Here is a 975,175-nt window from a genome sequence, read left to right on the forward strand (position 1 = left end):
AGCATGGGGAGAAGGCCAGTAGGATGCTTGCACAGCAGCTCAGAAAGAAGGAGGCAGCTCGGGAAATAGGGAAAGTTGTTGACAGGGATGGGAACTTAGTTGGGGACTCGGCGGGGGTGAGCAAGTACTTTCAGGACTTTTATAGTCGAGTTCTATAAAAAGTTCTCCGGAATATTGGGGCCGGTACTGTTGAAGGTCTTTAACGAGGCCAAGGAAAGCGGGGTTTTACCCCAGACGATGTCAGAGGCCATGATCTCACTCATTTTGAAAAGGGACAAGAAGCCAGAGCTGTGCGGTTCCTGTAGGCCGATATCCTTGTTGAACGTGGATGCGAAACATCTGGCCTCTAGGATTGAGGACTGTGTACTGGACTTTATAGGGGAGGACCAGACAGGGTTTGTTAAGGGCAGACAGCTAGGGGCCAATGTTAGAAGGCTGCTCAATGTGATCATGATGCCCCCGGAAGGTAGGGAAGTTGAAGTGGTGGTTGCGATGGACACGGAAAAAGCCTTCGACCAGGTCTAGTGGGATTACGTATGGGAGATGTTGGAGCGGTTTGGGTTTGGGAGGGGCTTTGTTGACTGGGTTAGGTTACTGTACCGGGCTCCGGTAGCTAGTGTACGGACAAATAGGACGACTTCGGAGTACTTCAGACGACACCGGGGGACGAGACAGGGATGTCCCCTCTCCTCACTGCTGTTTGCGCTGGAGATAGAACCGCTGACAATTGCTCTGAGGGCCTCAAGGGGCTGGAAGGGGTTGGTCGGCGGGGGGGGGACTGGAGCACAGAGTCTCGTTGTATGTGGATGACTTGCTGCTGTATGTCTCTGACCCAATGGAGGGGATGGGGGAAATTATGGGAATCTTAGGGGAATTCGGCCGGTTTTCGGGTTACAAGTTTAATATGGGAAAGAGCGAGTTGTTTGTGGTTCAGGCAAGAGGTCAGGAGAGGCGACAAGGGGAACTGCCGTTCAGAGTGGTAAGGGACAGTTTTAGGTACTTGGGTATTCAGGTGGCGAGGGATTGGGACAGGCTACATAAATTGAACTTGGCCCGTCTGGTGGACCAGATGAAGGAGGATTTACAGAGATGGGATGCGCTCCCGTTGGCTCTGGCAGGTAGGGTGCAGTCGGTAAAAATGACAGTCCTCCAGAGATTCCTTTTCGTTTTCCAGTGCCTCCCCATCTTCATCCCACGGTCCTTTTTAAGCGGATTAATAAAATTATTGTGGGCTTTGTGTGTGTGGGGGGGGGGGTAAGCCCCCGCGGGTGAAGAGGGCAATGCTCGAGCGGAGTCGGGGGGATGGAGGGCTGGCGCTGCCGAATTTCAGTAATTACTACTGGGCGGCTAACATAGCCATGGTGAGGAGGTGGCTGGTGGGGGGGGAGGGGGGGGAGTCGGCATGGGTACGTATGGAGGTGGCTTCGTGTAAGGGCACAAGTTTAGGGGCACTGGTGATGGCGCCCCTGCTGTTCCCGCCGGCGCGGTACTCCACCAGTCCAGTGGTGATGGCGGCCCTCAGAGTCTGGGGGCAGTGGAGGAGGCACGTGGGAGCAGAGGGGGCATCGGTGTGGTCCCCAATCTGCGACAATCATAGGTTTGCCCCGGGGAGGATGGGCGGGGGGTTCCGAATTTAGCGGAGAGCGGGGGTTGAGAGGATGGGGGACTTGTTCTTGGAAGGTAGCTTCCCGAGTATGAGGGCGCTGGGGGAGAAGTTTGCATTGGCTGGAGGAAATGAACTCCGATATTTACAGATACGGGACCTTTTTCAGAAGCAGGTACCAACCTTCCCACTCCTGCCGCTAAGGGGGATTCAGGACAGGGTGGGAAGGGTCAATGTTACCGCAACATGTGCCAGGCTCAGCCTGATCCAATTTAAGGTCGTTCACCAGGCTCACATGACAGTGGTCTGGATGAGCAGATTCTTTGGGGTGGAGGACAGGTGTGCGAAGTGCACGGGGGGGTCAGCGAATCATGTCCATATGTTCGGGAAAAAACACGTTTTATCGAGGTATTTCTTTGGCATTTTAACAGCAACAAAATCAACAATATAAATAACAAGAAAAATATAAATATAGTGCAAATTTCACCACCCTCTCCCGCAGGTCTTGCCAAAAATGAGGGGATTTTGGCAGGGGCTTGCCGACACCATGTCCACAGTATTAAATATGAGGGTGGCAATGAGTCCGGAGGTGGCGATTTTTGGGGTATCGCAGGACCCGGGAATCCAGGAGGAGAGAGAGGCGGATGTTCTGGCCTTTGCTTCCCTGGTAGACCGGAGGCGTATATTGCTGACATGGAGGGACTCAAAGCCCCCGAAATCGGAGACCTGGCTTTCAGACATGGCAGGCTTCCTCTGCCTGGAGAAAATTAAGTTCGCCATGAGCGGGTCTCTGCTGGGGTTCGCCTGGAGGTGACAACCATTCGTCGACTTCCTCGCAGAGAACTAATCGTTAGCAGAAAGGGGGGGGGTTAGGTTAGCGTAGGTTAGGGGGGTAAGTAATGGCAAGACCTGCGGGAGAGGGTGGTGGAATTTGCACTATATTTATATTTTTCTTGTTATTTATATTGTTGATTTTGTTGCTGTTAAAATGCCAAAGAAATACCTCGATAAAACGTGTTTTTTTTTAAATTAAAGGGGAGCAAATAAATGGTATGTCTTGTTAAGGACTGTGAAATTAAATTCACATCTTGAAATTGCAGGCATGTACAATGAGTTATAATCTAACTTTGGTGTTTTGATTTGAAATTTAACTTGGTAAAAGTAAATTGTGGGCACCAGGTATATTACAGTGCAATTTTTGTTTTGTTTTCTGGTTGGCATTGATTGACATGCATTCATGTCTAATTCCTGTTAACATTTTAACTGTAATTATCGTTGCACTGAATATAACGGCTTTGAATTAAACTGAAGTTCAGTCTGAATACTGATTTAAATGGAGTACACAGGGTGAATGGCTGCGCAATGGGGAAAACACTTTGTTTGTTGTGGTTTGCTGAAGTGTGGTGCACCCTATGCTTTGCCCCTTGTATTTGATTGATGACTGTTGGTTCACGACTATATTGTGGGGAGTGAATGAGCAATCGATTCAGCTGAAAAGAATTGGATGGGGCATGGAATTGTTTGTCTCATTAAAGTGTATCCTATTACTGAAATGTTTGGGACCCACTGTTCTAAACTGCAGAAAAGTTTCTGCTATTTAACGTTCAAAACAACCAAAAATTCCACGCCAAATTTATACTTTACCCTGTCCCTTAAGTGGACACAAAACTATTCTCTGCTTCCCCTTTTTCTTACCTGCTAATTTCTAATTCCTGAACTGGCTTTCATAGTGAGGGTTACCATGGAGATTCCTCCATCTAGCCAAAGCTAGATGAATCTTCCAGCCTTATGTAAATCTTCACAATCTTGGTCTCTTCAATCTGAGAGGGAGCACCCACCCTCTGTGTGGTGTACAGTAGAGACTGGCTGGCTCAATTTCCTTCTCTCTCACACATTCTTGCAGACTGATCTATTTGTCAGGTTCAGTGATATCTTAATAAACCTTGCAAGTTGATACATGGCTAGCTATGATGTTTTCTCACCCCAGAGCCCCTCGCCATGCAATGTGAATCACAAAGTCCTTGTATCCAGGTAGAAAAGCTAATTAGCTCTCTTTCTACACCCCCAAATCCAATTTAAACTGTCTATTTCATTACACAATAACTGATTAGAAATCCTGACATTCCTAACACCTCCTTGTGAGAATTGGAGACTGTCCACAGTCATCATAGCTGCTCTGGTTATTTTTTACAGGTGTGAACATCTTGCACCTTCTTCCCAGTAAACTAATCTGGGTCTCAATATCCCATAGGAACGAAGTCATCCAGGCTTATTGTCAAGTCAAGCAGGTCACATGACCCCTTCACAATGCCAATTTACTGGCGATTATAAATAGTGCCAAAACGATAAACAAAGCAACCAATTGTCCTCTTGTTGAATTGTACATGATGAAAAATCATGCAAGTCCTGGATCATCTGTAGATTTAAATGAGTAGTCCAAGATGCCAGAGCACCAGCTATTTTGTCCCTGAAAGCCAGAATAGCCATTCACAGACCTATTGAAATGTCTGTGGCATAGTGTGCAAAGCAGATTGTGGAATCTAATCACAGCAGCAAAGGTAGTTAAGTGAATAAAGTTCAGAAAAATACACATCAGCTTTGATGCACAAACATCAATTTGTCAAATAAAAAACAAATGATTACAACTCTCATATTTGGCAGTGGAGTTTCTAAATGCAACAGGGCAGAGTCCTCACAGTGGTTGAGGAGCTGCACTGTTGAACAGAGTAGGGAATTTGCTGCAAGACCAATTTGCACTTGTTTAAATAATCGGGCAGTGTGTCAAGTGACAACCGCTGGGCCTCATTAAAAAAGCATCAAAACTGAAATTCTTATGCTCCTACAGAGTCAGAGTCTAGTGCTGAATCTGATGAGGTTATCATTGTTTACACTGGGTCAAGTATCTGGGGATCCCTATAATCAAGCCAGGTTAGACCAGTCAGCCGTGAGGGAAAGTTTCTGTCTTCATACAACTATTTGTCCTTCAGCAGATCACCAGTTGCTAAGGGCAGCAGGGACTTCAGAGGTGGATTATTTAAACCATAATGCCACATCATCTGAATTCACTGATAAATCAAAATTTCCTTTGGCTCATCAATGAATTGCAATGAAATGTAAAGCCATCTCCTAAATTCCCATACCAATCTAATCTATGGCTTTGTAAACTTTGAGAATTAACTTAGACAGTGCCCCTACTCTTAGGCTTTCCCATTTCCAACCTTCAGAAACTGCACATAATACAGTCTCTGTGCCCTCCCACATAACCCCACACACTATCCTCACAAAGCTCTCCTGGTTTCTTATGTCCCAGAAGATTGACTTCAAAGGCCACATTGTCAAATCCCTCCGTCTTGTTCCATGTCTTTTCAGAGTGTCACATGTTCTTTTACCCTCCATACCTCTGACTCCAGGTGACTGTTCTTTGCCTAATTTATTCCATTATTACTATCCCAGTGTATCATCACCTTGAGCTTACATTGAGCTTCATTGAAACAATTGCTCGTAACTTCCACTGAATCTTCTGGCTTACGGAGATTGTCCTCCCAGCTGATGTCGTTGGGACTGTGCAGGGGTCCTGACGCACGAACATGTGCTCTCAAAGCACGGCAATTACAAACTTCCATTCCTGTGTTTTTGAAGTCCTTTTCTGCAAGCGCTACACTGAAGCAGCTTAATGTGAGAGAGCTTGCCCCAATGTTAGTAAGTTTTTATGCTTGTTTACTTGTATTTTTTACCCCCCCCCACACCGCCCTCCAGAATCAGTTATCAAAGCAGGAGACATCGGAGAAGTTTTTTCCAGTGGATTCATCTTTTATAATAGTGTTTATAAATATGTTTAAAATGTACATGAAGTAAAAGAAAGACACATATTTTTTAAACTTTGGTTTGTCATGAGGCTGTTAAATCCATTAAAAAGTACTTTAATGTATCAAGTGAGTTTGGAGTCAAATAAAGTGAATGAAAGACATTTTTAAACTTTGCTTTGTCATGAGGATGTTAATTCCATTAAAGAAACTTTCATGGATAGAGTGGGTTTGGAGTGTAAGTAATCTTCGGCGATCGCTCGCCAATATGTATTATTGTCCATCTCGGAAACTGGTCATGGGTGCTGTGGGTCATTGGCTGATGAGCCCAAACCTAGAGCTGCATCTTCAATCAGACACTTAACAGGTATTTCCGCAAGGTGGGATTGGTCCTGGACTCTAAATCGCAGGTATTCCTTTCTCAGGCTCCTTTTCTGGGCCTCCTCTTACCGTTGGGTGTCCTTGAAGAATTGTGCCTCTTCAATTGGCGGTCCTTCAAGTAGGTTCCTCCAAGTAGGTTTCTTGCCCAGACATTGACGTCTAGGTTGCATTTCTTGAGGTAAGTCTTCAGGGTGTTTTTGAAGTGCTTCCTTTGTCCTGCTCTTTTTTTGGGAGCCTTCCTTGAGCTGGGCAAAGAAGATTTGCTTTGGCAGTCGGGACTCTGACATCCTAAGCATATGACTAGCCCAGCAGAGTTGGTTTTGGATGATCATGGCTCCTCCAGGTTTGCTGATGTTAGTACACCTGTCCTCCCAGCTGATGCGGAGCTAAAGTACATTTGTATTTTGTAATATATTTAAGTCTTTGCAGTTTCAGAGTATCCCTGATGTAATGTTGTTCCTTACAAGCCTCTATGATTTCTTCAAATGCTTCAGCAAAGTTTAGTGCCTCAGTTGATGCATGCAAGTTGCATGTAAGCTAATGTGAACTATCTCTCTGACAGGTATTGCAGAATTAAGTTCAGATTCAAAATCTGGAGTCAGGCTACATGTCCGCCTGGTGAGGAAGCAAATCAAGCACTTGCCCCCGAGAGTGTACAGGCAAAGGACATCTGATATTAGAGGAGATGTGTGCCAGGAAACTGTATTTCAGCAAGGAAGCAATGGGTTGTCTTTGTGAAATGTTGCAAGGAGACCTGAAGCTGAACTCTAACTGCCCACACTGCCTTAACAGTGAAGGTGAAACTCACGATAATGATTGTAATATGTTGTGCATTGCACAATTTTGCCCTTCAGCATGAACTGAGCATTCACCCGGAACATGACTTGCCATCAAGTGGAGGAGCTGGAGGAGGGCAGTATGGAGCCTGAAGCAGACATACCTCCTGCTGCAGGTATGCAAGCCCATGCTCCAGGTGATGCAAGGGCAGTTTGAGTTCACCTGCAGCTGCTGCTTTTGGACATTGACCCTTCCCTCTTTCCCTTCTCCCCTCCCCACCCTCTCCAACTTCGCCTTGACTCCCTCCCCCCAGCTCTTCCTCCTTGCCTCCCCGACTTACAGAAAGACAACAGAACCATAGTGTTGAAGTAAAGAAATATATTTTATTGATCGTTGTGTTCAATTGAAAAAATATATTTTATTGCGAGAAATTTGGGAAGGTTGAGGTAGTTATTAAACTAAATATTATACAGCAGCTAATGATAAACATGAAGTTAAATGTTAACATGGTATCAAAATTATGTATTTACAACATTTTTGTTAATGAATGTTTTACATTTTTACAAATGTCTTATTGAAACATCAAAACACAACATTTAATTATGAGATAATTATAAATGAATAAAATAAGTAAACAATGCAGAAATAAAATAATGATAAACACACAAAAAACAAAATCAGGGGCGGAATTCTCCGCAATCGGCGCGATGTCCGCCGACCGGCGCCAAAAACGGCGCGAATCAGTCCGGCATCGCGCCGCCCCAAAGGTGCGGAATCCTCCGCATCTTGTGCGGCCGAGCCCTAACCTTGAGGGGGCTAGGCCCGCGCCGGACTGATGCCTTTGGTGCCCCGCCAGCTGGCGCGGAAATGACTTTGCCGGGCGGTGCATGCGCGGGAGCGTCAGCGGCCGCTCACGGCATCCCCGCGCATGCGCAGTGGAGGGGGTCTCTTCCGCCTCCGCCATGGTGGAGACCGTGGCGAAGGCAGAAGGAAAAGAGTGCCCCCACGGCACAGGCCCGCCCGTGGATCGGTGGGCCCCTATCGCGGGCCAGACCACTGTGGGGGGTCGGAGGATCCCGCCCCAGATGTTAGAAGGACAGTGACAGCTAAAACAAAATGCACTGGGGGGGGGGGGGGGTGCACGTTTTCTTTTCAAAAAAATACATTTAGAGTATCCAATTTTTCCCAATTAACGGGCAATTTAGCATGGTCAGCAATCCACCTACCCTGCACATCTTTTGGATTGTGGGGGTGAGACCCATGCAGACACGGGGAGAATGTGCAAACTCCACATGGACAGTGACCCAGGGCCGGGATCGAACCTGGGACCTCGGCGCCGTGAGGCAGCAGTGTTACACACTGCGCCATCGTGGGGAGGGTGGGGGGGGCTCTTTTTCAATCTTATGACTAGGTCAGGGCCATCTTGTAACATTATTTTATGACCCTTTCCTCAGGTCTGTAAGGTGACGGTGTTATTTACATTTTGTCCTGCTTCAAGAATTTCCATTGTTAGTGGTCCAAGAAGTATTGACTTCTCTTCTTCCCAACTAAATTTTCAGTTGTCATATTCTAAATTAAAACATATAAACACTTAAGTTATATAATAATATAGTGCAGATTTAAATAGTAGTTTCACAGATTTAAAACACATAAAGAACCTATGTTCCATTATAAATATTAAATCATTTCAATCATAAAAAATAAAATTAAAAATTACTTTAAAAGAACCAATAATAGCATTGCCTATTTAAAAGAACACAAAAAACTGTTAAAAAGAACTTCAACATACCTTTAATACTGTGACACCTGTTGCTTGTTGTCTTCAATACAAACCCGCAGTTTAAATCCTTGACCTCAATGGGCATTCCCTTAGTTTCTTTGTCATAAGGGGGCATGGCTGCATTCAAACTGCGCCTCGCTGGGGCCTGTGCAGACTGTCCCGCCAGAGGCCCGAAGCTGCTGCTGGAGTTGGAAAGTCCATCACGATTTTTGAGCGCTGGTAACTGGGCACTTTCCTACCTCTGTATTGGCAGGCCATGGCTTCCCGCTGATACACGGAGGTTATGGTCCATTGTAGGAGGCAAAGGACAGAGCAGCCAGAATGGGAGTGCATGGAGAATTAAAATGCCAAGCAACTGGAAGTCCAACAAATTTGGAATTTGTTCACAAAACCTTATCCTGGAATCCCCCTTTACTTCTTTCACGGACTTCTGAAAATTCGTCTTCATCACCCTGACATTAGTGTCCCATCCAAATATCCCCCTCTTTTCCTGCTCAGAATCCTCCCATCCCTTTGTGATGTTCTTTCATGTGAGAGGTATTATATAAATGCCAGTTTTTGTTTGATCAGCAGCCTTTGTCACCTACCTTTAGGTGCCTTTCTCCACCTACAGGCACTCTCTGAACTGGCACGACACTCTTACAAAATGAAAAACGGCAACTGGATGAACTTCCTGTTAGCAGGAGAGTACTAAGAACACTTCTATAGGTACTTCTATAGGTGAAAAGTAGACCATAACCCTAAAAAGCTGCATGATCAGCAATTGAAATACAGGGCAATATCAAGCTAAAATAAATGTCTTACACAAATACATGAAAAATCCATCAGCAGGGGAGAAGTGGAAGCGACAAAGAGAACAATGGTGGGTGTTATGTACTGTGTTATGGCCTTGGTGAAGATCAACACAGAGCATCTAGTTCTTTGATTAGTAAGATAATTTATTAACAAGTTGAACACATGGAAAGTTAACGAATGAACTATAATACAAACGGTAACTAATAAATGAATTCAGTGAATTCTCTTGGAGCTACTTCTAGTACAACTGTCTTCTAGTAGGACTTACTACCAACTGCCGGATATCTTGAGTCACATGGTAGATCTCTATTGCCACCTGCTGGTTGGAGGTTGTATCGATAACTATATACATTGATAGTTAACTATATGCATTGATGTGCATATTCATATCACCACATCCCCCTTCCTTTGGAAATGTTAACATTATCATATGTAACTGTATTTTACAAAACAGAATATGCATTATGACTTTAAACATGTACTGTACACAGTTCACAACAAGTTCAGTCTCTCAGGTTTACAACATAATCTGGTTGATCTGTTGAGCAATGACTGACTAGGCGAACGTGTCCCACCTTCATTTGTCGTTGGTGTTCCTGCTTGTTCTGTATTTATTGCGACGGATGTTTCTCTGATCGCTGGCTCTGGTGGGTGGTCTGTATCCTCTTCAAGTCTTTTGGGTTACATACCAACTCTTCTGTTGGACTCAAATCAAAGGCACGTTGGACTTTCAACACTGCTCTTTGGTTTCTTCGCAAGACTGAGCCATCCTCAGGGACGACAAGAAACAAATGTGGACCTGCCTGTTGCAGTACTTTTGCAAGCCTTGACTATCCGTTTCCATTGGCATCCTGCAGTCTAACCATGTCACCTGGATGCAGCGGCTGGAGCTTCCTTGTGGAGCTATCGTAGAACCCTTCCTGCCTCCTTTTCTGAAGAAGCAGTTTCTGCTCCAGTCCTCGATGACAGGGTGAGTTACAATGGAAGGCAGGTTAGTTCGTAGCTGTCTATTCATTAGCAGCTGTGCTGGTGACAGTCCATTGATAAGTGATAGTTCAAAAGTGCCAGATAGATGTCTTCCTGGCTGGCAATGGCTTTTTCTAGCAGGTGTTTAACAATGTGCCCGCCCTTTTCTGCTTTTCGTTTGACTGAGCAGATAAAAGATTTGAAGTAATGTGCTTAAAGTCATAATGACCGGCGAACTCAGTCCACTCAGTTTTTGAAACAAGGACCATTGTCAGTCATAAGTGTTTGGTCTGCTATGCCGGGCAAAAATCATTTTAGCATGTTGGATAACACACCGAGCAGTCGAATTTGTGTGAGAAGTAGTCAATGATCAAAAGGTAGTCTTTTCCATTGAAGTGAAAAAAATCAGTGGCCACCTTCTGCCAGGGAGTTGTGATGATTTCACCCATGTGCATCAGCTCTTTGCTTTGCTTGCACTGGAACCTCTGACACATGTCACAGTTGTCAACCATGGCTGCAGTGTCTTGGCTGGTGCCTGGCCAATAAATTGTATCGCCCGGCCCTGCGCTTGCACTTCTCAATGCCCAGGTGCCCTTCATGGAGCTTCTTGAGCATGAGCGGCCTCAAGGAATGCGGAATCACAATCCTGCGCTGTCGCAGTAGAAATCCATTCGCCTCACTCCTCTGCCCTCACATTGTAGTAACCCGAGCAGGAACCCTTAGGCCATCCTATGTCCTTGGCTGTTTCTTCCTTTATTAGGCACGACTTCTCATCAGAGACAGAATGAGACACAGTGATTAACATGGACTTGCACATCCTCTTCAACCAGGTGTATCTCTTTAATGACCTTGGCTTGAGACAGCATGTCAGTGACAATGAGGTGCTTGCCTGGTGTGTAGATTAAGTCAAAATCGTAGCGTTGAAGCTTCATCATCATGTGCTGGATCCTCGGGGACATTTCGCACAAATTCTTCTGTCCAATTGAGACGAGTGGCCTATGGTCAGTCTCCACAAGAAACATCGGAAGACAAAACACATAATCATGGAACTTGTCCAAACCATTGACTAACCCAAAGCATTCTTTTTCAATTTGCGCATACCTGCACTCTGTCTCTGACATTGCTATGGATGCGTAGGCCACCCGACTGCAGTAACACCGCTCCCAGCCCATCCTTAGATGCATCGGTTGAAATTTTGGTCTTTTTCGCTGGGTCAAAAAATGCTCGAACTGGCGCAGGTGTCAACGAGATATGCAATGCTTGTCATTCCTTTTTTATCGTATCTTGGAATCAGGTTAGGAATAAATTTGCCAACAATGTTAGTCATCCCTAGTTTCCATAAGAAACCTCATTTATCAATAGGACATGGCATTGTCAAACTGGTCTTTATCTTCTCATTATCCGGCTGCACACCTTGTGCAGAGAGCCTGTTCCCCAAGAAGGTGATGCAGTTGACTCCAATTTGACATTTTGCTTTATTAAACTTCAGGCCATTTTTCTTTCTCCTTTGTAAGACCCTGGGAAGCCTTCTGTCATGCTCGTCGCATGTGGACCCCCAGATTATTATGTCATCCACGTAGACTCGGACGCCTGGTAACCCTTCAACAATGTGCTCCATGACACAATGAAAATTTCTGACACAGAAATTATGCCAAATGGCATCCTCAGGAAGCAATAGCGCCCAAAGGTTGTGTTAATTGTGTACAGCTTTGTGCCCGCTTAGTCCAGCTTGATCTGCTATTAGCTTTGTGACCCGTCCAACTTGTTGAAACATGTCGCTCCAGCCATCACGCATGTTATTTCCTCCCGCTTCGGAATAGGGTAGTCCCCTCTCTTGATGTTAAGGTTCGGGTCTTTGGGGTCCATGCATAGCCGTAGGTCATTATTCTGCTTTTTGAAGCACACAATAGAGTTAACCCAGTCTGTAGGTTCCTCTATGCATCTGACGACACCTAGAGCCGTCATTCTGTCTAACCCGGCCTTCAATTTGTCCTTCAGTGGAGCAGGTACATCTCTCGGAACGTGTACGACTGGCTTCGTATTCTCCTTCAGTTGGATGGGGTACGTGAAGGACAGAATGTTGAAGACTTGAAATATCTCCGGAAAATGCTTCATGATGGATTCTACAGATGCATGTTGGGGGTGCCATGGTTTCTGCACTGTAAACCCGCTTAACGAGCCAAAACGCTTCACACGCTTCCACTCCTATGATCGATTCACACTCTGTCTCCACCACGGAAAATGTAATCACACAAGTTCTGTCTTTGACAGTTACCACAAGCTCACATGCTCCTAACGTTGTGATCTGACGACCATTATAATCTTTCAGTAGAACCATTTTCGGTTTGATTTTCAGTCCTTTTAACACTGACAAAGTGATAAGGTTGGTCTTTGCTCCCATGTCAAGCTAACATTTGATTAGTGTGCCATTACACTAGGGGCTGGTTTAACACAGTGGGCTAAACAGCTGGCTTGTAATGCAGAACAATGCCAGCATCTTGTGTTCAATTCCCGCACTGGCCTCCCCGAATAGGCGCCAGAATGTGGCAACTAGGGGCTTTTCACAGTAACTTCATTGAAGCCTACTTGTGACAATAAGCTATTATTATTATCATTAACCATCAATGGAATCGTCCATCTATCTTCTATAGTATTCGCATCCGCATCACTATGGCTGCAAATGGAGAGGACAAATTTGCTGTTTTGGCTGTTTGGACTACTCGTGTCCTCAGTTGAAATCATGTCCTTAGCAGCCAGGTCATCGACGCATATCTCCTTAACTAAGTTAACTGGTCCCGTTTGCTTAACTGTTGGACGTGAGACACATCGCCGAGCAAAGTGATTTATTCTCCCACACTTGGAACACACCTTTCCAAGTGCGGGACATCGCCATGGCAAATGTTGATTGCCGCACTGCTGGCACAAAATTGCGGATTTGGTCGGCCACTCAAGGTGGCGGCCTGCACTGACACCACGTTTCCTTTTTGACTGCGTCACAGTGCTTATGGCGTGATGTCTTCTGCCACATTGGCACCAAAATGTTTCAGATTGAGCGCGCTAATCTGCTGTGCAGCTAGCTCGCAGTTATGACAAATATTGGCAACGTTTTACAGTTGAAGCTTATCTGCTCTTAATTGCCTCTTGCGTACCTGGTCATTTGATATTCCAAACACTATCTGGTCGTGGATCATCGATGACTTTAAATTACTAAAATTGCACGACTGTGTCCTCAACCAAAAGTCGGTTAGAAAACTATCGAACGATTTGCCCGCCGTTGGAGTGCGTGTGTGAAAGATATAACGCTTGAATGTTTAATTTTTCTGAGGGGAGCAATAGTGATCAAAGTACGTTATTACTTCATCAAAGCTCTTGCTTTCCACTTCCCTGTCGAACGTGAAGGCATCATAAATGTCTATTGCATGAGGACCTGCTACCTTGAATAACACAATAAGCCTCTCGTCAGGCTGTGCCTGCAGACCAAGGGCTGTAACATAGAGCCTGAATTGCTGCTTAAAAACACGCCAATTCTCAGGGCTGCAGGGTAGCGTAGTGGTTAGCACTGCTGCCTCACGGCGCTGAGGTCCCAGGTTCGATCCCGGCTCTGGGTGACTGTCCGTGTGGAGTTTGCCCATTCTCCCCGTGTTTGCGTGGGTTTCGCCTCCACAGTCCAAGAAATGTGCAGGGTAGGTGGACTGGCCACTCTAAATTGCCCCATAATTGGAAAAAATGAATTGGGTACTCTAAATTTAAAAACAAAATGCTAATTCTCATCTACATTACCGGTGACTTGAAACTGGTGAGGTGCCTTCAAACCTTCTATCTCTAACTTCAGTCTTTCCGTGCTTTGAGTTCCAGTTGCCCGTAGTTTATCAGGTAGGTGGAAGAATTTTCCTTTTTTCTTTCTTCAACCTGTTTCATCTTCTCAGTTGTCATCTTCAATTGTTCTACACTCTAGGAACCCTGTTATGTTATGTGTTATGGCCGTGGTGAAGATCAACATAGAACATCCAGTTCTTTGACCAGTAAGATAATTTATTAACAAGATGAACACATGAAAAGTTAACTAATGAACTATAATACAAGTTCATTATATTCAACTTGTATTGTACATAATAAATGAATTACATTAGATTGTAACTAATAAATGAATTCAGTGAATTCTCCTGGATCTACTTATAGTGCGACTGTCCTCTAGTATGACTTCCGACTAACTGCCAGATAGCTTGAGTCACATGGTAGATCGATATCGCCATCTGCTGGTTGGAGGTCATATTGCTAACTATGTACATTTTTTTTTAATAAACATTTTATTGAGGTATTTTTTGGTATTATAACAACAACACAATAAACAATGTACATGAAACTATAAACATTGTGCAAAAGCCGTCTCCCTCCCTCACAGGTCCCACCTTTACTCACTCCCTACTCTAAGCTAAACTAACCCCCCCCCCCAGCCCCTTCTGCTGATGATTAATTTTCCGCGAAGAAGTCGACTAACGGTTGCCACCTCCGGGAGAACGCGAACAGTGACCCTCTCAAGGCGAACTTGACTTTCTCCAAACAGAGAAAGCTAGCCATGTCCAATCGCCAGGTCTCTGACTTCGGGAGCTTTGAGTCCCTCCAAGCTAATAGTATCCGTCTCCGGGCTACCAGGGAAGCAAAGGCCAGAACATCTGCCTCTTTCTCCTCCTGGATTCTCGGGTCTTCCGACACCCTGGAAATCGCCACCTCTGGACTCAGCGCCGCCCTTGTTTTTAACACCATACACATGACATCTGCAAACCCCTGCCAAAATCCCCTAAGCTTCGGACATGCCCAGAACATGTGGACATGGTTCGCTGGTCCTTCCGCATATTTTGCACACCTGTCTTCCACCCCAAAGAATCTGCTCATCTGGGCCACTGTCATGTGAGCCAGTTGAATAACCTTAAATTGTATCAGGCTGAACCTGACACATGTTGCAGACGCATTGACTCTACTCAACGCGTCCGCCCAAAGACCATCCTCTATCTCTCCTCCCAGCTCCTCCTCCCACTCGCGCTTCAGCTCCTCAGTCTGCGTCTCCTCTGACCCCATAAGTTCCTAGTAAATGTCCGAGACGCACCCTTCTCCTACCCACCCTCTGGAAACTACCCTGTCCTGAATCCCCCTTGGCGCTAGGAGCGGGAAGGTTGACACCTGTTTACGTAGGAAGTCCAGCACCTGCAGTTACTTGAATTTGTTTCCCTTCGCCAACCCAAACTTCTCCTCCAGCACCCTCATACTCGGAAAGCTCCCCTCTATAAACATATCCCCCATCCTCTCAATCCCTGCTCTCCGCCATATCCGGAACCCCCATCCATACTTCCCGGGGCAAACCGGTGATTATTACAGATTGGGGACGAGACCGATGCTCCCTCTGCTCCCACATGTCTCCTCCATTGCCCCCACACTCTCAGGGCTGCCATCACCACGGGACTGGTAGAGTGTCATGCCGGCGGGAACGACAGAGGCACAGTTACCAATGCCCCCAAACTGGTGCCCTTGCATGAAGCCGCCTCCATACGCTCCCATGCCGACCCCTTCCCCACCACCCACTTCCTGATCATGGCTATATTTGCCGCCCAGTAACAGTTACTAAACTTTGGCAGCACCAGCCTGCCCTCTCCCCGACTCCGCTCAAGCATACCTTCCTTACCCGCTGGGTCTTGCCTGCCCAAACAAAGCCAGAGATCACTTTGTTGACCCGTTTAAAAAAAGGACCGCGGAATAAAGATGGGGAGACATTGAAAACACGAACAGGAATCTCGGAAGGACCGTCATCTTCACCGTCTGCACCCTACAACTAATGACAACGGGAGCGCTCCCCATCTCCGAAAAGCACTTCTTGGGGGAGCCCTCCACTATCTCTTCCAACCCGATCGGGGCCCCCATTTGGTCCTTCATTTGGTCTACCAGCCGGGCCAGATTTAATTGATGCAGCCGGTCCCATTCCCGCGCCACTTGAATGCCTACGTACCTAAAGCTTTCCCCTACTAATCTAAATGGCAGCTCCCCCAATCGCCTCTCACATCCCCTCGCCTGGACCGCAAACATCTCACTTTTCCCCATATTTAGCATATACCCCAAAACCCGGCCAAATTCCCCGAGAATCCTCACGATTTCTCCCATCCCCTCGAATGGGTCCGATACATACAGAAGCAGGTTGTCTGCATAGAGCGAGACGCTTTGCTCCACCCCCCTCCCCCCCCCCCCTTCCCCAGACCAGCCCCTTCCGGCCCCTTGAGGCTCTCAGAGCAATTGCCAAGGGCTCTATAGCTAGCGCGAACAACGGTGGGGAGAGGGGGCATCCCTGTCTCGTCCCCCGGTGCAGTCTAAAATAGTCTAATGTTGGCTTATTCGTCCGTACACTTGCCACAGGAGCTTGATACAGCAACCTGACCCAGTCAATAAAGCCCCGCCCAAATCCGAATCGTCCCAGTACCTCCCACAGATAATCCCATTCTATCCGATCAAAAGCCTTTTCTGCATCCATTACGATCACTACCTCCACCTCCCTACCTTCCGGGGGCATCATGATCACATTTAACAACCTTCTTACATTGGCCACCAACTGCCTACCCTTAACAAATCCCGTCTGGTCCTCCCCGATAAAGTCCGGAACACAATCCTCAATCCTCAATCCTGGAGGACAAAATTGTGGCCAGCAGTTTGGCGTCCACATTCAACAGGGATATCGGCCTGTAGGACCCACACAGCTCCGGGTTCTTGTCCCGCTTCAGAATCAGCGAAATCGTGGCCTGTGGCATCTTCAGGGGCAGCACCCCTCTTTCCCTTGCTTCATTGAACATCCTCATCAACACCGGCCCCAATATCCCAGAGAACTTTTTATAAAACTCCACTGGGTATGCGTCCGGCCCCGGGGCTTTACCCGCCTGCATGACCTTCAGACCTTCCACTATCTCTTCCAACCCGATCGGGGCCCCCAGCCCTTCTACCAGTTCCCCGTCGGGAAATTCAGCTCCCCCAAGAAGTGCCTCATCCCCTCCGGCCCCGTAGGGGGTTCCGACCTGTACAGTCTGCTGTAGAAATCCCTAAACGCCTTATTCACCCCTGCTGAATCTCCAATCAGGTTCCCATCTCCGTCATTTACTTTCCCTATCTCCCTGGCTGCCTCCCACTTTCTAAGCTGCTGTGCAAGCATTCTGCTGGCCTTCTCTCCATACTCATAGATCGCCCCCCTCGCCTTTCTCAGCTGCTCCACCGCCCTTCCTGTGGTTAACAATCCAAACTCCGCCTGTAGCCTCCGCCGTTCCCTTAAAAGCCCTGCCTCTGGGGTCTCCGCATACCTCCAATCGATCTGTAGTATCTCCTTTACCAGTTGGTCCGTCTCTGCCCTGTCCACCTTCTCCCTATGGGCCTGTATCGAGATCTGCTCCCCTCTGACCACCGCCTTCAGTGCTTCCCAGATCATCGTTGCTGAAATTTCCCCCGTGTCATTGACCTGCAGGTAGTTCTGAATATATTTCCTCAGCTGCTCGCACACCCCTTCGTCAGCCAAAATCCCACATCTAACCTCCAGGGCGCTGGTTACTGTCTTTACTAACCTGCTGGTCAACCCAGTGCGGAGCATGGTCTGAGATTGTGATCGCCGAGTACCCAGTGTCCACCACCCCAGCCAGTAAGGACCTGCTCAAAATGAAAAAATCAATCCGGGAGTACACTTTATGCATGTGCGAGTCGAAGGAGAACTCCTTCACCCTCGGCTGCCCAAATCTCCATGGATCCACCCCCCCCATCTGCTCCATGAAACCTTATAGTTCCTTTGCCATTGCTGGCACCCTGCCTGTTTTCGAGCTTGACCGGTCCAAGCCAGAGTCAATAATTGTGTTGATGTCCCCTCCCATGACCAACCTGTGTGAGTCCAGGTCCGGTATCTTCCCCAGCATCCTCTTTATAAACTCCACATCATCCCAATTTGCCGCATACACATTTACTAATACCACCTGCACCCCCTCCAGTTTCCCACTGATCATAATGTACCGACTTCCCACATCCGAAACTATTCTACCCTCCTCAAACACCACCCACTTATTGATCAGGGTCACGACCTCTCTCGTCTTTGAATCTAGTCCTGAGTGAAAGACCTGGCTGGCCCAGCCTTTCTGCAATATAATCTGGTCAGTTACTCTAAGGTGCGTCTCCAGCAACGTTACCACGTCCGCCTTCAGCCCCCTAAGATGCGCGAACACACGCGCCGTCTTGACCGGCCCATTTAACCCTTGAACATTCCAGGTGATCAGCCTAGTTGGGGGGCTCATTGCCCCCTCCCCCCCCCCTTCGCCGATCAGCCATCCCCTTTTTGGGCCCGCCACCAGCCGATGCTCTGCGCCTCCACCGGCCCGCCCCCAGGCAGCCTCCGCCCCAAACTCCTCTCTGTCCCTTGTCCCAAGTCCCTAACTCGTCAGTAGAACATTTTCCCCCCACCACCCCCCCCATCCCCCGTAGTAACAACACTCTGTCACCCAACCCCTTTGATAAACCGAACATATGCACCCCCACCCCCCCACCCCACTTCCCTGAGCTGGCCCACCCAACTAGCTTGGTGGCCCCCCATCCCTGGCGCCGGATAATTTCCCACCTATTGTTCCCTCCCCACTCATACAAACATACTCCAACATCAAACAATCCCCACACAATTGCCCGACAGAAAAACACCAAAATCTAAACAAGCACACCTCCATTCCCCAACAGTGCAAATGAAAACCTTAACTCACTCAGCTCTGCCACTGGTCCCAAATCAATACACAAGGCATTACAAACAGCTTCCACAAAATGAAAAACAAGAAACTTTTTTTTTTAAAGAACAGAGAATCAAAAAGAAAAAAAAAACATGAACGTTGCCGCAAAGTTCAAAAGTTGTCAGTCCACCACCAGTCCTTTCCTTTTCACGGAGCCCAGCGCGTCCCCAGGTGACTCGAAATAAAAGTGCTGTTCCTCGTATGTGACGCAGAGACGGGCCGGATACAACAGTCCGAACTTCACCTTTTTCTCAAAAAGGATCAACCTAATCTGGTTGAAGCCTGCTCTTCTCCTGGCCACCTCCACACTCTTGGTAGACCCGCAGGATATTATTGTCCCACTTACAGCTCCGTGTCTGCTTGGCCCACTGTAGAATGCACCTCTTATCCAACTACCTGTGGAATCTCACCACCATTGCCCTCGGGGGGGGGAGTCTCCCGCTCGCGGCTTCCCCGCGAGTGCTCTATGAGCCCTGTCCACCTCCGAGGGTCGGGAGAATGCCCCATCCCCCAGCAGCTTCTCAAACATATCTGCAATGTATGCCCCAGCATCCGCTCCTTCGGACCTCTCCGGGAGCCCAACGATTCTCACGTTCTGCCAGCGGGACCTATTCTCTCGGTCCTCCACCTTCTCCAGGAGCTTGTTCTGCTGGTCTCTCAGCAGCCCCACCTCCAGCTCCACCGCAGTCTGATGTTCCTCCTGCTCAGCCAGTGCCTTCTCTACCTTCTGGATTGCCCGATCTTGGGCGTCCAATCTAAGCTCCAGCTGCTCAATCGACTCTTTTTTTTTTTTTAAAACATTTTTTTATTCTCCTTTTTCACATTTTCTCCCACATTTACATCCATCAACAATAAACAATAATCAGCAAGATATGTCAGTCCCCATAATAACAACGATCCCATCTACCCACCAACCCCCGAACCTCAACCCGCATGTTTACATAAACAAATGACAAAAAGGAATCAGGGACTACCCGTAGTCACCCTTAATCTTACACAGCTCCCCCCCCCACCCCCGGTCTCCAGCTCCTCACGTCCACTGCCTCTTGTAAAACTCCTCCTCCCAACCTCGGTTCCTTCCCCCCAACTTTCCACCCCGGCTAGACCACTCGGACCCTGTTCTGCCAGGTTCCGATGGCCGCAGCCCCTCCCCCCACCTCACTCCCGTTCACTGGCCGGCTTAAACCGGCCAGCGTGGAGGCCCCCGCCCGGGTTCCTTTCCCTCTTGCCCGGCCCTAGGAAAGCCCAGAAATCCCCTTTTAGCACACAAGCCCCGCATATCCACCTACACCCCAAAGAACCCTCATTTCGAGTGAAAGTCCCGTCCCTCCCCTTGTCCAAATATATACCACATTGGCTCCTTTAGTCTCTGCACCCGCGCGCAGTGGAAGAAAATACAGTCATGAGGTTACATCGGCACATGGCCATTCCTCAATTTGTCAGTTCTGCCACAGTCCTTCTGCTTTCGCAAACTCCTCCACTGCTTCCGCCGTTCCAAAATAAAAGTCCTTGAGCTTGTAAGTCACCCTCCGCTTCGCTGGATATACAATGCCGCACTGCACCTTGCCAATGTACAGTGCCCTCTTCACCCGGTTGAAGGCAGCCCGCCTCCTCACCAGCTCCACCGTAAAGTCCTGGTATACACGTATACCAGCTCCAGCCCACTGCACCACCCGCTTCTGCTTGGCCCAGCTCAGGACCTTCTCCTTCACACTGTACCTACGGAAGCACAGAGTCACTGCCCTTGGCTGCTCACTCGCCTTTGGTACAGGCCTCCACGACCGATGAGCCCGATCCAGTTCATATCGGGAGGGATCCTCCCCCTCCCCCAATAGTTTTGCCAACATCGCGGCAAAATACTCAGTCGGCTTCGGTCCTTCAACTCCTTCGGGCAGCCCCACAATCCTCAAAATCTGTTGCCTGGATCCGTTTTCCAGGTCTTCCATTTTTCCTCGCAGATCCTTGTTAGTATCCAGCACCTTCCGCATCTCTTTCCCCATTGAGGCAAGTTGATCACCGTGCTGCAATAACGTCTCCTCCACTTCTTTCAGCGCCTCCCCTTGCTCTCGCACCTCCGCCACTGCGCTCGCAACCTCCGTCCTCACCGGGGAAACCGCCTCCTCCACCAGCACACTCAAAACCTCCCTCATCTCCTTCCTCACCGTCTCCATGCATTTCGCAATCTGCGCCAACTGCTTTTCAAATTCCGCAGCCATCACCTTAGTTATTTCTTCAGCCGTAAGCAGTGCAGCCTTCCCTGGTGCTCCAGCCTCCATTTTCCTTGGTGACCCCGCGGTGACCTTTCCACTCCCCGACGGACCTTCAGCTGGTTTTTTTTCCGGCCGTTTTCTTGCTCACCCTCGACATTTTTCTTTGTTCTTTTTATCCTCCTGTGTCTTCACTGTGCCTCCTCCGTGCCTTCTCCCTGCTTCTGCCGCCTCCGTGGACCCTGGGACCGGGCTTAAAGCCCCGAAAATGCCGTTGCTGAACTGGAGCCCTCTATTGTGCGGCCGCCTCCCGCCCGCCGTCACCGGAAGTCCTCAATCGACTCTTTTATCGGGTCCAAGCAGTTCTGTTTCTGCTTAGCAAAGCCTTCCTGAATAACTTGCATCAGCTGCTCCGTTGACCGCTAGATCGACAAACCAGAGGTCCGGTCCTCCGCCATGCTGTCTCCTGCTGCAGCTTCAGCCCAAGCCTTCTCTGTCTCTGTTCCTGCCTTTACGAGCACTTCTAGTCCTTCCCTCCATGCACCGATGTGGGAATTCAGTACACAATTGCCTCTGTCTTCAGTTTTACAGTTCAAGTCCGGTAGAAAATCAGGGGAAAAGGTCCAAAAGTCCGACCTGAATGGGAGCCACCAAATGTGCGACTTACTCCTTCATAGCCGCCACCGGAAGTCCGATAATATGTACATTGATAGATAATGTTCTTTAAAACATAAATTTAGAGTACCCAATTAGTTATTTCCAATTAAGCGGCACTTTAGCATGGCCAATCCACCTAGCCTGCATATCTTTGGGTTGTGGGGGCGAAAGGCAGACACGGGGAGAATGTGTAAACTCCATACGGACAGTGACCCGGGTCCACAGCAGTGCTAACCACTGTGCCGCCCATGCATTGAGAGATAACTATATACATTGATGTGCACATTCATATCACCGCAATAGGAAAAAATGGAATATTAATAAACTAGCAAGTAATACCAATGTTAATAGAAAATGGAAAGATGCATAATAAGAAAGAGGAATAATCGGCCATTAAAGGCAGTTGTAATTGAGATTACAATGGTGAGGAAGTGGCAGATGTGTTAAATGAGTAATAAAAGCAGAAAATGCTGCAGTTAATCAGGTCAGATAGCATCTGTGGAGAGAGAAACAGAGTTAATACTTCAGGAAATGAACTTTCATCAGAACTGGAAAAAGTTGGAGATGCAACAGGTTCTAAGCAAGTACGAGGCAGGGAGAGTGGAGATTAGAGGAATGAACAAATGATAGGCCCATGATTGGGTGGCAGACAGGAGTGATGAAATGACAAAAGGGATGATGGTGCAAGGCAAAAAGAAGATGGTGTTAGGGCAAATAAAAAAACAAAGATGTGTCGAAAGAAGGTGTAACAGCAACAACAGAATCATTATCAATAGTGGTTGTCTGAAATAATGGGTGCAGTTATAATCTGAAAGTCTTGAACTCTGGTTTGAATCTGGAAGGCTGCAAAACAACCTCACCTTGACCTTACATTGAGCTTCATTGGGATAATGTAGGAGGCCAAGGACAGAGGACAAGAATGGGAGTAGGTGAAGAATTAAAATGCCAGGCAACTGGAAGTTCTGGGTTGTGCTGGTGTGTTCTGCAAAGCGGTCACCAATCTGCTTTTGAACCTCTCAATAAGAGGAGACCATGGGTGCAATTTTGCCACTGTGTTGTGTCTGGCGCTGATCTTGCAAGCCACCCATGCGAGAAGGGAGATGAATCAAACAATCCAGACAGCTGGGTGTGTGTGGAAGCTGTCAATCAGAGCCGAGTTAAAGCAACTTCACAGGGATATGAATGAAAGTAATGTTGGCCAACCGCTTGATAGATTTGTTTGGCAGTGAGTCGAATCATGCATTGGAAAAGAAAATGCATGAATTGTGCCACCACACAATCAATCCCTAATATCTTCTTTTGGAATTGAAGAATCATTATGAGAGCCAGCCATGGCCCCTTTGCTTGCAGTATTTAAGCACTACTCATCGAGGCCTAGGTATGGGAAAAATATCAAGGGGCCTTTCTTAAAAAAAGCTGTTCCACAGCCATGCTGTGCTTTCTTCTATTGCCTCCGCATGAATGAGCAGGTTTCAACACAAGAGTGACATAATTGGGTGAAATGTTTGCACAGTCTTTTATGGCTCACCTTTTCGGCATCGTATAAAATTACAAATAAGAGGCACCTGGCAGTGTCAATATTTAGAACATGTAGAAGATTGCTGCAGCCAATTATTGGCGTCAATTTTGGATTCACGCTACAATTGCTCATCAATACGGAATACAGCAAGGCTGACTTGAGTTACAGTTCAATAAAATGGCAATCATTTGGTTTGTAATACATACAAGAAACAAGCAAAAGGAGCAAAGGACTCCACCAGCTAACACAATGTGTAGTTAGACCTGGAAACAATTCTAATTTTGTCTAATATACACACAAGCCATTTTTATTATCTACTATTGCTCATAACCTACACAAACAATAAATCATTAGCAACAAATTATGGATATGTAACATCTGCAGTACATCAAAACAGATAGGTAACAGAACTGCAAAAGTCAAGGTGAGATCTTGAGGGCTTGGGTGTCAGAATGGGCATATCATTATCATTTTTGCAAAATACAGTCACTTTGCCGATATATGCAGCATAAACAGATAGTAAGCAAGATTTGTACACCACAATCACTATGGCAGGATTTGTTGCACAGATATATTGTGAAAATAGAGACAGGCTTGCATTTAGATAGCAATTTTTATACCATCCGGCAGCCAAATAAGTATTTTTTGCGATTTAGTCGCTATTGTCATCTATGTTTAATTGCAACCAACTTATGCACAGCAAACTCCCACAAATGGCAATTATCAAATAATCTATTGTGTTGTTGATTGAGAGGCCAGTATTGACCAGGACACCAGGGGTCACACGTGTTCTTCTTTAAAATAGTGCCTTGGGATATTTTCCATCTTTTACACCAGACGGAGTAGGCAGGTGGGGCTTGTTTTAACCTTTCATTCGAAAGCCAGCACCTCCAACAATGTAATTTCCTTCAGTGGGATTTTAACCCAGAACCTGGTGTTTCAAGGGGCGAGAGTACTATCAAATGAGCCACAGCCGATATGTCTGGATTTTAGAATTGTTGAAAAACTTTACTTCACAGTCAAGTACAGTGAGGTGAGTTACCAACTGTTTCAATGGTATTGCTCGAGAATTATTCTGGATATTTGTATATGCTTCAGTTGCCATGTTAAATATTTGCCCACTTTAGAAAGAAAACAAGTATTTCCTGATTTGGACAGCTAGTATTTCCAGCTAATGGAAATAGGAAAAACCTAAATGAGACTTTGCTGAAAAATATCGCAGAAAAGCAAAACCCAGAAATTTACTTTTAAGAGCAAAATGAGATTTAATGCCATTCAGAGCTTCAATTACATACTGAAAAATAAAACATACAAATAAGTTTACCAAGTTCATTGTGGATAGGTATGTTAGCTCTTTATATGGTTAAACAGTAGAACAGAATAAGGAGACTGATCCTTCCAAAAAATGCAATACATTATCATATAATGCCATTAAAACCAGAACATTTACACTTGGACTTGAGGCTTGAAGTAAAAACCTCACCACTATTCTTAGAATTCCCCCTATACCAAAAAGGGTCATTAAGACATTCTAAATGACGAACAGGGATTCTCACTCCCTGACTCCTATGCAGACTTAGGTGGGTGCCATTCGGGTCAATCTACATTTTCAAGTTATCCCCTGGTATAACCCATATCTTCATAGAAGATTTCATCTACTTACCACTTGGTAGCCTGGGTCCTGCGTTACTAAGTAAGTAAAGTAGACTTTGTAATAACCGCTGTTTCAGGTTAAAACTTTGTTATTTTATTATTTTTTCATTTAAAAGATAAAATCACTGTCTTTACAAAAAGGTAAAAAGATCTTGCTTCTGGATTCTCCTGGTTGGTTGAAAAGACCTTCAGGTCTACCTTGACAATCTCTCTTCTTTATCTTTTGGTTTTCTCCTGATGAATTCGCTGTTCTGCTCGGTTTCTATGTTCTATCCTTCCCATGACCAAGGGCAGCTATGAGAGCTGACTCTGCTGGCTGTTACCGATTTAGGGTTTATATTTCCCTTACCTCAGTTATTAAGTTTATATGACAATCATAAAGTAACCTTGTTTTGCTCTTGATTGTTCAAGGTACCTTTAATCTTAATTACTTCTAACACGACTATGTATTCATGTTGAGCATGACTTTAGCTCATCGAACTCTGATTACATTTTTTTCCTTTGTAATGTTCAAAAGTGCTTTGATCCTAGAGGGGTTCCGGTTCCCGTCACTTCTAAAGTTGCTTTATTACCAAATAGTCCCCTTAGCTTGTCAGAACTCTGGCCCTGATTTGGGGTTAACCTGTGCTCTCGTGGACACGTCGTCTCTGGCTTCCCATATTCAACTGGTGTCAGCAGGATTTCACATCAAAACATTTGTCACCCAATTCAACTGACGATCCTGGCAATTCTTTTTTAGCTGCTTACTAAAATAATTAACTTCAAAGAAGAAACAATATTGCTTGAGCAGTCACAAGCTGCTTTCTTAACACCTGTTTGATAAAGGCTATCTGCATTTCAAAACCTTCTTTTGCAGCTGCTGTTAACCCTTCGTGGGATTTTTCCCTACATTTACCATGTACCCTAATGTCAGGTTTTGCCAGACTTCCATGTTTCAAATGACATATTATCCCATTTTTACTTAACACCCCCTCATGGCTTTTGAAAGATAACTATATCTTTTGGTCAATTATCCCCCCATCCAATTGTACTGACTAACATATATCCCCGATCTTTGTCATTTGTATGTACATGTCGTGATTTTAAATTGTGCACCGAAATCAATCGTAAATTTATCCATATCTCAGACCAGTGTCGACAGACTCTTTTTTCGTTCTTTCCTCAAGTCCAATCACCGTGAACCATAGCTGGGGTTGCTCAGGAAGGTAACCCAATAGCTATATCCGTGTGTTCCACTGCCCCCAAAGCACTTTACTTCCTTGGGGTAGCAGCACCGTAGAAGCTTCCTCGTGTCCCTTAGAAACAGCACACAACTCAGTCCATCAGTAACCAAAAAGGTCTTTTGTCCATCACTGACTGTCTAGTGTCCCATTTTTCCGTCATTCAAATTGCTTTCCGTTTCTCATTGGAATCGTAAATAATGATATCATGTACTATCCACTGATTCCCTTGCTTCATCAATTTAAAAGGTTCAATCGATCCCGCTTCTATTCCTGACTTCCTCTCATTGATGTCTAACATTTTCTGAACCATGTACGTCTGCCAGCCCATGGTTTACATGAGATAATAACTTTCTGCCAAGTTTCCTTCAAATCCCTTTCTTCCATTATCATTTCCCTTACACATGAAGTGTATATTTGCCATTCGAACATTTGCAACATAATAAGCCAACAGTAGTCACAAAACCACCCCTGGGACATCAGTAGGCACATTTAATACCTTCAACTTTTGGGGGTACAACCCAATTGAATCCTCTTTTGCCACATCGAACCATCACTTTTTCTTCTTCCAAATAAATTCTCCCTATTGTTAAATACACAGTCAAAAAAAAAAAGTCTTATCTTAACACATTGCTCATTACCTAACCACACAAATAGTTTGTGTGTTACAACTTTATATATTTTCAGCAGTTATCACAATTTCAACACTAAAGGATAAAGTACAATATCGACACATCCCTTCATGGCTCTATCCGAGTGCTTTATGAGCCAGCACTTGGGACCAATAGTTATTACATACAAAATATGGTGTGTTAACAACATCAATAGTATTTGTGATGTTGCGTGCAGTTAAATCAAGAAAACACACTAAACTACCACTATTATACTTTGTTTATTTATCCCATGTTTAGCCCCCCCCCTCTATTAAAACATTCACAGTTTAGAAAATTCCTCACCCTTGGTGATTGATGATCAAGTTCTTGAACGGCACACATACCCCCATTATCATACATACATTAATAACTCCACCACATAGTACGTGCCCCGTGGAGACCGCAGATCATCCATCAGCTGATGTCCAGGACACATGTCCAGTTAGAAATGTGTGACTGAAGGTTTCACTGCTCAGTAATAATTTGATATTTAGATTTGATTCTAACCCGTAAAGTTTTCCTCTGGGCTCTGTCATTTAATTCTCTGAAATACGTAGCCAATTGTATCATTTTTCGTTCTTTCCGTTGAGTTATTTTATTGCAACATTTGCAACATACGTTTTGACATAATTTTAAAATTCCCAATTTCCAGAGCAATGCGGCGACTATTACTCCTACTTGTGGTTTTGTTTTGTAATGCATTTCCTATCTTAACTTGCCCTTTCTCGGGGTCCCATTGAGTATCATTAGTTTTCCCCGAATACGGTCTAAAAATCTTTAATTTATCTGATAAGTTTAGTACGTATCCCAGGCTGCTTGTAAGTGCTCCCCACATTTTAACCCATCTAGCCTAATCCTAGTCCTAGCTTTTTCCCTTCCTTCTTCAAACTTGATCCTTATTTTTCTCTGGGGTGTAGTCCTCTTTCTTCGTCCAAACAACTAGGTCTATTATTTTCCCATCTGAAAAATCAAACGAACAGGTCAAGGTTGGAGAGGGCCCTATTCTTTCATCTGTATTTTCTATTTTTGTTTGGATACTCCAGAGGGAAGCCCTCTCCACGTCTTCCGGATTTCCTTTGCCACCATTTCTTTCTTTTTTCTTTTTTAACTGGTTTGTTTTCCTGATCATTTATGTACATCATACAATTAAGGCGTGTTAAGCCTCCTCCTTCTATCATTGCACCTGAGTGAGATTCGAAGAATCTCAAACTCCTCCTCTTTTGCCCACTCAGTGATCCAATCTGGTCGGAAATTTACCCCGATACATTTCAGGTATTGCAACTGCTTTTACTACAATTTCTTTATTTCTATTATGACCAGGTTTTATGAAAGGTAAGTTCCGAACATGACATTTTAACTTTATCATCTGTCCTATCAATGCTGCTAACGGGTTTTAATTCACTGTTTTACCACTCTGCTTCATTACATAATACGAGTAAGTGCAGTAATCCCGACACTCATAACCAAACATTCCTTTCCCTCTAAAGCCTCTCCATCATGCAGGGTTTTCAATCTGTCCACTGAACCCTTGTCTCGGGGTTTATTTTGGTTCATATTTTTTCCAAATCCATATCCCGGGTCAATCATTAATCTCGTATTACCACATTCCTTTTTCCCTTGTCCAATTGGTTTGGGGATATGATCTATCCTGTGGCACGGTATCATTGCGGTGATACAGTCTCGAAACACGGTTAAGCTAATTTTATGTCCCCGGGTTATCCCAATATCTTCTAAACTATATACTTCCTCACTAATTGGGACTATACGTTTGTCACTTCTCCACAATCCTGCACATCCTTTCAGAATTAAATCTTTGTTGGCTAGGTTCTTTCTGCAGTAATTACAATTTGTCATTATCACACCATCCCATATACAATTACACCTCCCTGGGTCAAAATAATCTTGTGGTCACAAACTTTAATCATTAGTGTTGCCTGATATTTTACAAAACAATCGTGGCAAAACTGAATTCCCCAAATTACCCTGGGAGCCGCAGCATTTCCCCATGGTTGACATTTTAAATGCAGTATCAAATTGCCTGAATACTCTGTATCTGCCATTCTCCAGGCTTTAATATGACTACTCCCTCTCCAACCAATTGGGCTACAAAATGCACCACATCCTTGACACAATGTTTCTTGATGTTCACAATGAATTGTTTTAAACTGAGGTCCATTAATAACAGCCCTTGATCTATCATCCCATATGCTTAATTCCTTACTGATTACGTTTCTTCGTTTGCTGCCGATAGGTTGCCTATGGAATATCATAATCCCTGTTATTATTTAATTGGGTCAGATGTTTTAGTTCTGTGCCAGAAGCAAATTGCAGAATTGCAATCTCTGCTGTCCGTGCAAAATGGCTTTCAGAGTACATTCGGATCCCAATTAGATCAAGAAAACGGCCCCGATTGGCAGGAATTGAACGAGACTGCCCATAGATACGTACATGGGACATGTACACAGGAAAAACCCCAGAAAAGGAAAGTGCTCCAATCGAACAGGCAGAACACCATGAATCCTGTGACCATACACCGCAGGGCCGCAGGAGAAGGAGAAGCAGACTTCCTTTACACAACCCCGTTAACCGTGACCCAATTACGGGACGCGTGTGGAAAAATTACACCGTTCCTTCCCACATCCGACCCCCACCAATTTTCACGAAGTCGGACAACAGGCAACCATGTATGGCCTGGACGAAAAGGAGCAAGTGAAGCTCACAGTTTTAAGCCTCGACCCTTCAGTTGTGGCAGCCCTACCCGACCCACAGAATGTAGGAGGAGGCACACTCCAAGAGATGCACACAGCGATCCTTGATGCGATCGGCTTTAACAGAGGAGACCCCATAGAAGGCCTAAGTAAGTGTAGGCAAAAAGGATAGGAGGGGTTATTGGGTTACGGGGATAGGGTGGAAGTGAGGGCTTAATTGGGTTGGTGCAGACACGATGGGCCAAATGTCCTCCTTCTGCACTGTATGTTCTATGTAAGACAGAGCTTGCTGGACGTTTGTGGAGTCACTTTACCGCAGTTTTTGGATAGTTCGCCCGCGCCCATTTGTCCCCAGGTAATATGGCCAAATGGACCCGAATTCTAGTCTCCCACACCGCAGAAGCAGGACGAAAAGCTTGTGCAAATTCTGACCACTCATATGAGGCCCACAATGAAAAATGGGTTTTGAAGAGATTGTCCCGCGCTTGGGAGCAATCAATTGCAGGCAAAACCGCATTTATAACCCTCGATGAAGAGCAGGTAGAAATGAACCCAGTTAAAGCACACCAGAACCCCGCCAGGGTCAGCAGGGTGTGACTGCAAGTCAGGCAGGTAAAGGGAACCAGCAGTCAGGAACTCAGGAGCCTCAGCCCTTGACCCTGTCCAACAGGTATGAGGCACTTGCTCCCCGTGTGGATGGCGAACAGGGCTGCAGGAAGGATGAGTCAGCTGACCAAGGCACCATTGTTAAGCAGGCCATTCAAGGGGAGGGAGTAAATAGGCAAGTTGTAGTTGTAGGGGATTGTATTATCAGGGGGATAGATAGTATCCTTTGTGAGCAGGATAAAGAGTCCCACATGGTATGTTGCCTGCCCAGTGCTAGGGTGCGGGACATCTCTGACCAGCTTGAAAGGATACTGGAGAGGGAGGGGGAGGATCCAGTTGTTGTGGTCCATGTCGGTACCAACAACATAGGCAAGTCTAGGAAAGAGGACCTGTTTAGAGATTATAAAGAGCTAGGATTCAAATTAAAAATCAGGTCCTCAAGGGTCATAATCTCCGGATTACTGCCCGAGCCACGTGCAAATTGGCATAGGGAGGCAAGAATAAGGGAAGTTGACACGTGGCTGAAAGAGTGGTGTGGGAAAGAGGGGTTCCTTTTCATGGGACACTGGCATCAGTTTTGGGACAGGGGAGACATGTACCGTTGGGATGGTCTCCACATGAACCGAGCTGGGACCAGTGTTCTGGCGAAAAGAGTAAATAGGGTGGTCAATAGGACTTTAAACTAGAGATTGGGGGGGAAGGGAAAGTCAGGGAACCAAGAGGTGAAGTAATCAGTGGGAAGCGTAGCTGCTTAGGAATACAAAAAAGCACGAAAAGACAAAACTCAGGAGAGGTTACTATAGTCCCCATCCCACAAAATATAACACAGTGTATGGAAAGGCTCAGTAAACCAAGGTCCGCCACACTAAGAAAACAAAAAGGGACGGTCAATAGAGAATTAAAGGTGCTATATTTAAACGCGCGCAGTGTACGGAACAAGGTAGATGAGCTTGTGGCCCAGATTGTGACTGGCAGGTATGATGTGGTAGGCATCACAGAGACGTGGTTGCAGGGGGTTCAGGACTGGCATTTAAACATCCAGGGATTCACAACCTATCGAAAAGACAGAGAGGTGGGCAGAGGGGGCGTGGTTGCCTTGTTAATTAGGAATGAAATTAAATTAATAGCACTAAGCGACATAGGGTCAGATGATGTGAAGTCTGTGTGGGTAGAGTTGAGGCACCACAAAGGCAAAAAAACCATAATGGGAGTTATGTACAGGCCTCCTAACAGTGGTCAGGACCGGGGGCACAAAATGCACCACGAAATAGAAAGTGCATGTCAGAAAGGCAAGGTCACAGTGATCATGGGGGACTTCAATATGCAGGTGGACTGGGTAAATAATGCTGCCAGTGGACCCAAGGAAAGGGAATTCATTGAATGTTTACAGGAGGGCTTTTTGGAACAGCTTGTGATAGAGCCCACGAGGGAACAGGCCATTCTGGACTTAGTGTTATGTAATGAGCCAGACTTGATTAAAGATCTTAAAGTAAGGGAACACTTAGGAGGCAGTGATCATAATATGGTAGAATTCAATCTCCAATTTGAAAGAAAGAAGGTAGAATCAGATGTAAAGGTGTTACAGTTAAATAAAGGTAACTACAGGGGCATGAGGGAGGAACTGACGAAAATCGACTGGGAGCAGAGCCTAGTGGGAAAAACAGTAGAACAGCAATGGCAGGAGTTTCTGGGAGTAATTGAGGACACAGTACAGAGGTTCATCCCAAAGAAAAGAAAGGTTATCAGAGGGGGGATTAGGCAGCCATGGCTGACAAAGGAAGTTAGGGAATGCATCAAAGCAAAAGAGACAGCCTATAATGTGGCAAAGAGTAGTGGGAAGTCAGAAGATTGGGAAGGCTACAAAAACAAACAGAGGATAACAAAGAGAGAAATAAAGAAAGAGAGGATCAGTTATGAAGGTAGGCTAGCCAGTAACATTAGGAATGATAGTAAAAGTTTCTTTAAATACATTAAAAACAAACGGGAGGCAAATGTTGACATTGGGCCGCTCCAAAATGACGCTGGTAATCTAGTGATGGGAGACAAGGAAATGGCTGAGAAACGAAATAAGTACTTTGCGTCAGTCTTCACAGTAGAAGACATGAGTAATATCCCAACAATTCAGGAGAGTCAGGGGGCAGAGTTGAATATGGTAGCCATCACAAAGGAGAAAGTGCTAGAGAAACTAAGAGGTCTAAAAATTGATAAATCTCCAGGCCCAGATGGGCTACATCCTAGAGTTCTAAAGGAGATAGCTGAAGAAATAGTGGAGGCGTTAGTTATGATCTTTCAAAAGTCACTGGAGTCAGGGAAAGTCCCAGAGGATTGGAAAATCGTTGTTGTAACACCCCTGTTCAAGAAGGGAACAAGGAAAAAGATGGAAAATTATAGGCCAATTAGCCTCACCTCGGTTGTTGGCAAGATTCTAGAATCCATTGTTAAGGATGAGATTTCTAAATTCTTGGAAGTGCAGGGTCGGATTAGGACAAGTCAGCATGGATTTAGTAAGGGGAGGTCGTGCCTGACAAACCTGTTAGAGTTCTTTGAAGAGATAACAAATAGGTTAGACCAAGGAGAGCCAATGGATGTTATCTATCTTGACTTCCAAAAGGCCTTTGATAAGGTGCCTCACGGGAGACTGCTGAGTAAAATAAGGGCCCATGGTATTCGAGGCAAGGTACTAACATGGATTGACGATTGGCTGTCAGGCAGAAGGCAGAGAGTTGGGATAAAAGGTTCTTTTTTCGGAATGGCAACCGGTGACAAGTGGTGTCCCGCAGGGTTCAGTGTTGGGGCCACAGCTGTTCTCTTTATATATTCACGATCTAGATGACGGGACTGGGGGCATTCTGGCTAAATTTGCCGATGATACAAAGATAGGTGGAGGGGCAGGTAGTAAGGAGGAGGTGGGGAGGCTGCAGAAAGATTTAGACAGTTTAGGAGAGTGGTCCAAGAAATGGCTGATGAAATTCAACGTGGGCAAGTGCAAGGTCTTGCACTTTGGAAAAAAGAATAGAGGCATGGACTATTTTCTAAACGGTGACAAAATTCATAATGCTGAAGTGCAAAGGGACTTGGGAGTCCTAGTCCAGGATTCTCTAAAGGTAAACTTGCAGGTTGAGTCCGTAATTAAGAAAGCAAATGCAATGTTGTCATTTATCTCAAGAGGCTTGGAATATAAAAACAGGGATGTACTTCTGAAGCTTTATAAAGCATTAGTTAGGCCCCATTTAGAATACTGTGAGCAATTTTGGGCCCCACACCTCAGGAAGGACATACTGGCACTGGAGTGGGTCCAGTGGAGATTCACACGGATGATCCCAGGAATGGTAGGCCTAACATACGATGTACGTCTGAGGATCCTGGCATTATATTCATTGGAGTTTAGGAGGTTGAGGGGAGATCTAATAGAAACTTACAAGATAATGAATGGCTTAGATAGGGTGGACGTAGGGAAGTTGTTTCCATTAGCAGGGGAGACTAGGACCCGAGGGCACAGCCTTAGAATAAAAGGGAGTCACTTTAGAACAGAGATGAGGAGAAATTTCTTCAGCCAGAGAGTGGTGGGTCTGTGGAATTCATTGCCACAGAGGGTGGTGGAGGACGGGACGTTGAGTGTCTTTAAGACAGAAGTTGATAAATTCTTGATTTCTCGAGGAATTAAGGGCTATGGAGAGAGAGCGGGTAAATGGAGTTGAAATCAGCCATGATTGAATGGTGGAGTGGACTCGATGGGCCAAATGGCCTTACTTCCGCTCCTATGTCTTATGGTCTTATGGGTAAATGAGGGCAGGAACAGCCAACCCCAGCCAAAACCTCAAGAATGTAATAATTGTGGACAGCTGGGACACTTTGCACGAGAGTGCAAAGCGCCCCAGAAGCAGCAGAGAAACCAACAGACAGGCACCCTAAAAAAGAATAGGGCAAAGCCGATCCATAGCGTTAGCACCCGTTCAGAGAGTACAGACATGAACGGCACCGACTGACAGTGTTCGGGCTCCCCAACTTGTGTTTGGGACAAGTCCCGTAAACCGGTAGTAGCAGGCAAAGTTCGGAGACAACCCGTGGAATTTCTTTGGGACACAGGAGGGTCCCGCACCACACTCAATTCCTCCATGATGTTCCAGCGAGACACGTGGCCCACAACCATGAGCCCCCGCCACGCTCACAGTAGGAGAATACGTAAATAGGATTAGCTCAGTAGGAGACTTCTGGTTCGACCCTCGAGCCATTAGTGCAGACAAACAAGTTAGGGCAGTCCTGCAGGAACATAAAGCAGCATTTGCACAGCACAAGCATGACAGTGGCAGTTTGACTGGCTTTGTGAAGTCCCGACCCTAAACCCCAGAAGCAGTACGGATTTCCCCAGGAAGCAGAGAGAGAAATCTCCAAAGTAATAGAGAGTTTGTTGAATCAAGGCGTACTCCGATCAGTAGCCTCCACAAACAACACACCGATTTGGCCCGTCAGGAAACCGGATGGATCATGGTGACTGACCATTGATTACCGGGAACTGAACAAAATAACCCCAGCAGCAGCCCCCACTGTAGCCATGAGTCCCGAGACCATGCTCAAACAGGGACTCCAGTCAAACTTTTTTCCGGTTTTGGACATTAATAATGGCTTCTGGTTCATTCCATTGGCTAAAGTACAAAGTGCCAGTACAAATTCGCCTTTACATTCCAAGGGCAACAATACACGTGGATGTGCCTTCCAGAAGGCTTCCACAACTCCCCCTCCATTTTCCACCGACACCTGGCAAATGGATTAGCAAACTTTTCCCGCCCCGATTGTCTGGTCCAGTATGTAGACGACTTGTTACTACAGACAGACACAAAGGGAGAGCACATTTTGCTTCTCGCCGAACTCCTAGCACTCCTAAAAGAAATTGGTTGTAAAGTCAACCCCAAGAAGGCCCAGATTCGAAAAGAAAAAGTGGATTTATTTGGGAACAGTGATCACTCATGGTAAACGCGAGATCGAGCACAAGAGAATTGACTCGATCGTCAAATTGCCCCTTCCCCACAATGTCTCAGCCCTCCGGTCATTTTTAGGACTAGTTGTTTACTGCCGAAACCATATTGACGGTTTCGCCACTAAAGCAGCGCCTCTTTCTGAACTTCTCAAGAAGCAGGCACCTTGGGAATGGCTTCCACAGCATACAGATGCCGTGGACGCTTTAAAAAGAGCGCTCAGCACAGCCCCCGCACTACAGGTCCCAAATCCACATTCCCCGTACGCTATAGAGGTAGCAAGCACCGACTGCACCCTTTCGGCCGTGCTCCTCCAGGAACGCCACGACCAGTAGCATATGCCTCACGCATGTTAGACCCCGTAGAGCAAGGATTTTCTGCCTGTGAAAGGCACCTGCTCACAGTTTTTTGGGCAGTGCAATCCCTGCATTACAGGACTCAACCCCATCACCATCCTCACAGAACACACACCGACACAGCTATTGTTAGACGGCCGACTTAAAGATGGCACAGTCAGCTAAATCCGTGCAGCCCGTTGGACCCTTCTTTTGCAGGGACGGGACATCACGGTAAAGAGAACCAAAACCCACACATTCCTTGCCGATAATCTGCAGTATGCAGGCACCCCTCACGAATGTGAGATCATCACCACTAAATACAACACAGGCCCATTTATTCCCAAAACACCCCCAGGCAAACAGGTAGTATACCCCAGAGATCCCAGCCCACAGACACGTGCGCACCCCTGAAGATATATGTGGATGGCTCATCCACAGTGTTAAATGGAAAGAGAATTACCGGTTGCGGTATATATGTAGAGGACGCACAGGGACGCGCCCTAGATGAAATTTCCTTGAAGTTGCCAGGACACACTTAGGCTTGCAGGCAGCAGAGCTGGCAGCGATTGCATATATTGTAGACCACCCAGACTTGTTCCCGACCCCAGCAGGCATCTATTCAGACAGCTTATATGTCTGCAATAGTTTGACAGAGTTCCTACCACTCTGGGAAAGAAGAGGATTTGTTTCTGCGGTTGGTAAACCCCTACCCTCAGCCCCATTACTCCGCCATATCTTAGAGACAGCGAAGGTTGGAAATACGGCATAATTAAGGCTCGCAGTCACCACCGTTCTTTCCCCCCTGGTAATGTTAAAGCAGACGCCCTAGCCAAGGCAGGCTCCAGGCATGGTTATTTTTGGAACTCCCCCGAAAGCACCCCTGTACACGCAGTTCAGGTCTCACAGACCAACATTCAGGATTTAGCGAAGGCCCAGAAAGAGGACGCAAAACTAAGGGAAGTTTTAAAGGGAACCTTCCCAGCCACGTATGATAAGTTTAAAAACGCAATAACCACACACGACGGTGTGATTTTAAAGGATGGCATTTATATAGTCCCCAGCCAGGACAGGAACCAGATCATTGGTCAGTTCCATGACAATCATGGACACCAAGGAATTGAACCCACCCTAGCCCACCTCAGACCGCTTTGCTGGTGGCCTGATTTAAAAACCGATGGCACACACTACGTAGAGAATTGTTTAATCTGTGCCCAGAACAATCCGGACAGATGTGCTAAAAAGGCTTAACTTAGCCATACCCGCCCCGTTAATGGACCCTGGACAAATCTCCAGATAGATTATATAGGACCCCTACCCCCGTGCAGGAATGGTTACAAGTATGTGTTGGTGGTCATAGACACCGTCACAAAATGGGTGGAAGCATTTCCATCAAGAACTAATATGGCCAAGACAACGGCTAAAATATTAACACACCACATCTTTACAAGATGGGGCCTCCCACGCAGTATAGAGTCCGACCAAGGCTCCCATTTCACCGGACGTGAAATGAAAAACGTCCTCACGATTTTCGGAATTACACAAAAGTTCCATATCGCAAACCACCCCCAGTCAAGTGGTATTGTAGAACGAATGAATAGGACATTGAAAGCCACCCTCAGGAAAATGATTCAGCAAAATAATAGTACCTGGGATTCAGTACTCCCATTTGCTTTGATGTTTTTAAGAGACACTGTATCTAGGTCAACAGGTTTCACCCCCCACACCCTCATGACCGGACGCCCCATGAAAGGCACTGAGTATTTACGAGGACTGGATTTGGCCAGCCCCGCAGTTACAGCCCTCACACATGAAAACGCGGTCACACAACTAGTACAGAACATAAAGGCAGCCCAACTCACCGCAGCAGTGAGACTTGGAACCAGGAGGAAACAGAGCAAGGCCTGTTTCGCCAAAACAGTACATGTCACTGAGTTTACAGTAGGGCAACAAGTTATGCTTTCCCTTTACATCCCCAGTTCATTCCTCACCCCAAAATTTTCCGGTCCATACTCCATTTCGGACAAAGTCAGCCCCTCAGTATACAAAATAACCTATCCCAAAGGTAAGTCTGCGTGGTTTCATATAAACCAGCTCAAGGCTTACGGCTCACAGAATAACCACACATACCACATCCTGCTCGCAACAGCAGACGATCACGCCCCACCAATAGATGACGTATTCCTACCATCCCCCAACCACTCCAGCCCGTCCTCAGACAAGACTTCAACTCTGCCCCCAGAGGCATGACTCCGCCTCTCCCTTCCATCAACCAGCAGCGACAGCGACTGTGATAGCGATCAAGATGACGACAGCCACAGCACACCACGTTACGCCTACACCCCTGCACCAGGCCCCACTCCCAGCGAATCTGAGCATGATTCTACCGACCCATTATATCAAAGCCCCTGACCCAGACCCACCGCCCAACGATTACAGATTGAAACCTAGTTGCTCCAACCTCGACACACGATTCTGGCACCGAGACAATTCGTTCAGGCTCATCCGGAATGATGAGATGGACCCCAATTCACCCCAAGCAGCTTTAGCACGGTTACTACAGACAAGAGTTTGGCAGCCGGGAGAAGACGATGACTTAGAGTCTGACTCCCACCAAACCAATCCCTTTGCGACCCTGTTCGCTATTGAGCAGTGAGGTGTCCAGATGATGGAGAAAAAAGGAATCAAAGGAGAGATACGGTGTCCTTTCTGATGGAACCTGCACCATGTTTGTTGAATGTTTGTTCGTTAGTGTTATCGTTAAGTATCACGGCCCCACGTCACCACTCCTTTAACGCCTCCCGGCTGTTAATGGAACAAGTTTGTCCCAGACAATAGTTCGGAGGAACTAGTCTGTCGACAGAACCCGACTCATAGTTCCTCTCCTAATTCGGGAGGCAGCCCCCCACGATGAGCACATTCTTACCCGTTCTTGCCGGTTGCTCAGGCAGTGGAGAAACAGCATTGGTCCCCGCCCTGCCAGAGGACACACCTTTGGTCAGCTACGCTCGGGTAGAGCACATACGGCATTGATCACCGTCCTACCCGGGGATTCCACCCATTTCTTACCCGCCGTGGCCCATACGCACCCTTCCATTCAAAATTCTTTTGTTTGGTTTTGGCAACCCTTAGGTTGCTTCCCTATGCTATTTACATCCTCAAACACTGGGATGGTAAATCACACAGGCTGCGAGACGGCTCGCAGTACAGCAGTAATTTCTTAGATGTCTTGTCCAAATATTCGGTTTAAAAAAAAAAATGAGGGAGTCACAGATGGTGACCAATTATAAAGGGAAATTGGCAGTAAAGGACAGACAGACAGACATACGAGATCTTAAGCAAGATAATAACAGAAATTATGCTTGTGTTCACAGAAACCCAGGAACCACAGAGGAAGACAAAGAAGTCCGACAAAGATGAAGACAACCTTCGTGTTCACATGGATCTTAGCGGGATCCTTTCAGTTGCGCGCGGACGCTACCCCCCTGACCCCTACCACACAAACCGTAAATGACTCTCACCCCTGTAATACACAGAACCCCGAGATAACTAGCCCAGCGACAGCTAGCAATACCCCGACCTGCTGTGATAAGTTTATCACCTGGTACTCACTCTCATATGTAGTCAAAGCACTCTTAGTGCTGGCGATACTTTGCAGTGTCGTGCAAACGTTTAGAGTCAGGAAACGGCGAAACAGAGCATATCGCTCTCGCACCCCGGTATACAGATTTAGGTCCCCCATTTTCGGATTTCACCAGACCCCCGAACCCATTGGGACGGATTAAAGAGCATCCATTTTGTTTAATGTATTCTATGGAATAAAGAGATGTAAACCTCTGTGTCTGACTACCAGGCCAGAGAAATTTGTGTGCTGCTATTTTGTACAGTTTTAAGATGTATAGATTATTTTTGGATTGTTTGTATTTTTGGATTGTTTAAATGAGGATAGTTTATTGAGAATAGTTAGAGGTCCCAGTTTTTTTTATTTTTCTGAAATGCATGTATTAATGTCATAGCGCCCCATAGAATTTTTGATAATGAATGTATTTAAAATGGTTTAGGTAAAATTGTGTTGCATAGGATAGGACAGCGTAGAGCCTAAGCATGGGTGCCCCGTGGATCAGAGGATGAAGATGCCATGGTAATGTGATCCTTCACGCTTCGCATTGAGGATCACAAGGAGGGTGTGTAGCCATCTGTGATGGCCACGTCCCGATTACAAAATGGACACTTGCAAAGGCTGCAGGGAAAATTGGACAATGCTAAGAAACAAGCAGGTTCAAGCTCTGTCTGTTGGTTAGAACCTTAAATGCTCAGACAGGACAGAAACTACCAAACGATTTACATACTAATGAGCCATCTCCGGGGACAAAAGGGAAACATTTAGATACACAATGTTAGGACAGACTCCCCGGTGCCAGAAGAAGCTAAGACAAAGCTGACTGACAGTCACCAGGACACGCCCAGCGATCAGGGAACCACCTCTCTATTGGAGGAAAAATCGATACTGATGATTGGGAAAGACCCAATTAGTTGAGGCCAAGTTCAAGGCCCGCCCAAAAGAGCGCAAAGCCCTTTTGAGTATAAAAGGTATCCCCCAAGGGAGAACGCCCTCCTTTGGCTCTCAGCGAAGACTGAGACCAGCCTAGCAGCTACAGCAGACCAAGTAAGTTCCAAGTCAACGCATGCTACGAGATAGACACTCCTCGTTGCTACCCTGTAAACAGCTCAACCCAGCAGCCTCAGAACCGAGCAACGGCCATTGTTCCTCTGACTGAGTGGGCCCCCGAAGCTAAGTATAGGCCTTAGTAATAGTGGTAGATTAGTTTTGTAGAGTTTATGCATGAGTAGATTTGACTGTGTGTAAAAAAATGAGCATTGCTTTTGAACTTACTAACTGGTGTATCGAGTCATTGATCAGTATTCGGTTCGGAACCTTGTGGCGAAAGATACCTGGCGACTCTTGAGCAAACGTGATTAAATAGAGCCAAATTAAGAACCAACCAAACGTTAGCAACACAGTAATGCTTGCAAGATTTTTAGTGCTGTCACCAAGATGTCTTGCAGACTTTTTCTCAGGGTCAGCATCTTCTATACTGATTTTCGCACTCAACCTTTGGTTTTATGTCCCCTTGATCCACAGAATATCCTTACAAAAGTCAATCACACGTTACTTTCCAAACTAAACTCGGCAGGTAAAGTTTGACTCACACATAGACTAGAAACTTCTAATATTGTAGCCTTTGTGCCGGTTAGAAACTTCTAATAATCTAACCGTTGTTAGGGAACCAGAAACTTCTAATATTCTAGCCCCCATTTCAATTAACTAGAAACTTCTAATATTCTAGCCCCACGTTGGGCGCCATGAAATAAAAAAACTCACCACTATTTTTAGAATTCGCCCTATGCCTAAAAGGGTCAATAAGACATTCTAAATGGTGAACAAGGATTCTCACTCCCTGACTCCTATGCAGACTTAGGTGGTGCTATTCGGATCAATCTATATTTTCAAGTTATCCCCCGGTACAACTCATATCTTCGTAGAAGATTTCATCTACTTACCACCTAGTAGCCTGGGTCCCACGTTGCTAAGTAAAGTAGACATAGGAATAACCACTGTTTCAGGTTAAAACTTTTAAGTTATTTTATTATTATTTTTTCTTTTAAAAGATAAAATCACTGTCTTTATTAAGTGTATGTGACATTATCGTAAAGTAACTTTGTTTTGCTCTTGATTGTTCAAGGTACCTTTCATCTTAATTACTTCTAACACGACTTATGTATTCATGGTGAGCATGACTTTAGCTCATCGAACTCTGATTACGTTTTCCCTTTGTAATGGTCAAAAGTGCTTTGATCCTAGAGGGGTTCTGGTTCCTGTCTCTTCTAAAGTTGCTTTATTACCAAATAGTGCCCTTAGCTTGTCCGAACTCTGGCCCCGATTTGGGGTTAACCTGTGCTCTCGTGGACACGTCGTCCCCGGCTTCCCATATTCAACTGGTGTCAGCAGGATTTCACACCAAACATTTGTCACCCAATTCAACTGAAGATCCTGGCAATTCTTTTTTAGCTGCTTACTAAAATAATTAACTTCATGTAACTAAAAGTTCAATCTGCTTTGATTTGAAAGACAGGCATCAGTTTTACAGCTCAAAACCTGTTTGATAAAGGTTATCTGCATTTCAAAACAATCTTTTACAGCTGCTGTTAACCCTTCGTAGGATTTTTCCCCACATTTTCTCATGTACCCTCAGGTCAGGTTTTGCCAGACTTCCATGTTTCAAATGACATATTTTCCCATTGTTACTTTACAGGTTTCACACACTTTTCACTTATTTGAACAAAGAACAAAGAAAAGTACAGCAGAGGAACAGGCCCTTCGGCCCTCCAAGTCCGTGCCGACCATGCTGCCCGACTAAACTACAATCTTCTACACTTCCTGGGTCTGTATTCCTTTATTTCCCATCCTATTCATGTATTTGTCAAGATGCCCCTTAAATGGCACTATCGTCCCTGTTTCCACCACCTCCTTCTGCAGCGAGTTCCAGGCACCCACTATCCTCTGTATGAAGAAACTTGCCTCGTACATCTACTCTAAACCTTGCGTGTCGCACCTTAAACCTATGCCCCCTAGTAACCCTGGGGAAAAGCCTCTGACTATCCACTCTGTCTATGCCCCTCATAATTTTGTAGGCCTCTATCAGGTCGCCCCTCAAACTCCGTCGGTCCAGTGAGAACAAACCGAGTTTATTCAACCGCTCCTCATAGCTAATGCCCTCCATACCAGACAACATCCTGGTAAATCTCTTCTGCACCCTCTCTAAAGCCTCCACATCCTTCTGGTAGTGTGGCGACAAGAATTAAACACTATACTCCAAATGTGGCCTAACTAAGGTTCTATACATGACTTGCCAATTCTAATACTCAATGCCCCGGCCAATGAAGGCAAGCATGCCGTATGCCTTCTTGACTACCTTCTCCACCTGTGTTGCCCCTTTCAGTGACCTGTGGACCTGTACACCTAGATCTCTCTGATTTTCAATACTCTTGAGTGTTCTACCATTCATTGTATATTCCCTACCTGCAGTAGACCTTCCAAAATGCATTACCTCACATTTGTCCGGAAGACAAGAGTGAGCATTGTTTCACAGGGGTGAAGGTTTCAATTCACAATTGGTAACATGTAACCTTTTAGTTTACAATATTTTATTCTTCAGCTACAGAAACCAGGAGACATGCCTATATGTATGTCTATTTTAAAGGAATACATAAACGACCAATCTATATTATGTAGTGGTAGCATTTTCAATAGCTCTCTCCCATACCCCAGGTGAATAAGAAATTTACTTCCATGTGACATTGTGTGTTAATGTATTTCACCAGGCATATTTCACTCACACGACTTGGAAACATGCTATCCACCACTTAAAATGGATAAACTAAAGTTTGATGGGTAAATGTCCCCACACACTTACTTGGGTTGGTGTGTCCAGCCTTGCTTGCAATGGAAACTCAAGTCAAATAAGATCTGAATAAGTGACATGATATGATGAAATGACATCTGAAACATGATCAGAACTGGAGCTCGATAGAGGGCAGCGACGCAGGGAACACGAACATTAAGCATTTGCACAGAATATTGGTTACGAGAAAACAATTCAATTCTATACTTAACATTTTATGGCCCATCTGAGCTTCTGAAACCTCAATACAGGGATGTGTCAAAATTTTAGTCCATGTGGCAATATTGTGCTGGGGACACACTTGGTTGTATATAATTTATAACTAGGATGATAACTTTGAACAATGTGAAGAAATGTTTCTAAAAAGGAATACTTTTGAAAGAAATGATTAAATGTCAAAGAAGCTCATACAAAATGACTGGAATCAGATTAAAGATGAAAATAATCACATCCCTGCAAGTTTTCATTCAAAGGTGGTAATATTTATTTTCCAATTCAAAAGAAAATATCTGCTTTTAAAAGTCCTGTATGTGCTATAGAAAACTTTATTCAAGGACAGGTACTATTATCCTTCTACAGTTATCTAGATGGACATGCATAAGCTAACACATCCCAGGTGTCTTGGTGCATAATGCCATGCTACAGTACATCTTAGGCCAACTCAATATATTTAAACAGAATGGAATATGTATCATGCACAGCTTAGGTACAACACATACAAACTCAAAGTTAGCCATGTAAGGTACATTTTTACAGTAATACTTCTTGTGTAAGTAAGTGGTTGTTTTTATCTAACATATAACATATTTTACATTTTTTTATCTTCCCTTTGCAGAACTCAGTATAAAATTGTTCAATCTGCATCTCTTGACAATAACACTGCAATCACTCAGTTTGCATATTAACAGTGACAATGTTTACAGTGGCTCTGTGGGCTACTAAATAACAATTAGAACAGACAAAGTTCTTCATGCCTAGTCAACTAATTGTACAAAAAAGTATGTTCTAATTCTCATCGCAGACTATTCATTGATTGTTTTTTTTAAGGGTTTCTGCAGCCTCCAAGTAGCAACTATATAAATAAGCAATGACAGTAAATCTAATGTGCAAATGCAACAAATTCCTACACAACAAAGACAGACATCTTAAATAAGCTACTTCTGATTTCCAACAGTACTGGTATCTCTAAGCAAGATAAATTAGGAGTCTTCCATCTACAATATATTAATAAATACTAAAGAAAGCTAATCAGTGAAGTTTCCTTGTTCCATACTTCTCTCTTGGAATATGTAGAATACCAAGTGAAATATAGAAGTCAAAGTAAAAAATAACCTTTATGTATTCATTGTGGTCAGCAGCAAAGCGTGGAAAGCCAAAGTCATCTTGCAACATTGCAATCCATAGTTCCTTTTTGAAGTATTTGCATTTGGCATCATTTTGAAGTTTAGTGGTGTCGAGGTTAGAAATCTGTATCCTATGTGCTCTTTTTGGTTTTAGGAGTAGACTTATTTGTGTATTTACATCCAGAACCATCACCGGTTGGGGTTATGGATCTACGTACCCCTGGCTTACCAGAGATAGCGCCTGATCTGACTGGCGGGATCAGGTGTGTGGGTGACCATGTTCGTTTATCTTGTAATGGTGTTCGTTTCATGCTTAGTTTTGGAGAAGCCTTGCTGCTCCCATGAGGCTGAAAATAACCAAAATACGAGTGAAAATTGACAATAAAATTATTTCAAATGTAAGCAAATTTCAATTTATCAGGCTTACAGAATGGTAGAAAAAAAAACAGGTAGTGCACTTTGTAAATCAGGTTTGATATCACACTACATTTATCAGGCTTGGCAAGCGAGAAAATAAGTAAAAACTCTGCCCAACAGCTTTAAGAACAAACCTGGCACCAGTCCCCAACATTGCACAAAAGTCTGTGGTGCATGAACAAAGGAGCTAGATTACGAATGGAGCACAGGCTTACCCTAACTTAATTTGCAGGTTTACCCAATATTGCATCACTCTTATTGCAGTATACAGAAGCATATTTAGCAGTAATAATTTAGAAAATGGTTGAAGGGATAAGATTAATTTTCTATGGAAGTATGCACCCCCTTCCCCCCCATGACACTTACCTTAAACCCTGTAGCGCACAAAGACTCCATGAGACGAATAGAGTGAAGTCGATGAGGCTTTATTAAGCGTGTCTGTTCCCCCACAGCTCGATAGTAAACTGGCCTGCGGGGGAAGACTCCGGCTTCTTATACTCCGCCTTCAGGGCGGAGCTTGAGGTCAATGGCCAACCAGGACCCGGATCTGTCAGCCAATGACATTAGGGCTTCCAGTCCCACATGACCCCCAATACATACTACCACATTCACCCCTTGTCAAAAATGAACCCGGCGGGGTGATGCTTCGTATGGTGGTAAGGGTTTACAGGGCTGGTCCTGGGAGGATAAAACATTCACATGGCAATACAGTATTGGACAATTTCGTCCTGTTGCAACTATTTACAGAGGGTATAGGAAGAAAAGCAAAATGTTCTTGTGAACAGTCCATATTTGTTTTACATCGACGCCACGAGTCGGTTGGGCGGTCTGGTCGTCCGTGTCGATCGCCTCGGCCCCGGCGGTGGTGGTGGTGCTTGTACCAGTGTTGTCGCCTCCAGGAGCCGTACGGTTTCAGCTGTCGGTGCAAAGGGGAGGGGGACCGATCCACCTGGGAAGGGGGCGGTCGCGGGGTGCGGCGGTGGCAGGAAGGGGGGGGGGGTTGGGTTGATGGTGTCGGGGGGGTGTGCGTGTTGCCGGCGGGCGCCAGATCCCGCAGGGAGACCGTGTCCTGTCGGCCGTCGGGGTGCTCCACGTAGGCGTACTGGGGGTTCGCGTGGGGGAGGTGAACCCTTTCGACCAACGGGTCCGCCTTATGTGCCCGCACATGCTTTCGGAGCAGGGTGGGTCCTGGGGCCGCCAGCCAGGTCGGCAGCGACGTTCCAGAGGAGGACCTCCTAGGGAAGACAAGGAGACGCTCATGCGGCGTTTGATTAGTGCTCGTACATAATAACGACCGGATGGAATGGAGAGCGTCCGGGAGGACCTCCTGCCACCTTGAAACTGGGAGGTCCCTGGACCGTAGGGCCAGTAGGACGGCCTTCCAGACCGTGCCGTTCTCCCTTTCTACTTGCCCGTTCCCCCGGGGGTTGTAGCTGGTCGTCCTGCTTGAGGCTATGCCCTTGCTGAGCAGGAACTGGCGCAGCTCGTCACTCATGAAAGAGGACCCCCTGTCGCTGTGGACGTATGCGGGGTAACCGAACAGTGTGAAGATGCTGTTCAGGGCTTTAATGACTGTGGCCGCGGTCATGTCAGAGCAGGGAATGGCAAAAGGGAAGCGGGAGTATTCGTCCACTACGTTAAGAAAATATGCGTTGCGGTCGGTGGAGGGGAGGGGCCCTTTGAAATCGAGACTGAGGCGCTCGAAGGGGCGGGAAGCCTTAATCAGGTGCGCTCCATCTGGCCTGAAAAAATGCGGCTTGCATTCCGCGCAGATGTGGCAGTCCCTCGTGACTGTACGGACCTCCTCTAAGGAGTATGGGAGATTGCGGGACTTGATGAAGTGGTAAAACCGAGTGACCCCCGGGTGGCAGAGGTCCTCGTGGAGGGTTTGGAGGCGGTTAATTTGTGCGTTGGCACATGTGCCGCAGGATAGGGCATCGGACGGCTCGTTCAGCTTTCCGGGACGATACAAGATCTCGTAGTTGAAGGTGAAGAGCTCGATCCTCCACCTTAAGATCTTGTCGTTTTTGATTTTGCCCCGCAGCACATTATCGAACATGAAGGCTACCGACCGTTGGTCGGTGAGGAGAGTGAATCTCCTGCCGGCCAGTTAATGCCTCCAATGTCGCACAGCTTCCACTATGGCTTGGGCTTCCTTTTCTACTGAAGAGTGGCGGATTTCTGAGGCGTGGAGGGTCCGGGAGAAAAAGGCCACGGGTCTGCCCGCTTGGTTAAGGGTGGCCGCTAGAGCTACGTCGGAGGCGTCGCTCTCGACCTAGAAGGGGAGGGACTCGTCGATGGCGCGCATCGTGGCCTTTGCGATATCCGCTTTGATGCGGCTGAAGGCCTGGCAAGCCTCTGTCGACAGAGGGAAGGTCGTGGTCTGTATTAGGGGGCGGGCCTTGTCTGCGTACTGGGGGACCCACTGGGCGTAGTACGAAAAGAACCCCAAGCAGCGTTTCAGGGCTTTTGGGCAGTGCGGGAGGGGAAATTCCATGAGTACGCGCATACGTTCGGGGTCGGGGCCTATTATCCCATTGCGTACTATGTAGCCCAGAATGGCTAGCCGGTCGGTGCTAAAAACGCACTTGTCCTCATTGTACGTGAGGTTCAAGGCTTTGGCGGTCTGGAGGAATTTCTGGAGGGTGGCGTCGTGGTCCTGCTGATCGTGGCCGCAGATGGTTACATTGTCGAGATACGGGAACGTGGCCCGCAACCCATGTTGATCAACCATTCGGTCCATCTCCCGTTGGAAGACCGAGACCCCGTTTGTGACGCCAAAAGGGACCCGTAGGAAATGGTATAATCGCCCGTCTGCCTCGAAGGCTGTGTACTTGCGGTCACTTGGGCGGATAGGGAGCTGATGGTAGGCGGACTTGAGGTCCACGGTGGAGAAGACTTTATATTGGGCAATCCGATTGACCATGTCGGATATGCGGGGGAGAGGGTACGCGTCTAGTTGTGTGTACCTGTTGATGGTCTGGCTATAGTCAATGACCATCCTTTGTTTCTCCCCTGTCTTCACTACTACCACCTGCGCTCTCCAGGGACTATTGCTGGCCTGGATTATGCCCTCCTTTAGTAGCCGCTGGACTTCGGACCGAATGAAGGTCCGGTCCTGGGCGCTGTACCGTCTGCTCCTAGTGGCGACGGGTTTGCAATCCGGGGTGAGGTTCGCAAACAAGGACGGGGGTTGCACTTTGAGGGTTGCGAGGCCGCAGATAGTGAGTGGGGGTATGGGGCTGCCGAATTCGAACGTAAGGCTCTGTAGATTACATTGGAAACCTAATCCCAGTAAGGTGGGGGCACAGAGTTGGGGAAGGACGTTAAGTTTGTAGTTTTTGAACTCCCTCCCCTGCACCGTAAGGGTAACTATGCAGGATCCCTGGATCTGTACGGAGTGGGATCCTGCAGCTAGGCAAATCTTTTGTGCGCTGGGATAGGGCATCGGACGGCTCGTTCAGCTTTCCGGGACGATACAAGATCTCTTAGTTGAAGGTGGAGAGCTCGATCCTCCACCTTAAGATCTTGTCGTTTTTGATTTTGCCCCGCAGTGCATTATCGACGCGAAAAACTCCCTCCTCTCCGTGGAGTGTGTTGGCCGGGACCCAAAGCGGTAGCGGCGGCGGCGGGTCATACATGGGCTGCGGGGAGGGGGGTTGGGGAGCGTAGGCGGTGTGCAGGGCTCCCAGTTCTCCCGGGACCGCGGTGGTCGGGACCCAGAGCGGCTGCGCCTGCGGGTCGTACATGGCGTGCTGGGGGGGTTGGGGCGCATAGACTGCTTGCAGGGCTCCCTGTGCTCCCGGGACGGCGGCGACCTCGCGGGACCGGCACACAACCGCATAATGGCCCTTTTTCCCGCAGCTTTTGCAGATAGCTGCGCGGGCCGGGCAGCGCTGTCGGGGGTGTTTTGCCTGGCCGCAGAAATAACAGCGGGCGCCCTCGGCGTTTGGACCGCGCAAGCCTGTGGGGTGTCCGGGGGGGGGGGGGTAGGGGGTTTGCCGCGACGGGTACGTACGGGGCCCAATGGGCTGCCGCGCGGTCGGGGCCGTAGGCGCGGGTATTACGCGCGGCCACGTCTAGGGTGGCTGCTAGGGCCCGTGCCTCTGAGAGTCCTAGCGACTCTTTTTCTAGAAGTCTTTGGCGGATTTGGGAGGATTGCATACCTGCCACAAAAGCATCGCGCATTAACATGTCCGTGTGTTCGTTTGCGTTCACCGACGGGCAGCTGCAGGCTCGTCCCAAAATCAGCAGCGCGGCGTAGAACTCGTCCATCGATTCTCCAGGAGCTTGCCGTCTCGTCGCGAGCTGGTAGCGAGCGTAGATTTGGTTAACTGGGCGAACGTAGAGACTTCTGAGTGCTGCGAACGCCGTCTGGAAATCGTCGGTGTCTTCAATGAGGGTGAAAATCTCCGTGCTCACCCTCGAGTGCAGGACCTGCAGTTTTTGTTCGTCTGAGACTCGGCCGGTGGTCGTTCTGAGGTAGGCCTCGAAGCAAGTCTGCCAGTGTTTGAAGGCTGCTGCCGCGTTCACTGCGTGGGGGCTGATCCTCAGGCATTCTGGAATGATCCTGAGCTCCATAGTCCTTTTTAGGCACGCTTAATAAATTGTAGCGCACAAAGACTCCATGAGACGAATAGAGTGAAGTCGATGAGGCTTTATTAAGCGTGTCTGTTCCCCCGCAGCTCGATAGTAAACTGGCCTGCGGGGGAAGACTCCGGCTTCTTATACTCCGCCTTCAGGGCGGAGCTTGAGGTCAACGGCCAACCAGGACCCGGGATCTGTCAGCCAATGACATTAGGGCTTCCAGTCCCACATGACGCCCAATACATACTACCACAAACCCATAATTTGTTACAATTATTTTGACACATTTTAATTAAATGCCTATTTTAAAGGACTAAAATATATCATCACTCCAACCACGTTACCTATTTTACTTACAAGCTCTGGCCAGTGTATGTGACAAGACTCACCAAATGGAGCCAATTAATGTTTTCAAACCAAGGAACATTAACTATCTCAAAAAAGCAGTCACACCACTCTTTAAGGAAATAATGTCACCCACAAGCCAACAGCCAGGCAAGCCTTAAGATCCAACAAACAATTACCTGGATTTCAAATCTCAGTTTTAGCACCTGCTTTGTTATATATAAACTTATTTGGGGAAAACATTAATTAAATACATCTGACGGAGGGCAGCACAGTGGCGCAGTGGTTAGCACTTCTGCCTCACGACACTGAGGTCCCAGGTTCGATCCCGGCTCTGGGTGACCGTCCGTTTGGAATTTGCACATTCTCCCCGTGTTTGTGTGGTTTTCGCCCCCACAACCCAAAGATGTGCAGGGTAGGTTGATTGGCCACGCTAAATTGCCCCTTAATTGGAAAAAAATGAATTGGGTACTCTAAATTAAACAAACATCTCGAGGTAGCACAGTGGCTAGCACTGTTGCTTCACAGCGCCAGGGTCCTGGGTTCGATTCCCGGCTTGGGTCACTGTTTGTGCAGAGTCTGCATGTTCTCCCCGTGTCTGCGTGTGTTTCCTCCGGGTGCTCCGGTTTCCTCCCACAAGTCCCAAAAGACATTCTTGTTGAGTGAATTGGACATTCTGAATTCTCCCTGTGCACCCAAACAGGTGCCGGAATCTGGAGACTAGAGGATTTTCACAGTAACATCATTGCAGTGTTAATGTAAGCCTGTTAATTGTGACTCTCAGAAAACAAAGGACTGAATTATCCGCCACCAGTAGCGGAGTTACTGATGAGGCGGAGAATCCAGCATCGTGAAGAAAACTGGATCGGTGCCAGGCAACAATCCATTTCCGATGCTCTGGTCTCCCAGCTGGCATCAGGTTCGAGGTTCATGCCACACAACAGCGGGAGGATGCAAAGGGGTTAATAAAATCCATTTGCATCCACTTAGCGGGCCAGGCATCAAATTCTCCTGACTGACGTAATTCTCCGATGCTCTGGGCCGGGAATCACGTGGGTGAGAATAACTACTGATCCCAACAAACGTGACCCTGACGTGGTGGACCTCGCGGTAGGTCAAGGGGGGTAACCCTTTAAGGGACCTGCCCCCAAAGTCCATCTGAAGGTCACCCCCCTCCCCCAAATGCAAGGCTTGCCCATCCCATCAGACCCACACACCAGAGACCCCCTAAATAAAGAGACCCCCCCCACAGAGATCCCCTGCATGGTGGTTAGCACTGCTGCCTCACAGCACCAGGGACCCAGGTTCAATTCCGACCTTGGATGACTCTGGAGTTTGCACTTTCTCCCCGTGTCTGCATGGGTTCCCTCCGGGTGCTCCGATTTCCTCCCACAGTAGAAAGATGTGCGGGTTAGATGGATTGGCCATGCTAAATTGCACTTAGAGTCCAAAGGTTGGGTGGGGATACGGGGCTAGAGTGGCGGATTGGGCCTTGGTAGGATTCTCTTTCGAATGATCAGCGCAGACTCGATGGGCCAAATGGCCTTCTACACTGTAGGGATTGTATGAAATAGACACCCTCTCCCACAGAGACCCTGTAAGTAAATGTAAATGTAAATGTAAATCGCTTATTGTCACAAGCAGGCTTCAAATGAAGTTACTGTGAAAAGCCCCTAGTCGCCACATTCTGGCGCCTGTTCGGGGAGGCCGGTACGGGAAGAGGAGACCCCTCCTCATAGACCTCCCAGAAAAGAGACGCCTGCAGGAAACTCCCCAGAAAAGAGACCCCTGTCGGAAAGCCCCCCGAGAAAAGAGCCCCCGCCAGAAAAGAGACCCCTGTGGGGAAGCCCCCAGAAGAGAAACCCCTGTCTGGAAGCCCCCCAGAAGAGAGACTTTTGTTTGGAAGCCCCACAGAAAAGAGATCCCTGTTGGAAAGCCCCCAGAAAAGAGCTCCCCAGAAAAGAGGCCCCTGTGGGGAAGCCCCCCAGAAAACAGACCCCTGTGGGGTAGCCCCCGAGAAGAGAAACCCCTGTCTGGAAGCCCCCCAGAAGAGAGACCTCTATCTGGCAGCTAGTGAGTAGTCTAGAGGCCATGAAAAAAAAATCACTACTTTAGCACACATCTGGGCAATACACCAGCTGGCTCAGTGGTCTAACTGCAATGTTTATAAACATCCAGCTTTGATTGACAGCTCCTTACCACTTCAAACAGAGTTAAGTGCTGTCAGTTTCTTGCTGACCATTTCAAAATCACTCAACCGTGAAGGGAGGTGATTGGAAAGCACTTAATGCTATTTGGAGTGTCTCAGGAGCTGTCAATCAAAGCTTGATGTTTGTAAACATTGGTTCTTCTCACAGCAGACTACTTCAGAGAATCTGGACTGTGAAGGAAGATGAATGGAACAATGCTGACAGCTGGAGTGTGTGGAAGCTGTCAATCACAGTCTGGTGAAATCAATATCAAAGAGAAATGAATGAATGGCTTGCAGATCAAACGTTTGAGGAGTTTAAACACAGTGACTGGTGTTCTCTTTCCAGAAATTGGTAGGTACTGCTTCTTGTGTCTGAGCCAGCAGGTAGTATTGCCCAGGTGAGTTTTAAAGCAGTGATTTCTTTCAGACCTCTGTTGGGACTGCTCTCTAACTTCCAGACAGGAGTCTCTTTTCTGGAAAGTCTGGGCGGGGGGGGGGTCTCCTTATTTCTGGAGTTTCTTTGATGGGCCTCTTTATTTAAGGGATTTCTTTGGGGGGCCTCTTTATTTAGGGGTTCTCCATGGTGGGGGGAGGAGGGGGCTCAGATAAACTAGGGGTGGGGATTGAATTGCAATGCGGAGGATGGGGGGCCTCCTGCTCAAAAAGGCGGCCCAAAGGCAGGATTCCCTCGGGAATCACTCACCATGCATAAATTTGCATGGCTGAGGATTGGGAATCGCTCACTACCAGATTTATGAAATTCAGATCTGGTAGGAGATCCTAGTCTCCCAAACGGAGAATTTAGCTCCAAGTCTCACTTAAACATTTTCCGTCTCCATTTTTGTGCCCCAATCAATGGGAGCAATTAGCATTCTCATTTCCAGTTCTACCCTCCAATCGATCTGCTTCCACAGTCTCCCACCCCATCTTCTCAATTATCTGATTTGAAATTGCCAATATTAACCAATCCCAGCAAACAGCTGATTATTTTCTTGCAAACTGCTGACAAACCAACATGCAGATGGAAGTATCGTTGGCTTCAAAAAAGTGCTTTGGCATATGAGGTATACATTCTGCACAGTGTCAAGCCAAAGTCATACGAGAGAGCATCCTCCAGGTGATCTCACTCCACAAAATCAGGTTGGACTCTGCGTCCATACTGTGAGGTTAGCACTGATGTAAAGCTGAAATTGCATTCCTATCACACTAAACTTGTAGTGTAGCTAGATCTAAAGGGAATGTATGAAATATATTGTCTTCATTCATAATCATTTCTTCTGAGGCTCTGCATAGTAAACTTCATGTATGAAAAAGCGATGACAGTTCAATAAGAAGAAGAATGGTTGTGGGTTCACTCGGTAAGGCAGGCCCCAACGAGGTGTGGGGGAAGAGAGATTAGTCGTTGTGATAGGTAGCTGGGATGGCCCTGATGAGGGCTCTCCATGGGGTGTTTGATTAGAAGGCCCCACCCACACTGTGTCGAGCCCACAGGAAGCACACAGCATATACCTGGCAGCTTGTCCATATGGAGTGCCTAACCCACTTCCCACGATAGTAGGAGGCCCTCAACTGGAACTTCAATGGCTGTTTAAGGGCCTCAACTGGCCTTGGGGTGGGAAGGTCAACCTTGAAGGCAGCATCCCCAGGGATGGTGATGGAGGAGCCCGGGACATTAATTGTAACGTACAATTCAGTGAGTACAGAAAAGACTGCTTCTTCTCTGTAGAACAGCTCTCCCAATTTTGACACAAACCTCCAGATCTTAGTAAGGTAGGCTTTGCAGGATTGGATAGTTGTTTTTGTCCTTTCCGGCAGCTAGGTTGATGTTGGGCAGTCTATCTGCTTTTATTCTCTTGAATTTTTTAAAAGAGTTTGATAAAATGAGTGACTTGTTGGGCCATTTCACAGGGCAATTAAGGGACAACTACATTACTGTGGGTCTGTAGTCACATGTAAGCCAGACTGGATAAAGACAGCAGATTTCCTTTCATCAAGGACATTAATGAACCAGATGGGTTATTACAAAAATTCAAGTTTCATGGTCACCATGAGTGAGACTAGGGTTTTGGTTTGATTCAGCCACTGCATTGTGCCCAGCTTATTAATAATAATAATAATAATAATGACAGAAGCTGGGCGTTCCTTGTACGATGGATTTCGAGGGCATCTTGAAACCCATCGGACCAAGGAACGGCCAGCTTCTGTCGCGATACAACGGACTTCTTACAGAAACTCAGCACCCATGGACCAGTTGAACCAGGAACATGCCTTGTCACAATGGACGTCTCGGCACTCTACACCAGCATCCCCCATGATGACGGCATTGCTGCAACAGCCTCAGTACTCAACACCGACAACTGCCAATCTACAGACGCAATTCTGCAATTCATCCACTTCATTCTGGATCACAACGTCTTCACCTTCGGCAACAGGTTCTTCATCCAGACACACGGAACAAACATGGGGACCAAATTTGCACCTCAATATGCCAACATCTTCATGCACAAGTTTGAACAAGACCCACTCACCGCACAGGACCTTCAACCGACATTATATACCAGATACATCAATTACATTTTTTTCCTTTGGACCCACGGCGAAGAAACACTGAAACAACTACATGATGATATCAATACGTTCCATCCCACCATCAGACTCACCATGGACTACTCTCCAAAATCGGTTGCATTCTTGGACACACTCATCTCCATCAAGGATGGTCATCTCAGCACTTTGCTTAAGCCCACAGATAACCTCACGATGCTCCACTTCTCCAGCTTCCAGCCTAAACACATTAAAGAAGCCATCCCCTATGGACAAACCCTCCGTATACACAGGACCTGCTCAGACGAGGAGGAGCGTAACAGAAATCTACAGACGCTGAAAGATGCCCTCATACGAATGGGATATGGCACTCGATTCATCGATCGACAGTTTCAACGCACCACAGCAAAAAACCGCACCGACCTCCTCACAAGACAAACACAGGACACAACCGACAGAGTACCCTTCATCGTCCAGTGCTTCCCCGGAGCGGAAAATCTATGACATCTTCTTCGCAGCCTTCAACACGTCATCAATGAAGACGAACATCTTGCCAACACACATCCCCACACCCCCACTACTTGCCTTCAAACAACCGTGCAACCTCAAACAAACCATTGTTTGCAGCAAACTACCCTGTCTTCAGAACAGCGACCACGACACCACACAACCCTGCCATGGCAATCTCTGCAAGACGTGCCAGATCATCGACATGGGTACCACCATTACACGTGAGAACACCACTCACCAGGCACGCGGTACATACTCGTGCGACTCGGTCAACGTTGTCTAGCTCATACTGTTGCTAACTTTAGTTGGCTCTTAATTTGTTGCCCGTTGTGTCTTTACTGAATTTGCTCTGTTTCTATAACCTTTGCTCTAGAGTCACCAGGTATCTTTATGATACCGCCACGAGGTTCAAGTTCAAGTACTGATCAATAACTCGACACAGTTATTCAAATCAAAACACATTTATTATACACAGTCAATCACTACTCATGCATAAAACTCTACTTTCTAGACTATTCTCTAACACTAAAAGGCCTATACTTAGCTTCGGAACTGGCCCACCAGGTATGGGGAACAAATGGCCTTTCGTTCGATTCTGAGTCTGCAGGATTCAAAAGCAGGTATGGACTGGTAGCTAGGAGCGCCTATCTCGTAGCGTGCGTTGACTGGAGACTTACTTGGTTGATGCGGCAGCTTAGGCAGTTCACTGTCAAGGGTTGGTTCGCTGCTGAGTGACCCTGCCAAGAAGGACGAATTGAACTTGGGGACTCGATTTTATAGTCCCCAGGGGCTTCACGCCCCTTTGGGGCGGACCCCGTATCTGGTTCCAAGTGATTGGACTACGTTCCGATCACTTGGATCGATTTCTCCAATACTGGAGCCGTTCCCTGATCGCTGGGCGGTCCCTAGGTGACCGTTGGCCTTCCTTTGTCTTGGCTCCTGCTAGCGCCGAGGAGTCTGGCTTGACCTTGTTTTACTAAATGTTTCAATTGTTCTCGGGGATCGCTCATTAATATGCAGATGGCTGTGAGTTTCAGTGCTGTCTGGGTTTCTGCAAGTTTTAATACACAGGAAACTTTGAACCTGCTAGTTTTTGCCTGTGTTGGCTGAATTTCCCTGTAGTCTTTGCGGATCTCCATTTTAAGTCGGGAAGTGGCCAACCCAGGTGGCTACAATGCGCTGCAGGAAAGAATGTCCCGAAGCGTGATACATTGGCGAGACCATGCAGACGCTGCGACAACGGATGAACAGACATCGCATCACAATTGCCAGTCAGGAATGTTCCCTTCCAGTCGGAGAACACTTCAGCAGTCAAGGGCATTCAGCCTCTGATCTACGGGTAAGTGTTCTCCAAGGCGGCCTTCAGGACATGTGACAACGCTGAATCGCCAAGCAGAAACTTATAGCCAAGTTCCGCACACGAGTGTGGCCTCGACCAGGACCTTGGATTCATGTTGCATTACATTCACCCCCCCACCATCTGGCCTGAGCTTGCAAAATCCTACCAACTGTCCTGGCTTGAGACAATTCACACCTCTTTAACCTGGGGTTACCCCGCTCACTGGATCTGTAAAGACTTAATTACCTTCAAATGCTCGCATTCAAAATATCGTCTTGCATCTTTGACTTTGTCTATATAAATGTTTCTGGAACCTACCTCTTCATTCACCTGAGTAAGGAGCAGTGCTCCGAAAGCTAGTGATTTGAAACAAACCTGTTGGACTTTAGTCTGGTGTACGACTTCTTACTGTACATATTAGGAGCAGGGGTAGGCCAGTCAGGTGCAGTATTTCCTCTGGTTCCCCATAATTCACAGCACATGTAACTCCTTGAAAGAGTTTCAATAGGTTCATTAAACATGGAGCGCGATTCAGAGATTGCGTTGGACCCCACGCAGATCGGAACGTGCCGGGTGAATAGCGAGAAAGGCCAAAATCAAGATTTGCGCTGGGTGCAAACCATTTTGCGATTCACCCAGCCTGTTCCTGATGGCAAGTTCCAGATTCAGAAATGGTGAGTGCAACATTATCCCACATTTGCATCCACTTCAATCTCATTGACGAGATTGAAGTCAATTACAGCGGCCTCTCTGGAATTAACCGACTCGCCAGCGGCAAGTCACGTGGGCATCGTTTTGTACACTTTTTCAAAAACGTGAAGCTGGTGCAATGGCTACTGAGGGGGAGTGAGGAGGCGAGGAGCCATCTCCATTTTCCAGCATGCAGCTCAAGGGCATCAGAGTTGCTCGCCTAGTGCTCGAGGGGGGGTGGGAACCACTCCTCAGGGGGGTTGGGCTTGGACGGGGGCTGAAGCATTCTATGTCAGGGGTCACCCCTAGGCTGGGAGGGGATGGTGAGGGGCTGTGTGTCTGTGAGGCCTTCAAGCCATCTTTAAATATTGTGGAGACCCGTAACAGGGGCAACCACAGCTGAAGCCTGTCTATCCTGCCAGGCACTTGCTGCACCATTGGCAGTGTATTGCTCTTTTTCCTGGCGGCTATGTGCTTGTCTGCTGCGACCCCGGCAATTTACCAGTGCTGGAGAAGGTGTATGGCTGGTGTCCTCGTTATATTCCTGCCTGTTTCATGTTTTCTTTCAGAGCACACTGCCAGTGCTGGTGAGGGGTGGGGTGTTCTCTCTCCTTCTTGCCCTGGACCTGTGTCAGTGTCCTTATCAGGTGGTTTGAGTTGCTTCTTAGCACCCTCACACCAATGTAGGTCTGATGCTGGGGCCGGGGGAGGTGGGGGGGGGGGGTGCGAGGGGGAGGGTGCACTGTATCGGCAGCTGGTGGCGTTGTTCATTTGTTCTTTGTTTTAGGCTTTGTGCTTGGTGTATGGCTGGTGACTTTGTTGTCTTCCTGCCTGTTTTGTGTTCTCCATCGGTGGTTGCTTTCTATTTGGTTTGGTTTATAATGTGCCGGACCTGTTCTGGGCTGAACTGTGCCCCTGTAGGGTGAGGTGGAATGTTTTTCTTCCTATCCTCCGCCGTGTTCCATGTTGGGAGTGGCCTTTTCCAGTGGGCTGGGCTGGTGGGCCTTTCTGCTGATGTGGGTCGGGGTGCGGAGGGGGTTGAGTGTGTTCTGGGTGCCAAGTGATTGGTGCCCTCATTGCATTGTCTTTTGTATTTTGATACTGTCATAAACTATAACATTTGCAGGTTGTCTTTGCTGCTTGCTCTTGCTGGTGGCTGCAGATGCCTGGAGGCGGCTGTTGCTGTTTCCGTCCTTTTCTGCAGCTGGAAGGAAGGACAATTTTTTCTAAGATACCTGGATCCTGGAACACTGGGCTCAGGGGACGTATAGGTCCAGGAGGCAATCTGTTTTTAGGGAAGGAGATGCTGTGGGACCTGGTGCGTGACATTGTTCCAAATAGGCCACCCGATGATGCCATTGGAGAAATACTTTTGCAGATTGCAGATGCTTTCGTTGTTGGTGTGGTGAGTGCTGCATGTAATTGGCACGTCACTGCGGGTTAAACACACTGGAAGTCAAGGATGTTCAGCTGCAGCTTGAACACCTGTGGAATATATGGATGCCAGGATTTGGTTCCGGTGAGATTGGGCCGTGTGGGCGGGCCTGCTGTGGCTTCAGGATGGAGACTGGCGCTAATGGAAGAAGTCACACATTGATGGACAGATCAGAGGGGGTCAGAGGGGGGGCATGTCTGGGCACTGCACCTGGACATGAAAGGGTGTGCTGGTAGGTGCCAGGGGATTCTGAGGAACAAGCACGAAGATCGGATGTGGGGAGGGTGCGAGGTGTCAGCCAGTGATTTGAGGGGGGGGAGTTTGAGAGTTGGCAGGTGGAACTGATGCCAGGAGAGATGCGGTAACCTACCCTTGTAGCTCGTTGGTCTTCTTCTGACATTAGACGTCGGTCCTCCTCGTCATACTGCCCGCACTGACAGCCTCTGCTACTGCCTGTCAGGCGGCATTGCTGACCCTGCTGCTGGTCCTCCGACTCCCACCAGGGACCAGGGTGACCTGGCTCTCGTCCAGTGTTGAGAAGCCTGGCCAGGTTGGTATCCCCAAAACGGGGAGCAGATCTGCATGCTGTCATGCTTGGGTGTTGACTGGGAGTGAATGGTGAGGGAGTGTTTAAAAGCAGCTCCCCCTTGTTAGCGGCGAGCTGCTGAGGTGCAGGTCAGGCGAATCAGACAGCGAGACAGCCAGTAATGTTGAGAATCTCGTGGGGGTTCATTTTTGGCACTAAGTGCCATTGAAGGCGGATCGTGAAACACCCCACCAAAAGCGCCCAAAACCGGACTTTGAATTTGTTCCACTGAATCACACCCATGATTTCCCTTTCACAAAACCATGTTGACTTTACCTGATCGCCTTGAATTTTTCTCAGTGTCCTGCCATAACAACTTTATTAACTGCTTCCAACATTTTCCTTATAACAGATGTTAAGCTAACTCACCTGTCGTTTCCTTATGTCTGTCCCCCACCCTTTTTGAATAAAGGAGTTACATTTGCTATTTACCAATATAATAATAATAATAATACTAATCGCTAATTGTCACATGTAGGCTTCAATGAAGTTACTGTGAAAAGACTCTAGTCGCCACATTCCAGCGCCTGTTCAGGGAGGCCGGTACGGGAATTGAACCCGCGCTGCTGGCATTGTTCTGCTTTGCAAGCCAGCTATTTAGCCCACTGTGCTAAACCAGCCCCCTGTAATGGAACCTCCTTAAATCCAGGGAATTTTGGAAAATTAAAACCAACTTATCAACTGTCACAATAGCCACTTCTTTCAACACCCTAAGATAAAGTTTATCAGGACCCGGGGATTTGTCAGCATGCAGACCGAACAAATTGCTCAGTACCACTTCCCTGGTGATTGTAATGTTCTTGAGTTCCTTCCACTCTTTCAATTCCTGATTTACTACTGTTTCTGGGAAGTTACTTGTATCCTCTTTACTGAAGATCAATGTAAATTACATGTTCAGTTCATCTGCCATCTCCCTATTTTCCATTATTAATTCTGCAGACTCACCTTTGATGGGACCAACGCTCACTTTGTTCACTTTTCAAATATCTACATAAACTCTTTCTGTCTTTATATTTATCACTAGCTCCTCTCTCATACCCTAATTTTTCTTTAAGTTTGATCTTCAACCCTTTAACCACGAATGGTGGGTCCTTCCTTTAGAATGTTTCTTTCTCATTGGAATGTACCTATTCTGTGTATTCTGAAGTGTCCCTTAAAAGTCTGCCACTGAGTCTCTTTTGACCTATCCCTTAACCGCATTTTCCAGTTTAATTAGCTAACACGGCTTTCATGCGCTCATAACTGCCCTTATTTAAGTTTAAAATACTAGTCTTGGATCCACTCTTCTCTCCCTCAAACTGAGTTTAAACTTCAATCCTATTATGATCGTTTCTATCTAGGGGTGCCTTCACAATGAGATTATCAATTAATCGTACCTCGTTGCACAATACCAGGTGTAGTATGGCCTGCTCTCTGTTTGGCTCCAGGACAAGCTGTTCTGGGAAACTATCCCAAAAACATTCTATGAACTCCTCATCTACGCTCTCTTTGCCCATCTGAATTTTCCAGGCTTCATGCAGATTAAAATCCCCATGACTATCACTATACTTTTCTGACAAGCTCCCATTGGATGCTTGTGAGAATATATTGCATCAACAGACTGTCTTCTGTCAACAAGGTCCATCACTTTCTCCACAAACTTCAGTGAATAGTAAATCAAACTCCACACAAACGTCCTCTTACAGTACAATATTCATCTCAGTATTTCATTATCCAACTTTCATAAATACTTTCTAATACTTTGCTATAACAGAGAGCACTAGTCTGTAATCACCTGGGTAGCCTTATTAAAAACATGTGTCATATTAGATATGATTCTCTAAAGGTAAAGGCAAGGATGTGACTAATTTTGTTCGGAATTTTAAATACCCTTGGATAGAATCCATCTGGACCAGATTCCTTGTCTTCCTTAGCCTATCAGCAATAACCTGAGCTGAAATTTCTAGATCCTTTGTCCCGTGAAAATTCAATTGTCTTCGGGTGCATACTTTTGGTCTCTTCCATAAGCAGAGAAAATAATTAATTTAGTTGCTTGCTATGCATTAGTCACTTGATATTGTGTGCGACAATACATTTTGGGTAGAAAAATAAGGCATAGGAGTTTGCATTCAATGTAAAAATGCAGTGGATTAGCAGAGATCCCTAGGGCTTCAAATAGAAATTCCTTAAAAAGGTTTGAGTGCAGGTGGATAAAAGGATTTTTGTTTCAAGTCCAATCGTATTTAAACTTTTAGAAATAAGGACATGGAGTAAAACAGCAAAGAGCTAATGATAAATTCATTTTTGGATTGGTGTAGCAAAGATTCCGCAGAAACACAACACAAATAGTCCCTAAAATAAGCAAAATACTGTGAATGCTAGAATCTGAAACAGCACTGGAAAAACTCATCAGGTCTGGCAGCAACTTAAGGGAAAGAGAACAAGGTACAAAAAGCCCCTCTCTGTGAGGCAAACATTTAAGGATCTCTCAGAGCATTAAAAACCTCCAGATTCTATGACAGATCAGGACTCTCTCTAGTTTCAGGCCACAAAAATCTACACGTACGTTTTTATTCGAACAATTGCTGTTTTGGATCCTAAAATGAAGAGGAGTTCTGAAGAAATCATATTCAACTTGAAACATGTTTCTCTCCACACAGATGCTGCCAGACCTGTTGAGTATTTCCAGCGTTTCCTGGTTTCATTCCCAAATCCTTGAATAGATTCCTTGTTATTCCTACTGGAAAGCTATACTCTCTACAGCTTGGTATGCAAAGTTAGTCTTGAGCAAATCCACAACATGTAGGTGTCAATATAAAGAGTCATCTAACTCCTGTTTAAGTAGAGTAACAAATGGGAGTTTATATGACTTTTGTTTAAATGAATTGCTTCACAAGTGTTGGGGGATGGAGTCCATACAAGTGTTGGATGTCACAATACTATAATTTCTTATAGTTCCATTTCTTGTCTTCACAATGATCTAATCAGGATGTCTTGCAAGCAAGGTTTGCAGTTTGGCTCCATCTTCAAGGTGTATGAATTTCTTCCCTGGTGTTTGGGGGGGATCATCCTGATACCTGTGAAATCTAATTTGATTGGCAGATCCATCACTGCAAGACATAGTTTTCAATGTAAATGGTATTTATTAATCTGAATCAGCCTCATCAAAATAAAGAAAACTATACAATTGTGACTGGTATCTTGTATCCCTCAGTTTCATTTTTGCTATTGTACTAAACATGCAAAACCTAACAAAGAATTGTTCCTTTAATTTCTCACATTACAGCTTTTCATAAAGTTGTGTGGTTCAAATTGCTGAAAATATAGTAGGCAGCAGTGAAAGGAGAATTGCCATTTATTGATTGGAAATATATTCTGATCTACAGTAATTATGTACCAGCTAAAATCTGATAGTTTATTGGTGTTACTATTAATCTTATTTCTGAATAAACATGGCTTTCATCCCAAAGGTTATTAGCGTTGCACTGCCTCTATTTCCAGTTATTGCAGAAATAGTTTTTAGTTTACCAAATCATCTTGCATTTCTGGTTGTAGAAGAATCTACGTTCCTGGTAAGTAACAGTTCCTTGTTGTTGTCATAAAATTGTCCATAATTTGATACTAATTAGCAGCACCGCTCAGCCACCTTAAGGATAGTTGGTTTGATAAATGGAAATATTACCCTGGCACATTTGGAGGATTGCCTTCTGTTGTTGGGAGTCAAGTCATATTGTTGGGAGGTGTGAGGGGAAATCTCTCCATGTCTATTTAATTAAAATGGACTTGGAGCAGCATGATGGTAAAAATGTGTTTCCAAAAATGAAAAATTCTTCCTTCCTTTCATAAAAATGATACAAGATTTAAAAAAAAGATAAGGAACACATTGGGTGTGATTCAGTGACCGCACTGCACCCAGCGCAGAACTGCGTGCGATGGGTGGATCCTGAGAGAGCCCCAAGTCGGGGTTCGTGCCAGGCGCCGGTCCAATTGCAAGTCACCCAACTCACTATGCCTGGTGCGTTCTAGATAACACCCTCGCTGGCCGTGATCCAGATAAAGATATTTAAATGAGCAATTAGGCTAATTTAAATATCCAACACTGCATTCACCCGCCGTCTGGGAGTCAATGGTCACGCCGGTGAGACCTCAGCCGTGTATAGATTAGTACAGGTTTCCACAAGCGTGATGGCAACTCAAGGAGTCTCTAAGGCCATTAGAGCCCACCTAATGGTCAAGGACAGGGCAGGGTAGTACTCTAGCACTCCTGGCAGTGCCACGTTCACACGAAGGGCACTGCCAGTGTGCAAGGCTGGCAGTGCCAAGTGGCACTGACAAGGATTGAGGCCTGAGGGGGACCATGTCCATGAAAGGGCGTGTGAGGGGGGTATGAAGGGGCCACAGAAAATTTGGAGGGTGAAGGGGGTCCTGAAAGAGGGGGACCTGAAAGGGCAGGGCGATCACTGCAGCCTTTCATAATGGGGCCCCGATCTCGCAGGAGACTGTCTCGCCGGCGGTTTCAGCTCCTCAGTGCCAGAAAAATATCAAAGTGCCATTGAATAACGGTCTCCATCTCGACATTGCAGTTGTCGCGAAGCATCCCGCCAAACGTGCCCGCAATCACACTTTGAAATGTTACCATTGAATCGTGCCCATTATCTCGCTAACAGGATATTCATTCTTTAAATCATTTGTATTTATGATACACGTTAAAAGTATGCCTTTGAATGGGAAAACATTACGCTAACAGGCAGGTAATGCATTCATTACACTTCAAATGAGCAATCCCACATGATTGTATATGTTGTTTGTATAAAACCCCAAGCAGGCCATTGGATCACTTTACTTTGGTCTTAAATTAAATATAAATAATATTTTCGTACAAACTCCCTTTGCTTCAGAACATTAGGTTGTTTTCAGTGACCCCCATGTGCTGGGGGAGCAGCTGTGAAACCAGTGCACAGGGAGTGCTGAATTGGAAGAGCAGGCACTATGTCAATTTTATTTTGGGCTGCAATTCAGTGCTCTACTGAATTTCATTTGTGCTCTAGCCTCAGTAGGTCCTTAGATAAAATGCAAAAATATTTCAACTAAGACCTATTAGAATTTGTCAGGATTCATGCCGGGTTACTTTTTTTTTCATGTGCCTTTCCATTTTGGAATGAAAGGAAGGAAGGAAAGCCCATGGGGAAGCTGCTCTCAAAATTGGCACTTTTATTGCCAAAATGTTTTCAGTGCCTCTTTAAGCCAGTTTAGTTTTTGTTTGACACTTTTTCGTATTTATGAATCTTACCAAAAACAATTTTTTTTGCAGAACTTATGGGTAACTTTCAAAAAGAACTTCTTAAAATAGGATTGCTGATAAACTCCTTCAAATGTGTTTTCCAATGGTGTTAGTGATAAAAGATAGACCAGGAAGGTCATCAGAATCCAGGCCATCTGCACACTTTGGGCAGAAATAAAGTCAAGAGTACAACTGCTTTAGCTTGCTCCAAGTCAAAGCTTTGCCATCTATAGCGGTGTTGTCCAATATGTTAATCACTAGCCAGACGTGGCTAATAGGGGATCATAGAATCACTATAGTGCAGAAGAGATCCAAACTTAGTTCAATGCATTTTTGATCAGTAAATAAAGAATAACGGATATGATTGTTGGGCATCAGATCTCAAAATTCATATCTGAATAGTTATGTGGCATGGTGGCACAATGGTTAGCACTGCTGCCTCACAGCACCAGGGTCCCGGGTTCAATTCCGGCCTCGGATGATTTCTGTGTGGAGATTTCACTTTCTCCCCGTGTCTGCGTGGGTTTCCTCCAGGTGCTCCAGTTTCCTCCCACAGTCACAAAGATGTGCAGATTAGGAGGATTAGCCATGCTAAATTGTCCCTTAGTGTCCAAAAAGTTAGGTGGGGTTACTGGGTTACAGAGATAGGGTGGAAGCGTGGGCTTAAGTAGGGTGCTCTTTCCAAGGGCCGGTGCAGACTCGATGGGCCAAATGGTTTTCTTCTGCACTGTAAATTCTATGATTCTATGCATGTGTATTTTGTCTTGATTGTTAAGTAAATACACACAAAGTACATTTGCCTGTATTGTAAATATGGTGTTTTCGATTAACATTTATGCATGTGACTATATTGGTGCCACCATTGCCATCCCTGTGACTAGTTAGGAACTTATATTGGAAAACAGCGATATACAGCAAAGGCACCACCAGCAAACATATCCTGTAGGAATAGCACCACTAGTTGGCTACCATCATCTTCAATTGTTACATCTACAGTTTTTGCTGGTTAGCACGGCAATATTAGGTGATGTACTTGCCACAAATGGATAAATATATAACTGAGCCACTGTTCAGCATGGCCAATATTTTTGTCTATTCAGCGTAACATAACTGCTGAGTATCACAGCACTGCGGTATTTCTCAACGTACAACTCACACTAATAATGATCGATACACTGCCTGAAACCCATCCTATTCGCAAACAAGTAACCAAATTCATGCTCAGTGTTGTGATGATACATTTTTGATGTTACATGAAGTACGGAGTCCATTAAAGTTAATGAAAGAGAAAGACGAATCCTCAATATTGGATTATGTGCTTGCATTACTGCAAAGACGCACAGAAGCTTGTCAGGCAGCACAAGAGCACTTAAATGTTTCGGCAGCAAGAATAAATATGTGGGCAAGCATTCCAGGTCCAGAACATTCCAAACTGGAGATGAGATACTGGTATTGTTGCCTTTTCAGGGCAATCCTCAAAGTGAAATTCAGCAGCCCCTATAAGGTAGTTAGGAGGTAAGGTGACTTACCTGATAGATACCCCATTCCATCGGAAGGGGGACCTATTATGCCACGTAAATATGTTGAAAAATTATCATCGTAGGGAAGACGATAGGAAGGAATCAGTGTATCAGGTAGTAGTGGAATGGAAGAGGACATAGATAGTAAGAGTGAGGTAGGGGAAGAGGTCCAGAGTTCACAGAGCAACCCTGCTGCTGTATGACTAGCAAATATTGTAACACTACAATCGTTAGATACTGAGTTTGAATACTTAGAAGAGCAACAAAAATATCTCATTAGGCTACTGCAAAAGCACAAGAAGATTTGTAGGCACACACCGAGGTGCATAAGATTAACTGAACCTAATGTAGATGTAGATGACTCCCAACTCCAATAAAACAGCATCCATATCAACTGAACCCTCAGAAACTAGCTCAGATAGAAGCGGAAAACCAATACATGTTGCAGAATCATTTAATTGAGCCGAGAAAGAGTAGCTGGAGTTCGTCGGTCGTGTTTGTACCGAGGGCAAGAAGGGACAACATGGTTCCGTATAGGTGACTGGAAGGTCAATGCCATCACCAAAATGGATTTATATCCGATTCGCAGGTAGGAGGACTGTATCGATGCCTTTCAAAAATCGATTTGTTAAAAGGGTATCGGCAGGTTCCTTTAACGCCCAGGGCTAAAGAGATAGTGACTCCAAGGGGATTGTATCATTGTAAAGTGATGCTGTTCAGATATAAAAATGCACCAGTTACATTTTAACAACTCATACATCAACCAGTGGCCATGGTTCCCAAGTGCGTGGTCTATTTGGACTGCATGGTAATTTACAGTGACACACGGAAGGAGCATGTAGGACAATTGGAGGAGTTATTTAAACAATTGCAGTTGGCTGATTTAGTCATCAATTTGGCCAAAAGCAAGTTTGCCAAAGCAAATGTGACCTACCTTGGGCACGTTGTGCAACAGGGACGAGTGGTACCCAGATCAGCCATGGTAAGAGCGTCACTAGATTTCCCCATTCTCAAAACAAAACAGGAGATTATGAGGTTCCTAGGCACGTGTGGGTTCGATAGAAAATATGTGCCTAACTTTAGTGCCATACTGGTACCTTTGATTAATGTATTGCAGAAACAAGCAAAAATGGTATGGTCAGCAGAATGCTCAACAGCTTTTGAGAAATTGAGGACTGTATTGGTAAACAAACCAATGTTGACCGCCCCAGATTGTTTAAAACCTTTTAAAATGGCGACCTGGGGTGGGAGCAGTGTTATTACAGTGTGTCGAGTCAAGAATAGAGAGGCAGGTGGGATAGTTTTCAAACAAATTAAATCTGTGCCAAAGAAAGTACTCCACCATTGAGAAGGAAGCCTTAGCATTGCTACTGTCCCTTCAGCATTTTGAAGTTTATGTCTGGCATGACATAAGCAAAGCCTAATCTATACTGACTGTAGTCCTCTTCCGTTTGTGATAAAATTTAAAACTGGGTACGCAAGATTGTTCGTTGGAGTTTGTTATTGCAAACTTTCAACATAAAAATTGTGCAAATTCCCGGAAAGAACAATATTATTGCAGATGCATTGTCACAAGTTTAAGCGATGGTAAGTGGCAGATGCAAGATTGGGGAAACTTTTGTAGTGAGAAAGGAAGGATGAATGGATGTGTATTTTGTGTTGCATACCTCGAGATGAAACAACCTCGTAATGACGTTTCTTCCCTCTAAGGGGATGCCTGTGTAGAGAGTGGGGTGAGTTATTGGGGGTTGGGAAAAGGGTAATAAATGGACAGTTATATTTTCTGTCCGTTTAATCATTATACTGCACATAATAAAGCGTTACTTGTTTTTTAAAGTTACAAACCCGGTGGCTATGGGCTCAACCAAGGAACTCGAGTATTTTAAATAAAAATTAATTTCACCTGTGTTGCGACTCCAGAGGCTTGAATTGACCACGCCCTAGCCCAGGGTGTTGTGACAATATTCACTTAGCTTTTTTTGTTAATGATCATTTTATTGGTTCACTAATGTTCTTTCGGGAATGTCTGGCAGGTAGTTCTAATTAACCATAGGAGCGAGTAAAGCAAACCTAGTTAAGGTAATAGTGCAGCATTTGAAATTGCAAGGGATACACAAAAGACCATATTCTCCAGGGCGTGGATCGTAGAGTCATAGAATTTTACAGCACCGAAAGAGGCATTTCGGCCCATTGATTAATTGAGTTAGCTAGGATTCATTTCAAATTAAGCAACAGGAACATGAAAAAGAAACGGAGAAACTTAAACTTGAAAAAGAAAAGGAACTGAAAAAACTTGGAATTAGAAAGAAAAGCAAAAGAGCGAAAGATATGGAAATGAAAAGGCTTGACCATAAACTCCAGAGAGGGAAAGTGGCAAGGGAGGAAAGGAAGAAGGCTAGAGAAAGAGAGGCAAAGGAGACAGAGGGAGATAGAAGGAATGAGAAAGGGAATACCAGCTTAACAGGCTGGAATTTAAAAAACAGGTCTCAAAAGCAGAGGCAGGGTCTGATGTAGAGGCCAAAAGAAAACCGGTCTTTATTCCTATAGAGTAGGTTGGTGGGTGGAACTGATGATGGTTAGGCATCCCTTTCAGAAGAGGCTTCTGTGGAGTATGATGCAGCAGAAAAGGCTATTCTTAGAGCGCATGAGCTGGTTCCTGATGCATACAGGTAGAAATTTCAAAATGTAAGGAAATAGCCTGGCCAGACCTTTATTGAATTTGATAAGGTAAAGCAAAATAATTTTGACCATTAGATACAGGCATTAAAGGTACAATACATGAAGCGTTTGGGAGATAATTCTCCTGGAAGAATTAAAAAATGTACTTCCTCCAATAATTAGAACCCATGTTAAAGACCAGATGGCTGCAACAGCTAGGCAGAGAGCAGAGATGGCTGATGCTTACTTTTCACAGTAACTTCATGCCAGTGTTAATGTAAGCCTACTTGTGACAATAAAGATTATTATTATAAGCTGGTCCATAAATCTAAACCCTTTTTCCCGTCACCCCCACAAACCCGAGAAACATAGGTGGGAGTGTGAAAGGAAGGCAAGTAGCCAGGGAAGAGATGGGACAGATGGGAATGTCCTGGGGATTGCCCTTCAGACCATAAGGAAAGCACTGAGGGAGGAAGTGATAATCGAAGGCTGGAGAGTTTTCATTGTAGCAAAGTGGACGCTTTCGTGCAGACTGCTGGAAGTTGTTCGGGTAACCCATGGGACTTATTGGGATACATAAGGGTGAATCAGGAAAAGGAGCCCTGTCTGAAAATATAACAGAACAAGTTGTAGCATTAAATACAGCTTGAAACAGATTGTGAACACTGCTGTGAATTCAAGGGAGACGAAAAAGATACATGAGAGTTTTCAGGAATTCTTATCAAGAGGAAAGGTAACCCCTTATCCCTTAAATGAGACAGCTATGAAGAGATAGGCGATCCACTCAAACACTTTTTTCTGGGGAAAGGAATAACTTTTCTGCCAGAGTACATCAAAAGCCAAGTTTGAATAAATGGTATTAATGTGGAGTAAATAGCGATACCTTTGTACCGCGCGCACTTGGGAGGATGACCTAATGTTTGGAACAGTGATGGGAGGAGTTGCTCAGAGGTTATCAGTAGAGAAAGTTGGCTTATTCCTGGGAAATTATTTAGCCGGAGTGAAAGTAGTAGCTTTCCCCATAATTATAGAAAGCCCAAGTGAGGTTAAAGAGACGGAGCATGTAGAGGAAAAAGTTCCAGGAATTTTTCCCTTGTGTGCGATGACCTGAAGATAGTTAAGCAAAGTTCATAATTGGACGTCAAAGTGACACCACATTCAGCCAGTTGAAACTTTCTTTAGATAATCCAAAAGAGATGTTCAGTAAATCTTCTCTAGCTGAGGCTCAACAAGCTGATTCAGAGTTAAGTAAGATAGCACAATCAGCCCAAACTGAAAGCTGAAGCGGAGGACGTTCCAAAATGTTATTTATATTAAAAATGAGAAAATGGAGACCTCCTCACAGACCTGCAGATCAGGAGTGGACGGTTGTTGATCTGGTGGTGTACCAACCAAATATCATAGAGATATAATGGCTGACCCACGATAACCCACAATATTCCTGTGGCAGGACATGTAGGGATACGGAAAACACAAGAGTGGATAAGCCAATGTTTTTACTGGTCAGGTCTTCACAAGGAGGTGGTGCTGTTTGGTAAAATGTGCCATATGTACCAGATGGTGGGAAAACCACAACCTAGCATCAAATCGGCACCCTTAATTCCCATTCCAGTTTTTGAGAACCCATTTAGTTGGGTGTTAGAAGGCTGTCTGGGACCACTACCAAAAACAAAAGTAGAACATCAGTATATCCTTACTATTAATAACTCAATTTCCAGAGGCCACCCCTTTAAGAACAATTACTAAGGTAGTGGTAGATAAGTTTACTTTATCTGGATTACCGATAGAGATCAGTCGGATCAAGGTTCCAGTTTTTATGTCCAAAACTTTTCAAAACACAATGAGTAGTTTGAGTATAAAACAAATTCCATAGCATATCATCCATAGACGTAGGGGGAATTTAGAGAAATACCAGCAAACTCTCAAAATAATGATTAAAGCATTTTCTCATGAACACCCCCATGGTTGAGACAAAGAACTGGGACGAGATTCTCCGACCCCCCGCCGGGTCGGAGAATCGCCGGGGGATGGCGTGAATCCCGCCCCCGCCGGTTGCCGAATTCTCCGGCACCGGAGATTCGGCGGGGGCGGGAATCGCGCCGCGCCGGTTGGCGGGCCCACCCCCCCCCCCCCCCCATCAGTCCAGCGCGGGCCTGGCCCCTCAAGGTTGGGGCTCAGCCCCCCAAGATGCGGAGGATTCCGCACCTTTGGGGCGGCACGATGCCCAACTGATTTGCGCCGTTTTTGGCGCCGGTCGGCGGACATCGCGCCGATACCGGAGAACTTCGCCCCTGGACTTTCTTTTGTTTGCTACTGGCGATTAACCAAATTAATTTACAGGTTTTAGTCCTTTTGTATTAAAATATGGACATGAGTTAGGTTCTCTGAAATTAATCAAAGACAAGTTTTAGGACAGAGGGATAAATCCTCTATGTTAGATTATGTTGCCATGTTCCAGGAACGGCTGAGGGGAGACCGCAAAGTAGCTCAAGAACATCTTGAAGTTTCTCAAACAAAGATGAAGGACAGATAGGCAAGCTATGAAGCTGACATTACAACCAGGGGTTGAAGTGCTATTGTCTTTACAGGGTGAGTCTCTGAAAGCACAGCTCAATGGTCCATACAATTAAGAGGGTTGGGTAAAGTAAATTGTCTGATAAGACACCCTAGATTGCAGGAAAAAGAATCAGCTCTGTCATATCAATATGTTAAAACCATACTATCAAAGGGAAAAAGATAAGAAGCAGATATGTCAGGTGGTAAGCACAGTGGAGAATGCAAGAGGCAGCGAGAGTGAGGCAGAAGGTTCCCAAATTGAACCTCCTACTATCCAGTTAGCTAACACTGAAATAATTGGGACAGCTAGATGCCATATTTTCATAATTAGAGACAGAACAAGGAGAAGATCTAGTGAGGTTAATTACAGAATTTAAAGGGATCTGTAAGGATAAGCCAGAATGTAGAACTTAGCCATGCATGATTGGATGTAATGAACTCTGCCTATAATGCAACATCCTTATTGTTTAAGTCCAGAGAAACAATCTAAGTTGAAGGCAGAAATTCAATAAATGTTAGGAAATCACCTAATTGAACCTGTCAAAGCAGTTGGAGTTCTTCAGTAGGGTTAGTGCCTTAACCTGATGGGTCAACCAGTTTCCGCATAGATTACAGAAAGGTTAATGCAGTAACAAAAATGGATTCCTACCCAATCCCTCGTTTAGAAGATAAAATCAACATGATTGGCAGTGTCACATTCCTCACTAAGATAGAATTATTGAAAGGATACTGCTAAGTACCTTTAACGTTGCGAGCTAAGGAGATATCGGCTTTTGTCACACTGACTGGGCTATACCAATGCCAAGCGATGCCATTTGGGCTAAAAATTGCTCCAGCCTCTTTCCAAGGTTCAATGAATCAAGTTGTAACTGCACTTCTGATTGTGTAGTTTACTTCGATGATGTATTGATTTACAGCGAAATGTGGAAAGATCATGTAAAACAATTGGTAGCCTTATTTCAACAATTATAGTTGGCAGATCTAGTAATAAACCTTGCCAAGAGTGAGTTTGCAAAAGAGTGAGTAACTTATTTAGGGCATATAGTTGGGCAGGTGCAAGTGTTGCCAAGAACAGTGGAAGTACGTGCGTTGATGGAATTTCTGTCCCTAAAACTAAACAGGAAACCTTGCCATTTTTAGGGATGTGCAGCTTCTATCTTTGTGCCTAGCTTCAGCTGCTCCACGAACGGCTTTAAAAAGAAAGCAACGGTGATGTGGTCAAGAGAGTGCCAGGCAGCTTTTGAGAAGCTGACGACCATCCTAACCCGTGACCAGGTGTTAGCTGCCCCTAATTTCAATAAATCTATCAATGGGGCAACTAATGCGAGTGACTTTGGGGTAGCTGCGGTGTTTATCGCAAGACGAAGAATCGGGCATCGAGATGCCAGTGGGGTACTTTTCTAAATAATTAAATAGCCATCAAAAGAGATACTCTTTATGATAGAAAAGGAAACCCTGGGATTATTACTGGCTACATTTTGAGGAATATATCCATCATGGCTGTAAAACAAATACTAGTAAATGTTGTGGAAAGATTTAAGACACCGAAAGACAGACTGTTCTGATGGAGCTTGCTCATACAGCCCTATAACTTATTGTTCATTTTGCTGGAAAGGATAATTTAATTGCTGATGCATTATCAAGAATGAAATTTTATAGAATTATCTGGAAATCAGAGAGTCAGAAAAAGCTGACCAGATTCCATGTAAGGGAGTGGAAGACGGAGTGATTGCATCTTTGAATTTTGCTTTGCATATGGTGTATACTTTCCTGTGCCCTTTCTTCACTTCTTAAGGGCGGAGGCATTTTAGAATATCTTTCAAAACTATTCTTTTCTTTTAAAATATGGAAAACTTGTGAGTGATGAGACGAGTGACTTACCCTGGTAGAATGAAGGAGATCATTTAATAATAATCTTTATTGTCACAAGTAGGCTGACATTATTAACACTGCAATGAAGTTACTGTGAAAGCCCCTAGTCACCGCACTCCGGCGCCTGTTCAGATACACAGAGGGATAATTCAGGATGTCCAAATTACCTAACAGCACGTCTTTCGGGGCTTGTGGGAGGAAACCGGAGCATCCGGAGGAAACCCACGCAGACACAGGGAGAACATGCTGACTCCGCACAGAGTGACCCAAGCTGGGAATCGAACCTGGGACCCTGCCGCTGTGAAACAGTGCTATTGTGCCACCCGATTTATCGTCTTGCGGCACTGAGTTACTGTCCCCTTTTGAAGGGTGCTGACACTGACCGCTGCCACCGCCTTCCATGCAGGATTATACACGAAAGATGAACAGTGCCTTCACACAAGGGAGCTCCAGATCAAAAGCATCAAAATCCTATGAGCTTTATCCTTTATTTTTATTAAACCTACCCTCCAAAGTCCATTGCAGTAGAAATGCCACCTGTTTGTTCTTTGTGTGCATGCTGGAGTATTTTTTAAAAAGGATAGATAGTTATACTTCTAGAGTACAATTGTGTGTGTACCAGTTCTTGCAACCGGTTTAAAAAAATCAGTTTTGTTTTATAATAAACCAGTCACTGAGTTTATTGAAAAAAAACCTGGTTAAAGTCTCTTTTAATTTGGTCTAACAGCAATGAAGGTAAATAATTGGTCATTTTGATGAGTGAATTAAACTTTTAAACTAATAGTGTTACCTGCGGAATAATGGGACTAGATAAACTGGGCACTCCTCCCATCCCTGTTGTAAACATGATTCTGGTGAATTCACATAACCAAGACTGATGGGAGAAGGTTCTGGAGAAGTGTACAACTTTGTTGAAGATTGTTCCATCGAACTCATTTGACTAGGAACTGCTGTCAGATGAACTGGTGGCTGAATTCTTGAAGAAAAGGAGCTGGAGTTCTATCTGAGGAAGATCAGAGTTTTGAAAGATCTTGTGGCTGAAATTAGTGCTATATATATTGAACAGACTGCCTGATAAATCTGGGAGATGAATCTTTGTTATCGCTGCTATCTAATGTGTAATTTATATTGGCTGTGATTTGCCTGGTAATTCGTTTAATTTCCATTGATTCTGGTTTGATTGTTAAAGTAAAAGTTACAAAAAAGTGAAATCTTGTCCATTGGTTTTCATTGGGATCGTACGGTAAGTTCAATTATTTGGTTTGGTAAACAGCGCGTGGATCATAACCATCAATGACCATTTCCAACAAGAGCTAAGTAGCCTCCTGCCCTTGAAATTCAATGGCATTACCATCACTGAATCCCGACTAACAACATCCTGGGAAATTTAACTGGAGCAGCCACATAAATCTGTGGCTACAAGAGCAGGTCAGAGGCTGGGAATTCTGCTGCAAGTAACTCATCTTCTGAATCCTCAAAGCTGGTCCATTTTATTTATTTAGCGAATGCAAAGTCCCTAAGCCATGCAGATTCTTCTGGCCCTGCTGTGTTGAGTGCGGATAGCCCTCCACTGAGTCTAGGAATTGGTGCATAGTTTGCTCTCTCCCACAGGCACATAGGCGGCTGACACTAATGCCCCATTTGTGGAGTTAAGCCAAGCAGGGGCTGTGGTGTGTGTGATGATCTTCACCAAACAGGGGTGCAGAGATCCACCATCAAAAGGCACAAGTCAGGATTGTGGTGGGATATCCCAAGCAACTCTCAAAAAACTTTACACCATCCAAAACAAAGCAGCTCATTCAACACCATCCATCACCTTAAATTTGTTTTTTATTCGTTCATGGGGAGTGGGCATCACTGGCTGGGCCAGCATCTATTGCCCATCCCGGAGGGCATTTAAGAGTCGACCACATTGCTGTGGATCTAGAATTACATGTAGGCGAGACCGGGTAAGGATGACAGCTTTCTTTCCCTATAGGGCATTAGTGAATCAGATGGGTTTTTATGACAATCGTCAATGGTTTCATGGTCATCATTAGACTTTTAATTTCAGATTTTGGTTGAATGCAAATTTCACCATTTATCATGGTGAGATTTGACCCAGGTCCCAGAGTATTTCTCTGGAACTCTGAATTACTGCCTCCATTATTACAGCAGCAGCATTGTGTACCATCTACAAGGTGCATTGCAGCAGGTTGCTAAGGCTCCTTCAGCAGCATTTTCCAAATACCCATTCTCTATCATCTAGAAGAACAAGCGCAGTCTGTGCATGAGAACACCATCTTGACTGTCAATGGGCCAAAATTCTGGAGCTCCCCTCTGTACAACACAGTGGGTGTACCTACAGAACATGGACTGCTGCGGTTTCAGAAGATAAGTTTCTTGAGGGCACTCAGGGGTGGGTAACAAATGTTGACCTAGCCAGTAACACCCACATCTAGCTCAAGAATAAAAATAACCAGAAGCCTTGACCTCTTGCTTCATAGCTTCCACAAGGTGAAAGATGAAGTAATTTGTTTTGGTGAAGATTTAATTCATCACCTACTTGAGGCAGGCATACACAGCAACTTGACTAATGCTGCAAAACTCATCAGTTGCAGTTTCTAATGACCCCATGACATTAAAATGCAAGACCTGTCGCTTTCCGGGCAACAAGCAAGGAGAAACATGGGCTGATGTTGGATGGCAGCCACAGCTCCAGCAGGTGACAGTTCAGCAATGACTTTACTGTTAAAGTACACACATAGTGCAACTTAGGTTCTTGGCTTACACACTCCAGAGGCAAGGGGTGGGATTCTTCGGTCGCCGACGCCGTAATTGCATTCGGCGATTGGCCGAAGAATCACCGTTCGCGTTGAAATCGGGGGCGGCGCCGCTTTTGCGATGCTCCGCCCCTTCCAAAGCAGTGTACTCTAGGATCACACCCGATACTCTGCCCCCGACCGGCCGAGTTCCGCCGGTGTTAGTCTCTCATGGTATTACTTGTCGGGAACTCAGCGTGGCGGCTGCAGACTTGGTCTAGCGCCGCCACAACCGGGGGGGGGGGGAGGACACACCTATCTGCGGGCAGAGGGGGCTTTGGCAGGGGCTGGGGCACTGGTGGGGGGTGGTCTGGCTGTCGTGAGCCTGGCAAAAGGGGGGCCGGGTCCGCGCACTGCCGCGCCATGTTGCACAGCACGGCGGCTGCATGCTGCCACCGTGTGCATGCGCAGCCACGGACCCAGCAATTGTCCGGCCATATCGGCAGCCAGAGCAGGTGCTCTACGCTGCCTGCATGATAGCCCCCAGCCAAACGGAGGATTGGTGGCCGTTTTGTGCCAAAACTTCAGTTGTAAAAGGCCACCGTTCACATGCCGGAGTCAGGACATAGCCTGAAAATTGGAGAATCCAGCCCAAGATCTTTTGCAAGTTCTTCCTTCTATCCCACCTGCTGCTTTGTTCTCTGCAGTTGCAGGCCTGTGCATTCTTGTCTGCTGCTCCTCCTCTGCCAGACATAGTGTCATCCTAATCACCATACTGATAACGTCAACAGGTGACTCCTGTCAAAATTCCACTGCAGGCTGTAAGAGTCATTACTGTTATTCTCTTTGTTCCCATTTCTTTTATTTTATTATTTTTGGTTTGTGGACCCATAATCGGGGTGCGCCGTTAAGCAGAAGACTAAGTTAAAACAGCCTGCTTGCCGGTACACTGTGTTCCCAGGTTTTGTATTTTGGAAAGAAGAAGCCAGACTCCTCGGCAGAGTGATTATTAGGAACCAGCTTTGGAGGAACTCGGTTCGATTGGTTAACTGGCAATCAGTGGGTTGGCCAAGGACAGTATTCTGCCTGAAAACAGTCAGTGATTTGTTCCTCCACGATGCGATGCTTTCTGAGAGAACTTAGCAGAAGTGTTTAGACCTTGAAAGTGAAAATAACTCTCTCTCCTGCTTACTGAAGTGAAAGAACTGCTCTATTCCTGGCACACCCTTTCCTGTGAACCTGAAATGTTGCTGAGCCTGCAGAGAAAGTAGACAACCTTGCCAGTTAAAACTATCTCAAGTCTATAAAGGAAGTAGTACCAAAATAAAAGCCTGAACTTCAGAAAGACATTGACTGGAAATCATCCCAGTGCATCAAGGATCCTTATCTTATTTTTATTTTCTTTCCCATTCCACCACCCTTTCCCCTGTGTTGTTTGTCTCTGTGTGTGTCTCGATAGTGGGACTAGTTATGAACGACATGGGGTGGGGGAGAGGTAGTTGGGAAAGGGGTAGTAGATAATCAGTTACATTTTCTGTCTTGATAATTATAATACTGTACATAATAAAAGGTTACTTGTGTTTTCAACCTACAAACCTGGTGACTGCAGTTTATTGGGCTCAACCAAGGACCTCGAATATTTTAAATAAAATCTAATTTCACCTGTGTTGTGACTCCAGGTCAAATGGGGCTAGAAGTGATTGCGCAGTAGGCCAGGATGTCGTGATAAGACTCAGCAAATAACTTTTGCATAGTTTAATTTAAGCTACAAAAGTCAAAACAGCAAACGTATTATGCACAATGACTCTACGAGGCAGTGAAAAACCGGAGTTTGAACCTGGCTTTGCAGCTGCCATTTGGTTGATGATAATGGTTCTTAAAAATAAAGCTTATTTTTCATAGGTTTTTTTGTTACAGCATCCTGACAGTTCAAGCAGATTCCACCAGCTCTTTTACCTATTCCCAAAATATATTTCCCAAGTGACAATGACTGCTTGGATTTAGAGTGATATTCACAGACAGATTCAGCATAGTTCTTATCAATCTAACCAACTCACTGATGGTCTTGTTCAGGGAACATCTTACACTGTCTGGAAAAGCTGTCAGGTTTGCTGTTGCTCTTGCGCAACACCTCCACAGAGAAAATGTTTGAGAGAGTGAAACATTCACAAAAATAGCATGGATTAGAGTTACATCAAAGCACAGATGGGTTAACTGTGCACCAATATAGGGTGGGAGCTTAACCACGGCAAATCCATGGGAATTAAATGGAAAGTGGCAGCATGGATACAGGACTGGCTAAACGATACAAAGCAGAGTTAGTATTGAACAATTGTTTTTTAAACAGGTACGAGTTCACAATGATATGCATCAGCACGATGGCATAGTGGTTAGTACTGCTACCTCACAACGCAGGGACCCGGGCTCAATCCCGGCCTCTGAATGTGTGGAGTTTGTACGTTCTCCCCGTGTCTGCATGGGTTCCACTAGGTGTTCCGGTTTCCTCCCACAGTCCAAAGATGTGCAGGTTAGGTGGATTTAGCCATGCGAAGTTGCCCCTTAGTATCCAGGTTCTGGGTTACAGGGATATGGCGGTGTGGACGAGGGAGTGCAAATGGGTAGAGTGCTCATTTGAAGGGTAGGTACAGACTCGATGGGCTTAATGGCCACCTTCTGCACTGTCGGGATTCTATAGTCCCGAGGTCAGTATTAGAACCGTTGCTCTTTTTAGTATCTATTAATGACTTGGACAGATATAATCGACAAAATTTCAAAGCTGCGGATGGCTTAAAACTTAGAAATTTAGTTAACATTGAGGAAGATAATAGCAGACTTCAGGAAGTCTTAAGAATACGTTTTTAAAAAAGAGCAATGGAAGGAGACTGGCTGCATAAGCTGCACTACTAATGCATAACATTAGAAACCAGCATCTCCAGAGGTCCTCTTACCTGAACTTAACCAAGAATGGCCACATGCATAAGATTCGCTGCTGAAAGACACTGCCACAAAGTTATGCCAAATGCTGCAGGTAGAACTGCAGCCGAATTTCACTAAAGACCACTATTCGTGACTGCTAAGGTCACAACCTAGGGGCCAGTTAGCTCAGTTGGCTGAATGGCTGGTTTGGCATGCGGAGCGACACCAATAGCATCGGTTCAATTCCCAGCTGAGGTTGTTCATGTAGGCCCCAACTTCTCAACCTTGCCCCTCACCTGAGGCGTGGTGATCCGCATCTTAAATCACCAGCAGGCAGCTCTCAAAGGGGAGAGCAGCGTATGGTCCTCTGGAACTGTGACAACATTTACATTTTGCACAACCAGCTGTAACGTCCATGAAATGGGGGTCTTTGGCAAAATTTATATAACGCACTTTCTACCAGTAGCAGGCCATCACACAAGTGAGTGTTTTTTCCCTGTGAGCTATCATATGCTTTTATTTTCAGGCAGTCCATTCCACCTACATTCTATAAATCAATCCCCAGCTGACTCAGAAATCAAGGCATTCCTTAACAGCAATGGTTGATCACATTTGTTCTTTCCCATAGCTGCAATTTTTCTTTCTTTAACCTTTAAAATCAGGAAGTCTTTTCTTCATCTTGAAAAGCTTTTCGTCATTTCTTATCATTTTCTTAATTGCTGTCTACTCTCGCAATCCCAATTATATATTTTGTCACTACCTCTCAATTAGTTTTAAGTCTATTCCAATTAGTCACTCATTATTAGGCCTGTTTTATTCGTTTTTACGTGTGTATGTTCATTATTAGGTTACTTTCCATTTATGTGGCAGAAGCAGATGCAGCATTAAGTATTTTCCATTGAAGCAAAATGTATTTTTTTTTCCTAGCATTTCTAAATAAGAATTGTAGAAAAGGTGATGCACCAATAATTGTACCAGATTGGTAAGGTTTAGCATCTTCAACATTTGCATTCCTAATCATAGTCTAGATGCCATGGGGACACACTGAACAGAGACTATGAAGTTTCAGGAGAGTTATTCCCCGTTCATTTTACTCCCCTGTTTAAAAGTAGCATTGGAAGAAACATAGAATCAGGTCACTATTCAAAAGCATGCCACAGCTTTTACCTATGTATGGGCTTTATCCATAACATAAATAAGAACTTACACTTACAGAGCACATTTTGCAACCCAAGGATGTTCCAGAGAACGTTGAAGCCAATTGAGTGATTCTGAAACGATTGTAAATTTTAGAAACACAGTAGCAAGATCCCACAAATGGGAATCAGGTAATAAGCAGATAATCTGTTTTCGATGGTGTTAATTGAGGAATATACATTGTTTAAGACTCTGGGAGAATTGTGCTGCTCTTTGTCCAATAATACCATGAGATATTTTACTGTCATGAAGGGGAAAGCAAGTTCTCAGTTTAATCCTTTATCCAAAGTACACTTCTGCTGGTGCTGCACTCTCTCAGTGCTGCATTGAAGTGTTATCTATGACTATATTATGTTCAAGGAATGATACCCGCAACCTTCTGATTCAGAAAGTAAAATTGTAACCTCTGAGCCAAGGCTGGCAGTTTTAAACCCTCTCAGATCATATCCCACTTATTAGCATTGCTGATAGTTAATTTACCTACCTGGTATAAACCTGGTTTATTGTGTCAGCAGAGGTGTTCCAGTAATTAAGTGTAACATGTGTAACCCAGATTATACCGGCTGCTATACCTTCCTCTGAAAATGATAGCAACGCTGATTTATTTGCGATCAACCCTTTCATTTCAAATCTGATTGTACTTTTAAAAATTATTTGTTGGCACTCACATTGCTGCTGAACTTGTTGGTTTTCTTTGTAAGAACTGACCCATCGACAGAAAAGCTTGCAAGTGTATTCTTCTTCAAGCTCTGAAAAATTAATTTTTTTACAATAGACTAATTAGCCATTATTCATATACAGTGTGTTCTGATTCAGAATGAGGGGCGAGATTCTCCGACCCCCCGCCGGGTCGGAGAATCGCCGGGGGCTGGCGTGAATCCCGCCCCCGCCGGTTGCCGAAGTCTCCGGCACCTGAGATTCGGCAGGGGCGGGAATCGCGCCGCGCTGGTTGGCGGGCCCCCCCGCTCGATTCTCCGGCCCGGATGGGCCGAAGTCCCGCCGCTAAAATGCCTGTCCCGCCGGCGTAAATTAAACCACCTACCTTACCGGTGGGACAAGGCGGCGCAGGCGGGCTCCGGGGTCCTGGGGGGGGACGCGGGGCGATCTGGCCCCGGGTGGTGCCCCCACGGTGGCCTGGCCCGCAATCGGGGCCCACCGATCCACGGGCGGGCCTGTGCCGTGGGGGCACTCTTTCCCTTCCGCCTCCGCCACGGTCTCCACCATGGCGGAGGCAGAAGAGACTCCCTCCACTGCGCATGCATGGGAAGCTGTCAGCGGCCGCTAACGCTCCCGCGCATGCGCCGCCCGGAGATGTCATTTCCGCGCCAGCTGGCGGGGCACCAAAGGCCTTTTCCGCCAGCTGGCGGGGCGGAAATTCATCCGGCGCCGACCTAGCCCCTCAAGGTTGGGGCTCGGCCCCCAAAGATGCGGAGCATTCCGCACCTTTGGGGCAGCGCGATGCCCGTCTGATTTGCGCCGTTTTGGGCGCCAGTCGGCGGACATCGCTCCGTTTCCGGAGAATTTCGCCCCATGTTTAGATTGGTCACTGAAACAAGGTTTGCATCAAACGGAGTGCCAGAATAAGGTCAAAGTGAATTATAAAGCATGAAGGAAGGTTCAATGGTTAAAACAAATAGAATGGGTTAATCTTCTTCTATAAACACAAAACTGCACACATCTCTTTGCAAAACGTTTTTCACTTAAACAAAAAGCAATTTGATACACACTGCATGCAACTTTCAACTGCAACGTTATACACCCACTTCAGTATCGTGAAACCAATCCTAAACAAATACACACAAGACTGAAAAATAGATCTGTCGCAAGGCTAGGCCACTACCTATCCGTCTACTCCCAAGCTGACCTCTGTAATACCCTAGGTAGGTGGGTGCTGAAATTAGCAGCCTGCCTGCGATATTTAAATGAATAATCAAAGGTCCATTAACAAATCCATTCACAAGGATAAAATATTGCCCACACCATAATGCGGTTGGAGTGGGCTGGCGAGCAGGATTCAGCAGTATTCTTTTGTGACAGAAAAATGGCAGGAAAGAAGGGGGCAATTTGGGGGCTCATCACCCCCCCCTCCCCCTCAAGGTGTCACTCCCCCCTTCCTTGAAGTCTAACCTCCAAAATCGGCCCCCTCTAATCCCGTCTCCTGCCTCATGGTTACTCTGATCCCTCGCCGCACCCAAAAGCGCGGGTCTCATCCTTCTGCAACAACCACCACTCTCCTTTGTGCTCCTTCCTGCAATCCCAGCAGCGCCCATTACTGAACTCTTATGCCGCAGGGACTGCTGAGTTGTCCCGAGTAGCTCCCGAGGGCAGAACTGCAGCGGAGGTGATGGGAGATGGTGAACAGCTGTCAAACGTACCCATTCTTAAAAAGCAGCCCATGTGATATAGCTCACACCTATCAGTCCCATCTGGCTAATTTCACGGCATGAGTAATAATTACTATGTTGCTTTTCACTCACAATCTCAGCCACATATTCTATGAAAGATAAACTATTTAGATCACATATCTGATCAAACAGACCTGATATGAAATTGCTCACATAAAGACTGTTGTACTTAAAATTCTTGCGCACAGATTCTCGAGCAGTATCGCCTGGGCAAAATTCATCGCTTGAACACACCACAGGGAAGGAAAATAGCCTCTTACAGAATACACCATGTTTCAACTAGAGGAGAATCAAGTGGGTTCTGCTATTGACAGATTATCCTCCATCCCAGAATGTCTTCTCTACCCTCCTCCTAGCTGATGTTGAACAGCCAAAGGCAATGATAAAAATCGACTCCATTGCTCTTTCCATCTACAAAGAAGCTTGTAATTAAATTGTGCCTCATCATGTTCTCAGGAACAAGGTACAGTACAGTTGCAATGTACAGTACATGTAAGTAATTACTTTGAAACATAGAGGCTGTAATGGAGGCAAGCCTTTTTGCCAAAATCCACACTGCTTTTTGATTATAATCATTTATGCATGGAGCCAGTACTATATGTGTTATTCATTGGTTGCAAACCTCTCAGGGAGGGGCTTGATATCAGGGGACCAGGTGGCAATACTCTTAAACAGGAAGTTTGTTTTTGCAGCAAAACCTGTACTGCAATTTCTGAAGCAAGTAGCTGAAGGAGGGAATGATCAAGCGTAAACGTTCTGATATTGCACTTGAGACCTTGGTGTAAGCAGTGGATAGGGGGAGAACACCCTGTTTTTCCCCAGGTCAAACATCTGAAGAGGAGGCAGCAAGAAAACAACATTATGGATGTCAATGCCATGTGCATTGCCACAAGAACATGGCTACAGTTTCAAAAGTAAAAAGATCTGACTAGAGTAGTCACAGTAAGAACACTAAAATACTTCCTCATTACAGCAGCACCGATCATAACATTTTTTTCCTTATCCTCAAATTCAGCACCCTAACCGTTTACTCACAAATGTCAGCTATTCCTTCACAACAACCACGGGCGCGATTCTCCGACCCCCCACCGTGTCGGAGAATCGCCGGGGGCTGACGTGAATCCCACCCCCGCCGTGTCCCGAATTCTCCGCCACTAGAGATTTGGCGGGGGCGGGAATCGCGCCGCGCCGGTCGGCGGGCCCACCCCCAGCGATTCTCCGGCCCGCGATGGGCCGAAGTCCCGCCGTTGTCAACCCTCGCCTGTCGGCGTGGATTAAACCTTTTGAACAGCGGGACAAGGCGGTGCGGGCAGACCCCAGGGTCTGGGGGGGGGGGGGGTGGGGGCGATCTGGCCCCGGGGGATGCCCCCACGGTGGCCTGGTCCGCAATCGGGGCCCACCGATCCGCGGGCGGTCCTGTGCCGTGGGGGCACTCTTTTTCTTCCGCCTTCGCCATGGTCTTCACTATGGCGGAGGCGGAAGAGACCCCCTCCCCTGCGCATGCGCGGGGATGCCGTGAGCGGCCGCTGACGCTCCCGCACATGCGCCGCCCAACGAAGACCTTTCGGCGCCGGCTGGTGTGGCGCCAAAGGCCTTTCCCCCCAGCTGGCGGAGCGGAAACCGCTCCAGCGCGGGCCTAGCCCTTCAAGGGGAGGGCTTGGCCCCTAAAGGTGCGGCACCTTTGGGGCGGCCCGACGCCGGAGTGGTTCCCGCCACTCCATTACGCCGGAACCCCCCACCCGGCCGGGTAGCGGAGAATCCCGCCCCATATGTTTAAAACACCTCACAAATCTCACCAACAGGCCACTCTTTCTTGCAAAAGAAGGTAGGCAATAAGTAGAGAAGAGTGAGACTCCCACACAATCTTTCAACAGCGTGTTCTAGATAGCGTGGGAAGGAGCATAGTGAAGACTGTGGCCAGTGGCAATAGTGGAGGAGATGCCAGATGGAAGGGCCAACAGTTGAAGCGATTTTCAATGAAGCACTTTAAGAGCTCGGGTATTATCTTCCATGCTCCTTCTCCTGTCTTCGTTGCTTTCCAGGTGGTGTTAAGGGCATGTCCACATAATGAAGAAGTTTGGAGCATGCTGCATATAACCATGAGTCTGAAAATCCACAGAAGAGTGTACTGCAAAGGTCCTCCAGATCGATTCAAGCAGAGGCATTGCTTAAGCATAGTGATTTCCTCCTCGGTGATGGTTCTTGTGGCAGCATGTTTTTTGTTGTCATCATGCTTTGTAGCAGTGCATGGTTAATGACCGGAGTCATAAGTTACATCCACAGAGAATAACCTTTGTCATCCAATTGTCAGCCTGCAACCTGGTAGGCTGGTTGGAATAAGAGTGGCATAAAGAATTAGAGTGAGATAGAGGTCATGTCTGTTACTGGAATAAAGGGTATAGACATGCATGGCCCATTTCCTTTTGCTCAAGAAGAGACAGAGTATCCTTTTTGATTGATAAAGGTGCCACAATGACTGTAGGGAGCACTCATGGAAGCCTACCATGCATGTAAACATAGGGCTCCCGAATCCTGCTTTGCTCCATCAATAGAAATGCAAGTGGTTCTTCCAGTGTAGAGAGTGTCAGAAAGTACCAAGATAAATCTGTGAACTGTGCAATGTGAGATGTTGCTAATATTACCTGTTGCTGTCTAGAAGGAGCACTGATTTGTGGCTGCAGCTATTGTTGCAGCAGATAACATAACTCAACAGACCTACTTAACTACCTATGAGAGAATCCAGTGTTTGTGAGCAAAGAGCAATAACCCAGACCAGCAAACCTCTCTCTGTGCAGACAAGTCAAATTTCAAAAGTGGTAGAACAGCTAACATTGTCTCAGAAGTCAAGCAGGAGCCAGAAATACTTGACCAGGTGTTGCATGATCCCTTTAAATAACACTGGCAAGAAGGCTTTCATGCCAGTAATTGTGAGATTGAGTTGTGAAGTCATTGCTTGTTAAGTGAGGTATTGGGATGGTTCAAAATGGATGAGGTGTTACGACGGGCTGTGGGTAGTCCCATTCTGAGGATGGAGGACAGACTCAGCCATGTTCAGCTGGGTATAGATTCAGGGCCTCAGGGGTCATTAGAAGCTTAATTCTAACTAGCAGCTCAAATGTGTACCTACGTGACAGAGTTCCCTGAGGCTGAGATGGAGCAGTCCAGTCAGTTCATGTGCATCTCAATGACTCAGGAATGTGAGCATTATCCATTGAGAGAGTGGACAACACTTGAAGTGGATGCAGGAGCAATGCATTAGCATGTAGCAAGTGTTTGCAAAGCTCTGTAACTTTTGGAAGACTGTAAGTATTCACACATGGGACCAGACTTTTGTGAAGGAACCAGAAGCATGAGTTGGGAAAGTCTTGAATTTGCAGAATGTTTCTATTAAGGAAGTCCTTGCCCACCATATTTTCTTTCCAGGGACAGAGGTCGGGACAGAGTCGGGCCCACCTCCAGAGGCAAGCTCGAGGCACCAATGAGGGCAGGCGGATGACAAGGCCAGCAGGCTAGAAGGCCCAACTCCAATGGAATATTGGCTCAGTTTTAATAATGAGGGACATCGACCTAATTATGAATGCTAGCCTGAGTTCAAAGAATGACTAATTCGCATAGATCTCAGCAAGCAATGTTTATATAACTGTGGGGGTTTGTGGGGGGGCTTTGTTTCATTGATATTTCCATTGCAGAACACAAGAATAGGAATAAGAGTAGACCAAATGGCCTGTCGAACATGCTACATCATTCAATACAGTTTTGGGCTTCAACTCTATTTTGTGGCCTGCTCTCCACAATTCCCTGCATTACATTGAAGTTTTTTCACTACCTATGCATTTATTTACACAAGATCAAGAGGTCTGAAGTGGATAAATGCTTCTACCATTGATTGTATGAATGGCTGTGATTAATTTCCCCTCTTAACTTCTCATAAAGTCGTCAATGTATTTCAGTAGGAATGCTGAAGCACCTCTACTGACAGAACAGGTCTGGCTTCATCAAAATTGCTGCCGTGGGGGATTTGCTGGTCACGAGAGTTCGAGTGGGGGTGGATGCTTTGAACTGCTCAAACCTCCCCTCTTCCCCCACAAAGGAGCCAGCAAGGAGTGCTAAGTGCAGGCTTACTGCTCGCACCCTTTTCATATGCTGTAAACAGGATTGGGAATAGCAATCCCAGAATCGTGTCCCACCACCACTTTGGTCCAACCCTTCCAGAAATTCAGGCCTTTTGTTTTTCTTTGTTCATGGGACGTGGGCATCACAGGCTGTGCCAGCATTTATTGCCCATCCCTATTTGCCCTTGACGGGGCAGTTAAGGGTCAACTACATTGCTGTGGATCTGGAGTCACATGTAGTCCAGACAGATGGCAGGTTTCCTTCCCTTCAGGGCATTAGTGAACCAGATGGGTTTTTACGACAATCGACAATGGTTTCATGGTCATCATTAGACTTGTAATTCCAGATTTTTTAAAAAAATGTAATTCAAATTTCACCATCTGCCATGGCAGGATTCGAACCTGGATACCCAGAACATTACGCTGGTCTCTCATTTGCTGTGAGTATAGCCTCCATTATTTTCTTGCCTCTCATCCTTCTCCTTCACCCAGTCCATACTCAGGGCTTGGCCTCCGCTGCTGAGGATGGCGATCCTCATTGCCACTAGGTCGATTATCTGAGACTCGCGCTCCCAATACCAGCTGCTGCCTTATTTGTGCTCAGCTGCATGCGCAATGATCTCTGGAATCCTAATTTTGCATCTCTACAAAGCAAAATAGGCCATGAATCCCTACCCTGCCCAAACACACACAGACCACTCAACACACCTGATGGCATGTGTTTGTCAGTGGCTGTGTGGCCCTCTCTGCCATGCTCTCTTTTATGCATCAAACTTGCATACTGTAAGGCCTACCAAAATTCCAAACTGACCCTCAACAAACCGATAATGAGATCATTAACATTGATTGGCCACTTCCAAATCGGGCAGGTTTCTCAGGCCCATCTTTCCCTGTCCTGAGAAAAATTGTCACTGACAAAAAGAGCAAGGCACAATTTACAGCTGACCAGCTGCCAGTGTTACTTTTAGCACCTATTGCCTTTTGCTCCAGCCCCTATCCAGACCTATAAATCCTGCCTCAAACATCGACAGCTCAATTTCACTAGCTATTCAGTTATTCGGAGTAATGTAGGAATGTGGAAGGGTAATGTGAGCTCTTTCCTCAATGAATTTCATTTTTTATTTAATTTGTAATGACATTGTACCTGTTTAGCTGGAATGCAGGACTGTGTTTCTCCAGTGTCAATTGCTCTGGAACTACTTGAGGTACCATTACTGCTGGTAGAACTCCCTCCAGCTTCCTGGCTAGTTTGCATATTTTGAAAAATGCTGCTCGGTAGAGAACTATTTGTACTTGATCCTTCTTCATCTCCGTCCAGGTCATCCCTCCACTGTTTCATCATTTCAAGCACATTTGATGGCCTTTGTGTGGCTGTAGTGTCTCCCTGAAATTCAAGTACGACATTCAAAGATTTGAACAACATAGCAAGCTAAAATATTAAGTGTCAGTATCTTTTGTAGCTGAAGATCTATGTATAAATACACTTTGCAAGTTTGAAAATTCAGCATTCTTTGCTGAACTTCCGAGTTCACAAGGTAAAATTGCATCTCACTGTTTGCAAACTTGAGGGCTAGTTGCAATTTTTTTCTGCATGAGATCAAATTTTCAAAGTATTTTGAAAGCGTTCAGTAACTCTCTCATTGATGAATAAGCCAAATCCTCATTACATAAAAACCTTAGGGTCGAATGTAAATATTTTTAAATTTAAAGTACCCAATTTTTTTTCCCCCCAATTAAGGAGCAATTAAGTGGCCAATCTACCCATCCTGCACAACTTTGGGTTATGGGGGTGAGACCCACGCAGACACGGGTAGAATGTGCAAACTCCACACGGATAGTGACCCGGGGCCAGGATCGAACCCGGGTCCTCAGCGCCATGAGGCAGCAGTGCTAACCACTGTGCCATCGTGCCGCCACAACAATGGAATATAAGTACCAGTTTTATTGGAGGTACACATTTGTGCTCTGAATATTTTGCAATATTTTTTGTGACATTTTGAAGAAATTAGCTGGATTAGTATACCAAACAAAAGGCCCATTACAGAGATAGAACGTAATAATCTTTGATTGGGAAAGGCGCTACTAACATTTGTAAAACTGAGTTGTAATAATTTGAAAAGAAAAACTGAGTTGTAATAATTTGAAAAGAAATACATGGCATGACAGGGAAAAACATTCACTTTTTGTCCAAAAAAACCCCCTAAAGTTGGGGCATCAATTCCGGATGTGATCTCATGCAGCCAAACTGTCCCAGAAGTGCACTGGCTGTGAAATTGGCTTCCAAGTATGTGGAGTGATTATTTAAAATAGGTTTTTGGCAACATGAATATGCCATTAGCTTTTTTTTTCTGGTGAGGTCAACCTTCAAAAAATATACAATCCTGCCCAACACTGGGACTGGATTTTATTGAAAATAAGATTTGTTTTTGGGTTCACAGTAACACCGACAAGACAGGAATTACTGTCCATTACCAATTGTCTTCAGGCTGTTCAGTGAGAACACATATTGGTTGACTCATAAATTATCAGATTCACTTAGAAACGTATGGACCAGTCAGGGATAGTCTGCATGGCTTTGTAAGGAAAGGTCATGCTATACAAATTTGATTGAATTCTTTGAGGGAGGAAGTGACAAGGAGAATCGATGAGGGTAGTGCAGTGAATGTTGTATACATGTACTTTAGTAAGGTTTTTGACAAGGCCCACATGGCAGACCGGTCAAAAAAGTAAAAAGCTCATAGGATACAGAGTAATGTGGCAAATTGCATCCAAAGTTGACTTAGTAACAGGAAACAAAGGTCAATGGTTGCACTTGCGAATGGAAAGCAGTTTCAAATGATGTTCCGCAGGGCTCGGTGTTGGAAACTCTGCTGTTCGTTTTATATATTAATGATTTGGACTTGAACTTGGAGGACAGTTGGCAAATTTTGAACTATATAGGAGGTACAGTAAATAGCACAGAAATTAGAAGAATGCAAAGGAATATAAACTAAATATAGGGGCAGAAGTATAGCAGATGCAGTTTCATGCAAGGAAGCATGTAATATTAAATTTTGGATATTAAAAATTGGTAATTTGGTCCAAATGAAGAGATAACGACAAAATGCAGCATTCAGGTACGCCAGTCATTAAAAATAGCTTTCAGGTACAAAAAAATAGTAATTAGGTGAAATACCTTGCCTTAGAAGCTCTTCGGCACAGAATGAACAAAGATGTTTAAACAGAAGGTAGGCATTTATTTAGGAAGTAAGGATTTTCAGAAAGGTCAAGAAACTGAGGTTGAGGGAATCTGTCACTGCAGGAAAGTAGAGTGCAGCAGTTATTCCTGGCCAATTGACTCATTCATATTCTTATGTTCCAAGGAGAAAAACAAATTCGGTGGAATTTCTATTTGAGCTTAGACTTAAAAGAAAAAAAATCCAAGCATACCATGCAAACCCATCAAATATATGAGAATGCTCAGCATTTTAAATAGCTATACATCAAACAACAGGTGTGTAAACTTCAATTTGCTTGTAATCAGATGTATTCTTACACACACCACCTCTAAACATTCTCCAACCCACTGAAGCAAAGTTTAAAAAACATTCCAGCATTACAACTTATTCCACACAATGGTATATGTTCGCAGCTACAATGTGAGAAATTAAATGAATTTCCACAGGCATGCTGCTTCATCAGCTAACTTCATGTGATACAAACAGTTTTTTGAAATATTATTATAGGTCAGGCACTGGTAACCATTATATAGGATGCATGGGCAACTTGCAGCCTGCCTGCTTCGAAACCATCATTTGCCCGATGTGTCTGTTACCCTTAAGACCAAAAGAGATAGGAGCAGAATTAGGCCACTTGGCCCATCAAGTCCGCTCTGCCATTCAATGATGGATGATATTTTTCTCATCCCCATTCTCCTGCCTTCTCCCCATAACCTCTGATCCCCATATTAATCAAAAACCTATCTATCTACCCAGTCGCACCAATATATTTCTGGGTCCTTCTGGCTACTTAATATGTACCTAAACCCCTCTCTCTCCTAGCTAGCCATGCTGTTCCGTGTTAAATACGGAAGTGTGTCTGCTCTTGCAGCAGAATTCTCAGGCACACAATTGGGGAGCAGAATGATCCCAAATTTCATTGCATTCTGAAGCTGGTCTCCTCACATTTTGGGAGTACACAGTGCAGCAGAGAATGGGATAACTCTGCCACAGAATAAGTAGTGGTTTAGTGCTATAAAACTGAACATTTTGAACATGAATGCGATGAGAAGGAAAAAACAGATTGGGTGTTGCGTGGATTAGCCCCATTGTATATACTCCATATGTGATTATTTATTTATTTATTTTTAAAATTTAGAGTACCCAATTTATTTTTTTCCAATTAAGGGGCAATTTAGCGTGGCCAATCCACCTACCCTGCACATCTTTGGGTTGTAGGGGTGAGAACCACGCAGACACGAGGAGAATGTGCAAACTCCACACGGACAGTGACCCGGGGCCGGGATTTGAATCGGGTCCTCAGCGCCGTAGGCAGCAGTGCTAACCACTGCGCCACATGCCGCCCCTCCATATGTAATTATGTAGTTTCTGAAATTAAATTAGCTACAGCTTTACCGTGACCCATGGGTTGTCAAGAAGCTCATTGGCTGTTATTCGATGGGCAGGATCCACTTTTAAAAGACGTGACAGCACATCCTTGGCTGCAAAGGGAACAGAGAAGAAAAGCTCAGTAAATCACACTTTTATTCGCTTTATAACATTGTGCCATGGGTCAGACATCGATACAACAGCCTCTACCTTTGAGCGAGTCTGGCAGTTATGAATTTCTAACAAGATTTTGCAACTGATCATGAATTATAAAATATTGGTGAGATCAGAACAATTGGGTTGTTCTTAAAACCCAAGATAAACCTTCGTAAGAACTATGATACAAATTACATTATAAGTTTTAAAATATACAGCGCCAGCCCCAACTTTGGGCAAAATAATGATAAACTGAACATTTTAACCCTATAGTTTTTCTTGCCAATAATAGTGTCCAATATCCACATGAGCACAGTAAGAAGACTCACAACACCAGGTTAAAGTCCAACAGGTTTTATTTGAAATCATAAGCTTTCGGAACGCTGCTGCAGTGAGACTTCTTACTGTGCCCACCCCAGTCCAGTGCTGGCAACTCCACAACATGAGCATATTTATACCTAACAGCTAATTTTGAGCCAAATGCAAATTCGGATATTTAAAAACTGATTGACTTTTACTTACCACCATCGCTAATTTCCTGCAAAACTGAATCATCAAAGTGCAGTTCCCCTTTGTTTACCAACTCAGCAAGTTTTTCTTCTGAGTTGGCCACAAATGGTGGATCTCCAGAAAGCCTGCATAGAAAGAATAAGATGATATTTTTGACTTTATTTGCAATTAATACTATTTCTAAACTTCTCTTTGGATGGCTTTGCAGCTTGAGAAACTTAGCTCCTTTAGTTACATTTAACCATGGGCAGCAACAGCTGCTGATTTCAACAAAATATTGGTGAACAAAGTGTTACTTTGTCTGCGAGTTGCACAACCTTTTCAATTCTTCTGTTCTCACATTCCGCTTACAATTAATTTTAGTGAAATGAAGTATTGTGATATGACTGATTCACCTCTCTCTCTCTCAACTGAAATGACTAACATATGGAATTACATGGGAATACAGCATCAGCTTTAGGTTTTAGCATTTGTTAATTTATGCTACTTGCCAATTGTCATAATATACACCAGTATATCATGGTGCAGACACACACTGATCGACACACGGTGGGACCAATCAACATACACAACACCGCAGCCAATCACCAGTGAGAGCACACGCACTATAAAGACAGGGGGCATTAGAGTTCCAGCTCATTCGAGTAGCAGCTAGCTAGGAGCACGGAGCTCACAGCCTGCAACACAGACATTCACCATGTGCTGAGTGCATCAACTGGTTAGGACACGGCAAAGGTCTTCAGTTAAAGCTTGTATCGTTTTTACCCACAGTTCAAGTATGTTTAAATAGTTAACCTTTTAATAAAATAATGCTGCACTACTTCAAGTGTTGGTGACCTGTATGTGATCCAGAACATCCAACACATCACCAATAATAAAACCAGTAAACAAAATGCAACAGCACTGTCTGGTGTAACAGTAAGTTATACCGAGCAAAATATTGCAGTGTCTATTCTCAGTCTTTGAGATTATTTGACTATATCCAACTGCAGTAACAGGGTTTAAATACCAGGGTTATGGAGAAAATAAGAGAGCCAAGGTTCTTGCTCCATAGTAATCCCTATTAGATGTATGACAGCGATCATCCAATTTCAATATGAACTGGATTTGATGCAACTTTACAGTTGCCGAAGCTGTATTTATGCTCACACATGAATAATGCAAGTGGGCCAAAAAACAGAAGGCCACCATCACTTCTACAGCCACACACTGGAGGAAAAAAAGCAGCACATTAAGATGAGGTGAGAAAACTGGGGAAAAGAAGTTGCAAATCTCAGTTAACAAATAAAATTATCAAGTGGAAACGGAATCATCCGAAAAGACAAAAGTAGATGGTAGATTGATAAGTCTTCTATTTTCATGCACTTCCTATTGTCATTGAGCTGATAGGAGGCCATTTGATGTATCAAGTCCATGCTAGAGGTCTGTACAGCAATTTAGTCAGTCCCATTCCCATGGGCTATCCTCACTGCCCTAAAAGTTTATTTCCCCTCAAACACCTATCCAACTTTGTTTTCAAATCACTGATCATCTCAGCTTCACCACGTTTATAGGAGACAATTCCAGGTCATTACCATTCACTTCATGAAGAACACTTTTCCTCACATCGCCTGGATCTCTTCACAAAAACTTTAACCTGCATCCCTAATCCTGTCCCGTCAGGTAATGGGAATGAATATCCTTGTGTTTTCAGTAGGGGAGCATTTCGGGAACAGTGACCACAATTCAGTCAGTTTTAAAGTGCTGATGGACAAGGATAAGAGTGGTCCTAGGGTAAATGTGCTAAATTGGGGGGAAGGCTAATTATAACAATATTAGTCGGGAACTGAAGAACCTAGATTGGAGACGGGTGTTTGAGGGTAAATCAACATCTGACATGTGGGAGGCATTCAAATGTCCGTTGAAAGGAATTCAGGACCGGCATGTTCCTGTGCGGAAGGATAAATACAGCAAATTTCGGGAACCTTGGCTAACGAGAGATATTGTAGGCCTCATCAAAAAGAAATAGGAGGCATTTGTCAGGGCTAAAAGGCTGGGAACAGACGAGGCCTGTGTGGAATATAAGGAAAGTAGGAAGGAACTTAAGCAAGGAGTCAGGAGGGCTAGAAGGGGTCATGAAAAGGCATTGGCAAATAGGGTTAAGGAAAATCCCAAGGCTTTTTACACTTACATAAAAAGTAAGAGGGTAGCCAGGGAAAGGGTTGGCCCACTGAAGGATAGGCAAGGGAATCTATGTGTGGAGCCAGAGGAAATGGGCGAGGTACTAAATGAATACTTTGCATCAGTATTCACCAAAGAGAAGGAATTGGTAGATGTTGAGTCTGGAGAAGGGGGTGTAGATAGCCTGGGTCACATTGTGATCCAAAAAGACGAGGTGTTGGGTGTCTTAAAAAATATTAAGGTAGATAAGTCCCCAGGGCCGGATGGGATCTACCCCAGAATACTGAAGGAGGCTGGAGAGGAAATTGCTGAGGCCTTGACAGAAATCTTTGGATCCTCGCTGTCTTCAGGGGATGTCCCGGAGGACTGGAGAATAGCCAATGTTGTTCCTCTGTTTAAGAAGGGTGGCAGGGATAATCCCGGGAACTACAGGCCGGTGAGCCTTACTTCAGTGGTAGGGAAATTACTGGAGAGAATTCTTCGAGACAGGATCTACTCCCATTTGGAAGCAAATGGACGTATTAGTGAGAGGCAGCACGGTTTTGTGAAGGGGAGGTCGTGTCTCACTAACTTGATAGAGTTTTTCGAGGAGGTCACTAAGATGATTGATGCAGGTAGGGCAGTAGATGTTGTCTATATGGACTTCAGTAAGGCCTTTGACAAGGTCCCTCATGGTAGACTAGTACAAAAGGTGAAGTCACACGGGATCAGGGGTGAACTGGCAAGGTGGATACAGAACTGGCTAGGCCATAGAAGGCAGAGGGTAGCAATGGAGGGATGCTTTTCTAATTGGAGGGCTGTGACCAGTGGTGTTCCACAGGGATCAGTGCTGGGACCTTTGCTCTTTGTAGTATATATAAATGATTTGGAGGAAAATGTAACTGGTCTGATTAGTAAGTTTGCAGACGACACAAAGGTTGGTGGAATTGCGGATAGCGATGAGGACTGTCTGAGGATACAGCAGGATTTAGATTGTCTGGAGACTTGGGCGGAGAGATGGCAGATGGAGTTTAACCTGGACAAATGTGAGGTAATGCATTTTGGAAGGGCTAATGCAGGTAGGGAATATACAGTGAATGGTAGAACCCTCAAGAGTATTGAAAGTCAAAGAGATCTAGGAGTACAGGTCCACAGATCACTGAAAGGGGCTACACAGGTGGAGAAGGTAGTCAAGAAGGCATACGGCATGCTTGCCTTCATTGGCCGGGGCATTGAGTATAAGAATTGGCAAGTCATGTTGCAGCTGTATAGAACCTTAGTTAGGCCACACTTGGAGTATAGTGTTCAATTCTGGTCGCCACACTACCAGAAGGATGTGGAGGCTTTAGAGAGGGTGCAGAAGAGATTTACCAGAATGTTGCCTGGTATGGAGGGCATAAGCTATGAGGAGCGATTGAATAAACTCGGTTTGTTCTCACTGGAACGAAGGAGGTTGAGGGGCGACCTGATAGAGGTATACAAAATTATGAGGGGCATAGACAGAGTGGATAGTCAGAGGCTTTTCCCCAGGGTAGAGGGGTCAATTACTAGGGGGCATAGGTTTAAGGTGAGAGGGGCAAAGTTTAGAGTAGATGTACGAGGCAAGTTTTTTACACAGAGGGTAGTGGGTGCCTGGAACTCACTACCGGAGGTGGTAGTGGAGGCAGGGACGATAGGGACATTTAAGGGGCATCTTGACAAATATATGAATAGGATGGGAATAGAAGGATACGGACCCAGGAAGTGTAGAAGATTGTAGTTTAGTCGGGCAGTATGGTCGGCACGGGCTTGGAGGGCCGAAGGGCCTGTTCCTGTGCTGTACATTTCTTTGTTCTTTGTTCTTTGTTCTTTGTTAATCCAGGGAACTACAGGCCGGTGAGCCTTACGTCAGTGGTAGGGAAATTACTGGAGAGAATTCTTCGAGACAGGATCTACTCCCATTTGGAAGCAAATGGACGTATTAGCGAGAGGCAGCACGGTTTTGTGAAGGGGAGGTCCTGTCTCACAAACTTGATAGAGTTTGTCGAACAGGTCACAAAGATGATTGATGCAGGTAGGGCAATGGATGTTGTCTATATGGACTTCAGTAAGGCCTTTGACAAGGTCCCTCATGGCAAACTGGTACAAAAGGTGAAGTCACACGGGATCAGGGGTGAGCTGGCAAGATGGATACAGAACTGGCTAGGTCATAGAAGGCAGAGAGTAGCAATGGAAGGGTGCTTTTCTGATTGGAGGGCTGTGACTAGTGGTGTTCCGCAGGGATCAGTGTTGGGACCTTTGCTGTTCGTAGTATATATAAATGATTTGGAGGAAAATGTAACTGGGCTGATTAGTAAGTTTGCAGACGACACAAAGGTTGGTGGAATTGCGGATAGCGATGAGGACTGTCAGAGGATACAGTAGGATTTAGATCATTTGGAGACTTGGGCAGAGAGATGGCAGATGGAGTTTAATCCGGACAAATGTGAGGTGATGCATTTTGGAAGGTCTAATGCAGGTAGGGAATATACAGTGAATGGTAGAATCCTCAAGAGTATTGACAGTCAGAGAGATCTAGGTGTACAGGTCCACAGGCCACTGAAAGGGGCAACACAGGTGGAGTAGGTAGTCAAGAAGGCATAAGGCATGCTTGCCTCCATTGGCCAGAGCATTGAGTATAAGAATTGGCAAGTCATGTTGCAGCTGTACAGAACCTTAGTTAGGCCACACTTGGAGTATAGTGTTCAATTCTGGTCGCCACACTATCAGAAGGATGTGGAGGCTTTAGAGAGGGTGCAGAAGAGATTTACCAGGATGTTGCCTGGTATGGAGGGCATTAGCTCTGAGGAGCGGTTGAATAAATTCGGTTTGTTCTCACTGGAACGATGGAGGTTGAGGGGCGACCTGATAGAGGTCTACAAAATTATGAGGGGCATATACAGCGTGGATAGTCAGAGGCTTTTCCCCAGGGTAGAGGGGTCAATTACTAGGGTGCATAGGTTTAAGGTGCGAGGGGCAAGGCTTAGAGATGTACGAGGCAAGTTTTTTTTACACAGAGGGTAGTGGGTGCCTGGAACTCGCTGCCAGAGGTGGTGGTGGAAGCAGGGACGAATACATGAATAGGATGGGAATAGAGGGATACGGACCCAGGAAGTGTAGAAGATTTTAGTTTAGACAGGCAGCATGGTCGGCACAGGCTTGGAGGGGCAAAGGGCCTGTTCCTGTGCTGTACTTTTCTTTGTTCTTATTTAAACCTGTCAGAATCTGGCACTGTCTCTCTCTCTCTTCAGGTACCATATCCTAAGAGGACATTAGCGACCAAGAACCTCCATGTTAATCTTGCTCTGAAGGTGTGGATCGTCTCCATTGGTGATACATTCATCCAGTTTGTGAGGCTCTTCAAAAAGATTATTCTGTGTATACCTCAATCTCTTTTGCCATTCATCTTTCCCATCAGCATCGGACTTTCTAAATTAGGATTTCTTGTTATGTACCCAAGAAATTCTAACTGTCCTGTCCCTTCTTGATCTTGGTTAGCAGAGTTCTTTTGGTCTCAGGTTTTACTTGTCCAAAATATCTTTGTTATTCGCCTCTAAACTACAAATTCCACAGCCATGGCACACCTGGCACCACAGGGGCATGGGGGATGGTGCATGCTCCCAGTGGCCATCAAGGTGACAGTCATCCTCAACATTTATGCCATAGGCTCCTTCCAGGCTCCGAATGGGATTCTCATAGACATCGGTGTGCAGGTGTATCTGCACCATCACAAAGGCCCTATATGACCAGGCAGCTCAATACATCCATTTCAATGTGGACCGAGCCCACCAGGATATCTGGGCAGTGTGGCAATCGATGGGATGCATGTCCTACAAGCACCTGCAGATGACAGGCCGCTACACAGCAACTGAAAGGGGTTCCACTCGATAAACGTGCAGCTCTTATGTGGCCATCAGCTGCGCATCATTCGCATCTCCGCTGATACCCAGGCAGTGTGCATGACACCTTCATCCTGGCACACCCAACGATTCCTGGCATGTTCAAGATGCCTCCCCAAGCTGGGGGGTTGGCTCCTGGGAGACGGGGTTACCCACAACGTCCGATTTACCCCCCCCCCCCCCCCCGTCTTTGGCTAACCCAGACCAGCCCACCCCTCACGCCCATCTGACGGAGCACCCCGGCAGGTTGTAGCAGTGGTAACAGGTGTTTAATGTCTGGGTCTGTGTCACATCAGCCAGTGACTGCGCCATCTCCCTCTGGGACTGGGCCACCTCCCTCTGTGTCTGCACCACGTCGGCCAGTGCCTGGGCAATGCTGCCGACATTCCCAGCCACACTCAGAAGCGCCGCTGCAACGTCCAGGTGGCTCTGGTACATGATTGCCTGTGAGACAGCAACCCTGCCCTGGGCCTCGGCCAGCACCTGCACAGAATGCCCCAGGCCTTGGACATGTTGATCCATAGCCAAAAACATCTCGCCCAATGCTTCCACTGTGGACGCCACCCATGCAGTGTTGGTCTGGGTGGCCCTCATTGTCGGCAGCACCCCCTGCTGCTGCACGCAGTTGGCCTCCTCCAACAACCTACAACCCCTCATGTAGTCCCTGGCTCTGCGACTGCATCGCCACGATTGATGGGACCGTCTGTTCCAGAAGCCCGAAATCCGTCTGCACAGTAGCTAGTTCCTAGTTCGGCCTGCGTTCGACCGTCCGCCCCCTTGGGTCTTCCTACCTCCACCTGCTGTACCGGATCAGCTGTGTGGTGCGCAGAAGATAGTGACCCAGGAGCCTTTTCACCAAGGCTGGGATGGTGGACGGTACCGGAGAAGCTGTGACTCGAGCTCCGGGGTCTCTTGAGTCTCGGGCGGAGGGCTGCCATCCGAGCTGCTCTTGTCGCTGCTCAGCTCAGGGCGGTGGATCCGGATCAGGGCTGTGGCACTGGCTAAGGGCAAGGGTCGCCAAATGGACCTGTCCCATCTCCAGCAGCTCCTGTAAGACATAAGACAAGACGCATGATTAGATCGTGGATACTGCTGGGGGTGAACAGGTGGGTGAGGGGTCGTGAGGATGGGGGTGGTGTAGGGTGAGGCTGAGGAGGGGGTGAGGGTGGTGTGGGTGAGGGTTGACACACGTCATGGGGAACTGCAAATCAGCAGGGTCTTACTTCCTCGCTCCTGGCCGAACGCGACCTCGGCGGCCTCCCTTTCCTCCGAGCCATCGACCAAGTCCTGCGCCCTCTGCTCTGCGACAGTGAGGGGCCGCAGGTACGGCGGTCCCCCTCCTGTCTTCTCCCACTCCCAGCGGTTGTGCATGGCCTTCTCCTGGTGGGGCGGGAGGGGGGCAAGCAGAAACTGGCAGCGTTAGACAGTCCAATGCATGCAGCCCAGGGGGTGGGTAGTTGGTGGCCAGTACACCCAGCCATGGTGGCCGGTATGGGGGCTGGCATGTTGTGGAGAGTGGGTCATCACCCGCCCTCTGGTTTGGGGTGGGGGGGGTGGGGGGTTATGGGTGTATAGGATGCGGATTGGTGCCAGAAGCACAGTGTTGCCTACTCATCCTGGCCGCCCTGAGGCTGTGCGGTTTTTGGCAGCTCTACTGGTCGATCCAGATGGTGTTGTCCACCGCGCTTACCGCCTCTGCCACCAAGGCGCGGTGAACGGCAACAGCTGGCAGCCTCCTTCACGGGCCTGGGTACAGGGCCAGCCTCCTCTCCTCCACGGCGTCCGGGAGGTCTCCAGCTCAGCGTGTAGTTGCTCTCCTCGTTGCCATTTTGTTCGCTAGGGTGGTGTGTACGGGGAGTGAAGTCTGTATATGCGGCTGCAGCTTGTCAGCCTCCCGAGTGTCAATTGCAAAACCGGCTAATCCAGCACCGTTTCTCATTGCAAACGATTGTCTTCCATGTGGCACCGGTGCTTTTTAAAATTCATTTACGGGATGTGGGTGTCGCTGGTTAGGCCAGCATTTAGTCCCATCCCTCAATGCCCTTCAGAAGATGGTGGTGAGTTGCCTTCTTGAACCGCTCTAGTCCTTGAGGTGTAGGTACACCCACTATGCTGTTAGGGAGGGAGTGCCAGAATTTTGCCCCAGCAACAGTGAACAATGGCGATATATTTCCAAGTCAGGGTGGTGAGTGATTTGGAGGGAAACTTCCAGATAGTGGGCTTCCCAGGTATCTGCTGCTCTTGCCCTTCTAGTTGGTAGTGGTTGTGGGTTTGGAAGGTGCTGTCGAAGGAACCTTGGCATCTTGTAGATGGTACACATGGCTGCCATTGTTCGTCGATGGTGGAGGGTTTGAATGTTTGTGGAAGGAGGAGCAATCAAGCGGGCCGCTTTGTCATGGATGGTGTCGAGCTTCTTAAGTACTTTTGGAGCTGCGCTCATCCAGGCAAGTGAAGAGTATGCCATTACACTCCTGACTTGTGCCTTGTAGATGGTGGACAGGCTTTGGGGGGTCAGGAGGTGAGTTACTCGCTGTAGGATTCCTAATCTTTGACCTGCCTTGGTAGCCACAGTATTAATGTGGCTAGTCCAGTTGTTTCTGATCAATGGTAACACCCTCAGGATGTCAATTGTGGGGGATTCAGCTATGGTAATGCCATTGAATGTCAGTGTTTAGATCCTCTCTTGTAGGAGATGGTCATTGCCAGGCACTAATGTGGCGCAAATGTAATTTGCTACTTGTCAGCCCAAGCCTGGATATTGTCCAAGTCTTGCTGCATTTAGACATGGACAGCTTCATTATCTGAGGAGTCACGAATGGTACTGAACATTATGCAATCATCCGCAAACATCCCCACTTCTGCCCAAGCCTGGATATTGTCCAGGTCTTGCTGCATTTGGACATGGACTGCTTCATTATCTAAGGAGTTGCGAATGGTGCTGAACATTATGCAGTCACTGCAAACATCCCCACTTCTGACCTTATGATGGAAGGGAGTTCATTGATAAAGCAGCTGAAGATGATTGGGCCTGGGACACTACCCTGAGAAACTCTTGTAGTGATGTCCTGGAGTTGAGATGATTGACCTCCAACCATCACAACCATCTTCCTTTGTGCCAGGTATGACTCCAACCAGTGGAGGAGAGGTTTCCCCGATGCCCTCTGACTCCAGTTTAGCTAGGGATCCTTGATGCCATGCTCTGTCAAATGCTGCTTTGATGTCACCTCACGTGTGTAATTAGTACAAACTATCATTTCAAGTAGATTTCTTTTTCTTATTGAATACCTTTGAAACACAATAAAGCTTTTGGGATCACTCAATGCTACTTATGCATATGCTCAGTCCACAGGATCTACAAAAGCATTCAGTTTTTTTGTCCATGTTTGAACCAAGGCTGTAATGAGGTCAGAAGCTAAGTGGCCCTGGCGGAACCCAAACTGAGCTTCCGTGGGCAGGTTATTGCTAAGTGCTGCTTAAAAGCACTGTTGATGACTCCTTCCATTAGTTTGCTGATGATAGAGAGTAGGCTGATATGGGCTGTAATTGGCTGGGTTGGATTTGTCCTGTTCTTGTGTACAGGACACACCTGGGCAACTTTCCACATTGCCGGGTAGATGCCGGTGTTGTAGCTGTACTGGAATAGCCTGGCTAGGGGTGCGGCAAGTTCTGGAGCACAAGTCTCCAGTACTATTGCTGAGATATTGTCAGGGCCCATAGCTTTTTCAGTATCCAGTGCCTTCAGTAGTTTCTTGATTTCACGTGGAGTGAATTGTATTGGCTGAAGAATGGCATCTGTGATGCTGGGGACCTCCGGAGGAGACCGAGATGGATCTTCCACTCGGCACTTCTGACCGAAGATTGTTGCGAATGCCTCCGCCTTGTCTTTTGCACATATGTACTAGCCCTTTAACAGTTTTGCTATTGTGAAAGTCCACAAATTCTGCATTGGTGTCAACACTTAGTCTCAGAAACGCAGAACCCCGCACAACATGTTTAATTAAAAAAGCAATGTATCAACTGCCCAAAACATTGACGGTTTTTTAATTGAAGTCCTCAACCTTTGCCAAAAGCATGGACTTGGACGTAATATTGTCTGCCCAGAGCTAAAGGCAGATCTTGTAGACTGAGCATATGCATAAGTAGCATTGAGTGATCCCAAAAGCTTTATTGTGTTTCAAAGGTATTCAATAAGAAAAATAAATCTACTTGAAATGACAGATTGTATTAATTAGACACGCTCATTGCAGTTTTTAATGTTTGAACTATAAACAAATTATTTTTCTCAATTGAAATCAACCCATTACAATTTTAGCCGTGTGGTTTTGAAAAATGTTGACTACTGCTATGATTCCAGTAGTTTCAATTAAACAGACAAATAAAAGCTATTCTTTTTTTTTTTAAACACCAAAATATGTCAAGCTGAAGGAGACAAAAAAGACCACACACACATTCAGGAACTAATCCAAAGAAAATTCGGTCAGCAATTATAATCCAATGCTTCCAGATGTTGGGACCACGCCACAGACATAGTGCTCTCGGGACGATATTGCCCCTACCCCCGCCACTGCTGCACGATCCCAGTGAACGACAGACAAAATAATGAAGGGAGGAAGGAAGAGTGCTGAGTATTGGGGAGGATGGAATGATGAAAGAAATTGGAATGTTTTGTGTATGAGTTAAAAAGGGGCAAAACTGGAAAACTGAAAATCACAGCAGAAAATAAGAGTTCTGAAAAAGGGAGGGAAAATGCACTAAAGACAAATTCTGTAAATATGGGGTGGGGGGGGGGGGAAATGACAAAACACGAGGTTGCCTGTATCAGCAATCTTTCTTCCCAAGCATAATCCCACAATGAAAAAAGCAGCCCAAGGAAACAGTCACAGCCTCATCACTTGGAATTAAGCAGAAATCAGATTGGACAACGGGAGCTTAAAAAAAATCATAAAGGATCATTTAAAGCAACATACAATATAGATGGTCAAGTTGTTCCAAGGGAAGAAGGAAAATCAGGTTGTAAGAAAATAAGGCAACAGAACTGGGTCATTAAAACAATAATAGACAGCATTGCCATGCCCATTATGAAAATGTTGCAGATATGGGCCTAAGCAAAAAAGACAGAACACTAAAAGAAAACAAAACTGGGGAAATAGCAATCAAAACAAAAGAGGCAGTAGAATAGGGTAATTACAAAGGGAAGAAGAGAATTATAATAAATATTAAGCATTTGTGTCCTGACAGCTGTCTCTTTAGATCATGTGTTTTTAAAAAAAACTCAATATCTTCAAACTACATAGTTAACAATTGTGTAAATTTGTTATGTCATGTCAGTAACCTGCTCTCGAGGGAATCAAAAACACGATTATACGGATTTTGAGATTGTTCCTCAACACCACTGGCAATAATGAATTATTGATGAGCCTTTGCAGCTCAAGAAGTGCAAAAATGTACATCTTAACGTGCAAGGGTTCTTCCTGATGATTCTTTTATTTCCCATTTCTTCTTGCCATTATCATTTTGATCCATGGGCATGTATCTTTAAGTCAAGCAGCAGAAAGAATGAGGACTTCAAAAAGTTTCACATATATTGCAACTATATGGTGCTCGCTTTTGAGCAGCGAAACTCAGACTTTGTGGCACCCGAGAGATGGGGTGGCACTCAGTTCGACTAGTTGGCTGGTGGCCAATGAACTGGACAAAAGGCAGTATTCTGCCCGGTAATAGGTGGTGATTGGATCCGGCCTGAGTGGGATGATTTCCAGAGACCTAAGTAAAGCAGGGTTGGTCCTGGATGCTCAAGGAAGAAGGAGCTGTGAGTGCCTGCTCGCCCCATCTTCTCTCTCTCGCTCCAGAAATGCTGTGAGCTGCTTTAATTTTGAACCTACAGAGAAGCTCAGTGAATGAATCTACATTGAACACTTTGTAGTGAAATACCAAAATTTAAGGAAGGTGTGCCATAAAACAGTCAGCTGAAACAAAGAATTTTACACCTTTCATTATTATTTTTATACCCCTCTTCTCCCCTCTGTGTTTGTCTGTCTTGTGTGTGTATGTATATATAGAGGGAGGGGGCAAGTTAAAAAGGTGGATTCAGAACTAGATAATAGATAACCAGTTATATTTACTGCATTTTTCATTGTAGTTCTTGTTATAAATAAAAAGTAATTGTATTTAAATAACAAACCAGATCACTGAAATTATATCAGCGACCACATCTGCAGTAAGTGTTGGCTGCTCGAAGAGCTCCGGCTCAGAGTTGATGAGCTGGAGTCTGAGCTTCAAACACTGAGGCACATCCGGGAGGGGGAGACTTACCTGGACACTGTGTTTCAGGAGGCGGTCACACCTGTCAGAGTAAGAGGTTTAAATCCTGCCAGTGGCCAGGGACAGCAGGGTGTGACTGCAAGTCAGGCAGGTAAAAGGAACCAGCAGTCAGGAACTCAGGAGCCTCAGCCCTTGACCCTGTCCAACAGGTATGAGGCACTTGCTCCCTGTGTGGATGGCGAACAGGGCTGCAGGAAGGATAAGTCAACTGACCAAGGCACCATGGTTCAGCAGGCCATTCAAGGGGAGGGAGTAAATAGGCAAGTTGTAGTTGTAGGGGATTCTATTATCAGGGGGATAGGTAGTATTCTTTGTGAGCAGGATAAAGAGTCCCACATGGTATGTTGCCTGCCCAGTGCTAGGGTGCGGGACATCTCTGACCGGCTTGAAAGGATACTGGAGAGGGAGGGGAGGATCCAGTTGTTGTGGTCCATGTCGGTACCAACAACATAGGCAAGTCTAGGAAAGAGGACCTATTTAGAGATTATAAAGAATTAGGATTCAAATTAAAAATCAGGTCCTCAAGGGTCATAATCTCCGGATTACTGCCTGAGCCACGTGCAAATTGGCACAGGGAGGCAAGAATAAGGGAAGTTAAAACGTGGCTGAAAGAGTGGTGTGGGAAAGAGGGGTTCCTTTTCATGGGACACTGGCATCAGTTTTGGGGCAGCGGGGACCTATACCGTTGGGATGGTCTCCACCTGAACCGAGCTGGGACCAGTGTTCTGGCGAAAAGAGTAAATAGGGTGGTCAATAGGACTTTAAACTAGAGATTGGGGGGGGGAAGGGAAAGTCAGGGAACCAAGAGGTGAAGTAATCAGTGGGAAGCGTAGCTGCTTAGGAATACAAAAAAGCAAGCAAAGACAGAACTCAGGAGAGGTTACGATAGTCCCCATCCCACAAAATATGACAGTGTATGGAAAGGCTCAGTAAACCAAGGTCCACCACACTAAGAAAACAAAAAGGGACGGTCAAGAGAGAATTAAAGGTGCTATATTTAAATGCACGCAGTGTACGGAACAAGGTAGATGAGCTTGTGGCCCAGATTGTAACTGGCAGGTATGATGTGGTAGGCATCACAGAGACGTGGTTGCAGGGGGTTCAGGACTGGCATTTAAACATCCAGGGATTCACAACCTATCGAAAAGACAGAGAGGTGGGCAGAGGGGGCGGGGTTGCCTTGTTAATTAGGAATGAAATTAAATCAATAGCACTAAACGACATAGGGTCAGATGATGTGGAGTCTGTGTGGGTAGAGTTGAGGAACCACAAAGGCAAAAAAACCATAATGGGAGTTATGTACAGGCCTCCTAACAGTGGTCAGGACCGGGGGCACAAAATGCACCACAAAATAGAAAGTGCATGTCAGAAAGGCAAGGTCACAGTGATCATGGGGGACTTCAATATGCAGGTGGACTGGGTAAATAATGCTGCCAGTGGACCCAAGGAAAGGGAATTCATTGAATGTTTACAGGAGAGCTTTTTGGAACAGCTTGTGATGGAGCCCACGAGGGAACAGGCCATTCTGGACTTAGTGTAATGTAATGAGCCAGACTTGATTAAAGATCTTAAAGTAAGGGAGCACTTAGGAGGCAGTGATCATAATATGGTAGAATTCAATCTCCAATTTGAAAGAAAGAAGGTAGAATCAGATGTAAAGGTGTTACAGTTAAATAAAGGTAACTACAGGGGCATGAGGGAGGAACTGACGAAAATCGACTGGGAGCAGAGTCTAGTGGGAAAGACAGTAGAACAGCAATGGCGGGAGTTTCTGGGAGTAATTGAGGACACAGTACAGAGGTTCATTCCAAAGAAAAGAAAGGTTATCAGAGGGGGGATTAGGCAGCCATGGCTGACAAAGGAAGTTAGGGAATGCATCAAAGCAAAAGAGAAAGCCTATAATGTGGCAAAGAGTAGTGGGAAGTCAGAAGATTGGGAAGGCTACAAAAACAGAGGATAACAAAGAGAGAAATAAGGAAAGAGAGGATCAAATATGAAGGTAGGCTAGCCAGTAACATTAGGAATGATAGTAAAAGTTTCTTTAAATACATTAAAAACAAACGGGAGGCAAAAGTTGACATTGGGCCGCTCCAAAATGACGCTGGTAATCGAGTGATGGGAGACAAGGAAATAGCTGAGGAACTAAATAAGTACTTTGCGTCAGTCTTCACAGTAGAAGACATGAGTAATATCCCAACAATTCCGGAGAGTCAGGGGGCAGAGTTGAATATGGTAGCCATCACAAAGGAGAAAGTGCTAGAGAAACTAAGAGGTCTAAAAATTCATAAATCTCCGGGCCCAGATGGGCTACATCCTAGAATTCTAAAGGAGAAAGCTGAAGAAATAGTGGAGGCGTTAGTTATGATCTTTCAAAAGTCACTGGAGTCAGGGTAAGTCCCAGAGGATTGGAAAATCGTTGTTGTAACACCCCTGTTCAAGAAGGGAACAAGGAAAAAGATGGAAAATTATAGGCCAATTAGCCTAACCTCGGTTGTTGGCAAGATTCTAGAATCCATTGTTAAGGATGAGATTTCTAAATTCTTGGAAGTGCAGGGTCGGATTAGGACAAGTCAGCATGGATTTAGTAAGGGGAGGTCGTGCCTGACAAACCTGTTAGAGTTCTTTGAAGGGATAACAAATAGGTTAGACCAAGGAGAGCCAATGGATGTTATCTATCTTGACTTCCAAAAGGCCTTTGATAAGGTGCCTCACGGGAGACTGCTGAGTAAAATAAGGGCCCATGGTATTCGAGGTAAGGTACTAACATGGATTGACGATTGGCTGTCAGGCAGAGAGTTGGGATAAAAGGTTCTTTTTCGGAATGGCAACCGGTGACGAGTGGTGTCCCGCAGGGTTCAGTGTTGGGGCCACAGCTGTTCTCTTTATATATTCACAATCTAGATGACGGGACTGGGGGCATTCTGGCTAAGTTTGCCGATGATACAAAGATAGGTGGGGGGCAGGTAGTATGGAGGAGGTGGGGAGGCTGCAGAAAGATTGAGAAAGTTTAGGAGAGTGGTCCAAGAAATGGCTGATGAAATTCAACGTGGGCAAGTGCAAGGTCTTGCACTTTGGAAAAAAGAATAGAGGCATGGACTATTTTCTAAACGGTGACAAAATTCATAATGCTGAAGTGCAAAGGGACTTGGGAGTCCTAGTCCAGGATTCTCTAAAGGTAAACTTGCAGGTTGAGTCCGTAATTAAGAAAGCAAATGCAATGTGGTCATTTATCTCAAGAGGCTTGGAATATAAAAGCAGGGATGTACTTCTGAAGCTTTATAAAGCATTAGTTAGGCCCCATTTAGAATACTGTGAGCAATTTTGGGCCCCACACCTCAGGAAGGACATACTGGCACTGGAGCGGGTCCAGCGGAGATTCACACGGATGATCCCAGGAATGGTAGGCCTAACGTACGATGAACGTCTGAGGATCCTGGGATTATATTCATTGGAGTTTAGGAGGTTGAGGGGAGGTTTAATAGAAACTTACAAGATAATGAATGGCTTAGATAGGGTGGACGTAGGGAAGTTGTTTCCATCAGCAGGGGAGACTAGGACCTGGGGGCACAGCCTTAGAATAAAAGGGAGTCACTTTAGAACAGAGATGAGGAGAAATTTCTTCAGCCAGAGAGTGGTGGATCTGTGGAATTCATTGCCACAGAGGGCGGTGGAGGCCGGGACGTTGAGTGTCTTTAAGACAGAAGTTGATAAATTCTTGATTTCGCGAGGAATTAAGGGCTATGGAGCGAGAGAGCGGGTAAATGGAGTTGAAATCAGCCATGATTGAATGGTGGAGTGGACTCGATGGGCCGAATGGCCTTACTTCCGCTCCTATGTCTTATATCGCAGGCAAGGGGCAATGGTTTCAGGTATTTTTCTAAGAATTATTGGTTAATTCAATTGTTCTGCGACTCTGGGTCAAGGGGAGCTGGAATTGACCATGCTCTAGCCCAGGGTGTTGTAACATATGTACCATGGATGCATTTAAATGCATTTTCCTTCAAAGATTGCTTACAATGTATACATAATGACTCCTATGCTCCATGTGTCACACTGCTGAGTGTACTGATGGGCACTGAGAACTTCTGGAGCTGAAAAAAAAGACAAAGTAATATGATTAGTTATATGAATAATCCAGCATTTAGGTTTGAAAATAGTAAATGGGGAGTATGTATCGTAATCTGATGGGGAATTTAACACAGGAACTGTAGTGTTAAGTGAAAATAATCCAAATTAGATTAAGAACAGAATAATAGCAACATCTTGGTGTTTTTTGGTAACTGGGATCATCAAGACCAGCAGTGGAGTGGTGGAGGCTGTTTAACCTACTACTATTCCCGGTCACGATGCACCAATTCCATTTAAGTTTTTGCCAAAGCTTTTGATCTTGCATTCAATAGGATATTTGCAAGAATACAATACAAGATAAATCAAATTTACACCATGAGAACATGAGTGCCGATTGGTTGGCAAGTGGACTCAAGATTGGTAGAGGTGTTGCCATGGAGAATGCACCAGTTGGTGGAGACTGGCAGTGAACCTCCAAGCATTGCTTGAAATTTAAACCAGACAGCTTGATTCTGATTGGTCCACCAGTGAATGTGTGTCATTTTTTTATATTTAGTTTAGTTCGGACAGGTGTGGTGTGTGTACATTTTCTTTATGTCTGCAAATTTCTTTCATTTTCGATTAAATCCATCTATGCCGCCGCTATATTGCTTCAATAAATAACTGCACCATCAGCAGTTGAGTTCGAACTCCCCGACTCCCACCCACCCTGCCACAAACCAGCATCCACTATTCCTGAATCATTGAATCAGCGAGGTGCTAAATTATTGAGAGCATGCCTTTCAATGATTCAGCATGGGTATAGTTATCCTTAAGAAGTTTCACTAAATTAACAAAATGCAAGCCATTTTTAATGACGGGTCTAAATTCATACTCATTGGACCTGCCACTCAACCTGACCAGACTACCTTGCTTGAAATTAAGCTAAAAGAAACACTGTGCAAGAGCGATGAACTGCTCCACAATATATATGACGGGGTTCTTCCTCACATCTCACTGTGTCCACATATGAATGGTCTGCCCAAGACACATCAATATGATGTCCCTTTACACCCTAGCTTCGCTATGACGAGTTCTGTACAACATGAATTGTGCCAAATGGTTGGGCGAATTTTCACAACCGATCTTGAGTACGTTTTCCACATACACAGTGAAGGATTCCTACACATTTTCGGACACCATAGAAGACTTGACAATCGATAGTAATGCCGTGTCTATGTGCTCATTCAACTTTGCTAGCCTATTCTCCAATGTTCCACTTAAGGAAACCATCGATATTTGCATTACAGCACTATATCATGGTGATCTAGACCTGCCACAGTTGTGTGAATTCAAATTTATTAACTCAGCAGCTCACGCAATTGAGTTCAGTTTTAATGGCACTATATTTTCCCAAGTAGGTGACATTGTCATGGGATCTCCTCCAGACTGAGTTCTCGCACACATCTTTGTTGGGCTCCATGGTATACATGTCTTTGATGGACTGACAACTAACCTCTTACCCTTTGCATATTTCCGAAATTTGGATGATACGTCTGGTATATTTAAATCTGCAGCTGCATGTCATAATTTCCTTACATATATTAATGAACTCCATTCTGTGCTCAAATTCACCTTTGAAATGGAGCAGTCAAATGAACTCCCTTTCCTTGACACACGTGGTGATTCGCTACTAAAAGGATGCTGATGTCAAGTCAAAAGGAAGCTCTACCCATCACACAAATAGGTAATGTAGTGTATGAATTTCTGTGCCAGTGTGATTCCAGGTACATAGGGTGCAAGTCCCAGAGACTGGCAGATCGCATCAAACAACGTCATAGAATCACAGTACAGAAAGGGCCCTTTGGCCCATCAATTCTGCACCAACAGAAAAAATAGCTCTAAACTACACTAATTCCACTTCCCAGCACTTTGCCCAAAACCTGAATGTTATGACATTTTAAGTGCTCATCCAAGTAATTTTTAAAGACTGTGGGGTTTCTTGCCTCAGCTACCCTCAAAGGCATTCCGGATTCTCACCACCTCCCAGGTGGAAAATGTTTTCCTCAAATCCCCTCTAAGCCTCCTGCCCTTCAATTTAAAAGTATGCTCCCTTGTTCCTGACCCTTCAACTAAGGGGAACAGCTGCCTTCTCCCTATCCTATCCATGCTCCTCATAATCTTATACATCTCAATCAGGTCCCCTTCTCAGCCTCCTCTACTCGAAAGAAAACAACCCGAGCTTATCCAGCCTCTCTTCATGGCTGTTTGCAACAAGCAAGGTACAGATCGCACCCAATCATACCGTGCTTATAGAACCTAAAACACAGTGTCTAACATTAGATGTGATTCCTAGATTGGACAACATTTGCTAAATAATCCTCACTGTGCTAAGAATTATGCTGACAACCAATTTAAGATGGTCAGTAAGGCTTGCAATGAGTGTACTGGAAGCTACACATATTAACACACAGGGCCCAGTTCTTTGCAGCCAGAAAAAACATGTACACACGCATTGCGCCTGTTTCAGCTGAACAAAATAAGTGACAACCACTCACTGGTTCATTCCTTGACCAATCAGAGTCAAGCTGCCAGGTTTGAATTTCAATTAATGCTTGGCAATTAACTGTCAGTCACCACCAACTGGTGCTTTCTTCATGGCAACACCTCTACAAGAGTCCATTTGCCAACCAATCAGCACTATCTTCTCACACAGTATAAGTTTGGCGATTTCTCTGACTGCATTCTTGCAAATTTTCTGAGCGCAAGATGAAAAGCTTCGCCAAAAAAAATCTATTTTTTTCAGCAATACTCAGTTCTGTTCTACCAAACAACAATTCCATTTAAATCATTGCAAATTTATGTCACACATTTTGCTGCATCAATTTGTAATGATTTACGCTTGCCAGTCTTTAGTAATTTGAGGAAGCCAGCGGTAGTGGAACAAGGCTTTATTGAACTACGTACAATACTCTGCCCACCGCAGTAACTCTCTCCTAATCCAGTCCCTGTTGGGATAACCAACAGCACTGGGTCCTGTTTGGGCCGGCTTTAGATGCAAGTCTAACAAACTCCAGGTGGGTGGCCTCTGCCCCCTACCTGGGAAGCTCATAATCCATGGGTCCCACATGGAAATCGACAATGGTTTCCCCGTGGTCCTCCTGAGGGTTATGACACATTTCAGTTTGTCATTTGTCTCACCAACTACATAACTGATGTTTTCCGCAACCTCTTTCTACTACTCTACCATTTAATGTCACATGCAAATTCTACATGTCTGCAATTTGTTTTGATATCCATGCTAAACAAATTAAAAGCTGAAAGTAAAAGCTAGCATTAGTAGTGTGACTATGTATCCATCAGACTGTCACAAAAACTGACTAATATCCTTTTGGAAAAAGAGTGGGTCACATGCAACTAATTACTTGGAAGTGCAATGACTGTTGTTATGCATGTAAACAGAGCAGCTATTTTGCAGATAGCAATATCCTCCAAACAGCAATGAAATGAATGATGAGGTGACCTGTTTTTACTTTTACAAGTTGAGAGAAATGACTGCAAATCAAAATACCTGAAGAACTCACTTCTCATTTGGATTGTGCCGTGGGATCTTTAAATTCCAAAGGAACCAGAGATGACAGACAGCACCTCAGTTTAGCATCTCATCTAAGGGATAGATAAAATCCTGCTACAAATATTGTAAAACTTTTCACTTCCTTTTAAGCCATTGTTATTATCCCTGTAGAGACTAATAACTTTAAAAAAATAAATTCAAATGTCCAGTTGATAGATGAAAGGAAAGCATAAGATCTCACTTTTTAAGACTTAGAATAATAATCAAACTAAAAGCACTATGAGTATATGCTATTTTTATAGCAACTTATAATTATAACAGAACTTTTACTTTTAACACAACTGAACAACCCAATTCACACTTTCCTCTAAACTTCCTCTTAAGTAATCATTTAATTTTCCTAGAACCAGTCCCTAAGTGATGCTTAGCTGCTGAGGGTTTACTTCCAATCCTTTCTTTTCCAAGCCGGGTAACTTTTCACCCAAGGACCATCTTCCATGGGTGGTATTTTTCCTGGAGATTCTTCCTTCAGTATAGGCTGCGTGAATCTTCCAGTCTCATTTCAAATCTTTATTAATTTGGTCTTCCAGTCAAAGCGTCAGTTCATACCTGTATTCTTACATGGTGACCCAAAGCAACTTTTGGCATCTCGTTGTTCTTTTTGTCTCTCTCTCCCGGGGTCCTGGCAGACTACCCAATCTGTCTTTGATATTCAGTTGTATTTTAGGAAATCCTATAACCCGATAGATGTCACAATGGCTTGCTCTGCACCATTCCTCTCTCAAAGTCCATCACTATGGCAAAGTGAATCACATGAGCCTTGCAGCCAGGTAGTATTGTCGATTAGCTATTCACTAGACCCGCAACACGATTCTGTATTGGAATCAAATGGACTGTTTATATTCTGATATTTTCAACAACTTCCGAGGACTTTGGAGACGAGCAGTTTGACCACTGTAAAAAACAGATGCTGCTGTCATTGTCTCCCATTGTGAACATCCAAATAAAACAATCTGGGCCTTCCTTTAATCTTTTCACAGCCCCATCACCCAGGCTTGTTGTCAGACATACTTTTGGAAAAGTTGCTGGCCCCCTTCATTTTATCTCAAATGAAAGGTACAGTGCCAAAAGATAATTCGAACACTGTCCAACAATCTCTCAATCCATGCGGTTACATTTCCCTTAATTAACCAATTCTTCTACAAGGCTGCAGAGGAACTTGCAGTGGGAGAAGTGGCAGTGACCACAATATAACTGAATTTTACAACCAGCTTGAAAGGGAGAAGAGTGGATCTTTTAAATTTAAATGAGGGCAACTATGTGGACATGAAAGTTGAGCTAGCACAAGTGAACTGTGTTACTTGACCAGGAGAAAGATCACTGGAGAAGCAGTGCCAGACATTTAAGAGGATATTTCAAAATGCTCAGAATAATTATATTCCTTCTATAAAGAAAAATTCTAAGGGAGCACCCACCATTGGTGGTTAACTGAAGAAATTAGTGATATCATCAAATGTAAGGAAAAAGCACATAACTGCGCAAAGGTGAGTGGCAGATCAGATGATTGGTCAGAATATAAAGAACAGAAGAGAACGACTAAAAGGTTAATCAGGAAAAATAAATTAGAGTATGAGAGCAAGTTAGCTAGCAATGTACAGATGGATAGCAAGAGTTTCTCCAGCTATTAGGGAAAATAATAAGTAAAGTGAGTGTTGGTCTCTAAAGACTGCGAATGGGGAGTTAATAGAAAATAAGGAGATGGCAGAAGAAATGACCAAATATGTTGCTTCGGTCTTCACTAGGGAAGTTGTACTGAGCAAACTGATGGAGTTGTGGGCTGACCAGTCTCCAAATCCTGATGGACTTCAACCTAGGGTCTTAAAAGACTAATGAAGTGGCATCGATCATAGAATTTACAGTGCAGAAAGAGGCCATTTGGCCCATTAAGTATGCACCAGCCCTTGGAAAGAGCACCCTACTTAAACCCACATCTCCACCCTATGTCCAAAACCCAGTAAACCCAGCTAACATTTTTTGGACACTAAGGGCAATTTAGCATGGCCAATTCACCTAATCTGCACAGCTTTGGGCTGTGGGAGGAAACCGGAGCACCCGGAGGAAACCCACGCAGACAAAAGGAGAACATGCAGACTCCGCACAGAGAGTGACCCAAGCCGGGAATCGAACCTAGGACCCTGGACCTGTGAAGCAACAGTGCTAACCACTGTGCTACCATACGGCCCTATAGTAGATGCATTGGTGTTAATAAGGTCATGATTGACCTCAAATCTGTATCCTGTTAACCTACAGCCCTTGCTTACCAAGTACCTATCCACCTTCAGAGCAGGTTTACTGATACCCAGATTGAGCGGGTTGTCTTATTCAGATAGGTTGGACAGGCTGGCCATATTGCCATTGGAGTTTAGAAGAGTGAGGGGTGACTTGATTCAAGTATGTAAGTTCCTGAGTGGTCTTGACAAGTCGGATGTGGAATGCATGTTCCCTCGTGGATGATTCCAGAACTATGAGGCATTGTTCTAAAATTAGGGGTCACTCTTACAGGACAGAGATGAAGAGAATTTTGTTCTCTCAGAGAGGTGTATGAGTTTGAAACTCTGCCTCAGAAGGCAGTGGAAGGGGTCATTAAAGAGTTTTAAGGCAGTGAGAGATAGATTCTTGTGAGGCAAGTGAATCAAATGCGATCAGGGATAGATGGGAATGTGGAACTCAAAACATAAACAGATTAGCCGATCTTATTGAATAATGGACCAGGAAGGAGGCCATATGGTCTTATTTTGTATGTTCTTTAAATGGTTAATGCCTCCAGAAAAGCAGATAAAAGAAATGTGATGTTCCTGCCAGATGATTCCAGGATAAGCATAGACCGAATAGAGGATTTCCTCTTTGATCTTAATAAATGCAACTCACCCATGGTGGACCGAAGGAAATCCTCTGCAGTTGGTTTAGGGGATTGAGTTAAGACAGCTACAATGAGCGGCACAGGCTTGGAGTGCAAAAGGGCCTATATGTGTGCTGTACTGTTCTTGTTATTTGGATATGACTTGCTGAGTTACGAACAATAACTTTTCGATTTATATAGCATTTTTTACAAAGTGAAACAGCCCAAGGCACATTAATCTGACACTCATTGACTCCAAGTCAAAGAAGAAAAAATTAGGATGGGTATTTAAAAGCTTGTTCAAAAGAGTAGGCTTTAAAGAGGATCTTGAACAAGAGGAGAAAGGTGGGAGCAGAGAGATTAATTAAGGGAATTCCCAAGCTTGCGCACTGATGGTTAACAGCACAGCAACCATCAGCAGGGGAATAGGTAATGAGGGATTCACAAGAGGTCAGAATCGGAGGAACACAGCATAGGAAGGATGAAGAAGCTTACAGCAATAGGGAGAAGGGCAAAGCAGAGATCTGAAAAATTGAGACATGGGGGAACTACAAGCCAATGTAGATCAACAGGTATGAGGATGATGTGTAAATGGACCTTGGTGCAGACTAGGATACAGGCAGCAGTGTTTTGGATACGCACAAGTTTATAGAGAGTGGAAGATGGGCAACTGGCTAGGAATGCATTGGAATAATTGACTCTGGAAAAAGCCTGGCGGCGGATTTCAGCAGCAAACAAGCTACAGCAAGGATGTCGACAGGCAAAGATATGGAGTTGGAAGTATGTGGACTTTGTGCTGGAGAGAATTAGGTGTCGGAATCCCAGCTCTGTGCCAAACAAAATGTCAAGTTTGCCAATAGTTAAGCAGTACTTGGTAGAAAATTAAAATAAATCAGTCCTGAGAAGAGCAAGTAAATTAACAATATCGTGGAATCACGTCTGGCCCTCCTCCAGTCCACAAGAGTTGAGGCATTATTTCTCCTACACCTGTTTTCTAAATCATGAAGGTATTCCAAAATATATTTTTCCACACTGCAGAGTTCAGTGATTTTTCTCCTTACTGTCCACATTATAGCAACTTTCCAACCTTCATAATTATTTAACAAGTTCCAAATTGGGGCACATTGACGTTTGAGAAATTGCCTGTCAACAGCAATATTTTAAAGGTCTGTATTCAATTCAGAGACCATTCCCTCAATAGCTCACAGAGAGGAACCTGTGCATTCTTGTGTCAGAGCTTGCAGGCATGAGGTGAATGTGAATCACAGCAAACTCTAATTAAGGTTGCTTTGAGCTATATTATAAAACCAAAAACCTAATAAAAATTGTGCAAAATTAAGAATAACCAGTAACAACTAGAGTGAAAGAAGTCACAACTAGCCCACAACTATGCTACCAATAACCCTTACCCAAAAGTTCCTTGTGCTTTCATTTATTTAGATCTGATCTTCAAACTTTCAGGTGACTATTTTTCTCCCAGTTTTGTCTTCTGACCATCACTCTTCTCTCTCTCTCTCTCTTCTCTCTCTCTCTCTCTTCTCGCATTTCTCTCACTCTCTTACCAATGTGATGCACAGTGAAATTGAACAATGTCTCGTAGCATCATCTGCTGGTTTCTTGTGTTTTTTCCTTATTTATTCATGGGATGTGGGCTTAGCTGGTTGGGTCAGCATTTATTGCCCAACCTTGAGGGCATTTCAGAGTCAACCACATTGCTGTGGATCTGGAGTCACATGTAGGCCAGACCAGGCAAGGATGACAGATATCGTTCCCTGAAGTACATTAGTGAACCAGATTGTTTTTTTTACAACAATGAACAATGATTTCCTGATCATTAGACTTCTAATTCCAGATTTTTATTGAACTCAAGTTTCATCACCTGCCCTGATGGGATTTCAACCCAGGTGCCCAGAGCATTTCCCTGGGTCTCTGGATTATTAGTCCAGTGACAATACCACTACGCCACTGCCTCCCCTATGTTTGACATAGGGAAGGACTATCATCTCTTGTGAGTTTTGGAATCATCTTATCAAATGTACAGCAGTGATTAGATCTGCCAACCAGACTAATCCCTTTGGCCCCAAATTCTTAAGATAAATGCAATCTCTGCTAGCAGCTTTTACATTTTGAGATTATGAGAGCCTTGTTATTACTTCTGTGCAATATGCAGTTATAGTGGTGAAGCTTTGTTAGATATTTAGAAAGATCTCTTTCTGAATGTCTGTCCAGTTATTTTGTCAGTTTTGGGTTACGGAGAAGGGGTAATGCTGTAAATTTGCATTAGTGATGTTTTATCAAGTCAGCAGCTCCACGTTTGTAGAGGTGAGTCCAGGCTTTATTGTGAGGAATGTGCTTCAAACAGCTACAGGAAGACATCAAAAGCAATCCCACAGTTGGTGTGGTGCACTATCATCACCATTTGAGGTTGTGCAACGCAATTCATTTAGCAGAAATCACAGCAGACCTTTGGTGTTCATTCATTCAGACCTCCAAAGTCAGTGTGCAGAATAGTGGATGCAAGTAGTTTCTAAGCACTGTTTGTGAAGTCTGCAGAGAACCTTGCAAGGGCTGCATACAATCTTTCATCAGAAAATACAGGTCTTGGTTGTGTCTATAGTCGTCCATCTGACTGAGCAAAAAGTGGCTAGTTGGGGTTACATAGCAGATAGACAACAATGAAAAAGACTCAGAGTTCGTCACCAGCTATATTATTTTCATCTCACTGAAACAATCACATTTCAGCCTGAATTGGTTGCTATGACCAGGTTCTTGCCATTTTGTAGTAGCATTAAGGCAGCCTTCCTGCAGAATCTAAAACCAGATCCGCACTTGTATTACTCTAATCGGATACCTCTAAAGCCTGCAATATATTCCCTGCAGCGACAGCAAGATTTACACCTTGCTGGCAGCTGTAATCATAAGCAATCTTTAATGTGTATGAGAAGAACAGTGATCTGAAAACAACAAAACCTTTAGAAGATTCATTGAACTCTGTCCACCTGAAGAAATAGGATGAGACAATGGAGGCAACCAATCATCCAATTTCGCAGATCCTGGGCACCCCCCCCCCCCCCCCCCCCCCCAAAACCTGAAGCCACTAACACAGTAAAACACCATGATTTCAAAGCAGCCTTTTGTTGAAACAAACTGACAAGAAACCACTTCCCTTTGCTGCCCTAAACATTAAGTCATATATTCTCCCTTCTCTTGTACTGGCGAGTTAGCAACAGTTATTGTGTTTAGTTCTAAAAAAATGTTTAAAATTAGTTTGGATAGGAAATTAAACTTCATGCAATGTGAAACTCTGATTTTTTTTAAAATTCAAACCGCTAGGATCCAAGAGAGAGGTTTGAAAGTAAGCAACATATGTTTAGGTCAGTCTGTTCCAAAACAAAGATAAGACTAGTTTGGCAGCAATCCAATTTTAACTCCCCAGTCCATTTGGGTGATAAAAAATGTTGAGTCAGTTACCAACTCATTTCACAAAGTATTTCTTTCAAACACTGGTTAAGTAGTGTGGTAGTCTATGTAGAGGTATTACGGTACCTGGTAATGCTTGAACACCATTGGTAGATATTGTATGTTTCCTATTGGTCAAGCTGTTAGGTAGCTCCGCCCTGCAAGGCGGGGTATAAAAGCCCGTGCCGCCCCACCAGCTTTCTTTCTGTACCTGAGCTGCTGGGGGAAACATCTAGCTTATTAAAGCCTTCAGTTGGACTACAACCTCGCTTTAGTGGCCATTGATCAAGTTCTCCGCCCACTCTCCGCCCCTTTTGTTTCTGTAGGGAAATTAACCATTTCTGCAGGCATATTGATCTGTTCTAAAAAATATACGTCTCTAAGTACAGAGATCCATCAATTGAGTGTTATTGACTCCTCATTATTAACAGGCCGACAGAATCTCACTGGTAATAATACATTTTCAGATTGATGGTTCTTCGAGGAAATTGTCCATTTCACTTCTTATAACGGAACTTATTTTATCTGTGACAACAAAGCATATGCCTGGCTTCCAAAACTTTGGTCAGGGTCTTGTCATTTAGGATATGTAATGCCTGCTATCCGTCATCTTCCTTCTCTATCAAGACTACCAGTTCAAAGAAATAAGCGTGCCCTCACTGCACGAGATAGATTCCTTGCCAAACTTATTCCTTTTTATTGGGATGCAAAAGTAGCCAACGAATTGGATAAAATAACAACCATCATAGGAAAGGGAGCTAATTATACCGCTACTGCCCTAGATAAAGTTTCTGTCGAAATGTTATCTACTCGAACTGTGGCTTTGCAGAATCGGATGGCACTTGACTATTTGCTAGCCGAAAAAGGTGGCACCTCTGCCCTGATTGGTGCAGAGTGTTGCACGTACATCTGATCAAATGCGCTGACCAATGCATGGCTACCCATAATGCCCCACCAATCCAAGTGGTTCATAGTAATCCAACTGCACCATCAGCCTATGACATTGAACTAGGCTGTTACTATGGAACTGTTATTTACTGCATTATTATTTCATTGTTAACCAATTATTACTGAATCATATAATCACCTTCAATTATTAATGAATTGTTATTGTACTATATAATCATTCTTTATTGAATAAGAATACTTGTAACGCAAAGCTTTGCCCGCTCCATTGTTGAAGGCTGTTCTCAAACAAGTGAACCATTAAAGACAATGTGAATGAGTTCCTCTCTGCGCTTATTTCTATCCTATCGCATTCCTTAATTTCTATGTGTTATTTGATCCAGCTTACCAACCTTTTGAAGAATCAAAAGGGGGACTGATAGAAACCAACCTTTTATTATAGGGTAAAAAGGGTTAAAGGAAGAAATGATTTAAAGAAATCATATTAACTAAAATTTAAAGTCATATATTAACCATGACAGTAAGGAAAACTGACTGCTTGGGAATAGATCAGATAAGCACATTTGTAAGTTGTTTTTGCAGACTGCTAGAGTCTGCGCAAGGTCATGCTGCGAAAAGATCCTTTATCTCACAAAGAACTTGGATGGCATCCCAGTTCCGTTTCGATGGTAACGGCTGGTCAGCTCACAGTGATAATTTCTTGTGGGAAATGTGTTTCGCTATGGAAAAATACAGAAATCATTTATCTCTTAATTTGACAGACAGACATTTGCTCGAATTGAATGAATTACAAATTATTTAAACCCAATCACAGCCAAAAAGGGGAGAGAACTTTAAAGCTTTAAAGAGTTCAGTTGTCGGGATGAGTCTTCACTTCTTTTTCTATTCTTACCCAATTTCTGAATCCCATTGCTAGCTTTGCAAACTGCCATTTTCTTTTGTTTCGTTTCTGTATTGTACATTTTGATTCAGAGCTGAATTACCATGAAGAATAATTGTATTTTGAATTCAATTCAACTTATCTGTATTTGCCAAGGACAAAAAAATCGATACATCTGACTAGCTTACTGCAGGGCTAGTCGGACCTTCCTAAATTTTGTACTTGAAAACTGAAGCTTACCAATAGACTCTAGAAGCTGACAAAATAAAGGTTGCAAATTGCTTTGAACCCAAGAAGCCAGTCTTGAATCTCTGTTATTTGGTATATGGTATAGTGCTACAGGTATACAAATAGACACAGAGATCCACACTGACTTACTGTTATTTTTTGGGGTGAACCAATCTGAGATGAGTTCTATTCCAATTTACTTAGGACTGGAGAATTGCAAGTATTATACCCTTTTTCAAAAAAAGGTGATAGCAAAGTAAATGCTAAAATTAGAATAAAAGGATCAGTGGCAGCATGGATACAGAGTTGGCTAAGTGACAAAAATGAAATGAAATGAAAATTGCTTATTGTCACGAGTAGGCTTCAATGAAGTTACTGTGAAAAACCCCTGGTCGTCACATTCCGGCGTCTGTTCGGGGAGGCTGGTACGGGAATTGAACCGTGCTGCTGGCCTGCCTTGGTCTGCTTTAAAAGTCAGCGGTGTATTGATAAACGGTTAGGACTGGAGGAAGATATATAGTGGGGTTCCACAGGAGTCAGGTGTTAGGATCACTGCTTTTTTCTTAATAACTTTGACTTGGGTGTGCAGGACACAATTTCAAACTTTGCAGATGAAGCAAAACTTGGAAGCATTGTGAACTGTGGAGAGATGTGAAGGGCATTATAGTGGGTACAAAAAAGATTTACAAGAATGGTTTTAGGTTGAGGGACTTTAATTACATGGATAGAATGGAGAAACTAAGGCTATTCATCTGCTTGCAATTAGATTTGATAAAGGTGTCAAAATCATGAGGGGTCGAAACAGAATGGATAGGGAGAAAATTCCCATTGGCGGAACATCAAGAACCAGAGGAAACTGATTTAAGATGAATGGCAAAAGTACCAAAGATGACATAAGGAAAAACATTTTTATGCAGCGAGTAGTTAGGATCTGGAATGCACTTGCTGAGAGTGTGGTGGAGACGGATTCAATTGTGGTTTTTCAAAGGGTATTGAAGTCCCGAAAAACGTGCTGTTAGGTGAATTGAATATTCTGAATTCTCCCTTTGTGTACCCGAGCAGGCGCCTGAATGTAGCAACTAGGGTCTTTTCACAGTAACTTCATTGCAGTGTAAATGTAAGCCTACTTGTGACAATTAAGATTATTATAATTATCTGAAGACAACAAATTTGCAGGGCTATGGGGTAAAGGCAAGGGAATGGAACCAGATGCATTGCTCTTGCAGAGACGTAGCGTAGACACAATTGGCCGAATGATCTCTTTCTGTGCTGGTGCCATTCTATCATTCTTTGATACTACATCAGTGCCCACTTTGAGTAACACCAAGTCAGTTCCAAAGCTACTCACTGGCGCACCAACTTGGATTTGCTAATCGTCTTTTTTAGCATACAATAATAGTCGTCACACTTCCTCTCATTCCATCATCTCCTACTTTTTACTAGTTTGGTTTCATCTTGTTTACCACCATCTTATTTCCTGTTTCTCTTTACTTTTTCATCTTCATTTGATGCCCATTTCCTTTTTGCAACTAAGATGGCTGGAAAGCAAGGGGTAATGAAGAGGGCAGTCCTGACTGCTGAGCTGGATGCTTTTATGTAATTCCGATCCCCACAAGGAAGAAGATGCTGTTAATGTCAGTGAAAAAAGGAGGTGGTTGAAACACTGGATGGGCTAAAAATTGGCACAGACGGGATATTAGAAAGGCTGGCTGCGTTTAAACTTAATAAGTCACTAAACAGAATCCAATTTTTGTTATATAATTGGCTGCAATTACTTAGATCCACATGGAGAAGACATTGGAGGGAGATTGGCAGAAATAATTTAAAAAGTGATTCTTGCTGAAGTATTAGTCCAACTACAATAAAACCTATGTTTGAAAGCAAAGGGAGTTGTAAAATGTTCAAACAAACAAAAAAAAGGCTCTAGATTTTGAAGACATCAATGAAAAGATCCCGTAAATTATTTTTAGCAAACCTACTAATATTTGGACATTAAATTCCCAGGTGGTCCAGCATGATCATAGCAGATATCGGAATAAATTATCTTTTTTGAAATCAAGTAACTACGTTCATTACTCAATCTTAAAAAATTTTAAACCAGCTAAGCACTGAGACGTGTTGTGACATAAAAGGTACACAAATCCATGTTCAAATGAGTAAGGCCTACAGTTTGACTTTCTGATCCAATAGATGCACCACAAAGAAATGAGAATGAGATTCCAAGACAAATTTAGTAGCTTTTCTTTTTAAATCACTGGAACTTTAGTTACAATTAAAACATTTGAAGTGAAGTTTAATTATCAGCAGTTGATTCAATACTTACACTATACAATTACTTAAACTTTTAACCTCCCATATCTCATTCCTGCTTCAGTTCTAACTATGAGCTAAAAGATAACAAAAACCATAGTCACAAGCAGCTATTAGCTCCCTGTGAAAAGTATTGATTCTTATTGCTTCAGCTGTGATAGAGCCATAGAAAAGTTACAGCACAGCAGGAGATCATTCAGCCCATCTTCTCCATGTCAGCCCAAGGGTACCCAGGTGCCATTTCTAATCCCACTTTCCTGCACCTGGCCCACAGCCCTGTAGCTAACAGCACTTAAGATGCAGATACAGGTACGCTTTAAAAGAGTTTAGGGTCTCTGCCTCCACCACCAACGTAGCCAGCGAATTCCAAACACCCACTACCCCCTATGTCAGTGATCTTCAAAGTCGGGGGCATGACCCGCGGGTGGGTCGTGGGCGTGTGTCGGGAGGGTCGCGGAGCCGTCCGTCGCGGCTCTCCCGATTCCGCAAATTCGTGCGCATCAGCCGGCTTTTAACTATGCCGGATGCGAGCGGCCTTTTCACCATATAAAAAAAATACGGCCGCACTGCGCGTGCGTGCCCGCTCATCAGAGTTCTGCGCATGTGCACAGATGAGTGGGCACGCATGCACAGTGCAACCGCATTTTATTTATATGGTCAAAAGGCCGCTCGCAGCCGGCATAGTTAAAGGCCAGCTGCTGCTCGCTCCGCCCGGTTCGGAAGTGCTCGGTTCTTCTAAATGAAGCTAAGGCCGTGTTTCCCCCCGGCAACTAACATCATCGGACCCACCCGCAGAGATCCAGCACAATGGCCTCCACCTCGGAACTCGCCTATATCTACAGCGCGATCAACCTGCACGACGATGAGGTCACCGTGTCATAGTCAATATTTTCGCTTCTGTGGTAGAAAAATTCAACACACTCGTTAAGACAGAATAACAAGCTTTATTGTCAAAAATAACTGCATGCAGGAATGGTTGAAACTTGAAGTAAGAGGGCAGTCAACAAAACTGCTAAGTCTTTCACAAGTTCCGTGCTTTTCACGGAGAATTAGATCAATATTTATACATTATCTTTATCAAGATTATGTGACAACAGTATGGTCAGGAGTTTGATCGGAAATACAAACGGAAGCAAAGACCAGACCATGTTTGGTCATATCACTCATACCATTATTTAGTCCTCGGAATGAACATTGAAAGGTCAGAATAGACTTGTTTCTTCCTGAACTTATCTTTGTTTTAAATTCCTACGGCCCTGGGTTATGACGAGTTAGTTTTATCAGGAGTTGCCGAGGTCCGGTGTTTTGGAATGGCTCGACCTTCGCTGATCTTTTCAGACTTCAAGTTATGCAGAATTGGCCTACAGTCATACTAGTCTGAAAATGGTTAGGGCAGCATTCTTTACCTGGGCCTGGGGAGCTGGAATGAGTAGTTTCAGTCTTTCTGGTATTGTATCAAACCTTTTGATCAGTCTTCCCATTGACCAGTTTTCCCATCATGCCATTACTTAATTCGTACCACATCACAACCGTCACCGAAGACAAGCTCAATGCCCTGATTAAAACAGCTGGTGTGAACATTAAGCCTTTCTGGCCTAGTCTGTTTGCCAAGGCATTGGCTAATATTGACGTCAATAGTCTGATCTGCAACTTTGGTGCTGGTAGCAGTGCCCCAACTGCTGCAGCAGTTGGTTCCACCGCTGCCCCTGTTGCTGCTGAAGAGAAAAAAGGAAGAGAAGAAACAGGAAGAATGTGAAGAGTCTGACAATGACATGGGCTTTGGTCTCTTTGATTAAACGTGCCGTGCAACAACATTGTAACAATTTACAAAAAATAAATAAAAATTGAATATAAAAGCCGGCTGAAGTCCGTGAATTTGCACAATCAGAGACGAGAAGATTTTATTAAAAATCCTATGTAATCTTCCTGCCTGAGGGAGGCAGAGAGCAGGCCACAACCCCCGAGTGTCGACATCACATGCTTTGGGCGCGATTGTGATTCCTCCATTTTGTCAGCAACAAACAAGGTGAGAGAAATGAATGAAATGAAAATCGCTTGTCACAAGTAGGCTTCAAATGAAGTTACTGTGAAAAGCCCCTAGTCGCCACATTCCGGCGCCTGTTCGGGGAGGCTAATACGGGAATTGAACCCGTGCTGCTGGCCTTGGTCTGCTTTACAAGCTAGCTATTTAACCCACTGTGCTAAACAAGGTGGGTCGCGAAGGTCGGCCGGCGTGGGTCACGAAGGTCGGCCAGCGTGAGTCCCGTAGGTTGGCCAGTTGGTAAAAATGGGTCCCAGGAAAAAAAGTTTGCAAAACACTGCTCTACGTAAAGAAATTCTTCCTCATGTCCCCTCTCCTATGTCTTCTGGTTCTAGAATTCTCAGCCAAGGAAAATAATTTTACCTTGTCCACTCTATCACTTCCCCTCATAATTTTGTACACCCCAATCAATTCACTCCTCAAGCCTTCATTGTTCTGAGGAAAATAATCCCAACCTATCCAATCTCTCCTCTTGGCTCCGCTTTTCTCGCCCTGGCAACATCCTTGAAACCTCCTCTGCACTCTCTCCAGAGCAATTACATCCTTCCTGTAATGTGGGATGGTTATGCATTTATACTCAATCATACTATGAAATAGGGATAATGTAGTGATCCAAAAAGACGAGGTGTTGGGTGTCTTAAAAAATATTAAGGTAGATAAGTCCCCAGCACCTGATGGGATCTACCCCAGAATACTGAAGGAGGCTGGAGAGGAAATTGCTGAGGCCTTGACAGAAATCTTTGGATCCTCGCTGTCTTCAGGGGATGTCCCGGAGGACTGGAGAATAGCCAATGTTGTTCCTCAGTTTAAGAAGGGTAGCAAGGATAATCCCGGGAACTACAGGCCGGTTAGCCTTACTTCAGTGGTAGGGAAATTACTGGAGAGAATTCTTCGAGACAGGATCTACTCCCATTTGGAAGCAAATGGACGTATTAGTGAGAGGCAGCACGGTTTTGTGAAGGGGAGGTCGTGTCTCGCTAACTTGATAGAGTTTTTCGAGGAGGTCACTAAGATGATTGATGCAGGTAGGGGAGTAGATGTTGTCTATATGGACTTCAGTAAGGCCTTTGACAAGGTCCCTCATGGTAGACTAGTACAAAAGGTGAAGTCACACGGGATCAGGGGTGAGCTGGCAAGGTGGATACAGAACTGGCTAGGCCATAGAAGGCAGAGAGTAGCAATGGAGGGATGCTTTTCTAATTGGAGGGCTGTGACCAGTGGTGTTCCACAGGGATCAGTGCTGGGACCTTTGCTCTTTGTAGTATATATAAATGATTTGGAGGAAAATGTAACTGGTCTGATTAGTAAGTTTGCAGACGACACAAAGGTTGGTGGAATTGCGGATAGCGATGAGGACTGTCGGAGGATACAGCAGGATTTAGATTGTCTGGAGACTTGGGCGGAGAGATGGCAGATGGAGTTTAATCCGGACAAATGTGAGGTAATGCATTTTGGAAGGTCTAATGCAGGTAGGGAATATACAGTGAATGGTAGAACCCTCAAGAGTATTGAAAGTCAAAGAGATCTAGGAGTACAGGTCCACAGGTCATTGAAAGGGGCAACACAGGTGGAGAAGGTAGTCAAGAAGGCATACGGCATGCTTGCCTTCATTGGCCGGGGCATTGAGTATAAGAATTGGCAAGTCATGTTGCAGCTGTATAGAACCTTAGTTAGGCCACACTTGGTGTATAGTGTTCAATTCTGGTCGCCACACTACCAGAAGGATGTGGAGGCTTTAGAGAGGGTGCAGAAGAGACTTACCAGAATGTTGCCTGGTATGGAGGGCATTAGCTATGAGGAGCGATTGAATAAACTCGGTTTGTTCTCACTGGAACGAAGGAGGTTGAGGGGAGACCTGATAGAGGTATATAAAATTATGAGGGGCATAGACAGAGTGGATAGTCAGAGGCTTTTCCCCAGGGTAGAGGGGTCAATTACTAGGGGGCATAGGTTTAAGGTGAGAGGGGCAAGGTTTAGAGTAGATGTACGAGGCAAGTTTTTTACGCAGAGGGTAGTGGGTGCCTGGAACTCGCTACCGGAGGAGGTAGTGGAAGCAGGGACGATAGGGACATTTAAGGGGCATCTTGACAAATATATGAATAGGATGGGAATAGAAGGATACGGACCCAGGAAGTGTAGAAGATTGTAGTTTAGTGGGGCAGCATGGTCGGCACGGGCTTGGAGGGCCGAAGGGCCTGTTCCTGTGCTGTACATTTCTTTGTTCTTTGTTGTTCTTTGTTACTGCTAAGTCAACCAAATACGTCGCATTTGGGTTGAAGTCCTGCCATACATTAGTGTTTGAGTGTCCCAGTAAATCACACGGCTCAGCAGATTGCGCTCCCAAAATGTTAATGTCAGAGAAACTTCATCACAATCCTGCAATTACTTTGTGATTTTATGACTGCAACTGTCTTGAATAGGAGATCTGAAACAGTCCCCTTCAAAATCCAGACAAAAGCAAGGTTGTGTTATTGTCCCCCTATTTACAATCTACCCAAAGGTGACTATTCACCTGATCAAAGGTCAACTGCCCTTTGGTGTGAGCACTAAATACAGCCGAGGTGGAAAACTCTTTAATCTCAGTTGCCTTCATGCCAAAACTAAACTGACCACAATAGACATACATGATCTACAGTTTGAAGATGACTGCAGTGTCACTGCCCACTCTGCAGCAAATGTGTTTAAGCCACTTTCGATCTCTCCAATTCTGTACACAAGAGTCTCTACAAGTCTTTGAATGTTGCCAAAACAAAATTCATATCAACAGAGGCCTAGTCAGTCAAATATTCCTTGTCCCATATGTGTTGAAAGGAGACACTCTGGAATATTTTGAGCTCTTACTACTCCTTGGTAGCCACCTCTCACGGCCTTTCATAAAACGCCACCATTCATTACGGGATCCAACAATGGACAGCTGTGCAGTTGAACATTCTACAAACTATGACGGCAAGCGTTTGACAACAAAGACCTCTTCAACTCAACAAAAGACCTAAGGCGTGATTTAACAAAAAAAAAACTGAGTCCGTCCTGGGCGGGAATCGAGGGATCATCCCCGGCGCTTGCAGCCTCTCATGGCACCATTTATTCAGTCCACGCCGGGAACGCTCCAAGGCCGCAACAATCTCTAGACCTCCCGACCAATGTCCCAAACCACATGTTGGGGGGTCCTCGAGCCCCTCCGCTGCCCCTGCCTCCCACCACATAGCAGCAGGACACCCCCGGGCCTGATCCCCGGCACAGCCAGAATGCCAGTCGCATCTTCGAGATTCAATGGAGGAACAAATGCTAGTGTCGTCCTTGAAGCCACCTTCATAAGTTTTGAGACAAAACTCTTGAAAAATTCAACTACAATGGACTGTGTCTCAATTGACATAAAGCATCTCCTCCTCCATGTCTTATTGTTTCAAATGTCAAATAGTTCCAAGGGAGGACAAAGAAATGCTCTCCTTTAAGCGCAGCAACATTGACATTGAAGACTGGGAGGATCTTGTTGACAATAATTCAAAACGGTGACAGCTTGCCCATCTTGATGTTGCTGCTTTTGAGTCCAAACCATAAGACTATAACACATAGGAGCAGAATTCGGCCACTCGGCCCATCGAGTCGTTCCGCCATTCAATCATGGCTGGTATTTATCTCACCCCCATTCTCCCCATAATCCCTGATCCCCTTATTAATCAAGAACCTATTTATCTCTGTCTTCAAGACACTCAAGTGATTTGGCCTCGACAGCCTTCTGTGGCAATGAGTTCCACAGCTTGACCACCCTCTGGCTGAATAAATTCCTCCTCATCTCTGTTCCATAGGATCGTCCCTTTAGTCTGAGATTGTGTCCTTTGGTTCAAGTTTTTCCTACACGTGGAAACATCCTCTCCACATCCACTCTATCAAGGCCTCACAGTATCCTGCAAGTTTCAATAAGATCCCCCCTCATCCTTCTAAACTCCAACGAGTACAGACCCAGAGTACTCAACCGTTCTTCATATGACAAGCATTTCATTGCAGGGATCATTCTTGTGAATCTCCTCTGGACCCTTTCCAAGGACAGCACATCCTTCCTTAGATACGGGGAACCATTTAATCATGAAGCACAGAAGAAGAGAAGAAGAAAAACAAAAAAACCCTGCACTCTGGATTCCACTACCTGGTGGGACATGCTGTCCAAGATCTGCCGGACAAGAATCGGCCTGTTCAGTCACAGGAAGACCAACAGCAGAATGACCCTGATTAGACATCATTCTCAAATCCAAAAACAGCTGACAATGACATATAAGTGCTCAACGTATTTCAATAAAGCTCCTGAGAGCTTTGTGGCTAGCACATTCAGAGGGGTGGTCACGTCTTTAAAGGCCTAGAGGCAGAGAAGTAATGGGTGACTATCAACCAGTGCAAGAGAATTAGGCCAGGTAACGCAGGAGTCCCCTGGGATCCCGCTCACAAATCAGTTTTCCACTTGGAAGCTAGTTTCTCAGAGGAGTGCACTCAGAGCCAGGTTGATGGCACCATGAGTGGCTTGGTTATACAGGAGGTCAGGGAGAAGAAGGGAAGATAAATAGTGATAGGAATTCATTAGTTGGGGGAATAGACAGGCTGTAGACGTGACTCCAGGATGGTATGGTGGTATTGTCAGGTGCTCAGGTTGGCACTTCCAGGTGGCATGGGCATTGTCAGGGTGCCAGGTTGGCACTGCCAAGGTGTCAAGCTGACATTTTCTGTGCATGTGCGGTCGGGCCGGGGTTGCCTGGTGTGGGTATGGAGGGGGTAGGGTGCAGTGGTGGCCGGGGACTCTCTCTTATTGCGTTTAGGAGGGGGGGGTAGGGGCTAGGGAATGTTTTGGGGGTCTCAGAGATCGAGATTCCATTTCTCTAGCTAGGATGTGGAGTTCCGGCGAGTGGAGCTCCCTATTTAAAAATCAGGGCTATGTGTGGCCTCAGACGCGCGTTCCCCATTCAGGCCCTTTATTCAAAGCATGTCACGTTGAATAGTCATGTGTTTCTCGGCACTGTGAGTGCCAGGAAACACGCGGCTAAACGGACTCGCTAGGAGACTCTGTTCCCTTCTGAGAAGATCGCGCCTTCCATTTACGAGGATAGATTGGTGAGGTTGCTTTAGCCTACTTTGAGAAAAGGCGGCTTAGAGGAGATTTGATAGAAAGGTTCAAAACCATGAGGACGCTGGCCAGAGTCAATAGGGAGAAACTGTTCACACTCATAAAAGGACCAAGAACGAAAAAGCACAGATTTAAAGTGGTGTGCAAAAGAAATAAACTTAATGTGAGAAAAAAACTTTCACAGAGCAAGTGGTTCGGGTGTGGAATGCGCTGCCTGGAAATGTGGTTGAGGCAGGTTCAATTGAGGCATTCAAGAGGGCATTAGATGAGTACTTGTATAGAAACAATATACAGGGTATGGGGAAAAGACAGGGGAATGGCACTAAGACATAATACTTGTTTGGAGAGCTGGTGCAGACACAATGCTCGAAATGGTCTCCTTCTGTGCTGTAACATTTCTATGATTCCGTGATTTAGAAACACAGAAATTAGGAGGAGCAGGTCCTTCAAGCCTGTTCCGCCATTCATGGCTGATCATCCAACTCAATAGCCTCAACCCTCTTTCCCCCTATATCCTTGACACTCTTCAAGTGTTATATCTAACTGCTTCTTGAAAACATTTAACGTTTTCGCCTCAACTACTTTGAGTGGCAGCAAATTCCTCAGGGTGACTGCTCTCTAGGTGCAGAAATTTCTCCTGATCTCGGTCCTAAACGGTCTACCCTGTATCCTTAAACTGTGACCCCTGGTTCTGGACACCCCCGCCATCGGGAACATCCTTATTGCATCTATCCTGTCTAGTGCTGTTAGGATTTTATAGGTTTCTATGAGGTTTCCCCCTTTCTTGTATGTTCTTCCAAAGGGCATGTTAAACTGTTTAAAATGTGTGCCAACATCACAGGGCAGTTTTATCCACATCATTGACCCTGCATGAAGTAAAAGTTATTTCAGTTTCTTATTAGCAACACAGAAACTTAATACATCTCTAACAATCTAATCACTTTGACTTGCTTTAACCACCAGTTTTTTATATCGTTTGTGCAGCTACAATTTGACATATAACAAAATTGTAAACAAATCACAAAAGCATTCTTTGTTTAAAAAAACTCTCTTTTCATGCACGCTGTCATTGTCAAGTCAGTTGCCTATGCCTTCATCCATGCTGAATAGCAGTAATAATAGCACCATCTGGTGTCCTCCTAGAGCCAGCTAGGGACTGCAATGAGAACGATAGCAAAAATGCTGTCTTTAAAAGAGAATAAACAACTTAAACTGCTCCACACAGCCTGCCATCCTAACACAATGGCTTTAATGTCTGCTAGATTTGGATGTGTTTCAGCATGTACCATGGGAATAATTCACGCTTCTTTGTTGACCACTGACTGATCATCATAAAGCCAAATAATTACTTTGTTGTTCACCGAGCTTTTCTCTGCCAATATCAGACACATTGCTTTCTGTAAAAAAAGGATCCTTATTTTATTAATGACTTAATGCTGGCAAATAATAGTTTGAAGTTGGGAAACTTCTCAAAGGCGAGTTAAAAAAGTCTTACCCATGCCCCTCCATACCAATTCATGCCCCCCACTCTCCCCAGGGCCAGGAGGCCTAAAATATAACTAAACAACTAAAGGGAGGTGGGCCTTTTAACCAGCCCTGCTAGGCGCTTGGTCGCACCTCATTCGCTTCCAGGGGTGACAGCACAGACCTGTCTTTATCCCACACCCGCACATCCTCCGACAAATCCCCAGATAAAAATTACACATTTTGGGGACCTTTCTACCAAGGCCGGTGTGGTGAGCTGGGAAATTTCCCGACTCGAGCCTACCCATCTTGGTAGTGAAAATCCGTGTGTGTTATGAGAATGTGTTGGGCGCCATTTAGCGGCCGCGTTGCTCCCTAACAGGAGCAGGACATGGCCGATAGATGCCAGGAGAGAGCTCCCGCAGGCTTCCCGACTGCCAGCACACCTCACGAGATCTACGCAGGTCTCGCGAGGCGTGGCGATCAGGATACCAGCCACAATGGGTGGGATCAAGCCGAGCACACCTAAGTACGTTTAAAACCTGCTTAGTCCTGCTAACCCGGGATCTATCGGACTCCCAGGACCTACCAGCCTCCCCTTCGGAGTGCCCAACTGGGCGCCGTTCAGTACTAGTCCACACAAACATGGTCCAGGTGAAATGGCACCTGGAGGGGGGAGGGGTATCCCGCCTCTGCGTGATCAGGAACAGTACATGGTGGCTCCATGGCCATCCCCCTTGAATATGGGCACCTTCGCACTGCGACCCCATAACAGGGTGTCATCACTTGGGTGGGGGTGGGGGGGGGGGGTAGTGGCCACATGTTGGGGGTGACGTTGCCCGTGGTGGGGTGTGTGGGGGACCCTCAAGCCCACTTACAGTTCAGGGCACCCTTTCAAAATGGCGGCCCGATTTCCTGCACTGAGGAGCCCCGCTCACCCAAACCCCTCAGTGGACGGAGCGATCGGGATGCCATTTTTAAATGGCGTCCTCACCTCTCTAGTTGCCGACCCAACTCCTGAACCTTCCCAGCCCCAACTCACTATAAGGTGGTCCCCGGTCCCCCTCACCCGTGCAGGACAGCTCTGCCCGATCACCGCCGTGAAAGAAAATGCCACCTTGACACCTTAGTACCCTGGCACTGCTGCTGCGACCTGGACACCTTGGCAGTGCCAACCTGGCACCCTGGCAGTGCCTCTGCCAGCTGGCTGTGCCACCTGAGCACCACCACCCTGCCCAGAAATCTTGTACCTGGGGGCCTCCAATCCCCTGGGAGACCTCTGATGTGTTGGGTACTCTGCTACACAGACGAACCAACACGGTTGCGAATGGTACAATTCAGTTTTATTACTAACATTTATTTACAGTGGTAAACTGGTTACTGAGGTTCGATCATAACCCTAGAATCTGTGGACTTATTCCTAATACTATCTTGTAGTGGCACTCAACACATGGTGGATGTCTGAGTGGCTTGCTATGAGCTCTGTGCCCTGAGCTGTCTCCTGCTGGAATGCCCAGGAAGTGTTGTGTTCCCTGTTTTGTACTGTGTATGCTCTTGCCTGTGATTGGCTGTGGTGTTGTGTGTGTGTTGATTGGTCCGTTGATCCGTCCATCAATATGTATGTATGTTTGTGCTATGATGTTTACCTGAATATCATGACAACCCCCACAAGTGCCGTTCCATCTGGTCCCCGTTTGTGGAGCCCAGTACTGAACAGCATTCGTCCAAGGTCTCCAAGGCAAAAGGGAAAGATCCCAACGCCTTGGTTACCTCAGGGAACTGCATATTAAAGTGAGACTAGCTGTCTCGCTCTAATATGCAGATCTGGCTAAAAGTGATCCCGCCCACAATGGGCACTCTTCATAGTGCAACGTTTTGCTAGATCGTGTTCGATCTCGCAAGGCATGGCGAGCCAGATAGATCCCGGGAGCGGGGTCTCCCATCATTTATTGGCCACGTTGAGCTGCGGCGCACTGCTTTTTGGATGCTGCATGGTCAGTAGATCGCGCCCTAAGTGGGGCTAGCCTGGTGCAAAAGTCCCCAAGGGCCCACAAAGTAACTATGTTTGGTTAAGATAGTGGTGGGGAACTCGCTGACAGCCAGGGAGAAACTCCCAGCAAAAGCTGCCACAAATGATACTTAGAAACGTTTCCGTTGGATTGTGCCTGCTATCTGCTGCTCACAAAGAGTCTGTCGGTTATATCGTTACATAACATTTAGAAGTTGGCCAGTGGTCCAGGATATTGGGCATGGTCAAACGGCCTTGTCCCGCCTGACCCAGTGACGTGATGAGGCCGTTAAACCTCGCAAGAGGCCGCTCGTGAGATCTATGACGCTCAGGGTGCCACATGAGATCTAATGAGATCTTGCAAGACATCACGATCTGGAAGGCGACGTTTAGTACTGGACCCACAAACGTGGATCAGGCGTAATGGGACCTTGGGGGTCTGAAGGCCATCGGAGACCCCCGGGTGGTCGGGCTCTGGGCAGGATAGCACCTTTGTACTCCCTCTGCCACCCAGGCACCTTGGCACTGGAGGTCTGGCACCATGGCACTACTGCATGGACACCCTGGCAGTGCCAAGGTGCTTGGATGCCAGGTTGTCCATGCCAGGGATTGTGCCCAGGGGTGTCTTGCCCTTATGGGGTGAGGGGGTTTGGAGGACTCCCTAATGGGTAGGTGGGTGCATTGGGGGGAGGGGGTGCAGAGGTCACGATGGAGATGCCAAGGGGGGGGTCGAGAGATCAGGGCAGCATTTAAAAATGGAGCCCCGATCTTTTCCTGCACTAACGAGCTGAACTCATAAGTACAGGAAATGAAGGTAAGTGCCATCTCAGTGGCCGTTCCTCGCCGAGGTAAAAAAAAAGTCCCATTTGATAGCAAGGTCATTCTCGGTGCTGCAGGCGCCTAGAAACACCTCGCTGTGCCCAAAACGGGACTCTCTTTTCCCCGTTAAATCGCGCCCATTCTGTTAATGAATACATTTAAACCTCGGTGTGTATGTGCCATTTGTTACATAAAAGAAATTATTTAAAAATTTGATTTAGTGTGCAGTTTCTCAGTAATGCACTGAACAGGTAAACTCTCAATCTTCCAGTAAGAACATCACAATCAATTTCAGTGATATCAAAAAGATTTTGTAACAGTGTTAGATATAAAATTATTGCACATATGGCAGCGATTATGCAATAAAATCATTTCAGGTTCAGAAGCCACTAAAATAACAATTTTTGATTGTGCTTTCACATCTACATCTCAATGAAATTTACAAACCATTGGATCAAACAGGCTGACAGTACAGGAGGTCGTCATTTTGTTCTTCATCTCTGTGCCAACTCTTTGCTAGAGCAATTCAGACCTAATTCCACTGCCCGGGATGTCTCCCCATTTTCCTCCTATTCAAACATTCACCCAATTTCCTCCAACTCTATGGTAAAGCTCCAACATACTTCTTTGCAATGCCTATGACCTCTATCCAGCTTTGTATGGAAAATAAATGACTGGGGCATGTAACTTTATTCTTCATTTGCTTAAAAAGCAAGTCATTAAAAGCACGCCTGCTGGTAGAAAAGAAGCATGATGGCCTGCAGAATTGGTATTGAATACGTGAATTATTGCTAATTTCTACTCCAATTTTTATCTTATATCAATTACCTAGATCAGGGAAATAATTGAGATAAATGTAATGTGTTGTGGAACATCTTAGCCAAAGGTTACACTTTACAACATCTATAATTACTTTTTGTTTTTTAACTCTTTTGTACAATTCTGCACACATGAAACCAGAAATAAACATTGGTGAAATATGCAAGTTTAAGTGCAAATCTCTGGGGAGAAAATACATGTAAATGTCAACAGATTTCTTACCCATGTACAAAGGTGTTCCACAGGTTGCCTGCAACATTTTGTCACTGCCAACACCCCCTTTCTGCACAGAAAGTCCAAAATCAGTCACCTGGGTAATGAAAACATTTCAGAATGGGTTGGACAATGTAGCACAGGATATTTGCAATGCATTTTCCTGAGCATCAATTTTCTACACTTCTCCTATTGAGTCAACTCTTCAGCTTTGTGTTTCAGTAAAAAATGGATAGTTTCCACTGTGGATGTTCACAACCATCTTTACCTGTCTGAGAATGTTTCCGTGACGAATACATTTTCAATGAAGCAGAATTCATTTGATCAGTGTTATGATCCCAGTTGATGTTACAACTGGACGGATCCCAGAATGGAACCCTGGCTCAAAAGACCGTGGGCTGGATTCTCCGGTCCCCCAGCCATGTGTTTCTCAACAGCACGCCGTTAGCTGGCGGCGAGATTCTCTCTTCCCGCCGCTTGTCAATGGGGTTGCCCATTGAAGCCACCCCATGTCGCTAGGAAACCCGTAACTTTTATTTTTTGAAATAAAAGGTAGAGGAACAGAGTCACAGGATCACCAATTAGTTTTAACAAGGAAAAAACATTTATTAAACATGAAAAGTTGGATTATTTCACAATGTTCCTTTACTCCACCCCCCTTATCTTAATAATTACACACAGATTTTAAGATTAACACTGATTACAAGGTACATTAAGCTACAATGGTCTCATTAATACACAAGTCCCTTTAAGCATACAAGATGACCATGGTAAGACACACTTCTCTCAGAACCGAAGTGAATGTTTGTGGAGTTCTCCTCAAAATCCCCCCAGACGATTCTTATACCACGAGCCGCCTCGTCTCACTAAACTCCGGCTTCCACACGAGTGATTTCAAATTCTGCTTTCAAAAGTCACACTTTCAAATCTTATTTTAAATGATGCGTTCCCTTCGCTGCTTCCATCAAAGTTTCACTTTCAGGTTTTAAGGCCATAAGATATAGGAGCAGAATTAGGCCACTCGGCCCATCGAGTCTGCTCCGCATTCAATCATGGCTGATATTTTTCTCATGCCTTCTCCCCAAACCCCTGATCCCCTTATTGATCAAGAACCTATCTATCTCTGTCTTAAAGACGCTCAGTGATTTGGCCTCCACAGCCTTCTGCAGCAAAGGGTTCCACAGATTCACCACCCTCTGGCCGAAGAAATTCCTCCTCCTCTCTGTTCCAAAGTATCGTCCTTTTAGTCTGAGATTGCAGTTTTTCCTACAAGTGGAAACAGCCTCTCCACATCCACTCTTCCAGGCCAAGAAGTATCCTAAGTTTCAATAAGATCCCCCCTCATCCTTCAAAACTCCAATGAGTAAAGACCTCGAGTCCCAACCGTTCCTCATATGACAAGCTCTTCATTTCAGGGGTCATTCTTGTGAACCTCCTCTAGACTCTTTCCAAGGCCAGCACATCCTTCCTTTGATACGGGGGCCCAAAACTGCTCACAATACTCCTCTCCTTCAGGTTTCGATTGTCCTAAAGGCTTTTGCAACAACTCCGGGATTCAGCCACTGATTTCCACAATTATTTCAAATAATGTCTCCCAAACTACTGTAATGTCTCATAAACCTTAGGACTATTGCAGATATCTTTCTGGCCTCTCATGATCCAATGCCTTTTCAACTCTGTGACTGTACTGAACAGTGATCTGTTCTGGTTCCCAGTTTCCTCTGTTCCGTTAACTCCAGCCTTCTTAGAAACGTCTCTTAATTTCTCCAGTTTCTTTAACTGGCTGGACTTCAGATTTCCGGCATCTGTTTTCTTAACCATTATTCCAAAGTATGGATTTTCTTCTAGCAAGGCTGAAAGAGGTGTTTCCTCTTTAACCTTCTAAAATTAACTGCTTCTAGCAGAGCTGTGCTAGCTGCCTTCTCTCTTACTACGTATCTCCTGCTGCAATCAAATTAGCTAAACTAAAACTTAAAAGCTTCTTTACCTTACAAAGTCCCAGCTACGAAACAATCAGATGCTGGCTTATTTGCTCTTCATACCACAGCCTTTTCTAAACAAGAAAGAATCTCTCCGAAAATAATTACTCAATTAGAACCATCAGTATAAGGAATTGATGGGAATAATAAAACAATTGGAGACACCATAGTTAGGTATGTTCTTCAAGATATGACATTAATAATATACTTGTAAATCATTTTTGATGTAGAAAAACATTTCTTAAGGCCTTTTTGTCTTAGCCAAAGACAATGGGCTGGATTCTCCGCAGCCCCACGCCAAAATCGCGTTTGCCGCGGGGGGGGGGGGGGCGGAGAATCAACTTTTGTGCCGGAATCAGGCCCGCCGCCGCTCCGGCGATTCTTCTGGCCTGAGAATCGCTGATTCCACGAGTTACTCCGCGCGGCTGGGGAGCCATTGCCAATGGCCCGCCCAGCAATACTCCGCTCCCAGCCAGCTGAGTTCCCGGCGGCGTGGTTCTGACCACCTATTGACGTTTGGGAACCGTGCGTGGCGGCTGTAGACTCAGTCCGTGGAAGCCCTGGTTGGGGGGGGGGCGGGGGGATCGGGGCTCTATGGGTGGCCGGGGGACATATCGGACTGGTCCAGTGCAAGGGTGTCTGGCCAATCGGGGGGGGGGGGGTCTACATTTCGGAGCTGCCTCGCAGTCTGTATCCGCCATGGCGCTCGGCGCGGCCGCTGGGAGCCGCCATAGGCCGTCGCCGTGCGCATGCGCGGACTCAAAACCGGATGTGCGGGGGCCCGTATCCGCAGCGAAAGCTGCGAGAATCACTCCGGGTCCCTGCTAGCTCCTGAATCGACTGATGTTTTTTGAAGAAACTCCAGAGTGCAACGCCAGCGTTTTTACGCCGGTGTCGGAACATAAATCCCTTTTTGGGAGAATCCAGCCCAATGACTTCAGTCTTCCCAATGCTTAACTGCAGAAAATTGTGGACAAGCTGCCTGGCAGCACAGAAACAATGACGGAGTTCAGGGAGGTGGCAGGGGTGGTATTATTGTATAGATTTGGAAGCTGCCCATGTTTTTAAGTAATATTGGAAAATTGTTTACTTGATCCATGCTCCAAATGGTTTCACAAATCAAACTGGCCACTACTGTTTTTTGAACAGTAAAGGAATAAAAGATTATGTTGAGCAGGCGGGGTAAGTGGAACTGAGTCCACAAAAAGATCAGCCATGATCTTATTGAATGGCGGAGCAGGCTCAATGGGCCAGATGGCCTACTCCTAGTTCTTATGTTCTTATTAATTTTTAATAGTTTTACAAGCTATTGCTAACATTATAATTAGACAGGTAGCATTTGGAGATCTACAGTTTAAATGGACCTTGAGATTAGAACCTGCTCAGAAAGGGACTCTTCATATGCTAGAGGAAGGGAGTCAATGATTTAGGAACACATGAAACTTTTCACAACAATTTCACTGCACAATTTATTTAATTTACCTTGATGTTCAGTTTCATGTCAATTTCACTGTTGCTTTCATTACTTTTAACCAAGATGTTTTCCAGTTTTAAATCTCGATGGACAATATCTATAGAAAGATCACACAAGTTTTAATATATACATGTGCAATATAAATAAACTGATGAGATTTAACAATTTCAGGAACCACACACAAAATCTCCCACACATATTGGACGCGATCTACTAGCCACGCCTCGCCGAAATCGGGCACGACGCAGCCAGTAGATCCCGGGAGAGGCCTCCGCTGAGATTCCCATTGGCTCTAACGCCTCACGGGAATCAATCAGATCTTGCAAGATGTCTCGCACTAAGTGAGTTCAGGGGATCGAGAAATGGCATCCCAATCACTTCCTACACGGAGAAGCGCAGGAAATGACAACTGGGTGGTGTGGTGGGCGGGGGGGGGGGGGGGTGAGGAGGGGTGGTGTGGTGGGGGGAAGAGAGGGGGGTGGTGAGAGGGGGGAACAGGGGTGGTGTGGTGGGGGGGAGAGGGGTGGTGTGGTGGGGGGGAGAGGGGTGGTGTGGTGGGGGGGGAGAGGGGTGGTGTGGTGGGGGGGGGAGAGGGGTGGTGTGGTGGGGGGGGAGAGGGGTGGGGTGGGGGGGAGAGGGGTGGGGTGGGGGGGGAGAGGGGTGGGGTGGGGGGGAGAGGGGTGGGGTGGGGGTGGGGTGGGGGGGGAGAGGGGTGGGGTGGGGTGGGGGGGGGAGAGGGGTGGGGTGGGGGGGGAGAGGGGTGGGGTGGGGTGGGGGGGGAGAGGGGGGGGGGGGAGAGGGGGGGGGGGGAGAGGGGTGGGGGGGGGAGAGGGGTGGGGGGGGGAGAGGGGTGGGGGGGGGAGAGGGGTGGGGGGGGGAGAGGGGTGGGGGGGGGAGAGGGGTGGGGGGGGGAGAGGGGTGGGGTGGGGGGGGAGAGGGGTGGGGGGGGAGAGGGGTGGGGGGGGAGAGGGGTGGGGGGGGAGAGGGGTGGGGTGGGGGGGGGAGAGGGGTGGGGGGGGAGAGGGGTGGGGGGGGAGAGGGGTGGGGGGGAGAGGGGTGGGGTGGGGGGGGGAGAGGGGTGGGGTGGGGGGGGGAGAGGGGTGGGGTGGGGGGGGGGAGAGGGGTGGGGTGGGGGGGGGGAGAGGGGTGGGGTGGGGGGGGGAGAGGGGTGGGGTGGGGGGGGAGAGGGGTGGGGTGGGGGGGGAGAGGGGTGGGGGGGGGAGAGGGGTGGGGGGGGGGAGAGGGTGGGGGGGGAGAGGGGTGGGGGGGGAGAGGGGTGGGGGGGGAGAGGGGTGGGGTGGGGGGGGAGAGGGGTGGGGTGGGGGGGGAGAGGGGTGGGGGGGGAGAGGGGTGGGGTGGGGGGGGAGAGGGGTGGGGTTGGGGGGGGAGAGGGGTGGGGTTGGGGGGGGAGAGGGGTGGGGTGGGGGGGGAGAGGGGTGGGGTGGGGGGGAGAGGGGGTGGGGTGGGGGGGGAGAGGGGTGGGGTGGGGGGGGGAGAGGGGTGGGGTGGGGGGGGAGAGGGGGGGGAGAGGGGTGGGGTGGGGGGGGGAGTGGGGTGGGGGGGGAGTGGGGTGGGGGGGGAGAGGGGTGGGGGTGGGGGGGGAGAGGGGGTGGGGGTGGGGGGGGAGAGGGGTGGGGTGGGGGGGAGAGGGGTGGGGTGGGGGGGGAGAGGGGTGGGGTGGGGGGGGAGAGGGGTGGGGGGGGAGAGGGGTGGGGTGGGGGGGGAGAGGGGTGGGGTGGGGGGGGAGAGGGGTGGGGTGGGGGGGAGAGGGGTGGGGGGGGAGAGGGGTGGGGTGGGGGGGGAGAGGGGTGGGGTGGGGGGGGAGAGGGGTGGGGTGGGGGGGAGAGGGGTGGGGTGGGGGGGGAGAGGGGTGGGGTGGGGTGGTGGGGGGGTGGGGTGGGGGGGGGGGGTGAGGGGTGGGGTGGGGGGGGAGAGGGGTGGGGTGGGGGGGGGGAGAGGGGTGGGGTGGGGGGGGAGAGGGGTGGGGTGGGGGGGGAGAGGGGTGGGGTGGGGGGGGGTGGGGTGGGGTGGGGGGGAGAGGGGTGGGGTGGGGGGGGAGAGGGGTGGGGTGGGGGGGGAGAGGGGTGGGGTGGGGGGGGTGGGGTGGGGTGGGGGGGGAGAGGGGTGGGGGGGGGGAGGGGGTGGGGTGGGGGGGGGGGAGAGGGGTGGGGTGGGGGGGGGAAGAGGGGTGGGGGTGGGGGGGGGAGAGGGGTGGGGTGGGGGGAGGGGTGGGGTGGGGGGGGGGAGGGGTGGGGTGGGGGGGGGAGAGGGGAGGGGTGGTGTGGTGGGGAGGGGTGGTGTGGTGGGGGAGGAGTGGTGTGGTATGGTTGGGGGGGGGAGGGGTGGTATGGTTGGGGGGGGGAGGGGTGGTATGGTGGGGGGAGGGGTGGTATGGTGGGGGGAGGGGTGGTATGGTGGGGGGGGGCATCGTAGGAGTCCTGCTGGGAGGTAGTTTGGGGTAAGGGGAGTCCTATGGGGGTGTAACCAGGGGAATCCCATACGAATGTGTGGGGGAATCCCAATTACTGGAGACAATGTTTTTACAAAAGTAATCCATCCTCTTTTACAAAAGTTGCTGATAGTGCATCTGATCTTCGTCGTGCATCTGATCTTCCTCGTGATGGAAATTCTCTGAGCTTGATTCTCTGATCGCCAATGGCGAAATAGAGTTCAGCGATCGGCTGGAGAATCCACTTTTACGCTGGAATCGGGGGCGGCCATGTTTTTACGATGCTCCGCCCCTCAAAAATGCCGTAAGCCGTCGGGACAGCCTCAAGACAACACCTGAGGCCCTCCTCCGATGCTCTGCCCCCCCCGATGGGCCGAGTCCCCAACGGCGTGTGAAACGTATCCTCACAACTTTCAAAAACCTCACATGTCAGGATGGAGCCATTCCGCTGGTTTGGGGGTTTCAGCGGGCTGGGTGGAGTGGTGGGGGGGGGGGTGGGCGAGCGGGGTTGCAGGAGGGGCAGTTTTTGGCAGGCCGGGTCTGGCCGCTGCCATGTGCATGCGCGATCACGGCCCTGGCCATTCTACGTCCGTATCGGCTGCTAGCCCCCCATCAGGTGGAGGATCCGTGCGGGGGCGTCGCTGACTTTCTGGTCGTAAGACCAGACAGATCCTGTGGACATAGCTGCAGAATTGGAGAATCCAGCCCTCTATCACTGTGCTGGATTTCAAACTGTAATAGAAATAGTATCCTGAACTTAGAAAAAAGGAGAGAGATTGTTGCTGCTCATTGGCAGCCTTTTTCTAGACTTCTGCTTAGCTGTATGGGGTGTTGTAATAAAAAGCATTAAGAAATGGTAATTTTAGTCACACGACCACTCGCTCCCTAATTAGTTCAGAAGGCAATTAAATAGCTCATGTCTGGACAAACTATGGCTACTGTTTTATGGCCTAGGTGATTAAACTCTATAATTTCCCAACTATTAACTTCTGAATAATCCATCATCCATCTCGATGAGATCTTCCACATAGCTGTTGTCACGGTAAACATGCTGTGTTTGCTTGAGAGGTAGCTTTATAGAAATGCAAATGGTAAGAGCCCTACAGTTTCAGATAATCTTTTGAAGTAGTTCCTGATTTCAGCAAATATGAAATTTCATAGCAGGATGCCTGTGCATGTTTTTATTGTATTGCACATTGGAACCTTCCAGGAACCTGGTCAACTTGTAATGCCAGATATCAGGTTACTTGTGGCCGCCTTCTTAAGTCAGCGTCCTTGCTGGCTTTTAGAATTCCTTTTTAAAGCAGTTCATTTTGTCACCAAATGAAATTAAAGAATAAAATCACACATGCACATGCCATTTCATCATGACAACACTCAATACAAAACATTTCTAACCGGGCTCTACTGCAAAGATTTAAAGATGAACAAGTTACTCCAACCTTGATAAATTTCTAAATTCGTTGCCAGTTAGTTACAATTTTCCATCGTACTCTAGTATTCTTACTGTTGATTACTACTTGTTGGAAAGGGGAAAATAAATGAAAAAAGACTTTGAATCTCCGTTCCTTCACTCTAGCGGGATCCTCCGTTCCTGCTGCAGTGAATGAAAATTTGGCTGAGTGCCAAATTCGCCGTCCTCACTGGTAGTGGTAGTGAGGCGCACTCACAATGGAGAATCTCGCACATAGGTTGAGGATAGATTATACTCCACTCCAATGGGCTCTTCCAACAAGGAGCATTCCGATACCCACTGTCAAATCTCCCATATAAATACCAAATACTTGGTAAGATAGGGCAGCATGGTGGTTAGCACAATTGCTTCACAGCTCCAGGGTCCCAGGTTCGATTCCCGGCTTGGTTCACTGTCTGTGCGGAGTCTGCATGTTTTCCCCGTGTGTGTGTGGGTTTCCTCCGGGTGCTCCGGTTTCCTCCCACAGTCCAAAGATGTGCAGGTTAGGTGGATTGGCCATGCTAAATTGCCCTTAGTGTTGGGTGGGGTTACTGGGTTATGGGGATAGGGTGGAGATGTGGGCTTGGGCCGGGTGCTCTTTCAAAGAGCTGATGCAGACTCGATGGGCCGAATGGCCTTCTGCACTGTAAATTCTAAGATATATTAAGGACGACTATCGCCTGAAAGCACCCCAAGTAAGAAATCACAACTGTTTGGAGAAAAGATGCAGTTTTGTCACCTTCCCTTTGTAATGTGGGGGTGAGTTCTAATGTGGCATGCTGTTGGCAATTCGGATGCAATTCTCATTTGTAAAAATGGCAATATCTGGCCCATATAGTTACTGAGGAATCACATTACGATTCATTTATAAAATACACAAACTACTAATTCCTCATACAATGCTTCATGTGCTTCATTGTCAACAAATTACATCTTCATACAATGCCAATCTTGTTCACTGAGCTAGGGAAGACCAAAGGATGGGATTCAGTACAATCAGACGCTTTATTCATAAATTTAACAAAGGAAAATTACAGCACTGTTGATGGAACCTCCACTCAAGCCAGTGCCCCTCGCAGAGGTGGTGGCTGATGAAAAGGAGGCAGGCGACACAAAGTTTCCCACGAGTACCTGGCATCCATTTTGGAAGCATGCCTCCTGCCTCCAGACCAGTTTAGAGCATGCTGGTTTGGGCAGAAAGAATAGCTATCCACCCAAAAGCAGCTTGGGCGCCCAATCTCTCTCTCGCCAATCTCTTTCTCCCCAATATGCATCGGCAGCCCCCACCTCTGCGAGGGCACTTTGACTGGCCCACCAGCTTCAGAGGCCCACCTACCATCCTGAAGTGGCAAACGAGTGCGCTCCCACTAATTGGTCAGCTCGTCAAAAACAAATCGCTTCAGGGATAAGGGAAATTTACCTGACATCAGGGTTCTAATCCCAGAAATAGAATTCAGTCCCTAGTACTCAGGAAAGTTTATTTTCCTAGCATTCTATTGAGCACAGTAGAACTGTAATTAGAAGCTGACAAAATAGCATCACAAGTTTCCATTTAGGAATGGGAATAACTTTTATTCATGCTGCACTCCCATATCACATATTAGTTGGTGGATCTACAAAACTATGTGAAAGGGCAGATCAATGACAGCTTTGCCACAGCCAAAATAAGAAAACCTGCCAATAATTCATATTATGAATGCAACAAAGCTGAGACAACAAACCTGAGACAATGAGATAAATTGCCAATAAATGTACCCGAGTGCTATTTATTTATCAGATTAGAAATAATATGATTGTTTTGGCAGAGTATTTACCATTTATATTAATATCCATGAAATTGCTATTAGCTTAAGGGACTGGTTTGGGCATCTAACAGGCACTTTCTTTACACTTAACATTGATTTTAAATTTGACAAAGAAATCACAGCACAAATATTTGCCACACAGAAAAAATTCAGAATTGGAATAAAACAGATCATTCTGACACAGTAAGAGAAAAGCTGCTATCACCATACGTTCAACAAAATGCAAAACGCAAAAATGGAAAAGCAGCTGAGACTAAGTGGGCCAGATTACTATGTTTCGATGTATCACATAACTGCCAATGCAATTGTCCTTGTCACGATTATCTTAAAAAAGATTTCCATTTCTATGGTGCCTTCCACCATCTCAGGACCTCTCAAACAATTTTCAGCCAGTGAAATATTTTGAAAGTGTAGTTACTGTTATTGTAGGGAATGCAGCAGTCACACATGCATAAGGCAAGATCCTACAAACAGTACTGTGATAATGACTGGATAATCTATTTTTAGTCATATTGGTGGAATCATAAGTATGGGACAGGGTGGGATTGATGAACCAAATGGAAAAATTATTGTTAATTAATCTTACATTTCTGATACATTATAATTATTATTAGGTGAATAAAATTTTCAAATTCCTTTGAAAAGGTGTGAAGTTTAAAAAAGTTGATGTTAAGAGAGATTTGGGTGTACACATACAAGGAATACAAAGTTACCATGCAGGTAGAAAGCACTTGGGAAGGCAAATGGCATAATGGCCTTTATGGCAAGGAGACTGGAGTACAAGAACAAGGGAGACTTTCTACAATTATATAGGGCTCTGGTGATTATTTGGCCTGTACTCTCCGCAGCTTAGAATAATGAAAGCCAATCTCATTGAAGCATACAAGATTCTAAAGGAAATTAAAGCAAAATATTGATGCTGGAAATTTGAAATAAAAGCAGAAAACGCTGGATAAACTCAGCCGGACTGACAGCATTTGTGGAGAAAAACAGAGTTAACATCTCAAGTCCAAAAGGGGCTTTGGCAGGATAGACAAGTTGTTTTCTCCATCAGGAGAATCGAGAAGATAGGGGCATAGTCTCAGGATCATGTAGAGTTGAGTAGAGGTCTCTTCAGTCAGAGGACTGTGAATCTTTCAGAGGGTTGCGGAAAGGTGTTTGATCTCCGAGGGAATCAATGGATACAGAAAGAAGGTTGGAAAGTGGAGTTGAGGAAAATCAGCCATGATCTTATTGAATAGCGGAGTGGGCTGGAGAGGCATATGGTCTACTCCTGCTCCTATTTTTTACGTTATGTTCTATCATTTTCTTATTGAAAATTATTCCTTTTAAATTAGTACTTGAACTGAAAGTTTTCATTAAATGAGCACTTTACCTCTTACAGATTTTATTGCTTTAGAATGTTTTAATTACTATTATATCTTGCATAAGTACATGGTAATTACCTTATTCCTGCAATGAAATCTTACCATTTTTATGTAGGTAAGCAATTGCACTTGCCAGGCTTCGAATCACATGCCTCGTCTCTTTCTCACTTAAGCGTTTTTTTCTATGAAGGATTGCGCTTAGTTCTCCACCCTCACAGACTTCTGTCACCAGGTATACTCGCTGAAAGAGACCAATAATTATTAAGTTATCTAGTAAGGATTCTCACACCCTTGTTATTTTGACATTTGGTTCTTCAATTTTAAAAGGGTGATATATTTTATTTAAGGTGACGTAATATTGAACCTCCCAGCCATCTAGGGAATATAGAATGCATCTAGCCTATATTAGTTGGAGTGAGAAATTTGCTGTTCAGTCTCCCTGCGTCATTGATAAACTATAAGTGAAAACTTATCTGCAGATACAGTGGTTTAATTTTCATTAAAACAAGTAGGCAATCACCAATCAATTCCATCACCTCCAGCATTGTTTTTTTAAAAAAGCTATTTTGTGAGAAATCAGGAAATGTGACTTGTATGGATAGAAGTGGCTTTTTTCCCTCCTGAATCTATCACTGAAGTACGATGATATTGTTCACTCATTTATTATTGATTTTCAGCAGGATGGGAACAGCTTCTAAAGCCCTGTGTAGGTTGCTTGAACATGATTGATAACAAACTAAATATTGCTGTAACTTCTCAAAGTGGACAGATACCAGTTTTATATTCAAAAGTAGGCCAGAATCACAACTGTGTCCAATATATGAGTCTTTCCAAAACAAACTTCAAGGCAGCAGGATTATTCATAAGTTAGAAATGTTTCCTCATTTACCTAATTCAGCTTCAATGTTGTTATGGAGGCTATGTTAACTGATGACTTGTTTCAGAAGATAATCTACCATTTTAGAAACTATAGGGGATAGTGTGGCCTATAAACTGGAAGAGTGGATCTACCGTTTGTAATAAAAATCATGGAAATCAACAAAGGTGGAAACCAGGTGACGTTTGCAATGTATATCAACCAGGTTACCGTTCAACCAGTGAAGGTGAAAATTAACCTGAGCATATGATGGTGCCGCGATATTATTTTAATCAGCAATCATGTGCTTTTAAAAATATATATATTTAAAAAGCCACTGAAAATAAAGTGAAACACTAGATTGGTGATCTATAAATGCCTTTCTTATTTCAATGCAAAATAGTCAGGGTGATTTAGAACCATAGAATCCCTTACAGTGCAGAAGGAGGCCATTCGCCCCAACGAGTCTGCACCAATCCTCTGAAAAAGAATCCTACTTAGGGTCAGTGCCCCACCCTATTCCTGTACCCCCACCTAACCTGCACATCTTTGGATACTAAAGGGCAATTTAACATGATCAATCCACCTAACCTGCACATCTTTGGACTGTGGCAGGGAACCGGAGCATCCGGAGAAACCCAATGCAGACACGGGGAGGAAGTGCAAACTCCACACAGTCACCCAAGGCAGGAATTGAACACGGGTCCTGGCGCTGTGAGGCAGCAGTGCTAATCACTGTGCCACCATTAAAAAAATAACACTGAAGGCAGCACGGTGGCACAGTGGTTAGCATTGTTGCCTCACGGCGCCGAGGTCCCAGGTTCGATCCCGGCTCTGGGTCACTGTCCATGTGGAGTTTGCACATTCTCTCCCTGTTTGTGTGGGTTCGCCTCCACAACCCAAAGGTGTGCAGTGTAGGTCGATTGGACACGCTAAATTGCCCCTTAATTGGAAAAAATGAATTGGGTACTCTAAATTTATTTATTTTTTAAATAACACTTTTATGCATACTATTTCAAAAAATAATTGAATAAAGGAGAGTTACATGAGACAGAAAGGAAAGAAACATGAAGTAGCAAGAAAGAAGGGAAAAGGGGAAAAAATGAAGCAGTTGCAGAAAAAAATTATTGGAAAATGTGTTGGGGAGAGGAAGAAGTGAACAACGATAAAGAAAGATAAGAAGCCTGAGAAGGGAAAGCAGCAGGCCAGAACATGTAAGAGAAAAAACCAGCAGAGTGCCCAAGAAGGTAGGCACTGCAAACCACAAGCCTGAGAAAGAGCAAGACGTACCTGATGGGAAACCTTGGGGGAAGGATCACTGCAGCCGACGTGGGAATGGTAAGGCAGACTGGAAACTTGAAAGAGGGCCATAGCTGAGTGATAGCTTGCAAAGTAGACCTCAAAATGACTATTGACTCTCATTTTATATCCAGGTTATAGTTATTTTTAATTATTTTGAGCTGTAAATCTACATGAGCATAAAAAATGCAAGGCTGCAATTTTTATTTTTTAAATTACAGAAAAACAATTAAAATGTTGACATTTAATCCATGCTTATTGATAACTGCTGCATGGCGATGGTTTTGTTTATACAATCGATTACTTGGATTAGAGAGAAGAAAAGAAGCCAAACCACACCCAAGTGCCTATTAATTTTTTGATTAAAGATGTTAGGTATTTGAAACATGTTAAGATTATAAGCATTAACATAATGAAATATCTTGAGTTCCCAGAACGCTGGGCAAATCTAGTTGTATCTTACTTTGGGTGTTTCAAACACCTCTTCCAGATGAATGATATGTTCATGGTCCACTAGCTTTAAGATACTGACTTCCCGTTCGAGCAGCTTCACTCCTGAACTCCCAGCCTGCATTGAAAATAAAAACAGCTCAGTCTAAGTAAGTAAATCTATAAAAATCCTTCTATATCAACAATTCAAACTCGTATATTTCAACACTTTAATTTGGTTTAGCGAATCCCACATACTCAAGTTCCATGTCAATATTTATTTGCTCGAATTTATAGTATGGCCTAAAAGTGTTTTCCTCTCAGAAGATGCTTTCAAAATAAATTCTATTTATTTTCTTAAATTACAGAACGTGCTCTCTATTACCCATTGCCTGAAGGTTATTAATTCATCTTAATATTAAAACTGAGCATACCTTATTTTAGAAGAACACAACGGTCAAAAATTATTTACCTTTTCCCGGTTGACCTTCTTGATTGCCCACTTCTTGCCAGTCCCATTATGTGTAGCCTCAATCACTACTCCATAGCTGCCTTGTCCTAACCTTTGGCCAAAACTATAGATTTGCTGAAAAAAAAGTTTCGAAAGGTAAAAATACGCAGACATCATAATACAGCTTGTTGACAGACTTAATTCAAAAGTAAAAATACATACTCCATTGAAAAACAGTTTCTTACAATTACCGTACTAATTGAAAAAGGGAAATCTGTGTACTTCATGATACCTGGATTTTAAGGCTTTATATTCTTCGTGATACCTTTAATGAAGAGTAATTTGTTGGAGTGATTTTATTCAATGTTCACTTACTTTTTATGTTCAGATGTTAGCTCTGCATATCCAGCCATTGTATATTATGTGAAGTTATCCAAAAGCATGCTTTCCTGGGACTAGTCAAATGGGGTGAGTGTTAGAAGGAAATCTGGATGGACTGCTGATATACAGCATTGAATTAGTGGAGCATACTGGACGCCTCTGTATTGGTGAACTGATGAAGCTGCCTGGCATAAAGGTGAAAATCTGGACGGAAAAAGTACTGGCACTTCTGAAAATATCACTGTTAATCTTTTATGCAGATATATTTCCTCAGTACACAGTGGAAGAGTCATTTTTGTAGTTCGACAATATTGGAGTTCCTGAAACTGTTCACCACACCAGAACATCCCATCCTTCATACCGCCCTCATTTCCCCTTTCATGGGCATAGCCTCCCTCAGGCCCTGACCCTTGGCGGTGCCACCTCTGCACCCTGGCAGTGCCATTGTGACAATACCCAGCAGACAGAGGGAATGCCAATGTGCCACCCTGCCCTATCCCCGACCACCCAGAGTCTCCAATAGCCTGGGAGACCCCCCTCCCAGGTGCCGTTATGCCTGGTCCATGTTTGTGTGGACCAGTACTAAACAGCGCCCTATCGAGGTCTCCCACGTGAGGCAGTTAGATCTCAGGTGCTGGGAGAATCCGACGAATGCCTATTTAAATGAGCATGCTGATCTCACCCAGCGAGGACAAAATCCAGATCGCCATATCTCACAAGGTTTGGTTGAATCTTGAGAGATGTTTCGATCATCACTAATCTCGCAAGAGGCCTCTTGCAAGATTTAACTGCCTCGTCCTGACACCAAGTCAGGCGCAACGAGGCCGTTAATCATGCCCAGATATACTAAATACTGGAAGACCGGGATAGATTTTGTTTGCTTGACCCTTTGGCATGGTTTGAACAGAGCACAGGAAAACAAATTTGGAAAGAAGGACCACACGGCATTAAGAGAATCTATCTGATTTCCTTCCTATTGAAAACAAATAAAAGAAAAATCTGGAAGGTTCTATAAAGAACATGTGAATACTGCTGCCAAATTTGCCTCTACTTTGCTCAGACATTGCTTAATGTCCAGGGAGTAAAGATGCAAATCCACATAATTACGTTTACCATTTTAGTTCCAATTAATAAGTTGTGTCTTGGGAATGAAAGTTGATGCTTTCTGTAAAAATTCTATACTATTGTCACTATTTTTTGGAAGTTTATTTTAAAACATTTATGTTCAAGGAGACACCATCAAAAACAAAAACCAATTGGGCATCTATCCAGGATTGAACAGTGACAAAATAGATCAAAATTCAAGGAAATAAATTTCACTTGGAAACTTGGAAATTATTGCAGCTCTTGAAAGCGTCCAGCTCAACTAACAGATTTTAAAAATTACTATATGCCAATAAACTTGAAGGGACACGATTTGAAAGAAAAGTGTTTGAAAAATGTATTTTTAAAATATACACCATGACTTCAATCAAACTAGCACCATAACATAACATGCTAAATGCTCAATTTTTCATCCTTCCTTCAGAAAAACAAATGTTCAATACTCCCTCAAGAAAACTATTATTTTAATAAAATCAAAACTAATGGGCGGGATCCACTGTCCAGCGATGCCAGAATCGTGAAGCGATTGGGCGGAGAATCGCGCGTCAGCCGAAAATTGAGGCCGGCCCGGGCACCCAACGGAATGCCATGCTCTGGGGCCTTGACAGCGGCAGGAATGCATTCCGTGCTGCACGCGGTCGTGGAATGCAAATTATACAGTAAATGCTGTTGGCATATCATTAATGTGGGCCTAACCCAGCATTTTCCGTGTCCACCACGATGCTCCGCCTCTGCCAGGAGGAATTACTGATGGCGAGGTTCACTTGTGATATTTAAAATCGTAAAACAGGTGGCGTGGCTGCTGGGGTAGAGAGAGGGGGTATGAAAGGTGCCCAACATTGTTTTAGTGTGCTGACAATTGTACCGCTGGCCAGGGAGCTTCTGCCAGAGCTGGGGGAGAGAGGAGTAGCGTGGGGTGGCCAGGTGGTGGGACGTGGGGTCAGGGTGGACAGGCACGGACCACCATTGTCACAGCCTGCAAGGCAGCCATGCAGCTGCGCACGCCGTTGACGGCCCACTGTGGACTTATCACCACTGGTTGTATGGGTGCATCCCCACGCACTCTGGCCCCAGCTGACCCATCAATGGGATGGGGGTGCTCCAGCACAACCAGTGCCATCTTCTTGGCTGGGATGAGGGTGTGTGGGGAGTGGAGTGCTGATATGCAGCTCCTGCTTTTCAGGCTCTCGAATGCCAATCCTGGCCCTGGCGAATCACACACCAGCATTCATCGGAATTGCACTAGTTCCACGTGGCACCAGTGCTAGCCCATTAAGACATCCTGAATTATTCCGGGGCCGGCGCCGCTTTCAGGGCCGTAGAACCCATGTGATTAAGTCCTGGCATCAGCATTTAGTCTCTGAAATGGAGAATTCTGGCCAATCTGTTTGAAGAGGATTAGTTAAAATTGTTGCTTCTGATCAAGTTATACAGTTTTATAAATGTACCATATTACAATTATGAATTGCAATTTCTACTCCAGTGGTACAATACTGTTATCATGTTGAGAATAAATTCAAATATTTTCTGAACTACGATAACAGAAATTCATCCATGTAGCTAAGAATATGGGGCCAGAACTTCTGTGGATTGGCAATCACAGTTGAATTGCCACTTCGCCCCTTTTCAATTACTTCACCTGGGAACTGCACATTTCTTGTCTGACTCTGGCCTGCTAAGAAATGTGCTGCATACTGGCATCTGGGACTCTTGTCCAGGGCAGCAGCGTCGGGGGATGTGAAGCCATGCCCCCTTTTTACAAAACTAGCTGCTGTAAAGCAGGAAGACTTACAGGTCCCATTACTTTTAGAAGCCAGGGAAAGGTAAGTAGGAAGATTGGGGGGGGGGGGGGGGGAGGAGAGGTAAGGTGTGGGACAAAGATTGGGGGCACATTGGATAGGTTGGGAGGGCAGAGATGTAGTTGGGGGGTTGAGAAGGTCGTTAGAGGGCAGGGGTGGTTGTGCGGTATTCAGGAGTGTGGGCTGTAATCAGGGACTTTAGGGAGTGTTCGGAGATCAGGGGTGGAATTAGTGTCATTTTGGGTGAGTTTGGCAGGGTGTTTCCCGCCGGCTTTTTGGGCGAGATCCAAACCGGTGTTCACCCACCTTAAGAGTCATTTTTTGGGACCTTGGGAAGTTTCTACCTTAGAAATTTTTCAGCAATGGGGAGCTGAACTCGCTGGTGAGAACGGCTCCTCAGAAATAGTCACGATGATAGACGATGGGTTAATCGGAAGGGCTGGAAAGATAGTCAGGGGGTCGGGAGGGTAGTCGGTGGGTTGGGAGACCCAGTTGGGGGTTGTGCCGTGAGTGGGATTTGCTAGTATAGTTGTCCAGGAGTTAGAAGTGGTTTCAATCTTTCCAACTTTTCTTAGGTAACTATTCCATCGAGAGAGTTGGAGCCATCTGAAGTCTCTGACTTAAATCAGAGTATTGGAGGATTCCAAGTTCAGGGTAATAGCCCATCAGAAGTTTGAACTTCCCAGACAATTCCAGTATAGTTCTTGTGAGACCTCATGGGAGACCCCAGCATATCTTCTGGGGTACCTCCCCTATGCAAACCCCCCTCCCTGAAGATCAAAAGTTCTGGGCCATGATCTTGTTTTTATGAAGGAAACAGAAATTTACATTAAAACGAAAATATAACCAGTATTGATATAAAAATATAAAATACAAAATTTAACCAACACTGGAAAAATAATCAAACGGTCACTAAAACCTTTTGCTGATTTTGTTTCAAGATTAATTCTCGCCATATCCTATTAAAAGTTCCATGTATATTAGAAGTTAGATAAACTAAATATTTTAAATGCATCACCCTTGATGTTTACTCATCTTATTTTCAGGTAAATACCATACTGCTAATAAGCAGTTTTTTTTAAATGAAGGGGGAGGAGGGGGTTTAGCCCATTTTGTAATTAATGTCAGGCAATGTGTTTCTCTCTGCTGTCTGATCCTATCCACTGGTAGAGATCACTTCTGCATAACAACTGAATACTAGACACACTAAAGTTTTATTCAGTTCAAAATATCATCCAGTTCATCCACAACAATCCCTATATATTATAATCATGTACATTTCATGCATTTTAAGTGTTATTTCCCCAGAAAAGATGTGAAAAAGTGCAACATAAGCTTCTCACATTAAAGCAAAGGTCTAAGATTTTTAAATTGTCTACATACCCGAATAGCAAATTCATCATCAACCCTGGTGTGAGGCACCACCTTGTATTCAGCATTGCCGACAGCGGCACGCTGTGAAGGCATCTTTTGAAAATCTCGAGCAACCTCAATTTTCCTGCAAATGCAAATAATGCATTGAAGAATATTTTAGCTTTAGAATAATGTAACCATTTGGAACAACTAATAGAAAAGCAAAATGCTGTTATGCTGGAAATCTGAAATAAAAACAGAGAACACTGGGAATACACTTGGTCAGTATCGTGGAGAGTGTTAACGTTCCAGGTCAATTACCTTTCACTAAATCAAGCAAAAATTAGCGATGCAACATTTTATAAAATTAAGCACAGAGGCAGGGAAGGCAAAAGGAAAGTTTTGCATTAGGGTGGAAGGCAGGAGTAATTAGATGATTGAAAGAATAACGGCGCAAGGGCTATGATAGGACAATTAAAGAAATTAATGAAGGGTCTAACCAGGAGACGAAAATGATAGAAACAGAATCTTTACCAGTCTAACTTTCAGCTTGCACATTGTGACAGTGTAACAAACACTAATGTAATAATTCAAAGTCTATCCCAAAGATTAAGTTCATATTTGAACCACATGTCACTGGAATAATTTCCTGCAACCAGGTTCCCTTCAGCTGGGCACCCATGCTCCATGAAGCAGAAGTCATCCATGCTATCAAAGAGAGGCTTTAAACAAACTGTATTTTAATCATAATCTAATCGCAAAATACTGTGGAAGATAGAAATCTGAAATAAAAACAGAAGATGCAGGAAATACTCAGGTCTGGCAGGATCTCTGAAGACAGACCAGAGTTAATGCTTCAGGCCAAAGTCGTTTTGTAATATATATGATGTATGATAAGATTATATTAATAGCTTATAACTAATACTCAGGAGTGGAGAACAGATGGGATACCACTGTCAAAGAGGTTTACTAGCAGGAGATGCATGAGGAAACAAACACTACAAATCCTCACAAAGTTGACGATATCACGGGTGGGACAATCAATGATTGTAAATATTGCACTGAACGAATTTATACAAAATGTTTTAGATGGGAATTCCTGAACAAACATCTTGCTTTTCCATTGACGGAAAAATTATTGGCATTGGAATGTTTGCTCACACACAATCCTCACAATTGTTAGGAGAGAACCTATACCAATTTCAGAACCAACATTTTGCCAAGTACTGTAACCAAAGAGAAGCAATCATTCAGAAATTAGGATGATCTGGTCATTTCATTTGTACAAATTTTTACTATCATGTCAGGGATTCTTTAATTAAAATCAACGGTAGAGATGGTGATATGGATCCAAGAAACCCTAACACCTTTCCTTGGTTGCACAAGCTAGTGTGAATGGTGGATTGATTAGAGAGCAGTCTTACAAGTCTTGGAAAACCTTTGTCTTATCACTCAAGAGTCTTCAATGATTGTATCAGTTCTGCTTTTTCTGCTCTTCATGGCCAGATTGGATTTGTCCTGCTTTTTATGGACAGGACATACCTGGGGCAATTTTCTACATTGTCAAGTAGGTGCCTGTGCTGTAGCTGTAATGGAGTAACTTGACACGGATTGAGGCTAGTTTTGGAGTACACGTCATCAGTACTACTCACATGTTGTTCCCAGGGCCCATAGTTTTTAATATAGCCAATGCCCTCAGCTGTTTCTTGATATCACATCAATTGAATCAAATTGGCTGAAGACAGACTGTGACTTTCGGAACTTCCTTGGGGCCTTCAGGATGAGGCCAAGCTGGATCATCCAATTGGCAGGTCTGTCAGAAGATGGTTTAAAAGCTCCAGCCTTGACTTGTGCACTGATACGCTGTGCTCCCCAATCATTGGTGATGGGGGTATCTATGGGGATATCTATGGAGCCTCATCCTCCTGTTAGTTGTTTGAATGTCCACCGCCATTCACAACTGGATGTGGCAGGACTGCAGAGCTTTGACTGGATCAATTGGTTTGCTTGGTCTGTAGGTTGATTACATCAAACAATCTTCACATTCTGGGAAGTCACACAAAGCTAGAAAATAGTAAAAACAGGCTTATGGGAAGCCAGGTAAAATCCATTCCACTGTGCCAGAATTATGAAACCTGAATCTAAAGCAAAAGTGCAGCGGCAATAAGAACTATTACAACTGGTTCAATCAAGGAAAGCCTTTAACGGTTACATGACAAAATTGTGTTACTATAAAAATGATCCAATACTTCTGCAGACAATAATTCTAACAAACTTTGAGTCTCCAAGCAGATAATAAAATCTAAGAGTATTTGTTTGGTTTCATGGCACACGGAATATCAATGTAAACTGCAATCAGACCAAACCATGTGACCAATGATTGACCATATCATTCTGATGAATGGAGAGAGACTGGGAAATGTTTTCAGAGTGACATGGATGGTCCCTGTATATGCATCACAGAAAGTTGACTTGCAAGTACATCAAGCAATTAAGGTGGTAAATGGTACTCTGACTTTTGTGACAAAGGGACTGGAATATAAGAGTAAAGGAGTCTTATTACGATTATACAGGATGTTGATAATGCCACACCTGGAGTACTGTGTGCAGCTTTAGACTCCTTTCCCAAGAAAGGACATTGCTACGATCCAAACTGTTACTACTGGACAAGTCAGATCCTAGGGTGGAACTGGATCTAATAGATCCCAACTTATATTTTTTTGTTTTTTAGAAATGTAGAGAGTCATAGATTAACAACCGAATAAAACATTTACGAAGCAAGTAAAGATACACAATCACACTGTTCTTTCACCCACAACGATGCTTTTGCAGACGTATACAGATTTGTAAGGATAACACAAGTTACAAAATCTAATTTATACTCCAATGTTTACCGTAAGCACTCAGACCAGTAAACCAATGTGCAATTTGTGATCAGACACACCACACGCTAAAATGCAAGTGACAAATGCTACCCCAACAGATGCTACGGATCTCTCATCAACTCCGTCCAGACACTTGCCACACAGTGAACCAACTGATCCCACAGAAGCTCAGTCTTTTAACATGGGTTTCTAATCTCCACTCTCGAAGAACTCACCTTGGAATGTCCTCCCAAACTATGCTTTCAGTTAGACATCTTCAATGAGGATCCACGTCCAGGGATTCAGCCTTTCCCTCTGATTTTCCTCTCCCCTGGATCACCACATGCATTCCAGCTTCGCCTTGCACACACACTCTCTCAGATATTCAGCTGTACCAGCAGAACACCATTGCTTCACAGGCCCACAGAAAGGAGTCACCAACATTTGAGTGTCTGCACTGATCTTCTGGTTTCTCAGAAACCCACTTTGTTCCAAGTCTGCTTCCAGAAGCTTCCTCTGTTTAAACTTGGAGACTTCCTCTGCTCCTCACTCTTGATTTAATTGACATTTTACAGATTTATGTTCTTTTCTTTTGACTAAGGTCTTCTTGGGACCTTTATCCTTTTCCATTAAGGCCTGCTCCCTGCAGTTCTCTCTGCCAGCAGACTGCTGACAACTTGGTATCTCCCTTGAGATCCAGAACTCTCTCTACATTCACTGTTACTTAAAAACTGGAGCAAGTCACCTAAGATTCTTAGACTTCTTATCCTCAACAACTCAGTGTGGTGAATGTATTCACCCAAGTATGAACTGTCTGTATAGTGCTGTGACCTATGACCTGGGAAATGATAATACTGTCTACTTCCAGGTACTGTACTGGAACCCAGGTGGGCTCCGCCTCTGGCTCCGCCCTCACCGGGGGATATATAGACCGGCCACCTGTGGGTGGCACTCATTTGTACAACAGATACTGGCAGGCGAGTTCATGGATAATAAAGCCTAGTATTCACTTGTTCTCACGGTCTCACAGTGAATTGACGGTATAACACTCAGCTAGTGAGGGAGATTTAAACTGCTCACTTTATCTGAGAACATAATCACCAATGAACTAAAAACTACTGTTTTGTCTCTGTGGGTTCCCCACTCTGGACCCCTGCTGCTACAGAGACAGACTTTTTTCTCTACTTTTTTTTTAAACCTTCCCTAAACTACTGTACAACCTCATTACAAATGTAGTTATACAAACAGCTCCAAACTTGCTATCTCAACTCTAGAATGAAACCAGACCCAAGTTTCACCTTTTTTTACCCACAAATAAAGAATATAAATTCAACTGAAAGTGAGACCGGGGGCGCGATTCTCCGACCCCCCACCGGGTCGGAGAATTGCCGGGGGCTGGCGTGAATCCCGGCCCCGCCGTGTCCCGAATTCTCCACCACCGGAGATTCGGCGGGGGCGGGAATCGCGCCGGTTGGCGGGCCCACCCCCGGCGATTCTCCGGTCCGCGATGACTGAAGTCCCGCCGCTGTCAACACACGCCAGCCGGCGTGGATTGAACCACCTTTCGAACGGCGGGACAAGGCGGCACGGGCGGGCTCCAGGGTCCTGGGGGGGGGGGGGGGGGGTGCGGGGCAATCTGGCCCCGGGGGGTGCCCCCACGGTGGCCTGGCCCGCGATCGGAGCCCACCGATCCGCGGGCGGGCCTGTGCCGTGGGGGCACTCTTTTCCTTCCGCCTTCGCCATGGTCTTCACTATGGCGGAGGCGGAAGAGACCCCCTCCACTGCGCATGTGTGGGGATGCCGTGAGCGGCCCCTGACGCTCCCACGCATGCGTCGCACAGCAAAGACATTTCCGCGCCAGCGGGCCAAGCCCCTCAAGGTAAGGGCTCGGCCCCTCAAGATGCGGAGAATTCCGCACCTTTGGGGCGGCGCGATGCCGGACTGATTCGCGCCATTTTTGGCACCGGAATTCTCTATACAGGGAGCTGTGAGTGCTCAGTTGTTGAGTCTAAGATAGCAGTCAATAGATCTTTTAGAAGGAATTAAGGGATTCTGGGGATATTGCAAGAAGATGGAGTTGAAGTAGAAGGCCTCTTTGATAGCCAAGCTCCAATTTTACATTTTCTGACCTCTTCCAGATCTTCCAAGCAGCAGCAAGAATCATCGGATTACTGCTGCACCCGTAGATCTCCCAACTTCATGCTGCTGCACATTTCTACTGGCGTCTTCAAAGCCAAATTTTGACAGAAATGCACAGCGTAGCATTCATCAAGGAATGGCACAAGGGCAGCATTGAGTTCAAAGAAGACTCTCCCTTATTATGGCACAAGTTTGCTGCATGATAAATTTATAGGTCCAGTTTGAATGTGGGTGAATGAATGAATGAATGGGTGAGTGGATTAATGAGTGAATGTTTGAGTAAGTGAGTGGGTGAAATGGTGAGCAGGTAGGGTGGGTAACTAGGTAAGTGAGCAGATGAGTGGGAAGTCGGGTTGGGGTGTTAGTCAGGTGGTTGAGAGGTGGTCAGGGATTGTCAGGTCAGATGGAAGTAGTGGATCGGGTTGAAATGGTAGTCAGTGGTCTGGAGGGAGGGGAGACTGGTCAGGAAGGGTGATTAGGTTGGGAGGCTAGTCGGATGGTCGGTTTGGAAGGCGGCTAGTCACATCGGATCAGGATGGTAGTTGGATGGGAAGGGGTAGTCTGATGATCACAGGGGTTAGTCAGGTCAGGCCAGAGGGGTGAGTTGGCCTGTTTGGGGGATATTCGGATCAGATGTTAGACGAGGTTTTAAACTGGTTAACATTTTCTGGATAACTATTCAGGTAAGAACTGCAACATCTGTGACTAACTCAGAGCCGGGGATATTCATGGAGGGTCCTAGGCAGCAGGAGAATTGCCCATCAGAAGTTGAAATTTCCCAGGCACTTCCCCATGTCGACCTGCACGTCGAAACCTCCACAGGATCCCAGCATGCATCTTTGGTTGTATATCTGGTCTCCAACAATCTGGAGACTGGACGATTTGGCCTCTTGATTCCTCCATGAAAGAACGCAGTCTGAGTATTGGTCAAGATGACACTTTGTTGAAGCTTTTCATGTTGCACTCATCAGGACAATCAGTATAATCTCATACAGTATGAAGTTGCTGGGCGGGATGCTCCGCCCCGCCTCATTTCTGCCTCACCACGCCGGCGGGATACTCCGTTACACCGGCCGGTCAATGGGGTTTCCCATTGTGGGGCAGCCTCACGCTGTTGGGAAACACCCGGGCGCCGGCAAAACGGAGCATCCTGCCGGCGGGGAATCCAGCCCATTGTTTCTTCTGACATTTGTATTTTTGCAATTGTCCTGATGAGTGGAAGATGAAAAGTTTCAACAAAATGGCTTTTTTCAACAATACTCAAGTTCTGTACTACCAAACAACTCGAAGTAGTCCCTTTGAATTCACCTGATAAAATCCCTTTACCATTTTCAATACCTAGATTAGATCATCTGAACACAATGGAATGCAAGCCAATTTAATTTAATCTTTTAAATCCCAGTCATTCTGCTTAACCGGCACTGTACAGTTAGTCTATAATGGATCGGTCCACCTGTGAATGGTCTTTTTATTTAATCATTTACTAACTGTCATGTTCTGGAAAACTCTATTATTAATCTTAAAATGCAAGTCTCTGTTCAAACAGGCCCATGCTTGTTAGCCTCAATGATGTTGACAATTGCCACTAAAGGAGTGATAAGATAAGCTCAGAAACTAAGAGTAAGCAAATACTGCATCAGACTGAAGGGGGTAGAGAAAGGAGGCTCTCTACTCGGACAGAAGACTGGACGTATGAAACAGATAAGCTTAAACTAGCATGGACAGAGCTGACTGGTGGATGACTGAAGTCAGATCACTAACACTGTGTGGGCTTTAAAAGGAGGAGTATTGTGAACAGGTGCAGAAAAACAGAAGACAAAATAATCTGATTTGGGTGGGTAATTATTATCCCTGTGGAGACCAATAATGTGAAATAACCAAACTTCCCAAATGGCTCCCATGGAAAATCCAATGGATCACGTTTCACTTTGTAAAACTTTTACTTTAACAATCAAACCCAAAATCGACATAAACATTTAACACAATTTAACAGGCAAATTGTGATTGATTATAAACTATAAATGACACATTAAATAGCAGACTTGCAAGTCAACTTACTGAGCATTTACATTCTCTACCTCAGTCCCAAAGATCTTCAAAACTCTTGTCTTTTTCACTAGGAATTCCAGCACCTCTTCTTCCAGGATTTAGCCCGATTCCCAGCCATCAGCAGCACACAAACCCGAACTCCAGGGGTATTATCTTCACTAAAATGGCAGACATCTGCAGAACCTCCTCAACTCTGGTTATGATGGTCTTGATGGCATAGATCCACTAATGCTATCGTCAAGTAGCAGAGACAGCTGCAGCAACTGCCTTTTCCAATCTCCTGGCCTCAGCCTCCATCTCAGTAAGAAGGGAGGCAATACTGAGGGTGGAATGTAATGGACCCATTGAAAAGCAAGGAAGACCCGGTACAAATGTGCCCAGATGTCTTGGAGAGACAGTGGATGCTTTGATGATTTTGAGTATCACACCACTATTGATCCAGCAATTAAACCAATGATTTATCCCCCCACATAATATACCATTAAAATGATAAGCTTCAAAGAGAACTCCAAGAGATAAAAAGGTGACTGGCAGAATTACAGAGCCTACAGATCGGGGGCAGGTTTAGCTCAGTTGGCTGGACAGCTGGTTCATGATGCACAACATGGCCTACAGCGCGGGTTCAATTCCCGTACCGGCTGAGGTTATTAATGAGGCCCTGCCTTCTCAACCTTTCCCCTCGCCTGACGTGTGGTGATCCTCAGGTTAAATCATCACCAGTCAGCTCTCCCCCTCAAAGGGGAAAGAACCCTATGGTCATCTCGGACTATGGCAACTTTACTTACTTTACAGATTGGGTAACTCTCATCGTAGTGAGAAGCCAAATACATAGCTAAGAATTTGCCTGGATCCCAATGATAGAACAAACAGGAATCATTAGCCTATTCCAACATTAGAAGAGATCACACCCCAGCCCTGGTGGTGCCAGAATTATGGACCAAGTGCAGGAAAATTAGAATAGATAGGTGCTTGATGGGCAGCACAGACACGGTGGACCAAAGGCCTCTTTCTGTGCTGTAAAACTCTGTGACTCTTAAGGTTTTCAGCAAGCTTGATACCAAAAATAGCTTCTGAAGCATGAAACTTGTTAAGGAATATTCGATGTTGACAAAATTTAGTTGGTACAAATTGCTATAAGGCCTTTTGGCCTTAGTGAGCCAGGGCAGCATGGTGGCACAAGTATGGTGGCACTGCTGCCTCACGGTGCCAGAGACCTGGTTTCAATTCCGGCCTTGGGTGACTGTGTGGAGGTTTCACATTCTCCCTGTGTCTGTGGGGGTTTCCTCCAGGTGTTCCAGTTTCCTCCCACAATCCAAAGATGTGCATGTTAGGTGGGGTACGGGGGTGGGGCCTAGGTAGAGTGCTCTTTCAGACAGTCGGTACAGACACGGTGGGCCAAATCGCCTCCACCTGCTCTGTCGGGACTCTATATGCAAGACATGTCTATTTCTATTGTGTTGTCTACCACTAATTGTAGACGACAACACATTTATTACTGGAAATCATTATTAATTTTATTTCATTTAAAATATTTATATAAATATAGACAATAATGAATTTTGGATTGCTCCTTATCAAACAAATTCAAAGCCATGATATCTATATTAATCTGACTGCAAAACTTGTAATACTGTAATACTTACATTGTGCAGAAATGCTTTAGTAATCTCATTCAATATGGATCGCAAATTCAAGTACAAAGTAAATGACAAAGTAGTAACACGGTCCTTGACGTTAATAACAAGTGATTCTTGTTCATTTGGCAGCATTGTTCCATTTATCTTCTCTGCACAGTTTGAATATGAGATTTAGAATGAGTCTATTAACCCGGCAAAACCCAACCTTGAACAAATAATTCGAGTTAATTTTAAAAGGTTTATTTATAAGCTTTCTATCTGCTTGCTTTTTAATCTGAACATTTTCCACCAGAGACTTCCTGCACACCCTGATAGTGTAGTACAAATGCCACCACCTTCTCAACTTTTGGCAGCATTGCTACACTTGGCGCTTATGTTCCCTGAAGGAATTAAACATAAAATTGTGTGACTTACAGAAAATTGGTTTAAAAGTTTCGCAATGGTAAACTATCTTAGAATATTGATAATTTGAATAAAGCACAGTTATACACCCACAAATATGACCCTGTGGTCCAACCTGCTATTTTAACTGCAGGCATGAATGGAGTGGATGCAATGACTACTTCATTGCCAGGCCAAACCTGTTGGGAGCTCGTTCAAGGGCCAAAAAGAGGCAAGCTTTTTGTAAGGTTTCTTTGTGTGTCATAAGTGCTCATCTGGCCTTCACTAGGAGAAAGCTTCGGCCCTCCATTAGCCAAGGCTTCTTCTCTTCCCTCAACTGCACCATATTACCCCTTCACCACTTACCTGATTGCAAGAGACCATTCCCACAGGTGTGCAAGCTGCTCTTCTCTGCCAGCTTGGCAGTAAATTCCAGGTGGAGGTTAGGGGCCTGGATATGAAAATAAGGCTCAGCAGCTAAAATTTTCCAGGTCACAACTTGCAAGTTTCTTACTCGTTTAGATTCCTCCCAAGAACTTATAATGGCCCTCGATAAAAAACTGTGAAATAAAAACATGTTTCGTCTCAGTGGAAGGAAGCAAGTATAACTTGTCAGCTTAAAGAATGTGCCTCCTAGCCTCCGCCATAGGACCCATTGAGGCACTTATCATTACCTCCTCATGACCAGGAACGGCAGCTGCCTCATCTTATCCCCCCCCACTGACCTTCCTGCACAGTGCAACCGCTAGGTGGTAATCTTGCCAATCTCCTCCCAATCCGACTCTTCGCACCCCCGCCAGCACAGACCCTGAGGAATTTTCCAACAGATCAGCTATCACTGCTGCCCCTTTCCACTTCGTCCTCTAGTCTAGAGTACCCATTCAATTGTCAACAAGGTTCTTACCATCCATGAGCTCATTGTGGGTGACTACACCATCATGGACTTGACAAAAAACTAGCTGATGGGTACACCTCTCTTCTAAATAAGCCTCCCTGCCTAGCTATTCTTCCTCCACCTCTCCCATACTGGCCTGCATGGCGGGGTATGGCTCTTATCACAAAATCAGACCATGGTCTAAATTTCTCCTGTTTTGAGCATCGCTCGTCTCTCAATTAAATTTGCTCTCTACAGCCCACCCAGATAACAATCATCATGCTTTCTTTCCTCAGCCTCTCGCACCTCACTACTTTTCATTCAGTGGTTTCAATTGCCATCTTAAATTATCAGTCTCTCTCCTCCTGACTTTATTGCTATCCTCCCTTAATCTCTCTTTTCATAAAAATTCTCCAACTTACAGACAAGGCCTTGCTTGCCATCGCATATGAACTCACTATTCACTTGTTTATAGGGGAAACATCGCGGGGCTGGAGGAGTCAGGAAGCAGATCTGCTGAAGGCAGGGGTGTGGGTGAGCGACCTGGCTGAATTCCTGAGGCTGGAGAAGGTCAAGTTCGCTCTGCGGAGGTCGGTAGAGTGTTTCGCCTGGAGGTGGAAACCGTTCATTGATTTCTTCAAGGAGAATTGAGGACTCAGCAAAGGGGAAGAGGGGGTTTTGGTGGGGGAGTAAGGGGGTTAAAATGGGGAAGGCGGGACATGGTGGGGGCTGGTGTCAGAGGGGTTGGAGGTCAGTGGTTGTTGGTTGGGTTGATGTGTTTTCTTCTGATATTCTGTATTCTGTGTATGTATGTTAAATGCCTTGAATAAAAATATATTTTTTAAATTAAAAAGATTCCTACATGGCCTTGAACATCCCTATTTTGTAATATTTTATCTGCAGTCCAATTCTGGTCTTGAACATCTTGATTTATTTGCCCTATCTCTGCTGGCGGCTGTGTTTCAGCTGCCATAAACATCTCTTTATTTTCTTTCTTTAAAGTGTTCCTTAAAGCTTTCTTCTTTGACCTTCCTTTTGGTTATCAGTCCTAATATCGTGGGGTTTTTTGGGGGGATTTCCTTGAATTATTTTTTTTCCAATTAAGGGGCAATTTAGCGTGGCCAATCCACCTAACATGCACATCTTTGGGGGTTGTGGGGGTGAAACCCACGCAGACACGGGAGAATGTGCAAACTCCCCACGGACAGTGACCCAGAGCCAGGATTCGAACCCGGGTCCTCAGCGCCGTAGTCCCAGTGCTATCCACTGCACCACATGCTGCCCCCCTAATATTGTGTTTGATAAGACTCCTTTGAAACATCTTGGGTCATTTTGCTACAAACTACAAGATGGCGCCAGAGCATGGCTCTCCCCCACAGATCCTCTTTCTACATCTCTTATAACCGTACTAATCTTTTAAAACTTCATTTTAAACTAATACAATCTCTAACCATGCTATAATGTGTATTTATCGTATGACCTGTGTTTTTTTTCATGCATGGAACAAAATGCCTGGACTGTACACAGAACAATACTTTTCACTGTGCCTCAGTACGTGAGATAATAAATCTAAACCTAAATTAACAAAGAGATAAAAATACAACTTTTTATTGTTATTACGATCCACCTCATTCTTCAGCATCTATTTCATTTCAGAGCTTCCTATCACCAACAAACTTTTAAACGATGTTCTGTATAGCCAAGTTCCAATAGGGTAACCACTGTACATTTCCTTCTTGCCTGAAAACAACCATTTAACAATAGACTCCGCTTTCTGTTCCATAGCCAGTTTAATATCAACACTTCTCCTTTCCCTTTAATCCCATGGGCTTCATTTTTTTGCTAATAAGCCTATTAAATTAAACTGTTGTCAAATGCAGTTTGAAAATCCATGTACACATCAACCACACCAGTCTGAGCAACTCTTTCCTCTACTTCAAAGAACTATGGAATTCTTTGAAACTTCATTCCCCATTAACAATAAACGTCACTTTGAACAAGCCTAGAGTTTGCTTTCTTCCCAACACGAGTCACACTACTAAATTCCATAAGAAGTACATTAACTAGATAGGTTAATGAAGTTTAAAGCCAGAGTAAAAAGTAAATGTTATGTTATGCAGTTAAAAGCTATTAGTCAAACTCAACAGAGCGAATTAAGCACAAGGATGGTGTTAATGATTAAATATGAACTGCTTAATAACTTTTGGATTATAGAACTTCATTTGTAAAATACAGCTGAGCACACATTAAAATGCAAATAGAAAATGACCAAACTATTACAAGGCATGCAAAAAAGAATCCTGTGGTCACACAGATGTAAAACGCAGTACGGTACAAAGCAACATTTACTGCAACTGCGAAAATACATTCATTGCAATAAATATATTTTCTTTTAGGTTCCAACGTCACTGACATCTATGCCAGAGCAGCAAATGTAACAGGAAAACCTGCCTTATCAGGAATGCCAGTAACCTTTTCTCTGCATTTTCCTAGTCTGTACCAAGTGCAAAAATGTAATGGGAGAAGAAAACATATCGCTATTTTTACAGTACATCCCTGACAGTAATTAAAACAAGCTTGAAATAAGCTTGAAAGCAGTCGGCTTGGTAATTGTATTGAAACTTCCGACAGCAGATACTGAAAATGACAGTAAATAATCAAGGCAAATTGATAAAAAGAGATATATAAGACTGCTGGAGTTGCAGAACTACTTAAAAAAGGTTGTTATAAGTAATTGTGAAGTAGAAGTTGGATAAAGAAAAAGACAGGTATGAAGTGATTCTCACTGCAATACAACCTTTCCCGTATTGCCTTCCTTAGATGAATGTAATACACTAAAATTGCTTCTTCATATTTATCTGCTCTCAAACATGATTCTGTCAAAGAAAAGCTATAATGCTTCGTGCATTACTTACTCTGACGTACCTTCTCTTAAGGATCCTTTGCTTTTTGCTGCTGCACTGCAAACATTTATACTGGCCCTTTGCCATTCTTACTTCATTTTATTTCCTGCTGATTCTATTTCCCTACTATTCTACTCATGGCTTTCACTACCTGCTCTCAACTTTCAGTACCTTTTGCTTACTGGTTATGTCCAAGGTTTCTTGCATTCCTCCTGCATACATAGCTCTCGGCCCCAATCATTTCTCACTCCAGCTTTCAGAGAAAGAACCAGAAAACTGCCCTGAGATGGGGAAAATGCCAATCTCCCTTACAACGTACAAGCAGTCCACGACAAGAAAGAGCTGCTTCTACACCACAACAGCCTGGAATGCGCACCTAACAGCAGTATTTCTCCGTGTTGCTTTAAAAGTAAAAGCCAGCAAAATTCAAAGAAATCAAAGTATTATCTTTTAAAAGCATGAACACACAAAATAATATGGGACAGGCTAATGACAGATTTAGCAGCCAGAAATGGGCATCAATCAGGTCGTAAAAAATGTTTAAGACCACAACCCGTAAACCTGTCCAGCACTTCGCTCACTCCTCATTTGTCATGAAACAAGAAGGCAACACTATTTCAAGGAAAAGTCTAGAAAGGCCAAGAGAAGCACTAGGTGTTCTTACTGTTCCAATGACATTTAACGAACAGTAAGTTGCATGTATACAATGTCTTTAAGGTGAAAAATCACATAACCGCTTCATTACAGCAGGAAATAAAATGAAGTAAGAATGGCAAAGGGCCAGTATAAATGTCTGCAGTGCAGCAGCAAGAAGCAAAGGATCCTTAAGAGAAGGTACGCCAGAGTAAGTAATACACAAAGCATTATAGCTTTTCTTTGACAGAATCATGTTTGAAAGCAGATAAATATGTAGAAGTAATTTTAGTGTATAACATTCATACATCCAAGGAAGGCAATACGGGAAAGGTTGCATTGCAGTGAGAATCACTTCACACCTGTCTTTTTCATTATCAACTTAAGATGCATATCTTAATGCTGAGAATGAGGAGATATTAGGGGGAGGTGAACAAAACTTAGTCAAAGAAATGGATATTAACGGGATGGCGAGGTGGCAACGCAAAGGGGTTTGGGGAAGGAATTGCAGATTGAGAGTTCCAGGCAGCTGAAGAACAACAGGCCAGTGTCAGTGAACTGTTCTTTTTTTAAATCATCTTTATTGTCACAAGTAGGCTTACATTAACACTGCAATGAAGTTACTAGAAAAGACACTAGTTGCCACATTCCAGCACCTGTTCGGGTACAGAGAGGGAGAATTCAGAATGCCCAAATTAACTAACAACACATCTTTCGGGACTTGTGGGAGGAATACGGACTACCCGGAGGAAACCCACGCAGACACAGGGAGAATGTGCAGACTCCACACAGACAGTGATCCACGCCGGGAATCGAACGTGGGACCCTGGCGCTGTGAAGCAACAGTGCTAACCACTGTGCTACTGTGCCGCCCGCCCGTTCTATGGTTTGGGGAGGGGATTGCAAGACTGGAAAACGTTACATTGATAGGAAAAGGCAAGGCAATGAAAAGATTTAGACACAAGAATCAGAAGATAACAACTTTGACCATCCTATTGCAACTCACTAAAGCAGATATCAGACAAACAACCTGTCAAAAAATTATGAGTATTTCATTGCATGAGTTTGTAGAGGGAGACGTTATCAGGGGTCAGATGGTGAACTGCTCATCTCAAAGTGGCAAGTCCTGCCATGCTGACCACCACCGGGACAAATGAGCATTGTAATGTTGTGAGAACACTATTCAGTCCAAGATCCCCTTTAGGCCAAATTGACGTTGGGTAAATATCCTTGAATTCCACCCGTAACACTATTGAGTGAGCACAATTCCAAGAACTGCAGCAGTTCAAGGAGACGATCTACCCACCTTCTCAGGCCAAGCAAAGATGGTTATTCCATGTGCCCTTGCCAGCATCACATCCAAAGACCAAATAAAATAACACAGAACAGCACAGATTTATGTATCACTGCAGTAAATAGTCTGGAAGCTGGTCAACTATCCATTCCTCACTTTTCCACCAACCCTGGGCCTCTCCTACAAGTCAGGCAGAGTGCAATCAAGGAGGTCGGCACTGGATTGACACTCCCACAGTGAAGGAACAAGCTTTGCATTCAAAATTAGAGATCATGTAAAACTACATACAGCCATGACTGGAGTCTTATAGTCTGCAACATTTATCTGTGCTTATTTACAGTTATGTTTCACCAGGATCACCCACATTACCACAATTTTTATGGTTCAGTCTTTCAAGCCAGAAGCTTAAATATCTCATTAACCTTTAAAATGCATCGACTCCACAGCAAATTGTAATCATACATAAAATAATCCATAAACACGTCACGGCCATTTCCAAACTGAATGATCCATGAGAGGTAGTTGTTTGAAACTCCCAAACAAAAGTTTTTCTGGTTTAAGTGATTCGCTAAAGTTATTTGAGAGCCAAAAATAAAAGCCTATCTTCTGGAAAGCTAGACACACTGGAGCCGGATGACCATTTTAGATCTGCTGCAATCTTAACTTTATATTTAGATTAAACATGACATATTAACATACTTGTGCTCAAAGATCGGAATTTTCCAGCCCCCTGCGGTGATCTTCCTGCAGCAGAAGCGGCTCACCATTGGCTGCCGGCTGGATCTTCCATTTCCACCCAAGTCAATAGCGTTTAATCCCATCCCACCACCAGGGACCCCACACGGTGGTCAACTTCAGCGGGATAAGATCTCACTGGCAGGAACGCCCAGAAAATCTCGCCCAAGCTAATTCTGCTACTTTTGACTAATGACAGTACCACGGAATCTGTCGCAGTTAAGTTTGAGTATATTCTGCACTCCTTAAATAGAAATAAACAAATCCAATTAATGACGTCAACATAAATGAAATGGAAGTGCCAAAAAAACCATTCCAGGATGATATCAATTGCTGAGAATTTCATCAGATCTTCTCCCCCTTTGCTGCCATACCTTTTGCGCAAGTCCAGCGCAAATCTTATCCATCTGTATATACAGGATTCTGCCAAATTGATGTTAAAGTTAATGGCGCAGAGCCAGTGGTTCACAATAAAATTGCCGTTCAATAAATCCCAGTAAATTGAAAATGGACTACTGGCATAATTGTCAAAAAGAGTAACAGAATAGACCTAAGTGATTTGTGCATCTTGCCTTTACCTCAGAGCTGTGTAACATTATGCAAAGTACCAGAAGTAAGCTTAAAGCTTATCTATGTGATAATAACTGAGCAAGAAGCAAACAAGGATTCAGAAAGGCAAGATCTTTTTGGCCACCTTTCTTGACTTTTTAAAGAAAGTGACATCCCATGTAGACCGTGGAAACATGATGCTGTATACCATGACCTGCAAAAGGTATTTGACCAAATTCTGCACAAAAGGCTAATATGAAATGAAATGAAATGAAAATCGCTTATTGTCACAAGTAGGCTTCAAATGAAGTTACTGTGAAAAGCCCCTAGTTGCCACATCCCGGCGCCTGTTCGGGGAGGCTGGTACGGGAATCGATCCGTGCTGCTGGCCTGCCTTGGTCTGCTTTAAAAGCCAGCGATTTAGCCCAGTGTGCTAAACCAGCCCCTAAATATTTAGAACAATGGCTGGTCGAAGATAAAACTATAGAAAAACAAAAACAAAGCAATGGGTTTCTCGAGGGCTAGAATTGAAAAGCAGTAAAGTCATGTTAAACAAAGCCTTGGTTAGACTACACTTGGTGCACTGTGAATAGTTCTGCTCCCTGTTCAATTAAAATCATGTAGAGGGGCAGAAGATGGCTCAAATAAGATTTACAAATAGCAGAACAGATTGTTGGGAAGGATTGAACAAATTGGGGCTCGTTTCTTCAAAGCTTGTGAAGTGACCTGATAGAAGGCAAGATTTCAAAAATGACAAGCCATATGTCTGAATCCAAGGTGGTAAACAGAGCAAAATAAAGATTTCAACATGGTCTTATTGTTTCTAGTTTATTCTCAAATTGTTTCAATGTTTATGAGAAAAAGTATTATTCTGAGATCCTGCTCAGATTATAAAACTCTTATGGATTAAAAAAGTGATTTTGAAAACTGAAATTTCCAGAAGAATGTCATAATCTTGTAACTATAGTTATGTAGCCCCTCGTTACAAGGTGAAGAAATCATGTTCGTAACAAAAGTTTTTTCCATCAATTTCTTAATAAGTTATGTTGCTCTATTTATTTATCTCGGTGAACCGCAAGCCTTTCCCTTATATCGATCAAATGACCACACAACCAGTTAGTTAGGTCAAAAGATGGTTTATTTACATACACAAGAGTTATCTCAACATGCAAAAGAGCTACAGTTTTGAGTCCAGATGACCCTTTGTCAAATCCATCTTTATCCTAGGTTCAGTCATATTGTCTTTTTTTTCCTTCTCGCTTACTCCTTGGTTGATGAAAAGTTTTATTTATTTTTTCTTGGAAAAGTTGTATCTTTCCACTCTTTACATTTATACAGCAACCATCCTCTGCTACCACTGTTAGCCTGTTGAGTAGAGTCAAGAGATCTGCTCCTTTTCCTAAACACTTATTTTTCTTTGAACAAGCTCAGCACCAAACTCTATCATCGCATCACATGCTCCAAAGGCCACCTGTAGCCTCTTTACATATCAGTGCCAATTATTGGATCAATGAGATATCTAATTGGAATGTTTCTTCACCCATTCCTTAACATCCGTGCAACTGTCTATGCTGGCCATCAACGAAGACGAAATGCTGCACCTTGGCAAGGATTGGGTCCATTCGCAGTTGTGTGATGTGGTGAACAGCAGGGAGTCCATGAAGTCCATGACCTTGTCCGTTTGAGTGGGAGGCAAGGCCTCAGTTGGGAGGGGCAAGCGGCTCAGCGCACCTGCTATGTGGGTCCCCGGCCGATGCTCAAAAAGAGTACTCATATGCAGCAAGTAGTAGTGCCCAGTGCTGGATGCGTGTTGACACATTGGGCGGAATGGCTCTCTCCTCAGGAAAGAGGCCCAGTAGAGGCTTATAACCCGTACGATGTTAAAGTGGTGACTGCATACATACTGGTGGAATTTGTTTTACACCAAACACCACCGCCAGACCCTCTTTCTCAATCTGAGCGTACTTGCATTCGGCCGCAGTCAGTTTCCGGATGCAAAAGAGATCGGTCGTGCTCTACCATCCAACATCCGATGGGCCAAAAGGGCCACAATTTCGTAAAGTGACACATTTCAGATGACGACAAAATGCTTGCCTGAATCGTAGTACAGCAGCACGGCAGAGGATGACAGCCATCGCTTGATAAGTCGGAAAGCCAACTCATGGGCGGCACGGTAGTACAGTGGTTAGCACTGTTGCTGCACAGCTCCAGGGTCCAAGATTCGATTCCGGCTTGGCTCACTGTCTGTGCGGAGTCTGCACCTTCTCCCCGTGTCTGCGTGGCTTTCCTCTGGGTGCTCCGGTTTCCTCCCACAGTCCAAAGAAGTGCAGGTTAGGTGGATGGGCCGTGCTAAATTGCCCTTAGTGTCCAAAAAAAGGTTAGGTGGGATTACTGGGTTATGGGGATAGGATGGAGGAGTGGGTTTGGGTGGGGTGCTCCTTCAAAAGACTGGTGCAGACTCGATGGGCCGAATGGCCTCCTTCTGCACTGTAAATTCTATGATTCTATGAAAGCCGCCACCTGGGTCGTACCAGCCCCAGCCCTAGTGCTTCTTTAAGAGCAGATGTAGAGGAGCCAGTACAGCTGCAAGGTTTGGGACAAATTTCCCGAAATAGTTCACCAAGCCAAGAAATGAGCTGAATTCCATTGTATCCATTGGAGAGGGGGATAACTGAATGGCACCTACCTTTTCTGCCACTGGATCCAACCCATCGCTGTACACACAATAACCTAAATAGACCACCTCTTGGGCATAGAACACGCACTTTGCCCGATGCAGGCAGATGCCAAATTCCGAAAACCATGCACACAACAGGGGCCAACACTGTCCCCACGATTTGTAGTGGTTCTCCCGTGTATTTAGCCAAACGAGCCGCCGTGTCCGTCAAAGCCAAAGTCAGGACTTCCCATCGAAAGCGGTCAAAAGTGCACTGGGCCACCACAGACAAAGCCGCTCCAGTGTCCAACTCCATTTTCAGCATGTGGTCATTCACCTGAATGGGGTCACGAACAAGGGCCACGCGGGCACCGCCAGGCAATGCAATTGCATGGCATACTCTTTGCATCTTCCAAGTGAAAGTTCGTGTCTGGATCGTCCAAATAAAGCTCTTATCTCTGGACAGACGTTTACCCCAGCCGGGGCGCCTAGACCGCTGGACCCTCATTGCCCATGGTCGTGCTGGCGCCAGGGGCCGCACATCTCACATGGAGATTAATCACCCTCGCGGACTTCGGGGAGTGGTCCCATCACAGTGGATGGGCCTGTGCCCATGGGCTTGGTCCCCACCGTCTGTCAGGCGGGGTAGGGGTGCACCACGGGGGTGACCTCATCTCAGGGCGTTTACCTCCATGCCCTGTATTTCCTGGATCCCACGCTCTCTCAAGACAAGGAGATCTGTAGCACCTTTTGAAGATTCAGAGAAGGCTCGGCTAAGAGCCTCCATTGCGTCTCTGCATCTCCGATGCCGCAGATGTGGCGATCAAGCAACATCACGGATAATTAAGTCCTGTATTCACAAAATTCAGCGAATTTCTGAAATCAGGTCATGAACTCTGTGACCGACTCACCCGAGGCTTGCTCTGCCGTGTTAAATCGATACCGCTGGATGATTATGGGCTAAAATGCTGACCGACGAGCTCCACGAGCTGGTCGAAGGTACAGGTGTCTGGTACCGGCCAGTACATAAGCCTCCAGATAATCCCATAAGTATGGGCCCCACAAATGGTTAGCAAGATCACCATTTGGCACTCATCCTTCGCGCTAGTGTTGCCACAAAAATAATAGCTCATGCGCTTTGTATACCAGGCCCAAAATACGACATCGCCATCAAACGCATCCAGCCGTCCGACAATGGCATGGCAAAGAAACGCGGGCTCCGACTTACAGCATGAGCGTCAAGGAGTGGCTGAGCTGCAAGGCCTCAGTATCGACAGTTGACCAAGTTACTCCTCATCACCAGTTTTGTGTCTGCAAGAAGGAGGAGTTGACACTGAGTTGAGCGAAATAACAATAATTTATTTCAAGAGCCCTGGATACAGGGCACTTGGCGCTACGCAGCCAAGTGAGTGCCTGCCGATCCCTGACCGGTCAGCTTTATACCGGAAGTACTTTAAGTTGCTCCATCCCCTTAGCCAGGAAGCACATATTCTCCCAAGGATTCTGGGAATATGAGATCCCCAATGGCGTAATTATCATATAGGTACAGATTATGCCAAAGCCTTTAATCTCTGACATCATCATAGACAACCCAAAAGATTAACAAAGATGAGAACTCATGCAACCGGATGCATCATTTATGAGATCAGTCCTTTAGATTCCATGAAAATCCCAAAATACATCAAAACATTTAAGTTGACTAACACAGTCATTGCAATTCAACTATGTTTTTGAGCATTTGTAATGTTTTTTTAAAAAACACATTTGGCACATCAGACTTTTCCAATGAAAGGAAACTCCATCTTTTTAAATTGGAATGACTTTTGTTATCTAGGCATCCATGAGTCCTGCAGAAACCATGGTCTTTTTATTTAGTTGGTTGGTTACAGCATGAGAATGAAGTTATTCATCAGCCTTCTCAGCCTTGCCCCTCACCTGAGGTGTGGTGAACCTCAGGTTAAATCACCATCAGTCAGCTCTCCCCCTCAAAGGGGACTATAGCAATTTTACTTTACTCATCATGTGATATCCTCTATGATTTTGGACGTTTGAAGAATAAACATTCAACTAGATCATGGTTTGGGATATAGACTATCAAAAATAAGCAAACAGTAGTAATAATGTATGATTAATTACAGAGGTTTAGCAATCTCTCTACAGGGGGGAGAAAATAAACAGTTGCATTTGCTCTTTAAAATATCAATATGAAATGGACCTGGTTCAAGCTCCCTTGCATTCCACATGGTTCATGGTTTCTGAAGAAATCCTTTGTTTCAACAAAGATGACCTCATGGCTATGGCACAGCACAGTACTCAAAAACAATGCACAAAGGCATTTCTCCAAACATCAACCCCTTTTCATAAAATAAAAAAAAAATTGTATCCATTATCATTTGCAGGTACAGGTATTCCACATCCATGGCATGCAGATAAAGTCATCATGCATGAACAAAGGAACTGTATTTTCTATTATTTTCTGGGATGTAATGACTTATGAGCGGCTCTTTAGCTTGCTTAGCTTGATGTTCCTTTCAAGTACTGCACTGGTTAATCTCACTGCTCATGTGTGGCTAATAAAACTACTTCTCTTACCTTCCCCACAGTACACTAAAATTCCTTGATGGCTTGCTGGCTGTACTTCAGCATCTCTCCTCTCATCTCTTTCCTTCAAAGGGAGTGCAGATCTCAACAGTGTGTCAGCGATGTACACCCACTTCCCCTGCTTGTGCTTCACTTCCAAATGATATGTCTGCAAACAGACACTTCAGAACAGATAGAAGCGGTTTGCGAAAGGTGCTTTGAAGTGGCTTGTAGTCAAACTTACCATTACTTATTTTCTTTCTCCCAAACAGGTACTGATTAAAATGCTCACAAACAAGACCAATGACCAGGCACACTTTGTCAATCTTTGCATAGTGTACAATTTGCATTAACGCTCCATTGAAAACACAACTGGTCGGCCTTGCTGCATGATAGTTGCTCCAAGTCCTGTTTCGCTGGCATCACACTGCAGGGTGGCTTCACCATTGAGATAATAGTACCTCAGCACAGGTGTTATATCATCACTAATTGTTTGATTGAAGTGAAATCAGCTGCTTGCTCTGTGTCCCAATATAACTGAAGTTCTTTTGCAGTCAGTTTGCTTAAAAGTTTGCATTCTGATGACAAATTGTGCAAGAATTTTGTTAGGTAGTTCACAAATCCAACAAATCATTTTACTGCCTTTACATCTACTGATTGTTGTATAACTCAAATCTTATCAGGATCAAGGAAAAGGTCTTTTGCTTAGGTATATGATCTGTGTACTTGACTTCAGTCATTTTCAGTTGCAGTTTTTTCTTGTTCAGCGTCAGGTTCATCTTTTGATCCCCGATTAACAGTCTTACTAGATACTGATCAGCGACTGCAATGGCTTCTTCCATCATATCTCCATGTCCATAGTCCAGCAGATCATCCATGATCACTTCCACTCCTGGAAGATCATTGATTATCTCATGGTGTCCGTGTTGACACTGTTCCAGAGCAGTAGAAATGCCAAACAGCATGTGCAACCATTTGCACCTCCCAAATGGCATCCAGAACATAGTCAAAAAACTACTTCTTTCATCCAGTTTCACATGCCAGTTTCCATGCTTCGTATCTAAGGTGGTAAAGTCTTTTGCCTTGGTAAGTTGCGGCAAAATTTCTTCATTGGTTGGCATGGGGTAGTGAGGTCCCTTGAAACTATTACTGAAGTCCTTTCAACCTGTGGACACTCTCTATCTTCCAGATTTTTCCACTGTTGTCTTGTTGCTAATCCAGTCCACAGGCATTGTCAATTTCTTGATTACTCCCATCTTTTCATGCTCCTCTAACTTGTCTTTCAGGCTGGGCTGGAACTCTCCGCAGAAAAGGCTAAGTTGGTTTCACACTGTCATCTACTTGATTCACCAGGAAGACATTCAAAACCCATGGAAACACCATTTGTAATTTGTAAGGACACCATTTGGAGGAAGCACTGAGGGTGGGCCCAGAATGTACACTGGGTAGTGGACTTCAATGTCCAGTGGCTCGGTAGGACCACTACCTGCACTTATCTGAGAAACACCCAGGGCGCAATTCTCCCATCGGGAGACTAAGTCCCGACGCTGGAGTGAAAACCGGAGTGTTTCACTCCGGCGTCAGAGGCCGCTCCCAGCCTCCTATTCTCCCGCCCCCGGGGGGGGGCTAGTAGCATCGTCGCGTCATTTATGTGCGCCGGGCCTTGGCGCCGCGTAAAAGCGGCACCGCGTAAATGACGCGGCCAGCGCCACGTAAATGACATCAACCGCACATCCCGAGGCCGCCCCGCAAGAAGATGTCGGATGGATCTTGCGGGGCGGTGGAGGAAAGGAGATCCTCCTTCAGGGAGGCCGGCCCTTGTGCAGGAATCCCCCCACCCCCCCCACCGTTCCCGCGCTGTTCCCGCCGGCCGCAACCAGGTGTGGACGGCGCCGGCGGGAAGCCGTCGTGTTGGGCAGGCCGTTCGGCCCATTCGGGCCGGAGAATCGCCGCTCGCCCGTTACAAACAGCAAGCGCCGATTTTCCCAGCGGCCAGCCGTGATTCCCGCCGCGTGGTTTTGGGGGTGGGGGTGGGAGAATCGTGTGCGGGTGCTGGGGCTGCGTGGCGGGACTCGCGCGGCACCCCAGCGATTCATCCACCCGGCGTGGGGGGGGGGGGGGAGAATTTATCTGTGACTTAAATTACTGTCATGAGATTACTGTCAACATTTGAAAAAGAGCACAAGAATTTTCAAGCTTCAACCTGACACTGAAAGCTTCAACTATACTTAAAACCATGTTTACTCTGTCTTCTCATCATAGTTACCGAGTATGATTACAATCAGTCCATGAGTTTAATGCAGATCTATTGTGAAGAGGTATTGTTCTACCAATGGTCCTTTTATTTATTCATTCACGGGATGTGGATGTAGCTACCTAGGCCAGTATTTATTGCCCGTTCCTAATTGCCCTCAAGACGACAGTGGTGGGCCAACTTCTTATATGACTGTAATCCATGTGGTGTAGGTGCACCCTATGATTGGATTGAATTTGTTTATTGTCACGTGTACCGAGGTACAGTGAAAAGTATTTTTCTGCAAGCAGCTCAGATCATTTAGTACATGAAAATAAAATAAAAGAAAAAGAAAATACATAATCGGGCAACACAAGGTACACAATGTAAATACATAAACACCGACATCGGGTGAAGCATACAGGAGTGTAGCATTAATCAGGTTAGTCCATAAGAGGGTCATTTAGGAGTCTGGAAACTTTTTGAATCTGTTCGTGCATGTTCTCAGACTTTCGTATCTCCTGCCCGATGGAAGAAGTTCGAAGAGTGAGTCAGCTGGGTGGGAGGGATCTTTGATTATGCTGCCTGCTTTCCCCAAGCAGCAGCAGGTGTAGATAGAGTCAATGGATGGGAAGCAGGTTCATTTGATGGACTGGGCTGTGTTCACAACTCTCTGAAGTTTCATCCGGTCTTGGGCCGAGCAGTTTCCATGCCAAGCTGTGATACAGCCAGATAGGATGCTTTTGATGGTGCATCTGTAAAAGCTGGGAAGAGTCAGTGTGGACATGCTGAATTTCCTTAGTATCCTGAGGAAATTTAGGCGCTGTTGTGCTTTCTTGGTGGTAGCTCGACGTGGGTGGATCAGGACAGATTTCTGGTGATGTGCACCCCTAGGAATTAAGCTGCTAACCATCTCCACCTCGGCCCTGTTGATGCAGACAGGGATGTGTACAGTAGTTTGCTTCCTAAAATCAATGACCAGCTCTTTAGTTTTGCTGACATTGAGGGAAAGATTGTTGTTGTTACACCACTCCACTAGGTTCTCTATCTCCCTCCTGTGTTCTGACTCATCGTTATTCGAGATCCGTCCCACTATGATCGTGTCGTCCGCAAAATTGTAGATGGAGTTGGAACAAAATTTTGCCTCACAGGCTGTCTGGTTCTCCTTTGGCACCGTGTATGATGGTTGTCTTCTTAAAGCATGTGGGGACCTCGGAGCAGAGTAGGGACAGTTTAAAGATGTCCGCGAACACATCTGCCAGCTGGTCCGCACAGGCTCTGAGTGCACGACCAGGGATCCCATCCGGACCCAGAGATCAGTAGCAGTCTGGAGTAGCTCAGACATGGTTTGCGTAACGTACATCTTTTGGGATTTGGAAAAGCATGTTCTGCATCAGTGGTCCAGATCATTTGGTTGGATTTCACCTTCCATGATACAAATCCAGGATTTTGACCCAGCGACAATGAAAGAATGGCGATATATTGCCAAGTCAGGATGGTCAGCGACTTGGAGGGGAACTTTCCAGCGGTGGTGTTCCCATGCATCTGTCGCCTTGGTCCTTCTAGATGGTAGTGGTCGTGGATTTGGAAGGTGCTGCCTAAGGAGCCTTGGGGTTCTAGCCGAATCTTGTAGATGGTACACACTGCTATTATGTATTGGTGGTGGAGAGAATGCATGTTTGTGGGCTGGGTGCCAATCAAGTAAGTTGCTTTGTCCTGGATGGTGTCAAGCTTCTTGAGTGTTGTTGGGAGTTGCACTCATGCAGGCAAGTGGGGAGCATTCCATCGCACTCCTGACTTGTGCCTTGTAGGTGGCGAATAGACTTTGGGGAGTCGGAGCCTCTAACCTGCACTTGTAACCACAATATTTCTATGCTAGCCCAGTTCAGTTTCTGGTTAATGGTGACCCCCAGGAGGATGATAGTGGGGGATTCAGTGATGGTAATGCCACGGGGGGACGAGGCAGGGATGCCCCCTCTCTCCGCTGCTGTTCGCGCTGGCCATAGAGCCGCTGGCAATTGCGTTGAGAGCCTCAAGGGGCTGGAAGGGGCTAGTCTGGGGGGGGGGGGGGGGGGGGGGGGGGAACATAGAGTCTCGCTATACGCAGACGACCAGCTCTTATATGTTTCGGACCCACTAGAAGGGATGGAAGAAATTATGAGGATTCTGGGGGATTTGGGCCGTTTTTTGGGTTGTTAATTCAACATGGGGAAAAGTGAGATGTTCGTGATCCAGGCAAGGGGGCAGGTGAGGCGATTGGGGAAGCTGCCGTTTAGAGTGGTAGGGGGAAGCTTTCGGTACCTCAGCATCCAGGTGGCGCGGGAATGGGAACGGCTGCATAAGCTAAATCTAGCCCAACTAGTAGACCAAATGAAGGAAGATTTCCGACGGTGGGATGTGCTCCCGCTATCACTGGCTGGGAGGGTACAGACAGTGAAAATGACGGTCCTCCTGAGATTCCTGTTTGTGTTTCAGCCCATCTTTATTCCACGGTCCTTCTTTAAGGTAATCTCTGGCTTTGTATGTGCGGAGCATGTAGAGGCGGCATCATGCAAGGGCACTAGTTTGGGGGCATTGGTAATGGCACCTCTGCCATTCCCGCCGGCACGGTACTCCACCAGCCCCTTGGTTGTAGCGGCCCTGAGAGTCGGGGGGCAATGGAGGAGACATGTGGGAGCAGAGGGAGCATTGGTCCGGTCTCCTATCTGCAATAATCACCGGTTTGCCCCGGGGAGGCTAGATGGAGGGTTTCGGAGATGGCAGAGAGCGGGGATCGAGAGGATGGGAGATAGGTTTATAGAGGGGAGCTTTCCCAGCCTGAGGGAGTTGGAGGAGAAATTTGAATTGACGGGAGGGAACGAGTTTAGGTACCTGCAGGTGCGGGATTTCCTACGCAGGCAGGTCTCAACCTTCCCGCTCCTACCACCAATGGGATACAGGACAGGGTAGTTTCCAGAATGTGGGTGGGAGAAGGGAGGGATTCAGACATCTATAAGGAACTCATGGGGTCAGAGGAAACGCTGACCGAGGAGCTGAAACACAAATAGGAAGAGGAGTTAGGAGGAGTGACAGAGGACGGTCTCTGGGCGGACGCGTTGAGCAGAGTCAACGTGTCCACATCATGTGCCCGGCTCAGTCTAATACAGTTTAAGGTCGTTCACCTGACAGTGGCCCGGATGAGCAGGTTCTTTGGGGTAGAAGATAGGTGCGCAAGGTGTGCGGGAGGACCAGCGAACCATGTCCGTATGATCTGGGCATGCCCGAAGCTTAGGGGATTCTGGCAGGGGTTTGCGGATGTCATGTCCAAGGTGTTGAAAACGAGGGTGGCACCGAATCCAGAGGTGGCAATTTTCGGAGTGTTGGAAGACCCAGGAATCCAGGAGGAGAAAGAGGCAGCCGTTCTGGCCTTTGCCTCTCTGGTAGCCCGGAGACGGATACTATTAGCTTGGAGGGACTCAAAGCCCCTGAAGTCGGAGACCTGGCTAACTCACGTGGTTAGCTTTCTCTGTCTGGAGAAAATCAAGTTCGCCCTGAGAGGGTCAATGGTAGGGTTCGTCCGGATGTGGCAGCCGTTCGTCGACTTCTTTGGGGAAAATTAACTGTCAGCAGAAAAAGGGGGTGGGGGGTTGGGGTTTAGTTTAGTTTAGAGTAGGGTGTTAGTAAAGGTGGGCCCTGTGAAGGAGGAAGACGGCTTTTGCACTATGTTTATATTTGTATGTACATTGTTTCTTCTGTTATTGTTATAAAACCATAAATACCTCAATAAAATGTTTATTAAAAAAAAGAATTGCAAATGAGAAGGACAAACGAGAAGAGCTTGGAGAGGGCGCAGATAACACAGCAAATAAGTCATTCAGTACTTTAACAGCAAGAGGATTGAACCCGAAAAGGTGCCAATGTCAATGGGGATATATCGGAGGATGAGCAGAAACCAAATAAAAAACTTATTTCGCAAAATATTAAATAGAGACGATTACACTAATATGCCTTGTATTAATGGAGCAACACGAATGAGATGGAGGTTCAAAAAAGTGCTCACAACAAGGTACCAATAAAGACCAGGGATTCAATATATGAAGTGCCAGCAACTATCACACAAATAATAGCTGAGTGCTGGCATGGTACCAGATGGCAAATAAGCCAACATAATATAGATTTTCTTTTTTTTTTTTTTTTAAATAATTTTTATTCCAATTTTCACAAAATATCAACAACAAAATACAGAAAGAAAAGAAGAACCCCCCCCCCCCATAATACATAAATAATAAATTAACAGCCTTCATCAACACAAAGGCCAAAATACACGCCCACTCAAGAAAAACGAACCAGCCCCCCCCCCCCCCCCCACGGGGTTGACCATCTTCTAACGTTCTGCCAGGAAGTCTAGGAACGGTTGCCACTGCCTGAAGAACCCTTGTACCGATCCCCTTAAGGCGAATTTCACCCTCCCCAATTTAATAAGCCCCGCCGTGTCGCTGATCCAGGTTTCCACGCTTGGGGCCCTCGCATCCTTCCACTGAAGGAGAATCCTTCGCCAGGCTACCAGGGACGTAAAGGCCAGAATACCGCCCTCTTTCGCCTCCTGCACTCCCGGCTCCTCTGCCACCCCAAATATTGCGAGCCCCCAGCCCGGCTTGACCTTGGAACCTACCACCCTCGACACCGTCCTCGCTACACCCTTCCAAAAGTCCTCCAGCGTGGGCAGGCCCAGAACGTGGGTGTGATTTGCTGGGCTCCCTGAGCACCTAACACACCTGTCCTCGCACCCAAAGAACCGACTTATCCGTGCCCCGGTCATGTGAGCCCTATGCAGCACCTTAAATTGTATGAGGCTGAGCCTCGCGCAAGAGGAGGAAGAGTTCACCATCCCCAGGGCATCCGCCCACATCCCCTCGCCAATCTCCTCACCCAACTCCTCCTCCCATTTACCCTTTAGCTCCTCCACCGAGGCCTCCTCCTCCTCCTCCTGCATCACCTGATACGTTGCTGAGATCCTTCCCTCTCCAACCCACACCCCCGACAGCAGCCTGTCCTGGACCCTGCGTGGCGGCAGCAGTGGGAACTCCACCACCTGCCGCCGAACAAACGCCCTTTCCTGCATATATCTGAAGGTGTTCCCCGGGGGGAGCCCAAACTTCGCCTCCAGCTCACCCAGGCTCGCGAACTTCCCGTCCACAAACAGGTCCCCCATCCTTCTAATACCTACCCGGTTCCAGCTCAGAAACCCTCCATCCATCCTCGCCGGGACAAACCGGTGGTTCCCCCGAATCAGGGACCACACCGAGGCCCCCACCTCCCACCTGTGACGTCTCCATTGTCCCCAAATTGTGAGGGTAGCCGCCACCATCGGGCTCGTGGTATACCTCGTTGGAGGAAGCGGCAGCGGCGCCGTCACCAGCGCCTCCAGGCTCGTGCCCACACAGGATGCCATCTCCAGCCTCTTCCATGCCGCCTCATCCCCCTCCATCACCCACTTACGCACCATCGCCACGTTGGCGGCCCAATAATACCCACAGAGGTTAGGCAGCGCCAACCCCCCCCCCCATCCCTGCACCGCTCCAGAAACACCCCTCTCACCCTCGGGGTGTTCTGCACCCACACAAACCCCATAACGCTCCTGTTAACCCGCCTGAAGAAAGCCCTAGGGATCAGGATGGGGAGGCATTGGAACAGGAACAAAACCTTGGGAGCACCCTCATTTTAACTGACTACACTCTACACGCCAGGGGGAGTGGCAGCACGTCCCACCTCTTAAACACCTCCTCCATCTGCTCCACCAGCCTCGAGAAGTTAAGCTTATGTAGGGCCCCCCAGCTCCTAGCCACCTGCACCCCCAGGTACCTGAAACTCCTCTCCGTTCTTTTTAGCGGGAGCTCACCAATCCCCCTCTCCTGGTCCCCCGGGTGCACTATGAACAACTCGCTCTTCCCCATATTAAGCTTGTACCCGGAGAAATCTCCAAACTCCCTAAGGATCCTCATCACCTCCGGCATTCCCCCCACCGGGTCCGCCACATATAGCAGCAAATCATCCGCATAGAGCGACATCCGATATACCTCCACACCCCGCACCAGCCCCGCCCAGTTCCTCGACTCCCTCAACGCCATAGCCAGGTGTTCAATTGCCAGTGCAAAGAGCAGGGGGGACCCCTGTCTCATCCCCCGGTATAGCCGGAAATACTCTGACCTCCTTCTGTTCGTGGTCACACTCGCCACCGGGGCCTCATACAGCAGCCTCACCCACCTGACGAAGCCCCCCCCGAACCCGAACCTTTTCAACAACTCCCTCCCACAGGTACCCCCACTCCACCCTATCAAAGGCCTTCTCCGCATCCATCGCCGCCACTATCTCCGCCTCCCCTTCCATCGCCGGCATCATTATAACATTCAAGAGCCTCCGTACATTCGTATTCAACTGTCTCCCTTTCATGAACCCCGTCTGATCCTCGTGAATGACCTGCGGCACACAGTCCTCATGGCCAAAATCTTTGCCAGCAACTTTGCATCTACATTTAGGAGTGAGATCAGCCTATATGACCCACACTGTAGGGGATCCTTGTCCCGCTTCAGGATCATTTTCAACAACGGGTTAAATTTAACTCAGATAATTTCAAGCCCATAAGTGTTCAAGCCAATTTCTGTTAAAATGGCAATTATTAGGAGAAAACCACCTACATGAGAACAATTGAATAAGCATCTACTTCACTTGCAAAGATAGTGTATCCTGCCTGAATATACCTTCTCTGACTTTACTGGCTGAAGAAATCACATTCCAAGCAGGCAGTGAAAACCCATATGTTATAGTGTATTGGATTTCAAAAATAACATGCAATAACTGCAAACAGTGGAAATTTAAAGTAAAATATGTGCAGACAAGGTATTGGCTGAAAGAAATAAAACAATGAGCACCTGTTAGGACACTGCCGTCTCAAGTGTGGATGATGGAATTCACACTTCGCGGCCCCAGAGCAACAGCAGTTATTTTGCACAGCCTTCCATTCTTAAAAATGTTAACACAGTAAAATTATCTCCTTTAACCAGTACTGCAGAATTAATTTTAAGATGTAATGTAATGTAAATACAAACACAGTTTATCTGTCAAATAATGTGGGCCAAAAGCTCCTTGGAGCTGCCTCCGCTTCATTGCTGTTGCTTTGTCAAAAGTGCGGCAGCAGGGCATCAAACAACAGCAGATAGTTTGTAGGATTATAAATGGAGACTTGTTTCAAGATGTGTAACTTCAGTTGTACAATAATGAATGAAGTGCCATTAATTTACTGTGTTCCCTCAGCTTTAAAGCTGTAGAATAGGAAATGCTGCTTGTAACCCCACCAATTCATCCTGATGACTAGGAAACCAGGGTAGTAGAATGAATGTCAGGCATGAGAGATGCTGAAAATATTTAGCACTGTGCTTCTGACAAGGGTAAATTCTAATACAAGCAGTATGATCGGTTTACCAAATGGGGTATGGTTACCATAAAAGTGTTAATTGAAACATGTAGCCCATGTATTGAATTTAATATACATATACACGGTGAAGACTTTAAACAAATACTAATGTGTGGAATTAGTCTGAGTTGTTGATTTCAAAAGCTTTCAATATTTAATTTGTTTCTCCATCAAAAAAAAGACCTTAGGAATAATCTTTCTCACGTAAAAACAGAAAAGAAACATGTGCATTTCAGAATAATAGATAAATCTCTCTTGCAGTAAAGAAAAACATGCTGCAATAGTTCAAACATGAAATATTAACTGAATTTAGAGCCGAAACATCAAATGATTCTCAAGATACTATGAATCACACACAAAAATGTTATCACAGAACAAAAAGATATCAGTTAATTTTGTGAGATACCAGTGGCGATGTGAAGTTTTGTTCGAGGTAGGCATGAATTTAGGAGAAACTGTCCTTTCAGATCAAAGATCCTATGACATTATCCAAAGAAAAACAAGAGAATTCTCCAGAGTCCTGGCCAATGTCTATCCCTCAATCAACACCACTAAAACTAGCCTGAACTTTCAAATATAGCACTGTTATGGATGAAGAGAGATGATGGGATAGCTTTTCCCTCCGCTCTCAGTTGTCCGCAACATGATGTATATTTTAGACGGAGTGTTGTAAACCTTTGCGTGTTGTAGCTTTAAAGAATAGACAGATAACAGGCGTTCTTGTAAGTTTAAATTAGAGAAAAGTGAAATGTTTTTTTACACAACACCCCGAAATGGAAATGCAATGAAAACACTCACTCCCTCAAGCATACAAGCATATACACACACACCGACCGCGCGCGCACGCATGCACACAAGAATTCTAGAGATGAAGTGTGCACTTAGGTTAGTAACCAAATAACAAGAAACAAATCATGTCATTAAATTAGCCCTTTACGGTCCAAGCATTACAATCCTGATGGGTTTTCCTCGTGGTTCTCTGTTAAAAGTTAAAGGTTAAAAGTTTCTGCATTTTTTTCTATGACACTGTGGCTGAGCATCTGTAGAAAATGAATCGTGTAGGTGAAGACAAATTAGCCCCTCTCTCACTGCCTGGGAAGACTGTTTGTTTAGACAGGGTTCCTTTCTTCTTATTGGAGGATGGTCCCTCTTGTTGATCTGCAGATTGACTTGCACCTGGCTGATCGTTGAAATAATGTGTGTTATCTCTGGTCAGGTGCCATCATGTGATCACATGGTCAATACTTCCCATTATTCGCACAGATGATTTGTTGTTAGAAGTGATTGCCACGCAATGCAGAATGAATGGTGACTGTTCACACATGCTTGTGATAAAGTGGTTTCTCCCTACATCTGTTCGATATGTTTTGAGCTAACGCTGCTGAGTCTGAGGGGGGCTATTAAAGTTGAGTTTCTGTAAATATCTAGACAAGAGGAGCTATAAATTCACAAGTGGTTTTGCATCCTGAATGCTTTCTCAAGTGGAGGGCACTCCACCCATGGACATTTACTTTTTAATGACTGACATGAGGTAGTTCTTTGTCTATGAAGGAATGACAAAATTCACCTGACCCTCCTGGACTCCATTTTGGGTCAAGCTAAGGTGTCCATATGACATGTTGTACTTTTTCATAAAGTAAAATTGTCTCATCATCTCCATCCACTTACGGGCATATATGAGCATGTAGTAGACAACGTGGGCTTCCACAAAATGAAGTTATCACAGAAATAATGTGAATATTTGTGTGCCCTGCGACTTTGTCACACAATGTCTTGCAGTCTAAAAAGTTACAGGGGTGCCAAGTGCTACATCTGGGAGACTTGACAGCCCTGTTGAAAATGTTAATACAAAAGAAATGCATATCTCACCGGGTTTACTGTAGAACACACCATTGGGATGCTGAAACAAAAATCCACTGTTTGCATTGCTCAGGCTATGCAGTGGAGTAGAAATCGCTGTAGCACAGCTAAAATGTTGAAGATAATAATGGCTCTGCATAACATTACAATTCAAAGAAATGTAAGCATGAAGCAAAATGAAGAAAAGAGCTGCAGTGCAGAAGAGGAAGTAGTATTGGGACAACAAAAAGGAAAAGTAAGAGGTAAATTCAGTATGTGCAATCAGGAAAAGTGGTACAGCAGACATGTTTTTTAACTGCCTTCTTGCACTAATCTACTCAGCATGGTTCTTCTTAACAAAAGCGGTGTGCACTACAGATAAATAAACTTCTCAAAATTAATGCAATGATATTTACATAAAGATGTTCACCTAACTCACCACAAATTTTCTTTGGTGAATATAAAAACCTAACTAGCCACGTATTTAAGTGCTCGCTGAGTGAGAGGAGGCTGTATGGCAGCAGACTGCCATTGTACATTATGGAGCTTCAAAAGATGTGGGGGGTGATTCTCCAATATGGAGCCCAAGTGTTCGCGCCGCCGTGAATGCCGGCGCAAACCGGGCCCGGGTACGACTGATTCTGGCCCCCACACAGCTGGAGCGGTTCACGCCACTCCAGCCTCCCTCCCCGGTGCCAAATGGATGCCGCGCCAACCCGCGCATACGCAGTTGGGCCGCGCCAACCTGCGCATGTGCGGGGGACTTCTTTAGCGGGCCGGCCCGGACTAAACACGGCATCAGTGTTCAGGGGCCGGCCGCGCCAGAAGGTAGGCCGGGGGGGGAGGCCAGCCCGCCGATCGGTGGGCCCCGATCGCAGGCCAGACCCCATCGGAGCCCCCCTCCCCCCCACACAGGCCGCCTCCCGACCGTTCCCGCAGAGTTCCCGCCGGCAGCAACCAGGGGTGAACGGCGCTGGCAGGACTCTGTCGGATCTGCGCGGCCGCTCGGCCCATCCGGGCCAGAGAATCGCCGGAATCGGCCCGCGGCCGGCGCCGTGCCAAATGCGCCGGCGCAAATGCCACCGATTCTCCGCACCTTGGAGAATCGCGCGCCGGCATCGGGGCGTCGTGGCGCAGTTGCGGCGATGGCTCGGAGAATCGCCCCCCAGATATAATTCTTTAGGGTGCAGGCTTCCAATGCCTGCATTGATAACTCTTCAGGTCTCTGTTCAAAGAACATGCAGTCACTGTACCAGAGGAAGCTGCCAGATTTGCCACTTTGATTAGTATCCCAATGTTCAGGGCATCCCAAAGGGATGGCCAATGATCTTTACAAAACCAGGTTGCAGTATGCTACAGCAAAAGCCTCTTGTAAGCTGGAACCTAAGTTTCAAAATGTCCAGAGACATGGTTTAAAAAGGAGAAAATATTTTGGACCTTGGTCCTTCTGGCCTCAAATAGGCATCCTTGGAAATAATAATGGGTTCCTCTGTAATCTCTTGCACTGAGTTGTGTAAGTCCCTTACCAAAAACATGCATGGCTACACAGACATGCAAGTTGCTTGGATGAAGATGGTAAAGTGAGTGAATAAAACCTCAGCTGCTCACAGCTCCTGCAAACACCTGGAATATATAAATGACATCCAGATGATAGACATTGGTGGGGAATCTAGACTTTAAAGGTCATTCATTGATGGTCTAAGCAAATATTGGAAGAGTCCTTTCAAAAGGGCAGTTGACCCTTCATCCCTCCATTGTATTGCCCAAAGTCAGCCAAGCATTCCCCTTCCAGTTGAAAACTAAGCTTTTACGATGCATAGAAGCCCTCAAGAAAGAAATAATTTAAATTAATAGATTTTTATAGGCGAAAATAGAATTTAAACAAAATTGTATTAATTGAACAGTCAATTCTTAATAGGACGCTTCCAGTACTTCTACTTATACTTTTATATATATATATGTTGACAAATAGCTTACTTTAAAAATATTTTTCTGTTTACTCACTGACTACCTTTCTTCCCTCAATTCCAGTTTTTTTCTCTGATATTGGTGTTTCCACCTCTTTATTTAAGTCTTTTATTATTTCCCTGCTATTTCTGCTCAGGTCTCTTTTGGGCTTCCTTGGCTAGGAATCCAGGTTAAACAATACAAAATGGCTACAGTGAATCTCTGGAGAAAACTGAGATTGTATATTTTCTCAAAGAATCTCAGTGCATTGAATTATTGTGAACACAGTAAATCATGAAAACAGAATCTAAATAAAGAGACCAGCATAAAGTGTCTGTACTGGCCTAGTAGCAACACTCTCACCTTGAAGTCAGAACGTGATTGAAGCCACACTCCAGAATTTAGGCTGGCACTTCAACGGAACTGGTGTGACAGAAAATTGAGGTCCATTCACCAAAAGATCCCATGTTACTGTTCCTAGAAGAATTTTCTCTGTGTCCGATGCCAATACTTATTCTACCAACAACATTACGACGACTAGCACAACACTGTCAAACTACTGCTGTAGGACCTTACTGTGCATAAATTGATTGCCACAATTGCTGCCCAATCTGTAACACTTTATAAGTAATTTGAGATTGATATATTTTTGGTTAATCAGTGAATCTAGAGATATGGGGATATAGTGGGAAAGTGGAATGATTGAAAGAATTGGATGACAGAGCAGGCTTGAGCAGTCAGTGGACTTGGAGACTTGAAAGAGAGCGAGGGGACTAAATAGGGAGCGCACTCAGAGACTTCAGTGGCAATCATAGAATCAGAGAATCATAGAATTTACAGTGCAGAAAGAGGTCATTCAGCCCATCGAGTCTGCACCGGCTCTTACAAAGGTGGCACAATGGGGTCTCACAGCGCTAGGGACCCAGGTTCGATTCCGACCTTGGGTGAAAGTTTGCACATTCTCCCAATGTCTCCGTGGGTTTCCTCCAGTTTCCTCCCACAGTCCAAAGATGCGCAGGTTAGGTGGATTGGCCATGCTAAACTGATCGTTAGTGTCCAAAGGTTCGGTGTGGTTACGGGCTTCCGGGGAAGTGGGTATACGTAGTGTGCTCTTTCAGAGGGTCAGTGAAGACCTGATGGACCGAATGGCCTTCTTCTGCACCGTAGGAATTTGTGTTTGCATGGCAAGGGACGAGACTGAGGGCAGATGCAGAAGTTTCAAAGAGCTAGCTGGGGATGGGGCTCAGCCCGTGAACCACCTACATTTGGGAAAAGTCAAACTGTGACGTTATAAGGAACCAGTTGGAGTATCTTGCTCATTTTCCCTTTATGAATGGGTACAACTCATTGATAACTCAGGTTTAATCGATGGTACGGTTTTGTAGTAGCAGTAGTAAAGCTTACTGGGCATTGTAGAGTTTACTTATTAAAATTATTTAATTAAAAACTAATAAATTAACAAACACAAACACATAATAAAGATGGTAGGGGAGGTGGTGTCTTACATCTGCAGAATGTGGGGATTCCAGGATACCAGTGTGATCCAGGGAAAAGACGTCTTCAGTAACTGTCAGCGGCTTGAGGAGCTTCAGCTCAGTCATTCTTCACCATGGGGAGGGGAGAACTGGCTGAGGTAAATTTGGTAAATATAGAAGATATGGAGGTAAATGAACAATGGGAAACATTTTAAGGTGAAAGGTGGAAGATATAGGAGGGATATCAGAGGTAGGTTCTTTACCCAGAGAGTAGTGGGGGCATGGAATGCACTGCCTGTGGAAGTAGTTGAGTCGGAAACATTAGGGACCTTCAAGCAGCTGTTGGATAGGTACATGGATTACGGGAAAATGATATAGTGTAGATTTATTTGTTCTTAAGGGCAGCACGGTAGCATTGTGGATAGCACAATTGCTTCACAGATCCATGGTCCCAGGTTCGATTCCGGCTTGGGTCATTGTCTGTGCGGAGTCTGCACGTCCTCCCCGTGTCTGCGTGGGTTTCCTCCGGGTGCTCCGGTTTCCTCCCACAGTCCAAGGATGTGCGGGTTAGGTGAATTGGCCAATGATAAATTGCCCTTAATGTCCAAATTGCCCTTGGTGTTGGGTGGAGGTGTTGAGTTTGGGTAGGGTGCTCTTTCCAAGAGCTGGTGCAGACTCAAAGGGCCGAATGGCCTCCTTCTGCACTGTAAATTCAATGATAATCTATGATTAATCTAGGACAAAGGTTCGGCACAACATCGTGGGCCGAAGGGCCTGTTCTGTGCTGTATTTTCTATGTTCTATGTTCTATGTTCATTCAGCTGAATGCTAAGCTGCAAAGCCTGAGATGCCACAAGTAAGGGAAAGTTACCTGGACACTTTCCAACAGGTCATCACACCCCTTAGGATAAGGTCATCTGATTTGGTCGGTGGTCAGAGGCATGAGGATGTCACAACGAGTCAGGCAAGCAGGGGATCCAGCAGGTAGCGATGGAAAAGCCTCAGCCATGACTGTCCAATCGGTGCGAGGTGCTTGCTAACTGTGTGGTTGAGGGGAAGAAATGCAGAGTGGGTGAAAAGACTGGGCATGGCATCATGGTGAAGGATGCCATTCAAGTGAGGGGAGCAGAGGACTGTGGTATTGATAGGAGGCAGTGTAGTCAGGAAATAGATACTGTTCTCTGCAGCCTGAACCAGGATTTCCAAAGGTTCTGTTGCCTGCCCGGGGCTAGGATTAAGGACATCTCCATGTGGCTGGAAAGGAACTTGGAGCAAGAAGAGGAGGATCCATTTATCATCCGCTGGGAACAAATGACATAGGTTGAACCAGAAATGATGCTCCGCTAAGAGACTTTGAGGAGTTAAGATCCAAATGAAAATGCAGAACATCAAAGATAATAATCTTTGAATTGTTACCCGAGTCACATAGAACATACAGTGCAGAAGGAGGCCATTCAGCCCATCGAGTCTGAACCGACCCACTTTAAGCACTCACTTCCACCCTATCCCCGTAACCCAATAACCCCTCCTAACCTTTTAGGGCAATTTAACATGTCCAATCCACCTAACCTGCACATCTTTGGACTGTGGGAAGAAACCGGAGCACCCGGAGAAAACCCACACAGACACGGGGAGAACGTGCAGACTCCGCACAGACGGTGACCCAGCGAGGAATCGAACCTGGAACCCTGGCGCTGTGAAGCCACAGTGCTAACCACTGTGCTACCGTGCTGTCCATTGAACTCTAGGTTAAATATGAAAGTGACATGCTCCAATCACAAACAAAAACTTGAACTTAAACTTAAACAAAGCCAATTACACAGGTATGGAGGGGAGAACTGGCTGAGGTAAATTTGGTAAATATAGAAGATATGGAGGTAAATGAACAATGGGAAACATTTAAAGAAACAAGTTAAAATATCCAACTAAAATACATTCCATTGAGAAACAAAAGCTCGGCAAGAGAGATCCATCTGTGACTCACTCAGGAAATTAGGGATAATATTAGATTAAGAGTAAGGGTTTACAATATTGCAAAATAAAAGTAACAATTCTGAGGGCTGGGAGTGTTTTAGAAACCAGCAAAGGGCCTTCAAAAGGGAAAAAAATTAAAACGAGAGTAAACTAGCCAGAAATACAAAACCCTGTTAAGTATATTAAAATATAGTAGCTCAAGTAGACATTAGTCCATTAGAATCAGAGAGAGGATAAATTATCATATGAAATGAGGAAATGGCAAAGGCACTGAACAAATATTTTATGTCTGCCTTCACAGTAGGAGAACACGTTGCATTCCAGAAATGGAAGGCATACTAGGGGCTAAAATAGTCAGGAAATTAGGCAAATTAACATCAACCTAGTATTTCCAGCAATGGAGAAATTTAAGGGACTAAAATGTGACAAATCCCAGGATCTGATGGAATACACTTAGGGTTCGAAAGGAGATATCTGCAGGAATAGTGGATGTGCTGGCCTGTGATTTTCCAGAATTTGTCGGAATCGAGAAAGCTCCCATCAGATTGGAAGTTGGCAAATGTTACTCCACTTTTCAAGAAAAGAGTGCGAAAGAAAATAAGGAACAACAGGCCAGTTAGCCTAACACTTAGAAAATGCTGGAATTTATTATTAAGGAAGCAGTAATACTTATAAAACCTAGTATGATTAGAATAAGTCAACATGGTTTTACTGAAGGGGAATCTAATTGAATAAATGTATTGGAGTTTTTTTGAGGAGAGAACTAGTAAGATAAATAAAATGGAACGGGTAAATGTAGTATACCTGGATTTCCAAACGGCATTTGATAAGGTGCCACGCTAAAGGTTAATAGACAAGATAAGTGCGTATTGAGTTACACATTATATATTAGTATGGTGATATATTTGCATGCATGGAGGATTGGTTAACAGATAGGATGCAGCGAGTGGGCATAAATGAGATTTTTTAAATTGGCAGGTAATGAATACTGGAGTACCCAAAAACTGGGTCCTACTGTCCCACTCAGTCATTGCTCTCTGTAATATCTAGGGAGGGGCACACGGAGCCCCAGCTCTTTGGGTCTGGGATTAACAGAGAAGCCAGCCTGGTCTGCCGTTTATCCCCTAATTTCCCTCTCCCAGCTGGGGCCAACATGGCGGTGAAATCAGTCTAGCTTTAAGTTATCCTACTCTCCACACCAACAGTCAAGGATCCAAAAATTCAGAAAATTCCTATCTGTGGTACACGTCTGGTCTCGAACTTCCCGGATATGGGTTCCTGCACATGCATTGAAGATGCTACTGTGAAGATTCATTAAATAGGTCCTATGATAAGGGACTGGGAAAATCGAGACTATTTTCTCTTGTATTTAGAAGAGTGAGAGACAATCTTGTTGAAATGCACAAAATTGTGAAGGGGCTTGATAGAGTAGATGCCAAGAGATTGTTTCTGCTGGTCAGGGAATCTAAAATGCGGGGCACAATGTTAAGGATAAGGGGGTGATCATTCAGGACTGACATTAAGAGAAATTACTTCACTCAAGGGTTATGAGTCTTTGGAATTTTCTAACTCAAGAGGGTTGTGGATATTCCATCATTGAATACATTTAAGGCTGGGATAGATAGATTTTTGGTCTGTCAGAGAATCAAAGGCTATGGGTAGGAAAGTGGAATTGAAGCCCAAGTAAAGCAATGATTGTACTAAATGGCGGAGCAGGCTCGATGGGTCTTATGACCTGCCCCTGCTCCTATCTCTTATGTTCTTGAGTCACAGAATCTACTACTGTCCCTATTTTGCATGTTCATTAGCGATGGAGCACTTACAGCGTTCATCAGAACAGGAAAAGTACTATATAAATGTAAGCTAATTCTTTCTGTCATGGCATTGGAGGCACTGGCATGGTGGTGTGGTGGCATTGGAGGCAGTTCAAAAGATGATTCGCCAGACTGATTCCGGGGATGAAAGGGTTGACGTTTGAGGAGAGTTTAAACAGTTTGGGCTTATACTGGTTTAGAAGGATGAGAGGGGATCTGATCAAGGTATATAAAATACTAAAAGGCATTGATGGGGAACGGATTCCGGTACCTGCAGGTACGGGATTTTGTCCGGAGGCAAGTTCCAAGCTTCCCTCACCTCTCTCTAAGCGGACTACAGGATAAGGGGATGTCTAGAACAGGGGTTGGGGAGGGGAGGGTCTCGGAAAAATATAAGGAACTGATGGAGTGGGAAGGGGTCCCAATCGGGGAGGTGAAGAGGAAGTGGGAGGAAGAGTTGGGAGGGGAGTTGGAAGTCGGGCTATGGGAGAAGGCCCTGAGGAGAGTCAATGCATCCTCGTCATGTGCCAGGCTCAGCCTGATCCAGTTCAAGGTGGTCCACAGGGCTCATGCGACTGTGGCCCGGATAAATAGTTTTTTGAGGAGATGGAGGAGAAATGTGGGTGGTGCGAGGGAAGTCCGGCGAATCATGTACATATATTTTGGGCTTGTCTGAAGCTGAGGGGACTTTGGCAGGGACTCTCAGATGTCATGTCAGAGGTCCTGGAAGGAAGGGTGACTACGAATCCAGAGGTGGCAATATTTGGAGTGTCGGAAGATCCGGGAGCCCGGGGGGGACTGAGTCCGACGTTTTGGCCTTTGCCTCCCTGGTGGCCCGGAGACGGATTTTAATGGGATGGAGGGACTCGGAGCCTCCTAAGTCAGTGTGGGTCAGTGACATGGCAGGGTTTCTTAGGCTAGAGAAGATTAAGTTTGCCTCCAGGAGTTCATTACAGGGGTTCACTCGGAGGTGGCAGCCATTCATCGACTTCTTTAAGGAAAACTGACCGTCAGCTATTTTCTAAAACAAAGGCATTGATAAAGTAAACATAGGCCAAATGTTTACTGAGGCTGGTTTAGCACAGGGCTAAATAGCTGGCTTTTAAAGCAGACAAACACAGGCCAGCAGCGTGGGTTCAATTCCCATACCAGCCTCCCCGAACAGGCGCCGGAATGTGGCGACTAGGGGCTTTTCACAATAACTTTGTTTGAAGCCTACTTGTGACGATAAGCGATTTTCATTTCATTTCATTCATGTTCCCCCTTGTGAGGCAATCTAGAATGAGAGGTCACTATTATAGTTGAGAGGAGATAGATTTAGAACTGAGATGAGGAGGAACTACTTCTCACAGAAGGTGGTGAATTTGTGGAACTTGCTGCCCCATAGTGCGATAGAATCTGATTCATTAAATGGTTTCAAGGAGATAGATATATTCCTGATTTTAAAAAATGAGTTAAAGGGATATGGGGAACAGGTAGGAAGGTGGATTTGAGACCAGAAAGAGATCAGCCATGATCTGATTGAATAGAAGAGCAGGCTCAAAGGGCTGAATTGCCTACTTTTGCTCCTAATTCCTATGTTTCTCCGTTATGTCTAATTAGAACGAGCAACAGAAGTGGAGATGGGGACATGACATAAATGTTAACTGGGGAAAGTAGGCTACACGGTCAAATAATATATTTACTTACTCATGGGTTGGCATAACCACTCCATAATACAACAGTGTAAACTATATTTTACTCTTCCTTTGGAGACCCTTTAAATCTTGCACCATCTCACACCAATTAAATAAATTGTCAAGATCCACCTAAATACCAAATTAAATGCAGTCTTTAAAATGCAAAATGTTACTCATTGCTTTTTTGTATCAAATTATTTACAGCACTTAAGGATAAATTAAAGAATTGAGAAAATGCTGAATCTTACCAAACTTAAGTCTGTTGAAGCCTAGTTTAATTTGTACATATGTCTAACAATTAAAATTCCATCCATATTATTGCAATTCCCATATCACCATGTCACACCTAAAAAGAAACAAAAATGGCCACCAATGAATATTAGGCAAGCACAATAATGGCCAATGACTAAATAAAGGCACAATACAGATTTAGTCCAAACAGAATTCCATGTATTAAACTTTTTCATTTCTTCCAGATCCAAATATAAGCACAAAATATTCTGATTAGAATGCCATTGCTCAACACAAGGTAGGTCAGCTCAGTCATTGGTTATCATTTGTATCTATTGCACTACAGTCTCACTAATGAGCAATTTAGGATTCAGTACGTACAAGCAATATTAAAACTTGCTTTATTTTAATATAGACATATGGGCTGGAATTCTCCGGCCGTTCACTGGTGGCGGAATTCTCTGATCCCGCCGGTAATGCACTCCCGGCTACAGGTTTTCCAGTGGCGTGGGGTGGCTTCAATGGGAATTCTCATTGATAGCAGCAGGAGCAGAGAATCTCGCTGGCAGCAAACGGCGTGCCGCTGAGAAACACATGGCCAAGAGGTCAGAGAATCCTGCCCTTAATAACCATAACCATGCTTCGAAAGTATATGCTGAAATGACAACAAAACTTGCAATGCAGACGCACCATATCACATTTTAGCAACGGCAGCAATTTTTCTTCCATGAAATATCCTTTTTTTTCTAATGTAATACTAAGGTTAAACTACTTCCTCTGCTTTGTTCAGCTAGGTCAAATATAGTTCAAGAATTCAAATGGTCTCCACAACAAACTGTTAAATTATGTGATGTTTTTAACTATGAGCAGAACATGACTGCACAAATATGCCTTCAGCTTCCAGCGAATAAGGAGATGAATATGTTGCAATAGGAGTACCTTTATTAAGGAGCAGCAGAAGTTTCGAAAGAAAATACAAATGACATGCCCTACTAATCAGTTAGTTACTTCAACAACAGCAATGTCTCATTGATAACGAATCACACAATTCTATAGCCACGTTTTCTTGAATACACAACCGATAAACTGAAGAAGCCTCTTTTTCCAATTTATTAAGTAAACAATCTCAATGCCAACAAGAGAAAGAAATGTTTTCAGTATTCTCTGCTGGCTGTCTTAGGTAACATTATTACAGAACGATTAACGGCTAATAACAGGTACAGAGAATGGGAACAGATTAAATAAGACTATTTGGAGTGTATTGCTGCAGGAGTTGCAGTAAAAAAGAATTATCATCATCATAAATGAGAGTCACGGTCCTATAAGAAGTAGCATTTAAGTTCAACTTTATACATACTCTTAAGATCCATAGGTTGTGTGAAAAAATGCACAAAGGTTTTCAGGACTCAGGAAAATTGTCACAGTAATATCCAGAATAGGGTAACAGGATGCATGGCATAAGAAGTGTTTTCTCTCAGCTGGTACACCTTCTCTGAGGCAGCATGTAAGGCAATCAATGCTGTTCAACTTCTTCTCCATATGCATGTCCATTTTGCTGCACAGCAGATTTTAGCATTACTGAGATATACTTCCAAAATAATATAGGTTGACTTCATTTCAACTGCATCCTGCGAGTTCACTTCCTCATACCAATGGGGAGGTGCATTGGAGAAAGTTAAGTGATAAAAGATAAACATCATACTCTATCACAAGGGAAAGCACAAAGCAAAGAACAAGACTTACTTGACTGAAGCAAGATAGTTTCTAACGATCCTCCAGTATTTCTAAAAGTCGAATACTATGGATGCTGGAAATCTGAAATAAAACAGAAAATGCTGGAAATACTCAGGACCCTGCAAGGTGGCGAACCTGAAACGTTCCCTTTGTACTCTTTCCACAGGTAGTCTTGGCCTGTTGAATATTTCCAGTGTTTTCTGTTATTACTCCAGTACTTTTAACTTGTTTTCTTCTGCAAAAGCATTTATAATTTTCCTTTTTATTAACTTGACTGCCCTCACAGAATTACTCTTTCCAAAAAAACCTTCTCTGACAACCTGTATATACCATCTTGTCTCTACTAATCTCTCTCTGTTCAATAACAAAAATCAAAACATTCCAAAATAAGGGATGTCAAAGTGTTTTGTCCGATTTCCTAGAAATTCTAAAAATGTCTTAACACTTGACCTCGGCAGAAAATAATATCCATATTAGCATATTAACTACAATTAGACTAGGTACCTTTTTGTCAAAATATATTTCTATTAAAAACATGTCAACATTAAATGTAGCTCTTACTTTCAAATATTTTCTTTGGAAAAATCGTCCAAACAAATCCTGGAATGATACAAGAAGGTATGCTCACTCCCAGCAAACACTCCATTTAGTTTATTTCCCCTGCATGGTGATGTGTAGACTGTTATGGTTTTAGAGATAGTGGACAACTTAGCCACTTGTTTACCATTTAGAATACTGAGCACTTTAGGAAACATGCCACCAGGAAAAAGATTGTAATGCTTTCTCATGCTGCTGGCTATATTCCATGGGGAAAGTGATGAAAGAGCTGGCCCTGGCAAACAAAGCATCTATCACCTGCTTCATGGCCCAGTGAATTGTGGATTGAGTAATTCCACATATATCTTCTGAGGTGGCTTGATATGATGCAGTTCAAGGCTGAGGTCATTATAACAGCCACTAACATAATTGCCCTTATTGTTGATCTTGCCTAAAGATCTGGTTCCTAGGTAAACTGTGGGTGACACAAAAAATTATAATTTTCATTTATGTAGCTCCTCGAATGAAGAAAAACGTTGCATAACTGTGCAGGAGTGAAAGCATAAAATGGACACCAAGTCACCAAAGAAGATATTGAAGGGTAAAAATCAGCTTTGGCCTGGTTTTGGGGCAGACAGTCTGTGCCTAATCACATGGGCCAAATAAAAGTATAATTGGTCACGGGCCGTTGGTATCACAACACAGATGAGCAGCCAGCTTGAGTCACTAGTGCTTTCTGACTAGCAGCTTAACTCATCACAGGTGTAAAGATCACATGACCCTTAAGACTCTTATTTGAATTTAGAGTACCCAATTATTTTTTTTTCCAATTAAGGAGCAATTTAGCGCGTTCAATCCACCTAACCAGCACATCTTTGGGTTGTGGGGGTGAAACCCACGCAGACACAGGGGGCGAGATTCTCCACTCCCTCGCCCGTTGGGAGAATCGCCTGTGCCGCCAAAATTTCCCGCGACGCCGGTCCGACGCCCTCCCACGATTCTCCCAAGTGGTGGGAACGGCCCCGTCGAGTTCCGCGGGCCGCAGACTGGAGAATCGCCCGAGACCCCCAAAATGGCGATTCTCCGGCACCCCTGCTATTCTCAGGCCGGGATGGGCTGAGCGGCCAGCCCAAAACGGCGGGTTCCCCCCGGCGCCGTCCACACCTGGTCGCTGCCGGCGGGAACAGCGCGGGAATGCTGGGGGGGGCAGCCTGCGGGGGTGGGAGGGGGGATCCTGCACCGGGGGTACCTCAAATGTGGGATGGCCCGCGATCGGTGCCCACCGATCGTCGGGCCGTCCTCTCTGAAGGAGGACCTCCTTCCTTCTGCGGCCCAGCAAGATCCGTCTGCCATCTTGTTGCGGGGTGGACTCGGAGAGGACGGCAACCACGCATGCACGGGTGACGCCAGTTATGCGGCGCCGGCCGCGTCATGTATGCGGCGCCAAGGCCTGGCGCGTGTAGATGACGCGGCCCCGCTCCTCGCCCATTATCGGGCCCTGAATCGGTCGGGATAGGGGCTGTTTCGCTCCGTCGTGAACCTCGACGGCGTTCACGATGGCGTGGGCACTTCGGCGCGGGAGTGGAGAATCCCACCTGGGGAGTGTGCAAACTCCACACAGATAGTGACCCAGGGCTGGGATTCGAACCCGGGTCCTCAGCGCCGTAGTCCAAGTGCTAACCACTGCGCCACATGCCGCCCTACCCTGAAGATATTTAAAAGATGTTTAAAAGATATTTAAACGATTTAAAAACAGGGGCCCGATTTAGTTCAGTTGGCTGGACAGCTGGTTTGTGATGCAGAGCGAGGCAAACAACGCGGGTTCAATCCTCGAAGCAGCTGAGGTTATCCACGCCTTCTAAACCTTGCCCCTCACCTGAGGTGTGGTGATCCCCAGGTTAAATCACCACTAGTCAGCTCTCCCCTTCAAAAGCAAAAGCAGCATATAGTCATCTGGGACTATGGCGACTTCACTTACTTGCTAAAAGATTTCTGCTCCTTTTACTGGAGGGAGTACACCATGACTGAAGGCAAATGGAAGGAAACTTGTGAACATGGCAAGGAGAAGTTACAAGAGCAGTCCATTTTTTTAGTTTCAGATTTGGGTCAGCAAAAGAACATAACAGGAACATAATAGCAAAGGAGCATATATCTGCCAAGCTAACTGGCAGCAGTAGGTACAGCTGGGTTGGTATAGCACCCGCAGATCATCACAAGTACATGTACGCAATGCAGGTAAAAGATCTCAATGGCACAGCCCACACAAGAAAACTTTATTCTAAAACAGCAGGACTTTTTATGTGAACTTGACAACCTGGCAGCAAGCTTAGAAACTTAGTTCTAACTTTTCTCAGGTTCTCTAGCATGTCACTGAAACTCAAGCTACTTTGGAACCAGTGATCAGCTTCATAAAGAATGCAGGGTTCTCACAGCAATGTAGTCTCTCGTAACAGCTTCAAATGGAGCTTCGAATGGCATCTTAGCTCTGGGATCCAGCATATCCTCAGCCTTTTTATCCAGAAAGGATAACATTGATATGAGCTTCTGGAGCATTAGTACACTCTTTCACCTTGTTCTTGTGTAGAGCTATGTGTGTAGGCAGAACCCCATGACAGTAGTTGTGTGTATGCGCTATCCTTTCTCAGGAGGACAACATGCTATGGCAGAGAGATGGACTAGCCCAACTCAAGATTATTTGGTATTATCCAGCACAGCCTCGAGACCATTGAGTCAGTGACAGTTTTAAGAAAACTGTAGCGAGGCCCAAAATGAAGGCAGTCTCTGGTGACAGCTTCATTGTGGTTTCAGGCCATTACCATAATTACTCTGACTAAACAACCTTTCAGTCCATAAAGATAAAGCATAGACACGAGTGTGGGCAGATTGGATTGAAGATTAGTACACACACTTGTTCCTATGAAGAATGTCTTCAACAGCGGCATTGGTTAAAATAGAGGGACATATGCTGTCCTCGCACATTACTGCTCTACCACCCTCTGACCTTGTGTATTTGTTGGTTCTACACGGCCAGTTGGCCCAGTCTGCCCTGGGTGACATAGAGAAACAGCAACCTGCAGACAAATCCTTCATGGGGCAGAGCTGCTCATGGTCATCCACGACAGACATCTCAATTTCCTCAGTGGATGTTAAGCAGCATCCCATCTCTCAGCTCTCTGTGACAGCGGATTACGATTAGGGTTGATTAAGCACAATGTTTAGAAACAGCAAGTTTCAGTGGTCGTAATAAAAATGTGTCCTTATTAGCCATTTTCTATTAGAACCATAGAACCATAGAAAAGTTACAGCACAGAAGGAGGCCATTCGGCCCATCTTGTGCATGCCAGCCCAAGTGCACCCAAATACCCTTTCTAATACCACCTTCCTTCCACCGTCCTGTAACTTAGAGCACATAGTGCAGATCCAGGTACCTTTTAAAAGAGTTTAGGGTTTCTGCCTCCACCACCAACCCGGGCAGCGAAATCCAGACACCCACTACCCTCTGCATAAAAATGTTCTTCCTCATGTCCCCTCTACACCTTCTGCCAATTACCTTGAATCTATGTCCCCTGATTCTAGAATTCTCCATCAAGGGGAACAATTTTATCCTGACATATGTAGGGGGAAAAGGTTTCCCCTGGATGGGCATATCTGCGGGTTACCAAACTAAACAGAAGACAGTGAGAGCCCTGGCTAAAGAGTTGGCGGAGACTTGTGGCGCAGGAGCAATTATACAAATGGCGGAGGGGAAAGGGTTGTTGTCGACTGGAAACCTGCCAATGGAGCAGTTGATGAGCTTCTGGTTTGGATTAGGTACTTGCTGTGCTGGGGCCTGCACTAGGGCCTGTTTTAACTCTGACACAGCCTATATGTCGTTGAATAGATTCGGACCAAGGTACTCATTTCACTACCCAGGTGGCGCAATGGGTAATGAGCCTATTTGGAATCAACCAATTGCGTTTCATCCTCAGTCCAGTGGGATCGTGGAAAGGATGAACCACACCTTCAAAGAAATGATCCTGAAGACTGTCCAAGAACATAACCACACTTGGGACAAAGTCCTGCCATTTGATCGAGCACGGAACGCGGTTTCCAGTTCTACCGGGTTCACCCCCCATGTACTCATGACAGGACGACCTATGAGAGGATTGAGCCCCTGCTAGGGCTGGATTTATTAGAACCCGAGCTCGCAGCCCTTAGCCATGAGACCACAGTCAAAATAATGCTGGAGAACGTTCAACTTCACAACTGGCAGCAGCTGTTAAAATGGGGAAAAGGAAAAAGCAGAGTAAAGCATACTTCGATGGCAAGGTGAACCCCATTGATATGAGGTCAGGCAGCAGGTAATGCTTCAAGTTTGTCAGCCAGAGACATTTCGATTCTCTCCCCCCCCTCTCCCACCGCCCCCAATATGCGGGACAATATTTGGTGGTAGATTGGCGTGCCCAACCATTTACTGGGTACTGATGGATTCCGGGAAAGTCGGATGCTACCATGTGAACCAAATTAAGGCATTTGGCTCGCTAAACAACTACCACCAGCACCATGTATAGCTAGAGAGAATTGAGGTAGCTGCCCCTGGGGTCCAGACCCTGACCACTTGCTGTAAGTTCCACCCCTACAGACCCGAGACGCAAAGCTCCATCTCATGTCCCCGAGGAGAGAGAAACAAGTCGGGATCAAGCTACGGACACTTGAGGGCACCTAGCGCAGGAATCCACGGAAGCACCTAGTATGGCGCTCAAATAGGGAGGCGGTGAAAGAGCAGGTCCCAGGTAGCCAGAGCTCGCCCATTTAAAAATCACCACCTCAGGAAGAATACTGGAACTCTACTATCTCTAATTGTAAATACGAAAATATACAGTGTTCGTTTTCCCTTGATCCACATTTTCTTCTTCCCTTGATTTCATGGAAGGTCTCCACAAAACTGCCTGTTCAGCCCAGAATTCACACAGGAAAAGTGCATCATCTTCTCGCAGTAGCAGACACTGGTTCTGTTCGATGAATAAACCGTACTTGAAAAATCCAAGGTCCAATTCCTGTAGTATCAGATGGGCCATCATCCCAATTTTACTTAAGCTTGTTTTCTGCTGGCGGGAACGGCAATATGAATCTCCACGAGCTTCTTCTTATTTCATTTTGCGTTTTCTCTCTCGCGCATGCAGCTTCCACTTGTATAACTCTGCCTTCTGGTATTAGCCACAAAACTCATTGTCCACAGGAGGCACAAATTTAACACAGATGCCTGGCCACCTCAGATTCTGGAACAAAGATATTATAAAAGGGGGTCAAGTAAAGAGCGTGAGCCAGCATCTGGTGGGAGGGAAAAGGGGAAGAAGGAATCAAATATTGGGAAATAATAACAGATGCTACCCTGATCTCTTTACAGAATGCATTACACACACACGGTTTGCAACTTGGGATTCTTCACCCTGGAATGGACACAAAGATACAGACCCATGGAAGGAACAAAAAGAACAAAGAACAATACAGCACAGGAACAGGCGCTTCAACCGGAAGTTTGAATTAACATACCCTGGATAAGGAACTAATACGCCGCCTGGATGTGGAAACGGTGATCTGGCGTCGCGACCAAGGGGTATATTAAGGACGCTCGCCTCCAAATGTTTTTCTTTTTCTTTGTATCTGCAATGGGATGTATACAAGTTGGGTTAGGGATTAGGACTGTTTGTCTGAGATTCTGATGCTTGGCCATCCAGGAACGTGGTTAGAGTTGTTTGATCTGGTTCGCTGATCAAGGGAGGGACTGTGGTAAAATGGCCAAAGGCCAGATATACAATTGGACACTTTAAATTAAAACCACAGTGAGACAGGCCTGATGGGAATTCAAACAGCCAAGTTCAAATATACTGGACAGAGACAAACAACCAGGGCAAGTCTGAGCCTGTCCTGTAAACAGGAGATAACCAGCCCCATTCAAATGGATCGATTATTGTGGATTGCACAGATGAATCCAGACATTCTGGTACCAAGATTTCCCGCCATTACCTTATATGAGATAAGGTTACATGCAGACAATGCACGTGAGGAAGGACCCTGGGGGGAGTTTCTGGTGTCCTGTAGAGTTGCAATTGGCAACTCCATTGGCTGTTGCAACCCTCACCCAGTTACTTCATTGGCTGAGGACCAGAGAAACTTCTATAAGGACGCAAAGAGGGGGATAAGAATAGACATCCAGGGACCCTCCCCAGCAAAGACTCGACGCAGAGGCAGCGGAGAAGAATCCACGGCGGACCAGAGAATAGATGAAAGAGGTGTGCGAGACACACCTTAGCAAACAATGGCTCTGAGTCAACTGAGGTTCAGTGGTTTGGACCTGCAGCTTGATGAAGGTCATCAGCATGGGTAGTATTAGAATCTTTGGCATATTATGTTTGGGATAATTTGACGGGAATAACTGTTTTATTGTGTATGTGAATAAATTTGGGTTGAATTGTGAACATATATTTGTCCTTTGTTCATCTCGCAAATAAGGGCACCTGGGTAAAACGGTTTATTAATAAACTGGTCGAAGTGGTTGATAATTTACAGACAACAGCAACTTTCAGCCTGAGGAGGTGGTGGTGTAGTGTATTAGAACATAGAACATACAGTGCAGAAGGAGGCCAATTGGCCCATCGAGTCTGCACCAACCCACTTAAGCCCTCACTTCCACCCTATCCCCGTAACCCAATATAACCCAATCCCGCCTAACCTTTTTTTTTTGGTCACAAAGGGGCAATTTATCATGGCCAATCCACCTAACCTGCACGTCTTTAGACTGTGGGAGGAAACCGGAGCACCCGGAGGAAACCCACACAGACACGAAGAGATCGTGCTGACTCCGCACACAGAGACCCAGCAGGGAATCGAACCTGGGACCCTGGTGCTGTGAAGCCGCAGTGCTAATCATTTGTGCTACCGTGCTGCCCTTCTTGTCACTGGACTAGAAACCAGAAACCCAGGGTAATGTTCTGAGGACCCGGGTTCGAAACCCGCCACTACAGATGGTGAAACTTGAATTCAATAAAAAAATCTGGAATTAAAAGTCTAGTGATCACCATGAAACCATTGCCGATTGTCATAAAAACCCATCTGGTTCAACACCGGTGCAAATTTCTCCTCTTATGCTGTTAGTCTTGCTGTAAGAACCTTTCAAAAGTATTGCACTTTGTGAATTGAGATGGAACTGTATTTTCTGAACAGTGTACCAAGTTCACAATTGCTGTTCATCAACTTCACTACCTCGGAGAAGCTAATTTTATATTTTGCAGAATGTCACATTTCTCCACAATAAAAATTCATATATTTTAAAACATAATTTGAATTTATTATACCTTCTATCTTAATCCATTTATTTTGTAATTTAAACATTTTAAATTAAAAGTAAAGCGATTCAGTGCTTTTTGCTTCTTGGTTTGCTATCGGTGAGAATACCTCAATGAGACTGACTACTGTTGACATCATTGCTGCTGCATGCTGCGAGATTCCCTTGATTTGATATTAATTGGCATCAGAAAAAGGGAAATCCATGGTGTAGAGATCACAAGATCTTTGTGGGTAGCTTTCTTGAGATTAGCATTGAAGCTCCATCGCTGACCACTAGATTTGGGCCAATCATTTTAAAAAGCTTGCTGTCAATTTATGACAGTCTACAAAACAAGTGCAAAGCTACAAAAGATATTTGCCTACATTCCAAAAATGAAATGTTTTCATTACTTTTCCAAAGTCACAGCCATTCATGGAAACATTGCCACAGTTCCCAAGAGGATTAGTATGATTATTATTATCGGATAAAGTTTAATATCGTAGCACCTATAAATTACTAAGGGATGGAAGAAATATTAATCTGTATTATGTTACTAAACAGATGGAAATACATTTTCTAATATTGGGTTTAAGCTATGGAACTATCTCTTGGTGCATTTTTATCAAACCAGTTGTTATCTTGTTGCAGTAAGAGAAAAACGCCTCACACTATATCTGTTCAGTTGTGATAACCAGTTTGTATTGTTGCAGCCCACTTTCCGTTATAAAAGCATGCAAAAGTTCACTGGTAGTAAATCCCTCTTCCTTTGAAATATGCAACGTTTGAAAGCTTTCAGAGATTCTAAATTGTTGAGAACGACAGATGAAATTACCCAATGAAATATATTGCAATCTACTGAAGCCTGTTATTTGACTGGCAATAATGCAAAATCCTAATGATGGAAAGGTTTTTTCCTCCAGCTAGCACAATATGTACAACTAAATATTTATGGTGGACAACAGCCATGCTACATTCACACATTTTCCTTAGTTACGACCCCTCAGGGGCCAAGCCCTATAGTGTACCCGGTTGCCCCCCTACACCTTGGAGTATGAACTCCCCAGGTGATTGGGGTGCAGAGCCTTCCCCCCCAATTGGGAGGAACCTCACAAGGAGATAAACCCCAAACTGAGAGCAGGTCGGAGTGGGTGACCCTGCGGAGTGAGGAGTAGTATAATTGTAGTATTGTGAGTAGAGTAAATAAACCTAGTTGTTATTCTGCCTACCTGGAGTAGCATGAAGTCCTTACCTTCGATTATCACACTGCCGAGGAGGATTAAGTGGAACTGCCCCAGCCACTGGACTTTTCCCCACTGACCAGCTTCATCTAGACTTGGAGAGGCCTCCGGCCCGAGCAGAGCGATGGGGCTGATTGGTAAGCTGTCACCATTTGACGCTGACAATTGGGCCCAATACGTCGAGCGGGTACAACTGTTTTTTCAGACAAACACCATCGCGGGTGATGAAAGGCAGCTAACCGCCATCAGCGGTCCAACCTATGCTTCATTTAAAAGCCTTGCCTACCTGGACAAGCTGGACACACTGCCGTTCGCAACACTGGTTGACTTGATCAAAAGGTCAATCATGGTCTGGAAATACCATTTCTACACGGCCTCGCATTATATTGTATACGGTTTCCCTCCTACATCTTGGAGTACGAATTGGGATGAACTTCACAGGATATAAAGCCTAACCGAGGGTGACCCTGCGGGGGGAGGAGTAGTATAATTGTCATAGTGTGAGTAGAGTAAATAAACCTAATTGTTACCCTGCCTACCTGGTGTCGTATAAAGTCTTACCTTCGGTATCACATTGCAGAAAAGGTAGAAATCAAATTTCTCCCTGGTTTGTTGGCATTCAAAGCTGAACACAGTACTTTGGCAACCAATCCCAGTCTCAACAATGACAGCTGACTTTGAGAAATGTCCACATGCTTTCACTTCACTGTGTGCCTCCTGTTGTTCAGGTTAGCAGTGATGAAAATCAAACCAGAATTGGAATGCAGTTTTGACAAGGGACACATAAAGGTTTAGTGGTATACCTGGATTTCCAAAAAGCATTCGATAAGATGTCACACATAAGGTTGAGAGGCAAGACAAGGTCGCATGGACATAATATATTAGCCTGGGTAGTGGATTGGTTAACTGCAACATGAAGCAAAAATGAGGCATAAACAGGGCACTTTCAAGTTAGTCGGCTGTGACTAGTGGAGTGCCACAAGGATCATTGCTGGGGCCTCAGCTATTTTCAATCTCTATTGAGGACTCAGATGAAGAGACAGAAAGTAATGTATCTAAGTTTTCTGACAATACACAGCTGGATGAAAATGTAAGCAGTTGCTAAACAATCCTGATTGTGCTAAGAATTACACTGACAACCAATTTAGGCTTATCAGACTTGTATGAAATTTAGCTTAATTACACACGCTTGAAGCTACATCTATTCACACACAGGGCCCTGTCCTTTGCAGACTGAAGTTCACCCATTGCACCTTTTTCAACTAAACAGAAGCTTCAGGGACAGTCATTTCCTGGTTGATTCCCCATGGCAATGCCTTGACCAATCGGAGTCAACCTGCCTTGATTAAATTTAAAGAAAAGCTCGACAATTAGCTGTTCTCAGGTGCATCCTGCATGGCAACTCCTCTACCAATCAACACTCTCTTCTCTTGCAGCACAAATTGTTGTTCGGGAGTGAGGGGGGATGCCTGGGCAGGGACTCTCTGGTGAGTGGAGGTGGGAAGGTATTGTGGGAGGGTGGGCAGTTTGGGCCATGAATGGGGGTCTTTGTGTTGATCTACAGGGGGGGAGTTGCCACGCTAGCAGGGATGCTGGTGAACAGAAGCGGGGGGGGGCAGGTAACTTGGGGTGGTAGGGGCTGGGGGGTGGTGGGGCAAGAGAGTGGAGAGTGGGGGCATGGGGAAAGAAGTGCGTTGGTGACGCAGCTGACTGTCGGTGGAGATAGGGGAGAGGGGGGATGGCCATTTTGAGTGGGCTTGGACAAGGGGTTGGGGCAGGGATAGTTTAGTTTTGGGTGGGTTAGCAGACTCAAGTGGGTAGGGGGGCCAGAAACTCCTGGTGAGGATAATGACTTGGAATGTACAGGGGTTGAATGGTCCAGTGAAGCGATTGGGGATGTTTGCGCACCTGAAATGTTTAAAGGCGAAGGTAGTTTTTCTGCAGGAGATGCACCTGTGGGTGAAGGATCAGGTGAGGTTGAGGAAGGGGTGAGTGGGACAGACTTTTCATTTGTGGTTTGATTCCAAGCCGAGAGGGGTTACGATTCTATTCTGCAAAAGGGTGGCATTTGTGGTGGCCACTGACAGGGGCGCAGGGGGTCAGTACGTGATGGTGAGAAGGGCTTTGGAGGGAGCGCCGTTTGTGTTTGTGAACGTCCATGCACCCAGTTGGCACAATGCAGAGTTTATCAATCCGGATGGATTCGGATTCACCTCAATTAATAAAAGGGGTGATTTCAACTGTGTGTTAGACCCTCGGATGGATCGGTCGAGCCCAAAGTCGCTGGCCAGATTGGGAATGGCAAAGGAGTTGGGAGGGTTCATTGACCAGATCGGGTATGTGGACCCATGGAGGTTTAGACATCCAGGTGAGGAGTTTTCCTCCTTCCCCCATGTGCACCAGGTATACACGTATAGATTTTTTTGCGGTGGGGAAATCGGTGCTCCCAGGGATAGTGGGGGCGGAATATGCAGCAATTGTGGTCTCGGGCCATATGCTGCACCACATGGAAGTCCGGCTGGGTACAGACCGGGCACGCCCTTGTGGAGGATGGACTTGGCGCTGCTGTTAGATAAAACGTTTTGTGAAGAGGTGGCTTTGGTGATAAAGGATGATGTAGAGTTCAACCAAAACGGGAGGTCTCACTCTCCACATTTTGGGAGATGTTGAAGGCAGGGGTGCGGGGGGAGGTGATATCGTACAAGGTCCATAGATATAAGGTGGAGAGGGCAGATAAACAGAGGTTGGTGGGGGCAATTTTGGATGTGAACCAGTGGTACCAGCAGTGCGGGTTCAATTCCTGTACCAGCTTACAGGCGCCGGAATGTGGCGACTCGAAATTTTTCACAGTAACTTCATAATTGTGACAATAAACGGTTATTATTATTATTCAAACGGCCCGACTAGGGAGCTTTTGGCAGAACATAAGAGGCTTCAGGGGGAATTTGATTTGCTGACAACAGGGAAGGCGGTGGGCCAACTTTGGCGATCGAGGGGGGTATGGAGGGAAGGGTGCTTGTTGGCACATCAGTTAAGATGATAAGTGGCCACGCGGGAGATAATGCAGGTGAGGGATGTAGGGGAGAGTTGGTAACGATGCCGGAGAAAATTAATGAGGCTTTGAGGCCTTTTATAGGCTGTCCCGGTCGGAGCCCCGAGGGGAGGAGGCAGAGATGAGTGCTTTTTAGATGGCTGGTGTTCCTGGAGGTAGAGAGAAGGAAAGGACAGGGGCTGGAGGCACCACTGGCATTACAGGAGGTAATGGAGTGCATTGGAGAAGGCGCCAGGGCTGGATGGCTTCCCAGTTGATCTTTACAAACAGTTTACAGCGGAGTTGCCCCACATCTTTTGCCGATGTTTAATGATTCGTTGGCATTGGAAGTGCTGCCGGCCACATTGGCTCAGGCATACATAGAACATACAGTGCAGAAGGAGGCCAATCGGCCCATCGAGTCTGCACCGACCCACTTGAGCCCTCACTTCCACCCTATCCCCGTAACGCAATAACCCCTCCTAACCTTTTTGGTCACTAAGGGGCAATTTATCATGGCCAATCCACCTAGCTTGCACACCTTTGGACTGTGGGAGGAAACCGGAGCACCCTTAGGAAACCCACACAGACACGGGGAGAACGTGCAGACTCCGCACAGACAGTGTCCCAGCGGGGAATCGAACCTGGAACCCTGGTGCTGTGAAGCCACAGTGTTATCCACTTGTGCTACCGTGCTGCCCACATTGATTTCTTTAATCCCCAAGAAGGATAAGGACCTGCTGGGGCATGGGTCATACATGCCTATCTCCTTTTTATACATAGATGTGAAGGTGTTGGCTAAGTTGCTGGCTAGGTGACTGGAGGGGTGTGTGCCAGAGTGGGCTCATAGGATCAGATGGGCTTTGTGAAAGGACGACGGCTGTACAGCAATATTAGGCACTTGTTGAATTTGGTTATGACTCCATCGAAGGGCAAGTTGCCGGAGGTTATTGTGTCTATGGATGCGGAGAAGACGTTGGATAGGGTAGAGAGGAGTATTTCTTTGGGCTCGGGCCTATGTTTATCTCCTGGATATGGTTAGTGCAAGTTCAAACTCAATAAGTTCTGATGATTTTCGGTGGTATAGGGACACAAGGCAGGGGCACCCGCTGCTGTTTGCGCTGACTAAATCATAGAATTTACAGTGCAGAAGGAGGCCATTCGGCCCATCGAGTCTGCACTGGCCCTTCCAAAGAGGACCCTACTGAAGCCCACGTATCTACTCTACCCCCGTAACCCCCACTTAACATTTTTTGGGACACTAAGGGCAATTTAGCATGGGCAATTTATCATGGCCAATCTACCTAATCCGCACATCTTTGGACTGTGGGAGGAAACCGGAGCACCTGGAGGAAACCCATGCAGACACAGGGAGAACGTGCAGACTCCGCACAGACAGTGACCCAGCCGGGAATTGAACCTTGGACCCTGGAGTTGTGAAGCAACTGTGCTAACCACTATGCTACCGTGCTTGGCCATTGCGCTCAAGGCATTGAGAGTGTTCGGGTATTGTTAGGGGAGATAGAGAGCATAAGGTTTCGCTGTATGCGGATGACTTGCTTCTGTACATTACAAATTCTTTGGAGTGTATGGATAGGATAATAAGCATATTGAGGAAATTGTATGCGTTTTCGGGATGCAAATTGAATGTGGCAAAAAGCTAAGTATTTCCATTGAATGCCCATGGGAGGAGTGCAAATTTGAGTGCCCTACAATTCAATCTGGTCAGCAGTAAGTTTAGATGTTTAGGTATTCAGGTGGCCCATGACTAGACCACAATGTATAAGTGGAACCTGGCTGGCTTGGTGGAGGGACTGAAGAGGTGGGACACCCTCCCGTTACCATTTCCAGTCCTTCCCGATATTCCTGCCAAAGGCGTTCTTCCAAAAAATGGACAGGTTAATTTTAACATTTGTATGGGCTTGCAAGATGCTGCAGATTTGGAGGGTTTCTTTTACAAAGGAGATGACGGGTGGGAGCGGGGGGGGGGGGGGGGAGATATTTAGGGCACGTCATAGGCAGTAAGGGGCTTCACAAGGCAACAAAGAAAAATGGAGGCAATATGTAGGCTTCTCGATCTACTAACGTGTCCCATTGAAGGTCTTTCCTGGGTCTCGTGAATTATAATGGCAAAGTTATTCCAAATTTGGTGACCCTTTCAAGTCCATTACACAATCTTATATGTGCGCCCCGGTGGCACATTGGTTCACACTATTGCCTCACAGCGCCAGACTCTGGCCTCGGGGACTGTCTATGTGGAGTTTGCACATTCTTCCCATGTCTGCCTGGGTTTGCTCAGGGTGCTCCAGTTTCCTCCCATAGTCCAAAGGTGTGCAAGCTAGGTGGATTGGCCATGATAAATTGCCCCTAGGTGGGATTATGGAAATAGGGCAGAGGATTGGGCCTAGGTAGCGTGCTCTTTCAGAAGGTCGGTGCAAACTCGATGGTCCCAATGGCCTCCTTCTGCACTGTAGGGATTCTATGTAACAGTTAATCTTGGAAATGGGACCAGAACTGAGAGCGAACATATCTCGCTGTCAAGCACTTCAGAGGTCAGATGCTTTGGTTCACTTTGACCCTAAGTTGCCCTTGCAATTGGCCCTAAACAATGGAGAGGAGACATTGATTGTCTTCGTTTCACACTCCCTAATCAATGCAGAGGCAAGGTACGCACAACTAGAGGAGACCCTCAGCATAATATTCGGTGTGAGGAAGTTTTACCACCACTTATAATGGCGCTCTTTGGGCTGCTGAAATCATCGACCACTCACATCCATCATCGGACACTACTCCCGGATTCCCTTAATGCCAGCCAGTAGACTTCAGAGGTGGGCCCTACTCCTCTCTGCACATACGCATGATATCAAATACAGGCAGTCAGAGCGGCATGCAAACGCAGATGCATTGTCCAGGCTGCCCCTGCCCTCAAGTGGGGGAAATCCGGTTGTGAGTTGAAGATTCTCTACTTCTCCCAATCTGAAAATGCACCGGTAACAGCAGCACAAGTGAAGAATGATACCAGAAATTACCTTGTTCTGAGCCAGGTGATGGACCTGGTCCTGAAAGGGAGGGGCAGTAGGAACCATCCAGAATTGAAGCCATATGTGTCCTGGCAGTGGGAGCAGTCAGGAATGGCTGTGTACTATGGGGAATGCAGGTGATCATTCCTCCAAATTTAAGAGACAAGGTGCTGGAGCAATTGCACCAGAGCCATCCAGGGGTGGTGAGGATGAAGGAGCTCGCCAGGAGCTATTTTTGGTTTGGATGATCAGATTGAGGAAAAAGCCAGTTTGTGCCAAGCTTGCACCAAAATCAGGAACGCACTACCATTGTCACCATTATACCCTTGGCCCAAGATGCCATGGCAACGTATCCACACTGATTTTGCCAGCCCCTTGTGGGTCACATTTTTTTAATGCTGCTGGTGGGTTGATGCCCATTTCAAGTAACCAGAGGTGACGATAATGAAGTCCTCTTCAGCTGACCGGACCATTGAGAAATTAAGTGAAATGTTCAAGAGGTTCAGAAACCATATAGATTGTGAGTGACAGTGGTCCTCAGCTCCTCGCACAGGAATTCATGGACATATGGAATGGCATTCAACAAATTAAGTAGGTGTCTTATCATCTCTCGACCAAAATCTTGCAGAAAGATTTGTGCAATCATTGAAGCACTCATTGAAAGTTTCACAGGGGGAAGGGGCGTGTCAATAGCTTCCTGGCTATGTACCAAACACCCCTCATGCCACTACCCAGAACTCACCGGCATATATACTGTTAAAAGGAAGCTACAACCCACGTTTGACCTTTGCTATCTGAAGAAACTCGCAAGCTTGTCGAGAAGAACCAATTAGCCCAAATATCCAGAAGGGAAAATAACTCCAAGAGGCACTCTTCTCTGCCTTAGTGAGCAAGTACAGGCCCGGAGCTACAACACAACTAACAAGTAGATACCTGCCACTGTACTGGCCCAGACAAGTCCCATATCCTACAAGGTCCAGACTAGGGACAAGATCCTGTGGTAATGGCATGCTGACCAGTTGTTAGCGGCACACCCCCCAAGTGTTGGAACAACCCATCACCACAGAGCCTCAAGAAGGGGCCTCGGTCTTGCTACCTTAAGTCAGCACACTGTCCCTGGGGCAAACCATCATAATCACTGAAGATACTGCTCGTGGACGAGACTATCTGTACACCTGCTAGGGATGAATCCTCTTCACCCGAGGTCCCCAGTATCCCTAAGGTGGGGAACAATCCTACATCCGATGTAAGGAGACAGACGACGCGAAACAGACCTTAGTAAATGTGACTCACATTTGTAACTAATGGAAACTGGTTTTCTTGTCTGAATAAATACTTCAACTGCTTGTGCATACGTGTTGCATTTGGGACTATGTAAATACTGGGGGCACTATGTAAATACTGGGGGCACTATGTAAATACTGGAGGTGTTTGCTTAAGGGGAAGTTTCAAAGTAAAGGGGGAGGGGATGTTCTATATTATGTGGGGGGCAGTGTCCCTTAAGAGGTGAGTCATGTGAGCACTGGTGACATTATCAGTCAGGTGCACAGGCTTTAGGCCCAGTCTTTGTATTTAAGCCGGTGAGAGTGCACAGCATAATATAAATTAAAAGCCTACCTGTTCAATTACAGCAATCCACAAGCTATATATTCTTTGGTTCTGACTGTGACCAGTAAATGGCCCAGTAGAGAATAAAAATAACCCAAAGCCTCATTCATTGTCATTAATCAATATCCCACCCCGTCAAGAGCAAATCATTGATGGCGCTGCAGAGGAGCGAACCCTTTAGCTCATAAAAGTATGGCAAGTCAGAAAGATGACCGTGAAGAGAAGGGTGCTGGCTGCCAACGGCCACAGTGTGAAAATGCTCATTAAAAAAAGACAAAGGAAAACGCAAGAAGAGACTCACTGGCCCAGTCTCCCTTTTGGACTGCCCTAGAAATGAGACACAAAAGGCGTTCCTTAAGGAATGCAGACAGGGCAGTCAAAATAAGGGACAATCCTTAAAATATAGGACGGTTGGTCACCAACTGGGGTTTAACAGTATTGGATTCACATGCTTGGCAGATGGCTTTCTAAATCCAATACTATTAAACCAAGAGAATGACCACTTAAAACGGACGGCAGGATCGCAACACTGGGCGAACTGACAGAGAAATTCCAGCTAGCCAGGGGGAATGAGCTAAGGTACCTGCAACTAAAAAACTTCCTACGAAAAGAGACAGGGACATACCCACAACCACCACGACAGACACTACTGGAAGAGTTACTGGACGCAAGCATACTAGATAAAGGAAACTGTAGTGACATGTATGACCGACTGGTAGAAGGGGCCGACACCGTATTGGACGCAACAAGAATGAAGTGGGAGGAGGACCTGGGGATCGAAATAGGGTGGGGACTCTGGAGCGAAGCACTGCATAGGGTCAACTCCACCTCCACATGCGCAAGGCTCAGCCTGACGCAACTAAAAGTGGTACATAGAGCCCACTTAACAAGAACCCGCATGAGTAGGTTCTTCCCGGAGGTGGAGGACAGATGTGAGCGGTGCCAAGGAGGCCCAGCCAACCACGCCCACATGTTCTGGTCCTGCCCCAACTTGTGGAGTACTGGACAGCCTTCTTCGAGGCAATGTCCAAGGTGGTGGGGGTGAGGGGGGAGCCATGCCCGAAGGTGGCGGTCTTCGGGGTTTCAGACCAGCCAGATCTCTTCCTGAGGAGGAGGGTGGACGCCCTTGCCTTTACCTCCCTGATCGCCCGCCGTAGAATCTTGTTCGGCTGGCGGTCAGCAGCACCACCCAAAGCTGCAGACTGGCTGTCTGACCTCTCGGAATCTCTCCAAATGGAGAAAATCAAATTCGCCATCCGAGGGTCAGACAACGGCTTCCACAGAACGTGGGAGCCATTCACCCAATTGTTCCGAGACCTGTTTGTGGCCAACAAACAAGCAGAAGAATAGCCAGGTAGCCAAGAAACAGGGGAGAGTAGCCAAAGCATGAGAGGGGAGATAGACCGGGAGAGGGGGGGGGGGGGGGGGACACAGCTAAATCTAAAAGGAAGGAAAGGCAAGCCCGGGGGGGGGGGGGGCAGGAGCGGGGAGAGGGGGGGTAGAGGGAAGAGACGGAACATTAGAGGAGAGCCAGGGAGGGGGAGGGCGGAGGCAGGGAAACGTTAACAAACTTAACGTCCACAGGAACAGAGAAAACGGGGAAGACGTGAGGGCCGCAGAAGCAGAAGTGCGCAGAAGCGAAACGAGACGACAACGGCAGCGAACTCTGTCTGGAGAAGCAAGGGATGACAACACCATGAACAGATGCCTACTTATGTGTGTAAATCATTTTGCCAAGTGTACAGAGCTGCTGCTGTTGACCGGGGGCATAATACCGTCCGATGGCTTCTCAGGAAAAATTAAAACGTCAGCAGCAGCAGCGACCCGTAGGGGAGTGGGGGTGAGTACTCCTTTGGGAGGGTGTGGGAAGACTGAGGCGCGTGGGGTCACATCTAGTCAATTGCTATTGTATATTCTCTTTTTGCACTATGTTAATGTTCACTCTAGTTTGCTGTTTTAGGATTACTATTTATTATGAAAAACTTTGCAAAGCTTTAATTTAAAAAAAAAAATTTTTTTTTTTTTTTTTAAAAAGGTGAATGAAAAGACTTAATGGCAACATTTGTCAAATGACCTGGCCTCGATTCAGACATACCTGGGTAAACTATCAGTCATTTTTGCTCTGTGTAAAAACTTTGCTAATCAAAGACAATGGATAAATGTGTCCATAGGTGGGTTCCCATTAATTATCATTTGTGCTCAATAATACAGCAGACCAGTGGGCTCAAAATGTAGAAATCTGATTCCCAAGCACATAGTCAATTCTGGGATTCAAGTTCATTACTAACAAAGTAAACTGCCCTGATTTACCCAGATTGTGTATATTAGAAGTTTTAAATGAGACGGCACTCAGTCCTGAAAACAAAACCACATCAAATTACAAAGCTTCACTAACAGTCACCATGAAATAGATATTACTTAAATAATTATTATTCTTTAACATAAAAGTACATATTCGTGTCAAAATGTGAAATCAGCCATAAATATTATCATTCTAAATATTCTGTTTAGAATGCACAAAAATCACCATCATAATTAACATTTATTTCAATGCATTAGGGTAACAAGCTAATTGCACTTAGGCTAGAGTGAAAGTAATCACTATTACATCAAGCTGTGAAAGACCACAATACTGATAATTGTCGCAATGATGTTAGTTTTAGCACTGTATCATACATGCTGGGAGCCCTAAAGCTTGCTGATAATTGCTTTAATTTATTTATTTGGTGCAAATCTTTTTCATCCATAGAACTAACTTGCATCATTCACCTCAGCTGAAATAATCTGAAATTCTCAAAATACAGCTTGTTTCCTTTATGAACAATCGTATTTACTACTGAAAATTAAAAGTCAAAAGCATTTTGCATACCAAATATGTTCAACTCTTCCTTTTCATGTATCTTCTAAAAATGCAGTGTTTATATTCCCCCAATTTAAAGAAACATTTATAGCTAATGTGGTTACTTACTTGAGCTCTATTAACTATAACAGTTAACTGAATGTTGGCATGCTTTTGTTTCAGATTTTGGTATGCATATCCTCCTGTAATTTGCTTAGCAACAAGAATTTGGATTATCTGATTTTTAGCCAAATATACATATTTACGTAGAATATCTTATTTTACTTAGGTTCACATCCTTATCTCATACAAGGGGAACAAGTGCAAGTAGAATGTTAAAATGTATCAGCTTGCTCATTGGTAACATTCTCAAATTTGATTGAAAAGGCCAAAGCCCAATGCAGAGACTTGAGCACAACTTCAGGCTGACAGTTTGGCAGTGCAGGAGTGTTATAATGTCAATCGTGTCAGATGAGTCATTAAACCAAGTTCCTCTGCTTGTTCAATTCAACATAAAAGATCCCATGGAACTATTCATTGAGCTGGGGAATTCTCTCAGTAGCCAATATTCATTATGTCATCTGAGCACATACCCCTGAATCGATATGGTGAAAAACATTACGGGCAGGATTCTCCAGTCTTATCCAAGGTGGGACCCGTTGAGAGCGAGAACGGAAAATTTAGCATTCAGGCCAAAACTGCATTAACTCTCAGAGGCACCAGAAAATCCCAGCCGCGCCCAAGAACGGAAGATGTCAGCCATTAAGTGTTCGTTCATCACATTGCTGTTTGTGGCATCTTTCTGTGCACAAATTTGTTGGCATAATTACAAGCCCAAGTATGGCTGGGTTCCTTAAACCCAGTACAGAATAAGATTGGCATCTCCAACGAGGGAATCAGCTAATAATTTAAACAATTCGTTATTTCAAACGTAGAAATTATGGAGAACAAGAAAGTATGGGCAGCCTGGCACTGCCATGTGGATGCCAGCCTGACACTGCCAAGGTGCCTAGGTGCACTGGCAGGGGCATTGCCAGGTTGGTACTGCCAAGGTGCCACTCTGGCATTTTTTGTACAGGTGTGATCGGGTTGGGGGTGCCCTGTGGGGGTTGGGGATCCTCCCATTATGCATTGGGGCTTGGGAGGGGTTTCGGGGGTCTCGGAGATCAGGATGCCATTTTAATTGCCGTCCCAATCTCTTGCTACACTGACAAGTTCTGGCGAGCGGAACTCCTCATGCACAAAATGGGGTTATGAGCGGCCTCGGCCACGCGCTCCCCGTTGAGGCCACTTATCAAACTCGAGTCACATTTTAAAGCCTTGTGTTTCTCACGTCCTGTATGATTTGTTAAAAGAATAAACTTCAAAATGTAACCTTTCTTGGTGAATATTCTTTCGAAGAAGTAGAACATAAAAATGTTTGCCGAATTAGTACCATATGCCAAAAATGTGCTTAATGAGATAATGGAATGATTTATCTACAATCCATAAGGCAACATTAAGCGACATTTCAATTGTTGTAACTTTATGGCATTGAGCAAGATGTTCAGGATAAAGCAGTGTTTTTCAAACTTATTTTCCGGGGACCCATTTTTACCAACCAGCCAACCTTCGGGACCCAACCCAGCCGACCTTCGTGACCCACGCCGGCCGACATTCGCGACCCACGCCGGTCGACCTTCGCGACCTACGCCGGCCGACCGGCGCAACCCACCATTTTCTCTTACCTGGTTTGTTGCTGACAAAAATGGAGGAAATTGTTTTGGGTCCCTTTGTCCCCAATGGTCCCTTTGACCCCCCCCCCGAACTTGAAAAAAAAAAGTCTGCGACCATATAAAAACAAATGCGGCCGTACTGCACATGCGCAGCTGATCATCGGGCGCATGCGTATAATTGTGCGCATGCGCACCGATGATCGGGCACGCATGCACAGTGCGGCCGAATTGATTTATCTGTTCCTGGTCATTTTGAAAGCCTCTCGAAGCCAGCATTATTAAAAGCCAGCTGCTGCGGCTGTTGCGTGCGGATTTGCGCGATCGGGAGCGCCGCGACGGATGGCTCCACGACCCTCCCGACACCCGCCCGCGACCCACCCGCGGGTGGCGCCCCCGAATTTGACAATGCCTGGGTTAAAGAACACTCCCATCTCGTAAAATAAATTACTCTATCTCCTACCTTATGTCCTCTTGATGTAGGTTGGGAGGACAAGCATGCTTGTGCGCCTCTAGAGATTTTACCACAGAATGTCACTTTGGACAGGCATAATAACTAAACTAGAGATGGAAAGTCAAAACAAAAACACTGCTGGCTAAGTATGTAACAGTACCTACCAGGAATCGGAAAATCAGTTCAGAAGAAAAATGGAGACCTACAGTGACAACCTTCCCTCCATATAAAATATACAGGAATCGATGAAGATATTGTAACTGAAAGAGAAATGGATGGGAACATTTTTTGTACAGAAAGTAATGCTAGCTTTTTTTTCTTTAATTTGGTGTTACTTTTAAATAGAAAGATTGAAGAATTCATAATTAATTGTTGACTTACAGAAAAATTAATTGTACCTAGCTGCCTATACTTTCCCAGATTAAATGTTTACTTATTTCTGATTTTTTTTTTAAACATACAACTTAGCACAAATTACAACAAAGTGGAAGGTTAACATTGCGCTTCAGTACTGAACTCGCTTTGAAACTTCAAATTCATGTTTGTACTTTGTTTTCTGGTAGTAGCATAACCTTGACCAAGAAATAATGAATTAGAAGTAAATCATTACTCCCTACAAACAGTCTGTATCCTGCAAATGCTACCTCTATCTCAACAAATGTTTTGGCAATGTAAATTACACGGAAAGGTCACAGTGATTAATTAAATTAAATAACTGCTCCTAAGATATACTGAGGACTTAGAAACCTTGCTTGGAAGTCAGACATAATCTGTCTGAAGAATGCCTTAAATCAAGCATATTTTGGCAAAGATGCAAAGGATAGTTATTAACTGCCATAAATAACAAAAGGATTCTGAAATAGACCCACAAAGTCAACAACTCTTTTCAGACACTGATATGATTTAAACCTAAATTGTGCAAATTGTAGAACAGCCAATTAAATAATCAAGTATAAACCAATCATTTCGAGCTCCCATTATCTACCCATATCATTGATTTGTTGAACTACACTGATAGTTAAATAGTTCTTTTACTTTTTTGGACAAACTTTGTAATTATCATGGCAAAGGAAAAGAGGATTTGTTTCTTCAACTTCACCAGGATTCACAAAGAACACCAAGATGAGGTTTAACACTGGGTAGCTAGGTGCAGCTCGGTTTCCTCCCAGCTGTATTGACTCCTGTATTTAAGTAAAGACTTAAGCAAAATCACATTGTGGATAGATTCCTTCTCCACCTCTCTTCACAACAGTTACAAGAAAATTCTTGTTATATTATTACAAAAGAAAAGTACTGCAGATGTTGGAAATCTGATATAACAAAAGAGAAAATGCTGGAAATACACATGAGACGGGCAGCATCTGTGGAGAGAAAAACAATTAACATTTCCTCAGTTCCAATGAAATGTCACCGACCTGAAACCTGATCCTCATTCATTCTGGTATTTTTCAGCAAAAATGTTCCGATTTCCCTGAAAATCTTGGATTCAGTTATGTTTACCAAGGAGTGGGGGAATCAAGCCAGGCCTGGGGGCGGGGGGTTGGATATCGGGAGTGGAGTCTAAGGAAGCCATGTCGGTATGAAGAAGTAAGGTCTGGTCAGGGAGATGTGGGAGTTGGGTTGGGTGGGTGGTTGGGGCTTGCGAGTCACGTCGGGGGGGCATGGGGGTGTTGGGTCGGGGAGTCCTGGGGGGGGGGGGGGGGGGGCGGTGGGGAATAGTCGGGTCAGACATTGGGTGGGGTAGGAGGGGGATCCAAATCAGGAGACCTGAAAAGGCCTGAAAGGAGAGAGGGTTTTGGGCTTGGAGTGCGTTAGAGTCAGGTTGGACCAAGAGAGAGGGGAGTGGATTGGGCTTGTTTTGGGAAAGGAGGAGGTATTCAGGAGTCGGGTCATGCCACAAGGGCAGGGGGAGGCTAATAAGGGTTGGGAAATATTGGGGATGTTGGGGGTGAGGGTTGGGAGAATAGTGGATAAATGGGGTAGGGAGTGGTGGAGTCGAGAGGGCTGGTTGAAGTCAAAGGTATAATGGGAGTGGGTCCGTTGGGATTTGGGAGGAGTTCCATAGGGGGTCAGGATGTGTCAGTCCATTATTTACCCAGAAGCTAGAAGTAATTCTAATTCTTCAAACTGTTACTGAGTAACTAATGCTGTAATACAGTCAGTACCATTGGAGGTTTCCAATCTAAATAGCATTTTCAAATGATTTGAACTTCCTGGGCAATTGCCGTGCAATCCTTAACTGGGTGGGGGGTTGCTCCTCAGCACATCTTTGGGGTCCCCCCCAGATACACTGCCCTGGAGCCGAGAAAATACAGCCCACAATGTTTGTACCACTCTTTTTTCCCATTCCCTGATTGGTAATGGAACATTGTAGAAAATATAAATTGTCTTATTTATGCGGCCAGAAGTAAAGATTTTTTGAAAAGAGAAGCGTTATGTAGTTTCATTCATTAAGAAAAGAAAATAAAAGACACACAATGACAAAAGCTACACAGTGAATGGCATCTTACACTGGGTCTTTGTCTTGTGAATGTTCCGGAGGATGATGGAACAAAGCATGTGGGTAAAGTTACATTTGTTAGCTTCAAATGATAGCAGCCTTCACATTTTGCAAGAATGCCAAGTGTTGATTGGGAAATTTTATTTTACTTCCCATATGACCAACTGTTCCTCCCCTCTTACAAAGTAAGTAATTTCTTTTTAAGCTAAAATATTCAACAAATGAATTGGCTCAAACCTCCAAATGACAAAATAAAATTCAAGATTCTGTGTTTCGGGCCAAAAGAACTGCAGGAAAGAATCAGGGATGTTCTCAAATGAAGAACGATTAAAATCTTACTTTCATCATACAGACACCCCTCATACATTGTGGGGGCCATAATTTAGTTAAAAGACGAGCACTAACTTTTGGTATCAAATAGATTTGCTGAAAACGTTGTTTTTAGCATCGTTCAATGTAAATGGTAATGTCTTGCACACGCAGCCAGGTTTACTGGCAAAACTACACAATGGAGCTTACAATCATTTAGTCATTTCAATATGTCCCGTTTTATCAGCTAAGTTACCCAAGATAGTCTTCTTCCCATGTAAAACCCTGGAACTCCTGAAGTAAGAAAACATTCTGTGCATACCAACACAATTAAACATAGAATTAGATTTCTTTTTAAACATGGAAACAGTACATTCAGCTCTCAGTGTAAGTGAAATACACAGCCTCACAACTTTGTAGCGATTTCTTGTGCCTATTCTAAATCTCTTCAAATCACCTCACCAAAATAAAGAAAGATGGATAAAGAGGAAGTACAAGAACATCCTAAATCAAATTGAATTTTGTAGCTCTGGCTCCTCAAGCATTGGAAACAGTCCGTTTCTACCTACCTCATCAATGTTTTCATAATTTAAAAAAAAATTCTATTGTATTGCCTCATAATCCACATTGTTGCACCAAATAAAGACCCAATTTTTCAAAATCTTTCTTTGTATTTGTACTTCCTCAAATCAGATAGCATCCCAGTGAATGAGTTGTATTCAATCTAAATCTTCAAAATCCTTCCTAAAGTGTGTATTCCAATAATCTCTCCAGATAAATGGAAGGCAGGATTAAAAAAAAAACAAGAACCTCTTAAACCAAATGAAATTGAGAGACGACTTAGAGAAATCTTGAACAAGTCCAAGAACGCCTCTGTCCACATGTTATTATTTAAAAGCTACTCTAACTCAAGGATAAAACTCAAATATCCTACATAGGTCACATAGCTGTAGGGCACGATTCACTCACAACATTTCTATTGGTTTCAGGCGCGTTTAGCAAGGTGATTCTCGGCGGCTGCAAGAAAAGTTTCCTCGCAGATCGGGCGCCATTTTATCGTTGCCCTGGTCTCTATCCTCCCCCAACCTTAGGGGCCCCGGGAACACCCCCTCAACCAGGTAAGGCATCCCGTGCCCAATCTCTGGCATTGCAAACCAGGCATCATTTCAGTGCCCCTGCCAGCCTGTGGGCACTGCCAGAGTGCAAGGCTGGCAGTTCCAAGATGCCTGGTTTCCAGGGGTGTGCCAGGGTGCCACCCTACCCTGTCCCCAACCACTCAGGGGTCTCCCATGGCCTGAGAGACCTTCTCCCCCATGTGCTGCTACGCCACGTCCACATTTGTGTAGACCAGTACTGATCGGTGCCCTGGCGAGGCCTCGCAGGTGCGGCTGTTGAGTCCCAGGCACTGGGAGAATCAGGCAAACATATATTTAAATGAGATGTATGACTCATTTAAATATGCTGATCGGGGTCAAGCCCAGTGAGGGCAAGATCCAGATCGCGACTTCTTGTGAGATTCCATTGGATCACCCAAGACATTTCAAGCATCGCAATTCTCGCAAGAGGCCTCTCGTGAGATTCAACAGCCTTGTCCCGACACCAAGATGGGAGCGAAGAAGCTGCTGAATCATGCCGGTAATATTTGTCTAAAAGAGCGATGAGGTCATGAGAAATTAAACATGACAGACTGTGCCAAGATTGATACATAAATCTGTAATCAGAATCCTCGATCCTCGGTATAATAGAGATGTTTACCTACTTGGCTGGTAAGAGATTTTAATTTGTGTTACATTGCTGCTATGAAGTTAGATTTAGCTCATAAAGCGTCAACTCCTAGAGAAAGGTACTTTCTGGAATGTTTAGAACAAATTAGTTTAAATACCAGACTAATGGGCCATCTCAGATGTGTGTCATTTCATTAATTTTGAGATAATGCTCATTGAGCACATTCCCACCTTCATTGTTAGCAACACATTCATTTAATAAACTCGGTGTGGGAGGTGTGGAATGGTTGCATAGCTAAACAGAAAATACAGTTGCCATAGCTTCCACGCCAAAAGGGAATGTTTCTCATTCAGAATGGTAACTTTGATTGGCAGCTCAATGAGGTAATCGCCAACACAAGGAGCGAAGGGAGAGGTTGCCTTCATGTATCAATTTCTCTCTGGACAAGTTGAAACTGCAACTGCATGAGACATAGCAAGATCTCACTTTCAAAGGTTATTACCAGTCAGTTCAAGGATTATAAAATGATTTTAGCTCATAAAATCGGGCAAAACTGCATATTTCTATGAAAGAAGGGTAATTTGGAATTAGGCAAATTGTGCTACAAAAAGCAATACTTTTTTTCCATTTGTGTTTTTCAGGTAAAATGAACCAGTTTACTGGTTTACACTCGGGTTTTCAGCTCACTTTACAAAAAGGAAGGTGACAACATATAGAACGGGCTGCAGGCACATGTATTGTCCTGCAACTCTGGTTTGATGTATTCCTGGAGAGTTGATCACAAATATGAACATATAACATTTTACCACATGGGAGCACTACCCAGTTGAAAGTAAGGGTTTCTGGTGAAATCAAACCTGAGGTGATTTGATTTATTGGCACGTCTAATGAGGTACAGTGAAAAGTATTGTTCTGCGTACAGTCCTGGCCGATCGCTCCATAGATAAATACAGAAAACATGCAATAATAATTGCTAATTATAGAACATACTATAATAATGGTTGTAAAAGATATAGGGGGGATTCTCCAATATGGAGCCCAAGTGTTCGCGTCGTCGTGAACGCCGTCGCGTTTCACGACGGCGCGAACCGGGCCCGGGTACAACCTATTCTGTCCCCCACAGGGGGCAAGCACGGCATTGGAGCGGTTCATGCCGCTCCAACCTCCTTTCCCGGCGCCAAATGGCCGCCGCGCCAACCCGCGCATGCGCAGTTGGACCACGCCAACCTGCGCATGCGCGGGGGACTTCTTTAGCGCGCCAGCCCCGACTCAACATGACATCGGTGTTCAGGGGCCGGCCATGCCAGAAAGTAGGCCCAAGGTGGGAAGAGGCCAGCCCGCCGATTGGTGGGCCCCGATCACGGGCCAGACCCCATCGGAGGTCCCCCCCTCCGGTGAAGGAGCCCCCCTCCCCCACAGGCCGACCCCCGGCCGTTTGCGCAGCGTTCCCGCCGGCAGCGACCAGGGGTAAACGGCACCGGCGGGACTCTGTCGTATCAGCACGGCTGCTCGGCCCATCCGGGGGCGATTCTCCGGCCCAGCGCGGGGCTCGGAGAATCGCCCCCATAGTAAGAGGATCTGCAGGGAAGAGTGGAGAGTCGCCATGCTCTGGCGCCAATTTGGAGAAAAACATTTTTAAATCCAGCTGCAGCCTTTTGGTTTTTTTTCCCCTTTTTTGATCTTAGTCCTGCATCACTGCCGTTGGCTTCTCCTTTCTCTTGTTTATCCTCCTCCTCTCCTCCAGCTGCTGCTTTGGACATCTCCAGGTGTTTTCTCCCTGTTCCTGGCTCCTCCGCTGCCGCTTCTCCGGCCCCGGGGCCTGGCCTGCTGCTGCGGGAAGCTGGGCCGCTTCCATGGCGAGTGAAGATGTTACAAGTGGCCTCACTCTTTTGGCCGCTGCGTCTCGCCTCCTTCCATCGTATCCGGGTCTCGTTGTGCCAAACCTACCTCTGTCCTACTGGACTGTCTCCCCGCTGGCACCAACACCAGCAACCACGCGGGCCTGCTATTGCCCCATCCCCAGCCTTTCCAAAACCATCCGCCATGAATCCCGCTCTATATAAATCTGAAAACAAACTGAGCCAGATACACCAGGAAGATCAAAAGTGTCAGCTAACCCCAGCCCCACTTTGGACTGACCTAGTTCTCCCAGCCTCACTGGTGGTAGGGGTGCTGCAATTAACTTCAGCCCGCTTGGGATAGGAAAAGAAACTATCAGCTCAAGATCCATTCCCAATCTCTAGCCATGTCTTTAAAAACAAAAGCTACTATGCTCATCATAAGTTTGAGACACAGTTTGATTAAATTTTCCTGTGGCAACATTTCTTCAGGCGAATGCCATTATAGGAGATGACCATAAAAAGGTGATACTCCTGACCGGTTGTGGGGCCTATCATGATATGCAGACACACACATAATGATATACAGACAAACAGCTAATGGACATAGAGAACAGGACATGACCAATAAGCAGGCAGGACACTCAGGGGTGGGATCTGACTATAAAAGACACGAGGCACTCACACTCCGCCTCTTTCCACTGATGAACATCTAGAGAGTCAGTCAAGGGTGTTGTTACAATCTCACACCTCCACCACGTGGCTAAGAGCTAGTCTGATTCAGTCAGGCAGAGTAACCACACTTAAGTTAGCAGAGAGTCGAACTCACAGAGAACTGTGCTAACTGTGCCATTAGTTCAATAAACCTGATTGAACTAACTTCAAGGTCTGGAGTATCTTTCTGATCTAAGATGCATCCAGTTGCAGCCAGTGTTAGACCAGTGTACCTAACACGACAGGGCCCCCATCTTTAGCGTCATCAAAGGTCTGACCTAATCTGTGGCCCCAGTCCAAAGATGTGCAGGTGTATTGGCCATTTTAAATTGTCCTTTAGTGTCCAGGGATGTGCAGGTTAAATGGGGTTATGGGGTTGCAGGGATAAGCCAGGAAAGTTGGCCTAGGTAGAGTACACTTTCAGAGGGTCAGTGCAGACTCAATGGGCTGAATGGACGGTAGCAATTCTATGGCTCTATTCTATCTCTCAGTTTCATCTTCTATTTCTCTACTGCACCCCCCAATCAATCATCTAGTAACCTACACCTATGGGTAGAGGTTAATGATTGAATATTTACTTTTTATTAGAAGTTTTCAAGATTTTATTTTATTTTTCTCTGCTACTGTCAGGCCAGCAACATCCAGCATTTCGAGTTAAATGTTTAAATTTAAATGATTCAAGAACATTCATTGCTTTTATGAATTATTTTGACAATTTGTAAGCCAAGCATGCATCAGATCAGACTCTAATGTATATGAAATTTTTGTATTTATTTAGTGCAATGCAGACTTGTTCTGCTGAGCACCTTTATTAAGTCATGGGCAGACAACGGGGCAGCACGGTAGCCTTGTGGATAGCACAATTGCTTCACAGCTCCAGGGTCCCAGGTTCGATTCCAGCTTGGGTCACTGTCTGTGCGGAGTCTGCACATGCTCCCCGTGTGTGCGTGGGTTTCCTCCGGGTGCTCCGGTTTCCTCCCACAGTCCAAAGTTGTGCAGGTTAGGTGGATTGGCCATGATAAATTGCCCTTAGTGTCCAAAATTGCCCTTAGTGTTGGGTGGGGTTACTGGGTTATGGGGATAGGGTGTTGACCTTGGGTAGGGTGCTCGTTCCAAGAGCCGGTGCAGACTCGATGGGCCGAATGGCCTCCTTCTGCACTGTAAATTCTATGAAATTCTATGAAACAGAGGTTGACAATTTGATCAGTAATTCATACTGAGCTCTGGTCTAAAGTTAAATATTATCCTTTGCTCAAGGATATTTTCTTTCTTTATTTTTCTTTGAATATCCTGGCCATTTACAAATATTTCTAAATAGGTTTTCTAACCATGAAGGATGCTTTATTTTAACTGATAGTATTGTATTCCGAGATAAATCACAGTCATCAAGCTTTTTATAGTTCATTGCTTTCTGTGTAACTTTATAAATCTGTGTGCTACATAAAATATGGTATTATTAATGCGCTAAATTGGAGACATAAGCATTAACAAAGTTAAGTTATTGTAATACAGTACAACTCACTTTTTTAAAAGCTCTCAGGCAAACCCAGCATTTAACTCCCTAATTCTATTCATCATCATGGGGAACAAAGTAACATGAAAGATCAACCACTTTTTCGTTTTTTGATCTCCTAAAAAAAATGAGTATTTAGAAAGAATATAGATGGGTCGAAGTGGATGCTGTGTTCTGTATGTTCAATGGTCATCGTTTGTGTCACTCACTGTCTGTCTGTGCACCTTCATATACTTGTGTGTATATTATGACACTCCGGTCCTGTTTTACCTTCCTTTTGCTAGCCCTTGTCTCGCCCTCCTGTCCGCCTTTCTCACCCTCATTTACCTTGCTTCGCTCCCCCCCATTGCATTGAGAGATGGAACGAGCCCGGGAATGAGTCAGCACATTCCCGCGCAGTGCACCAAACACGTGTGTACAGTTTGTGATCTTTTTGTCTCTGTTTGCGGTCTGCCCGCTGCTCTTTGTTCCTATTCTTCCTTTCTTTTCCATCCCCGTCGCTTTCATGATGGCCGTTGTGGCTGTCCCTCCCCCAGTTTGTTCGCTCTAACGAACTCCTCAGTTGCTGCTGGGGTGTTAAAAAACAGCTCACTCTCCTCAAATGTTACCCAGAGTTTGGCCAGGAAGAACATCCCAAATTTCACATTACTTTTGTAGAGTTCTGATTTGGCTCTGTTGAATTCAGCCCTTCTTTTGGCCAGGTCCGCCCCAATGTCCTGGCATACCCTTATGATCTTCCCTTCCCACGTGCTCGATTTCGTCTGCTGGGCTCACTTTAGGATTTTTTCCCGGTCTTGGAACCGTGCAGCTTCACGATAATCGCTCTGGGCTGCTCCCCGGCTTCGGGCCTGGGTCGGAGCGACCTGTGTGCCCTGTCAATTTCTGGGGGGTTTGGAAATTTCTCCCTTCCCACTAGCTTGCCCAGCATTTGGGTGACATAGCTTGCTGGGTGTCTCTGCCCTCCATCCCCTCTGGCAGACCCACTATTTTAACATTCTGCCATCTGGACACATTTTCCTGGTCCTCCACTTTCCCTCTTAGGCTCCCCTGGGTCGTTACCAGCCTTTTCACCTCGGTTTCCTGAGTTACCATCCTGTCGCTCTGGTCCGAGGCGGCCCTCTCCAACTCCTGAATCGTTTTCTCCTGCGCCTCCATCTTCCTTTTCAGGCCAGCGATGGTTCGCTGCATTTTGTTTGTTTTCTCCGCCAGCATCTCCTTCATCATTGCGTGGAGCTCCGTCCTGAGTGCCTCCTTCATGGCGTTTATCTCCGTTTTTATCTCCTCCTTTGTGGCATTTATTTCCGTGTTCGGCACGCTTCTCCATTTCTCCCCCTCTGCGCGCGGGGGGGGGGGCGGGGTGTGTCCTGTTCCTGCTCTGCTACTCGGCTCGCCAGCGTTTCCGCTTCCTGGTTCACCTGAACCTCAGTCTCGCCTCGTGGGGTCGTCAGCCTGCGAGGCCTCAGCTCCTGCCTTTTTCCTTCGCCTTCGCTGCTGCTTCACATCTGCAAATCTCGCCGTCCCCCCGATTTATTATTATTTGCAGGCCTATTTCTGTTATGTGCCTTTCTCTTTTTACTGGGTTTTGGTGCGAAAAATAAATTCTTTTTTTTTCCTCCAAAGAAAAAACCCCCAAGGATTTTTTTCCTTTTAAAAACGATTTTTTTTAATGAAAAGGAATTTTTTTTCTTTTAAAAAGTTTTTTCTTAAACAAGTTTTTTAATATTTCAAGAGAGAGAAAAAAAAATGTTGAATAAAAAAATGTTGAATAAAAAAATGTTTTTTTTTGTCTTATCCTCTCCGTGCTCCGGCTTTTATGGGCCTGCGGGAGCCTCTTTGTTGCGGCCACTCCCGTGGGTAAAATTTCTTAAAACGCTGATTGATAATAAGAAATTCAGAAATACGTGGCAATTTTTTTCATCCAGGTTCAAGTCATTGGCTTAGATGTGCTGGAGACATAATTCCAAAAATACATACACTGCCTTGTTGAAGCAGCGATTCAATTGGAGAACTTTATAAATCCACTCCAAAATCCTTGGCCTCATTTCAGTTTCACTTCATCCTTTCTGAATGATCCCTTGCCAGTGCCTTGCCTTCTTCCCCTGTTCACTAACCACTGTTTCCTCAGGAGGAAATCTATTCAATCTAAATTCTTTCCTCTTGTAGCCATCTGGGATGGCCACTTCCCGATTACAAAATGGACACTTTGCAAAGATTGCAGGGAAAATGGACAATACTGAGAAAACAAGCAGGTTCAGAGTTTGTCTGCATATTGGAGCCGCAGCTCCCAGACAAGACCAAAACTGCAAACCCATTAGCATAATAATGGCCCATCTCCGGGAACAAAAGAGATGGGTAACCGATACGAAGGCGGACACCCCGGCGCCAGAGGAGACCAGATCAAAGCAGGCCAACAGCCACCTAGGACATGCCCAGCCATCAGGGCACCCACCCCTTTATTGGAGGAAATCGATAGGAACGATCGAGAAACGGCCCAATTACTTGGGACCAAGTTCAAGGCCTGCCCAAAAGCGCGGGAAGCCCTTTTGGGTGTAAGAAGGATCTCCCAAGAGAGAATTGTTCTCTTGGCACCGGCTCTCAACAAGGAGAGACCTGCCCAACAGCTGCACCAGAACAAGTAAGTCCAAGGTCAACGCACGCTACCAGACAGACGACCTTAAGTGTTCCCCTTCACCACTTCAACCCCAGAAGCCTCAGAACCGAACAACGGCCATTGTTCCTCTGACTGAGTGGGCGCCCGAAGCTAAGTATAGGCTTTAGCAGTAGTGATAGTTTAGTCTGTAGTATTTGTGCATGAGTATATTTAACTGTGTGTGTAAATAAATAAGCATTTGACTTTGAACTAACTAACTGGTGTATCGAGTCTTTGATCAGTATTCGGTTTGAACCTTGTGGCGGTATCGAAAGATACCTGGTGACTCTAGAGCAAAATGTAATTAGGATTAAGGAAGGCGATCATATTGACCGCCATATTCAGAGCCAAATAAAGAGAACACAATAAGCAACACTCTGAAAATCAATCCATTAACTGCTTTCCTATCTTCAAAATGCTTCGAGTCGAATATGCCTCTTCTTCAGAATGAGTATTGCCAGCATTCACGGTATGTTGCTTTTACATTCATATTGTGGGTATGAGACCCCAAAGAAATACTGGACAGCATTGAGAATACATTCAGTGCGCAACTTCCTTACTTACCCTGGCTAAAATCATGCTGCACGCAATGACGTACGTACCTCACTGTAAGAGAGAATAAAAGTGACCAGCAATGCCAAGGAAACTGTTGACCACAATCCCTAACTAACACATATCGTGGCATTGTTCAATTTATCAAGGGTTTTCTATTAATAATTAAATGTTCTTTAACCGAGGTGGCACGGTAGCACAGTGGTTAGCCTAACAGCACCAGGGACCCAGGTTCAATTCCGGCCGGTGACTGCCAGTGTGAAGTTTGCACATTCTCCCAGTGTCTGCAGGGGTTTCCTTTGGGTGCTCCGGTTTCCTCCCACAGTCCAAAAATGTGCAGGTTAGGTGGATTGGCCGTGCTAAAACTGCCCTTTCGCATTCAATTGGTTGGGTGGGAATAGGGTGGGGGACGTAGGGTGGGCCTAGGTAGGGTGCTCTTTCAGAGGGTCGATGGGCCAAATGGCCTCCTTCTGCACTGTTGTGATTCTATTCTATGATTCTTTACGGTTTTATTACGTATTTATGTTGCACACATATTCCTGTCAAACGTAAGACAAAAACAGCTAAATTATCAGCTCAACCATAGCAAAATAATGAAATTGTAATTATGATAATTTAATCTTATCATACCCAACCACATTTAGGAAATCTGACGACAGAACCTCTTATGCTTTTGTTACTTCAAAGCTAAACTTTATTTAAGTTTAAACATTTGTAACATTCCTTTGCAGTTAGGAATATTTTGCCTGAAGCCACATCATAAAACTACTGGGCATAAGAAAACGGTTCTCAATATATTATGCTGAGCATTATAAACTAGTTGATGCATTTATTCCACACTTCTAATAACCTTTTCGAAAAATTTTGTCTTTGGAGCAAAGGAGTTTGAGAGGTGATTTGCTTGAGGTGTACAAAATTATAACAGGTTTAGATAAAGTTAAAACACAGCGAGTGGTAATGACCTGGAACACGCTGCCTGCGAGGGTGGTGGAAGCTAAGACAACCAATAATTTCAAAAAGAAATAAGATGGTTTTGCGGCAAACATCGGGGGTCACGTGACCTCCTCGACCGAGGCCTCAGCAAACCTTGGAGGCCACGTGACGCCCAGCCTATCAGGGCAATGTGTGCCTGATTCCAGGAGGCTAGGAGCTTTTAAAACCTGCAGAACAGATCCAGTCTAGGAGAAGGGTTGGAGTCGCTGGCTGGTATTGTAATGTTCCTTTATATTTTCTGTGAATAGTTTTTGCCTCTAAATAAACTGTTGCTGTTATCTGCCGATGATCGCCTAGAGTTCCTGTTTCTACAGATGGGCACTTGAGAGAAAAAAACTAGCAGGGCGACAGGGATAGAGTGGGGAATGGTACTGTCTCGATTGCTATACGGAGAGCGGCATGAATTTGATGAAGTGAATGTTCGTCTTTTTGTGGCGTAATGGCTCTATAACTCTAAGACAACTGTGTTGGACAGCTGGGAGCTTGACCTGTGTATGGTAACATACTGGTCATGTGACAGGATTAAGTGATCTACAGACCTGGATTAATGAACAACAGTACAAATTTCACCACGGTTAGCAGGGAATTTAAATTTAGTTAAATCAATAAAATATGGATAAAAAGGTAATATCATTAATGGCGACCATGAAACTACTGTATTGTCACAAAAAAAATCTGCTTCTTTTTTGAGAAGGAAATTGTGCATCCTCACCTGATCTGGCTTTTATTTGACTCCTTAAAACCATACAGATCACTATGTTTCGACCTAGGCATTGGATTTAGAGGCAACAATGACACACCAAATCCAGTTGGCCTTTCTCCTCATTGACATCTGGGAACTTGTGCCAAAATTGGGAGAGCTGTTCCACAGACTAATCAACCAGCTGCCTGATATAGTCACACTCTATTCACAGAATCATATCTTTCAACCAGAGTCCCAGATTTCTCCATTACTATCCCTGGGATAGTAATGTCACATCAGAAGAACAGACCTTGGCAGCACGAGGTATCCCCCACACCAAACACTTGGAGGAAGCACCGTGGGTAACAGGGAAACAAAAATGTCCACTGACTGGGAAACCTCAGTAGCAGTGGTCAGTTCCTGAAGGACATGGTAGTCAGGCTCCAGGTACAGTGAGCCATTATGAAGGAAAAACCTGGTTGACCACATCCTCACCAGTCCATCTTTTGCAAGTGCATCTGGCCTTGACATTTTTGATAGATGTGACCACTACATAGATCTTGTGAGATGATGTTTACTCTTCACACTGAGGATACTTTCCATGTTGTGAGACACTACCACAATGCTAAATGGGATGAATTCAGAATAGATCTAGCACTAAGAATAAATCTTAGTGAAGCAACTCTAAACTGGGAAACTATGAAAGCATTGTGGGCCATGGAGCCCAACACCACAATCTGGAACCTCATGGCCCAGCATAATCCTCAATTTACCATTACCAAAATCTAGTAATGGAAAATACAAGAATTAAAACAAATCTTGATTCATTAAGGTAGAAAGGCATGGGGCAGCACCAGAAAGACTTAGAAACATAAAGTGGCAACTTTTGTGAAGCTATAGTTCTGTGCGCCTCACTTTAGGAAAGATGGGAAGGTGCTACAGAGAGGGCAGGAAAGATTCATGAGAATGATCCCAGGGCTAAGGAAATTCAGTTGCGTAGATAGATTGGAGAAATTGGGACAGCTTTCCTAGATGAGAGGGTTCAGAGGAGATTTGATAGATGTATTCAGAACACACCTGACTAGATAGGGAAAAACTGTTCCAACTGATAGAATGATTGAGAACAAGAGGAAATAGATTTAAGTTAATTGGAAAAGAAGCAATGGCGACATGAGGAAAATCTTTTTTACGTAGCAAGTGGTTAGGATCTGGGACACTGCCTGAGAGTGTGGTAGAGGCAAGGTTGATTGAAGCTTTCAAAAGGAAATTGGATCATTACCTAGAAAGGAAGAATGTGCAGGTTTATGTGGAGAAGGCGGGGGAGTGGCACTCGGTGAACTCCTTCGGTGAGCCAGCACAGACACAACAGGCTAAATGACCTTCCCTTCTGTGCTGTAAACATTCCATGATACAGCACAGGAATACATGCATGCTGAGGTATGGAAGTGACGAATAAGGGCAGGGAATCATGTATGGGTAGTTAGGGTTTGGGGCTGGGGGGAGTTTGGTGAGTTATTATTATAGTTTTTTGCGTGTGTTGGATCTCTGTTGTTTGAAATGTTAAAATTATAAAAGCCTCAATAAAATATTTTCTAAAAAAAAAGGAATACATGCATGCTAAACAGAATTAATAACTCTGGATACAGATAAGCGGTCCCATATCCAGTGGATCAGATCAAAGGCTGTCATACTGCTACATCCAATACTGGAGGACAAAAAACAACTGATGTGAGGAAGAGGTGGTTTCAGGGTCACTCCCAACCTCAGTGAAGGCAAAGCCCAACACATCACTGCAAGACAAGGCTGGCGGCTTCACGTCTCGATCGAGAAGTGCCAATTGGATGGTGCAGATCAGCCTTCTCCTGAAATCCCATGAAGTCCGATGCCAGTCGTCAGCCGATTTGATTTACTCCACTTGATATTAAGAAACAGCTAAATACACTGGATATAGAAAATGCTTTGGTCCCATCAACATCCCAGTTGTAATGTTGAACACTTGCTCTAGAACTAGCTGTGACTAGTCACAGCCAAAGCATTTCAGTACGGCAACAAAATTGGCATCAAGGTGAACAGCTGCACATATATACCGGTCCACAAACATCAGGACAAATCCAATCCTATCAGTAGGCGTTCGATCAGCAGCAGCAGTGAGGACGTTTGTTTTCAGCAGTGCTATAAAGCAACATTTACTCACCAATTGCTTGCTCACCGCTGTCAGGTTCTGCCAGGACCACTTGGCTACATAGCTCATTACAACGTTGATTTAAACATGGGCAGAAGAGCTTAATTCCAGAGGTGAGAGGAGTGAAAGTGATTGCCCTTGACACCAAGACCGAGTGTGACATCAAGGTGTCCTTGTAAAATTGAATCAACGAAAAACATTGAAAAACTCTCCACTGGCCGGAGAAAAACCTAATAAGAAGGGCGATGGCTGTGACTTTGGAGGTTAATCACCTCATCCCCAGGACATCGCTGCAAAGGTTTCCCAAGGTGTTGTCCAAGGCCCAGCTACTTTTAGTTGCTTTATCAATGACCTTCCTGAGCAATGAGCAAATTGATACAGGATAAACAAGATCAGAGAGTTGAATGTGTGGGAGAAATGGGTTTCAATTCATGTGGTACTGGCATCAGTACTGGGGAAAAAGGGAGCTTTTCTCTTGGGATGTGTTTCACTTGAACTGCACTGGAACCAGTGTCCTAGCAAATTAAATAACTAGGGATGGAGCTTTAAACCAAATAGTGGGCTATCAAAGATTCAAGTGAGGGAAAATTCCAAAAGTTGAAGAGCAAGGATAATAGTGCAGAATATAGGTAGTGATATAGGTAGTGATAACCAGAGTGTACAGGAAGGGAAAGAGCATGCACATGAATGCACCAGCAAATGGGCTAAGAGTAGGGAAAATGATATAAAGGCAGAATTAAAAGCTATTTATTGGAATGTACGCAGTATTTGTGAATACCTATACGCAAGGTGAATTGATGACACAAATACAAATGAATGAATATGATGGCCCAACAACATGGTTGCAAGGTGACCAAAGCTGGTAACTGAATATTCAATGAAGTTTAACATTAAAAAAGGATAGGAAGAAAAGAAAATTGATGAGGTAGCTCCGTAAATAAAGGATGAGATCAGTATAGCAGTGAAAAAGGGCGGCACACTGGCATTGGGATTAGCACAGTTGCTTCACAGCTCCAGAGTCCCAGGTTCGATTCCAGGCTTGGGTCAACGACTGTGCGGAGTCTGCACATTCTCTCCGTGTCTGTGTGGGTTTCCTCCGGGTGCTCCGGTTTCCTCCCACAGTCTAAAGGTGTGCAGGTTAAGTGGATTGGCCGTGCTAAATTGTCCCTTAGTATAAAAGGTTAGGTGGGGTTACTGGGATATTGTGGCGGCATGGGCTTAAGTAGGGTGCTCTTTCCAAGGGCCGGTTCACTCAAAGGGTCGAATGGCCTCCTTCTGCACTGTAAATTCTATGATTCTAAATGATCTTGGTTCGGAAGGTCAAGATGTACAAGCAGTTTGGGTGGGGTAAGGTATCGCAAGGGAACTAAATAATTGATGAGAGTAGTTTATAGGCGCCTGCCCCAATAGTAACTCTGATAGACAGAATATAATTCAAGAAATAACGAGGGCTTAAAAGGAACTGCAAGAATCATGGGTGATTTTAAACTTCAAATAGACTGGACAAATCAAATTGGCAAAGATGGCCTGAAGGACATATTCCGAGAATATATTCAGGATAATTTCTGAGAACAATAAGTTGTGTAACCAATATATGAAGAAGCTATTTTCAGAACTCTGTTTCTTTCTCTGCATAAGCCGCCAGGCTTGCTGTGTATTTACACCAATTTCTGTGTTTCTTCCAAGATTAATAAATGATTTAATACAAAGAATCTTCTCGGGAAGAATGATCATAATATGATAGAATTTCACATTCAGTGTTAGGGTGAGAAACTTGGGTCTGAAACTAGTGTCTTAAACTTAAGTACAAACAATTACAAAAGCATGAAGAAAGAGTTCAGTAAAGGAGACTGGGAAAATAAACTAAACGGTAAGATGATAAGATAAGCAAGGCAGACATTTAAGGAGATATTTGATAACTCTCAAAGATATATTCCATTGAGAAAGAAAGCCCATTTGAGAAGATTAGCCATCTGTAGATAACTAAGGAAGTTAAGTACAATGCTGTGAAAATTAACGGTAGGTCGTAAAATTGAGAAAACTTCAAAAACCAGCAAAAGGATCATTAAAAATAATAATAGAGGGAGGAATTAGAAATAATAGAGGGAGAAATTTATATCTGTCTTCATGGCAGAAGACACTAAAAGACTCCCAATAATAACAGAAAATCAAGGGTGGAACTTGAAACAATTGCTATCACTAGAGCAAAAGTATTAAGAAAAATAATGGCCTATAGGTTGACAAGTCTCCTGGTCTTGATGGCCTGTCCCCTTGGGTATTAAAAGGTGTGGCTGCAGAAATAGTTAGTCGAAAGCCTCCAAATTTCCTGAGCTTCAGGAATGGTCCCAACCGATTGCAAAATTGCAAATGTAATCATAAATCTTGGGCGGGATTCTCTGATCCGGAGGCTAAGTGTTGATGCCGCCGGAAACGCGACGGCGTCAACACGGCCCCAGGATCAGCAATTCTGGCCCCTACAGGGGGCCAGCAGGGTGCTGGAGCGGTTCACGCTGCTCCAGCTGCTGATCCGACCGTGGAATGGGCACCGGTGGATAGGCGCATGCGCAGTGGGTCCGGTGCGTGTCACCGGTGCGATTTCCGCACATGCGCGGTGTCTCCCTTGTCCGTACCGGCCCCGACCCAACATGGCGAAGGAGTACAAGCGCCGGCGTGGAAGAAAGGAGGCTGGGAGACAGAGAGGCCGGCCCACCGATTGGTGGGTCCCGATCGCGGGCTAGGCCACATCGGAGGCCCCTCCCCCCCCGGGATCGGACCCCCTCTCCTCCCCCACAGGCCGTCACCCGACCCTTCAACGCCGAGTTCCCGCCGGCTGAGAGCAGGTTAGAATGGCGCCGGCGGGACTCAGTTTTAAAAATCCGGGCTGGAGAATCACGGGGGGGGGGGGGGTAGCGTAGCGTAGAGCGGCCCCGATCGGCGTCGTGCCGACCACGCCGGCCACAATGGCGCCGATTCTCCGCTCTTCAGAGAATTGCGTCCCGGCGTCGGGGCGGCGCGGTGCGATTCCCGCGGCCCTCCGGTGACTCTCCGACCTGGCGCGGGGCCGGAGAATCCTGCCCCTTATTCAAGAAAGGAGCAAGATTGGGATCAGCAAACTGCCAGCCAGTCTGTCTAACATTAGTCACTGTAAAAATGTACAATGGGACATTTATAAACGCAGAGTCAATATAGTTTTATGAAGGGGAAATACTGTTTGACAATTTATTAGAATTCTTTGCGGATGTAACTGTTAGGAAAACAAAGATAGTTTTAAGGGATCTATATTTATATTGGAAAACATTAGAAATAAGTATAGTTTTAAGTGTGCTTAATTTAATGTTCTATGCCTGTAGGTAAGATTTATGGTGGACAAAGGTATGTGTGAGGGTTGGTTAAGTTCCAACTGTGTTTCTATTGGATTTGGACATGGCTATGGCGTGAAGAGTACATAGCCAAGCAGAGGTATATGGATGTTGCTTAGCAACTGGGGCCTGTATGGTAGAGAAGCTGTTAGATTTTAGTTTTGACTGAATTTATGAGCAGTTGAAGGTAGGTATTGAGCAAGAAGGCAATTCTCACAGTTAGTTTAGAAAGCTAGAGAGAACATCTCTCTCGGCTTTGCTGAAAGAAAAGCCATACCATGGTAATGGTTAAGAAAACAAGTTGCAGAGATGTGAAGAGCAGTTAGTTAAGGAAACTAGAGAAATTAAGAAAAGTTTCCAAGATGTCTAAGATTAAAGGGACTAGAACAGTTCAGTAACAACTTGCAGAGCTGATAAGAAAGCTGAGATATCAGAAAGATATCTGAAGCGATTTTCAGGTTTGTGAGATTTTACTGCAGCCTGTGGAATGGGAGTTGAAATAACTAAGGAAATCGGTGGCCGATGACAGAAATTGTGTAAAAGCAGTTAAGACAAAGGAAGCCTAAAACAGGGTGGTGTAAAATCCTGGACTGAACTCACTGTTAAAAGTGGAGCAGAAGCTTGGGTTAGAAGAGTTATTAGTAAACCTAGACTGGATTTTGGAATGCAAACCGCTAAGGGAAAGCATAATTATGAGAGAAGATTTTAAAGCGTGTTTTTGGGAGTAGATTTTGGAAACTCTCACGTGACAATCATCTGGGGAGGTTCTGAGGAGACATCCACATTCACTTGGGTTTCAGGGTGGAGAGTGTATTTGCTCACAGTCACCATTGTAGATTAAGATATACTTTGTAATCCATGTTAATCCGAAAGCCTTTGTGCAATTGTTAAGATAAGGGGTGAGGAATAGCATATTATATCATCCAATTTTTTCATGTTTAATAAATGTTTTTTTCTTGGTGTTAAAACTAATTAGTGGTTCTGTGACTCTGTTTCCCCACATTTTATGAAGGAAAAAAATGTTACGGTCTTTTTGAGCCAGAGTTCCATTCTGGGATCTTCCCATCTGGTTATAACATTAACTGGGATCGTAGCAGTAACAAGCAGCAGAAATAAAGAGGAACAAGTAGATGCAGTGTATTTAGATTTTCAAAAGGTGCCACATAAAAGGTTACTATACAAGAGCTTGTGTTGTTGGAGGCAATTCATTAGCATGGATAGAGGATCAGCCAACCAAAAGGAAATTAATAGCCAGGATAAATTGATAATTTTCAGGTTGGCAAAATATAACTAGTGGGTGTCACAGAGATCAATGCGAGGGTATAAACCATTAACAATCTATTTTAATAACTTGGGTGAAGGGACAGGGTTTATTGTAGCCAAATTGGTTGATGATAAAAGATAGTTTGGGAAGCAAGTTGTGCGAACACAAGTCTGCAAAGGGGTACAGCTAGGTTACGTCAGTGGGCCAAAATATGGCAGATATTTTACAATGTGGGCAAATGTGAGCTTATCTGTGCCCACAAGCAGCAACACCAGGACAACATTCAGGTTTGGCCTGATAAGTTGTAAGTGCCACAAAAGTATCAGGTAATGATCATCTCCAGAAAGGGAGAATCTAACCATCTCCCCTTAACACAATGGCATGACCATCACTGAGTCCTCCATCAGCAACACCCTGGTAGCGACCATTAACCAGAAAATTAACAGACCAGCCAGATAATGTGGCTACAAAAGCAGGTCACAAAGTTGGAAATCACCACTTGATTCACAAAGCACGTCCACCATCCACAAAGCACAAGTTAGGAGCCTGAATCAGTTTAGTTCCAATGACACTTGAGGGTCACAAGTCCAAGAAAAACCAGTCCACTTGATAGGCATGCCATCCACCACATTTAACATTTACCTTCTTCACCACCAAGGCACCATGGCTGCAGTGTGCACTGTTCAGAAATCCAGATTTACCTTGTCGAGAGCAGAGGCAGGGAACTCCAAGTTGCAGCAACCCTCGAGTTTGGTGCATGCGTACGCTGGGAGTAGGCAGGCGATGCATGCGCAATCCGGCAGTTAAAGAGCTTGGTTATCCTGGAAGCAGTGCATCTGCAGAAAAAGAGAAAAAAAAGAAACTGCACTAAAACGTGGGTCACAGGACCAGCAGCAGAGCACCTTAGCTGAGAGGAGTCCCAGACAGGGGATAAGGACGAGGTGACAGGGAGATGTCCCAAAGGGAGAGGAGGCAGAGGAAGTTCCATTGGGAGAGAGGTCAAAATGTTAAGAAAGAGGGCCAAAGAAAGAGATTCCATGCTGAAAGAGAACTGCAATTGGCAGACTCAAAGAGGGTTCAGAAGGAGACCTGGTAATCGACGAGAGCTCAGGAGAAGCCTTGGCAAACAAGGAAGGCAGCAGAAGGTTGTGGCCGATTGAGTCAAAGAGCTGAAGTTGTGCGAGTGAGTCGGTGTTCGATGGCAGACACGAGAATCCAGAAGAGAGTCTTGGAAGATGAGATTGAAATCCTGGAAGTTGTGCCATAGCTGAGGCCAACCAAGTTGGAGCAACATTTGGAGAGAATTTCAATGCGAAACCTTTGATGGTAATTCCTCATGACAGAGACAGAGTTTCATTGAGATTGGTTGACTCACTATTCACTGGCATCTTGGTAGGTTTTTGAGAAATTTGTCATATCTGTCTTGGTCGCATCTATGTATGGTTCAGTATGGTTTGTTCAACCATAGTTTGCAAGTTAACTCACATGTACCTCATATTAACTCTAGATGTTATACAATACAAGACAAATATTAAAAATTGTTTTATTGTTTCGACCTTGCATTTTGTAAGTTTGTTCAAATCTCTCAGAATCTTGTGGCTTTATTCTTTTAGCAAGTGTCTTGAAAATCAAACTTTGTCTACTTTAAGCAAAGCGTTAATGGTCCTTAACCAGATCATACCAAACATTTAGGGCTCTGGCCCAGGATCATAAGTCCAAAGATGTGCAGGTTAGGTGGATTGGCCATGATAAATTGCCCTTAGTGTCCAAAAAGGTTAGTGGGGTTACTGGGTTACGGGGATAGTGTGGAGACATGGGCTTAAGTGGGGTGCTCTTTCCGAGGGCCAGTGCAGACTCAATGGGCCGAATGGCCTCCTTCTGCATTGTAAATTCTACGATTCTATGATGTGCACAGTGAAGTTTACTATATGGACTGAAAAACAGAATTGCTTTACCAATCACCATGACTTTTCTGAAAAGGGAATTTTATCCCTTAGTAATTGCAACTATTAACAAGGTTAGGTTAATTACACAAGCAGAAGAGTTCGAATTAGAATGAAAAGCAAGGGCTAAGAAAGCAGCAATAATTGTGGTAATAAGACAGCTTTTAAGAAGGCAGATTTGGAATTAGAAGAAGAAAGGCCTGGCACGGGTACAACACAGCTTGAGTTAGCTAAAATTCAGTTGCAAATGAAGTTGCTTGAGAGAGAAAGAGAAAGAGAAATGAAAAAGTTTGAACAGGAAAAATAAATAAATAATAAAGCTTGAACTGCAAAAAGACAGAAAAATGTGAAAGTTTGAACTTGAACTAGAGAGCGAGGAGTTAGCTAGACAGTAAAGAGATAGAGGCCTTCAGAGAGAGAAATAGCATGACCTGGTGAGGGAAAAGTTAGGTCACACAGTGAAAGAATCTAGTCGTTCAGATGAGGAATCGAGTCCCACTACGATCTTTGATATAAAAAAAAGACTTCACATAGTCCCCAAATTCACTGAAGGCTGAGTTGAGATATTTTATATGGTTTGAAAAGGTGGCTACCAACTAAAGTGGCAAAGGGCACAGGATCTCTTATTTTTGAAAAGTGTTTTGGTTGAGGTTATAGATGTGTAACTCGGCCTTTTGGCAGGACAATTCTCAGATTATGAGGTTATTAAAACTGCTGTACTTAATGCTTATGTGTTTGTGCCTGCAGCAGATAAGTTAAAATTTCAGACTTTAAAGAAAAGACCAAGGCACGATCTAACGGAAAAGTTTCTAAGTGTAATTTCAGGCAGTTTGGCTGGGGTTTCTCCCCGACTCTGTCAGTGAGTTCCCCACCGCTATCTAACCACACTTTTTCGGGCCCTGGGGGGGTTTTCTCCGGGCTAGTCGATACTTCGAAAAAATTCTCATCACTGGGCTCACTGGCCAGACCGGCTCCTCAGAGATCGGGTCACCATTTTGAAAGCGTGGCCCGATCTCTAAGTGAGCTTGAGGGTCCCCCACACACCCAACCCGTGGGCAATGTCGCTCCCACACACATAGGCACCACCCCAGACCCCCCAAAATGAGGACACCCTGCTATGGGGTCCTTTCCATGCCTCCTTTTGGGTCTCCCCCTGCCAGAGCCCCCACCCTTCACACCCCCAACCTTCCAGAGGCCCTTTCATACCAGACCTTCTCCAACCCCCCATCCTTCACACCACCCTCATCCCTTCTTTCATGGGCATGGCCCGCCTCAGGCCCTTACCCTTGGCAGTGCCACCCTGGCACCTGGGCACCTTGTCACTGGCACACTGGCAATGCTTTTGCCAGCCTGGTAGTTCCCCTGCCAGCCTGGCAGTGCTAAGGTGCCCGATTGCCAGGAGAACCAGGGTTCCACCCTGCCCTGTCCCTTACTACCCAGGGACTCCCAATGGCCTGGGAGACCCCCTAGGTGCCATGTCGCCTGATCCACGTTTGTATAGGTTCGCGAGAGGCCTTCCATCTCGAGAATGAGATGGAGATAGCTCTTAATTGACCTCAATTAGCTTCACGCCTCATCTAGGCAGGTTAGATTGCAAACCGCACCGCACCCGCGCAGTTCCCAATTTGGGCCTCTCCGTGATGTAACTGCCACATGGATCCTTACCAGGTACATTGCGGCTGCTAAATCATGCCCCAAATGAAACATTTGTAGAATATTCTAAGGAGAAAGAAATGTTGCGGGGCTGGTGGTTTTGATTAATGGAATTAGAACAAACTGCTGAAAATATGAGAGAGCTAATAATACTGGAAGAATTTTCAAACAGCATCCCAATAATTATTAGGTCACGCCTGGATGAATGTAAGATATGGAAGGTGCGAGGTTCTGGTAGATCAGTATGATACATCACCTAGGCAGCTAGATGGTAGTGGAGCCATTTTTAAATTCACAGGGAATCTGTAGCAAGAGTCTAGCTTTAGGGAGAAGGCAAAAGCTGGTCCAATCAATAAAAATGATAATGTAGAGATAAAAATTATGTAACGAAACCCAGGATGCTTTTCTTGCCATAAGGTAGGACATCTTAAAGCCAATTTTTGGAAGCTGAACGATAAACCAGTGGCAGTAGCAGGAACGCTTAAGGCGTCTTCAGAAAATGTCTTGAGGAAAAGAAATGGGTGTTAAATCAGTGGCATTGGTTCAAGTGTCAGGAATTTCCACAGGGAAAGCTGCACCAGAAATTGAAGATTGTAAGAAACCAATTGCATCTAATGTTTTTATCTTGGGAATATATATACAGACGCAAAGGATTATAAGGGGTTGATACTTGAATGGAAAGTCATTCCATTTTTATTCAAGAAAGAGCGCAGAAAAATTGTTATCCTGAGAGATACTGGCTCAGCTAAGAACTTGTTAGCGAAGGATTTGGACCTTCCTTCAGACAGAATGTACTAATAAAGGATATTGATAAAGTCTGTGTCTTTCCTGTTGTATAAAGTAAATTTAAACTGCATTCTTATGGAGGAGCTTTGTGTGGTTGAAATTGTTCTGAAATTACCAGTTAAAAATGTAGACTTTATGTTCAACAATGATAAAGCGGGTAGTCTCGTTATTCCACTCTCTGGGATGGGGTATCGCAGTTCCAAAGTTGTTCCTGTGAATAAAACTTCCTTGCCTATCTGTGATCCAGATGAACAAAGAAATGATTCAAGTAAATCCGCCTCAGTAATGGACAATACAGTGGCAACAAAATGCCTGCAGAATTGCCAATCAAAGATTTTCAGCAGAAAATACAGACCACAAGGTGATCTGGAAGGGTCAATGACCCTGACACTGAATCACAAGTACTTGCCAGTGCTGAGACAGAGGAGACAGCAGCAGAAGTCCTGGCAGTTCAGTTCAGTTATACAACAAAAATCCAGACAAGTGGACAGTTCATAAAAGACCATTTAAAATCCCAAGAGGATTGGAATGATGTGAATTCATGGAAGTCTTAAAGATTCAAATCTCGGTCCTGGGTCACTGTCCGTGTGGAGATTGCACATTCTCCCCGTGTCAATGTGGGTTTCACCCCCACAACCCAAAAGATGTGCAGGTTAAGTGGATTGGCTATGCTAAATTGCCCCTTAATTGGAAAAAAAACAATTGGGTACTCTAAATGTAAAAAAAAAAAAAATGTTTTTGTCTTATCACATGGCTTCAGTGATGTCATTGTGTGGGTGGAGCTGGGTTGTGGTTCTGAGAGTTGGTTTTACTTTCGCTTTTGTTTGGGGCTTGTTTGTGGCTCTGAGTTTTTTTGTTTTTGTTTTCACATTTGGCTACTGTACTCAGAAAGAGAAGTATCTTGGCCTGTCTCTCTATCTTAATTTGAAAAGCTGTTTCCAGACTGCTTGATAACTTGAAAATAAATAATTGCTTTCTGAAAGGAATTCAACCTGCTGTTTTGGAAAGGAAACCAGAGTATCTATACCAGGTCTTGAGTGCTGTGTGCTGGGCCACACCTTTGAAAAGGGGGTACTGATTTATGGGATCTTGTTATTAAATTGGAACAGTTAAAGGGGGGAATTTATTCAGTGTTATACATAGATTACTGTAGCTGTGTGGGGTATTTATGGTTGTAGTTGATAAAAATGCTTACTGTGTGTGTTTATAAAATTGTTAACTAAATTCATAGAATAAAGCTTGTTTTTGATTAAAAGTGCTTAAGACCTCTGTTGAATAACACTTGAAAGGCAGGTCCTTGTGCTCATCGTAACCAAAATCGATAAACAGTTGTAGGTCAGGTGAACTCCATGATATATCTCTGAGTTTTCGAAACCCTGGCCCATATCACTTGGAAATATATTCCTTCACTGTTGCGGCGTCAAAATCCTGGAACTCCCTCCCTAACAGCATTTGGGGTATAACTACACCACATTGACTACAGCGGTTCAAGGCAGCGGCTCACCACACCTTCTCAAGGAAAATTAGGGATTGGCAATAAAAGATGCCAGCCCAGACAAAAAATGCCAAGGCCCTTTGAAAGAATAATTGAAAAAAAGACAGTATCTTGTAAACCCACAACTTCTACCACACAAAAAGGATATGGAAACACCAGTACTTGAAATGTTCTCTCATTTGAAACTATTCTTTCAGCATCACTCAATCAAAATACTGTAATTCCCTATCTAACAAATTACAGCAGTTCAAGACTGTGCCTCACTACCACCTTCTAAAGACCAATAAATGCTGCCCTGACCAGCGATGCCCACATTCCAAGAACAAAAAGGAGAAGAAATTACAAGTTATTTCTACAACTGTACTCACATTGATCCCGGGTAACTCCAGAACTCATATCCCAGATACAAGACCAAGACCTACCCCATTTACAAAGTTGAGTGCCCTTATGCTTTTGGAAGTTTATGAGATTTGAGGAAAATCTGATTAAACATGGTTAAGATGCAGAATAATTCTTAAAATATACATACATATAATAGGTGGAAAGCAGCAAGTATATGCAAGATGGTTTAAATGTTGTTGAGAACTTAAAACATTAAACTGGTACAATATGCAGTGGTAGGAGAGCTTGATTTTAAAGAAATAACTCACATTTAGGTAGTGCTTTTCATACCTCCAGGTCAAACTGCCAATTAATTAATTTTTAAGTCTTGTCATTATTGTTATGTAGGCCAACTGTGTATAGTAAGGTTCCACACACAATGAGATAACCTCTTTTTTGGGGAAGAATAAATGTTGCCGAACTTCTTCAAATAGTGCTCGGGGATCTTTTATATTCAATTGAACAAGCAGAAGGGACACCAGTGTAACATCTCACCTTTAATACTGTACCTTTGACAATGAAGCACTCCATTAGCAGTAAACAGAAGTTGCAGTCTAGACTAAACCGACAGGGGAATTGAATCCACTGACTTAAGACTATTGCCATTGTGCTAAGTGTACATATAGAAAGTTCACAGCTTGGTATGGTACTATTTAGAAGGTGTTGACTGACAATGAGATACTTGGCAGGACTTCCCATGATTTGGAAGGAGAAAAAGGAGTTTTAGTCACTTTGCATTGACATTTTCATCACCAAACAAACAATCACACAGTAGAATCATACATTATCATAGAATTTACAGTGCAGAAGGAGGCCATTCGGCCATCAAGTCTGCACCGGCTCTTGGAAAGAGCACCCCACCAAAGGTCAACACCTCCACCCTATCCCCATAACCCAGTAACCCCATCCAACACTAAGGGCAATTTTGGACACTAAGGGCAATTTATCATGGCCAATCCACCTAACCTGCACATCTTTGGACTGTGGGAGGAAACCGGAGCACCCGAAGGAAACCCGCGCACACACGGGGAGGATGTGCAGACTCCGCACAGACAATGACCCAAGCCGGAATCGAACCTGGGACCCTGGAACTGTGAAGCAATTGTGCTACCACAATGCTACCGCGCTGCCCAATGATAGCCCCTGGAAATAGATTATGATTATATTCTTCACTGAGAGTAAATTACTGGACTAAGAAGTGACGCAGTGATGGAAGAGGGGTCAAATCTCCTTTTAGCCTTTTCTCCACAATCCCAACATCTCCAATCTATGCTTTATCAGATGTTCCTCTACCCAGGAACCGTTCTTGTAAACCTCTTCTGCGTTCTCTCCAATGTGTTCATCTCCTTCCTGGGGTGTGGTGCCCAGAATTGCATACAGTATTCCAGCTGTGGTTTAACTAGTGTCTTGTTTAGGTTCAGCATAACCCCCTTTCTCTTGTACTCTATACCCCTATTAATGAAGTCCAAAATACTATATGCTTTATTAGCTGCCCTCCCCACCTGTCCTGCCACCTTCATTGATCTGCACATATACACCCAGGTCCCTCTGCTCCTGCACCCCCTTAAGATTTGTACCCCTTATTTTCCATTAACTCTATATGTTGTTCCTACCAAAATGCATCACATCACACGTCTCCTGCCACCTATCTGCCAACTCCACCAATTTGTCCATGTCTTTTTGAAGTTCAACACCATTCGCCTCAGTATACAATGCTTCCACATTTCATATCAGCTGAAAACTTTTAAATTATCCCCTGCACACAAAGATCTAGATCATTAATATTATCAGGAAAAGCAAGGTTCCCAATAACGACTCCTGGGAACGCCCTTACAAACCTCCCTCCAGCTTGAAAAACATCCATTGATCATTACTCACTGCTTCCTATAATTCAGCCAATTCTGTATCCATGTTGTGATTATACCTTTCATTCCATGAGCTATAACTTTCCTCAAGAGTCTGTTGTGCATCACTGTATCGAATGCCTTTTCAACGTCCATGTGCACCACATCAACAGCATCACCCTCACCAACCCTCTCTGCTACCTCTTCAAAAATCTCCAGCAAGTTAGTTAAACACAATTTCCCCTTTACAAAAAATCTGGCTCTTCCGAATCCATTAACATTGTTCCATGTGACTACTAATTCCATCCTGAATAATTGTTTCTAGAAGCTACCCCACTGAAGTTAAACTGACTAGTTTGTAAGGCTTATTTTACCACCTTTTTTGAACAAGGGCATAATTTTTACAATTCTCCAGTCCTCTGGCACCTCTTCTGACTCGAGAGAAAAGTGAGATTATAGCCAGTACTCCTGCAATTTCCACTCTCACTTCCTTCAATATCCTTGGATACATTTCATCCGGTCCTGAACCATTGTCAACTTTAAGTACCAGCAGGTAATCCAACAATTCCTCCTTAATAATTTTGAAACCTTCTAGTGACAATAATCTGCTAGTTACAGAGTTTCCTCCTCTGTCAACATGGCCTGGGTAGCATCTACCTCCTTGGTAGAAACAGATGCAAATTATTCATTTAATACCTCAGCCATGCTCCCTCTCTCCATGTTTAAATTCCCTTTTAGGTCCCTAATTGCCCCAACTCCTCCTTTACCACCCTTTTTGTACTCATATGTCGATAGAAGACTTGGGAATTCCCCTTTATATTGCCTGCCAGATTTTTCTCATAATCTGTCTTCATTCTCCAATATGCTTTTCCACCATCCCGCTGAACTTTCTGTATTCCTCATGGTTCTCAGTTGTATTTTCTAATTGACAGCTGGCATAAGCAAACTTTTACTTCTTTGTCCTAATTTCTAACTCCTTTTTCATCCAGAGATCTCTAGATTTGTTTACCCTACCTTGCCCTTTTGGAAGAATATACCTTGCCTGTGCCCGAACCATTTCTTTTGTGAAGGTAGACCATTGTTCAGCCACAATCCTTCCCGCCAACCTTTCATTTCAGTCTATCCAGCTCAGCTCTATTCTTGTCCCATTGAAGCTGGCTCTTCCCCAGTTAATTATTCTTACTCAGGATTGCCTATTTTAGTTTTCCACCATCTTAAATCTTACAATATAATGATCACTTTCTCCTAAATGTTCCCTTACTGACACTTTACCGACTTGTCCCACCTCATTTCCACGAACCAAGTCCAACATTTCTTGTTGGGCTGGACACAAACTGCTGTCGAAAATTTTCCTGAATACAATATAGGAATGTTTGTCCGTCTCCATCCTTTACGCTACCATTAATAAAAACTAATGTAGGCCTCTTACTGTCAGAAACGGAGGAATTCATAATAGGGAACAAAGAAATGGCTGAGGAACTAAATTTGTACTTTGCTTCTGTCTTCACAAAGGAAGACATGAATAATGTATCAGAAGTTCTGAGAAGCACAAATTTTACTGAGCAGCTGAAGGAAATTATTACTAAAAAAATAGTTTTGGGGAAATTAATGGGATTGAAGGTGGACAAATCGCCAGGGCCTGATAATCTTCATCCCAGAAGATTTAAGGAAGTGGCCCGAGAAAGAGTAGATCCAGTGGTAGTCATTTTCCGAAATTCTTTGAACTCTGGAATGGTTCCTACAGATTGGAGGGTAGCGAATGTAACCCTGCTATTCAAAAAGAGAGAAAATAGGAAACTATAGACCAGTGAATCTAACATTGGTAGCAAACGAAGTTGCTGGAATCCATTATCAAGGATTTCATGACACAGCATTTGTAAAGTAGTGTGCAATCAGACAAAGTCAGCATGGATTTACAAAAGGAAAATCATACTCGACAAATCTACTAGAATTCTTTGAAGATGTAACTAGTAGGGTTGACCAGGGAGAACCGGTGGATGTGGTTTATTTAGACTTTCAGAAGGCCTTTGACAAGGTCTCACAGAGCAGATTAATAGGCAAAGTTAAAGCACATGAGATTACAAGTAGTGTCTTAAGGTGGATAGCACTGTGGCCCCACAGCTTCAGGGTCCCAGGTTCGATTTCCAGCTTCTGTCACTGTCCGTGCGGAGTCTGCACGTTCTCCCCATGTCTGCGAGGTTTCCTCCAGGTGCTTTGGTTACCTCCCATAGTTCAAAGATGGGCAGGTTAGGTTGAATGTGCAAAGATGTGTAGGTTAGGGCATGATAAATTGCCCTTAGTGTCCAAAAAGATTAGGAGGGGTTACGGGAATAGGGTGGAAGTGTGGGCTTAAGTGGGGTGGTTTTTCCAATGGATAGTACGGACTCGATGGGCCAAATATCCTCCTTCTGTATTGTAAATTCTATGATAGAAAGCTGGTTAGCAGACAGGAAGCAAAAAGTTGGAATAAACGGGTCTTTTTCTGATTGGCAGGCAGTGACTAGTCTGTGCGAGGACCCCAGCTGTTATTATATATTAATGATTTGGATGCGGGAACTAAATCTATTATCTCTAAATTTGCGGATGATATGAAATTGGGTGGGAGGGTGAGCTGTAAGGCGATGTAAAAATGTTTCAGCGGGATTTGGACAGGCTGAGTGAGTGGGCACATGCATGGCAGATGCAATATAATGAGAATAAATGTGAGGTTATCCACTTCAGTAGCAAAAATAGGAAGGCAGGTTATTATTTGAATGGATTTAAACTGAGAGAGGTGGATACTCAGCGAGACCTTGGTGTCCACATGCATCAGTCGCTGAAAGCAATCTTGCAGGTGCAGCAGGCAGTAAAGAAGGCACATGGTAAGTTGGAGTACAGGAATAGAGATGATTTACTCAATTATATCGGGCACTGGTGAGACCCTCTCAAAAGCATTGGCAAAACACCCAGGAATTACAACTCTCTCTCCTTCACCACTTTTCCAGCCATGCATTCACCTGCCTTATTCTCCTATTTCTGTACTCACTTGCACGTAGCATTGGGAGTAATCCAGAGATTTCTACCTTGCTAATTTTTTACCTAACTCCCTAAATCCAGCCACATCCCCCTTCCTACCTGGGTCTTTTGGTGCCAATGTCAACCACAACCTCTGGCTGTTCACCCTCCCCCGGAAGAATGTCCTACAGCTTCTCTGTGACATCCTTGACCATGGCACCAGGGAGACAACATACCATCTTGGAGCCACATCTACGGCCACAAAAACACCCATCTCTTCCCCTAACTGATGAAACCTCCAACACTATTGCTCTTCCTTTCTACTTCCTCCCCTCCTGTACAGCCAAGCTGTTCATTGTGCCACAAACCTGGCTCTGACGGCACTCCTCTGAGGGACCAGTGCCCTCACCAGCTTCCAAAATAGAAAAAAACAATTTGTAAGCAGGATCCCTGGGTCGTCCTGCACTAGCTGCCTGGTTCTCTTGGACTGCCTGGTGGTCACCCATTCCTTTTTTGCCTCCAGGCCCTGAAGCTGCCATGTGGCCATCTCTTTTCACATGCTATCCACATAGCTTTCAGCCTCGCGGATGGCCCAGTGACTTCAGTCACTGCTCATACTTTTCAAGAGACAAGAGAAGATGAGACTGATCTCCTTCCAAGGCAGGTAAGGAGTATTTTTAAAGCATTTAAAATTTTGAGGGGGATTGATAAAGTCAATTAGGAAAAAATATCTCCACTGCGAGGAGAGCTGGCAACACAGACAGAGGATAATTTGAAAAATAATTGGGGGAAAGAAGATGAGGAGACATTTTTGTTCTCACATAGTGAATTATTATGATTTGGAATTTGCTGTCTTCAAGAGTGTTAGAAACAGATTCAACAGGAATTTTTTAAAAGAAACTGGATATTGAGGAGAAATTCAACTCCATGTGGAAAGGGCAGTGGAATGAGACTAATTGGGTAAGTCTTTCAAAGAGCCAACACCAGCACAGGCTTGATGGACCAAATAGCCTTATTCTGTACTGCATGATTCTTCGATGTATAATAAATAAGAGAGGAAGATAGAAATAAAAACAAGAAATATTGTGAGCTTAATGCTGCACTTCAAATAAAATACATGCAGTGGTAAAGTTTCATTCTCACAATTCAGAATCTGAATCCCCAGACTGATTTACATCTTAGTAACTCCTTCTTTATTCTGTAAACAGAAACAATATCTGCCTCACCTTTCCTCCTGTCAAATGATGCAGTCTCACTCTGAGTGCCTGCATCATAAAGACGGCCTTCAGTGTCATTCTAGTCATGCGAGGTCATTGTCACCAGCACAAGACTTACAATAAATGGTTTAAGTTTTCACTTGCAGAGTTAAGTGCATGGCCTGAATTTTCAGGGTGACAAACACTGAGCATGCGCCATCCTGAAAGACGGCAAGAAACGCATCCCTGCCAACTCTGACAGGACCATTGCCATTTCATGCTCAATTTAGCATTGATTGGCAGCAAGCGGGACTTCCGGCGGCCAAGCTCTCCAGCCCCTCCAAGCACCGAGCTGCACTGGCCAGAAGAGGTATTGCAGTGCTGTGCCTGAGCCTAAGTCCCAAGATTTCACTTTAGCTAAGTACCAGGGGCTCTGGGGATGGGAGAGCAGGCGATCTCAGTGTCAGGGGTAGTTTGGGAGGGGTGGGGGCTGAGCTCCCAGATCCCTGGGAAGGAGGGCCCCCAATTTGAAGGGATTTTCAGATTGCAGCACTCCCAAGATTGAGGGTGAAGATTTTTTCTGTTTGGCACCCCGAACCAACCCGTGCCCGCCGGTCTAAAATTTGAGACCAGGTGCAGAAAGACCATTAAGTGGCCCCGGGGGGGGGGGGGGGGGGGGAGCGTAAATTGGCCATGTCGTCCTTCTAGCAGACTCATTCCACACCCCCAAAGGCATCATTAAGCTAACCTCTGAAATAATAGATTCTCTCCCCCACGATGTCCCTCTTCTACAGATACTGAGCACCATCTCAACACAGTTTCCAATTCACGCCTCCCATGTTATCTCAAAGAAAACAAAAACCATATGTGAATTCTATAACTGCATAGAATTCTCAAGCAGAATGTACTGTTCCTCTATTCTTTACCATTTAAAAATATAAATTGCTACAACTCAATGACAAAATGAAATTAACAGAAAAGCAAAACAGAAAAGAAACAGCTGATTTGTATTAAGTTGTACACTGCTTGAACACTCTGAAATATTTTAAAGATGTTATTGTGACTTAGTCACTATTCTCTTGCTAGAATTATTGTAAATTCAAATCAAAACAGGCACAAAAAAGTATCTCATAATAATATGTTTTCCAGTGTAATTTTCATTCCTGTAGTGGTTAAGAGAACGATGTGGTACTCTAAACATACTGACCAACTCACAAAAGCACTTTCACATCAAACTTTCTTGTTAAATCATAACTCTTCTTTCACGCCCACCTCATTTACTAATCAACTATTTAAAGAGCTTGATGTCCTGACTCTACAGTTTTTAAAATAAAAATGGACACGTGGGATGAAAGGGTCTGGAAAGAAATGAAGATTGCAAATTCTAAATTGCTTTAAATCATCTCATTTGGTGAAATTCACTAGGATCATTACTTAATTCGTATAGTAATACATTTTACACAACCTTTAACCTACTGTTTCTACAGTAATTTAGGATGGTAATTCAGATATAATATTGCAATATAAAAAAGCTTGTATAACAAAATAAATCTACATTGAATCACTTGTAGGCATGTTGACTAGATTCATCAATTTAGTTTGAGTAGGCAAGATTTCCATTGGAAATAAATTAAACAGTAGATAAGCAACACAAAAATGTTACTAATAGAAAAGCAAAATACTGCAGTTGCTGAAAATCTGAAATAAAGAAGCTGGAAACATTCGGCAGCTCAGGCAGTATCTGTGGAGAGGGAAATCAAGTTTCATATCAATGACCTTTTCTCGGAAAATTAAAAACAAAACTGCTATGAACTGGAAAGGTTACTCAGGAAGGTCACAAGGATTCCTGATATTGCAAATGGAAATGTTGCACTGGTTACAGTGAGTTAGGAGCTTTTCAGAAATAAAAACAGAAACTGTTGAAAACCATTCTCTGGCAGCATCTGCTGAGCGAAAACAAGAGTTAATGTTTCCTAAAAGATACTGTCAAAGGCAAATTTCTGCAATGCATTCTGTAGATGGTACACACTGCAGCGGTGGATGGGGTGCTTTGACCTGGTTGCTGCTGAGCTTTTTTGAGTGTTGCTGGAGCTACACACTCATCCAGGCAAGTGGAGAGTATTCCACCACACACCTGACTGCTTTGTACATGGTGGACAGGCTTTTGGGAGTTAGGAGATGAGCTACCTTGCCACAGAATTCCCAGCCCCTGACCTGCTCTTGTAACCACAGTATTTATATGGATGGCTGGTCAGTTTTTGGTCAATGATATCCTCCAGGATGTTGATATTGGAGATTGGGCAACTGTAATGCCAAGGGGAGATGGTTAGATTCTCTCTTGATGGAGTTGCTCATTACCTGGCACCCATGTGGCATTTGCCAAATATCAGCCTAAGCCGGAGTTTTGTTCAGCTGCACCTTGACACAACTGCTATAGTTTCTGAAGAATGAGGAAACATGAATGGTGATGAACGTTGTGCAATCATCAGCAAACACCCCCACTTCTAACCTCATGATGGAGGAAAAGTTGAACTGAATTTGATTTTATTTATTGTCATGAGTACCGAGGTACAGTGAAAAGTATTGTTCTGCATACAGTCCAGACAGATTGTTCTATAGATGAAAAAACATAGAATGTGCATAAATACACAATGTAAATACATAGACACAGGCATCGGGTGAAGCATCCAGGAGTGTAGTACAACTCAGTAGAGAATATGAGTGAAGAGATCAGTTCAGTCCATAAAAGGGTCATTCAGGAGTCTGGTAACAGCGGAGCAAAAGCTGTTTTTGGACCTGTTAGTGCGTGTTCTCAGACTTATTCGGTTCCAACGTTGGTAGTCTAGTCGGGCGCTCCTGGAATCGGGCATTGGAGTAGGGCTGGTCGAGTCTCCATGTGGATTCTCCTCTTTTCCTCCATCTACCGGAAAGTCGGGGTGCTGGGCAGGTCTCTATCGGTCTGGTCAGGCAGGGTTGCGTGGTCGGGCGTTCCGGCAGCTGGATCAGGTGGTCCGGGGGCTGGCATTGCTTCCGAAGCCGGGTCAGGCGCGCCGAGGGCTGGGTCGGGTCTGATGCAAGAACAAAGAAAAGTACAGCACAGGAACAGGCCCTTCGACCATCCAAGCCTATGCCAACCATGCTGCCCATCTAAACTAAAATCTTCTATACTTCCGGGGTCCGTAGCCCTCTATTCCCATCCTATTCATGTATTTGTCAAGATGCCCCATCAAACGTCACTATCGTCCTTGCTTCCACCACCTCCTCCGGCAGCGAGTTCCAGGCACCCACTAAAAAACCAGCCTCGTACATCTCCTCTAAACTTTGCCGCTCGCACCATAAACCTATGCCCCCTAATAATTCACCCCTCGAACCTGGGAAAAAGTCGCTGACTATCCACCCTGTCTATGCCCCTCATAATTTTGTAGACCTCTATCAGGTCGCCTCTCAACCTCCGTCATTCCAGTGAGAACAAACCGAGTTTATTCAACCTCTCCTCATAGCTAATGTCCTCCATACCAGGCAACATCCTGGTAAATCTCTTCTGCACCCTCTCTAAAGCCTCCACATCCTTCTGGTAGTGCGCCAACCAGAATTGAACACTATACTCCTAGTGTGGCCTAACTAAGTTCCAAATAGCTGCACCATGACTTGCCAATTTTTATACTCAATGCCCCAGCCAATGAAGGCAAGCATGCCTTATTGACTACCTTCTCCACCGGTGTTGCCCCTTTCAGTGACCTGTGGACTTGTATACCTAGATCTCTCTGACTCTCAATACTCTTGAGGGTTCTACCATTCACTGTATATTCCCTACCTGCATTAGACCTTCCAAAATGCATCACCTCACATTTGTCTGGATTAAATCCATCTGCCATCGTTCCGCCCAAATCTCCAAACGATCTAAGTCCTGCTGTATCCTCTTGACAGTCCTCATCGCTATCCGCAATTCCACCAACCTTCATGTCGTCCGCAAACTTACGAATCAGACCAGTTACATTTTCCTCCAAATCATTTATACATCCATTTTCCTCCAAATCATTTATATATACTATGAACAGCAAAGGTCCCAGCACTGATCCCTGCGGAACACCACTAGTCACAGCCCTCCACTCAGAAAAGCACCCTTCCATTGCTACTCTCTGCCTTCTATGACCTAGCCAGTTCTGTATCCATCTTGCCAGCTCACCTCTGATCCCATGTGACTTCACCTTTTGTACCAGTCTGCCGAGGGAACTTGTCAAAGGTCTCACTGAAGTCCATATAGACAACATCCACTGCCCTACCTGCATCAATCATCTTAGTGACCTCCTCGAAAAACTCTATCAAGTTAGTGAGACACGATCGCCCCTTCACAGAACCTTGCTGCCTCTCGCTAATATGTCCATTTGCTTCCAAATGGGAGCATATCCTGTTTCGAAGAATTCTCTCCAGTAATTTCTCTACCACTGACGTAAGGCTCACCGGCCTGTAGTTCCCTGGATTATCCTTGCTACCCTTCTTAAACAAAGGAACAACATTGGCTATTCTCCAGTCCTCCGGGATATCACCTGAAGACAGTGAGGATCCAAAGATTTCTGTCACGACCTGAGCAATTTCCTCTCTTGCCTCCTTCAGTATTCTGGGATAGATCCCATCAGGCCCTGGGGACTTATCTACCTTAATATTTTTCAAGATGCCCAACACGTCGTCTTTTTGGATCTCAATGTGACCCAGACAATCTACACACACTATCTACACACTATCTACGCAAGGTCGGGGTCAGACGTCTGGGTCGGGCCTCATCTGCTTCCAGTGAAATAATGTTTGCTGTTTTTTCCCTGGAAGACCTTTGGATTAATATTGGTAAGAATATGCTGAAAAGCATCAAGCCGTCCATCGATAAAGGAATGCGGCTGGATTCAGCGGGGGTGGCAATATGGCGGCCTGATCCTCAAGGAGGTCTCCCGACCCCATGCTCTCCTAGGTTCTCTTGGAAGTGATGAAAATGATGACTACCAACATTATCCGAGTGATTGACCAAAGGCTTGGTGGTTGACCCAAAGTCGATGTGCTTATGAAGATATTAAGAGGCTGATGATACGGAGGAGAGAATCCTGCACATGGAACATGATGCTTCCTCTGCAGAAGCAAGAATTCAATCCTTGGAAAACTGGCTGAGTGGCATGGCAGTGGTCCTGGAGGATTGGAGAATCGAGACCAGAGAAAGAATATCAGAATTGTCAGTCTGCCGGAAGGTGTGGTGGGTAAGACCCCATATAGGTTCTTCGATGACTGGCTGCCACTTTTTCTCAAGCTATGTGAAGGCTAGGCCAAGGAATAGTTTTCGGCCTGAGCCTTTAATCATTCGTTTCTGCAGCCTTAAATATTGCAGGTCTTGGAGACAGGCATGGTGAGATCTGGCTCCATGAGGGAGGATTTACTTCTTACAGAATGTTTCAGCGACGATGCAGGCCAAGCTGAAGTTCAAAGGTAACTTGGGGCTGTTGCAGTGAATTACGCTATGTTTTATCCTGCGACCCTGAAAATTATATCGGACAATTGCATCAAGTTGTTCGACAATCCGACTATTGCCTTGGCCTTCATTCAATCCATGAGGGGAAGGAAATGGTTTCTTGGTTTGCAGCTCAGACTAACTCGAGCTTTAATGTGGACTCTTTACCTAACATGGTGTTGTTGTCGGGTTCTATTGTCTTTTATCCTGTTAAAGCGAATTGCTATATATATATATATATATATAAGCGAATTGCTATTATACGTGCACTGATTGAATGTTTTCTGCTTCCCCGGAGTGTTTCAGGGACTCTCTTATCTAATTTTAGTCGCGGTAGATATGACATATGCTCAATTCCATCGTCTTTCTTCTGTTAATCATGGCCGGACGGAGTGGCGTCATTGCCGAAGGGTGGTTGCAGGTCGGTACAGGTCTTCACTGGAGAGTCTAAAATGCAGGAAGGGCATTCGATTCCCATTCCCTTGTTAGCCTTCCTTTTCTTCTCCTTGTTCTGGAGAAGGTATCCAGATGGTAATGGCAATATGGCCGTGGGATTAATCCTACAGGTCTTCAATTTTAATGAGGAATGTCCCCTTAGATCTATTATGGCCATGATTCTTTTGTTTCTTTTTTTTGGTTATTAAGGGAGGGTTCTATGTTGTTTCACTCTATCCTACTTTGGTACAGACAGGTCTTCTATCCCTGGAAAGAATCTGGCCTTATTCTTCTCTGTGGCCTAATTAATGGCGGCAGTTAATCTTAAAATTTTCTCAATGGAGTGTACGGGGCATCCATCACTCTATCGAAAGGAACAAGATTCTCTCCTTTCATAAAAAGGAAAGGGTCAACACAGCCTTACACAAGAAACTCATCTGTACAATAAGGAACATTTAAAATTGAAGAGAGAGTGGCAAGGGGAGGTTTCCTTTGCATCCAATTGAAGCAGCAGGCCAAGAAAAGCTTAAAGTTTGTGAGGCAGAAATTGTATCGTTTTGGGAATAAACCGAGCAAATACTTCGCCTTCTTGACAAAAGAAAAAGGCCGAATTTACAGCGATCCACTCGTCACGGCTTGCGGAATGTCCTCTTAGATCTATTATGGTCGTGATTCTTTTGTTTCTATTTTTGGTTATTAAGGGAGGGTTCTGTGTTGTTCACTCCATCCTACTTTGATACAGACAGGTCATTATGAAGACAGAGGAGATAAATGGGACTTTTAGAGAATTCTGTGTAGGATTATACAAGTCTGGGCAATCTGGTTACAGGTTGGTGGGTATGAAGCATTTATTTTCTTCCTTGAAGTTCCCAGAGGCCTCGGAAAGCCAACGTGGGGATCTTAATGCTCCTCTTTCTAATGGGGAGATATCGAAGGCCATTAAGGAGCTTCAACAGGGTAAAAGCAGCAGGACCGGATGGCTTTGGGTGTGAGTTTTATATGGAATTTAAGGATTTGCTGTTAGACCCGTTGGTGGGTATGTATCATCACTCTTTTGTATCAGGGCTGTTGCTGCCGACTCTACATGTGGCTACTATCTCTTTGATAGGACAAGGGCCCAGAGAAGTGTGCTTCCTTTAGGCCCAATAGCTCTTCAGAATGTCGACTTGAAATTGTTATCCAAGGACCTGGCCAAAATGTTAGAGGACATCCTTCCGATAATTGTGTGGGAGGATTGAGACTGGTTTTATTAGGGGAGATTTTCAAGTAATAGCATTAGAAGGCTGCTGAATGTGATACAGGCTTTCCAGTAGCGTGAACTGGAGATGGGCTGGTTGTTTCCTTAGATGCAGAGAAGGCTTTTGACCAAGTTGAGTGGAATTATCTGGTTTATACATTGTGAGGCTTTGGGTTGGGAGGGAATTATATCAATTGGATTAAATTATTGTATCATAGACCCGTAGTAGCAGTGCTCACGAATTAATTATGGTCGTCAACCTTTGAGCTTCAGAGAGAGACTAGGCAGGGCTGCCTCTGTCCTCCCTGTTGTGTGCGTTGGCCATTGAGCCACTGGAGGAGACCATGAGGTCGAACCCCTTGATATCGGGGTTGGAATATAGGATGAAGCAACATAAGATCACACTTCATGCAAATGACGTGCTGCTGTTTGGTGTCGAATTCTGGTGTTTCAGTGCCTGCCGTTATTGAGTGGTGGATCGTGTTACTGCCTCTTCTGATTACAAGATTAACTTTGCTAAATCTGAGGCACTGCCGGTGGGGAGGGGGCGCTGAAGAGTAAACCAGCTCCCCTTGTATCTTCCCCTTTTGTTGGTACCCTATGGGATTTAAATATTCTGCGGTTTCAATTACACCTTTTTTTGTTTTTAAAATATTTTTATTCAGCTTTTTCAATTTTATACATAACAATAAAACGATAACAAACCCCCAAACCAAAAAGACCCCCCAACAGAAAGCTTCCCTCCTCTCCTCCCCGCCCCCCCCCCCCCCCCCCCCCCCCCCCCCCCCCCCCCCCCCCCCACTCCCGCCACTTCCTAATGGCCAACGGTGACTAGCTCTTTAAAGTACAAAGTAAACGGATGACCAGGTCCGGTAGGAACCCTCAATTGCCCCCGTCACGGTTGTACTTAACTTTCTCGAGATATAAAAACTCCATGAGATACCCAGCCATACTAAGGCACTGGGTGGAGAAGCTTACCTCCACCCCAATAGCACCCGCCTTCGAATAATCAGCGAGGGGGAAGGCCAGAGAACATCCCCACCCCCGCCCGTCTGCAGCTCTGGCAGGTCTGACACCCCAAATATGGCCCCTAAAGGACAGAGCTTCACTTCATATGTACAATCGACAACATGGTGCGAGAAGTAGGAGACCCAGAACCCCATGAGCTGGACCCCTCCCACAATGCTCACACTCAGCCTCTACTCCTGCAAACAACAAGATTTGGTCAAATGGGCCCTATGCACCAACCCTAAACACGTACATGAAGTTGCTGCATTACTTCAATTACCCCTCTCTTTGAACAGTTATATGGGGTCAGGTTCCTCCAATTGATTGCAGCTATTAGATGGGATCTTGCTTGGGGGTCGGCACTCCCGTTTTCATGGCTTGGCCCTATTGTTTGTCGGCTAGAGTCATTGAAGAAATTAATGGAATGATTAGCACATTGATTTGGAACAAAAAGAGACCTCGCCTTAAGTTGGCTAAGCTCCAATTACCAGGTGCTGAGGGTGGGGTGGCGGTGGGAGTGGGGTCTTGGGAATATTAGGTATTAGGCTATTACACCTGGCCTCTCATCTAAGATTCGGCAAAGACTGCGTTAGGATGGATCCAGTATCCATATGGCTTGATATTGAGGACGAGCAGTCAGATTTCCCTCTACAGGACTTGTTGCTTTATGTTGACATTAAGGCGGGCTCTAAGTGTGATTATGATTATCCTATTATTAATAATCTTTGAAAGCGTACAGGTTGGTCCGCCAACTAGAAGCAAGATCTAAATTGATTTCCACTCTCTCCCCTATCCAGTGCAGTCCAGACTTTCCACCCTGTCGAATCAGCAATGGATTTGATACCTGAAGAGAAAGAGGCATTTGTAGGATGGAAGACATGTTAGCTTCCGCATCATAATTTAAGCAGCTTTGTCAGCAATTTGGCATCCTAAGAAAATCCTTTTTTAACTATTTGCAGCTTGGAGACTTTATCCTTAACAAGGCTTCCTTGTGTCTTCACTCCTCAATTTCCCCAGTGGAAAGAATCCAGAATTCTGTGAAGCCTAAACAATTCATTAGCAAGTTCTAAGTTTTGAACTCCAGAGCGTGCATCACCATGGTGAGTGCCTTGAGGGCATGGAAAAAGACTTTGCTCTCAAGACTGATGAAGAAACATGGATGACTTATGGGACTATGCCTTTAAAGTTTTGGTTCGCAATAAAATGAAGGAGACCCAGTTCAAGATACACCGCATTCATATTATGCCTAGACTTCGACACAGGTTTGATCCTGCCTTATCCCCAATGTGCCTCGTGTCAGGTAGTCAAGGACAGTTATATACATTGTTTATGGACCTGTGTTAAACCTAATCCTATTGATCAGGTGTGGTCAGAGAACTGGAGAGGATTTTTGACAGAGCCAGAGTCTAATTCTATATTTCTGATTCTGGGTCTCCCAGATGGGAGAATCACGGATTGAAATTAAATAAAGGCTATATTAACATTTTGACCTTTGCTGCTCGTAAGAAGATCCTATGCTCCTGGATTAGTGACAAAACTGGCATTGGCTAATTATGGAATGCATCCCCATGGAATTTTTGACATCTGTTCTTCACTCTAAATCTGATGTGTTCTGTAAATTATGGGCTCCACTTGGTTGACTTGTTTCCATGAGCTAATTTGTCTTATTTCAATTCAATTTAACTCATCACAAGTTGTTAGTCTGAATCGGGATATTTTGGGGTCTGCGACTCGTATTGTTAACTTTGTGTATTAATATGTTCTTGCCTTATTTCTCCCACTCACTGTGGTATCTTGATGTTGGATTGATCCAGTATTTAAAGGTAGAGGTCTGGTTCCTCAATTAACCTGCTGTGAATCTATTCTGTACTGTTTTGCTTGTATTTGTCCTGGCAATAACTCTTGTTCTGTCTGTCTCCGTTTTGCACTGATTTGGGAGATGTTTTGGCATTGTTAAAAAAATGGGGGAAAACATAATAAAAATATTATATATTTTTTAAAACACCTTCATGGACAGATGCATTGGCGACATCAGTGAGAAGACAGTCAAATAGTGTTTTTCCTGTTGTTGGTGCCCTCACCACCTGCACCAGACCCTCAGCCAGCAGTGGTGCTACCAAGCCACTCTTGGTGATGGACATTGAAGTTGCTTGATTAGTCTGTGGCAGAAACCTCCAGATGTTAGTCAGGAAGGCTTTGCATGGTTGACAGGGCTGGGTGTGTCATTGTGTTTCCACTGTCTTGGTCGATGCCTGTTCCATTCCTCATTTCTTTTCTGTAGAGATTTGATAAAACAGAGTGCATTTCAGATGGCATTTAAGAGTCAACCACAATTCAGAGACTTGGGGCAACCTACAGTGGATTTCCTTCTCCACAGGACATTAACGAACTGGATCGTTTTTTATGACAATCAACAATTGTTTCATAGTCATCATTATTGAAACTAGCTTTTAATTCCAGGTTTATTAATTTAATTTAAATACCACAATCTACAGTGGTGGGATTTGATCAAGTTTTCTTTTTAATTTGTTCATGGGATGTGGGCATCGCTGGTTGGGCCCATTCCTGAGGATATTTAAGAGTCAAGCACATTGCTGTGGATCTAGAGTCACATGTAGGCTAGACCATGTAAGGGCAACAGACTTCCTTCCATGAAGGATATTAGCAAGCAGGTGGGGTTTCGCGACAATCGACAATGATTCCATAGATTAATTCCAGATTTCTATTGAATTCAAATTTCACCATCTGCCATGATGGGATTCAAACCTGGGTCACAGAATAAAGATGATTTCTTGAGGTACGGTTTAGACAATTGTGCCGATGCAAATAAGGATGCAAAGTCCATGTGTGCTATATGCAGGGAAGTAGTGGCAAACAAGAGAAGTTTCAGATTTTTAAAGAGAAATGGTCGGTGAAAAATTCTTTTTGAGGTTGAGACTTCAGAGTGTTATTAACTTACAGCTGACTCCAAATGAAAAGACTACGTTGCTGTGCCTGACCTGTGACAGCACATGAAAAACATGCCAGAGTAGCATCTCCCATGAGCATCCAGTGCAGAGTAAAACAACCATTTTGTTGCTATTGTCCTTCACAAAGACCTACTTGTGTGAGGTTGGATTTTCTGTTCTCACAAAGATGAAAAAGGCACAAATGAACTGGCTGAAGTCTGCACCTGATATGCGCATTGCCCTCTCCTTCAGTGAACTGGATTGGAGTGAGATCGTGAGGACCAAGCAGGCTCCCCTTTCACATTGAAGGTAAGCGAACTTGGCGTATCCCAAAGGCTGGCCGGCATTGGTCCCAAAGATCGGCCGATTGGCCAAAGTAGATCCTGGGGAAAAAAAGTTTGCAAAACATTGCTTTAGATCATTTCCATTCCAATGGGTAGTTTGCAGTATTGCAGCAAGGAAACTGGAGGGGAAGGGAATTGGCACAATGGCACATTGAAAGGGCTTATGGTAGTGCAGTTGTTGAGGATCACGGCTTGCAAGGCAGTGTTGTATTCGAAGGCAGGTGACAAATTTCTGAGTGCAACCAAATTTGAGGAGGATAAGCCTTCATGGATGACAGAGTCAACGGTTTTCATCAAGGTCTGTGCCACATTCAATCCAAAACCAAAACCACTCCAACCTCAGTCGTAGAACTTCAGTATGTAGATGATCTTTGTCTGCACTCATTCAGAAACTGAGCTCCAGGTTATTATCGACTCTTTCTCAGAAGCAAATGAGACAATGAGCCTTTCACTAAACACCTCAAAAATTAAGATTTGTTTGCAAATAGCTCCCACGGCAGAACACCATCCCCCTCCAATAAAGATCCAACTGCAGGATCCTGGAAATTGTGGTCCATTTACCGTATTTAGATTTAGATTTATTGTCACTTGTACCGAGGTGCAATGAAAAGTATTGTTCTGCGTACAATCCACGAAGACCGTTCCATGCATGAAAAAAAACATAGGACTTATGATAATACACAATGTAAATATGTAGACATCGGGTGAAGAGTATAGTGCTACAACAGTAGAGAAAATGCATGGAGAGATCAGTTCAGTCCATAAGAGAGTCATTCAGGAGTCTGGTAGCAATGGAGGTGAAGCTGTTTTGAATCTGTTAGTGTGTATTAAGACCATAAGACCATAAGACATAGGAGCGGAAGTAAGGCCATTCGGCCCATCGAGTCCACTCCACCATTCAATCATGGCTGATTTCTCAGACTTTTATATCTCCTGCCCAATGGAATAGTTTGGAAGAGAAAATAACCCGGTTGGGAGGGGTCTTTGATCATGCTGCCTGCTTTCCCAAGGCAGTGGGAGGTGTAGATAGTGTTATGAGTCCGGGTTTACAGAACCCCAAAGTATTTCATGGAGTTCAACCGACCAACAACTTTTAATAGATTGTGGTGTGGGAAGCACACGGTGTACTCTCCAGGTGTGATACAGCAGAGATGGACAAATGGTTTTTAAAACAAAACAATGTTTATTCTATAATCTCAAGTTAACCTTTAAAAAAAAAACATTGAATATCTTAACACCAATTTCTTCAAAGATAACCCCAAAAGATGACAACACTAAATAATCCTTCAAACTGTTCCTTTAAACATCCAAAAGACTTAAACCTTCAAAAACAAGAACACACCAGGTTACATTCAATATATTTATAGACCTTGGATTGCAGACATCAACAGACCAACTCTGTGTTTCTTCCTGCAGTTCTCAGCAAAACACACAGACACTCCCAGCTGCGTTCTCAAACTGAAACTCAAAAATGCAGAAGTGAGCTCAGCTCCCCCCACCCTCTGACATCACTTCAGTAATATGATCAGCTCCATTTCTTAAAGTTACATTGCTTAAACACATGACACCTCTCCCCAAGAAAAGAAACCCCATCAACTTCAAGATGGTTTCATGGTTCACCTTTGCACCATCAATTAAGAAATGCACACAGTAAAAACACTTTACTGATTCAAAAAAAACAACAGATGCAAACAGGTATAATAGTTTTTTTTTTCGTTCTTCTTCCTTCAACCGAAAACCTTCTCGATTTACAGTCTCTTTGAACAAGAAAGTCTCTGCACGATCCATCCATTCCTCTACGCCTCAGCATTTCTCTTTAAAGTTAGATACTTCAGTACAATCTGATCACAGAGTCCCTTGCAATTCTCCATTACAGGAGCATTGGTTACCACAGCTTTCAGGCAGTCAAATGCCTGTTGAAAGTCCGCTGTCCATTGAAATTTTTGATGTTTCATCAGCAGGTCTATAAGTGGAGCAACCACGCTACAAATCATTTGCACAAAGATTCGATCAAATTCACTCATGCCAAGAAATCGCATTATTTCCTTTCGTCTTGAGAGTATCGGAAACTCCTCAAGGAAAGTGATTCGGGCTTCTCCAAATTCACTTCTGGCTCGGTTTATCACCAAACCCGCCACCTGAAGTCGATCGAATAACTCCATCGTATTATGTAAATGTTCTTTCCATGTCTGGCTGAAAACTACCAGATCGTCGATATATACCACACAATTGGGTAATTCTGAAACAACTGCATTAGTTAACCGTTGAAATGTGGCTGGGGCGTTTTTCATGCCACATGGCATAACTTTGAATTGGTATATACCATCTGGAGTCACAAAAGCTGAAATCTCTTTCACCCTTTCGGATAAAGGTACCTGCCAGTAACCTTTAAGTAAATCCAATTTGGAAATGAAAGCGGATTGTCCCACTTTCTCAATGCAATCCTCCAAACGTGGGATAGGATAAGAGTCCATTCTTGTAACTGCATTCACCTTTCTATAGTCCACACACAACCGTTGGGTACCGTCTGGTTTAGGTACCATCACTATGGGTGAGCTCCATTGGCTGCAACCCACTTCAATTATGCCATTTTTAAGCATACTCTCAATCTCTTTGTTAACCTGTGCCAATTTTAAAGGATTAAGTCTGTATGGATGTTGTTTGATTGGAACAGCATTTCCCACATCTACACCATGTATAGGCATTTTAGTACTTCCCAATTTATCTCTGCAAACTTCCCCATGTGATATCAATAACTCTTTCAGGTCAGTTTGTTTTTCCTCTGGAAGATAACAACAATTTATCCCAATTTTTAAGAACATCCTCATATTCCAATTTAATTTGAGGTATGTCAAATTCACAGTCATCTGGATTTGGTTTGTCACTTTGAGTTAGAATCATTAAAACCTCCTTTTTCTCTCCTTCCCTTTCAAAGTACCTTTTAAGCATATTAACATGACACACTCGGTGAGTCTTCCTTCTATCTGGTGTTTTTACCACATAATTCACCTCATTTACTTTCCTTTCAATCTGATACGGTCCACAAAACCGAGCTTTTAAAGGCTCACCTACCACTGGTAACAACACTAAAACTTTAGGGGCAGCACGGTAGCCTTGTGGATAGCACAATTGCTTCACAGCTCCAGGGTCCCAGGTTCGATTCCGGCTTGGGTCACTGTCTGTACGGAGTCTGCACATCCTCCCCGTGTGTGCGTGGGTTTCCTCCGGGTGCTCCGGTTTCCTCCCACAGTCCAAAGATGTGCAGGTTAGGTTGATTGGCCGTGATAAATTGCCCTTAGTGTCCAAAATTGCCCTTAGTGTTGGGTGGGGTTACTGGGTTATGGGGATGGGGTGGAGGTGTTGACCTTGGATAGGGTGCTCTTTCCAAGAGCCGGTGCAGACTCGATGGGCCAAATGGCCTCCTTCTGCACTGTAAATTCTATGATCTATGATCTCCACTGGCAAAACTACGAACTTTGGATTTCTTGTCCGCAACCCGTTTCATCACATTTTGTGCAACTTTCAAATGCTGTCGAGCCAATTCACCTGCTCTATTTAATCATTCCCTAAAATTTGACACATAATCCAATAGTGTAACTTCCGATTTCTCACCCACCAGTTTTTCTTTAATCAATTTAAGTGGTCCTCTTACCTCATGACCAAAAATTAGTTCAAAAGGACTAAATTTGGTAGACTCATTAGGTGCATCCCTAATTGCAAACAATACGAATGGAATTCCTTTATCCCAATCCTCTGGATAATCTTGACAATAAGCCCCCAACATTGTCTTTAATGTCTGATGCCACCTGTCTAATGCTCCCTGCAATTCTGGATGGTACGTAGTTGATTTAAATTGTTTTATTCCAAAACTATCCATAACGTCTTTGAATAACTTTGAGGTAAAATTTGATCCTTGATCCGATTGAATTTCTGTGGGTAGTCCATATGTAGTAAGGAATTTAAGTAACTTCTCCACAATCTTTTTAGCTGCAATATTACGTACTGGAATGGCGTCTGGAAACCTAGTCGACACATCCATTATAGTCAAAAGTTATTGATTTCCACTTTTTGTTTTAGGAAGCGGTCCTTACAATTAGGACCCTTGTAAAAGGTTCCCCAAATGCTGGAATGGGTATTAAGGGTGCTGGTTTTATCACGGCTTGAGGTTTCCCTATCACTTGACATGTGTGACATGACTGACAAAATGTAACTACATCTTTATGTAGTCCAGGCCAATAAAAATGTTTCTGGATTTTAGCTTGAGTTTTCCTTATCCCCAAATGACCTCCCACTGGTACCTCATGTGCCACTCGTAACAGCTCCTTTCGATACCCTACCGGCAAGACTACTTGATGAACTTCTGCCCACTTTTCATCCGGCTGCATATGTACAGGTTTCCATTTTCTCATCAAGACATCACTTTTACGGTAATAACACTCTGGTATACTCTCAGATTCCTCTTCCGTATATGCTTTCTGATATATCCATTTTATTTCTGCATCTTTCTGTTGTAACTCCGCCAATTTTCCTGAACTAAAAATATCCGCCTCATCCTCCACCTGTTCTTGTTCTTTTTCAACCATCTGATCAAAAATCGTTTCTGATAATTGCACTTCAACTTCATTTCATGTTCATTCGTTGATTTCTCCTCGTGTCTTAACCTGTGACTTTGCAACCTTGTTACTGCACAATTCAGAAATATCCCAGGATATTCGTCCTTCAACACTTCAGTTGTCCGATTTTCCACTGGCTTATCAACCACATTAGGCATCACTCCCACTTGCAATCCAGCTATATCATTACCCAAGATAAACTGTATTCCTGGACAAGATAGTTTCTCTATTACTCCTATTACCACTTCACCACTCTTCACTGGACTTTCCAGCCTTACCTTATATAATGGAACACTACTCTTCTCACCCTGAATTCCACATATTACCACCTTTTCTGGCAACATTCTTCCCAAACTACTTAATTCCTCATCTCTTACCATTAAAGATTGACTAGCTCCTGTATCTCTTAAAATTGTGACTTCTTTACCTGCTCCTCCTGATACACATGAGTAAACTTTACCCACACAAGTAAATTCTTTAAAGTCATCTGGCACCTTCTTATCAATTACTTCTTGAACAGACTGTACAATCGTTTGCACCTCCTTCGCTTCCCTTGGGCTTTCCTTTCCCACTCTAAGAAACCCCACTGTCTTATCCTGTTTTACCACAAGCCTTCCCAGTGCTTTTCTTCAACCACCAACACTGTGACTTTACATGGCCTAGTTTATTACAGTGAAAACATATGAAACTTTTAATTTCTCTTCCACCCTCCTGGATTTCTTTTTTAATCTGAGGTACACTCTCTTTATTATCTCCCTCAGATCACCTTTACCTTTACCACTTGAATATTTCTGAAACTGATGTTGGAAACCAAGCCTTGATTTATGAACTAATTCATAATCATCTGTCATTTCTGCTGCTAATCTCGCAGTTTTAACCCTCTGCTCTTCCACATGAGTTCTCATTACATCAGGAATTGAATTTTTAAACTCCTCCAAAAGTATAATTTCTCTGAGAGCTTCATACGTTTGGTCTATTTTCAAAGCCCTTATCCACCTATCAAAATTACTCTGTTTGAGCCTTTCAAACTCCATGTATGTTTGACCAAATTCTTTCCTTAAATTTCTAAACTTTTATCTGTAAGCTTCAGGCACTAGCTCATATGCACCTAAGATGGATTTTTTCACCACCTCATACGTTATCCAGATACCTCCTCCAGTAGTGATGCAAACACTTCACTAGCTCTACCTACCAGCTTTGTTTGAATCAGTGGTACCCACATGTCCTGTGGCCATTTCATTTGTTTAGCTACCTTCTCAAATGAAATGAAAAAGGCTTCTACCTCCTTCTCGTCAAACCTTGGCAATGCTTGGACATATTTAAATAGATCCCCACCATGTCTTCGACTATGACGCTCTGTCTCACTATCCTCACCAATCTCATCCAACTGTATGTTTCCCTTTGCGTCTGCCAATTTTAACTGATTTTCATAGCCATTTTATGAAGTTCAAACTCTCTCTTTTTCCCTTTCCTCTCTATCTCTTTCCTTTTTTTGTTTCTTTCTTCTCTCTCCTTTTCCTTTTTCTTTTTCCTCTCTATCTCTATCTCTTTCTTTGTTTCTTTCTTCTCTCTCCTTTTCGTTTTCTCTCATTGCATATTCAAGCTGCTTTAATACTTTTTCATGTTCAAATTGCTTAATCTGTAACTGGAGCTTTGCCATTTCTAATGAGTCAGAATGTATCTCAGGCAAATGTAAATGCTCAGCTAATGCTGTAAGTACCTCATCTTTTCGCATTTTGCCAGGCAATGTTAACTACAATGCTTTTGCCAAATCTAACAGTCTGCTTTTAGTCTCTGTCCGTAAGGTATTGCATGTTACCGTGTCCACCCCCAAAAACTCCTGAGCCTCTGAAAGAGCCATTGTCCACAACACACTCCCCACTTAAACTAAAATACCACACCTGAAAAGCAACCACAATATGCTCACCCCTCACTGTCTTTAAGTTTGTTAAGCCAGTCCAATCGACTTTTATCCCCTCGAGTTCCCAATTGTTATGGGTCCGGGTTTACAGAACCCCAAAGTATTTCATGGAGTTCAACCAACCCACAACGTTTAATAGATTGTGGTGTGCGAAGCACATGGCGTACTCTCCAGGTGTGATACAGGAGAGATGGACAAATGGTTTTTAAAACAAAACAATGTTTATTCTATGAACTCAAGTTAACCTTTTAAAAACAAACATTGAATATCTTAACACCCATTACTTCAAAGACAACACTAAAGTATCCTTCAAACTGTTCCTTTAAACATCCAAAAGACTTCAAACCTTCAAAAATAAGAACACATTAGGTTACATTCAATATATTTATAGTCCTTGGATTGCAGACATCAATCTTCCTGCAGCTCTCAGCAAAACACACAGACACTCCCAGCTGCCTTCTCAAACTGAAACTCAAAAAGCAGAAGTGAGCTCAGCTCCCCCCACCCTCTGACATCACTTCAGTAATATGATCAGCTCCATTTCTTAAAGGTACATTGCTTAAACATCCATTTCTTAAAGGTACTCTCACATGACAATAGTCAATGGATGGGAGGCGGGTTTGCATGATAGGCTGGGCTGTGTTCACGCTCTCTGTAATTTCTTACGGTCTTGGGCCGAGCATTAACATACCAAGCTGCGATGCAGCCTGTAAGGATGCTTTCAATGGTGCATCTGTAAAAATTGGTAAGAGCCAATGTGGACATGCCGAATTTCCTTAGTATAGGTATCTTGGGAGCCTCCTCTCTACTAAGGCAGACAAACGTGCTCACCATCTCGAACGCGCCAACTGAGCCTTCAGCCAATTGAGGAAAAGAATATTTGAGGAGCAGGATTTCCAACCCATGACCAAGGTCATGCTTTACTGGGAAGTAGTGATCCTTGCACTCTTATATGTGTCAGAGATTTAGAAAACCTACAGCAGGCATCTCCGAGCCCCAGAGAAGTACTACTAGTAATGCGTTTACAAGATTCTTCAAACTTCTCCCAAGTGAATGTGCCCAGCATCAACGCACTAATCACTCAAAACCAACTCCACAGAGTGTGACATGTCACTTGTTTCCCTGACACCAGACTCCCAAAGCCACTGCTCTAGTCAGAACTTGGTTATGTGGCAGGAGGCTCCCAGGAAAACAGGTGAAGGCTTTAGGGATGTCCTTGAAGCATCCCTCAAGAGGTCAAGCATATCAACAAACTCAAGCGACACCCTGGTTTGTGATTGATCAAAATGGAGAAGGCACATTCACGAAAGCACTAAAGAGACTTTGTTGGGAATGTGCAGAGCTGAAGTTGAGTCAGAGGGAGTGCACAAACCTCCGAACAGTCCATCTTCCCTACTCATCAAGCACCACCTGCTCTTCATGTGGAAGAGTCAATAGTCCACGCACTGGACTTTTCAGGCATCTCAGAACCCATCAAACTGGAGTGGAAGCAAGTAATCCTTACTTCCTTTCCCAAGAAGTAAGAATTAGCTTTTGTACTTGCCAATAGCTTTTAGTAATTTCTGTTCTTGGACCTCTAAATCTCTGCTCCTCCACAGTTTCTAGCTTTTCATTTAGAAGATATACTGATCTATCTTTCTTGGGTCCAAAATTGGGCGGCACGGTACCACAGTGGTTAGCACTATTGCTTCACAGCGCCAGGGACCCAGTTTTGATTCCCAACTTGGGTCCCTGTCTGTGCAGAGTCTGCACGTTCTCCCTGTGACTGTGTGGGTTTCCTCCAGGTGTCCCAAAAGACTTGCTTGTTAGGTGAATTGAACAGTCTGAATTCTCCGTCCGTGTACCCGAACAGGCGCAGTAGTGTTGCGACTAGGGGATTTTTACAGTAAGTTCATTGCAAGGTTAATGTAAGCCACTTGTGGCACTGATAAAGATTATTATTAATTGGGTGATCTCATACTTCCATGCATTGAACTTCATTTGCCACACTTTTGTCATCTTAAGCTAAGGCCCCAGTACAGATATCTGGGGGAATCTCCAAGTCAAATTCTGCAAATTTGAATAAAAGTCAAATACTCCTACTTCCTAACCAACTCCATAAAGCATGTGGATCGCAGTTGAATAAAATGCATAATCCATCTGTTTGTTCAAGGCAGTAATTTTATTGTGGGGGTGGGGAGGCAGCAAATTGTTGACATTTCAAAGACGTCACTGAACTGCTCGATTGAGTTACAGTTTAGTAACTCACTACGAGTCACCTATTCACGGGTAGTATTACCTTCCTACAGCTTCCACTGTAATGTATCATTAACTGCAATCAAATCCTGACAAGCCTTCAAATGTCTGTAGCACAAACTATTATCTCTACTAATAAAAACTTAAACAGATTAGCCATAAATCATATTCAAATATTGTAACATTATAAATGGTATCGTAAACCAGCTTTGTCCTTCAGTTAAGTATTTAATTTGTTCACAGATTACTTGGTTTTTGGAGAGATGATTGATAGTTTATAACTTAGCATAACTTTAAAGTCATGTAATCACAATGGTGAAGATTAACAAAAAAGGGGTAACTAAGATACCTTCACACACAAAGAACAGCTTGTTATCATAACAAGGAACGACAAAAGCTGAACGTTTTCCAGCTTGCTTCTGCTAATACGATGGGAGCAAACCTGATTAAGAATTAAAGTGTTATAAAAATCCAAATACTGAGAGATGTGAAGCAAAAACATAGCTGAAAAAGTCATTGCAAATTTCTTAAAAGTACTATAGTTAAAGCTCATGTAGTCGGGTTGATATTTCTCTGGATCTTTGAAATTAATTATTTAGATGTGTCAACTTTAATTATTGCGTGAGTTATGAGCACTAATAAGCAAACCCAGTAAAGACACCTTATAGAACATTTATATAACAGACTCCAGAGGACAACATCTGGGAAATCAATGGTAAACAATCATTTTCAATAGGATCAATTTTCATTTTACCTTTGTCTAGAAGTTCAAAGACTAAAATGGCATTATTTCCAACATCGCCTATAATTTGAACGGTCCTCTTAAAATTTAAAATAATTCCTATCACTGAAACTATAGACTTGATCAGAACCATTCCCTTTCCAACCTCTATTGCAACAGTGAAGAAAGAATTAGGCAAAGGGTTAAAATGGTGAAAATGGAGATCCTATCCACAACTCAGTGTGTTCCTGGCCGCCACTATATTAGAGGGGCAAGCATTGAGTATCCAACTATGAAGGCGTGGAAGAATTAGGCAAAGGGTTAAATACATGTAAATCAGGTTTCAACTGATGCGGAACAGGAAACATGGAGATTGGGAACATTGCTATGGAGATCCTGGTGGGATTGTGTCGGAACCGTTTATTGTATAACAGGGGCGCAATGAGAATACAGCTGCCGCAATTATCTTTCACTGCAGTGCAGTTTGTGACTATGCCACTATTGTTTGTTTGGAAATTCAATGACTTCCTCCTAAATGGTTTGAAGAGGTCAGTGGCCCCAGATACCACATGAGGAAATTGAACACCAGGGGACAATGTGTACACTGTCTTGGTGACCACACTGCAAGATAATTTCTTGCATGAATACTTCTAATTCCGATGAGTAGCTCCAACACTGTCATGGTTGATGTGCTAAACCTACTATGTTGACCAGCGAGGCAAAGATAGCAACATGCTGACGACAATGGATTCTGTTATGATCTCCATTGAGACCAATAACATTTTAAAACTTCTAGTTATTAGCTGAAAGACTGGACAAAATTTCACATTTTTAAACTTTTACTGTAACAAATGACTTAAAAGGCCATTGAGTAAACATTTTCATTTGTAGGCAATTTATACTTCAACTGTAGAAAGTTACATTTCCCTTGTATACGTATTAACCATCGCAATCTCCACCAACTTGCATTCCTCAACTTGCTCCCAGCTTCCAATAATTTTCAAAATCTCCATTCTGGCAAGTAATAAATTTGAGTGACTGTCTCCAGGCACATTCCTTAGCTTTCGGAGTTTCTTAAAACTCACCACAGCAGTAAAGCCTCTTCCAATGATTTGATTTCCCCCAGGGATACCAGGATGAATCTCCTGGAATTCTTACATGGCTACATAAGAACATAAGAACTAGGAACAGGAGTAGGCCATCTGGCCCCTCGAGCCTGCTCCGCCATTTAATGAGATCATGGCTGATCTTTGTGGACTCAGCTCCACTCTCTGGCCCGTACACCATATCCCCAAATCCCTTTATTCTTTAGAAAGGCATCTATCTTTTTCTTAAAAATGTTTAAAGAAGGAGCCTCAACTGCTTCACTGGGCAAGGAATTCCAGAGATTCACAACCCTTTGGGTGAAGAAGTTCCTCCTACACTCCGTCCTAAATCTACCTCCCCTTATTTTGAGGCTATGCCCCCTAGTTCTGCTTTCCCCGACCAGTGGAAACAACCTGCCCGCATCTATCCTATCTATTCCCTTCATAATTTTATATGTCTTAATAAGATCCCCCCGCATCCTTCTAAACTCCAATGAGTACAGTCCCAGTCTACTCAACCTCTCGTCATAATCTAATCCCCTCAACTCTGGGATCAACCTAGTGAATCTCCTCTGCACTCCCTCCAGTGCCAATATGTCCTTTCTCAGGTAAGGAGACCAAAACTGAACACAATACTCCAGATGCGGCCTCACCAACACCCTATACAATTGCAGCATGACCTCACTAGTCTTGAACTCCATCCCTCTAGCAATGAAGGACAAAACTCGATTAGCCTTCTTAATCACCTGTTGCACCTGCACACCAACTTTTTGCGACTCGTGCACCAGCACACCCAGGTCCCTCTGCACAGCAGCATGTTTTAACACCTTACCGTTTAAATAATAATCTATTCTGCTGTTATTCCTCCCAAAATGGATAGCCTCACACTTGGCAACATTGAATTCCATCTGCCAGACCCTAGCCCATTCACCTAACCTATCCAAATCCTTCTGATTGTCTATCTTCAGCCGAGCCCATTTCCTTCCCACATCTGGCTGTGGGAGTTCGTAAAGTAAAGTTGCCTTTTCTCTGTTGACCACTAGAGCGTCTATTTTCTGTCCGTTATATCAAGTGATTTACAGGTAAGCCTATAACCTGACCACAGAAAGGCTTCTTCTGCCCTCCTCCTCGTGGCAACATGAAACACAGTAACCTTACATCCAGGTAAAAATGCTCATTGGTTATCTTTAATCCTAACTTGCTTTCATCTTACAAGTAAATGGTCCATTTACAGCACAACTGTTTACAGCACCTTTCTGGGGTTTGGGGAGATCCAGAAGCTACCCAGAATAAATTCAGAAACTATTTCCAGTGTCAATACCTTGCACCTTCTTCTCAGTAAAACAATCTAAGCCTTTCTTTGATCTCTAACAAATCAAACCACCCAGGCTTACTGTCAGTCTGTAGAGCAGTTCATATAACCCTCTTCATTTACCCTAAATTTAAAGCTACAGTCTGAAAAATAAAAAATCTTATAAACCTTATCATTGTAACAAAATCATGTGACACAAGGGCCAAGCAACATGGGGGAATAGCCCAGCTAGTGTTATGTCTACGTAATACGGTCCATCATCCCCAAGTAACTAATTGCTCAGGACAGGATAACCTTGAGAACAGTTGAGGCGATATCTGATTTTATATATCAAGATTAATCACTGACATCAATGAGCAAATGCTCACCTGCCGGGCCTACACAGGGAATGTCAGTTACTGGGTATTGGAATACCAGTCAAAAAAAACATCTTTCATATCAGAACAATGCATGACAACATTCTCACTTCAAAGGCATCGAGTCCTATACAATCACTGCCTGAAGCTCTTTTTTCCTTCCTGCTACACTGTCAAGGAACACAACTGAACCATCACATTGCTCTGTGAGCTAACTGAAAATACAAAGTTGGTCTAGCTAACGTTGACCAGTATGGCAGCAGAAAAGACATAACCCCAGGCACATTGAGATTTTGAATCAGCCATTACTCAGAACTGAACCCTGACTGAATGGAGCTTCAGGCAGATGGCTAAATGCTTGGACAAAGAGGTAGGTTTTAAAGAGTGTCTTAAAGGAGGAAAAAGAGGTAGCGAGATGGAGAGGTTTAGGGAAGAATTTCTAGAGCTTAGGGGCTATGAAGCTAAAAGCAAGGTCACCATTGGGAGAAGCAAGTAAAATCAGAGATGCGCAAGAGATCAGAATTAGATGAGTGCAGATATCTTGGGAGGGTTGGACGCGATTACAGAGATAGTGAGGGATGAGGCCATGGAGGGACTTAAAAACTAGGATGAGAATTTTGAAATTGAGGTGCTGCTTAATCAGGAGCCAATTTGGTCAGCTGATAGGTGAATGGGACTTGGCTTGGAGTAAGGACATGGGCAGTCGAGTTTACAATAAGTAAAACATGGGAGACCAATCTGGAGTGCACTGGTATAGTCGTTTAGTGATAACATGGATGAGGGTTTCAGCAGCAGATGAATTAATGCAGGGGCAGTGTGTGATGGAATCGCTGGTTTCAAAGTTTGTATTTTTGAGACAGTGCAAAATTGAGAGCGGAAACTGAAAAGGACTATGATCAGCTTGGGGGATCCGTAAACCAAAAAAAAATCAAATTTACCAAGTGACCCCAAAATGAAGAAATTACCAACAAGATTTTCACTTTTTGTAACTTTAACAACACACAGGGCCAACGCAAATTAAACATGAATTAACAGGCCGATGATACTTCAAATAAAAATGTAAATTTCACTTTAAATAGTTGGCATAACAAAGATACGTCCTGCACAACCTCAAGCATTCCCCTTCAGCATGAACGTTATCATGTAGCTACACTGATCAACAATATGTTCTTCCTTATTTATACAGGGTAGGTGAGGAGTCCTATCTGACAGCAGCTTTCATCCCGGAGTTTCACAAGTAAATTATCATCAAGGTACATTTCTATGAACACCTCTCTCCCTTGGGTCATGACAGTCCTGATGGTGTAGCTATCCAAAGTTCCTCTTCAAACGACCAACCAATAACACACTGGTTCAGTTTGGCCACTGCTGGTGAAACATCTAGTTCTTTAGCATCTCTGTGCAATTCACGCAGCCTTCCAGGTTTTAGACATGTTTAGCCTATTCAGACAATGCCTCCAAGAGGTCCTGCATGTTTGCTGATCACCTTCTGCCTCTAGCTCTCCTTTGTGTCTCCGTGTATTTCGTATGTTAACTTCCTTCCTGTTCATACTACATCTGGGCCTAGAGTCTCGTGGACCAGTATTTCTTATTATCCAAGAAAATTGGAAATTATTCCTTGTCAAACAGACATCCATAAAGCAATTTTAACGACATCTTAAAGAAATTATCAAATTGTCCTTACTATGCTCCTTGCAGGTCAAAGATAGTCACAAAACCTTTGGTTTCGAAGGAAACTAAGGCTGAAACTGAGATTGGAAACCTAAACTTCTGGAGAAACTGAAACTGGTTGAAACAAGATAAAAGGTCACAGGTACGGTACGGCACATTAGCACAGTGGTTAGCACTGTTGCCTCACAGCACCAAGGTCATGGGTTCGATTCCCAGCTTGGGTCACTGTCTGTGCGGAGTCTGCATGTTCTCCCCTGCATGTGTTTCTTCCGAGTGCTCCAGTTTCCTCCCACAAATCCTGAAAGACATGCTGTTCGGTAAATTGGAGATTCTGAATTCTCCCTCTGTGTACCCGAACAGGCACCAGAGTGTGACGGCTAGGGGATTTTCACAGTAACTTCAATGCAGTATTAATGTAAGCCTACTTGTGACAATAATAAGATTAGTATTAGGTCATTCAAGTTAAAGACAATGATCCCAGTGCTGAAGGCCCAGCAGGCTGAAAAAGATGGAGGCTGGGAATATGCAAATAGACAGTTGCTGCAGCTGTTTCTGTTGCTTGAAGACAGATTACATTACTGGATCTACGGAGGTTTTGCCAACATGGGCCATTTTGTTAAAGACCATGCCCGCTGAATTTGAGTTTGTTTTGTGCTGCTGGGGAGCACGTTGAATCCTGGAAGAGGAGCTGGAATTCTTTGGGTAAGAGTTTTGAAGTCTTTGGGGCTGCATTTGATGACAGATATGTTGAGTGGACTGCCGAGTAATTTGGTGAGATCTGCCATTTAATGTATGGAGTTTATAATAAACCACGATCTGCCTGTTAATAATTCATGTTTAATTTATGTTGAGCTTGGGTTTGATTGATAAGGTAAAACATTTTTTAAATGAAATCTTGCCTATTGGTTTTCTCATTGTGGTCATTCAGTATACTTGGTTTATTGGTCTCCATGAGTCAGTAGCTAGGTAATGGACATTATAGTGGAGAATAAACACAATGGTTTCAGTCTGCCCAACGTTTAGACATGCTAGTTGAAACTCAGAAACCTTATATAAATGAAACATGGCCATTAGAATCAGCCAATTATTTACATTCGATAAAGTTGTGGATTCATTGGCCATTTCTGTCATCACTGTTCCCATACCCCACTTGCAACAGAGGTCCTAAGCAATATGCTGTTTGTGACTTTGCAAACACAGAACTTTACACAAACACATTAATAGCAACAACTGTTTCAACTCCCATGGTCAGCAAACTATTTGTGTGGATTTATTTTATGAATTCTCTTTATAATCAAGAAAATTTCAAAAAGGTCGCCAAAAGATCAAAAGAGGAAATTGCCTCTCCAGTGCCTCTCTGCACCTTTCCCTTCTTGCCCCTCCCTCACCTCTCCTCCTCATACCCACTATCCGTCCTGCCTATTTCCCCTGCCTCACCATCCCGCAAACCCTGGCTCTCCTTGCCCCCGTTCCAAGCTCCTTCGGTTCCCCTACCTCCCCTTCAACACTCTTGCCATCACCACCTCCTCTCCCTCCCTTCATTTTGCACCCCGTCCTCCCATTTGCCTACACCCTCCACTTCCTATTGATTCCCTACCATTCCACTCGTCCTCTCCTTCTCCATTCCATCTTCTTGACCCAGACCCATTCCTAGCCTCCTCTTACCCAATACTCATCCCTGCACTCCACATTACCGCCTCCTCCATCTTGCCCATCCTCATCCATCATTTTTGCCAACCCCATTCCCTCCCCCTTTGCCAACTCCCTTCTCCTCCCCCTCTGTCCCACCCCCAGCATTTCCCCACACCTAACCCACTCCTTCCCCTCTGTATTTCTACCCCACCGCTCCCCCACCCCTACCACCCAGTCCTTCTGCTCCCCTCCTTCCCCCATCCCTTACCCTCACCCCACCCCATACCCTCCGCCTCCTCTCCCTCACCACTCGCCCTCCTCTTCCCACTCCTTGCCCTCCTCTCCCTCCACCCCTCTCCGTACCCTCCCCCTCCTCTCCTCCACCCCTTGCCCTCCTCTCCCCACCCCACTCCGTACCCTCCCCCTCCTCTCCTCCACCCCTTGCCCTCCTCTCCCCCACCCTTCGCCCTCTTCTACCCCACCCTTCGCCCTCCTCTCCCCCACCACTCGCCCTCCTCGCCCCCACCCCTTGCCCTCCTCTCCCCCACCACTCGCCCTCCTCGCCCCCACCCCTTGCCCTCCTCTCCCCCACCCTTCGCCCTCCTCTCCCCACCCCTCGCCCTCCTCTCCCCCACCACTCGCCCTCCTCTCCCGCACCCCACTCCGTACACTCCCCCTTCTCTCCCCCACCACTACCACCCAGTACTTCTCCTCCCCTCCTTCCCCCATCCATCCCCCCACCCCTTACCCTCCCCCACCCCATACACTCCCACTCCTCTCCCCCACCCCTTGCCCTCCTCTCCCCACTCCTTGCCCTCCTCTCCCCCCCTCCCCCTCTTCTACCCCACCCTTCGCCCTCCTCTCCCCCACCCTTCGTCCTCCTCTCCCCCACCACTCGCCCTCCTCTCCCCCACCCCTTGCCCTCCTCTCCCCCACCCTTCGCCCTCCTCACCCCACCCCTCGCGCTCCTCTCCCCCACCCCTCGCGCTCCTCTCCCCCACCCCTCGCCGTCCTCTCCAGCACCCCACCCCATACACTCCCACTCCTCTCCCCCACCCCTTGCCCTCCTCTCCCCCACCCCTTGCCCTCCTCTCCCCCACCCCACTCCGTACCCTCCTCCACCCCTCGCCCTCCTCTCCCCCACCCCACTCCGTACACTCCCCCTTCTCTCCCCCACCCCTACCACCCAGTCCTTCTCCTCCCCTCCTTCCCCATCCCTCCCCCCACCCCTTACCGTCCCCCACCCCATACCCTCCCCCTCCTCACCTCTCGCCCTCCTCTCCCCACCCCTCCTCTCCCCCCACCCCACTCCGTACCCTCCCCTTCCTCTCCTCCACCACTTGCCATCCTCTCCCCCACACTTCGCCCTCTTCTACCCAACCCCTCGCCCTCTTCTACCCAACCCCTCGCCCTCCTCTCCCCCATCCTTCGCCCTCCTCTCCCCCACCCTTCGCCCTCCTCTCCCCCACCCCTCACCCTCCTCGCCCCACCCCTTGCCATCCTCTCCCGCACCCCTCGCCCTCCTCACCCAACCCCTCGCCCTCCTCACCCAACCCCTCGCCCTCCTCACCCAACCCCTCGCCCTCCTCACCCAACCCCTCGCCCTCCTCTCCCCCACCCTTCGCCCTCCTCTCACCCACCCCTCGCCCTCCTTGCCCCCACCCCTTGCCCTCCTCTCCCCCACCCCTCGCCCTCCTCTCCCGCACCCCACTCCGTACACTCCCCCACCCTTCGCCCTCCTCTCCCCACCCCTCGCCCTCCTCTCCCCCACCCCTCGCCCTCCTCTCCCGCACCCCACTCCGTACACTCCCCCTCCTCTCCCCACCCCTTGCCCTCCTCTCCCCCACCCCACTCCGTACCCTCCCCCTCCTCTCCCCCACCCTTCGCCCTCCTCTCACCCACCCCTCGCCCTCCTTGCCCCCACCCCTTGCCCTCCTCTCCACCACCCCTCGCCCTCCTCTCCCGCACCCCACTCCGTACACTCCCCCACCCTTCGCCCTCCTCTCCCCACCCCTCGCCCTCCTCTCCCCCACTCCTTGCCCTCCTTTCCCCATCACTCTCCCCTACCCCCACCACTTTCCCCCTTCCACTCTCCCCTCCCCTACCCCTCTCCCCTACACCTCCCCCTTACCTCTCCACCTCCACTCTCCCCTACCCCTCTCTTCCTACTCCTCCCACCACTCCTCCCCTGCCCCTCTCCCACTCCCTCCCAATACCCCATTTTCCCCACCGCCCCTCTTCCCCACCCAGCCTCCACCCCTCCCCAAACCCGATGCCCACCCCCTCCCCAACCACTATGCCCACCCCCTCCCCAACCTCTATGCCCACCCCCTCCCCAACCACCATGCCCACCTCATCACTCCCCACCCCATATGCCCAGCTTCACCCTTCCCCACCCCTTCCCACACCCCTTCCCCCTCCATCCCCCCTCATCCCTCACTCTCCCCCCTCCCTCTCCCCCCCTCATCCCTTCCTCCTCCCCCTCCCCTCCCTCCATCCCTTCCCCCTCCTCCCTCCCTCTCCCCCCTCCATCCATCCCTCCCTCTACCCCCTCCATCCCTCCCTTTCCCGCCCCTCCATCCCTCCCTCCCTCTCCCCCCCCTCCATCCCTCCCTCTCTCCCTCCCGCTCACCCCCTCCATCCCTCCCTCTCCCCCCTCCATCCCTCCCTCTCCCCCCCTCCAATTTCCTCCCTCCATCCCTCCCTCTCCCCCCTCCATCCCTCCCTCTCCCCCTCTCCATCCCTTCCCCTCCCCCCTCCCTCTCCCCCCCTCCTTCCCTCCCCTCCCCCCCTCCTTCCCTCCCCCCTCCCTCCCTCCTTCCCTCCCCCCCTCCCTCCCTCCCCCTCCCCCCCCTCTCCCCCCCCCTCCCTCTCCACACCCTCTCCCCCCCTCCATCCCTCCCTCCCCCCCTCCATCCCTCCCTCCCCCCCTCCATCCCTCCCTCTCCCCCCTTCCATCCCTCCCTCTCCCCCCCTCCATCCCTCCCTCACCCCCCTCCATCCCTCCCTCTCCCCCCCTCCATCCCTCCCTCTCTCCCCCCCTCCATCCCTCCCTCTCCCCCTCCATCCATCCCTCCCTCTACCCCCTCCATCCCTCCCTCCCCCTCCCCCCTCCCTCCATCCCTCCCTCTACCCCCCTCCATCCCTCCCTCCCTCTCCCCCCTCCCTCCATCCCTCCCTCTCACCCCCCTCCATCCCTCCCTCCCCCCTCCATCCATCCCTCCCTCTCCCCCTCCATCCCTCCCTCCCCCCTCCATCCCTCCCTCCCCCCTCCTTCCCTCCTTCTCCCCCCCCTCCATCCCTCCCTCTCCCCCCTCCATCCCTCCCTCTCCCCCCCTCCATCCCTCCCTCTCCACCCCCCTCCGTCCCTCCATCCCTCCCACCCTCCCTCTCCCCCCCTCCATCCCTCCCTCTCCCCCCCTCCATCCCTCCCTCTCCCCCCTCCATCACTCCCTCCCCCCTCCATCCCTCCCTCTTCCGCCCCCCTCCATCCCTCCCTCTTCCCCCCCCATCCCTCCCTCTCCCCCCCTCCATCCCTCCCTCCCACCCTCCATCCCTCCCACTCCCCCCCTCCATCCCTCCCTCTCCCCCCCTACATCCCTCCCTCTCCCCCCCTCCATCCCTCCCTCTACCCCCCTCCTTCACTCCCTCTCCCCCCTCCGTCCCTCCCTCTCCCCCCTCCGTCCCTCCCTCTCCCCCCTCCGTCCCTCCCTCCCCCCCATCCGTCCCTCCCTCTCCCCCCTCCATCCCTCCCTCCCCCCCTCCATCCCTCCCTCTCCCCCCCCTCCATCCCTCCCTCTCCCCCCTCCATCCCTCCTTCTCCCCCCTCCATCCCTCCCTCTCCCCCCCTCCATCCCTCCCTCTCCCCCCCTCCATCCCTCCCTCTCCCCCCCTCCATCCCTCCCTCTCCCCCCTCCATCCCTCCCTCTCCCCCCCTCCATCCCTCCCTCTCCCCCCCTCCATCCCTCCCTCTCCACCCCCCTCCGTCCCTCCATCCCTCCCTCCCACCCTCCATCCCTCGCACTCCCCCCCTCCATCCCTCCCTCTCCCCCCCCTCCATCCCTCCCTCTCCCCCCCTCCGTCCCTCCCTCTCCCCCCCTCCGTCCCTCCCTCTCCCCCCTCCGTCCCTCCCTCCCCCATCCATCCCTCCCTCTCTCCCTCCATCCCTCCCTCCCCCCTCCATCCATCCCTCCCTCCCCCCTCCATCCCTCCCTCTCCCCCCCCTCCATCCCTCCCTCCCCCCCCTCCATCCCTCCCTCTCCCCCCTCCATCCCTCCCTCCCCCCCCTCCATCCCTCCCTCTCCCCCCTCCATCCCTCCTTCTCCCCCCTCCATCCCTCCTTCTCCCGCCCTCCATCCCTCCCTCTCCCCCCCTCCATCCCTCCCTCTCCCCCCCTCCATCCCCCCCTCTCCCCCCCTCCATCCCTCCCTCTCCACCACCCTCCGTCCCTCCATCCCTCCCACCCTCCCTCTCCCCCCCTCCATCCCTCCCTCTCCCCCCCTCCATCCCTCCCTCTCCCCCTCTCCCCCCCTCCATCCCTCCCTCTCCCCCCCTCCATCCCTCCCTCTCCCCCCCTCCATCCCTCCCTCCCTCTCCCCCCCTCCCTCTCCCCCCCTCTCCCCCTCCATCCCTCCCCTCCCTCCCTCTCCCCCCCTCCATCCCTCTCTCCCTCTCCCCCCTCCATCCCTCTCCCCCCCTCTCCTCCCTCCTCTCCTCACCCCCCCACCTCTTCCCCCCTCCCCTCCCCCCCTCTTCCCCTCTCCCCCCTCCCCCCCTCTTCCCCCCTCCCCTCCCCCCCTCCCCCTCCCCTCTCCCCCTCCCCCCTCTCCCTCCCCCCTCCTCCCCTCCCTCTCCTCCCCCTCCCTCCTCTCCTCCCCCCCTCCTCCCCCCTCCTCCCCTCCCTCTCCTCCCCCCTCCCCTCCCCCCCTCCCCCCTCCCCTCTCCCCCTCCCCCCTCCCTCTCCTCCCCCTCCCTCCTCCTCCCTCCTCCTCTCCTCCCCCCCTCCTCCCCTCCCTCTCCTCCCCCCTCCCCCCTCTCCCCCCCTCCTCCCCTCCCTCTCCTCCCCCCCCATCCTCTCCTCCCCCCCCTCCTCTCCTCCCCCCCTCCTCTCCTCCCCCCCCTCCTCTCCTCCCCCCCCTCCTCTCCTCCCCCCCCTCCTCTCCTCCCCCCCCTCCTCTCCTCCCCCCCCCCTCTCCTCCCCCCCCCTCTCCTCTCCCCCCCCGCCCCTCCCCTCCTCTCCTCCCCCCCCTCCTCTCCCCCCCTCCTCTCCTCTCCCCCCCCCGGCCCATCCCCCCTCCTCCTCCCCCCCTCCTCCTCCTCCTCCCCACTGCCTCCCCCTCCCTCTCCCCCCCCTCCCCCCTCCCCCCCCGCCTCCATCCCTCCCCCCCTTCATCATCCCTCCCCCCCTTCATCATCCCTCCCTCCCCCCTCCATCATCCCTCCCTCCCCCCCTCCATCATCCCTCCCTCCCTCCATCATCCCTCCCTCCCCCTCCATCATCCCTCCCTCCCCCCCTCCATCATCCCTCCCCCTCCATCATCCCTCCCTCCCCTCCCCCTCCATCATCCCTCCCTCCCCTCCCCCCATCATCCCTCCCTCCCCTCCCCCCATCATCCCTCCCTCCCTCCCCCCAATCATCCCTCCCTTCCCCCTCCATCCCCTCCCCCCACATCCCTCCCTCCCCCCCCATCATCCCTCCCTCCATCCCCTCCCCCCATCATCCCTCCCTCCCCTCCCCCCCCGCCCCTCCTCCTCCTCCTCCTCCCCTCTCCCCCCCCCGCCCCTCCTCCTCCCCCCCCCCCCCGGCCTCCATCCCTCCCCGCCCCTCCCCCCCGCCCCTCCTCCTCCCCCCCCCCGGCCTCCATCCCTCCCCCCCTCCATCATCCCTCCCTCCATCCCCTCCCCCCATCATCCCTCCCTCCCCCCCCCATCATCCCTCCCTCCCCCCCCCCATCATCCCTCCCTCCCCCCCCCATCATCCCTCCCTCCCCCCCCCCATCATCCCTCCCTCCCCCCCCCCCCATCATCCCTCCCTCCCCCCCCCCATCATCCCTCCCTCCCCCCCCCCATCATCCCTCCCTCCCCCCCCCATCATCCCTCCCTCCCCCCCCCCATCATCCCTCCCTCCCCCCCCCATCATCCCTCCCTCCCCCCCCCCATCATCCCTCCCTCCCCCCCCCCATCATCCCTCCCTCCCCCCCCCATCATCCCTCCCTCCCCCCTGCTCCATCATCCCTCCCTCCCCCCCTCCATCATCCCTCCCTCCCCCCCTCCATCATTCCTCCCTCCCCCCTCCATTATCCCCCCTCCCCCCATCATCCCCCCTCCCCCATCATCCCTCCCTCCCTCCCCCCCAATCATCCCTCCCTTCCCCCCCTCCATCCCCTACCCCACATCCCTCCCTTCCCCCCCCCATCATCCCTCCCTCCATCCCCTCCCCCCATCATCCCTCCCTCCCCTCCCCCCTCATCCCTCCCTCCCCTCCCCCCCTCCCCTCATCCCTCCCTCTCCCCCCCACCTCTCCCCCCCTCCCCCCCCCCCTCTCCATCCCCCCTCCCCTCTCCCTCCTCCATCCCCCCCTCCCCTCTCCCCCCTCCCCCCTCCATCCCCCCCTCCCCTCTCCCCCTCTCCATCCCCCCCCTCCATCCCCCCCTCCCCCCTCTCCATCCCCCCCTCCCCTCTCCATCCCCCCTCCCCCCTCTCCATCCCCCCCTCCCCTCTCCCCCCTCCCCTCCCCCTCTCCATCCCCCCCTCCCCTCTCCTCTCCCCCCTCTCCATCCCCCCCTCCCCTCTCCCCCTCCCCTCCCCTCTCCCCCCTCTCCATCCCCCCTCCCCTCTCCCCCTCCCCTCCCCTCTCCCCCCTCCCCATCCCCCCCCCCTCTCCACCGCTCCATCTCCCCCCTCCCCCGCTCCATCTCCCCCCTCCCCCCCTCCATCTCCCCCCCTCCCCCCCTCTCCATCTCCCCCTCTCCATCCCCCCCTCCCCTCCCCCCCTCCCTCTCCATCCCCCCCTCCCCCCCTCTCCATCCCCCCTCCCCCCTCTTCATCCCCCCCCTCTCCCCCCCCCTCCTCCATCCCCTCCTCCATCCCCCCCCTCCCCCTCCCCCCCTCTCCATCCCCCCCTCTCCATCCCCCCCTACCCCCCTCTCCATCCCCCCTCCCCCCTCTTCATCCCCCCTCCCCCCTCTTCATCCCCCCCCTCTCCCCCCCTCCTCCATCCCCCCCTCCTCCATCCCCCCCTCCCCCTCCCCCCCTCTCCATCCCCCCCTCTCCATCCCCCCCTCCCCCTCTCCATCCCCCCTCCCCCCTCTTCATCCCCTCTCCCCCCCCTCCTCCATCCCCTCCTCCATCCCCCCCCCTCCCCCTCCCCCTCCATCCCCCCCCTCCCCCTCCCCCTCCCCCTCCCCCTCCCCCTCCATCCCCCCCCTCCCCCTCCCCCCTCCATCCCCCCCTCCCTCCATCCCCCCCCCACCCCCCCCCTCCCCCCCACCCCCCCTCCCCTCCACCCCCCCTCCCCCTCCATCCCCCCCCTCCCTCCATCCCCCCCCACCCTCCATCCCCCCCTCCATCCCCCCCCTCCACCCTCCATCCCCCCCTCCACCCCCCCTCCCCCCACCCCCCCTCCCCCCCTCCATCCCCCCCCTCCCCCGCTCCATCTCCCCCCTCCCCCCCTCTCCATCTCCCCCCCTCTCCATCCCCCCTCCACCCCCCCTCCCCCCACCCCCGCTCCATCTCCCCCCCTCCCCATCTCCCCCCCCTCTCCATCTCCCCCCCTCTCCATCCCCCCCTCCCCATCCCCCCCTCCCCCCTCTCCATCCCCCCCCCTCTCCCCCCCTCCTCCATCCCCTCCTCCATCCCCCCCTCCCCATCCCCCCCTCCCCCCTCTCCATCCCCCCCCCTCTCCCCCCCTCCTCCATCCCCTCCTCCATCCCCCCCCCTCCCCCCCTCTCCCCCCCTCCTCCATCCCCTCCTCCATCCCCCCCTCACCCCCCTCTCCCTCCCCCCCCTCCCTCCATCCCCCCCCACCCTCCATCCCCCCCACCCCCCCCTCCCCTCCATCCCCCCCCTCCACCCCCCCCTCCCCCTCCATCCCCCTCCCCCTCCACCCCCCCTCCACCCCCCTCCCCCCCTCCATCCCCCCCCCTCCCCCCCTCCATCCCCCCTCCCCCCCTCCATCGCCCCCCCCTCCCCCCCTCCATCCCTCCATCCCCCCCCTCCCCCCCTCTCCACCCCCCCCTCCCCCCTCCTCCCCCCCCTCTCCACCCCCCCTCCTCTCCCCCCCTCCTCTCCATCCCCCCCCATCCCCCCTCCTCTCCATCCCCCCCATCCCCCCCTCCTCTCCATCCCCCCCCATCCCCCCCCTCCTCTCCATCCCCCCCCATCCTCTCCATCCCCCCCTCCTCTCCATCCCCCCCCCTCCTCTCCATCCCCCCCCTCCTCTCCATCCCCCCCCTCCTCTCCATCCCCCACCCCCCCCTCTCCATCCCCCACCCCCCCTCCTCTCCATCCCACCCCCCCTCCTCTCCATCCCACCCCCCCCTCCTCTCCATCCCCACCCCCCCTCCTCTCCATCCCCCACCCCCCCTCCTCTCCATCCCCCACCCCCCCTCCTCTCCATCCCCCACCCCCCCTCCTCTCCATCCCCCACCCCCCCTCCTCTCCATCCCCCACCCCCCCCCTCCTCTCCATCCCCCACCCCCCCCCCCTCCTCTCCATCCCCCACCCCCCCCCCTCCTCTCCATCCCCCACCCCCCCCCTCCTCTCCATCCCCCACCCCCCCCCTCCTCTCCATCCCCCACCCCCCCCCTCCTCTCCATCCCCCACCCCCCCCCTCCTCTCCATCCCCCACCCCCCCCCTCCTCTCCATCCCCCACCCCCCCCCTCCTCTCCATCCCCCACCCCCCCCTCCTCTCCATCCCCCACCCCCCCCCTCCTCTCCATCCCCCACCCCCCCCTCCTCTCCATCCCCCCCCCCCCTCCTCTCCATCCCCCACCCCCCCCCTCCTCTCCATCCCCCACCCCCCCCCTCCTCTCCATCCCCCACCCCCCCCCTCCTCTCCATCCCCCACCCCCCCTCCTCTCCATCCCCCACCCCCCCTCCTCTCCATCCCCCACCCCCCCCTCCTCTCCATCCCCCACCCCCCCCCCTCCTCTCCATCCCCCACGCCCCCCCCTCCTCTCCATCCCCCACCCCCCCCCCTCTCCATCCCCCACCCCCCCCCCTCCTCTCCATCCCCCACCCCCCCCCCTCCTCTCCATCCCCCCCCCCTCCTCTCCATCCCCCACCCCCCCCCCTCCTCTCCATCCCCCACCCCCCCCCCTCCTCTCCATCCCCCACCCCCCCCCCTCCTCTCCATCCCCCACACCCCCCCCTCCTCTCCATCCCCCACACCCCCCCCTCCTCTCCATCCCCCACCCCCCCCCTCCTCTCCATCCCCCACCCCCCCCCCCTCCTCTCCATCCCCCACCCCCCCCTCCTCTCCATCCCCCACCCCCCCCCTCCTCTCCATCCCCCACTCCCCCCCCCCTCCTCTCCATCCCCCACCCCCCCCCTCCTCTCCATCCCCCCCCCTCCTCTCCATCCCCCACCCCCCCTCCATCCCCCACCCCCCCCCCTCCATCCCCCACCCCCCCCCTCCATCCCCCACCCCCCCCCCTCCATCCCCCACCCCCCCCCCCTCCTCTCCATCCCCCACCCCCCCCCTCCTCTCCATCCTCCATCCCCCACCCCCTCCTCTCCATCCCCCACCCCCCCCTCCTCTCCATCCCCCCCACCCCCCCCTCCTCTCCATCCCCCCCACCCCCCCCCCTCCTCTCCATCCCCCCCACCCCCCCCCCTCCTCTCCATCCCCCCCACCCCCCCCCCTCCTCTCCATCCCCCCCCCTCTCTCTCCATCCCCCACCCCCCCCCTCTCTCTCTCCATCCCCCACCCCCCCCCTCTCTCTCTCCATCCCCCACCCCCTCCTCTCCATCCCCCACCCCCTCCTCTCCATCCCCCACCCCCTCCTCTCCGCTGCCATGGTAACCGAGCTCGCCCTGTAACGGCTCTGCGGGTGGCCCGGGGGAGGGGGGCACAGCGGCTCGGGGAGGCTGCCGCGGTCTGGGCGGGAGCGGAGGGAGGGAGATGCCGGGCGGCGGCCGCTTACCGGGTGCTGGCGGTGCGCCCGAGCCGATGGTGGGACCGCTTCCCGTCAGTCGCTGCCTCCGGGACACTTCAGCAAAACTTTCACCATGGAGCCGCCGACGCTACGGCGCGTCCCGAGGCTCAGGGAGCTCCTCTGGCCGGGACCACAGCCAGCTCGCAACTCGAAACCTCTGCAGGCTGCGTGTCGGCGGCGCTGCCAAGCCCACTGCGCCTGCCCAGACTGACCACTGCCCAGACTGACCACTGCCCTGACTGACCACTGCCCTGACTGACCACTGCCCGACCACTGCCCTGACTGACCACTGACTGACCACTGCCCAGACTGACCACTGCCCTGACTGACCACTGCCCGACCACTGCCCTGACTGACCACTGCCCAGACTGACCACTGCCCGACCACTGCCCTGACTGACCACTGACTGACCACTGCCCTGACTGACCACTTCTCTGACCACTGCCCTGACTGACCACTGCCCTGACTCGCCACTGACTGACCACTGCCCAGACTGACCACTGCCCTGACTGACCACTGCCCAGACTGACCACTGCCCTGACTGACCACTGCCCTGACTCGCCACTGACTGACCACTGCCCAGACTCACCACTGACTGACCACTGCCCAGACTGACCGCTGCCCTGACTCGCCACTGACTGACCACTGCTCTGACTCGCCACTGACTGACCACTGCCCTGACTGACCACTGACTGACCACTGCCCTGACTGACCACTGCCCAGACTGATCGCTGCCCTGACTCGCCACTGACTGACCACTGCCCTGACTGACCACTGACTGACCACTGCCCTGACTGACCACTGCCCTGACTGACCACTGCCCAGACTGATCGCTGCCCTGACTCGCCACTGACTGACCACTGCCCTGACTCGCCACTGACTGACTACTGCTCTGACTGACCACTGCCCTGACTCACCACTGACTGACCACTGCCCTGACTCACCACTGACTGACCACTGTGCCAGCACTGCTGCTGCTCCTGCCCAGCGCCCTGACTCACCACTGCCCTGACTCACCACTGCCCTGACTCACCACTGCCCTGACTGACCACTGCCCTGACTCACCACTGCCCTGACTCACCACTGCCCTGACACACCACTGACTGACCACTGCCCTGACTCACCACTGACTGACCACTGCCCTGACTGACCACTGCCCTGACTCACCACTGACTGACCACTGCCCTGACTCACCACTGCCCTGACTCACCACTGCCCTGACTCGCCATTGCCCTGACTCGCCACTGCCCTGACTTGCCACTGACTGACCACTGCCCTGACTCACCACTGACTGACCACTGCCCTGACTCACCACTGCCCTGACTCACCACTGCCCTGACTCACCACTGACTGACCACTGCCCTGACTCACCACTGCCCTGACTCACCACTGCCCTGACTCACCACTGCCCTGACTCACCACTGACTGACCACTGCCCTGACTCACAACTGCCCTGACTCACCACTGACTGACCACTGCCCTGACTCACCACTGCCCTGACTCACCACTGCCCTGACTCACCACTGACTGACCACTGCCCTGACTGACCACTGCCCTGACTGACCACTGCCCTGACTCACCACTGCCCTGACTGACCACTGCCCTGACTGACCACTGCCCTGACTGACCACTGCCCTGACTGACTCACCACTGCCGTGACTCACCACTGCCCTGACTGACCACTGCCCTGACTCACCACTGCCCTGACTGACCACTGCCCTGACTCACCCCTACCCTGACTCACCACTACCCTGACTGACCACTGCCCTGACTCACCACTGCCCAGACTGACCACTGCCCTGACTCACCACTGCCCAGACTCACCACTGCCCAGACTCACCACTGCCCAGAATCACCACTGCCCAGACTGACCACTGCCCAGACTGACCACTGTCCAAACTGATCACTGCCCTGACTCACCACTACCCTCCACCCACACGGTCATCTTCCTCTCCACCCACACTGTCACCCTCACCCTCCACCCACACTGTCACCCTCACCCTCCACCCACACTGTCACCCTCACCCTCCACCCACACTGGCACCCTCACCCTCCACCCACACTGTCACCCTCACCCTCCATCCACACTGGCACCCTCACCCTCCACCCACACTGCCACCCTCACCCTCCACCCACACTCTCACCGTCACCCTCCACCCACACTGTCACCCTCACCCTCCATCCACACTGTCACCCTCACCCTCCACCCACACTGTCACCCTCCACCCACACTGTCCCTCTTATCCTCCACCCACAGTGTCACCTTACCCTACACCCACAGTGTCACCCTCACCCTCCACCCACACTGTCACCCTCACCCTCCACGCACACTGTCACCCTCACCCTCCACCCACACTGTTACCCTCACCATCCACCCACACTGTCACCCTTACCCTCCACCCACACTGTCACCCTTACCCTCCGCCCACACTGTCACTCTTACCCTCCACGCGCACTGTCACTCTTACCCTCCACCCACACTGTCACTCTTAACCTCCACCCACACGGTCACCTTACCCTCCGCCCACACTGTCACTCTTACCCTCCACCCACACTGTCACTCTTAACCTTCACCCACACGGTCACCTTACCCTCCGCCCACACTGTCACTCTTACCCTCCACCCACACTGTCACTCTTAACCTCCACCCACACGGTCACCTTACCCTCCGCCCACACTGTCACTCTTAACCTCCACCCACACTGTCAGCCTTACCCTCCGCCCACACTGTCACTCTTACCCTCCGCCCACACTGTCACTCTTACCCTCCACCCACACTGTCACTCTTAACCTTCACCCACACGGTCACCTTACCCTCCGCCCACACTGTCACTCTTACCCTCCACCCACACTGTCACTCTTAACCTCCACCCACACGGTCACCTTACCCTCCGCCCACACTGTCACTCTTAACCTCCACCCACACTGTCAGCCTTACCCTCCGCCCACACTGTCACTCTTACCCTCCACCCACACTGTCACTCTTAACCTCCACCCACACTCTCAGCCTTACCCTCCGCCCACACTGTCACTCTTACCCTCCACCCACACTGTCACTCTTAACCTCCACCCACACGGTCACCTTACCCTCCGCCCACACTGTCACTCTTACCCTCTACCCACACTGTCACTCTTAACCTCCACCCACACGGTCACCTTACCCTCCACCCATACTGTCACTCTTACCCTCCGCCCACACTGTCAGCCTTACCCTCCGCCCACACTGTCACCCTTACCCTCCACCCACACTGCACTCTTACCCTCCGCCCACACTCTCAGCCTTACCCTCCACCCACACTGTCACTCTTACCCTCCACCCACACTGTCACTCTTAACCTCCACCCACACGGTCACCTTACCCTCCGCCCACACTGTCACTCTTACCCTCCACCCACACTGTCACTCTTAACCTCCACCCACACGGTCACCTTACCCTCCGCCCACACTGTCACTCTTACCCTCCACCCACACTGTCACTCTTAGCCTCCGCCCACACTGTCAGCCTTACCCTCCACCCACACTGTCACCCTTACCATCCACCCACACTGTCACCTGACCTTCCACTCACACTGTCACCCTTACCCTCCACCCACACTGTCACCCTTACCCTCTGCCCACACTGTCACTCTTACCCTCCACGCGCACTGTCACTCTTACCCTCCACCCACACTGTCACTCTTAACCTCCACCCACACGGTCACCTTACCCTCCGCCCACACTGTCACTCTTACCCTCCACCCACACTGTCACTCTTAACCTTCACCCACACGGTCACCTTACCCTCCGCCCACACTGTCACTCTTACCCTCCACCCACACTGTCACTCTTAACCTCCACCCACACGGTCACCTTACCCTCCACCCACACTGTCACTCTTACCCTCCGCCCACACTGTCAGCCTTACCCTCCGCCCACACTGTCACTCTTACCCTCCACCCACACTGTCACTCTTAACCTCCACCCACACGGTCACCTTACCCTCCGCCCACACTGTCACTCTTACCCTCCACCCACACTGTCACTCTTAACCTCCACCCACACGGTCACCTTACCCTCCGCCCACACTGTCACTCTTACCCTCCACCCACACTGTCACTCTTAACCTCCACCCACACGGTCACCTTACCCTCCGCCCACACTGTCACTCTTACCCTCCACCCACACTGTCACTCTTAACCTCCACCCACACGGTCACCTTACACTCCACCCACACTGTCACTCTTACCCTCCGCCCACACTGTCAGCCTTACCCTCCGCCCACACTGTCACCCTTACCCTCCACCCACACGGTCACCTTACCCTCCGCCCACACTGTCACTCTTACCCTCCACCCACACTGTCACTCTTAGCCTCCGCCCACACTGTCAGCCTTACCCTCCGCCCACACTGCCACCCTTACCATCCACCCACACTGTCACCTGACCTTCCACTCACACTGTCACCCTTACCCTCCACCCACACTGTCACTCTTAGCCTCCGCCCACACTGTCACCCTCACCCTCCACCCCCAGTCACCATTATTCTCCACCCACACTGTCACCCTTACCCTCCACCCCCACTGTCACCATTACTCTCCACCCACACTGTCACCCTTACCCTCCACCTACACTGTCACCCTCACCCTCTACTCACATTGTCACTCTTACCTCCACCCACACTGTCACCCTTACCCTCCACCCACACTGTCACCCTTACCCTCCACCCACACTGTCACCCGTACCCTCCGCCCACACGGTCACTCTTAGCCTCCACCCCTTTTGGAAGACACAAGACTGAGGGTCTCAAAGGGATGAGGCACGTTTGCTAAACTTTTGAAACAAAGTTTATTTGTTTCCTCTTTTTACAAGGAGAATGAATCAGCCCGTGGGTGAGATTTCACAGGTGTCCTATAATTACCCTTTTTGGAACAAAATTGAATGGGGGGGTGGGGGACAATGTCCTCCTTTTATCTTGCTGCGTAATTCCTTCTTGTTTTGTGTTTTGCATTTGGGTTTCTGCGCATTCATTTGAGGCGTTGAAATATGTTTATTGTTGCTAGGGTATTAATCACTGTATTGTGCCATTTCACCCTTTTGGTACCCCCACAAGGGGGTCACGCTTGAAGGGTATGTCTAAGAAAGGACTGTGGCGTCAATTCACCAACTCTGCAATTTACAGTCCTCTTCTGTTAGGGTGGAGGTAGATTTATCTGTGGGTGGCACATTTATTTTCAAAATAAGTGTTTTAATGTTTACTTTTTGTGTCTTTTACTGGTTTGTCGTCATCTATTTAAAACAATCATGAAACATGAACTCAGTAAGTTTGAGCAGCACGCATCGAACCAAACTGGTCAGAAGACCCAAAAGCTTTCCTTGCTTTGATCCAGGTGGGGGACTGGATTGGTCACTGGCGCTGAGGGTTAAAGATGGGAAAATTAGCCCAAATTCATCGCTGTGTTGCTATGCCGATGGAGCTAAGCTGTTCCAGTACAGTGCTAAATTGCCCCTTGTGGGTTGGGTGGGGTGACTGGGTTACGGGGATAGGGTGGCGGAGTGGGCCTAGCTAGGGTGATCTTCCAGAGGGTCCGTGCAGTCTCGGTGGGCCAAATGGCCTCCTTCTGCACTGGAGACATTCTATGATACAGCTTCAACGCAGGAGTGTCCTGTCCACAAAAGCAGAACAGATCCAATCCAGCTAATTACCATACCATCGATTAAATTTAGTTAAACCGTTGAAACAAATTGAGTGATGTTTATTTTTGGTTACCTTTTTAAAACAAAAATGAGTCAGCTCAGGAGAGATGTCACAGAGTCTCCGAGGGCTGGCCTTTACACCACCACCCCCCGCCCCCCCCCCTCCCCCAACCAAGGAGGTTTTATCCCTTCTGAAACATAAGCCACATCAATCTTCAGCAATGATGGAAAATATCATCAACAAATCTAAGGGGCACTTACTCCACATGCTCTATTACACTCAGTTTGGGGTTTGGATTCCATTAGAGCCATTAGAAGACTAAGTTTAGGAAACTCATTTGTTTGCTCTTGCAATTGAAGAAACAATGGGGCGGGATTCTCCAAACCCCCCGCCGGGTCGAAGAATCCCCGGAGGGCAGCGCGAAACCCGCCCCGCCACTCCGACGCCGTCTGCCGTATTCTCCGGTGCCGGGCGGGGGCGGGGTTTACGCCGCGCCGGTCGGGGGCCGTTGGCAGCGGCGCCCCCGGAAATTATCCGGACCCCGATGGCCGTTGTTTCCTGGCCAGTCCCGCCGGCGTAAAATGGACATGGTCCCACACGGCGGGACCTGGCTTGTAGGACAGCAAGGTGAGTCCTCAGGGGGCGCAGGGGAATCCGGCCCCCGGGGGGGGACCCCCACGGTGGCCTTGCCCGCGATCAGGGCCCACCGATCTGTGGGTGGGCCTGTGCCGTGGGGCACTTGTTCCTTCCGCGCTGGCCTCTGTAGGGCTCCGCCTTGGCCGATGCGCAAAAGAACCCCCTGCGCATGCGCAGGAACACGCCGGCCAGTCTGCGCGTGCGCGGAACCGCGCCGGCGGTTCTGCACTTGCGGCAACTTGTGCCAGCCTTTCGGCACCGGTTGGCCCACCGCCAAACCCTCCGGCGCCGACCTAGGAAGTGCGGTGGATTCTGCACCTTCTGGCCGGCCCAACGCCGGAGTGGTTCTCACCGCTCTTGGCACCGGCCAGTTGCAGGAGAACCCCAGTGAGTTTAGAGTGCAGTTTATGTGTATCTCAGAGAGAGATATGAATTGGGTGAGAAGCATTAAATAATTGGTCAGGAATTGACTGGAAGAAAACCATTTTCAACTGTGGAGTCCCTAGCGAAAAGCCTTTGGGTCAAGCGAGTGGTAATTGTGGCTGTTTTATATGTATGTAAAGATATTGCTGGGGTAAAAGGAAGAATGGGAATTTGGATCATCTTCTTGAAATATTTCCAACTATTTTGGTGTAATATAGTTCACTTTCATTGTTTTAATAATTTTTTTATTCAATGCCGTAAAGGTTCATCAGCAGACTCCTGGGAATTTGTTCAGTAATCTTCCTCCACGGTTTCTAAAAAAAAAAAAGTTTTGGGGCGGGATTCTCTACTCCCGCGCCGAAATGCCCACGCCGTCGCCGACGGCGCGAAACGGCCCCGATCCCGAACGATTCAGGCCCGGACAATAGGCTAGGATTGGGCCGCATCATCTACACGCGCCAGGCCTTGGCGCAGCGTAAAGGCGGCACCGCATAGATGACTCGGCCGGCGCCGCATAACTGGCGTCACCCGTGCATGCGTGGTTGCCGTCCTCTCCAAGTCCGCCCCGCAAGAAGATGGTGGACGGATCTTGCGGGGCCGCGGAAGGAAGGAGGTCCTCCTTCAGAGAGGACGGCCAGACGATCGGTGGGCACCGATCGCGGGCCACCCCACATTTGAGGTACCCCCCGGTGCAGGATCCCCCCTCGCCCCCCCCCGCAGGCCGCCCCCCCCCCCAGCGTTCGCGCCCTGTTCCCGACGGCAGCGACCAGGTGTGGACGGCGCCGGGAGGGGAACCCGCCGTTTTGGCCTTGCCGCTCGGCCCATCTGGGCCTCAGAATAGCGGGGGTGCCGGAGAATCGCCATTTTGGGTGTCTCCGGCGATTCTCCGGCCTGCGGCCCGCGGAACTCGACCGGGCCGTTCCCGCCGCGGGAGGGCGTCGGAACGGCGTCCCGGGAAATTTTGGCGGCCCAGGCGATTCTCCCAACCCGCGCGGGAGTGGAGAATCTCGCCCAGGATCTCTCAAGCCAGATTTTACTATGGAATCTGACTTGTCCAGTATTAACAGCAGCATTGGCTTCTGAAGAGTTCCCGAGGTTTCTGTTTCAAAAAACCTGAAAGGACGAAAATAAAGTTTTTGTGAAATCATCAGACAAATCAAATGATAAAATGGAACTGTGGACGAGCATAGCTCTGAGAGTGAGACAATGCTGCAAATGGGATATTGAGTTCTCTAAACAGAGAGCAATATTGAAAAATATAAATAGAAACTAGTGGAGACACTCAGCAGGTCTGGCAATTTCTGTGGAGAGAGAAACAGAGTTAACACTTCAGAACCTTTCATCTGAAATGGAAAAAGGCAAAGATTTAATAGGTTTTAAGCAAGTACAGAAGCAAGGTCACAGGGACGAGGTGGGGTGGGGGGGGGGGGGGGGGGGAGTACATTTTAATGCTGGCAGCAATTAGAAAAACACTATTAGCATTTCCAAAAATCCAAGCTTCAATAATCATAAACTAGTATTAGGAATAGGATTTCAATGTACTATATTCAATATATATATGAGAGCTATCGTCAGTGTTCAGAAAACAGAAACTGGAAAATGCTTGTCACCAACACCACTCATTTGTCATCAGATATTTTTCTCCATGTTGTATTGTGACAATAATAGAGACATAACAATGCAGAGTCACACAAGGAGCTGTTTATCACTGCTCACGTTCTCACTGCTCTTGTTGAGAATAATACTTTTAATTAAAAAAGACTATAATAGTAGATATCCTGAGCTGGATTTGCAGTTACCTGTGGCCGTGAGTACTGGTGTGCATTGAAAACAGTGTCACTGGATCCTGATACCCCGGAACACAATGCGATTTTCAAAGGGACAGTGGGAGGGGGAGAGCCAATGATCCGCATGCTTCTAATTAACTGGTTACTGAGCTTTGTTGGTAATCTCATTAACAAGCTTTTGAGCAGCAGTTTCTGATGAACAATCAAGAGGCACTAGGAAAAAGGAGAGACGGAGACGCACCACGGTGCCGCTGGGAAGACCACAGGGAGCCATGAAGGCTTACAGTTACACTGGTCACCATATTCAAGAAATGGAGAATAAAGCTCAGTGGCATAGCATTGCCATCACTGGTGCTGAGAGGTTTGTGTTTGGGAGCAGCGAACGGTTGGACTCATTAGAGCAGGGTTTTTCAAAGTGCGGGCTGTGGATCCATGGGTGGGACTCAGGTGAGTGTCGGCGCGGAATGATCGATCAGGCAGTAGTCGCGATCGTGGGAGAAGCGCCCAACAGCCGCTACTGGCATTTAAATTGAGAACGGCGCCGCTATCATTTTTTTTTTGTGAGAATGAAATGAGGCTGTGTGCAGTCTTCGGACAATAAACGGCAGCAGTGAGCAGGTCACGGGTCCTGCACGTACACAATCGCTTTTGGTGCCAAATCATGGTGGACAGATTCTTCAATTTTCTGGCTGCTGGCAAGCAAGGCAAGAGCACAGTGGAAAAATGATTGTTTTGTTACAAGGAAGAGATGGCCAGAGACACAAATAGGCAGTGTACCTACTGGCCGAGATTTCAGAATCTGCTGGAGAGAGCTGCTGAGGAGAATGCACGGCAGAACAGAGCAGTGCTAGTGTTTTTTTTTTTATTAAATATTTTATTGAAAATTTTTGGTCAACCAACACAGTACATTGTGCATCCTTTACACAATATTATAACAACACAAATAACAATGACCTATTTTATAAACAAAAAATGAATAAATAATAAATAACAAAAATGAAAACTAGCCCTAATTGGCAACTGCCTTGTCACAAGTAACACTCTCCAAAAATATAATTTAACAGTCCAATATATAATTATCTGCAGCAACGACCTATACATACTATACAGTATATATTAACAACCCTGAGAGTCCTTCTGGTTCCTCCTCCTCCCCCCCCCCCCCCCCCCCCCGATCCTGGGCTGCTGCTGCTGCCTTCTTTTTCCCATTCCGTCTATCTTTTGCGAGGTATTCGACGAGTGGTTGCCACCGCCTGGTGAACCCTTGAGCCGACCCCCTTAGGACGAACTTAATCCGCTCTAGCTTTATAAACCCCGCCATGTCATTTATCCAGGTCTCCACCCCCGGGGGCTTGGCTTCTTTCCACATTAGCAATATCCTGCGCCGGGCTACTAGGGACGCAAAGGCCAAAACATCGGCCTCTCTCGCCTCCTGCACTCCCGGCTCTTGTGCAACCCCAAATATAGCCAACCCCCAGCTTGGTTCGACCCGGACTCCTACTACTTTTGAAAGCACCTTTGTCACCCCCATCCAAAACCCCTGTAGTGCCGGGCATGACCAAAACATATGGGTATGATTCGCTGGGCTTCTCGAGCACCTCGCACACCTATCCTCCACCCCAAAAAATTTACTGAGCCGTGCTCCAGTCATATGTGCCCTGTGTAATACCTTAAACTGAATCAGGCTTAGCCTGGCACACGAGGACGATGAGTTTACCCTGCTTAGGGCATCTGCCCACAGCCCCTCCTCGATCTCCTCCCCCAGCTCTTCTTCCCATTTCCCTTTTAGTTCATCTACCATAGTCTCCCCTTCGTCCCTCATTTCCCTATATATATCTGACACCTTACCATCCCCCACCCATGTCTTTGAGATCACTCTGTCCTGCACCTCTTGTGTCGGTAGCTGCGGGAATTCCCTCACCTGTTGCCTCGCAAAAGCCCTCAGTTGCATATACCTGAATGCATTCCCTTGGGGCAACCCATATTTCTCGGTCAGCGCTCCCAGACTCGCGAACTTCCCATCCACAAACAGATCTTTCAGTTGCGTTATTCCTGCTCTTTGCCACATTCCATATCCCCCATCCATTCCCCCCGGGGCAAACCTATGGTTCTTTCTTATCGGGGACCCCCCCAAGGCTCCAGTCTTTCCCCTATGCCGTCTCCACTGTCCCCAAATCTTCAGTGTAGCCACCACCACCGGGCTTGTGGTGTAGTTCCTCGGTGAGAACGGCAATGGGGCTGTCACCATAGTCTGTAGGCTAGTCCCCCTACAGGACGCCCTCTCTAATCTCTTCCACGCCGCTCCCTCCTCCTCTCCCATCCACTTACTCACCATTGAAATATTAGCGGCCCAATAATACTCACTTAGGCTCGGTAATGCCAGCCCCCCCCTATCCCTGCTACGCTGTAAGAATCCCTTCCTCACTCTCGGGGTCTTCCCGGCCCACACAAAACCCATGATGCTCTTTTCAATCCTTTTAAAAAAAGCCTTCGTGATCACCACCGGGAGGCACTGAAACACAAAGAGGAATCTCGGGAGGACCACCATCTTAACCGCCTGCACCCTCCCTGCCATTGACAGGGATACCATATCCCATCTCTTGAAATCCTCCTCCATCTGTTCCACCAACCGCGTTAAATTTAACCTATGCAATGTGCCCCAATTCTTAGCTATCTGGATCCCCAGGTAACGAAAGTCCCTTGTTACCTTCCTCAACGGTAGGTCCTCTATTTCTCTACTCTGCTCCCCTGGATGCACCACAAACAACTCACTTTTCCCCATGTTCAATTTATACCCTGAAAAATCCCCAAACTCCCCAAGTATCCGCATTATTTCTGGCATCCCCTCCGCCGGGTCCGCCACGTATAGTAGCAAATCGTCTGCATACAAAGATACCCGGTGCTCTTCTCCTCCCCTAAGTACTCCCCTCCACTTCTTGGAGCCCCTCAACGCTATCGCCAGGGGCTCAATCGCCAGTGCAAACAATAATGGGGACAGAGGGCATCCCTGCCTTGTCCCTCTATGGAGCCGAAAATATGCAGATCCCCGTCCATTCGTGACCACGCTCGCCACTGGGGCCCTATACAACAGCTGCACCCATCTAACATACCCCTCTCCAAAACCAAATCTCCTCAACACCTCCCACAAATAATCCCACTCCACTCTATCAAATGCTTTCTCGGCATCCATCGCCACTACTATCTCCGTTTCTCCCTCTGGTGGGGCCATCATCATTACCCCTAACAACCTCCGTATATTCGTGTTCAGCTGTCTCCCCTTCACAAACCCAGTTTGGTCCTCGTGGACCACCCCCGGGACACATTCCTCTATTCTCATTGCCATTACCTTGGCCAGGACCTTGGCATCTACATTTAGGAGGGAAATAGGTCGATAGGACCCGCATTGTAGCGGGTCCTTTTCCTTCTTTAAGAGAAGCGATATCGTTGCTTCAGACATAGTCGGGGGCAGTTGTCCCCTTTCCTTTGCCTCATTAAAAGTCCTCGTCAGTACCGGGGCGAGCAAGTCCACATATTTTCTATAGAATTCGACTGGGAATCCATCCGGTCCCGGGGCCTTTCCCGCCTGCATGCTCCTAATTCCTTTCACCACTTCTTCTACCTCGATCTGTGCTCCCAGTCCCACCCTTTCCTGCTCTTCCACCTTGGGAAATTCCAGCCGATCCAAGAAGCCCATCATTCTCTCCCTCCCATCCGGGGGTTGAGCTTCATATAATTTTTTATAAAATGTCTTGAACACTCCATTCACTCTCTCCGCTCCCCGCTCCATCTCTCCTTCCTCATCCCTCACTCCCCCTATTTCCCTCGCTGCTCCCCTTTTCCTCAATTGGTGTGCCAGCAACCTGCTCGCCTTCTCCCCATATTCGTACTGTACACCCTGTGCCTTCCTCCATTGTGCCTCTGCAGTGCCTGTAGTCAGCAAGTCAAATTCTACATGTAGCCTTTGCCTTTCCCTGTACAGTCCCTCCTCCGGTGCTTCCGCATATTGTCTGTCCACCCTCAAAAGTTCTTGCAGCAACCGCTCCCGTTCCTTACTCTCCTGCTTCCCTTTATGTGCCCTTATTGATATCAGCTCCCCTCTAACCACCGCCTTCAACGCCTCCCAGACCACTCCCACCTGGACCTCCCCATTATCATTGAGTTCCAAGTACTTTTCAATGCACCCCCTCACCCTTAGACACACCCCCTCATCTGCCATTAGTCCCATGTCCATTCTCCAGGGTGGGCGCCCTCCTGTTTCCTCCCCTATCTCCAAGTCCACCCAGTGTGGAGCGTGATCCGAAATGGCTATAGCCGTATACTCCGTTCCCCTCACCTTCGGGATCAATGCCCTACCCAGCACAAAAAAGTCTAGTCGCGAGTAGACTTTATGGACATAGGAGAAAAACGAGAACTCCTTACTCCTAGGTCTGCTAAATCTCCACGGGTCTACACCTCCCATCTGCTCCATAAAATCTTTAAGTACCTTGGCTGCTGCCGGCCCCCTTCCAGTCCTGGACTTCGACCTATCCATCCCTGGTTCCAACACCGTATTAAAATCTCCCCCCATTATCAGCTTTCCCATCTCTAGGTCCGGAATGCGTCCTAGCATCCGCCTCATAAAATTGGCATCATCCCAGATCGGGGCATATACGTTTACCAAAACCACCGTCTCCCCCTGTAGTTTGCCACTCACCATCACGTATCTGCCCCCGTTATCCGCCACTATAGTCTTTGCCTCGAACATTACCCGCTTCCCCACTAATATAGCCACCCCCCTGTTTTTCGCATCTAGCCCCGAATGGAACACCTGCCCCACCCATCCTTTGCGTAGCCTAACCTGGTCTATCAGTTTCAGGTGCGTTTCCTGTAACATAACCACATCTGCCTTAAGTTTCTTAAGGTGTGCGAGTACCCGTGCCCTCTTTATCGGCCCGTTCAGCCCTCTCACGTTCCACGTGATCAGCCGAGTTGGGGGGCTTCCTACCCCCCCCCCCCCCCCCCCCCTTGTCGATTAGCCATCACCTTTTTCCAGCTCCTCACCCGGTTCCCACGCAGCTGTATCTCCCCCAGGCGGTGCCCCCCCGCCCATCCTCTCCCATACCAGCTCCCCCCTCTCCCCAGCAGCAGCAACCCAGTAATTCCCCCCTCCCACCCCCCCCGCTAGATCCCCCGCTAGCGTAATTACTCCCCCCATGTTGCTCCCAGAAGTCAGCAAACTCTGGCTGACCTCGGCTTCCCCCCGTGACCTCAGCTCGCACCGTGCGACGCCCCCTCCTTCCTGCTTCTCTATTCCCGCCATGATTATCATAGCGCGGGAACCAAGCCCGCGCTTCTCCCTTGGCCCCGCCCCCAATGGCCAACGCCCCATCTCCTCCACCTCCCCTCCTCCCCCATCACCACCTGTGGGAGAGAGAAAAGTTACCACATCGCAGGATTAGTACATAAAACCCCTCTTTGCCCCCCACATTCGCCCCACCACTTTGTTCGAACGTTCTTTTTATAACCCGCTCATTCCAGTTTTTCTTCCACAATAAAAGTCCACGCTTCATCCGCCGTCTCAAAGTAGTGGTGCTTCCCTCGATATGTGACCCACAGTCTTGCCGGTTGCAGCATTCCAAATTTTATCTTCTTTTTATGAAGCTCCGCCTTGGCCCGATTAAAGCTCGCCCTCCTTCTCGCCACCTCCGCACTCCAGTCTTGATAAACGCGGATCACCGCGTTCTCCCATTTACTGCTCCGAGTTTTCTTCGCCCATCTAAGGACCATTTCTCTATCCTTAAAACGGAGGAATCTCACCACTATGGCTCTGGGAATTTCTCCTGCTCTCGGTCCTCGCGCCATCACTCGGTATGCTCCCTCCACCTCCAACGGACCCGCCGGGGCCTCCGCTCCCATTAACGAGTGCAGCATCGTGCTCACATATGCCCCGACGTCCGCTCCCTCCACACCTTCAGGAAGACCAAGAATCCTCAGGTTGTTCCTCCTTGCATTGTTTTCCAGTGCCTCCAACCTTTCCACACATCGTTTCTGATGTGCCTCCTGCGTCTCCGTCTTCACCACCAGGCCCTGTATATCGTCCTCATTCTCGGCTGCCTTTGCCTTCACGACCCGAAGCTCCCGCTCCTGGGTCTTTTGTTCCTCCTTTAGCCCTTCGATCGCCTGTAGTATCGGGGCCAACAGCTCTTTCTTCATTTCCTTTTTGATCTCTTCCACACAGCATTTCAAGAACTCTTGTTGTTCAGGGCCCCATGTTAAACTGCCACCTTCCGACGCCATCTTGGTTTTTGCTTGCCTTCCTTGCCGCTGTTCTGAAGGATCCACTGCAATCTGGCCACTCTCTCCTCCTTTTTCCATCCGTATCCAGGGGGGATTCCCTTCTGGTTCACCGCACAGTGTTTTTAGCCGTCAAAATTGCCGTTGGGGCTCCTATCAAGAGCCCAAAAGTCCGTTTCACAGGGAGCTGCCGAAACGTGCGACTCAGCTGGTCATCGCCGCACCCGGAAGTCCCAGTGCTAGTGTTAGCTCTGTGTAGAGCTCCAGCGTCTCTGGTGAACAGCCTACAAAGAAGAAACTTAACTCTGGTGCAAAGCAATATAAAGATGATTTCCTGAGGTATGGCTTTGTCAATTGTGCCAATGCAAATCAGAATGCAAAGCCCATGTGTGTTACATGAAGTACTGGCAAGTAAGAGGAAAGGTTTTAGATTTTGAAAAAGAAGTGGCGAGTGAAAAATTCCTTTTGAAGTTGAGACTCCAGAGCCAATTATTAACTTCCAGCTGACTCCAAATGAAAAGATGAAGCTGCTGTACCGAGCCTGTGACGGCACATTGAAAATGCACCAAAAATCCATGAGACTGTTAGCATTCTGGAATAGCATCTCCCAGGAGTATCCAGTGATAAGTAAAACAAGCATTTTGTCACCATTGCCCTTCACAATGACCTACACGTGCGCGGTTGGATTTTCTGTTCTCACAAAGATGAAGAGGGCACAAAGGAATTAGCTGAACTCTGCACCTGATATGTGCATTGTCCTCTTCACCTGTGAATATGATTGGGTGAGATTGTGAGGACCAAGCATGCTCCGCTTTCGCATTAATGATAAGCTAACATGACTGTGCCACGAAGGTTAGCCGACGTGTGTCGCGAAAGTCAGCCGGCATGGGTTGCGAAGGTCGGCCTCTGTGGGCCGCGAAGGTTGGCCAGCGTGGGTCTCGAAGGTTGGTCAGTTGGCAAAAGTGGGTCCCAGGAAAAAAAAGTTTGAAAAACACTGCATTGGAGGGATGTGAGGCATCAGAGGCGGGTAGAGGAAGCCCTGGTGAACAAATGAGCGGCAGCTGAGAGAGTTGAGATGGGAGCAAGCTTCTCGGACGTTGGGTAGAATAGTGAGGAGGAACTTCAGCAGATTCATTCTTCTAGTCAGAATGCCAAAGGAGGGTTACTCCAGACATTGGCCGTATTACAGAATCAGAGTTGCTAGCTCCAAATGACCGAGCATCAGTGCTGTAGGAGACTGCACGTATCCCATTTGGCCTCATACATTTGAACCTTGTACTACAATGATCTGAGGCCTCGCAGTCCCAATGGCAGTCCCCTACCTGCAGCTATCAAGGTCACCTTCACCCTGAATGCTAATGCATCTAAATCATTCCAGGGATCAGCTGCAGACCTGTGTTGCATCTCATCACATCAGACAGGTCACGGCTGCCTCTTCCAGGGGTCACGGGAGTACATCCGTTTTGAGACAGATGAGTCTTCACATAAGGCATTGGGGTTTGCCACCATTGATGGATTTCTTCAGATCCAGAGGGTAGATCAATTGCACCCATCGAGATATTGAGGCACCAACAGACCAGCCAGCCAGATTCCTGAATGGAAAAGGTTTCCACTCAGTTAATGCCCAGCTGGTCTGTGACCACTGAAAACACATCTTGCAGATCTGTGCTCGGTTCCCAAACAGCTGTCAAGATTCTTTCGCCCTCCACAAGTCTCAAGTTCGGCACCTCTTCAGGCCACATCCATACTCTGGGAGTGGTTGCTGGTGGAATAGACTTATTCCTTGAAGAGGGGGCTCCTGCCACCTGTGTGGCATCAGGACACATGTGGAGGGAGAGATGCTACAGCCAAATCCATCAACAAAAGCAAACCTGCATTGAGCAGACCACTGCCATCTTGAAGATGCACTTCCATTGTATTGGCTAATCAGGTGGTACCCTCTGTTATGAGGAGGTCACAGCATCTCGTATTGTGGTCATCTGCTGTGCACTGCACAACATTACAATAAAAAGAGATATGGAGATGAATGAAGAGGAGAACCTAGAATACCACCCAAGGGCTGGACACTCCGCTGGCGTGAAGCCGGTGGTATTTTACGCAAGGTAAACTGGTGCAAAATGGCCATCGATTCCCTGCTCTGGGGGGGGGGGCAAGCAGCCAGGCAGCATAGAGCTTCCAGCTCTAGCTGCCAATACGGCCTGGAAAGTTGCCGGGCCGGTGGCGGTGCAGGCACATGGTGGTAGCCTGCAGCGGCCGCTCCGTGCTTCATGGCGGATGCAGACCGCGGACCGCAAAAATAGTCCCTCCCTTCGGCCGGCTCGCATGCCCCGGACCCCCCCCCCCCCCCCACCACAGTGCCCCCAGCCCCGAATAAAGCCCCTTGCCCGTGGATCGGCCCTCCCCCGACTGTGGCAGCACAGGACTGAGTCCGCAACCGCCACGCTGAGTTCCCGACGGGTGAGACCATGAGAGTCCCACGCCTTCGGGAACTTGGCCAGTCGGGGATGGAGCATCACGGGGCGGGCCGCAGGCAATGCCCTGAGGCCGTGGATACGTCGTGCGTAGAGTACGCCGCTTTTCAGGGGGCGGAGCATCGCGAAGGAAGCGCCGCCCCGGATTCTATCGTCATCAGGGATTCTCCGCCCTGTCACCAAACAGAATTTTGCAGTCGCGGATCAGAGAATCCAGCCCCATGTCTTTGGAGGAGGACAGGAAGGAGGAAAAAGAGAACGACAATGTGGGTGCTGCAGAGGAGTCCGGTGCCCAGACATTTGAGGAAAACCAGCAAGACGAACGGGATTGGCAGACCGGCATGGCTGCAAGGCCAACTAATTGACAAACATTTCACTTGAATGGCTCTCATTCCTTGCAAAATCGATAGCTATCCCAATTAGTTACTTTGCAATACAAAACATTCCCCCAAATATTACTAAATTGCTATGAATGGGATGGTTCCAAAAGTGTGTTTTCTAAATACTGCAATAGCCAGTAATATAAACCCTAAAATTCTAATCACTGACTGACTGAATCTATAGCTGCACCGTTATAACGGGCTACAAAGCAGAGTAGAATCTCCGGCATTCCTCCCCGATGAACTCAATGCATTCTATACTTGTTTCAAACAGGAAACCAACAAACCATTGTCAACTGACCCAGCAGCCTTGGACCTACCATCACAGCTTCTGAAGTCAGATCGCCCTTCATGAAAGTGAACCCTCGGAAAGCGACGGTCCTGATGGGGTTCCTGGTCATGCACTCAGATCCTGCATGGACCAACTGGCGGATGTGTTCACAGACATCTTCAACCTCTCCATACTCTGTTCCGAGGTTCCCACCTGCTTCAAGAAGACCATTATAAATGCCAAAGAAGAACCAGGCAGTGTGCCTCAAGGACTATCAACTGGTGGCCTTGACATCAATCATTACGAAGTGCTTCGAGAGGTTGGTCATGAGACACATCAACTCCATATTCCCAGAATACCTTGATCCACTGCAATTCGCATACCACCACAAGCGGTCCACAGAAGACACCATCTCCCTGGCCCTACACTCATCCCTGGGGCATGTTGACAACAAGCACTCTTACATCAGACACCTATTCATTGAATTCAGCTCCTCCTTCAACACCATAATCCCAGCCAAGCTCATATCAAAGCTGCAAAACTTAGGACTTGGCTCCTCCCTCTATAACTGGATCGTTGAATTCCTGACCTGTAGACCACAATCAGTAAGTAAAAACAACAACACCTCCTCCACGAAAGTCCTCAATACAGGGCTGTGTACTGAACCCCCTACTATATTCCCTATACACACAAGACTGTGTGGCAAAATTTGGCTCCAACTCCATCTACAAGTTTACTGATGACACAACCGTAGTGGGCCGGATCAAAAACAACGATGATTCAGAGTACAGGAGGGAGACAGAGAACCTAGTGGAGTGGTGTAACGACAACAATCTCTCCCTCAATGTCAGCAAAACTAAAGACCTGGTCAATTACTTTAGGAAGCAAAGTATCGTACACACCCCTGTCTACATCAATGGTGCCGAGGTGGAGATGGTTGACAGCTTCAAATTCCTAGGTGTACACATCACCAGAAATCTGTCCTGGTCCACCCACATCGATGCTACAACCAAGAAGGCACAACAGCATCTAAACTTCCTCATGAAACTAAGGGAATTTGGCATGTCCCCATTGACTCTTATCAATTTTTACAGATGCACCATAGAAAGCATCCTATTTGGCTGCATCACAGCCTGGTATGGCAACTGCTCGGCCCAAGGCCATAAGAAACTACAGAGAGTCATAAACATAGCTCAGTCCATCACACAAACCCACCTCCCATCCATTGACTCCGTCTACACCACCCGCTGCCTTGGGAAAGCGGGCAGCATAATCAAAGACCCCTCCCACCTGGGCTAGTCACTCTTCCAACTCCTTCCATCAGGGAGGAGACACAAAAATCTGAGAACACATACTAACAGGTTCAGAAATAGCTTCTTGCCCGCTGTCTCTAGACTTCTGAATGACTCTCTTATGGACCGATCTCGTCACACATCTTTTCTACTGAGTAGTACTACACTCCATATGCTCACCCATTGCATGTGCTTATTTATTTACATTGTGTATTTATATATGTCCTGTGGGTTTTTTTCACGCATGGAATGGGGGGTCTGGATGTACGCAGAAAAATACTTTTCAATGTACCTCGGTACACAATACAATAAAACAAATTCAATCCAAATCCTTAACAATTCTAGCAATCATTTTTACATAGTAGGAAAAGTATGAATAGGATTACATGTTCGAGAGGGTTTGTAATTTGTGTATTTCATAGTTTGATATTTTAACATGCCCATCTTTTCTAACCTTTACATGTGTTGGTCATTTTAATCAAACAAGATAGAGTGACCTTTTAGGATCCTCTGAAATTTCAATGTGAAATCTTCGCTGCAATGCTGACGATATCTGCTGGAAATGGTGGAGGATCTCACTGCTCGCTCTAATTAACCGAAAATGTCACCACTTCAACATACTTTTACAAGCACCAGCAGCATACAAGCCCAATAGAAATGTATTCCCTGTTAAATGAGAATTTGTACCATTATGTAATTATCTATCCTGCTGACCGATTATTATAGGAGCTAGCATAGTATGATAATATTGTGGAGCTAGACTTCCGGTGTCGGCGGGCGGGAGGCGGCTGCACAATGGAGGGCTCCCGTTCGGGAACGGCATTTTCGGGGCTTTAAGCCCGATCCCAGGGTCCACAGAGGCGGCAAAAGCAGGGAGAAGGCACAGAGGATGCACAGTAAGAAAAGAAAAATGTCGAGGGTGAGCAAAAAAACGGCTGTAAAAAAAACAGCTGAAGGTCCGTCGGGGAGTGGAAAGGTCACCGCGGGGTCACCAAGGAAAATGGAGGCTGGAGCACCGGGGAGGCCGCAGTGCTTACTGCTCAAGAAATAACTAAGGTGATAGCTGCGGAATTCGAAAAGCAGTTGGCGCAGATTGCGAAATGCATGGAGACGGTGAGGAAGGAGATGAGGGAGGTTTTGAGTGCGCTGGTGGAGGAGGCGGTTTCCCCGGTGAGGACGGCGGTGGCAAGCGCAGTGGCGGAGGTGCGAGAGCAAGGGGAGGCCCTGAAGGAAGTGGAGGAGACATAATGTCCGACATCAACATATGACAGCACGGTAGCACAGTGGTTAGCACTGTTGCTTCACAGCACCAGAGTCCCAGGTTTGATTCCCATTTGGGTCACTGTCTGTATGGAGTTTGCACGTTCTCCCTGTGTTTGTGTGGATTTCCTCCAGGTACTCCAGTTTCCTCCCACAAGTCCCGAAAGACGTGCTGTTCGGTGAATTGGGCATTCTGAATCCTCCCTGTGTACCCAAACAGGTGCCGGAAATGTGGCGACTAGGGGATTTTCACAGTAACTTCATTGCAGTGTTAATGTAAGCCTACTTGTGACAATAATAAAGATTATTATTAGTATCCTTACATCAACATAGTGTCCCTACAGGGCAGCACGGGGGCGCAGTAATTAGCACTGCTGTCTCACGGCGCCGAGGTCCCAGGTTCCATTCCGGCTCTGAGTCACTGTTCGTGTGGAGTTTGCACATTCTCCCCATGTTTGTGAGGGTTTCACCCCACAACCTAAAGATGTGCAGGGTAGGTGGATTGGCCATGCTAAAATTGCCCCTTAATTGGAAAAAATTAATTGGGTACTCTAAATTTTTTTTAAACCACATAGTGTCCCTCCATCAACATAATGTCCCTACATCCATCTCTCAACTTAAGCAGGGTCGCTTAACATCATAACTACCAATGCTCTAACGCTTTACTCCATTGCAGAGGTGAAAGACCAGTTCTACAAGGATCTTGACACTTTTATTTGCACAACCCCTAAGACAGAATATCTTTACCTACTGGGGGATTTCAACATAACAGTGGATGTGGATAATGAGCCATGGCCATCTTCTTCTTGAGCTTTGTAAAACTAACACCTTCTTTCAGAACAAGCTATGCCACAAGATGCCATGGAGACAACCAAAATCAGCACTGTTATATTACTCTTTGGTAATATATTGTTACTCTTTGCTTCATAATCCAGAATGGTCTGATAGTGTGATTATAAAGAAACCAACAATTTTCAACTTAAAGCAAAACTGATTTATTGAATAACGATTAAATTATATTGACTCCGCACACTTCACAGAACTATAACTATTAATAAAGTAATCTATGTTTAAGTAATAACTAATGAACTACACGTGCTACTTCTGTCTAGTTTTAACTATGCTGTGATCTATCGCTCTCTGCTGCTAACACTTAACTGACTACCCAAGATTCCCTGAGTTCTTATATTTATACTGGGAACTGGTGGTGCCCTCTAGTGTTTGTATTACACTGAGATGTAATAATTAACCCATTACTTGTATGCCTATATACATATCATTACAAGCACCAGCTGTGACTCTCTAAACAGCATTCTCAACGTATACAGATGCACTGACAGTGATATAGATCACCTGAGATCCAAGTCAAAGGTGCAGAATGTCCTTAGCAGAGAGTTATGCTACACTGATGCCGCACTAACATATCATACTGGGGAATAGCTAAAGCTACAAATGTACAGGCTCTCTGTTGCCAGTAAAGAGTTTGCTCCATTTCTCAAAATCCTACCATTTACTGTGTATTCCTTTGCATTGTTTGCCACCCAGAAATGTGTTACTCAACACTTCTCTGGGTTGAACTGCATTTGCCATTTCCTGCCCACCTGTTCAATCTATTGATACCTTCCTGCTGTCTAAAGACTTCTTCCTCACAATAAACTACAAGACCAATCTTTATATTTTGTTAGGGATGAATTACAATGGGTTGGAAGTTTTATTTATGTTTCTAAACCTGAACTATCAAAGTTGGTAGTCATAACAAAAGAAGCAACGTTGCATGGTAAGATGAAAAATTACAAAAATCAATGGTAACACGGCTTTAAAAGTAATGTATTATAAGACTGAGTTCAGGTTACATTGCTCAAGCATGTACGCATATGAATGCCTCAGATGTGTTACAGCCTTGCAACATATTCGAAGCTTAGACAATACTCTACACTTGAACTATTGTTGTGTTCCGATAAATTGCTTTTGAGTGCAGCAATCTGTAACCAAATTCCTGTGCGGTCAACAGTAAACAAATTGCCGTGCTTGCTGAATAGTTTCAGGCTGTTGAGTTTAACAGCTTCATTTTAATCATACTAATTCACGTCCTATTCCCCTCACTCCCCCCCCCCCCCCCCCCACCATCACCTATTCCCCTCACTCCCCCCCCCACCATCACCATACAAATAGCAAACTTCTTTGTCTTCAATTCTAATACCAGATTATAAAGTTCTGGTGGACAGTCTAACTGCTAATTGATATAATTTCTGACTTGGAATGTTTCTGTGGTTAGCAACTGAGAACGTTTTGATGAAAGTAAGTTGCTTTTCTCCGCAAATGATACTTGTTGTTAACATCAGTGGACTATGCAGTTTCTTCTTTGCTTGATCCTAGAGCAAATCAAGAGCTCCACCAAATGGATGAGAAAAATATTGTTAAAACAGGCACCAAAACAACAACAGAAAATGCTGGAAACACTCAGTAGATCAGTCGGTATCTGTGGGGAGAACAGCTGAGTTAACATTTCAGGTGCAGATCCTTTATAAGAATAATTAACATATATATATAATAATCTTTATTGTCACAAGTAGGCTTACACTGCAATGAAGGTACTGTGAAAATCCCCCAGTCACCATGTTCCACGGCTGTTCGGGTAGACAGAGGAAGAATTCAGGATGTCCAATGAGGAAACCCATGCAGACACAGGGAGAACATGCAGACTGCACAGACAGTGACCCAAGCCAGGAATCGAACCTGAGATCCTGGCACTATGAAGTAACAGTGCTTACCACTGTGCTACCGTGCCACCCATTATTGATCATTCAGATGCTTCCAGCATTTTTTGTTTACGATTAGCAGCACCTGTAGCCTCTTATTCCGCACTTAAATAGTGTCATGATGAAAAATTTGGTGCTTTTGTGGACAACAGGACTATTAATTAATTTGTTGTAACTTAAAGTGTGAATTTCATCTAAATGATTTATTTATAATCATTTCTAATAATTGATTCTTTAATAAAAAGTATTGGTTGTAACTTCAGTGGAGTGGCAATCTGTGTTGGAATGCCACTCTGTACCCACTGAACTGTGTGAAATTCCTTCCGTGCCTGTCTTGCCCCATCTCCCAGCTCAGGTTTCGCGATACAGCACATTCCTGAGACTCAACATCAAAGCTGAAGTGAGTCAGAGTGAGGGAGGCCATGCCCCATTTCTATTACAGTAGCTGCCATAAAGCAGGCGAGTTTAAAGGTCCCAATGAAAATGATAGGCCAGGGAGAAGGTAGGTGTCTAAGGTAAGCGGATGTGATTTGAGGGGGATCGGAGGTTGGTGGGGGGGATGAGAGTTGGGCTCACAGGTTGGGACACGAGGTACCTTCGTGCAGGGGAGGGGGGATGTGGGGAGCCTCCTGTGCGGGATCTGTCAGAGTGTTTAAAATGGTTAACCTGAAGCCAGAAGAGTTTTAATTCTCTCCAGAGTAACTAACAGCGTAACCCCATTGAAACCATCCAAAGTTAGTGATTTAAATCACATTTCCAATGGTTCCCATTACAGTGTGATTGCCCAGAGGAAAGTAGGACAATTGCCATGCATGTGCTCACCTGGGAAGTTCTGAGTTGGATCCCCTTTGGGGCACCTTTGGGGTACCCCCCAAATCCGATGTTATGGAGCCAGGAGGTTATGGCATTGTTCCAGACAGAGTTAAAATATTAACAATAAAACAGCAGCAATTTCTAATGTTTATATATTCACCATTTTTTGGCATTGAAAATTTATTCAGTGGTATGTGATAAAATACCTATGTTATAATGAAGTCTGTCTTGTGAGGTCTTTTGTTATGGCGAAATGTGGCCAAATTTCCACTTTAATTGCACAAGTGCTTTTACGTACACAATGTAACACAAACAAGAACATGATGCAGATTTCCAAGACTTTTATTGTCATAACCTTTGCTTTGAATCACTTTATTGTTCTCACAACTTTTCATTCCCTTTGTTTCTTTGTCTTTCTGCATGCGATTTGACATTGAGTCCACCCACTCAAATTTTCAGCTCCTTTAAGTCCTTCAGACTGTCCATTTTCCTCACTCCAATTTGTGTTTTCAGCAAATTGCCATGCCCAAATTTTAAAATCTAAAATGTGCAAGGACATACAACTCGCACAAACACTGTCAGATCCCTTTCACAGCAAAATGTGACCTGGTAGATGTTTGGTTCCTTCTCTTATGGCTGAATACATTCTCCTAGAGCAAAATCAAACAGGGCAGAATGAGCCAATCAAATGAGAAATAAATGCACCTTGTCTAGATGACTGTCTCAGATTGTTAGTACGCATAATTTGAGACATTAGAATGTGGACTTGTTATAACCTGTCCAGATCCTATTGGCTGGGGACAATTGGTTACCCCATGTTGTATTTTAGGACCCAGTAAACTAAATAGAAGAACAGGAATTAACTGAGGGATAAATTTAAAGGGCCATTCCTAAAAGACAAATGGAGCACAGCCCAAAAAGAACAAAGAGGAACGGAAACTTAAAACCATTAAATCAAAATGTGAAAATGGGGTCGATGAAACAGTCCAACCCCTGCGGTGCCCACCGAGCACGGAAGGCGGTTATCCCATGTTCCTTGGGGAATATGAGCTCCACCAATGGGGGTTGGGGGGCAATCATTAGCAGTGCATCTATATAACTAGAGCTGGCCAGTGTGGTACCGGGTAGAGAGGGAACTAGTAGTGAACTATTGGTACTGTGTACATATTGTTGCAAATAATGTTACTTTCTGTATGACTCTACAAACTTGTGCTGGATTCTTCATGGCCCTCACAGTCCTTTAAATGGCACAACAGATCTTAATACTTGATGATGTTTTCTTTCATTAGCTGAAAAAAAGATTTGCATTTATAGACTGACTTCCACGACTACCAGACATCTCAAAGTGCTTTACAACCAATGAAGTGCTTTTTCCAAGTGTCGTCACTGTTGGAATCTGGGAAACATGGTAGTAAATTTGATCTCAGCAAACTCCCACAAAGAGACAATGACCAGATAATTTTTGTGATGATGTTTGAGGCCAAATATTGACTAAAGGGCCAGGAGCAGCAACCTTCTTGCTGTTCTCTGAAATAATGTCATGGGATCGTCTATATCCATCCAAGCAGGCAGATGGGAGCTCTCTTTAATGTCACTGCCATAATAGACACCAGTATATCATGGTGCAGACACACACAACACCGCAGCCAATCACCAGTGAGAGCACACGCACTATAAAGACAGGGGCCATCAGAGTTCCCGTTCATTCGAGTTGCAGCTAGCTAGGAGGACAGAGCACACAGCCTGCAACACAAACATTCACCATGTGCTGAGTGCATCGACTAATTAGGACAAGGCAAAGGTCTTTAGTTAAAGCTAGTATCGTATTAACCCACAGTCTAAGTATGTTTAAACAGTTAATGATTCAATAAAATAGTGTTGCACTATTTCAAGTGTTGGTGACCTGTATGTGATCCAGAACACCCAACATATCAGTCACATCTGAAAGATGGTACCTCCGACAGTTCAGTGCTCCCTCGGTTCTTGATGTCTGTGCTCAAGCCTGGGAGTGAGACTTGAACTTGGAACCTTTTAACTCAAAAGTAAGTGTGCTACCAACAGAGCGGTAGCTGACACACACTTCTAATATGTTCTGAAATTGTTTCGTGTTTTCAAAGTCCTCTACAATAAATTGAAATTATTTACTCAATTTTAAAGGTAAAATGTATATTTAATAAATAAAATAAATCATAAGTCAGGTTGGTGCCAATATACAACTCTGACTTTCCAGAATCTATGGTTTGAAGTCATCTTCCCTAACTACACCTTGAGCCAGATTTTTGTTCCCAATGGAGGTGCGAATCGGGTCGCAAAAGACTGAACTAATTTTTTTGGAAAAACGATTTTCATCTGCCTCCCCAAACCCACACCTTTCTCATGGGTGAGGAAGGCCTTGTTGCCAAATTGGGTGCACTTTTTCAAAGGTCAGGATCTTCATCGTGAGGGCCAGAGGAACATAGCATTCCCCCCACACCGCCCCGCACACTACTTTTATGGACGCCCTAAAAAAAACCACATGGGCCGGGATTTTGGCAGGACCAGAAATTCCCACCTTAAGTCAACGGACCTTTGGCTGCTACTCCAGATTTTCCGAGCCACCTACAGCAGAACAACAGGTGGGACTGTAAAATCCTGTTCACCTTCCGGGAAGCCTACCAAGGAATCAGGAATCGGAAAGACCAGTGTAAAATGTTCTGACACCTTAAAATGTCACTGTTAAATGCTGCATTGTAATGTAGGCGTGTTTTTACTACATTGATTCATCATAAGGATCTGTTCAGCAAAAATAAATTGACTCTTCCATTTACCATTATTGCATAAGTGTTGTCATACATTACAGCGCTATTTCAATTGAAGAACCATTTATTGTCCATCCCTGAACACAGAAATAGTTTAACTTTATTTAAAGGTGGACAAGTACTCAACATAATCCTTACACAAAATTGGTGCCATCACTTTGTTAATCTTTGTACAGGAAATAGCTCTGAAAAGATTTTAAGTCGGGTTTATATTTATCTTTTAAGCAAGGTACAAGAAATTGGTTACACCAAGATGTTTAAAAAACACAGGAGCCTTAATTAGGAAATCACGGCTTACTGGAAAAGCCTGATGGAATTTCTAAAAGTGTGGATGTGAATTCTGAAACAATGGTAAGTGATATTCAAAATGATCCTGTTTCTGAACATGGAAAATCATTCTAAAGAAGCCAAAGCATATCTTTCAAAATGAAGGATCCCTGTCGAACATTAACATAAAGATGTTCTCAGACTTTTCCTACCTACTTGACTATCCTTACTTTGACCTTCAAATATATTTCAATTGCATTCAAAATGAATCTCCTATTTGATTAATTTTCGGTTATTAAAGTGGTGCTCGGCTGTTGAAAAGCAATTGGCCATTTATATTGGATCTGGGTGAGCAACACATGCATCTAAAGTAGAATTCTAAATTATTTCTGTAATGTTTCACCTCCCACATCAGACATCTATTATGACATAATCCCTTTTGACATCTCATGGTCACTGTTCATCACCGGCAACAGGTTCCTCACTAATGTACTTCAAGCTATTCTAGCTACAACCTTGATACTTTTTACAGAGTAAAGCAAGGAGAATAAAGGAGTTTATGACAGAAAACAATGAATGGTCAGAAATAAATTAATGGCATGCTGGCTTTTATTGCTGAAGGCTTCTTAAGTTATTCACATGATGCGTGTGTATTTGCTGGGACCAAACCAATGGCAGATATATGTTTTGCTGTGTGGAGAATCCATAATTCTTCAATATACAAAGGTGCATACCGGCCTACAAATTTCTTTTTCCCTCACATTCCCTTTCTACACTCTGGAAGTCCAAACTCATGCTGGACCAAGTAATCATTTTTGATCTCTCAACCTGTAAGGTGAGCATTTGCAATGTTTTGACTGAGGTCCGACTGTGTCCTCATCCAATGGTCACACGTTAAGTATCATCCAAGAGATTTTTAAACACTCATTTCAGCTTATTTTTCCCTTTTCCTGGTCCAAACATACTAATTGTAATTATGAATGGCTACCTTGTCTGAAGTCAGTTAGCTCATCATAGGCTGAACATTGAACTTTCAGTATCCTTGAAATGCATGGCTCAATAACACGCTGAGCCTACATTTACCCATTAAATGATTGAGAGAAGCACTGGCTGTCAATATACCATTCAGAACAAAATCACTGGTATCATAATAACACCATCTACGAGATTAATTTGCTCCTACAATCAAAATGTCACTTCCAATATGGAGTACAAACATTTTCAGTCCAGAAAAGCCAAATGGATAATCCATTTTGGCTTCCCAGCCATCATTCGATTTCTACGAATTATACTCAGTCTACAAACGGGCACGATTTAACACCCAAAAAACAGAGTTCCATTTTGGGTGTGTATGGAGGGGCGTTTCTCAGCACCTGCAGCGACAAGAACGTCCCCGCCATCAAACAGGATTTTGGTTTTCTTTGGCCCCACCAAGGCATGCCCCACGGAGGCCGCATTACCTCACATCCACAGGAAGAGAGTTGCCCCGATCTTGTGACCCCCCCCCCCCCCACCTCAGTCTCACCACGGCAGCCTCCAAAGCCCCCATGCCCCAACTTACCACTTAGGGATGCTCGTGCCCCCTCCCCTCTTAAGAGCAAGCAGGGCACCCCCGGGCCCGATCACTGGCCTGGGCAACCTGGCAGCTGGATACCTTGGCACTGTCATCCTGGCATGCCAGGTGGCACTGCCAGGGGGCATTGCCAGGGTGCCCATGTGGCACTGCCAGGTGCCCAGGTGGCAGTGCTAAGGTGGCAGCCTGGCAGCGCAAGGTGCCTGGGTGGCAGTGAGAGTGCCTGGGTAAACACCATGGCCACCGATGGCCTGGGAGGCCCCCTCCCAGTGCTGTTCCGCCTGGTCCATGTGCTAAACGGCACCAAAGTGAAGTCTCCCAGGCGGGGGCATTCGTTGCCGGGCCTCAGGAGAATCGGGTGTTGACATATTTAAATTTGTAAATCTGGATCACGACACCTTGTGAGATCTCATTAGAGGCCTCTTGCGTGTTTTAATGGTTGTGTTGCATCACTGAGTCGGGCACCACAAGGCTGTTGAATCACGTCCAAGATCAAAAAGTGGCTGAAGGCACTGAATACACCAAAGTTTATGGGCCCTGGCATCATCTTGGCTGTGGTGCTGAAGACTTGTGCTCGAAAGCTATCTGCACCTCTAGCCAAAAGCTGTTCTCGTACAGCTATAATGGTGGCATGTACCTGGCAAAACGGCAGAGTGCACAGAGCTTCCTTGTCCACAAACCCAATTTGGCCAATTACTGCAACTCATCAAGCTATGTTCAATCATAAACAAAGTGATAAAAGGTTTTGTTAACAGTGCTATCATGTGACACTTACTTACCAGTAACCTGCTGCCAATGCTCAGTTTGGGTTCCAACAGGACCATTCAGCTCCTGACCTCATAACATGAACAAAAGAGCTGAATTCCAGAGGTGAAATGAAAATGCCTGCCTTTGAAATCAAAGCAGCATTTGTCTGGCACCACAAAGCCATCGATCTGAGGAGCGTGGTGGGAAAGTGGAGTTAAGGCCGATGATCAGCCATGGTCATGTTGAATGGTGAAGCAGGCTCAAGGGGTTGAAGCTTGGGCAACTCCTCTTCCTTGAGTTCTTAAGTTAAAATTGAAGTCAGTGGGAATCAGGGGAAAACTCTCCCCTCGCTGAAATCATACGTTGCACATAGGAAGACGGTTATGATTCCTGGAGACCAATCATCTCAGCTCCAGGACAATTGCTGCAGATGTTCCTCAGGGTAGTGTCCTTGTGGAAATTAATGAGTAGTCAACTTAGAAGCATGCTGGGAAATGCTTGACACTTTTTGAACGAAAATAAGTAGGTCAGGTAACAAACAAAATACTGCTTAATATTTTGGTCTCCGCCTTATTATGAAAACACATTGTCCTCCGAAAGATGACAAAATGTGTCCTGGAGTTGTTTTTAGCCAAGGGCAAGAACATACGTACTACGTATTTCATCTTACGTACTTTACAAGTTCTACTTAATATAAACATGGCTGTTTACTTCAAGCTGTTATTTCAGACTATAAAAATATGCTTTGTTCAATCGAATCTCAGAGTGTAGTGCACTGGCTATGCAGCCGGAACACTCTAATTTCCACGACAAATTGGCGTAGTTGGCAGGAATCCCACACTATCGGAAAAAAAAATGTAAACTGCAGAAAGTCTTACAAAAGGTTAATGACCCTTGGGCACAGCTATTAAAACACCTGATAGAGTCCAGGCGAGAGAAAATCGTGACCCATTGCACGGCTTGGAATGCTCGTGAGGATGAGCATGCATACAATTTACAAGCGCAATGTCACTTAGGAAAGCAGCCATCATTGCATGTCACTCCTTTTTCTTTTTCGGTATTGTGGGATTAGGAATGTTAGTACAGTTCACCCATAGTCAAAGGGACGTTTTTAGGATGGGTTTAACTTCAGAACCCCATTTAACATTGGCCATAAGATATCCCGCTAAGGCAAAGCAAATAGGAGAAGTGATCAAAGAGGCCAAAGGAAAAAAGTAATACATGGGATTTATATTGAAATAGACGGACAAAATTGCCTGATAGAATTTTATGGCAAACAGGAGGACAAAGTGACCTGGGAAGAGGAGCAATGGCCCGCTACATTCGAAAGACATCAACCTCCCCGAGAGAGCCACCATTTACTCCCTTCAATCCTGGCCCAGGTACTGGCATATCTATGGGCCCAACATAAAAATCATGTTGGAAAAGTACATTCTGCCCAGCGCTTAGGGTGCAGTGACAGAACATTGCCCTGCCCTGCTTAAAACTATACTGGTTGTCACCGGAAGCAGAAAAAGAAATAGAGGGAGTGATCAATACACTATTACAACAAGGGGTGCTGAAGAGAACACAAAGCCCCTGTAACACACCTACACTCCCCATTCCAAAGGTAGGAAGACCCAACGAGTGGTGGTTTGGACAAGATCTCAGAGCCATCAATAAAATTGTTATCATTATTGCTCCATTGGGGCCGGACACAAATGTTATTTTGTCTTCTATATCACCAACAGCAGATACCTTCTCCATCATAGATTTATGCTCAGCCTCTTTCTCTATACCATTGCACCCAGAAAGTCAATAACTATTTGCTTTACATATCGGAATTAACAGTATTAAAAGAGACTTGGACGAGTGCCAGTTGTCTGCAGGCTCACCTTTCCCTCAATATGATGACGATTTATTGATAGCCTCAGAGGGAGGGCTGGTTTAGCACACTGGGCTAAATCACTGGCTTTTAAAGCAGACCAAGGCAGGCCAGCAGCACGGTTCAATTCCCGTACCAGCCTCCCCGAACAGGTGCCGGAATGTGGCGACTAGGGGCTTTTCTCAGTAACTTCATTGAAGCCTACTTGTGACAATAAGCGATTTTCATTTTCAGTTCGTCAACAGGTAAAGTTGGTTTTAACCCTTTTTTATTATCACATCTGGAGAAAGAGGGCATAGGGTCTCAATTGACAAACTGTAATTCTGTCAGGAGACAGTTCAGTATTTGGAACTTTAGCTGCAACAAAGACAGTGGAGGCTTGGGTCTGAAAGAGAACAGGGTGTAGCAAGTGTTCCAACTCCACGCACGGAAAAGGAAACCTTTACCTTCCTCGGCATGGTGGGCTATTGCAGGCATTGGATACCGGGCTATAGAGAGATGGACGCAGTACTACGCAAGGCTACTCTACATGACGCCCCTTCGGTTGTTACCTGGATCCCAGAGAGGGAGCAAGTATTTTGTAACTTGATTAGCATAATTTCGTAGTCATGATTAGCGCCCCTGCCTTTTTGTGAATGAAGCAGGGGGATTTGCAACAGGGGTCCTGGTGCAAGAGCATGGAGGATGGAAAAGACCGCTTGCCTATTACTCGGTGGCCCTATGTGCTGTGGTAAAGGGTATGCCAAGTTGCTTAAGAGCAGTAGCAGCCACGGCAGTCACAGTAGGAAAAAAAATCAATTTTGCTGCTGCTTAATTCATCCGCAACGTAGCATTTTACTGCGGCTCGATGCACTGGGTCCTCTCTAAAACCAACTTTACCTACAAGTGAGCGCCAGCTGTCAACCCTGCTACACTCTTGCACGCGCGCTCCGAAGCAGAACATCTGTATGATCATGACTGTTTACAATTGGTTGAAGCCACCACAAACCCTCGACCTGATTTATTGAGTCACCCACTCGAAAATCCAGATATTATCTTTTTCACCGATGCGTCAGTAAACTGACCAAATGATATGACCCTCTTGGCCGGCTATGCAATAGTAACTCCATTCGAGATAGTGGAAACTTTTGCTCTGCCTTCGGGAACGTCTGCTCAAGGGGCTGAATAGTTTGCCCTGACTAAAGCATGTATTCTAGCTAAAAATAAAACAGTCAATATTCCTATGATTCCCGATCCGCTTTTGGGGTAGTAGATGATTTTGGCCAATTATGGAAAAACAGGGGATTCATAACTTCCTCCGGCCAACCTATTAAACATGCTAAATTGGTTTTAAATTTACTAGATGCTGTTCAGCTGCCCAGCAAGATAGCCGTTTTAAAGTGTGAAGCGCATACTACCGCAGACGATGAAGTCTCATGCGGCAATAGATTTGCTGCTAAAATAGCAATGGAATTGGCTCTCAAACAGCAGCCACAACTGCAAGCGGCTGCAGTTGAGGGGTGAGCATATTGTGATTGCTTTTCAGGTGTGGTATTCTAGTTTAAGTAGGGAGTGTATTGTGGACAATGGCTCTTTCAGAGGCTCAGAAGCTTTTGGGGGTACACGCAGTATCTTACGGACAGAGACTAAAAGCAGACTGTTAGATTTGGCAAAAACATTGCAGTTAACATTATCTGACAAAATGCAAAAAGGTGAGGTAATTATGGCGGTGGCTAAGCATTTAAAGTTGCCTGAGATACAGTTTGACTCATTGGAAATGGCAAAAATTCAGTTACAACTTAAACAAATGGAACATGAGAAAGAATTAAAGCATCTTGAATACGAATGAGATAGAGAAGAATAAGAAAGAGAAAGGGAGATACAAATCAGGGAAAAAGATAAAGAGAGAGAGTTTGAACTTCAGAAAATGGCCATGAAACATGACAGTCAGGTAAAATTGGCAGGCGTAAAGAGAAACGTACAATTGGATGATAGTGATGAGTATAGTGAGAAAGAGCATCATAGTTGATGGCTTGGTGGGGATCTATTTAAATATGTCCAAGCATTGCCAAGGTTTGATGAGAAGGAGGTAGAAGCCTTTTTCATTTCATTTGAGAAAGTAGCTAAACAAATGAAATGGCCACAGGACATGTGGGTATTACTGATTCAAACAAAGCTCGTAGGTAGGGCTAGTGAAGTGTTTGCATCACTATCAGAGGAGGTATCTGAGTCGTATTAGGACGTGAAAAAATCCATCTTAGGTGCTTATGAACTAGTGCCTGAAGCCTACAGACAAACGTTTAGAAATTTAAGGAAATAATTTGGTCAAACATACATAGCGTTTGAAAGGATTAAACAGAGTAATTTTGATAGATGGATAAGGACTTTGAAAATAGACCAGAGAAATTATACTTTTGGAGGATCTCATAGGAACCTATAAAACTCTAACAGGACTGGACAGGGGCTGCAGGACAAGGTGGTGTCCAGAACAGGGGTAAGGGAGGGTAAAGAGTCAGAAATTCACAAAGAGTTGATGGATTGGGAGGAAGCCCCGATAGGGTTGTGAAGTGTAAATGAGAGGAAGAATTGGGAGCGAGGTGGAAGCTGGGGTGTGAGAGGAGGCTTTGAGGAGGGTGAATGCATCCTCGTTGTGCCTTAGGTTTAGCCTTATTCAGTTTAAGGTGGGCCACAGGACACACATGACGGTGGCCAGGATGAGCAGGTTTTTTGAAGGGGTGGAGGATATGCATGGATGGTGTGCGGGAGGGCCCGCGAATCATGTCCATATATTTTGGGCATGTCCGAAGCTTGGGGGATTCTGACAGGGGTTTGCCGACATTATGTTGGAGGTATTGAAGGTGAAGGTGGTCCCGGGTCCAGAGGTGGCGATCTTTGGGGTGCCATAAGACCCGGGAGTCCAGGGGACAAGAGAAGCCAATGTTTTGGCCTTTGCCTCCCTGGTAGCGTGGAGACGGATCTTATTAGGATGGAGGGACTCAGGCCCCCGAAACCAGAGTGTGAGTGAGTGACCTGGCAGAGTTTCTTAGGTTGGAAAAGATAAAGTTTGCCTTGAGAGGGTCTGTGGAAGGGTTTGCCCGGAGATGGCAGCCGTTCATCGACTTCTTTGAGCACAGTTAAGATGTCAGCAGTGGGGGTGGGGCGGATAAAATGGGGAGGTTGGGGAGCTGGGGAGTGGGGGGGGGGGGGGAGCGGGATGGTGGGGTGTTAGGTATGTAGTTGATGAAATGAAATGAAAATCACTTATTGTCACAAGTAGGCTTCAAATGAAGTTACTGTGAAAACCCCTAGTCGCCACATTCCAGCGCCTGTTCGGGAAGGCTGGTACGGGAATTTTACGGCTGATTTGGTTACTTGTAGCCGTGTTGGCTTGTTTTGTTTTGTGGTTGTGTTTGATGTGTAAATATATAAAAGCCTTAATAAAATATTTTTTTAAAAAGACTCAATATCATACATTTAAATATAGTGGGGGAGAATTTCAAAGAGCACAATGTTGGGTGAGGCAGGCACATTGCTTACCTGGTGATATCATCACAAGGTACGGATCCCTTTCAGGTTCATAGAAAATAGAAGCAAGAGGAGGCCATTCGGCCCTTCGAGCCCACGCCACCATTCATTATGATCATGGCTGACCATCCAACTCAATAGTCAGATCCCACCTTGCCCCATATACTTTGAGCCCTTTCAACCCAAGTGCTATATCGAACTGCTTCTTGAAAACATACAAGGTTTCGACCTCAACTACTTCCCTGTGGAAATGAATTCCACAGGCCAACCACTCTCTGGGTGAATAGATTTTTCTCCATCTCTGTCCGAAACGGTCTATCCACAAACTGTGACCCCTGTCTCTGGATCACCGCCATCGGGAACATACTTCCTGCATCAACCCTGTCCAGTCCTGTCAGAGTTTTATAGGTTCCTATGAGATCCTCCCTCACTCTTCTGAACTCCAGTGAATACAATCCTAACCGACTCAATCTTCCCTCATACGTCAGTACTGCCATCCCAGGAATCAGTCAAGTTAACCTTCGCTGTACTCCCTCTAAAGCATCCTTGCACAGAGAAGCAGGCCAAAATAGCACACAATATTCCAGGTGTGGCCTCACTGACCAACTCAGCGACCAACTTAAATGAGTATGCCACCACCGTCACAGACTTCATCAGCAAATGTGTGGACGACTGCGTGCCAAAGAAAGCAGTACGTACGTTCCCCAACCAGATACCATGGCTAAATCACGAGATTGACTCCCTACTGAAGGACAGATCTGAGACGTTCAAGTCAGACGACCCTGACCTGTACAAGAAATCCAGATACGACCTCCGCAAAGCCATCCGAGATGCCAAGAGAGAATATCAAACCAAGCTAGAGTCACAGACAGACTCTCGGCTATTGTGGCAAGGGCTAAACAACATAAAGGGTACAAAGCGAAGCCGAGCAGTATCTCCGGCAGCAGCGCACCCCTCCCAATGAATTCAATGCATTCTATGCTCGGTTCGAGCAAGTAGCCAACAATCCGCTGTCGAGTGCCCCGGCAGTCCATTACTCACCCATACCCACCATCACAGCTTCCGAAGTCAGATCGGCCTTCCTGAAAGTGAACGCTCGGAAGGCGACGGGATCCCTGGTCATGCACTCAGAGCCTGCGCGGACCAGCTGGCAGAGGTATTTGCGGACATCTTTAACCTGCCAGTACTCCACTCCGAGGTCCCCATCTTCTTCAAGAAGACCACCATCACATGTACCTTTTTAAAGGGAGTTGGGTACTCATTGAGCTTGTGTATCGGATGACAAAAATATATCCACTGGAAGAGCAATAAGATTCTCCTGTCAATATCAGGGAGGCACATTGGACAGCTAAAATTCCCGATTCTAAGTATTATGTTTCGGAAGCGAGTAAGCAGAGAGTACCTTTTAGTTTGTGAAGATGACAGTTATGGGATGTCCGCTTAATTTTGACATATTCCAAGCTTTCGCAGCTATTATGAGCTGCTTCATGATTTGTGAACAATCCTTGTTGATGTGAATAATGTTGTGTGAAATTCCATGTGAGATTTAAAGTGGTTGCTGCTGGTTCATACATTTTTATTGCAACTGTAAGGTACGACCAATTTCCAACCTTTATCCAGCCACGTTTCTGGAACTTTCTAGCAAGAAAGGCTCTCAGAAATTATTGTTAAGATGTTTAGCAGTTATGCTGGATTGATTTCCATTATGTTGCAACCATCTGAATCCAAAATCATTTTACTCTAAACATTAAGAACATCTTGAGAGCCTCATTGTTATTCATTATCGCTGATAAAGCCATTGAACGTCAAGAGGATAAGTCAGTTTTCAGGTTGCAGACATAATTATAGCGGGAAGAAAATGTCACCTCCCAATTTAAATAAAAAGTGTCACTTCCCACCTGAGATGGCAACGAGAAAACTTGCTCACAGAGCACTGGCATTGCTGCTTTGTAACCAATAACAATAAATATGCCACAAAACAATATGAATTACTCACAGATTAACAACCTCACCGCTCCCCTTCCCCCACACAATTTACAAAAACTGAACGGAGATCACTGCTCCTATTGAGCGTAAATCTCAGCTCCTTCACTGAACAGAAATGTTGCCTCCCTCACTGAACACACTTCACCTAGTAAGGAAATATTTCAGCTGTAATAACCTGCACGGGGCACATCCAGCTGGGGGTGATTGTTTCCCCGTGCTCATTGGGACTCCGAGCTCCCCACTATGTGCGGGATATCTTACCAGTACTGGTACAAAAGGTCGACCAGAGCGAAGTTGGCCTGAAAGGAGAGAGGACCCTGTGAGGTGTAACCAGGCCTCGTGTAGATAAAATGATTGTTAAATAAATGTCTTTACTGCAACTTGCTGTGGACTCCCCATTCCTTTTTCAATCAGCATCTCACCCTGCCCAGCAACCAAGACACCCTCTCTCCCCTTTGATGTTAAATAAAGACTTCCCAAGTGCACTCTGTACTAAAGTGCTGAATCCTTGAAAGCAAAGGGTTGAGCACAATTCTCCTCAACCTTCCACTGACCAGTAATCAGTGCACATCTCCATCCCATACCCCACACATAGGCAGAAATCACCCACCCTTCCCATTTCCCACCATGCAAAAAGTCAGCCAGCTATCCCCACAACCTGTGCAAAACCACAGGGATTAATCTCCACCCACTGAGCAGAAACAATCATCACAACCCCTCGCCCAACGCAGGAACAATTAGACCACCGCCAGTAATAACTCCACCCTGCACCCAATAAATGGCATATTTCCCATCCACTTGCTGAGAAACAATTTGCACCTCTTTTAACTTCTCACCGAGGAGCAACTCAGTACATTCCCCAAAATGGGCTACAACTCCACACTCTGCAAAGTAAACTCTCACATCCACTCAACAGGAAAATCTGCCCACTCAGGAATTGTTTCAGTGCCCCTTGATACCGTTTCTCCTTCCACTGTTGCTCCATCCCCTCCAACCCCAGTTCATCTTTCTCTGCCAATTCCTTTCCCATTCATCTCCACATCCTCCACCCCTGCACACACTATTAAAAAATGGCATTGAGTAAGTGGCACTCACTCTTCTGTTGTTCCCTATTCTCCACCAGCCGCCAGTTGTCACCTTATCCACCCTCCACCTATCACCCTCCTACCTCCTTTCGCCGCCAATTCCTCTCATATTTCCCTTAACACTCCCACTTTGCATCCGGTTGTACCCATTGGCCGTGATTTAACCACCATGTTAAACCCTGCGTGGATTGAGGCATGCTGGATAAATAGCGGGAAAGGCTAAAATCGAGAGTCGAGCCGGGCGCGAACCAGTTTGCAAATCACCCGGCCAGCTCCCAATGGTGAGTTCCAGATCTCGCCCAAAAATGGCCAGAATATCATTAACCCTCATTTCCATTCATTTCCCAATCTCATTGGCGAGATTGAGGTTGAACACAGTGGCTTCAGAGGAATTACCCGACTCCCCAGTGAGAAATCACATCGGCATCATTTAGTATTCCTTTTCAAAAACGGGAAGCTGGAGCAATGCCTGCTGAGGGGAAGTGCTCTTCTTGATCTTTCATGGTCCAGTGCTATCTCTTGGTGTCAGGATACACATCAGAGAGGAGGCAGCCTGCTGCTTTCCATGCTCTGTGACCTTTGATGCACTTGGTAGACGTCCTCTGGACGATCTGAAGCCGGAAGGTCCCTGTTCTGCCCACTGCCCTTGTGATGGGCCAGTTCAGGAGGGGGAGATTCGGAAGAATTGGAGACCGCTGTCGTTTCCTTGGTGGCAGGCCAGGGGTTGGCCTCCAGCACTTCCTCTTCCCTGATGGTGCCCATAGGATCCTGTGGGGACTCCATGAGATGGAGGGCCTGCTGGAGTGAGGTCCAAAGGCCTCTGAGCCATCTTGCTCTGCCAGTCTTGCCAGCTCCCTATTGTCTGCACCATGGTGTCTTTGACGCCCTCAGTGATGTTCCTCAGTGACTGGGCCATGCTCTGGAGTACTTTGGCAAAGTCCACTGGAGTCTGGGACATGTCCCTCAGTGGGCAGCATTGTAGCACAGTGGTTAGCACAGTTGCTACACAGCTCCAGGGTACCAGGTTCGATTCCCGGCTTGGGTCACTGACTGTGCCAAGTCTGCACGTTTTCCCCCGTGTGTGCGTGGGTTTCCTCCGGGTGCTCCGGTTTCCTCCCACAGTCCAAAGATGTGCAGGTTAGGTGGATTGGCCATGATAAATTGCCCTTAGTGACGAGGATAGGGTACAAGTGTGGGCTTAAATCAGGTGCTCTTTCCAAGGGCCGGTGCAGACTCAATGGGCCAAATGGCCTCCTTCTGCACTGTAAATTCTATGATTCTATGACTGGGACATGACATTGAGGCCCTCAGCCATGGTCGTCACGGACTGAGCCATGCGTTGCCACCAACATTCAAGATGCGACCGTCGTGCTACAGGCATTCCACTGTGGTTGCCACTCTAGCAGTGTATGCCTCAGTGCCACGCATTGTCGGCGCCATCTCCTGCGCCCAAAGCCCTTGGGACTCCTTCAATCGGCTGTGCAGTCGCTGGAATGTCGCTGACACCTCCTTCTGAATCTTACAGCTGTGTCCTATCATCTGCATCAGTTCTGGGAGAACCTTGTCCAGAAGCTCGGCATCTGGCTGGGACCCAGCTGCGTCCTGGGATCCAGCAGACCTCTGACTGCTGACTCCCCTGGGCGTTCCTGCCTCCACCTGATGTGCATCAGCAACTGTGTGATTCTCACCAGATTGTGCCCCAGAAGCTTGTCCACTAATGCTGCCCACTGAGCTGTGTGCCTCTGCGCTGGTGCGATGTGGGGGGTGATAACTTTGACCCCTGGCCGGTGGTCTCCTCGAAGCTCTCCTCCGAGGTGATCTCTTTGGGGGGGGGGGGGGGGGGGGGGGGGGGGGGGGCACTTCCGGTTGGCCCAACCTAATCAGATGGAGGTCCTGCGAGGCAACTGTCATGTGGTCAATGGGAGGGAAGGATCGTTTTGCCTGACATGAACAACTCACTTGACTCAGGTTATCTGAGTGAAGGGGCAGTGGATCCTCACCTCTGTGTGCAGGTCAACCTCTCTGTCAGTGACTGCTCTCTCCTCAGTCAACCCCGCGATCTCCAGGGCCTGTTCCTCATAGGGGGTGAGGACTCGGATCTTTGGCCTCCCCCCCTCCCCAGTCTTGGTCCTTTTCCGCTTATTATGGGCTATCTTCTCCTACGGGGAAAAGAGAGGGCATTGTGAGCTGCGCGCTTTATGAGTCGGGGGATCTGTGGGGGGCGGATTCGGGAATTTGAGGAGTGGCAGGCACAACGGATGCCAGGAGAGAGGTGATAACCTACCCTTGCAGCTCAGTGGAGCTCGTTGGTCTTCTGACATTGGATGGCAGTCCTGGTCATGCTGCCCGCACTAACAGCCGTTGCCACTGCCTTCCAGGCGGCCTTGCCGTGCCTGATGCTGGTCCTCCGGCCCCTTTGGGGGAACAGGGTGCCCTGCCTCTAATTCACAGGGTCAAAAAGCCTTGTGAGGCCGGCAAAGCGAGGAGCAGGTCTGCGTGCTGCTATGCTTGTGCGTTAGCTGGAGTGAGTGGTGAGGGAGCATTTAAAAGCAGCTCCCGCTCATTCGCAGCGAGACGCTGAGTCCCAAGTCCGGCAAATCAGATGGCGAGAGTGTTGGTGAGAAACTTGCGGGGGCCCATTTTCTGGCACTAAGCGCCGTTGAATATGGGCCGCGATCTCGCCAACGCGGCTGCCGAGACACCCCGCCAGAATGACACGGATGCTAGGAGAGAGGTAGTAACTCAGTGGCGGATTCTTCCGTTGAATCGCATACATTGGGCGGGATTCTGCGGCCGCCTTCGCCCGGTGACTGGAGAATGCCGCCCGAGATCGATGCACTTCTCCATTGTCGGTGTCTCGCCCGTGGCGTTCTTGCGGTGGGCGGGGCGGGGGAATCCGGCCCATTATTTTCTAACCTGAATCTTGGATTTATTTTTAACTTCACTCATGTGTTCCCAACTTCCTTGTACGACATTACCCACCAAGCTTTGCACCTGCTCACTGAACAGTCACACCATTCCTTTGCCACTCACACCCTAAGCCCCAATCCTTTTCCCAATAAAATTATTTTACCAAATTCTTGACCATGATCTAGGAACTGCCAGTCTGCTTTTGTGCCGCCCAATATACTCCCATGATAGAGAATCCTGGCTGTCCAACGAAGCTGACTACAATCAATAATTCTGCACTCTTCTCAAAGGCTTCAGGCTCAGCTATCAATCAAACAGGAGTGAGTTCGATTCTCCGACATGGGCCAGATTGGGTTTTGGAGCATCATTACAATCAAGTTTAACCACGAGAAATATGATCCAATGCCTTTTTAAGTTATAAAGAAACAAAAGGAGGTAGGCAAATGCTTCCATTATGTCAACAACCATTCATCAATGCTAAATGGATTCCATTCTATGACAATGATCATGATATTTGTGATTGAATATCGTGGCTTTAATGATTTACAATCCATACAATTTACTGCTCTTGCCATAAAAACTTGCACTTTTTGATCCCCATGCAGCCAGTATGTCTCATACTGGCATTTTTGTTGATTAGTACTTTGTGCTACTTTAGATATTAACCTCTGACATGCTGTTTCCAACACTGCAAAATGCAAGTCAAAAATCCAACACAAGCAAAAGTAACATTTTGTCGGAATGTATCTATAATCAGGATTTATTTTTCCGTGATGTCAGTTCAAAGGTAAAAAAGGATGTCGCGTTATGGTAATATAGAAAAAGTGCTGCATCTAGTGTTTGGTTACCACACAAGTGAGTGTCACATAAGCATCCGAATTGGATCCTGCAACATTAGTATAATGCAATGCAAATCTTTCTCTCAGCTCACCCTTTTAAATATATTTCCAGTTCCTTTGAAGTGACCAGACATACAATAATGTTTTTAATGCTAACATTTGTTTCAGAGAAAATTGTCACCGTTTTTTAAATAACTTTTTTCTCCCACCATCCTTAGGGACCCAGGTGTGATGATAGGTAGACGATCATCTGTATATAATATGAGTAAATCATCATCATCTGCATGTCTATTATAAGTTATATGTTTTACTGGTGTAGTTCAAGCAGCCAACCAGCAGTTCGGGTGAATATGCAGGCACAGAACCTGGATGCACATTGTGTTCCATCAGAAGGTGTTTATAAGGAGTTGATAGCAGTCGCAAATGAGAGTAGCTCTGTTGTATCTTAGTGTAAGTTAGTGTTAGACATATATTTCTTTTTTTATTAAAATATTTTTATTCTCCTCCTTTTTCACATTTTCTCCCAAATTTACACCCAACAATAAACAATAATCAGTAACGAATGCAATGTCAATCCCCATATCAATAACAACAATCCCATCCTCCCACCAAACCCCAGGCATTAGCCCGCATGTTAACATAAACAAATGACAAAAAGGAATCGGGAATCACCCATAGTCACCATTAACACATCCCCCCAACCCTCCCAGCCCCCCCACAATGTTCGATTTAATCCAATTCTCAAAAGTGCATAATGAATAACGCCCATGAGTTGTAGAACCCATCCATCCTTCCCCTCAGTTCAAATTTGACCTTCTCAAGAGTCAATAATTCCAGCAGGTCCCCCCGCCACGACAGGGCACAGGGTGGAGAGGTTGATCTCCACCCTAACAGGAGCCACCTTCGGGCGATCAACGAGGTGAAGGCTACAGCATCTGCCTCCGCACCCGTTTCCAACCCTGGCTGGTCCGACACTCCGAATATGGCCACCCGGGGGACCGGGTCCAGTTTCACATGCACCATTTTAGAGATTACCCTAAAAACCTCCTTCCACTAATCCTCCAGCATTGGACAGGACCAAAACATATGAACGTGGTTTACGGGGCACCCCCCGCAACCTTCACATACATTTTCTACCCCCTCAAAGAGCCGGCTCATCCTCGCCCTTGTGAGATGTGCTTTATATACCACGTTCAGCTGCATCAGCCCCAACCTTGTACACGAGGTGGAGACGTTCACCCTCCGGAGCACCTCACATCAGAAGCCTTCCCCCATACCCTGGGAGCAAAGACTTTATGGTGAAACAGTTGAGGACCAGTGGAGAACCTTCCAACTGATTTTTCACAGTGCTCAGCAAAGGTTTATACCAACAAAAAGGAAGAACGGTAAAACGAGGGAAAATCGACCGTGGATATCTAAGGAAATTAGAGAGAGTATCAAATTGAAGGAAAAAACATACAAAGTAGCAAAGATCAGTGGGAGACTAGAGGACTGGAAAATCTTTAGGGGGCAACAGAAAGCTACTAAAAAAACTATAAAGAAGAGTAAAATAGATTATGAGAGTAAACTTGCTCAGAATATAAAAACAGATAGTAAAAGTTTCTACAAATATATAAAACAAAAAAGAGTGGCTAAGGTAAATATTAGTCCTTTAGAGGATGAGAAGGGAGATTTAATAATGGGAGATGAGGAAATGGCTGAGGAACTGAACAGGTTTTTTGGGTCGGTCTTCACAGTGGAAGACACAAATAACATGCCAGTGACTGATGGAAATGAGGCTATGACAGGTGAGGACCTTGAGAGGATTGTTATCACCAAGGAGGTAGTGATGGGCAAGCTAATGGGGCTAAAGGTAGACAAGTCTCCTGGACCTGATGGAATGCATCCCAGAGTGCTAAAAGAGATGGCTAGGGAAATTGCAAATGCACTAGTGATAATTTACCAAAATTCACTAGACTCTGGGGTGGTCCCGGCGGATTGGAAATTAGCAAACGTGACACCACTGTTTAAAAAAGGAGGTAGGCAGAAAGCGGGTAATTATAGGCCAGTGAGCTTAACCTCAGTAGTAGGGAAGATGCTGGAATCTATCATCAAGGAAGAAATAGCGAGGCATCTGGATGGAAATTGTCCCATTGGGCAGACGCAGCATGGGTTCATAAAGGGCAGGTCGTTCCTAACTAATTTAGTGGAATTTTTTGAGGACATTAACAGTGCGGTAGATAACGGGGAGCCAATGGATGTGGTATATCTGGATTTCCAGAAAGCCTTTGACAAGGTGCCACACAAAAGGTTACTGCATAAGATAAAGATGCATGGCATTAAGGGGAAAGTAGTAGCATGGATAGAGGATTGGTTAATTAATAGAAAGCAAAGAGTGGGGATTAATGGGTGTTTCTCTGGTTGGAAATCAGTAGCTAGTGGTGTCCCTCAGGGATCAGTGTTGGGCCCACAACTGTTCACAATTTACATAGATGATTTGGAGTTGGGGACCAAGGGCAATGTGTCCAAGTTTGCAGACGACACTAAGATGAGTGGTAAAGCAAAAAGTGCAGAGGATACTGGAAGTCTGCAGAGGGATTTGGATAGGCTAAGTGAATGGGCTAGGGTCTGGCAGATGGAATACAATGTTGACAAATATGAGATTATCCATTTTGGTAGGAATAACAGAAAAAGGGATTATTATTTAAATGATAAAATATTAAAACATGCTGCTGTGCAGAGAGACCTGGGTGTGCTAGTGCATGAGTCGCAAAAAGTTGGTTTATAGGTGCAACAGGTGATTAAGAAGGCAAATGGAATTTGTCCTTCATTGCTAGAGGGATGGAGTTTAAGACTAGGGAGGTTATGCTGCAATTGTATAAGGTGTTAGTGAGGCCACACCTGGAGTATTGTGTTCAGTTTTGGTCTCCTTACTTGAGAAAGGACGTACTGGCACTGGAGGGTGTGCAGAGGAGATTCACTAGGTTAATCCCAGAGCTGAAGGGGTTGGATTACGTGGAGAGGTTGAGTAGATTGGGACTGTACTCGTTGGAATTTAGAAGGATGAGGGGGGGGATCTTATAGAAACATATAAGATTATAAAGGGAATAGATAGGATAGATGCGGGCAGGTTGTTTCCACTGGCGGGTGAAAGCAGAATTAGGGGGCATAGCCTCAAAATAAGGGGAAGTAGATTTAGGACTGAGTTTAGGAGGAACTTCTTCACCCAAAGGGCTGTGAACCTATGGAATTCCTTGCCCAGTGAAGCAGTAGAGGCTCCTTCGTTAAATGTTTTTAAGATAAAGATAGATAGTTTTTTGAAGAATAAAGGGATTAAGGGTTATGGTGTTCGGGCCGGAAAGTGGAGCTGAGTCCACAAAGGATCAGCCATGATCTCACTGAATGGTGGAGCAGGCTCGAGGGGCCAGATGGCCTACTCCTGCTCCTAGTTCTTATGTTCTTATGTACCCTCTCCCAACTCTTCCTCCCACTTTGCCTTGATCCCTTCCAGCGGTGCCTTCTCCTCTTCCAAAATAGCCCCGTAAACCGCCGATATTACCACCTTCTCCAGTCCCCCTGTCGTCAGCACCTCCTCCAGCAATGTGGAAGCCGGCTTGGGAGGCTCTGTATCTCCTTTCTGACAAAGTCTCGAACCTGCATGTATCTAAATATTTCCCCCTGCTCCAGCCCATACTTCGCTCCCAGCTCCTTCAATCCTGAAAACCGACCCCCAAGAAACAAATCTTTTAGTGTCCTAATTCCTTTCTTCTCCCATCTCTGAAAATTTCTATCCCACTTCCCTGGCTCAAATCCTTGGTTCCCCCGAATCGACATTTCCCTTGACCCTGCCCCCAACCCGAAGTGCTGTCGAAACTGCCTCCAAATTCTCAACGAAGCTGTTACTAGCGGACTCCCTAAGTATCTCCCCGGGGCCGTCGGGAGCTGTGCTGTCGCTCGCGCCTTCAATCCCGACCCCCTACACAAACTCTCCTCCATTCTGACCCATTGGGAGTCGATCCCTCTGACCCAGCTCCGTACCTTCTCCACATTCGCCGCCCAGTAATAATACAACAGGTTCGGAAGACCCAAATCCCCTGCCTGCCTTCCTCTCTGTAGTAGCACCTTTCTAATTCTGGCCACCTTCCCTATCCATATGAACGAGGTAATCATCCCTTCAATCTCTCGGAAAAATGCGTTTGGCAGGAAAATCGGCAGGTGTTGAAAAATAAACAGGAATCGCGGCAGCACATTCATTTTAACCGCCTGTACCCGACCCGCCAGTGACAGAGGGAGACCATCCCACCTTGCCAGATCAGCTTTCACCCTCCCCACCAAACTAGAAATGTTGTACCTACGGTCCCCCCCCCAATCCCGAGCAACCTGCACCCCCAGGTATCTAAAGTGAGTCCCTGCCCTACGGAATGGTAGCCTCCCCACCCCTGCCCCCACCCCTGGCTGAGACACCACAAAATATTCACTCTTGTCTAGATTTAGTTTGTACCCCGAGAAAGACCCAAACACCCAAAGCAGCTCCAGTATTCCCCCTATCGACACACTGGGTTCCAACAAGTCTAATAACAAGTCATCGGCATATAAGGCCACCCTATGCTCTATCACCCGCACTATCCCTATCCATACCCCTGAACCTCTTAATGCGATGGCCAACGGCTCAATCGCGAGTGCAAACAGCGGGAGGGACATAGGATGTCCCTGCCTAGTCCCACGGTGGAGAGGAAAGTATTCCGAGCTGATGTTGTTTGTGCGGACACTCGCCCTCGGCTCCTTATATAGTAGCTTTACCCAGTCCATAAATCTTGGTCCAATCCCAAGCCGCTCCAAAACTTCCATCAAGTACCCCCATTCTACCCGGTCAAACGCTTTCTCGGCGCCCAATGCCACAACCACCTGTTTCCTTCCCCTCCGCTGGGTGTTATAACCACGTTCAATACCCTCTTAATGTTCAAAAAGAGCTGCCCCCCTCTCACAACCTCCATCTGATCTTCACCTATCACCTTCGGTAGGCACTCCTCCAGCCTACCTGCCAGTACCTTTGCCAATATCTTTGCGTCCACGTGATATGGGTCTATACGACCCACACTCCATTGGATCCTTATCTTTCTTAAGTAATAGGGAAATCGCTGCCTGCCCCAAAGTTTGTGGCAACATCCCCTTCCCCATCACCTCCTCAAATATCCCCACCATCAGCGGTACCAGCTTATCTTTGAATTTTTTATAATATTCCACTGGAAACCCATTCGGCCGTGCCACCATCCCCGACTGCATCCTCCCTATTGCATCTTTTATCTCCTGCTCCACTATCGCCCCTTCTAATGTAGCCCTGTCCCCCTTCCCTAACCTCGGGTACTCCAACCCATCTAGAAATTCCTGCATCTCCCAGCCTCCCCCAGGTGGTTCTGACCTGTACAACCTCTCATAGAATTTCTTCAAGGACTTGTTAATCTGATCTGGAGCTACCACCAACTTCCCTGCCCTGTCCCACGACTGGAAAATTTCCCTTGCCGCAGCCTCCCTCCAGAGCTGACCCGCCAACATACCTTCTCTCCATGCCCGTAAACTGCACCCCTTGCTCGCCTCAATTGGCGCACCGCCTTCCTGGTAGATAGTCGGTCAAAGCTCGCCTGGAGTTCCTTGCTCTTTTCCAACTTCACTGGGTTCCCATCTTCTGCATACCTCCTATCGACCTCCAGCATCTCATCTATTACCCTCTGATGTTCCAACCTCCCCTCTTTGTCTAGCCTAGCTAGAACAAGATCACCTTGAACGAGATCACCTCACCCCTCACCACCGCCTTTAAAGCCTCCCAGACAACCGCCTTCGACACCTCACCCGTGCACTTAAAACCTACATATTCTTCGATTACTTTTTCAATTTTGTCACAGAACCCTCGGTCCGCCAACAGTCCCACATCCAACTTTCACCCTGGTCTCTGTACCACCCTTCTCCAGCACCATATCCACCACCTGCAGAGCTGGTATTGCAATTGCCAAGTACTCCGACTCTTTGACCCCAGCCAGCAGCGCCTTCCCCACCATGAAATAGTCGATCTGCGAGTATACCTTATGGACCGCTGAGAAAAACAAGTACTCCCCTTCCCTTGTGTGCAGAAACCTCCAAGGGTCCACCCCTCCCATTTCCACCATTAGCCCAGCGAGCACTTTCGCACCCCCCCCCCCCCCCCCCCCCCCCCTGACGGAACCAGCGAGCGCTGCCGTGACCTGTCCAATCTTGGTTTCTGCACCAAGTTCCAGTCCCTGCCCACTATCAGTTTGTGTGTGTCCAAGTCGGGGATGGCCCCAAACACCTTCTTTGCAAATCCCACATCATCCAAATTGGGACCATACACACTTACCAGCGTCACTAGCCTCCCCTCCAGCGCCCCTGTCACAATCATATGCCTACCCCCCTGATCTGCAACCACCTTCTCCATCTGGAACCGTATCTTTTTGCTGACCATTACCACTACCCCTCGTGGACATTTATTTTGAACTGTATTCATCTTAGACATTTTATTATTCGTTAGTGTAGTGTTAGTAATAAATAACTTTGTTGATTAAACAAAGTCGAATGTTCTTTGTTCACATGGCAATATCGAGATTCCACGTCAGCCCAATCAAAGAACATTACACCAGGTATCACACAAAAATCCCAATCCAAGTTATTCAAGCCCTCCTTGTAAATCAGATAGTTTAAACGTTGTACCAATGGCACCCAGACAATTCATCTTGGTTGGCACAGCTGGAGATTGACTGGTGAATATCTGTTTGCCTGTTTCTGCTGCCTACTATCTCTTATTGCAAATTAATAATGCATTGTGACGCCCACTGTGAATTGCATCTGAATTTTGTGCACGCCGGACGCACGCACACGGTGGATCCAGGAGTCCACCTCCGCCCCAGAGCGCAATTTCACACTGGCTGGCTAATTAACAGTCAGCCATCATGAAATAAAGAACCGGGAAAGGCTCAAGAGAGTGGGAGAGGGCGAGTACCTAGAAAAGGGAGCGTGTGGGCTAGCGTTTCGAATATGCTCCCTCAGGAGGACAGCGGACACGGAGCTGTCTCAGGGAGCTGCTGACCCGTGAAACATAAATTGCAATGAGGAAACACTGCAAGGTGTGTCCAGGCAGCATATCCAAACCCAAACCTCCATTCCTCGACACCTTCATTCATTTTTTTGCGGCCCGGACAGTTCATCCCACCCTGGATCGAGGTTGAAGCTAAAATGTAAAGGCCACCTGACCATTCGGTCGGCACCGCCAACCTTAAAAGCAGACATGCCATGTAAAATTGCATTCAATTGGCCCCTTATTGAGCTAAATTGGCTTCTTTATCGCAGGCATGTACATCTCCCACTCTCTCCCACATCTGGCCACTGACATATTGCCTGAGTGCACAATGACGTTGGGATGGGCAGCCAACATCTTCTTGCACAATTTCACACGGCCCCAGGTCGACAACGTGCCCCTCAAGCAACAAAGAATTCTGGCCTTGGAGTTAAAGTCTGCTTTTATATTTTCTAATAGGTAACACTGTAACATCTGTTATTTTAGCACCTCCATCGCTGGTCGCCATGGTGAGCAGCTCATGCCTGTCCAGCATTTTGTTTTCGCTAACGGGTGAATTTTACACATTGCATCTGCAATGTTTCATTTTGAATTGCAACACAACCATGCAGTTTCCCAGGCTGAACTTAATGCCCCCACACCCAGCGGAGGATTCAGAGGTGGGCGAGGCTGTATGATTGGAAAGGAGGCTGCAGGGTGCAGGTCTCACTGCCTTCCCATCTCCCGCAGATTATGTCCGGGGCATGAATGTGCCTGGCGGGCCTCCTGTTCGAGGGATGGTGGAGCTATCTAATGGTCACTTAAGGGCCTCCTCCACTGCTGGTATTCAACGAGCGGTGGGCGGGATACTCACCATCTGAGGACACCAACCGACAAACACTGTCAGATTTGCCTGTAGCCTTATAGGGAAGGGTGTCTCGTTCAAAGACTCTCTGTGCCTAATCGAGGAACCCAGCAATGGGGAGAGGGGCCTGCAAAAGCGATCCCTTGTCCTTGCTGTTGACCTCACCTTCCCCCCAGTGGGTATCCCACCCCCCGCCATCCAGGAATCACAATTGTCTTATTTACCTGTCTCTGGGAGGTTAATTGCCGATCCTTTGGGTATCACAGTGCAATGCCAGCAGTGGCCATCCCTCCCGGTGGCACTGCCAGTACTGCAAAGCTGCTGGCCTCTGATTGGCTGGCAGTATGTGTCGGTTTAGCTCAGTGGGCTGAACAGCTGGTTTGTAATGCAGAACAAGGCCAGCAGCGCGGGTTCAATTCCCGTACCGGCCTCCCCGAACAGGCGCCAGAATGTGGCGACTAGGGGCTTTTGACAGTAACTTCATACTTGGGACAATAAAATATTATTATTATTATTAGTTCTGAGGGGCAGGGTAACTGCCCTGCATTGGAGGGCTCTGTGATTTAATGACCCTGGGGGAGTTGGGAGCCCAGGTGACAAGGATCCTGCTGTCAATTAGGAACCTTATTCCATCAGGGCCCCTGGAGGTCGGCGGGGGAGCAACAAGATTTCACTGCAGATGACGGGCCCCTGCCACTCACATTAAATCATCCTCTCAGAATCTAACTGCCTGTTATATAGATCCTAGGAATGCTTTAAACCCCGCTTTTCTAACTGATAAACAAATTGGACACCTTTCTTCAAATTTGCAGCAAGCTTTGCATTCAAACCATTTTTAAAATTCTTTATCTTTGGTACCTCACGTATGCTGCATTGTGCTTTCCTCACACATTTATATGGCTCGCATTACACCAAACGGCAGACTTAAACCAGCGAGGGGCCACACAGCTGACCATGGCTGGATTTTCACACATTCATGCAAGTGCTTTAAAAGCTGTGCATACATCAGTACATATGGACAAACAACCATTCAGGGTCCGAAAGCTTTTAGTCAGGGCTTCAGCCCAAACTTGAATAATAGTACAGTCCTTTCACAATGTTCTGCTTTTAGATTAATCCTTTTTCTACTGAGTATTTTTGAGATTTAAAAGAAATGCAGCAGCTTTGATCATTTGCAATATATTACAAAACATACACCATCTGTATGGATATCGTTATGGCCACTATTCCTGTGAGCAGTATTTCTTTGAAACTGTGGAATTTAAATAACCATAATAATGGGAACAATAGCTGAGTATTATAATGCCAGCAACTTAAACTGTTGTTCACAATCCATATTAATTCTTGGACTCAGAGAATCGGAAGCACAAGTTTAGTATTTGCAGCCAACGCAAAAATGAGAGTGGAGTGTGGGATGTAGTGAGTACAAAGAAAGAATGCAACAAAATACGAGAGGATACCAGTAAACGTGCAGAAAGAATGGGTAATTGATAAATTGTTTTGAATATAAACAAGTGAGAAATGGTACATTTTGGTAGGAGGAATCCAGATACTTCCTTGATAATATATATTGGCCGGGATTCTCCAATCGCGTTCCCCTCATCACTGCTGCCAGTGAGAACGGAAAATCTGGCGCTCAGCGAAAATTCCATCACTTCTGCGGGGCCGGAGAATCCCAGATGCGAGCGAGGTCGGAGAATTCCGGCCTTTGTCTAAATGGGGTAAAGGAGCAGAGTGACCTGGTTATACAAGTCACTAAAAATAGCAACAGAGGTTAATAAAGCCATAAATAAACAAGCACTGCGGTTAATTTATATAGGGACAGAGTTCAAAGGCAGAGAGGTAATGTTAAATTTGTACAGAACTATGGTTAGTCTACACTTTGATTACAGTTCACAGTTGTCGGGCTGGATTCTCTGATTTGAAGACTAGGTGCTGATGCCAGCATGGGAATAGTGCCGTTTGACGCCAGAAAAAACGGCGCAAAAGCTGCACTGATCCTCCGTCTGGTGGGGGACTAGCAGGTATGCAGCGTAAAGCCCCTGTTGGGAACTCGGCCCATCGGGGACGGTGCATCGGGGGAGGGCCTCAGGTGACATCCTGAGGCCGTCCGTACAGCGTGCGGCATACTCTCTGAGTACGTTGTTTTCGAGGGGGCGGAGCATCGCAAAAGCGGGGATTCTCCGGCCGATCATCAAACCCGATTTCGACATCGGAGACCGGAGAATCCCGTCCCTGGTCTCCACACGATAAAAAGAATCAAGAAGCACTAGAATAGGTGCAAAAAAGATTAACAGGGATGATACCAGAACTGAGGGGATATACTTCCCAGGAAAAGCTAAGCGAGCTGGGGCTCTTTTCTCTAGACAGGAACAGGTTGATGGGTGACCTTATTATCTGATCCTTAAGATAATGAAAGTGTTTGACAACTGGGTGGACATAGAAAAGATGTTTCCACTTGTGGTGAGTCCAAAACTGGAGGTTGTAAGTAGAAAATAATTACTGATAAATCCAAAAGAGAATTCAGGGCAATCCTCTTGACCTAAAGAGTGGTTGGAATGGGGAACTGCCTGGCACCAGGAGTGGTGGGCGTTTGTAAGGAGAACTACGAGGGAGAAAAGAATTGAAGAATAAGCTAAAAGGGTTACATGTAATTAAAGAGAGGAGGTTCGTGTAGAACACAAATGCTGATGTGGACCAGTTGGCCCTGGTCCTGAGCTACAGATCCAATGTAGCTTGATGTAACCTCCCTATCCTTCGTGTCCCTCTGCTCCTGCAACCACTTTAGAATTTATACCCTATATTAACTCTCCACGTTCTTCCGACCAAAATGGATCATTTCATACTTCTCTGCATTAAATATCACCTGCTACTTGTGCAGCCATTCCATCAACTTGTCTATATCCTGTTGAAGTTCGACGCTATCCTCCTCACAGTTCACAATGCTTCCAACTTTTGAAACACTCGCAAATTTTGAAATTTTGTCCTGTGCACCAATGTGTTTAGGTCATTAATATATATCAGGGAGAGCAAGAGCACTAACATCGAACACTGGGGAACTTCACTATAAACCTTTCTCCAACCTGAAAAACATCCATTAACCATTACTGTTTCCTGTCACTCAGCCAATTCCATATCCAAGTTGCTACTGCCCTTTTATTCCATGAGCTATAACTTTGCCCACAACACTGTTGTGCGGCACTTTCTCAAATGCCTTCTGGAAGTCCATGTACACTAAATCAACAACGTTACACTCATCAACCTTTTCTATTACCTCATCAAAAAGCTCTAGCAAGTTCATTGAACACAATTTGCTTTTAACTATTCCGTGCTGACTTTCCCTCATTATCCCATGTTTGCCCAAGTGGCTTTTATTTTGTCCCGAATTATCGTTTCTAGGAGCTTCCCCAACATAGAGGTTAAACTGATTGGCCTATAGTTTCTGGGCTTAATGGGCACATCATAATACTTCGCGATGTGGCATCTTTGTCCTCCTGACAACAGTGCTTTCATTGTAGGTGAAAGTATGTGCATTTTCCAGTTAATTATAAGACTACAGACTCAGCCTGGACATCTTCAATAGCTCTGCAGTTTTTCCATTTGACATCCATGATTACCTGAATACAGAGAGCCTAATTGATTTGTTCTTCAAATCTGCTAGGAAAATGGAAACTCCTAAAATACTTAGACGAGGCCAACATAATGAGCTTGGTTCCTTTGGGAATCTTATATACCCTGAGGTTCAAGCAGAGCAGATTGATAAAATATAAGCTTTGCTATAGAGTTATTAAAATGTTATTTAGGTTGCAATTATTCTAATCCAGTAGGATGGAACTCAGTACGATAATTGATTTTTTTTTAAAAACAATTATGGGTGAGGAATATTCCTTGACAGCTCAATATTGGATTTGCAATTCATCAAATGATGACAATAATTTTGGGGAAATGCTTAAAGGTGAAGTGTACTTGAGCTACCGTCCATTACAACACAAAATTATATTTCCATACAAGGACAGGGTTGATTGCTTCCTGATTGTTTTGGCTTTATTTGCTGGCAGTATGACAAGATACCTCCTCCGTGTCTTGCTATTTTACTGCGCTTTCTCCTCATTTTAGGAGCATGTGCAAAATGTCTTTGTTGGCAAAATGGAGACCAACCACCGAAGTTATTGTCAGCTCCTTCAAAACCCTCGCTCAATGTCTCTGAATGTCACCTCAAGCTGAGTCAGGAAGTTTGAAACCTGAAATATTGTCAAACCTGTGCTCGGGTTCCTCCCTGAACTGCTTTGGCCGTCATCACTTCACACTTGAATTCTCCAATCCCCTGCATGAGAACATTAGAAGAAGGAGCTGGAGTAGGTATTTTTCACTGTAAGCCTCCTCCACCATTCAATAAGATTGTGGCTCATCTTCTGCATCAGCTCCACCTTCCCGCATCAAAGCATCCAGAGAAGCTTCAGTTCATCCAAATGTTTCAACCCAACATCTTCACGTAATGCTCATATCCCCCAAAAGCTCCACGAAGTCCCAGAATGCTGATTTCAAAATTCTTCTCTTTACTTTCCAATCTCTGTATGGTCTAGCCACTCACTGCCTTCGTGATCTCCTCCTTGTACATGCCATGCTTTCATAACCAATGAATGGTCACCTCCCATTGTATTTTCAACAATCTCCTCAAAACTCTCTTCAGCTCAGTTCCACATCCTGGATTCTCTTCCACCTCCCATTCTTGCTACTTCCCTCTTTTTATCACAAAGTGCTTTGAAACAACTACCTCCTTGTGAAGAATGGTATATAACTTATAAGTTTTTTTTCTGGAGACAACCAAATCAAGGAAAGGAGGAAGGAGGAAACAACCATTTTGATTCCTGGAGCCTAACCACTAATCAGCATTAAAAGGTGGCTTTCTTGTTTAAACTTGGTCATTCATAAACGTTCTTCAGGAATGGATCAATAACTTCCATAAAGACTAACAGCACATCAAATAATCTCAAAGTCTTTCATGTGATTAATCACCTTTCAAATCCAACCACTACTGCTATCTTGGCAAATGTGTAGCCATAATGTTCCAGCAAAACCTTGCCAACAGAAATGAAATGGATCGTTTGAGGGAGGAATGTTAGTCGGGGCAGTAAGAGAACACTTTCGTGTGGCCAAATCTTTTACATCTACCTAATCTAGTTTAATACCTCACCCAAAGGATGTCATTCTTAACAATGCAGCAAACTGATGCAGAGTTTCTATCCACAACCTGCTGACCCCGAGATGGGAGTATTATCTGAGCCGAGTTATAAAATCATTACATATAAAGAAGAGTACGGTAACCAAATTGGAACAGTCAGCGATTACGGTAACAAAATTGGAACAATCAGCGATAAACACCCAAGGTATAAAGACTTTGGCCGGGATTTTTCGTGCCCAATCAGGGTGGGCATGTTCGATGGTGCCAGTGGAAAATATCGTCAGAATGCGCTAAACCTGTTTCCTAGTGGCATAAATGCAGGAAGTGATCATCTCCTCCCCACGTCAATACTGGACCGTGTTTCCCTCTGCTGAATGCCAGGAATGTAATTATGATAAATGCATTTCATTGTAATGGCCACATGCCGGAATCATTCTGCACACATCAAATTTCAACACCACATCATTGTGGTTTCAGAACAGTGCTATTTACTTCTGGTTTTAAAAGTTGTGAAACTGGCAACCTGCACTTTGAGAGGAACTCGGAGATGACAGCCCACAACCCAACGCAGCACTCATGAAGATCCCAATTCAAGGAACCGGATCCCCGGATTAAGGGGGTTCACACGCAAGTCTCCGCAGCAGCTTCCTCGCGTCATGGGGATCAATGCAGGGGAGAAGGGAGTGAAGGGAACCCCGGGGCTTGGCGACAACGAGGCTGGTGGGGTGTTGGATTGGGGGGATGGCCAGGCAAACGGCAAAACATGTCGAAGGTGGGCACTCTTTCGCAATTTTGTTTGGCCTGAAATGCTTGGAATTGAGTTAGTCCAGGAATTGTGCTGACTCAAGCAATACTAGTTTCTGAGCGTTTCGATGATTACTGGTCTATATTAAACCCTTTGCTTGCAGATTTCCAAATCCAATAAGTGCTATGGTTTGGAAAAACTATTGGGAAACTGGACAAGCTTGAGGATCCCCTTAGAAAGGTGAACATGGAACACTGACTGAGCGAGGTTCTCCTCATCCCTTCTTTTATGTCGAAGTTCACAAGTACTCCTCATGGTCCAAGCTGGCTCCACAAGTGGCCTCTATTGGGATATTACAAGCCTCTACAAACAAGTACATCCAGGAGATCACAGAAGCCATCTTCGCGAGCGCACACACATTTGTGTATTTCAACCAGGATCAGGCAAGCCAAGAAGCAAGAACGCTGGGACTTGTGGAAATCGCTGGGTTCAGGGTGCGATTAACTACACTCACGTGGGACTCGGATCTGTGGGGTATCAAGCAGTGAACTATGTAAACTGCAAAGGCTTCCACTCGCTGAATCTTCAGCTGGTCTGCAACCATAGCACACCAAATGTATCCTCCAGGTGTGTGCTCGATTCCCAGGGAGTGTGCACGACTCCTACATTCTGAGCCACTCTCAGATCCCTGACGCCTTCCATGACCTATAGGCCGGGATTCTCCGAGCCCGCGGCGGGTTGGAGAATTGCCGTTGATGCTGAAAATTCCCGCCACGCCGCTCCGACGCCGGGACACAGTTCTCCGGCGACCGGAGAATCGGTGGCAGTCGGCACGCAGTCGACGGGGCGCCGGTCGGGTGCCGTTGAAAACGCCCCTGCGCCGATTCTCCGCAGTCGACCGGCGAGTTCCCGCCGAGTTCCGCCGCCGTGGTTCACATATGGTATCACCCGGCGGGAGCTCGGACCCGTGGCCGCGGTGGCCATCCTGGTGGAGGGATCAGACTCTGGGGGGGGGGACCTCCATGACGACCAGGCCTGCGATCGGGGGCTACCGATCGGCAGGCGAGCGCTATCTGAACAAAGAACAAAGAATGTACAGCACAGGAACAGGCCCTTCAGCCTCCAAGCCCGTGCCGAACATGCTGCCCGACTAAACTACAATCTTCTACACTTCCTGGGTCCGTATCCCTCTATTCCCATCCTATTCATGTATTTGTCAAGATGCTCCTTAAATGCCACTCTCGTCCCTGCTTCCACCACCTCCTCCGGCAGCGAGTTCCAGGCACCCACTATCCTCTGTGTAAAAAAAATCTGGGGGGGCCTACCTTTTCCACGTGGGCCCGCTGTGTCGTTACGCCATGTTGCCCGGCGCCGGCACGGAAATGACCACCACGTGCATGCACGGACCCGCGCCGGCAGTGCAGGGCCGCGTATCAGCGCCGGAGCTGCGTGCAGCACTCCTGCACCGTGCTGGTCCCCTGCGGGCCACTGAATCGCTGGACCAAGAGGCCCGTTGACGCCGGTGTGAAACACTCCGGTGTTTATGCCGGCGGCAACACTTAGCCGGGATTTTGGAGAACCCTGGCCATAGAGTCTGCAAGGTAGGCTCCTCGTGGACAAGGGCTACCCACTGAGGGCATGATTGATGGCGCCTGTGCAGAGGCCTCCGGGTGCAGCAGAGAGAGAAGGTACAATGAGGCTCGTGCTACAACTTAAATTTGGGTGGAGTAAACCACTAGGATGGTGAAAATGAGGTTTTGGTGCCTGCACCGGTCTGGTCCTGAGGATGATGTTGACCTGCCCTGGGGACACTCCATAGAGGCTATGTGAATGTCTGACTCCTTTCCGGCTGATGGCAGTCTGCTTGCGCTCGATGAACAGGGTCACATCATGGCGACATAGTGAGGAAACTGATACATCCCCTGATCCTGTGGCATCCCTCATCAGCTGACCCCTTGAGGATCACAGTCTCACCAGACAGAGATGTTGATGAGGTAGGGGGGGTGGGGGTGCAGCCGCACCACCAAAGGTGCTGAGAGCCCACAGGGAGAATGACAAAACACTGAAGCCAGCCCAGGACATTCTGGCAGCAATGATAAGTCCCACTGAGATACAGGCATGACTGAGGTACTTAGTGACCGTGAAGGCACACATCAATATTCGGGGAAGGTTGCACACAGGACAGGGAGGAGGCACTGGACTGAGACTCATGCCTTTATCTTGTGCAGGACCCAAACTTTCACTTCAGGCTGAGAGGAACTAGTGATGAACACCTGTGCCCAAACTGTGCATCTGTCACTTCCCCTGTCGCTTCATCTTGGTGTAACCCCAACATCCACAGCCGAGGGGGAGGCAGCCTAATGTCTGCCATATCTGTTGTCTGTGATGAGTCTGGTGGCATCCTCTGGAGGGACAAAACCTGGGGACCTCTGGCCTGTTTCCAGGGTACTGTTGAGTGGCAGTGCCACCCTCTTTGGCCTGTGGAATTGGACTTGAATGGGGTCACAGAAAGAGGGGATTCCGATGGACCGGACACTCTTGGAGTCAACTGGTTAATGGCCCCGGGTCGTGCACGTACTGATCCTTCATCTATTGATGGTGTGCCTTCACACCCACTGGGTACATCAGTCATGCCCAAGGGCTCCTGACTGCTTCCTTGAGAGGGAGAAGCAGCTGCAACTTTCCCAGTGAGTTTGAGGTTCCCTGCTCTACTCTGTCATTGACACTGGTGAATGCCAGAAAGTGCCTCAGCCCTGGGTGCAGCTCCTGCACCAATGCAGGACAGGTGTCCTGTTCCAAGGTCTCCATGGTGGCTGCCACCCAGTGTTGACCTCGGTGCATTAGCAGATCGGTGCTACCACCTCAGTCTGAAGACAGATGAACTTCTCCATCGTGCCTTTCAATCAGAGGTGTGCAGCAGACATTCTTTGCCAATGTTCCCGAGGTTGACTTTGCAACTCCAGCAAGTGAGGCATAACCGAGTCCAGAGGCTCATCATCTGACTTAGACTCAACAGACTCCTGGTCCCACAATCCTCTGAGTGCCAGCACACTGAGATGTCCCTGCCTCCGCCTGCTGTGAATCAAACAGTGCAAAGTGCTCATCAGATTGTGACCTCGCGGTTGCTCTAGGCCTAGGTCCCAGCGAGGTGTGTGTCTCTGAGCTGGTGGCGTGTGTGGGTGAGTGCTTTGATGGGTCTTCAATGTCCGTGTCTGTGGATTCCTTGTCTGTGCTGTTCCCAGGGTTAGAGTCCAGTTAGAGACAAAATAATCCTTCCCACTCGCTGACCACATGTCCATCATTTTGCAGGATCTCTGGTGGGGCTGGGCCATCCGGAGTCATCCCCCCCATGGCCACCCAAGAGACCACCCTCGGACGAGAGCGCCGAGGAGACCACCATCGACGCGTCACAGCTATCATCCTCATCATCCACCAGTGTAGAGACAAACACCTTGGGGTGCAACATTAGTGGGCAGGCTTTTGGGGCACAATCTGTTGAGCATCACACAGTTGCTAGTGCACATCAAGTGGAGGCAGGAACATCCAAGGGATTTCAGAAGTTGGAGGTCTCCTAGCTTCCAGGACTCAGGTGGGTCCCAGTCGGAGGCCGAGCCTCTGGAGAAGGTTCTCTCAGAGCTGATGCGGATGATAGGACACAGCCGAGAGATACATGAGGGGGTGTAAGCGACATTCTAGCCAGTGCATGGTCGACAGAAGGAGTCTCAAAGGTTACAGGTGCAGGAGCTGATGTCAACAATGCGTGGCACCGAGGCCAACGCTGCTGGGGTGGTAACTGCAATGGAAAGTGGCATCAGCGTCTTGAGTTTTGGTGCCCAAGGCATGGCTCAGTCTGTGACGACCATGGCTGAGGGCCTCGACATCATGTTCCTGTCAATGAAGGACATGTCCCAGACACAGCTGGACATTGCTGAGGCACTGCAGAGCATGGACCAGTCACCCATTGTTGTGGGTGTGACACCATGGTGCAGACCATGGGAAGACGCCAGATGACGCAGAGACTTCTGGAGCTCACTCCAGCTGCCCCTCCATCCAATGGAGATGCCCAGTGCCCTACGGGCACCGTCAGGAGGAGGAGGCGCTGGGGGCCAACCGTGGGCCTGCCACCAAGGAGATGACAATGGTCTACAGTTCTTCCGATTTCCCCTCCACTTGACACCATCGCATCTCCAGGGCAGTGGGCAGAACAGGGTGGCACAGCGATGCTAGTGGCACAGGTAAGTCGGCCAAGGCCCTCTGACTCCCGGTCCTCCAGAGGATGTCTGCCATATGCATCAAAGGCCACAGGGCAAGGAAAGCAGCAGGCTGCCTCCACCTCTGATGTGCATCCTGGAGACACACCTAGACGTAGCGGTAGACCACGAAAGGTCAGAGAGAGGATCACTGAGTGCGCACTCTGGGAGGGGGAATACTATCTGTCACTGGGAGAATGGAAATGTCAAATGTTCACAATTAAAACATGTCACCTTAATCTTCACAGCAGGCCTGCCTGCACCACCACCCCCTGTTGCCCTCTGCTCCCCCCACCCCTCGGGCACAATGATCCAAATCCAATGTCCTCGAAGCAGATCTAATTCAGAAGAAACCTCTGAACACGCTGTCAGCAGAAGGCAGGAGCATAAACTGAGGAGCACGAAAGCTAACCTCACAGTTTTCATTACTCTCCTGTTTTGTACATTGATCCGCTGACAATGCCAAGACAGGTCCATCACCCAGGAGTGATGTTACACAGACGCTTGGAGGGCGGGAAGGAGAGGAACGGGTGGGATGGGGGAAATGGGGGGAAAGAAGGGTTTGGGTCAGAAGGAGAGATTGTGGTAGAAAGAAGAGCTAATCGACAAAGCCTCGTCCTTTGGGAATCGGGCGAGGATGAGGGCCTCCCTGGTCCTCCGGGCATGCCAAACCCCTTGCTGTCCACCACCTGTCCTCCATCCAACGGCTCTTCCCGTGGGTCCTCGCCGAGTGCATCCTCCATCCCCGCCTCCTCCTCCTCAGACAAGGCCACATGTCCCTCCCCCTCTAGCATGTTGTCCAGCTGCTGTGCCAGGTTGTGGAGGGCACAGCAGACCACCACAAAGCGGGAGAACCTCGGGGTGGTGTGGGGGAGGTGGGCGGCGGAGGGTGTACTGCAGTGCAGGCTTTGGAACCGCATTTTGAGCAGTTCAATGCACCACTCAATGACTGCATGAATGGCAACATGGACCTTATTATATTGAGTCTTTGCCTCGGTCTCCAGCCTCCGCACTGATGTCTCAGCCAGGACCTCAGCGGGTACCCCCCATTCCCAATAGTCAACCTATTATCCTGGGTGGTCCTCGCAGACGTCGGGGATCTTTGAATGTCCAAAGATGTAGCTGTCATGCACACTCCCTGGGAAGGGTGCACACACATGCATGACCTAGAGGCATTGGTCACAGTCAAGTTGGACATTCGGGGAGTGGAACACTGGTGCACACAAGCTGATATGCATGCCATCTATTGCCCCCTGGACCTGGGGTATTCCGGTGATGGCAGAGAATCCTGCAGCCCAGGAAAATTGGTGGGCCTGGTGCAGCTCAAAGTTGATATAGTCTGATGCCCGGATGCACTTGTGGGTTATTGCCTGGGAAATGCCGCACAAGGGCCCGTTCAAGCCTTGGAATGAACTGTTTGCATAGAGGTTTATTAGAGGCGATGATCTTCATTGCCACCGGGAACGGGTGTCCTCCTTATCCACGGTGCCAAATCCACGAAGACAAGGCACAGGTGCCACACTGTCTCTTTGTTGAGATGGAGTCTACTGCGGCACATGCTGCCTGTCATCTCCTCGAAGGACTAAAGACGCCTGTACACCTTGGGCCATCACTGGCCTCCCTCTCTGGCTTCCTCCTCAGCCTGATGGGCAGCAGGATCTTCAGGGTTTGCAGCGGCCCCCTGAACATCGGGCACTGCCACCAGCCTCTGTTGGCGCTGCTGCCTTCACTGGCATCTGGCCACCTGGGCTACGACTAGCACCATGAGGGCAGCCTCTGCGGGACCGACAAAACCAGCCATGTTTTGTACATCTGTATGGGATTGGAGAAGGAGAGAGGGTTTCCCCCTCCACAGCCTCAAATCCCCCAAGCCCCTCCCACCCTACGTGTCCCACCTTCTCTCACAGTGCCATCCACCAAGCCTGTCGTCCTGGGAAACCCTGCCGGAAACATTAGTGAGACCGTCCGTGCTCAGGCGCCCTTTCCTGATCCACACACTTACCCTTTGGTCACGAGGAGATCCCCAGTGCTGAAGCCCAGCTCTTGCGTATTTGATTGTTGGCTGCTGCCTCTATGGTGCTGATGCTTCTAGAGACCAGACAAACTGTTCAGGCTTCAAAGTGTGATTGAAATCCAGTGCAATAATCATCGTATGAGATATCCATTCAAGAATATTTTGTTTATTAAACGGTCAACAGTAACAAAGATTTGAAAATCAACTATGTAACATTCCACATATCACACTAGCCATTAAACAACAAGGTATCTTTGAAACAATTGTCCTTCTTTCCGGCTACAGAAAAGGAAGGAAGCAGCAACAGTAGCCTCCAGGCATTTATAGCCAGCAGCAGCAGCAAACACAACCTGCAGCTGCAAAGTGCTCTCACAACTAACAAGGCCAATTCCTCATTAGCAATAGCCTACAGCTGTGAAGCTAGAGGCTGCTCACAGCCAAAGGGAGTTAAAGTGACCTTGAGCACAGAACCAAGAGCAGAGCTCTGACCTGGAAGTGTTTGGTAGGGCAGACAGGCTGCAGCTGAAGTTGCCCCTGTTAAGAGTCCCCACAATATTTAAAGATGGCTTGAAGGCCTCACATACGGAAAGCCCCTCACCATACCCTCGGCCCCGGGGCAACCTCTGACCTGGAACTCTCCAACCCCCGACCAAGCCCAAACCCCGCTGAAGGGTCCCCGCCCCCGAGCACTGGGGCAGCAGCTCCGGTGCCCTTGAACTGCATGACGGAAAATTAAAATGGCTACTCACCTCCTCGGACCCCCCTCGGCAGCCATTGCGCCAGCTTCATGTTTTTAAAAAGGAGTTCTGAACAGCACCCGCATGATTTCTCGCTGGGGAGCCGGTTAATTCCCGGGAGGCTGTTGCATTCGACTTCAATCTGGCTAATGAGATGGAAAATAATGCAAATGAGGGTTAATTAAATGCTCACCATTTTTGGGCGAGATACTGAACTCGCCATCGGGAGCGGGCCGGTTAGATAGCAAACTGATTGAATCTCGATTTTAGCCTTTCCCGCTTTTTAGCCGATGCACCGGATCCACACCAGGCGCAGCGCGGTGGTTAAATCGTGCCCAGATTCCTTTTCATCGTGTGACAAGGAGAGATCCTCTAAAGGGTTGAATATCCCCAGTCAGGAGAAATTCCTGGCCTGCATCTTTTTTATATTTTAAGTGTTCCACATTTTCTTTGAGACCGAGGCTCCAATTTTGATCTTGCAGAATGAGATCCTTTCTCGTTTATTGACCAAAGTGCTAAAAAAAAAATCGACAATTAAAAAGTACGAAAAAAAAAGAAAAGAAATCAGCAGAACTTTGGGGAAGCCGGGATCGGCAGTACATCAATGCAAAGTGGTCACACTGACTTCAACATCTTCATGTCGGCAGGGCTATGAGAAATAAATTAACAGAATTAAAAAAACAATGGGAACCAAATAAATGTCGACAGTCCAAAATAGCTTTTTGTTGTCCAGGTGAAAAGAAACAGGCTATTGCAAATCACACAAAGAAAGTAATTTCCCATTAAGACTGAGTTTATTGGGGAAAGATGCAGCTGGGTTCCTTAATAAAATAGTGAGTTCTTTCTCGCAGCGCCAGTCTAACTGAAGCCCAACACTGTAGCTTGGCAGAATGTTTATAAATGTCTTTAACTTAGTATTTTTCAACAGTTCCTCTGTTTTAACACCATGGATACAGAATTGTATGCAGAGGTCAGTGATTCAGAATGCTTTCCATTCAAAGCAAGAAAGAAACAATAGGCATGCTTCTTGCTAAAATTTCCTTAAATTGGAATATATTTTCCCATGAAAAGAATGGCAGGAGTCATTGTGAAAACAGTATAACTGGAAGTTTCAAAAAGGACAATTCACCACATCGTAAAGATTACAGTGATTCAGCACCATTATGGAAACTTGAATGAAAGCGTTTGTCTGTTCCATGTTATTCCAAGTCCCTGACAGAGATGCCCACATTTTATGGTGTGATTTAAATGCCAGACATTGTAGGGAGCTGGGCTGAACAACAGGCAGTATCGTTCCACGCAGCCTGGGGATGAAGCAAAAAAAAACATGTTCTGTCCTGTACTTTTCACATCTTCTCAATCATGGTGTTGTATAACATTCTGTGAGTTGTGTGGTCTTAGAAAGATTATTTCACGGGATACTTCACACCATTTCTTGAATCATTTCAATCAATGGAAGCAAATCAGAAATCACTGAACATAAACATAGGGGGCGGGATTCTCCGCCCCGCCACATTTCTGCCCCGACCGGCCGGCGGGAGTCTCCGTTACGCCGGCCGGTCAATGGGGTTTCCCATTGTGGGGCAGCCCCATGCCGTCGGGAAACCCCCGGGCGCCGGCATAACGGAGAAACACATCGGCGGAGAATCCCGACCAGGGTGCGATTCAGTGACCTCATTGCGCTCGAGCGAGAGCCCAATGAGGCCGGTGAATAGAGGGAGAGGCCAAAAACGAGAACTGTTCCGGGCACCGTAGGCAAAATCGGGATCTCGCCATGGCGTGGCGAGAAACCAATTATCGCCGCATAAGCCCGATTTCCATACAATTAGTGGGAGCCACCCCATATCCAACACCCTCCCGAGATCCAGCCACCTCCCAGCAAGTGTTCACGCTGGCGCCGATTAGAACTCCTTTTGAAAAATCCTGGCAGAAGGGCTTCTGTAGGGTTCCGAGGAGGTGAGTAGCCATCTTGACTCACAAAGAGCCCGGGGGCACTGGGCTTGCTGCCCCTGTGCTTGGAGAGGGGCAACCGGGTGGGGCGAGTGCAGCCTCGGTTGGGGTGGTCCGCCATGGGGGATGGGGGCATCAGAACTTGGGGTGGGTAGTCTCTGCTGGGCGGTGCAACCACACGTGGGTCTGCCATGCCAACCCCTGGATTATGTGTACCCGTTCTGGGGGAAACCCTAGTCCCCGCCTGTCTGCCTCACCGACAACCCATATCTTCCAATGGCTGTTGCAATGGGGAGGGGACCAGCATCCGTTCCAGGTAACGTTATGTGTGGGTGTCAGAGGTACATGGTCTGGGGTCTGGTGAGTGGGAGCTTCGGCTGTGGCCAGGTGTGCATGGGCAGGGCATGCCAGATGTGGAGGGGGGTGTCAATGCGGGAATGGAGGGTTGCGGCGTGGAAGACATAGCTGTTTGTCAGTCTAGCATTCTCTCCCAATTCCTTACAGACATTGAATGTATGGACGATATTGTGGACCCCGCGGAACTTGCCCTAGTGGTGCTGTTGGCATGCCGGGCTGCCAGGCGCCAGAGACTGCGGCGGTAGCAGCATCGACAGAGACTCAAGGCGGTGGCCCATGTGCAGGGCCCACCCCACACCCTGAGGACCCAGCCACCCATCAGGCCAGAGTGAGACCCAGAGGGGGAGACCCGCGATGGCCCAAGGTGTACAAGAGTCGCTGGTCTTTCGTTCAAATGACAGACAATGGGTGCTGCAGGAGGCTCCGCCTCAACAAGTAGACGGTATAGCACCTGTGCCATGCCCTCATGGACTTGGCACCACGTGGAGGAGGAGGACATCCGCCCTCGATGGCCGTCAAGGTCACCGCAGCCCTGAACCTTTATGCCTCAGGATCATTCCAGGGCTCGAGCGGGGACTTGAGTGAGATCTCACAGGTGCATCCGACAGGTTACTGATGCCCTGTTTGCCCAAGCAGAAAATGATATAAACTTTGACACAGACCAAGCCCAATAAGACCAAGACCAAGCCCGGGCAGCAGGATTCTCCGCCATCACTGGGATGCCCCAGGTCCAGGGGCTGATAGACTGCACGCATGTCGCCTCCGGGAGTGCCGTACGTCAACAGGAAGGGGTTCCACTCCCTGAATATCCAGCTCATGTGCGACCACCACCTTAAGATCATGCACGTGTGTGCACGCTTCCCAGGGTGTGTGCATAACAGCTACACCCTGTGGCTTACCTTCAGGGGAACAGAACATCCCTCCTGGCCTTAACCACCTCTGGGAGCCTCCCCAGGTCTACATCCCCAAATCGTGGGGCCAGTTGTCTTGGCGCCATGGCTGCGAGCTGAGTGGAGTTGGCTGTGCAGGAGCAGTTTCTGCGCTGTTCTATCTTGTTGGAGGGGGCTGGCGAGTGCGGTTCCCGGTGAATCGGCTGGCGAGGAAACGTTTTGGTTGAATTGCGCCCATAGCATTTCTGGTAATAGTTTTAAGACTCGACATAAGAGTAGCTATATTTATTGTAGCATATTTGAGTGTTAACATTTGGATAGCTAGCCCCCTTGCTGACACATTTGGGAAAGCCAGTGCCCCTGGACTACGCTGACCAGCCCATCCATGTTGGGAAATCTCTCAAGAAGGAAGGAGGAAAAAGACAGATGTTCCAGAAATACAAGTTGTTTTGAATATTTTTTGCTTAATCTCAGCAACTGAAAATGATTATGATACACGTTTTTATAATTCAGTTCACTCTCCCTCCTCTTCCTACTCCTGCTTCGGCACAATCCACACAATCCAGCTCTTGTGCAGCAATTACTGCAGCATTGGAGCTTTCTGAGAAGAGCTACTGATTCTGACCATGAGGGGGAGTTAGTCAAAAAGAAAAGGCACAGACCTACTTAAAATTATGGATTACATTTTGCAATACCTGTCTACTTATTACAATATTAAATACTGGACTCCTTTTAAAAACAATTTTTTTAAAATTACTTCAGCCTTGTCTAACAGTAGAAAATTAAACTCTTAATTCATGTTTTATATGTTTGTATATTGATGACCAAGCATAATCAATCTGTTGGCAGATAGCCAATGTTTGCAAGTGAATCAGCCAATCGGCTCTCTACAACTCATCAAAACATTCCCCTTTGTGTTCAGTAGCTCTACTGAAAAAAGGAGAGCAACATAATTCCTCTGTTTATTTTAAAACAGCAAGTACAAATTACATCGCCAAGACAAAGTTGTTTGGAGGAGTTATTGAACCCAACAATGTGAGAGGTTTGAGCCAATGTCATCTCGTCATAATTCAGGATGCTTCAGCTCAACTGTGCAAGTTAACTCCCCTGCAAAGTTAGCATCAGTAGCCCATCCCAGACAACTCGCTGTTACCAACAGTTACCATTTAAAACATATTAAAAACAAAACAGCAATTTTAACTTGCATTGTGCCATTAATGTAACTAAGAGCTGCAGTGTGCTATAATACCTAAGCAGGAGTAGGAAGAGGAGAGACAGCGAACTAAATTATACAAACATTAATCATAATCTTTTTCAGTTGCTGAGATTAAGAAAGAAGTCCTGAGAAGGTCCTTCACTTCATTCTGAAGTTTAGAATTGATGCTAGCAATTGTGCACGCTATCTACAATTCGATACGAATATTACTTTAGATCTAATTTTGAACCAATATCCATTATGTATGTTTTAATTTGCACACCTGCATCATATGGACTAAAGCGTTTCAGGAAGGCAGCTCACTACCACCTTCTTCAGGATAATTAGGGATGGGCAATAAATGCTGGCCCGGCCAGCGTGCCGCTACATCCCATGAATGAATAAAAAATAAATTAGTTTTGTTTTATTGTTTTTAATTTGTTAACCCTCAGATAATTTTTAATTGGAGCCCGCATGATGTTCAACTTCATACTTTTGAATTGAATTCTTGCTAACATTTATTTTGTTACCCCACGATGATCGCATGATTCAACCACCAATCCATCGATACAAACATGAGCCTTTCCAAAATTAGCACTGTGTTTGTGACCAACAATTACAGCTCGAAACATCTAGCTTCAAAAAGATAAATTTTATAAATATATTTTTATATCAAATATGATCTTTTGGATTAAATTTTACTTAATTATGGATTTAATCAAAGTACTTGAACAAGTCAACATTTCCACAGGATATGATCTACTATAATCATTGTCATAGCTTCAGATATTATGTTAGTTTCTAGCACCTGAAGATAAATCCTATATGGAATTTAATGAGTCTTGCTAACTACTGTAAGGACCTTAATTAGCTGTGAATGAAGCAATGATAATTTATTTTCCAATTAGTCAAATATAAGTATTCTAAATATAGAAGACCTTTTTATCTCCTTTCGCACAAATCTTATTTCTTCACCTTCTATTCATGGGTTGGGAACCAATTATAGTTAAAGTAGAGTCCATGAGGACTGTGAGAGTAATAATTTTTTTTTTAAATTAAGGAGAAATTTAGCATGGCCAATCCACCTAACCTGTACATCTTTGGGTTGTAGGGGTGAGACCCACGCAGACACTGGGAGAATGAGCAAACTTCACAAGGACAGTGACCCGGTGCTGGAATTGAACCTGGGACCACTGTACCATGAGGCAGCAGTGCTAAACACTCGCCAGATTTAACGGAGTCTCCTGAGACATCACAATCTGGATCTCACCCTCACTCGGCACAATCCAGATCTGCATATTTAAATGAGCCATTAGGTTCATGGCCCCCTCCACATGCCTAAGATGAGGCTCCCAGAAACATTGTTTGTAGGTGCTTTGCAAGACACAGGGGGCTGTTCTGATTCTCCGTTTCACCAGCTGGTCAATGGAATTTCCCATTGTGGGGCAGCCCCACGCCGTCAGGAAACCCCCGGGCTGATGGCAAAATGGAACATCCCGATGGCTGAGAATTCAGGCCAGGGTGTACAGGACACAGGTCTTTCCTGCAGGTGAGGGAGAGTGGCGCCAACGCCTCAGTATGTCCCGGGATCTAGTGGTTCACCATGGCACATTCTCCAGGACTTGGCACCACAAGGGCTGGGAGGATATTCAGTGCCAGTGACTCTGAAAGTAACTGCTGTCCTGAACGTCTATACCAGTGCCTCTTTCCAAGGATCAACTGAGCACCTCTGTGGGATCTCGCAAATGTTGATGGGTAAGTCCAGCCAGGAGATTACAGACACCCTTTTCGTGTAGGCCCATAATGGCATGCATTTCGTGAGACATCAAGCAAGCCAGAGCACTGGGCATCACGGTAATTTACGTGTTCCACAGGTGCCAGGTGCCATTGACTCCTTGCATGTGGCTATAAGATCTCCCTGGCAGTAGGCAGGGCGGAGAGATGGCAGATGGAGTTTAATCTGGACAAATGTGAGGTAATGCATTTTGGAAGGTCTAATGCAGGTAGGGAATATACAGTGAATGGTAGAACCCGCAACAGTATTGGAAGTCAAAGAGATCTAGGAGTACAGGTCCACAGGTCATTGAAAGGGGCAACACAGGTGGAGAAGGTAGTCAAGAAGGCATACGGCATGCTTGCCTTCATTGGCCGGGGCATTGAGTATAAGAATTGGCAAGTCATGTTGCAGCTGTATAGAACCTTAGTTAGGCCACACTTGGGAGTATAGTGTTCAATTCTGGTCGCCACACTACCAAAAGGATGTGGAGGCTTTAGAGAGGGTGCAGAAGAGATTTACCAGAATGTTGCCTGGTATGGAGGGCATTAGCTATGAGGAGCGGTTGAATAAACTTGGTTTGTTCTCACTGGAACGAAGGAGGTTGAGGGGAGGCCTGATAGAGGTATACAAAATTATGAGGGGCATAGACAGAGTGGATAGTCAGAGGCTTTTCCCCAGGGTAGAGGGGTCAATTACTAGGGGGCATAGGTTTAAGGTGAGAGGGGCAAGGTTTAGAGTAGATGTACGAGGCAAGTTTTTTACGCAGAGGGTAGTGGATGCCTGGAACTCGCTACCGGAGGAGGTGGTGGAAGCAGGGACGATAGTGACATTTAAGGGGCATCTTGACAAATACATGAATAGGATGGGAATAGAGGGATACGGACCCAGGAAGTGTAGAAGATTGTAGTTTAGTCGGGCAGCATGGTCGGCACGGGCTTGGAGGGCCGAAGGGCCTGTTCCTGTGCTGTACATTTCTTTGTTCTTTGTTGGTAATACATCAACAGGAAAGGCTTCCATCACTGAAAGTGCAGCGGGTGTGTGACCACAACAAACAAACCCTGCAGATTTCTACAAGGTATCTGGAAGCGGCCATGATTCCTACACGTTAGGTAGATTGCAGATCCCGGGCATCTTTGAGGGACAACACAGTATCCAGGGTTGGCTCCTCAGGGAGCAAGGGTACCTGCAAAGGACATGACTGGTGACGCTTGTCCAGAAGTCACAAACCACATCTGAGAGAAGGTACATCGCTGTTCATGCTGCTACCCAAATGTTGGCGGTGCACACCACAGGCATGTTAAAAATTAGATTCCTTTGCCACAACAAATCTGGAGGATCACTGCTGTACAGTCCCTAGAGGGTCTCGTGGATCATTGCAGCCTTCTGCGAGCTTCACCACCTGCCGATGCAAGGAAGGGGGCGGGAATGGACTGCCAGATGCTGAGATAGAAGAGCTGCAGACCTCCTCCGATGAGTAGGACATTGAAGGGGATGGGGGTGGTCAGGCCGAGGAAGCCGAGGCTGCAGGGGAAGAGGCCATAGAACGGAGCAGACAAGGCAGACTAGCACGTGCGGCCCTTGTTGATCCCAGATTCCAAGAGGTTAAGCAGTGCTGAGTCTCCTCCTGGACTAGTGCCGTGCATTACAGACCCATATCAACACTAGAGTGGCAATCCTCTCATTTCAATCATCGAGTGTAAATACTTACACAAGAGGCTCAACTTGTCCTGATCCTTTGAGGAATGCCCTCACTGAAATGGGATGCTAACTGGAGAATGTTTCCCCGGAATTCCACGGCTGAAGGTGCTGCCTTTTCCAGCGTCTCTCACGCAGCCCAGTTGCTACGGCAACCTACAAACGGCAGCAGCTGGTCTACTATCCTCGCTGGACTCATCATTTCATGCCTTTAATATCACCAAGCTCCTCCAGGAGATCCAACAGCAGCAACTGTACAACATTTTTCGTGACACATTGAGGATCCTACTCAGCACTCAGGCAGCACTCAGGCCAAAGCTGCCCAGGACGGAATGCAGGTTTGCAGAGATGCATTTACACATGACTCAGTTCTCAGTGTCTCCTGCTCCTCAATCAGATTGACATCCAGCACTTTCCGTTAGGGATGCCGGCCTGACTTCACCCTCACCTTTCAATCAATGTGAACCACCTGAGGATGGCGAGGTTGTAAAGATGCCTGTCACACATTACAATACCTCCTCTTCAGCCAAGACAGTGCTCCATCATGGCTGTCCCTGGGGGATCTGCAGAAAGCCCAGACATCGGCACGGTGGCACAGTGGTTAGCACTGCAGCCTCACGTTGTTAAGAGACCAGAGTTCCATTCTGACCTCAGCTGGAGTTTGCACATTCCCCCTGTATCTGCATGGGTTTCCTCCGGGTGCTCCGGTTTCCTCCCACTGTCCAAAGATGGTTAGGTTATAGGGTAGCGGGGAAGTGAACCTGGGTGGGGTGCACTTTTGGAGGGTCGATGCAGACTTGATAGGCCGAATAGCCTCCTTCTGCATTGTAGGGATTCTATAGATCATGATGCCCTCAAGGTTATGCAAACTTGGTAATAAAAGCAGACGCCAACATTACTACATCCTTGCTCCTCTTCAATAGCTACCCTCATCATGCTTTCAAGCTGCCATATGCACTCCCAGGGCATACACAGGCTGAGCCTTCGCTTTATGGGTGCCCACCGTGAACCCCCAGCCGACTCCTTGAGGAGAAGGGGCAGCTGTCCCAACTCCCGTGGGTAGAGGACATTACGATGGGCCTCATCTGCGTCCAGCAGCTGTTCCAGGGGAGGTGCTGCTGAGCCTGGGGCAGCAGTTTTCTTGGCTTTTGAGGCCATCTCATTGTTGTGCAGCAGTCCTGGGCTGTATGGAGTGAAATAGATGCACCCTTTAAAAATGGTACCCAGGGCGAGGCTGCGGTGAGGTCAGGGCATGGCGAGCGAATCCAAGGCCACCCACCAGCAATTTAGCATGTTTCCCCTGTGTAAACATTTAATTAGCTCAGAAGTGCAAGACACGGCGTGAAAACCCACCATTGCGGCTGGTGCGAAAACACGCTGTTTTTCATGCTCGGCAGAGCACAGTGCACAGAATGGAAAATTCCACCTAGAGAGTTGACGGGGGTGGAGAAGTTGGAGTAGAAATAATGTAATTAGATTGGGTAAACAGGAAGGCATTGTAAAAATGTTGAATAAAAGCTTGGGGGGAGGTGCACTGTAAGGGTCTGGCATCGAAAGGGTTAATGCGGGATGGATACAGTACCGCCCACACTGTGATGTAAAGGGACATATGGTGTGACTCTAGAGGGCAGTGTGTAGAAGCAGCATGGAGACAGCTCCTAGCTTAAACCTTTACTGCGCGTATGTATATCATTACTAGCAGTTAATAAATACTTAATGTTAAACTACACCATCTTCAGGAGACCTACCAAACCATACACAATATCTTACAACACAGACTCGTCAAAAAACAGCCCAACATTGTCATCATCACTGGATTTAATTTCGAGCAAATATGCAAGATTCTTCCTTTAACATCTCTGCGTATGTCCTGTCCCAACAACAGAACAAACCCATCAAACATGGAGGCACAGTGATGTACGGTTGGGAGAGAGGGGCCCCAGGAGTCCTCAACATCGAATTGGGATTCCAGGAAATCTCATAACCGTCGGCCAAACAGGGGTATCACTGGCGCACATGGCAGCAGTATGCAGCAGCTCCCTAGGGCTTCTTTTACAGCACCTTCCAAATCAGTGACCTCTACTGTTATATATGTGGCTTATTGTAGTTGTGTGCAATGTCTCTTTAACAACCAAGTCACATGACATGTGGACATCATTGGCTACTTGCCGGGCTTTTGCCCTAGTCTCGTACCAACCCAGTGAGGGCATGATCCAGATCGTGCAGGGCATAGCGAGCTAGGCGACTCGTGATTGGTTTGGCGCAAAGCCTGATTTGAGGAGTTCCCTGGATTCACCCATCGCTTCTGGCTCTGTGTCGGGTACCACACGATGGCTTAATCACACCCACGATCTACCATCTTGAAGAACACGGGCAGCAAGCGTGTGAGAACATCACTAAGTTCCCCTCTCAGTTTCACATCGTTCTGACTTGTAAATATATCTCTGTCATTTCTTCATGGTCATTGGGTCAAAATCTCTTCCTAAAGCATTTTGCCTTACTTAGACTAGATGGAAAGCAGCTGTCACAGAGGGTGGTTAACTACCCCCTTCTCAAAAGCAATTAACGATAGGCAATAAATGCTGGGGAGGGTGTATTGCGGTGCAGTGCAGTGCGTCCCTGCATTTGAGCCAGAAACTCCGGGTTTGTGTCCCATCCCAGGACTTGATGACCAAGAAAGGCGCGTTCATAATGCGGCCAAACAAGTTGAATGTTTGCTATAGCCGCTTGAAAAGTGCTATAAGATTAGGACTTATTTGTTTCCAAGTTGCAAATCCTTCAAACACGTCAATGGCTGGTGGTGAGAGCGAGAGAGACTCCTGATCAGCCACGCTCGATGTGGAATAGTGCTCCTCCAGCTATAAGTCCCTGGTGACAGACTAAAAACCAGTCTGCCTTAGTGCACCACAAAGTGCGGAAAGAGAATTGGAATCGGAATAAATGCTGGCTTTGCAACCAACCTCTGAACAAATAAAACTACTGGAACGCTTGCCATTCCTAACTACTCCAAGAGATGGTGCTGTTACTTCTAAAAACAGCAGCCTTGCTATTCAATCAAGAAGGCAGTCATGCTCACGAGAGCTAGCAAAGGTTGAAGTGCAGGATATTTTAGCGCCCAGGCTTCACCTTGGCACAGTCTCCTGCCTGAAACAGATAAGACCTTCTAGCCTTTGAAGGAAAGTCATAAAAATAAAAACGCTTTTTGGTCTCCACAATATGGGCCTGGCAGGACAGCCACAGCAGGCAGAATAATAGTCAGGGCCCGATTATGTCATCAGAGCTGAATCTGCATATTTAAGGAGAGATTTTGCTGGTTTCTGTCAAAGGGCGGTTTGAAATTGGAAGCGGGATCCAGCTGGGTATGTGCCACGAGCAATTCACGCTTCTAAAAATCACCCCTAATATTTCAGGAACTCCTTTTATTCCGAATTTCTCTAGTGGTAATGCTGCAATTAACCTCTTAATCCGTTATAATACACAGCGTTAAGAGACAAAGGCCTGAAAATTCTCCTTGGTGAGTCCACAGCATTGGTTCCAGGGCCAGGATTTTGCGGAATTTCATGGGTCAAATCCTGTACTTGTGCACAGGAGGACAATGAGTGCAAAACACCATGTTAAATAGGGATGGTGAGATGAGGGTGCTTGGGAATTAGAAGGCAGCATTTTTTAAATCCCTGTGTTAATGTGGGAAACCACAACAGCACATTTGCAACCAGCAAGATCTTAAAAACAGCAGTTAAATAAATGGCCAGGTGAGCTATTCTACCTCCCCAGGTGAGCTACTCTACCTGTGTTAGTTGAGGGATAAATGCCAACCAGAATACTGGAAGAACTATCTTGTTCTTCCTCAGATAGTGTCACAGGATGGCAAATACTGATATTTGAATATCCAAATTGTCTACAAGAGCTGTCTGACTTACATATTGAAACATGAAAGGAGATTCTGTACAGCGGCCCATGCTACATCACTACTTCCATATATTCAAAATAAAGCTGCTAGTCTAATTGGAATTCCCATCACAGAGGGTAATACAAGTTAGTTCAGTTCAATGATTGCTGATTCGTGTTTTGTTCACACTGTTGAAACTATTTGGAGACAGTGATAATTATTGCACCGTTACTTAAGCCCATCATTAGACTCCAGAGTGGAGAATATCAGAGAGCGCCTCATTTCTAACAGTAAGGGCTAAACTGTTGCACCGTCCTGTTACACTGCAACCTACAGCTGAAATTCGCATGGGCAGAGGTCTGGTTAAGGTTTACGCTGGGCAGATAGCCACAACAAACAAAACCTGATTTGAAAACGCTTGACTACAAAACCCAAAAATGTTCATCGATTAAGAGGGCAATAAATGTAATTTTTTGGGGGGCCTGGAAACAAATAAATCCTAATCTTATAGCACTTTTCAAGCGGCTATAGCAAGCATTCATTGGTACAAGCATCGAAAAGTTAATTAGCTTCAGCTGTGGGGTGTGCAAAATAAATCAATGAGGAATGGGGAAACCACAATTTAACTCGGGAAATTTGAAGGTACATATCCACGGCCTTTTGAAAAGTCAGGTGCAAGATAGACAGCTTGTGATAAACAGCGTGCACATCTGCACATCTCCCGAAACCCACACTGCACATTTTTCTCTCAAACTCTAAACTATGATTTTAGCTAAAAGTGTAGAACCAAAAGACTAATTTTTATCGGAAAATCATAGAACCGCTCGATGCATGGAGAAAAAAAGTTTCACAGGCACGGTTTGAAATAATTTGGCGCAAAGCGTACAGTCAGAGGGAGTGGGGTAGATTTCCTGCACTCGCCGCTCAGGCGGAAGATGTTGTGGCCTTTGCAGCCATCTGTTCTCAGACAGTTGACCACAATGTGAGCTCCCTGCATCGAATCTGCAGCAATATGCCTGCTCAGTAAGGAAGGACCATGCGGTTTCTTGTGCTGCAAATACATAATAGGAAAACAGCAGCTGTTTCAAGAGAATCTCACCGTCTAATTGGCAGCGGTTAATGCGAGAAGCATAAAACTAATGCCTGCTGTTTTAACCCGCAAGTACCTTACGGGGTGAAAACAATTCACTTCCCGTGAACCTTGCAGAATGCGAGCTCCCCCATTAAGGGGGCGGGGGGGGGAGACCTCTAAATAATGTATAGTTGTAGGTATATAAAGCCGGCTAGTTAGGCACCAGCAAGGCAGACCCAGTTAGGATTTATCGTGTGTTGTGTATATTAGTTATTGTAAATAAACTAAGTTTCTTTGAAATACTCGGTGTGGACTCCTTCATGGCCTTATAAAACTGGCGACGAGGGTCAAACTGGATAGCTATCAACGCAGCTGCATCTTCGCATAAGCCACCTCCCGGTCCTGTTGGATAAAGGTTAGAATACTTTATTCATTATGCCTCTGTTGGGACAGTTAGATGACTTTGACGCCGGCTTGGAAGACTGGAATCAGTATGCGGAGCGAATATACTACTTTTTCAGGGCCAAGGATCTCACAGAGAGTGACCGTCAGAGAGCCATCTTGCTGACTGCCTGTGGCGCGCCTGGTCTGCACAGAGAGATAATTTCACCAGTACGCTTACGCCCACTATTCTACTATTATTACAGACCATAAACCTTTACTCGGTCTTTTTAAGGAGGACAAGGCCATCCTGCCCATTGCCTCCACGAGGATCCAGCGAATATTCTTTCAAGTGTCGGTGGGGACCCAGATAGCGAACGTCGACGCACTGAGCGGTTTGCCTTTGCCAACGAGCCCCCATTGCCCCCCAGCACAGACAAAGTGATCGCCACTCTAAACGTCATGGATTCTTTGCCTGTCACGGTGTCTCGGATTCATGAATGGACCCGGTTCTTGCCGAAGTTCGGCACATTTATAGAAAGGTCAACATTGACAGCTACCAGGCGAGTTATGAGTGTTTACATTCAAACTGTCCGAATGTAGTGAGGAGGTCGATATATTGCTATGGGGTATGAATGTCATTATTCCTGACAAAGTCCAGTTGATATTAAAGGAGCTCCACAATGGACACCAGGGGTGTCGAAAATGAAGATGTTGAAGCGCAATTACATCTGATGGCCAGGCTTGGATGTGGACATTGAGCATATGGCCCAGCAATGCTCTGTCTTTCAGGAGCACCAGAGGTTCCCACCGGCTGCACTCCTTCACACTTGAGAATGGTCAGGATAGCCGTGGGCACGATTACATGCTGACTTTGCCAGCCCATTTCATGGTTCAATGTTCCTCCTCTTGATTGATGCTCATTCAAAGTAGCTGAAGATGGCCACAAGATGGCGGCAACCAACCCCCGGGCGACCATCAAGAAAATGTGTTCATCGCTTGGGGGCACGCACAACATCCCCGAGTTGCTCGTTTCAGACAATGGGACCGGTTTCACGAGCGAGGAGTTCCCAGAGATTTTGAAGGTGAATGGGGTATGGCACATTCGTACCACCCGGCTTCTATGGTTTAACGGAAATTCAAAAGAGGCCTCAAGAAGAATTCTTCTGGTTCAATGGACACTAGATGGTTTGTTTCTTATTTTGCACTCTGCATGGCGTGTCCAGGGTGGTCCTCGCTGAAATGCTGATGGGGCGTAGGCTTTTAACCCGCCTTAGAATGATTTGCGCCACAATCATGAGTTGCAAAGGCGTTGCCCCGTCCGACCTGACCATCTCGATGCTTTGTACCAGGTGATTCGATGTATATTCAAAGGTTTGCAGACGGCGCCCATTGGTCTCTGGGACTATCTTCCACCAGACGGTGCTGATTTTCTATGAAGTACAAGTCTAAGGATGGATCGTGCAAAAGCACCTTGATCATATTCAGTCCAAGAGACCGCTTCTTCGAAAGCTTCCTTGTGAACGCAACGTCCTCATCCAGCCACCTATAATGCCAAAGCAGCCCATGACGGGATCCCAAAGGGTCAAATGCCGAGATGACTGAGGTCGTGGACACCGATTCAGAGATGAAAACTCAAACGTGGGAAATCTCCGATGGGGTGTTGATAGTTCGGCAGTCACCGGCGGAGCAAACACCGCGACATTCAAAGTGGAAGCAGAGTTCACCTTCCAGCTTCACGCCGCTCGATCTGACACCTCAGGTGTGTGACGTTCAGCCAGGCACAAGGAACATCGGGCGCCCTCCTTCCCTACAGACATCAGAGGATTCTTCAGATTTTGGGGAATCATAACCCACTTAAGAACCTTACGGAGTGAGAACAATTAACTTCCCCGTGAACATTGCAGAATACGAGCTCCCCCCATTTAGAGGGCGGGGGGTGGGGGAGAGACCTCTAAACAATGTATAATTCCCGTACCAGTCTCCCCGAACAGGTGCCGGAATGTGGCGACTAGGGGCTTTTCACAGTAACTTCATTTGAAGCCTACTTGTGACAATAAGCGATTTTCATTTCATTTTCATTTCAATTGTAGGGTGTATAAAGCCTGCCAGTTAGACACCGGCAAGGCAGACCCAGTTGGGATTTACCGTGTGATGTGTATAATAGTTATTGTAAATAAATTACGTTTCTTTGAACTACTTGGTGTGCAAACTTAATGAAGGTGGAGAGAAGTTAAAGGTCGACATAAGCCTCTATGCTGTGAGAAGATTATGTAGGCAGGAAAGGAAGAGGCTTTATTGTTGAGCTGGGCAGGATCTGAAACCCCTTTATTCCCTGTTCAATGGATGAAGTGGAGGCAGTGCTGCTTCTGATGCATGTGAGAAAGATTCACCTTCCAGGTCACCTACCCAGAAGGCAACAGTACAGGATACCTGACAATAGGCTGTAGTCAGGGTAAATTACACAAAGGTCACACACAAAACCTAGAAATAGATGCAAAGGAAGATGGCAATAGTGAATTATACGCACTATAAAATGTCATTGCCATCCTGCTGTGCACTTACTGTAGACCCATGCCATGCTCTGAAGATAACTTTATCATTCTTTGGTTGGGAATTTTCTGCAATTTGTAGACTCCGGGGCAATTCCCCCCCTCACTGAATATTCAGCCGGTGCCAGTGTGACGTCATGCTGGCACCATTCACAACAGGTTTACATAAACGTGAGCCTGGCGGCCTCCCCTCCAAGGGGATATCAGAGGGGAACTCTCAGGCAGCCATGAATCTCCAGGGTCTTCAATGCTCAGGGTGCACCGGAGAGGATTTCGGGGTCACAGGTAAATTCAACTCGGGGCCAGGGCTGGGGGTCAGTCTCCCAATCTCGGGAGGAGGGTTCATTAGCAGGCGCTGCCTTCCATTCACTTTGGGACACCCCTTACCTTCAGGGTGTCTTAAGGCTGGCATGCAGGCATCACTTCCTGTATCCTCCTTGCTGGCCTTGTGCTTAAATCACAGCTGAGGGAGTGCCTGTGGGAGCTGGAAAGTGGGTGGGAGGAGTTGAATAAAGAGGTTCAGCCCTGGGGATGACTGTGGCGTATTTGGGTGAGGTTCCATGAGAGGCCAGGCTGCAAGGGCAGAGTGGGAACTCAGGAATGGGTTCATTACCGCCTCATGAGGAATGAAGACCCTTTCACCTGAGGAAACATGACTGCAGTGTGAATAGAGCCCCACACTCAGGCAGCACTTTGAAGACAAAGGGGTTAAGCTGTATGGAGTATCAATTCCACTTGTCTGGGAAGTTTGACAGTCAGGAATTAGTGTGTTCGCCTGTGAACTGGGAGAATGAGAGTGCTTGTCATGCTAATTGCAGTCTTCACTCCAATTAGCTATGCCTTATCACAAGAGGTAGTCATTTTCCTGATATGCTACCTCACCGTTCATTAACTAGTCAATTTGTGGAGCTATGCATCAGTGCCACTGACTGGAGTCTCAACCATGGCCAAACTTGCCAGAAACAGGTCCAGGCAGCAGGTGACTAAGGGGGTCGCCCAACGCAACTGTCTGCCCCTCTACTGCAGCTACATTCTCAGCCGGGTGTCCCTGGAAAGGGAGCATGTGGGGGGCGATTCTCTGAGCCCCGCGACGGGCCGGAGAATCGCCACAACAGCGCCATGACGCCCCGACGCCGGCGCGCGATTCTCCGAGGTGTGGAGAATCGGCGGCATTTGCGCCGCCGCGTTTGGCGCGGCGCCGGCCGTGGGCCGCTGGGATCGGCGGGGCTGACGATTCCCCGGGCCGGATGGGCCGAGCGGCCGCGCCGATACGACAGTGTCCCGCCGGCGCCGTTCACTCCTAGTCGCTGCCGGCGGGAACTCTGCGGGAGCGGTCAGGGGGGCGGCCTGTGGGAGGTGGAGGGGGACTCCTTCACCGGGGGTGGGTCTCCGATGGGGTCTGGCCCGCGATCGGCGCACACCGATCGGCGGGCCGGCCTCTCCCCGCCCCCCCCAATGTGAGAGGAGAGGCTGTGAGGCCTAGTGGAGTGGCACTCACTAAGGAGGAAGCGCATGGGTGGAGGTCCCAGAGGAGTGAAGGACTGAGGAACAGTGTTCTGTCAGGAATTCTCACTTGTTAATTTGGTGTTCTCTTCTTCTGCAGCCTGCTGTGTTGGCTTTTCTACTCATAGCGATTGAGCTGCGGCAGAGACAGCGACGTGCCGCAACACGTGGCCAGGACCAGCTGTTCCAGGAATTGCACCACAGATGGTGGAGCCCCTTAGGGGACACTTCCACAAAGTGTCTTCCAACATTGGACATCCTACATACAGAGGTCGGAGCTACAGTGCTGGATAAGTCGTTGTCTGTCCCAGGAGGTGTTGGATCACCTTTGCCACATCCTGCAAGAGAAGGCGTCACACGGAATGGGAGGACACCCACTGCCTATGGCCCTTAGAATTACCGTCGCTCTGAACTTCTATGCGAGCAGCTCATTTCAGGGCAGCACCAGCAATCTGTTTGACATCTGTTAAGTAATGGGTTAAGAGACATTCCAATTAGTTGTCTCATTTATGTTAAGTATCCAATAATTGACACTGATGTGTAAAGGGCTTCAGGTGGCCTTTGTGTCAGGTGATGTGATGTTTTGTGCAGAGTCTGTTGAAGTAAATTAATGGTGTTTGTGGAAAAGGAGCAGAACCTTTGAATCTTTATACAACAACATCTCCCAGTCAGCTGCACACAAATGCATTAGGGGAGTTACAGATACCCTTTATGCGAGCTCCCGCATATATATAAACTTGGACTGGGACCAGGAGAGCCATAATGCCAGGGCCATGGGCTTCGTTCCCCAGGTTCAGGGTGTGATAGACTACACACCCTGACTACACCCATGTGGCCCTGCAGTCTCCATGGCATCATTATAAACAGCAAAGTGTTCCACTCTCTCAATGTCCAACTCATTTGTGACCACATAATGATAGTGTGTGCCAGTTTCCTGGGAAGCATCCATAACAGTTACATTTTGGGACGCTCATAGATCCCTGTCGTTTTTGAGGAACAGTAGTGGATGGAGGGATGGCTCCTCGGGGATAAGGGGCACCCACTCAGGAGGTGGCTGATGACGCCACTGCGGTGGCCACAAACACCTGCAGATACTCACTACAAGTCCCACGCATCGAAGCTTGTGCTGGTCGAGCAGGCGATTGGAATGTTCAAGATGAGGTTCCAGTGCCTGGAACGGTTGGGGTGTGTCCCAGGTACAGCCCCCAGAGGGCGTCCAACATTACTGTGGCCTGCTATGCTTTCCACAACTTGGCCCTGCAGAGGGGAGACCAACTGGACCAGTAGGGGATGGAGGAATATCTCATCTCTTCGGATGAGGAGGACATTGAGGCAGTGCCAGAAGAGGAGGGAGGGCTTCTGACAATGGCCAGGGTCTGCATAGGCCAATGAGCTAGGGACACCCTCATAGCCTCTCAGTTTGGGGACAAGCAGAACGAGGGAGTGAGGAGCTCTCCCACCATGGGACGTGATATCACATCATCACGGTGATGGTGCCCAAATCATGGGCAGGGTGCTAAAACCATTAGACGGATTCTGCAGTGAGGATTGAGCGATGCTCCTCTCATCCTCAGAGATATGTCTGACTCCTGCCAATGAACGGCTTTAGCTGGCTGGACTTCGGACTGTTTCTCTATGAACAAATTCTTCAACCCTCTCCACAAGTACTGAATCAGAGGCTAGAGTAGAAGTACGTGCTCCTTATTAAGTAGGTCACGATCTTGACAACTTAAGTGCTGAAAAGAAAATCAGTCAAACCAATTAAATCTTATTAGATTGAGTCTACTGCCTTCCTTTACTGAGAGTCATGATTGCATTAAGTATTAAGATTGCATGTAAGTATTCAGGTTACTTTTGTGAGGTCAAGTGGAGGAGCAGTGCTTCATCAAAGCGTGATCTCCGCCATGCCAGGCTCTGCCAGAGCTGACAACTCGGATTGTCCCAGGACAGAACTTTCCAGTTCCAATCTCACCCCCCACCATGGCGGGTTTGATGGTGGATCCAGGGAGGGGCAGGGGCGGCGGCATTGCTGCAGGAAAATAAATGTTGATTTCTGGGTAAAATGGAGCTGTAGGTTGCGGAGGGCCAGGCTGGAGCCTGGCTGGGAGGAGGTGTGGGGGTGTGAATGGGCATGGGGGGTGTGAAGGGGTGAATGGGCACGGGGGGTGTGAGGGAGGGAATGGGCAGGGGTGTGAGAGTGGATATGGGCAGGGGGAGTGAGGGTGGGAATGGGGAGGGGTGTGAGGGTGGGAATGGAGAGAGGTGTGAGGGTGGGAATGGGGAGGGGTGTAGGGGGTGTGAGGGTGGGAATGGAGAGGGGTGTGAGGGTGGGAATGGGGAGGACAGTGAGGATGGGAATGGGGAGGGTGTGCGTATGTGTAGGGGGTATGAGGGTGGGAATGGGCAGGGGGAGCGAGGGTGGGAATGGGGAGGGGTGTGAGGGTGGGACTGGAGAGAGGTGTGAGGGTGGGAATGGGGAGGGGTGTAGGGGGTGTGAGGGTGTGAATGGAGAGGGGTGTGAGGGTGTGAATGGGGAGGGGTGTGAGGGTGGGAATGGGGAGGACTGTGAGGATGGGAATGGGGAGGGTGTGCGTATGTGTAGGGGGTGTGAGGGTGGGAATGGGCAGGGGGTGTGAGGGTGGGAATGGGGAGGGGTGTGAGGATGGGAATGGGGAGGGTGTGCGTATGTGTAGGGGGTGTGAGGGTGGGAATGGGCAGGGGGTGTGAGGGTGGGAATGGGGAGGACTGTGAGGATGGGAATGGGGAGGGTGTGCGTATGTGTAGGGGGTGTGAGGGTGGGAATGGGCAGGGGGTGTGAGGGTGGGAATGTTTGTTTGTACCTTTGTGGTTGTGCAGGCGTGAATGCGTATGGGGTGTGAATTGACATGGAATGTGTGCAGAGATATGTAGGGTCAATGCAGGAGTCCTGGGGGCATACTCAGAAAAGTGGGAGCTGGTAGAATGGGGAGGTGAGGATCCAGCAATGGCAGGGTAAAGGACACTGAGGGTTGTTAGAGGGGATTTGAAAAGTGATGTGGATTCTGGGGGTTGACAGGATGAGGGGGTATCTTGTCTATATCACAAGGATGGCTCTTCGGGACAGTGGGGAATTCTGTCATTTAACTTCATGGAATGGAGGGTGATGAGGGAGGGTAGAAGGGTCATGGTGGGGAGGTTAATTGTCATACTTGAATCACTGGCTGTTTTGAGAGAGGGTGTGGTTGACGGGCAGAACGGAAAAGGATTGGACACAACATTAAATGTACTTGTACCGTGGCTGCTCGCAATTACTTAGAGCCTCGTGGTTGAGGTCTTGAGTTGCTGCATGGGAGTTGGATCATTGTTGGGGGTGGACGCAGATGGAGGTCATCTCAGCTGGCAACTGAAGGGGAACCCCAGCATGTAGTAACTATAATGCTAGGGCCTTGAGTTAGATGAGCGTGTGAAGGACAAATGCTCAGTGTGCACGCGGGGATTGTTGCACATGGCTCCCAATGTTGTGTATCAATGTTTGTTCCTAGTTGTAAAAGTCCAATTATACGATGTATTGATGAAATTATTGGCCATTTATGTAGGAAAAAGGGCAGTCTATCCCAACAACCTGTACAGTAAAAACCTTTCCAACAAAGCTCTTGTTTATTTGTACCTTTGTGGTTGGAAAGTCTATCCTTTAAAAATACCACAAAGAAAACTGTCGACAAGGAGGTCGGAAGCACGCTGGCAGATATCCGGGGAAGAAAAAAAAATCTGGGAAAATCGGCGATTCATGCGCAGACATCCGAAAAGGAGTAAGAAGCTAAAAACTTTGTTTCACCAACTCGGGTGATGGAGTAGTGCCAAATATCAGCAGCAGCCATCGAAGGAACTGAAATTTCAACATAGATTTCAGAGGAAACAACATCAAAAAGAAGCTCGCCACGTGCTCTGCCCGGGAAGATCTGGAACAGTACACAGAACACTGTGAGTAACAAGTACCTTGCAACAATAGATTAGAACTGCGGTTGTTCTAAACCTCGGAAGGAAACAGTCTGACCTCAGGGGTACCTTGTTTGAAAAAAGAAGCAAGGTCGTGCTGAAAGCTTTTTACTCATGCCCTTCCCATAGTAAAAATATTAGGAATATTTAGCGCCTTGGGACTGTATAATGAGAACACCGTCTAGGAGTTCCTAGACTGAAAGATTTGATTAATTTGTCCAAGCGACTAAAATTGCGGCAGATATTGTAGTCCCAGCTTTCCTGAGAAAGGGAGGGAAAACATTCAACCTCCTGTAAAGTTTGGTGTAGCCAGAAAAACCCGGCTCGCAAACCTATGACAAAGTTGTGGAGATATTGCAGGGCCACTTCTCACCTAAATCGATGGTCATCACCGAGAGGCTCAGATTCCATAAAAGTAACCAACAAGAAGGTGAATCAATCCCACTGCTTGTGGCTACTTTGAAGAAATTAGCTGAATACTCTAAATTTGGAGATGTCTTGAATGGCACCATTAGAGACAGACAAATGAATTAAAAAGCAAAGCTATCCAAAAAAAGGTTGTTGACAGAAAGCGATCTAAGCCTAAAGAAGACTTTAGAAGTTGTGAGCTCAATGGAGTTAACAAGTAAGGAAGCAGCAATTAATTCGGAGCACTAGAATCCATAAATTGTCAGCTGAGACCCGAACATAGACATCGGTTTGAATTGCGACGGATGTGCAGAAACTGGGTACATAGCAGCAGACTGCTGGTTCAAAGATGCAAAATGCAGGAATTGTGGTAAAATGGGGCCATTCAAATGTACGTGTTGGGGGAAAAAAACAAGTTGCAAACAAGAACTATAAAAAGCAATAACCAAGTGTATCAAGTGGAAAACCGAATAGAGGGAAAATAGTCCATATGCTACAAATGAGCTTGAAAAGGGACCAGAGTCATGGTCAGATGACTGTCGTTGAACCTACTGGCCACTGGGTGACTCCTTTACTTGGTGGATAACCAAGGAAAATGGAGGTGGACACTGGAGCATCGGTTTCGTTGGTACCTGAAACTGTTTAACTAAACAAAACTATGACACGTCACCTTAAAACCCTCAAAGTTAATATTAAAAACCTATGCAGGGGAAGTGGTTTCATTGAGGAGCTATATTGATGTTCAGTTAAATGGACAGACCGCAGACTTAGAAACACAGAAAATAGGACCAGGAGGAGGCCATTTGGTCCTTCAAGCCTTCTCCACCATTCATTACGATCATGGATGATCATCCAGCTCAATAGCCTGCTCCCACCTTCCCCCCATATCCTTTGATCCCCTTCGTCCTAAGAGCTATATCTAGCTGCTTCTTGAAAACATTCAATGTTTTGGCATTAATTACTTCCTGTGGTAGTGAATTCCTCAGGCTCAGCACTCTCTGTATGAAGACATTTCTCCTCATCTCATTCCTAAATGGTCTACCATGTATCCTTAGCCCTTCACATCATTGATAATAATCTTTATTGTCACAAGTATGCTTACATTGCAATAAAGTTACTGTAAAAATCCCCTAGTCGTCAATTCCGACGCCTGTTTGGGTGCACAGAGGGAGAATTCAGAATGCCCAAATTACCTAACAGCACGTCTTTCGGGACTAGTGAGAGGAATCCAGCCGGGACCCTGGCGTTGTGAAGCCACAGTGCCAACCACTGTACTACCGTGCTGCCCATGGATGATTGGAAGAACCTGGCTGGAGAGAATCAAGCTAAACTGGGCTGAGATGAATTTCATGTCAGAGTCCGAAACAGGTCTACCAAAGATATTTTTAAAATGCTGTTGTCTTTAATGGAGAGCTGGGAAGCGTGAAAGAGATCTGTCAAGCTGAAGACTAAGGACAAAAGCCAAGGAAGGTGCTTAAAGGCTAGGTCAGTGCCGTACGCCATCAGGCCGAAGATTGACCCAGAATTAGAGAGGCTGGTCAAGGCAGGGGTCCTCAAAACCGTTAATGTAAGTGATTGAGCCGGGCCTATAGTAGCTTTAATGAAGAAAGATGGTTTGGCACACATATTTGGCGATTTTAAAGTCACTATCAATGTGGTACTGTGTGCAGAGCAGTACCCTCTGCCTTTAATTATTAATTTGCTGGGTTGACTGGAGGCTGGCATTTCAGTAAAGCTGGCCTTAGTCAAGCTTATCTGCAGGTAAATGTATATCCGGATTCACAACAATATTTGATAATCGTGATACACAAAGGGCTATTCAGATATAAAAGACTGCCATTTGGCATCACTTCTGCATTTGCATTGTTCCAACATGTCATGCGTTACGGAAGGATAATTGTGAATTATTCAAATCTTCTATTGAATACAATTAAAGAGAAGGTATTTAAATAATTGGCTGCACTCAAGAGAAGTCACTTGATCTGAATGGTATTTGCTAAGGCTGCTGAGGGAAGTATAGATGGGAATTGTGCAATTGTCTGACCACAATCTTCCAGTCACCCTTAGATACGGGAAAGGTGCCAGGGGAGTGGAGGGTTGCAAATGTTACACCCCTGTTTAAAATGTGAAGAGGAATCAAAGTCACAATTACAGGCCAATTAACCAGTCAGCGACGAGGAAACTTTTCAATCCAGTAATCAAGAACAAAATTAATTGGCACCTAGAAAATTCTGTTTAAAAAATGAAAGCCTACACAGATTTGGTAAAAGAAAATCATATTTAAATAACTTGATTGAGTTTTCAATGAAGTAACAGAAAGTGTGGATGAGGGTAGTGCAGTTGATGTGGTGTACATGGACCTTCAAAAAGTGTTTGATAAAAAATGATATGATAGATCTGTTAGTAAAATTGAAGGCCATTGGATTAGTGGAGCATTGATTGCATGGATACAAAATTGGCTAAGGGACAGGAAAGGTGTTCACCTGTATTTCAGACCAAAGAGAAATGTGCAGTGATGGCTCCAGTGGTCGATGTTGAGGCCACTGCTCCATCTGATAGATATTAATGACATAGGCTAGAGTATAAGGATGATGACTTCAAAGTTTACAAGTGGCATAAGTCTGAAATGTAGTAAACAGTGAGATGGATAGAGGCAGAATACAGGAGGACATAAACTGGTAAAATGGACATGGCAGTTGAAATTTAACCCAGCTAAGTGTAAAGTGATACATTTTGGGAGGCAGACTTAGGAGAGGGATTATAAACTAAACATTACCATCTTAAACGAGGTGGAGGAACAGAAAGTCCCAGACGAGATTGTATACAAGTCTTTTAAATGCAGGGGATAGAACAGTGATTCCGAAACTGTGGGCCGTGACCCCAGTTAGGGTCACAGAAACAGCGAATGAGTTCATGACCAGCAGGCGGAAGGGAAACACAGCAGTAGAAGTTTCAGCCAGGGAACTGTCCCCAACATCAGTTCCAGGCCACAATTGGGAGGCTAGCCGGAGGCTGGAAACCGGGGTGGGCCAGGATGAAGATTTTCTTGAGGGACAGAGGAGAGCCCACACGGAGTGCTGCAAGTTAGCACTGCTGTGCGGAGTCTGCACGTTCTCCCCGTGTCTGCGTGGGTGTCCTCCGGCTGCTCCAGTTTCCTCCCACAGTCCAAAGATGTGCAGGTTAGGTGTATGGGCCTTGCTAAATTGCCCTTAATGTCCAAAAAAGTTAGGAGGAGTTATTGGGTTACAGGGATAGGGTGGAAGTGAGAGCTTAAAGTGGGTTGGTGCAGACTCGATGGGCCGAATGGCCTCCTTCTGCACTGTATGTTCTATGAAACTGTTCTTTAAGAGCCACTTCCCTTGGAGAGGCAGCATTCCTTCCGTTTGGTCCTTCTCCTCACTTACGTTTAAATTGACTACACCAATTATGTCATCCGGCTACGACTTTGTTAAACTAAGTAGGCCTGTGCCAGCGTTTTGGGTGCACTGATCTCTGCATTTTAAAATTTACAAGGGGGTAGCAATGGGGTTAGTTTGCCAAATCCTCATCTTTTATCCCCACTCCATCTTAACATTATCCAGGCTGTCAATTGTGTTTTGAAACTTAGTTCCCAATGTTCATTGCTTTCATGAACTACCAGAGTGATGGCCACATCTGTGGAAGTATGTGTCAGCAAGAATCAATACTTCAGATGGGTAAGAATGGGGAGAAACACAACCAAGATCTCCTATTGAATTTAAGGTTAGAGTTCAATTGTTTTTGTTGGCATCAGGGGATCATATTAATTTGCCAGTGTTAAAACTGGATCATGTTTTAGCCCTCACAAGACCTGCGGGGAGGTATCAATTAGCCTCCCCCTAATTCTCGTGGAGCACAAGCTCCCAGGCTGAGGGGCGGGGGCCCATCAGCGAGGCAATCAAACATGGACATGAAGGCCAGCCCAGAAAGGAGCCTGGGCAGAGAAGTCCCGGATTGTGACCTGGATTGTGGCTGTAAATAGTTTGCTTTAACAACAAATCGTTTTGTTATACTCTCGTGCCTGACTCCTCTGTGACCATAAAACTGGCGACGAGGGTAAAGTGGAGCTACAGTCGGTGCTGTTAGCCATTTGGAGAATGGCACAGTGGCTCATGGCGCTGAGGGCCCGGGTTAGATCCCAGCCCCGGTTCACTGCCCGTGTGGAGTTTGAGCATTCCCCCCGTGTCTGCATGGGTCTCACCCCCAGAACCCAACGATGTGCAGGTAGGAGGATTGGCCACGCTATATTGCCCCTCAATTGGACAAAAAAAAAAATTAGGCACTCTAAATTAAATTAAAATCTCCAGCTGGAGTTGCACCCAGAGTTCAGATGTTAAGTGACCATTAATATACATAGGCGCCTTTACAAGGCTGCCATTTGGAGTATCGTCGGTTCGTGCTACCTTTCAATGCGTCATGGAAAACATCTTGCGAAGGCTGCCGCGCGTGATGGTTTATTTGTCTTGGTCACCCGAGCCACGGAAGGAGAGCATCAGAGCAACGTAGACAAGGCCCTTCACCAATTTTCTGAAACGAGCTTCCACCTCAAAAGGGAGAAGTGTGTTTTCCACTCCAAGAAGGATATCTATTTAGGATACCTCGTGGACCAGGATGGCCTGCACCCGGTAGAGCAGCAATTCGTTGAGCTCCCACTCCGAATAATGAAACTGAACTTCGCTCCTTTTGAGGACTCGTAAATTATTCTGGGAAGTTTATTCCCGACCATATTCACCCTCCCACATGCTTTACTGAAAAAGCACCAAGGATGGGCGTGGAGAGCACCCCAGGAGGAAGATTTCACTTGAGTAAAAAGGCAGTTGACCACGTCCGGCCTGTTGATGCATTACGACCCGCCGAACTGTTGTTCATCACGTGCAATGCCTCACCATGCTGCATTGGTACCGTGTTGTCACATTGCATGAGCGATCGCATTTGTGTCCAGGACATTGACCATGGCAGAGTATAACTCAGACTGAAAAGGAGGATATGGAGGTAGTGTTCGCGGTGAAAAGGTTTCACCAGTATGTACACGAACACCATTTCATGATTGTAAAAGACCACAAGCTGTTACTGGGACTCTTTAAAGAAAACAAGGCAATTCCACCGATAGCATCCACCAGAATACAAAGGTGGGCACTGCTATTAGCGGAGTATGAATATACGTTCGAGCATCGCCAAGGGATGCACATTGTGAATGCGCTTGCATTGAGCAGGCTCCCGCTGCCGATGCGGCCTCCGTCTCCTCCCAGAACAGACGCAGTTGTCACCATGCTGAGTTTTATGGATACATTGCCAGTTACCACTGCCCAGATTGGACGCAAAAAGATCCCATATTAGCGAAGGTCCGCCACATGGTATTGTACTGAGATCAGCACCGGAAGCTGCCCGACGATGTACGGCCCTTTGCAACCAAAATTGGAACTCAGTGTTGAGGGCGGCATTCTCCTGCGGGGGGCCCATGTTGTGGGATCACACCAAGACCGACACCCCATGTTGCAGCATCTACACAACGGAGATCTGAATGTCTCAAAAATGAAAATGCTGGCCCGGAGTTATGTGTCGTGGCCTGGCCTGGATGGAGAAATAGAACGGTTGGCTCAGCAGTGCGAAATCTGTCACAAGCAGCAGAAACGTCCACCCACTGCGCCGCTTCACTCTTGGGAATGACCAGTCCAGCCTTAGACATGTCTTCATGCCGATTTCACTGGGTCTTTCCAGGAATCCATATTCCTGCTTGTATTAGGTGCACATCCTAAGTGGCTGTAGGTCCACAAAATGTCCTTCACCTCATCGAGAGCAATGGTCAAGAAGCTCTGGCTCTCTTTTAGCATACACGGGGCTGGATTCTCCGCCGGCAGGATTCTCCGTTCTGCCAGCGCCCGGGGGTTTCCCGATGACACGGGCTGCCCCACAATGGGAAACCCCATTGACCGGCCGGTGTAACAGAGAATCCTGCCGGCAGGTTGAGGCAGAAATGTGGTGCGGCGGGGCGGAGAATCCAGCCCATGGCCTTCCAGAGGTGCTGGTTACAAATAACTTCCATCCCCCTTTCAACTGCGGTATTCCCGATTGTAACAATTTGCTGCATCGTTTTATTTCATAGAACATAGAACATTGAACATTACAGCGCAGTACAGGCCCTTCGGCCCTCGATGTTGCGCCAACCTGTGAAAATGCCGTCACCCCCTCCTGTCACCTCTGGTTCGTTTGGCAATTACCTTAAATTTGTGTTTCTGGGTTACCCTCTTTCCTGCCACTGGAACCATATCTCAGCCAGACCCTGCAGGATTTTGAATACCTCAATCAGATCACCCCTTTACCTTCTCTGTTTTTAGGAGAACCTAGTCTCCGTAGTTTCGCCAACTAACTGGATCTTTCTTCCCCTGGATCATCCTAATAAATCACCTCTGCACTGTCTCTAAGGCCTGGACATCCTGCCTAAACAGTGGTACCCTGAATTAAACATGATACTGCTCGAAACATAGAAACAAAGAAAATAGATTCAGGAGGAGGCCATTTGGCCCTTCTAACCTGCTCCGCCATTCATTATGATCATGGCTGATCAACGAGTTCAATACCCTGATCCCACCTCCCTCCCATATCCCTTGAACCCTTTCACCCTAAGATCTTTCTTGAAATTACATAACATTTTGGCCTCAACTACTTTCTGTGGCAGTGAATTCCACAGATTCACAACTCTCTGGGTGAAGAAATTTCTCCTCACCTTAGGCCTAAAAGGTTTACCCCTTATCCTCAAACTATGACCCCAAGTTCTGGACTCCCCCACCATTGGGAACATTCTTTCTGAATCCACCATGTTTAATCCTGTTAGAATTTTGTAACTTTCTATGAGACCCCCCTCACTCTTCTAAACTCCAATGAATAAAATTCTAACCGATTTAGTCGCTCCTCATATGACAGTCCTGCCATTCTAGGAATCATCCTGGTAAACAGTCACTGCACTTCCTCCACAGCAAGAACATCCTTCCCCATATAAGGACACCAAAGCTGCACACAATACTCCAGGTGTGGCCTCACCAATCCCCTAAACAACTGCAGTAAAACATCTCTATTCCTGTTCTCAAATACTCTCACTATAAAGGCCAACATACCTTTTGCCTTCTTTACTGTCTGCTGTACGTGCACGTTTACTTTCCCTGTTGGGACCTACTGGGACCCAACCAGTATTTTATAAAGCTTTAGCATAACTTGGTGGTAATTTTAACACATACATGGGTATTCAGAAAAAGACAACAGCAAAGTGAAGACATCAACAAAACCCGATGGTTAAAAGTGCTAGTTCGGTATCAGACTATAGATTGTGGGAGCAGCAAGGCTGTAGGGGTCAAGACCAGGATGTGCAGCCATTGAACAGTGGCTGTTGCTATGCCTTGAACAAACAAATGATTAAACACAGACCCCTGTGTGCCGTGCTCCTAAGAGAATTATGACCCCTGGATGAGCCACGACTCTTGAACATTCGTGAGCACAAGGACATTGATTGATTAGTGATGCCCTGTGAATATGTGGCTGGAAGCATGAGCAAGATCTGTACAATGAGGAGGAACAAAGGAACTTCTGAAGTGATAACCTGCAGGAATAACTATCATAAGAAGTCACGCCCTGGGTCCAGGACCCAGAGAGGATGTTAAGATCCACAAAGAGGTCACCTCACGCCTGTTAACGGGTAGTATTTAGGTACAGGCCGTGAGTTCTGACACCATTTATAGAACAGAGTTTTGATACTGCGTGTAACATAGCTTCTGACACAATTTATAGTGGTGTTTGATACTTCTGGGGTAACTTGGTAAGGTGCAGTAAAGGAATTTTGTCTGCGATAATTTGAGAGTTTGAGTGTTTTGTCAGTAACGCTGGTTGACCACCCCCCCCCCCCCCCCCCACATCCCCCACCCAAAACAGGCGGGTTGGTGGTGAGGTGAGAAATAAGAATTTCTAAAATATCAAACATAACCGCAATCGGCCTTGGATTTAACCACTTCTGGTTTCAACAAAGATGAGGCAGGGGTGGGGTGAACAACCTAATCTGAGGAGGTGGGTCACAGATTGTGAGCTCTTCAAAAAACATATTTTTACTGAAATGTTCAAGTTCCTACAAGTATCGCAGCAAAACCAAAGAAAAAGATAGAAAAAAAGGCATAGATATCAATGTAAAGCAGGTACAGCACATAATGAATTTCATTGCAACCAGAGAGCAAATGAAAGAGGATAACATCCCCAAAGTGTTACTTTCACGGATATAAGACCCATCTGCACCAAAACAGGATACTGTCAACAATAGAGACACACCATACCCATCACTTCAAAGAATAACAACAGAGGGAAAAAAAACCCTGTCAACCCCAGAGCTAAGGGGGCATTACCTCACATTGATAAAAGCACCGATGCTCTGAATCAGAATTAAAAACAAAAGCAAAATCAAAAAACAAAAAACAAAACTTTAACTCTAACTGGGAGGCTTCCTTGATCATAGCGAGGACAAAGTGTACCTTCCAACCACAGCCTTCCACCCCTCGCCCCACTCCGGCTCTGCTCACCCTCCTTTTAAACAGGGAGGGGGGGGGCAACGTAAAGCAACTCCCCCCTCCCTCCACCACACGGATTATTAAACAGTATAAGGCCCAAATATGTTTGGCATAAAGACTGTGCACAAATTCCGAATTCAGTATTCGGCCTAACATGATATGAACTTGTTAAATCAGGATAACCAACGGTACAGCCATCTCACTCACATTATACACTTCCCTGTAAAAAGAAAAGGATTGACAACATCAAGCAGACAACGATATGATGAACAGGGAGCAAAGTCCACGATAACAATTGAGATGCAGCAATCTTCAACCTGCCAAGAGTGTCAAGACAGAGTGTCAAGAATGGAAGTTGGCCAAGATACCGCAGAGCAACTATTGGAGTCTTGCCCAGTATAGAAAGGAAAGCCAATATTGATCGTGAGGAGATAAAATATTTCAACCCATTTTGGTGATGGGGGTGCATCTAATCAGGCGGGAATGTAGCAGATGGAGACCTGAGACCTTCCCACCTCCGATTAAATCCATGGCGAAAAGGCTTCTCATCCCACCACCAATTGAGGCCCGTAAGTAGGCACTTAATACCCATTTGAGGGCCTTGTTCTGTTGCTGCTGGTATTAACCCAGTGGCAGGCAGGCAGTGGGTTCAGCATGCAGGGAGAACAGCGAGCCATGCAGAATGCAAACCCATGCAAATGTACATAATCATAAGCACAAGAACAGAAAATGCGAAAAATGTTTAAATAAATAAAATATCCATGGTGAATTAATGTAATTTTTTATTTACTCACGCACCTGGGAGCAAGATTCAATATCTCTAAGTTCAACTATCTACCGCCTATTAAAAATCTTTTCTTATACAGGAGAGCTGCAACATTTAAAAGGAAAATATTACAGAAATGAGTTTTTTGGGGTATGTTTACATTGTTACGGAGGCTGTTTATTAATCATTGCCTTCCTACAATAATGTTCTTAGCTATTAGTGATAGAGTGTGAGCATCTCCCATTTAACCGAACCTTAGCCCAATCAGAAATTCTCTGAATCGTCCACTAGTGTCAGCACTCCTTGCATTGCAAGCATGGCACAATCATGTAAATTGCAATATGCAGTGTATTAGATTAGCTGACGATTTCCTTTCAACTTGTCATATGTGGCTAGGCTAAGGGTGTTATTTATGAAGGAAACCTGCACGAAATGCTTCGCCATGAAAGGTTAAATGTATGGTTTGCACGAGTTTCAACCGATGGGCTCCAGCTAAATCCTATAGGATCAGCCTCTGTGGGAAGTGCCAAGAGGCTTATGTATTCCCATCTCCCATCCGAGCAGCACTCAAAATATTAAAGGTTTCAGAAGAATCATTGAAAATACCTTGCTAAAGGTCCCCTAGTCGCTCAGTGAGAAATAAACTAGGTGCTGGATGACAGCATCCAGAAACTACATGGAATGTACAGCAATGAAAGAAGCCATGTTGATCATCATGCTCCATGTGAACCTCCTCACCTCTCCTGATCTAGCCCCCATCAACATAACTTTCTATTCCTTTCTTCCCCTGTATGTTTAGCTAGCTCTGCCAAAACACATCTATGCCATTAACTATTCCTTGTCGCAGCTAGCTCCCCAATCTAGCCACACTCTGAGTAAAGAAAGCAAAGAGAAAATGCTGGAAAATCTCAGCAGGTCTGGCAGCATCTGTAGTGTTATGGGCCAAGGTTTAGAGAACCCCAAAGTGTATCATGGAGTTCACCTGACCCACAACTTTTACTAGATTGTGGTATGGGGAGCACACGGCCCACTCTACAGGTGTGATACAGCAGAAATGGACAAGTATTTTTGAAAGCAAAACAATGTTTATTCTATGAACTCAAGTTAACCTTTTTAAAACATACGGTGAACATCTTAGCAACCATTAATTCAAATACAACCCCCAAAGAATACAACACTAAGTAATCCTTTAAGCTTTCCTTTTAACATCCATAAGACTTAAAACACCTTTTACCAGAAGCACATCAGGTTAAAGTCACTACTGTTATTAGTTTCAAATCACCAGGATCGATTTACAGTCTTTAGATTACAGAGAGAGATTCATGCACCTTCTGGCTGTGACTGCAGCTATCCAGCTCTGAAAACAAAACTAAAACACACCCTGCAGCAAACAGCCTAAAATGAAAGTAAAAAGCTGATGGACAGCCCAGTTCCACTCACTCTCTGACATCACTGCAGTAATAAACACCCATTTCTTAAAGGTACTCTCACTACAGATATTTATATACATACCCATTTATAAACACCCATTTCTTAAAGGTACTCTCACATGACAGTAGGGAGAGAAAAGAGCTAACATTTCGAGTCCAGATGACACTTTGTCAAAGCCCGGGTATATATAAGTTTAACTTCATATAGAATCATAGTATTTACTGTGCGGAAGGAGGCCATTCGGCCCATCGAGTCTGCACTGGCCTTTGGAAAGAGCACCCTACTTAAGCGCCACGCCTCCACTCTATCCCCTTTATCCCTGTAACCCAGTAACCCCACCTAACCTTTTGGACACTCAGGGCAATTTAGAATGACCAATCCACCTAACCTGCACATCTTTGGACTGTGGGACGAAACCGGAGCACCCGGAGGAAACCCACGCAGACACGGGGAGAACGTCCAGACTCTGCACAGACAGTGACCCAAGCTGGGAATCGAACCTGGGACCTTGGAGCTGTCAAGCAACTGTGCTAACCACTGTGCTGCCCACTTAACTGCTTTCCAATTCCAGCCCTTGAGAAATGAACCCCAGTATGTTGTTGCTTTTTGTGGACTTATTAACCAGTGTCACTACTTTTATTGACTTGTGTCTCTGTAGTTCCTCTATTGGATTTGGCTTCTTATTTTCCAAGGGGTATGTGACCTCCTTGTTCTTCATAACTAAAATGCATTGAAAAGTATATATACAGTTTACAGTGTCTGTGCCAAGTATTCTGAAATAAACATTGGATTCCATTGAGATTTATTGTACTCTTCAATTTGCACTACATTACACAGTCCCATAAATACAAAAGCTAAATATAGTAACATACTTAATCAGTCAAATAGAAGTCCAAGCGATGAAAGTGGAAGGTCAAATCCTGAGTCAAAGAACATGCCATATGGTAAGTCATTGTTTCATTTTGCTTCATTTTAGTGTTTAAATGAATGTATTGTTTTGTGGCATTAGCCTCTTGGCTAGGTCATTATTATAAATGAGAATTAGTTTCCAATTGACACACCTGGCTAAACAAAGATAAAATAAAATAAATACATTTTACAGTCATCATGCATAATTCCTTACTTCTAACTAACCATAGAAGAGTTACATGACAGATGGAGACCATTCTGTCTGTTGGGTCCGTATTGGCTCTCTGATGGAGCAATTTAACAGTCAGACTCGCTGAGATTTTGCAGCATTTTCTGTTTTTGTTTCAGATTCCAGCTTCCGCAGTAATTTACTTTCATCTGCAAAAAATCTAACCTGTCATTGTTGCACTCAGGTGGGACATTCCGCAGGAAAATGTTGGAGTAAGGAGAATAAATGCAAAAATTGTGGCAAAGTAGGCCACATCGCAAAGGCACGTTGGCTAGGCCAAACTTCATCAGCACAAAAGAAGTGTCCCAAGAAAAACACAGCTAATCTGCTGGTTGAGTTTACCAGTTGAGTGACAGAACTAAAGACTCACTGGGGGACAAGGTGTCAAGTCAGCTTAAAGATTCTGTCAGTGCAAAGATGTGCAGGTTAGGTGGATTGGCCATGCTAAATTGCCCTTAGTGTCCAAAAGGTTAGGTGGGGTTACTGGATTCCGGGGATAGGGTGGAGGCGTGGGCTTAAGTAGGGTGCTCTTTCCGAGAGCCGGTGCAGACTCGATGGGCTGAATAGCCTCCTTCTGCACTGTAAATTCTATGACTCTATGAAGTCAAGTTTGGTGTCTTATCTGTAAAAGGAGATCATCAATGCTTTTGGGTTTATCCAAAACTAAATGGAAATACAACAAGATGGAAGTGGATACGGGCCATGCAGCAACAGTCATACCCAAGATAATATACAGTCAAAAGCTAAAACATCCACCTTTACAACTGCAGAAATGACTGAATTGTCACCACGGAATCGTCAGTACCAACAGAGACAGATCCTGAGTTAGTTTCTCAAGATGCACCACCAACAAGTGAATAGGAAGACACTTCTGTGATCTCAAAGAGCCAAATTCCTGAACGTTGGCTATTATCTAAAGAAGAATGACACCCTTTTTCTGATATATATATATGTATAAAAACCTGATGATGTTGTGTAATGAATATTGTGTTGGATCTGTTGTTTAAGTGTTTAAAAGGACAGTCTTTGGTGCTACAGGAGTAAAGGGGGAAGTGTGCTATGTATTCAAGTAACACCATTGGCTGGTGAAATGTCACGTGATAAGCAGTGACATCATGAAATCAGCCGAGCGTTTCGCAGGCTATTGGGGAGTTTACCATCTAACCCTGTATCAGAAACATCTCTTAATAAACCCGGCACTATGTTTTTATGAACTTAAGGCTTGCCATCTCTACTCCTTTTTCTCTTTGCGGCAAGAACAAATATATCACAAAACTGATAATCTTCAGAATGCACTTGGGGAAAGATCCCTTCCAGACTCAGAGATAATTGAATTCCAACACAATCTCTGACAGGCAAACATTTTTGTTTCAATGTCAGAGTGGGTCCAAATATTTCTTATGTGATTGGTTTTAGGGCGGCACGGTAGCACAGTGGTTAGCACTGTTGCTTCAAAGCGCCAGGGACCCAGGATCGATTCCGGCTTGGGTCACTGTCTGTGCGGAGTCTGCACGTTCTCCTTGTGTCTGCGTGGGTTTCCTCCGGGTGCTCCGGTTTCCTCCTATAAGCCCCGAAAGACGTGCTGTTAGGTGAATTGGACATTCTGAATTCTCCCTCTGTGCACCCGAACAGGAGCCGGAATGTGGCGACTAGGGGATTTTCACAGTAACTTCATTGCAGTGTTAATGTCAGCCTACTTGTGACACTAGTAAAGATTATTATTTAACTCATCTTCCACACAACGACAGAATAGACTGGCCTGTTTTTAAAAAATCTACTGAATTTGTCTCTGATTTAATCACGGGACTGACAAGAAGTTTGCAAACTCATCATTTCTAAATCATTAAGAAAAAACACAGAAACACCGCTGTGTTTCCCCTCTCTTATCCAGGATAGGCAATTCCTGGGGAAATAACGAATGTATCTCCAGCCTCGAAATGCTAACCTGACTTGCCAGCTCCCTCGCTTCTTGAAAGTGCGATTTTAATTTCCTTCACCATCCCCATGCTGCTGGCTCACCCTCCCACCACAGACCCCCCTCCCCCCGAGCACCCAAACTGTACTGACAAGACTTAGAGAATTCTGGGATGAGTGGGGCTCACCGACTGCAGCATCCAAAATAGGGGTGGTGGTGGGGGGGCGGGGGGGGGGGGGGGGGTTGCTGCCATGGTGGTGCCCTCAGTTTCACCTCTTTCCAATTAATACAAAAACATTAGGGATGAAATCTGCAGAATCTGGGCTAACTTAGGGTCCCCTGTTATATAACACACACCAAAACAAAAATACTCGCGGACATATGTCAGTGGGCTATACTGCTGGCTTGTAATGCAGAACAAGGCCAGCAGCATGGGTTCAATTCCCGTACCAGCCTCCCTGAACAGGCGCCGGAATGTGGCGACTAGGGGCTTTTCACAGTGACTTCATTGAAGCCTACTTGTGACAATAAGCGATTATTATTATTGTATATGCACTGACATCCAAACAGATCCTTCTACAGGTGTCCAGCGGTGGGTGCAAAGATAGACTAAAAAAAAAGACATTCAAATACAAATGTGCAAAGATGTGAAAAAGCATTTGGAGACACAACCTAACATGCACACATGGACATCTATATGCTGTATACACACCAGTATATGATGGTGCAAACGGATGGTATACTGTGTTAACGAGTCGAATGCATAACTTTGGATTTTGCATTAATTGATAATAAAAGTGAGGTTAAGAATGCTCACGATGTTATTATGGACTCAATCAGACACCAACTTCCAGAGTACTTACATGCTCAGTTAAAGAGGGAAATCTGGAAATTGTGTTCTGCTGCACTGCGTCTCGACAGAATGTTCTAAAGTGTTACCTTTCCGAAAGACGCAGACTTGGAACACATGCAACAGTGTGAAGTTGCAGTATTTACCCAGTGCCCTGTGATGACTCAGACTCCTCCTGAGGTCCCCAGCATCACAGCGCCAATCGGCAGCACGGTAGCATGGTGGTTAGCACAATTGCTTCACAGCTGCAGGGTCCCAGGTTCGATTCCTGGCTTGGGTCACTGTCTGTGCGGAGTCTGCACGTTCTCCCCGTGTGTGCGTGGGTTTCCTCCGGGTGCTCCGGTTCCCTCCCACAGTCCAAAGATGCTTGTTAGGTGGATTGGCCATGCTAAATTGCCCTTAGTGTTGGATGGGCAGAATGGCCTCCTCTGCACTGTAAATTCTATGATTCTAATCCTCCCTCAACTTCAATTACCCCATTCGCTATCAAGAAGCAGGTGAGCATGCAGGACTCAGCTGTGACAACCTCTGAGCTGCAGTGTGGTACTCTGAAGACTTGCCCTCTAGACCTAGTGGTGCCTCTCACCAACTTGTTCCAGTACAGTTACAATACTGGGATCTACCTGACAATTTGCCCAGGTATGTCCTGCCTACAAAAAGCAGGACAAATCCAGTCCAGTCCATCAGTCTACCCTTAATCATCAGCAAAGTGTTGGAAAGTGTCATTGACAGTGCTATCCAGAGGCACTTACTCACCCGCAACAACAATCTTAACAGATCCGTTGAAACAAGGGGTTTAAGGGCAGAGGGTGCTATTAGTATAAAAGGAGAGATAACAGGAGTTTGGCCATGAACCAGAAATCTATTAAATGTGCATATATTGTGTTGGGAAATGGCAGGCGACAGAGCACAACTAGGCAAGAGTCAGCGCACAGAAGTCAATTTTTAGAGATTTGTCTATGTTTTTCCTGAGTCTCCGAATATATCAATTCTAATAAAATCAAATCAGTTTACTCATGAAAAAATGTGTTTCTTAAACATAAACTGGAGCATAATGTCACAGCACTTGCCACTGCCCTTTGAGAACCTATACATCAGGCTTGCTTTGCAGAACAGCTGAATTACAAAACCCTTTTGAAGCTGTACTCCTGACTGCAGTGAGAAGTCTTACAACACCAGGTTAAAGTCCAACAGGTTTCTTTCAAACACTAGCTTTCGGAGAACTGCTCCTTCCTCGGGTGAATGTGGACCTGAGGAAGGAGCAGTGCTCCGAAAGCTAGTGTTTGAAAGAAACCTGTTGGACATTAACCTGGTGTTGTAAGACTTCTCACTGTGCTCACCCCAGTCCAACACCGGCATCTCCACATCATGTACTCCTGACTGGCAGTGAGAGTTTCATTCTGGATTACTGATGGTTTGAAACTTCAAGTATATTTTCCACATTTTGTTTTATTAATATGGCCCAACATCACAGTGGGCCCTACATCAGATCGGCCACAGTCTTTCAAGAAGGCGGTTCATTACAACCTTCCCACGGGCAATTAGGGATATACAACACATCGAGATCCCATGAAAGAATAAGGAATATATATTTTATATCATGTGGCGACTTGATCACCGGAGGTTTCGTGAATACCAAAATCCTATTGGACAACATTGCTTTAAGACTACCAAAACCACTTTATATTAAACACTGAGTGAGTTCATATGCATGTCAAATAAGAGCCTAGTGACAACCTTGCTCTGGCATTTTGTATTCTGCAGTATAAATTGTTGCTCCTTTTGAAATTTGCCACTCCGGCATCTGTTCTGAAGAGTGGGAGATAAAAAGCTTTGACGGCAATCCTTTCTTCAACAATATTCAAATTTGCAAGTGTGGAGTCTCATGAACTTACAAGAAAATTAACATTGAAATTTTTGAAACAAAAAAATAAAATAGCTTATTTTTTCATTTTTTTGTCTTTTCTCTTATATCTCTCTTAGCTTAAGAAACAAGACCAGAGCGCCCCTACAGCTGCTCTGCCCTTCAATATGGTCATAGTTGGTGATCAATCTTGACTCCACTTTCTGGCCTGCTCTCTATATCCCTCGATTCCCTGAGAAGCCAAAGATATATTTGTTGCAGCCTTAAAACTATTCAACCTATCCAGCAAGAGTAGAGAACACCAAAGATTCATAACCAGTTGAGTGAAGAAATTTCTCCTCATTTCTGCCCTGCTCAGCCCCTAATCCTTAGACTGTACCCCAGAGTTCTAGATTCCTCAGCCTGGGGAAACAACTTTTCACTGTCTAACAATCCCTTCAGAATCTTAAGTATTCCAATTAGATCATCTCTCATTCTTCTAAACTCCAGAGAGTATAAACCCAATTTACTCAACAAGGAACCAATCTAGTGAACTTTCACTGCACTGCCTCCAATGCAAATGGAGACCAAATCTGCATACCCTAATCCAGTATAGGCTCACCAAAGCCCTGTACAACTGTAATCATTCTCTTGTACACTGACCACCTTGCAATAAAGACCAACATGCGATTAGCCTTCCTAATTGCTTGCTGTGCCCACATATCAACTTCATGTTCCTTGTATGAGTACCTCGGAACATAAACATTTGCAGGTTTTGTGCCTTTAAAAAATATTCTGGTTTTCTATTCTTATGACTAAAATTAATAACCTCACATTTCCCCCACATAAGACTCAATTAACCTGTCTGTATCTCTTTGGTGCCTCTTTATATCCTCCTCACACCTTACATTCCCACCTAGCTTCGTATTGTCAGCAAACATGGAAACATTTTTCTTATTCTTTTCATCTAAGTCATTAATGTGGTTTATATATCATTGTGGCCCTTGCGGAACTCCACAATTACAAATTCAGGTCATATGTTTAACTAATTTGCTGGAGATTTTTGCTGAGGTAATAGAAAGGGTCGGTGAGACTAATGCTGTAGATGTGATGTACATGGATGTTCAAAGCACATTTGATTCAGTGCCACACAACAGACTTGTAAGAAATGTACCTCATGGAATAATAGGGACAGTAGCAAGGTGGATACACAATTGGCTGAATAATAGGAAGCAGAGATTAATGGATATTTTTCAGGCTGGAGGAATGTTTGAAGTGGTGTTCCCCAGGGATCAGTATTGGAACGTTTACAGTATTAATGATTTAGATCTTGGTGTGCAGGGGACAATTTCAAAGTTTGCGGATTATACAAAAGTATTGCAAACTGTGAAGAGGACACTGTAGACCTTTAAAAGGACATAGACAGGTTGGTGGAGTGGGCAGATAAGTGGCAGATGATGATCAATGCACAGAAGTGTGAGGTGCTGCACTTTGGTCGGAAGAACAATATAAAATAAGGGTTAAAATTCTAATAGGGGTGTAGGTGCAATGGGACCTGGGTGTATATGTGCATAGATCATCAAAGGTGGCAGGATGGGTGAAGAGAAAAAAATATTAAAGCATATAACATTCTGGGCTTCATTAATAGGGCATAGAGTGCACGAGGTTATGCTGACCTTATACAAGACACTAGTTAGACCTCAGCTGGAGTATTGTGTACAGCTCTGGGCGCCGCACTACAGGAAGAATGTGAACACATTGGAGAGAGTGCAGAAGAGCTTTACAAGAATGATTCCAGGGATGAGAAACTTCAGTTATGAGGATAGCTTGGAGAGGTTAGGACTGTTCTCCTTGGAGAGAACAAGGCTGAGTGGGTATTTGATAGGGATGTTCCAAATTATGAGGGGGCTGGCCCGAGCAGTTAAGGAGAAACTGTTCCCGCTCGTAAATGAATCAAGAATAAGAGGACACTTATTGAAGGTGATTTGCAAAAGGAGCAAATGTGATGTGAGAAAAATCTTTTTCGCACGAGTGGTTCAGGTCTGGAATGCACTTCCTCGAAGTATAATGGAAACATTCCAGGGGGCATTAGATGATTACTTGAAAAGAAACAATGTACAGGGGTACAGGGAAAAGGCAGGAGGATGGCACTAAATCTGATTGGTTGAATAACCTCGCTGCTGCTTTATCTGCTCACAGGCACCACAGATGGTGGGGGTCACACTGAATCAAAATGCAGCATTAGTGGTCAGTTAGCTCCCATTAGAGTTTGGGAAACTGTATGCGAGGGGTACGAAAAAACAGACCAAAGTCCAGTTCCTTATTTCTGTGAGATAGACTAATGAAGAATTTTTCTTTAAATTTTTGGAATAGTTCCCATCATCTTTTCTATTCTGTGGATTGTGTTGTACACTCCCATGACAGTGGGTCCATTTGAATTTGGGTTCTGACCCAACACTTGGTTTAGAATCATAGAATCATAGAAGTTTACAGCATGGAAACAGGCCCTTCGGCCCAACCAGTCCATGCCGCCCAGTTTTTACCATTAAGCTAGTCCCAGTTGCCCGCACTTGGCCTATAACCCTCTATACCCATCTTACCCATGTAACTATCTAAATGCTTTTTAAAAGACACAATTGTACCCGCCTCTACTACTACCTCTGGCAGCACATTCCAGACACTCACGACCCTCTGAGTGAAGAAATTGCCCCTCTGGGCCCTTCTGAATCTCTCCCCTCTCACCTTAAACCTATGCCCTCTAGTTTTAGACTCCCCTACCTTTGGGAAAAGATGTTAACTATCTACCTTTTCTATGCCCCCTCATTATTTTATAGACCTCTATAAGATCACCCCTAAGCCTCCTACGCTCCAGGGAAAAAAGTCCGAGTCTATCCAGCCTCTCCTTATAACTCAAACCATCAAGTCCCGGTAACATCCTAGTCAATCTTTTCTGCACTCTTTCTAGTTTAATAATATCCTTTCTATATTAGGGTGACCAGAACTGCACACAGTATTCCAAGTGTGGCTCTATCAGTCAACGTGCATTTCTACTAATTGAAACTTTGGGTGGAATTTACCGGGGTGGCAGGAGATCTGCAGTCCGCCACTAAAACTGGTGGCACCAAATCTTTAGGAATACCAAGGGTGTTAACTCTCTTTTAGGTTTCCTTTGCCTTTACTGCTTTTTGCACAAATTCTGTGATCCAGCCACCGATTTCTATAGTTATTTCAACTCACGCTCCACATGCTGTAGCAAATCTCACAAACCTGAAAATCATTTCAGATATCTCTCTGGCATCTCACCCTTCTTCTCAGCTCAGTCCATCTTTATTGAACAGTTAAACCTGTTCTTGTTCCTTTAACCTCAGGCTTGTTGGGAACTTCTCTTTCTTTCTCTAGTTTCCTTAACCCGCTGCTCTTCAGATCTCTGCACTTGTTTTCTTAACCATTACTCCATGGTATGAAGAGATGAATCTATGGGCTGTGAAGCTACTCAGATATCAAACAAAGATTTAATCTGTTTAACCTTTCCAAGCTAACGACTCAGATAAGTGCCATGGAACTGTCCAAAGTCTCAGACTCTAACTCAGAGTTGGAGACATTCACTGAGAGTTCCGGGGAGAAGGGGAATTCCTGACGATCCCGAGACCGGATGGTTTGGCCCATAATTTATAGTAAGTATGGCAAGCAAAAGCATTTGGTCATCTTGTGGGTTTGGACCACTGCAGCAGATCCTGAAACTGTACATATTGTAATTTTCTGAGGGAAAAGATGGTTTGGGTTCATTTTGTAAGGGGAAACATGTGACTAAACTATAGAGTTTAGTTAAGTTAAACTTTGCCATGATCTGTTTTGCCCTTTGTTGGTAGCTGATTTCAGTCCGGTTGGCAATAGAACTACAAATAATGTTGGTGCCCTTGAGCTAGGGCAGGACAAAACGAAGCAGGTTTCATAATTCTGATTGATGGAATGCTGACAAACAAGAACTTTGTTGGAAGATTAAGATGTTTGTTGCGGAGGAGAGACTCAGACTTTATTGCAAAATGTCTCCCCATAGAATTGCACGCCAATACTCACTCTAAGGTCACGTGTGAAGAGAGCTATTTTGGTAAAGCATAAGAGGGTGATTGATTCCCATGGAAACATTGGCCAACAGGAGTCAACAGCTTCTGGCAAGGGTGAAGCGAGCAAGTTGGCACATGGATAAATCAGTGGTGCTTTGTTCAGAGGAATGGTCATGCCCCAGAATATATAAACACCGATAAATGTAATGTGCTTGTACATCTGTGATTTCCAAACCTAAATTATTTGGACCACATCAGTGAATAAAATGATAACGCTGATCAGAACTTCAACTGGACATGCCAGCTGCCTGCCTGACAAGGCCACGCTCCAGTTCCACTCTTTTTGAGTTCAGTACTTTGCTTGCTGTTGTTTTCTCTATCTTTTGCTCTTTGACACTTTTGCATTTTAATCAAAGCATGTTGACCTCACACTTGATCCTTTCGAAGTGTCACTTTAGCTTATAAATCTCTTTCATTGCTAAGAAATTCTTTCAGGACAATGAGAGGCTTTGTATTTTCCTGAGGCGAAGCTCACACTGGCATTTGGAAAGGGATGAGCAACAAATGCTTGCCTTGCCAAAGGTGCTCACATCCCATAAGAAGAATAAAAAATAAATTTCAGATATCAACAGTGGAAAATAGCTGACACTCGTTAACAAACTTCGCATTCTCGAACGGTTCAGTTTACGTTTTGTAACTTTTTGTTCCTTGGGTGAATTATCCTGTCATTGGTCGCAAATGTGCCAACAGGGCGTTGGAAAGTAGTTGGATAGCAACAGACGGGTTGCCGTGCAGTATGGCCCTAAATGGGCGGAGACTGCAAAATCCGGATGGCTGTACTACAAAAACAATCTATAAGTCAAGTTGGAGTTAACTACGAGTGTAAACAATTAACCCTGAGAAAGTGGAGGATAAACTGGAATAAAGCTACAAGGAATATTATTGCTGGATGAAGAGTAAAGCTCTGATTTAAGTAAGTTAAAATATGAAGTCGATAAATGCAGGGGAGGTACCATAATAATTAAAACCAAGACAATGTGGCACCTACCTTTTCAGGAGGATGATTAAACTGAATCATGTCATTATAATCCCACTGTCAGCAAACATTTCGAGACAGGTTTCGGCTGCATTCTTTGAAGTTTAGAGTTGGCATGAGGTGCTGTAAATAACCTTGTAACTGGCAGCCAACATGGTTTGACAAGGACAAAAGATTACCTGACTGAACGTCATGACTTTTTTGAAGGATTGACACCCTAAGCCAATATGGGAAAGTCAGGATAGTACGGCAAGTCTTGCAGAAAGTTCTGCATTGAACGCAATGAAAAATATCTAAGCCTGCGTATCCTAAATAAAACTTGGAGCTGGATAAGATGTGGCTGAAGTGGAGAAAACAACAGGTGTCAGTTAGGGGACTGATATCATTCTGAAGAGATGGATTGATTGAACTACCCAAAGCATCAATGCAGAGAAACATACAGCTTCTCTTTTATATCAATGGCCTGAGTTAGGAATAAATTCGCAGGTGAAAACGGGCACAATTATAAATTTTGGCTGGAAGTGCAAACTAAACTGAATGGGATTAATTCAACCAAAGCTTTCTTTTGTTCAGATCTATACAAAAGGGAAACTTAAGGAATATGTGTGTGGAGCTTCCCTCAGTGGCTGAGTGAGTTTGTCTATTGTAAAGTAACTGAGCCTTATATTGTAACAATATGTATATTGTAAAGAAGACTATAGTGATAGTTTGGTGACTGAGGGAGTTAGGTGAGGAGGGTGTAAGGTGCTCCTTTCATTTTGTTTCCTACATTTCCGCAAAGAGTGAGAAGAGAGCCAGGAGTTTACAGAGAGTGCAGCTGACTGGGAGCAGAGTTGGAGGGCGGAGATCCAGTTGGTCCACAAGGCAGCTATATTCTGTAAGGTAAGAGGGGATGGAGGCTAGGCCAGTTGCATGCTCCTCCTGTAGGACGTGGGTGGTGAGGGATACCACCGGTGTCCCCGCTGACTATACCTGCGGGAAGTGCACCCAACTCCAGCTCCTCAAAGACCGTGTTAGGGAACTGGAGCTGAAGCTGGATGAACTTCGGATCATCCGGGAGGCAGAGGGGGTGATTGAGAAGAGTTACAGGGAGGTAACCACACCCAAGGTACAGGACAAGAATAGCTGGGTTACAGTCAGGGGGAAAAAAAAAACAGGCAGACAGTGCAGGGATCCCTCGTGGCCGTTCCCCTTCAAAACAAGTATACCGTTTTGGATGCTGTTGGGGGGGGATGATCTACAGGGGGAAGGCCCTAGCGGCCAGGTCTCTGGCACTGAGTCTGGCTCTGGGGCTCAGAAGGGAAGGGGGGAGAATAGAAAAGCAATAGTTGTAGGAGATTCAATGGTTAGGGGAATAGATAAGAGATTCTGTGGTCGCGAGCGAGACTCCCGGAAGGTCTGTCGCCTCCCGGGTGCCAGGGCCAGGGATGTCTCGGATCGTGTCTTCAGGATCCTTAAGGGGGAGGAGGAGCAGCCAGAAGTCGTGGTGCACATTGGTACCAACGACGTAGGTAGGAAAAGAGGTGTGGAGGTAATAAATGAGTTTAGGGAGTTCGGCTGGAAGTTAAAAGCCAGGACAGACAGAGTTGCCATCTCTGGTTTGTTGCCGGTGCCACGTGATAGCGAGGTTAGGAATAGGGAGAGAGTGCAGCTGAACACGTGGCGGCATGAATGGTGTAGAAGGGAGGGCTTCAGGTATTTGGATAATTGGAGCGCATTCTGGGGAAGGTGGGACCTCTACACGCAGGACGGGTTGCATCTGATCCAGAGAGGCACCAATATCCTGGGAGGGAGGTTTTCCAGTACTCTTCGGGAGGGTTTAAACTAATTTGGCTGGGGAATGGGAACCGGATTTGTAGTCCAGCAACTAAGGTAGACGATATTCAGGATGCAAAGCGTGTAATGAGGCAGTGGGGAAGGGAACACTGACAAAGGAGAGTACTTGCAGGCACGGAGATGGGTTGAAGTGTGTATACTTCAACGCAAGAAGCATCAGGAATAAGGTGGGTGAACTTAAGGCATGGATCGGTACTTGGGACTACGATGTGGTGGCCATCACGGAAACTTGGATAGAAGAGGGGCAGAAATGGTTGTTGGAGGTCCCTGGTTATAGATGTTTCAATAAAATTAGGGAGGGTGGTAAAAGAGGTGGGGGGTGGCACTGTTAATTACAGATAGTATAACAGCTGCAGAAAGGCAGTTCGAGGAGTATCAGCCTACTGAGGTAGTATGGCTTGAAGTCAGAAATAGGAAAGGAGCAGTCACCTTGTTCGGAGTTTTCTATAGGCCCCCCAATAGTAGCAGAGATGTGGAGGAACAGATTGAGAAACAGATTTTGGAAAGGTGCAGAAGTCACAGGGTAGTAGTCATGGGTGACTTTAACTTCCCAAACATTGAGTGGAAACTCTTTAGATCAAATAGTTTGGATGGGGTGGTGTTTGTGCAGTGTGTCCAGGAAGCTTTTCTAACACAGTATGTAGATTGTCCGACCAGAGGAGGGGCAATATTGGATTTAGTACTTGGTAATGAACCAGGGCAAGTGATAGATTTGTTAGTGGGGGAGCATTTTGGAGATAGTGACCACAATTCTGTGATTTTCACTTTAGTAATGGAGAGGGATAGGTGTGTGCAACAGGGCAAGGTTTACAATTGGGGGAAGGGTAAATACAATGTTATCAGACAAGAATTGAAGTGCATAAGTTGGGAACATAGGCTGTCAGGGTAGGACACAAGTGAAATGTGGAACTTGTTCAAGGAACAGGTACTACGTGTCCTTGATAGGTATGTCCCTGTCAGGCAGGGAAGAGATGGTCGAGTGAGGGAACCATGGTTGACAAGAGAGGTTGAATGTCTTGTTAAGAGGAAAAAGGAGACTTATGTAAGGCTGAGGAAACAAGGTTCAGACAGGGTGTTGGAGGGATACAAGATAGCCAGGAGGGAACTGAAGAAAGGGATTAGGAGAGCTAAGAGAGGGCATGAACAAACTTTGGCGGGTAGGGTCAAGGAAAACCCCAAGGCCTTTTACACATATGTGAGAAATATGAGAATGACTAGAGCGAGGGTAGGTCCGATCAAGGACAGTAGCGGGAGATTGGGTATTGAGTCTGAAGAGATAGGAGAGGTCTTGAATGAGTACTTTTCTTCTGTATTTACAAATGAGAGGGGCCATATTGTTGGAGAGGACAGTGTGAAACAGACTGGTAAGCTCGAGGAAATACTTGTTAGGAAGGAAGATGTGTTGGGCATTTTGAAAAACTTGAGGATAGACAAGTCCCCCGGGCTGACGGGATATATCCAAGGATTCTATGGGAAGCAAGAGATGAAATTGCAGAGCCGTTGGCAATGATCTTTTCGTCCTCACTGTCAACAGGGGTGGTACCAGGGGATTGGAGAGTGGCGAATGTCGTGCCCCTGTTCAAAAAAGGGAATAGGGATAACCCTGGGAATTACAGGCCAGTTAGTCTTACTTCGGTGGTAGGCAAAGTAATGGAAAGGGTACTGAAGGATAGGATTTCTGAGGATCTGGAAAGACACTGCTTGATTAGGGATAGTCAGCACAGATTTGTGAGGGGTAGGTCTTGCCTTACAAGTCTTATTGAATTCTTTGAGGAGGTGACCAAGCATGTGGATGAAGGTAAAGCAAATGCCCCTGGTCCCGATTATATTGAGAACCCTCGACTGGAAGTGAACAGACATGGTTGGCAAGTATTGAGAGAGTGTTTGCTTTCTTGAGCTGGAATCCACGATGAAGAAACAGACTTGAATGATGGGTTAGGTAATGTACTGGAAGGAACGATACCCAACCAGGAGCTATCATTGCCAGGTGAGCGAGCAGGCAGGGTGGGGGACAACAGCTGAAAAATAAAACAAAATGTTGAAGAGAGAGCGAGATAAAGGTGGTCAGTTTTATTGATAGGAAACTTATCACCTTTCCAATTGACTCTAACCAAGTGGCTTTCGTGACATGGAAAACCGCTCGATTCAACTCCTTGAAACCTGGAACACTTATTTGGTCATGGTCTTTCACAAACCAAGGTCAGTTGTAGCAAACCGTAGGTTTTTACCTGGGCCATTAGATCTCAGCGCTATGCCGAATTTGAAATTTTATATATATGGAGCTAATAATATTGTAACCAACTTCTACCACAAGTGCAGGAAACAGCTTACCACAGAACACAGCCTGTTGCAGTATTTAACCTATTTAGATATCCTGTTGAATACGACATGTACTGGAAGCCACGTTTGTGATATCTTGTTTGTTTTAATCTTTTATACCCTTCTTATTTTAGTTCCACACTTCTGAAACAACATGAATCTATGAGTAATGAGAGCTACTCTTATCACCGCCAACATGATCAAGAGAGATTTTCTTCTAAAGGCAGCGCAAGATTATCTAATTTCATGCTTTTAAAAATAACTTTATTTAACTGCCATCTCTATCACAGAGCAGTCAGGTCCACAAAGAAGCAAACCTTTTCTGAGCTTGCTCCAGGCAAAGCAAGTTCTAACTGGGTTAAACCTTGCATATTCAGCATCACCAACTGGTCTTCGCATTTTCTTTCAAGTAATTTTGTGTCCCACATAATTTCACTTGTTGGAAATTTTCACAGCATTTTGCCATTTCTTTTGCGGCCTTGTGTCTATATCCATTGATCTAATTGAAGAAACAAGTTTGGAGCCACAAAATTCTATTAAAAAAAAGAGAAATTACCACTTTTTAATTGTTCTTAGCAACTTCCTTTTTCTCACCTGAAGCTGAAAACCTACAAGCACAATCTTCACGGTTCACAATTTCCCTCACTCCCATCAAGTAGCTCTTAATTCAGCTTGCATTGTCCAGTGCAGATCATAGTTATAGTAAAAGGATAGGCCAAGTTAAGTATATCAGCAACAGAACAATGCATTGTGCCAGAAAAGAATATCGCCCCATTTATTAAGACCAATGAAAGGTGCAGGAGGACATGCCAGGAGCGACACCAAGTATATCTGTAAATGAGTTGTCAACTTGTTGGAGCTACAACACAGAACTACTTGCATGGCTAACAGTGGAAGAAGCAATTAATAGACAGAGTTAAGCGATCCCACAACCAACCGAGTAGATCTAAGCTCTGCAGTCCTACCACATCCAGTTGTGAAAAGTGGTGGGCCATTAGACAATTCACTCGAGGGATGAGGCTCTACAAATATCCTCATTTCAATGATGGAGGAGCCCAGCAGATCACTGCTGTCGTGTTGGGTGTTCCGATGCACAAATGATCCAACACGGCTGTAGATGGTACAACTCTGTTTTATTGTCTTAACAACGACAGCTACTAACTGCTGGCTTGGGTACGTGCTTCACCCGCTAACCTGTGGACCCAGCCCTATCACTATCTTAGTGAGGCACTCAGCACATGGTCTAAGTCTGAGTGGCACGCTGTGAGCTCTGTGCTCTGAGCTATCTCCTGGTAGAATCAGCGGGAACTGTGGTGTTCCCTGTTTTATAGTGCGCGTGCTCTCACTGGTGATTGGCTGCAATGTTATGTGTGTGCTGGTTGGTCCAACTACGGTTCCATCAGTGTGTGTGTGATTGCACCGTGATATGCTGATGTGGATATCATGACATCCCCCCTTTTCACAAGGATATGTGCATACATGCTAATAAATAGAAATGTGTACTGAGTGCATCTGAGTATGTATGTGCAATATTTACAACATGTACATGAGGCTAAACTATATACAGAGGAAGGTGTCAGGTGCAACAGAGCAACGAGGTTGTACCAATAACAGAACAAATGCAATCAGCAAACGATGAGAGAAGATTTCTGGAACAAGGAACGACAAGAAAGAAACCCGTTAACAGTACTGTCAAACAATTCAGTGAGTCCAATGTGCTAACAGGCTCATAAGTCAAGTCTCTCAGATGGGCGACGAATTCGGGTTGACTGCCTCAAGGGTGGGTCAGGATCCACCGGTTGAGGAATGGGCCTGGCCACAGGCGATAGAGGAATAGGCAGAGTGGCAGGAAGCTCAACAAAGTCAACATCAGGGACAACAGGAGGGTGTGGCACCGGTGCATGATCTCATAGCGAGCGCGGAACCAGACGAAGGGCCCGCCGATTAAGGCGACGAATGGAGCCATCAGACATGCGAACAGGAATGAGCGGGGAGTCACGTGGCGGAGAACTTCGGTGGTTGCCGACCAGCCACCCTCCGGTAGGTGTATGCGGACGTTGTCTCCAGGCGCCAGGGCAGGAAGATCAGTCGCCCGAGCGTCATGTGCCACCTTCTGCTGAGCACGCTGTTGTTGCATCCTCCGCGGTACTGGAGCATGGTCGGGGTCAGGAACATGAATGGACGGCACAGTGGTCCTGAGGGTGCGACCCATCAACTGCTGGGCTGGCGAGAGGCTCGTGGACAGTGGGGCCGAGCGATATGCCAGCAGGGCTAAACAGAAGTCAGATCCGGCATCAGCAGCCTTGCAGAGGAGCCGCTTCACAATGTGGATGCCCTTTTCCGCCTTGCCATTCCACTGAGGATGCAAGGGACTGGACATCACGTGTGTGAAGTTGTATGAAGTGGCAAAGGAAGACCATTCTTGGCTCACAAAGCAAGGTCCGTTGTCAGACATGACGGTGAGGGCAATTCCATGGCGAGCGAAGGTTTCCTTGCATGCCCGGATGACGTCATGTCGTGCAGGCGTATGACCTCCGGATAACTTGAGAAGTAGTCAATCAGAATAATGTAGTCCCTGCCGAGCACATGAAAGAGGTCCACGCCCACCTTCGCCCAGGGGGACGTGATCAACTCATGGGGTTGAAGCGTCTCAGGGGGTTGCGCCGGCTGAAACCTTTGGCAGGTGGGGCAGTTGAGCACCATGTTGGCGATGTCGTCGCTGATGCCCGGCCAGTACACAGCTTCTCGGGCCCTCCGCCTGCACTTTTCAACTCCGAGATGGCCTTCGTGCAGTTGTCGGTGCATGCTGTGTGGGATCACGATCCGGTCCAACTTCAAGAGGACACCATCAATGACGGCCAAGTTGTCCCGGACATTGTAAAATTGTGGGCGCTGCCCCTTGAACCACCCTTCCGTCATGTGGCGCATTACACACTGTAGAAGGGGCTCAGCCGCAGTCTCACGGCGAATGTGGGCCAGACGTGCATCAGTGGCCGGCAGATTGGCCGATGTGAAGGCTACTTGTGCGTCGACCTGACAAACGAACTCCTCCGAATTGGGCGGTGTGCTCACTGCTCTGGACAGAGCATCTGCGATGATGAGATCCTTGATGCGCGATCAATTACACTCAAGAAGAAGTGATTTCATAACTGAAGGCTTTAATCTGCCAGGTAATGCCTCCAATGTCTCACAGCTTCTACTATGGCTTGTGCCTCTTTTTCGACCGAGGAATGGCGAATTTCGGAAGCATGGAGGGTACGGGAGAAGAAAGCCACGGGCCTGCCCGCTTGGTTGAGGGTGGCGGCCAGAGCTACGTTGGACGCATCGCTCTTGACCTGGAAGGGGAGGGACTCGTCGATGGCGCGCATCGTGGCCTTTGCAATGTCTGCTTTGATGCGGCTGAAGGCCTGGCGGGCCTCCGTTGACAGGGGGAAGGTTGTGGACTGGATTAGGGGTCGGGCTTTGTCTGCGTAGTTGGGGACCCACTGTGCGTAACAGCTGAAAAACCCGAGGCAGCGCTTCAGGGCCTTGGGGCAGTGTTGGAGGGGGAACTCCATAAGGGAGCGCATGTGCTCAGGGTCGGGGCCTATAACTCCATTTCGCACAACGTCGCCTAGAATGGCTAGACGGTCGGTGCTAAACACGCATTTATCCTTATTGTATGTCAGGTTAAGGATTTTCGCGGTCTGGAGAAATTTGTGGAGGTTGGTGTCGTGGTCCTGCTGGTCATGGCCGCAGATGGTGACGTTATCCAGATACGGGAACGTTGTGCATTAGCCGTACCGGTCAACCATTCGGTCCATCTCTCGCTGGAAGACCGAGACCCCATTAGTGACACCAAAGGGAACTCTTAAAAATTGATAGAGCCGCCCATCTGCTTCGAAGGCAGTGTACTTGCGGTCACTATTACGGAGGGGTAGCTGGTGGTAGGCGGACTTGAGATCCACCGTGGAGGAAACCTTGTATTGTGCGATCCTGTGTACCAGGTCAGCTATACGGGGGAGAGGGTACGCGTCCAGCTGCGTAAACCTGTTGATGGTCTGGCTGTAGTCAATGACCATCCTATGCTTCTCCCAGGTCTTTACCACCACTACTTGAGCTTTCCAGGGACTGTTGCTCGCTTCGATGACCCCCTTCCCCCAGCAGCCTTTGGACCTCTGACCTGGTGAAGGTCCGGTCCTGGGCACTGTACCGTCTGCTCCTGGTGGCGACGGGTTTGCAATCCGGGGTGAGGTTCGCAAACAGGGAAGGCGGGTCGACCTTAAGGGTCGCGAGGCCACAGACAGTAAGTGGAGGTATAGGGCCGCCGAATTTAAAGGTCAGGCTTTGCAAATGGCTTTGGAAGTCCAGTCCCAGGAGGGTAGCCGCGCAGAGGTGCGGCAGGACGTACAGACGGAAATTGTCGAATTTCCTGCCTTGGACAGTGAGGTTCGCTAGGCAGAACCCCTTTATCTCCACCGAGTGTGACCCGGAGGCCAGGGAGATCCTTTGGTTTACAGGGTGGATTACAAGTGAACAGCGCCTTACCGTGTCGGGGTGAAGAAAGCTTTCCGTGCTCCCAGAGTCAATCAGGCAAGAAGTCTCGTTGGCCATTGATGAAGACCGTCGTTGTAGCAGTTGCGAGTGTCCAGGGTCGACTTTGGTCCAGTGTCACCGAGGCCAGATGAAGCAGTTGCGAGTTCTGATCGGGCAGCGTGTAGTCGGCCGTGATGGGGGCCTGGGGCCCCATCCAAGATGGTGTCACCCATGGGTCACACAAGGTGTCCGGGGATGAACAAGATGGTGGCGGCGATGGACAAAATGGCGGCAATCACCCGTCCAGCGTGGTGTCCGGGGGGGCAAGATGGCCGCGCCCGTGGGTCGCACGTGGCCCTAGGATAGAGGGGTGGCGGTGAGCGCTGGCCATTTGGGGCCTGAAGGGGGGGTTGCCGCGGCGGTCCGGAGTCGCTGGAAACCGCGGCCACGGCGCGGGCCTGGCAGACCCCCACAAAGTGGCCCTTCTTGCCGCATCCTTTGGAGGCGGCGGTGCGGGCCGGACAGCGCGCGCGGGGATGATTCGCCTGCCCGCAGAAGAAACAGCGGGGCTCGGCGGCGTTAGCGGGCCATCTCATTGCGCAGGCCTGCGGGGTCGGAGGAAGGTCTGTGGGGCTGCCGTTGCAGGGTGCCTCGCAGCCCAGTGGGCCGCCGCACGGTCGGGCGCATAGGACTGCACGTTTTTGTAGGCAACGTCCATGGACCCTGCCAGGGCCCGTGCCTCTCTAAGTCCCAGGGTGTCCTTTTCTAGGGGTCCTCGGCGGATATCTGAGGAGCTCATACCTGCTACGAAAGCATCCCTGATTAAAAGTGCCGTGTGCTCGTTCCCTGAAACTTGCGAGCAGCCACAGTTTCGGCCCAGCACCAGTAGCGCCCGGTAGAAATCTTCCAACGATTCCCCGGGGCTTTGCCGTCTAGTTGCAAGTAGGTGACGTGCGTAGACCTGATTTACAGGGCGGATATAATGTCCTTTTAACAGTTCGATCGTGGCATCATAGTTCTCCGCCTCCTCGATGAGGGTGTAGATCCCAGGGCTGACCCTTGAGCGCAGGAGATGCATTTTCTGTCCTTCTGAGGGGGTGCCTCCGGCCGTCTCCAGGTAGCCTTTAAAGCACGCCAGCCAGTGTTTAAATATTGCAGCCGAGTTCTCCGCGTGGGGGCTGAGTTGAAGGCACTCCGGTTTGAATCGGAGATCCATCCTTCCAGCTTAAGTCTAGTCTATTAAATTGATGCGCGATCAATTACACTCAAGACGAAGTGATTTCATAACTAATAGGCTTTAATCTGCTAGAACTTGTTCCCCAGCAGCTTCGGTACAGAAAGTGAAGGCTGCTGGGACGGTACCGTTTCTTATACTCCGCCTGTCAGGGCAGAGCCATGTAACAACAGCCAATGGTAAACTCCTGGGTCTAACCAATGGTCATCAGCCTCTTAGGTACCGCAATACCTGGTACTACCACAATCCTTCCCCGGGGTGTAGACAAGTTGGAAGTCGTACCTCCGGAGCTTGAGCAGAATGCGCTGGAGGCGAGGGGTCATATCGTTGAGGTCCTTCTGAATGATGCCGACCAGGGGGCGATGGTCGGTCTCCACAGTGAACTGCAGAAGACCATATACATAATCGTGAAACACGTCGATGCCAGTCAACAGGCCGAGGCACTCCTTTTCAATCTGCGCATAGCGCTGTTCTGTGGGGGTCATGGCCCGCGACGCATAGGCGACCGGGGTCCATGATGCAGTGTCGTCCCGTTGCAGGAGTACCGCCCCAATGCCGGACTGGCTGGCGTCAGTTGAGATCTTTGTTTCCCGTGTGGTATCGAAAAACGCCAGTACCGGGGCAGTGGTGAGCTTGACCTTGAGCTCCTCCCATTCACTCTGGTGTGCGGGCAGCCACTGGAATTCCGTTGTCTTTTTGACCAGGTGGCGAAGAGCAGTCGTGTGCGAAGCAAGGTTAGGAATGAACTTCCCCAGGAAGTTGACCATCCCGAGAAAGTGCAGCACTGCCTTCTTGTCTGACGGCTGCTGCATGGCTGTGATGGCTGCCACTTTGTCGGCATCTGGCCGCACACTTGACCGGGAGATGTGCTCCCCCCAAAACTTTAGCTCAGTCTGGCCAAAAGAGCACTTGGCTCGGTTGAGGCGCAGGCCCTGATCTCATATCCTTGCACAGACACGCTGGAGATGACTGATGTGCTCCTGTGGTGTGGTGGACCAGATGATAACGTCGTCTAAGTAGACGCGTACCCCTTCGATGCCCTCCATCATCTGTTCCATGATGCGATGGAACACCTCGGAGGCCGAGATGATGCCGAATGGCATCCTATTGTAGCAGTATCTGCCAAAGGGAGTGTTGAAAGTGCACAGCTTCCTGCTGGACTGATCCAATTGAATCTGCCAAAAGCCCTTTGAGGCATCAAGCTTGGTGAATATTTTTGCCCGAGCCATTTCGCTCGTGATTTCTTCTCGTTTGGGTATGGGGTAGTGTTCCCTCATAATGTTCTGATTCAAATCTTTTGGGTCGATACAGATCCGGAGCTCGCCGGAGGGCTTCTTGACGCACACCATGGAGCTGACCCATGGCGTTGGCTCCGTGACCCGGGAAAGCACTCCTTGGTCCTGCAGGTCCTGCAGCTGCTGCTTGAGGCGGTCCTTGAGTGGTGCTGGGACTCTACGAGTTGCGTGAATGACTGGGGTGGCGTCCGGTTTGAGCCGTATTTTGTATGTGTAGGGCAATGTGCCCATGCCCTCGAAAACCTCCTGGTTGTGCGCGAGGACTGAGTGGAGCTGCGCCCTAAAGTCTGCATCCGGGAAATCGGACGTGCCTTCTGGAGACAGAGTGTGTACCCGCTGAACGAGGTGGAGGATCTTGCACACCTGTGCGCCTAACAGAGAGTCCTTCGAGGATCCAACTATTTCAAACGATAATGTGGCTTTGTGTGAGTTGTGTGTCACCTCGAGCTGGCAATACCCCGTGGCCGGGATGACGTTTCCATTGTAGTCAACCAGCTGACAGTGGGATGGCAGAATCGGTGGTTTAACCTTCAAGGTCTGGAAGGCTGACCATGCGAGGAGATTGGCGGAGGCACCAGTGTCCAGGCGAAATGTGACCTGTGATCGGTTGACCATTAGGGTGGCACACCACTCATCGCCCGGATCAATGCTGTGCACTGGCAGCGGCTGGTGGTTCCGACTTGGGGACATACGGTTCTTGTGGATTACCGCAACGCGGAAGGGCTCCCTGTCTTCGGTATCGCTGGTCTGCATACTACCAGGATATGACTCAGTGTAGGGGGGCTGAATCGCCCGCATGTCCCTGCAAGGCTGGCGGAATTGTTGGGAGTTGGCAGGTTGAGCTGCTCGACAGCAGGCAGTGTAGTGGCCCATCCTGCCACAGCGGAGGCATTGTCGTGCTTTGGCTGGACATTGCCGCTTTAAGTGGGCGGAGCCACAGTTGCCACACGTCATGACGTCATGCCGTTCATTGCGTTCGTTGCACCACCGCGCATGCGCGGTGCGGTCCTGCGTAGAGCGCGCCTGCGCATCACGTCCCTCTGCGTCAACGTTCCCTCTTTTGGCACGTACAAGCGCGGGAGGCCTCGGAAAGCGCGCAAAATGGTCGCCCCCGTCCGGGCCGCGGGCCAGGATGAACTCGATCGACTGGACCCGCTCCGCCTCGTAAGACCCGTGCAGGGATTGAGAAGATAGGGGATATGTTTATCGAGGGGAGCTTTCCGAGTATGAGGGTGCTGGAGGAGAAGTTTGGGTTGGTGAGGGGAAACAAATTCAGGTATCTGCAGGTGCGGGACTTCCTACGTAAACAGGTGTCAACCTTCCCGCTCCTACCACTCAGGGGGATTCAGGACAGGGTAATTTCCAGAGGGTGGGTAGGAGAAGGGAACGTCTCGGACATTTACAAGGAACATATGGGGTCGGAGGAGATGCAGACCGAGGAGCTGAAGCGCAAGTGGGAGGAGGAGCTGGGAGGAGAGATAGAGGATGGTCTATGGGCGGACGCGTTGAGTAGAGTCAACGCGTCCGCCACATGTGCCAGGCTCAGCCTGATACAATTTAAGGTCATTCACCGGGCTCACATGGCAGTGGCCCGGATGAGCAGATTCTTTGGGCTGGATGACAGGTGTGCAAAATGTGTGGGAGGACCAGCGAACCATGTCCACATGTTCTGGGCATGTCCGAAGCTTAGGTGATTTTGCCAGGGGTTTGCAGATGTCATGTCCACGGTGCTAAAAACAAGGGTGGCGCTGAGTCCAGAGGTGGTGATTTTCGGGGTGTCGGAAGACCCGGGAATCCAGGAGGAGAAAGAGGCAGACGTTCTGGCCTTTGCTTTCCTGGTAGCCTGGAGACGGATACTATTAGCATGGAGGGACTCAAAGCTCCCGAAGTCGGAGACCTGGCGATTGGACATGGCGAGCTTTCTCTGTTTGGAGAAAATCAAGTTCGCCTTGAGAGGGTCACTGTTCGCGTTCTCCCGGAGATGGCAACCGTTCGTTGACTTCTTTGTGGAAAATTAATCGTCAGCAGAAGGGGAGGGGGGTTAGTTTAGCTTAGAGTAGGGGGTTAATAAAGGTGGTACCTGAAAGGGAGGGAGTGGCTTTTGCACTATGTTTATAGTATCATGAGAATGTCGCTTTAAGAAATGTTTGGCTGCTCATGTTACTGCAGTGATGTCAGAGTGTGGGTGGAGCTGAGCTCTGGCTCTGCTTTTTAGTTTCACTTTGAGAAAAGCTTGGGTGTGTCTGTGTCTTTTTGCTTTCGTTTTCAGTGTTGGAGCTGAAGCCAGACAGAGCAGGGGTACTGCTGTTCTCTCTGCCATGAAAAGACTATCTCTTGATCATTTGGTGAATTCAGAATTATAAATGTTTTCAGTAGTGAATGTAAACCTGATGTGCTTCAGTTAAAAGGTGTTTCTTTTGTCTTCTGGATGTTATGGGAAGTTATTAAGGATTACTTAGTGTTGTATTCTTTGGGGGTTGTATTTGAATTAATGGTTGATAAGATGTTTACTGTACGTTTTAAAAAGGTTAACTTGAGTTCATAGAATAAACATTGTTCTGCTTTCAAAAATACTTTTCCATTTCTGTTGTACCACCCCTGTAGAGTGGGCCGTGCGCTTCCCATACCACAATCTATTAAAAGTTGTGGGCCAGGTGAACTCCATGATACACTTTGGGGTTCTCTAAACCCTGGCCCAGAACAATAGTTTCATGGTCCCAGTTTCGATTCCCCGCTAGGTCACTGGCTGTGTGGAGTCTGCACGCTCTCCCGTGGCTGCGTGGGTTTCCTCCGGGTGCTCCGGTTTCCTCCCACAGTCCAAAGACGTGCAGGTTAGGTGGATTGGCCATGATAAATTGCCCTTAGTGACCAAAAAGGTTAGGAGGGGTTATTGGGTTAAGGGGATAGGGTGGAAGTGAGGGTTTAAGTCGGTCGGTGCAGACTCGATGGGCCGAATGGCCTCCTTCTGCACTGTATGTTCTATGTACATTGTTTATTGTGTTGTTGTTTTAATACCAAAAAATACCTCAAAAATATATATATTTTTTTTAAATGTTTTTTCTTGTTAAAATGAACCTGTGATCCTGTGACTCTGTTCCTACACTTTTTTATAAAAGAAGTAAAACTTACAGCGTCTGGAGCCAGGTTTGCATTTTGGAAGCTCCCCCTCCAATTACAACATCAACTGGGATTGTAACAATTACCATCGCTGAATCCCCCACTATCAATATTCCGGGGATTACTTTAATTTTAAATGTCTATTTATTGGAATTTTCCATTTTTTACAACAATTCACATGAGACAAACAAAAGCAAAAAGACAGCTACAGGCATCAATGTGCAACAGACACTGTACAAAATAACAGTAAGAATGGATAACTCAGGGACAAAATCCCCAACAGGTTCCCTCCATGGATAAATAGCCTGACTGCACCCAAACAGGATACAGACAACACATCACACCCAAAACAGAATGACAGAAGAAGAAAGCAATAAGCTGTGATGCATGTAAGAAATTGTCATTTTGTACAATTTTTGCAATTGTGTTATCTAAAACCTGGGATAAGATGCATACAGACAGTATGGCTGCTAGAGCCAAGGTGTTGTAAAAGTGAGATAATCATTTATTTGCAGGGGAAGTGTTCTGCTAATTGTTCTTAAGAATCATTAATTGTTTACAGATAGATAACCCATGGAGTATTGTTTATGTTGAAGGACCCATGGGGTGTTAATACTTTTCTTGAGGTATTATGCTTGGGCTTGGCTGAACAAGTAAAGGGACATCTTGTAAGAAGCGACAAAAGAGTGACTTATGCTTTGTGTACAGGTTATGTAGTTACTGGGAGGAGCCAGGGCTGTTTGAAAAGTCAGTTGGTCCAAGAATCTCATCTGAACAGAGGTGTAGTTTGGTCCTGAAATCTGTTTTCAATCATTCTGCACAGAGAAAAGCTTGTAGAATCCTGGCTATTAACTTTATTTATGAGTAGTACATGAAATATATACGTTTGCTTAATTGGAATATAGTGTCAGGTTTAAAAAGTAATTAAAGTTTTCTCTTTTATTTAAGAACCGTTGCAACTCTTAACTGTAAAGCTATTTCTTTGTCGCCAATGTGGTTAATTTTGTGTTTAAATTAAAGTTTGTTTTAAAATAAAATATACCTATGGGTCAGTGTTATCACTCCTGTGGTGCAGTAACACTTACTCAGTTTTACAAATTGAAAAAATTTGAGAGGCTGGTTTTGTGAGGGGCTGGTTTAGCACAGTGGGCTATACTGCTGGCTTGTAATGCAGAACAAGGCCAGCAGGGCGGGTTCAATTCCCATACGGGCCTCCCTGAACAGGCGCCGGAATGTAGCGACTAGGGACTTTTCACAGTAACTTCATTGAAGCCTACTTGTGACAATAAGCGATTATTATTATTATAAAATAGTTTGGTTCTTGTCTGGCATCCTAACAACCCTGAGAACCCCGGGGCTAAGAAGAAATCAACTAACACTTAGGACTCAATTTGACGTCTTCTCCAGATCCGAACAGAAACAGGCGGCCATCCTAAACCTTTGAGATGGCAAAAGATTAGAACAAAGTCAAGGGAGAGTCGGGCACAACCAAACCTATATTATCAGCCCAGAGTCTCCCATAGAGGAAGTAAAAAGAGATCAAGAGCAATAGCCAAAAACAAGAAACTGAGCTTCCATAACCCATCTCCCAGCCCCAAATCTAAGGATAAATCAGATCACCGAACTACCAGCACCACCATCTCCCTCAAAAAGGTACCAGGATATTGTGGATCCAAGAATCAAAAGGACTGTAGTCAAAAGAACAGGGGGGGATCCCTCTCCAGGATGGGAGGGCCATCAGAGCGGCCCCCAAACTCTGGGAGGGTGGGCTGAACTGTCAGAACTAACCCCTCGGATCCACAATATTGCGGCTAGAGGAGAATTGGCCAACCAACTGCCACATAGGCCCCACCCTACTCCCAAGAGGAATTGGCCAAGGATGAATACTGCACACTACCTTCAGACCTACCCCAATTCCTCACCTCTCCAGTTGTCGGCCACCCACATCGGATTCCCCCAAGGCACCCTCAAGGGAAGAACCTCCGACGGAGGAGCAACAGGATACTGACCGTGACCCTGGACCTGGCCTAGCCCAGCACCACCACAAGAATGAAAGATCAGAGAACTGGCCCCACGGATTACCATGACACCCTCCTGAAGCTAAGCCAGTCGGTCCCATACAAAACACGGCACCTAAGGTACCCCTCTTGAGCGGGACCATCGCAGTAAACATCCTACGTGCCACCAAGAATAAAGGATATATAGACTGGCCTCATTCACAAAAGCTCTGACAGCAGAGGAACAGTCAAAGAGGGAGACCCAAATCAGGAGAAATGATCAACTCCCCCTTAAAGAGGAGTCCAACAGGATAATGCACAATCCCCCCGGCCTGAGGAAGAAAAGGCGTGGCCGAAAAAGGATTAGGTCTGACTAAGAGGTCCCCTCCTTGAATATGGGGAGGACAGAACTGACCTTATCACCCACACCCTCCACCCTTCATCCCTCACCTGCTCTGCCCATACTCCCCAAGGATATATTAGGATAAAGAAACTGTGCACAAATTCCATAACCAATATTCAGCTTAACAGGATAAAACATTACTAAATCAGGACCACTAATGCTGCAAAAGATCACCTCCGAAAGTATTTACTTCCCTGGAAGCAGATAAAATGACAAAATTAGCAGTCAGCAACATGAGTATCAGGGAGTAAAGTCCAGGAAGACAACTGAGGAGCAAGATAGTTATCAGGATAAAGAAGAAAATAGATATCCAGGAAGCAGCAGGATCAGAAACGGAGAGAACTCTTCAGGATCTTCCAAGGATTCCAACAAGCAGAACACGAGTCTCATTACTTCCGACATGTCGACTCGACCAAGCCCAGTTCAAGCTCTATATGGGGGACGGCCCGGCCAGCTAAGACAACCCCAACCCCTCTCGACTGAGATCAGGACAGGACCACACAGAACCACAGATTGGATGGTCAATCCAACCCCAGGCCTCGGAGACAGGGTTAAATGTGTTCCACCGGAGCTAAGCTGCCTGCCCTCCAGATCGAGATTCCAGAAACATGGCAGCCAGTTCTCAAACTGGTCTGGGAACGTTTCTCTCCCATCCCACCAGAGACATCAGGCTCAGCAGGGCTCCTCACTGGTTCCCCCTCACCCTCAACCAAATACCTCAGGACAGACAATAGGCCACAAAACCGTGCAGAGGGGAGCTTCCACCAGAGACAGTGCTCTCTCTGTCACAAGAACTTCCTCATGCATCGCCATTGCCTCCATATAGTCAGCTCGGGACTCCTGAAACTGGGTTTTGTTGTCCGCACTGCGGAGCCAAGCCATTCAGACGGATTAACTTCAATGTTGGCCATCATCATCCACCGTGACCACCGTACCGCCAGGGCAGGAATCCTCCCAAAAGCCGCTGCGCCACCAAAGACAGGCCCCATTGTGGTAAACACCACTGGTCATACACTACGTGTATTACGGTACTGCCACTGTACTACCGTTAACACAGTACATCCCAGCCTGCTGGCTCCTCCCAGCAGACGGTGTATAAAAGTGTACGCTCTCCCGCGCGGCTTCCATTCTGGTTCCAGCTGCAGGAGGCTCAACATCTCGCGCAATAAAGCCTCGATAGTTTCACCATTTCGTCTCGTGGTCATTGATGGTACATCACCCATCCCAACTCCTTCCAGCTGCCATGAATAAACAAGGATTAAAACCTTTCAACATGACTCAATAAAGCTGAAACACTGACTAACAACTCTTGGGACATTGCACTGACCAGGCAGGCCAAGGAAAGGTAAAAAATGATGCGCACACCATCCTGGACAAAGCAGTCAGTTTGATTGGCACCACAGTAAATTTTCATTCCCACCACCGATGCACATTGGCAACTGTGTGTACCACCTACAAGATGCACTGCAGGAACTCGGCAGAGCTCCTTGGACAGAATCCTCCAAACCCACGACCTTTACCATCGAGGTGGACAACAGATACATGAGAACACCACCACCTGGAATTTTCCCTCCAAGCCACTCACCACCCTGCCTTGGAAAAACATCTAAATTCCTTCACTGTCACCATGACAAAACCTGGGACTCCACCCTGACAGCACAGTGGGTGTACCTACACCACATGGATTGCAACGGTTCAAAAAGATAGCTCACTGCCACCTTCTCAAAGGCAGTTAGGGCTGCAGAAAATGCAGACGTAGCCAGCAACACCGGTCATGATATGCAGACATGCAGATAATGATATACAGACAGGCAGCTAATGAACACAGAGAACAGGACATGACCAATGAGCAGGCAGGACACTCAGGGGTGGTGTCTCACTATAAAAGGCACGAGGCACTCACACTCCGTCTCTTTCCACTGATGAATATCTACGAGTGAGTCAGGGTGTATTTACAGTGTCACACCTCCAGCACGTGGCTAAGAGCTAGTCTGGTTCAGTCAGACAGAGTAACCACACTTAGTTTAGCAGAGAGTCGAATTCATAGCGAACTGTGCTAACTGTGCTACTGGTTCAATAAATCAGATTGAACTAACTTCAAGGTCTGGAGTATCTTTTGGTTAAAGCTGCATCCTGTTGCAGCCAGTGTTATCCCAGAGTACATAACGCATCAACACCCACGCCCCATGAAGAAATAAAACAAATGCTGTGGGAGAGCTGATTGTGAAGTATCAACACACCTCACTGTAGCAGGAAATATATTCCTGATAAACAAGATATAATTAGCAGCCTTTTGGAGTTTTATACACACCCTATGGTCTGACATTTTTTATGTCCAATCATGATTTCAGTTTTAACAGCAGCTTTTTCTTAGAAGAGATGGTTTGTGTGTTTAAATTACCAGTGTTGACAGACAGGAGTATCTACTTTTTATGGACAAATGTCTATCTATTCTTTACACATAGATGATTAGGTTTCTGTGCAATCGAATGACTAAGTTATTACAAGGAGCTGCTTGCTCATGGTTTTTGGAATCAACATCAAAATCAGAAAGGCAAAATGATAATAGCGCAGAGGTGAAGGATAATAGGGATTGCAGCATTATGCTGTAGTGAGATAAATCAGCCACCAGAGGGAGATATTCAGCTGAATCCTGTGTGTGTAAATGATATTGATTGTTCCACGTGTATTAAACCCATTGGATGTTAGTTAACATGACTAATACTTCAATAAGAGAAAAACACAACTATTTTTAACCCTGAAAAAAAAAATACAGATGTCCAAGGCCTGGGGCACCAGAAAAATAAAGATGCCTCTTTCTGTCTATTTGATTGAAATCCCAAATATTGGATTGGATTGGCATTGTTTATTGTCACGTGCACCGAGGTACAGTGAAAAGTATTTTTCTGCGAACAGTTCAAATAGATAATTTAGTACAGGAAAAGAAAAGAAAAGAAAAAGAAAATACATAATAGGGAACACAAAGTCCACAATGTAAATACATAGACACCGGCATCGTGTAAAGCATACAGGAGTGCAGTATTAATCAGGTCAGTCCATAAGAGGGTCGTTTAGGAGTCCGGTAACATGCATGATTGACATTAACAGTGGTAAAACTGAATGTATCAGCCAATAGAGGCCCCTCTGGGTCAGAAACAATTCATTTCCAAACTGAAGCTAAAGGTTGAATTTTCTCAACTTAATCCCTGCTGTAATTACAGGACCATTAGCGGGTGAAGAAACCGCTGAAATCTCGCGTAGGCCTTGCCAAGGCTCCCTTCATAGCAGGTCACAGACCTGAAATGCTAACCCCGTTTCTCTCTCCTCAGATGCTGCCAGACCTGCTGGGTTTATGCAGAATTTTCTGTTTTATTTCAGATTTCCAGCTTCTGCAGTATTTTGCTGCTGTCTGCTCCTTATCTGAGTCACAGAAACCCGTCTCCAGGTTGCCTGACTGACCAGGGAGAGGCGGGCGGACTGCACGTCAGGGGCACCGGAAAGAAGGAAACTCTCTCAGGCTGGAAGCAAGACATGGTCTAGTTCCTGGGGGTAATGGCAGATGCAGCCAGGGCCAGCAGAGTGGTCCTCTTCCTTGACAGTGGGAGAAGGACGAGGCCAGATACATTGATCAAGAAGGCCCCGCTGGAAGTAGCAGAAGCAGTATTCTGATGCCTAAGGCCTGGATTCAGAACTGCAAAAGGTTTAATGATCTCATCAAGTCTGGAAGTGTGAATGTCATGATATTTTCAGGTGGTCACAATCACTTTCTCATCTGAGGGCGTCACGGTGGCACAGTGGTTAGCATTGCTGCCTCACAGCAGCCAGGGACCCGGGTTCAATTCTGGCCGGGGGTGACTGTCCGTGTGGAGTTTGCACATTCAAGCCCTGTCTGCGTGGGTTTCCTCCGGATGCTCTGGTTTCCTCCCACAGTCCAAAGATGTGCGGGTTAGGTGGATTTGTCATGCTAAATTGCCCCTTAGTGTCCAGGGATGTGCAATATAGATGGCATTACAGGGATAAGGCAGGGGAGTGGTCCTAGGTAGGGTGCTCTTTCAGAAGATCAGTGCAGACTCGATGGGCCGAATGGCCACCTTCTGCGCTGTAGGGATTCTATCTCCCTCGCAATGTCCTGTCCAGAACTCCTCTGACTGACACACATTGCTATTCCACACATCATCCTTTCTCACCAGCCTTCTCCTCACATTTCTACCTTAACAGACAGCACTCAGGCGCACCTCCATCCTCAGGTGCAGAGGTACAAAAAATAACCTAATGGAATGGTTATCTCAAGGGAATTGGAATCTAAAAGTGAGGAAATGATGCTTCTGTTGTGTCTACCATTGTTTGGGGTCGATCTGGAGTATTGCGTTCAGAACTGGCTGGAGCTACAACACAGCATCACGAGAATGAAGCCAGGACTCGCAGACACAGGTTCCATATACACCTAGCTTGTATCTCCTAGAGTTCAGCCGGTTGTGGGTGGGTCTAATTAAGCTGTTTAAACGATAAAGGGTTTTGATTGTGTAAATACAGAGGAAGTGCTTCTTCTGGTAGGGGAATCCAGTGCATAGCCTGAAAATTAGGAGTGAAATCAGGAAGCATTTTTCACAGCAGGGGTATTGTAAAACTGTAAATCTGGAACTCGTACCCAAAATAGTGGAGATGCAGGGTCACCTGAAGCCTTCAAGGCTACCATTGTCAGATTGCTGTTGGGTAACCTTATCAAAAGATGTAATGGGTAAATATGATTAAGATATAGGTCAGCCTTGATAGAACAAGCACAAACAGCAGAATGGCAAACTCTTGTTCCTGGGTTCTAATAAATTACTATTTTGGCCTCAAAAAAAAGGAATTTGGTCAGTGGATGTAACTTTATAGAGGAGAACGAAAGATGCAATACTCTGAAATGTGTTTGAATTATTTATGGGGTTTAACTTGGTGTTGAAAGGGCAAAGTCAAGCAGGCAGCTGTGAAAAATCACTGAATTAGAGCAAATCTATCAACCGCTATTACATGAAAGATGAAGAATTTTATAGGCTCAGAGCAGCATTGTATTCACATTCCCGTAATAATGTCTAACACCGGGATAGGAGCTCATGGATGATTAAAAATATGAGGGAACAGTACTGGGTAAGTGAAAGAGATACGTAGAGAATATGGAAGTCTCATAAAGACAGTCTTCATCCAATGCATTTTCACTTTTTCATCTGGGCAGGAGATATACCCACTGCCAAACACAGGAGCTATACTTTTTAAAAATAAATTTAGAGTACCCCAATTCTTTTCTTTTTCTAATTAAGGGGCAATTTAGCATGGCCAATCCACCTAGCCTGCACACCTTTGGGTTGTGGGGGTGAAACCCATGCAGACACGGGGAGAATGTGCAAACTCCACACTTGCCGGGTCCTCAGCGGCAAGAGGCAGCAGTGCTAACCACTGCGCCACCGTGCTGCCCACAGGAGGTGTACTAATCAATCAGCCTCATTCACTGGGCGACACTCTCATCTCTGAGACAGCAGATTGCAACTGCAGAGCTCTTAGCAGATAGAAGCTTAGACATAGAAGGAAGAGGAGGCCATTCGGCCCTTCGAGCCTGCTCCGTCATTCATTATGATCATGGCTGATCATTAAGTTCAATATCCTGATCCCACCTTCCCCCCCATATCCCTTGATCCCTTTATCCCCAAGAGCTACTTCTAATTCCTTCTTGAAGTTACGCAACATTTTCCCCTCAGTCGTACCCGAACAGGCACCGGAATGTGGTGAAGGGGCTTTTCACAGTAACTTCATTGCAGTGTTAATGTGAGCCTACTCGTGATTCTAATAAAGATTATTATTATTTATTTTGGCCTCAATTACTTTCTGTGGTCGCGAATTCCACCGATTCACCACTCTCCGGGTGAAGAAATTTCTCCTCACCACATTCCTAACAGGTTTACCACTTATCCTCAAACTATGACCCCTTGTTCTGGACTCCCCCAGCATCTGGAACATTCTCTCTGAATCCACCATGTTTAATCCTGTTAGAATTATGTAAGTTTCTATGAGATCCCCCCTCACTCCTCTAAACACCAATGACTATAATCCTAACCGATTAGCCTCTCCTCATATGACACTCCCGACATCCCAGGAATCAGCCTGGTAAACCTTCGCTGCTCTCCCTCTAGAGCAAGAACATCTTTCCTCAGATAAGGACACCAAAACTGCTCACAATACTCCAGGGGTGGCCTCACCAATGCCCTGTATAATTGCAGTAAGACATCTCTATTCCTATACTCAAATCTTCTCGCTATGAAGGCCAACATACCATTTACCTTACTGTCTGCTGTACCTGTGAACTGACTTACTTGTGCAACTGATGCACAAGGACTCCAAGATCTCGAGAGTATCCACCTCCCTCAATTTACACCCATTCAAATATCTTTTGGATTTGGATTTGTTTTATTGTCACGTGTACCGAGGTACAGTGAAAAGTATTGTTTGTTGTACAGTCCAGACAGATCATTCCATACATGAAAAAAAACATAGGGCATACATAAATACACACCGTAAATACGTAGACACATGCATCGGGGGAAGCATACAGGAGTGCAGCACTACTCAGTAGAGGAGATGTTTGAAGAGATCAGATCAGTCCATAAGAAGGTCAGTCAGGAGTCTGGTAACAGCGGGGAAGAAGCTGTTTTTGAACCTGTTAGTACGAGTTCTTAGACTTTTGTATCTCCAGCTCGATGGAAGAAGTTGGAAGAGTGAGTAAGCCGGGTGGGAGGGGTCTTTGATTATGCTGCCCGATTTCCCAAGGCAGCGGGAGGTGTAGACAGTCAATGGATGGGAGGCAGGTTTGTGTGATGGACTGGGCGGTGTTCACGACTCTGTAGTTTTTATGGTCTTGGTTGTTGCCATACCAGGCTGTGATGCAGCCAGAAAGGATGCTTTCTATGGTGCATCTGTAAAAGTTGGTGAGAGTCAATGTGGACAGGCTGAATTTCATTAGTTTCCTGAGAAAGTATAGGCGCTGTTGTGCTTTCTTGGTCGTAGCGTCGACGTGGGTGGACCAGGACAAACAAATAATAATCTGGCTTCCTATTTTTGCTACCGAAGTGGATAACCTGACATTTATCCACATTATACTGCATCTGCCATGCATTTGCCCACTCACTCAGCCTGTCCAAATCCTGCTGAAGTATCTCTGCATCCTCCTCACAGCTCACCCTCCCACCCAACTTTGTATTATCTGCAAATTTGGATATAATACATTTAGTTCCCTCGTCCAAATCATTAACTTATAATGTGAACAGTTGGAGTCCAAGCATAAATCCCTGTGGTACTGTACTAGTCACTGCCTGCCAATCAGAAAAAGACCCATTTATTCCACCTTTTTGCTTCCTGTCTACTAACCAGCTTTCTATCCATCTCAAGACACTACTCATAATCCAATGCGCTTTAATTCTACATATTAATCTGCTATATGACACCTTGTTGAAATCCTTCTGAAAGTCTAAATAAACCACATCCACTGGTTCTCCCTGGTCAATTCTACTAGTTACATCTTCAAAGAGTTCTAGAAGATGGTCAAGAATGATTTCCCATTCAGAAATCCATGCTGACTTTGTCTGAGTACACCACTGCTTTCCAGATGCTGTGCTATGAGATCCTTGATAATGGATTCCAGCAACTTCCCTACTCTGAGGGAGTGTTTTGCTGTCTTCCAGAAGAGATGTTCAAATCGAGGCCATTTCAGGTGGAAGCAAAAGGACAGCAAAAAGCAGGGGAGTTCTCCCCCTTCCAGTGTCTAACCAATATTCATCCCTCAATAACCATCGGAAAAAGAGACTATCTGGTCATTATCACATTGCTGTTTGTGAGTGTTTGTTGTGTTTGTACTGGCCGCCACATTTCCTATACTACAGCAGGGAATATGCTTCAAAATAACTCCTGCAAGCGGTGGTGAGATGTTTAATGATTGTGAAAGGCATTGCATTAAATGCAAGTCTTTCTTGTCATCGTGAGAGTGTTTCATTGTTTAGATGATGCCCTTCAGGTGTCAAACCAAAGACCGGTCTATCGGTTCAGGTGGACTTCTAGGACCCCATGGCATGATGCAAAAGATCAGAAACTCTCCCAGTGTCCTGTTAACCATCAGCCAATGCTACCAAAGTAGGTTAACACAATAGCTGTCATTTGCCATTGCTATTAATAAAGTGAATAAATTCCATCAATATTCTGCCAAACATAGTGAAAACTTGTGCTCCAGAACTTGCTGCAATGCTAGCCAACTGTCCCAGTACAGCTACAACACTGGCATCTACCCGGTAATGTGGAAAATCACCCAGTTATGTCCTGTACGCAAGAAACAGGACAAATCGAACCCCGCCAACTCTGCTCCATCAGTTTACTCTTGGTTATCAATAAAGCAACGGAAGGGTTCATCAACAGTTCTATCAAGTGGCACTGATGTTTAGCAATAACTTTGGTCACCGATGCTTAATTCACTCCCTCCACCACCGGCGTACAGTGATCCTACAAACATATCTGTCCTCAAAGGGCAGCATGTGGTGCAGTGGTTAGCACTGGGACTAAGGCGCTGAGGACCCGGGTTCGAATCCCGGCCCTGGGTCACTGTCCATGTGGAGTTTGCACATTCTCTCCCCGTGTCTGCGTGGATTTCACCCCCACAACCCAAAGATGTGCAGGTTAGGTGGATTGAACACGCTAAATTGCCCCTTAATTGGAAAAAAATAATTGGGTACTCTAAATTTATAAAAAAGAAATATCTGCCCTCGCTGATGAGGGAGCCCAGCACAAAAACCCACCCAAAAGACAAGGCTGAAGTATTTGCAATCAACTCCAGCCAGAAGTGCTCCACTTTGTCCTGAGGTTCCCAGCATCACAAATGACATTCAGCCGTTTCAATTGACTCCATGTGATATAAAGAAATGATACTGGATGAAGTAAATGCTATGGGCCCTGACAACATCCCGACTGTAATACAGAAGACTTATACTTCAGAGTGAGTCATGCCCCTATCCAACTGCTGCAGTACAGCAGCAGCATAGGCATATACCCAATGATCCGGAAAATTGTCTCAGTGCGTTATGTCCACAAAAAGTAGGATAAATCCAATCCAGTCAGTTACTGCCCATCAATTGACTCTCAACATCCATAAAGTGATAGAAATTGTGGTCAGTGGTACTATCAAAAGACACTTACTACTAACTTACCTACTGGTGTTCAGTTTGGGTTCCACCAGAGCCACTTAGCTCAAGACCACATTATATCCTCCCTTCAAACATGGACAAAAGAGCTGCATTCAAGAGATGATGTGAGAGTGTCTGCCCTTGACATCAAGGTAAATCTGGCCAAGAGGGGCATTAAAGAGCCCTAGAAAAACTGGAGTCAATTGGAATCAAGAAAAAATGTCCATAAACTGGAGTTATACCAAGCACAAAGGAAGATGGTTGGTTGCTGTTGGAGGAAAATCATCTTTGGACAGAACTTTGAGGCAGGAGTTCCTCCGGGTAGTGTCCTGGGCCCCACCATCTTCAGCTGCTTCATCAGTGACCTGCCTTCCACCTTAAGGTCAGAAGTGGGGATGCTTCAGATGAACTGCGCAATGTTCAGCACCATCCATGACTCCTTAGATACTGAAGCAGTTCATGTCCAATCGCAGCAAGACCTGGACAATACCCAGGCCTGGGTTGATAAGTGACAAGTACTATTCAGATCTGACAAGTGCCAGGCAAGCCATCTCCAACAAAAGAGAATCTAACCATCTCCCATTAACATTCAAAGGCATTGCCAACACTGAATCCCCCAACATCAACATTCTGGCGTTACTACTTATCATAAACTTAACGGAACAAGCCATATTGTGTAGATTGTGCCATAAAAGTTGACCTGATGCATAAAACGCCCAATCTTTTCAGCCTCCATTTTCAGCCATGACATGCTGGACTCACATTAGTAATCAAGCTCAATTTTTCACCGACAAATGCATGTTTTATTTATCTTGTACTGTGAGTCGGTACATGGAATCAAGCAGGCGATACGGAACATGCTGCAAAGAAGATGTATGTAAGTTTAAGACACACCACACAAAGTAGACCGTGCAAAGTGAACAATGAAGAAATGGGTCCTCCATCAAAATGAATGAGGTATGAGCTAAAAGTCTAGCATTTGCTAACTCTTCATATAGGCGTGCTGCAGTGAGGAAATTGAGTGATGTGAAAAACCGGTGTGAGGATAGAAGGAGGAATTGGCTCTGAAGGTGTTCAAGACCAAATGTGCCATCAGAATAGAAACCAGATCTTGAGAAGAATCTAGAAGGATGGGTTTTTGAAAATCATGGTAATTGTTATATGGTCAACAGAGATGCAGTGCATATATACATGATTCAGTGAATCAAATCAAACACTGAGTCCAGCAAAGATTTCAGATCAACAATTAGTTGGTTAGCCACTTTTTTGGACTGAAGCAATCTAGTGTTGTGACAGAAGAGCAAGATCACTCAGAGACTACCAAACGGCCCCAACGCTAAAATGACCAGTTCCCAGTGATTCACCGTCTGACAGCAGCAATGACAATACACATTAAGGCGCATCGGCAACATGATGAAGCACCCATCAATTTCAATGTGCCCAGAAATCAAAATGTACAGCAAAAAGGTTTGAAAACGGTTCTAATGAAAGCAACAGGACACGAGAAGACAAGGTTCATGGTGATACTAGTCTGCATGGCTGACGGAAGATAATTTTCAAACGCAAAACCATGCTGAACCTCAAGTCCCCAACAGGTCTTTGTGTGCTTCTCCATGATTACAGCTGGATGGTTGAGGATGGGGTGAACTTAAGCTTTGGAAATGTGTGCAATCTACATAAAGAATACAGCTTATTAGTGTGTGTTAGGAATCAAAAACTAATATGAATTTATTAAATGCATTTACAAATATGAATTTATTAAAAGGGATTATAACCAATGTTCACACACTTGGAGTAAAAGACATCGCTAGTTGCATGTTTACGCAGGCAGTCAACCTTACACCATTGAACCTTCACAACACAACAAGCTCATATCAGTAGCATGAGTTTCCCAGACGAACCTTGTACTCTTTACTAACTCCTGAGTTAGTAAAACAATCCAATGAAAGACCGTGGCTGTTTATTGTAGAAAGAACAGGTGCTGCTTATTGCAAAAGGAAAAGACATCGAGACAGAAATTAGGTGCACCCTCGAAAAGAATTGGGGAGGGCAAATATTGCCAAAGCTAGGTGACAGCTTACCTGTGAACCACGTAATTCATACAATGTTCTGTATACGTGACTGTCAGTGTATAAAGGTGCTTGCAATTTTGTAGACTGGCAGAACGCTGCTTCGGAGGTCCCTCTGATGTAACTCTCTCCCAACATACAATGGAAGAATAACCAATTGTGCTGTCCCTAAGGCTCCTGAGATCATTTTGTGCAAAATGTATGGGACATGTTAGAGAGCAAGAGGTTCCTGTTGAAAAGTAACACCGCATTGCAGTTACATCTGAGGCTCCAATGTCGATAGTTCAACCTTTGGATGTGCACTTTAACAATGGTCATGTTCCTGCCAAATAAAACAAGTGGATGGATGAGGGCGAATAAATCTTCACAAAGGGTGGAAAAAATCTGCTGCTCCGCTTGAGTTTTTATGTGTTCAATTGAGAGGATTTTAAAAGTGCAGAAAGAATGTGGAGTATCCTATCCAATGGATGGAGAGGGAGATGTGTTGTGGAGGGATTCGAAAAGCGCCAAAACTGATCCAGAGTGCGATCCTTACAATGATGCCATAGCCAAAGTGACTGAGAGGGAATTTGATAAACTCTTTGAGTCGGGATTCAAAGGCAATGCTTTGATTGTGGTTAAAGGAATCTTTGCGCAATTAATTTATTAAATGAAACACTTTAATTTCATATCATAGAATCATAGAATGTACAGTGCAGAAGGAAGCCATTTGGCCCATCGAGTCTCCACCGGCCCTTGGAAAGAGCACCTTACCTAAGCCCACACCTCCACCCCATCCCTGTAACCCAGTAACCCCACCCAAACACTTTGGACACTATGGGCAATTTAGCATGGCCAATCCACCTAACCGGCACATCTTTGGACCATGGGAGGAAACTCAAGCTTGGAAAAAACCCATGCAGACACGGGGAGAATGTGCAGACTCCGCACAGACAGTGACCCAAGCCGGGAATCGAACCTGGGACCCTGGAGCTCTGAAGCAACTGTGTTAACCACTGTGCCGCACCTGAATATGAATTACCAAAACTTTTTTACATTTAAAAATGGCCACCACTCACATCCACACCAGCTGTTCACCTTTTACACTCAGCGTACAAATCAATTCTCGTTTTTGAAAGGATTTTTGGAGGCTTCAGTGGTGACCCATGAGCCACAATCTATGGTAAACATTGTTACTACAAGAGCAAATTGAGAGCTGGTGTTGTGTGGCAACTAATACAACTGCTGACTTCCCAAAGCTTGCCCATCAAGTCAAGCGTGTAATGGAGTAATCTCCACTTGCCTGGATGAATGTAGCTCCAACAAAGATGGAAAGTCCGAGGAGTTTAGGAGGAAGTTTCAGAGTGTTAATTCTTGGTGGCTGATGGCTGAACTACCATGAATGTTGTTAACAGAGTAGGAAATACATAAGAGCATGCAATCAGAGGAACAAAGAGGTTTTTTGGGGGGGGAGGTTTGCTGGTGGGAGAGAGACAGTCCACATTGGAGAAGGCTACAGAGTTAGGGAGCGGAAAGTCCATTTGAAGGAATACAACACCAAGATGAACATTAGATACTTGAGGTGTTTGTGGACCAAGAACCTACAAAAGTCAATGAGGACATTGATGATGAGGAAGTAGAACTTGGATTGGGTTAGTAAATGGGCAGCAGAACTTTGGATAACTAACTTGTTTCCTCTAACTCAGAAAACCTTTATGAAGCAACAAAAGCAACACTTAACAAGCTAGGCAAGAGGTCTTACAACACCAGGTTAAAGTCCAACAGGTTTGTTGCAAATCACTAGCTTTTGGAGCGCTGAGGAACCTGAGGAAGGAGCAGTGCTCCAAAAGCTAGTGATTTGAAACAAACCTGTTGGACTTTAACTTGGTGTTGTAAGACTTCTTACTGTGCTCACCCCAGTCCAATGCCGGCATCCCCACATCATGGCTTAACAAGCTAGACAGCAATTTTACTGGCTCAATGTAGTTCTTGCTTCTCGGTTCAGCCTAGAGCACAGAGCAACACATGGTCTTCCCCCCTCTCGGGCAGTTCTGTGGCTTTTGCTTCCAGCTGGAAATTTCAAATTCAGCATGCACCAGTAAGCTCAAAGCTGCTGCTTTTTAACTTATTCCAAAGTGCAACTGACTCACAGAATAGCAGAATAACAGAGGCAGAATAGCCTCTTCCACCTTTTATTTAAAGGAATCACATTGAAGAGCTGATCAGTTCTGAGATTTTGCCCAGGAAAGGGATTTTATTTCTTTGTCATTGCAATATTGTGGCAACAAGGACTAGAACTTTAATACTTTGCTATCAAGATCTTCAGCAGCCGTTACATACTGTGCCTGTAGCCACACTGGTGAGAACTCCGTACAACCACTGCATCACTGCAGGTGCGCAGGTCTTGGCAATGTAGTCATGAATACACGTTTGACATTGTCCCCATTTTGGTGGGACAACCCACACTCACAGGCAAGGAGCAATACTGAAATGGCAGTAACAAAGCTTTGGATAACTTGATTACACAGAGTATGGTTTTGAGCCAGAAGATCTGGATCAAAGCCCAAACATGTCCCTTCCCCCCTCTTTTCAAAATCAGTACATCTATAAAGCTAGGTTAGTACAGCATACAGGGGAGGTGGTGGCATAGTGGAATTGTCACTGGACTAGTAACCCAGAGACCCAGGGTAATGCTCTGGGGACCCAGGTTCAAATCCCACCTCTGCAGATGATGAAATTTGAATTTAATAAAAATCTGGATTTAAAAGTCTAATGATAATCATGAAACCATTGTCGATTGTTGTAAAAACCAATCTAGTTCACTGATGCACTTTAGGGGAGGAAATCCGCCATCCTTACCTGGCCTGGTCTACATGTGACTCCAGACGCACAGCAATGTAGTTGACTCTTAACTGCCCCCTCGGGCAATTAGGGACGGGCAAGAAATGTGCCCAAGTCCCATGAACTAATAATTTTTTTAAAATCTTGAAGTTTGGGGTTTGGTCTGCTCAGAGGTCTATGTTGATACGGAGGCATTTTCCCAGGAGCTGCTTTGCAGAACGTACTGCTCGCTCTGCCATGCCATTCAATTGTGGATAGAAGTGGCTGCTTGTAATGTGTGCACAAACTTCTTGAACTCCCTGGAGACAGACTGTCAAAATTGACCAGCCATTGTGGAATGCCGTTTGCGGTGTCTCTTCAGCTTTCCAATTACTGTGGTACTCTTCATATCGGGCAAGTAAACAACTTCATACCACCCTGAGAATGAATCGAGAAAGATCGAATGTTGTCTCCCATTCCACTCAAATACAGCTGCTGCAGTGAGTGACCATGGAGGGACGAGGACCTTCTGGAGGTGCAGTGGTGTTTCGGTTTGATGAGGCTTGAGTGCATTGCCTGGTGCACATCTGGACACTTCCTTCTCTCTGTCACCGTGCGTTGAGGGCCAGTACATGGTGTCCTTTGCCCTAGACTTTGTTGCTTCCACCCTCGGGTGTCCTTGGTGGAATTGCTGGATGTAATACCTCTGCAGAGGTCTGGGAATGATGATCTTCCATTCTGGATACAGACTGTGCCGAGTCCATGCTGAGAGATATCTGCTGATAAGAGAGCAGATGGTCCGACGTCAAAGCATTGCAGCACTGGAGGGACTGACAGCAGATGTTGGAGTTTGTTGAATGTGGCAGAATGCTGCTCCTGCCAATATTATTCCACATCCTGGTGCAGAAGTTGACAGAGATGTCCAGTTACCTCACTGTAACAGTGAATGAACTTTGATAGATAATTCTTCATGTCAAGAACACTGCAGGACATTCTTGTCCTCAGGAGTGGACATTTGCCATATAGTCTTTCTCTTGTCTAGGTCTGGCTTCACATCATTGGCGATAAGTAGGGAACCTCACTAACTCTGAATCTACATTTGGTGGGGTTGAACTTCAACTGTTTGGTCCTGGTTCTGTTGTTGACTAAGCTCAGACCTGCATCATGTTCTTGCATTGTTCAAACCGAGATATCATCAACAATGATTTCACAAGGTTGCCCTGTGAAGGGTTGTTCCATAGACCATCGGAAGACCTCATTACCCGTGGAGATACCATAGGGCTTGAGGAAAAACTTGTATCCTCGCATCGGAGACATGGACATAGTGAGCTTCGAAGGGTCTCCGTCCAGCGGGACTTGCCAAAATCCACATTGTGCATCCAAATTGCGAAAAACTTTGGCACTGGGCATGGCAGGGATGACCTGTTCAACTGCATTCATAGCATGTTGAGGTCCCAGAAGTGCTTTGTTAAGGGGAACTGGATCAATGCAGATTCTGACTGTGCTGTCTTTCTTTATAACAGCTACCACCACAGAACCCCACTCTGTGGCCTGTTCTATGAGGCTAGGACAAGCAGTAATGTTGTTCTGCTGAGTTTGTCCAATACCTTCTGGTTCATGACAAGGGGTGCTCTTCTTGGAGCACAGGCAGCGAGCGGGTGGCACTGAGTCATGCAGCCTCATGTGATATACGAGGTGCAGCTTCCCAATAATATCACAAACAGATCTTTGTATGCTAGCATCTCTGGAGCTTGGTGCTGTGAGGTGTGTACATCAGGCACAAAGTGGATTAGCCCCGTGCAATGTTGCCCTGGAGGCCCTGCGGCGGTTTGACATCCTGGCCAACTACTTGGAACTAGAACTTGCCCTGCGTGCAGTGTAGCATCTCCTGAGATACAGTGTCAGGAGCACTAGAGCTCTTCAATGCCTCGCCAAGTTTGTTCATGCAGAAATCTCAACAAGCCACCAATAGGGTTTGCTATGCATTTGTCACACATGGCGAGTCGTCCCCTAACCGCAGCTAGTATTCCAGACCCGGAATATTAAGGTCCTCAAGTAGTCCTTCAGTGACTAGTCAAGCGCTCAAATTGAAGAGAGGTTGGATAGACTTGGGTTGTTTTCGTTGGAGCAGAAAAGGCTGAGGGGTGACCAGATCGAGGTGTACAAGATCATGAGAGGCATGGACATGGTGGATAGGGAGCAGCTATTCCTTAGTTGAAGCATCAGTCATGAGGGGGGATAGGTTCAAGGTGAGGGGCAGGAGGTTTAGGGGGGATTTGAGGAAAAGCCTTTTTTACCCAGAGGATGGTGACAGCCTGGAATGCACAGCCTGGGAGGATGGTAGAGGCAGGTTGCTTGACATCCTTTAAAAAGTACCTGGATGAGCACTTGGCACTTCATAACATTCAAGGCTATGGGCCAAATACTGGCAAATGGGTAGGTCATGTGTTGGTGCTGACTCGGTGGGCCAAAGGAACTCTTCTGCACTCGATTATTCTGTGATTCTGTGATTTTGTGAGACTGCACTCATTCAATATGAATTTGTTATTTTGGGACTAACCATTCATGCAATAGGGGCTAATCTAGTTATTTAACTTTGGAAACATTTATTAAACAACAAAACAATGTTTAACAAGCTTGGCAGTGACTTTACTGGCTCAACATGGTTCTTGCTTCCCGATTCAGCCTGGGGCTGGGCGACATGCGACCTTCTCTCTGTCAGTTCTGAAACCCTCTGCTCCCAGTTGGAAAGCAATCTTCAGTTTCAAATTTAGCAAGTGCCTGGCAGCTCCAAGCTGCTCTTTTGTTCTTTCCAAACCGCAGCCTATGTGCCTTATCCGTCATGTTTTTGAATTCTGATTGGCTTGAGCAACGCATGATCAGTAATTAGCACAGTTGCTTCACAGCCCCAGGGTCGATTCGATTCTCGGCTTGGGTCACAGTCTGTGCAGAGTCTGCATGTTCTCCCCGTGTCTGCGTGGGTTTCCTCCGGGTGCTCCGGTTTCCTCCCGCAGTCCAAAGATGTGCTGGTAAAGTGGATTGGCCATGATAAATTGCCCTTAGTGACCAAAAAGGTTGGGTTGGGTGGGCTTACGGGGATAGGGTGGAGGTGTGGGCTTAGGTAGGGTGCTCTTTCCGAGGGCCAGTACAGACTCGATGGACCAAATGGACACTTCTGCACTGTAAATTCTATGCTATCTATGCTATCAGTCTCTGATTGGTTTAGGTGGTGATTGATCAGTCTCTGATTGGTTTAGGTGGTGTTTGAGCAGTCTCTGATTCGATTCTTGAAGGTGATGGTCATCTTTTGATGATGTTTCTTGTTGACCGCCATTGGCCTTGTGCATCAATTACCCATGGCACCGTCCCTCTCATTATACCTTTCCCTGTTATTTCATTAAATTTGATGACCTTCTACTGAGATAACCGGGATCTTAAGTTAATTTTGCTGTCTGCTTATTTGGTATAAGAGGGTGTGTGATGTCTAGCTCTAAAGATTAACATTTGGGCTCATTGTACCAAATGTTTAATTGATGTATTCTCTAGAATTCTCAGTAAGACAAGCACCTATCACTACGTTTGGGTTACGCGAACAGCTTTGCTATTATTGTGGAGTATCTGCCTGTACTTGGTACAAATTAATTAAACAAATAAAACAGCAGAGTGATGTATAGCCTTACAAAAATTACAAATTTACAGAAATTACAAATTTACAGAAATTACATCCAACCTATAGAAAATACACATGAAGTCAGTGAATGGCGGCAAATGGTCTGATAAAATTAAAATACAGCATCATTCATTACATGTTCATAAGAAATAAAAGTCAAGAGCATCACATTGTTGCAAAAGGTGATTACAGAACTTAATTCTCAGCCTAGAGAACCAAAGGCGGTAACAGGTTGTGAAGGAAAGTGACTGCCCCTCTCTTTTTCAAACACAAGTTAACAGAGCAAAACTAATTCTCAGAAAATTGGACAGCTGTTTAGAACCTTGCAGATGTTTTACTTCACACGACAGGCCCTTGAATCTTAGGAAATACAACCTGATAAGTGTTAATTGCTCGGGAGTATAGCGGCCCTATCCCTGGATCCGATCAACCTTGAATGACTCCACAGAGCTGGCTCGGTAATTAGTCCATTAAAAGTATGATTGTATGTGGTTTGGGGTCATGTGGTGTTTCTCACTTGCCAAGTGTGGATGGCACTTCGAACAAGAGCTAGTCTTGTGATGTACTAGTTAATGTGTTGGGTGTTCGCGATCACATACAGATCACCAACACTTGAAGTAGTGCAACACTATTTTATTAAAAGGTTAACTATTTAAACATACTTGAACTGTGGGTAAATACGATACCAGCTTTAACTAAAGACCTTTGCCGTGTCCTAACCAGTTGATGCACTCAGCACATGGTGAATGTCTGTGTTGCAGACTGGGAGCTCTGTGCTTCTAGCTAGCTGCTACTCGAATGAGCGGGAACTCTGATGCCCCCTGTCTTTATAGTGCGTGTGCTCTCACTGGTGATTGGTTGCGGTGTTGTGTATGTTGATTGGTCCCACTGTGTGTCCATCAGTGTGTGTCTGCACCATGATATACTGGTGGATATTATGACATCCCCCCTTTTATATAAAAAAATGTGCCTGCATGACAATAAATAGTGTGTGGTGAATGTTCCTGACTACATGTGTGCGAAATATTTACAGGACTATGTACATAAAACTAAGCTATTTACATGGGAAGGTGCCTGGTGCAGAAAAAAACAGTGTGCCACACAAATAACGAGATGAACACTATATACAAACCACTTGAACGATTAAACAGAAGAACAGAACAGACCAGAGAGTCCATTAGTGCAAAGTTCACAAATTAAGTCTCTGAGGTGGGCGACGAATTCTGGTTGACCGTCAGGGTGGCACACCACTCATTATCTGGATCGATGCTGTATACCGACAGCGGCTGGTGTCTTTGCTTCGGGGACAACCTGTTTTTCGTTACGACACCGACTCGAAAAAGTGCCTTCGGGTCCTCTGTGTCACTGCTGTGTGGGAGGTCCGAATCGGACTCGGTGACCATGGGTTGAATTGCCCGAACATTCCTGCGAGGCTGGCTGAAGCGATATGATTTGGAAGGCTGAGCTGCTCGGCAGAAGGCAACATAGTGGCCAGGTCTTCCACTTCGTAGGCATTGTCGAGATTTTGCGGGGCATTGACGCTTTAAATGGGCGGAGCCACAGTAGCCACACGTCGTGACGTCAGCACGTTCGCTGCGCCACCACACATGCGCAGTGCGGTCCTGCGTGGTGCGCGCCTGTGCATTACGTTCCTCCACGTCGCCGTCCCCTCGTTTGGTGCGTACAAGCGCGGGAGTCCGCGAAAAGCGGGCGAAATGGCTGCCCTCATCCAGGCTGAGACCCTGGAGGCGTTCAATCACTTGGACCCGTTCCGCCTCGTGGGGACCTTGCCGCGCCGTTTCAGCCGCTTGTATATGGGAATACCGACTGGTGGCATTTTCATGTAGGACACAGGTCTCGATGGCGGTCGCTAGGGTGAGTTGCTTTACTTTGAGGAGCTGCTGATGTAGGGGGTCCGACTGAACACCGAAAACAATCTGGTCGCGTATCATGGAGTCGGAGGTGGGCCCGTAGCTGCAAGATTGCGCAAGGGTGCGGAGGTGCGTTAAAAAGAATTGGAAAGGTTCATCCTTACCCTGCAAACGCTGCGGGAACACATAGCGTTCGAAACTTTCATTCACCTCTACGCTGCAGTGAGTGTCAAATCTGAGGAGAACCGTCTTGAACTTTGTCTTGTCTTCGTCATCTGCAAAGGTGAGAGAGTTGAAAATATGGATGGCATGGTCCCCGGCCTTGGAGAGATGAAAAGCAATCTTTCTGGTGTCCGAGGCGCCCTCCCTGTCCGTGGCTTCGAGGTAAGGCTGGAAGCACTGTTTGAAAATCTTCCAGTTGGCCCCGAGGTTGCCGGCGATGCGGAGCGGCGGCGGGCTGATGTTGTCCATGTTGCAGAATGACGGAATGCTGGCGGAAGGCAGATCACTTGCAGGTAGGTCTAAGAAGTGCTAGTATGCGACCACTCCTGGTATCATGATGTGTTGGGTGTTCAAGATCACATACAGGTCACCAACACTTGAAGTAGTGCAACACTATTTTATTAAAAGGTTAACTATTTAAACATACTTGAACTGTGAGTAAATACGATACCAGCTTTAACTAAAGACCTTTGCCTTGTCCTAAACAGTTGATGCACTCAGCACATGGTGAATGTCTGTGTTGCAGGCTGTGAGCTCTGTGCTTCTAGCTAGCTGCTACTCGAATGAGCGGGAACTCTGATGTCCCCTGTCTTTATAGTGCGTGTGCTCTCACTGGTGATTGGCTGCGGTGTTGTGTGTGTTGATTGGTCCCACTGTGTGTCCATCAGTGTGTGTCTGCACCATGATATACTGGTGTACATTATGACACTAGTGACAGCAATTAAGCAGAATAACATATTGGGTTAATTAGTTCACGTAATATACTGATCAGTACACATAACCATACTACAAACTAATTGTAATTAATTGTTAAGCCTAATCGTTATATGTTAAACATAAATATTTATACAAAATACCATAAGGGCAATTTCAAATGTTGTAGTAGAAACAGGATCCATTTTTTGGTGCATCATTCATAATCATAGAAAATATTTTTCTATCTGAGCATTAGTCACCGAGAGAGAAGTTTCAATAATATTAATAATAACCTTCTATTGTCACAAGTATGAAGTTACTGTGACAAGCCCCCACCAGTCTTCACATTCCAGCGCCTGTTCGGGTAAGCTGGTACGGGAATTGAACCCGCGCTGCTGGCCTTGTTCTGCATCATAAACCAGACATTTCAGGAACATGTCCAGGCAGGCTAGGTTTAACAAACCTGTTACTGTTTTGATATATCTCAACATCACCTTCTCACCACATCCTCCAGTACAATCACCTTCAGAAACACATCTACTTGTGTCCACAGCCAATCTGATCATTTGCGGAAGGGTAAATTTGGCTTACTGTTTATTCATATATTTCTTTCAGTGGTAAGATCGAACCTGCTGCAATTTATTTTTTTGAAAACACTGCTCCCTGCATTGGAACAAAATTAACAAGGCGCATTTATCCACTCTGTCCCTCCTTCTGTGAACACAATGAGTGACTTTAGGACACGATGTATGACTTCTGCTGGAGTTCCTCACCTAAAAGATAGTCAGGATTCCTCTTCCTGGAGGAGCGTACAATATGTCCCTCCCCAAATTCACACCCAAAAAGAACAGTTTACAATTAATCCATAACACTACTTTACAATTTCCCATTAAATAACAAGAAAATAAACACACAGCTCTTAACCCAGCTTAAACTTATTAGGGCATAGAGCAATACTTGGTGTATGGAACAGATTCTGGCTCTGGTTAACCCCTTCGGATTCTGGCTGATGATCTTCAAATAGCTGCTTCGACTGGGTTGTTTTAGTCTCACACAGGACTGTTCTGTTTTAAAAATATTATTAGTCTTTGCTTTTAAACTCTCCGACTGAGAAAGAAAACTGCCTTTAATTGTGGTCTCAAAAAAAACAAGGGTTGCAAGTTCAGAGATCAGACCACTTCCAAAAGCATGTTCCCAAAACCCTCTCTGCCTTTCTGGACTCCATGCAGCAATGACAGCTCTGCAGACTGCAAAAGCAGATTACCTCCCCAGGTACCTCCCCAGGTACCTCCCCATTCAATCCACAGTCCATTAACCTAGACTGAAAAACACATTCCTTCATCAATTTCACCTTCTGTATTCCTAGAAGCAAAACAAAATCCTTTTTTAAACACATTATAACCGCTCAGGCTTTCAACCCTTAAATTGATACTTAGAGTCCAATATTCTTAAGTCTTCCAATCGCCATACTTAGTGCCATCCTCTTGCCTTTCCCCTGTACCCTGCACATTATTTCCAATTCAGATAACTATCTAACACCCTCTCGAATGTCCCAATTCAACCGGTCTTCGCCACACGTCCAGGCAAGTGCATTCCGGACCCAAACCACATACTGTACGAAAAAATAATTTCCCACTTCAGATTTGCTTCTTTTGCAAATCAGATACTAGGACAGGTAGCAAAAAGCTGGCTCAAGGAGGTACATGTGAATGAACAACTTAAAGGAGGAGGCAGACATTGAGTGGCAGAGAGGTTTGGAAAGGGAAATTCAGAAATTGAAGGCGTGACTGCCAATTGTCTAGTTCATGGGCGGGACTCTCCCGGCTGCCTGTTTCCCGGTGGCGTGAGGCCCAGCGTGTCGTTCGCTGGTAGCGGGATCCTCTGGTCCCGTTGGTGTCAATGGGAATTCCCATTAAAGCCACCCCAGGCCACCAGGAAACCGCGGGAGGTGGTGCGCTGCTGGCAGGACTGGATAATCCCGCTGGCAGCGAACGGCCGGAGAATTCCAGGAAATGTATTTTAAAGCTTTAACTTTTAGTTCGGGAATAGTATTTTTTGGTTGCAAATTAAAGTGCTAAGTGTGAGGTAAATGGAAAAGCTTGGTTGATGAGCTGGCAAATCGAGCTGGGGTAATTACAGTTCAGAGGGTTTATTCAATGGTTCAGGGTGCTTGTTCAATGGGTTCGGTGTTGGGAAGGTGAAAACATTCAAGACAGTAGCTAACCTCGCCTGTCACAAGGCTTGACTAATCCAAGGTGCAGCTGGTTGGAATTCTGGGAAGCTGTGGTATTTTGCCAGAAGATATTTAAGGTTGAGATAAAAGCGCCCAATATGGTCGGTGTGAGCCCTGTGTTTAGCAGGCAGAAAAGGAAAGAGATTTCAGAGAGCTGGAAAACAGCTGGAGTTCAGAAGCATATGGGTTTTCAGAAATCTGGGCTATTTCTGAGGTGGAGGCACTAAGTAAGAGTGCAGTCAAGCCTACACTTGAACTAAGAAACCCACAGATGTGAAGTGCTTCAGAAATGTTGAAGGATTGCCCAGCCAAAATCGAATGAATCTCATGAAATTTCATATCTCGGAGAACGGTTGGAACATTTGAAGTCATTTTTTGCACGCTGCGGCATTTTATTTGGTCCCAGGAAGTGAACAAACCTTTGTGAGTCTGTGAAGTAGCCATAATATTGCAGGGAGAAGGAAAAAGGGGAGGTTCAGTTGAGAATTGTAGGCGCTAAATCACAGAGGACAGATTTTTCCACTTTCCAGCTGCGAGCAAGCATGGCAACAGGACTGTGAAGAACTGAACATGGATCGTTTTGTTCTACAGAAGAAAGGGCCAGAGAGACAAACAGTCCAGGGCCGGGATTCTCCCCTACCCGGCGGGGCGGGGGGTCCCGGCGGGATGGAGTGGCGGGAACCACTCCGGCGTCGGGCAGCCCCAAAGGTGCGGATTTTTCCGCACCTTTAGGGGCCAAGCCCTCACCTTGAGGGGCTAGGCCGACCCTGGAGTGGTTGGCGCGCCGCCGGCCGGTGGGAAAGGCCTTTGGTGCCACGCTAGCCGGGGCCGAAAGGACTTTGCCAGCCGGCGGAGGTCCGCGCATGCGCGGGAGCGTCAGCGGCTGCTGACGTCATTCCCGTGCATGCGCAGGGGGGGTGTCTCTTACGATTCGGCCATGGTGAAGGCTGGGGCCGAGGCGGAGGAAAAAGAATGGCCCCACGGCACAGGCCTGCCCGCGGATCGCTGGGCCCCGATCACGGGCCAGGCCACCGTGAGGGCACCCCCCAGGGCCTGATCGCCCCGCACCCCCTCCCCCCCAGGACCCCGGAGCCCACCCGCACCGCCGGTAAGAGAGGTGGTTTGATTCTTGACGGTGGGACAGGTATTCCAGCAGCGTGACTTCGGCCCATCGCGGGCCGGAGTATCGCCGTGGGGGGCCCGCCGACCGGCGCGGTGCGATTCCCGCCCCCGCCAAAAATCTGGTGCCGGTGGTTTCGGCAACCGGCGGGGGCGGAATTCATGCCAGCCCCGGCAATTCTCCGACCCGGCGGGGGGTTAGCGAATCCTGCCCCAGGATCTCACAATTTAATCTACCAGAGAGAGCTGCACAGGAGAGTCCCTGGCAGGACAAAGTGGTGCTCGGGTGAGCTGTATACTGAGCACCAGGGCTTCTGGTGAATAGCTGACTAAGAAAAAACTAAAATAAGGAACAAAGGAGTATAATTTCTTGAGGTATGGCTTTGTTAATTGTGCCAAAGCAAATCAGCATGCGAAGCCCATGTGTGTTATATGCAGGGCAGTACTGGCAAATGAGAGTTAGATGCTAACTATTTCTTACTTTGCAGACATCTTCTCGATTCTAAATGAACTGAACCTCGAATTGCAAGGGAAGAATGATGATTGCTTTTGGCGATAAGAATAGATGCTTACCAAAAGTCGTTGGAAGTTTTGCAAATGAAATGAAAAAAAGAAGTGCGAGTACAAAGCCAAAACTACTACATGTTCCCCACACTGCTATGACACATTGATGAAAATAGTATTAGTAAGGGAACTGTCAGTAGACTGGCAAGCCTTACTCAGTCGCATCTGGCTGCGCTGATCAACAGTTTTTGTTGCTACTTTCCAGAGGAGAAGCTTCAGAGTTTGAAAGAGAAGTGGGTAAAAATTCCTTTTGAGTTTGAGACCTCAGAGTCAATTGTTAACTTACAGCTGACTCCAAATGAAGAGACTGAACTTCTACACCTCACCTGTGACACCACATTAAAAACCACGCCACAAGTCAATTCGGCTGTCAGCATTCTGACGTAGCATCTCCGAAGAGTATCCAGTGCTGAGTAAAACAAGCATTTTGTTGCTACTGCCCTTCACAATGACCTACGTGTGCGAGGTTGGATTTTCCGTTCTCACAAAGGTGAAGAAGACAGCACAAAGGAATCGACTGAACTCTGCACCTGATATGTGGATTGCCCTCTCCTTCTGTGAACCTGATTGGAGTGAGATTGTGAGGACCAAGCAGGCTCACCTGTTGCATTAAATGTAATTTTGATGTAAAGTATAAGTACTCACCTAAATTAATGTTTACTTAGTAATGTTTGTTTTGTTTCTTGTATAGTAAAATAGTTTAAACCGTGGAATTTTGTGGCGCAATTTCTTTCTGTTGAAAATGGTACTCAAATTTCTCTTTCAATGTTAGTTGTCTCAACAGTTTTTGACTACCTGTCCGAACACCTGATTTGCAAAAGAAGCAAATGTGAAGTGAGAAAAAAACAATTTCGTACAGCATGGGGTTTGGGTCTGGAATGCACTTGCCTGGACTTGTGGTGAAGGCGGGTTCAATCGAGGCATTCAAGAGGGTATTAGATAGTTATTTGAATTGGAAATAATGTGCAAGGTTACAGGGATGAACATCAGGGCCAGGATGAAAGGAACACATTGACCTTGGAGGCTGGTGAACCTGGAGAGAGTTTCAGAGATAGGGGAGGGTGTGGCCATGGGAGGAGTTTGAAGCAAGGGTGATAATGTTAAAATTGAGGCATTGGCAGGCCAGATGCCCATACAGGTCAGTAAGCACAGGGATGATGGATAAACAGGACTTGAATACCAAAAGCAGAATTTTGGATGATCCCAAGCTTATGGAGAGTGCATTGTGGGAGGCTGCCAGGAGAGCATTGAAGGTTTTTCTTTCAGTCTTTCATGGCTGTGGGTGTCGCTGCCTCAGTCAGTATTTGTTGCCCATCCCTAATTGCTCTTCAGAATGTGGTGTTGAGCCATCTTCTTGAACCGCTGCAGTCCACGTGTACGTACAGCCACAGTACTGTGAGGAAATTTTAGGCCTTTGGTCCAGTGACTATGAAGGAACAGTAATATGATGGTGTGTGGCTTGGAGGGGAACATACATGCGGTGGTGTTCCTATAATTCTTCTACCGTTGTCCTTTTTGGTGGTAGAGGTCATGGCCGGGATTCTCCGGGATAGAGAATTCCCGGGGGGACGCGAGAATCGCTTCCCCATTCTCCGGCGCCGATTCTCGGGCCCCCGCGTGATTCCCGCCACGCCGTTGGTGGCCGTTGACAGCCCCCCCCCCGACGTTTCTCCGGGCCCCAATGGGCTGAGTGGCCGACGGGTTTGGCCAAGTCCCGCCGGCGTGGGTTACTCAGGTCCCACACGGCGGGACCTGGTAGGTGAGTCTGTGGGGGTCGTCCTGGAGGGGAGGGCGAGGGGGATCTGACCGGTGGCCTGGCTGTGATCGGGGCCTATTGCCGGGCGGGCTGGTTCTGTGGGGGCCTATTTTACTCCGTGCCGGGCCCCTGTAGGGCTCCGCTATATTGCCCGGGGGCCGGCGCGGGGATGTGAACCCCTGCGCATGCGTGGAAATACGCCGGCCGTAGCACGCATGAATGGAAATACGCCGGCCATTCCACGCATGCATGAACTCGCGTGGGCTGTTCCACGCCTGCTGGAGCTGCGGGGACCACTCCGGCAGCATCCTAGCCCCCTAGTAAGGGGATCATTCCCCATTATCAGGGACCGTTGACGCCGGAGTGGTTGGCGCCACTTTTCAAGCCGGCGTGGGGACATAGCTCCATTATTAGAGAATCCCGCCCCATGGGCTTGGAAGGTGCTGTCAAAAGAGTTTTGGTAAGTTACAGTCGTGTATCCCATATGTAGTGCACATACGTTTCTTGAGTGTTGTGGGAACCAAGTGGAGAATATTCCACAACACTCTGGTTTGTTCCTTGTAGATGGTCAACAGTCATTGAGGGAAATCGGGAGGCGAGTTACTTGCTGCGGAACTACTTTCTGGCCTGCTCTTGTAGCCGTAGTAATTATATGGCTGAGCCAGGTCTCTTTCTGGTCAATGGTAACTTCTAATATGTTGGTAGTGGGGAATTCAGCGATGGTAATGCCTTTGAATGTCACTGGTTAGATTCTCTATTGTTGGCGATGCCTGGCACTTGAGTGACGCAAATGTTACTTGCCACTCATCAGTCCAAGCGTGAATGTTGTCCCGGTGGTTCTGCAATTGGACATGGACTGCTTCGGTATCTGAGGAGTCACAAATGGTGCTGAACATTATGAAATCATTAAGTAAACATCCCCACTTCTGATCTTATGTATGTATAAGGTCCTACAAGAGGGGTGGGGGTGCGGGCCTGACTTAATTTTCGGTAACAAAACCGGGCAAGTGGCTTAAACAACATAACGGGCTACAAAGCGAAGCTGAGCAGAATCTCCGGGAGCAGCAGCGCACCCCTACCCGATGAACTCAATGCATTCTATACTTGGTTCATGAGGCACACTGACAGCTGTTCAAATATGGCAGCTGCTTCACTCAAACACACTACTATGCTGGCAATGATTGGTGCAACCACAACTAATGCCATGGTCAACAATGGCGTTGACACCACGAATGATGGCAGTATTCTTACCTCATTCACCGTTGCAGATTCCACTTGCCCCGCATTCCAAAATCTCTTCTGATTTACAATCTGCAAATAGCACAAGCATGTAGCTTTTGATTCCATCCTCTACCCGTGTACATTTATGCTTTGATTTTTTAAAATCTATTAATTTATATTTGAGTGTTGTTGGCAAGGCCAACATTTATTACCCATTCTTAATTGCCCTTGAAAGGGTAGATGGTGTTGTGCTGTCATCTTGAACCACTGTAATCGTTTGAGCTTCTTGAGTTTAGTTGGAGTTTAATAATCTTTATTGTCACAAGTAGGCTTACATTAACACTGCAATGGAGTTACTGTGAAAGTTGCACTCATCTCAGCAAGTGAACAGTATTCCATCAAACCTTCATATGCTTGGACAGGCAGTGGCATGTGAGTGTGAAGTCCAAGAGGAAAAAGAATCTCAATGGTGAAAGTCTCACTTGGTCATGCAATGGCAGCCAGCAACTCCGATACTGGGGATTGTACGTTCTTTAGAGGGCACCCGAGATGGGATCTGCATTTGCTTCTTTAGGGTAGGAGAAAAAGGGTCACACAGATACCAGCACCCCACAAATCACACATGAATTCTGCTGTAGAGGATTCTGTTGGGGCAGTTGAAAAGGCTGAGGAGTTTGGACACAGAAATGATTGGTACACAGCCAGAGAGTCTGTCATAAAGCATGGAGGAGTCTGGCTTCAATTTGGACTGGATTGGATTTTATTTATTGTCACGTGTACCGAGGTACAGTGAAATGTATTGTTCTGCGTGCAGCTCAGAAAGATCATTCCGTACATGAAAAGAAAATACATAATAGGGCAAACATAAAATACACATATACACAATGTAAATACATAATCACTGGCATTGGGTGAAGCTTACAGGGGTGTAGTACTACTCGGTAGAGAAGATGTGAGAAGAGATCAGGTCAGCCCATAAGAGGGTCGTTTAGGAGTCTGGTAACAGCAGGGAAGAAGCTGTTTTTGAATCTGTTCATGCGTGTTTCTCCGACTTTTGTATCTCCAGCCCGATAGGAGAAATTGGAAAAGAGTGTAAGGCAGGTGGGAGCAGTCTTTGATGATGCTGTTCACTTTCTCAAGGCAGCGGGCGGCTTTGTGATGGACTGGGCGGTGTTCACGACTTTCTGTAGTTTTTTACGGTCTTGGGCCGAGCAGTTGCCATACCAGGCCGTGATGCAACCAGATAGGATGCTTTCGGTGGTGCACCTGTAAACGGTGGTAAGAGTCAGTGTGGAAATGCTGAATTTCCTTAGTTTCCTGAGGAAGTATAGGCACTGTTGTGCTTTCTTGGTCGTAGCGTTGGAAGAGTGAGTAAGCCGGGCGGGAGGGGTCTTTGATTATGATGTGGCTTGGTGTAATGTGATGTGGATCATGATGTGGTCAAGGTTTGAGAGGAAATAATAGGAAGATCGACTTGTGAGAACTGTTGCATGAGGTGGGTTTGGGAATTCTGTTGGTGATTAGATAGGAAGATCATTGGCCTTAAGAGCACTTCTAGGAAGTGTTTGGGTGTGATGTTAGATTTGGTTGGAAGGGAAGTTGCCAATCACATGACTGGGAGGTGTGGTGATTATGACAAATGCTTTTTCAACTTTTACTTAAGCACCATTGTTTTTTCCAGCGACAATCCATATTGATGCGGACAATCTTAGAACAACTAAAGTTGCAGCAAGGTCACTTATGTGCAAAAAGATTAAAGCCTACTTTTGATGTGGGCAAAGTGTATTTTGTTTGTCCTTTACCAAGATGGTGTCCAATGCCCACTTCTCCTTGGAAGTGTGCACAAGTATGTCCAACTCCACTTTCAATCCTTTTGTGATTGCGTAGCACCTAAGCAATCAGGGCTACATGGCTCAATTTAGCTGTTAGGTGTCAAATAATCCATTCAACTATGATATATCCCAGCTGAGCCAATCCAGTTTTCAACTCAAATTCACATACATACACCTCCACCTCCATCACTGGATAAATGGTGAGGCTCAGGAACCCTGATTGGGATGACCTTCTCTCAAGGCAGGTAAGAGCATTGCTCTCATTTTAACTGCGCTTGTCTAACAAGAGATCAGGGTGAAATTTCTGCACCACGACTACCCTTTGGCTATACTAGCTGAGCCAATAGGTATAATGAGTGAAGTTTACATTGAAAGAAACTGAATGCTACTCCCAACCTTCCCCATCCAGCCTCCCATCACCATTACATCCCATCTCCAATCCTCACCCATCAGTTCCAATCTCTGATCTCCCTACTGTAGCCACCTAAATTGGCCAACTCCCGATTTAAAATGGCGAATAGCAAAGGCTGATGGGAAAGTCAGCCAACAAGACAGAAACCAGCAGCTGCAGGGGTTTGCTGTGTATTTAAACTCTGCAAAAGGCCAGACAACATCGATACCAGCGACCATCAGCATAACAAAGTAGCAGCCATCTGCATACTGATGAGCAATCCCCGGGAACAATAAGTAACATTTTGGACACACAAAGCAAAGCCAGACTCCTCGGCGCCAGCAGGAGCCAACACAAAGGAGGTGAATGAGCACCTCAAGACCGCCCATCGATCAGGGAATCGCTCCAGTATTGGAGAAATCGAACCAAGCGATTGGGACAAAGTCCAATCACTTGGGACCAGGTACAGGGTCCTCCCCGAAAAGCGGGAAGCCCCTGGGGACTTTAAGAGTTAAGCCCCAAGTTCAAATCACTCTCTTCACCTCTGCCTCCTGCCCGGGCCACCCAGCAACACGAACCAACATTGACCGTGACCGATGCAGTGACCCCCGAACAAAGTAAGTCTTAATTCTTTTTAAAAAATATATATTTTATTCAAGATTTTTTGGCCAAACATAACAATACGTAGTGTTTCTTTTACACAACAATAAAGCAATATAAATAACAGTGGCCAGTTTTAAACAAATAAATAAATAATATATAAACAAAAACAAAAACAAAACTAAATGGCAACTGCCTTGTCCAAAATAAATACTCTCCAAAAATACAATCCAATATACAATTACCTATAACAAATACCTATACATATACAATAACATCCCGGAGAGTCCGTCCGATTCCTCCCCCCCCCCTCCCCCCTGGGTTGCTGCTGCTGTCTACTTCTTTTCCATTCCCTCTATCTTTGTGAGGTAATCGACGAACGGTTGCCACCGCCTGGTGAACCCCTGAGCCAAACCCCTTAACAAGAACTTAATCCGTTCTAACTTTATAAACCCTGCCATGTCGTTTATCCAGGTCTCCACACCCGGGGGTTTGGCTTCCTTCCACATTAACAATATCCTGCGCCAGGCTACTAGGGACGCAAAGGCCAACACGTCAGTGTCTCTCGCCTCCTGCACTCCCGGCTCTTCTGCAACCCCAAATATAGCCAACCCCCAGCTTGGTTCGACCCGGACCCCCACCACCTTCGAAAGCACCTTTGCCACCCCCACCCAGAACCCCTGTAGTGCCGGGCATGACCAGAACATGTGGGTGTGATTCGATGGGCCTCTCGAGCATCTCGCACACCTATCCTCTACCCCTAAAAATTTACTAAGCCGTGCTCCAGTCATATGCGCCCTGTGTAACACCTTAAATTGTATCAGGCTTAGCCTGGCACACGAGGACAATGAGTTTACCCTACGTAGGGCATCAGCCCACAGCCCCTCCTCAATCTCCTCTACCAGCTCTTCTTCCCATTTCCCTTTCAGCTCATCTACCATGATCTTCCCTCGTCCCTCATTTCCCTGTATATGTCCGACACCTTACCATCCCTCACCCATGTCTCTGAGATCACTCTATCCTGCACCTCCTGCGTCGGGAGCTGCGGGAATTCCCTCACCTGTTGCCTCGCAAAAGCCCTCAATTGCATGTACCGAAATGCATTCCCTTGGGGCAACCCATATTTTTCCGTCAGCGCTCCCAGACTCGCAAACGTCCCATCTACAAACAGATCTCTCAGTTGTACTACCCCAGCTCTTTGCCATGCTCCAAATCCCCCATCCATTCTCCCCGGAACGAACCTATGATTATTTCTTATCGGGGACCGCACCGAAGCTCCCGTCCTTCCCCTATGTCGTCTCCACTGCCCCCAAATTTTCAATGTAGCCACCACCACCGGGCTTGTGGTGTATATCTTTGGTGAGAACGGCAACGGTGCCGTCACCATTGCTTGTAGGGTAATCCCCCTGCAGGACGCCCTCTCCAATCTCTTCCACGCCGCTCCCTCCCCTTCTCCCATCCACTTACACACCATTGAAACATTGGCGGCCCAGTAGTACTCACTTAGGCTCGGTAGTGCCAGCCCCTACTACGCTGCAAGAATCCCCTCCTCACTCTCGGGGTCTTCCCAGCCCACACAAAACTCATAATACTCTTCTCGATTCTTTTGAAAAAAGCCTTCGTGATCACCACCGGGAGGCACTGAAACACAAAAAGGAATCTTGGGAGGACCACCATTTTAACCGCCTGCACCCTACCTGCCATTGACAGGGACACCATGTCCCATCTCTTAAAGTCCTCCTCCATCTGTTCCACCAACTTAAGCCTGTGTAATGTACCCCAATTCTTGGCTATCTGGATCCCCAAGTACTGGATCCCCAAGTAACAAGCCCCTTGTTACCTTCCTCAACGGTAAATCCTCTATCTCTCTGCTCTGCTTCCCTGGATGCACCACAAACAACTCACTTTTCCCCATGTTCAGTTTATACCCTGAAAAATCCCCAAACTCCCCAAGTATCCGCATTATCTCTGGCATCCCCTCCGCCGGGTCCGCCACATATAGCAACAAATCATCCGCATACAGAGATACCCGGTGTTCTTCTCCCCCCCTGAGTACTCCCCTCCACTTCCTGGAACCCCTCAATGCTATGGCCAGGGGTTCAATCGCCAGTGCAAACAATAACGGGGACAGAGGACATCCCTGCCTCGTCCCTCTATGGAGCCGAAAATAGTCAGACCCCCGTCCATTCGTGACCACGCTCGCCATCGGGGCCCTATACAGCAACTGTACCCACCTGATATACCCATCCCCAAAGCCAAATCTCCTCAGCACCTCCCACAAATAATCCCACTCCACTCTATCAAATGCTTTCTCGGCATCCATCGCCACCACTATCTCCGCTTCCCCCTCTGGTGGGGGCATCATCATTACCCCTAGCAGCCTCCGTATATTTGTATTCAGCTGTCTCCCCTTCACAAACCCAGTTTGGTCCTCATAAACCACCCCCGGGACACAATCCTCTATCCTCATTGCCATTACCTTTGCCAGAATCTTAGCGTCCACATTCAGGAGGGAAATGGGCCTGTAGGACCTGCATTGCAGCGGGTCTTTTTCCTTCTTTAGGAGGAGCGATATCGTTGCCTCTGACATAGTCGGGGGCAGCTGCCCCCTTTCCCTCGCCTCATTAAAGGTTCTCATCAGTAGCGGGGCCAGCAAGTCCATATATTTCCTATAGAATTCAACTGGGAATCAGTCTGGTCCCGGGGCCTTCCCCGCCTGCATGCTCCCAATCCCTTTCACTACTTCCTCCGTCTCAATCTGTGCTCCCAGTCCCACCCCCTCCTGCTCCTCCACCTTAGGAAATTCCAGCTGATCCAGAAAGCACATCATTCTCTCCTTCCCATCCGGGGGCTGAGCTTCATATAATATTTTGTAAAATGCCTTGAACACTCCATTCACTCTCTCTGCTCCCCGCTCCATCTCTCCCTCCTCATCTCTCACCCCCCCGATCTCCCTCGCTGCTCCCCTTTTCCTCAGTTGGTGGGCCAGCAACCTGCTCGCCTTCTCCCCGTATTCGTACTGTACACCCTGTGCCTTCCTCCATTGTGCCTCTGCATTACCCGTAGTCAACAAGTCAAATTCTACATGTAGCCTTTGCCTGTACAGTCCCTCCTCCGGTGCCTCCGCATATTGTCTGTCCACCCTCAGAAGTTCTTTCAACAACCGCTCCCTTTCCCTACCCTCCTGCTTTCCTTTATGTGCCCTAATAGATATCAGCTCCCCTCTAACCACTGCCTTCAGCGCCTCCCAGACCACTCCTACCTGTACCTCCCCATTATCATTGAGTTCCAAGTACCTTTCAATACACCCCCTCACCCGCCAATAATCCCATGTCCATTCTCCAGGGTGGACGCTGTTGTTTTTCTTCCCCTATCTCCAAGTCTACCCAGTGTGGAGCATGATCCGAAATGGCTATAGCCATGTACTCCGTCCCCGTCACCTTTGGGATCAGTGCCCTTCCCAAAACAAAAAAATCTATTCGTGAATAAACTTTGTGGACATAGGAGAAAAACGAAAATTCCTTACTCCTAGGTCTACTAAATCTCCAGGGGTCTACTCCTCCCATCTGCTCCATAAAGTCCTTAAGCACCCTAGCTGCAGCCGGCCTCCTTCCGGTCCTGGACCTCGATCTGTCCAGCCCTGGGTCCAGCACCGTATTAAAATCTCCACCCATTACCAATTTCCCCACTTCTAGGTCCGGGATTCGTCCTAACATACGCCTCAAAGTTGGCATCATCCCAGTTCGGGGCATACACGTTCACTAATACCACCGCCTCCCCTTGCAATTTGCCACTCACCATCACGTATCTGCCCCCACTATCCGCCACTATAGTCTTTGCCTCAAACATTACCCGCTTCCCCACTGATATGGCCACCCCCGTTTTTTGCGTCTAGCCCCAAATGAAACACCTGCCCCACCCATCCTTTGCGTAGTCTGACCTGGTCTATCAGCTTCAGATGAGTCTCCTGAAGCATAACCACATCTGCCTTAAGTTTCTTTAGGTGTGCGAGTACCCGTGCCCTCTTAATCGGCCCGTTCAGCCCTCTCACATTCCACGTGATCAACCGGGCTGGGGGGGCTCTTTACCCTCCCCCCCCCTTGACGACTAGCAATCTCCTTTTTCAATCCAGCTCCTCACCCGGTTCCCACATAGCCGTATCTCCCCCAAGCGGCCCCCCCCGCCCCGACATCACCCCCCCCCATACCAGCTCCCCCTTCTCCCCAGCAGCAGCAACCCAGTTAACCCCCCCCCCTCTAGATCCCAAACTAGCGTAATTGCACCCCCCATGTTGCTCCCAGAAGTCAGCAAACTCTGGCCGAACTCGGCTTCCCCCCGTGACCTCGGCTCACACTGTGCGAGGCCCCCTCCTTCCTGCTTCCCTGTTCCCGCCGTGATTACCATAGCGCAGGAACAAAGCCCGCGCTTCCCTTTTGGCCCCGTCCCCAATGGCCGGCGCCCCCTGAGCTCCTCATCCTCCCTCCCCCACGACATGGGGAAGAGAGAAAAGTTACAGGGTCGCAGGATTAACAACTTGGGAAGTCATCTCTTCCCTCTTTTCCCCCCCTTCATCCCACATATTCACCCCCCCACTTTGTCCCAAACGTTCTTTTTCTGGCCCGCTCACTCCAGTTTCTCCTCGACAATAAATGTCCACGCCTCATCTGCCGTTTCGAAGTAGTGGTGTTTCCCTTGATGTGAGACCCACAGTCTTGCCGGTTGCAGCATTCCAAATTTAATCTTCCTTTTGTGCAGCACTGCCTTGGCCCGATTAAAGCTTGCCCTCCTTCTCGCACTTCCGCACTCCAGTCTTGATATACGCGGATCACCGCGTTCTCCCACCTACTGCTCCGAGTTTTCTTTGCCCATCTGAGGACCATCTCTCTGTCCTTATATCGGAGAAATCTCACCACTATGGCTCGAGGAATTTCTCCAGCCCTCGGTCTTCGCGCCATAACTCGATAGGCTCCTTCCACCTCAAGCGGACCCGTCGGGGCAGGCTCCCTCCACCTCCAGCGGACCCGTCGGGGCCTCCGATCCCATTAACAAGTGCAGCATCGTGCTGACATATGCCCCGACGTCCACCCCTTCTACACCTTCGGGAAGACCAAGAATCCTTAAATTCTTCCTCCTCGCATTATTCTCCAGCACCTCCAGCCTTTCCACACACCTTTTGTGTTGTGCCTCGTGCATCTCCGTTTTCACCACCAGGCCCTGTATGTCGTCCTCATTCTCAGCAGCCTTTGCCTTCACGACCCGAAGCTTCTGTTCCTGGGTCTTTTGCTCCTCCTTTAGCCCCTCAATCGCTTGTAATATCGGGGCCAACAGCTCCTTCTTCATCTCCTTTTTGAGTTCTTCCACACAACGCCGCAGGAACTCTTGTTGGTCAGGGCCCCATATTAAACTGCCTCCTTCCGACGCCATCTTGCTTTGTGCCTGCCTTCCTGGCCGCTGCTCTAGAGGATCCACCGCAATCCGGCCACTTTCCTCTCTTTTTTTCATCCGTGTCCAGGGGGGATTCCCTTCTGGATTACCGCACAGTGTTTTTTGCCGTTGGGGCTCCTATTAAGAGCCCAAAAGTCCGTTCCACCGGGAGCTGCCGAAACGTGCGACTTAGCTGGTCATCGCCACACCCGGAAGTGAGTAAGTCTTAATTCAACACTCGCTACGAGATAGGCGCTCCTAGCTACCAATCCGTACCAACTTCGAATCCCGCAGACTCAGAACCCGAACAAAAGGCCATTTGTTCCCCTGACCTGGTGGGCCAGTCCAAAGTTAAGTATTGGCCTGTTAGTTGTAGAAGTAGCTTAGACGTAGAATTTGTGCATGAGTAGTGATTACTGTGTATAATAAATGTGCTTTGATTTAAATCTTACTAATCGGTTAGTGGGTTATTGATCATTATTCGGACTTGAACCTCGTGGCGGTATCATAAAGATACCTGGTGACTCGCGAGCAAAGGTAATAAAACAGAGAAATTGAACCAAGGAGAAAGTTAGCAACACTACCCCAGCCCATGACCTAAGCTGCCTGACATCTTTCCTTCAGTTATCACTGGCAGACTATTGCCCTGTGTCATCTGCGCAACAACGGAGGTTAGAGGAGCCTTGAATCTCACTACGCCACCACATGGCCCCATACTGCCCGAATGTTTGAAATAAGATATTGCTGAATTTCTCAGCCGTTGTATTTTCTAATAAATTTCAAAATGGACACTTTGAAAATAATGGTGATTTTTAAAACTTTATTCAGCTATGTTAACAGGTTTTATTACAGTAGTAATAAGAATGGATTGAGAACAGTACTTTTACAATTTCACTACAACTTGCTGACAATTTATGCATTTGTCATGTACAATGGTTAAATGTTTGATTTCCAGTGAAAGACGGGCACTCAACATTAATAGTAATGCCAATGAAGACATTTCTATTCAATATTTGTAGAATAAGTACTGCTCCGGTATTTATTTTACAACAATTGTTCTTCCATTACTTTAACAGCAACCTAAATGAAAGTCTCACATTCAAATAATGGCACTATGTTGGACATGTTACTTCTTCTCCACAACAATTAACCCAAGACTATTGCAGCCTTTATTTTAAAGGACTGGCCTTAGGCCATCATGCTGGTACCCTTCATCTCACTCTGCAGGTTACTTGTGGTAAACTGCCAGCTTAGCCGCTCAGCTAAAAAGTTAATGTAACAAGTCAAAACGCTCGCTTAGACCAGAGATCAACAATCATGACGATACCCTCATCATGTTGTTACCTGCACAAAGAGGTTCTCCTCTTTCTCACCCCCTCACCAGCCCTTTCCTTTTCAAATAAATACATAAAAATTCAAAAAGAAGGTTGTATAACAGACTATGGGCAGTACTCTGCTGATAGCAATTCTGTGGTTGACAGTTTGAGCATTTGTGAACTAATAAGATTCCTAAAAGCTTTACAATCAAAATCTCTGCAGATTTACAACAAATTGAATAAACAGTTGACAAGCTTCTCTTCAACAGTTAATAGAAAAATAAAATCCATCCCAAAATATACCAATAGAGATTCAATCACCACTGCATTTAGGGAGGCAACAGGTCTTGTTCTAATTTGCAACAATTAATACTGAAAAATAAGACAAATTGATATTCCTCAAAGAACTTACTACAGGACAACATACAATCCAAAAAATATCCTGATAGGAATATTGTAAGTTAAATATTTATTTAAAAAGTTCACATTCTACTGACTGAGGGTGAAATTCTGCAGGGGTTCACCATTTACGATATTTATTTTTAAAATGAGGGTCTCTTCAAATCTTCTGCCATGTACAAGTGGCGAATTGGAAAACGCTAATGGAAATTCAATCCTGAATGTAATTCTCATTGCAAAGGCTTTCAATTACGCCAGAACAAGAAACTTGAGCAGATCATTTCACGGTCTTCATTCCACAAATATATCTGAAGCTAACCAGCTAAGCTAACTGAAGTAATGCCCCATATCTTGCAGAGAATATCACCAATAATGCTGTTCCATAACTCTTCTCTTGCCCAGTGGTGATACAAACTTAGGCAAGATGTACAAATCTTTCACACAAAAGGTGGGTCTATAATTCACCACATTCAATTTCATCCAGTGTAATCACTTTATAACAAACTATGAAAAGAACTGGCAATTGTCTGTCATTTAATGTTTTACTTCAGGGAAGCTGATATCTACATTCCTGAGAGGTCTAAAATTATAATAGAAAGCTTAAATTTAAAAAAAAAAAAAGAGCAATTTTACTTACTGAAATAGAAAAAAAAACCAAGAATCATTCAACATTTCATAATATTTATACATTCGGCCAGGAACATCTTTTACGGTCTATTGTCCTTCTGGTTATGGCTTCCACCATTCCTGCGTCTTCTCTTTGGCTTTACATGCTCCTTTTCTTTTGTTGGCCAAGTAAATCCATTGATAGTAACCGTGCCACTTTCATTATCAATCTCTTCATAGTCAGAATCTTCTTGGGCTGTTCCTGCCAAGCTCTTGTCAGGATAAATTTCTTTTAGATTTTCATCAAAGCATGCTTCCAAGCTTCTCCCAGCTTGGGCTACCTCTGAATCTGGCTATAAAAAACATTGCACATTAAATGGATAAATTCCAGACTTAACTGTTTTATATACACACAGAAATGCAACATAACCTTCCATCTGTTAATATTCAAAATCTCGTTTATTAGACCTGGAATTGCATAATGTAGTATCAGCAATAAACATGAATGGACTAATTTCAAATTCTGCTATTTAAATTTTATTTTATCCATTAAGTAGGTTATAAGAGGTAGACAAAATGTCATCAATGCTGCGAAATTCTATCCAGGTTGATGGTGTAGGGGAAGTCATGCCTAAATCTTGCTCCTCCGTGCTGAGGGGACTTAGCTAACTGCGGATTGAATTTTGGGCTTTAAGGCTCTTCAGACCTTTTCTCCCGACTTTTCTCGGACTTTAGGGGATAGATCGGTGTAGTGGACGATATTAAGAAGGATTCTCCCTCAGAGTATGGCGAATTGGACTAGAAGTGGCCGTGTGAAAAGACTGAGCCCGGATAGAGTGAAGCAGTTGGAGCTGGGACCACGGCGCAGCATGGCGGAGGGTCAGGACCAGGGAGCGATGGCTCAGCTGTCTAAGGAGCAGCAGATGAAGTTCTTTAAGGACTATTTCACTGAGCTGAAAAAGGAAATGTTGGACCCGATCAAGGCTGCGATCGATCAAGAAGTATTGAATCAGAAAGCCCAAGGGAAAGCGATACAAGAAAGGGAGCTGAAGTTGTCTAGCCAAGAGGACTACCTAACCGTGCTGGAGCATAAGGTGGAGGTGTTGGATGAGCGCCACAAGAAAATGCAGGAGAAGTTGGAGGACCTGGAGAACAGGTCCAGGAGGCAGAACATAAGGATCGTTGGCCGCCCCAAAGGAATTGAGGGGTCGAATGCAGGAGCATATGTGGCGAGAATGCTGGAGACTCTGATGGGGCACGGGGCGTTTTCTTGGCCCCTGGAAGTGGACAAAGCGCATCGAGCCCTCGCAAGGAAGCCTAAGGTGAATGACCCGCCGAGGGCCATGGTGGTACGTTTCCACCGTTTTTCAGACAAAGAACTCATCTTGCGGTGGCCAAGAAGGAGCGGAGCAGCAGATGGGAGAACAGCGAGGTGCGCATCTACCAGGACCTGGGAGTGGAGCTGGCCAAGAGACGTGCTGAGTTTAACCGGGTGTGTTCTTTGAGAAGGTGACCAAACAGGTGGACGAGGGTAAAGCAGTTGATGTGGTGTATATGGATTTCAGTAAAGCGTTTGATAAGGTTCCCCTCAGTAGGCTATTGCACAAAATAGAGGCATGGGATTCAGGGAGATTTAGCAGTTTGGATCAGAAATTGGCTAGCTGGAAGAAGGCAAAGGGTGGTGGTTGATGGGAAATGTTCAGCCTGGAGTCCAGTTACTAGTGGTGTACCACAAGGATCTGTTTTGGGGCCACTGCTGTTTGTCATTTTTATAAATGACCTGGAGGATGGCGTAGAAGGATGGGTGAGTAAATTTGCCGATGACACTAAAGTCGGTGGAGTTGGGGACAGTGCGAAAGGATGTAACACGTTTGAGAGGGACATAGATAAGCTGCAGAGCTGGGCTGAGAGGTTGCAAATGGAGTTTAATGCAGAAAAATGTGAGGTGATTCATTTTGGAAGGAATAACAGGAAGACAGAGTGCTGGGCAAATGGTAAGATTCTTGGTAGTGTGGATGAGCAGAGAGATCTCGGAGTCCATGTACATAGATCCCTGAAAGTTGCCACCCAGGTTGAGAGGGTTGTTAAGAAGGCATACGGTGTGTTAGCTTTTATTGGTAGAGGGATTGAGTTTCGGAGCCATGAGGTCATGTTGCAGCTGTACAAAACTCTGGTGCGGCCGCATTTGGAGTATTGCGTGCAGTCCTGGTCGCAGCATTATAGGAAGGACGTGGAAGCATTGTAAAGGGTGCAGAGGGGATTTACCAGGATGTTGCCTGGTCTGGAGGGAAGATCTTATGAGGGAAGGCTGAGGGACTTGAGGTTATTTTCTTTAATAAGAAGGTTAAGAGGTGACTTAATTGAGGCATACAAGATGATCGGAGGATTAGATAGGGTGGACAGTGAGAGCCTTTTTCCTCGGATGGTGATGTCGAGCACGAGGTGACATAGCTTTAAATTGAGGGGTGATAGATATAGGACAGATGTCAGAGGTAGGTTCTTTACTCAGAGAGTAGCAAGGGCATGGAATGCCCTGCCTGCAACAGTAGTGGACTCGCCAACATTAAGGGCATTTAAATGGTCATTGGATAAAGATACTGATGATAAGGGAATAGTGTAGCTGGGCTTTAGAGTGGTTTCAAAGGTCGGCGCAACATCGAGGGCCGATGGGCCTGTACTGCGCTGTAATGTTCTATGTTCTATGTTCTAAGGCGATTCTCTTCAAGAAGGGGGCAAAATTCGGGATGCTGTATCCAGCACGGGTGTGGGTTACGCATGAAGACCGGCACTTTTACTTTGAGGCACCGGACGATGTATGGTCTTTTATCAAAGAAAAGAAGTTGGAAGCGTCTTAAAGGACACTTAAGTCTTGAAGGAGTTATGTGGCGGCAGTTAGTTATTTTTGTAATTCTTGTATGTGGTTCTGGGTTAAGTATGGGGCTGGGGTGGTGGTTTGAGGGTGCTTTGTTTTTGCAGAGATTTGATGCGGAGGGGGAGGGGAGCCCCAAAGTTGGTACTATTCTGTGAGAGGGTGGGTTTGGTTCCAAGCGATTGTTTTCTGCATTGGTTTATGTTAATTTCTTTTACTTGAGGTTGTTTACTTACTGGGGACTACGATGTTGTTAAATGGTTTTTGCATGCTGGGAGAGGGGTTCGAACAATAGGGAGCCAGACTGTATGACACCAGTGGTGGGGGCTGTCGGGGTCAGCTGACTCTCGGAAGCGAGGTGGGGGGGAGGGGGAGAACATGTGCTAAAATGGTACTTGACCTGGGGGAATAGGTTTCGGGTGCTGCTTCGCTGACAGGGGAGGAACTATTATCGGGGAACAAAAGGGAGGTCGGGGCGGTTGCTGCTGTGCGGGCTCTGGACTGGCAAAAAAAATGTTATGGCTAGTCGGCAGGGGGAGTTGGCAGACCCTGTCCAGGCTGATTACGTGGAATGTGAGGGGTTTGAATGGGTCGGTCAAAAGGGCTCGCATTTTCGCGCATTTAAAGGGGCTGAAGGCAGACATAGCAATGCTTCAGGAGACACATTTAAAGATTATTGATCAGACGAGATTGAGAAAGGGGTGGGTTGGTCAGGTGTTCCACTCTGGGCTGGACCCAAAGACCAGGGGGGTAGCGATATTCATCAGCAAGCGGGTGGCGTTTGAGGCTGGAAGAATTGTGGCAGATAAGGGGGGTAGCCATTATGGTGAGTGGGAAGCTGGAGGGTGTATGGGTGGTGCTTGCGAAGGTATACGCTCCGAACTGTGATGATGTGGAATTTATGAGATGGTTGTAGGCAAGATCCCAGACCTAGAGTCTCATGGCTTGATCATGGGAGACTTTAACACGGTCATTGATCCTGATCTGGACTGGTCGGAATCCAGGACTGGAAGGAGGGGCGAAGGAGTTGAGGGGTTTTATGGAGCAGATGGGGGGGGGGGGTTAGACCGGTGGAGATTCGAACGGCCGAGGGTGAAGGAGTTTTCGGGTTTTTTCTCATGTCCATAAATTTTACTCCCGCATTGATTTTTTTGTTCCAAGCAGGGCGCTAATTCCAAACGTGGCGGGGACTGAATATTCAGTGATTGCAGTCTCTGATCATATCCTGCATTGGGTGGATTTGCGGTTGAGTGAGGAGAGAGGGCAGCGCCTGCTGTGGAGGCTGGATGTGGGGTTGTTAGCGGACAAAGCAGTCTGCGGGCTGGTGAATAAGTCCATTCAGAATTACCTGGATACAAACGATACGGGTGAGGTATCAGCAGCGGTGGTTTGGGAGGCTCTGAAAGCAGTTGTAAGAGGGGAACTAATTTCGATTCGGTCCCATAGAGAAAAGGTGGAACGAGCAGAGAGAGAGAGATTAGTGAAGGAGATACTTCGAGTGGATAGGAGATATGCGGAGGCCCCAGACGCGGGGCTCCTGAGGGAGCGTTGGAAATTACACGCAGAGTTTGAGTTGTCGACCACGGGGAGGGTCAGTGGAGCAGTTGAAGAGGGCAAGGAGGGCAGTCTACGAATATGGGGAAAAGGCGGGGAGGATGTAGGCGCACCAGCTCAGGAAGAGAGAAACGGCCAGGGAGATTGGGGGAGTAAGGAATAGGGAGGGCAACATGGTCTTGGACCCAGGGAGTGTGAACGACGTTTTTAAAGAATCTTATAGCAAATTATATAAGTCGGAACCCCCACCTGATGGAAAAGGGATGAGGCAGTTCCTTGATCAGTTGAGGTTTCCGAGGGTGGAGGAGGACCTGGTCGAGTGGCTGGGGGCCCCGACTGAAGCAGAGGAAATTGTTAAAGGACTGGAGGGCATGCAGACGGGCAAGGTTCCGGGGCCGGACGGTTACCCGGTAGAATTCTATAAGAAGTTCTCAGAGGCGTTGTGCCCACTGCTGATGAGGACCTTTAATGAGGCTAAAGAGAGGGGAATCCTCCCCCCCCAACGATGTTGCATGCCTCAATCTCGCTCATCCTTAAACGAGAAAAGGACCCGGAGCAACGTGGGTCATATAGGTCGATCTCGCTTTTGAACGTAGATGCCAAGGTGCTGACTAAGATTTTGGCCACTAGGATAGAAGACTGTGTCCCGGGGGTGATAAGGGAGGACCAAACAGGATTTGTTAAGTGTATACAGCTCAATGCTAATGTTCGGAGGCTTTTGAATGTAATTATGATGCCCTCAGAAGGAGGAGGCGGGGGTGGTGGTTACGATGGACGTGGAGAAGGCTTTTGATCGGGTGGAGTGGGAGTATCTTTGGGAGATGCTGGGAAGGTTTGGGTTTGGTGAGGGCTTCATGGACTGGGTGCGATTGCTCTACCAGGCAGCGGTAGCGAGTGTGTGCACGAACTGGCTGAGGTCAGGGTACTTTAAGCTACACGTGATAGCGAGGCTAGGAATAGGGAGAGAGTGCAGTTGAACACGTGGCTGCAGGAATGGTGTAGGAGGGAGGGCTTCAGGTATTTGGATAATTGGAGCGCATTCTGGGGAAGGTGGGACCTGTACAAGCAGGACGGGTTGCATCTGAACCAGAGGGGCACCAATATCCTGGGAGGGAGGTTTGCTAGTACTCTTCGGGAGGGTTTAAACTAATTTGGCAGGGGAATGGGAACCGGATTTGTAGTCCAGCAACTAAGGTAGCCGATATTCAGGACGCCAAAGCATGTAATGAGGCAGTGGGGAAGGGAACACTGACAAAGGAGAGTATTTGCAGGCACGGAGATGGGTTGAAGTGTGTATACTTCAACGCAAGAAGCATCAGGAATAAGGTGGGTGAACTTAAGGCATGGATCGGTACTTGGGACTACGATGTGGTGGCCATCACGGAAACTTGGATAGAAGAGGGGCAGAAATGGTTGTTGGAGGTCCCTGGGTATAGATGTTTCAATAAGATTAGGGAGGGTGGTAAAAGAGGTGGGGGGGTAGCATTATTAATTAGAGATAGTATAACAGCTGCAGAAAGGCAGTTCGAGGAGTATCACCCTATTGAGGTAGTATGGGTTGAAGTCAGAAATAGGAAAGGAGCAGTCACCTTGTTAGGAGTTTTCTATAGGCCCCCCAATAGTAGCAGAGATGTGGAGGAACAGATTGGGAAACAGATTTTGGAAAGGTGCAGAAGTCATAGGGTAGTAGTCATGGGCGACTTTAACTTCCCAAATATTGAGTGGAAACTCTTTAGATCAAATAGTTTGGATGGGGTGGTGTTTGTGCAGTGTGTCCAGGAAGCTTTTCTAACACAGTATGTAGATTGTCCAACCAGAGGAGGGGCAATATTAGATTTAGTACTGGGTAATGAACCAGGGCAAGTGATAGATTTGTTAGTGGGGGAGCATTTTGGAGATAGTGACCACAATTCTGTGACTTTCACTTTAGTAATGGAGAGGGATAGGTACGTGCAACAGGGCAAGGTTTACAATTGGGGGAAGGGTAAATACGATGTTGTCAGACAAGAATTGAAGTGCATAAGTTGGGAACATAGGCTGGCAGGGAAGGACACAAGTGAAATGTGGAACTTGTTCAAGGAACAGGTGCTACGTGTCCTTGATATGTATGTCCCTGTCAGGCAGGGAAGAGATGGTCGAGTGAGGGAACCATGGTTGACAAGAGAGGTTGAATGTCTTGTTAAGAGGAAAAAGGAGACATATGTAAGGCTGAGGAAACAAGGTTCAGACAGGGCATTGGAGGGATACAAGATAGCCAGGAGGGAACTGAAGAAAGGGATTAGGAGAGCTAAGAGAGGGCATGAACAATCTTTGGCGGGTAGGATCAAGGAAAACCCCAAGGCCTTTTACACATATGTGAGAAATATGAGAATGACTAGAGCGAGGGTAGGTCCGATCAAGGACAGTAGCGGGAGATTGTGTATTGAGTCTGAAGAGATAGGAGAGGTCTTGAATGAGTACTTTTCTTCTGTATTTACAAATGAGAGGGGCGATATTGTTGGAGAGGACAGTGTGAAACAGATTGGTAAGCTCGAGGAAATACTTGTTAGGAAGGAAGATGTGTTGGGCATTTTGAAAAACTTGAGGATAGACAAGAGCCCCGGGCCTGACGGGATATATCCAAGGATTCTATGGGAAGCAAGAGATGAAATTGCAGAGCCGTTGGCAATTATCTTTTCGTCCTCACTGTCAACAGGGGTGGTACCAGGGGATTGGAGAGTGGCGAATGTCGTGCCCCTGTTCAAAAAAGGAACTAGGGATAACCCTGGGAATTACAGGCCAGTTAGTCTTACTTCGGTGGTAGGCAAAGTAATGGAAAGGGTACTGAAGGATAGGATTTCTGAGCATCTGGAAAGACACTGCTTGATTAGGGATAGTCAGCACGGATTTGTGAGGGGTAGGTCTTGCCTTACAAATCTTATTGAATTCTTTGAGGAGGTGACCAAGCATGTGGATGAAGGTAAAGCAGTGGATGTAGTGTACATGGATTTTAGTAAGGCATTTGATAAAGTTCCCCATGGTAGGCTTCTGCACAAAGTAAGGAGGCATGGGATAGTGGGAAATTTGGCCAGTTGGATAACGAACTGGCTAACCGATAGAAGTCAGAGAGTGGTGGTGGATGGCAAATATTCAGCCTGGATCCCAGTTACCAGTGGTGTACCGCAGGGATCAGTTCTGGGTCCTTTGCTGTTTGTGATTTTCATTAATGACTTGGATGAGGGAGTTGAAGGGTGGGTCAGTAAATTTGCAGACGATACGAAGATTGGTGGAGTTGTGGATAGTAAGGAGGGCTGTTGTCGGCTGCAAAGAGACATAGATAGGATGCAGAGCTGGGCTGAGAAGTGGCAGATGGAGTTTAACCCTGAAAAGTGTGAGGTTGTCCATTTTGGAAGGACAAATATGAATGCGGATTACAGGGTTAACGGTAGAGTTCTTGGCATTGTGGAGGAGCAGAGAGACCTTGGGGTCTATGTTCATACATCTTTGAAAGTTGCCACTCAAGTGGATAGAGCTGTGAAGAAGGCCTATGGTGTGCTCGCGTTCATTAACAGAGGGATTGAATTTAAGAGCCGTGAGGTGATGATGCAGCTGTACAAAACTTTGGTAAGGCCACATTTGGAGTACTGTGTACAGTTCTGGTCGCCTCATTTTAGGAAGGATGTGGAAGCTCTGGAAAAGGTGCAAAGAAGATTTACCAGGATGTTGCCTGGAATGGAGAGTAGGTCTTACGAGGAAAGGTTGAGGGTGCTAGGCCTTTTCTCATTAGAGCGGAGAAGGATGAGGGGCGACTTGATAGAGGTTTATAAGATGATCAGGGGAATAGATAGAATAGACAGTCAGAGACTTTTTCCCCAGGTGGAACACACCATTACAAGGGGACATAAATTTAAGGTGAAAGGTGGAAGATATAGGAGGGATATCAGAGGTAGGTTCTTTACCCAGAGAGTAGTGGGGGCATGGAATGCACTGCCTGTGGAAGTAGTTGAGTCGGAAACATTAGGGACCTTCAAGCAGCTGTTGGATAGGTACATGGATTACGGGAAAATGATATAGTGTAGATTTATTTGTTCTTAAGGGCAGCACGGTAGCATTGTGGATAGCACAATTGCTTCACAGATCCATGGTCCCAGGTTCGATTCCGGCTTGGGTCATTGTCTGTGCGGAGTCTGCACGTCCTCCCCGTGTCTGCGTGGGTTTCCTCCGGGTGCTCCGGTTTCCTCCCACAGTCCAAAGATGTGCGGGTTAGGTGAATTGGCCAATGATAAATTGCCCTTAATGTCCAAATTGCCCTTGGTGTTGGGTGGAGGTGTTGAGTTTGGGTAGGGTGCTCTTTCCAAGAGCTGGTGCAGACTCGGGGGGCCGAATGGCCTCCTTCTGCACTGTAAATTCAATGATAATCTATGATTAATCTAGGACAAAGGTTCGGCACAACATCGTGGGCCGAAGGGCCTGTTCTGTGCTGTATTTTCTATGTTCTATGTTCTATGTACACTGAGGGACGAGGCAGGGGTGGCCCCCTCTCCCCGTTGCTGTTCACTCTGGCTATAGAGTCATTGGCCATGGCGCCGAGAGCATCAAGGAAGTGGCAGGGGCTGGTTCGGTGTGGGGGGTGGAGCACTGGGTTTCGCTGTATGCGAACAATCTGCTCTTGTACATCTCGGACCCGGTGGAGGGGACGGGGGAGGTTATGCAGACTTTGGGGGAATTTAGCAGGTTCTCGGGGTACAAATTGAACATGGGAAAAAGTGACTTGTTCGTGATCCAGGCAAAGGGGCAGGAGAGGCGACTGAAGGAGCTGCTGCTCAGGGTGGTAGAGAGGAGCTTTCGCTACCAGGGAATACAGGTGGTTCGGAAATGGGAGGCATTACACAGGCTGAACCTAACCCGGCTGGTGGAGCAAATGGAGGGGGACTTTAAAAGATGGGATATACTCCCGTCATCGTGGTGGGGAGGGTACAGACCGTGAAAATGACGGTCCTCCCCAGACTTCTGTTTGTCTTCCAGTGCCTCCCCATCTTCATCCCCAAGGACTTTTCCAAGCGGGTAAACAAGATTATTTTGGGCTTTGTATGGGTGAATAAAACCCCGCGGGTGAAGAAAATGTTGTTGGAGCGCAGTCAAGGGGAGGGTGGGTTGGCGCTGCCGAACCTTTGCAACTACTACTGGGCGGCAAATATATCGGTGATTAGGAAGTGGGTAATGGGGGAGGGGTCGGCATGGGAGCGGATGGAGGCGGCGTCATGCAAAGGCACCAGTTTGGGAGCTCTGGTAACGGCACCTCAGCCGTTCTCGCCAGCCCGGTACTCCACTAGCTCGGTGGTGGTGGCGGCATTGAGGATCTGAGGACAATGGAGGAGGTATAAGAAGGTGGAGGGTGCGTCAGTCTGGACCCCGATTCACGCCGGGCAGGATAGATGGCGGGTTCCGAAGTTGGCAGAGAGCAGGAATTGGACGGATGGGAGATCTATTCATAGACGGGAGTTTTCCCAGTCTGAAGGCGCTGGAGGACAAGTTCAAGCTGCTGCCGGGGAATGAATCATAGAATTTACAGTGCAGGAGGCCATTCGGCCCAACGAGTCCGCACCTGCCCTTACAAAGAGCATCCTACCGAAGCCCATGTATTTACCCTATCCCCGTAACCCATCTGAATGGTTTCAGATATTTACAAGTCCTGGACTTTGAGGAAACAGGTGTTGGCTTTCCCGCTGATGCCACCACGGGGGATACAGGACAGAGTAGTCTCTGGTATCTGGGTGGGGCAGGAGAAGGTGTTGGATATCTATCAGGAGTTGTTGGAGGTGGAGGAGACCCCGGTGGAGGAACTGAAGGGCAAGTGGGAGGAGGAGCTAGGTGGAGAGTTAGAGGCGGGTCTGTGGGTGGATGCCCTAAGCAGGGTTAATTCCTCATGTGCCAGGCTCAGTCTAATACAGTTTAAGGTGGTACACCGGGGCACACATGACAGCAATGCGGATGAGCAAGTTTTTTGGGGTAGAAGATAAGATGTGCGAGGTATGCGCGAAGCCCAGCAAACCATGTCCACATGTTTTGGGATTGCCCGAAGCTTGGAGGATTCTGGCAGGGGTTTGCCAAGGCAAAGTCCAAGGTGCTAGGTACGCGGGTGGTGCCGAGTCCAGAGTTAGCGACCTTTGGAGTGTCAGAAGACCCGGGAGTTCAGGGAATGAAAGAGGCCAACATTTTGGCTTTTGCCTCCCTGGTAGCCCGGAGACGGATCCTTTAAATGTGGAGGGACTCGAAGACCCCGAGCGTGGAGACTTGGGTCAGTGACATAGCTGGGTTTCTCAAGCTGGAGAAAATACAGTTTGCTTTGAGAGGGTCAATGCCGGGGTTCTCCCGGAGGTGGCAGCCATTCGTCGACTTTCTCGGGGAAAATTAAAATGTCAACAGAAGCATCATTCTGAAGGGGGGGGGGGCGGGTAGATGCAATATGGTTAAGGGATGTACAGAAGGGGTTGGGTGGGAAATGTCTAGTTTACCATGTTGATGTTATTAGTGTTTTGTTTGTTATTGTTATAAAAATTTTGCAAATGCTTCAATAAAAATATTTTTAAAACAAATAAATAACTGAGAAAGAGAGCTTTAAGAATCATACTCTATGAAAAAAGTTACTGTATAAAATGAGGTAAAATAGACTGCCTGTCTGGAGTAAGATTGCATGACTTTGTGAATATGATGGCCTCATGCTATCAATTATTCATTACTCAGTACTTCCAGGAAACAAACCAATGACTTTCTTTTGACAAGAAATGTTAAAATTGGCAGATGACCAAAGTCATTTTACAATGTTTCATACACAGAACAAAACAGAACAGGTTGCTGTGAACACAGCATCTAAATTGAGAGACCCAGGGTCTACTGCAGTTTTTCACAAAGAGCAGGAAAAACAATCTAAGTCAAGCCATACAGGTGAAGTGACGTCAAGACACAGCTTTAAAATACTACAGATTGTAGAAGGAAGCAAATATTGAGTGTAGGGAATTCCGGGATAGGGCCACAAAAGGTCAGACAACAATAGTATCAGAGAGATGATACGTGAATCTTACTCACATAATTAAATTTTGCACAATTCATAAGCATAAGGTGAATGTCAGAAATAAATTCTTCTGGTGTGTAGTAATGGAGGGGGCTCTTTTTTTGTAGTTTTGCCCTGACTGTAGAAAGATCCATTGGCCTTTTGATAATCTGGTAGTAGTGACGTGCCTAAATAAAAGGAAATGCTCATTAATAAAAGTAGCAAAAATGAGAAATGCAAGAAAATATATTACCAAAAAATATTTAAACATTTAAAATGTGCATAATTTGTTCTCACTTTGTCATTTAACAATTCTAACTTGTCAGAATCAGGATTCATTTTCCGCATCCAGCATCTGTAATATTTTATTTTTATATACATCCAAGCTGTTTATATTCATTTTCTTTAAATCTCAAATGAATACAGTATTGTATCCATGCCGCCTTAAGCAGTCACACTACCAGAAAGTTTACTCAAAACCTCTAATCTTCCAGGAATCACTGTCCTTTCCCATGCTGCTACTTAAAAGCCATGATGTGGAGATGCCGGCGTTGGACTGGGGTGAGCACAGTACGAAGTCTTACAACACCAGGTTAAAGTCCAACAGGTTTGTTTCAATGTCACTAGCTTTCGGAGCGCTGCTCCTTCCTCAGGTGAATGAAGAGGTCTGTTTCTGGAACAGACCTCTTCATTCACCTGAGGAAGGAGCAGCGCTCCGAAAGCTAGTGACATTAAAACAAACCTGTTGGACTTTAACCTGGTGTTGTAAGACTTCGTACTGTGCTACTTAAAAGGTTTAATTGCCTTGTTCTACTTTAACTTGAATAGGTTTGCCTCAGCCTTGGCTCAATGACGGCACTCTTACCTCTGAGTCAGAGGTTGAGAGTTCAAGCCCCACTTAAGATTTAAGACCTGAGCACAATCTAGTTTGACATTTCAGACCAACAGTGAAGGAGTGTCATCTTCTGGATAAGAAGTTAAACTGCAGCTGCCATTTGCTCTTTCAATTGGATGTAAAATATCTCATGACAATATTTTAAGTAGAAGATTGTGTGTACCGGCTAACATTTGATGCTCAACAAACATTAAAATGGATTATCTGATCACCTATTTCATTATATGTTGCCAAGCAAAAATTGCCACTGAAGTTCCTTATGTTACAACCTCATCATTCAGCTTGAAGTTCCAACAACTTAGTATACTAATTAGTAACAAAGCAGTTTGAACTGGTCATTTAACCCACAACTGCAAAATTCCAATTGATTCCGGGTCAGTGCCGTATGTACAGTTGACTTGTTACACACATAAACGCAAGTACAATGAAACACACAAATCCTCTGCTATATTTTCAACTGCGAAACTGGCCTAATATTTAGGCCACTGGAAGCAATAGGTGGCAAGCTAATGACAGGGACTGCATTGGGTCAAGACCACCAACTTCTCAAGGGCAACTAGAGATGGGCAATGAATGGTGGCTTAGCTAATGAAGCCCACATCCTGTGAATGAATAAAAAAAAGGTTTAATTAGTTGTGCACGAGCTTAATCCAGGCAGTTATCTGCAGCCATATTGGTGATCGCCCTCAATGCAGGAAGTCAGTTGATTATATTTTGTAGAATTATAGAACCAGTCAATACATCATGCAAATTATTAACAATATCATGAAACCCACAACAAACACTGCACACACTCTTCTACATGAAATGTAACAGCAACTGACAACAAGCTATGCTTACCAGTGGACTGACGGGCTCGTGGAATGGCAGGCTTAGCGGATGGCAGTGAAGGTGCAAAGCCAGCTTCTCACATTTCTGCAGGCAACACAGTTTGCCATTAATAAAGCTTTTTGATTTAACATGTACATATATTTATACATTACTAGTCTCCATTTTATTTGGAAAATTCAGGCAAGATATTAAATATACTATGTATTAAAGAGCAAGGTAGTTGAAGGGTTAGTATGCTTCAGATTAAGAGTACTGCCCCTACTTTTACATTCTGTTTAAGAACATATCAGTTAACATATTTATCCATAATATTTCACCCTAAACAGGAATATTGAAAGCACATCTCATTCACTTTAGAGCAAGTTATTAGAAATGCACTAAATTGGAGAACATTATAAATAACTAACAAAAATTACATTTCCAAGTGTATCCGATCATTTTAAGGATCTTCGCATCAAATTAGTTACATTGACAGGCAAATGAAAATACACCTCAAAATGCATCATTTTCAAATACTGCTTCATTATGTACTGAATTGAAGTGCTGTTACTCACCCTTTGATCACTAATGGAGAGACCTTGTAATGTTCGTATGCCCCGGTTTTCATTGATATGCCGTGTATTTTCACAATCATATTCCACTTCTGGCATCACTACATCCCGACACAATGTACACAACCACTCACCCCTGCAAATCGACATTTTGAATACACACGTGAATAATTGGATTGAAATTTTTAAAGAGAAGTCTCATCATTAGTGAACTTTTAAAGATCAGTTATAATGGATTTCTACAATGGCCCAGCATAAGATAGAATTGGTTAGACGATCCTGTATGGTCTGAGGTTCAATTTGTCACCTTATGTAAAGCAGCAACAGTGGTGCTTCTGGGCTAGAGAGGTTAGGTATCAAGTTTGTTAGGTATTCAACAGTGTGTGCGTGAAAGTGTGGTGGTGGGGTGATGATAGGTGCATAGACTGGGTTCGACTCGAATGCCTTAATGGATGAATAACATGCCAACATTCACTGTCTAGCCTCACATAGAAGTAAACCATTTGAATGAGATGCTGAAGGAAGCTGGTATCCACTGCAATTCTATACCAACACAAATTCAATTCAAGAGAGAAAACTAGAAAGGAAAAACGATCAATTGTAATCCATTATAATTAACATTAACAAGTAGGTCCTGGTGTTACTTCTTAAACTCTTTGCAAAAACGTATTTATAAATTAATATACCTGTGAACATTTTTTTAAATTAAGCTAAGCAGCGTCTTAAAATCCTCTTCAATAAAATAAGATGCTCTCAGGTGTATTGGCGGGGGAACTTGTTTCTCTGGTTTCTATGTATTTGCAGCTTTTGTCAGTGGGCCAATTTTCTGATCTGTAATTCTAGCAGAATCACTAATGCATTCTTTTAAAATGTTTTCACAACTTTTACGGAAGAGTAAAGATAGGGGAAAGTTCCTCTATTTTTATGATGACACTATTAACCACCAGGAGAAATCTTCTCATCTAAAAGTCCTCTGATTACATTTGCGTTATAGCCTCAGGGGAAAGAAAACCTGTCTATACACCCCACAGTACTGAGTAAAACCTATATGTTCTCTTTGTGCCATCGACTTCTGCATATTATCATTTTTTATTACGTCGAGAGTTGGGAAGACCCGTTAGATTGTGAAATTTCAGCAGAAGCTTCCAACACAAGGGAACTTATTGACCTCATTTAAAACTTTCAATAACAGAATGAAGTTTTTCCATGTGTTTTCTGGCGCTGAGGCACTACAGCTGCTCTACAGAAGAAATGTTCCCCCACTTAAAAAATAAAGCTCGAATGTAAACTGAAAAGATACAAAACATCTGCAAGAACAGATCTAACTGCACTGATCTGAAGATATGAATTAAGGTACACAACACTGCAATGTCATCTTGGTTACACTGATCATTTAACGTTTGAAAAGAATCTAATCTTTAAATTAATCACAGTACTTTGTTCTTGTTGTACACTGTTTTGTACTGGTAAACTACAGCATGACATTATGAAAAAGATAGGCACCATTCAAAAAATAATTGTAATAAATTGTATCACGTATATCATTTTATCTCTTTTGTCTCCCAGCATAGACACCATTGAATTAAACAATTTTACAGCATAAAGGGAAGGCGGTGGAGTAGTGGTATTGCTATTGGATCAGGAAAGCAAGAATGATATTTCATTCAATACTTGCTGTCAAGAATAGCAATTTCAACATTGACTCCAGGATGCCACGTTGCCAGGGTTAAGGATATCAAGGTGCAGCTCTAAAACATTGACAGGAAGGATGAATAGCAAGAGGTCACAGTGGACATTGGTACCAATGACACAGATAGGAAGAGGAGAAGGTCCTGCAGGCAGAATTTCAGAAGCTAGGTAAGAGATTAAATAGATGGATTTCAAAAGGTAGTAATTTCTGGATTACTTCCACAGCTTCAAGATAGTGAGTACAGAAATAGGAAGACGGAGCAGATGAATGGGTGGCTGGAGAGAAAGTGCAGGAGAGAAGACATAGATTCCTTTGGCATTGGGATTGATTTTAGGAGAGACACATTGGATAGGCTATATCTCAAACGCATCAGGGGCCAATCTGAGGGCCAAGTTATGAGGGGACAGAAGTTCAACTTGTGGGTCAGGAGGTTTACTATGGGATTTGAGGAAAATTCCCAGAGGGTGGTGATGGTCTGGAATGCACTGCCTAGGAGGGCACATCATAACATTTAAGACGGAGTACTTGGAAGTGGATGGTAAAATAGGACTGAGTCAGCACGGCTTTGTCAAAGGGAGGTCATGTCTGACAAATCTGTTAAGAGTTCTTTGAGGCGGTAACAATAACGTTAGACAAAGGAGAACAAGTGGATGTGATGTATTTAGATTTCCAGAAGGCCTTTGACAAGGTGCAGCATAGGAGATTGTTAAATACGTTAAAAGCGCATGGTGTTAAGGGTAAGATCCTGGTATGGATAGAGGATTGGCTGACTGGCAGAAGGCAGAGTGTGGGGATAAAGGAGTCTTTTTCAGAGTGGCAGCTGGGGACTAGTGGTGTGCCTCAGGGGTCTGTGCTGGGACCACAACTTTTCACAATATACATTAATGATCTGGAAGATGGAACTGAAGGTACTGTTGCTAAGTTTGCAGATGATACAAAGATCTGTAGAGGGACAGGTAAGTATTGAGGAAGCTAGGAGGCTGCAGAAGGATTTGGACAAGCTAGGAGAGTGGGCAATGAAGTGGCAAATGAAATACAATGTGGAAAAGTGTGAGGTTATGCACTTTGGAAGGAGGAATTTAGGCATAGACTATTTTCTAAATGAGGAAATGCTAAGGAGATCAGAAGCACAAAGGGACTTGGGAGTCCTTGTTCACAATTCTCTTACGTTAACGTGAAGGTTGAGTCGGCAGTTATGGGATGGGAAACACTAACCCTGGAAGACATATTCGAATGTGTATATTCCAAGTCTAAACACAAAATTAACTACAGCCCTTTCCGTCCAACACTGACACTCCTGAGCACTCTAGAATGCATGTTATCATAGTACCAAGCAGTTTTATCAAATGGTTAGGTATATGTCCTCCTGTGCATTTTGATCGTTGCCCAAAATAATTGTAAAATCTTCATCTCAACCCCACAATAAAATGTGTGTCAGAAAATAACAGATTAAAACGATGGCAGTAACTAAAATCTAGATTTACATTGGGAAGCTGAGCAGAGATGGTACATGGCAGCCAAGATGGAAAACCTTTGGACATCGATCACAACACAAGAGCTCGCCGCCATTCAAACAGACTGCACAGTAATCCTCGTTGTCATCAGTAGCAACCGCTGCAATTGGGCTTGTCTGAGCAGAAGTTCCTCCAACAGATTTTTCAGAGGGTTTATTATCCGAAGGAGATGGGGATGCTGCAACATCGGAATGAAGGTCAGAAGTAACTGTTGTGTCATCCAGCTCTTGGGGGGGAGGAGGGTTCGAGTTTGGTGGTGTGAGTGTGCTGTCCAGTGTTATGTTCTTTAAAAGGAAAAGTAATAAAATTAATATTAATCATGAATTAAGGAAAGGGAGTTACAATAACATTCCATAATTTCTATTGTGATGTAAAATAAAACACACAATGTAGACAATGGTCATTATGTTTCTTATTAAACAGTTTCATGAGTTAAATCAAGTTGTCACATTAAATATTAACTTAGTTTGCCTTCCACGAGATTGAAGAAATGCAACAAATGATGAAATGCAAGAGGTCACAAATGCCAGGCTCAGATCACAATGGGTTACAATTGTCACACCCGATTTATGCTACTGTTCAAGTGGATCTGGTGAGGCACAAGTCCCCAAGAAGTGGTCTGATCATCTTACCATTATGAGAGCAACCCGAACCATCTATAGCATGCCCAAACTTAAAAGTGACTTTTCCCTCCCTTGTGCAATAACTGTAGCATCCCCCAAAGCAAGCGCTCCATTCATTAATCATTAGATTCATAGGGCGCTTTTGTCCCAAAACAGTTAATTTGTGGCGGATTTTTCAGAGAGTTTCCCCCCCCGGCTGTGCCGGTGAGTTCCCCATCGCTATTCAATGACACTTAAGTAACTTTTTTGGACTCTTGAGGAGTTTCTCGTCGGTTTAGCCCACACTTAGCACTGGGGAGCTGAACTCAGAGACTGAGCCACCATTTTGAAAGGATGCCCGACCTCTAAGTGAACTTGTGGGTCCTCCACATCTCCGCCCATGGGCAATGTCACCCCCAACACACATGGGCACTACTCCACCACCCCCAAGTGAGGTTACCCCGCTATGGAGTCCCTGGGGCCTCCCCTCTTCAGGCCCCTCAATCCCCCTTACAGCAACCCCTCACTTATGGACACCCACCTGTTGTTAGACGTATTAGATGCTGAGGTATGAAGAATCAAAATTCTGTTCCTTTTTCACCAACACACTTTTATTTCTTCCAACAGACTCGGCACAAAACTCTAATTACACATCACCAGCCACAAAGGCCACCTGAAGCCCCTTTACATATCAGTGTCAATCATTGGATACTTAACATAAATGAGACAACTAATTGCAATGTCTCTTAATGCATTACTTAACTCTTAACCCATTACTTAACAACTATCAACCCCCCCCCAACCTCCCAGAGGCCCCTACTTACCTGCACTGTGCAGCACTCATCCCATCCTTCAACCACTCCCCCCACCCTCCTTTCATTAGCATGGCCCCCTTTGGCCCTGACCCTTGGCAGTGCCACCTTGGCACCCAGGCACTCTTGCACTGGCACCCTAGGCAATGCTCCAGCCAGCTTGGCAGTGCCAAATGCCAGCTGGGCATTGCCAAGCTGCCCACCTTCCAGGGGGACGGCCAGGAGGCCTCCCTGCAATGACCCTGATCATCCAGAGGTCTCCAATGGCCCAGGAGACCCCCCCTCAGGTGCCGTTCGGCCTGGTCCACGTTTGTGTGGACCAGCTTCAGCCTCCCTGGGGAGGCCGGTATATCCCGGGTGGGAAGGTCTTAAGTAGGTTTAAGACCGACATCCGGGAGCACCATTTGGTCCTGCCCCTTTTGGGTAGAGTTCTGACTACGGGATTCACTTGGGTGAATCCTCGAGGCGCGGAGGCTGCCGGGATGCCAGCGAGAGGGCTCTCCCGTGATTCTCCGGCCGTGTTGTGCTCTCGCTCGAGCGCAAAGTGGCCAAAGAATCACACCCACAGTGACAACTGGCAAGACCCAAGTGCATTCATCTGCCAAAGTAGGAAATAATAAAACTGAAATAGAACATAGATCATAGAAAATACAGCACAGAACAGGCCCTTCGGCCCACGATGTTGTGCCGAACCTTTGTCCTAGATTAATCATAGATTATCACTGAATTTACAGTGCAGAAGGAGGCCATTCGTGAAATGATATGGTAAATGGAGTAGTTGATACAAGTTCAATTTTCTCACCACAGAAGTGAAACTCATGTGTTTTTTAATTGGAGGGGGTGGAGGGTGTATCTGTAGAGACGTAATTAATGCCTGACAAACTTATTGAAACTGAAGAGTTTATTTTTTGCAAGGCGGTGTCAATTGATTTTTATTTTCCTCCTCAGCTTTGGTTCAGTTGGTTGCCCTCTGGCCTCAGAGTGAGAAGTTTGTGGGTTCAATCCCAGTCCAGGACTTGAGCCCAACAATTTAGGCTAATACCCCAGTGCAATACTAAGGAGCACTGCCATAGGCGCCATCTTTCAGATGAGATGAGGCCCTGTCTGCTCCTTTGAGGTGGACAAAGGGCGCAATCTTCCGGCCATGCTGCGCCGGAAAAGCATCTCGTTGCGGTGCAGCATGGCCAGTGAAAGCTGGGAGACCTTGCTCCTGGGATCCACCCGGTTCGCTACGTCTTGCGAGATTCAAATCTGCATACTAGAGCGAGGCAATAAGTCTTACTCTAATGTGCAGATTTCCAAGGTACCTGAGGCTTTGGGATTCAATCCCTCCGCCTCGGAGACCTCTGGCGAGCGCCGTTCAGCACTGGTCCACACAATCCAAGAGGATTGGAGGCTCCCAGACGCATGCCTTTTGAGCAGAGTGGTGCCCTGGCACTGGTGGTGCCAGCTGGGTACCCTGGCTGTGCCAGCCTGGCACCCTGGTAGTGCAACCTGGTTGTCATCTTGGCATGACCAAGGAGCCCAGTTGGCACTGCCAAGTTGGCATTTTTTTTGCACGTGCGCGTGATTGGGCCGGGGTTGCTCACCGTGGGCGTTAGAGGGTGCGGGGGGGGGCCGGGGGACCATCCCATGGTGCGCTCGAGCTGGGGGGGGTGAGGGTGATTTTATTTGTGAGCCTCGTTACAACAGGCAGTTCCGGCGAGCAGAGCTCCCCGTTGTAAAGAATGGGGCTATGTGTGGCCTCGGCCGCGCGTTCCCCGATTAGGCCCCTTAGTCAACACGAGTAGAGTTTAACAGCCACATGTTTCTCAGCACTCGAGTGCTGGGGAAAACACGGTTAAACACGCACGCTAGGGGACTTTGTTTCCTTTTGGGAAGATTGCGTCCTGTTTTGAAGAAGAGCAGAGAAGCTTTCCCTGGTTTGCTAACCAATATTTATTTCTCAATCGACATCACAAGAACAGATTCTCTGGTCATTCTCACACTATTGCATATGAGAGCTTGTTGTGTGCAAATTGGTGGCACATAACCTACATTACAACAGTGATCACACTTCAAAAAGTACTTCCTTGGCTAAAGTGCTTTGGAGCACCCAGGGATCATGAAGGACATGATCTAAATACAATTCTATTTATTTAAATCAAAATATTTTTCTGCTCACCCTCGTTGCAGTATGTTTGGTCTCACTGTTGTTGCAAAGGAGCTTGCTTTCATTTTCATCAACATCTGTCTGCAGTTTGAAGACAGGGAGCTGGCCGGTTGACGGTGCACAGATCGGCAATCGCTCTAACCGCACATAAGGAACTTTCACCCCATCTATCGGAGTCCTGTAATCATCAGTTTGAATCAGACAAATAATAACCACAACACACAACCACCTGTTTATACCATATACGAGGCTCCAGCTATTTTGTGCCCTGGCCTCTGTTGCATGCAGCCAGTGAGCTCTAAGGCAGTTCATCATTTGGGAAAGAGAGGGTGGATAAGTAAATTGTAGGAGCGGTGGCGGTCAATGGGCTCTCGGCCCACAAAAATATAATGTTCAAAATGTATTTGAAAGATGATCGGTTAGACCATTCAATCACAAATGGCAATCCTTTGCCAATTTCTACCTGAGAATTGCTAGTGGAATCCTACGTATGTAACAGAACATGAATAGCAACCCACCTGGAACAGGTAGGTACCACAGGTAACATAGAACATAGAACAGTACAGCACAGAACAGGCCCTTTGGCCCTCGATGTCGTACCGAGCATTGTCCGAAACCAAGATCAAGCTATCCCACTCCCCGTCATTCTGGTGTGCTCCATGTGCCTATCCAATAACCGCTTGAAAGTTCCTAAAGTGTCCAGCTCCACTATCACAGCAGGCAGTCCATTCCACACCCTAACCACTCTCTGAGTAAAGAACCTACCTCGGATATCCCTCTTATATCTCCCACCCTGAATCTTCTAGTTATGCCCCTTGTTAACAGCTACATCCACCCGAGGAAATAGTCTCTAAACGTCCACTCTATCTATCCCCCTCATCATCTTATAAACCTCTATTAAGTCGCCTCTCATCCTCCTCCGCTCCAAAGAGAAAAGCCCTAGCTCCCTCAACCTTTCCTCATAAGACCTATCCTGCAAACCAGGCAGCATCCTGGTAAATCTCTTTTGCACCCTTTCCAATGCTTCCACATCCTTCTTATAATGAGGTGACCAGAACTGCACACAATACTCCAAATGTGGTCTCACCAGGGTCATGTGTAGTTGCAGCATAACCCCGCGGCTCTTAAACTCAAGCCCCCTGTCAATAAACGCTAACACACTACAAGCCTTCTTCACGGCTCTATCCACTTGAGTGCCAACCTTCAGAGATATGTGTACATGAACCCCAAGATCTCGCTGTTCCTCCACATTCCTCAGAACCCTGCCGTTGACCCTGTAATCCACATTCAAATTTTTTCTACCAAAATGCATCACCTCGCACTTATCAGGGTTAAACTCCATCTGCCATTTTTCGGCCCAGCTCTGCATCCAATCAATGTCCCTTTGCAGTCTACAACAGCCCTCCACCTCATCCACTACTCCACCAATCTTGGTGTCATCAGCAAATTTACTGACCCACTCTTCAGCCCCCCCTCCAAGTCATTGATAAAAATCACAAACAGCAGAGGACCCAGCACTGATACCTGTGGTACACCGCTGGTAACTGGTCTCCAGTCTGAAAATTTTCCATCCACCACCACCCTCTGTCTTCTACGTGATCGCCAGTTATCCAATTGGCCAAATTTCCCTCTATCCCACACCTCCTTACTTTCTTCATGAGCTGACCATGGGGAACCTTATCAAATGCCTTACTAAAATCCATGTATACAACATCAACTGCTCTACCTTCATCTACACTTAGTTACCTCCTCAAAGAATTCAATCAAATTTGTGAGGCAAGACTTACCCTTCACGAATCAGTGTTGACTATCCCGGATTAAGCTGTATCTTTCCAAATGGTCATAAATCCTATCCTTCAGGACCTTTTCTATTAACTTACCGACCACCGAAGTAAGACTAACTGGCCTATAATTACCAGGGTCATTCCTATTCCCTTTCTTGAACAGAGGAACAACATTCGCCACTCTCCAGTCCTCTGGCACTATCCCCGTGGACAGTGAGGACCCGAAGATCAAAGCCAAAGGCTCTGCAATCTCATCCCTTGCCTCCCAAAGAATCCTTGGATATATCCCATCTGGCCCAGGGGACTTGTCGACCCTCAGGTTTTTCAAAATTGCTAATACATCCTTCCTCAGAACATCTACCTCCTCCAGCCTACCCGCCTGTATCACACTCTCATCCTCAAAAACATGGCCCCTCTCCTTGGTGAACACTGAAGAAAAGTATTCATTCAACGCCTCTCCTATTTCTTCTGACTCCATGCACAAGTTCTCACTACTGTCCTTGACCCTCACCCTGGTCATTCTTTTATTTCTCACATAAGAGTAAAAAGCCTTGGGGTTTTCCTTGATCCGACCCGCCAAGGACTTCTCATGCCCCCTCCTAGCTCTCCTAAGCCCTTTTTTTTTAGCTCATTCCTTGCTACCTTGTAACCCTCAAGAACCTTGTTTTCTCATCCTTACATACTCTTCCTTTTTCCTCTTTGACAAGACATTCAACCTTTTTTGTGAACCATGGTTCCCTCACATGGCCATTACCTTCCTGCCTGACAGGGACATACTTATCAAGGACACGCAGTATTTGTTCCTTGAACAAGCTCCACTTTTCATTTGTGTCTTTCCCTGACAGTTTCTGTTCCCATCTTATGCTCCCTAATTCTTGCCTAATCGCATCATAATTACCCCTCCCCCAATTATAAATCCTGCCTTGCCATATGGCTTTATCCCTCTCCATTGCAATAGTGAAAGACACCGAATTGTGGTCACTATCTCCAAAGTGCTCTCCCATAAACAAATCAAACACTTGGCCCGGTTCATTACCCGGTACCAAATCCAATGTGGCCCCCCCTCTTGTCGGCCTATCCACATAAACCCTCCTGCACACACTGTACAAAAACTGCCCCATCCGAACTGTTCGACCTATAGAGGTTCCAATCAATATTTGGAAAGTTAAAGTCACCCATGACAACTACCCTGAGACCTCCACACCTATCCATAATCTGTTTTGCAATTTCTTGCTCCAAATCTCTATTACTATTTGGGGGCCTATAGAAAACTCCTAACACTGTGACCGCTCCTTTCCTATTTCTAACTTCGGCCCATGTTACCTCAGTAGGCAGATCCCCTTCGAACTGCCTTTCTGCAGCCGTTAAACTATCCTTGATTAACAATTTTACTCCTCCACCTCTTTTACCACCTTCCCTACTCTTACTGAAACATCTACACCCTGGAACTTCCAACAACCATTCTTGTCCCTGTTCTAACCATGTCTCCGTAATGGCCACAACATCGTAGTCCCAAGTACTAATCCACGCTCCAAGTTCACCTACCTTATTCCAGATGCTCCTTGCATTGAAGTAGACACACTTCAACCCACCTTTCTGTCTGCCAGTACACTCCTGCGATCTTGATACCCTCCTCAGTACCTCACTACTCTCAACACTGGCTTATGGACTACAGCTCGTTTTCCCAGCCCTCTGAAAAATTAGTTTAAACCCTCCCGAAGAGCCGTAGCAAATTTCCCTCCCAGGATATTGGTGCCCCTCTGGTTCAGGTGCAAAGTGTCCTGTCTGTACAGGTCCAATCTTCACCAGAATGTGCTCCAATTATCCACGTACCTGAAACCCTCCCTCCTACCCTGCAGCCATGTGTTTATCTGCACTCTCTCCCTGTTCCTCACCTCACTAGCACATGGCACCGGCAACAAACCAGAGATGACAACATGGTTTGTCCTGGCTCTCAGCTTCCACCCTAGCTCCCTAAATTCCTCATTTAAATCCCCATCCCTTCTCTTACCTATGTCGCTGGTACCGACGTGTACCACGACTTGTGACTGTTCCCCCTCCCCTTTAAGGATTCTGAAAACACGGTCCGAGACGTCACGGACCCTGGCACCCGGGAGGCAACATACCATACGTGAGTCTCTTTCGCTGCCACAGAACCGTCTATCTGTCCCTCTAACTATCGAGTCCCCAATAACTATTGCTCTCCTGCTCTCCCTCCTTCCCTTCTGAGCCACAGGGATGGACTCAGTGCTGGAGATCCGTTCACCGTGGCTTACCCCTGGTAGGTCGTCACCCTCAACAGTATCCAAAACGGTATACTTGTTACTGAGGGGAACGACCACAGCAGATCCCTACACTGACTGCTTCCTCCCAGCCCCTCTCACCGTCACCTATCTATCTTGATTCTTTGGAGTAACTACATCCCTGAAGCTACTATCTATGACCTCCTCTGCCTCCCGAATGATCCGAAGTTCATCCAGCTCCAGTTCCCTAACGCGGTTTCTGAGGAGCTGGAGATGGGTGCACTTCCCACAGGTGAAATCAGCAGGGACACTGACGGCATCCCTCACCTCAAACATTCTGCAGGAGGAACATTGCACTGCCTTCCCTGCCAACATAGGTATGTATCTGGTGGTAGCAGCAAAAATGTCAACGTAAAAAGGGGACTCCGAGTACCATCTCCTGCTTTTTTTTTTAAATTCATTTAGAAAATGTGGGCTTCACTGACAAATGCTTTACTGCTCATCCCTAATTGAGAGGGTGCTGGTGAACTGTCTTCTTGAACTGCTGCAGTCCATGTGGTGTAGGTACACTCAGTGCTGTTAGATAGGGAACTTTCATTTTAACTCAGGGTCTTATATGGAGGTTTATCAAATGCCTTCTTGAAGTAATGTCAGGCAATGGCTGAGTGCAAAGGCACTGGGCCCGAATAGCATTATAGCTAGAATGCTAACAGCTATGCCCCAAATTTGCCACCTCCCCAGCCAAGCTGTTCTAGGACATCACTGGCATCTACCAGATAAAGCCCACAAAAAGAACCAATCTAATTACCGCCACATCAGCCTCCACTTGATCGCCAGTAAAGTAATGGAAGGTGTAGCTGACAGTACTATCAAGCGAAAATTACTCAACAATAACCTAAACTGATGCCCAGTTTGTGCTCCACCTAAACCTCATGACTCCAGGCCTCAATACAGACTTTGCATAAAACAAAAGAGCTGAATTCAAGAAGTGAAGTGCCTGCTCAGACTGATTGAAAATGACACATCTCTCTTACTGCTCATCAACTTCATATTTATAATCATTTCTGTCCGTCTCTCTCTCTTTCTCTTCCCCGATTTGATTGCATCCATCTGTCCCTGTAATTCTATGCCATTGGACTCTTGTACGATTGTTTTCATCTCTCTCTCATCTTGTGGTGCTTGTATCCAACTCACTTGTCCCTGTGTAACCGTGCTGTATATGAAAAACACCTTACTTACATTTTTGTCATCTATTAGTTTTTACCTGGTGTTCGCCTTGCCAGGTGGCACTCCATTCGATGAATCCATTGTCAAATCATGAGATCCATTAACTGCAGGATCTAGTTAACAGTAACAGCATTATTCCCAATGCACCAAACAGAGTAAAGTACTATCATAATACTATTTACAAAAATATCAATTCATTTTAGTGTTTATATCAAAGCACTGTGTAAGGGCCCTTCCTGTTGATTCCCTTATTTCCTGCTTCTTTTACTTTGTGGCTATCATTTTTTCATCCATGACTATTTAATGGACATACACCTTTAAGTTGAGCAGAGGAAGTGAGGAACTCAAAAGTTGCAATATATACGCTGTGCTAGCTTTTGAACAGCAGTAGAGACTTTTTGTTACACGAGAGATCGGAGGGGTATGGTTCCATTGATTGGCTGGTGGCCAATGAATTGGCCAAAGGCCGTATTCTGACTGGCCACAGGCGGTGATTGAGTCCTACCCGAGGGGGATGGTTGTCAGAGGACACAGGAAGTGACAGTTAATCCTGGAGGCTTACAGAAGAAGCTGTGAGTGTCTATCTCTCTCTCTCTCTCTCCAGAAATACTGCCTATCTGCTGGTTTCTGAACCTGCAGAGAACTGGATGAATCTACAGTGAAAACCATTACAGACTGAAAGCAAAAACTGAAGGCCTAGACTGAAGAAAAGTGTACTGGAAGACAACCATCTGAAACAAAGACACTTATCCTTTTACTTTCATCATTATTTTACACCCCTCTGATTTTGTCAGTCGTGTGTGTGTGTATACATATATAATATATATACACACACAATAGGATGGGGCAAATTAGGGGGGGGGGGGGAGCATTAAGAATTAGATAATCGTTAACCAGTTGTATTTGCTTCATATTTAATTATAGTTATTGTTATTAATAAATATTAGTTGTGTTTACATTTACAAACCTGGTGAATGTATTTCTTGACAGCTAAAGACCAGAGACAACGGATATTTTCTGAGAATTATTTGTTAATTTTAATTGTGTTGCAACTCTGGGTCAAGTTGAGCTGGAATTGACCACACACTAGCCCAGGGGGTTGCAACAACTGTGTCTTGTTAAATAACTGCAAACACAATTTAAACTGTAATATCATGTCAGCGCAGGTTTTATAAATTGTTCTCCCTCCTCTTGATGATGGTGGTGTCTCTTTCATAATACTGTACTGTACAAGTGGGTGTTTCTTCAAATGTCCTTGGCTATGGTTATTCCATCTAGTGTGGCAGAGAGCCCTCCAGACCAGGAGATGCTCAAAGTTGATCTGTACCAGGACCTAGCTAGGTCACTAACTTTGGTCCCAGCTGGAGATGAGTGGAGGAGAGTAAAGAATAATGTAACCTAAAAGTCCTGCTTCTGATCACTGTTGAGTGATTTGTTTTCTGGAGGGTACATGTACGTGACCATCAAATAATATCAGATTCCCATATTGTCCCAGCAAATTTATAGCTTGCCAGCACTCACTGTCCATGTTCAAAAATAAAGCAGCAATGTCATTAAAGCCATTCATTGAACTGTACTCTAACATGAATCACTATCTTCAGAAAGGGAGAAGAAACTTCATGCTGGATTGTCTATTTTAGAAAGTATGGCAATTCCAGTATCTATTTGTTCCTTTACCCAAGGAAATTGAGTACAATCTATTTGCAATGTACATCGCATTCTGTTGTGTCGCATGATGGTTTGTGATTCTATTGCCACTGTGCATTACATAAGTCTTATTTCTCTAGAGTGGAGCGGTAATGCTAACTGCTGTTTGAGATAGGGAAGAAAACTTACCTCCAACGTTGACAGAAAGGTTCATAGGTTCTTTGAAACCATTGTCTTCAATAGGGACTGGTTTAATTTGCATTGATTCATTTGGTAATGTGTTATTGTCTTCAGGCTAAAAGAGATATTAAAAGTGCGAAAAGATTAGTTCTTCAGCTATTGATTACGATATGCTGTTAAGGATATCACCAGGATTCCACTCTTTGGAATTCTCACTCACTGAAATACCTCTCTAAACAGGCAGAAATGTCCGAATGACAAAACTGAAACAAAAGCAAAGAGATTGCTGTTAACTCATCTATGGATGCAATACAGCATTTCAGACTACGAGTTATCTTCTTAATTCTGTTTGCTACATAAGGAGCTTAAAAAGTTCCATTCACAGAACAGGCTAAATTTACCAGCAAGTGTGGGGATCATGCAGATCCCAACCATGATGGTGTCCAAGTTCTGTCAGTCTGGGTAATTTTTCTTGAGGCAGTCAATTAACAGGCTACCTCTGGGAGCTTTCCTAATTACGGACAGGTAGGAGGGCCATTCCGAACGCCAAGGCTGTGTGGACTGTCAGCTTAATTGGGAAAAATGGGCAGTGTTAAACACTTAAAACTATACCTAATTTCTAATGTTTATGAATACAAATCTAATTCCCTTAAAACTACCTTTTTTCTATCAAGGAGACAGCGTGAAAATGGAGCTACCTTCTGAAGGCTTCTAAAATTTAAGATAAGTGTGGTCACAACATGCCCAAATACCTATTAAGCCTTGGACCTCAATCTTCAGACATAAGGACATCATGGGCGGGATTCTCCGCAATCGGCGCGATGCCCGCCGTCCAGCGCCAAAATCGGCGCGAATCAGTCCGGCATCGCGTCACCCCAAAGGTGCAGAATTCTCCGCATCTTGGGGGGCCGAGCCCTCACCTTGAGGGGCTAGGCCCACGCCGGAGTGATTTCCGCCGCGCCGGCTGGCGTCAGAGGGTGCTCACGGCATCCCCGTGCATGCGCAGTGGAGGGGGTCTCTTCCGCCTCCGCCATAGTGGAGACCGTGGTGAAGGCGGAAGGAAAAGAGTGCCTCCACGGCACAGGCCCGCCCGCGGATCGGTGGGCCCCGATCGCGGGCTAGGCCACCATGGGGGCACCCCCCAGGCCCAGATCGCCCCGCGCCCCCCCCCCCCCCCCCCAGGACCCCGGAGCCCGCCCGCGCCGCCTTGTCCTGCCGTTCGAAAGGTGGTTCAATCCACGCCGGCTGGCGTGGGTTGACAGCGGCGGGACTTCGGCCCATCGTGGACCGGAGAATCGCCGGGGGGTCGGCGATTTCCGCCGACCGGCGCGGTGCGATTCCCACCCCCGCCGAATCTCTGGTGGCGGAGAATTTGGGACACGGCGGGGGCAGGATTCACGCCAGACCCCGGCGATTCTCCGACCCGGTGGGGGGGGGGGGGGTCGGAAGGATCGCGCCCCATGTTCCATGCTACCAAAGAATGGTGTGCCTGAAATTGCTCCATGTTTCCCAAATCTCTCCGACACTGGATTTTCCTTGTGTCGGCTCCGAGACTACTGTAGACTAATTCATTGCTCTGATTAGCCAATAACTCCTTGATTATTGTGTCATATGATGACCAGGATAATAGAAAGACTGCCCTTGGTCTTATTATTTAGCAATTCTTATATTCCAGTAAACTCACAGACTTTCACAATATAAAAATATAGCTAATTGCCATACTTCAGTGAATAAAATTAATCTAACCTCTGTGCTCTTTTGTTCCCCGTTTACCATTATGTTTTCTGTCGGAAGATCCTGATTGCTACCATTGGATCTGCGCATGGTTGATGGGGATTGTAATTCAATGAGGCAAGGTGCAAGTTGGGAAGAACCTTCATCTACTGGCAGTATGGATTTTATGTGGCCCGAAGCAGAACGCTGCAACAGGTAGAGCATAACAAATGTATTTTAGTTCCACAACAACAACCACTTGCAATTATAGTGCACCTTTAACATAAAACATCTCAAGGCACTTTACAGGGGCTTTATTCAACAACATAACACACAAAATATTAGGGCAGTTGAGCAAAATCTTAGCCAGTCAATGAGGTGGGATAGGCAAGTATAAGGAATATCTTAAGGGAGGAAAAAGAGACTTGTGGAGAGGTTTCGGGATTAAGCTCTAGGTAGTTGAAGGCATGGCCACTAAATTCAGGGATGTCCATTAGGCCGGAATTAGAGGAAAGCAGATTGGAGCTGTAAGATTACAGAAATAGAGGTCTAGATCATGGAGGAATTCGAAAACTAGGATGAGAAATTGTGTTTTTTAAACTAGGAGCCAGTATAGGTCAGTGAGCATAGGGATGATGGATGAATAGAATTTGGTACAAGTTAGGGCATGGATAGCTTTACAAAGGGTAGCATGTGGGAGGTCCATTGGGGTGCATAAGAATAGTTACGTCTGGAGGTTACAAAGGCATGAATGAGGGTTCAGCAGAACAGATTAAATGAAGCAAGGTGGAATTAAGAGGTGCTTGAAGGTGTTCTTAGTTATGGTGCAGATATGTGTTTGAAAGCTCAACTTGAGGTCAAATGTGACCAACTAAGGTTACAAACAGTCCAGATCAGGCTCAGGCAGGTACAAGCGAGATGGAATTGGTGCTGAGAGAGCAGGGTTTGTGCCAGGGGATGCAAACAATGGCCAGAGGTCCAATACTCCATCAAAGCGATGGAAATCACTAATATTCAAAAAGGTCACCAAGAAGTTCCAAAAGGTTATTTGCAAATAAAAAAATATACAATAGAACAGTCAGTCTCTGGTTTCTTGAGAGCTGTTGCACTTAAACATGAAAAACACATGGAAATGCACAATATAGTCATACATAATCTCACCTCCCATTATAACATTTCAAAAATATTTTCTGATTAGGCAGAATACACTTCCTCTCCTTCTAAAAATGCAGAAAGAATCTTCCCAACTCCCACCTTCTAATTAGCAGTGACTCCGAGAGTTAGGCATTCAAGCAGTAAACTGGGTAAAGCATCTTCATTTAATTAAACTAAAACATAAAGGCAAAGATTAACACCAAAGGTACGAGATCATTACATAATATAAATAGATTATACGTTAACCCCTGCCTGTGATATAACAACATTTTGCATGAGAGAAGGTTTAAAAAAAAAGAAAGCCAATATGAGAAAGTTTAAATATCAACAGAGGATAACAGACAAGCACAGATTAGTCAGTCTCCAAAACCGAAAAAGATAACTTTTGACCATTCTCATAAAGAATTGCACTCCCTAGATGCTGACCTATTGTGCATTTCACAATTGCAACTGCAACATCTGTCTCCGAGCAGTGTTGGTCAAGTAAAATGTTTTTAACAGAAGCCGGCCATTTCCCAACCAACAGAAAACAATCATGAGCAGGTCCATTTGAGGCTTCTCCACACCATAATAAACAATTAGTTATCACTTTTAGGAGATTTTCGGTAGTACAAAACAATAGAATTGCAGAAAAACTAGACATGCTATCGAAGTTTGTTTTGCACTCAAAACAGTTTGCAAGAAAATCAATAGTAACAGGAACAATAATTTATACTTCTTGCAAAGAGAACTGGTTGGTTGGCAAATGGACTCTGATTGGTAGAGGTGTTTGCAACAGAGACTATACCAAGGAACAAGTAATTGCCAAGTTTTTGTCAAATTCAAGGCACTGCCACAGGGAATGAACCAGCGAATGGCTGTCCCCAAGCTTTTGTTTAGCTTCAAAAGGTGCTATGTGTGGACATGTTCCTTCTGTCTGTAAATGGCAGGGCTGTGTGTGTGAATATATGTAGCTTCTAGCATGCATTGAGCCTGACTGAAAGTTTTAAATTAGCTTTCAGGTAATTCTTAGCACAATCAGGATTGTTTAACAAGTGTTGTCCAATCACATCTCATCTTGGACATTATGGGCCCGATTCTAACCCCCCCTCCTCACCCGACAAAATAAGATGCTCCCAGTCCACAGCACCCGACACAATCTGGTTCACACCCTCGCTGGGCATGAATCAGGCTCATTATAAGCTCATTTAAATATGTTGGCATATCATTACCAGGCCTGACCTGGTATCCTCCAGAGTCTCCGCGATTCTCTACCTCCACCTGGGGGGTGGGGGTGGTGGAGGGGTCCCGACAGCAAGGTTCGCTTATGCTTTTCAAAATCGAGAAACAGGTGCCATGGCTGATGAGGAAGAGAAGGTAGGACACGGAGAGGCACAACTGTGGGCTGCCGGGCTGGACACAAGCCAGGCTGGCTAAGGGGGGTGACCAGAGGACAGGCCGTGGGACCGGGGTGACCCCCACGGGACTGGGGTGGTGTCCAGGCATGGAGCGCCATTGCTGCAGCCTGCAAGGCAGCCATCTTGCTGCGCACACGACTGACCAACCACCTTGGCCCCTGGTTCTGCAGAGTGACAATGGCCATATGGGTGCTCCTACCCCAGCCCCCACTCTCCCAGCCCACCATCCCCGCATGGTCACCATGAACTTTTACACCACAGAGCCCTTCCAGGCACCGTGAGGACCCGTCCGGATCCTCAAGAGCTTGGTATACAGATGCATTCACGCTATCACAGAGGCCCTGTATGCCCCGTCGGCTCAATACATTCATTTCAATGTGGACCGAGCCCACCAGGATTCCAGGGCAGCGGGGTTCGCAGCCATCGCCTAGATGCCCCGGGTCCAGGTGGTGATCAATGGGATGCATGTCGCCCTATGAGCACCTGAAGATGACAAGCCGATCTTCACAAACTGAAAGGGGTTCCACTCGATGAACGTGCAACTGGTGTGTGACCATCAGATGCGCCATTGCTGCAGCCTGCAAGGCAGCCATCTTGCTGCGCACACGACTGACCAACCACCTTGGCCCCTGGTTCTGCAGAGTGACAATGGCCATATGGGTGCTCCTACCCCAGCCCCCACTCTCCCAGCCCACCATCCCAGCCCCCACCCCACCATCCCCGCACCCCATCCTCCGCAATACCCCTCCCCCCTCCTCCTCTGGGTAGAACGCTTTCATCCTGGCGCACTCGACGATTCCTGGCCTCTTTGAGGTGCATCCCTGGCTGAGGGGTTGGCTCCTCTATGACCAGGATTATCCGCTGCGGTCGTGGCTGATGTCGACTATCCGGAGGCCACGGAACGTCCATGCCGCAACTAGAGGCGTGATGGAGCAGTGCTTCGCCATGCTGAAGATGTGATTCAGGCGCTGGGAGGGTTGCCTGCATCGTGGTCGCCTGCCCCATCCTCCACAACAACACGCAGCAGAGGGGCAACGTGCTGGGGGAGGATGAGCGACTGGCCTCGTGCAACGAAGAGGATGCGCATTACACCACCACACCACTACATCCCGAGGCCACCCCCCGCCTGCAACCCCCTCCGTGATACATACCTGCCACACTATATGGTGTGGCCCTGAATTGGCATTAACAGCAACAGCGGGTCTGGTCCATGGGATGGAGGATGAGGACAACCCGGTCTGCGATGAGCTCTGGAAGGAAACAGCAACAGCAGTCTCCAGGCATCTTCAGCCACCAGCAGGAGCAGCAACAAATTAATTTCTCAATTCTCTCCACAGTTGTTAACTGGCATGCTAAATGTCTCCTGTTCAGATTTCCAAATCTGTAGTTGTTTGCTTTTTGTTCAAAGAAGTGATTAAAATGAGACTTATTCTGCCATTGTTGTTTAGCCATTCAAAATTGGCGCAACACTCGTTGATTTGCTACCATCTTTAAAAATGCATCTGCTGCAATGGAAAATTGTGCTATGAAGTTTGTGTCATCAAGCAATTTGGTTGTTATTTTGAGCCATCAGTTTGATGAAGAATTTATCCAATGGTCTCTTGATAAAAAAATAACTTTTCCACAAAGGAAATACAAATGTACTTAATTTATCCAATTCCTCTTTTAGGTTTATGGTTTAAATAAAGTATGTTGAGGAGTTCAGCATTAAGTACTGCTGCTAAACAGACATAAACAGATTATTCTCTGTAGACATTTACAGTGCATGCAGAGGAAACACAAATGCTGTTGAAAGTAAGAGACTGGATTTGACACTGAAAATGCAGCCACAATACCCAAATCAATCTTAATCCTTCTTGATAAATATATATTTTGTGTGTTGCATGGAGATATCTCTGCAATTAATGTCATAGCTCTCCAGCTCTCTTTTTTCATGCAAAAGGTATTTTTTCTGCTATAGTCTTGTGGCTCATTAAATTTGCTGTTAAAGATGTCTATTCCCAGGGGCAATGCAGCAAAACAGCAGGTGCACTTGCCTCTCAAGCAGGTCTTATATGAATAAAGCTTATCATAAACATGTAAATGTCCTTACTCAACAAAAACAGCCATGACAATATAGACCACAAACAAAAAGCTTTCCCTCCCACTGGTAAAATCTCTAGCCAAAGATTATCACTGGGGCGGGGAGGGGGAGATTGGAGAGGCGGGTGATGGTGAAGTAGATTAGAATGATGGTTAGACATTTCCTGCTGCCTTCTGATGCATTTGCAGCCACTTCAATCTTAAGTGTCAGGTATTTGGAGGCCAACACGATTTTTTTCTGATTATGAGTCTTTCAACGTTTGGCCAGACAGGAAAATCTGTTGGAGGCAGTAAAGTGGTTTAGAACATAGAACATACAGTGCAGAAGGAGGCCATTCGGCCCATCAAGTATGCACTGACCCACTTAAGCCCTCACTTCCACCCTATCCCTGTAATCCAATAACCCCTCCTATCCATTTTGGAGACTAAGGGCAATTTATCATGGCCAATCCACCTAACCTGCACGTCTTTGGACTGTGGGAGGAAACCGAAGCACCCGGAGGAAACCCACGCAGACACGGGGAGAATGTGCAGACTCCGCATAGACAGTGACCCAGCAGGGAATCGACCTTGGGACCCTGGTGCTGTGAAGCCACAGTGCTATCCACTTGTGCTACTGTGCTGCCCTGTTTGAAGAGAGACAAGTTAGTTAAATATTTTAAAATATTTTGGGAGGTTTCCGTGTTGATCAGGTGATGTGCTCCTTTGGAGTCTGCATGGAATCATTCAGCCTATCATAATCAGGGACTCCCTTCCCCTCCCGTGCTCCTAAATGTTTGTTGCAGGGAGCCATTCCTTCGGGTTCCCATGGGACCTTGTCACCCATGCACTTACTTACTGCACCTTTGAGATTCCTAGTAGACTTAGATGAAAATCAATCCTGGAATGTGGTAAGTAGGTCTCGGTCTTAAAGCTCCTGAGGTACCAAGCTGATGTCATTATGGGCACTACCCACCCAGCTTGGCTTCTGCAAGCCACATTCACAATCAGAGTTAAGATCAGGGCTATAGTTTTGACAACACGTGAATAGAAGTATCAACAATTTGGCAATTGTCTCCTCCAAATACTACCTTGTTCCTTTTTTTCAAAGCAGTTGAAGACTTCTTTTTTGTGGCAGTTGATGGCTTCCCAATTGTGTTACGTATTCCCAATAAATCCAGCGGTTGGAGTGGGATGGTGCTTTTTCTGTGACAATTTATAAACTGCTGTTCTGTAGCATCAAGATGGTTGTGCAACTGAGGAAAAAGAAAATGGGTGCAAATTTTTAAAAATGTATTGCTGAAACTCTGATGGGCATAAATCAGAGAATCCTTATATGTCATGATTAGATAGAGATATTTACAATTTCACTACACAAATAATAATGGAGGTCACCTTAAACAATGTATTTATAACACCATCCATCAAAGAACATAAATGTTTAAAAAGCTAATTATTCCAACTGTTCAATTCCACAAATCTGCCTTCTCACTGTTTCTCTTAACCCTTTCTTTCTTCACAAAATGCCTTATTAATAATAGTGCTACTGGCCACCAACAGTGATCTATTCTGGGAACTTTCTTGAAAAAACAATTATCTATAAAGCAAGATGCTTCCGAGCCAAACATTTACCATCTTTGTTCTTTGCTGGCAGGTGTACTGTAGTGAAAGTCAGTGGAGGGTAAACTTGCATTCACGTAGTGAGCCAGAAGCGTGACTGCACTCTCTGCTAACGATTGAGATATCAGCAATTGTGTTCAAATGCCGAAACAGGAGAATTCTGTGCACAATGTCTCCGCCAATCAATCTATTTCATCCCCCAAAAATATGGTGATGCATATCAAGAAAGATTTTAGTCTACCTTCAGTTTTATGGGTGTTTTACATTGTGTTCTAGGATCAATGGCCATACTTGTCAGTTTTTTTTAATAAGTATATGCAAGTGGTGGAGAGGGAGAGAAGGGAGAAGGGAGGAGTTGGAATTCCCATTGGGCCCCGAGGAGGTTATGAAATGTATTGGTTTAATGCAGTCAGGTAAAGCTCTGGGCCCAGATGGATTTCCCATAGAGTTCTAGAAGAAATTTGCAGGCAGTTGAACTCAACTGCTATTGGACATGTTAAATGATTCCTTGTACCAGGAGGGGAGAGGGTATTGCCATTTACATTGGGGCAGGCCTCTATTTCCCTGATTTTGAAAGATAAGAACCCTACAGAATGTGTGTCATATTGCCTATCTCGTTGTTGAATGCTGATTCTAAATTGTTGGAAAAGCGCTGGCAAAGCGGTTGGAGCCCTGCCTCCCAGGGGTGATTTCCGAAGAACAGACAGGTTTTGTCAAGGGTTGGCAGCTGTCAGCCAATACAGATCAATTATTAAACATCATCTTTTCCTCCTCTCCAACTCCCGAACCAGAGGCGATCGTCTCAATGGACGCTAAAAAAGCATTCAATAGGGTCGAGTAGGGGAGCTAGTTGAGATTCTTGGGAGGTTGGGTTTGGGCCAAAGTTTATGGGCGTGATCTAAAGGAAAGGTTTCTAAGTGTCATATGTGCTAAGTTTTGCTGGGATTTGCTGGCAATTTCCCGTTGGCTCTGCCGGTGACTTCCCCACAGCTATCTAACCACACGTAGTCACTTTTTTCCAAACTTAGAATTATTTTCATCATTGGGGAGTTAAACTTGCTCGACAGACTGGCTCCTTAGAGATCGGGTTGCCATTTTGAAAGGGTGCCCCGATCTCTCAGTGAGTGTATGGGTCATACCCCCCACCCACAGGCAATGTCATCCCTACACATATGGGCATTACCCCACATACCTATCCCAATTGAGGACAACCCGCTACATGATCCCGAGGGGCCCCCTCCTCAGGCCCCCCCCATGCTATCCAACAGGTCCCCTCCTTCCAGGACTCCCACCCATCATCCCCTAACCTCCCAGAGGCCCCTTCTTAACTACCCAGCAGCCGCCCCATCTTTCAAACCCCCCTCCACCTTGCTTACATGGGCATGGACCCCCTCAGGCCCTGACCCTTGGCAGTGCCACACTGGCACCCAGGTACCCTTACACTGCCATCCTGGCAGTGCTCCTGCCAGCTTGGCAGTGCATCCCATTTGTGTGGAGCAGTACTGAAAGGCGCCAGCTAAGGATTCCCTAGGGAGGCTGCTGGATGTTGGGAGGCTGGTAGATCCCGGGTGAGTACGCCGTAGTAGGTTTAAGACCTACTTAAGCGAGCGCAACTTGATCACGCCCATTTTGAGCGGGATCCTGATCTCGAAACGTCACGAGATCTGGATAGATCTCATAAAGCGTATTGGCTGCCGGGAAGCCTGTGGAAGGCATCTACCTGGCATCTATCGGCCACGCCGCGCTCCCAGTCAAGCCAGGCCCCATAACTTGGATTTTGTATAGGGCTCCCACGGCAAGTGTTCACACAAATGCCTTGAGCTTGGATTGCTTTCAATTGAATAGGGGTACGAGACAGGGTTGTCCATTGTCTCGGTTTGCTTTGGCAAACAAACCTCTGCCCATAGCCTTAAGACCTTCCACTGAGTGGAGGGAATAAAGCGGGGAGGGAGGGAGCATAGGGTGTCCTTGTGTGCAGATGATCTGCTTCTGTATATCATGGACCCAGTCTCCACTATGGATGAGATAAAGGAGTTTTAGCTCCTTCTTGGGATATAGTTGAATTTGGATAAGAATGAATAGTTTCCGATGTATCCCCCCTGGAGTGAGCCGATCTGGCTCACCGATGCCTTTTCTCCTTACCAGATTTAGCTTTCATTATCTGGGAATCTGAGTGGGCCTCGCTTCATAAATTAAATCATGTTAGTCTGCTGAATGGGGTTAAATCGGACTTGCAGAAGTGGGATAACCCACTTCTGCAAGGAGGTGTAGGAATCATCTCTTTACGCCAGTGAGTTTAGACTCGAAGTTCAGGTCATGGGGGAAAAGGAGAGGCTGGAGAGATTTGAGGAGGTGTTTGTGGAGGATAGGTTTATCAGTTTTGAGGAGCTGTTGGATAAAATCAAACTCCTGAGGTCAACTTTATTCAGGTATTTCCAGCTTTGCGATTTCTTGCGTAAGGAGATGTCTTGATTTCCCTTGGCACTTTCACCCTCCCTCTTGAATAGGATCTTGTCTCTGGCCGAGGGGAGGGAAAGACTTGACATTTAAGGTCAGAACCTGTCGGCAAAGCAGGCTCCTTCGGATGAGGGGAGGAGGAGGTCGGAGGGTGAGCTGGGTCTGGTTTTTGATGGGGGGGGTATGTAGAGTGAGACTCTTCACAGGATCAACGCTACCTCCTTCCGTGCTGGGCTCAGCTGGAGAGCAACTACAGCAGCAAAGGAAAATAACTGAGCAGGCTGGAGGCTGAATTGGCAACTCCTGCTCTTCGTTCGTATGCTTGTATATAACAAGTACAGGAAATTTGAGAGTGAGTAGAGGGCGAGTGTGTGAGGAGAGAGAGGGTTGAGGAGAGAGGAGAGGGTGGGTGAGGGAGTGAGGGGTGGGTGAATGAGGGGAGAGGGTGAGTGAGTGAGGGTGTGTGAGTGGAGGGGAGAGGGTGAGAGTGAGTGGGAGAGGGAGTGTGAGTGAGTGAGGGGAGAGGGTGAGTGTGAGGGGAGAGGGTGAGTGTGTGAAGGGAAAGGGTGAGTGAGGGGAGAGAGGGTTAGTGAGTGAGGGGAGAGGGTGTGAGTGAATGGAGAGCGTGAAAGAGGGTGAATGAGTCACAGTGAATGAGTGAGGGGCAAGGGCGAGTGAGGGAGGGGAGAGGGTGAGTGAGGGTGGGGAGAGGGTGAGTGAGTGGGGGAGAGGGTGAGTGAGTGACGGGAGAGGGTGTGTGTGTCTGGGGAGAGGGTAAGTGAGTCTGGGGAGAGGGTGGTGAGTGAGTGTGTGAGGAGAGTGAGGGGAGAGAGTGAGGAGAGAGGAGAGAGTGAGGGAGGAGACGGTGGATGAGTGAGGGTGAGTGAGTGAGTAGTGGGTGAGTGAATGATGAGTGAGTGAGGGAGAAGAAGAGGGTGAGTGAGGCGAGTTGGCAAGAGAGGGTGGGGACATGGGATGGTTAGCACTGCTGCCTCACATTGCTGGGGCCAGGGTTCAATTCCGGCCTCGGTCTCTGTGGAGTTTGTACGTTCTCCCAGTGTCTGTGTGGGTTTCCTCCGGGTGTTCCGGCTTCCTCCCACAGTCTAAAGATGTGCAGGTTAGTTGGATTGGTCATGCTAAATTACCCCTTAATATCAAGGGATATGCAGGTTAGGGTCTGGGTTACGGGGGTAGACTGGGGTGGATGGGGGAGTGTAAATGGATCGTGTTCATTCAAAGGTTTGGTGCAAACATGATGGGCAGAATGGCCTACTTCTGCACTGTATGGATTCTATGAGAGTGGATAGAGGGCAAGGAGAGAGGAGGAAGGAGGAGAGAGGGGTGTTAAGGGAGACCGTGGGGAAGAGTGAGCACACAGAAATACACAAAACAGAAAAACAGTAAACCAAACCTCTATTTGTTTGCCTTTTTCACTTGTTTACTCTCTGCCAGTTAGGTTGATCATGTATTCTTCTCCCTATTATTTGTAACATATCTTTTCACAATGACACATTTTGATTTCTTGTTCATTTTGTTCCTCGTTTACACCCATTCAAACTTCATAATTTCTTCATTTGCTAACTATCTAAAGAGCACTGGCCTCAACCATCATCTCTTCCTTCCCTATTCGAAACAATATGACACCAAAACATTCAAAGACGTGAGATGAAAGCAAACATTATGCAGCAGTAAATGATGTTTCACAATCAAAGCTCCCCAACTCCAATGAAGCAGAATATGTTGCCCCTATTCAAATGAAATGATTTGTTGCTTATACTTAGCATAAAAATAAAAGTGGTTAACAATAGGGATGGGATTCCCCAACCCTCCAGACCCGTTTTCTGGCAACGGGATCTCTGTCTCGGCAGCTGGCCAATGGGTTTTGCCATTGTGGCCACCCCCATGCCATTGGGAAATCCGCGGGCGAGTGCACTGCCGGTGAAGTGGATGATCCCGCCGACGGAGAATCCTGCCTCAGATCTTTTATACAATACTGTGAAGACTCCAAACCAAGTCATTTTCTTTCTTATAATGCTGATTTTAGCCAACCTTTAAATAAAATATATGAAGCTGAATTCAACATTCCACCCTTTTTAAGTCTTCCTGAAAGTGTCTCAAGTAGGTGAGATTAAACCTCATTTTCATTCAGCTCAATACACATCAGCCCACCCAATTTCTTCTGCATATTACAATAGCCAAGAACAAGGCTCCATTATGGATTAGGCATATGCTACTGTGGTGATGTGCATCAATGTAAATGCATGTAGGCTAGCTAGACACTAGAGGGAGCACCAGAAACATCACACACACACAACCAATAGATCAGTTAGATAGGACACGACCAATGGACATTCACAATACACACAGAGGTGATACCACCACAGGAGGGCATTACACCAACCCATATATAAAGGACACCACACACATGATCTGCCTCTTTCCAGTGGAGACAGTCAGTGAGTAGAGACACAGGGTTGATTCAATATCACTCCCACCACATGGATTGCAGCAACTGGTTAGTCAGTCTGGGTAGCTATAGTAGGATTAGCAGTAGTGTTGAACCCGAGTAATAGAAGTGTAAATAGTTTAATAAACGTGTTGAAGTTATCTCCATGTCTGAACCTTCCTTTGTCAAGTGCACCACAAGGAAGCCGCTTATATTACACCTAGAACATAACAAATCATGGTACCAGGACTGAACTGTTTCAATCCATATAGCCATACCTCAGTGTACAGTGACAACCAGCAACGATACCCAGGCAAGATGTTCGAGATCCGGGTTCCGCAGCAGCTCCAGTGCCACGGCGATCTCTGCGAAAACTGGTGGGTATTCCGGCAAATGTTTGAAATCTTCCTGGTAGCAGCCGACCTGGAAGACGTGGCCGATGCTGAAAAGACAGAGCTTCTGCTCACCATTGCCGGTGCCAGAGCAGAAGAAATCTTTAAAAAATTCAAGTTCTTAAGGGGCAAAACAGGAGCGACTTCCAGGCAGTCCTGGACAAATTAGGCAAATACTGTGAGGAAAACACACTCCAACCAGCAAGAAAAGGTAAGAGAAACGCCAGTACTCACCACGAGGCCGAGATCCCGGAGCAGAGAACAATTTTGATCAGCGGCCATCTTTCTAAAGGGACTGCACTTGCGCAGTTGCGCGAGAAGCGCACAGAACGGGAAGGTCCGGTTGCACATGTGCGAGACGCCACGCATGCGCAATCACGAAAACGGCCATCGGTACAGGAACAGCGCATAATGCTTCCTACGTATGATGTCACATGCGTCAGAGGCCCCGGACCACACCCATTTAAAGACAAACGTCCCAAATCATGAACAAGAAGTGACTCCAGTGTCACAAGCCTCCACAGCGAGCTCGTGGACAGACTCCACAATTGCAAAAACGCAAGACCCCAGAGCGCAGTCCTTGCACGAACAAGATGTGACTCCAGTGTCACAAGCCTCCACAGCGAGCTCGTGGATAGACTCCACGATAGAAGAACCGCAAGACTCTGACGCGCAGTCCTTGCAGGAACAAGACCATGAGGGTCTAGCAACCTCCTCTGACCAACTAGTGGCAGACGATGCAAGTCTACCATGCTCAAGTAAACAGCAAGAAGACTATGATAGTCTACCACGCTCTAGTGCACAGCAGGCTGACCATGACAGTCTATCATGCTACAGTGAAGAACAAAGCGACAACGACAGTCCAAGCCCAAATGAAGAACAGCAAGACAATGACAGTCCACCCACATTGTTTGCGACACCAGATAAAGACTCTGACAATTTACCCAACCCAAGTGAACAACAAGCAGCTACTGAGGCTCTACCCACAGTATGTGAGACGAGTGAAGACAGCATCCCACTTCCCATGCAAGATGTGCAAAGTGACAGACCTCAGCTAGTGTGTACAGAGGCACTCGACGATCACTGTGAGACCACTGGTGACACCACGGTACTTCCACCCTCATTCGCTCAAACCTCTCAAGTCAATGCATTCCTGCATGTTCCGACTCCAGATATGCAGCTTCAAGAAATCTTAGCTGACTCCAGTGAACCTGCTAAGACTTTGGATGGGGAGCATCAACAAACCAATATAGACTCAGTTAAAACAGACCAGACTCCAGATGGGGAGCAACCAAACGCCGACTCTGATTCACATAAGCCGGACTTTTCCAAACAGGGAGTGCCGCAACCTCAGTGATGGCATGCTCAGGGTGACAGCAGATGCCACAATGACAGGAGATGTATCACTTAACAATCACACTGGGTCAGTAATAACAAGCAGCGGCTACAGTCCAAGAGGAATACACCAATATTCACCACAGCTATATGCACACATTTTTTCCACACCAACAGTGCAGCCAATGACAGCTCATGCTGGACAAACCCAGTATTCAGGCATGCAGCAGCCAGCAGTCTATGCAGCATATTCTCAAACAGGCCAGCACTACGGATTGCCCACTAATGGAATCAAGACCGAAGGAGGACTACTGCAAGCGCAATCTGCACTACAGACTGGATGCCTTAGTTTCAGCCCAGGATTTGCTGCACCCCAGCCTGGCCAGACGGCATATTCCTATCAGATACAATCACCAGGTATTTATGCGAGCAGAAAATCTGTTTCCAATTCGACAAGCTTCAACGGTTCTCAGCAGGATCACCCTTCCTGCACAGCACATGACCAGAACCAGTATGTACAGTCTTATCCAACTTCAACATATGGCACATCCATGACCACGAATGATACTGTTGATGGTACCTCTTCAACGTCAACACCTTATCAGCTACAAAATGCCATTCGACAGCACCATCACAAACATCGGAAAAAGAAAGGGACTCTAAATCAGACAGCGAAGTGATTTTGACCACTTCTTGGTTCCTGTGGCACAGGGACGTTGATGGCTTTCATAACCAAGAGAGACATTTGGCCATGATGATTGATGGTTTTTGGACTCACATGAATGATTTGGACTTATTGTTTAATCACTGTTCCCATGACTTGTATATACCTTACCTTATCTACCTCTTTATCTACCTGTTCTTTGTTCAATTTTCTCAAAGTGTACAGAAAATATGTAACATATAAAAAAGGGGGGATGTGGTGATGTGCATCAAAGTAAATGCATGTAGGCTAGCTAGACACTAGAGGGAGCACCAGAAATATCACACACACAACCAATAGATCAGTTAGATAGGACACGACCAATGGACATTCACGATACACAGAGGTGACACCACCACAGGAGGGCATTACACCAACCCAAACAAAGGACACCACACACATGATCTGCCTCTTTCCAGTGAAGACAGTCAGTGAGTAGAGACACAGGGTAGATTCAATATCACTCCCACCACGTGGATTGCAGCAACTGATTAGTCAGTCTGGGTAGCTATAGTAGGATTAGCAGTAGTGTCGAACCCGAGTAATAGAAGTGTAAATAGTTTAATAAACGTGTTGAAGTTATCTCCATGTCTGAACCTTCCTTTGTCAAGTGCACCACAAGGAAGCCGCTTATGTTACACCTAGAACATAACAAACCAGCTACAACATTTATAGAAACACTTTGCATTGGAACTATTCCCTTCACTGGACCATATTATATCATGATAGTTGTCATAAGCCTTGTGATAAGTTATCAAATACATCGCACTTGTAATAACTTGATTGATCGCAGTTTTACCTGGCTATCGTCATTGTGCTGGCCCAGTCCAGTCTGCTGGTCCTGATCATTTATCGCCACTCTTTGAAGACCAAGCTGCTGTAGTTCCACTGGCAGTTCCTGTTTCTTTGGGTCAGGTTGTCTCATAATGGAATTCTGTTTCAAATTAGTATCCTGCACATGCTGTGTGTTCCGGGTAAATTGGTGTGGTTTCTCCACGAGATCCTTAAAACCTGTTGGCATTTGATCTGATTGACATGTTTGTTTTCTGACTGTACTCTGTTGGCCTGTTTTCTGTGGATGGGATTTTCCCTGTGCTTCTTCCAGAGATGGTTGCTGTTGAATTTGTTGTAGCTGTAGTTGCTGCTTTATCGGATAGGGTTGCGACGTTGATTGCTTCAAATGCTGTATTTGGCAGCGCTGTCTCTGTGGTTGTGGTTGGTGCACAAGTTGTTTTGATTGCTGCAAGGCTACCATGTGCATTGGCTTTATGCTTCGCTGTTGCTGCATGGTATATGTTGGGTGCAAGCTTTGCTGCAGGTGTTGTGCTTGTAAATGTCCCATCAAAACTGGACTCTGCTCAAGTCCAGTCTGAGCTACATGCCACTGCTGCAAAGTTGGTATTGGCTGTACTGGCAATGGATGTGGAAAATATTTCTGTTGAGATTGGCTCTGGTGCATGCTACTGTACTGCATCTGGAGCTGATGCTGTAAATGTCCTGGAATTTGGCCTAAACTTTGATGATGCTGCAAACAGTTTAAGGCCTTTTGCTCTTTGTGAAGTGGATGTAGATCTGGACAATGGCTATTACAGACTGAATATTGCTGGCCAGGGTTCTGGCACAGAAGGGATGGCTGTAAACTTGGTCCATGAGTTGCAATGTCACAAGGCACTGGTGATGCCTGCTGATGGAAGGAGGGTTGGCATTCTTGGCGAGTTGCATTTTCACAATCAAATGACAAATAACCTGAGGGGGAAAAAACTAAATATTACAATATGCTCCTTTTAAAGACAAAAAGAAAAAAATAGGACCAAGTCTTAGAATTTTAAAAATTTTCTCTTCTCTACTCAGGCATGTGAATTCTTGCTGGAGTACACAATCATGGGCACCAACAGTCTATCAATACCTGAGCCAAAAGATCAGCCCTCATGTGCAAGTCAGGGCAGTGAATACTAACAAGTTATTTTCCAAATTGCGCATACAGATGCCCACGAGGGATTACAATCAGAACAGAGAACAGTGCCAGATTTCATTTCCAAAGACCTGATGCACTGAGGTTATTTGCAGCATCTCTCCCGCCACTCTGAATGAAAGTAGTTCACTTCAGCACAGACGACAATTTAGAACTGGGATAAACCCAACACAATAATACATTAGGTGGTACCTTGCTCATGTAGGCTTCATATTCAAAGATGTCCACAATATATAACTCAATATAATAACGTGAAAGGGATATGGCCACTTTCATTATTGGGGGAATTCAAAGTCTCAATTTTTAAAAAAAAGTATATTTATTAAAGGTTTTACATTTTAAAGAATAAAGAAACAAAATAATACATCGCCATAACCAAGGATCAAGAAAACCCCCCAGCTCAGCATACATTAGTACAGAGGGGGACAGGAGAACATCACCACAACAGGCTCAATATAATCATTGGACGTAACTCAGTACCTATACAGCCACACCAGCGACCAAGGGATAAACAATTTTTTTTTCTTTTATACATTTTGAGTACCCAATTCGTTTTTTCCAATTAAAGGGCAATTTGGTGTGGCCAATCCACCTATCCTGCATATCTTTGGGTAGCCTAAAACATACATCTTAAAAAAACCTGACATGGATTAGCTCGAACTGAAGGGCTATCCTCAATTTCTGAGGTCTGAACAAACCCTAGCAACCCCAACCATCCATCCTTCACCCCACTCCGGCTCAACTCATCTTCCTTTTAAATAAGATAAGTGGTGATAAAAACAAAACGCTCCCATACCACAACCACAAGGAGTATAAGACATAATAACAAAAAAGGAATAAAGCTGTGCACAGATCACACTTTACAGGATCAACTCAACATAATTTTGCGAGAACAGGATAATCGACAACACCCACCCTCACATCTTGCACTCCTTTGCAGGAGAGAAAGAACAACATTGAATAATCAACAACATAACCACAAGGGAGTAACATCCAGGATTATAGAAGAATTGCAGTATAAAGACACCATCCATATTGCACGAGAAGACAAAGGATGAGCCAGGATCTGCGAGCACTCTTCAGGATCGCCCAAGGATTCTAACAATCGAAGCACGAGGCACCATCACTTCCACCACGCCCTCTTCCCGACTGCCAGGGGGGGTGGGGAGAGAGAAATCGCAACTCGGCCTGCTTGGCCACCTCCAACCCCTCCCAACTAGCATCGAGAATAGAACGATATAGAACCAGCGATCGGTGGGAGCCCAACTGAGTCCTGGCCTCAAAGATCGGATATGTCGTGCTCCATCAAATCTGCACCCAGTCTCCAAATCAAGATCACCAAAACATGACAGCCAATTTTCAAACTCAATCTGGAACTTGCCTCCCACCTCTTGCCCAGCCCCTACCAGTCAGGATGAACGACACACCATGCAGTAGGATCTTGACGACACGAAGGTGGGCCCTCGCCAGGGAATGTGGTCTTTTGAGTGCAAGAACTCTCTCATGCACCTCCACTGCTCTCCCAAAGATACCCTGCAATTCACCTAGGTGAGCTTGGATGACCTGCACCGAGAGCTGAGATCTTCAGTCAAGACAATATTTTCAATATCAGGCAGTTTTCAATATCCAGGTGCACGCAACATCACCGAAGCAAGAGCCTGCTCAGCAGCAACTACGCCGCTGCAGGCTGGGCCCCAACCCAGCCCACTTCGACCGCCACAAACTAATGCCGATTTTTAACATTTACCTCAGTTCTTCTTTGCAAAACACCAATCAGGAACCTCCAGGGACATAGTGCAACCCACGTAATCCAAGAGAAAGCAAATATAAAATATGCACCAGGATAGAATAAAGGATTAAAAGATGAGCAAAGCTGGAGTTCTCAAAAAAAAACCTCAATTTTAAACAAGCACACAAATCATGGAGTTTTTGACTCCAGATAACAAATTCAGATGACCAAAGTTTAAAACAAATCCCTTGCAACCGTACAGCATTCTACTTAAAAACTACCTTCTGTCGCCTCATATTGCTTAATATCTTTGGTTAACAAAAGTCTATTAATCTCAGTTCTTAAACTGGCAATTAATCGAGCATCTATTGTCATTTGCAGAAATCTAACAATTAAGAATCAATAACAGTTGAGTGATTTTGAAGTGGTCAGCCAGAAACTGACAGAAGTGGTACAGGAGCTGTCAATAAAGCTGCATGTTTATAAGCATTGCGGTTAGACCCCTTCAGAGTTCCTCAACACAAAAGGAAGATGAATGGAATGATGCGGAGAGCTGGGGTGTGTGGAAACTGTTAATCACAGCCTAGCAAAATCAAGGTCAAAGAAAAATGAATGAATGGCTTGCAGATCAAAGATATGAGGGAGTTTAAACCCAGTTGACTGTTTTTCTCTTTCCAGGAATTGACAGGTGCTGCTACCTCTGCCTGAGCCAGCAGGTGTATTGCCCAGGTGAGTGTTAAAGCAGTGATTTTTTTTTCCACAGCCTGTGTCTGGACTGCTCCCTGGCTCCAGACAGGGGTCTCGCTTCGGGGGGGGGGGGGGGGTGCTTTCTGACAGGGTGGCAGCTGTGAGATCTTGCTATTGCTACTGGGCTGCCCGTTCAAAATTGCAGCCCATAGTGGGATTCCCTCACAATCCTCGCCTTGCATTAATTTCCATGGCTAAGGATTGGGAATCACTTCCTGATTTGCCCTCCCAGCGTGATCGCAAATCAGGTGCAATTCAGCTCCAGCGGGAGAACATAGCCTCAAAATCCCCTATGTCCTGAGGACCCGTGGGGTTTTACATGGGAAAAATCAGTGCCGCCCCAGCACCGGTCCTCCGACCTTGAGGGGCGAGCAGCCGCGCCAATTAAAGCGCCCGACCTCCAAAAAATAAATGGCTGGAGAATATCCGGGTCTGTGCCGCGCATGCGCACGGCAACGACCTGCAGTGGTCGCGCAGAACAACATGGCGTCGGCCATGCGCAGACCCGACCTGCCAGACAGTGCCCCTTTGGGTACCCCCTGGCCACCCCCCACCAGACCCCCAGCTCTCACCGAAGCGCCCCCAGCCAGCAGCATGGCTTCTGCCTGACTAGCGGCGCTGGACACAGTCCATGCTAAGCACACTGTCAGTATCTGGGCTGATGGCTGCAAGTGTGAAATTGAGTGTCAGTCTTCATCCTCACACGCTTCTTGGCTTTCTTCCCTTGCCACCTGGCCTCCTGGCTATCTGAAAAGTAAAAGGTACAAGGGTAAATTGTGGTGCAAGTGGGGGGGGGGGGGGGGGGGGGAATAAGTTGTTCATTCTTACACTATTTGTTAATCTTGAAGATATACTTTGAGGGGCCGAGTGGCCTACTCCTCCTAATTTGTACGATCATATGAGCAAAGGGGTAAAAGGTTATTGGGGTAGGTAGGAATGTGGAGTTGTGGTTACAATCTGATCACACATGATCTTACTGAATGTTGAAGGTAACTTGAGGTGCCGCGTAATCTACTCATATTCCTAATTCGTATGTTTGCACAATCAAGGGAGTGAGATGAGAAGGAAGTTAGATGCCCCATCCCTGAACAGAGCCTAAGTAATGAAACTTCCATGGGGTTTAGAACATGCGGGTGTGCCTGTCCCCCCACCCCAGTCCTCCCTCCGGTTAGCTCCCAAGAGTGCACAACAGGGAGGCAAATGTGTCAGTGAGTATTGTGCAATTTGTTTGACTGATGTGCATGTCATGGTTGACAGCTGGCAATATGTGTAATCTGAGATGTGTGTGCAAGGCTTGCAGTAATGTTAAATGTGTGCGAGGATGATTTGACGTATATAAACACAAGAAAGGAGGTCTAATTGATAGAAATTGTTAGTAGGTATAAGATTGGAGTGTGGTGATTTGGGTAATTGTTGGAGGCTACAGATGCAATTCACAGGCTACGGCATTGGAAGATGCATTCACTCACCTTGTCCACACACGACATTGTTGAACCTCTTGCAGCACTGTACCAGGGCCTCTGGCTTGATTCCTGGCATTGAGCTCCAAGGCTATCTGCTCCCATTGCTTTTTGACCATGTGTCTGGAAGGCATCTTTCCCCACTGTAGATCTCTTCCTATTTTCACCACCTCCACCAAGACGTCTAGTGTAGCATCCAAAAACCTCGTTATCAGCTCTTTATTATTACTGGTCCCCATATCAGCCCAAGCAACTTACCAATTTAAAGCCAAACAGTTAATATGGAATGAAGAGCCTGTAAAATCTGGCAATGAGATGAATAAGAACAGGTACAGATTCCTAAGCTATTTGAGCCTTATTAAAGTAATCATGAATTGCATGAATGCAAAAAAACATCTGGAATCAATCATTCTGACATTAATTTAAATCTATAACAGTATTTTTAAAGGAATGCTCTCTTGGTATAAAAGAAAGTTCACTTAAATGGTCTCTTCCCACATTCATTCCCTGCATTATAATGTGAAATGTACATTATATACACAATATTTTTCTGAAGCTAGATCACCTAAAATCGTATATGGAGTTCATTGATGCATTACGATTTGTTTTTTTAAAATAAAAAGTACCCAATTCATTTTTTCCAAATAAGGGGCAATTTAGCGTGGCCAATCCACCGAGTCTGCACATCTTTGGGTTGTGGGGGCGAAACCCACGTAAACACGGGGAGAATGTGCAAACTCTACACAGACAGTGACCCAGAGCCAGGATCGAACCTGGGACCTCGGCGCCGTGAGGCTGCAGGGCTAACCCACTGCGCCACCGTGCTGCCCCGCATTACGATTTGTTACAAGAACACAAGAAATAGAAGGGGTTGACCATATAGCTTGTTCCACCATACAATAAATATATATATATTTTAATTTGTTTTTATTCAAAATTTTACAAACCACTACAGAAAGAAAGCAACAAAAACATAATAATAATTTTAAAAAGCAAAAAGCGAATTAACAACTTAACAAAACAAGGTGGGGTATCTGCCCATTACCAGTGAAATCTATCCACCACCCAAACCGCCCCACACCCTGGTTTGCTGCTGCTGCTGACCTCCACTTAATGTTCCGCGAGGAAGTCAAGGAACGGTTGCCACCGCCTGGAGAACCCAAGGACCCTCTTTAAGGCAAACTTTATCCTTTCCAAACTTAGAAACACAGCCATGTCACTGACCCACGTCTCCACACTTGGGGGTTTTGCGTCCCTCCACGTTAACAAGAGCCATCTCCGGGCTATCAAGAAGGCAAAGGCCAAGACTCCGGTCTCTTTCGACTCCTGAACTCCCGGATCTTCTGACACTCCAAATATCGCTACCCCCAGCTCGGCTTTACCCGAGTGTCCAAGACCTTGGACATAGCCTTTGCAAAGCCTCTCCAAAATTCTGTAAGTGCCGGGCATGCCCAAAATATATGGGCATGGTTTGCTGGGCTCCCTGAACACCTCACACACCTGTCCTCCATCCCAAAGAACTTGCTCATTCTCGACACTGTCATCTGCGCCCGATGCACCACCTTAAACTGAATCAGGCTAAGCCTGGCATAAGATGAGGAGGAATTGACCCTGCCCAGGGCGTCTGCCCACAGGCCCTCATCCAGCTCCTCCTCCCACTTGCCCTTCAGCTCTTCCACCGAGGCCTCCTCCACCTCCTGGTATATGTCCGATACCTTTCCGTCCCCTACCCACACACCAGAGACCACCCTGTCCTGTATCCTCCGGGCCGGTGGCAATGGAAATTCCCCCAACTGCTTCCTCATGAAAGCCCGGACCTGCAGGTACCGAAAGGTATTCCCTGGGGGCAACCCAAATTTCTCTTCCAGCGTCCTCAGGCCAGCAAAGGTCCCGTCAATAAACAAGTCCCCCATCCATTTAATACCCGCTCTGTTCCAGTTTAGGAACCCACCATCTATTCTACCTGGAACAAACCTGTGATTGTTTTGTATCAGGGTCCAGACTGAGACCCCTACCTCCCCTCTGTGCCATCTCCACTGACCCCAGATCCTCAATGCCGCCATCACCACCGGGCTCGTGGTATACCGTGTCGGCGGGAGCAGCAGCGGTGCCATTTTCAATGCCCCCAGGTTAGTATCCCTGCAAGACGCCGCTTCCATCCGTTTCCACGCCGCACCCCCCTCCCTCCCTCTACTACCCATTTCCGAATCATGGATATATTCGCTGCCCAATAATAGCTGCAGAAGTTCGGCAGCACCAGCCCACCCCCACCGCGTTCTAAGAACAGTCTCTTTTTTTTTTAATAAATAATTTTTATTCAAAATTTTTCACAGATTATCACAACAGAAAAAGAGAACCCCCCCTTACACAAATAATGAAACAATAAGAACAAAAGTGCATAAATAAACAAATGTTAAACAGTAAACAATAGTGCATCCCCTACCAGACACGAACTTACCCCCTCCCCCCCCCAATTTCTCTCTTCCCCCCCCCCCGGTTGCTGCTGCTGACCATCTCCTAACGCTCCACCAGGAGTCTAGGAACGGCTGCCACCGCCTGAAAAACCCTTGCACAGATCCCCTTAAGGCAAATTTCACCTTCTCCAATTTAATAAACCCTGCCATGTCGTTAATCCAGGATTCCACGCTTGGGGGCCTCGCATCCTTCCACTGAAGCAGAATCCTTCACCCGGCTACCAGGGACGCAAAGGCCAGAATACCGGCCTCTTTCGCCTCCTGCACTCCCGGCTCATCCGACACCCCAAATATTGCGAGCCCCCAGCTAGGCCTAACCCTGGAATTCACTACCCTTGACACCGTCCTCGCTACACCCCTCCCGAACTCCTTCAACGCTGGACATGCCCAGAACATGTGGGTGTGGTTTGCTGGGCTCCCCGAACACCTCGCACATAGAACATAGAAAAATACAGCACAGAACAGGCCCTTCGGCCCACGATGTTGTGCCGAACCTTTGTCCTAGATTAATCATAGATTATCATTGCATTTACAGTGCAGGAGGCCATTCGGCCCATTGAGTCTGCACCGGCTCTTGGAAAGAGCACCCTACCCAAAGTCAACACCTCCACCCAACACCAAGGGCAATTTTGGACACTAAGGGCAATTTATCATGGCCAATCCACCTAACCTGCACATCTTTGGACTGTGGGAGGAAACCCACGCACACACGGGGAGGATGTGCAGACTCTGCACAGACAGTGACCCAAGCCGGAATTGAACCTGGGACCCTGGAGCTTTGAAGCAATTGTGCTATCCACAATGCTACCGTGCTGCCCTTAAGAACAAATAAATCTACACTATATCATTTTACCGTAATCCATGTACCTATCCAATAGCTGCTTGAAGGTCCCTAATGTTTCCGACTCAACTACTTCCACAGGCAGTGCATTCCATGTCCCCACTACTCTCTGGGTAAAGAACCTACCTCTGATATGCCTCCTATATCTTCCACCATTCTCCTTAAATTTATGTCCCCTTGTAATGGTTTGTTTCACCCAGGGAAAATGTCTCTGACTGTCTACTCTATCTATTCCCCTGATCATCTTATAAACCTCTATCAAGTCGCCCCTCATCCTTCTCCGTTCTAATGAGAAAAGGCCTAGCCCCCTCAACCTTTCCTCATAAGACCTCCTCTCCATTCCAGGCAACATCCTGGTAAATCTCCTTTGCACCTTTTCCAAAGCTTCCACATCCTTCCTAAAATGAGGCGACCAGAACTGTACACAGTACTCCAAATGTGGCCTTACCAAAGTTTTGTACAGCTGCATCATCACCTTACGGCTCTTAAATTCAATCCCTCTGTTTTTTTTTTAATAAATATTTTATTGAAACTTTTTGGTCAACCGACACAGTACATTGTGCATCCTTTACACAATATTATAACAACACAAATAACAATGACCTATTTTATAAACAAAAAATGAATAAATAATAAATAACAAAAATGAAAACTAACCCTAATTGGCAACTGCCTTATCACAAGTAACACTCTCCAAAAATATAATTTAACAGTCCAATATATAATTATCTGTAGCAACGACCTATACATATTATACAGTAGTATATATTAACAACCCTGAGAGTCCTTCTGGTTCCTCCTCCCCCCCCCCTCCCACCCGATCCTGGGCTGCTGCTGCTGCCTTCTTTTTTCCATTCCATCTATCTTTCTGCGAGGTATTCGACGAACGGTTGCCACCGCCTGGTGAACCCTTGAGCCGACCCCCTTAGAACGAACTTAATCCGCTCTAGCTTTATAAACCCTGCCATGTCATTTATCCAGGTCTCCACCCCCGGGGGCTTGGCTTCTTTCCACATTAACAATATCCTGCGCCGGGCTACTAGGGACGCAAAGGCCAAAATATCGGCCTCTCTCGCCTCCTGCACTCCCGGCTCTTGTGCAACCCCAAATATAGCCAACCCCCAGCTTGGTTCGACCCGGACCCCCACTACTTTTGAAAGCACCTTTGTCACCCCCATCCAAAACCCCTGTAGTGCCGGGCATGACCAAAACATATGGGTATGATTCGCTGGGCTTCTCGAGCACCTCGCACACCTATCCTCCACCCCAAAAAATTTACTGAGCCGTGCTCCAGTCATATGCGCCCTGTGTAATACCTTAAACTGAATCAGGCTTAGCCTGGCACACGAGGATGACGAGTTTACCCTGCTTAGGGCATCTGCCCACAGCCCCTCCTCGATCTCCTCCCCCAGCTCTTCTTCCCATTTCCTTTTTAGTTCATCTACCATAGTCTCCCCTTCGTCCCTCATTTTCCTATATATATCTGACACCTTACCATCCCCCACCCATGTCTTTGAGATCACTCTGTCCTGCACCTCTTGTGTCGGGAGCTGCGGGAATTCCCTCACCTGTTGCCTCGCAAAAGCCCTCAGTTGCACATACCGGAATGCATTCCCTTGGGGCAACCCGTATTTCTCGGTCAGCGCTCCCAGACTCACGAACTTCCCATCCACAAACAGATCTTTCAGTTGCATTATTCCTGCTCTTTGCCACATTCCATATCCCCCATCCATTCCCCCCGGGGCAAACCTATGGTTCTTTCTTATCGGGGACCCCCCCAAGGCTCCAGTCTTTCCCCTATGCAGTCTCCACTGTCCCCAAATCTTCAGTGCAGCCACCACCACCGGGCTTGTGGTGTAGTTCCTTGGTGAGAACGGCAACGGGGCTGTCACCATAGCCTGTAGGCTAGTCCCCCTACAGGACGCCCTCTCTAATCTCTTCCACGCCGCTCCCTCCTCCTCTCCCATCCACTTACTCACCATTGAAATATTAGCGGCCCAATAATACTCACTTAGGCTCGGTAGTGCCAGCCCCCCCCTATCCCTGCTACGCTGTAAGAATCCCTTCCTCACTCTCGGGATCTTCCCGGCCCACACAAAACCCATGATGCTCTTTTCAATCCTTTTAAAAAAAGCCTTCGTGATCACCACCGGGAGGCACTGAAACACAAAGAGGAATCTCGGGAGGACCACCATCTTAACCGCCTGCACCCTCCCTGCCATTGACAGGGATACCATATCCCATCTCTTGAAATCCTCCTCCATTTGTTCCACCAACCGCGTTAAATTTAACCTATGCAATGTGCCCCAATTCTTGGCTATCTGGATCCCCAGGTAACGAAAGTCCCTTGTTACCTTCCTCAACGGTAGGTCCTCTATTTCTCTACTCTGCTCCCCTGGATGCACCACAAACAACTCACTTTTCCCCATGTTCAATTTATACCCTGAAAAATCCCCAAACTCCCCAAGTATCCACATTATTTCTGGCATCCCCTCCGCCGGGTCTGCCACGTATAGTAGCAAATCGTCCGCATACAAAGATACCCGGTGCTCTTCTCCTCCTCTAAGTACTCCCCTCCACTTCTTGGAACTCCTCAACGCTATCGCCAGGGGCTCAATCGCCAGTGCAAACAATAATGGGGACAGAGGGCATCCCTGCCTTGTCCCTCTATGGAGCCGAAAATATGCAGATCCCCGTCCATTCGTGACCACGCCCGCCATCGGGGCCCTATACAACAGCTGCACCCATCTAACATACCCCTCTCCAAAACCAAATCTCCTCAACACCTCCCACAAATAATCCCACTCCACTCTATCAAATGCTTTCTCGGCATCCATCGCCACTACTATCTCCGTTTCCCCCTCTGGTGGGGCCATCATCATTACCCCTAACAGCCTCCGTATATTCGTGTTCAGCTGTCTCCCCTTCACAAACCCAGTTTGGTCCTCGTGGACCACCCCCGGGACACATTCCTCTATTCTCATTGCCATTACCTTGGCCAGGATCTTGGCATCTACATTTAGGAGGGAAATAGTTCTATAGGACCCGCATTGTAGCGGGTCCTTTTCCTTCTTTAAGAGAAGCGATATCGTTGCTTCAGACATAGTCGGGGGCAGTTGTCCCCTTTCCTTTGCCTCATTAAAGGTCCTCGTCAATACCGGGACGAGCAAGTCCACATATTTTCTATAGAATTCGACTGGGAATCCATCCGGTCCCGGAGCCTTTCCCGCCTGCATGCTCCTAATTCCTTTCACCACTTCTTCTACCTCGATCTGTGCTCCCAGTCCCACCCTTTCCTGCTCTTCCACCTTGGGAAATTCCAGCCGATCCAAGAAGCCCATCATTCTCTCCCTCCCATCCGGGGGTTGAGCTTCATATAATTTTTTATAAAATGTCTTGAACACTCCATTCACTCTCTCCGCTCCCCGCTCCACCTCTCCTTCCTCATCCCTCACTCCCCCCATTTCCCTCGCTGCTCCCCTTTTCCTCAATTGGTGTGCCAGCAACCTGCTCGCCTTCTCCCCATATTCGTACTGTACACCCTGTGCCTTCCTCCATTGTGCCTCTGCAGTGCCCGTCGTCAGCAAGTCAAATTCTACATGTAGCCTTTGCCTTTCCCTGTACAGTCCCTCCTCCGGTGCTTCCGCATATTGTCTGTCCACCCTCAAAAGTTCTTGCAGCATCCGCTCCCGTTCCTTACTCTCCTGCTTCCCTTTATGTGCCCTTATTGATATCAGCTCCCCTCTAACCACCGCCTTCAACGCCTCCCAGACCACTCCCACCTGGACCTCCCCATTATCATTGAGTTCCAAGTACTTTTCAATGCACCCCCTCACCCTTAGACACACCCCCTCATCTGCCATTAGTCCCATGTCCATTCTCCAGGGTGGGCGCCCTCCTGTTTCCTCCCCTATCTCCAAGTCTACCCAGTGTGGAGCGTGATCCGAAATGGCTATAGCCGTATACTCCGTTCCCCTCACCTTCGGGATCAACGCCCTTCCCAGCACAAAAAAGTCTATTCGCGAGTAGACTTTGTGGACATAGGAGAAATACGAGAACTCCTTACTCCTAGGTCTGCTAAATCTCCACGGGTCTACACCTCCCATCTGCTCCATAAAATCTTTAAGTACCTTGGCTGCTGCCGGCCTCCTTCCAGTCCTGGACTTCGACCTATCCAGCCCTGGTTCCAACACCGTATTAAAATCTCCCCCCATTATCAGCTTTCCCATCTCTAGGTCCGGAATGCGTCCTAGCATCCGCCTCATAAAATTGGCATCATCCCAGTTCGGGGCATATACGTTTACCAAAACCACCGTCTCCCCCTGTAGTTTGCCACTCACCATCACGTATCTGCTCCCGTTATCTGCCACTATAGTCTTTGCCTCGAACATTACCCGCTTCCCCACTAATATAGCCACCCCCCTGTTTTTCGCATCTAACCCCGAATGGAACACCTGCCCCACCCATCCTTTGCGTAGCCTAACCTGGTCTATCAGTTTCAGGTGCGTTTCCTGTAACATAACCACATCTGCCTTAAGTTTCTTAAGGTGTGCGAGTACCCGTGCCCTCTTTATCGGCCCGTTCAGCCCTCTCACGTTCCACGTGATCAGCCGGGTTGGGGGGCTTCCTACTCCCCCTTGTCGATTAGCCATCCCCTTTTTCCAGCTCCTCACCCGGTTCCCACGCAGCTGTATCTCCCCCAGGCGGTGCCCCCCCGCCCATCCCCTCCCATACCAGCTCCCCCCTCTCCCCAGCAGCAGCAACCCAGTAATTCCCCCCCCCCGCTAGCGTAATTACTCCCCCCATGTTGCTCCCAGAAGTCAGCAAACTCTGGCTGACCTCGGCTTCCCCCGTGACCTCGGCTCGCACCGTGCGACGCCCCCTCCTTCCTGCTTCTCTATTCCCGCCATGATTATCATAGCGCGGGAACCAAGCCCGCGCTTCTCCCTTGGCCCCGCCCCCAATGGCCAACGCCCCATCTCCTCCACCTCCCCTCCTCCCCCCATCACCACCTGTGGAAGAGAGAAAAGTTACCACATCGCAGGATTAGTACATAAAACTCCTCTTTCCCCACTTTTTAACCCCCCTCTTCGCCCCCCACATTCGCCCCACCACTTTGTTCAAACGTTCTTTTTAATAACCCGCTCATTCCAGTTTTTCTTCCACAATAAAAGTCCACGCTTCATCCGCCGTCTCAAAGTAGTGGTGCCTCCCTCGATATGTGACCCACAGTCTTGCCGGTTGCAGCATTCCAAATTTTATCTTCTTTTTATGAAGCACCGCCTTGGCCCGATTAAAGCTCGCCCTCCTTCTCGCCACCTCCGCACTCCAGTCTTGATAAACGCGAAGAAGTTTTCTTTGCCCATCTAAGGACCATTTCTCTATCCTTAAAACGGAGGAATCTCACCACTATGGCTCTGGGAATTTCTCCTGCTCTCGGTCCTCGCGCCATCACTCGGTATGCTCCCTCCACCTCCAACGGACCCGCCGGGGCCTCCGCTCCCATTAACGAGTGCAGCATCGTGCTCACATATGCCCCGACGTCCGCTCCCTCCGCACCTTCAGGAAGACCAAGAATCCTCAGGTTGTTCCTCCTTGCGTTGTTCTCCAGTGCCTCCAACCTTTCCACACATCGTTTCTGATGTGCCTCATGCGTCTCCGTCTTCACCACCAGGCCCTGTATGTCGTCCTCATTCTCGGCCTTCACGACCTTCACGACCCGAAGCTCCCGCTCCTGGGTCTTTTGTTCCTCCTTTAGCCCTTCGATCGCCTGTAGAATCGGGGCCAACAGCTCTTTCTTCATTTCCTTTTTGAGCTCGTCCACACAGCATTTCAAGAACTCTTGTTGTTCAGGGCCCCATGTTAAACTGCCACCTTCCGACGCCATCTTGGTTTTTGCTTGCCTTCCTTGCCGCTGTTCTAAAGGATCCACTGCAATCCGGCCACTTTCTCCTCCTTTTTTCATCCGTATCCAGGGGGGATTCCCTTCTGGTTTACCGCACAGTGTTTTTAGCCGTCAAAATTGCCGTTGGGGCTCCTATCAAGAGCCCAAAAGTCCGTTTCACCGGGAGCTGCCGAAACGTGCGACTCAGCTGGTCATCGCCGCACCCGGAAGTCCAATTCAATCCCTCTGTTAATGAACGCGAGCACACCATAGGCCTTCTTCACAGCTCTATCCACTTGAGTGGCAACTTTCAAAGATGTATGAACATAGACCCCAAGATCTCTCTGCTCCTCCACATTGCCAAGAACTCTACCGTTAACCCTGTATTCCGCATTCATATTTGTCCTTCCAAAATGGACAACCTCACACTTTTCAGGGTTAAACTCCATCTGCCACTTCTCAGCCCAACTCTGCATCCTATCTATGTCTCTTTGCAGCCGACAACAGCCCTCCTCACTATCCACAACTCCATTAATCTTCGTATCGTCTGCAAATTTACTGACCCACCCTTCAACTCCCTCATCCAAGTCATTAATGAAAATCACAAACAGCAGAGGACCCAGAACTGATCCCTGCGGTACGCCGCTGGTAACTGGGATCCAGGCTGAATATTTGCCATCCACCACCACTCTCTGACTTCTATCGGTTAGCCAGTTCGTTATCCAACTGGCCAAATTTCCCACTATCCAATGCCTCCTTACTTTCTACAGAAGCCTACCATGGGGAACCTTATCAAATGCCTTACTAAAATCCATGTACACTACATCCACTGCTTTACCTTCATCCACATGCTTGGTCACCTCCTCAAAGAATTCAATAGGACTTGTAAGGCAAGACCTACCCCTCACAAATCCGTGCTGACTATCCCTAATCAAGCAGTGTCTTTCCAGATGCTCAGAAATCATATCCCTCAGTACCCTTTCCATGACTTTGCCTACCACCGAAGTAAGACTAACTGGCCTGTAATTCCCAGGGTTATCCCTATTCCCTTTTTTGAACAGGAGCATGACATTCGCCACGCTCCAATCCCCTGGTACCACCCCTGTTGACAGTGAGGACGAAAAGATCATTGCCAACGGCTCTGCAATTTCATCTCTTGCTTCTCATAGAATCCTTGGATATATCCAGTCAGGCCCGGGGGACTTGTCTATCCTCAAGTTTTTCAAAATGCCCAACACATCTTCCTTCCTAACAAGTATTTCCTCGAGCTTACCAGTCTGTTTCACACTGTCCTCTCCAACAATATGGCCCCTCTCATTTGTAAATACTGAAGAAAAGTACTCGTTCAAGACCTCTCCTATCTCTTCAGACTCAATACACAATCTCCCGCTACTGTCCTTGATCGGACCTACCCTCGCTCTCGTCATTCTCATATTTCTCACATATGTGTAAAAGGCCTTGGGGTTTTCCTTGATCCTACCCGCCAAAGATTGTTCATGCCCTCTCTTAGCTCTCCTAATCCCTTTCTTCAGTTCCCTCCTGGCTATCTTGTATCCCTCCAACGCCCTGTCTGAACCTTGTTTCCTCAGCCTTACATAAGTCTCCTTTTTCCTCTTAACAAGACATTCAACCTCTCTTGTCAACCATGTCTATCCTCACTCCCAAAAAACCGGCTTAGCCTTGCCCAGGTCATGTGCGCCCTGTGCAGCACCTTAAATTGTATCAGGCTGAGCCTCGGGTACGAGGAGGAAGAGTTTACCCTTCCCCGGGCATCCACCCACATACCCTCGTCGATCTCCCCCCCAGCTCCTCCTCCCACTTGCCTTTTAACTCCTCCGCTGAGGCCTCCTCCTCCTCCTGCATCACCTGATAAGTTGCCGAGATCCTACCCTCTCCAACCCACATCCCCGAAAGCACCCTGTCCTGGACCCTGCGCGCCGGCAGCAGCGGAAACTCCACCACCTGTCGCCTAACGAACGCCCTTACCTGCATATATCTGAAAGCATTTCCAGGGGGGAGCCCGCATTTCTCCTCCAGCACCCCAAGGCTCGCAAACTTCCCGTCTATGAACAGGTCCCCTATCCTCCTAATGCCTGCCCTGTGCCAACTCAGGAACCCTCCATCCATTCTTCCCGGGACAAACTGATGGTTCTCCCGTATCGGGGAACACAGCGAAGCCCCCACCTCCTCCCTGTGGCGTCTCCATTGCCCCCAGATTTTGAGGGTCGCCGCTACCACCGGGCTCGTGGTGTACCTCGTCGGAGGAAGCGGCAGTGGTGCTGTCACCAGTGCCCCCAGGCGCGTGCCCACACAGGACACCATCTCCAGCCTCTTCCACGCCACGCCCTCCTCCTCCATTACCCACTTACGCATCATCGCCACGTTGGCAGCCCAATAGCACCCACATACGTTTGGCAACGCTAACCCCCCCCTGTCCCTGCTCCGCTCCAAGAACACCCTTCTCACCCTCGGGGTCTTCTTCGCCCATACGAAACCCATAATACTCCTGTTGACCCGCTTAAAGAAGGCCTTAGGGATCAGGATGGGGAGGCACTGAAACAAAAACTTCGGGAGCACCGTCATTTTAACTAACTGCATCCTACCAGCCAAGGAGCGGCAGCATATCCCACCTTTTGAACTCCTCCTCCATTTGCTCCACCAGCCTCGTTAAGTTGAGCTTTTGCAGGGCCCCCTAGCTCCTAGCCACCTGAACCCTCAGGTATCTAAAACTTCTTTCTGCCCTTTTTAGCGGAAGCTCACCAATCCCCCTTTCCTGGGTGCACAACGAACAGCTCGCTCTTCCCCATGTTGAGCTTGTACCCGGAGAAATCCCCAAACTCCCTGATGATCCGCATCACCTCTGGCATTCCCCCCACCGGGTCCGCCACATACAATAGCCGATCGTCCGCATAAAATGAAACCCGGTGTTCCCCACCCTCCCCCCCCCCCCCCCCCCCCCACCCCGCACCAACCCCCTCTAGTTCCTAGACTCCCTCAACTCCATGGCCAGGGGCTCAATCGCCAGCGCAAAGAGCAAGGGGGGGGGATAGAGGACGCCCCTGCCTTGTCCTCCGGCAGAGCCGGAAATATTCCGACCTCCTCCTGTTCGTTGCCACACTCGCCAGCAGGGCCTTGTACAGCAACCTCACCCAGCTGACGAACCCCTCCCCGAGCCCAAACCTCCTCAACACCTCCCACAGGTACCACCACTCCATCCTTTCAAAGGCCTTCTCCGCGTCCATAGCCGCCACTATCTCCGCCTCCCCCTCCACCGCCGGCATCATAATTACATTCAGGAGCCTACGTACGTTGGTATTCAACTGCCTCCCTTTCACAAAACCCGTCTGATCCTCGTGTATGACCCCCGGAACACAGTCCTCAAGGCCAATACCTTTGCTAGCAGTTTCGCATCCACGTTAGTGAAATCGGTCTATATGATCAGCACTGTACAGGGTCCTTGTCCCGCTTCAGAACTAGAGAAATCAGCGCCCTAGACATTGTCGGGGGCCTAGACATTGTCGGGGGCAGGACCCCCCCCCCCCCTTTTGCCTTGTTGAAAGTCCTTACCAGCAGTGGGCCCAACAGGTCCACGTACTTCCTATAGAATTCCACCGGGAACCCATCTGGCCCTGGTGCCTTCCCCATCTGCATACTCCCCAGTCCCTTGACCAGTTCCTCCAACCCAACCTGCGCCCCCAGCCCCGCCACCTGCCCCTCCTCTACCCTCGGGAACCTCAGCCGGTCCAGAAAGCGACCCATCCCCCCCCCTCCTCCGATGGGGGCTCAGACCGATACTGCCCCTCGTAAAAGTCCCTGAAGACCCCATCAATATCCACCGCACTTCGCACCGTGCTCCCCACTCCATCCCTGACACCCCCGATCTCCCTCGCTGCCTCCCGCTTCCGAAGCTAGTGTGCCAGCATCCGGCTAGCCTTCTCTCCGTACTCGTACACCGCTCCTTGCGCCTTCCTCCACTGCACCTCCGCCTTCCTGGTGGTCAACAGGTCAAACACGGCCTGGAGGCTTCGTCGCTCCTTGAGTAATCCCTCCTCGGGGGCCTCTGAATACCTCCTATCCACCCTTACCATCTCCCCCACTAGCCTCTCCCTCTCTCTCCTCTCCTTCCCCTCTCTGACGGCCCTAATGGAGATCAACTCACCCCTGATCACCGCCTTCAGCGCCTCCCAGACGACCCCTACCTGCACCTCCCCGTTATCATTGGCCTCCAGGTACCTTTCTGTACACCCCCGGACCCGCCCACTCACCTCCTCGTCCGCCAACAACCCCACCTCCAAGCGCCACAGCGGGCGCTGGTCCCTCTCCTCCCCCAGCTCGAGGTCCACCCATGCGGGGCATGGTCAGAGATGGCTATCTCCGAATACTCTGTGTCCTCCACCCTCGGAATCAGCGCTCTGCTCATTACTAAAAAGTCAATCCGAGAGTAGGCCTTATGAACATGGGAGAAGAATGAGAATTCCCAGGCCCACAGCCTCGCAAACCTCCACGGATCCACTTCTCCCATCTGGTCCATAAACCCCCTCAACACCTTGGCCGCCGCCGGCCTCCTGACCGTCCTAGACCTAGAGCGATCCAATGCCGGATCCAGCACTGTGTTGAGGTCCCCCCCATTATCAAGCCCCCCGTCTCCAAGTCCGGAATCCGGCCCAACATGCGCCGCATGAACCCCGCATCGTTCCAATTCGGGGCATACACATTCACCAAGACCACCCGCACCCCCTGCAACTTACCACTCACCATCACATACCTACCTCCATTGTCTGCCACGATGCTCAACGCCTCAAACGACACCCGCTTCCCCACCAAAATCGCTACTCCACGATTTTTTGCATCCAACCCCGAATGGAACACCTGCCCTACCCACCCCTTTCCTAGCCTTACCTAATCTGCCACCCACAGATGCGTTTCCTGGAGCATGACCACATCTGCCTTCAGCCCCTTCAGGTGCGCGAACACATGGGCCAGTTTGACCGGCCCGTTCCGGCCTCTTACATTCCAGGTTATCAGCCGGATCCTGCCCTGCCCCCCCCCCCCCCGCCGATTAGCCATAACCCTTTCTAGGCCAGCCACGTGCCCACGCCCCACACACATCCTGCTCCCCCCAGCGGCAGACCCCCGCCCCGACCTACTCTATAGATACCAGCTCCCCCTTGGCCATTCCAGCAGCAACCTGGTCGTCGTCCCCCTCCCCCCCCAGCTAGGTCTCCCCCTAGCAGCAATGCTCCCCCAATTGCACTCCCGTGAGTCAGCCGACTCCTGCTGACCCCGGCCCCTCCCGCAGCTCCATCGAACCCCCAGTGTGGGAGTCTCCCCTCCCCCTCCTGTCCGTCAACCGGCTTTCCCCTCCCCCCGACCCCACCCCTTCCACTCAGCGCAGGAAAAAAGCCCGCGCTTTCCAGCACCGGCCTTGCCCCTTTCCACCCTTAGCGCAGGAAAAAGCCTGCGCTTTCCACCCACCCGGCCCCGCCTCCTCTGGCACAGCTCCCTTTCCAGGCCCAGTCCCAATTCCCCCGGCTCGGCCCCGGCCCGCCCCCCCACGGGGCCCCATCTCCATTTCCAGCCTCCGACGCCCACAGGCTTTTACTTGCCCCCCCCCCCCCATAAACCCACCTGACAGAGAAGAAACATTGTCCAACCAACCGCACAATCCCCCCAAAACACGACCCAACAGTCCCAACCATCCCCCCTCAGCATCCCGTCGTCCCCAGCCCTCAATCCGAGTCCAGCTTTTCGGCCTGAATAAAGGTCCACGCCTCCTCCGGCGTCTCGAAGTAATGATGGCGGTCCCTTGTAGGTGACCCAGTCACGCCGGCTGCAACATGCCGAACCTCACCCCTCTCTGATGCAGCACCGCCTTCGCCCGATTGTACCTTGTCCTCTTCTTAGCCACCTCCGCGCTCCAGTCCTGATTAATCCGGACCTCTGCGTTCTCCCACCTGCTGCTCTGCTCTTTCGTGGCCCGCCTTAAGACACATTCGCTGTCCAGGAAACGGTCCAGCACCGCCCGCGGTGGCTCGCTGGGCTTGGGCCTCCTCGCCAGCACTCGATGGGCCCCCTCCAGCTCCAGGGGCCCCTGGAAGGCCCCCGCGCCCATCAGCGTGTTCAACATGGTGGCCACGTATGTTCCGACATCCGATCTTTCCAGCCCCTCCGGGAGACCCAGAATCCGCAGATTCTTTCTTCTCGACCAGTTCTCCATGTCCTCAAACTTCGCCTGCCATTTCTCATGGAGCGCCTCGAGCACCTTCCTCCAGGCCCAAGATCTCGTCCTCATTCTCCGAGACTTTTTGCCGGACCTCCTGGATTGCCGCCCCTTGGGCCATCTGAGTCTCAAGCAGTTTGTCAATTGACGCCTTCATCGGCTCCAGCAGCTCTGCCTTCAGCTCCGTGAAGCAGAGCTGGAGAAACCCCTGCAGCTCCTGTGACCACTGCGCCCACGCCGCCTGCTCTCCCCCCGCCGCCATCTTGGTCTTCCTCCCTCGCACCTTTCTCTGCTCCAATTCCACTTTTTTTCACTGCTCCACTCCTGGTCCAATCCATACAGTGCCGGGGGAATATTGCTGGCCCCTTCCCACACTGGGAAAGTCGAAAAAGTACCGTTGGGGGCCCTAAAAAGAGCCCAAAAGTCCGTTTCTAGCGGGAGCTGCCGAACGTGCGACTTAGCTTTGCATAGCCGCAACCGGAAGTCTCCTAAAAACAGTCTCTTAACACGCGGGGTCTTGTTTGCCCACACAAATCCCGTGATAATCCTGTTCACCCGCTTGAAGAAGGACTTGGGGATGAGGATGGGAAGGCACTGAGCTTGTGCAGGGCATCCCAACTCTTAGCCACCTGTATGCCCAAATAGCGAAAGCTCCTCTCCAACACCTTAAGCGGTAGCTCTCCCAGTCTCTTTTCCTGGCCCATTCTATGTATCACAAAAAGCTCGCTTTTCCCGACATTCAACTTATACCCCGAAAAGTCCCCGAAATCTTTAAGGATCTGCATGACCTCCCCCATCCCCTCCACCGGATCCGAAATGTACAGGAGCAGGTCATCCGCATACAGTGAAACCCGATGCTCCTCCCCACCCCCCCGAACCAGCCCCCTCCAATTTCTAGACTCCCTCAACGCCATGGCCAGCGGCTCGATTGCCAGGACAAACAGCAGGGGGGGGGGGGCACCCTTACCTTGTTCCTCGATGTAGCCTAAAGTACTTCGACCGCAGCCGATTCGTCGACACACTCGCTACAGGGGCCTGATGCAGCAATTTAACCCACCCTATGAATTCCTCGCCAAATCCAAATCTGCCTCACACTTCCCACAGATACTCCCACTCCACCCGATCGAAGGCTTTTTCCGCGTCCATTGCCGCCACCACTTCTGCATCCCTTCCTTCCGAGGGCATCATGATCACATTCAGGAGCCTCCGCACATTCGTGTTCAGCTGCCTGCCCTTCACAAACCCCGTCTGATCCTAATTGATCACTCCTGGGACACAGTCCTCAATTCTGGTGGCCAGGATCTTGGCTAACAGTTTGGCATCTACATTAAGGAGCGATATCGGCCTGTAGGAGCCACATTGCAACGGGTCCTTATCTCGCTTAAGGATGAGTGAGATCATAGCCTGCGACATCGCCGGGGGAAGGGTTCCCTTTTCCTTAGCCTCGTTGAAGGTTCTCAACAATAACAAGCCCAACAGCTCTGAGAATATCCTGTAAAATTCTATGGAATATCCATCCGGTCCCGGGGCCTTGCCCGACTGCTTACCCTCCAAACCCTTAACCAATTCCTCCATCTCAATCGGGGCCCCCAATCCCTCCTCCACCTTAGGGAACCTCAGTTGGTCCAAGAATCGCTTCATTCCTCCTCCCCCCCCCCCCCCCCCCAAGGGATTATGACTCATATAGGCTACCATAAATGTCCTTGAAGACCTCATTGATCGTTGCCGAACCACTATTCAATATGATCATGACTGAACTGGAGCTTAAACTCAACCTCCCTGTCCATTTCCATATCATTTTGTAACCTGAGACACCATTGGTATATCCCAGCCTTAAAATTATTTAACTACGGAGCATCCATAACATTCTTGGGTCGAGAATTCCAAAGATTCACCATCTTTTGAGTGAAGTAGGTTCCCCTCATCTCAGTCCCTTATCCGGAGACTGTGCCCTATGTTTTAGACTCCCCAACCAGCGGAAACAATTCCTCAGTGTCTATCTTATCAAACCCCTTCAGAATCTTATACATTTCAATGAGATTGTCTTTCATTCTTCTAAACTCCAGAGAAAATAGACCCATCATAGGGCAGCCCACTCCTCACAGAGGCCTGAGGATAGCCGACAGTTTTCTCCCAGACCATCAACTAATACTGCTTAAGAGACCAGACAGCAGCAGGCTTAGTGTGATCCTGTGCAACTTCAACTATCCCTCTGTCCCTGCGAGGAAAATGATCTGATTTACATTTTCCCCCCAATATTTCAATTTTGTTTCAACAATCTAGTTAGCAAATTACTTATTCCTTAGTACACATGGAAAAATAGAAGGAGTAGGCCTTTCGGCACTTTGAGCCTGTTCCGCGATTCAATACGATCATGGCTGATCATCCCATCTCAGTAGCCTGTTCCTGTTTTCCTCCCATGTCCTTTGATTCGGTTGCCCTAAGTGCTTTCTAACTCCTTCTTGAAAGTATATAATGATTTGATCTCAACTACTTCCTGTTGTGCACTGCTGCCTACGGTGCTCAGGACCCAGGTTCGATCCCAGGCCCGGGTCACTGTGTGTGCAGTTTGCACATTCTCCCTGTGTCTACGTGGGTTTCACTCCCACAACCCAAAGATATGCAGGGTAGGTGGATCGGTCACACTAAATTGCCCCTTAATTGGTTAAAAAATAATTGGGTACTCTAAATTAAAAAAAAAATTTTAAACTACTTACTGTGGTAGCGAATTCCACAGACATACCACTCTCTTGGTGAAGAGATTTCTCCTCATCTCAGTCCGAAAGGTTTACCCCATATCCTCAGACTGTGATCCCTAATTCTTGACACCCTCACCATCGTGAATATCCTTCTTGTATCTACCCTGTCTAGTCCTGTTAGAATTTTATAGGTTTTTATGAGATCCTCCTCTCATTCTTCTGAACTCCAGCGAATTCAATCCTAATTGACTCAATCTCTCCTCGTATATCAGTCCCGCCATCCCAAGAATCAGTCTGGTAAACCTTCACAGCACTACCTCTCCAGCAAGTACATCCTTCCTCAGATAAGGAGGCCAAAACTGCACATTATATTCGAGGTGTGGTCTCACCAAGGCCCTGTATAATTGCAGCAAGATTTCCCTGCTCAGGTACTTGAATCCTCTTGCTCTGAACATACCATTTGCTTTGTTACTGCCTGCCTCATTTGCATGCTTACCTTCAGCGACTGATGAACGAGGACACCCCAGTCTCTTTGCACATTCCCCACTCTTAATTTACAGTCATTCAGATAACAATCTGTTTTTGCTACCAAAAGTGGAAAACCTCACATTTATTCACATTATATTGGTTCTGCATTTGCCCACTCACTCAGCTTGTCCAAATCACAGTGAAGCATCTCTGCATCCTCCTCACAGCTCACCCTCCCACCCAACTTTGTGTCATCTGCAAATTTGGAGATATTATATTTAGACCCCACATCTAAATTGTTAAAGTATTTTGTGAATAACTGGGGTCCCAACATCGATCCCTGCAGTATCCCACTAGACACTGCCTGCCATTTGGAAACAGATGTGTTTATTCCTACACTTTGTTTTCTGTCTGCCAACAAGCTTTCTATTCATCTCAATACACTATCCGCTAACCTCTTTATGTGGGACTTTGACGAAAGCCTTCTGAAAGTCCAAATTAATCACCTTCACTGGCTCACCCTCATCAACTCTACTGGTTACATCCTCAAAGAATTCCAGTAGATTTATCAAGCATGATTTCCCTTTCGCAAATTCATGCTCACACTGTCCGATTCTATGGAGATCAATTGTCGCAGATTTTATTATAAATATATAGATTACGGGAAGATGGGACTAAAAAACAAATCATTCACGTTGAAATGTATTTTAATATTTAGATAATCATTTATATATTTATACATTTCTAATATCGAATCGCTACAGTGCAGAAGGAGGCCATTTGGTCCATCAAGTCTGCACAGACTCTATCCTCATAACCCAACATAACCTTTCGGACAATAAGGGGCAATTTAGTATGTCCAATCCACCTCACCTGCACACCTTTGGTCTGAATGAATAGCTTGTGAATGAGTTGTGTTATTTTGGAAAATGTTTCCTGCATCAACTCAGGGTACAGGAGATAAGTGGGTCTGGAGGAGCAATGAAACAATGTAATTGTTTAGCTAACGTTGAATGGTACTGTTAGAAGATGTTTCCTACCTAAATTAGAGAGCTGTTTACTCCATGTGGTGGAGTCCCAGCGAAACTGAATCTTGGAAGACCCCAAATCTACATTGCACTGTGTTTCCAGCAAACGGCGCATCTGAAACAGGATCTAAATAATGGAATATTAACATTGGTTAATACATATCAGCAAAATATCATCTCCGAACTGGTAAATACCGTATGCTCTGCTATTTTAACTTAAAACGATTCATGTGACTTTGTCTATGGTACAGATTCAATACTCTAACTTGGCCAGCATCATTGCTTGCCAGAGATAACAATATACCCTTACCAGTTCCTTGCTGAATAAGAATGGGATATTGTTCTTCTTAGCAACTGCCCAATTGATGAAGTTCAAAACATGTTCCAAGTGCTTGCACAAATCCATCACTGCTTGAAGTTGGTGCTCTAGTTTGCGCTTCCGTTCATTTGTTATTCTCTGTGTGATCAAAGGAATGTAACATCATTAACTACTAAAAACAGCTTCCATCACAGGAGAAATGTAGACAAAGTTCCTGGTGTGATGTTGTTCCAGGTTCTTATCTTGTGGAAGTTCTCAGCCACTAGATAGATATGGACACACATACTTGACTAAATTCACTTAGCCCACATTTCCAGTGGGCAGTTGCATTCAAGGAAAAGCAGATTAGAGAATCAGATATGAAATACTGCAGACCCCTATCTCTAGCCTGCATTCCATTGAGTGTAGTTCCCCATTGGGTGAATGGGATATTACTCTACATTCTGTGACCAAGGGAGAATGGTATCAGTAAATTTACATTAGAGCCTGTGCTGTTAAACTCCTGTTACAAGGTGGCAATCCAAAGGTTTTGATAATTTGAAGAAAATATTCAAGGCTGTATAGGCTTGAACGATATGTAACTTTGTAGCATGTTTCTCTTTTACAGCTATTCAGTCAACCACGGATCCACATAATGTGAAGAATAAGACAAAAGGCTTCAGTGCTTTATCACCAGTGGTTTCAGTACTCTATATAAGGTATTGTATTCTGTTCTTCTGAGGAACATTGCTCAAAATTGACAGAAGGGTCTGTGCGGATGGGGAGATGATACCCTGGTACAGTGGTCAGTCATGTTGGAGTGTCCCGATTTTATTTGGTACAGAAGAGTGTTTGGAGGACATGAATATCACCAAGCTTAGATGTAGTTATCGATGTACCTATACTGGAGAGGGAACATGAAGACCCAAGACTTTTTATTTCTATCTTTATCTTTTTTATTGTCTTTGGTTGCAATGTTGATGCTGTGACATGGGTTTTTATATTGCTATGCATTCTTTTCCATCTTTCTTGTTGATTATGAAACTGTACCGCAATGAATTCCCACACAGAAAATAAAGTATATTGAATTGAACGGAATTCATCCCATCAAGGACATTCTGCATCAATATCAACTTAGAGCCCATTCAAGAATTTTCTGTTAAGGGGGGCTGATGTTTTCCTCAAGTTTAAATATAAAATTAATCTTCCCAATTCATAATACTTATTGGAATTAGAGTTAGAACTGACAATGGAACAGTGGAACAAGGATGCTTCATCTCCTTGGAACGCACAAGCAGAATTCAAGCATGCAATGTTCTAAATGTCCATTTAGCAGGAGACAGTAGCATAGTGGTAATGTTCCTGGACTAATGATCCAGAGGTCCAGACTAATGCTCTGGTGATACATGTTCAAACCCCACCACAGCAGTTGGTGGAATTTGAATTCAATTAGTAAATCTGGAACATAAAGCTAGTCTCAGTAATGGTGACCATGTAACTATCATTGAATGTCGTTAAAACCTATCTGGATCACTAATTTCCTTTAAGGAAGGAAATCAGACATCCTTATCTGGTCTGACCCATATGTTACTCTTAAGTGTCCTCTAAAATGGCCTAGCAAGCACTTTCAAGTGCAATTGGGGAATGGACAACAAATGCTGGCCTTGCCAGCGATCCCCAAATCCCATGAAAGAATACATTTTTAAAAAGATCAAAAGTGTGCTATCAGCAATGGAAAAGGAGCAAAAATAAATCTTGGCCCCAAAGAGACGAAATGTCAGAATTCAAGTCATTCCCCTCCGATTTTGTATATCTCCTACCAAGCGGTTTAAGAAATGATGTCTGGCCCTGGGAGAATTAAAGAACAATATACACAATAGCCAACAACAACAACAAAAAAAAGCACTTTTTAAACTCCTCAGGGATACGTCATTTTATTTACAGTTTTACAGGTAATGGAACTGCTTAGTTGAAAACTCAGTTCGAATGTGTGACAGGAGTCCAATTGAAGGCAGGTGATGCGATTCAGCTGAACGCTCACTTGACACATATACTGAAAATTGCTTCTAATCAAAACAACTAAAAACAAAACTACAACAAGAAAAGAATCAAGAACACTATGACATTCACTTTATACCATTACATTACCTGGCTATTACAAATTTATATGCCTGTAGCTGATGAGCCATGCTATGTCAGTACATAGCTCTTGAAAGTCCTTTCAATTCCAAAGCAGATTTTGGAGGAGGTGCTGACGACAGGGGGACTGGAGAAGGGGGTAGTATCGGCAGTTTACGGGGCTATTTTGGAAGAGGAGAAGGCGCCACTGGAATGAATCAAGGCAAAGTGGGAGGAAGAGTTGCGAGAGGGTATGGAGGAGGGCTTCTGGTGTGAGGTGCTCCGGAGGGTGCACCTCGTGTGCGAGGTTGGGGCTGATGCAGCTGAAGGTGGTATACAGAGCACACCTACAAGGGCGAGAATGACCTGGCTCTTTGAGGGAGTAGAAGATGTGTGTGAACATTGCGAGTGGGGGCCCACAAACCACGTTCATATGTTTTGGTCCTGTCCAAAGCTGGAGGATTACTGGAAGGTGTTGTTTCGGGTAATCTTTAAAGTGGTGCACGTGAAACTGGACCCGGGCCCTCGGGAGGCCATATTCAGGGTGTCGGACCAGCCGGGTTGGAAACGAGCGTGGAGGCAGATGCTGTAGCCTTCGCCTCGTTGATCGCCCGAAGGTGGATCCTGTTAGGGTGGAGATCAACCTCTCCACCCTGTGCCCTGGTGTGGTGGGGGGCCCTGCTGGAATTCTTGACTCTGGAGATGGTCAAATTGAACTGAGGGGAAGGATGGAGGGGTTCTACAATTCATGGGCTTATTCATTAGGCACTTATGAGAATTGGATTACATCGAACATTATAGGGGGGGGGGCTTGGAGGGTTGGGGCGGAGGGGGACTGTATGCATTAATGGTGACTATGGGTGATTCCTGATTCCTTTTTGTCATTTGTTTATGTTAACATGTGGGCTAATGTTTAGGGGTTTGGTGGGAGGATGGGATCGTTGTTATTAATATGGGGATTGACATTGCATTCGTTACTGATTATTGTTTATTATTGAATGTGAATTTGGGAGAAAATATGAAAGAGGCGAAAAAAAATTTTTTTTTTAAATTCCAAAGCAGATTCAAAAAATACCAATGACTGCAGACTTGTACTGCAATTGGGTTTCTTGAAATGGTTGTAAAAGTGAAAATAGATTAGTGTGTCACCAAGGACGCGATCCAACGGCCATGCTCCCGGGGTCTACTGGGCTCGCAACACCTCACGACATTCAACGCAATCTTGCGAGATGTTGCAATGTGAACCCCACCCACAATGGGCGGGATCACTTTTTAGCAAATCTGTATATTAGAACAAGGTTTACAGTGAGCCTCACTCTGATAAGCAGATTCCGGAGGTACCCGAGACTTCGCCTCAAAGACCTCGGGCGAACAGCGTTTGATACTGATCCCCACAAACAGGGACCAGACGGAACGGTACTCATGGGGATCTGCAAGGGGATTGGAGGCCCCCAGCTGCATGCCACCAAATTGTGGTGCCTTGGCACTGCTGATGCCGCTTGGGTACCCTGGCAGTGCAAGTCAAGCACTCTGGCAGTGCCACCTGGGTGTCAGCCTGGCACTGCCAGCTGTTGTGGGCACTGCCAGAGTGCCAGGTTGGCATTGCCAAGCTGCCATTTTTTGCGTGCACGCAATCGGGCCAGGGTTTCGTTTTGGGGACCTCGGAGATCGGGCGCCATTTCTCTCACTACAATAGGGAGTTCAGGCGAGCGGAACTCCCACTGTACAAAACAGGGCTATGCGTGGCTAAACATGCTGGCTCGGAGACTTAGTTCCTACTTGGGAGAATTGTGCCCAGTATGACTCACCTCCAGCTGCTCCATGAGAACATTCACTCGTTTATTTAATTCGTTCATCATTATCATTTTTGCCATCTTAATCTGATTTTCAATTTTCATCCGCATTTGTTTTACTTCGTTTAACCTGCAAAACAGATTTTCTTTTCAGTAAAAATGTATTTGAATAGACATGCAATTATTTTGTTTAAAGGGAGAAAATTACAATATTGTGCAATAGTATCTGTGAGAGCTTAACAAGCCATGATTCTATCCTAATTCCACAAAAAAAAACATATTAAAAATGTTATTGCACCATCGATGACAAAGTTAGTGTACATCAGCAGGCTGGAATGTACTTGATTCTTCCAATTTATGGAGACCTCAAATTCAGACTTCTTAACTCTAAGATTCTACATCAAAGATCAAAAGTTCATTAATTGGGGAAATCACAAGTTGGGTACTACCTGTGAAAGGAAAAAAATCTCCAATTTTCTCCATTTCCCATCCACCTGACATTTTGAATCCCTCACTGAGTTATGGAACATAGAAACATTGGCCAGGAATTTGCGTTCTGTTCGCAGTGGGTGTGAATGGTGACAGGAGCGCAAAATATTCTGAGAGGCTTGAAAAATGATTTATGCCAGTGAGATTTCCTGTTGCAGTCTCCGTGCCAATGATGCAACAGGAATCCCGATGTTCAACGTTGGAAAGCCTTTTACAATAAATTTTCATCTCATTATCTGGCCCCTATGCCTGATAATCTCCAGTTACATAATCCATTCACATCAGCATGAGGGCATGTGAATTACAACAGGTCTCCCATGGTGTGCCCTTGGCGAGCAGAACCTGGCAGAGGTGAGTGCATCACTCAGGGGGAAGTCATGCTTGGGCACTGCCCTGTGGTACTGGGATGGGTGGGTTGTAATTTTGAATCAGGGTGCCCCTTAAAAAGGCACCCCAATCTTTTAAAACGTTGAGGCCCACACACCAAAGTTATGTCGTCAGACGATCCCTTCGCTTTTTTTTCCCGGCTATCAACTGAATACGGTGGAGAAAGTCGCCTTTGGGGCCAACAGCTTCCACACAGGTATTCCCGCCCGCCCATTGTTGCTTTAAAAAAGTCTATTGAAAGGATTACACCAAACTGTATATTTAAACTAAACTAAAGAAGGGTGATGAGGAATGTTAATGATTATTTTCATATATTTATTTATTTTCATCTTTGCTAATAAAGTGAGAACTGGCATGGTGATACTACACATTGGGTCTCCAACACAGCAACAAGGTGTGGTGCGAACCTGTTCCTTTGATTTAGAGGGAAGGACGTTCCTATTGTCAAAAATTTCAATGAACTCCAAATATTCCTAAAATTATCCTGGTCAAAAATTTCACTAATGGAGTTCCTGGTTTCAGCTCTACTATAATGTAGAAATACAAAGCAGAGGCCCAGAGCTGGCCTTCAGGGATGGAGGAAAATTCATGGGATTAGTTCGGCCTGTAGGTCTTCCAGGAGTGAGCAACAAACCTTTAGGTACATGCTCTAGAATCTGCTGGGAAGTAAAACTGAAGAGGGAATAGAGGGAAGATAATGGAATAAAATGTATTATGCTAAATCAAAAAGTGAGTAATGTCACCAGAATTATCTTGCTCGAAATATATGAATTTAGCCTTACACGTGTTGCACCTTTAGCACATGAACATCATAGGATTATATAGGATATGCAGCACAGAAAATTACTATTCAACCCAACTAGTCCATACCAGTATTTACGCTCCACTTGAGCCTCCTTCCACATCCAACTATCAGCATTATGCTCAGTTTCCCGCTCCCTCACATGTTTCTCCTTCAATGCATAATCGTCTCAAATACTCCATGACATGGGGGGCGGGATTCTCCGAAGCCGCGCCGGCTGGGAGAATTGGCGGTCGAGCCATTTTTTCGCGCGCGCTGGTGCGCGATTCTCCGAAGTGCAGAGAATCGGCGCTGTTTGCGCCGGCGTGTTTGGCGTGGTGCCGGTCGCTGCCCGCTATCCACGGCCGGGCTGCCGATTCTCCGGCCCAAGCGGCCGCGCATAAACGGCATAGTCCCGCCGGCGCCGTCCACACCAGGTCGCTGCTGGTGGGTACTCGCCGCAAAGGCTTGGGGGGCGGCCTGTGGGGAGGGGGGGGGGGGGGCCTCCGATGGGGTCTGGCCTGCGATCAGGGCTCACCGTTCGGCCGGCCGCCCCGACCCCCCCCGGGCCTACTTCCTTGTGCGATCGGCCCCAGAACCCCGGCGTCATGTTGGTGAGTGGCCGGAGCGCTCCGCGAGGCTGCCGCGCATGCGTTGGTTGGCACAGGCGCCACTGTGCATGTTATCGTTGCCGCCGGCGCAACCACGCATCCCGCGGTGCCCAGTTCGCGCCGGGATCTGCGACTGGAGTGTCGCGAACCACACCAGCGCAGTGCTGGCCCCCTGTAGGGCCCAGAATTTGACGTGGGAGCAGCCTGTTCACGCCGTTGTAAAACGCGACGGCGTTTGCGACGGCGTGGACACTCTGCCACCATTTCGGAGAATCCCGCCCAGGGATTTCTAATTTCTCACACCTCTTTGGATAAAGAATTTTGATCTGTTTTGTCCATTTGAATTTTTACGGAATATCTTACATAGACCTCTGGATTCGCTTTTCCCGGGTAAGTGGAAAGATTCTCTCTGGTTACCCGATCAAAGCTTTTCGCAATTTTAAAGAACTCCAAGTCACTTTTAACCTTCTCTTTTCAAGCAGAAAGAAACTCAGCCTGTTCATCATTCCCTGATAGGTATGACCTTGAACTTCTGGCATTAACCTTGAGGGGCTAGGCCCGCGCCGGACTGATTCCCGCCCCACCAGCTGGCGGGAAAGGCCTTTGGTGCCCCATCAGCCGGCGCGAAACTGACTTTGCCGGGCGGCGCATGCGCGGGAGCTTCAGCGGCCGCTCACGGCATCCCCGCACATGCGCAGTGGAGGGGGTCTCTTCCGCCTCCGCCATGGTGGAGACCATGGCGAAGGTGGAAGGAAAAGAGTGCCCCCACGGCACAGGCCCGCCCGCGGATCGGTGGGCCCCGATCGTGGGCCAGACCACCGTGGGGGCACCCCCCGGGGCCAGATCGCCCCGCGCTCCCCCCAGCCCGCCCGCGCCACCGTGTCCCGCCGTCCCAAAGGTGGTTCAATCCATGCCGGCTGGCGTGGGTTGACAGCGGCGGGACTTCGGCCCATCGCGACCCGGAGAATCACCGGAGGGGGGGCCGCCAACCGGCGCGGCGCGATCCCCGCCGAATATCCGGTGCCAGAGAATTCGGCAACCGGCGGGGGCGGGATTCACGCCAGCCACCGGCGATTCTCCGACCCGGCGGGGGGTCGGAGAATCCCACCCCATATCCCTTTGCCCCACGAGCGTTATCATTTTCAAGGAATTCTTGGGCGGAATTCTCCCCCCCCCCCCCCCCACGCCGGGTGGGAGAATCGCCGGGGCGTCGCGCAAGTCCCACCACGCCGCCCCGGCACCCGCACGCGATTCTCCCACCACTCCCAACCGGCGCGGCGAGAATCACAGCTGGCCGCTCGGAGAATTGCCGCTCGCTGTTTGTAACGCGGGGAGGACGGCAACCGCGCATGCGCGGGTTGGCGCTGGTCAACCTGCGCATGCGCGGATGACATCATTTACGCGGAGCCGCTTTTTAAAAAAATATATATTTTATTCAAGATTTTTGGCCAAACATCGTGTTTCTTTTACACAACAATAAAGCAATATAAATAACAGTGGCCAGTTTTAAACAAATAAATAAATAATATATAAACAAAAACAAGAACAAAACGGAATGGCAACTGCCTTGTCCAAAATAAATACTCTCCAAAAATACAATCCAACAATCCAATATACAATTACCTATAACAAATACCTATACATATTGTACATATACAATAACATCTCTGAGAGTCCGTCCGATTCCCCCCCTTCCCCCCCCTTTCCCCCATCCCCCTGGGTTGCTGCTGTTGTCTACTTCTTTTCCATTCACTCTATCTTTCTGTGAGGTAATCGACGAACGGTTGCCACCGCCTGGTGAACCCCTGAGCCGAACCCCTTAACACGAACTTAATCCGTTCTAACTTTATAAACCCTGCCATGTCGTTTATCCAGGTCTCCACACCCGGGGGTTTGGCTTCCTTCCACGTTAACAATATCCTGCGCCGGGCTACTAGGGACACAAAGGCCAACACGTCAGCCTCTCTCGCCTCCTGCACTCCCGGCTCTTCTGCAACCCCAAATATAGCCAACCCCCAGCTTGGTTCGACCCGGACCCCCACCACCTTCGAAAGCACCTTTGCCACCCCCACCCAGAACCCCTGTAGCGCCGGGCATGACCAGAACATGTGGGTGTGATTCGCTGGGCCTCTCGAGCATCTCGCACACCTATCCTCTACCCAAAAAAATTTACTAAGCCGTGCTCCAGTCATATGCGCCCTGTGTAACACCTTAAATTGTATCAGGCTTAGCCTGGCACACGAGGACGATGAGTTTACCCTACGTAGGGCATCAGCCCACAGCCCCTCCTCAATCTCCTCCCCAGTTCTTCTTCCTATTTCCCTTTCAGCTCATCTACCATGATCTCCCCCTTGTCCCTCATTTCCCTGTATATGTCCGACACCTTACCATCCCTCACCCATGTCTCCGAGATCACTCTATCCTGCACCTCCTGCGTCGGGAGCTGCGGGAATTCCCTCACCTGTTGCCTCGCAAAAGCCCTCAATTGCATGTACCGAAATGTATTCCCTTGGGGCAACCCATATTTTTCAGTCAGCACTCCCAGACTCGCAAACGTCCCATCTACAAACAGATCTCTCAGTTGTACTACCCCAGCTCTTTGCCATGCTCCAAATCCCCCATCCATTCTCCCCGGAACAAATCTATGATTGTTTCTTATCGGGGACCGCACCGAAGCTCCCGTCCTTCCCCTATGCTGTCTCCACTGCCCCCAAATTTTCAATGTAGCCACCACCACCGGGCTTGTGGTGTATTTCTTTGGTGAGAACGGCAACGGCGCCGTCACCATTGCTTGTAGACTAGTCCCCCTGCAGGGCGCCCTCTCCAATCTCTTCCACGCCGCTCCCTCCCCTTCTCCCATCCACTTACACACCATTGAAACATTGGCGGCCCAGTAGTACTCATTTAGGCTCAGTAGTGCCAGCCCCCCCCGTCCCTACTACGCTGCAAGAATCCCCTCCTCACTCTCGGGGTCTTCCCAGCCGACAGAAAACTCATAATACTCTTCTCGATTCTTTTGAAAAAAGCCTTCGTGATCACCACCGGGAGGCACTGAAACACAAAAAGGAATCTCGGGAGGACCACCATTTTAACCGCCTGCACCCTACCTGCCAATGACAGGGACACCATGTCCCATCTCTTGAAGTCCTCCTCCATCTGTTCCACCAACCGCGTTAAATTAAGCCTGTGTAATGTACCCCAATTCTTTGCTATCTGGATACCCAAGTACCGGAAGTCCCTTGTTACCTTCCTCAACGGTAAATCCTCTATCTCTCTGCTCTGCTCCCCTGGATGCACCACAAACAACTCACTTTTCCCCATGTTCAGTTTACACCCTGAAAAATCCCCAAATTCCCCAAGTATCCGCATTATCTCTGGCATCCCCTCCGCCGGGTCCGCCACATATAGCAACAAATCATCCGCATACAGAGATACCCGGTGTTCTTCTCCCCCCCCTGAGTACTCCCCTCCACTTCCTGGAACCCCTCAATGCTATGGTCAGGGGTTCAATCGCCAGTGCAAACAATAACGGGGACAGAGGACATCCCTGCCTCGTCCCTCTATGGAGCCGAAAATAGTCAGACCCCCGTCCATTCGTGACCACGCTCGCCATCGGGGCCCTATACAGCAACTGTACCCAGCTGATACACCCATCCCCAAAACCAAATCTCCTCAGCACCTCCCACAAATAATCCCACTCCACTCTATCAAATGCTTTCTCGGCATCCATCGCCACCACTATCTCCGCTTCCCCCTCTGGTAGGGGCATCATCATTACCCCTAGCAGCCTCCGTATATTTGTATTCAGCTGTCTCCCCTTCACAAACCCAGTTTGGTCCTCATGAACCACCCCCGGGACACAATCCTCTATCCTCATTGCCATTACCTTGGCCAGAATCTTAGCGTCCACATTCAGGAGGGAAATGGGCCTGTAGGACAGGCATTGCAGCGGGTCTTTTTCCTTCTTTAGGAGGAGCGATATCGTTGCCTCTGACATAGTCGGGGGCAGCTGCCCCCTTTCCCTCACCTCATTAAAGGTTCTCATCAGTAGCGGGGCCAGCAAGTCCATATATTTCCTATAGAATTCAACTGGGAATCCATCCGGTCCCGGGGCCTTCCCCGCCTGCATGCTCCCAATCCCTTTCACCACTTCCTCCGTCTCAATCTGTGCTCCCAGTCCCACTCTCTCCTGCTCCTCCACCTTAGGAAATTCCAGCTGATCCAGAAAGCACATCATTCTCTCCTTCCCATCCGGGGGCTGAGCTTCATATAATCTTTCATAAAATGCCTTGAACACTCCATTCACTCTCTCCGCTCCCCGCTCCATCTCTTCCTCCTCATCTCTCACCCCCCCCCTATCTCCCTCGCTGCTCCCCTTTTCCTCAGTTGGTGGGCCAGCAACCTGCTCGCCTTCTCCCCGTATTCGTACTGTACACCCTGTGCCTTCCTCCATTGTGCCTCTGCATTACCCGTAGTCAACAAGTCAAATTCTACATGTAGCCTTTGCCTTTCCCTGTACAGTCCCTCCTCCGGTGCCTCCGCATATTGTCTGTTCACCCTCAGAAGTTCTTTCAACAACCGCTCCCTTTCCCTACCCTCCTGCTTTCCTTTATGTGCCCTAATAGATATTAGCTCCCCTCTAACCACTGCCTTCAGCGCCTCCCAGACCACTCCCACCTGTACCTCCCCATTATCATTGAGTTCCAAGTACCTTTCAATACACCCCTTCACCCTTAAACACACCCCCTCATCTGCCAATAATCCCATGTCCATTCTCCAGGGTGGACGCTGTCGTTTTTCTTCCCCTATCTCCAGATCCTCCCAATGTGGAGCATGATCCGAAATGGCTATAGCCGTGTACTCCGTCCCCGTCACCTTTGGGATCAGTGCCCTTCCCAAAACAAAAAAATCTATTCGTGAATAAACTTTGTGGACATCGGAGAAGAACGAAAACTCCTTACTCCTAGGTCTACTAAATCTCCAGGGGTCTACTCCTCCCATCCGCTCCATAAAGTCCTTAAGCACGCTAGCTGCAGCCAGCCTCCTTCCGGTCCTGGACCTCGATCTGTCCAGCCCTGGGTCCAGCACCGTATTAAAATCTCCACCCATTACCAACTTCCCCACTTCTAGGTCCGGGATTCGTACTAACATACGCCTCATAAAGTTGGCATCATCCCAGTTCAGGGCATACACGTTCACTAATACCACCGCCTCCCCTTGCAATTTGCCACTCACCATCACGTATCTGCCCCCACTATCCGCCACTATAGTCTTTGCCTCAAACATTACCCGTTTCCCCACTAGTATGGCCACCCCCCTGTTTTTTGCGTCTAGCCCCGAATGAAACACCTGCCCCACCCATCCTTTGCGTAGTCTGACCTGGTCTATCAGCTTCAGATGCGTCTCCTGAAGCATAACCACATCTGCCTTAAGTTTCTTTAAGTGTACGAGTACCCGTGCCCTCTTAAATCAGCCCGTTCAGCCCTCACATTCCACGTGATCAACCGGGTTGGGGGGCTCTTTACCCCCTACCCCCCCCCTTGACGACTAGCCATCTCCTTTATCAATCCAGCTCCTCACCCGGTTCCCACGTAGCCGTATCTCCCCCAAGCGGCGCCCCCCCGCCCCGACCACCCCCCCCCCCCCCAATACCAGCTCCCCCTTCTCCCCAGCAGCAGCAACCCAGTTAACCCCCCCCCCCCCCGCTAGATCCTAAACTAGCGTAATTGCACCCCCCCATGTTGCTCCCAGAAGTCAGCAAACTCTGGCCGACCTCGGCTTCCCCCCGTGACCTCGGCTCACACTGTGCGAGGCCCCCTCCTTCCTGCTTCCCTGTTCCCGCCGTGATTACCATAGCGCGGGAACAAAGCCCGCGCTTCCCTTTTGGCCTCGCCCCCAATGGCCGGCGCCCTCAGCTCCTCATCCTCCCCCCCCCCCCCCCCCCCCACGACATGGGGAAGAGAGAAAAGTTTCAGGCTCGCAGGATTAACAACTTGGGAAGTCATCTCTTCCCTCTTTTCCCCCCCTTCATCCCGCATATTCACCCCCCCCACTTTGTCCCAAACGTTCTTTTTATGGCCCGCTCACTTCAGTTTCTCCTCGACAATAAATGTCCACGCCTCATCTGCCGTTTCGAAGTAGTGGTATTTCCCTTGATGTGTGACCCACAGTCTTGCCGGTTGCAGCATTCCAAATTTAATCATCCGTTTGTGCAGCACCGCCTTGGCCCGATTAAAGCTTGCCCTCCTTCTCGCCACTTCCGCACTCCAGTCTTGATATACGCGGATCACCGCGTTCTCCCACCTACTGCTCCGAGTTTTCTTTGCCCATCTGAGGACCATCTCTCTGTCCTTATATCGGAGAAATCTCACCATTATGGCTCGAGGAATTTCTCCAGCCCTCGGTCTTCGCGCCATAACTCGATAGGCTCCCTCCACCTCCAGCGGACCCGTCGGGGCCTCCGATCCCATTAACAAGTGCAGCATCGTGCCCACATATGCCCCGACGTCCGCCCCTTCTACACCGTCGGGAAGACCAAGAATCCTTAAATTCTTCCTCCTCACATTATTCTCCAGCACCTCCAGCCTTTCCACACACCTTTTGTGTTGTGCCTCGTGCATCTCAGTTTTCACCACCAGGCCCTGTATGTCGTCCTCATTCTCAGCAGCCTTTGCCTTCACGACCCGAAGCTCCTGTTCCTGGGTCTTTTGCTCCTCCTTTAGCCCCTCAATCGCTTGTAATATCGGGGCCAACAGCTCCTTCTTCATCTCCTTTTTGAGTTCTTCCACACAACGCTGCAGGAACTCTTGTTGGTCAGGGCCCCATATTAAACTGCCTCCTTCAGACGCCATCTTGCTTTGTGCCTGCCTTCCTGGCCGCTGCTCTAGAGGATCCACCACAATCCGGCCACCTTCCTCTCTTTTTTCCATCCGTGTCCAGGGGGGATTCCCTTCTGGATTACCGCACAGTGTTTTTTGCCGTTAAAATTGCCGTTGGGGCTCCTATCAAGAGCCCAAAAGTCCGTTCCACCGGGAGCTGCCGAAACGTGCGACCTAGCTGGTCATTGCCGCACCCAGAAGTCCGCAGAACCGCTTTTACGCAGCGGCAAGGCCCGGCGTGTGTAAATGATGCGGCGCCGCTCCTAGCCCCCCGGGATGGGAGAATAGGGGGCTGGGAACGGCCTCCGACGCCGGAGTGAAACACTCCGGTTTTCACTCCGGCGCCGGGACTTAGTCTCCCGATGGGAGAATTGCGTCCCTTATTTTTCCTTACAAAATAGACTGCAGTGGTTTAAGAAAGCAGCCCACAACTACCTTCGCATGGTAAGCAGAAAAAGACAATAAATACCAGCCTTGTCAAACACCCACAATCCAAGAATGAATACAAATTTATTGGAAGAGTAACGGCAGATTTTTCCTTGTGTCCTGACCAGTATTTATCCCTCAACCAATATTCCTAAAACAGATAATCCCCTCATTTATCGGACTGTTGTTTATAATACTTATCCACATTTGACTACATGGTAATAATAACTGCACTTCAACATACTTTATTGACTATGAAATGCTATTGGGATGTGCCAAAGAGAAAAGCACTATGCAAATGCACTTTATTTCAAACAATGAAATGTCTGTGAAGTAATTCTGTAATCGCCTTGTGCTGATCTTTTAAGCACCGTTTCAATTTCGCTATCACCAGCACAGATTTTAAAAATTAATTTACGGGATGTGGGCTTCGCTGGTTATGCAGCATTTATTGCCCATCCCTAGTGCCCCTTCAGAAGTTGTGTTCTTGAACCGCTGCAGTCCTTCAGGTGTAGGTACACCCACTATACTGCTAGGGAGGGAGTGCCAGGATTGTGTCCCAGCAACAGCAAAGGAACGGCGATATATTTCCAAGTCAGGATGGTGAATGACCTGGAGGTGAACTTCCAGGTGGTGGGGCTCCCAGGTATCTGCTGCGCTTGTCATTCTAGACGGCAGTGGTCATGGGTGTAGAAGGTGCTGTCGAAAGAACTTTGGTGAGTTACTGCAGTGCATCTTGTAGTTGGTGCACAAGACTGCCACTGTTCGCTGGTGGTGGAGGGTTTGAATGTTTGTGGAAGGGGGGGGGGCTGTAGTCAGGAGGTGAGTTACTCGCCGCAGGATTCATAGCCTTTCACCTGCCCTGGTAGGCACAGTATTAATGTGGCTAGTCCAGTTCAGTTTCTGATCAATGGTAATGTCCAGGATGTTGATTCAGCGATGGTAATGCCATTGAATATCAAGGGGCGATGGTTAGAACCTCTCTTGTAGGAGATAGTCATTGCCTGACACTTGAGTGGCATGAATGTAACTTGCCATTTGTCAGCCTAAGCCTGGATATTGTCCAGGTCTTGCTGCATTTGGACATGGACTGCTTAAATTATGACCATTGTTATTAATTTGAGCACAGACAAGACTTCAACAGAGAACATAGAACATTACAGTGCAGTACAGGCCCTCGATGTTGCGCCGACCTGTGAAACCACTCTAAAGCCCATCTACACTATTCCCTTATCGTCCATATGTCTATCCAATGACCATTTGAATGCCCTTCGTGTTGGCGAGTCCACTACTGTTGCAGGCAGGGCATTCCAAGCCCTTACTACTCTCGGAGTAAAGAACCTACCTCTGACATCTGTCTTATATCTATCTCCCCTCAAGTTAAAGCCAGGTACCCTCGTGCGAGACATCACCATCCGAGGAAAAAGGCACTCACTGTCCACCCTGTCCAATCCTCTGATCACCGTGTATGCCTCAATTAAGTCACCTCTTAACCTTCTTCTCTCTAACGAAAACAGCCTCAAGTCTCTCAGCCTTTCCTCATAAGAGCTTCCCTCCATAGCAGGCAACATTCTGGTAAATTTCCTCTGCACCCTTTCCAATGCTTCCACATCCTTCCTATAATGCGACGACCAGAATTGCACGCAATACTCCAAATGCGGCCGCACCAGAGTTTTGTACAGCTGCAACATGACCTCATGGCTCCGAAACTCAATCCCTCGACCAATAAAAGCTAACACACCGTATGCCTTCTTAACAACATCCACCTGTTTGGTCACCTTCTCAAAGAACTCAATAAGGTTTGTGAGGCACGACCGACCCTTCACAAAACCGTGTTGACCATCTCTAATCAAATTATTCCTTTCCAGATGATTATACACCCTATCTATTATAAACCTTTCCAAGATTTTGCCCACAACAGAAGTAAGGCTCACTGGTCTATAGTTACCGGGATTGTCTCTACTCCCCTTCTTGAACAAGGGGACAACATTTGCTATCCTCCAGTCTTCTGGCACTATTCCTGTAGACAAAGATGACTTAAAGATCAAAGCCAAAGGCTCAGCAATCTCCTCCCTAGCTTCCCAGAGAATCCTAGGATAAATCCCATCCGACCCAGGGGACTTATGTATTTTCACACTTTCCAGAATTGTTAACACCTCCTCCTTATGAACCTCAAGCCCTTCTAGTCTAGTGGCCTGAATCTCAGTATTCTCCTCGACAACATTGTCTTTTTCCTGTGTGAATACTGACGAACAATATTCATTTAGCACCTCTCCTATCTCCTCGGACTCCAAGCACAACTTCCCACTACTGTCCTTGACTGGCCCTACTCTTACCCTAGTTATTCTTTTATTCCTGACATATCTATAGAAAGCTTTAGGGTTATCCTTGATCCTACCTGCCAAAGACTGCTCATGTCCCCTCATGGCTCTTCTTAGCTCTCTCTTTAGGTCCTTCCTAGCTAACTTGTAATTCTCGAGCGCCCTAACTGAACCTTCATGTCTCATCTGTACATAAGCCTCCTTCCTCCTCTTGACAAGTGTTTCGACTGCCTTAGTAAACTACGGTTCCCTTGCTCGACCACTTCCTCCCTGCCTGACAGGTACATACTTATCAAGGACACGCAGTAGCTGTTCCTTGAACAAGCTCCACATTTCCATTGTGCCCATCCCCTGCCGTTTTCCTCTCCATCCGATGCATCCTAAGTCTTGCCTCATCGAATCATAATTACCTTTCCCCCAGATATAACTCTTGCCCTGCGGTATATACTTATCCCTTTCCATCACTAAAGTAAACGTAATCGAATTGTGGTCACTATCACCAAAGTGCTCACCTACCTCCAAATCTAACACCTGTCTTGGTTCATTACCCAGTACCAAATCCAATACGGCCTCGCCTCTCGTTTGCCGATCTACATACTGTGTCAGGAAACCCTCCTGCACACATTGGACAAAACCGGACCCATCTAAAGTACTCGAACTGTAGCGTTTCCAGTCAATATTTGGAAAGTTAAAGTCCCCCATAACAACTACCCTGTTGCTTTTGCTCCTATCCAGAATCACCTTTGCAATCCTTTCCTCTACATCTCTGGAACTTTTCGGAGGCCTATAGAAAACCCCTAACAGGGTGACCTCTCCTTTCCTGTTTCTAACCTCAGCCCATACTACCTCAGTAGACGAGTCCTCATCAAACGTCCTTTCCGCCACCGTAATACTGTCCTTGACTAACAATGCCACCCCTCCCCCTCTTTTACCACCTTCCCTGAGCTTACTGAAATATCTAAACCCCGGCACCTGCAACAACCATTCCTGTCCCTGCTCTATCCATGTCTCCAAAATGGCCACAACATCGAAGGCCCAGGTACCAACCCATGCCGCAAGTTCACCCACCTTATTCAAAGCAACACTAAGCTCACAATCCTCATAATAACAGTAAATTGATATCAAAAGTAAAAAAATTCAAACATAGTTCTCTTACATTGAAACACTCTTACCACTTCCTTGAGTTCTGAGAACCGCATCTCAGGAACGACGGATGCAGTAGATTCACCAGAATGAGGCTAATTGATTAAATTATGAAGACTGATTGCAGTTAGGTTGAATTCTGCATGGACCAGCTGGCAGAGGTATTCACGGACATCTTTAACCTGTCCCTACTCCACTCCGAGGTCCCCACCTGCTTCAAGAAGACCACCATCATACCGGTACCATAGACGAACCAGACAACGAGCCTCAATGACTACCGACGAGTGGCCCTGACTTCAGTCGTAATGAAGTGCTTCGAGAGGTTGATCATGAAGCGCATCACCTCCATACTCCCAGAATGCCTTGATCCACTGCAATTCGCATACCACTGCAACCAGTCCACATCAGACACCATTTTCCTGGCCCTACACTCATCCCTAGAGCATCTCGAAAACAAGGACTCCTACATTAGACTCCTATTTATTGACTACAGCTCCACCTTCAACACCATAATCCCAGCCAAGCTCATGTCAAAGCTCCAAAACCTAGGACTTGGCTCCCCACTCTGCAACTGGATCCTCGATTTTCTGACCAACAGACCACAATCAGTGAGAATGAACAACAACACCTCCTCCACAATAGTCCTCAACACCGGCGCCCCGCAAGGCTGCGTACTTAGCCCCCTACTCTACACCCTGTACACACACGACTGCGTGGCAAAACTTGGTTCCAACTCCATCTACAAGTTTGCTGACGATACGACCAAAGTGAGCCGGATCTCGAATAACGATGAGTCCGAATACAGGAGGGAGATAGAGAACCTAGTGGAGTGGTGTAGCGACAACAATCTCTCCCTCAATGCCAGCAAAACTAAAGAGCTGGTAATTGACTTCAGGAAGCAAAGTACTGTACACACCCCTGACAGCATCAACGGGGCCGAGGTGGAGATGGTTAGCAATTTCAAATTCCTACGGGTGCACATCTCCAAAAATCTGTCCTGGTCCACCCACGTCGACGCTACCACCAAGAAAGCACAACAACGCCTATACTTCCTCAGGAAACTAAGGAAATTCGGCATGTCCACATTGACTTTTAGCAACTTTTACAGATGCACCATAGAAAGCATCCTATCAGGCTGCATCACAGCCTGGTATGGCAACTGCTCGGCCCAGGACCGCAAGAAACTTCAGAGAGTCGTGAACACCACCCAGTCCATCACACAAACCTGCCTCCCATCCATTGACTCCATCTACACCTCCCGCTGCCTGGGGAAAGCGGGCAGTATAATCAAGGATCCCTCCCACCCGGCTTACTCACTCTTCCAACTTCTTCCATCGGGCAGGAGATACAGAAGTCTGAGAACACGCACGAACAGACTCAAAAACAGCTTCTTCCCCACTGTCACCAGACTCCTAAATGACCCTCTTATGGACTGATTTCATTAACACTACACCCTGTATGCTTCATCCGATGCCAGTGCTTTTGTAGTTACATTGTATATGTTGTGTTGCCCTATTATGTATTTTCTTTTATTCCCTTTTCTTCTCATGTACTTAACGATCTGTTGAGCTGCTCGCAAAAAAATACTATTCACTGTACCTCGGTACACGTGACAATAAACAAATCCAATCCAATCCAATTCTCTTAAGTAAATACAATTAATGAAGGTCTAACTGATGTGTTTAAAGGATTTGATAAGGTAGGTAGAGAGAAACTCTTCCTGAAAGAAATCCAGAACAAGTATGCAAGTTGGGGCTCAGTTGTACAAGAGAGATGTCAGGAAGCACTTCTTCACACAAAGGGTATTGGCAATCCAACTCTCTTTCCCCAAAAATCCTGTTGACACCTGGTTAATTTAAAATATTCAAAATAAGATAGATTTTTGGATGACAGAACCAAGACAGGTAAGTGAGTTAAATTACAGATGAACCATGATATAATTGAATTGTAGAGAAGGTCCAAGGGATTCCAATGGACCACTCCAGTTGCTATATTTCTATGAAGGTTCACTGACCAGAATTACATTTTTAAAAAGTAGAGAAACAATTTTTCAGAATTGTTTTGTTCTTTATAGCAACTTTAGAGCTGCAGAACAACCATAGGTGTCATAGGGAACAGCAGTATAGTGACAATGTTATTGGACTAGTAATCCAGAGGCATGGGTTAATGTTCTGGAGACATCAGCTGGTGGAATTTAAATTCAATAAATTAATAAATCTGGAATTAAAAAGCAATCTGGAATTAAAAAGCCAGTTACTCATAAAGCTATGAAATTATTATAAAAACCCATATAGTTCAACGATGTCCTTAAAGGAACGTAATCTGCTGTCGTCACCCCTACCTCCAGACTAATAGTCCAGAGACTCAGTCATGCTCTGGGGACCTGGGTTCAAGTCCCGCAATGGTAGATGGTGAAATGTGAATTCAATAGAAATCTGGAATTAAAAGTCAAAAGGTGACCAGGAAACCATTTTCGATTATTGTATCCTTTAGGGAAGGAAATCTGTCATCCTTACCTGGTCTGCCCTACATATGACTCCAGATCCACAGCACTGTGGTTGGCTCTTAAATGTCCTCAGGGTTGGGCAATAAATGGTGGTCTAGCCAGCAACGCCCACATCCCATGAACAAATTTTTAAAAAAATCTACCAGGGCAGCACGTTAGCCTTGTGGATAGCACAATTGCTTCACAGCTCCAGGGTCCCAGGTTCGATTCTGGCTTGGGTCACGTCTGTGCGGAGTCTGCACATCCTCCCAGTGTGTGCGTGGGTTTCCTCCGGGTGCTCCGGTTTCCTCCCACAGTCCAAAGATGTGCGGGTTAGGTGGACTGGCCATGATAAATTGCCCTTAGTGTCCAAAATTGCCCTTAGTGTTGGGTGGGGTTACTGGGTTATGGGGATAGGGTGGCGGTGTTGACCTTGGGTAGGGTGCTCTTTCCAAGAGCCGGTGCAGACTCGATGGGCTGAATGGCCTCCTTCTGCACTGTAAATTCTATGATAATCTATTCTATGATGATTCTCAACTGTCCTCCGGAATGGCCTAGCAAGTCACCATAGAAAAGCCCCCCCCTAAAAAAAGAGTAAAACCAGTTAGACCACCTAAAATTAACCAAGGCACTGGAACCCAAAGGTACACCCTGCCCAGTCGACCTTGTAAAGTGCTCCTCACTAAACTAAAATTGGGAGAGCTCTTCTATGGACGAGTCGAGTAGCCTAACATAATCAAACTCACCATGCTATGTGTTAGAGCCAATGTCGCAGACTCCTCCATCACCATTTCTGAGTGTGTCCTGTCTCACTGGCCAGATACACCTCTCTTCATTGTTCATGACCAAAAGTGACTCAGTAGCACCATAACACACAAGTTGGCCAAATTGATGGGGGAAGAGGGCGAGAGAGAGGGAGAGAGAGAGGGAGGGGGGGAGAGAGAGAGGGAGAGAGAGGGGGAGAGAGAGGGGGAGAGAGAGGGGGAGAGAGAGGGGGAGAGAGAGGGGGAGAGAGAGAGGGGGAGAGACGGAGGGAGAGACGGAGGGAGAGACGGAGGGAGAGAGAGGGGGAGGGAGAGTGAGAGAGAGCGAGAAAAAGAGAAAGCGCCAATCGAACGGCACCCAGTTTCCAGACATTGATGCATCAAAAGCACAAGAGCCATACAGAAACTAACTGCCATCGCATGTGGAGATAATGGGAGCTTATCTTAGCTGGAATCATATTGGTTATTACACATTTTGACTGGCTTGTCGTACTTTGCAAGCCAGTGCAGTGTGGGATCACAGGATCCATGTTTTCACATTAGTTTGACTAAGAGAGCAATAAAGAACAGTTGCAATGTTAATGACCTCCTGTGTCTACTCGTGTACTGATTTTTAAAAAAAAATATTTATTCAAGTTTTTTAACACAATTTTTCTCCCTTACAAACAATAACCCCCCCCCCATAACAAAAAAAAAAACGAGAAATCGCGCAGAGCAAGATATATACATGGCAAAATGATATATTTACACAGCTTTGTACACTGGCCCTCACCCGTACGTGCCAGTTTCCCCAACCCTTCATGTTATCTCTTGCTCATCCACCCTCCCAGGCAGTCCCCCCTTCCACCCCCCCCCCCCCCCAAGGACGTCCCCACCACCCCCCCCCCCCCCCTCCCCAAGGTTGCTGCTGCTGCTGACCAACCTTCATCCAACGCTACGCGAGATAGTCTAGGAACGGTTGCCACCGCCTGTAGAACCCCTGCGCAGACCCTCTCAAGGCGAACTTTATCCTCTCCAACTTTATGAACCCAGCCATATCATTTATCCAGGCCTCCAGGCTGGGGGTGCATCGCCTCCTTCCACATTAGCAAGATCCTTCGCCGGGCTACTAGGGACGCAAAGGCCAGAATGACGGCCTCTTTCGCCTCCTGCACTCCCGGTTCGTCCACTACTCCAAATATTGCTAGCCCCCAGCTTGACTTGACCCGAACTTTCACCACCTGAGATATTGCTCCCGCCACTCCTCTCCAGAACCCCTCCAGTTACCTCCTTAAATACCACGTTTATTTTCGTCGCAGTCCGAACCGTGGCTCCCCTTCCATCTTTGATTCCCCCCATTTCCCTCGCTGCCATCCTCTTACGGAGCTGGTGTGCCAGCATCCGACTAGCCTTTTCCCCATACTGCGGCCCTGCGCTTTCCTCCACTGTGCCTCCGCCTTCCGTGTGGTCAACAGGTCAAACTCAGTCTGGAGCCGTCGTCTTTCCCCAAGTAATCTTTCCTCCGGGGCCTCTGCGTATCTCCTGTCCACGCACAAAATCTCCTCCACTAACCTCTCCCTTTCCATACCCTCCGTCTTCTCCCTATGAGCCCTAATGGAAATTAACTCTCCTCTGATCACCGTCTTCAACGCCTCACATACCACCCCCACCCGCATCTCCCCATTGTCGTTGGCCTCCAAGTACCTTTCGATACACCCCCTCACCTTCCCACACACCACCTCGTCCGCCAGCAGTCCCACATCCAGCCACCACAACGGGCGTTGGTCCCTCTCCTCTCCCAGCTCCAGTTCCACCCAGTGCGGGGCATGGTCCGAAACGGCTATGGCCGAATACTCCGTCCCCTCCACCCTCGGGATGAGCGCCCTACCCAGAACAAAGAAATCTATCCGGGAGTAGGCTTTGTGTACATGGGAGAAGAAAGAAAATTCCCTGGCCTGCGGCCTTGCAAACCGCCATGGGACAACTCCCCCCACCTGATCCATAAACCCCCTAAGTACCTTGGCCGCCGCCGGCCTCTTTCCAGTCCTTGATTTGGAGCGGTCCAGTGCTGGATCCAACACTGCATTGAAGTCCCCTCCCATTATCAGGCCTCCTATCTCCAGGTCCAGAATGCGCCCCAACATGCGCTTCATGAATCCTGCATCATCCCAGTTCGGGGCGTATACGTTTACCAACACCACCCACGTCCCTTGCAGCTTACCGCTCACCATTACGTATCGCCCTCCATTGTCAGCTACAATAGTCTTGGCCTCAAATGACACCCGCTTTCCCACCAATATTGCCATCCCTCTATTCTTCACGTCCAGTCCCGAGTAGAATACCTGTCCTACTCATCCCTTTCTTAGCCTGACCTGGTCCGCCACCTTCAGGTGTGTCTCTTGGAGCATGGCCACGTCCGCCTTCAGTCCCTTTAAGCGCGCGAACACTCGAGCCCTCTTCACCGGCCCATTCAGGCCACTCACATTCCACGTTATCAGCCGGATTGGAGGGGCTCTCACCCCCTCCCCCCGCTGACTAGCCATCTCCTTTTCTGTGCCAGTCCCGTGTCCACGCCTCCCTCACCCTCCAGTCCTCCAGAGGGGGGACCCCCGTCCCGCCCACCTCGTGTGTCCCATTGCCTTTCGGCCAGTGCAGCAGCAACCCTCCCCCCCCCCTCTCCCCTCACCCCCGCTAGACCCCTGTCTAGCTTTTTTGCTCCCCCCATGTCACTCCCGTAAGTCAGCTGACACCTGCTGACCCCGGCTTCCCCCGCCGTCCCATTGACCTCCTCGTGTGGGAGTCTCCCAATCCATATGCATTCCTTCGTTCCCCTGCCCGCCTTTCTTCCCGCACGCGGGAAAACACCCCGCGCTTTCCAAAGCCCGCTCCGCCCCCTCTGGCGCAGCTCCTGTCACGGCCTTGTCTCTCTCCCCCAGCCCATGTAACATTTCCTGCGCGTGATTGACCCCCGATATACAACAACCATCACACATCAAACCCCAAACATCCCCCCCACCCTCACAAACCCTCAGTTAGAGTCCAACTTTTCGGCTTGTACAATGGTCCACGCCTCTTCAGGCGTTTCGAAGTAATAGTGTTGGCCCTTGTATGTGACCCACAGTCACGCTGGCTGCAGCATTCCGAATTTCACTTCTTTCCGGTACAACGCCGCTTTGGCCCGGTTGAAAACCGCTCTCCGCTTTGCAACCTCCGTGCTCCAGTCCGGGTATATTCGGATCTCTGCATTGTCCCACTTACTGCTCCGCTCCTTCTTGGCCCATCTCAGGACCCACTCTCTGTCCGTGAACCGGTGGAACCTCACCACCATCGTCCTTGGCGGCTCATTTGTCTGGGGCTTCTCCGCCAGCACCCGATGTGCCCCGTCCAACTCCAGCGGCCTCGAAGGGGCCTTCGTGCCCATCATCGCCTCGAGCATCGTGCTCGCGTATGCCCCGGCATCAGCCCCCTCCACTCCCTCGGAGACCCAGGATTCGCAGATTTTTTCTCCTCGACCTGTTCTCCAGGTCTTCGAGTCTTCCCGCCCACCTCTTATGTAGCGCCTCGTTCTGCTCCACTCTCACCGCCAGGCCCACGAGCTCGTCCTCGTTCTGACTGACTCTTTTCTGTACCTCCTGGAGCTTAGCTTCGTGGGCCTTCTGGGTGATCCAGAGTCCTTCAATTGCCGAAAGCATAGGCGCCAACATCTCCTTGCGCATCTCCTCGCGCTGCTCCTCGAAGCAGCGCTTGATGAACTCTGGCAGCTCCACTTTGTCCCTGGCTGCCACCATCTTGTTTTCTTTCCCTCGCTTCTCCCGTTGCTCCAGTGCCGCTCCTTTGGCCGTTACACTTCTGGTCCGTTTCGTAGAAGTTGGAGGGGGACCTCTCTCTTCCCTTCCCCACGGGTTGCGTCCAAAAAAAAAAAAAAAAAGTTCAGTTGGGGCTCCTCTGACGAGCCCGAAGGTCCGTGGTAGCGGGAGCTGCCGAATCGTGCGGCTTAGCTCCGCATAGCCGCAACCGGAAGTCGAATGGGAATCCCTTTGGCAGTGTTCGCTTCACCAGTCTGCCCCAAAAAGTCTATGGAAACTCCTGAAAAAGGTCTGAGAGTCGGTTCCAGACGGGAGCTGCTGAATGCGCGACCTACTCCTCCATGGCCACCACCGGAAGCCTCGTCCCCGCTTCTTCAATGGCCTTGGTAGATCTTTTCACAGTTGTTCCCTCTGCTGCTAGAATTCACCTTTGATAGAGGCCCTCAAGTCAGATTGCTGCTTTAAGCTTGCCCTTCCCCCGCCTGCATGCTGGAAGAGGCTTTTGTCTATTCCTGCAGCTCAAGCCAAATCTTTTACTGTTTCTGTCGGGTCTGGTAATCAAAAGACATAACATTCCTGGGGGACACTGTCAGGGGAATGCTGCAGTCTTCTTCCCACACCGGGAAATGTCAAACAAATGCCGTGGGGGCCCTGTAAAAGAGCCCAAAAGTCCGTTCCAAGCGGGAGCTACCGAATATGCGACCTAGCTCTGCATAGCCGCACCCGAAAGTGACTCGTGTACTGATTGATCTTGAAAGGTACCAGGTCCACAGAGGCAACAATATCCCAAAACAATACTCCATGAGCAATGTCCCAGATCTGTTTGTGAATTTTTTTCGCCTTCCAGGAATATATAAAGATAGGGATAATAAAGGCCAGGTGCAAAACTTGGTCAGTGTCAACTAGTGCTGAGTGTGTCAGCATGTGACACAGGAGGAGAAAAGAGCAGAGCCCTGAAAAGGTTTTGCAGGTCACCTTTTCTCCGATTGCTGAAACAAGCCAAGTCAACAAAGCCGCAGCTGAAAAGGAAACAGGGAAACATCTCCGCCAAATAGCAGGGTGCTGGAATCATGAAACCGTCTATTTACCTGTTGAAGTCAGTACGACTAGAATCAGGAATTAGAATGGCTGCAACGTTCCACTATCTACTCTTCACAGATAAGTCAAAGACTGATTAGTATATGCGCGCACACACATTCACACTTGCGCATACTGTTGGAAGAGCTGGACTTGCTGCAGGTTACTAAGTTAGTTACTTGTAGTCTTTTTACCCAGGTGGTCAGTTTGCTCTTTTGATGGTGAATGTCTCCAGGCCTTAAGGCATAGATGTCGCTGCTGTTTATGCAGTTGTTGTGTCTTGCAGACAGACTTAAAGATTAAAAGGGAGATAACATGGCTGCCTTACCAGGTGGTTTCTCATGTTTTCCTTTACAAAATATGATGTTGAGCTTCAAACAATTAGCCACAACCCTGGGCTCCTGTTTGCAGATGTTCTTGGGGGTTTGAGACAATCACCAGCTAAAATTTTCTCGCCCCTCCCACCAGTAGGGTCTTCCGGTCCCACCGAAGTGAATGGACAATTGAACGGCTGCCACATCCATTGTAGCGGGATCCGACACGCAGGGGCCGTAAAATGCCAAGACCCATTCAAGACATGAAACATCCCTGGATGATGATTTCAGGCAATGAGTAGACACTGCATAGTCTGGAATGTGTTCTTTTGAGACAGTGGTAATTGGAAGCCACAGACCAAATCAGAGGACTCATGGTAGCCATCTTTTGCAATATTTTAACATCCATTTTTAAAAAAAGAAAAGTCGGTTCATAAAGATTCTACTTTCAGTACAGTTTATGTTTTAAAAGTTATGAATATGGCATGCTTTCACTGAGCATGACAATACCCTCCATAGTGTCGTGTGGCATTACCATCAGGCTAAATAGGATAGATTCAGAACCGGTCACCAGCTCAAAATTGGACATCCACGAGTCACTGTAGGTCAGCAGCAGGAGCAAAATTGTATTCAACCACAATCTGTAACTTCAAGAATCGATATAATTCATATCCCAACCAATACCAACAAGCCAGGGGACCACCACTGGCTCAATGAGAAGTCCAAGAGAGCATGTCAGAAATAGCATCAAGCAAACTTAAAAATCCTAAAAACAAGGTTGATGAAGCTACAACACAGGAGCTTATGCATGCTAAACAGTGGAAGCATAGGGATCTCAGAACCAAGGGATCAAATCAAATTCTACAGTCCTGCAACATCCAGTTGTGAATGGAGGTGCGCAATTAAACAATTAACGGGAGGAGGCTCTCCAATGACAGCAGAACCCAGACCATCAATGCAAAATAGAAGGCTGAAAAATTTGCAACCAGCTTCAGCCGGAAGTGCTGAGTGGCCCATCACAGGTGCCAATTTGATTCACTCCACCTGATATCAAGAATGCCTTAAGCATTGTGTAAAGCCAAAACTATGGGCATGATACTGTCCATGCAGTAGGTATTGAAGACATGCTCCAGAAATGGCTACACTCCTTGCCAAGCTGTTCCAGTACTGTTCCAGGGCCTCGCATCTCATGGTCCTCAACCCAGGGCAACTTGTTTATTTTTGTAAGTAGGTTTGGAAAAAAAAGCACTAATAAATGTTTAAATTACTTTTGATTAATCAGAATTTCAATTCCCCCCCCCCCAAATCTTGGACTGGCTTCAGTAACCTCATATCGAATAAATGATACAACTTAATTATTTCGAACTGCTTTTCTGAACTGACTTTAGATCAGTGATCATGTTTTTTTTGGTATAGATCGCATTACCTGTCCTGCACTTGTTTTGCTGAGCTCTGGATGCTGACTTTTTTCTCTTCCATTTTCAGTGTCAATTCTTCCAAAATCATCTTTTGATTCTGTAAAGCATCTTCCAGATATTTGAAACTATGGGTAAGAAATAGAAAAATGAAATTGCTGGAATCAGCACCTCGGCAGTCACTGAAACATCAGGTTGTCCCAATGACACACGTTAGCAACAAGTCACACCCACCTCCACAAGTAGTTTCTCCTCGTATGCTTTTTTTTTTTACATGCCCACTCCTGCTGCTTCCTGTCCTGCACCTTATTTCCTTATCCTTCTTCCATCCCTCTCCCCTCTTCCCCCATCCCCCCACTCTGCCATCAATCATACAATTTCAATCATTTTGGTCCAATTGCTTCCTTACTCTCTAATCTTACTCGATTAAAGTAAAAACAGTAATTTATTCCACCTATAGATACAAAATTGATAGCAGCATCCCCATAAATCTCTTAAATAATTTCTTAACTCTGGGGCATTTACCCTGCATATCAGAAAGGGCTTTTTGAAAGCAAAACTAATTATTGCAAAACAATTGAAACTTGCAGGTACCAATCACATCAGACATACTTGAACATTGTAATTCCTCTGGCAGTGTATTACATGCTGAATCACACTACACCTCTTTAATCCACGTCCACCTTACCTATGGCCTTTGTGTTGTGTTAGTTGGCAATTCCAGCAGGCCAGCACATCGCAGGTCTCACAGAACAGCTTCAGTGGCTCTTTACTGTGAAGCGGACAAAAGAGTGGTAACTCACTGACTTCACTCTCGTCACCTGTAGATTGAATACATTAGAGTTTTAATTTATGCAGGATGCAAACACCTTTTTACAGTTCATTTCTACTGTTTGAAATTGATTTTATATATACATCTTATTAATTAGCACTCAGAGACTAGCAGTCAAGAATCTCGCACACTCATGGATTTGAGGAAAGGGTTATTCACATACATTACCCAGGACGAACCAATGTCAAACTGGGGCTGTGAAATTGGGCTCTGTAGCACCCCTGGTGCTAGTGTTATGGAAGGTGTAAACTGCATAAAAATGTGGGATGCATCCCAATTGTAAAGGCACTAGCATGGGAGTGTTGTACGTGCACTAGACGGATACAGAGTGGGTGGATCATAACATCAAATAGATTATAATGCTCATTTGGAACATGCTTTTCATTTTCTTTTCTTGGTGCAGAGTTAACGTAAGTATAAAAGAGTGATATTGGAATTTGATAATGAGGTCAGAGCAATTGGGAAGCCCATGAGGATAAAGCTTACTTCAGTAATGGAGGCTATTGTGGTATTATCACTTGGGGTTCTGTATGATTTGAAAATAGAGCACAGGCACGAGAGTAGAAGCTGTGCACAAAGTGAGAGAGAGGACAGCTCTTCAAAAAGAGGTTTCATCCATCTCAGGACTTTAGGGAACACTGCTCCTGACAGAGGTGCAGGTAGGAGAATTGTCTGAGGTGCTTACATTTCACCACGGGCTGGATTTTATGCACCCGCGTCAGGAGTGTTTTTGGCAGGGTATGGGGCATGTAAAATAGGATAGGTGCCCAGCACTCCACCTTTCCATCCATCCCAGAGTCCAGAGTAGCTAGGTGGGTACCAAAATCACCAGCCTGCCCACCATTTGTAAATTAATAATTAAGGATCAAGAGAGCCTGTTAACTTAGCTTGGGCAGGTGGACAATGTTGGTCAGCTATTTTATTTAATAAGTCTTTAAACAGGGCGGGAAAGATCAGGCTACTATCTTCAGAGAGGGCCGTTTATGCAACAGGAGAAGGAACCCCACCCCTCAAGATCGTACTATAGGGGCCAGACCTCCTCCCCAGTGAGAGGCAGAAGTCTCACTGTGAACAGTTAGTCTTTCTGGAGCATATTGGGCTGAAGTACCGGCTTACTCAGAGTGGGTCTGCTTCCAGCCGATTTTCCTAAAAGAAAGCCCCAAGGAGGTGCTCACTGAACTGTGCCATCTCGTACAAGCCAACCTGTATCTGCACAGCAGAGTGAGGAAAGTGCTGACAGTGGCTGTCAAGATGACCATAGCCCTAATTTACCCCAGCTGGTCCTTCCAGGTAGAAGATGATATGAGTAACATCTCATTTTTCTATCCATCATTGTATCAGACAGGTAACAGAGGCACTTCAGCGTCATAGGAAGCCAAAAGGCATGTTGGGCTTTATTCCAAGGGGATCAGACTACAAGAATGAAGAAGTCTTGCCACGGTGGTACAAGGCTTTGTTGAGATCATGGCCGGAATACTCCAGTCATTGCGATTCACTCTTCCCGCCGGCCCCTGCCCAAGGGTTTCCCGGCGGAATAGGGTGGTTTCAATGGGAAATCCCATTGACAAGAGCCGGGAAGGTAGAATGCTACGGCCAGCAAATGGCACGTGACTGAGAAACATGCAGCTGGGGGACTGAAGAATTCCGACCCCACATCTGGATTACAGTGTCCATTTTAATCTTCACATTTAAGAAAGGATAAACTTGCATTGGAGGTGGTACAGTGAAGGTTCTCTAAATTAGTCCCCGAGATGAAGAGGCTGTCGAATGAGAGGCTAAGTAAATTGCATGTCCAATTCACCTAGCAAACACGTCTTTCAGGACTTGTGGTAGGAAATCGGAGCACCCGGCAGATATGGGGTCATTGTGCGGACTCCGCACTGATAGTGACCCAAGTTGGTAATCAAACCCAGGTCCCTGGCGCTGTGATCAACGGCGCTAACCACTGTGCTGCATCTCCTACAAGAGAGGTCTACTGCCCCTTGACATTCAATGGCATTACTATCGCAGAAGCCCCACAATCAACATCCTGGGGGTTACCATTGATCAGACACTGAACTGGACTAGGAAAATTAATACTGTGGCTACCAGGATTCGACTTCCGGCGGCGGAGGGGAGCAGTCGCACATAGAGGAGCTCCGGAGAAGGGGGAACATAGTCGCGTCCCGCCCACGAAGAATGTGCGCCCGGGTGTGCGACCTAGGCCGACTGGGCCCCCGCACGGCAGGAGAGAAGGAAGAGGAGCGACCTGGACTCCAAGGCGGAGCGGGGTCGGAGACCCGGGCGCTCGGGAATGGAGCAAGCGGCAGGAGAAGCACCAGGGGAGAGGCCCCCCGGGGAGAAGGAGAGGAGAACGCAAGGAGCCGGAGGGAGGAAAGGTATGCGGGAGGAGCCGGGGTCCGGAGACCAGGAAGCGACCGGAGAGAATGGCAACCCCCCCTCCCAGCGGAGCGCGGGCCTGCGAACCGGCCAGACCGACCGAGCCACCCACCCCCCCCGACGCACAGCGGAACGCGGGCGGCAGAGGGGCACGGGACAACAAAGCGGGGCAGGAGGAGCGGCGGCCTGAGCCAAAGCGGGGTCCGAGCCAGCAGCGAGGCCCCCCCTCCCCCACGAGGCAGGCAGCGGCGGAACAAAGGGGGACTCCCGGCCCGACGAGGAGCCTTTCCCTCTCTCTCTCTGGTTCCAGGGTGAGTGGGGAGGAGGGTGAAAAAAAGAAAACTCCCTCTTTTTGAGGGGGAAAAAAAGGGGGGAAAGGGGGGAGTTAGGAGTTAAACTAAAAAGTAGGACCTCAAAGGTAGTAATCTCAGGATTGCTACCAGTGCCACGAGCTAGTCAGAGTAGGAATGTCAGGATAGATAGGATGAATGCGTGGCTCGAGAGATGGTGCAAGAGGGAGGGATTCAAATTCACGGGGCATTGGAACCAGTTCTGGGGCAGCTGGGACCAGTACAAACCGGACGGTCTGCACCTGGGCAGGACTGGAACCGATGTCCTAGGGGGGGGGGTGTTTGCTAGAGCAGTTGGGGAGAGTTTAAACTAATGTGGCAGGGGGATGGGAACCGATGCAGGAAGTTGGAAGGTAGTAAAACAGAGACAGAAACAAAAGGCAGTAAGGGGGAAAGTGTAAGGCAGAGAAGCCATAGTCAAAAATCAAAAAGGGCGACAGTACAAGGTACAGTGACTGAGGGGAGCTCAGTGAATAGGACCAGGAATGCTAAAAGGAATAAAACGGGAAGTAAAAACATTAATGGTAAGCGACGTGGCAGGTTGTTACATGAAGATATGGGTTCAACGACAAGGAAAATTAGGAGAAAATTTAAGAGGAAATATAACTTAGTCTCTACTGATCGAGGTGTTAAGACTCAGAACAGAGGTAAGAAAGCCAACATAAGTGTACTTTACCTGAATGCTCGTAGTAGTCGGAATAAGGTAAATGAGTTGATGGCGCAAATCATCGTGAATGACTATGATTTAGTGGCCATTACTGAAACATGGTTAAAGGATGGTCACGACTGGGAGTTAAATATCCGAGAGTAAGGGAGGTGGTGTAGCTCTGTTATTTAAGGATGACATCCGGGCAATAGTAAGTGATGACATCGGTGCTATGGAGGATAAGGTTGAATCCATTTGGGTGGAAATCAGGAATAGTAAGGCGAAAAAGTCACTGATAGGAGTAGTCTATAGGCCACCAAATAGTAACATTATGGTGGGGCAGGCAATAAACAAAGAAATAACTGATGCATGTAGAAATGGTACAGCAGTTATCATGGGGGATTTTAATCTACATGTCGATTGGTTTAACCAGGTCGGTCAAGGCAGCCTTGAGGAGGAGTTTATAGAATGTATCCGCGATAGTTTCCTAGAACAGTATGTAATGGAACCTACGAGGGAACAAGCAGTCCTAGATCTGGTCTGGTGTAATGAGACAGGATTGATTCAGGATCTCATAGTTAGGGATCCTCTCGGAAGGAGCGATCACAATATGGTGGAATTTAAAATACAGATGGAGGGTGAGAAGGTAAAATAAAACACTAGTGTTTTGTGCTTAAACAAAGGAGATTACAATGAGATGAGAGAAGAACTAGCTATGGTAGACTGGGAGCAAAGACTTTATGGTGAAACAGTTGAGGAACAGTGGAGAACCTTCCAAGCGATTTTTCACAGTGCGCTGCAAATGTTTATACCAACAAAAAGGAAGGACGGTAGAAAGAGGGAAAATCGACCGTGGATATCTAAGGAAATTAGAGAGAGTATCAAATTGGAGGAAAAAGCATACAAAGTAGCAAAGATTAGTGGGAGACTAGAGGACTGGGAAATCTTTAGGGGGCAACAGAAAGCTACTAAAAAAGCTATAAAGAAGAGCAAGATAGATTATGAGAGTAAACTTGCTCAGAATATAAAAACAGATAGTAAAAGTTTCTACAAATATATAAAACAAAAAAGAGTGGCTAAGGTAAATATTGGTCCTTTAGAGGATGAGAAGGGAGATTTAATAATGGGAGATGAGGAATTGGCCGAGGAACTGAACAGGTTTTTTGGGTCGGTCTTCACAGTGGAAGACACAAATAACATGCCAGTGACTGATGGAAATGAGGCTATGACAGGTGAGGACCTGGAGAGGATTGTTATCACTAAGGAGGTAGTGATGGGCAAGCTAATGGGGCTAAAGGTAGAATAGTCACCTGGCCCTGATGGAATGCATCCCAGAGTGCTAAAAGAGATGGCTAGGGAAATTGCAAATGCACTAGTGATAATTTACCAAAATTCACTAGACTCTTGGGTGGCCCCGGCGGATTGGAAATTAGCAAACGTGACACCACTGTTTAAAAAAGGAGGTAGGCAGAAAGCGGATAATTATAGGCCAGTGAGCTTAACTTCGGTAGTAGGGAAGATGCTGGAATCTATCATCAAGGAAGAAATAGCGAGGCATCTGGATGGAAACTGTCACATTGGGCAGACGCAGCATGGGTTCATAAAGGGCAGGTCGTGCCTAACTAATTTAGTGGAATTTTTTGAGGACATTAACAGTGCGGTAGATAACGGGGAGCCTAATGAATGTGGTATATCTGGATTTCCAGAAAGCCTTTGACAAGGTGCCACACAAAAGGTTGCTGCATAAGATAAAGATGCATGGTATTAAGGGGAAAGTAGTAGCATGGATAGAGGATTGGTTAATTAATAGAAAGCAAAGAGTGGGGATTAATGGGTGTTTCTCTGGTTGGCAATCAGTAGCTAGTGGTGTCGCTCAGGGATCAGTGTTGGGCCCACAACTGTTCACAATTTACATAGATGATTTGGAGTTGCGGACCAAGGGCAATGTGTCCAAGTTTGTAGACAACACTAAGCTAAGTGGTAAAGCAAAAAGTGCAGAGGATACTGGAAGTCTGCAGAGGGATTTGTATAGGCTAAGTGAATGGGCTAGGGTCTGGCAGATGGAATACAATGTTGACAAATGTGAGGTTATCCATTTTGGTAGGAATAACAGCAAACGGGATTATTATTTAAATGATAAAATATTACAACATGCTGCTGTGCAGAGAGACCTGGGTGTGCTAGTGCATGAGTCGCAAAAAGTTGGTTTACAGGTGCAACAGGTGATTAAGAAGGCAAATGGAATTTTGTCCTTCATTGCTAGAGGGATGGAGTTTAAGACTAGGGAGGTTATGCTGCAATTGTATAAGGTGTATAAGTGAGACCACACCTGGAGTATTGTGTTCAGTTTTGGTCTCCTTGAGAAAGGACGTACTGGCACTGGAGGGTGTGCAGAGGAGATTCACTCGGCTAATCCCAGAGCTGAAGGGTTTGGATTACGAGGAGAGGTTGAGTAGACTGGGACTGTACTCATTGGAATTTAGAAGGATGAGGGGGGATCTTATAGAAACATATAAAATTATGAAGGGAATAGATAGGATAGATGCGGGCAGGTTGTTTCCACTGGCGGGTGAAAGCAGAACTAGGGGGCATAGCCTCAAAATAAGGGGAAGTAGATTTAGGACTGAATTTAGGAGTAACTTCTTCACCCAAAGGGTTGTGAATCTATGGAATTCCTTGCCCAGTGAAGCAGTAGAGGCTCCTTCATTAAATGTTTTTAAGATAAAGATAGATAGTTTTTTGAAGAATAAAGGGTTATGGTGTTCAGGGCGGAAAGTGGAGCTGAGTTCACAAAAGATCAGCCATGATCTCATTGAATGGTGGAGCAGACTCGAGGGGCCAGGTGGCCTACTCCTGCTCCTAGTTCTTATGTTCTTATGACAAACAGAGCCAGAAAAGATCAACAAGGCATTCAGGGCCTTTGACCAAGGGCTGTAAACCTCAGAGCCCCTAACGGGGGAAGCCGGGATGAAACGGTTCCTTGATGGACTGGACATACCAATCATGGGGGAGGGCAGAAAACGGGGCCTGGAAGCACCACTAGCACTGGGAGAAATTATGGACAGCATAAGCTCCATGCAGGCTGGGAAGGCACCGGGACCGGATGGATTCCCGGCGGACTTCTCCAAAAAATTCGCGACAGCACTGGCCCCGCACCTGTGGGAGATGTTCACAGACTCGCTGGCCAAGGGCACACTGCCACCCACGCTAGCACAGGCCTCAATCTTGCTGATACCTAAGAAAGATAAAGACCCAACGGAATGTGGGTCATACAGACCCATCTCACTGCTGAACACAGATGCCAAAATACTGGCCAAGATTCTAGCCAAAAGGCTAGAAGGCTGCATGCCAGAGATGGCCGCAGAAGACCAGACGGGCTTTGTCAAAGGTAGACAGCTTGCCTCCAACATCAGGCGCCTGCTAAACATGATAATGACCCCCTCCGGGGAGAGAACACCAGAGGTGATCATCTCCCTAGATGCAGAGAAGGCCTTCGACAGAGTCGAATGGAAATACCTCATAAGAGGTACTGGAGCGGTTCGGCCTTGGAACAGGATTCACCTCCTGGGTAAAACTCCTATACAACGCTCCCATGGACAAACAACGCCAACACCCGATTCTTCCAGCTGCACAGGGGCACCAGACAAGGATGCCCACTGTCCCCTCTGCTGTTCGCCCTAGTAATTGAGCCACGAGCAATTGCGCTCAGAGCGGAAATAAGCTGGAAGGGGATCCGAAGGGGCGGCAGAGAGCACAGAGTCTCACTCTATGCAGATGACCTGCTCCTCTACATCTCGGACCCACAAAGCAGCATGGACGGAATCATCGTGCTCCTGAAAGAGTTTGGCACCTTCTCGGGCTACAAACTCAACATGAGCAAAAGCGAGATCTTCTCGGTACACCCACAAGTAGGTGGGGCAGCACTAACCGGACTGCCGTTTAAACAAGCCCGACTCAAATTCCGCTACCTGGGGATCCAAATAGCCCACGACTGGAAAATAAAAAAGGACCTGCAAAGATGGAACACGCTCACACCCTCGCGGGGAGAGTCCAGACGATCAAAATGAACATGCTGCCCAGGTACCTCTTCCTATTCAGAGCCATCCCGTCCTACATCCCCAAGGCCTTTTTCAAAGCACTAGACAAATTAATCATGGCGTTCGTATGGGGGGGGGGGGGGGGGGGGGGGGGGGGGGGAAGAATGCTAGGATCACAAAGAAGGTCTTACAAAAAACAAAATCAAGGGGAGGGTTAGCCGTCCCAAACTTACAATTCTACCACTGGGCGGCGACGGCCGAGCGAATAAGGGGATGGATCAAGGAGGCAGAAGCCAAGTGGGTGCGCGCGGAGGAGGCCTCCTGTAAGGGGACCTCCTTCCGGGCCCTTGCCAAGGCGGCACTCCCATCCCCACCCAAAAAACACTCCAGCAGCCCAGTGGTGATAGCCACCCTCCAGTCCTGGAACCAGCGACGGCAGCAAATTGGCCTGACCAAAATGTCAGACAAAGCTCCCATCTGTAACAACCATAGGTTCACACCAGCACTGACCGCGCCACCTTCAAAAGGTGGCGACAGGACGAGGGGACACTGACAGTCAGGGACCTATACACCGACGGCAGGGCTGCGACACTGGACGAACTGACAGAGAAATTCCAACTGACCAGGGGGAACGAGCTAAGGTACCTGCAGCTCAGTAACTTCCTACGAAAGGAGACAAGGACTTACCCACAACCGCCACGACAGACATTACTGGAAGAGTTACTGGACGCAAGCATATTAGAGAGAGGAAACTGTAGCGACATGTACGACCGACTGGTAGAACTAGGTACTGGGTGCAACACCGTACTGGGTGCAACAAGAAAGAAATGGGAGGAGGACCTGGGGATCGAGATAGGGTGGGGACTCTGGAGCGAAGCACTGCATAGGGTCAACTCCGCCTCCACGTGCGCAAGGCTCAGCCTAACGCAGCTACAAGTGGTACATAGAGCCCACTGAACAAGAACCCATATGATAGGTTCTTCCCGGAGGTGGAGGACAGATGTGAACGGTGCCAAGGAAGCCCGGCCAACCACGCCCACATGTTCTGGTCCTGCCCCAGACTTGTGGAGTACTGGACTGCCTTCTCCGAGGCAATGTCCAAAGTGGTGTGGGTGAGGGTGGAGCCATGCCCGAAAGTGGCTGTCATCGGGGTTTCAGACCAGCCAGATCTATTTCTGGGGAGGAGGGCAGACGCCCTTGCCTTTGCCTCCCTGATCGCCCAACGTAGAATCCTGTTCGGCTGGCGGTCAGCAGCACCACCTAAAGCTGCAGACTGGCTGGCCGACCTCTCGGAATCCCTCCAAATGGAGAAAATTAAATTCACCATCCGAGGGACAGACGACGGCTTCCACAGAACGTGGTGGGGGAGACAGGGAACAATAGAGGAGAGCCAGGGAGGTAGGGGGGGGTGGGATGGGGAGGCAGGGAAACCTTAACTAACCTGACATCCACAGGAACAGAGAAAAAGGAGAATACAGGCAGAGGACGGGAGGGCCGGCTGAAGTGGCAGCGGGCACGAGAAGATAACGGCGGCAAAATCCGACCGGGAGAAGAGAGGGACAACACCGGCACCAGACCCACTCAAGGATTGCCCTCCAGAAGTGCCTCGCCGGCACGAATGGATGCCTACTTACATATATACAGAAATATCATATCCTATGTACATAACGGCAAAATATACTCTGTGCAAAAATCCAATAAAAAAACATTTTAAAAAGAGAATACTGTGGTTACCAGGACAGGTCAAAGGCTAGGACTCCTACAGCGAGTAACTCCCCTCCTGACCAACCCAAATCCTGTCCACCATCTACAAGGCACAAGACAGGAGTGTAATGGAATACTCTCCACTTGCCTGGATAAGTGCACATCCAACAACACTCAAGAAGCTCAACACCATCCAGAACAAAGCAGTCTGGTTGATTGCTCCCCCTACCACAAACATTTAAATGCTCTACTACTGACGAACAGTGGCAGCCGTGTGTACCATCTACAAGATTCACTGCAGTAACTCACCAAGGTTCTTCAGACAGCACCTTCCAAACCCACGACCACTACCATCTAGAAGGACAAGAACAGCAGATAGCTGGGAACCCCATCACCTGGAGGTTCCCCTCCAAGACATTCACCACCCTGACTTGGAAATATATCGCCGTTCCTTCACTGTCGCTGGTACAACATCCTGGAACTCCCTCCCTAACAGCACAGTGGGTGTACCTACACCTCAAGGGCTGCAGCAGTTCAAGAAGGCAACTCACCACCACCTTCTAAAGGGTAGCTCGGGAAGGGCAATAAATCCTGGCCTAACCAGCGACACCCACACCCCATAAATTAATTTTTAAAAAGATTCACCATTCTCTGGCGGAAGAAATTCCTCATCTCAGTTTTAAAGGATCATCCCTTCAGTCTAAGGGTGTACCCTCTAGTTCTAGTTTTTCCTACACCTGGAAACATCCTCTCCACAGCCACGCTATCTAGATCTCTCAGTATCCTGTAAGTTTCAATAATATCCCCCCTCATCCTTCTAAACTCCAACGAGTACAGACCCCCGAGTCCTCAACTGCTCCTCATATGACAAGCTCTTCAGTCCAAGGATCATTCTTATGAACCTCCTCTGGACCATTTTCCAAGGCCAGCACATCCTTCCTTAGATATGGGGCCCAAAACTGCTCACAATACTCTAAATGGGGCCTGACCAGAGCCTTATACAGCTTATACGGAGCATTTACCCCAGTTGGGGAATCTAAAACATTTAGGATTTAGATGAGGAGAAATTACTTCACTCAGAGTTGTGAATCTTTGGAATTCTCTAAAGCAGAAGGCTGTGGATGCTCCATTCTTGAACATATATTAAGACTGGAACAGACAGACTTTTGTCAAGGGATATAGGGAATGGGCAGGAAAAATGGAGTTGAAGCCAAAGCATCATCCATGATTGTATTGAATGGCTGAGTAGCTCGACACGCCATAGGGTCTTAGCCTGCTTCTATTTCTTCTGTTTTCACACTGATCAGTGAGAAAAGTAAGAGTACAGCATGTGACTGCCAAGCTATGGGATTCACATGGCTCTGCAGGCTCCACCTCTTAAGGTATGCCAGAACTGCAAGGCTGACCGTTTCATTAACATTCACTTGACATGCGACTGTGTCTAGATGATCCTTCTTGGTGAATGTCCACTTCCCCAGCAGCAGCCGCAACACATTCTGTACCAGTCAACCAGGTCCGCCATCAGTGAGCAACTATAAAGAACTAGAGGCTAGATGCGGAGTGGTGAGCAATACTTGCACTACATCTGGTTTGTGATCCCCGCTTTACCACTCGACCACACAGTGTCCTGAAACAACGTGTGCTGCCTGGACCACATGGAGGGGGAACTCTCCAGTACTCAGCAGAGCATGTCTCCAGGTTTGTGTGATTGGTTACTTCCACCCCAACCTTGTTCTCAGGAGAGCGCAGACCTTGCCACTAGGCCTTCAAAGGCTAATGAAAAAAATGAAATGAAAATTGCTTATTGTCACAAGTAGGCTTTAAATGAAGTTACTGTGAAAAGCCCCTAGTCGCCACATTCCGGCGCCTGTTCGGGGAGGCTGGTACGGGAATTGAACTGTGCTGCTGGCCTGCCTTGGTCGGCTTTAAAAGCCAGCGATTTAGCCCAGTGTGCTAAACCAGCCCCTAATCATCTTACATGTGCCCATGCTGTCCTGGAATGTTTACACAGTGTTACATAGTGGCTGCAGGTGGCTGGCGGAAAGCTACAGATGGCCTGTTGAATGACCTCAAGCAGTTCTGGGTCTTGCAGGCCTGCTTCAAGCTGCACCACCACAGCATGGATAGTAATAGTTTGGGGTGGTTAACTGAAATACAACAATAAGGACCCTGGCAAAGTGACAGTGGTGGAAGATGAACACCGTCATCCCGAGTGGAACAGCAGGATTGCGCAAAATGGAGTCACAGCCACTCTGTCAGGTGCAGCACCTCAATATTCCTAGTAATTTGTCGAGGACAGATTGCTAGACTGCTATGAATATGTGCACTACCTTTTGAGTACTGCCATTCACAGCCAAGGTGGCCAGACACGTTGCATGCAGGCTCAAAGTGTTATGATCCCAGCTGATGTTACTACTGGACAAGCCAGATCCCAGGGTGAAACCTGGCTCGATAGATACAAACTTTATTTTTTGATCAAAATGTGGAAGTGGCTACTGAACAGTCAAGGAGTCAGCTGATGAACTTTTAACAAAATAATAAAACATTAAACAAGATGAACTATACTACTCCTTCACCCCAACTATACCTTTGCAGATATGTACAGATTTGTAAGGATAACACAAGTTACAAGATCTAGTGCACAGTTTATGTAAGCCAATGAGAAACCGGTGGTCAGACCCACCATACTCTGAAACCAAATGACAGATGCCATTCAAAACAACTTCTATGGATTTTTCATTAATTCCCCCAGACACTTGTATCCGGTCTTCCACATGAGTGTTACCAATTTCAACTGTTGAAGATCATGCCTTGGAATCTGCTCCAAAACAATACTTTCTCAAGGATTCACCTCCAGGGTTTTAACCTTAGTGGGGTTGGTTTAGCTCAGTGGGCTAGACAGATGGTTTGTGATGCAGAACAAGGCCAGTAGCGCGGGTTCAATTCCCGTACCAGCTGAGAATTCTGAATTCTCCCTCTGTGTTCCCGAACAGGCGCCGGAATGTGGCGACAAGGGGCTTTTCACAGTAACTTCATTGCAGTGTAATGTAAGCCTACTTGTGACAATAAAGGTTATTTATTATTTCCTTCTGGTATTTCTCTGTCATGGATCGCCACATGAATTCAAACGTCCACGAAATCTCTCAAATATCCAGCTGCCAACAGAATACCACTGTTTCACAGGCCTGTAGTAAGGAGTCACACTCTTCTGGTCACCTTGGATCTCTGGCTTCTTGCAAGCTGATGTCCCCAGGTCTGTGCCCTGCAGCCTGGTCTTCAACTTGGAAGTGTCTCTGCTCCGCACTCTAAACTTTACTGAACAGATCCAAACTATATTGTAATCGACAATGGTCTCATTAATACAAAGTCCCTTTTAAGCACACAATATGACTGTGGTAAAATAAACACTCCACTCTGAACCTCCAAGTAAATGTCTGGGGTTTTCGCCTCAGAATCTTCCAGACGATTGTCACACGAGACTTTCCAAACAACATTGCTAAAAACACGCTTTACAATCTTCTCTCATAATAATTCTTTCCCTTCGCAGTTTGCATTTCAAAATCCAGTCCAGGTTTTACAAATGACTCTTTTAAACAAAGCTTAAATGCCACTTTTAACAATAAATCCAGTCCAGGATTTCACACCAACCCCATTAGGATTTCTTTGTCATGACTGCTGTGCAAATGGCTCACAATTGCTTTAACTCTCTATTCCCAGACTGTATTAAAATGACATCAGATGTTTGTTTTACCGTTGAAATCTGCTATTCTACTTTAAATCTGGTTACAGCAATTGTCTCTTTAACTGAGAACACTTAGTTTACTCTTCCTTGAATTCTCCTGAACAATACCTCGGTCTCAATGTTCTTTCTGTCCCAATTCTCTGGTTATCTCTACTGTAACTTGTAGTTTAGGAAGCCTGGCACTTTGCAGCTCCTATCCTGTCCAGTCTTCCTCCTGTCAAAGGGCAGCACGGTAGCATAGTGGTTAGCACAATTGCTTCACAGCTCCAGGGTCCCAGGTTTGATTCCCGGCTTGGGTCACTGTCTGTGCGGAGTCTGCATGTTCTCCCAGTGTGTGCGTGGGTTTCCTCCGGGTGCTCCGGTTTCCTCCCACAATCAAGATGTGCAGGTTAGGTGGATTGGCCATGCTAAATTGCCCTTAGTATTGGGTGGGGTTACTGGGTTATGGGGATAGGGTGGAGGTGTGGGCTAGGGTAGGGTGCTCTTTCCAAGAGCCGGTGCAGACTTAATGGGCTGAATGGCCTCCTTCTGCACTGTAAATTTGATGATGTAAATAAGCTAAACTAAAAGTTAAAGGTTAACTATCTTACAAGGCCTCAGTTCCAAAGCAACATCCACATACCTCTGCCGGTCTATTTATTCTTCATGCCGTAACCCTTTCTAAGCACAATAGAAACACAATTCAAACCTAATCAACCCCAACACATCCATTTGTCCAGCATGAATCTAACTCTAGGTTTTAACCTTGCGGGCACAGAAACATTAAACAAATGGAAAACTATACATTATTTATAATGCTTACCAATAGAAATATAAATCCCTTAAAACTACATTTTCCTGACAAGGCAAGTATGATTGATTAGCATCACAAAAACAGAAAATGCACGAAATACTCAGCAGGCCTGATAGCATTAACAGCGTTAATGTTTTAAGTGATTACTTTTTGAAGAGCTCTGATGATCAGTAAGTAGTCTCTGCCCAAAGCCCTGTGCAAAGTTGGAGCTGGACGTCTCCATGTTACTTCACAGTTATGAGGGCATTTGTGGCATACTTTCCAATGCATCAAGAATCTTGCTGCAGTACAATACCTAACCAGAGTCCACATCTGACTTCTCTGCAGAATAATTAATCTGCAACCGCACCCTCCATGTGAAATGGCACACAAACTATCCTATCCTGCTGCAGCCCATTTAATTTTTCCAGGGGATGTGGGCGTCGCTGGCTGGGCCAACATTTATTGTCCATCTGTAATGCAGAGGGCATTTAAGAAGAGTCAAGCACATTGATGTGGGTCTGGAGCCACATGTAGGCCAGTAACATGGAGAAGTCCAGCTCCAACTTTGCACAGGGCTTTTGGGCAGAGTCTACTTACTGATCATCAGAGCTCTTCAAAATGTCATCACTTAAATCCCTTAATCCCTTTATTCTTCAAAAAACTATCTATCTTTATCTTAAAAACATTTAATGAAGGAGCCTCTACTGCTTCACTGGGCAAGGAATTCCATAGATTCACAACCCTTTGGGCGAAGAAGTTCCTCCTAAACTCAGTCCTAAATCTACTTCCCCTTATTTTGAGGCTATGCCCCGGAGTTCTGCTTTCACCCGCCAGTGGAAACAACCTGCCCGCATCTATCCTATCTATTCCCTTCATAATTTTATATGTTTCTATAAGATCCCCCCTCATCCTTCTAAATTCCAACGACTCCAGTCCCAGTCTACGCAACCTCTCCTCGTAATCCAACCCCTTCAGCTCTGGGATTAACCTAGTGAATCTCCTCTGCACACCCTCCAGTGCCAGTACGTCCTTTCTCAAGTAAGGAGACCAAAACTGAACACAATACTCCAGGTGTGGCCTCACTTATACACCTTATACAATTGCAGCATAACCTCCCTGGTCTTAAACTCCATCCCTCTAGCAATGAAGGACAAAATTCCATTTGCCTTCTTAATCACCTGTAAACCAACTTTTTGCGACTCATGCACTAGCACACCCAGGTCTCTCTGCACAGCAGCATGTTTTAATATTTTATTATTTAAATAATAATCCCTTTTTCTGTTATTCCTACCAAAATGGATCACCTCACATTTGTCAACATTGTATTCCATCTGCCAGACCCTAGCCCATTCACTTAACCTATACAAATCCCTCTGCAGACTTCCAGTATCCTCTGCACTTTTTGCTTTACCACTTAGCTTAGTGTCGTCTACAAACTTGGACACATTGCCCTTGGTCCGCAACTCCAAATCATCTATGTAAATTGTGAACAGTTGTGGGCCCAACACTGATCCCTGAGGGACACCACTAGCTACTGATTGCCAACCAGAGAAACACCAATTAATCCCCACTCTTTGCTTTCTATTAATTAACCAATCCTCTAACCATGCTACTACTTTCCCCTTAATGCCATGCATCTTTATCTTATGCAGCAACCTTTTGTGTGGCACCTTGTCAAAGGCTTTCTGGAAATTCAGATATACCACATCCATTGGCTCCCCATTATCTACCGTACTGTTAATGTCCTCAAAAAATTCCACTAAATTAGTTAGGCACGACCTGCCCTTTATGAACCCATGCTGCGTCTGCCCAATGGGACAATTTCCATCCAGATGCCTCGCTATTTCATGGTTCTCATGAGACTTTAAATTTACTGAATTCCAATTTCACCATCTACCATGGTGGGGATCTGAACCAGGGTTCCCAGAGCATTACTCGGTTCTCTGGATTATGAGTCCATAGAATCTCTATAATGCAGGAGGCCATTCAGTCCATCAAATCTGTACCAGCCCTCTGAAAGAGCCCCCTACTTAGGCCCGTTCCCCCACCCTATCCCCGTAACCTGACCTAATCTGCACATCTTTGGACACTAAGATGGCCAATCCACCTAACCTGCACATCTTTGGACTATGGGAGGAAACTGGAGCACCCAGAGGTAACCCATGCAGACATGGCAAACTCCACACTTCCAGTCACCAAAGGCCAGAATTGAACCTGTGTCGTTGGCGCTGTGAGGCAGTAATGCTAACCACTGTACCACCATGCAGTTCTGGAATCCACATTATAGGAGGCATGTGATAGCACTAGAAAGCCTGCAGAAGAGATTTACCAGGGTGTTGCCTGGGCTGGAGAGTTTTATTTCTGACCACTGTGACAATACCACTGTCACCGACTGTCCTTGTTCCTGATGACCCCACATCTGCTGACCTTGACTTTTATACTACCCTCAAGTTCGGGTAGTGACCATATTTGAGCTGGTGACTACCAGTGTCAGAGCAAGTGATGGTGCTTCTTCATTAAAATTCTGACACAGTTCTCATCCTTCAAGATGAGACAGCACTAGCTGACCAAGTGATGGTTCTTGGTTACCTGAAAGTGGAATTGCAGAAGGGGAGGGATAGAACACGTAGAAGGGGTAGGTTATTGGGTTCTCTGAACCTACTCCGTAATTCAGTATCCTAACTGACCTTCCACCCCAACTCCACCTTTCTGCACTCCATATCGTTTCATTCCTGTAGTAACCAGGAATCTATTGACCTCAATCTTGATTAGAATCATAGAGGTCTGCAGCACAGAAACGATCCTTCAGCCCATTGCCTCTGCACCGGTCAAAAACAACCGCCTATCTATTCCAACCCCATTTTCCAGCACTTGGCTTGTATCCTTATATGCCTTGGAATAGCAAGTGCACACCTGAATACTTCTTAAATGTTATGAGGGTTTCTGACTCCACCTCACTTTCGGGCAGTGAGTTTCAAACTACCATCACTCTCTGGGTGAAAAATATTTTCCTTACATCCCCTCTAAACCTTCTGCCCCTTTTCATAAATCCATGGCCCCTGATCATTGATCCCTCCACCAAGGGGAAAAGTTTCTTCCGGTCTACTCCATCTGTGCTCCTCAATTTTATACATCTCAATCATGGTACCCACTCAGACTCCTCTGCTCCAAGGAAAACAACCCAGTCGATCCAATCTCCTTTCATAAATAAAACTATCCAGCCCAGACAACATCCTGGTAAATCTCCTCTGCACCCTTTCCAGTGCTATCACAGCCCTCCTATAATGTGTATTCCAGAACTGTTCACAATACACTAGCTGTGGCCTAACCACCATTTTCTACAGTTCTAGCATAACCTCCCTACTCGCAAAACTCTGGATTCTCCCCCCCCCACGCCGGGTGGGAGAATCGCCGGGTCACCGCGCAAGTCCCGCAACGCCGCCCGACACCCGCACGCGATTCTCCCAACCCCCCCAAACCAGCGCGCGAGAAACACGCCTGGCCACTCGGAGAGTCGCCGCTCGCAAAAGGCGAGCGCTGATTCTCCGGCCGAATGGGCCGAGCGGCCGCCCCAACACGACAGGTTCCCGCCGGCGCTGTCCACACCTGGTTGCTGCTGGCGGGAACTGCGCGGGAACGCTGAGGGGGGCGGCCTGTGGGGGGGGGGGGGGGGAGGTTCCTGCACCGGGGAGGCCTCCAATGGGGTCTGGGCCACGATCGGTGCCCACCGATCGGCGGGCTGGCCTCTCTAAAGGACCTCCTTTCCTCCGCTGCCCTGCAAGATCCATCCGCCATCTTCTTGTGGGGCGGCCTCGGGGAGGGCGGCAACCGCGCATGCGCGGGTTTCGTCATTTACGTGACGCCGGCTGCGTCATTGACGTGGCGCCGCTTTTTACGCGCCGCCAAGGCCCAGCGCGCGTAAATACACGACACCGCTCCTAGCCGCCCGGGGGCGGGGGAATAGGGGGCTGGAGCAGGCTCCGACGCCGGAGTGAAACACTCCGGATTTCACTCCGGCGACGGGACTTTGTCTCCATTTCGGAGAATCGCGCCCTCTATGTCTCAGCTAATAAAGGCAAGTATACCATGTACCTTAACCACTTCATCCGCCTGCCCTGCTACCTTAAGGAACCGATGTATATGCACACTAAGGTCCCTCTGATCTTCGGTGCTTCTGCCGTTTATCATGTATTCCCTTGCCTTGTTTGTCCTGCCCAAGTGCATCAGTTCACACTTATCTGAATTGAATTTCAATCTGCCACTGATCAGCCCATCGTCCTATTTACCACCCTCCTACATTTGAGTCCAAATCATTTATGTAAACCACAAACCCAGCAAGTGCCCCAACACTGATCCCGGCAGGACCCCAGTGGACAAAGGCTTCCAGTCAGAAAAACATTCCTCAACCATCAATATCTGCTTCCTGCCACTCAGCCAATTCTGGATTCAGTTTGCCAAATTTCCTTGCATCCCATGGACTCTTACCTTTGCTATCAGTGTCCATGTGGAACCTTATCAAAAGCCTTGCTCAAGTCCAAATAGACTATGTCAAATGCATTGCACTCATCTACACACCTGGTCACCTCTTTGAAAAAATTCAATCCAGTTTGTCAGGCATGACCCCTCCTTAACAAATGCACGTTGACTGTTCTTGATTAATCCCTGCCTCTCCAAATGTAGATTCTTTCTGTCTCTCAGAATTGCTTCCAATAGTTTCCCCACCATTGAGGTTAGGACTGACTGGCCTGTTGTTTCCTGGTTAGGCTCAATGATTGAGCGTCTATAACTCTGTGGATGACAGGACTCAGTTACATGACAAGACGGTGCATTGCTGATTTGCACAGGAACGGGATTGGTCAGAAAAATACCTAGTCAATAATTTGCTGCATTATAGCAACAGTATTTCACTACGCCACTTCTACTCCCTCCAGCTCCATCTTTCTATCTCGCCCCTTCAAGCTCTAAAATCTTCAAAGCAAAACTTTTTTGATCTCGAATAGAGTGGGTATAGAGGACCGGAGTAATAATATGAAAGCCTCGCAGTTACAGCCAGAAAATTGGGCTGTCCATCATCATATACAAATTGAGCATTGAATGCATGGAAGAACTTGTTCAGAAACAGAACTCCTTCCTAAAGTTAAGCGTGCATAACCTAGGATGCCCTGAGACTTGAGGATCCAGTATTGAGGGCAAATTCCACTGCTCCTCCTATTGGGAGGATATAACAAACCATTAATATCTTACAAACAATTGCAGAAGGGGAGGGATAGAGATAAACAGTGACTTGCCAGATTACTGTGTGCACAGCAACCTGGCTGATGTCTCCAGAAGTAATTTATGAGGAGGCAAGGGCAAAAACTTTTTAAATCGGCAGAATTCACTGCCACCTATGACCTGGGCTGCTTCCCTGACTCACTTCAGAGCATCAAGAGCAAGCTCTGCAGCATGCCTGTATTCAGCAATTCTAAACAAGAAAAATCAGGGGAAAAAAGTTTGTGTCCCTCTACAAACTATTTAACAGCCAAAAATTTGACACAGAAGCACATCAGTGCCATAAAACTGACCACTGACCAAAAGCAGATGACAATCGTTTTAAAATAGCTCTTCTGAAAGCCGCTTCAGATTCTCATGCTATGATAAGTTAAGGAAGTGACAGATACCAATTTCAGAAAAGGGACCCAGATTATAAATATCTAAACGATGCCCGTGTTTGTTGAAGCCTGTTGCTGGGGATGCCTCTCGAGTATCCAGATCAAATGGTGCTGCATGCTCTTTGAATATTTTTCAGGTACATTAATACAACACTTCTGAACTTCATTCCATATTGCGAATTTCAAAAACCGAAAACGTGTAAAATGTGACGCAATTTCTATTCCTCTATATTTTCATTACAAAAATGAAAGTTGGCCCTGATGCGCAAGAGGCTCGGATGGTTTAGTGAAGGGACCATGCAAGTCTTAATTTAATTAACAAGTTGAACATATTTGTTTTATTCTTTCACAGGATTTAGATGTTGCTGGCCAGGTCAGTATTTATTACCAACCCTAATTGCCCTCAAGGTGGTGATGGTGAGCCACGTTCTTCAACCGCTGCGGTTGGGGTGTTCCAGGAGTTTTGGCCCAGTGATAGTGAAGGAATGGTGAATCAGTTCGACATCAGGAAGGTGTGATTTGGAGGGAAATTTGCAGGTGATGTTCCCATGCCTCTGCTGCCCTTGTCCTTCCAGATAGTAGATCTGGCAGGTGCTGTTGAAGGAGCTTGGTGGATTATTGTAATCCCTCTTGTAGATGGTACAGACTGCTGCCACTGTGTGTTGATGGTGGAGAGAGAGAATGCTCCCTGATGGATGGGTGCCAATCTGCAGGCTGCTTGGAAGGTGTCAAACTTCTTGAGTGCAGTTGGAGCTTGAGCTTCATTCATCAGGCAAGTGGAGAGTATTCCATCACACACCTGACTTGTCACTTGAAGAGGCTGGAGAGGTTTTGGAGAGACAGGAGATCAATTACCTGCTGCAGAAATTTCGGCCTCTGACTTGCTCTAGTAGTGTACTTATGTGGCTGGTCTAGTTTAGTTTCTGGTCAGTAGTAACCCCCAGGATGTTTATAGTAGCGGAAACAGTGATGATACAGGAAATACAGGTTATTCATGAAGACCCTCTCTTCTCAACCTTGCCCCTCGCCGGAGGTTGATGATCCTCAGGTTAAATCACCACCAGCCAACTCTCCCATGAAAGGGGTAAAGCAGCCTATAGTCATCTGGCCCTATGGTGACTTGACGACTTACGAGTGATGACAATGCCACTGAATGGTGTTATGGGCCAGGATTTAGAGAATCCCAAAGTGTATCATGGAGTTCACCTGACCCATAACTTTTACTAGATTGTGGTATGGGGAGCACACGGTCCACTCTACAGGTGTGGTAGAGTTGAAATGGAAAAGTATTTTTTAAAACAAAACAATGTTTATTCTATGAACTCAAGTTAACCTTTTTAAAAACACAGTGAACATCTTAGCAACCATCAATTCAAATACAACCCCCAAAGAATACAACACTAAGTAATCCGTTAAGCTTTCTTTCAACATCCATGAGACTTAAAACACCTTTTACTAGAAGCACATCAGGTTAAATTCACTACTGTTATTAGTTTTAAATCACCAGGATCGATTTACAGTCTTTAGATTACAGAGAGAGATTCATACAGCTTCTGGCTGTGACTGCAGCTATCCAGCTCTGAAAACGATACTAAAACACACCCTGCAGCAAACAGCCTAAAACAAAAGTAAAAAGCTGACAGACAGCCCAGCTCCACCCACTCTCGGACATCACTGCAGTAGTAAACACCCATTTCTTAACGGTACTCTCACTACAGACATTTATATACACACCCATTTCTTAAAGGTACTCCCACATGACAATGGCATGGGGAGATGGTTAGATTTTCTCTTGTTGGAGATGATCATCGTCTGGCATTGTGTGGCATGAATGTTATCTGTGACTTGTCAGTAGAAGCCCAAATGTTCTCTAGGTCTTGCTGCACATAGACACGGACTCCATCTGAGGAGTCATAAATTAGTCCAACCAGCAGAGAGTTCCCCCACAATTCCCATTGACTCCAGTTTCATGAGGGCTCCTAGATGCCACACTCCGTCAAATGTAGCTTTGATGTCAACTCTGGAGTCCATGTTTCGACCACGGTTGTAATGAGGAGTTGAGTGGACTTGGCAGAACCCAAACTGAGAACCATATAAAAGTTAAAGCATAAAAGGAGGCCATTTAGCACATCTTGTCCATGCTAGCCAGGGTCACCCAGGTGCCCTTTCTAATCCCAACTTCCTGTACACAGGCTATACCTGTAGCTTACAGCACTTAAAACTGCAGATCAAGCTATGTTTTAAAGGAGTGTAGGGCCTCTGCCTCCACCACCAACCCGGGCAGCCAATTCCAGACTCCCACTACCCTCGACGTAAAAAGGTTCTTCCTTATGTCCCCTCTAAACCTTCTGCCACTTATCTTGAATCTACATCCCAGTTCTAGAATTCTCCACCAAAGGAAACAATTTTGACCTGTCCACTCTATCTCTTCCCCTCAGAATTTTGTAAACCTCAATTATGTCACCGCTCAGCCTTCTTTGTTCCAAAAAAAATAACCACACGCTATCCAATCTCTCCTCGTAGCTACTCTATTATAACCCGGGCAATATTCTTGTAAACCTCCTAATAATAATAATTGCTTAATGTCACAAGTCGGCTTCAATGAAGTTACTGTGAAAAGCCCCTAATCGCCACATTCCGGCGCCTGTTCGGGGAGGCCGGTACGGGAATTGAACCCGCGCAGCTGCCTCGTTCTTTAGTACAAGCCAGCTGTTTAGCCCACTGTGCTAAACCATCCCCATATAAATCGCTTATTGTCACAAGTAGGCTTCAATGAAGTTACTATGAAAAGCCCCTAGTCGGTAATCTAGTGGGTGATCCAGCAGGGCTGAACAAGGTCTTTAGGGACTTTTATAGGAAGCTGTACACATCGGAACCACCCGGGGGACCGGGGTGGATGAGGCGATTCTTGGACAGACTGATCTTCCCAAGAGTGGGGAGGGGATTGGTGGACGGACTGGGGGCCCTGGTCAGGATCGAAGAGGTGTTGAGGGACCTGAAGGTCATGCAGTCGGGTAAAGCCCCGGGGCCGGACGGGTATCCGGTGGAGTTTTACAAAATATTTGCCGGGATAGTGGGGCCGGTGCTGGTCAGGATCTTTAACGAGGCAAGAGACAGAAGGAGTTTACCCCCGACGATGTCACAGGCCACCATCTCGCTCATTCTGAAATGGGATAAGGACCCGGACGCCTGTGGGTTATACAGGCCGATCTCTTTGATTAACGTAGACGCCAAGTTACTGGCCAAGATTTTGGTGACCAGAATCGAGGACTGTGTACTGGATGCAATTGTGGAGGACCTAACCGGTTTGTAAAGGGGAGGCAGCTGGTGGCCAACATAAGAAGGCTGCTCAACGTGATTATGATGCCCCCGGAGAGTAGGGAGGTAGAGATAGTGGTAGCCATGGATGCTGAAAAGGCTTTTGACCAGGTCGAGTGGGATTATCTGTGAGAGGTACTAGGACGGTTCGGATTGGGGGTTCATTGACTGAGTTAGGCTATTCTATCAGGCCCCGGAGGCATGCAAGGATGAACAGGACGACATCGGACTACTTTAGACTGCACCGTGGGACAAGACAGGGCTGCCCTCTCTCCCCACTGCTGTTTGCGCTGGCCATAGAGCCGCTGGCAATTGCACTGAGAGCTTCTAGGGGCTGGAAAGGGCTGGTCCGGGTGGGGGAGTGGAACGTAAGAGTCTCATTATACGCGGATGATCTGCTGTTATATGTATCGGACCCAATGCTGGGGATGGACGGTATTAAGGCAACCCTGAGGGAATTTGGCCGGTTCTCCGGATACAAACTGAATATGGCCAAGAGCGAATCGTTTGTAGTTCAGGCGAGGGGGCAGGAGAGTAGGCTGAAGGGGTTGCCGTTCAGGCTAGTGGGGGAGAGTTTCCGATATTTGGGGATTCAGGTGGCACGGGACTGGGGCTGGTTGCATAAGCTCAACCTGTCCCGACTGATGGAACGAGTGGGGGAGGAGGTCCGGAGTTGGGAAGCGCTCTCGCTGTCATTGGCGGGGAGGGTGCAGACTGTTAAGGTGACGATTCTCCCACGGTTCTTGTTTGTTTTTCAGTGTCTCCCCATCTTTATTCCGCGGTCCTTCTTTAAGAGGCTGAATAAAATTATTCTGGGATTTGTATGGGCAGGGAGGTCCCCACGAGTGAAGAGGGTGATGCTTGAAAGGAACAGAGGAGAAGGGGGGCTGGCATTGCCGAACTTCAGCAACTATTACTGGGCGGCCAACATAGCGATGATAAGGAAATGGGTGGTGGGTGCGGGGTCGGTTTGGGAGCGGATGGAGGCTGCTTCGTGCAGGGGCACTAGCTTAGCAGCCCTGGTCACGGAGCCTCTGCCGCTTCCGCCGGCACGGTACTCCACCAGCCCGATAGTGGTGGCGGCTCTTTGGATCAAGGGCCAGTGGAGGAGGCATGTAGGGAGGTAAGAGCATCAGTGTGGACCCCAATATGCGGCAACCACCGATTTGCCCCGGGGAACATGAACGGGGGGGTATCGACTGTGGAGGATGGCGGGGATTGTGAGGATGGGGGATCTGTTCCTGGAAGGGAGCTTTCTGAGCACGAGGGCGCTGGAGGAGAGGTTTGGGCTGACGAGAGGGAACAACTTTAGATACTTGCAGGTGAGGGATTTTGTACGCAGACTGGTGCTGTCCTTCCCACGTCTCCCACTGAAGGGGAGGCAGGACAGGGTAGTTTCCAGGGGAGAGGTGGGCGAGGGTAGAGTTTCAGACGTCTACAAGGAGCTAATGAGAGCTGAGGATCTGCAGACCGAGGACCTGAAGCTTAGGTGGGAGGAGCTCAGGGGGCAGCTGGAGGACGGTATTTGGGCAGAAGCCCTGAGCAGAGTAAACGCGGCCGCAACATGCGCCAGGCTCAGCCTGATCCAGTTTAAGATCGTGCACCGGGCCCACATGACGGTGGCCCGGATGAGCAGATTCTTCGGGCTGGAGGACAAGTGTGCTAGATGCGCCGGAGGGCCGACTAACCATGTACACATGTTCTGGTCGTGCCCTAATCTCGGGGGGCATTGGCAAGGATTCGCAGATGTCATGTCCCGGGTTGAAAACTGGGATGGTAATGAGCCCGGAGGTGGCAATCTTTGCGGTTTTGGAGGACCCGGGAGTCCAGGAAGAAAGGGAGTCCGATGTTCTGGCCTTCGCTTTCCTGCTAGCCCGGCGACGAATACTGTTAGCATGGAGGGACTCAAAGCCCCGAGGGCTGAGGTATGGCTATCGGACATGGCAAGCTTTCTTGGCCTAAAGAAAGTCAAGTTCGCCTTGAGCGGTTCGCTCCTCGGGTTCGCCCGAAGGTGGCAGCCATTTATTGACTTCTTCGCAGAGGAGTAAGGTAGGGGGATATTGAGGCAGGTCCATGCGTGAACAGAGCCGTGGTTTGCATTATGTTTCATGTGTAATTTGTGTCTTGACTTCTTTTTTTGTGTGTACTGTACAATGTCATTTTTTCTATATGCCTAAAATACCTCAATATAATTATTTGTTTAAAAAAAAAAAAAGAAAAGCCCCTAGTCGCCACATTCCGGCGCCTGTCGGGACGGGCCGGTACGGGAATTGAACCCGTGCTGCTGGCATTATTCTGCATTACAAGCCAGCTGTTTAGCCCACTGTGCCACAATATTGTTTTCACTCTCTGCAGATCAATTACGTTCTTCCAGCAATGTGGTGACCAGGACTGCACACAATACTCCAGTCGTGGCCTCACCAGTGTTTTATACAGGGAGCAGTGGTATTGTCACTGGACTATTAATCCAGAGACCCAGGGTAATGCTTTGGGGGCATGGGTTAGAAACTCACCGGGACAGATGTCTAATGATGACCATGAAACTATTGCCGATTGTTGTCAAAAATCCATCTGGTTCACCAATGTCCTTTAGGGAAGGAAATCTGTCATCCTTACCTGGTCTGGTCTACATGTGACTCCAGACCCACCGCAATGTGGTTGACTCTTAAATGTCCTCAGGGAAGGGCAACAAATGTTGGCCAGTGGCGCTCACATCCCAATATATATAATTCCAACATTTTATCTTTACTTTTATATTTAAAACCTCTGCCAATGAAGGAGAACATTCCATATGCTTTCTTTACAACATTGTCTGCTGTGATAATCTCTAAGTGCATGTTCATAAGGGGTTAATGTGTAAACAGTAGCACCAGATGATCATTCGAGGGCCGGACTAACAGGGATATAAAAGCAACCGCATTGTGCCTCTCTCTCTCTTTCAGGTGTACTGTGACCAGGACAGGAGTATAAGGTTAGCTCAAATGGTTCGTGTAGTTAAGCATAGTTACTGTAGTTAGATCTTGTTGACGTTATCACTAGTATCAATGTTAAAGTAAAGAACTCACGCAATTACTGTTATAGTTACTCAATAAACCTTTTGTTACTACTGGACGAGTTTGAGTCTTCTTCATCGAGATTCAGAAAAACCCATCAGCAACCAAGGTTTGAGCAACACATATTACACTCAGTAGTATATCAAAACACACAAAGTGTAATAAAAGATGATACAGGAGTGTAACCTTTCGGGACCTGTTTGCTTGTATGCCAAGATCTCTCACTTCATCTATCCCCCTTAGTATGTTCCTATTTATTATGCACTCCCTAGAACTGTTTGACCTCCCTAAATGCATGACCTCACACTTCTCTGTGTTAAATTCCATCTGCCACTTTATCGCCCACTCCACAAACCCATCTATATCATTTTTTGGATTATAGCTATCCTGTACACTGTTCACCACTCAGCCAATCTGCGTCGTCTGCAAGTTTCCCCCACGTTCACATTAATATCTAATGATGTGGAGATGCTCGCATTGGACTGGGGTGAGCACAGTAAGAAATCTTACAACACCTGGTTAAAGTCCAACAGGTTTGTTTCAAATCACTAGCTTTCGGAGCACTGCTCCTTCCTCAGGTGAACGAAGAGGTAGGTTCCAGAAACATATATAGACAAAGTCAAAGATGCAAGACGATACTCTGAATGCGAGCATTTGCAGCTAATTAAGTCTTTACAGATCCAGAGAGAGGGGTAATCCCAGGTTAAAGAGGTGTGAATTGTCTCAAGCCAGGATTTCGCAAGCCCAGGCCAGATGATGGGGTGTGTGTGTGTGTGTGTGTGTGTGTGTGTGTGAATGTAATGCAACATGAATCCAAGGTCCCGGTTGAGGCCATGCTCAACAGTAAGGGTCCCAACATCGAGCCCTGTGGAACATCATTTGAAACAACTTTCCATTTGCAAGGTGTAAGTGGGAAAGGAGAATGTAGTTTGGAACAAAATAAACAGAATAAAAGAAACATATAAAAATATAGATAAAGGAACATACACAAGGGAAAGTCAGAGGGCTTTTTAAAAAAAGCTTGAAGCTAGCAAGCACAGAAGAGGTTAAAAGTTTGAGGAAAAACAGCAGTTTTGAGAAAACTGCAAGTGTCTGAAATAGACAGGATATAGCTGTCAATTAGTTTAAGAAGTGTAACAGTCATTAAAAAATTTAAAAATCCTTTGAGAAAAAGGATGAGGTTTTGTAAAAGTGGCAATCTTGAGAACGGGATGTGCCTATTTTGGAAAAAGTGCTACAATTGGTTTTAAATGTACAGCAGTCTTAAGCCAGATGCAAGATTAAAAAAATAAGACAATGCTTTGTAATTGACATGTGCTGAAGAGGCAAATTTAAGTATAAAGTCTCGAAACGCCAGTGGCAGGTCAGTCCCCTTCAGTTCGAATTGTATCTTCGATTCAATTCGAGTCAGCTCACCGGTCCATGGGAAACAGAAGATGCTGGAAGACCGGGAATAAGAACCACAAGCTAGCAAGACAGAAGAAGAATTGTTGAAGAAAGCTCTTGAAGTCTGATCAACTAAAAGAGATCTTTCAAAACAAAGTAATTTGTTAAGATTTTGTAAAAGCAAATAAAAATAAATTTTATTTTTAATCTAAACCCGAAATAGTGATTTATTCCAAATTTAAACCTGAAACAGTGGTTTATTCAAACTCTAAACCTGAAATAGTGGTTTATTCCAAATTTAAACCCGAAATGGTGGTTTAGCCAAAAGACTCACCTATACATCCTCAACAGATCCAGACCCTTAAAGGACATTTGAGTGGCAAGTGAGTTAAAATCCTTCCTTGTAGATTTGGGACCCTATGATAACTTGAAATATAGTTTGAAATAGATTAGTTCCCATCTGGTATCAGCAAGGGAGTCTAAGGGATAGAAGACCTAAGAGTAGCCAACTAGTTAAGAAGTTATAAGATATAGTAATTCAGAAAGGATTATCATTATTCTTAGTGAACGTTGACCTTAGAAATATAAAGGACAGCCATTGACCATTACTTAGCCAACTTTTTACCCAGTTTGCCCTGTATCCCATGGGCTTTTATTTTTTTGATCAATCTTCCATGTGGGACCTTGTCAAACGCCTCGCTAAACTCCATGTACACAACATCCACTGCACTATCTTCATCAACCTTTCTTGTCACTTCCTCAAAGAATTTAATCAAATTTGTGAGGCAAGAACTTCCTTTAACAAATCCATGCTGAGTATCCCGGAGTAGTCAATGTCTTTCTACATGACAGTTAATTCTATCTCTCAGGATTGATCCTACTAATTTGCCCACAACCAACATAAGACTAACTAGCCTAGAATTGTTTGGCGGGGAGGGTCCCAAGTGGTGAAAATGAATATTCTGCCTAGGTTCTAGTTTATCTTTCAGACTCTCCCGATCTTTATACTAAAGGTATTTTTTCGGAAAGTGGACACGATCATTTCTGACTTTGTATGGGCGGGGAAGGTGCCGAGGGTGGGGAGGGCCCTGCTACAGAGGCAGAGGCAGCAGGGGGAGTTGGCGTTTCATAGAATTTACAGTGCAGGAGGCCATTCGGCCCATCGAGTCTGCACCGGCTCTTGGAAAGAGCACCCTACCCAAGGTCAACACCGCCACCCCATCCCCATAACCCAGTAACCCCACCCAACACTAAGGGCAATTTTGGACACTAAGGGCAATTTATCATGGCCAATCCACCTAACCTGCACATCTTTGGACTGTGGGAGGAAACCGGAGCACCCGGAGGAAACCCACGCACACATGGGGAGGATGTGCAGACTCCGCACAGACAGTGACCCAAGCCGGAATCAAACCTGGGACCCTGGAGCTGTGAAGCAATTGTGCTATCCACAAGGCTACCGTGCTGCCCCTTTTTGTTTGTGCAAAGGCTGAACTTGCTTCACTATTATTGGGTGGCGAATGTGGACAAGGTGCGGCAGTGGTGGGAAGGAGAAGGGGTAGAGTGGGTTAGGATGGAGAAGGAATCTTGTAAGGGGTCTAATTTGAGGGCTATGGTGACAGCAGCATTGCCAATGGCTCCGAGTAGGTATTCAGGGAGCCCGGTGATGCAGTCCACAGTGAAGATATGGAATCAGCTGAGGAGGCATTTTAGGATGGAAGGGATGTCGGTGCTAGCGCCGCTGAATGAGAATCATGGGTTTGAGCCTGGGGGGATTGATAAGTGTAGATAGGAGGTGGAGGGGAATGGGGCTGGTCAAGATGAGGGATTTGTATTTGGAGGAAGGGTTCGCCAGTCTGGAGGAGCTATGGGAAAGGGTAGAGCTGCTGAGGGGTAGTGAGTTCAGGTATCTGCAGGTTAGGGACTTTGCACAAAAAGTCTGGAGGGGTTTCCCTAGGTTGCTGGGATACACCCTGCTGGAGCGACTGCTGCTTCTGGATGTGGAAGGGAGGGAAAAATTGGGGATATGCATAAGTGGCTTGGGGAGCAGGGAGGTGACTGGGTGGTGAAGATCAAGGAGAAATGGGAAGTGGAGTTGGGAATGGAGATCAATTGGGGAGTATGGAGTGAGGCACTGCGAAGGGTAAACGGGACCTCCTCTTGTGCAAAAATATGCCTGATACAGTTTAAAGTGGTGCACAGGGTGCATATGATTCGGACGAGAATGAGTGGGTTCTTTCAGAGGGTGAGTGTGAGTTGTGTGGGCGGGGGGCCAGCGAATCACGCGCACATATTTTGGGGTTGCGAAAAATTGGGAAGATTCTGGGCCGGTGTGTCGCGGTCTTAGCCAGGATAGTGGAGGAGGAGGTGGACCCAGACCCTTTGGTGGCGATATTTGGGGTTTCAGAGAAGCTGGAGGTCATGGAGAGGAGGAAGGCCGATGTTGTGGCCTTCGCCTCTCTGATTGCATGGCGGCGCATTTTGCTGGAGTGGCGGTCGGCATCACCACCGGGGGTAATGGCATGGTTGGGTGACCTGTACGACTTCCTGCGGTTAGAGAAGTATGAGTTAAGGGGCTCAGCAGGGGAGTTTGAGAAAAGGTGGGGGATGTTTGTGAACGTGTTTGAGGAGCTATTCGTCATAGGAGGGTGGGGAGAAGGGGGTGAAAAAGGGGAAAAATCTGTACAGACTGTATAGTTGATTGTTGGGAAGTGTGTTCCCCGGGGTGTTTATCTGCTGTAACCTGCTTTGATACATGTTTGTAATAAAACACATTTTAAAAAATATATTGGTTGAACAATCCCTGCACTTCCTATACTCATCTAAGCTATCTGCAGTGCTTAGTCCTTTGCACCTATTCTACGCTTTATTTTTCTGTTTGATCTTCCCCTGTATTCCTGTGGACAAACGGGGAGGTTGGTGGTGGGGGGGGGGGGAGATCTAGATCTGGCAATATCACTCTTATCTGTGGAGGGGACATGTCTACTGTACATTTAGCATCTCGCTTTTTAGCTCATCCACTGATTTATCCCCTAGGAGTGCTGGCCAGTCCACCTCAGCTAAGTCCCTTCTCATTTCTGCAAACTTTGTCGTTGTCCCCCAACCACAATTCAAAATTTTTACTCTTTCTTTATCTCTGTCCTTTTCCATGTGAATTCAGAATCTAACTGAATTGTGATCACTATCCCCAATATGGTCGCCAACTGTCATTTCACCACTTGTCCTTCTTCGTTCCCCAAAACGAGACAAGAATTGCATCTACTCTCGTTGGCTTGGTCACTAATTTTCCTGGACACACCGCATAAATTTTTCTCCCTCAGTTTCCCTTATATTGTTTGAATCCCAATTGATATTGTGATAGTTAAAGTCTCCTACTATTATTGTCCTATTGTTCGGCCTGGTAGCACAGTGGTTAGCACTGTTGCTTCTCAGCGCCAGGAACCTGGGTTTGATTCCCGGCTTGGGTCACTGTCTATGTGGAGTTTGCACATTCCCCCGTGTCTGCGTGGTTTTCCTCCGGGTGCTCTGGCTTACTCCCACAAGTCCCGAAAGACGTGCTTGTTAGGTGAATTGGGCATTCTGAATTCTCCCACAGTGTACCCGAACAGGCGCCGGAGTGTGGCGACTGGGGAATTTTCACAGTAACTTCATTGCAGTGTTAATGTAAGCCTACTTGTGACACTAATAAAGATTATATTATTATTCCCACAGGCAGAAATTTGCCGACATATTTGCTCTTCTATCATCCTTTGACTATTTGTGGGGTCTGTAGTTTACTCCCAGTAGGGTGACTGCCCTTTTTTTATTTCTAAGCTCAACCCATAAAGCCTGGTTCGTTGACCCGTTTAGTATATCATCCCTTCTCACAACTGGAACGGATTCTTTAACCATTAGTGCTACTCCCCCTCCTTTTTTATCTCCCACTCTATCAAAGAACAAGACAATTACAGCACAGGATCAGGCCCTTCGGCCCTCCAAGCCTGCACCGATCATGCTGCCTGTCTAAACTAAAACCCACAACCCTTCTCGGAACCATATCCCTCTATTTCCATCCTATTCATGTATTTGTCAAGACGCCATCATATCTGCTTCCACTACGTCCCCCAGCAGCAAGTTCCAGGCTCCCCACCCTCTTGTGTAAAACAACTTGCTTCGTACATCTCCTTTAAATCTTGCCACATACACCTTAAACCTATACCCCCTAGTTATTGACACTTCAACCCTGGGAAAAAGCTTCTTACTATCTACTCTGTCCATGCCCCTCATAATCTTGCAGACTTCTATCAGGTCACCCGTCAACCTGTGTCGTACCAGTGAGAACAAACCAAGTTTCTCCAATCTCTCCTCAGAGCTAATGTGCTCCATACCAGGCAACATCCTGGTAAATCTTTTCTGTACAAAGCCTCCACATTCTTCTGGTAGTATGGAGACCAGGGACGGGATTCTCCACGCTTGCACTGGCTCGGAGAATCGGCATTGACGCCGAGACGGCCCGTGACGCCGGTCCGACGGCGGCGACCAGAGAATCGCTACCAGCCACACGCGCGCAGTCGATGCGGCACCGGTTGGGGGCCGATGGCGATTCTCCACGGTCCACCGGCCAAGTTCCTGCCAGCGTGGTTCTAACATGGTTCCACCCGGCGGGAGCTCGGACCCGCGGTGGGAGGGCGGGGGTCAGACTCCGGGGGGCCCTCCAGGACGGCCAGGCCCGCGATCGGGGGCATCCAATTGGTGGGCGCACATGATCTGGGGTAGGGGCGCTACCTTCTTCCGCGCTGGCCCGCTGTGTGGCTCCGCCTTCTTGAGCAGTGCAGGGCCGCGTACGGCAGCTGAAGCACCGCAGAGCTCTCCAACACCGTGCTGGCCCCCCCTGTGGGCAACAGAATCGCTGGGCCAAGAGGCTCGTTTACGTCGGCGTCAACACTTAGCCGCGTTTTCAGAGAATCCTGGTCTAGAATTGAACACTATATTCCAAGTGCAGCCTAACTAGGGTTCTATAGAGCTGCAACATGACTTGCTAATTTTTAAACTCAATGCCCCGGCCGATGAAGGTAAGCATGCTGTATGCCTTCTTGACTACCTTTTCAACCTGCTTTGCCACTTTCAGTGATCTGTGTGCCGGTACACCCAGATCCCTCTGCCTATCATTTACTGTATATTTCCCATCTGTATTAGACCTACCAAAATGCATTACCTCACATTTGTCCGGATTAAACTCCATCTGCCAGATCTCCGCCCAAGTCTCCAACCGCTCTACATCCTGCTGTATCCTCTGACGGTCCTCATTGCTCTCCGCAATTCCACCAAACTTTGTTTGGTCGCAAACTTACGAATCAAACCAGTCACATTTTCTTCCAAATCATTTATATATATTACAAACAGCAAAGGACAAGCACTGATACCTGAGGAACGCCACTAGTTACAGCCCTCCATTCAGAAACGCACCCTTCCACTGCTACCCTCTGTTTTCTATGACCGAGCCAGTTCTATATCCATCTTGCCAGCTGATCTCCGATCCTGTGCGACTTCACCTTCTGTACCAGTCTGCCATGAGGGTCATTGTCAAAGGCCTTACTGAAGTCCATGTAGACAACATCCATTGCCCTACCGTCATCAATCATCTTCGTCACTTCCTCAAAAAACTCGATCAAGTTAGTGAGACGCGACTTTCCCTTGACAAAACCATGTTGCCTCTCGCTAATACGGCAACTTATTTCCAAATGGGAGTAAATCCTGTCGCAAAGAATCCTCTCCAATAATTTCCCTACCACTGACGTAAGGCTCACTGGCCTAGTAATTACCTGTATTATCCTTTATATCCTTCTTAAACACAGGAACAACATTGGCTATTCTCCAATCCACTGGGACCTCCCCTGTAGCCAGTGAGGATACAAAGATTTCTCTCAAGGCCCCAACAATTTCCTTCCTTGCCTCTCTCAGTATTCTGGGATATATCCCATCAGACGCTGGGGATTGGTCTACCTTAATGTTTCTCAAGGCCCCAAATACCTCCTCCTTTTTGATCTCAACATGACCCAAACTATCTACACACCCTTCCCAAGACTCATCATCCACCAAGTCCTTCTCTTTGGTGAATACTGATGCAAAGGACTAATTTAATACATCGCCCATTTCCTCTGGCTCCATGCATAGATTACCTCCCCTGTCCTTGAGTGGGCCAACCTTCTCACTCTTTCTATATGTATAAAAAGCTTTGGAATTTCCTTAATCCTGCTGGCCAATTACTTTTCGTGACCCCTTTTGGCCTTCCTGACTCCTTGTTTTAAGTTTCTTTCTACTTTCCTTGTATTCCACACTTAAGTGTGTTCCCAGCCGCCTAGCTTTGACAAATGCTTCCTTTTTCTTTTTGACGAGGCTCACAATATCTCTCGTTAACCAAGGTTCCTGAAACTTTCCATACTTATCCTTCATCCTTACAGGAACATGCTAGTCCTGAATTCCTATCAACTTAACACTTGAAAGCTTCCCACATGCCAGATGTTGATTTGCCCTCAAATATCTGACCCCAATCTACATTCTTCAGTTCCTGCCTATTATTGTTGTAATTAACCTTCCCCCAATTTAGCACCTTCACCGGAGGACTGCACTTATCTTTATCCATCAGTTCCTTAAAGCTTACTGAATTGTGGTTACTGTTCCCGAACTGCTCCCCTACTGAAACGTCAACCACCTGGCTGGACTCATTCCCCAATACCAGGTCCAGTATGGCCCCTTCCCTAGTTGGACTATCCACGTACTGTTTCAAGAAGCCCTCCTGGATGCTTCCTACAAACTCTGCCCCATCCACGCCCCTAGCACTAAGTTAATATAGGGGAAGTTAAATTCACCCACCACAACAACCCTGTTACTTTTACACCTTGCCAAAATCTGTCTACATATCGGTTCCTCTATCTCCTGCTGGCTGTTGGGAAGCCTATAGTAAACCCCCAACATTGTGACTACGCCCTTCCTATTCCTGAGTTCTACCCATATTGTCTCGCAGTATGAGCCCTCCGAGGTGTCCTCCTGCAGTACAGCTGTGATATTCCCCTTAACCAGTAGTGCAACTTCCCCATCCCTTTTACATCCCCCTCTAACCTGTCTGAAACATCTGTATCCTGGAACATTAAGCTGCCAATCCTGTCCTTCTCTTAACCAAGTCTCTGTAATGGCAACAACATCATAGTTTCAAGTACTAATCCAAGCTCTTAAATTAATCTGCCTTACCTGTTACACTTCTTGCATTGAAACAAATGCACTTCAGTCCACCAGACCCTCTTTGATCAGCAACCACATCCTGCCTGCTCTCTCTCCGAGTCTTGCTGGCCCTACTCTCTAGTTCCTCGTCAGTTAATTCACCTTTGCTTTGGTTCCCACCTCCCTGCCAAACTAGTTTAAATCCACCTGTGTGTATCGAACAAACCTCCCGGATATTTATGCCCCTCCAGTTTAGATACAATCCATCCTTCTTATACAGAAGAGGTCCAAAAATCTGCCCCAGAAGAGGTCCAAAAATCTGAAACCCTTCCTCCTACACCAGCTGTTTAGCCATGTGTTGAGCTGTACTATCTTCCTATTTCTAGCCTCACTGGCACAGGGAGTAATCCTGAGATTACAACCCTGTTGTGTCTGAAGACTCTATAACCTGGGCTACTGAGCTGCCAATTTTTCCCCTCTTTCAGTCAGGTTTCCGTTTATAGCAATGTCATCCTACTGCCATGTGGCTACTTGTGCCCTTAACTCATCTTGTTTGGAAGACTAAATTGAAGTATAAATAGTTTAACCCCACCATTTTCCCTGCCATTGTTTTTCTCCCATCTGCCTGAGCAGCAGAGCCACACATGGTGCTGTGAACTTGTCTGCTGCTGTTTTCCCCCCCGAGAGGCCATTACCCCCCCAACAGTATCCAAAGCGGTATGTCTGTGTGAGATATCTGGATGACCACAGGGAATTCCTGCACTACCTTCCTGAGTCTTCTGTTCCTCACCAGTGATCAGGTCATTGCTCAGTGCCACTTGATAGCACTGTTAACGACCCCTTCTGCCAGCAAGTGATTAGGAATGGTAATAGAATGTAATCATTTATTGTGAAGGGAATAGATTACTAAAGTGGGGCGGTTATGCTTCAGTTGTACAGGACATGAATACTTGATGAATACTAAATGAATACTTTGCATCAGTATTCACCAAAGAGAAGAAATTGGTAGATGTTGAGTCTGGAGAAGGGTGTGTTGATAGCCTGGGTCACATTGAGATCCAAAAAGACGAGGTGTTGGGTGTCTTAAAAAATATTAAGGTAGATAAGTCCCCAGGGCCTGATGGGATCTACCCCAGAATACTGAAGGAGGCTGGAGAGGAAATTGCTGAGGCCTTGAAATAAATCTTTGGATCCTCACTGTCTTCAGGTGATGTCCCGGAGGACTGGAGAATAGCCAATGTTGTTCCTCAGTTTAAGAAGGGTAGCAAGGATAATCCAGGGAACTACAGGCCGGTGAGCCTTACTTCAGTGGTAGGGAAATTACTGGAGAGAATTCTTCGAGACAGGATCTACTCCCATTTAGAAGCAAATGGACGTATTAGTGAGAGGCAGCATGGTTTTGTGAAGGGGAGGCCGTGTCTCATTAACTTGATAGAGTTTTTCGAGAAGGTCACTAAGATGATTGATGCAGGTAGGGCAGTGGATGTTGTCGATATGGACTTCAGTAAGGCCTTTGACAAGGTCCCTCATGGTAGACTAGTACAAAAGGTGAAGTCACACGGGATCAGGGGTGAGCAGGCAAGGTGGATACAGAACTGGCTAGGTCATAGAAGGCAGAGACTAGCAATGGAAGGATGCTTTTCTAATTGGAGGGCTGTGACCAGTGGTGTTCCACAGGGATCAGTGCTGGGACCTTTGCTCTTTGTAGTATATATAAATGATTTGGAGGAAAATGTAACTGGTCTGATTAGTAAGTTTGCAGACGACACAAAGGTTGGTGGAATTGCGGATAGCGATGAGGACTGTCAGAGGATACAGCAGGATTTAGATTGTTTGGAGACTTGGGCGGAGAGATGGCAGATGGAGTTTAATCCGGACAAATGTGAGGTAATGCATTTTGGAAGGTCTAATGCAGGTAGGGAATATACAGTGAATGGTAGAACCCTCAAGAGTATTGAAAGTCAAAGAGATCTAGGAGTACAGGTCCACAGGTCACTGAAAGGGGCAACACAGGTGGAGAAGGTAGTCAAGAAGGCATACGGCATGCTTGCCTTCATTGGCCAGGGCATGGAGTATAAGAATTGGCAAGTCATGTTGCAGCTGTATAGAACCTTAGTTAGGCCACACTTGGAGTATAGTGTTCAATTCTGGTCGCCACACTACCAGAAGGATATGGAGGCTTTAGAGAGGGTGCAGAAGAGATTTACCAGAATGTTGCCTGGTATGGAGGGCATTAGCTATGAGGAGCGGTTGAATAAACTCGGTTTGTTCTCACTGGAACGAAGGAGGTTGAGGGGCGACCTGATAGAGGTCTACAAAATTATGAGGGGCATAGACAGAGTGGATAGTTAGAGGCTTTTCCCCGGGGTAGAGGGGTCAATTACTAGGGGGCATAGGTTTAAGGTGAGAGGGGCAAGGTTTAGAGTAGAAGTACGAGGCAAGTTTTTTACGCAGAGGGTAGTGGGTGCCTGGAACTCGCTACCGGAGGAGGTGGTGGAAGCAGGGACGATAGTGACATTTAAGGGGCATCTTGACAAATACATGAATAGGATGGGAATAGAGGGATACGGACCCAGGAAGTGTAGAAGATTGTAGTTTAGTCGTGCAGCATGGTCGGCACGGGCTTGGAGGGCCGAAGGGCCTGTTCCTGTGCTGTACATTTCTTTGTTCTTTGACATTGGTGAGGCCACATCTGGACTATAATGTACAGTATTGGTCTCCTTATATAAGGAAATATGTAAATGCATTGGAAACAGTTCAGAGAGGGTTTGCTGGATTAATACAAGGGATGGGCGAGTTATCTTATAAGGAAAGGTTGGACAGGCTAGGCTTATATCTGATAGAGTTAAGAGTAAGATTGAAATCTTTAATATATTGAGGGGCCTTGACAGGGTAGATGTTGTGAGGATGTTTCCTTTGGTCGGAGAATCTAAAACTAGGGGTCATTGTTTAAAAATATGGGGTGGCACATTTAAGACAGATTAGGAGAAATCTTTTCTTTGAGGCACATGAGTCTTCTGAACTCTCTTCCTCAAAAGGTAGCGGAAGTAGAAGGGGGTGAAAGGTGATCAAGGGTAGGCAGGAATGTGGTGTTTAAGTTACAATCAGATCAGCCATGATCCAATTGAATCACGGAGCATAATCAAGGGGCCAAGTGGCCAACTGCTACTCCTACTCTTGTGGGTAGGCAGTGGCCCAGTGGCATTGTCACTGGACCAGTAACGCAGAGACCCAGGGTAATGCTCTGGGGACTCGTGTTCAAATCCTACCATGACAACTGGTGAGATTTAAATTCAATAGAAATTTGGAATTAAAAGTCGAAAGACCACCAGGAGACCATTGTCGATTTTTTTTTTTTTTTTTTTATAAAAGAGAACCCAACTCTTTTTTTCCCCAATTATAGGGCAATTTAGCGTGGCCAATCCGCCTACTCTGCACATCTTTTTGGGTTGTGGGGGTGAGACCCACGCAGACATGGGGAGAATGTGCAAACTCCACATGGACTGTGACCTGGGGCCGAGATCAAACCCGGGTCCTCAGCGCCGTGAGGCAGCAGTGCTAACCACTGCGCCACGGTGCCGTGCTAACCAGTTGATTGTCGGAAAACCCATCTGATTCACTAGTGTTCTTTAGGGAAGGAAGTCTGCCACCCTTACCTGGTCTGGCCTACAGGTGACTCCAGACCTACAGCAATGAGAAAAGAAAGAATAACCCTAGCAGAACAAAAAGAAAAAGAAAGGGAGATACAGATGAAGGAAAAAGACAAAGAGAGGGAGTTTGAACTTCAGAAAATGGCGATGAACAAATGAAAGTCAGTTAAAATTGGCAGACGTAAAGGGAAACGTACAGTTGGATGATAGTGATGAGAATAGTGAGAAAGAGCGTCATAGTCGAAGGCTTGGTGGGAATCTATTTAAATATGTCCAAGCATTGCCAAAGGTTGACGAGAAGGAAGAGGAAGCCTTTTTCATTTCATTTGAGAAGGTAAGCTGGTAGGTAGAGCTAGTGAAGTGTTTGCATCACTACCGGAGGAGGTATCTGGAACGTATGAGGTGAAGAAATCCATCTTAAGTGCATATGAGCTAGTGCCTGAAGCTTACAGACAAAGGTTTAGATATTTAAGGAAAGAATTTGGTCAAACATGGAGTTTGAAAGGCTCAAACAGAGTAATTTTGATAGGTGGATATGGGCTTTGAAAATAGACCAAACGTATGAAGCTCTCAGAGAAATTATACTTTTGGAGGAGTTTAAAAATTCAATTCTTGATATAGTGAGAACTCATGTGGAAGAGCAGAGGGTTAAAACTGCGAGATTAGCAGCAGAAATGGCAGATGATTATGAATTAGTTCATAAATCAAAGCTTGGTTTCCGACATCAGGTTCAGCCTGTGAGGGATAGAAACTGGGGACATGAGAAATACTCAAGTGGTAACGGTAAAGGTGATCTGATGGGAGTTAATCAGGAGAGTGTACCTCACATTAAAAAAGAAATCCAGAAGGGTGGAAAAGAAATGAAAAGTTTCAAATGTTTTCACTGCCATAAACTAGGCCATGTAAAGTCACAGTGTTGGTGGTTAAAGAAAAGCACTGGGAAGGCTGATGTGATACAACAGGATAAGAAAGTGGGGTTTGTGAAAGTGGTAAAAGGAAAGCCCAAGGGAAGCTACGGAGGTGCAAACAATTGTACAGCCTGTTCAAGAAGTAATTGTTAAGAAGGTGCCAGATGTCTTTAAAGAATTTACTTGTGTGGGTAAAGTTTACTCACGTGTATCAGGAGGAGCAGGTAAAGAAGTCACAATTTTAAGAGATACAGGGGCTAGTCAGTCTTTAATGGTAAGAGATGAGGAATTATGTAGTTTGGGAAGAATGTTGACAGAAAAGGTGGTAATATGTGGAATTCAGGGTGAGAGGAGTAGCGTTCCATTATATAAGGTCAGGTTGGAAAGTCCAGTGAAGAGTGGTGAAGTGGTAGTAGGAGTAATAGATAAACTATCTTGTCCAGGAATACAGTTTAACTTGGGTAATGATATAGCTGGATCGCAGGTGGGAGTGATGCCTACTGTGATTGATAAGCCAGTGGAAAATCAGTCAACTGAAGTGTTGAAGGACGAATATTCTGTGATTTTTCCAGACTGTGTAGTAACAAGGTCGCAAAGTCACAGGTTAAATCAAGAGGAGAAATCAAAGAGTGAAGATGAAGTTGAAGTGCAATTATTAGAAACGATTTTTGATCAGATGGTTGAAAAAGAAGAACAGGTGGAGGATGAGGCGGATATGTTTAGCTCAGGAAAATTGGCGGAGTTACAACAGAAAGATGTAGAAATGAAACGGATATATCAGAAAGCATATACGGAAGAGGAATCCGAGAGTATACCAGAGTGTTATTACTGTTAAAGTGATGTCTTGATGAGAAAATGGAGACCTGTACATATGCAGGCGAGTGAAAAGTGGGCAGAAGTTCATCAAGTAGTATTGCCGGTAGAGTATAGAAAGGAGGTGTTGCGAGTTGCACATGAGGTACCAGTCGGAGGTCATTTGGGAGTAAGGAAGACTCAAGCTAAACTCCAGAAACATTTCTATTGGCCTGGACTACATAAAGATGTAGTTAAATTTTGTCAATCATGTCACACGTCAAGTGATAGGCAAACCTCAAGCAGTGATAAAACCAGCGCCCTTAATACCCATTCCAGCATTTGAGGAACCTCTTACAAGGGTCCTAATCGATTTTGTAGGACCGCTTCCCAAAATAAAAAGTGGGAATCAATATCTTTTGACTATAATGGATGTGTCTACTAGGTTTCCAGAGGCCATTCCAGTACGTAATATTACAGCTAAAAGGATTGTGGAGGAGTTACTTAAATACTTAAATTCTTTACTAGATATGGACTACCCACAGTAATACAATTGGATCAAGGATCAAAGTTTTCCTCAATGATTCTAACTAAATGTTTCCTTCAAAGAAGTTACGGATAGCTTAGGAATAAAACAATTTAAATCAACTGCGTACCATCCAGAATCGCAGGGAGCGTTTGAAAGGTGGCATCAGACATTAAAGACAATGTTGAGGGCTTATTGTCAAGATTATCCAGAGGATTGGGATAAAGGAATCCCATTCGTACTGTTTGCAATTAGGGATGCACCTCATGCTTCTACCAAATTTAGTCCTTTTGAACTAATTTTTGGTCATGAGGTAAGAGGACCACTTAAATTGATTAAGGAAAAATTGGTGGGTGAGAAATCGGAAATTAAATTATTGGATTGTGTGTCAAATTTTAGGGAACGATTAAATAGAGCAGGTGAATTGGCTAGACAACATTTGAAAGTTGCACAAAATGTGATGAAACGGGTAGCGGACAAGAAATCCAAAGTTCGTAGTTTTGCCAGTGGGGATAAAGTTTTAGTGTTGTTACCAGTGGTAGGTGAGCCTTTAAAAGCTATGTTTTGTGGACCGTATCAGATTAAAAGGAAATTAAGTGAGGTGAATTATGTGGTAAAAACACCAGATAGAAGGAAGACTCACCGAGTGTGTCATGTGAATATGCTTAAAAGGTACTTTGAAAGGGAAGGAGAGAAAAAGGAGCTATTAATGATTCTAACTCAAAGTGACGAACCAAATCCAGATGACTGTGAATTTGACATACCTCAAATTAAAATTGGAAAATGAGGATGTTCTTAAAAATTGAGATGAATTGTTCAGTTACTTTCCAGAGGAAAAACGAACTGACCTGAGTTATTGATACCACATAGGCAAGTTTGTAGAGATAAATTGGGAAGTACTAAAATGGCTATACATGATGTAGATGTGGGAAATGCTGTTCCGCTCAAACAACATCCATATAGACTTAACCCTTTAAAATTGGCACAGGTTAACAGAGAGATTGAGAGTATGCTTACAAATGGCATAATTGAAGTGGATTGCAGCCAATGGAGCTCACCCATAATGATGGTACCCAACGGTTGTGTGTGGACTATCGAAAGGTGAATGCAGTTACGAGAACGGACTCTTATCCTATACCGCGTTTGAAGGATTGCATTGAGAAATTGGGACAATCTGCTTTTATTTCCAACTTCCAGATGTGGAAAGAACATTTAAAACATCATATGGAGTTCTTCAATCGACTTCAGGAGGCGGGTTTGGTGATGAACCTAGCCGAAAGTGAATTTGAAGAAGCCCGAATCACTTTCCTTGAGGAGTTTCCGATACCCTCAAGACGAAGGGAAATAATGCGATTTCTTAGCATGAGTGGATTTGATCGAACATTTGTGCAAAAGTTTTGTGGCATGATTGCTCCACTAATGGACTTGCTAAAGAAACGTCAAAAATTTCAATGGACAGCGGACTTTCAACAGGCAGTGGACTGCCTGAAAGCTGCGATCACCGATGCTCTTGTTTTGGAGAATTGCAAGGGACTCTGTGATCAGATTGAACTGAAGTATCTAACTTTAAAGAGAATTGCCGAGGCGTAGAGGAACGGATGGATCATGCAGAGACTTTGTTCAAAGAGACTGTCAATCGAGAAGGATTTTGGTTGGAGGAAGAACAAAGAAAATGGACTATATAGTTATGCCTGTTTGCGAGTGTTGTTTTTTTTTTAAAAACATAAAGGTATATTTGCTGTATACATTTCTTAGTGGATGGTGCAAAAGTGAAAAATGAAACCATCTTGAAGTTGATGAGTTTTTTTTGGGGGGGGGGGGTGTCATGTGAGAGTACCTTTAAGAAATGGATGTTTATGCAATGTACCTTTAAGGAATGCAGTGATGTCAAAGTGTGGGTGGAGCTGGGCTTTAGATCAGCCATTTGCAGTTTAGTTTTCAGTTTTGAGGAAAAGAGCTTGGGGTGTGTCTGTGTTTGCAGTGACCTGGATCTGCTGTGATCTCTGCCATGAAAGACTATCTCTGAATCATTTGGGTGATTTAAACTCATAATAGTAAAGCATTTAACCTGATGTGTTTCTGTTTAAAGGTGTTAAGTCTCTTTAATGTTGAAAGGAATAACTGAAGGATTATTTAGTGTTGTAATATTTTTGGGATTATCTTTGAAGTAAGGGGTGTTAAGTGATCCAATGTTTATTTAAAAGGTTAAGTTGAGTTCATGGAATAAACATTGTTTTGTGTTTAAAAATCCACGTGTCCATAATTGTAATCCCACACCTGGAGAACAAGCCGTGTGCTTGGAAAAGCAACAATAGCATTAAAGGTGGGAGTTGGGTGAACTCCGTGATACATTTTGTGGTTCTGAAAACGCCTCTCCCATAACACTTTCCTTTTGTAGGCACAGTATTTATGTAAAATTGAATTACACTTGTGATGTAAAGTTCACACATTTAGTCAGGTTCAAAGACTAAGAAAGTTAGCAAGGATACAGATTCTTGGTAGTGACTGCAAGGCAGCAATTTAGTCAATGGGACCTGAAGACATCATAATAAACCACAGGAGAAGCTTGAATAGTTTAAGCAGAAATTGAACCACAAAATGAGTTTACAACCTTGATTTCATTGCTAGATTTTTTTTAATGCCTTTAATTATAAATCTGAAACAAACAAAGTAGATAAACTACCTAACCCAAAATACCCAATGCTGGAACAAACTCTAACATTGGATTGAGAAAGAATATTCCTGTTGGTGGGGGACTCTAGAACTAGTGGTCATAGTTTGAGGAGAAGGAGTAAACCTTTCAGGACGAAGGTGAGGAGAAGTTTCTTCACCCAGTGAGTGGTGAATCTGTGGAATTTACTATCACAGAAAGTAGATGAGGAAAAAATGTTGTGTAATTTCAAGAAGGAATTAAATATAGCTCTTGGGACTAAAGGGATCAAGGGATATAGGGGTGGGATGGGATCAGGGTATTGAACTTGATGATGATCATCTATGATCATAATGAATGGCGGAGCATGCTCGAAGAGATGAATGTGCTTCTATTTCCTATGTATGGTTCTATGTCGGAAATTATGCTTTTCAGCTAGCAAGTTTCTATATTATAGGGCGGCACGTGACGCAGTGGTTTGCGCAGTGGTTTGCACAGGGACTACGGCGCTGAGGACGGGGGTTCGAATCCCGGCCCTGAGTTACTGTCCGTGTGGAGTTTGCACATTCTGCCCGTGCCTGCGTGGGTTTCACCCCCACAACCCAAAGATGTGCAGGTTAGGTGGATTGGCCACGCTACATTGCCCCTTAATTGGAAAAAGAAAATCATAATTGGGTATTCTACAATTATTTTAAAGAAAGTTTTTATATTATTCATACACATCACTATATTTTAACAAATATTAAATAATATATTGTGTCTACTTTGTCCATCTTCAATTCATTCCCCTATTTCTTAAATTCATCATTACAGCCTTAGTTTAAATTTTATCGACATAAATTATAAAAAATAAAGTTTTAATAGTGTATTTTGAAGATCAAGTGATTTTCCTACTTATTTTCTCCATCCTTCTATCAATCGACAGTTATGATTTCATAAGATGACATTTTAGTTCTTGAGGTAGTTACCTAAAAAAGCTAAGCATTTTATAAAAAGTGCAGGTAAACAGCATGGTTATATGTGTGGTGAAATGGGGGGGGGGGGGGGGTGAACAAAATCACCGGTAGCGAGACAATAAAATATGGAATGTAGTAACCACACAGTAAGCCAGTAAACAGTCAGTCATTGCACCATTGGATATTAATTGAGACAAATAAAGATTTTTCAAAATTCATTGACAGCTGCATAATTTAAGCAATCCAGTTGCTAAAGTAAATTAAATGTTAAAATTTATATCAGTTCAGATCCATCATTCACTTTCAATCCCTGTATTCAGTAGAAATATGCAATTAAAGGATATATGGAATTTTCCAACTACACTAGCAGTTCAACTTTCTCAGGCAACTGGGGAATTACCCTGTCAGTGTAATGGATTTAGCCTTGCCAGTATCATTCATATCTGGACCACAACCTAACATTTTAAACATTTAGATGTATATTTTGGTTTGGGTAAATGTGAGGGGAAAATGTAGGAGTGTGTGTTTTCTTTATTGTTCTGATTGGCAAAACAAAAGTCAGTAAAAGGTTGAAATGAATATTTTGTAAGGTTTTTTTGTCCACTGTCAGCACAAAACATGCCTTACCCAAGTTTCCATTATGTTGTTCCCACTTCAAACCTTATCCTAAAACACAGCAGCAGTACTCCCTTCTTCACTACTGCAATATTCTAATTTTCCATCTACGTTCTTTGGTCGTTTTGCTGGCAGGACTGCCAATTTCATTAGTTGAACTGGCCAATCTCTGTCGAATCTATATCACTTCCTCAAATGCATGATCATTTCCTAATGAATTTAAGAGCTGTGTAATAGCTTACCTCCATTGCGCTCTGGGGTGGACAACTTATGATGCTTTGTATCCTTCCCATGCACATGTTCTTCTGAGCATGTAGTGCACAGCCACTTATTGCAGTCCAAACAGAAATGGAGGGCTGGTTTCTTTTCTTCACAGTCTGAGCAGTGCTGATGAGAACAAACAAACTGTAAACTCAGGCAATTACTTCAAAAATCATGTACACAAGACATCGAAAATTGGATTAAATCCTGCAGGATTACTATTTATACCTATAAAATAGCATCTTATGTTAAGTAATGGGTTCAGAGACATTGCAATTAGTTGTCTCATTTATGTTAAGTATCTATTAATTGACACTGATATGTAAAGGGGCTTCAGGTGGCCTCTGTCAGGTGATGTATAGTTAGAGTTTTGTGCAAAGGCTGTTGGGATGAAATAAATGTGAGTTTGTGAAAAAGGAATAGAACTTTAGACTCTTCATATCACAGCAACTAAAACGTATAACATCTTAATTGTTCAGGTATTGACATTTTTGGCATTATTATCAAGGTTTCTGTAATTTAGAAATAAAAGATTGGTTGAGATCACACATTGAGACTGTTATTGCATCCTTTAAAATATCATTACTTGTTCACACATGTGCAACACTGGCTTTGGAATTTTCTATGTGTCCTTTGTGACATAAAACTGCAGCTTCCCTCTACCAAATATTATGTGACAGGTTTATACATGGTGCTAAAAAGAGCATAGCCACTGCGTTCTATGTAGCTGACCAACAGGAAATAATGCACTGCAGTATCACTTTCAGAGGAACAACTGATCTGAACCGTGAAAGGAACAAAGTCAGAGTTTTAGCTCTGGGTAGTACTTGCAGGTATATGCCTATAGTGACACGTTGGACTGGAAGTTGATAACCACCGAGCCTAGCTTGCAAGATGAACTCTGCAACTGATTGGGACATATTCATTCATGCTGTGTGTTCAGCTTTTCTTTTTACTAAATTTATAATGGTTTTCTGTCAAAATCTGTAATGGTTTCCATTATGGAAGCCAAACAGAAATTCTGACAAATACTATATTAAAAAAAAAACTTGATGTTGCTTGCGGATGAAGTTGACTTCTGGTAACATATTTTGGCAACTGTTCCTGACTAGCAAGAGTGAGGCGATCAATACTGAGGAAAGAAACAAGTTTCCATCTTGCTGCCAACCACTCAGTCAGATATAACAAAGTCCAGAGTGATATGCCATCAATTAAGACGGAGAACGCAGAGTGAATTAACTATGGCTTTAATTGACTTACAACAGAGCTAGCAGCGTGCCCCAGAATGAGACAGTGCGAGAGGTCGCAGCTTATATACCCAGGCCCTAGGGGGAGGAGCCATGGGCAGAGCCAAAACCTTACATGCAATATAGTAGCAATACTGTACAACACGTACTACTGTGGCAGCACAATTCAACACAGTGGTTTCACCACACAGAGATAGAGCAAAGGTCCCTCATCTTGCCCAACAGGCTGGATTTTACATTTGGGTTCAGGATCCAATTCTGGTCATGACCACTAACATAGGGCTTCTTTGCTGTCCAATTATGCATGTCAGGTAGACTCCTGATGCTGGAAGGCCAATAAGAAGCCCTCCAGCACGGAGAATGCTACAGACTGGCAATGCAGGTAAGAGATAGAGGGGGAACTGCAAGATGGAGGCATCCTCTCAGCACTCTTAACATTGAAATATATTTCAATGGATTGTCATTATAGAGGGTGGTTGTGACGTTTGTGGTCATTAGGAAGTCAGCTCCAGGAAGGCAATAAAAAGACAGGGAGCACCAGATCACAGTCTTCTACTGTTAATGAATTTGCTGATCATTTCTGATGTGTTGGGTGCTCTGCTACACAGACGAACCAACACGGTTGCGAATGGTACAACTCAGTTTTATTACTAACATATATTTACAGTGGTTAACTGGTTACTGAGGTTCGATCATAACCCTTGAATCTGTGGGCCTGTCCCTAACACGATCTTTGAGTGGCACTCAGCACATGGTGGATGTCTGAGTGGCTTGCTGTGAGCCCTGTGCCCTGAGCGGTCTCCTGCTGGAATGAGCCGGAAGTGTCGTGTTCCCTGTTTTGTAGTGTGCATGCTCTTGCCTGTGATTGGCTGTGGTGTTGTGTGTGTTGATTGGTCCGTTGATCTGTCCATCAGTGTGTATGTATGTTTGTACCATGATGTTTACCTGAATATCATGACATCCCCCCTTTTTTTTACAAGAATATGTGCCTATGAGGTTATAAATAGAGAAGTGTACTGAGTGCAGCTGAATGTGTGTGTGCAATATCTACAGCATGTACATGGGGCTAAACTATATACAAGGGGCAATGTCGGGTGCGACGTAGCAACGAGGTTGTACCATAAACAAAGAACTGGGAAATGTTGAACGACAAAACAAACTCCTGTAACGCCAAGGAAGAACAGAAACATATTAACACAGTGGTATTACGAGTTCAATGTACAAACAGGCTCATAAGTCCAGTCTAGTGGGTGGGCGACGAATTCTGGTTGACCGCCTCAAGGGTGGGTCAGGATCCACCGGCTGAGGAATGGGCCTGGCCACGGGCGACGACGGAAGGGGCATGGTGGCAGGAAGCTCCACAAAGTCGACATCAGGAACAACAGGAGGGCGTGGTACCGGTGTAAGTACCCGTAGCGAGCGTGGAAGTAGGCAAAGAGCCCGGCGATTGCGCCTGTGAATGGATCCATCAGGCATGCGAACCAGGAACGAGCGGGGAGCCACCGTCAGAGAACTTCGGCAGGTGCTGACCAGCCACCTTCTGGTAGGTGGATGCGGACGTCGTCTCCAGGCGCCAGGGTGGGAAGATCAGTTGCCCGTGTGTCATATGCCATTTTCTGGCAAACGCGCTGCTGTTGCATTCTGTGTGGCTGGATATGGGTACCAGAATGGATGGCACAGTGGTCCTGAGGGCGCGACCCATCAACAGCTGGGCTGGTGAGAGGTCAGTGGCTAGTGGGGCCGAGCGATAGGCTAGCAGGGCTAGGCAGAAATCCGATCCGGCAGCATCGGCCTTGCAGAGAAGCCGCTTGACGATGTGAACGCCCTTCTCCACCTTTCCATTGGACTGGGGATGCAGAGGGCTGGACGTCACGCGTGTGAAGCCATACGAAGCAGCAAAGGACAACAATTCCTGGCTGGCAAAACAGGGCCCATTATCCGACATGACAGTAATCGGAATGCCGTGGCGAGCGAAGGTGTCTTTGCAGGCCCTTATGACAGCGGGCGATGTCAAATCGTGCAGGCGTATGACCTCTGGATAGTTTGAAAAGTAATCAATGACGATTACATAGTCCCTGCCGAGCGCGTGAAAGAGGTCCACACCCACCTTCGCCCAGGGGGACGTCACCAACTCATGGGGTTGAAGCGTCTCACGAGGTTGCGCCGGTTGAAACCTTTGGCAGGTGGGGCAGTTGAGCACCATATTGGCAATGTCATCGCTGATGCCCGGCCAGTATACCGCCTCTCGGGCCCTCCGTCTGCACTTCTCGACCCCCAGATGGCCTTCGTGTAGTTGGTCGAGGACCAGCTTGTGCATGCTGTGCGGAATCACAATCCGGTCCAGCTTTAGGAGGACGCCATCAATGATGGCCAAGTCGTCTCGGACATTGTAGAACTGCGGGCACTGTCCTTTGAGCCACCCTCCCGTCATGTGGCGTATCACCCGTTGTAGAAGGGGGTCAGCCGCAGTCTCCCGGCGAATACGGGCCAGACTGGAGTCGTCCGCTGGCAGATTTGCCGATGTGAAGGCCACCTGCGCTTCGACCTGACAGACGAACCCCTTCGAGTCGGGCGGTGTGCTCACTGCTCTGGATAGGGCATCTGCAATGATAAGGTCCTTTCCCGGGGTGTAGACCAGATGGAACTCATACCTCCTGAGTTTAAGTAGGATGCGCTGGAGGCGAGGGGTCATCTCGTTCAGGTCCTCATGTATGATGCTGACCAGGGGACGATGGTCAGTCTCAGCGGTAAACTGGGGGAGACCATACACGTAGTCATGGAACTCAGGCACTCCTTTTCGATCTGCGCGTAGCGCTGTTCTGTGGGGGTCATGGCCCGCGAGGCATAGGCGACCGGGGCCCATGACGCAGTGTCATCCCGCTGTAGGAGTACCGCCCCAATGCCGGACTGGCTGGCATCAGTTGAAATTTTAGTGTCACGGGATGTGTCGAAAAATTACAATACCGGGGCTGTGGTTAGCTTAATTTTGAGCTCCTCCCATTCCTTCTGGTGTGTGGGCAGCCACTGGAACTCCATGGACTTCTTGACTAGGTGGCGCAGAGCTGTCGTGTGGGAGGCAAGGTTGGGAATGAACTTCCCCAGGAAGTTGACCATGCCTAGGAAGCGTAGCACTGCTTTCTTGTCTGCCGGCTGCAGCATGGCTGTAATGGCGCTCACCTTGTTGCATCCGGACAGACCCCTGACCGGGACATGTGGTCCCCCAGAAACATCAGCTCGGTTTGGCCGAAAGAACACTTGGCTTGGTTGAGGCGCAGGCCGTTTTCCCGTCTGCGCGCAAAGACGCGCTGGAGAAGATTGATGTGCTCCTGTGGTGTGGTGGACCAGATGATGACGTCGTCCACGTAGACGCGCACCCCTTCGATGCCCTCCATCATCTGCTCCATGATCCCGTGAAAGACCTCGGATGCAGAGATGATGCCAAATGGCATTCTGTTTTGGCAGAACCTGCCGAAAGGGGTGTTGAAGGTGCACAGCTTTCGGCTGGACTGATCTAGTTGGATCTGCCAAAACCCTTCGAGGCATCCAGTTTTGTGAAGATTTTAGCCCGGGCCATTTCGCTCGTGATCTTTTCCCGTTTGGGTATGGGGTAGTGTTCCCTCATTATGTTGTTGTTGAGGTCTTTTGGATCAATGCAGATCCGGAGGCTCACCGGAGGGCTTAACACACACCATGAAGCTGACCCATGGGTTGGGCTCCGTGACCCGGGATAGTACCCCTTGGTCCTGGAGATCCTGCAGCTGCTGCTTGAGGCGGTCTTTGAGTGGCGCTGGGACCCTGCGAGGTGCGTGAATGACCTGGATGGCATCCGGTTTGAGCCGTATTCTGTAGGTGTAGGGCAGTGTTCCCAAGCCCTCGAATGCCTCCTGGTTGTGGGCGAGGAGCGATTGGAGCTGTGCCCTGAATTCTGCATCCGGGAAGTCAGATGTGGCTTCTGGAGACAGAGCGTGGACCCGTTGCACGAGGTGGAGAACCTTGCATGCCTGTGCACCTAGCAGGGAGTCCTTTGATGATCCGACTATTTAGAATGAGAGTGTGGCCGTGTGTGTTGTGTGTCACCTGGAGCTGGCAGGATCCCATGACCGGGATAACGTTTCCGTTGTAGTCGACCATCTTGCAACGGGATGGCCGAATTGGTGGTCTGACCTTCATGGCGTAGAATGCTGACCATGCTATGAGGTTGACGGAGGCGCCAGTGTCCAGACGGAATGTTATCAGTGATCGGTTGACCGTTAGGGTGGCACACCATTCATCACCCGGATTGACAGTGTTCACTTGCAACGGCTTGTGGGTCCTGGCTGGAGACATCCGGTTCCCATCAATGACCGCAACACGGAAGGCGTCCCGGTCGTCTGTGTCACTGGTCTGGATATCGTCTGGGCACGACTCGTAGAGGCGGAATGGTCCGCACGTCTATGCGAGGTTGTCGGAATTGGGGAACATTGGCAGGTTGAGCTGCTCGACAGCAGGCAGTGTAGTGGCCCATCGTGCCACAGCGGAGACATTGTCTGTTTCTTGCCGGACATTGCCGCTTTAAATGTGCGGCTCCGCAGTTGCCACAAGTCGTGACGTCATGGCGTTCGTTGCGCCACCGCACATGCGCAGTTCGGTCTTGCATCGAGCGCGCCTGCGCATCACGTCCCTCCGTGTCAACGTCTTTTTTGGCGCGCACAAACGCGGGAGGCCTCGGAAAGCACGCAAAATGGCCGCCCTCGTCTGGGCCGCGGGCCGGGAGGAACTCGATCGCCTGGACCCGTTCGGCCTCGTAGGATGCCTGCTTCGCCGATCCGGCCGCGTAGGACCCCTGCCGCACCGATTCGGCCGCTTGAAATTGGGAGTAGCGGTTAGTCGCGTTTTCATGCAGGACACAGGCTTCGATTGCGAAGGCTAGGGTGAGGCCTTTAATTTTCAGGAGCTGCTGGCGTAGGCTGCCCGAGGTGACCCCAAAAATAATCTGGTCCCGAATCATTGAACCTGAGGTGATGTCGTAACCGCAGGACTGCGCGAGGATACGGAGGTGTGTAAGGAAGGATTGAAAGGGCTCATCCTTACCCTGCAGGCGCTGCTGGAAGAGATCATAGCATTTTACAGTGCAGAAGGAGGCCATTCGGCCCATCGAGTCTACACCGGCTCTTGGAAAGAGCACCCTACCCAAGGTCAACACCGTCACCCTATCCCCATAACCCAGTAATCCCATAACCCAGTAACTCCACCCAACACTAAGGGCAATTTTGGACACTAAGGGCAATTTATCATGGCCAATCCACCTAACCTGCACATCTTTGGACTGTGGGAGGAAACCGGAGCACCCGGAGGAAACCCACGCACACACGGGGAGGATGTGCAGACTCCGCACAGACAGTGACCCAAGCCGGAATTGAACCTGGGACCCTGGAGCTGTGAAGCAATTGTGCTATCCACAATGCTACCGTGCTGCCCACAAATACCTCTCGAAACTCTTGTTGACCTCGACGTTGAAGTGTTGGTCGAGTTTGAGAAGGACCGTCTTGTACTTGGTCTTGTCCTCACCTTCCGTAAACACCAGGGAGTTGTAGACATGGATGGCGTGTTGATCTGCTGTGGAGAGGAGGATGGCGATCTTTCTGGTGTCCGAAGCGCTCTTCTTTTCGTTGGCTTCCAGGAAGAGCTGGAAGCTCTGTTTGAACAGCTTCCAATTGATGCCGAGGTTTCCAGCGACTTGTAGCGGCTGCAGCGTGCTGACGGTGTCCATGGCGCAGGATGGCAGATTCCAGAGGATTCGTAGGTAGGTCCCACAGTTACCAGGTTCCAATCCTGGTACTATGATGTGTTGGGTGCTCTGCTACACAGACGAACAAGCACGGTTGCGAATGGTACAACTCAGTTTTATTACTAACATATATTTACAGTGGTTAACTGGTTACTGAGGTTCGATCATAACCCTTGAATATGTGGACCTATTCCTAGCACGATCTTTGAGTGGCACTCAGCACATGGTGGATGGCTGAGTGGCTTGCTGTGAGCCCTGTGCCCCGAGCTGTCTCCTGCTGGAATGAGCCGTAAGTGTCGTGTTCCCTGTTTTGTAGTGTGTATGCTCTTGCCTGTGATTGGCTGTGGTGTTGGGTGTGTTGATTGGTCCGTTGATCTGTCCATCAGTGTGTATGTATGTTTGTATCATGATGTTTACCTGAATATCATGACAATTTCTTCACTCCTGCTTCTTCCACCCTTTTATTCTTTTCTCCCCTTCCCTAACTTCTTTTCCTGCCTCAATGCTGCCTTAATTTGTTACATCTGGCAAATGGTCACCAACCCACTCTTTCCATTGATGTTACCAGACAGTATACGTGGAATGCCCTACCTGCTACAGTAGTGAACTCGCCAACATTGAGGGCATTTAAAAGTTTATTGGATAAACATATGGATGATAATGGCATAGTGTAGGTTAGATGGCTTTTGTTTCGGTGCAACATCGTGGGCCAAAGGGCCTGTACTGCGCTGTATCGTTCTATGTTCTATTCCCAGCAATTTTCTGTTTATAATTCAGTTTGTCAGCATCTGTAGTTTACATTCACCAATTGGTGTGATATCCAGCCTAATTAGATAATTAAACCTAATTTTCTTTCTTACCCTCTGTTGAAGGAGATTGACTGTCCCAAACCCATTCCTAATAAAGTAAGTCTCAGTTTTCAGTCATTTCACTTTAATGTCTGTGTTTTAATGCAACTCATATTCCCGCTTAATGTTCTGAGTTTCATTTTGAAGTTGTTTTGTGCCTGGCCTGACATACAGCCCCATAACTTCCTCACAGTTGCAATCTCCAGAGGATTGCCATTCTCGAGGGACTTGCCCACACTGGGATTCCAAAGCCCCCGTCTCGCCCAACCTTGTTCACTCAGAGTGGGTGAGACAGGAGCAGCAAAGTGTGCCCCCAGATGGGGTGTTAGTAACTGCCATAAAGGAGGTGTTTAAAGGGACAATTAAAAGGTAAATGATTCAGACAATGGGGGGTGGGGGTTGTCGGGTGTGTGGGGGGTGGGTGACGGGGAGAGGGGTTGGGAGGAAGCAGTCAGTACAGGGATCCCCTGTGGTCGTTCCCCTTAGTAACAAGTATACCGCTTTGGATACTGTTGGGGGGGGGGGGGGGGGAAAGAGACTTACCAGGGGTAAGCCATGGGGTACAGGTCTCTGGCACAGAGTCTGTCCCTGTTGCTCAGAAGGGAAGTGGGGAGAGGAATAGAGTATTAGTCATTGGAGACTCCATAGTTAGGGGGATAGATAGGAGATTCTGTGGGAACGAGAGAGACTCACGGTTGGTGTGTTGCCTCCCAGGTGCCAGGGTCCATGATGTCTCGGATCCTGTTTTCGGGATCCTTAAGGGGGAGGAGGAGCAGCCCCAAGCCGCGGTCCACCTAGGTACCAATGACATAGGTAGGGATAGGGATGCAAGGCAGGAATTCAGGGAGCTAGGGTGGAAACTTAGATCTAGGACAAACAGAGTTATTATCTCTGGGTTGTTACCCATGCTAGCGAGACGAGGAATAGGAAGAGAGAGGAGTTGAACACGTGGCTACAGGAATGGTGCAGGAGGGAGGTTTTCAGATTCCTGGATAATTGGGGCTCATTCTGGGGTCGGTGGGACCTCTACAAACGGGATGGTCTACACCTGGACCAGAGGGGTACCAATATCCTGGGGGGGAAATTTGCTAATGCTCTTGGGGAGGGTTTAAATTAGTTCAGCAGGGGATTGGGAACCTGAATTGTAGCTCCAGTATACAGGAGGTTGAGAGTATTGAGGTCATGAGTAAGGTTTCAAAGTTGCAGGAGTGTACCGGCAGGCAGGAAGGTGGTTTAAAGTGTGTCTTCTTGATAAGGTGGGTGAACTTGCGGCATGGGTTGGTACCTGAGACTTTGATGTTGTGGCCATTTCGGAGACATGGATAGAGCAGGGACAGGAATGGTTGTTGCAGGTGCCGGGGTTTAGATATTTCAGTAAGCTCAGGGAAGATGGTAAAAGAGGGGGAGGGGTGGCATTGTTAGTCAAGGACAATATTACGGTGGCAGAAAGGACGTTTGATGAGGACTCGTCTACTGAGATAGTATGGGCTGATGTTAGAAACAGGAAAGGAGAGGTCACCCTGTTGGGGGTGTTCTATAGGCCTCCGAAAAGTTCCAGAGATGTAGAGGAAAGGATTGCAAAGCTGATTCTGGATAAGAGCGAAAGCAACAGGGTAGTTGTTATGGGGGACTTTAACTTTCCAAATATTGACTGGAAACACTATAGTTCGAGTACTTTGGATGGGTCCGTTTTTGTCCAATGTGTGCAGGAGAGTTTCCTGACACAGTGCGTAGATAGGCCAACGAGAGGCGAAGCCATATTGGATTTGGTACTGGGTAATGAACCAGGACAGGTGTTCGATTTGGAGGTAGGTGAGCACTTTGGTGATAGCGACCACAATTCGATTACGTTTACTTTAGTGATGGAAAGGGAGAGGTATATACCGCTGAGCAAGAGTTATATCTGGGGGAAAGGCAATTATGATGCGATGAGGCAAGACTTAGGATGCATCGGATGGAGAGGAAAACTGCAGGGGATGGGCACAATGGAAATGTGGAGCTTGTTCAAGGAACAGCTACTGCATGTCCTTGATAAGTATGTACCGGTCAGGCAGGGAGGAAGTGGTCGAGCGAGGGAACCGTGGTTTACTAAAGTAGTCGAAACACTTGTCAAGAGGAAGAAGGAGGCTTATGTAAAGATGAGACATGAAGGTTCAGTTAGGGCGCTCGAGAGATACAAGTTAGCTAGGAAGGACCTAAAGAGAGAGCTAAGAAGAGCCTGGAGGGTACATGAGAAGTGTTTGGCAGGTAGGATCAAGGATAACCCTAAAGCTTTCTATAGATATGTCAGGAATAAAAGAATGACTTGGGTAAGAGGAGGGCCAGTCAATGACAGTCGTGGGAAGTTGTGCGTGGCGTCCGAGGAGATAGGAGAGGTGCTAAATGAATATTTTTCGTCAGTATTCACACAGGAAAAAGACAATGTTGTCGAGGAGAATACGGAGATTCAGGCTCCTAGACTAGAAGGGCTTGAGGTTCATAAGGAGGAGGTGTTAGCAATTCTGTGCGAAAGTGCGAAAATAGATAAGTCCCCTGGGCCGGATGGGATTTTCCTAGGATTCTCTGGGAAGCTAGGGAGGAGATTGCTGAGCCTTTGGCTTTGATCTTTAAGTCATCTTTGTCTACAGGAATAGTGCCAGAAGACTAGAGGATAGCAAATGTTGTCCCCTTGTTCAAGAAGGGGAGTAGAGACAACCCCAGTAACTATAGACCAGTGAGCCATACTTCTGTTGTGGGCAAGGTCTTGGAAAGGTTTATAAGAGATAGAATGTATAATCATCTGGAAAGGAATAATTTGATTAGAGATAGTCAACACGGTTTTGTGAAGGGTAGGTCGTGCCTCACAAACCTTATTGAGTTCTTTGAGAAGGTGACCAAACAGGTGGATGAGGGTAAAGCAGTTGATGTGGTGTATATGGATTTCAGTAAAGCGTTTGATAAGGTTCCCCACGTTAGGCTATTGCAGAAAATACGGAGGCATGGGATTCAGGGTGATTTCGCAGTTTGGATCAGAAATTGGCTAGCTGGAAGAAGACAAAGGGTGGTGGTTGATGGGAAATGTTCAGACTGGAGTCCAGTTACTAGTGGTGTACCACAAGTATCTGTTTTGGTGCCACTGCTGTTTGTCATTTTTATAAATCACCTGGATGAGGGCGTAGAAGGATGGGTGAGTAAATTTGCAGATGACACTAAAGTCGGTGGAGTTGTGGACAGTGCGGAAGGATGTTACAAGTTACAGAGGGACATAGATAAGCTGCAGTGCTGGGCTGAGAGGTGGCAAATGGAGTTTAATGCAGAAAGGTTTGAGGTGATTCATTTTGGAAGGAATAACAGGAAGACAGAGTACTGGGCTAATGGTAAGATTCTTGATAGTGTGGATGAGCAGAGAGATCTCGGTGTCCATGTACATAGATCCCTGAAAGTTCCCACCCAGGTTGAGAGGGTTGTTAAGAAGGCGTACGGTGTGTTAGCTTTTATTGGTAGAGGGATTGAGTTTTGGAGCCATGAGGTCATGTTGCAGCTGTACAAAACTCTGGTGCGGCCGCATTTGGAGTATTGCGTGCAATTCTGGTCGCCGTGTTATAGGAAAGATGTGAAAGCATTGGAAAGGGTGCAGAGGAGATTTACCAGAATGTTGCCTGGTATGGAGGGAAGATCTTATGAGGGAAGGCTGAGGGACTTGAGGCTGTTTTCGTTAGAGAGAAGAAGGTTAAGAGGTGACTTAATTGAGGCATACAAGATGATCAGAGGATTAGATGGGATGGACAGTGAGAGCCTTTTTCCTCAGATGGTGATGTCTAGTCCGAGGGGACATAGCTTTAAATTGAGGGGCGATAGATATAAGACAGATGTCAGAGGTAGGTTCTTTACTCCGAGAGTAGTAAGGGCTTGGAATACCCTGCCTGCAACAGTAGTGGACTCGCCAACACTAAGGGCATTCAAATGGTCATTGGATAGACATATGGACGATAAGGGAATAGTGTAGATGGGCTTTAGAGTGGTTTCACAGGTCAGCGTAACATCGAGGGCCGAAGGGCCTGTACTGCGCTGTAGTGTTCTATGTTCTAGGTGTCCCATGTGAGGCTGAGTCGGTTTTTTTTTTTTTTTTTAAACTTAGTTACTCTGGAGTTAGAAGTGATTCTTCACCCTCCAACTCTTTCAGAGGAACTATCAGGGTAAAAGTGGCAGAACCACTCAAAGTTAGTGATTTAAATTGCTTTTATCAGATGACTCCCAGCCCAGCACAATTATCCAGGGCAATTCAGCACTTTTGGCCAATTCCCGGGTAAACCCTAAAGTAGGAACCTCCTAGAGGGATTCCCCAGTACATCATTGCGGTACCGCCTAAATACCCTGCTGGGGAACCAGGAAGTTATGGGCAATCGTCAAATGATCGGATTAGATTTTGGAGGCTCCCCTGTCACTCCCTGACCCTTTCCCTTGCTGCTGACCTTCTGGTATTCCAACTCCTAAAGCCTTACTCAGTTTCTCAGTCAGTGCATGGCACATTGACTAGCTTTAAAAAAAAGGATACTGAGGATTCAAACAAATGCTTTAATTGCAAATGTTTATAATTAGATAATCGCATTAATCAAATTTTATCTGACAACAAAGGGAGGCCTGGATGCAGAGCTAGTTTGATTAATGTAGTGACTTTAACCATTCAGTTTGGCTATAATTACAGGCTATAGTTATCATTTGCTTTAGCAATAAAACATCCTTGAACAACTATAATTAATGGTGCAAAGGGGCTGTGGTCAAGGTTCTCATCATATTACCATAGTATCATATAGCTAGAATAGCACACCGTTGTACCAGCAGTGTGCAGCACATCAACTGCAAACCACATTCATTGGGAAGGTGCTATAACCAATTTAGAACCTTAAAGGTTTACAGCACAAAAGGAAACTATTTGATCCATTCACCAGACGTTTACCAGGTCTGTTGAGGCAAGGAGAGGGGCATGGAAACTTAAAATGCAGTGCACTGGATCAGCTCCCAACATGTTCCCGTCTCTGTATGCTATTTCCAGAGTAAGGCTTCCAGCGACAACAGCTACCCATCTTGGAGTTTTGAACAGTATAAATAATAGCTAATCGGCATGTCAACTGGATACACAGCCGATGTGATTCAAGTCTTGGAGATGGGCTTTGAGAGGGGAAGGGTGCCTAGTAAGCCATTGTATGATCAGACTTAAGGTTCTCGTAAAGTATTTCCCTGAATTTCACATATCAGTCTGCCAAGGTCAGAGAGTGAGCTGATAGAGGCTGCAAATCTTATGCCTCACCACACATAAATGGGACGGGACTTTGTGCTCAGATTGAAAGGACCAAATCCATGAGGTTTGAAGACAAGACTGGAAGATTCACCTTGCTCAAGTTAAAGGGAGAATTTCTAGGAGAACCTTCACAGTGAAAGACAATTCTGGGGTTAAAGGTTTTCCCACCGGGGAAAGGAAAGGAATGGAAATAAACCCTCGGGGGGGGGGGGGGGGAAGAATCAATTTGGACTGGTTCGTGGAGAATTGGGTGTCGACTTTAGGAATAGAGTAAAATATAACCGTAGAGTGGGATTTTTGATTTTATTAAAAGTTAAAGGGCAAAGTTCTATTTGCAGTTCAAGGGATACGTTCCAGATAAAAATAGCGTTTAGTCATCGTTGTTTATTCTTGGTTTGCTGCAGTGTCATAAAACCTGAAATAAAAGGGTAATTATTTCCAAATCTGGAACTGCAATGGAATTTTACAAATGGTGCACAGGCCATCTGCTTCAGGAGCCTCGCAGCACATCAGAGGCAGTTTCATTGTGGACAGTCAGTGTTGCATCATACAATCTTGCAGATTAATGTACAAATAAGCAGAAAGGTTGTTAGCAGCACATTTACAGGTATTTTGAGCCATTTCCCCTGCACACATAACCACAAGCTATTTCTGGTTGCCATTTATAGTATGCCATTTGGACTTTCGAGGTGAATGTCTCTCTCGTGTGGTTCCTTCTCTCTCTGTTCGCCTGGGCAGTGCTCACCTGTCTCAGTGTAGTGGCCAGTCTGCCCCTTCCTTTGGTCCTCCCAATTGCCCATCCTGTGTCTGTGTATAACCTGTCATCCCTAAATGGATAATAACCATGCAGGTAGCCAATTAATCTGTAAAATCAAGTCAGCAGGCACACTATTGAAACACGTCTGCTGGGATTCTCCGATCCCCTGCTGGGTCGGAGAATTGCCGGGGAGCACGAGAATCGCGCCATGCCACTCCGACCCGCCGATTCTCCAGCGCCGATTCGTGGCCCCCCCACCCCCCGGCGATTCTCCACGCCTCGACTGGCTGTGTGGCCGGCGAGTCCCGCCGGCGTAGGCTAAGTATGGTTCTACCCGGCGGGACCTCGGAGTTCTGGCTGCGGTGGCCGTCCTCCGCAGGGGGTGGGGGGAGGCCTCCATGGTGGCCTGGCCTGCGAATGGGGCCTACTGATCAGCGGGCGGGCTACTTCCGTGGGGGGGCCCCATGTTCCTCCACGCCGGGCCCCTGTAGGACTCCATGTTGCCTGGGGACCGGCGCGGAGACAGGAACCCACGCGCATGCGCAAACTCGCGCAGCTGGAGCAGCGGACACCACTCCGGATCTGTACTAGCCCCCTGGGAAGGGGTGAATACCTGGGCCTGGAGGCCCGTTGACACCGGAGTGGCTCATGCCGCTTTTGACGCCGCCGTCAAAACTTGCCCGCGGGTTCGGAGAATCCCGGCCATCATCTTTGGACCAGGAAATACTCCCGACATTGGGCTCTCAGTATCCAGGGGAAAATTCAACTCATTGTGTCTGCCAGCCCTTTGCGGCAGCAATCTCAACATATCCTGTTGCCCTGCTAATTTCCCACAGTTCTTTATCATCTGCTCCAAATATTTATCCAGTATGCTGGTTTCTAGCTCATCCACCTGGTTACATCTGTGGCCACTTAACTTGATGATTCTCTTCATGGCAGGAGGAAATAGATAATTTCCTATTTAATTGTTGGGGATTAAAAAAAATTTTTAAACCGCCTATTAAATTATCTGGGTCTTCTCTGCCCCCAAAGCAATAGGTCTAGTAATCCAATCCTGCCTCGTACTACATTTTCTTATTTTGGCATCACCCTAGTGAATCTAAACTATGCTTTTGATACACGTCTGCTCAAGCAAGCACAGGATATGCAACACCTTCCATTTCACCGTCTTTCTTCCACTGACTAGGGCCTTGCCACTCATCCTAGTTGAATCTATAATTTGTTTGCACTTTCGCAACATATTATGCCGTATTTGCTGCCCTCTACACTGGGAGACCAAATACAGATTGGGTGATCACTTTGCTGCTGAACATCTCTATTTGGTCTGCGAGAGAGTCATCTTAAGCATCCGGTCGCTTGCCATTTCATTTCACTCCCTCTGTGTCCTGGTTACCTACAGTGCTCTAACGAAGCTCAGCAGTAAGTAGTTTAAGGAATAGTACATCATCTTCGATTAGGCACTTTACAACATCCCAAGTTAATAGGCTTTAATTTCTGACTAGTGTTGGAAAGAGATGGCCCGCTTGAAATAGAAGAATTTAATATGCACTTACATGCTCTTGAAAACTGCGCTGGAACTCGGCAGAACTGCTTGGGTCTGCATTGAAGCAGTCCACCTCTGGCAGATTCAAGGAAGGCACGCCCAACTACGAAGGAGGATATTGGGAAATCCTCTGGGGTGGGGGTGGTTTGTCAGGGGTGTCCCATGTGAGGAATAAACTGGGTGTTATGCAGAGGTTAGAAGCCGTTTTAATTCTAACTTTTTCAGAGTTACTATTTGTGGAGCCCTCGTGGAACCAAACAAAGTTAGCAATTTAAATCATATTTCTCGGATGGTGTGCAATTGTGGTACAAACCCTTACCTGTAAGGTTCTGTGAGGGATTACCCAGTGCATCTTTGGGGTAACCCTTTATTCCGGCACTGGGGAGCTCAGAAGCTACAACCCCTTAATATAAAAGCTCAACAATTTCAGTTCAAAACTATTGCTCCAATTAGTTTTTAAATACTATTTTTGTTTAGTATACTTTAGTAAACAGCACCCAAGTTTAACTAGGCTTTGACAAATAGTCACCTAGACTCAAAACGTTAGCTCCCTTCTCTCTCTCCATAGATGCTGTCAGACCTGAGATTGTCCAGTATTTCCTGTTGTTGTTTGATTCTAGCATTCGCAGTAATTTGCATTCAACCAGGAAAGGGTTTCTGCTAGCGGCCATGGTGGGAGTGGGTGGCTCCCGCTCGTGGTAGTATTTTTGGACCTTTTCCCCAGCTAACGGGTGGATATGTTGATCAAAAAAAGTGCAGGAGGGGTGGATCCCACCGGTGGATGGATTTGTGGACCAGGAGTGGTCTAAAAAGAAAGGAGCAGTTGGAACGAGTTGAAGCTGTTCCTGCGACACAGGAGAGGATGGCGGAGGGTCAGGGACCGGCCCTGCAGAGTTCGCCCTGCAGAGGAAGGAGAATCTAGAGGACCTGACGAAGGTGGTGGATTCGATAAAGGTGGTGGATTCGATAAAGGTGGGGATCGACCGCTTGGAAACGAGGCTGGAGGCCCAGAGCCAAGTGATCTAGAAGGTGGAGGAGACGGTGGGGGAGCACGAGGAGCAGTTTGCCTCGATGGCGGCCGAGTTGGGGGTGATGCGGGATAATCAGAGTCGGCTGCAGGAGAAGGTGGAGGATTTGGAGAACCGATCCCGCAGGCAGAATTTGAGAATTGTGGGAGCGGACGTTGGCGCATACGTGGCTCGGATGTTCAGGAAGTTGCTGGGAGGGGGGACTTTGAACGACCCTTGGAAGTGGACCGAGTGCACAGGGCGCTGATGAAGAATCCGCAGGGGAACGAGCCGCCAAGGGCGATGGTGGTGCGCCTCAATCGGTTCCTGGACAAGGAGCGGATCCGGAGGTGGGCCAGACAGACGAGACATTGTACCTGGGAGGGCAGTGAGCTTTGCGTGTATCAGGACCTGGGTGCAGAGCTGGCCAAGAGGAGAGCGGGCTTTAACAAGGTGAAGGCGGCCCTCTTCAAGAAGGGGATGAAATTTGGTATGCTGTACTCGGCACGTCTGTGGGTGACCTATAAGGGTCATGAGCTGTACTTTGGGATGCCGGAGGAGGCGATGGAATTTGTCAGAGACAGTGGACTGGCAGGAGAAGGAGGACATTGAACGTTTGAGGAGATGCTTGCTTTCTGTTATTTGGGTTTGTTCTGTATTCCTTTGGGGCCATTGGCCTGTGTTTTTTCTTTGTGGGGGATGGTGGGTTGCTGTTTTCTTTGTGTTTGGGTTAGTATTGTTTTGTTTGCACTGGGGCGCCATGGGCTGGGGCTACCAAGCTAGCTGGGCGGGCTACACATAATGAAGTTTGGGTATTAAAGAGACTCTCCAGAGCATGGGAACAATCCCTACGCAAACAGGCAGATCAGGAACAGATAGAAGCAAACATGCACCCAGTTAGAACTAACCAGGACCCAGCATGGATAAACGAGGGTAGACATGAGGGACAGCACCCCAGAGCACAGGCACCACGAGGTTGCTACCATTGTGGACACATGGGACATTACGCCCACAAATGCCGGCAAAACCCTGCGAACCAGCAACGATATCAACAACCAAACCCCCCACCTAGAAACAATGTTAGGCCCATGCATAGTGTTAGCGCCCGTTCAGGCAATTTAGCGGTCAGTTCCACAGATAGGGGCAGCACGGTGGCACAGTGGGTTAGCATTGCAGCCTCACGGCGCCGTGGTCCCAGGTTCGATCCCGGCTCTGGGTCACTGTCCATGTGGAGTTTGAATTTACAGTGCAGAAGGAGCCATTCGGCCCATCGAGTCTGCACCGGCTCTTTGAAAGAGCACCCTATCCAAGCCCACACCTCCACCCAATCCCCATAACCCAGTAACCCCACCCAACACTAAGGGCAATTTTGGACACCAAGGGCAATTTAGCATGGCCAATCCACCTAACCTGCACAGCTTTGGACTGTGGGAGGAAACCGGAGCACCCGGAGGAAACCCACACACATGGGGAGAACGTGCAGACTCCGCACAGACAGTGACCCAAGCCGGGAATCGAACCTGGGACCCTGGAGCTATGAAGCAATTGTGCTAACCACCATGCTACCCATTCTCCCCGTGTTTACGTGGGTTTCGCCTTCACAACCCAAAGATGTGCAGGCTAGATGGATTGGCCACTCTAAATTGCCCCTAGAAAATAAATAAATCAATAAAGAATTCCACAGATTGTCGGTGTTCGGACTCCCCGTCTGCGACACACTCTGGGTCAAATCAGGCAGACCAGTAGTCACAGGCACAATCCGGGGACAACCAGTCGAATTTCTTTGGGACACAGGTGGTCCCGCACCACTTTAAACTCCCCCAACATGTTTCAACATGACAAATAGCCCACCACAAACACCATCACCCTTAGTGGATTTACCGGACACATACATCACAGCCCCTGTCGGTATTCAGATAGGGAACATAAGCACCAGGCACCCCGTCGTTTTAGTCGATTTGTCCCAAACAGCCGAGCACATTCTAGGAATCGATTTTATGAGCTCCCATAACCTTTTGTTTGACCCAGTCAACAAATGTATATGGAGAATGGCCAAAGCAGCTCGTGCCCCTGCTATGCTCACAGTAGGGGATCATGAACATAGGATTTTCTCAGTAGGAGACTATTAGTTTGATCCGCAAACAATTGGTACAGACCAAACAATTAGAGAGGTCTTCGTGAAACACAAAGCTTCGTTTGCACAACACAAACACGATTGTGGGAAGATCCCAGGTACGGTCACAATTTCAGGTCCCGATCCAAAGCCACAGAAGCAATACGGTTTCCCACAGCAAGCCGAGGGTGAGATGTCAAAAGTTATTCATAATTTATTAGACCAAGGAGTCATTCGGACCATAGCGTCAATAAATATGGCCCAATTTGGCCCGTAAGAAAACCCGATGGTTCATGGCGATTAACAATCGACTGCCGAGAACTTAACAAGGTAACCCCTTTAGCAGCCCCCACTGTTGTCACGAGTCCCGAGACCATGCTCAAGCAGGGACTACGGGCAAAGTACTTCACGGTGCTGGACATCAGCAATGGCTTTTGGTCCACCCCGTTAGACAAGGCCTGTCAGTATAAGTTCATGTTTACATTTCAAGGGCAGCAGTACGCGTGGACATGCCTCCCGCAAGAATTCCACAACTCCCCCTCCATTTTCCACCGATAATTGGCCAATGGACTTTCCAAATTTTCCCGACCCGAATACCTTATACAGTATGTGGACGACTTACTCCTACAGATGGACACAAAAGAAGAGCATATAAAGCTCCTTTCGGAATTACTAGGTCTTTTGCAATCCATTGGATGCAAGGTCAACCCCAAAAATGATGGCTTCTCACTTTAAACAAGAAAAGGTTCTTTACTTAGGCACCATTATCACCCACGGGAAGAGAGAAATTGAACACAAACGAATTGAGTCAATCGTTCAATTGCCCCTGCCCACAATGTCACAGCACTCCGGTCATTCCTAGGTTTAGTAGGATATTGCCGCAGTCATATAGATGGGTTTGCCACAAAAGCAGCCCCATTCTCAGAACTCCTTAAAAGGAATGCCCCATGGGAATGTCTTCCGCAGAACACAGATGCCATCGATGAATTAAAACGCGCCCGAGGCACAGCCCCCGCTTTGCAAGTTCCAGACCCACACTCGCCCTATGCCATAGAAGTAGCAACCACCGACCGAACCCTATCAGCAGTACTCCTGCAGGAAAGACGTGATCGCTTAAGACCCGTAGCCTATGCCTCACGGGTTTTGGACCCCGTAGAGCAAGGATTCTCAGCCTGCGAACGACACTTGCTCGCAGTTTTTTGGGCAGTAAGGTATTTTGCGTACATCGCAGACCTTAACCCAGTAACGCTCTTAACCGAGCACACCCCAACGCAACTATTGTTAGATGGTAGATTAAAGGACGGTTCAGTCAGCCAAATCAGAGCAGCTCGCTGGATACTACTGTTACAAGGCAGGGACATTACAGTGAAACGTACCAAGACCCACACATTCCTGGCCGATAATCTTCAGTATGCAGGGACCCCACGAGTGCCAGATCAGAGCAACCCAACACCACACTACACCCACGTGCAGGCAATAAAACACAGGATTCCCAGACCACAGGCAACGCCTTAAAAATTTATGTAGACGGTTCCTCCACGATAGAAAATGGAAAGAGAATAACTGGTTGTGGAATTTATGTAGAAGACACGCATTAGAAGAAATCTCTTTAAAATTGCCCGGCCACCTAGGTTCACAAGCAACAGAACTCGCAGCCATAGCATATGTAGTGCAACACCCAGATTCTTTCCCAACCCCCGCAGACATACATTCGGACAGTCTATATGTATGCAATAGCTTGACAGAATTCCTGCCCCTGTGGGATTCTAGAGGATTCGTTTCAGCCGATGGAAAACCCCTACCCTCTGCCCCGGTGTTAAAGCATATTCTGAGGACAGCCTCAGACCGCACGTACAGTATAATTAAAGTGAGAAGCCATCATCGTTCGTCCCCACCCGGTAATGTAAAGGCCGACGCCTTAGCCAAGGCAGGATCACAACATGGTCACTTTTGGCAGCCCCCAGCAAGCGAACCGATACACTCAGTCAGTCCAGGTTTCCCAGACCAATATTGAGGATCTATCTCAGGCCCAAAAAGCAGACGACACCCTCAAACAGGTTTTAGATGGCAACTTCCCAGCCCTCTATGATAAATGGAAGGACGCACTGACGGTACAGGAAGGCATAGTTTTAAAAGACGGAATTTATGTCATCCCCACCCAGGACAGAAATCAGCTCATTTACCAGTTCCATGACCATAAGACCATAAGACATAGGAGTGAAAGTAAGCCATTCGGCCCATCGAGTCCACTCTACCATTCAATCATGGCTGATTTCAACTCCATTTACCCGCTCTCTCTCCATAGCCCTTAATTCCTTGAGAAATCAAGAATTTATCAACTTCTGTCTTAAAGACACTCAACGTCCCGGCCTCTACCGCCCTCTGTGGCAGTGAATTCCACAGACCCACCACTCTCTGGCTGAAGAAATTTCTCCTCATGTCTGTTCTAAAGTGACTCCCTTTTATTCTAAGGCTGTGCCCCCGGGTCCTAGTCTCCCCTGCTAATGGAAACAACTTCCCTACGTCCACCCTATCTAAGCCATTCATTATCTTGTAAGTTTCTATTAGATCTCCCCTCAACCTCCTAAACTCCAATGAATATAATCCCAGGATCCTCAGACGGACACGGACATCAGGGGATAGACAATACCAATGACCATTTAAGACCATTGTGTTGGTGGCCCGATTTAAAAACCAATGTAACACATTATGTCTTATAGAGAATTGTCTTATCTGTGTTCAGAACAATCCGGAACGATACACAAAGAAAAGACAATTACGCCTCACCCGAACTGTTAATGGCCCTTGGACAAACCTGCAACTCGACTACATTGGCCCCTCCCCCTTTGCAGAAATGGTTTCAAGTACGTGCTAGTTGTAATCGACATCTTTACAAACTGGGTAGAAGCATTTCCCTCATGGACAAACACAGCAAAGGCCACAGCTAAGGATTTGACCCAACAGATGTTTACACGCTGGGTTCTCCCCCCACAGCATTGAGTCAGACCAAGGTTCCCACTTCACTGGCAGAGTTATGCAAAATGTTCTAACAATTTTTGGAATCAGGCAAAAAATTCCACACAGCGTATCCCACCCCCAATCCAGCAGCATTGTTGAACGCATGAATCGCACTTTAAAAACGACCATTAGGAAAATGGTGCAACAGAATAATACCACATGGGACACAGTTCTCCTATTCACCCTCATGTTTATTCGGAGCACCGTTTCCAGTTCCACAGGTTTCACCCCCCACACTCTCATGACTGGATGACCCATGAAGGGAATTGAATACTTATTAGGTCTCGATTTGGCAAGCCCCACAGTAACCGCCCTCACCCACGAAAAAGCAGTCCAACAGGTCACAGATAATATTAAAGCAGCACAGCTCGCTGCAGCTGTCCGACTAGGCGCTAGAAGAAAGCAGAGTAAAGCCTGCTTTGACAAAACCGTCCACCCTGTAGAGTATACAGTCGGTCAGCAAGTAATGGTTACCCGTTACAACCCCAGTTCTTTCCTCTTCCCCCAAATTTGCAGGACCCTACTCCATCTTGACAAAGTGAGCCCCTCAGTGTACAAGATAACGTACCCCAATGATAAAACTGGTTGGTTCCACATCAACCAACTCAAAGTCTATGGAACCCAATCTACCCACTCCCACCACATCTCTCTGGCAATAGGAGACGATTCCATCCCGCCCATCGAAAACCTAGTCCAACCCTCCCCCAGCCATGCCAGCACGACCACAGACCCGACCTTGTCTCCGCCCACAGGTACAGACTTCCACCTTGAGCTTGACTCTGATGACAGGACAGCCTCCCCGAATTGATTGCTATCCCTGACCAATGGTACGATCTCTCTGCCCCCAGTCACCCCGGGCCCCAGAACCACGACAAGGATATTTTCGCCCCCCCTACCTCCCCTTTCACAGCCACCGCCCGACGACAGTAACTTGCCCTTCACTGCCACCGCCCCTACGCCTCACGACAAACGAACCCCCCCTTTGGCACTGCGACAACTCTTGTAGACTGCTAAGACATGACAATTCGGATCCTACAATGGCCCACGGCACAAAAACAGCAGACACGAGTCTGGCAACCGGGAGATGGTGATGATTCAGAATCTGACTCTCGTTTCGATAATCCTTTTACAACACTGTTTGGTGCAGAACCCCGAGGTGTCCAGATGATGAGAAAGAGACACCGCCCAAGTATTAAGCTGTCCTAATTTCTAATGGAGCCTGCTCGCCTTTTTCCTTCTTCTTTTCTTCTTGTTACATGGTTTTAATTGATATCGGCCTGACAACCAATTTCTTGATAGAGTAATTGTTACTCTTCTCACAGAAACCCAGACGCCATTTACTGACCAATGGCCATTAAAGGAACAACTGTTGGATCTCACATGTCTACAAATTCTAACCGCTCGTTTCGGTCACCCAGGTAGTGGAGTAACGGCACTGAGCCCCGCCCTACCCGAGGAACCAAATGCATCCTGTCAGTTGAGCTCAGGTAGTGGAGCAACAGCACTGATCACCGCCCTACCCGGGGATTCCACCCATTCTTGCCTTGCCGCAGCCCACACGCACCTCATGTTCCCATCACTTCGAGTACTCTAGAATGGTTCCCTACACTCTACACTGTATTTGGCAGGTCTTAGTTTCCTTCTCTGCTCTTTTATTGTGGTTTAAAGAATGCCCTTTGCCACAGTCTGTACACTCATCCATTTACCTGCCGCGACCCTTTGGTCGTTACCCACCTGCTATTTACACGTTTGAAACACTTGATTGCCACATCTGCTGCTACACGCGAGCTACCTCTGGACCCTGGGACCAAGAAACTTTATAAAACTGACTCCCCTAAAATTTGGCTGGTTAAGGTGAGCCTCAACCACCAATGGTTGCAGTAAAGAAAAGACTGGACGGAGAAATTGTCCACCCACTCCCTGCATCGATCACAAGCTGCGAGAATCTCTGTACTTAAAAAGTTGCATTTCTTGTCTCTCAAAATGTTATTTCAACAAAAAAAAAAATGAGGAAGTCACACATGGTGACGATCATAATGAGAAATTGGATTAAGGAGAGAAAGACAAGTCAAACGAGATATTAACCGAGGATAATAACAGATATTATGCTTGCACCTCCAGGAATACATGGAAAATGGAAGAAGACAAGATGAAGCAAGGACCTCTGACATACGTTTTGATGATCGCTGGACTTCTGCAAATGCGCGCGCAACGGACTATTTTAATGTACCCCACACCAGGCCCGAACACTACCACACATGACACCCCTGGCCCGGACAGAGATAGACACTGAAACCCCCACTTAGTGCGAAAATATTGCCAAATGGAACCCCCTTTCATACACAGAGGCCCTTCTGGTAATTGCAATAATCTGCAGTGTCATTCAGACACTTCGACTCCGTAAATGGCGAGCAAAAGCCTCCCGGTCCCCGATATATACAGTTCGAGACCCCTTTTTCGGCATTCAACAAAACTGAATTAACTGCTGCTAAGTGAAACAATGTACATCTGTAACTTTGCTAGATTAAGTAGAAATGTGATGCTGCGGTTTTAAAATTTTTGTACTGTTCGCAAGTCCTTTTTGATATTTGTCAGCAGCATGAGAGTAGCTTAGATAGTGATAGTTAGAGATTCAATTATGCGAATATGTTAAATGTTTAATCGTGAAATGTTTTGTAGTGACCCGTTAGAAATTAGTAATTTGTGATGTGCTAATAGAATTATGTAAATGCCCCAAAATATAGGACAGAGTAGGAACCTGTCCTTGACCAAGGGTGACCGTCACACCAAGGATGATAAGGGAACAACAGTGTGATCCACCACGCTTCGCGTTCAGGATCAAGAGGACGGGGTGTAGCCACCTGAGGTGGCCACCTGCAAAGGACCATGGGAATTATGGCCAACCCAGGACTCAAGACATATACAGAGCTTGTGTGTATTTGCAACCCAGATAGCTAGACCTGATCGAAATCCCCGCTCATTTGCATTCTAATGTCCCATTTCCCCAGAACAATAGGACTGCACTCAAGAAACCGATGCAGCCACAGACTGATCGGCCCCACTCCCTTTACTCAGAGAGCCAAAACGCCAAGGTCAATGACCTCGAAGGACCTGCCCAGCCACCAAGGCACCCGCCCCTTTATTGGCCGAAATCAAAGGCAGTGATCGAGGTCCTGTCGAATTATTGGGTCCAAGATTAAGGACCGCCCCAAAGAACGCGAAACCCTAGAGGGATAAAAAGGGGCACAGCCATGTGTTCAGCCTCTTTTGGACCCGGCCTGTGACAGCCTCCTTTGAATCCAGCCTGTGCCAGCCCAACTGCAGCATAACGACCAGACAGCCAAGTTCAAGACCAACGATCGCTACCTGACAGATGAGCCCAGCAGAGACAGAGCCACTTCTTCAAATCAGCCACGTGATCAAGATAAGGCCTTATCCACTTGCACAGTGCCGGTCACCTGAAGTTAAGTACAGGTTATTGTAGTTGATAGGCGTAGTTTAACTTGTAGTATATTGCGTTTGCAGGTCGAAATAACCCTTGTGTGTAAATAAACCATCTTTGAACTTGAACTGACTAACTGGTTGTGTGGTCATTTGACCTATATACAGGAAAGCCTTGTGATTCAGTAAGAGAAATAGAAACACCACAGTATTGGCAACGCTGTTGGGACATAGCATCATATCATAAAAAGAGCCTCAGTATCATATTGGCGACTCTAAAGAGAAACATTATTATCGTATTCCATTAAATTGGCAACATGCCCCAGGGGCTACAGGATAAAGTGGTGCCGAAAGCGGGAGTAGGGGAGGGGAAGGAATCGGAAATTTAGACGGAGCTGATGGACTGGGAAGGAGCCCCGAGAGGGGAGGCAAGCGGAAATGGGAGGAAGAATTGGATAGAGAGCTGGGTTATGGGAGGATGCCCTGAGGAGAGTTAATGCATCCTCGTCATGCACCAGGCTTTATACAAGTTAAGGTGGCCCACAGGGCACATATGACTGTGGCTCGGATGAGCAGGTTTTTTGAAGGGGTGGAGGACAGGTGTGGGCGGTGTGCAGGGTGGGCCCGCGAATCACGTCCATATGTTTCGGTTTGCCGATGTTATGTCAGAGGTTCTGAAGGCATGGGTGGTCCCGAGTCCAGAGGTGGCGATTTCTGGTGTGACAGAAGACCCGGGAGTCCAGGGGGCGAGAGAGGCTGATGTCTTGGCCTTTGCCTCCTTGGTAGCCTGGAGACCGATCTTGCTGGCATGGAGACTCGGACTCCCAAAGTCGGGGGTGTGGGCGCGTGACATGGCTGGGTTTCTCAGGCTTGAGAAGTTCGCCTGAGATGGCTCCGGGGGAGGTGGACAAGGGGTGGGTTGGTGGGGAATTTTTGTTGGGATGTTGGTTCTGTAAGCCATGCTGGCTAATTTTGGGGTGTGTGGCTGTCCATTGTGTTAAAATTTATAATAGAAATGCCTCAATAAAATTTTTTATTTTTTTTAAAATAGGAAATCAGGCTTCTGTGAACTCTAGGTAGCAAATAAATCCAGTATAATGGACAAGAAATCCAAATAAAAATGTTTTTGAATACAGAAGGACACTTCCAGTCCAGTTCTAACAGCTGGATGCTCAGATAACCAACAAACTCTTCACAGAAACTGCAGGTAGGAGCTCCTTGGACACCCCATCACAGTTCAAAGATTTGGTATGCAGTGCCCAGTTACATCCATCGGAGGGAATAAAAATAGAAAATATTGTAGGAAGCACTGAGGCGAGAGTCAGTGAATACAGGAGAGCATGAGTACAAAGTACAGAAGAAGGTAGAAAAGAGGTCCTAGGCCCTTGGAGGAAAAGCAGAATGCCTCCCTCCACAGCTGCACAACAGCAGATCCTGATCTCTGTAACTGTGTTTTCAAAAGAAGACAAATATTTTCAAAGCCTAATGCACAATTTCAGTAATTGAGTGATGTTCTTGATAGCTTCTATTCTATCAAATCTCAAAATCAAAATGCAGATGTTCCCTCGGGTCCTCGAGGCTGATATCAGGCAGCAGCCATTGTTCTCCCACCCTGTTGTTAAAGCACCACTGTCACAAACAAAAACAGGTATGATGGAAATAATGCAGTAAATATGTGACTGCAATAAATATGATTGTGCTGTTTGCAAAATTCTTTAAAATTGTGGTGACAGGACCATTGCTGAATTCAGTGTGTAGACTTTTCAGAGATATTTCTATTACAGGGAAAAGTAGAGGAAGGAATGGGATTTTAAGGATCACAAAAGTAAATGTTCAAATGACACATCTCTGAATGGTTCAGCCAATGGGAACTCAACTAACTAATCCTGTAATCTCACAGGACCTTCAGCTTTCACTACTGTTCTCCTTCAAATAATAGATTCACAGAACCCATAATACACAGCTTTGCCAGTTGAGCTCACTACAGCCAAGACTGACAGTATATGCAATCCATTTGATGGCAATAGTAAAAAAGCAAAGTATTCTTAGAAGTTCCTATAATTTAACATTCTTGCTGACTCAGGCCTGAATACTCAAAGTCTGTTTGTGATAACGCATTTTTATGTGGGTGGATTGCAGACAACCCCAATCGTCACAAAAACAGGAAATCGGGTTGCAGGTTGTCCTAGCTTTATAAATGTGACACCTCACTTTAGTTTACATTCGAATGGATTTCCGCTTGTGACCATTGGGTGATTGGTCACATAAAGGGCTGATCCTGTTCAAAGTCACAGAAAAGGGCTCTTTTTACCCAGATCCGGGTGGCATTTTGATGAAAAGGCGTAGTTGACCCCTGGAATGCTATGTCTTCTGATCACCGGACCCTGCCGAAAACAGAGAGAGGTTTGGCTGGAAAGTTGAAACAGTCTTGTGCTTCACAGACAGTCTCTTCCAGCATGCAGTCGGGAGAGGGGCAAGCTGTAAGGCCCCAGATACAGGAACTGATGACTTTTATCAAGGAGGAATTCCAAAAACAGAGGAAAGAAATGCATGAGGACCATGCAAAGGCCATTGTAGAAGCTGTGGCACCCCTGAAGAGTACTTTGGAGTGAATGGAGAGGTGTTTGGAGGTGCAGGGGTCACTGATTTGGGAGATTGAAGGAGTGATCTCGGACCACAGCGATCGTGTGGTGGCTCTGGAGGTGGAGGTGGGGCTCCTAGGAGAGCTCTGTAAAACATTGAGGGCAAAGGTGGAGGAGCAGGAGAATGCCTCGAGAAGGCAAAACCTGCAAATAGTGGGCCTGCCTGAAGGAGTGGAAGGTGTGAGTGCCACGAGGTATGTCTCGAGGATGCTGGTGGGACTGGTGTCGCAGAAGGGGTGCAAGATTAGGCACCGGAAGTGGACCGAATGCATAAGTCTCTGAGGCAAAAGCCTAGAGCTGGGGAGCCGCCGTGGGCGGTGCTCGTGAGACTCCATAAATTTGTGGAGAAAGAGAAAATTCTGCGGTGGGCCAGGGAGAAGCGTAGCTGCGACTGGGATAGAAATAACATCCGGATTTATCAGGACATGGGAGCAGAGTTGGCAAAATGGCGGGCAGGTTCAACAAGGTCAAGGTGGTGCTGTACCGGTGGCAGATCAGATTGGGGGTGCTCTACCCGGCGAAATTATGGGTGACGTTCAGAGGCCGGGAGTATTATTTTGAGACCCCAGAGGCGACCGAATACTTCATTAAGGAGCATAAACTGGGGGAGAACTGAGTGTGCAATGCTTGGGAACCGGGGTGCTGGCACTATGTAATGGTCGGGAGCATGTTTGAAGTGGGTGTAGGGATTGGGGTATTTTTGCCTTGGGGGGGGGGGGGGGTTCTGTTCAATGTCGAGATTGTAAGGAGTTGGAGGGGTGAATAGTTTATGTCGGGATGGATATTCCCATCCCTCCTCCTGTTTTATGGGACTGTTTGTGTTTAACATCTGTTTGTTTGCTTTTGGAGAAGTCTACCTGGAGTTCAGGAGAAATCCTTGTTTGGGCTGAGTAGTGGGGGGGGGGGGAAAGAAGAGGGAGGGGGAGGTCATTAGGATGTGCCTTTGGGCAGGGGCAGCCACGCTAGCAGGTTATGCTCGTGAATGGAAGTGAGGTGGTGGGGGAGAAGGCCAAGAGGGGTGGCGAGGGGAGAGGGGAAATTGGGGGGAGGAAGAAGGGGAAGGGGAAAAGCGGGGGGCGGGGGGGGGGTTCTGCGACGCTGCGGGGGGTGAGAGATGACATGGTCAAAGGCGGAGAACGGGGCCATCTGGGATGGGCTAGGTACAGAGTGGAATTAAAGGGGCAGGTGTTAAGTGGGGAAAATGACGGACGGTAGAGGGGATTGGAGGCGCAAGCCTCCGGTAAGGTTGGTACGTGGGACGTCCGGGGACTGAATGGGCTGGTTAAAAGGTCGCGGGTGTTTGCGCACCTCAGGAGCTTGAAAGCGGGGGTTGTCTTTTTGCAGGCGACACACCTCCGTGTAAAGAACCAGGTTAGGTTAAGGAAGGTGGGTCAGGCAGGTCTTTCACTCGGGGTTTGATTTGAAATCGAGGGGTGTGCCGATTTTAATGAGCAAAAAAATGGGATTCGGGAGTGCGAAATAGGCGAGGGATCCAGGTGGGAGATATGTGATTGTGAGTGGGGTATTGGAAGGGGCACCAGTAGTGTTGCTAAATGTGTATGCCCCAAATTGGGATGATGTGGGTTTTATGGTGTGGAGCCGAGGGTGGATAGATCAAGCCCCAGGTCGATGGGTAGGGGACGAATGGCAAAGGAGCTGGGGGGGGGGGTTTATGGAGAGGATGGGTATGGTGGATCCATGGCACTTTCAGAACCCAGGGGGAAGGGAGTATTCCTTCTTTTCACACGTCTATAAGGTGTATTTGAGGATTGATTACTTTGTAGTGAGTCGGGAGCTTTTGGTTGGGGTGGAGGGGGCAGAGTATGCGGGGATAGTTATCTTGGACCATGCACCCCACTGGCTAGATATTTGGTTCAGTATGGGACGGGAGCCGAGGCCGGGGTGGAGGTTTGACTTGGGGTTGTTGGCGGATGGAGGTTTTTGTGATAAGGTGCGGTTGGCGATTAGGGATTATGAGGAGTTCAATCAGAATGGGGAAGTGTCGGTGGGCATTTGGGGTTTTTGGGGGGCATTTTGAAGGCAGTGGTCTGGGGAGAAATGACCTTCTGGTGAGCGAGATAGTGGAGGTGGACAGGGAATATTCGAGTGTGCCCACCGTGGAGGAATTGGCGAGGAGGAAAAAGTTGCAGGGGGCAATTTGACAGGCTGACAACGGGAAGGGTGGTAGGGCAACTGCATAGGGCAAGAGGGGTGTAATACGAGTATGGGGGAAGGTGAGCCCGCATGCTGGCGCCCCAGCTGCGGAGGCAAGCTGCATCCAGGGAAATATTGAAGATCCGGACGTGGGCTGGGGATGTGGTGTCAGAGGCAGGGAAGATAAATGAGGCATTTAGAGAGTATTACCAGGGACTTTATGAGGCAGACCCAGGAGGAGAGGAGGGGGACATGGGGTGGTTTCTGAACGAGCTGGAATTTCCCCAGGTGGAGAAAGCAAAGAGGCAGGCGTTGGACGAGCACCTGGGGCAGGGAGGTGCTGTATAGTATCAGGGGTATGAAGGCGGGGAAGGCCACTGGGCCGGATGGGTACCCGGCAGAATTTTATAAGGAATTTGCAGCAGAACTGGCACCACATCTGTTGGGGGCATTTAATGAAGCACTGGAGAAGGGGGAGTTGCCGGAGATGATGAAGCAGGCAGTAATCACACGAATCCCAAAAATAGGGACGGTTCCGGTTTAAACTAATTTGGCAGGGGAATGGGAACCGGATTTGTAGTCCAGCAACTAAGGTAGCCGATGTTAAGGACGCCAAAGCATGTAGTGAGGCAGTGGGGAAGGTAACACTGACAAAGGAGAGTACTTGCAGGCACAGAGATGGGTTGAAGGGTGTATACTTCAACGCAAGAAGCATCAGGAATAAGGTGGGTGAACTTAAGGCATGGATCGGTACTTGGGACTACGATGTGGTGGCCATCATGGAAACTTGGATAGAAGAGGGGCAGAAATGGTTGTTGGAGGTCCCTGGTTATAGATGTTTCAATAAGATTAGGGAGGGTGGTAAAAGAGGTGGGGGGTGGCACTGTTAATTACAGGTAGTATAACAGCTGCAGAAAGGCAGTTTGAGGAGAATCTGCCTACTGAGGTAGTATGGGTTGAAGTCAGAAATAGGAAAGGACCAGTCACCTTGTTGGGAGTTTTCTATAGGCCCCCAATAGCAGCAGAGATGTGGAGGAACAGATTGGGAAACAGATTTTGGAAAGATGCAGATGTCACAGGGTAGTAGTCATGGGTGACTTCAACTTCCCAAATATTGAGTGGAAACTCTTTAGATCAAATAGTTTGGATGGGGTGGTGTTTGTGCAGTGTGTCCAGGAAGTTTTTCGAACACAGTATGTAGATTGTCCGACCAGAGGGGAGGTCATACTGGATTTGGTACTTAGTAATGAACCAGGGCAAGTGATAGATTTGTTAGTGGGGGAGCATTTTGGAGATAGTGATCATAATTCTGTGACTTTCACTTTAGGAATGGAGAGGGATAGGTGCGTGCAACAGGGCAAGGTTTACAATTGGGGAAAGGGTAAATAAGATGCTGTCAGACAAGAACTAAGTGCATAAGTTGGGAACATAGGCTGTCAGGGAAGGACACAATTGAAATGTGGAACTTGTTCAAGGAACAGACACTACGTGTCCTTGATATGCATGTCCCTGTCAAGCAGGGAAGAGATGGTCGAGTGAGGAAACCATGGTTGACAAGAGAGGTTGAATGTCTTGTTAAGAGGAAGGAGGATACTTATGGAAGGCTGAGGAAACAAGGTTCAGACAGGGCGCTGGAAGGATACAAGATAGCCAGGAGGGAACTGAAGTAAAGGGATTAGGAGAGCTAAGAGAGGGCATGAAAAATCTTTGGCGTGTAGGATCAAGGAAAAACCCCAAGGCCTTTTACACATATGTGAGAAATATGAGAATGACTAGAGTGAGGGTAGGTCCGATCAAGGACAGTAGCAGGAGATTGGGTATTGAGTCTGAAGAGATCGGAGAGGTCTTGAACGAGTACTTTTCTTCAGTATTTACAAATGAGAGGGGCCATATTGTTGGAGAGGACAGTGTGAAACAGACTGGTAAGCTCGAGGAGATGCTTGTTAGGAAGGAAGATGTGTTAGGCATTTTGCAAAACTTGAGGATAGACAAGTCCCCCGGGCCTGAGGGGATATGTCCAAGGATTCTATTGGAAGCAAGAGATGAAATTGCAGAGACGCTGGCAATGATCTTTTCGTCCTCACTGTCAACAGGGGTGCTGGGATTGGAGAGTGGCGAATGTCGTGCCCCTGCTGGTGTAAGTTCGGGCCTTGTTCTGTCTTTTGAGGTAAGAAAATTGGGTATTGCAGCATTAAATTTCTTTTTGTTCTTTTTCGTGTATTTCCCTTTTAAGTGGGCGTGATCCTGGTCCTCTGACGTTATGACGCTCGTGACGTCATGCGTAGGACTCGATTGCGCATGGGCAATTAGAGTTTCCTTTACTGTGCTCTCTTGGCGCAACTGCGCGCAAGTGCAGTTTGCATGTGCGTACTGGCCGGAACGCTCTCGCTCAAGATGGCTGCCAATCAAAAAGAGCTGTTGCATCGAGTGAGATCCTGCCTCTGCCTCGTGGTATGTTTTGGCGCCGTTTTTACCGATTTTGTTTTCTGGACACTGATTCTGTGTTTGTAAAGACTCATAGTATTGATTTTGTTTTTGTTCATAAGCAAGGCATTTTTGTATAGCAGTTTCTAGAGTTAGATGCTTATTTTGTGATAGTTCTTCCCTCAATTTTTTATCAGATAGTCCAGAAATTAATTGATTCAGTATCACAGTGTCTCTGAAATCAGCATAATCACAGCCTTGTGGTATTAACTTGAGATTTGTAATAAAATCAGTGATGGGCCCTCCGTTTCTCTGGCATTTATGACAATTGTTAAATCTTTCCAGCATCTCACCAGAGTGACTTAGTGTTCATCACATTTTTTGAGTATTACTTCTATTTTGGTGTCATCTTTACCTTCTTAGTAATTAAAGCAATTATAGATTTCTCTTGCTTCATGCCCTCCTATTGAGAGTAGTAGTGCTATTTTCGTTGCGTTCGAGACCGTGCTTAAACCATTAGCTGCGATAAATATTTGTAATATCTGTTCAAATCTTTTCTAGTCATAACTTAAATTACCGGTTGTTTCCACCTGCCCTAGAGGTCCAATGAATCCCATAGTTAGTCGTTGAGGATCCATTTGCTGCGAAGTTTTCCACAGTCGATTGTCCAGTCTTCTCTTTTTCTTCTCTTTTTGTCTAACCCTATCTAACTAGTTCTGTTAAAACCACACTCCTGGTACCATATTTTGTTACCTGCGTGGTAGGTAACATGTGCTACCCAATCCTTGGTTAGTGATGAGGTATTCTGAATCCCGATGAAGAAGTTTCAAACTCTTCCAGTAGTAACAAAAGGTTTATTGAGTAACTACAACAATATTTACATGGGTTCTTTACTTTAACTTTGATACTAGGGATAAGGTTAACAAGATCTAACTATGGTAACTATACATAACTCCACTGGCCATCTAAACTAGTCTGCTGTTGCTTTGATCACAGTGCACCCAAAAGAGGGAGACCCCCAATGTGGCTGCCTTTTATACCCCTGTTGATCCGGCCCTCTAGTGATCATGTGGTGCTACTGATCACACATTAACCCCTTGTGTACATGCACACAGAGATCACTACAGGGTGCTCCGGTTTCCTCCCACAGTCCAAAGATGTGCAGGTTAGGTGGATTGGCTATGCTAAATTGCCCTTAGTATCCACAAAAGGTTAGTTGGGGTCACGGGGATAGGGTGGAGGTGTGGGGATAGGATGGAGGTATGGGCTTAGGTAGGGTACTCTTTCCGAGGGCCGGCGAAGACTCGATGGGCTGAATGGCCTCCTTCTGCACTGTAAATTCTATGATTCTAATTCTGTGACCCATAGTGATGTGCCAGTTACATGCAGCACTCACCACACCAGTAACAAAGCACCAGCAATCTGCAAAAGCATGTCTTCAACCACGTCATCAGGTGGTTCATTTAGATCAATGTCACAAACCAGGTCCTTGACCTCACTGTAGGTAGAATTCAGCGGGAGTGGAGTAATTGGCTACATAAGGTCCTCAATTGCTCCACAGATGAGTGAGCCACTTGACTCCTGCCCTGTCACTGGTAAAATTGCAGCAAGAGCAGGTAAGTGGCGCCATTGCCATGATGTTTTGACAGACTGGCTATGACAGACTGGGAAACATTACTGAAAGAAAGGACAGCTGACAGGCAATGGCAGACATTCAAGGAACGAATAAATAAACTCCAAAGGTTGTTTATTCCTATATTTGGCACAAGAGTAGAAAGTGAACTGTGGCCAAACCATGGCTTACAAGGGAAATTAGAGATAGTTTTAGAATCAAAAGAAGAAGCATACAAATTAGCAAGAAAAAGCAATAGACCGGAGGATTGGGAACATAGAGTCATAGATGTTTAGACCATGGAAACAGGCCCTTTGTCCATACCACCCAATTTCTATCACTCAGCTAGTCCCACTTGCCTTCATTTGGTCCATATCCCTCCATACCCACCCTGCCCATGTAACTGTCTAACTGCTTTTTAAAGGACAAAATTGTACCTGCCCCTACCACTGCCTCTGGCAGCCCATTCCAGATGCTCACCACCCTCTGAATGAAGAAATTTCTCCTCAGGTCTCTTTTGTATCGCTCTCCTCTCACCTTAAACCTATGCTCTCTAATTCTAGACTCCTCTACCTTTGGGAAAAGATGTCAACTATCCACCTTATCGATGCTCCTCATTATTTTATAAACCTCTAAGTTCACCCCTGAGCATCCTACGCTCCACGGAAAAAAATCCTAGCCTATCCAGCCTCTCCTTATAACTCAGACCATCAAGTCCCGGTAGCATCTGGAACAGTTTAAAATTCAGCAAAAGCAGACCACGGGATTGATTAAGAAGTGAAAATACAATTTGAAAGTAAACTAACGGGGAATATAAAAACTGACTGTAAAAGTTTCTATAGGTATGTAAAGAGAAAAAATGATTAATTAAAAACTAATGTAGGCCCCTTACAATCAAAGAAATGACTGAGGAATTAAATTTGTACTTTGATTTTATCTTCACAAAAGGAATACATGGATAATATACTGGATATTCTGAGAAACAGAAAAGTTTTAGTGAGGAGCTGAATAATATTAGTAAATAAATAATTTTGGGGAAATTAATGGAATTGAAGGTGGACAAATCTCCAGGACCTGATAGTTTTCCAGAGTACTTAAGGAAGTGGCCCTAGAAATATTAGATCCATTGGTAGTCATTTTCCAAAATTCTTTGGACTCTGGAATGGTTCCTACAGATTGGAGGGTAGCAAATGTAACCCCGCTATTCAAAAAGGAAGGCAGAGAGAAAACAGGGAACTATAGACCATCGAGCCTAGCGTTGGTAGTAGGGACGTTGCTGGAGTCCATTATCAAGGATTTCATAGCACAGCATTTGGAAAGCAGTGGTGTACTCAGACAAAGTCAACATGGATTTACAAAAGGAAAATCATGCTCGACACATCTACTAGAATTCTTTGAAGATGTAACGAATATGGTTGACCAGGGAGAACTGGTGTATGTGGTTTATTTAGACTTTCAGAAGGCTTTCGACAAGGTCTCACATAGCAGATTAATATGTAAAGTTAAAGTGCATGGGATTACAGGTAGTTTGTTAATATGGAAAGAAAGCTGGTTAGTAGACAGGAAGCAAAAAGTTGGAATAAATGGGTCTTTTTCAGATTGGTAAGCAGTGACTAGTGGGGTACCGCAGGGATCTGTGCTAGGACCCCAACTGGTCACATTATATACAGATGATACAAAGTTGGGGGAGAGGGGGAGCTGTGAAGAGGATGCAGAGATACTTTAGTGGGATTTGGACAGGCTGAGTGAGTGGGCACATGCAAGGCAGATGCAGTATAATGTGGATAAGTATGAGATTATCCACTTCTGTAGCAAAAATAGGAAGACAGATTATTATTTGAATGGGTGTAAATTGAGAGGGGTGGATACTCAGTGAGACCTTGGTGTCCTCATGCATCAGTCCCTGAAAGTAAGCGCGCATGTACAGCAGGCAGTAAAGAAGGCAAATGGTACATTGGCCTTCATAGCGAGAGGATTTGAGTACAGGAATAGAAATGTTTTACTACAATTGCATAGTTCTGTGCAGTTTTGGTGCCCTTATCTGAGGAAGGATATTTTTGCAATGGAGGGAGTGCAGCGCAGGTTTATCAGGCTGATTCCTGAGATGGGCAGGTCTGTCATATGAGGTGGGGATAATCGGTTAGGATTATATCCATTGGAGTTTAGAAGAGTGAAAGGGGATCTCATAGAAACTTACAAAATTCTAACAAGATTAGACAGGGTAGATTCAGAAAGAATGGTGGGAGAGTCCAGAACTAGGGACCATATTTTGAGGATAAGGGGTAAACCTTCTAAGACTGAGGTGAGGAGAAGTATCTTCACCCAGAGAGTGGTGAATCTGTGGAATTCACTACCACAGAAATTAGTTTGAGGCCAAAACGTTGTGTAATTTCAAGAAGGCTAGCACTTGGTGCTAAAGGGATTAAGGGATATGGGGGGGGCGGGGGGGGGGGGGGGGGGGGGGGGGGAGCAAGGCGGGATCAAGGTATTGAACTTGACAATCAGCCATGATCTTAATGAATGGCAGAGCAGGCTCAAAGGGCCAAATGGCCTCTTCCTGCTTCTATTTTCTAAGTTCAATTTTTGGAACCATCAATCTGTCATTCTGCCCTAGTTTGGGAGGTGGCTCACCAAATTTTAGCCGAATATCCAAATGTCCAAGTAATGAGTTAACCTGTCCAATGCTAGGTAATTATTCAAACCATTATTCCCTTATAGACTAATGACTAACAATTACATGATCCTCAGGTGACCTATTGAATTATAAAATTCTACAGTGCAGAAGGAGGCCATTCTCCCCAGCTAGTTTGCACTGACGCTTTGAAAGAGCATCCCACATAGGTCCATATCCCACCCTATCCCCGCAATCCCACCTAACCTTTTGGCCATTAAGGGGCAATCTACCATAGCCAATCCACCTACCTGCACATCTTTGGACTGTGGGAGGAGCACCTGGAGGAAACTCATGCAGACACGGGGAGAATGTGCAAATGCCCCACAGTCACCCAAGGTCAGAACCAAATCCATATCCCTGGCGTTGTGAGGCAGTAGTGCTAACCACTGTGACACCGACCGTGCTGCCCATAACTTCCTCACCATTGACTGGTTTATCCCTCACCCCTTTCTTGAATAGTGGTTGAACATTAGCATTGCTTCATTCGTCCACAATTACTTTTTTATTGAGTCCATTGACCCTTAAAACTATAGTTTTAAGTTTGCACTGATGGCATGACCTAGACAATTCACTATCCTCCAAAAAATATTACTTTTTGCACATTTCCTCTGCACATTGCAACACCCGCTAACCCTATAGCATGCAAATGTTTCAACTTTTTTTTTTTTTAAAACTGTCCCAACTGAACCACACACCAACAAGTTTACAAAGAAAATACAGTGTCTTGACCTCAGGCTAGGATCAAATATCATTTTCTCAAGTACAGTTGCCAACTTTATTGCTGCTTTGGCTTCCTACCACCAAACCAACCAAAGATCCTATTAGATGCAATCACTTGGGTGCAAAGTTTCTAGATGAAGCTGAAAGATGAGAAGAAATATGTTGCAAAGTAATACTCAATTTTCCTTTTGCTCATAGAAGTACTGAAATAAAGTGAACCCTGCGTAGTGCATGAAAACCATAACTAACTTTGCTTAATCCAGATTCATATCACAAATTTTGCTAGAAAGAGGACAGTAATTCAGTACAAGTAGAAAGTTAGAGATGAGGCTCTGCACACTATCAAGAAAGTAATTCAAAACAACAGTCACATTATAGCAATTACAGAAATTAAAGATACTAGGGGCCAAAGGTTAGCAAAATGTCTTTGAAATTTGTAAATAATGTGGTCGCATAGCATTAATCTGTTCGCAATCATTGGCTATAATTCCGCAAGACAAGGGCAAGAATTGCCCGACCGATGAGTGATTTTGGGCAAGATAGTGTCAGATAAGTACAATGTTGGGAAATGTGAAATCATCCACTTTGGTAGGGAAAATTATAAAGCAGAATGATTTAAATGTAAAATGCAAATACATTTTGATATGTCGGGGATTTGGGGTTCCTTGCACAAGAATCAAAGTTAATGTGCAGATGCAATAAGATATTCAGAAGACAAATGGTATATTAGCCTTCATTGCAAAGTGGTTAGTCTTTAAAAAGGAAGTTTTGCTGCAATTATATTGGGCTTTGGCAAGACCACACCTGGAAGTACTGTGAACAGTTTTTGGTCTCCTTAAGATATGCAGACCTTGCAGGGGTCCTTTGCAGGGTTGCAATGAGAATTTACTAGATTGATTTCGGAATGAAATTGCTGCTCCATGAGGATTAAGTAGGATGGGTTTATATTTTCTGGAGTTTAGAAGGAGAAATTATCTTATTGAAACATAAAATTCTTAGAGGGTTCGATAAGATAGATGCTAAGCAGAGGTTTTGCCTGGTTGAAAATAATAGATATACAATCACCAGGGAGTTGGTCATATAGGAGTGAAATGAAGATAAGTTTTTTTTACTCAGAGTTGTGAATTTTGGATTTTCTACCCACAAGAACTCTTCATGCTCCATTGAGAATGGAGATCAACAGTTTTTTGGGCACGGAGGGCATCAAGGAATACTAGGATAGAGCAGGAAAGTGGAGTTGATGTAGAAGTTCAACCGTGATCTTACTGAATGGTGGAGCAGGCTCGAGGGGCCGCCATATGGTTAATACACCTTTTATTTCTTATGTTCTTATATTGGAAAACTACTTTTGGTGCTGGCTGCAGTGCAGGAAAAGTGTGTGCAACATGACTCAAGTACAGAATGCAAGATGGTTCAGACAAGTTGTTTGCTTAATTTTAAATAAACAAAATTAAATTAAAAAGCCCATTTGTAGTACAAATAATTCTAAACACCAATATAAGTTCACTTTCGGAAATCTATCTTCTTGGTTACAACAAGCACATCCAGTTTAATTAACTGAACTAAGGCCTGGATCATCTTGTAAACTTTTAGTAGTTATGACACCACTCCCAGTACAATCATTATGCTGAACATATACAGGAACCAATATGATGCTATCAGTTCTGAACAACAATGTTACTATGCCAGAATGTTTACTCTTATTCACTTGTTGAGGTAAGGGGGTTAGAGAGGTTAGACTAGTTTTGTAATTATGATATTACACTAGTCATTTTAACAGTCAGCTGTTTCTTTCCACTCCAGTCAATATAAAATATAATTCAGTGGAAGGGAATGCAAATGTTATCCTAAAATGGTTTACCCTAAATTGTTAGAATAATCTCAATCTTGCTCACTATAAAAATGGCTATCACAACATTTTGAAATCAAATATATACATATCTGAACACCAGAACAAAAACAGAGTGAGAAATTCATTTTTTCTTTTATTTGTTCGTGGTATGTGGTCATTTCTTGCTAGGTTAGCATTTATTATTCATTCCCAAATGCTTTTGAGAAGGTAAGATGAGCTACCTTCTTGAACCACTGCAGTCCACGTAGGCACATACATCTACAATGCTGTTAGGAAGTTCCATGATTTTGATATTATAGTCTTAAGTGTGAAGAAGTGAGGATGATGCATGTCATGCTGGGAAACTTGCAGCTGGTGTTTGCATGTACCTGCTGACCTTGTTCTTCTAGGTGGTGGAAGGTGCTGTCAGATGAGCCTTGGCAAAGTGCTACAGTGTATCCTGTGCATGATACACTGAGCACAGTGGTTGGTTGGATGTCAAGCAAGAAGGCTGCTTTGTCCTGGATGCTGTTGATCTTTCTGACTGTTACCTCATGAGCACACAGAACAATCCTGGCTCAAAGATGAATGTGGAGTATCACGCAGAATTGCATTCCTTCTAAAATAATATGAGTAGCTGACACCCGTCAAACTGAACAGGCAACGCACCTGACCGAAGTGTTGAATTTTAGGCTGCCAGGTACACCTTTCCAAGGAGTGCTTTGTTGTCAGGGAGGAGCATCCTGTTTCTCTTGGCTCCACATCAATTTAAAAAAATTAATTTCACCTTTCTTGATAGCATCTGCAGGCTGAAATGTATTCACGTCCAGAAAACGGAGCAGGAAAGGCTAGATAGCTGCTCCATCTTAACATCAATTTTACATTGCAACTTTGGGTTAAACAATTTTCAGGTATCCTTGGTGTCCCCCAAAATTGCGGGTCATCATTCGTCTAAGACGAGTGTAACAAGTGCCAATTTCTACTCATAATATATGTTCTATGAACTAAATTGCCATTTCAAATAGGACCAATAAGCAGCTTCTCCTCTACTTTGGAAGTTGTACAGAGAAAATGTGAAATACATTTTATGAAATATGTACAAAAACCTGAATTATGGTTACACCAAAGATGCACTTAAGCACAGTCTATACAAAGATGATCTAGTGAACTGATTAATCTTGCAGATTAGACACAATATCAGTAGTACACTGAACAATTGCTAAATTTTAGTTACAAAACTGAAATACAGATTACTCAATATTTGTATTGTGCTTACCTTTTCCATCTTTTGAATTACTTGGGGATAGTCTCTGATGAAGACGTTCTCCACTACATCGCTTGTGAAACACGTCTGCCTGCAAGCAGGGCAACAGATAATGCCTGAGGTAGCCAGAACAGCAAAAAACATCAAATCAACAACAGGAAATGAGATTAACCACACATACAGCAGTAACAAATTCAGTTTAATTTCTTAATGAAAAAAATGACCATTTCCAAAAAGGAAGTTAATTTGCAATGCAGTGTCACAAATTTGTATCTAGGAAAATAATTTGATGTAATATTCATTTTGATTGTATGTATTCAAGCCGCACATAAAACCTGTAAAAAAAAAAAAAAAAATCCATTTTATGACCTTAGTCACCTTCCCATGCAGTTTGCTACAGATGTATTAATTGAAGGTAAAATTTTCTGGTGGCAAACTGCCCCCAATAGACAGACAGAACACAAAGAGAGACAAAGGCAAAATAGTGTGGAGGCTGGAAACTTGAAATAAAAACAGAAAATGTTGGATATATTTGCGGAGAGAGAAATAGAGTTAATTGTTTCAGGTCAAAACCATCCCATCAGAACTGGGTAAATGCTAGAAATACAATAGGTTTTTAAGTGAAAGGGGAGAGGTGTTGAAAAGAGAACAAAAGTGAAGGCCTGTGATAGGGTGGAAGGCAGGAGAGATTAAAAGCCAAAATATTGTGTTCGTGATGGGGTCCATTGGCTGAGTAACTGGTGAGAACACTGCGTCGCTCATCTCTGAGAGGCCAGGCATAATTACCAGGCAATCAGACACTTACCTGGACAGCTTTGGGCCTCTCACACAATCAAACCACCACTGGAGTGGATATCCTCACTAGCTGCCATCCGATCTCCCCACAAGGGTTTGCTGGATGGTCTCCCTGCATGGCGAGTCCCCCACTCGCTGAATACCAATGGCGGTGCGATGAGACATTTAAGTGACGACATAATTGCCTCGCAATTACCCTCTGGGTAGAATGGCCATCCGCCACATTTCCCACCTCAAACCTTCCTGCTCTATCAAATACACGTGCCCCCCAAAACCCCCTCACCACCCCACTCATGAACCTACGTCTGGGCGGGCGGGGGGGGGGGGGGGGGTGAAAAGGTTTGGTGGTCAAAGGGAATGGTAAAGGGGCAAGTAAAGAAACTAAGAAGGAGGTACGAGTGGCAGAGGATGAATAACTGTTGCCCAAGTAAAATAAAATCCTGTCACAAAAAAAGGAAACAAAATAGGGGCAGGCGGTCCAGTCTGAAAGTGAACTCAAATATTGTGTCCAGGAAGGTGCAAAGTATCATAATTAAAAAGATGAGGTGCTTTTGGGTTGCTGCTGAGTTTGTGGCAAGCTTTATTGAAAGGAAACTGGGGACAAAGAGGTCAGTAGGGGAGCAAGGTGCAGGATTACAACGATAGGCAACTGCAACTTCGGGGGTCATGTTTATAGTCTGAACAGAGGTGTTCCACAAAGCATCACCCAATCTGCATATCCGCTCCCCAACGGCAGAAATAGTGTTGGGTGATTTAAGAACAGTCGCAATGGACACTGAGAAACTGGGAGACTGGAATGGAAACCTTACAGGAAGCAAGACGTCAAGAATTATAATGAAGGTAGCTGCAGGAGTCAGTGGATTTATAGTGAATATTTGTTGATATCCTCAGGATAGGGGACATAAGTCAAGGAAGGGAAGATGCGGGCAGCACAGTGGCGCAGTGGTAGCACTGCAGTCTCACGGCGCCGAGGTCCCAGGTTCGATCCCGGCTCTGGGTCACTGTCGTGTGGAATTTGCACACTCTCCCAGTGTTTGCATGGGTTTCGCCCCCTGAACCCAAAGATGTGCAAGGTAGGTGGGTTGAACACACTAAATTGCCCCTTAATTGGAAAAAATGAATTGGGTACTCTAAATTTATTTTTAAAAAAGAAGGGAAGAGTCAGAGATGGCCCATGTGAAGATGAGAAGGGTGGAAAATTTGATGCGATTTTCCAGTTCAGGGCGAGAGCAATAACAGCAATGATGCAATATCAAAGTACCAGAAAATGAGATGAGGAATGTTCCACCTATCCCATAAAAAGGCAGGCGTAGCTTGGACTGTGGAGATGAGCAAGAGAGGTCCAGATAAAGAGAGAACACTGGAGATGGGCAAAAATGCTATGTGGGGGAGGGGTGATGGAGAAAGATTGCTAGCCAAAGAAGAAATCAGTTTCATGCCAAGCTCAAAATTCATTGAAGTGAGGGTGTTAGGGGACGAAACTGAAAGCATTTGCTGAAGGCAGAAATTTACAGACAGAGAAGGGAAGCTCAGAGAGTATCACAAAAAGATGAGATTAGAAGGGATGGGGTCAGAGGGAAGTGAAAGAAAGGTCTGGAGGGGCCTTGATATCCATGAGTGGCTGATATTGTGATCCTTTGCATCTCAAAAGGAAAGATGCTTTTTGACCAACCGCGAGATGAGACAAAGGATGAAATGAAACTTTTGAACCAGGCCAGATTTGAAATAGGGTGAGTCAGTGCCTGTGCCATTGAAAACAGAGGTTGAGAGTTTGTATATGGCAGCATATGGAATTCGGTGTGGATTTCCAGATGCAGCAAGAACTTGAGGAGAACTTAATGTCTAAGAGACATCTGTAATCATGGGTGGATCCGAAACACTCGACGGAATTTCATTTGGAACCTAAATGGAATGTCAAAACCAGGGTCAGTTGCTGAGCAAGATTATGTTGACATGAAAGCAACTTTTGGTAGATCTAATCAAATGTGAGAAAGGAGATAGAAAGAAATAAAGATGAACAAGGTTTTAAAAAAATGGAAATCACCCATCAGAGAGTAGAGTAGAATTTTTCAAGGTAGGTGTTCAAATGATAGTGAATCAAATCCTAATTTTAAAAATACCGTTGGAAAGCTGAAACAGAAACAAAATGCTAAAGAGACAGAGAAAGAGAAAATGAATGAACATTTTTGGGATAAATGGGTAATTTTCAGGGTGACAAACTAACTAGGGGAGTGCCACAGAGATCATTGCTGGGGCCTCAACTATTTACAATTTATATTGATGACTTAGATGAAGATTGGTAAACAAATTTGCTAACAATACAAAGGTAGGAAGGAGAACAAGCTGAGGAGGAAAACGTCTGCAAAAAAGATATAGATAGGTTATGTTTTGGCAGATGGAGCAGAAATGTGGGAAAATGTGAGTTTGTCCACTTTGCTGAAAAGAATTGAAAAACAAAATATAATTTAAATGGAGAAAGACTGCAGAATACTGAAGTGCAGAGGGATCTGACTGTCCTTGTTTAGGAATCACAAAATGGTAAATGGAATGTTGGCATTTATTGCAAGACAGAGTATAAAAGTGAGAAAATCTTGTTATAGTTGTGCAGGACATGGAGGAGACCATACCTGGAGTACTGTTCTGATCTCCTTACTGAAGTACTTAGTTGTTCAGAGAAGGTTTGCTAGGTTGATTCCTGGTATGAAGGGGTTGCCTTTTGAGAAAAGATTAAACCTTTATTCACTGAAATTTTGAAGAATGCTAGGCAGTTTTGGTGAAACATGAGATTCTGAGGGGGCTTGACAGGGTAAATGCTGAGAAGATGATTCCCCTCATGGAGGAATTCAAAACTGGGGCTAGAGAATTCACATTAAAGGGTCAAAGTTTAAGTCAAAGATGAGGAGGGTTTTTCTTTCAGAGGGTCGTTAATCTTTGGAATTCTCTACCCAAAGAGCAGTGGAAGCTGGGTCATAGAATAAGCTGGTTAGATTTTTGATCTAATCAAGACAAGGGTTATTTGTACAGGCAGGAAGACCACCATCAAATTAGCCATGATCTTATTGAATGGTGGAGCAGGGTCAAAGTTTCAAATGGCTAACTCCTGTTCCTATTTAACCTCTAGTGATTTCGACATTTTATGAATTTAGAGAAGGACAAACAAGAAAAATATTTAGGAAAAGTGCCAGCATGACTCTAGTCTCAGATTTCTGCTAACGGAAGGCGGTGAGTCGTGGCCTGGCTATGAGAGAGGCTATGGCCGGGATTCTCCGAGCCCGCGCCGGGTCGGAGAATCGGCGTTGACGGCAAAAATTCCCACCACGCCGCTTCGACGGCGGGACGCGATTCTCCGCGTGAGTCGGACGGGCGCGGCCGATGAGGCGCCGGTCGTAGGTCCCCCGCAGCGCTTCTCCGTGGTCGACTGGCCGAGTTCCCCCGGCGTGGTTCACATATGGTATCACCCGGTGGGAGCTCGGACCCGCGCCGTCCTGTTGGGGGGGCTGGGGGATCAGACTCCGAGGGGGGCCTCCACGACGGCCAGGCCCGCAATAGGGGCTACCAATCGGTGGGCACGCGCAATCTGGGGGGGGGGGGGGGGGGGGGGGGGAGGGGGGAAGAGACTACCTTTTTCCCCGCGGGCCCGCTACGCCATGTTGCGCGGCGCCGGCGTGGAAACAGCCACCGCGCGCATGCGCCAGCGCGGAATTGGCCACCACACACATGCGTTGTCCCACGCCTGCAGTGCTGGCTCCCTGTGGGCAACTGAATCGCTGGGCCAAGAGGTCCGTTGACCCCGGCGTGAAACACTCCGGTGTTTATGCCGGCGTCAACACTTAGCCGGGATTTTGGAGAATCCCAGCCTACATACTTGCCTGTAAGAGGGCAGCTTCAATCGCCCTCAGGATGGTCAACACTACCAAGGACAAAACAATCCACTTAACCAGCATCCCACCAATTGACTAGCCACTCTCTCCACCATCAGTGTACCATGGTCTCCACCATCAGTGTATCATGGCTGCAATTTGTACTATCTACAAGATGCACAACAGCAACCCGCTAATGCTTCTTCAGCAGCACCGCCCAAATCCACGATTTCTACCATTTAGAAGGCCAAGAGCAGCACGTACTTGCTGAGAACTTCATTACCTTCAAGTTCCCTTCCAAGACACACATCCAAACATGCATTGCTATTCCTTCATTGTCGTTAGATCAAAATCCAGGAACTTCTAACTTAATTGCAATGTAGGAGTACTAATATTGCTAAAGGCCTTACAAGAAATAGACTTCTCAAGGGAGGCTAGAGAGGAAACACTCCCACAGTGCATTGGGGCTGGGGGCTTTAGAGATCAGGACGCTATTTATAAATAGCTATACTGAGGAGTCCGGCAAGTAGAGCTCCTCAATGTACAAAATGGGGCTGTGTGAGGCCTTGGGTTCCCCGCTGAGGTCCCTTATTTAATGCGAGTGGTGTTGTCATAGAATCACAGGATTTACAGTGCAGGAGGCCATTCGGCCCATCGAGTCTGCACCGGCCCTTGGAAAGAACACCCTACTTAAGCCCATGCCTCCACCCTATTCCCGTAAACCAGTAACCCTACCTAATCTTTTTGGACACTAATGGCAATTTATCATGGCAATCCACCTAACCTGCACATCTTTAGACTATGGGAGGAAACCAGAGCACCCGGAGGAAACCCATGCAGACACGGGGAGAACGTGCAGACTCTGCACAGACAGTGACCCAAGCTGGGAATTGAACCTGGGACACTGATGCTGTGAACGAACTGTGCTAACCACTGTGCTACCATGCTGCCCCGTGTATAGCCACTCACTATGGGATTTTGTTCCCATTTAGTTGGGAAGTCCCATATTTTTAGGAAGGTCCAGTCAGAAGCATCCCCTTTCTAGTGCAAATTTAAAATGTGAGAGACGTAGTGCCACTTTGGGTCACTATATCGCCAAACCAATCGGTCATAAGTCAGTGTTCAATAATAATTCAGGAGTCTGCTGACTGAGCACCTCAACCAGCAGGTACAACACTTAAACTATATTCTATGATTGGCTTGTGTAGTTAATGATGACTCCACCTTACTTTAATACAATGCTCAATGCAGAGTTCCTGAAATAGAGAAAACTGTCAACTGAATTGGTACACAAAGACTAGCAGGCACTCAAATATGGTTTCTCACAAACATTGGTCAGCGGTTCTCAAACTGTGAGTTGAGACTCCAATTGGGGTTGCAGAAACAGCAAGAGAGGTTATGAACTTGCCACTCCTCCAAGACTGCCCCCTGCATTGGCACAAATGGCCAAGCTTCGCCCAGCCCTTGTCCTGCTTCCCCTGGACCATGGGTTCTTTTCCTCAGCTATTTCATGGAGTCTGAAGACCGAGCCCCAAGTATGAACCCAGCACGATGCCTCCACTGCTGAGCTGCACCTGCCTGAGCGCAACCCATCATCGTGGTGCTGCAGGACAACCTGAGCTCCAACATCAGTCACCTCAAAAACCCATACCTGAGCTGTTGCTTCTTCTGGGCCAAGGTCCACGAGGAGGAGTGGCTCAGATGAAATAATGGACTGATGAGTAAGTACTTTAAAAACACAAGTTTTCAGATTATCTGATCTGTAACTTTAATAATTTTGCACCAAATATTACAACGCTGCTTTATTGCTATTATGTTTTTGTTGGTGTCTGGTGTTCTGATCATTTTCATGTATTGAAATGGGGTCATACTGGAAAATAATTTGGGAGGGCCTGCCATGGATCTTTTTAATCTAAATTAGAAATGCTTAAAGATAATCTCAATATAAACTGGTGTACATTGATACAGTTTAGTGGTTTTAGCTGGTGCAATTCCAAACAGGTTTGACCCAGTTATAGTTTTGGACATTTTAATTTTATCTATACAAAGACCAGGAATCAAAATTCATTAAATCATTTTACTTTAAAAGACTCTCCAATTCTATTAATCATAAATGATCTTTTTCTGAAAATGAATACATAAAGTTAATTTTGGTTAATTTGAAGGTCTGCGGCTGCAAACACCTTGAAGGCCAATGGCTAGACACCAACTGAACTGTTAAGAATGCTATTTTACATAATCATGCACATTAATTTACTGTCAATCGTGAATTATACTATCAAATATAAAGTACAAAGGAATTATGCAAATTAAAACAGCTTTTAGTAATAGGTGGTTTATTTTCTGTTACTGGTAAATATACAAAAAGAGGATATCTAACTAAAATGCAAGCCAAATGTCAGAGAACTGCGGCCTCAGATTTTTGAAAGAGAAAGGTTTGCAATTAACAAGTCTCAAGGTGCGTAATTGAAGAATTTTTGTAATGCTGTCAAAGCTTTTTATCATACACTCATCAGGACAGATGCAAGAATTTGGAAGCAATAATTTGAATTTGGCATTCCTAATAAATGCAAGATGAAAAGCTTCAGCAAAAAAGTCTTTCAGCAGTACTCATGCTCTGTACTACCAAGTGACTATGTGACTAGAGGAATATTTATTGCATTGAGCAGCAAAACTATGGGACCAAAACAGTTGAGGATAGGTTACAAAATAAGTTCTTATTGTCCAGAGAACCAACCTTCCAGTTATAGCATTTACTTTTGGTGAATGAAGTCAGTGGTTTGACAGAGTCATCTGGACTCGAAACGTTAGCTCTTTTCTCTCCCTACAGATGCTGCCAGACTTGCTAAGATTTTCCAGCATTTTCTCTTTGGTTTTGCCTTACTCATTCTGCTAATCCATTGCAGCTGTTGTCACACTACAGATAAAGGCATATTCAATGTCTATCCTAAATTTCTTCTGACATCTCGTCTTGTCGTCTCAGCAGATCGTAAAATACTGTTCCATCCCATTAAATGTCTCCCATAACTCTGTAAAGTTCCCTTAAAGACTCCTGTTTCACAACAGAAGCGCCATCTCATTGAATCATCCCTCACAGCTTTGCTGTAACAGCAGGGTTCAGCCTTGCTCCCCTTGTCTGCACATTCTTATGAAGTTATGGGTACCTGAATTGTATTAAAATATCATGTGTGGCACAGCCAGGGCTTCAGTACAGTGAACTTGAGCACAAACTATTTGGCAACAATACACAGTATTCTACTTAAACACAAATTCTGGCATAAGGTTATCGATCTGAAGTATGTTTCCCACTCTCTCCACTGATGCCACCTGACCTGCACTTTTCAAGCACTTTTGTTTTTGTACCAGCATTCTATTTTCTTAGTTCAATCTAAATTCTTCAGATTTAAACTGAAAGAACAACAGGTTAAGAAACATTCTAAGGTCTCTTGCACTTCTGTCCTAACCATTGTAGCCATGTAAAATGGCTGCGTTCCGATTAATCTGGCCAAAACCCAGTTTAAAATGGCTAACCCGAAAGACTGCTGGGAAAAGCAGCCAAGAAGACACAAGCAGGCAGCTGCAGACAGGTTTGCAGCTTCAGCTCTGGGAACGTAGCCCAGATCTATACTCAGGGCTATCAACAGCCCATCAACCCAGGTATCCGCAGTTTCATTCAGGACTGTTTACACCAAATCTACTCAGACATCCACAGTTAAATCGGCTATCCCCGGGAACAATTGCAACATATTAACAATTGAATTCCGGGCCAGACCTGTCGGCACCTGCAGTGGCCGAAACAAAGACAGGTGAGCGACCACCCCCCGATCAAGGAATCGCCTCACCATTGGACACATCGACCCCAGAGACTGGGGACAGAATCCAATCACTTAAGACTCAGGGTCAAGGGCCGCCCCAGGAGGCAGGAAGCCCCTGGGCCCTATAAAAGTAAAGGTCCAAGTTCAGATCTCTCTCTCTCTCATCTTCGCCTGCTCGAGACCTTCGCAAGACCAGCCACCGGCCACTGTAAGTGTGAATCCAACGATCGCTATCCGGTAGAGACACCTAGCCACCGACCTGTAGCAGCCTTTTGAATCCCGCGGGCCAGATTTGATTGGAGAAGCCATTCGTTTCCCTGACCTGGTGGGCTCTTCCTAAGTTAAGTATTGGCCAGTAGTGATAGGTTTATTATATAAATAGTAGTATTAGGGTATTAATATTGCTTGTTGTATATAATAAATGACCGTTGTTTTAATCCTTACTAAGCGGTGTGCTGCGTTATTAATCATAACCTAAACTTGAACCACGTGGCGGTATCATAAAGATACCTGGCGACTCATGAGCAAAGGTGACCTAAACAGAGCAAATAGACTAAAGCTAAAAAGAGCAACACCAAGACGTTTACAAACCTTCTCCTTTTAGACTCCATAGAACCCCTACATCACAGAAGGAAGCCATTCGAGTATGCACCAAACCCCTGAAAGAGCACCCTATCTAGGCCCACTCCTCTGCCCTATCCCTGTAACTCCACGTAACCTGCACATCTTTGGGCACTAAGGGGCAATTTTGGCGTGACAAATCCACCTAACCTTTACTTTCAATATATGATTAAATGAAAATAGTCATACGCTGTAACCTAAAAAGAGAGAAGAATGGACCACGACCATCAGATTTCGGCAAAAGTGGAGTATAATATTCAGGTGAATACCATTTCAATCAAGCAATATAGGCTAGAATAATATGGATACCAAATACATAAAAGAGAATACATGTGTATATAATATAAATATATATACATATATTATATACACACACACACACACACACACACACATGTTCAAGAATGGATTTTTATTCCTTTCCAAATTTTCTTAAATTATGAATATTGTATCTAGCTGGATAATATAAAAAGACATGTTTGTGACAGAGATTTTACTTTGACATTCTCATATTATTGAAAGAGTATGACACTCAACCAGTGGTGCTTTGAGGCACACAGCAGGTAGCCAATTTACAGGTGATTGCAAATAATTTTCATTACCACCAGAATGATTAAGAATACAGCGGCAAATATTCATATTCAAATTGATTTGTTTTCTCAAACTTCAAGGAGCATGTTTAGTGTACTGAAAAGACTGGCCTTACTCAGATTTTGACAGGTTTCTTCAAGAGTGCTGTCGAGGGTAAATTTGGTCCAAAATAGGAGGCAAGACACCATGGGGGCAGTTCACCCTCAAAGGTTTACTATTTCTCTTTCCCTCCTTCCCCAGAGGAGAAGGCCCCGATTGATTAAAACTGTCAAGGCACAATCTTCTCGGAGCAGGTTATCTGGTCACGATTATACTATAGTTTGTAGGATTTTGCTGTGCTCCTTTCCCACACAACAGTGACTACATTTTAAGGGTGCGATCGAACCAAATTACAAGAGTCCCATGTCGAATGCGTGTAGCCAGGTGTTTCCCGGCACTCGTAACGCTGAGAAAGACGACACTATCGAACGAGACCCTGGTACAATCTGGGGCCCCGCCGAGACTGCACTTAGTCCTGTTTCCTGCACTGAGGAGCTCTGCTCACCAGAACTCCTCAGTGCAAGAGATCCAGAACGCCATTCTTAGATGGCACCCCAATCTCTTGACACACTCCCTCACCCCCGATGCGACCGCCAGACCCTCCAAAGCCCCAACTCACCGATAAGGGGGTCTCACGTCCCCCCTCCCCCCCACACCCCATCGCACAAAGGCAGAGAACCCCCAGGCCGAATTCCCAGCACCGGCACAATGCCAGCGCCACCTGGACAGTTGGCAGTGCCAGGCCGGCATCCAGTTAACAAAGCCAGGGTGCTAGGCTGGCAATGCCAAGGTGCCCAGGTGACACCCATAGTGTCAGGGTGCCACTCTGCCCAGAGGGAAACCACCGGAGGGCCTCTGATCCCCTGGGAGACCCCCGGGAGGGCCTCTGATCCCCTGGGAGACCCCCCCCCACCCACTCAAGTGCTGTTCCACCTGGTCCCGGTTTATGGGAGCCAGTACTGAACGGCACTCACCTAAGGTCTTAGAGGTGAAGGAATTAGATCCCAATGCCTCGGGGTAACCAACAATCCGCTGTTGAGTGCCCCAGCAGCCTATTACTCACCCATACCTATCATCACAGCTTCCGAAGTCAGATCGGCCTTCCTGAAAGTGAACCCTCGGAAGGCAAAGGGCCTGGACGGGATCCTTGGTCGTACACTCAGAGCCTGTGTGGACCAGCTGACAGAGGTGTTCGTGGACATCTTTAAACTGTCCCTACTCCACTCCGAGGTCCACACCTGCTTTAAGAAGACCACCATCATGCCGGTGCCAAAGAAGAGCCAGGCAACATGCCTCAATGACTACCGTCTGGTGGCCCTGACTTGAGTCATAATGAAATGCTTCGAGAGGTTGGTCATGAAGCGCATCGCTTCCATACTCCCAGAGCGCCTTGATCCACTGCAATTCGCATACCGCTGCAACCGGTCCACATCAGACACCATTTCCCTTGCCCTACACTCATCCCTAGAGCATCTCGACAACAAGGACTCCTACATCAGACTCCTATTTACTGACTACAGCTCCGCCTTCAACACCATAATCCCAGCCAAGCTCATATCAAAGCTCCAAAACCTAGGACTTGACTCCCCAATCTGCAACTGGATCCTCGACTTTCTGGCCCACAGACCACAATCAGTAAGAATGAACAACAACACCTCCTCCACAATATTCCTCAATACTGGGGCCCCGCAAGGCTGCGTACTTCACCCCCTACTCTGCTCCCTGTACACACAAGTTTGCTGACGATACAACCATAGTGGGCCGGATCTCGAATAACGATGAGTCTGAATGCAGGAGGGAGATAGAGAACCTAGTGGAGTGGTGCAGCGACAACAATCTCTCCCTCAATGCCAGCAAAACTAAAGACCTGGTCATTGACTTCAGGACGCAAAGCACTGTACACACCTTTGGCAGCATCAACGGGGCCGAGGTGGAGATGGTTAGCAGTTTCAAATTCCTAGGGGTGCACATCTCCAAAAATCAGTCCTGGTCCACCCATGTCGACGCTACCACCAAGAGAGCACAACAGCACCTATACTTCCTCAGGAAACTAAGGAAATTCAGCATGTCCACATTAACTCTTACCAACTTTTACAGATGCACCATAGAAAGCATCCTATCTGGCTGCATCACAGCCTGGTATGGCAACTGCTCGGCCCAGGACCGCAAGCAATTTCAGAGTCATGAACACAGCCCAGTCCATCACACGAACCTGCCTCTCATCTATTGACTCCAGCTACACCTCCCGCTGCCTGGGTAAAGCGGGCAGCATAATCAAAGACCCCTCCCACCCAGCTTACCCACTCTTCCAACTTCTTCCATTGGGCAGGAGATACAGAAATCTGAGAACACGCACGAACAGACTCAAAAACAGCTTCTTCCCCGCTGTTACCCGACTCCTAAATGACCCTCTTATGGTCTGACCTCATTAACACTACACCCCTGTATGCTTCATCCGATGCCGGTGCTTATGTAGTTACATTGTATACCTTGTGTTGCCCTATTATGTATTTTCTTTTATTCCCTTTTCTTCCCATGTACTTAACGATCTGTTGAGCTGAGGCACGATCAATTGAACAAAGACTAGAGTTGGATACAACTGAGGCTTTATTGCTCCAAGATGTGTGGCCTCCCACAGCAGCTGGCGAAATGGCTGCTGAATGGAGGACACGCATATTTATACTCCGCCTCCTGGGCCGAGCCAGCAGGCAAGGACTACCGGCGAACCTGTAGTACAGGTCCTACCTTACATCACCTAATACAGGTGCAACAGTGGTTTACCACATTAGCTGCACGCAGAAAAATACTTTTCACTGTACCTCGGTACACGTGACAATAAACAAATCCAATCCAATCCAATAGATCAGACGAGCTGCATAGAGTGAGACTAACTATTCACTCTAAAATGCAGATTTGCCAAACACTGATCCCGCCCACAATGGACAGGATCCAGATCGCAACATCTCGCGAGTTCCCATTTGATCTCGAGAGACATGGGGAGCCAGGTAAATCATGGAAGAGGCTTTCTCGACATTTACCAGCTGCGTTGTGCACCCGTTTCAGCAGGATGAGGCCAGTAGATCGCACCCTAAAAGTATATAGTTGGCTCCAAAAGGACTTTGGGATATCCTGTGATCATGAAAAGCAAGCTTTCTTTCTACAAAATTATCTTCCAGACACAGCCCAACACCTCTTGCATTTATTGCAACAAGTAACTAGATTGTAACCTGCTTCCCAAATGACATTTCTGCTTTCACGTCATTGTACACTTGAAACGATTATTGGCGTGAAAGCAATTTTAGAAACAACAAGCAAGAGCAAAAAAAACTATGAAAAATATGGAGGAGAGTTATGGAAAGGCATATTAAAATTATTAGGGTCAACTGTTCTTTATTTTCTAATTTTAATTCAAATAGCAATTGGAAACAAAATGAATTAAGTATTCAAAAATGTTTTTAAAATTAAATCAAAGAGGAATCCTAGCTGAAAACTCCCAAGTTAATTTCCTCAAATGATGTGTAAAACAGAAAGGCTTTGTCACCGGTTTTCTTCCAAACATCATCAATGTGACCTGTGGGTTTTCAATCATCCTTTCTTCCAGCATAACATGTAATGCGGCACCAACATTCCTCACCACTCTCCCAATTGTTAGCTGATTATAAATTACTTCATTCCATGCCCTGCAACTCTGGTATAACCTGTCTTCAAACAGATTTTAGCTTGAAGTGTGAACAAAATAATTGCTGGCTTAAATGTAAATCGTAGTCAGGATAGGAATAGATGGGGCGGCACGGATGCACAGTGGTTAGTACTGCTGTCTCACAGCTCCAGGGACCCGGGTTCAATTCCGGCCTTGGGTGACTGTCAGTGTGGAGCTTCCACTTTCTCCCCGTGTTTGCGTGGGGTTCCTCCTACAGTCCACATATGTGCAGGTTAGGTGAACTGGTCATGATAAATTGCCTCTCAGTGTCCAAAGAATGGTGGGGTTACTGGGTTACGGAGATAGGGTGGCGGCATGGGCATTAGTAGGGTGCTCTTTCAAGGGCCGGTGTAGTCTCTGAGGGCCAAATAGCCTCCTTCTGCACTGTAAATTCTATGATTCTATCCTTCATGAGATAATTTCCAGTGAGTGATCTCCAACGGGGTCAAGTTCCAAGGGGTTTTGAACACAGACCAGAGTCAGTTTCCATTATAAACCACGTTTATAATGCTGAGTATTCCACTTCTCATGAAAATATCTTAATGCTTCCATAGATGAATGGGTACTCCTCACTCTGGAAATTCAACTGAATTAGTACAGCACCAGTGCTCACTGATGGATATTTCACGAGGACTGCTGGACGAGGGCTGCACAGCTAAGTATTTCTGCATCAAAGATCACTGTCTTTTGGACAAAATCAGAACATCTGTTCTTGGGCCTACTGTTGCCAACTCATGGCTCCACTTCCTCCCACTGACACTATTTTAGATAGTGTACCATTGATAAAGCTAATGTCAAATTAAGTTAGGTGAATTTTGGGGTGGGGTGTGAGGTTGGTGGAGAGCTGTCCTCTACCTTAATGCCGCAAATCAGGTGGAATTGCTGTGCAGAATGAGGAGATAGTTAAGTGGGAATTAAATGTTCCCCGTAAGCTGCATGACCGCCCCAAGTATAAGATCACCAAGCAAAAATGCAGTCAGAGTGCCGGCACAAGTTTTTCTGCCAATGTTCTATTGTCCTACTTCTAATTGTCTGTCAGAAAGTCAAATGCCTCAAGGAACCCTCGCTGCCATCATGTTTGAAACCAGTCGTACCTGCACATGGGAGTTAACCTTTCACCTTGAACGGTTTTCTCTTCCACGTTGTTCTTCTAATACAGTACGCTGGCATGGTGCAACTTTGTCAAGCAAGCCTCTGCATGGCAGCACAAATGTGATGTTAAGCCTCAAGCTAACAATGCATTTTCTTCAAGCCTGCTCTGGTCATCTGTATGCTTAAGCGCATACTTATTTTTGTAGGCCACAAAGGAGTCCGATTCGAGTTGGTAAAAGAAAACTAAGTTTATAGCACAGCAATTACATTTACAATATACACTGGATCCCAACCGGGTATGCTCCGACGGTTCCATGCCTGGCCGACTTTTTGTATAGCTCAGTGATAAATGTCCTCGGGCTCCTTAACTGTGGAACTCGTATTCGGCAACACTCACGGGGAGACTGCTCCAAACCCTACAGGTATCATGCAGGTTATAACATCCTTTCACCACCTGCAGAGTAGGAGGGTGCCAGGCTCCCTTCACCCATGGCTGTGCTTCCTGCACTTGCGGGGCTGGATCAAGCGATGCATATCTGGAAGGCGAACGCTGCTTCTATTCAGAACACTGTGGTAGATGCACTGTCTGAGGCTGCTGCACTTGCTCCCCATCGGAGACTTCCTATGCCTGGGTCTCCATGTTGGAACCTGTATCTAAGATGAAAGGTTATCTATGAAGTCTCTGATTTTGCCATCTTGACCCTCTTGGGGTAATACTCGAGCCTCTACTGGCATCAGATTTGATTTGACTGTAATTTTCCTCTCCCAAGGAATTTTTCATAAACCCTTATGCGATCGACGTGCTTTTCATTTAAAAAAAATATATATATTTATTAAAGTTTTTTAACACAATTTTTCTCCCTTACAAACAATAACATCCCACCTCGTAACAAAAAAAAACGAGAAATCGCGCAGAGCAAGATATATACATGGCAAAATGATATATTTACACAGCTTTGTACACTGGCCCTCACCCGTACGTGCCAGTTTCCCCAACCCTTCATATTATCTCTTGCTCATCCACCCTCCCAGGCAGTCTCCCCCACCCCCCCCCCCCCCCCCCAAGGTTGCTGCTGCTGCTGACCGACCTTCCTCCAACACTCCGCAAGATAGTCTAGGAACGGTTGCCACCGCCTGTAGAACCCCTGCGCAGACCCTCTCAAGGCAAACTTAATCCTCTCCAACTTTATGAACCCAGCCATATCATTTATCCAGGCCTCCAGGCTGGGGGGCATCGCCTCCTTCCACATTAGCAAGATCCTTCGCCGGGCTACTAGGGACGCAAAGGCCAGAATGACAGCCTCTTTCACCTCCTGCACTCCCGGTTCGTCCACTACTCCAAATATTGCTAACCCCCAGCTTGACTTGACCTGGACTTTCACCACCTGAGATATTGCTCCCGCCACTCCTCTCCAGAACGCCTCCAGTGCCGGGCATGACCAAAGCATATGGACATGGTTCGCCGGGCTCCCTGAGCACCTTCCACATCTGTCCTCTACCCCAAAGAACCTACTCAACCTCGCCCCCGTCAAGTGCGCTCTCTGGACCACCTTAAATTGTATCAGGCTGAGCCTGGCACACGAGGAGGAAGAATTAACCCTACCTAGGGCATCAGCCCACAGACCTTCCTCGATCTCCTCCCCCAGCTCCTCCTCCCATTTACCCTTCAACTCTTCTACCAGCGCTTCCCCCTCTTCTTTCAACTCCTGGTGTATTTCCGACACCTTGCCCTCCCCCAACCCATACACCCGAGATCACCCTATCTTGAACTTCTTGTGCCGGGAGCAACGGGAATTCCCTCACCTGTCTCCTCACAAATGCCCTCACCTGCATATATCTGAAGGCATTTTCTGGGGGTAACTCTAACTTCTCCTCCAGTGCCCCTAGGCTCGCAAACGTCCCGTCGATGAACAGGCCCCCCATTCTTCCAATCCCCGCCCGATGCCAGCTCTGGAATCCCCCGTCCATCTTCCCCGGGACAAACCGGTGGTTACCCCTGATCAGGGACCACACCGATGCTCCCATTGCACCCCGGTGCGGTCTCCACTGGCCCCAGATCCTTAGCGTTGCCGCCACCACCGGGCTCGTGGTATACTTTGTCGGCGAGAGCGGTAGCGGTGCAGTCACCAACGCCCCCAGGCTCGTTCCTTTACAGGACGCCATCTCATTCCTCTTCCATGCCGCCCCCTCTCCCTCCTAACCCATTTGTGGATCATCGCCACATTTGCTGCCCAGTAGTAGCTCCCCAGGTTTGGCAGCGCCAACCCTCCTCGGTCCCTACTGCGTTCCAGGAACCCTCTCCTTACTCTCGGGGTCTTATTCGCCCACACAAACCCCATAATACTCCTGCCTACTCTCTTAAAAAAGGCCTTAGTGATCACGATGGGAAGGCACTGAAACACAAACAGAAACCTCGGAAGGAACACCATTTTGACCGACTGCACTCTACCCACCAGCGAGAGCGGTAACATGTCCCATCTTTTGAAATCCTCCTCCATTTGCTCCACCAACCTCGTCAGATTCAGTTTATGTAGGGTCCCCCAACTCCTGGCTATCTGGATCCCCAGATACCGAAAGCTCCCCTCCGCCCTCCTCAGCGGTAGGTCCCCTATCCCTCTTTCTTGGTCCCCCGCCTGTAATACAAAGAGCTCACTCTTCCCTACATTGAGCTTATAGCCCGAAAACTCCCCAAACACCCTTAAAGTCTGCATGACCTCCACCAACCCCTCCATTGGATCCGCCACATACAGCAACAGGTCATCCGCATATAGCGACACCCGATGCTCTTCTCCCCCTCGGACCACCCCCCTCCATTTATTAGACTCCCTCAATGACATGGCCAATGGTTCGATCGCCAATGCGAACAACAGGGGGGACAGGGGGCACCCCTGCATCGTCCCTCGGTACAGTCGGAGGTACTCTGACCTCCGCCGGTTCGTCACTACACTCGCCACCGGGGCTCTGTAAAGGAGCTTAACCCAATTGATAAACCCTACCCCGAACACAAACCTACGCAGCACCTCCTAGAGGTACTCCCACTCTACTCGGTCAAAGGCCTTCTCCGCGTCCATAGCTGCCACTATCTCCGCCTCTCCCTCCTCCGATGGCATCATTATCACGTTTAAGAGCCGCCGCACATTGGTGTATAGTTGCCTGCCCTTTACAAATCCCGTCTGGTCCTCGTGGATTACCCCCGGGACACAGTCCTCGATCCTCGTGGCCAGCACTTTTGCCAGCAACTTTGCATCCACATTGAGGAGCGAGATCGGCCTGTACGATCCACATTGCAGTGGGTCCTTGTCCCGCTTTAGGATCAAAGAAATTGTCGCTTCTGACATTGTCAGGGGCAGGGTCCCCTCCTCTCTTGCCTCATTAAAGGTTCTCACCAGTAGCGGGGCCAACAGATCTGCGTACTTCCTGTAGAACTCCACCGGGAATCCGTCCGGTCCCTTCCCCGCCTGCATGCTCCCCAAACCCTTGCTCAGCTCCTCCAACACAATTGGTGCCCCAAAACCAGCCACCTCTTGCTCCTCCACCCGCGGGAATCTAGGCTGATCTAGGAATTGTCTCATCCCCTCTTCCCCCGCTGGGGGCTGGGATCTGTACAGCTCTTCATAAAACGCCTTGAATACCTTGTTTATTTTCGTCGCACTCCGAACCGTGGCTCTCCTTCCATCTTTGACTCCCCCTATTTCCCTCGGTGCCATCCTCTGACAGAGCTGGTGTGCCAGCATCCGACTAGCCTTTTCCCCATACTCATAGGTCGCCCCCTGCGCTTTCCTCCACTGTGCCTCCGCCTTCCCTGTGGTCAACAGGTCAAACTCCGTCTGGAGCCGTCGTCTTTCCCCAAGTAATCTTTCTTCCGGGGACTCTGCGTATCTCCTGTCCACTCTCAAAATCTCCCCCACTAACCTCTTCCTTTCCATACCCTCTGTCTTCTCCCTATGAGCCCTAATGGAAATTAGCTCTTCTCTGATCACCGCCTTCAACGCCTCCCATACCACCCCCACCCGCACCTCCCCTTTGTCGTTGGCCTCCAAGTGCCTTTCGATACACCCCCTCACCTTCCCACACACCACCTCGTCCACCAGCAGTCCCACATCCAGCCGCCACAACGGGCGTTGGTCCCTCTCCTCTCCCAGCTCCAGTTCCACCCAGTGCGGGGCATGGTCCGAAACAGCTACAGCCGAATACTCCGTCCCCTCCACCCTCGGGATGAGAGCCCTACCCAGAACAAATAAATCTATCCGGGAGTAGGCTTTGTGTACATGGGAGAAGAAAGAAAATTCCCTGGCCTGCGGCCTTGCAAACCACCATGGGTCCACTCCCCCCATCTGATCCATAAACCCCCTAAGTACCTTGGCCACCGCCGGCCTCTTTCCAGTCCTTGATTTGGAGCGGTCCAGTGCTGGATCCAACACTGTATTGAAGTCCCCTGCCGTTATCAGGCCTCCTATCTCCAGGTCCGGAATGCGCCCCAACATGCACTTCATGAATCCTGCATCATCCCAATTCGGGGTGTATACGTTTACCAACACTACCCACGTCCCTTGCAGCCTACCGCTCACCATTACATATCGCCCTCCATTGTCCGCTACAATAGTCTTGGCCTCAAATGACACCCGCTTTCCCACCAATATTGCCACCCCTCTATTCTTCGCGTCCAGTCCAGAGTGGAATACCTGTCCTACCCATCCCTTTCTTAGCCTGACCTGGTCCGCCACCTTCAGGTATGTCTCTTGGAGCATGGCCACGTCCGCCTTTAGTCCCTTTAAGTGCGCTAACACTCGAGCCCTCTTCACCGGCCCATTCAGGCTCCTCACATTCCACGTTATCAGCCGGATTGGAGGGGCTCTCACCCCCCCCCCCCCCCACGCCCCGCCGACTAGCCATCTCCTTTTCTGGACCAGTCCCGTGTCCACGCCTCTCTCACCCTCCAGTCCCCCAGAGGGGGGACCCCCATCCTGACCACCTCGTGTCCCATTCCCTTTCGGCCAGTGCAGCAGCAACCCTTTCCCACCCCCCCCCCTCTTTCCCGCTAGACCCCTGTCTAGCTATTCTGCTCCCCCCATGTCACTCCCGTAAGTCAGTTGACGCCTGCTGACCCCGGCTTCCCCCGCCGTCCCATTGACCTCCCCGCGTGGGAGTCTCCCAATGCATATGCATTCCTTCGTCCCCTTCCCGCCTTTCTTCCCGCACGCGGGAAAACACCCCGTGCTTTCCAAAGCCCGCTCCGCCCCCTATGGCGCAGCTCCTGTCGCGGCCTTGTCTTTCTCCCCCAGCCCATGTAACATTTCCTTCGCGTGATTGACCCCCTATATACAACAACCATCACACATCAAACCCCAAAACATCCCCCCCACCCTCAAACCCTCAGTTAGAGTCCAACTGTTCGGCTTGTACAAAGGTCCACGCCTCTTCAGGCGTTTTGAAGTAATAGTGTTGGCCCTTGTATGTGACCCACAGTCGCGCTGGCTGCAGCATTCCGAATTTCACTTCTTTCCGGTACAACGCCGCTTTGGCCCGGTTGAAACCCGATCTCCGCTTTGCAACCTCCGTGCTCCAGTCCGGGTATATTCGGATCTCTGCATTGTCCCACTTACTGCTCCGCTCCTTCTTGGCCCATCTCAGGACCCACTCTCTATCCGTGAACCGGTGAATCCTCACCGCCATCGCCCTTTGCGGCTCATTTGCCTGGGGCTTCTTCGCCAGCACCCGATGTGCCCCGTCCAACTCCAGCGGCCTCGAAGGGGCCTTCGTGCCCATCATCGCCTCAAGCATCGTGCTCGCGTATGCCCCGGCATCAGCCCCCTCCACTCCCTCAGGGAGACCCAGGATTCGCAGATTCTTTCTCCTCGACCTGTTCTCCAGGTCTTCGAGTCTTCCCGCCCATCTCTTGTGTAACGCCTCGTTCTGCTCCACTCTCACCGCCAGGCCCACGAGCCCGTCCTCGTTCTGACTGACTCTTTTCTGTACCTCCTGGATCTTAGCTTCGTGGGTCCTCTGGGATCCTGAGTCCTTCAATTGCCGAAAGCATAGGCGCCAACATCTCCTTGCCCATCTCCTCGCGCTGCTCCTCGAAGCAGCGCTTGATGAACTCCTGCAGCTCCCCTTTGTCCCTGGCCGCCGCCATAGCCGCAACCGGAAGTCGAGAGGGAATCCTTTTGGCAGTGTTCGCTTCACCAGTCTGCCCCAAAAAGTCTATGGAAACTCCTGAAAAAGGTCTGAGTCCGTTCCAGACGGGAGCTGCCGAATGCGCGACCTACTCCTCCATGGCCGCCACCAGAAGCCTCGTCCCTGCTTCTTCAATGGCCTTGGTAGATCTTTTCACAGTTGTTCCCTCTGCTGCTAGAATTCACCTTTGATAGAGTCAAGTCAGATTGCAGCTTTAAGCTTGCCCTTCCCCCGCCTGCATGCTGGAAGAGGTCTTTGTCTATTCCTGCAGCTCAAGCCAAATCTTTTACTGTTTCTGCCGGGTCTGGTAGCCAAAAGACATAACATTCCTGGGGAACACTGTCAGGGGAATGCTGCAGTCTTCTTCCCACACCGGGAAATGTCAAACAAATGCCGTGGGGGCCCTGTAAAAGAGCCCAAAAGCCAGTTCCAAGCGGGAGCTATCGAATATGCGACCTAGCTCTGCATAGCCGCACCCAGAAGTCAGACGTGCTTTTTCGTGACGCGACCCTATGCCTCAACTTGATAAGATACCAACCCGGTCTGGCTAGTGATTGTCCCGGAGATCCACTCAGTGCTGTCTGGTACAGTTTGGGCGGCGTGAGTGAGTGGGCAAATGAATGGTAGATGCAGTATAATTTTGACAAATGAGAGGCTAGCCACTTTGGTAACAAAATCAAGGTAGAGTATTATCTGAATGGCCATAAATTAGGAGAGGGAATGTGCAACGAGACCTGGGTGTCCTCGCACACCAGTCGTTGAAGGTAAGCATGCAGGTGCAGGAGGCGGTAAAGAAGGAAAATGGTATATTCACCTTCATAGCAAGAGGACTAGAGTGCAGGAGCAGGGATGTCTTGTTACAATCAAACGGGGCCTTGGTGAGGCCACATCTGGAATATTGTGTGCAGTTTTGGTCACTTTATCAGAGCAAGGATATTCTTGCTCGAAAGGGAGTGCAGTGAAGGTTTACCAGACTGATTCCTGGGATGGCAGGACAGACGTATGAGGAGAGATTGAGTTGGTTATGATTGTATTCGCTGGAGTGCAGAAGAGTGAGGAGGGGGGAAATCTCAGATATCTATAAAATTCTAACAGGACTAGACAGGGTAGATGCAAGAAGGATGTTCAAGATGTTGGTGGTGTCCAGAACCAGGGGTCACAGTCTAAGGAAACGGAGTAGACCATTTAGGACTAAGATGAAGAGAAATTTCTTCACCAAGAGAGTGGTCGACCTGTGGAATTTGCTATCACAGAAAGCATTTGATGCCAAAATACTGGTTTCAAGAAGCAGTTAGATGTAGCATTTGGGGCAAACGGAATCATAGGATATTAGGGGGGTGGGGGAAATGAGTTGAATGATCAGCCATGATCACAATGAATGGCAGAGCTTGCTCGAAGGACCGAATGGCCTCCGCCTGCTCCCATTTTCTATGCAAGTTGAATCATGATGGTGAAGAAAAAACAAGCCAAGTGGATAATGGGCATCCTGTAGATGCAGTTTATCTGGACTTCCAGAAGGCATTTGATAAGGTGCCGCACAAAAGGTTAATACACAAGGTAAGATCATATGGGATTAGGGGTAATTTATTAGCTTGATTAGATGACTGGCTAAACAACTGAAGGCAGAGAGTCGGGATAAATAGGGGGCCAGATTCTCCGCAGCCCCGAAAGCGGAACCCGAGAATCGGCGTTTCCGCAAATTACTCCGCGCAGCTGGAGGGCCATTGCCAGAGGTCTGCCCAACGATCCTCCACTCCCAGCCGGCCATGTTCCCGACGGCATGGTTCTAACCGCCTATTTTATGCCGTTCAGGAACCTCACGTGGCGGCTGCGGACTGGCCAGGCGGGGGGGCGGAATTGGGTACCGGGGGGGGGGGTGCCTTATGGGCAGCTGGGGCATAGATCGGGCTGGTCTGATGCAAGGGCGTGCGGCCGATCGGGGGTGCCTACATTTCGGAGCTGCCTCAGTGGTCAGAGTGCGCCATGATGCTCGGCACGTCCACTGGAGGCTGCCACCGTGCGCATGCGCGGACTCAAAACCAGAGGTGCGGGGGCCCGTATCCGCAGCTAAAGCTGCGTGAATTACTTCGGGTGCCTGCCAGCTCCCTGAAGGCGAGTGAATCAACTGTTAATTTTTTGAGGAAACTTGGGAGTGCAATGCCAGCGTTTTTACGCCAGTGTGGGGACATTGCTCCATTTTGGAAGAATCCAGGTCTTTTTCTGATTGGCAAAATGTAACTAATAGGATTCCACAGGGTTCAGTCCTTGGGCCGCAACTATTTACAATATATATTAATGACTTGGATGTAAGGATAGCAGGTACTGCAGTCAGATTTGCAGATGACACTAAAATAGGTAGGATAGTAAGCTGCAATGAGGAAATAATGAATTTACAAATGGATATCAATAGGTTAGGTGAGTGGGCCAAAATTTAGCAGATGGAGTTTAAAGTGGGCAAATGTGGAACAGCAACTTATTATCTAAATGGAGAGAAACTTCAGAGCTTTAGTGCAGAGGGATCTGGGTGTCCTCGTGCATGAAACGCAGAAAACTAGTATGCAGGTGTAGCAGGTAATATGGAAGCAAATGGCATTTTGGCCTTCACGAGTAAAGAAATAGAGTACAAAGTAAGTAAGTGTTTCTGCAACTGTACAAGGCATTGGCGAGACCGCACCTGGAGTACTGTGTACAGTTTTGTTCTCCTTATTTGAGGGGGGGATGTAAATTAATGACATGTCAGTGGTTACTGACTGTTATATCCTGATAAACGACGGGCAACCCAGTTGATTAACAAATAACAGTTAGTAGCAACTGTATACAGAGAGTAAGATAAAAGGCTACCATGTTCCACAACTTCAAACTAACTAACTGGAAAACCCACGCTCAGCCCCTATGTCCGTCCGCTCTGGCCCAAACAGATCACATGACCCTTTCAGGAAATCGACCCCTTAAAAGGGGCACACTACCACATTCCTCCCCCTTTAAATTCACACATTTCAATAACAATTGAATCTCAACACAGCCGCTTATAAAGGAAGTGGGTCAGGGGACTGAATCCTTTGAGAAAGTTGTAATTCGCTAACGGGTGCTTCAGCAATAGAGGTAACTTTGGTGTGAACCTCAATGGGTTGACTCGCTTTTGCAACAGTGCAGATAGCTTCCTTTGCGATGGTGCATCCGTGTAGATAACCTCCTCAGCTCTCACTAGAACATTTCTAAGTTCTTTCCCAGGGTAGCTTGCTGCAGCATTACTTTCATCCGTAGCAATCTTGCTGACAAGCCTACTAGGGCCAGGCTGTCCCACTGGTTGGTGTGTGGAGTTCTCATCTACTCAAATGATCCAGGTGATTTTTAAAAAACCTTTTTTCCTTGAACATCTATCTCACAAGACACTGGACCTGCTTTGACCATAACTGTTCCCAGGATCCAATTTGTGCCAGCCCCAAAATTCTTCCCATATACCAAATCGTTCACCTCATCTCAGTTTTATTCGAGTCGTGATGTTTCTTCGGTGCATTGCATTCTGTATAGCCTCCAACCTACCCGCAAAATTCAAAAATATAAGATCCAACCGTGTTCTAATGAGTCTGCCCATTAGCAACTCAGCAGGTGTAACAGTGGTGAGCAGGAAATGTTCAGTCTGCTTTGTAGAGGGGTTGATGATGGCTTCTTTTTGGCAGTTTTGAATGTGTGGATGGCTCTCAGCCAGTTCATTTGAAGCAGGGTGGTAGGGAGCAGGTAAAATATGATGAACGCTGTTGGTCCTCATAAAATGTTAGAATTCTTCACCAGTAAAAGCAATGGGTGGTGAATGTCTGTCCTAATTTTTCTACTGTCTTTGATGAGGTCGTGGACTTCATTTTGTGCATGTCCAACCTCTAGCACTGAACATCTACATTGAGCAAAATCATGGAGCCCATCCTGTGAAATCGATGTGTAGTCTCGCACTCAAGGTCGATCTGGTCATTCTCAAGAGTGCATTAGGGCCGTGGACAGAAAGCTTTGCTTCATTTGACATTGGTCACACGGTTTGACCAGGTTCTTTATGTCGATATCCATCCCGGACCTCCACACGTAAGTGCGTACGAACATCTTCGCCTTGGTCATCCCAGAAAGGACTATAGCTCCTGTAATAATAGCTTTCTAGCTAGACTGGGAATGACTATCCTTGCTTCCCATAATAACACGCAGTTTTCAACTTAGTCGTCTTTTCTTATCTGAAAGGATCTTAACTGCTCGGATCAGTTATCATAATGCCAACCATGAAGAACCAGCTGTTTTGTTACCTGTGTGGTAGATAACATGTGCTATTCAATCCTTGGTTAATGATGAGGTCTTCTGAATCTCGATGAAGAAGACTCGAACTCGTCCAGTAGTAACAAAAGATTTATTCAGTAACAATAATTGGATGAGTTCTTTACTTTAACTTTGATACTAATGATAAGGTTAACACGATCTAACTACAGTAACTATACGTAACTCCACTAGCCATCTGAACTAATCTGATACTGCCCTGGTCACAGTGCACCCAAGAGAGAGAGAGAGAGAGAGAGACACCATGTGGTTGCTTTTTATACCCCTGTTGGTCCGGCCCTCTCGTGATCATGTGGTGCTACGAATTACATATTAACCCCTTATGTACATGCACATACAGAGATCACTACACCAGCCACTCAAGATAGCAAGTGGTCCTTTTGGGTCCAAAGCTTGACCTCTCACGCTGCCAATGGCAACGTACCTAGAAAGTTTAAAGCGAGAATGATTGCCTTTGGCAGTGGCCGAGGCAGAATACTGTCAGGAAGGGGAAGGCAGCACAAAGCTTCAGCGTTTGACATGTGGGTGCCCAGCCTATGTTGAAACGTGTTCTCATAGGCTGCTAACAATAAAGTACAGCGTTGGACCGTAGCTGAAGGTATATGGGAAATCGCCTTTTCCTCCCTAAATAACCCCAACAGGGGTTTGTGGTTGGTAATGACTATGAAATGTCATCCACGAACGTATAGATGGAGCTTTCTCACTCAAATAATTACAGCTAATCCCTCCTTTTTGATTTGAGTGTACGCTTGTTCAGCACTGGTCAGAGTCCTTGAGGCATAGGTGATAGGCCTTTCTTCACCGTCTTCCTTCTTATGGGCCAAAACAAAACCGTCCTATTCCGTAAGGGGACGCATCACAAAATAGAATTCTCTTTTTTGAGGGGTCAAATGGACCAAGAGATTGGATGGCTGTAAAGCTAGTTTGACTTGTTCAAAAGCAGATTTCCGATGCCTTTCCAATGCCACCTCTGGTGATCCTAGAGTAGTTTAAGGGTGCCGGCATTGTAGAAAGCAGAAAGGATTTCATGGTGACATTTTTGGGGGGTCGGTGCTTCCTTAATTGCTTTGATCGTCTCCTCCTTTCGCATGCCCTTTGGCATCTACACCAAATCCCAACTAAGTCAGTTCATGAGCTTTAGAGGCATACAAAATGATCAGGGGGTTGGATAGGGTGGACAGTGAGAGCCTTCTCCCGCGGATGGATATGGCTGGCACGAGGGGACATAACTTTAAACTGAGGGGTAATAGATATAGGACAGAGGTAGGTTCTTTATGCAAAGAGTAGTGAGGCCGTGGAATGCCCTACCTGCTACAGTAGTGAACTCGCCAACATTGAGGGCATTTAAAAGTTTATTGGATAAACATATGGATGATAATGGCATAGTGTAGGTTAGATGGCTTTTGTTTAGGTGCAACATCGTGGGCCGAAGGGCCTGTACTGCGCTGTATTGTTCTATGTTCTATGAACGTACATTTTTCTCTTTTCAGCCTTACTCCGGCCTTTTTAAATCTTTTAAACTTTGAGATTTGCTAGGCGCTCCTCCTCGGACGCTCCTGTAATCAGTAAATCATCTAAATAGACAATCACTTTGGGTATGCCCTGTAATAAACTTTCCATCGAGTGTTGGAAAATTGCACACGCAGATGAGACTCCCGAAGGGTAGCCATCTACACTGGTATAAGCCTTTGTTGCTATTTATAGTAACAATTTCCCTGGATATTTCATGTTCATTGGTACACATGACTCTTGTCAAGTTTAGTGTAGATTAAGCCTCCTGCTAATTTAGTGCATAAATCTTCAATTCTTGGTTTTGGGTATCGGTCCAATTTTGTTGCCTCATTCACAGCTAATTGGTCTTCCCCACATATACTGATGGTTCCATCTGGCTTCACCACTGGCATAGTTGGAGCTATCCACTCTGAAAACTGTGAAGGTTTGATGAAAGCTAATTCTAGTCAATCGAGTTAAGACTCAACCTTCTTTTATAAGACCAGGGGGCAAGTTGGGCTCCGAAAAACATGGCTATGGCCTCAGGATCCACATAAATGTTTAGGTCTTGTATCTTGCCTAACCAGTCTTGGAAACCTCGATTATTTTTTTTTTTTAAAAAGATGTCATGAAGATCTCCTTTAATAATTTGGAATTGCTAGCCAATTTAATCCAATTTGGCAAAGCCAATCCCAGCCCATCAGACTTGGTCCTTAGCCCTCTCCTACTATTAGAGGCAGTTCAACTGACTGGTGCAGGTAGCTTACGGCTGTTCATAGCATTCTTAAAGCTTCCCCAGTATACGTGGATAGCCTGGCCATTGTGCTTTTTAATTTCAGGGGTAGGATGGCACCTTGTAAATAACATTTGTTTACCTACAACTGTCATGGAGTCCCCCAGTATCCACCTCCATTCTACAGCTGTCCTGGAGTCCCCCAGAGTCCACCTCCATTATACAGCTGTCCTGGAGTCCCCCAGAGTCCACCTCCATTATACAGCTGTCCTGGAGTCCCTCAATGTCCACCTCCATTCTACAACTGTAGTGGAGTCACCCAGCGTCCACCTCCATTCTACAACTGTAGTGGAGTCCCCCAGCATCCATCTCTATTCTACAACTGTCGTGGAGTCACCCAACGTCCACCTCCATTCTACAACTGTAGTGGAGTCCCCCAGTGTCCATCTCTATTCCAAGTGACTGACCATTTACTATCAGCACAATCATAATTGGCGGTGTATTGTTGACTTTTACATTGTTTAAACTGTATACGTTAGGTCGTTTTCAGAGTTATTCTCAACACTATAGACTGGTGGGTTTTTCTTATGGCTCCCTCTGGGCTTTGTCTAGTCTTGCATTCCTAATGCAGGCATAACATTTAGCTTCCCCGAATTTACGTCTCTCCTGGGGATAACGGTTCATCATATGAAGTCTGATTAGGAATCAAGAATTGTTGATTACTTGCTTTTGAAGCTTAACTGGTGCCTGAGTCATCTCAGCCCTATTTAAGAAAGGGCTTCAAAGCACACTCAGTGAGCTTTGCGCACAAGTAGCGGGAGAGGCCCCATCCGGAGGGAGGCACCACACAGAGGGAGCTTTAAACTTGCGAATTTGAAGCAGAGTGGGGATTTGGTGCAAAGGGGGAAGAGGTGCTCTTTGTTTTTTCTCCCTGCTTCAGTCAGTGGTCTTGCCCTGCTGCAATGAAGGCTACAAGGAAGAGGGCTGATTGGTAAGTGGTTAAGGTGGGAATGTTTTTACAACTTTTATCACTTATAGTTTGAAAGTACTTTTCATGGTTTATAATCTGCAAGGGCTACTGGCCATGAATTGCTTTCAGACGGAGGTAATAAGGAAATATATAAAGAAAAGTTATTTTTAAAAATTTAAATATAAAAACGAAAATAAAAATTAAATTAAATAAAGATGGAGGATCAAGAGATGTGTTGTTCCTGCATGATGTGGGAGCTGGTAGACCCCATTGTGGTTCCTAGTGACCACAGCTGGAGTAAGTGCAGCACAGTAGTCTTGTGGTTAGCACTATGGCTTCACAGTGCCAGGGTCCCAGGTTCAATTCCCGGCTTGGGTCACAGTGCGGAGTCTGCACGTTCTCCCAGTGTCGGTGCGGGTTTCCTACTGGCGCTCCGGTTTCCCCCCACAAGTCCCAAAAGACTTGGTGTTCAATAATTTGGACGTTCTGAATTCTCCCTCGGTGTACCCAAACAGGCGCCAGAATGTGGCGACTAGGGGCTTTTCCCAGTAACTTCATTGCAGTGTTAATGTATGCCTACTTGTGACAATAAAGATTATTATTACGTGTTGGTTGCTTGGAATGAAGAGCTTGTCATATGAGGAGAGGTTGAGGTCTCTGGGCCTGTACTCGTTGCAAAGAGTCTAGAGGAAGTTCACAAGAATGATCCCTGGAATAAAGAGCTTGTCATATGAGGAGCAGTTGAGGACTCTGGGTCTGTACTCGTTGGAATTTAGAAGGATGGGGGGGGGGGGGGGGGGAGATCTTATTGAAACTTACAGAATACAGAGAGGCCTAGATAGATTGGACGTGGAGAGGATGTTTCCACCAGTAGGAAAAACAGACTGAAGGGCAATCCTTTAAAACTGAGATAAAGAGGAATTTCTTCAGCCAGAGAGTGGCGCATCTGTAGAACTCTTTGCCAGAGGCTGGGGAGGCCAACTTTCTGACCTTAAGACAGAGATAGATTCTTGATTTATAAGGAGATCAGGTGTTATGGGGAGAAGGCAGGAGAATAGGGAAAAGAAACATATCAGCCATGATTGAATGGCGGAGCACACTCAAAGGGCCGAATGGCCTAATTCTTCTCCTATCTCTTATGGTCTTATTTCCCCACACGAGGAGCATTCTTTATAGCCCCTGGTCTGTCGACCAAATTCCCAATATCTCGGCACACTTTTGCTCTGAGCCTCACTGCTTGTTACTTATCTTTGGCGCCACGATTATGAGCAGCTTCCCATCAAATCTGGTGGACCTCGCCTGCTTGTATGCTCAGAAACTCCACTCTCCCTCTTCTGGCTATTTCCATAGCCGGGCAACCTCTATGCTTTCTTTAAGGTAATCTCTGCCTCTGTTGACAATTTTTTTTGTATGACCACGTCATTAACACTGCAAACCATCCTGTCAACATGTCATTGAGTGCAGACCTGAACTCACGTTGTTCAGCTGTTTCAGGTACATCACAAACTCCCCAACCATCTCCCCTGGGGGCCATGTTGTCAAATTGAATCATTGCATTATTATGGAGGGCTTCGGGTGTTAATGTCCCTTGACTAATTCCACAAGCTCCTCAAAGGTTTTGGAGTAGAACTGGGGAAATCAGACTCCTATCAGGTTATATATGGAAGCCCCGCTTGCTGTTATGTTAATAGGATTACCCTCTGCTTTTCTTTCTCCCTGCTTCCTTTCCTCCCCCCCCCCCCCCCCGCGGCCAGATTTCACCGGCCTTACAAAAGAAATAGCAGGGGTATTCGACATATAGCGCTCATTGCTCTGTGTTAGGGTCAAATGGTTCTAGTTTGCCAAAAAGGAGCATTTTGACACTGCTGAATGAGTTTGCTTCAAAGGAAAGCACGAGGTCTGCTCTCCAGATTTCTGTAGCACTCTGGTTGATCCTATCACCAATGTAATATCCTGACAGCCGGGCAAACCACCAAGTTGACTAATGAATAACGGTTTAAAGTAGTACTATATACAGAGAGTGAGATAAAAAACTACCATGTTCCAAACTCCCAATAACTGGGAAACCTGAGCTCAGCCCCAGGGTTTGTGCACTCTAGCCTGACTTGCCGAGCAGGTCACATGACCGTCCACAAATTCACCCCCTTAAAGGGGGTCGCAACTGCCAATCTCTCTTGCTCAGAAAGTGAACAAATACCTTACTCCTTTAAGGTTATGAAGGGACCGTACTCCTTTAAGCTTATGAATTGTTGGAGATTTTAAAACAATCATTTTGGGGGCGATTCTCCGAGCCCCGCGCCGGGTCGGAGAATCGACGCAACTGCGCCATGACGCCCCGGCGCACGATTCTCCGAGGTTCGGAGAAACGGCGCCATTTGCGCCGGCGAGTTTGGCACGGCACCGACCACAGGCCGCTGGAATTGGCAGGGCCGCCGATTCTCCGGCCCGGATGGGCCGAGCGGCTGCGCCAATACGACAGAGTCCCGCCGGCGCCGTTCACCCCTGGTCGCTGTTGGCAGGAACTCTGCGCGAACGGTCAGGCGGCTCCTTCGCCGGGGGGGGCTTCCGATGGGGACTGGCCAGCGATCGGGGCCCACTGATCGGTGGGCCAGCCTCTCTCTCTCTCCACCCCCCCCTTCCCCGGGTCTACTTTCTGGCGCGGCCGGCCCCTGAAATGAAACGAAATGAAAATCGCTTATTGTCACAAGTAGGCTTCAAATGAAGTTACTGTGAAAAGCCCCTAGTCGCCACATTCCGGCGCCTGTTCGGGGAGGCTGTTACGGGAATTGAACCGTGCTGCTGGCCTGCCTTGGTCTGCTTTCAAAGCCAGCGATTTAGCCCTGTGCTAAACAGCCCCTGAACACCGACGCCATGTTGAGTCGGGGCCGGCGCGCTAAAGACCCCCGCGCATGCGCAGGTTGGCGCGACCCAACTGCTCATGTGCGGGTAGGCGCAGCGCCCATTTGGCGCTGCGAAAGGAGGCTGGAGCGGCGTGAACCGCTCCAGTGCCGTGCTGGCCCCATGTGGGGGCCAGAATCGGTCGTACCGGGCCCAGTTCACGCCTTCGTGAAACGCGACGGCGCGAATACTTGGGCTCCATATTGGAGGATCGCCCCCATTCAATTCATAAAGAACTGTTGGTGGCTTACTATCCATTCTTTCAAATATAACACTGGGTAATGGGAATTAACACATGGGCCTGAATTTGACGCCTTATGGGTGCGCAACGTCGGTGGGTCCAGAAGACGATAAAGAATATGCTCGCAGGCAAGCATGCATTGTCAACTTAATTTCACGTTGGGTGGCCAATTAGATTCGCCAACTGTGTAAGGCAATCTTTGGTAGGTAGGAAGAAATGGGTGGGGCTTCAAAAACTCTGCATTCAACATCCTCAAGGCTGTCAGAGGTTGTGGCGAAGACTGCAGAGGTGTCCTTCACAGGATCAAGAAAGAAATATCCACAACGCTAATAGCCTCTACACAAGGCGGGCATGGGAAGCAGGAGGGCACGTCTGGTGTACACTTGAACTTCAGTTTTACAGGGACCAGTGTAGACAGCACATCGATGGATTTAGGTTAATCAGCTCCCATGGTAGTGCACGGCACACTGGCATAAGGAGCTGGTGAAGGCAGTGGCCCAAGCACTGGCAGTCAGGGGGCTGCTAGAGACCAAGAACATGCTGTGATGAGCCTGAGTGGTCAATCAGGCAGATGCTGTGAGTCTGCACATTCTCCCGTGTCCATGTGGATTTCCTCCGGGTACTCCGGTTTCCTCCCACAAGTCCTTAAAGATGTGCTTGTTAGGTGAATTGGACATTCTGAATTCTCCCTCAGTGTACTCGGAATGTGGAGACTAGGGGATTTTCACAGTAATTTCATTGCAGTGTTAATGTAAGCATACTTGTGACAATAATAAAGATTATTATTATTATTAAGTCCAGCAGGGAGATCTAGCAGCTATCCCCGACAGTCTGCATGCCACAGTCAGCAATGGGGAGCGCGAGCACTGTTGACCCGGAGTGCACAGCTTCGTACATTGAGAGTGTGGCAACTCTCATGAAGAGGCAGCTCTAGGAACTGAATCTGGTGTGCACTCAGATCTGCAAGCCCTCAGACAGGCAATGAGGCCTAAAGAGGCCACTGCCAGTGAGAGAGATGGATGTGTCTCATTGATAGGTGCCCATCCATCAATGGTGACCTGGGAGGTTCAACCGCATCAAAATGCGGCTGGATTAGCTCAATGTCATCTGCGGGGCTCCTCAGAGTTCTGAAAGGCAGCAGCTCTCAGTCTGTCGTCACAGCTTTGTCAGATGCAACGGTCACTGACAGAGGGGCAGAATGCCCAGCCATTGCACTGGACAGACCCAGCCAGGCACAGCCAAATCAGGCTTTGCCAGCCAAAAAGATGACCACAAAAGGTCATCTGGTTTGACACTACAGCAGTTAGCAGGCTGCCTCCAATGCAACTTCCACCAAGACACAGCACCCCGCAAATGTATGTTTAAGACACCTTGAGCACAATAGCAGCTTTTCATGGGTAATTTTATTTCTGTTCACATTTCAAAACTACACCAAGTATTGTTAGTTTCTTGTTTCTTTGAACATTACATAAACACTTTTTGTTGTAATGATCCAAGTATACATTCTTTTCAGTGTGGAGGACAAGGGGTTGCATAGGCAGCGGTTGGAATTTGGAGCCTCAGGTGTGCACATCAGAAATGTATTAAATGGAGGCACGAGCGGGAAACAATGACATGACAGCCTAGCTGAAGGTATGCTCTCATTATACCTCTCCTCTGCCCCAGTTCTTGGGTGCTGGAGTGGGACCATGAACCAGCTTTTCAGGGGATAACCCTCATCACCCAAGAGCAATCCATCCAAACAATCAAGCAAGAGTGACAAACAGCCTTGGCACCTGAGTGTTGCAGGATGTAAGCATTCTAAGCTTCCAGGGTAATTGAAATGGAGACTTGCAAGTCCTGCAGTCTCATACGATCTGAACGTTCATTGAATGGAAATCCTCTGGTTCACAAAAGCTCCTGGCTTGCCTTCAGGTGCTTTGATGGCCACATGAGTGTAGTTGATGGCACCCTGGAGGCAGGGGAAGTCTGCAAATCACCACAAAGCCTCTAGCTCCCTCAGCCTGCTGACCAAGTTTGTTCATTAAAAGACAAATGTAATCATCCATCTGAAGGGTATCAATAACGAGCTTGACAAATGTGGGCAGCAGATTGGGACACAGCAGAGACTCCCACTGACCCCTGGAAAGAACCAGTTGTGTATAGTCGAAGGCTTGAGAGACATTTTGGAGCTACTGGCATAGCATTGCCATTCACGCATGTGGAGGCGATCTCCAGCCCAGACGATTAATGTAAGCCTTCTTGTGACAATAAAGATTATTAAAATTAAAAGAAAGTGAGAACAGGACTAGGCCATTCAACCCTTCAAGCCAGCTTCCCCATTCATTTTGATCATCAAATTCAATACCCTGGGCGGGATTCTCCACTCCCACGTTGAAGTGGCCGCGCCGTCGTGAATGTCGTTGAGGTTCACGACGCGCAGAACGGCCCCGGTCCCGACCGATTCAGGCCCTGACAATGGGCCAGTATCGGGGCCGCGTCATCTACCCACGCCAGGCCTTGTCGCCCGCGTAAAAGCGGTGCCGCATAGATGACGCGGCCGGCGCCGCATAACGGACGTCAGCCGCGCATGCGCGGGTTGGCCGGGGCCAACCCGCGCATGCGTGGTTGCCGTCCTGTCCAAATCCGCCCCGCAAGAAGATGGGGGACGGATCTTGCGGGGCCGCGGAAGGAAGGAGGTCCTCCTTCAGAGAGGACGGCCCGACGATCGGTGGGCACCGATCGCGGGCCACCCCACATTGCAGGTGAAGCCCGGTGCAGGATCCCCCCTCGCCCCCCCACAGTCCGCCCCCCCCAGCGTTCACGCACCGCCCACGACTGCAGCGACAGGTGTGGACGGCGCCGGGGGTAACCCGCCGTTTTGGCCTGGTCGCTCGGCCCATCCGGGCCTCAGAATCACGGGGGTGCCGGAGAATCGCCATTTTGGGTGTCTCCAGCAATTCTCCGGCCTGCGAAACACGACCGGGCCGTTCCCACCGCTTGGGAGAATCGCGGGAGGGCGTCGGACCGGCGTCCCTGGAAATTTTGGCGGCCCAGGCGATTCTCCCAACCGGCGTGGGCGTGGAGAATCACGCCCACTGATCCTGCCTTCCCCCCCATATCCTTTCAGCCCCAAGAGTTATTTCTTCTTGAAATCACTTTTATCTTTTGTACTGGTTGGACACAATTTAGCAGAAACTCTACTCAGTGTAGCTAATTTGGGATTTTATGACACTGATTTGAAATGGAAAATGTTATACGACACAGATGAAAATGAACTCAAAGTAGTTGTTGAACCAGATCAAAAAAAAAATGTTTTTTGATAGGAAGACGATAGAAGTCAAATATTCTTTGGAAAGTACGTAGATAAATGGAGTAGATAAACAGAGGGATCTGGGGATAGATATACAAATGAAGAATAGTGACAAAACCTAGCAAAACCATTTTAAAAAAGCAAACACATCACAGGGTTTATTTCTGGAGGGATAGAATTGAAAAGAATTCTATTAAACTTGTAAAGAATCTTAGTTAGATCGCACTTGGGAAATAGTTCCCATCCCCATATAATAATAAAAAAAGATATAAAAGCACTGGACAAGGCACAAAAATGATTCATTAGAATGACGGCAGAACAGAGGGCTTTTACCCTTTTACAAGAAAAACTGAACAAGCTAGGGCTGGAAGAAGAGATGCCAGATGCATTACCTGATAAAGGTACTCAAGATTAAGATTAGAAAATGGTTTGATTGAATAAACTTGGAACAATTATCCACTTACTAATGAGACCAGAATTGGAGCTGATAACATAATATAGTCACTAACAAATCCAATAGGATATTCAGACGAAACCTATTAACCAGAATGGTTTAGAATATGGAACTCTCTACCACAAGTAGCCAGTGCTCCGGTTTCCTCCCACAAGTCTCGAAGGACGTGCTGGTTAGGCGAATTGGACATTCTGAATTATCCCTCTGTGTAAGCCTACTTGTGACATTAATAAAGATTATTATTATTATTATCAAGTAGTTAGTTGAGGAAAAACAGGCGCATTTAAAGGAAAATCTAGACAAGTAGATGAGGGAGAAAGGAATAGAAGGATATATTCATGGAATTAGATGAAGGATAGGTGAAACTCGTGAAGCATTTTACTCGCATGGAACTGTTCAGCCAAATGGCCTGTTTCTGGACTCCAAGTACAATAGAACTATATAAACATTTTCAAAATGAATCTGACTGAAGTATCCAATGAATCCAGCAGTTTTAAAAAAATAATTAAAAGCATTTTAAATATGTCCCATGTCAAGAGGTTTGCCAGATTTGTTTCTACTTTGGATCTCCTACAATTCCTCTTAGATTTATGGATTATATTCTTGAACACTCTTATTTTTACTCTCCCCAACATTTCATTCCTGAGCTCTCATCTATTTAAAAAAAAATTTTTTTAAGAGTACCCAATTTTTTTTTTTCCAATTAAAGGGCAATTTAGCATGGCCAATCCACCTGCCCGGCACATCTTTTCTCATCTATTTTTGGCATTAATTAATTCTTTACCAAGGCAAAAAAATTGTTGAACTGCTTACCTCCCTTTTCTCTACAATATGCAGGTTCAAATTTATTGCTGCACTCCCAAATCATAAACCATCACCCCTCTAGAATGTAAAATATATTAAAAATGCTACTACTGGGGTAAATTCAACTCTTGGGAGTTAGATTAATAGAGCAGCAGGGCTAAAGAGGTATTCTTGCTTTTTAAACCCAGAGGTATGAAATTGAAGGCAGTCAGACAGCAAAAAGCATCAAAATGAGAGAGAGGAAGGAGGTTATTCACCTTTGAGTTAAGTTGACCCTAAGGAAGTAGCTTTGAGTGGCATTTTCAATTTTTTTTATATTATGCAAAGTCTCAAGTATTCAGTCTACATCACAATGAGATGCTATTGTTACATCTTTGGGTTATACTATTATACAAGCAGATACAGGGGAGAGTCAGCACTCATAAAATATGCTAAAAACTGCCACTGAACCAAAACAGCCATCTACAGCAGACTCAAAAATTCAAACACTTGGAATCACCCAATTACTGTTGCTTCATTCATTCATTGTCTACCATTTTAAAATCTGACTGTCCTCTATTTTGGGCATTGACTCTTTGAAAGTTAGGATTTCTCAGTAATAATAGTCTAAAGGTTGCAACATTAAAAATATATAATTAATAATGATTTGGTATCTTAATTTAGATAGAACTAACTGATCTCAACAAGGCTAAAAGGGAAGAGAATTTCTCAGATTACAGAGGGACAAGGGAGTGAGGTTCCCATTCCTGTCAACACACATCATTAAAAAAGCATGGACACTTAGGAATGGTGCGAGAAAGCAACTATTAACTGACACTATAACGGATAAAATTTTGCACTTTTGGCCAAGAATAATTCATGCGCATTAGCCAGGAGTGGGCAAATTATTTCAGGGGCAGGAAAGAGGGGGAGTATTCTATTGATCTTACACACCACACTCACCCCACTGCGCCACCACCCCCCAACTTACCCAAACTCACCCTCCTTGTCCAAGAACCAAGACGCACCCGTTTCCAGGAATCCATTGGGCCTTCTGCATCCTCATTGCAGTTTTTTTTAAATTCATTTACGGGATGTGGACGTTGCTGGTTAGGCCAGTATTTATTGCCCAGCCCTTGTTGCCCTTCAGAAGGCGATGGTGAGCTGCCTTCGTGAACCGCTGCAGTCCCTGAGATGTAGGTACAGACATATTGCTGTTAGGGAGGGAGTTCCAGGATTTTTCCTCAGCGCAATGAAGTCAGGGTGGTGAATGACTTGGAGGAGAACCTCCAGGTGGTGGGGTCCCCAGGTATCTGCTGCTCTTGTCCTTCTCGATGGTAGCGGTTGTGGTTTTGGAAAGTGCTGCAGTGCATCTTGGAGATGGTACACACGGCTGCTACTATTTGTCGGTGGTGGGAGGTTTGAATGTTTGTGGAAGAGGGTGCAAGCGGGCTGCTTTGTTCTGATGGTGCTGAACTTCTTGAATGTTGTTGGAGCTGCACTCATCCAGGCAAATGGAGAGTATTCCATTACACTCCTGACTTGTGCCTTGTAGATGGTTGACAGGCTATTGGGGGGACGGGACGGGACGGGACGGGGAAAAACGACACACATGCAGGAGGGGAGTTACTCACCGTAGGAGTCCTAGCCTTTGACCTGCCCTGATAGCCATGTATTAATATGGCTCGTCCACTTCAGTTTCTGATCAATGGTAAATCCCCAGGATGTACATTGTGGGGGATTCAGCGATGGTAATGCAATTGAATGTCAAGGGGTGATGGTTATATTCTCTCTTGTATGGGATGTTCATTGCCTGGCATATGTGTGGCCCGAATGTAACTTGCCACGTGTCAGCCCAAGCTTCGATATTGTCCAAGTCTTGCTGCACTTGGACATGGACTGCTTCATTATCTGGGGAGTCGTGAATGGTGCAAGTTCTGGAGCACAAGTCTTCAATACTATTGTCAGAATATTGTCAGGGCCCATAGCCTTTGCAGTCCCAGTGCCTTCAGCCATTTCTTGATATCACGTGGAGTGAATCGTATTGGCTGAAGACTGATATCTGTGATGTTGGGACTTACGGAGGAGATCGATCATCCACTCAGCACTTCTGGCTGAAGATTGTTGCGAATACCTCAACCTTGTCTTTTGCACCCATGTTCTGGGCTCCTCCATCATCGAAGAAGGGGATATTTGTGAAGCCTCTTCCTTCAGGGAGTTGTTTATCTGATGTGTTTGTTGTGCAGTTGCTTAGCTCTGTCTTTTACTTGCTGCTTATGCTGTTTGGCACACAAGTCCTGTGTTGTAGCTTAACCAGGTTGACATCTCATTTTTCCAATGCCGAGTCGTCACTACAGTTTCATTTCTTTTTTATTGTGTTTTTGTAGCGGTTGAATACAACGGAGTGTCAACCACATTGCTGTGGGTCTGGAGTCACATGTAGGCCAGACCAAGTAAGGATGGCAGATTACCTTCCCTAAAGAGCACTAGTGAACCAGAGATGGATTCGACAATGGTTTCATGGGCATGATTAGGCTTTTGATTCCAGATTTTTATTGAGTTTAAATTCGACCACCTGCTGTGACGGGATTCAAACACAAGTTATCCTGGGTCTCTGGATTACTAACCCAGAGACAATGCCACAAAACCACCGCCTCCCGACAGCCAGTCCCCATTAATGCACTCTTCACACTGCCAGGATTGATGGAGCTGCCAGCCAATCTGGTTCACCAACAGCTATCGAGGGCAGGTTCTCCTCTCTAGCACATTCAACCCACCTCAGGGTACATTATGGCTGCGGGGCAGACAAGTGCAGAACGGCACAGCTTTGGCCGATTTTTCTACGGGGCAAGAAGGGAGCACACGCAAGATAGATTTGAAAATTCCTTTCAAAGTCCATTAATTTCAGATATATCCAATTCAGTGTTGCAGCACACCTAGTATTAACTGCAATGTTTTCTTCCCTCTCTACCCTTTTCTGGTTATCAGTGTTTTTTTCAATTCATCTATGGGATAGAAGTGTTGTTTGAAAGGTAAAAATCTGTTAGCCACCCTTAACTGCCCTTCAGCGCTGAGCTGTCTTTTGCAAATTGCTATAGTCCATGTCATGTAGGTACACTCAGTACTGTCAGGAAGGGAATTCTAGGTGACACTGTGACCGTGAAGGAACAGGGATATAGGACAGGATTTACCGACCAGCCCGCCGCGTGTTCTTCGGCGGCAGAGGCGGCCCGCCAGCGGGATCTACCGACCCCGCCATTGTCAATGGGATTTCTAGGTGACAGCACCTCTCGTCACCGGGAAACCCGTACGCTGGCATGGGACCGGAATTTTCCGCCGGCATGAACAGCCGGTAAATCCAGCCCATAGTTACAGGTCAGAATGTAACTTGGAGGGGAAAAAAATTACAATTGGTGGTATTCCCAAGCATGTGCAGCCCTGTACATTTTAGTGGTAGTGGTAATAGATTTAGAAGGTGCTGACAAAGGAAGTTTGGAGAGTTGCTGCAGTGCACATCAGAAGTATACACTTCTGCCACTATGTGCTGGTGGGGAGGGAATGGACATTTAAGGTGGTGTTGAGCTTCTTGTTAGAGCTGCACTTGTCGAGCATCACTCGTCCAGGAAAGTGGAGAGCATTCCATCAAACTCCCGACTTGTGCCTCCACTCCAGAGTTATTCAACGTGAAGTTTGCAGCTTCTGACCTGCTCTTGGATGATTGGTATATCGTCAGGTAGCTGACAAAGTGTTGTAACTTTACTGGAACTAGCTAGGGACACAGCTACTACTGAAGCACAAGTACAATAGCCTGTATATTGTCAGGGCCCATAGCTTTTGCTGTTTCATGTGCCTTCAGCCATTTCTTCATCACGTGGTATGAACTGAATTGGCTGAAGACTTGAATGCATGATGCTGTGGAACTCAGGGGTAGGCAGAGAAAAATCATCCACTTTGCACTACTGGTTGAAGGTGGCTGAAAATGTTTCAGTCTCGTCTTTTGCAAATGCTCCCATCATAGAGGATGGGATGTTTGTGAAGCCTTCTTTTACACTTAGTCGCTTAATTGTCCATCAGCATTCATGATCTGGCAGCACTGCAGGGCTTTGATCTGACCCATTGCTTATGGGATCACTTTTCTCTATTACCCGCTGCTTCTGCTGTTTCACAAAGTCCAGTTTGTAGCTTTGCCAGGTTGAACTCGCCGCATGTGCAGTTGCAGCACCTGTGATGTCACCATCAGCGATGCTGCAGGTAGCTGCCTACAAAGAACACGGTTTGGCAGCCTCACAGAATAATACAGCACACAAGAGGCCCGACGCATGAACAACGCCTGACCTGCCTACCTAATCCCATTTGCCAGCCCTTAGCCTCTATCCTTAAATGTCATGACGTGCCAAGTGCTCATCCAGGAACCTGATCACTGCCCTACTCCCAACCCTTCAATACCCTGCTTATTGCCACCCTTCCTATTCACCCACTTGCTGCACCACTCCCAAACCTTGGCCACTTGAGATGGATGAAAAACTTATTGACAGACAGGAAACAAAGGTGAGGAATTAACAGGTCTTTTTCAAAATGGCAGGCAGTGACGGTTACCGCAGGGATTGGTGCTGGGACCCTACTATTCACAATATATATATATATAAATGATTTAGATGAGGGAACAAAAATGTCATATCTCCAAATTTGCATATAACACCAAGTTGGGTGGGAGGGTGAGCTGTGAGGAGGATGCAGAGATCCTTTAGTGTGATTTGGACAAGTTGAGAGAGTAGGCAAATGAATGGCAGATGCAGTATAATTTGGATAAATGAGTGTTTGTCCACTTTGGTAGCAAAAACAAAAAGGCAGACTATTATCTGAATGGCCATAAATTAGGAGAGGGGAACGTGCAATGAGTCCTGGGTATCCTCGTACACCATGGAATTTACAGTATAGAAGGAGGCCATTCAGCCCTTCAAGGGCGCGCCATTAGCAGTGGTTAGCACGGTCGCTTCACAGCGCCAGGGTCCCAGGTTCGATTCCCCGCTGGGTCACTGTCTGTGCGGAGTCTGCACGTTCTCCCCGTGTGTGCGTGGGTTTCCTCCGGGTGCTCCGGTTTCCTCCCACAGTCCAAAGATGTGCAGGTTAGGTGGATTGGCCATGCTAAATTGCCCTTAGTGTCCAAAAAAAAAGGTGGGGATACTGAGTTACAGAGATAGGATGGAGGTGTGGGTTTAAGTAGGGTGCTCTTTCCAAGGGCCAGTGCAGACTCGATGGGCCGAATGGTCTCCTTCTGCACTGTAAATTCTATGATATTATGAAGTCTGAACTGGCCCACGCCTCCACCCTATCCCCGTAACCCACAAACCCACCTAATCGTTTAGACACTAAGAGGCAATTTATCATGGCCAATCCACTTAACCTGCACATAGCAGGAAACCGGAGCACCCAGAGGAAACCCACGCGAACACAGGGAGAAAGTGCAAACTCCCCACAGTCACCCGAGACCGGAATTGAACCTGGGACCCTGGAGCTGTGATGCAGCAGTGTTAACCACCGTGAAATGAAAATCGCTTATTGTCACAAGTAGGCTTCAAATGAAGTTACTGTGAAAAGCCCCTAGTCGCCACAATCCGGCACCTGTTCGGGGAGGCTGGTACGGGAATTGAATCCGTGCTGCTGGCCTTATTCTGCTTTAAGAGCCAGCTGTTTAGCCCACTGTGCTGAACCAGCCCCTTAGCCAGCCCGGCCACCGTGCCACCAGTCACTGAAGGTACACATACAGGTGCAGCAGGCGGCAAAGAAGGCAAATGGTATGCTGGCCTTCATTGTGAGAGGATTCGAGTGCAGGAGGATGTGTCCGGAACCAGGGGGCACAGTCTGAGGATAAGGGATAGACCATTTCGGATAGAGATGAGGAGAAATTTCTTCACCCAGAGAGTGGTGAGCCTGTGCAATTCGTTACCACAGAAAGTAGTGGAGTCCAAAACATTGTATGGTTTCAAGAAGTAGTCAGATATAGCACTTAGGGCTAAGGGGATCAAAGGATATGGGGAATTAGGCTATTTATTTGGATGATCAGCCATGATCATAATGAATGGCGGACCGGGCTTAAAGGGACGATTGGCATCCTCCTGCTCCTATTGTTTCTATGTTTCTACTTTGCTTGTTCTCCTTTCTCGAGCCCTCAGTGTCAGGTCTTTCATGCGTGGTGGTGAGGGGGAGTCAAGAGTGGGCGCTGGGGGGAGTGGGGGAAGAGGCGGACGGTGAGGGCGTGCAGCAAGAGGGTGGCAAAGGTTTGGGAGCTGAATGGCAAGCGGGAGGCAGTCAGGTAGCAGGGTTGCGAGTGGAAGGCAGTGATGTGATGAGTGGGGCATGCATGCACCAGCAGATGGAGCGGGCACCAAGTCCCTATTCCAGTTCGGTGTCGGGAAATATTTTAGATATACCCAATGCCACTCTCCTGCACTGCTCATTGACCCAGATTGGTTCCTTGGTTTGATGGTAATGGATATGCCGGACCAGGTTAGAGATTGTATCTGTCACAATTCTGCTGTTGCCCCACAGTGTCTCATGGATTTCTAGTACTGTGCTATTAAATCGGTTTAAATCTAATTCATTTAGCAGGGTGGCAGTGTCAAACAATGTGGAATCAAGATTAGAAAATTTGTTGCTGCATCAATTATATCATTGCCCTTACCTCTGCTTACAAAGATTGTGCCTCTTCACCGGAACTAACAAAATGACACGCAGGTAGGTACTGAATGTACATTTTATTAACAGTCTGGAAACAATACATCACTGTTCATTTAGGTCCAAGCAGCTGGCAAAGACATTCACTCCACAGAGGATTCCAAGAACTGCCACATGACCAAAAATCTCAGCCCCGAAACAGAGTCCCATAATGCACTGCCACAAGTGGAGCAGAAGGGGAATGCCACACACTCAGTGTCACAAGCAATGTAAGAAGCTGTGAAAATTGAGGAACAGAACAGAAATAATTGAATCTCAGTTTAAGGCAGATGATGCTCTTCTGCTCATAAAATGGGACCTGATTAGCATTTATATTATAGGTTGCGTGAGGGCAAGAGCATGGCAGATGGAATAGGTGTTGAATTGTGAAGGCGTTCACATTGGTAGGATTTTATTTTAAAAGTGAAATATTTTTTGAATAGTGAGAGACAGAGACATTTGTATTAAGAACCTAATGAACATGAATCACAATGTTAACATGCATGTACAGCAAGCAATTGGGAAGGTAAATGGCATGCTAGATTTTGATAAGGTCAGACCTGGAGTACAGACTGAAGTTGTTCTCCTTACCAAAGGAAAGATGCATTTGCCTTGGGTGCAACAAAGGTTCACTAGACTGGGTCTTGGATAAATGAGTTTGTCCTATAATCAGAGATCAAGTAGTCCCTGGAATTTAGAAGAATCATAGATCATGCAAGTGAAACATAAAATTCTTAAGGGGCTGGAGAGGTGGAGGCAGAAAAAATATTTTCCATAGCTGGGAATCAAGAATTGAGGGTTGGCAATTGAAACTTTTTTTTTTATGCAAATGGTTGTGAATTTCAAACCCAGAGAGCTTGGATTCTCAGGGGAGTACATTCAAGACTGAGGTAAATATGTTTTTGGGTACTAAGGAAATGAAACAATATAGGGATCGTGCAGGGGGTGGATTTGAAGTAGATGATCAATAGTGAGTTGTTGATCAACCACTTGTTGAGTGGTGGAACAGGTTTGAAGGACTATGTGGCCTAATCCAGCTTTTATTTCTTATGTGCACTGACCAGCAAAAGGAATTGAATCAGAGGCATTCAAGAAAATGACTTTGGTCTTACTATATTTAACTGGAGGAAATTGTAGTCCATCAGACAGCACAAATGCAATAGAGATGTTGAAAGAGAGAGTGGTGAGATAAAACTGGGCTGGTTAAGACAGGCCATAGTTTATTCATGAACAACCAATGCAGAACATACTCAAAGCAACATTAAACAATTGGTTGAAAGTAGGAGCTGGACTTCCAGGGCAAAGTGTAGGCAGAAGGTCGCGCTTTTGGGAGCTCCGATCAGGACCTGAAGAATTTTTCCCATTTTTTTCAAGATTACTCACCGGGGAATTCACTTCCCGTGTCGATCCCCATGCCCAAATGCAAAGGAAGAGAGTCCAAAAAGCCTGAAATTGACCTGATCTCAACAGAGTCAGGAGCCTCTGGGACACCTGGCACCGAAGATGGCGACCGCAGAGCTGCAGTCTCAATCACACTAGACACACTTTCTGATGCACTGGCCAAAGAATTCAGTAAACAAGTTAACTCACAGTTCAAGAAGTAGTGAATGCTGATCTCCGAGAAAATATATAAGTATAATAGAGGAGGTGCTGGGACAAGTCCGGGCAGAGCTTGACAAAACCGTTGGAACAGTAAAAAAAAAAACATGACGAGACGCTGAAAGGTGTTGAGGAGGGCCTTGCGACACTCGAGGCCGAGATTGCAATGGTGGCTGATGAAAATTAAAACTTGAAAGCGAAAGTGGACGACCTGGACAATCAGTCACGGAGGCAGAACCTCCAAGTTGTGAGATTGCCAGAGGAAATGGAGAGCCCAAACCCACCAAGTATTTATCGCTGATGATCTGGAAGATGGTGGATGATAGTGGTCTTCCATCCCCCCCCGGTACCCGACACTTAGGAAGAGGACGCAAACAAATGAACCACCTCACACATTGATGATCGTTCGGTTTCATCGCTTCCGAGATAAGGAAAAGGTCCTGCAGTGGGCTAAGGAGCACAGCAATGGGAAATGGGAAGGAGCACTATACGAGTGCATCAGGATGTGGGTGCAGAACTAGCGAGGAAGCAAGTGGCCTTTAACAGGATAAAGGCAGTGCTCCACAAAAAAGGCATTAATTTTGAAGTGGTATACCCGGCGAGGCTGCAAGTCACGCACGGGACCAAGGACTTTTTTTTTGAGACACCTGAAGAGGTGGAGGACTTTTATCAACAAACATAAGACATAGAAGCAGAATTACACCGCTCTGCCCATCAAGTCTGCTCCACTATTCAATCGTAGCTGCTTTTTTTCTCATCCCCATTCTCCTGCCTTCTCCTCATAACCCTTGATCCCCTTATTAATCAAGAACTATCTAGCTCTGTCTTAAAGGCACTCAGTGATTGGACTGAGGTCCAATTAAACAAGAGGTTTTATGTGGGGGATCTCTTTATTTGCAGTTTCTTGTAAAAGTTGCAGGTTGAAGAGGGTGGTGAGTTTTACTGTATGTAGTGCTCGACGATCAGTCATTGAAGTTTGATTTTTTTTCCCCTAGTTGAAGGAATAATGAAGAAAATCCAACTTGAATGTTGTATGGCTGATGGATCTTTATCTTTTCTCTCCCTAGAAATAGTTATTCTCATGTTGGGAAATGATCTTGTCCCTTTCATTGTCCTGATGGGAGCTACCTTGCTAGAAGTGTATAATGCTGCCGAACGGGAGTGAGGTGGGGGGGGGGGGGGGAGCTGCAGCCTTAAAACCAGTACTAACTAGTTTGGCGTGCTTAGTGTCTGGGTTGGATGGGAGGGGGGCGGTTGGCTGGCTGATGGTTTTTCTAGAACATTGGGTTGGATAATCCGCCGGCAGGATGCTCCGTTTTGCCAGCAGCCTGGGGTTTCCCGACGGCGTGGGATTGCCCCATTGACCAGCCGGCAAAACGGAGAATCCCGCTGGCGTGCGGAAACAGAAATGTGGCGGGGCGGAGAATCCAATCTGTGTGTTTTTCTGGGGGCAGGAATGGTTGTCATCTTTGGGGGGGGGGTCCTTTGATTGATAACCTCTTTTAAGGTTTCTTTGCTTATTTGATGTTTATGGGGCATCTTGACAAATACATGAATAACAAAACAAAGAACAAAGTAAATTACAGCACAGGAACAGGCCCTTCGGCCCTCCCAGCCTGTGCCGATCCAGATCCTTTATCTCAACCTGTCTTCTATTTTCCAAGGATCTACTTCCCTCTATATTTTAAATTTGGTATACTGTAAGAAAGATGTGGACCCGGGGGGGGGTTCTATGTTTTAATATACTACAACACTTAATTATACGGATAGCTATACACAGTATTAAATGAAGTTACTCCTTTGTTTCCCAACTACCTACGTTCCCTGAACTGATACACCCCTTTTATTCCTAACCAAATTCCAATGCCATATCTGAGCTAATTCCAGCAGATAGTTACCATGCACATGTTACTTGCCAAGTTTAAGAAGAGTCTTCAGTTTCAGCGAACATTAAATCTGCTACGTCTTTTTGGGAGACTGTCTCAGCAGCTGGGTGTGGCTGTGATGGTACCTGTGTCTGTGTCTTTTTCCCCAGTTATTGAGCTATGGATAAATTATTCGGTCCCTTTGCCGTTATCCACCCTGTGGAGTCAGCTTTTAGCATACATGTGTCAGTATCGTCTTCGCTCCACTTTGAAGTTACCTCTTCTATACCCCATTGTTTTCCTCTAATCACATAGCTAAACATTTGCTTTTCTCACTGATATGCTAATTTGAATCTCAAAATTTCTTCAGCCAATTGCCTTCATCATCAACTTCCTGTATTTTTATAATTCCAATTTCAGATATTTTAATTTCACATTTTCCGCAATTCTTAACAATGCCGAAATCGGAGCAGCACGGTAGCGCAGTGGGTTAGCCCTGTTGCCTCACGGCGCCGAGGTCCCAGGTTCGATCCTGGCTCTGGGTCACTGTCCGTGTGGAGTTTGCACATTCTCCCCGAGTTTGCGTGGGTTTTGCCCCTACAACCCAAAGATGTGCAGGCTAGGGGGATTGGCCACGCTAAATTGCCCCTTAATTGGAAAAAATGAATTGGGTACACTAAATTTATATTTAAAAAAATCAATGCCGAACTAATGCAAATAACAAGAAAATGTACACCATGTCATTTGCATGTGCTAGGAACGCTGGTGTGTTCCTGAACTACAAGACTGCAATAGTGGTACACAGATAGCTCAGAATTTAAGGGCTACTTTTGTGTAGCCCTGAAATCAATCTCAGGACAACATATTAGTTGCATTTAAAGGGAAGTCACCCCCAAAAAGCCATGACGATAGTATAAATGAATGAGTAATAAATGTAACAAGTTGAAGATGTACTGCTTTATAAACTAGTACCAGAGTATTCTCTACATACACCTTAAAATAATAATGTACAACTAATATGATTGAGAAAACTATTTTTGTTTGCTCAAGCTGTATTTTCAAAATAGACTTCACAGACTTGAAAGGCTTACTAAAACTTAGATGTTTTAGAAGTTTGCTGAAATGGTCTAAAAGTTGTCAAGCGTGCATTAAATTTACATCAGAAGCATATCATATGGGCACCATCTGTACACGTATACACCACTCATTATTGTTGCAACTATTCATTGGAGACGTTAGATGGACAAGCGAATTCCATGACCCATGCTCTTTTGTATCAAGTTCTCAGTTATATTTTAGCACACATTTTACCCCATAAGTACAGATATAACATATAGACCTTGCAAAAAAAAAAAATAATAATAATAATAATAATAAACTAGCTGTCTAATGGAATGGGCAATTTCAGGTTGGACTTACGAAAAAAGTACAGATAATATAAATTATGCCACAAAACCTGTGTATTTCAATTAATCTCCAGAACAAAATATAGTGGCTTCTCCTACAAAAGGAAAAAAAAACAGACTTCACAGTACCTCCCTCTGACTTTGCAGCACACAAGCTCGTTCCTGCTTCAAAGAAGCATAACTGGTAAATCTCCCCTCCACGTTGTACAATAACGCTCAGGATTGTATTCCACACGAAAACAGCTGTATCACATTTCTTTGGCCTTTCACTGTATCACTTGACCATGAGTATAAATCATCGCAAACCCTCCAATGCAAAACCTCATTTAACATTCTTTGAAAGGAAAGTACTCAATTTTGCCAAGATCCAATTGTTTTCTTCTGTGAGTCTTTGATAAATGCAACAATTGATTGTAATCTCAGCTGTCTAATGCTATTTAAATTATTGATTTGATATCAAGTTTTTATTTTCAACTGGGACAAGTAACCATTGGAAGATTTTTGCTTGCTTCACAAAGTTACATTAAAAAAGCCTTTTCAAAATTTTGTGAAAGTTTGGTAGAAAGTTTCTGGCACGAGTCCGTGCTCAAATTGGACCCAAATGTTAATCTAATTAGGCTGGAGTTGACCTTGTTCTGTCTGATGCTTCACAAATCACCACGGTCAAGCTGCACCCTCTACTATTCACTCAATGTACCCTGTGGAATAGAACAGAGCATTCTTATATAGTATTGCCGGCCAAAAAAAAGGCAATAAACTTGAATAAGAAAACTCTCGATTCTCATCAGTTTGCCAGGGGAAAAAAAGCACACATCTGTATCTGAAATAGTGTGGTGATCACTTAGGTATACACATGGTAACTTGGTAAAATAGATTACACAAAAATGAATATGATCTCATTATTATTACTCCAACACAGGAGCTGATGTTTTTACAAAAGAAACCCAATTTTACAGAATCTTTACTTTACCACTTCGCCTAACCTATCTAAATGGATGTTCATCCAAAGATGCTGCACTCCAGCGAGGTCCAAATTTGATTATCCGCCCAACAACTGCACTAAAAGCTAACAGTTCATAAGGTGTATTCTGTGAAGTGAAGGCTGTAACAAGATGGAGGTGCAACTTTACATCAATCTAGGCTTCCTAGGCCTGCCTGAGCCTAGGCTTTGACACCCTTGCTTCCAAGTAAGAAGATTCCAGGTTAAAATTTCATTCCAAGAATTGGGACAAAAACAAAGGCTGATACTCCAGTGCAGTACTGACAAGAGTACCGCATTGTCATAGATGTCAACATTCGGGTGCGATTTGACCTTAACTATCTGATGTGGTGGATGTAAAATATCGCACAACACTATTTCAAAATGTCTGGCAGCATCTGTGGAGAGAGAAACAGAGTCCATATGACCCTTCTAAAGAATCTTTTGTAGAAGGGTCATATGAACTCAAAACTTTCAACTCGGTTTCTCGCTCCACAGATGCTTCCAGACCTGCTGAGTTTATTCAACATTTTCTGTTTTTATTTCAGATTTCCAGCATCTGTATTTTGTAATCAAGTATTTTGCATTTTTACTATTTCAAAAAAGCCAGGGAGTTATGCCCAATGTCCTGGCCAATATTGATCCCTCAATCAACATTACAAAAAAAAAAAGTTTTAGAAAGCACTTAATTGCCTGTAAAGTACTTGGAGACTTCCGCTGGTTGGGAAAAGCGCTGTATTAATGTAAGCGTTTCTTTCAATAGTAAGAATGAGAGCTTTAGATTAAGTGCTTCAGAAATTGTGTTTTTAAAAGGGTGTTTTCCTTGTATAGACAATATCAAGCTATTTAAAAATATCAAAACCACCAACTGCAAAATCACAATTGGAAGATCTTCCTCAAACCCTACAAAACCAAGTTGTGGTCCATTCCATGAATCGAGACACAGCAACTAAAATATCAAAAATGAAACTCTAGAACACAAAGAACAGGACTATAATTTCTCCCCTTCAGGTGCTTATCCAATTCCATTTTGAATCCACGAGTGGGTCTGCTTCAATTAACTTTTCAGACCGTATATTCCAGACTATAACTGCATAAAAGAGAGTCTTTCCTCACATCACCTTTAGCTCTTTTGCAAATCACTTCAAAATCAGTAGTCCTCTGGCTCTCAAATTTTCTACCAATGGGAAGTTTATCTCTCTCCACTCTGTCTAGATCACTCATGGTTTTGAACATCTCAATCAAATCTTCCCTCAACATCCTTCTCTCAGAGAACTTGGGCCTCTCCAGCAAGTCCCTCATATCTGCAGCTATATCCTTACATTTTCATTGCATCCACTCCAAAGGCTGTTGTCATCTCTCGTGAAGTCTCCAGAATTGGATACACTATTCCAGTTGTGGTCAAAGATTCATCCCAACTTCCTTGTTTTCCTACTTCTTGGTTCTCCATATAAAACCCAAGAATCCTGATTATTTTGACCACTTTCTGATCCTGCCATCTTCAACAATCTGTGCAACTATACCTCCAGGTCTCTCTGCTCCTGTACCCAATTTAGAATTGTATCCAATGAGTCTCTTCAATCTTCCTATCAAATGTACCACACAACACTTCTCTGTATTAAATCACACCTGCCGCATGTCCACCATTCCACCAGCCGGTCTCTGCAGATCCTCTCTCACTGTTCACAATTATTTCAAGTTTTGTCATCTGCAAACTTTTAAATTGTGCCCTGTACATCCAAGTCTAAGTCATATCCACCTGTTCAACAGTTTCAATAGAATTTTTTGTTGACATTTCCCAAGGATGGTTAGCAAAATACTATGAATGTTTGACTGCGGTTCAAAAGCCTATATTCACAGCAAGGGAGCAGAGTTCACGGTTTGAGAGTTTAAGAATTATATAATTACTGATATTTGATGCGGCTACTGATTAGAAGTTAATTGATTTTATGACAGTTTAACCACTTGAGGAGATATAAAAACTTTTGGTTCATTAATGGGAATGTTTTCTCTCCACCATCAAGTGTATGAGAGAGAGCTGTGTGAGACTGCAAGATGTTTATTTTATAATTTCCACCTTGCTCCTGAGGTCTGCCCATGCTTGCAGCTTTTTGGTCTGCACAAATGCAGTCTCCTGAGTATTTATTCACCTTTTGAGATGGGGAATATATTACTGCCAGATCACTCAGAAAATACCATCTGAATGTTTCTTGGAACAGTCTCAAGAAAGAAATGCATGAAAGTCAGCTCAACTATAACAAACTTCAATTTTATCTATTTTTTTGTGCAAATACGTTTTTAAAATAGGTTACATCAAACAACTTCAGCAGCATGTGTCCTATATTGGATCAATTTCTGGAACAGTTTCTATTTTAAACTTATACCATTCCATATGACCTATTTTCAGATTTTCTACGTTTTATACAATGGCTTAACACAATAATGCAAGTTAATTGTCATTCTTTTCCCCTTTCACTGTAGCTTGCATTGAAGTGACATTTAGAAAACAGATAATTATAATCAACAGCAATTATAATGTTGGATAAAGTAGCACAAAAGGAAAATCAATATTCCTAAATGACTCAATGCCAATACAATTACAAAAAGCATAAATATAAATGTATCCACTGTTAAATCATTTATTCTGAAAATGATTTTTGTGACATCAAAATAAAATTACACTATCGTACTTAAATGTCATTCTAAAAATAAACATGCTTATTCCTCTGACCATGACCATAGAAAATATAGATTTGCTCAGATTTTCATGAAGTAGTGGACAGGACCTGGTTCTACAATTCCCACCAGATTCCAATTTCTGGCCACTTTTGCTAGCGCAGGATAAGGATGCAGGTAGCCAGCCCGTATGTAACACTCCTGCCTTTGCTCTCTTCATTGCAAGGGTGGGCATTTCAACCACACCCCCATTGATAACAAGGCCATGTAAAGATAGATGTCTAGCCAAAGTATTTTTTTGGTGTTACAGTTGCCAGATGGCCTCATGATGAATTCCAGGTTGAGCGCCATGAATGGCTCATGCACAGCTCTCTGCAGGCACTGCTGACAGGCGGAGAGGGGAGTGACGATGGATATCTTATTTTGTTATTCGTATGGGTGGGGAAACAATTATAGTCTGGTCAAGATTAACAATCCGGAGGTCCCCAGCATCACAGATGTCAGTCTTCAGCCAGTACGATTCACTCCACGGGATATCAGGAAACGGTTGAAGGCACTGGATACTGCAAAGGCTATGGGCCCTGACAATATTCCAGCAATAGTATACAAGATGTGTGCTCCAGAACTTGCCGCACCCCTAGCCATGCTGTTCAGTACAGCTACAACACTGGCATCTACCCGGCAATGTGGAAAATTGCTCAGGTGTGTCCTGTGCACAAGACACAGAACAAATCCAACTCAGCCAATTACAGTCCTGTCAGTCTACCGTCCATCATCAGCAAAGCGATGGAAGGAGTCATCCACAATACTATCAAGCGGCATTTACTCAGCAATAACCTGCTCACGGATGCTCCTGACCTCATTACAACCTTGGGTCAAACATGGACAAAAGAGCTGAATGCCAAAGGTGAGGTGAGAGTGACTGCCCTTGACATCACGGAGCCCTAGCTAAACTGGAGTCAATGGGAATCGGAGGAAACTCTCCACTAGTTGGGGTCATATCTAGCACAAAGGAAGATGGTTGTGGTGGTTGGAAGTCCATCATCTCAGCACCAGGACATCATTGCAGGAGCTCCTCAGGGTAGTATCGTAGGCCCAACCATCTGCAGCTGCTTCATCAGTGACCTCCCTCCCATCAGAAGGTCAGAAGTGGGGATGTTCACAGATGACTGCACTATGTTCAGCATCATTTGCGACTCCTCAGATAATGAAGCAGTCCATGTCCAAGTGCAGCGAGACCTGGACAATATCCAAGCTTGGGCTGACAAGTGGTAAGTTACATTCACATCATACAACTGCCAGGCAATGACTATCTCCTACAAGAGAGGATCTAACCATCGCCCCATGACATTCGATGGATTATCACCGTTGAATCCCATACAATCAACATCCTGAGGATTACCATTGATCAGAAACTGAACTGGACTAGCTATATCAGTACTGTGGCTACCAGGACAGGACAAAGTCTAGGAATCTTATGGCAAGTAACTCACCTCCTGATTCCTGCCCCCCCCCCCCCCAACAAAGCCTGACCACCATCCACAAAGCGCAAGTCAGGAGTGCAATGAAATACTACTGCCCATTTGCCTGGATGAGTGCAGCTCCAGCAACACTCAACACCATCCAGGACAAAGCAATCCACTTGATTGCTCCCCCTTCCACAAACATCCAAACCCTCCACCACCGACGAACAGTGACAGCCTTGTGTACCATCTACAAGATGCACTGCAGTAACTCACCAAGGTTCCTTAGACAGCACCTTCCAAACCCATAACGACTACCATATAGAAGGACAAGAGCAGCAGATACCTGGGAACCCAACTACCTGTAGGTTCCCACCAGGTCACTCATCACCCTGTCGCTGGGGGAAAATCCTGGAACTCCCTCCCTAACAGCATAGTGGGTGCTGTTGGACGATGATCGTAACGAATGGTGGAGCAGGCTCGAAGGGCTGACTGGCCTCCTCCTACCTTCTATGTTTACCTACAGCTCCGGGATTGCAGCAGTTCAAGAAGGCAATTTATCACCACCTTCTGAAGGTCATCCCCTGAACAAATAATTTTTTTGAAGTGATTCTAGGCCACAGAAATTTGATAGATGCTAAATGTCCTCTGAAGAGTCAATCAGTTCAAGGGCAGTTAGGGATGGGTAATAAACGCTGGCCCAGCCAGAAACACCACATCCCATGAATGAATGAATGAATGAAAGAAAAACTTGGAGCAAGTAGGCACATATTCCCAGGACTATATACAACTGGCTGTGTGGCACACAGTTGTATTTAGAAACAAATAAGCAAATTTATATAAAAAGAAAATCAGTTCTTTTTGAGAAATAAATTTAAATTTAAAGGACATTGAATTAATATTTTAATCAAATTAGCACAGATAAGCAGCAAGCATGCTCAACAAATAAAATACTTGCCAGATCTTTCCATGTGACAATTAAAGGGAAGAAAATGTACACTTACAGGCTTTTTTTTAAAAAATGCTCAACTACTTCTCTTGTAGTTGGGCATACGATACTACAATCTGGTCTGTCTAACAGTGGTTTGCTTTCCAAGATTTGTAACAAAGATCAGCTTGCAAAAATACAAACTTGACACAAAAGATGAGCTAGAGTGGGAAAAACAAGATGAAATGTGAGTACAGGAAACTGATCCTTTAGCATTTTCCGCTGAGTAAGGTCTCAAACATTCCTAATGGTGTGTGGCAACTACAGCTGTTTTATTCTGCAAGGCTTATATATTCTTCTGTAGCATTACTTATGTTTGGTCTTCTAACATTCAGTTCCTCTGCACTCTACGAGCAGCACGGTAGCACAGGTGATTAGCACTGTGGCTTCACAGCACCAGGGTCCCAGGTTTGATTCCCAGCTAGGTCACGGTCTGTGCAGAGTCTGCACGTTCTCCCAGTGTCTGCGTGGGTTTCCTCCGGGTGTTCCGGTTTCCTCCCACAGTCCAATGACATGCAGGTTAAATGGATTGGCCATGCTAAATTGCCCTAAAAGGTTAGGAGGGGTAATTGGGTTATGGGGATAGGATGGAAGTGAGGGCTTAAGTGGGTCGGTGCAGACTTGATAGGCCGAATGACCTTCTTCTGCACTGTATGTTATATGTTCTATATTCGAAATAGGCAAATCCAACTATTTATCAACTGTTCAAATCAACAATTGCATCAGCTTGTAACTTTCAGATTCAAATCAGGCAGCATCAGGCGAGATGCCCCATTTTGGTAGCTCGAGATGCGTGGCACTCTGGTGAACATATTATCCAGCCAACTACCTTGAAGATTAAACTGGGAGATCTCAAAAAGGGTGACAAAAGCATTGCCCACCTTCAACCCAAATCTTGGAGGGAGTAAAGATAATACTTAACTGTCTAGATAAGTTTAATCATGATTACTGCAGACATAACATTGTCAACATATATATTATATGTATATAATATATATTATATGGTATGGTATGCGACAATTTCCGTATACAAATCCTCTGATGGGAATTCCGATGGCAGCCATGGAGTGAGAGGTCGCACATTTGGCAGCTCCCGCTCGACACGAGTTTTTCAGTCCTTTTCCCCAGTTGACGTGCGGATGGTTTGAAGGAAAAAGGTGCAGGGGTGGTGGAGGAAGATTATACTCCACCGGTGAATGGATTCATGCACCAGAAGTGAGTTTAGAAGGAAGGAGCTGCAAGAGTAAAAAACTCTTTGTGAGACACAGGAAAAGATGGCGGAGAGCAAGGGGCCAGCCCTACCAGCCCAATGGTTGATGGAGCAGCTGGTGGACTTGCTGAACGGAAAGTTCAGTCAGCAGAGGAGGGAGACCCTGGAGGACCTGGCGAAGGTGGTAGGCCCGCTGAGAGCGGCGATTGACTGTGTGGAGCCGAGGCTGGAGGCTCATAGCCAGGCAATCCAGAAGGTGGAGGAGATGGTGGGGGAGCACGAGGAGCAGCTTACCTCATTGATGGCAGAGATCAGGATGATGCAGGAGACCCTGAAGTGGCTTAAGGAGAAGGTGGAGGATCTGGAGAACCGCACCAAAGGCAAAAACTTGTTGGGATGCCAGAGGACATCGAGGGAGCGAGCTCAGGCTCTTATGAAGCTGATGCGCAATCATTTACTCTCGAGACAAGGTGAGGCATAACTAATAGGCTTTAATCTGCTAGAACTGTTCCCCAGCAGCTTCGATACAGAAAGTGAAGGCTGCTGGGACGGCATCGGTTGTTATACTCCGCCTCTCAGGGCGGAGCCAAGTACATCAGCCAATGGTAGACTCCTGGGTCTAGCCAATGGTCATCCACCTCTCAGGTACCGCAATACCTGGTATTACCACATTCACCCCCTGTTAAAAAAGAGCCCGGCGGGGTGATGGCCAGCGTTAATGTCGTCTTTCGCATGGTAGGACCAGGTATGGAGGTGCCGTGATGTCGAGGGTAATAGCAAAGTGTTCATGGTGCAGCAATCATTCGATCGGGTGGCCTGGTCATCCTTCTGGAGCGTCTGGGCTTCGGCAGTGATCCTGATGGGGGTCCCGGCGGTTGTGACTCCGGGAACGTGGCGTCGTCCTCCCAGGCAGCTTCGTCACCCCTAGACGGCGCTGTTGGGGCGAAAAGTGGACGGGTTGGTGCTTGTTCGGGCCTAGGCAGGGGCGGCGGGAGTACTGATCCTCCGGTTAGGTGCTGTGGGGAGGGGGCAATGGTGCGGGTGCGCGTGGGGTTCCAGCGGGCGCCAGGTTCCGAAGGGAGACCGTGTCTTGGCGGCCGTCAGGGAACGCTACATAGGCGTACTGGGGGTTGGCGTGCAGTAGGTGGATCCTCTCGACCAGCGGGTCCGACTTGTGCGCCCTCACATGTCTCCGAAGCAGGATGGGTCCGGGTGTCGCTAGCCAGGTTGGGAGCGAGATCCCGGAGGAGGACTTCCTGGGGAAAACAAGGAGACGTTCATGAGGTGTCTGATTTGTGGTAGTACAGAGCAGCGACCGGATGGAGTGAAGGGCTACCGGGAGGACTTCCTGCCAGCGGGAGATTGGGAGATTCCTAGACCGTAGGGCCAGCAGGACGGTCTTCCAGACCGAGCCGTTCTCCCTCTCAACCTGCCCGTTTCCCCGGGGGTTGTAACTAGTCGTCCTGCTCGAGGCGATGCCTTTGCTGAGCAGGAATTGACGCAGTTCGTCACTCATAAAGGAGGACCCCCTATCACTGTGAATGTATGCGGGGAAACCGAACAGTGTAAAGATACCCTGGAGGGCCTTGATGACGGTGGTTGTGGTCATGTCTAGGCAGGGGACGGCGAATGGGAACCAGGAGTACTCGTCAATCACGTTCAGGAAGTACGTGTTGCGGTCGGTGGAGGGGAGGGGGCCTTTGAAATCCATGCTGAGGCGTTCAAAGGGACAGGAAGCCTTTATCAGGTGCGCACTCTCTGGCCGGTAGAAATGCGGTTTGTACTCCGCGCAGATTTGGCAGTCCCTGGTGACTGTCCTGACCTCCTCGATGGAGTAGGGCAGGTTGCGGGTCTTGATAAAATGAAAGAAACGAGTGACCCCCGGGTGGCAGAGGTCCTCGTGGAGGGATCGGAGGCGGTCCACTTGTGCTGTGGCACAAGTGCCGCGGGACAGGGCATCAGGAGGCTCGTTCAGCTTCCCGGTACGGTACAAGATCTCGTAATTGTAGGTGGAGAGTTCTATCCTCCACCGCAAGATCTTGTCGTTCTTAATGGGATAGTGGGAAATTTGGCCAGTTGGATAACGAACTGGCTAACCGATAGAAGTCAGAGAGTGGTGGTGGATGGCAAATATTCAGCCTGGATCCCAGTTACCAGTGGTGTACCGCAGGGATCAGTTCTGGGTCCTCTGCTGTTTGTGATTTTCATTAATGACTTGGATGAGGGAGTTGAAGGGTGGGTCAGTAAATTTGCAGACGATACGAAGATTGGTGGAGTTGTGGATAGTAAGGAGGGCTGTTGTCGGCTGCAAAGAGACATAGATAGGATGCAGAGCTGGGCTGAGAAGTGGCAGATGGAGTATAACCCTGAAAAGTGTGAGGTTGTCCATTTTGGAAGGACAAATATGAATGCGGAATACAGGGTTAACGGTAGAGTTCTTGGCATTGTGGAGGAGCAGAGAGACCTTGGGGTCTATGTTCATACATCTTTGAAAGTTGCCACTCAAGTGGATAGAGCTGTGAAGAAGGCCTATGGTGTGCTCGCGTTCATTAACAGAGGGATTGAATTTAAGAGCCGTGAGGTGATGATGCAGCTGTACAAAACTTTGGTAAGGCCACATTTGGAGTACTGTGTACAGTTCTGGTCGCCTCATTTTAGGAAGGATGTGGAAGCTCTGGAAAAGGTGCAAAGAAGATTTACCAGGATGTTGCCTGGAATGGAGAGTAGGTATTACGAGGAAAGGTTGAGGGTGCTAGGCCTTTTCTCATTAGAGCGGAGAAGGATGAGGGGCGACTTGATAGAGGTTTATAAGATGATCAGGGGAATAGATAGAGTAGACAGTCAGAGACTTTTTCCCCAGGTGGAACACACCATTACAAGGGGACATAAATTTAAGGTGAAAGGTGGAAGATATAGGAGGGCTATCAGAGGTAGGTTCTTTACCCAGAGAGTAGTGGGGGCATGGAATGCACTGCCTGTGGAAGTAGTTGAGTCGGAAACATTAGTGACCTTCAAGCAGCTGTTGGATAGGTACATGGATTACGGGAAAATGATATAGTGTAGATTTATTTGTTCTTAAGGGCAGCACGGTAGCATTGTGGATAGCACAATTGCTTCACAGATCCATGGTCCCAGGTTCGATTCCGGCTTGGGTCATTGTCTGTGCGGAGTCTGCACGTCCTCCCCGTGTCTGCGTGGGTTTCCTCCGGGTGCTCCGGTTTCCTCCCACAGTCCAAAGATGTGCGGGTTAGGTGAATTGGCCAATGACAAATTGCCCTTAATGTCCAAATTGCCCTTGGTGTTGGGTGGAGGTGTTGAGTTTGGGTAGGGTGCTCTTTCCAAGAGCTGGTGCAGACTCAGGGGGCCGAATGGCCTCCTTCTGCACTGTAGATTCAATGATAATCTATGATTAATCTAGGACAAAGGTTCGGCACAACATCGTGGGCCGAAGGGCCTGTTCTGTGCTGTATTTTCTATGTTCTATGTAATCTTGCCCCGTTGTGCATTATCGAACATGAAGGCAACCGACCGTTGGTCCGTGAGGAGAGTGAATCTCCTGCCGGCCAGGTAATGCCTCCAGTGTCGCACAGCTTCTACTATGGCCTGGGCCTCCTTTTCGACCGAGGAGTGGCGAATTTCGGAAGCATGGAGGGTGCGGGAGAAGAAAGCCACGGGCCTGCCCGCTTGGTTGAGGATGGCCGCCAGCGCTACGTCGGACGCATCGCTCTCAACCTGGATGGGGAGGGACTCGTCGATGGCGCGCATCGTGGCTTTTGCAATGTCTGCTTTGATACGGCAGAAGGCCTGGCGGGCCTCCGTCGACAGGGGGAAGGTTGTGGACTGGATCAGGGGTCGAGCCTTATCTGCGTAATTGGGGACCCACTGTGCATAATAGCTGAAGAAGCTGAGGCAGCGCTTTAGGGCCTTGGGGCAGTGAGGGAGGGGAAACTCCATGAGGGGGCGCATGCGCTCAGGGTCGGGGCCTATGACTCCACTTCGCACTACGTATCCTAGAATGGCTGGACGGTCGGTGGTAAACACGCAGTTATCCTTATTGTAAGTTAGATTAAGGATATTGGAGGTCTGGAGAAAATTTCGGTGTCGTGGTCCTGCTGGTCATGGCCGCAGATGGTGACGTTATCAAGATACGGGAACGTTGCGCGTAAGCCGTACCGGTCAACCATTCGGTCCATCTCACGTTGGAAGACCGAGACTCCGTTCGTGACACCGAAGGGAACCCTTAAAAAGTGATAGAGCCGCCCATCTGCTTCGAAGGCAGTGTACTGGCGGTCACCATTACGGAGGGGTAGCTGGTGGTAGGCAGACTGGAGGTTCACCATGGAGCAAACCTTGTATTGCGCAATCCTGTTCACCAGGTCGGCTAAACGGGGGAGAGGGTACGCATCCAGCCGCGTAAACCAGTTGATGATCTGGCTGTAGTCAATGACCATCCTATGTTTCTCCCTGGTCTTTACCACCACTACTTGAGCCCTCCAAGAGCTGTTGCTCGCTTCGATGACCCCTTCCCTCAGCAGCCTTTGGACCTCCGACCTGATAAAGGTCCGGTCCTGGGCACTGTATCGTCTACCCCTGATGCAACGGGTTTGCAATCTGGGGTGAGGTTCGTAAATAGGGACGGAGGGTCGACCTTAAGGGTTGCGAGGCCGCAGACAGTAAGGGGCCGCCAAATTTAAAAGTCAGGCTTTGCAGATGGCACTGGAAATCCAGCCCAAGGAGGGTGGCCATGCAGAGGTGCGGCAGGACGTACAGGCGGAGATTGCGGAATTCCCTGCCTTGGACAGTGAGGTTCGCTTGGCAGAACCCCTTTATCTCCACCACGTGTGACCCGGAGGCCAGGGAGATCCTTTGGTTTACGGGATGGGTGACAAGAGAATTGCGCCTTACCGTGTCGGGGTGAACAAAGCTTTCCGTGCTCCCAGAGTCGATCAAGTATGACGTCACGTGGCCGTTGATGGAGATCGTCGTTGTAGCTTTCGCAAGCGTCCGGGGCCGAATCTGGTCCAGAGTCACCGAGGCCAGCTGCAGTAATGGAGAGTTCTGGTTGGGCAGCATGTAGTCAGCTGTGCTGGGAGCCTGGGTGTCCATTTCTAGGAGCCTTTGGCGGATATCGGGGGAAGTCATACCTGCCACGAAAGCAACCCTGATCAAAAGTTCCGTGTGTTCGTTCCCCGAAACTAGAGTGCAGCCACAGTTTCGGCCCATCCAAGATGGCGTAAGCCATGGGTCGCACATGGGAGTCCGGGGATGAAGATGATGGTGACGGCGAGGGACAAAATGGCGGCGCCCACCCGTCCAGCGTGGTGGCCGGGGGGGCAAAATGGCCGCGCCCGCGGGTCGCACGCGGCCTGAGGATAGGGGGGGTGGCGGTGGGAGCTGGACGGCCGGGGCCTGAAAAGGGGGCTGCCGATTGTCGCTGGAGACCGCGGCCACGGTGCGGGCCTGGCAGACCCCGACATAGTGGCCCTTCTTGCCGCACACTTGGCAGGTGGCGGTGTGGGCCGGGCAGCGCGGGCGGGGATGATTCGCCTGCCCGCAGAAGAAACAGCGTTATCCGGCGGCGGTAGCGGGCCGTCTCGCCGCGCAGGCTTGCGGGGTCAGAGGGAAGGTCTCAGGGGCGGGCCGCCGCGCGTCCGGGAGCAAAAGCCAGCATGTTGTTATATGCAACGTCCATGGACCCCGCCAGGGCCCGTGCCTCAGTAAGTCCCAGAGTGTCCATTTCTAGGAGCCTTTGGCGGATATCGGGGGAAGTCATACCTGCCACGAAAGCATCCCTGATCAAAAGTTCCGTGTGTTCGTTCCCCGAAACTGGAGTGCAGCCACAGTTTCGGCCCAGCACCAGTAGCGCCCGGTAGAAGTATTCCAACGTTTCTTCGGGGCTTTGCCTCCTAGTCACCAGCAGGTGACGAGCGTAGACCTGATTCACAGGGCGGATATAATGTCCTTCTAGCAGCTCGATTGCTGCAGCATAATTCTCCGCCTCCTCGATCAGAGGGTAGATCCCAGGGCTGACCCACGAGTGTAGAAGGTGCATCTTTTGTCTTTCCGTGGGGGTGTCAGCGGCCGTGTCGAGGTAGCCCTTAAAACACGCCAGCCAATATTTGAAGATAGCAGCAGAGTTGTCCGCGTGGGGGCTGAGCTGAAGGCACTCCGGTTTGATACGGAGATCCATCCTTTCAACTGAAGTTGTAGCACATTAAATTGATGCGCAATCAATTACTCTCGAGACAAGGCGAGTCATAACTAATAGGCTTTAATCTGCTAGAACTGTTCCCCAGCAGCTTCGATACAGAAAGTGAAGGCTGCTGGGACGGCATCGGTTCTTATACTCCGCCTCTCAGGGCGGAACTATGTACATTAGCCAATGGTAGACTCCTGGGTCTAGCCAATGGTCATCCACCTCTCAGGTACCGCAATACCTGGTATTACCACAGTAGCCAAAATGTCGGAGAAGTTGTTGGGGGAGGAGGTTGATCGGGCGCACAGGGCGCTGATGAGGAAGCCGCAGGCGAACGAGTCGTCGAGGGCAATGGTGGTGAGGTTACATCAATTCCTGGATAAGGCGAAGATCTTGAGGTGGGCTAGGCAGACAAGAAGATGTACCTGGGAGTGTAATGAGCTCCGGGTATACGAGGACCTTGGTGCGGAACTGGCCATGAGGAGAGCGGGATTCAACCGATACAAGACTGCCCTCTTTAAGATGGGGGTGAAGTTCGGGATGCTGTTCCCGACCCACCTCTGGGTGACCCACAATGGTCGTGAGTATTACTTTGGAACACCAGAGGAGGCAGTGGGGTTTGTGAGAGACAATGAACTGGCAGGAGAAAGAGGACTTTGAACTTGGGAGGTGGTGTGAGGGGGTATTGTACCTCTGCCCTTTTTTTGTTTTTTATTGCTTTATTCTTTTGGGGGGGGGGGCTGGCCATGGGAGAACCTCTTCATTCAGAAGTCGTTTTCCTTTCTTGTGGGCTTCTTTGGTGGAATGCTGGAGGATTGTGCTGAGTGAGTGCACCTTTGTTCTTTTTCTTATTGTTATTGTTCTTTGCACCATGGAACTGTGCGAGCGAGGGCAGAGGGGGCTGCCAGGCTAGCTGGGTGAGCTAGTTCACGAAACGGCAGTGGGGGGGTGCAGGTGGTTAGAGTGCTAGAGGGGGTTGGGATTGTTGTTCTGCTTGGGGGTGGGTGGGGGGGGACTGCTGACAGGGGAGGGTCTATTGAAATGCGATAAGGAGGGGGTCAGTGACGGCTGACATCCGAGGGTAGATCTGGAGAGTTGCATGATGAGAGCCGGGGGCCGCAGTGGAGGCTAGACGTGGGGTTGTTAGCGGATGAGGTGGTGTGTGAGCGGGTGAGAGCCACTATTCGGGAGTACGTGGAGCTGAATGATACGGGGGAGGTTTCGGCCGCCATGTTATGGGAGGCGCTTAAGGAGCACCCATTGGACTGGTGGAGGTGATGGAGGGTATGGAGGTGATGCAGGCAGGGAAGGACCCAGGGCCAAATGGCTTCCTGGTAGAATTATCAAAGGATTTTGGGAGATCTGGGGCCCCTGCTGGTTAAGACATTTAATGAGGCAAGGGAGAAAGGGGAGCTCACCCCCACGTTATCGCAGGCATCGATATCTCTAAATTTTGAAGAAGGTCAAGGACCCAGAGCTGAATGTAGACGCCAAGCTGTTGGCAAGATCCTGGCCTCGATGATTGAGGACTATGCGTTGTGGGTGATAGGGGAAGACCAGTTTGTAAAGCGGTTGGCTAACGTTAGGCATTTGTTGAACGTTATAATGATGCCCTCAGAGGGACAGAATGTGAAGGAGGTGGCGGTCGCTATGGACGCAGAGAATACCTTTGATCGGGTAGAACGGGAAAATTTGTGGGAGGAACTGAGGCGGTTCACATTCAGGCAGGGGTTTGTGGATTGGGTCCGATTCTTGTATCGGGCATTGGCAGCTAATGTAAGGACGAACTGGGAGAGTTTGGGGTATTTCATGATGCATTTTGGGACAAGACAAGGATACCCCCACTTTCCCCGTTGCTCTTTGTCTTGATGCTAGAGCCACTCGCAATGGTGCTTAGAACGTCAAGGGGTCTGGCGGGGGTTCGCTGACATTATGTTTAAGGTGCTGAGGGCGAAGGTGGTCCAAAGTCCAGAAGTGGCGATTTCTGGAGTGTCAGAAGACTCGGGAGTCCAGGGGGAGAGAGAGGCCGACATCTTGGCTTTTGCCTCCCTGGTAGCCCGGAGACAGATCTTGTTGGAGTGGAGGGACTCAGGGCCGCCAAAACCGGGATGTGGGTGAGCGACCTCACGGAATTCCTTAGGTTGGAAAAATCAAGTTCACCTTGAGAGGAACTGTGAAGGGGTTTGCCCGGAGATGGCAACTGTTTATCAGCTTCTTCATGAATAGTTAAGAAGTCAGTGGGGGGGGTGGGGAGTGGGTAATGGCAGGGAGGATGGGGTGCTGGTTATTTGTTTGATATGTGATTTCCTGTTAGTTCTTTTTTTGGTTTGGTTGTGCTTTGTGTTTGATGTACATATATAAATGCCTTAATAAAAACATTTTTTTAAAATCCTGATGTTCACTCCCAGGCCACTCTTACTTAAGAAAACTGGTTATATTCACCACACTGAATGGAATGTAACAGATAAAAACTCAACTTCCAATTACTATCGAGCTTCAAAACAAGGAAGCGGATACCAACAGGAAACCAGCAGTTGAAGTCATTATCACCTCATCTACTGATGCATTGAAACAGTTAACATGTGTTTCCCTGCATTACAACGGTGACTACACTTTAAAAGTATTTCACTGACTGTGAAAACATCAAGTAGCAACATTCTGAAAAATATTTTTTCTTATTCTTTCATGGCATCTGGGCATAACTGGCAAGGCCAACATGTGTTGCTCAACGCTAATTATTGCTCTTGTGTTGAGTGGCTTATAGGCCATTTCAGAGGACAGTTGGGCCTGGGGTCACATGTAGCCCAGACCAGGTAAGTATGACAGATTTCCTCCCCTAAAAAGAACATTAGTGAACCAGATGGATTTTTGCAACAAATCAATGGTAGTTTCATGGTCACTATTACTGAGCCTATATTCCAGAATTATTAATTGTATTTAAATGGGATGTAAATTGTGGTGGGATTTGAACCAATGCTCTCAGGGTATTAGCCTGGTCCTCTAGATTACTAGTCCATTGACACTGGGCTGGATTCTCCCATTCTTGGGCGATGTCCCCACGCTGGCGTGGGAACAGTGGCGTTTTACACCAGGAAAACTGACGCAAAACAGCCTCCGATGCCCCGTTTTGCTGCGGGTTAGTAGGACGGCAGCGTAGAGCACCCGGCTCAAGCTGTCGAAGCACCCCAGAGAATTGCGGTGTCTGTGGCTGTGCATGCGCCCGGTGGCGGCCTGCAGCAGCTGTGCCGTGCAACATGGCGGAGGCCGCTCGCATACTCAGCCCACAAAATGGTCCCCCACTTCAGCCGGCTCACGCCCCGGACTACCCCCCCTACAGTGTCCCTAGCCCCGAATAATGTGTGTGTGTGTGTCCCCGTACACAGATCGGCCCTCACCTGACTGTAGCAGTGTAGCACTGAGTCCGCAGCCGCCACGCCGAGTGAGATCATGAGAGACCGACGCCGTCGGGAACTCACCGGTCGGGGGTGGAGCATCGGGGACGGGCCTCCGAGTGCAGCGTACTCGGAGTATGCCGCTTTGGAGGGGGCGGTGCATCATGAAAGCAGCACCGCCCCCGATTTCGGCGGGACTTTGGATTCTCCAGTCGCTCACTGAATGCGATTTTGGCATCGGCGACCAGAGAATCCAGCCCACTACCTGGATGTCCAGTGACACTACACCACCATCTCCCAATTATTAAAATAGTTTCCATTTTTTTTGAAGTATTGTCCGAAATATTTGGTTTGTCTTTCTACATCTGTAAAAAGACTCTGGCCTGGATTCTCCTGCAATCAGAAGGGCAAGCCGTACCGGCTCCAAAGAGTGGCGTGAACCACTCCGGCGGCTGCGGAATCCTCCGCGCTTCCGGGGGCTAGGCCGGCGCTGGAGGGGTTGGTGCCGCGCCAACTGGCGCTGAAGGGCCTCCGCCGGCCGGATAGAGTTGGCGCTTGGGCAGGACTGCCAGCGTGTTCTGGCGCACGCGCAGAACCGCTGCCGTGTTTCCAGCGCATGTGCAGGGTTTTTATTCTCCACGCTGGCAATCACGGAGCCTTACAGAGGCCGGCGCAGAGGGAAAGGAGTGCCCCCATGGCACAGGCCCGCCTGCAGATCAGTGGGCCCCGATCGTGGGCCAGCCATCGTGAGGGCCTCCCCTGGGGCCAGATCTTCCCGCGCCCCTCCGAGGACTCCGCTAGCCGCACCCCAAGCCAGGTCCCGCCGGTATGGACCTAGTCTAATCCACGCCGACGGGACTGGCTGAAAGCGGGCGGCCGTTCGGCCCATCGGGACCCGGAGAATCGCTGGGGGGGCCGCTGCCAACGGCCCCCGACTGGCGGGCCGCGATCCCCGCCCCCACCCAAAAACCGGCGCCGGAGAATTCGGCAGCCGGCGTCGATGCGGCGGGGCGGGCATCACGCCGCCCCCCGGCGATTCTCCGACCCGACCCGGGGGGGGGGGTCAGAGAATCCCGCCCTTTACCTGCAAATAATTCCAGGCAACTAGAGAATTCATTAACCTAAGACTTTACACCTTCTGTGCAGAACATGATAGCACATGTGGGCAGCACGGTAGCACAGTGGTTTGCACAGTTGCTTCACAGCTCCAGGGTCCCAGATTCGATTTGCGGCTTGGGTCACTGTCTGTGTGGAGTCTGCATGTTCTCCCCGTGTACGTGTGGGTTTCCTCCGGGTGCTCCAGTTTACTCCCACAGTCCAAAGATGTGCAGGTTAGGTAGATTGGCCATGATAAATTGCCCTTAGTGTCCAAAAAGGTTGAGTGGGGTTAGGTGGGGTCCTCTTTCCAAGGGCCTGTGCGGACTCAATGGACTGAATGGCTTCTTTCTGCACTTTACATTCTATGATGCTATGATGATGGGTATTCCATGGATTTGCCATATTGAAAGAATTATGTTAACCCATACAGGGAGAATAAAGACTTGAATTTTGATCCAAAAATCTGCTTATGAAAACAACTTTCGGCCAGAACTCTCTCATGCCTAATGAAGCTGGCATAAAACTAACTTGCATCCCGCAAATAGAAAGCAAATGTAGGTCGAACCGGAATAATTTTCCCACACAGATTCCTCGCAATTCCAGAGGGAAAACGCACCAGTCAAGAACATGTCTGGACACACACCGGTCAAGAGCATGTCTGGACTGATATGGCATACATAGGTTGGGACTGAAGGTGGCCTTGGACTGCATTGAGTTTGGGATGACAACAGTAATGGATCTTCCAGCTTCAGTATCAAAGAGGTTCATCTTCCAACATAGAGAGCTCCTGGAGGTCCTTCTTCCTTCTAGACAACAAAGAATACAGCGCAGGAACAGGCCAATCGGCCCTCCAAGCCTGCGCCAACCATGGTATCTACCGAGACTAAAACTATGAACTTACGGAGTCTGTATCTTTCATTCCCACCCTATTCATATATTTGTCGAGATACCCCTTAAATGCCGCCATCGTACCTGCTCCCAGCACCTCCCCAGGCAGCGCATTCCATATATTTACCACCCTCTGTGCAAACAAACTTGCCTCGTACATTTAAACTTTTCCCCACGCACTTTAAACCTATGTCCCCTAATACTTACATCTGACTATCCACTCTGTCCATGCCACTCAATCTTGTAGACCTCTATTAGGTCACCTCTCAACCTCCATCGTTCCAGTGAGAACAGACCACGTTTATCTAACTTCTCCTCATAGCTAATGCAGTCTATACCAGGCACCATCCTAGTAAACCGCTTCTGTACCCTCTCTAAAGCATCCACATCCTTCTGGTAGTGTAGCGCCCAGAATTGTACACAATATTCCAAATGAGACCTAACTAAGGTCCTGTACAGCTGCAACATGACTTGCCAATTTTTATATTCAATGCTCCGCCCGATGAAGGCCAGCATGCCGTATACCTTCTTGACCACCTTATCCACATGCGTTGCCACTTTCAGTGATCGATGGACATACACGCTCAGATCTCTCTGCCTGTCAATACTCTCAAGAATTCTACCAGTTATTGTAGAGGTCCATCTTCTTTCTACAATGGTTGTTCAATGATGCCGGGCCTCTTTTAAATACGGTACCAGATCTGGGGCGAAATTCTCCCCCAACGGCGCGATGTCCGCCGACTGGCGCCAAAGACGGCGCCAATCAGACGGGCATCGCGCCGGCCCAAAGGTGCGGAATGCTCCGCATCTTTGGCGGCCTAGCCCCAACATTGAGGGGCTAGGCCGACGCCGGAGGGATTTCCGCCCCGCCAGCTGGCGGAAATGGCGTTTGTTGCCCCGCCAGCTGGCGCGGAAATGCGGCGCATGCGCGGGAGCGTCAGCGGCCGCTGAAAGTTTCCCGCGCATGCGCAGTGGGGAGAGTCTCTTCCGCCTCCGCCATGGTGGAGGCCGTAGCGGAGGCAGAAGGGAAAGAGTGCCCTCATGGCACAGGCCCGCCCGCGAATCGGTGGGCCCCGATCGCGGGCCAGGCCACCGTGGGGGCACCCCCCCGGGGTCAGATCGCCCCACGCCCCCCCCAGGACCCTGGAGCCCGCCCACGCCGCCTGGTCCCGCCGGTAAATACCAGGTTTGATTTACGTCGGCGGGACAGGCAATTTCTGGGCGAGACTTCGGCCCATCCGGGCCGGAGAATCGAACGGGGGGGTCCCGCCAACCGGCGCGGCCCGATTCCCGCCCCGCCCAATCTCCGGTACCGGAGACTTCGGCGGGGGCGGGATTCACGGCGGCCAACGGTCATTCTCCGACCTGGCGGGGGTTCGGAGAATGACGCCCCTGATGGCAGCAAGCCCACCCTGCCACAGAAGACAGGGCAAACCCCTGGATGAATAATAAATTACGCTGGGGACGAAGAAATAATGTGGTCTCCCATCGCAGCAGAAAACCCCCTCTCTGCCTCTGCCACCGTCAGGAGATTTAGTGCCAGATGGGAGAATTCCATCTCCAGCTTTAAACATTAAAAAAAGCCATTGGGCCAAGTGAGAGACAAAGAGAGAAAGGTTTGAGTCAGGATTTTCACAAATATTAAATGTATCAAAGGGAAGGGGCAGCATGGTGGCGCAGTGGGTTAGCCCTGCAGTCTCACGGCGCCGAGGTCCCAGGTTCGATCCCGGCTCTGGGTCACAGTCCATGTGGTGTTTGCACATTCTCCCAGTGTTTGCCTGGGTTTCGCCCCCACAACCCAAAGATGTGCTGCTGGTTAGGTGGATTGGGCACACTAAATTGCCCCTTAATTGAAAAAATAAATAAATAAATAAAAGTACCAAAGGGAAATTCAACACGTATATCCCAGATTGTTGTGGAGATAATGGAAAATCCAGAATATTCATCTATCCTTCTACTGAACCACGTGATAGACCATCCACAGCTTAACAAGTGTCTTTGTAATCTATAATTATCTCACTACCATCAATCCATTAATTATCAATGGGCTAGCACAGTGGTTAGCACAGCTGCCTCACAGTACCAGAAACCCAGGTTCAATTGCGACCTTGGGTGACAGTGTGGCGCTTGCACGTTCTTCCTGTGTCTGCGTGAGTTTCCTCCGGGTGCTCCGGTTTCCTCCCACAGTCAAAACAGCATGCAGGTTAGTTGGATTGGCTGTGTTAAATTGTCCCCAGGCAGGGTTCTGGGGCTAAGATAAAGGATCAGACCTAGGTAGGGTTAGTTGGATTGGCTGTGCTAAATTGTCCCCAGGCAGGGTTCTGGGGCTAAGATAAAGGATCAGACCTAGGTAGGCTACTTAGAGGGTCGGTGCAGACTCGATGGGCTGAATAGCTCCTTGTGCACTGTAGGGATTCTATTTCTATTCGATGAATCCCAGATATGTGCAAGTGGTTCAGGGGGTGGGGAATAACTTTATTTGAACTCACCTCTCACGTTTGGTTTATTATTTCTGAACTGTCATCAATATCAGTGTCACATTGTGGCAAATAATTAGATGTTTACCTCAGATAGCGTTTTTCACCTCTTTCCACCAAGACTGGGAAACAGCAATTCCAGGCTACGGAGCCGATTTTGTTCAAATCCCAAATACAGAGCAGAGGAGGTTATCTGTGGAATTAATTCCTTGCATTTACAGTTACTTTCTCTGATTAAATACAGCATCTGTTTCTATGTTGCAAATTCATTTTGTTGGTTGGGGACGGGGATGGGTATCGAGTCTTCCACATCAGGGGTTTTGAAACTCAGGGTTGCAACCCATGGCAAGTTTCGGGAGGGTCTCGCCTTTCCCGATCGTGGGAGGAACGTCCAACGGTCACGACCGGCTTTTGAAAATGCCGGCTGCGATGGACTTTTAAGATTGCCAGCCATCCCGCTTATACGTGCCGGATCAAGCAGTGCGCAGGCGGTGGTAATCACCACTGTTGTATATATTAAGAGATGTGTGGTAAGGCCCTGTACTACAGGTACGGGGGTAGTCCCTGCCTGCAGGCTCCGCCCAGTAGGCAGAGTATAAATATGTGTGCTCCCTGTACAGCAGCCATTTCGCCAGCTGCTGTAGGAGGCCACAAATCTTAGAGTAATAAAACCTCAGTTGTATTCAACTCTCGTCTCTGTGCAATTGATCGTGCATCAATTTATTACTCTAAAGATTTTCAAAAGATGGACTCCCGCATCAAGCCGGATCGCCTGCAGCTGGATCCGCAATCAAGCGACGTCAAAAAGGACTTTCAACACTGGCGAGCTTGTTTCGAAGCTTACATCAGGTCTGCACCAGACCCAATCCCGGAAGCTCAGAAGATCCAGATACTCTACTCGCGGCTGAGCTCCAACGTCTTTCCTCGTATCCAGGATGCGCCGAACTATGATGAAGCCATGGCGCTACGGAAAGGGAATTACGCCCAGCAGACGAACACGCTCTTCGCCAGACACATACTCTCTACCCGCAGTCAACTCCCTAGTGAGTCCGTAGAAGATTTCTGGCGTACTTTAATTCCCCTGGTCAGAGACTGTGACTGTCAGGCCGTCACGGCCACAGAACATTCGAACCTCCTCATGCAGGACGCCTTCGTTACGGGGATAGGGTCAGACCTCATACGCCAGCGACTTTTAGAGGGGGCCACGCTCGACCTCGCAGCAACAAAAAAAACTGCCGCTATCGATGACGGTCGCCTCGCGCAATATTCAGGCCTACACCCCCAGCTGCGCGGACCACCCCTCCTACACATCGTGGACTCCGTAGACGGCCGCCCCACCAGGGGCCTCACCCAGCCAATACCTATGCCACGAGCCAGCCAGCCAACTCCCCGAGGTTACTTCTGCGGGCAGCAGAAATACCCCCGCCAACGCTGCCCGGCCCGCACCGCCCTTTGCAAGGCCTGCGGCAAGAAGGGGCACTTCGCTGCGATGTGCCAGGCCCGCTCAGTCGGCGCTATTGCCCTGACCCCCCCTTGCGTACGGACAATGGGCGCCGCCATCTTCCCCTTCCCGGACCACGCGCGACCAGTGGGCGCCGCCATCTTCTCCCCCTCAGACCATGCGCGGCCAGTGGGCGCCGCCATCTTCTCCCCCTCAGACCACACGTGGCCAGATGGCGCCGCCATCTTCCCCTTCTCGGACCACGTGCGGCCCATGGGCGCCACCATCATTTTTGACCCCCGCCACGTGAGGCCCGTGGGCGCCACGATCTTGTCCACCACAAGATCATCAGGCGCCGCCATCTTGTCTTCCCCACGGCATATGGGCACCACTATTGTTCCAGGACCCGTGCCCCCCCCGGGCACCCCATTGTTCGACACCAGCGACGACCAGCCACGCCTCGCCTCGGACAAGGCCTGCCCACTCATCCAGTCCACCCTTTTCCCCCTGACGGCCAAGGCTCAACATGCCTTCAACCGTATTAGAGCCGATATCGCCAAGGCCGCGATGCACGCAGTAGACGAGACGCTGCCCTTTCAAGTGGAAAGCGACGCATCAGACGTCGTCCTAGCCGCCACGCACAATCAGGCAGGCAGGCCCGTGGCATTCTTTTCACGAACCCTTCACGCCTCCGAAATTCGGCACTCCTCCGTCGAAAAAGAGGCCCAAGCCATCGTTGAAGCTGTGCGGCATTGGAGGCATTACCTGGCCGGCAGGAGATTCACTCTCCTCACTGACCAACGGTCAGTAGCCTTCATGTTCAATACCACACAGCGGGGTAAGATCAAAAATGATAAAATCTTGGAGGTGGAGGATAGAGCTCTCCACCTACAGCTACGAGATTATGTACCGCCCCGGCAAGCACAACGAGCCCCCAGATGTCCTATCCCGAGGTACATGTGCCAGCGCACAAATAGATCAACTCCGGACCCTGCACGACAACCTTTTGTCACCCGGGAGTCACACGGTTGTACCATTTCATAAAGGCCCGCAATCTGGCCTACTCCGTCGAGGAAGTCAGGGCAATCACCAGGGACTGCCAGGTCTGTGCGGAGTGCAAACCGCACTTCTACCAGCCGGACCGCGTGCGCCTGGTGAAGGCCTCCCGCCCCTTTGAACGCCTCAGCGTGGATTTCAAAGGGCCCCTCCCCTCCACCGACCGTAACACACATTTCCTCAGTGTGGTCGATGAATACTCCAGATTCCCTTTTGCCATCCCATGCCCCGACATGACGTCTGCCACCGTCATCAAAGCCCTCAACACAATCTTCGCTCTGTTCGGCTTCCCCGCCTACATCCACAGTGACAGGGGATCCTCATTCATGAGTGATGAGCTGCGTCAGTTCCTGCTCAGCAGGGGTATCGCCTCCAGCAGGACGACCAGCTATAACACCAGGGGAAACGGGCAGGTGGACAGGGAGAACGGGATGGTCTGGAGGTCCGTCCATCTGGCCCTATGGTCCAGAAATCTCCCAGCCTCCCGCTGGCAGGAGGTCCTCCCCGATGCACTGCACTCCATTAGGTCGCTACTATGCACCGCCACTAACGACACACCCCATGAACGTCTCTTTGGCTTCTCCAGGAAGTCCACATCCGGGGTGTCGCTCCCGACTTGGCTCAGCTCCAGGGCCCGTACTCCTCCGTAGGCACGTCAGACTCTACGAGGCGGACCCGTTGGTTGAAAGGGTGCAGTTACTCCATGCTAACACCCATTATGCCTACGTAGCATATCTCGACGGCCGCCAGGATACAGTCTCCCTCAGGGACCCGACACCAGCAGGTTCCACACACACACACACCCCTCCGGCACGGCTCCACCCCCCCCCAGGAACATCTGTCCTCCCCCTGCCCACGCCCGAGGATGAAGAGGATTTTGGCACGCTCCCGAAGTCACCGAGGACCAGTCCTACAGGTACGGACGGGGTATTCCCTGCCTGCTGGCTCCGCCCAGCAGACGGAGTATAAATATGTGTGCTCCCTATACAGCAGCCATTTCGCCAGCTGCTGTTGGAGGCCACACATCTTAGAGTAATAAAGCCTCAGTTGTATTCAACTCTCATCTCTGTGCAATTGATCATGCATCACAGGCCCGGAGACCAGCAGGGTGGACTGCCTCTTCCTGATGTCAGCACTCGGTCCAGTTTTGTTTCAGCAAATGACAGAGTCCTCCCACCGAGAGCGGCGGCAGAGAGCAGGTCACGCTGACGTCACGTGTTCTGAGCACGAGAGAGATTCCTCCGTTTGGTAGCTGCCAGCAGTGGTGTGAATTCCAGGGTCTCCACTGAACAACCCATGAAGAAGCTGAAAATAGGAACAAAGCAGCACAAAGATGATTACTTGAGGACTTGAGGTATGGATTATTAATTGTGCCACTGCAAATCAGGATTCAAAGTTCTTGTTTTATATGTAGGGATGGATGCACTGGCAAATTAAAATTTAAAACCCCTCAAAACTTCAAAGACATTTGAAGACTAAACATGGCGAGTTTGAGGACAAACGTTTATTTTTTTCAACCGATGCAGTGAGATCTTAAATCATGAGCAGATGTCATTAGCAGAAATGTAACATTGAATAACAAAGCAAGTGTGACGTTGTGAGGACCAAGCAGGTTCACCGGTCACATTAAAAGGTAAGTGAAAATGGTGGGTCGCGAAGGTCAGCCGGTGTGGGTCGCAAAGTTTGGCCGGGGTGAGTCATAAAGAATGGCCAGTTGGTAAAAATGGGTTCCATGCAAAAAAGTTTGAAAAACACTGTTCTACACTGTACATGATAGATTGAAGATAAAATGAGACGAGCTCGAGGTTTTACTGAACTAAAATGAGTCTGTTGACTGCAAATTAGTATCCTTGTGCAAATCAGGAGTTTGCCAATCATAGAAATCTGTATTTTACAGTGAATCAAATAACAGGAATTTCAGGTTCCCGAGTCATTGGGGTTGATTCAACCAAATAGGAACAAGTCCCATAGCGAGCGTGTTTAGCTGCGGGTTTTTCGGCGCTCACAATGCCGAGAAACACATAGCTATTCAACGCAACTCACGTTGTATAAGGGGTTTCAATGGGGAAAGCGCGGCTGAGGCTGCACATAGCCCCGTTTTGTACAGTGGGGATCTCCACTCGTCGGAACTCCCCAGTGTAGAGAGATCGGGACACCATTTTTAAATGACGTCCTAATTTCAGAGGCCCCCGAAGCGATCCTCGACCCCCCTCTCAGCCCAAACACACTATGAGAGGGCCCACAGCACCCCTGGCACCTCCCCCACCATATAGAACATAGAACAATACAGCGCAGTACAGGCCCTTCGGCCCACGATGTTGCACCGAAACAAAAGCCATCTAACCTATACTATGCCATTATCATCCATATGTTTATCCAATAAACTTTTAAATACCATCACCCACACCCATGCAGGGCACGCCCAGCCCAATCGTGCACATGCAAAAATGCCAGCTTGGCATCTTGCTAGTGCTCATAACAGCTGGCATTGCCACTTGGGCACCTTGGCAATTTCAGGCTGGTACCCAAGTGGCACTGCCAGGGTGCCCAGGTGGCACCAGTGCCAGAACACCACCCTGCCCAAAGAGCATGCAGCTGGGGACCTCCGATCCCCTGGGAGACCCCCATGAGTATCATTCCGTCTAGTCCCCATTTGTGGGGATCAGTGCCAAACGGCACTTGCCCTAGGTCTCGGAGGCAAAGGGGATGAATCCCAAAGCCTCAGGTACCTTGGGACTCGGCACATCAGGATGAGACTTGTTGCCTACCTCTAATATGCAGATTTACCAAAAAGTGATCTTGCCCACAATCGCAACGTCTCGCAATATTGCATTGGATTTCACAAGGCGTTGTGAGCCAGGTAGATCCTAGGAGTGGCTTTTATCGGCCACGGTGGGAGCTGCTTTTCCGACAAAGCGTGGCCATCGGATCGCGCCCATTCAGTTCCCTGTCATGCAATTTAAAGAAAATACTTCGGCACCTGTACTTATGTCTTCGCTATTGGTGCAGCTTTTTGAAACTGTTCCAACCGCTATCCATGTAGTATTTTGAAACTGTTCCAACTGCTAGGTTTCAAGATCTTGCTGAATATTGAACAGAAAATGGGAAGGTAGACAGTTCTTTCATTCGCAGAACTTGGGTTTCAATCTACTGACAGGTGGGATTAAAATCTCGGTTAGCTGTGGAATTACTTCACCAAAACATTTTAAGTAGCTTTAAACCAGTGATCTGTATCTACAATAAGTTGCATCAATTGGTGCTAAACCGGACACACTGCTATTCAGAAGGAAAACAAAATGTGTTGTTGGGAGGTGGGAGGGAGCAGGCAGGAGGGCGAGGAAAAGAGGAAAAAGGTCATATTTATGTGCTGTGAACATTAATGGTATATCAACAAAAAAGTGTGAATGAGACACATTGTTGAAATAAAGCAAAAGTTTTGCTCAACACCGAGCAATCCCAGGTAGGGGTCAGAGTTCCTAATAAATGTAAAAATGTGATCCATTCTTGAACACCAACAAGGGCGGGTGGGGCAGTGGCATAGTTGTATTGTCGCTGGACTAGTAATCCAGAGACCCAGGGTCATGTTCTGGAGACCTGGGTTTGAATTCCACCATGGCAGATGGTGAAATTTGAATTCAGTACAAATCTACAATTAAAAGTCTAATGGTCACCATCAAACCATTGTTGCTGGTCATAAATACCCAGTTCACTAATGTCCTTTAGGAAAGGAAATCTCCCCATCCTTACCTGCTATGGCCTATATTTGTGACTCGAGATCTACGGCATTGTGGTTGACTCTTTGAAATGGCCGAGCAAGCCACTCAGTTCCAGGGCAATAATTGCTGGCCCAGCCAGGAACAACCACATCCCAAAATTAATACATTTTTAAAAAACACTCCTGCACAAAAAAATATAGACTGCAAATTATCTGCAGGACTGCTCAGGCACCTCTCATCTCGGAGTAGTTTAATGGTTTCTTATTTGTATTTTCTTTACTTCAGTTTCTTCCCATTTATTTTCTTCCTGTTATCTACTTACAACTTCTCTCTTCTCCTCCCTCAATGATGTTTGCTCCAATTTCATCTAACATTCAGGATTAACACAAACCAGATAAAAATAAATCCTAAATTAGAAACAACGGGCGGGATCTCTGATCCCACGCCGGGTCGGAGAATCGCCGGGTGGAGGTAGGGGGGACGAATCCCGCCACGGACCGGACAAGGATTAGTAACAACACCCTATTCACCGAGGTGAAGGAAAAAAAGAGGGAGGAAAAATACCCGAAGGGAAGAACATCCAAACTGATCTAAAGATGTCAACCAGCACTGTCCACCATCACAGGAAGGATACTAAGAATAATCTCTCTCCAACAGACCAGCGAAGGATTAACCAAACCCAGCTCAGCTTGCACCATCACTCATATCCTCTCATTCTTATAGGTCTAAAAAAGAAAGACCCAGAGGAAAAACTCCAACCTCAAGGAACAGTCAGAGGGAATCCAGTCCTCCCCAAGATACATAATCTTCCCAAGCCATAACAAAAAAACAAAATAAAACCCAATGCAGCTAGCTCTAACTGGGAGAGCTATCCTTAATCTCAGTAGGGACTTGACTAACCCCATCTCCCCTCAGCATACCACATTCACCCACTGCCCAGTCGTGGTTCCACTCTTCATTATAAACGAGGTAAGGGGCGTCAAAAAGGCACTACCCTCCCACATAACCACAAGGATTATAGCAATGACAAAAAGGAGTAAAACCGCTCAGACTACATTTCATATGACCGACTCAGTAGAATTTTTGCTTGAACAAATAACAGACAACACTCTCCTTGTGCTCACATCTCGCATGCCCTTGCAGGAGAAAAGACAATAATAAATAATCAACAACATAATCACAGGGGAGTAAATTCCAGGATTATAGAAGAATTGCAGGATAATGACACATCTATCTTGTTCAAGAAAGCAGACGCCAAGACAGGATCAACTAACAGTTCTCAGGATCTCTCAAGGCTTCCAACAAATGAAGCATCTTCACTTCCACCATGCTGCCACACTGGCACCCAAGCATCCCACAGTCGAGGCCCTGCCAAGAAGGATGACTCGACCCATACAGCTAACTCCAACTCCTCGCAACGACCAAGAGAATAGGATAATATAGGGTCAGCGGTCAGAGCCCAACAGGCCTCGAAGATCGGATACTCTGTGTTCCGTCGAACCCGAGGCACCCAGCCTCCAAATCAAGACATGGCATGGCAGCTAATCTTCAAACTCAATTGGGAACTCACTCCCACTTCTAGTCAGGGACCAGGCTTATACACACACCTTGCCCGACCCCAACCTCCCAAATTAGTCAGGATAAAAGATACGCCATGCAGCAGGATCTCAATGAAGGCGGCCATTACCAGGGAAAGTGCTCTTTAGTATATAAGAACTTTCATACACCCCAACCATTTTCCCAAGGATACCTCGCAAATCTTCAAAATGAGCTCCAAAGACTTGCATCACAGAGTCAAAAATCTTCATCCAGACCAACATTCTCAATGGTGGCCATCATCCAATGCACACTGTACCATCAAGACGAAGGTCTGCTCACCATCAACAACGCAGGCTGGGCCCCACCTGATCCCACTCTGACAGCAATGATCAAGCGAGGATTTTCTTCAATTTATCTCAGCTCCTCTTCGCAAAATACCAATCAGGGTCTTCCAGGGACATAGCATATGCATTAAGACAAATATGAAATGTGCACCAGGATAGGATTACAAGATGAGCAGAGCCAGAACTCGCAAAAACACATCGCTCCCGCTCTCACACTCATGTGTTGCTCTTGGTTGCTATGCAACAGCCTAGTTTCTCTTTAAACTCTATTTGCTTTAAATGCTGTAAAACCCTCATTACAATGCAAGCATCGGTGGTTAGTATTGCTGCCTCACAGTGCCAGGGACCCGGGTTCAATTCCAACCTTAGGTAACTGTCTTGTGTTGAGTTTGCACATTCTCCCAGTGTCTGCATGTGTTTACTCCGGATGCTCTGGTTTCCTCCCACAGTCCAAAGATGTGCAGGTTAGGTGAATTGGCCATTCTAAATTGTCCCTTAGTCTCCAAAGGTTAGATGGGGTTACAGGGAAAGGGTGGGAAAGTGGGCCTAGGTAGGATGTTCTTTCAGAGGGCCGGTGTAGACTCGATGGGCCGAATGGCCTCCTTCTGCACTATGAGGATTCTATGATCGAACCAAACTGACGTTATTAACCAGTTAACATACAAACACAAAAAAGACAAATCAGCTTACTTAAATCTATACCCCTTATTTCTAATACCCACAAAAACAGCACAAAATTACTTAAAACTACCTTCCTGGCAGCCTTGCTAATAAGCCAAATCTCTGAACCATACAAGTTTCTCACAATTAAATTGCGGCAGAGAGAACCATGAAACACAGAATTGAACATTCTCAATAAAATAAATTGCAACCTTCTCCATTATTTAACTATGCAAAATACTCAGGTCTCAAAAAGGAGGTAAATAAATATATTTTCCCTGGGGTGAGGCATGGCTCAAGCTATTCAGAACATAAGTTTATGATAGGGCCTACTCATGGTCACATATCCTCATGATTCAAGTTGATATCTTCAAATCTCCCATCTCCTGAGACAACATGGGTTTGGATGTCAGTGCTGAAAAGTTGTTGATAAAAGAGGGAATAAACAGCAAGGGAAGAATAAACAGCAAACAAGACTGTTATATTGGTGATCAGGTTGTGAAGTTCAAATTTGGGATATTCCCAACAATCTTATTTACAGGAGCAAATCAGAGAACGTTATAGCTAATAAAAGGATGTCTGAAACACTATTCCAACTCAGAACTCCTAAATAAAAACTTCACTGAATTTAATTTCCCTACAGTAGCAGCACATAATATAATATACCAGATACCTGGTGCTGGATTCTCCACAGCCCCGCGCCAAAAATCGCATTTGGCGCGGGGGCGGAGAATCAACGTTCCCGACTGGCGCCGCTCGGCCGTGAATCACGCCTCGCGGCTGGGGGGCCATTGCCAGAGGCCCTCCCAGCAATACTCCGATCCCGACCGGCCGATTTCCCGACGGCGTGGTTCTATGGCCGGTTTGACTCTCGTGCGGCGGCTGAGGACTCAGTCCGCGGCAGTCCTGGTGGAGGGGGGGGGCGGCCTTATGGGAGGCCGGGGCAGCGATCGGGTCGGTCCGATGCAGCGGCGCGCGGCGGATCACGAGAGGACCTTGTTTCTTGGTCCACGGTGCAAGTCTGCCATTGCGCTCGGCGCAACCACTGGAGACCGCCGCCGTGCACATACGCGGACTCGGAACAGGAAGTGCGGGGGCCCGTATCCGCAGCCAAAGCTGTGTGAATTACTCCGGGTCCCTGCCAGCCCCTTCAGGGTAAGTGAATAGCTCTTTATTTTTTGCAGGAAATTGGGGAGTGAAACGTATGCGTTTTTACGCCGGCATGAGGACATAGCCCCATTTTTGGAGAATCCAGCCCATGGCTTCATGCACCTCAGCTCAAAACTCTAAAATATGCAACCTTGTCTGCTGTTTGAAAATAAAACAATGGTAGAACAGTTACATGGTAATTTGTGATTTGCAAGTGAGTCATGAATGATGACGGATCTCAAAATTATTGAACTTGACAGCAGCAGGAGCAATTCGACAGCGTGCACACTGACCTCAAGGATGGCAGACTGTCATCAAATCAAAACCAAAGTAAAATTCAGATAAGGGTATAACTATTCACTCCTTAACTTTAAGAGCAAGGTTAAAAACTTGACTGGAATAGAACAAAAAAAAATTAATCCAAATTTGTAAAGCTGGATTTTGGGCTCATTTCTACGAGGTCATATTCAAGTAGAAACACAAATGTGAAGGCTCATTTTCAATTTTCACTGCTCCAGAAGACGTAACATCTGTAAGCAAAAAACTTATGGGGCGGGATTCTCTAATCCCACGGCAGAGTGTCCACGCGTCGCGTTCTACGACAGCGTGAACGGGCCGCTGCCAGGACTAATTCTGGCCCCTACAGGGGGCCAGCAAGGCGCTGGAACGGCTGCCGATCCCGATGCGAACTGTGCACCGCGGGATCCGCGCATGCGCAGTGGCGCTGGCGCCAACGTGCGCCTGCGAAGTGCCCTCCTTCAACGCGCCGGCCCCGACGCAACGTGGCGCAGGGCTATAGGGGCTGGCGCGCAGGAAAGGAGGCCCCCAGCCAGATGGGCCCCGATCGCGGGCCAGGCCACATCGGAGGCCCCCCCCGGGTCGAACCCCCCCACCCCCACCCCGACAGGCCGCCACCTGACCCTTCAACACAAGAGATCCTACCGGCTCAGAGCAGGTTAGAACGGCGCCGGCAGGATCTTTTCTTTTTTATTATGGCCGCTCGGCCCATCCGGGCCAGAGATTCGCGGGGGGGGGGGGCTGCGTAGAACGTCCCGTGACCGGCGCCATAACCACGCCGGCGCCAATTCTCCGCACTGCGGAGAATCGCGTGCCGGTGTCGGGGCCCGGTCGGGGGGGGATTCTCCCATGAGGAGAATCCCACCCATGGCGTAATTCACGAGTGGGCTAAATTGATAAAACTGTGCATGCTAGAGAACAATTTATGCCAAATTTGTTGACATTCTGAATGTTATTTGTACTAGGTAACAGAAATATTTGGGTCAATTTATAATCTTTGTGGTAGGCTACAGAAAAGGATCTCATGAAAAGTGTAAAATAGCCCTCCATACAAGGCAGAAACCCCAAAATATTCTTTGCTGATGCTCAATTCTGAATTCTTCCTCGTGTACCCAAACAGGCGCCGGAATGTGGCGACTAGGGGCTTTTCACAGTAACTTACATTGCAGCGTTAATGTAAGCCTATTTGTGACAATGAAGATTATATTATTATAATAAATTTCTCTGTTCAAACAAGTGTTCAAACGCAGGTGCCATTAAACCAATTGCAATCTATACCCAAAACCATAGCTGTAGGTGGGAAACAGGTACGGATTGTACCAATGTATAGAATGCGGGTTAGATTTTAAAAACATATACAAGTAACCAGATTAAAGCATGTATGGATTCTAATATTGATTTTGGTTGCAGTAATTTACATTCCCAGAACTAGCTTAGAAAATGTTTACACTTCTGCATTGACCTCACTCAACTGTTATTCAGTATGAAAACTATGACACAGTGAACACGATGTCTTACATTTACAAAACCAGAGGTTCTAAACACATGGAGACAGACAACTTGGGCTTGACTGAACAAAGCAAAATGTTCTGACAATTCATTGGTTTGTATATGGCTCCAGGCATATCTCTTTCTTGCCATTTTAGAAATCTTAAGAGTGTGTGCCATTTGATAGAGCTCTTATCCTCAAATGTATTTTTATTTTGTTTTTCATATTTCCACATGGTCGGTCAAGAAATCAAACAATAATAAACAAATATTAGAAAATGCAACAGTCCTGAATTTCAGATCAAGGTGACCTCAGCAAGGACTGGATTTTAGTGATGTTAGCAGCCTGCATTGCGCTGCAGAATATAAAAAAGGGCATATGGAAATAAATTGTTATATTGCATCGATTAGATGATTTTAACTGTCACTTTGTTAATGAAGCTGCCTGTAAATTTGTGATAGGTAAATTAAATGCACTATGTGGAATATTTTGCACACTTTTTTTTTTTACATGAAGGTGGATTCAAATTACCAATAATTTTTCTCTGAAATCTCCATCCAATGAATCACTTTCCATCATTTTGTTTTAAGCCAAATGGTTTTCATTTTTTGCATTTCCCAGAAAAAGCTATGCAGCTACAAGCAGTAATTTCGAATATTTGGCTTTTGTTAAGTCCTGCGTGATTTCTGTTGTTGGAGCCTATTAATACTGGTGTGGTCCTTTTTGGTAATAACAAAATATTAGCTTTGATTTTCAAAGATTAGATGTTATAATTTGGAAACAATGAAAATTGAGAGAATAACAACTTCATATTTAGTGGTGAAAGGTGAAAAATGTCTCAAATGTCCCAATGAAGTTTGGGGGGGGGGGGGGGGGGGGAAGAGAGAGAGAGAAAGAAGAAAAACACATACGAAAGGAAAAAGGACACAGTTAAAAAGGTGAGATAATCAACAGTCAGTCCAGTCCATCTTTAAACTGGAGAATTAGGAATCAGTTCAATTTTTTCGTCTCTCATGATTCTTGAATGTTGAATCCTTTACCACCTATGCAAGGCAGATCAAAATATCATGTAGATGAGGTGCAAATATTTAAGAGGACAATATCAGTGTGTAGATGAATCCACTTGATCAGCCAGCATAGGGGCTGCCTGGTGGACCTGGAATAGCCTGTGCAGCCCCTGCTACTGCAGCTATTCATACCTGCAACTTCACTCCGCTCAGTACCCGAGCGCTGCTTTTGCGTTGAGCCCCTCGTCAGACAGTGAACCACGTGTTATTCCATGTTACCCCCTTGACACTAAAGGCGCAATTCTCCCAGCCCCGCGCCGGGCCGGAAATCGACGCAACCACGCCACGCCAGCGCGCGATTCTCCGAGGTGCGGAGAATCGGCACCATTTGCGCCGGCGCGTTTGGCGCAGCGCCAGTCACGGGCCGCTGTCCACGGCCGGGCCGCCGATTCTCAAGCCCGGATGGGCCGAGCGGAAACGGCAGTCCCGCCAGCGCCGTTCACCCCTGGTCGCTGCCGGCAGGAACTCTGCGCGAAGGGTCTGTGGGGCGGGGAAAAGCGCTCCTTCACAGGGAGGGGGGGCCTCCGATGGGGTCTGGCCCACGATCGAGGCCCACCAATCGGCGGGCCGACCCCCCCCACCCCCCGGGCCTACATTATTGCGCGGCCGGCCCCTGAACCCCCACACCATGTTGCGTCGGGGCCGGCACGCTGAAGAAGTCCCCCGCACAAGGAGTAACTGAGCTAACCTAGTAGGTTTAGGCAGGGGAAAGTTGAAAGTTTAAACAGTTGCCCTTAAGCGCTCATTCCTTGACCGCCTTGCAGGGCTAGGCTCCTTAGTGTTTTTTTTTTAAAAGGAGTATCCTCAAGTCAAAAACATTTATGTCTCATTAGGACTAAGTTTCATATGTGTTAGGATTCTTAATGCTACACGTTTATTTTGTGGTACACAAATACCCGAGCAGAAAATTAGCCAAAGGCAACAGTTATTATAAAGGAGAATCCAAGGAATGACCGAATATTTAATTATGTTCCACTGTAATCAAGCATGACCTTACTACAGAATAGACAAAGATTTTGAGGCAAATGTATTAAAACTTAACAATTCTGAAAAATCAAACATCATGTATATAATAAATGTCAAGAGAAAACAGAGTAAATAATTAACAGCACAGGAGTATGGAAGGAGGCCATTCGGCCCACCATGGCTGTGCTGGCATAAAATGTGTGAAGTCTACAATCATTATTCATGTAATGTTTATTTCAAGGGTATTGAATTTTAAACCATAGTCTAAAGCTTTTTCTTCAATCGCATAGTCAGGAGCAGAGAGAGATGCAATTTGAGATTAGTGATGAAAGAACTGTATAATAATCCATCAAGGATTACATTAGTACTGTAGTAACGGTGAACAGGGGATAGATAGCATCCTCTGCAACCAAGAATAAGAATCTCAAAGAGTGTGCTGCCTACCTCATGAGTAAGGGATACCTCACGACAGCTGGAGAGGTACTTGGAAAGGAAAGGGATAAATCCAGTTGCTGTGTTACATGTTAGACAAAACTTCATTAGGTAGAAATAGGGAGGTGGTCTTGCTGAAAAGAGCATCAGCAGTTAGCCTCCAAAATAAAAAGCAGGATTTAGAGGGTAACAATCTGTACTGTTGCCCAAACCACAGGCAAGCTGGCAAAGGATCAGACAGAGCAGAAGAATTAAGATGTGGTTAATAGGTTGGTCTTGAAGGAGACCATGGGACATTGACAGCCAGTTCTGGGACAAGAAGGAGCTGTATCAATGGAATGGATAGACATGAAATGGAATAAAGAGTTAGTATATTATTTAAAATAAAGAGAGAATATATTAAACATATTAACAAAATCAAAGCGAGCAAGATCCCTCATCCAGATGGATTGCATCCACCCATTTTAAAAGATGGTAGCCATGAGGTGGAGATACCGGTGTTGGGATGGGGTGGGCACAGGAAGAAGTCTTACAACACCAGGTTTAAAGTCCAACAAGTTTGTTTCGAATCACTAGCTTTTGGAGGACAACTGATGAAGGAGCTGTGCTGGGAAAGCTTGTGATTCAAAATAAACCTGTTGGTCTTTAACCTGGTTGTAAGACTTCTTACTGTGCCTGTCATGATATTCAAACACACACATCATGATAGACACACCAACAGACAAATCAGCACACACAACACGACAACCAATCATAGACAAGGACAGGGACAGTATAAGAGAAGAAACACGACACCTGGTGGCCAGTAGATCTGGAGACCAGGACAAGGACAGGACCTGATTAACATCACACACAGGGAGTCACCACGTGCAGAGTATCAAGACAGAACTGTAAATAACAAGTTGAAATAAAACAGCGTTGTACCAAATACAACCGTGTTGGTTCATCTGTACATCAGAACACCCAACACTACATGGTACAGGAGTGGATCGATACCTGCCGGCAAACCTGCCATCCTGAGATATGGACATCACCAACAAACCGCAGCCGTTGCAAGTCGCTGGGAACCTTGGCACCAATTGGAAGCTTGTCAAGCAGCGATTTGAACTGTACATGCGAGCCAACGAGAAACAGAGTGCCTCAGACAAAACAAAGATTGCGATGCTCCTCACCACCGCAGGTCAGCACACCATTGATGTATTCAACTCACTGGTGTTCGCGGAAGGCGAGAACCAATCCAAGTATGACACGGTCCTCCTCAAGCTAGACCAGCACTTTAACATTGAAGTGAATGAAAGTTTTGAAAGGTATATCTTTCAGCAACGCCTGCAAGGTAAGGATGAGCTCTTTCAACCCTTTCTGATGCACCTCCGCATACTCGCGCAGTCCTGCGGTTACGGCAACACCTCAGAGTCCATGATCCGGGACCAGATTGATTTTGGCGTTGCCTCCACTGGCCTACGCCAGCAGCTTCTTAAAATTAAAGGCCTGACCTTAGCGTCTGCGGTGGAAGCTTGTGTCCTCCATGAAAATTCAACCAGCCGTTTTGCACAATTTCAGGCGACCCAGTCGGCACGGAGGGGGTCCCTAGCCATCGAATCGGCAAGCCAGGCCGCCCACGAGGCCGAACACATCCAGGCCCGCGGCCCGGACGAGGGCGGCCGTTTCCCGCGCTTTTCGCGGTCTCCCGCGCTTGTGCGCGCCAAAACCAACGGCAACATCGAGGGATGCACTGCGCAGGTGCGCCCGATGCAAGACCGAACTGCGCATGCGCAGTGGCGTAACGAACGCCGTGACGTCATGACGTGCGGCAACTGTGGAGCTGTACATTTAAAAGGGCAATGTCCTGCTAAAAACCGACAATGCCTACGATGTGGCAAGATGGGCCACTACGCTGCCTACTGTCGAGCGGTTCAACCGATGGATCCTACACATTTCCGACAACCTCGCAGACACGTCAGGACCGTCCAGCCCGTACATCAGGACATCCAGCCAAATGACACAGATGACCAAGATGCCTTCCGGGTTTCAGTCATTGATGTGAACAGGGTCAACACCATCAATCCGGCCGATGAATGGAGTGTCACCCTGATGGTCAACCCAAATTCGTCGCACACCTACTAGATTGGACTTATGAGACTGTTCACACGTTAAAGTTGAAACACTATTGTATTGTAACATGTTACTGTTTTATCATTCCAGATATCGTTTGACCGGACCACACTTCAAAGTTTTTCGTCTTCCTGTTTTGTTATGGTACAACCTCGTTAGCATGACACACCCGACATCGCCCCATGTATATAGTTACGCCACATGCACCTGCTGTAAATATCACGCACACACACTTTTAGATGCACTCACGACACATTTGTATTTATAACCACGTAGGCACATAATTTTGTAAAAAAAAGGGGGGATGTCATGATATTCAAACACACACATCATGATAGACACACCAACAGACAAATCAGCACACACAACACGACAACCAATCATAGACAAGGACAGGGACAGTATAAGAGAAGAAACACGACACCTGGTGGCCAGTAGATCTGGAGACCAGGACAAGGACAGGACCTGATTAACATCACACACAGGGAGTCACCACGTGCAGAGTATCAAGACAGAACTGTAAATAACAAGTTGAAATAAAACAGCGTTGTACCAAATACAACCGTGTTGGTTCATCTGTACATCAGAACACCCAACACTACAGTGCCCATTTTAAATGGATCTAGGGAAAAGATAGCAGAGGCACAACTACTCCTATTTAACAATGTTAGAAAAAGGCACCATGCCAGAAGACTGGTGGATGGCTATTATAATTCCGATATTTAATACAGAACATGTCCGTGAACCTTCAGACAAAATGGTAGGAAAATGGAAGAATTGTTATTAAAAGAGAGCAGAATAACATGTAGAAATGAAATCTGGAAATGATCATCAGCATGGATTTGAAGAAGGAAATCTTGGTTTATTGAGGGGTAACAGTAGACATGTTAATATAACAGGTGGAGAAGGTAGTCAAGAAGACTTACGGCATGCTTGCCTTCATCAGCAGGGGCACTGAGTTTAAAAATTGGCAAGTCATGTTGCAGCTTTATAGAACCTTACTTAGGTCGCACTTAGAATATAGTGTTCAATTCTGGTCTCCACAATACCAGAAGGATGTGGAGGCTTTGGAGAGGGTACAGTAAAGATTTCCTAGGATGTGGCCTAGTATGGAGACAATAGCTATGAGGAGAGGTTGGAGAAATTTGGTTTATTCTCACTGGAACGACGGAGGTTGAGGGGCAACCTGATAGAGGTCTACAAAATTATGAGGGGCATGGACAGAGTGGGTTGTCAGAAGCTTTTTCCCCAGGGTGGAAGAGGCAATTACTAGGGGGCATAGGTTTAAGGTATGAAGGGCAGGGTTTAAAGAAGATGTACGAGGCAAGTTGTTTTACACAGGGTGGTGGGAACCTGGAACTCGCTGCCGGGGGAGGTAATGGAAGCAGAATCGATAGTGACTTTTAAGGGGCACCTTGACAAATACACAAGTAGGATGGAAATAGAGGGATATGGTCCCCGGAAGGGTAGGGCCTTTTAGTTCAGACAGGCAGCATAGTCGGTGCAGGCCTGGAGGGCCGAAGGGTCTGTTCCTGTGCTGTAATTTTCTTTGTTCTTTGTAAATTAATAAATATGTCCCGCTGAAGGTAAGCATGATTGTACTGCAGACTGTACCATGATATTGATGTAAACAATTCAGAAAAATCCATCATATACATAGTGCAACTTAGTAAAACACAGGAATTCAGATGCAATTTGACAAGGTGCCCCATAATAGACTAATGAATAAAGATCAGAATGTAGAGTCAGGAGATAACTGGCAGAATGGGCTGGTAGCTGGTTTCAAAGCAGGGAGGGAGAAAGTCGGAATAAAAGGACAGTTATTCAAAGTGGCAGAGATGGGAACTGAGTCATAAGAGGGCTACAGCACAGAAAGGGCCCTTTTTTCCCATCGTGTTTGTGGCGGTCAAAAAAACCTATAAAGTATTCCAATCCCATTTTCCAGCACTTGGCCCATAGCCTTAGATGCCTTGGCATCGCAAGTGCACATCTATATACTTTTAAACGTTACAGGGTCTCTGCGTCCACCACCCTTACAGGCAGCGAGTTCCAGACTCTCATCACCCTCTGGGTGAAAATGCTTTTCTTCTAAACCTCTGATGCTTACCTTAAATCTATGGCCCCTCCACCAAGGGGAGAGGTTTTTTTTCCATCTGCTGTCTATGCCCCTCAAAATTTTATACATCACAATCATATCTCCCTGTTCCAAGAAAACAACTCCAATCTACCCAACCTCTCTTCATAACTAAAACTCTCCAGCCCAGGCAACATCCTGGTAAATCTCCTCTGCACCCTTTCCCTATCACATCCCTATGCCGTGGTAAATCTCCTCTGCACTCTTTCCCTATCACATCCCTATAACGTGAATTCCAGAACTGCACACAATACTCTAGCTGTGGCCTAACCAACGTTTTGTACAGTCTCAGCATAACCTTCCTGCTCTTAAACTGTATGCCTTGGCAAATATAGCACATGCCTTAAGCACTTTATCCACCTGCCCTGCTACCTTAAGGGACCAGTGTCCATGCACACCAAGATCCCTCTGATCCTCGGTGCTTCCCAGGGTCCTGCCATTCATCATGTATTCCCTTGCTTTTTTTTCCTGCCCAAGTGCATTACCACACACCGATGGGGATTGAATTCCATTTGCTACTCATCAGCCCATCTATATCCTCCTGTAATTTAAGGCTATCCTCCTCATGGTTTATCACCCCACCAACTTTTGTATCATCTGTGAACTTACTGATCAACCCTCCTACATTCAAGTCCAAATCCTTTATAAAAACTAGAAACAGCAAGGGCTCCAACCCACTGGACACAGGCTTCCAGTCAGAAAATCGCCCATTGACTATCACCCACTGCTTCCTGTCACTCAGCCAACTTGCCAGATTTCCTTAGATCCCATGGACTCTTACCTTTCCTAGCAGTCTCCCATGTGGGCCCTTATCAAAAGCCTTGCTGAAATCCAAGTAGACTACGTCAAAAATGCATTGTTCTCAACCTGGTCATCTCTGCAAAAAATTCAAATCAAGTTGGTCAGACATAACCTCAACAAAACGATGCTGGCTGTCTTTGATTAATCCCTGCCTCTCCAAATGCAGAATAATACTGTCTCTCAGAAATGCTTCCAATAGCTTCTCCACCACCGAGGTTGGAATGACTGGCCTGTAGTTTCCTGGTTTAATCCCTTCCTCCCATCTTGAATAATGGCTGTTTGGCAATCCTGCAGTACTTGTCCTGTGGCCAGTGAGGAATTGAAAATTGTCAGTGCCCTGCTATTTCCTCCCTTACCCAACTCGGCCCTGGAGATGTTTCTACTTTTACCCCCTTTTAAAGGAGTTATAACGATAGAGCAGGGTAGACAGGGTAGTGGACATGGGGCAGTGCCAAGATGCCCACATTCCATGGAGAGGGCCAGGGGGCCACCATGCACTGATACTGACCACCCAGGGGACTCCAATAGCCCAGGAGACCCCCCAGGGTGCCATCCCGCCTGGTCCATATTCTTATGGACCAGCACTGATCAGCACCCGGCTGCAGCCTCCCTGGTGAGGCCGGAGAATCAAGATAGGCCAGTAGAAATCGGGTCGGGAGGTCTTAAATAGGTTTAAGACCTACTTCCGCAAGCATCATTTGGTCCCACCCCTATTGGGTGGAGTTCTGAATTCGACACCTCACGGGATTTGGGTGAATCCCGCAAGGAGTGGAGGCTCCCTGGACGCCCGCGAGAGGACTCTCCTGAGATTCTCCAGCCGCGTTGTGCTTTCGCTCGAGCGCAACATGGCCAGAGAACTGCTCCCAATGTATCATTTTATATGGGTGGGGAACTCACCGGAAGAGACAGCAGGAAAATCCCAGCAAAACCCATCATAAATTACACTTAGAATTTTCTGTTAGATCGCACCCATGTTCTCATCTACACCCTGTAGAACTATAATGAAACTGCCCTACTTATACTCCTTTCTCCTTGCGCTAAATGCCAACATTCCATTTGCCTTCCTAATTAATCACTTGCTGCATCTGCATGCTAACACTGTGATTAATATATTGGGACACCCAGATCTCTCTGTAAAGTTCTGCAATCCCTGTCCATTTAGATAGTATGCTACTTTTCTATTCTTTTACAAAAGTGGACAAGTTCAGATTATACTCCACCTTAAATTTTTTTGCCCAGTCACATTTAACACATTTATGTCCCTTTGGAAACTCATGCCCTCCTCACAACCTACTCTCCTACCTATCTTTGTGCCGTCCTCAAATTCCATTCCTTCATCCAAGTCATTGATATAGATTGCAAATAGTGGAGGCCCCAGCTTTGATGTCTGTGGCACTCCACTAGTTATGGCTTGCTAACCTGAAAATTACCCATTTATCCCTATTTTCCACTTCCGGTTAGGCAAGTGTAATAACCCACACGAGACCCATGGGGATAGGTCAATTAGCCTTCCCGTGAGCCTCACCAGCGAGGGCCCCATCAGTTGATTAAAATACGGCTCAGATGAGAGCCGGGCAAATGTAGTCACGGTTGAGACCTAAAGTGTCCTGTGCATATATAGTTTACTTTGTAATAAAACAGTTTTCTTTACACCTCTCATTTGGACTCCTCTGTGGCCACTAAAGTAAGCAATCCTCTACATGCTAATGTTGCCCCCTACACTGCCAGTTTTTATATTGTTAGTAAATTTTGATGCAACACCTTGTCAAATGCCTTTTGGAAACCCAAGTATCGAAAGATTTCCCCTTTATCCACGTTGCTTTATTACATCTTCAAGCTCTTCAATTAATTAATTAATCAAATACAACTTCCCTTTCAGAAAACAATGTTGACTTTGCCTGATTAAGATTTAAGTGCCCTGCTAATAGATTTAACGTCCCTCCACCATCACCCCCCCCCTCATGTTTCCTGCTTTCTGTCTCTTTCCCTTCTTGATTAGAGGAATTACTTTTCCAATCTGCTGAGACCTTCCCAGAACCTAGGGAATTTGGGAAAAATTCCAACCAATGGATCTACCATCTCTGCAGCCACTTCTTTTAAGAGCCTTGGATGCTGTCCTTCATGTCCTGGGGGCTTGTTAGCCTTTAGTTCTACTGGTTTTCTAAATATCTTTATCTTGCATTGTGATTGTAATTGCTTTAAGATCCTTACTCCCCTTCACCTCTTGACTTACAAATATTTCTAGATGTTATTTGTATCTTCTACAGTGAAGACACACTCAAAATATCTGTTCAATGCTTCCACTGTTACCTCATTTTTCATTATTAACTCCCCATTCGTAATGATCCTGTGAATTACTCTTTTCCTTTTAAATACTTGGAGAATTTCTTACTACCGGTTTGTAAATTTCTAGCTAGCTCTCTCATGCTCCAATTTCGCTCTCATTATTTTTCATCATTCTTTGCTGTTTTTAAAATTCTGTCCAATCTTCTGACCTACCACTAATCTTCATAAGAAGTCAGAGTCTCAGAATCTCTACAGTGCAGAAGGTCGTCATTCGGTCCATCGAGTCTGCACCGAAAGAGCACCCTACCTAAGCCCGCTCCTCTGCCCTCGAAGCGACAATTTAGCATTAACCAATCGACCTACCTTGCACATCTTTGGACGCTTTTTCTTTCAATTTTTTTAACTTCCTTAGTTTACCATAGATGGGACAACCTTCAAATCTCTCCTTAGAGTCTCTCTTTCTCACTGAAATATAGATTCAAAATGTATTGTCTTCTTTAAAAGCCTATCTACAGAACTACATCCAGTTGTTCACTGGATTTGAGTCTCCCCCACAGTACAAATCCCCAGTCAGAATCTGAACAGCTTCAAACAGGCAAGGCCACAACAACCCATGCACTATCACCTGCAGTAAAATTCAAAACCCCTGGGTAAACATCCAACACTCCAGTGAAAACCGATATTTCAGCAAAACATCTAACAAGTGATTGACACAAATCCCTGCTGGAAACTACTCCTGGCTTCACCCACTGAAATAAAGAATAAATGCACCACAGTCCACTCAGTGACCGATGCCCTCTGAAGGCACCATACCAGATGCATAACTGCCTGTATTAAAGCCCCTGAACCTACCCTCACACAACTTAACACACTTATTTACCAGCTCAGATAAACCAGCACCATTCCTTATTGGACTGGAACCTCCCATTCGAAAAAACGTCAACAGTTCTATATTTAATAAAACGCTCATAACACAACTCACTAATTCAGTAAACATCACCTCTACTACCTGCTGCATTTTCCTTTTATTCTTGCATCATTCATAATCCTGCCTCTCCTACATTTCACTTTATTCATCCCACTGTTCTTTACTTTCACCTTTAAAAACTTACTTCTGTTCTCAACTAACTTCCCATCAATGTTTTCTGATAACTAAAAAGGACAAAAACGCATTCAAAAACCAATTACATGACTGCATCCTTTCTATTAATGCTGCACTTGCACCCTCCCAGCATCTCCTCTCGATATTTTAGTTTTCATGACCAATAGCCATTTTTTACTGGCATCTACATCAAATTCTTTAGAAAAATTAAAACATAGCCGATAGTAATGTACATCTCATCCTAACTTCACAAATCCTTCCTCAGCTATCAGCCCCAATCACATTTCTCACCCACGTCTTCATTACCCCATTGCCAACCAAGCAAAAATCCTGTAAAACTATTCATCCCAATTACTCAGCAGCTCCTACCTTATTCACAATTTTAGTTCATGAACAAAAAATCCCCTTCCCAAAAGCATATCCATACTATCAGCATCATATCAAACCCACTTCCTTTAAGCAATGCCATTGGATAGGATAAATCCCTGTTCAATTCATTACAACAAAAATAAAGTCACGAAGAAGACATTTAGAATGTACATATAAGGGCTGGTTTAGCTCAGTGGTTTGTGATGCAGAACAATGCCAGCAGCACGGGTTCAATATCCGTATCAGCTTACCTGAACAGTCGCCGGAATATGGCGACTAGGGGTTTTTCACAGTGGGGCAGCACGGTAGCCTTGTGGATAGCACAATTGCTTCACAGCTCCAGGGTCCCAGGTTCGATTCCGGCTTGGGTCACTGTCTGTGCGGAGTCTGCATGTCCTCCCCGTGTCTGCGTGGGTTTCCTCCGGGTGCTCCGGTTTCCTCCCACAGTCCAAAGATGTGCAGGTTAGGTGGATTGGCCATGATAAATTGCCCTTAGTGTCCAAAATTCCCCTTAGTGTTGGGTGGGGTTACTGGGTTATGGGGATAGGGTGGAGGTGTTGACTTTGGGTAGGGTGCTCTTTCCAAGAGCCGGTGCAGACTCGATGGGCCGAATGGCCTCCTTCTGCACTGTAAATTCTATGATCTATGATCTATGATCTATAAATTCATACTTGTGACAATAAAAAGGTTATTATTATTACACTGTATTAAGTAAATAATACTTCAATATGCTACATTCAAATGAAACTGACCTACCAGTTTTTCTGTATTTTGGCAGGCTTTACCCATGACAGCCAAATCTATTGATTACTAGGAAGCAGGGTAACCCAATATTTACTCAGAAAGTGACAGTTATGTTACGGCACCCTGGACTAGTGCGTGGTCAATTCCAGCCCCACTTGACCTGGAATCACAACACAATTAAAATAACCAATAATTCTTAGCAAAATACCTGAAGGGCTGGATTCTTCTAAAATGAGACTATGTCCCCATGCCGGCGTAAAAATGGTGGAGCTTTACTCCAGAAATTCCTTCCAAAAAGTAGAACAAATTCAATGCAGGGGACCAGCAGGGACCCGGAGTGAATCTCACAGCATTTGCTGCGGATACGGGCCCCCGCACTTCCAGTTCAGAGTCCACGCATGCGCATGGAGGCGGCCACGAGTGGCCGTGCCGTGCTCCATGGCGGACTCATACCGCGGAGCCAGACAAAAATAAATAAACCCCCCGATCGGCCGCGCATCTAACCCTGTACATTTAATCGCCGACCGCCCACAAGGCCCCCCCTGGTCTCCGATTCGCCTGCGCCTGATAAGGGCGGACGCGGACTGAGTCTGCAGCCGCCACGCCAGCATCCTGACTGGCAATAGGTGGTTAGTTCCACGCCGTCGGGAACTAGGCTGGTCGGGAGCGGAGGTTTGCTGGGCGGGCCTCTGGCAATGGGCCCCCGGCCAAGTGATGTACTCCGCGGCGACGCCGATTTTCAATGCCCGGAGAATCGCCGGACCGACGCCAGGCCCAACTATGGCATCAAACTGGATTCTTCACTCCGGCGCCGCCCACGATTACACCGTCGGGCTGCAGAGGATCCAGCCCAAAGTTTGTGGCCCTTGGCGATCCAATAGTTACAGTCACCAGGTTTGTAAATTTAAATACAATTGTAAACAAGAACTATAATGAAATAACAGCAAATATAACTAGTTAACTATTATCTAATCTCCCACTTTGACATGCCCCCACATATTACACAGACACGGGTACATGATAGACAAACACAAACCGGAGGAGATGGGTGAAAATCATAAAGTAAAAAGAGTCTTTGTTTCAGATGGTTGTCTTGAAGCAGACCTGCCTTCAAAGTAAACTTTCAGGTCTCTGTTTGCAGCCTGTAAAGGTTTACACTATAGACTCATTCAGGTCCCTTCAGTTTCAGAAATACAGCAACTCTCAGCCTTTCTGGGGTGCGAGAGAAGAAGAGAAGGTCCTTCCACTGAGTGTCCAGGATTCAAATGGCGCTCCTTCAGTCTCTGAAAATCCTTTCACACGAGTGGGACTCAATCACCACCTGTTACCAGGCAGAGTACGAGATCGTGAACGAGAGCGGCAATGAGCAGCAAGTAGGAGAGCAATAACCCAGTGCTAGCGTAGTGGTAGGCCTAGTGCAGGGCTGGCTGAAAGCCACAGAGAGATTAGATTGACACTGGGAGTCGCTGTTGGAATTGGGATGTGGGATGTTTCCTTCCAGCACTCCTGGAAGCTACTCTTCTTGTACCAAAGGTTTGGGACAGCCTGGAAGCCTTCCCAAATAGGAAAAAGCTGATCAGACCAAAGGTGTATGCTATTTTAAAGGCGTGCAAGACCAGTATACTTATTTTCCAGTTTTTACTTCTAGGTTGTGTGGCTGAGGAAGGCCTCACTGATTAACGAAAGGCCAGGGGCGGGATTTTCCAATCCCACGGCAGAGTGTCCACGCCGTCGTAAACGCCGTCGCATTTTATGACGGCGTGAACGGGCCTCTCCCAGTACTAATTCTGGCCCACACGCCGCTCCAGCTGCCGATCCCAGTGCGAACTGTGCGCCCCGGGATCACGCATGTGCAGTTGCGTCGGCGCCAACGAGGGCAGCGCAGTGACGCCGGCGCCAATGCCTCCTTCAACATGCCGGCCCCGACGCAACATGGTGCAGGACTACAGGAGTCGGCGTGTAGGAAAGGAGGTCGCCAGCCACAGAGGCTGGCGCGCCGATCAGTGGGCCCCGATCGTGGGCCAGGCCACATCGAAGGCCCCCCCCCCCCCAGGGTCGGACCACCCCTCCCACCGCACAGGCCGCCATCCGATTCTTCCACGCCGAGGTCCCGCCGGCCCAGAGCAGGTTAGAACGGCGCCGGTGGGACTCGACTCTTTTCTTACAGCCACTTGGCCCATCCGGGCCGGAGAATGCAACCGGCTCCACGCCAACCACGCTCTGCAGAGAATCGCGAGCCAGCGTCGGAGCAGCATGGCCCGTTTGCAGGGATTCTCCGGCCCGGCCCAGGGCTAGGAGAATCCCGCCCAATATGTTTCCGGCCTGGTTTTCAGCATCAAGTGAGGGGGGGGGTCTAATGTCACGGTGAGGGGTCATTATTTTGGTAGGATTTTATAGCGAGGTTACTTTTGAAACATTTACAACTTGTGAAAACTTTGAGGGATTACCTGGGAATTTACTACAATGGTGCAGGAATTATTCGGAGAGATTTTGTACTATGGCAAGTGAAAAGAAATTTAGTGCTGAGATGAGGGCTTACTGAGGATTTTTTCTATTGCGCTGTAATTTTGACTGAGGGGGTTAAATTGCTATGGTGATGGTCTAGTGAGGGAGCTTAATTTATCTTTATAAGTTGAGGGGGATTAGTGGGAAGGCTTGGTTTCACCAGTCGGCACCAGAGATAGAGGCTGGCCACGTGTGACAATCTGGGCTGTCAATTGGTACCTTTCAACATTAACATTGATATCATGAGTTAATGGATAAGGGAATAAATATGACAAAAATCTGCAGTGGAGCCCCATTCAGAAATCATTATTTCCCTCAAGTTAGCATCTTTTGGCAACTCTTGTAACCGAATAGCCCCTAGGCTCATACAGGCTATTTCCCCTGCACACCTCCTTGTCATTAGAACGATTGATACCCACCGAAGATTTATCAGGAAGCACCAATACTGTTGTCAATTAACCTTAGAAGTCACTATGCTCAATTATCTATGAAGCAACCCAAGTATTATTTGATTAAAGTCAAAAGAATAGAACAAAGACTAGTTTAAGACCTACTCAGCTGAGATGACATTGGTTATTATGCAATAAACAAAGCCTACATAATGCATAACCTAAACTCAAAAGCTAAAACAATGCCCCCCGCGAATATGGCCAAGAAACCTTTACAAGATAGGGGGATACTGCACAAGTAAACTGTGAAAATAAACTACAAATGTCAAGGAATCCAAACATCCCGTGGCGACAATAGGTGGAGGTAGTGTGGTCATACCAGGTATTGCAGTACCTGAGAGGTGGATGACCATTGGCTAGACCTAGGAGTCTACCATTGGCTAACGTACATATACCCCACCTCTCAGGGCGGAGCTAAGAACCAATGCTGTCCCAGCAGCCTTCACTTTCTGTATCGAAGCTGCTGGGTACAGTTCTAGCTGATTATAGCCGATTAGTTATGACTCACCTTGTCTCAAGAGTAATTAATTGTGCATCAGGTAGCACATTGGGTGGCTCATGCTAGAGGTTTTCTGAGCCCTTTTCACCCAGCTTTGGAGGGAAATTTTTTATGAATGGTCTCGGAAGATGGGGTGATTAGAGGATGTTGAAAGCCGAACGGAAGAATACGTGACAAAAAGGAATGCGGGCTAGTCCGTCGGAGAGCTCAAGTTCGGTGCAGAGTGCTGTGGGAGGAAAGATGGCAGAAGGAATCTCACTGGGTGGGACTGCGCTCATTATGGTGGACACACAGTCCGAGGTGATGGCAGTGGAGTTCAAGTGGCAGCTTTCCCAACTTTTTGAGCAGCATAGGAAGGAGATGTTGGGAATGCTCATAACAGTTGGCGAATAATATGGTGGACCCAATAAAGGAGGCTCTTGGAAAGTATTTGACGGTAGTGCGGGAGCAAGGAGGCATTGAAGGGGGTGAAGGAGGCAGTGTCGAGGCACAGCAACCAGCTCACCTCAGTGGGAGGTGGAGGAGAGCAATAAAAGGGTTGAGAGCCAAGGTGGGGACCTGAGAACAGGTCGCGGTGGTAGTATCCGCGGATCATGGGACTGCCTGAGGGGTTGGAGAGTCAGAGGTCGACGGTGTAATTGAGAAGTTTGCTAATTTGGCGGGGGAGGAGGGGAACACCTCCCTCTTTGAGCTGGATAGGGCTCATTGGTTGCTCCAGCCGAAGCCAAAGGCTAATTAGCCGCCGAGAGCGGTGCTCAGACAAAGAAGAAGATGCTGAGATGGGCCAAGTAGAATTGGGAGGCAAGGTGGGAAGTCAGTGGTACCTGTGTATACCAAGACGTCACAGTGAAGCTTCAGGCTATTAAAGGCCAATTTAATGGCAGGGGTGGCAATTCTTGCCATAGGCAATCTCCACACTCAACATTTTAGCCAGGGGAACGGGGTCCAGGGTATACCATAAAATCCAACTCGTCACTTTATTCAGCTTGAGCTCACTACATATGGAATAAAATGAAAGCAGTTTTTAAATTGAAGGCACTTATTTTAGCTATACATTTGGAGTCACTTTTATAAAGGTCAATGTTATCAAAATCATACACAAATTTCCAATACCCCAAATAATGCTATCCCCCAGCTCGGCTTGACCCAGGTGTTCACCACTTTGGACATAGTCCTCGCAAAGCCCCTCCAGAACCCCTCCAGCGCCGGGCATGTCCAGAACATGTGGGCGTGATTTGCTGGGCTCCCCGAGCACCTCACACACCTGTCCTCCACTCAGAAAACCTACTCATCCTCGCCCCCGTCATATGTGCCCTATGGACAACTTTGAACTGTATGAGGCTGAGCCTGGCGCAGGAGGAGGAAGAATTAACCCTCTCAGGCATCAGCCCACAGATCTTCATCCAGCTCCTCCCCCAGCTCCTCCTCCCACTTACCCGTTAACTCCTCCACCGAGGCCTCCGCCTCCTGCAGCTCCTGATAGATCGCCGAGACCTTGCCTTCTCCAACCCATACACCCAAAATCACCTGTCCTGAATCATTCGTGCTGGGAGCAGCGGAAATTCCCTCACATGCCGTCTCACAAAAGCCCTCGCTTGCATGTACCTAAAAGCATTCCCGGGAGGTAACCCAAATTTCTCCTCTAGCGCCCCTAGGCTCGCAAAAGTCCCATCGATGATGAATAGGTCCCCTATTTTTTTAATCCCAGCCCGATGACAGATCAGAAACCCCCATCCATCCTACCCGGAACAAACCTGTGGTTCTCTCATATAGGGGACCAGACCGAGGCCCCCATCTCGCCCCCAGATCTTCAGAGTTGCCGCCACCACCGGACTCGTGGTGTACCTTGTTGGCGGAAGCGGCAACGGTGCCGTCACCAGCGCCCCCAGACTCGTACCCACACAAGAGGCCAACTCTAGCCTCTTCCACACCGCCCCCTCTCCCTCCATTACACACTTACGGATCATCGCCACATTAGCTGCCCAATAATAGCCACATAGACTCGGCAGGGCCAGCCCCCGCCCCCCGTCCCTGCTACGCTCCAAAAACATCCTCTTCACCCTCGGGGTATTATTCGCCCACACGAATCCCATAATACTCCTGCTTATCAGTTTTAAAAAAGCCTTGGGGATTAGTATGGGCAGGCACTGGAACACAAACAGGAACCTCGGGAGGACCGTCATCTTGACCGACTGCACCCTACCTGCCAGGGGGAGTGGCAGCATATCCCATTTCTTGAAGTCCTCCTCCATCTGCTCCACCAATCGTGTCAAATTGAGCTTGTGCAGGGCCCCCCAGCTCCTAGCTACATGGATCCCCAGGTATCGGAAGCTCCTCTCCGTCCTCTTCAACGGTAGCTCGTCTATCCCCCTTCCCTGGTGCCCCGCATGCACCACAAAGAGCTCACTCTTCCCCACGTTGAGCTCATAGCCCGAAGTCCCCAAACTCCCTAAGGATCCACATAACCTCCGCCATCCCCTCCCCTGGGTCTGCAACATATAACAACAGGTCATCAGCACATAACGACACCAGGTGTTCCTCCCCCCCCAGACCAATCCCCTCCAGTTCCTAGACTCCCTCAGTGCCATGGCCAGCTGCTCAATTGCCAGTGCAAACAAGGGGGATAAGGCCTCGTCCCGCAGTACCCGGTTCGTAGCCACACTCACCACTGGGGCCCTATATAACAGCCTGACCCATCTTATGAACCCTTCCCCGAACCCAAACCTCCCAAGCACTTCCCAGAGATACTCCCACTCCACCCGATCAAAGGCCTTCTCTGCGTCCATAGCCGCCACTACCTCCACTTCCCACTCCACCGAGGGCATCTTGATCACATTTAAGAGCCTCCGCACATTCATGTTTAACTGCCTGCCCTTCACAAACCCCGTCGGGTCCTCATGGATCACCCCCAGGACACAGTCCTCAATCCGCGTAGCCAGCACCTTCGCCAACAACTTAGCGTCTACATGGAGGAGCGAAATCGGCCTATACGATCCACATCGCAATGGATCCTTATCCCGCTTCAAAATCAACGAGATCAGCGCCCGGGACATTGTCGGGGGCAGGGTCCCCTCCTCCCTCGCCTCATTGAAAGTTCTCACCAGCAACGGGCCCAGCAGGTCCACATACTTTCTGTAAAATTCAACCGGGAACCCGTCCGGTCCCGGGGCCTTCCCCGCCTGCATGCTCCCCAATCCTTTAACCAGCTCCTCCAGCCCAATCGGCACCCCCAAACCAGCCACCTGCCCCTCCTCCACCCTCGGGAACCTCAGTTGATCCAAGAATCGCCCAATCCCCTCCACCGGCTCAGACCTATACAGAACCCGATAGAAGTCCCGAAATACCTCGTTTATTCTCACCGCAATCCGCACCGTATTCCCCCCTCTATCTCCCTCGCTGCCTCCCTCTTATGAAGCTGATGTGCCAGCATCCGGCTCGCCTTCTCCCCATACTCATATACTGCCCCCTACATTTTCCTCCACTGCGCCTGTCCCGTGGTCAATAGATCAAATTCCATTTGGAGGCTTCGTCGCTCCCTAAGCAGCCCCTCCTCAGGGGCCTCTGCATAGCTCCTGTCCACCCTTAATATCTCCCCCCACCAATCTCTCCCTCTCCCTCCTCTCTCTCTTCTCCCTATGGGCCGTAATGGAAATTAGCTCTCCCCTAACCACAGCCTTCAGAGCCTCCCAGACTACCCCCACCTGCACCTCCCCATTGTCGTTGGCCTCCATGTATCTTTGAATACACCCCCGGATCCGCCCACACACCTCATCTGCCAACAGTCCCACATCGAGGCGCCACAGCGGGCGCTGGTCCCTCTCCGCCCCCAACTCCAGCTCCACCCAATGCGGGGCATGATCAGAGATGGATATCGCCGAATATTCCGTTCCCTCCACTTTTGGGATTAGTGCCCTACTCATTATAAAGAAATCTATCCGGGAATAGGCTTTATGGACGTGGGAATTCTCTAGCCACCGGCCTGGCAAACCTCCATGGATCCACTCCCCCTATCTGGTCCATAAGCCCCCTGAGCACTTTGGCCGCAGCCGGCCTCTTACCCGTCCTGGAACGGTCCACTGCTGGGTCCAGCACAGTGTTGAAGTCCCCCCCCCCATTATCAAGCTCCCTGCTTCCAGATCCGGGATCCGACCCAACATACGTTTCGTAAATCTGGCATCATCCCAATTCGGGGCATATACGTTCACCAGTACCACCCAAGTCCCCTGCAACCTACCATTCACCATCACGTATCGACCTCCATTATCCGCCACAATATTCATCGCCTCAAACGACACCCGCTTCCCCACCAGTATCGCAACCCCTCTATTCTTCGCATCCAGCCCAGAGTGAAAGACCTGCCCTACCCATCCCTTTCTCAGCCTGACCTGGTCTGCCACCTTCAAGTGTGTCTCCTGGAGCATGACCACGTCTGTCTTCAGTCCCTTTAAGTGCGCGAACACCCGGGCCCTCTTGACCGGCCCATTCAGGCCCCTCACATTCCATGTTATCAGCCGGATCAGGGGACTACACGCCCCCTCGCCACCCCCCTGCGGACTAGCCATCCCCTTTTTTAGGCCAGCCACGTGCCCGCGCCTCCCGCACCCTCCAATCCCCCAGGCGGCGGACCCCTGCTCCGACTCCCTCTTCTACCTCCAGCTCCCCTTCCACCTCCCGTTGTCGATCAATATGCGCTCTCCTCCAGCACCACCCTTCCCCCAAGGCCCCGCTCCTCCCTCCCTAGTGCGGGAAAAAGCCAGCGCTTTCCATCCGAGCCGGCCCCGTCTCCTATGGCGCAGCTCCTTTTTCTGCGACCTCACCCCAGCTCCCCATTCCTGGGCTTCCAGCCCCCCTTCATCAGCGGGGACCTGCCCCTACAGTACCGGCGTCCACACTCTCACACAGCCCCCACATCATATCCACTCACCCCTTCCCATTTCCCCTCTTCCCAACCTGAAACCAGAAGAAGAACACCCCCAAAATACAGTAAACACCCCCCCACAACAAACCCTCAGTTCGAGTCCAGCTTTTCAGTCTGAATAAAGGTCCACGCCTCATCTGGCGTCTCAAAGTAGTGATGACGGTCCTGAAACATGACCCACAATCGCGCTGGCTGCAGTATTCCAAACTTCACCCCCTTCCGATGGAGAACCGCCTTGGCCCGATTAAAACCAGCCCTCTTCTTGGCCACCTCCGCACTCCAGTCCTGGTAGACACGGATCTCCGTATTCTCCCACCTGCTGCTCCGTTCTTTCTTCGCCCATCTCAGGACGCACTCTGTCCATAAACCGGTGGAACCTCACCACTACAGCCCTTGGCGGCTCGTTGGCTTTAGGACTCCTTGCCAGGACTTGATGAGCCCCATCCAGCTCCAGGGGCCTCACCCATCAGCGTGTTGAGCATTCTAGCTACATATGCCCCAGCGTCGGACCCCGCCACTCGAGGGAGACCCAGAATCCGAAGATTCTTCCTCCTCGACCTGTTCTCCAGGTCCTCAAACTTCTCCTGCCACTTCTTGTGTAGCGCCTCGTACGCCTCCACCTTCACCGCCAGGCCCAAAATCTCGTCTTCGTTCTCGGAGGCCTTCTACCGCACTTCTCGAATCGCCGCCCCTTGGGCCTTCTGGGTCTCCCACCAGCTTTTCGATCAACGCCTTCATTGGCGCCAGCATTTCTGCTCTCAGCTCCGCAAAGCAGTTTTGAAGGAACTCTTGCTGCTCCCGCGCCCACTGCGCCCACACTGATTGATCTCTGCTTGCCACCATCTTGCTTTTCCTCCCCCTCTCTCTTCGCTGCTCCAAAACCACTTTTTTGATCACTCCACTCCTGGTCCACTCCATACAGTTCTGGGGGAACCTTATTATCACCTTCCCACACTGGGAACCATCGTACAAGTGCTGCTGGGGCTCCTCAAAAGGGCCCAAAGGTCCGTTCTTGGCAGGAGCTGCCGAACGTGCGACCTACCTAGGCATAGTCGCAACCGGAAGTCAACTCTTGCATTGTTAAGAGTTCACTACCTAACATAAACCATGTACAAGCTGTACGTCATACAATTGAAGCTGCCTTTGAAAGATTTCCCATTGTCGTTATCAGTATTATCCACATATTTAGTGGATAATAAGGGGCAACTCAGCGATCCAAAGATCTACCATTCTTAGTTCGGTCACCAAATATTGTTCAACTCAAAAATTCACTGAGGGTTGTAATTTTCTTTTCTAACATTGCTGATATAGCATGCCAACAGTAGTTTTACAGTTTCACACAATAGTGTATGAATAGTGTATTTGTTTTACTCATTAAGGAACACCGAAGTTTGATATTTTTAAAGTACTAGTGAATCCCATGTGATTTTGTTCATGGATTGGTATTGCTCATGGAATGGTATTTAACCGCACCATAATCACACACTGGTTACATTATTCTCCAATGTGAGTGAGCAACTGAGCATGTGTTTTGCTTGTGAACCGCATGTGAGTGAAGTATGGGGCTTTAACAATGCGAGAGATATACTACATTGCAAGATTTTCAATACTAACCATTAGTTTCAAGCATGGCAGTTTATTCTCAAAACTCGTATTATAAATGCAAGTGCTTTAGGATATTCGTCAGGAAGATAATCATGAAGAATGATCTAAGATCAGATGTTCTCCCTCATTTGTTCATACTCAAATATCTGTAGGAGGATGCAAAAGTATTGGAGACACCTAATCCACTTTTTTCACCATAGGAAACTTGCATCTTCAAAAGGAAGTGGGAGTTCCTTTTTTTTTTACATTTAGAAATTAATAAATAACATTCATATGGAAATCAGAAATAAAATGTTAGAAATACTAAGCAGGTCTGGCAACATCTGTTTGATGAGGGGGTGGGGGGGTGCTATTACAAGAAACATTGAATGGAATTTTCCAGTTGATCTCCAGATTCCCGGGATTCTGACCCTCACTTGATGCTAACAGCAGGTTTGAGAAGTCCTCAGGGAAAACACCACCCAAAGTTATGGGTCAACAATTAAGGTCCCAATGAAAGAATCATAGAGCGAGGAGGCCATTCAGCCCATTGTATTTGTGCCAGTTCCCTGCAAGAACTCAGCTACTCCCAGCATCCTGCCTTTCCCCTAAAGTCTTTCAAATGTTCGATAACCATGCTACGATTCAAATCGGTCTCCACCACACTCTCAGGCAGTTCATTCTAGATCCTATACACTCACAGCACAAAAAGGTTTCTCATGTCGTCTTTCGTTCTTTTGCTAGTCACCTTAAAATTGGTGTCCTCAGTCATTCCACCTCCAGAAACAGTTTTTCCTCTAACTACTCAGTTTGGATCCCCATAACTTTTGAGCAACTTTCACAATTTCCTCTCGAGCTTCTCTTCTCCAAGGACAAGAGCGCAAACTTCTCAAATCTATCCACACAATTGAAGTCTCTCATATCTATGGAACTATTAGTGGAAATCTTTTCTGCATCCACTCTAATGCCCAGAGTTAGCTCTAGACAGTCTAACCTCCTGGCATCACTGAAGCCTGAAGGAAGCCACATGCAGTGTTCAATGGTTTGATTAATCATTTATCTATGTACATGCACTTGATTGCTGAAGCCTGTGAGTCAGAGAGCAAGAAACCAAAACATTTCCACAGAAAATATCCGATTTCTGGTTGACACCAGGGGCTGTATTTTCATCCTCGAGATAATTCAAGATGGTGCCGGACGCATGGCGATTCTCTGCGAACTCTCTCCCCCTGTGCCTTTTCTTTTATTTCCTATCAGCGTTGTGACCTACTAAAACTATTTTCCTCTTCTTATATAATTACTAACAATGTTCATCTTTGTTTGGCACCTTGTTCCGCACTGTAACCAATTACTGTTTGTCGATGTCCAGCAGAGGGCAGTAGAGCGGACGTGCTGATTGGCTGTTGTGGGGGAAATTTGCATACGTCCGTTGTGGTCCCCCTAACTTGAAGGCAAGTAGTTTTTCTTTTATTTTCCCTCAGGTGTTATCGTGCGGGGCGCAGAGGTTGCTGAGTGAGTGCTTGCTGAGAAGGGGAGTGAATAACAGGCAAGCTCTTTCTTTCTTTTATCTAGAGGGGATGGCAGGGGAGGTAGTGCAATGTTCCTCGTGCAGAATGTTTGAGGTGAGGGACGCCGTCAGTGTCCCTGCTGATTTCATCTGTGGGAAGTGCACCATCTCCAGCTCCTCAGAAACCACGTTAGGGAACTGGAGCAACTTCGGATCATTCGGGAGGCAGAGGTTGTCATAGATAGAAGCTTCAGGGATGTAGTTACTCCGAAGAATAAAGATAGATGGGTGATGGTGAGAGGGGTTGGGAGGAAGCAGTCAGTACAGGGATCCCCTGTGGTCGTTCCCCTTAGTAACAAGTATACCACTTTGGATACTGTTGGAGGGGGGGGGGGGGGGAGAAAAAAAGAGAGAGACTTACCATGGGTAAGCCATGGAGTACAGGTCTCTGGCACAGAGCCTGTCCCTGTTGCTCAGAAGGGAAGGGGGGGGGGGGAAAAGAGGAGTACAGCATTAGTCATTGGAGACTCCATAGTTAGGGGGATCGATAGGAGATTCTGTGGGAACGAGAGTAGACTCGCGGTTGGTGTGTTGCCTCCCAGGGTGCGTGATGTCTCGGATCAGGTTTTCGGGATCCTTAAGGGGGAGGGGGAGCAGCCCTAAATCGTGGTCCACATAGGTACCAGTGACATTGGTAGGGATAGGGATGTAAGGCAGGAATTCAGGGAGCTAGGGTGGAAACTTAGATCTAGGACGAACAGAGTTATTATCTCTGGGTTGTTACCCGTGCCACGTGCTAGCGAGACGAGGAATAGGGAGAGAGAGGAGTTGAACACGTGGCCACAGGGATGGTGCAGGAGGGAGGGTTTCAGATTTCTGGATAATTGGGGCTCATTCTGGGGTCGGTGGGACCTCTACAAACGGGATGGTCTACACCTGGACCAGAGGGGTACCAATATCCTGGGGGGGAAATTTGCTAATGCTCTTGGGGAGGGTTTAAACTAGTTCAGCAGGGGCTTGGGAACCTGAATTGTAGCTCCAGTATACAGGAGGTTGAGAGTAGTGAGGTCATGAGTAAGGTTTCAAAGTTGCAGGAGTGCACCGTGGTGCAGGCAGGAAGGTGGTTTAAAGTGTGTCTTCTTCAATGCCAGGAGCATCCGGAATAAGGTGGGTGAACTTGCGGCATGGGTTGGTACCTGGGACTTCGATGTTGTGGCCATTTCAGAGACATGGATAGAGCAGGGATAGGAATGGTTGTTGCAGGTGCCGGGGTTCAGATATTTCAGTAAGCTCAGGGAAGATGGTAAAAGAGGGGGAGGGGTGGCATTGTTAGTCAAGGACAGTATTACGGTGGCAGAAAGGACGTTTGATGAGGACTCGTCTACTGAGGTAGTATGGGCTGAGGTTAGAAACAGGAAAGGAGAGGTCACCCTGTTAGGGGTTTTCTATAGGCCTCCGAAAAGTTCCAGAGATGTAGAGGAAAGGATTGCAAAGGTGATTCTGGATAGGAGCGAAAGCAACAGGGTAGTTGTTATGGGGGATTTTAACTTTCCAAATATTGACTGGAAACGCGATAGTTAGAGTACTTTAGATGGGTCCGTTTTTGTCCAAAGTGTGCAGGAGGATTTCCTGACACAGTATAGATAGGCCAACGAGAGGCGAGGCGATCTGGATTTGGGACTGGGTAATGAACCAGGACAGGTGTTAGATTTGGAGGTAGGTGAGCACTTTGGTAATAGTGACCACAATTCGATTCCGTTTACTTTAGTGATGGAAAGGGAAAGGTATATACCGCAGGGCAAGAGCTATCTCTGAGGGAAAGGCAATTATGATGTGATGAGGCAAGACTTTGGATTCATCGGATGGAGAGGGAAACTGCAGGGGATGGGCACAATGGAAATGTGGAGTTTGTTCAAGGAACAGCTACTGCATGTCCTTGATAAGTATGTACCTGTCAGGCAGGGAGGAAGTGGTCGAGCAAGGGAACCGTGGTTCACTAAAGCAGTCAAAACACTTGTCAAGAGGAAGAAGGAGGCTTATGTAAAGATGAGACATGAAGGTTCAGTTAGGGCGCTCGAGAGTTACAAGTTAGCTAGGAAGGACCTAAAGAGAGAGCTAAGAAGAGCCAAGAGGGGACATGAGAAGTCTTTGGCAGGTAGGATCAAGGATAACCCTAAAGTTTTCTATAGATATGTCAGGAATAAAAGAATGACTAGGGTAAGACTAGGGCCAGTCAAGGACAGTAGTGGGAAGCTGTGAGTGGAGTCCGAGGAGATAGGAGAGGCGCTCAATGAATATTTTTTGTCAGTATTCACACAGGAAAATGACAATGTTGTCGAGGAAAATACTGAGATTCAGGCTACTAGACTAGAAGGGCTTGAGGTTCATAAGGAGGAGGTGTTAGCAATTCTGGAAAGTGTGAAAATAGATAAGTCCCCTGGGCCGGATGGGATTTATCCTAGGACTTTCTGGGAAGCTAAGGAGGAGATTGCTGAGCCTTTGGCTTTGATCTTTAAGTCATCTTTGTCTACAGGAATAGTGCCAGAAGACTGGAGGATAGCAAATGTTGTCCCCTCGTTCAAGAAGGGAGTAGAGACAACCCCGGTAACTATAGACCAGTGAGCCTTACTTCTGTTGTGGGCAAAATCTTGGAAAGGTTTATAAGAGATAAGATGTATAATCATCTGGAAAGGAATAATTTCATTAGAGACAGTCAACACGGTTTTGTGGAGGGTAGCTTGTGCCTCACAAACCTTATTGAGTTCTTTGAGAAGGTAACCAAACAGGTGGATGAGGGTAAAGCAGTTGATGTGGTGTATATGGACTTCAGTAAAGCATTTGATAAGGTTCCCCACGGTAGGCTACTGCAGAAAATATGGAGGCATGGGATTCAGGGTGATTTAGCAGTTTGGATCAGAAATTGGCTAGCTGGAAGAAGACAACGGGTGGTGGTTGATGGGAAATGTTCAGACTGGAGTCCAGTTACTAGTGGTGTACCACAAGAATCTATTTTGGGGCCACTGCTGTTTGTCATTATTATAAATCACCTGGAGGAGGGCGTAGAAGGATGGGTGAGTAAATTTGCAGATGACACTAAAGTCGGTGGAGTTGTGGACAGTGTGATAAGGATGTTACAAGTTACAGAGGGACATAGATAAGCTGCAGTGCTGGGCTGAGAGGTGGCAAATGGAGTTTAATGCAGAAAAGTGTGAGGTGATTCATTTTGGAAGGAATAACAGGAAGACAGAGTGCTGGGCTAATGGTAAGATTCTTGGCAGTGTGGATGAGCAGAGAGATCTCGGTGTCCATGTACATAGATCCCTGAAAGTTGCCACCCAGGTTGAAAGGGTTGTTAAGAAGGCGTACGATGTGTTAGCTTTTATTGGTAGAGGGATTGAGTTTCGGAGCCATGAGGTCATGTTGCACTGTACAAAACTCTGGTGCGGCCGCATTTGGAGTATTGCGTGCAATTCTGGTCGCCGCATTCTAGGAAGGATGTGGAAGCATTGGAAAGGGTTCAGAGGAGATTTACCAGAATGTTGCCTGGTATGGAGGGAAGATCTTATGAGGAAAGGCTGAGGGACTTGAGGCTGTTTTCGTTAGAGAGAAGAAGGTTAAGAAGTGACTTAATTGAGGCATACAAGATGATCAGAGGATTGGATAGGGTGGACAGTGAGAGCCTTTTTCCTCGGATGGTGATGTCTAGCACGAGGGGACACAGTGTTAAATTGAGGGGAGATAGATACAGGACAGATGTCAGAGGTAGGTTCTTTACTCAGAGAGTAGTAAGGGCGTGGAATGCCCTGCCTGCAACAGTAGTGGACTCGCCAACACTAAGGGCATTCAAATGGTCATTGGATAGACATATGGACAATAAGGGAATAGTGTAGATGGGCTTTAGAGTGGTTTCACAGGTCGGCGCAAGATCGAGGGCTGAAGGGCCTGTACTGCGCTGTAATGTTCTATGTTCTATGTACCATTTGTCAATGTTCTCTGTTGATTATTCTTTTTGTCTACTATGTACATACTGTGTATGTTCCCTCGGTCGCAGGAAAATACTTTTCACTGTACTTCGGTACATGTGACAATAAATCAAATCAAATTTTTTAATTTTTTTTAAAGAGATGGGTAGCCTGGCTTAGCACACCCACCTCAGGTAAAGTGCCTACAAAGTCCAGCCTCTCCCAGAATAGATTGTGTCATGCATAGTGGCTGTCGGATACAGAAGCATGCTGTTTAGCCTTCCTCAGTGTTTTGGGAGTTTGCCCCAGTTATAATAATAGTATGGCCCTCCAGTCCCCCTACCTCACCCACTCCACCTGTCCTATCCATTCCACTTCATGACCTCTACCCAGCCTCCATGGCAAGCTATGTCCCTTCACCCATCACCAATCCTTGAGGCCCCTCATATCCTCCTAGAGATCTATGGTACTTGCACTCTGTATAGAATAAACAAACTATAGAGACAATAGTGCCCATGTTAAAAAACATGTTTTAAAAGTCAGTCATTTATAAAAATTGCTTTCACTTCAGCCCAATCAGTGTCAATCATCAGGCCTTTTAAGCTATCAAAAGCAGAAACTGCAAGCACTTGAAATATTGTTAGCTTATGTAAATAATCATTGCTTGATTGACAGCTCTGGCTCGCTGATTTCTTCTGTCAACTGTGCAATGTTTTTCGGAGATGCAGCTGACGCCTGGATTCTCAGCACTGATGCCTGGACCATCAGCCAATAATGCAGAATGGGGCTTGGGAGAAAACTCATTGGAGTCATACCATCAAAATAATACCCACATCCATGAAGGTAAAAAAAAAATAGCTTCCTCCTCTAAACCCAGCAATCTATCTTCCCAATCATTTTTTGGTTAATTGTGCCTTCCACTCAAACTTGAGCATATTTTTGAACAAATCTTCCCCATTTTAGAGCCCTCCCATTTTACAACTGCCCAATGACATTCCGGACCAAAAAATCAAACTGCAAGCCAAAACAACTCAGAACTACGCCCATGGATATGCCAGCAAAAATAAAGATTCAGAAATGGACACTGAACAATTTCCAAGAAAGAAATCACACACAATAAAAGTCAAATTATCTTAGTCACTTTCAGTTCTGTAATACCACATTTAGAGTATGTTGTGCAGTTCAGGTGTATTCTCCAAAACACTGTAGATATACAGAAGAGATTTAAATAGATGTTACCAGAATTGAAACTTTGCAGATAAAGAACAATGACTGAGCAGGCTGGGCTCCGGAACAAAGACAAAGATGAGACCCAAGTGAGGTCTTTGTAAAGGTGTTAATTGGATAGATGTGGGGAAACATCCGCCAATTGTTTTTAAATTATTATACATATAGAATAGCCACTGAGAACTAATTTTTAAAAAGGGGAACTCTTTACATAGAAAGTGACTTGCTGCCATATAGCATTGCTGCATTTAAGGGGAGGTTTGATGCATGCATGACAGAGTATGGAACAAAAGAACATGGGGAACAGGTTGGGAAAGGAAAATTAGTGTGGAAGGGGGTGTAGTGTAGAGTATAAACCAACTGACCAAATGGCCCTGTGTGCTGTAGGTTCTATGCAACATCCCCTCATGCTTTCTATCATATGCTCAATCTAGTGACCTTGTTCCTTGGTGGCATGGGAGAGAAGGGAGAAAGCAAAAAATTAAGAGTTGGGATAAATAAAATCTCTTTAGATCAGCGTTTTTAAAAACAAACACAGCCATTTACTGGTCTGGACAACCCCAAATGGTTAAATCTTGCAGGAATCTAGACAGTCAGCAGTTCAGTTTGTATGTTACATCTGCAACAAAGCTGGCACCTTAGTGCAGGACTGATTTTCTAACATGTCGAACCAGATGTTCTTTTAAATAATAAATTCCACGATAATTTGTTAAAAAATGAAGCATGTATTAAGGATGAAAATATCCAACAGATGCACGCAGCAGTAACAACCTTCTTGCATGCCTCCCATTTTAAATCTGCTACTTCATTCTATCTAGTTAAGGCGGGTAGTTGAAGGAACACTATGTCCTTCAAGATTGCCAACTCAAATCTGCCAGTTTTAATTACACAAATTGCGACTATGTTTAGTCAAATATACCCACCAACGTATAAACGAAAACTAGTCAGGAATCTGACATTATGCAACTCTAAAAACTAACATCTGTATTCCATTAACACTATCTGAAAGGGTTTTCTAAATTCAGGAAAAAATTATTTCCAGATGAGATTTCCCATTTCACCCACTGGACTAGGTACTCACCTGCTCATGAATATGCTGGCAGGTACTGTGAAATCTCACCTTCTATAATGTGATCCTTCAAATTCTCAACCCTGTGCACATCACTGCTTGTGGTTGCACCTAGTTCTGTTTTCAGGTTACCTTTCAACTGGAAATAATTGATGGAAAAAGCTGTTTATTGCACTTGTACTTAAGGATCATGGGAACCAACTCCTTTGGGTTTGGATCCAAAAATGGAATAAATGTAGTTGCTAAATATGGATTATACTGTGGTATCGTACCAGTAATGGCACATGAATACTACGCAACAATGCAGGCAAAGTAATTGTAAAAATAAGTGACTAATGTACTATAGAATAAATAAATGCACGTCTTTGTGGGCCAAATCAGTGGTGTTTGTGCAAATTATTAAGTGTGTCCCAGTACGGGTATGAAAGTAACCCAGTACCAGGCGGATCTTGATGAGGTGCTGCGAGGGATGTCCAAGTATCAGGTGGGCATCGCAGAGGCACACCAGAGCACGCCCTGGCCACTAGGGATCTTCCAATCTCATCTGGGGATAAGCAAGGCGCTGCTGGACATGTCACAGTCTCAGGTGGGCATAGCCGACACGCTCCAGAGCATGTCCCATCGTGGAGGGCGTTGACACAGTGGAACCGCTAGGGCTGGCAGAGCCAGATGACGCAGGGACAACTGGAGTTCAATCCAGCTGCCCCTCCGTCCCGAGGTGAATTCCAGGGCACTCAATCCAGCTGCCCCTCCGTCCAGAGGTTAATTCCAGGGCCCTATAGGCACCAACCGGGACAGGGGGCTCCTGGGTGCCAAGGACCCTAGGACTGACGACGGCAGCCACTTGTTGTCCTGAAACCCACCCCACTGACAAGGGTGTGTCTCGCAGAGTCAACCCCTGGACCAGGGGGGCACGGCAGACATGTGCTGCCAGCATGTGCGTCGGGCCCTTCTAGCCCCAGAGGATACCTGCCAGGGGCATCAAAGGCCACAGGGTGCGGTAGGCAGCATGTTGCCTCCACCTCTATGTGCATCCTGGGAACAACTTTGGATGCAGCGGTAGAGCGCGGAAGGCACGTTAAGGATCACGGAGAGGGTACGGGGGGGGGGACCTTGATTTTAATTAAAATTATTGACCTTGACCAATGACGCCTCTGGCACTTTCTTCCACAAAACGTACCGAGCACCAATCCCATCCCCCATCTGCCAATGGACCCCTAGGTGGAGTTAGGAGACGAGAGGCCCTCTCTATTTACCAGCATGCAGCTGAAGGGCACTGTGGCTGATGCCCCAGTGCTGTGGGGAGGGGAAGGTTTGCGTAGGTGAGGCATCCAAGCCATCTTTAAATATTGTGGAGTCTCAAAACATGGGCAACCACAGCTGCAGCCTGCCTGTCCTACCAAACTACCAAAGGACAGAGCCATGCTGCAACTCGTCTTACGAAAGTCCCTTTCACCACCCCCTTGAGGTTCTAAGGTTTCAATGCTGCAGTCTGTCTTCTTTTCTACCTTTGTACTTGGGTGTCATATTCAATTTTACACTGCTTTGACTGTGACCAGCCTCTAGCTTGATAGCTGAAGGCTATCTCAAAGGAGGGATTAGCCTGGTGAGTTGTGATAGCACTTCATGGTCCTGAACTCTGAAGTGCCTCCTTGAAAGAACAAGAGGCCTGCCTGAGAGGATGATTTGTGGACTGGATGTCCTGCAACCTTACCACTGAGGACCCTGTCACGGCCAAAAGGGTAACTATCTGAATCAGCAGATGACAGCTGAGCATAATCTCGTTAATATTGCTGGAAGAGGTCTTGAGGAGGAGGGACATGTGGCCTCATCCGAGGAGGGGAGGACGACGAACAGGAGTGGCTAGAGGATGAGCCCAAGGAGGCCAGAGGGTGGAGGACAAGCGGCAGAAAGGGTCCAACATGGCAGGAGGACCAGGGAGACCCTCAGTCACTAGATTCACAAGAGACAAGGCTGTGGTCAGCTTTACATTCCCCCATCAATCACACTGCCCCTTCACTGATCCCCATTACCCCTTCCCATGTCCCCCTGCCCTCCCTCCAAGGGTCTATGGTACATGACATGAGGCTGATGGGCCTGTGTGGTACGGTCAGCGGGTCACTATTTCACTGCAGGAGGGTGATGACCGTTTGCTGTGAGGAAAGCTGTGGTGCTCCTCAGGTTCTGATTAAGTTCTGCTGACAGCACGCTCACGCCCAACCTCATGATGGAGTCTGCAGAGGTGAGGGGGGTAATATCGGTGTCCAGGGAGCATTGCTGCCTGCAGTCCAGGATGTCGGCACGGTGAGTTTTTTATTCTCTCAGCAGTGGTGTCTTTTGGGGGAAGGGGGCCTGTAGCTGGAAGCCACTCCAGATTCATGGAGGGGGGGGGGGGGGGGGGGGGGGGGGTGAAGATACCCATGATTAAAATGACAGAGGCCTCACATGTATTAGGTGCAAAATAATTTACTGGTGAACATTTTAATGTGACAATTATCCATTTCACCTACAAATACAAAGCTACAAATACTGACCACACAGCGCCCACTCAGTGCTCCTAAAACTTCTTGATCCTCTGTGGTCTCCATGTCAAGGTGTAACCCCAGGATGTGCATCACAGCTGGAGGCGGTCTACTGCCTTCTGCACCCTGTGACCTTTGATACCCTTGGCTGTCGTCCTCGGAGGGTCTGGAACCGGGGATACCCGGCCAATTTACCAGTGTCACCATGACACCCGGTTCTGCCTGCTGACTTTGAGATGCGCCGGTGTCAGGAGGGGCGTGGGGGAGAAGAATTCAGAAGGGCTGGAGACGGCCCAGGTTTCCTTGGTGGAAGGCCCCAGGATGGGCTCTAATGGTTCCTCCACCCAGAGGGTGTCCGTAGGGCGGGTGAGTCCATGGGACGAATCGACAGCTGGGGTGAACTCCAGAAGCCACTGAGCCGTCTGGTGCTGCCAGTCCTGGAGGTCCCCCAGCCGCTGCCAGTCCTGGAGGTCCCCCAGCCGCTGCCAGTCCTGGAGGTCCCCCAGCCGCTGCCAGTCCTGGAGGTCCCCCATTGCACCGTGGTGTTGAAACTCTCAGCAACGGTACTCTGCAACTGGGTCCAGCTCTGGAATGCCTCGGCAATTTCTATCTGTGTCTGGGACATATCCCATTCGCTGAAGGACATGTCATTGCCCTCAGCAATGTCATCAGAGATTGAGCCATGCCTTAGACACCGCCACTCAAGGTTCGGATGTAGTGCTCCAGGTTTTCTATGGCAGTTGCCACCCTAGCAATGTTGGCCAGAGTGCCGCTCAATGCCGGCACCATCTCCTGCGCCTGAAGCCTTTGGGACTCCTCCAAATCAGCCTTGCAGTTGCAGCAATGTCATTGACACCCCCTCCTGAATCGCACAGCTCTGGACTATCACCTATAGTAACTGTGGGAGAATCGTAACCAGAGGCTCGCTAGCAGGCTGGGGTCCAGTTGAGTCCTGAGATCCAGCAGACTTCGGTCTCTGACCGCTGTCGCCCTTGGATAGAACGAAGAACAAAGGGAAGTACAGCACAGGAACAGGTCTTTCGGCCTCCAAACCTGCGCTGACCATGCTGCCTGTCTTACCTAAAACCTTTTACACTTCTTGGGCCCGTATCCCTCCATTCCCTTCCTATTCTGGAATTTGTCAAGATGCCACTTAAAAGTCACTATCATACCTGCTTCCACCACCTCCTCTGCCAGCAAGTTCCAGGCACCCACTACCCTTTGTGTAAAAAACATCCCTCGCACATCTCCTGTAAACTTTGCCCTTCACAATGTCCCCCAGTAATTGACGCCTCCAAGCTGGGAAATAGCTTCTGACTATCCATTCTCCTCATAATTTTGTAGACATCTATCGGGTCGCCCCTAAACCTCCTCATTCTAGTGAGAATAAACCAAGTTTTTCCAACCTTTCCTCATAGCTAATGCCCTTCATACCAGGAAACATCCTGGTAAACCTCTTTTGTATCCCCTCCGAAGCCTCAACATCCTTCTGGTAGTGTGGCGATCAGAATTGAACACTATATTCCAAGTGTGGCCTAACTAAGGTTCTATACAGCTGCAGCAGGACTTACCAATTTTTCTACTCAATGCCCCATCTAATGAAGACAAGCATGCCATATGCCTTCTTGACTATCTTCTCCACCTGCGTGGCCACTTTCAACAACCTGTGCACCCAGATCCATCTGCCTGTCAATACTCTTTAAGAGTTCTATGATTTACTGTATATTTCCCACCTGCATTAGACCTTCCAAAATGCATTACCTCACATTTGTCTGGATTAAACTCTATCTGCCATCTCGTCACCCAAGTCTCTAACAGATCTATATCCTGCTGCATTCTCCGACAGTCCTCATTGCAATCCGCAATTGTCGTCCGCAAACTTACTAATCAGACTAGTTATATTTTCCTCCAAATCATTTATATATAATACAAACAGCAAAGGTCCCAGCACTGATCCCTGTGAACACCACTAGTCACAGCCCAGCAGCTGCTGTGGTGTTCACCAGAAAGTGACCCAGAAGCCAACCTGCTAATCTTCCTCACTGAAGTGCGTGTCTCTGCAATGGCGGAAGGTGCATGCGATAGCTGTGATGCATTGTCAGTGTTTTCCATGGGGGGGGGGGGGGGGGGTATGCACACCATTAAGGGGTTGTGACGGTGAATGCCAGGAGATTCTGACGAACAAGTTTGGAAGTCGGATTTTGGGAGGGTGAGAGACGTCAGTCACTGTATTTGGTGAATTGAAGGGTGGCAAGCAGGACTGATGCCAGGGGGAAGGTGTTACCCTTGCAGCTCTCAGGAGGTCATTCAGCTTCTTCTTACATTGGACAGCAGTTCTCCTGGTCATGCTGCTGGCAGTAACTGCAGCTCTCATTGCCTCCCAGGTGGCATTTTCCATACTGCTACTAGGTATCCTAACTTCTCAGGGTACAGGGTGTCCCGCTTCATCTCCACGGCATCCAGAAGCCTGGCCAGGTCAGCATCTCCAAAGCGAGGAGCAGATCCCCGCGATGCCATCCTCCTGGCTTGACTGGGAGGGAGTGTTGAGTTTAAATGCAGCTCCCCCTTGTTAGCTGTGAGCAGCACATCAGACGAATCAGAGCCTGGGGACTCAGGTATAGTGAATTTCATGTGGAGGGGAGGTCGTTTTTTTATTGCAGTGGGGCATATAGCAATCTCGCCATTATAGCCAGCATAAATTACCCCATGTGTCCCACACAAAATTATACTTAATTTTGGGGGTGAATCGTACCCTACAAGTCTAAATTAACTCTGTAGAATCACTGAGGCATACATAATTCAACATAACAAACACAAGCCTTATTAACAGATACATTAGTATAAGGAGGCAATCAAATGGAAAAGGAGCATCAGCAACACATTAGGGTGGGATCATATACTAATCAACCAAATGTTTGTGTGTATGTGCTCGGGATCAGTTTGTTTGCAGTTTTTGCAAACAGTGGCAGTTTTTACAGGTCATGCTCCAGAATGTGCTAATTTACTGGTCAGTGCAAGATGCTGAAGCTGTAAAAAGAGACACCAGCCAGCTGTACACATCTGTGTTCATTCTGGGGAATAAAAAGGTGCATATGGCAGACAGCTAACATTGAAGGGCAGACAAAAATCTGCCCAACATGAACTGAGCATTGGCAATGAAATGGATATCAGTAGGTTTGAGCCCCAAGAATTTTAATGAGAGGCAAGAACATGAAAATACAAAGTTGTTTTTTTTAATTCAATAATAGTTCTAAATAATTTAAATTCAAACTCAATTAAGCAATTGCACATCATGTTTATTTTTAGAACCAGATGGTCTTATTGTACTAGTTCTAAATGCTTACATAGTTTTAAGACAACATCCTAAAGTGCTTTGCTGAGAATGAAGGAAGAAACTGATGCCAATTAACTGGCGGGCTGGCAGCTCAGCAGCACCACCGCTGGCAAGGGCCATTGTTAGGCTGTGACTGGGGGAGCAGGGGAGATGAGGACACATCATAGAATCCCTACTGTATGACAGTGGCCCGGATGAGTAGATTCTTTGGGGTGGAGGACAGGTGTAAAATGTGCGGGAGGACCAGCGAATCATGTCCACATGTTCTGGGCGTGTCCAAAACTTAGGGGATATTGGCAGGGGGTTGCGGACGTCATGTCCAGAGTATTGAAAACAAGGGTGGCAATGAGTCCAGGGGTGAGAGAGGCAGATGTTTTGGCCTTTGCTTCCCTGGTAGCCCGGAGACGGATACTGCTAGCTTGGAGGGACTCAAAGCCCCGAAGTCAGAGACCTGGCTAACTGACATGGCGAGCTTTCTCAGACTAGAGAAGATTAAGTTCGCCTCGAGAGGGTCACTGCTAGGGGCCGACCCTCAAGAGCACCTTAACCTGGACCACTCTCCCGCCCTATCCCCCGCAACCCCATCCTGGACATTAAGAAGTAATTTAGCAATCCACCTAACCTAAATGGATGTGTGCCCTCAAAGAAAGGTAACTGAGGTCTGGGGACAACAGGGTCGGTCACATAAAAGGAAGGGAGGGGTGAGAAAGAGGCACTAAACTCTTTTAAAAAGTACCTGGACCGGCACCTTAGGTTATATAAGCTACAAGGCTATGGACCAGGTGCAGGAAGGTGGGATTAGAAGGGGCACATGGGTGTCCTTGGGCTGGCATATACAAGATGGACAGAATGGCCTCCTTCTATGCTGTAACCTTTCTATGATTCTAAGAGTCACTGAGGTAGGAGACGCTGTTGTCACAGGAGTGGTCATTGCCACCAGACACCTGTCCATTGACCAGTGTGTTCAAAAAGGGAGTTCCTCACTGCTGCCCCAGGAGCACTCAAAGAAGCCGCTATGGTTTAACTGGCAGTCTCCCCAAATGGCAGTGGATCCTTTCCATGCAGGGAAAATGCCAACAAAAAAGGGAAGAGGCCCTCAATTGGTCACTTAATTATCACAACTGGACTCTGGCAGTCCATTTACCACCTTTTCCACAGCTGGCAAAGTACCATGGCAACAATTAGAAGTGAGACATGTTACTTGCCTGCACCATTTTGCTTTCCGTTCTCACCATTCCCCAAACGGATGCAAAGCTTAACCAAATTTTGCAGGGATAGCAATATATCTACATGCTATGCATGTTTTTACAAATTAATAAAAATTGAAATAAATGAAAATTCAGATTTTCTAGTCATGTGTTCCATCTGGAACTAGTGGAGGAGCAACATTCCAGTAGTCCTTGTTGACAGCAGAGCAGGCACTAGTAGCCATAGACCTACTTCTGCTCCGATTTCTTATGCAACCCTGGTAGCAGCAACAATCACTTAAAAATATAAGCAGTCATACATGAATTCCCAGAACTTATGCCTTATGTTGGGGTTACTATTTTTATGTGGACTACATCTGGTAGTGTTTTAATTTTCTTTAGTTAGAGCATTGGGCTATGCAGTTCATAACAACTGCACTATGGGGCACTATAGGATACCAATTTGACCTGCTTTACAAGTGCTTTCCCTTCCAAGTTAAATGGTGAAGGGAAAAAAAGGAAGAGAGTGTAATTGGAGTACATTGTTCTAACAATAGACATAATTTGGAGTGTATTGATCAGTTTTACAGCTTCCCTATCCTCTGAAACCGGAGAACTAAAAATCAAATTGAAACAGCAATGTCAAATACGAGAATATATCCTGGCAGTTCAGCTTCCTTTGATCTATTTTAAATAGCATTTATGTACTTAACAGGGTATATTATAGACTTGTCCATTACCAGCAGCTCTAACTGAAATGATGGCAGAGTGATCAGGAAGCCAAATAGTTAATTCAATTATAAGCTTTCAATGCACACACATGGTGGTAGGCTATCAACAGGGAAAACACGGCTTTTTGGCAGGTGAAAAACTTGAAAGAACCTTTCTTCCACCTTTCTTGGGAGCAAATGCAAAAATCTACAGTGCATTTTCCATAAATAAGCAGATGCAACATTAGTTTCTTTTGAGAGTCAGGAAGGAGCTTATATCTTGAAGAACAATTATTGCTTTCACCATCGTCCTCTCACAAAATACCACATGCCAACAGTAACTGTTCGCAGACACACCCTCAGGAGTGCCAAGGGAATTACCAGAATGAGGTAACACATCATGAAGGAAAGGGGGGCAAATAATGAAACTGAAAAAAATAAAGAAAGAAAAAGTTACAATGTGTCCACAGTTGAGCTCTCAAAAGCAACACATTACCTTGACACGTGCCATATGATGATTCAATTTTATACAAAACTATTTAATTGGACAGAGCTTTGTGGGGAGGAAAATGCCCATACTAGAATATGTAAACAAAAAGCAATTGGGAGCTGAGAGTTGTGAAATAAAATAAATTGTTGATCAATGTCTGCCGTGGCAAGAAATTGCTGGATTTGCACCACGAATACGACTTATACAAACATGAATTACTGGAGAAAGCTCGTGCTGAGTTTTCAACATTGTCGGGTTCCTATTGGAGAGTGATTAATGATCTTGCCTGGCATGTTACTCACACTTGGAAGATCCCAAAAAGGAAACAATGGGGGTTGCATTCCTCAGTAGTAAATTGTTTCTAGAGGTGCTTTAAATACCAATTTGCATCTTCCTTTTCCTGTGCAGTTTTTCTTCCCCCTCTCAAAATTTCTCTTGGGTTTCTAACTTGACTTTAATTCATCCCATTTACTTCCCTATCAGTCACTTTTTTCCCCTCCTATCCATAAATGTAATTAGTTAATACACTGTTGGTCCTGTCATTCCCCAAAATGCCAGCTGCCTCATATGACCACATCATCAATTTGCACTTCCAGAAACTTAGCTCCAATTATTTTTACAGAGAAAAGAGTGAAGAAAAAAAATTCAACTCTCAGTACACATTGCAAGATGCCTTGCTCCAGCAAATTCCGTTAAATAATCAAAAGCTCTATGATCCATTAAATCAACAAAGACTCCAAGTAACTAAAGGAACATGATTTTATTTGAGGGGCCAAAAAGGTGCACAGGTTTTAAACAATTTAGGCATATAGAGTTCAGTATGGTGGTACTTGAACATACGCCTTGCTGGAGCTAGTCCTTTACCCAACACCCCTTATGCTTGCAAAACAATTGGTTCGAGGTTGAAGGGGCATTTAAAAATTCAAAAAACTTGGTTTTCAAATCCCTCCAGGACATCACCCTTCCCTATTTCTGTAACTTCCCCCAGCCTTACAACTTCCAAGCTTTCAGCGCTCTTTCAATTCTGATCAAGCTTTTTGCCATCTTCCCTTGGAATGTAAGAATTTCAGATATATTGCATTGTATGTATTTGGTGCAGTAAAGGGTTAAAAGCCTGGGTTCGTGTGTGTATGACTGCTACAGCGGTGTTTTTAAAAATCCTGGTTTGCAAGACAGCTAGGATTTTCTGGGGAGTCAGAAGTGCAATTAAAGCATTGTAAAGGCTTGGGCTAATGGATTTTTGTTTGGATTAAGAGGGTTCACGATGGAGTATGTAATTACAGAGCATGAGCTAGAGTATCGTGCATTTTAGCAGAGATGTAGAGATTGTTTGGTTGGCTTCTGAAAGTTAAACATGAAGATTGTTTCTGAAGGCTCCAGCTAGAGATCCTGCATTGTTCTGATCAGGTCTATCTCTTAAAACGGAAAAACATCTAAGTATGTCTGGGTCTGCTAGCTGTATTTAAAAGAGGATTAAGATCAGAGATGGTTCTGCTGTTTGAGTAGAGGTAAAGATAACAGTTATGGGTTATTGTGTCACTATATTGGTTAGCATAGCTGAAGGGGTCATTGTAAGCTATTTTCTTGGGTGATAAAGATATTTTAATACGGTGTAGATAATAAAAATTTGTTCTTATATACCATGTCCCTATCTTGTATGAAATCACTCCTGGAGTTAGGTATCCTTTCCTCACGGTCTTACAAAAATTTAAATTAAATATTGGGGTTTCTGTCCAGTACTCACTGTTGGGATCCGGTCCAGGATCGTAATTACCAGTTGGATGATACAAAGTTACATAATGACTTGACGAAGTGTCATTCCATGCAAATGGACATTGAACTGCTCTGATAAGGTGCAACCAAAATCAAACAGGCTCTGGCCAATTAGTTTGTTGCTTGGTCAAGGAACTTTGCAAATTGAAAACATGTTATTCTGTTTCAACTTCTAGCTCAAAAACCACTCAACATTAAAAAGCAACAGCTTCTAATGAAGTATTATACTGAGACCTTGATACTAATCACACAATTGTATTGTCTCAGTTGTGTTTTTGAACTTAGAGGAGTGTCATTCAATTATATCACAATGTTGAACTAAATTTAGCTTTCATGGAGTTAAACTTTGGTGGGCCAGGGATTGATTAGGTTTCAGACCTGGCGTCTGTATTAGGCAGTTGAGAGAAAATGAAAGACAGTTTAATATTAGTGATTCTTCATACACAACACTTATCAATAACTCTATCCAAATGAATTCAAGTGAAGAGTTATTGCTGGGTGTACCAAAGCAGAAAAGGGAAACGAGGAAGATGAAACACAGGAGTGTTTGGAAATGTTTCTTTTCAACATGAACGCTGAAGTGAGATAGAAATAATGAATATTTCCTGGTGAACACGACGTGGTGGTAAATCTGGGGGCGAACCTGATGCACTATTTGGAGGAAGAGTCCTGTAGGGGCTAGGGGCTCGGGTTTGAGGGTTCTGGTGATAGCCCCATTGCCACTGGCTGCGAGGAAGTATATGGGGAGCCCGGTAGTGGAGTCGACGATCAAGATCTGGAATCAGTTGAGGAGGCACTTTAAATTGGGCCATATGTCGGTGCTGACATATTGGGGGGGGGGGGGGGGGGGGGGTGACGGAGTTGAAGCAGGTCAGGGATATATTCCCGGAGAGGAAATTCGCTGGGTTGGATGAACTGAAGGACAGGTTTGAGTTACCGAGAGGGAGTGAGTTTAGGTTCTGGCAGGTGTGGGACTTTGCACGCAAAGAGCTACCGATGTTCCCCCAACTACCGGGGTACATGCTGCTGGAGAATTTGCTACTCCCAGATGAAGTGTGGGAAGGTAGGATCAGGCACTGGTGGAAAGGATTACGCTGAAGTATGGGGGGGGGGGGGGAGTTATGGAGAGAGATAGGATGAGGGTTCTGGTGTGAAGCAATGTGGTGAATGAACTCAACTTCTTCTTGTGCAAGAATGAGCTCGATTCAGTTTAAAGTGGTGCACAGGGGACACATGACTCGGGCAAGTGGGTTCTTTCCGGGGATGGTTGTTGAGAAGTATGGGCGGGGGCCAGCGAATCACGTTCACATGTTTTGGGGTTGCGAAAAGTTGGAGAGTTTCTGGGAATGATGTTTGGGACCTTATCAAGGATAGTGGGAGCAGAAGTGAAGCCAGGCCCAATGGTGGCAATCTTTGGGGTTTCGGAGGTGCCAGAGCTGCTGGTGGGGAAGGGGGCCAATGTTGTGGCCTTCGCCTCTGATTGCCTGCCGATGGATTATTTTGAATTGAAGGCCGAATATGTCACTGGGGAATATGAACAGGCTGAGGGGGCCTGTACGAGTTTGGAAAAGATTACGTTTGCCTTAAGGGGATCGGAAGAGAGCTTTGAAGTTTGGTGGTGACCATTCATGACGATTTTTGAGGAGCTGTTCCTCGGGGCGGGGGGGGAGGAAGAGACAAAAAAGCAGGGGAAGAAATGTAAAAACTTGTTTTTTTTTGGATTGTGGTGGTGTTGTTGTTGTTATGGTTTCCGTTTGGAACAAAATATCTTTTCAAAAAATAAATAAATATGAATATGCTTTTCTATCTTAACAGGCAAAAACAAGTTGAAGTATGCTATATAATTATATCTCCAGGTTATACTACAGCCGTACATGGGTGAGGTATGATAACATTACGATGCTCAGACTGCTTAAATTAGTAACAAATGCCACTGAGCTTAACTAACCTTCAATTAAGATATCACATTAAAGGTATCAAGGACAGGGTTAAAAAAAAATTATATATAAATTTAGAGTACCCAATTATTTTTTTTTCCAAATAAGGGGCAATTTAGCATGGCCAATCTACCTAACCTGCACATCTTTGTGTTGTGAGGGTGAAACCCACGCAGACACGGCAAGAATGTGCAAACTCCACACAGACAGTGGCCCAGGGCCAGGATTCAAATCCGGGTCCTCAGCGCCATAGGCAGCAGTGTTAACCACTGTGCCGCGTGCCGCATGGACATGGTTAATTTAACAACCAGGTGCAAATGTATTTATGTTGCGAGTTCCAAACTCAAATATTAAGAATGGATAATCTAATGCCAATGTAGTAAAATAAAACCTAAATGGCCAGCCCAGGAAGTATGAAATCTTAGGGGCCAACTTAAATGTAAGGAATAATTAGTCTTTTCTTATTTGAAAGGAGCTTCAACAAAGAACAATAAATTGATATGTGAAAAAGGGAAAAACAGGGATTACAAAAATATCCTACATGAGAACATCAGACCAGACGATCTACCTAGCCTGTCCCACACATTATTATGCATTAGGTCAAGTCATTTTTTGCCTCCAAGTGTCATGTAGTCCCCTGGGAAAAGCAAACATCCAGATTTTTAAAAAACCAAAGACCAATTTGTCATATTTAGATCAGCATATCATGGTGCAATCACACACACACTGATGGACATGCAGTAGGACCAACCAACACACACAACATCGCAGCCAATCACCAGTGAGAGCACACGCACTATAAAAACAGGGGACACTACAGTTCCCGCTCATTCCAGCAGCAGCCAGCTCAGTGCACCAAGCTCAGAGCCTGCCACTCAGACATTCACCATGTGCTGAGTGCCTCACCCAGATAGTGATGGGACAGGGCCCACAGATTAGCTGGTAATGCACGTACCCAAGTTAGCAGTGTGCTGTTACAGTTGAGTAGTTAATAAAATTGAGTTACACCATCTCCAGCCGTGTTGGATCGTTTGTACATCAGAACACCCAACACGACACAATTGGGAGAAAGAAAATCCAGAATTTCACTCGCCGATCTCTCTAGAAAAGCAAAACCAGTCAAGGAGACCATATTGACCATGATTTATGTCAGCTTGTATCTACTTCCTGCATGATGCAACTCCACCCTAGCCTTTCTTTTAAATGGTTTATATTAAATCAACAGAGATTTCACAGGTTTTCCCTGGAAAAGAAGAAATGCACAATATCCAATCTACTTCCTCCCTTGTGTAACTTGAAAGCATGATCCTTGCTCTTCACCAACCTATCAAAATGGAAAACGTTTGTCACCATTCAAATAATGCAGTCTTTTTGGATTGTTCTGCGGCCCACAATTGAAGCCACCCAGGACAATGTTTCCCCAAGCCATATACATTGCTATCCAAGCTGAGTAGCCAAGAACATTCTTGAAGCTTTCCCCTGAACCCATCTCCAAGCTTCAATGTCTTGGGGACAGCATTCTCAATGAAACAAAACCAAGGTCCTATATACTTGCAAAAAAGTATATTTAATTTAATGATAGTTTTACGAACGTATACCAGTGCATCATTTGCTTTAATTTGAAGTAGGAACAGCAATAACGGGCACAATTTAATGCACAAAAATGTGTCCCGTTTTGAGCGTGTATAGTGGGGTCTTTTTTGGCACCTGCAGCGTTGAGAATGACCTTGCTATCAAACAGAACAAGTTTTTTTTCTGGCCTCTGTTGGGAACGCCCCACTGAGGCCACACTTACCTCATTTCCTTCACTGATGAGCCATTTTTAAATGCGCCCCTCTCCCCCCCCCAAATCTGGACACCACACTGCAGCCTCCAGACCCACCTCCACTGCCCCAAAGTACCACTTAGGTGGGGTGAGGAGGGCTCAAGGACCCCCTCTTAAGGGCAGGGCACCCCCGTGCCTCAACCCTGGCAACTTGGCACTGTATCTCAGGGAGAATAGTCCACCTGCACAAAATGTGGATGCAAGTGTCTTGAGAACAATGACACACTCAGCTGGACAGACGCTTCTGGATAGAACTCCCCACCCCCAAGTATGTTGTTACAGATCTCTCCGATACTACAACCAGCAGGTTACCATCTATTATTGTCACTGACGGAAACTTTTAATCTAATTATGGAACACATACTAAACAAATTATGAAACACATACTAGATGGTACATAATAGGGGGGGGGGGGCACGGTAGTACAGTGGCTAGCACTGCTGCCTCACAGATCCAGGGACCCGGGTTCAATTCTAGCCTCAGATGACCATCTTGTGTGGAGTTTGCACTTTCTCCCAGTGTCTGCATGGGTTTCCTCCGGGTACTCCTGCTTCCTCCCACAGTCCAAAGATGTGCAAGTTAGGTGGATTGGCCATGCTAAATTGCACCTTCCAAAAGGTTAGGTTCGGTTTGCTCAGTTAGAGGCCTGACCCGAGGTAGGGTCCCTTCCATAGGGTCGGTGTAGACTCAATGGGCCGAATGGCCTCCTTCTGCACTGTAGTGATTCTATGATTATTTGAATAAATGGATTTAATTTAACCAGCCTGCAGTGGGAGCAAAAAGATGCTGAAAATCTTAAACAAAAACCAGAAAATAATGGAACATTTAGCAGGTGTGGTAGCATCTGTGAAGGCAACAGACAAGTTAGTCAGCCAAATCTTGCTGGATAGATAAAAAAACAGCATGTTAACATTGCTGCCGGTATTAATATGCAAATCAGACAGAAAATTCAGCGATGGAGATAAACATCAAGCTGTATATTGCCAAACCTGGATGATTAATTTAAACTGCTCTGCAATTGTTTCACTCAGACATTTTGCCTTTTGCCACCTGTTGTTTTTAAGAATTTACTGGATTTGTTCACGAATTCCCCATTAAATTCCAACTCCAGGACTTCTGGTGATTGCGGGTGGAAGGCAGCCGCACACTGGAGGGCTCCCGTTCGGGAATAGAATTTTCGCGGTTTTAACGCCCGATCCCAGGGGCAACGGAGGCTGAAAAAGTTGTAAGAAGGCACAGGGAGGAGAAATGTCCAAGTTTGGGGAAAGAACGGCCGTGAAAAAGGGGTTAATGAAAGTCCGCCAGTGAGTGGAAAGTCAGCGCGGGAGCTGCAAGGAAAGCGGAGGCTGGGGCACCAGGAGGCATTGCTCACGGCAGAAGAAATTACCAAGGTGATGGGCGAGGAAATTGAAAAACAGTTCACAAAGCACATGGAAGCGATGAAGAAGGAGATGGGGGCGGTATTGAAAGTGCTAGTGGAGGAGGCAATTGCCCTGGTGAGGGCAGCGGTATAGAGCGCAGCGGCGGAGGTGCGGGAGCGAGGTGAGACACTGAAGGAAGTGGAAGAGGTATTATCGCAGCACACAGTGGTCAACTCACCTCAATGGGGAAGGAGCTGCGGAAGGTGATAGAGACTAACAAGTGTCTGCGAGCCAAAATGGAAGACCTGGAAAACAGATCCAGGCGGCAGAATTTGAGGATCGTGGGTCTGCCCAAAGGGGTGGAAGGCCCGAGGCCGACGGAGTATTTTGCCACGATGTTGGCGGAGCTATTGGGGAAGGGGGACGATCCCTCTTGATACAAACGGGATCGGGCTCATCGGTCGTGGAGGCCTATACCAAAGGCAAATGAGCCGCTAAGAGTAGTAACTGTGTGTTTCCGTAGGTACAGCGTGTAGGAGAAGGTCCTGTGCTGGGCAAAGTAGAAGCGGGTGGTGCAGTGGGCTGGAGCTGGTATACGCATATACCAGGACTTTACGGTGGAGCTGGCGACGAGGCGGGTGGTCTTCAGCCGGTTGAAGGCACTGTACATCAGCAAGGTGCAGTGCGGCATAGTGTACCCAGCTAAGTTGAGTGTGACCTACAAATCCTAGGACTTTTATTTTGGGACGGGAGAAGCGGCGGAGAGTTTGCGAAGGCAGAAGGACTGTGGCAGAATTGAGAAATGGGATGAGAGCGGGTCGTGTACCGATGTAGCCTCATGTAACTTTATTTTTTCACTGCGTGTTGATGTATGTACTAAATTAGTCGACGCTGTATATTTGGACAAGGGAAGAGTTGGGACTTTCATTTGCAATGATGGTTCTTTGGTGCTTGGGTGTGTATGCTGGGGTTGTGTGCTGAAGGCAATCTCTTGGTTTTCCTGGGACCGGGCAAGGGGGAAGGAGACCCGGGCGGGGGCCTCCACACTAGCCGGTTTAAACCGGCCAGTGAACGGGAGTGAAGTGGGGGGAGGGGCTGCGGCCATCGGAGCCTGGTAGAACAGGTTTCGGTGAGTCTAGCCGGGGTGAAAAGTTGGGGGAAGGAACCAAGGTTGGGGGGATGAGTTTACAAGAGGAAGTGGAGTGGAGGAGTCTGGGAGGGGGAGTGGGGGATGTCTACAATTAATGGGTGTCATTCACGGTACTCTTTTGGGGATTGGATGGCGTTGAATATTAGTGGGGAGGGGGTTGGGGGAGGTGGACCATGGGAGATTCCGGATTCCTTGTTCTTTTTTTTTTCCTCCGAGAGGTTTAGTTTTATTTGTTGCTTATATTGTCAGGTGGACCGTTGTTTGGGGGGTGGTGGGAGGATGGGATCATTGTTGTTAATAAGGGGATTGACATTGTATTCATTGCCGTTTACTGTTTGTTGGTGGGGTGCAAATTTTGAAGAAAATGGAGAAAAATTTTTTTTAAAAACATTAATTCCAACTCCAACACTGCAACAAGTTTAATTGCTTAAGAATGAGAATGTAATACCAATTTAAATTTTCAATATCATTTCAGAAAGCAATAAATTGGTGAGGTTTACAAATGTCAAGTTTAAAATATTCACAATTTTCTTCTTTTCCTTTATATCGCTTTCCCAATATGCTCTTACCTTTATTTTCTTTCTTTTTACCTGGTTTGCCATTCTTCTGCTTCTTAAATTGCACTGGTTACATCATTCCCTATCTCCCAGGTGTCCCTTTATCCTCACCACACTACTACAAACTTCTACTTCAAGCAGATTATGGCACAAGGAAAATTAAATTAAAGGATGCAGAGTCTAAAAGGGTACATCACGACATGTCCACTTCCCAAGATCTGGACCAGATTGGGCCTTTATAGTTAAATCAAAGGAATCAAATCCTGAGCTTTCACTTTGAGCTCCTTTAGTTTCCTAAAACAGGTATACAAACTAGAACCAATGAGTTTAGTGATTTAAACTTTTTTTTGGAAAAACAAAATAATTAGTATGTCATTAATATTGTCTAAATTCTTAAATGTTGATATTGTCATATGTCTCTAAGATTGAACTACTTTTGTAAATCCATATATTTAAAAAATCATATCCAGTAGGTACCGCCTAAAAATCGAATATGTTATGATCGCTATATTATGGTGGGTCAATTACACTACATGGTTATTCTGGACAAATTGAATAAAGGACTGTGCCTCTGCCTTGGCAGACTACTCCCAAGAATGTTTTTTCTCCCGCCCTTTCTAACTGGTCCAATCTCCTCATCTTCGGATTACGTTCTCCCTCTCAAATTCCATCTCTTCCAAGATTTGGCACAGTTCTCCCACCCCTGCATTGTGCTTGTATAGATGAAAAATATACGACTGACAATCAGTCAAGTGTGCAATACCTTTGATAACCAAGTGTTCAAGATCAGGCTTCTTTAGAAAGCCAGCACCTGGTTTCTTACTTCCTCTTAGCATGCAAATTTTGCCATCAGCAGTTTCCCAAAATAAAATCATATAAAAATTTGTTTCCCCCCTCCCCCACTTTGAACGGACTGAGAAATTAGAACCTTCCGTGCATAATTTTACAAGTCACCATCTTTTTCCTCTTTACAATATACAGGGTTTAAAAATACCTAATAACTATTACTTGATTCATCTGATGTCTTCCTATTATTTTCAATACTCTTCTGCACTTATGGACCTTATGTCTTTTTTTCTCAGCAAGATATTTTTCACCTTCCTCACCGAGGAGGAAAAAAGTGAAGTGACAGTTGAAACTATTAACAGTTCTAAAAATATTAAATGTAATGTGAAAATATCTTCAAATAACTACTAAAAGAGTATCTGACCTCTTGTTGGCAGTTCACATTTATTTAATGAATGAACTCACTATAAACACAAGGTAATGACCATTTATAAATGAAACATAATTATGACATTTAATCCACACAAAAAAAATAGGGCACGATACAACCGAATCCCAGAGTCATGTAATGAACGCTTTCAGCACTGAGAACCGCTATTCTATCTACCAGAACTGCAGCAACTCCCTAATAAAGTCCCGTTTCCTGCACGGAGGAGATCCAATCGGCAGAACTCAGTGCAGGAGAAGATCAGGCTGCCATTTTTAAATGGATCCCGGTCTCTCGACCCTCCAATGCGACCCCTGAACCTCCCTCCCACCACCACCACCACCACCAAGCCCCAACTCACCTATGGGGGGGGTGGGGGGTCCTCGGGGCCCCTGGAACCCCCTGTACCTGCTCAAGGCACCCCCGGGCCAGATCCCTGGTGTGGGGAAAATGCCAACCTGGTACCTTGGGATGCCAGCCTAGCACCCTGCCAGTGGCACTGCCAGAGTGCCCAGGTGGCACCAGTGCCAGGCTGCCTCACTGTCCAGAGGCAAAGCACCTAGGGCCTCCGATCCCCTAGTAGACCCCCATGAGTGCCAATCTGTCTGGTCACAGTTTGTGGAGACCAGCACTGAAAGATTTGTGGAGACCAGCAAGAGGTCAGCGAGGCGAAGTGGCTAGACCTGTCATTTTCAAAGTCGGGGTCGTGACCCGGGGGTGGGTATCGGAAGGTCGCGGAGCCTCCATTGCGGCATTCCCAATTACGGGAATTAATGCGCAACGGCTGCAGCAGCCGACTTTTAAAATTTAACTTTCAAATTAAATCTTTGTACCTTGCAATCCATCCTTTGTGAAAGGTTCCTGCAAAAAATGCTTTCCAAATACACTACTGCAATGTACTGTCTGTGGAAATGTACTCAAGATATTTTTCTAAACCCTGGGACTCGACACCAGCCTAAATGGTCCATCCATAAGGCACCGATGATAACTAATGTAATTTCATGTTTATGTTCCAACCAATGCCCACTCTCTTACAGGAGAGAATACCAATGCTGACAGAACATTTTATATTCTTATTAGTTGTTGCAAATCAAGTGACCTACAAGTAGACCAACGATGTTTGTCAATATCACATTCTATGTGGAATTTATTTCCCTGAACATAATCCATAAATATTGCAAATCCTTGACAAAAATGAATCTCCAATTTAAAGGTTAAACTATACCAATCTCAGTTTTTAGTAAATGATTCATTTTATTTCGTACATAATTTTCAATTGCACAAATGCGCATAAAGCTGTGGAAGATAAATACAGATACGTCGGTTTAAAAAAAATTGGAATCTATTGATGAACAAAAAGCAAGATCTTTACTGAATATACATAATTCAGAAGGTAGAGATCGTCTATCTTCTTAACCCAATTTTATTCAGATTTATTTTCCATTCACCACTTTAACCGAGCAGTTTCTAACTATAAGCATTCGAAGGATGAAGCCTTTATGAAAATCAATTCTCTTCTGTTCTAAATATCTAAATGATATTTCACTAAACAAGAGATTTTTTAATTATTTTTTTTAAAAGGATCATCACACAATGGGGTGGCAGTGGCATAGTGATATTGCCATTGGACTAGTAATCCAGAGACCCAGGGTAACGCTCTGGGGATCTGGGTCCGAATCCCACCACGGCAAATGGTGGAAATGAATTCACTAGAAATCAATGCCCTTTAGGGAAGGACAGGTGCTGTCCTTATCTGGTCCAGCCCACATGCGACTCCAGATCCACAGCAAAGTGGTGGACTCTTAAATGCCCTCTGAAATGGCCTAGGAAGCCACTCAGTCAGATAGGCAATAAATGCTGGCCTAGTTGGTGATGCGCATGAATCAAATGGAAACAGGAAATAACAGTCCAGGGGGATCTTCATGAAGGCTTTGGATGAAGAATCCTGTCCAAAACGTTAACATTTCCTTCAGGTGCAAGAATGGCTACAATTTAATTCTACATTTCCCAACCAGATCTTCATTGGTCACATACGCTGAACAGATTTTCCAGCTACATGTCAGCAAGATGTGTTTGCATATTTATTCTGCAAAAAGGATCAAACTCAGGCAAATTATCTAGCATCAAATGCCCCAAAATGAAAGCTTCATCTGTAATTTCTCAATGCATAAATTAATGACTGCCGAAATGTGACATCTAAAAAAGGAGGAAAGTCAAGATATGGGAGTGCTTGCCCAATTATAAGTGGTCTATTCCAGTCTGCCCCATCAGTCCACTCTCAGAGTGACAGAAGGAGTCATGAATGACACCATCAAGTGGCAATTGTGGAAAACATACTGATCAAGTTCCTCCCATGAACACTCAGTTCCAGACTTAATGATATGCTTGGTCCAAATATGGAACACCACCTGAATTCAAAAAGGTGAAGAGAGATGGATGCAGTTGACATCAATATTGGACCAAATGCGGAATAGAAGAAGATCCCCGAACTGAAGTCAACAGGATCGGGGAGAACTCCCAGTGCCTGGATTCATTCATACCTGCCAATCCTCTCAGTCCAAGACATTACTGCAGGAATTCCTTATGGCAGCATCTGAGCTTCCCTCCATCATAAAGTCAGGAGGTGAGGCCATCTGCAAAGTGTTCCTACTTAATTTGTAATTCTTCAGGCTGGCATACAAGATCAGGGCTGATAAATGACAAGGAACAAAATGTGTTGGCCAATGGCAATCTCAGGGCACCTAACCATCTCCCCATGTCAATCACCATGCTATTGAATGACATGTTTCTCAACAACTTCCTGGTGTTATCTTTGATCAACGTAGACACTAAGTTATTGGCCAAGATCTTGGCGACTAGAATTGAGGACTGTGTACCGGACGTAATTGTGGAGGACCAAACCGGGTTCGTAAAGGGTAGGCAACTGGTGGCCAATCTAAGAAGGCTGCTTAATGTGATAATGATGCCCCCGGAGAGCAGGGAGGCAGAGATAGTGGTAGCTATGGATGCGGAAAAGGCTTTTGACCGGGTCGAGTGGGACTATCTGTGGGAGATGTTGGGACGGTTTGGGTTCGGGGAGGGGTTCATTGACTAGGTTAGGCTGTTATATCAGGCCCCAGAGGCTAGTGCAAGGATGAATAGGACAACATCAGATTACTTCAGACTGCACCGCGGGACAAGACAGGGTTGCCCTCTCGCCCCACTGCTGTTCGCGCTGGCCATAGAGCCCCTGGCAATTGTTCGGAGAGCTTCAAGGGACTGGAAAGGGCTGGTCCGAGGGGGGGGGGGGGGGGGGGGGGGGGGGGGGAGTGGAACATAAGAGTCTCATTTTACGCGGATGACCTGCTGTTATATGTATCGGACCCAATGGCAGGGATGGACAGTATCAAAGGGCAGCACGGTAGCATTGTGGATAGCACAATTGCTTCACAGCTCCAGCGTCCCAGGTTCGATTCCGGCTTGGGTCTCTGTCTGTGCGGAGTCTGCACATCCTCCCCGTGTGTGCGTGGGTTTCCTCCAGGTGCTCCGGTTTCCTCCCACAGTCCAAAGATGTGCAGGTTAGGTGGATTGGCCATGGTAAATTGCCCTTCGTGTCCAAAATTGCCCTTAGTGTTGGGTGGGGTTACTGGGTTATGGGGATAGGGTGGAGGTGTTGACCTTGGGTAGGGTGCTCTTGCCAAGAGCCGGTGCAGACTCGATGGGTCGAATGGCCTCCTTCTGCACTGTAAATTCTATGAAATCTATAAAATCATGGAAATCCTGAGGGAATTTGGCCGGTTATCAGGATATAAATTGAACATGGCTAAGAGTGAGTTGTTCATAATTCAGGCGAGGGGGCAGGAGAGTAGGCTGAAGGGGTTGCCATTCAGGCTGGTAGGAGAAATCTTTGGATACTTGGGGATACAGGTGGCACGGGATTGGGGCAAGTTGCACAAGCTCAACCTGTCCCGACTGGTGGAACGAGTGAGGGAGGAGGTTCGGAGTTGGGATGTGCTCCGCTGTCACTCACGGGGAGGGTGCAGACTGTTAAGATGACGATTCTCCAGAGATTCGTGTTCATATTTCAGTGTCTCACTATTTTCATCCCGAGGTCCTTCTTTCAAGAGGCTGAATAAAATTATCCTGGGATTTGTCTGGGCAGGGTAGTCCCCGCAGGTGAGGAAGGTGAAGCTCGAAAGGAACAAGAGGGGAAGGGGGGGGGGGGGTGGCGTTGCCGAACTTCAGTAACTACTACTGGGCAGCCAACATAGCGATGATAAGGAAATGGATGGTGGGTACGGGATCAGTTTGGAAGCGGATGGAGGCTGCTTCATGCAGGGGCACCGGTTTGGCAGCCCTGGTTACGGCACCTCTGCCGCTCCCGCCGGCGCGGTACTCCACCAGCCTTATAGTGGTAGCGGTTCTTGTGATCTGGGGCCAGTGGAGGATAGGGGAGGTGAGAGCATCAGTGTGGACCCCAATCTGCGGCAATCACCGATTTGCCCCGGGGAACATGGACGGCGGATATAGACTGTGGCAGAAGGCGGGGGATAGGTGATCTGTTCTTGGAAGAGAGCTTTCCAAGCATGAGGGCGTTGGAGAAGTTCGGGCTGGCGGGAGGGAATGACTTTAGATACTTATTAGGTGCGGGATTTCGTACGCAGGACAGGGCAGTATCGAGGGGAGAGGTAGGTGAGGGTAGAGTCTCAGATATTTACAAAGAACTAATGGGAGCAGAGGATATACAGACTGAGGACCTGAAGCTTAAGTGGGAGGAGGAGCGAGGGGGGGGGTGGGGAAATGGAGGACAGTATTTGGGCAGAAGCTCTGAGCAGAGTAAACACAACCGCAACATGCGCCAGGCTCAGTTTGATCCAGTTTAAGGATGTGCACCGGGCCCACATGACGGTGGCCCGGATGAGTAAATTCTTCGGGCTGGAGGACAAGTGTGCCAGATGCGCCGGCTAATCGCGTGCACATGTTCTGGTTGTGCCCTAAACTCAGGGGGTACTGGCAGGGATTCGTGGACATCATGTCCCGGGTTTTAAAAACTGGGGTGGTAATGAGTCCTGAGGTGGCAATCTTTGGGGTGTCGGAGGACCCGGGAGTCCAGGAGGAGAAGGAGGCCGACGTCATGGCCTTTGCTTCCCTGGTAGCCTGGCGATGAATACTGTTGGCATGGCCCCCATGACTGAAGTATGGCTTTCGGACATGGCGAGCTTTCTCGGTCTAGAGAAAGTTTAAGTTCGCATTGAGAGGTTCACTATCGGGGTTCGCCCGGAGGTGGCAGCCATTCATTGATTTCTTCACGGAGAATTAATCGTCAGCGGGGTGGGGAGAGGGGGGAGGGTAGAGTAGAGTAGGGGGTGGTTTAGGCAGGCCCTTGCGAGAATGGAGTTGTGGTTTGTACGATGCGTTATTTGCTTTTCTTTCTGTACGGTACTATACAATGTCATTGTTTTATATGCCAAAAATACCTCAATAAAATGGTTTATAAAAAAAAAAAAAAAATTCCTGGTGTTATCACTGACTTGAACTTGGCCAGCCAATAAGTAACCTGGCTAATACAGCAGGTCAGGGGTTGGGTTAGGGATTCTGTCGACAATGACTCACATGACTCCTCCATATCTCTTCAACTACCTACAAGGCATGCAAAAATAATGGCTCTGTATCTAAGCACATGTAGCATTTGAAACAAATACAGATGAACTGATAGTGTGTACATTCTGATAGCCATTACAGAGACATGGATACAGGATGACCTAGATTGGAACTTGAATATTGAGGGGTATGTGAAATTTAGGAAAGACAGTGAGGCGCGATCAACTTGGCTGGAGACGAAGTTGAATTCAAACGGAGGCTTTATTAGTATCTGAAGTGTGGCCTCCTACAGCAGCTGACTAAATGGCTGCTAGCTGAAGGCCACGCATATTTATAACCCGGCTCCTGGGCGGAACTAGCATGCAGGGGCCCAGGTGAACCTGTAGTGCGGGGGTTCTACCGTACAACCCTTAAATAGGAACACAGTGGTTTACCACAAACAGGAAGTTCAGAAAAAAGGTGAAGGGGTGGTTCGGTTAATTAAAGATGGTATTAGCACGTGAGAGGGATAACCCTAGTTCAGGAAATCAAGATGTAGAAGAAGTTTGAATTGATCTGAGAAATGTAATAATCAAAGTCACTTGTGGGAGTGGTGTACAGACTCCCTAATTGTAAATTCACCGTGGGAACAGAGTATAAAAATGAGATAATAAGGACTAGTCAGAATTGTAGAGTGATAATCACGGGGGATTTTAATCTACATATAGATTGGGTGGGGGGGGGGGGGGGGAAATCAGATGAGCAAAAAGCACAGATGAGGAGCTCATAGAATGTTTTTTTGCATTGTTTCTTAGAACCAGCACATTTTGAAGCCAGAGGGCAGGCTATAGATGAGATGTGCAATGAGATTGGATGAATTGATAACCTCAGTAACGCAATGATAATGATAATGTGTGAATTTTACATTCAGTTGGAGGGAGAGAAAAAAAAGTATGCAAGACTAACATTTTAAACTTAAATAAGGGCAATTATGAGGGTATGAAAGCAGAGCTAGCTAGAGAGTGAACTAGCAAATGTGTTTAAGGGATAGATCAATAAAGATTCAGCGGCAGACATTTAAAGGGGTATTTCAGAATAGACATTCCAATGGGAAAGAGGGTTTGTTATCTGTGGTTAACTAAATAAAAACATGGTATTAAACTTAAAGTAAAAGCATATATTTGTGCAAAGTCAAGTGGCAGATCCAAAAATTGGAAAGAATATAAAGAACAAAAAAATTGATAGGAAGGCAAAGCTAATATGAGATAAAGTTAGATAGCAAGAGTTAAGAAAAAAAAAGTTACCAGAAATGGATAGCAAGAGTTAAGAAAAAAAAATTACGAAAAGTGTCTGGAAATTGATAATGGAAAGCAGACTACAGCAGATAAATTAAACAGGTATTTTTCATTGGCCTCCACTATAGAAAAACACATTCCAGAAGTAAACTGTAAATCAGGAAAACAGGAAGGAGGGAAGAATTCAGGAAAATTGTTGGATCTGTAGACTGAAATGCCCTGCTCAATATGCACTTCTCCCAAGGTCTTGAAAGCAGTGGCGAATGAGATAATTGATGCACTGATTTTAAACTTTCTAGATTTGGGGACAGTTCCATTAGGTTAAAAAATAGCAGATTTAACTATTTTATTCAAAAAGGGAGGGAGACAGAAAGCAGGAAGCTACATGCCAGTAATGCCTAACATCGGTCTTAGGGAAAATGTTAGAACCCATTAAAGAAGTTATAGCAAGGCACTTGGTAATATTCAAGGCAATCAGGCAGAGTCAAAGGCAAATAGTGTTTAACCAATTTATCAGAGTTTTTTGAAGGAGTGACACATTCTGTGGATAAAAGAGAACCAGGGGATGTACTGTACTTGGATTTCCATTTGTTAAGGTACCACATCAAAGGTTATTGTGGAAAATAAAAGCTCATGGGTAGTGGTAGCATATTGGTATGGATTGAAGATTGGCCTAGCTAACAGAGAACAGTTGACATAAATGGGACTTTTTCTGGTTGGCAGGATATGACAAATGGTGTGCCACAGGGATCAGTACTGGGCTTTCAACTATTCTTACAGTTTATACAAGTGACATGGGGACTGAAGAAAACTGAAGAAATGTCATCTGCTGATGACACAAAGTAAATTGTGAAGAGGACGTGAGGTTACAAAGAGACAGATACATTGAGCGAGTGGGCAAAAATATGGCAAATGGGAGTATAACGTGGGAAAAAGTGAAATTGTCCATTTGACAGGAAGAAAAAGTTACCTAAATGTTGAGAGATTGCAGAGCTCGGAGGTGGAGAGGATGTCTTCGTGCATGATCATAAAAGGCTAGTTTGCAGGTGCAGCAAGTAATTCGGACGTTAGCGTCTATTGCAAGGGGAATTGATTACAAAAGTTGGGAGGTTATGCTTCAGGTGTACAGGGCATTGGCAAGACCACGGGCGGGATTTATGGTTGTTCATGCCGGCAGGGCATTCCAGTCCAACTGGTTTCCCGGCAGTGAGGGGCGCTGTCAACGGGTGGGATCGGTAGATCCCGCTGACAGGCTGCCTCCCGCCCCAAAAAAACATGTGGTGGGGTGGTCGATAAATCCCTCTCCATATTTGGAGAATTGTGTACAGTACTGGTCTCATATTTAAAAAGAGAATGATGTAAATAAATGAGCAGTTCAGAGAACGTTTGGAAAGCAACTACTTTCTTAAAAAGGATCAGTTGAAGTTCTTCTGCAAAATTAAATTGTTGGGTTTGAGAGGAAAGGTCATAGCCATTTATCACGATCATGGCTGATCATCTAACTCAATAGCCTAATTCTGTTTTCTCCCCATAATCTTTGATCAAATTCGCTCCAAGTGCTATATCTAGCCGCCTCTTGAATATATTCAATGTTTTAGCATCAACTACTTCCTGCGGTAATGAATTCCACAGGCTCACCACTCTTTGGGTGAAGAAATGTCTCATCTTATCCGAAATGGTTTACCCTGAATCCGCAGACTGTGACCCCCGGTTCTGGACCCGCCTACCATCGGGAACATCTTCCCTGCATCTACCCTGTCTAGTCCTATTAGAATTTTATAAGTCTCTTATAAATGAGATCGCCCCCTCATTCTTCTGAACTCCAGCGAGAACAATTCTAACATAGTCAATCTCTCCTCGTATGACAGTCCCGCCATCCCTGGAATCAGTATGGTAACCATTCACTGCACTCCCTCGAGAGTAAGAACATCCTTCCTCAGAAAAGGAGACCAAAACTGCACACAATATTCTAGGTGTGGCCTCACAAAGGGCCTGTATTATTGCAACACATCCCTGCACCTGTACTCAAAACCTCTCACAATGAAGGCCACCATAACATTAGCCTTCTTTACCGCCTGATGCACCTTCACGGTTACCTTCAGCAATTGGTGCACAAGGACACGCAGGTCCCACTGCACACTTCCCCTCTCCCAATTTACATCCGTTCAGGTAGTAACCTGCCTTCCTCTTTTTGCTTCCAAAGTGAATAAATATCCTCACACTTACCCAAATTATACTGCATCTGCCATTGATTTGCCCACTCGCCCAACCTGTCCAGATCATGCTGTAGGATCTCTGCATCCTCATCACAGTTCACCCTCCCACCCAACTTGGTATCATCTGCAAACTTTGAGATGTTACATCAGGATGTCAAACGCATTCAGCTCTTTTCTGCATGTTTGAAGTAGTAAGGCTGGAATGAGGTCAGGAGCTGAGTGACCCTGGCAGAACCCAAACTGAGCATCTGTGAGCCGGTTATTGCTGAGTAAATGCCATTCGATAGCACTGTTGATGGCTCCTTCCATCACTTTGCTTATGATGGAGAGTAGACTGATAGGACAAATCCAACTCAGCCAATTACCGCCCTGTTTCTTGTGTGCAGGTCACACCTGTCAATTTTCCACATTGCTGGGTAGATGCCAGTGTTGTAGCTGTACGGGAGCAGCTTGGCTAGGGATACGGCAAATTCTGGAGCACAAGTCTTCAGTACTATTGCCAGAATATTGTCAGGGCCTACAGCCATTGTAGTATCTAGTGCTTTCAGCTGTTTCTTGATATCACGTGGGGTCAATCGTATTGGCTGAAGACTGACATCTGTGATGGTGGGGACCTACGGAGGAGACCGAGATGGATCATCCATTTGGCACTTCTGGCTGAAGATTGTCTTTTGCACACAAGAGGATAGGGATATTTGTGGAGCCTCCTCCTCCAGGGAGTCGTTTAATTGTCCACCACCATTCATGGCTGGATGTGGCAGCACTGCAGAGCTAAGATCTGATGTGTTTGTTGTGGAATCTTTTAGCACTGCCTATTACTTGCTATTTATGCTGTTTGGCACACAAGTAGTCCGGTGTTGCAGCTTCACCAGGGTGACACCTAATTTTTCAGTATGTCAGGTATTGTTCTTCGCATGCTCTCCTGCGCTCTTTATTGAACCAGGGTTGATCTCCTGGCTTGGTGGTAATGGTAGAGTGGGGATATGCCGGGCCATAAGGTTGAATACAATTCTGCTGCTGCTGATGGACCACAGTCCAAAATAGATGCCCAGTCTCGAGCTGCTAGACCTGTTTGAAGTTTATCCCATTTAGCACAGCGATAGTGCCACACAACAGGATGGAGGGTATCCTCAATGTGAAGATAGGATTTTGCAGCAGGGAGGTTGGTGAGGATGAGGTCAGGTATCTTGTTGGTTCCCTCCTCACCACCTGCTACAGTCCCAGTCTAGCAACTATATCCTTTAGAACCTGGCCAACTCGATCTGTGGTGGTACTACGAGCCATTCTTGGTGATGGACAAGGAAGTCCCCCACCAAAGGGCATATTCTGCACCCTTGCCACCCTCAGTGCTACCTCCAAGTGGTGTTCAACATGGAGGAGTACTGATTCAGCAGCTGATGGTGGCCAGTATGTGGTAATCAGCAGGCGGTTTCCTTTCACATGTTTAACTGAAACCATGAGACTTCATGGAGTCCAGAGTCTATGTTGAGGACTCCCAGGATAGCTCCCTCCTGACTGTATATCACTGTGCCACCACCTCTGCTGGCTCTGTCCTGCTGGTGAGACAGGACATACCCAGGAATGCAAATAGTGGTAACTTTATGTAAAGTGTGTTAAGAAAAATATCAATCAAAAACTTTAATTGAACCACCTAGAGGAACTTGGAAAATACATCAATAAAAGTGAAGTTGTGTTGTTAAGAGTTGGGTTAAAATACATTGCTGGCGCACAGCAAAGGACGTTATTACGTCATCTGGGTATGCTATTCTTGAGGCGAGGGTATTTGGTCATTGAATACTCAAGGTTTAAAACAATTCAATTTTTCCAGCACTGATATCATTCACCTTGAGCAAAAAGAAAAGGCAATTATTTATCATATTGCTCGTTATAAATGCCTCAGATCGTCTTCATCAGTGGATCATTCTGTAAACACTGCTTATGAGAGGATAATCAAATTTAGCATAATTTATAAAACCTATTTTAGAAGAATGCATTTCTTTTTCTAAATCTGTTCATCTGTGACCAATGAACTCACAGCCTTTTCATACTTGCTGGAGGAGAAAGATTTCAAAACAATATCAATGTGATCAAGTAGAATTGTTTCAACAAACATGGAGTAATCACATTTCCACAAAAGTTGGACTTCCGGTAGGGGTATGTGGCTTGCACCTGGGTATTTGCCCTTTTTCACCCTGTTTTTGGGAGGTGTTTGGGTTGAAACTGAATAATTTGATGGGATGAGGATCCCACACAAGAGAAATGCCCAGAGGTCCAGATCAGGGGAGCCAGCAAATAAAGAATAGTCAACCGATTCGGAAGCCTCTCGAGGCTCATCTGTCGAGAAAGTGGAGGACTCAGGTCACTTTCTGAACTATAGAGATGCGTGTAGGTATTTTGGCAGTGAAATTTAAGAAACAACAGCAGGCTGTCACCAAGGACCTCCACAATTCAATGGGGGTGGCCCTAGTGTAAACAGTAAAAGCGCATGGCGCAGTGTTACAGGGCGTGGAGGCAGCTCTCTCGAACTAGAGTGATCGGATTGTCTCTTTGAAGGCTGAGTTGGCAATATTGGCCAGTGTTAATGAAACACTGTGCCAAAGTGGATGATTTGGAGAACCACTCCAGGAGGAAGAACCTTAGAATTGTGGGGCTTTCAGAGGGAGTTGAGGGCCCAAATTATATGTGAAAGAAGGTGGGGAAGGGTGGATCGTCGTTCCCTCTGGAGTTTAATAGAGCCCACAAGGTCACTCCAGCAGAAGCCCCATTCAGACAACCACCTCGGGCGATCATAGTCAGGTTTCACGGCCACCAGAAGGAACGAGTTATGAGGAGGGCGAAGGATCACCGAGACTACAAATGGGAGGGCCATGCCATCAGGATGTGGGAGTGGAGATGGCTAAAAGGCCGGTGGCATTTAGCAAGGCCAAAGCTGTGTTTTATAAAAATGGAGTGCTGTTTGGGATGGTATACTGCGCACCGCCTCAGTGACTTCTGACTCAAAAGACTATTATTTTGATGTGCCGAAAGAGGCTGATGCTTTTACAAGGAAGCATGGGCTAGGAATTGTTATTTGTTTGAGGTCTTGTTGATATTGGGGAGGACATGCATTATGGGGATTTGCTGGGGTTTCTTGTACCAGTTTGTTTGTTTACTGTTCTTATGTGCGATGAGTGTTTCTTTCTATATTTATTAAAGGTGAACGTGGACTTGGCGGGGGAGGGTGGTTGTTAAGACTTTTTAATTTATCTTTATTCCGGTCGGGAGCTGCCCAAATTACCTAACGGGAGCGTAGCTGTGGGGTTAACCGCAGCTCCTATTATTGGGTAATTTGCAGACGCAGCTCCTATTTTAGGGTAAATTGCAGATGCATCAGAGCTATTCAACAGGTAAGGCGGTAATCCAGCTGCAAAACTTTAGGACGACATTTTAAGAGCACAGATAGAAGGCCTATCACCTTTTAGCACACCAGCTGAGGCAGCAGACTGAGATTGTGCAGGTAAGGGACTAGGGGTGGCAGGTTGGTTTCCACCCCATCGAAAGGTTACTGCAGCGTTTGAAGCTTTTTAATCATAGTCTGTACAGATTGGAGCCCCCAGAGGAGAGATCACCCACAATTCGGTTTTTGGATGGGTTATCTTTCCCGGTATTGAAGAGGAAGAGAAAAGGGGAGGAGTTAAAGTCTCCATTGGGCCCTAAGGAGTTTATGAGGTATATTTGTTCAATGCAGTCGGGCAAAGCTCCGGTTCTGGATGGGTTTCCCATCGAATTCTGTAAGAAATTTGCACGCAGTTGATCCCACTGGTATTGGACCTAATGATTCCTTGTCCTGGAGGGGGAGTGATATTGCCACTTGCATTGGGGCAGGCCTCTATTTTCCTGATTTAGAAGGATATCGAACCTACAGAATGTGGGTCGTATCGGCCTATCTCTTTGTTGAATGCTGATGCTAAGTTGCTGGCTAAAGTGTTGGCAAAGCAGTTGGAGCCCTGCCTTCCAGGAGTGATTTCTGAAGAACAGATGGGTTTTGTCAAGGATCAGCAGCTGTTGCCCAATATACGTACTGTCCCCCTCACCAGCACCCAAACCGGACTGGTTTTTTCAATGGATCCAGAAAAGGCGTTTGTTGGGAAGTGGGGTTACTTGAGATTTTAGGGAGGTTTGGTTTTGGGCCAAAAGGTTACATCTTGGATTTGTTTGTTTTATAATGTTCGCTGATAGTGATTGCACAATGACGAGCTCGGATTACTTTCAGATGGGTAGGGGTACGAGGCAGGCTGCTAATGTTCGCCTTGGTAATCGAGGCACTGGCCATAGCGTCATCCACGGAGTGGGGGGGGGGGGGGGGGAGAGAAAGAGCATAGCGTGTCCTTGTATGCAGATGATCTGCGTCTTTATATCACGGACCTATTTTCCACCATGGACGAGATAATGAAGCTGAGTTTTGGCTCCGTCTCACGGTACAAATTAAATTTGGATAAGAGTGAATACTTTCCGGTGAACCCTCCGGGGAGGGGATCCGACTTGAGGATGTCGCCTTTTCGCCTTGCCAGATCTAGCTTTCGTTATCTGGCAATCCGGTAACCCACGACTGGGCTTCACTTCATAAACTAAATTATGCCAGTCTGGTGAATGGGGTTAGAACTGATTTGCCGAAGTGGGATACCGTCCCGCCATCCTTGGTGAGCAGGGTTCATACGGTTAAGATGAATGTCCTTCCAAGGTTTTTTTTCTTTTCCAAAATCTTTTTTTTTTCTAGAGTCAATAAGATAATAGCTTCCTTCATTTGGACAGGCAAGACTGAGGACCCGTAGGGTGCTTCTTCAGAAAGACAAACACAGTCGGGTGGCTTAGCCTTGCCTAATTCGTAATAATGTGCTGGGGTGGTTCAAGGATCCAGATTCTATCTGGAGACAGGCTCTTGTAGTGGTTCTAGTTTGAGGGCCTTGGTGACCATCTCGCTTCTGTTTTCCCCTGCAATATTTACCTCGCGTCTGGTAGTGGTGTCCATGCTGAGGATTTGAAGGCAGAGTAGGCAACATTTTGAGCTCGGCTCCATGTTCTCAGGGACCGGCGAATCATACCCATATGTTCCGCTCATAACCTAAACTGAGATGGAATGGAGTTCCTATACCTAGACAAGGTCAAGTACACCATTAATGGGTCGGTAGAATAGTTCCACTCTAGGTGGCAGCAATTATTTTCCTTTTTCAGTTAGCTGTTACGGGGGGGGGGGGGGGGGGGGGGGTTGTTATATTGTTATAGATGGGAGGCTTGTTAATTTTTGAAGGGGATATTCATGCACTGTACCATTTTTGTTGATTAGTGTGGATTTTGTAATTATGAAAAAAATAATTTGTAGTACAAATATATTTTTTAACAATTCCACGAATGAAAATATAGTAATGAAGCAATCAGGAAACTTCTACTCTATTTCTGGTGCCATTCAATATAATGTAGAGTCCTAACCAATAATAAGTGCAGGCGGAACTTCCTCACCCAAAGGGTTGTGAATCTCTGGAATTCCTTGCCCAGTGAAGCAGTTGAGGCTCCTTCTTTAAACGTTTTTAAGAAAAAGATAGATGCCTTTCTAAAGAATAAAGGGATTCGGGGATATGGTGTACGGGCCGGAGAGTGGAGCTGAGTCCACAAAGATCAGCCATGATCTCATTAAATGGCGGAGCAGGCTCGAGGGGCCAGATGGCCTACTCCTGTCCCTAGTTCTTATGTTCTTATGTAATAAACACACTTGAATAGTTTTAAAGCAACATTCTTAAAAGCTTCCCCATTTAACATTTTTTTTTTTCAATATGTTGCCGCTGTGAGCTGCCTGTTTCTTCCACGTGTACTATATTGGCAGATGTCACTTTCTGCTTTGCAAGGATTTCATACTGGACAGTTACTTGTTACTTTCAGATCAAGGCTTTCAAGTAAAATGTCAATATTTTTCACTACTGATCTAACCATATTTTAACATTCTAAAAAGCTACATTCATAATTCCACTGATGCTCCAAGTGATAGAAACAATTTCCAGTTCCCTGGCCCCAATTGCCTCCTCTTCACTATGGACATCCAATTGCTCTACACCGTTATCCCCACCGGGGTGCTCTCTTTTTCCTTGGAGTCGAGGCCTGAACAATCCCTGTCCATCACCACTCTCCTCTGTCACTCAACAGTTTCTCCTTTTTTCTCTGGGTACCCATATGCCCATCTTCTTGTGGGTTATATGGAATATTCCTCGTTATAGTTCTACTCAGGTCTGTTCCTGCTACTCTTTTTCCACTTTATTGATGACTGAATTGATGCCGCTTCCTGCTCGTGTCTGGACCTGGAACAAAAGTATCCATTTTGCTTCCAATTTCCACTCCTCTCACCTTAACGTGTCCATCCCGTTTTCTGCAAGGACTCCATCCTATTCTCCCAGTTTTTCCACCTCCGTCACATCTGTTTTGATGATGCCACCTCGAAAATAGCACTTCTGACATGGCTGCCTTTTTCCTTAAACAGAGGTTTCCCCCCACTACTGTAGTTAGCAGGCCATTCAACTGTGTTTGACCCATTTCTGCACCTCTGCCCTCACACCTTCCCCTCCCAGAACCATGACAGTGTCCCCCTTGTCCACACTTTCCACCACACCAGCAACTTCAGCATAATGCTATCATGAAATACATCTTCCCCTCGCCCTCCATTGTCAGCATTCCGCAGTGACTGTTCCCTCCGTGACACCCTAACCTACTCCGTCATACCCAACCCTTCATCGCCATCCCACAACACCTTCCCTTGCAATCGCAGAAGATGCAACACCTACCACTTTACCCCCTCCTGCCTCACCATTCAAGGCCCCAAACACTCCTCTCTGATTAAGCAGCATTTCACCTGTACCTCTTTGGTCTACTGTATTCGCTGCTCCCAATGTGGTCTCCTCTACATTAGGGAGACTAAATGCAGACTGAGTGATCACTTTATGGGAACATCTTTGCTTAGTCTGCAAGTATGTTCCCCAATCTTGCAGTTGCTTGCCATTTTAACTCAGTACCTAGCTCTAATGTCCACCTACCCATCTTTGGCCTGTGCAATGCTCCAATGAAGCCCACACAAGTTGGAGGAGCAGCATCATATCTTCGGATGAGGAACATTACAGCCCTCAGGACTCAACATCCGAGTTCAACAACTTTAGCCGATGACCTTTTAGAAAATATTTATATCTCATACATTTTTTGTCTCAATGCAACCCTCCCTTCCCCCCAGCCATCTGTCCCTTGTTTCCAAGTTTTCTACATCTTTGTTACAATCTCTCCCAGCTACAGTATAATATCCTACACATTTTCCCTCCAGAAAGTTATGATAAAGAGTCAAACATACTATTCTGTTTGTGCTCCCTACAGATGCTACCAGGCCTGAATATTTCCAGCATTCTGTTTTTATTTCAGATTCTAGCATCCGCTGTATTTTCCAAAAAACTTCCCCAGTTAGCAATGTTTTTTCCAATGTGCTCCTGCTGTGAGCTGCCCGTTCTTCCATGTGTATTGCATGGTCACCACACTGACAGGTGTTACTTTCTGCTTTGCAAAATTTTCATGCAGGACAGTTAATTTCAGCTCAAGGCACTTCAGTAAAATGTCACAATAGTTTTCACTATTAATCTAAAAGTGTATGATTGAGTTTTAAAATGCATGCATTTATTGTTCCAAATAATATTCACACTTTTGCAATTTTAACTGAGACAGCTTAAAAATGCAAGGCCACATTCCAACGATGAAAAACAAATCATCCTCAGGGGAGTGTGAAGACCGAGGGTAACATTTTTCCAAATGTTGACAAGTGGAAAAAACAGCACTGAAGCCAATGGCACCAATGATGGCTTTCTCCAACGTATCGGGACATAGTAAAAATTAGAATGGCTAGGGACAGGTCCTACAACGCATGCTGGTGGGGAAGGCTAAATCAAAGCCTGCCCCGCCAGCAACTTGAAGACTGGAATGCCATTTTTAAAAGCCGTCCCAGTGCCTTCCCCCCCACCATTGCCCACAGGCGCAGCCCCTGGGCATGACCCTCTAACTCCAAAGCAATGCACTCATCTGAGCTCTTTTCAGAGATAACACCATAAGACCATAAGACATCGGAGCAGAATTAGGCCATTCAGCCCATCGATGTTCACCAGGTGTCTGCCTTGGGAGCAGTCGTGATTCACACTGGTCTGCCCTCATGGCGATGAGAATGGACGTTCTTATAGTTGGGGGGGGCGCACAATCGCTGAGGTGGTAATCATGTCATACTTTTACAATGGTGTGAAACACCTATGTGGACATCTCGCAAGATTGTCTGCTCCCATTGCCCAATAAAAAAAGCAGGAGCAGAAAATCCCAGACAGAGACATTTCCTATAATCCAGACATGCATCGAAACCTGTAACAGTGTTCAGGAAGAAACATTAAAATGCAGAATACGGTTTCCTGAAGCAATGCCTACCATAGCCAGACACACCAAAACCTCTTGGAAGTAGTATTTCAAGGCAATGCATCCAGCGGCAATACCACTACGACATAGCCATCTAATAAATAAATCTTTATTTCGAGAATTTCAATTGAACCGGCATCCACAGCCTTTTAGGAAAAGGGAGTTCCAGATTCACATGACCTTTTCCTGGGAACAAAAGTGCCCCTGATTCAAATGGCAACATTGATGATGGCATGGTGACACAAATAGGGCATCTGGAATCTGAATTAACAGACAAGACATTGTGCAGCGCCTTAACCAGTTTGAAGGAGTGCAAAGGCTAAGAAAGAAGTGTCATAGAGTGTGGTGAATTCAATGTCAAATCAGGTTAAAAAAGGGAGGAAAAGTAAATTAAAGGCAAAAGTTTTATTTTTAGATTTTTGAATCTTCAACCTCCAACAATTAAAACCTGAAGGATGAGACGCCATATCTGTATTAGTTGATTTTAAATTTCAGAAAGGTTGTTTGGCAGTACACCTATCACATCATTAAAAGGGTACCTTGGACAAAACTTAAACTATCTGGTGTACATTTAGTTATATCAACTACACAAATACAGCAACTTCTTAGCATTCAATGTTCACCAATGGCAAGGCAGACAGAAAGAGCTACCTTTGTTTAAGGTAATGGCAATGACATTTTGATTTCTGCATTTACGCCATCAGCCTCATGATTTTGACAACTTATGACCAATATATTTGATGAAATAGATACAATTGAAGTTGAGCTTGAATGAATTGCCAGATAAGCGGGCAGCACGGTAGCATTGTGGATAGCACAATTGCTTCACAGCTCTAGGGTCTCAGGTTCGATTCCGGCTTGGGTCACTGTCTGTGCGGATTCTGCGCATCCTCCCAGGGTGTGCGTGGGTTTCCTCCGGGTGCTCTGGTTACCTCCCACAGTCCATAGATGTGCAGGTAAGGTGGATTGGCCATGCTAAATTGCCCTTAGTGTCCAAAATTGCCCTTAGTGTTGGGTGGGGTTACTGGGTTATGGGGATAGGGTGGAAATGTGGACCTTGGGTAGGGTGCTCTTTCCAAGAGCCAGTGCAGACTCGATGGGCCAAATGGCCTCCTTCTGCACTGTAAATTCTATGAAAATTCTATGAAGAATAGAATCCCTACAGTGCAGAAGGAGGCCACTTGGCTCATTGGGTCTGCACCGGCCCCTGGAAAGAGCACCCCACACAAGACCATGCCTCCACCCTATCCCTATAACCCCATCCAACCTTTTGGGATACTAAGAGACAATTTTAGTATGGTCAATCCACCTAACCTGCACATCTTTGGACTGTGGGAGAAAACCGAGCACCTCGGAGGAAACCCACATAAACACCGAAGAAAAGTGCAAACTCCACAGTGTCACCCTAGGCCGGAATTGAACCCGGGTCCCTGGAGCTGTGAGGCAGTAGTGCTAACCACTGTGCCACCGTGCCTCCCTAAATTTAAAGTGCCCAACATCTTTTTTTCCAAGGGGCAATTTAGATTGGCTAATCCACCTACCTGCACATCTTTGGGTTGTGGGGGTGAGACCCACACAGACATGGGGAGAATGTGCAAACTCACAGGGACAGTGACCCGGGGCCGGGATTGAACCCAGGTCCTGGCGGCATGAGACAACAGTGCTAACCACGGCACCATCCGGCTGCCATTAATGATCGGAACATGTGAGATTTCTGTGATTATTTTTGATTGTATGATGATCAAATGACAAATACAAACCAGATCAGTTGCAACACAACTGAATTTAAGATGGTCCATGAACTAGCAAGCAAAAATCCTACACTGTGGTTACAAATGTAAGAGCAGACTGAAACACTCGGAGGGTGATTTAAACCACATGGCAATTGGTAAAAGAAAACAATCCTGTTTGACTCTATTGTCTCTATAAATAAAAGGCACAGCAGAAATTAACTGCTGGCAAAGAATACCCAGCGGCTAACATTTTATACAACTTTAAATCTAGTGGTGACTAAATCAATTTAAAGATGAAGTTTGGAATTAAATAATATAATCAACATATATTGGGCATCATTCATGACCCTGTTAGGGTCCATTAAATTTAAAAAAGCTGCCATTCTCTTTGTGTTAGGCCGACAATTGGGGAATAGATCTGTACTTTTACTATTACATTCAACATACTTTGTAGAATATCTTTAAATAATAGTTTCAAAAATTGTCCATCATTTAAGAGTGGCTTTTATTCACACCATGCAAGAGTTTGCCACCAACTCCACCCTTCTCTCAATGTAGGAGGTTGAACCAGACTCTTTGCAATCTTGATGTGATACTTGACTAAGGGATGAGCTTCCAACCACATATCTGCAGCATCACTCATACTGCCAATTTCCAGCTCTGTATCATGGTATTTTTCTGGCCCTCCCTCAGTTCAGCTCATACCCTCATCCATGTGTTTGTTATGTCCAGACTTGACTATCTAACTCCATTCTGGCCAGCCTCCCAAAATTCTACCCTCCCTAAATTGGAGGTCATCCAAAACTCTGCTGTCGGTGTCCTAATGTGCACAAATGTGCACCTGATTAGTTTACACTCGAGACCAATTAATTCAAAAGGATTTTGGATCATCCCTTGCTGTGGTTGCTGACTTACATGAACTTCCGTTTAAGCAATGCCTCAGAACATATGTCAGAACTTTCTTGTGAACTAGGAGACAGTTTAAAAATAAGGGGTCACCCATTCAAGATGGAGATGAGGAATTTATTTTCTCAGGAGGATCATTAAACTTTGGATTGTTCTTCAAGACAAGGGTTAGAGGGCCACATCAGATCAGCCATGATCTTATTGAAAGGCAGAACAGGCTTAATGGGTTGAATGGCCTACTCATACTTATGATCTTATGACAAAACACTAAAATACAAAACATTTCATTGTTATATTATTTAGTTTACTGTTACAAAATAACTGGGCTGCTCATCTATTGATCAATTCATAGGCAAAAATAAATCACCAAGTACCTATTTTTACATGCTATGCTCAAAATCACGAGGAAGCTGTAATCTTGTCCCTTGGGAGGAGTTCTTGACCACCAGTTCCTGAAACAACCGACTTTTAAAATTCTGTTCAATATCCACCATGTTGTTCATTGGGAGATATTCAATAAATTGCAATGGAAGTTTTTGTTGATCTCTCCCAACCCCATCCTCAGGCGATGAAATAAAATTCATGCCAATTCAGATCATTGCACAATTCTGTTTATAAAACATAGGAAATCTCATGAGTCACTTTGCTAGATGACGTGTTCACAATAACTATACCCTTTATGCCAATCTTTACTGCTACGCCTACTCTATTGCAAGTAAAAATATTTAGCATTGGGATAAAGAGTAAAGATAGATGATTTACAGTCAAAACGGTTTTATTGCAACTGACCAAAAATACATAAAATGGTCGGAAGTTTCATAAAAAGCTGGTTGAAAGCAATAAGTTTCTTCCAGGTTTATAATGTCAGTGAAGAATATCAAATCTATTTCGATCTTTAACCGAATTTCACTGCAGAAGACAGAAATTTCAGTGTAATATTTCAAACGTGTAGATACCCAGGAAGATTTGTAATGAGATTCTACTCAGTTTCTCGGAGTACGTAAACCATTTCGCTCAAAAACAGACGTAGTCGAAGCAATCTTGCTCAGCAGGTTCGAACTCATGATGACGACGTTACCGTTTAATTCTAAACCAGATAAAGTTTACCAAATAAACAAATTATCAATGCAAAGAAGTCCCTGCATTTCGCTTATAAATAACGTCAACCGTTACCTAACACCAATATCATGGATTTTTATTCAAATTATAAGCCACTGGGTGAAGTCAAAACGTTTTTAAGTGGTGTGCATAATCTTACTCAGTTACGTGAAAAATAAAAACAAAGATGATCATGTCAAAATGAAGCTTATTTACACATCTCTGAACACGGCGGGCAGGTGTGAATATGTCTCGTAGGACTCGCTAGAGTTAATAGCAATTGTCTTTAACTCGTTACCTTCTTCGTTACTCCTCTCCTGGCAGTCTGCGGTGATAGGGCTGGGGCTGCGGATTCCAGTCGGTACACAACCTTTGCAGAACGTATGAAGACATGGCAGCAATCTGGGCTCGCGATTTGTAAACTCCGATTTGCAAACCAGGCAGGTCCTGAGCAGATTGCATTCGTCTTTTGTAGAGTTACTCTTCCATTCATTTTCTGCTTCATCGTTGATAACCATGTCGGCACCACTTTGGTCCATATTCCCCCTGCTTTCCAAGCAAACGTTTGACCTTTTTCACCACCCCCTGCGCGCAGTTGGAGGATCCCTGGATGGCAGTGATGCTCTCTTAAATTACATCATTCCCCGAGAGAAAAGGAAAACAAGTCAAACCGTGAAAAAAGCCAAGTCTGCGAGTTGTTAAGCTTCGCACGAAAGCTCAGTCACTGCATTTTCAAGGTCTCAATACAATCGACTTGTAACGTCATGACAGAAACTGGGACTGGTTGAAATGCGAATGACGTACTCGATCGGTAATAGGCAAATGAACCGCAGCGCGTAAATCGCAATTAAAGCACACAAGTGTTATCGGGCTTTTCAGGTCCTCAGATAAAAGCTGTGACATTTGAAGTGACGTGATCAATAAATATCATGCCAAAAATAAAGATGCACAATTCTTGTTTTTATATTGATTTTCTGGACTGTTGTAAATAAAAGTTTGTTCCTCAAATATTATTTTGGTTCTTTGTAACTGGGAAATGGAAAATTCATTCTCCACAGTGAACCATTCTCTAGAGCTGGTTTTGTGGCCGAGACATTTTTTTGTGAGCAGCAGGATTTTTTGGGAGGTGAAAGTTGAGGTAACATTCACCACAAAAATGCCAGGCAATGACCAACTCCAACAAGATTTGCATTGGATTTGGGTTTATTGTCATGTGTGCCAAGGTACAGTGAAAAGTATTGTTCTGTGTACAATAAAGACAGATTGTTCCAAACATGAAAAAAATCATAGCACATTCGATAGGTACACAAGAGAGGATCAAACCACCATCTCTTGACATTCAATGGCATTACCATCAATGAATCTCTCACTATCAACATCCTGGGGGTTTATCCATTGACCATAAAGTGAACTGGACCAACTATACAAATACTGTAGCTGCAAAACCAGATCAGAAGCTGGGACAGCACCCAGGACAAAGCAGCTCACTTGATTGACCCCATCATGCATCACCTTAAACATTCGCTCCCTCCACAACTAATGCACAGTGACAGCAGTGTGTACAGTCTACAGGATGCACTGCAACAACTCACCAAGAATGTTTCAACAGCACCTTCCAAACACACAACCTCGAATCTGGGGGCAGAAAATGCATGGGAACACCACCACCTGCAAGTTCCCCTCCAAGCCAAGCACCATCCTGACTTAGAACTGTATCACTGTTTCTTCACTGTTGTTGGGTCAAAATCCTGGGACTTTCTCATTAACAGCACTGTGGGTGTACCTACACCATATGCATAGCAGCTGAAGAAGGCAGTTTATCACCACCTAGGGCAAGTAGTGATGGGCAATAAATGCTGGCTTAGCTAGGGACACCCACATCTTGTGAATGATAAAAAAAACATCATTCCACTCGATTAATAATGCAAAAAACTAATGCAAAAAATCCTGTGGCTTGCATTGACACTTGAAGTGTTCCAAATTACCACCCCCACTTTCAAGTTCCATGATTAGGATTATATTCATTGGAGTTTAGAAGAGTGAGAGAGGATGTCATAGAAGCTTATAAAATTCTAACAGGATTAGACAGAGTAGATTCAGAAAGAACATTCCCGATGGTGGGGGAGCCCAGAACTAGGGGTAATAGTTGAGGATAAGGGGTAAACCTTTTCGGACTGAGGTGAAGAGAAATTTCTTCACCCAGAGAGTGGTGAATCTGAGGAATTGACTATCACAGACAGTAGGTGAGGCCAAAACATTGTGTAATTTCAAGAAAGAATTAGATATAGCTCTCGGGGTTAAAGGAATCAAGGGACATGAGGGGAAGGCAGGATCGGGATGTTGAACTTGATGATCAGCCATCAGCATAATGAATGGCGGAGTAGGCTCGAACAAGCCAAATGGCCTCTTCCTGCTTTTATTTTCTATGTATGTTTCTATGTCTGATAAACTTAAAACAAAAAGAATTAGTGAGCGTACTTTGCCTTTATTATTTTGGATTTCCTTAGTTTAAGAAGAAAGTATTGCATTTATGCGGCATGTTTCATAGCCACAGAATGCTCCAAAGTACTTTACAGCCAATAAAGTATTTCTGAAGTCTACAAAATGCAGCAGCCAATTTATGCACAGCAAGCTCCAAAAACCAGCAATGTGATATTGATCAGATAATCAACATAACGGAATTAGATTAAGAGATAGATATTGTTCAGGACTCCAGGAATAACTTCACTGTTCTACAGTTATCAAAGAATATATTGTTAAACTTGTGTCATCTTAGAACCTAGCTCTTCTATACCTTACTGAAAGGAGATATGTAATTTGACCTTCATGAGATTGCAATGGGTGTCACAATAATGTAAGAAACCTGGATTTTGTTTGCCACTGATGAAAACTCTGTCCAGTTACTGACCTTTATCCATTGAAACCAACGGAAACTTTGGAAGTTTTAACACAGACACGCAGTAATCCAGAAGTTTACTCTCTTGCATTGGGTGTGCTGTAAAAGTTCCCACAAACTGCTATCTCCCATAAAATTTTGAATTGATGGGAATTTCCACTCTGGCTTCCTGCTGTCATGGGAGTGTCCCTTTAAGAAATGTTTTTGTCTTATCACGTGGCATCAGTGATGTCATTGTGTGGGTGGAGCTGGGCTGTGGCTCTGGGAGTTGGTTTTACTTTCCTTTTTGAGTTGGGAGCTGAGCTGTGGCTCTGAGTTTTACTTTTGCTTTGAGTTTGAACTGGGTTTGTTCTGCACAAGTTGAAAGAAGGTTTTTTTCTCTATCTGCAGTTTAAAAGCTGTTTCCAGACTGCTCCATAACTTGAATAGAAATAACTGTTTTCTGGAAGAAATTCAAACCTGCTGTTTTGGAAAGGAAACAGGAGCATCCATACATGGTGTGCTGGGCCACCCCTTTGAAAAGGGTTACCTGGTTTATGGGATTTTGTTCTTAAATTGGAACAGCTAAAGGGGGAATTTATTAAGTGTTATACATAGAATACTGTAGCTGTGTGGGGTATTTATGTTGGTAGTTGTTAAAAATGCTTACTGTGTGTGTTTGTAAAAATGTTAACTAAATTCGTAGAATAAATTTTGTTTTTAATTAAAAGTGCTTACAGCCTTTGTTGAATAACACCTGAAAGGCAGGCCCTTGTGCTCATCTTAACCTAAATCAATAAACAGTTGTAGGTCAGGTGAACGCCATGATATACTTTGGTGTTTTCTAAACCCTGGCCCATAACACTGCAAAATGTCTTCGAAAAAGCTAGACATGGTTGAATGAATGCAACTAGGTTTTTAATGACGTACTAACTTAATAATTCCGGCAAACACCCTGACTGGCCCCTGAAAAGCTAATTTCGTATCTGTGGAATGTCACTTTCTCCACAATGATTAATCCCACATATTTTGTAAACATTAAAAAAATGATCTTTTTTTTTTAATGTCTTGTTTATCTTTATTTTAGCCTTTTAAAATTAATTCTTTGGATGTGGGTGTCGCTGATAAGGCCAGCATTTATTGCTGGGCAGCACGGTAGCATAGTGGTTAGCACTGTGGCTTCACAGCGCCAGTGTCCCAGGTTCGATTCCTGGCTTGGGTCACTGTCTGTGCAGAGTCTGCACGTTCTCCCCGTGTCTGTGAGGGTTTCCTCCAGGTACTGCGGTTTTCTCCCACAAGTCTCGAAAGATGTGCTACTAGGTAATTTGGACATTTTGAATTCTCCTTCTGTGTACCCGAACAGGCACTGGAATGTGGCGACTAGGGGTTTTCACAGTAACTTCATTGCAGTGTTAATGTAAGCCTACTTGTGACAATAAAGATTATTATTATAAATTATTATCCCAAGATTGCCGATCTATGTAAATATAGTCATACATTTATTCCATTATCTGCAAATTTACAATACTCAGTTTGTGTTTTGAGCGGTCAGTTTAAGGAGTGTTGGTGGGTTTATATGGTGGATAGTGCTTGGCTCGCACACATAGGCTCATAGGACGTGTGACACTCATATGGCTATTAACGGTTGGTGGGAGCGATGGGGATCAAGAACAGCAGAAGGAAAGGGGAGCCCGACTGCAGAGATTGTTTCTGAGGAATGGGATGGGTTTGCTGAGATGAATGCAAATGCACCAGTGATAATTTACCAAAATTCACTAGACTCTGGGTTGGTCACGATGGATTGAAAATTAGAAAACGTGACACCACTGTTTAAAAAAGGAGGTAGGCAGAAAGTGGGTAATTATAGGCCAGTTAGCTTAACTTTGGTAGTGGGGAAGATGCTGGAATCTATCATCAAGGAAGAAATAGCGAGGCATCTGGATGGAAATTTCCTGTGGGCAGACGCAGCATAGGTTCATAAAGGGCAGGTTGTGCCTAACTAATTTAGTGGAATTTTTTGAGGACATTACCAGCGCGGTAGATAACGGTGAGCCAATCGATGTGGTATGTCTGGATTTCCAGAAAGCTTTTGACAAGGTGCCACACAAAAGGTTGCTGCATAAGATAAAGATGCATGACATTAACGGTAAGGTAGTAGCATGGATAGAGGATTGGTTAATTAATAGAGAGCAAAGGGTGGGGATTAATAGGTGTTTCTCTGGTTGGCAATCAGTAGCTAGTGGTGTCCCTCAGGGATCAGTGTGGGCCCACAATTGTTCACAATTTACATAGATGATTTGGAGTTGGGGACCAAGTGCAATGTGTCCAAGTTTGCAGAGGACACTAAAGCAAAATGTGCATAGGATACCGGAAGTCTGCAGAGGGATGAGGATAGGTTAAGTGAATGGGCTAGGGTCTGGCAGATGGTACTCAATGTTGACAAATGTCAGGTTATCCATTTTGATAGGAATAACAGCAAAAGGGATTATTATTTAATTGATAAAATATTAAAACATGCTGCTGTGCAGAGAAACTTGGTTGTGCTAGTGCATGAGTCGCATAAAGTTGGTTTACAGGTGCAACAGGTGATTAAGAAGGTGAATGGAGGGACTTACGGTGGCGACTATGAGGGAGTAGGTCGCACATTTGGTGGCTCCCGTTTCAGTCGGACTTTTGGACCTTTCCCCCCGACCTTTTTGCGCTTTTGAGCGCGTTACTGGAAAGCAATAGTACTCAGGCACTGAACCCAAACAGAGTTGTATGGACTTAAGAAGCCGGAGGGACCGTAAACAGCAGAAGTGGTCAAACAAGGGCATGGTGGAGGCTGTGAGAGAGACCAATATGGCCGGTGTCCAGAGCAAGGCGCTAACAGCCCAGCCTACAATGGAGCAGCTGCTACAGGCCATGCAGGAGGGCTTTTTAGCTCTGAAGCGCGATAATTTGGAGCCGGTCCAGCAGTCGATGGACCGATTGGAAAAAAGGCTGGATGATCAGGCTGAGAAGCTCCAGAAGCTGGAGAAGACGGTGGAGGAGCAGGCAGACTTTCAAACGGTGGCGGAAGTGGAGATTTGTAGGCTGAGGGATCAGCAGAAAATGCTCCTGGAAAGGCTGGAGGAGCTGGACAATAGATCTCGCCAGCAGAATGTAGGAATTGTCGACCTCCCGGAGGGGGCTGAGGGGCTGGATGCCGCTATGTATGTGGAGGGTTTGTTTCAGAAGCTGCTGGGGAACGAGGTGTTCCCTCGCCCGCCGGTGGTGGACAGGGCATACAGAGTACAGGTGAGGCAGCCGCAACGAGGGTGTCCCGCACAAGCGACGGTGGTCTGGTTCCACAGGTACCTGGACAAGGAGCGGGTTCTGCAATGGGCCAAGAGCACACAAAGCTGTACCTGGGACAATAGCACCCTGCGTGTTTACCAAGACCTGAGCACTGACGTGGCCAGGAGGAGGGGAGGCTACAGGCAGGTGAAGGAGAATTTGTACAAGAACAAGGTGAAATTCGAGCTGCTTTTTCCGGCGCGACTGTGGGTTACGTATGAGAGTCAGCACCACTATTTCGAGGAACCCGAGGAGGCAATGGACTTTGTTAAGAAGCAAGGGCTGGCTCTGAGCTGAGGACTCTTGGACTCATGGTAGAACTTTTAAGTCTATTTTGTTTCTCTCTCGCTTTGAGTGATGCTTGCATAGTTGGATCCGTTCTTTTCGTTTTTTCGACCTTTTTAGGTTGATGCATTTTGGTTGCGGTGTGTTTTTCTTGTTCTTTTTCATGGTTTCCCTAAATGTTTCCTTTTTGGGGTCTCTTGTTTGGTTGGAGGTTTGGTAGGGGGGAAAGAAAAAAGAAAATAGCTAAAAAGATGTGGTTATGATGGGGGTTTCGGGGGAATATTTTGCAATCTTTTTCTGTGGGTGGTGGGGAAGGGCTGAGAGTGCCTGGTACTTCTTATCTCTATCTGTTTGATCTAAATTGCACCTTTGTAGGGGATGTCTTTGACTTGTATAGAGTGTGTGTTTAAGCAGGGCTGGTTAGGGGAAGAAGTATGGGTGGGCTGGGAAGAGGGGAGCCATGGAACAATGGGTGAGAGATGCGTTGGCGCCGAAGCGGGGAGCCACCAGGCTAGCTGGGTGGGCTAGTCAATGGAAGCCAGGTGGGGGGGATTCATACAATTAGATTAGAGCAGGTGTTAGGTGGTAGGATGGTGTTACTAGGGGGGGAAGGGGGGAAGTTGATCTGCTGACGAGGATGGAAACTGGACATGGCAACAGTGAGGAGGTCATGGGTGGAGCCGGCCAGGAGGCGGCCCCGAGGAAGCGCGACACATGGCTGGGGGGCTGGCCAAAGAAAGGGAATGGCTGATCGGCAAAGGGGGGGGTGCGAAATGCCCCCCGACCAGGCTGATCAACTGGAATGTTAGAGGGCTAAATGGGCCAGTGAAGAGGGCGCGTGTGTTCGCGCATTTGCGGGTTCTGAAGGCGGACGTAGTCATGCTGCAGGAGATGCACCTGAAAGTGGCAGACCAGATGAGGTTGAGGAAGGGCTGGGTTAGTCAGGTCTATCATTCGGGGCTCGACACTAAGACTCGGGGGGGGTTGCGATCCTGATTAATAAAAGGGTTCAATTTGAGGCGGAGGGTACAGTTGCAGACGGGGGCAGCAGATTTGTTATGGTTAGGGGTAAGCTCGAAGGGGTGAGAGTAGTCTTGGTCTGTGTGTAAGCCCCGAATTGGGACAATGTGAATTTTATCAGGAGGTTGCGAGGGAAGATCCACGACTTGGACTCACGCAAACTGATTATGGGTGGGGACTTTAACACAGTCCTGGACCTGAGCCTGGATCGGTTGTCTTCAAAAATGGGCAGGTTGCCAGCGATGGCAAAGGAACTGAGAGGGTTCATGGAGCAAATGGGGGGAGCTGATCCGTGGAGATTTAGCCGGCCGTCAGCGAGGAAGTTTTCATACTATTCCCACGTCCATAAGGTGTATTCCCAAATTGATTTCTTTGTCATGAGTAGGGACTTGCTGGCCGGGATGGTGGAGGCAGAATATTCGGCAATTACCATATCGGACCATGCTCCGCACTGGGTAGACCTACGGATTTGTAAGGATAGCTTCCAGCGCCCACAATGGAGGTTGGAAGTTGGATGGCTTGCGGACAAGGCGGTGTGTGAGAGACTCAGGAAATGCATGCAGAATTACCTACAGGTAAATGATACCGGAGAAGTCTCAGCAGCGGTGCTCTGGGAGGCACTGAAGGCAGTGGTGAGAGGGGAGCTGATCTCAATCCGGGCCCATAGGGACAGGACAGACAGGGCAGAAACGGACCGACTGGTTCAGGAAATTTAACGGACGGACAGGAGCCACGCAGAGTCCCCGAGGCCAGAGTTACTCAGGAAATGACAGAGGCTGCAGGCTGAGTTCGGGGTGCTGATTACAGGCAAGGCTGTAGAGCAGCTTGGAAAGGCAAAAGGTGCGATATATGAGCATGGAGAGAAGGCCAGCAGAATGCTCACGCAACAACTAAGGAAGAGAGAAGCGGCTAGAGAGATAGGAAGGATAGCGGAAGGGGAGGGAAATCTGGTGGGGAACCCGGCAGGGCAGAACAAGGTGTTCAGGGACTTTTATAGAAAGCTATACACTTCGGAACCCCCCAGGAGGCCGGAGGGGATGAGACGATTCCTGGACGGACTGACCTTCCCAAGAGTGGGTAGGGGATTGGTAGACAGACTGGGGGCCCTGGTTGGGATCGAAGAGGTACTGGGGGGGCCTGAAGGTCATGCAGTCGGGTAAGTCCCAGGGCCGGATGGATATCCGGTGGAATTTTACAAAACGTTTGCCGAGATAGTAGGGCTGGTGCTGGTCAGGGCTTTTAACGAGGCAAGAGACAGAGGGGTCCTGCCCCCGACGATGTCGCAGGCCACTATTTCACTTATTCTGAAACGGGATAAAGACCCGTGGGTCTTATAGGCCGATCTCTTTTTTTTTCTAACTGTGGCCCTATTGTGCTTAGAGAGGGCTACAGCGTGAAGAATACATAAAAAGCATAAGTATGTGGGTGTTGCTTAGCAATTGTCCCTGGTAAGGTAGAATTACCTGAATTACCCAAATCTGTGGGAAATTGGCGAAAGGACACTGGGGAGTGAACAGCTCTGAAATCTGTCAGAAGCTGGACAGGACAAGAGAGTGCTGAAGATGCAACCTTCCTAAGGAAAAAGATACAATCCACAATCCACATAACCAGAGAATTGGGACAGAAAGAATGTTTAAGACACCTGAAGTTAAGAGAACAAAGACCAAATTATTGTTCTGAAGAATTCAAGGAAGAGTAAACAAAGTGTTCTGAGTTAAAGAGACAATTGTAGTAACTAGATTTAAAGTGGGTCAGTGGTCTTCAGCAGTAGTTGAAACATTTTAATACACTCTGGGTCTTGAGAGTTAAAGCAATTGCGATCAGTTTTCACAGCAGTCAAGACAAACAAATCCTAAAGGGGCTGGTGTAGAATTCACTGTGAAATGTGGAGCAGAAGCCTTGTTTAAAAATATCATTTGGAAAACGTGGACTGGATTTCAGAATGGAAACCGCTAAGGAAAAATGTATTTTCCTCGTTGTTAAAACTAATTAGCAGTCCCATGACTCTGTTCTTCCATGTTTTATTTTTTAAAAAGATATGGAGCGGGATTTTCCGTTAGCCAACGCCAAAATTGGGGAGTACGATCGGGCAGAGAATAGTTTCGGACGCCAAAGTCGCGGTGGCGCCGGTTCTTCATCACCTCAAAAATGGTGTAATTGCGTTCATTTTGCGCATACCTTAAACACCATTTCCATATCATTAGTGGGCCACCTGCGATTCTCCGCCTCTGTTGGGCTGAGTTCCCGATGGCGTGGTTCACTTGTGCTTTCAAAAACCGTGAACCTGGCATGGGGGGTGCTGAGAGAGGGGAGGTACGGAAAGTGTCCAACATCGCCATTGTTTGCTGACAGTCATGTTGCTGGCTAGAGGGCTTTTGTCAGGGCCGGGGGGAGTAGTGGGGGGGCCAGTGGGTGGGCTGTGGGGTCGGGGTGGACGGAATAGGCCGATCTCTTTGATCAACGCAGATGCTAAGTTACTGGCCAAGATCTCGGCGACTAGAATTGAGGACTGTGTACCAGACGTAATTGCGGAGGACCAAACTAGGTTCGTAAAGGGTAGGCAACTGGCGGCCAATCTAAGAAGGCTGCTTAATGTGATCATGATGCCCCCCGGAGAGCAGGAGAGATAGTGATAGCTATGGATGCGGAAAAGGCTTTCGACCGGGTCGAGTGGGACTATCTGTGGGAGGTGCTGGGAAGGTTTGGGTTCGGGGAGTGGTTCATCGACTGGGTTAGGCTGTTATACCAGGCCCCAGAGGCTAGTGTAAAGACGAACAGGACAACATCAGATTACTTCAGACTACACCGCGGGACAAGACAGGGTTGCCCTCTCTCCCCACTGCTGTTCGCGCTGGCCATAGAGCCGCTGGCAATTGCTCTGAGAGCTTCAAAGGGCTGGTCCGGGGGGGGGGGGGTGGAACATAAAGTCTCGTTATACGCGGATGACCTGTTGTTATACGTAGCGGACCCAATGGCGGGGATGGACGGCATCATGGAAATCCTGAGGGAATTTGGCCGGTTTTCAGGATATAAATTGAACATGGCTAAGAGCGAGTTGGTCATAATTCAGGCGAGGGGGCAGGAGAGTAGGCTGAAGGGGCTGCCATTCAGGCTGGTAGAAGAAAGCTTTAGATACTTGGGGATACAGGTGGCACGGGACCGGGGCAGGTTGCATAAGCTCAACTTGTCCCGATTGGTGGAACAAGTGAGGGAGGAGGTTCGGAGTTGGGATTCGCTCCCGCTGTCACTCGCGGGGAGGGTGCAGACTGTTAAGATGACAATTCTCCCGAGATTCTTGTTCATATTTCAGTGTCTCCCCATTTTCATCCCGAGGTCCTTCTTTAAGACGCTGAATAAAATTAACCTGGGATTTGTCTGGGCGGGGAAGTACCCGTGGGTGAGGAAGGTGATGCTCGAAAGGAGCAGAGGGGAGGGGGGCCTGGCGTTGCCGAATTTTAGCAACCACTACTGGGCGGCCAACATAGCGATGATAAGGAAATGGATGGTGGGCACGGGGTCGGTCTGGAAGCGGATGGAGGCTGCATCGTGCGGGGGCACCAGTTTGGCGGCCCTGCTTACGGCGCCTCTGCCACTCCCGCCGGCGCGGTACTCCACCAGCCCTATAGTGGTGGTGGCTTTGCGGATCTGGAGCCAGTGGAGGAGGCATATAGGAGAAGTTAGAGCATCGGTGCGGACCCCAATCTGCGGCAATCACCAATTTGCCCCGGGGAACATGGACGGAGGGTCTGGATTGTGAGGGCGGGTGATCTGTTCCTGGAAGGGAGCTTTCCGAGCATGAGGGCGTTGGAGGAGAGTTTCGGGCTGGCGGGAGGGAATGACTTTAAATACTTACAGGTGCGGGATTTCGTGCGCAGACTGGTGCCATCCTTCCCATGCCTCCCGCCAAAGGGGAGGCAGGTCAGGGTAGTTTCTAGGGGAGAGGTAGGTGAGGGTAGAGTCTCAGATATTTAGAAAGAACTAATGAGAGCAGAGGATACACAGACTGATGACCTGAAGCTTAAGTGGGAAGAGGAGCTCGGGGGGGGAGATGGAGGACAGCATTTGGGCAGACGCTCTGGGCAGAGTAAACACGACCGCAACGTGTGCCAGGCTCAGTCTGATCCAGTTTAAGGTCGTGCACCGGGCCCACATGATGGTGGCCCAGATGAGTAAATTTTTCGGGCTGGAGGACAAGTGTGCCAGATGCGCCGGTGGGCCGGCTAATCACGTGCACATGTTCTGGTCGTGCCCTAGACTCAGGGGGTACTGGCAGGGATTCGCTGCCAGTTTTGAAAACTGGGGTGGTAATGAGTCCTGAGGTGGCAATCTTTGGGGTGTCGGAGGATCCGGGAGTCCGGGAGGAGAAGGAGGCTGATGTTTTGGCCTTTGCTTCCCTGGTAGCCTGGCGACAAGTACTGTTGGCATGGAGGAACTCAAAACCCCCGAAGACCGAAGCATGGCTATCGGACATGGCGAGCTTTCTCGGTCTAGAAAAGGTTAAGTTCGCCTTGAGAGGTTCACTATCGGGGCTCGCCCGGAGGTGACAGCCATTCATTGACTTCTTCGCAGAGAATTAATCGTCAGCAGGGGCCGGGGGGGGCTAGGGTAGTGTAGAGTAGGGGGTGGTTTAGGCAGATCCTTGCGCGAATGGAGCCGTGGTTTGCACTATGTATTATTTGCTTTTCCTTTTGTACGGTACTCTTCAATGTCATTGTTTATATGCCAAAAATACCTCAATAAAATTGTTTATTAAAAAAAAAGGTAAATGGATGTAGCGCACAAAGACTCCGAGAGACGAATAGAGTGAAGTCGATGAGGATTTATTAAGCGTGTCTGTTCCCCCGCAGCTCGATAGTAGAATGGCCTGCGGGGGAGGACTCCGGCTTCTTATACTCCGCCTTCAGGGCGGAGCTAGAGGTCAACGGCCAACCAGGACCCGGGATCTGTCAGCCAATGACATTAGGGCTTCCAGTCCCACATGACCCCTAATACATACTACCACAATGGAGTTTTGTCCTTCATTGTTAGAGGGATGGAGTTTAAACTAGGGAGGTTATGCTGCAATTGTATAAGGTGTCAGTGAGGCCACACCTGGAGTATTGTGTTCAGTTTTGATCTCCTTACCTGAGAAAGGAGGTACTGGCGCTGGAGGGTGTGCAGAGGAAATTCACTCGATTAATCCCAGAGCTGAAGGGGTTCGATTACGAGGAGAGGTTGAGTAGACTGGAACTGTACTCGTTGGAATTTAGAAGGATGCGGGGAAATCTAATAGAAACATATAAAATTATGAAGAGAATAGATAGGATAGATGCGGGTAGGTTGTTTCCACTGGCGGGTGAAAGCAGAACGAGGGGGCATAGCCTCAAAATAAGGGGAAGTAGATTTAGGACTGAGTTTAGGAGGAACTTCTTCACCCAAAGGGTTGTGAATCTATGGAATTCCTTGCCCAGTGAAGCAGTTGTGGCTCCTTCATTAAATGTTTTTCAGATAAAGATAGATAGTTTTTTGAAGAATAAAGGGATTAAGGGTTATGGTGTTCGGGTCAGAAACTGGAGGTGAGTCCACAAAAGATCAGCCATGATCTCATTGAATGGCGGAGCAGGCTCGAGGGCCAGATGGCCTACTCCTGCTCCTCGTTCTTATGTGCTTATGTCAAGAGTGGGATGTGGCTGGCATGGGAAGAGTGGAATGGCATGGTGGGGGGGAGGGTCGATGAGAGGATGGAAATGGTTAATGGGGAAAAATTTAGAGGGACACTTATTTGATACAACTTATTATTCAAAAGCTACTCTCTGTGATAAAAATGAAGACTCACTAGATTTGAATGAAATGTTTCATGCTGCCAGGTGAATTAAAAGAATACATTAGTGCTGAATCTATAGATGAAAATGATGATAACAGTCCTGTTATAACCCCCATGAGACCTATGGGGACGAACTTATTAGTCTCCCTTTCAGTCTCATGGAGTACGAGCTTCCCTGCTGAGGGGGAACCCATCAGCAGGATATTGGATTGAGACATAAAGGTTGGCCCAGGTAGGAGCCGTGCTGTTGTAAGGAGTCCCGGCTGGGACTTGAATTGTGTTTGTACATAGCTTATTTTGACAATAAACATTTTTGTTAAACTCTCTGACCGCACTCCTCTGTGACCACTAAATTGGCCTAAATTGAGGGTAAAGTAGAAATACTGTCAAGGCTGCTGAATGTTTGGAGCATGACCAGGAATAAGGTTTGCTCCATCTTGTTAAAAATGCTGTTCTTGGGTAGACTCAATGTTTTTGATTTTAGTGTGGTGGGCTGGACGCAGTATGTGGAACGGATGCATTATTTCTTTGAGGCAAATGCTATTGGTGGGGATGAGCTATTGGCGGTGTTATGGACCAGAGTTTAGAGAACCTCAAAGTGTATCATGGAGTTCACCTGACCCACAACTTTTAATAGATTGTGGCATGGGGAGCATATGGCCCACTCTACAGGTGTGGTGCAGCAGAAATGGAAAAGTATTTTTTAAAGCAAAACAATGTTTATTCTATGAACTCAAGTTAACATTTTTAAAGCATACAGTGAACATCTTAGCAACCATTAATTCAAATACAACCCCCAAAGAATACAACACTAAGTAATGCTTACGCTGTCCTTTTAACATCCAGAAGACTTACAAAAGAAACACCTTTTAACAGAAGCACATCAGGTTAAAGTCACTGCTGAAAACGTTTATAATTCTTAATTCACCAAATGATCAAGAGATAGTCTTTTGATGGCAGAGAGAACAACAGTACACCTGCTTGGTCTGGCTTCAGCTCCAACACTGAAAATGAAACTAAAACACAACCTGCAGCAAACAGCCTAAAACGAAAGTAAAAAGCTGACAAGACAGCCCAGTTCCATCTACTCTCTGACATCACTGCAGTAATAAACACCCATTACTTAAAGGTACTCTCACTACAGAGATTTATATACACATCCATTTATAAACACCCATTTCTTAAAGGTACTCTCACATGACACCTCCCCCCAAGAAAAAAAAATAAACCATCAACTTCAAGATGGTTTCATTTTTCACCTTTTCGCCATCCTTTAAGAAATGCACACAGTAAATATACTTTTTTGTTTCAAAAAACAACACACGTAAACAGGTACAATAATATAGTCCTTTTTTTTTTTGCTTCTTCCTCCAATTGAAATCATTCTCGATTGAGTCTCTTTGAACAAGAAGGTCTCTCCATGATCCATGCATTTCTCTATGCCTCGGCATTTCTCTTTAAAGTCAGATACTTTAGTTCAATGTGATCACAGAGTCCCTTGTAATTCACCAACACAGGAGCATTGGTTATCACAGCTTTCAGACCGTCAAATGCTTGTTGAAAGTCCGCTGTCCACTGAAATTTTTGACATTTCTTCAGCAAGTCCACCAGTGGAGCAATCACGCTACAAAACATTTGCACAAATGTTCGATCAAATCCATTCATGCCAAGAAATGCCTTTGTCTCGAGGGTATCGGAAATTCCTCAAGGAAAGTGACTTGGGCTGTTCCAAATTCACTTTTGGATAGGTTTATCACCAAACCCGCCTCCTGAAGTCGAAGATGTTTTAAATGTTCTTTCCATGTCTGGCTGAAAATTGCCAGATTGTCGATGTATATCGCACAATTGGATAATCCTGAAACAACTTTGTTAGTTAACCGTTGAAATGTGGCTGGGGCATTTTTCATGCCAAATGGCATCACTTTAATTGGTATATACCATCTGGAGTCACAAAAGCTGAAATCTCCTTCGCCCTTTTGGATAAAGGTACCTGCCAGTAACCTTTAAGTAAATCCAGTTTGGAAATAAAAGCTGATTGTCCCACTTTCTCAATGCAATCCTGCATACGTGGGATAGGATAAGAGGCCGTCCTTGTAACAGCATTAACCTTTCTATAGTCCACACACAACCGTTGGGTACCGTCTGGTTTAGGTACTATCATTATGGGTGAGCTCCATTGGCTGCAACCCACTTCAATTATGCCATTTTTAAGCATACTCTCAATCTCTTTGTTAACCTATGCCAATTTTAAAGGGTTAAATCTATATGGGTGTTGTTTGATTGGAACAGCATTTCCCACATCTACATCATGTATAGCCATTTTAGTACTTCCCAATTTATCTCCACAAACTTGCCCATGTGATATCAATAACTCTTTCAGGTCAGTTTGTTTTTCCTCTGGAAGGTAACCCAACAATTTATCCCAATTTTTAAGAACGTCCCCGTTTTCCAATTTAATTTTAGGTATGTCAAATTCACAGTCATCTGGATTTGGTTTGCCACTTTGAGTTAGAATCATTAAAATCTCCTCCTTTTGCTCTCCTTCCCTTTCAAAGTACCTTTTAAGCATATTCACATGACACACTCGGTGAGTCTTCCTACTATCTGGTGTTTTTATCACATAATTCACCTCACTTAATTTCCTTTCAATCTGATAAGATCCACAAAACCTTGCTTTTAAAGGTTCACCTACCACTGGTAACAACACTAAAACTTTATCTCCACTGGCAAAACTACGAGCTTTGGATTTCTTGTCCGCTACCCAGTTCATCACATTTTGTGCAACTTTTAAATGTTGTCTAGCCAATTCACCTGCTCTATTTAATCATTTACTAAAATTATTTCTATATCTTTCTGTTGTAACTCCGCCAATTTTCCTGAACTAAAATTATCTGCCTCTTCCTCCACCTGTTCTTGTTCTTTTTCAACCATCTGATCAAAAATCGCTTCTGATAATTGCACTTCAACTTCATCTTCACTCTTTGATTTCTCCTCTTGTCTTAACCTGAGCCTTTGCGACCTTGTTACCACACAATCTGGAAAAGTCCCAGGATATTTGTCCTTCAACACTTCAGTTGTCTGATTTTCCACTGGCTTATCAACCACAGTAGGCATCACTCCCACCTGTGATCCAGCTATATCATTACCCAAGATAAACAGTATTCTTGGGCAAAATCGTTTCTCTATTACTCCTACTACCAGTTCACTACTCTTCACTGGACTTTCCAACGTTACCTTATATAATTGAACACTTCTCCTCTCACCCTGAATTCCACATATTACCACCTTTTCTGGCAACATTCTTCCCAAACGACATAACTCCTCATCTCTTACCATTAAAGATTGACTAGTTCCCCTATCTCTTAAAATTGTGACTTCTTTACCTGCACCTCCTGATACACATGAGTAAACTTTATCCACACAAGTAAATTCTTTAAAGAGATCTGGCACCTTCTTAGCAATCACCTCTTGATCAAGATGTACAATCTTTAGCACATCCTTCGCTTCACTTGGACTTTCCTTTGCCACTTTAACAAACCCCACTGTCTGATTCCGGTTTTACCACATCAGCCTTCCCAGTGCTTTTCTTCAACCACCAACACTGTGACTTTACATGGCCTAGTTTATTACAGTGAAAATATTTGAAATTTTTCATTTCTTTTCCACCCTCTTGGATTTCTTTTTTAATCTGAGGTACACTCTCCTGATTATCTCCCATCAGATCACCTTTACCTTTACCACTTGAGTATTTCTCATGTCCCCAGTTTCTATCCCTCACAGGCTGAAACTGATGTCAGAAACCAAGCTTTGATTTATGAACTAATTCATAGTCATCTGCCATTTCTGCTGCTAATCTCGCAGTTTTAACCCTCTGCTCTTCCACATGAGTTCTCACTATATCAGGAATTGAATTTTTAAACTCCTCCAAAAGTATAATTTCTCTGAGAGCTTCATATGTTTGGTCTATTTTCAAAGCCCTTATCCACCTCTCAAAATTACTCTGTTTGATCCTTTCAAACTCCATGCTTGTTTAACCAAATTCTTTCCTTAAATTTCTAAACCTTTGTCTGTAGGCTTCAGGCACTAGTTCATATGCACCTAAGATGGATTTTTTCACCTCCTCATACGTCCAGATATCTCCTCTGGTAGTGATGCAAACACTTCACTCACCCTACCTATCAGCTTTGTTTGAATCAGTAATACCCACATGTCCTGTGGCCATTTCATTTGTTTGGCTACCTTCTCAAATGAAATGAAAAAGGCTTCTACCTCCTTCTCGTCAAACCTTGGCAATGCTTGGATATATTTAAATAGATTCCCACCAAGCCTTCGACTATGACGCTCTTTCTCACTATCCTCATCACTATCCACCAACTGTACGTTTCTATTTACGTCTGCCAATTTTAACTGACTGTCATGTTTCATGGCCATTTTCTGAAGTTCAAACTCTCTCTCTTTATCTTTTTCCCTGATCTGTCTCCCTTTCTCTTTCTTTTTGTTCTGCTAGGGCTATTCTTTCTGTTTTCATTTCTTCTCTCTCTTTTTCCTCTCTGTCTTTCGTATTCAAGCTACTTTAATTCTTTCTCATGTTCCATTTGTTTAATTTGTAACTGAATTTTTGTTATTTCCAATGAGTCAAACTGTATTTCAGGTAACTTTAAATGCTTAGCTACTACCATAATTACCTCATCTTTTCACATTTTGTCAGGTAATGTTAACTGCAATGTTTTTGCCAAATCTAATAGCCTGCTTTTAGTCTCTGTTCATAAGATACTGCGTGTGACCGTCTCCACCCCCAAAAACTTCAGAGCCTCTGAAAGAGCCATTGTCCACAACACACTCCCTACTTCAACTAAAATGCAACACCTGAAAAGCAACCACAATATGCTCACCCCTCACTGTCTTTAAGTTCACAAAGCCAATCCAATAGATCGACTTTTCTCCCCCTCGAGCCCCCAATTTGTTATGGGCCAGGGTTTAGAGAACCCCAAAGTGTATCATGGAGTTCACCTGACCCACAACTTTTAATAGATTGTGGTATGGGTGACGAATGTGATATAAAATAGTTACTTTAGAGATATTAGTTACTGTAATGTAGAGATAGGCCAGTCTCATCCTGGTGAGTTCACAGACAAAGGATTTCAGACCGCATGGCAAAGCAAGGAAGAGGTGTGTCCAGCTACGGAAGGGAAAAGGATGCTGGGTAATAGGGGCCAGAGGAAGGGATTGGAAGTGAGCCAATTAGAGTGTATGGCTAGGTCAGGAGGGGTATAGGATGACCTATGGGAATCGTGTATGTGAAACTTGATGCCATGTGTGTTAATAGTAGAGATCTCTTTGTCCTACAGACTCACTTGATTCCAGAGGTGTACGAAGCAAGATGTGCTTTGTACTTGCTGTGAATTGAGAAAGACTTGCAAGTCAAATAAAATAACTAATGCTGTATCTGAAAATCCATCTCGACTTTTATTGAGGCCAGACTGACGGGTAAAGAAATTTGGAATTTGTCATGGGGCTGCACACGGCCCACTTTACAGGTGTGGTGCAGCAGAAATGGAAAAGTATTTTTTAAAGCAAAACAATGTTTATTCTATGAACTTAAGTTAACCTTTTTAAAACATACAGTGAACATCTTAGCAACCATTAATTCAAATACAACCCCCAAAGAATACAACACTAAGTAATGCTTACGCTGTCCTTTTAACATCCAGAAGACTTATAAAAGAAACACCTTTTAACCGAAGCACATCAGGTTAATGTCACTACTGAAAACTTTTATCATTCTGAATTTACCAAATGATCAAAAGATAGTCTTTTGATGGCAGAGAAAACAGCTGTACACCTGCTTGGTCTGGCTTCAGCTCCAACACTAAAACAAAACTAAAACACACCCTGCAGCAAACAGCCTAAAACGAAAGTAAAAAGCTGACAGACAGCCCAGCTCCACCCACTCTCTCACATCACTGCAGTAATAAACACCCATTTCTTAAAGGTACTCTCACTACAGATACTTATATACACGCCCATTTATAAACACCCATTTCTTAAAGGTACTCTCACATGACAGCGGTGATTGAACTGATCACTTGTGATGCCCGCACTTTCAGAATCATTAAGAGCCTGACGTATCCCGTGGCTCCAGACTCCAAATCATTCGAAGAGTTGATAACACTGGTGGCAAACCACTACAACCCCAAGCCATCAGTCATTGTACAGAGGTATCCATTTACCACGGCTGAGAGGACCCTAGGGGTGTCCATTACTGAGTATTTGACACATTTACGAAAATTGGCAGTTTTGTGACTTTGGCCCATCCTTCCTGAGATACTCCAGGACCGCCTTGTATGAGGGATGAACAATATAGTGACCCAGTGGAAGTTTACAGGACCTTATGAAGGCCGTATAAACCTCCCTCTCACGGGAGAGTGCAGAAAAGGGGGTTCAGGAACTCCAGGGAATGTCTGCAATGGAGGTGAATAGTATGGGATGCCCACTATTCCAGCGTCAGCACCCACTAGGAATGGGGCCCCGGGTCCCCACCCTGGCCAGAGCACCGCCTAGACCAGGCCCATTGGTGAGGGTCATGATGGCCAGACAGGATTCCTCCCTGGAGTCAGTAGAGGACACATGAATATGGTGCGGTGCTTGTGGCTGGAGCAACTGCAGGGAGAAAAAGCAATAGGTCAGCCTGCTGCCTCGCCGTCCTACCCGAGGGAGATGCCAACCCTGAGACTGGACCCTCCACCTAGACCAGCCCAATGTCAAGGGGGGCATACAGTTAAACTGCATCAGCACACCGCGAGTTGCCCCCATTCAAATTAATGTCCAGGTGAACGGTCAACCATTGGAGATGGAGTTGGATATGGGAGCTGCAGTTTCGGTCATGGGGAGGGAGACTTTTGAGAATGTTAGGACAGGGATACAGCGATTGAGCCTGCGGGACACCAAAGCGAGGCTCGCTACCTATATCAGGGAGCCCCTTGCCATAGCGGTACAACCATGATCCCATGATATATAGGCAGCAGTCCTTTCAGGTGTCATTGACCATAGTAAAGTGCCCCGGACCGAGTCTACTGGGCCACAACTGGCTACAAACTTTGTCTGGACTGGCAATGGATCTTCCGAATGGGCACAAGTGGCCTTTATGATGTGTTGGGAAAATACCCTGCAGTTTTTCAAGAAGGTCTGGTAGGATCAAGGAAGCCCAACCTAAGTATTTCCGGTCCCGATCGGTCCCCTATGCACTTCTGGCAATGGTAAAAGTAGAACTCAAACGTCTGGATGGCCTTGGGATCATCCAACCTGTACGATTCGCCGACTGGGCAGAGCCGGAGGTCCCAGTACTTAAACCCGACAAAACCATACGTCTGTGCGGTGATTTTAAGTTTTTTTAAAATAATTTTTATTCAAAATTTTTCACAAATTATCACAACAGAAAAATAGAAACCCCCACTCTTTACACAAATAATAAAACAAGAAGAACAAAAGTGCATAAATAAACATTAAACAGTAAACAGTAAACAATAGTGCATCACCTACTAGACACGAACTTACACCCCCCCTTCCCCCCACCCCCCCACACCCGAGTTGCTGCTGCTGACCCTCTCCTAACGCTCCACCAGGAAGTCTAGGAACGGCTGCCACCACCTGAAGAACTCTTGCACAGATGCCCTTAAGGCAAATTTCACCTTCTCCAATTTAATAAACCCTGCCATGTCGTTAATCCAGGATTCCACGCTTGGGGGCCTCGCATCTTTCCACTGAAGCAGAATCCTTCGCCGGGCTACCAGGGACGCAAAGGCCAGAATACCGGCCTCTTTGCGGTGATTATACGTTGACAGTCAACAAGGCCTCCCGCCTGGACCGGTACCCGCTGCCACGGATAGAAGATCTGTAAGAAAAGTTGGCCGGAGGTCATTCTTTTACCAAGCTCAACATGAGCCATGCATATCTCCAGCTGGAGCTGGACCCCGATTCTAGGTACTATGTGACTATTAAAACCCACAGAGGCCTCTATGAGTTCAGGCGACTACCACTGGGAGTGTTGTCAGCCTGTGCTGATGGAGAATATCCTATGAGGACTCCTGGCAGTCTATATGGACAACATCTTGGTCCCCAGAGCCACGTAAAGTGAGCATCTGTGCAACCTAGACAAAGTCTTCCGCTGGTTTTCCGACTCAGGCGTCTGTCTCAAGAGGGGGGATGTGTGAGTTTCATGCCAGGGAGGTAGCCTATTTGGAGTATTGTGGACCGGGATGGACTGCACCCGGTGGAGGAGAAGGTGCAAGCTATTCGATGAGCTCACACTCTGGAAAACACAACGGAGTTACGGTCATTTCTTGGTCTCGTAAACTATTATGGGAAAATAATTCCTGGTCTAGCCACTATATTCGCCCCACTTCAGCACCAAGAATGGACGTGGAGGTCCCCTCAGGCGGAAGCTTTTGCCCGAGTTAAAAAGCAGCTAACGCCGTTCAGTTTGCTGATGCATTACGACCCCACCAAGCCTCTTTTGATAACATGTGATGCCTCACCCTACGGCATTGGAGTGATTTTGTCTCAACATGTGGCTGATGGAAAAGAGCATTCCATCGCATTCAGAACGTTCGCTGCGGCAGAGCGGAATTACCTTCAGATTATAAGAGAGCGTTTTGCCATTGTGTTTGCTGTGAAGAAGTTCCACAATTATTATAATGCCATCGGTTCATTATCTTGACGGACCACAAGCCATTGTTGAGGCTCTTTAAAGAGAATAAGGCAATCCCACCGATAGCAACTTCCAGGATTCAGAGATGGGCCCTTCTGCTGGCAGCGTATGAATAAGCCCTCGAGCATCGCCCGGGCACGCAAATTGCAAGTACGGGTGCGTTGAACAGGATCCTGCTGCAGACACAGCCCGTCTCCGCCCAGAGCCAACAAAGTCATCTTCATGCTGAATTTTATGGATAACTTCCCGGTCACTGTGGCACAGTAATTAGGTGCAAAATGAACCCATATTGGTGAAAGTCCTTCACGTTGTCTTGTACAGGGGCCAGCACAGGAAGCTGCCTAATGAACTATGGGATTTTGCGACGTAGAAGATGGCATTCTTTTGTGGGGAGCTTGTGCCATCCCATCGACCCACGTCAGGGCAGAGACCCCATACTATGCGACCTGCACAATGGTCACCCGAGGATGTCAAAGATGAAGATTCTAGTCTGTAGCTATATGGGGTGGCCAGGCCTGGACAGCGAAATAGAAAGACTAACCCAACAGTGTGCCACTTGCCAAGAGCTGTAGAAACTCCCGCCTCAGCACCATTACATCCATGAGAATGGCTGGGTGGCCTTGGGTGCATTCACACACTGATTTTGCCGGACCTTTCCTTTGGTCCATGTTTTGCTCATCGTGGTTGCCCATTCCAAGTGGTTGGAAGTCCATCCATTGTCATCCACCACATCGAGGGCGACGGTCTAAGAGCTCCTTTAGTAGCCATGGCATTCCAGAGGTGCTCTGGGGCACCACCTTTGAAGGTCCTGACACTGAGTTGTGGCAGGTTATCAACTCCGGCTCGGACGTGGAGACCGTAATACCCTAATTAAACCAGGCGTAACATTTTCTAGGGTTGTGCCACAAGACTGATTGCATTAGAGTGGAAGTTCTCATCAATTCAAGATTGTTCTGGGACATGGCGTTTTGTGGGAGCAACTACAGCACACCCAATGGATGAGTGTAGAGTCACTGACAACAACGTTTGGATTACTGCATGATTCTGTACATGCCCAAACTTGCAAAAGTTGCTCGAATAAAAATAGGAAATACTGGAAATCCTCAGCAAGACAGACAGGATCTTTGGAGAAACGTTTCAGGTCGCTTATGACTAGAAGTTGCTGGCAGTTTCAATGTAGTAATCTTGTGTTTAAAGAAGAACTGTGAAAATAAAGATACTAGTTTAACCGCAAATGTTGTGTGGGTCTCTGCTGGTTTTAAAGGAGTATTTTAAATGCTTTCAAATTCCTGGTTTACTTTGTGTGAATACCTCAATTTAATTGGTTGTCGACCTGTTTGCTAATTTTACTGCTGCTGCACGCAAATGCATCGCTTTGATTTGGCGCCGCCAAATTTAAACTCTCATGGTGAGGGCAAATTCTGGCAAAGGTCAGCTGTGAGTGGCCTTGATTCACTGCTGACCACAAAATCCAATCCAAAGTGTCGGTCACCAATGCCATCTGTCATTTAAAACAAAATATTTAATTCATGTGAAGTTTTCTAAAACTGAAATTCAAAAACATAGTTTTCTTAAGAGTTAAAACCAAGAGTCTACCAGAAAAATCAATGTAGCAACAATGAAACATCTTCAATTTAAACGTTATGCAATTGTCACTCTCCCTACCCACCCACAATGACTCTGACAAGGTCCTTCTTGAACATTACCACAATTTCTATCATCCCTAGTTTCCAGAGCAGTTTAATGACTTCCTGCCTTTCATTAGCATGTCAGGAACATTTCCGGAACCTTTACTGACTATACAATAGATGAAAAATGGGAGAAGTGTAGGGTTTTTCTAGATTGGTGAATTAAAATGGACCAAATGGACCTTTGCCAGCTTTTGGGGAACCATTCAGCAAGGTATTAGTGGACTGTGTGGGGCCCCTATCTAAAGCCAAAGGAGGCTACAGGTATATTCTTACCACCATGGGCACGGTTACCCACTTCCCAGAGGTTGTTCTCAAGAACCATGGGCGGGATTCTCCATTGGTCGACGCTGAAATCGCAAAACTCGATTGGGCAAAGAATCGGTTCTGGTGCCAAAATCGCGGTGGGCGCCGATTTGACACCAAATCGCAATTCTCACTCACCTCGACAGTGGCATCAATGCATACCATAGAATTTACAGTGCAGAAGGAGGCCATTCGCCCATCGAGTCTGCACCGGCCCTTGGAAAGAGCACCCTACTTCAGCCCATGCGTCCACCCTATCCCTGTAACCCAGTGAACCCGCCTAACATTTTTGGACATTAAGGGCAATTCATCATGGCCAATCCACCTGCACATCTTTGGATGGTGGGAGGAAACTGGAGCACCCGGAGGAAACCCATGCACACACAGGGAGAACGTGCAGACTCCGCACAGACAGTGACCCAAGCCAGGAATCGAACCTGGGACCTGGAGCTGAGAAGCAACTGTGCTAACCACTGTGCTACCGTGCTGCCCTGCTTGCTAATTTTAGCAAGTATATGCTACCAGAACGCACATACAGTAAGCCCCATTTGCATTTTATTAGCGGGCCCATCCTGGTATTCTCTGGGGCCTCCGCGATTTTTTGCCTCCGATGAGCCAAGTTCCCGATGGCACGATTCACTTCTGCTTTTAAAAATCGTGAAACTGGTGTCATGGCTGCTGAGGGAGAGAGAGAGGAGATAGGACATGGAGAGGAGCGAACGTAGGCAGCTGGGCCAGACACTGGCTGGACTGGCTGGGGTGGGGGGGCCCTGCCAGGGCCGGGGGAGGGGGGTGTGACGGGGGTACGGGCCGAGTGGCTGGGGTGGCCCCAACGAGACTGGGACGGTGCCCAGGCATGGACCGTCATTACCGTGGCCATTTTGCTGCGCACCCCACTAACCGTTCACCTTGGCCCCCGGTTCTGCAGAGTGACACCAGCTATATGAGCGCCTGCAACCCCCATCCCTGTACCCAACCCCTAGCCAATCTGCCCCCTCCCACAAATCCCAAACTTGGCCTCCACTCGCCGGCGACCCACCCAGGGCTACACCCACAGTAGCCCCTAAGGGGGCCATGGAGCGTACCCGCGGGGAGGACAGTGCCAGCTGACAGTAACCCTGGCATCAGGGACAAGCACCAGGGCCAGAGGTCCCCATGGTGCCATCCACCAATGGGGCCAGGGGTGCGAGGGTGGGTAACATGGGCGCAGAGCCTGTGGTGCCAACTGGGGCCACCATGTTGTCCTGTCGACCTGGTTGGGCACAGGGCTACGCATCATCATAATAATAATCTTTATTAGTGCCACAAGTGGGCTTACATGAACACTGCAAAGAAGTTACTTTGAAAATCCCCTAGTCACCACACTCCGGCACCTGTTCGGGTACACTGAGGGAGAATTCAGAATGTCCAATTCACCGAACAAGCACGTCTTTCGGTATTTGTGGGAGGACACCGGAGCACCCGGAGGAAACCACGCAGACACGGGGAGAACGTGCAGATTCCACACAATGACCCGAGCTTAAGTAGGGTGCTCCTTCCAAGAGCTGATGCTGACCCAATGGGCTGAATGCACCTCTTCTGCACTGTAAATTCTATGATGATCTGCCAGATGATGGCACACATGGCATCGCGGCATATGGGGGTGGACACCCATCCGGTGGCCTTCAAGGAGACGGTTGCCTTGAACTTTTACACAACGGGGTCCTTCCAGGCGCCAAGTGGGGATCGATCCGTGATCTCACAGGCCTCGGTGCACAGGTGGATCCGCGCCGTCACGGAAGCCCTATTTGCCGAGGCGGCACAATACGTCCACTTCAATATGAACCAAGCCCAACAGGCTGCCTGGGCGGCAGGGTTTGCTGCCATTGCCGACATGTTCCAGGTCCATGGGGTGATCGACGGGATGCATGTTAATGCTGTAATCAAAGTTGATTCTTACCTGATACCCCAGCTGGCAGACTGCATAGATAGGGTGCATGATCTCCCGACCGTGTTGCGCCTGAACGGGAGCGTGACACGGTCGGTAGATGTCAGGAGAGGCCTCCCTTGGGCTTCCCGACAGCCAGAATGCCTCACGAGATCTCCCCAGGACCAAGCCTTGCATGCCTAAAAAGGTTAAAAAGCTGCTTAGGCGTGCTGATCCAGGGTCTATCAGGCTCCCGGCATCTACCAGCCTCCCCAGGGGGACTCTAGCTGGGCACCATTCAGTACTGGTCCACACAAACGTGGACTAAGCAGAACGACACTCGGAGGGTCTCCCAGGCCATTGGAGTCCCTGGCTGGTCAAGAACAGGGCAGGGTGGCCCCTGGCCCTCCCTCTTGAATATGGGCATCTTGACACTGCCAGGCTGGCACCTTCGTCTAGGCCTTTGTCGAGCTGTCGAAATGCCGCACATCGGGAAATTGGAAGCATTTAATGCAAGTACCTTTGACTGGACGCAATATGGATCGTTGGGGACCAAAGGTAGACGGTGATACTGTTAATGGCTTGCGGAAGGCCCACCAATAGTCTCATCCGAAGCCTGACCCACCCAGATGTACTGGATTCATGGTCGTTCACCACTTTAGTGGCCCCGGTTGGGGAACAGTTTGACCCAAAGCTGCCCCTAATCGTCTGGCAGTTCCAGTTCCACGTAGCCACTCAACCCAGGCCGAATCTACGTGTGTCTTCGTAGCCTGATTGAGAAAGTTAACTGAAACTTGAGAGTTTGACGCCGACAACGGGATGGTGTTCGGAAGTGCGCAATTTGGATCATTTATGTCCGCAAACGGCATTCGCCACGTACAGACCGTCCGATACCACCCGAGGTTAAATGGACTAGTGGAGCAGGCGGTTCAAATATTTAAACTGGGGCTGAAGAAGCAGATCCTGGGTTCCTGGGAGAATAGACTGGCACACTTCTTATTTTGTTACCGCATGACACCGCACTCTACGACGGGAATTGCACCTGCTGAGTTGTTGATGGGTCGCCACCTCCACATCCGTCTGAGTTTGGTCATCCCAGACATTGGCAGGAAGGTCCGCTGTGGGCAAGACAAAACCGAGGTGGACGCAGGCCAGCAGACGGCATTGCATTCGTTCACCCCAGGTGATCTTGTGCATGTCCGAAATTTCTATGAAGGGGCCGCATGGACCCTGGCATTGTGTTGGCGCAGACTCTGCTGATTTTGTATAGGGTACGGGCATAGGCTGAGTCTAATAAGCACATGGACCATATACGCAGCTGTGTTGTCGATGTGCTGGAAGCCCCGATACGGAACCCTTTCACGCCTTTGTTAACACCACTCCACCGCTTCCTCCACTACCCCCAGTGGTACTAGCCGTCGAGAGTCAAAACACCGAAGTCAAAGACACTGAGATGCCGGACAAAGACCCGCCCAGCTCTCATTCAGAATCGGACATGGATATTTTGCCCCCACCGGAGTTTGTCGTGCCAAGTCCTACAACCAAGTCAGCCCCGCCAGCCCCGTCCAAGTGTTCCTCGTATAATCTCCGCTGTCCGGTCAGGTATACACTTTCAGAGGCCATGCGGCTAATGCCCGAAAGCCGTCCCCGGGCTAAGAAGGTGAGGGACCCTTGGCGTCAGCCCACTGACATGGAAGTCAACCCATAACTGAGGGGATGGAGGAGTGTTATAACACCCCCTGAGGCCAAGGAATAAAGACAATCTGATTCCCTGTGACCTCCACAGAATATGAACTTCACCAGTAATGAGGGGAGCCTTCACTAGATAAAAGCCCCGCCCTGGGTGCAGGTCAGGGAGGGAGACACTTCGAGAAGTGGAGAGTTTGATTGTACTATTAACAAACCTTGTCCAGGACTTCCGGGTGCGGCGATGACCAGCTGAGTCGCACGTTTCGGCAGCTCCCGGTGAAACGGACTTTTGGGCTCTTGATAGGAGCCCCAACGGCAATTTTGACGGCTAAATACACTGTGCGGTAAACCAGAAGGGAATCCCCTTTGGATACGGATGAAAAAAGGAGGAGAAAGTGGCCGGATTGCAGTGGATCCTTTAGAACAGCGGCAAGGAAGGCAAGCAAAAACCAAGATGGCGTCGGAAGGTGGCAGTTTAACATGGGGCCCTGAACAACAAGAGTTCTTGAAATGCTGTGTGGAAGAGATCAAAAAGGAAATGAAGAAAGAGCTGTTGGCCCCGATACTACAGGCGATCGAAGGGCTAAAGGAGGAACAAAAGACCCAGGAGCGGGAGCTTCGGGTCGTGAAGGCAAAGGCAGCTGAGAATGAGGACGACATACAGGGCCTGGTGGTGAAGACGGAGATGCATGAGGCACATCAGAAACAATGTGTGGAAAGGTTGGAGGCACTGGAGAACAACGCAAGGAGGAACAACCTGAGGATTCTTGGTCTTCCTGAAGGTGCGGAGGGAGCGGACGTCGGGGCATATGTGAGCACGATGCTGCACTCGTTAATGGGAGCGGAGGCCCCGGCGGGTCCGTTGGAGGTGGAGGGAGCATACCGAGTGATGGTGCGAGGACCGAGAGCAGGAGAAATTCCCAGAGCCATAGTGGTGAGATTCCTCCGTTTTAAGGATAGAGAAATGGTCCTTAGATGGGCAAAGAAAACTCGGAGCAGTAAATGGGAGAACGCGGTGATCCGCGTTTATCAAGACTGGAGTGCGGAGGTGGCGAGAAGGAGGGCGAGCTTTAATCGGGCCTAGGCGGTGCTTCATAAAAAGAAGATAAAATTTGGAATGCTGCAACCGGCAAGACTGTGGGTCACATATCGAGGGAGGCACCGCTACTTTGAGACGGCGGATGAAGCGTGGACTTTTATTGTGGAAGAAAAACTGGAATGAGCGGGTTATTAAAAAGAATGTTTGAACAAAGTGGTGGGGCGAATGTGGGGGGCGAAGAGGGGGGTTAAAAAGGGGGGAAAGAGGAGTTTTATGTGCTAATCCTGCGATGTGGTAACCTTTCTCTCTTCCACAGGTGGTGAAGGCGGGAGGGGAGGTGGAGGAGATGGGGCGTTGGCCATTGGGGGCGGGGCCAAGGGAGAAGCGTGGGCTTGGTTCCCGCGCTATGATAATCATGGCGGGAATAGAGAAGCAGGAAGGAGGGGGCGTCGCACGGTGCGAGCCGAGGTCACGGGGGGAAGCCGAGGTCAGCCAGAGTTTGCTGACTTCTGGGAGCAACATGGGGGGAGTAATTACGCTAGCGGGGGATCTAGCGGGGGGGGGGAGGGAGGGGGGAATTACTGGGTTGCTGCTGCTGGGGAGAGGGGGGAGCTGGTATGGGAGGGGATGGGCGGGGGGGCACCGCCTGGGGGAGATACAGCTGCGTGGGAACCGGGTGAGGAGCTGGAAAAAGGGGATGGCTAATCGACAAGGGAGGGGGGGGGGGTAGGAAGCCCCCCAACCCGGCTGATCACGTGGAACGTGAGAGGGCTGAACGGGCCGATAAAGAGGGCACGGGTACTCGCACACCTTAAGAAACTTAAGGCAGATGTGGTTATGTTACAGGAAACGCACCTGAAACTGATAGACCAGGTTAGGCTACGCAAAGGATAGGTGGGGCAGGTGTTCCATTCGGGGCTAGATGCGAAAAACAGGGGGGTGGCTATATTAGTGGGGAAGCGGGTAATGTTCGAGGCAAAGACTATAGTGGCGGATAACGGGGGCAGATGCGTGATGGTGAGTGGCAAACTACAGGGGGAGACGGTGGTTTTGGTAAACGTATATGCCCCGAACTGGGATGATGCCAATTTTATGAGGCGGATGCTAGGACGCATTCCGGACCTAGAGATGGGAAAGCTGATAATGGGGGGAGATTTTAATACGGTGTTGGAACCAGGGCTGGATAGGTCGAAGTCCAGGACTGGAAGGAGGCCGGCAGCAGCCAAGGTACTTAAAGATTTTATGGAGCAGATGGGAGGTGTAGACCCGTGGAGATTTAGCAGACCTAGGAGTAAGGAGTTCTCGTTTTTCTCCTATGTCCATAAAGTCTACTTGCGAATAGACTTTTTTGTGCTGGGAAGGGCGTTGATCCCGAAGGTGAGGGGAACGGAGTATACGGCTATAGCCATTTCGGATCACGCTCCACACTGGGTAGACTTGGAGATAGGGGAGGAAACAGGAGGGCGCCCACCCTGGAGAATGGACATGGGACTAATGGCAGATGAGGGGGTGTGTCTAAGGGTGAGGGGGTGCATTGAAAAGTACTTGGAACTCAATGATAATGGGGAGGTCCAGGTGGGAGTGGTCTGGGAGGCGCTGAAGGCGGTGGTTAGAGGGGAGCTGATATCAATAAGGGCACATAAAGGGAAGCAGGAGAGTAAGGAACGGGAGCGGTTGCTGCAAGAACTTTTGAGGGTGGACAGACAATATGCGGAAGCACCGGAGGAGGGACTGTACAGGGAAAGGCAAAGGCTACATGTAGAATTTGACTTGCTGACTACGGGCACTGCAGAGGCACAATGGAGGAAGGCACAGGGTGTACAGTACGAATATGGGGAGAAGGCGAGCAGGTTGCTGGCACACCAATTGAGGAAAAGGGGAGCAGCGAGGGAAATAGGGGGAGTGAGGGATGAGGAAGGAGAGATGGAGCGGGGAGCGGAGAGAGTGAATGGAGTGTTCAAGACATTTTATAAAAAATTATATGAAGCTCAACCCCCGGATGGGAGGGAGAGAATGATGGGCTTTTTGGATCGGCTGGAATTTCCCAAGGTGGAAGAGCAGGAAAGGGTGGGACTGGGAGCACAGATCAAGGTAGAAGAAGTGGTGAAAGGAATTAGGAGCATGCAGGCGGGAAAGGCCCCGGGACCGGATGGATTCCCAGTCGAATTCTATAGAAAATATGTGGACATGCTCGCCCCGGTATTGACGAGGACCTTTAATGAGGCAAAGGAAAGGGGACAACTGCCCCCGACTATGTCTGAAGCAACGATATCGCTTCTCTTAAAGAAGGAAAAGGATCCGCTACAATTCGGGTCCTATAGACCTATTTCCCTCCTAAATGTAGATGCCAAGATCCTGGCCAAGGTAATGGCAATGAGAATAGAGGAATGTGTCCCGGGGGTGGTCCACGAGGACCAAACTGGGTTTGTGAAGGGGAGACAGCTGAACACGAATATACGGAGGCTGTTAGGGGTAATGATGATGCCCCCACCAGAGGGAGAAACGGAGATAGTAGTGGCGATGGATGCCGAGAAAGCATTTGATAGAGTGGAGTGGGATTATTTGTGGGAGGTGTTGAGGAGATTTGGTTTTGGAGAGGGGTATGTTAGATGGGTGCAGCTGTTGTATAGGGCCCCGATGGCGAGCGTGGTCACGAATGGACGGGGATCTGCATATTTTCGGCTCCATAGAGGGACAAGGCAGGGATGCCCTCTGTCCCCATTATTGTTTGCACTGGCGATTGAGCCCCTGGCGATAGCGTTGAGGGGTTCCAAGAAGTGGAGGGGAGTACTTAGAGGAGGAGAAGAACACCGGGTATCTTTGTATGCGGACGATTTGTTACTATATGTGGCAGACCCGGCGGAGGGGATGCCAGAAATAATGCGGATACTTGGGGAGTTTGGGGATTTTTCAGGGTATAAATTGAACATGGGGAAAAGTGAGTTGTTTGTGGTGCATCCAGGGGAGCAGAGTAGAGAAATAGAGGACCTACCGTTGAGGAAGGTAACAAGGGACTTTCGTTACCTGGGGATCCAGATAGCCAAGAATTGGGGCACATTGCAAAGGTTAAATTTAACGCGGTTGGTGGAACAAATGGAGGAGGATTTCAAGAGATGGGATATGGTATCCCTGTCACTGGCAGGGAGGGTGCAGGCGGTTAAGATGGTGGTCCTCCCGAGATTCCTCTTTGTGTTTCAGTGCCTCCCGGTGGTGATCACGAAGGCTTTTTTTAAAAGGATTGAAAAGAGCGTCATGGGTTTTGTGTGGGCCGGGAAGACCCCGAGAGTGAGGAAGGGATTCTTACAGCGTAGCAGGGATAGGGGGGGGCTGGCACTACCGAGCCTAAGTGAGTATTATTGGGCCGCTAATATTTCAATGGTGAGTAAGTGGATGGGAGAGGAGGAGGGAGCGGCGTGGAAGAGATTAGAGAGGGCGTCCTGTAGGGGGACTAGCTTACAGGCTATGGTGACAGCCCCATTGCCGTTCTCACCGAGGAACTACACCACAAGCCCGGTGGTGGTGGCTACACTGAAGATTTGGGGACAGTGGAGACGGCATAGGGGAAAGACTGGAGCCTTGGGGGGGTCCCCGATAAGAAACAACCATAGGTTTGCCCCGGGGGGAATGGATGGGGGATATGGAATGTGGCAAAGAGCAGGAATAACGCAACTGAAAGATCTGTTTGTGGATGGGAAGTTCGCGAGTCTGGGAGCGCTGACCGAGAAATATGGGTTGCCCCAAGGGAATGCATTCAGGTATATGCAACTGAGGGCTTTTGCGAGGCAACAGATGAGGGAATTCCCGCAGCTCCCGACACAAGAGGTGCAGGACAGAGTGATCTCAAAGACATGGGTGGGGGATGGTAAGGTGTCAGATATATATAGGGAAATGAGGGACGAAGGGGAGACTATGGTAGATGAACTAAAAGGGAAATGGGAAGAAGAGCTGGGGGAGGAGATCGAGGAGGGGCTGTGGGCAGATGCCCTAAGCAGGGTAAACTCGTCGTCCTCGTGTGCCAGGCTAAGCCTGATTCAGTTTAAGGTATTACACAGGGCGCATATGACTGGAGCACGGCTCAGTAAATTTTTTGGGGTGGAGGATAGGTGTGCGAGGTGCTCGAGAAGCCCAGCGAATCATACCCATATGTTTTGGTCATGCCCGGCACTACAGGGGTTTTGGAGGGGGGTGAAAAAGGTGCTTTCAAAAGTAGTGGGGGTCCGGGTCGAACCAAGCTGGGGGTTGCCTATATTTGGGGTTGCACAAGAGCCGGGAGTGCAGGAGGCGAGAAAGGCCGATGTTTTGGCCTCTGCGTCCCTAGTAGCCCGGCGCAGGATATTGCTAATGTGGAAAGAAGCCAAGCCCCCGGGGGTGGAGACCTGGATAAATGACATGGCAGGGTTTATAAAGTTAGAGCAGATTAAGTTCGTTCTAAGGGGGTCGGCTCAAGGGTTCACCAGGCGGTGGCAACCGTTCGTCGAATACCTCGCAGAAAGATAGATGGAATGGAAAAAGAAGGCAGCAGCAGCAGCCCAGGATCGGGGGGGTGGGGGGGGGAGGAGGAACCAGAAGGACTCTCAGGGTTGTTACTATATACTGTATCGACTTCCGGGTGCGGCGATGACCAGCTGAGTCGCACGTTTCGGCAGCTCCCTGTGAAACGGACTTTTGGGCTCTTGATAGGAGCCCCAACGGCAATTTTGACGGCTAAAAACACTGTGCGGTAAACCAGAAGGGAATCCCCCCTGGATACGGATGGAAAAAGGAGGAGAGAGTGGCCAGATTGCAGTGGATCCTTTAGAACAGCGGCAAGGAAGGCAAGCAAAAACCAAGATGGCGTCGGAAGGTGGCAGTTTAACATGGGGCCCTGAACAACAAGAGTTCTTGAAATGCTGTGTGGAAGAGATAAAAAAAGGAAATGAAGAAAGAGCTGTTGGCCCCGATACTACAGGCGATCGAAGGGCTAAAGGAGGAACAAAAGACCCAGGAGCGGGAGCTTCGGGTCGTGAAGGCAAAGGCAGCCGAGAATGAGGACGATATACAGGGCCTGGTGGTGAAGACGGAGACGCAGGAGGCACATCAGAAACGATGTGTGGAAAGGTTGGAGGCACTGGAAAACAACGCAAGGAGGAACAACCTGAGGATTCTTGGTCTTCCTGAAGGTGTGGAGGGAGCGGACGTCGGGGCATATGTGAGCACGATGCTGCACTCGTTAATGGGAGCGGAGGCCCCGGCGGGTCCGTTGGAGGTGGAGGGAGCATACCGAGTGATGGCGCGAGGACCGAGAGCAGGAGAAATTCCCAGAGCCATAGTGGTGAGATTCCTCCGTTTTAAGGATAGAGAAATGGTCCTTAGATGGGCGAAGAAAACTCGGAGCAGTAAATGGGAGAACGCGGTGATCCGCGTTTATCAAGACTGGAGTGCGGAGGTGGCGAGAAGGAGGGCGAGCTTTAATCGGGCCAAGGCGGTGCTTCATAAAAAGAAGATAAAATTTGGAATGCTGCAACCGGCAAGACTGTGGGTCACATATCGAGGGAGGCACCACTACTTTGAGACGGCGGATGAAGCGTGGACTTTTATTGTGGAAGAAAAACTGGAATGAGCGGGTTATTAAAAAGAACGTTCGAACAAAGTGGTGGGGCGAATGTGGAGGGCAAAGAGGGGTTTTATGTACTAATCCTGCGATGTGGTAACTTTTCTCTCTCCCACAGGTGGTGATGGGGGGAGGAGGGGAGGTGGAGATGGGGCGTTGGCCATTGGGGGCGGGGCCAAGGGAGAAGCGCGGGCTTGGTTCCCGCGCTATGATAATCATGGCGGGAATACAGAAGCAGGAAGGAGGGGGCGTCGCACGGTGCGAGCCGAGGTCACGGGGGGAAGCCGAGGTCAGCCAGAGTTTGCTGACTTCTGGGAGCAACATGGGGGGAGTAATTACGCTAGCGGGGGATCTAGCGAGGGGGGTGGGAGGGGGGAATTACTGGGTTGCTGCTGCTGGGGAGAGGGGGGAGCTGGTATGGGAGAGGATGGGCGGGGGGGCACCGCCTGGGGGAGATACAGCTGCGTGGGAACCGGGTGAGGAGCTGGAAAAAGGTGATGGCTAATCGACAAGGGGGGGGGGGGGGTAGGAAGCCCCCAACTCGGCTGATCACGTGGAACGTGAGAGGGCTGAACGGGCCGATAAAGAGGGCACGGGTACTCGCACACCTTAAGAAACTGAAGGCAGATGTGGTTATGTTACAGGAAACGCACCTGAAACTGATAGACCAGGTTAGGCTACGCAAAGGATGGGTGGGGCAGGTGTTCCATTCGGGGCTAGATGCGAAAAACAGGGGGGTGGCTATATTAGTGGGGAAGCGGGTAATGTTCGAGGCAAAGACTATAGTGGCGGATAACGGGGGCAGATACGTGATGGTGAGTGGCAAACTACAGGGGGAGACGGTGGTTTTGGTAAACGTATATGCCCCGAACTGGGATGATGCCAATTTTATGAGGCGGATGCTAGGACGCATTCCGGACCTAGAGATGGGAAAGCTGATAATGGGGGGAGATTTTAATACGGTGTTGGAACCAGGGCTGGATAGGTCGAAGTCCAGGACTGGAAGAAGGCCGGCAGCAGCCAAGGTACTTAAAGATTTTATGGAGCAGATGGGAGGTGTAGACCCGTGGAGATTTAGCAGACCTAGGAGTAAGGAGTTCTCGTTTTTCTCCTATGTCCATAAAGTCTACTTGCGAATAGACTTTTTTGTGCTGGGAAGGGCGTTGATCCCGAAGGTGAGGGGAACGGAGTATACGGCTATAGCCATTTCGGATCACGCTCCACACTGGGTAGACTTGGAGATAGGGGAGGAAACAGGAGGGCGCCCACCCTGGAGAATGGACATGGGACTAATGGCAGATGAGGGGGTGTGTCTAAGGGTGAGGGGGTGCATTGAAAAGTACTTGGAACTCAATGATAATGGGGAGGTCCAGGTGGGAGTGGTCTGGGAGGCGCTGAAGGCGGTGGTTAGAGGGGAGCTGATATCAATAAGGGCACATAAAGGGAAGCAGGAGAGTAAGGAACGGGAGCGGTTGCTGCAAGAACTTTTGAAGGTGGACAGACAATATGCGGAAGCACCGGAGGAGGGACTGTACAGGGAAAGGCAAAGGCTACATGTAGAATTTGACTTGCTGACTACGGGCACTGCAGAGGCACAATGGAGGAAGGCACAGGGTGTACAGTACGAATATGGGGAGAAGGCGAGCAGGTTGCTGGCACACCAATTGAGGAAAAGGGGAGCAGCGAGGGAAATAGGGGGAGTGAGGGATGAGGAAGGAGAGATGGAGCGGGGAGCGGAGAGAGTGAATTTTATAAAAAATTATATGAAGCTCAATCCCCGGATGGGAGGGAGGGAGAGAATGATGGGCTTCTTGGATCGGCTGGAATTTCCCAAGGTGGAAGAGCAGGAAAGGGTGGGACTGGGAGCACAGATCGAGGTAGAAGTGGTGAAAGGAATTAGGAGCATGCAGGCGGGAAAGGCCCCGGGACCGGATGGATTCCCAGTCGAATTCTATAGAAAATATGTGGACTTGCTCGCCCCGGTACTGACGAGGACCTTTAATGAGGCAAAGGAAAGGGGACAACTGCCCCCGACTATGTCTGAAGCAACGATATCGCTTCTCTTAAAGAAGGAAAAGGACCCGCTACAATGCGGGTCCTATAGACCTATTTCCCTCCTAAATGTAGATGCCAAGGTCCTGGCCAAGGTAATGGCAATGAGAATAGAGGAATGTGTCCCGGGGGTGGTCCACGAGGACCAAACTGGGTTTGTGAAGGGGAGACAGCTGAACACGAATATACGGAGGTTGTTAGGGGTAATGATGATGGCCCCACCAGAGGGAGAAACGGAGATAGTAGTGGCGATGAATGCCGAGAAAGCATTTGATAGAGTGGAGTGGGATTATTTGTGGGAGGTGTTGAGGAGATTTGGTTTTGGAGAGGGGTATGTTAGATGGGTGCAGCTGTTGTATAGGGCCCCGATGGCGAGCGTGGTCACGAATGGACGGGGATCTGCATATTTTCGGCTCCATAGAGGGACAAGGCAGGGATGCCCTCTGTCCCCATTATTGTTTGCACTGGCGATTGAGCCCCTGGCGATAGCGTTGAGAGGTTCCAAGAAGTGGAGGGGAGTACTTAGGGGAGGAGAAGAGCACCGGGTATCTTTGTATGCGGACGATTTGCTACTATACGTGGCGGACCCGGCGGAGGGGATGCCAGAAATAATGCGGATACTTGGGGAGTTTGGGGATTTTTCAGGGTATAAATTGAACATGGGGAAAAGTGAGTTGTTTGTGGTGCATCCAGGGGAGCAGAGTAGAGAAATAGAGGACTTACCGCTGAGGAAGGTAACAAGGGACTTTCGTTACCTGGGGATCCAGATAGCTAAGAATTGGGGCACATTGCATAGGTTAAATTTAACGCGGTTGGTGGAACAGATGGAGGAGGATTTCAAGAGATGGGATATGGTATCCCTGTCAATGGCAGGGAGGGTGCAGGCGGTTAAGATGGTGGTCCTCCCGAGATTCCTCTTTGTGTTTCAGTGCCTCCCGGTGGTGATCACGAAGGCTTTTTTTAAAAGGATTGAAAAGAGCATCATAGGTTTTGTGTGGGCCGGGAAGACCCCGAGAGTGAGGAAGAGATTCTTACAGCGTAGCAGGGATAGGGGGGGCTGGCACTACCGAGCCTAAGTGAGTATTATTGGGCCGCTAATATTTCAATGGTGATTAAGTGGATGGGAGAGGAGGAGGGAGCGGCGTGGAAGAGATTAGAGAGGGCGTCCTGTAGGGGGACTAGCCTACAGGCTATGGTGACAGCCCCATTGCCGTTCTCACCGAGGAACTACACCACAAGCCCGGTGGTGGTGGCTACACTGAAGATTTGGGGACAGTGGAGACGGCATAGGGGAAAGACTGGAGCCTTGGGGGGGTCCCCGATAAGAAACAACCATAGGTTTGCCCCGGGGGGAATGGATGGGGGATATGGAATGTGGCAAAGAGCAGGAATAACGCAACTGAAAGATCTGTTTGTGGATGGGAAGTTCGCGAGTCTGGGAGCGCTGACCGAGAAATATGGGTTGCCCCAAGGGAATGCATTCAGGTATATGCAACTGAGGGCTTTTGCGAGGCAACAGGTGAGGGAATTCCCGCAGCTCCCGACACAAGAGGTGCAGGACAGAGTGATCTCAAAGACATGGGTGGGGGATGGTAAGGTGTCAGATATATATAGGGAAATGAGGGACGAAGGGGAGACTATGGTAGATGAACTAAAAGGGAAATGGGAAGAAGAGCTGGGGGAGGAGATCGAGGAGGGGCTGTGGGCAGATGCCCTAAGCAGGGTAAACTCGTCGTCCTCGTGTGCCAGGCTAAGCCTGATTCAGTTTAAGGTATTACACAGGGCGCATATGACTGGAGCACGGCTCAGTAAATTTTTTGGGGTGGAGGATAGGTGTGCGAGGTGCTCGAGAAGCCCAGCGAATCATACCCATATGTTTTGGTCATGCCCGGCACTACAGGGGTTTTGGATGGGGGTGACAATGGTGCTTTCAAAAGTAGTGGGGTTTCGGGTCGAACCAAGCTGGGGGTTGCCTATATTTGGGGTTGCGCAAGAGCCGGGAGTGCAGGAGGCGAGAGAGGCCGATGTTTTGGCCTCTGCGTCCCTAGTAGCCCGGCGCAGGATATTGCTAATGTGGAAAGAAGCCAAGCCCCCGGGGGTGGAGACCTGGATAAATGACATGGCGGGGTTTATAAAGCTAGAGCGGATTACGTTCGTCCTAAGGGGGTCGGCTCAAGGGTTCACCAGGCGGTGGCAACCGTTCGTCGAATACCTCGCAGAAAGATAGACGGAATAGGAAAAAGAAGGCAGCAGCAGCAGCCCAGGATCGGGGGGGGGGGGGGGGGGGGGGGGGGTGGCGGGAGGAACCAGAAGGACTCTCAGGGTTGTTAATATATACTGTATAGTATGTATAGGTCGTTGCTACAGATAATTATATATTGGACTGTTAAATTATATTTTTGGAGAGTGTTTCTTGTGACAAGGCAGTTGCCAATTAGGGCTAGTTTTCATTTTTGTTATTTATTATTTATTCATTTTTTGTTTATAAAATAGGTCATTGTTATTTGTGTTGTTATAATATTGTGTAAAGGATGCACAATGTACTGTGTTGGTTGACCAAAAATTTTCAATAAAATATTTAATAAAAAAAAAATATATACTGTATAATATGTATAGGTCGTTGCTACAGATAATTATATATTGGACTGTTAAATTATATTTTTGGAGAGTGTTACTTGTGATAAGGCAGTTGCCAATTAGGGTTAGTTTTCATTTTTGTTATTTATTATTTATTCATTTTCTGTTGATAAAATAGGTCATTGTTATTTGTGTTGTTATAATATTGTGTAAGGGATGCACAATGTACTGTGTTGGTTGACCAAAAGTTTTCAATAAAATATTTTTTAAAAAATAAATAAATAAACCTTGTCCATAATTTTTAACCGGCTGTTTCATGCGTACTGCTTTGGTGGAATCAACAACTCCCCCCTTAGCTCACAAATGTATATAGTTTTTAAAGTTAACACCTCAATCTGAAACCAACCGGCCAATGGAACTCAACCAAGCTTCCATAGATTTCTTCTGAAAAAAATACCAGATGATTGACACATGAGTGTTTCCAAACTCCACTCCCAAAAAGACATGCTTTAAAATCTTCCTTTAAACAATGCTTTCCATCTGCTGTTTTGATTAAGAATCCAGCTCAAGGTTTTCCAACTATCCTTTCAAACAAAGCTTTCGCTCCATTGTTTTGGCAAGGAGCCCTGCAGATTATCCAACTTTACTTTGAGAATTCTTTTGTCTTGAATTGCAACATGCATCCAAAATTTTACACAAATCCAGGTACTCAGTCTTCAACAGAATACTAATGCTTTAAAAACTCAACAAGGTCTCACGTGGCAGATTACGATGTAAAAAAAAAAAATTCAAATTTAATCCTGTTTAATTACTTCAAAACTCATTTTAGCATACTAAACATACAAAAAAGAAAATATACTGTAGGTACAAGATCATTTAAAGTACAGAATGCTCAGGGTTGTCACTAGGATTTCAGCAAAGTACAAAATTGGGAGTCACCACACAGCCTGTGAAGTTTTAGGCAGGGCCACATTATACTGCACAAAGTCAAATGTCACTTATATAAAAAGGCATTGAGGCATTTTGCTCAATTGTTCCCAAATTGCACCAAATTGTGAAGTATGCAATCACTTTAAAGCATGAATACGGGGCTTCCGGTGGCGCTCGCGAGGGGAGCGGCCGCGTTGGGAAGCGATATTTCGGCCTTTTTCGGGGATTTCTCCTTGTTTTTTCGATTGGGATTTCTTCAGCCCTTGGGGCCTGAGGAACGGGCAGTGAATCGGGCCGGTTTGGAGCTGGTGAGGAGCCCCGCGGGAGTGTCCGGCAGCCGGAGGAGCAGGTCGCATCAAGCCCGAAGTGAGCGGCTGGGGTGGAGCTTGGCACGAGGCGAGGCCCGAATCCAGGACGAATGTAGAGGTGGAGCAGAGTACATCGGGTGGCCCCCACTGAAAATGGATGTTTGGGATGTTTGAACTCCGGTCCCGAGGAAAGAGATTTTTTGTATTTTGATTTTTGAATTTTTTTAAAATAAATTTTGTTTTTGTATTTTTTCTTATTTTATTGTTTATTTATTTATTTTAAGATTAAAGAAAGAAGGGAAAAAATAATAAGTCGTTAAAGGATGCCAAAAACAGCTGTGAAAAGGGAGGAAACGTGGGTTCGCCGTTGAATGAGAGGACCAGTAAAAGCGCTGACAAGATGTCGGATGCCGGACCACGCGGTGGGGCCGCACTACTTACAGTGGAAAAGATGACCGAGGTGATGGCTTTGGAGCTGGAGAAGTTTGCGAGGCACATTGAGGCATTGAGGAAGGAGATGGCGGTCAAACTGAAATCATTGGTGGAGGAGGCAATCGCCCGGATGAGGGTAGCTGTGGCTGATTTGTTATGTTCTAGGTGTAACATAAGCGGCTTCCTTGTGGTGCACTTGACAAAGGAAGGTTCAGACGTGGAGATAACTTCAACACGTTTATTAAACTTCTATTACTCGTGTTCGACACTACTGCTAATCTTACTATAGCTACCCAGACTGCAAACCAGTTGCTGCAATCCACATGGTGGGTGTAATATTGAATCAACCCTGTGTCTCTACTCACTGACTGTCTCCACTGGAAAGAGGCAGATCATGTGTGTGGTGTCCTTTATATATGGGTTGGTGTAATGCCCTCCTGTGGTGGTGTCACCTCTGTGTGTATCGTGAATGTCCATTGGTCGTGTCCTATCTAACTGATCTATTGGTTGTGTGTGTGTGTGATGTTTCTGGTGCTCCCTCTAGTGTCTTGCTAGCCTACATGCATTTACATTGATGCACATCACCACATCTCCCCTTTTTTAAATGTTACATATTTTCTGTACACTTTGAGAAAATTGAACAAAGAACAGGTAGATAAGGTAAGGTGTATACAAGTCATGGGAACAGTGATTAAACAATAAGTCTAAATCAAATGTGCGAGTCCAAAACCCTTCAATCATCGTGGTCAAATGTCTTTCTTGGTGGGGTGGTGAGTTTGATGGTGGCATGTCCTTGTGAACGCCATCGGTATCCCTGTGTATCAGGAACCAAGAAGTGGTCAAATCACTTCGCTGTCTGATTTGGAGTCTTTTTTTTTTGATGTTTGTGGTGGTGATGTTGGATGGCATCTTGTAGCTGATAAGTCGTTGACGTTGAAGAGGTACCATCAACAGTATCATTCGAGGTCATGGATGTGCCATATGTTGAAGTTGGATAAGACTACATACTGGTTCTGGTCACATGCTGTGCAGGAAGGGTGATCCTGCTGAGAACCGTTGAAGCTTGTCGAGTTGGAAACAGAATTGCTGCTCACATAAATACCTGGTGATGGTGTGAAACTAGAACCTTACATCTGAGAGGAATATGGTGTCTGGCCAGGCTGGGGTGCAGCAAATCCTGGGCTTTAACTAAGGCATCCAGTCTGTAGTGCAGATTGCGCTTGCGGTAGTCCTCCTTCGGTCTTGATTCCTTAAGTGGGCAATCCGCAGTGCTGGCCTGTTTGAGAATATGCTGCATCGACTGCTGGCTGCTGCATGCCTGAATACTGGGTTTGTCCAGCATGAGCTGTCATTGGCTGCACTGCTGGTGTGGAAAAAATGTGTGGATATAGCTGTGGTCAATATTGGTGTATTCATATTGGACTGTAGCCACTGCTTGTTATTACTAACCCACTGTAATTGTTAAGTGATCCATCTCCTGCCGTTGTGGCATCTGCTGTCACCCTGAGCGTGCCATCACTGACGTTGCGGCACTCCCTGTCTGAAGTCAAGTCCGGCTTACGTGAATCAGAGTCGGCGTTTGGTTGCTTCCCATCTGGAGTCTTGTCTGTTTTAACTGAGTCAGTGTTGGTTTGTTGATGCGCCCCATCCGGAGTCTTAGCAGGTTCACTGGAGTCAGCTGAGATTTCTTGAAGCTGCACGTCTGGAGTCGGAACATGCAGGGATGCATTGACTTGTGGAGAGGTTCAAGCGAATGAGGGTGAAAGTATCATGGTGTCACTAGAGTCACCGGTGGTCTCACAGTGATCGTCGAGTGCCTCTGTACACACTAGCTCAGGTCTGTCACATTGCACATCTTGCATGGGAAGTGGGATGCAGTCATCACTCGTCTCACATACCGTGGGTAGAGCCTCAGTAGCTGCTTGTTGTTCACTTGGGTTGTGTAAATTGTCAGAGTCTTCATCTGGTGGTGCAAACAATGTGGGTGGACTTGCATTGTCTTGCTGTTGTCCTTCATTTGGGCTTGGACTGTCATCGTCGCTTTGTTCTTCACTGTAGCATGATAGACCGTCATGGTCGTCCTGCTGTGCACTGGAGCGTGGTAGACTGTCATAGTCTTCTTGCTGTTTACTTGAGCATGGCAGACTTGCATCGTCTGCCGCTAGTTGGTCAGAGGAGTTTGCTGGACCCTCATGGTCTTAGATATCATAGATATCATAGAATTTACAGTGCAGAAGGAGGCCATTCGGCCCATCGAGTCTGCACCGGCTCTTGGAAAGAGCACCCCACCCAAGGTCCACACCTCCACCCTATCCCCATAACCCAGTAACCCCACCCTACACTAAGGGCAATTTTGGACACTATGGGCAATTTAGCATGGCCAATCCACCTAACCCGCACATCTTTGGACTGTGGGAGGAAACCGGAGCACCCGGAGGAAACCCACGCACACACGGGGAGGATGTGCAGACTCCGCACAGACAGTGACCCAAGCCGGAATCGAACCTGGGACCCTGGAGCTGTGAAGCATTTGTGCTATCCACAATGCTACCGTGCTGCCCCTTGTTCCTGCAAGGACCGCGTCGGAGTCTTGCATTGCTTCTATCGTGGAGGCTGTCCACGAGCTCGCTGCGGAGGCTTGTGACACTGGAGTCACGTCTTGTGTGTGCAAGGACTGCGCTCTGGAGTTTGCGTTTCTTCTATCGTGGAGTCTGTCCACGAACTTGCTGTGGAGGCTTGTGACACTGGAGTCACTTCTTGTTCATGCAAGGACTGCGCTCTGGAGTCTTGCGTTTCTGCAATTGTGGAGTCTGTCCACGAGCTCACTGTGGAGGCTTGTGACACTGGAGTCACTTCTTGTTCATGCAAGGACTGCGGTGTGGAGTCTTGCGTGTCTTCTTTCGTAGAGTCGGGAACCCTGAGCGGTGCGTGGACCACGCTCTGCGTGGCAGCAGGCCGCTCTCTTTGGGCTTGTACCGCTCTCTGTCTCTTGGTGTCAGGCCGCAGCACAATCCTGCACTCACGAGCCGGGATGTCATATCTGCTGGGCTGAAGATCCTCAAAACCGAAGAACGAATCCGCGTCTGCGTCGGATTCAATACGGGGGTCGCCAATGTGCAACACGTCTAGTTGCGGTTCGGATTTGGTATTGGGGTAGCCTCCCAAGGTGAAAGGTTCATCTGAGTCGTTGTCTTCTAAGACCATATCATCACTGTTTGCATCGGAGCTGACATTGGGCTCGCGAGGGCCAGAGAAAATGCAAAGGTCGGTTTCGAAGTATTCACGGTCGGAATCATCGGTTTGGGCGTAGGTAACTGCTTGTTGCAGGGTTCTTCGGAGGTTAATTTCATTTCCTGGTTCAATTTGAGGCATTGTGCTGTCATTCCACGTGAAAGAAGGTTGTTTTACGGCTTTAAAAGATTTTTTCTTTGATTTGAGACGTTTCCTCTTCAAATGGGCGTGGTCCAGGGCCTCTGATGCCATGACGCATGTGACATCATACACAGGAAGCGTTTGCACATGCGCAAATCGCTGTTCCTGTACCGGGGGCCGTTTTCGTGATTGCGCATGCGCGGCGTCTCGCGCATGAGCAAACGGACCTTCCCGTTCTGTGCGCTTCTCGCGCAACTGCGCAAGTGCAGTCCCTTTAGAAAGATGGCCGCCGATCAAAATTGTTCTCTGCTCCGGGATCTCGGCCTCGTGGTGAGTACTGACGCTTCTCTTACCTTTTCTTGCTGGTTGGAGTGTGTTTTCCTCATAGTATTTGCCGAATTTGTCCAGGATGCCTGGAAGTCGCGCCTGCTTTTGCCCTTTGGAGAACTTGAATTTTTTTAAGATTTCTTCTGCTCTGACACCGGCGATGGTGAGCAGAAGCTCTGTCTTTTCAGCATCGGCCACGTCTTGTAGGTCGGCTGCTACCAGGAAGATTTCAAACATTTGCCGGAATACCCACCAGTTTTCGCGGAGATCGCCGTGGCACTGGAGCTGCTGTGGAACCCAGATCTCGAACATCTTGCCTGGGTATCGTTGCTGGTTGTCACTGTACGCTGAGGTATGGCTATATGGATTGAAACAGTTCACTCTGGTACCATGATTTGTTATGTTCTAGGTGTAACATAAGCGGCTTCCTTGTGGTGCACTTGACAAAGGAAGGTTCAGATGTGGAGATAACTGTAACACGTTTATTAAACTATCTACACTTCTAATACTCGGGTTCGACACTACTGCTAATCCTACTATAGCTACCCAGACTGACAAACCAGTTGCTGCAATCCACGTGGTGGGTGTAATATTGAATCAACCCTGTGTCTCTACTCACTGACTGTCTCCACTGGAAAGAGGCAGATCATGTGTGTGGTGTCCTTTTTATATGGGTTGGTGTAATGCCCTCCTGTGGTGGTGTCACCTCTGTGTGTATCGTGAATGTCCATTGGCCGTGTCTTATCTAACTGATCTATTGGTTGAGTGTGTGTGTGTGATGTTTCTAGTGCTCCCTCTAGTGTCTAGCTAGCCTACATGCTTTTACATTGATGCACATCACCACAGGTGGCCAAGACACCAGCCGAGGTGAGAGAACAAGGTGAAAAGATGAAGGAAGTGGAGGAGCCCGTGTCGCATCACAGCGACCAGCTCATCTCGATGGGGGACGAGCTGCGGAGGGTGGTGGAGGGCGAGGACTTGGAGAACCGATCGAGGCGCACAATCTGAGAATTGTTGGCTTGCCTGAAGGGGCAGAGGGCTCAAGGCCAACAGAGTACTTTGCTAAGATGCTGGCGGAGTTGCTGAGGGAGGGTGAAGACCTCTCTGAACTGGACTGAGCTCATCGGTCATTAAGGCCAAAACCCAAAGTAAATGAGCCGCCAAGAGCAGTAATTATCTGCTTCCTTAAAGATCACAGGAAGGAAAAGGTGTTCAGCTGGGCGAAGCAGAAGCGGGAGGTGCAATGGGATGGTGGTAGAGTTCGGATTTACCAGGACTTGACGGTGGAGTTGGCGAAGAGACGAGCGGCCTTCAGCCGAGTGAAGGCGGCACTGTACAAGGGGGTGTGATTTGATATGGTATACCCGGCAAAGCTGAGGGTGACATACAATGCCAAAGATTTTTATTTTGAAACGGTGGAGGCGGCTGAGGCGTTCATGAAGGCAGAAGGCTTGGGACAGAAGTGAGGAGTGGAGCTGGAAGAGAGATCGTGGACTGTGATTGGGGAGCTGGAAAATGTATAAATGTTATATTTTCTTTTCAATGACCTGTATTGTAACTTCACATTGTTATAGAGTTTTGTTTTTTGTTTGGTTTGATTGGCATTTTTGTTCCTTTTTTTTGTTGCAACGGTTATATGTTATTTTATTGAATTGTCTGGGTTAGATTGGTTTTTTTTTTTTCTGGGGCTGGGTGGGAGCGGGCGGTATGCCTTTGGGGGTGGGGGTGGGGGGGTGCCACCCCCGCTAGTTAACTAAAGTTGGCTAGTGAATGGAGGTGAGGTGAGAGGAGGGCTGTGGACATTGGAGCAAGTTTTGATGGGCCTATGAAGCAAGCAAGGGGGAGAAGAGGATCGATACTGGGTGAGATTTCTTTGAGGGGAAGTGTAGGGGGGGATTCTGGGAGTGGGTGGAGGGGGTTCAATGTTAATAATAGATAGGGGTGGGTCAGGCTCATGGGGCTGGGCCGGTTGTATGATGATGGTGGATCAGAAGCGGGGGGGGGAGGGTTGAGAGACCCCCTGTTAGGATAGTCACATGGAACGTGAGGGGGTTGGGAGGTCCAGTCAAGAGGTCAAGGGGTCAAGGGTGCTTGCGCATCTTAAAAGTTTGAAGGCTGCAGGAGACTCACTTGAGGAAGGAAGGCTAGGCTAGGCAAAGCGAGGTTGGAGCGTCAGAGGGCAATAGATGAGATGCTGGAGGTAGATAGGAGGTATGCAGAAGATGGGGACCCAGCAAAGTTGGAAGACTTAAAAAGGACTGGGCTAGTCAGGTGTTTCACTCTGGATTTGACGGAAGGGCTCAAGGGTAGTTAGTGGTAATGGTCAGCAATGGGGTTTGGTTCCAGCTGGAGAAGGTGGTTGCAGATCAGGGTGGTAGGTATGTGATTGTGACAGGGGCACTGGAGGGGAGGCTAGTGGCACTGGTAAGTGCATATGGTCCCAATTGGGACAATGTGGGACTCGCGAAGAATGTGTGGGGCTATCCCCAACTTGGACTCACACGAACTGATAGTGTGGGGGGACTGGAACTTGGTGCAGGAGCCAAGGGGGAGGCCGGGAGATGCAGAAATTTTTAGATGGGCCGGAGTACCCGAGGTTAGGGGAGGGGGACAGGGTTACATTAGAAGGGGCGATAGTGGAGCAGGAGATAAAAGATGCGATTGGGAGGATGCAGTCGGGGAAGGTGGCAGGGCCGAATGGGTTTCTGGTGGAATATTATAAAAAATTCAAAGATAAGCTGGTACCGCTGATGGTGGGGATGTTTGAGGAGGTAATAGGGAAGGAGGTGTTACCACAAACTTTGGGGCAGGCATCGATTTCCCTGTTGCTTAAAAGAAATAAGTATCTGATGGAGGGTGGGTCGTATAGGCCCATATCACTTTTAAACGTGGACGCAAAGATATTGGCAAAGGTACTGGCAGGTAGGCTAGAGGAGTGCCTCCCGAAGATGATCGGTGAAGATCAGACGGGGTTTGTGAGGGGGAGGCAGCTCCTTTTGAACATTAGGAGGGTATTGAACGTGGTTATGGCACAGACGGAGGGACAGGAAACAGATGGTTGTGGCATTGGATGCCAAAAAAGCATTTGACCGGGTAGAATGGGGGTACTTGATGGCAGTTTTGAAGCAGTTTGAGATTGGACCAAGATTTGTGGACTGGGTAAAGCTACTGTATAAGGCGCCAATGACGAATGTCCACACAAATAACATCAGCTCGGAATACTTTTCTCTCCACCATGGGACTAGGCAGGGATTTCCTTTGTCCCCCCTGCTGTTTGCACTCGCGATTGAGCCATTGGTCATCGCGTTAAGATGTTCGGGGGTATGGAAAGGGATAGTGGAGGGGAAGGGGGGGGGGGGGTAGAGCATAAGGTGTCCTTATATGTCGGTGACTTGTTATTATAAGTGTCGGAACCAAGTGTATCAATAGGGGGAATATTGGAGCTGCTTCGAGTGTTTGGGTCTTTCTCGGGATACAAATTAAATCTAGACAAGAGTGAATATTTTGTGGTGTCACGGCCGGGGGTGGGGGGGGGGGGGGGGGGGCTGCCATTTCGTAGGGCAGGGACTCACTTTAAGATACCTGGGGGTGCAGGTTGCTTGGGATTGGGGCATGGCTCCGTGGGTACAACATTTCTAGTTTGGTGGGGAGGGTGAAAGCTGAGCTGGCAAGGTGGGATGGTCTCCCTCTGTCACTGGCGGGTCGGGTACAGGCGCTCAAAATGAACGTGTTGCCGCGATTTCTGTTTATTTTCCAATGCCTGCCGATTTTCCTGCCAAACGCATTTTTCAGAGCGATTGAAGGGATGATTATCTCGTTCATATGGATAGGGAAGGTGGCCAGAATTAGAAAGGTGTTACTACAGAGAGGAAGGCAGGCAGGGGGTTTGGGTCTTCCAAACCCGATTATTACAGGGCGGTGAATGTGGAGAAGGTCCGGAGCTGGGTCAGAGGGTTGACTCACAGTGGGTCAAAATGGAGGAGACTTGTGTAGGGGGTCGGGATTGAAGGCGTTATCAACAGTGCCGCTCCCAACGGCCCGGGGAAATACTCAGGGAGACTGGTAGTAATGGCTTTGTTGAGAAATGGCTTTGCAAGGGGAAATATTTAGATACATGCAGGTTCGAGACTTTGCCAGAAAGGAGATACAGAGCTTCCCGGTCAAGCCGACTTCCACATTTAAAAAAGTGGCATTGAAGCAAAGAAAGGTGCGAGGGAGGAGGACCAAGATGGCAGCGGGCGGAGACTAGGCAGCGTGGAGACAGTGGGCGCAAGAGCAGCAGGAGATTCTCCAGCGCTGTTTTAAGGAACTGAAAGCAGAGCTGCTGGAGCCAATGAAGGCTTCAATTGATAAGCTGCTGGAGAACCAGGCGGCCCAAGGGGCGGCGATCCGGGAGGTCCGGAGAAGGTCTCGGAGAACGAGGACAAGATCCTGGGCCTGGCAGTGAAGGTGGAGGCACACGAGGCGCTCCACAAGATATGGCAGGCGAGGTTCGAGGAGATGGAGAACCGGTTGAGGCGGAAAAACCTGCGGATCCTGGGTCTCCCGGAGGGGTTGGAGGGATCGGACGTGGGGGCCTACGTGGTCACCATGCTGAATTCGCTGATGGAAGCGGGGACCTTTCAGGGGCCCTTGGAGCTGGAGGGGACCCACCGAGTGCTGGCGAGGAGGCCCATGCCCAGCGAGCCGCCGCAGGCGGTGCTGGTGCGGTTCCACCGGTTTGCTGATCGAGAGTGTGTGTTAAGGTGGACCAAGAAGGAGCGAAGCAGCAGGTGGGAGAATGCGGAGGTCCGGATCTACCAGGATTGGAGCGCGGAGGTGGCGAAGAAGAGGGCCGGTTACAACCGGGCGAAGGCAATGCTACACAGGAATGGGGTGAAGTTCGGTATGCTGCAGCCGGCGCGTCTGTGGGTCACCTATAAGGATCAACACCATTATTTTGAGTCTCGGGAGGAGGCGTGGGCCTTTGTTCAGGCCGAAAAACTGGACTCAGACTAAGGGTCAGGGTCGGGGATGAGGGGTCGCGGTGGAGCAATGGTTGGGGATTGTTGGGTTGTGTTTTGAGGGGGGGTTCTTTGTTTTTTGGGGGTTGATTGGGCATTGTTTTGATTAGGTCCGCCGGGCGGGCTCGTGGGGGGAGGGGGGGGGAGGTAAACTGCTTGGGGGGTTGATGGTTGGTAGGGGAGATGGGGCCCCGCAAGGGGGGGGGGGGGCTGAGTTGGGGGTAGTGGGACCGGGCCTGGAAAGGGTGCTGCGCCAGGGGAGACGTGGCCGGGCGAGTGGAAAGCGCGGGCTTTTTCCCACGTTTAGGGCTGAAGGGGTGGGGCCGGAGCTGGGAAGCACGGGCTTTTTCTCCCGTGCTGGGAGTGGAATGGATGTGATCCCGCTGGTGGACAAGGGCGGGTGGGGGGGGGAGGATTTCCACACTGGGGGGGGGTCGGGGGAGCGGCGGGAGTGGCCGGGGTCAGCAGGAGCCAGCTGACTTACGGGAGTACAATGGGGGGAGCAATGCAGCTAGGGGGGGACCTAGCTGGGGGGGGCGGAACTGGGTTGCTGCTGGAATGGCCAAGGGGGAGCTGGTGTTGGTGGAGGAGATCGGGGCGGGGGTCTGCCGCTGTGGGGAACGGGCCGTGCGGGGGGCGCGGGCACGTGGCTGGCCTAGGAAGGGCTATGGCTAGTCGGCGGGGGAGAGGGGCGAGTAGCCCCCTGATCCGGCTGATAACCTGGAATGCAAGGGGACTGAATGGGCCGGTCAAGCGGGCCCGGGTGTTCGCGCACCTGAAGGGGCTGAAGGCGGATGTGGCCATGCTTCAGGAGACGCACCTGAGGCTGGCGGATCAGGTAAGGTTGAGAAAGGGGTGGGTAGGGCAGGTGTTTCACTCGGGTTTGGATGCAAAAAATCGGGGGGTGGTGATCTTGGTGGGGAAGAGAGTGTCGTTCGAGGCGTTGAGCATTGTGGCAGACAGTGGAGGTAGGTAAGTGATGGTAAGTGGCAAGCTGCAGGGGGAGCGGGTGGTGTTGGTCAATGTATATGCCCCGAATTGGGACGATGCGGGGTTCATGCGGCGTATGCTGGGCCGGATTCCGGACCTGGAGACAGGGGGCCTGATAATGGGGGGAGATTTCAACACTGTGCTGGACCCGGCATTGGATCGCTCTAGGTCTAGGACGGGCAGGAGGCCGGCGGTGGCCAAGGTGCTGAGGGGGTTCATGGACCAGATGGAGGGGTGGATCCGTGGAGGTTTGCGAGGCTGGGGGCCAGGGAATTTTCATTCTTCTCCCATGTCCACAAGGCCTACTCCCGGATTGACTTTTTTGTCATGAGCAGGGCGCTGATTCCAAGGGTGGAGGATATGGAGTACTCGGCGATAGCCATTTCTGATCATGCTCTGCACTGGGTGGACCTCGAGTTGGGGGAGGAGAAGGACCAGCGCCCACTGTGGCGCCTAGAGGTGGGGTTGCTGACGGACGAGGAGGTGAGCGGGCAGGTCCAGAAGTGTATAGAGAGGTACCTGGAGGCTAATGACAATGGGGAGGTGCAAGTAGGGGTGGTCTGGGAGGCGTTGAAGTAGGTGGTCAGAGGAGAGCTGATCTCCATTAGGGCACACAAGGAGAGGGGGGAGAGGAGAGAGAGGGAGAGGTTGGTGGGGGAGATGGTGAGGGTGGCTAGGAGGTACGCGGAGGCCCCGGAAGAGGGATTGCTGAGGGAGCGGCGTAGCCTCCAGGTTGGGTTCGATTTGTTGACCACCAGGAAGGCGGAGGCGCAGTGGAGGAAGGCGCAGGGGGTGGTATATGAATACGGAGAAAAGGCGAGCCGGATGCTGGCGCACCAGCTTCGGAGGCGGGAGGCAGCTAGGGAGATCGGGGGAGTTAGGGATGGAGGAGGGAACACGGTGCGAAGTGCGGTGGGTATCAATGGGGTCTTCAGGGACTTCTACGAGGAACTGTACCGGTCTGAGCCCCCACAGGAAGAGGGAGGGATGGGTCGCTTCCTGGACCGGCTGAGGTTTCTGAGGGTGGAGGAGGGGCAGGTGGCGGGGTTGGGGGCGCTGGTTGGGTTGGAGTAGTTGGTCAAAGGGATAGGGAACATGCAGGTGGGGAAGGCACCGGGGCCGGATGGGTTCCCGGTTGAATTTTACAAGAAGTATGCGGACCTGCTGGGCCCGCTGTTGGTAAGGACCTTCAACGAGGGAAGGGGGGGCTCTGCCCCCGACGATGTCTAGAGCGTTGATTTCCCTGATCCTGAAGCGGGACACGGATCCCCTACAGTGTGGGTCATATAGGCCGATCTCACTCCTAAATGTAGATGCAAAGTTGCTGGCAAAGATTTTGGCCATGAGGATAGAGGACTGTGTGCCACAGGTCATACACGAGGATCAGACGGGGTTCGTGAAAGGGAGGCAGTTGAATACTAATGTACGGAGGCTCTTGAATGTTATAATGATGCCGGCGATGGAAGGGGAGGCGGAGATAGTGGCGGCGATGGATGCGGAGAAGGCCTTTGATAGGGTGGAGTGGGTGTACCTGTGGGAGGTGTTGAAAAGGTTCGGGTTCGGGGGGGGGGCTTCGTCAGGTGGGTGAGGCTGCCGTATGAGGCCCCGGTGGCGAGTCTGGCCACGAACAGAAGGAGGTCAGAGTATTTCTGGCTATACCGGGGGACGAGGCAGGGGTGTCCCCTGTCCCCCCGCTCTTTGCACTGGCGATTGAACCCCTGGCCATGGCGTTGAGGGAGTTGAGGAACTGGAGGGGGCTGGTGCGGGGTGGGGAGGGGCATCGGGTGTTGCTCTATGAGGATGATTTGCTGCTAAATATGGCGGACCCAGTGGGGGGAATACCGGAGGTGATGAGGATCCTTAGGGAGTTTGGAGATTTCTCCGGGTACAAGTTTAATATGGGGAAGAGCGAGTTGTTCATAGTGCACCCGGGGGACCAGGAGAGGGGGATTAGTGAGCTCCCGCTAAAACGAACGGAGAGGAGTTTCAGGTACCTGGGGGTCCAAGTGGCTAGGAGCTGGGGGGCCCTACATAAGCTTAACATCACGAGGCTGGTGGAGCAGATGAAGGAGGAGTTTAAGAGGTGGGACGTGCTGCCACTCTCCCTGGCGGGTAGAGTGCAGTCAGTTAAAATGACGGTGCTCCCGAGGTTTTTGTTCCTGTTCCAATGCCTCCCCATCCTGATCCCTAGGGCCTTCTTCAGGCGGGTTAACAGGAGCATTATGGGGTTTGTGTGGGCGCAGAAGACCCCGAGGGTGAGAAGGGTGTTTCTGGAGAATGCTGGGAGGGGGGGGTGGGGTTGGCACTGCCTAACCTCTGTGGGTATTATTGGGCCGCCAACGTGGCGATGGTGCGTAAGTGGGTGATGGAGGGGGATGAGGTGGCATGGAAGAGGCTGGAGATGGCATCCTGTGTGGGCACGAGCCTGGAGGCGCTGGTGACGGCGCCGCTGCCGCTTCCTCCAACGAGGTATACCACGAGCCCGGTGGTGGCGGCTACCCTCAAAATTTGGGGGCAATGGAGACGTCACAGGGAGGAGGTGGGGGCCTCGGTGTGGTCCCCGATTCGGGGGAACCACCTGTTTGTCCCAGGGAGGATGGACGGAGGGTTTCTGAGCTGGCACAGAGTAGGTATTAGAAGGATGGGGGCCTGTTTGTGGACGGGAAGTTTGCGAGCCTGGGTGAGCTGGAGGAGATGTTTGGGCTCCCCCCGGGGAACACCTTCAGATATATGCAGGAAAGGGCGTTTGTTCGGCGGCAGGTGGTGGAGTTCTCACTGTTGCCGCCATGCGGGATCCAGGACAGGGTGCTGTCGGGGGTGTGGGTTGGAGAGGGAAGGATCTCAGCAACGTATCAGGTGATGCAGGAGGAGGAGGCCTCGGTGGAGGAGCTAAAGGGTAAGTAGGAGGAGGAGTTGGGTGAGGAGATTGGCGAGGGGATGTGGGCAGATGCCCTGGGGAAGGTGAACTCTTCCTCCTCTTGCGCGAGGCTCTGCCTCATACAATCTAAGGTGCTGCATAGGGCTCACATGACCGGGGCACGGATAAGCCAGTTCTTTGGGTGCGAGGACAGGTGTGTTAGGTGTTTAGGGAGCCCAGCAAGTCACACCCACATGTTTTGGGCTTGCCCAGCGCTGGAGGACTTTTGGAAGGGTGTAGCGAGGACGGTGTCGAGGGTGGTAGGTTCCAGGGTCAAGCCGGGCTGGGGGTTCGCAATATTTGGGGTGGCAGAGGAGCCGGGAGTGCAGGAGGCGAAAGAGGCCGGTATTCTGGCCTTTGCGTCCCTGGTAGTCCGGCGAAGGATTCTTCTTCAGTGGAAGGATGCAAGGCCCCAAGCGTGGAATCCTGGTTCAGCGATATGGCCGGGTTTATTAAATTGGAGAGGGGGAAATTCGTCTTAAGGGGATCGGTGCAAGGGTTCTTCAGGCGGTGGCAACCGTTCCTAGACTTCCTGGCAGAACGTTAGAAGATGGTCAGCAGCAGCAACCCGGGCGTGGGGGGGGGCTGGTTCGTTTTTCTTGAGTGGGCGTGTATTTTGGCCTTTGTGTTGATGAAGGTTGTTAATTTATTATTTATGTATATGGGGGGGGGTTGTTCTTTTCATTCTGTATTTTGTTGTTGATATTTTGTGAAAATTTGAATATATATATGTTAATGATTTGGGTCAGGGAAATTAATTTAGTCTCTGTTGTACCCTCAATAACGACACTTAGAGAGTAAAACGGTAAAGAAGGCTTTAATAAGCTAAGAACTAGCCTGGCGCCGAGACGGGTGCTTACTGGGTTCCACCCACAAGGCGAGACGGGTGCTTACTGGGTGCCACCCTTATATACGGCTCCCAGGTGGGCGGAGCCGGAGGCGGAGTCCCCCAGGTTTCCAAGCCCGGTCTTAAAGGGGACATCACCTTACATGATGATAAGGGTAAAGTAATCTAGTAACCGTTCATGACATTCACCCTGTTTAAAAAAAAGTCCGGCGGGGGTGAAGTGCCATCATAAGTCCATTCGTTTCGGCGGTCTGATCATCCTCATTGACCTCCTAAGCTCGGGCGGTGGTGCGGCGGACACGGACGTCTTAGTTGAGGGTATGTCCGGGAGCACGGTGGTCGGAGCCTTGGTCCGGGTCGAGGTAGGGGATCGGGACGCAGGGAAAATAGCTGGGGCTGGGGGTAGAGGTGCCGGTGGGGTGTGTAGGGGGGGGGCGCTAGGGGGCACGCGCGGTCAGTGTCCACCGACGGGGAGTGGGACCGGGAGGGGGGGTGTTGTGGGTGCCAGATCCCGCAGGGGAGCTGTGAGGGAGTAGTGGGGGAACCAGCGGGTGTCAGATCCCGGAGGGAAACCGTATCTTGCCTGCCGTCGGGGTACTCGACGTAGGCGTATCTGGGGTTCGCGTGTAGTAATCAGACCCTCTCGACCAGGTGGTCCGTTTTATGGCTCCTCGTGTGTCTTTGGAGAAGACAGGTCCCGGAGCTGTCAGCCAAGGTGGAAGCGAGACCCCGGAGATGGACTTCCTGGGGAAGACAAACAATCGGTTCTGAGGGGTCTCATTCGTGGCCGTGCAGAGGAGCGACCTAATGGAGTGTAGGGCGTCGGGTCGGACCTCCTGCCAGCGGGTGGTTGGGAGACTTCCTGACCGTAGGGCCACAAGGACAGCCTTCCAAACTGTCGCGTTCTCCATCTCCACCTGCTCGTTTCCTCGCGGGTTATAACTGGTCGTTCTGCTCGAGGCGATGCCTTTGCTGAGCAGATACTGACGCAGTTCATTGGTCATGAACTATGTACCCCGGTCGCTGTGGATATAAGTGGGGAAACCAAACAGGGTGACGATGCTGGGCAGTGCCTGTATCACGTTGGCTGAGGTCATGTCGGGGCAGGGGATGGCGAATGGGAAGCGGGAGAACTCGTCGATAACGGTGAGGAAATAGGCATTGCGGTTGGTGGACGGGAGGGGGCTCTTGAAGTCCACACTTAGTCGCTCAAAGGGCCCCGAGGCCTTCACGAGACGAGCCTTGTCTGGCCAGTAGAAGTGCGGTTTGCACTCCGCGCAGATCTGGCAAGCCCTGGTCATGGCCTTGACCTCCTTGGTTGAGTAAGGTAGGTTGCGGGACTTGATAAAGTGGACGAGCCGGGTAACCCCCGGGTGACAGAGGTCATTGTGGATGGCTTGCAGGAGGTCCTCCTGCGCGTTGGCGCACGTGCCGTGGGACAGGGCATCTGGGGGCTCGTTGAGCTCCCTTGGACGATATTTGATATCGTACATGTAGGTGGAGAGTTCGATCCTCCACCTCAAAATGTTATCGTTTTTTATTTTGCCCTGTTGTGCGTTATCGAACATAAAGACAACCAACCGTTGGTCGGTGACGAAGGTGAACCTCCTGCCGGCTAGATAGTGCCTCCAGTGCCGCACAGCCTCCACAATGGCTTGTGCCTCCTTCTCGACTGCAGAATGCCGAATCTCGGAGACGGTGAGGGTCCGGGAGAAGAACGCTCCTGGTCTGCCTGCCTGGTTGAGGGTCGCAGCCAGGGCGATGTCTGATGCATCGCTCTCTATTTGGAAAGGAATAGTTTTGTCCACCGCGTGCATAGCGGCCTTGATGATGTCAGCCTTGATGCGGCTGAAGGCCGATCGGGCCTCAGCCGACAGGGGAAATATCGTGGTCTTTATGAGTGGGCGGGCTTTGTCCGCATATTTGGGGACCCACTGGGCGTAATAGGTGAAGAGCCCCAAGCACCGTTTGAGGGCCTTGAGGCTGCGAGGGAGGGGAAGTTCCTTAAGGGGGCGCATGCAGTCGAGGTCGGGACCTAGGACCCCGTTTCCCACGACATAGCCGAGGATGGCTAGCCGGTTTGTGTGGAATACGCATTTTTCCTTGTTCTAGGTCAGGTTGGGGTCTCGGGCGGTCTGGAGGAACTTTGAGGTTCACGGCATGATCCTGCTGGTCATGGCCGCAGATGGTGACATTGTCCAAGTACGGGTGTGTAGCCCACAAACCGTACTGGTCCACCATTTGGTCTATCGCCCTTTGGAAGACGGAGACCCCATTTGTGACGCCGAAGGGAACGCTGAGGAATTGGAAGAGCCGGCCAGCTGCTTTGAAGGCAGAATAGGGGCGGTCTTTCGGTCGGATGGGGAGCTGGTGGTAGGCAGATTTGAGATCGACCGTGGAAAATACCCGGTATTGGGCGATCCGATTGACCATTTCTGCTATGCGAGGAAGGGGGTACGCATCAAGCTGTGTGAAGCGGTTTATGGTCTGGCTATAATTCACAACCATCCGTTTCTTTTCCCCGGACCGGACTAACACCACTTGTGCTCTCCAGGGGCTGTTGCTAGCCTCGATGTAGTAAACCCCTCTCCCAGTAAACGCTGGACCTCTGACTTGATAAAAGTCATGTCTTGGGCACTGTACCGCCGGCTCCTGGTGGCGACGGGCTTACAGTCGGGAGTGAGGTTCGCGAATAGAGAGGGGGGTGCGACTTTCAGTGTCGCAAGGCTGCATACCGTGAGGGGGGCAAGGGTCCGCCGAACTTCAGTGTCAGGCTTCGGTGGCTGCACTGGAAATCCAGTCCGAGCAGCAGGGGGGCGCAGAGGTGAGGGAGGATATACAGTTTGAAACGGGTGTATTTGGCGCCCTGGATTGAGAGATCCGCGATACAATACCCCTTGATTTGTACCGAGTGGGACCCGGATGCGAGGGCTATGGTTTGGGACACGGGGTGGGCGCGCAAGGAGCAGCGCCTTACCGTCTCACGATGAATAAAGCTTCCGTGCTCCCGGAGCCGGAAAGGCATGGAGTGTCGCGCCCGTTGACCTGGACTTTCATCATAGAGTTCTGCAGATGTTTTGGCCGCGTTTGGTCGAGGGTGATCGCTCCCAGTTGTGGGTAGTCCGAGTCCTCAGCCGAGTCGGATTCGGAAAATGGCCGCCGCTGTCGGTCACACGTGTTGGGTCAAGAAGATGGCCACCCCATGATTCGCACGAGGCGGATGACGCGTCAGAAAGGGGCGTGTCAGGTCGATGCGCAGCCGCATTGCGAGGCCTGCAGGCCTGCGAGCCTGATTTTCGGCTCTTTGTGTTTCTGGCCCTTGGGCCTGGCCAGGCAGACCCTCGTAAAGTGCCCCTTTTTCCCGCAGTCGCTGCAGATGGCTAAGCGGGCTGGGCAGCATGGGCGTAGATGCTGGCCCTGCCCACAGAAGTAGCACGGTGTGCCCTCGGTCTGGGCGGGTCGCCGCGCGGCGCAGGCCCATAACGTGGCCGAGTCTGGGGAAGTCCGAGGGGGGCTCGCAGGGTCCGCGGGGTACGTGCCCAAATTATGTCGGACCACTTCCAGCGAGGAGGCGAGCGTTAGCGTGTCCTGGAGGTCTTTTGCCCGTTTTCGAGTAGCCACTGCCGGATGTAGGTTGAGCGGATGCCGAACACGAAGGCGTCTCTGATGTGCAAGTTCATATGGATTTTCCCTGTCACATCCTGATGGTCACAGTCCGAGTTTTTCTACAAATTCGTCTAGCGATTCCCCCGAGCGCTGCTGGCAGGTAGAGAGCAGATGCCTGGCATGTACCTCGTTGATGGGTTTGACAAACCGCTTGCATAGTAACTCGACCGCCTCTTCATAGGTAGTCGCCTTAACGAGCGTGGCGGAGATTCTGTGACTCACCCAGGCGTGGAGTAGGTGCAGCTTGCGTGGCCCCAGGATGGGAGTCTCTGAGGAGTCCAGGTAGGCCTCGAAGCATCGGAGCCAGTATTTAAAAATTTCCTTTGCCTCCGGTGTCCGTGCTTCCAGATTGAGCTTCTCTGATTTTAGGCCTGCATCCATCCTGATGTAGTTTAGCTTATTAAATTGTTGTGCCCTCAATAACGACACTTAGAGAGTAAAACGGTAAAGAAGGCTTTAATAAGCTAAGAACTAGCCTGGTGCCGAGACGGGTGCTTACTGGGTGCCGCCCACAAGGCGGCCCCTTATATACGGCTCCCAGGTGGGCGGCGCCCCCCAGGGTTCCAAGCCCGGTCTTAAAGGGGACATCACCTTACATGATGATAAGGGTACAGTAGTACAGTAACCATTCATCACAGTCTCCCCAGATTTTCTGATGGTATAAAGTTGGGTGGGAGGGTGAACTGTGAGGAGGATGCAGAGATGCTTCAGCAGGATTTGGACAAGCTGAGTGAGTGGGCATAAGCATGGCAGATGCAGTGTAACATGGATAAACATGAGGTTATCCACTTTGGACGCAAAAATAGGAAGGCAGATTATTATTTGAATGGGTGTAAATTGAGAGAGGTACATACTCAGCGGGACCTTGGCGTCCTCATGCATCAGTCACTGAAACTAAGCGCGGCTGGCAGTAAAGAAGGCAAATTCGTATGTTGGTCTTCATAACGAGAGGATTTGAGTGCAGGAATAGGGATGTTTTACTACAATTGTATAGGGCATTGATGAGGCCACACCTACAATATTGTGTGCAGTTTTGGTGTCCTGATCTGAGGAAGGCTGTTCGTGCTATGGAGGAATTTTACCAGGCTTATTCCTGGGATGGCGGGACTGTCATATGAGGAGAGACTAAATCGGTTAAGATTATATTCATTAGAGTTTAGAAGAATGAGGGGAGAATCTCATAGAAACTTATAAAATTCTAACAGGATTAGTTAGACAGGGTAGATTCAGAAAGAATGTTCCTGATGGTGGGGAGTTCAGTACTAGGGGTCATGGTTTGAGGATAAGGGGTTAACCTTTTAGGACTGAGATGAGGAGAAATTTCCTCACCCAGACAGTGGCGAATCTGTGGCATTCACTACCACAGAAAGTAGACGAGGCCAAAACATTGTGTAATTTCAAGAAGGAATTAGATCTAGCTCTTGGAGCTAAAGGGATCAAGGGATATGGGGGAAGGTGGAATCAGGGTATTGAACTCGATATCAGCCATGATCATAATGAATGGCTGAACATGCTCGAAGGGCCGAATGGCCCCCTCCTTCTTCTATTTTTTATGTATGTTTCTAAACAAATGACATGATTTCATATTTTAAGACTTTTACTGGAGTAAGCAAACTAAAATCACATAATTCAAACATTATTTCACAACCACATAATATATCGAACTAACAAAAAGGTACTTTTGCATTAACTAACGAACGCAATCAAGGTACATTTTAGAACTCCTTTCACTGTGCCTCGCACTTCTGGCAGATGGTTAGCAGAACCAATCCCAAGTTACTCCCAGCTTTCCACCAGGTTCATTTTTCTCTGCCACATTAGGTCAAATCTTCCAGTGGCCTTTGGAAATTGTTCCACTCAGCCTGAGTATTTGTCAATTACTTTTTCTGAGTTACAAAGCCAGGGCTCAGAGTGTGGGTCAGGAGCGAACCCCTAATCCAGCTCCTCGCCTGCTCCAAAAACCAATTCAAATTGAATCCAATTCATGGTCCCCACAAGAGAGACATACCAGATCTGAGCCAAAAGGCTCAATCTACACGACACTTGATCTTATTGAAGGTGTAGTTTTATTTTATTAGGAAATAGCTTGGCTGGGTATAAGATAGCCATTTCCAATGGTTTTGGAAAAACTCATTGAGCTTATGAAAACTGAAGTTGTACAAGAAAAACTGGGTTGAAAAAAATAATTCATGACTTGCTGTGAAAATTATTATTTTGACTAAGGATGTGTCCAAAGTAAAAATGCAGGAAAAACATGAGCAAATGTGGCAAAGCAAATAGCAATAGTACTTAAAACTAATGATGGAACAAAGGAAAGGAACACTTTGAAAGAAAGTGGAACACTGAATTCACTGCTGACAATGTAAAGCAGTGAGGAAGTGTTGAAATTGAAACTGCAAAATGACAAGCAATCGTTCTTACCAGAAAGAAATCAGACAAAGTTCAAACACAATTTAACTAAGTTGGTAGGGAGACGGGAACCTGAGAGGGAGCTCAGACTGGAGGGATGCAAAACTGGTAACATAGAACATACAGTGCACGAGGCCATTCGGCCCATCGACTCTGCACCGACCCACTTAAGCCCTCACTTCCACTATATCCCCGTAACGCAATAACCCCTCCTAACCTTTTTGGTCACTAAGGGCAATTTATCATGGCCAGTCCACCTAACCTGCACATCTTTGGACTGTGGGAGGAAAACGGAGCACCAGCAGGAACCCCACGCAGACACGGGAGAACGTGCAGATTCCACACAGACAGTGACCCAGCAGGGAATCGAACCTGGGACCCCGGCGCTGTGAAGCCACAGTGCTATCCACTTGTGCTACCGTGCTGCCCACATAGGCAGGAAGTAGAAAAGTAGTAAGTGAAATTAGTCGGCATTCAAAGAGAAGGCAGGCATTAAATTGGATGAAAATGTGAAAAAATGTTAAAAAGACAAAGTTAAGGGCACTGTACTGAACGCATGCAGCATTCGCAACAACATAGATGATTTGATGGCACAAATTAGAGGTAAATGGGCATGATTCAATTGCCATTAGGGTTAGGGTTAGGACACTGTCACTGGGTGACCAGGTTGGGAACAGAATATTCAAGGATGTACATAGATCCCTGAAAGTTGCCACCCAGGTTGATAGGGTTGTGAAGAAGGCCTATGGAGTGTTGGCCTTTATTGGTAGAGGGATTGAGTTCCGGAGTCATGAGGTCATGTTGCAGCTGTACAAACTCTGGTACGGCCGCATTTGGAGTATTGCGTACAGTTCTGGTCACCTCATTATAGGAAGGATGTGGAAGCTTTGGAGCGGGTTAAGAGGAGATTTACCAGGATGTTGCCTGGTATGGAGGGAAAATCTTATGAGGAAAGGCTGACGGACTTGAGGTTGTTTTCGTTAGAGAGAAGAAGGTTAAGAGGAGACTTAATAGAGGCATACAAAATGATCAGGGGGTTAGATAGGGTAGACAGTGAGAGCCTTCTCCCGCGGATGGAAATGGCTAGCACGAGGGGACATAGCCTTAAACTGAGGGATAATAGATATAGGACAGAGGTCAGAGGTAGGTTCTTTACGCAAAGAGTGGTGAGGCCGTGGAATGCCCAACCTGCAACAGTAGTGAACTCGCCAACATTGAGGGCATTTAAAAGTTTATTGGATAAGCATATGGATGATAATGGCATAGTGTAGGTTAGATGGCTTTTGTTTTTTGACTTCCCATGTCGGTGCAACATCGTGGGCCGAAGGGCCTGTACTGCGCTGTATCGTTCTATGTTCTATGATATTCAGCATTTAGGAAGGATCAGTAAAAAAGGAAAAGAACAAAGAACAAAGAACAAATAAAATTACAGCACAGGAACAGGCCCTTCGGCCCTCCCAGCCTGCGCCGATCCAGATCCTTTATCTAAACCTGTCACCTATTTTCCAAGGATCTACTTCCCTCTGTTCCCCACCCGTTCATATATCGATCTAGATGCATCTTAAATGATGCTATTGTGCCCGTCTCTACCACCTCCGCTGGCAAAGCGTTCCAGGCACCAACCACCCTCTGCGTAAAAAACTTTCCACGCACATCTCCCTTAAACTTTCCCCTCTCACCTTGAAATCATGACCCCTTGTAATTGGCACCCCCACTCTTGGAAAAAGCTTGTTGCTATCCACCCTGTCCATGCCTCTCATAATTTTGTAGACCTCAATCAGGTCCCCCCTCAACCTCCATCTTTCCAACGAAAACAATCCTAATTTACTCAACCTTTCTTCAGAGCTATCACCCTCCATACCAGGCAACATCCTGGTGAACCTCCTCTGCACCCTCTCTAAAGCATCCACATCCTTCTGGTAATGTGGCAACCAGAACTGCACGCAGTATTCCAAATGTGGCCTGTGGCCTAACGAAAGTCCTATACAACTGTAACATGACCTGCCGACTCTTGTACTCAATACCCCGTCGGATGAAGGCAAGCATGCTGTATGCCTTCTTGACCACTCTATCGACCTGCGTTGCCACCTTCAGGGTACAATGGACCTGAACTCCCAGATCTCTCTGTGCATCAATTTTCCCCAGGACTCTTCCATTGACCGTATAGTCCGCTCTTGAATTAGATCTTCCAAAATGCATCACCTCGCATTTGCCTGGATTGAACTCCATCTGCCATTTCTCTGCCCAAAAGGAGGTGAGGATTCTGTTAATAAGGGACTAAATTACCAGCACAGTATAAATCAGGAAATTAAAGCTGCATGAAGCATGTTTGACTTTAATTTGTAGACTAGGTAAACCTAATTAGCACTAATGCTATGGAAGATAAATTCCTAGAGTATGTATGAGATGGGTTTCTGGAACAGCACATTGAAGAACCAACGAGGGATTAGGCTATTTCAGATTCAGTATTATGTAATGAGAAAGGGCTAACCTAGTTTTAAAATAACATTTTGGAAATAGTGACCACAATATGATAGAATTTTACATTAAGTTTGAAAGTGATATAGTTCATTCTGAAACCAGGGTCTTAAATCTGAACAAAGGAAACTATGAAGGTATGGAAGGAAAGTTGGCTACGCTGGATTGGGAAAGTACATGAATAGATTTGATGGCAGGATGGCACGGTGGCACAGTGATTAGCACTGCTGCCTCACTGCACTGAGGGCCCGGGTTGGATCCCGGCCCCGGGTCAGAGTCCAAGTGAAGTTTGCACATTCTTCCCGTGTCTGCATGGGTCTCACCCCCACAACCGAAAAGATGTGTAGATTAGCCACGCTAAATTGCCCTTAATTGGGAAAAAAGAATTGGGTACATTAAATTTTTTTTTAAAGAATAGATTTGATGGTAGACAGGCAATGGTTGGTATTTAAAGATGTCTCACATGGTCTACAACCAATAAGTGTGCCTCTAAAACACAAAAAAACAACAGAAAAGGTAAATCAACTGATGGTAGCAAAATAAGTTAAAGATTTCAGTAGTTTGAGGTTGCCGAAAATTGAGAGCAATTTAGAATCCAGCAAACGAAGAACTTGAAAGGAAAAAATAGGAAAACAAGTTGGCATGAAACATAAAGACAGATTGTAAAGGCTTCCATAGGAATATGAAAAGGAAAAGATTAACAAGAACAAATGTGGGTCCATTACAGGCGGAGACAGGAAAATTCATAATCGAAAACAGGGAGATGCCGGAGAAAGTAACCAATTACTTTGGCTCCATCAGAGAGTTGGCCACTCTGCAGCCTCAGCATCAACACAGAGAGATGGCTGTTGCTGAGGTTGCAAGAAGAACGAACGGTCACCTCCATTTTGGGGCACGCTCACAGGGGAATTGGAGATCTTTTTTCCTCTGCTGGGGCCAGGTAGGCAGACGCCTCTAGCTTTGGCAGTGGAGCCAAAGTTCTGTCTTTTCCTGCAGGACCCTCTCCTTGGGCCATGAAGCCTCCAAATGTGGTGACTCCTACCACATACCACCTGCCCCATCCAGAAGCTACTGAGACGACACCTCTCTCCCTTAACTTTTCCTTGTTGTTTTCCACAACTACCCTAAACCGAACCATTTGGAAATACTGTTGTCCCAAATAATTCAATGCTGAAACATGCTCCACTTCATTCAGAACCATTCAGATCGGCACGGTGGTACAGTGGTTAGCACTGCTGCCTCACAGCGCCAGTGACCCGCCAGTGGGAACAATTCCAGCCTCGGGTGACTGGGTGGAGTTTGCACTTTCTCCCCAGTGTCTGCCTGGGTTTCCTCCGGGTGCTCCGGTTTCCTATCACAGTCCAAAGATGTGCAGGTTAGGTGGATTGGTCATGCTAAATTGCCCCTTAGTGTCCAAAAAGGTGAGGTCGGGTAACAGGGTTACGGGGATAGGGTCGGGGTGAAGGCCGAGATAGGGTACTCTTTCCTAGAGTCGGTGCAGACACGATGGGCTGAATGGCCTCCTTCTGCACTGTAGAGATTCTGATTCTAACTCATATCCAGAGCCACTTTCTTCCTCCCTTGAGCTTAAAATAATGATCAAAAAAGTTTTTGCAAATGTTACAGTTTATTTTAGAATAAGTGAAGTCCCATTATTATTATCTAAAGTCCTCAGAGGCCATGGTTCAGTCGTATAGTCCTCTTCGCCCTGAGTTACAAGGTTCTGGATTCAAATTTAAAAATAGGGCCTGAATACAAAAATCAAGGCTGACACTCTAGTGCCGTATTGAGTGAATGCTGCACTGTCAATGTAGTGTTTGCAAGATCTGAGCATTTTGTTTTAATGACGTCTGTGTGTGAATAAAGTTAGTTCAATAATGGCTGCCTGCAGCTAAGCATGTGTTAGCCTTACTCAGTGCATTACACAACAGAAAGATGATGACAAGGCGGGGATAGAACTTTCTTTCACATTTCATTTAAGAGATTAAGGACTTAAGAACATTTGTGACACATTTTTGGAACTCTTAAAGTTAATTTTGGAGTTTGAAAGACTTAGAAAATTCAGTGCTGGTCAGACATCATGCTGAAAATCTACCAAGGTGATGAGGAGAAGTATGGATTGGATTTGCTATAAAGAGACGTAGTGCATTCACATGCCCAGTGAAGAGTGAAAACAGAATCCGTCAATGTCATATAGATCATTTGCTTGGAAAAAGGAAACCTGACAAAGTAAGAGTAGGAGAAAGCTCCACAATTTGAATTCCTCCTAAAGCCCAAAGTGAAGGTGAAACTCCGAAAGAACCTGAAAGTTTGTTGGTATTATAGAATTTATCAATCGAGCAAAATGAGTCAAGATCTTTGATTAAAACAAATCAATCAACGGTCACAGTCCCAAACATAAAGTGGAGATAGCAATCAAAGTCAAAGTTCAGATAGGACACAGTCAGAGATGTTGAGAGAGTAGAGTAAAGTTAATGAAAATGGAAGGAGATACCAGGACAGAAAGTGAAAAAAAAGAGAAAGAAGCCAGATAGGTTTTGTGAGGGCCACGAAGAATCCAGCAAGAGTTGTACAATAGAAAGAAATAACGTTTATTTACAATAACATATATATGTACACAACAGCAGCAGTAACTCCCTTGTTGCTCACTGCTCGCTAGCTGGTTCCATACTGACCAGCTCTATTTATGCAGGGAACCTGTTAATGATTTCTCCGCCACCCTCATTGGGGAAGCTCATACTCCCTAAGGATTGTGGGATTGCCATTAGTCCCCAGCCAGTGGTAAGCAGGCAGGTTATAACATCCCTCCCCCACAAAGTCCAAGGAATCCACCGAAGACCCTGGCGAAGGAGGGCGTCGGACTCACTTTGCCACAGGCCGGACACCATTTACATAAGGCACTGGATCAGGCGGCGTGTAACGAAACAGAGAATGGCGCTTCCGTGATGAACAGCGTAACAGTTGTACATCCACGACCCGTGGGCCCGAGGACTCCCCCTCTGAGGCGTCCTGTGGCTCCATCTCGGAGGCGGAGTCCACTGCCTCCGTCATCTCAGGGTCCCTATCTCCACACAGTTCTGCAACAACCTGCGCAGGCTTTTGAGTGCGGCACTAGAGGAAGATTGTGAGGAATACTCTCCACTGTGGCTGGTCTCTGTGGTTGTAGAGGTGAGCTCCGGGGGCAGGGAATCTTTGGAAGAAATGGTCTTCTGGACCGAACGTGGTCTACATGTTTGCGCTGGAGACGACCTTGGGCTTGCACCTGGTAAGAGATTGGGCTCGTTCGGCGAAAGCTAACGCCAGGGACCCACTGAGCACCACTAGCAAAATTTTGAACGAACACTGGGCGCAAACTGCTGGATCAGCCGATGCCGAGAAAGGCCATATCTCTGCCATTCTTGAGTGCAGTGTACCTTTGCGCCAATGTCCGGGAAAACCATGCTAAAGCAGGTGCGAAGTCTCCGGCCCATTAGGAGTTCCGCGGGAGCTACCCCAGTCACCGCATGTGGAGTGGTCCTGTATGAAGACAAAAAACGAGCCAGTCTCGTGTCCATAGACCCGGAGGCCTGCTTCTTTAGGCCCCCTTTGAATGACTGCACTGCGCGCTCCGTCAACCCATTGGAAGCCGGGTGGTATGGAGCGGTGCGGATATGGCGTATGCCATTCATCTTCATGAACCTCACAAACTCCTCCCTTGTGAACGGAGTGCCGTTGTCCGTGACCAGCACCTCAGGGAGGCCATGTGTACTGAAAGACAAACGCATCTTCTCGATTGTTGCGCAGGACGTTGTGCTTACCATCTTATGCACCTCTAACCATTTAGATTGGACATCGATTAATAGAAGGAACGTGGATCCTTGAAAAGGGCCGGCGAAATCTGCATGCAAGCGCGCCCAAGGCCGCCCTGGCCATTCCCAGTGATGTAGGGGCGCGGCCGGTGGAAGCTTCTGATGCTCCTGGCAAATGGAGCAGTTTTGGGCCACCTTCTAAATGGCGGTGTCGAGGCCTGGCCACCAGACATAACTCTGGGCCAAAATTTTCATTTTGGTCAAACCCGGATGCCCATTGTGCAAGTCCCTTAGTATCAGCTCCTGTCCTTTTTCCGGGACAATCACACGCATCCCCCGCAAGAGAATACCGTCTTCCACGCTAAATTCTGACAGCTTGGAGGAAAATGCCCGCAACTCGCCTGGGAGCTGTCTATGTTGCCCACCATACAGGACTATGTGCCGAACCTTTGACAGGACTGGCTCCGTCTTGGTCCACTCACGGATCTATAATGCCGTGACATGCAAGGAGTCCATAAAATTTAGGGTTGCAACCACCTCACCGGTCATGGGGGTCGACATGGGGCCGGTCGACAAAGGCAATAGGCTCAGTGCATCGGTGTTCGCTATCTGGGTCCCTGGTTTATTCTCCAGAGAATACTCAAAGGCAGTAAGCAACAAAGCCCAGCGCTGGATCCGTGCGGAAGCAATGGGCGGTACTGGCTTATCCTCTCGGAAAAGTCCCAGCAGAGGCTTATGATCAGTGAAGTGGCGGCCATACACATACTGGTGGAAGCGTTTCACTGCAAAGACCACCGCCAGGCCCTCCTTCTCGATCTGCACATACTTCTTTTCCGCTGCAGTCAATGTGCGGGAGGCGAAAGCTGTCGGCCGCTCGGCCCCGTTCTCCATCTTGTGGGACAGGATGGCCCCAATACCATATGGGGATGCATCACACGTGATGAGCAAAGGCTTTCCAGGATCATAGTGGGTTAGTAACCCAGACAACAACAATTGTTGTTTTACCCACCGGAAAGAAGTTTCTTTCGGCTGACCCCAAACCCAGGTGTGATTCTTCTTTAACAGAAGGTGCAACGGGGTCAGCGTAGTTGCCAGATTGGGGAGGAACTTCCTGCAATAGTTTACGAGGCCGAGAAAAGAACGAAGATGCGAAGTGTCAGTCGGGGCGGGGGCCTGCTGAATTGCGCGCACCTTCTCTGCGATGGGTGCAAACCTTCGCGGTCCACCCGAAAACCCAGGTAGATTACTTCCTTCGCCTGAAAGACGCACTTTGTACGACGTAAACGGACTCCAGCCTCTGAAAAGCATCTAAGGCCAGTCTCCAAATTTTCCAAATGTTCCTGCTCCGACGTCCCTGTAATCAAAACGTTGTCTAAGCAGACAGCGACATGGGGTAAACCTCTCAAGATACCCTCCATGACGCATTGAAAGATAGCGCAGGCAAAGGATATCCCAAAGGGCAACCGTGTACATTCATACAAGCCCTGGTGTGTATTAATAGTTACATATGGCCAGGAGGCAGGGTCCAGCTCCAACTGTAGATAGGCGTGACTCATATCTAATTTCGTGAACGAGAGTCCGCCTGCAAGCTTCGCGTAGAGATCTTCTATGCGAGGCATTGGATAGCGGTCGAGCCGGGAAGCTGTATTCACTGTAAGTTTATAGTCGCCGCACAAGCGGACTGTGGCATCTGGCTTCATTACAGGTACAATTGGCGCTGCCCAGTCAGCGAAACGGACGGGCCTGATAATACCCAAGGCCTCCAACGAGTGAGCTCTCCTTCTAACTTCTCAAGCAAGGCCTAAGGCACCGGCGCGCTTGGAAATAGTGCGGCGTGGCTCCTGGTTCGACTTGGATACGGGCTACGGCCCCTTTTATTTTCCCCAAACCGGGCTGGAATACATCTGGGTACCATCTTAGTACTTCCGTCAACCCTCCAGAACCTGTTTGAGAGGATGTGCTGCCACTGCATCCGCAAATGGTGCAACTAGTCCCAACAGGCAGGGCCCGTGGTCGCGCACCGCGATAAGTGGGAAACACCCCTCCTGGCGTCCATAAACAACAGGGGTCATCGTAGTTCCTGCAATGTCCAGTGGTTCCTCTGTGTAGGTGGCCAGCCTGACCTGTGTGTCGGTTAATGTAAGGGTCTGTATACCCTGCTTGATGTGGTCGAATGTCCTCTTGGAGACCACTGCACCAGTGTCCAACTCCATCTCAAGCGGGTGACCATTGACTCATACTGTCACCTTAATGGGGGCCACACGGGGAGCTGCCACAAAATGCAGCTGCAGGCAGTCGTCCTCCATCTCCACGTCCTTGGGAGTAGTCACCACAGGTTCATCCAATTGGAAGGTACGGCCCCTGGGCTAGCCCCAGTTTCTGTCGGAATGATGGCGCCTCTGGCGTCCCCAAGATCGGCGTCCACGACGGGGTTGGTGCCCACAAGTCCGACACTGACATGGCTCCTCATCCATCAGTTCTGGAGAAGGCTCCCTTCGGGAAGGAACATCCGGCAGCCACTGGCGTCGATCTGGACGCCGCCCCGCCCAAGGTACCGCAGGGGTGCGGGGTGACGCTTTTGAACAGAAGAGGTAGCGCCCAAAGATGTGCACCTCTATTCCCTGTAGCTCCTGCACTCCCCGTTCTGCGCTTCTCGGGACAATACTGTTTGAATGGCCTGTTGAAAAGTCAATGTTGGCTCAGCTAACAACTTTCTCTGGGTGGCCGCATTTTTAATACCGCAAACCAAACGGTCGCGTAACATTTCTGAACAGGTCTCACCATAGTCACAGTAATCTGCAATCCTGTGTAGCCTGGATAGATACTCTGCAAGAGATTTTCCTGGGATCCTCTCAGCGGTATTAAACCGGTAACGCTGGACTATCGTGGAGGGGGTGGGTAAAAATGTTGCCCCACTAAGGTCACAAGTTCATCAAATGTCTTGGTGTCCGGCGGAGCTGGGTACGTAAGGCTCCTAATCACCCCAAACATATGCGGGCCGCAGGCGGTGAGCAAAATGACCACCTGGCACTCGTTATCGGTGCTGTTGTTTGCCCGGAAATAGTAACGCATCCATTGTGCGTACTGGTTCCAACTTTCCAGCGCAGCATCAGAGACATCCAACCGTCCATACATAGGCATGGTGTAACGGAAAAAAAACTTCCAACCTAAATCCAGAAAAATCCAGGGAGGTGGCTTCAGCAGCATAGACAGCTACCCACTTTAACCCTCGTCGCCAGTTTTGTGAGGGCCACGAAGAATCCAGCAACCCTCATTGGGGAAGTTCATACTCCCTAAGGATTGTGGGATTGCCATTAGTCCCCAGCCAGTGGTAAGCAGGCAGGTTATAACAATAGTTTAATTGTAAGGTTAATTGTAAGCATGTAGGACGGAAGAAGAAAAAAGTTATTGCTTTCCTTATTTCATGCCAACAATGATATTTTTGTTAAACACATGCTGGTCTTAAGGAACTCAATTTGTTTTTATGTGTAAATGACTCTCTTAATATCGGCCATATATGTTTTGGCTGTGATTACAGTAAAGACAGGTATTGTTGATGTTCATTTGGCCATGTTACAATCTAGGGAATTATGCACCTGTACCATTTTATATGTTCCTGTATAAGTTTTTTAAATGGGGAAGGAGTTTGGAATTTGGAAGATCTGAGCATTTTGCTATATTGCCCTCTCTGCTGCCCTCTGTTGGGGAGGTGTAAATAAAGTTAGTTCACTAATGGCTGCCCTCAGCTGAGCCTGTATTAGTCTTACTCAGTGCAATTCATAACAGTCGGATGAGACATTAAACTGAAATAAGCAAAATACTTCAGATGCTGGAATCTGAAACAATAACAGACAATTCTGGAAAAACCCAGTAAGTCTGGCAGCATCTATTAAATTAAAGTTTCAAATTAGTCCGACTCTTCATCAGTTAAAGGACTAAACTGTAGGTGAGAGGAACAAAAATAGAAAATACTGGACAATCTCAGCAGGTCTGACAGCATCTGTGGAGAAAATGGAGCTGAGGGTTTGAGTCTGGATGACTCTTTAGTGCAGGAAGAGATTGGGGTGCCATCTCTCCCCCCTTCCCTCCCCCCCCCCCCCAACGTGACCCCCGCAATGCCCAACTCACCTGTTGAGGAGGTCCTTGAGCCCCCGAACCCCACCTCACAGGGGTAGGCCACCCCCGGGCCCGATCTCCGGCGAGGGGAAAATGCCACTTGGCAGTCCCAAGACTGGCACCTGGGTGACACTGCCTGGGTGCCCAGGTGGAACTGCCAGTGTGCGCAGCTGGCAATGCCAAGGTGCCCAGGTGGCATCAACAGTGCCAGGGTACCATCCAGCCCAGATACCAACCACCTGGCAGCCTCCAATCGCCTGGGAGACTCCCTCACTAAGTTCTTATATACCTGGTCCCTGTTTGTGGAGACCAGGGCTAAACGGCGCCAGCTGGGGTCTCCTCGGCGAGGACGGTACATCCCGGGAGCTGGCTCAATCTGGCATCAGCAGAGTTAGACAAGTTTAGATCTTGTTAGATCTTGCGAGGCGTAAAGACCATCGAGAATCCCGGAAGAGTCCTCACCTGGGATCTACCGGCTGCGTCCCCTTTCAATTCCGGCGGGACGCCTCCGGTAAATCGAGCCCCACACTTCAAAAATTATTAATTAGCTGTAAAGCTCTTTGAGATGTCCAGTAATCATGAAAAGTGCTCCATAAATGCAATTCTTTCCATTTTTCTGCAATTTGCCTGCAAATTTGCTGTTTTACCTCTTTATTATTTGGTGGCCAGTACCAGGGTTTCCCAAACGTTTTGAGACATGGAATGTCTGGTGACCTCCCAAGAACATTAGGGAACCTCAAACATTCTCATAATGATGTAGCCCCTTTTTTTCCGTGAAATAGTTGTGAACACAGAAATCAAATGTAAACAAGCCTTTTCTAGCTGTATCTATGCATTTTTTGAAATTAGGAAGAGGCACACAGTCACATTAACTCGTGGCCAAGCCACCCTCCCATGCCCCCTTAGCATTAACCCCTGGAAGTAGTATCCACTTTCGGAGTGGGTAATCTGGTAATAATTTGAAGAGTTCTCTTGTTAAAAAAATACTTACGTCTTACACTTTGTCATTTTTAATGGGAGGAATGATGCTAGAAAGCTGATTCTCATATCGGACACAGGCATCTCTCTCTCCCTCACACACATTCACACGCTCACCTCACTCTTTTGCACACTGCCGCTTCTTTCCCGAGGTCTCATCGCTGCATATAGACTTTGTCGCAGCCTCTTCTCACTGCTGCCGCTTTCACTTCTGCTGCCGCCCCAGTAAGGAAGGCTCAATGCCATCTTTTGGAACTATCACTAGCCACTTTTAATTTGCCTGCTGCACGCAAACAGTGGAGAAATAGAGCATCTTGAATTCCTGGGAAGGGGTAGTGGGGGAGAGGAATGGAGCTGTGGCATACGGTGTCACAAAATAGGAAGGAATGAGGGAGGGGGTGTGGAAAGAAGGAGTTGGGGAGAGGAGGGAGTTAGGGGTGATGCAGGATTGGAGGGAGAGTTCAGAGTGAGGGACAATGAAGAAGGAAAGGAGGGAGTTCAGAGTACTGGAAGAATAGGGGTTGAGGAAGGAGTAATGAATGCTGAAGGCAAAGGGGAGGATGCGGAGTGGAGAGACAGTACAGAGACAGGGGGGATGGTTGTGGGGGGAGTCGTTGCAGGATCTGCCATTCTCCACTTCACCCGAACCAAAAGTAATCTCAGCAACCTGTTGAGCGGACACAGGCTCTGCACAGGAGTGGGTGGGCTGAGACATTGGGTAGTGTGGACGGACAACTGAAAGGGAACCCCAGCAGGCAGCATTGGTAGAGCTCGGGATAGTCAGATTAGTGATGGTTGGAGGATCACTAAGCAGGGGGAAATGATTGAATGAGGCTGTGAAAGGCCCTGCCATAGGCACTTGTCCCTCCAGAATCATTCGTAGTACAGCTGTTTGCAGCTAGACTGCCAATATTGGGGAGGGTGAAGCCTTGTGAAAAGAGTATAATGACGCTGAAAGACAACACAAGATATTATTTAGTGCAAGTGTGAATATATATATGTTATAACCTGCCTACTTACCATTGGCTGGGGACTAATGACTATCCCACAATCCTGTGGGAGTATGAGCTTCCCCAATGAGGGGGGTGGAGAAACCACTAGTAAACTCCTAGTATAAATAAGCTGGCCAGTTCAGGAACCAGCAGGAAGGAGAATGTAGCAAGGGAAGTTACTGCTACTGTTATGTATATATGTTGCAGTAAATAAATGTTATTACTTTGTATCCTTAAAACTCGTGCTGGATTCTTCGTGGCCCTTACAAAACTGGCGACGAAGGTTAAAGTGAATAGCTGCCTACACTGCTGAAGCCACCTCCCTGGATTTTTGTTGGATACAGGTTGGAAGTTGTTTTCTATTATACCATTCCTCTGTACGGACGTTTGGATGTTTTTGATGCTGCGCTGGAAAGCTGGAACCAGTACACACAACGGATGCGTCACTATTTCCGGGCAAACAATATCACCGAAAACGAGCGCCAGGTGGTCATATTGCTCACCGCCTGCATACGTTTGGGGTGATTAGGAGCCTTACGGACCCAGCTGCGCCAGACACCAAAACGTTTGATGAACTTGTTAATATAGTGGGGCAACATTTTAACCCAACCCCATCCACAATAGTCCAGCGTTACCGGTTTAATACCGCTGAGAGGACCCCTGGAGAATCCCTTGCCGATTTTCTATCCAGGCTACGCAGGATTGCGGAGTACTGTGACTATGGTGAGACCTTGTCAGAAATGTTACGCGACCGTTTGGTTTGCGGTATTAACAATGCGGCCACCCAGAGGAAGTTGTTAGCGGAGCCAACATTGACTTTTCAACAGGCCATTCAAATAGTATTGTCCCGAGAGAGCGCAGAGCGAGAAGTACAGGAGCTACAGGGAATGGAAGTGCATGCCTTGGGGCGCAACCCCTTCCATCCGAAAACGTCCCCCCGCACTCCTGCGGTACCTTGGGCGAGGCAACGTCCGGACCGACGCCAGTGGCCGTCGGACATTCCTCCCCAAAGGGAGCCTTCGCCAGAACCAATGGATGAGGAGCCATGTCCGTGTCAGACTTGTAGGCGCCGACCCCGTCGCGGACGCCGGTCCTGGGGGCGCCAGAGGCGCCGTCGTTCCGACCGAAACTGGGACCAGCCCAGGGGCCGTAACTGGGACCAGCCCAGAGGCCGTACATTCCATGTGGATGAACCTGCGGCAACTACTCCTGAGGACGTGGAGACGGAGGACGACTGCCTGCAGCTGCATTATGTGGCAGCTCCCCGTGTGGCCCCCATTAAGGTGACAGTACGGGTCAATGGCCACCCGCTTGAGATGGAGTTGGATACTGGCGCAGCGGTCTCCGTGATCGCCCAGAGGACATTCGACCACATCAAGCAGGGTATACAGACCCTTACATTAACCGACTCACAGGCCAGGTTGGCCACCTACACGGCGGAACCACTGGACATTGCAGGAACTACAATGACCCCTGTTGTCTATGGACGCCAGGAGGGGCGTTTCCCACTTATCGTGGTGCGCGGCCACGGGCCCAGCCTGTTGGGTCCGGACTGGTTGCGCCATTTGCGGTTGCAATGGCAGCACATCCTCCAAACAGTTTCTGAAGGGTTGACTGAGGTGCTAGGACGATACCCAGATGTATTCCAGCCTGGTTTGGGGAAAATAAAAGGGGCCGTAGCCCGTATCCAAGTTGAACCAGGAGCCACGCCGTGCTATTTCCGGGCGCACCCAGTGCCTTACGCCTTGCTCGAGAAGGTAGAAGGGGAGCTCACTCGTTTGGAGAGTTTGGGTATTATCAGGCCCGTCCGTTTTGCTGACTGGGCAGCACCAATTGTACCTGTAATGAAGCCAGATGCCACAGTTCGCTTGTGTGGCAACTATAAACTTACAGTGAATACGGTTTCCCGACTCGACCGATATCCAATGCCTCGCATAGAGGATCTCTACGCGAAACTTGCAGGTGGACTCTCATTCACAAAATTAGATATGAGTCACGCCTACCTGCAGTTGGAGCTGAACCCTGCCTCCCGACCATATGTAACGATTAATACACACCGGGGCTTGTATGAATATACACGGTTGCCCTTTGGAGTATCCTCTGCCTGCGCAATTTTTCAACGTGTTATGGAGGGCATTTTGAGAGGTTTACCACGTGTGGCTGTCTACCTAGATGACGTTTTGATTACAGGGATGTCGGAGCAGGAACATTTGGAAAATCTGGAGACTGTCCTTAGACGCCTTTCGGAGGCTGGAGATCGTTTACGTCGCACAAAGTGCGTATTTCAGGCAAAGGAAGTAGTCTACCTAGGTTATCGGGTGGACCGCGAAGGTCTGCACCCCATCGCAGAGAAGGTGCGTGCAATTCAACATGCCCCCGCCCCGACTGACACTTCGCATCTTCGTTCTTTTCTCGGTCTCGTAAACTATTACGGGAAGTTCCTCCCCAATCTGGCAACTACGCTGGCCCCTTTGCACCTTCTGCTAAAGGAAAATCACACCTGGGTTTGGGGTCAGCTGCAAGAAACCGCTTTCCGGCGGGTAAAGCAACAATTGTCGTCGTCTGGGTTACTAACTCACTATGATCCTGGAAAGCCTTTGCTCGTCACATGTGATGCATCCCCGTATGGTATTGGGGCCGTCCTGTCCCACAAGATGGAGAACGGGGCCGAACGACCGATAGCTTTCTGCAGCGGAGAAAAAGTACGCGCAGATCGAGAAGGAGGGCCTGGCAGTGGTTTTTGCGGTGAAATGCTTCCACCAGTACGTGTACGGCCGCCATTTCACTATCGTGACTGATCATAAGCCCCTGCTGGGACTTTTCAGAGAGGATAAGCCAATACCGCCCATTGCTTCTGCACGGATCCAGCGCTGGGCTTTGTTGCTTGCTGCATACGAGTATTCTCTGGAGCACAAACCAGGTACGCAGATAGCAAATGCCGACGCACTGAGCCGATTGCCTTTATCGACCGGCCCCATGTCGACCCCCACGACCGGTGAGGTGGTTGCAACCCTAAATTTTATGGACACCTTGCCTGTCACGGCATCGCAGATCTGTGAGTGGACCCAGACGGAGCCAGTCCTGTCAAAGGTTCGGCACATAGTCCTGTATGGTGGGCAGCATACACAGCTCCCAGGCGAGTTGCGGGCATTTTCCTCCAAGCTGTCAGAATTCAGCGTGGAAGACGGCATCCTCTTGTGGGGGACGCGTGTGATTGTCCCGGAAAAAGGCCAGGAGCTGATACGAACAGACTTGCACAATGGGCATCCAGGCATGACCAAAATGAAAATGTTGGCCCGGAGTTATGTCTGGTGGCCAGGCCTCGACACCGACATTGAGAAGGTGGCCCAAAACTGCTCCATTTGCCAGGAGCATCAGAAGCTTCCGCCGGCCGCGCCCCTACATCACTGGGAATGGCCAGGGCGGCCTTGGGCACGCTTACATGCAGATTTCGCAGGCCCTTTTCAGGGATCCATGTTCCTTCTACTAATTGACGCCCAGTGCAAATGGCTGGAGGTGCATAAGATGCAGGGGACAACGTCCTGCGCAACAATTGAAAAGATGCGTTTATCGTTTAGTACGCATGGCCTCCCCGAGGTCCTGGTCACGGATAACAGCACTCCATTCACGAGTGAGGAGTTTGCGAGGTTCACGAAGATGAACGGCATCCGCCATATCCGCACTGCCCCTTACCACCCGGCTTCAAATGGGTTGGCAGAGCGCTCAGTGCAGACATTCAAAAGAGGCCTAAAGAAGCCGTCTTCCGGATCAATGGACACAAGACTGGCTCGCTTTTTGTTTACGTACAGGACCACCCCCCCATGCAGTGACTGGGGTAGCTCCCGCAGAACTCCTAATGGGCCGGAGACTTCGCACCCGCCTTAGTATGGTTTTCCCGGACATTGGGGCAAAAGTACGCCGCACACAAGAACGGCAGGGACAGGGATTTTCTCGGCATCGGCCGATTCGGCAGTTTGCGCCCGGTGACCCAGTGTTCGTTCGGAATTTTGCTGGTGGTGCCCAATGGGTTCCTGGTGTAATCTTTCGCCAAACGGGCCCTATATCTTACCAAGTGCAAGCCCAGGGCCGTCTCCAGCGAAAACATGTAGACCACGTTCGGTCCAGAAGACCATCCCCTCAAAAGATTCCCCGCCCCCGGAGCTCATTTCAACAGCCGCAGAGACCAGAGACAAGGGAAGGTAGTCCTCACAATCTTCCACTGGTGCCTCACTCGAAGCCTGCGCAGGTCGTTACGGGACCGAATGGAGATAAAGACGCTGACATCACGGAGGCAGCAGACTCTGACTCCGAGTTGGAGACACAGGATGCATCAGAGGGGGAATCCTCGGGTCCACGGGCCGTGGATGTACAACCGCGCCGTTCATCACGGAAGCGCCGGACTCCGTCTCGCTACATGCCGCCTGATCCAGCGCCGCGTGCAAATGGTGTCCGGCCTGCGGCCAAACGAGTCCGACGCCCTCCTTCGCCAGGGTCTTCGGTGGATTCCTTGGACTTTGGGGGGGAGGGATGTTATAACCTGCCTACTTACCATTGGCTGGGGACTAATGACTATCCCACAATCCTGTGGGAGTATGAGCTTCCCCAATGAGGGGGGCGGAGAAACCACTAGGAAACTCCTAATATAAATAAGCTGGCCAGTTCAGGAACCAGCAGGAAGGAGTATGTAGCAAGGGAAGTTACTGCTACTGTTATGTATATATGTTATAGTAAATAAATGTTACTACTTTGTATCCTTAAAACTCGTGCTGGATTCTTCGTGGCCCTTACAAAAATATACATATAATACAGTGACAATGTTTATACGTGTGACCACTTGTGCTCAAAATGTATTTATTTTTCTAGACCTACAACTAAGTGCTGCTGGGACATCCACAGCAGGGGTGGAGGCAACCTGTGGAGTTGACCTCCCTGTTGCCTTTGATGGATTGGATGGCCAACCTCTGGTAAGTCGAGGTCAGGAGAGCCCCAGCTGACTTTGGCTGTCCCCCTAGGAGCCAGCTGCTCCTCGGAGCAGCCCTCGGAGAGTCCTGAGCCAAGGGTGTTCAGCTGCTGCTCCTCCTCCCATCGGGTGCCTGAGGGCACCAGCCTGACTAAATCAGAAGAACATTCCCCTCTTGCATGTTCCTGCATCAACTCACCCTTGAAAACTTCAACTGAGTGCTGACCAGTGCGCATCTCCAGCAGAAGCTGTGCGTTCTGCTGGACAAGTGTCTCCATGGCTTCCACTACTCTCCCCATGAAGTCCTCAATGTGCACACATGTGTGGACCATTTCATTGAGTAGGTGGATGGACACCTCCGACACACATGCCAATTTGTAATGGCATCCAACAGCTGTCTGATGTTCCCCTGTCTCCTGCTGACTCTCCACGATATGTTGGAATGGATTTGGCATGACTGGGACCTCACAGATGCTTCTCCCCCAGCTGGGGAGCTCTGCTAAACCTGCCCCCTCCTGCGGGGCGGTGACCACCAGATTGTGCAGCCAAACCTGAACTAATACTAAATCCCACTGAGGTGTGTGTATCAGAGCTGGCAGCAGGTGCAAGTGGTTAGTTCCCTCTGCATCTATGCTAGGTCCTCCACTCTATGCAATGCCTCATGTCTGCTGAAGGAGACAAAGTGATCACTCCACCACAGTGTGGATATACTAAAGTGGGGCTGTGAGGCAGGTCATGCCATTGCCACTGGTCCTTGGACCATGACATTTTGGAGTTTTTGTTAATTGTGCGACCATGGATGAGACGTATCTTGGCAGAGAGAATAAGATTGTTAATCCTCTTGCGACACTGGGTTGCCGGCCTCCTGTGCACCTCCTGGACACCAACAGCATTGGCCTCCTGCGCCATGCCAGGTTTGTTTCTCTGTTGGGCCTCCTCTTCCCATCAGCCAGGTAGAGTACATCCCTCCTGACCTCAACATGGCCGAGGAAGAGGCACAGGGAGACATCACTAAATTTAGATGTTTGACCCACCACCTCCCCTTTGTGACATTTACTCAAAGGTTGATGCTGACAGTATCATAATATACACCAGTATATCATGGTGCAGACACACACTGATGGACAAGTGGGACCAATCAACACACACAACACCGCAGCCAATCACCAGTTAGAGCACACGCACTATAAAGACAGGGGGCATCAGAGTTTCCGCTCATTCGAGTTGCAGCTAGCTAGGAGGACAGAGCTCACAGCCTGCAACACAGACATTCACCATGTGCTGAGTGTATCGACTGGTTAGGACAAGGCAAAGGTCTTTAGTTAAAGCTAGTATCGTGTTAACCCACAGTCAAAGTATGTTAAACAGCTAATGATTCAATAAAATAGTGTTGCACTATTTCAAGTGTTGGTGACCTGTACGTGTTCCACGGATCCAGAACACCCAACACATCATGATACCAGGTGTTGAGGGATATTAGCACTTCTTAGACCTACCTACAAGTGATCTGCCTTCCGCCAGCATTCCGTCATCCTGCAACATGGACAACATCAGCCCACCGCCGCCGCTCCGCATCGCCGGCAACCTAGGGGCCAACTGGAAGATATTCAAACAGCGCTTCCAGCTCTTCCTTGAGGCCACAGACAGGGAGGATGCCTCGGATACCAGGAAGATTGCTCTCCACCTCTCCACGGCCGGAGACCATGCAATCCACATTTTCAATTCTCTCACCTTTGCGGATGATGAAGATAAAACAAAGTTCAAGACGGTCCTCCAAGTTTGACAGTCACTGCGACATCGAGGTGAATGAAAGTTTCGAGCGCTATGTATTCCAACAGCGTTTGCAGGGTAAGGATGAACCTTTCCAGTCCTTTCTCACCCACCTCCGCATCTTTGCTCAGTCCTGTAATTACGGGCCCACTTCCGACTCTATGATACGTGACCAGATCGTTTTTGGTGTTCAGTCGGACCCCCTACGACCGCAGCTCCTCAAAGTAAAGCAGCTCACCCTAGCGACCGCCAATAAGACCTGTGTCTTACACGAAAATGCCACGAGTCGGTATTCCCACATCCAAGCGGCTGAAACGGCGCGGCAAGGTCCCCAGGAGGCGGAACAGGTCCAAGTGATTGAGCAACTCCAGGGTCTCAGCCTGGATGAGGGCGGCCATTTCGCGCGCTTTTCGTGGACTCCCCCGCTTGTGCACACCAAACGAGGGGACGGGGACGTTGAAGAACGTAATGCGCAGGCGCACAACACGCATGACCGCACCGTCGTGGTGGCGCAGCGAACGTGCTGACGCTACGACGAGCGGCAACTGTGGCTCCGCCCATTTAAAACGGCAATGCCCTGCCAAATCTCTACAATGCCTACGATGTGGCAGACTTGGCCACTATGCTGCCTTCTGCCGAGCAGCTCAGCCTGCCAATTCATATCGCTTCAGCCAGCCTCGCAGGAATGTCCGGGCAATTCAACCCACGGTCACCGAGTCCGATGCGGACCTCCCACACAGCAGTGAAACCGAGGACCCGAAGGCGCCTTTTCGAATCGGTGTTGTGACAAAAAAACAGGCTGTCCCCGAAGCAAAGACACCAGTCGCTGTCGGTATACAGCATCGATCCAGACAATGAGTGGTGTGCCACCCTGACGGTCAACCGGTCCCAAATACGATTCCACCTGGACACTGGTGCCTCCGCCAACCTCATTGCGCGGTCTGACTTCCAAAGCCTTCGTGTCGAACCAGCCATCCTTCCATCAGCCTGCCAGCTATTGAATTATAATGGCAATGTCATTCCTGCTAGCGGCTCGTGCCAACTTGAAGTGACGCAAGTCACGCAAAGCCATCCTTCCTTTTGAAATCGTGGGCTCCCCGAAAGACTCCCTGCTTGGCGCGCAGGCATGCAAGCTGTTGAACCTAGTTCAGAGAGCTCTCTCTCTCTCTCTCCTGATAACACCTTTCAGGGCACTGACTTCAGGGCGCAACTCGACGCCATCATCGACCAGCACCACAATGTCTTCGAAGGAATGGGCATGCTCCCATATACCTACAAGATCTTATTGAAACAGGACGCCACACCTGTAGTGCACGCACCTCGCAGGATCCCAGCACTCCTTAAGGACCACCTCAAGCAGCAGCTGCAGGACCTCCAGGACCAAGGAGTGATCTTCAGAGTCATGGAACCAACCGACTGGGTCAGTTCCATGGTATGGGTAAAAAAGCCTTCCGGCGAGTTGACAATTTGCATTGATCCCAAGGATCTGAATCACAATATCATGAGGGAGCATTATCCAATTCCCAAGCTTGAAGAGATCACATGCGAGATGGCTCGCGCCAAGCTCTTCACCAAACTCGACACCTCAAAAGGATTCTGGCAAATCCAGCTCGACAAATGCAGCAGGAAACTGTGTACATTCAATACCTCCTTTGGCAGATATTGTTACAACAGGATGCCGTTTGGGATCATATCTGCTTCAGAAGTGTTCCATAGGATCATGGAACAAATGATGGAAGCCATTGAAGGTGTTCGCGTCTATGTCAACGACATAATCATTTGGTCCACCACCCCGCAGGAGCATGTCAGTCGCCTCCAGCGCATGTTCAAACACATACGTGAGCAGGGCCTACGCGTCAACAGGGCCAAATGCTCTGTTGGTCAGACAGAACTCAAGTTCCTCGGGGACCACATCTCCCAGTTGGGTATGCGGCCGGATGCGGACAAGGTGGCTGCTATCACAACCATGAAAATGCCAGAGGACAAGAAGACGGTCCTCCGATTTCTGGGCATGGTCAACTTTTTAGGGAAGTTCATCTCTAACCTCGCCTCTCATACCACGGCTCTCAGGAACCTGGTCAGGAAGACGACAGACTTCCAATGGCTCCCCGCCCACGAGCGCGAATGGAGAGAACTCAAAACCAAACTCACCAAGGCCCCGGTCTTAGCTTTTTTTGATCCAGCCAAAGAGACCAAAAGTTTGACCGATGCCAGCCAATCCGGCATTGGGACAGTGCTCCTGCAATGCGATGAGGCCTCATCATGGGCCCCCGTTGCATATGCGTCACGCGCCATGACCCCCAGGGAACAGCGCTACGCGCAGATAGAAAAGGAGTGCCTGGGCCTTCTGACCGGTGTGGTTAAGTTTCACGATTATGTGTACGGACTTCCTCAATTCACCGTCAAGACCAACCATCGCCCGCTGGTCAATATAATACAGAAAGACTTGAATGACATGACGCCTCACCTCCAGCGTATTCTTCTCAAGCTCCGGCGATACGACTTCCAGCTGGTATACACCCCAGGCAAAGACCTCATCATTGCCGACGCTCTCTCCAGGGCAGTCAACACTCCGTGTGACCCAGCGGGATTCATCTGCCAGGTTGACACCTATGTGGCCTTCGTGGCCTCCAATCAACCTGCCACGGATGAACGACTCGTCCAAATTCGCCGCGAGACGGCGGCTTACCCTTTGCTACAGCGTGTCATGCGCCACCTGACAGACGGGTGGCTCAAGGGCCAATACCCTCAGTTCTATAATGTCAGAGATGATCTGGCGGTAGTAGACGGGGTTCTTCTGAAACAGGACCGCATTGTCATCGCGCATAGCATGCGCCAGCTCATCCTGGAACAGCTACACGAGGGCCAGCTTGGCGTGGAAAAGTGCCGCCGACGGGCCCAAGATGCAGTGTACTAGCCCAGCATTAATGACGACATAGCCAACCCAGTGCTCAACTGCCCCACTTGTCAGCGCTTCCAGCCGGCCCAACCACGTGAGACCCTGCAGCCACATGAGTTGGTCACGTCACCTTGGACCACGGTGGGCATTGACCTGTTCCACGCGCTGGGTAGCGACTATGTCCAGATTGTGGACTACTTTTCAAGTTACCCGGAGGTGATACGGTTGCACGACATCACATCGTCTGCAGTCATCCGTGCTTGTAAGGACAGTTTTGCTTGACACGGCATCCCACTCACGTGATGTCGGACAATGGCCCCTGCTTCACAAGCCAGGAATAGTCCAATTTTGCCAGGCGGCACAATTTTACACATGTGACATCCAGTCCCCTGTACCCCCAATCCAACGGCAAAGCGGAGAAAGGCGTCCACATAGTCAAACAGCTCCTCTGCAACGCTGCCGATGCTGGGTCCGATTTCTACCTCGCCTTGTTGGCCTATCGCTCCGCCCCACTGTCCACTGGCCTGTTGCCAGCCCAGCTGCTCATGGGTCACACCCTGAGGACGACGGTGCCGTCCATTCATGTTCCAGACCTCGACCACGTTCCGGTCCTTCGATGGATGCAGCTGTCTCGTGCACAGCACAAGGCGGCACATGACTCCCGTGCAGCTGATCTCCCTGCTCTGGCTCCAGATGACAATGTCCGGATCCATCTTTCGGATGGTGGCTGGTCTGCAACAGCTGTGGTCCTTCAGCAGGTGGCCCCCCGCTTGTTCCTGGTTCGTCTACCGGATGGCTCCATTCTGTGCCGCAATCGACGTGCCCTTCGTATCGTTCCGTGCTCACTACGTGATCCTCCCCTGTCGCCTCGCCCTCCTGCTGACCCTGCCATGGACTATGCAGAGATCCCGGTCACTTTGCATCCTCCTCACTCTGACGCAGTCCAGCCCGCTCCTCAGCCGGCGGCTCCCGACCCACCCTTGAGGCGGTCAACCAGAATTCGTCACCCACCTCAGAGACTTAATTTGTGAACTTTGTGGACTTATGGACTTTCTGATTTGTTCTGTTCTTCCGTTTAATCGTTTATGTGGTTTGTATATAGTGTTCATCTCGTTATTCTTGTGACATACTGTTTTTCTGCACCAGGCACCTTCCCATGTAAATAGCTTAGTTCTCATGTACATAGTCCTGTAAATATTTTGCACACACGTAGTCAGGGACATTCTCACCATACCCTATTTATTGCCACATAGGTACATTTATATTAAAAGCGGGGATGTCATAAAACACGCCAGTATATCATGGTGCAGACACACACTGATGGACACACAGTGGGACCAATCAACACACACAACACCGCAGCCAATCACCAGTTAGAACACACGCACTATAAAGACAGGGGGCATAAGAGTTCCCGCTAATTCGAGTTGCAGCTAGCTAGGAGGACAGAGCTCACAGCCTGCAAAACAGACATTCACCATGTGCTGAGTGCATCGACAGGTTAGGACAAGGCAAAGGTCTTTAGTTAAAGCTAGTATCGTGTTAACCCACAGTCAGAGTATGTTAAACAGTTAATGATTCAATAAAATAGTGTTGCACTATTTCAAGTGTTGGTGACCTGTATGTGTTCCACGGATCCAGAACACCCAACACATCATGATACCAGGTGTTGAGGGTTATTAGCACTTCTTAGACCTACCTACAAGTGATCTGACAGTAGGGATTCTGGGAGCCTTTTCGAGATGGCGCTCAGATATAACGGCAGGATGCGTGTCATCAGGCCTGTCCCACCATGGAATAGGGCACAAAACACCTGACTTCACAACTGATGAGGACAGGGCTGGAAGGTCCAGCCCCGCCACGGAACTTAATCGCAGATGGGAGAATTCCGCCCTCTTCCTTCCTTCCACTATCCCATGCTCCCTCTTCTTCTGACCCCACAAACTCTCTCCAGTAGGTTAACTCTCGACCTAAAATCTATGATTCACAAAACAAAAGCTACAATAGCTGTGTAATTAGTCAAATATGTTTTTCCTTTTTAGCTCAAACAATTGCACATCCAGGTACTTCTCTATTTTAAAAACACTCAATAAAATTTCTACCATAATATAGCTTTTGAAATTTGTCCTCTTATTTGTCAAAACTATTAGGAAAACAAACCTCTACAAAATAAAGTGCTTCAAACTGAAAAATATTCCATCAGTATATCTAGGCCAACCGTTCTGACAACCTGGTAAATTAAACACATTAAAAACACTGGTCACAAGGGGCGAGATTTTCCATGCACCCACCCCAGAGGAGGGCCTACCATCAGCCGGTGGTAGGATCTTCTGGTGCCGCTGTTCTCAACGAGGTTTTCTGTTGAATGCACCCCTCGCCATTGGCGGAGGTGCGCCTTTCGCAGGGCCAGAATATCCCGCTGGCGTGAATAGCTGGAAAATCCTGCCTAGATTGTAAGTTCCAAATTCATCTCACAGTTCTGGGAAGAAATACTAAGAATGAATTCAGGCTTTTATGAGAAACCCTGAAGTTTTTAATTTAAAACTTTAACTTTTTTATTGAAAATATTTTTATTACGGTGTTTGCAAGTTTTTATAATAATAATAACAATGACATACACATGGTATAATAAACATCCCATCCCAATCTTCACACACCCCAACCATCAAATAACAATCCGGCCCTCTCCGCGCCCCCCCCTTTGGAATATTGCGTCTGCTGACATTTTAATTTTCCCCGAGAAAGTCGCTGAACAGCTGCCACCTCCGGGTGAACCCGACCATTGACCCTCTTAAGGCGAACTTTATTTTCTCGAGACTGAGAAACCCAGCCATGTCACTAACCCAGGTCTCTACACTCGGGGGCTTCGAGTTCCTCCACATTAATACGATCCATCTCCGGGCTACCAGGGAGGCAAAGGCAAAACGTCAGCCTCTTTCGCCCACTGAACTCCTGGCTGTTCCGACACTCCAAAGATCGCTACCTCCAGACTCGGCACCACCCGTGTTTTTAGTACCATGGACATTGCCTTAGCAAAACCCTGCCAAAACCCGCTAAGCTTCGGGCATGCACAAAACATGTGGATATGATTTGCTGGGCTTCCCGCGCACCTCGCACACCTGTCCTCTACCCCGGAAAACTTGCTCATCTGAGCCACTGTCATATGTGCCTGGTGGACTACCTTAAATTATATTAGGCTAAGCCTGCACATGATGAGGATGTATTAACCCTGCTTCGGGCATCCGCCCACAGACCCACCTTTATCTCTCCTCCTAGCTCGTCCTCCCACTTGCCCTTAAGATCCTCCACCGGAGTTTCCTCCGCCTCCAAAAGCTCCTGGTAAATATCTGATAGCTTCCCCTCTCCCACCCAGGTACTGGAGACTACTCTGTCCTGTATTCCCCATGGCGGTAGCAGCGGGAAGTCTGGAACCTGCTTTCTCAGGAAGTCTTGGACCTGCAAGTACCTAAACCCATTCCCTGCTGGCATTTCAAATTTATCTTCCAAGGCTTTCAAGCTGGGGAAGCTCCAGTCTATAAATAGGTCCCCCATCCTTCCAATTCCTGCCCTCTGCCAACTCTGGAACCCGCCATCTAGCCTACCCAGTACAAACCGATGGTTATTATAAATCGGGGTCCAAACCGATGCTCCCTCCACTCTCTTATATCTCCTCCATTGCCCCTAGATTCTCAGAGCCGCCACCACCACCAGATTTGTGGAGTATCGGGCCGGCGAGAACGGAAGAGGTGCCGTTATAGGTGCTCCCAAACTTGTGTCTTTGCATGACGTTGCCTCCATCCGCTCCCACACCGACCCCACCCCCACTACCCACTTCCTAATTTTGGCTATATTAGCCGCCCAGTAGTAATTGTAGATGTTCAGCAGCACCACCCACCCTCCCCCCGACTGCGCTCCAGCAACACTTTCTTCACTCGCCGGCTTTTACCCGCCCACACAAAGCCCGGGATAACCTTATTCACCCACTTGAAAAAGGCCTTTGGGATGAAGATGGGGAGGCACTGAAAGACAAACAAATCTGGGGAGGACCGTCATTTTCACGGTCTATACACTCCCCGCCAGTGATAGCGGGAGCATGTCCCATCTCTTAAAGTTCCCTTTCATTTGTTCTACCAGCCGGGATAGGTTTAACTTGTGCAGTGCCTCCCGGGCCACCTGGATTCCCAGATACCGAAAGCTCTTTCCTACCATTCTAAGCGGTAGCTCTCCAAGTCTCTTCTCCTGCCCTCTTGCCTGGATCGCGAACATCTCGCTTTTCCCCACGTTCAATTTATACCCTGAAAAATTGCCAAATTCCCCCAGGATTCACATAACTTCCCCCATCCCGTCCAAATGGTCTGAAATGTACAAGAGCAGGTCATCTGCGTAAAGCGAGACCCGGTGCTCCACCCCCCCCCCCCCCCCCCCCCCCCCCGCGAACCAGCCCTTTCCATTTCCAGGAGGCTCTTAACACCATGGCCAATGGCTCTATGGCCAGAGCAAACAGTAGCGGGGTGAGGGGGCAACCTTGCCTCGTCCCTCGGTGTAGATTAAAATACCCTGACCTCAGCCAGCTCGTACGCATACTCACTACTGGTGCCTGATAAAGCAACCGCACCCAGTTCATAAAGCCCTCACCAAGCCCAAACCTTCCCAGCATCTCCCACAGATAATCCCACTCCACCAGATCAAAAGCCTTTTCCGCATCCATCGCTACCACCACCTTCCTTCCGAGGGCATCATAATAACATTTAAAAGCCTTCGAACATTGGCCTTGAGTTGCCTACCCTTTACAAATCCTGTCTGGTTTTCCCCTATCACCCCCGGGACACAATCCTTTATCCTTGTGGCCAGTATCTTAGCCAGCAGTTTGGCGTCCACATTCAGCAGAGAAATTGGCCTGTATGACCCGCATTGCTCCGGATCCTTCTCCCGTTTCAGGATCAGTGAAATTGAGGCCTGCGACAGTGTAGGGGGGAGGAATCCCTTCTCTCGTGCTTTATTAAATGACCTCACCAGCAGTGGGCTCAATATCTCTGAAAACTTCTTATAGAATTCCACCGGGTAGCTGTCCGGCCCCGGGCCTTGCCCGATTGCATGCTCTCCAGCCCCTCGATTATTTCCTCAATCTCAATTGGGGCTCCCAGCCCTTCCATTAGATCCTCATCAACCCTCGGGAACCTCAACTGATCTAAAAACTGCCTCATCCACTCCACCCCGTCGGGGGTTCCGACTTATTTAATTTACTGTAAAAGTTGATCGCTTCGTCCGCTAGCAACCCCACATCATGCCTCTCTCCACACTAACCAGTAGATCCACCCAATGTGGGGCATGATCCGACACTGCGATTGCCAAGTACTCAGTATCCACCACCATCGGTATTAGCGCCCTGCTCAGAACAAAAAAGTCAATGCGAGAATATACCTTGTGGACATGGGGAAAAAAGGAAACTCCTTCGGCCTTAGCTATGCAAACCTCTGTGGGTCTACTCCCCCCATCTGTTCCATAAACCCCTTCAATTCCTTTGCCACGGCAGGCATCTTCCCTGTCTTGGATTTTGACCGTTCCAATTCCGGATCAATGACTGTGTTAAAATCTCCTCCCATAATCAAGTTATGTGACTCTAAGTCTGGGACCTTACCGAGCACCCGCCTCATAAATTCCACATCGTCCCAATTCGGAGCATATATGTTTTCGAGTACCATCCGCATCCCCTCCAGCTTCCCACTCACCATTATGTACCCACCCCTCTTGTCTGACATGATTCTCCCTGCCTCGAATGCCACTCGTTTATTGATCAAGATCGCTACCCCACTGGTCTTTGAGTTCAGCCTTGAGTGGAATACTTGGCCAACCCACCCCTTTCTCAATCTAGTGTGATCTACAACCTGTGGGGGGGGGGGTGTTATTGAAAATATGGAAAGATGTGTCATTTGAAACATGGAAGTCTGGCAATATCTGGTCTGAGAGAAACATGAGAGGATACAGGGAAAGATCCCACAAAGGGTTAACAGCAGCTGCCAGGGAAGGATTGTAAAATGCAGATAGCCTTGGTCAAGCAGGCTTAGCAAACAAGACAAACAGGATTTTGAATGAACCAAAGACAATGGCTCACACCTTCATTGAAACTAACTAACTTCGTAAGGATCTGGAAAAGAATGGATGAGGTTCAGTTGAATTTTGTGATAATTCTAGGTGTGAAAGGTTGCTAATACCAGGTAAATTAAAGAAAACTGGAGGCTATCAGTCTACGAGAAACATAATATCAAGCCAAAATCAAAGTCAAAATTGAGCTGTGGACACAATTGGAAAATAAAACTATAGAAATGACAGGAATTAAAAGTAACACCTCTTGAAGTCAAAGCATTTTGAACATCACAAAGGAAACAATGTAATCAGATCTATGAGATGAAGTCATGTCAAAATGAATACTTAGTTGGATTAGACTGTTTAGATCAAAGATACTTTTTACAATCAAAGAAAATAAGAGTTACTTTACAATAACGTCATAAAAACGTAATTGTTAGAAAGAGAATATAAACCGAGAGACCAGGGCAGGAACTACCAGAACGAGAACCAGAGCTCAGAGGGAGAGAGAGAGAAGCAGAGAAGGAACAAGAGAAGCAGCTAGAGTCAGATTACAGTCAGCTCGGTCATGGGAAAGAGACAGGGCACAGCAGCCGAGTTAAAATAGCTAAGTACATCTAAGGAAGACTAGAATTCAAAAAGTAGGCAGAGTCAGCTCAGAGCCAGCTCTCATAGCTCGGTACATGGGATAGATAGGACACAGCAACTGAGCTAACCAGCGAATACACCTAAAGAAGACCAGATTTTAAAAAGATTGATTGTCAAGTTGGGCCTGAAGATCCCTTCTACCAACCAGAAGGATCCAGAAGCAAGATCTTTTTCCTTTCTGTAAAGAAAGTATTTGCAGCTTTTAAAAGAAAATATATAATAATAAAATAACTTAAAGGTTTTAACCTGAAACAGTGGTTATTAGTCTACTTTACTTACTTAGCAATGGGGACCCAGGATCGATGCTACTAAGTGGTAAGTAGATGAAATCTTCGGTGAAGGTATGGGTTATACCGGGGGATAACTTGAAAATATAGTTTGACCTGAATAGCACCCACTGAAGCTTGCATCGGAGTCAGGGAGTGAGAATCCCTGATCACCATTTAGAATGTCGGCCCTTTTTGGTATAGGGGGAATTCTAAGAATAGTGGTGAGTTTTCAAAAACAGGGGGGAGGGGGGGAGGAGAAGATCCCCCCCCCACCCCCCACTGACCAGCCATTACCCTTTTTAGGCCAGCCTCCACCCCCGGCCTCCTCGAACCCCCTCTCGGGCATTCGCCGTCCCCGACCTCCCATTTGGCCCCTAGTAACAGTTCCTCCCCTGTCAGCAAAGCAGCTCCCCACCCCCCTCTCCCTCCCCCACTAGCAACAGCACTAGAAACCCAACCCCCATAACAAGCTCCAGCTTAACACCTGCTCGCCCCCCACTGTGCTTCCGTGAGTCAGCTGACCCAAGCTGACTTGATAGCGGCCGTCCATGGCACCAAGCAGTCTGTCTCCCCATTGTTCTCTCCCCTCTCCCCCCACTTAGACAAACATTTTCAAAGCATCACATTCCCCAGTAAACAAACATCAGAAAAAACAGTGCAAAGCCAACCACAGAAGAAGAGGAAAAAACAGCCCCAGAAACCACCCCCCTTCTAACCAGCTCCCTGTAAGACAAAGTTAACTTCAGCCATCAAAACAGCCCCTTATTGCACATAACACTACTTATACAACCCAACACAACAAATTGCCACTACAGTACTCTCCAAGGCTTCAGTGTCTTTTAGTTCATCTCCAGTCTTTTTTCTTTGATAAAAGTCCATACATTGTCCGGTGTTTCAAAGTAGAAGTCCCGTTCCTCATGCGTGACCCACAGATGGGCTGGGTACAACATCCAAACTTCACTCCCTTCTTAAAGAGGGTCGTTTTTACCCGATTAAACCCAGCCAAACTCTTGGCCAAATCCGCGCCCAGGTCCTGATAGATGCACAGCTCACAATTCTCCCACTTGCTGTTCCGTTCTTTCTTGGACCACCGCAGAACGTGTTCCTTGTCCAGGAATCGGTGTAAACCACCATCACCCTCGGCGGCTCTTTCGCTCGGGGCTTCTTCGCGAGGGCTCTGTGCGGTCTATCCTCTTCCAGGGGCCGAGGGAACTTCTCCAGCATCTTCGTCACATAGGCCCTCGCATCCGATCCCTCACTGCCTTCAGGGAGGCCGATGATTCTCAGATTCTGCCTCCTGGACCTTTTTTCCAGGTCCTCCAGCTTCTCCTGCATTCTTTCCTGGCGCTCATTCATCAGCTCCACCTTGGTCTCCAGCACAGTTATGTATTCCTCATGCTAGGACACATTTTTCTCAACCTCCTGGATCGCTCGTCCATGGGTCCCCTGATTCTGCACCACCTGATCAATCGAAGCCTTGATCGGGTCCAGCGTGTCCTTCTTAAGCTTGGCGAAGCAATCTTCAATAAACTTCACCAGCTGCTCCGTCGACCACTGTGCCATCTCCCCACGGCCCTTACTCTCCGCCATGCTTTCCCGCGTTGCCAGCTCTACTCGCGTCTTCCTTGTAGGACTTTGGTCTTCTCACACGGCCACTTCTAGTCCAATTCTTCATACACTGGAGGGCAATTTCTCCTCACTGTCTCACTCTTCACCGATTTATCTCATAAAATCCGAAAAAGGTCCAAACGTCTGTCACAAGCGGGAGCTATCAAATGTGCGACCTACTCCTCCATGGCCGCCACCGGAAGTCAATTAAAAATGTTAATGAAGACAATAAAAGATCTAAAAGTTAATTAAATGATAAATTTAATCATATTATTATAAAATATGGTTCTTTGTTTGAGCCATTATTTTGGACATTAAAAACTTCAATTATTGAGAAAACTGATGGATAAAAACAGCATTTGAAGTGATTTGTGTGACCCTGGAGACTATTTTATACAATCACTGAATGTTAAATTCACATTATAAAAAGCAGAAGGGCTGAAAAAGCCTATCACAGCTCCACCTACAGGAATAATCAATAATACAGATATTTATAACTATTTTTAGTTTTTTCAAGTTTAAAAAAATTACATTAAACTCCAACTAACATTTAACATTCGCTCCCTCAACCTGAAAACAATTCAGCAAATAACTAACTCCCCCATCTTTCAGCTAATGACTGAGGCTAATTCCTAAAAGTGAGATATGAACGGATGCCATCTCTTGTGAAACCCCTTCTCTTTCCCTCTTAAGCTAAATTTAACCTTCTCTAGGCTCAGGAACCCCATTAAGCCTCCTAGACATTCTGAGGCACAGGATGGGGCAACTGACCTCAACGTCAATAAGATCCGCCTCCTCACCACCAGCAAGGCGACGTCTAAGACGTAATAATAATGTCTATTAGTGTCACAAGTAGGCTTATATTAACACTGCAATGAAGCCACTGTGAAAATCCCTTGTCGCTACAATCCAGCGCCTGTTCGGGTACACTGAGGGAGAATTGAGAATGTCCAATTCACCTAACAAGCATGTCTTTCGGGGCTTGTGGGAGAAAACGGACCACCCAAAGAAAACCATTGCAGAGACGGGGAGAACGTGCAGACACCGCACAGACAGTGACCCAAGCCAGGGGTCTAAAAGAGATGGCTGAGGAGATTGTGGAGGCATTGGTGGTGATCTTTCAGGAATCACTGGAGGCAGGAAGGGTCCTAGAGGACTGGAAAGTGGCTAATGTATCACCACTGTTTAAGAAGGGAGGGAGGCAGAAGATGGGAAATTATAGGCCAGTTAGCCTGACTTCAGTCATTAGTAAGATTTTAGAGTCCGTTATTAAAGATGAGATCGCAGAGTACTTGGAAGTGCATGATAAAATAAGACTGAGTCAGCATGGCTTTGTCAAAGGGAGGTCATGTCTGACAAATCTGTTAGAGTTCTTTGAGGAGGTAACAAGGAAGTTAGACAAAGGAGAACCAGTGGACGTGATTTATTTAGATTTCCATAAGGCCTTTGACAAGGTGCCGCATAGGAGATTGTTAAATAAGTTAAGAGCCCATGGTGTTAAGGGTAAGATCCTGGCATGGATAGAGGACTGGCTGACTGGCAGAAGGCAGAGAGTGGGGATAAAGGGGTCTTTTTTAGGATGGTAGCCGGTGACTAGTGGTGTGCCTCAAGGGTCGGTGCTGGGACCACAACTTTTCACAATATATATTAATGATCTGGAAGAAGGAACTGAAGGTACTGTTTGGATTGGATTGGATTGGATTTGTTTATTGTCACGTGTACCGAGGTACAGTGAAAAGTATTTTTCTGCGAGCAGCTCAACAGATCATGAAGTACATGAGAAGAAAAGGGAATAAAAGAAAATACATAATAGGGCAACACAACATATACAATGTAACTACAAAAGCACTGGCATCGGATGAAGCATACAGGGTGTAGTGTTAATGAAATCAGTCCATAAGAGGGTCATTTAGGAGTCTGGTGACAGTGGGGAAGAAGCTGTTTTTGAGTCTGTTCGTGCGTGTTCTCAGACTTCTGTATCTCCTGCCCGATGGAAGAAGTTGGAAGAGTGAGTAAGCCGGGTGGGAGGGATCTTTGATTATACTGCCCGCTTTCCCCAGGCAGCGGGAGGTGTAGATGGAGTCAATGGATGGGAGGCAGGTTCGTGTGACGGACTGGGCGGTGTTCACGACTCTCTGAAGTTTCTTGCGGTCCTGGGCCGAGCAGTTGCCATACCAGGCTGTGATGCAGCCTGATAGGATGTTGCTAAGTTTGCAGATGATACAAAGATCTGGGGTGAAATTCTCCCCCAGCGGCGCGATGTCCGCCGACTGGCGCCAAAAACAGCGCCAATCAGACGGGCATCGCGCCAGCCCAAAGGTGCGGAATGCTCCGCATCTTTGGGGGCCGAGCCCCAACATTGAGGGGCTAGGCCGGCGCCGGAGGGATTTCCGCCCCGCCAGCTGGCGGAAATGGTGTTTGGTGCCCCGCCAGCTGACGCGGAAATGCGGCGCATGCGCGGGAGCGTCAGCGGCCGCCGACAGTTTCCCGCGCATGCCTGAGGCAGTGGGGAGAGTCTCTTCCGCCTCCGCCATGGTGGAGGCCGTGGCGGAGGCGGAAGGGAAAGAGTGCCCCCACGGCACAGGCCCGCCCGCGGATCGGTGGGCCCCGATCGCGGGCCAGGCCACCGTGGGGGCACCCCCCCGGAGCCCGCCCACGCCGCCTGGTCCCGCCGGTAAATACCAGCTTTGATTTACGCCGACGGGACAGGCAATTTCTGGGCGGGACTTCGGCCCAACTGGGCCGGAGAATTGAGCGGGGGGTCCCGCCAACCGGCGCGGCCCGATTCCCGCCCCCCGCCCAATCTCCGGTACCGGAGACTTCGGCGGGGGCGGGATTCACGGCGGCCAACGGCCATTCTCCGACCCGGCGGGTCACCATCACTGTTCTACCATGCCGCCCATCTGCCCCTGTCTGGAGCTCCGGCAAGTCCGACTACCCCAAATATGGCCCCCGGGGGACTTTGTTCTGGGTCCAACTGTAACACTGTCAACATGGTGCTAAAGAAGGTGCTCCAGAACTTCCTCAGTTTTAGGCACAACCAAAACATGTGCACATGATTGGCCAGCCCCCTCCCGCACCTTTCACAAATGTTCTCAACCCCTTTGAACAGGCGACTTATTCTCCACCTTGTCAAATGTGTTCTGTGAACTACCTTCAATTGTATTAGTGCCAACCTCATGCACGAGGTCGATGCATTTATCCTCCGTAAAATTTTGCACCACAGCCCTTCCTCCAACGTCTCCCCAAATTCCTCCTCCCATTTGGCCTTCACCCCATCCAGGGATTCTGATCCTGCTTCCATAATTTTCCCATAAATAGCTATGGTAACACCCTCTCTACCCCAACACCATCAACACTTCTTCCAGCAAAGAAGGGGGTAACACTGGGTATGTAGGAAGGGTCTTCTTATGAAAGCCCGTACCTAATTATTTAAAGGCCTCTCTCCTCGGAGAGCTCGTATTTCTCCCTCAATTCTTCAAATGCTGCAAAATATCCTTCCAGAAACAAGTCCTTCAATGTGATCACACCTTACTCCTCCCAGTCTTGGAACCTAGAGTCTATTCTTGCCGGTTCAAACAGATGGTTTTCTTGGACTGGCAGCAGTTTCAACCCTGCCCCTAACTTAAAATGTTTGCGAAACTGCTTCCATATCTTCTGTGTTGCCACCACAACCGGGCTCTTCCGAGTATTTCCACGGCACCAATGGGAGTGGCACTGCAGCCAGCACCCATTGCCCCAACCTCTTATTTGCCTCTTCCTCCATCCACACCCACTCCATATCCGGTTCCCTACCCCAGCACCGAACCTTCTCGGCATTCACCACCCAGTAATAGGGCATATGATTCGGGAGGGTTAGACCATCCAATTGTCACGCCCTCTGAAGCAACAATTTATGAATCCCAGAGACCATCCCAGTCCATATAAACTAAGAGATCACCCCTACAAAAAACACTTATGATAAAAAGACTGGGAGACACTGAAATAAAAACAAAAACTGTAGTAGAACATTCATTTTACCACTTGCAATAGGGGCAGACTATTCCATCTTTGTAAGTCTTCCTTTACCCTTGCTGTCAGGCTTGTAAATTTAATTTACGGATCTGAGCCCAGTCTTGAGCCATCTGTGCCCCCAAGTACCTAAAGTGGTTGGTTGCTGCCCGAAAAGTGGTACATTGGCGAGACCATGCAGACGCTGCGACAACGAATGAACGGATTGTGGTAATACCAGGTATTGCAGTACCTGAGAGAGGAATGACCATTGGCTAGGCCGCGGGGTCTACAATTGGGTAATGTACATAGCCCCGCCCTGAGAGGCGGGGTATAAGAACCGATGCCGTCCCAGCAGCCTCCACTTCTGTAAAATCGCTGCTGGGTACAGTTCTATCTGATTAAAGCTGAATCGATATGACTCCTTGTGGTCTCAAGAGTATTGATTGTGCATCAATTTAATCAGATAAGTACTTTGAAGGATGGATCTCCGCATCAAGCCGACGTGCCTTCAGCTCAGCCCTCACGCAGAAAACTCCGCCGCGATTTTTAAGCATTGGCTGGCATGCTTTCACAGCTACCTCGATACGGCTGCCGACACCCCCACGGAAAGGCAGAAGATACACCTCCTATGCTCGCGAGTCAGCCCGGCGATCTACCCCCTGATCGAAGGGGCGGCGAACTATGATAAAGCCATGGAACTGCTGGAAGGACATTACATTCGTCCACTGAACCAGGTCTACGCCCGTCACCTGCTGGCAACAAGACGGCCGAGCCCAGATGAGACACTCGAAGACTTCTACCGGGCACTGATAGTGCTGGGCCAAAACTGCGGCTGCCCAGCGGTGATGGGGAACGAGCACACCAAACTTTTAATTCGAGACGCTTTCGTGGCAGGTATGGTTTCTCCCGATATTCGCCGAAGGCTACTCGAAATGGACACGCTGGGCCTCACCAAGGCCCGGGCCCTGTCTGGGTCCATGGACGTGGCGTACAAGAACGCCCTTGCGTACGCCTCCGCGCGCACCACGCCCCCCTGGGCTGCGTGGCACCCCGCCGCGGCAGCCCCCAGGACTTACCCGCTTAACCCCCAGACGTACCCGCTAACTCCGCAGGCCTGCGCGGCAAGGTGCCCCGCTACCGCCGCCGGCCAACGCTGCTGCTTCTGCGGCCAGGCGAATCACCCGCACGCGCTGCTCGGCCCGCACCGTCACCTGCAAAGTGTGCGGCAAGAAAGGCCACTATGCCGCAGTCTGCCTAGCCCGCGCGGTGGCCGCGGTATCCAACGAGTACCCACAGCCGTTCTTCCAGCCACCCGCTGTGCAACCACAGCCGTTTTTTCAAGTCCCGACCGTCCAAGGCCCAACGCACTCCTTTTTCCCATCCCCGCCGGCCCATCGCGCACCGCAGCCTTTGTCCCTCCAGGCAGCGTCGCAGCCACGGCCATTCTGCCCCCCGGCAACCATGCTGGAGGAGTGCGCGCAGCCATTTTGTCCTTCGCCAGTCCAATCGTCGGAGTCTCCGTCCCCGAACTCCATGTGCGATCCATGGCCGGCGCCATCTTGGATGGGACCTCAAGCCCCCAGCACGGTTGGCTACGCGCTGCCCGACCAAAACCCCTTGCTGCAGCTGGCCTCCGCCACGCTGGAGCAGAGTCGGCCCCGAACGCCATTTTGTCCCTTCCCGCCGCCATCTTCAGAGTCCCCGGACTACATGTGCGATCCATGGCCGGCGCCATCTTGGATTGGGCCTCAAGCCCCCAACACGGCTGACGACGCGGTGCCCGATCTAAACTCCTTGCTGCAGCTGGCCTCTATTATCCTGGACCAGAGTCGGCCCCGAACGCTAGCGAAGGCCACCACGACAATCGCCATCAACGGCCACGTGACGTTGTGCCTCATCGACTCCGGGAGCACGGAGAGCTTCGTTCACCCCGACACGGTAAGGCGCTGTTCTCTGGTCACCTATCCCATCCAACAAAGGATCTCCCTGGCCTCCGGGTCACACGCGGTGCAGATAAAAGGGTTCTGCCTCGCGAACCTCACCATCCAAGGCAGGGAATTCCGCAATTTCCGCCTATACGTGCTGCCACATCTCTGCGCAGCCACCCTTCTGGGACTGAATTTCCAATGCCACCTACAAAGCCTTACTTTTAAATTTGGTGGCCCTATACCCCCCCTTACTGTTTGCGGCCTCGCGACCTTTAAGGTCGACCCGCCTTCCCTGTTTGCGAACCTCACCCCGGATTGCAAACCCGTCGCCACCAGGAGCAGACGGTACAGCACCCAGGACCGGACCTTCATCAAGTCCGAGGTCCAGAGGCTGCTGAAGGAAGGGGTCATCAAAGCAAGCAACAGCCCCTGGAGGGCTCAAGTAGTGGTGGTAAAGACCGGGGAGAAACATAGGATGGTCATCGACTATAGCCAGACCATCAACCGGTTTACGCAATTGGACACGTACCCTCTCCCCCGTATTGCCGACCTGGTAAACAGGATTGCGCAATGCAAGGTCTTCTCCACGGTGGATCTCAAGTCTGCCTACCACCAGCTACCCCTCCATAATAGCGACCGCCAGTACACTGCCTTCGAAGCAGATGGGCGGCTCTACCACTTTTTAAGGGTTCCCTTCGGTGTCACAAACGGGGTCTCGGTCTTCCAGCGTGAGATGGACCAAATGGTTGACCGGTACGGCTTACACGCAACGTTCCCGTATCTTGACAACGTCACCATCTGCGGCCATGACCAGCAGGACCACGGCACCAACCTCCGTAAATTTCTCCAGACCGCGCACCTCCTAAATCTGACCTACAATAAGGAGACGTGCGTGTTTAGCACCGACCGTCTAGCCATCCTCGGCTACGTAGTGCGAAATGGAGTCATAGGCCCCGACCCCGAACGCATGCGCCCCCTCATGGAGTTCCCCCTCCCTCACTGCCCCAAGGCCCTAAAGCGCTGCCTCGGCTTCTTTAGCTACTATGCACAATGGGTCCCTAATTACGCCGACAAGGCTCGACCCCTGATCCAATCCACAACCTTCCCCCTGTCGACGGAGGCCCGCCAGGCCTTCTGCCGCATCAAAGCGGACATCGCAAAAACCACGATGCGCGCCATCGACGAGTCCCTCCCCTTCCAGGTCGAGAGCGACGCGTCCGACGTAGCTATGGCCGCCACCCTCAACCAAGTGGGCAGGCCCGTGGCTTTCTTCTCCCGCACTCTCCATGCCTCCGAAATTCGCCACTCCTCCGTCAAAAAGGAGGCCCAGGCCATAGTAGAAGCTGTGCGGTACTGGAGGCATTACCTGGCCGGCAGGAGATTCACTCTCCTCACGGACCAACGGTCGGTGGCCTTCATGTTCGATAATGCACAGCGGGGCAAGATAAAAAGCGACAAGATCTTGCGGTGGAGGATCGAACTCTCCACCTACAATTACGAGATCTTGTATCGTCCCGGGAGGTTGAATGAGCCTCCTGATGTCCTATCCCGCGGCACTTGTGCCACCGCACAAGTAGACCGCTTCCGAGCCCTCCACAAGGACCTCTGTCACCCGGGAGTCACCCGGTTCTTCCATTTTGTTAAGTCCCGAAACCTGCCTTACTCCATCGAGGAGGTCAGGACAGTCACCAGGGACTGCCGAACCTGCGCGGAGTGCAAACCGCACTTCTACCGACCAGAGAGGACGCATCTGATAAAGGCTTCCCGTCCCTTTGAACGCCTCAGCATGGACTTCAAAGGCCCCCTCCCCTCCACCGACCGCAACACGTACTTCCTTAACGTGATTGACGAGTACTCCCGGTTCCCATTCGCCATCCCCTGCCCGGACATGACCACAACCACCGTCATCAAGGCCCTCCAAAGTATTTTTACACTGTTTGGTTTCCCCGCATACATCCACAGTGATAGGGGGTCCTCCTTTATGAGCGACGAGCTGCGCCAGTTCCTGCTTAGCAAAGGCATCGCCTCGAGCAGGACGACCAGCTACAACCCTCGGGGAAACGGGCAGGTAGAAAGGGAGAACGGAACGGTCTGGAAGACCGTCCTGCTGGCCCTTCGGTCCCGGAATCTCCCAGTCTCCCGCTGGCAAGAAGTCCTCCCAGTGGCCCTTCACTCCATTCGGTCACTGCTATGTACTACCACGAACCAGACACCTCATTAACGTCTCCTTGTTTGCCCCAGGAAGTCCTCCTCGGGGACCTCGCTCCCAACCTGGCTAGCGACACCCGGAACCGTCCTGCTGCGGAAACATGCAAGGGCGCACAAGTCGGACCCGCTGGTCGAGAGGGTCCACCTGCTGCATGCCAACCCCCAGCACGCCTACGTAGCGTTCCCCAACAGACGCCAAGGTACGGTCTCCCTTCAGGACCTGGCGCCCGCCGGAGCCCCACACGCGCCCGAGCCACTGCCTCCACCCAACCCCCCCCCCCCAACTGCTCCTGTCCGAAGGGTCAGTACTGCCGCCAGAACCCCGGCCCAGAGACGAGCAGGCACCGACGCCCCCTACACGCACCCCTTCCTCCTGCCCATTTTTCGACCCTACAGCGCCGCCTAGGGGTGACGAAACTGCCTGGGAGAAAGACACCACGTTCCCGGAGTCACAACCGCCAGGGCCCTCAGCAGGATCGCCGCTGAAACTTAGACGCTCCAGTAGGACGACCAGGCCATCCGATCGTCTGATTGCAGCACCATGAAGAAAATAAACAACACAAGAACTTTCTCCGTTACCCTCGACAGCATGGTACCTGCAATATCTGGTCCTACCACGAAAAGGCGACAGTAACACTGGCCATCACCCCGCTGGCTCTTTTTTTAACAGGGGGTGAATGTGGTAATACCAGGTTTTGCAGTACCTGAGAGAGGAATGGCCATTGGCTAGACCGTGGGGTCTACCATTGGGTAATGTACATAGCCCCGCCCTGAGAGGCGGGGTATAAGAACCAATGCCGTCCCAGCAGCCTCCACTTCTGTAACATCGCTGCTGGGTACAGTTCTATCTGATTAAAGCTGAATCGATATGACTCCTCGTGGTCTCAAGAGTATTGATTGTGCATCACGGACATCGCGCGACAATCACCAGGCAGGAATGTTCCCTTCCAGTCAGGGAACACTTCAGCAGTCAAGGGCAGCCTCTGATCTCCGGGTAAGCGTTCTCCAAGGCGGCCTTCAGGACGCGCGACAATGCAGAATCGCCGAGCAGAAACTTATAGCCAAGTTCCGCACACATGAGTGCGGCCTCAACCTGGACCTGGGATTCATGTCGCATTACATTCATCCCCCACCATCTGGCCTGCGAAATCCGACCAACTGTCCTGGCTTGACACAATTCACACCTCTTTAACCTGGGGTTACCCCATCTCTGGATCTGTAAAGATTTAATCACCTGCTAATGCTCGCATTCCAAGCATTGTCTGGCATCTTTGAATTTGTCTATATATATGATTCTGGAACATACCTCTTCATTCACCTGAGGAAGGAGCAGCGCTCCGAAAGCTAGTGATATCGAAACAAACCTGTTGGACTTTAACCTGGTGTTGTAAGACTTCTTATGCTGCCCGAAATGACATCTCTCCCATGTTTTGTCCTTCCCTCGGTGATGAGATTGAAAAGCACTTGCTTTTCCCAAAATTTAACTGGTAGCTGATGTGTTAGGCAGGTAGGTTCGATGTGAACTGCACTTGATGCAGGGAAGCTAGAAACAGACGTCTAACACTGGAGAAGATCCAACACTGTTTTATTCAACGATAGAACTGATACACATATTCAGCTGTGGGTCGACACTATACTGAACTGACTGGAGACCTTTTAGTAGCCTGACCAGACTTACTAGCTACCGCATGGTGTTTGCACTTGCTTGCTCGTGGACTCCGATTGTCTCAGTGGCTGGGTCCCGAGAGAGTGGGAAACCTAGTGCCCTCTGGCTTTATACTGGTAGTGTCCTGTCTGGTGATTGGCTGCACTGTGTTGTGTGCTTACTGGTCATCCTGTGTGTCAATCACTGCCTGTCTGCATCTCATTATATACATGAGTGGGTATTATGACATCTCCCCCCTTTTTTTAGATAAATAAATACTAAGGTGTGAGTGCGTATATATATATATATATATATATGCCTGACTATATACAAATGGTGTCTAAATTAACGTACATACATAGGAAGGTATCGAATAGTGCAGATACATGGCAAACAAAACAATATTTACAGAGGTTAAATCGATGAAGTCACGAAATGTACAAAAGTTCAGTCTACAGATTCAGTCTTTGTGGTGGGCGACGAATTCTTCTCGATCGCTGCAGAGGTGGATCAGGAGCCGCCTGCACGTGGATAGGCGGGATCGCTGCCATCGCAGTGGTCACATGGGCCGGCAGGATTGCTGGTAGATCGGTGGCCTCATGGCAGGGTACGTCCGGAGGAAGCATCGTGGGCGGCGGGGCACTTCTGGCAGGAAGTTGGCGTGGAACTCTTCGCAGTGCCCGTCCATTGCGCCGTAGCAGGGAGCCATCAGCCATGCGGACAAGGAATGATCTTGGGCCACTTGTTTGATCACAACAGCTGTGGCTGACCAGCCTCCCTCAGGCAACTGGACAGGAACATGATCAGTTGTGGCCAGCTCGGGTAGATCTGTGGCATGAGCATCGTATGTGGCCTTCTGCATGAGCATCGTATGTGGCCTTCTGTTGGGCCCGTGACTGCTGCATTTTCTGTAAGACCGTGAGGTGGTCAAGGTCTAGAACATGGATGGCTGGAACTGTGGTCCTCAGAGTGTGATTCATGAGCATCTGCGCTGGAGACAACCCAGTGGACAGTGGGGTTGCCCTGTATGCCAGCATCGTCAGGTTGAAGTCGGAGCCTGAGTCTGCAGCTTTGCACAGCAACCGCTTTACAATTTGGACCCCTTTCTCGGCCTTCCCGTTTGACTGCGGGTAATGGGGACTGGAGGTTACGTGACGTAAGTTGTAGGACTGTGCAAAATCAGACCATTCCTGGCTGTAAAAGCAAGGACCGTTGTCGCTCATTACCGTGAGCGGAATCCCATGCCTGCCGAACGTTTCTTTTCAGGCTTTGATTACCGCCTTCGACGTGAGGTTGGACAGTTTCACCACTTCTGGGTAACTGGAGAAGTAGTCGACCAGGAGTACGTAGTCACGCCCCTTGGCGTGGAAAAGGTCTACACCTACTTTGGACCACAGAGAGGTCACGATCTCGTGCTGTTGCAGCGTTTCCTTGGGTTGAGCTGGTTGAAACTTCTGACAGGTAGGGCAGTTGAGGACTGTGTCTGCAATGTCCTGGCTGATGCCCGGCCAATAGACACCTCCTGAGCTCTGCGTCGGCATTTTCCGACCCCAAGATGACCCTCATGGAGTTGGCCCAGCACCATAGCCCGAATGCTCTGAGGAATTACGATCCTGTTGAGTTTCAGAACGATTCCCTCCACCACCGTCAGGTCGTCTTTTACGTTATAGAACTGGGGACATTGTCCCTTCTGCCAGCCATTGGTAAGGTGCTGCATCACATGCTGCAGCAGAGGATCCTTGGCCGTCTCCTCACGAATTTGGACCACCCATTCGTCAGAGGCCGGAAGGTTGGTGGCACACAACTGCACTTGCGCTTCTATGTGGCAGGTGAAGTCACTTTATTCACACGGTGTGGTAATGGACCTGGATAGGGCATCTGCAACGATCAGCTCTTTGCCTGGCGTGTAGCCACGTTCGAAGTCGTAGCGGCGTAGCTTAAGAAGAATTCGCTGTAACCGAGGTGTCATGTCATTTAAATTCTTTTGGATTATATGGACTAGAAGCCTGTGGTCTGTTTCTACCGTGAATTTTGGCAGGCCATAAACGTAGTCGTGAAACTTGACTATCCCTGTCAGGAGACCCAGACACTCCTTCTCAATCTGAGCGTACCATTGCTCAGTGGGCGTCATGGTCCTGGAGGCATACGCCACTGGAGCCCAGGAAGAAGAGTCATCTCGCTGAAGGAGCACTGCCCCAATGTTGTCCTGGCTTGCATCAGTCGATATCTTGGTTTCCTTGGTTGGGTCGAAGAACGCTAGAATCGGGACTGTGGTGAGCTTTGCTTTCAGCTCATGCCATTCCTCTTCATACGTGGGCAGCCACTGGAATTCCGTCGACTTCTTGACGAGATGGCGGAGGGCCGTGGTGTGGGATGCCATATTGGGAATGAATTTCACGAGGAAGTTGACCATCCCGAGGCAGCGGAGGACCGCCTTCTTGTCCTCCGGGGTCTTCATAGCGTCGATCGCTGAGACCTTGTCGGCATCTGTTGTAGCAGTAGCGACCGGACGGGGTGTTGAACGTGCACAGCTTGCGACTGGACATGTCCAGCTGTATTTGCCAAAACCCCTTGGAGGCGTCCAGCTTAGTAAAGAATTTGGCATGAGCTATCTCACTGGTCAACTCTTCACGTTTTGGTATCGGGTAATGCTCCCGCATGATGTTGCGGTTTAGATCCTTAGGTCAATGCAAATGCGAAGCTCCCCTGACGGCTTCTTTACACGCAGACCATGGAGCTGACCCAGTCTGTTGGCTCTGTGACCTTTGATATGATGCCCTGGTCTTGGAGGTCCTGTAATTGCTTCTTCAGACGATCCTTGAGGGGTGCCGGCACCCGGCGTGGTGCATGAATTACAGGGGTGGTGTTCGGCTTGAGGAGCATTTTATATCGGTATGGGAGCGTGCCCATTCCATCGAATATGCTGTGGTATTGCGTGATAATCTCATCTATGTCGGCTTGCAAGTTTCCATCAGGCGAGGCCGTCGCCGGTGATGATGACATGGTGTGGACTCGCTGAACCAGGTTCAGGAGCTTGCAGGCTCGAGCACTGAGCAGGGAAGCTCTGTCAGGCCCGACGATTTCAAACCGCAGTGTTGCCTTGATTGCCTTGTTGGATACCCCTAGTTGACAGGAGCCACTGGCAGCTATGGCATTGCCATTGTAGTCAAGGAGCTGGCAGGCCAGTGGAAGAATGCTTGGTCTGGTGCGGATGGTATCGAGGTCGGATTTTGAGATGAGGTTCGCTGATGCGCCGATGTCCAGTTTAAATCGGATGCGGGCCTTGTTAACTGTGAGGACAGCACACCACTCGTCGTCGGGATCCACACTGAGGATCGAGAGGCGTTTCGCCATTGTGGTAGAAGGCAGCACATGTGTAGTTATGATGCCCACCCGGTATGGGGACTTGAGGCACTCAGCATCAGGGTCTGTTGGGCTGTCGGGATCAGAATCTGGCATGCCTTGTTGTATTGAACGGACACTTCTGTGTCGCAGCTGGGATCGCTGGCTGCTGAGTGGTGGAGCAGATCTGCAAAGGGCTGCGTAGTGGCCAAGCTTGCCACACTGTCGACACCGGCGTCCTTTTGCCGGACATTGCTGCTTTAAATGGGCGGAGCCACAATTCGGACACGTCATGACGCCAACGTCAGCGCGTTCCGTGTGCCATCGCGCATGCACTGTTCGGTCAGTCGATGTATGTACCTGCGCAGTCGGGTTGTCGGGCTCGTCGTCCACTCGGTCGTGGCACGCATGCGCAGGGACCCGGGAAAAACGCGCAAAACAGCCACTCTCCTCGATGCTCAGGCCCTGCATTTGTGCAATGGCCTGCACCCGTTCCGCCTCGTGGGAGGCCAGCTTTGCAGTTTCTGCCGCCCTGTTGTGGGAGTAACGATTCTTAGCACGCTCATGGACAACGCACGTCTCAATAGCGACAGAGAGGGTCAACTGTTTGACTTTCAAGAGCTGCTGTCACAGGGAGTCGGAGTGGACCCCGGCAACGATCTGATCCCAGATCATGGAATCAGCCATCAAGTCATAGTTACATGACTGCGCTAGGATGCGGAGCTGGGTCACGAAGGACTGAAAAGAAGCCTCTGCTGGAAAACATACCGTTCAAAGCTCTCATTCACCACAATGTCGCAGTGGCTGTCAAACTTCAGCAGGACTGTTTTGAATTTTGTTTTGTCTTCGCCGTCAACAAACGTAAGGGAGTTGTAGATGTGGATGGGGTGGTCCCCCGCGGTGGAGAGGCCTCAATGTACAAGAGGAACTTTTGCTTGAAGACTTTCCAATTGGCGCCGAGGATGCCGGAGATACAGAGCTGCAGAGGAGGCTGGATGTTTTCCATTTCACCAGATGGCTGTGTGGTGAACCACTGTACACCTGTATTAGGGGATGTAAGGTCGGACATGTACTACAGGTTCGCCGGCAGCCACTGCCGGCTGGCTCCGCCCAGTAGGAGGAGTATAAATATGTGAGACCTCCATTCAGCTGCCATTTCGCCAGCTGCAGCAGGAGGCCACGCATCTGACTGCAATAAAGCCACAGTTGTACCCAACCTTAGTCTTTGTGCAATTGATCGTGCATCAATTTATGCAGTCAGATTTGCCACAGGATGGACATCCGTATCAAACCAGATCACCTGCAGCTGGATCCGCAATCGACCGACGCCAGAAAAGACTTTAATCACTGGCTAGCTTGCTTCGAGGCCTCCATTAACTCAGCGACCACCCCACCGACGGAGGCTCAGGAGATACAGGTCCTGTATTCCAGGTTGAGCTCAAGCGTGTTCCCGCTGATCCAGGATGCCCCGACTTATGCGGAAGCCATAGCACTCCTCAAAGAGAACTACGCGCAGAAAGCAAACACACTCTTCGCCAGGCACGTACTCGCCACTCGCTCTCAACTCCCTGATGAGTCCATCGAAGACTTCTGGCGGGCCCTAATCCCACTCGTCCGGGACTGTGACTGTCAGGCCGTTACGGCCGCCGAACATTCTAATCTCCTCATGCGCGATGCTTTCGTAATGGGGATTGGGTCGGACCTCAACCGACAATGATTGCTGGAAGGGGCCATATTCGACCTAGCGGAGACAAACAAATTAGTGCTCTCCATGACGGTCGCCTCCCGTAATGTTCAGGCCTACCCTTCCCATCCCTCCTGGATCCCGCAAACGACCGCCTCAGCTGAGGCCCTGCCTAGCCAATAAGCCTGTGCCACAGGCATAACCACACACCCCGGGGGTCCTCAATGCTATTTCTACGGTCAGCAGAAGCACCCTTGCCAACGCTGCCTGGCCCGCGCTGCCATTTGCAAGGCTTGCGGCAAAGAGGGCCACTTCACCGCAGTGTGCCAGGCCCGCGCAGTCGCCGCTATCGCCCCCTCCCCCCTGCCAAACGCACAGTGGGCGCCACTCTCTTCACCCCCACGGACCACGCGCGGCCAGTGGGCGCCGCCATCCTCACCTCCCGGGGCCACCCAGGGCCACACACGGCCAGTGGGTGCCGCCACCTTCTCCCCCTCAGTCCACGTGTGGCTCATGGGCGCCGCCATCTTGTCCTGCTCCACCAACGTGCGGCCCATGGGCACGCCATTTTGTCCCACCCCCGCAAAGTGCGCCCCATGGGCGCCGCCATTTTGTTCCATGCAAGATCCCCAGCCGCCACCAACTTGCCTTCCCCACGGGGCATGGACGCCAACGACCTTCCACGACCTGGGCCCCAACGCTCTTCGTTTGAAACCAGTGACGATCACCCGCAGCTCGCCTCGATGACACTGGACCAGTCTCATCTCTAATGGTCATCTCTACCATTTTCTTAGGGTTCCCTTTGGCGTCACTAATGGGGTCTCGGTCTTCCAAAGGGAGATGAACCGAATGGTCAACCGGTACGGTTTGCGGGCCACGTTCCCGTACCTAGACAATGTCACCATCTGCGGCCATGATCAGCAGGACCACGATGCTAACCTCGTTAGATTTCTCCGCACCGCCATGATGAACGATCAACGACCACTAAAACGAGGTTGTAGTCCAACTGAAGGCTTTAATAAACTAGATGTTTCCCCCAACAGCTCAGGTACAGAATGAAGGCTGCTGGGGCGGCACGGGCTCTTATACCCCGCCTAGCAGGGTGGAGCTACCATACAGTTTGACCAATGGGAAACATACAATATCTACCAATGGTGTTCCAGCATTACCAGGTACCGTGATACCTCTACAGAGACTACCACATTCACCCCCTGTTAAAAAGAGTCCGGTGGGGGTGGTGGCCTGACATTACAGCATGGTAATGTGGTAGAAATTATAGTAATGGAGGTACCGTAATACCTCCGTACACCGTTTTGTAACTATTTACAATTCCATTTACTATTTACAATTCATGATTCATAATTAAGTATACACTTTAAAATGAAACAATCAGTCGATCGGGGGCCCTAGTCGTGCTCTGTAATCGTCGAAGCTTCGGTGGTGACTCCGGTGGAGGCTCGGGCGTCTGTGACTCCGGGAGCGTGGCCTCGATCCCTGGGGCAGCGTTGACACCCCTAGACGACGCTGGTGGGGAAAACGGTTGACCTGGGAAGGGAGCGTCTGCGGGTTGGGTCGGTGGGGGGGCCTAGACGGGGCCGGCGGAAGGACCGACCCTCCTGTAAGCTGCACAGGTGGGAGGGAGGGTGGAACTGGTGGCTGGGGTGTGCGTGGGGCTCCGGCGGTTGCCAGGTCTCGTAGGGAGACCGTATCTTGTCGGCCGTCGGGGTACGCCACGTAGGCGTACTGGGGGTTAGCGTGGAGAAGATGGACCCTCTCGACCAACAGGTCCGACTTGTGCGCCCGCACGTGTTTTCGGAGCAGGATGGGGCCGGGAGTTGCCAGCCAGGTCGGGAGCGAGGTCCCAGAGGAGGACTTCCTGGGGAAGACAAGGAGACGTTCATGAGATGTTTGGTTGGTTGTGGTACACAGCAGTGACCGGATGGAATGGAGGGCATCCGGGAGGACGTCCTGCCAGCGGGAGACTGGGAGATTCCTGGGCCGTGGAGCCAGTAGGACGGTCATCCAGACAGTTCCGTTCTCCCTCTCTACCTGTTACCCCGGGGGTTGTAACTGGTCGTCCTGCTCGAGGCGATGCCCTTGCTGAGCAGGAATTGATGCAGTTCGTCGCTCATAAAGGAGGACCCCTTATCACTATGTATGTAAGTGGGGAACCCGAACAGTGCAAAGATGCTATGGAGGGCCTTGATGACGGTGGTTGCGGTCATGTCGGGGCAGGGGATGGTGAATGGGAACCGGGAGTACTCATCAATCACATTCAGGAAGTACGTGTTGCGGTCGGTGGAGGGGAGGGGGCCTTTGAAGTCCATGCTGAGGCGTTCAAAGGGATGGGAAGCCTTTATCAGGTGCGCTTTCTCTGGCCGGTAGAAGTGCGGTTTGCACTCCGTGCAGATTTGGCAGTCCCTGGTGGCTGTCCTGACCTCCTCAATGGAGTAGGGCAGGTTGCGGGTCCTGATAAAGTGGAAAAAGTAGAGTGATCCCCGGGTGGCAGAGATCCTCGTGGAGGGCTCAGAGGCGGTCCACTTGTGCGGGGCAGGGCATCAGGAGGCTCGTTTAGCTTCCCGGGATGCTACAAGAGCTCGTAGTTGTAGGTGGAGAGTTCGATCCTCCACCGCAAGATCTTATCGTTTTTTATCTTGCCCCGCTGTGCATTATCGAACATGAAAGCAACCGACTGTTGATCAGTGAGAATGAATCTCCTACCGGCCAGGTAATACCTCCAATGTCGCACAGCTTCTACTATGGCCTGGGCCTCCTTTTCGACTGAGGAGTGGCGGATTTCGGAAGCATGGAGGGTACGTGAGAAGAAGGCCACAGGTCTGCCCGCTTGGTTGAGGGTGGCCGCCAGAGCTATGTCAGACCCGTCGCTTTTGACCTGGAAGGGGAGGGACTCATCGATGGCGTGCATCGTGGCCTTTGCAATGTCTGCTTTGATGTGGCTGAAGGCCTGGCGGGCCTCTATCGACAGGGGAAAAACTGTGGATTGGATCAGGGAATGGACCTTGTCCGCATAGTTAGGAATCCACTGGGCATAGTAAGAGAAAAACCCTAGGCAGCTCTTCAGGGCCTTGGAGCAGTGAGGGAGGGGGAACTCCATAAGGGGGCGCATGCGCTCAGGGTCGGGGCCTCTAACTCCATTTCGCACTACGTAGCCGAGGATAGCTAGGCGGTCGGTGCTATATACGCATTTGTCCTTGTTGTATGTAAGGTTAAGGATCTTTGCAGTCTGGAGGAATTTTCGGAGGTTGGAGTCGTGGTCCTGCTGGTCGTGGCCGCAGATGGTGACATTATCGCGATACGGGAATGTTGCCCGTAAACCGTACCAGTCAACCATTCGGTCCATCTCGTGCTGGAAGACCGAGACCCCGTTGGTGACACCGAAGGGACCCCTTAAGAAGTGATAGAGCTGCCCATCTGCCTCGTAGGCAGTGTATTTGTGGTCACTAGTGCGGATGGGGAGCTGGTGGTAGGCGGACTAAAGACCTTGTCATGCGCGATCCTGTTTACCAGGTCGGATATGTGGGGGAGAGGGTACGCGTCCAGCTCCTTAAACCTGTTGATGGTCTGACTGTAGTCGATGATCATCCTATGCTTCTCCCCGGTCTTTACCACCACTACTTGAGCTCTCCAGGGACTGTTGCTAGCTTCAATGACTCCTTCCCTCCGTAGCCTTTGGACGTCTGACCTAATAAAGATCCGATCCTGGGCACTGTACCGTCTGCTCCCCCACATATCCCTAACTTGGAGGCGTACCTGAACAAGAAACCCTAGCTGTTCAAGTGAAGACAAGCATCCAGCAGAGGGCAGTAGAGCGGAGCTGCTGATTGGCAGTTGCAGGGGAGATTTGCATACGTCCGTGTGCTCACCCTAACTTGGAGGCGTACCTGAACAAGAGACCCTAGCTGTTCAAGTGAAGACAAGCTTCCAGCAGAGGGCAGTAGAGCGGAGCTGCTGATTGGCCGTTGCAGGGGAAATTTGCATATGTCCGTGTGCTCACCCTAACTTGGAGGTGGTTTGTGGAAGAGCTCTTGTCAAGTGACACTTAAACCCGAAACATCCGCTGTAAGGATCAAGAGGAAGGCTCGAGGGCAGGTAGAAGTGGAAACTTGAACCGTGACGTCACAGCCTGCAGGTAAGGGAATGGCTGGTGACTGGTAAGTAGTTTTTATTTATTTTCCCTCAGGTGTTATCTTGCGGGGCGCAGAGGTTGCTGAGTGAGTGTTTGCTGAGAAGGGGAGTGAATAACAGGTAAGCTCTTTTTTTTATCTAGAGGGGATGACAGGGAAGGTAGTGCAATGTTCCTCCTGCAGAATGTTTGAGGTGAGGGACGCCGTCAGTGGCCCTGCTGATTTCATCTGTGGGAAGTGCACCCATCTCCAGCTCCTCAGAAACCACGTTAGGGAACTGGAGCTGGAGTTGGATGAACTTCGGATCATTCGGGAGGCAGAGTTGGTCATAGATAGAAGCTTCCGGGATATAGTTACTCCGAAGAATAAAGATAGATGGGTGATGGTGAGAGGGGCTGGGAGGAAGCAGTCAGTACAGGGATCCCCTGTGGCCGTTCCCCTTAGTAACAAGTATACCACTTTGGACACTGTTGGGGGGGGGGACTTACCAGGGTTAAGCCATGGGGTACAGGTCTCTGGCACAGAGTCTGTCCCTGTTGCTCAGAAGGGAAGGGGGGGACATCCGGGTGCGGCAATGCGGAGCTGAGCCGCACGATTCGGCAGCTCCCGCTACCACGGACTTTCGGGCTCGCTAGAAGAGCCCCAACGGGATTTTTTTTAAAAACTAACCCGTGGAAGGTAAGAGGGAGGTCCCCCTCCAACCTGCATGAAACGGACTCGAAGCGCAACGACCACAAAAGTGGCATTGAAGCAACGGGGGAAAAAGAAAAAATGGCGGCGGCCAGAGACAAAGGTGAGCTGCAGGAGCTGGAGCAGCTGGAAGGACCGGGGAAGAAAGATAGAATGGCGGCGGCCAGAGACAAAGGTGAGCTGCAGCAGCGGGAAGGACCGGGGAAGAAAGATAGAATGGCGGCGGCCAGAGACAAAGTGGAGATGCAGGAGTTTATTAGGCACTGCTTCGAGGAGCATCGCGAGGAGATGCGTAAGGAAATGCTGGCGCCTATGCTTTCGGCAATCGAAGGACATGGGGTCACCCAGAAGGCCCACGAGGTTCAGATCCAGGAGGTACAAAAAAGAGTTGGTCAGAACGAGGACGAGATCTCGGGCCTGGTGGCGAGAGTGGAGCAGAGCGAGGCGCTGCACAGGAGGTGGGCGGGAAGACTCGAAGACCTGGAGAACAGGTCGAGGAGAAAGAATCTGCAGATCCTGGGGGGGCCGATGCCAGGGCATACGCGAGCCCGATGCTCGGGGTGATGATGGGCAAGGAGGCCCCTTCGAGGCCGCTGGAATTGGACGGGGCACACCGGGTGCTGGCGAGGAGGCCCCGGGCAAATGAGCCGCCAAGAGCGATGGTGGTGAGGTTCCACCGGTTCACGGACAGAGAGTGGGTCCTGAAATGGGCCAAGAAGGAGCGGAGCAGCAAGTGGGACAATGCAGAGATCCGAATATACCCGGACTGGAGCACGGAGGTTGCAAAGCGGAGAGCGGGTTTCAACCGGGCCAAAGCGGTGTTGCACCGGAAAGAAGTGAAATTTGGAATGCTGCAGCCGGCGCGACTGTGGGTCACATACAAGGGCCAACACTATTGAAACGCCTGAAGAGGCATGAACATTTATACAAACTGAAAAGTTGGACTCTAACTGAGGGTTTGTGAGGGTGGGGGGATATTTGAAGTTTAATGTGTGATGGTTGTTGTATTTCGGGGGTCAATCACAGTCACGCGCAGGAAATGTTACATGGGCTGGGGGAGAGAGACAAGGCCGCGACAGGAACTGCGCCAGAGGGGGCGGAACGGGCTTTGGAAAGCGCGGGGTTTGGTTTTTCCCGCGCGCGGGAAGAAAGGTGGGAGGGGGAACTCCCACACGGGGAGGTCAAAGGGATAGCGGGGGTAGCCGGGGTCAGCAGGTGTCAGCTGACTTACGGGAGTGACATTGGGGGAGCAAAAAAGCAAGACAGGGGTCTAGCGGGGGGGGGTTACTGCTGCACTGCCCGAAAGGGAATGGGATATAGAAGAGGTGGTCGGGACGGGGTCCTCCGTCTGGGGGACTGGAGGGTGAGGGAGGCATGGACATGGGACTGGCCCAGAAAAGCAGATGGCTAGTCGGGGATGCAGGATTCATGAAGCGCATGTTGGGGCGCATTCCGGACCTGGAGAAAGGAGGCCTGATAATGGGAGGGGACTTCAATACAGTGTTGGACCCAGCACTGGACCGCTCCAAATCAAGGACTGGAAAGAGGCCGGCGGCGGCCAAGGTACTTAGGGGGTTTATGGATCAGATGGGGGGAGTGGACCCATGGCGGTTTGCAAGGCCGCAGGCCAGGGAATTTTCTTTCTTTTCCCATGTACACAAAGCCTACTCCCGGATAGATTTTTTTGTTCTGGGCAGGGCGCTCATCCCGAGGGTGGAGGGGATGGAGTATTCGGCCATAGCTGTTTCGGACCATGCCCCACACTGGGTGGAACTGGAGCTGGGAGAGGAGAGGGACCAACGCCCGCTGTGGTGGCTGGATGTAGGACTGCTGGCGGACGAGGGGGTGTGTGGGAAGGTGAGGGGCTGTATCGAAAGGTACCTGGAGGCCAACGACAACGGGGACGTGCGAGTAGGGATGGTATGGGAGGCGTTGAAGGCGGTGGTCAGGGGAGAGCTAATCTCCATTAGGGCTCACAGGGAGAAGACAGAGGGCATGGAAAGGGAGAGGTTAGTGGGGGAGATTTTGAGAGTGGACTGGAGATACGCAGAGGCCCCGGAGGAAAGATTACTTGGGGAAAGACGACGGCTCCAGACGGAGTTTGACCTGTTGACCACAGGGAAGGCGGTGAACCAGTGGAGGAAAGCGCAGGGGGCGACCTATGAGTATGGGGAAAAGGCTAGTCGGATGCTGGCACACCAGCTCCGTAAAAGGATGGCAGCGAGGGAAATAGGGGGAGTCAAAATTGGAAGGGGAGCCACGGTTCGGAGTGCGACGAAAATAAACGAGGTATTTAAGGCCTTCTGTGAAGAGCTGTACAGATCCCAGCCCCCAGCGGGGGAAGAGGGTATGAGACGATTCCTAGACCAGCTGAGATTCCCGAGGGTGGAGGAGCAAGAAGTGGCAGGTCTGGGGGCACCAATTGGGTTGGAGGAGCTGAGCAAGGGTTTGGGGAGAATGCAGGCGGGGAAGGCCCCGGGGCCGGATGGGTTTCCGGTGGAGTTCTACAGGAAGTACGTAGACCTGTTGGCCCCGCTATTAGTGAGGACCTTTAATGAGGCAAGAGAGGAGGGGACCCTACCTCCGACAATGTCGGAAGCGACAATTTCGTTGATCCTAAAGCGGGACAAGGACCCACTGTGATGTGGATCGTACAGGTCGATCTAGCTCCTTAATGTGGATGCAAAGTTGCTGGCAAAAGTGCTGGCCACGAGGATCGAGGACTGTGTCCCGGGGGTGATTCATGAGGACCAGACAGGATTTGTAAAGGGTAGGCAGCTAAACACTAATGTGCGGCGGCTCTTAAACGTGATAATGATGCCATCGATGGAGGGAGAAGCGGAGATAGTGGCAGCTATGGACGCGGAGAAGACCTTTGACCGAGTAGAGTGGGAATACCTCTGGGAGGTGCTGCGTAGGTTTGGGTTCGGGGGAGGGTTTATCAGTTGGGTTAAGCTCCTTTACAGAGCCCCGGTGGCGAGTGTAGTGACGAACCGGCGGAGGTCGGAGTACTTTCGGCTGTACCGAGGGACGAGGCAGGGGTGCCCCCTGTCCCCCCTGTTGTTCGCATTGGCGATCGAACCATTGGCCATGTCATTGAGGGAGTCTAGGAAATGGAGGGGGGTGGTGCGAGGGGGAGAAGAGCATCGGGTGTCGCTATATGCGGATGACCTGTTGCTGTACGTGGCGGATCCAATGGAGGGGATGGTAGAGGTCATGCAGACTCTAAGGGAGTTTGGGGCGTTTTTGGGCTATAAGCTCAATGTAGGGAAGAGTGAGCTCTTTGTATTACAGGCGGGGGACCAAGAAAGAGGGATAGGGGACTTACCGCTGAGGAGGGCGGAGGGGAGCTTTCGGTATCTGGGGATCCAGGAGCTGGGGGGCCCTACATAAACTGAATCTGACGAGGTTGGTGGAGCAAATGGAGGAGGATTTTAAAAGATGGGACATGCTACCGCTCTCGCTGGCGGGTAGAGTGCAATCGGTCAAAATGGTGGTCCTTCCGAGGTTATTGTTTGTGTTTCAGTGCCTTCCCATCGTGATCACTAAGGCCTTTTTTAAGAGAGTAGGCAGGAGTATTATTGGGTTTGTGTGGGCCAATAAGACCCCGAGGGTAAGGAGAGGGTTCCTGGAACGCAGTCGGGACCGAGGAGGGTTGGCGCTGCCAAACCTGGAGAGCTACTACTGGGCAGCAAATGTGTCGATGATCCGCAAGTGGGTTATGGAGGGAGAGGGGGCGGCATGGAAGAGGATGGAGATGGCGTCCTGCAAAGGAACGAGTCTGGGGGCGTTGGTGACGGCACCGCTACCGCTCTCGCCGACAAAGTATACCACGAGCCCGGTGGTTGCGGCAACGCTAAGGATCTGGGGCAGTGGAGACGGCACAGGGGTGCAATGGGAGCATCGGTGTGGTCCCCGATCAGGGGTAACCATCGGTTTATCCCGGGGAAGATGGACGGGGGGTTCCAGAGCTGGCATCGGGTAGGGATCAGAAGAATGGGGGACCTGTTCATTGACGGAACGTTTGCGAGCCTAGGGGCACTGGAGGAGAAGTTTGAGTTACCCCCGGGAAATGCCTTTAGATGTAGGCAGGTGAGGGCTTTAGTAAGGCGACAGGTGAGGGAATTCCCGTTGCTCCCGGCACAAGAAATTCAAGACAGGGTGATCTCGGGCGCATGGGTTGGGGAGGGTAAGGTGTCGGAAATACATCAGGAGATGAAAGAAGAAGGGGAAGCGCTGGTAGAAGAGTTGAAGGGTAAAAGGGAGGAGGAGCTGGGGGAGGATATCGAGGAAGGTCTGTGGGCGGATGCCCTAGGTAGGGTTAATTCCTCCTCCTCGTGTGCCAGGCTCAGCCTGATACAATTTAAGGTGGTTCACAGAGCTCACCTGACGGGGATGAGGTTGAGCAGGTTCTTTGGGGTAGAGGACAGGTGTGGAAGGTGGTCAGGGAGCCCGGCGAACCATGTCCATATGTTTTGGTCATGCCCGGCACTGGAGGGGTTCTGGAGAGGAGTGGCGGGAGCAATATCTCAGGTGGTGAAAGTCCGGGTCAAGCCAAGCTGGGGGCTAGCAATATTCAGAGTAGTGGACGAACCGGGAGTGCAGGAGGCGAAAGAGGCCGGCATTCTGGCCTTTGCGTCCCTAGTAGCCCTGCGAAGGATCTTGCTAATGTGGAAGGAGGCGAAGCCCCCCAGCGTGGAGGCCTGGATAAACGATATGGCTGGGTTCATAAAGTTGGAGAGGATTAAGTTTGCCTTGAGAGGGTCTGCGCAGGGGTTGTACAGGCGGTGGCAACAGTTCCTAGACTATCTCGCGGAGCGTTAGAGGAAGGTCAGTCAGCAGCAGCAGCAACCTGGGGGGGTGGGGGGGGGACCTGCCTGGGAGGGTGGATGAGCAAGAGATAACATGGAGGGTTGGGGAAACTGGCACGTACGGGAGCGAGCTATGTAAATGTACTATTTTGCCATGTATATATCTTGTTCCGCGCGATTTCTCGTTTCTTTTTTTTTGTTACGGGGGGAGTTATTGTTTGTAAGGGAGAAAAATAGTGTTAAAATCTTTAATGAATATTTTTTTTTTTAAAAAGGAAGGGGGGAGAGGAGGAGAGCATTAGTCATTGGAGACTCCATAGTGAGGGGGATAGATGGGAGATTCTGTGGGAACGAGAGAGATTCACGGTTGGTGTTTTGCCTCCCAGGTGCCAGGGTGCGTGATGTCTCGGATCATGTTTTCAGGATCCTTAAGGGGGAAAGGGAGCAGCCCCAAGTCGTGGTCCACCTAGGTACCAACGACATAGGTAGGAAAAGGGATGGAGATGTAAGGCAGGAATTCAGGGAGTTAGGGTGGAAACTTAGATCTAGGACAAACAGAGTTATTATCTCTGGGTTGTTACCCGTGCCACGTGATACCGAGACGAGGAATAGGGAGAGAGAGGAGGTGTACATATGGCTACAGAGATGGTGCAGGAGGGAGGGTTTCAGATTTCTGGCTAATTGGGGCTCATTCTGGGGTCGGTGGGACCTCTACAAACAGGATGGTCTGCACCTGGACCAGAGGGGTTCCAATATTCTGGGGGGGGGAAATTTGCTGAAGCTCTTCGGGAGGGTTTAAACTAGTTCAGCAGGGGCTTGGGAACCTGAATTGTAGCTCCAGTATACAGGAGGTTGAGAGGAGTGAGGTCATGAGTAGGGTTTCAAAGTTGCAGGAGTGTACCGGCAGGCAGGAAGGTGGTTTAAAGTGTGTCTTCTTCAATGCCAGGAGCATCCGGAATAAGGTGGGTGAACTTGCGGCATGGGTTGGTACCTGGGACTTCGATGTTGTGGCCATTTCGGAGACATGGATAGAGCAGGGACAGGAATGGTTGTTGCAGGTGCCGGGACTTAGATATTTCAGTACACTCAGGGAAGGTGGTAAAAGAGGGGGAGGGGTGGCATTGTTAGTCAAGGACAGTATTACGGTGGCAGAAAGGACGTTTGACGAGGACTCGTCTACTGAGGTAGGAGGGCTGAGGTTAGAAACAGGAAAGGAGAGGTCACCCTGTTAGGGGTTTTCTATAGGCCTCCGGAAAGTTCCAGAGATGTAGAGGAGAGGATTGCAAAGATGATTCTGGATAGGTGCGAAAGCAACAGGGTAGTTGTTATGGGGGACTTTAACTTTCCAAATATTGACTGGAAACACTATAGTTCGAGTACATTAGATGGGTCCGTTTTTGTCCAATGTGTGCAGGAGGGTTTCCTCACACAGTATGTAGATAGGCCAACGAGAGGCGAGGCCATATTGGATTTGGTACTGGGTAATGAACCAGGACAGGTGTTAGATTTGGAAGTAGTTGAACACTTTGGTGATAGTGACCACAATTCGATTGCGTTTACTTTAGTGATGGAAAGGGATAGGTATATACCGCAGGGCAAGAGTTATATCTGGGGGAAAGGCAATTATGATGCGATGAGGCAAGACTAAAGATACATCGGATGGAGAGGAAAACTGCAGGGGATGGGCACAATGGAAATGTGGAGTTTGTTCAAGGAACAGCTACTGCGTGGCCTTGATAAGTATGTACCTGTCAGGCAGGGAGGAAGTGGTTGAGTGAGGGAACCGTGGTTTACTAAAGCAGTCGAAACACTTGTCAAGAGGAAGAAGGAGACTTATGTAAAGTTGAGACATGAAGGTTCAGTTAGGGCGCTCGAGAGTTACAAGTTAGCTAGGAAGGACCTAAAGAGAGAGCTAAGAAGAGCCAGGAGGGGACATCAGAAGTCTTTGGCAAGTAGGATCAAGGATAACCCTGAAGCTTTCTATAGATATGTCAGGAATAAAAGAATGACTAGGGTAAGAGTAGGGCCAGTCAAGGACAGTAGTGGGAAGTTGTGCTTGGAGTCCAAGGAGATAGAAGAGGTGCTAAATGAATATTTTTCGTCAGTATTCACACAGGAGAAAGACAATGTTGTTGAGGAGAATACTGAGATTCAGGCTACTAGACTAGAAGGGCTTGAGGTTCATAAGGAGGAGGTGTTAGCAATTCTGGAAAGTGTGAAAATAGATAAGTCACCTGGGTCGGATGGGATTTATCCTAGGATTCTCTGGGAAGCTAGGGAGGAGATTGCTGAGCCTTTGGCCTTGATCTTTAAGTCATCTTTGTCTACAGGAATAGTGCCAGAAGACTGGAGGATAGCAAATGTTGTCCCCTTGTTCAAGAAGGGGAGTAGAGATAACCCCGGTAACTATAGACCAGTGAGCCTCACTTCTGCTGTGGGAAAAATCTTGGAAAGGTTTATAAGAACTAGGATGTATAATCATCTGGAAAGGAATAATTTGATTAGAGATAGTCAACACGGTTTTGTGAAGGGTAGGTCGTGCCTCACAAACCTTATTGAGTTCTTTGAGAAGGTGACCAAACAGGTGGATGAGCGTAAAGCAGTTGATGTGGTGTATATGGATTTCAGTAAAGCGTTTGATAAGGTTCCCCATGGTAGGCTACTGCAGAAAATACGGAGGCATGGGATTCAGGGTGATTTCGCAGTTTGGATCAGAAATTGGCTAGCTGGAAGAAGACTAAGGGTGGTGGTTGATGGGAAATGTTCAGACTGGAGTCCAGTTACTAGTGGTGTACCACAAGGATCTGTTTTGGGGCCACTGCTGTTTGTCATTTTTATAAATGACCTGGAGGAGGGCGTAGAAGGATGGGTGAGTAAATTTGCAGATGACACTAAAGTCGGTGGAGTTGTGGACAGTGCGGAAGGATGTTACAAGTTACAAAGGGACATAGATAAGCTGCAGAGCTGGGCTGAGAGGTGGCAAATGGAGTTTAATGCAGAAAAGTGTGAGGTGATTCATTTTGGAAGGAATAACAGGAAGACAGAGTACTGGGTTAATGGTAAGATTCTTGGCAGTGTGGATGAGCAGAGAGATCTCGGTGTCCATGTACATAGATCCCTGAAAGTTGCCACCCAGGTTGAGAGGGTTGTTAAGAAGGCATACGGTGTGTTAGCTTTTATTATGTGGAGATGCCGGCGTTGGACTGGGGTGAGCACAGTACGAAGTCTTACAACACCAGATTAAAGTCCAACAGGTTTGTTTCAATGTCACTAGCTTTCAGAGCGCTGCTTCTTCCTCAGGTGAATGAAGAGGTATGTTCTAGAAACACATATATAGACAAATTCAAAGATGCCAAACAATGCTAGGAATGCGACCATTAGCAGGTGATTAAATCTTTACAGATCCAGAGATGGGGTAACCCCAGGTTAAAGAGGTGTGAATTGTATCAAGCCAGGACAGTTGGTAGGATTTCGCAGGCCAGATGGTGGGGGATGAATGTAATGCGACATAAATCCCAGGTCCCGGTTGAGGCCGCACTCATGTGTGTGGAACTTGGCTATAAGTTTCTGCTCGGCAATTCTGCGTTGTCGCGCGTCCTGAAGGCCGCCTTGGAGAACGCTTACCCGGAGATCAGAGGCTGAATGCCCTTGACTGCTGAAGTGTTTCCCGACTGGAAGGAAACATTCCTGCCTGGTGATTGTTGCGCGATGGCCGTTCATTCGTTGTCGAAGCGTCTGCATGGTCTCGCCAATGTACCACGCTTCGGGACATCCTTTCCTGCAGCGTATGAGGTAGACAACATTGGCCGAGTCGCACGAGTATGTACCGCGTACCTGGTGGGTGGTGTTCTCACGTGTAATAGTGGTATCCATGTCGATGATCTGGCACGTCTTGCAGAGATTGTCATGACAGGGTTGTGTGGTGTCGTGGTCACTGTTCTGAAGACTGGGTAGTTTGCTGCAAACAATGGTTCGTTTGAGGTTGCGCGGTTGTTTGAAGGCAAGTAGTGGGGTTGTGGGGATGACCTTGGCAAGATGTTCATCGTCATCAATGACGTGTTGAAGGCTGTGAAGAAGATGACGTAGTTTCTCCGCTCCGGGGAAGTACTGGACGACGAAGGGTATTCTGTCGGTTGTGTCCCATGTTTGTCTTCTGAGGAGGTCGGTGCGGTTTTTCGCTGTGGCGCGTTGGAACTGTCGCTCGATGAGTCGAGTGCCATATCCCGTTCGTACGAGGGCATCTTTCAACGTCTGTAGATGTCTCCTCGTCTGAGCAGATCCTGTGTATACGGAGCGCTTGTCCATAGGGGATGGCTTCTTTAATGTGTTTAGGGTGGAAGCTGGAGAAGTGAAGCATCATGAGGTTATCCGTGGGTTTGCGGTAAAGCGAAGTGCTGAGGTGACCGTCCTTGATGGAGACGAGTGTGTCCAAGAATGCAACTGATTTTGGAGAGTAGTCCATGGTGAGTCTGATGGTTGGATGGAACTTTTTTTTTTTTTTTTTTTTATAAATGTTTTATTGAAAATTTTTTCCCAAACAACAATTTTTCCCCTCTTACAAAGCAAACGCAACAATAACAATACAGAAATTTTAAACAATACACAAGTAACAAAACCCCTTTATCTTTGACCTAAACTAAACCCCCCCCCCTCCCGGGTTGCTGCTGCTGGTCATCTGTCTTCCCTCTAACGTTCCCCTAGGTAGTCGAGAAATGGCTGCCACCGCCTGGTGAACCCTTGAGCCGATCCTCTCAGGGCAAACTTTATCTGCTCCAGTTTAATGAACCCCGCCATATCATTTACCCAGGCCTCCAGTCCGGGGGGTTTCGCCTCCTTCCACATGAGTAGGATCCTGCGCCGGGCTACTAGGGACGCAAAGGCCACAACGTCGGCCTCTTTCGCCTCCTGCACTCCCGGCTCTTCCGCAACTCCAAATAGAGCTAACCCCCAGCCTGGTTTGACCCGGGCCTTCACCACCCGCGAAATCACTCCCGTCACTCCCTTCCAATACCCTTCCAGTGCCGGGCATGCCCAAAACATATGTGCGTGGTTTGCCGGGCTCCCGCCACACCTCCCACATTTGTCCTCCACTCCAAAGAACCTGCTCAATCTTGCTCCCGTTATGTGTGCTCTATGTAGCACCTTAAATTGAATCAGGCTAAGCCTGGCGCATGAGGAAGAGGAATTTACCCTGCTTAGGGCATCAGCCCACATACCCTCCTCTATCTCCTCCCCTAGTTCTTCTTCCCACTTTCCTTTTAGTTCGCCCACCGACTCCTCCCCCTCTTCCCTCATCTCTCGGTAAATCTCTGACACCTTGCCCTCTCCGACCCACACCCCTGAAAGCACCCTGTCCTGTATCCCCTGTGTCGGGAGCAACGGAAATTCCCTCACCTGTTGTCTAGTAAATGCCCTCACCTGCATATATCTCAAGAAATTTCCCCGGGGCAACTTATACTTTTCCTCCAATGCTCCCAAGCTCGCAAAAGTCCCATCTATAAATAAATCTCCCACCCTCCTAATTCCCAACTGGAACCAGCTCTGAAATCCTCCATCCATTCTTCCTGGGGCGAACCTATGGTTGTTCCTGATTGGGGACCCCACCAGGGCTCCCCGCACCCCTCTCTGTCGCCTCCACTGTCCCCAGATATTCAATGTTGCCGCCACCACCGGGTTCGTGGTAAACTTTTTAGGTGAGATCGGTAGCGGCGCCGTCACCAGCGCCTCTAAACTCGTCCCTTTACAGGACTTTCTCTCCAGTCTTTCCCACGCCGCTCCCTCACCCTCCATCATCCATTTACGTATCATTGCCACATTGGCGGCCCAATAGTAATCGCCCAAGTTCGGTAGTGCCAATCCTCCTCTGTCCCTACTATGCTGAAGGAACCCCCTCCTTACTCTCGGAACTTTCCCTGCCCACACGAAGCTTGTGATGCTCCTGTTTATTTTATTAAAAAAGGTCTTAGTGATTAGTATAGGGAGACATTGAAATACAAATAAGAACCTCGGGAGGACCATCATCTTAATTGCTTGCACCCTGCCCGCCAGCGATAGAGGCTGCATGTCCCACCTCTTGAAGTCCTCCTCCATTTGTTCTACCAACCGTGTCAGATTAAGTCTGTGCAAGGTTCCCCAGCTCCTAGCGATCTGAATCCCCAGGTATCGGAAGTTTCTTTCCACTTTCCTTAGAGGCAAGCCTTCTATCTCTCTACTCTGGTCCCCTGGATGTATCACAAATAATTCACTCTTCCCCATGTTTAGCCTATACCCCGAGAAATCCCCGAACCCCCTCAAAATTCGCATAACCTCTATCATTCCCCCCGCTGGGTCCGACACGTATAACAATAGGTCATCCGCATATAACGAGACTCGGTGTTCTTCTATCCCTCTAATCACCCCTCTCCATTTCCTGGAGTCTCTCAACGCCATGGCCAGAGGTTCAATTGCCAACGCGAACAACAATGGAGACAGCGGGCATCCCTGTCTTGTTCCCCTATATAGTCGGAAATACTCCGATCTATGTCGACCTGTAACTACGCTTGCCGTTGGAGCCCCATAAAGAAGTCTAACCCAGCTAATAAACCCGTTCCCAAACCCAAACCTCCTTAACACTTCCCATAAATACTCCCACTCCACCCTATCAAATGCCTTCTCTGCGTCCATTGCCGCCACTATCTCTGCCTCCCCCTCCACTGGGGGCATCATTATCACCCCTAATAGTCGTCGCACGTTAACATTCAGTTGTCTCCCTTTTACGAACCCTGTCTGGTCTTCGTGCACCACCCCCGGGACACAGTCCTCTATCCTCGATGCCAGTACCTTTGCCAACAATTTGGCGTCCACGTTCAACAATGAAATGGGTCTATAGGACCCGCACTGCAACGGATCTTTATCCCTCTTCAAAATTAACGATATCGTCGCCTCCGACATCGTCGGGGGTAGAGTCCCCCCTTTCCTGGCCTCATTGAACGTCCTCACCATCAACGGGGCCAACAAGTCCACATATTTTCTGTAATACTCCACCGGGAACCCGTCTGGTCCTGGGGCCTTCCCTGCTTGCATGCTTCCCAGTCCCTTAATAACCTCGTCCACCCCAATCGGTGCCCCCAGGCCTACCACCCCCCGCTCCTCCACTTTCGGGAACCTCAATTGGTCCAGGAACTGCCGCATCCCCTCCTCTCCCTCTGGGGGTTGAGACCTATACAGTTCCTCATAGAAGGTCTTGAACACCTCATTTATCTTTCCTGCCCTTCGCACCGTGTCTCCCCTTTCGTCTCTAATTCTTCCTATCTCCCTCGCTGCTGCCCTCTTTCGCAATTGATGAGCCAACAGGCGACTCGCCTTTTCCCCATATTCATACCTCCTCCCCTGTGCCTTCCTCCACAGTACCTCCGCCTTTCTGGTGGTCAGAAGGTCAAATTCCGTCTGGAGTCGTCTCCTCTCCCTGTACAATTCCTCCTCCGGGGTCTCTGCAAATTCCCTATCCACCCTTAAAATCTCCCCCAGTAATCTTTCCCTTTCCTTGGCCTCTGTTTTCCTTTTGTGGGCCCCAATGGAGATCAGCTCTCCTCTGACCACCGCTTTTAGTGCTTCCCATACCACTCCCACAGGGACCTCGCCGTCGTCATTGACCTCCAGATATCTCTCAATACACCCCCGCACTCTTGCACACACTCCCTCATCCGCCATCAGTCCCACATCTAATCGCCAGAGTGTTCTCTGCTCCCTTTCCTCTCCTAATTCCAGGTCCACCCAATGTGGGGCATGATCCGAAACCGCTATGGCTGAGTACTCAGCTTCTTCCACCCTAGAGATCAACGACCTTCCCAAAACAAAAAAATCTATCCGGGAGTACACTTTATGGACATGGGAGAAGAAGGAAAACTCCCTAGCCCTAGGTCTAAGAAATCGCCATGGATCCACTCCCCCCATTTGGTCCATAAACCCCTTAAGTACCTTGGCCGCTGCCGGCCTTCTTCCGGTCCTTGAGCTGGATCTATCTAGCCCCGGGTCCAGCACCGTATTAAAGTCCCCTCCTAAAATCAAGTTTCCTACCTCCAGGTCCGGTATACGCCCCAGCATCCGTCTCATAAATCCCGCATCATCCCAGTTTGGGGCATACACGTTAACCAACACGACCTCCATTCCCTCCAGCCTGCCACTCACCATTACATATCTACCTCCGCTATCTGCTACGATGTTCTTTGCTTCAAATGCGACCTGTTTCCCCACCAAAATGGCCACCCCTCTATTCTTTGCGTCCAGTCCTGAGTGGAACACCTGTCCCACCCATCCTTTCCTTAGCCTAACTTGGTCCGCCACCTTTAGGTGCGTCTCTTGGAGCATAACCACGTCTGCCCTTAGTCCTTTCAAATGCGCGAGCACTCTGGCCCTTTTTATCGGTCCGTTCAGGCCTCTCACGTTCCACGTGATCAGCCTCACTAGGGGGCTACCTGCCCCCCTCCCGTGTCGACTAGCCATTACCTTCTCTAGGCCAGTCCCATATCCCACCTCCGCGCTCCCGCTCGCTCCCCCAGCGTCGCACATCATCCCCGCCCACCCACTCTTTAGCCATTTCCTTTTGGATTTCCGCAGCAGCAACCCAGTTGTCCCCCCCCCCCCTTCCCCTCCCTCCCCCCCTCCCCGCTAGATCTCTTTCTAGCATGATTGCTCCCCCCATATTACTTCCGTAAGTCAGCTGACTTCAACTGACCCCGGCTACTCCTGCTCACTCCTCGACCCTCCCCATGTGGGGAACTCCCATCCGCCTTGCGCCTGTCTTCCCGCCTTATTCTTTCTGGTGCGGGAACATCCCTTTACCTGACCCGCCTCTTATGGCGCAGCTCCCTTTCCCCTCCCCCTCCCCTTCCCCATTCTCCAACTATGTCCCGTCTTTCCCCCCTCACCGGCGCCCACATTTCCCCAATGTCTCCCCCCTTCCCTGTTTACTTCTCAATTAACTTCCACCGTAACATTAACAATAACATTTCCTGCAGCATCAGTCCCTCAGTTCCGATCCAATTTCTCTTCTTTGATGAAGGTCCATGCTTCCTCCGCCGTCTCGAAATAATGGTGTCTCTCCTGATACGTGACCCATAGTCTTGCCGGCTGCAGCATCCCGAAATTCACCTTCCTTTTATGCAACACCTCTTTGGCTCGGTTGAAGCTCGCCCTCCTTCTCGCCACCTCCGCACTCCAATCCTGGTATACCCGTACCACTGCATTCTCCCATCTGCTACTCCGCACCTTTTTAGCCCATCTCAGGACCTCTTCTCTATCCTTAAGGCGGTAAAATCGCACGATTATCGCCCTGGGTGGTTCTCCCGCTTTTGGTCTTCTCGCCGGAATCCGATTTGCCCACTCCACCTCCAAGGGGCCCGTCGGGGCCTCAGCACCCATCAGTGAGCTCAGCATCGTACTTGCGTATGCTCCACAGTCCACTCCTTCCACACCCTCAGGGAGACCCAGTATCCGAAGGTTCTTCCTTCGCGCTCCATTTTCTAGGGCTTCGATCATAGAATTATCATAGAATTTACAGTGCAGAAGGAGGCCATTCGGCCCATCGGGTCTGCACCGGCTCTTGGAAAGAGCACCCTACCCAAGGTCAACACCTCCACCCTATCCCCATAACCCAGTAACCCCACCCAACACTAAGGGCAATTTTGGACACTAAGGGCAATTTATCATGGCCAATCCACCTAACCTGCACATCTTTGGACTGTGGGAGGAAACCGGAGCACCCGGAGGAAACCCACGCACACACGGGGAGGATGTGCAGACTCCGCACAGACAGTGACCCAAGCCGGAATCGAACCTGGGACCCTGGAGCTGTGAAGCAATTGTGCTAGCCACAAGGCTACCGTGCTGCCCAAAAATTTGTTCATGGGACATGGGGGTCGCAGGCTGGGCCAGCATTTACTGCCCATTCCTAATTGCCCTTGAGGAGCAGTTAACAGGCAACCACATTGTGATGGGTCTGGAGTCACATATAGGCCAGACCAGGTAAGGACGGCAGATTTCCTTCCCTAAAGGACATTAGTGAACCAGATGGGATTTATAGACAACCGACAGTGGTTTCAGAGTCACCATTAGACTTTTAATTCTAGATTTTTATTGAATTCAAATTTGACCATCTGCAGTGGTGGGATTTGAACCTGAGACCCCAGAGGACTCTAGGTCTCTGGATTACTAGTCCGGTGACAATACCACTAAGCCACCGCCACCACCTCCCCATGAAGGGGATCCTTTCAGTACACTTTTTATGAAGTGCCTCGTGCGTCTGTGTCTTAACCGCCAGGCCCAGGATCTCGTCCTCAATATCTGTCACCTTCTGCTCCACCACACGGAGCTCTGTCTCCTGGGTCTTTAATGTCTCCTTGAGCCCCTCAATTGCCTGTAGCAACGGGGTCAGCACCTCCCTCTTCAGCAGCTCCACGCACCGTCTCACAATTTCATGCTCAGGCCCCCATGTCGCCTGCGCTTTCTCCGCCGCCATCTTGTACTTCTCTCTTTCTGACCCTTTGGTCGACGATTCCTCGCGCTGCAGCCGCCGCCGCCGGTTTTTTCCTCCTTCGTTTGGGGGGGACTCCCTTCTCACACGCCCCACACCGGGTTGCGTCGTCGAAAAATTCCCCGTTGGGGCTCTTAAAAGAGCCCGAAGGTCCGTCGGAGCTGGAGCCGCCGAAGCGTGCGGCTAGCTAGGCATCACCGCAACCGGAAGTCCCTTCAGTGGCCTTGATGAGGTCTTTTCACAGTTGTTCCCTCTGCTGCTAGAATTCACTTTTGATACAGGCCCTCAGGTCAGCTTGCAGCTTTAAGCTTGCCCTTCCCCCGCCTGCATGCTGGAAGAGGCCCTGTTTATCCTGCAGTTGCAGCCAAATCTTTTACTGTTTCTGCGTGTGTCTGGCAACCAAGAGACATACCCTTCCTGGGGGACACTGTCGGGGGAATATTGCCGCCTTCTTCCCACACCGGGAAATGTCAAACAAATGCCGTGGGGGCCCTGTAAAAGAGCCCAAAAGTCCGTTCCAAGCAGGAGCTGCCGAATATGCGACCTAGCTCTGCATAGCCGCACCCGGAAGTCTGGATGGAACTTATTAATGTCATTGTGTAGTCGTTTCAGTGATTCTTCGCCGTGGGTCCAAAGGAAAAAAATGTCATCAATGTATCTGGTGTATAACGTCGGTTGAAGGTCCTGTGCGGTGAGTAGGTCCTGTTCAAACTTGTGCATGAAGATGTTGGCGTATTGGGGTGCGAATTTGGTCCCCATGGCTGTTCCGTGCGTCTGGATGAAGAACTTGTTGTCGAAGGTGAAGACGTTATGATCCAGAATGAAGCGGATGAGTTGCAGAATTGCGTCTGGAGATTGGCAGTTGTCGGTGTTGAGTACTGAGGCTGTTGCAGCAATGCCGTCGTCATGGGGGATGCTGGTGTAGAGTGCCGAGACGTCCATTGTGACGAGGAATGTTCCTGGTTCAACTGGTCCATGGGTGCTGAGTTTCTGTAGGAAGTCCGTCGTGTCGCGACAGAAGCTGGGTGTACTTTGTACGATGGGTTTCAACATGCCCTCGATGTAGCCAGAGAGGTTCTCACACAGGGTCCCATTGCCTGAAACGATAGGGCGGCCTGGTGTGTTGGCCTTATGTATTTTCGAGAGGCAGTAGAGATCTCCAATGCGGGGAGTACGTGGGATGAGAGCACGTAGGGTGCTCTGGATCCACGGTCTTGATCAGTCTGTTAAGTTGGCGGATGTGTTCCTTGGTCGGATCTGCGGGTAACTGTCTGTAGTGTTCTTGGTTGTTCAGTTGTCGGTATACTTACCCCCGCCGGACTCATTTTTAACAGGGGGTGAATGTGGTGAACCACTATACACCTGTATTAGGGGATGTCTTGAGTGTAATTGATTGCGCATCAGCCCCATAATGTCGCCAATCATAGGTATCGAGTCAGGTGTATATGTAAAAGAAAATTGGCAGCGTATAATGATACCCTATCATCCACCCCTGCCCCATTATCCCCACCTCATTATCACCCTCCATTTATTTTAGCTCCTCAGCGCAATGGCCAAGGGCTCCATCGCTAAAGAAAAACAGGAGAGGGGACATGGGGCACCCCGTCTCATCCCCTCTGTAGAAGTTTGTGAGAGTCGATGCAGACATACCAAATTTCTTTAGTTTCCGTAGGAACTAGAGACGTTGTTGGGCTTTCCTGACTGTTGAATCAACAGAGTGGACTAGGACAGACTGTTGGTGATGGTGATCACCAGGAACTTAAAGTTATCGACCATCTCCACTTCGGAGCCATTGATGCAGACGGGAGTGTGTGTCGTGCTGCGCTTCCTGAAGTCGATGATCAGTTCCTTGGTTTTTCCAACATCGGAAGTGCATAATAAACAGCCCACATGAATTGTGAAACCCTTCCTTCATCCCCTTTGGCTAAGACTTCACCTTCCCGAGAGTCAAAGCCTCCCGCCAAGCCGTGTCACAGGATGGAGACCATGATGTGGAGATGCCGGCGTTGGACTGGGGGGAGCAAGGTAAGAAGTCTATCAACACCAGGTTAAAGTCCAACAGGTTTGTTTCGAATCACTAGCTTTTGGAGCACAGCTCCATCCTCAGGTTAACCTGGTATTGTAAGACTTCTTACAGGATGGAGAAGTTAACCTCCACCCCAACGGGACCGCCTCCGCGCAATCAGCGAGGCAAAGGCTAACATCTGCCCCGCACCCTCCTGTTGCCCGAGCCGGTCCGACCCCCGGAAAAAGGCTTCTAGGGGTCATGGTTCCAAGTTCACGAGCACTACTCCAGAGATCATAGATTATCATAGAATTTACAGTGCAGAAGGAGGCCATTCGGCCCATCGAGTCTGCACCGGCTCTTGGAAAGAGCACCCTACCCAAGATCAACACCTCCACCCTATCCCCATAACCCAGTAACCCTACCCAACACTAAGGACAATTTTGGACACTAAGAGTTAAATCGCTGGCTTTGAAAGCAGACCAAGGCAGACCAGCAGCACGGTTCAATTCCCGTAACAGCCTCCCCGAACAGGTGCCGGAATGTGGCGACTAGGGGCTTTTCACAGTAACTTCATTGAAGCCTACTTGTGACAAGAAGCGATTTTCATTTCATTTCATGACCAATCCACCGAACCTGCACATCTTTGGACTGTGGGAGGAAACCGGAGCACCGGAGGAAACCCACGCACACACGGGGAGAATGTGCAGACTCCGCACAGACAGTGACCCAAGCCGGAATCAAACCTGGGACCCTGGAGCTGTGACGCAATTGGGCTATCCACAATGCTACCGTGCTGCCCAGATGACCATGAAATACCTCCCTTCAACAAACCCTTCATCCTAATTGGGGGGTCTCTCACCTTCCCTCCTCCGCTACCATTCACCATCATCATAACTCCGGGCCCTGCCCGCTGGGCTTGGCCCAGCCCCATCCCATTGTTACCATCCCATTGAAATGAATTTTAATTTATAAATCTGGAGTCACTTTTATCTTGAAGTTTTTGCTTTCACTCGGTGGTGTCTCAAGGACATTTCAAGGCACACAGGAAAAGTCTTTTGATTTAATTCTGTGTGAGTGTACCAAAAGAAATAAACATTGCTTGTATATTCATTCAACCGGACTGAGACCTTGGGCTGGATTCTCTGCACCCCGACGCCAATGTGAGGAATCGTGCCCAGAGATGCCCTGCCCTTAAGAAGTGGGGTGAGGGGTGCCTGAAGACCCCTACTAGGTATGTTAGGGGTCTGGAGGCCGCGGTAGAGTGGCTGAGTGGGTCAAGTGACGGGACAGTATTTAAAAATTGCGCCCAATCTCTTCCTATTCGTAAGTACGGCCTCGGGGGGGGGGGGGGGGGGGGGGGGGGGGGGGGGGGGGGGGGCGTTCCCGAAGTCCTGTTTGATAGTGGGATCCCATTTAATAGCGCTGCAGACTCTGAGAAACACCCGACTATCCGCACCCAGCGGGTTTTTTCCGTTAAATCGCGGAATCTATCTGCCTCCCCCTGACATTCAATGGCATTACCATCATCAAATTCCCCCACTATCAATATCCTGGGGATCACCATTGACAAGGAACTTAAATTTAATAGCCATATAAAAACAATAACTACAAGAGCATATCAGAGATTTGCCTCCTCCCGCTTCGCTGTCTACAAGGCACAAGCCAGGAGTGTGATGGAATTCACTTTCCAGGACGACTGCAGCTCCAACACTACCCAAGAAGCTCAGCATCAACAAGGACAAAGCAGCTTGCTTGATCGGCACCCCCTTTAACTCTTGGACCATTCATTCCCTCCACCAATAATTCAACTTGGCTGGTTTGTGTACCATCCACAAGGTCTACTGCAACAACTCAGCAAGGTTTCTTCAACAGTGTCTCCTAATTTCATGACTTCTACTGCCTAGAACGACAAGTGCAGCTGTCACATGGTAACACCACCACCACCAAGTTTCCTTCTAGGTTACACATCATCCTGACTTGCAAATATATTTCTATTCCTTCATCATCACTGCATCAATATCCTGGAACCTCCTGCCTAACAGTAAAACCACATGGACTCTCTAATAGCCCTGATGAGACTCGTGGGCACACATCAATTGATCTCGCCGTGGGACTCGTGGAATACGAGCTCCCCCGCTACTGCGCGGTGGAGGCCAGCCCAGCTGGGGCTCATAAATTCACCTTATTAAAGCCAGTCCATATTGGGACCAGAGTGATCAGTCGTCCTGTTTGGGACCTTTGAGCTGTATGCCACGTTGTGGTCTTTGCTTTTGTTAATTTATTTAACATTGTTTAACTTACTTTCTCGGGCCTTCTGAGCTTTTACAGTCTGCAATAGTTCCAGAAGGTGGCTCACCATCATCTTGTTACAGGCAATTAGGGATGGCCAATAATCCCAGGCTACGTCAGCAACACCACATCCTGTGAATTAATAAACTTTGAAAGATTAAAAAGTGTTCCTTTCGTACCTCAGCTATGCCCTCTGCTTCCACAAGAAGATCTCCACTTTTAGTTCCCTAATTGGCTGCATCCTTTCTTTCACTACCCTGTTACTGTTTGTGTGTTTAGAAAATTCTTTTGGATTCCCTTTTATAAATACAATGCTACTGCCACTCTTTTTAATGTTTCCTCTTCATGTATTTTTATCTTATCCATTATCCTGATGACTTCAATTACCATTGTTTTAGCAATGTCATCTTCCTTGGTAAACCTTTGCCCTTCCTGTAATCTGCATGTAAATGCACTCCTCTATCTCCTTCCCCCCCATTTGATGGCATTTATTAGAAACCCAGTAAGATAGGAACAAATCGATTGTTCTTTAATTCTAACCAAATAGGTTCTGCCATGTCTCCTAAATTATATCATATCCTTCCAGTGCTTTAATAGTTTATTTGATCAAACCATCTATTTCTTTCATACCTTTTAGCCAGGAGTAACAATTTACCCAACCTTCCCTTCTTTGAGCACGGAATGTCATTATATTATAGTCCTGATCTCCTTCAATAATTACAAGTCGGACTTGAGATTCCACAGTCTCATTAGAAATAAACTATCAGTGCTAGAGGTTTCTTTGACAGTAACTAAGATCCACCATGCTGTTAAAAGGGTATTTCCTGTGAAATGGACAATCCCCAACTTTTTTGACAAGTTTAGACCATGCCTATGAAGTAAATACAGGAACGCCATGCAGTTTAATGTATTTTAATGGTGAGTCAGACAGCAAAGTGCATTTTTGTGCAGCTTTTCCAGGAGTAAGGGCATCACTGACAATTGCCAGATGTTCACCACTAACTCGCATGACAAGCATTGTCCAGATAGCACATAAACAACGGCAAGTGTTTTTGGCCGCCCCATTATTTCTACTGACCCAGTCAAATGTGTTTAATACCATTGTCTCTCATTTTTGTATCGCCAACAATGAATGCCTCAGCTTTGAGTCGTTTTTCTCCAGATAGTTTAATGACCTTTCCTTTCGAATTGATGCACTTCGTGACTCATCTTTTACAAAAGATTAAAATATAGTAGGCAAATTTATTTAATACCAGCACAGAAACTCAATTCATTCAGAAAATATTCTCTTTGAAAGAATGTGAGACAACAGCAATGATCCAGTTAGTGATGGGATTAAATATATATCTTTTGTTAGAATGGGATGGAATTTGTGTGATTAATTAGTCCAGTCCATAATCAAAACACATTTAAAGTTGAATTTTGTAATTAGCTACCTGCTCTCATATTAAATGGGAGTTGTGAATCATGGGAGGTGATAATGTTACGCAACTGAATGAAAGACTGTGTGTATACTGACAATGTGTTTTTAAAAAAGTTGAGAAGGTGCTCCAATTTATTTTTTCATTTAAGCAACAATGCCTCTTTTCTTGTGGTTTGCTCCTATGCACACTTCTGTGGTCTAATTAATTTTGAACTTAATTTCAGTAATGTTGATTTACTTTTAACTGTGCAATGATTGGTATTGTGGGGCAATGCAGAGCTGGTTACCACAGTGACAGGACGCACACCCCAGATGATGAAAGGAACTGTAATGGGAATTAATTTTTCACATGCATTAAACATGTTAGCTGGTGTTATTTAGGGCACTGATGTCAAAAAACTCTGCAATAAATCTGAAGTATGAATTGCGATGGTGACAGCAAGTGCTCAGACAACTTTTTAAAAATTAATTCTTTAGATTTGATTGTCGCTGGCTAGGCCAGCATTTAGAACATAGAACATACAGTGCAGAAGGAGGCCATTTGGCCCATCGAGTCTGCACCGACCCACTTAAGCCCTCACTTCCACCATATCCCCGTAACCCAAAAATCCCTCCTAACCTTTTTTGGACACTAAAGGCAATTTAGCATGGCCAAACCACCTAACCTGCACGTCTTTGGACTGTGGGAGGAAACCGGAGAACCCGGAGGAAACCCACACAGATACGGGGAGAATGTGCAGACACCGCACAGACAGTGACTCAGCAGGGAATCAACCCTGGGACCCTGGCGCTGTGAAGCCACAATGCTATTCACTGTGCCCTCGAATTGCGTGGCTTGCTAGGCCAATTTCAGTGGGGGGGCAATAAGAAACATCGATGTGTGGTTCTGGAGTCAAATGTAGGCCACATCGGGTTAGGACGACAGATTTCCTTCCCTGAAGGATATTAGTGAACCAGATGGGTTTTTACAACAATTAGACTTTTAATCCCAGATTTTTATTGAATTTGAATTTCACCATCTGTCATGTTGGGATTAGAACCTGGGACCCCAGAGCATTACCCCAAGTGCCTGGATTACTAATCCAATGACAATACCACTATGCCACCATCTCCCCTATTGTTGAAATAATATACTAGTTGTTAATTTGATGTTTTAAGTGCTATAATACCAAACACTCCACTTAACTGACAACAGCAAATGTGATTATGTACCTTTCTTTCTCATCTTAAATTAGTAGTATGTCATACAACTAGCACATTTCTTTTCAGATTTGGAACAAGCATGCTTCATATTATTTAGCACTTTATAAACCATGCATTTTAAAAAATTAAAATTACGAGCCCATTTTCCCTGACTTTGCTGATAGGCAGTCAGGGATTGGGAGCACTGATTCCCTTAAAATGGAAAGTTAGGGCAAAAAAATCCAGATTTACCTGGATGAAAAAAGTTTGAAATTACGGTAAGGAAGAAAAAAAGTGTGCTTATGACAGATGTCAGGTAGAAAACACTGTTGAGAACCAAGAGGACTACAGAAGGTTCAGAGGGAAGGTGAAGAAGCACATTAGAGAAATGAAGAGGGATTTTGAGAAAAGACTGACAGCCAACATAAAGGGGAATCCTAAAGTAGTAAAAGGGTGGTAAAAGGAGTAGGGCCGATTAGGGATTGACACATGGAGGCAGAGAGCATGGCTGAGGTATTAAATAAATACACCCTTCTTTACCAAGGAGGTAAGTGCTACCCAGGATATGGTGACAGTTGAGGAAATTCTGTTCATAGAGTTATAGTCATAGATGTTTACAGCATGGAAACAGGCCCTTAGGCCCAGCTTGTCCATGCCGCCCAGTTTCTATCACTAAACTAGTCCCACTTGCACGCATTTGGCCCATATCCCTCTACACCCACCCTGCCCATGCAACTGTCTAACTGATTTTTAAAGGAAAAAATTGTATCCGCCTCTACTACTGACTCTGGCAGCCCGTTTGAGATGCTCACCACCCTCTGTGGGAAACAAATTCCCCTCTGGTCTCTTTTGTATCTCTCCCCCCTCACCTTAAACTTATGCCCTCTAGTTCTAGACTCCTCTACCTTTGGGAAAAGATGTTGACTATCTACCTTATCTATGCTCCTCATTATTTTATAGACCTCTAAGATCACCCCTAAGCCTTCTACGTTCCAGGGAAAAATGTCCCAGCCTGTCCAGCCTCTCCTTATAACTCAGACCATCAAGTCCTGGTAGCGTCCTTGTAAATCTCTTCTGCACTCTTTCTAGTTTAACAATATCCTTCCTATAATAGGGTGACCAGAACTGAATACAGTATTCCATGTGTGGTCTTACCAATGTCTTGTACAACTTCAACAAGACGTCCCAACTCCTGTACTCAATATTCTGACCAATAAAACCTAGCATGCTGAATGCCTTCTTCACCACCCTGTCCACCTGCGACTCTACCTTCAAGGACCTATGAACATGTATCCCTAGCTCTCTTTGTTCTGTAATTCTCCCCAACACCCTACCGTTAACGGAGTAGATCCTGCCCTGATTTGATCTACCAAAATGCATCACCTCATATTTATTCAAATTCAACTCCATCTGCCATTCATCGGCCCACTGGCCCAATTGGTCAAGATCCAGTTGCAATCTTATATAACCTTCTTCACTATCCACTATGCCACCAATCTTGGTGTCATCTGCAAACTTACTAACCATGCCTCCTACATTCTCATCCAAATCATTAATATATATATAACAAATAAGTGGACCCAGCGCCAATCCCTGAGGCACACTGCTGGTCACAGGCCTCCAGTTTGAAAAACAACTCTTCACAACCACCCTTTGGCTTCGGTCGCCAAGCCAATTTTGTATCCAATTGGCTACCTCTCCCTGGATTCCGTGAGATTTAACCTTTTGCAACAACCTACCATGCGGTACCTTGTCAACGGCCTTGCTAAAGTCCATGTAGGCAACGTCGACTGCACTGCCCTCATCTATGCTCTTGGTTACCCCTTCAAAAAACTCAATCAAATTCGTGAGACATGACTTTCCCCTTACAGAGCTATGCTGACTTTCTCTAATTAGCCCGTGCCTGTTCCTGGAAGGATTCAAAATTGATAAAGAGGTGTTGAATAGACTTTCGGTACTGAAAGTTAACAAGGCACCGGGACCGGATGAGATGCATCAAGGAAGTGAGAATGGAAATTGCGAGTGCACTGGCCATAATCTTCCTGTTTTCTCTAGATTCAGTGGAGGTGCTAGAGGACTGAAGTATTGCAAATGTTACACCCTTGTTCAGAAAAGGTTGTATGGATAACCTCAGCAATTACAGGCCAGTGAGTTTAGCATCAGTGTTGGCAAGTTTCTAGAAACAATTATTCAGGATCGAATTAGTAAACACATGGAAAAATGTGGGTTGATTAGGAAGAGCCAGCATGGATTTCTAAAGGGGAAATCATGTTCAACTAACTTGCTGAAGTTATTTGATGAGGTAACAGAAAAGGCCGATGAGGGTAACGCTGTTGATGTAGTGTACTTGGACTTTCAGAAGGCATTCAATACAATGCCACCCAACAGACTTGTGAGGAAAGTTATAGTTCATGGAATAAAAAGAATAGTAGCAATGTGGATACAAAATTGGCTGAATAATAGGAAGCAGAGAGTAATGGCCAATGGATATTTTGGGGGCTGGAGGAAGGTTTGTAGTGGAGTGCCTATGGGGTCAGTATTGGGACCCTTGCTCTTCCTGTAATATATTACTGATCTAGATCTTGGAGTGCAGGGGACAGTTTCAACGTTTGCAGATGATACAAAACATGGAAGTATTGTAAACTATGAAGAGGACAGTGTAGAACTTCAATAGCACATAGACAAATTGGTGGAGTGGGCAGATAGGTGGCAGATGAAGTTCAAGTGTCAGATGATGCATTCTGGTAGGAAGAACATGGAGAAACAATATAAAATAAGGGGTAAAATATTAAAAGGGGTGTAGGAGCAGAGGGACAAATGAGTATATGTGCACAGATCTAAGTGGTGTAGCAAGCAGGAGCTGCTGCGAACTTCATGGTGCTCGTCCCAGCGAGGCCGGCAAAGTTATTCAACGTTAATTGGTCCACTTAACGAGGCCGCACGAGCTTTTCGCCACAAATGACGGCTCGTCAGCTGATTTGCCGTACCACGCTCACCAGCCCCCCGCTAACATGGTCGAGCAGCACTTAAGCAGCACCTCGTCAGCCAAACCCTTGCAGCTCACAATAATGGCGCCGAGGAGACCGGCCCCAAGATTCAGGGATGCAGACCTGGGGAGGTTGCTAGACGCTGTGGAGGCCAGGATGGATGTCCTGTTCCCCCGAGGTTCCAGAAGAGTCAGCCATCGGGCAGCTAGTGCTGCATGGGATGAGTTGGCAATGGCTGTGAGCGCCGGGAGTGTGACCAAGAGTACTGGCCTCCAGTGCAGGAAAAGGTTCAATGACCTACACAGGGCAGCACGAGTGAGTGGACGCTAATGCCCCCCCCCCCCCACCCACCCCCCGTGACCGCTCTGCCCCCATGTGAGCATCCGCCCCCCCCAACTCTCCATGCAACCCCCAACACTCGCTCCGCGCCCCTCCCCCTTCAACCCTCAACCCTTACATCTCCCTCCCCACCCCCCACCCCACCCCCACCACACCACTGTGAACCACGCGTGTGGCTAACGATGCCCTCTCTGTGTATCCTCAGGAAAAGTTCTCCTATGATTGCCGGGAGAGGGACCAGACTGATGGTGGTCTGTCAGATATCAGAATCCTCACCACCTTCAAGGAGCGTGCCCTGGAGGTGACCGATGTGGCCAAGGACAAGGCGGTCACCAACGCAAAGACTGGTGGACGCCGCTGATGTGAGGAACCACCGGGCTCCACTTGGAGGACCTGTCAAACGTGAGTTATTGCCTTACTGACTGACCCATTCCTCCCACTGACCACATGTCCATTCTCCTGTAGGTCCTCCAGCCGATGGTGCCGGCCCATCCCGGGTGGCACCCTCCCCAATCTCCCATGGGACCAGCTCGGAGGAGTGCTCTGAGGATGCTACCGTAACAGTTACATCACAGCTGTCATCCCGACCCTCCACCAGCGCAGATAAACGCACTTCGGTGGGACATGTTAGTGGACAGGCTTCTGGGGCATAATTTGGTAAGCACCACACTGCTGCTGATGTACATCAGGTGGAGGCAGGAACCCCCAGGCAAGACAGCAGTCAGAGGACTGCTTGGTCCCAGGACCTAGCTGGGTCCCAACCTGATGCTGAGCCTGTGGAGGAGGCCAACCCAGAGATGATGGAGACATTAGGTTGCAGCCGGGACATTCAGAGGAAAATGTCAGCATCACTCCAACAGATCGATAGCCGCTTGGAGGAGTCCCAGAGCCTACGGGCACTGGAGCTCTCGCCGGCAATGCGTGGCACCGAGGCGAACACTGCTAGGATGGCGACTGCAGTGGAGAGCCTGGTGCACTACGTCAGCACCATTAGTGAAGGTGTCCAAGGCATCATGCAGTTGGTGACGACCATGGCTGGGAATCTCAACAGAATGTCCGCCTCGCTGGGGGATGTCACCAGTACCAGGCTGACCTTGATGAGGTTCTGCGGGACATGTCCCGCTCTCAGATGGGAATGGCTGAGGCATTGCAGAACATGTCCCAGTCACTGAGGAGCATCGCCGATGGCATCGACATGATTGTGCAGACCGTGGAACTGCCAGGGATGGCAGAGCCGGATGATGCAGGGGCAGCAGGGGTTTGAACCAGCTGTCCCTATGTCCCAAGTTGAACCCCAGGGCCCTATGGGCACCAACCCGGACCCATCCCATGGAATGGGAATGTGGTCATCAGCTCCCCCGAATTCCATCCCTCTGATTCGTCTTTTATCCAGCACACGGGACAGGGTGGCACGGCTGTGCATGTGCCACCGACGAGTGAGCCGTGTCTCTCTGGCCCCAGAGCCCTCAGAGGATGCCCACCAGGGGCATCAAAGGCCACGGGGTGAGATAGGTAGCTGGTTGCCTCCACCTCAAATGTGCATCCTGGGGAGACACCTAAACGTTGCAGTAGAGCTGGGAAGGCAAAGCACATCGAGGATCACAGAAGGCACCGGGAGAGGGGGAGGCACCTTCGGGAGAGTACGGAATTATAAAACACAAAAAACACCCTTGTGCACAATCAGCGTGACACCACTGTCACTTTCTTCCACAATGCGGGCTGGCCTCCAAACCCTTGGCCCATTACTCCAGGCATCCTCTCGCTCCGCGGGCACACCACGTGCAAGTGATCTGTGTGAGCAGACAAGTAGGGATCAGACTATGGCATGGATTGAGGAATGCCAGTGCTCAGGTCTCTGCGGGTTTTCATCACTCCCCTGCTCTCAACATTGGCACACTGACAGTGCTGACACAGTCCCAGGACCCTGGAGTGGGTGGGAAATGGGAGTGGGGGGTGACGGACCAGGCAACTTCCTAAGTGAATTGGGCGAGTATGAGGGCCTCCCTGGCCATCCAGGTGGCCACATATTCCTCATCAGCAACCTCCAGCTCGTCGCCCCACTGTTGTGCAAGTTTGTGGGGGGTACAACAGACCGTCCAAAGTAGTCGACCCTCCAGGCGGTGTACTGGTGCACCACTGGAGCAGTCGAGGCATCGGAACTGCATCTTGAGGAGTCCAATGCACCGCTCAATCACAGCCCGGGTGGCCACATGGGCCTCGTTGTACTGGGTCTCCGATTCGATCTTCGGCCTCCGTGCTGGTGTCGTTAGCCAGGTCCTCAGCGGGTACCCCTTATCCCCAAAGAGCCAGCTGCCCATTCTGGGGTGCTCATTGCAGAGGTTGGGGATGGCGGACTGCCCCAGGATGTAGCTGTCTTGGACACTCCCCAGGATGTGTGCACACATGTGCATTATCTTCATCTGATGGTCGCATATGAGCCACACCGAGGCACTGGGTGTAGAAGCTGACCTCCGCTCCAGCAGAACTCGCCCACGAGCAATCAGCGAGGCAAAGACTAAAACATCTGCCCCCACTCCTGCCTGTAACTCCGGCAGCTCTGACACCCCTAATCTGACCTCCAGGGGACCCAGCTCCAGCTTCTTGCCATGATCGCCGACATGGTGCTGCAGAAAGAGCCCCAAATGTTTGCTAGCTTAGGACATGCCCAGAACACATGTACATGATTCACTGAGCCCCACCCACACCGCTTGCACTTATCTTCTACCGCTCAACCACCCGACTCATCCTTGCCCTTGATATATGTGCCCAATGCAGGTGAAGGCTTTAACACTGGAGTTGTGCCTCCCAGAGTTGATCAAACAGGGTACGTGAAAGGGCAGCGGCTGTCAGCAAATGTGCGCCGGTTGCTTAACGTGGCTCTTACCCCTGCGATTGGGGTAAGGCGTTTGATCGTGTGGAGTGAGGATACCTCTTTACGGTATTGGAGAAATTTGGGCTGGGTCCAGGATTTGTGTCCTGGGTGCGGCTGCTATATGCAGCGCTATTTGCGAGTGTTTATACCAATAAGTTGGCCTCTGAGACCTTTTGGTTAAAGCGGAGCACGAGGCAAGGATGTCTGCTGTCTCCTTTGTTGCTTGTAATAGCAATTAAGCCATTGACTATGGCATTGAGGGCCTCGAAGGAATGGAAGGGATAGTTCGGGGGGCGGTGGAGCAAAGGTATCGTTATATGCTGCCGATTTGCTGTTACATGTCAGGGATCTGGAGACATCTACTGGGAAAATCATGGAGATTTTGTGATGACTTGTGGCTTTCTCTGGCTATAAGCAGAACATAGGTGAATATATGTATTAGGGCAGCGGGAGGGGTTGCTGTTTCGATTGGTAGGGACCAGCTTCGGTACTTAGGGGTACAGGTGGCAGGAGATTGGGAATGGATATGGAAGCTGAATTTTACAGCCTTGGTGGAGAGTCAAGGCAGACCTGCAGAGGTGGGACAGTCTCCCGCTATCGCTGGTGGGCCGAGTTCAGTCGGGTAAAATGAATATATTGTCTAGATTTCTATTCCTGTTCCAGTGCCTCTCTGTATTTCTGCCCAAATCGTATTTTCATGAGGTGGACCGGCTTATACTGGATTTATCTGGGTGGGCAACATCCCAAGCATTTGAAGGGGGTTGCTTCAGTGGGAGAGATGGACAGGGGGCCACGCACTGCCAAATTTGTTATCTTACTATGAGGTGTCTAACGCAGAGAAGGTGCTGGAGTGCTCCGGGGACCCAAAGGCCCTCTGGGTGCAGACGGAATCGGAGTCAGATAGGGAATCAATCTTGGGAACATTGGTAATGGTGCCACTTACGGTGTAGACGACAAATATTTCACAAATCGAGTGATGGTGGCTACGCTAAAGATTTGAAGGTAGATTCATCAACATTCGAATTGGGGACAAAGCAGGATGCCACATTTCATGCTTGGAAGGAGAGAGGGCGGGAGAAGGTTGGGGATCTATTTTTGGTGGGGCAGTTTGCTAGCTTGAAGGAATTAAAGGAGAAATCTGGGCTTTCAGACGTGGACGGATTTAGCTACCTTCAGGTGCAGAGCTGGGTTAAGAAGTTTTTCAGGCCTTCCCAATGATCCAGCCATCTATTTTATTGTAGCGGAGTTTATCCTGCACTGGATCGGTGGCGGGTAGTACATCCAGGGTGTACCAACAAGTAGCAGTGGAGGAGTTGGGTTCGGTTGAGGGGGTAAAGGTGAAATGAATGAAGGAATTGGGGCTGACACTAGAGGAAGGGGTGTGATATGAGGAGGAAGGTGAATGCGACACCGTCTTGCACAAGGCTGAGCCTCCTTAAGTTAAAGATAATTTTCCGGGACTTCCGGTGACGGCGGGCGGGAGGCAGCCACGCGTTGGAGGGCTCCTGTTCGGAACGGCATTGTCGGGGGTTAACGCCCAGTCCTAGGGCCAGCGAAGGCAGTAAAAGTCGGGAGACAGCACAGTGGAGGGGAATGTCGAAGACCAGCAAAAAACGGCCGTGAAAAAAGTGGCTGAAAGTCCGTCGGGGAATGGAAAGGTCACCGCGGGGTCACCAAGGAAAATGGAGGCTGGAGCACCAGTGGAGGCCACATTGCTTACGGCTGAAGAAATAACTACGGTGATGGCTGCGGAATTCGAAAGGCAGTTTGCAAAATGCATGGAGACGGTGAGGAAGGAGATAAGGGAGGTTTTGAGTGCGCTGGTGGAGGGGACGATTTCCCCGGTGATGACGGCGGTGGCGAGCGCAGTGGCGGAGGTGCGAGAGCAAGGGGAGGCGCTGAAGGAAGTGGAGGAGACGTTATTGCAGCACGGTGATCAACTTGCCTCGATGGGGAAGGAGATGCGTAAGGTGATGGACATTAACAAGGATCTGCGAGGAAAAATGGAAGACCTGGAAAATAGATCCAGGTGACAGAATTTGAGGATTGTGGGGCTTCCCGAAGGAGTTGAAGGACCGAAGCCGACTGAGTATTTTGCCGCGATGCTGGCAAAACTATTGGGGGAGGGGGAGGATCCCTCCCGATATGAACTGGATCGGGCTCATCGGTCGTGGAGGCCTGTACCAAAGGCGAGTGAGCCGCCAAGGACAGTGACTCTGTGCTTCCATAGGTACAGTGTGAAGGAGAAGGTCCTGAGCTGGGCCAAGCAGAAGCGGGTGGTGCAGTGGGCTGGAGCAGGTATACGTGTATACCAGGACTTTACGGTGGAGCTGGCGAGGAGGCGGGCTGCCTTCAACCGGGTGAAGAGGGCACTGTACATTAGCAAGGTGCAGTGCGGCATTGTATATCCAGCGAAGCTGAGGGTGACTTATAAGCTCAGGGACTTTTATTTTGGAACGGCGGAAGCAGCGGAGGAGTTTGCGAAGGCAGAAGGACTGTGGCAGAACTGACAAATTGAGAAATGGCCATGTGCCGATGAAACCTCATGACTGTATTTTCTTCTTTTTTGTTTCACTGCGTGCGGGTGTAGGGGCTAAAGGAGCCAATGTTGTATATATTTGGACAAGGGAAGGGATGGGACTTTCACTCGAAATGAGGGCTCTTTGGGGTGTAGGTGGACATGCGGTGTGTGTGTGCCAAAAGGGGATCTCTGGGCTTTCCTAGGGCCGGGCAAGGGGGAAAGAGACCCGGGCGGGGGCCTCCACGCTGGCTGGCTTAAGCCGGCCAGTGAACGGGAGTGAGGTGGGGGAGGGGCTGCGGCCATCGGAGCCTGGCAGAACAGGGTCCGAGTGGTCTAGCCGGGGTGGAAAGTTGGGGGAAGGAACCGAGGTTGGGAGGAGGAGTTTTACAAGAGGCAGTGGACGGGAGGAGCTGGAGTGCGTATATTGACAGGTGGGCCGTTTTTTGGGGTGGTGGGAGGATGGGATCATTGGTATTGTTAAGGGGATTGATTTTGTATTTGTTACCATTTACTGTTTGTGGGTGGGGTGTAAATATTTGAAGGAAAATGTGAAAATGTAGAATAAAAAAATATTTTTTTTTAAAAAAAGATAATTTTCTGAGCGCACCTCACTAGAACGAGGATGAACTGCTTTTCTGAAGGGATGGAAGATAGGTGCAAGCATTTTTCAAGGGGACCCGCACATCACAAGCACATGTTCTGGTTGTGCTGGTGGAGTTTTGAGGGTCCTTTTTTGACACCATGTCAGCGATCCTGAATGTAGGGGTGCAACCCTGTCCACTGGTGGCGATTTTGGGTTCTCTGATGTGGCAGATCTGCAGACAGGAGCAGGGGGCAGATGTCCTGGCCTTTGCTTCGTTGGTGGCACGGAGACATATCGTGTTGGGCTTGTAAGACAGTGGCACCGCCAAAGGCTTCAGCTGGGCAATTTGATGGAGTTTGTGCACCTCGGGAAGGTCAAATACACGTTGAGGGGGTCATTTGAGGGGTTCTATCGAAGATGGGGACCGTTTAGAGTGTACTTTAAAGAATTGGTCACTGCTGGAGTGTAAGGGGGGGTTTGTTTATAGGCAGTGTAGTCCATTTTGGGAAGGGGGCAGGAGTAGGGGTGAGAGTCTTTGTAAAAAGTGTTTGTTCATGGAATTTTGTTAAAAATGTTTTACAACACCAGGTTAAAGTCCAACAGGTTTGTTCGGAATCACTAGCTTTCGGAGCGCAGCTCCTTCTTCAGGTGAGTGGCCATTCACACATACTTGGCCTCCAGCTTTACCCAACACCTTCTCCACATCCGCTGCTCAATAGTAATAAAGCAGGTCCAGCCGCCCCAACCCTCCTGACTGCCAGTCCCTCTGTAGGACGACTCTTCGGATCCTCGTCACCTTCCCAGCCCATATAAATAACAAAATCATGCTTTCCACCCCTACAAAGAACACCTTTGGTAGAAACACAGACACACATTGAAACAGAAACAAGAAACATGGCACGGTATTCATCTTCACCGATTGCACTCACCCAGCTAACGACAGTGGGAGACAATTCCATCTCTGTAGCTCTGCCTTCACCCTGCTCACCAAGCTTATAAATTTAGATTCCAAAGCTGCGCCCAATCCCTTGCCACCTGTATCCCGAAATATGAGTTAATCGGCCTGAACGGCAACACTCCCAAATTAGTTCCCCTCCCCGACGGGGTGACCAGAAAACATTCACTTTTGTCCCAATTCAGTTTATAGATGGAAAAAGCTCCGAACCGGTTTAGTATCCCCATTATGTCCCCCATCATCGGGACTGGATCCGTGACGTACAGCAACAGGTCATCGGCATACAGAGACCCCCCATGCTCCTCGCCAGCCGCCGCCGTGAAACACTCCAGTGTCTACGCTGGCGTCAACACTTAGCCGGGATTTCAGAGAATCCCGGCGATGGTGTTTTTTTTTGTAAAATATTTTATTGAGGCAGTTCTATATTCACACAACAAACAGAATCACAAATCAAAGCAAACCAACAGGGCTGCAATTAACGAACTCAACAAAATACCCCCCCACCTCCCTTGCCTCCTCATTTTAAACCTTCTCCCCCCTGCTGGCATCTTAACTTTTCTCGAAAGAGTCGACAAACGGTTGCCACCTCTGGGCAAACCCCTCCACAGAACCCCTCAAGGCAAACTTTATTTTTTCTAACCTGAGAAACTCTGTCAGGTCACTCACCCATACACCCGGTTTCGGGGGGCCCCGATTCCCTCCATTCCAACAATATCCGTCTCTGGGTTACCAGGGAGGCAAAGGCCAAGACATTGGTCTCTCTCGTCCACTGAGCTCCCGGGTCTTCTGACACTCCGAAGATCGCCACCTCTGGACCCGGGACCATCTTCACCTTCAAGACTTCAGACATAACGTCGGCAAACCCCTGCCAGAATCCCCCAAGCTTCGGACACGATTCGCGGGCCCACCCGTACACCGCCCACACCTATCCTCCACCCCTTCAAAAAACCTGCTCTTCCTGGCTACAGTCATATGTGAAATGAAATGAAATGAAAATCGCTTATTGTCACAAGTAGGCTTCAATGAAGTTACTGTGAAAAGCCCCTAGTCACCACATTCCGGCGCCTGTTCGGGGAGGCTGGTACGGGAATTGAACCGTGCTGCTGGCCTGCCTTGGTCTGCTTTCAAAGCCAGCGATTTAGCTCTGTGTGCTAAACCAGCCCCTATGTGCACTGTGGACCACCTTAAACTGGATAAGGCTGACTTAATGCACGATGAGGATGCATTCACACTCCTCAGGGCCTCCTCCCACAACCCAGCCTCCAACTCCCTCCCCAACTCTTCCTCCCATTTGCGCTTCGCTACTCCTATCGGGACTTCCTCCCGATTCATCAGCTCCTTCTAAATTACCGACACCTTCCCCTCCCCTTCCCCTGTTCTTGACACCACAGTGTCCTGCAGCCCCAGGGGTGGCAGTTACAGAAAGATCGATACTTGCCTCCGAACAAAGTTCCTCACACGCAAATACCGAAACTCATTCCCGATAGACAGTTCAAATTACTCCTCCAACTCCGCCAAGCTCGGAAAGCCGCCTTCAATGAACAAATCCCCAAACCGCTCAATCCGTGCCCGATGCCACCCCCGAAACATCCCCATCCAGCCTCCCGGAACAAACCGGTGATCCCCACAAATTGGTGGTCAAACCGAGGCCCCCTCCAACCCCAGATGCTGCTGCCACTGTCCCCACACCCTAAGGGCCGCCACCATCATCACCGGGCTTGCGGAGTACCTAGCCGGCAAAAAAGATAGAGGCACCGTCAACAATGCCCCCAAACTCGTATCCCTGCAAGAGACTGCCTCCATCCGTTCCCACACCGACCCCTCCCCATATACCCATTTACAAACCATAGCTCTGTCCCACCTCCTAAAATCCCCCTTCATCTGTTCCACCAACTAGCCAAATTCAGCTTGCACAGCTGCTCCACCCCCGCACCCAAACTCATGGTGTTAGTATGCACACTGACAGACGGAGCTTCGTACAACATCTGCACCCACAGCACAAACAACCCAGGAGCCAGCCCAAACCTCTCCAGAACTGCGAAAAGATAGTTCCACTCAACCCTATCAAACACTGGTTTCTGCGTCCAGTGACATAATTATCTCTGATTCTGGCCTCACGTTGGATGACAGTTTTCTGCTCCTCAGAAAGCCTGTCTGATCCGCCCCCACTACCTCCGGGTGACAGGGCTCCAACTTCAATGATAAGACCTTAGCCAAAAGCTTTGCATCTACAATGAGCAGCGAGGGCAGCACAGTAACATTGTGGATAGCACAATTGCTTCACAGCTCCAGGGTCCCAGGTTCGATTCCCGGCTTGGATCACTGTCTGTGCGGAGTCTGCACGTTCTCCCCGTGTCTGCGTGGGTTTCCTCCGGGTGCTCTGGTTTCCTCACACAGTCCAAAGATGTGCAGGTTAGGTGGATTGGCCATGATACATTTCCCTTAGTGTTGGGGGGGGCTACAGGGTTATGGGGATAGGGTGGAGGTGTGGAACTTGGGTCGGGTGCTCTTTCCAAGAGCCGGTGCAGACTAGATGGGCCGAATGGCCTCCTTCTGCACTGTAAATTCTATGAAACTATGAAATCTATGAAACCGGGTAGTACGACCTGCATTCTGTGGAGTCCGTATCCTTCTTCAGGAGGAGGAAGATGGACGCCTGCTCCAACGTCTCTGGGACTGAACCCCGTGCCGGTTAAACATCCCCGACACCAATGGAGTCAACTGATCCACGAACTACTTATAAAATTCTACCAGGAACCCATCTTGTCCTGTGCCTTCCCCTAACAGCTAATGTGGTACCGCTTTTTAAGAAAGGTAGCAGGGATAATCCTGGAAACTATAGGCCGGTGAGTGTCACGTCCGTAATCGGTAAATTATTGGAGGATTCTCAGGGACAGGATTTATACCAATTTGGAAACAAATGGACTCATAAGCAATAGACAGCATGGTTTTGTGAAGGGGAGGTCGTGCCTCACTAACTTGATCAAGTTTTTTTGAGGAGGTGACAAAGATCATTGATGAGGGTGGTGGATGTTGTTTACATGGACTTCAGTAAAGCCTTTGACAAGGTGCCTCATGGCAGACTGGTACAAAAAGTGAAGACACATGGGATCAGAGGTGAGGTGGTAAGATGGATACAGAACTGGCTCGGTCACAGAAGGCAAAGGGTAGCAGCAGAAGGGTGTTTTTCTGAATGGAAGGTTGTGACTAGTATTCCACAGGGATCTGTGCTGGGGAGTTTACAGTACAGTTGTTTGCACTGTACATAAACGATTTGGAGGAAAATGTAGCCGGTCTGATTAGTAAGTTCGCGGATGACACCAAGATTGATGGAGTGGCAGATAGTGTTGAGGATTGTCAGAGGATACCACAGAACATAAATAGGTTGGAGACTTGGGCAGAGAAATGGCAAATGGAATTTAATCCGGACAAATGTGAGATAATGCATTTTGGTAGGTCTAACGTAGAGGGGAAATATACTCGGGACTAGATTCAACGACTGGAGGGGTCGCGATCCTGATCAATAAGCGGGTGGTGTTTGAGGCGGGTAGAATAGTCTCGGATGTGGGATGTCGGTACATTATGGTCAGTGGGAAGCTAGAGGGGGTGCAGCTGGTATTAGTAAATGTGTATGCGCCAAATTGGGCTGATGTGGAGTTTATAAAGAGAATGCTGGAGAAGATACCGGACCTGGACTCGCAGGTTGGTCATGGGAGGGGACATGAGTTATGGACCCTGGCTTGGACCAGTCAAGCTCGAAAACAGGCAGGGTGCCAGCAATGGCAAAGGAACTAAGAGGGTTCATGGAGCTGATGGGGCGGGTGGATCCATGGAGATTTGGGCAGCCGAGGTGAAGGAGTTCTCCTTCTACTCACACGTGCATAAAGTGTATTCCCGGATTGATTTCTTTATTTTGAGCAGGGCCTTGCTGGCTGGGGTGGTGGACACGGGGTACTCGGCGATTACAATCTCAGACCACGCTCCGCACTGAGTTGACTTGCAGGTTAGTAAAGACAGTAACCAGCGCCCGCACTGGAGGTTGGATGTGGGACTTTTGACAGATAAAGGGGTGTGCAAGCGGTTGAGGAAATGTATTCAGAGCTATCTGCAGGTCAATGACATGGAGGAAATTTCAGCAGGGTGGTGTGGGAAGCACTGAAGGCAGTGGTCAGGGGAGCTAATCTCGATCCGGGCCCATAGGGAGAAGGTGGACAGGGCAGAGACGGACCGACTGGTAAAGGTATTACTACAGATTGATAGGAAGTATGCGGAGACCCCAGAGGCAGGGCTTTTAAGGGAACGGCGGAGGTTACAGGCGGAGTTTAGCTTGCTGACCACAGGGAGGGCGGTGGAGCAGCTGAGAAAGGCGAGGGGGGCGATCTATGAACATGGAGAGAAGGCCAGCAGAATGCTTGCACAGCAGCTTTGGAAGAGGGAGGCAGCTGGGGAGATAGGCAAAGTAAAGGACAGAGATGGGAACCTGGGGCAGGTTTCTCCGACCCCCCGCCGGGTCGGAGAATCGCCGGGGGCTGGCGTGAATCCCGCCCCCGCCGGTTGCCGAATTCTCCGGCACCGTATATTCGGCGGGGGCGGGAATCGCGCCGCGCCGGTTGGCGCCCCCCCCCCCGCCGATTCTCCGGCCCGCGATGGGCCAAAGTCCCGCCGCTGTCAACCCACGCCAGCCGGCGTGGATTGAACCACCTTTGGGACGGCGGGACACAGTGGCACGGGCGGGCTCCGGGGTCCTGGGGGGGGCGCGGGCCAATCTGGCCCCGAGGGGTGCCCCCACGGTGGCCTGGCCCACGATCGGGGCCCACCGATCCGCGGACGGACATTTGCCGTGGGGGCACTCTTTTCCTTCCGCCTTCGCCATGGTCCCCACCATGGCAGAGGCGGAAGAGACCCCCTCCACTGCGCATGCGCGTGGATGCCGTGAGCGGCTGCTGACGCTCCCGCGCATGTGCCGCCTGGCAAAGTCAGTTTTGCGCCAGCTGGCGGGGCACCAAAGGCCTTTCCCGCCAGCTGGCAGGGCAGAAATCAGTCCGGCGCAGTTCTAGCCCCTCAATGTGAGGGCTCGGCCGCTCAAGATGCGGAGACTTCCGCACCTTTGAGGCGGCGCAATGCCAGACTGATTTGCGCCGTTTTTGGCACCGGTCGGCGGACATCGCGCCGATATCGGAGAATCCCGCCCCTGGTTGGTGATTCAGTAGGGGTGACTAAGGCGTTTAGGGATTTCTACAGCAGGCTGTATAGGTCGGAACCCCTTACGGGGCCGGAGGGGGATAAGGCACTTCTTGGAGGGGCTGAATTTCCCAAAGGTGGACGGGGAGCGGGTAGAAGGGCTGGGGGCTCCAATCGGGCTGGAGGATATAGTGGAGAGCTTGAAGGCCCCGGGTCTGGATGGGTGCCCAGTGGAGTTTTATAAACAGTTCTCGGGTATATTGGGGCCGGTGTTGTTGAGGATGTTCAATGAGGCAAGGAAAAGAGGAGTGTTGACCCCGGCGATGTCACAGGCAACGATTGTGCTGATTCTTAAGCGGGACAAGAACCTGGAGCTGTATGGGTCCTACAGGCCGATCACCCTGTTGAATGTAAATGCCAAGTTGCTGGCAAAAATCTTGTCCTCCAGGATCGAGGATTGTGTTCAGGATGTTATTGGGGAGGATCAGATGGGGTTTGTTAAGGGCAGGCAGTTGGTGGCCAATGTAAGAAGGCTGTTAAATGTGACCATGATGCCCCCGGAAGGTAGGGAGGTGGAGGTAGTGACCGCAAAGGATGCAGAAAGGGCTTTTGATCGGGTAGAATGGGACTATCTGTGGAAGATACTGAGACGGTTCGGATTCGGGCGGGGCTTTATTGACTGAGTCATGTTACTGTATCAGGCTCCTGTGGCAAATGTATGGACAACATCGGACTATTTTAGACTGCATCAGGAGACGAGTCAGGGATGCCCCCTCTCCCCACTGTTGTTTACGCTAGCTATAGAATTGTTGGCAATTGCTCTGAGAGCCTCGAGGGGCTGGAGAGGACTAGTCCCGGGGGGGGTGTTGGCACAGAGTTTTGCTCTAAGCGGATGACCTGCTTCTGTGCGTTTCGGACCCAATAGAGGGGATGGAAGAAATCATGAGGACTCTAGGGGAATTTGGCTGGTTTTCGGGGTATAAGCTTAATATGAGAGAGTGAGATGTTTGTGGTCTAGATGAGGGGACAGGAGAGGCGACAGGGAGAGCTGCCGTTTAGGTTAGTAGAGAGAAGCTTTAGGTACCTAGGCATCCAAGTGGCGCGGGAATGGGACCGGCTGCATCAATTGAATCTGGCCCGGCTGGTGGACCAAATGAAGGACAATTTTCGGAGATGGGACGCGCTTCCGTTGTCTCTGGCTGGGAGGGTGCAAACGGTGAAGATGACGGTCCTCCCGAGATTCCTATTTGTATTTCAGTGTCTCCCCATCTTTATTCCGCGGTCCTTTTTTAAGTGGGTCAACAGAGTGATCATGGGCTTTTTCTGGGCGGGCGAGTAAGGAAGGTAATGCTTGAGTGGAGTCGGGGAGAGGACGGGCTGGCGCTGCCAAATTTTAGCAACTATTACTGGGCGGCTAATATAGCCATGACTAGGAAGTGGGTGGTGGGGGAGGGGTCGGCATGGGTGCATATGGAGGCGGCTTCATGTAAGGCCACCAATTTAGGGGCATTGGTAACTGTCCCTCTGCCATTCCCGCCGGCACGGTACTCCACCAGTCCAGTGGTGGTGGCGGCCCTTAGAGTTTGGGGCCAGTGGAAGTGGCATGTGGGAGCATCGGTCTGGGCCCCAATCTGTGATAATCACCGGTTTGCCCCGGGGAGTATGCACAGGATGTTCCAGTTATGGCGGAGAGCGGTGATTGAGAGGATGGGGGATATGTTCATAGAGGGGAGCTTTCCGACTATGAGGGCGTTGGAGGAAAAGTTTGGGTTGGCGAGGGGAAACAAATTCAGGTATCTGCAGGTGCGGGACTTCCTTCGTAAACAGGTGTCAACCTTCCCGCTCCTACCACTCAGGGGGATTCAGGACAGCGTAGTTTTCAGAGGATGGGTAGGAGAGGGGAGCATCTCGGACATTTATAAGGAGCTTATGGGGTCAGAGGAGATGCAGACCGAGGAGCTGGAGCGCAAGTCGGAGGATGAGCTGGGAGGTGAGATAGAGGATGGTCTATGGGCAGACGCGTTGAGTAGAGTCAACACGCCTGCAACATGTGCTAGGCTCAGCCTGATACAATTTAAGGTTGTTCACCGGGCTCCTATGACAGTGGCCCAGATGAGCAGATTCTTTGGGGTGGAGGACAGGTGCGTAAAATGTGCGAGAGGATTGGCGAACCATGTCCACATGTTTTGGACATGTCCAAAGCTTAGGGGATTTTGGCAGGGGTTTGCAAAGAACAAAGAACAAAGAAATGTACAGCACAGGAACAGGCCCTTCGGCCCTCCAAGCCCGTGCCGACCATGCTGCCCGACTAAACTACAATCTTCTACACTTCCTGGGTCCGTATCCTTTTATTCCTATCCTATTCATATATTTGTCAAGATGCCCCTTAAATGTCCCTATCGTCCCTGCTTCTACTACCTCCTCCGGTAGCGAGTTCCAGGCACCCACTACCCTCTGCGTAAAAAACTTGCCTCGTACATCTACTCTAAACCTTGCCCCTCTCACCTTAACCTACGCCCCCTAGTAATTGACCCCTCTACCCTGGGGAAAAGCCTCTGACTATCCACTCTGTCTATGCCCCTCATAATTACGTATACCTCTATCAGGTCTCCCCTCAACCTCCTTCGTTCCAGTGAGAACAAACCGAGTTTATTCAATCGCTCCTCATAGCTAATGCCCTCCATACCAGGCAACATTCTGGTAAATCTCTTCTGCACCCTCTCTAAAGCCTCCACATCCTTCTGGTAGTGTGGCGACCAGAATTGAACACTATACTCCAAGTGTGGCCTAACTAAGGTTCTATACAGCTGCAACATGACTTGCCAATTCTTATACTCAATGCCCCGGCCAATGAAGGCAAGCATGCCGTATGCCTTCTTGACTACCCTCTCCACCTGTGTTGCCCCTTTCAATGACCTGTGGACCTGTACTCCTAGATCTCTTTGACTTTCAATACTCTTGAGGGTTCTACCATTCACTGTATATTCCCTACCTGCATTAGACCTTCCAAAATGCATTACCTCACATTTGTCCGGATTAAACTCCATCTGCCATCTCTCTGCCCAAGTCTCCAGACAATCTAAATCCTGCTGTATCCTCCGACAGTCCTCATCGCTATCCGCAATTCCACCAACCTTTGTGTCATCTGCAAACTTACTAATCAGACCAGTTACATTTTCCTCCAAATCATTTATATATACTACAAAGAGCAAAGGTCCCAGCACTGATCCCTGTGGAACACCACTGGTCACAGTCCTCCAATTAGAAAAGCATCCCTCCATTGCTACTCTCTGCCTTCTATGGCCTAGCCAGTTCTGTATCCACCTTGCCAGCTCACCCCTGATCCCGTGTGACTTCACCTTTTGTACTAGTCTACCATGAGGGACCTTGTCAAAGGCCTTACTGAAGTCCATATAGACAACATCTACTGCCCTACCTGCATCAATCATCTTAGTGACTTCCTCGAAAAACTCTATCAAGTTAGTGAGACACGACCTCCCCTTCACAAAACCGTGCTGCCTCTCACTAATACGTCCATTTGCTTCCAAATGGGAGTAGATCCTGTCTCGAAGAATTCTCTCCAGTAATTTCCCTACCACTGAAGTAAGGCTCACCGGCCTGTAGTTCCCGGGATTATCCTTGCTACCCTTCTTAAACAGAGGAACAACATTGGCTATTCTCCAGTCCTCCGGGACATCCCCTGAAGACAGCGAGGATCCAAAGATTTCTGTCAAGGCCTCAGCAATTTCCTCTCCAGCCTCCTTCAGTATTCTGGGGTAGATCCCATCAGGCCCTGGGGACTTATCTACCTTAATATTTTTTAAGACACCCAACACCTCGTCTTTTTGGATCACAATGTGACCCAGGCTATCTACACACCCTTCTCCAGACTCAACATCTACCAATTCCTTCTCTTTGGTGAATACTGATGCAAAGTATTCATTTAGTACCTCGCCCATTTCCTCTGGCTCCACACATAGATTCCCTTGCCTATCCTTCAGTGGGCCAACCCTTTCCCTGGCTACCCTCTTGCTTTTTATGTACGTGTAAAAAGCCTTGGGATTTTCCTTAACCCTATTTGCCAATGATATTGCGGACATCACGTCCATGGTGTTAAAAACAAGGGTGGCGCTGAGTCCAGAGGTGGTGATTTTCGGGGTGTCAGAAGACCCGGGAATCCAGGAGGACAAAGAGGCAGACGTTCTGGCCTTTGCTTCCCTGGTAGCCGGAGACGGATACTATTAGCATGGAGGGACTCAAAGCCCCGAAGTCGGAGACCTGGCTATCAAACATGGCTAGCTTTCTCTGTTTGGAGAAAATCAAGTTCGCCTTGAGAGGGTCGCTGTTAGGGTTCACCCGGAGATGGCAACCTTTCGTCGACTTCTTTGCGGGAAATTAATTGTCAGCAGACGACGGGGGTGGGGTAGTTTAGATTAGAGTAGGGGGTCAATAAGGGTGGGACCTGTACGAGAGGTAAATGGCTTTTGCACTATGTTTATGGTTTCATGTATATTGTTTATTTTGTTGTTGTCACTATACCAAAAATACCTCAATAAAATGTTTATTAAAAAAAAATACAGAAACGTCTGTTAGCAGAGGCCGAGCTGGATTGCAAACAAGCATTGCAGCTGAAGAGAAATTGCTGGAAAATCTCAGTAGGTCTGGCAGCATCTGTAGGGAGAGAAAAGAGCTTACGTTTCGAGTCCAATGACTCTTTGTCAAATTCCAGCATCCGCAGTAATTTGCTTTGAAGCATTGTAGCTGGCATTGTCCTTAGAAAAAGCGGCAAGCGGAGCGCATGAGTTACAGGGTACTCCGATGGAGGTAGACGCCCATACCAGTGAAACTGAGTTAAGGGACTACCACTGGGGGATAGGCAACTGCATAGCCACCCTCCGGAACGACTCAGATACTAAGTTAACTAGGCCCACTCGCAGAAGCCCTCTGCCACTTTGCTATCGAACCACAAGCAGCAAATACGTTTCTTGTACTGACCAAATGACCACACAACCAGTATGTTAGTTCAAAAGACAGTATATTATTAAACATGAGCCTTATCTCTCTGTGTAATGATACATGCGGCTACGTATTAAACTACACCTATCAACTAAGATGAGCTTTACTTAACTTCTGGATGACCGGCTCTGTGTGGGTAGACAAGGCCTTTATCTGAATCACCACGTGTGTCGGCTGGAAATCGTCAGGTTCGCCTCGGCTGTGGCTCGTTTCTCTCAGGTAACGATCGTGGTCTTGAACTTGGCTGGTCATTATGCTGCAATTGGAGTGGGCACAGGCCAATCCCAAAAGAGGCCGATCCCTAGTGCGCAGGGCTTCTTATCCTTCATCTCTTTCGCGCCCTTTTGGGCGGGATTAACTCAGGATCCAATGGATCGATAGGGTCTCAATCACTCTGATCAATAAATGTCAATTAGGGGTAGGTACCTTGATGGCTGGGCGGGTCCGAGTCGTTATTGTTCCAAGTGCGTATGCCTTTCCAAATAAGGGGAGGTGGCGCCGGGGAGTCTGCTACTGTTGCCATTTCTTAATTTGAGTCTATTGTCCTGGGGAAATCGGTGATTGACCTTTAACAGGTGCATGTTTCAATTCGGTCTAATTTTCCTTTGCTCAATACACAGAGGCTGTACACTGTCTGTGTCCTGGCTTGACCACAATTCCCTTTAGCCTTTGCGGGTGGCCATTTTAGATGGCCACACCTCCTAAGCAAGGGAAAATTAGGTCCAGACAGACGGCAGCCCCTGCAGCCTTTCGTCCGGCAAAATATTGTAGTTGTTGCCAGAGATCGGAGCCAGAAAGGAGAAATAGAAACCGAAAACCATCATCTTGGAGAAGGTCACGTAGGTTGGGGTACAGGAGAATGCATACCCTAGAAGCCCCACTTACCTCCGACGAGGAACAACTAAATTGTGTGACGATGGTGAAATCAAAACCCATTAAATTATTGGCATTGTTGATTGGCCAATTGGAGTATGAGCTCCCTCAATGATAGCTCATTGAGGGGGCCCAAAATAGCACCTGTGTAGGCTTTGTGAGGCAGTCTTACGTTGACTGGAATGCTAGCAGCACTGTTTGGAGCTGCTCTTGTATCAAAGTTATTGCAAATAAATACTGGTGTGGTGACGGAACCCCTGCCTCTTGTGGATTATTACATAGAGCAAACAGTATTCAATAAAATTCGCACTGGACTCCAACCCTTATTCCTAACCAGGACCTCGACAAAACTGAGGACATACACAGGGGAACCACTGAGAGTGTTGGGCACAATGCATATATCTGTGGCTTATGGTGAGCAACTGGTTAGGCTGCCTTTAATGGTAGTGAAAGGTGTGGGGCCAAGCTTACTGGGACAAAACTGGCTAACAGAGATCCAGCTGGATTGGGTAAACATTTTCCAGCTGGAAAATGGTCGCCTGAGCGAACTCCTGTTCAAATACCCAGAGGTTTTCCGAGAAGGGCTCGGAACAATAAAGAGGGCAAAGGCGACATTGCATGTAGATCCAGAGGCAGTCCCAAAATTCTACAAGGCCCGACCAGCATTAAGGCAGAAAGTCGATATGGAAATAAAACGATTGAAGCATGAGGGAATAATAAAACCGGTCCAGTTTGCAGAATGGGTGGCACCCGTGGTGCCTATCCTTAAGCCAGACGGCTCGGTCCGCCTTTGTGGAGATTTCAAACAAACGATTAATCGCTACTCACAACTGGACAAATACCCAATTCCCCGGATAGAAGATTTATATTCAAAGCTGGCTGGAGGACTCCTATTCTCAAAGCTGGATATGTGCCACGCATTTCTACAGCAGAAGCTGGAGGAAGAGTCCCAAAAATTCTCAACGATAAACACCCTGAAGGGCCTTTTTCAGTATACTAGATTACCCTTCGGGGTACCGTCAGCTTGTGTGATATTCCAGAGGACAATGGAGAATATATTGCAAAAGGCTACCACAAGTCGCCAGTTACCTGGACGACATACTCATTGCAGGAAAAACAAAGGTAGAACACCTGCAAAATCTGGAGGAAGTCCTTTGGAGGTTTTCAGCAGCAGGCGAACGCCTAAAGAGGGAGAAATGTGTTTTCGGTATAAGGTTGACAAATCAGGGCTACGCCCTATGGAGGATCGGGTGAGGGAGATTAAAGATGTGCCGGCCCCCACCACAATCCAGGAGTTAAGGTATTTTTTAGGACTGGTGACATATTATGGAAAGTTCATACAGAACAGAGTTTCCATCTTGGACCCCCTACACAAATTACTAAAAAAGGGGCAAGCCTGGAAGTGGTCCGCCCGCCAAGACAGGGCTTTCAAGAAGATAAAAGAACAGCTTTCCTCAGAGAACGTCTTGGCACACTACGATCCCAGGAAACAGTTGGTGCTCACGTGTGATGCGTCTCCATATGGCGTTGGTACAGTTTTGGCACACAGAGGACAAAACGGACAGGAACGACTTATAGCGTTTGCTTCCAGGACACTGGCAGCAGCAGAACGAAAGTACGCCCACATCGAAAAAGCAGGACTGGCTGTGATCTTCGCGGTGAAGCAATTTCACCAGAACTGTACGGGCGGAAATTCGCTATAATTACAGACCATAAGCCATTGCTGGGTTTGTTGAAAGAAGACAAAGCAATACCACCAATAGCTTCGGCCCAGATCCAACGCTGGGCCCTACTACTTGTGGCGTACCAGTATCAACTGGAGCATCGGCCAGGAACCCGGGTGGCAAACGCGATGCACTAAGCAGGCTGCCATTACCCGGACGCCCCGCCATTAGTACCCAAAATAGAGGAAACAGTAATGACGTTACATTTCCTGGACACCCTTCCAGTGGCTGCACAAAACATTCGTTTATGGACCCAAAGGGACCCGATTTTATCAAAAATAAAACACGTGGTGCTAACTGGGGAGATGGAAAGACCGGTCCAGGGGGAATTCCAACCTTACTGGAGCAGATCACCGTGGAAGACGGGATCCTGCTATGGGGGGCTCGAGTAATAGTTCCAAGGCAAGGCCGTCAAGCCATACTGGCTGAAATACATCATGTATATGCTGGAGTCTCAAAAATGAAGCTGCTGGCCAGAAGCTATGTCTGTGGCCGGGCCTGGAGACAGACATAGCGGCATTGGTAGGTCGATGCCAAGAAAGCCAACAAGGGCAGAAGATGCCACCAGCAGCCCCGCTGCACCCATGGGAATGGCCAGGTAGACCATGGTCGCAACTTCATGTCGATTTTGCAGGCCCATTTATGGGTTCGATGTTTTTTATAATAGTAGACACCCATTCCAAATGGCTGGACGTCTACAAAATGAACTCTGCAAATTCAACAACTACCATTGAAAAACTCCACACCTCGTTCGCAACTCATGGTATCCCGGAGGTGTTGGTTTTGGATAATGAATCGGTTTTCACCAGCCAGGATTTCATAAAATTTATGAAGTCGAATGGCATTCGGCCCATAAGGACGACACCATACCACCCGGCATCGAATGGTTTGGCGGAGAGAGCCGTCCAGACTTTAAAAGTCGGGTTGAAGAAACAGTCAGCAGCATCATTGGACATCAAACTGCCACGCTGGCTATTTGACGACAGAACAACCCCACACGCCACAACGGGAATAGCACCGGCGGAGCTACTCATGGGCAGACAACTCTCAACCCGGCTGAGTTTACTATTCCTGAATTTAGGTGGCAGAATAGAGCGACACCAAGAGGCCCAATGCAGGGGCCACGACAATATGCGCCAAGAAAGGCATTTCAACACGGGTGAAAATGTATGGGTCAGAAATTATGCGAATGGCCCCACATGGGTAGCAGGAACAGTCAAGGCCAAGTCAGGGCCTGGGTCATATGGGATACGTTTGGGAAAACATGTAATAAAGAAACACATGGACCAGGTGCGGGCCTCAGATTTGTTTCCTCCTCCGGAGCTGACTCAGATCAGCATACCAAGGAGCATGGAGAGACCTCCCCGACAAACTATTCACGCCCCTCCGACACCACTAGTGAGGACATCGGACTCTGATATGGACACTGTGGAATGTGTCGCAGCTGTACCCCTGCCGCCGGAGGAAAGGGGCGAACTGCCCCTCAGGCGCTCACACCGGAAAAGATGGGCGCCTAGCCATTATATCCCCCTATGTCGGAGGCCGAAGTGGAAGAGCAGGACCCCGCGCAAAAACGAAACAGGAGACACGAGTCACCAGGACCAAGGAGACTCCTCGGACTTTGAGGGGGAGGGGTGCAATGACTTCGGCTAGGCCTTTGAGATTGGCCAATTAGAATACGAGCTCCCTGATTAGTGGCCCAATCAGGGAACCCCTTTCTTTGTATATAACAGGGAGTGTCAGATCCTCTGCACTCCCGGTGTAGACAGCAGACAGAATGGTCCTGGTTGTTCAGTTGGCCTAGCCGGCGATGCCCTCATCCCCATAACAAAGGCAATGTGTATAGAACAATATCTAGGGGTACAGGGAAAAGCCAAATGGTCTCCTTCTTCCATGCCATAGGAATTCTGTGATTTTGTGATGTGATGTTTAGCTGCTAATTGGCCCTATTCCTAAAGGGCAATGGGGAAGTGGCTTAAATAGGGCATACTAATAGCAACACATTTCAATATCTGTTCAAATTGGAGGAACAAAAACATTTATTTCTCAAAATATGTTGAATGAATTCACCTTTTTTGGTAGCTTTATTCACCATTTTTGGTAGCTCCCCCAAGGTTTTGAGAATTGGTTGCTTTCAAAGATTTCCGAGATTTCTCATTGAGAACTGTTGCCAATAATGTTGACAACAGTTGGCAATAATGTTGGTGAACCACAAGCCTTCCCTTATATCGATCAAATGACCACACAACCAGTTAGTTAGTTCAAAAGATGGTTTATTTACATACACAATAATTATCTCGACATGCAAACACAATATCTACTACGAGTTAAACTACACCTATCAGCTACAATAACCTGTACTTAACTTCAGGGCGACCGGCACTGTGCAAATGGATAAGGCCTTTATCTGGATTTCACTTGGCTGGTTCAAAGAAAGTGGCTCTGTCTCTGCTGGGCTCATCCGTCAGGTAGCGATCGTTGGTCTTGAACTTGTCTGGCTGTTCCTGCTACGATTGGGTTGGCACAGGCCGGATCCAAAAGAGACAGAACACATGGCTGTGTCCTCTGTTATCCCTCTGGGATTTTTCGCTCTTTGGGGCGGTCCTTAACCTTGGATCCAATAGTTCGACAGGACTCTGATCACTGTCTTCGATTTCGGCCAATAAAGGGGCGGGTACCTTGGTAGCTGGGCGGGTCCTTAGCGGTCATTGACCTTGGCAGTTGGGCTTTCTGAGTAAGGGGAGTGGCGCCAAACAGTCTGTGGCTGTACCGGTTGCTTGATTGGTGTTCTATTGTCCTGGGAAAATGGGCCATTAAAATGCAAACGAGCGAGGGTTTCGATCAGGTCAGGTTACCTGTGTGTTAGATACACATAGGCTCTGTATCTGTCTGAGTCCTGGGTTGGCCATAATTCCCATGGTCCTTTGCAGGTGGCCATCTTAGATGGCTACATTCTGTCCTCTTGATCCTGAACGCGAAGCGTGGTGGATCACACTATTGATCCTTGGTTCATCCTTGGTGGCCCGGTCACCCTTGGTCAAGGCAAAGTTCTACTCTACTCTATCTTATGGTTTGGGACATTTACCTAATATTTAATTAATACATTCATAAATTAATTCATCTCTAACGGTTACTATAATCAGGTCTCTATAAAACATTTAATTTGTCCGCACAGTTGATCTCTAGCTATCACTATCTAAGCTACTCTCATGCTGCCGGTGAATATCAAAGAACTTACATACAGTACAAAATTTAAAACAGCAGCATCCCATTTCTACTTAATCCTAATAAAGTTAAAGAGGTACATGATTTATTTTTAGCAGCGATTGTGACATGAGTTGAATTTTGTTCAATTCCGGGACTTCCGGTTGCGGCTATGCGGAGCTAAGCCGCACGATTCGGCAGCTCCCGCTATCACGGACTTTCGGGCTTGTTAGAGGAGCCCCAACAGAATTTCTTTCGAAGACAACCCATGGGGAAGGGAAGAGAGAGGTCCCCCTTCAACTTTTATGGACCGGACCAGAAGTGAAACGGCCAAAAATGCGGCATTGGAGCAGCGGGAGAAGTGAGGGAAGAAAAGCAAAATGGCGGCCGCCGGGGACAAAGCGGAGTGTGGGCCGGAGCTGCAGGAGTTCATCAAGCGCTGCTTCGAGGAGCTGCGGAAGGAGATGCTGGCGCCTATGTTGTCGGCAATTGAAGGACTAGGGATGACCCAGAAGGCCCACGAGGTAAAGATCCAGGAGGTACAGAAAAGAGTCAGTGAGAATGAGGAAGAGATCTTGGGCCTAGCGGTGAGAGTGGAGGAGCACGAGGCGCTGCACAAGAGGTGGGCGGGAAGATTCGAAGACCTGGAGAACAGGTCGAGGAGAAAGAACCTGCGGATCCTGGGTCTCCCTGAAGGAGTGGAGGGGGCCGATGCCGGGGCATACGCGAGCATGATGCTCAGGGCAATGATGGGCGCGGAGGCCCCTTCGAGGCCGCTGGAGCTGGACGGGGCACACCGGATGCTGGCGAGGAGGCCCAAGGCAAATGAGCCGCTAAGGGCGATGGTGGTGAGATTTCACCGGTTCACGGACAGAGAGAGGGTCCTGAAATGGGCCAAGAAGGAGCGGAGCAGCAAGTGGGACAATGCAGAGATCCGAATATACCCGGACTGGAGCACGGAGGTTGCAAAGTGGAAAGCGGGTTTCAACCGGGCCAAGGCGGTGTTGCACCGGAAAGGAGTGAGATTTGGAATGCTGCAGCCAGCGCGACTGTGGGTCACATACAAGGATCTACACTATTATTTCGAAACACCTGAAGAGGCATGGACCTTCATACAAACCGAAAAGTTGGACTCAAACTGAGGGTTTGTGAGGGTGGGGGGGATGTTTGAGGTTTGATGTGTGATGGTTGTTGTATATAGGGGGTCAATCACGCGCAGGAAATGTTACATGGGCTGTGGGAGAGAGACAAGGCCGTGACAGGAGCTGCGCCAGAGGGGGCGGGGTAGGCTTTGGAAAGCGCGGGGGAAGGCGGGAAGGGGGATGGAGGAACGCATACTGATTGCGGCACTCCCACACGGGGAGGTCAATGGGACGGCGGGGGAAGCCGGGGTCAGCAGGTGTCAGCTGACTTACTGGAGTGATATGGGGGAGCAAAAAAGCTAGACAGGGGTCTAGCGGGGGGGGGGGGGGGCCTCCAATCCGGCTGATAACGTGGAACGTGAGGGGCAGAAAAGGAAAAACCTAACTGAAAAGGAGTGGAACCTCATGTCTACTTCTTTGTGGCTAGTTTCAGAATGGTGAGGCGTCCAAAGCAAGGTTTCCTTCTGGCAGAGAACCTAATGCGGGTGGTACAATATCGATGAGGCAAGTTAGATGAAAAGTTGTTCGCAGACGATGTTTTTTGTGAATCGAGAGGAAGTTGTAATTTAGATCTCCCTGTGCCATTCACAGGTTGAAAGGTCAGGCAGATTATTAACTTAAGGAACTTTACTAGTGCATTCTCCACGCCCTCACTTCTGAGTTCACATCGCCCCCCTGCAACGTTCTGAATATACTGTGACTAACTACAGGCTCAAACCCACTTCCTTCTATTAACAAAGCACTGCACTACTGTGCCCACTTGACTCATACGTTGCAAAGACAGATTAAACAAATGATCCAGTTTTCCTTATAAGTTTCCCAACCAAGGATGTTTCTTCATATTATAATTGAGCATAAATTCACGCATGTTTAAACTTAGAATATGTTTGGAGGGTGGGAGAGGAAGGGAAGGAGGCACTGAAAACTCTTTCTTTATTTCAACCAAAGTTAGAAATATTTGGGTCAGCTGGAAAGAGGTCAAGAAACCTGCCAAGGATGTGATATAAATTTGAAGCAGGACTGTAACAGTTCTCCGATATCCAAGTAAGTCTGAATGAAACCAAATGTGATTTCTGGCACCGTAGGACTCACACACGTGAACTTGGCTTTGCATTAAGATGCGATGAAGGAATTCATTCCTAAGTTAACTCTTGGCCTTCTAACCAATCACTCCCCTCTTCCCCCAAAAGTATAATCAACCTTTTAAAGATGGAAGAGCAACAAACAGCAAAAACAGGACCAAAAATATAATTAAAATGTTTTGAAGTGATCATGATGTGATGAGCATTCAGTTCCAAGACTTGCATATTAAATCTGCTTCTGATCTATCACAGTAGTGGGATGTGACTTAATTAACATTCAATTGTACTGAGCCTTCTTCAGAATCCTGCCAACTCAATGAGTAATGTACTAGTGGCTTTAGATGATGCATGATGCCACCACAGCAGGATTACTAAACACACTGTATGTGTATTCACTGGTACCATCCTTTCACAGTGTGAGAAGTAATTGAGGCACAGCACCTCAGGGCCTGATGGCCTAGATTCCAGGCAGCAGAGATAGTGGAGGCTTGGTTTTAATATTTCCAAATTCCATGGATTCTGGAATGGTTCCAGTGGAGTGGAAAAAGGCTAATGTAATGCCCCTGTTCAAAAGGGGAGAAAGGTAGAAAGTAGGCAACTATAGACCAGTTCATTTAATGTCTTATCATTGGAAAATTGTTGGAATCCATTATTCAGGAAATAGTAACGGGACATACACACACAGAACCTTGTATAGAAAATAGAAGCAGGAGGAGGCCATTCAGCTCTTCGAGCCTGCTCTGCCATTCATATGATCATGGCTGATCATCAAATTCAATATCCTGATCCCGCCATCCCCCCATATCCCTTGACCCCTTTAGCCCCAAGAGCCACATCTAATTCTTTCTTGAAATTACACAACATTTTGGCCTAAACTACTTTTTGTGGTAGTTAGCTTTGTCAGCTTTGGACTTCCGGTTGCGGCGATGCGAAGCTAAGCCGCACGATTCGGCAGCTCCCGCAATCACGGACTTTCGGGCTCTCTAGAAGAGCCTCAACGGGAATTTTTTGAAGACGTTCCGTGTGGGAAGGGGAGAATGAGGTCCCCCTTCACCGTTTATGGATCGGACTAGAAGCGAAAGGGCCAAAAAAGCGGCGTTGGAGCAGCGGGAGAAGCGAGGGAAGAAAAACAAAATGACGGCGGTCAGAGATAAAGTGGAATATGGGCCGGAGCTGCAGGAATTCATCAAGCGCTGTTTTGAGGAGCTGCGGAAAGAGATGCTGGCGCCTATGCTGTCGGCGATTGACGGATTAGGGATGACCCAGAAGGCCCACGAGGTAAAGATCCAGGAGGTGCAGAAAAAAGTTAATGAGAACGAGGATGAGATCTTGGGCCTGGCGGTGAGGGTGGAGGCGCACGAGGCGCTGCACAAGAGGTGGGCGGGAAGATTCGAAGACCTGGAGAACAGGTCGAGGAGAAAGAATCTTCGGATCCTGGGTCTCCCTGAAGGAGTGGAGGGGGCTGATGCCGGGGCATATGCGAGCACGATGCTCGAGTCGATGATGGGCACGGAGGCCCCTTCGAGGCCTTTGGAGCTGGATGGGGCACACCGGGTGCTGGCGAGGAGGCCCAAGGCTAATGAGCCGCCAAGGGTGATTGTGGTGCGGTTTCACGGACAGAGAGAGGGTCTTGAAATGGGCCAAGAAAGAGCGGAGCAGCAGCTGGGAGAATGCGGAGATCCGAATATACCCCGACTGGAGCACGGAGGTAGCAAAGAAGAGAGCAGGTTTCAACCGGGCCAAGGCGGTACTGCACTGGAAAGGAGTGGGATTCGGAATGCTGCAGCCAGCGCGATTATGGGTCACATACAAGGATCAACATCACTATTTTGAAACGCCTGAGGAGGCTTGGACCTTTATTCAAACTGAAAAGTTGGACTCAAACTGAGGGTTTGTGAGGGTGGGGGGGATGTTTGATGTTGTACATAGGGTGTTAATCACGCGCAGGAAATGTTCCACGGGCTGGGGGATGGATGGGGATGGGGAAAGGGACCGGGTGAGAAGACCGTACGAGACGGTGGGCGCTGGTGCTGGAGGGAGAGGAGGCTCGGGGATGGGGGAAATGAGACAAGGACGCGACAGGAGCTGCTCCAGAGGGGGCGGGGCAGCTCAGGAAAGCGCGGGCTTTTTCCCGCGCTAGGGAAGAACGGAGGGGGGGGGGGGGAATGGAGGAGCGCACACTGATTGGGAGATTCCCACATGGGGGGGTCAATGGGACGGCGGGGGAAACCGGGGTCAGCAGGAGTCAGCTGACTTACGGGAGTGCTATGGGGGGGAGCAAAAAAGCTAGACACAGGTCTAGTGGGGGGGAATAGGGTTGCTGCTGCACTGGCCGAAGGGGAATGGGACACAGAAGAGGTGGTCGGAGCGGGGGTCTCCCGTCTGGGGGACTGGAGGGTGAGGGCGGTGCGGACACGGGACTGGCCTAGAAAAGGAGATGGCAAGTCGGCGGGGGGGGGGAGGAGGAGGGGAGGAGAAGAGGCCCCCCAATCCGCTGATAACGTGGAATGCGAGGGGCCTGAATGGGCCGGTAAAGAGGGCCCGAGTGTTGGCGCACTTAAAGGGACTGAAGGCAGACGTGGTAATGCTCCAAGAGACACATCTGAAGGTGGCGGACCAGGTCAGGTTAAGAAAGGGATGGGTAGGACAGGTATTCCATTCGGGACTGGACGCGAAGAATAGAGGGGTGGCAATATTGGTGGGAAAGCGGGTGTTATTTGAGGCCAAGACTATCGTAGTGGATAATGGAGGGTGATATGTGATGGTGAGGTTGCAGGAGACGTGAGTGGTGTTGGTAAATGTATACGCCCCGAACTGGGATGATGCTGGATTCATGAAGCGCATTGTGGGGCGCATTCCAGACCTGGAGGTAGGAGGCCTGATAATGGGCTCCTTCTTCAATACAGTGTTGGACCCAGCACTGGACCGCTCCAGATCAAGGACTGGAAAGAGGCCGGCGGCAGCCAAGGCGCTTAGGGGGTTTATGGATCAGATGGGGGGAGTGGACCCATGGAGGTTTGCTAGGCCGCAGGCCAGGGAATTTTCTTTTGTCTCCCACGTGCACAAAGCCTACTCCCGGATAGATTTCTTTGTTCTGGGCAGGGCGCTCATCCCGAGGGTGGAGGGGACGGAGTATTCGGCGATAGCCGTTTCGGATCACGCCCCGCACTGGGTGGAACTGGAGCTGGGAGAGGAGAGGGACCAACGCCCGCTGTGGCGGCTGGATGTGGGACTGCTGGCAGATGAGGTGGTGTGTGGGAAGGTGAGGGGGTGCATCGAAAGGTACTTGGAGGCCAACGACAACGGGGAGGTGTGGGTGGGGGTGGTATGGGAGGCGTTGAAGGCGTTGATCAGGGGAGAGCTAATCTCCATCAGGGCGCATAGGGAGAAGACAGAGGACATGGAAAGGGAGAGGTTAGTGGGGGAGATTTTAAGAGTGGACAGGAGATACGCAGAGGCCCCTGAGGAGAGATTACTTGGGGAAAGACGACGGCTCCAGACGGAGTTTGATCTGTTGACCACAGGGAAGGCAGAGGCACAGTGGAGGAAGGCGCAGGGGGCGACCTACGAGTATGGGGAAAAGGCTAGTCGGATGCTGGCACACCAGCTCCGTAAGAGGACGGCAGCGAGGGAAATAGGGTAGTCAAGGATGGAAGGGGAGCCACGGTGCGGAGTGCGACAAAAATAAATGAGGTATTCAAGGCCTTCTATGACGAGCTGTACAGATCCCAGCCCCCAGCGGGGGGAGAGGGGATGAGACCATTCCTAGACCAACTGAGATTCCCGAGGGTGGAGGAGCAAGAGGTGTCTGGTTTGGGGGCACCAATTGGGTTGGAGGAGCTGAGCAAGGGTTTGGGGAGCATGCAGGCGGGGAAGGCCCCGGGACCGGGCGGGTTCCCGGTGGAGTTCTACAGGAAGTACGTAGACCTGTTGGCCCCGCTACTAGTGAGAACCTTTAATGAGGCAAGAGAGGAGGGGACCCTGCCCCCGACAATGTCGGAAGCGACGATTTCTTTGATCCTAAAGTGGGACAAGAACCCACTGCAATGTGGATCGTACAGGCCGATCTCGCTCCTCAATGTGGATGCTAAGTTGCTGGCAAAAGTGCTGGCCACGAGGATCGAGGATTGTGTCCCGGGGGTGATCCACGAGGACCAGACGGCATTTGGAAAGGGCAGGCAATTAAACATCAATGTGCGGCGGCTCTTAAACGTGATAATGATGCCATCAGAGGGACAGGCGGAGATAGTGGCAGCTATGGACGCGGAGAAGGCCTTTGACCGAGTAGAGTGGGAGTATCTCTGGGAGGTGCTGCGTAGGTTTGGGTTTGGGGCGGGTTTATCAGTTGGGTTAAGCTCCTTTACAGAGCCCCGGTGGCGAGTGTAGTGACGAACCGGCGGAGGTCGGAGTACTTTCGGCTGTACCGAGGGACGAAGCAGGGGTGCCCCCTGTCCCCCCTGTTGTTTGCATTGGCGATCAAACCCTTGGCCATGTCATTGAGGGAGTCTAGGAAATGGAGGGGGGTGGTCTGAGGGGGAGAAGAGCATCGGGTGTCGCTTTATGCGGATGACCTGTTGCTGTATGTGGCGGATCCAATGGAGGGGATGGTGGAGGTCATGCAGACTTTAAGGGAGTTTGGGGAGTTTTCGGGCTATAAGCTCAATGTAGGGAAGAGTGAGCTTTTTGTACTACAGGCAGGGGACCAAGAAAGGCGGATAGGGGATCTACCGCTGAGGAGGGCGGAGGGGAGCTCTCGGTACCTGGGGATCCAGATAGCCAGGAGTTGGGGGGTCCTACATAAACTGAATCTGACGAGGTTGGTGGAGCAAATGGAGGAGGACTTCAAAAGATGGGACATGTTACCGCTCTCGCTAGCGGGTAGAGTGCAGTCGGTCAAAATGGTGGTCCTTCCGAGGCTTCTGTTTGTGTTTCAGTGCCTTCCAATCGTGATCACCAAGGCCTTTTTTAAGAGAGTAGGTAGGAGTATTGTGGGGTTTGTGTGGGCGAATAGGACCCTGAGGGTAAGGAGAGGGTTCCTGGAACGCAGTAGGGACCGAGGAGGGTTGGCGCTGCCAAACCTAGGGAGCTACTACTGGGCAGCAAATGTGGCGATGATCCGCAAGTGGGTGATGGAGGGAGAGGGGGTGGCATGGAAGAGGATGGAGATGGCGTCCTGTAAAGGAACGAGCCTGGGGGCGTTGGTGACGGCACCGCTGCCGCTCTCGCCGACAAGGTACACCACGAGCCCGGTGGTGGCGGCAACGCTAAGGATCTGGGGCCAGTGGAGACGGCACAGGGGTGCAATGGGAGCCTCGGTGTGGTCCCCGATCAGGGGTAACCACCGGTTTGTCCCAGGGAGGATGGACGGGGGGTTTCAGAGCTGGCATCGGGCGGGGATTAGAAGAATGGGGGGCCTGTTCATTGACGGGACATTTGCGAGCCTAGTGGCACTGGAGGAGAGGTTTGAGATACCCCCTGGAAATGCTTTTAGATATATGCAGATGAGGGCGTTTGTGAGGCGACAGGTGAGGGAATTCCCGTTGCTCCCGGCACAAGAAATTCAAGACAGGGTGACCTCGGGTGTATGGGTCGGGGAGGGCAAGGTGTCGGCAATATACCAGGAGATGAAAGAAGAGGGGGAAGCATTGGTAGAGGAGCTGAAGGGTAAATGGGAGGAGGAGCTGGGGGAGGAGATTGAGGAGGGGTTATGGGCTGATGCCCTAGGTAGGGCTAATTCCTCCTCCTCGTGTGCCAGGCTCAGCCTGATACAATTTAAGGTGGTTCACAGAGCGCACTCTACGGGGGCGAGGTTGAGTAGGTTCTTTGGGGTAGAGAACAGATGTGGAAGGTGCTCAGGGAGCCCGGCGAACCATGTCCATATGTTTTGGTCATGCCCGGCACTGGAGGGGTTCTGGAGAGGAGTGGCGGGAGCAATATCTCAGGTGGTGAAAGTCCGGGTCAAGCCAAGCTGGGGGCTAGCAATATTTGTAGTGGACAAGCCGGGAGTGCAGGAGGCGAAAGAGGCCGGCATTCTGGCCTTTGCGTCCCTAGTAGCCCGGCGACGGATCTTGCTAATGTGGAAGGAGGCGAAGCCCCCCAGCGTGGAGGCCTGGATAAATGACATGGCTGGGTTCATAAAGCTGGAGAGGATTAAGTTTGCCTTGAGAGGGTCTGCGCAGGGGTTCTACTGGCGGTGGCAACCGTTCCTGGACTATTTCGCGTAGCGTTAGAGGAAGGTCGGTCAGCAGCAGCAACCTAGGGGGGGGGACACGTCCTGGGGGGGGGGGAAATAGGGGCTTGCCTGGGAGGATGGATGAGCAAGAGATAACATGAAGGATTGGGGAAACTGGCACGTGCGGGAGAGAGCCAGTGTACAAAGCTATGTAACATATCATTTTACCATGTATATATCTTGCTCTGTGCGATTTCTTGTTATTTTGTTACGAGGGGGGGGGTTATTGTTTGTAAGGGTGAAAAATTGTGTTAAAAACTTTAATAAATATATATATTTTTTTTTTAATGTGTTCAATTCCAAAGAAGGGGGATCGGTCTGTATATATCGGGGAGCGGGAGGATTTTGCTCGCCATTTACGGAGTCGCAGTGTCTGAATGACACTGCAGATTATTGCAATTACTAGAAGGGCCTCTACTATGTATGAAAGGGGGTTCCATTTGGCAATGTTTTCGCACCAGGTGGGGGTTTTGATGTCTGTCTTTATGTGTGGTGTAGTGTCCGGGCTGGTGGTGGCCTGTTGTGTGGTAGTGTTCGGGGCTGGTGTGGGGTTTGTTAAAACAGTCCGTTGCGCGCGCGCAGTTGCAGAAGTCCAGCAATGATCCAAATGCATGTCAGCAGTCCTTGCTTCATCCTGTGTTTTCTGTTTTCCGGGTATTCCTGGGGGTGCAAGCATAGTATCTGTTATTATCTTCGGTTAATAACTCATTTTATTAGTCTTTCTCTCCTTACTCCAATTACCCGTTATGATTGTCACCATGTGTGACTCCCTCATTTTTGTTTTGAAATACCATTTTGGCGAGACAAGAAATGCAAATTTTTAAAATACAGAGAGTCTCACAGCTTGTTGTCGATGCGGGGAGTGGGCGGACAATTTCTTCGACCAGTCTTTTCTTTACTTGCTCAAGTGGTGGCTGAGGCTTATCTTAACCAGATGAATTTCAGAGCGGCCAGTTTTATAGGGTTCAGAGGTAGTTCGCGTGTAGCAGCGAGTACAGCAACCATTGTCATATGTGTAAATAGCAGGTGGGGAGCGACCAAGTGTCGCGGAAGGTAAAGGAAAGAAGGGGTGTGCGTACAGAACGTGGCAAAATGCATTCTTTATAGCACAACCAAAGGGAGAGTACAGAAGGTGAAACTAAGGCCTGCCAAAGGCAACGCAGAGTATAGAGAACCATTCCAGAGCGTATGAAGTGACGGGAACATGAGGTGCGTGTGGGCCACTGCGGGATAAGAATGGGTGGAATCCACGGGTAGGGCGGGGATTAGTGCCGTTATCCACTACCCGAGCTTAACTGACCGGATGCATTTGGGGTCCTCAGGTAGGGTGGGGATCAGTGCCGTTACTCACTACCTGGGTGACCTGGGTGGACTGTAAGACTTTGTAGCCGTGTGGAAACTTGTCATAAAAACTGGGAGAACAGTGATCTGTTTCTCAACAAACTTGTGCCTTTAACTGACACTGGGTACCGTATCCTCGAATCAGAAGAGTACTTTTGTGTTGGGCAACATGAATTAAAACCATGTCCAGAAAAAAAGAAGGAAAAAGGCGGGCAGACTCCATCAGAATTTTTGGACACCTTAATACTTAGGCGGTGTCTCTTTCTCATCATCTGGACACCTGAAGGTTCTGTACCAAACAGTGTTGTAAAATAAATCCCGAAACGAGAGTCAGTATCTGAATCATCACCATCTCCCGGTTGCCAGACTCGTATCTGCCGTTTTTGTGCCTTAGCCGCGTGAGCCGTCGGATAATCCGAATCGTCGTGCCTTACTAGTCTGCAAGAGTTGTCGCGGTGCCAAAGAGGGGCTTGTTTGTCGTGAGGCATGGGGTGGTGGGAGTGGAGGGCAAGTTACTGTGGTCGGGTGGTAGCTGTGGCGGTGGCTGGGGGAGGACATATAGGGGGTCAAAGACATCTAAGTCGTGGTTCTGGGGGCTGGGGGCAGAGAGAACGCGCCAGTGTGCAGGGATAGTAATCAAATCCGGGAGGCTCTCGCTGTCGTCGGAGTCAAGTTCAAGGTGAAAGTCTGTACCTGTGGGCGGAGTCAAGTTCGGGTCTGTGGGCGTGGACAAGGATAAATGCCAGCATGGCTGGCGGAGGGTTGGCGTAGGGGTTGGACTAGGTTGTTGATGGGTGGGGTGTAATCGTCTCCTGTTGCCAGAGAGATGTGGTGGGAGTGGCTACATTGGGATCTGTAGACTTTGAGTTGGTTGATGTGGAACCAACCATTTTTACTGTTGGGGTACGTTATCTTGTACACGGAGGGCTCACTTTGTCGGAAATGGAGTAGGGTCCTGCAAATTTGGGGGAGAGGAAAGAACTGCGGTTGTAAGGTGAAACCATTACTTGCTAACCGACTGTGTACTCTACGGGGCGGTCGGTTTTGTCAAAGCAGGCTTTACTCTGATTCCTTCTAGCGCCTAAATCGGACAGCTTCAGCGGGTTGTGCCGCTTTAATGTTATCTGTAACCTGTTGGACTGCTTTTTTGTGGGTGTGGGCGGTTACTGTAGGTCTTGCCAGATCGAGGCCTAATAAATATTCAATACCCTTCATGGGCCATCCAGTCTTGAGAGTGTGGGGGGTGAAACCTGTTGAACTGGAAACGGTGTTCCGAATAAACATGAGAGCAAATGGGAGGACTGTGTCCCACGTGGTATTGTTGTGTTGTACCATCTTCCTAATGGTCGCTTTGAAAGTTCGATTCATTCTCTCAACAATGCCACTGGATTGGGGGTGATATGCTATATGGAATTTCTGCCTGACCCCAAAAATTGTAAAAACATTTTGCACGACTCTGCCGGTGAAGTAGCAACCTTGGTCTGACTCAATGCTGCGGGAGAGACCCCAGCGTGTGAATATCTGTTGGCTAAAAATCTTAGCGGTGGCCTTTGCTGTGTTTGTCCGTGAGGGAAATGCTTCTACCCATTTAGTAAAGGTGTCGATTACAACCAGCACGTACCTGAAACGGTTTCTGCAAGGGGGAAGGGGGCCAATGTAATCGATTTGCAAATTTGTCCAAGGGCCATTCACAGGTCGGGTGTGACGTAATTGTCCTTTCTTTGAGTAACGTTCAGGATTGTTCTGAGCACAGATAAGGCAATTCTCGACATAATGGGTTACATTGCTTTTTAAATCGGGCCACCAATACAAAGGTCTTAAATGGGCAATGGTATTGTCCATCCTTTGATGTCCGTGTCCGTCATGAAATTGGTACATGAGCTGGTTTCTGTCCTGGGTGGCAACCACATAAATTCCGATTTATGACAGTCAGTGCGTCCTTCCATTTATCATAGGGGGCTGGGAAGCTGCCGTCCAAAACCTATTTGAGGGTGTCGTCTGCTTTTTGGGCTTGGGATAGATCCTCAATATTGGTCTGGGAAACCTGGACTGGGTCTGGGAAACCTGGACTGAGTGTATCGGTTCGCTTTCGGGTGGCTGTCAGAAGTGACCATGGCGTGATCCTGCTTTGGCTAAGGCGCCTGCTTTTACATTACCGGGTGGGGAGGAGCGATGATGGCTTCTTACTTTAATGATACCGTATGTCGATCTGAGGCTGTCTTGAGAATGTGCTTTAACAACGGGGCAGTGGGTAGGGGTTTTCCATCGGCTGAAACAAAACCTCGAGATTCACACAGGGGCAGGAATTCTGTTAAACTATTGCACACATACAGGCTGCCCGAGTGTATGTCTGCGGGAGTTGGAAAAGAGTCGGGGTGCTGAATTACATAGGCTATGGCTGCAAATTCTGCTGCTTGTGAACCTAGGTGGCCGGGCAATTTTAAAGAGATCTCTTCTAGTGGGCGTCCCTGTGCGTCTTCCACGTAAATTCCACGACCAGTAATTCTAACTCCATTTTCGACTGTGGAGGAACCGTCTACATAAATTTATAAAGCATCCCCTGTGGTTTGGAAATCCTGTGTCTTACTGCCTGCTCGTGGGTGTAGTGACTTTGGGATAAAGGGTCCTGTGTTGTGTTGGGCTGCTATAATCTGGCACTCATGTGGGATCCCTGCATATTGGAGATTATCGGCCAGGAATGTGTGGGTCTTGGTGTGTTTTACCGTAATGTCCCTGCCTTGTAACAGTAGTGTCCAGCGAGCTGCTCTGATTTGGCTGACTGAACCGTCCTTTAATCTACCGTCTAGTAATAGTTGCGTGGGGGTGTGCTTGGTCAAGATCGTGACTGCTGTTTAGCACAGGGCTAAATCGCTGGCTTTGAAAGCAGACCAAGGCAGGCCAGCAGCACGGTTCAATTCCCGTAACAGCCTCCCAGAACAGGCGCTGGAATGTGGCGACTAGGGGCTTTTCACAGTAACTTCATTGAAGCCTACTTGTGACAATAAGCGATTTTCATTCATTTCATTTCATTTCATAATGTACGCAAAGTACTGTACTGCCCAAAAGACTGCAAGCAAGTGCCGTCCGTTCGCAGGCTGAAAATCCTTGCTCTACGGGGTCTAATACTCTTGAGGCATAGGCTACGGGTCCTAAGTGATCGTGTCGTTCTTGTAGGAGTACTGCTGATAGGGTTCGGTCGGTGGTTACTACTTCTGTGGCGTAGGGCAAGTCAGGGTCTGGAACTTATAAAGCGGAGGCTGTGCCTAGGGTGCGATTTAAATCATCAATGTGTGCTGCGGAAGCCATTCCCATGAGGCGTTCCTTTTAAGGAGCTCTGAGAGTGGGGCTGCTTTGGTGGCAAAACCATCTGTATAATTTCTGCAATAGCCTACCAAACCTAGGAATGACGGAGTGCAGTGACATTTTGGGGCAGGGGTAATTGAACGATGGGCTCGATCCGTTTTTGCTCAATTTCTCTCTTCCCGTGGGTGATGATGGTGCCTAAATAAAGAACATTTTCCTTTAAAATCTGGGCCTTTTGGGGGTTGACCTTACATCCGATTGATTGCAGTAGGCCTAGTAATTCAGATAAGAGCTCTACGTGTTCCTCTTTTGTGTCCGTTTGGAAGAGCAGATCGTCTACATATTGTATTAGGCATTCGGGTCGGGAAAATTTTGAAAGTCCGTTGGCCAATTGTCGGTGGAAAATGGAGGGGTGTTATGGAATCATTGTGGGAGGCATGTCCACGTGTACTGCTGCCCTTGAAACGTAAATGCGCACTTATACTGGCAGGCCCTGTCTAACGGGATGGACGAAAAGCCATTGCTGATGTCCAGCACTGTGAAATATTTTGCCTGTACTCCCTGTTTGAGCATGGTCTCGGGACTCGTGGTAATAGTGGGGGCGGCTAAAGGGGTTCCCTTATTAAGTTTTCGATAGTCGATCGTTAGTCGCCATGAACAGTCGGGTTTTTTACGGGCCAAATTGGGGCATTATTTGTGGAAGCTACGGGTCGAATAACTCCTTGGTCTAACAAACTGTTAATAACCTTCAAAATCTCACCCTCGGCTTGCTGTGGGAAACCGTATTGCTTTTGCGGCTTTGGATCGGGACCTGAAATCTTTACTGCACCTGGGATCTTCCCACAATCGTGTTTGTTTTGTGCGAACGAAGCTTTGTGTTTTATGAGGACCTTCTCTAACCATCTGGTCTGCACTAATTGTTTGCGGATTAAACCAGTAGTTCCCTACTGAGCAAATCCTGTTTTCATAATCCCCTTCTGTGAGCGTACCGGGAGCCCTGGCTGCTTTAGCAATTCGCCAGACACATTTGTTTACTGCGTCAAGCGAAAGATTATGGGAGCTCATGAAGTCAATGCCTAAACTGTACTTTGGGGTAAGTCAACTAAAACGACGGGGTGTTTGGTGCTAATGATCACTATCTGAATGGGTACGGGAGCTGTGATATATCTTTCTTGTATGTGGCCAGTGAGTCCACTCAGGGTGATGGTGTCTGTGGTGGGCCATTTTTCCTGTTGAAAAATGGAGGAGGAGTTTAAAGTGGTGCGGGATCCTCCTGTGTCACAAAGAAAATCGACTGTATGTCCCCGGACTGTGCCTGTAACTACTGGTCTGCCTGATTTGTCCCAGCGTGTGTCACAGATCCAAGCTGGGGAGTCCGAACACCGTCAATCTGTGGAGTTACACGCTAAGTCGTCCGAACGGGCGCTAACATTATGCATGGGCCTAACATTGTTCCTAGGTGGGGGGGGTTTGGTTGTTGGTATCGTTGCTGGTTCAGGGGGTTTTGTCAGCAATCGCGGGCGTAATGTCCCATATGGCCACAATTGAAACAACCTTGTGGTGCATGTGCTCTGGGGTGCTGTCCCTCGTGTCTACCCTTATTTATCCATGCTGGGTCCTGGCTAGTCCTAACTGGGTGCATGTTTGCTTCTATCTCGTCCTGATCTGTCTGTCGGTGTAGGGTTTCTTCCCATGCTCTTAGAAAGTCGTTTCAATACCCAAACTTCATTGTGTGTGTGGCCTGCAGGGTCGTAGTTTACACAAGCCTTTTCACCTGCGTCTGTGGCATGCGAGACTAAGGTGCGGGACCATTTAGTGGTGTCCTCCTCATTTAGGTGTGCGTGGTTCAATTGTCCGTAGACTGCCATAAAATGAATCCATAGGCGACCAGCAAATGCGGTCGGATGCTCTCCCTTCTTTTGCCTGCAGTGATTTAAACCCTCGACTGGATCTCCTTTGTTATACCCGATGGCGTCTATTATGGATGTTTTCATTTCCTGTAGGGTTCCTCCTGCTACATTTTGGGGTTCCAGCAAAGCTGCACTTACGGACTAGCTAAGGCTCATAATTATTAGCTTTACTTTTCTCTCATCTAGGCCGTACATAACTTTTTTTGGCGAACCTCCTCAAAGAAGCTGTGCGGGTCTGCAGTGGGCTGGAATGGACTAATTTTCGTGCAAGCTTCTCTTAATTGGGTTATGGATAGTGAGGTAGTGTAAACGATATCAGGCTCATCCTGATCCGGTGACTTGCGTTGTATGGTAACCGGATTCATGGGGGTCGAATTGTGAGTGGGGGTGTGTGCTGTCTGTGCAGTCGGTGCTGCGGGTGCTTTTCTTTTTGGGGCTCGATTTTGATTTCCCGTGTCCTCTACGTATCTTTGGGCGTTTTTGTTTAATTCTTGCCAATCGGGAGCTTCTTCCTCATCTAAATCCTGCCCGAAAGTGTACCTGAAGCCATTCTGTACTGAGAGTAGTGACTATAACTTTTCTATCTTCTGTCGGCATTTAGCATGGTCAACGGTACGCTGCCTCTGTTCCTTAGTGGAGCTGTGGAGCGCTCTCAAAGCTACTTTTAAATCTGCGCATTTGCTAGTTAGCTGGGAGACCTGTTGTTCTGATTCTTTTCTTACCAGGACTGCGCGCTGTATATCTTGGTAGGCTTTATCGTACTGCGTCTGGAAGCTAGTAAGGTGAACTAGACAAGATTGATGTGCACGTTTTACATCGGCAAGTTCCTTATCCTTAGCTGCTAACTGTTCCCGGAGTTGCTCAATTATCTTCTCGCTTTCGTTACTGTTTCCCTCGTTCTTTTCTTCCTTTTCAATTAACTGCCTAGTCTTCACGCCCTCCTCTGTGCCTCGCTAATGTGCCAAACAGGACACTATTGCCATTGGCTTTCTGACTTTCCCTACATTTTTCTTGTGCATCTCGCTTAGGTTCTCCCACCAAGTTTGTCCTATCTTTCCTGGACCTGACTCATCATTAGCGCAAAAATTCGACCAAGGGCCATCCTTTCCCCTTTAAGTTTTTCCTTAACTCTTCCTCCCATATGGGGTATTGCTCTGCTCTGTTGGTCGCTGCGACCTCGGGTTCCTGTGGATTCATCAATCTTTCCATTGCTTTAGTGGCCATTACTTCTCTTATCTCTTTCTCTACTTTTAATTTGGACAAAGGAATAAGGTGGCGATTTGAACAGCGGTTATGGCTTAAGCTATTTACCGGCTCACAATCCCTCGATAGTTGTACTCAATTCTAACGAGTTTACATTATTCGTCCTGTTAGGTACGCATGCGGGTTAGTACAAACTTCCGAATTTCGGTTATTTGGTCGATACGGGTCTTGCACCTGTGGTTCTTTTTCTTTCTTGCAATTGGATTCAAAGTTTGTGGGTTCTCTCGGAGTGACAAAGCCACTTCTAATTGAGTCCCACCAGAGTCTCCAATAATGTTGGTGAACCACAAGCCTTCCCTTATATCGATCAAATTACCACACAACCAGTTAGTTAGATCGAAAGATGGTTTATTTACATACAGAAGAGTTATCTCGACATGCAAACACAATATCTACTAAGAGTTAAACTACACCGATCAGCTACAATAACCTATACTTAACTTCAGGACGACCGGCACTGTGCAAATGGATAAGGCCTTTATCTGGATTTCACTTGGCTGGTTCGAAGAAAGTGGCTCTGTCTCCGCTGGGCTCATCCGTCAGGTAGCGATCGTTGGTCTTGAACTTGGCTGGCTGTTCCTGCTACGATTGGGTTGGCACAGGCCGGATCCAAAAGTGACAGAACAAATGGCTGTGTCCTCTTTTATCCCTCTGGGATTTTGCGCTCTTTGGGGCCGTCCTTAACCTTGGACCCAATAGTTCGACAGGGCTCTGATCACGGTCTTCGATTTCGGCCAATAAAGGGGCAGGTGCCTTGGTAGCTGGGCGGGTCCTTAGCGGTCATTGACCTTGGCAGTTGGGCTTTCGGAATAGGGGGAGTGGTGCCGATCAGTCTGTGGCTGTACCGGTTGCTTGATTGGAGTTCTATTGTCCTGGGAAAATGGGCCATTAAAATGCAAACGAGCGGGGGTTTCGATCAGGTCAGGTTACCTGTGTTTTAGATACACATAGGCTCTGTATCTGTCTGAGTCCTGGGTTGGTCATAATTCCCATGGTCCTTTGCAGGTGGCCATCTTAGATGGCTACAGTTCTTTCTAGCTGCCTTTCTCATTTTTTATTCAGACATTCCCATCTTCAGTTCTGATGTACTGGTGTTTTGTTAGTTAATCAACAAGGCGTGTGGAGAAAATGTTTCCATAAAATGACACTTGCATGACATTACATTTGTCACCTCTCCTTAGAATGATTCACAATGTGCATACAACAGATACAAAAAAACCTTAACATTTTCTTTGTACATTCTCCGAATCACGGTATCAATCACTATTTTAATGTTGTAATAAACAGAATAAGCCCTCTACTTTTCCTGCCTCTGTCATATTGTTAATAAAATGGGGAATCGAGATGTGAACTCAATTCCAATTTGTTTGTTTGTACACCCTTCAGAACTTTATTTTGTTTCTCAAAACTTCATCAATATTGTCCCTTCCAAAGAAGCTGCTTCTTTTTGCCTTTTCTCATTTTCCATTATAGGTGGCTTAGGAAAAAAACCTGAAGTACCATTTCAAAACAAAGGTGATTTAATTGTTGGAAAGCAAAATTAGCATCAATAGTCACAGCTTTCCATTGCAAAGAGTGATTCATATTTGAAGGTGAATAGGTGGGGGTGGGATGTTGAAGGCAAGGTTTTAGGATCAGTTAAGGTGACAGCTGCAAGGACGATTGTGTGGGTTTAAAGTAATACACCCCCTCCCCTTCCCTTACAGTCTTCTTCAATACGAAGTCTTACAACACCAGGTTAAAGTCCAACAGGTTTGTTTCGATGTCACTAGCTTTCGGAGCGCTGCTCCTTCCTCAGGTGAATGAAGATATGTGTTTCTGGAACATACCTCTTCATTCACCTGAGGAAGGAGCAGCGCTCCGAAAGCTAGTGACATCGAAACAAACCTGTTGGACTTTAACCTGGTGTTGTAAGACTTCGTACTGTGCTCACCCCAGTCCAACGCCGGCATCTCCACATCAAGTCTTCTTCAAGTGGAAGATCAGATCATCTTCCATTTACTTACACCTGCTTGGGTGGAATACACCTGTGTGTTAGGGAGATGCTTGTTAATCTTAAATGGCCTCGAATTCTGCGGAATGGTATACCTGACTTTGATCTCTTCAGATGCTGACTGGCCTCTTGCGGATTCTCAGTTGGTTCCCTTTGCAGCTATTTTCTCCGGTAGGCGTGGTCTAGGCAGGAAAGCCAGTAAATAAAAAAGACCGTTACTGCGCAGGCGCTCTAGACAGGGAGACGATCAATAAAGGAGACGGCTAATGCGCAGGCGCTTTAACGCAGGGAGTCGGGTCCACAGAGGAGACGGTTACTGCGCAGGCGCTTTAAGGCAGGGAGCAGGGTCGGCAAGGTAGGATTGCTACTGCGCAGGTGCACGAGGAGACGGTCAAACCCGGTCCGTTACTGAGCAGGCGCGCTCCGGGGACCCCTCCCGAATCTCGAATAAAGTCGCGAGACTTCGCCCTCGGCCTCCCTCTTTGCGTCATCAAGCCAAGATGGTAGGTAATGCCGGGGAGGGTTGTCGTGTTCTGAAGCGATTAGAATCCAAAGGCATCGGTCACTGCGATCCATCTTAAAGCAAACAATTCCTGCTCCTCAGTGGCCGCGGCGTTTTTCGTCAGCAGCGCGGGCAGCGATTTTTGCCGAGGTGCAGCTAGCGTTTGTCCGGATGGACGATCCTTCCGCAGCGATGCATTTGGGGCCTAGTGAGTAGAGGCTCAGCGTCGGACGATGAGTGCAATGGCTGTGGCCTTTTTTGCTGTAGTGTAGATTTGTCCAGTCGATTGTGGCCCGCTTTAATTGGGGGCGGTGGTAAATTGGCGGTTTGGGGGAGGGGGGTCGCAGGGAGCAGCCACGTGCTGAGTCTCCTAGCGCAGCCGGTTCTTCTCTCCCAGATCCTGGGCCGAGTTCAGAGTTCTTGGGGTTACGTTTCTTACCCAGAGTCCTGCGAGTCTCACTCATTCAGCTTCCACCCTATACATGTCCAGTTGCTTGTCGTTGTGAAAACGCCAGTGAGTAAGCGAACTGTTGAACTTAGTTGAGAGTGGGATACTAATCTGGTTGTTTATACAATTTGTGGGGTTTGTGACGTTTCCAAACTCCTCAGTGAGGAATGTTACTGGAACTTCTAGCAAACTGGGATGTTACATTTAAATAATTGCATTGACTGGAGTTGGCTGTATCAATGGTAAGCAATTGTTCGCGTTTGGGCTGTAATGCAAGTGTTGCATGCTGGCAGCCAGTCCTCTTAATTGTTAGTGAGTTGATTTGCTAAAACTGTTTGAAGTAATATGGTGAAAATAAGTGTTCTTAAAGGATGTTGAGGTCTGGAACACTGGGTTAATCACTAATTTAAGGGTTGCAGTTTGAGATTTCATTGAGGGGCATACTTGGGTGCATGCTTAATTGTCTTCGTGAGTGACTTTTCCAGATGCTAAGCAGAGCCACAAAAATGGGAGGAGAAATCAAGGTCAAATTAAAGTATAGGGATGAAACCTGGATAAAACTCGAGGTTGAATGTTTAACAGGCTTGCACTACAACCCTGTGTATCATTTAAAACCTTGACTAATTTGGTTTTCTGTTGTGTGCCCAGGTTTACAATACACCCGGCACAATGAGTTCCACCGTTGCAGGTCCCCTAGAGTAGTTGGAAGGTGTGGAATTCTAGTTTTTATCTCTGACTGTTGATTGAAAATGTGGGCTAGTATGCAAAGGAACAAGACTGAAAACAGGTTGGCCACAAATTTGGTGCCTTGGATGCAATGAATACTACTGGAGAAACTTGACTTTTGGTTGCTTGTACAACTGTAGTTTATCCTGGGTTTGATGCAGTTAGTTTTGCTATAGCTACCAGTTTGGTCTGAGTTTGACTTTAGGGTAAAATCTGGGGCTGGATTTTCTGTTTTGGAGAGCCCCACACCGGCGTGAAAACAGTGGTCTTTTACGCCAGGAAAAGTGGTGCACCCCCCCTTGGTTGCTCGAGGGTGCCGGACTGCCAGCCCTGAAGCCCCCCTGCCCGCCAATTGGCCCTCCCAACTGTGGCGGCCCTGTACTGAGCCTGCAGCCGATTCGTGAGGTTCCTGAACGGCTGGAACCATGAGAGTCCCAAGCAGTCGGGAATCCGGCCGGTCGGGGACGGGGCATCGCGGGGCGGGCCTCGGGCAATGGCCTGAGGCGGTGGATAATTGGCGCGCCGTACTCCTAGCGTACACTGTTTTTCAGGAGGCAGAGAATTGAAACACCGGCGGCACAGTGGATTCTCCGGGAACCATGCTTCTCCGTAAACATGTGCGGCTCCACAAGGCGGATCCATTGGTGGAAAGGGTGCACCTGCTCCACGTAAACCCAAAGTACGCCTACGTGGCGTTCCCCAACGGCCGCCAGGATACCGTCTCCCTCAGGGACCTGGCACGGTGAACACTATTTCGGTGTCGGGGTGTGGTGAATCCAGTCCCTGTTCTTTGATGACCCTGTTTTTTAAAAAGTGTCTTTATACCCCCTCAAATTGCAGTTCTATAGAACCATGCCTCAAAGTGTATCTACATAAATAAGCCATGGAAATTAAGTGCAGATGTGTTAACAGTTTAATCTGTTTACTGTAATCTGCAAAATTGAAGTGGGTATGGTTTTTGTGGTAACGTGCCTTTGCCTGTAAACTTACTCCGGGTGCGATGATGAAATAATCGGTCAGTTGTGGACAAGTAATTGAATGGGTGGTCTTAATTATTTTAGCCGTCCAGATTGAGAAAAACCAGGAAGCTGAGAGGACACGTTAGCCACGGTCATGGCCGTATTGGTGAGTAGTTAATTCAGTCTCAAGTCTTTCTTTCTTTTAGTGTTCAAAATACTAGGAAACATGATTTTTTTTTTTTTTCATTTTAAAGGCAAACACAGGAAGCATCCTGGTGGTCGTGGCAATGCTGGTGGGATGCATCATCACAGAATCAACTTTGATAAATAGTACGTATTTTACTAAATTTATTTTGATCCATATGTGTAATTGTGATCTTGCACCATGTGCAAAGCTGAAGCTAGGAGGTCAATGCAGAATACAGGTGAAATTTGAACGATTCTGGGAGGATCTGAGCATTTATTCAACTGTTTTGAAGCTATGAAAAATTATGCTAGTACCTTTATAATGGGTGGTGAAATGAGTCCTGTGATGTAAAAGCAAAATACCACATAAGCTGGGGGTGTGAGCGTGAAAAAGCGCAAGACATAAGCAGAGCGAAACTGAGTGGAATGCTAGTTTGGAGCTCCTTGGGTAACGGCAGAATTTAAAAGTGTCATGGGGCAAGTGCAAGCCGCTGATTGGGTGAGTACGGTCGAGTAGGTATTTACTACTTTTATCGCTTGAAGCTTGCAAGACCCATATTTTGGGGTCTACAGCTTGTAAGGGCTATACTCTGGAGCAGCGAGGGCCAGGGAAGAAGGGCCCTAGTACCATTGGTATCTTCTAGAAGGCTTAATTAAATGGGGTATGTCCTGGCAGGAGAGCTCTAAGCCATGGTTTGCTTATCATGATCCATGTGGAAATCTGGGATCGTTTCCAGTGCAAGGGACCAGCACGTGTGCAGGAATGTCTCCAACTGCAGCTCCTGGATTTTGGAGCCGGAGCAGTGTGTAGGGACACTATGGCACATCCATGAGGTGGGAGTATTGTGGATAGCATGCCTTCAGAGGTAGTCACACCTCCAGACAGGAAAGGAGTGCAGGAATCTCTTGGGCCATTCACCTGCAAAATGGATGGACCACTTTGGATACTATTGGGGAATAGCCTCTCAAAGTAGCAATAGCCAAATTCGTTGCACCACTAGGTTGGCTCTGAGGCACATGAGGTGTAGAAAGTAGGAATGCAATATTTAATAGGGGATTCAATTGTAATGGGAATTATTTCTTTGGCTGGAAGATGGAGTCCAGGTGCTTGGATCAAGGATATCTCCGAGCAAGCCATTCTGGAGGGGGAGGGTGAACAGGCAGTGGTTGTGGTGCACACTTAATATAAATCACATGGGCTTTACAAAAAGGGGATGAGTTCCGAAAAGCAAAATATAGGGAATTGGGAAGTAAGTTGAAAAGTAGGACCTCTGATTACTACCAGTGCCACGTGCGAGTCAGAGCAGAAATCACAGGAAAAATCAGATTAATGCGTGGTTGAAGAGATTGGGAGGGTGGTCAGATTCCTGGGGTGTTGGGACCAGTTCTGGGGGAGGTGGAGCCAGTACAAACTGGAAAGGTTATACCTGGGCAGCGCCGCAACTGACATCTTGGGGGGGGAGTATTTGCTATAGTGGTTGGGGCAAGAGTATTGGAACCTATGCAATGAGTCAGGAGGGGGAACGCTGAAGAGAACAAAAGAAAAGGGAATAAGAGAAATGATAGATGAGAGATCAAGGATGAGAATCAAACGGCCACAATGAAATATCATGAATGGCACAAGGAATGTTAACAAGATGAGAAAGGCCTTAATGTGTGGAGCACTCGCAATAAAGTGGATGAATTATTCATGCAGAAAGATGCAAATGGCTACAAACAATATAGTTGGGATTATGGAGACATGGTTGCAAGCTGGCCAGGGATGGGAATTGAACATCCAGGGGTATTCTGTATTAAGTAAGGACCGACAAAAAGCAAAAGGCAGTCGGGTTGCATTGCTGGTTGAAGAGGAAATGAAGGGTAGAGCTGAGAAACACCAAGGGGCAAAGATATGGGGGTTGTAAATAGACCCCCAAACTAGTGATGTTGGGATGGCATTAAGCAGGAAATTTGAGATGCATGTGATAAAGGAACATCTGTAATTATGGGTGACTTTAATCTGCATATAGATTGGGCGAATCAAATAGTAACAATACCATAGAAGAGGAAGAGTAGTTCCTGGAGTATTCAGGATGGTTTTCTGGACCAATACGTTGAGGAACCAAGTAGAGAACAGGCCATCCTAGACTGTGTAATGGAAAGGATACTTGCCCAAGGCCCCTTGGGGATGAGCAACCATAATATGATCGAATTCTTCATCAAGATGGGGAGTGAAGTGTGTTGATTCTGAGGCTAGGGTCTTAAATCTAAATGAAGGAAACTATGATGGTATGAGGCACGAGTTGATTGGGGAATGTTACTTGGAGGGAGGATAGGCAATGGCAAACATTCAGAAGGGCATGGGTGAACTGCAACCGTTGTTCATTCCTGTCTGGCGCAAAAATGAAAAAGATGGACATAGTTTAGATCCAAGGAAGAGGCAAATTGGCTAGAAAAAAAAAACCGACCTGAAGATTGGGACCAACTAGAATTCAGCAAAGGAAGTCAATGGATTGATGTTAAGGGGAAAATAGTGAGAGTAATATTGCGGGGAACATAAACTGATTGTAAAAGTACTTCTATAGGTATTTAGAGAGAAAATGATTGGTGAAGGCAAATGGACCCTTGCAGTCAGAAACAAGAGAAATCGATAACCGAGCAAAGAAATGGCTGACCAACTAAATACATACTTTGGCTCGGCCTTCACAAAAGGACACAAATAACATACCAGAAATGTTAGGGAACTTGTGGTTTAGTGAGAGGGAGAAACTGAAGTAGTACTTGTGTTGGAGAAATCGGGATTGAAGGGAGAAATTTAAACTGGTCCCAATCCTTAGGTCTGCAGTTTTTTCTGGCCAATTTATATGACTTCCTTGGATCTCTAATTTCCCTCATAAGCTACGGTTTGGCCACCGTTTCAGTTTTAAGGATGTGGCCTAAGTTGCGCATCCCTTGTCCGAAGTGCCTGTGGTCGAGTGTGTATCGGATTTCGGAATATAATTTTCAAGGGGCGAAGTATTTGCCACAAAACATTTTCAGCACTAATCGCTGAGTAATGTGATTCAATGCACTGGTTTTGGTAAGCACCACCTCGGGCTTGTAACCATCTGCAGGGTGTTGGGTCCTGCGCATCGCCTGTGAACCATCCCAGAGTCTTAGTGGGATTCCCCACTCGTGACATCACACCGGCGCTGGGAAGTGTATTTCACAGCTTTTCAGATAAGGGGTGCTCAACCTGTAGTGGATGCATTAGTGGTTATCAACCTGCAGTGGATGCATTAGTGGTTACCTTCCAAGATACGACAGACTCTAGAATAGTTCCTACAGATTGGAGGGAATGTAATCCAATATTTGAAAAGGGATGTAGAGAGAAAACTTGGAGACCAGTCAGCCTGATGTCAGCAGTGGAAAAAATGCGAGAGTCCATTATAAAATATTTAATTGCAGAGTACTTGGGAAAACAATGTCAGGATCAGACCGAGTCAGCATGCGTTTATGAAGGGGAAATCATGCTTGGTAAATCTGCTGGAATTATTTGAGGATGTAACTAGGTAGAGTTGACTAGGATGGGCCAGTGGATGTGGTTTATTTGGATTTTCAGAAGGTCCCACAGAAGAGATTTGTATGTAAAATTAACACATGGGATTCAGGATGGTGTATTGAGATGGATAGTAATCTGGTTGGCAGCCAGGAAACAAAGAAGAAATAAATGGGTCTTTTTCCTAATGTCATCCAGTGACTCGTGGGATGTTGCAGGAATTAATGCTTGGACTCCAGCTAGAGAGAACTAAATGGAATATCTCCAAATTTGCTGATGACACAAAGCTGGGTGGGAGGGCAAACTGAGGAGGATGCACAGATGCTTCAGTGTGAGTTTTGGACAAGCTGAGTGGGAAATGCATGGCAGATGCAGTATAATGTGGATAAATGTGAGGTTATCCACTTTGCTAGCAAAAGCAGGAAGGCAGATTATTATCTGGCTATAGATTGAGAGGGGAATGTGCAATGAGACCTGGGTGAAGTAAGCTTGCAAAGTGCAGCAGGTAATAAAGAAGGCAAATGGCATGTTGACCTTCATAGCAAGAGGATTGAAGTACAGGAGCAGAGATGTCTTGCAGCAGTTATGCAGGGCCTTGGTTAGGCCACACCTGGAATATTGTTTGTAATTTTGGTCTCCTTGTCTGATCTTGCTATCGGGGGAGTGCAGAGAAGATTTATCAGACTGATTTCTGGGGTGGCGAGACTGACTTATGAGGAGAGGTTGAATCATTTAGGATTTTATTCACTGAAGTTCAGACGAATGAGGGGGGTGTCGACATAGAAACCTTGGGACCAAACAGGGTAGATGAAATGAAATAAATCGCTTATTGTCACAAGTAGGCTTCAAATGAAGTTACTGTGAAAAGCCCCTAGTCGCCACATTCCGGCGCCTGTTCTGGGAGGCTGTTACAGGAATTGAACCGTGCTGCTGGTCTGCCTTGGTCTGCTTTCAAAGCCAGCGATTTAGCCCTTCGTGTCCAAAATTGTCCTTAGTGTTGGGTAGGGCTACTGGGTTATGGGGATAGGGTGGAGGTGTTGATCTTGGGTAGGGTGCTCTTTCCAAGCGCCGGTGCAGACTCAATGGACCGAATGGCCTCCTGCACTGTAAATTCTATGATCTCTGGAGTAGTGCTCGTGAACTTGGAACCATGACCCCTAGAAGCCTTTTTCCGGGGCCCTGTGCTAAACAGCCCCTGCTAAATGAAGGCAGGGGAATCCAGATGAGGAGAAATGTCTTTACCCAGATAGTGGTGTGCTTGTAGAATTTGCTACTACAGAAAGCGGTAGAGGCCAAAACATTGTATGTTTTCATAAAGGTGTTGCCAATAGCTCTTGGGGCTGAAGTGACCAACGGATTTTTTTTACTGGGGGGAGGGGGCGCGTGGTGGGAACAGGTTACTGAGTTGGGTGATTGGTGAATAGTGGAGCCGGCTCAAGGGGCCAAATGGCCGCCTCGCTATTTTCTGTTTTTATGAAATAAAAACTGAAGATCTGGCAACGTCTGTGGAGAAGCTGTTGATGTTTCAATTCTGAATAATTTTCTCTCCACACATGCTGCAAGACCCGCTGAGTGCTTCCAGCATTTTCTGTTTCTATTCCTCCAATGAAAGGTTGTGAGATTGCTTCTATCCTCTTTGTTCAAAATTCACAAAATAACGAGACTAGAGTCACATCCTGACATTTTCCGTTGTTCTGATGTGCTATAGTTCTCGAAGAATGAATACTACATTTATTCACTGGCTGGAGTTTCTTGTAGCAGTCAGTCACCAAGTTAGTGACATTTTATAAAATGGTATAACTGTTGCAACGTGACATGGTTGTCAGGCTTTTCATGACTGCATTAGACAATTTTCTTGAATTTCCTATTAAATGTGATGTAAATATGCCTTGTCAACCAGTGTAAATGGCTGGTTTACGGTATCCCTACTAACTGGTACAATTAACTGAAACGTGGCAAAAGCCTTGTACTTGCCTGTCTCCATTTTTATGGTATTCCCCTCAAAACTGTCTGACCTTGGGCCTTAACTCACCTGACTTTAGTGTTCTGCAAGTGGGCAGCACGGTAGTACAGTGGTTTGCACTGTGGCTTCACAGTGCCAGGCTCCCAGGTTCTATTCCCCGCTGGGTCACTGTGCGGAGTCTGCACATTCTCCCGTGTCTGCGTAGGTTTCCTCTGGGTGCTCTGGTTTCCTCCCACAGTCCAAAGATGTGCAGATTAGGTGGATTGGCCATGCTTAAATTGCCCCTAGTGTCCAAAAAGGTTAGGAGGGGTTATTGGGTTATGGGGATAGGGTGGAAGTGAGGGCTTAAGTGGGTTGGTACAGACTTGATGGGCCAAATGGCCTCCTGCACTGTATTTTCAATGTTCTCATGGCAATGAAGGAATAAATCCTGTTGCACATTTGAGATGATTTCAATAGCATTGCTGCCACTAAACCTACGGGAGGAAATTGGGAGACTCTAATATCAAGTAATGAGGAACCATGTTCCGTTGAGTTCTAGTCATGTTTGTAGTTCATATTCAATAAATTTGTTTCTAAACCATTCTCTTTTTCAGTCACCCGGGTTACTTTGGAAAAGTTGGTATGAGACATTACCATCTAAAGAAGAATCAGTTGTTCTGTCCGACCATAAATCTGGATAAGCTGTGGACGCTGGTCAGTGAACAGACCAGATTGAACTATGGCAAGAAACCTGAAGGACCAGCACCTGTTATTGATGTTGTGCATGCTGTAAGTGTTACAGTGCAGGAGTTTCCGTGGTCTGCAGATAGGATTAAAATATGAAACATCTGAGCTTGCCAATTGAGTGGGTAGTGTGCAGTTAGTAGATCATAACTCCTAGTTGATCCAGAGAGACTGAAACTAGCACGAGTTATATTTATTCAACTCACAATTTTAACACAGCGCTATTAAAACTTTTTGAATAGGTCTGCATTGGGCCTCATCAAAGCAAATACCATTTTACTATGGTTTAGTTCTCAAAGGGTTTTGTCTGGGGCTCTACAGCAGATCTTGCTGCTTCATTTGAATTCCAACCCCCGCCATGCAGCACCACCCCGTTAAGGTAAAGTACAACGTTCTTTCCTGTCACTTTTACATGCTTAGACACAAATTCTGATGCTCCTGTGCTGTTACTAATTTGTCTTTGACAGATTAAATGTAGAATCTTGCACTGTATAACTCCTTGGATGGGAATAGCCAGTTGCAAAAGACTGCTTTTAAGGATGCAAAATTTCTGATTGATTTATGGAATTCTGCCCATAAATTATTTTTCAACATCTGCTGCCACTCTCTCTCGTCAGCCGAGATCCAGGTGCATCGGGAGGGTGCACTCTGCTGATGGAGCCACAGGGTTTGAGAGGCAGTGGGGAGGGGGGGTTGCAAAGCCAGAGTCTTAGCTGGTTGCATTACATCAGCATTGATTTTCACTCAGTGGCCATGCAGGTGCCTGTTGGACCTCTGGGAAGCATGGTATAAGGATGCTGGAATGGGCAAATTACTGAGTGAGATAAGTGGGGCGGAGGAGAGGAATTGCCCTGCATTTTCTGTCACCAGGGAATATGGAGAGTGACTGAAACCTAATTGAGTTTATGTTCTGTAATACAGCCATTATATACTGACTGTTTCTTTATTGCTATTTGTTTTTGCTGAAATTGAATTTATTTGTTTCATTCATGGGGCAGCAAGGTGGTGCAGTGGTAGCACTGCTGCAGAGTGCCCGGGTTCATTCCCAGATTACTGTCCGTGTGGAGTTTACACATTTTCCGTGTGTACATGGGTCTCGCCCCACAACACAAAGGTGTGCAGGGTAGGTGAATTGGACATGCTAAATTGCCCCTTAATTGAAAAAAATGAATTGGGTACTTTAAAATAAAAACTGTTTCATTCATGGAATGTGAATGTTACTGGCAATGCCAGCATTTGTTGCCCATTCCATTACAAAATAGTTTGTGAAGCACTGCTGCAATTGGATTTTCTCCTGTGTTGCATGCACTAATTGTATTGAATGCTGAGGTCTCACTTGTGATTTTGCACATGCATTAGTCCAGTCTTGATGGTAATAAGGTCAACAGAGAGAGATCTGAGTGTTTCCGCCCAAAGTTTAATAATCCTACCAATTTGATCAAGAAGTATTTGTATATCACAACAGATCATAAATGCAACAATTACATTATTCCTTGTCACAATTTTCAGACCTTATTGCCGTTGTTTGTCCCTGATTTACCATCCTTAACTTTGTCAAATGTAAACCTTTAATATGGAACTCTTATTCCTTCATTCATGTCTTTCACATTTGGTCAAAAGTGCACACCACCTAGGACCAACCATCACTTCTCATGTCCTGCTAGAGATAATGAAGCCATTATCCTGGCTTTCATATCACATTGTTGCTGCCAATTCATATGATGCATGTGGTGGTCACCTTATCAAATGCTTTGTGAAAGTGACATGCTCAGACTGCTTTTTTAAAAAAAGAGATTGATCAGACTGCTAATGAATCGATACTGGTTTTTGATCAGCCTTAAGTGCACAGCCGTGTCTTCGATTCCAGTAATTTGCATGGTTGGTAGCAAACTGGAGGTCTGCCGTTTTCTTTGTCCCTCTTTCCTATAATGTCCAATCAAAAGGGCAAAAGTAATTAAGTCTGGTGCTTGGAAGCTGGATCTATGCAAGTGTATTTTACAGTATAGTAAAGTTATTGGCAATGTAGACTTTGTTAGAATAGAGTTTAGTAGTCCATTTGGGATTCGAGACTAGAGTCACATCCTTACATTTTCTATTGTCTTGATGTGCTATAGTTTTCGAAGAGTAACTACTGATTTTATTCACTGGCTGTAGCTCCTTTATAGCCCAGTCAGTCACACAATTAGTAACATTGTTTTACTTTGCAAGGTAATCAATAATTTTATATGCCATTGGTGTCGTGATGTGCTATAATTTCACCCCCACCACCACCAAATCGTCCTGTTGCAACATCAAATTGTTTTAAAATCGCTCTTGGAGCTTTCATCTCCATTGCTCTATGTCTGAGGTGCTTTGTTTATTTAACTTTTTTTTTGTCAAGCCTATTATTGGTCCTAAATTTACCATTTAATAATCTGAGCTACATATTCATTCTCCTACTGTTTAGCTTTCTACATATTTTCCCTCTTCCTCGGGTGTCTCCTTTCTCTGCCAGGCATTTTGGCTCAATTCTTCCCTTTTAATGATTAGGATCAATATATCCTGTTGGTTAGAGCCTGGCTTGAAGGATGCACAGGTTTTCATTGTGTTTTGTGTGGTTCAAGCATTGCTGCTCTCCATTGGATTGGCATGTGCAGTGACATACTTTAATATTCCTAGGTCTCTTTCAACTTTATCCATGGTTATTTTCATGGACTATGTACTGGTTTATTTTGTGCAGTCCTTTGCACTTTGTATTAAATTCAGCATGCTTAAATGCACCTTTTTAATCATTGTTGTTTGTATATCTAAGCTGTCTGCAATTTCAATTTGCCATCTGTGGTGGTAGACCAATGTGAGAGTTTCTAAATTCAAATCTTTGTAAGCTGAAAGGATGGATACCTTTTTCATCTTGTTTTCCTGGGTGTGCATTGGCAAAGCAACGTTGGTAGTTGCATCGAAGTTGGTGGTGAACCATAATCTGCTGGCATCCTTGTGCAGGTGCCGACTAAGAAATTTCAGGATTTTGGCCCAGAAGTGTTGTTTGAATTGTGGTATCGTACGTGCCTCTGAGAACTTGGTGTTTCCAAGATCTTGTTGCTACATGGGCTTCCAAGTGCATCTTGCAGGTAGTTCATAGTGAGTGTGGTGGAAGGATAGATATTAAGCTCGGGGTCACTGGTCAACCAGTCTCTTGGCCTGCATGGTTTTGAGCAACTGGGTAGTAAATGGTGAACTCCTTTTATCTCGCTCCTGGGTTTCTGGTGCTTTTGAGGGCAGGAACAGCATTTTGGCTAGCTTTCCGAAGTACAGCCTGTTTTTTTTTTTTTTTTTTTTTTTTTGTTTTGCATGGTATATTCTGGATTGCTGTTCAGCTGCATGGTTTAAAGGAACATTGAGGAAATTAGTTGACCAATTAACATACCCAGACTTGTACACCAGCTATTCCAATGGGCTAATGTGGTTGGTGTAGTTGATCTAGTGACCCTGCTCCCATTGTTAATAGTATGGCCGATTTGTTATGAAAGTTGAGTCATTACTTGGCATAGATCTGGGGCGGGATTCTCCGCAATCTGCATGATGTCCACCGACTGGGGCCAAAAACGGTGTGAATCAGTCCGGCATCGCGCCACCCCAAAGGTGCGGAATTCTCCGCATCTTGAGGGGCTAGGCCCGTGCCGGAGTGATTTCTGCCCTGGCGGGAAAGGCCTTTGGCGCCCCGCCAGCTGGCGCGGAAATGACTTTGCCTTGCGACGCATGCGCGGGAGCGTCAGCGGCCACTCACGGCATCCCCGCACGTGTGCAGTGGAGGGGATTTCTTCTGCCTCCGCCATAGTGAAGACCATGGTGAAGGCGGAAGGAAAAGAGTGCCCCCCATGGCACAGGCCCGCCGCGGATCAGTGGGCCCCGATCGCAGGCCAGGCCACCGTGGGGACCCCCCCCCCGGGCCAGATGCGCCACCCCCGCCCCAAACAGGATACCGGCGCCTGCCCGCGCTGCCTTGTTCCGCCATTCGAAAGATGGTTCCATCCACGCCGGCTGACAGCGGCGGGACTTCGGCCCATCGCAGACCGGAGAATCGCGGGATGGGCCCGCCGACTGGCGCGGCGTGATTCCCGCCCCCACCGCATCTGGTGGCGGAGAATTCGGGACACGGTGGGGGTGGGATTCATGCCAGCCCCCGGCGATTCTCCGACCTGGTGGGGGCCGGAGAATCGTGCCTCTGATAACTATTTGAACCTGAGTATAGTCCATTTCAGTTTTATTTATACCTTTTGCAGGAGTATCATACTGCATTAATACAGACAAAAAATTCATAGGTGAGTTTAACATCAAAGTTTATTTGTTTAGGCCCCTTTACACTGGAATGCCCATCGCATTGATACCTGTTCATTTTGTCAGCTTTGCTGTTTGGGGAGTTCACATTCTTTGGCATAATTACTTTGCCCAAGTAATCATTCTCTTTTTGACTGTCTTGCAGCTATCTTTGCCAAACTAGCAATTGGCAATGCTGTTTTGAAATCTGATCACTTGATCATTCTAAAATCTTCCAGTCCTTTCCCTCCAGTCACCATAACTCCCTCTTCTCTTCCCCTCCACCTGCCCCTCAAGAGATGAGCTAAGCAGCTATCAATCTATGGACTGCCCAACAAATGCTGGTTTCTAATTAAAAAGTAATTCCTGTGCAGTGGCTTTTGATGGGCCAGGTTAATGCCAGCTCTACTTCAGAGTAATGTTGAGCAAGCTAATTTTAAGTGATTCACTGCCTTTTGTAGATATTATAATCTTATCCAGTTTCTTGCAGATGAATAGAACCTTAATGATATCAGTAAAGTTTGATGTTTGAAGCATTTTTATCCCCTTGCTATTTTTTAGGTTTTGTTACGAATGGTCTCTGACAATGCTTTGCTGGCTCTTGTGTGGTAGCCATAATGGCTTCTGAAAAGCCCCCATGACATTCCAAGTATGGTGCACCTTCCTACCCATAAATGTCCTTCATTCCTACTTGTAGATTTGTGCAGGAATTGACTTTAATAATTCAAGCTTCTTGCTGATCTGTGACAATTGGGGTAATTATTTTAATTGAGGTTTTGGCACCTTTTGACTTTTTAAAAAAATACAAGACTCCAGATTTTTTTTTTTAAAAGATGAATCCAGTTTGGTCTTGGCATAGAAATTGAAAAGTCAATAATTGTTGTTCTCCTTAGGGTTACTATAAAGTCCTGGGCAAAGGAAGACTGCCAAAGCAGCCAGTCATCGTCAAGGCAAAGTTCTTCAGCAGGAAAGCTGAAGAGAAGATCAAGGAAGTTGGTGGAGCCTGTGTATTGATGGCATAAATTTTATAATTGAGTGTACAAATAAAATTCTGTCACTTTTAACTGTGCCGTTTTTAAATGTTCAAAGTATTTATTCCAGAGGGTGATATATGCTATAACTCTACTGGTCTTTGATACTTCCAGATTTGACTAAGGAAGGTCTGGCCATCTTTCAGTTGTACCTTCCATAAACATTGAGGTCATCCAAAACTCTCAAGTTAATACAAAATGAATGATGGTTTGGCTTCAAATACAATGAGGGTCACTCACCAGCCAGGTCTGGGATTGGTGCCAGATAAAGTACTGTTCAAAAAGTCTTAAGAGTACAAGTGAAAGGAAGGCTGTAGTAGCAGCAAAGGGGTTCCACTCCTCATTGACATGTCACTTAAATATAATCACCTACTTGTCAAGATTGGTTTGGCCATGAGGGTGTCCCACAGCCCTGGTGTTTAGTGCATAAAGGCTTCCAGTGTTTGTCATTGAAGAATTGTTGACTGAGATAGATAGGGCTGGGAGCCCTAGTCAAGAATCTTCATATAAGTGACAGATACATGAGTGTCTGGGCAACCACATGTGGGACTGAGTAGTTCTCTTCAGAATACCCTTTAGTCACTAAATTTGGAGGTGAATAGAAAATTAGGTTTCCCCGTTTTCTCCTGGCTGCAATCACTACCTTTTTTGCAACTTGTAATGTTAGAACGCTAGTGGATAATTTCCATGGATGATCATAAGGATAAAACTGCAATTGAATCACATGAGTGAACTGGACTCCACATACATTGTCACTTGGTTTGGCCTCGGGTAGCCAAAGCTTCAAGCAGGAGGATTTGACCTGGAAAGGACAGTGACCCTTAAATCGATCAGTTAGTTTGCCATTTTGAATAGGGTCTTGGATGCACTGCCTGAATTCATCATTTGCATCAATGAAAGGCTTGTGATGTTTCAGTGCTAAAGTGGGTATGGGTAAAGTGCTCATGTGAAGGGTTGGTACAGACTTGATAGGCCGAATGGCCTCCTGCACTTTAGGGACCTACGAACCAACAGATTACATCAAAGTTCTTCAGTCCTCCCACATCCAGTTGTAAATGGCGGCGTTGTCTGCAAAACTCCACAATAGTACATTATTTGCAACCATGCAGCTAGAAGTGCTCGACCCTAGGTGCCAAGTCATTAATTCACTCTACTTAATATCAAGAAACAGCTGGATGCTGCAACATATGTGGGGGCCCTAACAGCATCTTGACAATAGTACTGAAGAATTGTGCTGCTGAACTAGTCAAGCTGTTCCAATACAGCTACAGCACTGGTTTGACCCAGCTATGTCCTATCCACAAAAAGGATAAATCCAATATGGCCAATTACCACCCCCATCTGCTTTTTGATCATGGAGGTCCTTTGGCTCATTGCGCCTGCGTTGGTCAAAACCAACCACCTTTTAATCTTGTTTTCCAGAACTTGGCCCCGTGACCTTATATACCTTGGTGCACGTCTAAATACTTCAATGCCTTCACCACCCTCTGGGTGAAAAAGATTTTCCTTATCTCTAAACCGCCTGCTGTTTACCTTAAATCTACACCCCCTTGTCATTGATCCCTCCAACAAGGAGAAAAATGTCTTCCCATCTGTCTATACGCCTCATAATTTTATGCATTTCAATCATGGCTCTCTATTCCAAGGAAAACAACCCCAGTCTCTTCATAACTAAAACTTTCCAACCCATCACATTCTTCCTATAATGGGAATTCCAGAACTGCACAGAACAATCTCGCTGTGCAGAGATTCGGCGCCTATTCGGGGAGGCTGTTACAGGAATTGAACCGTGCTGCTGGCCTGCCTTGGTCTGCTTTCAAAGCCAGCGATTTAGCCCTGTGCTAAACAGCCCCTAACCATTTGTCACTGATGAGCCCATCTGACCAGCCTGTCTATAGCCTCTTGTAATCTTAAACTAGCCTCACTATTTACCACCCCACCAATTTTAGTATCATCTGCAAACTTACCAACATCCCCACATTCATGTCAAAATCATTTATATAAACCACAAGAAACAAGGGCCCCTACAAGGATCCCTGTGGGACCCTACTCTACACAGGTTTCCAGTCAGAAAGACTCACCTCGGCCATCGCCCTCTGCTTCCTGCAACTCACCCAAGTCTGAATCCAAATTTGTAAAATTTTCATGAGATCCAATAGGCCCTTACCTTCACTATCAGTCTCCCATGTGGGACCTTATCAAAAGCCTTGCTGAAGTCACAAGTAGACAACGTCAAATGCATTGCCCTCATCGACACACCTGGTCACCTATGAAAAATTCAATCAAGTTAGGTAGACATGACCTCCCCTTAACAAAACCATGCTTACTATTCTCGGTTAATCCTTGCCTCTCCAAATGCAGATGAATTCTCTCAGAATTGCTTCCATTAGTTTCCTCATCGCAGGTTAGATTGACTGGCCTGTAGTTTCCTGGTTCCTCCCTTCTTGAATAATAGTATCACATTGGCTACCCTTCAGTCATTCAGCACCTTTCCTGTGGCCAGAGAGGAATTGGCCATTATTGCCAGCGCCTATGCTATTTGCGCCCTTGCCTGACTCAACAGCCTGGGATACATTTAATCTGGTCCTGGAGATTTTTCTACTTTTAAGCCTGATAGACCACTCGACCTCTGTGTTAATCTGTTTCATTTTATCATTGTTCTTCTCCCTGATTTCTATACCCACACTCCCTCTCACTCGGGACCACTGACACAAAGTATTCATTTAGATCCCTACTTACATCCTCCGGTTCCACAAACAAATTACCACTTTGGCCCTTAAAGGGCCCCAACTCTCCTAGTTATTCTTTTACCCATAACATACTTGTAAAACAACTTATGATTTTCCTTTATTTTACCTGTCCGTATCCTTTCATGTCCCCTTTTTGCTCCTAATTTCCTTTTGTAGTTACCTCTTGCACATTCTGTACTCCAGTGCTTCTGCTGATTTGAGCCCATGATACCTGCCATAAGTCTCCCTTTTTCTTATCCCTATATATTCCTCACGATCCAGGGTTCACTGGATTTGTTGGTCCCACCCTTTTCTTGATTGGAATATGTTGGCCCTGTACTCTCCCTATTTCCTCAAAGTCCAGAACCACCCTCTCTCTTGTATGACCTTCTTTGTACTGGCTTAAAACGTTTTCCTGTATGCTTTTTAAGAATTCCACCCTTCAAATGTTTCACACTGTGGCTACCCCAGTTAATATTGGGGAAGTTGAAATCCCCCACTATCACTACCCTATTACTTTTCCACTTCTCTGCAGTTTTCCTCCATATCTGCTCTCCTATTTCTCTTGGACTGTTTGGGGGGGGGGGGGGGGGGGGGGGTTATAGAACACTCCCAGCAATGTGATTGCTCTTTTTTGCATTCTACCCATAAGGCTTCATTTGAAGAGCCTTCTAAGATGTTATCCCTCCTTACTGCTGAATTGATTCCCTGATCAAAATTGCAACACCACCACCTCTTTTACCTCCTTCCCTGTCTTGCCTGAATATCTTGAAATATCGAGCTGCAAATCCTGCCCCTCTTTCATCCATGTCTGACAGCAATAACATTACCCCATGTCTTAATTTGTGCCCTCAACTCATCTGCATTGTTCACCAAACTCCTTGCATTAAAATAAATACTATCCAATCTTTCAATCTCCCTTGTAACTTACTTCCCTAGAACATCTCTGCCTTTCTGACTCACTTGCTGTCTCTTCTAATGTTGACTGTACATCTCCACCTGCTTAACCTCTCAAGATCCCAAGATTATTGAGCACCCTGCCAAGTTAGTTTAAAACCTCCCCACGCAGAGTGGCCAGAGAAGGAAAGAATCAGAAGCTAATCTTGCGCTCCAGATCCACCTACCTTGTTGAACATCCTGCAAGGACTTTGGTCCCATTTGGGTTCAGTTGCAACCAGTCCGCTTTGTACAGATCCCACCTTCCCTAAAAACAGTTGCAATGTCCCAGAAATCTAAAGCCCTCCCTCCTGCACTATCCCTCCTACCATGCATTCATCTTCTAACTTCCTATTTCTATAATCACTACCACGTGGCACTGGAAGTAATCCAGAGATTGCTACCTTCTGGGTCCTGTTTTTTCCCTGAATTTTGCTTGTAGGACCTCATCCCTTTTTCCGCCTATATCATTGGTACCAGTGTGTACCACAATACCTGTCAGTTTGCCCTCCCCCTTCAGAATGCCCTGCCACCTTTCAGTGACATCCGTGACCAAGGCACCAGGAAAACAACATACCATCTTGGAGTCGCTTTTGCGGCCACAGAAACGCTTGTCTGTTCCCCTTACAATTAAATCCCAAACCACTAAGCCATGACGTTCTTCCTCCTCCCCTCTTGTGCAACAGACCCACCCATGGCGCCATGAAGTTGGCTGCCACTGCTTTCCCCGACACAGTCATCTCTCCCCAACAGTCTCCAAAACAATATATCTGTTAGAAAGGGGGATGGCCACAGGGGACTCCTGCACTGCCTGCCTTCCTCTGCTCTGCCTGGTGGTCACCCATACCCTTTCTGTCTGTTCAATCTTCACCAGGGGTGTTTCCACCTTGCTGGACGTGCTAACCACGACTATCCAAGCTATCATCAGTGGTGGAATGTGTGTCCAACGGTGTTATCAAGTGGCTCTTAAACAGCAATGACCTGCTCACTGATGCTTAGTTTGAGTTCTGCAACTATCGAGTCAACTCTGAAACAGCTGCCTTCAAAATCTGGAAGGGTGGGAGGTGTGAAGCAAGGCTGTGC

The 975,175-nt window shown here is 47.4% G+C and overlaps 3 protein-coding genes, 1 long non-coding RNA gene and 2 other non-coding genes across 24 annotated transcripts; 3 read left to right on the forward strand and 3 right to left on the reverse strand.

Annotated features, from left to right (window-relative positions):
* Positions 1-43,339: 43,339 nt before the first annotated feature.
* stk33 (serine/threonine kinase 33) lies at positions 43,340-288,024 on the reverse strand. Of its 16 annotated transcripts, XM_072466454.1 has the most exons (18): positions 287,852-288,015; positions 260,873-261,142; positions 239,106-239,240; positions 202,448-202,558; positions 194,662-194,759; positions 162,145-162,338; positions 152,739-152,853; positions 148,093-148,206; positions 147,655-147,759; positions 145,139-145,277; positions 137,971-138,059; positions 134,519-134,606; positions 107,748-107,823; positions 91,368-91,480; positions 90,717-90,802; positions 87,248-87,487; positions 80,255-80,335; positions 43,340-44,569 (listed from the first exon to the last, which is right to left on the reverse strand). In XM_072466454.1, exons 7-18 carry the CDS (start codon positions 152,820-152,822, stop codon positions 44,354-44,356), a joined length of 1,431 nt encoding a protein of 476 aa, XP_072322555.1. In that variant the 5' UTR covers positions 152,823-152,853; positions 162,145-162,338; positions 194,662-194,759; positions 202,448-202,558; positions 239,106-239,240; positions 260,873-261,142; positions 287,852-288,015; the 3' UTR covers positions 43,340-44,353. The 16 variants fall into 16 exon arrangements, with proteins under 16 accessions (XP_072322555.1, XP_072322551.1, XP_072322554.1 ...); XM_072466450.1 differs by lacking the exon at positions 260,873-261,142 and having other exon boundaries at positions 287,852-288,024; XM_072466465.1 differs by lacking the exons at positions 43,340-44,569; positions 260,873-261,142 and adding an exon at positions 61,688-61,955 and having other exon boundaries at positions 287,852-288,024.
* Positions 288,025-312,262: 24,238 nt separating this feature from the next.
* Positions 312,263-358,293, reverse strand: LOC140384606 (uncharacterized). 2 transcript variants are annotated; one of them, XR_011933103.1, is made up of 4 exons: positions 358,187-358,293; positions 350,322-350,455; positions 349,561-349,646; positions 312,263-312,551 (listed from the first exon to the last, which is right to left on the reverse strand). It is a non-coding gene; the product is annotated as an uncharacterized lncRNA (long non-coding RNA). The 2 variants fall into 2 exon arrangements; XR_011933102.1 differs by lacking the exon at positions 358,187-358,293 and having other exon boundaries at positions 350,322-351,166.
* Positions 358,294-446,743: 88,450 nt separating this feature from the next.
* On the reverse strand, positions 446,744-956,279 carry trim66 (tripartite motif containing 66). Of its 2 annotated transcripts, XM_072466467.1 has the most exons (20): positions 956,172-956,279; positions 908,963-909,082; positions 629,506-629,609; positions 589,135-589,279; positions 544,414-544,546; positions 543,737-543,853; positions 520,865-520,979; positions 516,951-517,097; positions 516,653-516,767; positions 491,918-492,864; positions 483,257-483,421; positions 477,586-477,759; positions 475,849-475,954; positions 474,050-474,125; positions 468,771-468,936; positions 465,163-465,476; positions 461,992-462,124; positions 461,447-461,521; positions 459,747-459,899; positions 446,744-448,611 (listed from the first exon to the last, which is right to left on the reverse strand). In XM_072466467.1, the coding sequence occupies exons 2-20, from the start codon at positions 909,021-909,023 to the stop codon at positions 448,360-448,362; spliced, it is 3,498 nt and encodes a 1,165-aa protein (XP_072322568.1). In that variant the 5' UTR covers positions 909,024-909,082; positions 956,172-956,279; the 3' UTR covers positions 446,744-448,359. The 2 variants fall into 2 exon arrangements, with proteins under 2 accessions (XP_072322568.1, XP_072322567.1); XM_072466466.1 differs by lacking the exons at positions 908,963-909,082; positions 956,172-956,279 and adding an exon at positions 779,350-779,790.
* Positions 956,280-956,473: 194 nt separating this feature from the next.
* rpl27a (ribosomal protein L27a) lies at positions 956,474-970,460 on the forward strand. Of its 2 annotated transcripts, none has more exons than XM_072466488.1 (5): positions 956,474-956,579; positions 958,814-958,877; positions 958,966-959,041; positions 964,974-965,148; positions 970,290-970,460. In XM_072466488.1, the coding sequence occupies exons 1-5, from the start codon at positions 956,577-956,579 to the stop codon at positions 970,416-970,418; spliced, it is 447 nt and encodes a 148-aa protein (XP_072322589.1). In that variant the 5' UTR covers positions 956,474-956,576; the 3' UTR covers positions 970,419-970,460. The 2 variants fall into 2 exon arrangements, with proteins under 2 accessions (XP_072322589.1, XP_072322590.1); XM_072466489.1 differs by lacking the exon at positions 956,474-956,579 and adding an exon at positions 957,247-957,268.
* LOC140384965 (small nucleolar RNA SNORA3/SNORA45 family) lies at positions 964,071-964,199 on the forward strand. The gene has a single exon (XR_011933248.1). It is a non-coding gene; the product is annotated as a small nucleolar RNA SNORA3/SNORA45 family (small nucleolar RNA).
* LOC140384964 (small nucleolar RNA SNORA3/SNORA45 family) lies at positions 967,166-967,297 on the forward strand. Its single transcript, XR_011933247.1, has one exon. It is a non-coding gene; the product is annotated as a small nucleolar RNA SNORA3/SNORA45 family (small nucleolar RNA).
* Positions 970,461-975,175: the final 4,715 nt, after the last annotated feature.

The sequence above is a fragment of the Scyliorhinus torazame genome, chromosome 10, assembly GCF_047496885.1.
Source record: "Scyliorhinus torazame isolate Kashiwa2021f chromosome 10, sScyTor2.1, whole genome shotgun sequence".
NCBI lineage: Eukaryota > Metazoa > Chordata > Chondrichthyes > Carcharhiniformes > Scyliorhinidae > Scyliorhinus > Scyliorhinus torazame.

What these genes read in the sequence shown, in the direction of transcription:
- trim66 (XM_072466466.1), bottom strand. Translation starts at nt 779,590, where the DNA reads ATGGACCAAAGTGGTGCCGACATGGTTATCAACGATGAAGCAGAAAAT. An exon ending in TCTCTGCTCAGCTTCCCAAT is followed by an intron (nt 462,125 to 465,162) that starts GTAAATCTAGAT and finishes GTCGATTTGCAG; the next exon opens with GGGTGAGTGGTTGTGTACAT. An exon ending in TCTCCATTAGTGATCAAAGG is followed by an intron (nt 461,522 to 461,991) that starts GTGAGTAACAGC and finishes TGTTGCCTGCAG; the next exon opens with AAATGTGAGAAGCTGGCTTT.
- rpl27a (XM_072466488.1), top strand. An exon ending in AGAATCAACTTTGATAAATA is followed by an intron (nt 959,042 to 964,973) that starts GTACGTATTTTA and finishes TCTCTTTTTCAG; the next exon opens with TCACCCGGGTTACTTTGGAA. An exon ending in TTATTGATGTTGTGCATGCT is followed by an intron (nt 965,149 to 970,289) that starts GTAAGTGTTACA and finishes TGTTCTCCTTAG; the next exon opens with GGTTACTATAAAGTCCTGGG.
- stk33 (XM_072466451.1), bottom strand. Translation starts at nt 152,822, where the DNA reads ATGCCTTCACAGCGTGCCGCTGTCGGCAATGCTGAATACAAGGTGGTG. An exon ending in AGAAGGTCAACCGGGAAAAG is followed by an intron (nt 147,760 to 148,092) that starts GTAAATAATTTT and finishes TTTTCAATGCAG; the next exon opens with GCTGGGAGTTCAGGAGTGAA. An exon ending in GCAGGAAATTAGCGATGGTG is followed by an intron (nt 90,803 to 91,367) that starts GTAAGTAAAAGT and finishes TTCCCTTTGCAG; the next exon opens with CCAAGGATGTGCTGTCACGT.